We start from the raw sequence: 1,153,433 nt of genomic DNA, 5'->3' as shown, positions 1-1,153,433 counted from the left end.
CTCCTCACACAGGTTTCCACTTTGGATCCTAATGGGCCCTACTCTTTCCCTGGTTATCCTCTTGCCCCTAATATACTTATTAAACACATTTAGATTTTCCTTTATTTCACGTTCCCTCTTTGCTCTCTTAATTTCTTTTTTAAGTAATCCCCTGCACTTTCTATACTCCTCTAGGGCTTCCGCTGTTTTGAGCCCTCAGTATCTACCATAAGCTTCCCTTTTTTCCCTTATCCAATCCTGTACATTCCTCAACATCCAGGGTTCTCTGGAGTTGTTGGTCCCACCCTTCACCTTTACGGGAACATGTTAGCCCTGAAATCTCACTATTTCCTTTTTGAATGACTCCCGCTGCTCTGATGTTGATTTTCCTACAAGCAGCTGTTCCCAGTCCACTTTGGCCAGATCCTGTCGCATCATATTAAAATCGTTCTTCCCCCAATTCAGAACACTTATTTCCAGTCCATCTTTGTCCGTTTCCATAACTAAGTTAAATCTTGCTGAGTTATGGTCACTCTCACCGAAATGCTACCGCATTGGCACTTCTACCACTTGCCTGGCTTCGTTCCCTAAAACTAGGTCCAGTACTGCCCCCCTCTCTTGTAGGACTTTCTATGTGTTGGCTTAAAAAGCCCTCCTGGATACATTTTAAGAATTCCACCCTCTGAGCCTTTCACACTTTACCTATCCCAGTTAATATTGGGGAAGTTGAAATCCCCTACTATTATTACCTTATTATTTTTACACTTCTCTGAGAATTGCCTACATATCTGCCCTTCTATCTCTCCCTGTTCGTAGGTCTATAGTGCACTTCCAGCAATGTTATTGCCCCCTTTTTGTTTTTAAGTTCTACCCCTATGGCCTCATTTGAGGAACCTTGTAAGGTATCACCCACCCTTATTGCAGTAACTGACTCCTTGATCAACATTATGACACCACCTCCTTTTCTCACCCCCCCGCCAGCCCCCACGTCTCGCCTGAAGATTCTATACCTCGGAATATTGAGCTGCCAGTCCTGCTCTCCCCTCAACCATGTCTCCATGATAGCAATATTATATCCCCATGTGTTAATCAACACCCTCAACTCATCTGCCTTACTCACAAGACTCATTGCATTAAAATAAATGTAATCCAGCCTTGCCATGCTCCCTTGTGCCTTAACTTGGCTATAATCGCTCTGCCTTCCAGACTGACTTGGTTTTTCTCCTATATTTGTCTGTACATCATCCCCTACTATACCTTCACTCCGTATCCCAGACCCCTGCCAAATTAATTTAAACCCCCACCAACACCACTAACAAACACCCCACCACAAGGATGTTGTTCCCGTTCCGGTTCAGGTCTTGTACTCATCAGGACAATTTGCAAGAATATACCAATGTCAAGGAAACAAAATATTTATACTGTATGAGCAGAGGGTGCTGATGATTGGCAAGTGGACTCTGATTGGTAAAGGCAATGCCATAGAGAAGGCACAGTTCATTGTGACTGACAGTTAATTGCCAAGCATTGTATGAAATTTAAGCCAGGCAACTTGACTCAGATTGGTCAAGACATTGCCCTGGGAAATGAACCAGTGAATAGCTGTCACTTATTTTGTTCAGCTGAAACAGGTGCAATTTTCTGTACATGTTCATTCTGTCCGTAAAGAACAGGGCCCTGTGTATTAATCTATGTAGCTTCCAGTACACACAAATGCGCCAAACCATGAGCCCAACCGACAATCTTAAATTGGTTATCAGCGTAATTCTTAGCGCACTGAGGATTATTTAGCAAGCGTTGTCCAATTGCAGAATCACATCTAATGCTGGAAACTGTGTTTTGAGTTTTGCAAGCACAGATTGGTTGGGTACAGTCCATACCTTGCCCATTGTGAACAGCAGAAGGGATATGCTGTTTGATACGATCCACCAGTCTTTGGGATGTACAGCCTACATACCTAGCATCACACTGGCACTGAAATTCATACACATTTCTCATTTGTATGATAGGCAGAACATCTTTTTGACTTGAAGGAAGCACCCTGTTAGTGCTGAATACCTCTCATGTTGCTACTACATAGTAGCACATGAAACAGCTAGCTTCATCTAAGTGACAGCCATTCGCTGGTTCATTCCCCAGGACAATGTCTTGACCAATCAGAGTCAAGTTGCCTGGTTTAAATTTGAAACAATGCTTGGCAGTTAACCATCGGTCACAATCAACTGTACATTCTCCATGACAATGCCTCTATCAATCAAAGTCCACTTGCCAACTCAGACAGTACAAATATGTTGTTTCCCCTGACCTTGGTTTTTCTTGCAAATTGCCCTGCTGAGTGCAAGATGAAAAGCTTTGACAAAAAATGTCTCTTTTTTTCAGCAATATTAATAGCAGATGACTAATGAGTGGGTACATTGCGTTGGTGTAGCCCAGACATACCGAAATAGCGTGCACTGGATTCAGTGGCTTAGTGAATCTTGTCTGTGGATCAGGAAGTTGTGGGTTAAAGCCAGCTCCAGAGACTTGAGCATAAAACCTAGACTGGTGCTGCAGCGCTGTGCTGAGGGTTTACTGCACATTTGGAGGTGCTGTCTTTTGGATAAGTCGTGGCCTCATTTGGGGTGGAACTTTATGGCCTCATTGTGGTGAGGACGGGGCTTTAAAACGTGGTGAGCTGTTCAAAAGCCGCCTTTGGCGAGATGGTAGAATTCTGCCGCCGCAAAATTCCACCTTTTGCCCCTCAGGTGGATGTGGGAAGATTCCATGGGGAGGATTTTCCCCCTCGTTGGGCAGGCGTGGCGGGCGGGCCCAGGCCTGAGATCGGGCTATGACCGCAGTTTCACGCTGGTTGGCCAATTAGAGGCCAGCCAGGATGAAAGGCGCGCTAAGAGCCTCAGCGCTGCCGGGGTGGAGGCGGGAGGAGCGCGAGTGCTGAAGTGTGCGTGTGCGCAGAGGAGCACGCACTGACAGCTCCCTGAAGGCCCAGAGCTGTCGCAGGGAGCTGAAGGATTTTAAAATGAAAAATAAACTTTTTACATATGATGTAAACACGTCCCCGCATGTGACTCAGTCACATGAAGAGGGACATGTGAAAAAGGATTTTAAGAAGTTTTTATTGTTTTCTTTAGTCACCGTTGGAAACCTCATCCCACCTGTGGATGAGGTTTTGTTAAAAATGCCTGGCCTATTCGCCCGCCTGCCAACCGCTGCGAAAAATGTAACTTAATTAATTACTTAAGGGCTTTAATAGGCCTCTTAATTGTCTGCGGGCGCACTACCGCCTCTGGCACGTGTCCGCCGACTGAAAGATCGCGAGAGTGCGCGATGATGTCGGGACGCTCGCCTGACATCATCGGGGGGTCGGGTGCATGCTCGCCCATGGGATGGAAAATTCTGTCCCGTGGCGCTACTCAATTAAGAGCAGGGGAATTTGTTTCAGCGTCCTGGTCAATATTTAATCCCCCAACCATTACCAATAAAACAGAGAGTAGATTTGCTGCAACCAGGCAAAGTCCTGGTTAGACCATATATGGAGTAGTGTGTAAAGTTCCGAGAGCCTCACCTTAGAAAGGATACACTGGCCTTGGAATATTCACCACATATTACCAAGGCCCCAAGTTTACAAAGAGAGATTGCATAAACTAAATTTATACTCTCTGGAATACAAGATTAAGGGGTGATTTCTTTGGGGTTTTTATGATTTTAGAATGAATTGATAGAGTAGAAAAACATTTTTCTGTTGGTGGGGGAGGTCTAGAACAAGGGGAGATAACCTTAAAATTGGAGCCAGGTAATTCAGGACGAGAAGTTAGGGAACAGTCCTCCATGAAAAGGGTGGCAGGAATGTACAACTCTCTTCCACAAAAAACAGTAGCTGCTAGCTCAATTAATAATTTTAAATCTGAGATTGATCGGAGTTTTGCTAATCAAGGGTATTGAAGGACGTGGAGCCCAAGCGGGTACTTGGAGTTAAGAGACAGATCAGCAATGATCTCACTGAATGACACAACAGGCTCAAGGGGCTGAATGGCCTCCTAGAGTTCCTATTATGTGGTCATAATCTCAAATTGTTGTTTGTACAATCTTTCTGTGCAATAGGATGCACCCTATGTTACAAGAATGAATACACTTCAAAAGTATTTAATTGACTGTAAAACCCTTTGGACCATCTTGAGGTTATAGAAGTGGTGTTATACAAATGCAAGTCTTTCTTCACTAAGTTCCCAGTATGGTGGTCAGGAAGAGCACACTTATTTCTGCTGCCCACCATATTAGATAAAATTGATGAGCTAGATTCAGGAGCGCATCCCGGCAACATTTTAAGTGCAGAATAATTTATGTCTCCTTCCGATTTTCAGCCATTCCAGTGCTCACAATGTGCTGGCCTCACATAGCACAACATGACACTAACCACAGTTCCCTTGCATGTGCTATTTAAAAGGATCATGTGGTACTGACAGGTTAGTTGCTGGTTTATGAGGGATTTTCAGTTTAGCAATGAGGCTGTCACTGAGCAATGTCACCTGCTGCAGCCACAACTTGAGCCTTAGACTTGGGCTGCCAAAGCTACAGTGGTCCTCAACCTTTATGCAGTGGGCTCCTTTTAAACTGCAACAGGTGTCAAATGCAACATCTTCTAGTTTGCAGTCCACTGCTGTATCAAGTAGGTCACTGAGGCTCTCTACACCAAGAGGAACACTTACATTTCCTTCCCTATGGATAGTGCAAAGTTAGGTTGGTGCATGGGTGGTCTCCAGCACCCATGCAACACTCGCCCTTCTGGCTGAAAGAGGCATGGAGAGCGGAGTGTTTTTAAACACAGGGCATTGATGCATCTGGAGGGAGAGCGAGCATTGCATGCGTGATGCAGTGCTGCTAATCCAAGATTAGCTGGGCATTGGGAGCCTTTCCTCTTCTAATTGATAGAATAAATAAAGGGAATCCATTCATTCATTTGGGTGCCATCTATTACATCTGAAAAAACTAACCAGCCCTGTCATGCTGTAGGTACTGATCCATTGGTAAACTGACAAACCAGCTTGTTTGATAAAACAGTGCATCATTAACCCACTTCATCCATGTGGGCACAACCAATTGACAAAATCGCTGATGTCTCCAGAGGTAGCCTAGAAAAGTCCTGGTGCATAAAAACTGAGGTGACCTAAACAGTCGGTGGCAGTGGGGAGGTGGGCTGTGGATCAGGTTGCACCATGTGGCACAAGCTTCTTGGGGGTCACCCATGTGGTGTGTAGCCTCCTTAAACATGGTTCCTAGGCCCCATGGAGGTAGGATATACAAAGTGTGTAAATTCTAGCGTGAATGTACCGACAGATGGGGGGGGTGTTCACACCTCCTGAAGAACCCTTGGTCTCGCTATGAGTCCTCTTCCTGTTTTCCCTGTTTGAAACAATGGTATTCCATCAGAATTCCCAAAGCAGCTTTTGCGAATTGGGTGAAGGAACAGACATGGAAGGACCATGGTAGAAGATGCAATGGAGTCGGGCGGTGGGGGGGGTGGGGGGGGGTGATAAAAACACATAAAATAAGGAGCAAAATGGATGTGAAGGAAAGGATTCAACAGGATTTTACCAACTGCTGTGTCCCCTTTAAACATCCTGCTGCCTTTCAATTTCTTCCCAGCATCAATGCTTGACTGCTTTATACAGGCATTCATTACAATGATTAGATATGAGGTGGAAATCACAGGGAAACTTGATCTCATGCTGCCTTAATGTACCATTACAAGGAGCTCTCATATACGCATCAAGCAATTCTCTGGAGTCTGCCATTACTTCCAACAGGAAACCTGATAGACGGAAAAGTCGGCAAGGACTTGATATAATAGGGAACCTTGCCATCTACCTCACACCTGCCAGGAAACCAGGTTTCAGGCCCAGTAAATCCTTCCACCTGTTCAATATTTTGTTAGCAATGGATGTAATTAAGAGATCCAATGGCACTATTTCAAAGAATATCAGGAGCAATTTCCCCAGTGTCCTGCTCCAATATTTGTTATGTGCAGATTAGCTGCTGCATTTCCTATAGTACAGCTGTGACTACATTTCAAATGTACCCCATTGGCTATAAAGCACATTGGAGATGCCGTGAGGTCATGACAGGCTCTAACTAAATGTCAATCTTTCTTTTAAGATCTTACATAGCTAAGAATGCTTTATTGTTTTGCTCTCACTAATGAAGGTCAATCTATAATTTAATAACTTCAAACATAATTTTTTTCCTTTTACCTACCGACTTCCATCTTTCCTCTGGCTCCCATGCTCAATTTTGATACAGTGTGCAATGTCTGAAAATCCCAACTGTCATTGGCTGAAAAATGACTCTAAAGATCAGCCAATGGTAACGCAGAAGAAGGATGACTGCGGCGGCTGGACCATATAATCTGTCCAGCTCAGTATTCTTGTCCATAAGATACAATCGAAGCAGAAAAGAGAGGCAAGCCAGGTTGTTGATGACTTGAAAGAGAACAATTCAAAATGGGTATGCTCATTCATGGTTCACTAAGAGTTAAGCTGATATTTTCTTTTTACATTGAAAGGCCGGCAGTTCCTCGAACAATTCCTCACACATCGGAGCTCTGATTTCCGAGGTATTTTAACCAGCAGTATGGTGACATCAGGATCAGGTGACTAACAGCAGCCAATACGTTCTCTGTTAGCAGTTAATGGCTGCTCTCAGTCAGTGCAAATGATTCCCTCTGGAACTTGGTGTCTCCTGCGTGCATGAAATGATGTGTGGGTTACAGCTGGGCTCTCTGTTGGGGGAGTCTTCTGTGTATTAAATACATCCCCCTGAAGCTGGATGTCCTGCTTTAAAACGAAGGTGTTGGCCTACCAGTAGGGCTCAACTGATTGAGAGCTGTGAGACAATTATGCTGGAGACATCGTCAAAGGTCCCTAATTAAAGGGGCACTGCCTTCATTGAAAACACTTCATCCTGACTGCAGACACATAATGCAGTAAAAGGATTGTATCATTACCACAAAAAACAGAATTTTATTCTGGGTTTTGCAGTTGACCAACCATCTCCCATTAATTTATTTAATGTTTATCATGGTGAATGATGGTTTGATCTCAGGGCAGGTTCAGCATGGATTATGTACAGTGCAGAGCTCACTCTAAACTGTCCCATCAAACACTCCAAAGACAGCATGAGTTAGATACAGTTCCCTCTACACTGTCCCATCAAACATGTCTTGGTCAGGTTGTTATGATCCGGTTAGGGACCATTAACATTTAAAGAAAAATCCAAACTCCTCGTTTTAACCAATGGAACTATGCCACACAATTACTCCTTCTCTTAAATGAAACAGAAACTTTATTGTATATAGAACAAATTAAATAAAGCAAATATGATTAAATTAACACTAGAGCTTATGCCTACATATGCCAGGCTCCAGGTTTACTTCTTTCTTGCCCCCAAAATTAACTTCTACGTTACAATATCTTAAAGTTACTTATTTCTCTAGAGAACAACCATTAATATGCCAGAGTCCTTTGAAACTATTCTTTAATCCCCCTCAGTTCCAGCTGTTCTCAGAGACTTTCATTCAGCACCTCTTGACTGTGGATGCCTCAATCCCTGGTTTTGGTTGCCTTCTTAATACTTCCAAGCTGGCTTGCTGGGTGCTTTCTTTTTCCAAAGGCTCTGTGAGGACCACTGTGGATTCTTCCACTAGCTTCAACTAGGCAATCTTCCAGCTTCTGCACCCTCACAAAATTCAAACTGAGATTAAGCCTTACCCGCATTCCACGCAATGAATGATGAAGCTATTTTTTTTTACTCTCCTTACAGCGCAAGCCTATCTAACTGTCATTTATTTTGGTTATCTTCTCTCGGTGAGCTGCAAACTGCTAACATCAGTTCCAAGCTGCAACAACTACTTGGATGGCTCTGCATCCCTTTAAATAGCTTCAACCAGTTTCAGTCTGTCCAGTAGTTTTGGTTTCCAAATCTCAGCTTCAGTTTTTGTTTCCTTAGAAACTGGGAGGGTTAGTTTCCTTTTTATATTTCTATTTTCTGTTTCTGTTTTCAGTTACAGTTTGCATCGAAAAATACAAACTTTGAAAGCACAGACCCCATCACAACGTGACCCCAAAATGTTAAGTGTAATAAGCTTGCTTTAATTGCATTTAATCATTTTCTACATTTAAAACTTCAATTCCTAAAACTAGGTTATCTACTAAAAGACATGAACCATGAACTAGGTATTCATAACAAGGCAGAGCATGGGTTAGATGCAGAGTAAAGCTCCCTCTAAACCATCCCTCAAACACTCCTAGGACAGGTACAACATGGTTTAGGTACAGGATAAAGCTCCCTTTACACTGACCCAAAAAACACTTCCAGGCTTGGTACAGAACTGTTTAGCCATAGATAAAGCATTGTTTAGATATCTCTCTACATGTCCTGATCAGGCGGAGCAAGAATTGAATTGTGAATGTTGCCATGTCTAGCCAACTTAGTAAAATTTTTTTGAGGAGGCAACTAAATTGACAGAGGAATGTCTAGTGATGTTATTTATATGGACTTCCAGAATGCATTTGATTTGGTTCTGCACACAGTAAATGGAAGCTCAAGGAACTGAAGGCAACTTATTGCCTTGGATAGGAAATTAGCCCAGAATTTCACCACTGAGGAGGATAGCTTGAGTTCAGGAAATTTCCTTGGTAAAAAGTCCCCTGAGCGACATGATCTTCGCTCCAGAGAACTGCGTGCAGGAAAGAGTTGGGCCCACGGCCCCCGGAAGCAGGGCATAGGTGACCACGGGGGTGGTTGAGTGCTGAAGTGGGCTGGTTAAACGGCCCACCTCAGTGCTCTGGGACTTCATCCCATTCGTACTGTGATAGTTTGGGCCCTCTAGCCCTCACCAAAAGGTATTAAAAGCATCTTTGCCAGTGGCACCCATGTGCCAAGAATTCTGTAAAAAAAAAGAGATCAATAGTAATGATTATTTTGAATAATTCCCGTTATAAGAACATTGGAATTAGGAACAGGAGTGGGCCATTCGGTCCCTTGATCCTGCTCCACCATTCAATAAGATCATGGCAAATCTGATGTGGCCTTAATTCCACTTTTCTGCCTGCCACCACCCCCATAACCCTCGAGTCCCTTGTCAATCAAAAATCTGTCTAACTCAGCCTTGAAAATATTCAATGATCCAGCCCCCACTGCTTGCTGGGGAAGAGAATTCCAAACATTAACGACCATCTGAGAAAATTAATTCTTCCTAATCTCCATCTTAAATGGGAGACCCCTTATTTTGAAACTGTACCCCCTAATTCTAGATTCCCCCACAATGAGAAACATCCTCTCAGCATCCACCTTTGTCAAGACCCCTCAGAATCTTACATGTTTTGAAGAGATCACCTCTCATTCTTCTAAACTCCAATGAGTATAGGCCCAATCTGCTCATCTTTTCCTTATAAGATCAACCCGTTTATCCCAGCATGGCAGCAATCCAATGCAGTCCCTCCTAATATCTTATTTCTCCAATCACAAGTGAGTTTATGAGCTGTGGCTACAAGAGCAGGTCAGAGGCTGGGAATTCTGTGGAGGGTAACTCACCTCCCGTATCCCCAAAGTCTGCCCACCATTTACAAGGCACAAGTCAGGACCGTGATGGAATACTGTCCTGGATGAGTGCAGCTCCAACAACACTTGATTGGCACCCCATCCATCACCTTTTACAATCTACAAGATGCAGTGCAGCAACTCACCAAGGCTCCTCCAACAGCACCTTCCAAACCTGCGACCTCTATCACCTAGAAGGACAAGGGCAGCAGATGCATGGGAACATCATCATGAGCAAGTTCCCGTCCAAGTCACACATTATCCTGACTTGGAAGTATATTGCCCTTCCTTCACTGCCACTGAGTCAAAGCTCCTTTCCTAATGGCACTGTGGGTGTTCCTACAACACATGGACTGCAGCACTTCAGGAAGGCAGCAGACCACCACCATCTTCTCAAGGGCAAAATGCTGGCCTAGCTAGCAGTTCCCACTTCCCATGAATGAATAATAATAAAAAAAAACTTTTTCCACGGTATCGCCCCCTCAACTCCCGCCCATCCCCATGGCCCCTTATGCCCTCCATGCCAATTTATGCCAGCCCATGCCAATATACCCACCCCATTGGCTCATATACCCTCCATGTCAACTCACTCAGTATCCACCACAGGCACACCTCAGGAGCCATGTTGAGATGAAATAAAATGAAGCTCTAAAAATCTAACACAGCCTTTAGGATATTAAAAAAAAACTCTCATTCCTGAAAGCTCATCAAATCTCTTAAATCTCAAATAGCTTATCTCTTATAAAACAAATTCTATTCATACCCCACATCAAATGCAGCTAATCCTTTAATAGCCTCTTTAAGCTATCAATCAAACTTTGAACTCAGAATCACTTTGCTGAGATGATTTTAGCTCTTGGAAATCAGTCAAGTGTTCATAAAGAAGCATTAGGGAAATGTCAACAAACAGCTATTGAAAGTGCTAGAATAGATTTTTAAACTCTCAGTGAGACCAGAAACCTGTTTTTTTCATTTTTAAAGGGCTAGGGATTTAAATAACTTCACATCATGACAGTTATACAGCCATTATCTGCCTTTTAAGAGCTTTTACATCTACTCCATAAATTTGTGACTCTAACACCTGGGTTAAGGCCCATGCAACAGCCAAAATTGGGGTCTGTTTGAACTCAGCACAGAGTGCAAATGTGCCTGCTGAGTTTGGGTTTTCCTTGTGTGTGAATCATGCCCCACCCACTTTCCCCTACTGGCAAAAATGGAATCTGTCGGAAATGGGTGTGGGACTTCTGGATCCGGATCCCGCCTACCATTTTGGATCTGGGAGGATGGGGATGCATTCAGTTTGGCAGGATATGACTAGCAGTGTCCTCCAGGGATATCTCTACTGGAACCTCAGCTCTTCACCATATTTTAAATGACTCAGATGAAATAATGGAATATATCCAAGTTCACAGATTTATATTAATTTAGGTGGCATCGTAGTGGTGTAAATAGAAGCAGAAAGTTGCAAAAGGACATTACTAATGAGTGGGCAAAACTGTGGCAGATAATGTTCAATGTGAGGGAGTGTGAGGTAATGCATCTTTGACCTAAGAAAGATAGATTAGAGCAATTTCTAAATGGTGAGAAGCTAGGGACTGTGGATAAGCAGAAATATTTAGGAATCCGTGTACATAAATCATTAAAAGATAGTAGACAGGTACAAAAAAAATCATAAAGGATAATGGAATGTTAGCCTTTATCTCAAGTGTGGTGGAATATGAAGGGATAGAAGCTATGAAACTGTCGTTTAAGGCTCTGGTGAGACCCTATCCGGAGCATTACACTCAGTCCCAGATACTGCATCTTAGGAAAGATATGCTGACCTTGGCGAGGGTGTAGTGTAGATGCTCCAAAAAAATACAAATGGCAAAAGGGTTAAAGTGTGAGGACAGGTTACATAGACTAGGCTTGTATTCCATTGAGTACATAAGATTAATGGGTGATCTAATTGCGATGTTTAAGATTATTACAGGGTATGATAGGTTAAATAGAGAGATATGATTTCTCCTGGTGGGGAAGTCCAGAACAAGGACGCCTAATCTTAAAATTAGACCTAGGCCATTCAGGGGTGATGTAGGGATTCAATTCTTCAGAAACAAAGTCTGATGGAAATTGAGAACTGTCTCAGTCAAAAAGATATTGAGGCTGGTTCAGTTAAAAAATTCAAAACTGAGATTGATCATTTTTGTTCAGTAAGGATATTGAGGGATAAGGAGCAAAAAGCAGGTAAAGAGAATCTAGGTACAGCTCAGTAATGATGTGGACAAACATATGAGATCTTGAAAGGGCTTGACAGGCTAAATACTGAGATGCTGCTTCACCAGGGCGGAGAGTCAAGTATTGGAGGGCACAGTTGCAGGATAAGAAGGCAGCATTTTAGACTGAAATGAGGAGAAATTTTTTCACACACAGGGTTGCAAATCTTTAAAATGTTTTACTCAGAGGATTGTGGATGCTCAGGCACTGAGTAAATTTAAAACAGAGATCAATAGATTTTTGGTCTCTAAGGCAACCAAGGGGAGTTGAGGTTGAGGATCAGCCAAGATGCTATTAAACAGCAGAACAGGCTTGAAGGCTGAATGGACTACTCCTGCTCTTGCTTCTTATGTTATATCTTCTTAACTGAATGCCAGAATAGGCTCGAGGAGCTGAATGGCCTCTTCCTTTTCCTATGTTTCACTCTGCTTCAACAATGTGTCTCAGCTATGAATTCTGAAGAATGCCTCCTGTTGCATTGGTGAAATATTTTTCCATTTCCCATTCCAATCAACGTGGACACTTGGAGTAGTAATGACCACAAGTAAATCCAGTCTAGGGCATTTTCAGTCACGGGGCTGATGGTGACTAGGACCTGCACTGAAACTGTTGAAAGTAATTTGCTATTGGAGCTTTACAGCCAACAGACAGAGGAGATACTCAGGCCATTTGTTTTGACTGGATTTGAGTCCTAGTCCCAAGATGACGAAGTCATTGTCTGTGGTAGTAACATTCTAGCCACTGATGAGGATATTAAAGACAATTAACTTTTACAATAAAATATCTTGGACTGGAATTTAAAAATGATGGATGGAATATATAGAAGATATAGAAGTTCTGGACCCATTTCCAACAGATCCAACTTTTTCTGGTGGGGTAACAGGGCGGGGCATGACTCACACATGAGGGAAACCCAAACTCAGCAGGGCCATTTGAACTTAGTGCTGAGTTCGAACAGATCCCATCTTGACTGTTCCCAGGGCCTTAACCTGTAGTGTGGGAGTCACGAATTGACAGAGTAAATGCAGACAATCTTAAAAAGGCAGATAAGGTCTGTTTCAGTGTCATGATCTGACATCTTTTAAATCCCTGCTCTCTAAACTTGGGGGAAAAAAACAAGCATAAGCTGTCAGTGAGAATTAAAAAATACCCTGTTTGCTGAACTTCTTTGACAGGCCATCTGGTTTAGGTTAGAAAAAATCATTACCATCTGTTCAGGTAGTTTCAATAGAGTTAGAACATAAGACCATAAGACATAGGAGCAGAAATTAGGCCATTCGGCCCATCGGGTCTGCTCTGCCATTCAACCATGGCTGATAAGTTTCTCAACCCCATTCTCCCGCCTTCTCCCCGTAACCTTTGATCCCCTTACCAATCAAGAACCTATCTATCTCAGTCTTAAATCCACAGCAGAGCCATTTGAACTTAGTGCTGAGTTCGAACAGATCCCATCTTGGCTGTTCCCAGGGCCTTAACCTGTGGTGTGGGAGTCACGAGTTCTTTGTTGAAAGTTCATAAAGGCTATTATTATGTCATTATGTCATTATGAATGCTTGGCTGTGTTTCAAAAGCTACAATTATCTTAGCAGGGGATTCTGAGTGCACAGTTTGATTGACAGTTTAAAGAGGCTATGAGAGAAGTTGGTGTCTTTGATGTGGAGTCTGAATAGATGTCTGTTTTTATAAGAGATTGAATACTTGAGGAGATTTAAAAAGCTTTGAATGGGTTTTATGAATAGGAATTTTTCACTATCAAGTGTGCATGAGTAAGAACTGTATTAGATTGTTAAAAGATTTTTTTCGCCTCCACATGGCTCCTGAGGTCTGCCCATGGTCAATGCTGCTTGAGTGGCTATGCTGGTAGAATGGAGGTATAAGGGGCTATGGGGGTATTGGGGGCATAAGGGTGGGTGGGGGCATGAGTTGGCTTAGAGGGGCCATGGGGATTGGTGGAGGATGAGGGGGTTTGGGGGGTGATGGCTAGAAGGGCTATAAGCTCCTGAAACAACTGGGGGACAAAATCCCAGGGAACCGGTGTGGGTCTTCTAACCAGCCCGACTCAGCACACGCCACCAACATGGCTACCTTAGATCTGCTTCCAGGATCAGCAGGCCCGACTTGATCCCACCCAACTGAGAGGGGTCTAATGGGGACCTTTTAAATCAAGGCAGATCTGCCAAGTCAGGAAATTTCCCCGACTGGAGATACTCACCTTGGGAGCGAAAATCTGGCCCTTTCTGTCTGTCATTGATGCCAGCACTTCCAGATTTGCATGCCAATTTAAATGGACCATATTTTGGGGATTTCCTTCTTTTCAATTGATTCTTCTGGTTATTTTCAATTTTTGTTATTCACCAGTCTTATTAATTCCTACTGGCATCTCAGATAAGTACTGAGGGAGGTGCAATGCTCTGATGAAATGTTAAACTTGGCCCCACCTGTCATCTCACATAACCGTAAAAAATCCCATTGGCACTACTTCGAAGAAGAGCAGCAGAGTTCTGGCCAAATCAACATCAGTAAAGTAGAGTATCTAGTTATTTACCCTACTGTTGTTTGTGGGATCCTGCAGTGCACACAGATTGTGTGCAATCACGGCCTTTGGTACATTAATTGTACAGAACCATGTCCCTTTGCACACAAACTAGGTACAACTTTCTTATTGCACACACAACTATTACACTGTTACACACAGATTGCACACAAGCACTGTCCTATTGCACACATATTGTACACAATCGCAATTTTTTTGTGTGTACATTGGGCACAATTCAATCTAGGCCGAGTGACCAGGCTGGAATGCAGGGCGCGAGGGCAGTGGGTAAGGCGAAGAATGGGAAGGGAAGGTGGGTGGGGGAGCGGTCATCATGTTTCCAACTCCCAGCGATTCAGACATGGGCTGGAAAGATCAAACATGGCCTCCCCACCCAGAAGCCAATTGAGCTCCTTAAGGGGTCAATTAAAGGCCACTTTATTTTAAATTTATTCCTTCATGCCATGTGGGCATCACAGGCTTGGCCAGTATTTATTGCCCATCTCTAATTGTCCTTTAGGAGGTGGTAAGCTGCCTTATTCAACCACTGCAGTCTATGTGGTGTAGGTACATCCACAGTGCTGTTAGGGAGTTCCAGGATTTTGACCCAGCAACAAGGAAGAGACAGTGATATAGTTCCAAATCAGGATGTTGTGTGACTTGGAGGAGAATTTGCATGTGGTGGAGTTCCCATGCACCTGCTGCCCTTGTCCTTCTAGGTGGTAGAGGTCACGGGTTTGGAAGGTGTTGTCTAAGGGCCATTGGTGAGTTGTTGAAGTGCATCTTGTAGATGGTACACACTGCTGCCACTGTTTGTTGGTGGTGGAGGGAGTGAATGTTGAAGGTGGTGGATGGGGTGCCAATCAACCGGGCTGCTTTTTCCTAGATGGTGTTGACCTTCCTGAGTGTTGTTGAAGCTGCACTCATCCAGGCAAGTGGAGAGCATTCCACCACACTCAAATAAAAACAGAAAATGCTGGAAAAACTCAGCAGGTCTGACAGCAGGTCTCATAGTATTCCATCACACTCCTGACTTGAGCCTTGTAGATTTGGGGAGTCAGGAGGTAAGTTAATCGCCACAGAATTCCGAGCCCCTGACTTGCTCTTGTAGTCACAGTATTTATATAGATAGTCCAGTTCAGTTTCTGTTCAATGGTAACCCCCAGGATGTTGATTGTGGGGGAATCAGCGATGGTAATGCTGTTAAATGTCAAGGGGAGAAGGTTAGATTCTAACTTTTGGGATCGTCATTGCCTGGCACTTGTGTGGCATGAATGTTACCTGCCACTTATCAGCCCAAGCCTCAATGTTGTCCAGGTCTTGCTGCATATGGACACAGACTGCTTCAGTATCTGAAGAGTCACGAATGGTGCTGAACATTGTGCAATCATCAGCGAACATCCCCAATTCTGACTTTATGATGGAAGGAAGGTCATTGACGAAGCTGAGGACACTACCCTTAAGGGGCTCATCCTGCCACTGCTGGATTTCTACCAGTGGCGGAGGGGCCACACCATGTAGGGAGGCCGCCTAGTAAAAGCTTTCTTGTGTGTCTGTGGGAGGGCCCTCCTGATTCGGCACCTAGTGGCCCACGGGGGGCACCACTGGCCGCAAAATTCTCCCCCACTGAACCACCTCCCTCCACCCATGGCATTTATGTACCCCTAACCACGCACCCCCCACCCCCGCCGCCCCCCCCCCCCCCCCCCCCCCCCCCACCCGAACCCCTCGCCAGGGCTTGCCTGACTGACCCCAGAAAGCCCAACCCACTTATTTGAGTTACGGGTCCTTCTCCATCATTGCTGGTATGGGCCGGGTGCAGTGGCCACTGCTCCTGGAGGCGCTCTTGGGACTGAAGAGCTGCTGGCCCTCTAATTGGTCAGCAAGTCCTGGAGGCGGGATCTTCACCCTTAAAGTGACTGAAGACCCAATCCCAGGAAGTTAATTGCCTGATGGGCATAGAATTGCACCCGGACTCCCAGAAAGGCTGCAGCTCACGGAAACAGTTGCCCTAACTTTCCAGCCCACTGTTGAGGTCACCGTCGGCAATTAAATTCAGCCCATTTTTTCGTTGCAGCAATACTGGACAGGACAGAGTTTCTTGTAGTTGGAAGTGGCGGATGTGAAACAGAGCGGACACTGAAGCTTCTGCTGTGGGGGGACTTCACAGTTGGGTCACCAGCCAATAGAAGCAGGGTTTCCTTCTAAAAATTGGGGTGCTCTGGACTGAAAACTAAAGAAGTTTTCACAGCCACTTTGTCCAAAACAGCCATTGAGCTGCACCATGGGCAGATAACACATGAATGCTGATTGATTGCATTTTGTTGAAGTAGGCTATTGGGGGGTGGATAATCAGGAGTGCTGTTACCAACATACATGTGCTCAAGAAAAGCTTGGGTCCTGTTGTCATCCTCAGTGGTAGTTCGCTTACCTTTGAATCAGAAGGTTGTGGGTTTAAGCTCAGTCCAGAGACTTAAACTCATAATTCAAGCTAATACTTCAAGTGCAGTAGGTACTGTCTTTTGGATGGAATGTTTAACTAAGGTCTTGACTGCCGTCCCAACAACAACTGACATCTGTATAACATCTTTAACAGTATAAAAACATCCCAAGCTGCAAGTGTTATTGAACAAAATTTGACTCCAAGCCATGCAAGTCAATATTAGGCCAGATGACTGAAAGTTTATTTGAACAGGTAGGTTTTAAGGGGTATCTTCAAGGGGGAAAGAGAGTTAGAAAAGCCAAAATTGGTGATGAGCAAAGATCTTGGGGAAGTAAGGCTGGAGGAGATCACAGAGGTAAGGAGGGCCAAGACCATAGAGAGGTTTGAAAACGTGGGTGAGAATGTTAAAATATTGGTCTTGCCTAACCTAATGTAGGTCAGCGAACACAGTAAATATGTATGAGCAGGACTTGGTGCAAAGTTTTGGATGACCTCAAGTTTGCAGCAAAAGATCCCAGGCACGATTTGAAGAGCAAAAGACCATTCTTGACTTACATTACTGACTAAAAAGGGAGAGAAGAATAAAACCAGATGGATCACTAAGCTGCAACCTCAACATTGAGTTAGGATATGACAAAGATAGAAGCAGGCCTGTTGACTCGGCAAAGTCCTGCTTACATTTAGTGATGTGTGGGAAAGGTGAGAGAGGTGTCTCACAGACTAGTCAAGCAACAGCTTGGCATAGCCATACCTACAGAATCATACCTATCGCAGAATGACCCAGACTCCTCCATTACTATTCCTCAGTACGTCCTGTCTGACCTGCAAGACAGACCCACCAGAAGTGGTGATACGGTGGGAGTGACCCTAGGAATCCTCAACGTTGATCCTATATTCAATGAAGCCTAAAGGCTTCAAGCCACAAATGGGCATGGAAACCTCCTGCTGATCACCAGCTATTGCCCCACCTCAACTGATGAATCAGCAGGATTGTTGAACAGAACTTGGAGGAAGCACTATGGATAGCAAGGGCACAGAATATAATCTGGCTGGGGCTTCAATGTCCATCACCAAGTGTGGTTCGATAGTACCACTACTCATTGAGCTGGCCAAGTCCTAAAGCACTTCAACATCATGAGAGTTCGAAACAGGTTTGATAGAGAGAAACTGTTTGACAGAGGAGTTGAGAACTAGAAGACACAGATGTAAGATAATTGGCAAAGGAACCTAAGATGACACGAGGAAACATTTTTTTTATGCAGCGAAAAGTTAGGAACTGGAATGCACTGCCTGAGAGAGTGGTGGAGGCAGATTCAACCCTGGCTTTCAAAAGGGAATTGGATAAGCTCCTGAAGATAAAAAGTTGTGCAGGTTTATGGAGAAAGAGTGGGGTATTTGGACCAGCTGAATTGGTCTTGCAGAGAGTTAGCATTGACTCAATGGGCTGAATGACCTCCTTCTGTGCTGGAAGCATTCCATGGGCAGAATTTTACCAGCCCGCACCTGTGGGTTTGAGGTGGCAAAATTCCCCAGGTGGCCTTCACCGCGCCTATCAGGCCACCTCCAAACTGTATGAAATTTTACAGGGAATGGGCAAGGCCTTGGGTGGCCTGCCTGCCCTCAGCTCAATTGTGGCTATTAAGTGGGCAATTAATGGCCACTTGAGAGCTGCTTCCTGTCCAGCCGCAATTTTGAGGCCGGCAGGAAGAGGTCAGAGCCAAGGGGAAACATGGCAGGTTATCCTGCTTGGGCCTCGGCTGGCAAAGAGGAGGGGGACACCTCCCTCATCGGCCCCCTTTCCTGATCGGCCTCCCCAACCCCAGGTTCTCTCTCCACCCCTGCATTTCCAACTTGACCCCACCCTCTCACATCCCCCTGCCCCAGGGTCTCCCTTCCAGTACCGACCATAAGATCTCCCACACTTATCTGGTCCTCGGCTCCTGGCACATAGACTCATGGGACTAGTTGTAGTCCCAGCAGTGGCCACTGCTCCTGATGGCACTGCTGGGACTACAGAGCTCCTGGCCAATCTGAGGAGGGACTTCGTCCCATGTGAGGGGTGCAAGTCTTGTCTCCAGCCAATTAATGCTCCACAGGTTGTTAAATGGCTGTGGGGCTGCTGACATTGATGGGAATGCATTCCCCGCCAACCTTTTTGGTGGTGGGCAGGAAACCTTGCTATCCAAAAAATCCTGCCCTATGATTCTAGGACATAGCTACCAGATTGTGCTTGTGGTAGGTGATGAGAGAACCAACACAAGGGAATAACCTATTTGACCTCCTTGTTACCAGTCTACCTGTCACAGATGCGTCTGTCCATGACAGTAATCGTAGAGTGGAACACTACACAGGTCTCTTGAAGACTGAGTCCCATCTTCATCCTGAGGACATACTCCATCATGTCATGTGCCTCTACTAGTGTGCTTAGTAGGATAGATTAAGAACAGGTCTAGCAGCTCAAAACTGGTCATCCATGAGGTCCTCTTGGGCAAAACTGTATTCAACCACAATCTGTAACTTCATAACACTCACTCCTCCATACTCATCAAGCCAGGCAACCAACCCTGGTTCAATGAGGAGCATATAGGGCATGACAGGAGCATCACCGGGCATACCTGAAAATGAAGTGCATATCTGGTGAAGGGACATCGCAGAACTACATGTATGTTAAACAGGGGAAGTATCATATTATAGATAGAGCTAAACAATCCCAAAATGAATGGATCATATCAAAGGTCTGCAGTCCTTCCACATTCACATGTCAATGATGGTGGACAATTGAACAAATAATTGGAGGAGGAGGCTCCATGACCTCCCCATTCTCAACAATAGGGGAGTCCAACACATGAATGCAAAACACAAGGCCAGAGTGTTTGCAACTATCTTCAGCAAGAAGTGCCGAGAGGATGACCCTTTTCAGTCTTCACCTGAGGTCCCCTGAGGTCCTCACCATCACAGATGCCAGCCTTCAGCCAACTCTCCATGCCATCACAAAACAGTTGAGCGCATTGGATGCAGCAAAGTTTACTCCCAGCCATCAACGAAGTGAGGGAAGGAGTCATCAGCGCTATCAAGTGACATTTACTTACCAATAACCTGCTCAGGAAGACGCAGTTTAAGTTCTCCTAGAACCACTCTGCTCCAGACATCATTGCAGCCTCTGTCCAAACATGGATAAAAGGTGAATTCCAGAGTTGAGGTGGAATGACTGCCCTTAACATCAAGGCAGTATCAGACTAAGTGTGGGACCAAGAACCATGGTAAAACTGGTCAATGAGGATCATAAATGAAAGAGACAGTGGCAACAAGGTTGGTTGAGTGACAGGACAGCAGTGGTGAAGAGTTGTTTTTTGGACTGGAGGAAGGTACACAATGACGTTTTTCACAGGTTGGTATAAGAGCCACTGCTTTCCTTGATGTGTATTACTGATCTACACTTGGGTGTCCAGGGCACAATTTCAAAAGTTGCAGATGACATAAAACTTGAAAGTATTGTGAACTGTGAAGAGGACAGTGAGACTTCAAGAGGATACAGACAGGCTGGTAGAATAGGTAGGCATGTGGCAGTTGAAATTTAATGTAGAGAAGGCTGAAATGATACATTTTGGTGGAAAAACAAGGAAAGGCAGCATTAAAAAAGGATATAATTCTAATGGGAGTGCAGGAGCAGAGAGACCTGGGGTGGGTTTTAATGCCCACTCCCTCCCCACCAAGAAGTGAGTTTGGCAATAAATGCTGGTCCAGCCCGCGACCCACACATCCTAAGAATAAATAAATTTTTAAAAGCTAGGGCTGTTCTCTTTAGAGAAGAGAAGGTTAAGAGGAGATTTGATAGAGGTGTTCAAAATCATGAGGTGTCTAGACAGGGTAAACAGAGAGAAACCTTTTCCATTGGTGGAAGTGTTGAGAACCAGAGGACACTGATTTAAGGCGATTGGCGACATGAGGAAAACATTTTTATTCAGCAAGTGGTCAGGATCTGGAATGCACTGCCCGAGAGTGTGGTGGAGGCAGCTTCAGCTGCAGCTTTCAACAGGAAATTGGATCATTATCTGGAGAAAAACATTTGCAGAACTGTGGGGAAAAGGCAGGAGAGCAGGACTACTGAGTAGCTTCAGAGTTGCATGTATACAATGGGATGAATGGCCTCCTTGTATGCAGTAACCATTCTATCATTCTATGATTCTAGGAGGAAAGCTTTCCAATGGCTGGAGTCAAACCTAGAGCAAAGGAAGATGGTCACCTTTGTTGGAAGCCAATCGCCTCAGCCATAGGACTTCCTTTAAGAGTTCCTCAGACCAGGATCCTAAAGCCAATTATATTCGGCTGCTTCATCGATGACCCTCCCTCCATTGTAAGGTCAGAAGTAAGGAAGTTCGCACAATGTTCAGCTCCATTTTCAATTCCTCAGATAATGAAGCAGCCCACGCCCGCCTGCAGCATGAACTGTATAATTCCAGGCTTGGTTTGATAAGCAACGAGTGACATTTGCATTACACAAATACCAGGCAATGTCCACCTCCAGCAAGAGAGAACATAACTACCTGCCCTTGACATTCAATAGCATTACCATCAACAAGTCCCCCATCATCAACATCCTGGGGGGAGGATGAGGGGGTGCAGTGGGGGTCATCATTGACCAGAAATTCAACTGGACCAGGCACATAAATGTCATATGTATTAGAGCAAGTCAGAGGCTTGCTAATCTGCACTGCCTGGTTCACTTCCTGATTCCCCATAGCTTCTCCACCACATCAGGAATGTGATGAAGTACAGTCCACTTTCCTGGATGAATGCTGCTCCAACAATACTCAATAAACTTGACACCATCCAGGGCAAAGCAGTCCACTTTTCTGGCACCCCATCATTTGGCTTAAACGCTTCCTCCCTCCATCAATGCACCGTGACTGTGGTATGTACTATCTAGAAAGATGCACTAAGCACCTCCCAAACTGCGACTTCCACAGAAGGACAAAGGAAGCAGTTGCACTGGAACATCACCATCACCAAGTTCCTCGCCAAGTCCCGCACCATCCAGGCTTGGATACATATCGATGTTACTTTATCATTGCTCAGTCAAAATTCTAGAACTGGCTTAGAGTATTGTGAGAGAACCTCACCACTTGGACTGCTGCAATTGAAGCTCCTAGCAGAGAAATTGCTGCACTATCAGAGATATGTCATCATTGCAGCCCATTTGCGATCTCAGGTAGATGTAAAAGGTACTATGGCAATATTTGATGGAGAGCTGGGGAGTTCTCTTCCTGTTGTGCCCAATATTTATCCTTTAATAGATTATCTGGGCATTTAACTCATTGCAGTTTGTGGAGGCTTTCTGTGTGCAAATTTCCTGCTGTTTTTCCCTACATTATAACAGTGACTGCACTTCAAAATATAAGTACTTCATTGGGTTTGGGATGTGGAGGTTGTGAAAGGTGCTATATAAATTAAAGTTTTTTTTTCATTCTTTTAGGAAAGTGCGCTTCTGCCTAGCTCATCAGTAAGGTTGCATTATTACCTCCGTCACTAAAGGTGGGCAGAGATAATGTTGTTGCCCTATTTGTTAGTCTGTAAATAATATATCTTAAAAACTAATGGACAGATTTCAGCTAAACTTGGCAAGGGAAGAACTAATTAGGTTTGAGCGACGAAGTGGACCTGGATCCAAGATTTTTTTTAAAGGTTCTGTTAACATTGGGAGAAAGGGCCAATTGACTTTATTTTTAAAGAATGCTGTGAGTTGTTTTATTTAGAATGTTTTTGATTGTTTTAGAAAGTTGTGGATTATCTCAGCTGCTATGGTGTAATTTGTCACAGCCGTCAAAATGTAAGCAGAGTTTTCAGAGCAGGTTGTTGGATATGCATTGGCCTGAAGCCTCTTCAGTGAGATGGAAGCTCTTAATAAAACTATTTCTTTTTCAGCTTTGTACTTACGGAGCACAAACCAAGCAGGGAAAAGCCCCGAGAAAGAGCTGCCTAATTGAGTTGAGTTGAGTTGAGTTAACACAACGTGGCAGAGGTATGTGCTCTACTCATGCCCTCTTCACTTGTTTTTAATAGAGCTGGGAGCATAAAGAATTGTGTGATCGTGCTGAAAACTAATTCATTCATAAATGCAGGCCATTCAGCCTGTCCAGTCTATTCTGCCATTAAACAAGATCATGGCTGATCTGTGTTCTAACTCCATTCACCTGTCCTGGGGCCATATCTTTGGCTAGCAAAAAATCTATCAACCTCAGATTTAAAATTATTAGTTGAGCTTTTATCTACTTTTTTTTTGTGGGAGGGTGTTCCAAACTTCTACCACCCTTTTGGTGAAGAAGTATTTCCTAACTTCTCCTGGATGGCCTGGCTCTGATTTTATGGTTATGTCCCCTTGTCCTAAACTTCTTCACCGCAGAAGAAAAGTTTCTCTCTACGTTAACAAATTCTTTCAAAGTTGTAAAAACCTCAGTAAAACCACCCTAAAACTTCTATATTCTGGGAAATATAACCCTAGAATATGTAACTTCTCCTCATAATATAACCATTGAAGCCTTGGCAACGTTCTGGTGAATCTGTGTTGCACCATGGGGCACAGTTTCAGAATAAGGGGCCTTCCATTTAAGACAAAGATGATGAGGACTTTCTTCTCTCAGAGGGTTGTTAATCTTTCAAATTCACTTCCCCAGATAGCAGTGGAGTCTGGGTCATTGAATACATTCAAGGTTGTGTTAGACAGATTTTTGATCTACAAAGAAGTCAAAGATTATGGGGGCGGAGGAGGGGGGGTGGTGCAGTGTTGGGGTGCAGAGGCAGGCCGAAAGAGGAGTTAGGCCACAATCCGACCAGCCATGATCCGACCTTAGCTGCTCCTATTTCTTATGTTGTTATATCTTTTATCATTGCGGTACCCAGAGCTGTACACAGTACTCCAGATACCAGGGCTTTGTATAGCCGTAACAAAACTTCCTCTCCTTTATACTGTTATAAAGGCTAATATTCCTTTGGTCTTTTTGATTCTCTTTTGAATCTGACTGCTACACTTTAGTGATCTGTGTACATGGATCGGTAAATCTGTTTTGACTGCCACTGTTCTTAGCTTTTCACCATTTAAAAATACTCTGATCCACCCATTTTTGGTCCAAAATGGATGACCTTACATTTATCTGTGTTGAAATCCATCTGCCACAATTTTTCCACTCACTAAACCTAGCAACATTTCTTTGTAATTTTATACTCACGTTTACATTCCTTACTGTGCCAAGAATTTTTGTGTGACTAGCAAATTTGGATAGATGATTTTTTAACACATTATCTTTGTGATTAATAAATATAGTGAATATTGAGGGCCAGCACAAACCATTGGGAGACATCACTAGTTGCTTCTTTCCAATCGGAGTACATAACCTCTATTCTCTGTCTTCCACCAGCGAGCCAATCTCCTAATCAGATCAATAACTTGTCTTCATTTCCATGACTTTTACTTTAGCTGTCAGTCTCTTACGTGGAACCTTATTGAATGCTTTCTGGAAGATCATATAAACTACACCCATAGACATTCCCCTGTCTTCTATTTTAGTTCATTCCTCAAAGGATTCAATTAGGATTGTTAAGACACTATCTACCCTTTACAAATCCATATTAGTTCTGTCTAATCAGTTCAAATTTCTTTTAAGTACTCAGTCACAGTGTCATTAATTATAGATACCAATAACATCTCCACAAAAGATATTAGACAAACGGGTCTTTAATTTCCTGATTTCCTTCTTTTTTTCATCTTCCCTCAATAATGGAGTTGCATTTTCAATTTTCCAATCTAGAAGGCTTTAGTGGATCATCACTAAAGCACAGCAATTTCCTCACATGCTTCCTTTAAACCCCTGTTGTGGAAACAATCAGGTCCTGGTGATTTGTTGGCCATCAGGGCCATTGCTTTTTCCTAGTGCTATTTTCTTGCTTACATTAATTTTAATGAGTTCCAGTCCTTGATTCATGATTAATTACATTGGAATATCAGGTATGCCATCCTCTTCATCTGCCACAAAGTAATTCAACAAGTTAGCCATTTGCTTTTTTTCATTTGTAGTATCTGGTTTTATAGGATCCACATTACCTTCCACTACCCTTTTTTCTGTTATATAATTGTAAAAACTGTTTGTATTAATCTTGATAATCCTTGCAAGTTTCTTTTGGTTTTCCTTTTTGCAATCTCAACGATCTTTTTTTGTTTTCCTTCACTGTTCTTTTATATCTTTCCCAGCTCCCTGGATCTACACTATTCTTTACACTTTTATATGCTCTGTACTTAGTTTTATATTATCTCTCAACTCTTTGGTTAACCATGGCTGTTTTATTTGTAGGTAGAGCTCTTGCTCTTTAGGGCCACATACAGGTCCTATATTAAGCTAAATTCCTTTTTGAACACATCCCACTGTTTTTCTGTGGTTTTACCCGGTATCAGTTTTGACCAGTTTGCTGTCGCCAGTCTCTACCTCATCCCGTTAAAGTTAACCTCACCAAAATCTAGAATCTTATTAACCATGCTAAATTTCTTCATTTCAAACCCAACATTGAATTTGATCATATTATGATCACTGTTAGATAATAATCCAACAATAAGGGAAAATTAAGTAAATCTGACTCTTTACTAGATCTAGTATGGCCCTCTTGTTGGTTCTAGAACATATTGCTCCCGACCATTATCTTGAGTGCACTCAAGAAATTTACTACCTTTCTGACATGGGCTACTCTACTCTTCCAATCTATTTGAAAACTTAAGTCACCCATTAAAACAGCTCTGCTTTTGTTACAAACCTCTCTAATCTCTGAATTAATATGTTTGGCCATTTCGATGTTGCTATCAGAAGGCCTGTGGACAACTCCCATTAGAGATTTAAATCCTCTCTTATTCTGAAATTTTAACCATAGAGTATCCACTGATTGCTTTCCCTTGCCTATATAATTCCTGTAGACCTTATAACTTTGACTTTTAACTCTCTATCATGATCAGCTTACAGCCATGTCTCAATAATGTCCACTATCTCAAACCTTTTAACTGTATTTGAGTCTTTTCATTTCTTATACAACATACCTTAGTATACAAAACTCATATTTTGGTAAGGGTCCTGAATCTGTCCTCTTGCTCTGTTGTGTCTTTCTCACACCACTTAACACATTTCCTATTTGTCACTTCTTTTGCAACTACTTCATTTATATTAGTATTCCCTTCATCTGGAATATCTCTGTTTGTGACCTGAACTCTGCTCTTATCCCTTTTTTAGATCTTTAAACTACCATTTTAACAATTGTTTCTGATTGAGCCCATGACCAATTTATTTGTTTAAAGTCCTTTTTACTAGCCTATTTATCCTTGGGTTTTGGGATATGGGTATTAGATTATGGTTGCTGGACGATGTGTGTGTGGTGTTGGGGTATGAGTGTTGTGTGTTGGGTATTAGGTATTGGCGTATATGTGTTGGAGGTTGAGTTTTGGGGTATGTGTGTTGGGTTATGGGCATTTGGTGTTTCGTGCTGGGTATATATATGTTGGGTTTGGGGTGTTTATGGGTATTGGGGTATGGATGTTATGTGTTTAATGTTGGGATATGGATGTTGGGATATAAGTGTTGGTTATTGTGGTATGGGTGTTATGCATTGAGTGTTGAGTTTATGTTTTGGTATTGGGGTATGGGTATTAAGATATGCTTATTGGATGTTGAGGGTTGGAATATGGAAGAGATGTATTGAGTGTTGGGATATGGGTGCTGGATGTTGGGGCGTGGCTGGTGGGTGTTGGAGTTTTGATAGTTTTTGGATCTTTAATGTCATATAAGCCAGTTTGTTAGGTTGCAGTCATGCCTTACCTCAACAGTGTGCTTTTCAGTCTGCCTTTCATAGGACAGAAACACACATGGCAGCACAAGTGATATTATCTTAGCTGGTATATGCAAAATAGATTCCAGGATTCAATCTCTAGGTCTGGACATAATTAAAGCCATTTCTTTTAGAAACATCTTCATCACATGAACTGCAGCAGTTTAAGAAGAATGCCCACCACCTTCTCAAGTGGCAATTGAGGATTGGCAATAAATGCTGGCATTGGCAGTGACATCCATATCCTGAGGATGAATAAAAATAAATTCTGGACTGTACTTTATAACTGGGACAAAAATCATAACATTTTGACAGCTGAGTTTTCAGAAAGAGAAAAGATGGAGGAATTATGCTGATATGTTGTGTTGCTGGGTTGATCTTTTCACAATGGGCGGGCCTCTTGGACTTAATTGCCTTTTCTGTCCCCAAAACACAATACCTTTTTCTGAGTCTCTGATGCTGGTTGTGTACCAAAATTCCTTTCAACTTCTGGTGAATTTGCCTAGCACTGTCCTCTTTGAATCATCAGATCCTGGGTATAAGTCCCAAATCAGTACTGAGCACATAACATGAAGTTGACAGTCCAGTGTGGTACTGAGGGGATGCTGCACTGTCAGAGGTGCTGTCCTTCAGATGAGATTTTAATCCTAGGCCTCATCAGGTGGATGTTAAACATATACCAATATTTGAAACACAAAGGTTTTCCAAATGCCCCGGGCAATATTCCCTCTCCTCTCAACCAAAAAACATGAATTGGGCATTAATCTCACTGCTCTTTGCAGGAACTTGTGTGCAAAATGGATTCTTCAGTTGCAAACATACGTCATTGCATCTCAAAGTAATTCACTCTGTGTGAATTGCTGTGAGATATTTTGATGAAGTGATAAGGTTGCTGAATAAATCCAAGTGTTTTTTTTTATTTTCCAGTCATTCCCTTCATTATTTTAAATACTGGGTTAATCTCCCCTAAATTATTCCCCCTTACCCATCGCCTCTGCCCCATCCACCTCACTAAGAATGCAGTAGGAGTATTCCTGAGAAATTTATGCAATTCAAAAATATACACAGAGGTGAATTGCACTGCATTTTTTAAAGCCAACAGCAAGCAGGCATTCCAGATGTTAAGAAAGTAGTTTTTGCTCCTCTGACGCCTGTTGTCACATGGTGTGGAGCCACGCAGACCAGGAGGTTCAACTCCTAAACTGAGAGTAACTGGGGCACTATATCTGGTTGTCAGCCCTGCTGAATTATGACAGAGGGCAGACAGTCAGCCTTCCTGCATCTAATGTGTGTGTACACCAGCTGAAGGCAAGATTGGGCATGTCTGTCATGGCCCTGTGGTAGAATAGTCCATCAGCCCTCAATGACTAAGTGCACAACAAAAGAATGAGTACTTGGCTGAGGCATCTGGGGGCAAAATAATCTTAGAGAAGGAAAAATTGGCCAGGGTTCCTGCACCTGCTGGCTATCCCCTGTCCCCTTCTGGAAAGTATGTGCATGTTGCCAATGGGTGAGGATAGGAGAAAGCTAGGCTGCAATAGCTCCCCCTGTTGAGAATCTCAGTTTAGCTTATCTCTGTGTTCATACTTTTAAATATAATGGCTTCAGTGAGGGGTCAAGAGGTGCCCATTGAACAATAGCCCATCAAGGAGTTTGCATCTTTGCAAGAGGCAAGTGTTGACAATCGGAGGAATTTTATTTTTGAGCACATTCTGTGATTTTTGGGTGCTCTTACCATTCAAAGTGAGCACTGCCATACTCTGTTGCTGTTGGGTATTTGGGTTTGAGTTTTGGATGTTGGGGTATGGCTGTTGAGTGTTGGGGTATGGCTGTTGGGTGTTGGGGTATGTCTGTTGGGAATTGAAGTATGAGTGTTGGGTTATTGGTGTTTGCAATTGGGTTTGGGTGTAGGAAATTGGGGTATGGCTGTTGAGAATTGGGGCACATGTTTTGGGACATGGGTGTTGGGAAATGTGAGTTGGAGTATGGATGTTAGACATTGGGGTAAGTGAGTTGGTGTAAGAGTGATGGATGTTGGAGTATTGGTATGGGTGTTAGGGTATTGGGGTATGTCTGTTCGATGTTGGGGTATGGGTGCTGGAGTATGCCTGTTGGGTGTTGGCATATGGGTGCTGGGGTATGTCTGTTAGGGTATGGGTACTGGGATATGTCTGTTGGGTGCTGGGGTATGTCTGTTGAGTGTTGGTGTATGTCTGTTGGGTTTTGGTATGTGGGTGCTGGGATATGGATGCTAGGGTATGTCTGTTGGATGTTGTGGTATGGGTGCTGGGCTATGTCTGTTGGGCATGGGGATATGGGTGCTGGGAAATGCCTGTTGGGCATTTGGGTAAGGGTGTTGGGGTATGGGTGCTGGGATATGTATGTTGGATGTTGGGGTATGGGTGATAGGAAATGTCTGTTGGGTGTTGGGGTACAGGTGCTGGGGTATGGGCACTGGGAAATGTCTGTTGGGTGTTGGGGTAAGGGTGTTGGGGTAAGGGTGTTGGGGTAAGGGTGTTGGGAAATGTCTGTTGGGTGTCAGGGTAAGGGTGCTGGGTATGGGTGCTGGGATATGCATGTTGGATGTTGGGGTATGGGTGCTGGGAAATGTCTGTTGGGCGTAGGGGTATGGCTGCTGGGGTATGTCTGTTGGGTCATGTTTGGCCTTGGGGAATATCACTGCCAAGTCCACTCCTGCCTTCACTCGAGATCAGTGCGTGCTTACTTCTGAACTGCAATCATGAGGGGCAGTGATCAGGAACAGAAATCACTTGAACCCTCTATCAACCAATGGAAAAGACCTTAAGCAGCTTTTCCCATTGCCTACTTTCCCACCTGGGCCCTTGCTGTTTGGCTAGGCATTACACTAGCTTGTGCATTTAATCACTGTGCCAATGGGGGCGGAGATATGGGCTTTGAAATGGACTCTTGTTGGTCCTGGTGCACAGGACAATCTTCAGAAAACAAAATTCGTGTTCTTGAGGTGAGGACCAATGTCTGACATCCCCATATTCATCTGCATTGGAGGTGATGCAATTCATTGATCTCTGAACTTGGGGCGACACAGTTGGAAGACTGCAGTGTGCCGTCAAAGATGCTTTAGCAAAAAAACCTTCCTTAATCAGACGCATTTGAGAAGGAAACGGGCCAATGCGCGGCGCAGGCACGGCGCAACTGAGGCGGTGTGTGTGAGTGACGGGGATGACTTGCTCCTGAATGGAGAGAGTGCGTCTTTAAATATCGTTGTGTAACCCCCCCAATCTGATGATTAAGGAGGGGTGGGGGGTTGCAGATCAGACTGTGAGACCATCTCCCAACAATCTGGCCACTGGCTGAATTCACTCCAACACCCTCCCATATCTTACTCAGTGATAACTATGTGATTCGGGGTAACCCCAGCCTGTGCTTTGCAGGTTGCTGATCCAGGTTGTGTTGGGGGGCGCGGTGGGTGGGGGTTAGGGGGGGGTGGAAGGTGGGTTCAGCCCTGCGTTCAACAATTCTATTCGAAAGCAACAACTCAGGAGCGTTTCCTCGCCAAATTCAGCTTTGCTTTAAAAACGGTCGTGATCTTCCCCTTTTATACGATGTTACCAGATCTGCCGCCAACATTCGTTCACATGGAGAAAAACATTCGAAATTTTCCGTTCATGTAATTTGTCACGATGCAAAAAACTGCGAGTAATCCACAGTTCACGCAGAAATACGACGGCATTTGGACGAAATCCATCATTTTGATTCACTGGCCAGGATTGCCAATCCTTCTTTTGCACATTACACAAATTATAAATGCATCTAAACATATTCACACAAAGTTAGATATTCCTCAAAAATAAATTTAACCCCTTAGTTGAGAATAATTTAACACCAGTGCTGACTAATAACGCCATGGCGTATATATAAATCTAAGCATTTGTGTGAATTAGATACAAAGTATAAATAACCCAATTGTTTCTTCGTTGTTTATACTATCCGTTATTCATTCGCAATCCCCTAAATGTTTATCTAAACAAATTTGACTTGCCAACCGAAATCTCTCTGAAGATTTAGACACTGGGTGTGCAATGACAGTTCGAGGCGAAGCTCTGAAGGGGACATTTTTAAGGCTGTGGTAAGGTGTCTTGTTTTCTAAATGTTACTGATGTTATTTTTCTCCCTCCCAATTGCCCCCATTGTGGAAGCTGGAATAAATCAGGATGGGGTTGGATGCTGATTAATGTAATCGTGCTGTTAATGTGAGGTGGGACTGGCTGTGACAGGTGAGATGAAATTGTATATTGCATTTTATTGCTTCTTTGCGTGACTTCCAAGGCACCAGGCCAATTGTAGAGGATCAGCAATTTTAGCAACTAAACCCTCAACCCACCCACACAGATCCCCCAACCCACCACACACACACACACACACACACACCCAGAAAGACAGACACACATACACAGACAAATTCTATCATTCAGGCAAACAGGGGAGTTAAAAACAAACTCCCCGTCCACTTACCAGATGCTGAAATGAAATTCGTGCAATTTAAAGTATGTAAATGACAAAATGGGATTAGGAATTTTCTCAGTCAGACTATTTATGAAGAAAACCTCGTCCCAATTTTTTTCCCCGCTGCGCTCCACATACCTGTGAAATAACCTTGCTTGTTATGAAGTTGGGACATTTATCTTATAGACATCAATAATATGGAACCAGTTCTGTCAGAGCTGTGATTAAATTCTAATAACTAAAAAAATTGTATCCAACACAGTTTAAAACAGCCGAATCTTTCCCCTAAAACACTTATAAATCAGAAACATTCCTTTCAAAAAGATGTTTATTAGGATTTTAAAGACATTATTATTAGATTGCGAATATAAAGCACCCACCTCTCATCCCGTTGCACCCACTGTCCGTCTCTCTCTGCTTCAGAATCTACTGCAACATCCACTCGAACAGAAACTCTGAAATCTCCAGGCTGGAAATTGACCTGCATTGACGTCATTGCGTCATTAGGTTTCCCCTAGAAACGCGCGGGTTTATAAATAGCAACACATTAAATCAGTTCAAAGCAAAGGAGACTATTTGTATCGCTGCCTTTCTCCAGCTATTGGGGCTTTTTTTTGATGGTTACAGGCTGCAGAGATGAACCAAGTATTTCAGCCGCCAAGGACAGTCAGGCTGTCTATTTTTAGAAACTATTGTAGGGCAGGACATTTTAACAAATACCAAACTCTTCTGTGATATATATAGAAACAGGGAAAAATCTATATTTTTTTTCCATATATTTCACAAGTGCCCCATAATTGAAGACAGAAACAGCGCCACTGGGATAAAAATAGAAACTGCTTAACGCCCGCTGTCAAGGAGCTCCTTGCAGTATGAGGCAGAGAAATAGATAAAGAGAGTAAATCAATGAGATGGAGTGATACAGAGAGAGGAAGAGAAATACAGGGGTTGGGGGGTGGGGAAGGAGTTTACAGGGAGATGGATAGAGAGATACAAAGAAGGAGAATGATAGAGAGAAAGGAAGAGAAATACAGAGAGGGGGAGAGTTTACTGGGAGATGGAGAAAGATAGAGAGAGGGAGAGAGCTACAGATAGATTGAGAGCATTATGGAAAGGGAGTGACATGCAGAGAGAGGGTGAGAGAAACAGGCAAACGGAGAAATGATATAGAGAGGGAGAGTAAGCTAGAAAGAGGCAGAATGATAAAGGGAGATGCAGAGAGATACAGAGAGGGAGAGTGCTACAGAAAGAGAGAGCTACAAAGAGATGGAGAGATACTGAGGGAGTGAGTGATACAGATGGATAGAACCATACAGAGTGATACAGATATAATGATAGAGAGAGGGAGAGTGATGCTGAGAGAGGCCAAATCATACAAAGAGAGAGACACACATAGGGGGCAGTAATACAATGATACAGAGGGAGAGTGGTACAGAGAGAGGGAGAGCGATATGGAGAGAGCGAGAGCGATGCAGAGAGAGGGAGAATGATAGGAAAAGAGGGAGAATGATAGGAAGAGAGGGAGAATGGTGCAAGCATACAAAGGGTGAGGGAGAGTGATACTAAGATACTTATAGGCGTGTTTTTTTTATGGATGTTTCTGTGAAGACTTCCGCTCCTGAATTAGCTGCATCTAGAGCCAAGTTGTTGTAGTATATCTGACAATGCTGGTATCTACCTGATGAAAATTGCCCAGCTATGTCCTGTCCACAATAAGTAGAACAAACCCAATCCGGTCAATTACAATCCCATCAGCCTACTCTCAATCATCAGCACATTGTCAACAGTACTATCCAGCAGTACTTATTCATCAATAATTGCTCACATGCTCAGTTTTGGTTCTGCCAGCAACATTTAGGTTTCTGACCTCATTACAGCCTTAGTTCAAACATGGACAAAAGAGCTTAATTCCAGAGATGAGGTGACAGAGAATGCCCTTGGCATCAAGACAGTACTTAACTAAGTGTCATACCAAGGAGCCCTTGTAAAATTAAACTTAATGGAAATGGGGGGGTGGTGGTGGTGGTGGTGTTGGTAAAAGCTCTCCATGGGCTAGAATCATACCTAGCACAAAGGAAGATGGCTGTGGTTATCAGAGGCTAATCATCTCATCCCCAGGTTGGGGCTGTATCCAAGGACCAACCACCTTCAGCTGCTTCATCAATGGCCTTTCCTCCATTATAAAGTCAGAAGTGGAGATGTTTGTTGATAATTGCAAAGTGTTCAGTTCCATTTGCAACTCCTCAGATATTGCAGCAGTCCATGTCTGCATGCAGCAAGAGCTGGATAACATTCATGGTTGGGATGAAAAGGGTAAGTAACATATGCACCAATCATGTGCCAGGCAATGATCAACTCTAACAAGACTCTTCAGTTTGACCATGACTTTCTCTGACTTTTATGTAGTTCAGCATTTCATTGGCTATTGATTACTGTTTTGCAGTGGGTAGATATGTTGAGATCCGTTGAACCATCTCCCACATTTAATAGTATTACCATCACTGAATCCCCCTCAATCAACATCCTGGGTGTCACCATTGACAAGAAACCTAACTGGACCAGCCATATAAATACTGGTGCTACAAGAGCAGGTCAGAGGCTGAGTATTCTGTGGCTAGTGACTCACTTTCTGACTCCCCAAAGTCTGTCCACCATCCTCAAGTCACAAGTCAGGGAGTGTGATGGAATACTCTCCACTTAGCTGGATGAGTAGCTCCGACAATACTCAAGAAGCTCAACACCATCCAAGACAAAGCAGCCCACTTGACTGGCATCCCATCCACCACCTTAAATATTCACTCCCTCCACAACGGCACAAAGAGCAAAGCAGCAAAGCACAGAGGGAGAAGGAGACTTTAAATGCAGTGTGGGAAACACTGGCAGCGGCAGAGCAAGCGAGAGGAGCACCAGCAAGAATCAGAGCCATATTGTGAAATGACATCACAGGACAAGGAGTCACGTCTCATGAATACATTGGTAAGCTTTGAATTTTTATTTTAATATGACATTATTTAAATTAATCAACTTTAATGTGATACTAGATCAATTAATTAGCATTCAACTGAGGCCAATTTATAATTTACATTCAGTGTTCAATTAATTAATCAAAATAGGTGATAAAGTTAAAATTAAATAAAAAGGGATAGTAACACTAACAGGTTCTGAATTTCTCAGAAAATTAAAATCTAAGGTTTTTAGTTAATAGAAGTCAAGTAAAACATTTCAGTTAACCTTCCTATAAATAAAGTGAAGTCAGCACAGCAAAAGCAGCTACTTGGTAAGCAGCTGGTGAATCTTTGGTTATTTAAGTCGTAGGTTTAATAGTCTAATAAATAGAGGCATGGCAGGCCAGCTCGAACTTGTGGAGTTTTCATCTCGTCCTACCTGGGAACTCCTGGACAATTCTCTTGTCCTGCATAAATATGTGCACAGGAGGTGTCACCAGCTGCAGCAACTCGAGCCCCAGGTTTCAGATCTGGAGTCACTGCAGCACATTCACGAGACTGAGGGCTTTGTGGATAGCATATTTATAGATGTGGTCATCCTGCAGCATAAGAGTATGCAGGAAAAAAGAGAATAGGTGAACGTCAGGCAGTCAAGGAAGACCAGGCAGCTAGTGCAGGAGTCCCCTGAGTGCATCTCACTCTCCAATCAGTATACTGTTCTGAATATTGGTGAGAGTAATGGTTCCTTTGGGGAGCAGCCAGAGCCTAGTCCAAAGTACCACAGCTGGATCAGCTGTACTGGAGGGGAAGGAGGAAGATTGGAAAAGCAATAGCGATAGGCCATTCGATAGTTAGATGAACAGACAGGTGTTTCTGTGGCCATTGATGTGAATGATGGTATGTTGCCTCCTTGTCACCAGGGTCAAGAATGTCACTGACCAGCTGCAGAGTAGTATCATGGGGATGGGTGAACAGCAAGTGGTCATGCTCCTTATCAGTACCAATAACATACACTATAGGTACAAAGAGGGATGAGGTTCTGCAGGCAGAGTTAATGGGGCTAGAGAATAAACCAAAAAGCAGGGCTTCAAAGGTAGTAATCTCCAGATTACTTCCAGTATCACATGCTAGTGAGTATAGGAATACAAGAATGGAGCAGATGAACGCATGGTTGGAGAGATGGTACAGGAGGGACTTTAGATTCCTGGGATATTGGGACTGGTTCTGGGGGAGATGGGACCTGTGCAGGCTGGGTGGGTTGCACTGAAAAGAGTTAAGGAACAATAGAGGTAGCATTACATTGCTGGCTGTATCATGTAAGCCACCAACTATTGGGAAAAACATCGAGGAACAAGTTTGCAAAGAAATTACAGTGAGGTGCAAGAATTATAGAGTAGTTATATTGGGGGATTTTAATTATCCTAGTATTGACTGGCACATTAATCATGTAAAGGACAGAGAGAAACCAAAATTTCTGTAATGTTTTTAGGAGAATTTTCTACATCAGTACGTTTTCAGTCTAACGAGCTGAATCTGGTTCTGGGGAATGAGGTGGGTCAAGTGGAACAACTGGCAGCAGGGGAACATTCAGGGGACAGTGATCATAGTATCATAAGGTTTAGGTTGGCTATGGAAAAGGACAAGGAGCAATAATTCAGAGTAAAAATAATTAATTGGAGGAGGACAGGCTTCAAAGGGGTGAGAACAGATCTGGCCAAGGCAAATCAGAATTAACAATTGGCAGGCATAATGGAAAAAAGGCATGCCTCTAAAGAGACGTTTTGAGTACAGTCAAGATACATTTCCACAGGGGGTGAAGGGAGGGCAGACAAATTCAGAGCTCCCTAAATTATGAAAGAGATAGTGAGTAAGATGAAGCTGAAAATGGGTGGATATGATAGATGTCAACTGGATAGTACAACTGAGAACCAGACTAAATATAAAAGGTTCTGAGGGGAAGTGAAAAAAACAAATAAGAGAAGCAAAGAGATAATATGAAAAGAGACTGGCGGTTAACACAAAATGGAATCCAGAAGTCTTCTATAGTCAGATAAATAGTAAAAAGCGGGTAAGGAGGAGCGGGGCTGAATAGGAACCTAAAAGGGGATTTACACATTGAGGAGAGTGGCATGGCTGTGATGCTAAATAAGTACTTTGTCTTTGTCTTTACCAAGGAAGAAGATGCTGCCCAAGTCATGGTGAAAGAATATGTCGTTGAGATACTGAATGGGCTAAAATAAAAAGATAAAAAGGAGGTCTTAGATAGGCTGGCTGTACTTAGAGTTGATAAGTCATCAAAACAGGATGTGATGCATCCAAGGATACAGAGGGAAGTAAGGATGGAAATTGCAGAGGCACTGGCCATAATCTTCCAATCCTCTTCAGATGCAGAGGAGGTGGCAGGGGACTGGAGAGTTGAAATGTTACACCCTTGTTCAAAAATGATGTAAGGATAAGCCCAGTAACTACAGGCCAGCCTGTTTAACCTCAGTGATGGGAAAGTTTTTAAAAACAATAATTCAGGTCAAAATTAACAGTCATTTGGACAAGTGTGGCTTAATTAAGGAAGGCCAGCATGGATTTGTTAAACAAAAACAGAATTACCTGGAAAAACTCAGCAGGTCTGGCAGCATCGGCGGAGAAGAAAAGAGTTGACGTTTCGAGTCCTCATGACCCTGCTGAAGGGTCATGAGGACTCGAAACGTCAACTCTTTTCTTCTCCGCCGATGCTGCCAGACCTGCTGAGTTTTTCCAGGTAACTCTGTTTTTGTTTTGGATTTCCAGCATCCGCAGTAGTTTTTTGTTTTTATATCTATGGATTTGTTAAGCTCAGATCATTTTTAACTAACTTGCTTGAGTTATTTTGATGAGGTAGCAGAGAGGGTTGCTAAGGATAATGCAATTGATGTGGTGTACATGGACTTCTAAAAGGCATTTGATGAAGTGTCATTTTACAGGTTTGTCTTCAAAGTTAGAACTCATGAAATAAAAGGGGCAGAAGCAGCATGGATACAAAATTGGCTGAGTGACTAGAAACAGAAAGTAGTGGTGAAGGGTTGTTTCTTGGACTGGAGGAAGGTATGTAGCAGGGTTCACCAGAGGTTGGTGTTAGGACCCCTGCTTTTCCTGATGTATATTAATGACCTAAGTTAATAGTAATAAACTTCAAAAGGACATAGACAGGATGGTGGAATGGGCAGACAAGTGGCAGACGAAATTTAATGCAGAAAAGTGTGAATTGATACATTTTGGTAGGTATAACAAGGAGCGGGGGTATAATTCTAAAGCGGGTGCAGGAACAGAGGGACCTGGAGGTATATGGGCACAAATCATTGAAGTTGGCAGGGCAGGATGAGGATGCATTAATAAAGTATACAGGATCCTGGAGTACTGTGTCCAGTTCTGGAAACCTCACAATAGAAAAGATATTAAGGCATTTTGGAGGGCAGAGAAATGATTCACGAGAATGGGTCCAGGGATGAGGAATATTAGTTACATAGATAGATTGTAGAAGTTGGGACTCTTCTTCTTGAAGAGAAGATTAGGAGGAGATTTGGTAGAGACATTCAAAATTATGAGGGGGGTCTAGACAGATTAGATAGGAAAAAATTGTTCTGATTGGTGGAAGGATCGAGAACCAGAAGGCATTGATTTAAGAGGTTTGGCAAAGAAGCAATGGTGACATGAGGAAAAACCTTTTCACATGAGTGGTTAGGATCTGGAATGCATTGCCCTAGTGTGTGGTGGAGGCAGCTCCAATTGTGGTTTTCAAAAGGGAATTGGGCAATTAGCTGAAGAAAAAAAATATACAGCTACAGAGAAAAGGCAGGGAAGTGAGAAAAGATGGGTTTCACTTGCAGAGAGCAACATGAACATGATGGGCTGGCTGGCATTCTGCTTCGCGGTAGCCATTCCATTATTCTATGAGCCTGTGTGATCGCAGTGTGGTCCATCTACACGTTGCACTGCAGGAACTCCCCAATGCTCTTTGACAGCAATTCTCAAACCCATGACCTCAACCAACTAGAAGGGCAAGAGTAGCAGGCACGTAGGAACACCACCGCCTGCAGGTTCCTCTCCAAGTTACACACCATTCTGACTTGGAACTAAATCGCCCTTTCTTTATTGTTGCTGGGTCAAAATCCTGGAACTCTCTCCCCAACAGCTCTTTGGGTGTACCTACACAACATGGACTGCAACAGTTCAAGAAGGTGGCTCATCTTTTCAAGGACAGCTTAGGATGGGTAATAAATGGGCGAGTGGACTGTTAGAGGGTGAAAGCATCGCACCAGCACAAAAGCATTGTCACCAGGTCCACTTGGCAGCAGGTCTTGTTCCAGCAGGATGCAGACATCTTCCACCTTCTGATGTGAGACCGAGCCTCCGGAGACACTGGTATTTCAACATATTGAGGAAGCTGCCTGTACAACATGTGCTGACAGTATGGTCCCCTGCAAACTACACTCTGCTCATCCCCTTTCTCTTCGAGAGCGGCAGATCTGTGAGGAACAGGCTGATGCTGCTCCTGCTGTTGGTACTGCTAGTGGTCTTCCTCCTGCTACTGTTGTTGCTGGTGCTGTTGATGCTCCTGCTCATCTTGGTCCTTACCTGAGGTCCAAAGTAAAGTAACATAAGCGGCTCCCACGCTGATCTGATAGATCACTGCTCCAAAGTGGAAATCAGACATACAAGCCTCCAAAGTATTGGAAGTAATATGGAAGCTTAAGCACTGTAAACCAAGTCTTTCACACAATCAGGCAAGAAATCAACTGTGCAGTTTCATTACTTATCAGCATCTTTTCAATCCATGTCTTCAGCTCCCTCAATTGCCAATATGTTTGCTCCTTGTTTTCACTGGTGAGTTCCAGGAAGACAAGTAAACCCATGGACCCACAGTTAAATTCCAAAACCCATATTAATATTGCTCTAATTAAGTAATTAACATATTGGAATTGACAAGCTGCCTCTCCCAAGCGTATTGCTCACATGCAGCCTAACACATTGAGTTTAAATCTGAAAGTTGACAGGTTGGAGCCAGCCTCCTGAAGCACTGTCAGTTTCCCCACTTCTAGCTCCCTCTGCCCACTCTCAAATTAGGTTCTCCTTCAAGTTAAAGTTTACCCCATTGAGACAGAAAATGATACACAGTCACACAGAGACACAAGCTGCAAAATTTTGTTCTGTGGAGCCAGTGGCTTTAGCGTTATGGAAAACCAGAGGTCAAGTCAGTTTCCGGCAATTCTGGCATGGTACACATTGATCAGCATCTTAGGAAGGGTGATAGCGTGGCTGTGCCATACGTGTGCTGGAAGCATGCTGAGTGGGCATATATCAGGACATCAATCAGCATCTAATGCTGATTTGGTACCTGACCTGACCTGCCATTTTGGACTTTGTAGGTCCTGTTAATGCACTCTTTAAAACATACAGCTGAATACATTTAATTTCATGAATGACCTCCGCCCCCACTAGCGCTATTTAAAGGTATCAGTGTGGGACTTTCAGTTGAGGGTGCTTTTGACTTTCTTTTGCTGCTGAGGAGTTGGCGGAGGTCATGTGTGCTGTATTGTTCAAAGAGATCACACAAGTTGTTTGAGTCAAAAGGCTGTGGAGCTGAACCTTAACAAGGAGTTGAGTGGATTTTCAAGGCCTCTAAGCAGAAAGCTTGCTCTCAGTCATGGGTGCTATAGTTGTAGTTCCTCTTAGACTTAACATGGCAGAGAGATAGAGCACAGGCAGTAGAAAGAAGAAATTATCTACAAAGGGAGGAGGATGAGGGGTGGAGATGGGATTTCATGTACAGGACAATCAGAGGCTAGCAGCTCTTGATATACCAGTAGTGCCAGCTGCAGCCACTGCCAATACTGTGCTTGGGCAATGAGGCAGCGAGCTGCGATAGATTGGAACTTTGTAAGTGTTTGGGGGTTGGTGAGGGGGTTTGGAGAGGGTGGGGGAGGGGGCAGAGTTTGAGAGGGCATGGGGAAAGAGCAACATGGAGAGGGTTACACCTTGTGGGGAAGGCATCCGATGGGCCCAGTGGTCCAGTTAAGGAGGTACCCTACCCCCTGCCCACTACCAGCCATGCTCAGAATCCTGCCTGGCTGACCATTTAGTGTGGGTTTCTCCCACCGCCAGTTAAATGCCAGTGTTCACTGCCCCTTAGGTGGGCATTAATTGCCCCCATCAGCACTAAATCAAACCCATTGAATGGTTACAGTATAGAAGGAGGTCAGTTGGTACATCGTGTCTGTGCTGGCTCTCTACAAGAGCAAATCAGCTATGTCCCTGTCCATACATTTCACCATACCCTGCAGTTTTTTTCCTTTTCAGATATTTATCAAATTCCCATTTGAAAGCTATGATTGAATCTGCCTCCACTACAATCTCAGGCAGTGCATTCCAGATCCTAACCATTCACTAACCAAAAAAAGATTTTCCTCATGTCACCATTGCTTCTTTTGCCAATCACCATAAATCAGTGACCTCTGGTTCTTGACACTTCCACCAATGGGAACATTTTCTCTCTACCTACTCCGTCTAGATTCCTCCTGATTTTGAGCATCTCTCAACTTTCCCTTCCCAAAACAACCCCAGTTGCCCCAATCTATCCACGTAACCAAAGTCCCTCATTCTTGGTGTTAACTCCAATAATGGTATATAAGGGATGAATGAGTCTGAAGCTGGTCTTTTACTTCAAACAGCTTTATTCTTCAGCCAGCTCAACAGAGTGACAGACTCCCAATTCTTTTTCCATCCCTAGAGTGTTACAGCTGTACCCATTTATAGGTGAGCCAATGCCCATCACCTGTTTTAAAAATGCAATTGTCTTAACAATGTAATTGCCAGTCAATAAGATGATTGCTATTGGACCTTAACAATGTAATTGCTGATATGTTGACACCTGGAACCATTCTCATAAATCTTTTCTGCACCCTCTCTAAAGCCTTCAGATCCTTCTTAAAGTGCACTGCCCAGTATTGGACACACTACACCAATTGAGGCCAAACTGGTGTTTTATAAAGGTTCATCATAACTTCCTTGCTAATGAGGTGTCAGCTGTGGCTCAGTTCATAGCACCCTCGCCTTTGAATCAGAGGGTTGTGGGTTCATGTCCCACTTCTGGAAACCAAGAACTGTGATTGTACTCGAAAGAGTTGCAATCTGTGACTGTTGATAACTCGAAAGAGTTTCCCACTCCTGGAAACCAAGAACTGTGAATGTACTTGAAAGAGTTATGTACGATCTGTTGATAACTTGAAAGAGTTGCTCCACAAATAAATAACTTCCTTGCTTTTGTACTCTATACCTCTGTTTATAAAGCCCAGGATCCTGTATTATTAATGCCTTACTAACTTCTTTCTCAACCTGCGCTGCTACTTTCAACAATTTGTGTATAGACTCTCAGGTCCCTCTGCTCCTGCATCCCTTTTACAATTGTATTCTTCATTTTATATTGCCTTTCCTCATTCTTCCTACCAAAGTGTCCCACTTCATTACTTCTCTGTTTTAAATTTCATCTGCCATGTGTCTGCCTCATGAACTGTGCCACCTCCTACAGCCAGATCTGCAGCTGCATAGCAGGGCTGCATCACCTCAAGTGGATGACACTGTCAGTGGATGACATTGTCAGTGACCGAGATTACCGTCGCTCCCAATTTCTATGCCTCAGGATCCTTCCAGGTTGGAGCTGGCGACATCACCAACATCTCTGTGTTTTCTGAGCATTGCTGTATCAGGGTGGCCACTGAGACCTTGTAAACAAAGAGCGAGGATTTCATTGTCTCCTCTCTAAACAGAGCGAAGCAGGAGGGACAGACATGTGGCTTTGCCAGGGCCGTGGGTTTCCCAATGGCGCAGGGAGCCATTGGCTGCAGAGCAGTCGGTGTGTGTGACCACACGCAGACAGCATGCTGGTGAATGCTCGCTATCCTGGTAGCAGCCATGATGCTTTTACCCTGTGCCAGTCAGCCCTTGCTGCCATCTTCAAGCTGCCACATGGAACCAGAGGATGGCTGCTCAGCAACAAGGACTACCCACTCTACACGTAGCTCATGACTCCTCTCTGCCATCCAACCACACGTGGTCAGTGTTCATACAACAAGAGCCATGCTGTCACCAGAAATGTCAAGAAGCAAACTGTCGGTGTTCTCAACAATAGTTCCATTGTCTGGAGGGGTGGGGGGTTCCTCCAATACACCTCGGAGCATGGTGGTCTGCTGCACCCCTGTAATCACAAGGCCAGGGTTTGCCATGCCCGCCGGCGTCGGGCGTGTTCGGTGGCGTGAGCGGACAATATGGCGCAATCGGTTTCACGACACCGTGAAACCAGTTTGCGATCGTCCACTCAGCCCACAGATGGTGGGCCACATTTCCCACCATCCGACATTGGGAGCTTCATTGTAATACATCAGCATATCATTATAAGACCAGCCCGCCAGACTCATCCTTGCTGTATCGTCCACCCACATCGGCAGGAAAATGCGCTGACGTGTTTCACAATAGAACATAAGCAATGTGCACCTGGCAGGCTGCACTTTGCTCGGGACTTAAATGTTTGTTTGCCTACCTTTCTGTGGTCAACACTCACAGTCATCAGCGCCAGGCTTCACAAAAAGCACCACATCACTTTTAGGGGGACTTACGGGTAGGTCTCTACCTACCAGATCAGCCATATGTGGGTGGCTTTTCAATGGCTGCAGGGAAAGGTCTTGCTTGGGGAAGGGGGAGAAGTGGCCTCAGGCTGCAGGACGAGAGCTGTACTGGGGAAGGAGGGTATCCCAGGGTGTGTGTGGGGGGCACATGTTGGTCTGTGCAAGTGGCCTCAAGATGGTGAGGGCTGAGGAGGCAGCCTCCAGAGGAGATGAGGCCAGATGGACATGTGAGGGTGCGTGTGAGAGAGTGAGTGGTGATGTCCCTTGAGCTGGCAGTGAGTGAGATGCCAGTGAATGTGTGATGAGCTTGAGTGTGTGAGTTTAGAGTGATGAGATGGTTGCCTTACCCTGACTGCACGGATGAGATCATCCATCCTCTATCTGCATTGGATGGCCAATGCAGCATTGGCACTGATCACTGCTGCCATGCTGGATTGGTGATGCCACTCCCAGTCCTGCGGCCAGAGCAGGGGTACAGCACATCACGGTGGACCTCCACGGCATCCAAATGGCATTCCAGAGATGCATCATTAAGCCTGGGGGCTCCAGTCATTTTGCCTCTCGTGGACATCTTCCCTGCAATAGCTGTGGGCTGGAAGCACTGAAGTGTGTGCACACGACTGGACTTTAAAGATGGCGCCTGACATGATGAAGTGGCAAGATGATGGTATGGCAGGCGAATGAGAGCCTGCCTGCCATGGAAATGATGTGTTTCCTGGAAATGCATAAGTAATGCGGTGGGTTTGGGACGATATGGCGTGAAAACACGCCATTGCAGCTGGAGGGTAAAACGTCGTTTTACCTGTCGCTACTGCACTTAGTGCAAATCTGGGACAATTCCACCCTTTGTCTTCAAGCCTCGGGAGGAAGAGGAGGCATTCAAGACATCATCACTCTGGCTCATTAGACTCCAGTTCCCCTGAAAACATTCCTACGTCACGGTTGCTCCACAAATCCCCCTCTCTCCCGCCCTCTGCTATGGACTATCAGTGCCCTCTTGGCCAAAATCCTGAAATAAAAGACAGCACAAGAAATATCCATAGCAACTTTATCCAACAACACTTCCAATAAAACAAACAGAACTTGCATGGGAACAGGCTGTGATACCGTCCAACGCAGCACTCAGAAATTGCAAGGTAGTGGCTATGAGATGTGGTCATGTGATATTTAATTCTGTTCCCAGGTAAATGGGAGACCCTGAACTCTCCATCTCCAAAGATCAGGCAGGGTGAGACTCCACTTAGCTCCAGCGCCTTGTCCACTGGTGTGGTCAAAGTGGAGGCGATTGGAGGGTGTTCTCTGTTTCGGTTCCTCACCCTGATATTCTCTGGTGATGTAAGGAGTTATACAGGGTATTGGTGAGACCACATCTCAAATATTGTGTGCAGTTTTGGTCTCCTTATGTAAGGAAGGATGTAAATGCGTTGGAGGCGGTTCAGAGGAGGTTTGCTAGATTGATACCTGGAATGAGCAGGTTGCCTTCTGAGGAAAGGTTAGACAGACTGGGCTTGTTCCCATTGGAGTTTAGAAGAATGAGTGACTTGATTGAAGTATATAAGATCCTGAACGGCCTTGACAAGGTGGACATGGAAAGGATGTTTCCTCTTGTGGGTGAGTCCAGAACTAGGGGGCACTTTTAAAATTAGGGGCCGCCCTTATAGGATAGGGATGAGGAGAATTTTTTTCTTTCAAAGGGTTGTGAGACTTTGGAACTCTCTGCCTTTGAAGGTGTTGGAGGCGGGGTCACTGAATATTTTTAAGGCAGAGTTAGATAGGCTCTTGTTAAGCAAGGGAATCAAAGGTTGTGGGGGTAGATGGGAACGTGGAATTTGAAACACAAACAGATCAGCCATGATCTTATCGAATGGCGGAGCAGACTCGAGGGGCCGAATGACCTACTCCTGCAAAGGTCTCACACACAAAGAAATATTTACAGAGATACACAGAAATGCAGTCACAGAGAGAAGTCAGTCAAATACAAAGAGGAACAGACAAAGAAAGGTGAAAATACTCAAAGCCAGATATAGTCAGCCAGAAAGGATACAGGGTTGTTGACAGACAGTGAGGCAGAGATGTGATCACATTTAATAAAGTATAAAATGTCTCAGAATACTTTAGAGAGCAATACTAAAAGGAACTGAAGGCTGATCGAGGAGGGTGTAGGGCAATTGAAGGCTAGGGTGAACAGAAGGGCTTTGAGATGGTTCGAAAAATTTAAGAGAGAACTGGAGAGGCAGAAGGGGATTAGGAATCATGCTCTGGTTCCAATGATGCTGTGAACAAAGAGAGGGATTCACTCGTAGCCAGAGTCAGAAAACCAAAGTGTGCAGGAGGCCAGTAGGTTTGGAAGGAATTGCAGAGGCCAGTTGGGCTGAGGCCATAGGGTCCATTCATGCATTTAGAGACAGGGAGACATTGTAGGTCTGTGAGGGCAGGAGAGGTGGGTTTTAGTATGGGACAAGATATGGGAAGCTACATTTTGGACAACTTGGAGCTTATGAGCAGAGAAATCCATAGAGATTCAAACACAGAGAAATACTGTGAATATACAGAAATATACAGATGTATAGTCATTGAGAAATACACAGAAATACAGAGGCATGGAAGTACAGAGTTATACAGATAAAAACATATTCACTGTCTTTCAGATCTAGACCGAGAAACAGACTGACTGAGATAGAATTACAGACATTAAATTACTGAAACACAGAAATACGCAGATATACAGAGATGTAGTTTTTAGTGCGATCTGTTTTAAATATTTATCTCAAGCAGTAGTTCTCCCAGATTATCAATAGTCTCTTCCACAGTCCCATCTTAATATTCCTCTCTGAATTCATAGGTAAAAAACAGATGAAGCATTTCTGTCACTGCTTCCCTTTCAAATACAAAATGGCCACCTGTGACGCCAAGGCTAAAATTTTCTGTTTGGCGGGCGGGTGGAGCAGGTGCTGACTCGGGCGACCATGGACCTGATCGCTGCCCGCGATTGGGGCCGTGCTGCCATTTTGCACGGGTGGGCCAATTAAGGCTCGCCAAGCGCATTTTCGACTCCCGTGGAGAGCGGGAGTCTGAAGTTTGCGGCGGGCGTGTACAGACTGCCCGGACCAATGGCGACTCGGCAGTCTGTTTGAAAGAAGGCCTGGCAGTCTCCTTTAGGCTGATCGCCATGGCCAGCTGCAGGTAGTACCACAGGGGGTCTGCGCAGCAGGTCAATGTAGAGGGAAGGCCAGAGGAGGAGGGTAGGCTGCAGGGTGTGGCCCAGGAGCAGGCCAGGCTGCAGGGTAGGCCAGCGGGGGGGCCAATGTGCCCCTCGCTTTTCCGATGATTGCCTTGCTGCCCTTCTCGAGGAGGTGGCAGCACGGCGGGAGGTGCTGGTCCCCCAGGATGGGAGGAGGAGGCCCCCCCCTACATGACGAAGCGTGCTTGGTAGGAGGTGGAAGAGGTGGTGAGCTCCCGCGACGTGGTGCAGTGCGCCTGGGTCCAGTGCCCTAAGCGCTTCAATGATTTGTTGGGCTCTGGAAGGGTGAGTACCATGTTGGTGTTAGGCATTTAACCCAGCAGGTAGCCTTAGCCTTTGAGGGGCCCCTCCCAAGTCTTACTGTCATGACTGCATTGACTCATGTTGGGCATTGGCGCACGCTGGCTGGGCAAGCAGATAGTGCCCATGCTTACATCAGCCTGAGTGGTTCATGAGAAGATGGGTTCTCCCCGCACCATGTGTTGGTCTTAGTTGCATATGACTACTCTGGGGGCAACCTGCAGGGGATGCAGCTCGGTGCACACTCAGAACTCCAACACATGTCCTATTAACGATGATGAGATTGTGGAAGGGGAGCCTCAAGGTCTCGTGATCAAGAGCCATCTCTGGCCTCAGCGCTGCACCTAGTTGCGCCTCCTTGTCATGAAAGCTAAGACCGTGTGTTTCTGAAAGTGATGGACGCAGGATGTGTCCAAGGTGGCCGTTGTGGGGGGGGGTTGGGAGCAGTCGTACTATATTTTTGTGACTGATCAGCAGTCGCGTGGAGAGGTGGCACCGGAGGCCTCAGATGGGCTACTGTGATTGGGGCGTGGTGTGTGCGTGCAGAGTACATGTGCGATTACCCCCAGTGAATGGTCTTCTCTGTCTTGCAGGAGAAGAATGCGCACAATGCTTATGAACGTTTGCGCATTGGAGGCAGCCAGGCCAAGTTGGTGATATTGAGCTGTTTTGAGCAGGGGGCCCTGGAGCTTGAAAGGCACCATGCGCCCAGGTCCACAGGTGTCGGTGAGGCTGGGGTGGAGAGAGTGCAGAGGTCGCTGACCAGGATGCATGCATTTGAGGTCCACAGTCACATCTGCTCTGTCTTCCCACCATCCAAAGCACTGATGATTCAGGCATGTGGGTCATAGACAAAGGTCCCTCAGCCCTTCGAAGATGTACGTGTCCAGCACCTTCCAAAGTCGCCTTATCCCATTTCTGAGCACTATCCCCATGGCCTTGTATGCCATGGCATCACAACTGCACATCCAAATACTTATTATATGTTAGGAGGGTTTCTGCCTCCACCACCCTTTCAGCCAGTGAGTCCCACATTACTGTGTGCAAGAGTTCCTCATCACTTCACCTGTCAACCTCATGCCCCTTACTTTAAATAAATGCCACCAGGTTAGTCATCCCTCTGCCAGGGGGAAATGTTGCTTAGTGTCCACCCGATCTATGCCCCTCATAATGTAATGAAGCTCAATAATGTCACCCCTCAATCTCCTCTGTTCCAGGGGAAATATCCCCAGTCTATGCTATGCGCCTTCATTACTCCAACTCTCCAGCCCAGCATGCATCCTGGTCAGCGACCTCTGCACTCTCTCCACTCCAATCACATCCCTCCCATGAAGCGCATGTCACAACTACATGCAGAACTATAGCTGTGGCCTAGGCAGTGTTTTCTGCACTTGCAGCATGACCTCCTTGTTCCTATATTCTATTCTTCGGCTAATAAAGGCAAGTATGGCTTTTACCTTCTTAAACGTCTTATGTCCCTGTCCCACTACCTTAAGGGACCTGTCGACATGCACAGCAAGGTGCCTCTGATCCTCCTCACTTTCCGCGGTCCTACCATTCCTCGTGTATTCCGTACCTTGTTTGTCCTGCCCAAGTGCATCGCCTCACACTTATCCACATAACATTCCATTTGGCATTCCTTAGGCCATCCGACCAGCCCGTCTGTATCCGCCTGTAACGTTTGGGCCTCCTCCAGACTATTTGCCACCCCACCAATATTCGTCTCCTTAGGTTCTGGAAGTTGAGCGCATAATGAGCCTGGGGGAAAGGGATGAAGTGTGTCACTGTGTGCACACTAACTGATCTACTGTCCTTGTTATTTTCAGCATCATCAGAGGCTGGCGACCAGGCTCCATTTCAGATGCCCCCTTTCACACCTGAGGGCCATGAACTGTCACCTACGTCACACCAATTCTGCGAGGCAGGCACCAGCGCAGATACTAGCACCTCGGTGGGCATTGCAACATTGGCTAGTGTCCCAGGGCACAGTGGAGAGGGCACTTCTCCACTGGAGGAGATAGCAGAGACAGCGAGTGCCGATGGCGCCAGCAGCCAGAGAACTGCAGGGGACCAGATACATGCTTAGTCAGTGCGTGATGATGTGCCTCTGGAGTCGTCCGTGATGCAGCAGCTGCAGGAAATGCGGCCAGGTGTGCAGGAGCATCTGAGAGTGTTGCATGACACTATGCTTCGCTTGGTGCCTGTGGTGGAGGAGTCCACGCAGAGCATGAGTGATGCCATGAGCCTCATGTCAGAGCGTCATGCTTCCTCCATGGAGAGAGCGGCGACTCTCATGGAGAGGGGTTTCCAGGAGAACAAGCAGCTTCTCCTGGGGTTACGCTCGGACCTGCAAGCCCTCACAGCACCAGTGGCCACAGCTGGTCATTTGCAATGTGGAAGATGGTCTGGGCACCAAGTTTCCCAGCTCGGTGCCCATCCATCTACGGTGAGCAGGGAGGTCCGAAGCAACCGCACGTCGACGCAGCAGCTGCCTGTTGTCTCTGCGAGCTCCTCTCAGGGTGCTCCAGATGAGGGCAGCAGCTCCTCCGCCCCTCTGCCAGTGACCATTGCATCCGATGAGGCTGCGGTGACTGGGGAGAATACAGCTGTGGAACTGGCAGCTCCCTCCCAGGCGGGGCCATCACAGGCTCCACGGGCCAGAGGACGACCGCTAAGGTCATCGAGGCCAACAGGACAGCAGAGTCAGCAGGCTGGCTCAGATGCCACTCCGAGCGATGGGTCAGCACCTAGACGTAGCACCCATAAACGTAAGCATAAGGCACATTAGGCACACCACTGGTTTCTCACTGGTACTTTTGAGTTGGCCCTAGTTTAGAGAATTATTATTTATTGCTGTTGTAAAAACATTTTGCTTTCATTTTGTTGCACCATATCATGAATAAAATTAAATCCAGATATGTTACCATGTCTGAGGGTGGCTCCTTTGTGCTGCATTTGTATGTTTTACAGACATGTCATGAGTGTTTGAGTGGACATTGAGGTTTATGTCCAAAGCCCTTAGTTGCAGCTGATGAAGTGGCAGATTTAGCACTTCAGTGCTACATATGGAAGCGCCAGGCAAGGCTGGTCCTCCTGATCGATTTTTGTGGAGCTAGCTGAAGGTTCATTGGATTAAAGCCTCCCAGGGTCCCTGCCTCCTTGGTGTAGTCCCGGATCAGTGTTCAGCCCCTCAGCATCCCCCTGTGCACCCTCATCCTCAGAATCAGTGCTGGACTCATCGTGTGCAGCCACATCCACTGCGTCAATGTCTTCATCGTCCACTGCGTCCCCCTTTTCCAGCGCAAGATTGTGCAGAGCACAGCATGCAACCAGTATCAGCAACATACGATCTGGGGGCTACCGGAATGCGCCCTCTGAGCGGTCCAGGCATCGGAAGTGCATCTTGAGAAGACCAATGGTTCTCTCCACCACAGCCCTTGTGGAGCCGTGGCTTCTGTTGTACCGATGCTCAGTCTCTGTCCTTGGATGGCGGAGAGGCATCATGAGCCACCTTCCGAGGGGATAACCCTTGTCACCCAGCAGCCATCCATCCAACCGGGCTGGAGCAGTCTGGGAGTGTCTGAGGATGTAGGCGTCATGGGAGCTGTCTGGGTACCTTGCACAGACTTGCAGAATCAGCATCCTGTGATCACACACTATCTGCATGGTCATGGAGTGGAAGCCCTTCCTGTTGTCAAAGGCACCGAGCTCACCTGCTGGGGCCTTGATGGCCACATGTGTACAGTCTATAGCACCCTGGACACGGGGGAAGCCAGCAATGGCCGCAAAGCCTCTGGCTCGCTGTGTATGACTTGCCTGGCCCCAACGTAAGTGGATGAAGGTCAATGCCCGTCTGAACAGAGCGTCTGTAACCTGCTTGACACAAGTGTGGGCAGCTGATTGGGAGACACCGCAAAGATCACCCACTGAGCCCTGGAAGGAGCCAGATGCATAGGAGTTGAGGGCAACTGTGACCTTTAGAGTCACTGGCATGGGGTGTCCACCCACACAGTTAGGGGAGATCTCAGGGCCAATCATCTGACAGATGTAGTTAACTGTCTCCCTTGAGAGATGGAGCCTCCTTCGGCACTGCACCTCAGACATATTGAGGTAGCTGCTTCGCCGCCTGTAAACCCTGGCAGCAGGATAGTGGCATCTTCTGCGGCTCCTTCTACCTTGGACTACCTCTTGGCCCTGCGCCCCTTGTGCCTGCGCCTGTACTCCTAAAGGTGGCTCCTCTGGAGGCTGATTGTGTACTCTTGGCCTCCTCCTCATTCTAGCCCTCCCTTCCTCCTCAGAGGAGCTGCCTCCAGTGGACATGTCAGAACCCATACCCAGGCTAAAGGGGAGGACCCGGAAAGCTGCAGGCCCGATAAAGATTACTGACTGCAGAGTGCTGACCTGAAGGTTCAAAGTACACAGGAAGCTGCTGGAATTCATTCTGAACTGCTGCAGATCACACAGGCAAGTTTAAAAAACTTTCTGCAATAAATACTTCACAGACCAGATTGACAACCCCACTGAGCCCTCTTATCCCGCCCGTGGATGAGTTTTATTAAAAAGTCTCTTACCCGCCTGCCCGTTGCGCCTGTGCGCCGACCCGAAGGTCGCACGGGCGCCTGAAAATCGGCGTCGATTGCTGAGTTAAGGGCCTTAACTAGCCCGTTAATTAATGGCGGGCGTGCGTCGCACTTCATCATGCGCCCACACAGCGAAATATCGCGATGGCTCGCGGTGATGTCGGGATGCTCACCCGATGTCACTGTGCGTCATTTTACACACTGATGTGTGGGGCCCTCCCCCCCGCACGTCACCCTGAAAATTCTGCCCCAAGTCATCTTACCCCACATAGGATTAGACAGGGCATAGAGCACAGAAACAGGCCACTTCGTATAACCAGTTCATACTGGAGTTTCTGCTCCACTTGAGTCACTTCCCATTTTTCCTCATCTAATTTTATCAACATAATCCTCTAATCCCTTATCCCTCATGTGCTTATCAAGCCTCCCCTATGCCTCTATACAATTCACCTCAGCCACTCCCTGTGTTAGTGAGTTCCAGATTCTCAACACTCTCTGGGTAAAGAAGTTTCTTCTGAATTCATTGATTCATGTGTGCTCTCCCCGAAAGCAGGACCTTTGCTCATTTTAAAGAACATTATTCGGTCTGCTTTTGGCCTTCTCCTTTCAGGAGACACAACCTGTTCATTGTCTCCTGATAGGTATCAACTTTTGAAATCAGTTTTGCAACCTCTCCAATGCCTCAAGATTTTTTTTTCTATGGCAACCAGAACAGTACAGGTGTGGTCTAACAAAAGCATGATGCAAGTTTAGCCTAAGTTCTTTACTTTTCAAGTCTAAAAATGATCCCTAGTTAGTGCTTGGTTTGTTTTTATATTGCCTTGTTAATCTGTGTCACGCCTTTTAGTGATTTGTTTATTTGTACTCCCAGGCTATGGGCCCTGACAATGTTCTGGCAATAGTACTGAAGCTTTGTGCTCCAGAACTTGCCGCGCCCCTAGCCAAGCTGTTCCAGTACAGCTACCACACTGACATCTACCTGGCTATGTGGAAAATTGCCCAGGTATGTTCTGGAGACAAAAAGCAGGACAAAAGCAGGACAAATCTAACCCGGCCAATTACTGACCCATCAGTCTACTCTCCATCGTCAGTAAAGTGTCATCAACAGTGCTATCAAGCGGCACTTGCTTAGCAGTAACCTGCTCACTGACACCCAGTTTGGGTTCCACCAGGGCCATTCAGCTCCTGACCTCATTACAGCCTTTGTTCAAACACAGACAAAAGAGCTGAACTCCCGAGGTGAGGTGAGAGCGATTGCCCTTGACATCAAGGCAGCATTTCACTGAGTGTGGCATCAAGGAGCTCTAGCAAAACTGGAGCCAATAGGAATCAGGGAGAAAACTCTCCACTGGTTGGAGTCATACCTAACACAAAGGAAGAACGTTGTGGTTGTTGGATGTCAGTCCTCTCAGCTCCAGGACATCACTGCAGGAGTTCCTCAGGGTAGTGTCCTCGGCCCAACCATCTTCAGCTGTTTCATCAATGACCTTCCTTCCATCATAAGGTCAGAAGTGGGTACATTCATTGACGATTACACAATGTTCAGCACAGTTGCTACTCCTCAGACACTGAAGCAGTCCATGTCCAAATGCAGCAAGACCTGGACAATATTCAGGCTTGAGCTGACAAGTGGCAAGTAATATTTGTGCTACACAAGTGCCAGGCAATGACCATCTCCAACAAAAGACAATCTAACTATTGCCCCTTGATGTTCAATGGCATTATCATCACTGAATCTCCCACTATCAACATCCTAGGGGTTCCCATTGACCAGAAACTGAACTGGACTAGCCATGTAAATACTGTGGCTATAAGAGCAGGTCAGAGGCTGGGAATCATGCAACAAGTAACTCGCCTCCTGACTCCCCAAAGCCTGTCCATCATCTACAAGGCACAAGTCAGGAGGGTGATAGAATACTCCCCACTTGCCTGGATGAATGCAGCTCCCACAACACTCAAGAAGTTTGACATCGCCCAGGACAAAGCAGGCTGCTTGATTGGCACCACATCCACAAACATTCACTTCCTCCACCACCGATGCACAGTAGCAGCAGTGTTTACCATCTACCCAAGATGCACTGCAGGAATTCACCAAGGCTCCTTAGACAGCACCTTCCAAACCCACGACCACTACCATCTAGAAGGACAAGGACAGAAGATAGACAGGAGCACCACCACCTAGGAGTTCCCCTCCAAGTCACTCACCATCCTGACATGGAAATATATATCCTTCACTTTCGCTGGGTCAAAATACTGGAACTCCCTTCCTAACAGCACTGTGGGTGTACCGACACCACATGGACTGCAGCGGTTCAAGAAGGCAGCTCACCACCACCTTCTCAAGGGCAACTAGGGATGGGCAATAAATGCTGGCCCAGACAGCGACGCCCACATCCCGTGAATGAATGAAAAAATGGCCTCCTACTCCTTGGAAATTAAGGCTCTAAATGAGATGAAGGAGCAAAGGGATGTAAGGGTACAGTAAGACAAATCACTAAAAGTAGCAATGCAGGTTAAACAGGAAAAACAACAATTCAAAAGCAGAGAAGTTATGTTAAACTTGTACAGAACTTTTGTTAGCTCACACTTACAGTGCACAATTCTAGTCTCCATATTATAAAAAGGATGGAGGAGAAAGTGCAATAAAGATTTACAAGTGTGATATAAGAACAGAGAGTCTTTGACACAGCTAACTATACCAACCTCTTTCGATGCCTCTCCACTGTCATTCATGAGTGGCATTGCATACGCCTGGTTCCATTCTTATATATCCAGTTGTAGCCAGAGAATAACCTGTGATGGCTTCTCTTCCCACACCTGCACCTTTACCTCTGGTGTCCTTTGAGGATCTATCCTTGGCCCCCTCCTATTTCTTATCTGCCTGTTGCCCCTCAGTGACATCCACTGAAAACATAGCATCAGCTTTCACATGTCCGCTGGTGATGCTCAGCTCTACGTCACTATGGCCACTCTTGACCTCTCCATTGTCTCAAAGTTTTCACATTGCTATTCCAATATCCAACACTGGATAAGCAGAAATTCCAGCTAAATACTGAAAGACGGAAGCTGTTATCTTTGGTCCCCGCTACAAATCCCATTCCCTAGCCAGTGATTCCATCCCTCTCCCTCGCAACAGTCCGACACTAAACCAATCTGTTCACAACCGCTGTGTCATATTTGAACCTGAGAAGAGCTCCCAACCACATATCTACACCATCGCTAAGATCTCCAATTTCCAACTCTGCAATGTTGCCTGACTTTTTTTTATTCATTCATGGGGTGTGGCTAGGCCAGCATTTGTTGCCCATCCTTAATTGCCTTTGAGAAGGCAGTCATGTACCATTTTCTTGAACCACTGCAGTCCATCTGGTGCAGGTACACCCACAGTGCTAGGAAGGGAGTTCCAGGATCTTGATCCAGTGACAGTGAAGGAACGGCGATATAGTTCCAAGACAGGATGGTGAGTGACTTGGAAGGGAACTTGCAGATGGTGGAGTACCCATGTTTGCTGCCCTTGACCTTTGAGATGGTAGAAGTCGCAGGTTACTTCATCCTCGCCTCTGCTCATCTGCTGTTGAAATGTTCATTTATGCCTTTATTATTTCTAGATTTGACTATTGCAACACGCTTCTGGCTGGTCTCCCACATTCTACCCTCATAAATTTGAGGTCATCCAATCTCTGCTGCCCAGACCCTAAGACACAGCAATTCATGTTCAACCAACAGCCCTGTGCCCACTGACATCCACATTAAGCTGTGCCTTGATTTTAAAATTCCCATCCTTGTTTTCAAATAATTTCTTATCCTTGCCCCTCCCTATCTCTGTAATCTCCACCAGCCCTAAAACTCTCCAAGATATCTGCAGTCCTCCAATTATGGCCTCCTGAGTGTCCCTGACTTTAATTGCTTCACTATAGATCACCTTCAGGTGCCAAGGCTCTAATCTCTGGAATTCTTTCCCTACACCGCTCTGCCTCTCTATCTCTCTTTCCTCCTTTAAGATGCTCCTTGAAACCTATCTCTTTGACTACACTTTTGGTTATCTGGCCCAATACCTCCTTACGTTGCTTGGTGTCAAATTTTGTTGATAACATTCCTGTGAACCACCTTGTAACATTTTACAAAGAGTATAATGAGGCCTGGTGCCCAGTGGTCCTGGCAGAACCCAAAATGAGCATCAGTGAGTAGGTATAGGTGAGCTTGATAGCACCGTTGACAATACCTTCCGTCACTTCTCCAATGATGGAGAGCAGACTGATGGGCAGTAATTAGTCAGACTTGATTCATCCAGTGTTTTGTGGGCAGGACTTGTATGGACAATTTTCCATATCGTCAGGTAGATGTCATTGTTGTATCTATACTGGAGCAGCTTGGCTATGGGTGTGGCTAGTTCTGGAGAACAAGTCTTCAATACTACACCTGGGATGTCGTTGGGGCCCATAGCTTTTGCAGCATCCAGTCAGCCGTTTCTTGATAACATGTGGAGTGAATTAAATGGGCTGAAGACTGGAATCTATGATGATAGGGACCTCATGAGGAGGCTGAAATGGATCATCCACCCAGTATTTCTAGCTGAAGATGATTGCAAACTCTTCAGTCTTGTGGTTTTTCACTCATACTGGGCTCCACCATCATTGAGGATGGGGATGTTTGTGGAGCCTCCTCCTCCAGTTAGTTGTTTAATTATCCACCACCATTCATGACTGGATGGCAGGACTGCTGGGCTTAGATCTGATTGGTTGCTTTATGGGATTGCTTAGCTCTGTCTGTGGCATGCTGCTCCTGATGTTTAGCATGTATGTAGTCCTATGTTGCAGCTTCATCAGCTTGGCACCTCATTTATATGTATGCTTGGTGCCGCTCCTCATTCAACCAAGGTTGGTTCCCAGTAGCCTTGATGGTAATGGTAGAGTGCGGGATGTGCCAGGTCACCAGGTTACAAATTGTGGCTGAATACAATTCCGCTGCTGCTGACGGCCCACACAGCCTCATGGATGTCTAGCTTTGAGCTGCTAGATTTGATCTGAATCTATCCCATTGAGGGGCAACACAACGCGATGGAGTGTATCCTCAATGTGAAGATGGGACTTCATCCCCACAAGGTCTGTGCTGTGGTAACTCCTACCAATACTGTGATGCACCTGTGACAAGTAACTTGGTGAGAGCGAGGTCAATCGGTTCTTCCCTGTTTTGGTTCTTTCACAATCTGCCACAGGCCCAGTCTGGCTGATATGTCCTTCAGCACTCAGCCAGCTTGGTCAGTAGTGGTGCTACCAAGCCTCTTGATGATAAACATTGAAGTCCCCCACCCGGAATATATTCTATGCCTTTGCTACCCTCAAGTGTTCAACATAGAGGACTATTGTTAACCAACTGATGGAGGGTGGTAGATGGTAATCAGCAGGAGGTTTCCTTGCTCATGTCTGACTTAATGCCATGAGACTTCAAAGGGTCTGGAGTCAAAGGGTGAGGACCCCCAGTGCCACCCCCTCTTGACTGTATACCAGTCTGGTGCCAGTAGGACCGGACATACTCAGAGATGGTAATGGAGGAGTCTGGAACATTGTCTGAGAAGTACAATTCTGTGATTATGACTATACCAGGCTGTTGCTTGACTAGTCTGTGGGACAGCTCTCCCAATTTAGGCAAAGTCTCCAGATGCTAGTGAACAGAACTTTGCAGGGGTGACTGGGCAGGATGTGCCTTTGCCTTTTCTGGTGTCTACGCCATTGCTGGGTAATCTCAATCCAGTTGGAATGTCATCCTATTAATGCTAAGAGTATGAATAAAATCTTCCTAATTAATATCGCCACCTTGAGTTTGTAGATTAAAGGATGAACTAATTGAGATGTTTAAGGTGATTAAAGGATTTGATAGGGTGGATCAAGAGCAAGTTATTTCTTCTAGTGGTAAGTCTTGGAAGAAATAACTTCAAATTTGAGCTTGGCCACAAAGGAAATACTTCTTCACACAAAAGGTTGAAAATCCAGTCGTCTCTCCCCCTAAAAGCTTTTACGGCTACAGCTGAATAGAAAAATTCAAAATGTCAAAGATTGATAGATTTTTGTAATGTAAGTGTTAGGATTAGGGTTAAGGAACCAAACGGGTAAATGGAATGAGGATACAGTTCAACCATTGTCAAATTGAATGGCAAAGCGACTGAAGAGCTCCCTATGCTGCTTTGCAGTTCACAGGGGCTGGAGGCCGGTGAGCTTTGAAGTGACATCCATCATTGAGTAGCTACAGAGTCCATCTCCCTCTAATCTATCCCATCAAACACTCCCAGGGCTAGACACAGGACAGCTTAGATACAAAGTAAAGCTCCCTGTACGCTGTCCCATCAAACATTCCCAGGGCTAGACACGGGACAGGTTAGATACAAAGTAAAGCTCCCTGTACACTGTCCCATCAAACACATCCAGGGCAGGTAAAGCAATGGTTACTGAAAGCAAAGCTTCTGTTATGCTGCAGCAGATTGGATATACTCCTGATTTTGTTACTTCACAGAAATGAAATGGCCTACCTCTTCTGAATATACCCTATCATTGACAATTTTCTCAATAGCAAGAAGCTAGCAATGGTGGATGAGCAGGGTGATTTAGGGCTAATGAAACATTAGCCTTTAATTCAGGGGACTGTACTACAAAAGGTTGAAAGTTACATTACAATTGTACAGACATGCGACTGTATGTCCGTTACACCTATACAGAAATGCTACCGTGTGTCCGTTACACCTGCACAGACATGCTATTGTGTGTCCGTTACAGCTGCAGAGACATGCTACTGTGTGTCCATTACGGTTGCACAGACATGCTACAGTGTGTCCGTTACTGCTGTACAGACATGCTACTGTGTGTCCATTACGGTTGCACAGACATGCTACAGTGTGTCCGTTACTGCTGTACAGACATGCTACTGTGTGTCCATTACGGCTGCACAGACGTGCTACTGTGTGTCCGTTACAGCTGCACAGACATGCTGTTGTGTGCCTGTTACAGCTGTACAGACATGCTATGTGTCCATTACAGCTGCACAGACATGATACTGTGTGTCCGTTACAACTGTACAGACATGCTACTGTGTGTCCCTTACAGCTGCACAGACATGCTGTTGTGTGTCCGTTACAGCAGTACAGACATGCTATTGTGTGTCCGTTACAACTGTACAGACATGCTACTGTGTGTCCCTTACAGCTGCACAGACATGCTGTTGTGTGTCCGTTACAGCAGTACAGACATGCTACTGTGTGTCCGTTACAGCTGTACAGACATGCTACTGTGTGTCCGTTACAGCTGTATAGACATGCTACTGTGTGACCATTACAGCTGCACAGACATGCTACCGTGTGTCTGTTACAGCTGTACAGACATGCAACTGTGTGTCCGTTACTGCTGCACAGACATTCTGCTGTCTGTCCGTTACAACTCCACAGTCATGCTACTGTGTGTCCGTTACTGCTGTCCAGACATGCTACTGTCTGTCCGTTACAGCTGTACAGACATGCTGCTGTGTGTCCGTTACAGCTGTACAGACATGCTATGTGTCCATTACAGCTGCACAGACATGCTACTATGTGTCCATTACAGCTGTACAGACATGCTACTGTGTGTCCGTTACAGCTGCACAGAAATGCTATTGTGTGTCTGTTACAGCTGCACAGATATGCTACTGCATGTCCGTTACAGCTGTACAGACATGCTATGTGTCCATTACAGCTATACAGACAGGCTACTGTGTGTCCGTTACAGCTGCACAGACATGCTACTGTGTGTCCCTTACACCTGCACAGACATGCTATTGTGTGTCTGTTCCAGCTGCACAGAAATACTACTATGTGTCAGTTACAGTTGTACAGACATGCTATGTGTCCATTACAGCTGTACAGAAATGCTACTGTGTGTTCGTTACCGCTGCACAGACATGTTGCTGTGTGTCCCTTACAGCTTTACAGACATGTTATTGTGTGTCGGTTACAGCTGTACAGACATGCTACTTTGTGTCCGTTACAGCTGCACAGACATGCTATGTGTCCATTACAGCTGCACAGACATGCTACTGTGTGTCCGTTACAGCTGTACAGACACGCCACTCTGAGTCCGTTACAGCTGTACAGACATGCTACTGTGTGTCCGTTACAGCTGTACAGACATGCTACTGTGTGTCCGTTACAGCTGTACAGACATGCCACTCTGTGTCCGTTACAGCTGTACAGACATGCTGCTACTGTGTGTCCGTTACAGCTGTACAGACATGCCACTCTGAGTCCGTTACAGATGTACAGACATGCCACTCTGTGTCCGTTACAGCTGTACAGACATGCTACTGTGTGTCCGTTACAGCTGTACAGACATGCTACTGTGTGTCCGTTACAGATGTACAGACATGCCACTCTGTGTCCGTTACAGCTGTACAGACATGCCACTCTGAGTCCGTTACAGCTGTACAGACATGCTACTCTGTGTCCGTTACAGCTGTACAGACATGCCACTCTGAGTCCGTTACAGCTGTACAGACATGCCACTCTGAGTCCGTTACAGCTGTACAGACATGCTACTGTGTGTCCGTTACAGCTGTACAGACATGCCACTCTGAGTCCGTTACAGCTGTACAGACATGCTACTGTGTGTCCATTAGAGCTGTACAGACATGCTACTGTGTGTCCGTTACAGCTGTACAGACATGCTACTGTGTGTCTGTTACAGCTGTACAGACATGCTACTGTGTGTCTGTTACAGCTGTACAGACATGCCACTCTGTGTCCATTACAGCTGTACAGACATGCTACTGTGTGTCCGTTACAGCTGTACAGACATGCTACTGTGTGTCCGTTACAGCTGCACAGACATGCTACTGTGTGTCCGTTACAGCTGCACAGACATGCTACTGTGTGTCCGTTACAGCTGTACAGACATGCTACTGTGTGTCCGTTACAGCTGTACAGACATGCTACTGTGTGTCCGTTACAGCTGCACAGACATGCTACTCTGAATCCGTTACAGCTGTACAGACATGCCACTCTGAGTCTGTTACAGTTGTACAGACATGCCACTCTGTGTCCGTTACAGCTGTACAGACATGCTACTGTGTGTCCGTTACAGCTGCACAGACATGCTACTCTGAGTCTGTTACAGTTGTACAGACATGCCACTCTGTGTCCGTTACAGCTGTACAGACATGCTACCGTACATTTCTGGGCAACTGAGCTCAGGATTGTAAGTGGCACCAGTACAGATTTACCGGAATTACATCAGTGTTAGAAAAGTTTAAATTATGGGGACAGGTTGCATAGTCTAGGCTTGTATTTCCTCGAATATGCAAGATTAAGGGGTAATCTGATTGAGTTGTTTAAGATGATTAAAGGGGTTGGTAGGGTTGATAGAGACAAATTATTTCCTCCCAGCCCAGAACACGGTTACATCAGCATAAAATTGGAGCCAGTCCGTTCAGGGGTGATGCCAGGAAGCACTTCAGAGTTCAGTGGAAATCTGAAACTCTCCCTAAAATACTATTGAAGCTGAGGGGGCTAATTGAAAATCTCAAAACTGAGATTGATATCTTTTTGTTGGACAAGGGAATTACAGGTTGTAGAACCAAGGCAGGTAAATTAGATCACAGATCTGTCGTGATCTGTGGAACAGGCTCGAGGGGCCAAATGACCTCCCGCCAACCCAGGCCCCCCCCCACCCCACCCCGCCTCAAACACCCCCTCCCCCGGTGTTTATGTTGCTGCATCCGGCTTTGCCTTGTCATCCTGAGGCTGACAGTGTTTTCCAAGTATCCACTATACACATTCTGTGCTGTGGCTCCCTCCGATGGATGCTGTCAGTATAGCAGCCAAAGACCAGAGTCAACAGGGTTCTGGCACTAGGGCACCGACCTGAAACGTTTTATCCTGTTTCCCTGTCCACAGGTGTTTGCTTGATATTTTTTTTCATTCTTTCATGGGATGTGGGCATCGCTGGCTAGACCAGAATTTGTTGCCCATCCCTAATTGTCCATTAGAAGGTGATGGTGAGCCACCTTCTTGAACCGCTGCAGCTGTTGGGGAGGGCGTTCCAGGATTTTGACCCAGTGACAGTGAAGGAACGGCGATACATTTCCAAGTCAGGATGGTGGAGGAGAACTTGCAGGTGGTGGTGTTCCTATGCATCCGCTGCATTGTGCTTCTAGGTGGTAGAGGTTGCGAGTTTGGAAGGTGCTGTCGAAGGAGCCTTGGTGAGTTCCTGCAGTGCATCTTGTAGATGGTACACACTTCTGCTACTGTGTGTTGTTGGTGGAGGGAGTGAATGTTGAAGCTGGTGGATGGGGTACCAATCAAACAGACAGCTTTGTCCTGGATGGTGTCAAACTTCTTGAGTGTAGTTGGAGCTACACTTATCCAGGCAAGTGGGGAGTATTCCATCACACTCCTGACTTGTGCCTTGTTGATGGTGGACAGGCTTTGGGGAGTCAGGAGGTGAGTTACTCACCACAGGATTCCTAGCCTCTGACCTGCTTTTGTAGCCAAAGTATTTATATGGCTGGTCCAGTTCAGTATCTGGTCAACGGTAACCCCAAGGATGTTGATAGTGGGTGATTCAGTGATGATAATGCCATTGAATGTTAAGAGGCAATGGTTAGATTCTCTCTTATTGGAGATGGTCATTGCCTGGCAATTGTATGGCATGAATGTTACTTGCCACTGATCAGCCCAAACCTGAATGTTGTCCAGGTCCTGCTGCATATGGACATGGGCTGCTTCCATATCTGAGGAGTCACGAATGGTGCTGAACATTGTACAATCATCTGCGAACATCCCCACTTCTGAACTTATAATGAAAGGATGGTCATTGATGAAGCAGCTGAAGATGTTTGGGCCTAGGACACTACCCTGGGGAACTCCTGCAATGATGTCCAGGGACTGAGGTGATTGATCTCCAACAAATCAACTATCGTCCTTTGTGCTAGATATGACTCCAGCCAGCAGACAGTTTTCTCGCTGATTCCCATTGACATCAGTTCTGCTAGGGTTCCTTGATGCCACACTCGGTCAAATGCTGCCTTGATGTCAAGAGCAGTCACTCTCACCTCAGCTCTTGAGTTCAGCTCTTTTGTCTATGTTTAGACGAAGGCTGTAATGAGGTCTGAAGCCAAGTGGTCCTGGTGGAACCCAAACTAAGCATCAGTGAGCAAGTTTTGGTGAGTAAGAGCCGTTTGATAGAATTATCGACAACCCCTTCCATTACTTTACTGATGATGGAGAGTAGACTGATGGGGCAGTAATTGGCTGGATTGAATTTGTCCTGCTTTTTGTGGACAGGGCATACCTGGGCAATTTTCAACATTGTTGTAGCTGTGGGGAACAACTTGGCTAGGGGTGTGGTTAGTTATGGAGCACAAGTCTTCAGTACTATTGCCAGAATGTTGTCAGGTTCCATAGCCTTTGCAGTATCCTGTGTCTTCAGCCGTTTCTTGATATTACATGAAGTGAATTGAATTGGTTGAAGACGGGCATCTGTGATGCTGGGGACCTCAGGAGGAGGCCAAGATGGATCATCCATTTGGCACTTCTGGCTGAAGATGGCCGCAAATGCAGCAGCCTTGCCTTTTGCACAGATGTGCTGGGCTCCCCCATCATGGAGGTTGGGGATATTTGTGGAGCCGCCCCCTCCAGTGCGTTGTCTAATTGTCCACCATCATTCATGACTGGAAGTGGCAGGACTGCAGAGCTTAGATCTGATCTGTTGATTGTGGGATTGCTTAGCTAAGCAACAGCGTGCTTATGCTGTTTGGCACGCAAGTAGTCCTGTGTTATAGCTTCATCAGGTTTACATCTCATTTTTAAGTATGCCCAGTGCTGCTCCTGGCATGTCCTCCTGCACTCTTCATTGGACCAGAGCTAATCCCCTGGCTTGATGGTAATGGCACAGTGGGGGATATGCCGGGCTATGAGGTTACAGATTGTGTTCGAGTACAATTCTGCTGCTGCTGATGCGTCTCATGGTTGCCCAGTTTTGAGTTGCTAGATCTTTTCGAAATCTATCCCATTTAGCACGGTGGTAGTGCCACACAACACGATGGAGAGTATCCTCAATGTGAAGATGGGACTTCATCTCCACAAGGAGTGCACGGTGGTAACTCCTATCTGTACTGTCATGGACAGATGCATCTGCAATAGGTAGATCGGTGAGGACAAGGTCAAATAGGTTTTTCCTTCTGGTTGATTTCCTCACCACTTGATGCAGACCCAGTCTAGCAGTTATGTTCTTCAGAACTCAGTCAGTAGTGGTGCTATCAAGCCACTCTTGGTGATGGACATTGAAGATCCCACCCAGAGTATACCTCAGTGCTTCTTCCAAGTGGTGTTCAACATTAAATAAAACTGATTCATGAGCTGAGGGGAGTGGGGTGGTGGTTTCTGGTACATGGTAATCAGCAGGAGGTTTCCTTGCCCATGTTTGACCTGATGCCATGAGACTTCATGGGGTCCGGATGCACTGATGAGGGCTCCCAGGGCAACTCCATCCTGACTGTAGGCCACTGTGCTGCTGGTGGGAGAGGACATGCCAAACAATGCAGATGGTGGTGTCTGGGAGATTGTCTGTGAGGGATGATTCTGTGATTATGACTATATTAGGCTGTTGCTTGACTCTCCCAATTTTGGCACAAGCCCCCAGATGTTAGGTGTTAGTAACAAGGTTTTTGCAGAATCAGCAGTGCTGTGTTTGCTGTTGTCATTGCTGATGCCTAGGTCAACGCTGGGTGGTCCGACTGGTTTCATTCCTTTGCAGTTTACCGAATACTAGCTTGCTAGGCCACATTGCTGTGAGGCCAGACCAGGTAAAGATGGCAGGTTTCCTTCCCTAAAGGCTATTAGTGAACCTGATGGTTTGCTATGACAATAGTTTCATGGTCACTATTACTGAGAGTGGCTTTTAAATACCAGATTTTATTAACTGGATTCAAATTCCACTAGCTGCTGTGCTGGGATTTGAACCCATGTTTCCCAGAATATTAGACTGGGCATCTGGGTTACTAGTCCAGTGACGTTACCACTATGCCACCGCCTACCCTCTAGTAGGGTAGATAAAGGGGGACCAGCATATGCAATATACTTGAATTTCCAAAAGGCATTCGATAAGGTGCCACACAATAGGTTAATGCACAAGTTAAGGACTCTTGGAGTTGGAGGTGATATATTAGCATGGACAGAGGATTGCTTAACAGACAGGAAACAGAGAATAAGGATAAATGGGGCATTTTCAAGTTGGCAGGCGATGACTAATGGAGTGACACAAGGATCAGTTCTGGGGTCTGTTATTTACAATCTATATTAATGACTTAGATGAAGAGACAGAGAGTAAGTATCTAAGTTTGCTGATGATAGAAAGCTAATGAGGACACAAAAAGGCTGTATAGAGATATAGACAGGTTAAGTGAGTGAGCAACTAGATGGAGTATAATGTGGGGAAGTGTGAGTTCATTCACTTTGTTTGTAAGAATAGAAAGGCAAAATATGTTTTAAAAGGCTTGTAAATGTTGGTGTTCAGAGAGACTTGAGTGTCCTCATACAAGGAACACAAAAAGTTAGCATGCAGGGTACAGCAAGAAATTAGGAGAGCACGTGGCATGTTGACCTTTATTGCAAGGGGATTGGAGTACAAGAATAAAGAAGTCTTTCTACAATTGTACGAGGTTTTGATAAGGTCATGCCTGGAATACTGTGTGCAGTTTTGGTCTCCATACTTAAGGAAGGATATACTTGCACTGGAGACAGTACACTGAAGGTTCACTAGATTGGTCCCTGGAATGAGTGTGTTGTCCTATGATCAGAGGCTGAGTAAATTGGGTCTATAGTCTCTGGAGTTTAGAAGAACAAGAGGTGATCTCATCAAAACAATCAAGATTATGAAGGGACCCGACAGGGTAGACACTGAGATATTGTTTCCTCTGGCTGGAGAATCTAGAACATGAGGGCACAGTTTCAGGACAAGGGGCCGATCATTTAGGACTGAGATGAGGAGAAATTTCTTTGCTTAAAGGGTTATGAATCTTTGAAATTCTCTATCCCAGAGAGTTATGGATGCTTCACCATTGAATATATTTAAGACTGAGAAAGAAAAATCTTTGGTCTCTCAAGGGGAGTGCGTGGGAAAATGGAGTTGAAGCCTAAGATCGGCCATAATCATACTGAATGGTGGAGCAGGCTCGATGGGCCGAGTGGTCTGCTGCTGCTCCTATTTCTTATGTTATGTTCTGACAGGTGATAATACATCCCTTAAATATCCATAACTGCACCTGAGTCAGATTAGTTACCCCCACTGAAATCAGAGATTAATAGATCGAGGAACTCCATAAATACAGCAACTGGAACTGTGCTTCACAGATATGCTCCCAAAAAGCACACATAAATCAAAGAATTAGAGAGCTGTTAATCCAACAATGGCTGTGTGAAATCATGCTATTCATGCTCATCTTGATAGCAGGCAGCTCAGATGGATCAGTCCACACTGTTCAATAGCAATAGGATGCACCTCGCTAATCTAATGATTTCCTTGAAGAGGCATCTGAGCCAAACAAAGAGGACTCTTTGAGGATATCATTCATTCCAATTTCCTGTAGACACTTTCAAACAACAAAAAACTCCCAAGGACTTTAAAGGGGCCTACAGTCTGCATGAGAATGGAGAGCAATCTGTTATTGCAGGACCTGTAATTATCACATCTTCACAATTGCAATAGTGTGAAGTAGTGAAAGGACTCGTAGACTGATTAACAATCTGACAGGCCACAATATCGCTGTTCCTTCCACGGCCATAACCATCTTTATACTAACCGGCAGGGTGCGTTAGTCCTCCAGTGCAGTACTGAGGGGGTGTTGCACTGTCAGAGGTGCCATTTTTCAGGTAAAGCATTAAAGTGAGACCCCGTCTGCCCTCTCAGGTGGCGTTAAAAAGTAAATTGGCATTTCAAATAAAAGCAGGAAAGTTCAGTTCATCTTGCAGATGGTGCACACTGTATGCAGTGGTAGTGGAGGGAGTGAATGAATGAATAAAGTGGTGGATGTGGAGCCAATCAAATGCACCACTTTGTCCTGTATGGTGTTGAGCTTCTTCAGTGTTGTGGGAGCTGCACTCATCCAGGCAAGTGGAGAGTATTCCATCGCTCTCCTGACTTGTGTCTTGTAGATGGTGGACAGGCTTTGGGGAGTCAGGAGGCGAGTTACTCTTTGCAAAATTCCCAGCCTCTGATCTGCTCTTATAGCTAAAGTATTTATATGGCTGGTCCAGTTCAGTTGCTGGTCAATGGTGACCACCCCAGGATGTTAGTGGTGGGGGATTCAGTGATGGTAATGCCGTTGAACATCACAGGGCGATGGTAAGATTCTTTCTTGTTGGAGGTGGTCATTGCCTGACATTTGTGTGATGTGAATGTTATTTGCCACTTGTCAGCCCTAGCCCGCTTATTGTCCAGGTCTTGCTGCATTTGGACACAGACTGCTTCAGTATCTGAGGAGTCGTGAATGGTGCTGAACATTGTGCAATCATCAGCGAACATCCCCACTTCTGATCTTATGATGGAGGGTGCATCATTAATGAAGAATCTAAAGATGGTTGGGCCGAGGATAGTATCCTGAAGAACTTCAGCAGTGATGTCCTAGGGCTGGCCTCCAACATCCACAACCATGTCCTTTTGTGCTAGGTATGACTCCAACCAGCGGAGAGTTGGACCCTGATTCCCATTGACTTCAATTTTACTAAGAACCCTTAATGCCACACTCACTCAAATGCTGCCTTATGTTAAGGGCAGTTACCATTAAGTCTGGCATTTCCTGATTTTCAATTACATTATCATATACACCTGTCTTTAAGGGAGCCACACTGCTCTTAGTCACCCTTCTTTTAAAAAATATTTATGAAAACCTTTAGTGTTGTTCTTGATATCCATCACAAGCTATCCATCATATTCTCTTTTTGCAAGTCTTACTACTTCCATTATATCCCTTTGCTGCTCTTTGGACTTCTCCCAGTCTATAGGATCTCTTCCTTTTGCCTTTGTGTAAGTATTTACTTTAAATTTTATACTGTCTCTCACTTCCCTTGTTGACCAATGTTGTTTAACTCCTCACTTTCACAAATGGTGAAATTTGAATTCAATAACAAATCTGGAATTAAAAGTCTAATGATGACCATGAAACGATTGTTGTAAAAAAACCCACCCAGTTCACTAATGTCCTTTAGGGGAAATCAGCTGTCCTTACCTGCTAGCCTACATGTGACTCCAGGTCCACAGTATTGTGATTGGCTCTGAAATGGCCTAGCATGCCACTCAATTCTCAAGGGCAATGAGGAATGGGCAATAAATGCTGGCCCAGCCAGTGACGCCGACATCCCATGAATGAATACATTTTTTTTAAAAGTTCCCTTGATTGAGCCAAAAGTTGTTTTTTAACCCTGCTGGGTGCAGTATCATATTTCTGCCACCAGAGGGGAATGTTGGACTGTGAATTGACATTGCCAATTATTTTCACATAAAGCACTGGTTGAGGCACCTTTACCCCAGCTGGGGAGGAATGTCACTTAGTCAAACTTATCCCTCCATAGCCCATCATGTAGTATCCCTAGTACAAACCAATGGACTTTAAACATCATCCAATACTAAATTGCCAATATCTACACCAGCATGTTAGAAAGAATTACACAGAAACAGGCCATTTAATCCAACTGGTCTTTTCTGGTATAAAAACCAAAATAGCTGGAAAAACTCAGCAGGTCTGACAGCATCTGTGGTGAGGAAGACAGAGTTAACGATACAAGTCCTTGCGAGCTCTGATAGCTGCAGCAGAGCTCCCAAGGACTCAAAACGTTAACTCTGTCTTCCTCTCCACAGATGCTGTCAGACCTGCTGAGTTTTTCCAGCTATTTTTGCTTTTATTTCAGATTTCCAGCATCCGCAGTATTTTGCTTTGATCTTAGTCTTTTCTGGTGTTAATATTCCACACGAGTTTCCAACCATTCCATTTGCCTGCCTCAGCTTTTCAACACATCTTTCTATTCCATTTTCTCTCATGTAGTCATCCCGTTTCCTTTGCATCTAAGGTGTTTGCTTCAATCACTTCCCGTGTTAACGAGTTCCACACTCTAATCACTTTACGGGCAGGATTTTCCCGTCGGCGAGCAGGGGGGCGGGGCCCGCTCGCCGACGCATAAAATGATGCGCGGTGAGGTCGGCCGGAACTCCCGACATCACCGCGCCCCGTTTAAATTTTCAGGAAGGTGCAGCAAAATCAGCTGTGCGCCCGCCGATCTGTCAACGGCCAATTGAGGCCATTGACAGAGTCATTGAAGCAATTAATGGACCTGCCCGTCCAACCCTAAGGTTGGCGGGCAGGCCGGGAGCCCTGGCGGGCATTAGAAAAAGCAGGAAACCTCGTCCATCGGCGGGATGAGGTTTCATGTAGGTTTTTTAAAAATTTTAAGTTTTTTAATAAGTCACATGAGGGGACATGTTACGGATTTTATTTTTCTTATTTTTAATATTTTTTATTGTAGAGCCGATCTCCCTGAGGCAGCACTTAGCCTCAGGGAGATGAGTCGCTCCTTCGTGTGCATGCGTGAAAGAGCACACTCTCAGGTTTAGGGATTCCTCCCCCGCCCGCCTTAATTGGCCAGCCCACGTAAAATGGCGGCGCGCCCCCCATTAGGGGCGCCGATCAGAGGCACGTCTCTTGCACGCCTGCACTTCAACTTCCCCTCCCGATTGGAGGGGGGGGGAATCCTGCCCTATGAGTAAAGAAATTTCTCCTTATTTTCCTATTCTATTTATCATTAAGTGGCTCGTATTCATGGCCCATAGTTTAGGATTCTCCCATAAATGGAAATATTCCTTCCATATCTACCCTGCTCAACATATTCATAATTTAAAAAACCTCAATTAAGTTTTGCCTTCTTGAAAGGGATAACAGCCACAATCTGTTCAACCTTTCCTGATAGCTGTAAACTCTCAGCTCAGCGACCATTTATATTTATATTTGGCACTTTTCACAGCCTTAGGGAGTCCGAAAGTGCTTCGTAATCAGTGAAGTGCAGGCAATGTTAGTTTGCAGGGAGTCGATGTACACACAGCAAGATCCCAAAAACAGCAGTGAGATAAAAGACCAGTTAATTCTCAAACTTCAATGGAACAGCCTGCTTTTACACACACACACAGCACTCAGGGCCAAGGGGAAATGTGTTTATAATTTTAAAAAGGATAAATACTTATCTATTTTGTGTTTTTGTACAGTGAAAGTCTCCTGCTGCCTGTAGCATGATCTGTTTCTGCAGGAAGTTATCGCACTCCAACTTAAGAGGTATTAGTTACATATTTACCTGTAAAAACAGCTCTCGGAATAAATCTAGAGATAATAAATATATGAACGTTACGTTAAATATGTTAAAATTAGCTGAAGATCATCACGACGGCCCAGGGGGATTGGAGAGCAAGATTGAGGCAAAAACATTGGCCTGAATTTTCCCCTTGCTGGGTGTGTGTGGTCAGCCCACGGCCGCGATTTCACGCTGGTCAATTAAGGCCCGTCCAGCGTGAAACGCGTCCTCCCCATGGTCGTGAAGGGCAGGGCACGGGCGGGGGTGGGGGCCTGTTGGTCGCTGGGTCCAATGGCGACCCGGCGGGCAGTTAAAAATTGGCAGAGGCAGCTCCCCGGAGGCTCCCGGTGGGGAATCATATTCTGCGGTCTGGAGGCCGGAGCAATGGCCTCAACAGCGGCTGGAGACGTCAGGCGGGAGGGCAAGTCAGGTGGTAACTCGGCACCCCCCCACCGTGTTTTGAACAATTGTCTCACGGTCCTCGTAGAGGAAGTGGGTGTCAGGTGGGACACCCTCGTTCCCAGGGATGGCCGGAGGAGGTCACTGCGCCAGGCCAATAAAGCTTGGGAGGATGTGGCAGCCGGATCAGTAGCCACAATGTCATGAGGCGCACACGGGTCCAGTGCTGCAAAAGGTTCAACGACCTGCTGCACTCGGCAAGGGTGAGTACCACGTTGGCATGGATCAGTGTGGAGTGGTGTTAAGGGCTGACTGTCCCCCCCGGGGAGCTCAGGGGTGTTAGAGTCTGAGTATCAACTGTCAATGCCGCCGGAGATGGCGAAGGGAGTGACCCTGGCTGCTTGGCCTGAGCGCCTTGTGGCTCGAGGGCCACGACTCAGATGTGCCCTACAAGGTGTTCCTCAGGTGTGGATGGCCAGGCTGCAATGGCGCTGCAGGTACAGGGTGGACTAATCAATGCTCCTCTGCCCTTTCAGGAGAGGAGTAGCCATAGCAACATAGAGAGGTCAAGGACAGGCAGAGGCCCCACCCAAACCCCATAATATTGACCAGATTTGAACTGGATGCCTTGGAGCTGGAGAGCCACCACCCACCTCGGTCAGCTGGTCATGGAGAGGCGGGGTCTCTGACGAAGGTAAGAGTGCAGTGCACAGAGGTGAGAGTGTCAGATTGTGCAAACATTCTTGTGTAGCCTCATCATTAATGGGATCCTTAAACCTGGAGTCTCCATTGATCATTGAAAGACGAGGGCCCATGATGCAGATCTCCTTTGTCCCACCAGGGTGCCTGGCATGCACAGTGACAGTGTGATGGCTTTAACCAATGATATGTTGTTGTTCTCCCTTAAATTCACCAGCTCACCCTCGAACGCAGAACCTCGAATAGCCGACCATGATGCCAGAGGACCACAGGGCTTTAGAGGCACCTGAATCATACCTGCTCTCTGAACCAGGCAGCAGTGCAGATACCAGCACCTCGGTGGGTGGTTTAGATCAGTGGCTAGAATGCACAGCGGTGAGGGCACTTCACATTCACTTGAGGATTCACTAGCAGAGAATGCCCAGGTGGCCGGCAGTTGGAGGACTGCTAGAGACCAGGACGATGCTGAGTCAAAGGCAGATGATGAGCCTCTGGAGTCGTCCATTAGGCAGCAGATGCTGGATGTCCACATGGTGTGCGGGAGGATCTGACAGAGATCCATGAGGGTATGCGAGCCATGGCCTCTGTTATGGAGGAGTCCATGCAGAGCATGAGCACTGCGTTGACCCTCATGGCCGTGTACATTGCCGCCTCCATTGAGAGAATGGTGACTCTCATTGAGAGGCAGCTGCAGGGACAGAATCAGGGGTTCCTGGAGTTGCGCTCGGACCAGCAAGCCCTCACACAGGCACTGACCTCAGGTAGTCAGTGTCAGTGTGGGAGATGGATGAGGCACCCAGTATCCCAGCTGGGTGCCTGTCTATTAATGGTGAGCAGGGAGCTCCAGAGCAAGCTCACGTTGGCACACGAGCTGCTTGTTGTCTCTGAGGGCTCCTCTCAGGGCCCTCTGGATGATGGCAGCAGCTCCTTTGCCAGTGACAGAGGCTGCGATGACTGGGGGGATGCCAGCCGGGGCACTGGTCACTCCCTCCCAGGCGGGGCCAGCACAGGCTCCACTGGCCAGAGGACGACCGCCAAGGTCATCAAGGCTAACAAGACAGCAGGGTCAGCAGGGTCAGCAGGGTCAGCAGGGTCAGCAGGGTCAGCAGTCTGGCTCCAATGCCAGTGCCAGCGAGGGGGGGTGTGGGGGCAGTGGTGCCAAGACACAGCACCCGTAAATGTTTAAGGCACCATGAGCACAAGTGGGACTGTTCATGGGTGATCTTCTGTTCTGCCATGTTTTGTTTATATGTTTACTGGTGTGGCCATTAACACCAGATATAGTTCTGTTCATTTGTTTTGTGTGTGAACATTTTATAAAGTTTGCTTTTGTCTTAATGACCTGGGTATGCTTCAGTTGTTTTGTAGATGCAGATTTTCCCAGTATCTAATGCTGGACATGAGTGGCTCTAAACTTTATTGCACTGAGTGGACTTTGGGTTCAAAGGAAAGAGTCATTTCAGAATCTGGGATGGAGGCAGCAGCCCTGGCACGAGGTGGAAGCAGATCTCTGGCAGCCCAGCTGAAGGAGTCAAGGTGTCCCTGGTGTCCCTGCCTCCCTGGAGATTACTGAGGTCTGCCTCCACCCTCTCAGCGTTCTCCTCACCGTGCTCCTCTTCTGATTCGCTACTGGATTCATCCTCTGTGGCCTGTGGAGCTGCCTCAAGATCCTCTTCCTCCAGTGGGCTCCCCCTTGCCAGTGCCAGATTGTGGAGAGTGCAGCTTGCAACCACTATCAGTGACAACCACTCTGGGGGGTGTTGTAGTGATCCTACTGAATGGTCCAGGCATCGGAAGCTCATCTTCAGAAGATCTGCATAGGGACCCCTGGCCTCCTCTCCCTTCCACCCCTCTCTTCCTCTTCAGAGGAGGCACCTCCAGTGGGGACCACAATCCCCATTATCAGGGTAACAGAAGACTGTCTGATACCTGGAAGGGTCCACATGGCCTGAATCCTCTGGGGGCCATGTAGACAGTAATAATTCCTGAAATGAAGCCTGGAAATGCTAAGAATGCAGCACAAAACAGAGATGAAGCTGTCAAGTTCAAATAAGCAACCAGCAGCAAACTATCTCCCAAACTCCTCACTATTCACACTGGCAATGCTGCTGACCCTTTTTATCCCGCCCGTGGATGAGGTTTTGCAAACTGTCGGCCGCACCCCCTGCCCGTTTTGCTTGTGCGACGAGCGGGAAATCACACGGGCAATGTAAAAATGGGATCAATTGGGTTTTTAATGGGCATAAGTGGCCTTTTAATTGATGGCGGGCACAGCTCCGGCACCCGCGCGCGCCCACTGACCCGAAGATTTTGTGCATGTGGGATGATGTCGGGACATTCGCCCAACGTCATCTCGCACAACTTCAAGGCCGATCAGGTCGGGCGCGTGCCCGCCCGGTAAGTGTAAATTCCTGCCCATTGCTTCAGATAAACCATAGAATTTATAAATGGAGCCCAACTGACCCCATCTGCCTTTCCTGCAACGTGCTTAGTTCTATACATCCAATTTGTGTCTGTAACTCTTAAGTTCCTCGTCCCCTCAAGTATCTGTTCAACTCCTTTTAAAATGATTTATGCGATCAGGTTTCATTGTGTTTTCAGGTAGAGTAATCCAGATGCCAAGAACTCTTTGAATGAAACAATTTCTCCTCATCTGCAGGACATCTCTCCAATCCCCCAGGACACTGCCCCTTGCCCCCAGGGCACTGCCCCATTACCCTAGGACACTGCCCCAATCCCCAGGTCACTGCCCCATTCCCCAGGTCACTGCCCCATTCCCCCAGGGCACTGCCTCATTACCCTAGGACACTGCCCCAATCCCTAGGTCACTGCCCCAATCCCCAGGTCACTGCCCCATTCCACAAGCCACTGCTCCAATCCCCAGGTCACTGCCCCATTCCACAAGCCACTGCTCCAATCCCCCAGGACACTGCCCCTTGCCCCCAGGGCACTGCCCCATTACCCTAGGACACTGCCCCAATCCCCAGGTCACTGCCCCATTCCCCAGGTCACTGCCCCATTCCCCCAGGGCACTGCCCCATTACCCTAGGACACCGCCCCAATCCCCAGGTCACTGCCCCAATCCCCAGGTCACTGCCCCATTCCACAAGCCACTGCTCCATTCCCCCAGGTCACTGCCCCATTCCACAGGACACTGCCCCATTCCACAGGACACTGCCCCAATCCCCAGGCCACTGCCCCATGCCCCCAGGGCACTGCCCCATTCCCCAGGACTGCCCCATTCCACAGGACACTGCCCCATTCCCCAGGACACTGCCCCAATCCCCAGGCCACTGCCCCATGCCCCCAGGGCGCTGCCCCATTCCACAGGTCACTGCCCCATTCCTCAGGACACTGCCCCAATCCCCAGGCCACAGCCCCATTCCCCCAGGACACTGCCCCAATCCCCAGGCCACTGCCCCAATCCCCAGGACACTGCCCCATTCCCCAGGTCACTGCCCCATTCCCCAGGACACTGCCCCATTCCACAGGACACTGCCCCATTCCCCAGGTCACTGCCCCATTACCCTAGGACACTGCCCCAATCCCCAGGTCACTGCCCCATTCCCCAGGTCACTGCCCCATTCCCCCAGGGCACTGCCTCATTACCCTAGGACACTGCCCCAATCCCTAGGTCACTGCCCCAATCCCCAGGTCACTGCCCCATTCCACAAGCCACTGCTCCAATCCCCAGGTCACTGCCCCATTCCACAAGCCACTGCTCCAATCCCCCAGGACACTGCCCCTTGCCCCCAGGGCACTGCCCCATTACCCTAGGACACTGCCCCAATCCCCAGGTCACTGCCCCATTCCCCAGGTCACTGCCCCATTCCCCCAGGGCACTGCCCCATTACCCTAGGACACCGCCCCAATCCCCAGGTCACTGCCCCAATCCCCAGGTCACTGCCCCATTCCACAAGCCACTGCTCCATTCCCCCAGGTCACTGCCCCATTCCACAGGACACTGCCCCATTCCACAGGACACTGCCCCAATCCCCAGGACACTGCCCCATTCCACAGGACACTGCCCCAATCCCCAGGCCACTGCCCCATGCCCCCAGGGCACTGCCCCATTCCCCAGGACTGCCCCATTCCACAGGACACTGCCCCATTCCCCAGGACACTGCCCCAATCCCCAGGCCACTGCCCCATGCCCCCAGGGCGCTGCCCCATTCCACAGGTCACTGCCCCAATCCCCAGGCCACTGCCCCATTCCCCCAGGACACTGCCCCAATCCCCAGGCCACTGCCCCAATCCCCAGGACACTGCCCCATTCCCCAGGTCACTGCCCCATTCCCCAGGACACTGCCCCATTCCACAGGACACTGCCCCATTCCCCAGGTCACTGCCCCATTCCCCAGGACACTGCCCCATGCCCCCAGGACACTGCCCCATTCCCACAGGACACTGCCCCATTCCACAGGACACTGCCCCATTCCCCAGGTCACTGCCCCATTCCACAGGTCACTGCCCCATTCCCCAGGTCACTGCCCCATTCCCCAGGACACTGTCCCAATCCCCCAGGTCACTGCCCCATTCCCCCAGGACACAGCCCCAATCCCCAGGACACTGCCCCAATCCCCAGGACACTGCCCCATTCCACAGGTCACTGCCCCATTCCCCCAGGACACTGCCCCAATCCCAAGGACACTGCCCCATTCCCCCAGGACACTGCCCCATTCCCCCAGGGCACTGCCCCATTCCCCAGGTCACTGCCCCATTCCACAGGACACTGCCCCATTCCCCAGGTCACTGCCCCATTCCCCCAGGGCACTGCCCCATTCCACAGGACACTGCCCCAATCCCAAGGACACTGCCCCATTCCCCCAGGACACTGCCCCATTCCCCCAGGGCACTGCCCCATTCCCCAGGTCACTGCCCCAATCCCCAGGACACTGCCCCAATCCCAAGGACATTGCCCCAATCCCCCAGGCCACTGCCCCATTCCCCCAGGACACTGCCCCATTCCCCAGGACACTGCCCCATTCCACAGGACACTGCCCCAATCCCCAGGTCACTGCCCCATTCCACAGGACACTGCCCCAATCCCCAGGACACTGCCCCAATCCCCAGGCCACTGCCCCATTCCCCAGGACACTGCCCCATTCCCCCAGACACTGCCCCAATCCCCAGGACACTGCCCCATTCCACAGGACACTGCCCCATTCCCCAGGACACTGCCCCATTCCCCCAGACACTGCCCCAATCCCCAGGACACTGCCCCATTCCCCCAGGTCACTGCCCCATTCCCCCAGGTCACTGCCCCATTCCACAGGACACTGCCCCATTCCACAGGACATTGCCCCAATCCCCCAGGCCACTGCCCCATTCCACAGGACACTGCCCCATTCCACAGGACACTGCCCCATTCCACAGGACACTGCCCCAATCCCCAGGCCACTGCCCCATGCCCCCAGGGCGCTGCCCCATTCCACAGGACACTGCCCCATTCCCCAGGACACTGCCCCAATCCCCAGGCCACTGCCCCATGCCCCCAGGGCGCTGCCCCATTCCACAGGTCACTGCCCCATTCCTCAGGACACTGCCCCAATCCCCAGGCCACTGCCCCATTCCCCCAGGACACTGCCCCAATCCCCAGGCCACTGCCCCAATCCCCAGGACACTGCCCCATTCCACAGGACACTGCCCCATTCCCCAGGTCACTGCCCCATTCCACAGGTCACTGCCCCAATCCCCAGGTCACTGCCCCAATCCCCAGGACACTGCTCCATTCCCCCAGGACACTGCCCCATTCCACAGGACACTGCCCCAATCCCCAGGTCACTGCCCCAATCCCCAGGACACTGCCCCACACCCCCAGGTCACTGCCCCATGCCCCCAGGTCACTGCCCCAATCCCCAGGTCACTGCCCCAATCCCTAGGTCACTGCCCCATTCCACAGGACACTGCCCCATTCCACAGGTCACTGCCCCATTCCCCAGGACACTGCCCCAATCCCCAGGTCACTGCCCCATTCCCCAGGTCACTGCCCCATTCCCCAGGACACTGTCCCAATCCCCCAGGTCACTGCCCCATTCCCCCAGGACACAGCCCCAATCCCCAGGACACTGCCCCAATCCCCAGGACACTGCCCCATTCCACAGGTCACTGCCCCATTCCCCCAGGACACTGCCCCAATCCCAAGGACACTGCCCCATTCCCCCAGGACACTGCCCCATTCCCCAGGTCACTGCCCCATTCCACAGGACACTGCCCCATTCCCCAGGTCACTGCCCCATTCCCCCAGGGCACTGCCCCATTCCACAGGACACTGCCCCAATCCCAAGGACACTGCCCCATTCCCCCAGGACACTGCCCCATTCCCCCAGGGCACTGCCCCATTCCCCAGGTCACTGCCCCATTCCCCAGGTCACTGCCCCATTCCACAGGACACTGCCCCAATCCCAAGGACATTGCCCCAATCCCCCAGGCCACTGCCCCATTCCCCCAGGACACTGCCCCATTCCCCAGGACACTGCCCCATTCCCCAGGACACTGCCCCATTCCACAGGACACTGCCCCATTCCCCAGGCCACTGCCCCATTCCCCCAGGACACTGCCCCATTCCCCAGGACACTGCCCCATTCCACAGGACACTGCCCCATTCCACAGGACATTGCCCCATTCCCCAGGTCACTGCCCCATTCCCCCAGACACTGCCCCATTCCCCCAGACACTGCCCCATTCCCCCAGGACACTGCCCCATTCCACAGGACACTGCCCCATTCCACAGGACACTGCCCCATTCCCCCAGGACACTGCCCCATTCCACAGGACACTGCCCCATTCCCCCAGACACTGCCCCATTCCACAGGACACTGCCCCATTCCACAGGACACTGCCCCATTCCCCCAGGTCACTGCCCCATTCCCCCAGGACACTGCCCCATTCCACAGGACACTGCCCCATTCCCCAGGACACTGTCCCAATCCCCCAGGACACTGCCCCATTCCACAGGACACTGCCCCATTCCCCCAGGACACTGCCCCATTCCACAGGACACTGCCCCATTCCACAGGACACTGCCCCATTCCACAGGACACTGCCCCAATCCCAAGGACACTGCCCCATGCCCCCAGGACACTGCCCCAATCCCAAGGACACTGCCCCATTCCCCCAGGACACTGCCCCATTCCACAGGACACTGCCCCATTCCACAGGACACTGCCCCATTCCCCCAGGACACTGCCCCATTCCACAGGACACTGCCCCATTCCACAGGACACTGCCCCATGCCCCCAGGACACTGCCCCATTCCACAGGTCACTGCCCCATTCCACAGGTCACTGCCCCATTCCACAGGTCACTGCCCCATTCCCCCAGGACACTGCCCCAATCCCAAGGACACTGCCCCAATCCCAAGGACACTGCCCCATTCCACAGGACACTGCCCCATTCCCCCAGGTCACTGCCCCATTCCACAGGACACTGCCCCAATCCCCCAGGACACTGCCCCATTCCACAGGACACTGCCCCATTCCACAGGACACTGCCCCATTCCACAGGACACTGCCCCAATCCCAAGGACACTGCCCCAATCCCAAGGACACTGCCCCATTCCACAGGACACTGCCCCATTCCCCCAGGTCACTGCCCCATTCCCCCAGGTCACTGCCCCATTCCACAGGACACTGCCCCATTCCCACAGGACACTGCCCCATTCCACAGGACACTGCCCCATGCCCCCAGGACACTGCCCCATTCCACAGGTCACTGCCCCATTCCACAGGACACTGCCCCATTCCACAGGACACTGCCCCAATCCCAAGGACACTGCCCCAATCCCAAGGACACTGCCCCATTCCACAGGACACTGCCCCATTCCACAGGACACTGCCCCATTCCCCCAGGTCACTGCCCCATTCCCCCAGGTCACTGCCCCATTCCACAGGACACTGCCCCATTCCACAGGACACTGCCCCATTCCCCCAGGACACTGCCCCATTCCACAGGACACTGCCCCATTCCACAGGACACTGCCCCAATCCCAAGGACACTGCCCCATGCCCCCAGGACACTGCCCCAATCCCAAGGACACTGCCCCATTCCCCCAGGACACTGCCCCATTCCCCAGGACACTGCCCCATTCCACAGGACACTGCCCCATTCCACAGGACACTGCCCCATGCCCCCAGGACACTGCCCCATTCCACAGGTCACTGCCCCATTCCACAGGACACTGCCCCATTCCACAGGACACTGCCCCATTCCACAGGACACTGCCCCAATCCCAAGGACACTGCCCCATGCCCCCAGGACACTGCCCCAATCCCAAGGACACTGCCCCATTCCCCCAGGACACTGCCCCATTCCCCAGGACACTGCCCCATTCCACAGGACACTGCCCCATTCCACAGGACACTGCCCCATGCCCCCAGGACACTGCCCCATTCCACAGGTCACTGCCCCATTCCACAGGACACTGCCCCATTCCACAGGACACTGCCCCAATCCCAAGGACACTGCCCCATGCCCCCAGGACACTGCCCCATTCCACAGGACACTGCCCCATTCCACAGGACACTGCCCCAATCCCAAGGACACTGCCCCATTCCCCAGGTCACTGCCCCATTCCCCAGGTCACTGCCCCATTCCACAGGACACTGCCCCATGCCCCCAGGACACTGCCCCATTCCCCAGGACACTGCCCCATTCCCCAGGACACTGCCCCATTCCCCCAGACACTGCCCCAATCCCCCAGGACACTGCCCCATTCCACAGGACACTGCCCCATTCCACAGGACACTGCCCCATTCCACAGGACACTGCCCCATTCCCCAGGACACTGCCCCATTCCCCAGGACACTGCCCCATTCCACAGGACACTGCTTCTATTCCAAAGGTGCTGCCTTGCTTAACACTGCATGATTGGGTGTTGATATTGTCAGAACATTCAAATACCCAGAAAATTGTTAAAAGGCTCCAACCCCTCAACCCATCCTACCCATTATCCACTTCAACCCATCCAATCACACCACATCCATCCAATCATATGAATTTACCCCATTACTTCACCGTATCCAATCCATTCAGTTTTGCCAGGCCTTTCAACCCATCCTATTAATCCAACCTATTGTAGCCTTACCATGGTACATTTATGTTTAAATCCCTCTTACTGGGTATAGTGCCAGGGTCCCAGACTGTGTAACATGGTGATAAACTGACATCGTTCCTCAGGTCCAGTGTATTTAAACATTTCTTATGGATACCAGGATGTCACCGTCTTTAATGCCTCCCACGCTGGTGAACATTGGCAGGATATTTGATCTTTCTGGGCACCAGAGCTGATCCTGATCTTGCTCACTGTATAAAATGTACAGTTCTCAGTCAGGATTACTAGGCAGCGCTGGCTGATACTCCTAAGGCTCAGAAACATTGAAGCAATTGTACCACCCCCATTTTTTGTGCTGTCTTATAGCACAAACCAAGGTTGAATCCAGTATTCCTGTTCTGAATGGCATAGTGCTATGTGAGACAGTGCCTGTATCCAGTTGGTTGCAGGGGTGGGGGCATAACCTTGGCTCAAACGTATCCTATGTGGAAGTGAGACCACCCTCAAGACCTCCAATACCCTCCCCTTTGACTATCATAGCCATACAAATGATCACTTGGTTCCCATTCCACTTCTCAGTGGATTCTATTTCCGGGGTTTAAACAAAATCCACAATGCGCAGTTGACAACAAAACATTAAAAAGAGAATCTTCATTGAGCACCCATCTGTTCCTCATGGTGCTTTGTCATGAGAGAACTCCACAGCTGTTTATTTTGGTGCAGCGCATGCAGTAAATGAACATCAGGTTTCACCCAGCCCAGTACTGGGATAATTATCCAGGGTAATAGTGTTCAGGGTAACAATGTCCAGGGTAATGGTGTCGGAGTAACAGTGTCCAGGGTAATGATGTCAGGGTGACAGTGTTCAGGGTAACTGTTCAGGGTAACGGTGACCAGGGTAACGGTGTCGGGGTAACCGTGTCCGGGGTAACGGTGTCAGAGTGACATTGTCCAGGATAATGGTGACCAGGGTAACAGTGTCAGTGTAACAGTGTCCAGAGTAACAATGTCCAGGGTAACGGTGTTGGAGTAACAGTGTCCAGGGTAATGATGTCAGGGTGACAGTGTTCAGGGTAACTGTTCAGGGTAACGGTGACCAGGGTAACGGTGTCGGGGTAACAGTGTCCGGGGTAACTGTTCAGGGTAACAGTGTCCAGGGTAACGGTGTCAGAGTGACATTGTCCAGGGTAATGGTGTTGGAGTAACAGTGTCCAGGGTGACAGTGTCCAGGGTAACGGTGTCCGGGGTAACCGTGTCCAGGGTAGCGGTGTTCAGGGTAATGGTGTCGGGGTAACAGTGTCCAGGGTAACAATGTCAGGGTGACAGTGTCCAGGGTAACGGTGTCCAGGGCAAATGACCAGGGTAACGTTATCGGAGTAACAGTGTCCAGGGTAACAGTGTCCAGGGTAACGGTGTCGGAGTAACAGTGTCCAGGGTAACAGTGTCCAGGGTAACGGTGTCCAGGGCAAATGACCAGGGTAACGTTATCGGAGTAACAGTGTCCAGGGTAACATTGTCCAGGGTAACGGTGTCGGAGTAACAGTGTCCAGGGTAACAGTGTCCAGGGTAACGGTGTCGGAGTAACAGTGTCCAGGGTAACAGTGTCCAGGGTAACAGTGTCCAGGGTAACGGTGTCAGGGTGACATTGTCCAGGATAGTAGTGTCAGGGTGACAGTGTTTGGGGTAACAATATCCAGGGTAATGATGTCGGGGTAACAGTGTCTGGAGTAACAGTATCTGGGGTAACAATGTCCAGGTAACAGTGTCCAGGGTAATGGTGTCGGAGTAACAGTGCCCAGGGTAACAGTGTCCAGGGTAACGTTATCCAGGGTAACGGTGTTGGGGTAATAGTGTCCAGGGTAACAGTGTCCAGGATAATGGTGTTGGGGTAACAGTGTCCGGGTAACAGTGTCCAGGGTAATGGTGTCGGGGTAACAGTGTTCGGAGTAACAGTGTCAGGGTAACAGTGTCCAGGGTAACAGTGTCCGGAGTAACCATGTTCAGGGTAACGGTATCCAGGGTAACGGTTTTGGGGTAATAGTGTCCAGGGTAACATAAGCCAGGATATTGTCTGGGAGTGTAAAATTCCAGTGTATAGAATGAACAGACCTTCATAGACACAGCAATGGCAGGGAATAGAGGTTTAAAAATTATATTACTTTCAAAGAAAAAAAAACTTAGCCAATACAATGGAGAGAGTTTGGATTGAGGGTTGTAAAGGTATCAAGAGGAGGAAATGATGAGGGAAATGTTTGAATATAATATGGAGGATGGTGAAAAGGCCAGAACCTTTGTCACAGAGTGTGGTATTTATGGCCTTATCTAATGCGTAATATACCTTTAAGAAGAATGCTATTACGGAAGATCACATGATCTTAGTATCCAATAGGAGGGTAGTGTGGGCTACCTCAGTAATTAGTAGTTAGTAGTGTAGAGATAGAGATGGTATACGTGAAGAGTTTTGGAGAAGGACCAAAGTGGTTACCGGGTCAAATAAGTGCAGTGACTGGACCTGTATCTTACCAGGTGGAGGTGGAAGAGAGAAACAATTCACCAAGAAATGATTCCACCAGTGTTCACGACCGGGTCAGCGTTTCCTGTTGAGAGAACTCAACCCAGTACAGACATGTCTGATGTTCCTTCAAGAGTGGAGGATACAGATCTGCAGGTGTCCACTGAAGCATCTCTGGAAAAGGAAGTTCCTGACAAAGCATCGGAAGCTGTAGAGCTGAGACAATCTACACTCCCAAGGAAGCCCCCAGAAAGACTGAATTTGTAAGTTACTTATCAGTTTAAATATTTTGCTAGCAGTTAGTAGTGTAGAGATAGAGTTTGAAGTGAAAGCATGTTTAATTGCTGCTGAGTACCTTTGTATATAAACTAAGAGTTTCCACCTAAGAAGTTCCTGCTGGTCAACTCTTATCAATTGTACCAACTCAGCCACCACTCACAACAAACTGGCAAAGAGGAGCCGCAGGATCCAACACAGGGGATTTCTGTTACCCGGATGTGGACTGGGAAAAGAGCAGATGGGGAACTCAGCAGGACCGCCGGCTTCTAAACACTTCAAAAGAGGCAAATCTCGGTTTAAACACGGGAGAGAATCAAGCTGGGTTTACAACAACAACTTAAACTTATACCGTTCCTTAATTGCAGTTGAACATCCCAAAGCAGGTTCACAGAAGCGTTATCAAACCAAATTTGACAGAAGTCACATAAGGGGGTGTTAGGGCAGGTGCCCAAAATCCTGGTTAAGCGGGTAAGTTTTAAGAAGCATCTTGAAGGAGGAACTGGAGGTAGAGAGGTTTAGGACGGGGAATTAGCTGAGGGTTCAGGTAGCTGAAGGCATGGCTGCCAATAGTGGAATGATAAAAATTAAGCTGCAGGAGAAGGGGGCACAGAGATCTCAGCTGGAGGAGGATGCAGAGATGGGGAGGGGGAGGGATTTGAAAACAATGAGAATTTTAAAACCTCAAAGCACCTTTCATGACTTCATGACACCCCAAAGCGTTTCATTCAGTGCAGACACTGATGTAATGTGGGGAAAAGCGGTAGCCAAATTGTGCGCAGTAAAGACCCATATACAGAAATATGATCATGATCAGATAATGTGTTCAAGGTGACGTTGGCGGGATAAATATTCACCAAGGCATGAGGATACCTTCTGTGAATTGAGACATGGGATCTCCTAAGAGGGTAGCGGGGCCTCAGTTTAATGTCTCATCCGAAAGGTAGCACCTCCAACAGTGCAGCACTCCCTCAGTATGGCACCAAACTGTCAGCCTGGATTACTTGCTCAAGTCCCTGGAGTGGAACTTGAACCCACAATCTTTAACTCAGAAGGGATTCACTGAGCCACTGACAATACTGAAGGAAAGCTAAAAACATCTCTCCCTCTCTGTGTGTTTCTCTCTCTCTTTCCGGTCTGAATTTTTATGTTGAATGAGCGGGAAACGCGAGAAGATGTTGGGCGCGCATCCTGACATCTTCACACTCGCGCGCAACATTATAGTCGGCAGGCACACGCGCTGACAATTAAGTGGGCAATTAAGCCCATTAAGGAGGCGACTATTAGAGACTTTACGTGGCCCGTGTGCTTTTATGGTTGGCGGACAGGCCAGTTGGCCAGGCAGCCTTCATGTTTTCTCTTCATACTCAATCCAGGTCAGGATAAAATGTCTGGGATGAAATAAAATTACAGATGACGTGTGAGGGTTGAGGTGTTAGGAGTTCTGCTGCCATTTGCTTGAATTTGCATCACAGAGAGAGTTTGCGGCATTTTTTTGTGCAAATATCATTGGAGCAATACTGCAGATGCCTGAGACAGCTCTACAGCAGTTGTCAGCCTTCAGGGATCTCATTCGAAATGCCTGCCCGCACCCTCACTTCTCATGGCACCCACCCTCTTCCCGCTCTGTCCTGCCCCACCCCTGGCACCGTTGAGCCTCTCTCAGTGTCTGTTTTATGCTGGCTGCCAGCTAATTGGCCAGCCAACATGAAGTCGCGTTCGGGGTCTGACCACAGCTGAATGCAGAAGTTGTGTCCCCTTCTGGGCTCACTAATCAAGCACACCAGACAAGCACAAAATTCAGGCCTCTGTTTGTGTCTTTGTGTGTGTGTCCTTCTCTTTGTATGTCTCTCTCTGTCTCTCTCTCTCTCTCTCTCTCTGTCTTTCTCTCTGTGTCTCTGTCTCTCTCTGTGTCTCTGTCTCTCTCTGTGTATCTGTCTCTCTCTCTGTCTTTCTCTCTCACTACTTTCTTTTTCTTCTCCCACTTCCTTTGTTTCACGCGTTACAAATTCCTAAAAGTTGAGGCTGGGAATCACCGAGTTACTGCTGTTGGAGTTTGTCTCCAGGTCCCATGGTGCCTTTACCATTCACTGAGTCATTTAAAATGGGAATGAAGAGATATAGAGATCATCCGACTGGTATTGATTCCTCATTATTGCTGATTGTGTTTTATATCTTGCAGCAATCTCACAGGCTGGAAACGGATATGATTGTGAGGAGATAGAGAGAGCAAGAGCAGGCAGTGCAGTGAGCGAGTGGGAGGGAGCTGTCAAGTTAAAGTAAAATGATGTACTTCCCTCTGGGCAAATGGGAATAAAATTTCAAAAATCAAATCACAGACAATGATCCCTGCACTGAGCGTGTGCAGACTACAGCCATTGAACTACTTGTAGATTAATCCATCTCATTCTGTGAGCGGCCAAAGGCAGAAAGTGGTTGGAGATAGAGTTTGGTTGGTTTTGGGCACTGGTCACCAGTGGTGTGCCCTAGGGATTGGTGTTCGAACCATTGTTAATTACTACTTTCATTCATGAAAATGTAGGCGTTGCTCATAGAGTAAAGCATACATCATGCTGATGTAATAACGATGTCAGATCACATGACTGAGAAATAAGCTCTTGAAGAGAGCAGAAGCTCTTACCTTGTGTGGAGGTTCAAATGTGTAAATACTTCTTGTATATAAAGAGTTCTGCTTAAAAAGACTATGAACTCGAGCAGTATACTTTTGAGGGACTAGATAAACCCAAAACCTAGTCTAAACCCCTACTGTCCAACAAAACATTGCTATCACTCACAAACTTGTGGAACATTTTTTCAAGGTATATGTGAGAGTTAGAAACATGGAAAATGCTCATCTACTACAATCAGATCTCAATGGGGATTGAACCCATCCTTATATAGACAGATTGGTTTCTGATGATGATATTGCAGCTTTATCTTCCATTTTAACCTGAGGCCTGTCAGGAATTAAGTTATTTTTTGGTTTCCTCATGGGCCAGGGGGGACAGAACTGGTTCCCAGCGCCCCACAGGGAATCCTTGGGTTTCACCTTCCAACTTACTTTGGGTGGCCAACACCACCTCCAACTGCACCACCTGTATCTCTGTAATTACCCATAGGGACCCGATAACTATGTCTCTGTATCTACATATAGACACTCTATGGTTGTTTCTGTATGGGCATATAGACATCCTATAGCTGTTTCTGTATTGGCATACAGACACCCTATAGTTGTGTCTCTGTATCTGCATGTGGACAACGTGAAGCTGCATCGCTGTATCTGTATATAGACACCGTATATTTGTGTCTCTATCTATACATATATGCACCCTATAGATGTATCTGTGTCTGCATATAGACACCTTATGGCTATTTCTCTATATCCACCTATAGACACCCTACAGCTGTGCCCCTGCAACATAGATCTATTTTTTACATCCCATGATCTATATACATCTACACCCTATATCTAAGTATTTGTATCTCTAGATTTATGTCTGGATCACTATATGTGTGCATCTATACCCAGGATCTACACGTCTGGAATTATGTCCACATTTCTTTGGAGAATTTGTGACCTGACTTCCAGCTCGCCTGTTTCACACCCACCATTTTCTTTGTCGTTTTACAGAAAAAACAGTCAACATCTCCATGTCATAAAAACCTTTCAATTGGAGATTGAAAGCGACAGTACCCACTGCTCGTCAGAGGGAGGCAGGAGACACACATTCGTGCTTTTCCTCATCCCACACGGCTCTCCATTTGTTTCCTGTTCTCTTGCTCGCTTCTGTCTGTATGTCTCCCGAGGGAAAACGACTTGTGAAATAAAAATTCTGCACAAACCATGAGAGAAATTCAAAAATAAGATTCCTCCAGCACAGGCCCCCTGAGAATGCTCCATTCATTGCCAGTGATATGATCAACCCTGCTGAGACAAGTGAGCAATGAACTAACCATGTACAAACTCAGAAACAGCACAAACCTACCTTAATCACACTATACATGCAGAGTAATAGGAACCCAGGGCTGACGGATAACCCAATGTTTCACACACATCAATATACATTAATGACGTCCTAACTATGACTCGTAGCCCAGAACTCAGCAACGTATTCAAATTGTTTATATATAGAATAACAGATACCCAGGGAGTATTTAGAGGCTGGAATCTAATCGAGGGCTGAGATGGTTTATCTGTAGAATAACAGCTAACCAGGAGTGAGTCACAGGCTGCAGTCTAATCGAAGGCTTTGGGTGGTTTCTGTATAGGAGATATTCAGGTGTGAGTTATACTCTGGGGATGTGGCGTCGCTGTTCACCTTAAAATACCATGGCCTGAATTTTACTTTCATCGAGCATGTGCAATCAGTAGATGCCCAGAGGCGGATGCGAAATGCGCTTCTGCACACGATCAGCCCCTGAACGCAATTTCATCCTGGCTGGCCAATTAACAGCCATCTAGCGTGAAACGCGCACTGAGAAAGGCTCAGCGCTGCCAGAGGGTGTGCGGGAAGAGGATGGGCGCCCAGAGAAGGAAGGGTGTGGGGCCTGCGCTCCCTGAAGGCTGACGGCTGCTGTGGAGCTGCCTCTGGGAGCTGCAGCAATTTAAAAATGAAATGAGCTCAATAAACTGCTGCAAACTGTGACCGTACTGTAAATGCAAGCGCCTGGCAGCAGACTACATAGCAGATCATCCCTCAAATGTCTTTTATTTTATTCAACCCCGAATATTTCATTCTGCCCTGGATGGAGTTTGTGGTGAAAATGTGAAGGTGGCCTGTCCGCCAACCGTAAAAGTGGACGGGCCGCATAAAACCGCTGACAAGCGGCTCCTTAATGGGCTTAATTGTTGGCGGGCGCGCTCCTGACTCCCACGCGCGTCCACCGATCATAGTGTTGCATACGAGTGCGATGATGTCAGGACGCCCACCCAACGTCTTGTTGCACGATTTCATGCAATTCTGGGTCAGGCACCCGCCTGCACAAACAGCGTAAGATTCTGGCCCATGTCGTAGCACATTCCACATTCTAACTAATCTCTGGGAAAAGACGTTTCTCCTGAATTCCCTATGGGATCTATTAATAGCTATCTTATTTTTGTGACCCCAACTTTGGCCTTGCCCTTCCTTTTCATATCTTCACTTTCTTTGAGGGACAATAGAAGGATTTACAGGCTGATTAAAGGGCTGAGAGGCTGCGACACCGACACTCTTTGCATTGCCTTAACGATGTTTCTATGAACTGATGGAGAGTGTGATGGTTTTAGTCCTACATGGAGGAGGGTTCTATGGGCTTCCGCAATGCATACAATGGTGGAGAGGGGCTACCACGCCCACTGGATGTGAATATCCCACTGGATGTCGTCCCAGAGTTCCGAGTTGGGGTTCTGGCCTCCACTCATCAACAGGGAAGTTCGAATCCTGCATTTCTGGGACAGAAGCGAGAATGCTCCCACTGAACCTAAGACTAAATCCATCCATCCTGATGAGGAACATTTTCTGTTTAAGCCATTGCAACCAATTCCCAGTCCATTCCATTATTGCCTAATCAGCTGTGAATTCACTTTCTCCAATAGTAGCCTGTGTCGACCTCATAAAGCACTCCCTGGAATCAAGCTAGATGCTGTCCACTGGACTTCCTTAATGTTAGACATTTCTGCAAAATAGCCTCAAACCAAGTGTTTGGGAAGGGCATTAAGGGCTTGGAGAGGGACCAGAGGAGATTTACCAGAATGGTCCCAAGGATGTGACACTTCAGTGATGTAGAATGAATCTAGGATTGTTTTCCTAGAGTAGAGAAGGCTAAGGAGAGATTTGGTAGAGGTGTTCAAAATTATGAGAGGTTTGGTTAGAGCAGATAGGAAGAAACTGTTCTTTTTTTATTATTCATTCAAGGGTTGTGGGCTTTGCTATCTGGGCCAGCATTTATTGTCCATCCCTAATTGCTCTTGAGAAAGTGGTGGTGAGCTGCCTTCTTGAGTTGCTGCAGTCCATGTAGAGTAGGTACATCCACAGTGCTGTTAGGGAGGGAGTTCCAGGATTTTGACCCAGCGACAATGAAGGAATTTCCAAGTCAGGATGGTGAGTGGCTTGGAGGGGAACTTCCAGGTGGTGGTATTCTCATGTATCAGCTGCCCTTGTCCTTCTAGAAGGTAGTGGTCGTGCGTTTGGAAGGTGCTGTCTAAGGAGTCTTGGTGAGTTCCTGCAGAGCATCTTGTAGATGGTACACACTGCTGCCACTGTGTGTCGGTGGTGGATGAAGTGAATGTTTGTGGATGTGGTGCCAATCAAGCGGGCTGCTTTGTCCTGGATGGTGTCAAGCTTCTTGAGTGTTGTGGGAGCTGCAAGTGGAGAGTATTCCATCACACTCCTGACATGTGCCTTGTAGATTGTGGTCAGGCCTTGGGGAGTCTGGATGTGAGTTACTTGCCACAGGATTCCTAGCCAGAAGACCGAAATTTAAAATATTTGGCAAAGAAATGCCAGGGGGAATTAAGGAGAATTTGTTTACTTAATGAGTTGTTTGTGATCAGGGACACACAGCCTGAAAGGATGGTGGAAGCAGATTCAATAGTAACTTTCCAACGGAACTTGGATAAATAGTTGAAAAAGAAAAAAAATTGTAAGTCCATGGGGAAGGAGCTGGGAAGTGGGACTAATGGGATGGCTCTTTCAGTGAACCGGCACAGACACAATGGGCCGAATGGCCTTCTTCTGTGCCGTTTGATTCTATTATATAAGTTTGTGAGGCACGGTCAAACTTCCTAAAGTCATTCATGTTGAGTTTCCTGAATTACTGAGGAACTGAATAGGTACTTTGCGTCAGTCTTCACGGTGGAAGACACGAGTAACATCCCCAAATTTCAAGAGAGTCGGGGGGCAGAGGTGAGTATGGTGGCCATTACCAAGGAGAAGGTGCTAGGAAAACTGAAAGGTCTGAAGGTGGATAAATCACCTGGACCAGATGGATTACACCCCAGAGTTCTGAAGGAGATAACTGAAGAGATAGTGGAGGCGTTAGTGGTGATCTTTCAGGAATCACTGGAGTCAGGGAGGGTTCCAGAGGACTGGAAAATCGCTAATGTAATCCCCCTGTTTAAGAAGGGAATGAGGCAAAAGACGGGAAATTACAGGCCGATTAGCTTGACCTTGGTCGTTGGTTAGATTTTAGAGTCCATTATTAAGGATGAGATTTCAGAATACTTGGAAGTGCATGGTAAAATAGGGCAAAGTCAGCATGGTTTCATCAAGGGGAGGTCATGCCTGACAAATCTGCTAGAATTCTTTGAGGAGGTAACGAGTAGGTTAGACAAAGGAGAGCTAATGGATGTTATCTACTTGGACTTCCAGAAGGCCTTTGACAAGGTGCCGCACAGGAGGCTGCTCAGAAAGATAAGAGTCCATGGTGTTAGAGGCAAGGTACTAGCATGGATGCTGTCTGGCAGGAGGCAGAGAGTGGGGATAAGGGGGTCCTTCTCAGGATGGCGGCCAATGACTAGTAGAGTTCTGCAGGGGTCAGTGTTGGGACCACAACTTTTCACTTTATACATTAATGATCTAGATGAAGGAACTGAGGGCATCCTGGCTAAGTTTGCAGGTGATACAAAGATAGGTGGAGGGACAGGTAGTATTGAGGAGGCGGGGAGGCTGCAGAAGGATTTGGACAGGTTAGGAGAATGGGCAAAGAAGTGGCAGATGGAATACAACGTGGGGAAATGTGAGGTCATGCACTTTGGTAGGAAGAATAGAGGCATAGACTATTTTCTAAATGGGGAGAGAATTCAGAAATCTGGAATGCAAAGGGACTTGGGAGTCCTAGTCCAGGATTCTCTTAAGGTTAACTTGCAGGTTGAGTCGGTAGTTAGGAAGGCAAATGCAATGTTGGCATTTATTTTGAGAGGACTAGAATATTAAAGCAGGGATGTGCTGCTGAGGCTTTATAAGGCTCTGGTCAGACCACATTTAGAATATGTGAGCAATTTTGGGCCCCGTATCTCAGGAAGATTGTTCTGGCCCTGGAGAGGGTCCAGAGGAGGTTCATGAGAACGATCCCAGGAATAAAGGGCTTAACATATGAGGAACGTTTGAGGACTCTGGGTCTATACTCAATGGAGTTTAGAAGGATGAGGGAGGATCTGATTGAAACTGACAGAATACTGAAAGGCCTGGATAGAGTAGACATGGGGAAGATGTTTCCATTAGTAGGAGAGACTAGGACCCGAGGGCACAGCCTCAGAGTAAAGGGAAGACCTTTTAGAACAGAGATGAGGAGAAACTTCTTTAGCCAGAGAGTGGTGAATCTATGGAATTCATTGCCACAGAAGGCTGTGGAGGCCAGGTCATTGAGTGTATTTAAGACCGAGATAGGTAGGTTCTTGATTGGTAAGGGGATCAAAGGTTACGGGGAGAAGGCGGGAGAATGGGGTTGAGAAACTTATCAGCCATGATTGAATGGCGGAGCAGACTCGATGGGCGGAATGGCCTAATTTCTGCTCCTATGTCTTATGGTCTTAATTACAATTCTGCTCTCCGATAATAAATGATAATATCAACACAGCTCAGTGAGGGAGAATGCAGGAACTCTGATGTTATTATATAGTGGGAGAAGGGTGAGGGGTATGTACAACAGCTGCCAGTCTCAATTGCACCACTGTAGGGAGCATCCCCCTTCAGGGAGAGGGAAAAGTGATAGCAATTTCATGTCAGCTGCCACAATCTAATCTGCTACTCCGTTGCAGTGCACCAAAGACTCAAATAGCAGATGTGAACATTAGTTCTCCATGGCTAACACCTGGATAACACCGTTGTATGAAAGGGATTAAATGGGACCGAAATCTGTTGATGCTTAAACACCAGTGTTGCTGATATGGAATTAAATGCCTTCCGGCCTCAGATGCAACAATTCATTGTAGGGAGACTAGAGGAGTTTAGGTTGTTCTCCTTAGAGCAAAGAATGTTAAGGGGAGATTTAACAGAGGCGTTCAAATTCAAGAAGGGTTAAGAATCTCAGTAAGATATGGCCCAGAAGGATACATTTGACTCATCATGCCAGTGCCAGCTCCATGGTAGAGCTATCTAATTAGTTCTGATCCCCATGCTCTTTCCCTATAGCTCTGTAATTTATTTTCATGCAGTCTATTCCAGATCGTAAAAACGTGCTGCATAAAAAAATGTTTAGAGAAAAGAAATTGGAAAAATATTTGAAAGCAGAAGATTTGCATGGCCAAGGAGAAAAGGTAGCAGTGTGGTATTAATTGGATAGCTCTTTCAAAGAGCCAGTACAACATGGTGGGCTGAATGGTTTCCTTCAGTGCTGCAACAGTTGTTGATTAGTGAGGGGGAAGTGCCTCTTCACGGAGACGCTTGACATCTTCACTCTCCTCCTCTGACAGGATCTCAGAGCTCACTCCTGTGAAGATATGAAAGAGCAGATTTCTTTTTTGCTGATTGGCTTGAGCAGACCTTGAAATGGCACTTTGCATTATAACTGCTCAAGAGGGGGGGGAAAAAAACTAATTAATTTATTGATGCAAATCACAAAGAAAGAATAGCAAACAAGGACCATTAAAACCGATGTTGAAGATCCTGTGTAAAGAGAATATCATTTTTCCTAATATTACTGTGGGATACTGAAGCAGGCTTATGGAGCCTGTGTGCGTGTGTGTGAGACTAATTTAAGTAAACAGAAGACAGCCAGACTGCAAAGTTTAAATCATCAAAGGGATTAGGTGTAAAAGCAGGCATTTTGAAATGGAGATGGACAAGCTAAGCTGAGATCCCAATAGATACAGTATGAATGGGAATTTACATTAGGAGATAAGTGAGGGATGAATTGTTAGCTGTTTGAATTTCAAAAGAGGCATAACAGGAAGTTTTACAACTGGCAAAATCATAAATAAATAAGGCAAGTTATTAAATGCATTTTTCCCAAAAGTGCTGGCCATAATGACAACATGAAAGATTTTTATATTCTGGGAAAGATAACTTCCAAAGAAAGGTTAAAACAATGGATTTACAGATCAAAGGGGAGAATATATTTAAGGAAAGATTTAAAGCTGTATGAGGAGTGGCCATGTGAGATCTTGAAAGGTGGGCTGTGCGAAGACAGACTTATGAAAAGCAGCCACTAGCCACCCCAGAGAATTGCTTGTTCCAGAAAGCAAGGTATGGTTAAAAACCTTGGATTCTCCATTGTCGAATGAGATGGAGGGAGAAGCTATGAAATACCTCCCTTATAGCAACAGTTTGTGCCTTGTGGTATTATTACTGGATGTTTTATTGATTAAAAATCTATTTGGACTGTTGCCTGGAAAAGTGTGTTTATTTGGAAGTCTAGCTCAGTAGAAATCTTTTGGGAAATATTATGACTAAATTTAACTATGTAACTATAATTTTGTGTGTTTCAGTTTTCTTTTCTTTGGTTAATAAATGTTTTAATTTAATATTTAAAATCTCCAAAAGTGGCAGTGGACTCTTTAACTTCTGACTTCAGTGCACATACTTTCTCATAATGTAATACAAATTGCAAATCGTTGTGATAGCTTGGCCAAGTTTCCCTTTTGGATTTGGTCAGCCCGGCAAGTAGCACCTGTCATATCATAACGCCTGTAAAAATTAGGAAGTATATTATAGAAGCAATTAGAAAACTACCACATTTCTTATTCATAAGTATGTTTTTGAATTCTGTGTAAATCACTTGAAGGGGGTCGGGAAGCATCCTGCTATCACAGTTGAGGACAGCATGCCATGGTTTGAAATGGGAATTGCTGGAGTTAAATCCAGTATCAAATGGAGATATAGTCAGGGAGTGAGTGAAATGCTCCCAAATATGCTGATTCTAACTATTAGCTCAGGCAGTGTTTCCTCCTTAATGGGTTGGCGTGCATTCAATGTATAGCCATAATTTTGGAAGTAGAACTGTCATTCATAACCTTCTTCAGCCTTTTCTCTCCTCCTGTACTCTACAAGTTCTTAGAACCCAAGGTTATTTTCACTCCTTAATGCACCGCCTCTGCTCTCTTACTCATAAGAACAAGTGAGACTTTTGATCAATACAAAATTCAGAATAGCTTTGTCCTGTTGCACAATGGCAGAGATGGAGAACGACTTGGAGAATTCGGTGAGATTTGGAGAATTCAACCGGGAACCTGCTTGTTCTACCTTATAAAATGATGTGTTAAAGTCAAAATGTGGGTTTTGGAGCAAAGCCCACATCACATGAATGAATATATAAAAAACGGATGCAGCAGACACCCTCCTGAGGTTGGAGCCAGTATGTGTCAATGGGGGTGCCAAAGAAGAGTTGAATTCACTGAGTAATACAAGAGTGTCCCAGTTTCCAAGGTTGACATCTTTTACCCTAAAGAGTGCAAGATTCATCCAAAAGGGTAAATTACAAAAAAAACCCTTAAAATCAAAACATAAGAAAGAAGACAGCGGGGAAAATTTCTGCATGAATTCCCCCGATTGTGTGTTGTAACTTTGGAGATTTACATTACTTTGCCAAGATTCCCACAGATCTTGTGTCAACATCACAGTGGACTCAGAAATTAATCATATTTTTAGTTTACAAACTTAGAGAGGCAATGATGAAATTCCCAGGCAGCATGTGTATGAAAATATATACCTTGAAATACCCAAAGGGACCTTTAAATTAGAGTTAGGCCATTCAGGAGTGAAATGAGGAAGAACCTATCACCCTAAGGGTAGTGGGAATCTGAAACTGTCTCCCCAAATGGTTGTGGATGGTAGTGGTCAATTGAAACTTTCAAGATTGAGATCAGTAGAATTTTGTTGAGGAAGTATATCATGGAGTGAATGTGGGTAAGCGTTGAGGTACAGATTAGCCATGAAAGAAAGACTGACTTGCATTGCCTGACCTCCAAATAATCCAAAGCATTATACAAATAACTAAGTACTTTTGAGGCATGGTCACTGTTGTAATGTAGGAAAACACAGCAGTCAATTTGCACACCAAGTTCCCACACACAGCAATGCATTAACAAACAGATAATCCATTTTAGTGATGCTGGTTGAGAGATAAATATCGGCCCAGGCATCAGGGAGAACTCCCCTGATCTACTTTGAAATGACCTCAGTTTGATGTCTTATTTGAAAGGCAGCACCCCTGACAGTGCAGCAGTCTACCATTACTATACAGAATTGCCAACCTTGATTATGAGCCCAAGTTTCTGGAGTGGGACTCAAACCCACAATGTTCTGATTCAGGGACAAGAGGTGCTACCCACCAAGTCAAAGCTGAGCAAATGGTAGAGCAGGTTTGAGGAGCTAAATTGGCTTCTCCCCTGTTCCTATATTTCTGAAGACTTTGACCGAGACAGGTTGAATAAATGGAGATAACACACTAAAGGGAAATAAAGATCATTGTCTGGGTTAGAAAAAACTGATGAGGTTAACTCCATGCTCCAGAAAATGCTGACTTCAAGCTAGCGCTACTCAAACACTGACAGCACCTCTGCTCCACAGTGTAATAAGGAGCGGACAGACTAATCAGGTAATATATGCACCCGGGGGCACCTGCAGACAAGTCCTGCTCATGCTGCATTAATGTTAGGATCAGATGGTTCCATGGGGGATACAGGCTGGACATTAATAAAAGTTAATTGCTTTACTAACGGTTTGAAATGATTCTGCTTTGTTGGGTTCAAGTAGAGCCAGATTGAATCCACCAAAGCAGGTGGAGCTGATTTTCCTGTTGTCACCACATTATGTGTCTGCCAGTTCAAGGGGCCATGGACTGTAACCCTTCACGCTACACCTTTTGTGTGTGATGAGAACTTCCAGTGGGTGGGTGTGAGATGAAGTCACAGAACGGGAATAATGCAGTAATGACATTCCACCTCATTTTGTGGCCTTCATGCTGGGCGCAAGTCACCTCTAACTCCTGCCTCTGTAAAGTGGACTTTCAGGGTTGCTCAGCACTAATTCAGAAGAAAATTTAAGGAAGCAGTACGGAGATTCACTCAACGGCCTTTAGGTCATAGCTGGCCTTTTTTTAACATTTGTGTTTTTTTCCTTAGAGGCATGGAGGTTATCACCAGCCATTGTCCCAGTTATTTAAAAAAAAGAGATGTTTTTACCCCCCGCACCATAGGTGGAGGGTTGGTAAGTGGCACAGTGGAGGGGTGGTGGCGTAGGGATGAAGGGCTGGAAGGGTGTAAGGAGTCAAGGGTAGAGGGATAGGGGAGGGGTGAAGGGAACGAAGGGGAGGGATGTAAGGTTTATGGGGCAGCTGAGAAGGTGGCTGCTTCTACTTTTCTTAGTAACACTGTCTAATGTTGGGATGTACCATTGGGATACTTCGTCAACAGAACCTCCCAAATCCCAGGATCTCCACAACCTAGAAGGTCAAGGGTAGCATGGGAACATCATGCTCCGTTTTTCCTCACCATCCCATCTTAGAAATATTTTGCCGCTCCTTCATTGTTGCTGGGTCAAAATCCTGGAATCTCTACCTATTGGCACTGTGGGAGTGCCTTCATTAGGTGGACTGCAGCAGTTCAGGGACATGGCTTACCACCACCTTCTAGACGGCAACCAGGTATGTGCAACAAATGCTGGCCTTTCCAGTAACACCCATATCCCAAGAATGAATAGTTAAAAATAAATTGGGCCAACTGAGACAATAGGGCTCATGACTCATGGCAACTCTTGAATTCAATGGAATGTAGGCAGGAGATGGTGAGAACAACAACAACAACGACATGTATTAATATTGTTCCTTCATTGAAACATTATCAGGAAAAGTTGACAACGGGCCAGAGGAAAAGATATCAGGACCGGTGACCAAAAGCTTGGTCAAGAGGGAAGGTTTTACAAAAAAGAAGAAAGACCTAGCGAGCAGGGAAGGTTTAGAGAAGGAATGCCAGGGCTCAGGTTTAGATAGCTGAAGGCAGTGTGCCAACGGTCGAACAAAGGAAATCGGGAATGCGTAAGAGAAAAGAATTAGAGGAGCTCACAGGAGGGTTGTAGGGTTGGAGCAGGGGTAGAAATAGGGAGGAGTGATGCCATGGAGGAACCTGAACACAAGGATGAGAATTTTGAATTTGAGATGTTCAGGGATGAAAGTTGATATAGGTCAGCAAGCACTGGAGTGAAGGATGAACAAGACTTGGTGCAACGTAGGATATGGGCAGCAGAGTTTTGGATGAACTCATGTTTATGGAGGGTGGTAGTTGAGAACATCAGCCTATGGGGCTAATCATGCCCAGTTAACCTGCATGATGTAATCCAAGGATTGAACGGCACCTTGTTACCAATTAAAGTCAATCTGCCCAGCATCAAAAATTATTTCTGTTCTCCTGAAACATAAGGGTACTTCCTGTTAAATAGATCTGGAGGAGTGGGGGAAAGGGAAGAAGATTGAATAATTTAACATGGGTACAAGAAGAATGATATCACTGTCCAGCTCTCTTGTGTCTGACTTTACTGATACCACCAATTTAGGGGGCATGGCAAACTGTGAAGAAGAGTATAGGAAGACATACAGGATAGAAGAGTGGGCAGATGCAAACAAAATACAATAGCAGACTTTGAGGAAAGTAATATTGAAAAAGAAACCTGAATGGTTCAAAATTGTGGGTCTTGTAAAGTGGGAGTGATAAATGAATAGGCCATGAAACCTGCAGCTGGTGGTTGTGGGTTTTGTATATTGAGACGGTGGAGCGAAAAGCAAGGAAGTGATGCTCAATTTGTGCAGAATTAGAAGATACCTGTCATAAAAGGAAGTCAAGCCAGGGTACAGTAAAAATGAGTAGGGTGAGATGCTGGAGTTATAGAGGTAGGTTCAATTTTTTGGGGGGAAAGATTACAAAGTATCTCATGGTGACTTTCAAATTAGGAAAGATTTTGAGAGGGTAAATAGTGAAAGATTGTCTCTACTGGTTGGTGATTCTGTGACAAAGGGACCATGGACTGAGGGTTATCACTGGAACAATAATGAAGCAGGAATTTAGAAGAAATATTTTCACACAGCGAATTAGAACAGAGATTGTTTTACCCCATGGGGCTACTGAGGCAGCGATGATATCATTTAATAGGGAATTAGATAAAAATTTTAATCGAAGAATTGAATAATACGGTCCACCACGCTCTCAAAAGAGCTACCCCTTAGTCCCACTCCCGTGATCTTTACCCATAGCCCAATAAAGGAAAAACATAATATGGTTGAGGGAAAAGGCAGGGGATTGAAATGATAGCAGCTAAATCTACTTAAAGGACTGACACCAGCTGAGGAACAATGTGCTGAATAGCCTCCTTCTGTCCTTTAGTTTCTGTGATTTGAATTCTTGTATCTCTACATGTTTTGTTGGCACCATGATAGTTGCCCAGAGAGAATGCTGTTGAACTCAGGCTGTGAGCAAAGAGCTGGAGGACACAGCTTCAGCATTATCAAGCTTCAAGCAAGACTAGAGATTAAGGGAATGCTTTTCCCTACAGACTAGTGAATCTGCAGAACAGACGCTCAGCAGAGGCACTCGACCTTCAGGGAAGATTTAGATAGAAATGCAAGAGCAAAAAAGCCTGAAGGTCACAGGAATAGGCACAGGACCAGGACTGAACCAGGGATGTCTAAAGAATAGGGGATAGAATCAGGGTTATATATAGAACACAGGATAGAACCATGAATACCTAGAGAACCAGGTATTTAATATCCTTGCCTAACATAAACCTATTGCTCTGTTCTGAAATTTTTAATTGACAATTTTTTTCAGGGTGGAAGTTCAGATTTTCTTGACATCACCGCTGACCAGCCTAGTTCTAATTTTAAGGTTATGCCCGTTTATCTGGACTCCCCCACCAGAAGAAACAGTTTCTCTCTGCCTGCACTATCAAATCCTTCAATCATCTTAAAACCATTCAATAAGATCACCCCCAAAACAAAAATAAAAATACCTGGAAAAACTCAGCAGGTCTGGCAGCATCAGCGGAGAGGAACACAGTTAACGTTTCGAGTCCGTATGACTCTTCATCGAAACGTTAACTGTATTCCTCTCCGCAGATGCTGCCAGACCTGCTGAGTTTTCCCAGGTATTTTTATTTTTTGTTTTGGATTTCCAGCATCCGCAGTTTTTTGCTTTTATAATAAGATCACCCCCTTTATCTTCCATATGCAATATGAATACAGGCCTAGCCTGTGCAGCCTTTCCTCATAATTTAACCCTTATAGCCCAGGTATTATTGTGATGAAATTGTTAAATCAGCACACTTCTCATCAACCCAATAAATTAACTTATCACCTTTCCCTACATTGCAACAGTGGCTACACTTTAAAAGTTCTTCATTGGCTGTAAAGCACTTTGGGACATCCTGAGGGCACTGTGAAAGCCATGATATAGATACATTTTTTTGGAAACTTTCAGCATCAGATCACTCTCCCACAGAGGGAGGGAGGCTCAGCTGCGGACAGATCCATTCTCACTGGCCGCCTGCAAGTTAGGTATGCTAACCCTCCGAGGTTACCTGGAGTCTTTAGGAATTAAAGGTTAATCTCTCGGACATGGCTGCAAGCAACAGCCAGGAGAAAAATCATAGGGACGTCAAAAAATAATTTCTGTCTTTATTTATTTAATTTTCCTTTGAACATTTTTGTCCCTTGTTTATAAAAAAATTTAGAGATGTGGGAGAAACAGACTATTTGGCTGCAGGATAGCAGAAAGTCTATTTGGGTAGCAGAGAGTCTATTTGCTTTCTAATGGCTGTGGGAATGTTGGACATGTTAGGTGACCAATGGCAGGAGTAAGGCAGCTCTGGGGCAAACTTCCTGGAGTATGTCCAACCAAAATTTGCAGCATTATTATGCATAGAGCAGGTTGCCCACCTCTACCATAAGGATGATGTTACAAGGAAGGCAAAGAGAAGATTCCTATCTTATTTCTCAAATACTTCTTGCTTAGCATTGCACCACCTGTTGCCCTAGCCAACACAATGCTTCCCTCCTCTCTTGCTAACACTGTCCCCTAATCATTGCAGCACTCTTCACTTCATCTCCTTCAGCTCCTACTGCGACAACCTGCGCTGCTACTTTGCTCACAGTTGCCTCCTTCCCCTCCTCACACCTCTGCCTTCTTTCACATTACACTATCCCACCCTTACATGCATTTCCTCAGAAATTCCCCCTACTCTAACATTGACGGACTTCCTTCTTTCTTAAAGGGTGGGGTGGCACACAATAACAAGGAGCAGCCAGCCACAGGAGGAGAGCCAGCATTCATTATGTGTTGTCCTCACTTGAGCTTCTGGACATTGACAGGAGTGTTTGGCTGGACTAGCTGTCACATCGTGAAGGGTTTTGCACCATCTTTCCCTCCTTCCCTTCACACTTCAATGTTATCCTTCCACATGATGCTTACAGAAGCAAAGCATTTGTCTCATGTTCACCTCCTCCCCACCTCTTCTCCGACAGAAAGCCACCTGTTGTCGCAGAGCAGATTACCCATTTGTTCCTAGTTGGGCAGGAAAAGAAAAACAGAACTGGAAATGTAAACATCCACTCGGATGAGCAGAACCCTGGTCTCCCGAGCCAAGGATCACTGTCCAGAAAAGTGTGCATCACTTGATTGCATTACCTGGACAGTCAGCGTTCATTAGCCAGTAATGAGGTGAGAGAAACTTACCCTGACACTTTCAACTCCAGCTTCTGTCTGAAGGAGAACTATTGAGATTGGTCGATGAACATGACATGCTCCAAATAATGTTTCTTCAGCCCAGTCAGCACAAATATCTACTAAAATATACATTTGGCATGTTACCCATCCTGTGCACTCCCAGTGCTGACTGTAAGGGTTGCTTCAATTTATTGAAGAGTAAATAGCCAACCTTTGGAATTCCAACACATTCTGCCCTTCCTCATCTCCACATGTGTTATATAGTTTTCCTGGTGCTCTCCTGAAGGTGCTAACCTGTGTAGGGGCACAATTTAAACCTGGGACCTTTGCCCAAGTGTTTATTCTTCATGTGTGAGCCTTCGCACTGAGGAGGTCATTATACCCTAATCCTCCCAACAGGTAACTGATGGGATCGGATAGGCTTCTCATTTTAAAGCCCTCACGATTTTACTTTCCAGAGGTAATGTTTGAAGGAATTATTTGAAGGTAAGAGAAGAGGCAGATGAGTTTAGGAAAATTCCAGAGTGGGGGAAGAGGGCCTTGGCTTGAAATGCTGCAAGCTCTGACCCCAATGCTAGATTCAAAATAGAGAGAGATGAGAAAGAACTTGCTCATCTGCTCACTGACACCCAGTTTGGGTTCTGCCACGGTCACTCAGTTCATGACCTCATTACAGCCTTGGTTCAAACATGGACAAAAGAGCTGAATTCCAGAGGTGAGGTGAGAGTGACATCAAGGCCACATTTGACCGAATGTGGCATCAAGGAGCCCTAGCAAAACTGGAGTCAATGGGAATCAGGGGGAAAACTCTCCACTGATTGGAGTCATACCTAGCACAAAGGAAGATGGTTGTCATTGTTGGAGGTCAGTCATCTCAGCTCTAGGGCATCACTGCAGGAGTTCCTCAGGGTTGTGTCCTCAGCCCAACCATCTTCTGCTGCTTCATCGATGACCTTCCTTCCATCATAAGGCCAGAAGTGTGGATGTTCGCTGATGATTGCACAATGTTCAGCACCATTCGTGATTCCTCAGATACTGAAGCAGTCCATGTCCAAATGCAGCAAGACCTGGACAATATCCAGGCTTGGGCTGACAAGTGGCAAGTAACATTCACACCACAGAAGTGCCAGACAATGACCATCTCCAAGAAGAGAAAATCTAACCATCGCCTCTTAACATTCAATATCTTTATCATCGCTGAATCCCCCGCTATCAACATCCTGTGGGTTACCATTGACTAGAAACTGAACTGGACTAGCCATATAAATACTGTGGCTACAAAAGCAGGTCAGAGGCTAGGAATTGTATGATGAGTAATTCACCTGCTGACTCCCCAAAGCCTGTCCACCAACTACAAGGCACAAGTCAGGAGTGTGATGGAACACTCCCCACTTGCCTGGATGAGTGCAGAATCCCATAACACTCAAGGAGCTTGACACCATCCAGGACAAAGCAGCCCATTTGATTAGCACCACATCCACAAACATTCACACCCTCCACCGCCAACGGATAATAGCAGCAGTCTTCACCATCTATAAGATGCACTGCAGGAATTCACTAAGGCTCCTTAGACAGCACCTTCCAAACCCATGACCACCACATCTAAAAGGACAAGGGTAGCAGATAGATGGGAACCCCACCACCTGGAAGTTCCCCTCCAAATCACTCACCATCCTGACTTGGAAATATATCGCCGTTCCTTCACTGTTGCTGGGTCAAAACCTGGAACTCACTCCCTAACAGCACGGTGGGTGTATCTACATCACATGGACTGCAGCGGGTTCATTACCTTCTCAAGGGCAACTCGGGATGAGCAATAAATGCTGGCCCAACAAGTGAAGCCCACGTCCCATGAACGAATAAAAAAAACTTGCATGTATCTAGCATCTTCACACTTCACAACCACATGATGTCCCAATGTGCATCACAGCCACTGAAGATCCTTTTGAAGTGTAGTCACAGTCGTGATGTAGGAAAGGGGGAGAAGCCCCCAGTAGAGTGGAGGATAGAAGCAGGAACTTTAGATGCTGGAGGTTGGGAATGGTCTATTGGCCTTGGCACCCTTTTGGACTTGGAGGGCTCCAGTGGTGTTTTGAGTTCTTTGGGTTAGATTCAGAAACCAGGGTTCGTGAACAAGTTAAATTAGAAAAACAGATATAGTAAAGAAAAAAATCTTGCTGACATGCTCAGTCGAGGCATGTCATATTCATAAATGTAAACATGGACTCCATTCAATATAGAATTTTCTGGAACTGCCTTTTATTTTTAAAGTGGACAATAAAAGGCTGCTGAGGTGGCTGCCGAGGGTCAGGTGACTTATGCAAGTTCTGCATAGACTCAGAAGTATCTCAAGTCTCTGGAAAGTTCCTAATTGAATGACCATGGGTGGAGTGCCTCCCTTGAATGAACATACCAAGACATTTGTGGAGTTCACACTTCCTATTATTTATGAACTTACCCACAATTCAAAATCTATGGACTCCTAGACTTACTTACTCCAAGCTCAAAATTTACTAATAAGAACTGTAATGAAACCAGTCAAATCATAAGTAGGTGTGAATGACCACCATCCATTTTCCATTGTATATCAATGACTTCTAATTTTAAATCATTCTGTTTGACAATGGAAGTATTGATCACATGGTCACCTGACTAGAACGGTCTTCAGGTAACAAATCTTATTATAAGGGTGAAACCAGTCAGTCTGAAAACCATACATCAAAAATACAGCAGCAGCCAAGGCAGCAATATCTATGCATTAAAACTGGAGACAGCAACATTGTAAGGTCTCCAAACCTTTCTTTTCAAGTCCATCAGTACAGAAACATGATTTCCTGGTAAGAAGACTACAGGTAACTAACTTCATGACCTGCTGAAAATCCATCTCTGCTAGGGACTCCTACAATAATCCTGATATATGACTCTGGCTATTGAATCCACCTAGACTACCCTTTAGGAGTGAAAATGCCTTCACCACCAAGCCTGAAATGCATGCTTTTTCCTAAGATGAGCCAAACAGATGAATTACAAACTACTCTTTTATTTATGATTTGTAGAAGTGCATAATTTTCTTTAACTGTATTTTTTCTCACATGTGTTTGAGTGCAAGTGAATGACTTAGCTTAGACTTTCAGGGTGAATGCGTGAATAAATAATCTTCTTTATTTAACTCCAGCAAAGCTTGCTGCTGGTTATTCAAATTGACCGCACACTTAGGGGTTAAGAAACCTACACGTCTTCCTTTTCCAAAACGCATTGATTACGGAGAGTAAGGGAAGGGAATTGAGGTTTCAGTTCTCTCTCATCCCTGCCCGCAACACTTATATTTACATTTATGTCGCATCTTTCACAAAATCAGGATGGTTCAAAGTGTTACACAGCCAATAAAGTATTTTGTGTAATGTAGGTGACCCAGGAGCCAAATTATGCACAGCAAGCTCCCACAAACTACAATTCAGCAATGACCAATGTCTGGTTTAGTGGTGTTGGTTGAGGGATAAATTTTGGTCAGGACACTGGGGAGAATTCCCCTGTGCTTCTTCAAAATGTGTCATGGGTTTTTTTTGCATTCCCGAGAGGACAGATAGGGCCACAGTTTGACATGTCATATGAAAGACGCACTCTAATAAGAATTTCATTGTGCCTGTGCAGCACCAAATATGTCTGCTCCAATACCTCTGTTCCTGGAGGAGGCAGCCTATCTGACCCTTGAACCAGCAAAATAGCAACCTGTGTTAGCATAACCCCGCAACAACAATAGCCAAATGCATTTACACATCACTTAACAGGAACATAATCAAACAAAATTTGACACCGAACCAGATATAGAGATATTAGGACGGGTGACTGAAAATTGGATCAAAGAGGTAGTGTTTCAAAGGAGAGTTTTAAATAAGGAGAATAAGGAAGAGAGGTTGAGGGAAGGAATTCCAGAGCTTAGGGCCTAGGCAGCTGATGGCATGGCTGCCCGTGGCACAGCAATGGAAATTGAGGATGTACAAGAGGCAAGAATACAAGGAGCACAGAGATCTCTGATGGAGAAAGTTACAGAGAAAGGGGGGCTGAAGTCATAGAAGAGTTTGGAAAGAAGGATCACATTTTTAAATTTGATGAGCCAACAGCAAATACAAGGATAATGGGCAAACAGGACTTGGTGCAAGTTAGGATATTCTTAAGCTCGATAAATCCAGTCGGTGCCCCTCAGTTGCTATCCAGCCTCTGGTGCTTGAATTTCATCAGCCCCACAGTGAGCTGACTACTCCAGTTCCATTTCCCTGCACTCTCACCTCGTCACTTTTAATTTTTCCTTCGTCTTCAGATGTTTTATTCAATTCCCTTTGAAATGCTATGATCAGCTTGGTTTCAATAGTCACTTGTGCTGATGGATTCTATACTTTACAATGATAACAAATTCTGATTGTAAGGACTGACAGCTCCATCAACACTTTTTTTTAAAGCTATGCAATATTTCTACACTTAAGGCAGTAAAATCAATACAAAAGAAAGTGATAAGTACAAGTGTCTGCTCTTCCATCTTGTTAAAACAGAGAAAAATTTGAAACCTCTGGCCCAAATGTCCAGAGTCTTTATCAGCGCTGTGAGTCCATTGAAACTCATCGATAGAGTCGACACGTATGCCTCTCTGAGGCTGACTCCTGCAATGCACCACCAAAGATCTTCACTTCTGAACAATTTATGGCTGAACACTCATTAATGGCTGAATCTTGACTCCCTTCTTTTATATTCTGAACCACATGCAGTCAGAATGTGGACAAATTACATCTGTAACATTCGCTGTGGCAAAGTGAGAGAAATAGTGCAGTCGGAAAGAAAGAAGGAAGAGGAAAGGAGCAGGGGGAAGGAGGAAGGAGGGGTGGAAGGAAGAGAAGAGGGGGGGAGGGAGGGAGGAGGGAAGAAGGAGGTGAGAGGAAGGAGAGAAGAAAGAGGAGGAGAGATTGGAGGGGAGAAGGAGAGATTGGAGGGGAGAAGGAGAGATTGGAGGGGAGAAGGAGAGATTGGAGGGGAGAAGGAGAGATTGGAGGGGAGAGAGGATGGAATTCAACCATGACAGCCACACCAGTCAACAGATTGCACCACATTCACTGACACACTTCCCTCTCTTTTACAGGACAGGGAGGCACACACAACAGGAGCTAACCATTGTGGGATAGTGATATGAACATTGTATAATTTTTAAGTTGAATATGTATATACATTTGTGTGTTAGGAAAGGTAAAATAGTTTCAGTTTCACTGAAGTTGTTTGTGAGTCTTGGTGCCTGGGAGTCTGTACAGATTCCTGACTAAAGGTAAGGTCTTTTGGGTTTGTTTATATTTATATATATATATATATATATATATATATATATATACACACACAATTTTAATGAGATTTTACAACCCCTGAAGTTAAAGAGATGGTAAAAGGGGCTGAAAGTTTGGTTAAAAAAAAGGGAAAATAGGAAAGCTTTACTGTTGCCGACCAAAAGTGATCCAGTGACACGAACACAGAAAAAAAAACAGATGTAGAGAGGGGGTATTCAGTGTGTGTGTGTGTCAGAGAGAGAAGACAGGGATTTTATAAGCTCTCTGAGAGGAAAAACTGCAAGGCTGGTGGGACAGTGGTTAACTGGATAATAGGAACTAGTAAAGTGATCAGTTTGGCAGAGTTGCCACTGTAAGACCTTTAGGGAATTCATTTGTTTCTCTGTATTTGAAGGAACTGTGAGTTTAGAGGGAGGTTTGTAGGTGTCTCGGGGAGATGTAAAAGGATGAGAAGCATCAAGTGAATGCTTAGGGATTCACCAGTAGAAAATCATTTGCAACTGTGCCAGTCCCAAGCGACAAGCCTTTGTGTCAAGCTAGTGGTAATGCTTCACTGGTTTATGTGTCTATAAAGATATTGCTGGGCTGAAGGAATAGTGGGAATTTGAATCATCTTCTTGTGTTTGCATTGAAATCCTTCCAACCTTTTTGTCTGATGTAATATAGTTCATTTTTCTTGTTTAATAAATATTTTATTCTTTGTGTTAAAAGTTCATGGTTTCTAAGAAAAACGGTTAGGATCTATCAAGCCAGGTTTTGCTTTGGCATCTGACTTGTCCTGACTTATCCAGCAGCTGGGATCGTAACAATAGTTACACCTGTGTGTCTTAACCTGCACGGAGGAGACAGTGCTGGCTGCTACTGGGGCAGCCATTGATGATGCTGTGGCCACTGTCAGAGCTAAAACCATTGAAGATGGTGATATCCTCAAACCTAAAGTTCCTTCTCACCTCTCAAGTCTCCCTCATCCCGCATTCCCTTCTGATTTACAAGCTGCAGATAGTGTAAGCCTGCACCTCTTAATTCCCGTATCCCCACCTCAAACCACAACCTTATCCTTGTGCCTTTCTCTTTTCATGAGGCCATAGCAAATAAGAGTGCGAGTGGGCCATTTGGCCCATTACGCCTGCTCCTCTATTCAATAGGCAGATTATTACGCTCAGCGTGTGGGTGTGTGCCTGACACGCTCGAGCGTAAAATGATGCACAATAACGTAGGGCGTGCGTCCCGATGTCATCGCGACACTCGCACGATATTTCGTTCGATGGGCACGTGCCAGAGTCGGCTGCGCACCCGCTGATAATTAAAAGGCCTGTTAAGGCCATTAACAATCTAATTAAATTCAAATCTGCGCTGCCTGTCCAACCTAAAGGTTGGCGGGCAGGCGAAAAGGCCAAGCGGCCTTTACATTTTTTAGGAAACTTCATTCACGAGTGGGATGAGGTTTCCTAAAGCAAACAAGCATTCAATAAAAACTTTTATTTGGAATTAAAGACGTGCCCCAGTTCATGTGACAGAGTCACATGAGGGCACATGTTTTATTGAATTTTTACTGTCTTTATAATTTTTTAAAAAATGCTTCAATCTCCCTCAGGCATCTCCGTGCCTCGGGGAGACTGAATCACTCTTTCTCATGCATGCACGAACTGAGCACTAGGCCTGATTCTCCCTCCTCCCCCCCGCCCTCACAGGCAGCGCTCAGTGCTGCCGCTCGCAATCTACGCGGGATGGGCCTTAATTGTTGCAGGACCGATCGCGGGCAGTGGTCGGCTTCCCGACCTCCCCCGCCCGCCCCAGCCAAATATCACCCCCCCACCCCCCCCACCCCCCACCCCCCACAAGGGCAAAATCCCACCCAATAAGATCATGAGAGAACTGATTGTGGCCTTAACTCTACTTTCCTGCTTGTCCCCTATAACCCTTGACTCTCTTGTAGATCAAAAATCTGTCTCACTCTGCCTTAAATATTTTCAAGGACCCAGCCTGCACTGCTCTCTGGGGTAGAGAATTCATACCTGATTCAGAATTCAGACACCTGAAAGGTCTAATCTGGCCAGGCATTGGAGGAACAGCAATAAGTCACTGATAATAGTGGCGGACCCGGCGAGAGTTCAAAAGAGGTGCGAGGGGAAGCGAGAGGGTGGCAGACCCAGCAGCAGTTCAAGAGTGGCTAGCCTGTCTATGGGCCAGCCGCTTTGAGAAAAATCAGAAGCCTGACTTCACAGGGAAACAGGTAAGTGGTTGGTTGGCGAGTATTTTTAAATTAATTAACACATAACAAAGATGGCAGGGCAGGTGATGTTTTGCGGCTGCCACATGTGGGTGCAAATGGATGCCATTATGATCCAAGGCAAGTACATCTGCACTCAGTGTCTGTGGATCAATGAGTGTTGGCTCAGAGTCAATGAGCTGGAGGCTGAGCTACAGACACTGTGATGCGTCAAGGAGGGGGGAAAGTTACCTGGACACTTTGTTCCAGAAGGCAGTCACACCTCTTAGGATAGGGTCATCTGATTTGGTCAATGTCCAGGGACAGGAGCGTGTGACTGAAAATGAAGCTGGTAAGGGGGACTGAGAAGGTAGAAGTGGAGGAGCCTCAGCTCTTGTAATTGTCCAACAGGTTTCAAGTTCTTGCAGCTTGTATGGTGAGAGCAGGGTTTACAAGGTGGATGAGTGACCTGACCATGGCATCCTGGTACAGGAAGCCATTCAAGTGGGGGTGAGTAAATAGGAATGTAGTGGTAGTAGGGGACAGTATAGTCAGGGCATAGACACAGATCCCTGCAGCTGAGAGCGGGGGTCCAGACAGTTGTGTTGCCTGCCCAGTGCCAGGGTTCGAGACATCTGCTCTGGGCTGGAGAGGAACTTGCAGAGGGAGGGGTAGGATCCAGTTGCCATGTGGGTACCAAAGACATAGATAAGACTCGGAAAGAGGTTCTGCTCAGGGATTAGTAGCAGCTAGGAGCTAAATTAAAAAACAGAACCTCAAAGGTAATCAAATTGACATAGGCTAAATATGATTGGAGAGATGAATACGTGCCTCAAAGGCTAGTGTGGGGGAAATGGGTTTCAATTCATGGGACACAGGCACCAGTACTGGGGAAATTGGGAGTTGGGACAGGTTTCACCTGAACCGCGCTGGGACCAGTGTTCTGACAAGTTGTATAACTAGGGCAGTAGAGAGGGCTTTAAACTAAATAGTGGAGGAAAGGATCATGTGAGAGGAGGTGTAGTAATTCAAAGGGAAACAGCGAGTATTAGAGCAGGGTAGCGATTTGGGTAATGGTAACCAGAGTGTAGCAGGAAGGATAGAATGTACAAGCTTAAGAGTGCGTCACCATATAAGGCCAGAGATTGCAAAAATGATAAAAAGACAGAGTTACAGGCTGTGTAACTGAATACATGCAGCATTCATATCAAAATGGATGAATTTTTAGCACAGATAGGAATAAATATGTATGATCTGATAGCCACTACAGAGACATGGTTCCAATTAAGCAAGTCACTGGAGGAGCAGCCTCCACAAATATCCCCATCCTCAATGATGGAGGAGCCCAGCACATCAGTGCAAAAGATAAGGTTAAAACATTTGCAACAATCTTCAGCCAGAAGTACCGAGTGGATGATCCATCTCAGCCTCCTCCAGAGGTCCTCAGCATCAGCAATGCCAGTCCTCAGCCAATTTGATTTACTCCACGAGATATCAAGAAATGGCTGAAGCCACTGGATATTGCAAAGGCAATGGGCCCTGACAACATTCCAGCAATAGTACTGAAGACTTGTGCTCCAGAACTTGCCATGCCCCTAGCGAAGCTGTTCCAGTACAGCTACAATTCTGGCATCTAACCTGCAATGTGGAAAATTGCCCAGGTATGTCCTGTACATAAAAATCAGGGCAAATCCAACCTGGCCAATTACTGCCCTGTTACTTTACTCACCATCATCAGTAAAGTGATGGCAGGGGAACAGTGCTATCAAGTGGCACTTGCTCAGCAATAACCTGCTCACTGATGCTCAGTTTGGATTCTACCAGGGTCACTCAGCTTCTGACCTCATTACAGTCTGGTTCAAACATGGACACAAGAGCTGAACTCCAGAGGTGAGGTGAGAGTGACTGCTCTTGACATCAAGGCAGCATTGGACCGAGTGTGGCATCAAGGAGCCCTAGCACAACTGGAGTCAATGGGAATTAAGGGTAAACTCTCCGCTGGCTGGAGTCATACCTAGCACAAAGGAAGAAGGTTGTGGTTGTTGGAAGCCGATCTTCTCAGTTCCAGGATATCACTGCAGGAGTTCCTCAGGGTAGTGTCCTAGGCCCAACCATCTTCAGCTGCTTCATCAATGACCTTCCTTTCATCATTAGGTCAGAAGTGGGGATGTCCGCTGATGATTGCACAATGTTCAGCACCATTCGCAACTCCTCAGATACTGAAGCAGTCCATGTCCAAATGCAGCAAGACCTGGACAATATCCAGGCTTGGACTGACAAGTGAACAAGTAACAATCATGCCACACAAGTGCCAGGCAATGAACATCTCCAACAAGGGAGAATCTAACCATTGGCCCTTGATGTTCAATGGTATTACTGTTGCTGAATCCCCACTATCAACATTCTGGGGGGTTACCATTGACCAGAAACTGAACTGGAATAGCCATATAAATACAAGAGCATGTCAGAGGTTAGAAATCGTGCGACGAGTAACTCACCTCCTGACTCCCCAAAGCCTGTCCACCATCTACAAGGCACAAGTCAGAGTGTGATGGGATACTTCCCACTTGCCTGGGTGAGTGCAGCTCCAACAACACTCAGGAAGCTCAACACCGTCCAGGACAAAGCAGCCCTTTTGAATGGCGCCCCATTCACAAATATTCACTCCCTCCACCACTGACGAATAGTGGCAGCAGTGTGTACCATCTACAAGATGCACTGCAGAAACTCATGAAGGACAATTTCTTAGAGCAATATGTTCTGGAACCAACCAGTGAGCAGGCTATTCTAGACCTGATAATGAGCGATGAGACACAAGATTAATCAATAACCTCATGGTAAAGGAGCTTCCAGGCGACAGTGATCATAACAAGGTAGAATTTCACATTCAGTTAGAAGAGGAAATTTGGGCCTAAGACTAATGTTTTAATTCTAGATAGAGGTAATTATAAGGGTATAAAGGCAGAGCTAGCTAAAGTAAACTGGGAAACTAGTTAAAAGGTAGGACAGTAGAGATGCAGTGGCAGACTTTTAAGGAGATATTTAATAACTCACAGCAAAGATTTATCCCAGTGAGAAAGAAAAACTCTTTGAGAAAGATGCATCGCCCGTGGTTAAATAAGGAAGTTAAGGAAAGTATCAAATTGAAAGAAATACTGTACAAACCTGCAAAGATTAGTGGTAGGTCAGGAGATGGGTCAAATTTTAAGAACCAGCAAAGAATGACTAAGAAATAATAAACAAAGAGAAAGTAGAGTATGAGAGAAAGCCAGCTAGCAAAAAAAAACGGGTAGTAAGAGTTTTTAACAAGTATTTAAATGGGAAAAGAGCAACTAAAGCTAGTGTTGATCCTCAGAAAAGTGGGTCTGGGGAACTAATAACGGAAAACATGGAAGTGGCAGAGGCGTTGAACAGGTATCCTGTGCCCATCTTCACTGTCGAAGACTTAGGAAAAACTTCCTAAAGATACTTGAAAATCAAGAGGTGAAAGGGAGGGAGGAACTTAAAACAATCACCATGACCAGGAAAACGGTGCTGGGAAAACTATTAGACCTAAAGGCTGACAAGTCCCCAGGACCAGATGGCCTGCATCCTCGGGTCTGAAAAGAAGGGGCTGCAGTGATCGTAGATGTATTGGTTATAATCTTCCAAAATTCCTTAGATTCTGGAAGGGTCTCAGCAGGTTGGAAAATAGCTAATGTAACACCTTTATTCCCGAAAGGAGGGAGACAGAAAGCAGGAAACCATAGCCCAGTTAGTCTAACGTTTGTCATAGGGAAATTGTTAGAATCCATTATTAAAGAGGTTATAGCAGGATACTTAGAAAATCATAATGGGATCAAGCAGATTCAACATGGTTTTGTGAAAGGGAAATCATGTTTGACTAATTTATTAGAGTTCTTTGAGGAAGTAATAAGCAAGGCGGATAAAGGGTAATCTGTAGATGTGGTGTGCTTGGATATCCAACAGGCATTTCTTAAATTGCCACATCAAAGGTTACTACACAAGATAAGAGCACATGGTGTAGGGAGTAACATATTAACATGGTTAGCTAGCAGGAAGCAGACAGTAGGCATAAATAAGTATTTTTCAGGTTGGCAATCTGTAACTAGTGGAGTGCCACAGGTATCAGTGCTGGGGCCTCAACTATCTACAATCTAAATCAGTGACTTGGATGAAGGGACCAATGTATGGTTGCTTAATTTGCTGATGACACCAGGATAGATAGGAAAGTAAATTGTCAAGAGGAGTTAGACAGTCTACAAAGGGATACAGACAGGTTAAGTGAGTGCATAAGAGAGTGGCAAGTGGAATATAACGTCAGAAATGTGAACTTGTCCACTTTGGCAGGAAGAATAGAAAAGCAGTATACTATTTAAATGGAGAGAGACTGCAAAACTCTGTGATACAGAGGGATCTGTGATGTGTTCTGGTTCTTTTTTAAAAATTCGTTCATGGGGCGTGGGCTTCGCTGGCTGGGCCAGCATTTATTGCCCATCCCTCATTACCCTTTAGAAGGTGGTGCTGAGCTGCCTTCTTGAACTGCTGCAGTCCCTGTGGTATAGGTACACCCACAGTGCTATTAGGGAGGGAATTCCAGGATTTTGACCCAGCGACAGTGAAGGAACGGTGATATATTTCCAAGTCAGGATGGTGTGTGGCTTGGAGGAGAAATTCCAGGTGGTGGTGTTCCCATGTGGCTGCTGCCCTTGTCCTTCTAGATGGTAGAGTTTGTGGCTTTGGAAGGTGCTGTCTAAGGAGGCTTAGTGAGTTCCTGCAGTGCATCTTGTAGATGGTACACACTGCTGCCACTGTGTGTCAGTGGTGGAGGAAGTGAATGTTTGTGGATGAGGTACCAATAAAGCGGACTGCTTTGTCTTGGATGGTGTCAAGCTTCTTGAGTGTTGTTGGAGCTGCACTTATCTAGGCAAGCAGGGAGTATTCCATCACACTCCTGTCTTGTGCCATGTGGATGGTGGACATGCTTTGGGGAGTCAGCAGGTGAGTTACTTGCCACAGGATTCCTAACCTCTGACCTGCTCTTGTAGCCACAGTATTGATATGGCTCTTCCAGTTCAGTTTCTAGTCAATGGTAACCCCCAGGATGCTGATAATGGGGGATTCAGTGATGGTAATGCCATTGAATGTTAAGGGGTGATAGTTAGATTCTCTCTTGTTGTAGATGTTCTTTGCCTAGCACTTGTGTGGCGTGAATGTTACTTACCACTTGTCAGCCGAAACCGCGATATTGTCCAGGTCTTGCTGTATTTGGACATGAACTGCTTCAGTTTCTGAGGAGTCGCGAATGGTGCTGAACATTGTGCAATCGTCAGGGAACATCCCCACTTCTGACCTTATGTTGGAAGGAAGGTCATTGATGAAGCAGCTGAAGATGGTTGGGCCAAGGACACTACCCTGAGGAGCTCCTGCAGTGATGTCCTGGAGCTGAGATGACTCACCTCCAACAACCACAGCCATCTACCTTTGTGCTAGGAATGGCTCCAACCAGTGTAGAATTTTCCCGATTCCCATTGACTCCAGTTCTGCTAGGGCTCCTTGATGCCACAGTCGGTCAAATGCAGCCTTGATGTCAAGGGCAGTCATTCTCACCTTACCTCTGGAGTTCAGCTCTTTGGATCATAATTGAACCAAGGCTAAAATGAGATCAGGAGCTGAGTGGCAGAACCCAGTGTGAGCGTCAGTGAGCAGGTAATTGCTGAGCAAGAACCGTTTGATAGCACTGGTAATGACCCCTTCCATTACTTTATTGTTGATTGAGAGAAGACTGATGGGGTGGTAATTGGCCGGGTTGGATTTGTTCTGCTTTTTGTGTACGGGACATACTTTGGCAAATTTTCCACATTGCCTGTTAGATGCCAGTGTTGCATCTATACTGCTTCAGCTTGGCTAGGGGCGTGGCAAGTTCTGGGGCACAAGTTTTCAATACTATTGCCTGTGTATTTTAAAGCCCATTGCCTTTGCAGTAGCCAATGCCTTCAGCCATTTCTTGATATCACATAGAGTGAATCGAACTGGCTGAAGACTGATATTTCTGATTCTGGGGGGCTCCAGAGGAGGCTGAGATGGATCATCCACTCGGCACTTCTTGGCTGATTGTTGTAAATGCTCCAGCCTTATCGTTTGCACTGATGTGCTGGGCTCCCCCATCATTGAGGATAGAGATATTTGTGGAGCCGCCTCCTCCAGTTAGTTGTTTAATCGTCCACCACCATTCACGACTGGATGTGGCAGGACTGCAGATCTTGGATCTGATCGGTTGACTGTGGGATCGCTTAGCTCTGTCTATCACCTGCTGCTTATGCTGTTTGGCATGCAAGTTGTCCTGCATTGTAGCTTCACCAGGTTGATACCTCATTTTTAGGTACGCCTGGTGCTGCTCCTTGCATGCCCTCCTGCACTCTTCACTGAACCAGTGTTGATCCCCCGGCTTGGTAGTAATGGTAGATTGAGGGTTATGCTGGGCCATGAGGTTACAGATCGTGTTTGAGTACAATTCTGCTGCTGCTGATGGCCCACAGAGCCTCATGGTTGCCCAGTCTTGAGTTGCTAGATCTGTTTGAAATCTATCTCATTTAGCACGGTGGTAGTGTCACACAATACGATGGAGGGTATCCTCAAAGTGAAGACAGGACTTGGTCTCCACAAGGACTGTGCCATGGTCACTCCTACCGATACTGTCATGGAGAGATGCACCTGAAGCAGGCAGGCTGGTGAGGATGAGGTCAAATATGAATCACAATAGGTTGTTATACAGGTACAGCAAGTGATTAGGAAGGCAAATGGAACGTTGTTGTTTATTGCAGGGGAAATGAATATAAAAGTAGGAATGTTTTACTGAAGCTGTACAAGGCCTTGGTGAGACCACATCTAAAGTATTGTGTACAGTTTTGGTCTCCTTATTTAAAAAAAGGATGTAATTATGTTAGACGTTGTTCAGAGAAGGTTCATTTGACTAATTTCTGGGTTGAAGGGGTTATTTTATGAAGAAAGGTTAAACAGGTTGTGCCTGTACCCATTGGAGGTTAAAGGAATGAGAGGTGATCTTATTGAAAGATATAAGATCCTGAGGAGACTTGACAGGGTGGATACCAGGAGGATGTTCCCTCTCGTGGGGGAGACTAGAGCTAGGTGACAAAGTTTAAGAATAAGAGGTTAAGACAGAGATCAGGAGAACTTTTTTCTTACAGAGGGTCATTAGTCTGTGGAATTCTATTCCCTAGAAAGCAGTGGAGGCTGAGGCATTGAATTTATTCATGGCTGAGTTAGATAGATTTTTGATCAACAAGGGAGTTATGGGTGGCAGACAGGAAGGTGGACTTGAGACCACAAACAGATCAGCCATGATCTTATCGAGTGGTAAAGCAGGCTTTAAGGGCTGAATGGCCTACTCCTGCTCCTAAGTCCGATGTTCGTATGATTAAGACCTAGCAGCATCACTTGATTTTGCACTTGCAGACGCATATCAGATTCTGACACGGTGAATATCTTAGAGAATAGACTAAAGCTGGAATCTGCATGTGGTGAGAAACCGATCATGGGTGAGCCGCAGCCAGGACAGAGGGTAAGGATAGCACAGGTGCCAGCTCGCTGGTGGGCACAGTTCTATGCAAGCTCTGCTGGAGAGGACTCAGATGAGGGCTTTGAAGGGGCAACCTACAAAAGAACACTGATTGGTGCATTGCCAAAATACTGGAGCTTTGCGAGGAAGCCTACAGTCAATATCAATGAGCATGGAGGAATCCAGCACCAACTTGGCACAGGTCTTTACACAGAGCTTAGAGCCCATTCTTTCCAGCATACAAGTGCCAACTCTGTTTTCACACTTGTGGATCCAAACATGATGCAGCACCTGGTGGCTAATGTCACAGCTTCCAATGTTCTGCTCTAGGTCTGGTCTGCTCTACCACATTTTATGCAGCAGCATGACTTTCATTTTAGGCATGTAGCACATATGTGTGCGAGATGTGGACTGGAATCATCAGCCTTGGGGCCAGCGGAGAGGCCTTGTTGCGTAGTAGCCACCCTTTTGTTTGCCAGGGTGGCTCAAATGCAGCTGGCACAGAAGATTGTCGTAGAATGAAGGCATCATGACTGCTGCCAGGATACAGGGCATTTATCTGCATGTTTGACTGCCTATGGCCATACATCAACTGGGCATTGCAGGAATCATTTATGATTCTTGTATAGGGCAAAGTTGGCATGTGGTGCCAACAAAGTGATGTGCATGTAGTCAAGGGCACCCTCCATTATGCAGAACTCTACAATCCCTAGTGAAGCCATGTGCTCACTCCGCCTGCCTCTATCCCACAAGAGAGAATGAAATACAGTTAACTCTATTTAAATAGATCCTCAATTACCTCTCTTACATCAACAGTGGATGGTGTTATGGTCGCAGCTGATGTTATTCACTGAGCAAGCCAAATCCCAGCGGGAAATCTGTCTTACTGGTCATAACATTTTTTGTATTTTGAAAATGAGGGGAAAACAATTAATCCCAGAAGCACAGAATCTCAGTAACACTTTTAGGATTCTAAAATTAAAAGATTTATTAACATGAAGAAAAAAATCTTAAGCATACAAGATTAAAATTACAGCTTTACAAAACATTCCCCCCAAAAATACCCACTTGGTCAAAACAGACAAGTAAACTACTTGGTAACAACTCCCTTATAGATTTTTAACTATAAAAATCCAGTAATATTACCCAAAGCAAAAGTGCTGTCATTGTAGTAAAAGGTATACCACATGACTTCTCATTCTCTTCCACTCTGCTATGGAAAATTGAAGGAAGTTCAGAAACAGACTGCTTTCTGGAAACAGAGACTTTTCTGGCTTGAAACTGGATGGCTGCTTTAAATTCACAACTTTTCTCAGCACAGAGCTTGTCTCAGGACATCTCCCTCACACAGCCAACACAACGCAACTAAACATCTTTCCTTAAATATCCTTCCCCCTTTGATCTTAGACTCCATTGTTATAAGCACCTCCTTGAACTCAATTTTTCTAAAATTTAAAAATCTTTCATGTTTTCCTATTGCCTCCACTTTTGGGTAAAATAAAATGTAATGATCCTCCCTTGTTTACTTATAAAACCTTTGTAAGTTGTATAAGTCCCTTGTCACTTCTAAACTCTCCTTGAAATTTAACAGCTGAAAAATCAAGTTCTTACCTATCGCCTCATGCTAATTTAAAAACTTGACTTATTTACTTACAACTTCACCATAGCCTCTCATTACAAATGCATACATCTATCACATTTACCTTTCAGCTCTCTGCTCCCACAGACAAGCTGTCTTTACTAACCTTCCCCCAGTTTAATTACACACACACACATACCCAGCCTTCTTTAATATTCCCAAAAATGTTTAAAAAGTAACATCCGTCTTCACGATGGCAAACTGTAAACTGTTGCAATTATCTCCAACTCCAGCCTGAAAGGAGCCAGACACACAAAGGTTCAACACTACAATCACCTTCACAGCCATTGACAATGCAGACATTTCCGTGCTCTGGGGCACAGACTTGACTGCAGCAGGTGGCAGATTCCGGTATGGACTTCTTTACTGAAGCACAGACGTCTCATATGTTGTTCCTCAGTGAAGTCCAAATAGGAGAATTGCTCCCTGGACACCTTGGGTAGATATGACCTCCTGTTGAGAGCCTTTCTCCTCCTGCCTGTTTGTGATGTTCTGTGTGGCTACTGTTCATTCTCTAATATATGCTGTATTCCTACAGTAAATCCATGTTTTGGAGCAACTGGTTTGTAGGGAAACCTTGACATCAGCAAAATGCCCTTCAGCACCTGCCACACTTTTTGCAACTTGAGAAAACTACAGAAAGAACAGAACACTTGCAGAGTCATTGCCATAGCCAGAAGAAGTCAATCAGCATCGAACCCGAAAGTAAGAGATGAACCCTTTAAATAATGTTGGTGAGGGTCTTTCCAGCTGTTGAATGTGTGTTTAGCTGTGCGAGGTTGGCTTTAGTGTTGAGGTCCGAAATGGCACTGCTGGTGTCACGGTTGCATGCAGATTGGCATCATGACCTGCCTGCTCTGCATGCTTCCAGTGGACATTCACTGCATGCATACTAATGCCTGCACCAATATGGCATCCAGTGGGATTCAACCAGAAGATTGTGCGCCACTGCTGATGCCATTTTGGAGTTCTAAGGGCACTCATAGCACCCAAAAAAAGGCATTAAAGAGCCCATTTCTTGGCAATTATCTCTTGTGCAGATGGTCTGTTATAATTTATAACATGTGGGAGATGGTGAGTTAGTGCTAATGTCGCTGGACTAGTAATCCAGAGACCCAGGTTTATATTCTGGGGAGATGGGTTGCAATTCCATCATGGCAGTTGGTGGAATTTGATTTCAGTTAATAAATCTGGAATATAAAGCTAGCCTCAGTAATGGTGACCATGAAACTATCGTCGATTATCATAAAAACCCATCTGGTTCACTCATGTCCTTTAGGGAAGGAACTCTGCCATCCTTACCTAGCTTGGCCTACATGTGACTCCAGACTCACAGCAATGTGATTGACTCTTAACTGCCCTCTGAAATGACCTGGCAATGCCAGCAATGCCCACATCCCATGAAAGAATAAAGAATAAATAATCAAGCTTCCTTCAGATTGCCTTCAACAACTGCTGAATCATTATACCTTCATCTCCTCCACGCCCTCTGTTGTTTCTATTCAACACCTCAAAGGCATGTTTTTCTTCATGTTTTTGGGCAGGAGAATCCAGTGACACCTATCTGATCACTCTCTAGTCTACACACTGAGGTTAACCAACATTCTTGGACTCACTATCTCAAATGGAACTTGAGCACATCCTACATGGTACAACCATCAGAAAGAAAGGATGGACAATGTCAAGAACTGGAAACCACAGTTCTATCATTGCACTTCTTCCAAAAAAGGTTGGTTTAATCTTTTGTGTGTCAAACACATTCACCTACACAACTCTTAATTCCGCGAAGCTCAAATCTGTTCAAGACCTGAATCCCAAGCCCACATCTGGAACTCTCTTTTATATCTCTCTCATACTCCTAGACAGATACAAGTAAAAGCTCATCAGCCAATCCCTTCTCAGGTTCTACCTTTAAACTGTCCAATCTCTCAACCTTTCAAGTCCCTATTTCATTGAAACAGTTGTTGTTATTAGTCTGCTGAACTATCACCCTTGTTTCTCAAAATACTTTAAATTCATCATTATAAATGCTTTGACCTCTTCCTCGCTTACTGCAGTGGACTTACAAACTGTGAGTTCCTCAGCTGTCTCGATCTTCCTTTCCTTCAACAATCTTCAAGGCTTCAGAGTCCAAATCCACCCAACTGTTGATTTGCCTCACCTTCTCTTGAGCTAATTTCAGCTCTTAATGCAAGTGCCTATGTGCTTTGGCTGCAACTTGCTGCAGTCCAATACCACTGCAGGGAACTCCAGTATCTTCTACATGAGGAGCTTGCTCTCAGATGGTGTGGCACCTTGGTACACTGCCCTTTGGACTAGGGAGTTGAAATGCAATTAGCTTTCACTTACTGGGAAAAGGTTGATGTGCCAATCTTTTTTATTCATTCAAGGAACGTGGACATCCCTGGTAAGGCCAATATTTATTGCCCATCCCCAACTGCTTTGAGAAGTTGATGGTGAACTATTCCCTTGAACTACTGCAGTCTGTGTGGTGAAGGTACACCCATGGTGCTATTAGGGAGTGAATCTAGGATTTTGACCCAGTGATGATGGAGGAACAGTGATATATTTCCAAGTCAGTGTGGTGTGTGACTTGGAGGGAAAAATGCTTCCTCAAGCTTCTGTTATCCTAGTCCTTCTAGGTCATAGAGATCACAGATTTTGGAGGTGCTGTCAAAGAAGCCTTGGAAAAATGCTACAGTGCATCTTGTAAACATGGTAAACATGCTGTAGACATGGGCAGCCTGTGATGGAGAAAATGAAAGTTTAAGGTATTGGATGGGTGTCGATCAAGCGGGCTGCTTTGTTGTGGATGGTGTCAAGTTTCTTGCATGTTGTTGGATCGGCACTTATCCAAGAAAGTGCTTTGAGGAGTCAGGGAGATGAGTCACTCACCGCAGGGTACACAGCCTCTGATGGGCTCTTGTAGCCACAGTATTTATGTGGCTGGTCTAGTTACGTTTCTGGTCAATGATAACCCCAAGAATGTTGATGGTAGGGGACTTGCCAATGGCATTGCCATTGTATGTCAAGGACAGATGGTTAGATTCTCTCTTGTTGGAGATGGTCACTGCTTATCACTTGTGTAGTGTGAATGTTACTTGCCAACAATGTTCCTTCTAACCCAAAAGTTTGGATGTAGGCTGAAAGAAATTGGCCCCTTTTAGGGAGCTGTGTGGCCATGCAAAAAAAATTAAATGACCCTTAAGTGCACTTAAACTAATTGGCTGTGCTCTCCTCAAAAAAAAAGAGGATATGTTGCTGGCCATTTATCAGTCCAAGCCTGAGGGCAGAATTTTCCGAGCCCGCTGGCGGTGGGCGTGGAAGGTGGCGTGCCGTGGAAAATATGGCGCGACCTGCTCCACAATGGCGTGAAGGCAGGTCGTGATCATCCACTCAGCCCGCCAACAGCGAGCTGCGTTTCCCGCCATCAGTCGGCAGGGAGCTAATTGTAATACATCAGCATATAATCAAAAGACCGTCCTGCCAGGCTTTTGGAACCCCGCCATATCATCCGTTCTCATCAGTGGGAAAGCACGCCGACATGTTTCACCACAGCACGTGGGTGACGTGCACTTGGCCGCCTTCACTTTGGGGGAACTGAGGTGAATGAGCAGCAGCGTTCTCCACAGCTCGCCCATTGTTTACAGGCCTCAGGGGCACTAGTGCGGGGGACAGGGGCAAGTGCTGGCCAGCCTTGGAGGTGAATGCTGGGGGAGGCGGTTATCCGGGGGCAAATGCGGTCTAGCCTTGGAGGCGACTGCTAAGGAGGGGGTGTGTCCAGAGGCAAGTGCTGGCCAGCCTAGGAGGTGACTGCTGAGGGTGGAAGTGGGGGTCAAGTGCTGCCCTGGCGCTGCATCCCGCGCACAGGCAATCGAGGTGGGGGGCAGGGTAAGCGAGGGAAGTGGCCACGGATGAGGGACACCTGTATAAACTGACCATGCCTTTACAACTGAGACAGGTCGGGTGCAGACAGTGTTATATGGACTCCTAGCCTGCCTGCCCGCCCATGCAAGCAATGCGGTGGCACCTAAGGGCCAACAAGCGCTTCATACCTTAACTCCTCCCCCCCCCCCCCCCCCCCCCCCCCCCCGACCCTTCCCCCCCTCCCAACCCCCCCAACTGGCACAGACTTCAAGTCTGCCACCACTTTAATGGACCGCGGAGCAGTTGGACTGCACACGTTGTACAATCTCCTCGCCAACACTGGCCATGCAGCAGTCACTGCTGGAGACACTCTCAGCCCTTCGCAATCTCAGCAGTTTGGACCAGTGTTCCCCATGTTGCAGGGTGACATGACATCCATGCAGTGCACTCATCTCTGGCCCTCCGAGGGGTGACCAGCACTCTCTGGGAAGTGTTAAGGGGTGGTCACACATGGCCAGGAAAGATGCTAAATATAGCCATGATAACCACGTCACTGTCTCTTTCATGCTGCAGGAGGACCACATCAGGATCATGGATCCTGGTGACCTAGCTGTATGCCTGATGGCCTACAGAGAGTGAAGGAGACTGAGGAGAGAGTGACTGAGGCTCCTGGCTGTGTAACGGCAGGAGCAGCAACCTCGTGAGAAGGGGCAGCAGGGGCTCCTGCACATGCTGCCCAGGAGCGACAGCGTGCCGTGGCTGGTTGATGCCTAGTGACACCCAGGGTCTATAGGTGCCGCCTGTCATTCCTGCAGATGACTGAGAACCAGTGTCGCTGATGACTGCACATGTCTAGGGACCTGGTCGCTCACATCTGCCACTTACTGCAGGACTTGGTGTCAAGGGGACATGGAGGGCATCCACTGCCAGTGGCTGTGAAAGTGACCATGGTGCTCAATTTCTATGCCACTGGCTCCTTTCAGGGCTCCATAGGCGACCTCTGTGGGATTTCACAATCCGCCACCCACAAATGCACCCATGAGGTCATGGGTGCCATCTTCTCCATGGCACACAACTTTATGCATTTCGCCCAGGACTGGGACAGCCAGGATGAAATAGCCATTGGATTCACCCTGATCTTAGGATTCCCACAGGTGCAGGGTGTGATTGACTGCACTCATGTGGCGCTCAGGTCTCCGTCGCTATAATCGGTGGACTTCATCAACTGCAAGGGCTTCTACTCACTGAAGGTGCAGCTGGTATGTGACCACCGGAAACTGACTTGCAGGCATGTGCACGGTTTCTAGGATTGTGCACAACGCTGATATCCTCAGTCACTCGCAGATCTCTGCAGTCCTCCAGGGTCCAGAGAAGCTACAGGGTTGGCTCCTTGGGGACAAGGGCTACCTGCAGAGGCTGTGGCTGATGAAACCCGTGCAGCATCCTCAGACTGCAGCAGAGCGACACTGTAATGAGGCTCATGCAGCAGCTCGCAACTTGGTGGAGCAGACCATTGGGATGCTGAAGATGTGGTTCTGGTGCCTGGACCGGTCTGGTGGAGCCCTGCAACACAGTCCACAGAGGGTGCCATGCACCATCATTGCCTGCTGCGCCATTTACAACCTGGCACTGCAACAGGGAGACGAGCTGGCTGAGGAGGAGAAGGAGGGGCTGGAGGTCTCCTCAGATGAGGCGCCTATCCAGTACATTCTGGCAGCAATGACCAGCACCGTCGAGGTGCAGGCATCAGTAATGTTTCCAGGGAGTCTGAGGCCGGACCATCACTTTGGTCTGAAGGCTGCACAGAGCACAGGGAAGAGGCCCTGGACTGAGACACCTGCCTTTTATCTTGTGCAGAAAAATTTCACATCTGAGTGACGAGAACACAGAACAAGGAGCCACAGGCAGGAAGACATTCTGAGGAGTTTATTGACAATAGTGAACAGTATGTACAAGTGATCAACACCCATGCCCAGGCTGTGCAACTACTTTTACTAAACTTTCCTAACCCTGCCACTACGTCTTGGTGCTCCCCGGACAACCACAGCGGAGGTGGAGGTAGTGTGCTGACTGTGATGCCCTGTCTGTGATGACTTTGGCAGGCATCCTCTGGAGGGCTGAGACTTGGTGGGCCCCGGCCTGCATTCGGGGTCCTGCTGTGTAGCAGTGGCATCCTTCTCGGCCTGTGAAGCTGAAGCTGCGGAGGTCACAGGAAGAGGGGATTTGGATGGGCCGGTCACTCCCAGAGTCACCTGGGTGGATGGACCCAGTGTGTGCACCTGCTGATCCTCCTCCCTATGGATGCCCGAGGGCCCATGGCTGACTCTGTGTGCAGAAGGGGTAGCTGGAGTGAGATTGAGCTGCCCAGCACTCCTCTCATGTACACACTGTTGGAGGCCAAATATGGCATCAGTGATGAAATTAAGCACACGCAACAGTGCACTAGTGACATCCTGGACCACGGTCTCCATGGCGGCCACCATCCTGCCAGTGTTGACCTTGGTGCGTTGCAATGCCGACGCTATCACCGCAGCCTGAAGACAGATGGACTCCTCCATCGTGCCTTGCAATCTGAGGAGTGCAGCGGACACCCCTTCCTGATGTTCCCTAGCTTGTCTTTGCAGCTCCAGCAACTGCGACATGACTGAGTCTAGAGGCTCGTCATCTGACTCGGACTTAGCAACGTTCTGGCCTTCAGCAGCCCTCAGAGTGCTGGGGATCTGGGAAGTCCCTGCGTCTGCTTGCCCTGGATCAGAATGTGCGATATGTTCACCAGATTGTGATCCTGAGGCTACTCTAGAGCTAGGTCTCACCGAGGTATGTGTCTCTGCACTGGTGGAGAGTGTGGGTGAGCGCTGTGATGGTACTTCAGGGGGGGTGCCTCCAGATTCCTCTTCAGAGGTTTCTTTGGGGCTTGGTTGGAGGCCCTGGGTCATGGACTCTGTTGGCTGTTTGGCAGATGTGCCTGTGAAAGGAAAGGGTGATAATTAGTGCATGGCAATGGCCTGTGAAAGAGGGCACATCACTCACGGCATGGCTGTCTGATGGATGTTGCACTGCTGGATTCTCACCTGGTAGAGCAGCACCGACCACACCATCAGCACAGGACTGGGTGAGTTGGGAATGATGAAAAGAATGACTTACCCTGGTGGAAAGGAGGAGATCATTCATCCTTTTAAGGCACAGGGTGGCTGTTCTCCTCTGCAGGGAGTTTGCGCTGACCACTGCTTCCACTGCCTCCCAAGCCGGGTTGGTGACTTTGCTGCCCATCCTGCGGCCAGAACAGGGGTAGAGCACATCCCGGCGAGCCTCCAGCAGTTGCTTGAGAGGCCTGTAATTGAAGCAGGGGCCTGCAGTCTCTTTGCCTTTGCTGGCCATGTCTCCCGAGCAGCGATGGTGATCTGGTGGTGATGACCGCTTTCCTGGCGGCCGCCTTTTAAAGATGGCGGCTGACGTGATGCCACAGCGGGGTGATGGCGAATGAGAGACCACCCGCCATGGAAACGGCGTGTTTCGTGGGAGTGAATGAACAATGGGGGAGGCTCAGGATGATGCGGTGTGAAAACCCGCCACTTTCGTCGGCGGGTAGGACTCCATTTTAACCACCCACAACCGCACTTAGTGCAAACCTGGGAAGTGCCTCAATCAAATTTGCTGATATTTGAGAGTAGACTAATGGGTTAATAATTGGCCAGATGGGCTTTGCCCTACTTTTTAATGACAGGACATACCTGGGCAATTGGATGTATTCCTGGAAGTTTTATTTCGTGTCATTGATTGCCCAGTCCTCCTGGCATGCCTTTTTCCCATGCCAGTTGAAAAGCACAGACCCTTTCTGAATCAATTGGATGATCTTTGACTGTGAAACAGACATTTTCCCCCAATTCTTATGTCTTTATAACTAATAAAAAAAACAATGTATCAAAGAAAAGGAAAAACAAATATTTCTTTAATGTCCTGTAATTTTTCTTCCGTGATTTTGTTTGCAATTGTGTTCGGGAGATGAATCCTCAATTACTGGAGACTCTGAGGCAAACCTGGAAGGTTGACAAATCTCTACATGCGTTAGGTCCTGGATCCTGGATCTGTCTGCTGCTACTTGATACAATCTCTCCACTTTGGTTCGGTTCTGCCAGCAGCCTTCAAGGTCAATGCCATTGGACATCTGGCGTAGTCACGGTTTTCTGTATTCTGTTGTTGCATCACCTAATACAAAAAACAATCCTGAGCAGCTGGGCTGGACCATTTGATAGGCGACAATTACACAATCCTGAGGGACTGGATGACTTTTCAAATCACTTGAGCTTGGCTCTCACACTTTATGACAACTTGATTGTTTTTAAGAGGGCTTATAAACGGGCCCAATCTGAGCAATTATTCTTACTACTGATGCCAGCCAGACTGCTGCCTTCACAGCCTCAACGACCAAATGGAACATTAAGGCCCGAAGGTCAAGCCATGGCCCAGACAATTATTCAACGATTCCAGTAACAGAAGGAGGCTGAACAGATCATAAGTTTTCTCACATCCCGTTCATCAATTTGGCTCGACAAGTGCTCAACATCTCCTGTGGAAACCAACACTAACCCTGTTCCCCCCCCAACCCCATCCCCCGCAAGCCCAGAAAGACTTATATGGTTTGAACAATGGAGGACAAATCAAAAGAGATTATACTGCTGCTGTGTAATGTACTGATTACATCCCATCTGGATACTTTAGGGAATAACCTTGCCGTATTTACAGACGTTACTTGTCAAGAGAGACAGAGCCAATCAACAGAAGCAATTTCTAGTGTTGCACATTATGAGAAAAGGTTAGAGCAGAGTTGAGCTTGTGTCTTTGGGAAGGAAGAGTCCTCAAGCGTAACTTAAGTGAAGCTTTCAGTAGTAGTAGATCTCCTTTGGCATTACTCATTGGCAGGTGTGATGCTTCATTGATAACATGCCCTGTTACTTTAGGGTCACTGCTCCAAATAAGGAAATCCAAATGGGTTGTAAGCTGCTGAGGTGTCTCACAGGGCAGGAGTAGCTCTTCTGAATTTCAGGTTGCAGGTCAATTTCTCTCTTTTAAAAAAAAATTATTTTGCATCTGTGACGCTATGAAGTGTGATGCCTGGTGTGTCTCGAATGTAGCGTAGGCACAGGAAATTAAAAATAATTATTCATGGATTTCCATCCGTTGCTGAGAGTGAGTTGGGGATATGATGTTTTATAATAACAGGGGCATTCGACTCTGTAACACACAATGCGTGATGGGGGCCACAGACTTAGAGAGACTGAATCAATCAAATTGGATATTTATTACGTGGTATGGTGGAATTTTTACTGGTGTTTGGAGCTTATTTGCTGATTGATGTCTCGCTCCTTTCCAAAGTAAAAGTGACCAAGAAGCTGTCAGATTCTTGTAAAAACCCAACTGGTTTTACTCATGTCCTTTAGGGAAAAAGGCCTGTTGTGTTATGCGGTCTGGCCCATATGTGACTCCAGTTCCACACCCAATTTGATTGATTCTTAACCATCCTCCAAATCGCCTATCAAGTTTTTCAGCTGCATCTAAACGGCAATGAAGAATGGCTGTGATTGAATTGCCCATCCTTACCTTCTCGGGGCAACTAGGGATGGGCCTTGCCTGTGACACCCACATCCTAAGGATGAATTGAGAAATAAACATACATCAGCTCAAGGTTGTATTTGACCATTCCCCATTTACTTCTTACTTGTGCCAGACCCACCCACACAGTCTTCCAGCTCTTTCCTTCCATCTAATGCACAGCCGTTCCTCAGGGGGCCACAGTTCCAAGGGGCAGATTACAATGGAAACCCTTGTCACATGCCCATCTACCCAGTACATGGGCTGTGGTAAAACAAATTGGCTGCACAATGCCCAGTCACTTACTAATAACCACTTTGGCTTCCAGTTTGTATTCTGAACTTGCAACACTTCAAACTTCCTTTACACAAAGGGTGGTAGAAATAAGGAATTCTCTTCCACGAAAAGCATTGGTTGCTAGCTCAAATAGCAATTTTAAATCTAGGGTCAATGGATTTTTGCAAGCCAAGAATAATTAAAGGATATGGAGTCAAGGAGAGTGGATGGAGTTAGGATACAGGGTGACAGGCTCAAGGCGCTGAATGGTCTACTCCTGTTCCTATATTCTCAAGGCTACTGCTTATATGACAAGATGTCACAACGGTCACAATCCTAACTGGAAAGAGGCCTCCCTAGTAAAAGGTACATGGCAAGTTTGCCCCATATAGCTTCAGTGGGATTTGTGAACACATGTAACCATGTTATGCCAGAACCTAACTCTGGAACAGTATGAACTCAGCGACTTTCTTCTGTACCTCCTTTTCACTTTCTACCTTGATGTAGATGGCAGGAAGTCCCAGGGCAATGGGCATCCTAACACATCAGAGCTTTGAATAAGTTTTCATAGAATTGTAAATCACAGTTGAAGGCTATTTGTCAGATTATGCCTGCATTAGCTGTCCAAACAATTTCACTCATCCACTTCTCATTCCCCATAGCCCTGCAATTTTTTTATTTCCTGTAATGTTACAATATACAAAATAAATGCAAAAATAAATAAAAAGATCCATAAAAATAAACATATGCAAAAAAATCTTTTAAAAAAAGCAACTATTTTCAAAACAATCCTGAACCAGAACAATCGAGGTAAGGAGTCTCCGTTTGAGTTTCTAGACTATTACCTGCATCTTTCACAGTCTAACTGGGCTACTGCAGGACAGATGAGTAATGTTTGACTTTATGGAGGCTCTCGGGCTCACTATCAGTGAGAGCTACGACACTCCCAGTGCAGCTAGTTTGCACAAATCTGGGCTGCGTGATTGGAATTTTATGAATCCTCTACCACCCAGGCCCCAGCTTGCCTGTCAACACGTGTGTACAACCAGCAAATCTGTTTCCAAAGTCAGTCCTAACACTAACACTTCAGCACATTCACCTCCTCCTTGTGTCTTTTTATAAAATGTGGAGTCACTCACTCAATCTCCATTTCCGATCTCCTAGCTTTAATGTAGTGACTAAGAGTTTGATGATCTGATTGTGGTCTCAGGTGGACTGCTTTCCATCAGTGCCAGATCTGACCACATGGACAGTTCTTCACACTCATGCAATGCGTACGTCTCCATAACACATTCCTTTGCCTTGACACCTTTGTTGGTAAATTTATGTTTGTCATTATACAAGAGGAATTTCTGTCAGAAAGCAAGAAGAGAGTCCTGATGGTGATTTAATTATCTCGCCTCGATCAGTATAACTGTAAGGGTCAAGTTCTGGGTTCTATGTCACTCTGATTCACTCCTTCAGTCCTGGGCAATCTTGTCAATCAGACTTACTCCCTCACTCCCAGCGCTCCTGTCACTCAGACTCAGTCCCTTGACAAAGACTTAGTCCCTGTCACTCCGTCACTTCCTCAGTCCTTGTGACTCAGGCTCAGCCCCTCGACCCCATCACTCAGACTCACTAGCTGCTTGATTAGATTCCAGCCTTTAACTCACTACCAGCTATCCAATGTTCTATACTTAAAATACCCAAACTCCTCAATTAGATTCCACCCTGTCATTCATCCCTGGTATCTGCTACTCTATATAGAAAACACCTAAACTGTTGATTAGAATCCAGCCTGTACCTCACTTTTGGGTGTCTGTTATCCTACATATAAACCACCGAAACTCCTCGATTGGATTGCACTCTTAATTTCACTCCTGTGTATCCATTATTTTATATATAAATCACTGACTCTGCGATGAAGTTCCAGCCTGTAACTCACTCCTGGGTATCTATTATGTTACACATAAACCACCTGTACACATCTGAGGGATAAATATTTGTCAGGAGAAGGGGAGAACTCTCCTGTTCCGCTTCAAATAGTGCCGTGGAATATAAGCAGGGCAAAGAGAGAGCATGAGAAAAGGTTGGCAGGAAAAAAGGAACCCAACCTTCTTTCATAAACACCTAAAAGGTAGAAGAATAGATAAAAGGGTGGGGCTGACTTGAGCAGAAAAGGAAATCTTGCGGAGGCAGAGGTCATGGCTGAGGTACTGAATGAGGGCTTTGTGTTTGTCAAAATGCAACGCAGTTGAGGTTAATGTCACAGTAGAGGAGGGGGGAGTAGAGATATTGAATAGGATAAAAACACAAAGGAGACTACTCAAAGTTAATAGGGCATCCCATCCAGATGGGATAAGGTTTCCCAGGAAAGCTAAGGTGAAGATAACAGGAGCACTGGGCACAATCTTTCAAGCTTCCTTTGATATGGGGGTGGTGCCAGAAGACTGGAGGACTGTAAATGTTAAACCCCTTATTTAAAAAGGGTAAAGGGATAAACCTAGTAACCACAGGTCAACCTGTCTACGTCCATGTTGGAAAATCTACTAGAGGCCATTATTCCCTGTAAGCTGTGTGCACGCATGGCCACAAAGCAACCCAGAAGGTACTCTGCAGGCCGCTCAGAAGTTGTCCTCTTTAAGATACCGTGCATGCATAGCCGAGCAAAATAATTTAAAGATACCGCACATGCAAATGGGTAAGCAGCACACAGTGGAAAAGATTTAAAGGGGACATTGTTACAGGCCATTATTGAGATCAAAATTATTCTTGCTTGGGGATGTATGGTTTAGTAAGGGACAGTTGGCAACGATTTGTTAAAGGCAAATTGTGTTTGATTAACCAGATTGACTTCTTTAATAAAGTAATCGAGAGGGTTGATGAAGGTGGCGGAGTAAATACATACATGGGCTTTCAAAAGACATTTGATAAAGTGCCATGTAACAGGCATATTTGGCAAATGCAAGCAGAAAGAATTAAAACAATGGTGGTAACTTGGGTACTTAAATGGCTACAGAATAGGATGCAGAGAGTGGTGGTGAATGGATGTTATTCAAACTGGAGAGAAGTATAAACCCCAGGGTTTGAGATTAGGACCATTATTTTTCTTGGTATAAATAAATTACCTGGACTCGGGTACAGGGAGAACAATCTTGAAGTCTGCAGATGATAGAAAATCTAGCAACGTAGTAAATAATGAGCAGGATAGTAGCAGAGTTCAGGAGGACAAAATGAGAAGACAAATGCAAGATACAATTTAACGTTGATAAGTGAATTGTTGCACTTTGGGAGAAATAACATGGAGAGGTAGTATAATATAAATGGAGCTATTTTGAGAGGGTCAAATGCAGAGGGACCTCCTGCTGTATATTCAGGAATCCCTGACAGTGGTGAGGCAAGTTGAGAAGGCAGTTAAAAAATGTGATACATGGCTTTGAATAGAAATTTTTTCAAATCACTACTTAGATCTCAACTGGAGATTTGTGCACAATCCTGGGCACCACACTTTATAAAGGATGTCAAGGCTATGGAGAGAATACAGAGGAGGTTTACGAGGATGAAACCAGGGATGAGAGGCTTCAGTTATGCGGAGAAACGGAGAAAGCTGGAAATGTTCCCTTTAAAGCAGAGAAGGTAAAGGGGACATAAACGGAGGGATTCAAAATTAGGGGGGGATTTTGATAGAGCAAATAGGGAGAAACTGTTCATACTGGCAAGTATGTCAGTAACAAGGACTAATATAGTTAAAAGAATTGATAAAAAACCTAGAGGAAAAATGAGAATTATTTGTTCACACAGAGGGTTGTTAAGATCTGGAATGCATTTTCTGAAAAGGTGGTAGAAGCAGATTCCATATAAACTTTGAAAATGCAATTGGTGATGTACCTGAAGGGGATTAATTTGCAGGGTTATTGGAGATGAAGTTGGGGTATGAGACTTAATTGAATAGCTCTTTCAAAGAGCAAACATGGTCAAGATGCACCGAATGCCCCCCGCTTCTGTGCTGTAAGATTCTGTAATTCGATTCAGTCTCTGGATTGTGACTTGAATCCAAAACTTTCTGACTCACAGGAGAGAGTGCTATCTACTGAGCCAAGCTGACACACACACACGGCTGGATTTAATGCAGCTTGACATGGCAGCCAGGCACACTTAATCGTGGGGAAAGACGCAGTGGCTTGGAGGTGGAAATGGACCCAGGGGGGAAATTCCCCTGCTCGTGGCAAGTTGTCAACCAGGCTCAATATTGAGCCAATTGACAAAAATTATCCCCGAGCCCACTGGAGTTTAATAATGGCTCAGGGATTGAGTGCAAATGGCATGGCTTTCCCGTGCCTCCAGAGGGCTGCCAGGCAAATCTGTGTCTCTTTCTCGGAGAGGGGTGGGGGGGGTGTTGCTGGTGGGAGCCCTTTCAAAGGTACTCAGTGCCTGACCGAAGGACCTGGCATCAGGCAGGGGGTGGCTGCTGAAAGGCTACCCTCTGCTCTTGCCTCCGATGCCCCTTTGGAGTCCTCAATCCCGGGAAAGACCAAACTGGGCACTTAAGTCTGACGGCACTTAATTTGTCAGGCCTCTCCCACAGAACTGACAGGGGTTCCCCACCGATTCTCCAACTGGAGGGGGAGACCCCCGTCAGGCCCACTAAATCCCACCCACAGATGCTACAAGCATGCATCCCAAAAAGAACAGACCAGTGCACGAGGATCTTACCTTGTACCTAACCAGCGCTGCACCTGCCCTGGGAATGTTTGCTGGGACGGTGTAAAGGGAGCTTTACCTGTACCTAACCAATGAGTTGCCTGGCCTTGGAACATTTGACTGGGGCAGTCCACAGGAAGCTTCTCTCTATATCTAACCCATATTGTATCAAAAACAAAAATAGCTGGAAAAGCTCAGCAGGTCTGACAGCATCTGCGGAGAGGAACACAGTTAACGTTTCGAGTCCGTATGACTCTTCATCAGAACTAAGGAATTATAGAAATGAGGTGAAACATACAAGTGGAAATCCTGCCGGAGAGAAGAGCAGTGCTTCTTCAAGGTAGGCATTCCTGGAAGAGGAGTGGCAGTCAATTAAACACTAAAATAAAAGCAAAATACTGCGGATGCTGGAAATCTGAAACAAAAACAAAAATAGCTGGAAAAACTCAGCAGGTCTGCACACTGTATCTGCCCTGGGAATGTTTGATGGCACAGCACAGAGGGAGCTTTACTGGAATGGGAGATGGCAATCATGCTGAAATCTGGCCATATACAGGCCCATATGATTCGGTTGCCATGGCAGTAGAGGCCAGGTTGAAACTCAAGTGCTAGTTTTCGCACCTTGACATAAAAGATGGGCAGCTGGTCTGGTTGAACACAGACTTGTGGTCTCAGTCAGGCAGAGAGACTTGAAGAGAGAAACTAAAAATGGCTGCTGCTGCACCGAGAAGGGGAAATGGCTGTTTTTGTGTTAACCACCAGTTAGAATGCTGGTGGGAATGGAATCTCTGTTTAAAGAGACAGGACCTGTAGAGATTTAAAGACCCAGGAGTCGCCAGAGGGTGCCTTGCTGCTGGAAGTCAATTCAATTGTACTCAGCAGGATTGAGTGAAGGGACTTTTAAAAGGACAGGGAAGACTCTTCCCGGTGGGGTAGGGAGAAGAGAGCCTGATGAATCATCGGGAGTAATTTGGGACTTTATCAGACTTTATCTGCTGAGTATGTGGCATAAAGTATGTGGCATAAAGTATAATTGTGGCATGGGGTTTTCAGTTGTGTTAATTGGATAATGGGGAAGGAGCAGTAACTTTCCTGTAGATTAGTGTATTAATTGCCTACTAAGTAAGGTTTATTCTATGTTGCTTTTAATTTGTTTGTTATAGTAAAAGTCTTAAAACATGAAATCTTGCTGTGCAATTCTTTGCATTGGTCACTAGGAAATTCACACCTCTTTTTAAAAGTTATTGGTCTCTACAGCTGTGCAGATGGAGCTTTACTCTGTACCTAACCCATATTGTATCTGCCCTTGGAGTGTTTGATAGTGTAGAGGGAGCTTTACTCTATCTAACCTGTGCTATTACTGCACTGGAAATGTTTAATGAGCAGATGAGGACCAGGAAATAGACTCATTCCACATTACTGAGTACCCTTCATCTCCATGAGCACAAAACCTCCTTCATTAAAAGAAATTGAAAATATCTAAATTAAATATCATAACATATTTGCACCGTCAATCATTGTGACTTACAGGAAATGCCTCTGTAATTCGAGACTTGACTCAGCCCATTCATTTCTTCCCATTACTGTCCCAATGCAGGTATCTGGGGTAATTTAGGAAACCATTAATCTAGCCTTTGTGCAGCCTTGGCTGCAGCTTTAACCAGTGCTGGGGATGGGTATAATTCTCTGGGTAGAGACACAGTCATTCATCAGATGCAGATCTTTCTCTAATTTCCTTTTCAATATGGTTTACTTGCGAATTAATGTGTTGCCCTTCACACTTGCTGCTGCAGCATGGCTGAGTCAGGGTAATATTTTATTCAGACATCAGGTAATCAGTTAGGAATTATTTTCTTTGCTGCAATACTTCTGAATTTGTTTTGAAGTAATGGTTTGTGAGTCTGCTGCTCAATTTTTATCCAGCATTGAGGCAGGGAGCCATTTGACCTTTCCAATTTATCCTTCCATTAGAATTCTACCTCAGTATCTAAAAGCTTCCTGAATGATTCCAGAGTTTTTGTCTTCACTTCGGATGGATTATATTACAGGGCCTGATTACTTTTTAATTTAAAGAGTGTGGAATTAATAAAGGTTACACAGTAGCCCCCTGTCAATCCCTTCACTTCTCGTGCTGTTTACAATGATGCTAACTCGCCCATGTTCAGCAAGATATTGTGATCCTCTTCTCGCAGATCATAACCTCATGTTTCTATGACCACGTGGTGAAAGCTCCATGCAAATGTCCAGCCAGTGTTGTAACCCCATTCTTCAACCTTGAAAGGAGATTGGAGATTTTAACAAGTTATATAAGACACTAATTGGAACAAAAATGGTCAAAAATATATAGTGGTACAGGAGAAGGTGCAAAAAAAAATGGTTTATTAGAATGATACCAGAGCTGAAAGGTTACAGCTATCGGGAAAGATTGAACAGGCTGGGTTCTTTTCTCTAGAACAGTGACCTTTAAGTTGATGAAGGCGTTCGGTACAAGTAATGTAGAGAAGATATTTCCATTTGTAGGGAATCCATAACTAGGGACCGCCAATGTAAAATGATCATTACCAAATCAAATAAGGATTTCAGGAGAATTTTTTTTTTACTCAGGAAGTGTTTAGAATGTGGAAGTTGCTACCACAGGAAATTGTTGAGGCAATTTGCATAAATGTGTTTAATGTTTTTCAGCTGGAGGGGGTGAGGGTGAAGCCACCATCTGTGTGTAAAATTCTGGACCATGTCTGTGAATGACAGCAGTGGTTGATGAAGAGGAAGTGGCCAAACAATGATTCTTGGGGAGCCTCCGGAGGTAATAGTGTGGGACAGGAGGGCAAGCTATTGGTGGAAGTGCCCTAGCTACAATTGGATAGATCAGACTGGAACCAACTTTGTGGAGACCCCAGAGATGGACAAAGGGGGAGGACGTAACTGATTCCTGAGCTCTTTTGCGTGCATGCACCCAAAAGAGTGCACTCCCAAATCACGGAACCCCTCCCCCTTCCCCCGCCCGCACAGGAGCGCACAGCACTTCCGGGTGCACGTCACGTTGGGTGGGCCTTAATTGGCCCGCCCATATAAAATGGCGGTGCGGACCCCGATTGGGTCCGCGCCTGCCAGCACCTGCCCCGCACAACCGTGCCCCCCCCACCCTCAACGGGGGTGGGGGGTGGGGGGGGGAGGAATTCTACCCAACGGAACAAACCCAGGACCTTGCAGTCTTTATATGTTACCACCACTGCAGGTGATGGGCATACCCACTGAGCCTTCAATTGTACTTCTCCCAGAATCCATGGACCACAATTTAAGGTTGCCGCCATATAAAGGGGAGAGAGGGTCACACAAACAGCTGGGTTTGATTTTGGAGCTAAACTAGGACCAAACCAGAAATATCCGCTCGCAGCAAAGGTCATTCAAGAGGTAAAATGGGACACAGTGGATTGCAGAGTGTTCCTTGGAGCTATCAGAATTTTCCATTTTGGGGTGGAATCTAACAAGTCCTTGATATGATGGTAGCCAGGCCCTCCATGATTGACACGGAGTCTCAAAGAAATTAAGATTATAAGGGTCTGTTTGCAGCGCCCCCAGAGAAAAATCATAGGGTCACTCAGAAAAAGACTGTTTTTGTTTCATTTTCTTTTCAGCGTTCCTGTTTATTAGTTACAATTGTGTTGAAGATGTGAAAAAGGCTATTTGGCTGATGTTCAAGAATCATCTAAATTGGTAATGGAGAGGCTCTTCACTATCCAATGGGCAGGGGAAGGCGATGCCTTGTGGATGGATTTGCTGGTTGACCAATGGCGGAAATATGGAGGCGTGACGGGACATTTGGAGACAGGAGATCATGTGATGCAACCTCCAGGAATACGTCCAACCAGAGTCGGCAAACCTAGGGAGCGTGCCAAGCCAGTGACCTCCAGCCCAAGGTGAGAAGAAATTCTCTCAGAACCTAGTATGCACTGAAATTGGAGCTGTTCATCGCACGGCCTCTAACCACCACATATCCCATTCCCCCAAACCCACTATGTTCACACCATTGGTTGTCTGGCGCGTTCATCATCATTATGCAACGCCTTTCCAAGCCAATTGGAAAGCAAACAGACTCATTGTTATGCGTTTGGATGATTCTTGGCTATAATGACAAACAACCTTAGTTCCCCTTCTCCAGTAATGTTATAAGTCCCTGGACATCGTCCTATCTAAAACTCCCAGGGCAGGTACAGCATGGACTGAATACAGAGTAAAGCTCCCTCTGCGTTATCCTATCAAGCACACTCAGGCAGGTATATAGCAAGGGTTAACCATGATGTTCGATGAAATCCCTCATTTTCATTTCCATTTCCACTCTAGCATCTTCTAAAACTGTAAATTTTATATATTTAATTTTTGGTGTTTATTTTCCTTCACACCTCCTCCTGAAAAGCTTTATTCCCTCCAATCTCAAACTGCACAGAGACAGAACGTACTCAGTAACTTTTTTTCCTGATTTTAATTGTATTTTTCCTTTAATCTTTCTGCATTTTTCTGTCCTCTGCTCCCTATTGATCATTCTTGCTTGTGTCGCCTTTTTTAAAATCATTATTCATTTATTCAAACATACTGCTGTTCTTGCTTGATTGAATATTTAACTCCTTTGCCCCCTTTTATCTGAAATGAAAAGTTTCTTGAATTAATGGAACATTACATCTTAATGATAATCATTAAAAAAATTACATTTTAAGAAGCATTTCCCGTCTTAATGCTTTGTATTACTTGGAAACTATTACCCGGCACATTAAGTGAGAGAACGACAGAGTATTCAGCTTTTAAAGAAGATTTCCATTCATCACATTTCCCTGCAATTCATCTTAAAACCCTCCACGCACTTTGAAGACCAGTGATTACTGTTATTTAGCAGCTTTGGTGGCCAGTTTACCGCTAGTTGAAGGACAAACATTGCCAAGTCACCAGGAGTGACCCCTTGCTGTTCTTTGATTGGTACAATGGGATCTTTAGTAGCTCCCCAGTGGACAGAAAGGCCAGTTTGACATTCCATCCAAAGGACATCTCCTTCAACAATGCTGCATTATCTTGTCCATAGCTCAACTCCACTTATCCAATTTTACCCCACATACCTTCATATCCTTACCCTTAACCTCCAGCATCCACAGCATTTTGGGGAAATTTCCAGATTTCCAGCAGACCAGAGCCTGACCTGACAGGAAAGTAGGTCCTTTGGGGAGGGGTGGGGTTTCGGGGAGCCTGAAACAGTACCAGTGCAAATTATTCTTGTCCTGGAACCGACAAGTTATAATTTTTTAATCTCTGTTTTCTGGGGACCCTCTTCTACTTCACAGTCCCTGGTACAGCTGGCTGGAGTTGGCAGGGGCAGTGGGTGTTCCTCAAAACTACTTTGGGGGCGAGGGGTTCTTGTGTTCCTTGTAGGACTGCAATTTGCAGGCAGTAATGTGACTCCTGACTGACGTAGGTGGATGCCCAGTGGAAGAACCAAATTGGACCATGGAATATGAACTTGGCAGTAAGTTCACTGGAGCTACTTTAACTTTGCTATTGACCATTCTTGCATTATGGGCTGTGTTTAAATCAGCTCCCCCTACAGGCGACATGGCAGGAGATCGATGAATACAAATATATATTTCTCCTCTTTGTACGAAGTATTATGGTCAACCTTTGTCACGTTGCATATCTGTTCAAGTTCTCCTGGTCGGTCTCCCATCTTCCACCCTCCATAAACTTAAGGTCATTAAATCCTGTTGCTTGTCTCCTAACTTATATCAAGCCCCATTCATCCATCACCCCTGTGCTCACTGACCTACATTGACTCCATCTCTGGCAATGCCTCAATTTTAAAATTCTCACATTTGTTTTCAAATCCCTTCATAGCCTCCTCCCTCCCTATCTCTGTAACCTCTGAAATCTTGCCGCTGCTACAATCTTGACTTCTTTCCGCATCTCAGATTTTAAACTACTGCACCCTTAGCAACCATGCCTTCAGCAGGCCAGGCCTTAAGCTCTGGAGTTGCCTCCCTAAACATCTCCACCTCACTGTCTTTCAGACAGTCCCTAAAACCTACATCTTTTACCAAGCATTTGGTTACCTGTCCTATTACCCCCTTATGTAGCTTGGTGTCAAATTGTCTCTGATAACGTTCCTGTGAAGTGCTTTGGGATGTTGGGATGTTTTACCACATGAAATGTGCTATATAAATGCAAGTTTTTGTTGTTAACAAGAGTATCATTACCTTTTATATGTTCCATCTTACTTATTTTTTGAGAATGTGATTTAAAACAAATCAGGGCATTCTGAAGAAATAAGAGACATCAGTTCTGAGCAGAAGCAACTACATAAGATCTATTTTCAGCCTCCTTCGAGGCTCCAAGCCCAAACAACCAACTGTGCAGAATAATTTTTAAGATGGATGTCAAGGCATTGGAGAGGGCGCAGGAGAGATTTACAGGAAGGGTACTGGGGACGAGGAACTTCAGTTACATTGAGAGGGAAGCTGGGATTGTTCCCCTTAGACTAGGAAAGGCTCAGGGGAGATTTAACAGGGTTTTTCAAAATTTTAAGAGAGTAAATAGGGAGAAGCTGCTCTAACTGACAGGTGGGTTGGTAACCAGAAGACGGAGATTTAGATAATTGACAAAAGAGCCTAAGGGAGATGAGGAGAATTTTTATTTACGCAGCGAGTTGTGATGATCTGGAACGCACTGCTTGAAAGGTGGTAGAAGCAGATTAAATGCTAACTTTCAAAAAAGGAATCGGTTAACTACTTGAAAAAGAAAAAAATGCAGGACTATAGGAAAAGCACAGGGCAAGTCGGACTAATTGGACAGCTCTTCCCAAGGGGGGCACAATGAGCTGAATGTTGCATCATTCTATGATTTATTAATCAGAGCTGCAGCAAATAAGGGAGGGGGGGTGAATGGGGTAGAATGTGAAGGTTGCAATTGCATTGCTGAATATCACTTGATATTGAAAAGGAATGGGAACTTTGACCAGTCAATCAAACTGGAGGTTTATCTCCTCACTGTGTAAAAAGCAATGGCCTTACAGACTGGGATTGAACCAATGAGAGACAGCTCTTCATCGATCCCACCTGTGAACGAACCAAAATAGAAAAAAACCTGAGCAGTATAAATAATATTAACCATCTCCACCATGTTTCTTCCGGTCCACTTTAAATTTCTTTTTGAAAAGCTTGAATTTTGTTGCGCTGAATTTTATATAGGTGGCATGTGGTGAATGCCTTGCGCCTCTGAGTCAGAAGGTTGTTTGTTCAAATCCCAATCAAAGCCTGCAGGCTCAGACTCCAGAGTTGAACTCCAGCCTGTCAGACGCCGGTCTTTTGGATGAGATATTTTCCTGTTCAGTTGGATATTAAAGATCCCATGGCCTTATTTCAAAGAGGGGCTGGGGAGTTCTCCAGCATCATGAAAAATCGGATGATCTGGTCATTTATTTCATTGCTAATGTTAAGCAAGACAAATTCTCTGAAAAGAACAGTTGTTGCCTTAAAAGGGTTCCTTAGAAGAGCTAGTAGGCTTCGATGTCTTGAGTAGCGTTCTCTGGAGGAATGATTGGAGCAGGTGACAGAGGTAGTTATCTAGTGGAGGATGGCAATATAAGACGGGATTTTATTGCTGATTGGTCATGTTAACATGTACCAACCTATTACAAACACAATAGCCTGACCAATCAGCAATAAGATCCCACCCATAGTCCCATCCTCCAGTCTATATAGCCACCTCTGTCACCTGTTCTGGTCATTCCTCTAGACGACAGGCAGATAACTGTACCCGAAATGTTGTGGCCCACGAGTTCTTCTAAGGAACTCTCAACAACTGCTCTATCGGAGCAAATTTTACATGGTGTAACTGTAAAATCAACTTGCTCAATGTTATCGCTTTCACCATGAAAACCTTCAAACATCTTTTATTTCATTACTGTTTGTGGGACCTTGCTGTGCATAAATTCACTGTTGCATTTCCCTACATTATAACACTGAATTGGCAGTGAAGGACTTTGGAAAGTTTTGAGGGTGGAAGGAAATGCATGTACTTTCTTTTTGTATACAATATACACAAAAACATACAAAAGTCTTGTGCTGAGCCCATGTGTCTCAGACACGCAAAAGTGCACATCATACTTGCCCTTGCTAAATATCACTTGATATTAGGAACTATGACCAGTCAATCAAACTGAAAATCTGTCTCATAACTGCAGAAAATGAAATGGCCTTTCAAGCAGATATTGAATCAATGAGAGACAGCTTTTCATTGATCGCATCTATGAGCAGAAACACCATGCTGGCATTTCCTGTCCCCATTCTGTTCCAACTTCCACTTTTTTTTAAATAGCATAACATCTAAAAGCACAGATAAAACTCCAGGGTTAAGCGAATGTGAAAAATATTCAACAAATAAAAGGAAAATATAAAAAGAGAATGACAAAATTCCCCCAGAGGTGGGCAGATAAGCATTCGTTGACTTGTCATGCAGATTCATTGAATGACACTGTCCCCCACCCATCCCACCACCTTCTATATATATTAGAGACAAGAGGAGACGGTTGACTAAAGAACATCTCACAGGCAACACTGACTTGACAAGAGGCTTGTGAGAAAGGTCTGCTTGGTTTTAAATAAGAATGAGACTAGTGAAAGCACCCACTGTCCTGCAAACAACAAATTGCATCTATATAGCATTTTTAACATAGTAAAACCATCCCAAGGTGCTTCTCAGAGCATTAGCAAACAAAATTATTTGACACCAAGACACATAAATAGATAATCTGATAGGTGATCAAAACCTTGGTCAAAGCGACAGCTTTTAAAGGGTGTCTTAAAAGTGTTATGGCCCAGTGGGAAGGGGTGAACTGGTTCCCCTCTATCAACCTACTTGGTTGGTCAGAACAAATGTTTAAGTTTTTTTTCATGATGATATGCCTTTTCCAAATTAGAACGTATTTAACTATTTAAACCAGGAGCAATAAGGAGCCAATCAAACAAGGTTTTCTTGAGTCAAAGAAAGAGCAAATCTATTAACCAGTAAAACAAGAAAAATTATAAAAACGTGACATCAAGCATTTGACCCTCATGCAATCAAATGCACACACACAAATATATGGGTCTCAAAAGTAAGTGGAGTTAAGTCCAATAAAAGAAAAGGTCAAAGAATATATGGTTAAATGTCCTTTCATTATCCTTGTGGGTAGATTTCAAATGCTGCTGCCGATGTGGGTTAGCTGGTTTCTTGGATGTGGTCAGATGTAGAAGATGTTGCAATTATTATGAGATCTCAGTTCGCTGGTAGGTTTCTGGTTGGGTTGGCCTCTGTAACCAGGCAACACACTTATTCCAAAAGAGAGAGCAGCCTTCAGCTTGTTCCGTCTGCTGAAGACTTTCTTGACACCACCTGTGTCACTTGCGATCTCTTCCAAGTGGCTGAGCAGTCTTGCCTTGAAATACTTCATCCATTTTGTATTTCCAAGATGTTTTTGTGTCTGTCTCTCTGTGGTAGTCATTGTTTCAATATCTGGTGCTTTGCATTTTTAATACCTCTTCCTTAGACGGTTATGAATTTTGATAGGCTTCTAGATTATAGGGAATGTCTCTCTCTTCACACTCCCCCGAGGGTGATTTTTAGATTTCTTGCCTTCATCTTGGAATGTGGCCTTACATTTTTAAGCAGTTCTCTCTGTCTCAATTCAAATTGCAAATTGAAAAAAAATCATATTTTCAAAAATAAAGGGACGTAGCCTCATGACTCCTCTCCATCACAAAAAATAAACTGAGATGCACTCTCATTTCATTACAAGGTATAAAAACATAAAACAAAAAGAAACATTCACTTCCATTCACTCTCTGAGCCTTGGTTTGGATTATCCCATCAGTTTTAACAGGTTCTCTTTAAGCTCTGGACAGGGATTTTTAAAAATTCATTAATGGGATGTGGGCTTTGCTGGCTGGGCCAGCTTTTATTGCCCTTCCTTGATTGCCCTTGAGAAGATGGTGGTGAGCTGCCTTCTTGAACCGCTGCAGTCCATGTGGTGTAGGTACACCCACAGTGCTGTTAGGGAGGGTGTTCCAGGATTTTGACCCAGTGACAATGATGGAACGGCGATATATTTCCAAGTCAAGATGGTGAGTGGCTTGGAGGGGAACTTCCAGGTGGTGGTGTTCCCATGTGTTTGCTGCCCTTGTCCTTCTAGATAGTAGTGGTCATGGGTTTGGAGGGTGCTATCTAAGGAGCCTTGGTGAATTTCTGCAGTGCATCTTGTAGATGGTACACACTGCTGCTGCTGTGTGTCAGTGGTGGAGGAAATGAATGTTTGTGAATGGGATACCAATCAAACAGGCTGATTTGTCCTGGATGGTGTTGAGCTCCTCGAGTGTTGTTGGAGCTGCACCCATCCAGGCAAGTGGAGAGTATTCCATTACACTCCTGACTTGTGCCTTGTAGATGCTGGACAAGCTTTGGGGAGTCAGGAGGTGAGTTACTTGCTGCAGGATTCCTAGCCTCTGATCTGCTCTTGTAGCCACAGTATTTGTATGGTTAGTCCAGTTGAGTTTCTGGTCAATGGTAACCCCCAGGGTTTTGATAGTGGGGGATTCAGCTATTGAATGTTAAGGGGCGATGGTTAGATTCTCTCTTGTTGGAGATGGTCATTACCTGGCACTTCTGTGGCATGAATGTTACTTGCCACTTGTCAGCCCAAACCTGGATATTGTCCAGATCTTGTGCAATTGGACATGAACTGCCTCAGTATCTGAGGAGTTGCGAATGGTGCAATTATCAGCGAACATCCCCATTTCTGAACTTATGATGGAAAGAAGGTCATTGATGAAGCAGCTGAAGAAGAGTGGGCCTAGGATAATACCCTGAAGAACTCCTGCAGTGATGTCCTGGAGCTGAGATGATTAAGTCTGCAATCACATTTGATTTCCTGGCAATGTGGGTGATTTTTCAGTGATATTGTTGAAGAAACAAATCCAACGGAATAACCTTGCATTCTGAGTTTTGAATTTCTCCACAATGGTTAAAGGGTTGTGGTTGGTATGGACTGGGGTCTCTCCGTATCCATTTCGGACATATGTCTCAAAGTGTTTGAGAGCCAGTAATAAACCTAAGAGTTTCTTTTTCTACTGCGGAGTACCATTTCTGATGTTTGTTCAGTTCTTTGGAGACGTACCCAATTGGTCTCTCTGTTCCTGATTTGTCCTCCCGGAGGAGGACAACCCCTCCCCCAAGGTCACTAGCATTAATGGCTACTTTAAATGCTTGGTTAATGGCTGGAACTACGAGCATCGGTTTGTTTATCAAAATGGCTTTCAGCTTTTTGAAAGCTGTCTGGCACTTCTCAGTCCATACTACCTTTGCTTTTTCCAATAGTAGGTCTGTCAGTGGGGCAGCCACAGTGCTAAAGTTTGTGACAAACTTGTGATACAACCCACACATCCTTAAAAATCTCACCATTTCCTGTATTGTTGTGGGAATAGGAAACTGTGTTACTGCTTGTACCTTTGCAGCTCTGGGCAGTACTTGTCCTTGACCCACACGTGTCCTTGATATCTTACTTGAGCCTTAGCAAACTCGGTCTTTGCAAGATTGACCACTAGGTCAGCTGACTGTAATTTCTGGAAGAAGATTTCAAGTTGCTCTAAGTAAGTTTTCCAGGTGTCATTGCACAATCGGAGTTATGCGAAATGGATACACTAGGATGTCATCTAGGTACACTACGCCACTACCAGGTTCATTAGCCTTTGAAAGGTGGCTGGGGAATTTTGGAATCCAAATGGCATGACTCGACACTGTTATATCCAATCCGGAGTTATGAAGTGTTGCAAGGGTGGCCAAGTTGCTACTATTAACGATAGAGTTGATCTGCAGACATTTCTTGGGTGGAAACATTACGTTTATTTAGAATATGCTCAGCAGCAACTACACATGTGCTTTCAACTCCAACTCTATCTCTACACTGACTGCTGAGGTAGCCCGCGCTACTCTCCTATTGGTTACTACAGATCATGTGACCTGCCTTAATGCATATAATTCTTAAAGGTACATTACACACTAAATAAAACCATAATTACTACAGAAAGGCAGAGATTTCTTTCGGTATGAATGGTCAAGGGAACCTCCCGATATCCCTTGAGCAAATCTATCTTTGTAATGTAGGCAGCATTATCTACTCTATCTTTACAGTCATCCAGGTATCAGATAGGAGTCAGCTCTGGTTACTGCATTATCTTTTGGCAGTCAATGCAGAGCTGGCTGGCTTGGGCATGAGCACAACTGGGAGCTCCAGCTGCTGTTGCTAGGCTCTATTAGTTGATGCTTCAGCATGAAGTTAATCTCCTCCTGAACCTGGGCCAGCTTTTCTGGACCTGGACTGTAGGGATGTTGCCTTATGGGAGGGGCCTTTCCCACATTCACATCATGTGGAGTTAAAGTGGTGCAGCCTGGCTTGTCTCTACAGATGCTTTTAAATGCAGTGAGCAGCCGTGTCAGGTCTCACTGTTCTGCATTTAGCAGGTGGGTGAATATGGTGTCCAGTTTCTGTGTTTGCTAGCTGGACAGTAGGGGATTAGATGTGGGCCTCACCCACATCTCCCTCCAATTCCTCCTCACTGTTCCTCTTGCCCTCCAAGTCTGTTGTTATTGGACAGATCATTACATGCTTGCATCCTTCTCGGCTGTGACACTGCTTTGTCATGACGTAGCCTTTGCCTTTTCCTGTGGTCTTGGGTGTCAATTATGTAGTTCACCTCCTTAAGCCTCTTTGCTACTCTGTACAGGTCACTGAACCAGGCTTTAAGAGGTTCACCCTCTATGGATAGGAGCAACAGCACTTAGTCTCCTGGCTGAAAGGGCCGGGCCCTGGCATGTTTGTCTGCCTTTCTTTTCATGGCTGTTTGGGAGATTTTTAAGGCTTCTCGAGCCACATCACAGGCTCTCGCGAGTTGCTCACAGAACACGAGTGCGTAGTCTAACATGGAGTCTTCCTCCTTCTGTTCTAAAAATCTCTTGATTAGTTTTAAAAGGCCTCTTGCTTGGAGTTCGTAAACCAGTTCAAATGGAGTAAAACCGGTGAGTCCCTGGTAGCGAACAGAAGAAAACCTAGTCCTTTATCCCAGTCATGGGGGTACTCGTGGCAGTATGTCCTGATCATTATTTTTAGGGTGTGGTGGTGCGGTTATTGCGCCACCTGCAGCTGAGGATGATACGCTGAGGACTTCAGTTGGGTCATGCCCAGGTTACCCATGACTTTCTGGAATATTTGGGACATGAAATTTGAGCCCTGATCCTGCTGAATCTTGGTGGGCAGCCCATACCTGGTAAAAATGTGTGTTAATTCCCCCACCACCATGGGTTTTGGTTCTCAGGGGAATGGTCTCTGGGAAGTGGGCAGCCACATGCATGATGATAAGGATATATTGGTAGCCCCCTTCTGTTTTGGGCAGGGGACCCACACAGCACAGAATGTCACATCTGAGCAACACAAACATGGCTCATCAGAACAAGGAGCCATAGGCAAGGAGACAGTCTTGGGAGTTTATTAACAAAGTGAGCATTATGTACAAATGATTAACACCCATGCCCAGGCTGTGGCTCAGTTCATAGCACCCTCGCCTTTGAATCAGAAGGTTGTGGGTTCATGTCCCACTCCCGGAAACCAAGAACTGTGAATGTACTCGAAAGAGTTACATGCGATCTGTTGATAACTCGAAAGAGTTACACCTTCTTTACCTTCCTAACCCTGCCACTATGTCCTGGTGCTCCCCCGACATCCACAGCGGAGGTGGAGGCAGCCTGCTGGCTGCTACACCCTGTCTGTGATAACCTTGACGGGTGTCCTCTGGAGGACCCCGGCCTGCTTTCGGGGTCCTGCTGTGTGGCAGTGGCACCCTCCTCAGCCTGTGGAACTGGAGCTGCTGGGGTCACAGGAGGAAGGGATTCAGATAGGCTGGACACTCCCGAAATCACTTGGGTAGATGGCCCGGGGTGTACAGCTGCTGATCCTCCCCCCTGTGGGTGCCTGACAGTCCCTGGCTGACTCCTTGAGGAAAAGGGGTAGCTGGAGTGAGAACGAGCTGCCCCACACCCCTCTCTCATTGACACTGTTCAACGCCAATTATGGCGTCAGCAATGGAGTTCAGCCCACACAGCAGTGCAGGACCAATGTCCTGGGTCAAGGTCTCCATGGCAGCCGCCATCCTACCAGTGTTGACCTTGGTGTGTTGACATGCCAGCGCTATCACCTCAGACTGAAGGCAGATGGACTCCTCCATTGTGCCTTGCAACCTGAGGAGCGCAGCGGACATCCCTTCCTGATGTTCCCGAGCTTGCCTTTGCAGCTCCAGCAACTGAGGTATGACTGAGTCTAGAGGCTCATCATCTGACTCGGACTCAGCAGATTTCTGGCCTCCAGCAGTCTCCTGAGTGCCAGACACCTGGGAAGTCCCTGCCTCCACCTGCTGTGGGTCAGGCAGTGCGATGTGCTCACCAGATTGTGACCCCGAGGCTACTCTAGAGCTAGGTCCCAATGAGGTGTGTGTCTCTGTGCTGGTGGATGGTGTGGGTGAGCACTGTGATGCATTTTCAATTAGGGTGTCATCAGATTCTTCTTCCGAGGTGCTTTCGGGGCTTGAGTCGAGGACCTGGGTCTGCGAAAGCAAACAGAGATAAATTGTGCGTGGCAGGGGATGGCGGAACAGGGGAACTGACTCACAGCATGGTTGTCTGATGGATGTTGCACTGCTGGATCCTCACTTGGCTGAGCACTGCTGACCCTACTGACAGCACAGGAATGGTCCAGATCATTGCCGGCCAGCTGGATGGTTCTATTGTCAAAATCTGTGAGGACCTTGTTGTCAGGCATTCCTCCACCAGACTACGGCTTCTCCCTTTTATTGTGTGCCATCTTGCCCTACATGAATACAGATGGAGAGAGTGTAAGCAGGATGCCTGCCAGGCCAGGCCAGATGATAAGGATCAAACAAAAACAAAAATAGCTGGAAAAACTCAGCAGGTCTGACAGCATCTGCGGAGAGGAAGACAGAATTAACGTTTCGAGTCCGTATGACTCTTCATCAGAACTCTTCATCAGAGTCATATGGACTCGAAACGTTAACTCTGTCTTCCTCTCCACAGATACTGTCAGACCTGCTGAGTTTTTCCAGCTATTTTTGTTTTTGTTTCAGATTTCCAGCATCCGCAGTATTTTGCTTTTATCAGATAATAAGGATGCCTGGCATGTGTATGGGCGGTGACTGGTGCCATGGACAGGATGAGGACACAATCTACAGGGCAAATGAAGATGTGTGTGAGAGAGTGAATGGTGATGTCCCCTTGAGCTGGCAGTGAGTGAGATCCCTGCAGATGTGTGATGGGCTTGTGAATGTGAGAGTTGAGAGTGATGAGAAGTGTGACTTATTCTGGCAGAATGGAGGAGATCATTCATCCTCTTTTGGCACTGGTTGGCTGTCCTCTTTTGCAGGGCATTGGCGCAAACCACTGGCTCCCAAGATGGATTGGTGACCTTGCTTGCTGGTCTTCACCCGGGGTGGGGGGTGCAGGGCTTTGTGGCGGGCCTCCACTGCATCCAGTAGGCACTTGAGGTAGGCATCGCTAAACCTGGCGGCAGCATGTTCCCTCCGTTTGGCAGCCATCAGTTCCCAGCAGCTTGCTATCCCTTGAGGAGTGCTCACTCTGTGCAGGGACGGCCTTTAAATATGGCGCCCAGTTTACTGAAGGCCTGAGGTGACAGCGGGGTGGGCGAATCAGAGCCCGGCTCTCCAGCAACCCGACGTGTTTCCTGGGGATGCATAATTAACGGGATGAGAATGGGATGATACGACATGAAAAGCTGCCATTGAGGCTGGTGGGTAAGACGTCCTTTCTCCAGCCCGCTACCGCACTTAGTGCAAATCTGGGACGATTCCGTCCTATGGTGTTGAACTCCACACCCAATTCTCCAATCAACACTCCCACCAAATAAGAATATGAACCTCGAGAGGTGTCACTGAAGATTTAACCTATTGAAGGCATTCTTGGGCTCCTGACCTTTAATAAAAACATATTAACAGGTTGGGGAGGATTGGTTGACGGCAGAATTGATCCAGGCCTTGAATACCGAGAAATATTTATTGTGAAGATATAGGGTGACTTTAATTAAAACTAGAGAGCCAGGGGCCATGATACAAAATTAATGAGTTTCAAACATAAGATAAGAAATTAGTTTTTTTTCTCTCTCTAATCAAGTACTGGACTGTGAAGTGAACACCCACTATAAACTGCTAAGCATTGTCAGTCAATTTTGTAATAAAGAATTGTATTCTGGCCAATATTTATCTGTCAATCACACCATTAAATCAGAAAACATGACCATTAGCACATTGCTGTTCGTGGGAGTTTGCTTTGTGCAAATTGACTGCTACTTTTCCTACATTACAAGAGTGATTACACTTTAAAAGTATATAATTGGCTGTGAGGCACTTTAAGACATCCTGAGGTTGTGAAAGGAGAGATATAAACACAAATTCCCCCTTTATTTATTTATTTGGGAATGGAATTAAAGGAGCTTTTCTTGATGTACAGTACCTTCTACAGAGCAGATAGACCAGTGCTTCTTTCATGCCGAGTTAGCTGCTAAAGCTCAGAGGGTGTGGCAGCTGGATTCAGGACTCCTGAGTGAGGCAGTAGGGGAAATAAAATAAGCTGGGGTGCCCTTTACCTGGTCGTTAACCAATGAGCTGTACCGTGAACGTGCAGATGTCTGGTAAGGATAGGCTTGCTGAAGCCATTCATTGTCCAGTCGCCTGTCAGCAACTGTCTGTGAAGAACAGTCTCTTAGCCGAGATCTCAGAGTGCACCCTGTAACCATCAGGAGTCAGCACCGCTGGACGGAAGAAAATCTGGTGTGGGGATCTTTTAAAGGATAAAGGCATTTTGTCAACCCTTTTCAATGCTCTGATGAAAGAAACATTTTAAAATCAAAAAGGACTAGTTAATCAAGCACACAGGGAGTCAAGACCAGTGGAGTTGTTGAAACAGGGGTAAGGGGCAGAAAATAAAAGCAGAGCAGCGGGACAATATTCAGTGCCATTTTAAATTCACACAATGTCCTTGTTTTTATATATTTCTATTAGGAATAGTGATGTCCATATTTGTAATGGGAACTGTCTATGTAAACTTGTCACCCTGCAATTACACAGTTCTACCAGTAGTGGCACTGTAGCACCAGCTTTAAAGAGGCAGTTTCATTATAAATATAGACCTGGGAATTTATCACAGAAAGTTAACAGGAAATGTGTACCAATGCAAGATATTTAATATATTAATAGCTGTCAGAATAATTTCAAAAAAATTATATGATCCATGAATGAAAGAAATAATAATTTAAAATTTCAGATTTTGAAAATCCATTCTCACTTGCTTTAATAGACAAAATCAATTAATCCTTTTAAGGTTATTAGCCTTGTCCTTTGAACTGCTTTACCCTTCAGATATCTACAGCAGGAAACTTCTCAAAGCTCATTGATCTTACAGCCAAGGCAATGAAATTCTGAAGACACAGTCATGTTCCACATGCACACTGATGACACCCAGGTCTGCCTCACCACTACTTTTCTCGACCCCTCCACTATCTATAAATTATCAGATTGCTCGGCTGAAATCCATAACTGGATGAACAGAAATTTTCTCTAACTAAATATTGGGAATTCGGAAGGCATTAACTTTGGTCCCTGCCACAAACTTCTTTCTCTGGCTACCGACTCCATTCCTCTCCTTGCTAATAGTCTGAGGCTGAACCAGACTGTTCGCAAGCTTGGTGTTATATTTGCCCCAAAGATGAGTTCCTGACCACATATCTCTCCCTTCAGGTACCAGGGTGTTGGTGACAATGGACTTGCAAGTGTTGGTCCATGGTTATGATTAGCAAAGTGCTGCAGTTGTTTGCCATTACCTTCTGCAGGTTATGGCTAACCAGCTCTCTTGCTCTTACTTCTTTCCATAGGTGTATTGAAAGGATTTGCAGGTTGATAATCAACCTGTTTGGATATGTCATGAACACACCTTCCATGGGCATCAAGTCCTGGTGGTACTTTGAATCTAGAGCCTGTGGCTCAGAGGTAGGGATGCTACCCACTGCAATGATGTATTGGATGTGCACTACAATGCAACCCAACCACATATCTATAGCATCACAAAGACTGCCTACTCCCACCTCCGTAACATTACCCAAAACTACCCCTGCCTCAGCTCATTTGCTGCTGAAACTCTCATTCATTCCTTTGTTACCTCTACACTTGGCTATTTCAACACTTTCCCAGCCAGCCTCCCATTTTCTGCCCTCCATAAACTTGTGCTCATCCAATACATCGCTGCCCGCACTCGCACCAAATCCCATTCTATCACACTGTTCTTGCTGATCTACATTGATTCCATGGGGCTGGATTTTACAAGGGAAAGGGGGCCTGGTCCCTGCCCTCCCCTGGTCCCTGCCCTCCCCTGGTCCCTGCCCAGGAAGTCCTAATTGGTCAGCAGCTTTCTGCGCCCAGCAGCGCCACTAGGATTGGTGGCCACTGCCGGGACTGCATCCAATCCCCGATGATGACTGTTGATGAAGAAGGATGCAAAGATGAGTGGAGGGCAGCATATCGCCAGGTCAGGGCTGACAGGTCATGGTGTGGGGGCGAAGGCGGTGGTGGGGGGGTCAGGGTGGACATGGTAGGGGGAGAGTGGAAATGGAAGGGTGGGAAGAACTTAGGAGGGGCCTTCTATAGTCACAGTCGGCCCAGAAAGGAGTTGCCACCCAGCCTTGACCAGCCAGCAGCCTGGGCAGTGAAAGCTGTTGGGCTGCACACTTAGTGTGGGCCTCTCCTGCCCCAGGTTAAACCCCAGTGGCTGCATGAGGAAGCCCTTGTGGCCATTAATTGGCCACTTAATGACCTCAATTAACCCAGGGGGAGGTTGGCCTCCTGACCCCTCTCCTGTCACTGGTAAAATTGCGGCGGGGTCAGGAGTGGACATGTAGGTGCCTGGAATGATGTACCATGGTATGGCGCCCAATTTTATGCCCTCCCCCTGCCTGCCAACCCCCTTCCTCCCCCCACCCCTGGGAGCCCATGAAACCCAGCCTCATGTTCAGCGATGCCTCAATTTTAAAATTCTAATCCTTGTTTCCAAATCCCTCTATGGCCTCATCTCTCCCTATCTCTGAAATCCCCTCCAACCAGACAGTCCTCAAGAGCTTTTTTAAAAATGCTGCTCTTTGACTATGCCTCTATCTCCTTTCCTGCCCAAAGAGATCTCCAAGGTCACTTGCGCTCCTCCGATTTTAATTGCCCCACCATTGATGGCCATGCCTTCAACTAGCTAAGCCCCAAACTCTGGACTCCCACCTTTAACTGCTCCACCTCTCTACTCCTCTATCCTTTAAGAGGCTCCTTAAAATCTACATTTTTGACCAAGATTTTGGTCATCTGTGCTCTTGTCCCCTTAAATTTTGATTGAAGCGGTTTTATGAAATGCCTTTGGATGTTTTCCTACATTAAAGGCATTATATAAATACAAGTTATTGTTGTTGAAATGTTAACAACATACCTGCTCTCTGGAACTCATTCTCAAAACCACATCCTTACCCTTCTCAAGAGCGTTTTTTTAAAAATGCTGCTTTTTGATTCTGCCTATCTCCTTTCCTGCCCAAATCTTCTGCTTTTTAAATTCGGAATCGACTGCCTTTTCCAAGGTCTCCTGTTACATAAGAATTGCTTAAAGGCTATTCATCTCTGACAAAAATGTTGTGATGGAAGGGTGGGAGTGGGGATGGGGATTGTTTGAGAATACTGTCAAGGGGGGGTGGCTAGGCAGACGTTGAGTCAAACTATTCCATCCAGCCTGAAAAACATTCAGAGGTAAAAGGACAAACTGAGATTAGCCCTGGCACATTCCAAGCTTGTTTAGCTGAAAGGGTTTTTAACAAAGCTTTGAATTTGGTGCAGTTTTTGCCCTTTGCAGCTGCAGTGAAAAGTGGGGAATCACATGGGGATCAGGGACCCGGCAGTTATCAGTGTTTGCAGGAACTAATCCATCAGCGGCTGGTGTTAACTTCATTTCAGGACTGCATGGATCACACAGGGGAATGTAACAATAAAACATGACCGCTAGACTATCTGTCAAGCTCCTGCTTCTTTCTTCCAATGAATCACCACAACTTTTTCTGAACCACGCACTAGACTGGGTTTTTGTGATAATTTAATCACCATTTTATGTTATGGTGATTATTAGTCTTAATTGATATACGTTTGTAATTAAGAATTGCTCATAAATTTTGATGGTAGCTCTTTGCCCTTTTACATCAACCCTCAGCTCCCCTGCACTTCTCCAAAAACAATTCTATCTGCAGAAAGTCAAACCTTGTGACTTTTCAGAGGATTACACAGAATTTACAGCACAGGATCAGGCCATTCAGCCCAACTGCTCCATGCCAGTGCTTATATCTCACATGAGTTTCTCTGAGTTTTCTCTGCTACCTGTCATGCAATCAGCATAACTCTCTGCTTCTCTCGCCCTCATGTATTTATCCAGCTTTCCCTTTGCTCCATGCAGTTTCACCTTCTCACCTCTCTCTCTGGGTTAAGAGTCTGTCCACAGCCTGGAGCGTATGAACTCCGGCGGTGATGGTTGGTGGCATGCAATCATTGCCTGAGGCTGGTTGGAAGAGTATCCATTTGGTTAAGGTTGGTAGCCATGCCAAATTGCTGCTGCTGCAAAGGTGATTTGTATTTTTTTGTGTATCATCCTGGGAGTGGCTCACTGGAGTTAAAATGATACATAGACTGACACAGCACAGTAAGAGGCTATTCAGCACATAACACCTGTGCACCGACAAATTCTTTCAGCACCTTATTTTTTTAACTTGTAGTCTTTTAAGGTTGAAGAGCTGCCAGTCAGTCCTGAATCTTATCTTGACACCTATCTCCAAATAACCTATGTATGTATCGTAGGTTTGCCAGCTCTGGTTTCACATATTTCTGGAGGTATCATTAAAAGACCTTCAGCCTCCTAAAGCTTCACCAGCCTTACTTTTCAACCTGGATCTTAACTATAGCTCAGCTGGTTGCACTCTTACCTCTCAGTCAGATGGTTCCTGGTTCAAGGCCGACACTAGGGCTTGAGCACAGAAATCAAGGCTGATGTTCCTGTGCAGTACTGAGGGAGTGCTGCAGTGCCAGAGGTATTGCCTTTTGGATGAAATGTTAAACTGAGGCCTTGTCTGCTCTCTCAGGCAGATGTAAAAGATCCTATAGTATTATTTGGAAGAGAAGCAGGGAATTATCCCCAGTGTCTTGGCCCATATTTATCCCTCAACATCACAAAAAAAGAGATTACCTGGTGATTATCATAGTGCTGTTTTCGGGACCTTGCTGTGTGCAAATTGACATTTCCTACATCATAACAATGACTACATTTCAAAAGTACTTCGTTGGCTGTAAAGCATTTTGAGATATCTGGGGTGGTCATGAAAGACACTATGGGCTGAATCTTTGGTGCGGCGAGCGGGGGCAGGGCCTGCTCGCTGAGACGTAAAATGATGCCGGGTGACGCCGGGCGTGTGTCTCAAAGTCACCGCGCATCATTTAGGTTTTCAGTTTGGCGGGCGTGCAGCCACGAGCAATCCATCACAAGGCTTCACGATGTTCACTACAAGACTCCCTGTAGTGCCCATGGCTACTACCTAGAAATACAAAAGACCACACACAACAACTGATCATCAACAGGGGGAAAATTCTACCCTATGTAAACACAGGTCTCTCTTCGGTTCTTCTCCCACCAGCCCCCATCTCCAATAATTTCAAAACAAATAAATCAAAATAATCAAAGAAAATGGAGAAAAATGCTCAATTTTTTTTTAAGGCTCCTAATGTTTTCTTCTCCTGGGTTTTTGCTCACTTTGGTTTCCAGGAGATTAATCTTTAATTCATGGAGCCTCCAGGGCAAGCCAGGGGGGTTGGCAACCCTAATGGATCTAGATGTTTGCCTTTCTAAAATTCAGCTCCATTACCAAAGGCCACGCACCACCCATCACAGTCATCACCATCACCAGCCCCCGTACCAAACTAGCTCCTCCTCCAGAATTCCACTAAGAAATTAGAGGATAGATGATCAGTTGTGGTGTGTGGTCTTTCGTATTTCTAGGTAGTAGCCATGGGCACTACAGGGAGTCTTGTAGTGAGCATCATGAAACGTTGTGATGGATTGCTCGTGGTGCTTCTTTTTGTGTCTATAATTAAAGAGGCATAACAGTGTTTATCAATCAGTCAAAGCAGTTTGAAGAGGAATTAAACACTGGCAGACACAGCTGCTGCCACTGAAGGTTAGCTAAGCTTTCCTTCACTCTGACTTCATCACCTGGGTGAATTACAGACAAGGCTAATATTTGATATTGATAATTGTTATGGGCCCAATATCCATTCTGTTTCAGACAATAACAAATTCTCCAACTCATCTTTCTGTGTGGACGATAGCTGGGCCAATACTATAATAATTCAGAAATGGGTTTTGAAGTTTGTGTAGGGCAGTGCTGTCCAATGGAAATTGCTGGTGTGGCTACAGTGACACTGTTTTATCCACATGTACTAATGTTGCCTCACACACCATACGGGTAAATGTATTTCACAAGTACACTTATTTAGATATCTACTGTCATTCAATATAGCACCTCTCTTCCATCAAAGTTTGGAATTCCAAAATGAATTTATCAGACAGTATTTCTGAGCGCAGTTTCTCAGGCAGAATTTGAAATATCAAGGAGAGGTGGGTATGGGTGCTGGTGATAGCTAAATCCCCTCAAATTGCTGTCAGGTTGGGATCCCACAATCATCCTGCCCTCTTCTGAGTTTCACTGGTGCAGGACTGAAGGCAAATAGAGAACCCCCTTGCAGCTGATGGGTAAGTAATTAAACTATTCAAAAAGACAATTAATCTTTTAGTTGGTTAATTGAGGTTTTAACCCTCAATTCTGGATTTCCCAGTCAGGGCATCTAATTCTTCACCTGTCAGCAACTCGGAGGGTCAACCAACCCAAGTGCACAGCAAGGAGAGCTTCTTCGCTGAAACTGACAAGCTGCAGAGTCTTTGATCAGTGAAATTGAAGATCTCCGGCCATGGCTGAGTGATAGCTGCTGTCAGAGTTCTTCTCTCAGAGATGAAATCACTGCTTGATATGTGGCTGCCAACTTCCTGAAAGACTTTTCACTGGTCTAGCACTTCACTCACCTTCAGCTGTACTCCCCTGCTGCCAGCCTTCACCACAGATTGGGAGCATCTTATACAGCTCCACCTTATACAGCTCAGCCTCGCACAGCTCCATCTTGCCTCTCTGACGTGTGCCAAGAGGAGATGCAACACCAACAGGAGCAAAACAAGCAGCAGCATCAGCTGCTTTCTCCTCAGCCAAGTGTAGAGGGGATCCAGTTGGAAGGAGGTGAAGCCCTCAACACAAGTGCATCTTCTCTCCCAATGTTGTGAACACCAGTGCCTCAGGAGGCTCAGGCACCCACTGGAGGTCACTGCGTACATGTGCAGCCTCCTGGAACAAAACCTTCTTCCCAGTGGAGCAGGGGGACATGTATTGGCAATGGCCAAAAAGGTGCATGTCACTGAGGGAGCCATTCAGCGCCCCCACCACCGCTCTCCCCAACCACCCCTCTCTCCCCCAACCACTACATTCCCTCCCCCACCTAACGTGCTGCCCCCAACCGCACTGGGTCTCTGCCGCTTGCCAAGTTAGATGCTCTCTTCTCTTGCAATGAGAGAGTTCAGAGAATTGTGAATGCTCATGAAGGCTTGCTTGGAGAGAAGGACAACATTTGTGGATGGTGACCGTGAAACATGGGTGTGAGAGGGCAATAAGATGAGGGTGTGTGAGTGTTGACTGCTCAGTTGGGGATGTGAGGTGCCTGCACAGAGAGGATTAAGTGCAGCTGCAAGGTATGCAGTTCTGAGGAGTACTGTGCAGGAGAAAGCTGGGCAAGTCAGAGTGTGAGGCTTGACACCTGAAAGTGTTATGCCAGTCACCTATCATGACCTCCTGATGTTCTGGATCATCTTGGTGCACTGTCTCCAGGTTGGACGGGCCACACATTTGCTGCTGACTTTCTTTGCAACTTCCATCCTGTGGTTGCTGCAGTTTCAAAACCTCAAGTGCTGGTGAACCATTGTAATCCATGTCGTGGTCCCTTTAATCAGAAATCCTTCCTTTGACAGAATGGATATGTCAACCTGTCCGTCCTCCCTGATTGGTCAGCCAGCCCAGAGGGGGCAGGCTAATGCTGTGGCTCAGGAGAAGAGCCTGGGCAAAGCCTGTTCATTCACCATTCGGGTTCCAACTTGCAAATGGTGAAAGTCATTCCAACAGGGACTAAGTTAATAAAATTCTGCTTTTCTCCAGTAGTTATGAGCTTGTCTTGGACTTTATTCTTGAGAATGTGAACTCTCACAGTGAAATACACCAGGCCCACATCCCACTCTTCACGCAGACCCACATACCACTCTTCACGCAGACCCACATCCCACTCTTCACGCAGACCCACATCCCACTCTCCCCCCAGACCCACATCCCACTCTCCCCCCAGACCCACATCCCACTCTCCCCCCAGACCCACATCCCACTCTCCCCCCAGACACACATCCCACTCTGCCCCCAGACCCACACCCCCCTCTCCCCCCAGACCCACACCCCCCTCTCCCCCCAGACCCACATCCCCCTCTCCCCCCAGACCCACATCCCCCTCTCCATGCAGACCAACATCCCACTCTCCTCCCACCAAGACCCACATCCCACTCCCTCCCACCCCCCGCCAGGCCCACATCCCGCTCACCCCCCCAAGATCAACATCCCACACTCCCCCCAAACCCACATCCCACTCTCCCCTCAGATTCACATCCCACTCTCCTCCCCAGACCCACATCCCACTCTCCTCCCCAGACCCACATCCCACTCTCCCCCAAACCAACCCCCTCAGTTCTCCTTCCGATCCCACCCCTCACTCTCCCTCCAGACCAGTCACCGCTGTTCCCAGCCTCACCTCCAGACTAGCCCCTCTCTGCTCCCCCTCCAAATTGGCCCGTGGTTTCCACTCACTCCTATCCCTGCTCTCCAGCCAGGTTATTTTATCCCAGACTCCACTCACCACTCCTAAAACTATCTGTTGCCTAGAATCATCCAGTCTCTCTTCTCCCTAGTATTCTCTCTGCTCCTTTTATTGCAAAACTCAGTTTCACATAATACTCACAGGTGGACACAACTGATCTTACAAGATTAAGGTCAATGAGTGGGTTTACTGTCACATTCTCACAAGATTCATTTGGTATTTAATTATTATTATTGACAGTAATTGCATAGTGACAAAGGCTGGGTGCTTTCCATGAACAATCACACCCACGTCCTTTTCTACCTTTACTAATGGACACATTTTTCTCAATGTGTGGCTTATTGTTCCCTATTGCATGATACATGACCTTAAATTAAAACCCATCTACCAGTCCTTAGTCAATCTGATTAATGGATTTAGATCTCTTTAAGTGTCATTTATCTTCCTTACGCTGGTCCCTGGGCACATTTTACCAACATGTTTTTCTTTGCCAGTCAGTTTTCAAGCCAACTGAGCTGCCACTAGTTCCATTTTCTTAAACTTCTTTGAAAGCCTCACACATGGAACTTCATTAAATGTCTTATCCTGAGAATCCAATTCAATTATATTCACTAAGTACTTTTCAATCACTTGGTTACCCCTCAAAAAATCCTAGTTGATTAATAAGGCACAGTCTATTGCTTCTAAATCCAGGCTGAGGGCTTCCTATGACCTCAGTGGTGTGGAGTTAGGACTCTCTATAGTCTTCCTCCTGCACCAGTCTTGAGTTCTGAGATTCACTTAGTTGCTAAGGTAACCTTAATGCTAGAAAATGCTGTAGGTCAGCAGCGAGCAACAGAGTTAACGTTTCAAGTCAATGACTTTTCATCAGAATGGACTGTCGACCTGAAACGTTAGCTCTGTTTCTCTCTCTCTCTCCACAAGATGATGCCTGACCTCCTGAGTGTTGCCCAGCATTGACTTTTTTATTTCAGATTTCCAAAATCCGCAGTATTTTGCTTTCAGTTTGGTGAAGAAACATTCAGAGTCTAGTTTACATTTTTAAACACATTTCCAGGCATTGAAAATACCTGGCCCAATTTTGGAGGGGTGGGGATCCACGACTAGACAGGAGGGGGAGGTAAGGGGGAAGAGGGGAGTGGGGAAAGGGGGGGGTGAAGGGAAAGAGGATGAGAGGAAAGGAGGAGTGGGGTGGTGAGGGATCTTCCTCCAACAACGTTTTGGGAGCAGCAACCCTTCAATTCTGAGAGGCTAAAGTCGAAGTGAAGGTCACATTTCTGTGACAGAGCAGTGGATAACATGGGGTTTAGAAACCCCACAGCCCTCTTATCCCAGTGAATGTGAATTTGAATGCAGTCCTGACAAAGAAAATGAGAGTTTCTGTCTCAGGCAGAAAGCAGCTCAAATCCCAGTGGGAAGGTTCCACAACTCACGTGGTGCCCTCAAATTCCACTGCTTCGCTCAATGAGGTGATTATGAGCTTGTGGGAATGGAAATGTCAGACTAATCTCAGCCACTAAAATTATTCTGCTTCCTAGAACTCTCATCCATCATTTTTATGAGTGTTTATATGTAGAAAAATTGTCATAATTTCAAACCGGCTCAGACTTGATGGAAGACGTTGCTCTTTGGCAGCTTAATGTTAAGGGGTCTTCAGCTGCTCAGTGAAAGACCAGCAGCAAACCAGGGCTGACTGCCTTCCCATTCATTCAGGGACTAGTGTACACTTGGAAATAAGAGGTTGTGAGCCACTGGAGATGGTTACGCAGAAGGATTCAATGAAGTCAACACACACTCGGCATCCTGCGAGACAGGACCATGGAATTAAAGAGCACGTTGCTCGGAAGAGAGTTCTGCTCGTTGCTCCCACTCCTCTTCACACCTGACTGATACTGCCAAAGTGTTAAAGGGATGGGAGCGAGACTAAAAAATATTTGCTGCCACTCGATAAGCTACGCATTTAATCTTCTGCGGAAAATATTTAATTAGGTTGAAAAGCAGCCTGTTTCAGCACGACAGCTTTAACTGGTACATTTCAGATTGCAGGCACACAAGGACAAACTTGCTCTGAAATCAGGGTTCTTCTAGGTCTTAGTGTAAATATATCCGCAGCTTAGAGAGTTGAGCTTCCATTTTCAATCTTATGTAAATTTATTCAAAGTGCAAGTGATGCCCCACTTGCTTTACTGAGGCCACATGGTGTAGTAAGAAGGGTTAATGTCAAATATGTGAATATAGAAGGTCTACATCATCAGCGATATAAGATTACACGACCACAGAGCATGCTGAGAGATTGTTCTATGTGAAGCCTCGCGCTAAGCCTTGTATTGTACATGGCTAGTAGAACGTTCGCTAAAAGATAAAGTTTACCAGCAGCCTTGCCTCCAGCAGTCTCTATAAATCATTCCGAAGGACAACCTCATTTAAGACCCACAACGATGATAACAGACATTGTACCAGTTATTGGTTTAAATCGCTCGGCCAGCATGGACAGTCTCACCATACCATTATTATTTGTTACCTTAGCCATTGCGTTGTTTGATTGGGATGCTTGTTATCGACAAAGGAACTAGAAAAGGGCACGTTGCGTAGGCAGTAACTTCAGCACAGTGCTGAGCGAGTGCCACTCTGGTTGAGGTACCATTCTTTGGTTGAGACATTAAGCTGAGAACCAATAAGTGGAAGATTATTTGGCTACAAGGTTGCACTGGTATTCTGTAAGGATCATATCAAATGAACTCAATTTTCATCTGAGCTTAGTTAAATTTTAAATGACTAACATTGATGTGACATCTGGCTATATCACCCAGAAATTGCCCAGAAATGTAAAAGAGAACTGAATGGGAGGTGAATTCCCTCTCCAGTTTCAGAGCATGAGCAATTGATAAATCTCTCAGGAAGCCACTTTTGCACAATCGGCACCATTAATACCACAGTGCTTTGTGTGATAAACATTCAAAGTGATGTGGTGATCATTAGCGGCTATTAGGTTTCCCTTCCCAGAACTCAAGAGTATTCCATCAATGAATAACAATCAATACAAGAGAAGACATTAGAGTAATTCTACAATGTGCTTACACCCATCAGAGGCTACCTAGTGTTGAGTTAACAATATGCAAATGTCCGACAGAAACCCCAACTTCATTTGTTTTCTGAACCTTTTGGTGATCCACTACCCAGTCAACACTGACCTCATTGCATGTGAGGCACGAAAGCTCAGGGTGTTCACACTCAATCTGCACAGTGCAACTTAAACTGGTAACCATGAGGTCCGATTACTGTCAGTATCAACTGGGACTGGAAAAAGTGGGAAGAAGAATGATCTCTGCAGCATTTCACGCATTTTTTCCCATTCTGTCGATAGACATTTTGGGGTGACGTACTTGAGGGTCGGACAGAGTATACAGAAAGAAATAAATAGGGCATGTCAGAACGGTACTGCAATAATCAGGAGTGACTTTACGCTACATGTAAATTGGGCAAATCAGATTGGCAAAAGTAGCCTGAAAAACACATTCATTCTGGAGAATTTTTCCTATGGTGGGCAGGCTGGGCGCCGATTGCTGCCCGTGATTGGCTGCGCACCACCATTTTACGTGGGCAGGCCAATTAAGGCCCGCCCAGTGTAACGTGTGGCCGGTCATTACCTGTGCGGGCGGGGGGGAGGAAGGAGAGTCGGAGCCTGCGCTCTTTTGCGCATGCACATGAAAGAGCGCAGCAATCTCCCTGAGGCACGGAGCTGCCTCAGAGAGATTGAATAGATTATAAAAGTTTTTAATAAGTAAAGTAAAAATTTAGTTAAACATGTCCCATCATGTGACAGTGTCACATGAGCTGGGACATGTTTGTGAAGTTTGGGAAATTTATTTAATTATTTTATAAAACCTTCAGGAAACCTCATCCCACCCGTGGATGAGGTTTCCTGAAAAATGCGAAGGCCGCTTAAGGTTGGATGGGCAGCGTTCTTAACAAGTTTAATTACTTTTTTAATGGCCTTAATAGGTCGTTGACACCTCAGCGGGCGCGCAGCCACCTCCGGCGTGCGCCTGCCGAATGAAATATCGAAATGGCGTGCGATGACGTGGGGATGCATGCCCGATGTCATCGCGCGACATTTTATGTCTCGGTGTGTCGGGCCCGCCCCCGCACTCCGACGGCAATATTCTGCCCATTGTGTTTTCGGGACTATTTCTTAGAGATGTTTCAGCTCCAACCAGGGAGCAGACTATTCAAGATCTAGTAATGTGCAATGAGACAGGAATGGTCAATAACCTCAAAGTAAAGGAGCCTCCAGGTGACAGCGATCACATGATGATAGAATTTCATGTTCAGTTTGAAGGTGAGAAGTGTGGGTCTAAGACTAGTGTTTTAAACCTAAGGTAAATATAAGGGTATGAAGGCAGAGTTGGCTAAAGTGAACTTGGAAACTAGGTTAAGGGGTAGGACAGTAGAGTTGCAGTGGCAGACTGTTAAGGAGATATTTCATAACTCTCAGTAAAATTTATCCCAGTGAGAAAGAAGGACTCTTTGTGAAGGATGCATCATCTGTGGCTAAATAAGGAAGTTAAGGATAACATCAAATTGAAAGAAACCCTGCACAAATCTGCAAAGGTTAGTGGTAGGTCAGAAGATTGGACAGATTTCAAGAACCAACAAAAACTGACTAAAAAATATAAAGAGGGAGAACTTAGAACATGAGAGAAAGCTGGCTAGAAATATAAAAACAGATAGTAAGAGTTTATACAAGTATTTAAATAGGAAAAGAGCAACTAAAACAACTGTTGGTCCTCCAGAGAGTGAGTCTAGGGAATTAATAATGGAAAACAATGAAATGACAGAAGTGTTAAATGGTTGTTTTGTGTCTGTCTTCACTGTAAAAGACTTACAAACCTTCCTAAAGATACTTGAAAATCAAGAGGTGAAAGGGAGGAAGGAACCTGAAACAATCACTATCACCAGGGCAAAGATACTGGGAAAACTATTAGACCTAAATCCTAACAAGTGCCAGGGAGCAGATGGCCTGCATGCTAGGGTGTCAAAAGAAGTGGCTGCAGAGATAGTAGAGGCATTGGTTATAATCTAATTGGAAAATAGCTAATGTAACACCTTCATCCAAGAAAGGTGTGAAACAGAAGCAGGAAACTATAGGCCAGTTAATCTAACATTTGTCATCGAGAAATTACTAGAATCCATTATTAAGGAGGTTATAGGAGGATATTTAGAAAATTATAATGGGATCAGGCAGGGTCTATATGGTTTTGTGAAAGGCAAATAGTGTTTAACTCATTTATTAGAGTTCTTTAAGGAAGTAACAAATACGTGGATAAAGGAGAACCTGTAGATGTGATGTGCTTGGATTTCCAAAAGGCATTTGGTAAGATGACACATTAAAGATAGCTACACAAAATAAGAGCTCATGGTATAAGGGAGCATGGATAAAGGATTGGTCAGCTAATAGGAAGCAGAGAGCAGGGATAAATGGGTCTTTAGAGTTAACGTTTCAAGTCCGAAGTGTTAGCCCTGTTTCTCTCTCCACAGATGCTGCCAGACCTGCTGAGTTTTTCCAGCGTTTTCCGTTTTTATTTCAGATTTCCAGCATCTGCAGTATTTTGCTTTTATATAAATGGGCCTTTTCTAGGTTTGAAAGTTGTAACTAGTGGAGTGTCACAGGGCTGGGGCCTCTCAACTATTTACAATCTATATCAATGACTTAGATGAAGGGTTCAAATGTATGGTAGCTAAATTTGTTGATGACACCAAGATAGGTAGGAAAGTAAGTTGTCAGGAGGAGGTAAAGAGACTGCAAAGGGATATGGATGGGTTAACTTAGTGGGCAAAAAATTGACAGGTGGAGCATAATGTGGGAAAATGTGAACTTGTCCACTTTGGGTAGAAAGCAGTATACTATTTAAATAGAGAGAGATTGCAGAACTCTGAGATAGAGAGAGGTCTGGGTGCCCTGATACATGAATCACAAGAAGTTAATATGCAGGTACAACAAGTGATTAGGAAGGCAAATGGAATGTTGGTGTTTATTGGGGATGGAATATAAAAGTAGGGAAGTTTTACTGAAGCTGTACAGACCACAGCTTAGTGAGACCACATTTGGAGTACTGTCTCCAAATTTAGTCTCATTTGAAAAATAACATGCATTAGAAGCAATTCAGAGAAGGTTCACTCAAGGTTTGTCTTATGAAGAAAGGAAGGGTTGAACATTTACGCACTTTAAGAAGAATGAGAGATTATCTTTTTTCTTACTGTCACTGGCTAGGAGGTTTAGCAGGCATTTAAGAGTCAACCACATTGCTGTGGGTCTGGAGACACATGTAGGCCAGACCAGGTAAGGACGGCAGATTTCCTTCCCCAAAGGGCATTAGTGAACCAATTGAGCTTTTACCACAATTGGCAATGGTTTCATGTTCATTATCAGACTTTTAATTTCAGATATTTATTGAATTCAAATTCCACCATCTGCTGTGGTGGGATTTGAACACAGGTCCCCAGGGCATTTACCCTGGGTCTCTGGATTACCAGTCCAGTGACAATACCACTTTGCCACCACCATCTCCCCTTAATTAAAACATAAAAGATTCTGAGGGGATAGGGTGGATACCAGGAGGATGCTTCCTCTTGTTGGGAAGACTAGAACTAGGGCACACAATTCAAAAATAAGAGGTCTCCCTTTTAAGACGGAGGTAAGGAGAAATGTTTTCTCTCAGAGGGTCATTAGTCTGTGGAATTCCCATCTCCAGAAAGCAGTGGAGGCTGGGTCATTGAATTTATTCAAGGATAAATTAGATAGATTTTTGATAGACAGGGAGCCAGGGGTTATGAGGGGCAGACAGGTCACAACCACATCAATCATGATCTGTTTGAATGGTGTTGAACCAGTGTCGGGCTGCCCAGAAAACTCTATTGTGTTTGCCTCGGAGTGAGGTGGGGGGGGTCTCTTGTTCACAGGCATTCTGTGACTGTTCGAGGGACCCGGATTCAGGAAGGGGGGCCCACGGAAAGCCACCCCCTGGTCTTGTTTCTGATCCCCTCCCGGCCGCTTGCTGGCAAACCCCCTCCCCACGGCCCCCATCCCTCCCGCACTCACTTCTATCTCGGGATCCATCGCCGATCCCTCCTGCAGGCCCGAGTGTCGTACTGGCGGTGGCCACCCGCTCCCGGTGGCACTGCTGGTACTGGAGAGTGGCTGGACTCTGATTGTTCGGCAGCCCTTGTGGGCAGGATTTCTGCCCTGCCAGGGGCTTAATCAAGTGGGAGGTCCGGCACTGTCCAGTTAAGTGCCTGATTACTTCGTAATTATGTTGGGCCTTTTGGGGAGAAGTGACATGGGGCTCCCACTGGTTCTCCAACTGATGGGTGAGACCGCTGTCACACTCATTAAATTCCGCCCATAACGCCTGTGCTTGTACTTTGAAAGGAATATTCAGTTAGTCCCATTCCCCTTCTCCATAGCCCTGCAAAGTTATGTGCTGTATAATTCTACAACTCTCCTCTTCATCATCCCTGTTATCATCAATGTGACAGAGGGTAAGTTGTGGGCTGAGTAAGATAGTGAGTGAGGCGAGGTTAGGTGCGGGGTGCATGTGTTAGTGGGTGAGGTGTGGGTTTCCTAGTTAGAATCAGCACCTTTGGGCTCACATTGAATTGTCCTGACACTGAAGCTTCAGGAACAGAGGAGAGAAAGAGGAAAAACATTAATATCAATTTATTTTGTTTTGCCCTGACAGAGGACTCTCAGATAGTTTTTTGGTATTTTTGGTTAAAAAATGCAGCCAAGGTTATAATAATATGGAGAAACAGAGCTCCTGAGCTTGCATTGTGGGAGGGGAGTTGGGTCTGATTGGACACTCTCCAGGGAACATACAGGCTGCATTTGCTGATCTGCTTGCACAGGGCTCAAGAGGCTCAGCCAGATTTATAAATACAATCCGTAGTATTTCCCAGAGGACTGTACTTTTATCAGGATTGACTGGCTGACTGGGCTGCTCCCTTGGGATTGGCTCTTGTTCTCTCTCCTGCCTGTGATTTATTTTCTCATTCTTTCATTCTGCTGAGGCTATCCTTCATTTCTTTAAATTAGATTCATTTACCCCTTTCCCAGAGCCACGGATTATTTTATCTGTCTGGATTTGTTAACTTGATTTTTTTTTGTATTAACGCTGCTTGAATGCTGTGATGGAGCAGCTGATCACTTCATAACCTGAAAGCCAGGAAAATGTACCACAGTCTGGCACTATCACTGTGTCTCACTTTAACAGATTGGCACTTGTGTATGTGTGTGTAACTCTGTCTGCTTTTACACACATGGAGCTTATCTGCATTATTGTGTGTGTTTTTCTATGCATGTGTCTGTGTCTAATATTGGTGTATGTGTGCCTGTGTTTAGGTATCTGTGTTTCTATGCATGATTGTGTACGTGTGTTTATGTGTGATTGTGTATGTGTGCCCGTGTTTCAGTGTGGGATTACGTATGCATCCCTGTGATTCTGTAATTGATTATGTATGTGTGCCTGTACTTGTGTGATTGTGTATGCATTCCTGTGTTTCTCCGCATGAGATTGTGTATCTGTGTTTGTGTGTGTGTGATGGTTTATGTGTGCCTGTGATTCTGTGTGATTGTGTATGTGTGCCTGTGTTTATGTATCTGTGTTTCTATGCATGATTGTGTGTATGTGTGTTTCTGTGTGATTGTGTATATATGGCTATGTTTCTGTGCGGGATTGTGTATGCATCCCTGTGATTCTGTAATTGATCTAATTTTGAATGCCTATATTTGTATGTGTGATTTGTGCGTGTGCCTGTGTCTGTGTGTGTCTGTGCACGTGTGCCTGTGAGACTGTGTATGCATGCCTGTATTTGTGTGTGTGATTGTTTGTGTGTGCCTGTATTACTGTGTGTGATTGAGTATGCGTGCCTGGAATTTTTGTTGTTGTGAATGTTGCTTTTCTTTGTGTGTGTGATTGTGTATGTGTACCCATGTTTCTGTGTGTGATTATGTATGCATGTCTGCATTTCTATTTGAGATTGTGCAGAAAGGGGAAAGTGTGACTGTCAGTCAGCAGGGTAGAGGGAACCAAGGTGATATTGGGGAGGAGGTCCCGCAAACACTAGTCCTATTGAACAAAGTACTTGATAACTTTGAGAATAAGGAGAAAGACAACAGAGAGGCGAGTTATAATGCCGAGTGACCTAGGTACCATGGAGTATAAGGCTGTCCAAAGAAGGAAAAAGCACAATAGAAATGAGGAAGTTATAGAGGACTCAATAAGTAGGGGGATAGTTAGTGTCTGCAGCCAGGATCAAGAGTCCTAAAGGGTGTGTTGTCTACCTGATGCCATGGTGAGGGATAGCTCAATGCAGCTGGAAAGGAATTTGGAATGGGAGGTGGAAAATCCAGTTGTTGTTGTCTGTGTCAGAATCAGTGACATAGGGAAGAAAATTGGGACAGGCTAGACCTGAACCAGGCTAGGACCAAAGCATCCCCTCTTAAGGGATAACCCTTATTGATTAAAGATAGTATTACAGCATTAGTAAGAGAGGATGTAGGTATAAGCGAAATAAATCATTGAAGAATCTATGATTAGAATTGAGGAATAGGTTACTAAGATTCTAGATTTTGATAAGATTAACCTTAACAGGATGAGACGGACACTGACAACATCAAACTGGTCAAAATTGAGTAAAACTACAGAGGAACAATGGAATGCGTTCAAAAAGGAATTTTAGCTTAATATCAAGAACCTGTGTATGCCCCTAGGTGTAAAAGTTCTACCTATCAAATAAAACACCCCATAGTTGATAACAGAGATGAGAGATAACATAAAAAACTAAAGGACAGAGCATGTAAAAATGTCAAGAATAGTATAGATCCAAAGGGGTTGGGAATAATATAAAGAACAGTGGAGTAAGACAAAAAAAGGATAGGAAGAGCTCCAAAAAGAGAATGCATAAGGAAACTTGCAAGTGATATCAGGATTAACACGTTTTCTTCTGATATAATTGTAAAAACTAAGTTATTGAAGGTAACGTGGGCTCTTAAAAAACAGGTGTGGTAATATTGCAAATGAAATTAAGGAAATTACAGACTTGATAAATAATTACTTTGAGTTAGTCTTTATAGTAGAGGAAGAGGATAATGTACCTGAGGTTCCAGAGAAATTTATAATGAATCAGAGAAGAAAACAGTATTAAAAAATAATAGCACTAAAAACTGATAAATCGCAGAATGTGATGCTTTCCACCCCAGAGTTTTAAAGGAATTAGATGAGGAAATTGCAGGTCCTTTAGCCATAATCTTCCAAAGCTCTTTTAATTCAGGAATTGTCCCTTTAGATTGGAAAATTGCAAATGTAACTCCATTATGTACGATAGGTGAGAGAAACTAGGAAATTATAGATGCGTTAGTCTGGCATCTAGTTTAGTGTAGACAGGAGCATAAAATACAAAGAGACATCGATAGATTTAATAAGTTGGCAAAATTGTGGCAGATGGAGTTCAAGGCAGGTAAACACAAGATCATCCATTTTGGACTGAAAAAGATGGATTCGAGTGTTATTTAAATGGTGAAAAGCTGAGTAAAGTGGAGATCCAATGAGACTTGGGTGTCCATGTAAACTGACCAGTTAAATCAGGTACAATAAATAATCAAAGAAGCTAATGGAATGTTGGCCTTTATAACATAAGGCCAGGAATATAAAGGGGAGGAAATTTTGCTACAGCCTGGTTAGACAATATCTGGAATACTGTGCACAGCTCTGGGAACCACACCTTAGGAACATAGGAACAGGAGAAAGCCATTCAGCCTGTCGAGCCTGTTCCGCCATTCAATACAATCATGGCTGATCATCCACTTCAATACCTTAGGGTGGCCTTGCACGGAGTGCAAGTAGATTGACCAAGTTGTTAGCAGGGCTCCAAGGTTTATGGCAAAAGATTGAATAAACCAGGCTTTACTCCTGGAAATATTGGAAGTTAAGGAACAATTTAGAGTTTTAGGATTTTGTAAAGAATTGATAGAGTAGATAGAGAGAAACATTTTCTGCTGGTGGGCAAGTCTAGGACAAGAGGACATGACTTTAAAATCAGAGACAGGCCATAAAGGAAGGAGATTAAGAGTTCTTCATGCAAAGGGTGTTAGAAGTGTGGAACTCTCGCCTGCAAAAGCAGCAGATGCTATCTCAATTAATAATTTTAAATCTGAAACTGATAGATGTTTGCCAAACAGGGTATAAAAGGATATGGACCCAAAGCAGATGCTTAGAGTTAAGATACGGATCAGCCATGATCTCAATGAACGCAGAACAGTTCGAGGGTCTAAATGGCCTATTTCCGTTCCTATGTTGCCCTCTTCTAATGGTGACCCCAAATATTTGTGTATTTGTAAATCTGGGTTTAACTCTATTCTAGTCTCTGAACAGACAGATCAATCTGACATTCAGCTAATTTTCCTTTACATTATTAAATACTTTGATTTTTAAAGATAAATTAAATATATCTGTCACACTGGAAGGTAATCAGATTACTCAGCAAGATTGAGAAATGAATATTCTTGCTTTTTACATTTCAGAAATCGAGTGAGAATTTGCCATTGTCATAGAGTTGAGGTCAAAATCTTGCATTAATGCCATACAAGATATGCTGCAGAAACTTGCCAAGCTTCATTGACAGCAACTCCCAAATTCACAAGCTCTACTGTCAAAAAGGATGAGGGCAGAAGGAGCAAGGGAACACCATCACCTCCAAATTCCCTTCAAGTCACACACCATCCTGACATATACTGCCATTCTTTCAATGTCAGAATCAAATCCTGGAACTCGTTACCTAAGATCATTGTGGGAGTACCTTCACCACAAGGACTTCAGTGGTTCAAGGAGGCATCTCAACATCACCTTCTCAAGGGCTATTTAGGCACCCATTTGGATCTGAAAAATGAGTTTGGCAGCATTTAATTTCTTGGCCATAAATTCTCGGGTGAGAGAAGGCCATTTGCTCCATCCACAATCGACTCAATCCCACCACTGCCTGTCATACCAGCAGCGAGGGATCTTTCTGACTGGTGAAGCATGACTGTACACACCTAACCATGCCAGCATGTTGCCATGGCAATGGAAACGCTCCTTGAATACTGTATTCTCTTCTGGTCACTGAGGCAAAAAAGGAAAATAAAAAGTAAAGGTATAAAATGAAACAAGATCTTAAAGATGTATTACAGACTCAATGGATTAGAAAGGGTTCATTCTGAGCACAATTACAATTAAAGCATGACTTCAGGATCACTAGACAGGTAAAAAGTGGAAAAACACAAGTTTGGGACTTATCAACAAGCACTTGTACAGACAGAGTGATTAATACCACGAGCAGACTCTGGGTCAGGGAGTGGAGACAGGTTAACAATGAAGTCATTGAAGAGATATTGTGATGAGAATGGTATTGGAAGGATGGGCTGAATAGCTGCCCTTAACTTTCTGTTATATGGGGGTGGGGGGGGGGAGGAGGTTGTACTCTACCCGTATAATATCCACTCCTTCCAGTGTAAATAATCAATTGTAACAGATGTTGGTTGGGGGGGGGGGGGGGGGGCGGTGGCAGAGGGGGACAGAGTTAGGGTCAATGAAGGGTCATGTATAAGGACCAGGAATGTTTGTCCACACAGCCTCCACTCAGTTACAACGACAAAGATTTTCTATCTCCAAAACATTGGGCTCCATTTTCTCAAGGGTCTGACTTTGGTACAAAGACATTTCTTGCTCAGGTAAAGATGTATCAATTGATGTGTGCAAATACTTGGAAGGTGAGGGGCAGTTTCAGTTATACAAACCAGGATGGATGAGTGTCAAGAAAATATAATAATGTTATTGGAAATTATTTTAAAATAGAGTTCTCATGGGGTGTGTGTCTATGTGTGTGTCTTAATTGGATTAGAGCCAGCTAGTCTGGGTGCTTTGGTGTACAGTAGTTTTGAGATATTAATTAGATAAACGTAAGGAGGGTGGAAGGTAAAGTGTAAATTTGCATTTGTTGAAAGAAACCATTCAGGACTGCGGGTGAAATCTTACACCTAGCTAGAAGGCACCAAGCAATGTGTTTCTTTCCCAGCTAACTAATAAAATTGACTGGATGAAAGGATGTTATTGTTAGAAGAGGTAAAGTTAAAAGCCTAGTGATACAATGGAAAATTTACATTCAAAGAGAAAGATGTGTATAAAGGAGATTGTGTGTAAGGTAGAGGCATTTTAAGATTCAACAAGTGTTTGAAGCCTCCAGCCTGTAAGCCTCAAATCTGTATGTAAGGACCTAGAGCTGAAAGAAACTCATTTTGAATGTGACTGTCCAGGGTGTGCTTTGCCAGAGGTCTGTTAAATCTATGAGTTTTATTGTTACCTTACCAGGGGTGTAATTGAGAGTCAGATTAATTAGGGGATTTTTGTAGTTATTATAGTAGTAATTTTGTAGATATATGTATGTGTTTACAATCTCTCTTGTATTAATAAATGTTTAATTTAGTTTTATAAAAACCCTCTTGAGACTTGGTGGTCTTATTACTACTGAATTCAAAGCCTGTATCTTAAAACATACAAAGTGCAAAAATGGGTGATGACAGTTGTTTCAAGTTTCCCTCTGGGATTTGAACAACTTAGCCTTTACCATCAGCTGCGTCATAATAATGAGCAGGCACACTACACCTATACTTAAACCAATGTTCAGTCAGCATGTGTAGTGGAGTCAGAAGACAGCGTCAGCCTCCTGATCCTTCTATTGTTTCCATTTATTACTTTATGAGGAGAGGTATAGGAGCTGGCAACGTTGATTTATGAGAACGGTGTGCTGCACTGATCCCGACTCCCCTTGTACAATTGAAAGCCACTGCTCAGACACAATCAGCTTTTGTGTGCTCTCCCCAGCTTGGATAATCCCAGTTCAATAATATATTTGTTATTACTGCGGTGTGTCAGGCAAGGACATTGCAGCCATTGATATGGTCAGAGTTCCACTAGTAGCTCTCAGCTTCAAATGAACAGTAAAATAGTGACAGGACATGAATTGACACAGAAGTAGGAAAGAGAGTGGTTACCGTTAACTGTTGGTTCACCATCCTGTAACCTCCAGAATTGGAGTTTAAATCCAACAGGACAGAGGGATGAAGGTTTTAGCTCAATTGATGGTGATGTCATGGATTGTGACATTGTCCTTTCACCTCTGGGACCCAGGCAGGTTTTGTTTGGTCGGTTATGGGTAATGTGCACAGGAGTCTATCTCTGTGTTTAAAGGGTTTCCAAACCAAATTAGTAAACTAGGCTGCCAGAGTTTCTGTTTGCTTGATACGGATGCACACTTTCTCCTTGTTAGAACATTTATCCAAATACAAGTGCAAGTTGACAGCTAAGACTTAGAAACGCCCATTGTGGGTAGGGGGACAGCTGGATTTTAATTATTTAAACCCCCACAGTTTATTTGCACTGGACCTGATCTGGACCAGTGTAGAGAGCGCTTTACTCTGTATCTAACCTTCGCTAGACCTGTCCTGGGAGTGTTTGATGGGGGCCAAGTGCCCAGAGTAGAAAGTGTCCCATTCCCCAACACTGACAGTCTCAAAGACAGGAAATGCTGGAAATACTCAGCAGGCCTGGCAACATCTGTGGCGAGAGCAACAGAGTTAATGTTTCAGGACAGTGACCCTTTGACAGAGTTGTGAGTGCTTAAAGATGTAACAGTTTTTAAACCAGGCAGGGAAAAATGGGAAGGGAGGAAAGAACAAACGGGAAGGTCTGTGATAGGGTGAAAGGCAGGGAGAGGAAAGCCAAAAAGAGATGGTAATGGGATAAGTAAAGAAACAAAAGCTGTGACTAGAGGGGAGTAAATCAGAAAGCAGAATCTTTCACCAAGAGCTGTCATCCAAAAAGAAGAGGCAGAGGTTATGATCTCAAAGTGTTGAACTCAGTGTTGAACTCAGTATTGAAGGCTGTAAAATTCCTAGTCAAAAGGCATTTGGAACAGTGTAGAAGGCCGAGGACAGAAAGATTAGAATGGGAGTGGAGAATTAAAATGACAAGCAACCGGAAGTTCAGGGTCACCGTTGTGAACTAAACGAAGGTGTTCAGAAAGACGGTCATCCTATCTGCATTTGGTCTCCCCAGTGCAGAGCAGACTGCACTGTGAGCAGTGAATATAGAATACTAAATTGAAAGAAGTTCAAGTAAATCACTGCTTAACCTGGAGGTGTGTTTGGGTCTACAGTGAGAAGGAAGGAGGGCAAAAGGCAGATGTTGGCAGGACATCTCCTGTGCATGTATGGAAAGGTGTTGTGGGAAGGGGAAAGGGTGTTGGGGTAGGGTGGAGCAGGGTGTTCTGGAGGGAATGTTACCTTTGGAATGCTGAAAGGGAAGGAGAGGGGAAGACATGTTTGGTGGCAGCATCATTCAGGAGGTGGAAGTGACCGAGGATGATCTGTTGAATGCGGATGTTAGTGGAGTGGAAGGTGAAGACAAGGGAACCCTATTGTGGCTTTGGAGTGAGGGAAAAGGGGAGGAATGAGAGCAGAAGTGTGGGAAATGCATCAGACCCGTTTGACATAATCTCAACTTCTGAGACAACCCCAAATCTTTCTTCTAAATGAAACCTGGGCAGAATCTTCAGGTCGGCGAGCAGGGGCGGGCCCTACTTGCCGACACGTAAAATGACGCGCGGTGACTTCGGGCATGCTTCCCGATGTCACCGTGCATCATTCAGGTATTCAGTTCAGCGGGCGCGCACTGGAGTCGGCTGCACGCCCACCGAACTGTCAAAGGCCTATCAAGGTCATTTAAATATCAATTAAAATATTGAACTGAGCTGCCTGTCCAACCTTAAGGTTGGCGGGCAGGCGAAGAGCCCAGAGGACCTTTGCATTCATCATAAAACCTCATCCATGGGCGGAATGAGGTTTCATGAAGGTTTTTAAAGTTTAATAAAATTTTTCAATAAAATTCATTGACATGTCCCAGCTCATGTGACAATGTCACATGAAGGGACACGTCTTAAAAAAATTTTTCTGTCTTTATTAAAATTTTTAAGGATCAAACTAATCTCCCTGAGGCAGCTCCGTGCTTTAGGGAGATTTCTGCACTCTTTCACGCGCACGTGCAAAAGAGCGCAGGCCCCAACTCAGCCTCCTCAGCAGGGAGTGCTCAGCACTTCTGGGTGCACGTCACGCTGGGCGGACCTTAATTGGCCTGCCCATGTAAAATGGCGGCAATCGGCTACGTGCCTGCCCCCGCCTGTCCAACCCTCCCCGACAGGGAGAAAATTGTCCCCCAAAGTGGGTTAGTTGTGAGCGCTTCAATAATTGAAGATCAGTTCTCAATCTCACTCCACCCACTGCTCATTTGTAGAGAAATGGAGAATCTACTAACCTCATCCTTGGTCATATTACCCACCTCTCCAGAGGGTTTCCCCATGTTGGAGGTCAAGAGGTTTATCATGCAGTGCCTTTGGTTTGCAGGATGTCCTGTAACTCCAGGACTGAACCTCAACACAAACTGCAGAAGTACTGAACAAAGTGAGGGATTAAATCCAGCATCACAAACCATGCCAATGCAACCATTTGCAAATCCAGTCCTATTCATTTTTAGATTTTGCATTCACCAGTTTGTCCAGCTTAGATATTGTGGACCAGGAAGTTTGGATAGGGATGTCCCAAGGGCTGTTGCCTCTTTGGTGGATAAATTCAGAACTCTGAGATTGGTAGGTATCAGCAGCCATATCTGTGAATTAATGGCAATGGGGATTTAGCAGCACATTTGATTCTCAAGATGCCATTTTTCACACCAATATGGCCCATGAAGAGATTGGATGCTGCAGGATTAAAATAAAGCCCTCGGCACATTGGAACCAGAACTCAGAGTCCTGGGAATGAGCTCATTGTTAGCCCAATTTTCCAATGAGTTTTGGACCGGTCAGCTGGGAAATGGGGAGATTGCTGAATTTCCCTCGCACAGTATTATTTTATTCCCACCACTTTTCCATGAAAATCCAGAGGAATACAACACTCTTTCAGGAGAACTATTTGCCCTTTGCAAATCTGCCTCACACCCTGACACAAGGCTGTAATATAAACCAGGCAGCCTGGCAGCTCCTGGTGGGTTAGGGAGGGATACAGAGTACCGTTCAGGGAGATAATTGTTTCTTTTGCCAATGTAAGCATGCCCTGTCTTCACCCCCTGATAATGACCCTTTATCTAGCTGCCTAATGGTGGTGTGTTAGCTCCCAGCTGGCACTTACACACCAAAAATACTGTTTCTGATATAGCCTCCTGCACAGAGCTACCTCTATCCATCACTCTCCTGACACAAGGAAAAGTCCACAAAGTCAAAGTTGTGTTCAAGTACCATGTGCTCCACTGTGTATACACATTCTAGCTATATAAGCACATGTTCAGCTGTTTGCACATCTGCCTGGCTGAATGAACATGTGCTCTGTTGTGTGGACACATGTCCAGTTATGTGAACATATGCCCATTTCCTTTTACTGCTGCCTGTTGGAGCTCTGAGGTTGATTCCTGGGGCAGCAGGAGATGAGATATACTGGGGTCGGGGAGGGGACACAGCTTCAAGTGGACTGTGATGCTGAGTGCGAGAAAGTTACATCCAAAAGGACATTTTCAGTGGAAGCCTCAGCCCATGACTGATAAGCCTGAGTGAGTTAGTTATGTGTTTATCAATGTTCAGCTGCACCACAGCTGCTGCTTCCTGTGGGAATTCACATCAAGTATTGCTTGTGCATGATAGACTCAGTCTCTTCAGTTAACTATTTTCCTAGGGTTGGAGATGGAGTTGTTAAAGTGATTAAGAAGGTTGGGGGAGGTGGTAGGGGTGGAGGTTATACAGTACAGAGGGTGAGAACACAATCCTGCCAACTCTACAGTCTGGATCCCAATCCAACATAGACAGATAGAATGATGACACATTTCTCTGTTCACTGAGTGTGTTCCTGTGAAATAGCTTTGCATCATTCTTAGTCCCTAGCGCACTGTCTGTCCTGTTTTTGGATGGGCAGTCTGTTTTTTTTTTAAGTTATGGCAATATTATATGGAGATCTTGTGATGCAGTGGGTAGCATCCCTGCCTCTCAGCCAGAAGCTCTGGGTTCAAGTCCCACTCCAGGACTTGATGGCCAAGGAAGGTGCCTTCACAATGCAGCCAAACAGATTGAGTGTCAACTTGTAAATCCTTCCAACATATGCCAATGGCAGGTGGTAAGAGTTCAAGAGATTCCTGATCAGCCATGTGATGGAAAGAAATTGGAGCCACTACCATCATTATCTGTAGCTCTAGGTTACAACTTGCATGTAAAAGTGTATGTTGCCATAGCATGGTTGGCTCAGTTGCCAGCCTGCATCAGATTGGTGCCAACAGCACAGGGTTCGATTTCCCTGTTCCGGCTGGGGTGGATTTGGGACCTGCATCCTTACCCTACCTGCGGTGGAGATCATGGCGCTGTGGGTTGGACTTACCTTCAGGCAGAGAACTGAACAAGTAGAATGACACCATTAAAAAAGCTCCCAGCTCACTCTACTTTCTCCCATGAGCCACACCTGCCCAGGTGGATGTAAAATATGGCACTATTTTGAAGAAGAGCAGTGAAGATCTCCAATATTTATCCGTCAACCAGCATCACCAAAATGGATGAATTGGTCATTTCACTCATTGCTGTTTCTGGGATCTGGCTGTGTTAAATGGTTTAAAATATCCTGAAGTCATAATAGATGCTATATAAATGCAAATTTGTTCTGCTTTCTTAATCATATTACCTAATTGGTCAAATTAGTTGACAATACTGCCTGTATACGTGCAACAAATAATTCCCTGTTGCTTTGTAAAGGATTGTCTGTCTGTGGGAAGTTAAGAAAGTAAAAAGCAAAATAAAACCGACTCTTAATTCATCATTGTTTAAATTGATTAATAGTCAACTTCTCCACTAAATGGAAACTGATGGGGCCCAAACTGGTATCTTCGCTGATCATCTTCTTGCTGAATTAATAGCACGCCCTTTTGGAAACTATACATTTCTAATAACTTCCCTTTCAAGTAGCCCCATTGATCCATCCCCACCCCGTTTCTCCCCCCTCCCTTTTTTTTGCAATAATTTATATAGATTCTTCTTTTCCCACCTATTTCCATTATTTTTAAATCTAAAACTAAAACTTTGTTAGTCTTTCCACCCCCACTAGAGCTGTACCTTGAGTATCCTGCCTTCCATTCTTAATTAGCACTTTTCTTAGATAATATCACCACCTTCAACACCTCTTTGATCCTTTTGTCTGTGACATCTTTTGATTATCTGCTCCTATCACTGCTTGCTTATCCCCACAATCACCCCACCCTCAACTTCTCTCTCCCCCCGCCCCCCCACCTTAGACCAGCTTATATTTCACCTCTCTCCTAACTATACTCAGTTCTGCCGAAGGGTCATGAGGACTCGAAACGTTAACTGATTTCTTCTCCACCGATGCTGCCAGACCTGCTGAGTTTTTCAAGGTAATTCTCTTTTTGTTTTGGATTTCCAGCATCCGCAGTAGCTTTTTGTTTTTATCCCATTGATAGAGTGTTTGGTTTAAGAGCTCCCATATGATGCGCTGCCAATGGGAGCTCTCTATCCAGGCTTTGCTTCCTCCCCCCTTGAAATATGTCCATGTCCAAGGAGCAGCATAAAGAATTTGAGTATAGGAGTAAAGATACCTTATTGCAATCATACAGACCCTTGGTGAGACTGCACCTGGGATATTGTGTGCAGTTTTGGTCTCCATACCTAAGGAAAAGTATTCTTGCCATGGAGGGACTGCAACGAATGTTCACCAAACTAATTCCTGGGGTGGAGGGATGGTCCTATGAGGAAAGATTAAATAGACATGGCCTTTATTCTCTGGAGTTTCGAAGAATGTGAGATGATTTTATTCAAACATACAAAATTCTTACAGAGCTCAACAGGATAGATGCAGGAAGGATATTTCCCCTGGTTTGGGGGGGCTACAACCAGGGGACACAATCTCAGAATAAGGGGCAGCCCATTTAGGACGGAGATGAGGAGGAATTTCTTCACTCATAGAGGGTGGTGAATCTTTGGAATTCTCTGCCCCCAGATGGGGCTGTGGAGGCTCAGTTGCTCAGTATGTTCAGGACTGAGATTGATAGATTTCTACATACTAAAAACACCAAGGGATACGGGGACAGTGCAGGAAAATGGTGTCGCAGCAGAAGATCGGCCATGATCTCACTGAATGCCAGAATGGGCTCAAAGTGTTGAATGGCTGCTCCTACTTCTTCTGTTCTTATCTGGGCAAAGACAAATAGAGTGGAACTGAAAGGGACAGAGAGTTTCATGGTAACAGTGCATCAGTGAATGAAGTCCAAGCAAAGAATAGGAGTAAAAAAAAATTAAAGGCTCTTCATCTGAATATGGGAAGTATTTGCAATAAGATAGATAAACTGGTGGCACAACAGAGATAAACAGTTTAGATCTAATTGCCATTATAGGGACATGGGGCAGAATTTTCTGCCTGTCGGGCGGGTGGTGTGGGAGTGGGTGCAGGCCCGATCAGCGCCCCTGATTGGGGCCGCGCCGCCTTTTTACGCCAATTAAGGCCTGCCCAGCGTGATGTGCACCCAGAAGCGCTGAGCTGTGCGGGGTGGGAGCTGCCTGAGTTGGGAGTGCAGAAATCTCCCTGAGGCACTTCTGTGATTAGTTTTAAGTCCAAAAAGTGTATTAAGTGGTGAGAAAATTTTTATGCCATGTCCCCCTCATGTGAAACTGTCACGTGAGCTGGGACATGTGCATTAATTATAATAAAATTTTTAAATCATTCACGAAACCTCATCCCGCCCTTGGATGAGGTTCCATGAAAAATACGAAGGCCGCCTGGGGTCTTCACCTGCCCGCCAAACCTTAAGTTGAAAATCTAAATGATGCCCAACTTCACCCGGTGTCATTTTATGCCTCGGGGCCCACTCGCCGAGCCGAAGATTCTGCCCATGGTTACAAGGTTGGGAAATAAATATTCCAGGGTACAAAACATTTTGGAATCACAGACAGAATTAAAATGGAAGTAGCCCTGATAATAGAGGATGACATAAGGACAGTAGTGAGAAAGGACCTTGGTTCATAAGATCAAGAAGTAGAATCAGTATGTGTGGAGATTATGAATAACAAGGATCAGAAAATGCTAATGGGAGTAATTGATAATCCCCACTAACAGTCATTATATAATTCGACCAAGCATCAACTCAGAAATAATTGGAGTGTGTAACAAAGGCAATGCAAGAATCGTGGGAGCTTTAATCTTCACAAAGACTGGACAAATCAAATTGTCAAAAGTGGTCTGGAAGCTGAATTTGTAGAACGCTTTTGTGACAGTTTTCTAAAACAATATTTGTGGAGTCAGCTAGGGATAAAGATATTTTAAATCTAGTATTGTGCAATGAGACAAGTTTAATTAGTAATGTCGTAGTAAAAGATCCTCTAGGAAAGTAATGATCATAGTACAATTAAGTTCCATATTGAGAGTGACATGCTCCAGTCGAAACAAGGATCTCAAACTTAAACAAAGCCAATTACATAGGTAATAGGGGAGAGCTGGCTCAAATTGTTTGGGTAAATGGACTAAAAGGTATGGCGGTAAATAAACAGTGGGAAACAATTCAAAATGTTCAACTAAAATACATTTCAATAAAAAACAAAAACATAGCGAATAAGATCCATCTGTGGCTTAATAGGATGGCATTGGATTAAAAGAAAAGACTTTTAAGGTGGAAAAATATAGTAGTAAGACTAAGGATTAGGAATGTTTGAGAAACCAGCAGAGGGTAACCTAGGCCAGGATTTTTCATTGGTCAGGCGGGAGCAGTCAAGGGCGTTCGGGAACCCGACTGCCACTCGCGATTGGCTCCGCACCACCATTTTATGTGGGTGGGCCAATTAAGGCCCACCCAGTGTAATATGTGAGTGGTAGCGCTACCTGTGCGGGTGGGGGGAGGAGGGAGTTGGGTCCAGCGCTCTTTCGTGAAAGAGCGCTTCAATCTCCCTGAGGCACACTGCTGCCTCAGGGAGATTAAAACGCTTTCTTAAAAAAATAAATAAAAACAGTAAAAATTTAATGAAACATGTCCCCTCATGTGACTATGTTACATGAGGTGGGACATGTTTCTATTTCTCAGAAAATGTTTTTATATAATCATAATTAGCTTTAGGAAACCTCATCCCGCTCGTGGATGAGGTTTCCTAAAAATCATAAAGGCCACTTGGCCTTTTCGCCTGCCCGCCAACCGTTAGGTAGGACGGGCAGCATAACATTCATGTTAATTCCCTGTTTAATGACCTTAATAGGCCTTTCAATTATCAGCGGGCGCACAGCCGACTCCGGTGCGCGTCCGCCGAACAAAATGTTGCGAGACAGCGCGATGACGTTGGAACACACGCCCGACATCATTTTGCGTTCCAGCGTGTTGGGCCGGCCCCCTCACACCGAATGGAAAATTCTGGCCCTAATGTTGATAAAAAGGGAAAGAACAGAATGTGAGTAAGGCAGCCAGGAATATCAAAACAGATTGTAAAAGCTTTTACGATTCTTTAAAAATTAGGAGACTATGTGGGGGAGATAGTGGTATTGTCGCTGGACTAGTAATCCAGGGGTAATGCCCTGGGGACATGGGTTCAAATCCTGCGGACATGGGTTCAAATCCTCCCACGACAACTGGTGGAATTTCAATTCCGTTAATAAATCTGGAATATAAAAATAATTAGTCTCACTAACTATTATCGATTGCTGCAAAAACAGAATGACCTTTAGGGGAAGAAAATCTTCCATGGTTGGATCAGGACTGCCTGGTCTGCAATGTGGTTGCCCTCTGAGCAACAAATCCCATGACACCCACATCCCATAAAGACATTTTTAAAAAAAATCTAAAGTAAAGAGGCAGAGGAAATTATCATGGGGAATGAGGAAATGGCAGAAATATTGAACAAATATCTTGTGTCTGCCTTCGCAGACAGCAGGAAAAAAATATTGGAGAAACTTAAAGGACTAAAAGCCGACAAATCCCCAGGATCTGCCTGTTTTAGAACCCTACATCCTCGGGTTCTAAAATTAAGTAGCTGCAGAGATCGTGCACAGTTTACGATTTTTCATAATTCTCTAGATTCTAGAACAGTCCCAGCAGAATGGAAGTTAACAATCTATTTACAATCTACATGAGTGACTTAGGCCAATGCTTCCCAAACTTTATCCCAGTATGACCCTATTTTAATGCCTCAGAGTTGGTGTGAAAATCTGGGAGGGTATGAGAGTTGTTGAGTGGGGAGGGGTGGGGACTAGGTGGCGCCAAAATAAAACAAAACAGCAGGGTAGTAACTGTCAATATTTAATTATTAAAGTTCACAAAAACATATGAAAATGTGCTTTTTACATTTAAACTATTTGGTGAAGATGTTATCCTACTCACCAGGCCGAATGTGACACATGGCATGCATGTTGCAACATTGGTATGACCCTGTCATGCGTGGGGTCACTTGAAGGTTCACTCCCCTTCCCTCCCAATAACTTTGAGCCAGAAAAAAATGGGCATGCTCATGGCAGACACTGAGGCTGCCTATGTGAAGCTTGTTCAATCCCCTCCCCACGCCTCCCAGGGAACTGCAAGCCTGGGAGTAAAAAAGGATGTGCGTATCATGGGACCTTGGACCCGGTTCCAGGACTCTCCTGACAGAATCTCCTCTCCAAGGCTGCCATTATGGCTTTGGAGCTCGTGACCCCAAAATCTCATCCTGTGACCCCACTGGGGGGGGTAGCAACCCACAGTTTGGAAACCCCTGACTTAGACGACGAGACAGAGAGTGATGTAACGAAGTTTGTTGATGATACAAAGCTAGGTGAAAATGCAAGCTGTGAAGACAAATGACATATTGGCCTTTATTGCAATGGGCTTGGACTACAAGAATAGGCAAGTCTTGCTACAATTGTATAAAACTTTGGTGAGACACACCTGGGGTACTGTGTGCAGCATGGTCTCCATATTTAAGGAAGGATATACTTGTATTGGAGGCGATATACCAAAGATTCACCAGATTGGTTTCTGGGGTGATAGGGTTGTCCTATGGGCCTATCCTCTGGAGTTTAGAAGAACGAGAGCTGATCTCATTGAAACATACAAGATTCTGAAGGGACTACACAGGGTAGACACAGAAGGTTGTTTCCCTTGGCTGGGGAATCGAGAACATCAGGGCACAGGATAAGGGGCCAATCATTTAGGACTGAGATGTGGAGAAATTTCTTCACTCAAAGGGTTGTAAATCTTTGGAACTGGCCACCTCAGAGGTCTGTGGATGCTCCATTGTTTCATATATTTGAGGCTGAGATAGACACATATTTAGTTTATCAGGGTATCAAGGTATGCAGGGCAGGCAGGAAAATGGAGTTGAGGAAGATGATCAGCTAAGGTTAAATTGAAAGGCGGAGCAGGCTTGAGGGTCTTTATGGTCTGCTCCTGCTCCTATTTCTTATGTTCTTAAGGTGTTCAGAGTTCCCAGTCTGTCTCTGGCCCTCTCCATGTCTAATCTAATTAGTATCCAGTCTAGTATAGAGATACCAAGCAAAGGGTGGCCCTCTTGCCATGTTTCAGGATTATTGATTTTTTCCCTTCGTTTTACAGCACAACATTTAAGCATAACCCATTTCCAAATTCTTTCCATAAAAGTCTTTCACACAGGTCTTAAAGGCACAGGCTGAAGCCAAATGGCTTAACTTATTAGTGAAGTGGGCATTGAAGCCAGTCAAGCCAGTTGTGGAATATTACAGCTCAGTTTCATTGCTATCATTCAGCCATGATGGTTCCTGTTCCTTGTGAGGAGAGCATGACATTGTTTCATTAAAAATTCATTTTAAGGTGAGAGGGAATAGGGTAGCAGGAAGAATAGGGGGACATGTAAAATCAGTCAGTTCAGCTCGGTCTGGGGAAGAAGCCGGGCACAGTACAGGGGAAACTTGTTCTTCAATCCCAGGAAGAAATAGCAGAACATTTAGAAAAGCTTAATGCAATCAAACAGAGTCAACTGGGGAAAAATTTAGCCCTTGTCGGGCAGGCTCGGTGGGGGTGGTCGGGAAGCCGGCCGCCTCCCGCGATCAGGGCCAGGCTGCAATTTTAAGTTGGCGGGCCAATTAAAGCCCACCCAGTGTGAAACACGAGCGGCAGTGCTGCCGGTGGGTGGGTGGGGCAGTGCGCGCTTGCAAATCTCCAAGGCACAGAGCTGCCTCAGGGAGATGAAGAGTTTTCAGAAAAATAAATAAAGGCTCATAAAACGTTATAAAACATGTCCCCTCATGTGACTCTGTCTTTATTTGCTTTTGGAAACCTCATCCCGCCCGTGTGGAAGTGCAAAGGCTGCTTGGCTTTTTCACCTGCCTGTCAACCGTAAGGCTGGACGGGCAGCGAAAAATGTAAGATAATTAAGACTTTAATGGCCTTAACAGACCTTTTAATTGTCGGTGGGCACACTGCCAATTCCTGTGCGTGCCCGCCGACTGAAATATCGCACGACTGTGCGTTGATGTTGGGATGCTCGCCCTATGTTAACGCTCGAGCGGGTTGGGCGCGTGCCCGGCCGCTGAGGTAAAAATTTTGCCCAACATGGTTTTGTGAACGGGAAATCATGTTTGAAAAACTTGCTAGAGTTCTTTGAGGATATAACAAGCAGAGTTGATAAAGGGGAATTTCTTCTCTCAGAGGGTGGTGAATGTCTGGAATTCTCTGCCCCAGAGAATTGTGAAGGCTAGATCACTGAAAATATTTAAAGAGGAGGTAGACAGATTTTTGAAATACTGGGGAGTTGAGGGCTATGAGGAGCTGGCATGAAAGAGGAGTTGAGGCCTGGGGCAGATCAGCCATGATCTTATTGAATGGCGGGGCAGGCTTGAGGGGCCGAATGGCCTACTCCTGCTCCTATTTCTTATGTTCAGCCCACTCCAAGTCTCTCTGTTCTGGTAATGAGTGGGGGGGGTGGGGAGCGTCAGTCTGCACAGCACAGCACAGCACGCGTGGTCAGTGATTCCTCAACCAGATGTGGTAGGAAAACTCTAATCTACATTCTCTCTCCCCTGGGCTGTTTATCACATTATCCTAATTGGTATGCATTCAGGATCGTCCCAAACCATCAAATATATCTTCAGGGACTCACTTACCTGCCAGTGCTTTTAAACTTATACCATTTTATTTTTCCTTTAACCTTTGAAATCAAGCAAATAAATCAAAGTTGTTTCAGATTGAAAGCCTGAGTTAGCATTTAGTGAGCTGCGCAGTTTCCACAATCTGTGTCCAACTCGTGATGCTAAGAACACCTTTTTATTGCAAATCTGCCTTTTGCCTGTTCTGCCCGGGACAGTGACGGGTGTGGAGAGTTGGTGGGGTAGGGTCAGGTTTGTTGTTGATGGTCGTCGAAGGTGCCCAGAGACAGGAGCCTCTTAGTGTCAATTAGTAAACCAAAACCTGAGAGGCTGTAGCTTCACGGTGGGTTGCTAGAAACAGTTGGAGGCAGCGGCCCCTCACTTATGGAGGGACAGTTCACTGAGTCGGACATGAATGTGATATATGTGGTTAATTACCGAGGTTCTGGCCCTCTTAGCTGTTCCTATTTCTGCTCCACTTCCAGCAGCTGTATCAGGTGATCTGAATCTTTTGTAAGTGGTGCTGAATGGGAGATGAATTTTTTCAGTGTCAGTATCTCACTTATTATGATTTGTTCGGTAAAGGATGCGTAGCTGGGAAAATATGACCATCAATCTCCAAAGCAGTTTCCTGTCATTCCCAGTTAAATTCCAATTTACTCCTGGGTCCCGTGCTAGCTCTGGAAATCTCGACCACCAATACAACTGCCTGCTCCCGCACATCATTCCCATTGTTCCCGATGCATTGGAATCGGTCAGGATTCAATCCCAGTATTTATGATTCAATCCGTTAGCGGTTAGAACATTAATGATTAAGTGTAGAGGTTCGCCCGGTGCCACAGTGTGAAGATGCAGCATCCACGGCAGCAATGAGACTTACAGGTACTGGGTTCTGTCCCTGGGTTAACTGATCTCAGCTGAGAGAACATGTGAGGCTCTATAACTAGTCCCTGGTCAGGAAAGTTGGAGGGAGAGGAAGAACAAGATTCCTGTTCCTGATCTTTGTCCAATAACTCTTGCTGGGAAATGTACATGCAGGCGAATGTAGCCAACATCAGGTTCAGCAGTGAAGCTTCCTAAGGTTCGGCGAACACTCTTGGACTAGATTCACGCATCAAAGGCAAGGAAAGGACCCTTTATTGCTGCAAGGACAGAAGTGAGAGAGATAAGGCAATGCTGGCTTCTCTGGCTAATTAAATAAGGAGCTGCATGTATCAGTGTTGCCAGCTCCTCAACAATGCTGGGACTTTGAGTCTTGCTGATGGGTCAATGATCACTCTGTGACTAATTTCCCCTCAGAACTAATTTGGAACCCAAAAATAGTTCAGATGGTGATGTCCTGACCAAAAATCCTGCCCCTGTGGTGAGGTAATGGAGGGGCCACCTGTTACAATAAACAGGAAAAAAGTAGTTGAACTAATTTCTGAAAAAAACTGTCCCGGTTTTGCACTAAATGTCCCAATGTCTGGACAACTTGCTCAAAAATAGCTCAAATGTCCCGGTTTGCAGCTTTTCCCTGCTTACATGGAACACATCAGAGATTTCTGTCAGCACTTTACCATTTCGCACAGCATCATCGTTCTCTTCACTTCCTCTCCCCTCCCCCTTACCTCACACACCATTTACAGTCAGCAAACCCAAAAAAACTCTTGGTTGCACCCTGTGATTCAGAATGCTGTCCACTCGCTGACTGTTAAATGACTGCACTGAGACACTCCTGCATGAGCAGAAACCCTTCTTGCTGGCATCCAGGGGCACACCTTTTTTCCCCAAAATGGCCTGGTTCTCAGTGGGATAGATTTTCACTGCCCTGGTTGGCCATTCCATCAGAGCACTCCGATTGGTCAGTCAGGGATTCCATGGAGGAGGCCAGTGGGAGAGAGCAGGGGACACTGATTGAGGTGACACTGGGGGTAATTTATATGAGGTCATGGGGGTAATTTACCCCCATGACCTCCTATAAATGAACTCCATGACCACCTGGGAGCCAGGAGGGAATCAGCCATAAGGACATAAGTTCAAGGTGAGGGGCAGGAGGTTTAGGGAGGATGTGAGGAAAAACTTTTATACCCAGAGGGTGGTGACAGTCTGGAATGCGCTGCCTGGGAGGGTGGTGGAGGCGGGTTGCCTCACATCCTGTAAAAAGTACCTGGATGAGCACTTGGCACGTCATAACATTCAAGTGCTGGTAAATGGGTTAGGTAGGTAGGTCAGGTGTTTCTCACGTGTCGGTGCAGACTCGATGGGCCTCTTCTGTGTTCTGTTCTCTGGGTGACGACAGAAGATTGACAGCAGTGTCCGCTAATTGCAAGCCACGCTTGAAGAGGTAGTTGAGCGATGCTTAACAGTAAACCACCAGGCATCACCATCAGTGCTGAGCAAGATGGCAGGCAAAAATAAAAACAAAAAACTGCGGATGCTGGAAATCCAAAACAAAAACAGAAACAGAAATACCTGGAAAAACTCAGCAGGTCTGCAGCATCGGCGGAGAAGAGTACAGTTGACGTTTCGAGTCCTCATGACCCTTCAACAGAACTAAGTAAAAATAGGAAAGGGGTGAAATATAAGCTGGTTTAAGGGGGGTGGGGGGCGGTGGTTGTAGGGACAAGCAAGCAGTGATAGGAGGAGATAACCAAAAGATGTCACAGACAAAGGGACAAAGAGGTGTTGAAGGTGGTGATATTATCTAAAAGAATGTGCTAATTAAGAGTGGATAGCAGGACAAGCAAGGTACAGATAGCCCTAGTGGGGGTGGGGTGAAATAAGACTAAAAGGGCATAAAAGGTATAGATAAATGATCGGTGGAATATATTTAAAAATAATAGAAATAGGTGGGAAAAGAAAAGTCTATATAAATTATTGGACAAAAAAAGAAGGGGGAAGAAACAGAAAGGGGGTGGGGATGGAGGAGGGAGTTTAAGATCTAAAATTGTTGAACTCAATATTCAGTCCGGAAGTCTGTAAAGTGCCTAGTCGGAAGATGAGGTGCTGTTCCTCCAGTTTGCGTTGAGCTTCACTGGAACAATGCAGCAAGCCAAGGACAGACATGTGGACAAGACAGCAGGGTGGAGTGTTAAAATGGCAAGCGATAGGGAGGTCTGGGTTATGCTTGCGGACAGACCGAAGGTGTTCTGCAAAGCGGTCACCAAGTCTGCGTTTGGTCTCTCTAATGTAGAGGAAACCGCATTGGGAGCAACGAATGCAGTAGACTAAGTTGAAGGAAGTGCAAGTGAAATGCTGCTTCACTTGAAAGGAGTGTTTGGGCCCTTGGACGGTGAGGAGAGAAGAAGTGAAGGGGCAGGTGTTGCATATCTTACGTTCGCATGGGGAGGTGCCGTAGGAGGGGGTTGAGGAGTAGGGGGTGATGGAGGAGTGGACCAAGGTGTCATGGAGGGAACGATCCCTACAGAATGCCGCCAGGGGGGGGTGAAGGGAAGATGTGTTTGGTGGTGGCATCATGCTGGAGTTGGCGGAAATGGCGGAGGATGATCCTTTGAATGCGGAGGCTGGTGGGGTGATAAGTGAGGACAAGGGGGACCCTATCATGTTTCTGGGAGGGAGGAGAAGGTGTGAGGGCGGATGTGCGGGAGATGGGCCGGACACGGTTGAGGGCCCTGTCAACTACCATGGGTGGAAAACCTCGGTTAAGGAAGAAGGAGGACATGTCAGAGGAACTGTTTTTGAAGGTAGCATCGTCAGAACAGATGCGACAGAGGCGAAGAAACTGACAGAATGGGATGGAGTCCTTACATGAAGCGGGGTGTGAGGAGCTGTAGTCGAGGTAGCTGTGGGAGTCGGTAGGCTTGTAATGGATATTGGTGGACAGTCTATCACCAGAAATTGAGACAGAGAGGTCAAGGAAGGGAAAGGAAGTGTCAGAGATGGACCATGTGAAAATGATGGAGGGGTGGAGATTGGAAGCAAAATTAATAAATTTTTCCAGGTACCGACGAGAGCATGAAGCAGCACCGAAGTAATCATCGATGTACCGGAGAGCATGAAGCAGCACCGAAGTAATCATCAATGTACCGGAGAGCATGAAGCAGCATCGAAGTAATCATCGATGTACCAGAGAGCATGAAGCAGCACCGAAGTAATCATCGATGTACCGGAGAGCATGAAGCAGCACCGAAGTAATCATCGATGTACCCGAGAGCATGAAGCAGCACTGAAGTAATCATCGATGTACCGGAGAGCATGAAGCAGCACTGAAGTAATCATCGATGTACTGGAGAGCATGGCATGGCAGGCAAGTTCAGCTGAGCTTGAAAGATTGTGTGCACCAGGGAAAGATTGTGTTTAAAACCAGCTTCTGACTGAAAATGTTGACAGAGGATTCTGGGATCATTTTTTAATTCGTTCATGAGATGTGGGGATGTGAGCATTCAATTGCCCTTTAATTGCCCCAGAGGGCATTTAAGAGTCAATCACATCTGGAGTCAGATGTAGGCCAGTCCAGGTAAGGATTGGCAATGGTTTCGTGGTTATCATAAGATATTTAATTCTAGGTTTGTATTGAATTCAAATTTCACCACCTGGGATTTGAATCTGGGTCCCCAGAGCATTACCCTGGGTCTCTAGATTACTAGCCCAGTGACAATACCGCTATGCCACTGCCTCCCCAAGGCAAATGAAGCCCTGGTTCAGTTTTTTTTAAGAAAATGAGGCAGAAATGTCATTAAAACAAAAGTCTGTGGTTCATAACCGCTGCCTTCAATAACTAGTTGTCTTAATAGGGTTGCCAACCCTGGGTGGACATATTCCAAGAGAAGTCATCACATGACTCCCACTTTACCTGCCCCTCCCCTAGACTCCTGTTATTGGTTGTCCAACATGTGCATCATCACAGAACCGCACCTTCCTTCAAAGTGTCCTGGTTTTGACTTTTGAAAATCTGGCCACCCTACTCAAATTGGTCTAGTAATGTAACAGCTGCTTTTACTTCAGACCCACTAGAGTATTCTGTCAAAGATATATAAAATAACGTGGGAAATAAAAATAGAAAATGCTGGAAATACTCAGCAATTCCGGCAGCATCTGTGGAGAAAGAAACAGAGTTAACATTTCAGGTCAGTAACCTTTCATCAGATGTTCTGAAGCAAGGTCAGTGATCTGAAACATTGGGCTGAATTTTAGTTCCAGGGTCCCGGTCCTGATACTGGGCTGAGTTCCAGGTTGGGAATCCAGAAGTAGCTGTGACGGGACCCCGGAGGAGATTTTTCGAGGAGGCAGCCAATTAAGGAGCTGCTTTCAGGGCCCCATCCAATTAAGGATGGAGGGTGGACTTTGCAGTCTGGAGGACCAATGAGAATGCCTGAGACTGTGGGTGGCCAATAGCCCTAGCATGAGAGGAGGGCTCTGCCACAGTAGCTGGGAGACCTCAAGGGCACCTCTGAAGTCTTGTAAGTGATACAAAATATATGGTGGCCACAGCAAGTAATAATTACAGAGGGGGCAACTGCTTCACAGAAATGCCTGTGGCTGTGGCAGCAGACCCACTGAGCTGTTTTGCAAGTTATGCCTCTGGTCTCCTTAGCTGTTGCAGCAGATGGCCACCACCATTCCATCGACAGATTTCAGGCACATCAGGAACTGGGAAGATCACAATTGACAACTTTAAAAATAAATAATGATGAGAGGTTTTAAATGATGTGAACCAAATTGAAAATTGTGTTTAAGAGAAGGGTTTGGAATGGTGTTAGTATTCCAATATGGTGCCCGAGGGAATGTCGGGATAGCTGCCAGTATTCAGAGGGTGACTATTCTGATGTCAGCTTTGCCTTGACCAAGGAGTTTGGGTGGGTGGAATGGAGAGTCATTCCTGTACTATTCTGACTCACTTCCTGTTAGCCCAGGGGGGTGCCAACCTGCTCACCAGCGGCAGGCAGCCAAGTAGGCCAATTGAAATGCCAATTGGGGGCACTCTACACAGAGTCTGGATTTTCAAACAGCAGATGGGCTCAGGTCTGGACCCAAATTTCACTTGGGGGCTGTTAATTTTGACCCGTGTCCTTTTGTTCTGTACTCATAATTGGCCAAACACCCCGCTCGCTTTCTCATTATCTCCTCCTCTTCTCAATTATGTAAAGCTGGAAACCTGCCCCCTGCTGCCCACATCAATCTTCTCAGGTTCAGAACTGATTCTCCCTTCAGCTCCAAGACCCATAATTACCCCTCTTGCTCCTATCAATGTAACTTTGAAGGAAGAGTGCCTAAAAACTAAAAAGTAAAGATTTATGTTTACATAAAAATCTACCACATTCCTCAAAAACAGTTCATGTGCAATGAATAACTTTGAAGTGCAATGTCAGGTGGTCAGAATACAGACAGTGCCCCGAAAGTGGCCTCACTAATGCTCTGTACAAGAACCAGGTCAGCTCTTTAGACTCAGATGTGCTTGAGATCAAAGCTGGTATTTGATCGGCTTCCTTGACAACAGCCTCCCATTGAGTGGAAACTTTCAGTGAGTGATTAATAATCATGCTCAAATCCTTTTCCACCTTTGCTAATGGACATCTATTCATTGTGAATATATTTCACGTTTCCTGATCCAATCTCCATTTCCTTACATTTATCTACATTATCATCCATCTACTTAATTGGTTTACATCTCTCTGAATGCTGTTTATCTTTCTTGCATTTGTCACACAGCTTGGTATGATCAGCAAATTTTACAATATAGGAAGCAGTAAGCTTCCCTAAATCATTTCTAGTCGTCTCTTCTGATGGCTCAGCAAGTTTATCCAGTCAGTAGCTGAGCTAGGAAGTCAATCTTCAGTCTCCGGCAAAGAAAGACGAACCGGGGTCTCATCATAACCAACAATCATTGCTGAATTCATGTCCAGTAAGGATATGATTGGACTCACCTGTGACACCTGCTACTGTGGCTTCTCCCACTCAAAGCCCAAGCTCTTGTGCAAAGCATGGTCACTCAGGTGATTAGGCAAGCGACCCGCATCTTCAGGTAAACATCAGAATGAGGTTCTCTGATAATTTTTGCTCTCTAGTGTAGTTTGGCATTGAGTCATCAACATGGTGGAACAGTTGGGTGAATTATTGACTTGTGTTGGTCACTGATAGGCTCTTACTGCACATGGAAGGTACTGAGCGACTCCTTACAGAAACCTTTTACTATTTCTTCCCATCTTAGTGAAACGGGAGCAGGTAGCATTGCCTCAGATCCTGAAGTCACCACTAGACTTATCAATGTGAGTCTTGTTTGAAAAAAATAAACACCTCGCCCTAAAAATTCAATGATGCCTTGCTTGTTTTACAGATGCAAAAGAGACACCTAAGATTTCAATATGGTGGGCAGGATACATGCATTCTTATTCAATACAGGAAGTGCTTGGCCTGTGTAAAGGCAGCAAAAAAATGGCAGCATGGGTTTGTGCAGGAAACAGGCACAAATAAATGAGGGCCTAACACCCGCTTGAGGTTCTCTACGAAAATGGGCTGCACCTGAATGCAGCTGGTGCTTTGTTTAGAAAAACATGGGCCAGGATTTTAAGGGCCCCGATGTGGCGTGTGTGCCTCCCCACCAGCAGATGCGGCGAGCCATTTAAATCTCCATTCAGTTCGGCGGGACCATAATATCCCGTTGGGCAGGAGCGGCCGTCAAATCCTGGCCACGGTTTACATGCGGCTAAGGAGACTGCCATCAAAAAGGCAAGTTTTTAAAAAAATTGCTTATCTGAATGTGGAGCTGGGAGGTGGAGTGATGCACCAGCAATCTACTATGCTGAAAAATGTTACCAGCTCACTCCCCTGATTGCCAACATTCCCCTTCTGATCACCCACGCACCACTGATTCTATCCCCATCTCCGACTTGAGTGCCTGGAGCAGCCCGGTCTTAACCTCAGCTGCCTGTTCAACTCCACATCCAGAACATCATCAAGACCAACCGTTTCTACCTTCATAAATTTGCAAGTCTCAGGATAAGAGGTTGGCCATTTAAGACAAAGATGAGGAGTAATTTCTTCCCTTGGGGTTGTGAATCTTTAGCATTCTCTACTTCAGAAGGCTAAGAATGCTCAGTCATTGTGTATATTCAAGACTGAGGTCAATACGTCCCTGGGATTGTCTTATGAGGGGAGATTGAGGAGGGTGGACCTTTATTCTCTAGAGTTCAGAAGAATAAGAGGTGATCTAATTGAAGCATACAAAATTCTTGCAGGGCTCGACAGGATAGATGCAGGAAGGGTGTTTCCTCTGGCTGTGGTGGTCTAGAACCAGGGGACAGAGTCTCAGTCTAAGAGGAAGCTATTTAGGACTGAGATGAAGAGGAATTTCTTCACTCAGAGGGTGGTGAAACTTTGGAATTCTCTACCCCAGAAGGCTGAGGAGGCTCAGCCTTTGAGTATATTCAAGGTAGAATTTGACAGATTTCTAGATATTAAAGATATCAAAGGATATGGGAATAGTGTGGGAAAATGGCATTGAGGTAGATCAACCACGATCTAGTTGAATGGTGGAGCAGGCTCGAGGGGCCGAATGGTCTATTCCTGCTCTTATTTCCTATCCTGTTTAGTCCCATTAATTTCTCCAGTACTTTATTAATGTTACTTTAGGTTCCTCATTCGACCCTTAGTTCCCCACTATTTCTGATATGTTTTTGTGTCTTCTACTGCAAAGACAGATGTAAAATGTTGGTTTAACATCAATGCCGTTTCCATATTCCCCATTCTAATATGTCCTGTCTCCACCTCTAACTGGCCCACGTTTATGTTCATTACTCTCTTCCTTTTTGCATACTTCTGGAAGCTCTTACAACCTGTTTTATGTTTCTTGCTAATTTATTCTCACATGCTATTTTCTCCCTGTTGATCAATATTTTGGTCACCCTTTGCTGATTTCTAAAACTCTCCCAATTCCCAGGATTGCTACTTTTGGCAATATTATAACCCTCTCCCTTCAATCTAATACTATCCTTAACCTCTTAAGGTAGGAACAGATGTAGTACTTTTCCCATGAAGTTTTTTTTATTACTCAATGGAAAGTATACACTTTGAGAATTTTGAAATATTTCTTTAAATGCACGCCATTGCTTATCCACAGGCATGCCTTCTAATCTAATTTCTCAATTTACCTTAGTCAACTCACCCCTAATATTTATGTAAATTTCTTTCAGTTTAATACACAAGACTCATCAAACTCAATGAAAAAATCTACACATTGTGATCATTCTTCCCCAGAGGATCCCTTACTATGAGATTACTAATTAAACCTGGCTCATTTCGTGAGACAAGATCTGAAATAGCCCTGTCCCTGGTTTGCTCCACTATGTATTCTAGGAAACTGTCCAAATGCATTCAATACACTCATCCTCCAAACTACTTTTGCCAATTTGATTTGTCCAGTCTATATGAAAATTAAAGTTCCCCATAATTATAGCATTGCCTTTTTTACAAGCTCTTCTAATTTCCTGGTTTATACTCTGTTCAACATTATAGCTACTGTTGTGGGGTCCATAAACTACTGACACCAGTGTTTTGTGGTCCTTGCTATTCCCATACTGATTCTACTTTCCAATCTTCCAAGACAAGGTCCTTCCTCACTACAGTCCTTATGTCATCCTTTATTATTGGGGCTGCCCCACCTCCTCTTCCATTTTGTCTGTTTTTTGAAAGGTCAAATATCTGGGATATGTAGTTTCCAAACTTGGTCACCATGCAACCACACCTCTGTAATGGCTATTAGATCAAACACACGTATCTCTATTTATGCCATTAATTCGGTGATCTTATTATGAATGCTTTATGCATTCAGATAAAATGCCTTTAATTTTAACTTTTTTAATCATTTGTCTCTGATTTGACTTTATTAAAATTTGTACTATTACTGTTAAACTCTTTGTCCCATTCTGCTTGCCTTTACTCAAATCACCACACTGCTCTCTGGCTTTGACTTTTCTCTTTAGATTGATAAACTTGCCCCTCTTCTCAACCCTTCCCCCATTCCTTTTTAGTTAAAGGCCCTATCAACTGTCCTGGTTACATTGGTCCAAGTCCAGACTACATGGAACCCATCCCAAAGTTTCCTCTTTCCCCACAATTGGTGCCAGTGCCCCATGAATCGAAACCCATCTCCCACAAATCAACTCTGATTTGTTTGACCCTCTGCCATGGCTCAGGCAATTATCCAGAGATTATTACCTGTGAAGTTCTGCTGATTAAGTTAGCTCCTAGCTCCTTAAACTCTCAGCAGAGCCTTAGTCCATATTCTAGCGACATCGTAGTCTATGATAACTGGATCCACACCCTCCCACTCCAAGGAAATGGAGGCTGCAAGGAAATATCCTTTGCTTGACATCAGACTGGCAAAACATTTTGGAACTTCCTGTTGTGGCTGTGGAGAACAGCATCTGCCTTCCTAATTATACTGTTCTCTATCACTGCCACATTCCTTTTCAAATCCCCCACTTGAATGGTCTTTTTTTATTCATTCATGGGATGCAGACATCATTGGTTGGGCCAGCATTTATTGCCCATCCCTAATTGCCCTGCTAGGCCATTTCAGAGGGCATTTAAGAGTCAACCACATGCTCTTGAGTCACATGTAAGGACGGCAGATTCCCTAAAGGACATTAGTGAACCAGATGAGTTTTTATGACAATCATCAATGGTTTCATGGTCATCATTAGACTTTTAATTCCAGATTTTTTATTGAATTCAAATTTCACCATCTGCCATGGTGGGATTTGAACCCGGGTCTCCATAGCATTACCCAGTGACAATACCACTACGCCACAGTCTCCCCTGCTGTACCATGGTGCCAAGAACAATTTGCTAATCCAGCTTGCATCTTTGCTTTCATCCACACAGGCAACAAGAACCTCAAACCTGTTGGATACGGGGAAAGGCTGAGCCTCCTCCAGCAATGCACGTAGGGATCCCTTATCTGCCTGACTTGCAGTCATGCCCTACCATTCGTGACCACTAACCAGGACGACATCACATCCAAATTTAACAGTTGTGATTGCCTCCTGAAACAAAGTGCTCAGGCAAGTCCTTGATGCCCCACAATGTCTGCACATTGGACTCCAACTCAACAACTCTGAGCGGAAGTTCCTTGAGATGCAGGCTTACTGCAAATGTGGTTGCCCGTAATCACAATGCTCTTCACAAACTTCCGCATACAGCAGCTGTGATGCACCGCCCACACTATCATCCCTATTTAACCTGGTTTTATTTAATTAATTAAAGTTTATGTATATAATCAATTTAGCTATAATTTTTAAAAAATGATTACTTGATCTAGTTTAAATGATAGGTAGATTAAATACTTACCTGTAATATGAACCACTACAAGTACTGGATGCACACCACCTTGCCTCTCTGCACCGAATTCTCATGCTCACCAAATTCCCAACTTTTACAATCTGTTTATGATGCAATTCATTTATAATCACTCTGTGGCAGTGTAGAGGGAGCTTTACTCTGCATCAAACCTGTGAGCATTTGCTGGGATAAGTTTAGAGTACTCTCCATGTAACCAGTGCTATACCTGTCCTGCGGTTGTTTGATGGGACAGTTTAGGGGCAGCTTTACTCTATATCCAGCCTGTGCTGTACCTGTCATGGGAGTCTTTGACTAGACAGTCTAGGGGAAGCTTCTCTCAGTCTCTAACTGGTTCTGTATCCGCCCTTAGAGTGTTTAAATTGGACAGCGCAAAGGGAGTTTTACTCTGCATCTAACCTGTATACTTGAGAAGCATTCACTAGCGCTGACAAGTTTCTGTTTGATAAGCAGAAAATTCTTGCATATAAAAATGATGAATAAGTTATTTTTATTTCAGGAACAGCAGAGATATTCTTGCTGATACAGTTTGCGGGTTCCTGGGATTTTGGAAGAACAAACTCCATCAGTTCCTACGTTCAATAATTTGATTATGGTCTCAGTTCTCCAAAACTTTACAAAACCTGAATGTCAGTTGATTCCCTTGGAGCTGGTAATGAGAATAGTCTTCTTGCTGCTTATTAGCTTAAATAAACTGTCATCAAGCTCTCTTTTTGCGTCCCTCGGGGGTTAATTTTTTTTTGTTACAGTGAAGATTTACATTGTAAACTCCAGCCTCAAGTTTCTTCTTCATGCAAAACATCCTTTCTCCCACCCCCACCCACAAAACACAGTCAAACTGTTAAGCTGCCTTGGCTCCTTTTGAACATGGAAAACATATTCCCAATAGCCTATAGCTTATTAATTGAACATCATAAGCTGCCTCAATAATTGAAAGTGTTAGCAGAGAATTAAATGCACGTTAAATGCATATATGAAAAGACAATGCTTGAAGTTCAGCCCAATTTTAAGAGGTCCACTTTTCCTGGTGGGGGCTCGTTGGAACTGTGTCTTTGAATAATATCTAGTGTTTTGGTCTGAGCGCAGTGAGTGATGGTCTACTCCTCCTAATGGGTGTTGCCATTTGTTAGAAATGGCACAGGTCTGAAGCCAGCGGAATCTGAAGGTTATTCGTCTCTGAGCAATGGAATGAGTCGAGGTAAATACTGTCTTCTCATTCTAGAGACCTATATTTGAATGTTGTCTGGAAAGGAGATGAAGATGTTCTCCTCTTTTTGATGCTGTTTAGACTTCTTAATCAACATAATTAATTCAGACATCATTAATCAATTTCCCAGCAGACGTCACTCCTTGTTGTAGGATGACATTTATAGTAATATTTCATTATCAATTATTTTTGTATTAAAATCAATAGCACTTGGAAAATACATAGTTCTTCAGAAAACTGCAATTTAAATCTACTTAACTTTCAGTATCAAGATGGAATGTTTGTTGAAGGCAATTTAAGTGTGATCACTTTTCATCTAGTGTTTCTCGTACTCCAGTGTGTCAATCACGAGGTACATGTCAGGAATCAAAGACAATGTCTACTTTAGTGTGTTCCATTCCTCCCAGCCTTTTATGCTACAGTGAAGGACAGTGCAGTGAAGGGAAAGGAGATGTCTGCAATTTTTTCTTTTTACTACTTGTAAATGAATGGCAAAGGCCCATAATGAAGGAAACCACCAAGTTTGCAAGGAACAGGAGAGAGGATGAAGTAAAATCAAGTATTGGTGGTCAGTTCATGTCGAGCTTAGGTTTTTAAGAAGTCTGTAGAATGTAGGAAGAAACAAAGACTTAAGAAGCATTAAGGCTCATGTAAAGTATATAAACTGGCATATAGTTGGGGCTAATATCACCCAAACATACTGCACCACAATCACTGACAGTGCCCTTTCTCTTGCAGGATGTGGTGGCCCATAATTGGAGATAGCAGCACCTAACTGGCAGGGAACAGGCATGGCTGCATGCCCTCATCCCCTTGGAGAACCATTGGTGCAGCCATGACGGACTGAAAACAAAGGATGACAGAATGTTTCTGCTTAATCCACCTTCTCATATCCCACTTACTTCTATCCCATGTGATTTATGAACTGCAGATGGTTTAAGCATGTACCTCTCGTTTTCCTCTCCTTCCTGCACTCTTGTGCCTTCATCCTATAAAAAACATCAGGACTGCCACCTGGTCAATAATTGGTGCAGTAGCCTGAAGTACAAGGGAACAACAGCCTGGGGAAGAAGAAACTCAACATTTGATCTCACGCTTGCTGTCATCAGCTCAGATACTGGCACTATGTGAATGTTAGAGGGTTATATAGAAGCAAGATCTGCATGTAGTGAATCACTGGGCATGAGTGGACTGCAGCAAGGGAAGGGATAAAGGATAACACAGGTTCTGGCTCCTGAGGGTGAGGGGTCCCACATGACTTCTACTGCAGAGGTCTCAGAAGAGGACTTTGATGGGGCAGCATACAGAAAAAGGCTGACGGACATGCACACGGCGGGTGAATCGGCAGGCCTGCCAGAAAGCTTGCAGTCACTGTCAAGAAGCAAGAAGGATTCCAGCCCCAATAGCACAGAACTTGGGAGCCCAACCTTTTCAGCATAGAAGTGTGGCCAACTCCATAAGAACACTGGTTGGACCTGATCACGATACAGCACCCATGGTCGATCTCACTTTCCACAAGCACAAGCCACCTAACATCGGACTGTTGTAGTAGAAGCTCAGACTAATGTCATGAAATCTCAGCGTGTGCCATGCAGGCTCAGACTGCTACCATCATGGTTATGGATACCAGTGCTCAAAGAGACTTTCAGGATCTCAAAACAGCCCAGCAATTTGTGCTCCAGCAGATCACCAGGATTGCTGAGGCCCCACCTCAGGAAGTGGCGGTGGCTCCACGGAGCCAGACAGCATTTCTCTTCTCACCACCGCCACTATGCCAGTGCTTCTGCTGTTGCCTGTCAGCCAGCCCAGACTGCTGCCGCCCATGACGAGGTGGTGCAGACCAAAGCCAGGCTCTCAAGACCCAGAATTGCTTGATGGCATGCTACAAAGTCATCTGCATCTTCCCCACTGAAAATCAGCAGCCTTCCACCATGCTGCAGCCACTGGGGGTAGCACTGTCTATAAGCACTAGGCCAGGCAAAGGCACCTGCATACCAAGCATTAAGGGGATGAACACAGTGATTAGTTGACTTTTGTATGGCTAGTTTGTTGGGTAAAGTGAGGATGGAATGTTTGCTAAGTGGTGGTTTTTATTTCAGCGTTTTGGTTATGTGGGACTGTTGTACAATGGGTATTGGAGTTGTGTTCATGGGAACCATAATTGAATTAAGCAATTATGGACAATCCAACTGGAACGTGATTAATTGGTTGCCTCCTCCTTTTGTTTTCCTCTTCTTGAGCTGCTCACTGTTTCCCTGGTGAGAAGGGCTCTGCCTGTGGAGGATATAGCAGACCACTATGAATTGAAAAACACGCTCTGGCAAGTACTGTAGTTGGCCTCCAGAGTGATCCAGTCAGTGGACCCATTGCTTCAGTGCCCCGATGGTATACTCTATGATGCTTCACGCAGTAGCATGGCTCTCACTGCCTGCAATCTGTCCTCATATGGTTGGGTTGAGCCATCATCACCCAGCAACCACCCTCTGGTTTCATAAGATAGCTGACTGAGGGAAGAGCAAACTGGTCAGAGTTAAAGCATTGTGACTGCTGCTAAAATAGCAGACATGCACCAGCATGTGTGGTCGCACACCAACTGCACAGTGGGTGGGCACCTTTGTGGTTGCAGTACATATCAGCATCAAGATGCAGCATCCACATTTGTGCTGTCGATGGTAACCTGCTGTTAGGAACAATGTACAGCTTTAAGTTTAATTTATATTTTGTATTTGGGAGTTAAGAAAGGTTAAACCTGGGTTTAGTTTCATTTAGAGGTTTTTGTGAGCTGGGTGCCAGAAAGTCTGGGGCCCTGTTAGTATATGTTCATTTTTAATGAGGTTTTAAAACTCGAAGTGAAGAGATGGGTTACCAAGGGATTAGCGGTTTAGTGAAGTTAAAAAAAGTAATAAAAACCTTTTAGGCCAGGACCTTATGGCCCCTCCTGCCTGGCGGGATATTACAGTCCCGCAGAACTGAATGGAGTTTTAAATGGCTCGCTGCATCTGCCGGGGGGGGAAGGATGGGCAGACACACTGTGGAAGGGCCGTAAAATCCTGGTCCAAGTGACAGGGGTTCAGAGACACAGGGAAACACAGAAGGGCAGTCAGTTAGTGTGTGTATACCTGAGAGTGCAGGCGGAAGGACTAATCTCCCTAGTAAGAAATCCTGCAAGCCTGCTGGGAAACTGAATTTAGGGAGCTCATGTGCTTACTGGTAAGTTGAAGTAATAGTGAGTTTAGATTGCGGATTTTGGGTGTCTCAGGGAGAGGTACCGGCTAAAGAAAAACATCTTGTGAATGCTCAGAAATCTGCCGGAAGAAAACCGTTGGAAACTGAGCTAACCCAAGCAAGAAACCTTGGTTTTGAGACAGTGGTAAATTTTCACTGGGGTTTTGTGTCTGTAAGGGTAGCTGAGATGAAAGGAATAGGCCGGAATTTTCCACCCCCGTTGGCATCGGGCGTCATGATGGGCGTGAGCAGACAATATGGCAAGAAGGCCAAAAATCAGTTTCACACCGTCGTGAAACCAGTTTGCGATTGTCCACTCTGCCTGTCAATGGCAGGCCGCGTTTCCTGCCACCAGATGTTGGGAACATCATTTAAATACATTTATATCTAATTATAAGCCCTGCTCATTGGAATCATCCCCCTACGCTGGATCATCGGGCACATTGGCGTGATTGCATGCCGATGTGTTTCACAACCGTACATAAGCAATGTGAGGGTTTGTGTGAGAGTGTGGTGATGTCCCTTGAGCTGGCAATGAGAGAGATGCCAGTGAATGTGTGATGGCCTTGTGAGTGAGAGAGTGATGAGATGATTGCCATACTCTGGCGGCACAGATGAGATCATCCATCTGTTTTCTGCACTGGGTGGCCGACATCTCATGTGCAGCATTGGCATTGACGACTTCTGTCACTGCCTCCCAAGCCGGAGTGGTGAGACTGATGGGCCTCCTACGGCCAGAGCGGGGGGATAGAGGACATTGCGGCGGGCCTCCATGGAGTCCAGAAGGCATCCTAGGGATGTGTCATTGAATTGGGGGGTGGAGAGGCTGCACTCTTCTTGGCTTTTGGGGCCATGTCTTCACCAGTGCCCTGCTGGGCTGCAAGTATCGGGAAGTCTACATGCAGCTGCGGTTTAAATATGGCGGGCGCCCTGCATGAGGAAGAGGCGCGGTGATAGCGTGGTGGGCAAATTGGAGGCCGCCCGCCAGCGAGATGGCATGCTTCCAGTGGCTGCATAATTAATGAGGCAGGAACGGGCCAATATGGTGCGAAAAGCCACCATTGTGGCCAGTGGATAAAATGTTCTTTTTCCTGCCCGCTACTGCACAATGCGAATCTGGGACGATTCTGCCCATTGTGAGAGTTTGAATCATTTTCTGCTAACTGTATTGAAATATTTCCAAAGTTCTTGTCTAGTATAATGTAGGTCATTTATTCTTGTTTAATAAATGTTTTATTCTTCGTGTTATAAGCATACCAGCAGATTCTTGCGAATGCGTTCAGTAACTGACCTCCTCTGTTTTTGAAAAAAACACAAAGTTAGGATTTACCAAGCCAGGTTTATCTCTAGGATTTGACTTGTCCAGTAGTGGCATCAGCTGGAATCATAACACTGCACACAGGAAAGCCCTGGCAAAAACTACGTACACGCTCTGCCTATTTCTCTCTATTCAGAAAGAACACAATTAACTCCCCTCTCCTGACATAAACAGACAGTTGCCTGCTTCAGCCTGGATGTGGAGAAACTCAGAGTCATGGTGACCTTCGCTGCCACTGGAACTGCTGTCCTTGCACTGCTCTGAAGTTGTAGATCTCGTTGCAAGAGTTGGCAGATTTCTGGGAGTACCTCCCTCATGAAGTGCAGATGATACACACTCCGTTCCTGACTTAGGTGGAGGGAGGAGAAATGTTCCTGAAAGACCCTAAGTGGATAAAGCCTCTGGCTGACAGCACTTCCCCCCCCCTCCCTCTGGGAGCAGCTTGACAACTTATTTGCTGCCTCTGTACTGTGTCCCACTCATGCTGTGGTCCAAGGGGAATTGCAACTATAGCACTCATGATTAGTAGCAAACGATCTGACCACAACCCTTGCTGTCACAACCAAGGCCTACTGGTAACTGTATTGAAATATTTCCAAAGTTCTTGTTTAGTATAATGTAGTTCATTTATTCTTGTTTAATAAATGTTTTATTCTTCAAGTTAAAAGTAGGAAAGTGGAATTAAGGCCACAATCAGAACAGCTCTGTTCGTATTGAATGGCGGAGCAGACTCAAGGGGCCAAATGGCCTACTTCTGCTCCTATTTCTTTTGTTCTCAAGTTCCTCAACTTCAGCACCACTCCTTGCAGACTTCAACTTTAACTAACTCTTCAAACCACCAAGCACTTCCATAAACTCAGAGCCAGTAGAATTTAATCAGCAAGTTGTTGATCCCTTTAAATAACATTGGTTGGGGGTCCTTGCTGCTGCTGGGTGAATGTTCAGGTATGTTTGTTCAAGAGAGGGTATTGGTTAGAGTGATAAGGTTCAAAATGGCATCACTCAACTTTACATGCGGACTAACGTCATGATCTGGCTACTCTGCACAGTTCAAGTGCAAACTCCTATGGTCCTCACCAAGATGGCAACCAGTGCACGACATGTCAGAAGTGTGTGCGTGCACCGTGTATGTCATTTTGGTTCCAAATCAGCATCCATAGTGCCGAGCCTACGAAGGCTATGGAGCCGAATTTTGCAGTCAAAGGGTGGAATTTTCTGTCCCTGCCAGGATCGTCTGGTCCCGTCGAAAGTCAATGGACTTTTGGCTCGGCTGCCGAATCTCCCACAGCGGGTCCCGCCATGACAGGGCCGGAAAATCCCGGTCAAAGTATCAGCTTGGTAAAGGTAGCACTCCCCTCCCCTCCCCAGTCTGCAGGATGTGGGTTCAAATCCCACATGAACTAAACACCTAATCTAGGCTGATATTCTAGTACAATATTGAGGGAGTGCTGCATTGTTGCTGCATTTATTGTTGGGACATTAACCCAAAGATGCCATCTGCCTATTCAGATGGATGTAAGGATGCTTGATGTTTTGGGGAGAAGAATAGGGGAATTCTCCATGTACCTTCGGAAGCATTTAATTCTCATCCCCTTTGTAATGATGGTGTTCTCATGATGTTGCTGCTTGTCCTTTTTAGCAACTACTTCCCCTGTGACACCCGACTACCATCAAGTTACCTTGGATAAGTTGCCCCAGGCACGGCACAGTACACTGGTGGTTAAGAGGGTGGATATCAAGTCTGGTGGCAGGGGCATTGATCAAGTAGACTGTTCTGCCTTGACAATAAACACAAATAACATTCTGTACATGCACCCAAAGGCTGCGATGATTGGTGAGGTGCAACTCCTTGAGCCCTAGCTAGCCTCCTGTACTTTGTCCAATTGACCATTCTTCATGTGAGGAAAGCTCAGCAATAAGTATTGGCTGGGTATTTAGGCAGTTGCTCAAACATGTGCACTTTCCAGCAGAACACGAGGTGTCAGCTGTGGCTCAGTTCATAGCACCCTCGCCTTTGAATCAGAGGGTTGTGGGTTCATGTCCCACTCCTGGAAACCAAGAACTGTGATTGTACTCGAAAGAGTTGCAATCTGTGACTGTTGATAACTCGAAAGAGTTTTCAGCAGAACACACTGGATAGCGATCCAGAGCATGAAATTTGTGGATGGAATTGCCAGCCCCTTCTCTAGTTCAGATTCACTGGGGCTAATTTTGCTGAAGGCAAAGTCTGGGTTCTTCCTGAAGCATGTAGCTCATGAAACATGACAAATAAATGTACTTATTCACTGAGCCATTAAGGGAGCAAAATTAGTTTATTTTAGATTCCCGGCTACCCAAAAGGAGACAGCATCAGTGATTTGACTGCTTAGTCACAGTGTCTGAGTATAAAAGAGGCAGATGATTCACAGGCTGAATAAACTGAGGGCCAGCTCACCACAGAGACTATAGGGATGCAGGTTTGATTGCTGCCTAGCTGTGTAGGCTGAGTGTGATGGAGCTGAATTAACACCACTAGAGCTACAGTCATTAATCTAAGGGCTTTGACTGTGCATTTTAATTCAGCTTTCTCACACTGCAGGAGAAATAACACCTCCAGCCTGGAAACGGGAGCCAGCAGTCATCAATGTCTATTGCTAAACAAAGATATAAATGAGACAAAAAGATGCCATCAATTCAAAGTAAAGGTTTGATTTGAGGGATGGGGCTCAGGGACAAACGTGTGGGCACAGTGATTTAAATTGTCTCTTCTGCTCTACCGCAGTTTTGTGACTCATGGTCACGGTGGCTGGTGTTAGAAGAAAATCATAAGGGTGGCACATGGGAGAGGGAAGCACACGGGGAGATGGCTGAGAGGAGATTTGATACAAGTGTTCAAAATCATGAGAGGTCTAGACAGAGTAGATAGAGAGAAACAGTTTCTAATGGTGGAAGAATTGAGAACCGAAGGACAGCAATATAAGATGAATTACAAAAGAACCAAGAGTACCAAAACAAACCTTTGTTACAAATATGAAGTTTATAAGATTATGATGTTTTGGGACTCTCTTTTTAAGTTAAGGTAAAATAGAGGAATGAAGGGGGTCACATGACCTGCTCTGGAGACAAGGTGACCCAACTCAAGAGACTTGCTGAGAAGGTATAAGATGTTCACACCTGTGGACAATGGCAAGAGCACCTGTGCAGAATGTGGGGAGACAGTTAGTCCCCAAGTTTGATAGGGAGGCGTTAGGAGTGTAAGGTTTTATTAATGGTTATACTTTAAAATGTCTATTTGATTCCAAGGTGGAGTTGGGGGTCCAGAGGATAGCAAATTAGCATTTTTGCATGGATACGAGGCCCATGCGATTCATGTTGCCATGGAGATGGGCTTTGGGAAGGGAAGAATACATAGAAAGGCAGTGTAGTTGTCAGGAAGATATAATAATTTTCATAATGTTATTGAAATTTATTAAGGTAGAGTAATAATGGGGTCTGTGTCTATGGGTCCACATCTATATGTGTGTGTGTGTGACTTAATTGAGCTGAAGGCGCTGATGTAATAGAAGATAAGCTAGGTTTGAAATGTTAAGTAGGTAAAGAAAGGTGTAAAGGGAACTTTTGCATTTTTAAATAAACCAGGCTACATTGATTTCAAAAGGAGGAGTGAAATATTACATGTAGCTGGAGGAAGTTCAGAAACAGTGGGCAGAATTTTACGTCCCGCGGGTGGGCATGCACCAGATCCGATTGGGAGTAAAATAGTGCGCGACCACGTCAGGCAAGCATCCCAAAGTCAGGGTGCACTCGCGCGATATTTCGCTTGGCGGTCACGCACGGGTGCAGGAGCGGTGCCCGCCATTAGTTAAGCGGCCACTTAAGGCCCTTAAGAGCGGGACTTAAAATTCTGCCCACTGTTTCTGAACTTCCTCTGGCTAGATGTAATATTTCGCTCCCTCTTTTGAAATCAATCTAGTCTGGTTTATTTAAAAATGCAAAAGTTCCCTTTACACCTTTCTTTACCTACTTAACATTTCATTTAAGAGTCCAACTGAAAGCGATTTTTCCTTGCCCGTGCGATTTCCAGCTCGTCACGCAGGCAAAACGGGCAGGCAGCCAGCCGACATTTTCACAAACCTCATCCAAGGGCGGGATAAAAAGGGTCAGCAGCATTGCCAGTGTGAGTAGTGAGGAGCTTTGGAGATAGTTTACTGCTGGTTGCTTATTGATACTTGGCAGCCTCAGTTCTGTTTGAGGCTTCATTCTTAGCTTTTCCAGGCTTAATTTCAGGACTTATTGCTGTCTGCAAGGCTGTTAGAGGATTAATACCATCCGGGAATCAGACAGCCTTCCATAACCCTGGTAATGGAGAACGTGCTCTCCGCTGGAAGCACCTCCTCTGAGGAGGGAGAGAGGGGCAGAAGGAAGAGGAGGTCAGGTGTCCCTGTGTAGCTTCCAGGGGAGGGACCTGTGGGAGGAGAGGCGCAGGCACAAGGAGCACGGGGCCAGCAGGTAGTACAAGTCGGAATGGACCACAGAAGACACCACTATCCTGCTGCCAGGATTTACAGGCAGCGATGCAGCTACCTCAATATGTCTGAGGTGCAGTGCCGAAGGAGACTCCGCCTCTCAAGGGAGAGCATGACCTCCATTTGCCAGATGATTGGGCCTGAGATCAGTTCCAACTGTCGATAGACAGCCCATGCCAGTGGCTATGAAGGTCACAGTGGCCCTCATCTTCTATGCCTCCGGCTCTTTCCAGGGGTCAGTGCGGGGTCTGTGTGGAGTGTCCTAATCAGCTGTTCACAGTTGCGTCAAGCTGGTGACAGAAGCTCTGTTCAGGCAGGTACTGACCTTTATTCTTTACCGTATAGATGAGGCCAGCCAGTCTGAGCGAGCCAGTGGCTTTGCCGCGTTTGCTGCGTTCCCCCGCATCCAGGGTGCAATCGACTGCACACATGTGGCCATCAAGACGCCAGCAGGTCAGCTGGGTGCCTTCGTCAACAGGAAGGGATTCCACTCCATGAACGTGCAGATAGTGTGTGACCACAGGATGCAGATTCTGCAAGTTTGTGCAAGGTACCCTGGCAGCTCCTATGATGCTTACATGCTTAGACACTCCCAGGGACCGAGGCTCTTCAGTGTTCCAGCCCAACTGGATGGATGGCTGCTGGGTGACAATGGCTATCCGTTGAAGAAGTGGCTCATGGCGCCTCTCCGCCACCCAAGAATAGAGGCAGAGCAGCGTTACAATGTGAGTCATTCCTCCACAAGGGCGGTGGTAGAGTGCACCATAGGTCTTCTCAAGATGCACTTCTGATGCCTGGACCGTTCAGGGCATACACTACAATAGCCCCCCGAGCAGGTGCCACTGATAGTGGTACAATCTGGCACTGGCAAGGGGGAACCCACTGGAGGGAGGGGATCTTGACACAACTGCACAGGCCACAGAAGATGAGTCCAGCAGTGGAGAACGCTGAGGGCATGGAGGCAGACCTCGGTAACCTCCAGGGAGGGAAGCAGGGACGCCTTGATCCAATGCTCCTTCAACTAGGCTACCAAAGATCAGCTTCAACTGCTTGCCAGGACTGCCGCCTCTATCCCGGATATCTGAAAGGATCCTTTCATTTGAACACAAAAAACACTCAGTGCCTGTGCGATAAAGTTCAGAGCCACTTAATGGCCAGCATTACATACTGGGGTACCCGGCACCAATAAAACAAAAAGGTGAGGCATACTCAGGCCATGTCAACAAAAGCAAAATTGATCTCATTTTGTCAATTACTATTTACATAAATTTCTCTGGTCTTCATTCCCAGACCAGTGTTGATAAAGTAAACATAAATGAACATAAAATCACCTGAAACATTGCTTTTTTAAAGGCCCTCTAGACTAAATTATAGACAGCTATTACTCATTGCCACCCACCCAGTGCTCTATATGTAATTATATCAGAACAGTTAAATGCTTAACAGAAATATTACAAATATTCAAAGTATGAAATTTACTTTTTGAGGAAGTCGAGTGTGTAGGGTGAAGGAATGTGTTTGCAAGCATGAGGCCGTAAGATAGGGTGCGATGACGTCAGGCCGGCAATATGACATCATCACGCCAGCCTTCCAAATTACGGAAGGCGAGCAGGTGCTGAAATTGGCAGCCCAACCGCCATTGTGACCTGTCCCTCTTGTGCTCATGGTACCTTTAACTTACGCTTCCGAATGCTATGTCTAGGTGCTCCCCCCTCTCTGGCACCAGCATTGGAGACACCTTGCTGTCATGTTAGCCTTGATGACCTTGGTGGTTGTCCTCTGGCCAGTGGAGCCTGTGCTGGCTCCGCCTGGGAGGTAGTGGCCAGTGCCATGGCTGGCATCTCCCCAGTCATCGCAGCCTCATCAGACGTGACGGTCGCTGGCAAAGGGGCAAAGGAGCTGCTGCCATCATCCAGAGGGCCCTGAGAGGAGCCCATAGAGACAACAAGCAGCTCATGTGCCAACGTGAGCTTGCTCTGGACCTCCCTGCTCACCATTAATGGAAAGGCACCCAGCTGGGATACTGGGTGCCTCATCCATCTCCCACACTGACACTGACTACCTGAGGTCAGTGCCTGTGTGAGGGCTTGCTGGTCCGAGCGCAACTCCAGGAACCCCTGATTCTGTCCCTGCAGCTGCCTCTCCATGAGAGTCACCATTCTCTCAATGGAGGAGGCAGTGCGCTCAGTGATGAGGGTCAATGCAGTGCTCTTGCTCCGCATGGAATCCTCCATAACGGAGACCATGGCACGCATACTCTCATGGATCTCCGCCAGATCCTCCCACACGTCTCACTGGACATCCAGCGTCTGCCGCCTAAATGGCAACTCCCGAGGCCCATCATCAGCCTTCGACTGAGCATCGTCCTGGTCCCCAGCAGTCCTCCAACTGCTGGCGCCCTGGGCATTCTCTGCCTCAGCCTGCACCTCAAGCGAGTGTAAAGTGCCCTGAACAATGTGCACCTAGATACTAGCTGCCGATCTAATGCCCAAGGCACTGGTATCTGCGCTGGTGCCTGCTTCAGAGAGCGGGTGTTATGCAGGTGCAACAGAAGCTCGGTGGTCCTCCGATGTCATGGGTGGCCCTTTGGGGTCCACAGAGTGAATGCCTGTTGGTGAACCTACAAAGGAGAACAAAGACATGTCATTAGTTGAAGTCATCACACTATCACTGTGCATGCCAGGTACCCTGATGAGACCATATAGATCTGCATCACGGTGCCATCGTCTTTCAATGATACACTAGAATGGTTGCATAAGCTGAAAATCTCATCACTGTGCACTGCACTCTTACCTTCGTCTGGCACCCCCGCCTCGCCATGCCCCGTCGCACGGAGAGCATGCTAGCTCTCGAACTCCGGGGTGTCTTGCTCAAACCTGCTGAGAAGCGGGAGGTTGTGCTGTTCTCTGCCTGGACGTGCCCCCTCTGCCTGGTTATGGCTTGTCTTCTCCTGATACAACAGAGGAGCATTGATTAGTCCATTTGCTACCTACAGCGCTATTGCAGCCTGGCCAACCCCACCTGAGGGGCACTTTGCAGGTGCCATCCGAGGTGTGTCCCTCGAGATGCAAGCGACTCAGTCCAAGCAGCCAGAGATCACCCCTTTGGCCATCTCAGGCATCATTGACAGTTGGCACTCAGACTCTAGCGCCCCTGGGGTCCACAGCCATATCTTATCACTTCTGCACAATGACCCATGTCAACACAGTACTCACCCTTCCTGAGCATAGCAGGTCATTGAAGCACTTCCAGCACTGCACCCAAACCACATCATGGTTGCTCACCATTGCTGCCATCTCCTCCCATGCCCTCTTCGTGAGGTGCAGTGGCCTCCTCCTCCCATCCCTGGGGACAAGGCTGTCCGTCCACCTCCTCCAGGATGACGGCAAGGCACTTGTCAGAAAAGCAGGGGGGTCTCTGCCTATCTGACCTGCTCTCCCGCCTACCGTGTCTATTGGGAATGCTGAACACATGTCCTTCCTTGGCAGCCTTCCAGGGGCTACTTGGGCCATTTTTAAACCAGTCGCCGGGCTGCCATTGGACCCAGCGGCTGAGAAGTCCCTGCCTCCGCTCGGCTTTTCCCAGCCAGTGTGGAGCCATGTCTTATGCTAGGTGGGCTTTAATTGGCCCGACAGCATGAAATGGTGGTCGGGGCCCTATTGCGGGCGGTGGACCGTTTTCCAGCCGTTCCCAGGCCCACCCATTGCACCTGCCCAACGACCTCAAAATCCTGCCAAGTGTGTTTATTTTTCCCAAAGAGAACTGGTAAAATTGGTACTATGAGATTTTTATTATCAGAGAGGTAAAGTCCAAAGATATAGTGATCCAATGGGATTTGCATTCAAAGGGGAAAATATGTATAAAGGAGCGAAGGTTGTGTGTAAGGGCAGGCATTTTAAGATTGAACAAGTATGAAAAGCCTTCAGCATCTAAGCCTCAAGCTGTTGTTTACAAAGAACTGAAGTTAAGAAAACTTAATTTGAATTGGATTGTTCAGGATATCGCGTTTCTTTGCCTGGGTCTTTTAAAATCTACGTGTCTTACTGTTGCCTTAAAGAAAGTGTAGCTGGGAGTTGGATTAACTAGGAGATTTAGAAGTTATCATTGTAGTAATTTGTAGATCCATGTATGTATTTAAAATCATTTCTTCTATTAAATGTGTAATTTATTTTTGTAAGAAACCTATAGGACTTGGTGGTCTTTTTACTACTGAATTCAAGGCATGCATCTTGAAACTTATACAAATTGCAAAACAGTTGTGGCAGTTGTTTCAAGTTTCCCTTTGGGCTTTGAGCAGCTCAGCATTTACCATTGGCTGTGCCATAACAGTAGTATCAAGTTACAGGGTATTCTAAGGCATTACTGAATGTGACAGAAACAAGTCAGTCCACAAGAATCTTACAGAGAGAGAGAGACAGCAGGAGGCAGCTAGTCCTGTACCTGAAGCAGAGAAAATGTTGACCCTGTTGTTCACTGTGCAGAATGCGGTGGAATCTGGCGCTTGAAGGGTTTGAGTTCATGAGGATTTAAAGGAGGCGGAAGATTTGCCTTGCTTGGGCTAGAGAGAAGAAATCTCCAGTGTAACTCTCACAGTAAAAGTCAATTCTGGGATTTGAAGTTACCTGGCTGGGAAAGGTAAAACGGAGGTGGAGGTGGGAAGTGAGGATGATGATGGTGTGGAAGCAGAAGAACCAAACGGTGAGTCAGCCCATCTGGTCTTGAGAGGGAAAATGCTGTATGTGGAAGGTGAGAGAAACCTAGGTTCAAGTGCTATTACACCATAGGGGACGCCAGCACATATCAGTACATCTAGCAGTAGTATGCTGGATTCCCACTGGGTACTCAATACACATCAGTTTATCTAGTAGTGGTGTGCTAGATTCCACAGCAGAGTTCAGTATACACCAGTACATTTAGCAGTAATGTCCTGGACTTACATGAGAACCCAATATACAGATCGCCGTATAAACCAATACATCTGTATGCCTTGGAAGATCCAATATAGACAAATAGAATGCTTGTGTGACCTGATAGGAACTTTCAAGGCTATGGAGCTGATGGCAAATTAGACAATTTGATCTCTATGGTACATAATTACCTTTCGTTGACAACAACTTTGATTTGACTGGAAAGTTTCAATAAAATATGCCTTTGCTAATGGACACCCATGTACTGTGCAGATGTTTCATGTTCCTTGTTCTACATGGCCACACTGTACATTTATCCACATTCAAATCGCCCTTCCAATGCTTCACCCAGACAAGTTATTTGTCCAGTTCCCGAATGCTATTGATATCCCTTCAACTGCTCATGACACGTACATGACTACGTGTTATATGTACTGTTTATATGTACACTACTGTTATATGTATTGGTGTTATACTTGAGTCCCCTTCCTACCTCTGTAATCTCCTCCAACCCTACAACACTCTGAGGTAAGAGCCACGTACTTCAAGTGAAAGGGGGCTATACTAGCATATACCCCTTCCATGATGTTTTGGAGATGCTTGTAATTAAAAACAGGAAGTGCTGGAAAAACTCAGCAGTTATGACAGCATCTGTGGAGAGAGAAACAGAGTTAATGTTTCGAGTCCGTATGACCCTTGTTCAGAACTCTGAAGAGATGCTATCAGACCTGAGTTTTCCAGCATTTTCTGTTTTTATTTCAGATTTCTAGCATCCACAGTATTTTGCTTTTATCTTACTGCTTGTACTTGTTCTACTAGCCATGTATAATAAGTTGCATTTATAAAGCACCTTTAATATAATAAAACATCCCAAAGTGGTTCACAGGAGTGATTACCAAAATAAGAATTGACAACAACATAAGGAGATATTAAGAGAGGTGACAAAAATCTTGGTCGAAAAGGTAGGTTTTAAGGAGCCCAAGCTCTGGAATACCATCCACCACCCCAACCTCACCACCTAATCCTCTCCACTTCTCTACTTGTCTCTCTTCCTTAAAAGGTGCTCCTTAAACCTTCCTCTTTGACCAAGCTTTTGGTCACCTGTCCTTGTATCTCCTTATGTAGCTCAGTATCAATTGATCAATTCTTGATTGTTAGTCACTCTTGTGAACCGCCTTGAGACACATTACTACATCAAAGGCACTATATAAATGCAACTTGTTGAACATGACTAGTATAAATATTACAAGCAGTGATCTCCTTAAAATTGAGGGGTAAATGTTATCCTTTACATAGCATTAGAACAGCCTCCTTTCACCTCTACTTTGTGCTTCTATTTATATACCAATATTTGATACTACTTGGCAATTACAGACCTACAATTTGACATTTTAAGTATCTAATTAACAAGCCAAGATAAATCCTTTCCCTGCTGCACTGTAATCACATTTCTTCTTCACCAGTATTCAATCTGCTTACCTTTCTCTATATTAAATGCCATTTACCATTCATCTACCCTGTTGCTAAGAGGTTGTCAATCGCAGAGCTTCCTGCTTTTCTGTGAATTTTTTGTGTCACCTGCGAACATAGAAAGTTAGGTTTACAACTTCTCTGTTGGGGGCGGAATTAGGTATTTTGGGAAAAGGGAAAGCTAGGTGAAAAACAAGGTGGGAGAGTTGAAGGAAGTACCAAGGCAATCAGTGATACTTGATAGAAAGGGAGGTAGAAGAGTGTGGAAAGAGGCTCTGGTAATCCATCCTAGATCACTCAACACCACAGGGGACTTTTTCAAAAGGTGGTGGGGGACCAACTCAAGAGATTCCATTACTTACTGTGCTCACCTGAGCATCCAGCTGTACCCAGATAACTAGCTGCTGTTCTATTGTTAGAGTCCATCCTGATTCTGGCGTGGGCTTTCTACTTCAGGTTAATAGACACAAGCTGAAGCCAATGACCAAATGGAGATTCCACACAATTGACCTCTGCATATTTCCACCTATTCTGGTTTAGCAAAGCTACAACCAACTAAGTAACAGCACTTTAAGCAGCTCTTTGATGGGTAAAGGAATGGTACAGAGCAGAAGGCACTAAATCTGACCCCTGGTCTGTCCCAATTTTTAAGTGAGGGTAGCAGTTACATTGCCTCATTCCTCACTCTTGATCTTTACCCAGTGATCCCAGCTGAAGAGCTGTGGGGTTTGTTGGTGTTGGAGAGAGTGCCTGCATGTATGTGTGTGTGTGTGGGGAGGGGTGTGTGCGTGTGCAAGTGCTTGCCTGGTGAGGATCAGATCAGGTCAAATTGCAACCCCTACATAATCAAACAGTCCTGCCAGCAATCAGGTACTAAGGTGAAGTATCAGATGGCTACTGCTGCCAGTGGACTGCACCCCAGCAAGAATAAGTGCCTTCAGGAGGGAAACCTTGTGGAATGGGGTAGGGTTGCGTGGCAGGGAATTAGTTTGTAGGGCACCCGAGAGATGTAGACCATGTAACCCTGAGGAAACATTTAACTTTTACACAGTTCAAACATTTGGAAGAACAAAAAGCGAAGTAGGAGGGAAGTGCATGCTTTCATCGCTTAACTACATTGTTCACAAAATGTTAATTATAGGTAGAAATGGTCCTGTTGATGTTCTATATTTACAATTATTTTGAGGTGCAACTTATGATGCAATGCCCTGAGAGATTTACCTTGGATGCAGTCTGTGCTGTGAGGTGATCACAACCTGTTTAAAGTGAAACCTTGGCTAAAATTTGCTGGGGAATCTCCTCTGGGAGTGTGGCAACATTTACTTGGGAACCCTGGGAGCATGCCAACATTTGCCAGGGATCTCCTCTAGCAGTGTGCCAATATTTATGTAGGAACCCTGGGATTGTGCCAGTACATGCTGCAGATCCCCTCTGGAAGTGTGCTAACATTTAAACGGGAACCCTGGCACTGTGCCAATATTTGCCAGTAATTGCTTCTGGGTGTGCGCCAACATTTGCCAAGGATCTCCTCCAGGAGTGTGCCAATATTTATAAGGTGTGACTTACACATAGAAGTTTGGAACGGCGCTGAAATGGAATTCAATTCTATTAACTTGAAATTGAAATTAAATGATAATTTAACAAGGTGCCGCACAGGAGGCTGCTCAGTAAGATAAGAGCCCATGGTGTTAGAGGCAAGGTACTAGCATGGATAGAAGATTGGCTGCCTGGTAGGAGACAGAGAGTGGGGACAAGGGGGTCCTTCTCAGGATGGCGGCCGGTGACTAGTGGAGTTCCACAGGGGTCAGTGTTGGGACCACAACTTTTCACTTTATACATTAATGATCTAGATGAAGAAACTGAGGACATCCTGGCTAAGTTTGCAGATGATACAAAGATAGGTGGAGGATCAGGTAGTATTGAGGATGCGGGGAGGCTGCAGAAGGATTTGGACAGAATGGGCAAAGAAGTGGCAGATGGAATACAACGTGGGGAAGTATGAGGTCATGCACTTTGGTAGGAAGAATAGAGGCATAGACTATTTTCTAAATGGGGAGAGAATTCAGAAATCTGGAGTGCAAAGGGACTTGGGAGTCCTAGTCCAGGATTCTCTTAAGGTTAACTTGCAGGTTGAGTCGGTAGTTAGGAAGGCAAATGTAATGTTGGCATTTATTTCGAGAGTGCTAGAATATCAAAGCAGGGATGTGCTGCTGAGGCTTTATAAGGCTCTGGTCAGACCACAGTTAGAATATTGTGAGCAATTTTGGGCCCCGTATCTCAGGAAGGATGTGCTGGCCCTGGAGAGGGTCCAGAGGAGGTACATGAGAATGATCCTAGGAATGAAAGGCTTAACATATGAGGAACGTTTGAGGACTCTGGGTCGATACTCGATGGAGTTTAGAAGGATGAGGGGGGATCTGATTGAAACTTACAGAATACTGAAAGGCCTGGCTAGAGTGGACGTGGGGAAGATGTTTCCATTAGGAGAGACTAGGACCCGAGGGCACAGCCTCAGAGTAAAGGGAAGACCTTTTAGAACAGAGATAAGGAGAAACTTCTTTAGCCAAAGAGTGGTGAATCCATGGAATTCATTGCCACAGAAGGCTGTGGAGGCCAGGTCATTGAGTGTATTTAAGACCGAGATAGATAGGTTCTTGATTGGTAAGGGGATCAAAGGTTACGGGGAGAAGGCGGGAGAATGGGGTTGAGAAACTTATCAGCCACGATAGAATGGTGGAGCAGACTCAATGGGCCGAATGGCCTAATATCTGCTCCTATGTCTTATGGTCTTAAATTAGAGATCCAATGGTCCAGTTGATAATCAAAGTACTGCTTGGCTATGCAGAGCAGGAAAGGTCCAATGTTTGAACTCTGATCTGTGCCTATCTCAGCTGAGAGGCTGGACCTGTACTGTAATTGATCTCAGCAAAAGAGAGATGGTTTGTTATTCCTGCTCCTGGTTTCCACCTATTAACCCATGCTATAGTCATGTGTGTATGTTGGTGGATGGACGTTAGCTGAGGACAGAATAAAGACAGGCTGTGGTGCTTCCCAACGGCAAATATCGCATCAACACTCTGCCTATGCTCTCATTTAGGCAAGCAACCAGATTGTGGAGCTGCAACTCAGCATGAGCTGCTGGCCGCAGGAGAGTGGGATGAAAGGAGAGGGGGAGAGATGAAAGTGGAGGAAGAACTGAAAAAGCCGGCTGCTTTTTTTCTTCCAGCAGATACAAAGCTTTAATGCAGTCTTCTCCCAGAACACTCCTTGAAAACCTAATAACGTTCAAAATGACAATTCTAATTTACATGCTTTCCCCTCTGATGGGTTCCATGCTGCACTCCAGTGCTGCTCGGTGTTATACTTTCTGATTTCCCTGTTTGATATATGCAGAAGCCCTAGAGAGAGTTGATAAGAGCAGTAAAGCTAACGGGGCTTTACCCTGCCATATGAATAAAACAAATCTCACAGCATACTGCATTGCCACGTGACCCGCTGTTGATCTGAACTGCTACAGCAGCTGCTCTAGCCCTCCATAGGCTGAATTCTGTCACAGTCTTACTGCCAAACTCTCATTACCTTTAGAGGCTGCATACTCTCCCCTCTCCTAGCTGGGGGCAGGTTACTTTTTAGTGCTGGTCAGGTTGATAAACAGGAATTCACCAGCTTGCGAATACAGATCACTTCATCTTCAATCTGTTTATTTTGCTGTCTTTTGTAATTACCTCTCCTAACTTTCTTGCTGGTCCACAATATTTGAGGTCTGGTACAGCTCTTTCTTGGCTCACTGAGAAGTTCCTGTTCTAGAGATGTGTTTCTTTTGCCGGTTTCATCAGCCGCTCTCCTGAAGGGGTGAACTCTCAGTGAGACACAATGCGCTGCAGCTCTGCCTAGTATTGCTTCCAGTCACCATTCTTTATCTCGGACCTAGACAAATAAGTGTCAGCTTTCTATTTGCAAATGGGTTAAGGCCAACAGAGCCAAATCAGATCTTGTCCTCCTCCAATGTCTAAATGCAGAAGGGTGTCTTTTGACCCATTGGGTCTCTTGTCGAAAGACCTGTATCCAATTCGACCTGTTACCTCCCCACTCATTCCTCATAGTATTGTATGTTACTCCCCTTCAAATATTTACTCCCTTTTCAAAGTTATTATTGAATCTGCTTCCACCCCCCAATCAGGCAGCACATTTTAGATCACAACAATGCACTGCGTAAAAAAATTCTCATTTCACCTCTTCTACCAATCATCCTAAGTCTGTGTTTTACTGTGGCCTTTTTTGCCAGTAGAAACAGTTTTCCTTTATGGGGTCTATAGTAGTATTGTCGCTGGACTTGTAATCCAGAGGCCCAAGTTAATGCCTTGCGGACCAGGGTTCAAATCCCACCATGGCAGCTGGTGGAATTTAAATTCAATCAATAAAATCTGGAATATAAAGCTAGTCTCAGTAATGGTGACCATGAAACTATCATTGATTACTGTAAAAACACATTTGGTTCACCACTGTCATTGAGGGAAAGAAATCTGCTGACCTTACCCTGTCTGACCTACGTGATTCCGCTCCCACAGCAATGTGGTTGACTTTTATGTTACGGACAGGAGGGGGATTAATGAAAAGAGCCCTGATTTCTCCTCTCAATACCCGTCTGTAAACAGAAAGCTGTTTTTGATTTCGGATTTGCCCCTTTATAAGTGGTGGCGTGTTTTCCCCAACCCATCAATTTGGAGTGATCCAATCCTCTATTAATAACTCCACAGCAAACTTGAGATAAGGTAAAATAAGAGGGTTGGTTTATTTTACACACACACAAAACGCGGGAAGGGGTTTTGCAAACATCTGCACCTTTTTGTATTCATACAATAAAAGAGGGATAAGGGAAAGGGGTTCGGGGCAAAGACCATGATAAAAATAAGAATTATGGTTTCACGTGGGTCCAGAATCAAGGCCAGGATTTTACGGCCCCTCCTGCCCAGAGGAATATTATGGTACCACCAAACTGAATGGAAATTTAAATGGCTCTCCGCATCCTCCGGGGGGAGACGCACTGCAGCGGGGCCATATAATCCTGGCCCAGAAGTCAAATGGCATATTCCTTCAGCGAGCAGCAGCCTGACAGTTGCAGGTTATCCGTCTTTCCCAGAAGCAAGGATTTCCACGTTGGGAGAAGGCACATAGAGATGAATTAGTCCTGAAGGCACAGATACAGAAGTTCCAATGTTCCAGTAGTTCACAGTGCAGATGAGGGCCAGGCATTTTACCTGGACAGAGCTCTTTCTGCTGCTACCTGTTAAATGGTAAAATGGTAGATTGCCTGGGTTCAGTTTCACATGGCAATATTGCAGGTTCTAGTAGCTTGGGTAAGGTCACATGACATGACATAGCTCCCACTTCTCCTGGGTGTTGGACAGAGGATGTTTTTTCCCAGGTATGGAATCTTGAGGAGTTTAATAGGGGAGTCAGGGTCCCTTTTGTCCTTCTGAAGATGTCAGTTCTGAAGAAGAGTCATACGGATTTGGAACGTTAACTCTGTCTTTTTCTCCACAGATGCTGTCAGACCTGCTGAGTTTTTCCAGCAGTTTTTGTTTTTATTCCCTTTTGTCCTTTGCAGACATGCCGTCTCCGTTGGCCAGCTCTGCCTTAGAATTGTAAAGGGTGTTGGTGCAATTCTTTGGAATTTGATTTTCTGCAGTCATATGGGCATTAGAGCCTCTTTAAAGATAACGAGGTCCCTGCTGGTTTCTGCAGGTTAGAAATTCCTCTGGTATAAGTCATAGATAATCAGGGAAAAACTTTTGCCTATTTAAAAAAAAATTACAGAGTAGCCAGGTTGACGTACTTATGTATATTTTCCTTCCCGTCTTCTGGCCGGGATACTTAACTGTCTTCTGAAATGACCTAGCAAGCCATTCAGCTCAAGGGTAATTAGGGATGGGCAACAAATGCTGGCTTTGACAGTGATGCTCACATCCCATAAAAAAATTTTAAAAAATGTACCTTCATCAAAAATCTCAATCATTTGAACGCTATTAAATCTCTCTTAACCTGGCTCTAAAGAAAATAATCCAGTCTCTCCATATATCTGGAGTTCCTCAATCCTGCTAATATTCTGGTGAATCTCCTTTGTATCCTCTCCAAGGTCTTGATGCCCCCCTGAAGTGTGAACCATAACCAGGAGCAAGAATCATGGGTTCAACTCCCCCAATCCCTAATGCAGGGGCACCCAAGCCATTTATAACTCCACAACCACAGGCCCCTATTGAGACCAGCCAATTGAGCACTGGTCAGGGATGAGGCCTGGGACCTTTTGTCTGCATTGGTGCAGTACCAAAGTGGGAAGTGCATTTAATAACTGGGTTATCAGACCACCAGAGGCTGAGAATTTCACATTGGTGTATTGCTTTTAATTTCACTGTTGTGCAAGGTTACTGCCAGGACTGTCAAAAATTAACACTAGGGAAAACCAAATACCTACCAGCCACCTTATTTAATAGCAACAAGCCATGAAATTAAATCTCAAATCACTTTAATTCCTATTATTTTGCTAGTTATGCCATTTTATATTGCACTTACCAGCTGTGCCAGTCTTTTAAATGCTATCTAAATCAACGACTAAATAGGCAGGAATTTGTAAAGCGCCTTGCATCCATCCAGTGGCCATTTAAAAAGTCCACGTTTTGCACTTGGTGTTCTATATATATATCAAACCCAGGCTATATCAGTGTCTGAGAAAGTTAGACCCTTTGGATGACGCATCCACAGCTTGCGTCAGCCACCCATGCTCAGAAGGTGTGAGCAGTTACCACTTGGCAGGAAACATGCCAAAGTGGGAAAACTATTTGAACAGTCTACATCTCCAGGGTCAGTGAGGTCCTGGGCAGAGCACTGCTCCCTGACCATCCCCAGCACTTAACAAACCAGTGTTACAGCAACAGTAAGTGAGGACACCAAAGTGACAAGGGGATTGCATGTTGCCAATGCTACTTTTATTGAGACCGTAAGCATTAAATATAATGACAAGAGACAACGTTAGGTGAAGAAAGGGGGATGGAGGATGGAAAAAAATCATGAACCGTTTGTTACAGAATTACAAATGAAATGAATCACTTGCAATCAAGTCACAAGCAAAATAAAGAGAGAGGCACACAGCTTCCTAATATAGATTCCTCTGCATCAACTATCTGTACCCACATGTTTTGCTCAGGATAAGCAGCTGACTGCTAAGCAGACTGTGCACGAACATCAGAGAGTACTCTGTCGGCACTTTGTATCAGATCTGTATATGGTCCAAGCTTGAGCAGACAAAGGACTTCCAACACTTAGCGGTTTGGTTAATATATAATTAAGACATTAAAAAGATTAACTCAGGTATCTCCACTTCCCATTCTGTTATGATTAATCAACTTCTGTGGTGGTGGGGACTGGGGCGGGGAGGCCCACATGCAACAAAATCCTAAACCTGCTTTCATAAATGGGCTCAACACAGAGTTATACAGAGGAAATTGTTCCCCTTTGTCAGAACGCAACAGGAAAAAAAAACATCAAAAAAGTGATGCAATATGTAGGGTTCTGAAACTTGGAAACATTTATAAGTCTCACTGGCAATTCCCCTTTAAGACGCTATCTGTCCCGACCTGGAACATCTGCTCCTGAGTTTTTCCTTGAACAGGCTTGCTTTAATTACCTGTCAATCAGATGCTGGGCTGTCAGGTGTGACAGTGTTGTCAGCAGCTGCTTTGAGTTACTGGATCCTATTCGAGATCAACTTGGTTCCTTGTCTTACGTGATTACGAACTAAAAAGTTATCAAAGTATATATTTCTTTAAAAGCCAACAGGAACGAAAAAAAAAAACCAAGTGTGTTGATTTATTCTGCACTTCAGAAGGAATTTAAAGGAGAAAAAAAACGAGAATTTCAGGTCAAAGCAGGCAAGTAGCTCCCAGTTCATTTCACAAATTAACATCATCGTCCAATCATGATTAGTATCTCAGCCCCTGGCACTGCCAATTGCTCATCTGAAGGTGCAGAGGACGTGTGCAATGAGACTCTGAAAGCCTGAAGGGAGGAAACAGAGAAGGTAGTACCAGAAGTCTCTCTTTTTGTGGACGGGGAGGGCAGTAAGAGAGTGGAGGGGCAGAGGGAGGTTAGTGTGTCGCCGTCATCACATCTGGATCCTTTAGCGTCTGTAACCAAATTCATCAGCATCATCAGCTCGGAAATCGCCATAACGCCAGAGGTTCAGCTGCAAAGGAAAGACAGCAGTGTCAGCACAGCAATGAGTGTAGGCCAGTGAAACAGGGTGAGTGTTTCAGCACTGGGGCACCATACATATTGTGAGGAACAGATGAGAAAGAAGGAGGAGAGAGCTAAGAGATAGAAGTGAGAGAAAGAGGGAAGGGAACAGCAAGAGTGACGAAAGGGGAACCAGCGAGAGGAGGGTGGAAAGGGGAACCAGCAAGTGGAAGGAGGGAAAGGGGAACCAGCAAGTGGAAGGAGAGAAGGGAGAACAAGTGAGAGGAGGGGGGAAAGGGGAACCAGTGAGAGGAAGCAGGGAAAGGGGAACCAGCGAGAGATAGGGGGGTGGGGGGGGAGGCGGAACCAGTGTGAGGAAGGAGGGAAAAGGGGAACCAGCGAGAGGAAGAAGGGAAGGAAGGGGATAACAGGAGAGGATGTGAGGAGGAACAGCGAGAAAGGGAGTGAGGAGTGTTAGTGAGAGAGGGAAGGACTGGCAGCGAGAGAAGGGAGGGACAGTGAGCAAGGCAGGGATACCATAATAAGGGAAGGGAGGGAGGGGACATAGCGAGAAGGGGAGGGGCCAGAAGGAACAGAGTGAAAGAGAAAGAGAGGGGCCAGTAAAGGAGGAGGGCACAGAAACAGGGCAGAGGGTCAGCAAGAGAGAGAGAAACTGATGAAACAAGATAGAGCTGAAGAGAGATGAAAAGAGGGTGGAGAGTCATTCTGACTCCATATTACTCTTACCCGAGCAGATTTGGCAGCCTCCTGAGCATTCAGGTATTCGGTAATCTGTGGAAGAGAAAGGTCAGCATTTAGTTTAACTGTTTACAGTTAAAATTCTCATGGTGCAATTTAGTAAGAGTCATATGACCAGAACTGTCATTGCTTGTCAGCTTGGCTCCGTGATAGCTCTCATCTCTGGACCAGAAAATCATAGTTCAAGCCTCTTTGCAGGTCTTGTGTACACAGTTTAGGCTGACACTTTAGCACTAAGTGCTGACCTACTAGAGCTCTTTTGGATGAGGTGTTAAATTGAGGTTTCAGTTCCTTGTCCAAGTGGACATAAAAGATATCATGGCACTATTCAAAGAAGACTTCTCCTGATCAACATTTATCCTTCAACCAATGTCACCAAAAACAGAGTAACTGGTCATTTGTCTCTTTATCCGGAGTATTTGATTGAGAAGAATATACATTAGCTGCTCCAGAGTAATACTAAGAAAGGCAGACAATATGATCCTGGGTTCGATTCCCGTTGTCTGCCAAATCAACTCACCTTAGACAATGCCAGGAAGAGCAAACATGGGCCTGGTGATTCTCCTGTTTCACAGAATCACAGGTTTGTTATGGTGCAGAAAGAGGCCATTCAGCCCATCGCGTCTGCACTGGCTCTATAAATGAGCATTATGACTTTGTGCCATTCTCCTGCCTTTTACCCGTACCTTTGCACATTGTTTCTATTCAAATAATCATCTAATGCCCTTGAATGCCTCGATTGAACCTACATCCACCACACATCCAGGCAGTGCATTCCAGACCCGAACCACTCACTGTGTTAAAAAGTTTTTTCTCACATCACATTTGCTTCTTTTGCAAATCACTTTAAATCTGTGCCCTCTCATTTTTGATCCATTTACGAGCGGGAACAGTTTCTCCCTATTTATTCTATCCAGCCCTCTCATGATTTTGAACACCTCTATCAGATCCCCTCTCCAAGGGGAACAGTCCCAACCTCTCCAATCTATCTTCATAACTGTCATCCCTGGAACCATTCTTGTAAACCTCTTCTGCACTTTCTCCAATGTGTTCACATCCTTCCTATAGTGTGGCACCCAGAACTGTAAACAATACTTCAGTTGAGGTCTAACGAGTGTCTTATATAAATTCAGCATAACCTCCTTGCTCTTGTACTCTATGCCCCTGTTAATAAAGCCCAGGATACTGTATGCTTTATTAACTGCTCTCTCCACCTGTCCTGCCACCTTCAATGATCTATGCACATATACACACAGGTCACTCTGCTCCTGCACCCCCTTAAGTATTGTACCCCTCTCTATGTTCTTCCTATCAAAATGCATCACTTCTCGCTTCTCTGCATTCAACTTCAACTGCCACCTAGCTGCCCACTCTACCAACTTGTCTATGTCCTTTTGAAGTTCTACACTGTCTTCCTCACAGTTTACAATGCTTCCAAGTTTCATATCATCTGCAAATTTTGAAATTGTTTCCTGCACACCAAAACCTAGATCGTTAATATATATCAGGGAAAGCAAGGGTCCCAAAGCTGACCCCTGGGAAACACCAGTACAAACCTTCCACCAGCCTGAAAAATATCCATTGACCATTATTCTCTGTTTCCTATTACTCAGCCAATTTTGTATCCAGGTTGCTACTGTCCTAGGCCAAACCATCTTCAGCTGCTTCATCAATGGCCTTCCTTCCATCATAAGGTCAGAAGTGGGAATGTTTGTTGATGATTGCACAACGTTCAGCACCATTCGCCACTCCTCAGATACCGAAGCAATCCATGTCCAAATGCAGCAAGACCTGGACAATGTCCAGGCTTGGACTGACAAGTAGCAAGTAACATTTGCGCCACACAAGTGACATCAACTCCAACAAAAGAGAATCTAACCATCACCCCTTGACATTCAATGGCATTATCATTGCTGAATCCTCCACTATCAACATCCTGGGGGTTACCATTGACCAGAAACTGAACTGGACTATCTACATAAATACTGTGGCTATAAGAGGAGGTCAGAGGCTAGGAATCCCGAGGCAAGTAAATCACCTCCTGACTCCCCAAAGCTTGTCCACCATCTACACGGCACAAGTCAGGAGTGTGGTGGAATATTCTCCACTTGCCTGGATGAGTGCAGCCCCAACAACACTCAAGAAGCTTGACATCATCCAGGGCAACGCAGCCCGCTTGATTGGCACCACATCTACAAACATTCACTCCCTCCACCGCCGACGCACAGTGGCAGCAGGGTGTACCATCTACAAGATGCGCTGCAGAAACTCACCAAGGCTCAGTAGACAGCATCTCCCAAATCCACGATTGTTACCATCTAGAAGGATAAGGGCAGCAGACACATCGGAACACCGCAACCTGGAAGTTCCCCTCCAAGCCACTCAGCATCCTGACTTGGAAATATATTGCCGTTCCTTCACTTTCGCTGGGTCAAAATCCTGGAACTCCCTCTCTAACAGCACTGTGGACGTACCTACACCACAGGGACTGCAGCAGTTCAAGGAGGAAGCTCACCACCACCTTCTCAAGGGCAATTAGGGATGGGCAATAAATGCTGGTCTAGGCAGCAATTCCCACATTCAGTAAATAAATTTTAAAAACGCTCCCTTTAATTCCAGGAGCTATAACTTTTCTCACAATTCTGTTGTGTGGCACTGCATCGAATGTCTTTTGAAAGTCCATGTACACCACATCAACAGCATTATCCTCATCAACGTCTCTGTTACCTCTTCAAAAAACTCCAGCAAGTTAGTTAAACATAATTTCCCCCTTAGAAATCCATGCTGGCTCTTCCTAATCAACCCAGATTTTTCTATATGACTACTACTTCTATCCTGAATAATTGTTTCTCAAAGATTCCCCACCACTGAAGTTAATCTGACGGGTCTGTAATTGCTGGGCTTATCCTTACAACCTTTTTTGAATAAGGGCATGGTGTTTGCAATTCTAGAGTCCTCTGGCACCTCCTGAGTCTAGGGAAGATTGAAAGGTTATGGCCAGTGCCCCTGTAATTTCCACTTTCACTTCCTTCAATATCCTTGGATGCATCTCATCCGGTCCCAATGCCTTGTCAATTTTAAGTACCAACAGTTTATAAAACAATTCCTTCTTATTAATTTTGAGCCCTTCTAGCGACAGTTTCCTCCTCTGTCACCATGGCATAGGTAGAGTCTACTTCCCTGGTAAAGACAGATGCAAATTATTCATTTAACACTTCAGCCACACCTCCTGCCTCCATGTGTAAATCCCTCTTTTGGTCCCTAATTGGTCCTACTCTTCCTTTTACCATCCTTTTACTATCTATGTGCCTACAGAAGACTTTGGGATTCCCCTTTCATGTTGGCTGCCAGTCTTCTCTCCTAATGCCTCTTTGCCTCTCTTATTTGCTTCTTCACCTCTCCTTTTGGACCTTCTGCATTCCAACCCAGCTCCGTTCTTGTCCCACTGAAGTCGGGCTCTCCGCCAGTTAATTATTGTTATTCTGGATTTCCTATCGTCCTTTTCTACCGTCATCCTAAACCCTACGATACAATGATTACTGTCTCTTAAATGTTCCCCCAATGGTACTTGATCTACTTGGCCCACCTTATCTCCAAAAACCAGGTCTAGTAGTGCATCCTTTCTTGCTAGACTGGATACATAATGCTGTAGAAAATTCTTCTGAACATAATCTAGGAACGCTTGCCTCTCTTGGCCCTTTACACTACCACTGTCCCAGTCTACATTAGGGTTATTGAAGTCCCCAATTATAGCTACTCTATAATGTTTGCATCTCTTTGTAATTTCTCTGCAGATTTGTTCCTCTACACCCTTCCCACTAGTTGGCAGTCTGTAGGCTGCACTCTTTTTGTTCCTTAGCTTTAGCCAAATTGATTCAGTCCTTGAATCCACTGGCACATCTTCTTTCTCCAGCACTGCAATGCTCTCCTTAACCAATGCCGCCACCCCTCCTCTTTTCCTTCTTTTCCTATCTTTTCTTACCACCTTGTACCCATGAATATTAAACACCCAGTCCTGCCCTTTCTTGAGCCAGGTCTCTGTTATTGCCACAACATTATACTTCCACATGGCAATTTGTTAGTTTAAAGCCCTCCCAACAGTACTAGCAAAACGCCCCGCAAGGAACTCAGTCCCGGCTCTGTTCAGGTGCAACCCATCTGGCTTGTACAGGTGCCATCTTCCCCAGAGCCAGTTCCTTTGTTCCAGGAATCAAAAGCCCTCCCTCCTGCACCATCTTTCCAGCCTTGCATTCACTTGCCTTATCCTCCTATTTCTGTATCCACTTGCACGTGACACTGGGCAGTAATCTGGAGATTACTACATTTAAGGTCCTGCTTGCTAATTTTCAATCTAGCTCCCTAAATTCTGATTACAGGGCCACATCCCCTTTCCTACTTAAGACATTGGTACCAATGTGGGCCACAACCTCTGGCTGTTCACCCACTCCCAGAAGAATGTCCTGCATCTACTCAGTGACATTCTTGGCCCTGGCACCAGGAAGGCAACATGCCATCCTGGAGTCACGCCTACGGCCACAGAAACTCCTGTCTGTTCCCCTAGCTAGTGAATCCCCTATCACTATTGCTCTTCCTTTCTTCCTCCCCCCGCCCCCCTGTATAGCTAAGCCGCTCGTGTTGCCACAAACGTGGCTCTGACTGCACTCCTCTGAGGAACCAGCACCCTCACCAGCTTCCAAAACGAAAAACAGATTAGCGAGCGGAAACCCCAGGGACTCCTGCATTACCTGCCTGGTTCTCTTGGACTGCCTAGCGGTCACACATTCCCTTTCTACCTCCAGGCTCCTAAACTGCAGTGTGACCACCTCCCTGAATGTGCTACCCATGTAGCTCTCAGCCTCGCGGATGTGCCACAGTGAGTCCAGCTGCCGCTGGAGCGCTAAAACCCAGAACTCAAGTTTCTGCAGCTGGCAGCACTTCCTGCACATGTGGTCGTCTTGGACACCAGTAGCAGTCCATGACTTTGCACATTTACAGGCCATACAATCCACTTGACCAAGCTGCCCTGCCATGTCTTAACTTTATTTTACTTTGGTTTACTTATATTACTTCATTATACTGGTCTTGACTTTCCCTTATTCCTGGCGTTTCTCACTTAAATCCAAGTATAGCTACTTCTTTAAAAATATTGCGCTTTTCTAATTTACAGCAATTTAGACAGTCTCTAAGAGCAGTTTCTTACCAACCAATGAACTTAGGGTTTTCCTGTGATGTCTCATTTGTTTTTCTCACTCTCCTTTCGAATTCAGTGGGCTTCAGTTCCCAGCAGCTGACTGGTGTGTCTCTCCAACTCCTAAGGTAAGTGTATGCCTTGAGCCTTGGTCCCGATTTATATTTTCCCACTCCAGGTTGCTCCCTCACAGGTCTGCTGTCTCTCCCACTCCCAAGGTAAGTTTCCAGGCCCATTATCCCCCACCCTTTGTGAATCTTGCTAAGTGCAAATTGGGTGTCAGAATTCCCTAAATAAAAACATCAACTACAAAAGTATTTCAGTAGCTGAATAGTACTTCTGTGAACTTGTGAAAGGCACTCTATAAATGCAAGGTTGTTTCTATTTAAAACTTTTACAAAATACACTTGGACACAAAAGTGAGATAAGTATCTAACAAATAATATAAACAGCATCAACCTCAAATCCAGTCACATAACAAGGAACTCAACTGAGCTACTGTATTACTTCTGGGAAAAATAACCTGAAACTAGCTATACTTAGGACATGGCTTGGAAAAGAATGCCTGTATCTCTGATCTTTTACTCATAATTGTTCGGATTAGCTATACCACTTCCTTACAATTCGAGTCTTGTATCATTGCCAGGAATTGTCAATGGGCAGAGGTTTTGTTTCCCTCTGTATGCAATTGTAAATTTAATTTTCAGTTTGTCTTTGATTTGCAGCATGTTTTAAAATACCTGTGTTCTACCCCACTCGGCCTACCTAACATTGAAGGTAGTTTCCAGCAGATTAAGAAGATTGAGAGAGGACGAACACAAGCATTTTAAGACAGCATGGGTTAATATTAAAACGCTGATTAGTAGAGCCCCTGATTTGCGCTGAGGTGAACATTGCAGAATATTGTACCATACAAATCACTTTCCCCTAACCTTAGTAATGCATTCTGTGTTTTGTGGTGCAATGCCTCTGTCATTACATGCGCTGTGTAACATCTGAGTTTTGTATGAGTTTTTTCATCAGTAAGATCCACTTGTACATCATTGTATGTAACAATCAGTAAATCAGTGGTTCAGAAAGAGTTACATAAATGCGTCCTGTTCGAGCAGTGTGCAAGGCTGCCTGAGCCACTCAATTGTGCAATTGCTTGGTACCCCAGCTCATCAGCAATGTTCAAAAGTAAGGCCATATGATGGTGCCTCAGCATAATCGCAGGCCCCCACACTTTCTTAAAAGTCGTGGTCATGATTTTCTGAACGCTTTACCTTGTGCTTCAGGTCTGAAAAAAGCACCCGGTGCGTCCTCTGCCTCTAAAACAAACCCACTCCTAATGCCCAACAAACAGAACTTTCCTTCCTTACATGGTGCAAGCAAGAAAGAAGGAACTGGGGGATCTGGTGCATCCTATTCGGTCAATGATTGCTGATGTTCTGGCAGTGTCCAAAGCAGCCAATCTGGCATATAGACCATCCGATTAACAGGCTACTCGCCCAATGATTGTTGTTGTTCTGGTAGAGAACCCGGGCTGCCCCAGAGCACGGGTCCTCATGTTTTGCACCTTGTGCACCCCAACCTCCCGGGCCTTGATCTCAGGCAGAATGAATGATGAATGCCAAAACTAGCCAGGCTGTTCCTGGGTTAAAGAGGGGTATCACCATCCAGTAACCTACACTGGAAGTGGCCTCTATTTTAAGTGGGATGCCAATGATATTGGAAAGTTCATATTCTGGTTATGGTGGTAGACCTTCTTCTTGAGTGACTGATTTTAGATTTGAGTAGCTTATGAGGGCAATTGAGAGTTGACCGAACATCTTTGGCTTTGCATCATTGCCGATAATTGACATCTACTGCTCATCTATTGCGAGTCTTCAAGTTAAAGTACAATCCAATTCAAGCAAGGCATTGTTGGTTTGAGTGGGGGCATCGTAGGTCATCATTTGTTGATGTAGGGTCCACTGCCGCATGCACCTTCCTGCAATGGCGTTTCTTTGTGGTAATCTGAAGATGTAGTTTTTCAAATTTCTACGCTCCAGTATGGACACTTCGCAACCAAGTGCTTTGGTCACATGCAGACTGTTCCGAGTTGTTGAAGTCAATCTGGCATGAAGTGACATCTCGCTTGCATAAATCCTTGTATCTTAGTTTTGGCTGCCCAAGGGATCTACTGGCATCATCAAGCTCTCCATATAGTACATTATTTGTCATCCGTTCTATCGACTTGGCCTAGCCAATGTAGTTGACATTGCTTGAACATTGCCATGATTTCAATTCAATGGTTGTTTTATTACAGTGCTGCTTTGGGCTGACCACCTTGAGTCACTATCAATGGCTTTTGCAGGCTGATAATGATCCCAAATTCCTTTGTAGCGGTTGAGAAGGTGTTTAGAATTGACTGCAGGCCAACAGCTGGATGCACCACGAAAATCATCAGCAAACAGGAGTTCACATATTAGAAATGAAGAACGTATTGTGGATGTAGAATTACACACAGGCTACACTGGAAAGGGATAGCAGGTTCCCTTCCTTGAAGGACAATTCATACAACATTCCTGGTCATTTTTTTCTGGTGCTAGCCCACACGTAACCAGGTTTACTGAATTCAATTTCACAACTTACCCTGGTGAGATTTGAACTCGCAACTCTGAAAATAGCTGGATATGGGTGTCGGTCAAGGTCAGGCTGGAACTAGATTTTTGATTTCCTCCACTGTTCAAGTGCCACCTATGGATCAGTGGTAGCACTCTCATTTTTGAGTCATAAGGTTGCGAACTCAAGTCTTACTCAGGTATTTGAGTACAAAACCGAGACACTCCAGTGCAGTACCATCTTTCCAATGAAATGTTAAATCATCTTCTCTAACAAATGGATGTAAAGGATCTGATGGCAGTATTTGAAGAGAAAGGGAGTTCTCCCCATTGTCCTGGCCAATATTTATCTCTCAAACACAATATCTGGCCATTATCACATTGCTGTTTGTGGGACCTTGCTGTGCACAAATTGGCTGCCTCGTTTCCTACATTACAACAGTGGCTGCAGATCCAAAAAAGTACTTAATTAGCTGTAAAGTGAATTTAGGGTGTCTTAAGGTTGTGAAACATTCTGCAGAAACACACTTTTTAAAAAACTGGTCAAACACCCAGCCAACACAAAGAACCACTACAGACTGATGCATGAAAAGTGGCTACGAGATGAGGTAGAGGATTGGTATGGATCTATACACTAGCAAGGAGTCAACAGTTTTAGAAGGGAAGGAACAGATGCAAAATTGGTCAAGAAAATTAGCATGAAAAGAAATAAAATCAAAGAGCAGATGCATCACCTTTATACAATATAGCTCAGTTTTTCAGTGGCTCACTGGAGCACTCAGACACTGCCCTTCACTCTTCAATAAAGCGGCTGTAATTCTTTTATTGGACTTTTATGGAGCTATATTGAAACCTACAAAAATAAAATATCACATTGGCTGGCATATGATGCTTCATTTTACTGCATGCTCAGCAATAGTCTGGGCTGGGATACAGAAGAGACAAAAGATTGTGCGTTCCAGATGGTGGGTCAGCAGGAGGTTTCCCAATCTGGGATAGAGCCTTGTGGGTTTCTCCAAGCCATTTAACAGAGTTGCACTTTTAGAGATGCATCACATTGTACTATATCCTACCACACAGTAGAACTGACTGTGCACTGTCAGCTAAATTTGGTAATTTGTTGACTGGCACCAGAAAAATGACCATGAAAGTTGCCAGTCTGTTATAACACTCAACTGGTTCACTATTTTCCCTCAGGAAGGAGAGTCTAGCACCTCAACCTGGTTTTACCCACACGTGAATCCAATCCCACGTGGATGGTTAAGTTTTAATGCCCTCAGGGCAAACAGGGATGGGGATAAATGCTGCTTTGCCAATGCTTTCCACATGCCAAGAACAATTTAAAAAAAACTCTCTTTGCTCTGCCATTGCCTTCAGATGCCTACAACCATGTTCTGTAATACGCTCACTAAAATACTCTACCTCTTTTCCTTTAAATTCACCTCTTTGGCCAAGATTTTGACCCAACCTCACCTCATCTCACATTCTGTGGCTCACTATCCATTTGAATTTTGAGATGTGCCACCAACAAATTCTATCATTTTATTTACTTCCTGTCCCAAGTGTAGTTATACAACTGGATTGTAATCCAGAGATTAAATCCATGAGTTCAAAACATGCCATGGCAGTTTGAGAATCTGAACTCAATTTTAAAAATCTGGAGTTTACTAGTACCAGTAAAAGTACTTACAAAGCTGTCAGCTTATTATAAAATGCATACTGGTTTGCTAACACTGTAAAGGGGAGGAAATCTGCTGTCCTTACCTGGTCTGGCTTATATATGACCCAGATCTAACGAGCAGCGGCAATGATTGTCTGATTGCTGCCATGTCCATAAATTCTCCCTACTGAATGCTAATTGCATTTCTTGCCGGGTCTTCTGAGCCTGGCTTTGACAGAAACGTGCAGCGAAGTGTCATTCGGAGAACTCCATTGGATCGCTGTAGAGTCAGGGGAAGACAGGACACACCCCCTTTTTAACGGAACTACTTGCCATATGGTAAGTTTAAATGTCTAGTTTGAATTTTAGTGAATGGGTGAGTGAGTGAATGGGTAGGCTGGTGAGGTGGTTTAGTGGGTGGGTGAGGAGGGTATGTGGATGAGGTGGGTACATTGGTGAGGTGGATAAGGGGAAGGTGGGTGAGGTGCATAAGTGGGTAGGTTGATGAGGTGGGTAAATGGTTAGGTGAGTGAGCTGGCAAGTAGGTAAATTGGTAGGGTAGGTAGTCAGGTCATGGGGATGGTTGGGTGCTCGGGAGGGTAGTTGGGTGTGGGTAATCAGGTCTGGGGTACTTGGGTCAAGTTGGGAGTTGAGTAGAGAGGTTGGGAGAGTAATCGGGTCAAGTGGGGAGGCTCAGCTTGGGAGGGTAGTTGGGTTGGGGGTGGTAATCGGGTCAGGTTGAAAGGGTTGAGTTGCAAGGGTAGTTGGGTTGGGGAAGTCGTCAGGGTTCGGTGGGAGGGAGCGGTGTGATTGGGGGCTAGTTATGTAGTTATCAAGATATTAGGCTAGGGCCAGGATTTTTCTTATGGCAGGCGGGCTGGGCGTGGAGCTGATCACCGCCACGATCGACTCCTTGCCGCTAATTTACGCAGGTGGGCCAATTAAGGACCGCCCAGCGTAATACGCGGCCGGTAGCACTCAGCTCTACCTGTGCTGGCGGGGGCAGGAGGGAGAGTCGGGGCCGGCGCTCTTTCACGCATGCAAAAGAGCACAGCAATCTCCTGAGGCATGGAGCTGCCTCAGGGAGATTGAATGCATATTAAAATAATGAAAGAAATGATTTGAAAATGCATTTAAACATGTCCCCTCATGTGACTGTGTCACATGATTGGGGACATGTTTTTATATTTGTGGAAATTTATTTATTTAATAAAGGCTTCAGGAAACCTCATCCCGCTCGTGGATGAGGTTTCCTGAAAAACGCGAAGGCCGCTTGGGCTCTTCACATACCCGCCAACCTTAAGGTTGGACGGGCAGCGTTCACAAGTGGCTCAATTGATTTCTTAATGGTTTTAATAGGCTGTTTACATTTCAGCGGGCGCGCAGCTGACTCTGGTGCGCACCTGTTGAATGAAATTTTGCGATGACGTCGGGACACACGCCTGACGTCACGCGTGTCATTTTACACTTCAGCGTGTCAGGCCCACCTCCGCACACCGATAGGAAAATTCTGCCCCAGGTTATAATCTGCCTAACATTTCCTGAGTAACTACCCAAGTAAGTACCATGGAACTGTCCCAAGTCTTCGACTCTAGCCCAGAGTCAGGGACATTTGTGGAGGGTCCTGGGGAGCGGGGAATTGCCCATCGGAAGCCGAAACTTCCTGGGCAATTCCCACATAGAGCCACCCATCAAGACTTCAACAAGGTTCCAACATTCATCTCAGTTGTATGTCCGTTCTCTGACAATCTCTGAGGATTTGGCTCTGTGACTCCAGGTCCACACTAATGTGGTTGATTCTTAACTGTCCTCTAAGGTGACCTAGTAAGATACTCAGTTGAATAAAACTACTACAATTCCCACCTAGTTTCTATCCCGTAAATACTATATCTAACAATGTAGGGGAGCATCTTTACTACACAGACTGCAGTGGTTCAAAGAGGCCCACCACCACCTTCCAGAGCTAGTATTTATGGGCAATAAATATTGGTCTTGTCATCAATGCCCACATCCCAAAAATGAATTTTTAGAAATCAGTGACGTAATTATGTAATTGTGCCCACTAACCACTCAGTGCAGCTATTTGTCTGTGAAGTGACAGCTACAGGAGCTTCTACACAATTTTCTGAGTACATTTTCAACAGAGGCCAGGCTACAGGAAGTATTAAACTCGTGCAGTTATTTCTGTACTCCCACTGCACCTTTAGTATTATGGAAAGGTTATCTAGGTGATACTGCAGTAATCCTTTTACTGATGGTACACTGGAATTTGGCCTAGCATACAAAACACCAAGGAAGCAGAACTTGCCACCGCAGCAATGACAATTCAACTTATAACGATCAAAGTAATTGGCTGAGCGTGTTGAATTTCCTCAGCTCCAGACAATCACTGTGAAAATGCGGCTTATTCTATAAAATCTATATGAAACCCTTAATTCGATTCCAGCTTCACATTTTCAAGATATTAAGGGGAACTGATAGGGTAGATGGAAACAATTTCTGCTGCTTGGGGGAGTCTAGGGCTTAAAAAGCTAAAGCCATGTTATATATTTGCCAGGTTTCTGTATATCTTAGAGGACTAAGTTATCTCAGAACAATGCAGAGATGACCAGTTCTAAATCTTTATTTACAATACTTTAAAACATCTCAGAACTCACAGGATTTTTATACACACATGGTCTTTGCCCAGAACCCAAATCATTCTAGAGACTTCTCAGGTTTCCCTGCTCTCTAACTCCACCCACAGGCTTAAGCAATCAAGATGTGTACAAGGATCAGTGAACAGGCCAACATAATCAAATACAGATCAATCAAACCATCGAACACTACACACGCCTTTTAATGGGTGGGACAAGTTTTGAACTTTCTTCCACTAATCAATTGTAAATTTTAAATCTGAGATTGCTAGATTTTTGTTATCCAAAGGTATTAAGCGATATGGGGCAAAGGCGATATAGAGTTAGGTTACAGATCAGTGATCATTTCATTTAATGGCAGCAAAACAGGCTTGAGGGGCTAAATGGCCTACTCCTGTTCCTATATTCTCAGGTATCCGTTATTCTATAAAGTAGACAAACTCAATTTTATAAAATTCCAGTCTGCAACTTACTCCTGTGTATCCATTACACTGTATAAAAAATCATCTGAACCTCATGAAAAAATTCCATCGTCACTCCGCATTAGCTGTTATTCTATATAAATCATCTGTACCTTTCAATTTGCTTCCAGCCTATTACTCCACCTGGATTATCTATAAAGGGGAATAAGAAAGGGAGAAATGGTGAGGGAAGAGAGGAATTATTCTTTTAACAGATTGGGCTGGGCAGACTTGACCTTCAGGCTCTCTCTTGATGAATGTGATTTGACAAATGGCATGAAAGTGTGTTCATTAATGCTGTAATATTCAACCAGAAATGCTTCATTGGCCGTGCATTGGTTAGAGTGAAAGGAAATGAAGTTTTGAAGGATGTCTCAATGAATTATTTCTAGAGCCTGGGTGAAGTCTCCCAATAAGTTCTGTAATGTAGCTGCTTTGAAACACAACAGCTACACACAAAGATCCTGGGGTAGCTTTCTGATGAATTTATTTTTGGTGCTGTCAGGGTATAAACTATTTCCTTTCTTCTCATTCCCAAAAAAGAACTTGCATTTATACCTGTAAAAAAGACTAACTTACCTTGGAGTTGAGAGCAGGAGGTCAGGAACTCCAAGTCCTAATAGACCTTGGAACTTTCACGAATGCACACACCCGGAGTGAGCTGCACATGCACAGTTCAGCTTTGTGAGTTCTTTGAACCGAGGACTAGCCCAGCGCATCAGCACGAAAAGGGAAAACAGCGTGAAAACCCAGATCATATGAGTGGGAACGGAGTGCCATTGAAGACAAGTGTCCCAGGCAGGGGACAGGAAGAGATTCTAAAAGGGAGAGGGGACAGGCAGAGGTCCCAAAAGTAGAATCCCAGACAGGGGAAGAGGAACAAGAGGTCCCAGTTACGTTAAGTCAAAGAGAGAGGAGCAGAGAATGAGGCTCAAAGTAGGAAAAAGGCTGTGACTGGCAGACTTTAAAGGAAGAAGGCTTGGGAGAAACCTTGAAGATCCAAGAAGGCAGCAGAAGATTGGTGCGAAGGTACTCCTTTGGAACAGTAGCATTTCGCTCAGCAAGGCAGAAGAGCTGAAGTTGTGCTTGTGAGTTGGTGCTTGAGTGCAGACTCGGGAATCCAGGGAAACTGAATCTTGGGAGACAAGAGTGAAATCCTGTGAGGTGGGTCATTGTTAACGCTGTCCGAGTTGGAGCGACTTTGAGAGAGAATTCCAAGGCTAGATCTTTGAAGGTGAAGACTGGAATCCCTCGTGAGAGAGACAGAATTTCAAAAAGATTGGTTGACTCACAGTGTTTACTGATGTCTGGGTGGGTTGTTGAGGAATCCATGGATTCCCTTGGCCATATCTGCCATTTATTGTGTAGTGTGGTATGTTTGACTACAGTTTGCATGTTAATTCACATGTACCTCATATTAACCATGAATGTTAGAGTATAAGAAAGATATTGCAAATTGTATTTCTTTCTGACTTTGTAAAGTTTATTTTGTTTGTTCAAAGCCCGTGGATCTTATGGCTTTATTCTCCAAGCAAGTGTTTTGAATCTCAAACTTTGTCTACCTTAAACAAAAAGTTATCCGACCCTAACTACACCTTACCTACAACTTTGGGGTCTGGTCTAGGATTATAACGTACCATACCTTTCAAAATGATGTCCAGAAGAGCTTTAAAGTACTTTTAATGTGTAGTCATTGTTGCATTGCAGGAAATGTGGTAATCAATTTGTGCACAGCAAGATTCCACAAACAGCAATGTGATGATCACCAGATAACCTGTTTTAGTGATGTTGGTTGAAGGGAAAATATTGGCCAGGACATAGATTTGGTTGAGACTTGTATAAGTTTAGTAATGAGCACTGGCTATCAATCTACTGAGATTTCTCCCAGTCTGGCTATATCCACAGTGCATTTTCAGATGGTTACTGTTATAATGAACAGGAACTAAAGATCCAACAGACTTTGCTCTCCCTAGTATGGCGGCTACTGAGACCAATTACAGTTGCTCTTGTTGACATCAGCTAACTCATCGCAGAACAGAAATTGAACCTAGGATCTTCTGCTCTTTACATTTTATACAGCATTGGGTAGTGAGTTCCACTCACTGAGCAACTTGGAGAAGCGACAATTTGTGAACTTAACACAAGTGATTTTGAATTTAGAATTATTCTATCTGTACCAACTTCATGGGCTTGAATTTCAATCCAGGGTGGGAACCCAATGCCTGGATAATTGGGCCAGTGGCAAGCTCAGTGGCCAATTAGTGGCGCTGAGCATTACCAGGAAGTGGGAACTGCCTGCAGAGAATCAGTGGCAAAGGCAGCCAGCAGCCATGATGAGGCCTGCCGCTGCCTTGCAGAAGAGAGGAGGCAGCACAATGGAAGGTCAGCAGCTTTACCACACACAAAAGTGACCAAAAGGCCAACTGAAAGGTACTGCCCCTGACCTGGTACAAAATCCCCTAGTGCCAAAAATTTATCGTCATAAAATAAAATTGTACCCTTCACTGAACCTGACAGCTGTGCACTAGCGAGCACCAGGCTGTTTGGATTTGTCGATTTATGAATTGAAAATTGCCTTCTGTCCCTTCCTGGTCCATTAACAAGCTCCAAAGGGAGCTTAACAGGCTATTAATTGGAGAGAAGTAGGTTGACCACTACCTGACCCCTCACCCTCACTTTGAAAATTCCAGCGCATCCTGAGGCGTCAGGACACTGACACGCCTTTCTGGAGTGCGATTTTTAAAGTGTGCTTGTTCCTGTTCTAGCCCCACAGGCCACTGAAAATCCTGGCCCGTAAGTCTGGCCTTAAAGGTGGTAATTAGTTTCTCTAATGGCCTAGGTTGATAAGACACTTTCAGATGTAGTTCTGAGCCATTGACACCAGGAAGATCAGAGATTTGAACTCCAATTTGTCCTGAACTAATTGATAAACAACAACTTGCAGATATATAGCTCCTTTAATCTAGTGAAATGTCCCAAGGCACTCCACAGGAGTGCTTATCAAGCAAACTTTGACATGGGGGGAGCCACGTAGAAGTGTCAGGACAGGTGACCAAAAGCTTGGTCAAAGAGATAGATTTTATGAAAGCTAGGTGGACAGGTTTAGGAAGGGAATTCCAAAGCTTAGTGTCTAGACAGGTGAAGGCACTAAGCTTGGTGGATAAATGAAAATCAGAGATGCTCAAGAGGCCTGAATAGGAGAAGCGCAAAGATCTCAAAGAGGATTGTTGGGCTGGAGGAGGTTGCACAGATAGGGAGGGTGAGTCCATGAAGAGAATTGAATATCAGATTAAAACTTTGAAAACGAGGTGTTGCTGGACCAGGAACCAATGTATGTCAGCAAGAGGGGGCAGGGGTGGGATTAATGAGTTAGTGGACTTGGGTTCGAGTTTGGATACAGTAGAGTTTTGGATGGCCCATTTTATGGAAGCAGGAACAGGTTCCTGTTTAATACTTTCACTAGGTAGCAGGTGGCCTCCCAATGTGTGGCCTGGGGTGTGGGTATAATAATGTAAACTGGCATGGGGTTCTGCTCTGGATTTTTATCGATCAATTGCTCTTTGAAAGCATGTGCTTATGGATACAGATGAGGGCAGGGTCAGACTTGGCTGTGGCACCTTCTGCAGTTAAATAACATGCCAACACTCACCATCCAGACTCATACATGAAAAATCTTGTTTTGGATGAGTTACAGGTAAGATGGCTATCATCCATAGAATCTGATCCCAGATAGGGGTCAGTATCTTCAAGAATGGAGAGAAGATTGACCTGAAAATAATGGCAATGCCTTGAAGAGTATTGCACACAAGTAATGCAAATTAATGGGTGGCAATGTGCATTTCATGAGAGAAAAGCTTTCCTAAAAACTTGAAGAACAGTTAAAATTACATCAAATAGCAACGATAATAGATGCAGTTGTTTAAATTTATTACTACCACGTAGGCTCATCTCAACCTGCCTTTCTATAAGTAATGTCCGCCAGTCACCAACTACCTTAATCAGCTCGCACAGGGTCTGTGCGAGCCCAATGTCACAGCAATTAGTAGGTACCCTGTTTCTCAACTGCGTGCAGTACTGTATTAAAATTTAAATTTTGTGTTAAACATCCTGGGGGATTTGTGTATCTGCATTGGCCAATCATTGCTAGAATTAACTGCTAACTCTCAGTCCCAAAGGTCTCGGCAGCGACTGCCAGATAGAGGCACTAATTAATATGGGGAACTAGGAGAGCCTAGCAAGCAGCGGCTGGGAGAATAGAAAATATTTGACACAAGATTCAAACTTCTAACTGACCAACTACATTCAGTCACTTTTATAATTCACTCAGATTACTTATGGTATAATTCACTCAGTGACAGTATGCCAGCTAACACCATTTACCAGATTAAAATTTAGTTTCCTGTAACCAGTGGAAGGATCTCCCTCCTTTCCAAAAAAAAGTCTCTTAATATGTGCTGAGATAAAAGAACCAGAATTAGAAGTTGCAATGCTGGAACCTACCCACAGATTCTGGTATCCCCAAATCTGAACTCACTGAGTGCCAATGTAAAACTGGCTTTGAACACTAAATGCACGTCAAGGCCTTGAATATGGATCCACAGCAGAAAACTGAATATTAGGAGGGGATTAAGGAGGACTGTTCCTATGCCCAAGTTGACCATGGTAGAGGTTTGAGAATAGGCTTCCTGGGCGGCTCCAGGTTTGATGTGTGGTCTTTACTAATCTGAGCAAAGGTAAACGGTTCAAACTTCTGCCTGTGATTATCCGCCCCCTCTCCTGCTGGGAACATGTCTGTGGGGCTTGACTTTGATCTTCTGGATAGTAAAGCAGTCCACTGACACATCCTGTTTAACACACACTTGAAGAATGGTCAACTGACACCTAAAAACAGATTATTTGGTCATTATCACATTGTTATTGTGGGAAATTGTTGTACACAAATTGACTGCCATGCTTCCTGACAACATTGGCTACACTTCAAAAGTTCTTCATTGGTGAGACAGGCACTGAAATGAAGTGATGAATAAAACCTGGAGGCTTCACTATGGATAAAGATCAAGGTGATTTTAGCTTTTGCGAACAGGTAGATTTTCAGGCTTAATAATGGCAAAACTTTGAGTTGAAAAGTGCATTTTAGTTTGATTCATTTTTGGGAGTGAAGCAAAACCTGTTGTAGGATATTTTTAAAAAATGCTCAAGCTTTGAACTCTCCCAAAATAAGAGGTGAGGGAAGATGACAAAATGAGATAGGGTGTGCCACCCTGAGTGTTTTAACAGTTGGCGAAGATTTGAAGTACAAATATGCAGTACGCGGATAAAGCTGAGCCAAAAAGATGTTTTAAAATGTTACTGAATTTTTGGGAATGGGACTTTATCACCTGAGAAGTATCAAAACATCAAGTTCATTGCCCTCCATCTGTTCCCAGTTTCACCCTCAGTGGTGCAAGAATGACCATCATAAAATGATATAGCAGAGAAAGAGACCATTCACTTCATCCTGCTTGTGCCAGCTCCTTGATAGAGCTATCCAATTGGTAGCACTTCCCCGCTCTTTCCCACAGCCCTACAAGCATTTTCCCTTCAATTCAATTCTCTTTAGAATGTTACTATTGAATCTGCTTCAGGCAACGTATTGCAGATCACAGCAACTCGTTATGTAAAAAAAATTCATGTCGCCTCTGGCTTTTTTGCAATTACCTTGAATCTTTGTCCTTTGGTTACTGATCTTTCTGCCAGTGGAAACAGTTTCTCTTTATTTACTCTATTTAAACCAATCACTATTTTTGAAAATATCTACCAAATCTCCTCTGGACCTTCCAAGTTCTAAGGCAGGGTTGTCCAATCTTTTTGTGTGAGGGGCCACATTTCAATTCATTTCTCACTCAAGGGGCCAATGAGCAAAGTTTAGAAAGATAAGGTTTGGCACAACATTAAACATGAATTTTTTTAAAAAATGCCCAAAGCAATAAATTGACAATTTAAAAAATGTAATTAATAAGAATGACCATTAAAAAGGCAGCAGAACTAACCATTAAAACTTTTCTTGCCTTTTCACTTAAAAAAGCTGAGCTAGAGAGACACACACTAGGCCCCAAACCCTGAACACCAGGGAAGGGAGTGGGGACCAGGACCAAGCTAACGAGTCGGGCTTTTTAAAAAAAAAAATTTCACTCATGGGATGTGGGCATTGGTGGCTAGGCCAGCATTTATTGCCCATCCCTAATTGCCCTTGTTCAGAGGGCATTTAAGAGTCAACCACATTGCTGCGGGTCTGGAGTCACATGTAGGCCAGGCTGAGTGAGGAAGGCAGATTTCCTTCCCTAAAGGACATTAGTGAACCAGATGGGTTTTTACAATAATTGACAATGGTTCCATGGTCATCATTAGACTTTTAATTAATTAATTCCAGATTTTAAAAATTCAATTCAAATTCCACCACCTGCCATAACACTGATCATGCATTCGTCTCTGGTGGCGCATATTCCGAGCTGGCCTCAGTGGAATTCATATGAGAGTGGGGGTCGGAAACGGGCTGCCTTTCACCCTGGATTTAACTCCTCTCCCGACTTGCTTTGCGGACAGGTTTTTGGGGAAGGAGAGGAGGGGAGGAAAGGGGGTGTGTCTCCAGATCACTTTCAGTCTCAGGGTTCTCATTCTCATACAGTCTCAGATGATACTCCACCCAGGCCCGGGAGGTTTGGCCATTTTACCTCTGAAGGGGAAGTCAGGATGGCTGTGAAGGTGCCAAGACGTGTTTCCTCAATCCACCCTGTTGGTGACTCCAGCTGTCCCAGGCAGGTGGCCGGGCGAGCGCTGTTGTTGTGACTGCTGTTCATCATGGCCTCCCCAGACTACTCTGCCATCTTGACCCCTTTGCTCTTTTAGGGGGCCAGTACTTGCAAAGCAGGGCTAGAGAGGGTGTAGCCAAAGGCAGAGAGAAAATTCACCAATGCCACTCACCTTTGCACTGCTTGATGCTCCTCCAATCAGAGACTGTTTCTCTCTCGCAAACATGGGAGAGAAATGGCTTGTGGTTGGAGGAGTAGCCCCTTGCATATCTGTAACTTCCACTTACCTGTACTTTGAACAGTGAGTCTTTGGGCCAGATAGGGAGGCATGGCGGGTTGGATTGTGGCCCCAAGGCTGCACATTGGACAATATTGCTCCAAGGAGAGCATCTCCAACTTCCCCAGTCCCTCCACATAACTGAAGTGACTTTCTGCTTACAAATTCTGAAAATCGAGGTACAATCTGTGGTGATTGATGCCTGTGTTTCAGATTTGTTGCGTTCAGATGCAAAAAAGGTGGGAAAGTATTGAGGTAGATGAGTCATGATCTTATTGAATAGTGGAGTAGGCTTGAGGGCTGTATGGGTTACTCCTGGCCTTATTTCTTTTGTGTAAATCAAATGCCAAGAAAACAGCAATAAAAAAACGCAGGTCAACAGTCACCTGGATTTGGATGTCTTGTGCAATGTACTTGGTTGCAGTCACAATGAAAATGGCACTGAGTATATTGGCATTACTAAAAGGAGTAAGATTTCATCATTTATCAGAAAATATTGAGTTAATTTATTGTTGTTAACTCTGGTTAGTTGAGTTTAGTATAATTTTATTAAACTAATAACCTTAAATTTAGAAAAAAAGACAGCTGGAATTGTTATAGCTCCACTCAACTGAACAAAACCAAAATTCTGAATTATACAGCAAATACCTGTCCTCGTACACACAGTAATATAATTAGGTTTCTTTCAATTGTGCCGGAGTGCTGCAAACTACCTTTGGGTGGTGATTATGCTGGAAGCGATTCCTGTGAAAGAGACCTGACCTTTGTGGAGCTAATGGCAGTGAAAGCCAGTTTTTGGTGTCACTGTCCTAGGAGTTCAGCTGTAAGGTGACAAGAGTTTCAACACTCTCAGCTCTTGATTAGATGCCAACTTTTTCTGCCTCTTGAGCTTTCAAAGATGAGCAAATTCTGACTTAAAGATAGCTGGTGTGTTACCAAATCATACAGACAAGGAGAGATTGGGGTGCTACACTTGGCCTTCGTATTCCTGTGGGAAGCAGCAGAGGAACTGAACAAGTATCCCTGCTTTAATAAAAACAAAAAACTAAAAACTAAAAACAAAAAACTACTGCGGATGCTGGAAATTCAAAACAAAAACAGAGTTACCTGGAAAAACTCAGTAGGTCTGTTGAGGTCGTGAGGACTCGAAACATCGACTCTTTTCTTCTCCACCAATGCTGCCAGACCTGCTGAGTTTTTCCAGGTAATTCTGTTTTTGTTAAGTATCCCTACTTTGATTGCTATCTAGTAATCTCTGCTGAAAAGTGCATGTGTGATATCGTGTTGTGATCCCAGCTGATGTTACTACTGAACAAGTTGGATCCCAGGGTGGATCCTGGTTTGATAGATCCTAACTTTTATTTTTTGTTTAGAAACGTGGAGGTCAGCTACTGAACAGAGTCACAGGAGTCAGCCAATGAACTTTTAACAAAAAAAAACATTTACTAAACAAGAAAATATTAACCATATTACAATACTCCTTCACCCACAACTCTACCTTTACAAATATATATAGATTCATAAGGATAACACCAGTTACAAAAGCTATCTTACACTCTCATGTTCACAGTCCATGTAAACCAATAGGCAACTTGTGGTCAGGCACACCACACTCTGAAATCAAGTGACAGATGCCACCCCAAACAGAGGCTATGGACTCCTCATCAACTGCCCCCTCCGACATTTGTCATACTGTGAGCCAACCAGTCTCTCTGAACTCTGTCTTTCATACGAGTGTTTCCAATCTCCACTCTTGAAGAACCCGCTTTAGAATCTTCTCCCAAAGGATGCTTTCTCTCGGATGCTTGCCACAAGGGTCCACTTCCAGGGTTTCGAACTCTCCTTCCAATGTTCCTCGCCCCTGGATCGCCTGGTACATTCAGGCTTTGCTTTCCACACACTCTCTCTTAGGTACTAGTCGTGCCAACAGAACACCATTGCTTCACATGCCCATAGTAAGGAGTCACCAACCTTTGGTTGTTTCCTCGAATCTTCTGGCCTCCAGCAAGCCTATTTTGCTTGCAGCTCTCTCTTTAAACTTGGAGCCTTCCTCTGCTTCTCACTCTTCACTTCACTTAACTGAACTTTTTCCTGATTCCTGTTCTTCCTTTGACTAGAAGGTCTTCTTGGACCTTTCTTTATTTCCTCCAGGACATACTCCCCGGTTCTGGGACCGTCTCCTGTTCTTATTGGAAATCTGCTTTCTGCAGTTCCCTCTCCTGTCCAGCTGCTCCCGGTTCCTGTTTCAACTGAGCTGAAACTACTTTTCTGTTTTTCTTTCTCTCTGGATCCTGGTTTCTAGGCAATAGCACAGTTTTTTCTACCTTGTGTCTGTTTTAACTTACTATCTCTAGTTCCTAACAATCAGGTGGGGGCAGAATAAGAATGGCAATGCACCAACTGGGTTGGAGAGGATACCAGTGGGTTGCTGGCACCGGTGGAATCGTTCCCCAGCAACAGATTTTCTAGTGAGGAGATGAGAAAATGGAGGTGGGGGAGCCATTGCGTTTACAACAGCAAACTGCATTTGTATAGCAGCTTTAACAGAGCCAAAACATGCCAACTGCTTCACAGAAGTGTAATTAAACAAAATTGGACCAGCGTTCTTGCAATTTTTCTCTTCCTTTTTGAGAACAGCCCAAAATGGCTCCAGATCAAACTAACACATATACAAGTGTAGGATGAGCTCAGAGACGTGCTGAGAATGAGTCTCTCTCTCTCTTGCACTGTTTTCCCTCAGAGATTAAAAAACCCCATAAAAACAGGTCTTTTTTCTTCTTTAAAAATCCAGTGAGGGTTGCTTCTGTGACCCTTGCTTCCATTCCAGCTGTTTAATGGAAGAGCCCCTCATGGGCATAACAGATGGTAAACACGCCTTTAGGTTTAATGGCCATCTAGAAAATCTCTCCAACATGCAGAATCAGAATGTGCAGGTTTTTACACAAGGAACCAGGCTATTAATGCAGCAAATACATGATCAAAGCCACCAAAATGAAATGGTTACAGGAATATAGGAACTGTTAGATGATGAAAAAAGACCAAGGTCCATCTAGTTCACCTTCTACCATCCTTATAGATGCATGATATAGCAATAATGGAGTTGTAAATTACTTATCAAGATCAATCAACAACAGACCCAGAGACGACATGAAGCAAACCCCAGTGGTATGGAGCTTTGGGGACAACAGGCTCAAAGTCAGCCGCTCTTTCCAAGCATGCTACAATTATCACGTCATCTCTCGAATTATTCATATATTGTATCCCAAAATATTATCGTTTGAATAGAAATCAATCTAACTTAAATGAATTAGTTCTGACTGATTCCACAGTCTCCCTCGGAAGTCTGTTTCATAAATTGAATACTCGCTCACTTAAATATTATTTTGCAGATTATTTTTAAATTTACCTCCTTCAAGTGCACGTTGTGTACTCTGGTTTACTGTTATGAACGAGGTGAAACAGCTTAACATGATCGTAGCCCTTTAGAATCATAAAAACGGAAATCAAATCTCAACTTTTCCCTTTCCCCTGACAATGTTCCCAAATTATATAATGATCCTTATAACCCAATCCCTCCATCCCTTCAATCATACTGGTTGCTCTCTTCTGCATTTTTTCAATTGTTACAATATCCTTTCTGTACTAAGGCGAACAGAACTGCACACAATATTATAAATGCAGCTGCATCAATGATTTATAAAGTATCAAGATCAAGGGGGAGGCAGTGGTGCAGTGGTATTGTCACTAGACTAGTAATCCAGAGACCCTGATCTGGGTTTGAATCCCACCACGGCAGATGGTGAAATTTGAGTTCAATAGTCATGAAACTATTCTCGTAAAAACCGATCTGGTTCACTAATGCCCTTTATGGAAGTAAATCTGCCGTCCTTACAACCTACATGTACTCCAGACCCACAGCAATGTGGTTGACTCTTAAATGCCCTCTGAAATGGCCTGGTAAGCCACTCAGTTCTCAAAGGCAATTATGGGGGCAATAAATGCTGGCCTAGCCAGCAATGCACCCATCCCATTAATTAATTTTTAAAAAACTCACTATTTTGTTTCAATATACATCTGATTTGTTTTACTCACTGCCACCTAGCATTGTTGAGGTAGATTATTATTGATTGGTACCCCAAGGTCACATTCATTTTCTATGTACAGTATTTGCTTTCCACTCATGTAATAATCCCTGCCTGGGTTCGTACATGGGATTCATTTCTCCTTCCTACCACCTAGCTCTGGTTACATTTTTGCATGATCAAGAAACACTGCTTAAATATTTCATGCAGAAACACACAGATACTACCCCAAGTTTGGCAAAGAAGGCAGATGAGGTGCCTAGGGAAATTCTTCTCATTAGGGCCTACACTTAGTACTGAGGCATTCAAGGCTGGAACTCAGGGTGTGGACAAAAAGATGAGGGCGCACAGCCCACATTCTCATACTGCACAGATCAGTATGTTGAAGCTGCCATACACTGTTATTTTCATTGTTTAATGATGCTTAATAAGTCATTTCAGATCAAATTAAACCTTGGAAATATTGTTCCTGCTAGATTGCAAACCTCCATCCTATCTGTTCTTCCTTCTGTGTCCAGAATATTGAAATTAAGTTAGTAACTCAGTCATTTCCAGGATCTCAAAATTGGAAATCCTTCTTCAGATTTTCTTTCCTCTAGTTATCCATTGGCTTTGAAGATCCAAGACTGATATTACATTTTTCCTCATTTGCCTTGGGATTTTTTTTTAAAAAACCACCTTAAAGGCGCTGTCATAAATGCAAGTTATTGTTGGTGCTGTATCTTCTCAATGGTGGAGATGCAGGTCCTTCACCTTCATTTCTCATTTCCTAATGTAGAATGGCTGGAAGATTCACTGCAGACTAAAGAAACAGCCCTTTTAATTGAGGCAAAATGATTGCTTATAAAAGATGCTGCAGCGTAGCCTTCACACAAGTGAAGATCCAGCTCTGAAGAAATTGTCATAAAAATACTCAGCATATTAATTATTCCAACATTCTCGGTTACACTGATAGAAAACTGGAAATTAATATTCTAGGCAGCGATGTCCTGTGAAATGTGACATGCTGCAAACACTCCCCAAGCAGATATCATAGGGTTTGCACTGAACAAGCAACATACTGCATTATCATAGCTCCCATTGATGTACTGGCAGACCAGCCACCAGAGAAACCATCAGCAATTGTGAGGGCTCACTGAGTTAATGCTCCCACATCATGTACTATTAAACTATACAATCCAGATCTTTACGCAGAGAGTGGTTAGAATGTGGAGCTTGCTAATACATAGAGTAGTGAAATACCTGTAGCGTGGATGCATTTAAGAGGAAGCTAGATAAGTGCATGAAGGAGAAAGGAGTAGGACATGTTGATAGAGCTAGATGAAATTGGGTGGGAGGCAGTGGAACATAATTCAAGCAGAGACCAGTTCATCTGAAAGGCCTTTTTTGGGCTGCAACTTATATGTTTGCCAGGTTTGATTTCTGGTCTATGCTGGGTCAACTGATCTCAGCCAGTCTAATAGGAAAGGTACTACAATTGGTCCTATATACTCGGCTAGAACAGGGGTTGGGGGTTCTGAAATCACGTTGCCATAAAGTGGATGTAAATGGGCAGAATCGCTCTATATTATGGTGCTCTTCACAAATAGCTCATCAGTCCTTGACGGCTAAAGTACCACAGCCAGAATGGGTGTATGGATAAAGGTTGTAGAGTGTGACCAGTGCATATAAATTATTACACAGCAACATTCAACTACTTCAGGCAAGGGGAAGGGAAAGAATAAAAAGAGGGCATCCTCTTCATGGAAAGGTGTAAATTACAGATTAAAAAGGCCACAGGGCACATCCATGCAGAAAGAAACTAGTCTACAGATCAGGAAATCTGTCTGTTAAATGATTCCTTGGGTTTTTTCCCTTCACTAACTACCCTTTTCACAAGTCCATTCTACATTGATCATTCCTTGTAGGAAGAAGTAATACTGACATCAATATTAAACTTGTCTTTCAGCTTCTTTTCCTGGTGAGAGAGGAAAGCCTGAAGAGCAGAGCCCTCAGTGAAATGACATGCAAATGATGCGAGATAGGCTTCAGGCAGTTCTGTATTGTGTATTTTTAACATACTGTGTATTTTCGACAAAAGCATTTTTTTTGGGATACTTCTTTTAAGGAAAATGCAAAGCAGGAATTGTCGATTCAAGTATACATGACAGCATGTCACCACACAAAAGTGATTGCATTTCACTCTTGTGCAGACAGGCTCCTAGAGGGACTGGCAGGTACAGGTTCCAAAGAACACCCTTCATCTCTGTACTGTTGCGGACTGGCACAATCCAAAGTCCAGGACTACGTGCTGAGGGACGCACTAAAGCTTGGGGCAGCTGCCGCAAAGGAAAAATGGGGAAGGGTCGCTGTCTAAGACCTTTCTGCCATAGTGCACCGAGGGACTGGGAACTGTTTAAATCCCCTCGGGCTGTACAGCTCAAAATGAAAGGCTGTAAATGATTGTAATATTGTTTGTACTGATGCACCTGGTGATACATTTTGTAAAAGTTGAACCGGATTGTACCCTTGAAATGGTGTTTTTGAAATGGTTTGGAATGTGATTGAAGATATTTTATGAATAAAGTATATTTTTGCAAAAAAAAAAACTAAAAATAGCTTGGCTGGTGGTGAGAAAGGCCCTCCCCGTCAGATCCTTACTACACGCCAGGAATCTCACACCCTCTGCACATTGCCCTCGAGGTGGCTGTGGTGGGGATGAGACCGTTGTTCACCTCCTTATGGATTGTGCCTTTGCAAAGAAGGTCTGGAGAGAGACGCAGTGGTTTCTGTCGGGGTTCATCCCGAGCAGTTCTGTGACACAGGACTCTATGCTCTATGGGCTGTTCCCAGGGACACACCGAGACAAACATCAACTGCAGCTGGAGGATCATCAACTCGGTGAAAGACGCTCTTTGGTCTGCCCGAAACTTGTTGGTCTTCCAGCGCAAAGAGTTGTCCCCGACCGAGTGTTGCAGACTGGCACATTCCAAAGTCCAGGCCTACGTGCTGAGGGACGCACTAAAGCTTGGGGCAGCCACCGCAAAGACGCAATGGGGAAAGGTCGCTGTCTAAGACCTTTCTGCCATAGTGCACCGAGGGGCTGGGAACTGTTGAGAGCCCCTCGGGTTGTGCAGCTCAAAATGAATGTATGCAGTAAATACTAATTGTATTGGAGCACCTCAGAGTGCAACATGATGTATGTTAATAACTCCAATACCATTGTCTGATTGTCTGCATTGACCATATTGAAATGATTGTAATATTCATTGATTGTATTGATCACCTTGTGATACATGTGTAAAAGTTGAATCTGGTTGTACTTATGTGATGGTGATTTTGAAATGGTTTGGAATGTTCTTCCAGATATTTTATGAATAAAGTATATTTTTCAAAAAAAAACAACTAATGCAGGCTGACTGTTGCCTTAATTTTTCTGTGTGCATTAAAAACAACCTCCACAAGGTCTTTCATTCAGAGTGACCTAGCTCACCTCGTCCCAATTCCTGTTCAGTTTATTCTGGGCTGACATGTGACAAGCACGGATGTTTCTGTTCCTTCTTTGATCCTATCTGACGACACCAAACCACCCCCTTCCCCCACCCCCAATGCAACCTCACCCTACCTTCAAGAGCCGTAGGAGGCTATTGGAGGCTAAGCCTCGAAACAGACACACATGGTGCCTTTTGTAATGCAGGGATAAAATCTCCACTTCAATGGCAGACAGATAACTGTGGGTCAGGATTTCAGTTAAGGAGGCATATACTTTGTGCTGAGTGATGAAAAAATAACAAACAGAGCCAGCAAGAGTTGCAAGTAGCAAAAACCCCCATGCACCTTAAACATTTCAGAACCTAATTTGGCTGGGCAAGCAGCAAACTGGAGAAATACTGCATTAGGTGCAATCTCATTCAGGATGGTGAGATGCAGCATCACCCATACACATGACAAAATGATATCACACAGCATTTACAACACTATGTTAAATGTCTCAGTGTTCTTGACATTGCATTCAGCTTATTTCTTTCCCATAAACTCATGACTGACTGCAATATTTTATCATCTTGCCTAAGTAGTATCCTAAATAATACATTATTGGAGATTATCCTTGGGTATTCAATAGAAACAGGGATTTACTTTGTAGATAAAAATTCAAGGATGAGACCATTGTTCAATGGCCTTGTATACATGCCATCCACCAAACCTTCCCCTTTGAGTGTGTCCTGAATAAATTTCTGCAGCACTATATCCTAGCGCAAACAAGAGGGCATGCTATATTAGATTTAGTAATGAGTGATAAGACAGATCAAGTTCAACATAGTGTTTGAAAGGGAGAAATGTGAAGCAGGCAGTAAGGTTCTAGATTCACGTAAGGTTAACTTCAACGAGATGAGTCAGGAACTGTCCACAGAAAACTGGATAAATCTGTTAATGGGTAAAATGACAAATGTCACTGGAAGATGTTCATAAAGAATTTAATATGATACAGAGCTACTTTATACTCCTAAGGACCAAGAGTTATACTTGCCAAAAAAGACAGCCACAGACGACTAAAGAGGTAAAGAACATAAAACTAAAAGAAAAAAAAAATACAAAAACGTAAAAACTAGCACAGATCCTGGTAACTGGAAATGATACGAAGGACAGCAAAGGAACATAGGAGCAGGAGTAAGTCATTCAGCCCATCGAGTCTACTCTGCCATTCAATACAGTAATGGCTGATGATCCACTTCAATGTCTTTTTCCCACACTAACCGCATATCCCTTTGTCGTTGGTATTTAGAAATCTGTCAAACTCTGCTTTAAACATACTCAATGACTGAGCTTCCAATGACTGCAAGCTTCTTTAATCTCCTGATTAATACAATGCCCCACACTACCACTACTGTTTGGTGGCCTATAAACAGCTCCTACCAATGTTTGCTGCCCCTTGCTGTTTCTTACCTCCACCCAAACAGATTTCACATTTTGTTCTGATTGGAGATCCTCCCTTACTAATGTACTGATCCCATCCCTTATTATCAGCATAACACCACCTCCTTTTCCTTCTTGCCTGTCCTTTCTGACAAAAACAGATAGTAGAGCTATAAAAAAGTATGAAAAGAAACTTGCAAGGAACATCAAAATCAACAAAAAAATTGACAATTACATTTAGAAAAAGAAAGCAGTCACCCTTAAAAACTGTTAAGATTGATACTGTCAATGAAAATAAGGAAATGGCAGACATGCTGAGCGAATATTTTGTGTCAGTATTTCCAATAGAAAGAAAAGAGATCAGCATGCCAGACATCTTAAGGAAAATAACTGAATCAGGGTTGAGGACGTACCCAAATTAACTAACAAAATAACAGCAATGAATGGCACTAAAGAGTGACCAAAACCCCCAGGCTTAAATGGTTTTAAACAAAGTGAGTGAGAGCATTTTGGACCCCTAACTATAATCTTACAAAGTTCTCTTGATTTGGTAACATTGGAAAATGTTACTCCGTTATTTAAGAAAGGCAAGAGAGGGAAGCCAAGGAATTTTAGACCAGCTAGCCAAACATGTTGTTGGGAAATTGCTAGAATCTATAAATTAAAGATAGGTGACTGGACACTTTAAACATTTTAAGATGATCAGAGACAGCCAGCATGGATTTGTAAACAAATCTGGTCGAATTTTTTGAAGTGACTAAAGTAGTGGACAAGGAAATGTCAATGGATGATACTTATATGGACTTCCAGAAGGCATTTGATAATGTCCCTCATAAAGGTCTGTTAGCTAAAGTTGAAGCTTATCGAACTGAAAGCAAATTAGTGACCTGGTTCGGAAACTGGCTGAGAGGCAGGAGACAAAGAGTATGGACAATGGGCATGTACTCTAATTGACAGGATATGATCAGCGGCGTCCCACAGGGATCTGTGTTGGGCCTCAATTATTCACTGTGTTTATTAAAGACTTAGACAATGGGACAGAAAGCTACATTTCCAAGTTTGCCAATGACACAAAGATAGGTGGCACTGTAAGCAGTGTAGATGGAAGTGTAACATCATAAAGAGATACTGATAAGTGAATGGGCAAAACTTTGGCAAATTTCAATTAAGGCAAATGTGAGGTCACCTACTTTAGACCTAAAAAAGATAGAACAGGGTACTTTCTAATGGTGAAACAATGGACGTCCAGAGAGACTTGGGGGGCATGGATGGGGGTCCAGGTACATAGACATAGAAAATAATCAAACAGGCGAATGGAATGCTGCACTTTATATCTGGAGGACTAGAATACAAAAGGATAGAAGTCATGCTTTGGATATATTCTCCTCCTCCATAAGCAGTCCATCAGGATTGAGGAGGGCTTGCTTAAACTTTAGTTCGATGGGTTCTGAGATGACTGACAAGTCCAATGCATGATCTGCAGACTCTGCCACATGTGGGGCAGGTGGTGCTTGGAGGGCCGGGCAGATGAGTTGTTGGGAGGTTTGTGTGCTCTCTCAGACGCCTCAACTTCACCTCTGCGTGTTCCTGACAAAGTCTCTTGATGTGTTCAATACTTTCCTGAATGAACCTTCTCCACTTAGGTTCGTCACGAGCTAGAGACTCCATGAGTCAGTGAGGATGTTTTACCTCTTCAGGGCTGCTTTGAGGGCATCCCTAAAGTGTTTCCGTTGCCCTCCTGGGAGTCTCTTGCCACAGCCGAGTTCCAAATAGACAGTTGCATTGGGAGTCTGGTGTCAGGAATATGAACAAAATGCCCTGTCCAGTGGAGCTGGTTTCAAGTTATTTAGCTATGGTTAAACTGCATGCCTGGAGTACTGGGAGCAATTCTAGGCATCACACTTTAGCAATGACACATTGACTTTGGAGTAGTGCAGAGGAAATTTACCAGAATGATACCTGGATTCCAAGGGCTAAGTTATGAGATGAGATTACAGAAACTAGGGTAATAGTTCCTCAAATCTAGAAGACTAAGTCGTGATTTTATTGACGTTTTCAAGATATTAAAGTGCACAGATAGGGCAGGACTGGGGGGGCATATTGTAAAAATTAGAGTCAGACCTCTTGGAAGTGAAATTAGGAAATACCTTTACAAGCAAAGAGTAGTAGAAATTTGGAACTCGCCTCCACAAACGGTAATTAATGCTAGATCAATTGTTAATTTTAAAACTGATAGAATTTTTGTTAACCAAAGATATTTAGGGATATGGGGAAAAGGTGATTGATGGAGTTAGGTCACAGGTCAGCTATGATTTCATTGAATGGAGGTACAGGCTGGAGGGGTTAAATGGCCTACTCATGTTCTATGTTCACCCCTTCTCAATTAAGTGAGAGTGTAGTCAGGAGACTAGGAGGGTGGAGATGGGGGAGTGAATTGTGTTCCAATTGTCACACTCACTGGGAAACTACCAAAGACTAAATGGCCAGGCTTAGGCTTTTGCCATTGGCTATAATAGATTGATATATTTTACCACACCTTGACACAGCACAATGGAGCATCATCAAAGAAAGAACGTGCGTGCTGAGAAAGGGACAGAGAATCTTTTGCTCTTCAACATCTGACTTTCCATTAAATTATACAGGTCTGCTTTACCAGGGGTTTTGCACTGTTTTAGAGGGGCATGTCAACTGCTTCACTTATTTATTTACACCAAGTATTAGCATGAAATGTTAAGCTGTTTAAGGGATATGGTCTGTTGCCCCTGAAGCCTTGGTTGGCGAAAGCATTTGCATGTGCAGCTCTCCAATCTCTGGCGGCTTAGGAGTCAACATTACTAGGGTTAGAGAAGAAAAACAAGAACAGAGGAATTCCACTCTTGATAGCTATCCAGCGACTCCTGCCAGGGATAAAAACAAAAAACTACTGCGGATGCTGGAAATCCAAAACAAAAACAGAATTACCTGGAAAAACTCAGCAGGTCTGGCAGCATCGGCGGAGAAGAAAAGAAAGATGCTGCCAGACCTGCTGAGTTTTTCCAGGTAATTCTGTTTTTGTTTTGGATTTCCAGCATCCGTGGTAGTTTTTTGTTTTTATCTCCGTGTTTAATTGACTGCCACTCCTCTTCAAGAAATGCCTACCTTGAAGAAGTACTGCTCTGCTCTCCGACAATTTCCCCTAACTTAGTCTACTTCCTCACCGTCCAAGGGCTCAAACACTCCTTTCAAGTGTAGCAGCATTTCACTTGCATTTCCCCTAACTTGGTCTACTGCATTCGTTGCTCCTAATGCGGTCTCCTCTATATTGGAGAGACCAAACGTAAACTGGGCGACCGCTTTGCAGAACACCTGCGGTCTGTCCGCAAGAATGACCCAAACCTCCCTGTCGCTTGCCATTTTAACACTCCACCCTGCTCTCTTGCCCACATGTCTGTCCTTGGCTTGCTGCATTGTTCCAGTGAAGCCCAACGCAAACTGGAGGAACAGCACCTCATCTTCCGACTAGGCACTTTACAGCCTTCTGGACTGAATATTGAATTCAACAACTTTAGACCTTGAACTCCCTCCTCCATCCCCACCCCCTTTCCTTTTCTTCCCCCTCCCTTTTATTTTTTCCAATAATTTATATAGATTTTTCTTTTCCCACCTATTTCCATTATTTTTAAATCTATACCTGTAATGCCCTGTCAGTCTTTCCACCCCCTCCCCACTAGAGCTGTACCTTGAGTGTCCTGCCATCCATTCTTAATTGGCACATTCTCTTAGATATCACCACCTTCAACACCTCTTTGTTCCTTTGTCTGTGACATCTTTTGATTATCTGCTCTTATCACTGCTTGCTTGTCCCTACAACCACCGCCCCAACTTCGCCCCCCCCTCCGCCCCAACTTCTCTCCCCCCACCCTAAACCAGCTTATATTTCACCCCTCTCCTAATATTACTCAGTTCTGTTGAAGGGTCATGAGGACTCGAAACATCAACTCTTTTCTTCTCCGCCGATGCTGCCAGACCTGCTGAGTTTTTCCAGGTAATTCTGTTTTTGTTTTGGACTCCTGCCAGGGACTGCACATGTGTATACATTGGGTGAGGCCAGGACCAATAAGATGTAGTACCCTTCAGGGCTGAATGGTGATAGTCACTGTCTTATGATCCTAGACCAGACGCCCAGGTTTATGGTATGATCCATTACTTAAACTTTTTGTTTAAATTAGACAAATTTGACATTCAAACTTGCTAAGAGAATAAAGCCACAAGATTCCATGAGTTTTGAACAAACAAAAATAAACTTAATTATACAGGGTCAGATAGATCAAACAATTTACAATCTCTATCTCATATGCTAACATTAAGAGGTACATGTGAATTAACAGGCAAACTGTGGTTGAACACACTACAGTGCACAATTATTGGCAGATGCGACCCAAACAAATTCCATGGATTTCTCAGCAACCTGCCTAGACGTCAGTAAACACTATGAGTCAACCAATCTCAATGAACTCTGCCTCTCTCATGAGGGATTCCAGATCTTCACCTTTGAAGATCTAGCCTTGAAATTCTCTCCAAAAATCACTTCAACTCAGACAGCCTCAACGACAGCCCAACTTGCAGGGTTTCAATTTTGTCTGTCATGATTCCATTCCCCTAGATTCCCGAGTCTGCACTCCAGCACCAACTCACAAGCACAACTTCATCTTTTCGGCTGCAGCAAGCAGAATAGTATTGCGCCAAAGGGGTACCTTTGCCCCAACGGCCGACAGCACGGAGTCACCAACCTTCTGTTGCCTTCTTTGACTTCAGGGCGGCCCCCAAACTCTCAATGATTGCCAGGTCTTCTCCTGAGCCCTTACCACTTAAAGTCTGCCAACTGCAGCTCTTTTCTTCTTGGAGCCTCTTTCTCTGCCCCTTTTTCTTCTTAACTGGGACCTCTCCCTAGCCTCTTTTCCATTGGAACTTCTCCTTGTCCCCTGCCTGGTACTCTACTCGACTATGGCGCTCCGCTCCTGGTCACATGATCCTGTTTTTGCACTGTTTTCTGTTTGCGCAGGCGCACCTGGCCTGTCCTCAGTCTGAAGAACTACTAAACGCCGGATTACGCATGCTCCATCTGCTCCCAGTCCACATGTGCAAAACTCCCGAGGCTCATTGGGACCTGAAGTTCCCAACCTCAACTCCAAGGCAATTTGGATCCAGAATTGGCTGAATGACAGTAAGCAGAGGGTGATGGTTGAGGGGTGTTTTTGTGACTGGAGCCTGTGTCCAGTGGGGTTCCACAGGGATCGGTGTTGGATCCCTTGCTGTTTGTGGTATATATAAATGCTTTAGACTTGAATGTAGGAGGGTTGATCAGTAAGTTTGCAGATGACGTGAAAATTGGTGGGGTGGTAAATAGTGAGCAGTATAGCCTTAGATTACAGGAAGATATAGACAGGCTGGTCAGGTGGGTTGATCAGTGGCAAATGGAATTTAATCTGGATAAGTGTGAGGTGATGCACTTGGGCAGGACAAACAAGGCACGGGAATACACGATGAATGGTAGGACCACGGGAAGTACCAAGGATCAGAGGGACCTTGGTGTGCATGTCCACCAGTCCCTTAAGGTAGTGGGCCAGGTAGATAAGGTGGTTAAGGAGGCACATGGGATACTTGCCTTTATTAGCCAAGGCACTGAATATAAGAGCAAGGAGGTTATGCTGGAACTGTATAAAATGTTGGTTAGACCACAGCTAGAATATTGCGTGCAGTTCTGGAATCCGCATTATAGGAAGGATGTGATTGCACTAGATAGAGTGCAGAGGAGATTTACCAGGATTTAGTTTTAGTTTTAGAGGAGAGGTTTAGTTATGAGGAGAGATTGGATAGATTGGGGTTATTTTCCTTGGAGCAGAGGAGATTTAGAGGGGACCTGATTGAGGTGTATAAAATTATGAGGGGCATAGATAGGGTAGACAGGAAGGAACTTTTCCCCTTGGTGGAGGGATCAATAACCAGGGAGCATAGATTTAAAGTAAGGGGCAGGAGGTTTAGAGGGGACGTGAGGAAGAATTTTTTCACCCAGAGGGTGGTGGGAATTTGGAACACTCTGCCTGAAAAGGTGGTACAGGTAGAAACACTCATAACATTTAATAAGTGTTTGGATGTGCACTTGCGATGCCATGGCATACAAGGCTATGGGCCTAGTGCTGGAAAATGGGTTTAGCATAGTTAGGTACTTGTTTGACTGGCGCAGACTCGATGGGCCGAAGGGCCTTTTTCTGTGCTGTGGACCTCTATGACTCTTTGGCCAGTCACCCCTTCAGGGCAACAAGGTAGAGACTGCTCTGAAGAAGAGTCACATGGACTCGAAACGTTTTAACTCTGTTTCTCTCTCCACAGATGCTGCCAGACCTGCTGAGCTTTTCTAGCATTTTCTGTTTTTATTTAAGACAGAGACTGCTCTTTTTCCCTCCCCTTTACCACTCATCTCAGGAATAAGCCTTTTGGCTCTGTGGTAGCACTCCTGTCTCTCAGTCAGAAGGTGCTCTCATCCTTCCCCTGCCTCTCAGAAGCATAACAGGGTTTGCCTTGAATTCACCTTCCACCCCCCTCTCCCAGCCTCTACATTCAACAGATCATTTTCTGCTATTTCCACCACCTTCAGCATTATGCCACCACCAAACACATCTTCCCCTCCCATCCCCTTTCAGCATTCAGAAGGGATTGTTCCCACTGCGACATCCTGGTCCACTCCTCAATCACCCCCCAGCACCCAGTCCCCTTTCCACTGCACCTTTCCATGTAAGCACAGGATATGTAACACCTGTCCTTTTACTTCCTCTCTTCTCACTGTCCAAGATCCCAAAGGCTCCTTCCAAATAAAACAGTGATTCACATGTATTTCTTTCAATTTAGTATACTGTATTCACTGCCCACAATATGCTCTCTACATTGGGGAGTCCAAATGCGTGCTTTGCGGAACACCTCCACTCAATACGCATGCCTGCTGTTTTAATTCTTCACCTTGTTCCCACGCTGACATCTCTGTCCTTGACCTGCTGCACTGTTCCAGTTAAGCTCCACATAAACTCAAAGATCAGCTCCTCATCTTTCGATTAGGCACCTTACAGCCTTCCAGAATCAACCTTGAGTTCAACAATTTCAGACCATAATCTCTGCCCCCAATTTGTTTCCTTTTCTTTACACATTTTGGTTTTTTTCTCATTTCTGCTTTCAGACAAGAGCACACCTGCTCTAGACATATGTTTTGTTTCTTTGCTTGCCACATCTCTATTCCTTTGGCCCTGTTAAGACTAATTCTTCTGTCATTTAATCTCCCATCTTCCACCTTGTTTACAGGCTTTCATATTGTCCTTTTTCCCCACCCAACCCTTGCTCAAAACCATGATGTAATGAGAGATGAAGAAGCAGGCAGAGTGATTATTTATACAATTGCTTAGGAATAGGCAGCTGTTGCAAAGGCACAATGGGGAAAGGTCACTGTCTAAGGTCCGTCAGGCATAGCACGCTGAGAGGCTGGAAACTGTGAAAAGTCCCTAGAGCTATACATTTGACTAGTAATGAACACTATAAATATTGACTGTTATTGTAAATACAGTATTGGAAGAAATTGATTTGTTTTGCACTTTATGTAATGTCAATGTCCCTAACCCACAGCACATCATGAGTCCCTCAATATGTTGAAGAAGCATTCCCATACCTCTTAGACCATTCAAACAAGTGTCTGATTCAGTTTTATCATCCAACTTCTCTATTATTGTAGTAATAGCTTCAACTGAATTGGGCATCCCTTTCTTGAAATTTATCTGAAGGCATGTAGAAATATAGGAATTGCTAGGCAATAAGTAAAACATTCTCACAGTCACATGATACTAAAATGGACTTGTTAGCTAATCATAGTGATTGATTGGCATAAAGTAGTCTACACAGATCTAGACATGAGGCATAGAGCACCCCCCCCTAATGATGGAGAGCTTTGGGAAGATTCGGTCCAAAGTCACTTGAATGTGCTCCCTTATTTTGTCCCCACTCCCACCCATCTCCAAAATCTCACCCAGTATCCAGACTGTTACTGCTGTGCTTGGTCATTATAACAATGGTGGCCAATGTACTATTCCCCATTTTCCACCTCACAGCAGCAGGAAAAGATCATACGAACAATTCCCAGTGCCATCACTCTCTATTTTGATGTTGTGTGGTAAGTTCCTCTTCTGTTCTGTTCTTTCAGCCTTTTTATATATAATCTCGACACCTCAGTATTACACCACCTTCTGTTTTCCTGCCCAATTTTCACCTCCCCAGATCAATCTGTGGCAGATTCGGTTGAGATCAGTTGACTCAACGCAAATTAAAGATTGAACTTGGGACCTTCCTGAATTCTGTGGCTCAATATTTGGGCCATTCACCCTATGGGTCACAGAGGGAGCTCCCAGAACTTAGTTCAGATCTCACTTATGGGTCCTAATTACAACTAACTTTTATATTACCAATTCCACTAATTTGGGCACAGCAGGTTGGTTGGACTGCTTATGACCCATTCCTCGATTTTTGTCCAGAATTGCATCAAAGACTGCACATGCAATCTCCTGTGCTCCCCGAACCGATGGGCTTCAAGTTCTGATAGTGCTTCAGGATGGTGAATCTGTTCTTGGCAAGCTTCAGACACTTTACAACTCCTAATGCAAACTTTACACAGTATGATGGCCAGCCTCACTGAAATTTAATAAGAAAATGAAAAAGCTATTTTTTGACTCCTCTAGGAAAGCAGAACAATAGCAGGGACTGTCACTGTGTGATTCTTCAACTAGTCAGGAAGCAGGCGTTTATTGTGGATGTGTATTGACTGCAGAGATGAAAAGATAGTCTGCCAAACTTGATGACAAGATAGGGGTGGGAGGGCACGTGGAAGATGAGAAATGAAGCAAGTGGGTGACAGAACACAGACGACAGCAGGACAGGGGTGGAGACACTAATACCCTACAGAAAGAACAAAAGCTAAAAGCTTTCAGAAAATGGTAAAAACAAGACACAGAAGGAGAGGTGAAGAGTAAACAGCAAGATGGGTGTATGGCTGAGTCAAGCTCACATCTTCAAGTAAAAGACTACCTCACGGTTACACTTAAGGTACTGCTTCTCCTTCGATGCCACCCCAGATTTCCCTGCCCCTCCTGAACAGAATATTGGCAAACCAACTGCTTCCTGGCACCTCACCCAAGTAGCCCTCTTGCCATACATAAGCATAGCTGGTGAAGCCAGGTTTTTCCAAATGGGCTTGTAGTGATTGGAGTCCAATGAAGGTGGACTACAAGTTGTGCCTGTCACCATGGTTAGCACTATCCCTGCCACAATTTTCAAGGTCAGTCACCTGAAAATACTTTGGGCAATTACAATCACCATCCCATCACAATGTCTTAAAGCTTTAATAGCTTGCTATCAATGTCCTAGAGGCTGTGCTGTGTGTTCAACACTGCTAGCACGCAACTTTATTACAGGGTGTTCCCAGATCAAACCCAAGGTGCTCCTTCAAAATAACACTAGTATATGAATGGACAGGTCAAGTCCTGGGATAATACAAACCTGCCATGAGGAACATCTACACAAAATAGCCTTGATTAGTCAAGGGTTAACCCAAGACTTGATTTTCTGTCTGAGTGGTGGCATGGTGGGTCACCTTAAAATCAAGGCATTGTTGCAGCTATCAGGGAAGCAAGCCTTGACTTGCATCATGACATGCTGCTGGTCGAGAGTGTGAAAAACTTTTCTGTTAACTGAGGAAGTAACCTTGAACAAGGCAGCATGTACAGCCCCGTAGGTGAGATCTGATACCTTTCACCCTTTGGCAATCCTGCCATTCTAGCTCGACACAGATCAGGCATCAAGCTGGGACCTCCTAGTCTGTACTGGTTAGGTGGAGCTTTCATTTAATAACCCTCCAGGGCATAAATGTGTCTCATATGCTTTACTGTTTGTGTGGTTTTTGTTACTTTCTTCCTATTCTATAGGGAGAGCACATCATCAGCAGGGGGATCAAATACCAAACCTTGTCTTGATGATGTATTAAAACAGTTATTGGGATTGTGCAGGTGTGGTTCTCACTGTGACTCTCTCTGCCATTCTCATTCCCCATGCCTCCTGGTAGGGTTGCTCCTGGCATCTACACTGTGCTATGATGAAATTAAGAACACAACCTGTGGCAGTAAATCCACATTCCAACTCCATGTGATAAAGCAAGCCTCAACCTACCTCTCCCACTCATCTTTAAAAAAGACATACATCAGTAGTTCAAGGAGAATTTTTCTGCACCTTTCAAGTCATGTACTTTTACTTGAAGCAGTGAACTGGAAATATTCTGGAACAATTTCCTCACAGCACTAAAAATAATAAGTGCTCTTCTTGTAGCTCAGTTGATAAAGACATCATGTAATCAAGCCCAATAGACCTGGCCAATTCCTGTTCAATGTTGAGTGCAGTGGAGGCCACAGCCAGATCAGCCATGATCTTATTGAATGACCGAAAAGGCTCGAATGGCCTACACCTGGTTCCTAAGTCCTATGTTATGTTCCTATGACTATACCAATCTTGAGGCAGACACTACAATTTATTTCAGTACCCCAGAGCAAAGGAGAGGATAAATAAAACCTCAATCAAGTTCACAGACAAGGTAAGAGGAGAGGAGGTTCATGTGGAGCATAAACATCAGCATAGACTGTTTGGGCCAAATTCTATTTATTTCCCTGTAGGTTCACTGCAAACCCTGCTGGAAAGTCCATGATGTGGTCGTCACTTAAGAGACAGGATCCGGCTCGGCAGTGATGTCCTAAGGCTGAAGTAGCTGCCAACACACAATATCAAGGCACCTGAAGTGAGGGGGAGGCCATGCAACCAGCCCCCAACACGACCCAGCAACTTCAGGAGAGGGAAGAAAATTGGGCAAAAAGCACAGACACAAAATAAAAATGGCACACCCATTTGATTCATTTGGATCCTGCCAGGTAAAGGCTAGCAATCAACTTCCAATAAATAACTGATGGCTTGTGTAAAGCACCTTCAAATGTGTTATTGCAAACTAGGTTTGTTGTGTGCCCACAAGAGCTCAATATGGAGCTGATGCTTGAGAGCATAACAAGCTGTGATGCTGATGAATGAGGATTACTTTGCCTTGTGTCTCAGACATATAATCTGTAGGAGAGGAGCTCTGGCTGATTTCTCCCCTCCCTGTCCTAGGGATCAAGCCACCCAAATGAGATTGGCTAATATAAATCAAGAATTGTACTGGTGGTGTTTCCAGATGGAACAGCTGCCTTTACAAAATGAGCCATCAGGCATTTGGTGAGAGCTTTGTGAAGAAAACTACACCCTGCAAACATGCTTCCATTTCTGTGCTCGCCAACCTTCAACTAGCCTTTTTTGTATGAAATAGATGGAGTGGAGGGACAGAGGAAAATTAAATCACTTCACGCCTTAAGTATTCAAGATATCACTGATGTGCTTGCTCACGTACGGAACTAAAAAGAAAACAGTGCTGACGAAAGTCCATAAAACAAGAATGGAATGAGATATCTTTCAGGCACCTGCTCCCTCTTCCAGCACCTGTTAAACTGTCTGACAGATAGCAGTACTTTGCTATTCTTTGCAAATCACATCAAATCAAATCAATAGTGAAAATTTAAAAGGGAAAAAAAAATGAATCTCTGACTTTCCTCAACAAGCTGTCTCTGGCTGTCATGGTTCTGTGATTGCATAATCAGCAGTCCCTCTCTGCTCATGGGGGAAGCAGGTATGCAAAGAATTAGTCAACAGATTCCATATACATCAATCTACAAAGACACCAGGTGCTCCTGTGTCCAACTACTGGGAACGTTCTTCACATTCTGAATTAGAGAGGAATAATTAAATCTCCCTGTTTTTTATGCACGTTCCTGTACTATACAACATGTGAAAGTTGCACTCATTCTTTAAATGAAAGTAAAATCAATTTTATTTGCAAAGTGGGTGAGTGTGTAGCCTGAAATACTTACTCATGCTTCCTCTGGAGATGTAGGCCAAAGTTCGGGCACTGCATCTAAGCGGGGCAGGCTATTTGTAAATTAGTACAGATTTACTCCCACTTCCTATTCAAGTTTCCTTGGGATACAACAACAGCAATAATATATATTTATATAGTGCCTTTATGTAATGAAACATCCCAGTTTACTTCCCAGGAGCATAATAAAACCAAATATGACAATGAGCCACATTAAGGAGATATTCAGACAAATGACCAAAAGCTTGGTTGAAAAGATACATTTTAAGGAGTGTCTTAAAGGAGGAAAGCAAGGTAGAGAGGGAGAGAGGTGTAGGGAGGGGTTTTCAGAGCTTGGGGCTTGGGCAACTGAAGGCATTGCCCCCAGTGGTAGAACAATTAAAACTGGGGATGCAAAAGAGACCAGAAATAGAAGAGCGCAGATATCTCGGAGGGCTGTGGGGCTGGAGGAGATTACAGATGATAGGGAGGGGTGAGCATGGAGGGGTTTGAAAACAAGGATGAGAATTTTAAAATTAAGATGTTGCTTGACCGGGAGCCAATGGAGGTCATTAAGCACAGAGGCGAAAGGGGAACAGGATCTGCCACGAGGGCAGCAGCATTTTGGATGACCTCAAATTTACAGAGGGTAAAATGTGGAAGACCAAATGGCATGCTCCCCATTTTCCTTTACTAATATCCCTCTGGGCCTCAGCTGTGACAAGGAAGCAACTGACTGCCTTATCTCCAGGCAATGATGAGGATGCCCGATTTGCTGTGCTTTTATCCAGATCTCACCATGAGCCTTTGTACATGGAGACCCAAAGAAAGAAATGAAGGAGAGAAATACAAAGTACATTTATAGAATAAGAGAGCATAAAAGGAGGCCATTCAACCCGTCTTGCATGTGCTGACGTTCTTTGGGGGAAAATCTATCTTGGTCCAAGTATCCTGGGCTGAGAATGGGATGGCGGGGGAAGGACAGGTAATAGAAAAGTAATTCAGGACTCCCAACCAGATCACCATCCAGTGACTGCTGCTGGAAAGGATACAATGACTGAGGGTAGGATTGAGGTGAGGCTAAGGTGATACCTCCACCAATGCTTCAAATATCCTGGTGACACGCAACAATTTTAATCCACACAATGGCCACTACTTTGAGTGAGATAGCAAAGGGTAGCCAGTGAAACACCCCAGTGTGAGCAAGCAATCTTCAGGAGAGTGGGGTGAGAGGAAAAGGTGGAGGGGTGGGGCGGGAGGGGATGGACAATGAGGCCCACTTTTAAATTCATAAAAATTATTCACCTATAGCTTACTGCCCGCTATTTTGAAACTCTTCATTACTACAGGCAGCAAAAGAAAAATATCACGGAAAGTGATTTAAAAAAGAAAACTGCAAAGCTGATAGTGTTATTTGCAGTCTTTCATGGATGTACATGCTAATAAATGGAAATGTGCAAATAATAAGGACCAGCTGTACCTGGTCCTTCTTGTGTGTTTCTTTATTAATGGAACTACGCCACTTTCTATTGGCCTTTGTCCAATGATTCTGTGTTGGTATAATCCCTTGCCAGAGTGACCAGCTCAGCCAATTAAATGAATATTATTACATCAATGTTTCACCTGCAGTCCCTGGTGTGCCTATGTGCCCTTGGGCTAGGGGCTACTGGAAAAACGGCATCAATAAGTGAGGCATGACTCAGTATAAAGTGGGATTCAAGGTGGTTATTTAAAAATAAAATCAAGCGGAAAACAGGGAATTTTATTCAAGTAGGCAATTCATGGGCTTTTGTTATGCAGAAATGTAGTTTCAGATTTCAATCACTTTCTCTCTTTATGGTCCTCTGAAGTGGTATTTGAACGTATTATTGGAGGAAATAAAGGACAAACTAGGAATGTTACTCAGAGATAAAAAAAAGTCCCATTCTGCTTCAATAAGGCATGTGCTGTTTGAAGAAATCAGCTTCTGCTGTTTAATTTAAACACAACAGGGTACTTCTTGCCTCTCTTTCCCTTGAGTGTTTCATGGGACAGTGTAGAGGAAGTTTTACGCTGTATCTATCCATACTGTAAATGCTTTTTGAGTATTTGATGGGGTATAGGAGCTTTATTCTATACCCAATGACGTACCTGCCCTGGGAGTATTTGATAAGGCAGTGTAACCAGAGTAAAAACAGAAAGCGCTGGAAAAACTCAGGTCTCCCAGCATCTGTGGAGAGAGAAACAGAGTTAACATTTTGACTCTAATATGACTCATCTTCGAAACTGAAGAGAGGTAGAAATGTGATAGGTTTTATGCTGTTGAGAAAAGGGGAAGGAACAAAAAGGAAACTAGGGATTGGTTAGAGGGCAGGGGAGATTAAATACTAAAGATGTCATGGAACCAAAGGGATTGATAATGGTAGTAATAAAGAAACAAAGCAATGGTCCAGAGTAGGTGCTAATATTAGAATAAAGGTCGGCTCCGTCTGAAAGCAAAAACATGAGAACAGGATACAGACTGGCACTTGGGAAAAAAATCAAAATGGAGTACAGTTTTCATGGTTTGAAACTGTTCAGCTCAATGCTGAATCGAATCCAACGTAGCAGGAGCTTTTATTCTCCAGACCTGGGAGTGCTTGATCTGAAATTGAGTGCACTAAACGGAAAGTCATCCTTTCCCCAACAGACAACCTCACCTTGATGAGGACAGAAGCAGTATTTTTTTTTGAAAAGGAAAAAAGCCTGCAGCACTGGCGCTCACACGGCGCACAGGATTGATGGGAGTTTATTCCTCGGGAGAGTCGGCTGGAGAGGAGGTCATTCAAGGGAAAGAGAGAAAAAAGTAAATAAAGTCAACACAGGCTTTTATGGTTCCTTCCTTTGCTGAATTGGAACGGCAAACATTTTGACTAGGTTGCCACTTTTTCTTAGTGGGTGAAATGTGTACAACTCAATTGTTAACAGGTCCCTTCTGACCACATCCTCAGTGTGGAGCTGAAAGACTGTCCACCAAGTCAGCATTTAACTCCATTGCTATATTCACCATTCTTGCCACTATGAGGAGTTGGAGACAAATGGCTCTGAGTGTCCCATGTGCTGTGCAACAGTTCACCAACAGACTTGCATTGAAACGTTTTTAACATTTCAGGAGGGGAGCTGGCAGCAAATACATTCCCCCCCCGCCCCCCTGGAATATCTGGCATGGTAGGCCCATTCCATCAACTATTTTTCCATTTCCCCCAGAAAGAGAAAGACCCACATTCACTTCACTCTTCCCACATAACGAAGGTTCACTATGTTCTTCCTTTAAACACTTAAGAAAATAATTCAGTAAAAACATCTCATATGTTTGAAATGAGAAGAGGCCATTCAGTCCATCACGCCTGTTCCTTTCATGAAACATGAATCTTCTTTAAATAGGATCCACCCATTCAACTAATCTTTCTAGATCCCAGCACCTACTTTAGAACATGTGCCCATGCTATTAAATTCTGCCCAAACTTATCAAAGGGACCTCCTCCAACTGTACACCTTATGCACATGCCTTGATCTCTAGCCCCCTTCTTTTCACCATTCCTGGCCATGCCTAATGCAGTTGTTGAATTCCATCCATGCCCGAGTATGGTACTATCCAGCACTAGCCAATCTCAGATCTGTGAACCTAGATGGCAGGTGTCATCATGCTATTTGACCAAGGAGGATGTGACAGACATGTCTGACCCTCTTTAGATCATGTTGGCACAGTCCGAGGAGTCTACTAACAGATTCATTATGATGTGCTCAATTCACCATTCTCAACATGTGCCCACACTAGCATCAACATCGCCAACCAAAATAAGAAAATAGATATATGATGTTTGTGAAGCAAGTGAAGATTAAGTGCTCACATGGTTAACTACTGTTAAATCTCTTTTTTTAAGTTTCAACTAGTCAAGGGACGCACAGCCTCTTAACAGCACTGAGACATGCGTTAAACCATCAACTTATTAATGTAAAATGACCTCCAATTCCTCATTTGCGGCTTCTGATGTGTAACTTAAATCGGCTCTAAGTCCCCTTCAAACAACATTGCTGTCAGCAATCTTGATCAAAGGCTGAATCCCAAAAAAGTAGAATCATTTTAGCTAGACAGGCAGCCGAGAGAAACTTTTGAATTGAATTATCAACAAGGCCCAAAGAGCTGTTGTATTGTCCTGGGGGCTGCTACAGGTTACCAGCAGCCCAGCGACCCTGTGAACTGGCAATCTTGAGTTTAGTTCTAAAGGTAATTGTGTTTGGTTCCTTTCAGAAGCAGCTCGTATATAGCTTTGCCCTCCCTTGCTCCAAATATTCCAGCCCCAGCTCTTCTTAAAGAGCTACCCCAGACATGGCACAGTTCCATGGGCTCAAGTAGCTGTCCAGTATCTTGTCCAAGTGGCTATGTTTCATGTGCAAGCCTACAAGGTGAGTGCTGACAGTCAACTGTGGGCAACCTCACAACCTAGCCCAATCACTGCATTAAAAGGTTAGTGTTTGTATCAACAACAACAAAAGCTTGCACTTACATGGTACCACTAATCTTGTAAAACATCTCAAGATGCTTCACAGGAACAAATGTTAACCAAAACTGGACACTGTGCAACGTAAGGAAATATTAGGATAGGTGACTAAAAGCTTGACAAAGTGGTAGATTTTAAGGGGCATCTTAAGAGGAGAAGAGAGAGGCTGAGATGTTTAGGGAGCTTAGGACTAGGTAGCTGAGGATACAGCTACCAATGGTGGTATGAAGAATATAATTGAAGTGCGAGAGGCCAGAATCTGAAGAGTAGAGAGATCCCAGAGGGTAGTAGGTCTGGAAGAAGTTACAGAGATAGGTAGAGACAATATGGAAGGATTTGAAAACAATGATGAGATTTTAAAAAATTGAAATAACAAACAAGAATAGAAGCTTTAGCTGTTTTTTCACCCCACTACATGTCCCATTCTGTTGCTCCTACTGCTCTGATAACCACAATTAGCCAACTCAGCACAGGTCAGAGGTCAAACCCACAACTCTATGGTCTGTATGTCTTCGTGTTGTTACTTAAGATTTAATCTTCCTGTTTGCTTTTTGATCTTAGTGACAGTCTGCAGTGTATGTGCATTTCTCCCACAAAGGCTGTGTCTGCTTTTAAAGAAGTACCTTTGTGGACGTACATGGTATTTAAATAGTAACTGGACATTTCATTTCGCTACAGCAACTGGAATTCCAATTTGCAAAGCAACAAAAATAAATTCCTTCCATTTATGCTATACATTAAGGCTAAAATATAATACTGATTTTGTAGCTTATAATTGAATGACAGTACAGTAAATTTGGTAAAGACACTCTTTGATCTTTCATTCATTTTTCTCTCCCTAAGTGAAGACCTGCAGTGTTGGATTACATGACAGTCATTGCACTTCATGTATTAGAGAGGAAGCATGCTATTTCCGAGAATGTGATAAGGTACTATATAAGTACAGGTCTTTCTGGGCTTAATGTGACTAATAATTCCTGTAAAGAAAACAAAATTTGCCACATGTTACGGTATCATTTACTTAAGCTGATCCCAGCCAAGTTTGCAATTGAGCTATGACACAACTGTTTAGTAACAGAATACGAAAAGGTGTAGTAAAAATTGACCAGCCAATCAGTATTAAGCAACTCCTGCTTGAAAACTGTGTGTGTATGATTATTGGTTGAGGACAGGGTCAAGTTTCATGTGGTACCCCCAACCAGCCAGTTAGCCTCTTGGACTGAAAAATCCACTTCATTTTGATGCAATGGGTACTTGAAGTATGAGTGACTGAGCAATATAATGGAGGGCCCACACTGCCTGTGGAACTATACAATAGCAACAAAAACCTGCATTTATTAGCATCTTTAACACAGTAATACAGCCCAAGGTGCTTTATGGGAGCATTAGCATACAAAGTTTGACACTGAGCCACATAAGGACATATTAAGATAACTAACCAAAAGCTAGTCCAAAACGCACCTGAAAAGGAGTGTGAGGTAGAGGGGTTTAAGGAGGGAATTCCAGAACTTCGGGTCCAGGTTACTGAAGATCAGCCACTAATGGTTAAGTGATGAGCTACAATGACCAGGATTGTCAGCCGATAAAAACCCAGAAAAAAAATGTTCTGAATTCTCCATTCTGCTGGTTAACAATCAGCTTTATGGGGAACTGTGTGGCTCAGTGGCTGAACAGTGACATTTTGGCAATGAGTGTTAAGTTTGAATCTAGATTTGATTCAGTTTAATGGGAAGAAAATCTCCTCTCTCTGCCAACTATAAGGGTCAGGCACAAAATGAATCTGGACAATTTCAACACATCTCCCAGTTGGCATAAAACCATCGTACAGAAATGACCACAATTCAGAATTAGATTGACACTAAATTGTCAGCATTGCTTATGTAGCTTTGGGGATTGATGCAATGGGAATGGAAATGTCACACTGTTCCATACAGCATACTGTTTTAAATTGGGGTTCAGGCAGGCTGTTAGAGCAGGGTTGAAGTATCAGTTTTTGCTGGAGACTGGTCCCTGACAAGGTGCTAGACTGAGATTTCAGAAATTATTCAAGACTTTTCTTTTTGCTCTAAATATCTGCTTCAGTCAGTTTTGAGCATTTGCAACACATCTCAGTTGCTCATTTTTGTAAAATACATCTGCATGCCCCTGTTCATCACACTTCAGACTGTCTGAAGTAAATTTTTGCCTCATACTTTTGGGGAAGAAGTAGAAGCAAAAAGAGGCAGGAATATGAAACAAACCAACTCTCCGGTAACAGAAAATAGAATACCCAAAACATCTGCCATCTCTTAATTGGTCTGTGCAGGAACTCACTCAATGTTTAGGTGTCAGTTACAGATTGTGGCCTTAAAGGGATACACATTTACACTTCACAGCAGAATAACGCATTTTATATAGTATAATGTTTCTGTTCTTGTAAAACAGCGCATCTTCCGACCAACTGAGCGCAGTGCCACTGGAAGAGATAAGTGACTTTTCTGGCACTTTACTTTAGGCAGTCTGATGATGAACAGGGGCATGCATATGTATTTTTAAAAATGAGAACCTAAGATGTATTGCAAATACTCAAAATTGACTGAAGCAGATAATTAGAGCAAAAAGAAAAGTCTTGAATAATTTCTGGAATCTCAGTCCAGCTCCTTGTAGGGACCAGATTCCAGTAAAAACTGATTCTTCAATACAATGCAACAGTGACTATGGTTTAAAAGTATTTAATTGGCTGTGAAGTACTTTACGAGATGCTGAGGGCATGAAAGGCACTACATAAATGCATTCAGCTCTAAATTGGAAAGCCCAAAAATATTCTCTGGTACCCCAAATGTGAACTGGAGACTGACTAAAACAACTGTCCCTCCCTTCCGTGTAGTTGAATTTTCTTAGCCACCTAAGTTCAGATTAATATGCCTTGCTCCCATTCCATACCCGACCTCCCTTTAATTTTCCATGCTTCATCGCTCTTCTAAAGCTGACCAGGAATTAATGGGCACTGTCCTCCCCTTACTGAAATGAAAGGATAGCCCAGGCAGAGACACAGGTCACTGAGTGCAACCTAATGGGCTGGATGACCTAGACTGCAGTGTGCAGGGCATGATTTCACAATTTGCAGATGATATGAAGACTGGAAATGTTATCAACTGTGATGGGGATAGTCTTGAATCTCAAAAGGAAATAGACATGTTGGTGGATTGGGCAGACAAGTGGCAGATGAAATTCAATGCAGAGAAGAGTAAGGTGATTTGTTTTGGCAGGAAAGATGTGGTGAGACAGTATCAAATAAGGGGAGAGTTTCTAAAGGAGGTGCAGGAACAGAGGGACGTTGGTGTATACGTACATAGGTCATTGAAGATGGCAGGGCATGTTGAGAGAGCAGTTAATAAAGTATATAGTATCTTAGACTTTATTAATAGGGGCATTGAGTAGAAGAGTAAAGAGGTGATTTGACCTTGTAGAAGACACTAGTTAGACCTCATCTAGATGACTGGGTCCAGTTCTGGGCGCCACATTTGAGGATGGATGTGAAGGCATTGGAAAGAGTACAGAGGAGATTCACAACGATGATTCCCTGGATGAAGAACTGTAGGTATGAGGATAGGTTGGAGAGGGTGGGACTGTTTTCCTTGGAGAAAAGAAAGCTGAGAGGAGACTTGATAGAGGTATTCAAGATCCTGAGGGATATGGACAGGGTAAATAATGAGAAACTTTTCCCACTCAGGAGAACATCAAGAGCTAGAGGGCACAGATTCAAAATAATTGGCAAAAGGAGTAAATGTGATGTGAGGAATTTTTTTTTGACCCAGAGGGTGCTTGGAGTCTGGAACAAACTTCCTGAAAGGATGGTAGAGGCAGCTTCGATCGAGGTACTCAAAAGGGAAGTGGATTGCTACTGAAAAGAGAGAATGTGCAAGGTTATGCCCATAAGGCAGGGGATTGGGACTAGGTGGAATGCTCTTTCAGTGAGCCAGTGCTGACTCAATAGGCCAGGGGCAAACGGCCTCCTTCGGCACTATGGAGATACTGAGAGATTTTCAGTCTGGGTGGGGGCTCTGAAGTCAGGGCCAATTCTGGGTCCCGACCATGTACGTTGTGTTCCAGACACACCTGTCATAGCCAGGCCAATTAATGGCAGGGAGCGAGCTCTCCATCCTTCGGCCAATTCCTGAGGCTGGAAGATCAATAGGAGGCCCTCCAGCACTGACACACTGGCAGCTTCGCCAGCCAAGTTGGGAGCTGCTGATTTGTGAAGGAGAGGAGGAGAGAGAGAGAGAAAGAGAGAGGGTGAGCCTTGATATGAAGCACCCTCAGACGCAAAGGTCAACATTTTTGATATTTAGAACTGCCACAGCGGCCTGGCTACTATCATGAAGGGGAAAGCTCTCCATGGGACAGTCTCAGCTGTGGCCCAGCAGCCATGACCGATATGGCCGGGCGGGGAGTCTCTTGCGGGGTAAAGCGCACTTCCCTCATTTCCTGACATTAGCCTGCTATGGTCCTTGGCCGCATTGCTGACTATAAATACCAGTTCATGTGAGAACAGGGCCTAATTGGCTGTAGATTTCTTCAACTGGCTACCTGCGGATCCTGGTGCTGAACTAGCATGTGGGCCGGCGGTGCAAAGTTACATGCTCGCCTGCCTCCGATCTTGATGTGCTTTTAAAATCCAGCCCCTTATCCCTCCTCCTCTCTTCCACTCTCCTTTCCATCTTCCAGTTTGCTCCTTTCTCCTCACTCCCACAGTACAAATGATTTCCCTCCCCCAACTCTGCTTTATATGAATACTGCATTCACCTTCATTCTCCATGTGTAATGGCACGGAGGCTGACTACTGACATCAATAAATATCTTTCCATGATGCTGTGTATTTCTTTCTCAATGAAATGAATGCTAATCTGGTATTGCTCCATTCATATATAAGATTCTTATTTCAGCATCAGGAAAGTATTCCATTCCTCAACACATCTGTATCACAAACCTCTGTGAGCTCTAACCTCACTAGGAATTTTCAATATGAACTGCAACAGCACAGGTATTAAACGGAATTATGCGGAGGGCCCCATAGAATCCACAAATGCACTCAAATCCATACTTACTGCCAAAATACAGAATCTCTCTTTATATGAAAACTCTCACTCTTCCCTTGATGCAAGGTCAGCACGTAAGTAAGTCACTCACAATAGAAGTTCCAAAGTATGACCTCCAGTCTCTGACGATCTCTGCCTGGCCGACTGTCGAGCTCTTATAATTGGCTTCAGTGTGACAGGCTGGGAAGGGGGGAGGGAAAGAGAAATTGCAGAGGGAAAGAGGGAGGGGAAAGAGGAAGGGAGGGGAAAGAGAGGATGGAGGGAGGGGAAAAAGAGGGAGGGAGGGGAGAGAGAGGGAGGGAGGGAAGGGAAAGGGAGGGAGGGGAAGAGAGGGACAGAGGGAGGGGAACAAAAGAGGAGGGAGGGGAAGAGAGAAGCAAGAGGGAAGGAGGGAGGGGCAAGAGAGAAGGAGGGAGGGGCAGGAATGCACTGCCTGGAAGTGTGGTGGAGGCAGGTTCAATTGAGGCATTCAAGAGGGGATTAGATGATTATTTGAATAGAAACAAAGGCAGGGCAATGGCACTATGTCATAATGCTCATTTGGAGAGCTGGTGCAGACATGATGAGCCTCCTTCTGAGCCGTTAAAGTTCTGTGATTCTGAGAGGAGGAGGGAGCGGACAGAGAGGAGGGAGGGGACAGAGAGGAGGAGGGAGGGGACAGAGAGGAGGAGGGAGGGGACAGAGAGGAGGAGGGAGGGGACAGAGAGGAGGAGGGAGGGGACAGAGAGGAGGAGGGAGGGGACAGAGAGGATGAGGGAGGGCACAGAGAGGATGAGGGAGGGCACAGAGAGGATGAGGGAGGGCACAGAGAGGAGGAGGGAGAAAAAGACAGGGAGGGAGAAAAAGATAGGGAGGGAAAGGAAATGGTAGGAAAGACACAAGGAGGGAGAGGGAGGGAGAGATGGCGGGAAGAGTGAGGGGGAGGGAGAGATGGAGGAAAAGGAGAATGGGAGTGAGAGATGGAAGGAAGGGAGAGATGGAGGGAAGGGAGAGATGGGGGGACGGGAAAGATGGAGGGAAGGGAGAGATGGAGGGAAGGGAGAATGGGAGCGAGAGCAGGAGGGAAAGATGGAGGGAAGGGAGAGATGGAGGGACAGGAGAGATGGAGGGAAGGGAGAGATGGAGGTACGGGAGAGATGGAGGGAAGGGAGAGATGGAGGGAAGGGAGAGCGGGAGCGAGAGGGGGAGGGAGGGAATGGGTGCGAGGAAGGGAGGGAGAGCGGGAGAGGGAGGGAGGGAGGCAGAGAGAGCGGGAGGGAGGGGGAGCGGGAGGGAGGGAGAGCAGAAGTGAGAGTGGGGGGAGAGCAGAAGCGAGAGAGGGAGGGAGAGCAGAAGCGAGAGAGGGGGGAGAGCAGGAGCGAGAGAGGGGGGAGAGCAGGAGCGAGAGAGGGAGCGAGAGTGGGAATGAGAGAGGGAGCGAGAGAGGGAATGGGGAAGGATGGAGGGAAATACAAGGAAGGAAGGGGAGGATAATAATTAACCCTTGTACTTCAATGATGCCAAAATGGGGCATCAGGTTGGCTTAATCTGCTTCCCTTGGAATCTTTCTCTCTAACCTTTATGCTTTGCTACCTCATTCTTGATCTTAAAATGTTTCCTTGATATTGCCCTCGTTAATAGCATTCTTAATCAGCCATCCAGCTTCTCCCCCTACTCCTTTCTCAGTCTCCACTGCTCCCCACTTCTTGATGGTATTGTGAATCATTTATGTGATAGGCACTATGTAAATGTAAGCTGGTAAATCTTCAGAAAGGCCTTTTATTAAGTACTACTTCTCCTAATCAGTGTTTTAGAAATTGATGGTATATTTGACAGTTCAACTCTGAACAGGATTGTAAATACCACACACTGACTTTTTCTGTACAGCGCCTAGAACTGTTTCTTTTGGTCCAGTGAATTCAAGGTCAAATAGCTATGTGACTAAGATCTCACCAGCGGTGTAAACCTTCCGCTACATCACTTGTCAGAGATAAATCAAAGATCCAATCGGCAGAAGTCTGGATCACTCCCACTTTGAGAATTGATTACTCTTTTTTTTAAATAGGAGAAAGTTTTATTCCTTCGCTCAGACTTTCACCAGATTTGACCTGTTACGGAAGCTTTTAGACACAGGAACCTTGCACTCTGCTCCTGCTTAAATCATTTTGAGTTATAGCTTTCCTTTCAACAACTGGTCTTGTTTGTGAATACTGCAGTGCTCAAATTGGCTGCCAAATCTGACTAAAGTTACAGTTCTTTACAGCAAATCACTGCTAGTGAAGTGCTTTGAGATGTTTGAGAAGGGTGAGATGATGTTCTATGGCTGCAAGTCAATCATTCGTTTCTGATTAATATGAAGTGTGTGCAGCCATCCCTGGGTCACATCACAACTGCAAATCATTTTTGCATTTTCGATTCTTTTGCAACTGAGTTATGCAGGAAAGAAATTAACTCCACAAGTATGGGATCGCAGGGATCCAGTTCAGGCTGACAAATGAAGGTTCTCTCTATCTAAGGGGTCACTTTGAGCAGCTGTAACCCAGATGGTTGTGGGCATGGGTCCACAGAGCAAAAGTGCTCCCATTCACTGCTAATTTAGCAATTTCGCTTGGAGGAGCCATTGTGTTACTGCTGTGAGAGGGGGAGTTCTTTTGCAGTTGGAACAATGAACACGACAGTTGGCACTCTGAATACAGCCATGCTGTACTGCTCCTGGAAATATCTGATGAAAATGTGTAGAGAGAGCTTTACTCTGTATCTAACCTTTATATTTGTAGAGTTTGTTGATCTGCTCAAGCACTCTCTCCTCTCCACCTCCAATGCCCTTGTCTGCGGCAAAATCTTGGCTCTCTTCCATCCCGGTCACTCCCTTTGGTAACAGCCCCTACCTTAGCTCACTGAAATCTGAGGAACGCAAGCTTGAGCATGTGTGGTAAAAACTGGTGAGCATTAAGTCACCTGCTTTATTTCTTCCTCCCATCTAGAGACCAGGCACTACACTATCATCAGTTGTGGTGCTATCTCCGAAAATAAATCAATCAGCTCAAAAACAATTGGAAATAAGAGTGAACAGTGGTAATTGTAGGATTTTTGCCTTTAATAGCTTCTTTCTTTCTGTGTGAAAAACATACAAATGGAGGTTGTGTCAGAGGACTGGGAGTTATTGATATAATCAAAGAAATAAACCAGGTAACAAAAGCCTGGTCAGTCTAACAACAGTGGTGGTAAACTTTATCTTTCGAGTTATCAGCAGTCACAGACTGCAACTCTTCCGAGTACAATCACAGTTCTTGGTTTCCGGGAGTGGGACGTGAACCCACAACCCTCTGGTTCAAAGGCGAGGGTGCTATGAACTGAGCCACAGCTGACAACTAAGGGTAATGTTAACAATCTCCCATTCTAGTTAGTACACTCCTCAGATAATGAAGCAGTCTGTGCCCGCATGCAGCAAGAGTTAGGCAACATTCAAGCTTGATCTAACTGGCAACGTGCATGCCACACAAGTGCCAGGCAAGGACCATCTGCACTGATTGGTGAGAATGTGGAACTTGCTACCACAGGAAGTGGTTGAAGTGAATGGATGTATCCAAGGGGGAGCCAGGCAAGCATATGAGGGAGAAAGGAATAGAGTATTTTGATGATAGATTTAAATGAGGGAAGATGGGGGGAGTCTTGAGTCGAGCATAAACACTGTCATGGGCTGGGTGAGCTAAATGGTCTGTTTCTGTGCTATATATCTTATGCAATTTTCAACAAGAGAAAATCTAACAGCCTTCCCTTGACATTCAATAGCATTAACATCACTGAATCCCCCACCATCAACACCCTGGGGTCACAAGTAACCAGAAACTTAATTCAACTAGCCACATAAATACTGTGGCTACAAGAGCAGGTCAGGGGCTGGGTATTGCAACAAGTGACTCATCTCCTGACTCCCCAAAGTCTTTCCATCATCTACAAGGCACAAGTCAGCAGTTTGTTGGAAAACTCTCCACAGTGTCACATGAGGGGACATGTCAGGGAAATTTTATTTCAAAAATCTTACAATTACTGGTGTTCACTCTTTTTTTCAGTTGTTTTTGAGCTGATTGATTTGTTTTTGGAGATAGCATCACAACTGATGATAGTGTAGTGCCTGGTCTCTAGATGGGAGGAAGAAATAAAGCAGGTGACTTAATGCTCACCAGTTTTTGCCACACATGTTCAAGCTTGCGTTCCTCAGATTTTTACCATTTTTAAATTTGGCGCCAATCTCCCTGAGGCAGCATTTAGCCTCAGGGAGATGAGTGTGCTCTTTCGCATGCACTCTTGGCTGAGGAAATCCCCCCCGCCCGCATTGGGAGTGCATAGCGCTTCCTGGTGGACATCACGCTGGGCGGGCCTTAATTAGCCTGCCCACGTAAAATGGCAGCACACCCCAATTGGAGGCGCGCCCGCTCCTGAACCCCCACCCTCGACAGGGGGAAAGTTCTGCTCCTGGAATTCCCTATCAAGCAGCACCGTGGAAGTACTTTCACCATACAGGCAGCAGCATTTCAGGAAGGCAGTTCATTACCATTCATGAGCAATTAGGAATGGGCAGTAAATGCTAGCGTTGCCAGTGATGCTCACATTCCGTGAATGAATTAAAAAAAAACACTCAGAGCAGCTTGGTAAATTAAGGACAGCCAGCATGGACTTTTAAAAAAGGCAAATCAAGTTTGACAAATTTAATAAAAGTCTTTGAGGAAATTATATTGATAAAGGAAATGCATAAGATGATGTGGACAAAGATTTTCAAGAAAAATAAATATGTTTGATAAGGTCCCAAATTTGATGTTTAAATTAAGGCAGAACATTAAAGTAGGAATAGCAGCACTGGCAACAGTGAACAGTGTTGTTTGGAGTGGAGAGATGTTAATGGCAGTTATACAAAATATATACATGGACAAATAATGAGAATTGAGGGCACAATACCAGTTTGTAGATAATACAAAAAATAGGGAGCATAGTTAACTGTGAAAAGGACTAAGTGATTTTTAGAGGACAGACAGTTGTCAGATGAAATTTAGGAAGGAGAAACGTGAGGTGATGCTTTTTCAGAGGAAGATAAGGAGAGGCTGTAGACACTAAATGGGAAAAAAAACATCAAAAGTAGTGGAAGAGTTGAGAGATTTAGGTGTTCAAATACAATAATAAGTGGCAGGACACAACTATAAAAACTATAAACAACTAAAGTGCGATCAAAATTTTAGGCTTAAAATTGAGAGTAAAATGCATACAAACCATTGGTTCAGCTGAGTTAGAAAAACCATTCTACGATGCCACATGAAAAGTTTTGGTAGCCCTACTTTAAGTAAAGTGTCAAAGAATGCAGAGGGAATGGAAGAGATTCACTGAGGTGATACCAGTGAGAGGCTTTAGATATGACAAATGGGGACTTTCTTCAGAGAACAAAGGTAATTCCGAATCAGGCTAAAGTGTTCAAAATGATAAGGGAAAACATGTTCCCATTGACCAGTGAGCTGATAACTAGAAAGCCTTCAGTTAAAGTGATATACATCCAAAAACAGCAAAGGTAAAGATTAGGAGAAATTCATATGGAGTGTTGTTGGAACATACATTATTCTATCAAGTAGAGTGGTAGAATATTAATCCATAACAGCTTTTAAAAGGCAAGTGAGTAAAATATTCATTAAAGGGCAGTCTGAAATGAAAGGTGAGGGGGCTGGGCTAATAAGATAGCTTTTTCAGAGAGTCAACAGAGATATAATAGGCCCAATGGATTCCTCCTCTGTTGTAAAATTCTCCATTTTAAAAACTGGTTTCATTTGTAGGCAATGGTCCAGTGTCTTTTGTTGATGCAACAGTCCCAGAATTGATGTGTCTGCCAAGAAGGGACATCCATCTAAATTTTGTTTATCACAGTCATTTTTGGAATGATAGTTCTCTGCCTGCCTTGTTCAAATGGAGAAATGTGTGAAATCATTATGGAGAGACAGATTGTGGATGGTCAGCAACAAACCTCTATGCAAAGGTTAACATTCAGGGACCTTGTGTCTGGTTCAGTTTACACTGAAGTTCAGAGGATCAAATGTGACTTGTTATTTTTTACTTGCTGAGGAGGATTGTCAAGCCTTTAATACAGTACACTGTGAGATTGCTTCAGTTCTCATCCATTTACTAGTTAAAAAATCTGTTTAGAGAATCACTCTCCGGGATTGAAGTAGGTCATGTCAGGGCACAGGATATATCCAGTTGACAACATGCAGGAACAAAAGTCTTCCGTTTGATCTCTGGGCTCAGGACACGTGTCTAGATACTAGAACAGTTCATCAATCTCCACAGGGTTTGTGAAGTGGTGGGGTGAATGGGTATAAAGAAGTTTTTTGTTTGATGTGGGTGTAACAGCGTCACAAATGCTTGTAAATTGTTTACTGCTCATGAAACTTCATGATGCATTTACAATGTACCTACATCTAATGACCAAAGAAATTTTCTGCCCACACAATTCCCAACTGAAAAAATTGCATTTATACAATGCCTTTCACAACCTCAGGATGTCCCAAAGTGACTTATATCCAATGATGTATTTGCAAAGCATAGTTGCTGTTGTAATGGAAGAAATGCAGCAGCCAATTTGTGCACAACAAGGTTTCACTAACCACCGCACCAGTTAGCGGGACCCAGTAAAAACCCGCAGGCTGTTCTCACATTTTGAAAATACACACCAAATGTGTAAGATGCTTGTTGTTAACGTTAATCAGACTCCGAAACAACTGAGATATAATGACTTTCAAATAACGCATTACTTTTCAACATTCACTGAAATATGCCAAGTTAAAAAACTATAGTATTGAAAAAAAGTGTGATTCCCTTCCCAATGGATCATTATCCCTTAGATAGAACTGAAAATTCCATCCAATCATTCTAACCTCAACACCAACTCGTCCTTAGGCGCACTTGTCTTTTCCTCTGTGATTTGCATATTAATTTAATTCCTATGGCTAATTAATTTTAATGACCATAATTAATTAAAAATCAACCAATCTGTGATCTCGTCACACTGAGAATTAATCGGAATATGGCACTGAAAAGGCTGTAAAATTCAAGGAGAAATTTTTTTTTTTGCATGCAATACAGATATAATCAAGACAGATTAAAAGCTCCTCCTAATGGTCTAGCGTGGGTTGTCCAAGCTATTTACCTGGGCATGAATTGGCGTATACTTGGGAAATTTGATGTGCTGGTTGGATGGGGGCAAAAACCACCATCTTTGGGAGACGAGGGGAGAAAATGAGAAAATCTGCACACTCGCACTCTGCAATAATGGGCAGCGAACAGCAACAAGCAGCAGTCACCTTGGCTCGTTCACCTGCTTCTTCTTAAGCCAGGAGTGCTGACAGTTTCTGTGCACTTACTGGTCAACTAACTCAACACAAACTGATATTGGAACCATAGAAGATTAAGGCTTCACTGGCCGATAGTACATCATCGATCGCTACGATATAGCTAGTCACTGCCTAGAGTTCTTGGCTTCACTTTAGCTGGCAGCATAGTTACTGACAGACTCCTTCCGGTAGACTTGATCTGGCCTTTGCTGCCAGATCATTTACACTTGAACCTGGAATATTGATGCTCTATTGAGCTTACAATATACACACACATGTTTTAAATTCACATAAAACATTCATAAAACAGCCTGTAAAACTGACACTGAATTTTAGCAGGGCACAATTAAATTATTATGAGTATAGGGATCAGTTTTAAAAAAATAATTACAGGCTCTTTCTCTAAAATCAAATATTGAAACAACGTTACATGTCCAATATCTCCCAAACAGTTAGAATTAAATAGATTAGCCTGCTATCCAAAGCCTAGCTGGGACAACTTGCACCTATATAGCACCTTTAATACAGTAAAACATCCCAAACACTTGACAGGAGCACAATCAGACAAGAATTGACACCGGGCCACAGGAGGGGATACTAGGACAGAAGCATCGTAATAGAGGGGAGAGAGAATTTAGAACTTAGGGTTTAAATGGCTGAAGGCCACCAATGGTGGAATGGAGTGAAGGGTTTCCTTTAAATCTGATGTCATCATCCTTTACTCCACTGTCCTTTCAAACTACCATCCCACCTCCAATCTCCCTTTACTCTTGAAGGTCCTTGAATGTATCTTCACCTCCCTAATCCATTCCCATATTTCCCAGAACTCCATGTTTGAATCCATCCAATCAGCTTTCTGCCCCTGCCACAGTACCAAAGTCCTATGTGACTGCAATAAAGATAAACTTTTCCTCCTCGTCCTTCTCGATCTGTTTGCAATCTTTGACATGGCTGACTGTACCATTCTCCTCCAATGCCTCTCCACTGTTGCCTAGCTATACGGGATTGCTCTTACCTGGTTCCATTCTTATCTAGCTAACCACAGCCAAAGAATTACTTACAATGGCTTCCCACCCTTGCACCATTACCTCTGATGTCTCCCAAGGTTCTACCCTTAGCCCCCTCCTATTTCTCATCTAAATGCTGCCCCTTGGTGACATCATCCAAAGGCGCAGCGTTAGTTTTCACATGTGCGCTGATGACACCCAGCTCTATCTCACCATCACCTCTCTCAACTTCCCTCCACTGTTGCTAAATTATCAGGCCGCTTAATCGACATCCAGTACTGGATGAGCAAAAATTTCCTCCAATTAAATATTGAGAAGACTCAAGACAATGTTTTCATTCCTTGCTCCAAACCCCATTCCCTAGCTACTGATTCCACCCCTCTCCCTGACAAAAGTCTGAGATTAAGCCAGCCTGTTTGTGACACTGGTGTAACGTTTGATCTTGAGATGAGCTTTCAATCTGAAATTCTTGCCATCACCGAGACCAACAATTTCCATCTCCATAAAATTTCCTGACTTTGCCCGTCTCGGCTCATCTGCTGCTGAAATCCTCATTCATGCCTTCATTAGCTCTAGACATGACTATTCCAAATCACTCCTGACTGGTCTCCCACTCTCTGCCCTTTGCAAACTTGAGGTCAACCAAAGCTCTGCTGCCCTTGCCTTAACTCACAGCAAGTCCCTTTCCTGTGTCAACCTTGCGCTTGCTGACTTTTATTGGCATCTGATCAAGCAATGTCCTGATTTTAAAATTCTCATCCTTGTTTTCAAATCCTGCTGTGGCCTTGTCCCTTCCTATCTCTAGAATCTCCTTCAGTCTCACAACCCTCTGAGATATCTGTGTGCCTCTAATTCTGGCCTCTTGTGCACCCCCAATTTTAATTGCTCCACCATTGGTGACCGTGCCTTCAGCTACCTAAGCTCCAAAACTCTGGAATACCCTCCCTGCACCTCTCCTCCTACCTTGCTTTCCTCCTTTAAGACATTCATTAAAAACTACCTCTATGCCCAGGCTTTTGGTCATCTGATCTAATATCCCCATCTGTGGCTTGGTGTCAGATTTTGTTTCATAAAGCTCATGTGAAGAGCCTTGGGGACGTTTCATTACATTAAAAGGTGCTATATAAATATGTTATTATTAGAGTCCAGAGTTCGAGGAATGGAAAGTTCTTGGAGGACAGTAGGCCTGGGGAAGGTTACTCTGATAGAGAGCAGCAATGAGGGAATTTGAACAGAAGGATGAAAATTTTAAAATTGACGTGTTGGTGGATGGAAACCCATGTAGGGCAGCGAGCACAGGGTTAATGGGTGAACAGAACTTGGGAGTGAGTTAGAATATGGTCATGAGAGTTTTTGACAAGCTTAAGATAATAGAGGGTGAAACATGTGAGGCCGTCCAGATGGCATTGAAAAAGTCAAGTCTGGATGTGCAAAGGCATGAACGAGGGCTTCAACAGCTGATGAACTGAGGCAGGTATGGAGACAGGCGATGTTAGGTATGTGGAAGGAGGGGGTCCTTATAACATAGAGGATTTAGGGACAGAAGCTCAGCTCAGGGTCAAATAGGGTGCCAAATTTGCAAATAGTCTGTTTCAGGGTGCTTTATAAACAGGAGAACTGGATACTGGGCAGGAAGTAAAGAAAATTAGGAGGAAGGAGATCAAAGGCAAAGTCAAGAGGAGCTAAGTTTTAAGAGGCATTTGAAGGCAGGGAGAGGGACAGCAAGACAAAGTAATTTTGGAAGAATTCTAAAAGACAGGGGTATAAAGACTGAAATATCAGCTGCTAAAGTGTCAATTTGGCTCAATTGGTAGCACTTTTGCTTTAGTCAGAAAGTTGTCGGTTCAAGTTTCATTATGGATTTAAGCGCATAATCTAGGCTGATGTTCAGTGCAATGCTGAAGGAGTACTCATTGTCTGAGGTGCAATCTTTTGGATTAGATGTTAAAGCAAGGTCCTATGTCATCCTCAAGTGTATGTGAAAGATTTGACTAGAAGAGTTGCAGTTCCTTTACTGTCCTGGTCAACATTCATCCCTCAACTAAAAACAGATTATCTGGTTAATTACCTATTTGCTGTTTCAGAGATCCTACAGTACACAAAAACTGGCTGCTGCATTTCTCTGCTGGACAACGGTGGCTGCAATTCTTAAACTAATCTATAGGATGTCAAGTGCTTTGTGGGTATTCTAACCATGAGATAAAGTTCGATATAAATGCAAGTTATTTCCAATTGTTAAGATGGAAACAGTAAAATTAATAGAGAATCAGAGAACATGGGCCAGGAAATAGCTGCAGAACGCCACACAAATGGGGAAGGATGGCCTGTCCAGAGATTCAAAAACTAGCAACCATTTTGGGGAACCTGAGGAAATTTCCTCAAACTGCATTCAATGACCAAACACATTTGTCCTAGTGCCCATGACTATGGCGCAGAATAGTACTATTTATCTCCATCGAGGTATTGGAGGGGTAGGGGGACCCTACATTGGTTTCATGCACCCAGAGATGAAGTGAAACAATAAAATCTTCCTCCTGACCAATGTCCCAATGACTCTTATTGGAGAGTGCATGTGTGTGGATGTTGCTCAGGCAAGAATTGGACAATTATTTGAAGAGTTAAAATTTGCAGGGCTATGGAGAAAAAGGCAGAGGAATGGGACTAAGTAAGTTGATCTTGCAGAGAGTCAGTATGGACACAAAGGGACAAATGACCTTCTTCTATGTTGTTACCATTCTCCAATTCTATGACAAGGTGTGACTTGGCTCTCCAGTGTTGAAGAGCAAGCCAATACTTGCTGCTGAGACTCCCATGTGAAATAATGGCCAACTGGATGAGGTACTGAAGTGTGGCTGGTACTCATGGAATTGTATCTCAACAAGTGCCCATGTCTTCAGGAGCAGAGGGGAGAAAGTAGGAAGGAGGTGGTCAGAAATGTTTATAAACGTAGACAAACGGTTAAACATAATCAAGGCTGAGAATCTAAAATGAAATAATTATAGTTTATTACAGCATAAAGGATAAGATGGTATTTTGGAATGTTATCAATTACAATTATAAGAAGAAATATATTTCCCCATTATTGTTATTGCACAAGTACAGTGCTCATTGAATATTTAATTACAACAAGCAATAATTAGCTAAGTTTGGAATGAGATGTATGCCTGTCCTTTGGAACATGAGCTATGCAAACGCTAATTAGATGGGTTTATTAGCACAAATGCAACAGCTTAGCAGGAGTCACCCCCTCCTCATGGAGGCCAGAAATGACATTTAATTTCCAATCCATTTCTGGCGCAGTATTTTCGATCCAAATTATGTATGTCGTTTACATTTTCAGATTTTTTTGTATTGGATTTATTTATTGATACTGAACCTCATAATCAACCCTAACAAACTTCCGCTTGTCACGTGGTCTCGGGAAGCTTTGGCTGCTATTTACAGATTTATAACTCTGGTCTGTCTGGCTTTCTCCTCCCTTGCTTCCCTCTTCTTCTCCCTGCTATTACTTTACAGTGGTGTAAATCACCTGCTCTGCGGTAAAAACACTCCCGATTACTGCCATATTTCACCCCATAATAAGAGTTCTTTCACAGTTTTATGTTACCGAGGCAGTAGAGATTACAGCATAGTAATGCCAACCAGGTCTCTCTGCAATCAATCCGCTTCATGAGACTCTGCCAGGGTTTGCAAATAAATAATATACTTTGCAAGTCACAACTGCCACTGATTATTCCGAATCCAGCTCACTTTAGGCAAACTTGCAAAAAACCCCCAACAATTGTATTGCTACCCATGTGTGGAGTGACATTGTGTGATGGGCTGTCTGTTGGCCGTTCCAGTCAGGTCATCTCTGGACTTTATCCAGCATAAAGTCAAGACAAAGACATATCCTTCCCCCCTCACTGTCAAGCAGTTCTCAGTCAAGACAGATACAGAGGCAGGACTAAGGAAGGAATAGGATTTCCAGTCTTCATCACTAGCCATGCACACAACAAGAAAAAAGACTGGATTGTGATTGTCTGTGACGTGTCCCCATGGTAAAAGAGACCCAGATGGGTTAGGGTAGCACTGACCAGCCTTCTCCATTTTAGTCTATCCTATAAAAGAGCTCAATTCTTTTATTAGGATCCAGTTCTGACAAATTTAATTTCACCCAATATAATGACCCTCTTTTGATTTTTTTTCATTTCTTTCTGTTGGATTTGCTGTGCGTTTCCAGCTGTTTCTGGGGATTGTGGCTGCGCAGGGTCACACAAATTTGCAGGCTATGCCAAATCAGGGAGGTGTAGTTAATAATGTAGAGGCTAGCAATAAAACATAGAAATGTACAGAACTAAGAGGATATACCCATTAGGAAATACTGAACAGGCTCAGGCACTTTTCTTCTAGGAAAGAGAAGGTTGAACATAAGAAATAGGAGCAGGAGTAGACTATTAGGTCCCTCGAGCCTGCCCTGCAATTCAATAAGATCATGGCTGATCTTCGTGTTTCGATTTCCACATTGCCGTCTAACCTCGATAACCTGTGATTCCCTTACCTAACAAGAACTATCTACCTCTGCCATATTCAATGGCCCCACCTCCACTGCCTTCTGTTCTGAAGCAGAGTTCCTAAGTCGCACAACCCTCTGAGAGAAAAAATTCCTCCTCATCCCTGTCCTAAAAGGGCGACCCCTAATTTTAGAACAGTGCCCCCTAGTTCTGGGCTCACCCACAAGAGGAAACATCCTTATGACGTCCACCTTGTCAAAGCCGTTCAGGATCTTGTATATTTCAATCAAATCACTCCTCACTCTTCTAAACTTCAGTTCTAAAACACTCAAGAGAACGGTTAGGAATAGTTGAGGTGAATAGCACAGCATAATTGCATTTATAGCATAGCATAATTGCATTTAAGGGGAAGCCAGATATCACATGAGGGAGACAGGAATAGAAGGTTATGCTGATAGGGTTAGATGACGCAGGTGGGAAGAGGGTTGAGGTGAACATAAACAGCAGCATGGACTGGGATCAGAGGGACCTTGGTGTGCATGTCCACCGGTCCCTTAAGGTAGCTGGACAGGTAGATAAGGTGGTTAAGAAGGCGTATAGGATACTTGCCTTTATGAGCCGAGGCATTGAATATATGAGCAGGGAGGTTATGCTGGAACTGTATAAGACACTGGTTAGGCCACAGCTAGAGTATTGCATGTAGTTCTAGAATCCACATTATAGGAAGGATGTGATTGCACTAGAGAGAGTGCAGAGGAGATTTACCAGAATGTTGCTTGGGCTGGAGTGTTTTAGTTATGAGAAGAGATTGGATAGACTGGGGTTATTTTCCCTGGAGCAGAGGAGATTGAGGGGGGACATGATTGAGGTGTTTAAAATTGAGGGGCATAGATAGGGTAGACAGGAAAGAACGTTTCCCCTTGGTGGAGGGATCAATAACCAGGGAGCATAGATTTAAGGTAAGGGGCAGGACGTTTAGAGAGGATGTGAGGATGAATTTTTTCACCCAGAGGATGGAGGGAATCTGGAACTCACTGCTTGAAAGGGTGGTAGAGGCAGAAACCCTCATAATATTTAAGAAGTATTTGCATGTGCACTTGCGATGCCATGGCATACAAGGGTATGGGCCTAGTGATGGAAAATGGGATTAGAATAGTTAGGTACTTGTTTGACTGGCGCAGACTCGATGGGCTGAAGGGCCTTTTTCAGTGCTGTGGACCTCTATGACCTGTTTCTACATTATATATAATTAGATATGATATTGACAGGTATGCATAAGTGAGGAAAAAGGGAATAGAGAAATATGGGGGCATAGAGGGGAGAGGTAGAGTTCATGTGGTGTATGAACTGGAGCAGACACCAGTTCGGCCAAATGTTTAGTTGGATGTGGTAGAGAGAATGTAATTCTGGATAATTGCTGAATGATGCCAACCTCAACAACAATGTATACTTGTACAGCCCTTTACTGTACTAAAACGTCCTACTATGCTTCAGAGAATCATTATAAAATAAAATATGACAAGCCACAGAAGGGGATATTACAGCAGTTGGCCAAAAACTTAGTCAAAGAGGAAGGTTTTAAGCAGAATCTTAAAGGAGGAAAGAGGAGTAGAGAGATGGATAGGTATGGGGCCTGAAGCGGGGTGGGGGGGGGGTGTTGAAAGTCCAGAGCTTAGGGCCTCGGCAGCTAAAGGTGTGGTGATTGCAATTGCGCAATTCACCAATAGTGAAGCGATTAAAATCAGGGGTGGTCAAGAGGCCAGAATTAGATAAGTGCAGATATCCAGGAATGTTATGGGGTGACCAGGAGCCAATGCAGGTCAGTGAGCACAGGGGTGATAGGTGAATGGGACTTCATGCAAGTTAAGACATGAGCAGCAAAGTTTTGGATGACCTCAAGTTTACGTAGGGCAGAATGTGGCAGACCAACCAGGCGTTGGAATAGTTAAGTCAAGAAGTAACAAAGACATGAACGAGGGTTCAACTGGCAGAGACAGGGGCAAAGTAGAGCAATGTTACAATAGTGGAAGTAGGCAGTCTTAGAGATGGCGCAAATGAGATCAGAAGCTTATTTCAGGATCAAATGTGACACCAAGGCTACAAACAGGGTGATTTAGTCTTAGGCTGTTGCCAGGGAGCGGATGGAGTCGGTAACTGGGGAATAGAATTTGGAGTAGAGACCAGAAACAATGGTTTCAGTCTTCTCAATATTTAATTGGAGAAAATTTCTGCTCATTAAATACTGGATTGTCAGATAAGCAGTCTGATAATTTAGTAACAGTGGAAGAATTGAGGTAGAGGTGGGTGTTGTCAGCATATACATGAAAACTAATGCTGTGCTTTTGGATGATGTCACCAGGGGCAGAAGACTGATGAGAAATATGAGGGGGCCAAGGATAGATCCTTTGGCAACAACAGAGGTAAACGTGCAGGATCAGGAAGACAAGCCATTGCAAGTGATAACCTGGATACAATTAGATAGATAAGAATGGAACCAGGAGAGCAATCTCACCCAGGTGGATGACAGCAGAGAGGGAATGGAAGACGATGTTGTGGTCAACTGTGTCAAAGGCTGTGGACAGGTCAAGAAGGCTGAGGAGGGATTGTCTATCGCGTAGGGTGTCACTTGTGTCATTGATAAGAGGCATATCGGTAGGGGTGGCCACTGCACAGTCGTTGTGGAGATGAAGTCCTGCCTTCACACTGAGGATACCCTCCATCATGTTGTGTGGCACCACCACCGTGCTAAGTGGGACAGATTTCAAACAGATCTAGCAAATCAAGACTGGGCGCCCATGAGGCGCTATGAGCCATTAGCAGTAGCAGAATTGTACTCGAGCACAATCTGTAACCTCATGGCCTGGCATATCCCCTACTCTACCATTACCATCAAGCCAGGGGATCAACCCTGGTTCAATGAAGAGTGCAGGAGGGCATGCCAGGAGCAGCACCAGGCATACCTAAAAATGAGGTGTCAACCTGGTGAAGCTATAACACAGGACTGCTTGCATGCCAAACAGCATAAGCAGCAAGTGATAGACAGAGCTAAGCGATCCCACAGCCAACAGATCAGATCTAAAGCTCTGCAATCCTTCCACATCCAGTCGTGAATGGTGGTGGGCGATTAAGCAACTCTGGAGGAGGAGGCGCTCCAAATATCCCCATCCTCAATGATGGAGGAGCCCAGCACATTAGTGCAAAAGATAAGGTTGAAGCATTTGCTACAATCTTCAGCCAGAAGTGCCGTGTGGATGATCCATCTCGGCCTCCTTCGGAGGTCCCCAGCATCACAGATGCCAGTCTTAAACTAATTTGATTCAATCCAGGTGATATCAAGAAACAGCTGAAGGAACTGGGTACGGCAAAGGCTATGGGCCCTGACAATATTCCAGCAATAGTACCGAAGACTTGTGCTCCAGGACTTGCCCTGCCCCTAGCCAAGCTGTTCCAGTACAACTACAACACCGACAGCTACCCGGCTATGTGGAAAATTGCCCAGGTATATCCTGTACACAAAAAGCAGGACAAATCCAACCCGGCCAATTACCGCCCCGTCAGTCTACTCTTGATCCTCAGTAAAGTAACGGAAGGGGTCATCAATAGTGCTATCAAGCGGCACTTGCTTAGCAATAACCTGTTCACTGACACTCAGTATGGGTTCCGCCAGGGCCACTCAGCTCCTGACCTCATTACAGCCTTGGTTCATTCATAGACAAAAGAGCTGAACTCCCGAGGTGAGGGGAGGTGAGAGTGACTACTCTTGACATCAAGGCCGCATCTGACCGAGCGTGGCATCACGGAGCCCTAGCAAAACAGGAATCAAATCAAATTAACTTCAGTGGTGGGCAAGATTCTAGAAACAATTATTCGGGATAGAATTAGCAGTCACATGGAAAGATATGTGTTGATATGGAAGAGCCAACATGGATTTCGAAAGGGGAAACTGTCTTTTAACTAATTGGCTGGAGTTTTTTTGAAGAGGTAACAGAAAAGGTTGATGAGGGTAATGCTTTTGATATAGTGTACATGGACTTTGAAAAGGCATTTGACACAGTGCCGCACAAGCAACTTGTGAGAAAAGGGGCAGTAGCAACGTGGATACAAAATTGGCTGCAAAATAGGAAGCACAGAGTAATGGTCAATGGACATTTTTTGGGCAGGAGGAAGGTTTGTAGTGGAGTTCCCTTGAGTTCGGTATTGGGACCCTTGCTTTTCCTGATATATATTAATGATCTAGGACTTAATGTGCAGGGGACAATTTCAAAGTTTGCGGATGATACGAAGGTTGGGAGTGTTGTGAACTGCGAGCAGGATGGTGTGGAACTTCAAGAGGGCATAAGACAAGTCGGTGGAGTAGGCAGAAAGGTGGCAGATGAAGTTCAATGCGGAGAAGTGTGAGGTGATGCATTTAGGTAGGAAGAACATGGACAGACAATATAAAATAAGGGGTGAAATTTTGAAGGGGGTGCAGAGGAGCAATAAGACTTGGGTGTATATGTGCATAGATCATTGGAGGTGGCAGGACAGGTGGAGAGAGCAGTTAATAAAGCATATAGTATACTAGGCTTTTTAATATGGGAAAGAGTACAAAAACAGGGAGGTTAACTGGATTTATATAAGATACTCATTTGACCTCAGCTGGAGTAGTGTGTGCAGTTCTGGGCACCTTATTATAAGAAGGATTTGAACACATTAGAGACAGTGCAGAAGAGGTTTACAAGAATGGTTCCAGGGATGACAAACTTCAGTTATGAGGATAGATTGGAGAGTTGGGATGTTCTCCTTGGAGAGAAGGTGGCCGAGAGGAGATTTTATAGAGATGTTAAAAATCATAAGGAGGCTAGACAGAGTAGATAGGGAGAAGCTGTTCCCACTCGTAAAGGGATCAAGAATGAGAGGGCACAGATTTAAAGTGACTTGCAAAAGAAGTGTGACATGAGAAAACACTTTTTCACAAACAAGTGGTTTGAGTCTGGGATGCACTGTCTGGAAGTGTGGTGGAGACAGGTTCAATTGAGGCATTCAAGAGGGCATTAAATGGTTATTTGAATAGAAACAATGTGCATGGGTATGGGGAAAAGGCAGGGTAATGGCATTAGGTGATAATGCTCATTAGGAGAGCTGGTGCGGACATGATGTGCCTTTTAGATTCTATGGGAATTGGGGGGAAAGCTCTCCACTGGTTGGAATCATACCTAGCACAAAGGAAAATGGTTGTGGTTGTTGGAGGTCAGTCATCTCAGCTCCAGGGCATCACTGCAGGAGTTCCTCAGGGTACCCAGGGTAGTGTCCTAGGCCCAACCATTTTCAGCTGCTTCATCAATGACCTACCTTCCTTCCATCATAGGGTCAGAAATGGGGATGTTTGCTCATGATTGCACAATCTTCAGCACCATTTGCAACTCCTCAGATACTGAAGCAGTCCATGTCCAAATGCAGCAAGACCTGGACAATATTCAGGCTTGGGCTGACAAGTGGCAAGTAACATTCGCACCATACAAGTGCCAGGCAATGACCAACTCCAACAAGAGAGAATCTGATCATTGCCCCTTGATGTTGAACGGCGTTACCATCACTGAATCCTCCACTATCAATATACTAGGGTTACCATTGACCAGAAACTGAACTGGACTAGCCATATAAATACTGTGCCTACAAGAGCAGGTCAGAGGCTAGGAATCCTGTGATGAGTACCTCACCTCCTGAGTCCCCGAAGCCCGTCCACAAGGCACAAGTCAGGAGTGTGATGGAATACTCCCCAGTTGCCTGGATGAGTGCAGCTCCCGCAACGCTCAGGAAGCTTGACACCATTCAGGGCAAAGTAGCCCGCTTGATTCGTACCACATCCACAAACATTCACTCTCTCAATCATCGAAGCACAGTAGCAGCAGTCTGTACCATCTACAAGATGCACTGCAGGAATTCCCCAAGGCTCCTTAAATAGCACCCTCCAAACCCATGACCAGTGCAATCTAGAAGGGCAGCAGATAGATGGGAACACCACCACCCGGAATTTACCCTCCAAGTCACTCACCATCCTGGCTTGGAAATATATCACTGTTCCTTTGCTGTCACTGGGTCAAAATCCTGGAACTCCCTTCCAAACAGCCCCGTGGGTGTACCTACACCACATGGACTGCAGTAGTTCAAGGCGGCAGCTCACCACCACCTTCTCAAGGGCAATTAGGGATGGGCAATAAATGTTGGCCCAACCAGCAAAGCCCACATTCCGTGAATGAATAAAAAAAAATTCAAGGCCTTTGGAGAGTAAAGTGAGGTTGGAGATGGGGCAGTAGTTTGCAAATACAATGGGATAAAGGGTTTTCTTTTTTAAAAGAGGGGTGATGACAACAGATTTAAATGAGAGAGAGAGAGAGAGGGCACCTGAAAAGAGAGAACCATTAACAATATCAGCTAATATGGGGTCCAAGAGGGAAGGTGGGTGGTCAGCAGTTTAATGGGAATAGCGTTGAGGGAAGTGGGTCTGATGGGCAAGATGAGCTCAGAGGGGGCATGAGCCGAGATAGGAGAGAAACCAGAGAAAGATGTGAGTTCAGGGCTAGGGCTAGGGCAGGGAGGAATTTTATGGGAAGTTGGCCCAGTGGGCTATTAGGAGGGGCATGGCAGAGGCAGCAGTTCTTTTGAATGGCAGTGCCACTGGGCAGGCAGTGGCTGCTGCCGGAATGACATTCCACTCAAGGCTCAGAACCCAGGCCACAGACAAATGATGCTGGGAGGGGATTCGTAGGGTGGGCATCAAGGAGGAGGCTCAGCGAACCCCCCTTTCACCATGCCCTGTCCCTTGATCAGGCAGATTACCTTTAAATGACACCCCTCCCCCCTCCCCACAGGTTTGCTTGTCGTGTACACCGCATGGCAAACCCCCACCAACCCCCCAATACCAGTGGTGGTGGGATGAAGCCTTTAATTGGGCATTGCCCACTTAAGGGCCTCAACTGGTCGTGGGATGGGAAGGCCATTCATGGGCCTTCCACCCCAGACTTAGCTGGGTGGAGGCAGGAAGGTAGTGGGATCCCCACCCTCCTGCCTGATTAAATCCCCCCCCCCGCCACCAAACCTGTCATGAGGGAGGGCACAAGATTTTGCCCTGCAAACGAGTCTCTTCTTGGTATCAGTTCACATCGCACATATATTTACTTTTTTGTTAATTCTAACCAGTGCATTCCCATCAGCTGTTTCTTCCCTGTTTCTTTGGTGCTGCAATATATAAATGACAACACTCCCACCTGCTGAATTAAATTCTCCTCTCCTTGTACCTGTCCATTTTGAACTTTTCAATTAGATCATGGCTGATCTGCAACCTAACACCATAATGAAACTGTGCTTGGCTTTAGATTGGCAGCGAAAGGCGGGACCAATGTAAAGAAATACCATTTTTTTCCCCTAATACTACTGTGGGATACTAATACAGGTTTATGGGGACTATAGAACCATAGAAAAGTTATGGTGCAGAAAGAGGCCATTCAGCCCATCATGTCTGTGCCAACCAGAAAAAGACGAAAAAGCACCTAGCCGCTCATTTTAATCCCATTTTCCAGCACCTGGTCCGTGGCCTTGCAGGTTATAGCACTTCAAATGCATGTCCAAGTACCTTTTAAATGAGTTGAGCATTTTAGCCTCATCCACCAATTTAGGCAGTGAATTCCAGATGCCCACCACCCTCTGGGTGAAAATGTTTTTCCTCATGTCCCCTCTAAGCCTTCTACCAATCACCTTAAAACTATGCCCTCTGGAAACTGACCACTCAGCAAGGGGAAACAAGTCTTTTCTGTCCACCCTATCTAGGTCCCTCCTAATTTTGTACATCTCAATTAGGCCACCCCTTAGCCTCCTCTGTTCTAAGGAAAATAACCCTCACCTATCCAATCTTTCCTCACAGCTTCAATTTTCAAGCCCTGGCGGCATTCTTGTCAATCTTCTCTGCACTCTCTCCAGAGCAATTATGTCCTTCCTGTAATGTGGTGACCAGAACTGTACACAAAATTCCAGCTGTGGCCTAACCAACGTTTTATACAGTTCCATCATTACATCCCTGCTTTTGTATTCAACACCTTGTCCAATAAAGAAAAGCATTCCATATGCTTTCTTTACCACCTTATCCACCTGTCCTGCCACCTTCAGGGACCTATGGACATGCACTCCAAGGCCTTTCACTTCCTCAATCCCTCTCAATATCCTCCCGTTTATTGAGTATTCATTGCTTTGTATGCCCTCCCCAAATGCATCACCTCACATTTTTCTGGATTGAATTCCATTTGCCACTTTTCTGCCCACTCAATTAAACCATTGATATCATTCTGGAGGCAACAGCTATCCCCTTCACTATCAACTAGACGGCTAATTTTTGTGTCATCTGCAAATTCCCCAATCATACCTCGCACATTTAAGTCCAAATCATTGGTATGTACAACAAGCAGCAAGGGCCCCAACACTGAGCCCTGTGAAACACCACTGGAAACCGTTTTCCATTCGCAAAAACCTTCATCGACCATTACCCTTTGTTTCCTGTCCCTAAGCCAATTTTGGATCCAACTTGCCGCCTTCCCCTGTATCCCATGGGATCTCACTTTTCTGACCAGTTTGCCATTTGGGGCCCTGTCAAATACCTTACTAAAATCCATGTAGACAACATCCACTGCACTACCCTCATCAATTCTCCTTGTTACTTCCTCAAAAAATTCTATTAAGTTAGTAAGACACTATCTTCCCCTAATGAAACCATGCTGACTGTTCCTGATCGACACATGCCTTTCTAAGTGACAGTTTATCCTGTGTCTCAGAATTGATTCCAATAATTTGCCCACCACTTGAGTCAGACTGACCAGTCTATAATTTTCTAGCCTATCCCTTGTACCCTTTTTAAATAACGGTGCAACATTTACAAAACTCCAAACCTCTGGGACTTCGCCTGTATTTAGTGAAGATTGGAAAATGATCCTCAGAGCATCGTAATTTCTTCCCTGGCTTCCTTTAACAGCCTGGGATACAATCCATCCAGCCCTGGTGACTCATCTACCTTCAAGGAGGTCAGTCGCTCAAGTGCTTCCTCTCTCACTATGCTTATTGTATCTAATGTTTCACAGTCCTCCTCATTAACTAGAATGTCTGCATCACCCCTCTCCTTAGTGAAGACGGAGACAAAGTACTCACTGAGAACCCTGCCCACATCTTCAGTATCAATGCACAAATTACCATGTACACCTCCGATAGGCCCTACCCTTTCCTTAGTTATTCCCTTTCTCTTAATGTACTGTAAAATAACTTTGGGTTTTCTTTGATTTTACAGGCCAATATTTTTCCTATCCTCTCTTTGCTTTCCTAATTTCCATTTTTACTTCACCCTTTTGCTTTCCTTACTCCTCTAGGCTTTTTACAGTATTAAGTCTTTTGTGACTGTCATAAGTTTTCTTTTTCTGCTTTATCTTGGCCTATATGCTTCTGGATAACCAGGGTGTTCCAGATTTGACAGTACCACCCTTTTTTTTTTGTGAGAACAGGTCTACATTGTGCCCGTAGAATCTCGCTTTTGAATGCCTCCCACTGATTTGACACTGTTTTCCCTTCCAATAGCTATATCCAGTCCACTCTTGCCAGCTCACCTCTGAGCTTCATAAAATTGTCTTCCCCCAATTCAGAACTTTCACTCCTGTTCTATCTTTCTCCTTTTCCATAATAATGCTAAATCTAACTGTATTATGGTCACTATCTCCAAAATGGTCCCCCACTGCTACTTCATCCACTTGCCCAGCTTCATTTTCTAAGACTAGATCTAGAATTGCACCCCCTCTTGTTGGGCTTGTTACGGGCTGGCTAAAAAAGTTCTCTTGAATGCAGTTCAAGAATTTTGTGCCTACTGTGCCCTTCACACTGTTCATATCCCAATTGATATTAGGGCAGTTGAGTCCCCACAATCAGTGCCCTATTGTTTTTGCACTCCGAAATCCGCCTACATATTTGCTCTTCTAACTCTCTTCTACTACTGGGGGGTCTATAGTACATTTCCAGCAGTGTGGCTGCCTCTTTTTTATTTCTGAGCTCAACCATATGGCCTCATTTGATACCTCATTTAGTATATCATCCCTCCTCACAGCTGTAATTGAATCTTTAACCAATAATGCTACACCCCCATCTTTTTTTACCCCCTCCTTATCCTGTCTGAAAACTTTATATCCAGGGGTGTTGAGCTGCTATTTTTGCCTCTCCTTAATCCAAGTTTCTGTTATAGCAAAATATCACATTGCCATGTGTCTATGTGTGCCCTCAGCTCATCAGCTTTATTTGCTATACTCCTTGTATTTACATATATACCTTTTAACACTGTCAAATTCCTATGCTGTACACTTTTTAACCTGTGCTGCTTCTGTTTTTCAGAGTTGCTCACTAATCCTCCATCTCCCGTTCCCTGCTCTGACTTTGCCCTCAGGTTCCCATCCCCCTGCCAAACTAGTATAAACCCCTCCCCATCCTGCCAATCTAGTTTTAAACCCCCCCCTCCCAACAGCACTAGCAAATATCCCTGCGAGGGTATTCATCCCAGTCCTGTTCAGGTGTAGACCATCCGGCTTGTACAGATCCCACCTTCCCCAGAACCGGTTCCAATGCCCCAGAAATCTGATGCCCTCCCTCCTACACCAGCTTTCCAGCCACATGTTTAATAGCTCAATTCTCCTGTTTCTATATTCACTTGCACATGGGGCTGGGAGTAATCCTGAGATTACTGCTTTAGAGGTCCTGCTTTTCAATCTCCTTCCTAGCTCCCTAAAGTCTGCTTTCAAGGCCTCACCCCCTTTCCTACCTAAGTCATTGATGCCAACTTGGACCATGACCTCTGGCTGATCACCCTACCTCAGAAGAATGTCCTGCAGCCGCTCCATGACATCTTTGACCCTGGCACCAGGGAGGCAACATACCATCCTGGAGTCATGTCTACGGCCACAGAGATACCTGTCTGTTCCCCTAACTAACGATTCCCCTATCACTATAGCTCTTCCTTTCTTTTTCCTCCCCACCAGTACAGCTGAGCCGCTCGTGGTGCCACAAACTTACTCCGACTGCACTCCTCTGTGGATCAATGCCCTCACCAGCTTCCAAAACAGAAAACCAATTTGTGAGCAGGACCCCAGGGAGCTCCTGCACTACCTGCCTAGTTTTCTTGGAGTGGCGATCACCCATTTCCTTTTTACCTCAAGGCTGCTAAGCTGCGGTGTGACCACGTCTCTGAACGTGCTAATCACACAGCTCTCAGCCTCACGGGTGTGCCACAGTGACTCCGGCCGACGTGTGCGCGCGTGTGTTTGTCTAGTTTAATTCAACCGTGTGTGTGTGTGTGCATGCGTGTGTCTAGTTTAATTCAACCACAGACAGTCAGACTGCAAGGTTTGAATCATCAAAAGGAGTTAGGTATAAAACGCATTTGAAATGGTAAGCTAGGATGAAGTCTCAGCAGATATGGTGTGAATAGGATTTGCATTTTTAGGTAAGTTGAGAAGTTGTTGATTTTCAAAGAAACATGATAAGATGATTACAACTGGCAAGGGAAATAAGGCAAAGTTATTAAGTTTATTTTTCCCAGAAGTGTTGGCCATAGTGACAACATGAAAGATTTTTATATTCTGCTAAAAACAACTTCCAGAGCAAGGATGAAACAATGGGATTTACAGATCAAAAGGGAGAGAATGTATTTAAAGAAAGATGGAAAGCTGTATGAGGAGTGGCCATGTGAGATCTTGAAAGGTGCACAGTGTGAAAAGACTTGTGGGAAAAGCCTCTAGCCACCTGGAAAAGTTTGCTGTTCCAGTAACCAAGTTTGTGTTAAAAGCCTTTGGGGTTCCATTGTCGAGTGAGAGGAAGACAGAAGTGGTGAAATATCTCCTTTATAGCAATTTTGGGTGCTTGTGGTAATATTGCTGGATGTTTTATATATTAATAATCTATTTGGACTGTTGCCTGAAAGGAGTGTGTAATTGGGAGTCTAGTTAAGTAGAAATCTTGGGAGAACTGTTATAAAACTAAATATAACTATGTAACTGTAGTCTTGCATGTTCAAGTTTTCTTTTCTTAATAAATGTTTTAATTTAATCTTTAAAATCTTAAAAGGTGGTAGTGGACTTGTTACTTCTGACTTCAGTGCACAAACCTTCTCGTTATAAATACAAATTGCAAAATTGTTGTGATAGCGTAGCCAAGTTTTCCCTTTGGGGTTTGGTCAGCCTGGCAAATACCACCTGCCATATCATAACACCAAAGTCAGGAAGTGGGATCACTATAGTTCCAGAGTGACTGCTGACTACACAAATATGGTAAAACAAAAGCAAAATACTGTAGCTACAGGAAATACAAAGCAGAAACAAAAAATGTCCTGAGAGAGAGAGAGAGAAAGTTAATGTTTCAGGTTGCTGAAAGGTCATCAAGCTGAAACGTTAACTCTTTCTCTCTCCACAAATGCTTCCTCACCTGCTGAGTTTTTTCTTGCATTTTCTGTTTTTATGGTACCAATATGGTTTGTTGTCAGGTCAATTGTGCAAAATTGTTCCACCAGGATGAAAACCCAAGATAGGATATGGCCATAATTTAGCACAATCACTTTAGTCTTCTTTTAGACCCAGAGTCATTAATTTCTAGTCTCCTTGGTATGATTGTTACGTGGTTAAAATCTACCCTTTCATTAACAGATAAGACTTTCGATCAGGAGAAACAATCCTCATAGAAACAGCACATTAATAATCAGTATTTCAATCACTGCTCCAGGCTGTGGAACCATTAGGTGGTCACTTACCACTTTCTGCAAGTGCTTTTCTTTGCGCACATCCACCATGACAAGCCCCTCCTTGACCAATCCGAGACCCACGTCATCTTTAGAGTCAGAAAACTGCAGCGTAACAAACGAGCAGCTGGGTCCCCCGAATTCAACATTCAGCAGGCACTGGGTGTTCTGGATGTCCCTGACAATACTGTCGATTGCATCAGCTTTAGCATCTTCCTGTAGGACAGAAGAACAAGGCACAGATCAGGATTACAGCTAATCAACCTCGCTTATTTATCAGTGGTAAATTACAACCAGTCAGAAAAACTCATCAGGAGTGAGCCTTTAGGCTCAGAGGTAGGATCCTCACCTCTGGAATTGCAGAATAGAGCTCTGGCTCTGAATGCTGTGAAGACATCCAATAGGATGCTCACATCTGGTGGGTGTTGGTGGCTCCCCTTATTGTGTAGATTATGGAGCTCATAAAACCCTCTTCCTCCTCCATATAAGGCTAATGTTCCTTTTGGGTACTTTAAAGATGATTACAGCATGAAAGGGGCATTTGTGTCATGGCCTGTCAGACTGTTAATAGCCTGCAAACCCTTCTACTACTTCACATTGTCCTCCACGGCAAGAATATGCAAATACAAAAACAACTCATCATATTTATCAGCTTGCTTGGCTCTGCTGTTAACTCTTAAGATTGTGGTTTCAGGTCCTAGTTCAAAACTTGGACATGTGCCAATGCAGCATTAAAGAGGTGCTGCACAGTCAGGAGATGCTGTCTTTCAGTTAAGCCAGTAAACTGAGTCCTGCCAGCGCTCTCAGATGGACATAAAAGATCCCATGGCACAATTTCGAAGAGCAGGGGAGTTATCCCTGGTGTCTTGGCTGATATTTATCACTCAATCAACGTCACAAAAACAGATTATCTGGTCATTACCACATTGCTGTTTATGGGAGGTTGCTGTGTGCAAATTGGCTGCTGTGTTTCCTACATTACAACAGCGACTACACTTCCAAACCACTTCATTGGCTGTAAGATGTTTTGAGACATCCGGTAGTTATGAAAAGTGTGATAAATGCAAGTCCTTTTGTTCCTTCTTTCTTCAAGTGTGATGTGAGGGACTAAGGGAACATTCTCCATTATTATGCCCTCATATAGCCAGATCTAGAACTCAAAAGCCATCCTATTTGGTGAGGTGAAGTCATAATTAGGAAGGCAAAGACAGAGAGGTTAGATGTTTCAGGAGGTGAGGACTGGAGGATATCTGGTGTGAAATCCAGAGATAGTTCTTCATAGCCAGTGAAGGAGAAGGTACCCTAATTTCAAACAATACATTAAAACAGTGACAGAATTATTTTTAGCCGTTGACTGTACTCACCTACTCAGTGAGAATGCCTTTACCTGTCAATGCTACAAGGTGTCAGGTGTGCGTGGGAAGAAGCTGAATAAAGATACTCTGAACTCGATGGGTTATAAATATTTCTACAAACTGTAAGATGTGGCACTTAATTCAATTTCTGAAATCCATTATTTCCCAGGGAAAGGGGACAGAGGAGAAAAGAAATGCCTTCAACCAAATAAACCCAGATTAATTAACTATTTACAGTTATGTGCTAAATTAAATATATAAATTAGCAATTCCCTCAGGAGAAACACATTCATTATACTTGCAAATTACAAAAGAATGAGAGGCTAACATAATCAACTGAGGGTTGCTAGGGAATCTAACCCTTTTTAGTTGAACGAGCATGCTGTAGGACAGTTGATAAGTGTTGCTTTGAAGCTACAATGATGTTTCCAAGTGGTCAGAAGCTTGATAGTATACAACATGCTTACTTCTAAATCTGGCATCCAAAGCATTTGCCCTTTCATCCTCAGTGTGTTGGAATTGAGACCCCACAAACCGTGCCCTAGTCTATATAACTCTTCCTTTCCTGGAACTCCTTTTCTCCCTTTTACAGTCTAGACAGTTCTAAAACCTCATGCTTGCTAGCATCTAATTACAAACAACACAAAATGTTGGAAATAAAGGTCAGTCAGCATTGGCAAAAAAAGAGAAAAGACAATACAAGGAGTAAATGTGATGTGAGGAAAATTGTTTTCACCCAGAGGGTGTTGGAGTCTGGAACAACCTTCCTGAAAGGGTGGTGGAGGCAGGTTCGATTGAGGTATTCAAAAGGTAATTGTATTGCTACCTGAAAAGAATGTTCAAGGTTACGAGGATAAGGCAGGGGAGTGGGACTAGGTGGAATGCTCTTTCAGAGAGCCAGTGCAGATTCGATGGGCCAAATAGCCTCCTTCTGCACTGTAAAGATACTCTGATACTGTGACAGTTTAACATTTCAGATACACTCAAAACATTACATTTTTCACTTGCTGATATTTGCTCATTATGGGGAAAGCACGTCGCCTCCTCCCCACAAAAACCATCCTGCGGCAGTAATGTGGGGTACAACCAGTGTCTGGTTCTGTTTATTACCCTCTTCCAGTGACCATTCATGGCTTGAGGGAATGCACTATGCTCCATTTTGGCATATAATGCCAGTCAGCATCAAGCACTCTCAGAGGGTACAGCATGGCGAGCTGAAGAGTGAAGAATTCTCTGCTCTGATCGTGCCAGCCAGTCCCTTCAAGGCTGCTTTTGGACAACCTTGTACTGTTAATGCAGCCAATCCCATATCAGGTGGTCTTAAAGAAGTTTGTACTGAATGAGCTCAGTGACTGTTGTATAAGCAAAAGCCACAATCATTTTGCATACATCAATCAGACAAACGATTTAATTACAATGTTTTTGGTTGAATGAGGAATGTTGACCAGGACACCAGGAAATCTCTGCTTCTTCAATTGTGCCCTGGGATACTTAACACTCAAATGAACTTTCAGCAGAGGCTGATAGGACAAATGGCTTAATAACTTATTGACAGAACAAAAAACAAAATCAGCTACAATAAATTTTCAGTAAACTTTATCTTGGGCTATTTTGAAGGTATTTGCTACTACAATTAAATGCCATTGAGATCATTCACGAGTTCCTCTGTCTGAAACAAAAACAGAAACAGAAATACCTGGAAAAACTCCTGCTGAGTTTTTCCAGGTATTTCTGTTTTTGTTTCAGATTTGTTTTGGATTTCCAGCATCCGCAGTTTTTTGCTTTTATTATTTTTCCTCTGTCTGAGCCTGCGAGGGAAGTGCGGCTGCAGCTCTACTCTGGTTGATTGGGATGCAATACACTGCAGCTAGGAACCATTCCGAATATTGCATCAAATAAGGGCGCTGGTGTTCACCTTCTAGAAGACATTTGGTGTGCGCACGTACATCTCTGCACCAGACTTTCAACATAAGGACTTTTAAAAACTAACCAAAGCAGGTTTGTTCCTTTTTCACAGGTCAATTTTACTCACCTTATGATATCCCTTAATCCTCTTCCTCTCCAGAAACACATTTAATTATTTCGAGATGTTTGATATGTTTAATGTCCATCCGCGTTGGCTTATTTCACAACTTGAATAAACTAGGCTGAGCCTCTCTTGCTTGCTCAATAACTTCCTAATTTTAAGCTTTCACACTCAAAAGTCATTACAAGGCACAAATAAGGGGTTCTCTAATGGTCTTCATAGAGTGGAGGGTGCTCTTATTCATTATCACATCCCTATTTTTCCAACTGCAGATACCAAATACTTTCCATGTCACTGATGTGCAATGGACCCCTAGTGAAGTGCCAATCATGGTTTGTGAAGCTATGTAAATCAATTGTTGTCTTGTCATCTAAAATCACAGTGCTAACATATGCTACAACCAGATATCTCAAAGCAATGGCATTACAATTTTAGTGCAGTGCAGTGACAGTGGGGGGCACTTTAATATCATTTTCACGAATTGTGGAGGAATAAACCCTTAGATTTCCTTTTCTTAAGGCTTGAATAATGCCTAGAGAAAGCAACATCAGAACAATATCTGGGGATGTAAGCATTTCACAAGAAGCTATTTCAGAACAAAGAAGGGCACTGGCTTGTCTATTTTCCCCATAGGATAGTACCAGTAGGATAAATATGTCCAGTGGCAACATCTCTGTAGCATCTGAGTGTAATTTAGTCTACACTGGTACACTGGGTTATAGCAATGGCAAACCTGCCTGGTAGACATATATTGGTTAAAAAAAAAAACGCCTGCATACGTTGCAAGGAGGTGTTCTGTAATAATCTTACTTACATCTTGTGGCACCTGGATATATGCGAAAGTATATTCTGTGGCCTGAGCAGGCAGGACTCGTGTGCTGAAGGCAGGCGGCAGAACACCTAGACGAGTGGATGCCACACACTCTTTCTAAGGGAAAGAACAACAACATCAGCACATCTTACCATGTAATTAATACAACAACTTACATTTATACAGTGCCTTTGGTGTCATGTTTTTAGACACATTATCAGCCAAAATTTGACAGCAAGTTGCATAAGGAGATATTAGGACAGGTGATCAAAGGCTTGGTCAAAGGGGTAGGCTTTAAGGAATGAAAAAGGAAAGAGGGGTAGAGGGTCAGAAAAGTTTATGGAGGGAATTCCAGAGCTTAGAGGCTAGGCAGCTGAAGGCACGTACATTAATGGTGGAATGAAGGAAATCGGGAAACTGCATGAAGCCAGAATTGGAGGAGCTCACATATTTCAGAGTTGTAGGGCTGGAGGTCACAGAGATAGGGATTGAGGGATGAGGCCATACAGGGATTTAAACACAAAGATGAGAATTTCTAAAATTGAGGCATTGCCATACCGGGAGCCAATGTAGCTAGGTCAACAAAGAGGTGATGAACGAACAGAATTTGATGCAACAAGGATACAGCCAGCAGTTTTGGATGAACTCAAGTGGTAAGTGAACGGCCCTACAGGAGCGCATTGGAATGTTTTGAAGAATGACACCTATATCTGAATTTTAAAGATCAGGTAATTTTTGTGATCACAAATAATAACACTGCATTGTGTGGATCACAAACCAGCAAAATAAATGGAAGAGGGTTAGAGATAATTAAAGTCAGTTTGAGGCAGGTGCTTTAGTGATCAAATCATACATATTTCCAGACGTCCAAAGCATTTTTCACCCCTCTCCCAGGCCTCACTCTTTTCCCTCTCCTAAGGGACTTCAGTCTACTGGTTTAGGTCTTTACAGGCATCAGTTCTCCAGAATACCAGCCATTGTTCACATGCTTGTCAGGTCTTCAAGCCATTCAACTGTGTAGAGCAACACAGCCAAGTTGTACTCCGTGCATACCCAGAGCACACTTGCGGCAGGGATCAGTGGGCAGTAATGAGGAGAAGGAAACCAGGTTTCATTCTTCCACTCCCAGGAGCAGAAAGGCCAAATGCAGCAGCCAACTTAATCAATGTGGCTGACTCTGAACAGCCGCCTTAGATGGGCAATAAATGCTGGCACTGCCAGCAAAGCTCATGTTTGTGAAGGAATAAAAAACGTTAACATGGTGCTCATGAAGATAGAACCTAGGTCCTCCTGATCTGCTTGACTTACCATAAAGGCAGTATGGCCAATGGATTTAGATCAGACCCCAAACGTAGGATCAGAGGTACCCAACTGAAGTATGGAAGTGTTAGAAAGCAAGTTTGTATTTGGATTTCATTTTGTATTAAGGGCTCCATTTTGTGGTTAAAAGACAGCTTCTAAAGAAACAAAGGGTGGAATTTTCTGGCCTTACCCACTGCCAGGATCGTCTGGTCCTGCTGAAAATGTGGACTTTTGGCTGAGCCACTGAATCTCCCGTGGTGGGTCCCAACATGACAGAGCCAGAAAATCCCAGCCAAAAGGTTTGGCAGATCAAGAAGCTTGGCCACCCTCCTACTGAGCACAACAACTGTAAAGCAAGCTCTCCCGCAGCCTGTGTGTGTTGTCTGTATTATTTACCTTAGTAAGTAAATTAAGTGAAATACTGAGTCTAGAATTCTCATTTTTTGCACAAGAGACAACTGCTCCAAGCTTGTCACTCTAGCATATCTAACAGCAAGACTAATGGCAAACATATGTTAGGCCATGAGAGTGACTAATAAATATAGTAACCTAGAGTACCAGGTACATCTATGGCTGAACTTACCACACCACACCTCAAACCCCATGTTGGGATTTCTGAAAATCAGCCACAAGTCTCAAAGCTGTCAATTTTTTAGACAAAGTGTGTGAACAAGATGTGAAGTTACAATTTGAGCAAAACAGTAGCTTAGAAATTATTTAATTAAAAAAAAACCTCCCGGTCTTTCAGTGTAAAGAAAATGATGCTCAGTATTTTTGCTAATTATGATTTCATTCCTACCCGATTGCTGGCTTTGATTCTCTCAGCTTCACAGTAGGAAGATAAAAATTGATGGAAGTTAGTGACACTAGCTGAAACCAGCATTTATTGCAAGGAAAGGGTTGGTGGTTTATAACTGTTCATAAGTGAGAGAGAAAGCAATCGATTCCCTTGGTTCTGATACTAATTCCAGTGGCAATGTATATTTAAAGGTATCTTCAACTTGTCAATGCAAAGAAGTGTGGAATGGTATTTCAACAGCACCCTGCGCACCTTCAGACTAACTTGATAATCTGGGGTTGGTGGGGTACGTTTAGAAAGAGCCCTATCTGATCATTTTTCTACCTCTGAACCTGTATAACCAACAGCTGTTCTGATGTAGATTTGGAGAGCTGTGTGCAGACCTGTGAGCTGAAGAGGTTTTTTTTGCTGTGATGTAAAACCACTTCAAAGCTGCAGAAATGGTTTGACAGAGCGGTGGCAATCTGTGCATCAAGCAACTGATGCAAAATTCACAACAGCTGCCGATAAACTGAAGACATATCACTAACTGTTACATACGCACCTTTAAGAAAGCCTTTTTTCAGTCACGGGACCACTAACTGCTAATATTAAGGGTGAAAATAAAGAGTTTGTATTTGTATAGCACTTTTCATGAAGTCCTGAAGATATTTTTATAGTGTAGTCACTGCTGTAATGTGGAAACTGTGGCAGCCAATTTACACATACAGCAAGGTCTCACACAATGTGATAATATTGCTGAAGAAAGAAACATGTCGAAGCTTTTCGACTTGCATTCTTCAGGAATACCAATAGAGGTGAAAGACAACAATTTATACTGTACGTGAAGACAGTGCTGATTAGTTGGCAAGTGAACTCTGACTGGTAGAGGCGATGTCATGGAGAATGCACCAGTGATGGTGACTGACAGTTATTTGCCAAGCATTGCTTAAAATTTAAACCAGGCAGCATGACCCTGATTGGTCAAGGCATTACCCTGAGGAATTAGTCAGTGAATGGCTGTCACTTATTTTGTTTAGCTGAAAGAGGCTCAATGTGCTATTAGGAACCTGACTGCCTCCACCTCATTTACAACTGACAGGAACGTGTCTGAATTGCTGAAAGGACAGGGTTACAACTGATTGTGCCTTGTGACCCTTGTATTAGAGTAATATGTGGCCAGATTATAAGCCATTTACAGTTTTTAATAGTTTCAGAATATTTGGGCGCTGGATTGGCAATCATCAATATCTGTACAGATCTTTGAGAATGTCTGGTTGTCTCTTTTATTCACCTAAACTGGTTGCCTGTCAATTCCACAAGAGTCAGAAGTTTTAAGAGTTTAAAAAATAATTGTCCCTTTCCTTTCCTCATCTGTAGTAACTGGGGACATTCTATTGATAGTAACTGCCTCTGCTACAGCGCTCAAATGCTGATTCTTCTTGTGTGAGTCAAGACCGAGTGTGTCAGTCAGTATCATAGCCCAGTCTGATCCCATCCTCGTGTGATTTGCCATTCCCAGAGATGGCTAGCTTTTATCTACAGGGACGAGATACATTGAACTCAGTGAAGTGCACTAACTGGAATGTTTGATCACTCTTCTATGAAAGCAGCATGGTGCAATGTGTTCCCTTCCTTTTGGAGGGGGATGATTAACACATTACTGTGTATGCCTGGGTTGAGGCTACAGTCGATCAATAGGAACATCTTTAATAAGTATGTCTGTTGAATGAGAATCACAACCAAAAGGAATAAACATTTAATTCAAATTCAAGGAGGAGAACATTTATTAACCTTGCAGGCGCACCAAGATTATCAAATATGAGGCACATTAGCTGCAAATAACCGATTTTATCATGACAGCGGAAACAATGCTGGTAACAGCAGCAGGATTGAGGAGTTGGCTACTTCAGATTTTCTGTTCTCTTTTCTTTTGCAATGTAACTAATATTCCTAAAGGGTTTTCTTTCCTTACACTGACCATCCCATACTCTTACCAGTGGATAGAGGTCTTTAAGATTATGGAAGGCTTTGTTAGGGTAGAAGGAGAGAAGGTGTTTCCACATTGGGGAGACCAAAAGTAGAAGGCATAGGCACTACGAGGTTGCTGCGAAAGGCTTGCAGATACTTACGTTGCCGTAATCAATGTAGAAGACATGGACTTTGGCAGGTGACTCAACCTTTTCCACTCGAGCTCTGTACCTGTTTTGAAAACATAATAGTGGGATTAGTGATACAACAAGTTAAACTGGAACCAGTTTACAGCAAAGCCTGGTGCTGAGATCTGGCCTTTGTGCTCAGGTGCCAATCAAGTAATACAAGTAAGGGACATACAACAGTGACTGCTCTTAAAATGGTGCTAAATGGCTTTGATAAAGATGCTTCTATTGGCAGCTCTTTTTTTGCATGAACCTGGCCTCTCAATATTGCCATTCTCAACAAGTCACATTTCTACAGCACACATGTGCAGTGAGATGTCTCAGAGACCTTCAAGTTCTGCTTATTTGTCTGACTGCAAGGTGAAGGAGGAAACATCAATGGATGGAGGCATAGTTAGAACAGTGGTCGTCAATGGGAAATCAGGGAGCAAGGAGTAAGTTGCTATCACAGGAATGCATAGTAAGTGCAGGGACAATCTCTACTTGCTTTCCCCCTTTAAGGCAGCACTTAAATCCTACCTCTTTGGCCAAGCTATTAGTTATCTATCTTAATATCACCTTATGCGACTTTGTGTCAAATATCAATCATCAGCACTCCCTTGAAGTGCCTTGGGACTTTTTACCTTGTTAAAGGTGTTATATAAATACCAGATATTGATGTGTGACTGGAAAAGATTGGTGGGTACTAGGACAGGGATTGAAGGCATGATCAAGATGTGGGGCCCGGTGTTCTGAGCGAGTTAGAATGTGGAAGAGACAAGAAGAGCATTGGAGACATCAAGCTTGCAAGCAGTAAAGGCACACGTTAAAGCTTTGTTAAAAGAGGGAGCGATGTGGGATCAGAGACATCATATGTTCGGAAGGGGAGTGGATGTGAGGGAGGAAGCTAGTGTTGGTTGAGCAGTATCATAAAGTTCTCCATTAAATATTGGGCAGAAGTGAAGCCAGCGAACCTGATCACAGCTTCCAAGATCCAGGAGAAAATGAGTCGTTGCTGCTGCTGCAATAAGTTAAAACCAAGCTATTTATATTTTTAACTGTAGTTGACTGTAAAAGAACTGTCAGTTGCAGGGAAATTTAGTGCAGCAGTAAATACAATGAAAGATGTGCATTCAACTCCATGTCAGTCCTGGCGGTGTTTCTGCATGCTTCTTTTTCCTGCCTCATTTCCTTTTTTATTCACTCCTCTCACTAAAAATGCAGAGTCACAATATGGCACAGTAAGAAATGTGGTACAGCACCACCATCATCAGATGCTGGCAAGAGTACACTGGAATAGTTGAGTTTGGTGCTAACAAAGACATGGATGAGGTTTCTACTTTGTTGGCAAAGGTAGCAGACTATTATTGCACAAAGTCCCACAATCTACAAAGAGCTGGAATGGGCACAATGGACCGAATAGTCTCCTTCTGTATCGTAATAACTCTATGGGGGAATTTAATGCCCTCCTCTGCGGTGAGTCGGATGGTGGGAGGAGGGCAGGAGAGAACCCCGCCAACTTTCCACCACTGCTCTGATTAAGTCCATGGTGGGAAAGCTCGTGGATGCACTTCTTGTCCCACCGCCAATAAATGCCCACTTAAAGGCTTCATATCTTTCCACCACTAGTATTCATCCAGGGGCAGGTGGTGAACTCGCCATGCGAGAAGTCTGAAAAGCAAACCCTGTCGGGGCTGCTTGTGGGCCCGAGGAAGTGGGATCCCTCATTCAAAGGCACTCATTGCCCGATTGAGGGATAAAGCATTGGGAAGGTGGGGGGACTGCCAACAGCCACCCCGCTGCCCTTGTGGCCAACCACCCCCACACCACCCCACAACCCTCCTCCCATCATCACTCACTTGTGCCTGGGTCCATGGCAATCCTGGCCTTCGGGTGGATGTAGAGACTCCCTGGTGACACTGCGAATCAATAGAGAGCTGCCGCCCTCTGGCTGGCCATGGGTGGGACTTCTGATCTGGGTTTCCTCGATTTTGGGAAAGGTTCACCACTGCCCAGTTAAGTGCCTGACCGGCACTTAATTCGGCGAGCCTTCCTCAAAGGTGACAATGTGGCCTGCTCTCTAGCCAGCTGGTGCAATACCTGCCACCTCCATTAAATAGCACTCTATGAAACTACAAGATAAATGCCCCATTGATGTATTTTGGTAATGCTGCTTAAGGATAAATGTAGCCAGGACACCAGGAAATCTCCTGTGCTCTTCTTTGAGCTGTACCATGAGATCATTTGTCAACTGATAGGCAGACTGCTATACTTTGATATTGCATCCCAGTACTCCCATTGTGATAAATTCCAATAGCTAATTGGTAAGGAAGAAACCAAATCTTAACTTCTTCCAGACAGCGCTTTATTACAACTTACATAAAACTCCAACCCAGATCATCACCTGTTTCCCTTTTATACTCTTTGTTCATGCTCAAAAAAGATCAAATTATGCAGTGGTGTGCTTAACCAATTAACCTCTAATAACTAACAATGACTTGTTGACTATCAACTATCTCCTATCCTAACACACTGAAGTGTCAGGCAATGTTATGTGCTCAAGCTCCCCGAGTGGGGCTTGAACCTACAAACTTCTGATTCAGAGAAAGAGTGCGACCGCTAAGTCAAACAGGCTTTTCGGTTCATTTTCACTTACTGAGTAGTGGTCATAAACTGGTAAAAGCAGTGGCAGTATTAGATTTCCTGGAACCAATAATTGTACCGAGTCCGAAAACACCAAGAAATGGCTTTTTTGCTTGTGGTTTCACCAAATCAAAGTAGAATCAAAAGATCTGCTCTGTTGTAAACCCTCAAATCTCCCAGTTGCATGTGCTTAAGACGCAAAATTGCAAAATAAAAAAAAGAGATTGCATTTTTCCCCTTTGCTTCAGGTGCTTGGTGAAACTTGGTAAGGTGGTTTCACAGCATCACCAGTCCTCCGGGGTTTTGGCAAAGTAGTCATTCATTTTAGTCCGCCTCCAATTGTTCGACTACGGGGAGCATCACATTTAAGTTTCATTCTGCACTAGCCATCTACATGCTTTTCAGTAATTGAGGGGTGTGATATGTGGGGGAGATCCCTCTGATTCAGCACAATCAGAAGTTGCATTTATTCTTTATTAACTGATAGGCTGAACTATCCAAGTAATCCAACTGGTAGAATAAACGCAAAATCATTCGATACATTCAAGAAAGGAAAGGGCCAGGTTGCTTCAGTACAGGGAAATGGGTTTGATCTCTACAGATCCTAAGGGAAGGATGAGAACTAGGCACACTTACAAACCCATACATGCACTGCTTCCTCAGTGGCAATGTGTTACAGGATTATGCTAGGTCCCCTGAGTAATCCAGAATCACAGAGAAGTTGTGTAAATCAACATTTGTTAAAATCTAGTGTTGTTTTTGGGATCTGGCTGTAGGTGAAAAGACGATTCTAACAATTGCTTTCAGTCAATAATTTATCCAAAACAAATATCATTGCTTCGTTCTTTACAAAAGGTTATTATCCAACATTTGATAAGAATTTTGCAGAGGTGAAACTTGAAGCAGAGAGAAACATTTGAACTCCAACAGCCTCCTGAGTTCAGTTATGTTTGCAGTCAATCTCTTCCTTGTGTACTGTGGGTGAACTAACCATACACCTACACTCCTTAATGGAAAAGATCTGGAAATGATTAAGCCTTACCTGCTGAGTTTTTCCAGGTATTTTTATTTTTGTTTTTGTTTTGGATTTCCAGCATCCGCAGTTTTTTGCTTTTGCCTCTTGGCCTAGTTAGTTTGAAACCCCGTGGAGTTCCTACCGCTTAAAACATTTCTATTGTGCCAGTTTTCCACACCATAACCAGCCATGGAAGATCTGCTCCCTATATCAGAGTTATTCACTTTCAGATGCCTGTCCTCCTTGCCTTGGTCAGTGCCTGCAGTCAGTTGCAACTGAATGGGCAACAGCCAAAATGAATGTATCCATAAGGGCAGAGGTTCAAACCCAGATCCTGATCACTCCACGCCAATATTCCTATTGTAATTGCAATTGTGAATGAGCATCCTTTGAACTTGTTATTTGGCCATTAACTTGAGTGAGTCAGCCAAGTTTGTAATCCCTTCAGACTGTGATCCAGAAGTGAGGCAACCTCCTGGGAATCCAACACAAAGTCAACAGCTTGAAAGCTGTTGAACTGAATATTCCTCAGGGAGAGTATAAAACACTGAATCACTAGCAATAAATGAACTAAAAGCTTTTTAAGGAAGCATAGCCACTAGCTTAACCCAAATGCTTGGGATGTAGTCAAAGGTGAGGCATTAAACTGAGTCCCCATCTGCCCTTTTAGCTGGAATAAAAGACTCCACAGTGCTATTTTCAAAAAGAGCAGAGGAGTTTTCCCCTCATTTACCTCTCAACCAACATCGCGAAAAGAGATTATCTGGTCATTATCATATTGCTGCAAGTTTGCTATGTACAAATTAGCTGCACCGTTTCCTACACCACAGTAGTGACTATACTTCAAAAGTATATAATTGACAGTAAAGCTCTTTGAGGCTTTGAGGTTCTGAGAAGCCCTATAAAGGCACATCTTTCTATTATATTAAGAGAACTGTGTGCAGGTGCAGGACTTCTAGCACAGGACATCAAGTTGTAGAGTGCACAATCGATTGCACAGTAAATCAGGAAGTGATCAATCATTTATCCGGAAGGTAAACAGTAATTGAATCACGACAACAGGGTATAGATAGAATTGGACAGCAGGCTTAAAAGTGGAAAGTTATATGCAGCATTAACAAGACAAAGTTTATTTGTTTTACACAATGAGTTGTGATCTGGAACCTGAAAGGGTGGTGGAAGTAGATTTAATAGCAATTTTCAAAAGGGAATTGGATAAATACTTGAGGGGGAAAAAAAGGGGTAAAGGGGATAAAAGCTGGGGAATGAGACTAAATTAATAGCTCTTTCAAAGAGCCGACACAGTGGGCTGATTGGCCTCTTCCTGTGCTGCATCATTCTATGATAAATCAATAACTGTGTTGATTAAGCTTTGCCTCAACTTTGTCCATTCACATCTCTTCCATAATGATGCTGAATTAACTTCTCTTGATTAGTTAGTATATTAGAAGATCTGAGCTACAGTGGCACAAGCAACAATACTTTGGGCACCATGCAGGCAAAAATAGTGGGTATAGTCAAAAAAGGTCGGCCCTGCAGGTAAAAATGTATAGAATGAGGAAAGAACATTCATTCCATCAGTCAGTAGACTTTTCTAATTAATCTCCCAAGGAAGATGAATAAGTATAGCCAAAAACTTTCAGGAGAAAGCTTGAAATTTGGAAGAAAAGCTCCAGGATAAATATTGTAATTAATAGTCAACCCTGACTGATGCATTCCATAGAAAATGTTCTCATTGTTTCAATAGGATTGCAATCAGAAAGTCCCATTATCAGTCTGTACTGACGCTCATTCATAACCAAATACAAATATCATCTAGGACGGAAACAAAAAATGCTGGAAAAACTCAGCAGGTCTAACAGCATCTGTGGAGAGAGAGATAACGTTTCGAGTCTGTATGACTCTAAAGGGAGGTAGAGATGTGGTGAAATATATACTGATTAAGGGGGGTGGAACCGGTGAAGCTGGATAGAAGGCCAGCAATAGGTGGAGGCAAAGGAGAGAGAAATAATAATAATTAAAATAAGTGGGGGGAAAAATTAATAAAAAAAAATGAATATGGAAAAAAGGGGGATGAAAAAGGCGGGGTGGGGATGGAGGAGAGAGTTCATGGTCTGAAATTGTTGAACTCAACGTTAAGTCCGAAAGGCTGTACAGTGCCTAATTGGAAGATGAGGTGCTGTTCCTCCAGTTTGCGTTAAGCTTCACTGGAACATTACAGCAGGCCAAGGACAGACACGTGGGCATGAGAGCTGGATGGGGTGTTGAACTGGCAAGCGACAGGAAGGTCTGGGTCATGCTTGCAGACAGACCGAAGGTGTTCTGCAAAGTGGTCACCCAGTCTGCATTTGGTCTCTCCAATGTAGAGGAGACCTCATTGGGGGCAGCAAATGCAGCAGACTAAATTGAGGGAAGTGCAAGTGAAGCGCTGTTTCACTTAAAAGGAGTGTTCGGACCCTTGGACGGTGAGGAGGGGGGAAGTAAAGGGGCAGGTGTGGCACAAATATCATCTAGTTCCTTTGTAAATTAGTAATCTATTAACTCCTCTTGATGGGAGATTCTTCCACACAGGTGTGGTTTTAGAAAGAACTTGCTTGAACCATTCAAGATTTGAAGTCATGATCTCTAGTCCTACAGTTTCGTTTTACATTAAGCTAGGGGCATGCCATTTTCTTAAGCTTTTAAAGACATTCATCATGTCCCACCTCAATTTTTTAATGAAAAGAAGTTCAATTCTATTGGTCAATCTAAAGTGCTTTGATTCTGGGATCAATCCTTTCCAATGCATCGCACCCAATGACCTAATGAAAGCAATATTCTAAATGTGGTATACTAATAGAGAATTAAAATAAGGTGATTTTTTTCAAAAATAGTCAAAGGCCCTCAAGATACACCCTAGCACTTGATCATAATGTTGTGGGCATTTGTCCTACATTGACAATTAACGCCTGAGATCACATACAAATCACTTCATTTTACATCTTTCCACCTCATTCATCACATCCATCTTCCATTCTTGCTGAGAATTTAACCAGCATTACCATATGTTTATCTATGTAAAATGCCTCCACTATTCTTCAACTCATCTGCTTGAGCACAATGATGTGTTTTCATCTGTGTCAGACCCTTGGACCAGAAAAATATCACCTTTGGGATATCTGCCAGTCAAAGCACATTTATTTCAACATGTTGTTCTTCACACAAGGTCAAGACAAGGAATGGACTTCTGGGTGGAAGTTTTTTCAGCAAAGGAAGAGGCCATTTAGCCCACTGGACTTGTGCTGGCTCTGTGAAAGAACTATTACTTCACAGATGAGGAGGACAATTATAAATTAATTCATCCAGGGGCACTCTACAATCATACCACCCTACCCACACCCTGCTGCCCCCTCCCCCAATACAGCATTGCATATCTTAAACGTACATAGGCTTTTGCTGCACAACTCTAGTTGACAAAGATTTATCTGAACACCCAAGTCTCTCTGATCTTCTACTCCTTTTCAGTTGTACCACATAGAATTTATATATCCTTTTTACTCATTGTCAAAAAATATATCTCCTTGCATATCTCTATTAAATTTCATTTGCCCAGTCTACCAATTTGTCTGTGTCCGCCTGAAGTTGCCTAGAGTTCTTGTCCCAGCTATCCAGGAGCAGGGGTGAAACCTTAGAATTATTTAAGATATATATGAATATTGCAATGCAGCATCCTTCCGAATGGATCAACCAAAGTGGTCCAAAAGGCCTTTTTCAACCACATTTATTGTGAAAAAGGAAATAAATGGCAGTGATGGTGTTGTAGGGGTGACTTCCATAACATCTTTTGTGTGGGCCACTGCCCTATGGTGCTTCACAGAGTTTTAATCAGACATAAATGGATTGAAAACAAAACAAAGAGTTTTACTATGAAGGCAACCAAAAACATAGTCAAAGAGTTGGTTTTAAAGAGAATAACGAGGAGGGGATTAGGCAAAGAAATTGACATTGACAGCACTGGGCTAGATGGCTGCCCCTACCCCACTATGAGTTAGGGCAACGAAGAGTACAAGGGTTGGGGGCAGAAGGTTTAGGGCTAGGTTTAGAGAGTTAGGGGGGAGGGAGGTCATGAAGAGATTTAAATACGAGGGCGAGAATTTTAAATTAGAGGTTTTATGGGACCAGGAGTCAATGTAAATAAGCAAGGATAGGCATGATGGTTGAATGGTACAGTACAGTTTTGGATGAAATGGCCTTGCCTTTGACCAAGGTCAAGAGTGTACAGAGGGCATGGAGGATGGCTAGGTAAAGAGTATGGTAGAAGCATTTGCGTGTCAGGCACTGTATGGGTGGAGAAAGTTAGGGAGGACAGTGAATTCAGAGGAGAGTGTGCAAGGGGAGACTGAAATCATCAAGGATAAGGAGTCACTCAGTGCAATGACTGAGGGATGGAAGAAAAGAAACTGGGGAAGGGTGGTGGTCAACAAGTAGGATTTTAAAGGAAAAGCAAGAGTGTTGAAACAAGATGAGATGCTTGTAGGGGGACAAATCATTAGAGGAATAAATGGGAGGGGTGGTGGGCGGAGGGCAGTTAGTGGAAAAGAGGCCAAGGTGAGATTGTCTGGTAAAGTGCCATGCCACCACCATGATGGTCGGGGTGGGGCAAATACTGGAAAGGAGTACAGTGTCACCGTTAGTAAACCTACTTTCAGTCAAAGCCAGGAGGTACATACAATCATCCACAAAAAGTTCACAGATGCAAAAGCTCATGTTTGTGACTGAACATTCATTCTGGATGGAATTGTGGTAAGGGGCAGTGCTTAGTGCTCTCCCAGCAGTATCCAAGGGGACATTGGTGAAGGCGTGAGTGGAATGGGAAGGTGGTGGGCAATTTTAGCTCCTAGCTAGTTAAAGCTAAATTCAGCCAGGATTCCCACTCCCACTTAGTGCCCAGTGATGTCTGCTCAAAAGTCCACGTGTGTTAATGCTAAGTGAGGAAAGCATTGGCTCGGATGTGAAAGTTCCCATGAATGAAAAGTTTAAGCATGTGTATTTGGATGAGATATGGGACAGCAACAGTGGCCATGCAATGAAACAGCCATGCGATAGACCACATCACCGCCTTCAGGGCAAGAAGGGGCAAAAATTTCAAAACTAACAACTTACATTCATAAAGTGCTTTTAATGCAAAAATTTTTTAAATGGTTTTTCTCAGACAGGGGTTAGGGAAAACTAGCACTGAGCCACCAAGTGTCAGGTGGTAGAGCTAAATAAACATCAGCTGCTGCTATATAAGGAAGGGGAGTCAAGCCTAATTCCTCAAAGCTCACTTCAGATCCTTGTTGGCAGTAGGAAAGTCTAAAAAAATTGCATTCCCATTCAGAAAGCAATAGTGCTAAAATCAACCTGGGCTAGGGAGGTGTATAAAAAGGTTTACTGACCTCTAACCAGTGTGCTATTGTAGGGCAATAACTGGATCAGTCTCAGACGACACAACCTGAGAAACGGTTATTCTACCCATTAAATCTCATCCCTCCATTACAGTAACCCTTCCATCATAGCCCTTAATTGTAGTTTGAATGACCCAGTCTTTTTGCTTCTGTTACCATCTGTGGTAGATCATTCTCAATTTTGATCCCTGAGTAAAGAACATTTTCCTGATATCTGGTTCAAGTGAGCATGGTCAAGTAGTTTTTCAATAGTCTGTCTCAACTTATACTGTAACACTGGCTACTTGGGTAAGATGTGGTGGTGCTGCTGGTGAAATTGCACACCGTAAAGAATTGATATCTTCTGGAAAGAAGGGAAAAAACAACTGATGGCAAAATAAATTTATGCTTAAAGACATAACTGGTGATCACAACATCTATTCACCGATATAAAATAAAATGGATTTTCACTGAGCAATAAACACAAAAGTTTATGTATTTTTCACTAAACAAACCGCTACCCATTGAATGTAAAATGTTCCAGTAACAATGTTCTTAAAACATTCAGATCACAAGCATTATATCTTCAAGATTTGACTGTAGTACAAGAATCAAAGAATCCACTTAAATTTGATGTCATGTCATGACTTATCTAACAAACTAGCCTCAGTGACAGCCATCCAAGGTCCTTAAGCGCATTCTGTTATCAGGAAATGACAGTTTCCTGCAGGTACTCTGCACTCACTTCTCCCTGAAAGTTGTAAGCACCAACAAGGGCTGAAATCCTAAACAAAAAACAAAAATACCTGGAAAAACTCAGCAGGTCTGGCAGCATCTGTGGAGAGGAGCACAGTTAACGTTTTGAGTCTGAATGACCCTTCAACAGAACTAAGTAAAAATAGAAAAGGGGTGAAATATAAGTTGGTTTAAGGGGGGTGGGACAAGAAGAGTGGATGGAGGGCCAGTGATAGGTGGAGATAACCAAAAGATGTCACAGACAAAAGGGCAAAGAGGTGTTGAAGGTGGTGATTATCTAAAGGAATGTGCTAATTAAGGGTAGAAAGCAGGACGAGCAAGGTACAGATAGCCCTAGTGGGGGTGGGGTGGGGGGAAGGGATCGAAATAGGCTAAAAGGTAGAGATAAAACAATGGATGGAAATACACTTAAAAATAATGGAAGTAGGTGGGAAAAGAAAAATCTATATAAATTATTAGAAAAAACAAAAAGGAAGGGGGAAAATTGGAAAGGGGGTGGGGATGGAGAAGAGAGTTCATGATCTAAAATTGTTGAACTCAATATTCAGTCCGGAAGGCTGTAAAGTGTCTAGTCAGAAGATGAGGTGCTGTTCCTCCAGTTTGTGTTGAGCTTCACTGGAACAATGCAGCAAGCCAAGGATGGACATGTGGGCATGAGAGCAGGGTGGAGTGTTGAAATGGCAAGCGACAGGGAGGTCTGGGTAATGCTTGCAGACAGACCGAAGGTGTTCTGCAAAGCGGTCACCCAGTCTGCGTTTGGTCTCTCCAATGTAGAGGAAACCGCATTGGGAGCAACGAATGCAGTAGACTAAGCTGAGGGAAGTGCAAGTGAAATGCTGCTTCACTTGAAAGGAGTGTTTGGGCCCTTGGATGGTGAGGAGAGGGGAAGTAAAGGGGAAGGTGTTGCACCTTCTGTGGTTGCATGGGAAGGTGCCATGGGAGGGGGTTAAGGTGTAGGGGGTGATGGAGGAGTGGACCAGGGTGTCCCAGAGGGAACAATCCCTGCGGAATGCCGCCAGGGGGGGTGAAGGGAAGATGTGTTTGGTGGTGGCATCATGCTGGAGTTGGCGGAAATGGCGGAGGATGATCCTTTGAATGCGGAGGCTGGTGGGGTGATAAGTGAGGACAAGGGGGACCCTATCATGTTTCTGGGAGGGAGAAGGTGGTGTGAGGGCGGATGCGCGGGAGATGGGCCGGACACGGTTGAGGGCCCTGTCAACCACCGTGGGTGGAAAACCTCGGTTAAGGAAGAAGGAGGACATGTCAGAGGAACTGTTTTTGAAAGTGGCATCATCAGAAAAGATGCGAGGGAGGCGAAGGAACTGAGAGAATGGGATGGAGTCCTTACAGGTAGCGGGGTGTGAAGAGCTGTAATCGAGGTAGCTATGGGAGTTGGTAGGCTTGTAATGGATATTGGTGGACAGTCTATCACCAAAAATTGAGACAGAGAGGTCAAGGAAGGGAAGGGAAGTGTCAGAGATGGACCATGTGAAAATGATGGAGGGAAAGGGCTGAAATCCTGTTCTTCAGAACAGAATTCCAGTTCTTGACATACAAATACAGCTACCAAACATGTAAAATATCCATACTTCCAATTGAATGGAATGATTCAATGAAGCCACTGATCTGTTCCAGGGACGTTTTGCAGGAATTGCAGGAAATTAACACTTGCCCAGGCAATTAATCAGGGATTACACTAATGGCTCTGCACCCAACAGACATTAGCATATGAAACCAACATTTGTTCTATAGAAACTACCCAGACACAAATATTGCTGCTTTTGAAGGGTAGTTGCCATTGCAGTGTAACCACAGTGTAGTACACAGTGGACCTCACAAACAACAATGAGATAAATGAAAGATAAATGAAAGATAATTGAGAGAAAAATGGTATTAGGTATTATAAATGGTATACAAGGGGACAACTCACTTGTTCTTCTTCAATTGGTCCTTAGGTGCTTTATATGCGCCTGTAAAGGCAGATGTAACATTTAACATCTCACCTGAAAGGCAGCACCTCCAACAATCCTAGAGTATTGCACTAGGTTGTCTGAGGTCACATGCTCAAGGCTTGAGTAGAGCTTGTACTCAGAACCTTCTGATTCAAGTGGACTGCTATCATTAAGCCAAGGATGACACTTATGTTAGCATCAATCAAGTTTCGCCATGCATGTTCAGCAAGGAGTTTAACATGCTCTTCAAGACCTACATCAACTGTCCTAATATCTCCTTATGTGACTTGGGCCAAAATTTTACATTCGTTGGGTGGGCCTGGGGGGAGCGGGCAGGGGCAGTCGGGGGGCCGACTGCCGCGCGCGATTGGCTCCGCACCGCGATTTCATGCGTGGATCGTGAGCGGTAGCGCTGAGCGCTACCTGTGCTGGTGGTGGGAGGAGGAAGAGTCAGGTCTGGCGCATAGTTCGTGCATGCGCGCGAAAGAGCGCTTCAATCTCCCTGAGGCAAGGAGCTGCCTCAGGGAGACTGAAGTACTTTTTAAAAAAATAAAGGCATTAAAAATTTAATGAAACATGTCCCCTCACGTAAATGTATCACATGAGATGGGACATGATTTTATTTTCAAAATAAGGGTTTTATTTAATTAGTGTTAACTTTAGGAAATCTCATCCCGCTTGTGGATGAGGTTTCCTAAAAAACGTAAAAGGCCGCTTGGCCTTTTCGCCTACCCACCAATTGGCTGGACGTGCAGCGTAAATTCAACTTAATTACCTTGTTAATGGCCTTAATATGCCTTTCAATTATTACTGGGTGCGCAGCCAACTCCAGCGCGCGCCCACCGAATGAAATATCGCGTGAGTTTGCAATGACATCGGGATGCACGCCCAACGTTAATTGCTCGGCGTATTACGTTCCGGCGTGTCGGGCGTGCGCCTGCACGCCAAATGTAACATTCAAGCCTTGGTGTCAGATTTGTTTGATAAAGCTCCTGTGATGTGCTCGGGATATATACATTAAAGGCACTACAATAAACACGAGTCGTTATTATTGTCTCTGAATAAGGGTCATTGCACTACCAAACTGGACACAGATGCTGGCCAAAGCGTCATATTTCACTCTGTATACATGCAGGTTCCCACAGAGTCTTGCTGCACAAAGGCAACTGCAGGAAAGCAGTGTAGTTAGCTAATGCGCCCCCAGACTCATGGGCTGCAGTACAGTAGTAGCTCTAAGCCACCAAACAGGGTTTCACTGACTTCATTTAAATAACTTTTTCCACAGCTCACATTGAAGGGATTGATGATGAATCTATTCTATCTTGCTCCGCCTGGCAGAAGAAATTGTCCGTTTTTGCTCAAGAACAAAGAGACCTTGGTGCAATTTGCTATTTACCATTCTCCATCGATGAACTTGGCGATACAGTAATCTCCGCGTCGGGGTGTGTAGGAGCCCTCCATAGGTGGATGAGCTGCTATCTCACTCCTCATACTCTCCATCAATTTCTCCAGCTGAGTGCCTGCAAGCAAGAACAGGACAAAGGATAATTAGATTTAGATTTTCACACTGGCACCTTAATTAACACCTTGCCACAATTTTACAGCACAACGAGAGTTCCACACAATAAGTAATAGTGAGGAATGCTCAATGAATGAAATGTGAATCACACTGAGGAAGTGTTAAGGAACAACCCTGTTGCCAACATCATACAAACGGAATTAGTAAAAATATCTTGCTTTGAAAATTGCATTTCAACCATTTTTTGTTTGGAAATTGGAAACATTATACATTTATTTATTTTGAAATCAAAATCAGCACAAGAAAATAAATAACATCCACAATCCAGAGCATTTTGCACTGTGGTATTTTTAATTTAACTTCAAAATAAATGTGTACAACTGCAAAATAGCTGAAAACATGATTGAGGAAGAGAGGGATGAGTCTGGAATCAGAAAGCTACGGCTTCAACTTGAAATGAAGGGTAAAGAGGCAGGCAGTATAAGTTTAGATACATTTCGGCAGAACGGTAGAACAGGCTTGAGGGACTGAATGGCCTCCTCCTGTTTTAATGGTTCAGTTTGGCTTGGGCTGATAAGTGACAAGTAAAATTTGTGCCACACAAGTTGGAGATGGTTATTGCCTGGCAAAAGAGAGAATCCAACCATCGCCCTTGACATTCAATGGCATTACCATTGCTAAATCCGCCACTACCAACATCCTAGGGGTTACCATTGACCAGAAACTGAACTGGACTAGCTATATAGATACTGTAGCTACAAGAGCAGGTCAGAAGCTGGGAATTCTGCGGAGAGTAACTCGCCTCTTGACTCCCCAAAGCCTGTCCGCTATCTTCAAGGCACAAGTCAAGAGTGTGATGGAATACTCTCCACTTGCCGAGTTGCAGCTCTACAACACTCAAGAAGCTCAACACCATATAGCACAAAACAGACCACTTGATTGGCACCCCATCCTCCATCTTCAACATTCACTTCCTCCACCAATGCACAGTGGCAGCTGTGTGTACCATCTACAAGATGAACTGCAGCAACACAGCAAGGCTTTGTTGACAGCACCTTCCAAAGCCATGACCTCTACCACCAAGAAGGACAAGGGCAGCAGACGCATGGGAGCGCAGCCACTGCAAGTTCCCCTCCAAGTCACACACCACCCTGACTTGGAACCATATTGAAGTTCCTTCACTTTTGTTGCAACATAATTGTTACCTCCGTCATCCTGGACAGGATCAGGCTGGGCTTTGATGCCCTCTTCCCAGTCAGATATACTGGTCTGATTTTCCTCTTCCCTTGTCTAAGGGTGCTGAGACTAACTGTGAGGTGCCAACTGCTGCCACAGCTGAGATCAGCTAACTCAAAATAAATCAATCATTGAATGTGAGACCCAACGGTTCGCATGGCTTGATAGCACAAAATGCCCTTACTCATCAGGCAAATCACAATGCTTGTGATTTATGAATTAAATTAATTCGTTCTGAGCTTAGAATTTTTTTAATACAAAGACAATTTTATTAACCAAAGTTGGAATTGAGAATGAAGATGCTGGCAGAACATTTCCTATTGATCAGTGGCAGTTTTCTCTAAGTTCCAAACTCATCTGCTTTACTCCAACGGCCAAGAATATATCCAACAAAACCAAAAAAAGCGCCAAATACTTTCACTATAAGCCAAGAGTCACTTTTCCTCTATAGCTGGGGTACAAATTTAAAACCCAGGCTGTGTTTAAACACTCATATGCAATGATAGATTTAAATGAGGGAAGATGGGAGGAAGTTCAAGTGGAGCATAGATGTAAGTTTGAACTGGCTGGGCTGAATGGCCTGTTTAGGTGCATTATTTCCTATATAACAGCTTTGGTGAGACTACACCTGGATTACTGAGTGTCATTTATAAGGAAGGATATGCTGATGTGGGAGGTTGTACAGGAAAGGTTCACTAAATTGGTTCCTGGGGCAAGAGGGTTTTTCTCTGATGCGAAGCTGAGTAAAATGGGTCTATGCTCTCTGGAGTTTTGGAGAATGAGAGGTGATCTCACTGAACCATACAGGATTCTGAAGGGGGTTGACAGAGCAGACACAGAGGCTGTTTCCTCTGGCTGGTGAACCTAACACAGAGGCACAGCCTGAGGATAAGAGGTCAATTATTTAGGACTATGATTAGGAAAAATTTCTTCACTCAGATCATTGTGAATCTTTGGAATTTTCTACCCCAGGAGGTTGTGAATCCTCCACTGTTGAGTATATTTAAGGCTGAAATGGACAGCTTTTTGATCCTTCAGGGTTTCAAGGGGAGTGGGTGGGAAAGTGGAGCTGAGGCAAAGATTAGCCTTGGTCATATTGGATGGCAGAGCAAGCTTGAGGGGCCCTATGGTTTACTCCAGCTCCTATTTCTTATGTTATCATGGTTTGGGATTGACGATTCATTTTGCCTATAATAAAAATTAATTCAAAAACCTTAAAAACTCCAGTAATATCTGTCTGCACATCATGAGACAATTAGAAAGTGGTGAACAAAATGGACCTTTATTTTAGTAAAAAGACTTCTGGTGTTCTTTTGACTCTTGAAAATGTCTGTATTGTTCATTTGAAACCAGGATCTAGATTCAGCCTAGAACAAGTCTGCTAGGAGGACAGGGAAAAAAATCAATCATTGCCAGACTATCCCATGCTGGAGGTTCAGGTCATAGGGCTGGTGGCAAATCACACAACAGGCTTTTCCGACGGGAGGGGAAAACAATGCCTTAAAGCACCAACTCCTTCTCATCAGCCCAGTGCCAGTGTCACAAAATAGCCTGAAAGCTATACACTTTTATTCCCTGCAGAGCCTTGAAGATAGCTTTTCCAATTTTATTCCTGTTGTTCCATTAAAGGAAAAACATGTCATATGCAGAAAGGGAAGCCTTGCCTGGTTAGCAGTCCTCCTCTACAATGACAATTGCTGACTCGGTGACAGCTGCCTACAGCACTATGGGGATGCATACATCCAGACTGTTCTATTCAATGCACCCTATAATGCCTTTATAATGAGGTGTTAATGGGGCTCTGACGCACGCACGCACACGTTCACTCATCTCCCTTCACACTACAGGGTCTATTCTCTTTCCTGTATTAGGACTTAGGTAATGTGCAGACTTTTAAGATTGCGAAGGGTGAAGGCTCCTCCAGGCACTCAAGGCTTTAGAGTGGGACTTGAACCCATAACCTTCTAATTCAGGGGCAAGAGAGCTACCCACTGAGTTATGGCTGATAAGTAATAATATTAGGGTTTGTATACTAAAACTGTCAGTGCAGTATGGATGATGATATTGCTGCATGTTAGAAAACTTGCTTGCCCCTAAAGTGAGGTGTCTTAATTGCCATAATACTGCCCATGAAATTTAGACAACTTGGTCTTATTTGCATTTCAAATTCATATTCACTGGTTTGTGCTGTTTGGACATTCTGGGCCTGAACCGCTGTATGGAGCTTTTCTTAGAGTCGTTGCCTCCAGATAAATCTTAAATCAAAACACCAAGATCTGTTAGTATCAGCAATCGAGATATAAGGGAAATAATGGAAGCAGGGATTTGCACTTTTCTATAGCCCCTGAGGCCACAGTGAAAATATATAAAAAAACTCAAACATTCCTGCTACAAAATAAGCAAAATTCACAGCTGTAACACAGGTAGGTATCTTCGTACTGACAATCTTTGATGAATACAGGTGCTGCAGGGAAGAAATTCCGCTATTGATCTTGCAGAGCAAAAGTGCTATAACATACGTCTTGTTGTAAAAAGCATCTTCTGAGATCATTGCAATCAAATTCTTTCTCCTAGTTTTGAAAGATCTGTATTGTAGCACAACTGTTACAGTTCTGTCCAGCCTAAAGCTCTGTACTGAAACATTAACCCGCCTTCCTCTGTGAGGAAATTACTTAAGTCTATAATTAAGGATAGAGTGAACAACTTGAAAATTTTCAGCAGATTAGAGGGCATCTGTGTGGATTTATAGAGGGTAGGTCATGCTTGACGAACCTGATCGAATTTTTTGAAGAGTTGACTAAAGTAGTAGACAGGGAAATGTCAATGGATGTTACTTATATGGACTTCTGGGAGGCATGCGATAAAAGTCCCTCATAAGAGACTGTTAGTTAAAGCTGAAACCTGTGGAATGAAGACAAATCATTGAGCTGGTTAAAAAATTGGAGGCAAGCGACAGAGTAGGGATAATGGACAGGTACGCCAATAAGCAGAGTGTGACTAGCGGTGTCCCACAGGGACTTGGGTTGGGGCCTCAAATATTCACCGTGATTATTAATGACTTAAATGATAAGATTAAGCGCCTCAATGCCAAGCTGGCTGGTGAAACAAAGATAGATGCATTGTAAGCAGTGTAAATGAAAGCATAACATTTCAAATAAATTGGCAGAACTGTGGCAAGTGGATTTTTATGTAGGCAAGTGTGAGGTCATCCACCTTAGATATAAAAGGAGAGACCAGAATACTTTCTAAATGATGATAAGCTAGAAACAATGAAGGTCCAAAGAAACTTAGGGGTCCATACACATTGATTATTAAAATGTCACGAACAGATACAGAAAATAATTGAAAAGGCTAATGGAACTACGGCGTTTATATGGGAGGACAAGAATATGAGGGGATAGAGGCTATGCTATGGCTATCCGAAGCCCTGGTTAGATCACACCTGGGAGTGCTCTGAGTAGTTCTAGGTACCATATCAACGGAAGGATATGCTGATCTACGACCAGAATAATACGTGGATCAAATTACAAGGAGAGGTTACACAAGCTAGGGCTGTATTCTCTGGTACCTATAAGGTAAAGGGTGATTTGATCAACATTTTCAAGTATTATATGGAACAGGTAAGATGGATAAAAGCAGTTATTTCTGTTGGTTGTGGAACTTAGGGCAAGAGGACTTGGTCTAAAACTTAGAGCCAGGCCTTTCAGGAGTGAACTTAGGAAATACTTTCACACATAAAGGGTGTCCGACTGTTGGAATTCCCTTCTGCAAATAAAAGTTGGTGCTTTAGGTCAATTGTTAATTTTAAAATGTGATTAATAGAATCAAGGTACTAATGGATATGTGGTAAATATTGAGTTAGGCCACAGATTAGCCATGATCTTACTGAATGGCAGAACAGGCTCGAGGGCTAAATGGCCCATTCCTTATCCTATGTTCAGATGCTAAGTGACCTGCTGGTTATCACCTGTGCTTGGTTTCTATAATAAGCTGGCTTTCTGCTTCTTGGGTTCAACTGATTACTCTGTGCCACCTCCCAGCTGATTGAACAATGTTGAAATAATGATAGATAATATTTTGAGATCCTCCAAAGTGTGAGAAAAGAATGATATCCTGGGGTTGTTATTTGTACTGGATTTAATAAATTGCCTGTTCCTGTGGGTTTGGATTCAACACAGCTGGTCTAGTGAGGTAAGTAAAGTTAAAATATTTGCTCTAGCTTTTATTTTGATGAAAAAATGAACTCTTAAATATACCAGATATCAGCCCATTAAAAATCAGCAGAATTAGATAGCGAAAACAGAAGAACTGAATTGAAAGAATTATTTCCCTTTCAGGCAGTTAATGTCAGCATCAAGTGCACCTCAGGAAGGTACAGCATGAGCTAGATAAAGAATAAAGCTCCCTCTACATTTTTCTATCAAACACTCCTAGGCCAGGTACAAAGCAGGTGAGATACAGGGTAAACTTTTTTCTATGCTGCTGCATGCTCCCAGAGCAGGTACAGCATTGGTTAAACAGTAAAGTTCCCTTGGCACTGTCCCATCAAATACTCTCAGATCAGGTACCGCAAGGGCTTCAAGCTGTCCCTACACTGCCCCATCAAACTGAATTGGGATCTCCTGTTTTCCCAGTGCATGTTAAAGTGCTAGGCAATGACATGTTTGGGTGATCTTATCCCACTGGAGACAAGTTCATAGCTCTGATCTTTACTCAGATTGTAGAGATGGCTTGGAACCTTGGAGTGCAGAAGCCCCAACTCAGATTTTGATGTGCAAAACCCCACCTAGGAAACTGACACAGTTGTACACACACAAACATGCAAGCTCACCACACGGCCAAAGCTGCAAACAATGTAAATCAAAAAAAAAGGATTACATTCATCTATCTCAGAACTTCTGATGAAATTAATGTTGTCGCATCCCACTGTCTACTAAAAAGACTGGTGCTGTCATACAGATGCATATCATGCGGCCAGTTTCAAATTGCAGAGTAGAAAGGTTTCATTTTTGGAGTTCAGCGTGAGTGCGCTGCTGAATATCCTACTGTCAATGTACAAGGTAGCATGCATAAATGAGCTAGGCTACAAGCCCGAATGACAATCTTAATTGATTTTCAGTGTAATTATTAGCGCAATCAGGGTTGTTTAGCAGGTGTTGTCCAAATGCTTGTTGGACTTGTGCAAGAGTAACGAGCTACCAGTGGTATTTATGATAGGATTCGTCCTCATGGATTACTGTGTCCATATATGTATGGGCTGCCCAAGTCACACACAAGTGATGTCCTGTTACGCCTTACCTCATCCATGACTGGTTTTGCACAACATGAATTCACCAAATGGTTCGGTGAATTGCTACAACCAGTTCTGAGCAAGCTTTCCACATACACAGTGAAGGACTCCTTCACATTTGTGAAGACCATACAGGACTTGCATATCAATAGCAATGCCATGTCCATGTGCTCATTTGACATCGCTAGCCTATTCACCAACATACTGCTCAAGGAAGCCGTAGACATTTGCACTGTGTCACTATGTTATGGTGATCTAGATGCACCACCAAGATCTGAATTTTTATTCAGTGAACTTATGAATTCAGCAACTTGTGCGGTTGAGTTCAGTTTTAATGTCACTACCTATGCCCAAATGGTGTTGCCATGAGATCTCCTCTAGACCCAGTTCTTGCACACATCTTTGTTGGTTTCCATGAGAAACGTATCTTTGATGGTATGACACTGGACATCTTACCCCTTGCATATTTCCGATATCTAGACGATACATTCGCTATATTTGAATCCGCAGCTGCATGCAAGAACTTCCTTACACACCTTAATGGGTTTCACCCTGCGCTCAAATTCACCTTTGAAATGGAGTAGTTAAACAAGCTCCCTTTCCTCAACGTGTGAGTTGAGAGACCTGTCAATGGGTTCTCTACTTCCACCTACCTTCACCGGTCAATATATGTATTGGGATTCCGACAGTTCCACGCGCTATAAGATCGGCCTTATCAGCAACCTCGTAAATCAGGTCCGAGCAGGCTATACTAGACCTGGTATTGTGCAACGAGATAGGATTAATTGATGACCTCCTAGTGAAGGCACCCCGTGGAAGCAGCGATCATAATATGATTGAATTTTACATTCATTTTGCAGGAGAAATGAGTGCGTCTAAGATTGGCATTTTAAACTTAAGGACATTTATGAGGGCATGAAAGCAGAGCTAGCTGAAGTGAACTGGCAAATAAGGTTAAGGGATATGTCAATATAAGTTCAGTGGCAGACCTTTAAAGGGACATTTCAGAATATACAGAATATATACATTCCAATGAGAAAAAAAAAGCTGAGGGGAGGGCCTACCATCCATGGTTAACTAAAAATAGTTAAAGACAGTATCAAACTTAAAGAAAAAACATATAATTACGCAAAGGGTTGCAGGTCATAAGATTGGAAAGAATATAAAGGACAGCAAAGAATGACAAAAAGATTTTTAAAAATTCATTAATAAGGAGAAAAAAAATTAGAGTATGAGACAAAGCTAGCTAATAACATTGAGGCGGATGGTAAGAATTTATATAGATATTTAAATAAGAAAAGAGTTAACAAAGCAAGCGCTGGTCCTATAGAGAGTGCGTCTGGGGAATTGATAATGTAAAGTAGGGAGATGGCAGATGAATTAAGCAGGTATTTTGCTTCAGTCTTCATTATAGAGGACACAAGTAACATCCCAGAAATAGCTGTAAATCAGGAAATGGAAGGGAGGAACTCGGGGAAATTACAGTCACCAGGGGAAGTGGTATTGAGCAAATTGTTGGGGCTGTGGGGCTGACAAATCTCCAGGTCTGGATGCACTTCACCCTAAGGTCTTGAAAGAAGTGGCTAGTGAGATAGTTGGTGCACTGTTTTAATTTTCCAAAATTCCCTAGATTCAGGGAAGATTCCATTAGATTGAAAAATAGCAAATATAACTCCTTTATTCAAAAAGGGAGGGAGACAGAAAGCAGGAAACTATAGGCCAGTTAGCCTAACGTCTGTCATAGGGAAAATATTAGAAGCCATTATTAAAGATATTATAGCAGGGCACTAAAAAAAAATCAAGGCAGAGTCACTATAGTTTTGAAAAAGGAAAATCATGTTTAACCAATTTATTGGAGTTCTTTGAAGTAGCTGCATGTGCTGTGGATAAAGGTGGATGTATTGTTCTTAGATTTCCAGAAGGCATTTGATAAAGGGCCACATCAAAAGTTATTGTAAAAAATAAAAGCTCATGGCATAGGGGCTAACATATTGGCATGGATAGAAGATTGGCTAGCTAACAGGAAGCAGAGTTGGCATAAATGGGTCTTTTTCTGGTTGGCAGGATGTGACAAGTGGTGTGCCACTGGGATCAGTGTTGGGGCCTCATCTTTTTACAATTTATATAAATGACTTGGATGAAGGGACCGAAGGAATGGTTGTTAAATTTGCTGATGACACAAAGATAGGGAGGAAAGTAAATTGTGAAGAGGACGCAAGAAGGCTACAAAGTGACATAGGTAGGTTAAGTGAGTGGGCAAAGATCTGGCAAATGGAGAATAATGTGGGCAAATGTGAAATCGCCCATTTTGGCAGCAAGAATAAAAAAGAAGTTTATTATCTAAATGGTGAGAGATTGCAGAACTCTGAGATTCAGAGGGACCTAGGCGTCCTAGGGCATGAATCACAAAAAAGGTTAGTATGTAGGTACAGCAGGTAATTAGGAAAGCTAAGGGAATGTTATCATTTATTGTGAGGGGGATTGATTACGTAAGTAGGGGGGTTATGCTTGTACAGGGCATTGGTGAGGCCACATCTGGAGTAGTGGTCTCCTTATTTAAAGAAAGATGTAAATGTGTTGGAAGCAGTTCAGAGAAGGTTTACTAGACTAATTCCAGGAATGGTGGGTTGTCCTGTGAGGAAAGACTGGACAGGTTAGGCTTGTATCCACTGGAATTTAGAAGGGTAAGAGGCGACTTAATTGAAACCTTTAGGGTCCTGAAGGGTCTTGTCAGGGTGGATGTGGAGAAGATGTTTCCTCTTGTGGGAGAATCTAGAACTCGGGGTCACTTTTTAAAAATGTGTCGCTTCTTTAAGGCAGAGATGAGGAGAGCTTTTTTCTCTCAGGGGGTTGAGTGTCTTTGGAACTCTCTTCCTCAAAAGGCTGTGGAAGCAGAGTCTTTGAATATGTTTAAGGCAGAGCTAGATAGGTTCTTGATTAACAAGGGGGGTGAAAGGTTGTCAGGGGTAGGCAGGAATGTGGGGCTGAAGTTACAATCAGATCAGCCATGATCTTATTGTATGGCAGAGCAGGCTCGAGAGGCCTTTTCCTGTTCCTAATTCTTATGTTTGTTACAGTTGCTAATTTCTTGTTAGCTATCCTGATGAATACAAGACAAAAAGCTTTGATAGCATGTCTCTTTTTTCAGCAATACACAAGATTTGACTCTGATGAAGCTGTCAGGTAAGTGATGGAATCTGTTCACTTTTGATGTATAGTCAGCAAACAGGTGCACACCTTCTTAAACAATACACAGGATGTCATTACAAAATGACAGCAGCATTGAATCATCATAAATTATTCCTGAGTTTCACTGTCAGCAGTGTCATGCTTGCATTCTGCCTAGCTGGGCACCCACATTTTGACGGTGGCCGCTTTCGATTGCTCATGCTGAGCACTGCTACACTCAGAAATTAAACCAGTTTCCAGATTTAATGGACAAACTCTGCAGCTAGAACTCTTTTATCCTTCTTTATCCTGTCAAGGTTCTACCCATCCCACATCTTGCTTCAGTATGGTTTCATGATCGTCACTCGCCTTCTGGTCACTTGTACAGTTAGTCAATTTTAATGTGCTAGTTGAGCCACTGAGCATTCATTGGTCATTCAATTATGGAAGGCATCACAGCTGAATTCAAACTCGTCTTCCCCTTACATCCACTTTACAGCAGGAGTTAATCTACAGCAGTCATGAAAGACAGAACCTGGCTGGCTGGCACCTCCTCAACTCACAGGTCACGAGGCCAATTGAACTGATAACCATCAGATTGTTGTTAAAGCCCCTGATTCACTAATGCCTTTTAGGTAAGGAAATCAGGTGAACCTATACAATCTGGACTTCGTGATTCCAGTCCCAAATTAACGTGGCTGACTCTTAAATGCCCTCTGAAATGATGGAGTATCCTCTATTGCATCAAACTGCTACAAAGAATGACAAGAACATTTTGCAGCAATTCAAGACAACAACCCACCACCTTAAGGCGGCAACAAATGCCAGCCTTGCCTGTGATGCCCACATCCAGCGAATGAATTAAAAATAATTGGGATCAAATAACTCTGTACAAAGCGCACCTTGCACCTTCTTGCTTAGTCATCTTATGAACAGTTACATTTATAAAGCACTTTAATTTAAAAAAAAATTTATTCACTGAGTGTGGGCGTCTCTGGAAGCGCCAGCATTTTTTGCCCATCCCTTATTGCCCTTTAGAAGGTGGTGGTGAGCCACCTTCTTGAGCCTCTGCAGCCCATGTGGTATGGGTGCGCCCACAGTGCCGTTAGGAGTGTGTTCCAGGATTTTGAACCATCAGGAGAAAAGGAATGACGATATAGTTCCAAGTCAGGATGGTGTGTGGCTTGGAGGAAAACTTGAAGATGGTGGTGTTCTCAGGCACCTGCTGCCCTTGCCCTTCTAGGTGGTAGAGGCCACAGGCTTGGAAGGTGCTGTCAAAGGGGCCTTGGTGAGTTGCTGCAATGAATCTTGTAGATGGTGCACACTGCTGCCACTGTGCACTGATGCACAAAGAGCTGCTTTGTCCTGAATAGTGGTGAGTTTCTTGAGTGTTGTTACAGTTGCACTCACCCAGGCAAGAGGGAAGCATTCAGTCACACTCCTGATGGTGGACAGGCTTTGAGGGGTCAGGAGACAAGTTACTCACAGCAAAAGTTCCAGCATCTGACATGTTCTTTTATATGGCTGGTCCATTTAAGTTTCTGACCCAGTGAAACTGATTGATGGGGGGGTTTCAGAAATGGTAATGTCGTTAAATGTCAAGAGAATATGGTTAGATTCTCTTGTTGCACATGGTCATTGCCTGGAATGTGTGGCACGAATGTTACTTGTGACTTAACAGCCCAAGCCTTAATGTTGTCCAGGCCTTTCTGGCACTTGTGGGCACAAACTGCTTCATTATTGGAGGAACTACAAATGGAAATTAACGCTGCAATCAGCAAACATCCCACTTCTCTCCTTATGATGCCTAGAAGGTAATTGATGAAGCAGCCGAAGATGGTTGGGCCTAGGACAGTGCTTGTAGGAACACCTGCAGTGATGTCCTGAAGCAGAGATGATTTGTGTTCAACAACCACAATCATCTTCCTTTGTGTTAGGTATATCTCCAGCCAGATAGTTTACTCTGACTCCCATTGACTTCAATTTTAGCATGGCTCCTTGACGCCACATTCGGTCAAACTCTGCCTTGACATCAAGGGCAGTCACTCTCATCTCACCTCTGGAATTCAGGTCTTATGTTTATGTTTGGACTGAGGCTATAATGAGGTCTAGATCCAAGTAGCCCTAGCAGAGCTTAAACTGAGCATCGGAGAGCAGTTTTTTGGTAAGTGAGTGTTCCTTGATTGCACAGTCAATGCCATCTTCCATTAATTGCTGATGATTGAGAGTAGGTTGAGGTGGTAACTGTCTAAATTAGATGTGTCCTGTTCTTTGTGGCTATGGCAAGCCTGGACAATTTTCCACATTGCTGAAAGCACAGTGCTAGTTTTCACATCTGAGCTGACAACATCCAGCTTTACCTCACCACCACCTCTCTTGACGCCTCCACTGCTACTAAATTATCAGACTGCTTATCTGACATCCAGTAATAAATGAGCAGAAATTCCCTCCAATTAACTATTGGGAAGAGTGAAGCCAATATTTTTGATCCCTGCTCAAACCCTGTTCCCTAGCCATCAACTCCATCCATCTCCCTAACAACAGTCTGAGACTGAATCAGTCTGTTGCAACCTTGACATCATATTTGATTCTGAGATGAGCTTCTGACCACATGTGCGCGCCATCACTAAGGCCACCTATTTTTACCTCCACAACATGGCTCAACTTTGCCCCAGTCTCATCTCATCTGTTGCTGAAATCCTCTTTCACACCTTTGTTACCTTTGGACTTGGGTATTCCAATGCACTTCTGGCTGCTCTCCCATATTCCACCCTCTGTAAACTTGAGGCAATCCAAAACTCTGCTGCCCCACCCTATCTCTGTAATCTCCTGCAGCCCTGCAACCCTCTGATGTAGACACTTTTAATAAAACAAAAGCAATAAATTAAACAAAATCAGAGGGGGTGACAGTTGCTAGAGGGGCACTGTAACTAAAACAAAGCGTCAAAGGAAACGTACAAAATCAAATCATTTTCGGGGGGGTGGGGCGGTGGTGGTGACGATGCACCCAGCCCCGTGGTGCCCACCAATCATGGAAGGCCTCAAGCATAGCAATGGGCACCGTGTGCTCCCTCTCCAGGCCACCCAGCTACGAACATAGCTGCGGTAGAGTGGAACCCTCTGATATTTCTGTGTCATTTAATTCGGGCATCCCGAATTATAATTGGTCCACCGTTGGAGGCCGTGCCTACATTTACCTAAACTCTAAGCTCTGGGGGAGCAAGACAATGGTGAAGAGATAATATCACTGGACTAGCATTCCAGTGGCAGAGGCTAATACTAGCTAATGGTTTCAAACCCCACCAGGGCAGCTGGTGGAATTTAAAGCCAATTAATCTAGTTGGTTATTTAAAAAATCTGCAATTGAAAGCTAGTCTGGTGCCATGAAACTATGAATTGTTGCAAACACCCATCTGGTTCACTAATGTCCTTTAGGGAAGGAAATCTGCCGTCCTTACCTGGTCTGGCCTACATGTGACTCCAGGCCCACAGCAATGTTGTTCACTCTTAACTGCCATCTGAAATGGCCGAACAAGCCACTCAAATGGCCGAACAAGCCACTACAGAAAAATCAAAAAAGCAGTAAGACTGAATAGACCATCTGGCATTGATTTAGGCACCAAAAATGACCATGACAAACCCAGTCCCGTCGACCCTGCAAAGTCTTCCTCACTAACATCCGGTGGCTTGTGCCAAAATTGAGGGGGCTGTCCCACAGGCTAGTTAAGCAGCAGCCTGACACAGTCATACTCGCCAAATCATACCTTACAGACAATATCCCAGACACCACCATCACCATCCCTAGGTATGTCCTGTCCCACCAGCAGGACAGACCCAGTAGAGGCAGCGGCACAGCAGTACACAGTTGGGAGGGAGTTGCCCTGCAAGTCCTTAATATTGACTCTGGATCCCATGAAGTCTCATGGCATCAGGCCAAACTTGGGCAAGGAAACCTTCTATTGATTACCTCCATTCTCAATTGATGAATCAGTACTACACCAGTTGGTGATAATCAGCAGGAGGTTTACTTGCCCATGCTTGACAAACGCAAAGTTATTGTCAACGTTGATGATTCCCAGGGCTATTCCCTCCCAATTGTATACCACTGTGCCACCACCTCTGGTGGGGTCTGTCCTGACATACCTCCAAAGGGTGGTGATAGAGGAGCCTGGGACATTGGCTGTAAAGTATGATTCTGAGAGCATGGCTATATTAGGCTATTGCTTCACTGGTCTGTGGGACAATTCTTCCAATTTTTGCAGAAGTATCCAGGTGTTAGTGAAGAGAACTTTGTAGGATCGACTTTATTGTATCTGGTGCCTTGGTCGATGTTAGGCAGTCCATTTGGTTTATTCTTATTCAATTTGTTCATAGCAGCTTGATATAACTGAATGGCTTACTTGGCCATTTCAGGGGGCAGTTAACCACATTGCTGTGGGTCTGGAGTCTCATGTAGGCCAGACCAGGTAAGGATGACAGATTTCTTCCCTTAAAGAACATAAGCGAACCAGGTGGGTTTTTATAACAATCTGGTCACCTGTACTGAGATTATCTTTTTTTAATCTCAGATTTATTTAATTAGTTTAGCTAAAATCCCCCAGCTGTTGTGGTAGCATTTGACCTCATGTCTTTGGATCATTAGACCATGCCTCTGGATTACTAGTCCAGTAACATTACCATTATGCTATCAATCTTGTTAGTGTAGTAAAACATGCCAATGTTTTCATCACAGAAGCGTAATCAGACAAAAATGGAGACCAAGCTAAGTGATGAGATACTAGGAGTGACCAAAAGCTTGGCCAAAGAGAAAGCTCCTGAGGTGGGCATTAAAGGAGAAGAGGGACATGGAAAGGCTCGGGTAATCCCACCGCTTAATTTCTCTCTGCTCCTCCAAGATCCTCCTTGAAAAGCACAGAATGGTCTTAAATTCATTCCCTTGTTACATAATAAATTACACTGATGAACGAGGAATTAAGCCATACGGGTTAAGACAGTTCCAAGTGGGTTTGTCAGTCCATTCTATGTCAAATCTCAGCCAGGTTAGATCCACAATTCGCCAAAACCCAAAAAGTATCTGTACAGAGTCAGCCTATTAATGCCACCACATTAACCTGTACTACTGGCACGGTGCCTGTCTGTTAATCCTTCACAGATGCAAAATCTATATTTAGGTTGGAATGGACCAAAGCTGTATTGAAGTCAGGGGCTATGCAAAGGAGAAAATGAGCCTGGGTCCTAGCTGCAAATTAAGGGCGAGATCAGGCTAGTGTTGGCCCTCAGTCATATCGTCTGTTCACGCTTACCATCCAGATGAAGGAAGGTCATGTGGCCCAGGTACCAGAGGACTGATTATCTGTACTCCAGCAAGGAGTCCGTGCCTTCAGGGAAGAATGGAAATACAGGGGGAGATGGGAGAAAGGAAAGCAGGAATACTTGCTAATAAGATGCACAGCTAGGAAATCTTATTTAAGAACCTCACCTTCAGTGTAGGATAAAGCCAGCAGTACAAGCAGTGATTGAGGTAAGTGCCATATGGAAATCAGTTTATTCCAACCTAAATATAGATTTTGCATCTATGAAAGATTAACATGCAGGCACTGAGCCAGAAGTACAGGTTAATGTGGTGGCATTAATAGGCCAGCTCTGTATAGATACTTTGTTCACAACCAGAGCTTCACCTAAGATGTTCGCCTGCTCACCTCCAAATGCATTCAACACTGGCCGAAAGTGGGCATTAGAACAATGCATTACAACGGCAACAAAATCTGTGAACACAATAAAATGACTCCTCCACCACCTCACTGCCCCCACCAAGTTATGGATTCAATGGGTTATGAGTAGTTGTCTCCGAGTGAACCAATCATCAGTGTTTCATGTACTATTTTTCTGGTAAGCTTTCCTTCTGAAATAAAGAAGCTCACAGAAGATCATTTAACATCCAGTGAAGCATCTGGTCTCAGCATCTCACACACCATGGTTGATAAATCTCTCGTGAATCACTCTGCCACCTGATGCACTGCAGGTTTGGATTTTTTAAGAATACAAAATACCAATGTGGAAAACAAGGTGTTCTCTTAAAATGCCCATGGGCAGTTGCTTGCTTTTTCCCTCACAGAATGCACCGTTTGCAGATTGGGTGGGGTATCATAAGGAAAGGGCTAAGCAGATTGGCCTGAGGTATGCTAACCTTGTACTGCTGGTGATGTCTCTTTATACTGAGGTGGTAGTGACCTTTGGCCTCTCACCCACAATTCCTCTCCTAATGGACAATGTGGATGCAGTGACCACTAAACGTTTGAACTAAGACTGACCTTAAAACAATAGTCAGTTTAGACAATAAACCTAATTTTAAAAATTCCAGTGCACAAGGCAAAGAACTTTAATTAGTCAATTCTGCAAAAGGGAACATTTGTGAATACACCATTCTTTTCAAAAGCAAGTGAACGGTAGGATACTGATTATTAATTAGAAGTTTCACTTGAATGAACAGTAACAAGAGTGTAACTATTGAAACAATAACAAAGTAGAGGAGTTGTACGGGTCAATAGAAAAACTCATCCAAGCTAAAGCTAATAATAAAAGGACAAAGGAAGAAGCTCACTAAATTCATCTTACATGGGGTTATATCAGGTAATGCTGAAAAAACACCTTATTTGGCATTTAGTACTTTTAATGTATTAAAACAACCCAAACGGCATCAAACAAAATTTGACACAGAGTCACATATTAGGACAAGTAAGCAAAATCTTGGTCAAAGTGATAGATTTTAAGGAGTGTCTGAGAGAAGTAGAAAAGTGGAGAGGCTTAAGCAGGGAATTCCAGAACTTCTAGAGCCTCGGCAGTAGAAAGTACAACCATCAACGGTGGAGTGATGAAAATGGGGGATGCACAAGAGGCCAGAGTTGGAGCAGTGATCTTTGTAGTGTTGGAGATGTTTATAGAGATAGGGATGGACTGAGGAATACGAATACAAGAATGAGAATTTTGAAATTGAGAGAAATGTGTGGATTGTCACAAAGGGATAACAAAAAGATAGAAAAAATGAGCGTTGATCCAGAGACTAAGGATGCAAAGATCTGCAGCCTTTTTTCACAAGCCTGAAACTACAACACGTTAAAGCTCTCACACTAAACTCATGTTCCTTTTGGTGTTAATACTGCCATTACATGTATATTTAATTTCTGTATACTGAATAAATCTGTGACATCTGACTTTCAATGTTGTGAACCCAATTCATTTAGGAAAGATTATAACAAAGAATTACAAGACCTATCCTCCAACAGAGCTTTCTAGCTAGTGCCTTGGTCCTCTTTCAAATGCAATGGCTGGTGAGCAGGCTGAGTTGCTCATCTCTGGTGGGGTTAGAGATAAGATAAAGACAAACCCACCTAGTAGGGAGCAAGGGTGTCTCGCTGCTCCTGTGCAATGCCCAGGAAGGAGCTCTAGTCAGTTTCAAAGCAGTCTAAATCATAAACCAGGTCTGGAAGTAGGATGGACTCCTGTCCCCATGACCAGAGATTGTATGTGTTGAACGATAAGGTGTCACAGAATAAAACTACCATAAAAGGAGGAACCTATCGGTAAGGTTTTTAAATTCTCCTTGTGAACCCAGGGCTGGTTTTTAGCTTTCTTAACCAGCATGGAGATAGTTGGGATTAAATTTAAAACTTCCCTACCTTTGGGTCAGTCCAGTTCATGTATTTAAAATATTCTCTCCTCCACCCTTCCCTCTTAGGATTCCCACATTACTAATTTTACCACAAGAAGTTTATCTCAACTTTTATCAATAACAGTTTAAAAGAAATTCTATCCATTTATTAAGAAGCAAAAGTAAACATACCTCATGCTTGCACCATATTTATCCCACTTCCCAATCACCACAGGTACAATCATCCAGGGCAATGAGACAAGTTTATTTGCTATCCTGAACCCTCTGCAGGGTTATAATGTGCAAGCATACACTGGCAATGAATTCTCTTGGAGCACCAACTGTTATGAAATAGCGAACAATTTATATTATAAAAGCAAAATACTGCGAATGCTGGAAATCTGAAACAAAAACAAAATTGGCTGGAAAAACTCAGCAGGTCTGACAGCATCTGCGGAAAGGAACACAGTTAACGTTTCGAGTCCGTGTTACTCTTCATCAGAAGTAAGGAAAAATAGAAATGAGATGAAATATAAGCTGGTTGAGGGGGGTGGGACAGGTAGAACTGGATAGAGGGCCAGTAATAGGTGGAGGCAAAGAAGAGATTGCCAAAGATGTCATAGACAAAGGGGTGTTGACGGTGGTGATATTAGCTAAGGAATGTGCTAATGGTGACATTAAGGGTAGGAAGCAGGACGAGCAAGGTACAGATAGCCCTAGTGGGGGTGGGGTGAGGGGAAGGGATCGAAATAGGCTAAAAGGTGGAGATAAAACAATGAATGGAAATACATTTAAAAATAATAGAAATAGGTGGGAAAAGAAAAATATTATAAATTATTGGAAAAAGGGGGATCGGAAAGGGGGTGGGGATGGAGGAGAGAGTTCATGATCTGAAGTTGTTGAACTCAATATTCAGTCCAGAAGGCTGTAAAGTGCCTAATCGGAAGATGAACAGCACCTCATCTTCCGATTAGGCACTTTGCAGCCTTCCGGACTTAACATTGAGTTCAACAACTTCAGATCATGAACTCTCTCCTCCATCACCCACCCCCCCATTCCGTTCCCCCTTTTTCCAATAATTTATGCTTTTCTAATATTTTTTAAAAATATATTTTTCTTTGTTGATGGCCCACAGTGCCTCTTGGTTGCCCAGTCTTGAGTTCCCAGATCTGTCCAAAATCTATCCCATTTGGCACGGTGGTAATGCCACACAACACGATGGAGGGTATCCTCAATATAAAGACAGAACATCGTCTCCACAAGGCTTGTGAAGTGGTCATTCCTACCGATACTGTCATGGACTGATGCATCTGTGCCAGGCTAGTTGGTGAGGACAGGCCTAGTATGTTTTTACTCTTGTTGGTTCCCTCAACATCTGCCGCAGACCTAGTCTAGCAGCTATATTCTTTAGGACTTGGCCAGCTTGATCAGTAGTAGTGCTATCGAGCCACTCTTGGTGATGGACATTGAGGTTCCCCGTGCAGAGTACATTCTGCACCCTTGTGGTTTTCAACATGGAGGAGTATTGGTTCATCAGCTGAGGAGTGAGTGGTATATGGTAAACAGCAGGAGGTTTCCTTGCCTATGAGACTTCATGGGGTCCAGAGTCGATGTTCAGGACTCCCAGGGCAACCCCTCCTGACTGTACAACCACTGTGCTGCCACCTCTGCTGGGTCTGTCCTGCGGATGGGGCAGGAGAAACCCAGGGATGGTGATGGTGGTGTCTGGGACATGTTCTGTAAGGTATGTTTCCATGAGTATGAATATGTCAGACTGTTGCTTAACTAGTCTGAGAGACAGCTCTCCCAATTTTGGCACTAGCCCCCAGATGTTCATAAAGAGGACTTTGCAGGGTATGCAGGGCTGAGTTTGCCACTGTCGTTTCCGGTGCCTAAGTTGATGCTGGATGGTCTGTCTGGTTCTATTCCTTTTAGACTTTTTAGCTGATTGATAAAACTGAGTGACTTGCTAGGCCATTTCAGAGGCCTCTTAACTTCAGAGGGCAATTAAGAGTCAACAACATTGTTGTGGGTCTGGAGTCACATTTAGGCCAGTGTCATGGGGTATAATAATTTTCATAATATTTTTCTGGTTTAGTGTAGAGTAGGTTTATGGGGGAGTTGTGTTGTTCTGTCTGGTTTGTGATTTAATTACATCTTGTAGCCAAGCAGACTGCAGGCTGAATTTATCAAAAGAAGGTGCAGAAGGGTCTTTAATATGTTAATGGAGTAAACATAGTTGGGGGTCTTAGCATGCAAGGTGTGAAGGGAATTTGCATTTGTATATAGGTGAAGGGGGAATTGGTTTTTAAAGGGATCTCAGTCTATTTACAAACAGCCGGAAAAGCAAGCTGAGGAACGTGTTTATTTTTCTCAAGGGTTATTGACAATATAGTGACAACATATTATGAGAAATGTAAAGTTCCAAAGACATATCGATAATGGAGCACTTGCTTAGCAATAACCTGCTCACTGAAGTTCAGTTTGGGTTCCCCCAGAGCCACTCAGCTCCTGACTCATTACATCCTTAGTTCAAATATGGACAAAAGAGCTGAACTCCTAAGTTGAGGTGACAGTGACTGCCCTTGACATCAAGGCTGCATTTGACCAAGTGTGGCATCAAGGAGCCGTAGCAAAACTGGAGTCAATAGGAATCAGGGCGAAAACTCTCCACTGGTCCTAGCACAAAGGAAGATGGTTGTGGTTGTTGGAGGTCAGTCATCTCAGCTCCAGGGCATCACTACAGGAGTTCCTCAGGGTAGTGTCCTCAGTCCAACCATCTTCAGCTATTCCATCCATGACTTTCCTTCCATCATAAGGTAAGAAGTGGGGATATTCGCTGATGTTTGCACAATGTTCAGCACCATTTGTGACTCCTCAGATAATGAAGTAGTCCATGTCCAAATGCAGCAAGACCTGGACAATATCTAGGCTTGGGCTGACAAGTGGCAAGTAACATTAGTGCCACACAAATGTCAGACAATGACCATCTCCAACAAGAGAGAATCCAACCATTGCCCCTTGACGTTCAATGGCATTACCATCACTGAAATGCCACTATCAACATCCTAGGGTTTACCATCGACCAGAAACTGAACTGGACAGGCCAATATCAATACTGTGGCTACAAGAGCAGGTCAGAGACTAGGAATCCTGCGACGAATAACTCACCTCCCAACTCCCCAAAGCCTGTCCACCATCTACAAGGCACAAGTCAGGAGTGTGATGGAATACTCCCCACTTGCCTGGATGAGTGCAGCTCCAACAACACCCAACAAGCTTGACAGCATCCAGGACAAAGCAGCCTGCTTAATTGGCACCACATCCACAAACATTCACTCCCTCCACCACTGACGCACAGTAGCAGCAGTGTATACCATCAATAAGTTGCACTGCAGGAATTCACCAAGGCTCCTTAAACAGCACCTTCCAAACCCACTACCACTGCCTAGATGACAAGGGCAGCAGATAGATGGGAACACCACCACCAGGAAGTTCCCCTCCAAGTCACTCACAACCCTGACTTGGAAATATATCGCTGTTCCTTCACTGTTGCTGGGTCAAAATCCTGGAACTCCCTTCCGAACAGCACTGTGGGCGTACCCACACATATGGACTGCAGCATTTCAAGGAGGCAGCTCACCACCACCTTCTCAAGGGCAACTAGGGATGGGCAATAAATGTTGGCCCAGCCAGCGAAGCCCACATCCCATTAATGAATTAAAAAAAATGGAATTTACACATTAAAAGTGGGGAACATGTATAAAGGAGAATTAGGCTGTGTGTTAGGGAAGGCATTGTAAGATGTGAAGTGTGTGAGAAGTCTCCAATATTTGTGCATTAAGGCTGCTGTGTACAGAAAGCAAACCTGGGAAAAGCTGCTTTGAATTCCACTGTCCATGGTATTGTGTTTAACTTGCTGGATCAGTTTAAAATTTTTTTTTTAAAAAACTGTTGCATTAATGGGGGTTGGGGGGGGCAGCGTGGGTGGTCAGGGGGATGTAACTGGAAGCCAGATTAATTACGGGCTTTAGGAGTTATAGTAGTAATTTGTAGACCAATGTATGTGCTTGAAATCTTTTCTCTTGTTAATAAATGTTTCAGTTAGTTTTTTAAAAAATCTCTGAAGTCTTGGTGGACTGATTACTTCTGAATTCAGGGCACCCATCTTGAAAAAAATACAAATTGCAAAACCATTGGAATAGCTTGATCAAGTTTCCCTCGTGGATTTGATCCACCTGGCACATATCATCTGCAGAGTTATAACAGCCAGACCAGGTAAGGAAGTAAATATTAGTGAACCACAGTTTACGACAATCGACAATGGTTTCATGGTCATCATTAGACTTTTATTCCAAATATTTTTTATTGAATTCAAATTTCATCATCTGCTGTGGAGGTTTAAACCTGGCATTACCCTGGGTCTCCGGATTACTAGTCTGGCGACAATAACACTACGTCATCCCTGATATCCTCCAAGGTAACAACAGGGTTCTGGGCTACAAAAGCAGGAATGGCATAAATTGAATGACTTCTGTTTCCATCTCTGTAACAGTGCCTGCCTCTACTTGTACTTCAGCCCATCTGTTGCTGAAATCCTTATCCATGCCTGTCACTTCTGGACTTCGTTGTTCCAGTGTTCTCTTGGCTGGCCTCCCATTCTCCTACAAACTTCAGCTCATCTAATGCATTGTTGCCTGTATCCTAACTTCTCTTGCACATCAACATTGGCCTCGCTGACCTACATTAGTGCTTAGACCCAATGCTCCAATAGAAAATTCTCATCCTCATGTTTGAATCCATCTTTGGTTTTGTCCTTCTCTATCCATAACCTCCTTCAGCCAAGAGCATATCTTCCATTGTCTCTTGTTATTACCCTCCCTTCACCCAATTACTGGCGATGCTTCTTCAGCCAACTAGGCCACACAATATGGATTCATTCACTCACCTCTCTACCCTCAAAACTTTCCTTAAAACCCACTTCTTTGACCAAGCTTTCAGCCAAATTTCCTAACTTTCCCTTTGACTTGACACTCATATTTTGGTTAAACCTTTAAGAAGCGCTTTGGTATATATTTTCCAAAATGAAGATGTTATATAAATGCAAACTATAAACGGTGAGGACAGGATTGGGATTGGCTGTAACATCACTACAGTCAAATGGCCAGTCAATCCACATTGTCTAGACTCACATTTGGGTGAGGTAATGAGAGGAGGGTTGGGTGACCAGTGTCTATGGAAGCATATCTCAATGAGGAGGCAATGTCTTTGAAAAGAAAGGACAGGGTAGAACATGGTTGACAAAAGGAAGGAATGAGAGATAAATTTTGGGGCTGTAATTGGTAAATGATTGCCTTAGGTTTACAAAACTGATTCTGTGCATGACAAACACACACAATGCAGCACTCTGGACAACTGTTTATTTGTCTTGGAACTTCAGTCAATACATACATACATTAGTAGGGCATTATTGGCAATTCCAATCAACGGATGATGTGGTTAGCTACAGGCCAAGTGTGTGACTAGCTTACTGAGGAGTGTGTGCAAGAGAAATTTGTCTCTCCGAAAAATATATTGAACTCTGTTCTTGCAAGATCCTCTGTAGGTCGGAAAACAAAGATGCAATATATCTTAGTCATCACTGACCTTGTACAGTGTAAGCCATTTATAACAGACTAATCTGTACAGCACTGTTTTGCTCACTGTACAGAGCTGGCTGATGTATCACTAGGAGCATTACTGTATGCCAAATGCACACAGAGAGGTCAGGGGAAGCTCAGAATCGAGACATGTGGAGAAATTGCCACGTGTATTACTGGCGCCGTTTATTCCGTTCATCCATTCACTAGAACAATAACAGCAACTCATACTTATATAGCACTTATAATATTGCAAGGTGCTTCACAGAGGCATTATAAAACAAAATATGACACTGAGCCCCATAAGCAGATAATAGGGCAGATGATCAAAAGCTTGATCAAAGAGGTAGATAATAAGGAGTGGCTCAAAGGAGCAAAGTGAGGCAGAGAGGTAGGTAGGGAATTCTAGAGTTTCAGTCCCAAGCTTCTGAAGGAACAGTCATAAATGGTGGATGCTCAAGAGACTGGAATTAGAGCAGGGACAATATCGGAAGGTTGGAAGGCTGGAGGGGATTACAGAGAAAGGAAGGGGCTAGGTCATGGAGGGTTTTGAAAACAAAGATGAGAATTTTAAAATCAAGGACTTGCTTAACTGTGAGTGACTGTAGGTCAGCGAGAACATGGGTAAGGGGTGAACGGGATTTGGTGCAAGTTAAGACATGGGCAGCAGAATTTTTGATGACCTCAAATTTACAGAGGGTAAATGTGGAGAAGTGTGAGGTGATGCATTTTGGTAGAAAGAACATGGACAGGCAATGTAAAATAAGGGGTGAAATTTTGAAGGAGGTGCAGAAGCAGAAAGACTGGGGTATATATGTGCATTGATAATTGATGGTGGCAGGACAGGTGGAGAGAGCAATTATTAAAGCATATAGTATCCTGGGCTTTATTAATTGGGGCATAGAGTACAAGAGCAGGCAGGTTATGCTGAATTTATATAAGACACTCGTTAGACCTCAGTTGGAGTATTGTGTACAGTTCTGGACGCCACATTATAGGAAGGATGTGAACACATTGGAAAGAGTGCAGAAAGAGGTTTACAAGAATGGTTCCAGGGGTGAGAAATTTCAGCTATGAGGATAGATTGGAGAGGTTGAGACTGTTCTCCTTGGAGAGAAAAAGGCTAAGAGGAGATTTGATAGAGATGTTAAAAATCATGAGGGGCCTGGACAGAGTAGATAGGGAGAAGCTGTTCCGCTCGTAAAAGGATTGAGAACGAGAGGACACAGATTTCAAGTGATTTGCAAAAGAAGCAAATGTGATGTGAGAAAAAACTTTTTCACACAACGAGTGGTTTGGGTCTGGAATGCACTGCCTGGAAGTGTGGTGGAGGCAGGTTCAATCGAAGCATTCAAGTGCAAGGGTATGTCACCAGGTCATAATGCTCATTTGGTGCAGATACGATGTGCTGAATGGCCCCCTTCTGTGCCATTAAAATTCTGTGATTCTGGTAGAATGTGGGAGGCTAGCCAATCCTACATCAGAATAGTCAAGTCTAGAGGTTAGAGTGGCATGGATGAGGGTTTCAGCAGTAGATGAGCTGAGGCATAGGCGAAACTGAGCGAGATTACAGAGGTGGAAATAAGCAGTCTAACCGACTGCATGGATATATGGTTGAAAGCTTATTGGGTGGGGTCAAATATGACACTGAGGTTGCAAACAGTCTTGTACAGTTGTCAGAGAGAGGGTGGTGTCAGTAGCGAGAAAGAAAAGTTTGTGGCAGTGACCAAAGGCAATGGCTTCAGTCTTCTCAATATTTAATTGGAGGAAATTTCTGCTCATCCAGTACTGGATGCTGAGCAAGCAGTCTGACAATTTAGAGACCAAGCAAATGCAGTCCCATCCAGCTGGATGACAATGGAGAGGTACTGAAGGAGGGTGGAGTAATCAATAGCATCAAAGGCTACAGACAGGCCGAGAAGGATAAGGAGGGATAGTCTGCCTTTGTCACAATCACGTAGCGTGTCACTTGTGACTTTGATAAGAGTTATTTCAGTACTGTGGCAGGGGCGGAAACCTTACTGGAATGAATCAAAAATGGAGTCCTAGGGTGGATGGGCACAAATTTGGGATATGATAATACGTTCAAGGACTTTGGAGAGGAAAGAGAAGTTAGAGATGGGGTGATAGCTTTTAAGGATGGAGGGGTCAAAGGTTGGTTTTTTAAGGAGAGGCTGATGTCAGCAGATGATAGATCTCATATGAGCTGTCACTGGAATTTGGAATACCCACCCCTAAATTCCCTTCCTAACAGCACTCTATGCTATATCTACACTATATGGACTGCAGCAGTTCAAGAAAGTGGCTCCCCACCATCTTCTCAAGAGCAATTAAGGATGGGCAATAAATGCTGACCTAGCCAGTGATGCCCACATCCAGTAAACGAATAAAAAAGGACTGTCAATTGAACATTTCAAAATTAAGATTGACAAACTGTTAGTCAAGGGTATTAAGGATTATGGATTCAAGGCGATGGTTGGAGTTAGGGTACAGATCAATCATCATCTAATTGAATGGCAGAACAAGCTCTGACGCCTGAATGGCCTCCTCTTGTTCCTATATTCCTCCCTAACTATTCAAATAAAATACATCCATGGTAAAAGTTCACTGTATTTAAAAAATGTTGTTTGTGCACTTTCATTTCAGTAGCTCCTACTAAACTCACCTGTGGCAAAATGCAGGGCCCTAAAAGGTACAATCCAAAAAAATTATCGATGCATCAAACTCCCAACTACCACAGCCTGCTTATTGAAGATAACAAAGAATCACTTATACAGGTTTCTCCAATGATTTAGCTGGATAAAGCAGTGATTAGCAAAGGCACACAGTTCAGGAAAAATATCCTATGCAAGGTCTGATAAGAGGGAAGAATCATTATTCTCAGAACATTTTTACTCTGTCTTTCCAATCATGCCAAGCACCAAGTGTTGCAAAATGATCCAGTGCTTTTCCTATTCCCAGACAAAGCTCTTCCACTGCACTCAATTGGCTGTCTTCTCCATTGAGATGGTCAAACTCTTTCTTATTCAAATGACTTAAATTCAAAGGGAAGCAAAATTTTGGAACAACTGATAAATTGTGGTACTGTTAGGGAATATAGACGACAGGGACCTCTGCAACAGAATGTCCTCACTGCTGCCTTTATAGTGAATTAAGTACCATGCTTAAGTACCATCTACAAGATGCACTGCTCCTTCAACAGCACCTTCCAAATCCGCAACCTCTACCACTGAGGGGGGCATGGGCAGCAGATGCATGGTAATGCCACCACCTGCAAAAGTTCCCCTAGCCAAACTATATTGTTGTCCCATCATTGTCGCTGGGTTAAAATCCTGCAACCCACCTCCCCCCCTTCTAACAGTACTGTGGGTGTTCCTAACCAGATAGACTGCAGCAGTTCAAGAAGGAGGTTCACTTCACCTTCTCAAGGACAATTAGGTATGGGCGATAAATGCTGGTCTAGCCCATGATGCCCACATCTCATGAGCAAATAAAAAAGAAAAGTGCTTATGCAAGGTCTATGTGGCAACTCTAAAATGATTTAACGATGGCAGACAGGACAAATGAGCATTTAAGTGATGGTTTCTCATTGACCTTGACAAATCCAGCATGTGAGGCTGCTGTGGAGTGGGTGAAAGGTATGGGTCAAATTTGGCAGCATTACCTTGGGTGCAACATAATAGAAAAACAACTGATCACTAGACTACCTAGAATTACAAATTACATAGTATTTACAGCACAAAAACATTTAGCCTAACTGTTCCATGTTAATGTTTACACTCCACACGGGCTTCCTTTCACCCTATTTCCTTTAACCTTATCAGCATAAAGTTCTGTTTCTTTTTTCCTCATATGCTTTTCTAGTTTCCCATTAAGTGCATCAATGCCATCCACTTCAACTACTCTTGTGTCAACAAGTTCCACATTCTCACCATCAAGTACCTCCTGAATTCTCAGTCGGATTTATTAGTGACTATATTTTGAAGTCCCCCACAAGTCGAAAATATTGTACATACATACGTACGAACATACGAATTAGGAGCAGGAGAAGGCCACTCGGCCCCTGGAGCATGCTCTGCCATTCAGTAAGATCACGGCTGATTTGGTTGTAACCTTAACCCTACATTCCTGCCTACCCCCGATAACCTTTCACCCCATATTAATCAAGAATCAATCTAGCTCTACCTTAAAAATATTCAAAGACTCTGCTTCCACTGCCTTTTGAGGAAGAGAGTTCCAAAGACTCTCAATGCTCTGAGAGAATAAAGTTCTTTTCATCTCTGTTGACACCTTATTTTTAAACAGTGACCCCGAGTTCTAGATTCTCCCACAAGAGGAAACATCCTCTCCACATCCACCCTGTCAAGACCCCTCAGGATCTTAAAGGTTTCAATTAAGGCACCTCTTACTCTTCTAAATTCCAGCGGATAGAAGCCTAACCTGTCCAGCCTTTCTGTATATGACAACCCGCCCTTTCCTGGTATTAGTCTAGTAAACCTTCTGTGAACTGCTTCTAATACATTTACATCTTTCTTTAAATGAGGAGACCAGAACAGTATACAGTACTCCAGATGTGGTCTCACCAGTGCCCTGTATAAGTGAAGCACAACCTCCCTACTTTTGTAATCAATTCCCCTCACAATAAATGATAACATTCTATTAGCTTTCCTAATTACCTGCTGTACCTGCATACTAACCTTTAGTGATTCATGCACAAGGACACCCAGGTCCCTCTGAATCTTGGAGCTCTGCAATCTCTCACTATTTAGGTAATAAGCTTCTTTTTGTTCTTCCTACTAAAATGAACGATTTCACATTTGCCCACATTATACCCCATTTGCCAGATCTTTGCCCACTCACTTAACCTATCTATGTCACTTTGTAGCCTCCTTTCATCCTCTTCGCAATTTCCTTTCCTACCTAGCTTTGTGTTGTCAGCAAATTTAGCCACCATTCCTTCTTGTCTCTTCATAATCCTAAGGACATTTATCAGGTCACTCCTCAGCCTTCTCTTTTCCAGAAAAAAAGAGCCTCAGCATTTCAATCATTCCTGCTGGCATAACCTCTTGCATGAAGAGTGATCAGTTAGATTAAGGGCAACTGGATAAAATAGCAAAGAAAAAATAAACATTTTTTGCCTGTTGGCATTTTCACTACTGCTTTTATTTTTCCCTTTTACATATGCGTGAAGCAGGCATGTGGCGAGGATGCAGATTCGAGTTTATAGAGCCCAGGGCTCTGCAATTTACATTTAATCACATCTCTTCAGAGCACTGCAACCTGAGCCACTGCAGTATCTTCAATTGTCATGGATACCTCAGTGTCATAACATTGGCTCTATGAATATAGAATTTAGCCTCGAACAGGGGCTTTGAACAGAGATCAATGGGGCTGGGTGGGAAGACAACAATTTTTAATATAAAAGATGCTTTAACACTGATGATGTTTTATTTAACTTTCTGGAAGACCTGCATTTTTCTGAGCTTACGCTATTAAATCTGTCTCTCTCACATCCAGTGGCAAAATCATATCTCCATGAAAAGCAACAAGTTTGCGACAGCATAACAGCTGGGTTCAGTATAAATAACCCCCTCTGAATCAAACCAAAACCAGTACTAGGAGCCACTATGAAAGTGGCTTTGAAGTACTCCACTCCTCCATGCAAGATAATAGTATGAGGGGGTTTTGAGTAAATAACTCTCAGTTTATTTTCCTTCCTTAAAGTTGAGTCCCACAGCTGGGAGCATTCCACTGATGTTATCACATATTGTGGATAACTCCATGATTGATATCCAAGTTGGGAAGATCGAGTAATGCTTCTGGGGCAGGATTTTACCCTCGTAGGGCGGGCACAGTGGGCGGGCCTGGAAGCAGCCGCAAAAGTGATTGCCACCTGGGATTGGGGCCTGACGGCGATTTCACGCTGGTGGGCCAAGTGCGCACAGGAAAAGCTCCTTGAGGCTAGATCTGCCTCAGGGAGACGAAGATTTTTGAAAATAAAAAAAGATTTTAAAAGTGTTAATAACATGTTCCCTCATGTGACTCTGTTAGAAATTAGTTTGAAAAATTCTTAATTTTTTTAATGACTGATCAAAACCTCAACCCGTGGATGAGGTTTTGCAAAAAATCCAAAGGCTGCTTGGCCTTTTCACCTGCCTGCCAACCGTAAGGTTGGGTGGGCAGCGAAAAATGTAATTTAATTACATCTTTAATGGCCTTAATAGGCCGCTTGTCAGCGGGCTCGCTGCCAACTCCTGCACCCGCCCGCCAACCGAAATATCGCACAAGTGCACAATGACATCGGGACTCTTGCCCGATGTCATTGCGCGTCATTTTACACTCGCTTGGGTCGGGCGCATGCCCGCCCAATGAGTGCAATATTCTGCCCCAGATCTGCTGCACACTGGAATGCAGATATATTTTACAGCTGAGGTTGTAAAGCAATGATAATCTTTCTTATGTGAAGAATGCTACATTTGTGGAAGTTGTTATCTGTTATCTAAATTATTGGGAAGAAATTGTAACTTTACCTCACTCGGTCTTCCCAACCTCCTCCAATCTGCAGATTTGACTTCTGCCTTGTCATTTAACTTCATACTCAACCTTGCTGATATCCTATACTGTGGCATTAGCCATTAATTGAGTCATCAGGTGTGCTTCACCAGCAGCAACCCCCACAAATAGTTTAATCTGACAAAACAAGTCATAAAAAAATTACACAACTCATCTAAAGAAAAACATCCTATGGCTGAATAAGCCACGATGGTACTATTTATCAGAAGATAAATAGTTTTCTAAAGTGGAGGAAGGGTATGTACATTGATGGCTTTAGCCTGTTCCCCAGTTGCTTAGCAAGCCTATAACTTGGCGAGACAGTGAACAAAGTCAATTATTCCTTGCATCGAAAATGAAGATTCATTAGATTTGATTGAAAATGCTTTAGAAAGGCTGTCAGAGGAATTCTAAGAATACATCAATGTTGATTCCATAAATGAGGATGATGACAGCAGTCTATACCCTCTAGAGTTTCTGCGTGGTCTAACTGCGATGGACATGCCACTGCACAAGCTTAGACTCGAGGAAGGGGAAGTTATAATATTGCTACAACACTTGAATCCTAAACAAGGATGTTGTCATGGAACAAGATTGGTAGTTCGGAATCTGTTTTTTTTTGTTGATAGATGCTACAGTTATTACAGAGAGATTTCAAGGAAATAGAGTGTTTATTGCTAAAGTAAAATTGAGCCCATCAGATGTAAACCTGCCTTTCTAACTCAGGAGAAAACAGTTCCCAGTTAGACTTTCATATTCTATGACTACAACCTAGTATAAAGGTCAGACTCTCAATATAGTATTTATATTCCTGTGTCTGTTTTTACATATGGGCAGCTTTATGTAGCTTCTACTGGAATGGGAAGATTTGATTCTGTTGAAGTCTTTGGTGAAAGAAGAATTGGAAATCCTGTATTTAAAGAAGTGCTATTGCAATAAAAATACTAATTTGACAGCAAATGTTTTTGGGTCTCTGCTAGTGTCTATATAAAAGCAGCTTAATTGTTTTCTAAGGTTCCTTACCAAACCTAAGTCATCAATCGTAACATGATATGTTTGAATATAGGGTGATATTTATTGTATTACACCCTTAAACTTTCAACTTGAATTGCTCCCATCACTCATAACCTTGGGCTTCACATTGAAAATAGGTTTTCTGGTTTGGTGCAGCTGCACCTACAACTCAAGAGGATCCAGGCCAGGGTAGCTTTCTTGTAGGTGCTCTTACCAGTAGACTCAATATTCAACCTTGTCATTTTGAGTACGCTCTGACTGCAGTACATCTATATGAAGGATTCATTACAACAATTTGCCATGAATGCTTCAGATAGCAGCTCTTTCTTAACAACCTCTGCGAACAAGAAGGGAAAGTACAGCAATATCATGGGAGTTCCATTACCTCTAAGTTGTACATCACCCTTCCATGGGCAAGTCCGTCCATCACTCGACATTGCTGGTCAATATTCTGGAATTCTATACCTAACATTATTAGGGCGGCAGTATGATACAAAGAGGTTTACCACCACCTGGGATGAACAATAAATACAGAATGGCCAGCTTCAACCACACAGGAATTGAGTACTGAAAAGAGAATTGTGTCTACCAATTGAAAACTTAATGCTGGATAAGACAGCTAAAATCCCCATGCCCCTGCTACTTGTACTAGTTCTTTTTCAGGGATGACAACTAGGTCAAAATGGAAAAGTTTGTTTCCCTTCTGTTTGTCACTGAATCTGCTTCTCAGACTAGTGGGTGCAAGCCACACTGTTCCTGTGACAGTCACTAAACACATCAACGTCATCACTCCTATAAGCTCACTGATTGGATGGACGCTTGCAGCATTACATCGCTGGGGCATAACTGTTTCAATGTATAGAAAGCGAACAGAATATTCCCCTTGGTACAAGAAAACAGTTTAAATAAAGAAGTTAAAAAAGGGAAAAAATATCAAATCTGGAAACCCTCATTATAAAAGTATACATTTCCAAAACAGCCAGCACAAAAACCACACAGGTGCCAACCTTACTCCAATTAAAAGGGGCACTTTCTCCTATAGGACCATGAGAAATAGGAACAGGAGCAGGCCATTCATCCCCTCAAACTTTCTCCACCATTCAACTGAATCACAGCTGTCTGATCATGGCCTCAAGTCCACTTTCCTGCCTGTCCCCCATAACCCTCGACTATTTTGTTGACCAATAATCTGTCTAACTCAGCCTCTGAAAATGTTCTATAATCCAGCCTCCACTGCTGTCTGGGAAAGATGAAATTCCGCCTCATCTATGTCTTAAATGTGAGACCCCTTATTCTGAAGCTGTGCCCTCCTAGTTCTAGGCTCCCTCATGAAAGAAAACATCCTCTCAGCATCTACCCTGCCAAGCCCCTTCAGAATCTTGTATGTTTTAATAAGACCACCTCTCGTTCTTCTTAACTCCTATGGCTATAGGCCATGACTCTTAGCTCCCTTGGATTATGGGCATGAGGTAAATGCTACAGAATGATTCAGTCTCTGTACACATTCAGGTGAGAAGGTTCCCCCTCCATAACTCTAAGTAGGAAGGACTGGGAGTGGGGGAGGGGAAGCCAGAGACTCAAGGTAGATAACACCTGAGCAAATTCCTTCCTCCCTCTGGCAAATGCTACAGGTACTTGGGGTTTACGAAGATGTCACTGGATGGAATCTTGTGGAGGTGACGGGGGTCTTGACCACTGGCTGAAGAGAGCTCTACGTCGCCTCTTTCCGAGAAGACCTGCCACATCTTGTTCCATTCAGACACTTGACAGGCCAGCAGCGGGCCTTACCTCAGGATCAAGAACCCAGGACATAAGTCCCGACTGATGAGAGTTGCCAGCCAACCAGAGGCCAACAGCTCTATTGAACTGCAGCACCATTGAGGACTCAGTGGCTGTTGCTGTAATTCTACCTATCCGAGGCCCAGGATCATCATTGGATTTCAGGCCACAGGTGAGTGATGGCAGGATGGGGGCCAGTAGCAAGGGTAGGGGTGGACTCTCATCTACCTAACACCAGGTTCCTTGATCAGACACAAAGTGCCTTTGAATGAGGTTCCCCGCCCTAGGGAGCCCGCACACAACCACACAAAAGTTTGCTTGTTGTACTCCCCGCATGGGAGCCCCCTGCCCACCGCTGGGTTAATACCAGCGGTGGCGAGATGAAGCCCTTAAGTGAGCATTAATTGCCACTTAAGGGCTTCAATTGACGGAGGAGTGGGAAGGACATCCATGGGCCTTCACTACAGCTTAAACAAATTTTAAAAAGGGGGAAAAATCAAAAAGGAAAACCCTCACTATAAAAGTATAAATTTTCAAATTAACCAGCACAAAAACAACAAAGGTGCCAACCTTACTCAAGTTAAAATGGGCACTTTCTCCAATTGGAACACAACATCCTCCTCCCTGATTTTGCCACCTTGCTACACAAGAGGGCACAAGAGTCCGCCCACTATGGCAAGAATTTTCCAGCTGTGCTCTGGCAGGAATGGGGTCGGAAAATGCGGCGAGCCAGCCAAAAGTCCACTGACTTTGGTGGGACCGGAAGATCTTGCCGGTGGCCGCAATCTATGTCAACTCGCACTCCAGGTACAGATCCTGAATGCAAAAAGAAGAGCACAGCTATGCCAATTAATTCACTAATTAGATGAAGCAAGGGTTTAATGAATCAACTTCTGATTTGATTACATCTGGACGCACCATAGTAAGTGGGTCAGACTATGTTATTCAGCTCCTATCCTGAAGGAGATTGCTGAGACCGCCACAATGACATACATTTATTTTTGGTCCTCTGTTTGTTACCTGGCCAAAAGGCAAATATTTATGCTTGGGGGAAAAATAATGGAACAAAAACTTTAAAAAAACCTAAAACCTCATTCTTAATGTATGCACTTAGGCAATGCTGGCAGTTCATTTGATTGAGCAGAGGCCAGAGCTCAGTCCGATCCTATCCATACATGGGCAGTTTGTAACAAGAGTTTTAGACGATAATCAGGAGTAGGAACTATGGTTGACTTTGTCTCCTTAACCCCAGAGGTTATAGCACTCCTACTGAAATCAGCTAACAAGACAGGCTGGGCAATGAAACAAGGCTGTATGACACTGAGTTAGGACCTGCCTTTATCACTGGAGAAGTCCTGCAACTAGTTTCTTTTTACTCTACTACCATTCTTTTAAAGCTGGGATGAAAAGCTGAAAAAGCTACAAAACACAGAGGGAAGATAGGTTTACAAATAAAGGCAATAGGGTGCAAGGGCAAAAACGTAATGCTAAATTTAGGAAAATCAATAGTTAGGCTGCAGTTAGAATATTATGTATAGTTCTAAGCACCCTATAAATATCTGAAAATAACAAGGAAAAAACCTGTACCATCCAACCTGTTCTACGCAGTTACAATACAGGCACTTCCCACCCCATCCTGAGCCATGCAATCTCCTACAACAAGTTAAAAAACTGGACAAAAACCCAAAACAAATGGGGGGATAGGATGAATGGAAGCCTGGAAAATTGCTTTCCCGCCCCCTTAGGGGATCAAAATTATTCAGAAAATCACATTGGTCCTCATTTACATTACAGGATATCTACGTTTTTACGAGGTGCTCTCCATCAAAGCCAGAAATAGGTCCAACTCTTGCTCGAAGGAATACAGCGAATCAGTGTTCACCGCATGAGCTGGCAATCTCTTCGATAGGTTTCCCATTCTCTTGGAAAAGAAGAATTGCCTAGCATCCAACCTAATTCTATTCTTCCATAACTTATAAGTGTAATTCCTGATCCTCCCTAACTTTTCAGTAGCAATAATCGGTCTACATAAACACAATCTAGTCCCAATATTGTTTATGAGCCTTGATCAAATCACCTGAGTCTAAGCTTCGCTACTGTATACAGGCCCAGTTTGTTGAGACTTTCAGGGCAACTAAGGTATTTTTAACTGTGAATTAATCTCATAGCAATCCTTCACACACTTATAAAAGCCTCCATATCATGCACGTGATGAGGCAAAAACTAGACTTTGTAAGGCTTCAGTTAGAATACCAAGGTTTTGTACAAGGACAGAATGGTATTTTTTGTTTTATACCATTGGTTACAAACCCAAAAAAATTAATGCACAAAAGCACCTAAATCTCTTTCTTTTACCACTGGCTTTAAGTCTTTTCCTTGTAAGATGTGTATATGTTTATCACCTGTGTGCATAGGCTAAGTTTTTAAGTTAAACATAATTTGCCAAACATGGGCCCAATCTCTGAGCACATCAAGATCATTTTGCAGTGGTTCAGCATCCTCTACAATTTTAACTTTGCCACATATCTTGAGGTTACCCAGAAATTTGCAGATCAATCCTCCAACACATATCCTTAGAGCATGATTGAAAATAGTTAAATAACAAAGGCTCTCACACTTCAGGACACCAAGGTCTACTCTACCTCGGAAGTTTGTGAAAGCCATGGAAAAGTTACAGAACATGGCATCAATGATGAAAGGTCTTAGTTATGAGGGCGGACCAGAGAACTTGGTGTTCTTTTCACTGAATCAGAGAAGGATAATAGGAAATTTAAGTACGGAGTTGAAAAGTATGAAAGGATTTGATAAGGTAAATAGAAACATCTAATCCCACTGGCCTTTAAATCAGTTGCTGAGGACATAAATCATTGGAAGAACACTTAAATATTTTATTTCTCAATTAATTACCCACTTCCCACTGGATCTTGCTTCTACCCATTTTTAAAATTCATTTACAAGATGTGGGTGTCGCTGGCTAGGTTAGCATTTATTGCCCATGAGAAGGTGGTGCTGAGCTGCCTTCTTGAACCGCTGCAAAGCTTATGGTGTAGGAACACCAACAGTACTGTTAGGGAGGGAGTTCCAGGATTTTGACCCAGCGACAGTGAAAGATATATTTCCAAGTCAGGGTGGTGAGTGGCTTGGAGGGGAAATTCCAGGTAATAGTGTTCCCATGTATCTGCTGCCCTTGAGCTTCCGGATGGTAGCGGTCGTGGTTTTGGAAGGTGCTGCCTAAGGAGCCTTGGCGAGTTTCTGCAGTGCATCTTGTAGATGGTGCACAATGTTGCCACTGTTCGTCAGTGGTGGAGGGAGTGAACGCTTGTAGAAGGTGCGTTAATCAAGAGGGCTGCTTTGTCCTGGATGGTGTCAAGCTTCTTGAGTGTTGTTGGAGTTGCACTAAGCCAGGCAAGTGGAGAGTATTCCATCACACTCTTGACTTGTGCCTTGTAGATAGTGGACAGGTTTTGGGGAGTCAGGAGGTGAGTTACTTGCCGCAGCATTCTTAGCCACCGACCTGCTCTAGTGGCCACAGTTTTTATGTGGTTAGTCCAGTTCAGTTTCTGGTCAATGGCAGGATGTTGATAGTGGGGGATTCAGTGATGATAATGCCACTGAATGTCAAGGGGCGATGGTCAGATTCTCTTTTGCTGGAGATGGTCGTTGCCTGGCACTTGGGTGCCGCGAATGTTACTTGCCACGTGAGCCCAAGCTAGATATTGTCCAGGTCTTGCTGCATTTGGACATGGACTAGTAGAGAATTCCTTGTCTTTGCAATCCTCTGTATTAAAAAAAAATCCTCCCAATTTTTCTTTTCATTTTGGTTATGTTAAATTTATGCATTTAGTTACCAATCAATGGAAATTGATTTTTAAAATTCTTTCATGAGATGTGGGCAGTGCTGGCAAAGCCAGCATTGGTTGCCCATTCTCAATTGCCTTTGATTTGAGTGGTTTGCTAGGCCAATTCAGAGGACAGTTAAGAGAACCACATTGCTGTTGGTCTGGAGTCACATGTAGGCCAGACCAAGTAAGGATGGCAGATTTCCTTCCCTAAAGGGCATTAGTGAACCAGATGGGTTTTTACAGCAATGGCTGCATGGTCACAATTACTGAGACTAGATTTTATTAATTTAATTTAAATTCCACCATGATGGGATTTGAGCCCAGAGCATTAGCCTGGGACTCTGGATTGCTAGTCCAGTGACATTGCATTATGCCACCATCTCCCCTGTTCTTCCTGATTTACCCTATCTAAACATTTCATTATTCTGAACACCTCTACCATACCTCCTTTGAATCTTCTCTCTCATATTCTTTCATTCATGGTATCAGTTTAGTGAATCCCTTCTACACCTGCACTATGGTCTTGCCAAACTTTCTGAAGACTCCCAAAATTAATTATATTCTAAATACAGCTGAAACAACAACGAACACAAGATTCACAAAAAAAATTAGAACTCTGGTGTTGATTTCTGGACTGAACAGATGCATAAAAATAGTCATTTGAAACAAACTAAAAACAGGAATTTGGCAATATGCTATGGTTCCTTCTACCTAGTTGATACAAATCTAAAGCAATTTAGTCTGAAGTTTTATAAATATAACAATTTCACAAAACCCCTACTGTGACAGAAAAATCTTATCACATTAAATATTAGTAGCATCTTGTTGTCATTTACCTCCTGCAGTATGAGACTTTTAAATAGCTAAAAATAGACAAAAGTGTTGCTGAAATCACCATATTTGCAAGATAGCTAGAGTTTGTCTACTGAACCACACAAGCATGAGGTTCATAATCTTCTCTACCAGTTAGCTGAACGCTGCTGTAGCAATGATGGGATGGCTACAATTGGCCAAAAAAAAAAAGGCTACGGTTTCTGCTCCTGGAGGTGCATGCGTGTGAAAGGGAACTATGCACTTGCATTTCGTACTATCAAACGTGGTCATCTCAGCTTCAGCTCCTAACTGGGTAAGTGCACGTCCTGTGAAGAGGAATAACTCACTCTTGTCTGCTTCCACACAGTTTATGTTGGTTCTAACCCTCTGACAGCTGAAGCAAATCACCTTCTCCTTCTGGCAGGGCAGGTCAGAGGCTAGGAATTGTGTGACAAGTAACTCACCTCCTGACTCCCCAAAGCCTGTCCGCCATCTACAAGGCACAAGTCAGGAGTGTGATGGAATACTCCCCACTTGCCTGAATGAGTGCAACTTCCACAACACTCAAGAAGCTTGACACCATCCAGGACAAAGTAGCCTGCTTGATTGGCACCACATCCATAAACATTCACTCCCTCCACCACCAACACACAGTAGCAGCAGTGTGTACCATCTACAAGATGCACTGCAGGAATTCACCAATGCTCCTTCGACAGCACCTTCCAAACCCACAACCATTACCGGGGCAGCAGATAGATGGGAACACCACCACCTGGAATTTCCCCTCCAAGTCACTCGCCATCCTGACTTGGAAATACATCGCCGTTCTTTCAATGTCGCTGGGTCAAAATCCTGGAACTCCCTTCCTAACAGCACTGTGGGTGTACCTACACCACATGGACTGCAGTGGTTCAAGAAGGCAGCTCACCACCGCCTTCTCAAGGGCAACTAGGGATGGGCAATAAATGCTAGCTCAGCCAGTGAAGCCCACAGCCCATGAATGAATAAAAATAAAGTGCATTGTCGTCCTGCCAGGGACTGGGAAAAAGGAGGACAGTACAGTGAATAGATTTACTGTTAACACATCTGAAACGAAATTGGAGAGTCACCCTCGCATCAATGACACTTCTATCCCCTGTGTGATTAATGAATAATAGTAGCACACCCACCCCCCCACTGAATTGGAAGAAATTACGCTATTAAGAATTAATGGAAGATTCGATTGCAGTGGGACTATTCATTGGTCATGGCTTTTAGCACAGCCAGTGGATTGGACAAGGATTTCTGTAATTGCCAATTTCATTCCATTTTTTTTTTGAAAATCTACTGTAGCTTACAGTCAGTCTGAAAGCTAGCTTAAACAAAATACCTGCACTCTCTGTGGCTCACAGTAGGTTAACTTGGGTAAAGTCCTCATTACATGGCTGGTCGAGTTATTGAACTGTACTGGACTCACACCAGAATCTCTGAGTGAAAACGTTGGAATGACCCTGGACAGAAAGATTGTTTGGGGAGCTTCTGCTGCTGTGGCTCCCTTTCCAATTGGCTTTCCATTTGTCAGAACATAATTTATTAACAGACTCTCTGTCAGCCTCAAAAAAGCATACAATAATGTACAATCTAGTGATCACAGGCCCCAAAGTTACTGAGTTCCTCTAGGGCCAGAGGAATTGAACACAACATTATTACACTATTACTATCCATGATGGTTGATGAAAGAGGGAGGGATGAGGAAGGGAAAGACCAGCCTGAAAGGTTTTTAAAGTCTTTGAAGATCAGCACAACTTTAAACTGAAAAGAATCAAAAACTGTCACTAGATTGCAACCCAGGTTTTAGGAGACCAATCCAACTGTATTGCTGCTTTCACCTTCATTGGTATATGGTGCAGGAAGTTTCCTGTATGTAAAGCTCATTATTTTGTATATGCAGAGATTGATAGTGACAGTTGGCTAGTTGGGGCTGGGCAGGAGAGGGGGTCACAGCTGAGTCCAGTCTGCCTGTTTTTCCTTCTGCCTAGCCCAGCAGGCTGCCCTGTTTGAGACTAGCTAGCTGTATAGGATTGAACCCAGGACCATCCTGCTATGGCTCGCTACCAAATATATTTAACAGGGAGTTGCACAAATCCATGACTCAACCGTTATTTAATACTAGTTGAAGAATTTCATCGAATTCATGTGGATGAAATTTCTCCTCATTCAGCTACCATCAGCTGGTCTGGAATAAGTTGTTTTCTTGTTAAGTATCCACTGCAACAAATGCCACAGCAGTCCCTGCTCCAGTCAAATACATAACTCACTGCTCTGGCACACCAATATTTGGGTTGCCATAGTGCTTGAAAGGCGCTATATCGATGCAAGTCTTTCTTTATGCTGAAGTCTTGGTCCTTGAATTGCTGCTTTGGCGGTAAATCAACATTCTGTAATGTCTGATTGTATAGTTTTTTTTGTTAACTTATTACTGATACCACTATTCCTTGTGCGTAGATTTACCACTTTTACAATTTTGGACTGAACATCTGCCTTTCAAGCTAACTGGCCAGAAATGTCAACATTGTACAGATGAAGGTCATAGACTCTTCTTTAAAAGAAAAACAGGGGGGGGGGTTGGTACTTCTCATCACAACGTTCTGTCGTGTGGAGGCATTCATTGTGAAGAGTTTCAATCATTTTCATCGGCAACAAAACAATCAGAATCTAAGCACCGATCCCAATCTAGTCCAGTATTGTACTTGGGAAAAGGTGTCAGCTTTTGTGGCTCAAATAACTTCCACAAGCTAAATGACTATGAGTTAGGAATAATAAGGAAATTTAGGGGAATGTTTGCACTCAAAAGGGCAACAGAATTGTATAATAAGTTGTTAGAAATATTATTTAAGCAGATTTAATATGTTTAAATGGAGTCTAGAGAAAATCAGATGTGATTCTGGAGACAGGGGTAATTGAGGGATATGGTCAAAAGGTAGAATTGAATCCCGGAATTGAGGTGGGCTTTCAGGGTGTTATATGATGTGCCATATTGTATACTATATTATTTTCAGTTGTCTTTGTGCATAGAAAACTTACTTACATGGAGGATGGAAGCCTAATTACCTTTGGGGAATGTGAAAAGGAAGTTGCTCATTTCTAACAAAAAGGGTTAAAGAGAGAATTCCAAAGACACTGCACTGGTTTTCTGTCACAACACAATTATTCTGACTGTGGTTGGATGAGCAATTAAAATAAAGACCTATAAAAATACCAGAGTACTCAGGGGCAAATCAACATTTCCCCACAGAGCCTTGTCAGAGCTCAACCAGATATTTGGATGCTAGCCACGATATTGTCTAATTCCTTTAACTTTTTATTACATTTGGTCCTAATGAACTAATGCTGGAAACTTCTAACTAAATGTGCCCCACTGAAGGCACCACTATCTTCAGATGCCAAACGCTGGTAATTATAGGTTTTCAACTATTGACATTCTAAGAAGGCAAAGCACGTGTGTAACATTCTGAGAGATATTCAGAAAAGGAGCTGGGAAATGTTCAAGCTGAATTTGCACAAGATATCTACTCCAGCTGTTAAGCCTCTTCAAGTGCGAGCCCAATGAGTGCTGACAGGATATTTGACCTTTGGGATAGGGAAGTGGCTGAAGGGAGAAAGAATTTACAGAAGAGAGAAGCACCAAGCAGCATTCAAATCAAAACTAACCACAATCCTGTCTTGCCTGACAAGGCACTTGAACATTTTCCAGCATAGGCAACTGTATAGGGAATGGGGAGTTGCAATACCCCTACTGCCACTTTAGTTGAGCGTACCTTGTCATTTATTTACTAATTTGCAAAATGCATCTTTTTACAATAACCTTTGCTATTATGAAGAATTCAAAAATTGATTTTGTATCCAGTACTAACATGAAGAACATTTGGGTCAGATAAAACATGAGTTAGAAATAGGGTAAAATTCAAAATCTGCCTCATCAACACCCCTCCCTTAGGTACAGTGTTGGTTGGATTCCATGTAAAATCCCACTGAGCAGACCCAGGTCATAAATTCAGGGACAGTACAGTTTGGATGCACAATATAGCTCTTTCTGCAGTGCATCAACAATGGGATAAATACTATTCACCTAATCATCATTAAGTGGCAGAAAATATAACCTGATCAAATCCAAAAAGCTCTCACTATAATATTTTGGGATTTTCCATTTCTTATACCAGCTATCTCAATGGATTCTCTGAAAGAGGTTTCTAAATTTGTGCAGAACTATGGACAATTTGCAATACAGATTCACAGCCACTGAGACAAGTTGGAACTCTACCAAAATCATTTCACTTGGGAATCTTACAGAAGAACCAAACAGCATTCAAATCTAGGTTGCAGAGATGAAAGAACAATATTCCTGTTCCATCTAGCCTTATGTTTAACCTTAGAACCTTCACAGTGAAGCATCCTGATTTCTATACATCTTGTATTATCTGCTATTCAGAATACCTAGTTAAGGTATTGAGCTTCCTACTGGTATTTCATTACTGCTGATCAAATGTTCCCAATTTCAGACCCTGTTACTTTACTTACCTCCTTCAGAAAACAAACGTCATCTCCCCTAACAATTGTCATGATAACAATAAACTTCACAGATCTAATGCTGTCTACTGCCTCCACTATGACAGTTCACTCACTGGCAACTGTCTGAGGCTGAACCAGATTGTTTTGCAACCTCAGCATCTTATTCAACCCAAACTGATCTTCTCACCCTATTATCTCGTCCATCATAATGACTTCTTACTTCCATGAGAAAGATTCTTCCTGCACTCTTCTCAGGACTACATTCAGTCTGACCACAGGATGAAATCCTCCCATTTATGTTCCACTGATTTGTTGATACAGTTCAATATGTTCTTAAATCCTTTAAGATATTTGTTTTTTTTTCTTATTTACATAACAGTATATTACTGCAAAACAAAATAAAAATACTGGTCACCAATAAACTCCACATTTCTGGCTGTAAAGAGAAGATAAACATTGCAGTAACACACAGTATGTCACAAGTGTTGTAAGTCAGTGAAGGATTTCCCCTTTTTGCACTGGGTATTCCTTTCCTATGGACAATCACTACAGTGTTGCTGAGTTACATTGTTTTCTGTACATTATATGAAGCCACCTGGTAAATTCTGCCAGCCTGACAGCTACAGTTAGGAACTCTGTCATGGAAGTGAAATGACAAGTCTAAACTTAGAAATGTGAAAATCCTAAAGGAAAACTGCACAAATATATAAAATAACGTTGCTTCTGCCGATTAGATAGGCTTAATGATTGTATGAACAGCTCGAATATATCCCAAGCATCAAATGTATTACAGCCTTCGCCTATACTCACAGTTGACTCTATTCTTCTGTTGTACTTGCCAAATTAAAGGAAGTAAATATTGCTATACTTAGTATGTTTGTCTCTGTTATGCAGGACTACCATGGGTTTAGCTTAGTTAAGGGTTTGTACATTAATTGCCATGGTTAGCTTCTGTCTCTTTCAGGAAAGGTCACTGAAGAATACATCTCTATCCCCTCCCCAGCTGTAGTATACTGACCAGTTTCAACGTCCTGCACATAGAAGTGGAGCTCATCTGTAATCTCAGTTACGAAGACAGGCTTATAGTTGGTTGTGCGCTCCTTCTCCTCTGCGACCTGCAGCACTGCTTCTTCTGCTGGCTGTTCCTCATAATTAGACCAGACCTGCAATAAAGTAACAGAGGTAGTAAGCAGCAACTCAGTACAACATGTGGGGAACTTGCAGTAATGAATTTCTGGGATTCTTTGCCCCAGAGGTGGATGCTCAGTTATTGGTATATTTTTGGGCACTAAGACAATCAAGGGATATGGGGATAGGGTGGATTAGTGGAGTTGAGGAAGATCAGGCATGATCTTAAAGAATGGCAGGGCAAGGCTGAGGGGTCACATGGCCTACTCCTGCTCCTAATTCTTATGCTTTTAAGTGAGGCCCTTCATCAAATGTCCAATATTCCAGATTTCTTATTTTGTTGTCATTTGGATTGCTTACTTATGGAAACCCAAATAGATGAATATTAGCTCTCTGTACTCTAATTTAAAGGACTGCGTGCTAATTCATGGAAAATTGGACATGACGATATAGAACACTGGTGGGATGCAGGAACTTTCCTAACCCAGTAACAAACAATGAAAGTAGGGAGAAACAACTTGCTCTTCATCACCTCTTTCAAATGTCCCAAAGCGCTTTGCATTGTACTTGTCAAGAGAACAGCACTCATTTTGTACACAACAGTGCTCCACAAGTGGAAATTAGATGAGTGGCCAGCCAACCTAATACTGGTACATTTGATTGGGGGAGGAACAGCTGGGACACCAGGACAACTCATTGCCCATCTTCAAAAATGATTTGGCCTCTTTTATATTCACCTGAACCATGTTTAATGCTTCACCCAGAGAATGACAGCTTGGACATAGGAATACATAGGAACAGGAGAAGGCCATTTGGCCTGCCAAGCCTGCTCCACCATTCAATTAGATCATGGCTGATCATTTACCTCAATGCCACTTTCCTGCATTATCTCCATATCCATTGATATCATTAGTCCCCAGAAATCTATCAATTTATGTCTTGAACATGCTCGATGATTGAGCTTCCATCGCCCTCTGGGGTAGAGAATTCCAAAGTTTCACCACCCTCTGAGGTTAGCAACAGAAAGAGGAAGTGAGAGAGTGAGAGGGGAGTGAGAGGAGCGAGAGAGGAGTGAGAGACAGAGGGGGAGGTGAGTGAGACAGAGGGACGTGTGAGAGAGCGGGGACCACAAGAGGGGACCTTGAGAGCGAGAGCAAGCGCAAGAGAACAAGTAAGTGAGTGGACAGCGAGAGAGAGAGAGAGAAAAGAGATACCGGAAATTTAGAGAGCATCTCATCCTAACACCCAGGAGAACCATAAGGCTTCTGTTGGAATGAATTCCATTTTTAATTGCTGTCTTGTGTGGCTGAACATAGAAGGCATTTTGTATACTGCCATGCCCTGCAAATAGCAAAGTCTGTTTTGGTAGTGAACTCTCAGCTCTTTTTCGAATACTGTCATGGAATCTTTAATCATTCACTTAAGAGGTAGATGATGAGGTTTTGACAACGTCTTGTATGAAGGATACCTCTGGTAGGGCATCACTTCCTATGGAATATGCTTCAAAATTGTTTCATCAGTTTCAAAGCGCTTTGGGACGTCGTGAAGTCATGAAAGGTGCTATTTCAACACAAAATACATATTTCCTTCTTTTGCTGCACTGGAGTCCTAGTTAGTTTATGTGCTCAAGTCCTAGAGTAGAGGAATCCTTCTTCTTAAATTGAGGACGATGTGCAAGATGGCAGGATTAGATTTTGAGAGGCAATTAACCTGCTGGAAATTTCTGACAGTTGATTGAAGTTTGGCAAATGTACAGATTTGTGCAGAAATAACAGTAATAAAATTTATATTTTTAAAACTGTACAATTCTATAATTTCTTGGCACTAGAAATACTATTAGATTTCAGCACCAATAAGCTGCCAAGCAAGGCTACTATATATATATATGTGTGTGTATATATATATATATATATATCTCCAGTGAAGTATTACTTCTAAAATTGCCAAGTTCATGAATTTCAGCACGAATGACTAAGTAGATCACAGCTGCGGAGCAGCAGGTCTTAACGCGACTTGCTTCGTAGCAAAATTGTTTCATGATTATTCTATCATCAACAGTCCAAAAGCATTTTCATTTAAAATGAACATTTATATCATCTGTCTGTACTGGGTTATTCAATCGGAGTATAGCAGCAGCAATTCCACAATTGTTTCAGCATCCAAGACTGAATGTGATGGAGAAAATGGGAGGCAGAGGTGAAGAAAATTATTCAGGATTCCCAGAATCTAAATCCTTGCTGGAAAGCGTGTGCACTGGGTAAAGGGTGTAAGTGTAACTGTGAGTGTGAGTGGGAGATTTACCTGAAATAGCCTCCAATAGACTGCTGACACACCAGGCTTGATTTTTAGCCCTGCCAGGGCTGGGTTCAGAGGCGGGTGCACACAAAAATCTGTGCTGCCAGCTGTCGTGCCAGTTCCCCAGCTCCAGCCCATCCCCAGGTCATTTGTGCAGAGGCGGAATGGCGGCAAATTTGTTAATGGTCAATTAAAGGAGGCCTCCAGGATCCAGGTGGTGGCAAGGGCCAATTTAGCTGTATGGAGGCAGCCTCCAACAGCAGACCCTAGGCCCAATGCTCTCGGTGTCCTCCCTGACTGCCTCAGCAACCCCACTCCCCCACCCTCCCTATCAGTGGTGGCCTGGTTGCAAAAGTCATTTTTAATTAAAACCTTAAAAGAGCTGGAGGGGGGGAACTGGCATTTTGAAACACCCTCTCCCTAATTTACCTGCCATCACAGCCTGCTGCTGCTTTCAAGCTGGAAGGCCTCCGATTGTCCCTCCGGTTTTGAGAGTCTGTCCACTGCCCTTAATTGGACAGCAAGCCCTCGCTCTTGCCATTAATTGGTCACTCTGGGGAAAATCACCATCAGTCACTGTCTCCCACATGGTGCAAGCCTCTGATGCCCATTTGAGCCTGACAGCGGGGTTCAGAAGCCCACCAGGAAAATCCTGCCCACCCAGTCTGGGTCTGTCCATGAGGCACTGATCATCAGCGAGTGCCCATGGTATCATACCCCTGTAGCAGTCAGCAGGGAAAATACCAAAAAAAAGGGCATCAAAAATGTGACTTATACTTGTTAGGAAAGTTGTGTAACATTCTGTCTCTTTTCTATCATCCAGGGTGGCTATCATAGGTACAAGCTCTCAATAGGAAGGAGGTAGGTAAGATTGGCCATGTTGAATGCATGATGCCCACAAGTCTTTTCCACAAACTGATTTTGTACTAATAATTTTCAATTACTATTTTCAGGCTGGATGAAGGAACAGCTGCTTTAAATTTCAAAAGTGACAGCATACAGCTCCCCTTAGAGCAACGGCTTCTGATCCACTCTAATACAATGTCCTTGCTAATAAGACCCTGAGGAAAAATAAGAACTATCCTCCATTTGAATCATGTTCTTCAACAGAGTGTATATATTGCAAGAATTCCCACAGCTGGGTGCACAGGAAGAAGCTCCTTCATGACACACTCCCAACCCTGCAGGGCACATCAGCAGGGTTTCCCCAAAGAGATTTTAAGCAGGACGCTGTCCCTAGATAGCTCAAGTCCATTCCCCTTGGTGTACACACAGCTATGTTTCCCCAGAGCCGATTATAAATGAACTGTCATCTGCTGCAGTCAGGCTTGCCACGTGGTGCAAATAAAGGTGAGCTCAGTGAATTTCCTCTTCATATATCACTTATGGGGTTGGGTATTGCTGAGAAGGGACTCCCCAGACATCCACAAACTGCTCTTTCCTTTTCTGCTTCTTTTTAAACCTCTTGCAATCCATAAAAATGAAATTTGTGGGGCATGTTTATGGAACAATGTTTCCAGACATTATGGAAAGGTGACATCTTCACTTTATAAACCTATTGACAAAGCTTGCCAATAAATCTGTCCTTGAGTTAGAGGGGATGATTAAGAGCATCAGTTTTTGGGGTAGTGCAAGAGAAAGGGAAGGGAAACTGGTCCCAACCATCCTAGGATTGTATTAAGTCTTTTACTGGAGACCAGTACACCTGCTGGGGACAAACCTTGTCAATCTGATTTCTAGCCTCTCACCTCACCTGCTACTGATCTCTTGGATCTGTGTCATTGAATCAATAATCACTGCTCCTGCATATTTCCTTCCAAAATATCCATTCATAAAGCTCTTACCATCCAAAGCCAATAATTTCCTCCACCTGCCCCACTCAAATTGCCACAGTGGCACTGTGACCCTCATCACCTTTTAAGCTCATGGAATTGAAGACAAACTATTGACCTAGTTAGGAGGTAGAATATTGGAAGGGAGTGACTTGTGTTGTTCTGCAAAGATCTGTGCTGGCACTTTAACTATTTACTATACTTTTTAATGAGTTAGATAACAGAATAGAGAGTCATATATCCAAGTTTGATGACGACACAAAGACTGGTGGTATAACAGTATAGATGGTAGTATAAAATTGCAAAAAAGAAATAAACAAGACTTACATTTATAAAGAGCCTTTCATGACCACTAGGTGTCCCAAAGCACGTTACTGCCAATGAAGTACATTTTAATTGTAGTCATTGTTGTAAAGTAGAAAACAAGACAGCCAATTTGTGTACACCAAACTTCCACAAACAGCAATGTGATAATGATCAGAAAATCTGTTTTTGTGATGTTGATTGAGAGATAAGTATTGGTCAGGACATGGGGAATAACTCACCAGGCTCTTTGAGGTGGTGCCACCAGACTTTTTTTACATCCGCCCTAGAGGGCAGATGGCGCTCAGTTTAATGTCTCAGCCAAAAGACGAAGGGACCTAGAGAGATTAAGTCAGTGGGCAAAACTGAGGCAGATGGATTTCAAAGCAGAAAAATGTTCATTTTGATCCATTTTGGATCAAAAAAAGATAGGTCTGACTATTATTTAAGTGGTGAGAAGCTAGGAACAGTGGCAGTCCATAGTGATTTATGGGTCCAAGTATACAGATCACTAAAATGCAGCAGTCAAGTCCAAAAAATAATCAGGAAGGCTAATGGAATAACTGAAGGGCTAGAATATAAAGGTGAGGAAGCTTTGCTACAGTTGTATAAAGGCTGGTTAGACTACATCTGGAATACTGTGTAGAGTTCTGGGCTCTGCATCTTAGGAGGACATAACAGCCTTGGAAGAAGTCCAGCATAGATTCACCATAATGCTACATGGCTCCAAGAGATAGATTAAGAAAGATTACATAAACCTGGTTTGTATTCCCTGGATTATAGCTGATTAAAGGTGATCGGTTTGAGATTTTAAGGATTTTGAAAGGAATTGAAACGGTAGATGAGGAAAACTTTTTCCGATGGCGGGGGAGTTTCTGACGAGGAACATAACCTAACATCAGAGCTTGACCATTCAGGAAGGAAAACAGGAAACATTTCTTCCTGCTAAATGAATAGAAGTGTTGAACTCTCTCTGGTGACATATCCCTAAGAAATGAAATAAATCATAAACTATATAAATCAAACTATATTCTGTTTTGCTTATTTAAAAATGAACGTTGCTGAACCAAAAGATGACTGCCACAAGTCACCTGATGTCTGGAACTGTAGGGTGACCACTAAGGCATAAGACCACATGGATTGAACTGGAGACATGTTCTGACATGTTGCTCATGGAATCTCACACCTGGAACCATCAAGGTCCAGTTCAAAAAGGAACTATTGAATGGAAACAGACGTCATTTGCATCTTTATAAGCTTACCCCTCTAGCAGAGTCTGAGGCGCCACCAAGATAATAGCTACCCGAAACAGGACCATCAATATGGATGCTGACTCTTTCAGAGTCGAAAGACTGGGACATTATAAACTACAAAACAAAGCCCAGATTCTGACACCAGATAACCATCCCATTTTGAAATCATTGTGGAGGAAGGAAGTCACATGACTCGAGTGACCATTTTGAAATCTCTATATACAGTTGAGAACTCAGGAGCAGGCCAGTCTGCTGATTTATCTTCAACCTGCCAACATCTGACAGCAGGACTCCAGACTGACCAAGCAGCCTGCAACAAGCCATCATCAAAGTCAGTTTTTCTGGAGGCCATTAGCCTGCCACGCAGATTAGGCCTTTGAATATCAACCTCATCTCACTGAGGCGCCATCATCCTAAAGGAATGCTGCACTTCTGCCTTCAGCCAGGAACCTGCCTAAACTGGAACTTCTCCATGAGGGAACCTCCTCTGGATTTGGATTTTCTTGACTCTTGGAAATCACATGAACTGACACCCATTGCTGTGGTTCTTTTTACTGTTAAGTTATTCATAGATGTAAAACTCCCTCTTTTCTATCCCCCTTACTGTATATTTGCATGTGCGTGAAGTTGTGATCAAACCCCAGGTTTGAACACGTGCATAAACTAAACCTCCAATTTAATTCTAGGAGAGTTTGCTGTGGGTCATTTTAACAAAGGGTTTTTGGAATAAGCGCCACAGCCTACTTTTAAAACAAAAAACACCTCTGCTTACAGACAGATGGTGAGAGAATAAAGGAGTTCAGTTTTGCCCCCCTCTCCTGTACGTAACAGCAGATATATCATCTCATGCCCAACACAAAGAACATTTCCCACTAGCAATCTCATGCTTTTCATAACCTCCAGAGGCCTCTGATTGAGCAGCCAGCACTCTGTAGATGGTAGATCGCAAGCTACATACTACAAGTCATAATTATTAAGTATAATTAAACGGAAGAACAAAGACGGCAGATTTTATTAGATAACAGAATTTATCTAATTCTCAATTCCTGTTTCAGAATAAAATGCCTCAAAAGCTTGCCAATCTCTGTAGTATTACATTTTTTGGATCAACATATGTGATACAAAGATTATACGTGAAACTGAATATTCGTGGCATGTTTTACTAACCTGAGCTTGTTAGCTAGCTGAAGCAGCAGAGAACAATCTATTGGTGGTTGAGAGGGGTGGGAGGTTGGTGAATGTGAAGGGTTAGCAGAATTACATCATTTATATATCAATCTCATCACCCCCAGCTTCAATTCTACCCAACAACCTCTCTGAAATTTCCTGATCAACTATCTTATACTGTCACTGCTCCTGTAGTTGGCTAATATTTGTGACTAAGAAAAGGATGAATCAGGAATTCTGACATCTCACAGGCCATCTCATATCTGTCAGATAGCTTAATTGTCCTGTTTGAAAGGTGGATGTTATGTGCAGTAGTATAGATCACTTAAGTATCGGGGCATTTCAAGTTACTATGTCCATTATTGTAGTTTCTATACCAAATTTATCAGCATTCAAATCAATGAAATGACATTTTGCAAACTTTTAATTTCGCTATAAATTAATGACACTATGTTGCTGGATATGTGGTGGATGGATGCCTTGCCCCATTGACCTTAATACTACCTTTAAACCAGGTAAACTGCAAGTTCTCCACAGCCACTTCCTTGTGAAATAAATTAGAGAAAGATGCAACATCAGGGCTAGGACAGTAAGGTATCTAAGAGGAAGTCTGGCCTGGTTGGCTAGTAAAATGTTGGGAGGTTATCTTTGCAGCCCAGGGTGATTCTGGAATAGTAAGTAGTTTTGGCAGATGAGAGTAGGGCCTGATATTGCTTTAGGTGGTCCAGCCAGATCTGACAGTGAATGGCCAAATCAGTTGTCTGCCATATCCATTCAAGTCTGTCTCCCTTGGACTTAAGGGAACGGCCATACTAGAGGATTGACCAGGGTGAGAACACTGATTTTAATGGGAACTAGGGCAATGAAGGTGGAAATAAGGTAAAGCCAATCAGTAGCTGCAGAAATGCTGTGGTGAACAGAGGGCCAAAGGCTAGACAGTTGGAACTTTGAAAGTGCATTTGTAATGAGTTCTAATGCAGCAATGTCATTTTGAAGGAATGGAACTCAAATTATCAGACAATATTCTAAACTTGGTCATATCACTAAATCAGATTTAAACTAACCTGTTTCATCCTATAATTGAACTGTAGATTCTATCATGGTGGCTTCATGGTTTGATAATCACAGTCAAATCCTTTTCTTTGCTAATTATAGATCTATTCATTGTGGACCTGAGTCTTGTTCCTATTTCACATTACACCAAAATCTGCCAATCTACTGAAAATCACATTTGCAGCAGTGACTTATTAAAGGTAGCCAATATAAATCATAAAGCTCCTTTCCGTTTGCATTATTTTCTTTTCAATTGTCTCCCCATACCTTTCAAGAAAGTGAGAATTTGTTTTTATATAGCAGTCAGGAGAAATCCCTAAGCTCTACACACCCAATGAATTACTTCTGAAGTGAAGTCATCATTCTCTTGTAGATGAATATGACACAGCAAGGTTCCACAAATAGCAAATGAGCTAAATGACCAGTTAATTGATGTTTCTGGTTTCTGAAGAAATCTTAGTTAGGATACTGGGTGAATTCCTGCTGTTCAAACATTGTGTCATAGGGATTTTTTTATGCCCATCAGAAGAGGAAACAGGATCTCAGTTCAAGGTCTCATGTGAAAGATAATATACCTGAAGATATATCACTTCTTCAGTAAGTACTTCAATAAAACGTCAGCCTAAATGATGAACCCAAAACATATACCTCAGAGACAAGAATGTTAATTAAGCCATGGTATGGTGACACTGAATGGCCCAGATGGCCATTACTTATCTAAATCCAGATAACTGTTGACAGGCTTTTCAACTATGGGGGCAGCATAACGACGCACAATCCTGCCCTCCTGTGCTGCAAACTACAAATTTTCTAGAGGGGTCACTGAATCGTGATTAGGAAAGGGATTGCCTCCTGGGGCTGGATTTTACTGGTGGAGGGGCGGCTGGCAGCATAGGGCAAAATGTGGTGGGCACATGATTTGTATGACTGTATGTAGTAAAAAAAATACATAAAATTAAAAATCTAATGGTGACCATGAAACCATTGTTGATTGTCACAAAAACCCATCCGATTCACTAATGTCCTTTAAGGAAGGAAATCTGTCGTCCTTACCTGGTCTGGCCTACATGTGACTCCAGACCCACAGCAATGTGGTTGACTCTTAAATGCTCACTGAAATGATCTAGCAAGCCACTCAGTTGTAACAAACCGCTACAAAGACACAAAAAAGGAATGAAGCTGGTCAGACCACCCGGCATTGACCTAGGCACCGGAAACAACAACGGCAATCGCAGCCCTGTCGACCCTGCAAAGTCCTCCTTACTAGCATCTGGGGGCTAGTGCCAAAATTGGGAGGGCCGTCTCACAGACTATCAAGCAACAGTCTGACATAGTCATACTCAGGGAATCATACCTTACAGATAATGTCCCAGACTCCATCATCACCATCGCTGGGTATTTCCTGTCCCACTGGCAGGGCAGACCCAGTAGAGCTGGCAGCACAGTGGTACACAGTCAGGAGGCAGTTGCCCTGGGAGTCTTCATCATCAATTCTGGACTCCATGAAATCTCATGGTATCAGGTCAAACATGGAAACCTCCTGCTGATTACCACGTACCGCCCTCCCTCAGCTGATGAATCAGTGCTCCTCCATGCTGAACACCACTTGGAGGAAGCACTGAGGGCGGCAAGGGTGCAGAATGTACTCTGGGTGGGGGACTTCAATGTCCGTCACTAAGAGTGGCTTAGTAGCATCACTACAGGCCGAGCTGGCTGAGTCCTAAAGGACATAGCTGCTAGACTGGGTCTGCAGCAGGTGGTGAGGGAACCAACAAGAGGGAAAAATATACTAGACCTCATCCTCACCAACCAGCTGTCCATGACAGTATCGGTGGGAATGACCATCGTACATTCCTTGTGGAGATGAAGTCCCGTCTTCACATTGAGGATACTCCATCGTGCTATGTCACACTATTACCAAGCTAAATGGACAGATATCGAACAGATCTGACAACTCAAGACTGGGCAACCATGAGGAGCTCTGGGCCATCAGCAGCAGCATTGTACTCAGCCACAATCAAATAGTAATTTGGTAGTACAGAACTTGAGTACTGCTGAAAAAAGTGACATGCTGAAGCTTTTTGTCTTGCACTCATCAGGACACTTCGCAAGAATACCAATATAAGGGGAAATAACAATTTAAACTGTATTTGAAGAGAGTACTGATTGGTTGGAAAGTGATGTTGCCATGGAGAATGCACTAGTGATGGTGACTGACAGTTAACTGTCAAACATTGTTTGAAATTTAAACCAGGCAGCTTGACCCTGACTGGTGAAGGCATTGCCCTGAGGAATGAGTGAGCAAAAGGCTGTCACTTATTTTGTTTAGTTGAAACAGGCACAATGTGTGTACATGTTCTTTCTGTCTGCAAAGAACAGGGCCCTGTTTATTAATATATGTAGCTTCCAGGACACGCAAATGTGCCATACTGCAAGCCCGACTGACAATCTTAAATTGGTCGTCAGTGTAATTCTAATGTTGGACACTGTGTCCAACATTAGATGTGAGTCAGTGATTGGACAACATTTGCTAAATAATCCTCAATGTGCTAAGAATTACACTGACAACATATGGATTACAGCGGTTCAAGAAGTCAGCTCACCACCATCTTCTGAAGGGCAATTAGGGATGGGCAATAAAGGCTGGCCTTGCCAACGACGCCCATGTCCAATGAATGAATAAAGTCCAACAGGCGGATAATGCAAAGTTTGTCATATGTCCCTCACTTTGCCGTTTCTACACAAGAAAAATCAAAGATGCAAAAAAGCCAACTCTGGACAATCTTAAATTGGTTGTCAGTGTAATTCTAATGTTGGGCACTGTGTCCAACATTAGATGTGATTCAGTGATCGGATAACATTTGTTAAATAATCCTCAGTGTGCTAAGAATTACGCTGACAACAAATTTAGGACTGTCCGGAGTGTGATGGAATACTCTCCACTTGCCTGTATGAGTGCAGCTCCAACAACACTCAAGAAGCTTGACACCATCCAGGACAAAGTAGCCCACTTGATTGGCACCCCTTCCACAAACATTCACTCCCTCCGCCACCGATGAACAATGGCAGCAGTGTGTACCATCTACAAGATGCACTGCAGGAAATCGCCAAGGCTCCTTAGGCAGCACCTTCCAAAACCACGACCACTACCATCCAGAAGGTCAAGGCAGCAGGTACATGGGAACACTACCACCTGGAATTTCCCCTCCAAGCCAATCGCCATCCTGACTTGGAAATATATCTTTCACTGTCACTTGGTCAAAATCCTGGAACTGCCTCCCTAACAGCACTGTTGGTGTACCTTCACCACAAGCTTTGCAGCGGTGCAAGAAGGCAGCTCAGCACCATCTTCTGAAGGGCAATTAGGGATAGGCAATGAATGCTGGCCTTGCAGCGACGCCCACATCCAATGAATGAATTTTTAAAAAAGTCCTACAGGCAGATAACGCAAAGGTCGTCATATATCCCTCACTTCACTGCTTTTACACAAGAAAAATCAAAGATGCAAAAAAAGCCACTTGGTCTATTGAAGTTCATCTCTCTCTCTCTTAACCTAACATTCAACTGAATTTTAAATGCCTCTAATGTCTGCTTCTCTATTATCCCTTCTTATTCCTTTTGCATGAAGGTAATCTTTCTGATATTTGATCTGAATTTACTTTTCGACTGTTTATTTTCATGGTCCCTGGTCCTACTGACTTTAAAAGGAATATATTTTTGGTTTACCTTTTTAAGCAATTTAATATTTTATAAATGTCAATCTCTACACTTAACTGTTTCTTACTGGGTTATAGAGAATGACCTTTTCTCGTAACTCAGCCCCCTGCTCCAAAAATCAGTCTTGTTGCTCTTCTTTGCATCCGCCTTTTAGAAAATTAAAATTTTATAATCAAACTTCCTTGTCTCTTAGAGCAACCGATTTTCCAATACCTGCATAAACAGAATGGCTCTGAAGTGTCAAGAGAGGGAAGCATGACTTTGTGTCTCAGCATTATACAGGAGAAATGCTTGCACAAGAAAATAAGTTACTGTAATGACGTTAACCATGGGTAATTAAAGTACAATGTTAGTGCCTAATGCAATAAACATAGGCAGAGGAATCCATTAACTATAGCATAGAAAGATAATGGTTAATAAAGCCAATTCTTCAAAGGGTTTAAAAATAGTTAAGCCTGAAAATTTTGTTAAGGGAAGTAGCTTTAGAGTAAACAACTTCAACTGTTTGCATAAATAGGCTGTCTTCAGAAGATTTGGGAATAGATACATCACCAGGTCTTATCTGTGATATATATCTTTGATAAAGGCAAAATATGATGCCTAAAGGGGCACGGTTTTTAACAGATCTTCAGAGAACTCAAAAGTTACAGAAACTAAAAAGATACTCTTTCTCTGTACAGAATTTGGTCGATCACCTGTGTTGTTCATCAACAAAGTCTATTCTGTGTACGCTACAGCAAGTGTTTTGTGCTGACTCGAAATGTGTTGTGAGCCACAGGAGGATGGAAGTTGAATGCAACACCTCCCCAATCCCTTATTATAAATCATTCCCAGGATATGGGCATCACTAGCAAGGCTAGCATTTATTGCCCATCCCTAGCTGCCCTTGAAAGATGGGCCTTCTTGGTCAACTGCTGCAGTTGTATAGTGAAGGGCTCTCACAGCACTGTTAGGGAGTTCTGGGATTTTGACTCAGCAATGATGAAGGAACAGCAATATATGCCCAAGTCAGGATGGTACGTAACTCGGAGGGGGTGGCGTTCCCATGCACCTGCAACAGATGTCCCTCCAGATGGTGTAGCGTGTCCAAGTTGTTACAAATTGCTGGACTTTATAAGACTATATCTTAAACTGTCTCCTTTAATTCAAGGTAAAAGTAGTAGTTTGGGGCTGGTGGGGGGGTGCAGGGGTGGACGGGGACGGGACATCCTACAATGTCTGCCAGGAAACAAGCTCATGTGACTTCATACTAAATTTGCCTGGAGACAAATCCATGTGACCTGCTTGTTACGGAGAGAGAAATGCAAATCAGAACTTATTGAAAGTAAGGCGCAAGTTTTAACACCATAATGCAAAGGAGGAGGCAGCTGGCCTTGTGTACAGACGCATAGACTCTCAGAGTCAGAGAGACTTGGGGAAGATGGCCTGCAACAGATGCTTCTATACCAAGCAGAGAAAAAGGACTGTTTTTGGTGAGGACAGATCTCCTGTTTGAAGAAATAAAGCTTGTGGAGAGTGAAAGTCCAGTGAGTCACCAGAGGGTGCCTTGCTACTGGAAGTCCATTCGAGTATTCTCAGAAGATTGAGTGAAGAGGACTTTAAAAGGGCAGTGGGAGAAGATCCTGTTAAAGTTCGGAGGTACTTGAGATTTTAAACACAAGACTACATTTCTGTTGAGAGTGCAGTGTAATGTATAAATGTGGCATGGAGTTTTCGGTTGGGTTAAGAAGTTAATCGGGAATTTGTTTTCTGTAATTCAGTGTATTAGTTACCTACTAAAAGTAATATTTTGTCAATGTTGATTTTACTTTGTTTATTACAGTATAAGTCTGAAAACATGAAATCTTGTCATGTGATCCTTTACTTCAGTCACTGGGAAATTCATATCTCTTTTTAAAAGTTATTGGTCTCTATTGGGATTGTAACCACATTAGTTAAGCAGAAGCTGAGAATCAACATTTAAATTTTAGTTTTTAACGGTAGACATTCAACTTCCTGGATTTTGAAAGGCAGGGGGTGGGTTTATGTGAACAAGAAATGTATATATTTTGTTATTGCTATTGTGATTTATACATTGACATTATTCAAAACAAACCCTTTCACACTGTTAGCTAACTGCATAATTAATTCTATATATCAAAAATTCCATTAAGCAATTCCCTTTCTTTGCTCAATGAATTATTTGTCAAAGCGTGAATCTGTTACATTGAATTTTTAATTTGAGACAAATTAATGCTGTATTCTTCATGACATGGCAAATTACAAGCCATTACATATTCATTAAAAATTGTTGTCCCTTTGAGGATTAAAATGCATTATCCTTTCTTCATACAATATCAAAATTAGAGCAGAGGAATAAAAAAACAAATAAATAAATATTTGCTACCTTCATACCTATTTCACACTCAGATTAATGAATCTTGTTTGAAAACTCTAATAGTTCCGATACACATTATGAAAACTGTATACAGTGAGCTGAGGAAATTTAACATTGATGGGGATGCAAAGGTCCCTCCTCAGCCTTTGGAAGTTAATTGCAATGAAAAGCTTACCAAATGCAGCTGACTTTATTTAACCTCTTAAGGTACAGAATTTGCTAGCTCAACACCAGAGAGTGGCAGAAGGCAGCTGCCATTTGGCCAGAAAGGGACTACGAAATCTCATTAGTGCCAACTGGAGTTGGATGTGAAGTTGAGGATTATAGTATAACTTGGAGGTACAGTGCTTATCCCATACTGCGAATTGGGGGGTGGTGGCACTTTAGGAACTGTAAGGATCTTCCCAGACTGTGCTAAATAAGCTGATCTTGGTCACACCCACTGAGTTCATATTAACAGCTGCCATACCTAAGGTTTCAAGAAAAGCAGAGAAAATCTTTTGTTTGTTGCAAAAGTTAATTATTCTTGATTTGCAGAAATAAGAAAAGGAGGAAGCAGAACAGGCCAGGGAGAACATAAAGCAGGAAAAAAAGTGAAAGAAACACAATGATCCTGAGGCATAATGATAGGTGCACAGTGAAGATCATAGTAGTGCAGTGCCAACACATGCACCTTCAGCATGCAAGCTAGGTAAAGAATTCATTTCCAGCCTTGTGCTTTTTTAAAATCTATGAACAGCATGTCACCAATTGCAAGTGAAGTTGTACATTAATACAGCAGCAGCAACAATGTGGTGACAGAGAAACACACAAAATACAAACACTCTGTCACAAATAATGTACACAAAATAAATCATGCTTTTCAGTATCTTAGTTATACTGATCTAAAAGGTCAAGGGGGTCATTTACTCAAAAGGGGCAGGTCCATGGAGTGGGCCTGTTTTACAACTCTTTCTTTGGCGGTTACATCAAAGCTATCTTTCTGGGCCATTTGAACATTGATATGCAAATCTCTAAATCCTACGTATGAAAACTCTTTGCCTACACTTAACAGAGCTTAAACCTGGTTTCTTGAAGTGAATTAGCACACCTGTTAAATAAAAGATAAAGAAAGGTAGCAAAAAAAAAAAATTCCCAATAAAATGAGATTTATTTGTGCCTTGCAATCTGTGATACATCCTCTATCACAATGATGAAAAAGCAATTTAGTGTTATTCTTTGTTGAACCTTTATAGAAAATATTTATCTAATATTTTAACTCCTTTATCTTTGAGTTCCCTTTCTTGCAATTTTCCCACTGATATTGGGAAATGAGCATAACATTAACCTTAGCCATCACTCAGGCCTTTTTCAGCTTTACTATTTAACCTGTATCAGTAAATTCCTATGACTCTTGCCTCTGTGGCTGAAAGCTGTGAATTCAAGTGCCATATAATCTAGCTTGACAACTCTGTGCAGTATAGAGGAAATGCTGCATTGTCAGAGGTACTATCCTTTGGCAAACTGAAACCTGGTGAGATGGCTTGCTGCATTGTTCCAGTGAAGCTCAACGCAAACTGGAGGAACAGCACCTCATCTTCCGACTAGGCACTTTACAGCCTTCCGGACTGAATATTGAGTTCAACAATTTTAGATCTTGAACTCTCTCCTCCATCCCCACCCCCTTCCCGTTTCTTCCCCCTCCTTTTTGTTTTTTCCAATAATTTATATAGATTTTTTCTTTTCCCACCTATTTACATTATTTTTAAATGTATTTCCACCATTGTTTATTTCTACCTTTTAATATTCCCCCACCCTCACTAGAGCTATCTGTACTTTATCTGTCCTGTCTTATACTCTTAATTAGCACATTCCTTTAGATAATATCACCACCTTCAACACCTCTTTGTTCTTTTGTCTGTGACAGCTTTTGGTTATCTCCACCTATCACTGGCTGCTTGTCCCAATAACCCTCCCCACCCCCCCACCCCCAAACCAGCTTATATTTCACCCCTTCCCTAATTTTACATAGTTCTGTTGAAGGGTCATGAGGACTCGAAACGTCAACTGTACTCTTCTCCACCGATGCTGCCAGACCTGTTGAGTTTTTCCAGGTATTTCTGTTTCTGTTTTTGTTTTGGATTTCCAGCATCCGCAGCTTTTTGTTTTTACCTGCTGAGATGGGTGTTGTAGATTCCATGGAGCCATTCAAAAAGGACAAGGAAATCTGAGCTACTCGCCCAAATTCCACCCACAAGCAACATCACCAAAAACAGATTAAGTGGTTTATTCTTGTTGGTTGTGGGGTCTTACTATGTACAAAATGGTTGGTACATTTAAGTATTATCAAGAAAGTGGCTGTAATTCAGAGTAATTCATTGTATGGTGGGCAATAGTGTAGTGGTAATTTTCCTGGACTAGTAATCCAGAGGCTTGGACTAATTTTTAAAAAATATTTATTCACGGGGCGTGGGCGTCAATGGCTTGGCCAGTGTTTATTGCCCATCCCTAATTGCTTTTGAGAAACTGAATGGCCTGCTAGGTTATTTCAGAGGACATTTAAGAGTCAACCACATTGCTGTGTACATGTTCACATGTAGGCCAGACCAGGTAAGGACAGCGGATTTCCTTCCTTAAGGGACATTAGTGAAACAGGTGGGTTTTCACAACAATCGACAATGGTTTTATGAACTAATTTCGGACTTTTATTGGATTCAAATTCCACCATCTACAGTGGTAGGATTCGAACCCAGGTCCCCAGAACATTACCCTGGGTCTCTGGATTGCTAGTCTAGTGACAATACCACTACACCACCCCACCACCCGCCTTGCTGTTCTAGGGACATTCCCCTGGGGGGAATGTAACTTTTATAAATAAATCTGGAATAAAAAGCTATTCTCAGCAATGATGGTCATGAAACTACTGGATGGTCACTAATGTCATTCAGGGAAGGAAATCCACTGTCCTGGCCTATAGTAATTTGGTTGATTCTTAATGGTCCTCTGAAATAGCCTAGCAAGCTACTCAATTGCATTAAACTGCTACGAAAAAGTCAAAGAAGAATAAAACCTGACGGATCATCTGGCATTGACCTAGGCACTGGAAACAACAATGGCATACTTGACCAGTCATATCCGCAAAATCCACCTCACTACCAAAATGGGAAAGATCTCCCACAGACTGGTCAAGCAACAACCTGACAATAATACTCTCAGAATTGTATATATTATAGCCAATGTCCCAGACAATCATTTACAGCTCTACCAGAGTTGGGGCTGCTTTTTATGTTTTGGGGGGGGGGCGCACGCGCGAAGGTGATAGAATGTGTGCACTGTTTGCCGCCACCAACCCCCCTTCCTGCCCCGAGAAGGAAAATCAGCTGGAAGCCAACTCGCTCCATGAAAGCCTGCCCCGCCAACCATAACAACATTACTGGAGGGCTACATTAGCTCACAGTGGGACTTCCGTCCCTCACTGGGCTTTGTAGAGCAGGCAGGAAGGGAGGGGGGGAGGTTACTATCTTAGGGGGATTCCCTCGATGCACAAAGGACACCCCCTGAAGATAGTACACCCCTGATCTTTCCCACCCTTTTAAAATCCTATTTAAAAACTGGCTTGCCCACTCCCAACCACCTGTCCGCACCAACTGTATTATGGTGTGGGCAGCATATTATCGGAGTCAATTAACTTGTTAACAAGCTTAATTGACCCTTAATTATTTGTTTACATATGGCGGGTGGACTGCCAATTTTGGCACCCGCCCACCTTCCGTGTTATGGAGTTGAGTTCTGGGGTGGGTGGGAAGATGGTAGGCTGGACACCTGTCCTATTTTACATGCACGCCCCTCCCCCCCTCCACCACCCACCCAAAACATGCCCAGCGGAGGCATATAAAATCCAGTTTGTGGTGTCACAGTGGTAATACCATCAGAGGGAGTAGCACTGGGAGCCCTCAACATTGAAGTATCATGGAATCCAGTCAAACATGGGCAAAGTAACCTCCTGCTGATTACCACCTATGCCCTCCCTCAGTTGATGAACTGATACTCCTTCATTTTGAACACCACTTGAAAGAATCAGAGAGCTGCAAGGGCACAGAATGCACTCTGCATGTGGGATGTCAATGCTCATCACCAAGCGTGACTTGGTAGCACCCCAAGTAACCAAGTAAGCCAAGTCCTGAAGGGTATATCTGCCACTTTGGCCCTGAGGCAGGTAGTGTGAGAACTAACAATAGGGACAAACTTACTTAACCTTTTTCTCACCAATCACAGATGCATCTGTCCATGACAGTATTGGTAGGAGTGACCGCCACACAGTCTTTGAGGAAACAAAGCCCCATCTGAGAACATGTTCCATCATGTTGTTTGGCACTACCACCTGCTAAACGGGATAGATTCAAAACAGATCTAGAAACTTAAACTTGGGCATTCATGATTCACTGCCAGACATCAACAGCAGCATAACTGATCCCACAACTAGTAGCATTAGGCAGGGAATCAGCCTTGGTTTAATGAAGAGTGCCAGAGAGCATGCCAGGACCAGCACCAGGAATATCTCAAAATGAAGTGCCAACCTTGTGAAGCTACAAAACTATGTGCATGATAAACAGAAGCAGCATGCTGCAGACAGCTCCAAGGGATTCCACAACCAATGTTCAGGTCAAAGCTCTGCAGTCCTCCCACAGCCTGTCTTGAATGGCTGTGGGCAATTAAAGAACCATCCAGAAGAGAAAGCTTCACAAACATCCCCCTCCTCCATGATATTGGGATCCAGCCAAGCACAAAAAACGAGGCATTTGCAAACATCTTCAGCCAGAAATGTCGAATGATTGATCCAGCTTGGCCACTTTGAGGTATTCAGGATCACAGATGACATTCTTCAGCTAATTTAATTCACTCCACGTGCTACCAAGAAATGGCTGAAGGCACTAGATACAGAAAGGCTATTGTTCCTGACAACATTCAGTTATGGTATTGAAGACTTGTGCTCTAAAACTAGCCATGCCCTTAGCCAAGCTGTTCCAGCTACAATGTTGGCATTGAACCAATGATGTGCAAAATTTGCCCAGAAACGTCATGTCCACAAAAAGTAGGATCAATCCAATCCAGCCAATTAACACCCTATCAGTCCACTTACAGTCATCAACAAAGTGATATAGGCGCCCATGACAGTGCTATCAAGCAGCACTTACTCAGGAATAACCTGCTCACTGATGCTTAGTTTGGGTTTTGCCAGGGTCACTCAGTTCCTGACCTCATTACAGCCGTGATACAAACATGGACAAATGAGCTAACTTTCAGAGGTGAGGCAAAAGTGACTGCCCTTGATATCAAGGCAGCATTTGACCAAGTGTGGCATCAAGAATCCCAAGCAAAATTGAACTTGATGGGAATGAGGGGGAAACTCTCCACTGGCTGGAGCCATTACTAGCAGAAAGGAAGGTGGTTGCTGGATGCCAATCATCTCAGCCCTAGGACATCACTGTAGGAGTTCCTCAGGGTAGCCCAACCATCTCCAGCTGATTCATCAACGTAAGGCCAGGTGTGGGAATGTTCGCTGATAATTGCAGAGTATTCAGTGCCATTTACAACTTCTCAGGTACTGAAGTAGTCTGTGCCCACATGCAGTAAGATCTGGACAACATTCAGGCAAGACTGCTAACTGGCAAGTAACATTCATGCTACACAAGTGCCAGGCAATGACCATTTTAAACAAGAGAGAATCTAGCCACCTCCCTTTGACGTTCATTGGCATTATCATTGCTGAATCCCCTACCATCAATGCCCTGGGGGGGGGTTCCTCCTCCACAATGGTGCCTGGCAACTGTGGCCCTTTTTTTTTACTGCAAAGGTTTTAGAAGTGTTGTGAGGGTGCCTCAAAATGGAGGTGCGCTCTCTCTCCTTTACCTGCAATGGCAAATTGCAGCTCCTTCTGTGCTGGAGAGCCTCCTGTTGGGCCTCCACTTTCTAAAGCCTGACCTACCGTCCAATTAAGCGAGCGGGCCCTCTGTCCATTAGATGGCTAATTCAGGCAAAATCCACATCTCATGCCAGCTCCTTGTACAGTATGGGGAAGGAATCCCCATTTGACCCAATGTTGAGAACTTGACTGAAACGCAAAATCCTGTCCAGCATTGGTGGATCATGGGAACAGTGACTGTTGAAAAAATTATCAAAGTCCAGCTCGTTCACCTTTTACCATCCTGGTAGTTGCATAATAGGATGATATCGCGGTTGTTGACTATATATGAAATTTTTCAATTACTTACGCAGAGGATCCATGTCCATTACTTCTACATCACTAGTAGAAACTGGGTTCAGAGGTAAACTATCAGGTCTTTAGCGCATTGCATCAAATTCTGTTGTCTCCCTTCAAGTACCACCAATGTTTAATGAGTTGACATTATCCAACATCACAACATTTATCTTTTTATATGACATCACCCATATCCTGCCTGGAACTTTCTCTCAGATCCCTATTATTAACTCAAAACTGACAACATCATTTTCATCTACACATTGTATGAAACAAGCTTTCTTAATTTCTAAATTATACTGACCAGGTTTGGTATACCCCTCAACCCATCTTTTTTAAACATTTCTATACTTCTACACATTGATTTCACTCCCATATGTTGAAGTGACCCATAACAGCAATTTGCTCTTCCTTTTATGGCTTAGATTTGGGTGTACAAAACACAATTTCAAAATTTGCAGATGACACAAATCTTGGAAATATACTGAACAAAAGCAAGGGAGCTATGATGAACACTTATTAAACACTGGCTTGGCCTTAACTGAAGTATTGTATCCAATCTGGGTACTGCATTTTAGGAAGGATGTGAAAGCTTTAGAGAGGGTGCAGAAAAGATTTATGAGAATGGTTCCAGGGATAAATTATGTGGATAGATTGGAGAAGTTGGGGTCATTTTCCTTAGAAAAGAGGAGGTTTGACAGGTGCTCAAGATCATGAGGGTTATTTACAGAGTAAATAGAGAAAATTGGCAGAAGGGTCGAGAACCAGAGGACACAGATTTAGAATGATTGGCAAAAGAACCAAAAGCGACATGAGGAAAAGCCTTTTTATGCAGTGAGTGGTTAAGATCAGGAATGCACTGCTTGTGTGTATGATGGAATCAGATTCACTCAAGGCCTTCAAAAGGAAATTGGGTACACATCTGAAGGGATAAGACTGTGGGTTATGGGCAAAAAGTCAGGCAGCGGGACCAAACTGCTCTTGCAAAGAGCTGCCACAAACTCGACAGGCAGGATGACCTCTTTGTGTTCTGTAATCAGGCTATGATTCTGTTGAAGGCTTCGACTCCTTGCTAAAGTAGTTTTCCATAACTTGAGGTCATTCTCCATTCTCTCAAACTCCGTGAATGCTGGCCATGCTCCTGTGCCTCAGTTCCATGGGCACTGGTAACTCTCCTGTTCCTCAAGCTCCATAGATGCTGGTCATTTTTCTGTACCTCAGCTCAAGTAGCACTGATTCATGTGCATGTCTTAACATTGCCAAATTATCAGGCTTCTTATCTGAGAAAGAACTGGGGTGGAATTTCCCCATTTTAGTCAACCCAATCCTGACTTAACCCACATCCACACAGTTTCAAGCTGGAGCATGTGGAAAAGTATCAGGAGTGAGACTCGGGCTGATTTTTTACACCATTAACCCAGGGCTGCTGAGACACTGCCCTAGCTGAGGTCAGCTAACTCAGTACTGTTACGGATAGGAGAGAAAGGCAAACTGAGCTTCTTTCCTCTCACCAACTGTCCATGAAAAATGCTGTGCTGTGTTTTCCCAAACCCTCAGTTTGTGTGATCCAATTTACTCCAATAAATCACAGCAAACTTACGTTATGATTAACTCAGAATGTTAGCACACACACACACAGCAAGTGGGGGATAGAAAAAAAAGTTTTACCATTATGGATAGTAATAGTAAAAGAACCACAGAAATGAATATTAGTTCACGTGATCATCAGAGCCCAGAGTCAAGAGTCAATGACGAGTTCTTTCACATAGGAGCTTGAGTTCAGCTGGCTGAAGGCCAGAGTTGCAGAGTTCTCTTTACAGTTGGTGCTATATCGCAAGCTGGAATTGGTACACAGAGTTGGTTAGTTCTGCAGGTGATGGTTGGAAATCTTCCAGCACAGACAGGCTTCGAGGAGCACGCTGTTGTTCAGCCTGCAGTTCTGCTTCTGGGTGTTCACTGGTTGGATGTTAAAAGCAGAGTGAGGGTGTTTCAGATTTCAAAAGAATACAGAAATTTCAAAATAGTCACGAGTCATGTGACCTACTTTCTCTGCAGTGATTTCAAAAGGCATGTTTGGCTAGTGTCTGGAACTGGCTTTGATTTCAGGACTGATACTGTCCCAGTCATCAGCTTTTGAAAGAGTTACATATCATAATTGAGCTTCTTGCGTCAGGAAGCCATTGTCCAGGCAGACCCTCTGACTCCACTCGAGGGGTAAGGTTATCTAGATGCAAACGACATCTATGCCCCCTCAATGGTCCCCTTTTGAAGTGGAATTAGACAGCCCCAGGTGTGAGATGAGTCTGTTAACGGCTCTGCATGCATAACAAATTTCAATCTGCGAGTCCCCTGGCTTCATGATTATAATGTTCTTACAACTGGGTGTGAGATTCCACAATGTTCCAAATTTTGTTCTTGTAACTCCTGTTGGTAGCTTCCAGAACAAAGGGCCAATTCTGTGGTCATGTGATTTATAGCATCTTTTTTGGTTCAGCAGAAATTCCATTTTAAAAATAGCAAAAATAATAAATTTTGATGCATACAGTTTTGGATTTCTTTTCAAATCATATTGCCACAATATTTAAAGCCAGAGAGCAAATTTGAGTCCTTCTTTGTCTATATTACCAGTTACTTTTTCAGATATGCTGGCTTTAAGCTTTTTCTGCAATCCTAGTATATAATGCCTTGCTGCTATAAGTGCTTCTATCTCAAACATCCTGGTCCCAATGTTTCTACATTTGGTATGCAGGTACTTAACAATTTAAGAAAAAGTAGAATACAATTCATGTTCTGTTTACTTTGTCTATATGTACTGTTATCCTCTCTCCTCCTGACTACCTACTTTCCAAGTTTTGCTTATCTATAATTATAATCTTTACCCCAACCTTGGTATCTAGTTAAATGAACCTTCCCCAATATTAATAGCTGATCTCTCTAATTGTGCCCTGTTTACATGCAGCCCATTTTGTGCATGCAAATCTAATTTAACCCCTGAACAATTTCAACTATTTATAAACCCACCGGGATTTGACTTACGGAAACTGGCTGGCTGCTAATGTACTTCCACAGTTCTATTCATGAATTCTCTTCTTTTTTCAGAGACCAGCAACAGCTCAGCTTTAGAGAATCTCTCCTTTAGTTTCTTGGGCAATAAGCGTAAATCTTGGAACACTCCTTTCCTGGTTAATTTATTTCCATACGGATTCTAACCGCTGGTTCCTCTCCAGCGCTCTGCAACAGCTCAGCTACCATCTCGAGATCCACAATCTTAATGCTTGGTGACTAATGACAGCCCTATTGACTACAGTGACAAAAGTAACTATCCATACCCCTTGAGTCAGCTGCTACTACAATGTCTATTTCTCGCCATATCTTGTTCTATTAAGTTCCAACTCTTCAATTCTTTTTTCCTCTTCCTCAGAGCCACCATCAATATTATCTGAAACCCATTTCACTGTTGGTTGCTGTACTACTCCATTGCTATTCTCATCTTTATAAAGCTGCCATTAAAAATGTGCTCAGTTAAAAAGATGCTATGTAAATGCAAACCATTGTTGTATTTTCCTTAATGCAGCCTAATCCTTGTCTACTCAAAGAGCTCCATTGCTCTGTCTCTGCTCTGCATTCACCTCTTCCAGGTAGTTTTTCACCACATTCAGCTGTCTTCATACTGAGTACAACATCCTATCACATTCCACCGTGTGAACCTTTCAAACTCACCTATTTCATAAGCACACGCACCTTTCTCTCCAAATTCACTCTCCTCTCCTTCAGCTTCTTAATCACCAAACAATGTTTGCGACAATAGCTCTGTCTGATCTCCTCAGACCTGACGAGTGTATCTGTCACAGTACACATAGACCATTGTTCTCATTTCAGCTTTTATTTCCTAGAGCAGCTGAGGCCCAGGTCTAAATGCATTTAAAACTTTTCTTAACCGTGAAATATTCTTCAAACTTCAAATTCTTTTCTTTTAAAGGGGAAGCAAAGTTGAGCAGGGAGTATCCTTTAATTCAGCTAAAATTATTTAACTGACCTTCTATTTGACAAACTTTAATTGAGAACATTTTTTTGCTGGGATGGAAATGCTTTAGCAATGATTTTCCTCCAGTCAGTGTCAAGGCTGCAGTTTGTGCCTTACTGTAAAATAACTGATTCACCATCTCTATTGCTGGGGAAGGCAAAAAAGAACAGGAGCTGGAATGAAATCTACTCTTGGATAAAATTCACATTGCAATTTGTAACAGATTGCTAAGCCTACCTCATTTAGAGATTCAAATCCCAGTCTTATGGTGTTCTTGTATTGATCCTGGAGTACTGGATGGAGAGCCACTCACCCACTATTTAATTTGGAGTGGGTCATTCACCCTCTTTGGGGCTTATCGGTGCTCCAGGGTCAAATAAGAGAATCGTAAGACAAGGATTTGATCCTCCAAATTGGTGTGGGAGGAGGGAAGGAGGGGTCTAACATTTGGCTGCAAAGCTGGTAGTCTAAATTTTATTTTGCTGTATTTGCAGGAGGCGTCCAGGAAGAGATTCTATTCATAGAACATGTACCCATATTTCTCTCCAACCGAAGTCATTTTGTGCTAATACTAGAAAGTTCATCTCCTTTCTACCACTGGGCAGGAACTGGAGAAAGAAAAACAGACAGGCTTGCATTTATACAGTGCTCTCATGACCTCAGGATGCCCCAGGTGCTTTACAGCCAGTGAAGTATGTAGCAAGATCCCAAAAACAATACTGTAATGTTAACCAGATCACCTATTTTAGTGATGTTGAGGAATAAATATTGGCCAGGAACCAGGGAGAACTCCCCTGCTCTTCTTCAAAATAGTGGCATTTGAGAGGGAAGACAGTGCCTCAACTTAACATCTCATCCATAAGACGGCACCTCCAACAATGCAGTTCTCCCACAGTACCACACTGGGAGCATTAACTTAAATTGTGCACTCAAATTTTGGAATGGGGCTTGAAGCTGCAACCTTTCGACTCAGAGACTAAACCAAAGTTGGCAGCATGTCAATTAAAAGTGAACAACTTTAAACAACAAACACTGGTTATTTTTAGAGATCCAGTTTTTTTTTCTGAATCCACACTTGGTATTCCAGGATCATGAAATATGAAGTTGGCTATAGCATACCTCCCTCATGCAGAAATGTGTAACCCAGTATTCACTCACACTGCGAATTCAATGTGCTGTAACTAATCTGCTTGACACTTATTCAGGGCAATGTGTTTACCTGCAGATGTGAAATTCAATGTGGTAGAAAAACCTATTTTTCTGGAGAAATGCTATGTTATATTTACAGTAATAGAAGAATTTACCACTGTTTAAAGAGAGCAGACCATGACATTTACACTGGATGGAATTGAGCAGAGATGGAATAATAATGAGCTCCTAATCTGACCTGTTCAGATGAACAATTAATCTCTCATTAATCTGCTGTTTAAATATGCCATGTGCTTGAAGAATGGGCTGAACACAAGTCAGGGTTGCAGGAGTACAGGACAGCACCATGTTCAAGTCATCCCCAGAGCTATGAATTTAGCTGCTTTCCCTTTCATTCTATGTCTTCAATTTTCTCTGCTTCTGATAACAGTGCTCAACGAGGATTAGTGCTGGGACCACTGTTATTCACCACTTACATAAACGATTTGGAGTAGGGGATCAGAAGTACCGTACAATATCAACATTTGCAGATGACATCGAATTGAGGAGTACTATTAGCACTGAGGATTATTGCGATAAGATATAAGAGGTCATGAATAAACTTACAGAATGGGCATGAAAATGGCAAATTAAATTCAATATATGTGGGAGGTGGTCCAGTTTGGTAGGTAGAATAAGGAAGCCACCTACTCCATGAAAGTAAGAATTTTAACATGGAAAGGTGCAAAAAGCCTAGGAATACAGATGCACAAATCACTAAAAGTAGCAATACAGGTTAATAAGGTCATAATAAAAGCAGACAAAGCATCGGGGTTCATTTCTAGAGGGTTAAAATTGAAAAGCAGAGAAGTTATATTAAATCTGTTTAGAACTTTGGTTAGACAACATCTGTACATTCTATTCTCCATATTATGAAAGGGGTATAGAGGCATTGGCGAAGGCACAAAAAAGGATGCTAGAAGAATCACAGAATGGTTACGACGTAGGAAGAGGCCATTTGGCCCATCAAGTTCATGCCTATTCTCTGCAGGAACTAAGAGGTTATAACTATTAGGAAAGCCTGAACAGGCTGTAGCTTTTTCCCTAGAGAGAAGAATTACAGATGACCTGACTGAGGAATTTCAATTATGAAGGGTTTATACGGGGTAGACAGAGATGTTTGCATTTGTGGGGAAGTCCAAAACTATGAGCCATAAATATAAGATAGTCTCCAATAAATCCAATAGGTTGAAGAGACACTTCCTTACTCAGATTGGTGAAAATGTGCAATATGGTACTACATGGAGTTGTTGGGGCAAATGCATTTAAGGAGAAACTAAATAATGACATGAGGGAGAAAAGATAGATGGATATGTTAATAGGATTAGATGAAGTAGGGTGGGAGGAGGTTCATGTGGATCAAAGATCTATAAAAAGTAAAATTTATTTAATGTTGGCACATGTTAAGTTGCAGTTTTGAGTAATTTGTTCCAGAGTCTGGACGAATGGTGACAAAATACCTGCAATGGGGTTTGAACCCGCAACCTATTGACTCAGAAGTGAGTGCGCCACCCATAGAATCAGAGCTAACACCTAATACTATCTGAGTAATACCATACTGACACTGTCCACTTTCACAAATGATAAAAGACTACACATGTGGGATACTGGAGGAAAAACTGAAAGAATCAAACTGTATAACAGTTTGCAGTATAATGACACTGTACGAATACAGCACATAGCATAACAACTGAAATTATGGCAAATGTAAGTAAAAACTTCCAATGAGGGGTCAATCTTAATTATGGAAAACACTCACTCAGTGCTCCACAGAACACCTTTCCACAGAAATGAATGGGGTGGACCAGTAGAATTTAAAGTTTTGGGGTCATTTAGAGAGCTATGCTGTTTCACTCCACGATACAGCTGCCTCCCAATTATCTGATTCTCTGTTAAAGAGCTGGGGGTGGACAGTGTTTGTTTTATCTAATATTCTGTATTTTATGAAATTCTGGATCATTTAAGATACAGAAACTTTTATAAGTTTGGCAAGTTAAACCTTGTGACTTTAAGCAAACAATTTCACATTGGTCATGAGGAAAGAAAGATTTGCAGATAGAAAGCTCAACCATCAGACTGATATCTGGCAGTCACTCAGTTCTTCAATCGGTCTATGAATGTGAAAGGTGAAATGCTCATTATGTGTAGCACTGAAAGAACGATGCGCTGTCAGATGAGATGTTAAACCATGATCCCATCTGCCCTCACAAATGGATGTAAAAGATCCCAAAATATTGTTCATTGTTGGACAATGAGCAATGGAATACTTCCCCGATGTCCTGGCTAATATCTATCAACCAACATCATTAAAAAAACCAGATTATCTGGCTATTATCTAATTGTTTGTGGGACACTGCTCTGTACAAATTGGTTGCTGTTTTTTAGGCAGTGATGCTTGATCAGGGCTCTTCTAAAGTGCTGATCTGTATTATCTCTCCAGCTTGATTCCATTCTAGGATACTCAATTTAAAAAGAGTTTCAGTGTTGACTCCTGCATATATTGTTGCACATATTGTACAGTTCCATTCTTATCTATCTAATTCTAGCCAGAGATTCACTTGCAATGGCTTCTCTTCAAGCTCCCATACTGTTAACTTTGGTGTCTCCCAAGGATATATCCTTGGCCTCCTCTTATTTCTCATCTCTATGCTGTCCTCCAGCAACATCATCCAAAAGCACAGTGTTAGTTTTCATAAGTGCGCTGATGACACCCAGATCCACTTTGCCACCACTACCTCTCTCAACTCCTCCACTGTTGCCAATTTAACAAATTGTTTATCTGATATCTAGTACTGGATGAACAGGAATTTCCTTCAGTTAAACATTGGGAAGACTGGAGCCATTGTTTTTGGTCCCCGTTCCAAACTCTATTCCACAGCTACGGATTCGATTCCATCCCATTCCCTGGCAACTGTTTCTGCAACCTTGATGTCACCTTTGGTTTTGGGATGAACTTCTGTCCTCTGTTTCATGCTATCACAAAGACTGCCTATTTCCACCTCCTTAACTTCACCCAACTTCGTTCCTTTCACAGCTCACGTGCTGCTGAAATTCTCGCCCATGCATTTATTATCTCTAGACTTGAATATTCCAATGCACTCCTGACTAGTCTCTCAAATTCTATCCTCCGTAAGCTTGAGGTTATCCAAAACTCTGCTGCCCTTTTCTTAACTTGCACCAAGTCCCTTTATCAACTCTGCTCGCTGACATACATTGCTTGCCAATTCAGCAACGTATTGATTTTAAAATTCTCATCCTTGTTTTCAAATCTCTTCATGGTTTTGACCATGAGGTAGTGGCATAGTGGTATTGTCACTGGACTAATAATCCAGAGACCCAGGGTAATGCTCTCGGGACCTGGGTTCACTACGGCAGATGGTGAAATTTGAATTCAATAAAAAATCTGGAATGAAAAGTCTAATGATGACCGTGAATCGATTGTCGTAAAAACCCATCTGGTTCCTTTAGGGAAGGAAATCTGCTGTCTTTACCTGGTCCGGCCTACATGTGACTCCAGACCCACAGCAATGTGGTTGACTCTCAAATGCCCTCTGAAATTGCCTAGAAAGTCGCTCAGTTTTCATGGGCAATTAAGGATGGGCAATAAATGCTGGCCTAGTCAGTGACGCCCACATCCCATGAATGAATAAAAAAATCCCCTCCCTATCTTCTCTGTAATCTCAGCCCTACAACTCTCCTAGATATCTGCACTCCTCTAATTCTGGCCTTGTGTGCATCCCTGATTTTAATTATTCCTCCCTACACCTCTCTGCCTCACTTCACTCCTCGAAGACATTCCTAAAAACCTGCCTTTGACCAAACTTTTGGTCATCTGATCTAAAATATCCTTATGTGGTTTGGTGTTATACTTTGTTTTATAGCATTCCTGTGAAGAGCCATGGAATGTTTTATTACATTAAAGGCCCTATATAAGTTGCGGTTGTTGTTTTCACTCACATCTGGCAATGTATGTAAACGCTCAGCTTTCCTTGCCCAGTAGAAATATGCACCATTTAAAGGGTTCAAGCTACTGCTTGTGACGAAAGAGTTTGTGCTCATTGGCCTAGCATATGATAAAGGTACAATAGTTGAATAAATGGCATGGCATCTCCCACAGGTTTCTTGTGCAAGCACAAGTACAACTCTCAGGTGATACATGTACAAATACTGCCTTTGATGAATACTACCTGTCCAATATTCTCTTTTCTACATCAGCATGGAAGGAAACCAGCAGAGGATTTATATATGACTCTATATTATCCACAGATTCAAATGAGAATTTGATATCAATGTTAAGGCAATGTCTGCAAATGGGAGTTTTTAAGCACACATCTTAAATTGCACTAAATTCACAGTAATTCAGGACTGACTAAAACACTTCAGAGCTGTACAGTGGAGGGTGAGAATCAGATGTACCCAGTTCTTGTCATCATCCTGCCTGATTGGAAGAAAGATGCTGGACATACTGTGATGGTGCCCTCATAATGAGGCATCCTTAGCATACACAGAGATACAGTGGCATAGTGGTAATGTCACTGGACTAGTAATCCAGAGGCCCAGGCTAATGCTCTGGGGAGAAAATCCCACCAAGACAGTTGGTGGAATTTGAATTCAATGACCAAATCTGGAATATGAACAAAAGTAATGGTGACCATGATAACTATCACTGATTGTTGTAAAAACCCATCTGGTTCACTTGTGTCTTTTAGGGAAGTGTAACTGCTTGTCCTTACCTGCTCTGGCTTACATGTGACTCCAAACCCACAGCAATAAGGTTGACTCTTAACTGCCTTTGAACTGAGTGGCTTGCCAGGCAGATTTCAGAGGACGGTCAAGAGTCAACCACATTGCTGTGGCTGGCAACAAGTACTGGTGTTGCCAGCAACACAACTCCCACATTCCATGAAAGAAAAAAACAACATGAATTTATAAGCAGGAAGATTACCCATGTATTTCCTCATTAGAACTGAACAATGAGCCCATGATAGACTGGGGCTGACACTCAATTATGTCAATAGCAGTCACTCAACAGCAAAAACTGGGAGCCTGACTGAGTTTTCCTCTTTCCAGCCCAGGGATGCCAAAACCAACTGTGCCCATCTTCTGCCCTTGGGGAAACCAGCAGTGGGGATCAAATCTGCAGAATGTCTTATTGACATCATTATGTCAGCCAATGAGTTGGAGAGATATCAGGACTTACAGCAGGACTCACAGCAAGCAGCTGGTTTTGCAGCAAATAGTCTATTTTGTCTGTGAACAGTGCACAACAGCAAGAAGTCTACAGAGTCTATTTATAAAGAGTCTCTAGTCTCTGCAAAGTACAGCAACCAGAAATCATGACCAAAACCGCAGCAACATGATTTCTCCAGAAAAATGCAATGAGTGGAAGATAGTGTACACAATACAAATTACATGAGTAAAATTAATCCCAGTTATTTACAGCAGAATGGCCTGTAGGTGTGAATAATGGGAAAATTACCCAAGCATCTATATTCTGGCTGAGAATAGTGGTATCTCTATATGCAGTATCAAACCTGAGCACATCTTGCTGTGCCTAAGCATTACAGTGACTAGGCACATAGCTATTCCTAAAGCCCAGGGCCCTTTTCAATCTTTCAGTTATACAGTCGCTCTTGTTAATACTGGCTGTGGATCAGGCAGAAGGACCAGATTTTGATGAATTTCTCCTAATTCACCCTCAGGGATTTCTCTGACTGGGCTATCTTCCAAAGTACTTCAATCCACATTAACCAGGCTGGGAGCCCTATTTCAATGGGAAGCACCAGTTGACTGGAGTTAGATTTCCCGATTGGGCGGGGAGAAAGAAAAGGCCACCTTTGAGTGCGCCCAATCTGGTTCAAAGGGATGCTTATTGATTTTATGGATATTACTCTGAGTCAACTGTTACCTCACAGTTGTTGTTGGAAGGTATGGGAAGGAAAGAGGGTGAGGAAAAGTGGAAGAAGTGAAGTATAGATGCCCTGAAGAAAGAGCACCATTATGTTTAGCTGGATGAACACCTTCTGCGTCATATTGAAAATAAAAGAGCAACAGTTCAACAACACTTCAATTATCACACCCGTCGACAGAAACATTCAACTGTAAGGCTCAGGTTGCTGCCAATCTGCTAACAAGACACTGACATCTCAAAATAGGCTTTATGCAATTATTGGCTGCTGATTAATCTATATTGACCTGTACCAATCAATAAATGTGACAGGACACATGATTTAAAATTGAACATCTTCATTTTCTTTGTTCTCCTTGGTGTACACACATATGGGAGGGTGAAAAGAGGAAGGGTACAGGATTGAAAGAGGGAGGAATGCAGGAGAGAAAGTGGGGGGTGGGTCTGAAGCACAGGATTGAAATGCTAATCTTGCATTTCACATTTCCACACACACTGCCTATCTCCTATTAGCAGCATTTTAATCCTACGTACCACAGCCAAGTTCAACTCTTCTCCTCAATTGACAATCACTTATCATCAAGGCCTGACCAACGTGGTCAGCCGTGAAACCCGGCTGATTTTTCCTCTTCCTTACCCAATGGTGCTAAGGCCAATGTGGGTCCAATTCAGACCTCCATTTTGATTGACTATGACTGTAGCATATGGGCTCTTAAACCATGCCTGCAAGATCACCAGATTTTAATATTCATGGGGCTTTTGGTACCTTGTGCTATGAATTCTACATTTTTCCATGTTTTGATTTAGTAGCATCTTATCTACGCTTTTGTATGTGCCAGTGAACAAATACTATAATGTTTTCCTTTGGACAGTTGACACTATCTGTTTTAAGTTAAGAAAGAGAGACCTTGGTAGTTTGCCAATATTTACAGAGGGATCTTGGAAGTGTGCCATTATTTGCAGGGTGTCTCCAGTAGTATATTACAACCTAGAGGACACCTCATGCAGAAATATTTGAATCCACCACCTTAGAACCATCAATTATTACAACATTCATGTACGCCCAGATAGAAAGATAATTCCTAATCTTGTTCTGTGTTGGAGAAGCACCAATAGAAGGTTAGGTGTGAAGGATTACAGCTAGAAATATGGAGTTATAAAAGAATCCAGCTATAAGTACGATTAAAAAGAATAATTCTTCTATGAAGTAGAGATTAAAAATTAAAAGCAGAGCTTATCTACTGGACAAAGGTTCAAAAATTTATGAACATGCCAGGCATAACTGTGTGCTCAAGGGCACCAACATCCTATGGCATAGGATATAGTATACCCTCTAACACAAGGCAGTTCCTTAAAAAAGGAACTGGCCTCTACATCACCTCAGCAAGGCATCGATAAATTTAAGATACAATCGAATAATGGATAGCCTTAAGGATTCCCCTAAATCACTAGTCAGCTAAATCCTGGAAACTAAGTGTAGCAAGAAAGTGACCACCATCTGCAACTCTCAGTATCTTGTTTGATTGAAGAATGCTGATGAAAACGAAGGACGCTGCCTAAAACGAAGGACGCTGAGCAAAACGAAGGACGCTGAGCAAAACGAAGGACGCTGAGTAAAACGAAGGACGCTGAGTAAAACGAAGGATGTTGACTAAAACGACGGATGTTGTCCAGCATTGTGTGCTCAACATGCTTCCTGCTGGCTCAGCTCTTTTATGGTATAAGTATTGGAACCACACAGTAGGGTTTTTAGATTTGTTGGATTCACTCCAGTGTCACTCAAGGTAAAGGTATGGCTGCTGTAAGGGAGCAATGATTATCCCTTAATTGGGATAGAGGTATCCCGCTAGACTCTATAGCTTTCTACTTGGGGATTTAAGGTAAATACTAATTTAAATATAGATGGATATCTTAAACATCTCTCTTTAACATTATTAAGACATGGGTTCTCTAATAGAAACAAGATAATACTTAATTTTCCTGGAACAATCCATGTTGCGATTACCATCAACAGTGAATTACATGTTCAGTTCTTTAATAAACTTTAGAAAATATATTGCCTCATATAGTCTTCCGTATCCAAACTTGAGAACCCATCTCTGTACACACTTGAGCGGAGAGGTGCTTTGTCAAGGCGTGATGCCCAGACCCTTATAGTATTTGGGTTTTTTAATCTGCCCAAAACTTGTTAAAAAGACTATCTGGAGGACGGTAATATTCTCTGGTAGTTCCTTTCCTTCAGGGGGAGTTAGATCAGTTCTTTAGAGCCATTTAATGTCTGTCAAGCTTGTCTTTCTCAACCTTAAGTGAGAGTGATCATCCGAGGAGTACGCCTGATCTGGGATAATCCCAAAATAGGGCTAGGATTAAAATCCACTGAATAGATATTGTCCCATTAGATAGTATTTATAGCACATTTGGTCCAATAGATGCATGCCAATGCTTATGCTGCCCACATGATTCCTCCCACCTTTCATCATTCTAACTCCATGTGTTTATGTAGCTTCCCCTCAAATGCATCTATGTTATTTGTCTCAATCCGTCCGTGTGATAGTCAGTTCCATGTTTTAACCACTCTCGGCATAAAGAAATTTCTCCTGAACTCGTTTCTGGGTTTGTCAATGACTATCTTATATTCACAGGCCCTAGTTCTAGTCTCCCCTGCAAGTATAAATATCTTCTCTACATCTATTCTAACAAACACTTTCTCAATCTTAAAGACCTCCACCAGGTCATCCCTCAGTCTTCTCTTTTTTTTTTATTAAGTCACGTGATGTGGGCTTCGCTGGCTGACCTCCAACAACCATAACCATCTTCCTTTGTATGACTCCAACCAGCAGAGAGTTTCCCCCCTGATTCCCATTGATTCCAGTTTTGCTAGGGCTCCTCGATGTTACACTTGAACAAATGCGGCTTTGATGTCAAGAGCAGTCACTCTCACCTCACCTTGGGAGTTCAGCTCTTTTGTCCACGTTTGAACCGAGGCTGTAATGAGATCAGGGGCTAAATGGCCCTGGCAGAACCCAAACTGGGCATCAGTGAGCAGGTTATTGCTAAGCAAGCGCCGCTTGAGTGCACTGTTGATGACCTCTTCCATTACTTTAATGATGATTGAGAGTAGACTGATGGGGTGGTAATTGGCCGGGTTGGATTTGTTCTGCTTTTTGTGTACAGGACATACCTGGACAATTTTCCACATAGCCGGATAGATGCCAATGGTGTCACTGTACTGGAACAACTTGGCTAGGGGCGCGGCAAGTTCTGTAGCACAAGTCTTCAGTACTATTGCTGGAATATTGTCAGGGCCCAAAGCCTTTGCAGCATCCAGTTCCTTCAGCCATTTCCTGATATCATGTGGAATGAATCGAATTGGGTGAAAACTGGCATCTGTGATGCTGGGGACTTCCAGAGGAGGCCGAGACGGATCATCCACTCGGCACTTCTGGCTGAAGATTATTGCAAATGCTGAAGTGTTATCTTTTGCACTGATGAGCTGGGCTCCTCCATCGTTGAGGATGGGGATGTTTGTGGAGCTTCCTCCTCCAGTGAGTTGTATAATTGTCCATCACCATTCACGACTGGATGTGGCAGGACTGCAGAGCTGAGATCTGATCCATTGGTCGTGGGGTCGTTTAGCTCTGTCTATTGCTTGCTGCTTATGCTGTTTGTAGTTGTCCTGTTTTATAGCTTCACCAGGTTGACACCTCATTTTTAGGTATGCCTGGTGCTGCTCCTGGCATGCTCTCCTGCACTCTTCATTGAACCAGGGTTGATCCCCTGGCTTGATGGTAATGGTAGAGTGGGGGATATGCCGGGCCATGTGGTTACAGATTGTGTTCATGTACAATTCTGCTGCTGCTGATGGCCCACAGCACCTCATGGCTGCCCAGTCTTGAGTTGCTTGATGTATTTGAAATCTATCCCATTTAGCATGGTGGTAGTGCCAAACAACACGATGGAGTGTATCCTCAATGTGAAGGCGGGGCTTCGTCTCCAAAACAACTGTGCGGTGGTCACTCCTACCGATACTGCCATGGGCAGATGCATGTGCGGCAGGCAGGTTGGTGAGGATGAGGTCAAGTATGCTTTTCCCTCTTGTTGGTTCCCTCACGACCTGCTTCAGACCCAGACTAGCAACTATGTCATTTAGGACTCAGCCAGCTCGGTCAGTAGTGGTGCTATTGAGCCACTCTTGGTGATGGATATTGAAGTCCCCCACTCAGAGTACATTCTGCACCCCTGTCACCCTCAGTGCTTCCTCCAAATGGTGTTCAACATGGAGGAGCACTGATTCCTCAGGTGAGGGAGGGCGGTATGTGTTAATTGCAGGAGGTCTCCTTGCCCATGTTTGACCTGATGCCATGAAACATCATGGGGTCTGGAGTCGATGTTGAGGACTCCCAGGGCAACTCCCTCCTGACTGTATACCACTGTGCCGCCACCTCTGTTGGGTCTGTCCTGCTGGTGAGACAGGACATACCCATGGATGGTGATGGTGGTGTCTGGGACATTATCTGTAAGGTATGATTCCGTGAGGATGACTATGTCAGGCTGTTGCTTGAGAGACAACTCTCCCAATTTTGGCACTAGCCCCCAGATGATAGTAAGGAGGACTTTGCAGGGTCAACAGGGCTGCAATTGCCATTGTCGTTTCCAGTGCCTAGGTTGATGCCAGGTGGCTTGTCTGGTTTCATTCCTTTTTTTGTGACTTAATAGCGGTTTGTTACAACTGAGTGGCTTGCTAGGCCATTTCAGATGGCATTTAAGAGTCAACAACATTGCTGTGGGCCTGGAGTCATATGTAGGCCAGACCAGGTACGGACGACAGAATTCCTTCCCTAAAGGACAAAAGAGCAAAAAGAGCCCAATCGTGTTTAATCAATCCTGATAGGTATAACCTTTCAGTTCTGGCGTCATTTTAGTAAATGTAAGGGCAGGGTGGGGTGGGGGAAGTGCGGTTGTAGGCTGATGGGGAAAATGGTCATGCTTTCATTGGACTCACTGGTATCATTACTTTATGGGAACATTTTCAGCGAATAAGTTTGTTGTTCATACTCATCAAGTCAAGTTTCCCCCACCAGTCAGATCAGTATTTTGGCCTCATTTTACAATGATTCAAATGCTCTCTCTTGATATTAAACAAGGTTGGGAGGCTAAAATCTACAAGTGTGCTGTTTGGTGTTTTCCACTCAAGTGGACTTTTCCCATATCCATCGTACACTTTTCTGAAAGCTGAGTCACAGCGCTGGAGCAGTTTGCTTCCATTCATTCCTCAGTCAGGAGTGCTATTGCCTGGTAAGTTACTGGTATAGTTGGCCAATGGAAAACAAAAAGGGATATTTCAAAATTTAATTCAGTAAAAATTAAATACGTATATACACTCAATTCTTTGGTTAAATGTTAGCAGCAGTCAAAAAATATAATGCAATCTGATGAAGCTGGTTTTTTTTTTGGAACAGACCTAACAAAACCTTCTGTCCCAAAGCAGAGTCACAGCAATCAATACACTCAGAGTAATATTTTGACAAGGTCTTCCCTACTGTTCAACAAGCACCTTGTGGTGAAGATCACAGAGGCTGCCAAAGGAAGTGAGGTATGAACTGCTGTGACTGTTCAGACAAACTGTGCGAGACATGAGACAAAACCAGTCCTCTTGATCCTGTGGTGAAACATTCCCCGATCCTTATGATAAAGTCAAGTATATTCCATTCAAATACTGAAAGCAAACAAATTGAAACAGTTCTCTATAAAAAATAGCCAAATACAGCTGTGCTTAGTATTGTGAGGTTGTGTTGCATTGAACGTAACATTAGGCAATAAGTCTGCATGTTAAGAATTAACCAATGTTAAGGCCAGCGGAAAAAATAAAATCAGCCTTTTCTTCTAAATAAAGGTTTAACAATACGTAACAAGAGGCCCATTAGGCCATTCATTGCACTGTATATGCTCAGTCCATTACTCTAATTCAATACTTTGCACATTCCTGGTTTCCATATTACAAAATGGATACAGGGGCATTGCAGAAGATGCAGAACAGATTTACAAGGATGATGCCAAAACTGAAGAGGTTATAACTAATTAGTAAAAACTGAATTGATTGGGCTTCTTTGTTAGAATAGAGAAGGCTGAGGGGTGACCTAATAAAGGTCTTTATTACCGTGAAGGGGTTTGATGGAGTATACATAGGTAAGATGTTTACAATTGTGAGGAGACCAAAACTAGGGTTCATAAATATATGAGAGTCACTAGTGAATCCAATAAGGAATTCAAAGGAAAGGTCTTTATCCAGAAACTGGTTAGAGTGTCTCTATTAATAAAGTTGAGGATCCCAAATGCTTTTTCTTTAAATAGCCTTCTCAATTTGTTCTGACACCTTCAAAGATTTGTATACATAAACCTCCAGGACTCTCGGTTCCTGCCCACTTCTTAAAATTGTACCATTTAAGTTTATACTGCTTCTACTCATTCTTCCTACCAAAATGTATCACATCACACATTTATTTGTTAAATTTCACCAGCAATACATATGCCCAATTCACTAGTCTGTCCCTATCCTTTTCATGGCTTATTACATTTCCAATTTTCATCTCATCTGCAAACTTTGAAATTATGTCCTTTATACCCAAGTCCAGGTCATCAATATGTATCAAAAAGAGCGGTGGTCTGAAAAGCAATCAGTGACCACTACTCTCTGTTTCTGTCTCTTGGCCACTTTGTATCCAAAATGACATTGTCCCTTTGATCCAAGAATGATACGAGGGCTTAAAGTGTTAAGTTAAAGAGACAGTTTACAGAATTTTAGTTTGAATTCCGTTGAGCTTAGAAGACTAAGGTGCGAGCAAATTGAGGTGCTTAAAATAAAGGAAATTAATAGGATAGATATATAGGGTGCAATTTAAAGCCCTCCCCTATGGCGTGCTTGTTGGCGAGGGGGCATTAAATCAGGTGGGAGGGTAGCAGGTGGGGACCCTACCATTGGCCCGATTAAGTCGGTAGCAGGAAAGCTTGTGAATGGACTTCTTGCCCTGCTGCCAATTGAGGCCTTTAAGTGGGCAGTTAATGCCCTCTTAAGGGCTGCATTCTGCACCGCTGGTATTCACCCAGAGGCAGGCAGGGGACTAGCCATGCAGAAAGCCCAAACATCAAACCATCAGGGTTACTTGCCAGCTCCGGGACGGGGGGTGAGGGTGCAGGGGTGTGCCCATCATTCAGAGGGACTTAGTGCCTGATTGAAGGGGCCAGCATCTGGAAGTGGGGCGCCTGCTCAGAACCTCCCCGCCCTTGCTGCTGACCTCACCCACGACCCACCTTCCGACATCACTCACTGGTGCTTGGGTGCATGGTGATCCTGGGCCTTGGGTAGGTGTAGTATCGGCAGCAGCCACCATCTCCCCAATGGCGTTGCCAATCAGTGAAGAGCTGCTGGCCTCTGATTGGCTGGCAGCTGTTGGTCAGTGGGGCTTTCTCCCAAGGGTCCATGATCCTGGGTCTGCCGCTGCTCAGTTAAACGACCAGCACTTAATTCGGTAGGCCTTCCCCAAAGGAGGTGACACAGGGTTCTCGCCAGCTCTCCAGTCAGAGGTTGAGACCTTCATTAAAAACCACCATATTCCCTCTGGCGTTGGAATCAGAGCAAGGTGATATGATTTTTAAATTAGAGCTAGACCATTTAGGATTAATATTAGGAAGCAGTTTTCTACACAAAGCTCTAATCGATCCCCAGTGCTCATAGACTTTTAGGCAAGTGAGTTTCTGATTTTCACTACACAAAGCGTAGTGAAAATCAGAAACTCACTTGCCTAAAAGTCTATGAGCACTGGGGATCGATTAGAGCTTTCAAGTTTGAAATTGATAATTTTTTGTTCAGCAAGTGTATCACGGGATATGAAGAAAAGGTGAGTAATTGGAATTGAAGCACAAATTATTCAACAGCTACACTTTGTATTTATATAGTGCCTTTAGTCTAGTAAAACCTCCCAAAGTGCTTCACAGGAGTGTTACAAAATAAAATTGTCATCGAATCACATATTAGTTTTAATGCGCATCCTAAAGGAGGAAAGGGAAGTAGAGAGGCAAAGAGATTTATGGAGGGAATGCCAGAACTTACAGCCTTGGCAATGGAAGGCACAGCTGTAAAATGAGGGCTGATCAAGAGGCCAGAATCAGGGTAGTGCAGATATCACTCTGGGGCTGGAGTGGACTACAGAGGTAGGGGGAGGCAAGGCCAGGCAAGGATTTGAAAACAGCCTTGCGTAACCAGGGCCCAATGTAGGTCAGTGAACACGGTGCTGATGGGCTAGAGGGATTTGGTGTGAATTAGCACATGGACAGCAGAGTTTTGGACGAAGGTAGAACATGGGAGGCTGGCCAGCAGTGCGTTAGAATAGTTACATCTAGGAGGTAACAAAGGCATGAATGAGGATTTTAGCAGCCAGTGAGCTGAGACAGGGGAGGAGTTGGGCGATACAAACCAGGTGCAAGTAGGCGGTTTTAGTGATGGCATGGATGTGGTTGGAAATTCATCTTGGGGTCAAAGATGATGCCATGGTTGCAAACTGTCTGGTTCAAAATCAGACAGATGCCAGGGAGAGGGATGGAAACAGTGGCTAGGGAAAGGAGTTTGTGGTAGCAACCAAAGAGAATGGCTTCAGCCATCCCAACATTTGGTTGGAAGTGATTTCTGCTCATCCAGTACTGAATATCGGACAAGCAGTCTAACAATTTAGATACAGTGGAGGGGTTGAGAGAGTTGGTCGTAAAGTGGAGCTGGGTGTCATCAGCATGCATGTAGAGACTAATGCTGTGCTTTTGAATGGTTCCTCCGCCTGTAGATGGATAGATCTTTGCTGGACACAAGATCACCACAGGAATGGCATGGGAGCAGGAAGAGAAACCATTCCAGGAGACTCTCTGGCCATAATTCAATAAATAAGAATGAAGGCAAATGCAAACCTATCCAGCTGGATGACAGTAGTGAGGCATTGGAAGAGGATGGCGTTGTGATATGAGGTACATGTACATTTAAGGGAGCATATCTTAAACTGCTGTCAATCACCACCATCTGTGATGTATTAGTCCCACGACTTGTATTCAATCTACAAGCAGCGGAGATCAGATGTACTATATATAATTTCATATGAACATACGAACTAGGAGTAGGCCACTCAGTCCTTCAAGCCTGCTCCGCCATTCAATAAGATCATGGCTAATCTGATCGTAATCTCCCGCCTACCCCTGATATCCTTCCACCCCCTGGTTAATCAAGAATCTATCAAGCTCTGCATTAAAAATACCCAAAGACATTGCTTCCACTGCCTTTTGATGAAGAGAGTTCCAAAGATTCACGACCCTCTGAGAAAACATTTCTCATCTATCTTAAATGAGCAATCCCTTATTTTTAAACCATGGCTCCTAGTTCTAGATTCTCCCACAAGAGATAACATCCTCTCCACATCCACTCTGTCAAGGCCCCTCAGGATCTTAAAGGCTCACTCTATTTGTATATAGGTCCTATCTTCAAATAAATAACCCATATTGTTGTTTCACCAAACCCTATTATATGATTGGTATGTTTACGCTGAATAGAGAATAACGTAACACAGTGGCAGGATGGTGCTGAAGATTTGACTAAGAACTATACAAGCCTCAACCCTTCACACACAGCAGAAGAAAAAAATTGGTGTGGAAGTGAAACAACTATCAAGAACTCACCGTGTGTATAAGATTCAGTGATTCTGCAACATTGTACGAATCCTACACACCATACCTTTGTTCTGGGGTTGCACCTCGCTCCAGCCAGCAGGCATTGGGTCCTGGTAAGATTGTTCACATTTGGGAGAGCTTAAAGAGTATAAGTCTACCTCCTGCAAATTATACGCAGGATCAGAAATTAAACGGCTGATTCTGGAAAGTCTAATTCTAAGCAGAACTCAGACAGCAGAGACTCCATTACTGCTGCTCACTGTCTCTTCAGGTGGTCTGGGGAAGTTCACAGAATCACAGAAATATTACAGGAAAGGGGTCCTTTTGCCCCATTGTGTATGTACCAGCTTTCCAAATGAAGTCACTTAGTGCCATTCACCTGTCTTCCCCCATAACCCTGCACATTCTCCCTTTTTAAATAACAGTTCAATGCCCATTTGGACGATTCAATTGAACCTGCCTCCACCATACTGGCAGTGTCTTCCAGACCTTAACTACTCGCTGCGTGAAGAAGTTTTCCCTCATGTCTCTTTTGTTTCTTTTTTCTTATTCATTCACGGGATGTGGGCTTCACTGGGTGTCAGCAATAATTGCCTAGTTGTCCTCGAGAAGGTGGAAGTGAGCTGCCTTCTTGAACCGCTGTAGCCCATGTAGTGTAGGTACAGCCACAGTGCGGTTAGGAAGGGAGTTCCAGGATTTTGACCTAGTGACAATGAAGTAACGTTGACATATTTCCAAGTCAGGATGGTGCGTGGCTTGGAGGGGAACTTCCTGGTGGTGGTGTTCCTATCTATCTGCTGCTCTTGTCCTTCTAGATGATAGTGGTCATGGATTTGGAAGGTGCTGACGAAGGAACCTTGGTGAATTCCTGCAGTGCATCTTGTCGATGGTACACACTGCTGCCACTGTGCGTCGGTGGTGAAGGGAGTGAATGTTTATGGATGTGATGCCAATCAAACAGGCTGCTTTGTCCTGGATGGTGTCAAGCTTCTTGAGTGTTGTGGGAGCCGCACTCATCCAGGCAAGTGGGGAGTATTCCATCACATTCCTGACCTGCACCTTGTAGATGGTGAACAGGCTTTGGGGAGCCAGGAGGTGAGCTACTCGTCGCAAGATTCCTAGCCTCTGACCTGCTCTTGTAGCCACAGTATTTATATGGCTAGTCCAGTTCAGTTTCTGGTCAGTGGTCAGTTATGAAGATAGATTGAAGAAGTTAGGACTGTTTTCCTTGGCAATAACCTGCTCATTTACGCCCAGTTTGGGTTCCACAAGGGTCACTCAGCTTCTGACCTCATTACAGCCTTGGTTCAAACATGGACAAAAGAGCTGAACTCCCGAGGTGAGGTGAGAGTGACTGCCCTTAACATCAAGGCCACGTTTGACCAAGTGCGGCATCAAGCCCTAGCAAAACTGGAGTCAATGGGAAACTGGGGAAAACTCTTCGCTGGTTGGAGTCATACCTAGCACAAAGGTAGATGGTTGTGGTTGTTGGAGTACAGTCACCTCAACTCCAGGACATCACTGCAGGAGTTCCTCAGGGTCGTGTCCTAGGCCCAACCATCTTCAGCTGCTTCATCAATGACCTTCCTTCCATCGTAAGGTCGGAAGTGGGGATGTTCACTGATGATTTGCACAATGTTCAACACCATTCATGACTCCTCACCTACTGAAGCAATCCATGTTCAAATGCAGCATGACCTGAACAATATCCAGGCTTGGGCTAACAAGTGGCAAGTAACATTCGCCACGACCTGTGTCAGTCAATAACCATCTCCCAACAAGAGAGCATCCAACCATCGCCCCTTGACGTTCAATGGCATTGCCATCACTGAATCCCCCACTATCAACATCGTGGGGGTTACCATTGACCAGAAACTGAACTGAACTAGCCATGTAAATACTGTGGCTACAAGAGTAGGTCAGAGGCTAGGAATCGCACAACGAATAACTCGCCTCCTGACTCCCCAAAGCCTGTCCACCATCTACAAGGCACCAGTCAGCAGTGTGATGGAATACTTCCCAGTTGCCTGGATGAGTGCAGCTCCTACGACACTCAAGAAGCTGGACACAGTCCAGGACAAAGCAGTACGCTTGATTGGCACCACATCCACAAACATTCACTCCCTCCACCACCGACACACAGTAGCAGCAGTGTGTACCATCTACAAAATACACTGCAGGAATTCAGCAAGGCTCCTTCGACAGCACCTTCCAAACCCACGACCACTACCACCTAGAAGGACAAGGGCAGCAGACAGATGGGAACACCACCACCTGGAAGTTCCCCTCCAAGTCACTTACCATCCTGACTTTGAAATATATTGCTGTTGCTGGGTCAAAATCCTGGAGCTCCCTCCCTAACAGCACTGTGGGTGTACCTAAACCACATGGGCTGCAGCGGTTCAAGGCAGCGGCTCACCACCACCTTCTCAAGGGCAACTAGGGATGGGTAATAAATGCTGGCCCAACTAGCGAAGCCCACATCCCGTGAATGAATAATAAAAAAAATCAACTGGTATAACAGTGTGATGAAATGGATGTCAAAGCAGAAACACTAAGCCGATCTATTGTGCTGTTAGGAACTAGATATAGTTTTAAGTAAGTTATATTTCTATTTGTGGGTGTTAAGAAGAAGATATAGCTTTAAGTTTAATTTCTATTCATTTTATTTGCATGTAAGAAAGATGAAACCTGGGTTTGGTTTCATTTTAGAGTTTTTTGAGATGGAGCCAGGAAGTCTCCAGGCCCGGTTTGTATACATGCATTTTTAATGAGGTTTTATGACTTTTGAAGTGAAGAGTTGGGTTCCCAAGGAGTTAGTGGTTTAGGGAAGTTAAAACTAACATAAGAAGTAGGAAAAAACTGTGCTGTTGCCTCGCAACAGGGGATCAGAGAGAGATCCACAGAGACAGATAGAGACAGAAAGTCAGATTTCAGTTGAGTTGGTATTTGTAAACCACAGAGTGAAGACAGAAAAGGTCTAAGACTCTCTCTAGCTGGAAATGATGCCAGACTGCTGAGGAAATGAGATTAAGGAACTCACATGTATTGCTCTAAAGTTAAAGTAATAGTGAATTTAGAATGAGTTTTCTGGATATCTCAAGGGAGATATCAATTGTGGAAGGACTTCTAGTGAATGTTCGGAAGTCTACTGGAAAATAAACCTCTTTGCAACTGAACCAGCTCTAGCCTTGGTGTGGAAATAGTGGTACCACTTTACTGGAGTGTTGGGTCTGTAAGGGTATTGCTGGGATAAAAGGGCTAGTGTGAGCTGAATACTTTTTTCCTTGGTGTCTGTGTTGAAATCTTTCCAACCTTTTGTTGTCTACTATAACATACTTAATGTTTCTTATTTAATAAATGTTTTATCTTTTTGTTGAAAAGTCAACTGCAGACTCCTGTGAATCTGTTTCAGTAAGTACCCTCATGGTTTAAAAAAAGTGGTCTATCAAGCCAGGCTCCATTCTGGGATCTGACTTGTCCAGTTTTAACATCACCTGGGATCATAACAATGCACAGAACACAGTCTAAGATGCAACATAAACACCCCTGAAGCAATCCGTGTCCATATGCAGCAAGACCTTGACAATATTCAGGCTTAGGCAAGCACCATACGAGTTCTACACAATGACCATCTCCAACAAGACAGAATCTAACCATCACGCCCACTATCAACATCCTGAGGGTTATCATTGACTAGAAACTGAACTGGACCAGCCATATAAATACTGTGGCTATAAGCGAGGGCAGAGGCTGGGAATTCTGTGGCAAGTAACTCACCCCCCGATTCCCCAAAGCCTGTCCACCATCTAAAAGGCACAAGTTAGGAGTGTGATGGAATATTCTCCACTTGCTTGAATGAGTGCAACTCCAACAATACTCAAGAACCTCGAAACCATCAAAGTCAAAGCAGTCCGCTTCATCTACCACCTTCAACATTCACTCCCTCCGCCACAGGCACAAAGTGGTAGCAGTGTATACCATCTACAAGATGTGCTGCAGCAACACACCAACATTCCTTCGACAGCACCTTCCAAACCTGCGACCTCTACCATGTAGAAGGACAAAGGCAACAGATGCATAGAAACACCACCACCTGCAAGTAGAGATCAGATCTACTATACGTAGTTCCCCAATTAATTCTATTTGTATACAGTCCTTTCTTCAAATAAAGAACTCACATTATTGTTTAACCAATCCTGGTCGTGTGATTGGTACATTTAGAGCAAATAGAGAAGAACATAACAGATGGCATGGTCAAGATTGTTAAAGGCTGCATATTGGTCGAGAAGGATAAGGGGAGTTAATTTGGAAAGGAAAAGAAACTTGGAGCCGGGGCGGTTGCTTACGAGGATGGTGAGATCAAGCGTGAGCTTTTTGAGGACAGGGTGATGTTGGCAGATTTGAAGGATAAAACAAAAGAGGGCCAACCATTGACAATATCAACTAACATGTAAGCCAAGAAGGGAGAAGCTGGGTGGCCCACAGTTCAGTGAGAATAGGGACATGGGAGCAGGAGTTGGGTTTCAGGGACAAGATGAACACAGAAAGATGTGGGAGGAGGTAGGAGAAAATGTCGGGAAAGATGGAAGTTCAGGGATCGGGTGGGAGGAATCCTGATGGAAGTTTGGCCCAATGGGCTACGGGATGGGAGAGAATTGATAGAGGCAACTATCAGATAGTCCCAATCTTAGTGGCAAACATGCCCGAGAGTAATGATGATCTACCCCAGAGGGCTATGGAGGCTCAGTCATTGAATATATTCAAGACAGGAATCGATAGATGTCTAGATATTAAATATATCAAGGGATATGGAGATAGTGCAGGAAATGGCACTGAGGTAGAAGATCAGCCATGATCTAGTTGAATGGCGAAGCAGGCTCGAGGGACCGAATGGCCTACTCTTGTTCATGAGAAAGAGAAAAGACAAAATAGAGAAACAGTGAAAAGGTGAGCAAGTGAGAGAGAGAGATGATGAGAATCAGAGAAAAGGAGACAGAACGCGAGGCCGAGAAAGAGGTTGGGAGACAGAGTGACAACCAGAGAAAGAGCTAGGACAAGGCTAAAATTCTAAGAAAAGGAGAAAGGAAGACAGAAGGAAGAAGAAATTAGAAGGAAGAGCACACAGATAAGGGGCAAGGCAAAGCAAAGGGGACATTCTGGAATTTTTTGAACATTTCCCCCCTCATAATGGATTTTGTAATTGAGTTCCATTTAAATACTGTGTCTATTTTTCAAGTATTTTTGCACATTTCAAAAAGCTATGTAGTGACAGTGCTGGGTCTTTCTCAATGAGGTTGATATTGGAGGAATGTCCATAGCAACCAAAGACGTCAAACAATTTGTTCTCTCATCTGATAGGTCCAATAAATGTTCACACCCACCTATTTTTAAAAATTCATTCATGGGATGTGGGCTTCGCTGGCTGGGCCATCATTTATTGCCCATCTCTAGTTACCCTAAGAAGGTGGTGGTGAGCTGCCTTCTTGAACCGTTGTGGTCCATGTGGTGTAGGTACACCTACAGTGCTGTTAGGAAGGGAGTTCCATTGACAGCGAAGGAACAGTGATATATTTCCAAGCCAGGATGGTGAGTGACTTGTAGGTGACTTGCTGCCCTTGTCCTTCTAGGTGGTAGTGGTCATGGGTTTGGAAGGTGCTGTCGAAGGAGCCTTACTGAATTCCTGCTGTGCATTTTGTAGATGGTACACACTGCTGCTACTGTGCGTCGGTGGTGGAGGGAGTGAATGTTTGTGGATGTGGTGCCAATCAAGCGTACTGCTTTGTCCTGGACTGTGTCCAGCTTCTTGAGTGTCGTAGGAGCTGCACTCATCCAGGCAACTGGGAAGTATTCCATCACACTGCTGACTGGTGCCTTGTAGATGGTGGACAGGCTTTGGGGAGTCAGGAGGCGAGTTATTCGTTGTGCGATTCCTAGCCTCTGACCTACTCTTGTAGCCACAGTATTTACATGGCTAGTTCAGTTCAGTTTCTGGTCAATGGTAACCCCCACGATGTTGATAGTGGGGGATTCAGTGATGGCAATGCCATTGAACGTCAAGGGGCGATGGTTGGATGCTCTCTTGTTGGAAGATGGTTATTGCCTGACACGGGTCGTGCGAATGTTACTTGCCACTTGTTAGCCCAAGCCTGGATATTGTTCAGGTCATGCTGCATTTGAACATGGATTGCTTCAGTAGGTGAGGAGTCATGAATGGTGTTGAACATTGTGCAAATCATCAGTGAACATCCCCACTTCCGACCTTACGATGGAAGGAAGGTCATTGATGAAGCAGCTGAAGATGGTTGGGCCTAGGACACGACCCTGAGGAACTCCTGCAGTGATGTCCTGGAGTTGAGGTGACTGACCTCCAACAACCAAAACTATCTTCTTTTGTGCTAGGTATGACTCCAACCAGCGAAGAGTTTTCCCGATTCCCATTGACTCCAGTTTTCCTAGGTCTCCTTGATGCCACAGTCCATCAAATGCTGCCTAGAAGTCAAGGGCAGTCACTCTCACCTCACCTCGGGAGTTCAGCTCTTTTGTCCATGTTTGAACCAAGGCTGTAATGAGGTCAGGAGCTGAGTGGTCTTGGTGGAACCCAAACTGGGCGTCAGTGAGCAGGTTATTGGTAAGCAAGTGTCACTCGCTAGCACTGTTGATGACCACTTCCATTACTTTACTGATGATCGAAAGTAGACTGATGGGGTGGTAATTGGCCGGGTTGGATTTGTCCTGCTTTTTGTGTACAGGACATACCTGGGCAAGTTTCCACATAGCCGAGTAGATGCCAGTGTTGTAGCTGTACTGGAACAGCTTGGCTCAGGGTGCGGCAAGTTCTGGAGCACAAGTCTTCAGTACTATTGCTGGAATGTTATCAGGACCCATAGCCTTTGCAGTATCCAGTGCCTTCAGCCATTTCCTGATATCATGTGGAGTGAATCGAATTGGCTGAAGACTGGCATCTGTGATGCTGGAGACGTCCGGAGGAGGCCGAGATGGATCATCCACTCAGCACTTCTGGCTGAAGATTGTTGCAGATGCTTCAGCCTCATCTTTTGCACTGCTATGCTGGGCTCCTCCATCATTGAGGATGGGGATATTTGTGGAGCCTCCTCCTCCAGTGAGTTGTATAATTGCCCACCACCATTCACGACTGGATGTGGCAGAACTGCAGAGCTTAGATCTGATCCATTGGTCATGGGATCGCTTAGCTCTGTCTATCGCTTGCTGCTTATGCTGTTTGTAGTAGTCCTGTTTTATAGCTTCACCAGGTTGACACCTCATTTTTAGGTATGCCTGGTGCTGCTCCTGGCATGCTCTCCTGCACTCTTCATTGAACCAGGGTTGGTCGCCTGGCTTGATGGTAATGGTAGAGTGGGGGATATGCCGGGCCATGAGGTTACAGATTGTGCTAGAGTACAATTCTGCTGCTGCTGATGGCCCACAGCGCCTCATGGATGCCCAGTCTTGCTAGATCTGTTCGAAATCTAACCCATTTAGCATGGTGGTAGTGCCACACAACACGATGGAGGGTATCCTTAACATGGAGGCGGGACTTCATCTCCACAATGACAGTATAGTCAAGCCTAGATGCATGTCCGGCAGGCAGGTTGGTGAGGATGAGGTCAAGTATGTTTTTCCCTCTTGTTGGTTCCCTCACCACCTGCCGCAGACCCAGGCTAGAAGTTATGTCGGCCAGCTCGGTCAGTAGTGGTGCTACCGGGCAACTCTTGGTGATGGACATTGAAGTCCCCCACCCAGAAAACATTCTGCCCCCTTGCCACCCTCAGTGCTTCCTCCAAGTGATGTTCAACATGGAGGAGCACTGATTCATCAGCTGAGGTACATGGTAACCAGCAGGAGGTTTCCTTGCCCATGTTTGATGCCACGAGACGAGGGATCCGGAGTCTATGTTGAGGACTCTCAGGGCAACTCCCTCCCGACTGTGCCGCCACCTCTGCTGGGTCTGCCCTGCCGGTGGGACAGGACATACACAGGGTTGGTGATGGTGGAGTCTGGGACATTATCTGTAAGGTATGATTCCATGAGGGTGACTATGTCAGGCTGCTGCTTGACTAGTCTACAAGACAGCTCTAGCCCCCAGATATTAATAAGGAGGACTTTGCAGGGTCGAGAGGGCTGTGATTGCCGTTGTCGTTTCCGGTGCCTAGGTCGATGCCAGGTGGTCGGCCAGTTTCATTCCCTTTTTGTGGTTTTGCAGTGGCTTGTTACAACTGAGTAGCTTGCTAGGCCATTTCAGAGGGCATTTAAGGCATTGCTGTGGGTCTGGAGTCACATGTAGGCCAGACCAGGTAAGGATGACAGATTTCCTTCCCCAAAGGACATTATGAACCAACAATCGGCAATGGTTTCACAGCCATCATTGGACTTTTAATTCCAGATTTTTACTGAATTCAAATTCCACCAACTGCCGTGGCGGGATTCGAACCAGGGTCGCCAGAGCCTTACCCTGGGTCTCTGGATTACTAGTCTAGCGACAATACCACTACGCCATCGATGATTTAATTCCGTGGGCAAATTATGAGGTGCTTGCTGAGAATATAATCTTGGAAGAAAAGGTAGTCAAGTTGGTTGACATGCTTGCTTTCAAATCCCTGTATGAGGAAGTTTTTAAAAAAATATTCTTTCTTGGAATGTGGGCATTGCTCAATAGGCCAGCATTTACTGCCCATTCCTAATTGCCCTCGAAAAGCTGGTGATGTGCTACCTTCTTCAACTGTTGCAGCGGTCACATATACTTCTTGCGTTCAAAGTTATAAGAAAGGGAAACTAATATTTGAGGAACTGCAAAGATTTTAAAGGACATAGGAACTTAGAGAAAAAAGATTTCTATTTGGGAGAATGCGGGAGCAGGCTATTGAGTTGGATGATCAGCCATGATCATAATGAATGGTGGAGCAGGCTCGAAGGGCCGAATGGCCTACTCCTGCTCCTAGTTTCTATGTAACATTGGGTTAATGAGAGTTGACTTGGACAGTTTTTGAGCTCTCATATGTAGCCAAGATTACACGAACATACGAATAAGGAGCAGGAGCCTGCTCCACCATCTAATACGATCATGGATAATCTGATAGTAACCTGAAATCTGCATCCCACCTACCCCCAATGACTTATCACCCCCTTGCTTACCAAGAATCTATCCACCTCCACCTTAAAAATATTCAAAGACTCTGCTTCCACCATCTTTTCAGGATCAGAGTTCCAAAGGCCCTCAGTGAAAAAATTTTGCCTTATCTCTGTTTTCAATGGACGATCTCTTATTTTTAAAGTGACCCCTACTTCTAGATTCTTCCACAAGAGGAAACATCCTCTCCACACCCACCCTGTCAAGACTCCCCAGGATCTTATATGTTTCAATCAAGTCACCTTTTACTCTTCTAAGCTCCAGCGGATACAAGCCTAGCCTGTCCAACCTTTCCTCATAAGACAACCCACCTATTCCAGATATTAGTCTGGTAAACCTTCTCTGAACTGTTTCCAACGCATTTACATCCTTCCTTAAATAAGGTGACCAATACTGTACACAGTACTCCAAATGTGTTCTCACTAGTGCCCTGTACAACTGAAGCATAAGCTCCCTACTTTTGTATTCAATTCTTCAGAACATAGTAGTCTTAAGAGTCAATGTTGTTGTAACTTGCCAGGCAGATGTAAACCACATCAGGTCCCATATATCTGCCAACAGAATTTATTTTTTTTGCTTAAGAACTTCAAAATAAAGTTTTAAAGTTTTAATGCTGGAGCTACAAATAACATTTTTGTAAAATCCTTAACAGCAATCTACAAAGAGAGAAAGAAAGAGAGGAGCGAGATCAAGAGACAGAGAGAGAGAGAGAGCAAAGAATGCAAGAAACAAGTAGGTCATTCAGCCCCTTCAGCCTGTTCTGCTATTCAAATAGATCATGGCTGATCTGTACCTTAACTGAATTTAGACACCATTAATTACTTTTTTCCTTAAATACTCTTGCAAAAACTATCCATCTCAATTTTGAATTTTTCTATAGACCCTCCAGTTGCAACAGCTTTTTGGAGAGAGTGTTCCAGGTTTTCACTACCCTTAGTGAAAATGTGCTTTTTGATATCACCCCTGAACATCCTAGCCCTCACTTTAAGGTTTCACTGTTCTGGATTCCCCCACCATAGGAAAAATAGTTTCTCTATCTATTCCTTTAATCACTTTAAAAACCTCAATTGGTTCACTCCTTAATACTCTAGGTGTAAGACAAGAGAGATAAATACGCAGAAGAATAACAATGCTGGTACGTATGTGTGTGTTGTGAATGCAACATTGATTTAAGTTCCAGCAGCCCTAATGGCTTTCTTTAGTGAATAAAAATACATCACAGACTAGGTATTCTTAAATTGAAACCCCAGTCCGTGCTGCAATGCTACTAGCAACATTGCCACTGGTCTCAGACCATTGAGCGGGAGGGGGAGTGGTGGGCGGAGGTGGGTGTGATGGTTGGTGCAGGGGAGGAATTAGGCAGGATTTGCAACTACTATTCACTATCTCTCTGAGGCCATGAAAGGTACTATTATTAATGCAAATCATTCTTTGTTTTTCCCTGCTGGAAACAATGATTGGATATCAGCTGATTAGGCTTGGCAAATCTGCCCTCAGTGGTCAAACAGCTGGGCGATGTTTAAGGTTGTGTAGGAAGAGTGGTCGCTGGGTCAAGTTACTGAAGGACCGCTTGTGCCTGTGAGACTGCGAGTCAGTGACAGCCAGCACCATCAAGAGGAGGAGGGAAAACAGCCGAAAATAATGAAGTGTTTATGGTTTAATTAACTTGATTTTATTTAATTGCAATTGTAAGACGGCAATTTAATTCTAGGTCAAAGGAAACCTCAAAAGATGAATGTAATAGAGCAGACAACAGATCATAGAGACATGCCAAATCAAGTCGTAGTCTGTCGTCCAAATCAGCGGGTGGCAGCAGTGACAACAAAGCAAAACAGGACATGCAAGCTCGAACTGGATGCATAGAAAGCAGCTCGGCTTAAAGAAATACCAAGGGAACGTTATCACATGGCAGCAGTTTTTGAAGATTAAATTCTTTCCTCAGCAACTTGAAACAAGTTAATCTACTTCTGATTACAGGAGTTGATTGACCAATTTACTTCAAAAATAATTTCTGTGCTGTGCATTGCAAACAGAACTGATGCAGACAGAACTGATGCAGTGTTAAAGGGCAGAGGTAAGGACGGTTAAAAATAAACCTGACAAGATTGTTGCTACATTCTAACAAATTGCTGCAATGGTCTGACAGGAGCAGATAAGAGGCCGACGTCACTACCTTCTCATTTCCTGATTATTGATGGAAGAAAGACTTTCTCTTTTCAACCCCCAAGAAAGGGGTTTTCTCGTTTCATCTGCACCCAAGGAGTGAATGGGCAAGCTGTGCTGAAACACAGCCCTCAAATAACTCTCTATCCGTGAGTCAGACATCTGGCTCCTGGCCAGTCCCTCCTCACCACCACAAGGCCACGGTCTGAAAGCCAGCTTAAGGGAATGACTGGCACTAATCCATGCATTGCCCACTGAATTTATATACTTTCAGATTTAAGTAAATGAAGTGAAAACACCTGGTAAAAGATGTAGAAACTGTGTAAACATTCCCCAATTGCTACTGCTCCAACTGATTGTTCACCTAACTTCTTGTCTGATTAAAATCTCAATGGCTTTGGGTGTAGGATGGTGGAAAGGGAGAACCAGGACTGTTTTTGTTAGGACACAGGGGATAAAGGGACACTTTGATATAAGTGTTTAAAATTACGGAGGCTTGGGGCACAATAAAAAGTTTCCAGTGATTAAAAAGTCTAGCAAAATGGGGCCGAAGATTGCAGATTACAAGAGAAAGATTTGGAACAATGAACAGGAGAACTTCATTTTTCAATCAGAGAGTTGTGACGCTATGAAAAAATTAGCGGAGTTAATGATTAAAGCAGACACTATGTCAACACTTAAATGAAGATTAGACAGGTGGCTGAAGGAAAGGAAAATACAGTGATTAGGCCTACTGCTCATTACTGGGGTGGATAGACATCAACATGGACTGGTTGAGTTGAATGACTGGTTTCTGTGCTGTCATTTTTACCTAATACTATGTTATTCCTTTCACTTCTGGTGGAACTAATATCTTCTTTTTCAACTGCAACAGTCCTGCATGGAATGAGCTCTGGCAGTCTGTAGCAGCACAAACTACCTGTAACTTGCCATTCAATGGCCAGTCTCACTTGGGGTTGAGGTGTGGTTTGGAGGGTCACAGTATGGCCTAAACTCTAGACTTGACTATTCCAATACATTCCTGGCAGATTCCCACACTCTACATTCCACAAAACTGAGGTCATTCAAACCTCTGCTGCCTGTGCTCTAACTTGCACCATGTCCCATTCACCCATCATCCCCTGTGCTCAATGACCTTTACTGACGCCCAGTTAAGCAACACCTCGCTTTCAAGTTCCTTTCTGGTTTCATTCCCACCTAGCATTAAACTTTTCCAGCCCTACAGACCTCAAAGATATCTGTTCTCCTTCATTTCTGGGCTCTTGAGCAGCGCCGATTTCAATTGCTCCACCACTGGTGGCCATGTCTTCAGTAGCCATGGCCCCAAACTCCATTAAACTATGCCTCTCTTTTCTCATTTAAGACATCTGCCTTAATATCTCACAGGCGTCAAATTTTGTTTAATAATACACCTGTGAAGTCCTTTAGTGATTTACTATGTTAAATGCACTATATAAATACAAGTTGGTGTTGTTGAGAAAGAAATTGTCACACTTTATGCAGTAGGGATGCTTTTCGAAAGTTGGGACTAAGTGTGGGATTGGAATTTTACTCTGCAGCTAGCATGTGTTTTACTTGCTCTGAGAGTTCCTGATGCAAATATTAGGTGTCTGAAGTGTTCCCCAACACTAACGGAACTCATTTTGACGAGCACACAATGTACAATCCCTGGTCAAACTTCCATTCCCAAAAATAAAATTGCAGAAGTTCAAGAAGTTACATTTCTGCACAGTTTAAGTAAAATAGAACAGTAGAATCAGGAACACCCTTCCCCAAAAGCTTTTAAGGCAGGGGGTCAATTGAAAATTCAAAAAAAAAGCTAAGTTCAATAGATTTCTGTCAGGCAAGAATATTAAAGGTTACGGAACCCAGGGGGACAGATGGAGCAAGATACAGGTCAGCTATGATCTAAATTATGACGCATTGAAAAATAAACTAGATAAGAAAGTAATATAGGATATGTTAATAGCAGTAGATGAAGAAGGGTGGGAGGAGGCTTGTGTGAAGCATAAACATTGGCATAGATCTGTTGGGCAGAATGGCTGTCTTATGATTTGAATACTCTGTAATGCTTTGTTATTGAATGGTGCCACAGACTTGACGAGTTGAATGGCCCCCTCCTCTTCTTAAGTTCCTAACCAGGATAGAAATATAAAAGCCACTATTTCATCATTTATTAAATATGCCTGTCTTAACAGTGAAGTGTATTACCTAGTATCCAAATGACACTTAAAGCCTTTGTGGTGCAAATGCATAAAATACAAGTTGAAGACTTTTGATAAATTTGATTCTTTTTCTCCAGGTTGCAATAAAATTTAAATTTACAACAAAAAAACACTGATAACCATCAATTTTCTCTGGTCACATTGCAACATTACTCAAAGGGTTTGATTAGGCGGCTTGTTTAAAAAGCAGCTAGCAGACATCCTATAAATAGGGTGTGGCCTGACCAGACTTGTGTAGTGCTTTATGGCAATAGCTTGCTTCTAATAAATAGTTCAGAAGCTCTGTTGTAATATCTTGCTTTTTGTTTCTTTCACTGAGTTGAAGACTTGCAAGAGAATAACTTGTCTCATCAATTCATCAGTTTTGTTAAAGCAGCCAAAAAAAGCAGCAAAGAAGGAGCAAGTGATATATACCCACTGATTAATGAGTTTATTATAGGAATCATGCACCTACTGCTTAGGCAGCAATAACAGAACTACCTTAACATCCATCTTCCACATTTCCACCAGGCTCCAACCTTTGCAGCAGCTACACAGCATTTTCTATATTTTTCTCCAACCCTTAATTCTGTAGCTCTAGAGTACCTTTTCTAATGACGTTTCTTCATGTATGAGCCCAGTGAGAGTTGATGTGTTAATGCTGCGCGTAGCATCATCGCTGAACCAGGTGTTGTGCTCAAGCAATGCCCTCAGGCTTGCACCACTTGGGTGGGGATCTTTGGAAGGCAACAGGAGTAGGAATCCTCCTTTTTCTCTGTCTCATGCCCCCTTCGGCCAAACCTCCAAGTCCAATTATTTAACAATCAAACACCTCTTTCCGTTACTGCTTCAAAGGATTCAACAAGGTTGGTCAAGCATTAAAAGGCCATTAGATGTAGGAGCAGAAGTAGGCCATTAGGCCCATCGAGTCTGCTCTGCCATTCAATGAAATCATGGCTGATCTGATAATCCTCAACTCCACATTCCTGCCTTTTCCCCATAACCCTTGATTCCTTTACTGATTAAAAATCTGTCTATCTCAGCCTTGAACATACTTAACAACCCAGCCTCTATAGTCCTCTGCGGTAAAGAATTCCACAGATTCACCACCCTCAGAGAAGAAATTCCTCATCTCTGTCTTAAACGGGCGATCTCTTACTCTGAGATTATGCCCTCTGGTCCGAGACTCTCCCACAAGGGGAAACAATCTCTCAGCATCTACCCTGTCAAGCCCCCTAAAAATCTTTTATGTTTCAATAAGGTCGCCTCTCATTCTTCTAAACTTCAATGAGTACAGGCCCAACCTACTCAACCTCTCCCCATAAGAAAATCCCTTCATACCCGGGATCAACCTAGTGAACCTTCTCTAGACTGCATCAAATGTCAGTATATCTTTCTTTAGCTAAGGGGACCAAAACTGTTCAGTATTCTATGTGTGGTCTAACTAGTGCCTTGCATAGTTTTAGCAAGATTTCCCTATTTTTATACTCCATTCCCTTTGAAATAAAGACCAACATCCCATTTGCCTTCCCTATTACCTGCCAAACTTATATGCTAGCTTTTTGGGATTCATGCACGAAATCCTTCTGTGCTGCAGCTTTCTGCAGTCTTTCTCCATTTAAATAATATTCAGCTCCTCTATTCTTCGTGCCAAAGTACATAACCTCACATTTTCCCATGTTATATTACATCTGCCAAGTTTTTGCCCACTCACATAACCTGTCTATATCCCACAGTAGACTCTTTGTGTCATCTTCACCACTTGCCTTCCCACCTATTTTTGTGTCATCCACAAGCTTGATGATAGTACATTCACTTCCTACATTAATATATATTGTAAATAATTGTGGCCCCAGCACTGATCCCTGTGGCACTCCATTAATTACAGGCTGCCATCCTGAAAATGTCCTCTATCTTAACTCTCTGTCTTCTATTAGTTAGCTAATCCTCTATCCATGCTAATATACTACCCCCAACACCATGGGCTCTTATCTTATGAAGTAGCCTTATATGCGGAATCTTACTGAAGGACTTTTGGAAATGCTATGAAGCATCTTGGGATATTTTATTACTTTAAACGTGCAACATAACCATAAGTTGTTGTAGTAGTAATGAGCTATACAGACTGGAAAGATTTCTGTTTCCTAACCAGCATGCTATCCATTCTGTTACTTGTCTCCTGACTGCACAGCCTTGGTCTTAGTCATGAGTCTACTAAGCAGTAACTTAGGAAAAGTCTTTTGAAAACAAATATATTACATCTACTGGTTCCCCTTTATCTATCCTGCTTGTTACCTCCTCAAAGAATTCTAATAAATTTGTCAGGCATGATTCCCCCTTCATGAAGTCATGCTGACTCTGCTTGATTACATTATGCATTTCTAAATACTCTGCTATTACATCCTTTATAATAGACTCTAACATTTTCCCAATGATGGATGTTAAGCTAACTGGCCTATAGTTACCTGTTATTTTGTCTCCCTCCCTTTTTGAATAAGGGTGTCACATTAGCAGTTTTCCACTCCTCTGAGACTTTTCCAGAATCTAAGGATTCTTGGAAGATTACTACCAGTGCATCCACTATCTCTGTAGCTACTTCCTTTAATATCCTAGGATGCAACCCATCAGGTCCAGGGAACCTATCGGCCTTTAGTCCCATTAGTTTCCCAAGTACTTTTTCCTCTAGTGACAGTTATTGTATTTATTTCCTGCTTCCCCCTTTTACCCCTTGATTATTTAGTATTTTTGGAATGCTATTAGTGTCTTATACTGTGAAGATTGATGCAAAGTATTTATTCAACTCCTCCGCCATTTCCTGGTTCCCCATTTTTATTTCCCCAGCCTCGTTCTCTAAGGGGCCTATGTTCACTTTAGCAGCTCTCTTCCTTTTTATATATTTAAAGAAGCTCTTACTGTCCGTTTTTATATTACTTGCAAGTTTACCCTCAAAGTTTATTTTCTCCCTCTATTATTTTTTGGGTCATCTTTTGTTGGTTTTTAAAACTTTCCCAATCCTCTGGCTTACTACTACTAATCTTTGCCACATAGTATCAAATTGAAAGAAAAAACTATCATTAACTTCCTTGGTTAACCATGGTTGGTTTATCCCCTTCCTGGAATCCTTCTTCCCCACTGACATATATCTTTGCTATAAATCATGAAGTATTTTCTTAAACGTTTGCCATTGTTCATCAATTGTCTTTTCTGCTAAACTCCTTTCCCAGTCCACTCCAGCCACCTCTGCCCTCATTCCTTTGTAATAACCCTTATTTAAGTTTAGCACAGTTGTTTCCAACCCAGGTTTCTCACTCTCAAACTGAATGCTAAATTCCACCATGTTATGGTCACTGTTTCCTGGGGGATCTTTTACTCTGAGGTCATTTATTAAACTTGCTTCATTACACATTACCAGATCCAAAATAGCTTGATCCCCGGTTGGATCCACAACGTATTGTTCTAGGAAACTGTCCCGAATATACCCTATGAATTCTTGCTCGTGGCTACCTCTGCCAATTTGATTTTCCCAATCTACATGAAGATTAAAGTCACCTTCCCTTTTGAAAGCTTTGCTGATATATCTTGGCTTTCAAGATGTTTTTCTATTGGAGAATGAAGTGACAAGGGCAATGTAATAGGTTTTCAAAAGACTTTTCCTAAGTTACAGCATAGTAGACTCATGACTAAGACCAAGGCTGTGCAGTCAGGAGACAAGTAACAGAATGGATAGCATGCTGGTTAGGAAACAGAAATCTTTCCAGTCTATATAGCTCAATGCTACTACAACAACTTATGGTTATATTGCATGTTTAAAGTAAGAAAATGTCCCAAGATGCTTAATAGGAGCATTATAAAACAAAATTTGATACTGAGCCAAGTACGGAGATATTAGGACAGATAACCAAAAACTTGATCAGAGGTAGGTTTTAAGCAGGGACTGAGAGGGCTACAGAGTCAGAAAAGTTAAGGGAGAGAATTCCAGAGCTGAGGGTCTTGGTAGCCAAAGGCACAGTCCCCAACAGTGGAGTGATTAAGTCAAGGATGCTCAAAAGGCCAGAATTAAAGGAGCATTGATGTATTGGAGGGTTGTGGGCTGAAGGTAGTTACAGAGATAGGGAAGGGCAAGGCCATGGAGGGATTTGAAAACAAGGATGATATTTTTCATATTGAGGCACTGTCAGGCTTGGAGCCAATGTAGGTTAGCGGTGGGCTAACGGGGCTTGTTGGGACACAGGCAGCAAACGTTTGGATGACCTCAAGTTTATGGAGGGTAGAACAACATGGGAGGTCGGCTCACCACCACCTTCTCAAGGACAATTAGGGATGGGCAACAAGGTCTGGCCTTGCCAGCGATGTCCACATCCTGTGAAAGGATTAGAAAACCCACCAGATTTTTTTTTTAAATATACATTCATTCTCAAGATCTGGGTGTTGCTAGTTAGGCTGGCTTTTACTGCCGATCACTATGAGCTCCATTCTTGAGTCCTAGCAGTCCACGTGGTGAGGGTGCTCACACAATGCTGTTAGGTAGGGAGTTCCAGGATTTTGACCTAGTGATGATGAAGGAACGGTGATATGTGTCCAAATTGGCTTGGTGTGACCTGTTGTTCTTGTCTTTCTAGATGATCCAAGTGTTGAGTTCGGGAGTTGCAAATGGTAAAATTTGTACACTGGCCACCAAGTGGGGGTGGGGGGTGGTGGGAGAGAGAGAGAGAGAGAGAGAGAGAGACACAGCAGTCAGGCTTTCAGATCCCAACTAATCATATGCTCCAATTCAGTCATTTGCCAGATGTGGCTGAGAACAAGGAACATATGATCTCAGATTACACGGTGGTTTCTACTCCCAGATGTAAACGCTAAAGATATATTCAAAAAAGATTCGATGATCAAAGCAACATCTGTCTGGAAGTTATTAGTGTTTCTGCACCTATTCCACACTCACTCCATCTATTCTTCAGTTGCTCTGAACTTTCATTCTTTCCTTGGCTTGGTTTAAAATCTTGACATTCGGCTGTGTCAAGGTTACGCTGATTTCCTTTTGATTGTCCTCTCACCCCAGGGAGTTGCATGCGAACCTGATCCAGATGGGGAAAACAGTTCAGCATGGACCATGAACCTCGCTTAGGGCTAGGATTTACAGCTCCCAAGTCGCATATTTGAAGGAGGGGGTGGGGCTCGAACAATACAGCAGTGGCCTTCCCACCTACCCCCAACCTGTCTGCCATATTATGATGGCCGTGGAAGGTGTCAGGCAGCCCTTCTGCCCTTAGGCCTGAGGTCCTTAACGAGAAAATTAATGGTCACTTAAGGGCCTCATTCCACTTCCATTGCTACTTTACCTGCGGCGGAGGCGGTGGTCAGGTGGCTTTCACTGTGTGGGCTATTGTCAGGCAAGGGGGAGGAGGGACCTCCTTTGGGAGTTCTCTGTGCTCAACATAGGCACCCCCACAAAAAACAAGATCATCCCTCCTTTTTAATCCACCCCCCCACCCCCGCTACCCCCCACCCCACAAGCCTCTCAAACCCAGACCCCCTACTCCTCTCAACCCCTTGCTGGGGTCTTGCCAGCCAGGCTCATCCAAAACCCCAGACCTACCCTGAAGTCTGGGCTCCATCACTCCTCCTTCTCAGGGACTGGCTATAGTCCCAGCAGTAGCCACTGCTCGAACCTGGTGCTTCGGGGACTACAGAGCTGCTGGCCAATCAGCCAACAGCTCTCTAAGGCAGTACTTCCTCCCAGATAGGGGGCAGAAGTCTCACCCAGAAATAATTAAGGCTGCTCCCAATATAAAATAGCTGCAGGGCAGCTGGCTTTTGGGTGAGTCAGTTGACGACCAACTTTTCAGTCGGGCAGGCAGGAATGAGGCGTATAGTAAAATCCAGCCCTTAGAAAAAAGATATATAATTATTCTAAAAAATTCTTAAGCTACTACAATGACTTTTTTGTGGGTTGGGGGCAAAGAGGTGAGAAGAGATGGTTGTTCAGGATTGGGGTCATGATCCCCACCTGCTGGCTTTTTATATTTTGTGTAACAAGACGACAGAATTTCACTCATGGAATCCATCATCCCTTTATTTTCTTCTGTAAAAAGCAACTCTAATGAGAGCCAAGGCCAAACTTAAAACAAAGCTGGGCGGAGAGTCTTTTGAATGTGGTTATAAATTATAAATTAAGAACAGTCCAGTCCTTTTGGGATTGAGCAAGATGTATAATTACTTTAACAAAATCTGTCCTCATGAGCATTCTCCATTTACATTACTGAAGCTTGTTCTATCTAAATTGGTACACAGGAGCTGTGGCTGCGATCAGAAAATGGAGTCTACTCCTCAGTGGAATAACTTAAATCAAACAATTTAAAAGGGAAAGGGTTTACGGCAGCGTGGATTGTTGCACTCAGGCAGCTTCTGCCCTTTTAAGAGACATACTGAGATATAACTGGCCTTGCTGTTTGTGGGAGTGGGCAGTACTGTGGAGAGAAATCAAGGAAGCATTTTAAGGCTGTGAAGGATAGTAGTATTCAGCATCTTGTAGCAGGTACACTAGGAGTGGAAGTGGGTGGTGGGAGAGATAAGAGGAGCAAGGTTTACAGTAAAACTGATGATCAAAATCTGCAACTTCAAATGTTCCTGAAAACTGAATACTGTAACTGAGTGTATCCTTAATTCTCAAAATTCTGCAAGTGATCAAGTTCAGCCTGGTGAAAGAATCAAAATTCTATCACTTGGGTAATGTCAATGTTGATATATAACCAGTACATTGATGTAGATAGAGGTCAGTCATTACCTACTCTACTTCTAAGGTAACTGATTCATTATTCACAATGTGTATTCAAAATACTTTGCCAGGAAATTTTGGAGTAAATACACAAAAGGAGGAAAGACAATTTTCTCTAGTGTTTCAAACCAAAATTAAGTACTACAAATGTGTAGAATATGAATTTGACTTCAGAGCCTGTTAATGGATTCTGTTGAGACAGCCAGCACATCAACAGGGCTCTGTAAAAAGTGACAAGTTTCCAGTTATTATACTGGACCCCTTACATATAAGGCATCAATTTGTCATGCCTCAGAACTGCTACTCACAGGAGGATCAGTCCTCACAGAATTTTCATGGTCTCCTTCCAGTATTGGCCAACAGCTTGCAACATCTGCTTGACAGACTCTCTGCCAGAACACAGCATGTACCCAGCATAATATCACTGTTTTTCTTGCATAGGGTTACTGACTGCCTGTTTCATTTTCTTCAGGTGACTTGGTATTTGTGTACACCACACCCACTCAACTGACTGGTGTATGTTCAAGACATTGTCTTGATGCCTACAAACAGGTTCAGGCTTTTCTCTCTCCTCTTCCAACAGCCCTGGAACTGTACTTGCGGATATGTCACACAGGCAATGTGAAAGTGAAACCTTAATTTCTCAATTCTTCCTCTTCATTTCAATCCAATGTGCTGTTTAGACATGCTGAAACCCCTCATTTAGATTCCAGCTTGTAATTCACTCACTGGTGTCTGCTATCTAAATATAGCCTCTATCTGATTTTAGTCTATAATTCAGTTTTAGGAATTCAATGACCGAGTTTCCTAGCATGCCACAATCTATGACTAACATCATAAATTAAGCAGTTTCATATCTCGATTTTCCCTTTATGAAAACAAAATTTCTTGAGAAAGTAATTTGGATACGCGTAGAGAGTGATGGTGAATCAGGGACCTCAGAAGCAGCACAGTGCAGCCAATAACTGACTCCCATCTGCATCAATGAACTAATTGTGCAGGTCAATGATGACATGACCCAAGTCATAAAATTTTGATCCTTTCATTATACTGAACTTGATTAATTTTTTTCTTTATTCTTTCATGGGATGTGGGCATCACTGGCATGGCTGGCATTTGTTGCCCATCCCTAATTGCCTTTGAACTGAGTGGCTTGCTTGTCCTTTTCAGAGGGCAGTTAAGAGTCAACCACATTGCTATGGATCTGGACCAGGCCAGGTAAGGATGGTCTAAATGACATTAGTGAACCAAGACTTGTGAAGACTTGTGCTCCAGAACTTGCCACAACCCTAGCCAAGCTGTTGCAGTATAGCTACAACACTGGCATCTACCTGGCTATGTGGAAAATTGCACAGGTATGTCCTGTACACAAAAAGCAGGACAAATCCAACCCGGCCAATTACCGTCCCACTCTCCATCATCAGTAAAGTAATGGAAGGAGTCATCAACAGTGCTATCAAGCAGCACTTGCTTAGTAATAACCTGCTCACTGATGCCCAGTTTGGGTTCCGCCAGGGCCACTCAGCTCCTGACCTTATTGCAGCCTTGGTTCAAACATGGACAAAAGAGCTGAACTCCAAAGGTGAGGTGAGAGTGACTGCCCTTGACATCAAGGCCGCATTTGAGAGTGTGGCATCAAGGAGCCCTAGCAAAACTAGAGTCAACGGGAATCGGGGGCAAACTTTCCACTGGTTGGATTCATACCTAGCACAAAGGAAGATGATTGTGGTTGTTGTAGGTCAGTCATCTCACCTCCAGGACATCACCGCAGGAGTTCCTCAGGGTAGTGTCCTCGGCCCAGCCTCTTCAGCTGCTTCATCAATGACCTTTCTTCCATTATAAGGTCAGAAGTGGGGATGGTCGCTTATGATTGCACAATGTTCAGCACCATTCGCAACTCCTCAGATACTGAAGCAGTCCATGTCCAAATGCAGCAAGACCTGGACAATATCCAGGCTTGGGCTGAAAAGTGGCAAGTAACATTCGTGCCACACAAGTGTCAGGCAATGCCATCTCAAACAAGAGAGAATCTAACCATCGCCCCTTGATGTTCAATGGCATTACCATCACTGAATCCCGCACTAACAACATCCTGGGGATTACCATTGACTAGAAACTGAACTAGACCAACCATATAAATACTGTGGCTACTAGAGCAGGTCAGAGGCTAGGAATCATGCGACGAGTAACTCACCTCTTGACTCCCCAAAGCCAGACCACCATCTACAAGTTACAAGTCAGGAGTGTGATGGAATACTCCCCACTTGTAGCTCCCACAACACTCAAGAAGCTTGACACTGTCCAGGACAAAGCAGTCCGCTTGATTGGCACCACATCCACTCCCTCTACCACTGATGCACAGTAGCAGCAGTGTGTACCATCTACAAGATGCACTGCAGGAATTCACTAAGGCTCCTTTGACAGCACCTTCCAAACCCACGACCACTACCACCTAGAAGGACAAGGGCAGCAGACAGATGGGAACATCACCACCTGGAAGTTCCCCTCCAAGTCACTCACCATCCTGGCGTGGAAATATATCGCCATTCCTTCACTGTCACTGGGTCAAAATCCTGGAACTCCCTCCCTAACAGCACTGCGGGTGTACCTACACCACATGGACTGCAGCGGTTCAAGAAGGCAGCTCGCCACCACCTTCTAAAGGGCAATTAGGGATGGGCAATAATTGCTGGCACAGCCAGCGAAGCCCACAAGCCATGAATGAATAAAAAAGAGAGGGTTTTTATGACCATCGATGATAGTTTCATGGTCACCATTACTGAATTCAAATTCTACTAACTGCTGTGGTGGGTTTTGAATCTGTATCCTCAGAGCTTAGCTTTAGGATTACTAGTCCAGTGACATTATCATTATGCCACCATCTTCTGACGCAGAACATTGTAAGCGTTCTGGACATAATCAGCAGATGGCTTACATTATCCAGTTAAGACCACTGATTTGATTTGGAATGGACACCTGGAGTGCATTCCAAACATGATCATTTCAGGCCTGAAATTGGGCCTAAACAAATTTCTTCCCCACTTTCTCTCTCGTCATGGCTTCAGAGCACTTTGTGCCATATACACCATGCTCGCTTGAGGCATGAAATTAAACACAAAATGAACAAGTGCTTTGATGGGTTTTGGCTCAGAATGAAGAATATTATGAAAATCAGAGATTTTATTTTGCTTTAAATAAAATTACCTCAATCCAAAAATTTAGATACATTTACCTAAACCATTGTATTTCTATGTAAATGGCTGCAGTGAAAAAAAAGGCAGAAATCCAGGAAATTTGAAATTGCCAATGGCTTGATTGGGGACAGAGGTAAGATAATCAATTTTGCCCAGTGTCAGCGAGGCTATTGGTGAAGCAAAGGAAAAGTTTGAAGAAAGTATGCATAATTTTGTAGTGAGCTTTATGGTGTAAAATAAACCCAAAGCAGTAAATACATCAATTCAATGCTGCATGGCTCCAAAATATACATTAAACTATGTAATATGCAGATAGCTAATCTCCAGGAGAAAACAAGTTCAGAAATTGTATCCAGTAAAAAAGATCCACTGAGTGAGATACTAAGATATGTTTCCTAAATATAATTTTGTAAAATGCATCCTGAAATAAACTAGAAGGCCCCATGTTTGATAAACCAACTGTGACAAGTTAATTGATCTCCTGTGGGCCAGCAGTTGGAATGCTGCAAACATCCTTAGGCTACGGTTAGGTGGGAGTGTGGGTGGAGTGTCAGGTTAACCAGGGATTAGCAAGGATTCCCATTCCTGATTATCAGAACATGTTTTCCATGGTTCAAAAGCCTGCCAATAATCACTGTCTGGGCTCACTAATGAAAAATGTCCACTTGGCTAAGATGGTAACCATGGAACCACTTGCCCAACATGAACCAGACTTCCAAGTGCAGCAGGTAAGATGCATCAGGTGGCACCCTAAGGCATCAATATCACAAAGTTCACCTTGAACCAAATGGAGGTGGAAATGCCCTGTTTTAAATTGCCACGGAAAAGTATTCTGCTCTTAAATGATAATGTACAACCCCTGCTGGAAAGCCCACCAGTGTAAATGCCAAATGAGAATGGGATTGGGCTCTGTGGCACACAAACATCGAGTTGTATAGCCTGTTCAGCTCCTTGTGCCTTTGGGTAGAGCTGTCCAATTAGTCCCATGTTGGTCATCTTAGGAGATTTCAAGGTTAATAATCAAACTTCTTTATATCTTGGAACAAGAGACTTCCCAGGATAAACAGGATGGCTTGCCAGTGCCATGAGAAGAAAGCATCGTTTGCCTTCTACTTTTGACATCTGAGTACTATCGATGAGAAATACTTGTGCAAGTAATTTTTTTTTGTACCTTCATCGGATGTGAGCATCACTGTCTAGGCCAGCATTTATTGCACATCCCTAATTGCCCTTGAGAAGGCGGTGGTGAGCTGCCTTGTTGAACCACTGCAGTCGCATCTGGTGTAGGTACACCCACAATGCTGTTAGGGAGTTCCAGGTTTTTGACCCAACAACAGTGAAGGAATAGTGATATTGTTCTAAGTCAGGTTGTTGTGTGGCTGGGAGGGGAATTTGCAGGTGGAGGTGTTCCCATATGTCTGCTGCCCTTGCAATTCTAGGTGGTAGAGGTTGTGGGTTTGGAAGGTGCTGCTTAAGGAGACTTGGTGAGTTGCTACAGTGCATCTTGTAGAGGATACACACTGCTGCCACTGTGTACTGGAGGATGAATGTTTAAGGTGGCAGATGGAGTGCTAAGCAGGCTGGCTTTGTCCTGGATGGTGTCAAGCTTGAGTGTTGTTGGAGCTGCACTCATCCAGGCAAGTGGAGAGAATTCCTTCACACTCCTGACTTATGCCTTGTAGATGGTGGACAGGCTTTGGGGAGCCAGGAGGTGAGTTACTTGCTGCAGAATTCTGCATAAGTGAACAGACTGGTATCAATAATGCTTCAGCCTTGTCCTTAGCACAGGTATGCTCGGCTTCCCCAACCTTGGTTTGGACTGTTGGTTATGGGATCACTTAGCTCAATCAACTGATTGGGAAAACATCAAGCATCAATGACTAAAGAATAACTTTACTGGCTAGTGTAATAAACATACCTAGAGGGGATCCATTAACTATAGTATGGAAATAGGATTTTAAAAATCTACCCTACAAAGGATTTGGAAGTAGCTAAGCCAGGAAGCCTTGTTTTAGAGAAGTATCTTTGAATTAAGTAGCTGCAACTCTAACTGAACAGACTGCTTTTAAATGATTCAGGAACAGATACGTTGCGAGTTCTTATGTGACTTTGATCTAGGAAAAATAAGGTATATCGAAAGAAAGAACTGGAAGCCAAATGCCCCTTCTCTCTGTAAAGTCTAGATTGATCACTTCAACTCTGAATAAAATCTGTTCTGCATACCCCACCCGCAAGTATCTCATGCTTACTTGAAGTGTGTCACTGGGAACCATAGAAGGAAGTTATCTTAAAGTTGAATGATAACATCCCACTCACCTGCTTCTTTGCCATTACCCTGTAACTTTGCTCCCTTCAAGTATTTATCTAATTCTCTTCTGAAAATTGTGACTAAATCTTTTTGCACCATCCTATTAGGCAGGTCACAACAATTTGCTGTATAATTTTTTTCTCTCATGTGCCTCTAGTTTTTTTTGCCAATCACCTTAAATCTGCGTTCTCTGGTTACTGACCCTTCTGCCACAGAAATTTTGAACACCTTTAACAAATCTCCCCATAAACTTCTCTCCTCAAATACAGCTCGAAGGAACATGTTTGCCATGGTCCAAAAGCCTGCTAACAATTGCTGTCTGGGCTCACTAATGAAGAATGATCACTTGGCTGAGCTAGTTATGGTAGAACCACATGCCCTGCACCTTAAGGAGAGAAAGAAAGAAAGACTGCAAACTGGCAAGAAGGGTAGGAGCCACACGGGTGGCACACGAAGGTAAAAATATCACAAAGTGAACCCGGACCAAAAGGAGGTGCAAATACCTGCTTTTAGTTGCCTCAGGAAAATATTCTACTCTTAAATGATAATGTACAAATCTATCAATGGTTTCTGAAGTGATGCGGGAGGCAGCATCTATAGCTGGAAAGGGTTGTGTGTGAAGGGAATTGCCAATTTTAATGGCAGGTCATGGGGCACAGCTGGAGATTAAATTACAGTCGGCTGGTTGAATTCTCTGCTGCCTGCTTATGATCGAAACGATTGGCCGTGAAATGCCACAGATTTGGCGAAGAAACAACTGAGAAGGGAAAAGAATAAAATGCACATGAACCTTCCCTTGCTGAAATAATTTAGCATATTGCACACATCAGACAAAACCACACAACGGCTGTTTTAATTCCTCAACATATTCCTTTCAATTGTAACCATTGCAAACACAATCAGAAATGGTATGCACGACACAGAGCTGATAGCTGAGGAAAGAAATAATTATCTCCCTTACTGAGCTGACTTTCCTGCTCAATTATCCACTAATTCCAGACCCGTTGGCAATTTTTTCTTGTGGAAGAGAACTGCTGTTTCTCACAGACGTGTAGTTGAAAATGTCAGCAGTCAATTCCACCACATTATTTTAATCCCCAATACTACATTTGGCAAATCTCCAAGGGCCAAAAGGAAACAACAGTTAATCATAGGCAAGGCCATTTGCCAGTCCCTTCTTCATATCTTATTGCAAATTGCCTACCCATCAACATGTCAGGGGCTGAGAAATTCCAGATTGATCTGATCTTGCTCGGGTCATAACAACTTGCACTTATATGGTGCCTTTAAAGTAGTAAAGCATCTCGAGATGCAAGGACAGTTGGGCTTTGTGTCCCTGGGCTAGGTAGGGAAGAGCTATCTAATGGCTTGGTCTGGAAAGGTTTTATGAATATATAGGGTTATATGGATGTGGCTTCAATGTAAATGATTCCTTTTTCCCCATCACAGTCAGATTTCCATCCAACACTCACTGACAAAGCCAAGGAGGGTTGGTAACACTTAAGGAACTGCAGTTTCATAAGAGTCAGTGCCTTCAGAGGAGGAGGAAAGAAAATTGAAAATATAAATTATTTTGCCTTCCTTTTTTTAATGAAAGTGATCCCAAACTGAGGTTTAAAATATCCCTTTGTTTTTGTAATAGTCATCGATGGGGCACATGATGATTTGACAGAGCTATGAATAAATTAATATAAATGGCCTTATAATTATTTCTCAAATGATACTGCTCACTGACTTTGATGCCACATCTTCTGAACTTCAATTGTTATTACTGTACAAGTGTCAGAAGGTTAACTCACACAAATAAGTGATGTTGAAGTGTTGCTAACAAATACACACTTCAACATGCTTCGAGAAAAGCAGTGCACGAGGGAAAACAATGTACAACACAATTGGTGGGAGGTGAAGGAGCCTGCAGAAGGGGCGAGGGCGAAGAACGAGCATGTGTGGTTGGGTGAGGGGAAGGAGAGTGGTCATGGGGGAGGGACGAGGGGAAGAACACACGTGGGGGTCACCAGAGGAAGAGGGGAAAGAGGGTGCGTGAGGGGAAGCAGGATGGAAGGAGAGGTAGGCACGTGAGGGGGAGGAAAGTAACGAGCAACACGGATAAAAGGGAACCCGAGATGTGGTGTACTTGGATTTCCAGAAGGTATTTGACAAGGTGCCACATCAAATGTTACTCTGCAAAATATGGTATGGGGGATAGAGAATTGGTTAGCGAACAGGAAACAGAGATTAGGGATAAATGGATCATTTTCGGGTTGGCAAGATGTAACGAGTGAAGTGCCACAGGAATCACTATTTACAATCTGTATCAATGACTTGGATGAAGGGACCGAATGTACGGTTGCTAAATTTTCTGATGACACAAAGAAAGGTAGGAGAGTAAGTTGTGAAGAGGGCATAAAGAGTCTACAAAGGAAAATAGGGGAGTGGGCAAAAATTTGGGAGATGGAGTATAATGTGGGAAAATGCGAACTTGTCCATTTTGGCAAGAAGAGTAGAAAAGCTGCACATTGTTTAAATGCAGACAGATTGCAGAACTCTATGGTACTCCCAGTTTCTCCGTTACATATGTTCTGATGATGCTACCTTCCACAATGACCCTTCTGACATGTCTTCCTTTTCCCTCAGCAGAGGAATTCCCCCCCACACCATGGTTGACAGGGCCCTCTATCATGTCTGACCTATTTCCACACTTCTGCCCTCACCCCTTCCCCTCCCTCCATGAACCATGATAGGGCCTGCCTTGTCCTCACTTTCCACCCAACTACCTTCGTATTCAAAGGATCATCCTCCGCCATTTCCAGCATGATGCCATCACCAAACACACTTTTCCTTCACCTCCCCTGTCAGTATTCTGAAGGGACTGTTCCCCCCCCATGACATCCTGGTCCAATCCTCTACCACCCCTAACACCTCATCCCACAACACCTTGCCATGCAATTACAGGAGGTGTAACACCTGCCCCTTTAACTCCTCTCACCTCACTTTCCAAGGTCCCAAACATTTCGTCCAGGTGAAGTAGCAATTTACTTGCACTTCTTTCAATTTAGTCTACTGTATTCACTGCTCACCATGCAGTCTCCTCTATAGTGGAGAGACAAAACGCAGGCTGCGTGACCGCTTTTGCAGAATACCTTCATTCAGTTTACAAGCATGACCCTGACTTTCCGGTCGCTTGCCATTTCAATTCACTATCTTGCTTTCATGATCACATTTCTGTCCTCGGCCTGCTACAACGTTCCAGTGAAGCCCAACGCAAACTGAAGAAACAGTACCTTATCTTCCAATTAGGCGCTTTATGGCCTTCGGGACTCAAGATTGAGTTCAACAACTTCAGACCATGAACTCTTCCTCCATTTGAATATTCACCCCCTCCCCTACCCCAGTGACAGTCTGTATCTTGTTCTCATGTTTTTACTTTCTGACAACTCTGACCCTTTCGCTTTTTTGCTTTCAGATAGTGCTGACTTTTATTATGCTGTTAACACCTACTCTCTGGCCCAGAGCTTTAGATTTTAATACTATCATTGTCATTCCCGTTGTCTTGTGTTCCATGACATTTTTGTCATTTAATCTCCCCTGTCCTCTAACCTATTCTTTCTATTTTGTTCCGTCTGCCCCCCTCCTTCTTTCAACGGCATAAAACTCATCACATTTCTACCTCTCTTCAGTTCCAAAGAAGAGTCATATTGGGGTCAAAACGTTAACTCCATTTCCCTCTCCACAGATGCTGCCAGACTGGCGGAGTTTTTCCAGCATTTTCTGTTTTTATTTCGGATTTCCAGCATCCGCAGTGTTTTGCTTTTAGTTTAGATAGATTCATGACTGACAAGACAGAGTCCAAGAGTATAGTGGTAAACAGGAAAGTAGAGGCTACAAATCAGATCAGCCATGATCCTATCAAATTGTGGAGCAGGCTCGAGGGGCCAAATGGCCTACTCCTGGGGGGTAAATTTATGCTACAAAACTTTGCCTTGGAGTGGAGCGCCCACTGCATGCTTGTTTGCAGGCACATTAAGATGTGAGGCAGCCATTTGAGAGAGGGGTGATACTGCCTGAGCCTAGGGCCCCTGAAGGCATGGGCCCAGGTAATTTGCACCATGTGCAACCCCTCCTCCGGGCTGTGCTCTTGTCCCTTAGGGATATATACTGGTTGCATATCATATTAAATTCTTTTTTGAACACCTCCCACTCATCTTGTCGTTTTTACCCATTAACAGACTTGTCCAGCTTATTGTGGAGAGTTTGTCTCATTGCATGGAAGACAGCCTTATCTAAATTTAGAATCTTAGTAGCTATTTTGCATTTCTTCCTTTTAAATACTATATTGAACTTGATCATATTATGATTGCCATCAGATAAATCTTCACACACCATTAGGCTGTTAAGAAAATCTGGCTCATTGCTCATTAAATCTAATACTGCATGCCCCCTTGTTGGTTCTAGGGAACATTGTTGCAGAAAACCATCCCGGACACACTCGAGAAGTTTACTACCTTTCTGACATGTGCCAGTCTGGTTGTCCCAATGTATATGAAAGTTAAAATTCCTCCATTAAAACCACACTGTTACTACTCAATGAGTATCTAATCTCTGTATTTGTGCTATCTGTCATTTCAAAGCTGCTACCAGGGGATCGATACATAACTCCCACCACAGTCTTAAATTCCTTTCTATTTCTTAATTTAACTCAAAGTCTCCATTGCCTGCTTACCTCTCGTCATATCTTCGCTTGTCACTGAAATGATTTAATTCTTAATCATTAAAGCTACTCCTCCCCTGCTATCATATTCCCTTTCTTTCTTGCAGACCTCGTAATTTGGTATATTTAATTCCCAGTCCTGGTCATTTCATAGCCATGCTTCAATAATAGCTACCATGTCATACCCTCCAAGCTGAATATTAACACGAGTTAACCAATGAATTATTGGTTTACACTAATGCATTACAAAAGGTTCCAGTAGTCACTCTTAGGAAGTCGGCTAGCACCACTGCTCCAGAGCTCATACATATGTTTATGTGAAATGAAGATAAAACTTCCCACTTTGGCACACAATCACATGGTGCAGGAGTGAGCCATAAAGGTTACTGATTATGTCAACTGAGCATAACTTAGCTGAGGCAGCACAGTGACACTGTGCCCCTGGGCAAAAGAGGGGGAGGGAAAAAGAGCCAAGTGTCCTGCGACCTTCCAGCGACCCCTACTTGAAACATATAGGCATAGGCTGAGTACAGATGTGGGCTGCAAAGTCCAACACAATCGAACAATCTACCAACATTCCCTATCAAGGCTCATATGAAAAAGGCCAATTTGATGAGATACCAGAAGGCCACCGAAGCCTGTGAGACTGTATCTGTATCCCAGCCAGTGTCATCACCCTCCAAAGAGAGGGGAGAAATTGGGAGATTTTAAAAAGTGGTGGGTGTAAATCATAATATTAAAAAAATTAACAGCAAAATTAGCTCCGGTAACAGACTAAATCTCACCTGCTGGGCACTGGAAATAAACTAGAATTTAATTTTAAATTAACAGACCTATAAAAACCTAATGGAATTTTCTTCTTCCTCCTCCTTCAGAGTTCATTATTTTTAATGAGTGCGCCCAGCAGCGACAACAGAAATCATGGGGGTCATGCAGCTTGGAAACATGACTCTTCCTTTTGTGCAGACCATGATTAACATCAGCAATGCAAGCCATCTGGGTCTTACCTGTCACACACTAGCCTAAACAATGGCTCTATGAAACAGGCCCATCATCACCTGTTAGGCCTGGGCTTGTTGAAATGTGGGGCCTGTACAAAATAATTTGGTGCCAAAAGACAATTAGAACATTTCACAACAAGAGGCTTAATTTACTAATTGTTTGTTGCAAGGAGTATAAAAATACAGTGTCAATCTCATGATGTTATAAACCACCAACAGCCTAGCCATCCAGTTAGTGGAAGCCCATCTGTTCAATTATGTCATTGCATAAATTCTGCAGAATAAAAATGGTTTTAAGATGAGCTTGTGAATTGGCTTTCCCTATTAACTGTATGGGTAAATGCACCACCTGTGGCTGCATCAATCATATAGGTCAGAATTTACCTGCTTTGATTCCCAACCTATGTTGCATTATCTAATTTCCACTGTGGCAACAAGTGAGGCATTACAATTGGTCTCAGAGATCCATGATTAGTTAGGGAAAATGTCACTGCTTTTGAGTGTAATTTAATAACTTCAGCTGGAAATGCTTGCCTTGCATCTATCAGATTTGGTTGTGACAACCCCATGGTTGCACAGCCCCTGACATGCGTCACACAGTATGTCTATTAGAATATGGGATAGAGAGCTGACAGCACCTGTGGAGCTGCAGTCCAGCAAACATTATTAATATAGATTTTCCTCATCATTACTTCTGGAAATCTGAATTCCCAGGCACCGTCCTGAAGGGAAAAGGGGCAGAAACTTGTGACACTAGGTATCTCTCAGGCCTGTGCTTTCCCTGTGATTTCTTGGGGCTTCCTCAACCAGCGCCGACCAAATAAGGTATAATGAGATAGAAGGGCATGTCCTTTGGCTGATGACTAGCCCCTACAAGATTACCTCTAAGAAGTAAGAGCAAGGACCCAACCCATTGGGACCTCCACACGCCATAGGTTCTGTGGATCAGGCTAAATATTTCTGAAACAAGGTGAAGCACTGCTGATGGCCATCTCCACACTATAGTGAAGGTCTAAAGACAGCAATTAGAAGAACTGTAACTGTGCTCACATTCTGACCCCAAGTTTTTGTTTTAGATGCAAAGTGCAGCTGGGAGCAATCCTGCACCTGGAGCTCACCTGATGACTTGCAAGTTACCCAAGAGTAATGTGGACAGCTGCTTCCCTCCCAAGTGAAATATGCCTTAATCCCCTAATCTTCAGGAAATGGCTGAGGGAAGACAATAATTATAGAAAGATATAACACAGGAGGCTGTTCAACCATCGTAAATTGGCCGAATCACATCCTCAGGAAGGTAGATGGGGAGGGGGGCGGTGGGGCAGGGGGTTGAAGAGGGAAGAGATGGATATAGTTTAAAAAATGAAAACAGCAAACAAATTATTTTAAATCATTTCCATGCAAGTCTGATCTTTAATATGGCGGGACTTTAGAAATCCAGTGGCATGTGGTTATACCCATCCAGTTTGGCGGAAAAGCCAAGGGACTTTTTTTTGAATTTAGTGAAATAGGACTACTTCTGCTAGATCCCTAATCACTACTCTGCAACTTGAGTTCCTGGCTTTCATCAATATATAAATAAATGGTTTAGGCAAGAGAATGTCACCAAATTTTGAAGATTACACCAAATTGAGCTCTTATGGGAGGCTGCAGGAAAACGGTCAGGATTAGGAGTGTTGGCAGATATGAGGTAAATCTACATTTCTAAGTAGATAAATGTAACTTTGTTCATTTCTGAAAATGAACAGGAAATATGCACATATGCTAAACTAGGGATGCTCCAGAGACAAGTTCTAGGCAAAATGTGGCTTTCAAGCTTCCTTTGACCTGACTCAGTATTCTTCGCAAATTTAGGTTAAACTGCTCTAGGCTGCTTCTTAAAGCTACTACAAGTGGGACTGGCAAAGGTTGTTTGAAATTAGGAAATAGCCTTTTCAATTCTGCAGCCCCAGGGAATTTAAATGTCGAGTCTTCCAGGCGTTCAAGCTTTGGAGGAAGGCAAACATCAGGAATTGGGAGGAGAGTCCTGAATCTGGGATCTGCATTTTTAGGTGTGTAGGGGTGCATGGTATTGCATAATCATAAGCAGCCCACTCACTCACTGGCTTCTCCTGATGTATGTAGTCCCTTTGCTCCAAAAGGATGGCTATTCCTACTCTTCTGGGTAGGGTCTAGAAACAGTGTGATATATGGGTGCAGAAGAAAATGTTTAGGAGTGCAGATCCACTCATCTTTAAATTATAGGTGAAGAAAAGGCAAGAAATTGTTAGTTTTATGAACAAGACTGTTAAACATTAAATATGAATCTAAACAAGATACTGGTTTGGCAAGTGTGTGCAGTTCATTGAAAGAGTGTTTGAGCCACTAAAAGAGTCCAACATAAATTCATTAGGATGGTATTGGGGGGAGAGAATTATGAGACACTTAAAAAAAAAATAGGGCCATATTCACCAAAGCAGAAAAAGATTAAGGAGAGATGTACTTGAAGTGCTTAAAATTATGAAAGCATTTGAGAGTAAATAGTGAAAGATTATTTCCACAGATTGGTGAATCAAATATGAGGGGGCATAAATTTACAATTAGTACTCAAAACATAAAGGGGAAGGTTAGAAGGAATTTCATTTCCAAAGGATTATTACAAGATTGGAATACATTACAACAAGTGGCTAGTTGAGCCAAATAAATCATGACATTTAAGAGAGAATTAGATAAACACTTGAAGAAGAATATTAAAGGGTATGAAGAAAGGGCAAGAAAATTAATTTGAAGTAGTTAGTTCCAGTGGGGTTACTAGCACTTAACAGGCACATTGGGCTGAAAGGCCTCTTTCGGTGCTGTAATCTCCATAATTCCATGTTCAGTTTGAAAAATTAAGCAAGCCTAAATTTACAAAATGAGACAATTGCAAATGCTGGAAATCTGAAATTGGAAATCCTTAGCTCTGCTCAGAGAGAAAATACTGAATGTACTACAGGCTCATTCTGGGGATTGGAGCTTTGCCATGAATTTTCCAAGCCCACTATGCACTAGCACTGCCAGCAAATGGAGGTAGAAATATCTCCTCTTTTGTGTTTCTAAAACAAAATCAGTGACATATTGATAGGACAAGGTGCAGTAGAGTGTGAGGAGGCTCATGGGGAGCATAGACCTGCTGGGCCGAATGGTTGTAAATACTATGTGCTTGGTCAGCAACTGTAAAGACAGGAGAGCCGCTGTTTCAGGTACGGACCCTTCATCCGATCTGAAGGACAAGACAAGCAGAATATTTAGCGTTGTTGGGGAAAAAAAATCCAGGCTGGTTATTATGCCAGTTCACCTTTCTGTCCTCAGTTCTGATGAAGGATTCCACACACAAAACACAAATAAAGAGACTAAATTAGTAAGCTCAGTAAACTTATTATAGCAAATGAGAAATGAAGTGCAAAGCACTCAGACACAGAATATCTTTAAACATTTCAGATTCCACGCACTTCCTAACCGTGGAGGGAAAGCCAGGCTTTCTCTCAGTAAGGGAAAAACCAGGGGAAACAGCCAGCTCCCTGGTTGCTCCTCATGCACAGTCAAGCAGCCTGTTTCAGGATGTCATTTTGTGGAGTTTAATGAATTGGTCACGCCTTTTTCAACTGGAGGCCAAGAATAGGAGAAAGGAAGAAAATTCTCTTAAAAAACCAGGAGTCACGATTCTCAAAAAAAAACATAGGGACCAAAACAAGAGCACAGCTGCAACAGACTGGGAAAATTATAGGGCCAGAGCAAATCTCGTTTCGAAGACTCTAATGATCCTACAGTTCGACACTAATAAGTAGCTTTTTTTAATATTATCTTCTCACTGTATATATTGGCTGAGACTCCACAACACACATTCATTTTAATGAGAAGCGCCTTGAAACATCAATACAGCAAAATCAGATAAAACATGAATCTAGTGTGCCAAGACATTTTGTGCATACATTAGGATTTATAAAAATTCTGGATAAAAATAGCACAGAGGTATGTGCAAATCTTCCTACTCCCATCAAATGCTTAATATCCAAGTAAAACTCTGGAGACGTGTTATATGGAAATCATTCAGATTCCTAAAATGAGTTTCTGCCGGAAATTTAAAAATTGAGCTACTGATTTTAAGGGCTGCATCTTCCGGTGGGCGAGCAGGGGGGCGGGGCCCGCTTGCCAACATGTTAAATGACGCATGTGTCGAGTGTGTATCCTGACGTCACCCCATGTCATTTAGATTTTCAGTTCGGCGAGCGCGCAGTCAAGTCGGCTGTGCACCTGCCGAACTGTCAACTGTCACTTAAGGCCTTTAAAAAAAGTAATTAAGCCAATTAAAGGACCTTCCCGTCCAACCTTAAGGTTGGCGGACAGGCGAGAAGGCCAGGCGGCCTTCAGAAAATAAACATGAAACCTCATCCACGGGCAAGATGAGGTTTCATGAGGGTTTTAAAATGTTTATGAAATGTTGAACTAAAAGAAATTGACATGCCCCAGCTCATGTGACAGTGTCACAAGAGGTGACATGTCAGGAATCTTTTTTTCACACTTCCACAAATTTTTAAAACTTCCAGCGAATTCCCTGAGGCAGCACTTTGCCTCAGGGAGATCTGTACACTCTTTCGTGTGCATGCGCAAACAGCGCACTCCTGGCTCAGGGAATCCCCACCCTCCGCCCCCACACAGGGAGCGCACAGTGCTTCCGAGCGGACGCCATGCTGGGTGGGCCTTAATTGGCCTGCCCACGTAGAATGGCGGTGCCCCGGATCGGGAACCCACCCGCCAGCATCCGCTGCTGCACAGCCCCCCCCCCCAACGGGGGGAAAAATGTTGCCCTTAGTGAGTTAACAATTAAAAGCAGTGATCAGTGGTTCTGAGTGGGTCGCTCTACACCATGGAAACTAGAAGATCCCAGGTTGAATTCTGGGTCTATGCTGAAAAGCTGACTTCAAACCATCGCAGCTGGGCTGGATGAGCTTTGAGGTTAAGGAAGGGGTGGGGGGTGGGGGGGCTGCAGGGAGGAGGATGTGGGTGGGGAAGAGAGGAGAACTAAAACAAGTCATTATCACTATCCAGTGAAATCTTACTGTAAACACTGGATAAACACAGATTCATGCCTAACACTCGTCTAACATATAGTCGACACTCATTCAGTTGGTAGCACCTTTATCAGGAAGTTGTTGCTTGAGTTCCACTCCAGAAACTTTAGCACATAATCTCGGTTGATACTTCAGTGTAGCATTGAGGAGGTGCCATCTTTTGAATGAAATGCTGAATTGGACTTAAAAGCTCCCATTACACAATTTTTTTAAAAAAGGGAGTTCTCCCCAGTTTCCTAGTCAATATTTATCACTCAACCAACACCATTCAAAACAGATTATCTGGCCCATTATCTCATTGCTGTTTTTGGGACCTTGCCATATGTAATTTGGTTGCCACGTTTCATACGTCACAACAGTGGCTATGCTTCAAAAGTAGTTAATTGGTTGTAAACTGCTTTGGGGTGTTCTAAAGTTGTAAAAGCTGCTATATAAATGCAAATCTTTCTAGGCCAAAAAAGGAGCGATAATGGCCACCTGGGTGAGCTAATGGATGGCAGCCAGTACTGGAGATCCTGCACCCAGTCAGCACCCATAGGAAAGGAGAAAGGAGGCGGCGACAAGTTGGCAATTTCAGAGATCAGTGTATGTTTGGATCATTGTAATGACAAATGTTTTGAGGAAATGGGAGTGAATATCAAGGGATTTGATCATTGGGGCTTTGCAAATGAATAATTTCTCCCTTTTTGCTACCATCAGCACACTCCCTATGGTTTTACCTCCTGTTCAGTTCAGTTATTATTTAGCGATGCAAATCTTTGAAGCCATGCAATAACCTCCTCATTTGGTGATTTTAAGGTCATTAGTCCACCATTTAAGTCTGTAGAGGGGACACTCCTCGGTGATGTGCAGCATGGTTCGTGTCTTTTGTGATGAAACCTATACTTGCCTTGCTGAGTTCAGAGGTTGAGAACTCCCGATTCCCGATGAACCTCAGGCCTTTTGTGCAGGTGCTGGCCGGGAACTGGCCGCACATGCGCAGTCCAAGTATTTTATGTTCTTTAGGCTAAGGACTGGCCCTGCGCACCTAACACAGAAGGAAGAAAGAAGAATGGCGCAAAAGGGCATGTCAGATGACGTGGTACGGAGCACAATTGTTGAGTGAGTGCCCCATGGAGCGAGTCATGGGCGGGGGGCAGGGAGAGGTCCCAGACAGAAGTCCCAGGTAAGGGACAAAGGCAGGGGACAGAAATATGTCACGTTAAGTTAAAAGAAAGGAGCAGAGAAATAGGCTCCAAATTAAGGAAAGAGCAGCAGGGAGTGAGCGTGAGAGAAGCCCATAAGATAAGAGAAGGCAGCTAAGGTGCTGTGGGCAGTTGGGGCAGGGGTACTTTCTGCTTGGCTTGGCCAAAGATCAGAAATTGCGCGTATAAGAGGGCGCTTGAGTGCACTCGGAAATCCAGGGGGAAAGGACTCTCAGAAGGTAAGATTGAAACCTTGCAAGGTGGGTCATTGTTGAAGCCGTCTGTGTGGGAGCGGCTTTTGGAGAGAATTCCAAAGTGAGATCTTCAAAGGTGGAGATGGGATACCCTCATGAGAAAGAAGAAGTTTCAGTGAGATTAGTTGGCTCACAATATGACAAATGGCTGAGTGGGTTGTTGAGAAATCCACGGAATCTGTTTTGGCTGCATCTGTCATCTATTATGTAATGTGGTGTATTCGACCACAGTTTGCCTGTTAATTCACATGTACCTCATAGCCTAAATGTTAGAGTATAATATAGATATTGTAAATTGTTTTATCTTTCAGAACTTAAGTTTATTTTTGTTTGTTCCAAACCTGCGGAATCTTGTGGCTTTATTCACTTAGTAAGCGCCTTGAATCTCAAACATTGTCTGCTTTAAACATAACATTGTTGATCCCAAACTGGATCTTCCCCACAACCCGGGCTCTGGCCAAGCATCATAACACTCTCCACAAGTGCATCAGGAGTTTGTACTGAGGCCCCAGCAGTAGAAGTTGGCTGCACAGGGGCCTTGGCCTGTCCCTAGCATGCTTAGCAAGGACTATTCTCACTGTGGTAGTTCAAAGTCTGCCTTTTGATAGATGGTATTTGTTACCAAGAACTTGCCAAGCGAAACCTTGTTGAATTCATGTGGACTCCTTTAATGTTTTAAAGTACACAAAAAAGATTTCAGGGTTAAAGTCCAATTAACAGCTGCAGATAAAATGTACTTTCTAAAATACAAGATGCGTTGATAGTTGCCGCTAACAAATTATGTCAAAATCAAGTAATTTGGAATCCACCACTTCTACCATTTGAAATCACCTGTAGCACGATCTGCAAAATCAAACTACATTACATGAAAGTAGTCAGGGATGAGAAAGGGCTATTCTGCCAATTGAAGCTGATCCATCTACTACATTAAAGCTCCCATCATGACCCTTAATTATACTTTGAATAACTCAGGCCTTGTTGCCTCAATTACTATGTTTGATAGATAATTCTGAATAGTTGGCATTGAATTAAAAAAACACAATTTGATATCTATTTTAAGTAGATTTTTTTAAAACTAATTTTCATTTAGGCTCTAATGGGTTTAACTTGAAGTAACATTCTGGTTTATCTTATTTATCTCATTTAACATTTTATACATTCCAATGCTCTGCCTCTATTCTGCAGTCCAAACATTCTCAACTTTCAAAGCTGCAATAACAAGGCAATCTCAAACTAATTTTGCACTCTTGTTGGTGCTAGTAAACCTGCTCCGTAGACCTCAATCTGTTTATATAGAGGTTTGAAACACTTTTTAAGGCCAGGATTATTTTTGTGTGCGCACATATTTGTATTTGTACTGATGGTTGGCTTAAATTGGGAACAAACTGACCTCCAATTTAGTTAGGTCATTTCAGGCAGCGTGACAACTACAGCACTATATCTAGACCAGCATCCCTGGGCTGGGGATGAAATAACCATTGTTGGAATGAGTAGGAGTAGTGAGTGAATATACTGAGAGCAGTGATTGGGAGTGGGGGAGTAATATGCGATAACGCGAGAGTGAGAAATTGATTATGTGTATGCTGGGCTCAGCTGTGATTCCTTCCACCACCAAGATGGAATAAGCACTTGACACTTAGTCTAAACTCTCAGATTACTGATGCAAGGTGGTGATGAGTGGCTGGCATCTGTGGAAATGCATTCCAGAAGTGCTTGGCGTTTTTTTTTCGAAATGGAAAGATGAACCCAGGGCAAGTTGGGAAATGATAGGTGGATTTGGAACTTGTGAACCAAGCCCTCTGCTCTCTCCTCTCTGGAGCCAAGAGCATCATGTTCACACCTTTGCAGAAGCATCCACCCGGTTGAAGGGGTGCTCACTAATCCCATTCATGCAGCAACACTTCAAAACAACTTTGTAGTAGTCACCTTAATAACATGCATACATAAGAACATAAGAAATAGGAACAGGAGTAGACCATTTGGCCACGCGAGCTCGCTCTGCCATTCAATAAGAGCAGAACTATTCTAAAACTGTGTGAGAGAGATGAGCACGCCCACCAGAAAAATGCTGCAGAAATGAGAATTGGATGTTAAGCTTTAAGACGGAGATTTGAAAAGGTTTCTGAAAAAGACAGGAAACATGCAAGTTGCCTGACATCTTATTACAAAAACTAGAGAAACCAGAGTGTCCCAGACTCTCAGTCAGAAATTAAACAGGCTTAAGTTGCTGCAATTTGGTAACACAATCAGAAAGCATATCTGGCTTGAGAGTCTACACCTAAAATGTTAACTCATCTCATCTTCTCTCTGCAGATGTCAAATGAGATTCCAGCAATTTCGGCTTTTGTTTTTAGAAAGCATATCCTCAATTTGTGAGGGTGTTGATGACAGCAGAGTGCTGAATTAGGCCGAGTGAAGGAGAGCAATCCTACTCCTGTCACACAGGCAGCAAGTACTGAGGTATAGTGCACTGTCACACCACACAACCTTGCTAATTTTAGAGCTCATTTTCGACACTTGTTATGTTCAAGAACAGACTATTTGTGATGTTGCTTCAGGTGGGAGGAATGGGCAAGGAGTGACTGGTGAGAAAAGCTATACAGGATCACTGATCTGGGATGATTCAGAAATCAGGATACTGCTCCCTCGGCCTGTTGTACTCGAATATTGTACGAAGCTTCAAAGCCTAGGCTCCGTGTCGTTCTTTCTTCTTAGTTTTAACTGCTTAAGATGCATCAGGAATTTGTCGAGGAACGCATTACATGGATCAGTGTGTCTTAGAAAACATCCATCATCATTTTGTTTTAAAATACACATGGGTGCTGCATGACTGCAGAAGTCGAGAGAATAGAATCAGACTTGGCCGAGGTGCCTCATAAAAGGTTGAATGCCCCAGCAATAAGATTCATACAATAAGAACGGCAAGGTTTTGGTGCATGAAGGACAGCCCACTGACCTCATATTCTTCTTGGGATAGGGTGAAAATTATGTGGCCACAAAAAATGAAGCCAGTTTGGGATTTATGTTTCATTCAGAGTCATAAGAAAAAAAGCTCAGCAGCAATAAAAACATAAAAATAAAAAGGAGAATTCCCTCAGTAGTAGAGTTTCAGCTTTGATTCTTGTGCTGTAGAACTATTTTCAGAATGTATCATTACATTGGAACTTGTCCATAGAATGTAGAGTTGATAATCTCTAAATTATGTATGAGCAGCAATGAGGGGGTTGACTTTTTCCAGCGACGCATGTGTTTTAGGTGCAATTACCAAAGTAAATAAATGAATATGTGTGAACTCAAAAGTCTGGGTTTTAGCTTTGGTTCAAAATGTAGACAATTGGGTGACAGGGATTGAGGGAGCAAGTTGGGAACAGAGTGCCCTAGAAGGCAAGCATTGAAAGGAGGAGCTACGAGGAAAAATTGTGATGAGGTGGGAAGCAAAACGCTGGCAAGCTAAATACTGGATTATACTGCTAAAGGACTGGGGAAAAAGGTCCAGGGGTGATTTAATAGATAAGAAGAAACTATTTCCACCAGCAGGAGAGTCAGTAGTAATAAGAGAACACAGATTTAAGATTAATTGGCAAAAGAACAAGGAGGAAAATGAGAATTTTGACACACCCTGGCAGAAAGGGTGGAAGCAGATTCAATAGATGGAATACTCTCCAATTGCCTGGTTAAGTGCACTCCAGCAACACTCAAGAAGTTTGACACCATCCAGGACAAAGCAGCATGTTTGATTGGCACCCCATCCACAAACATTCACTCCCTCCACCACCAATGAACAGTGGCAGCAGTGTGTACCATCTACAAGATGTACTACAGAAACTCACCAAGGCTCCATAGGCAGCACCTTCCAAAGCCATGACCACTACCATCTAGAAGGGCAAGAGTAGCAGATACATGGGAACACCACCACCTGCAAGGTCCCCTCCAAGCCACTCGCCATCATGACTTGGAAAAAAATCACCGCTCCTTCACTGTCGCTGGGTCAAAATCCTGGAACTCCCTCCCTAACAGCACTGTGGGTGTACCTATACCAGAGGGACTGCAGCAGTTCAAGGCAGCAGCTCACCACCACCTTCTCAAGGGCAATTAAGGATGGGCAATAATGCTGGCCTAGCCAGCGACACCCACATCCCGTAAAACAAATTTTTTAAAAAAAACTTTAAAAAGGGAATTAGGTGCTTGAAAAATAAAAATCTACAGGGCTACAGGGAAAAGGGCAAGTGAGTGGGAATAATTGGATAGTTTGTTCAAAGAGCTGGCACAGACATGTTAGGCTGAATGTCCATCTGTGCAGTATGATTCTATGAAAGGAGGAAAGATTTCATGCTATCACTTTGTCAGAAATTATCAAAGCTTTACACAATTTTTTTTTAAGAATTCAGAGACTTGTGTGGGAACATGTTAGAGAACTACACTTGCTGCCCAAAGTATGGTAGTTATAGAATTATGGAGGAAATGGAAGGGAGAAACATAAGTTTTACAAAACATTGACAAAGGCGGCTTGTTATATGATAGCAGAGTGACACTGGCACAGTGTCTGTGTAAATTAGACTTTATATAGCAACATGGGACTTGCCAGCACAGAGCCAAACAGAGATCCAGATATATCCATTTTAAAAAGGTCAGTAGAACGACATACAACAGTAACAGGCTCTTAAATCACAATTCTGAAAGGTCAACGCACTGATGGCTGGTAGACATGATAATGTTGACACATGGAAGGTCATCATTTTGTGAGGGGTGGGTTCCTCATGGTGCATTAAATGCCCTCATTATAGTTAAAGGAACCATACCTTTGATGCTTCAGAGATTAACAAAAGACTACATTCTTCTGTGACACTTCCTGCAACTGTGACCGAAGTCCCATGCTCGATCATCTGAACGCAGTGCAATAATGAGCAAATTATTACCCCAGCAGAACACCACAAATCCCTTTGGAAATGGACAGCCTGATTTTAGGCCAGATGCCTGTAACTGTTGCTTAAAACCAAACTAGGAACTGAACAATTCAGCTTTCAATTGCTTTCTTTTAAGAATGCTCTTTGTATCCATCAGTGGAGGCACTTTCACTGTCACACGGTTTTTAAAAAAAATCTTCGTCCTAGCCTAATGCAGTTTTGGAAGAGGCAAAAATACAGTAAATCCGGCGAGGGTTTTCCTCACAAAGTGCATTACTGATGATCGACACATTCCTCTAAACCCTACAGGCATGCTTGTTCAAAATATAAAAACATTTTGTCCTGCCATTTCCCCAAATAAAGAGACCATCGATTTGTGGTTTATGCCAGAACATTTAGAATTATAATCACAGTGGTTGACTGCATTAAGATGGAAAGTAGTTGTCGGGAGTTCTTTGCTCCAGATGACTTTAAATGAACTCCATTGATTTTGTCAGATGTTATAAACACAGGTTTGACAAATGGAGTGAAATTTAGGAACCATTTTGAAATCAATATAGTTGAGGAGTGCTTGAAGTCTCAGTCCCGACGGGGCATGGAGACAGGATGGGACAGAGAGTGTAAAATAGAAGTACTAATTTTCAAGTCAGAGCCTTCTGAAGGGCTGCATGTGACAGCTCTTGCAACCGTGATGTGTGTGTCCTGCTTGGATTACCTTGAATGCAGAATCAGTGGATAAGGTTCAGTGAGAGAATGATGGCATTACCCTACTAGGCTGCCACAATCAGTATGGACAGGCGTCTTGCTTGTTGGGGTTTATTGCCTCATTTCACCTGCAGACCTTTTAGCCATTAACACATTCTCCAAAATGAAAATGTAATGAAACTGAATGGTGATCAGCTGCTGAAACAGAGACTCAGTTACAGCATCCATGCACCAGCCTCTTGTCAATGTCAGCCTTTATTATGGCAGAGCAAGCTCGAAGGACCAAACGGCCTGCTCCTGCTCGTATTTCTTAACACTGACATTGTGCCACCACCATCGCACTCTTCACACAGCAAAAATGTAGAAAATAGCCCCTTATCATATGGCTGTGTGTCGTACTCTCAGATTGTATTGTGAACAGGCCTCACCTGCATGGCAGCTACAGGGAATGGAGAGGATATGGAGGCAAAATATCAGTCAGCACTCTATTTCTCTATCCATCAACGCCTGTTGGACACTGGGTGAGGACAGGATCAGCTCTGACACCATTTTAGGGTCAAGCATTGGCTTTTTTCATCAGCTTTGGCCCCAAAGAGCAATACTCTGGTCAACCCCCAGGCCTGGATATTGAGGTCGGTGAGCGGGGGCGGGGCCCGCTGGTCGACATGTAAAATGACACGGGATGAACTCGGGCGGAGCTCCCAACGTCCCACCGTGTCATTTCAATTTTCAGGTCGACGGGGGTGCAGCCGAATCAGCTGTGCGCTCACTGACCTGTTGACGGCCAATTGAGGCCATTTAAAAAGTAATTCAAGTAGGTAATGGACCTGCCTGTCCAACCTTAAGGTTTATATTGAGAAACAAGGAAAAGATTCCAACACAAAAGCAAAATATCGCAAATGCTGGAAATCTGAAATAAAACAGGAGGTCAGGCAACAGAGAGTTAATGCTTCAGGTTTGTGACTTGTTCTGATGAAAGGTCACAGACCTGAAACATTAATTCTAATTTTTTCTCCATATTTGCTGCATGAACTACAAAGGAAACAATTCACCACTGTAAAGCAGCTTAAATGGTCATTCACTGCTTTTGTGGGATCTTGCTATATGCAAAATGTTGATTGCATTCACCCACATAACAGTGACTGCACTTTGGAGTGATTCGTTGTAAGCGAAGCTCTCTGAACATTTACTGCATGAGAACGTGCTATACAAATACATACTGTTATTCACAATGGAAAAGACTCAAACATGGCCAAAATTTCATGGAAACGTGCTGCTTTGTGTATGGATCCAAGACAGTATGTTAGGAAATGCCTTGATTTTAAAATTCTCATCCTTGTGTTCAGTTCCTTTCATGGTATCACTCCTCCCTATCACTGCAACCTCTTCCAGCCCGAAAATCCTTCAAGATCCCTGCACTTCCTCTGCTTCAGGCTGCTTTTGGATCCCTGATGTTTATTGCTCCACCACTGGCAGCTGTGCCTTCAGCTGCCTAAGCTCTATAATCTGGAATTCCCTCCATAAATCTGTTTCTCTCCCTCTCTCTCTCCTCCTTTAAACTGCTTCTTTAAACCTACCATTTTGGCCAAGCTTTGGTCATCTGTCTTAATATCTCAATGGGTCACGGTGTCACTATTTGTTTGATAATGCTCCTGCGAAGTGCCTCAAGACATTTTACTGCATTAAAGGAATATATAAATGCAACTGCTGTTGTTAATGTGGACTTAACCAGAGCTTCATGTATGACCTTTTGTCAGAAAATCCAGTTAAAAAACACCTCGAGACTGCACTGTTTTAAAGATTCAATTAAACTGTGCACGTGTGTGTGTAAAACCTGACAATAAGTGATGTTTCTCAGACATGAATAAATATGAAAATTTGATAACACTAACTGTTCTCCTTTTCCAATCATAAGTTTTTCCATTCCAGCAGTCCTGAAGATTTCACAGACACCTGCTGCTCTCCAGTACCTAGTTCTACATGACCATTCGCCTAGGCAGTTAACTGCTGCCTTGGCTGTGCCAGCAAACTCTCAGGTCGAGAATCAAAAAATGGAGCTTAGTAGCTCAGTATGCGATGTCATTATATAGTAGACCATCAGGGCAGCTCTATCATATTGCTCTTGATAACAGGATGCAATGTGCGTTCATTGCTACTGATCTTGCCACCTACACTCAACATGCACTTGCATACACACAAACACAAAAATAAAAAGGTTTGAGTGGCTGCCAGCTGGCTGTGTGGTGGAGTATGGATTAATTAGTTGTAATGTAATGTATGGTGCCAGATCTCATTACAGTCTTCACCATGAATGAGTACATTAGGCGCTGATAGACTAGCTGCAACATGTGCACCGTCTAGCAATGACATAATCCTCTTTCTCGCCCACTTCTCCCCTCCTCACTGCACCAGGGTCCAGGCCATTGGTAACTTACAGTCTGCTGATAAAGGCTTGCTAACATTCCTAGGATCCTTGATGACAACCAGCATTTTTTAAAATGCAAACAACAGTACAGTCACTTCACTTGATGTCTGATGCACTTTGGGGAAGTTCCCCTCCAAACCACTCACCTTCCTGACTTGGAAATATATCCCTATTCCTTAGGTGTTGCTGGGTCAAAATCCTGAAACTCCCTCCCTCACAGCATTGTGGGTGTACCTACACCACATGGACTGCAGCAGTTCAAGGCAGCAGCTCACCACCACCTTCTCAAGGTGTCAGGAAGCTATTCACGTATATATTATTATTGGAATTTTTTTTTTAAAATAGAGGTTTAGTCTGTGGGTGTGCCCTAATTAGATTAAAGCCAGCTTGTCTGGGTGCTTTGACGTGTACTAGTTTTGCGATGCAAGAGAGATAGAGTGCATTTTCATTTTTTGAATAGAACATTCAAGGCGAGTGAAATCTGGCAGCTAGCTAGCAGAGGCCAAGCAATTTGTTTATATTACTAATAAAATTGGTACGACGAAAGGAGTTTTATTGTTAGAAGAGGCTGGTGATACATTGAGAATTTACATTCAATGAACTGTGCTAGGTATAACTTCAGCAGTTTTGTGTGTGCGGGACAGAAACAATGTAACATCAAAGCAGCTGTAAGCCTCCAACTGTCCCCACAGGAAGCAAAGTAAGATGAACCTCATTTTGAATTCATAAGGTGAAAATGCTTTGCCTGGTGTCTGGTTAAGTCTAAGGGTTGCTGTTGCCTTAATGGAGATTAGTTTGGGAATTTGTTAAAAGTTATGATAGTAGTAATTTGTAGCCATGCATACATATTTAACTTGTGTAAATTAATAAAATGCCTCATGTATTTTGATATAAAACCTCTCGAGAACTGGTGGTCTGATTCCTGAAGTTGCATCTCAAACATACCACTTAAAAATATAGGTTATGACAGTTGTTTAAAGTTTCCCTCTGGGATTTTTAAAGCACTCAGCTTTACCGTAAGGCTGTCTCATAATGCAAGGACAATTAGGGATGGGCAATAAATGCTGGCCTAGCCAACGACACCCACATCCCATGAATGAATCAAAAGGAAAATTTGCTTACATCATTCTTGCTGCCGTATCAGAAGGTAATGGGTTCAAGGCACACTCCCAATACGTGGAATGCAAATCTATGCTGACACTTCAGTTGATAGTGACAGTGCTATCAGTGACAGTTGACAGTGTTATCAAGTGGCATTTACTCAGCAATAACCTGCTCACCAATGATCAGCTTAGAGTGTGCCATGGCCAATCAGTTCCAGGTCTCAGTATAGCCTTAGCCCAAACATGGTAAAAAAAAAAGGGCTGAATTCCACAGGTGAGCTGAGAGTGACTGCCTTTCGCAGCACGGCAGTATTTGATCAAGTGTGTCATCAAGGAGCCCTAGCAAATCTGAATTCACTGGGAATCGGAAGGAAAACTATCCTATGGTTGGAATCATATCTAGCACAAAGGAACATGTTTGTGGTTGTTGGAGGTCATTCATCTAAGCCCCAGGGCATCATTGCAGAAGTTCCTCAGGGTAGTGCCCTAAGCACAACTATTTTCAGCTGCTTCATCAATGACCGTTCCTCCAACATCGGGTCAGAAGCAGGGAAATGGTGGTTGCACATTTTTGATGACTCAGATACCGTAGTGCACGACCACATGCAGAAATACCTGGAAAACATTCAGGCTTGGGCTGATAAGGGTCAAGTAACATTGGCACCACACAAATGCCAGGCCATGGCCAGGTCCTACAAGACACAATCTGACCATCTCCCCATGATATTCAACAACATTACCATTGCTGAATCCCTCACCAGCAACATCCTGGGGGTAACCACTGACCAGGAACTGAACTGTACTCGCTGTACACATACTGTGGATACATGAGTAGGCCAGAGGCTGGGAATTCTGCAGCGAGTAACTCCCCTCCTGACTCCCCAAGGCCGTTTCTCCATCTACAAGGCACAAGTCAGGAGTGCAGTGGAATACACCTCACTTGCTTGGAAGAGCATAGCTCTAACAACATTAAAGAAGCTTGACATCACCCAGAAAAAAAAACAGCCAGGAAAGAAACAAACCACTTGATTGGCACCGGATCTACATTCACTCCCTCCACCACTGGTGTACAGTGGCAACAATGAAGACCACATGCAAGTTGCACATCAGCAACTCGCCAAGCCTCCTTTGACAGCACCTTCCAAACCCGAGATCGCTACCACCAAGAAGGACAAGGATGCCAGATGCATGGGAACATCACCACCTGCAATATTTCTTACAATCCACACACCATTGACTTGAAACTATATCATCATGCCTTCACTGTCACTGGATCAAAATCCTGGAACTCCCTCCCTAATAGCATTCTGGGTGTACCTGCACCAGATGGACTGCAGCAGTTCAAGCCATCTTCTCAAGGGCAATTAGGGATGGGCAGCAAATGCTGACCTTGCCAATGACGTTTACTTCCCATGAATGACTAAAAATTTACAATTGACCTCAGCACCAGTGTCTAGGCAGAGAAAAAAAAAATCAGTCATGACTTCTGTTCCTAATATAATCTAATGAGTACTCGCATTAAGTGACATCATGTCAAACGGCTGATGAATAATAAGGGTTGTACGAGAAACATTTACTGCAAGGTTCAGAATCAGCTCTCTGTTCAGAATCTGCTATTTCTCAGGGGAAGGAGAGGGATTTGCCTTGCTAAAAGTGTTTTTAGAAGTGTTCTTCTGAAAGCAAAAAGCTATTAATCACGCAGTTTAATTTTTATTAATTTTTCAGCCATCACGAGTCACTGTTCCCCATGATGAGGTGCATGCCAATAATGTCGTAGTGCTAATATTCAAAAAGATTAAGAACAAACTTGCGTTTATAAAGCACCTCATTACTTCTGAGTGCTTCATCTACAATGAATTATCTTGAAGGACAACGGTCTTTGCAGAAAAATGTTTCAGCTATTTTAGAGGGCAGGCATATCAGTTTTTGATTGTGTTGGATGAGGGTGGATTGTCACCAAAGACACCTGGGGAGTTCACCAGGACCAGCCAAATAGGGGCCTTGACTTAACACCACCTGAAAGCCACAAACTTTGACACAGCAAAACTTCACCAATACTACACTTGAGTGTCAGCCTAGATTATATGCTTGAGTCCTGGAGTGGAAGCAGGTATATCAGAACATGAATGGGAGCAAAATGATCTGTAGAGTTGCAAATAAATCAATGCCAGTTAATATACCTAATGCCAGGGATTTGCATGATGGATCGTTTCCTTCCCCTTCTTGAACTGCATAAAAGTAGTACATTACTCAAGGAAATTAGTCCTCACCAGCAGACACTCTTGGTTCTTCAGGTGAACGTATGATCCCTGTAAGATACCCCAAATCCTACATCTTTGACAAATGTGAACGAAGCTTGCTCGAATTGGGCTTGAGAAAGAATCTATTGGGAACAAATCCATCTTGACCTTCCAGATATATAGAATGGACTAAAAAAAAACTAAGGGGCAGGGTTTTCGGTTTGGCGGGTGGGCGCAGCCAGGAGGGGCTGGGAAACATCCACTGCCCGTGATTTCATGCTGGCTGGCCAATTACCGCCAGCTAGCGCGGAAGGCATGCTGAGCAGCTCAGCTTTGCCGGGGTGGCAGCGGGAGGAGTGCGAGCACAAAAGTCTGCGCATACACAGGGGAGCGTGCACTGAAAGCCCCCTGAAGGCAGGGAGCTGTTGAAGAATTGTAAATTCTGAAAACGTGAAAAACATGTCCCCACATAGAACTCACTCCCATGGACATAAACGTAATAAAAATTATGTCAAAACTTTTAAAAATTAATATTGGAAACCTCATCCCGCCCATGGATGAGGTTTCCTAAAAAATCCAAAGGCCGCCGGGCTGATTCGCCTGCCCGACAACCGTACGGTTGGACGGGCAGCGAAAAATAGCTTTAAATTAATTGATTAATGAACTTAATAGGCCTGTCAGTTGTCGGCAGGTGCACCGTTGACCGAAATATTGCGCGATGACACCGTGGTGCTCACCTGATGTCATCGTACGCTATTTTATGCCCTATTGGGTCGGGTGCACGCCCGCCTGTGGGACGAAAAGTCCTGCTCCAGGTGTTTTGCAAAATCTACACGGAACACCATTTAGCTGCTAATTTCATTTCTGACAGTAGTTATATTTGGGACAAGCAGAAATTGCTGGTGATACATAAATATATTACTACCTATAGATATGTGACTTTGAAACCTTCCATTCTAATGCAAGATTTAAAAAATGCAGCAAAATTGTTCTGTCAGAATAAGACCATAAGACTTAGGAGCAGAAATTAGGCCATTCGGCCCACTGAGTCTGCTCCACCATTCAATCATGGCTGATAAGTTTCTCAACCCCATTCTCCCGCCTTCTCCCCGTAACCTTTGATCCCCTTAACAATCAAGAACCTACCTATCTCGGTCTTAAATACACTCAATGACCTGGTCTCCACAGCCTTCTGTGGCAATGAATTCCATAGATTCACCACTCTCTGGCTAAAGAAGTTTCTCCTCATCTCTGTTCTAAAAGGTCTTCCCTTTACTCTGAGGCTGTGCCCTCGGGTCCTAGTCTCTCCTACTAATGGAAACATCCTCCCCACGTCCACTCTATGACAGATGTAAACCTGTCAGCATTCAGACTACTAAAAACAAGTTTGAGAAATGTACCCTGCATTGCACTGACTACATGGCCTTTCCAAATTACAACCACAGGTGAAGCCCTTTATCAACTATTCCTAAATCTGCAAGCGCCAAGTCTATCCTCTCAGGTCAATTACTTGCTGTTTGGACTGCATTACTAAACAATTTGCTTTACGGAAAGTAGAAACAAGCAAGCAAAAAAAAATTAGAAACCGCCTGGAAAGCAGAGTTGCCTGCTTGAGCAAAATCCCATGAATGCCAGTTATCTAGCCGTATCACATTCAAGTAGTAACTCTGCATTATTTTCTGGCAGGTCTTTTATGGAAAGACTGCTGTGAAGCAGTCTGGGATGAGCATCCTGCAGTCAGCAGCGCTGTGAAGCAGTCTGGGAAGAGCATCCTGCAGTCAGCATCACGGTGAAGCAGTCACTTCAAAAAGTGATGTCAGCACAAAGGTGAGAGCTGATTGGTGAGTAGTAAGTGTTTTTCTCCAGTTTTAAATAGATTAAGCTAAGGAAAGGTAAGGGTTCTAGTTTTTATTTAAGGCACATAAATAATTTAACATTTTTTACTGCATTTAACTTAAAGTAAGGGTTTTTTTTCAACTAGAGGCATGGCAAGGCAGCTCAGTCCCGTGTTATGTACCGCCTGCAATATGTGGGAAGTCCTAGACACTCCTTGCGCTCTGACCGACCATGTGTACAGGAAGTGCCACCAGCTGCAGCTATTTGAGCTCTGAGATTCGGAGGTGCATCCACGAGGCTGAGTGTTTTGTGACGTGATCACCCCACAGCTTACGGAAGTGCAGACAGAGAGGGAATGGGTGACCATCAGTCAGAAGAAAGTTGTCAGGCAGGTAGTCAGGAAATCCCCAGGGTGCATCTCGCTCGAGAATCGTCTTTCTGTGTTGGAAAATGGTGAGAATGACAGTTCCTCTGGGTAGTGCAGCCATGCTCATGGCACTGTGAGTGGCTCAGCCGCATGGGGTGGGGGGTGGGACATGGAAAAAGAGGGGAAGAGCAATAGTGGTAGGAGACCCGATGGTAAGGGGAACAGACTATTTTTCTTTCTCTCACTCTCTCCCCATCCCCCTCTCTCTCCCCATCCCCCTCTCTCTCCCCGTCCCCTTCTCTGCGGCCGTAGACGTGACTCCAGGGTGGTACGTTGCCTCCCTGGTGCCAGGGTCAAGGATGTCACTGAATGGCTGCAGAGTATTCTAAAGGGGGAGGGCAAACATACAGAAATCGTGGTATACTGGTACCAACGACATAGGTAGAAAGAGGGATGAGGTCCTGCAAGCAGAATTTAGGGAGCTAGGAAACAGATTAAAAACCAGGACCTCAAAGGTAGTAATCTCTGGATTACTTCCGGTGCCATGCTCTAGTGAGTATAGAAATAGGAAGTTAGTCCAGATGAATGCGTGGCTGGAGTGATGGTGCAGGAAGAAGGGCTTTAGATTTCTGGGACATTGGGACCGTTTCTGGGGGCAGTGGGACCTGTACAAGGCAGGTGGGTTGCGTGTGATTCGGAATGGGACCCACATCCTTGTGGGGAGGTTTGCTAGTGCTGTTGGGGAGGGTTTAAACTAACTTGGCAGGGGGATGGGATCCTGAGAGGAGGTTCAGCAGGGGGAGATGCACAGCCAAAATTAGAAGAGAACACAAGTGAGTCAGGAAGGCATAGAAATTATAGGCCAGTTAAGGAACAAGGGAGTTTGGCAAGGTTGGATGGTATTTATTTTAATGCAAGGAGTTTGGCAAATAAGGCAGATGAGGTGAGGGCACAAATTAACATATGGAAGTATGATGTCATTGCTGTCACAGAGACATGGTTGAGAGGGGGGCAGGATTGGCAGCTCAATATTCCAGGATATAGGGTTTTCATGGGGGGGACAGGGAAGGAGGTAAAAGAGGAGGGGATATTGCAATATTGATTAAGGAATCAATTACAGCAGTAAGGAGGGATGACATCTTAGAAGGCTCCTCAAATGAAGCCATATGGGTAGAACTGAAAAACAAAAAAGGAGCAATCACATTGTTTGGGGGCCTTTAGTACACTCCCAGCAATCAGAGAGAAATAGAAGAGCAGATATGTAGGCAAATTTCAGAGAAGTGTAAAAATAATAGGGTGGTAATAGTGGGGGATATCAACTTCCCCAACATTAACTGGGATAGTCACAGTGTGATAGGCTTAGAGGAGCGGAATTCTTAAAATGCATCCAGGAGAGCTTTTTAAGCTAGTATGTAGAAGGTCCTACAAGAGAGTGGGTGGTACCAAACATCATTTTAGGGAATGAAGCTGGGCAAGTGGCAGAGGTATCAGTGGAGGAGCATTTCACAGATAGTGATCATAACTCTGTTCGGTTCAAGGTTGTCATGGAAAAGGATAAGGATAGGCCAGAAATCAGAGTTCTAAATTGGGGGAAGGCCGATTTTAATAAGATCAGATATGATTTGGCCAGAGTGGACTGAGAGCAGCTACTTTTAGGTAAATCTGCATCAGAGCAGTGGGACTCATTCAAGAAGGAAATAGGGAGAGTATAGGGCCAACATATTCCAGTAAAGACAAAGGGTGGGACCAACAAATCCAGGGAACAATGGATGTCGATGAATATACAGGATTGGATAAAGACAAAAAGGGAGGCTTAAGGCAGATACTGAGGGCTCAAAACAGTGGAAGCCCTAGAGGAGCATAGAATGTGTAGGGGAAAACTTAAAAAGGAAATTAGAAGAGCAAAAAAGGGGGCATGAGAAAAACACTGGCAGGTAAAATAAAGGAAAATCCAAAGTTATTTTACAAGTACATTAAGAGTAAGAGGATAACCAGGGAAAGAGTAGGGCCCATTAAGTGGTAATTTGTGTGTGGAGCCGGAAGACGTAGGTAGGGTTCTAAATGAATACTCTGTGTCAGCGTTCATAAGTGAGAGGGACGACGTGGGTATGGAAATCAGGTAGAAGGACTGTGATATAATTAAAGAAATTAGCATAGAAAGGGAGGAGGTTCTATGTGGTCAGGCAGGCTTAAATGTAGATAAATCTCCAGGCCCAGATGAAATGTATCCCAGGTTGTTGAGTGAGGCAAGGGAAGAGATAGCAGGGGTGCTGGCAATAATTTTCAATGCCCCTCTGGCCACAGAAGAGGTGCCAGAGGACTGGAAGACAGCCAATGTGGTACCGTTATTCAAGAAGGGAGGAAGGGATAAACCAGGGAACTACAGGCCAGTCAGTCTAACCTCAGCGGTGGGGAAACTATTGGAAGCAATTCTGAGGGACAGAATTAATCTACACTTGGAGAGGCAGGGATTAATAAAGGACAGTCAGCATGGTTTTGTAAAGGGGAGGTCATGTCTGACCAATTTGATTGAATTTTTCGAGGTGGTGACCAGGTAGATGAGGGCAACGTATTTGATGTAGTCTACTTGGACTTCAGCAAGGCTTTTGATAAGGTCTAGCATGGGAGACTGATAACGAAGGTAAGAACCCATGGGATCCAAGACAATTTGGCAAATTGGATCCAGAATTGGCTGAATGGCAGGAAGCAGAGGGTGATGTTTGAGGGGTGTTTCTGAGACTGGATGCCTGTGTCCAGTTGGGTTCCACAGGGATCGGTGTTGGGTCCCTTGCTGTTTGTGGTATATATAAACGTTTTAGACTTGAATGTAGGAGGGTTGATCAGTAAGTTCGCGGATGACACGAAAATTGGTGGAGTGGTAAATAGTGAGGAGGATAGTCTTAGATTACAGGAGGATGTAGATGGGCTGGTCAGATGGACTGATCAGCGGCAAATGGAATTTAATCTGGCTAAGTCTGAGGTGGTGCACTTGGGTTGGACAAACAAGGCACAGGAATACACGATGAATGGTAGGACCCTGGGAAGTACTGTTGATCAGTGGGACCTTGGTGTACATGTCCACTAGTCCCATAAGGTAGTGGGACAGGTAGATAAGGTGGTTAAGAAGGCATATGGGATACTTGCCTTTATTAGCCGAGGCAAAGAATATAAGAGCAGGGAGGTTATGCTGGAACTGTATAAGATGCTGGTTAGGCCACAGCTAGAGTATTGTATGCAGTTCTGGAATCTGCATTATAGGAAGGATGTGATTGCACTGGAGAGAGTGCAGAGGAGATTTACCAGGATGTTGCCTAGGTGGAGGGTTTTAGTTATGAGCAGAGGTTGGATAGACTGGAGTTATTTTCCCTGGAGCAGAGGACATTGAGGGGGGAACATGATTGAGGTGTATAAAATTACGAGGGGCATAGATAGGGTAGACAGGAAGGAACTTTTCCCCTTGGTGGAGGGATCAATAACCAGGGGGCATAGATTTAAGGTAAGGGGCAGGAGGTTTAGAGGGGATGTGAGGAAGAATTTTTTCATCCAGAGGGTGCTGGGAATCTGGAACTCTTTGCCTGAAAGTGTGGTAGAGGCAGAAATCCTCATAACATTTAATAAGTATTTGGATGTGCACTTGCGATGCCATGGCATACAAGGCTATGGGCCTGGTGCTGGAAAATGTGATCAGAATAGTTAGGTACTTGTTTGACCGGCGCGGACCCAATGGACTGAAGGGCCTTTTTCTGTGCTATCGACCTCTATGACTCTACGTTCTGTGCCAACCTCCCTTCCCCACAACACACACAAACACACTCCAGCAGGGCTCACTGGAAAGTGATTGTGTGGGGGTACTAGCTGATTGCCACCATTACCTCCCCACCCAACCTTGCCCAAGAACAGTGATACCAACTGTAGCCCAGCTTCAAGAGACCAGCTAATTCAGCATAAGTCCAGGATCAAACAAAGGAACTATATCCAAATAGAGGCCTGTTAGGCAGTAGGCCTTCGAGGAAACTTTGTGACTTTTCTATAAAATTAGATATACCTCGTATTTTATTAGTTCATTCTCGAGATGTAGGGTGGAATATTCCATTGTGGAGACTAAGTCTGGTGGAGGGTGGGACAGTTAGTGTGTTTCCCACCAGGCGAGTGAACACGCGCAATCTTCCGCTTTTGAGCTAATTAATTATGCACCCATGAGGAGCTTGGCGAATTTTGTGGCGAGGCGCCCACCCTGCTGTTACCATATTAAATGGCACTTGGACAGGCATTCACTCACTGCAGTTCAGGAGCTCCGCACTACTCTTCCAGAGTCCTTGCGGCTGCACCTTGTACTGGAGAAGATCGCAGATGTGAGCAGCCACATTCCAATATATAGGAAGGCACCTCTGGCATTGCCTTTCACTAATCTCTAGATAAGAGCACTGCCGGCGATACACCCATGGTCTGGCCAATGCTCGCCACTTTAGTGGTCCATGTTCACCAGCCTCTTGACCTTATAGAGGCCCCGTAGCCTCTTGCTGCTCAGGTCCTTGGCTCCTCCTGGCCCTGTGCCAAGTGGCAACAGCCCTCCTTCTCTTCATCTGGATGAGAGCCATCACTAAGGCAGGATTGCCTGCAGCCTGCAACATTGATGCCTCTGTGGATGTGTGAACGATTTTAAGTGATACATTACGTGAACATTTTTTTTTACAGGTTTCTATCTCAAAGCCAGTAACCCAGCATTAAGCCTTCCATCTGGCCCCTGTTTAGACGTGGCATCCCTACCCCACCCCTTCCAGATAAATGACATCCTGAAGGACCAGAGATGGGTGTTCCTCCTGTTCATCTATGAATGTGTATGGAGATATTGCTCTTTGACCAGAGTGGTGAGAGCCACATGCAAGCAGTCTCACTCGGACACTTTTCCACTTGTCTCCACTACTCTTGAAACTCTATAGAAAGATCATTGCCTTAGCAGCATAGAAAGACTAACCATATGATCCCTCGTCAGTCATTACCATTCACCCAGGAGGATGGAGGTTGGGAGTCGCAAGTTGGTTGTCCTCCACCAGCTGTGCCCCTTGGAGGCATTCCACCTCCCTCCCTGCCAGACTGCAGCCAGTGGCAAATGGCACAGAATGAATAGCAGCTCCCCACCTTACTGAAATTTCTATGTTGTGAGACCTGAGTTGGGAGCAAACCTGCTGCAATGTAGGCTTCACCAAAGACAGTAGAACACAACTCAGCATCTTTGACATCCAGTCACCTAATAATTATTAGGGTGTCCTTTAGTCGGCCACTTGTCCTGACCCCCACTCAAAGATCCTCCTCCCACCTTGAGAGATCTGACTGATTCATCAATGCGTGGTCAAGGTCAATTTGGAAAAATGGTGCACATCGCCTTTCAAATTCGCTTCACCATGTTCTAACATTCCCCGTCACCCACCAACTTGCCCCCATCACCACAGACCCACCAAACATCAGCATTCCTCTCCTCTCTTTCACCCTTCCCCGTTACCCTGGACCCTATCATGATCCACCTCAACATGCCTTTCCTCTCCTTAGTGTTAACACCCGTTACTGTCCCTATGCCCACCCTGACCCTGCCCCCTCCCATTATCTGAGCCACATCTTATCCTGCTCTGTGACCCGTCCAATGAGACCTTCTCCGACCAGACACTCACCCTAGACTTCCAACCCTGCACTTCCCGCACTGACTGTGACTGTTCCCCCCAGGACCCACCCTCTAAAACACCTCCCCTTCCCCAGACACTCTCCCCACCCTTTCCACATAAGCCTGCCTCCCATGTCCATCCTTTGCTCCACCCAACCCACCCCCCACACCATTCCAGCCTTCGCCTGCTTACCTTGTCCAGCCTTGGCGCAGTGTTTGCTAATGGCACTGGAGGAAAGTTACGCGAGGTCCCCCAGAAGGAGAAAGCAACTTCTACGGACCTCAAAATTGTGCAGAAGGTGAAGCTCACCAGGTGCAAACCACTAAGTCATGAAACTGAACATTCTAAATTCTCACTGGTAGGTAACTTAATTTGGAGGACAAACTTAGTTCTGGCAAGGTGGCCTTTTAATTAGCATGCATGAGATGCTAATGAATGCAAATATGCTTCCTGACATTGCTCATCAGGAAACTCAACCCACCTTTAACCTGCCTTGAAAGCTGGGAGAGAAAAATTCGGAGTTTATCCTGCTGTCAGGAAACTAGTTTTTTTTGCCCCCGTCAAATTACATGCACCTGTTCACCGCAATTCCCACTGCTGGTGGGAGCGGGATATTCTACCCATAGATATCATTGGCAAGGCTGGTATTCACTGCCTATCCCCAACTGCCTATTTGACACAACTGAATATTAGGTCACTTCAGAGGGCAGTTAACGGTCAACCACATTTATATGAGACTGGAGTAATATGTAGGCCAGAGAGGCTAATGATGGCAAGTTTTTTCCCTGAAGGGCATGAAAGAGACAGTTGGGTTTTTATGACAATCCAACAGCTTCACGGTCACTTTGGTATCAGCTTTTTATTTCTAAATTCAAATTCTTAAACTGCAATGGAGGGATCTGAATGCATTCTCTGGATAATTAGTCCAGGCTTCTGGATTACTAGTCCAGTAATGTAACCATTATGCTGCATTATCTCCTACTTACCCACCTTTCCAAAAAGGCAACTAGTTAATGGAATGAGTTAGGAGACATGTGGGAATATTTTCAGTCATTTTAGCAAAGACACAGATACAAGTATAACTGAGGCTTGCCCACGTAAGGATGTGTAGTTCTTAGGATGTTAGGGTAAAGTAGGGGAAACTTAACTTTGCACAAGCTGGGAATGCATGATGGTAATGTAGAGCAAGATTTATGGGGCATGGTTTTAGTAACTTGGCTCTGCATTTAGCCTATGTATGTAATTTGGGACTACGTCAACATGAAACAGGATACAAATGTTGCCCTCAGCACCGAGATCTCCCACCAAACTGGAACAAAAGTATGAAGCAAATGTAAAAATTGCTGCTTGAATTTAATTGATAAAAACATAAATACATCTTTCCTTACACAAGGGATGACAGCTGCAGATTCTAGTATTTCTCCTGGATACAGCATCAGTCTAAATTATTTGATCCATTCGAACAGTGCTGGACTGTTGGAGGTATTGTCCTTTGGATAAGACAATAAAGCAAAACCCTTTCTGTTTCTTCCACTGGATAATAAAGATCTTGATGACTAGTGACTGAGAGTTGAGGGTGGGGGCTTAGTGCACCTGATTAATTCTCCTCTCAGGTCCAAAACAGGAAGAACTGATCACTCATCTCATTGTTGTTTCTGGGACCTCCATGCATTAAAGTGAAAAGTGAAATATTGAATATGCATTGCTTTAATAGCACCTTATATGAGTACCTTCTCCCAACTGTATATATCAAGCAAAACATCATTCCCCAGTTGATAAGTTAGCCAGTATTGCTTGCAAACTCAAGGTTAGGAGATAGAGCAGGCAGGGTAACATGTGAATACAGTGCACCACTGCACTATTCCAAACTTGGATTACAGATTGAAATGGAAAAGCTATGACTTCAAAGAAAAAAAATCAAAGTTGAAAGGAATGAAATGATTATTTTAAAACTTTAAATTAAACAATATAAAGTCAGTTGGACCTGTCCTTCCCTACTTTCAGGATTAAATTGGAATGAAATTGATCAACTTTATGACCTGAAACAGAATCGGTCTTCAGCAAGAGGGTTTAAAGGTCAAACACCTACAGATTACTGTACACTGACTACATCAATTTAAGAACATTGACCCTTAATCCAATCCTCCAAAGGCTATTAACCTTCATCACTGCATATGTCACAACAGTTAAAGTCAAAAAGTGCCATCTGGTTACTGACTTGCTAATGTGGGCTTGTCTCACTGGAAAAAGCTGTTAAATCAGTCGGTACAGAAGTACTGTGCTTCTCTAGACAAGGTCCACATAAGTCAGGGACCTATGACAAAGTGTTAGTGTGGTTCAAGTTACATTTTTTGATCCTGCATGCATTATACTATCTACCTTCTCCTTATATATCTTCATTCTTCTAACACCATTCTCCAATTTAAAAGCCTGATGGGCAAGCAGTTTGCTCAAAGCCTCACTGCCAATGGTACTTTTACCAGCATAGGTAACGGAACCGCTTTCAATTACCCATGAGCCTCCACTGAGGGAAAAATTGCCCATTAGAAAAAAGAACTTGTACTTACTGAGTGCCTTTCACAATCTCAGGGCAACCCAATGTGCTTTACAGCCAAATAAGAAGTTGCGAAGGGTATTTACTGTTGCAATGTAGGAAATATAGCAATTTGTACCCAGCAAGGTCCCACAAGCAGCAATGAGATTAATGATCAGGTTATTTTTAAAGGTATTGTTTAGGGATAAATATTGGTCAGGACACTGTGGTGAACTTCCCTGTTCTTCAAAATAGTGCTGTGGAATCCACCGGGGCAGACGGGCTTTGATTTCACAGTTCATCTGAAAAGCCAATGAAATGTCCATTGAAGATCAGAAACTCATTGTGCTGAGGGTACACACATTTTGCCAATTAGTGGAACAGCATGATGATACAACAAACTAACATACCATCTGTCTCTCTTGAACCACAAAAAAGGAGCTTAATGAATATTTTTTTTAACGCTTTAAGTTTTACCAAAAAATCCCAGCTTAACCAATGGTCAATTTGGAAAAGCACCACCTGGTGCAGCATTGCACCAGTAAGCCTAGGATTTGACCCTTGCTCTGTGTAGTATAAGCTAACCTAAGCTTAGATGCTGCATTAGCCTCAAAGCTCATAAATGGGGTCGGGATAGATATGGTGAAAAAAAAAAGGTCCTCTGCAGATTTCTGTCCGCTAACCACTTCTGGAAAGTGTGAACATGCCAAATGAGAACAGGACTACCCAGCTGCAGTTGAATAGCCGACCAACACTATAGAAGCTCATGCAAGAAGAATGATCACTTGACTGAGATACAAGAGACTGCCAGCCCCTGCAGCAAGAGTTGATATCTTCAGCAAAAGAGAAAGGCAAGGAAAATAAAAGAAAAGAGCCAGATCATGAAACAGATCAAATCCTGCTCCTTAAACTCTGAATTCCAACTAAGTTTAATTCCAAGTTATGGAAGAAGTTCTTTATTTAGTTTGAGAAATTGATGATGGAGGCTGCCTAATTTTGAATTAATCTTACTAATGGGATATTAATAATTTATGCCCATTAGCATCACCATTATAATTCAACCCAGTTATAAAATAAAATTTAAAAAGAAAACCATTTAGACTTGTTAAGAGAATATTGCTCAGGTTCGTATGGATTACAACTTTCCCTTGTTGGAGAATAACTGTCGGTGAATGTCAGACACTGGGATGAAAAGGGTTAATCAGAACATCAGGAGAGATTCAATGGGGTAAAGTCACGTTGTGACAAGTCATGCCTGAAATTCATGGACCTCTCTTAAGCTCTTATGACCATCATTGCTATAAGCTCTCAGCCATTTTAAAGATTCCAACTTGCATGAGGTATTTTTTATAATTTTCTATATTTGAATTAGTTTCGTTATGCCTTTTCACTGCTGCACTGCCGCTGCAGTTGGATCTCCATTTTGAAATAAGTATTTTCTCCTGTCTCCAGGCTTTAATTGTGGCTATGTGGCAGGAGGAGGTGTTGTAGTAGGGCAAAGAGAGCTAATAATCAAGGATAAAAATATGGTAACAGGATCAAAAGGCCTGATTTGAAATCTCATTTCAGAAAAGACTTGCATTGCTATAGCGTCTGTCACAGCCTCAGGAGATCCTAAAGTGCTTTACAGCCAATGAAGCACTTTTTGAAGTGTAGTCATAGAAAGGAATAGTGTGTAATAGAATAGAATGATTAAAGCACAGAAGGAGGCTATTCATCTAGTTGAGTCCGTGCCAGTTCTCTGCAAAAGCAACTTAGCTAGTCCCACTCTCCTGCCCTTTTCCTGTAACCCCACAATTTCTTTTCCCTTCAGATAATTATCTAATTTTCTTTTCAAACCAAAATTGAATCTGCCTCCATCACACTCTCAGGCAGTGCATTTCAGATCCTTACTACTCACTGCAAAAGAGTTTTGCATGCTGATTTTGGTTCTTTTGCCAACCACCTGAAATTAATATCCTCCGATTTTTGACCCTTTTGCCGAAAGGAACAGCTTCTCTATCTAGTCTGATTTTGAACACCTCTATCAAATCTCCTCTCAACCTTCTCTTCTAAGGAGAAAACTTAGTGTCTCCAATCTATTCAGATAACTCAAGTTCCTCATCTCTGGGACCATTCTTGTGAATCTTTTCTGCGCTCTCTCTAATGCCTTCACGTCCTTCCTAAAAGTGTGTTGCTCACAAGTGGACACAATACTCCAGTTGAGGGCCAACCAGTGTTTTATAAAGGATCATTGCAATTTCCTTGGCTTTATACTCTATGTCTAGATTTATAAAACCCAAGATCCCATATGCCTTTTAAACCACTTCTTCAACCTGTTCAGCCACCTTCAACGATTTGTGCACATATAAGCTCAGGTCTCTGTTCCTGTACCACCTCCAGTTTAGATTGACTCTCCTCGTCCTTCCTACCAAAAAGTCATCCTGCCCCATTTCCGCTCCTTACTCTGTCACCCTGTTCCTCTTTTTTAATATATTCGTTCATGTGGGCATCGCTAGCTGGGCCAGCATTTATTGCTCATTGCTAATTGCCCTTGAGAACTGACTTGGTTTGACATGGCTTGCTAGGCCATTTTGGAGGGCATTTATTTTTTGAGATAGTCAGCCGTATTGCTGTGGAGTCACATGTAGGTCAGGTAAGGCCAGCAGATTTCCTTCCCTAAAGGACATTAGTGAACCAGATGGGTTTTTATGACAATTGACCGTGGTTTCATGGTCATCATAAGACTTATAATTCCAGATTTTTAAAAAATTGAATTCAAATTCACCACCTGCTGTGGTGAGATTCGAACCCAGGTCCCCAGAGCATCACCCTGAGTATCTGGAGTAATAGTCTGGTGACAATACCACTACACCACTGCCTCCCCTGTTACTTGCTCAGTTACCCTCTCCCCATAACCGTTCCTTACTCCATCACCCTCTCCCATTCTTGCTCCTCACTCTGTCACCCTTTCTCCATTCCCACTCTTTAGCCACTCACCCTGCTCCTTATTCCAACTTACTGCACTACTCCTGCTCTTTAAAGGTTCCAATTCTTCAAAACACCACCACTGGCATCCTGGCCCACATGAAATTGAATTTGTCTTTAACCCTCATGAACTCCAATTGTTATTGTGCTTCAACACATCAAATCCAAAGTCCTCATCCTCACTTACACATTCCTCCATGGTTTCACCCATTCTTCTCTTCTTTAATCTGTTTTGCAATTTTTCTTGGGTATCTTTTAAATCACTGCTTCTTTTGGTACTAAGCCTCTGTGTCAAGTTTTCCCTCAGGCATAACACAGGTCAGGACAGGGCAAGGCTCACTCCAAGGTACTCCATACTAATCTTCATTCTGCCTTGTCTGAATGACATGGAATTTAGTACTGTGAACTCAAACTCACTTAGGAAATAATTTAAGAATGCCTTGAGCTCAATTCACAAAGGACAATTTTGCTAACAAATAGCTCCAGTTCCAAAGAAGAGTCATATTGGACTCAAAACGTTAACTATGTTTCTTGCTCCACAGATGCTGTCTGACCTGCTGAGATTTTCCAGCACTTTTATACTAAGAACAATAGTTCCAGTCCATCAGTTGGATCCTTGCACTAAAAACAATAGTTCCAGTCCTTCAGTTAGATCCTTATACTAAAAACAATAGTTCCAGTCCATCAGTTGGATCCAATCCCTAGTTCTACAGTCAAAAGGTCAGTATATTAACCCAATGAGCCATCCAGCCCTTCATTATTTTCTCATTCAATGGCAATCAATCTGCATTGACAAGAGAAGTTACAAAAACTTTCAGAAAGTGTTTGCCAATTTAGCTTTGGACCTTATTTCCTTATCCGGCTGCCTCATTTACACTGCATTATATTTGCTGTATTTGTTTTTATCATACAGCTTGATTGATAATATGCCTGCTGTGTAACTGATGTGTTCAAATCTCTGCCATGTTCTACAGCTCAATTTACTTCTTCTTATCCATCTGTTGATTTTCATATATGCAAACATTCACTGAATATTTGAAAGAAGAGTGAAAAATGATTGCTCTCTTTCTACTACTGTGAGGGGCACTGTAGGAGTAGGCCACTAATTAAGATAGTCAAGATATGGAATATATGGCTAGAAAGGATGTAGCTCAATTGAAATTACTTCCCTAACCCCCTCCCCACGTCCACACCTTCCTCTCCTTTTTTAAGATCTCCTCAAAACCCACTTTTCCGCTGAAGCGTTTGGTCGCCTCATTGTCATATTCCCTTCTTTAGTTTACATCAGTTTTTTTTTTAAATTACGCTTCTAAAGAGCTTCGATATGTTTTCCTATATTAAAGGTGCTATATCAATGAAAATTGCTTCTGCATTGCAAGTTAGGGGGGAAAGGTCAGCAAGTAATGTATCAACAATCAGCACTAGGTCATTTCAAGGCCACTGATTTGCCAGACATCTCGGTAGTTCTTTTTTTTTAATTCATTCATGGAATGTGGTGTCGCTGGCTAGCCAGCATTTTATTGCCCATCCCAAATTGCCCTTGTTCAGAGGGCATTTAAGAGTCAACCACATTGCTGTGGGTCTGGAGTCACACATAAGCCTGACCAGTTAAGGACGGCAGATTTCCTTCCCCAAAGGGCATTAGTGAACCAGGTGGGTTTTTACAACAATCGACAATGGTTTCTTGGTCATCATTAGACTTTTAATTCCAGATTTTTTTATTGAATTTAAATTCCACCATCTGCCATTGTGGGATTCGAACCCAGGTCCCCAGCGCATTACTCTGGGTCCCTGGATTACTAGTCTAGTGACAATACCTCCCCCATGTTTGATGTGTGCACAAGTGAATTTAGCCCAAGCAGCTTAGTGTTAAAAATCTGATAGTCCACAATTCTCTATACTGTGCTATGAAATAGCCTGGAGGTAATCATTTATCGTAATTACTTACATTTCATGATTTACATGGCTGGCTTTGAAAGGAGGGAGAAAAAAAAATCATATTGTACGAAAATTGAGCTAAGTAAGCGTTTTGCCTCTGACCTGCAAATTACAGAATATTCCCCATGTACCAGTGATGAGAGCTGGTGCTTTTCCATTCTTTACATTACAGGCACGTAATACTATTGAGATACCATAGATAAAGGAATCTGCCACTGTGATTAACCCAATCTCAGCGAGCAAAGTTAATCAGGAATGATCTTTAAAAAAAATTGGCATCTAACTCTTTTAAAAAGACTAAAAAAAATGACTAGATTTATTTAAGAGCTCCAGAATTGAATTATAAAACACATCTGTGCTTATTCCAGGGATGAAACTAAAATCACAGGCATACCCTTGGGTGCTATTGGCCTCAGATGACCCTCTCTAGCTTTCAGAGTCTGAGTAGCAGTGACAATCCCTATCACTTTCCGCTGTTTCTCACTGACTGCTTTGTAATTTGTCTACCCAGAGATTGAGATGTGTGCAACAGTTTCATTTCTAGAAACTCCTGGGAAGTGCAGTTGTCACTTTGGTAAGTTTTCTGAGGTGAGTGGGGCGGCGAATGGGTGCGAGACAAGACTATTACACGCTGTCTTCAAGCCCAAACTCTCACTAGTCCTGTGTTCAGCAGTTCCAGGCAGGGTGTGCCTAAACAGGCATTAAGTCTGACTCAGTCCGAATACTACCACTGATACAGGTAAATGGACCAAATTCATAATACAGCCAGCCATTTGCACAATTAACTGTAATTAACTTTAATTTAATTCTTAAGGTCCTTTTTAATCCCTTCATCTGATTGCAATGCAGCAACAGAATTTGTACAGATTGGCTTAGATGAAGTAGAGTGGGAGGAGGCTCATGTGGAACATAAACACCGAAAGAGACTAGTTGGGCTGAATGGCCTGTTTCTCTGTGGTACAAATTCTATCTAATCTGGAATTCAATTAACAGGGTGTAAATTAATTTTAAGAAAGGAAATAGTTGGATCTAAAAGGAAATATAAAACACTTGTAAAATAAAACAGTTCCAACATATTACAGCAGAGTGGAGGTACGTACACATGTCTCTGAACTCCCTAATCTTACCTGTGATCAGTGAAGGTTACTGCAATATTCTTTGATCAGCAATCAAACAGGAAAATCTGAAACCTTCCTCTCATTGTACAATGGCAGTGAGTGAATGTGCTGGCATTCATATAACAATTGCACTTACGCTGCATTTCATATCTTAAAGTACTTTATACACAATAACTTTTGAAGAAAAGTTATAAACTAAGCAGACAAAAAGAACAGTTAATCAGCATTCACAAAGTCACAAAACAACTTGCATTTATATAGTGCCTTTAAAGTAGTAAATGTCCCATGTTTCGCAGAAGACCTCAGAAGCTGAAGGCATGGTGGCCAATTGTAGAAACAGATAAAATCAAGGATGTGCAAGGGGGCAGAATTGGGGGAGCCCAGAGATTGTTAAAGGCTTTGGGGCTGGAGCAGGTTACAAAGATAGAAAGTGGTGATGTTATGAAGGGATTTGAAAACAAATATGAGCATCTTAAAATTGAGGTGTTGCTCAACTGTAAACCAATGTAGATCAGCGAGCACAGGGGTGATATTAAACGAGGCTTGGTGCGAGTTAAGACACAAGTACATATGATCAAGTTGCACAGGTAGCAATCAGATGAATTATCAGCCTTTTATTTGCTGGCATTGGCCATGAGAACTGCTCGCTGTTTTCCCCAATTGTAGAATGGGATTTTTGAAATCTACCTGAACTCCCAGAGCAGGCACGCAGGTCTTTTAATTTAACACTTCATTCCACAAAATGGAAAGGGTACCTGCTCTATTACAATTTCACATTAGCAAAGCCTAGTGCAAATTCACTGTGTGGCAAGCAGCTTGGTCCGTTATAGCCCTATAGATTGTGAATGAATAGGATGTTGTAGTGTAAGGTAAGCATCAATTGCTTTCCATTGTGTGGTATTGTAATGGGATTGGCATGATGAGTTGAATGGTCTCCTTCTGTGCTGCATCATTCTATGATTGTGTGAAATTGCGCTGCAAGTCCCAACCAAATAATCTGGATGAGCTGCTGGCGCATGGTGCGCCTCCACAGGTCCATCTGCCTTGCTGTCAGCAATTCTAGCGTCAAGCCTACCCATTCACTACAGATCAATTTCAGCTGGGGTGCCTATATATGCACACATATGCAAGGGACCTAATGCGAGTTCAGGTAGCAGCAAAGGAAACAGGACGTCAGCTGCCAAAACTGTGTCTTTTTGTTCTCATTTTACACCCATGAAATGGAGCACCAAGGTTCAATTTCTACCCCATGACAACCCCCCCTTGCTCTCTTTGAGGGTGCTGCAAGACTGCATTTTCACTGTGCTTCCTAGCATCATTACTGTAAACCCGCAAAATATACAGGGTATGCAATTTTCCTCACAAATAAAACTCCTATTCACTGCAACTAAAATGAAGTGGTGGTACTTCTCAGTGAAGGAAGCTTGCAGTCTTATATCAGCTCACAAATATATTGATGCGCATTACTGAATTTAACAACAGACACGGTTACGTTTCGAAGATACAACTGTCAAAGCCTGAGATGACATTGATAAGATGCTTCAGATTCATGATTGTAGCTTAAGTCTTTGAAACCTCTTCAACTATCACCCTGTCAAGAGTGTGCTACCATAAGCGTATTAGCAGTTTCCAAAGATGGGCTTATTCCTGGTTTCTCTGTTCCCTCAGTAGGAACACTACTTCTTTGATGGAGGTATGGCTCCATTCATCTCTCAAAAATTATAATGTTCAGTAACTGCTCAGCAGCTTTTAAACCATTTTGCAAACAAAAGAGTGTCCACAATACTGTATAGGTTGGCATTCTCGCATCAGAGGGCACATTGGTACAGGAAGTAGAAAATCAACACCGTTGTCAGCAGAAATCACACTCCTGAAGTTGGGTACATAGCAGAGTGAACTTGGCTCTGCCACTGCTGGGAATGTTTGAAGCAGACAGTGGGAGGAAAAATGGAGAAGTGTACCAACATAATTTATCTTGATTAACATAGGTGGATACATCTTAGTGGCAAAGCAACAAAATAAAATGGTTTCTAGCTCAAATGTGACCAGCTTGTGATGAAATGGATTTCTTGATTTGCTGCCCTGTAGGGAAGGGAAGGAACATAGAAGATTTGCTTAAATGTATTCAAGGTACCTGGCACGCCTTCGCTATTCCCTGCTAACACTTGAAAACAAATATGAACAATGTAAAACTTGGCTTCTCGTGAGTTTCTGTGGACAGTGACTTCGCATGAAGTGAGATTATTGAGGACTGAGGGATTTGTATTGTGAGGCTCTAAGGTCAGCTGAGTATGAACAGCTGCCTCTGTTATTCAGAGTTAAGAAATACTCTCGAGTGATGGGATACTGAAATGTATTACATAATCCCATCATTGGAGCCTAGCAAAAGGTTTCACTTATTAATCAGACACCCAGGATACCATTCACTTTCGATCAGTGCACAGCAAGAATGCTAACATTTTCTGAATGCCGTTCTTTTTAAATGCAAAGTAGCTTTTCATCGGTTGTCCAAAAAACAAAATGCAATTCCTTGCATTTATGCAGTATCTCAGGTTGATTAAACGTACAGCTATGGCTGGGTGTGTTAAACCAAGGGTGGATTGTACATTGTACCATGAGCATAGTGATAAGCACAGACATTTGTAAAGTTTTGGAAAAGTTTAACTTGTTTTTCAAAAGAAAAAAATGTTCCCATTCAGTTCCTACCTTTTCCCGTTTCAGCTTCGCTGGCTCCTCGACTGACAGGAGTGCTTTGTAGTAGGAACTCCGCTCTGCAGTAAAGTGGACCTTTGAGAGAGAGTTCTCCACGAGGGCGACGGAAAGGTTGACTCCATCTATATGCAGCCAGCCAATGAAATTACCGGCTTTATCCATGCTTTCCACTTCTACCTCCACCTAAAATTGGAATAAAAATTTAGTATTTTATTGAACCGATTTATAGAAACCTCAAGTTCTTAATCAAAAGCCGAATCCTTCTTTAAAAATGCCCAAGTCACAATTGCTACAATAGAAAACAGAAGTGTATTAAGTACAAAACAGAACTGTTTGTGCCTAAAGGCAGTTATTTGTTCTTAGAATGCAGGTGACATGAGAAGACAGTTTATATTGCTCATTCCTAGTTGCCGTGAGGGCATTAAGAGTCAAATAGGTAGTGGGGGACTGGACTCACCATGTAGACCAACAACAACTTATTTATATAGCATCTTTAATAGAATGAAACACCCCCAAGGTGCTTCACAAAGTATGACACTGAGCTACATGAGGAGATATTAGGTCAGATGACCAAAAACTTGGGCAAAGAGGTAGGTTTTAAGAAGTATCTTAAAGGAGGAAAGTGAGGTAGTGGGGGTGAGGTGTAGGGTGGGAATTCTGGAGCTGGAAACACGGCCACCATTGGTAGAGTAATTATGATTGTGAATGCACAAGAGGAGTTACATTAGCTATTTTCCAATCTAATGGAACCATCCTGGAATCTAGGAAATTTTGGAAAATTAGAACCAATGCATGAACTATCTCACTAGCCACTTCTTTTAAGACCCTGGGATGAAGTCCATCAGGACCTGGGGACTTAGCAAATTGTTGGAACTGCGGGTTGCCAAATACCACTTTCCTGGTGATTGTACTTATTCAGAGTTTCCTAACTCCCTTTCAATTCCTGATTTACAGCTATTTCTGCGATGTTTCTTGTATCCTTTATAGCGAAGACCAAGGCAAAGTACCTAATCAATTCATCTGCCATCTCCTTATTTTCCATTATTAACTCCCCAAACTCACTTTCTATAGGACCAACGCTCACCTTGTTAACTCTTTTTTTTAAAATACCTATAGAAACTCTTACAGCTAACATTTTCTTGTACTCTAATTTTTCCCTCCTTATTAATCCTTTAGTAATTATTTGCTGCTTTTTATATTCTGTCCAATCTTCTGAACTGCCACCCATCTTTGCGCAATTATATGCTTTTTCTTTAAGTTCGATACTATCTTTAACTTTTTTAGTTAACCACGAAAGGTGGATCCTCCCCTTGGAATCCTCCTTTCTTGTTGGCATGTATCTATTCTGTATATTCCGAAATATCCCCTTGAATGTCTGCCATTGCATTTCTATTGACCTGTCCCTTAACTGAAATTGCCAGTTCACTTTCGCTAGCTCTTCTTTCATGCCCTTGTAATTGCCCTCATTGAAGTTTAAAACGCTAGTAATAGAACCACTCTTTTCTTCCCCAAACTGATGATCACTGCTACCTAGGAGCGCCTTCACTATGAGGTCATTAATTTATCCTATCCCATTGCACAATACCAGAGCTAGTCTAGCCTGTTCCCTGGTTAGCTCCACAGCATGCTGATCTAAACAAATTATCCCAAAAGCATTTTATGAATTTGTCATCTACGCTACCTTTGCCATTTGGTTGTTCCAGTCAATATGTAGATTAAAATCCATGATAATCGCCGTACCTTCCTAACGAGCTCCTACTATTTGTTCTTAGATACCCCACCTTACTATGTGTTACTGTTAGAGGGCGTGTACACTATTCCCACAAGTGACTTCTTGCCTTTATCATTCCTCATCGCCACCTAAACCGCTTCTATATTCTGGTTTCCTGAACTTAGGTCATCCCTCTCTATTGTGTTAATATCATCCTTAATTAACAGAGCCACTCCTCCACCTTTTCTCAACCTCCTATCCTTTCTAAAGGTCACATAAAATTCAATATCCAGGTCCTAATTTATGCCATTCTGTAGTCATGTCTCTGTAATGGCTATCAGATCATACTAAGTTATTTCTATTTGCACCATCAGTTCATCTGTTTTGTTTCGAATGCTACGTGCATTCAGATACAGAGGCCTAAGATTTGTCCTTTTATTATTTTTGTAATCTCTAGCCTTATCTGTTGGTTTACTCTTAGACTTGTACTCTCTGTCCCTTCCTGTCAAGGTCTGTTTATCATTTCCCATATTAATACCTTCCACTCTTACCTTGTCTCTACTCTTTGATACACCACATCGTCTCGCATTTGATCCTTTGCCCCCAATTATTTAGTTTAAAACCCTTTCTACTTCCCTAGTTATGCAATTTGCAAGAACACTCATCCCAGCATGGTTCAGGTGTAGACCATCCCAACGGTACAGCCCTCACTTTCACCAGTACTGGTGCCAGTGCCCCCTTCTCCCACACCGGTCTTTGAGCCATGCATTCATCTCTCTAAATTTATTTGCCCTATGCGAATTTGCACGTGGCTCAGGTAATAATCCAGAGATTATTACCTTTGAGTTCTGCTTCTTAATTTGGTACCTAGCTCCTCATACTGGCTATGCAGAACCTCTTTCTTTGTCCTGCCTATGTCATTGGTACCTACATGGACAAGACAACTAGATCCTCCCCCTCCCACTGCAAGTTCCTCTCCAGCCCTGTGCAGATGTCCTGAACCCTGTCACCCAGCAAGCAACACAGCCTTCTGGACTCTTGCTCTTTGCTGCAGAGAACAGTGTCCAAAGCCCTGTCATGTCCCCTGCTATCACTACATTCCTGTTTGCTCCCCCCGCTCGAACGGCTTCCTGTACAATGGTGCCACATCCAGTCTGCTCATCCACTTTGCAGGCCTCGCTTTCATCCAACAGGTTGCAGGTTGTGTCAGAGTGGCTGGCTACAAAAGAATCATGCGCACTTCAGAAGTATTTCCATTGTATTTGATTCATTTTGACATGTTCAATGAGAAGTAATCACTTGCAATATAACTCTGAGTCTTTTATTTTTTGCAGCCTTGCAAAAATTAATTACATGGAATCACATAGAAACACGACATTCGGCCCAACCAGTCCATGCTGTGTTTAAGCTCCACTTGAAATTCCTCCCATCTTTCATCTAAATGTAGATTAGTTTTGTGTTGTGGAATTGTGTCCATTAGGAACTGGGTTAAAAGTGCTTCAAGCTGATTTTTTACATCCTCTCAGCCAGCCGCGACCTCAGTCCAGACTTATTTGCACTCAAGAGGTGAAGAGTGTTCCAGTATACCACATGATCCATGCCCTAAGTGTATATATTTTTTAATTGATTCTGCACAGGCAAATTCAGCAAAGAGAAATGACAAGGAGGAGTTAATGAGTCTGATGGCATAAGCAGAAGGAATTAACACCAATAGATATGATTGTTAATCTGAATGTGTCATCAACCGTTTCCTTTCCTGGTTTTGCATGGATTAATTTATGTCTCTTGCAGCATCAATATTCCTGACACACTTAAAGAGTGACTAAAATGCTTTTTTCAAAAAGAAAACAAAGTAAGTCTCCCTGCCCACTATCACTGCAAATTGTGCCAATTAGGTTTTAAAGTCAAAATGAACAACACATGAGTGTTGAGACAAGGTGGGGGTGGGCGTTGGGGGGGTGGGGGTGTGGAAGGAGCTGAAGAGTCAGACGAGGGCAAGTGAGTGGGGACGAGTGAGAGGGCGAATTAAAAGAATCAAGATCAAGTAAGGAAAGAGAGGGTGAGTGGTATAGGAAAAGAAAGTAAATACCTGTAGTGCATATTGAGCAAGAGGACATGCAAATGGCAAAAGGGAAGAGAGAGTGCATGAGTAGAGAGAATGAAAGGGAGTGGGAAAAGGAAAAAATGTAGGAGAAAAGGAATATATGAAGAGAAAACAGTGAGCAAAATAAAAATGTCAATGGTGATCAAGTTTAAGCCCATTCCCCAACTGATTCTATACAAAAAGAAGACATCAATCATGAAATATCTGCAGCGAGTTGTTAGGATCTGGAATGCACTGCCTAAGAGTATGGTGGAGGCAGATTCAATCAGGCTTTCAAAAGGGAATAGGATATCTATGTGAAGTGAAAGAAATTGTAGGGCTATGGCGGAAAAGATGGGAGAGTGGGACTAACATGGTTACTCTGGCAAAAAGGAGGGCACAGCAGGTCAAATGGCCTCCTGTGCTGTAACCATTCCACATGATGCAGAAAGCACAAATTTCACTACAACATCCACTAACCATTCCTCACTAAGTATTCACTAAGTACTCTTCTTTCTTACTCTTCCTTAGTTAACTGGAACTGAAATATAAATAGCTTTCAAAATTAAACTTCTTTCAAAAACAATATACATATTTCTCTTCCGACAGAAAGATTCAAGTTAAATCATTGTCTATTCCATTTAAAAAACACTTCTGTTAAAAAAAACAGTAAAATAGTAAGAATAAGCATTATTGCATAGTACATTGGATTCTAACAAATCTCCTTCTGAATTTACTATGTAGACAGTAATGGACAGAGAGAAATCCCACTGATCTCTTTAAATAAAATCCCCTTGAGCAGCATCATTCCCATCACATTCTCCAACAATGCAGTATTAGGTAAACAATCTATCAATCCAATCAAATACTTAGCAAACAGTATCAGAAGCCTCTTCAGTTTTAATAACATACTCTAATGGCTGGTTTCTCATCTCACTGACAGCTACCACTAAGTGCCTTGGTTCCAGAGAAAGGGCACAGGTAAGGGGAGATGGCAGTATGACACCTTTAACATTTTTCTTCATCCCCTGACATTACCGAGTTTTGATTCCAGGTTCTGATGAGATCCCTGAATGTTACAATGGTTGGTGAGGATCTACACCCACCCACTTTCCCATCATCTTGCCTGCCCCAATCAACACGTACAGACTCATTATGATAACTCCTTCTGAAAGGACCATTTTAAGAATGCTCAGTTCCCATGGAATCAGCTACCCAGAGCGCAACTGAGCAGCAACTCAACTATGGAAAAAGACCCAGGAATTGATGTTATTCATTCAATACATTTAAAATGAAAAAATACATTATATTTATTTTTTCTATATAATTATGTAATCAGTAAAGTGATGGAGGGGGTCATCAACAGTGCTATCAAGCAGCACTTGCTCAGCAATAACCTGCTCACTGGCACTAGTTTGGGTTCCACCAGGTCACTCAGCTCCTGACCTCATTACAACATTGGTTCAAATATGGATAAAAGAGCTGAACTCCCAAGGTGAGGTGAGGGTGACTGCCCTTGACATCAAAGTAGCGTATGGCATCAAGAAGTTCTAGTAAAACTGGAGTCAATGGGAATCAAGGAGAAAACTCTCTGCTGGCTGGAGTCATACCTAGCACAAAGGAAGATGACTGTGGTTGTTGGAGGTCAGTCATCTCAGTTTCAGGACATCATTGAAGGAGTTCCTCAGAGTAGTGTCCTAGGCCCAACCATCTTCAGCTGCTTCATCAATGACCTTCCTTCCACCTTGAGGTCAGAAGTGGGAATGTTCGCTAATAACTGAACAATGTTCAGCACCATTCGTGACTCCTCAGGTAATGAAGCAGTCTATGTCCAAATGTAGTAAGACCCGGACAATATCCAGGCCTGGGCTGACAAGTGGAAGTAATATTCGTGCCACACAAGTGCCAGGCAATGACCATCTCCAACAAGAGAGAATCTAATCATAGCCCCTTGACATTCAATGGCATTACCATCGCTGAATCCCCCACTAACAACATCCTGGGGAGTTACCATTGGCCAGAAACTGAACTGGGCTAGCCATATAAATACTACAAGAACAGGTCAGGGGCTAGGAATGCTGTGGCGAGTAACTCAACACCTGACCCCCAACGCCTGTCCATCATCTACCAGGCGCAAGTCAGGAGCGTGATGGATTACTCTCCACTTGCCTGGATGAGTGCAGATCCATCAACACTCAGGAAGATTGAGACCATCCAGGACAAAGCTGCATGCTTGATTGGCACCCCATCCACAAACATTCACCCCCTCGACCACCGATGTACAGTGGCAGCAGTGTGTACCATCTACAAGAAGCACTGTAGGAACTCACCAAGGCTTCTTAGGCAACACCTTCCAAACCCACACCGCTGCCATCTAGGAGGACAAGGGCAGCATTGAGACTACATCAAGTTAGCTTATCACGGCTATAGCCGATACCAACAGCCACTAGGTAGGGAAAAAATATAGAAGTGTTTCCAATTCTGACTGCTGTCCAGTGATCCAAAGCCACTATGGATAACAAAAATGGCAGAAAAACATTTAGCTGTGATACACACATGTCAGAGGACACAGTTCTATACCTGGTCAACATTCATTAGCTAGGTTTGTACATGATGGACAGATACGGAGGTGATATTCTGGGATGCTAATTATGCCTATGGAACCATCGCTACTCCATTATCTTTGGACAGGGAGGGAAAATCAACCACACTCTGTAACACAACTTATTTTCATGTAGATCCCTCACTAATGGAGCAGTGATACAACACACTGCCTCTAATATGCCCTCTTCGTTAATTTAAACATTCTTGAATTGCTGAAATAAGCTTAAATATGGTAATAAAAACAAAAAGCTAAAAGCTACTGCGGATGCTGGAAATCCAAAACAAAAACAGAATTACCTGGAAAAACTCAGCAGGTCTGGCAGCATCGGTGGAGAAGAAATCAGTTGACGTTTCGAGTCCTCACGACCCTTCGGCAGAACTGAGTATAGTTAGGAGAGAGGTGAAATAATATATTTCACCTCTCTCCTAACTATACTCAGTTATGCCGAAGGGTCGTGAGGACTCGAAACGTCAACTGATTTCTTCTCCACCGATGCTGCCAGACCTGCTGAGTTTTTCTAGGTAATTCTGTTTTTGTTTTAAATATGGTAACATGTGTTGCAAAGGGCCATCCTGCACCATCCAGGCATATCATGATGCCCTAAACAAAAACATAAACAGAAATACCTGGAAAACCTCAGCAGGTCTGGCAGCATCGGCGGAGGAGAGCACAGTTGACGTTTCGAGACGTCAACTTGTGCTCTCCTCCGCCGATGCTGCCAGACCTGCTGAGCTTTTCCAGGTATTTCTGTTTCTGTTTTGGATTTCCAGCATCCGCAGTTTTTTGCTTTTATATCATGATGCCCTTGCTGAAAAATTCCTTTCTCCACTTTGGCTTTGCCTATGTTCCAATTTACAATGTCCAAGATGTCTTGTTCTGAACTACAGTATGTTTCAATCCCTGCTTCAATATTTCTCCTTCAGGGAACCAAAAAATGCAAATCTTCCTTAAGGCAGTGTCTGCATCAGTCAAGGATTATAGTTTGAATAGAATAAGCTGATAATCAAAACCATTTTCAGAGATTTCAGCATTTTGGAAGGAAGAATAAGGAGTGGCAGTATAAATTAAATGGAACAATATTAAAAGGGCCCAGGAACAGAGAGACCTAGGGTGTATGGACAGATCTTTGAAGCTTGTACAAGTTGAAAAGGCTGTTAAAAACATATATGCTGTAATGGCTTGACATAGTGGACAAGTTCCAACAAGAAACAGATAAGCTTTATTACAGAGCACTTTTCAGATGCTACATGCTCAGTCAGGACTCTCATCAGGAAGCCCCCAAACCCCGGATTGCCCACGCTTAGGGGTCATTGGTTGGTGCCTCCCAGAACGTCACGTGAGCTCTGACAGACAGCAGGAGAGGCTATACCTTCAGTTACTACATTTCCTCCCACTTTAGTTTTTTTACAATTTCTATTTACAGGGAAACATTTGAATATCCAGTAACATATACATATATACTTCAGGTGATTAAAGATCAAGTCTCTGACTTGCTCTCCTTATACGGCTAGAGCTGCATAGCTCTACACTCAGTTCCTCAACAGAATCGACAGAATTTGGAACTGCAACATGAGACACATCGTTAGAAAATGGTAGTTCTGAGTTTGGCAACTCTACGGAGACATCAGGCATGTCTATTCTAAGTTGATCTGTCACCTCAGGGATTTGACGGTTTGACGTTAACCACAGGTGGAATAGTTGGTTATTGGAATATCTCTCGTGTTTATGACCTACGTGCTTACGAACGATTCCATCTTCCACTTGTATCTGGAAAGATAATGGACCAGTCTCTGGGATAATGATTCCAGGAGCCCAACAGGGTCCACTTCCGAAATTTTGCACAAATAGCATGTCACCTACACTGAATGTGCGAGCTTTGCTGTGTATATCGTAGTTCAATTTTTGATTACTCTGATTCTGCTCTATCTTCCCCTCTAAATTTGGAAACACCAGGTTTAACCATGTACCTAGGCAGTGTTTCATCAATAATTCAGACGGTATTGAACCCATAGTCCAATGTGGCTTTGTACGATAACAGAAGAAAGTGGGAAAGTTGAGATTCGAGAGTATCTTCTGATAACCTTTTCATGCCAGACTTGAAAGTTTGTACAGCTCTCTTGGCTGAACCATTCGATGAGGGATGGTAAGAGGTTGTTTTAAGATCTCTGATTCCATTCAAATTCATGAATTTCAGAAACTCTGTGCTGGTAAAAGCTGTACAGTTATCAGAAATGACAATTTCAGGTAGGCCATGTATGCTAAAACAGTGACGCAACTTCTTGATAGTTGTACTCAATGTTGGCGATTTGACTTCATATACATCCTTCCGTTTGGAATGTGCATCTACAATCAACAAAAACATGGTACCTAAGAATGGTCCTACATAATTGATATGTAGTCTAACCCAGGGTCGACCAGGCCACTGCCACGGATGCAGTGGAGCTGGAACAGGCAACTTCTGTTGTTGCTGACAATGGAGACAGTGCTTGACCATGCTTTCAATGTCACCGTCAATGCCTGGCTACAAGACAGAGTTTTGCGCAAGCATTTTCATCTTTGATATGCCTGGATGCGCACTGTGAAGCTCTGTCAAGAGTGGTTCCCTAACTTGTGATGGGACGATAACTCTTGATCCCCACAACAATTCCATTGTGATTGCTTAACTCTGTTTCTCTGACATGGAATGGTCTCAAATCTTCAGATACAGGCATCCTTGCTAAACAAATTCTCTGACTTTCGACAATATTGGATCTCTGTTCATCCAATTTCTAATTTGCTTCACACACAGAGGTAAAGAATCCAGGAAATTCAGTAATAGCACAACATCTTGTAGAACAGGAGCATGTACAATGCTATCTGATAATGGGAGACAACTGAGTGCGTCCACATTTGCAATGTGTAAGCCAGGACGATACATAAAAGTATACTCATACGCAGATAGTATGAGAGCCCAACGTTGTATTCTTGCTGATGCTGTTGTCAGAATGGCCTTATCCTCACTGAATAAACCCATTAATGGCTTATGGTCTGACACAATGGTGAAATATCGTCCATGTAGGTACTGGTGGAATTTTTTTCACTCCGAATACCACCGATAAACCTTCCTTTTCTAGGTGGAAATAACCATTCTCGGCTGTGGAGAGGGTTCTTAAGACATAGCAAATGGGCCTTTCCGATCCATTTTCCATTCTACGTAATAACACAGCTCCTACACCATAAGGAGAGACATCACATGTTAATACCAACTTTTTCGATGGGTCGTAGTCTACCAATAAACATGATGAACGCAACAGTTTTTTTACTTTCACAAAGGCTTCTTCCTGCTGTGAATTTCACAACCAATGGTGATTCTTTTTTTTAAACAGGTGATTTTTTTTTTAACAAGTGGAATGGTGCCAACACAGTTGATAAGTTAAGCAAGAAGTGGCTATAGTAGTTGATCATACCCAGGAAGGACTTGAGTTCGGTTACACTGGATGGTGAGGGTGCATCTTCTATTGCCCAAACTTTCTCTTCTACTGGATGCAAACCCATGGCGTCTACCCTGTGACCCAGGTAAATAATTTCCGGTGCTTGAAATGTACATTTTTCCTTCTTTAACCATACTCCAGCTTCCATGAATCTTCTTAGCACCTCCTCTAGGTTGGCCAATTGTTTGGTCCCCGTTGACCCTGTGATCAGATCATCATTTAGAAATACTACCACTCGGGGAGATCCTTGCAAAAGACTCTCCATTGCTCTCTGGAAGATAGCACATGCAGACGATATTCGGTAGGCGAGTGTACTGATAAAGGCCCTTGTGTGTGTTAATAGTCACATATTCTTTCAACATGCTATCCAGTTCTAATTGTTGGTATCCAATTTTTGTATAGGACTTGCTTCCAGCCAGCTTTGCATACAAGTCGTTTATTTTTGGAATGGGGTGCTTGTCTCGTTTTGCTGCCTCATTTACTGTCAATTTATAGTCCCCACAAAAGCATATAGTTTGGTGAGGCTTAACCACTGGAACTATGGGTGCTGCTCATTTCGAGAATTGGACAAGTTGGACGATGCCTATCTTTTCTAACTGGCACAGTTCCGCATCCACCTTCTCCTTCAACTCATAAGGCATAGGTCCGGCCTTAAAGAAACGTGATGTCGCCTGAGGATCCACATATATCTTGGCCTGCATGCCTTTTAACTGCCCTAATTCATCCCAAAATACCAAGTCGTATTTCCTTAGCAGTTCAGGAACTCCTCCCTTTTTCAGATGAAATACCTCAGGCCAATCAAGCTTGATCTTCTGTAACCAGTCTCGGCCTAAAAGGCTGTCTTTCTTTCACTATTATCACAGGCAGCTGGGCTGTCTGTTGCCTATAAGACACTGGTACTGTGGCAATGCCCTTTACCTGAATAGATTTTCGAGTGTATGTCTAATTTAGCAGTTATCCGCTCTGGGTCTATTGGCTGTCTACCTTCATTTAAGGTATTTGAAAATGTGCTCTCCCACCACTGTAGTTCAGGCACCCGTTACCACCTCAATTATTAGTGATTTCTCATTAGCTTGGATTGTGACAGTGATAGGTTCAGTTTTTACAGCGGTTATGCTATACAGGGAATAAATGTCGGTGTCAGCAGCTTCAGGTTCTGCTGTATTTTTAAATTCAATAATGTTGGTTTGCTGCTATACTGGCTGTTTCGACTTTGCCCTGTATTGTCTTACTACATGACCTTCCCTATGGTAGTAATGGCATTCTACCTCCTTGAATTTACAGGTGCCCGGTCCGTGGTCACCTCCACATCTATTACAACTTAATCTTGGAATCGGTGCTGAAGTGTTTCTACTAGGCCTTTTCATGTTTCTAACAGTGGACATGGCATCTCGCTTTGATGCTGTGGGTTTGGTTTTCGCGCCACGCTCGGCGGAAGGTTCCTGCCCCACATGAAGAACAGTGCCATGTAGTATGTGTTGCAAAGCCTGTGAGTCTCTCGCAGTAATTTCCATGGCGAAAGAGATTTCTAGGGCGTGCTTAAAGTCAGTTTCGACCTCGGTGAGTAATCGGCGCTGCCTGGCATTGTCCTAATCAGTCCTGCAGCATATCATTTAATGTGCCTTTAAAGTAGCAGTGTTCTGTCAACTGCTTAAGGTTTGCTACATAGGCTGTGATGGACTCTCCCGGGGCCCTAGCTCTGGAATTAAATTTAAACGCTGCATTTTTATGGATGGCTTCAGCTGCAAGTGCTTTTTCACGAGGTTCACTAATTCATTATAGGACTTAGAATTGGGCACGCTCAGGCTGTTAGGTTGCAAATGAGATTGTATGTCTTACTGCCACATACACTCAAAAGGATGGCTTTCTACTTTTCCTCCGTGGTAATTTCATTCACTACAAAATAAAATCTGAGGCACTCTACATACTGGCTCCAATCTTCCATAGTCGCATCATAAGGATCGATTCTGCTGAAGAGTTTGATGGCTGGTGAGTAGTCTTTTCTTTTTCTTAAGATTCGATATATTCACGGTAATAAGGTGAGGTGCAGCGTTGGAGCTAATTTACCCTCATCGCCAAATGTAATGACTCGACAGAGCGGACAGGTTTCAACAAGAAACAGATAAACTTTATTAGAGAGAGTTTTCAGGTGCTACATGCTCAATCAGGACTCTCATCAGGAAGCCCTCACACACCCGCCCCCCCCCCCCAACCACGCCAACCCCCAGATTGCCTGCACTTAGGACTTATTGCTCGGAGCCTCCCAGAACATCACGTGACACCCGATAGACAGCTACACCTTCAGTTACTACATATGTGTTCCTTGGCTTTAACATGGGAGGTACAGAACGCAAAAGCAAGAAAGTAATGCTAAACTTTCATGAATCACTGGTCAGGTCTGACCTGAAATATTATGTCCAATTTTGGGCACCACACTTTAGGAGGGATACAAAGGCCTTGGAAAGGGTGCAGAGAACATTTACTAGAACTGTACTGAAGTCGAGGGACTTCAGTTAGATCGAGAACTAGAGAAATGGTATGGTCAAATGACAGCAGAGAAAGTTAAGGGGGGGATTCAATAAAGTTGTCGAAAATTATGAAGGGTTTTAATAGAATATAAAAAGAGAAACTTTCCACTCGCAGGTAGGACAGTGAAAAGACACAGATTTTAGGTAACTGGCAAAAGAAACTGAGCTGAGCCATCCATCTGGTCACAGGTAAATTATTCGCCAATCTGTGAGGCAAATCAAATGGCAAGCTTCTGGCAGGAGGCAAATCTATATAAGAGATGTATATAATTAGGAAAGAAGCGGAAGAGAGACAAAGAGAGCAAGAAAACTTGATGCCAACCTTATCATAGTGATAACCAGAAACAGTTTACTTAATAAAAGCAGAAAATGCTGGCACTGAACAATCTGCAACATTGGCTACACTTCAAAGGCACTGGGACATCCTGAGGTCATGGAAGAAAGTAAATAAGGAACAAAATTAAAGAAGAAAAAAGGGAAGGCAGAAAAAGACACACACACACACTGTGGAAAGGAGAGAAAACAAGGGAAGAATGAGAAAAGATTATCTGGCAGCTTTTCCAGAGTCTCTGTAGGAAATTAAATAATTGACTACAAGGTGCTTTCACTGGCGAGTCCCTGTACATTTAATGAGGTTTTGCTTTTAATGCAAATTGTTGCTCTGAAACAAAACTCACAGAGAGATCCTAAGGCTCTGTTAACTAATATTTGCATTGCAAGCAGGAAAAAAAATAGAAGCGAAATAAATACATGCAAAGTCAGTGTATTTTTACTTGGTACAATAACTGGCCAGAGGCACTAATGAGGCAATGCTGAGAAATGACAAGAGAGTGAGAGTGAATGCCATTTGCTGTACAGCTCAAGCTTAATGCAAGCAGCAAATAAGTGGGCAATACAATAGGGAATACTCTGAAGTTGTAAAAAAAAGCCTTCCTGTAAACAATTTGCTGCTTTAATACATTTGGGACTCGTTGCAGTATTTCAAGCAGACAACAATCAAGAGTTCGAAAGAACTTTGTGTATATTGGGAATGACTCTGGAGAAACACCTCACATTTTCAGTGAATCTACTGACACGCTCTTTATGTTCCTGCAGTTCCAGCTGTGCATAATTGCAAATTTCTTCTCTTCCCTCATTCCATCCTCCTAAAATGAATACAGCTTCTGAATCTTGCATTCACTCTACGCTTTTTCCCTTTCAAGCTTGCTTGAAAAGTAGTGTCACGTCTTGGAAAGAAGATCTGAGCACACTATTGAAGGGCCAGAAGTAGGGATGTTCGCTGATGACTCAAAATGTTCAACACCCTTCGCTACTCCTCAGATAATGAAGCAGTCCATGTCCAAATGCAGTTACACTTTGACGATATCTAGGCTTGAGCTGACAAGTTGGAAGTAACATTCATGCTACACAAGCGCCAGATAATGACCATCTCCAACAAGATAGAATCCAACCATCGCCCCATCACATTCAATGGCATCACCATCACTGAATGCCCCACTATCAATATCCTGGGGATTACCATAGACCAGAAACTGAGCTAGAAAAGCCATATAAATACTGTGGCTCCAACAGTAGGTCAGAGGTCAGGAATCCTGCAGTGAGTAACCTACCTCGACTCCACAAAGCCTGTCCACCATCTACAAGGCACAAGTCAGCATTGTAATGGAATGCTCTCCACTTGCCTGGATGAGTACAGCTCCAACAACACTCAAGAAGCTTGACACCATCCAGGACAAATAAGTCTGCTTGATTGACGCCCCATCCACAAACATTCACTCCCTCCACCACTGACACACAGTGACAGCAGTGTGTAATATCTACAAGATGCAATGCAGGACCTCACCAAGCTTCCTTAGACAGCACCTTCCAAACCCATGGCTGCTACATCTAGAAGGACAAGGGTAGTAGACACATGGAAACACCACCACCTGCAAGTTCCCCTTCAAGCCACACACCATCCTGACTTGGAAACACATCGGTGTTCCTTCACTGTCGCTGGGACAAAATCCTGGGACTCCCTCCCTAATAGCACTGTAGGTGTACCTACACCACCTGGACTGCAGCGGTTCAAGAAGGCTGCTCACCACCACCTTCTCAAGGGCAATTAGGGATGGGAAATGATGTTGGCCTAGCCAGCGACATCCATATCTCATGACTGAGTAAAAAAAGTGTCTGGTTCAAACTCAAAATTGCTAGAGTGGGAGATGGATCCAGTGACAGGGAGATGAGTTTGTGATAAGGAACAAAAATAATGTCTTCTGTTTTCCCAATAATTAATTGGAAGAAATTTCTGCTTATCCATTATCCAGAGTGTCATATAAGCTGATCTGATAATTTAGAGTCAGTGAGAGCATCAAGAGAAGTGGTGGTCTCCAGCATAAAAATTGAAACGGTTGTGTTTTAGATTATGTCTCCGAGTGGCAGCATGTACATGAGAGATAGGATTGAGCCAAGGATGTATCCTTGGGGGAGAGGTCATGCTGTGGGGGTTGGAAGAGAAATCACCGATGGTGATTCTCTGGTTATGATTAGATAGATAAGAAAAGAACCAGACAAATGCAATCACACCCAGCTGGATGAGGGTGGAGGTGCCTTGCAGGAGGATGGTGTGATGAACTGTGCCAAAGGCCACAGACATGCCAAGGTGGACGAGGAGGTATAGTTTGCCTTTGTCACATAGGATGCCATTTGCGACTTTGATAAGAGCTGCTTCAGTACTCCGGCAGGGGCAAAAAACCTGAACAGAGGGTTTCAAACATGGGTTCCAAGAAAGATAGCAACAAATTTGGAAGGCGACAACACTTAAGGGCTTTGGAGAGGGAAGGGAGGCTGGAAATGGGGTGATAGCATGCAAGAACAAGAGTTGGATTTTTGAGGAGGGGTTCATGATGGCAGATTTGAAGGGGGAGGACAAAATTTGAGGAGCGAGAACCATTAATAACGTTGATTAACATTGAGGCAGGAAGGGAGTTTGAGTGGTCAGTAGTTTAGTGAGAATAGGGTCAAGAAATGAGGTGGATCTCATAGACAAGGTGAGCTCAGAGGGGAGATAGGAGAGAAACTACTAAAAGACATAAGTTCGGGGCTAGGGCAGTGGGAGCCTTGGGGGAAGTTTGACCCTGTGGCTAAGGCAAGGAAGGGAAGTGGCAGAAGTAGCTGATTGAATGGTCGCAAATCTTGTTCACAAAGTAAGTCACGGGCTCCTTGCACTTATTGTAGGAAGTGAGGGTGAAGGATGTTACACTCTCAAATAGCCTGATGGTGAAGGATAGAATTGGAGTCAATCTCTGCACGCTTTTATAAGCATTTATTTAGAGTTGCATATTATAAGTATGCACCTCCCAACTCAAGAACTACAGTTTCAGTCTTTATCACTTTATAGGGGCACACGTGAATCCCTAGTTATAGCTCACCACCTAAACAAAACTAAAAATTAATATACAGTTGACAAGGAAGAGGGCTTTAAGACGGCAGCTTGCAGCAAAAAGCTGTTGGAGATCCTGAAGCAGTAAGAAGTAAGCAGTTTTTGTAGATGAGAGCAAAGCCCAAGAGTGCTTTATGTGGTTCATCCAGATCTGACAGTGAATGTCTAAACCAGTAGCCCACTGTAGCCATGCAAGTCTGTGTCTCTTGGACTTAAGGGAGTGGAGATGAGGGCTGTACCAGGGGAACAGCCAGAGTGAAAGAAAGTGTAATGGTTTTGATGGGGAGAAGGGCATTGAAGTTGAGGTGAGACCGTGATTAAGCAGATTGGTAGCTGTAGAAATGCCATAGTTAACAGAGGGCCAAAAGCTAAACAGTTGGGATTTTGAGAATGCACTTCTGTAATTTGGAAAGAGATTTCCCAGGGGAGGATAAAGGTGGAAGTGGGGCCTGAAAGTCAAAGTGGGACATGGGTGGAGAGCTATACAAGGAAGTGACCAGAAATGGCCTACCTGTGATTGATGCTATTGGAATAGTGAGGCTGTAGTGAGGAGTAATGAGGCAAGGTCAAGAGGGTGGCCATGAATATGGGTTGGAGAGTTTACATGGAGAGAGAGATTAAGGGATAATCGGAGGTTATGGACTTCTGAGGAGAGAGCATGATGAATTGGGTAGAGGTTGAAATCACCCATGATGAGAAGTGCAGACCCTGAGGAAGAAAAGCAGTGAAGATAGCTTGCTGAGAAAATTGGCATGGTACTTGGATGGACAGTAGAGATGAGGATTTTAAATAAGAGATGAAAGGGGTGAAACAAGGTGAAGTACTGAAAGGATGAGTAAGTGCCAGAGAAGTAGGGAGACAGACCACAATGTTATTTGGTGAGCCACATCGGCAGCATAACTGTCTGGGCAAGGCCACTGGTGAAATGTATTGCCAGGGCAGGAAGCTTCAATTAGGGGATGGTGTCATCATCCCTTAAACCAGGTTTCCATCAAAGTCATGATGTCATTGCAGTCATCCACAATAAACTCATGATTACAAGGGCTTTGTTCACATTCTGAAGAGCATGAGGAGCGGGGTGTTGATAGGTGAACCATGGGCAGAATCCACAGGATCAGCACAGGGAAGAGTTAGTTGGACAAGGAGCAGATTGGCAAATCAGTCCCCAGCCAGTGTACTGGGTAGGAAGGTTGGCGAGGGAGTAGTTTGCGGCAGTTGGGGTTGTTGCTCGTGAGAAGGCAGTGACAGGTGCCTTGATGAGCCCTTTGAAGAATTCCAAGAGGCATTGAGGGAAAGTGTACACTCATCTAAGAGGGAGTCATGCCTGGGGCAACTGCAGGAGGAAAGTTGATGAGTGCTGAAGGGTTGTGTAAGGGAGTTGGGAAGGCTGAGTGTCCAAGAGGGGAGAAATGAAAGGAGGTACCAAGGAGGGGAGTGTCTAGGAAGGGTGGGGGGGAAAGAAGAAAAAAAGGGAGGAAAATAACAATGGAAATGAAAGTGATTGGCTGCTGCTCTAGGCCTCAGCCCAAGTGCACACACAAATGGACAGGGTTAGTTACATCTCTAATAGTCTTGTTTGAGCTCTCATGGGTCAGTTGTGCCCAAGCTGTCATGGGTAACTTTTTTTCATGTTCTCACGATTTAATTCTGCTTGCACTCTTCTGCTTTAGTTCGGCCCATGCTTACCCAGTTTTTATAACCCCCTCCTCTACATCACACTCCAATGAAACAAATGGAAGCATGAAAATGACAGTGAAAAATTGCAAAGTTCCTGGACCATGCAATGGCTAAATGCTTTGCAATTATAACGTCACATTTTATTTTATAGTGGCATTTTTTATTATGTTCTTTGAAAGGACGAGTTAACTATTTTTTATCCCTTCCTCTTTGGTTTTGGAGTTGTGAGCATTAATCATAGCCCCTTGAAACCACAGTCAATTTCTTTCCCAGCCTCATTTCCTGCACAGTGGAGCATGCTGTTCCCATCCTATGTAGCCATTCTTCCTCTGCAAACAATGCCATGGAGTAGTGGGATATGGGTGGATGATGATTATCTACATATAAAAAAGTACCGGCCATGTTGGAATACAAACATTCTGCTCCTCCAAGCATTGAGAAGTTTGAATCAACAGTCCAGAATGGTACTGAGCCATTCAGATTATGGTAGTGCTAAGTTTGATCCAGGTTCATGAAATGCATGCATAATGCATCCTGCTGTGTTGATTTAATCCAGCTGAGTTGGTCTGGTCAGGAACCCTGAGCTAGAATGGCAGTGTGGTTTAATTCAGACGGGGTTTCCCCTCTAGATTACAGTCTGACAACTTCTGCTATGGACTGTACATCAGGAGAGGAAAGAATCAGGCTTGAGTGAGATGACTGCCTGCTCCCAGAATAATAAAGCAGCCTGATGGCACTGTCATCTCAACCGACAGCTGAACAAGGATCACTTAGGTGAGGGATCTGACTGCTGCATAAACTCCTGAGCCACACCCACAGAGTGCACCAAATGATATGGGAAGAAAACAAGTCTTTGATTTATTGGAAGAGGTTTGGCATCTGGCCCACTAGTAAAAAAATTCTCCATCTTTGGAAGCATATTAAGGAAAACAATAGCAGTGTCGCAACTGTATGCACTGGAGCACTTGCTGTATGTGTGTATTTCCCTGGCAGTGAAGGCAGCAGCTCCGAAGCAGCCAACTATTCCATCAACTGAACCTGCCCGAGTAACTGCATCGCTGCCAATCTAGCTTATTTAGTGCTCGTTGTGAAAATCATTTCGTTCAAACCTCCCCAAAGACTTGAGGGTTGCAAAATATTGCTTACAAAAATAAATTAAGTTTCTGATTTAATTTTAGTTATGTGAATTTATTTCTTGTCTCTTTCTTTCCAAGGGAAAGATATTTTACAAATCATTTTTCTTTTATAAAAACGACCATGAGTCAAGTCCCTGCAGGCCCACACACAACACCATTATTTTACTTCTCTGGCAGATCACAAAAGGAATGATTATTGTAATACATTTTAAATGACTAGGGAATGAGATGGTTTTGTGCTTTATACTACAGCTTGTTTGTGCTTGTAGAGAGAATACCAGCGTCATCTTAGGTTCTAGCTCAATAGTTGTGCTGTTATAATTGACTTCAACAATCCTGAGCGAGAGAAAGAGGGGTGGAGTGGGGACAGGAATTGTAAAACAGCAAAGCAGCATGCAGTGGTAAAACAAATTCTAACATAAATCTCGAGAGATAAAAACAGCAAATGCTGGAAATACAAAGCAGGTCCAACGGAACCTGGAAAGAGTAAAGACAGGTGAACATATTAGGTATAAATGTTTTGCTCGGGCTAATGCCAGGTTTCAAAAGGAATTGCAGTTGTGTTAATCATGCTTTCCAAGGTTCTCTAAATTTGAGAATTGTGCTTCAGATTGGAAAATTGAAAACATCAACCCATCAGTTAAGGGAAAGAGGAAAGGAGAAACCAGGTAATGACAGACATGTCGATTTGGTGACAGTTGTAGGAAGGTTCCTGGAGTCTAACATCAGGGACAGAGTGACTGACATTTGAATAACTATAAGTGGGTCAGAGGGAAACTCTTTCGAGTTACCAACAGTCACAGATTGCAACTTCTTTTGAGTACAATCACAGTTCTTGGTTTTCCGGGAGTGGGACATGAACCCACAACCCTCTGATTCAAAGGCGAGGGTGCTATGAACTGAGCCACAGCTGACACCTCTCCACACAGAGGGAATGAGAACAGATTTGTGAATGGTCTAGAAGCATGTCTAATTAGTCTAGTTAATTTTGATTTGAGAATGTTACTAACATGGGAGATAAGGGAGTGCCCGTGGAGGTTATCTATGCATTCTTCCAGAAGGCATTCAGTGATGTTCTGCACAACAGGCTCAAAAGGAAAAATAAAGTGCACAGAATTAGAGGTAATCATATTTTTGTCTTGATTTTAAAATTCTCATCCTTGCTTTCAAGTCTCTCCACGGCCTTACCTCTCTGCATCTCTGTAATCTCTTTCAACCCCACAACCCTCGAGATGTCTGCACTCCATTAATTCTGGCCTCTTGTGCATTTACAATTATAATTGCTCCAACACAAGTGGTTGTGCCTTCAGTTGCCTAGGTCTTAAGCTCTGGAATTTCCTCCCTACACTTCTCTCCACCTCACTTTACTCCTTTGAGGCGTTCCTCTAATCTCAACTCTTTGATCAAGCTTTTGGTCATCTGGCCTAATATTTCCTTATTTAGCTCGGTGCCATACTTTGTTTTATAATGCTCCTATAAAACACCTTCGGATATTTCATTGCGTTAAAAGTGCTATATAAATTTTGTTGTAATCTATGACAAGATTCTAACTGGTTGGAAAGTAGGAGACAGAGATTAAGGGAATGGCCTCTGATCGGTGGGATGTGACAAACGGTGTCCCACAGTATAACTGATACTGGGGTCTCCACGTTTTATCAAATACATCAATAACTTGGACAAAGGAAGAGGATATAAAGTTCAAATCTGCAAATGACACTAAGTTAGGGGGCACACAAAAGGCAGGAGCAGAAAGTCTGAAAAGGTCATAGACAGACTAAGTGAGTAGGTAAAAATGCAGCAGATGGAATTCACTGTGGGAAAGTATGAGACCAGGCTGCAAAAAACTTGGCTTGTATTCCCTTGAGTTTAGAAGGTTGAGGTGTGATCTAATTAAGGTAGTAAAACAAAGGATAAAAGGATTTGATAGAGTTGACACAAAAAAACTCTCTCTTCTGATGGGATACACTACAAGGTGGGGTGCACAGTCTTAAATTTAGAGCTAGACCATTCAGGAGTGAAATCAGGGAGCACTTTTTCTACACAAAGGATAATGGAAATCTGGATCTCGCTCCCTCAAAAGCTCTGGATGCTGGATTAATGATACATTGCTTCATATTCCTTGATATCTTGCCTAGTAACAAAGGCAGGTAGATGGAGTTGAGCTACCGATTGGCCATCAACTAACAGCTGGTGGGGCTAAATGCCTGCTCTTGTTCCTATAATGGTGAAAGGCCTACACCTGAAATATTAATCTTTTCTCTTTTCAGACACTGACTGACTGCTGTGTATTTCCAGTCCAATAAGCTCATGATGTTTTTATATGCAATAAATATGTGGTGCTGAGTTTGGACCCCAAATGCAGAAATTCGATTCCTGTGTGCTAATCTCCCTGTTTATTTTAGTTGCTGCTGCCAGCCCTTAAACAAAAATTTCATTACCATTAGAAGGATAAGTGGTGGGCAGACAGAAACTCCTGGAAGCCGTGAGAATGCTCCCAGTACTGCTAGCTCATTGGAGGTTATGAAGTAGATAGCAGAGAACAGCAAAAGAAGCTTTATTTAATGCCTGCTGTTCATGGATTGCAATCAATATATAAGATCCTTGAGACAGTAAACATAATCTTAGGGTTCCAATGAAATGAAATGAAATGAAAAAAAGCCTCCTGAGTTTTTAAAAGCATTTGTACCATTAGCCAAAACATTTGAATGCTTTACTGTTGTGCAATTCATGAAGAGGCATCCAGTATGTTGTATTTCATACACCAGTAGCACTACCAAGAAAGAGTTTTCAGCCCCCATCCCCTCCTTCATTGAATACAACTCTGGGTACCACTCTCACATAGGATGTAAAGTCACAATAGTATTCAGTTGACATAATTGTACTAAAAACATCCATTGACCACAAGTGTGTCCGTCCTTCAGTTAACTTCCTATGAGGCTGCACCCGATTTTATTTTAAAATTAGGCCCAGTTGAGCTAGTCCACAGCTGGCCAGACAGCTGCATTTGCCCCTCACTTCCTTGCCCACCTGTAGAAGCTAGTAAAAACTAGCTACCGTAATTCAAACATGACTCCAGCATAACTCAGGAATTCATCCTTCAAGTTCCTCCCAGAGCCATTACCTAAAGTCCGGATAATAAAAGAAAAGGGGGAAAACAAACAGTTCCTTTAAGTCAACCTGCACCAACTCTGAACAATAAGAGCGACACGTGGCCCTCTCGAGCTCTGCTTAAGCCATTCTTAAAGCACCTGCTTATGTTGTGTGCAAAAGTTAGTTCTCTTTTACATTGAAAAACATGGGCCCATTCTTGTGGAGCAGGGACTCAAGCAAAGTATCAGAGAGAGGTGATCCTAAGAAGTTAGTGGCAAAACTTTGCAACAAGAAATTTCTTACATCCTTTCTGATGGTGTCAACAATGAGGATGCAGGAAGCGGGAAGGGCATGCAGAGTGACTACTTACCATGAGAGTTTACTACAAGGGCAAAATTCTGTAGGAAATTGCTCTATGATTCTAGTTTCATTTAATTTACAAAAGAAACCAATACTGGCTGCTGGAAGGGCTTGGCAGATTACATCGAACAGTTACACATTGCTATAACATCTTAATGAAATTGACTTTAAACAAAGCCACTATTCCCAATTACATACATGCCAGGACATTATGCACTTAGAAATCTGCACAAAAGGACATTAGAAATATATTTAGAAAAGGAAATCACAATAACGATCATCTGTGACAAGACAGCAATATTGCTGATGTAAAATACTAGATGTGTATAACAGTCTAACAACCAATTATAGTGAAAAATTAGATTGGTTCTTTTTATGATGTTATAAATACTCTAGTACAGTTGGTCTTTCTTGGCTCAATCATAATCCAGCAGCTTTGTTAATAAGGCAAAAATCTGGCTTCATCAAACATGGACAGATTCAAACAGTACTATGCCAAGGAAGTAATGACCAGGGTGGTGGATACTCAGCACCTAGCTGAACACAACAGAAGTTGTTGAGGTGAAGCCAAGGATAAACACTATCCTGTGTGACCTCTGCTCAAGACTGAGCTCAAATTTCACTCGAATTTAAGTGCATAATAGCTACTCTAACCTTTTGTGGCCTATTGATGTTTGTCCTCTATCTTTCACTCCTCCACCCCCATATTAAGCCACTTCTAGCTGGTTCAAGGGGAAAGCACAATGTAGAGAACTGAATCAATTACCTGCTACCTTGCCCTTCAACTGGGGTATATCTTGTCACAAGGCTATGTCCCCCTTATTTTTGAAAATATGATTTTTCAACTTTCAACTGACTGGAAATTTTGCAATGTGAACTGAGACAGAGCAAACTGCTTAAAAATACAAGGCCATATTCCAAGGTGGAGATGAGAAACAAACAAATCACTCTCATGAGAGCGCGAAGAGAGAGACATTTCCTGTAATCCAGACACCCATTGAAACTTGGAACTATCTAAGGAAGTGACATTATAATGCAAAGCACTGGATACTGAAACAATGGCTGCCACAGACAGATGTACCCAAAACCTCTTAGAAATACATAATAGTTGAAATATTTCAAGGCAAGGCTGCTCAGCCACTTGAGAGAGTTTGCAAGTGACACAGGTGGTGTCAAGAAAGTCTTCAGCAGAGGGAACAGGCTGAAGGGTGCTTTCTCCTCCTCTGTCTCTTTTGGAACAGGTGTGTTGCCCGGTTCGAGAAGCCAACTCTACCAGAAACCTACCTGCGAACCAAGATTTCATAATAATTGCAACATCTACTACTTCTGACTGTATCCAAGAAACCCGTTAATCCAAATCAGTTGCAGCGTTCAACCTCAAGGGCAATCAAAACACTTAACTGTATATTCTTTAACTTTTTTTTATTGGGCTCTAACTCCCCTTATTTATGTTACTTGTGTGTGCATGTGTGTGTGTGTGTGGCACAAATGACTGCATGAAGGCCGAATGCTTGCTGTTGCGTTTTTATTTTTTCTCTGGTTTAGTGGTTAACAAATTTCCTCTTTCTTTGACTCAAGGAAACCTTGTTTGATTGGCTTCTTATTGCTCACAGCTTAAATAGTTAAATACATTCTGGTTTGGAAAAGGCACATTCTGATTTGGAAAAGGCATATCCTCGTGAAAAAGAAACTTAAACCTTTATTGTGACCAACCGAGGAAGTTGAATGGTGGGGGGTGGGGGGTAGACAATTCACCCCTTCTCACCTGGTAATAACAATCCCTAGAATTATCAACCCCATCCCAAAACATATACTGTGCTATTTCCACAGCCCATGAGTTACTAATCCCAACCTAATTACTTCAACACCTAATTTCATGGATAAGATCCAAGGAACAACTGGCTAAGAGAGGGTGCACCTTGAGCAGCTCAAATAAAGCTGAAATCCTCCCAAGATCAAAAGCCACCATTATCTCACAGCAAGCCTCTCTACTTTTCAGAATAAATTTCAGAATCTTTTTAAAGAACAAAACATCAACATCATAAGCTGAAAATCCCACCAGTTCAATAAACATTAAAATGATTAAACAGTTCCTATTGGATTACATTATGTTGCTACAGGGACCTACAATTCTGCCTCAACTTTATTCACAGCCTCCAGTGGGAGCAGTAGGATTCCCATTCGTTGCTTCCTGCTGAAGTGGCTTGTAAGCAATATAATGTACAACCTCACATCGCTGGTCAAGTCCACAGGCTTCTCATTTATTGAGTTTCAATAAAAATGCTCAAAACTGCAAATAGCTTTACTACATCTGTTGCAGCAATCCACATTTATTCTTCCAACCAAGTGGGCTCTGTGTAACTCTAAACATCGGTGTTCCCAGAACATAAAGATCTCTGGAAAGCTCTTGCCTGTCCGTTCCCAAATATTTCCTCTTTATTCATTGTTTACAATAGTAGTCAACCTACCTAAACATACGCGCATCTGGACAATAATAAACTTGGCTGCAAGGTCTGTTCTGCCACACACTTCATAATGAAAATTAGATGTTTCAATGGAGGGAAACAAAACAAAACAAAAAGCTGAATACATGAAGGCATCGAATGACCCCTTTCAATGTGAGCACATTGTCTCTGCTTCAGCACATCAGTGTGCTCTAATGTGAGCTGCATTTGATGTCTTCGTACCAAATATCAACAATTTCATTAGTCATTATTGAATTAATCCATTTCATGGTGCCCTTCGTTCTTCTATTAGCAAATGGATGTTTGAATACATATAAAGTAATACAATGTAACTCTTGACAATGAGGGAGGAGCGGTGGAGGAAATACACATTCTTTTAAAATAGGATGTCCTCAACCAGTGGGAATGTCAGTTCATGAGATAGTCACCTGAAGGGCAGGTTCAGAGCAGATACCAGGAAGCATCTTTTGCTAGATGAAAAACAGCTGGGATGGGGTGCCCAGAAGGGTGGCTCACACCAAACACTGGACTATATTAAGAAACTGCTGAATATTATGAGAAGATTTTGAAGGGTTCTTGAAGGATAGACTAAATTGCCTAAGGGACCTTCCCTGTCCAAATCTCTCCTGTCACCATGTTAACAACCTGCTCTGCAATTCATCATGTAGTCACATTGGATGTCTTTTACATAGAATTTATAGCACAGAAATAGAAGTCATTCCAAATGGTCTATGTTGCTGTTTCTGCTCGAACACAAGTCTCCAATAACCCTATTTCATCTAACCCCATCAACATTTACTTCTTTTCTCCCTCAAGTACTTATTGAGGTTTCCGTTAAATTCTTATATGCTATTCACTTTGATTACTCCATTTTCTCATCAGCCAAGTGAAGAGTTTCTCCTGAATTGCCTGTTGCATTTAATAGTGACTAGCTTACATTTACGACCTCTTGTTTGGCATTTCCCCACAAGTGAAAATATTGGGGTCAATTTTAATTTAACCTACTAGTTGGGAAACTGATGGGATTGGGTGCACCGCTTCTATGACATCCGGCCTGATCTTACTTTCCATTCAAACCCATGGAGAATAATATTTAGACTTAGTTCCTCTGATACCGGAGAACAGGCAGAAGACTCTGCCACCGGCCCCAGTCCACCACAATCTCTTTTGTTCCAGCCCAGGTGGTGTCCTCCTTAAATGTACTTTGCTAGCTGTTCTTTGACCAGCCCTGTCTTTTCCTTCTGCCTGGTGGTATTCACATGTATGCTACTCTGGCAGGGTGTACGTCCAGAAGGCAATAGAGGTGTCCTGCCAGTATCAGTTGAATTCACCGCCACAATGTCCTGCAGGTACCTCTGACCAGTCCTCTGTAGCACTTCCTCACTGGTGATGCTATTTCTCCATGTGATGCCCAGGATTTTGCATAGGCATCACTGGTGAAAGATGTCCAATTTGCATGAGACCTTTGCTGTTCTTTTCTATGTCTTGCTGGCATAGACTACAGTTGACACTACAATGGACATGTAGCATCACAGTTTCATGGCCGTGTTAATGGTGCTGGATGCCCACACTGTGTGGAGTTGCTGGAAGACTGATGCTGCTTTGCCGATTCTTGTGTGGACGTCAATCTCTACACCACCCTTCCTGGAGGTGACTGCCAGACAGACTAAGAGAACCAGGCAGGTAGGTGCAGGAGTCCCCTGAGCTGATCTTGCTTGCTAACTGATTTTCCGTTTTGGATACTGGTGATGGTTCCTCAAAGACGTTTAGCAAGAGCCAAGTCTGTGACACCACAGTTGGCTCAGCTACTTAGGAGGGGAGTAATAGTGATAGGGGATTCGTTAGTTATGGGAATAGGCAAGCTTTTATGTGGCCGCAGACGTGACTCCAGGGTGGTATGTTGCCTTTGTGGTGCTAAGATCAAGGATGTCACACAGCGACTGCAGGACCTTCTTCTGGGGGAGCCAGAGGTAGTGGTCCACAATAGTACGAACAACATAGGTAGGAAGAGGGATGAGGTCCTGAAAGCAGATTTCAGGGAGTTAGGAAGGAAATTAAAAAGGACATCAAAAGCAGTAATTTCAAGATTATTCCCAGTGCCACACGCTAGTAAGCATAGGAATAGGAGGAATGATCAAATGAACACATGACTGGAGAAATGATATAGGAGGGAATGTATTAGATTTCTGAAGCATTGGGACCAATTCTGAGAAAGGAGGGACCTGTACAAGATAATGGGCTGCATCTTAGCAGGACCGGGGCTAACAACCTTGCAGGGAAATTTGTTAGTGTTCTTGGGGAAGATTTAAACTAGCTTGGCAGGGGGATGGGAACCTGAGAGGGAGTTCACAGTGGAGAGAAATAAAACTGATAATAGGAAGTGGAAAAATTGTAAGTGAAATTAGAAGGCGGACAAAGCAAAGGCAAGCATCTAGTAGAATCAAAATATGAAATAAAGTCGAAAAGACAAAGGGCACTCAATCTGAATGCATACAGCATTCGCAACATAGTAGATGATTTGAAGGCACAAATAGAAGTAAATAGGTATGATTTAATTGCCATTATGGAGACATGGCTACAGGGTGACCATGGCTGGGAACGGAACATGGTGTATTTGGATTTTCAGAAGGCTTTTGATAAGGTCCCACACAGGAGGTTACTAACCAAAATTAGAGCACATGGGATTGGGGGTAATATATTGACATAGATTGAGAATTGGTTAACCGCCATGCCAAGAGAAAGAACAAAGGTGTTCCAAATTTCTTTCCATGCAGAAAATCATTAAGATATGAAAAGCCTGACGAGAAACTAGTAGAAATAGCAACCCTTGTCTTCAAAAAGGAAGTTGATAAAAGCTTGAAAAAGGCAAGTTGAAGAGTGTACAGGGAAGGGGCTGGAGGAATGAGACTAAGGGGACAGTACTTTCAATGAGCATGCACAGACACAATGGGCTTCAAAATCTCTTTTTGTGTTATAAAATTTTAGGATTCTATAGAGACAGCAAGAGTAGCATTTAAACAAACAAGTTTGTCTTGCTGAAAGAAAACAAATCCTTGAAATTTGCAGGAAAATGTTTCTTGCATTACTTTCTGCCCTGTTGTCCTCCTGGTGTTAAGAATGTGAAGTTTTATGAGATGATTATGTTTTAAATTGTCTTTTTTTAATTCAAGGTAAGAGAGCATGTGACCTGCTGCTAGTTCTGCCTGGCGATAAGCCATCTGATCTGGTTACCATGGGCACAAAGGGGGCCCAGGTCAAGTGCTATTGAAATCCACATCAAAGATTTAACATGTGAAAACAAAGAATAGAGTGGTTGGTTTTGCCATAAGTAGACTTATGGACTCTCACTCTGAACACAGAAAAAGAGAGAGAGAGAGAGAGAGTGAGTGTGTGTGTGTCCTGGAGATAGAAGCAGAGAGAGAGCAGCTGCTGCAGTCAGCAGAGGAAAAATAGTTGTTTCTCTGTTAGCCACCAGACAGAATGCGGATGGAAAAACATTCGCTGGTCAAACCCATGGAAATTTAAGGACGTTGGAAGATTTGTCCTGGTGTGGCCAGACAGGGGGTGGGGGGTGGTTTGGTGGTGGTGGAAGGAATCACCAGAGTAGCTATGCTGCTGGAGGTTGACTTGGGATTTCTCTGAAGACTGAAAAGAACCTCCAATGGTCACTGGAAGTTATGGGAGAAATGAACCCATCAGAAGCTGGGAGTAACTTTGGCCAGTCATAGAGTCATAGAGGTCTACAGCACAGAAAAAGGCCCTTTGGCCCATCGAGTCTGCGCTGGTCAAACAAGTACCTAACTATTCTAATCCCATTTTCCAGCACTTGGCCCATAGCCTTGTATGCCATGGCATCACAAGTGCACATCCAAATACTTCTTAAATGTTATGAGGGTTTCTGCCTCCACCACCCTTTCAGGCAGTGATTTCCAGATTCCCACCACCCTCTGGGTGAAAAAAATTCTTCCTCACATCCCCTCTAAACCTCCTGCCCTTAACTTAAATCTATGCCCCCTGGTTATTGATCCCTGCACCAAGGGAAAAAGTTCCTTCCTGTCTACCCTATCTATGCCCCTCATAATTTTATACACCTTAATCATGTCCCCCCCTCAATCTCCTCTGCTCCAAGGAAAATAACCCCAGTCTATCCAATCTTTCCTCATAACTAAAACTCTTCAGCCCAGGCAACATCCTGGTAAAATCCACTGTAACCATTACCCAGCAGGGATCAGCTAACTCAACAAACAAACCTGGGACCTGTTGTTTGGCAAGACTCAGAATGTAACAACTGAATCAACTACATAGCCTAGTGCTTGATAAATGAAATATATCATCCAGTGTTGCTTTAAAGAGGATTTAAGTAAGCTGAATTCTGCTAACACAGCATCCTGCCTCAAAATGCTGTGAAGTTCATTATCACTTGGAGTACATGGCAATGTGTATGTCTCAGAGACCATTGCTCACGCCTGGTTTGAAAGCCCACAAAATACCATACTATACACCTATAAGCCCGCAATCATTTGCCAGCAAAATAAACTACTCAGTCTCTCCTTAATTTGCTGACATTGTCCACCTGTTCAATCTCCCTGGGCATGCTGTTCTACTCCTTTATTACCCTCGATGCGAAGCAGTTAAATCGAAACCAGTAAGTTGTGTCAAGAGGCATATTAAGAAATACAACACTTTCACTTGTACTCCTTATGAAAATACTTAAAAGGCAAGACAGAAATGGGGATAGTTAGCTGATGGTAGAAATACATTGAAAAATAATTATTTTTGTCTTATAACGCAGTGTCAACAACCTGACCCCAGTCACTAACTCCCTTGGTGGAGTTTTTTTTTTATTAACAGACATATACACACACACACAAAGTTAAGAGGGTTTGAAATCAGTAGTTTATCCCACATTTGACATTCCTTATCTGTATATCAGCCACACAGGAATCAGCCTCTAATGTCTTGCTCTGCTACTGTATTCACTTCAGGCTGGAGAGAATAACAACAGAAAACTCCAAAGGGAAGTGACCATATGCCCAATTCTCATTCACTGCAGTCACTCTTAACATCTAACTGAAGTAGTACCCCATAGCCCAAAAAGGATTCCACGTTGTGTCTAAAAGCTAACTCTTCTCTGTATGATGATGGTTTGTCCATTTTTATGTTGGATCACTGCCTATGATTCATCTCCAATTACTACTCTGGGAAGAGTATGCAGCAAGCCTGGGTCACTGGGAAGCAAAAGAGAGAAGTATGCAGGTCAGGATCACCGTGAAGCAGAGCCTGAGGAGTCTGTAGAAGGGCGGGATCACTTTGAAGGAGACCGCGAGGAGTATGAAGCAGATCGGGATCACTGAAGTGAGGAAGAAAAAAAAAATCAAACTGTGACATTACAGGAAAGTCACGAGTAGATTGGCTGGTAGCTTTGTTTCCTTTTCTCCAAAGTTTAGAAGCTAGTCTTAGGAGCTGGGAAATTAAAAATTTCACTTTTTTCTGATAAGAGGTAAGTAAAGCCCTTCAATTAAGCTCCATATATTTAAGCGGCTTAAAGTAGCTCATCAGTCTTTATTTAAGTAAGTTTTATTATATAATAGAGGAATAGTAGGGCAATTCCAACTTTCTGAGTGCACATCCTATTCAATATGGGAACTCCAGTACATTTCCTGTGTCTTGGATAGCCATATGTGCAAGAAGTGTTGGCAGGTGCAGTAGCTCAAGCTCCGGGTTTCAGAGTTCAAGCAGCAGTTGGCATCACTGTGGCACATCCACGAGGTTAAGAGCTTTGTGGATAGCACATTTATCGATGCAGCCATCCCACAGCTTAAGACTATGCAGAGAGAGAACGAATGGGTGACCACCAGGCAGCCGAGAAGGAACAGGCAGGTAATGCAGCAGCCTCCTGAGCGCATCTCACTCTCCAACCAGCATTCAGTTATGAATACTGATGAAGGTGAAAGTTGAAGGTTCATCCGGGGAGTGCAGCCAGAGCACATGTCCATTGTGCCATGGTTGTCTCAGTTGTACATGGGGCATGAAGAAGACTGGTAGAGCAATTATGATTGGAGATCCACTAGTTAGGTGATAGACAGGTGTTTCTGCAGCCACAGACATGAATCCAGGATGGTATGTTGCCTCCCTGGCGCCAGGGTCAAGGATGCCACTGAATGGCTGCAGAGCACCCTGGGGCTGGGGGCTGGGGGGGGGGTGTGTGGGTGTGAATAGCCAACCGTTGTGGTCCACAATGGTATCAATGACATAGCGAGAAAGGGAGATATGGTTTTGCAGTTAGAATTTAGGGAGAATGGTAGGAAATTAACAAGCAGGACCTCAAAAACGGTAATCTCTTGATTAGCTGCAGTACCACATACAAGTGAATATAGAAAAAGGAGGATTGAGCAGATGAATGTGTAGCTGGAGAGACAGTGCAAGAGGGAGGGCTTTAGATTCTTGGGACACTAGGATTAGTACCTGGGGAGATCGGACCTGTACAGGCCAAGTAAGTTGCATGTAAATAGAGCCGGGACCAATTTCCTTTGGATTTGCTAGTGGCTTTGGGGAGGGTTTAAACTAACTTGGGAGGGATGTGGGAACTAGGAGGTAATACTAGGGAGGGATACCAAGGTGCAAAGAATATTGGGAAAGACAGATAGTACTAGGGTAGGAAATAGTAAGGTATTCGGTAGGTTCAGCATGAGGGAAAGTAATAAAGTCTAAATTTGAGTTACAGTGCATGTAAGCAAATACATGGAGTGTGATAAATAAGACTGGTGAGTTACAGACACAAAGTCACGTGGAACTATGATGTTGTGGCTATTACAGTGACCTGGCTCAAAGAAGGGCAGTAATGGGTATTAAATATTCCCAGATGTAAGTTGTTCAAGAAAGGTAGGAAAGGAAGGGAGGAGGGCGGCAGCACTGATTTAAGTGGAATGTTGCAGTACTGGAGAGAGAGGGTGTAACAGAGGGGTCAAGGACAGAATCTATTTGGCTAGAGCTAAGGAACAAAATAAGATGCAATTACATTGCTCGGTCTAGTCTACAGGACATCAACTAGTGGGAAAGGTGTAGCGTGGTCTGGACAGAGTTGATAGGGAGAAGCTGTTTCTACAGATGGAAGGATCGAGAATCAGAGGGCACAGATTTAAGGTAATTGGCAGAAGAAGCAAAGGCAGCATGAGAAAAAAACATTGTGTTTTTTTATGTAATGACTGGTTAGGATCTGGAATGCACTGGCTAAGAGTGACTCATGGTCAACTGAAGTTTTCAAAAGTGATTTGGATCTTTATCTGTAAAGGAAAGAAATGCAGGGCAAAGAGGAAAAGACAGGGGAGTGGCACTAGATGAATTGCTCCTTATGATGGGCCAAATGACCTCTTCCTGCACTGTAACCATTCTATAATTCAATGACATATAAAGTCTGATTTTCTGAGGAATATTGTCTCACACAAAGGACAGAGGATGTTACATTGACCCAAGGGCCAATCTTTCCCTGATTTCCTCTGGGCTCTTTTCTTTGGCTAGTTGGGTACAACGTAAAGCTTTGCTGTGCCATTGCAAATCACCTTTTGCCAGTCTTTCCTGTCACAAACATCATGTGTCATTTGAGGCACTACATTTAAAAAAAAAGCTTGTTCCATAGGCTATCCATTCGGCTTTTAAAATGACCACCAAAACAACTTTTACCAAGCTTTAGCTCACTGTTGAATGCCTTTTGGGTAGTCCACTATCAGGCATTTAAACCAAAAGGCCAACCCATTTTAGCTGCAGCTTTGCAATCATTGCCTCCATGTCTGTAATATTTTCTCCTCTGAGTACCTCAACATCTGAACTCTTGTTGGTCATCATTTTTTTAATGAACATTTCAGGCAACCTAGATGGAATTGATTAAGTTTTCTGATATAGCAGTTGTAAATGGAACACTGGGGAGACCAAACGCAGACTGGGTGACCGTTTTGCAGAACACCTTCGGTCTGTCAGCAAGCGTGACCCAGACCTTTCTGTCGCTTGCCATTTCAACACACCATCCTGCTCTCGTGCCCACATGTCCATCCTTGGCCTGTTGCAATGTTCCAGTGAAGCCCAACGCAAACTGGAGGAACAGCACCTCATCTTCCGACTAGGCACTTTACAGCCTTCCAGACATAACATTGAGTTCAACAACTTCAGATCACGAGCTCCATCTTTACCCCTTTTTTAATTCCTTTTTTAAAATTTGTTTTTATTTTATTTTTTCTTTATTTAGTTATTTTTATTCATTATTTTATCCCTTTTTCTATCCTTTTCCCCAACCACCTTCCCCTGCCCAAAGGGCTATCTGTCACTTGTTCTATGTTGTTCTTTCACAGAGTGCTGACCCTTGTTCCGCTATTCACACACTCTGCTTTCTTACCTTTAAGCCACTATCAGCACCTTCTTTAGCCCTTACCACTACCAGTAACACTCCATTTGTCTTGTGTCCGTGTCATCTTTGTCAATCTCTCCTTAGTCCCCACCTATCGCTGACCTTCTAACCTGTTTTACCTGCTCCACCCCACTTCAACAGTATAAATTCCATCACATTTCTACTTCTCTTTAGCTCTGAAGAGTCATATGGGCTCAAAACATGAACTCTGTGTCTTTCTCCATAGATGCTGTCAAACCTGCTGAGTTTTTCCAGCATTTTCAGCTTTTAGTTCAGGTTTCCAGCATCCCTGCAGTATTTTGCTTTTAGCTATCAAATAGTTACTGTTAATATTGTGTAGCACAAAAGCTTTTCCAGGGGTGCTTTGATATATAACCACTATGCTTTTCAGGCTGATGGTGAGGCTAAATTTCTAACAAGCATCTTAGAAATGGTCTTTAATGACTTGGAGGTCCTCTTCTGCATGAGCATCAAGGATGCAGCCATCACCAAAAAAAGAGATCCCGAACAAGTTCTTCAGAGGTCTTAATTTTGTACTGTGGGCCATCTATCCAGAGGTGAACTCACCCCTTTATCTATGTCCCTGAAGATATAAGTAAGCAAACAAGGCCCTAAACAAGGTGAAAGCTGAAACATAACTTTGGTTCACCTCACTGGAGACAGGAATCAGGTTAAAATTTCACCTTCTTACCATCTACCATGGCTATGCCCATCGCAGAATTATAGGATCAGCTGAATAAATGTTTCAGACTTGTCTCTCTGTATGAGCCCTACTGATTGCTATGCCTTGGGCTAGGATGGGTGCACGGGGAGCATGAGTTTGAGGAATGCTTGGTAATAAACAGCCCACAAAGCACCAGGCAAAGAAAAATAAAGGATTTCAGAACAGTGATTACTTCAGCACTAAAACTTTCTGCTAGATGGAGGGAAAAGCAACAGGTTTGAAACCTCAGCTTGGTTTCATTGGTAGCACACTCCACTTTGAGTTAGGTTTGTAGGTTCAATCTCCAGGACATGAACACATTATCTAGTCAAAATTTAGTATGTTAGTGAGTGGATTCTCCATTGCGAGAGTGGCCATTCTTTAGGAGAGATGTTAAACCATAAAAGCAGAACAGGGACCTCTTCTGCTGTCTCCCAATATTCTTCTCTGAATCAATATCAACTAAAGCAGATTAATTTTTCATATGGCTCAATGCAATTTGCGGGCTCTTGCTGTACGTAGAATGGCTGTTGCATTTGCTTAGATAAGTCTTACTTCAAATCAATCATAAGTGAAGCACCTTCAGAGACATCATAAAATCCTTAGAGGTTGACTCTTCTTCAAACAATTGATTACACACTCAAGTTAGACACCTCTACACCATGGATTTGCAAACACTTCAACTGAGTTGAGACAACCTCAAATTAATTTGCAGCTGTAAGCGTGAGAAGAAATTTGTTTAACTACCTGGGTGGGCTAGGCCCAACTTGAACTAGAATTGAAATGCTAACAAGTATTTTATGAGATTTACCACTGCCTTACAAACATACGAAATTGGAGCAGAGGTAGGCCATTCGGCCCCTTGAGCTGGCTCTTCCATTCAGTAAGATCATGGCTGATCTGTTTGTATTTCTAATTCTACATTCCCATCTACGCCCAATAACCTTTGATTCCCTTGCCGAACAAGAATCTATCTATCTCCACCTTAAAAGATATTCAATGGCCCCACCTCCACCAACTTCTGAGGGAGAGAGTTCCAAAGTCACACAACCCTCAGAAAAAAATTTCTCCTCATCTCTGGCCTAAAAGGGCGCTCCCTAGTTCTGGACTCACCCACAAGAGGAAAGATCATTTCCATGTCCACCTTGTTAAGACCATTCAGGATCTTATATACTTCAATCAAGTCACCCCTCACTCTTCTAAACTCCAATGGAAACAAGCCCAGTCTGTGCAACCTATCCTCATAAGGCAACCCACTCAGTCCAGGTATCAATCTAGTAAACTTCCTCTGAACTACTTCCAACACATTTACATCTTTCCATAAGGAAGGAGACCAAAACCGCACACAGTATTCGAGATGTGGTCTCACCATTGTCCTGCATAACTAAAGCATAATGTCCTTACTTTTATGTTCAATTCATCTCCTCATAAAGGATAGCATTCCATTAGCCTTCTTAATTACTTGTTGCACCTGCATACTAACTTTTTGTGACTCATGCACGAGAACACCTAGATCCTTCTGCAACTCGGAATTCCGCAGTTGTTCTCCCTTTAAGCAATACTCTGTTTTTTTATTCTTCCTGCGAAAGTGGGCAACTTCACATTTTCCCACATTATACTCCATCTGCCAGATTTTTGCCCATTCACTCAACCTATCCACCACCTGCAACCACCTTATGTCCTTTTCACAACATATTTTCCTACCTATCTTTGTGTCACCTGCAAATTTAGCTACCATGCCTTTGCTCCCCTCATCTAAGTCATTGATATAAATTGTTAAAAGTTGAGGCCCCAGCACAGACCCCTGTGGGACTCTACTTGTTATAGCCTGCCAATAACAAAAAGACACATTATGCATACTCTCTGTTTTCTGCCAGCCAGTCAATCTTCTATCTATGCTAATATGTTACCCCCTACACCATGAGCTTTTATTTCCACAATAACATTTGATGTGGCACCTTATCAAATGTCTTCTGGAAATCCAAGTACAGTGCGTCTACAGGCTCCCCTTTATCTACGTCGCAAGTTACTCCTTCAAAGAACTCCAATAAATTGGTTTAACATGATTTCCCTTTCACAAAACTATGCTGACTCTCCCCAATTATCTTAAGTTTTTCTATGTGCTCAGCTATAATGTCCTTAATGATCGATTCTAGCACCTTCCCCCGTGATAGATACCAGGCTAACTGGCCTATAATTTCCTGCTTTCTGCTTCCCTCCCTTCTTGAAGAGGGGTTATACTTGCTACTTTCCAATCTGTTGAAACCTTTCCAGAATCTAGTGAATTTTGGAAAATTATCATCAATGCATCTACTACTTCATTAGCCACCCCTTTAAAGACCCGAGGATGAAGTCCATCAGGGCCCGAAGGCTTGCTAGCCCGCAGCTCCAGCCATTTGCTCAGTAAGGTTTCCCTAGTGATTGTAATTAATCAAGTTCCCCTCCCCCTTCCACCTCTTGATTTACTGCTATTCCTGAATGTATCCTCTATAGTGAAGGCAGAAGCCAAATATTTGTTCATTTCATCCGCCATTTCCTTATTACATACTATTAACTCCGCATTCTCACTCCCTAGAGGACCAACACTCACTTTACTTACTCTTTTCCTTTTTAAATACCTGAAGCTCTTGCTATCTTTTTTAATTTCTAGCTAGCTTCCTCTCATATTCAAATTTCTTTTTCCTGATTAACCTTTCAGTCATTCTCTGCCGTTCTTTATACCCTGACCAGTCATTTTACCTGCCACTCATCTTTGCGCAGTTATATGCTTTGTCCTTAAGTTTGATGCTTTCTTTAACTTCTTTAGTTAACCACAGATGGTGGGTCCTCCCCTTCAAATATTATTTTATAGTAGGAATATACTTATTCCGAATATTCTGAAATATCCCCTTAAATGTCTGTCACTGCAACTCTATTGATCTATCCGCTAGCCTAGTATCCCAGTTCACTTCAGCTAGCTCAGCTCTCATGCCCACATAGTTGCCCTTATTTAAGATTAAAATACTAGTCTTAGACCCACTCTTCTCCCCTTCATGATAGATGTAAAATTTAAGCATATTGTGGTCGCTGCTACCTAGGGGTGCCTTTACTCCGAGATCATTAATTAATCCTGTCACATTACACAAGTCTAATATAACCTGCTCTCTGTATTTCGTCCAGTATTAACAAGAGGCTGGTGCTCTAACATGTAGGTACAAAATGTTAGGACATGATTATGCAATTAAAAAATACTCCAAATGCGTTCTGTGCAGGAAAGACACAATAGTGAGCAGTAATGAATTTTAAAAGGATTTGAGTCTTTTTTTCTTACTGACCCTCACCGCACAAACAGATATGCAAAAGGCACAAGAAAGTCACCAGGCCGCCCTGTTGGTCACAGAACATTAACAGAAGGCAGAGAAAAAAGGAGTGAAAAATGTGGGAAAGAGGAATAAATGAAAGCTGACAATTTTCCTACTCTGCTCTTCAATAATTGGCAGGTACTTCAGAATCTTTCAGAGAGTCTGGGGTTTTATTAAAATATTGCATTATTCTAATATCAAAAGCAGTCAAGAGGACACAAACATGGAACGCCAATATTAACCATCCTCTAATAAACTGACATGCATCCTCTCTTTTGCCTAGATGAAGGTGTTAAATACATTCAAAAATTAAGAGTGAGGTTAGAAATTATTGTGTAACATCCATAGCATCAATTTATTATGTTTGTGAATGCCAGGTTCCCAATAATATCACACTGAGTAGTCTGAACTAGTGCAAGAGTAGAGGCCAGGGAATAGTCTCACCCACGCATGCTGCGACAGAGGTAATCAAATCAAAATGTATACAGACAAAAATTGTGGATAATAACAGATGAAAACTGTGTTTATATTATATACACACACGCATATATATATATGTATATATTATCCAGTGATTGATTTTAAAAAAAATCAAGCTTCTATGTTTTCCAGAAAATATTTTAACTTTAAACAAAGAAAATAAATCCTAAAAGAGAACAAAACAGCCACTCCTAATAATGTGGAGATTGTCAACACAGTAGAAGAGAACATTGCACAGAGGATCAAACAGGATGGCAGAGAAGAGAATATTAAAAATTATGCATTTCCACAGATATGCACTACAGCAGCTTTGGTTGTTGTTAATTTCAATTTCTTAATGGCAACACAGATACAGGCACATTACTGGAAATGGTGCATTGCAACAACCACATTGCATGCAAAAAATGGCGTGATCCAACTTTTGGAGTGAGGATGTGATCAGGGAGGATGTTCTAATGTGTGTCTGTCTGATCTTCTATATTTTGTAGGTAGCTGAAATATTATACAGTAGCCATCAATGGAACAGAACACTGGGATTCTGATGTCGTTATGGATTCGACAGTATTTTATTGAAAAGGGCGATTGGGGGAAGAACATTTTCATTCTATATAAGTGGAATAGAGAAGGTATTACTTTCAAGGCAGCCAAGAAACTAAGACTAGAGGGTATAAATGACAATAAATAACATTTAGAGTTGACAGCAGAAGATATAGGAAACAGACATTTTTATTCAAAATGAAAGTGTAATAATTATTTGGAAAATAAATCGACCAGGCAAATAAACAGAAGAAAAAGCATTCAGGTAAAGAAAAATAAAAAAAAAGATTTGCATATATGTAGAGCCTTTCATGACTACAGGCTATTTCAAAGCAGTTCATTTCAATTAAGCTCTTATTTAAATGTAGGAAATGTGGCACCCAATTTACACACAGCAAACTCCCACAAACAGCAATGTGATAATGACCAGATAATCTGCTTTAATGATTTGCTTGATGGAAAAACATTGGCCAGGACTCCGGCGATTCCACCCCATACCTTTCAAAATAGTGCCATGACATCTTTTCTGTAAACCTCAGGAGGCAGATATGGCCTCAACTTAACATCTCATCCAGAATACTTCAATACTACAAAGGAGCATCTACTTTTATTTTTGTGCTCAAAACCCAGAGTGGAACTTGAATCCCCAATCTTGTGATTCAGAGGGAAGAGTATTATCAACAGAGCCATGGCTGAGTCAAAATGGATTCAGATTTCTCCCAATTATCAGCCAACATGCACAAATACTGTTAGTAGGTTAATGTGCTACAGGGCTAACCAATCCCCCTTGGCAGTGCGTTGTACTGGAGACAGCGTAAAATGTTTGACATGGGGATAGTCGGCAAGCTTGGCTGCTAAAGATGCATCAGCTTAGAACTACCTAAAACAAGGTCTCTGCATGATGTAGTTTAATAACTAGTAAGGAAGATAGCTGGTAAGTGTGTGCAGATAGAGGAACTATAAAAGCAGATTTCCATCCAAGATATTATAGAACACATGCATATGCGTATACAATATCTAGGCAGTGTTTCTTCATTTCAAAATCATTTCTTGATAGCTCTGCAGAAAATGCACAAATAAATTGACATTTTCAACAAGATTATCATGTGACAACAACTGAATGGGATGTCCTGGTCATCAATATTGGCCACGACAACCATACACAAACAGCATTTTAAAAAATTACTTTACAGGCTGTGGGTGTCGCTGGCCAAGCCAGCATTTATTTCCCATCCCTAACTGCCCTTGAGAAGGCAGTGGTGAGCTGCCTTCTTGAATTGCTGCAGTCCATGTGGTGTAAGTACACCCACAGTGCTGATAGGGAGAGTGTTCCAGGATTTTGACCCAGCGACAGTGAAGGAACTGCTATATATTTTCATTCAAGATGGTGAGTGGATTGGAGGGGAACTTCCAGGTGGTGGCGTTCCCATGTAACTGCTGCCCTTGTCCTTCTAGATGGTAGTGGTCGTCGCTTTGGAAGGTGCCGCATAAGGAGCCTTGTTGAGTTTCTGCAGTGCATCTTGTAGATGGTACACACTGCTGCCACTGTTCATTAGTGGTGGAAGGAGTGAATGTTTGTGGATGGGGTGCCAATCAAGCAGGCTGTTTTGTCCTGGATAGTGTCAAGCTTCTTGAGTGTTATTGGAGTTGTACTTATCCAGGCAAGTGAAGAGTATTCCATCACACTCCTAACTTGTGACCTGTAGATGGTGGAAAGGCTTTGGGGAGAGTCAGGTGGCGAGCTGCTCACTGCAGGATTCCTAGCCTCTGACCTGCTCTTGTAGCCACAGTATTTATGTGGCTAATCAAGTTCAGTTTCTGGTCAATGGTAACCTCTAGGGTGTTGTTGATAGCGGATTCACCGATTAATACTCACAGCAGCATACAACCATGGATCTAATTCATGATAAATCTCACTCCAAGCGCTCAAGTTTTCAATGACAAGGGCTGTCAGAATTGTGTAGGACTTCTATGAATTCTCAGACACAAAATTTATCTTTGAGGATAGTTCCATACGCCAGATGGTTCAGTTGATAAATGCAACCTTCATTGTGATTTGAGCTGCAGAGACCAATAAGATCCTGAGTTTGACCTCCACCCAGTGCTGAGTTAGACCATTCAGCTGAGGCAATGGTCTGGATGTTATAAAAGCTGACCAGGATAGAATCAGCAATGGTGGCATTCCATCCACATTTTAATAATCTACATCACTCAATGAGTTTAGACTCACATTTGCAAAATGGCCACTTGGAGAAATACCCACTGAAAGTGGAACCAGAATCCAGCACAAATCAGCAGCGACTGAAGAGGAGAGAAGGGAAAAATTGCGAGGTGGGTGGGGATTGGTGAGCTGGGAGAAAGAAAAGGACTATACATGAATTTAAGGTTTACGTAATTAGAGGCATCTCCATGTATGCACACTGATACAGAATCACTGAAAAAGTATGTAACTTCAGTAATTTGAACAAAATGTCACAACTGCTGAATAATTCACATTGAATCATTCCCCCAGTTTAATAAGCAAGGCTACAGCGTGAAAAACTAAAGGCGCTGGAGAGAGTAATTCATTATTCATAAGAATGTAGACATAATATTATTTAAAAAGGAACATGCATTGTCAACAGAAGCAAAGTCATTTACTTTTATTGCAAAAGTATCACTACTTAGGCGGATTATTGAACTGAGCAGAGTTTCTTAAACATTGATATTTTCATGTGGGGACAGGATGGATAAGTAATGAAATAGACCTTGCAGCAGCTGGTCTATGCAGTTGAGCATTGGGTTACCTTCACATTATGCCCCATTGGAAAGCATGTATGTGCTGATGACACAAAGTTAAGTAGGAAAGTAAGTTGTGTAGAGGACATAAAGAGTCTGTAAAGGGGCAAAGATAGGTTAAGTGAGTGGGCAAAAATTTGACAGATGGAGGATAGTGTGGGAAAATATGAGCTTGTCCACTTTGGCAGGAAGAATATTGAAGCAGCTTATTATTTAAATGGAGAGAGATTGCAGAACTCTCAGGTACAGAGGTCTCTGGATGTCCTGGTACATGAATCAGGAAAAGTTAGTGTGCAGGTACAGCAAGTGATTAGGAAGGCAAATGGAATGTTGTAATTTATTGCAAGACAAATGGAATATACAAGTAGGGATGCTTTGCTCCAGCTGTTGGTGAGATCATATCTGGAGTACTGTGTACAGTTTTGGTCTCCTTATTTAAGGAAGGACATAAATATGTTAGAAGCAGTTCAGAGAAGGTTCACTCAACTGATAGCTGGAATGGGGCGGTTATCTTATGAGGAAAGGTTGGACAGGCCGGGCCCTGTATCCACCGGAGTTTAGAAAAAAGAGAGATGATCTTATTGAAACATATTTGGGGCTTTGGGCATATCATTTCCTACAAGAGAGGGGGCAGTCCTGGACTTAATTTTAGGGAATGAAGCTGGGCAAGTGGTAGAGGTATCAGTGGAGGAGCATTTTGCAGATAGTGATCATAACTCCGTCAACACCTCTTTCTCCTTTTGGCAATCTCCACCTATCACTGGCCCTCTATCCAGCTCTACTTGTCCCACCCCACCTTAAACCAGCTTATATTTCACCTCTCTTCTATTTTTCCTTAGTTCTGCTGAAGAGTCATATGGACTCGAAACGTTAACTATATTCCTCTCCGCAGATGCTGTCAGACCTGCTGAGTTTTTCCAGGTGTTTTTATTTTTGTTTTTGTTTTGGATTTCCAGCATCCATAGTATTTTGCTTTTACCTTCTGGCAAAGGTGTTTGAACACTACCAACTGAGCCACAGCTGACACTGCCTTATAACTTTATGACTGCTGTCTGACCACACATGTGCGCAGCTTAGGAGGAACATCCCTGGTGTCACCTGCTTTTTTCTTCCAGTCCACTCCCAGGGCCACTGATATCTTCCCTGCTTTGCCGGGTTTTCCATGCTTCCCTCCTTCTCTGCTGTAACCACTCACACATCCTCTGGGTCTCGGATACATCTTTTGTTTCTCTAATTTCTCTCATTATTGCTTGCTTTTGTCTTAAACCATTATCACGTCATTGTGTCACTCCAACCCTCCACCTAATTACAGAACATTAATTTTATTTCCTCCCTGGCCCCTTTTCTCTGGTTCTGTTCATCAAAAATGTCTTCTGGTTCTGACACCAGGTCCTGAAATGTTAACCCTGCTTTCCTCACTCCACAGATGTGTTCTAGCATTAGTTGTTTTTATTCCAGATTTCCAGCATCCGACTTATTCTGCTTCTTGCTATATTTATGTCTCCTTGTTCTGGACTCTGCACAAGTGGAAACAGTTTCTTCACATCCAACCTAATGAACCCTTGCTGATTTTAAAGATCTTTATTAGTTCTGCTGTTAATCATTTTTATAGAGAAGAGCTCCACCTACTCAATCTTTCCTAATTGTTGCATCCTCTCAATTCTGTTAACACCTTCATAATATTCTTTTCTGCAACCTTTCTAGTGGTTCAACATCCTTTGTGTAATACAAAAGCAAAATATGGTGAATGTTGCAAACCTGAAATAAGGACAGAAAATGCTGGAAATACTCAGCAGCTTGGGTCGTATCTATGAAGCGAGAGACAGTTAATGCATCAGGTTGACGACCTTTCATCTGAACTGGAAACATTTCCAACTTATTCCTATTCTGATGAAAGATCATTGACCTGAAATGTTCCTCTATCCACAAATGCTACCTGAGTTACTGAGTATTTCCAGTATTTTCTTCATGTAGTGCAGAGGCCAGATCTGCACATAGTACTGCAAGTGAGGTCTAATCAAGGCTCTATGCAAATTTAACATTACTTTCCTCTTTTTGTAATCCATTCAGTTAGGAACGAACCCCAGTGCTTTACTAGCAAACTTTATGCTGACATTACTTTAATGACTTATGTTTCTATATTCTCAGATTACGTGATCTTGTGGCGCAGTGGGTAGTGTCCCTGCCTGAGCCAGAGGTTCCAGGCTCGAGTTCTACTCCTGGACTTGATGGCCAAGGAAGGTGCATTCTTAATGTGGCCAAACAGGTTGATTGTCAACCTGCAAATCCTTCCAGCGCATACCAATTGCAGGCGGTAAGAGCAGTAGAGATTCCTGGTCAGCCATGTGTTGGAAAGAAAGTTGGAGCCTCTAACATCGCTATCCAGACTACAACATGCATGTAAAAGTGCATGTTGCTACAGCAACTCGGATTCCGAATGATCTAAGACACAACCATCACGTTCTCAGGTTGCTTTGTTTCTTTACCCTATTTAGTTTCTTATCCTCACAGATGTGGATCAGTCTGCGCACCGAAAGCGGATCCAACTGGCCTCGGGAGCCAAGGTAAATCGTGGGAAGAGCGAGGCCGTGTTCTTTGGAAACTGGGGATATGGTTCGGGGGGACCAAGGCATACGTTAGAAACTAGAAGGAGTGAGTGTCTATGGTGCAAAGAAAACTGGAACTGGGCATGTAGGAGCGATGCTCCCTCTCTATTGCGGGTAAGAACCTGGTCATCAGGGGTGAGGCACTCTCGCTGTTGTTGTACTGTTGCAGGTCTGGCCCATTCCACACTCCTACACGATGGCGATCACCTGAGCCATCTTTCACTTTATCTGGAGGTCGAAAATGGATCGTGTCTGCAGGGACGCGATGTACAAGCCTCTAGATAAGGGGGGAAAAAACGTGCCCAACATCGCCTTCATACTGATGGCCACCTTTGTGTGCGGCTGCATCAAGCTGTGTGTAGACCCTCGGTACGCAAACACCAAGTATCACTATATGCTGAGGTTCTACCTGCCCCCGGTGTTGCGAAGGATGGGTCTGGCCACGCTGCCGCGGAACACTCCAAGTAGTTGGACCATGCCATACCACCTGTCCCTCGTGGAAAAATTTATGCTGAGAAACACCTTTGACCACAAGTCCATCAGGCGGTGGTTGGCACGTAACATCTTAGAGGCCCTGTGGGAAAAGGAGATGGTGGATCCTGTGGGATGGTTCCCCGAGCAGACTGTCAAAGTTATTTGGCAGAATGCCTCATCGCCAGAACTTTCCAACAAGCACTAAGATGTAGCTTGGCTGCTGGTGAGAAAGGGCCTCCCTGTCAGATCCTTCCAACACGCCAGGAGTCTCACCCCCTCTGCACGTTGCCCTCGAGGTGGCTGTGGGGGGGTGGGATGAGACCGTTGTTCACCTCCTTGTGGATTATGCCTTTGCAAAGAAGGTCTAGAGAGAGATGCAGTGGTTTTTGTCGAAGTTCATCCCAAGCAGCACGGTGACACAGGACTCTGTGCTCTACGAGCTGTTCCCAGGGACACACACTGAGACAAACATCAACTGCAGCTGGAGGATCATCAACTTGGTGAAAAACGCTCTTTGGTCTGCCCAAAACTTGTTGGTCTTCCAGTGCAAAGAGTTGTCCCCGACCGAGTGCTGCAGACAGGCACATTCCAAGGTCCAGGACTAATGCTGAGGGACACACTAAAGCTTGAGGCAGGCGGAGCAAAGGCGCGAAAGGGAAAGGTTGCTGCCTAAGACCTTTCTGCCATGGTGCACCGAGGGGCTGGGAAAGGTATAGACCCCTTGGGGTGTACGGCTCACAATTAATGTATGCATTGAATACTAATTGTATTATAATTGTATTGAACAACATGATGTATGTTGATAATTCCAATACCATTGCACTGACTGACTGTCCGTAATGACCATATTGAAATGACTGTAATATTCATTGATTGTATTGAAGCACCTCATGATCCATGTGTAAAAGTTGAATCTGATTGTACTTTTTGTGATGGCGATTTAGAAATGTTTTGTAATGTTCTTCCAGATATTTTATGAATAAAATATATTTTTCAAAAAAAAATTTAGTTTCTTATCCTCCAAGGAATAAGTGGCCCCTTATTTCTTCTACAAATATTAACCACCTTACACTTCACTATATTGAATTAAATTTGCTGTTTACCCATCAATTCTGCAAGCCTGTTTATGTGTAAAGGAGCCTTTCTGAAGTTAGGCAAAGAATGATGTTGTGCAGTAAAGAACAGAGGGGGCTTTACTGCATACCTTATTGCTGGCACTGGGTACCTGTAATGCAAAATGTTCTATTCCCAGTGCTAACAATTTGATAATGAGTTTGTAAAATAATGGAGCTTCGACAAAGCGACTAAATCAATACTATGCACTGGTACGTGACAATGTTAGAAATGCAGGTACCTTTGAGAGTAAACCAGGACAAGCTTCTGAGTGAATTGAAAGCAGGTGATGCTCATTGAATCCTGTACTTAAGCGCTGGGGTTTTCCCCAGTAGTCAGGAGGTGTCAGCTGTGGCTCAGTTCATAGCACCCTCGCCTTTGAATCAGAGGGTTGTGGGTTCATGTCCCACTCCCGGAAAACCAAGAACTGTGATTGTACTCGAAAGAAGTTGCAATCTGTGACTGTTGGTAACTCGAAAGAGTTTCCCCAGTAGTCAGGTTTTGCTTCTGGACAGAGAAAGGGTCCAGAAGGGAAGAGTGGGAACTGGTATTTGTATTGAACTATGCTTTAACAATAAAACAGTTGTGATTCACAGAATGTAGGCTCAGACGTCTACAGCACAGAAGGCCATTCAGCCCATCATGTCTGTGTGGTCAACAAAGGTCTGACTACACTAATCCCATTTTCCAACGCTTGGCCCATAGCCCTGGAGGCTATGGCAATGCAAGTGAATATCTAAATACTTCTTAAATGTTACGAGAGTTTCTGACTCAACCGCCCTTTCAGGCAGTGAATTCCAGACTCCCACCACCCTCTGGGTGAAAAAATTTCTCAACTCCTCTCTTAGCCTTCTATCTTCTATCTATGCCGCCTGGTTATTGACCCCTCTACTAATGGAAAAAGTGCCTTCCTATCCACCCTATCCATGCCCCTCATATGCTATATACACCTCTATCAGGTTCCCTCTCAGCCTTCGTTGCTCCAAGGAAAACAACCCCGGCCTATCCAATCTTTCCTCATAGCTCAGACCCTCCAGCCGAGGCAGCACCCTGGTAAATCTCCTCTGCACCCTCTCTAGTGCAATCACATCCTTTCTATAAGAAAGATCAGAACTTCATGCAGTACTCCAGTTGTGGCCTAACCAGCGTTTTATACAGTTCCAGCATAACCTCCCTGCTCTTGTATTCAATGCCTCGACAAATAAAGGCAAGTATCCCATATGCCTTCTTAACCACCATAACTACCTGCCCCGCTACCTTCAGAGATCTATGGATATGCACACCAAGGTCCCTCTGATGTAACTAGTAAAGTTGATGAGAGAGAGCCAGTGGATGTGGTTTATTTGGACTTTCAGAAGGCTTTCGACAAAGTCCCACATAAGAGATTGGCGTGTAAAATTAAAGCGCATGGGATTGGGGGTAGTGTATTGAGATGGATAGAAAACTGGTTGGCAGACAGGAAACAAAAAGAGTAGGAATAAGCGGGTCTTTTTCCGAATGGCAGGCAGTGACTAGTGGGGTACCGCAGGGATCGGTGCTGGGACCCCAGTTATTCACAATATATATTAATGATTTAGATGATGGAATTAAATGTAATATCTCCAAATTTGCAGATGACACAAAGCTGGGTGGGAGGGTGAGCTGTGAGGAGGATGCAGAGATGCTTCAGTGTGATTTGGACAAGCTGAGTGAGTGGGCAAATGCATGGCAGATGCAATATAATGAGGATAAATGTGAGGTTATCCACTTTGGTAGCAAAAACAGGAAGGCAGATTATTATCTGAATAGCTATAAATTGAGAGAGGCGAATGTGCAACGGGACCTGGGTGTCCTTGTACACCAGTCGCTGAAGGTAAGCATGCAGGTGCAGCAGGCGGTAAAGAAGGCAGATGGTATGTTGGCCTTCATAGCCAGAGGATTTGAGTACAGGAACAGGGATGTCTTGCTGCAATTGTACAGGGCCTTGGTGAGACCACACCTGGAATATTGTGTGCAGTTTTGGTCTCCTTATCTGAGGAAGGATGTACTTGCTACAGAGGGAGTGCAGCGAAGGTTTACCCGACTGATTCCTGGGATGGCGGGACTGACATATGAGGAGAGATTGAGTCGATTATGATTATATTCGCTGGAGTTCAGAAGAATGAGGGGGGATCTCATAGAAACCTATAAAATTCTAACAGGACTAGACAGGGTAGATGCAGGAGGGATGTTTCAGATGGTGGGGAAGTCCAGAACCAGAGGTCACAGTCTGAGGATATGGGGTAGACCATTTAGGACTGAGATGAGGAGAAATTTCTTCACCCAGAGAATGGTGAGCCTGTGGAATTCATTACCACAGAAAGTAGTTGAGACCAAAACATTGTATGTTTTCAAGGAGTTAGATTTAGCTCTTGGGGCGAAAGGGATCAGAAGGTATGGGGAGAAAGCGGGAGCAGGCTATTGAGTTGGATGATCAGCCATGATCATAATGAATGGCGGAGCAGGTTCGAAGGGCTGAATAGCCTACTCCTGCTCCTAGTTTCTATCTTCAGTACTTTCCAGTCCTACCATTCATAATATAATCCCTTTCCTTGTTAGACTTCCCCGAGTGCATTACCTCGCACTTTTCCAGGTTGAATTCCATTTGTCACTGCTCTGCCCACCTGACCAGTCCACTGATATCCTCCTGCAGTTTACGGCTATCCTCCCCATATTTACCACCTTACCAATTTTCATGTCATCCGCGAACTTCTTGGTCATACCCACTACATTTAAGTACAAATCATTTATGTACACCACGAACAGCAAGGGCCCCAGCACCAAGCCCTGTGGAACCCCAATGGAAACAGGCTTCCAATCGCAGAAGCATCCCTCTACCATCACCCTCTGCTTCCTGCCTCTCAGCCAATTTTGGATTTAACGTGCCACTTTGCCTTGGGTCCCAGGGGCTCTTACTTTCTTGACCAGTCTTCCATGAGGGACCTTATCAAAAGCCTTGCTAAAGTCCATGTAGACCACATCAAATGCATTACCCTCATCAACACTCCTGGTTACCTCCTCAAAAAATTTGATCAAATTTGTCAAACACGGCCATCCTTAACAAATCCATGCTGACTATCCCTGATTAATCTGTGTCTCTCCAAGTGCAGATATATCCTGTCCCTCAGAATTCTTTCTAGTGTCTTCCCCACCACCGAGGTTAGACTGACTGACCGACCTGTAATTCTCTGGTCTATCCCTTCCTCCTTTTTTTAATAATGGGACAATGTTAGCAGTCCTTTAGCACCTCAGCTGTGGCCTGGGAGAATTTGAAAATTACTGCCAGGCCCCCTGATATCTCTTCCCTTGTCTCCCTCAACAGCCTGGGATACATCTCATCCAGGCCTGTGGATTTACCCACTTTTAAGGCCGCTAAACATGCTAGCACCTCCTAGGTATTAGAATGTCTTCTGCTGCCTAATTCGGTAAATGAATATCCACCTATTAAATAGTGCATCTATTTACTGATATTCATCTATCAATGGTGTTTCTGATTCTATAATAAACAGCAAACAGGCAATTGGTGTCAAGAGCAAGTTCAGAAGGGATTCAGCATGCCTCGTGGCAGGATATTTGTATTGAAGTCTGGACTTCCTTTTCACAGATATTTTCTTCTTCCCCTCTTTCATTTACTTTCAGCCCTCAAGAAAGGATGCATTATATTTCCTCAATCCACATGATATCTGCAATTGAACCAAGCACTGAAGTCTACCAACTACTTAATGGTACTTACTAGGACACCTGTATTAGGATGCCTCATCTAATACAAACTAATTCAGAATCTGATAAATGAGAATAAAACCATTTTTAGGATTCCTGCTCACAAGTTTTCTTCTTTCTCTCCCCTTTTCTGAAGATACTGATGTATACAATTAGCTCCATCGGCAACATCTGCCTTCCTGTATCGTAAGTGGTCATTCCTCATGCATATTGTATGGGCAGTGGATGTGGGAAGATTATTTAGCCTTTCATAGCCGAACTAGATCATGTTCTCACTTTATGTCCACATACCCTCTCCCAGGTCTAGGCTGTCAACATACACCACCCTACAGTCACCCAGCCTGAAATCAGCTAACTGGCTTTCAGTGCTTGGTGTACCACCTTGTTTTTATCCATTCAACCATCACATAAAGGGTTATAAAAGCTCAAAGTAACTTGCTAACAGCTACCGAAAAATGAGTTTGTTTCCAGGTGGATCTTTTTATTTAGACTGCAATAGTTTCCATTTCATCAAGATTTTTCCAATGATCTGAAGGGACATCTGCTGTAATCCTCTCTCTTATGAACAGCACACATGTTCTGTACTCTTTTAAAATGAAACTGACAACCTTCAACAATGTAACTCAGAACTTGCTCTACCAATTCAGAAATTAAACTGAAGGCTTTAATTTCAAACAGTGGCTACTAATTATGGACATACTTGGGTTAAATTTGATTTTCCCACTCTTTAGATATAAGGCACACAAACCTAAATACTGATCATTGCGGCATATAGGAAATCTGACCATCCCCCTCCTCCCAAATTACATCATCTGCTGTTACCAGGTTGCTTCTCGTTTAAATGTTAACCAAGCTTGATCTAGCTGAGCTTCTGAGATTGCACATTTGCAGAGTAGTGCAGCCACATGCAGATAAGCTTTCGCACAGATGCAATTAAAATGTGTTGTGCAGCCTTCAGATCTTGAACCAAGACATTTTACCAATGTGCCACTTTCTTTAAAGCTCCCCTAGTAGCTGCCTATCTGTTTCTAATTATACTAGTGTTGCCACGCTTACGAAGAAAAGCAGCCAGCTCACAGCAGGAATCTGGTCCCACCAAAATAAATGCCATTAAAATACATGCTCACCAAGAGCCATGCTGATTAGAAACCTCGGTTCAGTTTGAATGAAGTAACTTTGTATTACAGAATAATAGCAGATAAAGATAATCTTGGGAGTGAGTTATAGGTTGCAATCTTAACATACAGGCTTCAAATATCGTCAGATACCTTGAGTGTAAAGCAGGAACACGTCATAAACCTAAACCACTTCATTAGATTTCAGTCTGCAACCTATTCCTGAATATTCCATTACTCAAATGAACACAAATCGCCTTAGTTTAGTAATGGTCTTCAAATAGACTTCAACAAGGCACAAGCTTGGTTGTCTTGAACTAAGCATTGATGCAGCCATTAAAGGGTTAAAGCTCTCTGAAGTGTTGTAAGCCCTAGAACCCCCCACTACAAAGGGCTTCACAGCCGATGCAGTACCCTTCATCTTTCACTCACTTCTGTAATAATGAGGAACGTCAAAGAAACTGCCCTCGCCTCTGCATCGAGTCATTTAACTTTCCAGATGAGGTTTGTGATGGTGAAAAATTTTGCAATTACCTTCATCTGTGCAAAGCCGCCTACTCAGCTTCAAACAAATCTCCCCTCTCTGGACAGTCCAGGGTACTATTATCCAGCAATAAGCATTGAATTAATAGAAGAAAATTTCATAGTAACAATAGCAATTCAGGAGCTCTCTTCCTCTTACTCCCAAGGATAAGATATGAATTTGGCAAAGGTTACTGCACCACTGTAACAAAACAGATTCCCAATGCAATATACAAGTATACTAAACATCTGCTCATAAAATATTGGAGTTTTATTATACTTCATTTCAGCTAAACAGATAACATTTCCATGTCAAATGCCAGTTTTGACCCTGATATGTGAGGCTGACTAGGAATGAATGAAATCAGCTTTTGGGGGATAGGGGAGGATGGGTTTAGAGAGGCCTAAGAGCAAAACACATTTTACAAGGTATGATAAATGCTAGACACTAGCCGATTCTACTGAATTATATTTACATAATACTTGCACACAATAAAATGTTTAAAGAATTCTGAGGTGGGAGCAGTGGTCACCAGACACAGCAGGGAGCTAAAAAGGTGACTTCAGCCAAAATAAAGGAAGGTTTTGAGGAGCATTTGAAGAGGTGGTGTGGGAAGGCAGATGTGTACCTCAAAGTGCAGATCAGTTAACTGGAAATATGCATGGGGGCAGAATTAAGATCATGATGCAGCATGCTGTGAATGATCATCTATGGTTGACAGGGGCCATGGCTAGTTAACATGGATTTAGAAACAAACCTAACCTGTACCACTCTATTTAAATGAAATGAAGACAGACTTGAATTGATAGCATTTATAGTGTCTTTCACATCCTGAGGATGCCTCAAAGCACTTCACAGTCAATTAGTTAATTCTGAAGTATAGTCATTGTTCTTGTATAGACATAGACCAACTAACCCTGTAGCTATGCTTGCAGCTGTTTCCTCCCTCCTTAGTGCCTCCCTCCTAAGCGGTTAGACAGAAATGGACTCTGCCATTCACATGCACCAGCGTGTAACAATATGACATGCAACAAAGTCCAATCCTAAAACAGCAAAAGAAAATCACCACAAACATCCATGTGGAATTCTTGTTGCACTTACATTGCAAAGCAAATTTGATATGTGAGCTATGGGACATATTGCAAGACTGCTTCCCTAAAAACACTCTTGGGAAAACACACACACACTTACAGAAGGGCAGATCTGACAGCAGGACTTTAATGCTCTGAACATCTTAGTATTCAAAGATTCTCACTTTCACTTATTGTGAAAGGATATGACCTGTGATGTGATCCCACTTTTCAGAAATCCCACTGGGTGCTACAAACTCTCTGGCACCATTACTGCCATCCCCACAGCCCCCCATCCCCGCCCAAACAAACAATTCGCCTGAAAGCAGACTCACACTGGCATAGGCAACTTTTGTGCAACTTAAGATAGTGTTGATGGATAATTCAACTGTGGAAGGCATCACATTTCAATTCAATCTCGTCTTCATCTACATGTAATTTCAAGCAAAAATGGCTGAATGGAGAGTAAATCCCATTCATAAGTCATTAAAGTACAGTGCTGCTCTCTACTGGTATTTAACATATTTGACCTACAACCTTCACTCATTGTCATCTTTATGATTTGGTCAGACCCATAAAGAGTCTCGTCTGGCTATCTAGCTTGAAGTTTGAAGGATCTCTATCTGAAATCTTAATCGGTTTCTTTTCTCTTCAAATAATACTGTGCAACTGCATTTCTTGCTTGATTTCAGGTTTTATGTACAACAGTATTTTAAGTCAGCAACTCAGCTGGTCACTGCAGAAATGCCATAAATCGTTCATATAAGCAACAACAACCTGTATTTGTATAGGGTCATTAACATAACAAAACATCCCAAGGCTCTTCGCAGAGGCATTATAGAAGAAAAAAATGACACTAAGCCATGTAAGGAGATATTAGGGCAGATCATCAAAAGCTTGGTCAAAGAGGTGGGTTTTAAGGTGTTTCTTAAAGGAGGAAACCAAGATAGAGAAGCGCAGAGGTTTAGTGAGGGAATTCCAATGCTTAAGACCCAGGCAATTGAAGGCATAGTCACAAACTGTGGATGCTCAAGAGGCCAGAATTAGAAGGATGCAAATGTCTTGAGAAGGGTTGTGGAGTGGAGGAGGTTACAGGAGATAGGGAGACCATGGAGGAATTTAAAAACAAGGAAAAGAATTGTAAAATTGAGGCATTACTTAACCAGCAGCCAGTGCAGGTCAGCGAGCACAGTGGTGAAGGGTGAACAGGATTTGGTGAGAGTTAGAACATGGCAGAGTTTTGGGTGACTTCAAGTTGTTGGAAGGGAGAATGTGGGAGGCCGGCCAGGAATGCGTTAGAATAGTCAAGTTCACAGGTAGCAAAGACAAGGATGAAGGTGAAGGTTTCAACAGCAGATGACCTGAGGCAGGGGTAGAGACGAGCAGTTGCAGGGGTCTTAGTGATGACACGGGTATGTTGGCGGAAACTAATATCGGCATCAAATATAACACCAAGGCTACAAGCAGTCTAGTTCAGACTCAGACAGCTACCAGGGAGCGGAACGGTGTTGGTAGCTAGAGAAGGAAATCTGTGGTGGGGATTGAAGATGATGGTTTCGGTCTTCACAATGTTTAATTGGAGGAAATTTCTGCTCAATTAGCATAGTCCATCTCAAATGTACAGGGAAGGAGAAATCACACAAAACTGCAACACCCCTGCCCCAAAGTCTCTGTGCTCCTTCTCTGAAAAGACACCAACACCAATTTAAGGTATATTGTTACAGACACCAGCCCCTCTTTGCTGCCTTGGCAATATGTGAGCCCAGTTTACAGGAAGCTCCTAAGCCAATGTCCAGGTAAAAGCACTTTCCAGTAAGAGTCACTGGACAGTGACGAGGAACAAGACTTCTGGTTATTTTTCTCTTCCCAAGACATGGAGGTTAATTTTAGCATCAGAACTCTGAAGAGGCATTTGGGTGATGTGAAATGAGACCAGAGTCCTTCATGGAAGAAGAGCTGGATGGCCTCTTGCATGACATATTTTGAATATCAGTCCAGCAATTATAGACAGAAGATCAAATTTGAGACTTCAGATTTATGTGCTTCGTTGCTACACTTGTATTATTGAAGGAATCCCATTTATTTCATTTTCATGTTTCTTGCTTCCAAATCTATACACTGAAAGCAATAAATAGGTTTCAACAAACACCAGTAAAATCTCAAATTGCCACAGAAAGGTTTCTTGATGAAAGGAGATCTAAGACATTCTGGCACCAACATGTGGCACTATTTCAAAACACAGTGGCAGCACTCATGGTGGCTCATATGAAATTAGATATCATTGCATATTAAATGGCCTAAATTGACACACTAGCCCAAAAAAAAGGTACACTGATTCCAGTCTTTAAGGGCATAGTTACGAAGAAACATCCAGGACAAAGCAGTCCATTTGATCAGCACCTCATCCATTACCTTAAATATTCGCTCCCTCCACCACTGGCACAACAAAATTGCAGGATATATCATCTAAAGGATGCACTGCTGCAACTTGCCAAGGCTTCTCTGACAGCACCTTCCACGACTTCTACCACCTAGAAAGGCAATGCAGGAGTCATACGGGAACATCATCGTCACCTCCAAGTTGCCCTTCAAGTTACAAACCATCCGGGTGTGGAAATATATCACTTTTCCTTCATCATCGCTGAGTCAAATCCTGGAACTCCTTACTTAACAGCACTGTGGGAGTACCTTCACCATATGACTGCAACAATTCAAAGCAGTTGCTCACCACCACCTTCTCAAGGACAACTAGGTTTGAGAAATAAATATTGGCCTTGTCAGCGATGCCTACATTCCATGAATAATTTTAAAAAAGCTCAAGCTATTTAACATTTTCATTGATAAAACTGATGGCAAGTGTGATATGAGTCTTCAAAAGAACTAAAGTTTGAATTAAACAAGTTACTTAAATTGGAGAACTGAGGATACAACTAAGGAACACAAAGTTCACTAGCTCAAAATAACGTGATGAGAAATCTTCATCATTAAATATTGGATATATAAAATAAACTCCAAGAGAAGTGGAGTTTTGATGAAAGGTCATCGACTTGAAATGTTATAAACTGTTTCTCCATAAATGCTGCTGACCTGCTGACTGTTTTTCAGCATTTTCTGTTTCAAACCCAGAGAACAAACTTGATTCGGGTCCACTAACACCTTTAAAGCAGCTGGATTAAATCAGTCGGGAAATGGCTAGAAACTGTGTGAGAGTAGGGCTGCAGAGATATTAATAATATAGCTAAATTTTATTCCGGGGGAAGACAGGGAAGGAAGTTACTGTTTGGTACTGGTGGGTGGAAGAGGAGTGCGCAATAGAGTTAGACTTTCTCATGCTTTTGCCATCAAAATCAGGCATATGACAAACATGAAAAGTAGAAAAAAGAGCTGACTTACTAGCATCTTAGACAACATGAGGATATCTAGAGCACTTAAATGTCAGTAAAGCAGTTGACACCTTCTACATGAAAACTCTCTACATTCGGGGTGAAGGGATTTGTATTTGATGGCAATGATAGGAATAAAGTCACAGTAAGCCAAGTGTTGAACATTTTGCTGAAATCTGAAGTTAACCACCGCATGAAAGCTGACCTCTAGACTAACCATCTGCTTGTGTGCTTGCAATATGGAACATCCTCTAAGCACCTGCTTCTAATGAAAGCGCCTGTGTAAATAATCAAGACTATCTCCATCGGTGTCAGGAATGATTTTAATAAAGGCTTTACCTTGCGTCTGTGGAATACTGTTGAAGTATATGGATAGCTTCATAGAGCTAATTCTAAGGAATGAGCTGAAGGTTCGAATTGCAAGATTCTATACCATTTGCAAGATTAAAACCACTGATTCATGTATTGTTGCAGGGCTGCAAAGCAAAGAACGTCAAGATGAAAAGAGTACCGTACTTAAAAGAATGGACACAGAGAAACTCAAAAGGAAAACTGTAGTCAAATGGTCCGCACAACAATTTCACTGACATCAAAGAGATGGGAATGGCACACTATAAGAGTGCAATCTTGCTCGCAATCATCCTGGTGCATCTGTTTAGCTGAAATGAGGAGCCCCTTTGTAAACAACATTATCTACACCACAAGCTAACAAAAGCCCGAATTAGGTGCCACTTCTGAGTATTAAATCTTCACAACTCCTGGTTTTTCGCTATACTGTAAATCTCAAAAATTTCAGCAGAGAAAGCCTTTTGACCCACGAGTGTGCTATCTAACACAGCCATCTCCTTCAAACTAATTTCCACGCACCTTTTAATAGTTTGCTTGGTGTTTATCTAGTTCACTTATAAATGACTGATTTGACTACAAGCCAGCTTGTGATAATGTATTCCATATTCTTTTAACCCTTTGTGAAAAATGCCTTCCAATCTTCTCCCTTTATGCTTTTAGTACAAATCCTAAATTTTAGATTACATCTCTAGTTTTTAAAAATATATATCAAAGTCTCAAGATAAAACCTGACACTTCATTGCCCGATATCATCTGAATAATTAGAATCAGCCAGCCCACCGCCCTTAAGCTACTGTGATATTTTTGCCCATAGAGAAGCTCAAAATGTTGTGCTCGGCAATGCACTGAATTGCCTATTCCTCATATTATATGGCATGGTTTCAACCAATTCATTTTGTACACAAAATGCAATGAGGTAGTCTACATGATAAATTAGTTTCAATCTCTTACAAAGAGGAATATTGAAGCTCACTCAATGCTTCATTCGGTTAATTCTCCATGTTTTCTTACCTAGCTGCAACAACTGTAAGGATTTCAATTTGAGATGCATTAGATTATCTGAGGTAAAGTGGAGATGGTCTTTAAATAGGCTAGGGGTGGGAGTTGGTTGGCAGCTAGGTAACACCTAAAAACAAAGCATTAGTTCATTCAGGAAGATGCGACAGTGGGGACAAAGGGGACGAGATGGGAGACAGAATAATGAAAGCACTTTATCCCAGCTGCCAGTATGGGTCTGCGGCAGTTGGTAAGGGAACCAACAAGAGAAAGAAACCTATTTGACCTTGCCCTCACCAATCTACCTGTTGCTAATGCATTTCTCCATAACAGTATTGGTAGGAGTGACCACCGCATAGTCCTTGTGGAGTCCCACCTTCACATTGAGGATACCCTCCGTTGTGTTGTGTGACACTACCACTGTGCTAAATGGGATAGATTTCAAACATATCTAGCAGCTCAAAACTGCGCTTCCATGAGGCATTGTGGACTATCGTCAGTAACAGAATTGTACTCAACCACGATCTGTAACCTCATGGCCTTGCATATCCCCCAATCTACCATTGCCATCAAGCCAGGGAATCAACCCTGGTTCAGTGAATAGTGTGGGAGGGCATGCCAGGAGCAGAACCAGGCATGCCTAAATATGAGGTGTCAACCTGGTGGTGCTACAATACAGAACTATATGCATGTCAAACAGCAAAGTAGCATGCGATCGACAGAGCTAAGCGATCCCACAACCAACAGATCAGATCTGCAGTCCTGCCACATCCCATCATGAATGGTGGTGGAAATTAAGCAACTAACTGGGGAAGCAAGCTCCACAAATATCCCCATCCTCAATGACAGGGAAGCCAGACACATTAGTACTCTGAACTTGCCTGGATGAGTGCAACTCCGGCAACACTCAAGAAGCTTGACACCATCCACGGCAAAGCAGCCTGCTTGACCGGCACCCAATTCACCACCTTCAATATTCACGCCCTCCACTACTGACACGCAGTATAGGATGTGCTACGGCAACTCAACAAGGCTCATTCAGTAGCACCTTCCAAACTTGTGACCTCTACTACCTAGAAGGACAAGGGCAGCAGGTGCATGGGAATACCACAACCTGCAAATTCCCTTCCAAACCATACACCACCCTGACCTGGAACTATATCGCCATTCCTTCACTGTCACTGGGTCAAAATCCGAGAACTCCCTTCCTAACACCATTGTGAGTCACCTACACCACATGGACTGCAGCGGTTCAAGAACTTGGCTCACCACCACCTTCTCAAAGGCAATTAGCGATGGACAATAAATGCTGGCCTTGTCAGCTACGTCCACGCCTGTGTGAGAATTTTAAAAAATACACCACTATTGGACAGTGCGAACTGCAGAACCCACAACAACCATCATAATCATACCAATATTTTATTAAATCAACATTTTATTAAAAGTTCCATTTATTTTTTTTACTCTTCTGAAGTCATGGGAGATAATTTTGACCTTGTACAATGCTGAAAATGGTTGGCAGCAAATTTGCAGGCCATTTTACATCCCTCCCAATTTTTATTTCTTTTGATTTTAATAGGGAGAGATGTAAACTAGGTTGCCAATTTACTATGACTCATTTTATATTATCACACAAATTTCCACCCATGGTCTATTTCTATGGCACAGTTTCACAAGCAGCAGAGACCTTACCCATTGCCATTCTTCATCTAAATTGGTGAGTTCGTTACCCATAAGCAATAAAGCACATTTTCAGATGTACATGCATTGCAAGTTGTTGGATAGTAAGCAAAGTGCAAATACTGGCTTATTTTTTCATCCATATCCTTAGCCCAGGCCTGCTGAGGCCAACTATAGAGCCCCATCTGCTACCCGCTAAGTTGTAGACCAGGAAATGAACTTGCCACCTTCTCGTTAAGTTTCGCATAGTACTACACCAGACGGTGCCTCTAGCTAATAGAGAACCTAACCATGAATATTCAGTGTGGATTAGTCTTTGCGCAGCTAGCTCTGAGCATCAACCTTAGCTTTTTTTTTATAATTTCAAATGAAGAATTTTCAAAGCTAGCATTTTCCATTTATTGTGCAGTAGCAGATGGTGATGTCACACCACTTGGTGCTGCTGGCTAAAGAACACAAGGAAACAACAATACCAACATAGGCTCCTCTCTTTTTTTAATTAGATTTCATGAAACAGGATTGTGCTGGTAATTAAACAGAAGATGTGTTATCTGCCATCCTGTGTTCTGTTGAAATCAGACACATAGCTTCCAGGGAACAGAAATGTGTGGCCAAACTGCCTGCCTCAGCTGGTCTCAGTGCCTAGACTGTGGATAAGTTTACACAACTCAGCCAGGTTTTGGTTAAACTAGGGCTATGTTTGAATAAGAACTTTTTTTACACTGAAAATTAAATAACCTATCTCCAAATCATTCACCAATTTCATTCAATACAAGATTCAAATCCACTAAAGAAATTGGGTTTTAAAATGCTCCCTTCCCAACAGACCACCGTGTGGAATCCCCATTTTTGTTTTAAAAATCATTCATGAAATGTGGGCGTAACTGGCAAGGCCAGCATTTATTACCCATCCCTAATTGCCCACAACAATACCACTGCATTGTTCAGCCATTTCCAAGGGCAGGTAAAGACAGCCACTGCTGTGGGTCTGATTTCACACATTGACAGATCAAGTAAGAATGGCAGATTTCCTTCCCTAAGAGACATTAGTGACCTCTTTTTTATTCATTCATGGGCATTGCTGACTAGGCCAGCATTTATTGCTCATCCTTAATTGACCTTGTAATGGTGAACTGCCTTCTTGAACTGCTGCAGTCCATGTGGTGTAGGTACACCCACAGTGCAGTGAGGGAGGGAGTTCCAGGACTTTGACCCAGTGACAATGAAGGAACGGCGAAATAGTTCCAAGTCAGAACAGTGAGTGGCTTGGAGGGGAATTTCCAGGGGGTGGTACAGCGGTCGTGGGTTTAGAAGGTGCTGCCTAAGGAGCCTTGATGAGTTCCTGCAGTGCATCTTGTAGATGGTACACACTGCTGCCACGGCACGTCGGTGGTGGAGGGAATGAATGTTTGTGGATGGGGTGCCAATCAAGCAGGCTGCTTTATCCTTGATGGTGTCAAGCTTCAGTGTTGTTGGAGCTGTACTCATCCAGGCAAGTGGAGAGTATTCCATCACACTCCTGACCTGTGTCTTGTAGATGGAGGACAGGCTTTGGGGAGTCAGAAGGTGAGTTACTCTCTGCAAAATTTCCAGCCTATAACCTGCTCTATAGCCACAGTATTTATATGGCTAGTCCAGTACAGTTTCTGGTCAATGATAACCCAAGGATGTTGATATTGGGGGATTCAGCAATGGTAATGCCATTGAATGTCAAGGGGCAATGGTGAGAATCTCTCTTGTTGGAGATGGTCATTGCCTGGCACTTGTATGGCGTGAATGTTACTTGCCACTTGTCAACTTGATGTGTTTTTAGCCACAATCCGATAGTTTTACAGACACAATGGCTGATACTAGCTTTTTAATCCAGATTTTATTTCATTTATTGAATTTAAATTCCCCTGCTGCTGTGGTGGAATTTGGACTCACGTCTGTGAATCATTCGTCCATGCCTCTGAATTACCAGCCCAGTAATATTAACACTATACTACCGTACCTTTAGACCAGGCTTGTTCAATGTGGCCCCTGGAGCCAGTTTCAATATGCTGGTCCAACAGGTAAGTTTGAATGGAAGATTCTGCATGGAGCTGCTCCTCCAATCACAGGCTGTTTCTCTGCCACGTTTGCTGTTGATAGGCTCACTGGTTAGCCTATCAGCAGCAATTGTTGGAGAGAAACAATCTGTGATTGGAGGAGCAGTGAACATCAGCAGCAGTGAGCTTGGGGCCTAGGGAGCCGAGGAGTGGGGCCCAGGGAACCGAGGAGCAGGGAGTGGGGAGCGAGGCCCAGGCAGCAGAGATGCTGGGGAGCAGGGTCCAAGGGCTGAGGTGCCAGGAATTAGGTCCTAGGCAGCGAGAATGAAGCAGGAGGCAGCGGGAGTGGGGTCCACTGGCGTCTGAGTGAGTGAATGATTGGAGACTGAGAGATTGTGTGTGTGAAAGGGAGATGAGGGAGTGCGGAAGGGAGAGTGTGTGGGGGGTGGGGGGTTGGGGGGGGGGGGGGGGGGAGGTAGAGAGCGTGGGAGAGGGTAGAGAGTGTGTGGGGAAAGTATGTGAGGGAGTTTGAGGAGGGGGTGTGTGTGTGCGTGAGAACAGTGTAAACATTTTCACCTGCACATTAGTGCTTTTTGCTTTATTTTACTGTGAATTGCTGAATGATTGAATGGAATGGGATGTAGAAATTTCAAATTGTCTTTTTCCCATCTGGCGATTTACAGTAATCCTGATTCAAGCAAAACATGGCTTTGCAAAATTGATGTGTTCATCAAGATATTTGAGGTCTGCGCTAAAGATTAATTCACAACAATAAGCCAATTTTGGTTCAACGATTTTTGTAGGCTTTCTTGAAAATGCCTACACTGCTCAAATATTTAGTAAAGTTTTCGTGGATCTGTTATGCTGCTGCTCAAGCTGAGGTGAGGAGACAACTGTTTTTTTTGTCAGGAGCCTAACAGTAGCTTTCATTTCTAGCACAGTCAGAGGGAGATCCTTGCGTCCGCTCCTCCAGAGAAGGGTTCCTCACTGCTTGTGTCTCTTCTCTCCCCCTCTGCTTAAAGCAAGACCAATACTTTAGATGTCTGAACGTGAGTATTTAGCTGGCAGGATAGGGCAGTGAAATGCAGGACCCAGTGAGTTTTGTTGTACTATTTTTAGAGGGGGAAAGGGAGACTTGATACAAGCATATAAGTTATGTTTGAGATAATTCTATTCATTAAAGCATATGATGAGGGAAGTGTCGGTGAGAAACCACCATGGCAGCCACAATACGGTTTTTTTGCTGAAATCTATTTTGGACAAAATTGAAATTGGGGAACAGAATTTTGTGCCATGTGGTGGATGTATAATAGGAGAAAAAAAATAATGAATTAGAAAGGAAAGGAAAGTGAGTTATCTCATGGAGAAAGAAAGGAGAAGTTGATAAGACAGAATTGGTGGCCAGGATGTAAATGAAATAAGTCTACAATGCAGGTGTTTAAAATGAGTTCAGAACCATAGACCAAAAGGTTGCAGGTTTGAGTTCTGTTTTGAGTTTCTGGCTGATTGATTTCTCTTTAGCTTGAGGAGGCAAAACCAGTCATCCCTTATTACTATCTTGTATAACTATCAAGATGGTTTAGTCAGCAAATGCATGGTATCTCAAAATACTCAAAACCCAACTGTTCACTTAGTGTCCTTTAGGGAGGGAAATATGCCAGCCTTACCTGGTCTGTACGTAACTCAATTCCTTCAGAAATGTAGTTAACTTTTAATTGCCATCGGAAGTGACGGCAAGTGCGCGAGACACTCAGTTACATCAAAACTGCTACACAGTGTGCAGCACTGCCTTTCTCAAGGCAACTTAGAATGTTAATTAAGTGGCCTCACCAGTGACATATCTGGAGCATCTGGAGAATGAGTTGTAAAATACTCTTACCAAAGCAAAATACTGCAGATGTTGGAATCTGAAATAAAAAGAATGTTAGAAATGCTCAGCAAGTCAGGCAGCATCTGTGGAGAGAAAGAGTTAACGTACTCTGTTTCTCTTCATAGATGCTGCCTGACCTGCTGAGCATTCTATCATTTTCTGCTTTTATTTGTAAAATATTCTGCTTCGTCAAAACACAGGATAAAATCTTTGCCATTGTACTACATGCTCTGCACCAAGATTATAAACATGGTACTGTTTAATTCTCACCTCATTATGAGCTCAGGGTGTTAACCAACAATGTACTCATTTCATATAAGATGTCATCTTCTGTTTGTATTAGTCAGTGATCCCCATGATGTTCCTCGCCAATTAGTAGCTTGATTCTGTGAGGCTCATTACCTTTTTTTTTGGATCACTTACAGGTAAGATCAATCTGCAGAGGACCACAGGACACTTGTATAAGATTGATTTGAGTTAAGGGTTCGTGTTTGGAGAATTTATTGATGAAAACTCTTTCTTGCTTTCCTTCTCCTTTTGGAAAACCAGGTAGTCTGGATCATTGAAAATGACCTTGGTCATCAGGGATGCCAACAATTAACACCATAGCATAAAAAAAAGAGTAGGCCATACTGCCACTCCAGCCTACCCTGCCATTTAGTTTGGTCTCAACTCCACTTTCCCCCCAACTCCCTATATGCCTCAATTCCTTGAGATCTCAAAAATATTATCACAACTTTGAATATATTCAGTAATGGCGCATCCACACTTTCTGAGGCAGAGAATTTCAAATACTCATAACCCTCTGAGCAAAGGAATTTCTCGTCTCAGTCCTAAATGATCAGCTTCCTACCCTGAGACTGTGCCCCCATGTTCTACATCCCTCAAACCAGGGAAAACAACCTCACAGCTTCTACCCTTCAAGCCACTTCAGAATTGTGCATGTTTCACTGAGATCACCTCTCATTCTCCAAAACTCCAGAGAATACAGGCCCAATTTATTTAGCCGGTCATCAAGGGACAACCCTCTCATCCCAGGGATCAATCTAGTGAGCCTGCACTGTAATGTCTCCAAGGCAAGTATATCCTTCCTTAGATATCAAGGCCAAAACTGCGCATAGTATTGGTGTATTCTCTCTACACTTGCAAACTTCCTTGTTCTTGTACTCCAGTCCTCTTGCAATAGAAATCAACATGCCATTTGCCTTCCTAATTACTTGCTGTACTCGCATGCTAACTTTGTGTTCCTCATATATATATTATATATATATATATATGCCAACAAATCATTATTCTATTAAATTGTTAGGGTAGCCATTTCAGAATCATACTCAGATCTCCAGGCAGCTAGGCTATTTTAACAGGCATTATAAATCACTGAACATATATTCTGAATGAAAAATCAGGATTTAGAAAGTTGTTAATAAAACAGACCATACTGCTGAGAAATGCTAACTGAAGCATGCCAGAATTCTGGATTCATAAAGGAATTTTATAGGTCTTGTTTTTAGTATAACTATAATAAATCAAATTTAACATATCCCCACATCCAAAAAATAAATGTAAAATCTATACTGTTGTAATTTCCACTTTCATTGTGGTATCTATTAATAATGCACATATCAAGATGTCAACACTAGCTTTGTTTCTACAAAAAGCAAGATACTGCGGATGCTGGAAATCTGAAATAAAAACAGAAAATGCTGGAAACACATAGTAGGTCTGGCAGCATCTGTGGACAGAGAGAGTTAACGTTTCAGGTCTGTGGCTTTTTCATCAGGACGGTTCCGAAATATTGTGAACTCTGTTTCTCTCTCCACAGATGCTGCCAGCATTTTTTGTTTTTATCATAGTTTTGTTTCTGTTATTGCAACACTTCATACATATTTTAGAATCACAAATGCCAAAAGGTCAAAATCAATTGAGACAATGTCCCACTGCTGCTCTTCTAGTTGCACTGCAGCAGGGGGAAAGAAATCATGAAAGAATATGTTTGTGCACACATTGAATGAGAACAGGAGCAGGTCTGGCTGTAGTGCCCTTCAGTAAAATAACTTACTGACAGCTTAAAAATGACCAGCGTGCCATGCGGCAATCAGGACGTATAGACTGTACTTCAGGGAACCAGGGGAAAGTCTCGCTAGTTGTGAAGTGGTCACATTTTCAAAACCTCATCCAAAGCAGAAAATTTACCCCTGCCCTTCCTCTATAGAAACACTGGCAGAAAGTGAAAAAATAGAGAGAACGAACCTGAGGAAAGAGACAACTGTGGATGGAGAACAGTAAGACAACTGACCAGATAGATCATTGCTGAAAAAAAGCTTTTTGTCTTGCACTCATCAGGATACTTCGCAAGAACACTAATATAAGCCAAGAGTCCACTTGCCAACCAATCAGCACTCTCTTCACATACGGTATAAATTGTTGTTTTCTCCTTACTTTGGTATTCTTGTGAAATGTCTTGATGGGTGCAAGACGAAAAGCTTTGACATGTCTCTTTTTTCAGCAATACTTAAGTTCTATACTACCAAATGACTAAATGTTAGATCAGTAGGGAGTGGGGGAGAGAGGGGCGTGAAAGGCCAAGAAATATATCACAACATTAGGAATACCACAGGCAATACAGGTTTACTAGCAGCAAATGCACTGAAATACAATTTCTATTTGAAGTTGCTAATCTTATTACAAGCTACTATTTAATAATATACAGTGGTGTAGTGCTGTCGGAATGCACCAGTGTGCCGCTCCAGCACCTTCAATTTCAAGCAGACTTGTAAACTCAATGCAGCCTGCCAAATCTGTATATTCAGGTGTCTGATATTTGGAAAATGCTGTGTAGCTGCTCAGATCCAATCACAGGCTGGTTTATCAGCAGCAAATCAGAGAGAAACCAGCTTGTGAATGGATGAGCAGCAAGGAGTGGGAAGGTAAGTATTGACGGCAAGTTTCAGGGCCTGGAGCATGAGGTAGCTAGAGCAGCGGTGCGGGCCCCAGGCAAGGTAGCTGGAGCAGTGGAGCCCACTGACGTCTGATTAAGTGAGTAACTGGAGATTGTGTGAGAGAGAGAGAGTGTGTGAAGGGGTGGGGGAAGAGAGAGTGCGAAGGGATGGGGAAGAGAGAATGCAAGGGGGTCAGGGGGGAAGAGAGACTGCAAGGGGGTCAGGGGGGAAGAGAGACTGCAAGGGGATCAGGGAGGAAGAGAGACTGCAAGGGGGTCAGGGAGGAAGAGAGAGTGCAAGGGGGTCAGGGGGGGAAGAGAGAGTGCAAGGGGGTCAGGGGGGAAGAGAGAGTGCAAGGGGGTCGGGGGGGGAAGAGTGTGTGTAAGGGGGAAGAGAGAGTGCAAGGGGGTCAGGGGGGAAGAGAGAGTGCAAGGGGGTCAGGGGGGAAGAGAGACTGCAAGGGGGAAGAGAGAGTGCAAGGGGGTCAGGGGGGAAGAGAGAGTGCAAGGGGGTCAGGGGGGAAGAGAGAGTGCAAGGGGGTCAGGGGGGAAGAGAGAGTGCAAGGGGGTCGGTGGGGGAAAGAGAGTGTGTCGGGGAGAACAGAACGTGTGGGGGGGGGACAAGAGAGCGCGCAGGAAGCGGAGCGTGGGAGGTAAAGCGCAGGAGGCGGGGGTGGAGCGCGGGAGGCGGGGGTGGAGCGCGGGAGGCGGAGCCGGAGCGCGGGAGGCGCAGCCGGAGCGCGGGAGCCGGAGCGCGGGAGGCGGAGCCGGAGCGCGGGAGGCGGAGCCGGAGCGCGGGAGGCGGAGCCGGAGCGCGGGAGGCGGAGCCGGAGCGCGGGAGGCGGAGCCGGAGCCGGAGCGCGGGAGGCGGAGCCGGAGCGCGGGAGGCGGAGCCGGAGCGCGGGAGGCAGAGGCAGAGGGTGTGGGAGGTGGAGACAGAGAGTGTGGGAGGTGGGGAAGAAAGAGGGTGGGGAGAGAGAGTGATTCACATTAATTCCTTGACTGTGAGGGCCTGAGAATGAGAGATGGGGTATACTGTTTGTATTCCCTGCTGGCAGCTTTACATTCAATTTACAGCACAGAACCAGGCCATTTGGCCTACAGAATCTATATTGGTGTTGGTGTTCCACACAAGCCTCCTCCCACCCTTCTTGATCACACTATCAGGGTGACCTTCAGCTTCTTTCTTTCACATGCATTTATCAGCTTCCTTGAATGTATCTATACTAGAATCATAGAATGGTCACAGCACAGGAGACCTGAATGGTCCTATTGTCCCTGTGTCAGTTTTCTGCAACAGCAACTCAGCTAATTCCACTCATTGACCATTTCGCTGTAGCCCAGTAATATCTTTTCTCTTCACATAATTATCCAGTTCCTTTTTGAAAATCGCAGTTGCATCCCTCTCCACCACACGCTCAGGCAGTGCATTCCAGATCCAAACCACTTATTGTATAAAGAGGTTTTTCCTCATGTCGCTTCTGGTTCTTTACCTTAGGGTTCTCGACTTTCTGGTGACAGAAACAGTTTCTTCCTATTTATGCTGTCCGTGCCCCTCATGATTTTGAAGTCTAACAAATCTCCTCTCAACCTTCTCTTCTCCAAGGAGAACAGCCCCAGCTTCGCCAATCTATCCACATAACTGAAATCTCTCATCCTTGGAACAATACTGGTAAATGTTTTCTGCACACTTTCCAAAACCTTCATGTCCTTCCCGCTGAGGCTAAACCAGTGTTTTATGAAGGTGCATAACTTATTTGCTTTTGAACTCTGTGCCCCTATGTATAAAACGCAAGATTCAGTATAATTTATTAACTGCTTTCGCAACCTGTTCTGCCACCTTCAATGATTTGTGCACATAAATACCCAGGTCCCTCTGTTCCTGCTTTTCTTTAGAATTGAACCCTTTACTTTTTGTCACCTCTCCTGACCAAATTGTATCACTTCACACTTCTCTACATTAAATTTTATTTGTCACGTGTCTGCCCATTCCACCAGCCTGTCTATATTCTCTTGAAGTCCATCACTACCCTCCCCAAAGTTCACAATACTTGCAAGTCTGGCATCATCTTCAAATTCTGAAATTGTGCCCTGTACACCTAGGTCAAGGTTATAAATATAAATCAAGAAAAGCAGAGACCCCTCCACATACCATCCCCCAGTCAGAAGGAAGTAAAGTCTTCCGTAATTCATGTTTTTTAATAAGACTGAATTAAATAATTAAACTATTGCATAATTAAATTCTAGCTGTGCTAAAGACTAATGTTTCAAAATAGCACATGGTTCGAAATAAAATGCCTACTGGCACTAATATTTTTCACTTAAAAAGCATCGTTTTCCTGATGTTTTGAGACTAAAATGATTAATATATAGGAAAACAATGTAATAGTAGATTTAGAAATGATATGGCCAACACATTTTCTTCGAGCTCCTGCACCCCAAAATTTCCCACTACACCACTCTTCGGGTCTGTGGAAAGATAGATAATAGAAGACATCTGAGAACAGAGACTGATATGAGCTCTTCACAGTGAATGCCAATCAAAATATTTCATTCATCTCCTTTCTTAGCATATTTCCAGAAAAATTAGACTTAGTCACAAAACATATATAAGGAATAAAGACTGGGTGGGAGAATCCTGGGATAAGATGGCTGTTCTCTAAGTACACCTGCTGAACTAGGTAGTATGTTGAGTTACAACATAGTCAATTTCATTGTGAGGATGTGTGGGTACAAATCAATTCAGAAACCAAGACAGTTCTCTTCCCCAAGGCAAGGAAAATAGCTAACTATTTGGGGGAGGGGACAAATATGCAGCAGACGTTGCACACTTCTCTCCATCCTGCCCCAAAGAGCTAGAGCAAATCTCCAGCCTAAAATGAGTCAAATAATCATTTCTCTTGTAATAAAAGCTAAATACTGCGGATGCTGAAAATCTGAAATAAAAACTAAGTGCTGGAAATACTCAGCAGGTCTGGCTGCATCTGTAGAAACAGAAATTGAGTAAATGTTTCCAGTCAAATATGACTTTGAAGAACGCTTCTTTGGAACCGTTTCTCATGTGTGGTTACAAAGAAGTGACCTCACCCAAATATAATAAAATGATGCTCCTAGGCTACAATGAACACATATAGTTGCTGCCTATCATGGAGAGCCGCCTATGTCAGAATTGACTATTTGCCGTTAATATAGGTATCAATTACAAAGGCCCCGCCTTAAATTATTGGTATTTACTACATGGCTGCATGTAGCGTGTCTTTCCTGAGACCTCTTACTAGGTCTTCCAGGCTATTTTTTATACCATATTATGATAAATTGACTACTTAAGCCAGGGTTCCCAAAACTGTGGGTCACAACCCCATGTGCAATTGTGGTTGCGAATTCCTCCTCCAAGACAACAATGCAGATAGTGAAGTGGAGTCTCTGGCAGGACAGCCCTGGGATTGGCCTCAAGTCCCATGACACACATGTGCACAAATTTTTCTCTGGCTGTGGTTTGGAGGGTGTGCCCTAAGGGAATGAGCTCTAAAGCCCCACCAATGCCTCCATCAGAGTCTGCAAAACAATTATGGAAGAAAAAACATCTCCCGCTCTCTCAACTCTTTCCCCACATCCCAATCCTGCTTTCATGCGGCCTGATCAAAATTTTTCAATATCACAATTGGCCCTCACTATTTCTCTAGCAAATACCACCAGCTTAAAATATGTTAAGGGGATCCGCTATTTTGACTGCAAAATATTACCCAGCATGAAGTCCACCTCACCCCCACTCCCATGACCTTCAGCATTCCTACAATTGCTGCGAGCCCTTCCTGCTGGCTTACTGAGTTAGATACTTCTTATTCCATTTCAATCGTTGGAAGGAAATTACAAAGGCCATTATTTCTCCTCAATGAAAAAAATTGGGGTTACCCAAGATCCAATTTTTTAAAATGAGGAATTAAGTTGATACATCCTAGCTCCATTTTAAGATGAAAGCATGCACTTGGTCATTTTAAATCACCCTCCTACAGGCAGCTGATGCTTCCGCAGGGTTTTATTCTCAATAAAGTTAGCATCCATTGGTTGTCAGTACAGCCTTTTGAACTGTCGTATGTATTTGCTCAGCGGATTTATGGTGGGTTCTTACATGCCTCCACAACATCACACCATCATTTGTTTGTTTTACCTGCCACATGTACAGTGAACAAATCGCATTGACACCAACATGTCCGCCGTAACAATGGGGACTATATTTCATAAAACAAAATGGTTTATTGCGGCTGGGGTGGGGTTAGGGAATGACGTCTCGGAGGTCAGCGTGGTATTACTGAAAAGCTAGCAAGGTGAAGATGATGTCCTTAAGGGAAGGAAATCTGTCGTCCTTACCTGGTCTGGCCTACATGTGACTCCAGACTCAGCAATGTGGTTGACTCTTAAATGCCCTCTGAAATGGCCTAACAAGCCACTTAGTTGTAAGAAACAGCTACAAAGTAGCAAAAAAGGGACGAAACCAGACAGACCACCCGGCATCGACCTAGGCACTGGAAACGTCAATCGCAGATCTGTCGACCCTGCAAAGTCCTCCTTACTAACAACTGGGGGCTAGTGCCAAAATTGGGAGAGCTGTCACTCAGACTGGTCAAGCAACAGTCTGACATAGTCATCTTCACAGAATCATACCTTATAGATAATGTCCCAGACTCCACCATCACCATCCATGGGTATGTCCTGTCCCAACTGTCAGGACAGGCCCAGCAGAGGTGGCCACACAGTGGTATACAGTCGGGAAGGAGTTGCCCTGGGAGTCCTCAACATCGAATCCGGATCCTGGCATCAGGTCAAACATTGGCAAGGAAACCTCCTGCTGATTACCATGTACCGCCCTCCCTCAGCTGATGAATCAGTGCTCCTCCAAGTTGAACATCACTTGGTGGAAGCACTGAGGGTGACAAGGGCGCAGAATGTACTCTGGGCGGGGGACTTCAATGTCCATCACCAAGAGTGGCTCGGTAGCACCACTACTGACTGAGCTGGCCGAGTCCTAAATGACATAGCTGCTAGACTGGGTCTGTGGCAGGTGGTGAGGAAACCAACAAGAGGGGAAAACATACTTGACCGCATCCTCACCAACCTGCCTGCCACAGATACATCTGTCCATGACAGTTGCCAGTAGAGTGACCACCGCAGTCATTATGGAGGCAAAGTCCCGCCTTCACATTGAGGATACCCTCCATCGTGTTGTGTCTTGTACACAAAAAGCAGGACAAATCCAACCCAGCCAATTACTGTCCCATCAGTCGACTCTCGATCACCAGTAAAGTAATGAAAGGGGCCATCAACAGTGCTTTCAAGCGGCACTTGCTTAGCAATAACCTGCTCACTGACATCCAGTTTGGGTTCCGCCAGGGCCACTCAGCTCCTGACCTCATTACAGCCTTGGTTCAAACATGGACAAAAGAGCTGAACACCTGAGGTGAGGTGAGTCTGAATGCCCTTGACATCAAGGCTACATTTGACCGAGTGTGGCATCAAGGAGCCCTCGCAAGACTGGAGTCAATGGGAATCAGGGGGATTCCGCTGGTTGGAGTCATACCTAGCACAAAGGAAGATGGTTGTGGTGTTGGAGATCAGTCATCTCCGCTCTAGGACATCACTGCAGGAGTTACTCAGGGTAGTGTCCTAGGCCAAATCATCTTCAGCTGCTTCATCAATGGCCTTCCTTCCACCATGAAGTCAGAAGTGGGGATGTTCGCCGATGATTGCACAATTTTCAGCACCACTCACGGCTCCTCAGATACTGAAGCAGTCCATGTCCGAATGCAGCAAGACCTGGACAATATCCAGGATTGGGATGACAAGTGGCAAGTAACATTTGCGCCACACTAGTGTCAAAGAATGACCATCTCCAACAAGAGAGAATCCAACCATCGCCCCTTGAAATTCAATGGCATTACCATCACTGAATCCCCCACTATCAACATCCTGGGGGTTACCATTGACCAGAAACTGAACTGGACTAGCCATATAAATACTGTGGCTACAAGAGCAGGTCAGAGGCTAGGAATTGTGCTACAGGCAACTCACCCCCTGACTCCTCAAAGCGACTCCACCATCTACAAAACACAAGTCAAGAGTGTGATTGAATATTCCCTACTTGCCTGGATGAGTGCAGCTCCCACAACACTGAAGAAGCTGGATAAAAGCAAAAAGTTCCTTCGCCTCTGTCATATCTGTTCTGATGATGCCACTTTCAAAAACAGTTCCTCTGACATGTCCTCCTTCTTCCTTAACCGAGGTTTTCCATCCATGGTGGTTGATAGGGCCCTTAACCGTGTCTGGCCCATCTTCCGCACATCCACCCTCATACCTTCTTCTCCCTCCCAGAAACATGATAGGGTCCCCCTTGTCCTCACTTATCACCCCACCAGCCTCCGCATTCAAAGGATCATCCGCTGCCATTTCCGCCTATTCCAGCATGATGCCACCACCAAACTCATCTGCCCTTCACCCCCCCCTGGCGGCTTTCCACAGGGATCGTTCCCTCCGGGACATCCTGGTCCACTCCTCCATCATCCCCTACACCTCAACCTCCTCCCATGGCACCGTCCCATGCAACCGCAGAAGGTGCAACACCTGCCCCTTTACTTCCCCTCTCCTCACCATCCAAGGGCCCAAACACTCATTTCAAGTGAAGCAGCATTTCACTTGCACTTCCCTCAATTTAGTCTACTGCATTCGTTGCTCCCAATGCGGTTTCCTCTACATTGGAGAGACCAAACGCAGACTGGGTGACCGCTTTGCAGAATACCTTCGGTCTGTCCGCAAGCATTACCCAGACTTCCCTGTTGCTTGCCATTTCAACACTCCACCCTGCTCTCATGCCCACATGTCCGTCCTTGGCTTGCTGCATTGTTCCAGTGAAGTTCAACGCAAACTGGAGGAACAGCACCTCGTCTTCCGACTAGGCACTTTACAGCCTTCCGGACTGAACATTGAGTTCAACAATTTTAGATCATGAACTCTCTCCTCCATCCCCACCCGCTTTCCTATTCCCTCCCCTCTTTATCCAATAATTTATATAGATTTTTCTTTTCCCACCTACTTCCATTATTTTTAAATGTATTTCCATCCATTGTTTTATCTCTACCTTTTAGCCTTTTTTGATTCCTTCACCCCACCCCACCCCCACTAGGGCTATCTGTACCTTGCTTGTCTTGCTTTCTACCCTTAGCACATTCCTCAGATAACAACACCTTTTTGTCCTTTTGTCTGTGACATCTTTTGGTTATCTCCACCCATCACTGACCCTCTATCCAGCTCTACCCCCCCTTAAACTAGCTTATATTTCACCTCTATCCTATTTTTACTTAGTTCTGTTGAAGGGTCATTCGGACGCGAAACGTTAACTGTGCTCCTCTCCACAGATGCTGCCAGACCTGCTGAGCTTTTCCAGGTATTTCTGTTTTTGTACTGAAGAAGCTGGACACTGTCCAGGACAAAGCAGCCCGCTTGACTGGCGCCACATCCACAAACATTCACTCCCTCCACCATCGACGCACAGTAGCAGCAGTGTGTACCATCTACAAGATGCACTGCAGGAATTCGCCAAGGCTCATAGAAACATAGAAAACAGGAGTAGGCCATTCGGCCTTTCGAGACTACTCCGCCATTCATTATGATCATGGCTGATCATCCAACTCAATAGCCTGCTCATGCTTTCTCCCCATATCCTTTGATGCCTTTCACCCCAAGAGCTATATCTAACTCCTTCTTGAAAACATACAATGTTTTGGTCTCAACTACTTTCTGTGGTAGTGAATTCCAAAGGCTCATCACTCTCTGGGTGAAGAAATTTCTCATCTCAGTCCTAAATGGTCTATCCCATGCCCTCAGACTGTGACCCCTGGTTCTGGACTCCCCTACCATTGGGAACATCCTTCCTGCATCTACCCTGTCTAGTCCTGTTAGAATTTTCTAGGTTTCTATGAGATCCCCCTCAAACACCTTCGACAGCACCTTCCAAACCCACAACCACTACCACCTAGAAGGACAAGGGCAGCAGATAGATGGGAACACCACCACCTGGAGGTTCCCTCCAAGTAACTCACCATCCTAACATGGAAACATATCGCCGTTCCTTCACTGTCGCTGGGTCAAAATCCTGGAACTCCCTTCCTAACAGCACAGTGGGTGTACCTATACCGTATCGACTGCAGCGGTTCAATAAGGCAGCTCACCACCACCTTCTCAAGGGCAACTAGGGATGGGCAATAAATGCTGGCCCAGCCAGCGAAGCCCACATCCCGTGATTGAATTAAAAAAATGACTATGCTGGATTACCTAAAGGGTTACAGAATGTTCAAAAAGAACATTCCCTGAGGTGATTCAATAGGTTTAGCCGAATCAACAACAAATTGCACTCAGATAGCACCTTCAACATAATAAATGTTCCAAAGTGCTTCACAGACATGTTATCAAACAAAATTTGACACTGAGCCACATAAGGAGATATTAGAACAGGTGACCAAAAGCATTGTCGAAGAGGTAGGTTTTAAAGAGTGCCTTAGAGGAGGAAGGAGAGGCATCCATGATTTGTGAAAGGAATGAGGCTTGTGGGCTGGATCCTTTATGCTTTTTTATGGTCAGTTATTTCTGAAGCTGCTGGCTAGATGATGAATTTGCATCCTGTTGTCCACCTGCCCTAATGAAAGCTCATTAGTGTTCCTAAAAGAACAAATCATGCAATTGATGCTCAATCAATTGTTAATTTTAAATCTGGGGTTGGTTTATTTTTGTTTACCAAAAGTATTGATGAAGAAACAAATATGGAGTCGGTCACAGATTAACCATGATCTCACTGAGTAGCAGCACAGGCTCGAGGGGTTAAATGGCCTACTCTTACTTCTATGCAACAGAAACCTCAACACAGATTAACAGATGATTCATAAAAGATCACAGACTAAAATTATGCAACATCTTTTTCACTCACAGAAGGCCATGGCTACCTGCTTCATTAATGGAATATTAAAACACTAATTTTAATTTCCTTTTTTCATATTTGCATAACTCACCACATCCCACTCAGCCAGTGAGCAGGCCAGCAACAAGCCAAACTGCCCTACATTCCCTCCAGCTAAATCAATGTCATTTTAGATTTTTTGGTCGAAGACTATTTTGAACATAACAGGGAAAATGCTGTCTTGCATTTTTCATCCCTCCTTCGAAGATGAACATGGCTAGCACTGTGAGGCACTTAGCCTGCATCCTGCTCCTCTTTAGCTAAGGCAATGGGAAGTGAGTCACCCATCCTTCCCTTTCAGTGCAGAATTAGCATCAAAATACTTCTCCTATGGACCCCTCTACTTAAATCACAACAATGAAGAACAATTTACCCAACAAAGGACCATCAGAAGGTGCAGTGCAAACATGTGAATATTTGCCTTTAGAATACTGCTTCACATACCACTGATACACCATCTCATTTCTTATGTTTATTATAAAGAGGTCATAGGAAACTTTGGTTTCAATTGTGTGGTTGCTTATCTGGGCCTCGTCTATAGCATATGTTTAGCTTCACGTTTTTGGATTTTGATTTAGCAATCTGGAATGGTTATGTACATACAAGCATGCCTGTGTATTCTCAGGCAGATCCAGCCCGTCTGTCTGAGCGGTGAAACTGCTGACTAGGTAATATTCATGCTTTTCAAAGGAGGAGGAACAGCTGCAATCTGATAACTTTGGAGAGGAAAAAATAATAATCAGCAAACTGCACTGTATCATGTGTTCCTGAAAAAGACTCTGGATTTCAAAGTGGAGCTTGGGACAGAGCTATTTGTTAGTTTCATGGTTCAATTATTTTCCAAATTATATATTTGCTTGGAGATGCATTTTTCTAAGTAGTCCAGGTGGTATTCTTTAAGAAAGTGTTGTTTATATCGGAGAAAGTCTGTCATCATATTTACTGCTAGTCAAAGATCAAATTCAAGTACAGTGTTGTAATCTTTAAATACACCAAGATCATCGGTAGGGTATATCTTATACCCCTCACATACTCCACAGTGCCAGAATTCTTCATCTCAGCAAGCAATTCAATGCAGCTTACAGATAAAAGGAAGAAGGACAACGAAGGGGGACTGAACCAGAAGTGTTTCCATACACCACCCCTCGTTCAGGGAGCAGCAGTGGCACATGATAAGGCTGAAGTGCAAAAGATAAGGCTCAAGCATTCGCAACAATCTTCAGCCAGAAGTGCCGAGTGCATGATCCATCTCGGCCTCCTCCGGAGGTCCCCAGCATCAAAGATGCCAGTCTTCAGCCAATTCGATTCACTCCATGTGATATCAAGAAACAGCTGAAGGCACTGGATACTGCAAAGGCTATGGGGTCTGACAATATTCCGGCAATACTACTGAAGAAATGTGCTTCAGCACTTGCCGCACCCCTAGCCAAGCTGTTGCAGTACAGCTACAACACTGGCATTTACCCAGCCACGTGAAAAATTGCCCAGGCATGTCCTATACACAAAAAGTAGGACAAATCCAACCCGGTCAATTACCGCCCCATCAGTCTACTCTTGATCATCAGTGAAGTGACGGAGCGGGTCATCAACAGTGCTATCAAGCAGCACTTGCTTAGCAATAACCCGTTCACTGATGCTCAGTTTGGGTTCCGCCAGGGTCACTCAGCTTCTGACCTCATTACAGCCTTGGTTCAAACATGGACAAAAGAGCTTAATTCCAGAGGTGAGGTGAGAGTGATTGCCCTTGACAGCAAGGCAACATTTGACTGAGTGTGGCATCAAGGAACCCTAGCAAAACTGGAATCAATGAGCATCAGGGAAAACTCTCCACTGGCTGGAGTCATACCCAGCGCAAAGGAAGATGGTTGTGGTTGTTGGAGGTCAATCATCTCAGTTCCAGGGCATCACTGCAGGAGTTCCTCAGGGTAGTCTCCTAGGTCCAAACATCTTCAGCTGCTTCATCAAGGACATTCCTTCCATCTTAAGGTCAGAAGTGGGGATGTTTGTGATAATTGCACAATGTTCAGCACCATTCGCGACACCTCAAATACTAAAGCAGTCCATATCAACATGCAGCAAGACCTGCACAATATTCAGGCTTGGGCCGACAAGTTGCAAGCAACATTTGTGCCACACAAATGTCAGGCAATGGCCATCTCCAACAAGAGAGAATCTAACCATTGCCCCATGACATTCAATGGCATTACCATCACTGAACCCCCCACTATCAACATCCTGGGGATTACCACTGAACTGGACTAGCCATATAATTACTGTGGCTACAAGAGCAGGTCAGAGGCTAGGAATCCTGCGGTGAGTAACTCACCTCCTGACTCCCCAGAGCCTATCCACCATCTACAAGACACCAAGTCAGGAACGTGATAGAATACTCTCCACTTGCCTGGATGAGTGCAGCTTCAACAACACTCAAGAAGCTTGACACCATCCAGGACAAAGCAGCTCACTTGATTGGCACCCCTTCCACAAACATTCACTCTCTCCACCACCGATGAAAAGTGGCAATAGTATGCACCATCTCCGTAGGCAGCACCTTCCAAACCCACGACTGCTACCATCTAGAAGAACAAGGGCAGCAAACATATCCTCCAAGCCACTCACCATCCTGACTTGGAAATATATCGCTGTGTCAAAATCCTGGAACTCCCTCCCCAACAGCACTTTGGGTGTACCTACACTGTGTGGACCACAACGGTTGAAGAAGGCAGCTCACCACCGCTTTCTTAAAGGCAGTTAGGGATGGGCAATAAATGCTGGCATAGCCAGCGATGCCCACATCCTGTAAATGAATGAAAAAAAAGTCTGTCAGGAGACCTCTCACCTAAGCTTGGAAGAGGGAGAAACTCTTTCAGAATTTGGGTCAATGATTCATTTCTATCTTTGGAAATTGCACTCACTTTATATATCTTCACAGAAACTCAGGGCTTTCTCATTGTAACCCAATGCAAGAACATAACCCAACTCTCATCTACATTCCTACACACAGAAAATAGGAGCAGGAGTAGGTCATTTGGCCCTTCGAGCCTGCTCCGCCATTCAATATGATCACGGCTGATCCTCTATCTCAATGCCATACTCCCACGCTCTCCACATATCCCTTTCGACACCTTTAAACCTATTTCCTTCTTAAATATATTCAGTGACTTGGCCTCCACAGCCTTCTGTGGTGGAGAATTCCACAGGTTCACCACCCTCTGAGTGAAGCGGTTTCTCCTCATCTCAGTCCTAAATGGATGGCCCCATACCCTGAGACTGTGAACCCTTGTCCTAAACCTCGCACCCCCCCCACCTGCCAAAAGAAACATCATCCCTGCATGCAGTCTTTCCAGCCCTGTCAGAATTTTATATGTTTCAATGAGATCCCCTCTCATTCTTCTAAACTGCAGACCTTGTCGACACAATCTCTCCTCTTATGACAATCCTGCCATCCCAGGAATCAGACTGGTGAACCTTTGCTGCACTCCCTCTATGGCAAGTATACCCTTTCTTAGGTAAGGAAGCCAAAACTTCACACAATACTCCAGGTATGGTCTCACCAAGGCCCTGTTCAGCTGCAGTAAGATATCCTGCTCCTGTGCTCAAGTCCTCTTGCAATGAAGGCCAACAAGCCATTTGCCTTCTTAACTGCTTGCTGCACCTGCATGCTTGCTTTGAGTAACTGGTATACAAGGACATGCAGGTCCCTTTGCACATCAACATTTCCCACTCTATCACCATTTAAACAATACTTTGCCATTCTGTTTTTCCTACCAAAGTGGATATCTTCACATTTATCCAGGTTATCCTGCATTTGTCATGTATGTGCCCACTCACTCAACCTGTCTAAATTGTCTTGAAGCCTCCTAATATCCTCCTCAGCACTCACATTCCCACCAAGTTTCCTATCGTCAACAAACTTGGAAATATTACATTTGGTTCCCTCACCCAAATCATTGATATATATTGTGAATAGCTGAGGCCAAAGCATTGATCCCTGTGGTACCCTACTAGTCACTTCCTGCCACTCCGAAAAAGACTCATTTATTCTCCGTTTCCTGTCTGCTAACCAATTTTCAATCCATGCCAATATATTAACCCTAATTCCATGAGCTTGAATTTTGCACACTAACCTCTTATCTGGGACTTTATCAAAAGCTAATCCAAATACACCACATCCACTGGTTCTCCCTTATCTATTCTGCTAGTTACATCCTCAAAAAACTCCAGTGGGTTTGTCAAACATGATTTCCCTTTCATAAATCCATGTTGGCTTTGTCTAACCCCGTTGATATTTCCTAAGTAACCTGTTATCACATCCATTATAACAGGCTCAAGCATTTTCCCTACTACTGATGTTAGGTTAACCGGTCTGTTTGGAGGTCTATAGACAAATTTCACTAATGTTTTCCACCCCTTGTTGCTGCTTAGCTTCGCCCAGACTGATTCTACATCTAGGATTTCTGACCAATATCCTCTCTCACTATTGCACTGATTTCATTCTCAACTAACAACGCCACCCCACCTCCTTTTCCTTTTTGCCTGTCCTTCCTAAATATCGAGTACCCTTGGATATTCAGTTCCCAGCCTTGGTCACCCTGCAGCCATGTCTCTGTAACTGCAATCATATTGTACCCGTTTACATCTATTTATACTGTTAATTCAGCTATCTTATTGCAAATGCTCTGTACATTCAGAGACAGTGCATTTAGACTTGTCTTTTTGACATTTGTACACACTTTTTTGTACTATGGCCGCATTTTCTGCTAACCACGTTTCCTCTGCCTTCCACTTTTGCTTTCTACTTTTCTTTCATTCCTATTTTTGTTTCCCTCTCTTGCATCTCCTTGGTCAGGTTGCGACCACCCTGCCACTCTAGTTTAAACCCTCCCCCACAGTACAATGTTGGTCCCAGTCCTGCTGGGGTGCAACTGTCCAGCTTGTATAGATCCCATCATCCCCAGAATCAGTCCCAATGCCTCAGGAATCTAAATCCCTCTCTCCTACACCATCTCTCCAGCCACACATTCATCTGGTCTACTCTCCTATTCCTGATCTCGCCAGTACTGGGAGCAATCTTGAGATTACTACCTTTGAGGTCTTGCTTTTTATTTCCTAGCTCCCTATATTCCTTTTTCAGGACTTCATCTCTCTTTTTACCCATGTTGTTGGTACCAATATGGACTATGACCTCTGGCTGCTCACCTTCCCCCTTCAGTATGTCCTGCAGCTACTCAGTGACATTCTTGGCCCTGGCACCAGGGGGACAATAAACCATCTTGGTGTCACGCCTGCAACTGTAGAAAATCTCTGTTCCCCTTACGATAGAATCCCCTATCACTACTGCTCTCCCACTCTTTCGCTCTGTCCCCGTGCCGCTGAGCCACGGACGAGGCCCTTACTGCATTCCTCCGAGAAACCATCTCCCCCAGCAATATCAAAAATGGAAAATCTGCTAGAGAGGGAGATGGACCCAGGAGACTCCTGCACTACCTACCTAGTGCTTTTACTCTGTCTGGCACTTGCCCATTCCCTTTCTGCCTGTGAACTCTTTACCTGCGGTGTGACCACCTCACTGTACGTGCTATCCATGAAGATCTCATCTTTGCAGATGCTCCACAGTGACTCCAGCCGCAGCTCCAGCTCCGAAACACGGATTTCAAGTAGCTGTAGCTGGAAACACTTGCTATATGTGGTCGTTCTTGGCATTGAAGTGTCCCTGACTTCCCACATCGCACAGAAGGAGCATTTCACTTGGCCGAGCTACCCTGCCATGACTTGCCCTTAAATTACTCCCTTTACTTTTACTTCCTCTAATTTAGAGAATTTTAAGGACAGAAGAAATACTCACCAGGTCCCACTTACCAAGACCACCACTCTTCTTACTGAGTAAGGTAGAAAAAGAAAGGACCTCTCCTTCCCTCTTCACCGAACTCCCTCTCTCACCAAACTCCAACTTAAGCACTATAATGCGGCCCAAAGCAGCACTCCAGTGCATACCATGCAGCAGGATTACCAAAATACATACAGAAGCTGTTTAAAGAAAATAACTCTTGGGAAAAGTAATAGGTCTCAACCAGCATAGTTGTCCTGTTGGGTATTCTTAGACCCTGAACAGAAAACGTCAAAGACTCCACTGTACCACTGCCACATTTTCAGGTGACAGAGTACACATTGTGGTAGATTCAGTACTTGTGGCCACAACACCTGCCTGGCAATACAACACATTCCGATTTAGTTAGACGCAGAAGGAAACTCCCAGATCTCCTCATCTGGCACTCCAAACAATAATCTATTGAGGAGGGGTAAAGATTTTGGGACTAGTGGGACTAGGACCAAAAAAGCCTTGAAAGCAACTAATCAAAAACAGTTGTTAATAGTGACAATCAGATATTGGAGTGCATCTGGGTATGATTGGATTATGGGTCAGAATGCATCCTGCTTCATACCAAATCCACCTGCCATCATCTGTGATTGCCATTGTCTCCTCAGCTTCCAATACATTACACTTAAAATCTTCGTACTTGTTTTTACTCCCTCTTTTGCCTCTCTCCACCTATGAGATGTCTTCCAGCATACTAAACCGGAGCACCGCCTTGTTCACTTTCCCACTCCCTTTGTCCCAAAGGCCTTGGTCCTACTCTAAGAAACCCTATCTAAACTCCCCAGCTTCCCTCTTTCCCTCGAACATGTTTCTCAAAAACAATTTCCTAATTCACCCTTTTTAACCAGTTTTGTGTGTGCCTGTGAAACATTGTCGCCATTTTTATATTAAAGATGCTCTCTATGCGCACACTGATGTTATTACATTGACTTTAAACAGAATATTAATGGACCCAGTTCTGGACTGAAGCATGCAGTCTTGGTCAGACTATCTCAAATGGCACACATTAGAAAATATTCAGAGGACTGAGAGAAAAATGATTCCAGGCCTTGGAAGACTAAATTGTCAGGAAAAACTCAAACAATTTAAAGTTGATTTGTTTCTTCCACCGACCTCCTGTAAGGAAGAAAGAAAAGCTTGCATTTACATAGCATCTTTCACGGCTCCCAGACATCACAAAGCACTCTACAATTGTGAAGTGTAGTGACTGTTGTAATATAGGGACCCTGGCAGCCAATTTATGCACAGGCAGCTCTCACAAACTGCAATGTTGAAATAACCAGATAATCTATTTTTTTTGTGATGTTGATTGAAGGATAAATATTGGCCAGGACACTGGGGATAACTCTCCTGCTCTTCTTCAGAAGAGTACCATGGGATCTTTTATATCCACCTGAGAGAGCAGATGGGTCCTCGGTTTAGCATGTCATTGAAAGATGGCACCTCTGATAGTGCAGCATCCCCATAGCATTGCACTGGAGCACCAGCACTGTATTGGTACTCAAGACCTAGAGTGGGACCTGAACCTACAACCCTGTGGCTCAGACACAAAACTGCTACCAAATGAACCAGGTAGTGCAGACTTTCAAAGAAGGGGCTTAATTCATGATCAACTCCAATAGGACAAATATACAGAGACTAGCTTAAAAGTAGGATTGATTTTATAGATAATATTTAAGGGAATACTGAATCTCTAATCAGAATATCTGTCTGTGGTTGCATGTGTGATTTCTGTAATTCCACTTTAATAACCAGCTTTCTACATGTGCCAAAAAGTGTAATCTGAGGGCATTGAAGACTGGGAGGTTAAAAATATCAAATGTACAAAGAGTTGAATTTTAATTGGTGTATCATGGGCTGATAGCAAGAAATGAAATTGTTTTATGCAACAAAAGCATGCATGTATAGTTCAAAGACAAACCTACCTCATTTACTCTCTTCTACCCCCTTCCCACACGATATATATATAAAAAAATTACTGACAAAGAGGCACAGATACGTGACTCCTAAATCCTTACTTTCAAGGCCCAGGGAAATACGGTCTTTCAATCTCCTGTCAGCTATGAATATGGACACCTCATTTTCAGGTATGCCTGATGCTGCTCCTGACATGCTCTCCTGCACTCCTCATTGAACCAGGGTTGATTCCCTGACTTGATAATAATGGTGCAGTGAGGTATATGCCAGGTCATGAGCTTACAGATTATGGTTGAATGCAATTCTGTTGGTGCTGATGGCACACAGGGCCTCATGGATGCCCAGTTTGAGCTGCTAGATCTATTCTGTATCTATCCCATTTAGCTTAGCAAGGTGGTAGTGCTACAGAACACAATGGATGGTGTCCTAAGTGTGAAGCAGGGACCTCGCTTCCTCAAGTACTATGCAGACAGATCCATTGGCAGCAGATAGATTGATAAGGATGAGGTCAAGTCAGTTTTTTCCTCTTGTTGGTTCTATTACCACCTGCTGCAGGCACAATCTTGTAGCTATGTACCCCAGGACTCAGCCCACTCAGCGATGAGCCACTTTTGATGATGGGTATTGAAGCCCCCCAACCAGAGTACATTCTGTGCCCATGTGGCCTTCAGTGTTTCTTCCACATGGTGCTCAACATGAAGGGGTATTGATTCATCAGCTGAGTTAGATAATAATCAGCATGACCTTGCCCATGTTGGACTTGATGCCATGATACCACACAGGATCTGAAGTCAATGTCGAGGACTCTCAGGGCTACTTCCTTCCAATTGTATACAATTATGCCGTCACCTGTGTTTGGTCTCCCTGCCAGTGGGCTGGTGTTGGACGAGTCTGGGAGTCTGGCTGTAAGGTATGATACAATGATTAAGACTATGTCAGGCTGTTGCTTGGCTGGTCTGTGGGACTGCTCTCCCAATTTCGGCAGAAGTCCACAGATGTTAGTGAGGAGGATTTGCAGGGTCAACTGGGCAGGATGTACCTCAGTTGTTTCCAAAGCCGAGGTCGATGTCAGGTGAGTCAACCACACTGCAGTGGTCTGAAGTCATATGTAGACCAGATAGGGTAACAACAGCAGATTTCTTTCCCTAAAGGGCATCAGTGAACCAGATTGGTTTTTAATGACAATCTGTTAGTTTCGTGATCATATTACAGAGACTAGTTTTTATTCCGGATTTATTAATTAATTGAATTTAATACCATCATCTGCTGTGGAGAAATTTAAGCTCACTTGTCCCGAACATTAGCCCTGAACCTCTGAATTACTAGTCCAATAACATTATTACTATGCTACTAGCGCTACACTGTCAGAGGTGTGTTTTTTGGATGACACGTCTGCCTTCTCACGTAGTTGTAAAAGACCCTATGGCTCTATATCAAAGAGAAAGGCAGTTCTCCCTGTGGTCTGCCAATAGTTATTCCTCAACCAGCATCACAAAATAAAATTAGCTGGTAATTAACACATAGCTGTTTGTGGGACCATGCTGTGCGCAAATTAGCTACTGTTTCATGTATTACACTAGTGACTTCACTTCAAAAGTACTTCATTGGTTGTAAAGTGCCCAGAGGTCATGAAAGGTGCCAAATAAATGCATTCTACTTTTCTTTTGGATGGTGACAGGGTGGGGATAATTGCACATTATTGTTGAACGCTCCTGATCTTCGTAAAATTGGAATTGTGCTGAGCTGCCAGTTTCTGTGTTCTAAATTCTTTGTCGTTGCTGTCATTGCTGTCAAAAGGAAAATAAATACAAAAGGGAAAAAAAAAGTTCCTTGGTGGAAGAGATGTGGGAGCTCAATTGGAATTCAGAAGATGTAACAAGGACACGAATGACAATGGATAAAGGAGTAAAATTAGAATCAAAGGTAAGAAGTGATATCCATTGTTTAGACTTGGGAATGCATATAAAGAAAAACTGTTTCTTCAAAGAATTAGGCAAGATTTCCATTGCCCCAAAGGTTTTGAAAGAGAACAGAACGTAATGTTTCAGACAACGCACTGTGAGGAATGAAGGCCAACTGAGGGTATGATCTGAAGGAAGTTGGTGAAAGAATGAAAGTGAATGCAAGAGAATAGGGAGGGATAGATGAAAAAATTTTTAACTGGGAGGGTCAATGAGATGGAGAACAACAAAACGAGGAGTAGAGTGACAAGATTCAGAGCCCAGGGAACCCCTGAGATGATGAGGGTGATGGGAGGGGGCGGGGTGAAGAAATACGTCAAGATAATGAACTACTACAGCAGAGATAGATTCGAGGGGAACTTGCTGGTCATAATCAGAACTTTGGTGCAGAACGTTGTACAGTAGCATGTTTATAAATGCACAAACAAAAAACAACTTGTATTTATATAGCCATTTATCACAAAAAACGTCTTGAAACACTTCACAGAATTGTAATGAGACAAAAATTGACCCCAAGCTAAAGAAAATATTAGGAGAAGTGACTAAAAGTTTGATCAAATAGTTAGTTTCAAGGATGATCTTCAGAAGAAAGGGATGTTGATATGAGAGGGTTTTAGGGAAAAAATTCCAGAACCTAAGGCCTGGACAGCTGAAGTCACAGCTGCCAATGGTGAGGCGAAAGGGGTGGATGTATAAGAGGCCAGAATCAGAGGGCAGAGTTCTCAGAGGGTTAAAAGGCTGGAGGAGGTTACAGAGGTAAAGGGGGTAATGAAAGATTTTGAACGATTAAGAATTTTAAATTAGAGGGATTTTGAACAGGAATCAATGTAGACAAGCATGACAGTGCAAGTCAGGATATCAGCAGCAGAGATTTGGATGAGCTCAAGTTCACAGATGATGGAGCCCAGCCAGGAAAGCATTAGAGCAGTTGATTTTGGAGGTGACAATGGTACGGATAAGGGCTTCAACCGTAAATGACTGACGACAATGTTATGAAGGTGGAAGTAGGTAATTTTTGTGATGGAGAGAATATGGGAGACAGATGATCTGTCCAGGGTCAAGTAGGATGCTGAGGTTGTGAAAATTTGGTTTGTTCTGAGGCAGTGGCCAATGTGACAGGGGTGGAATTGATGGTGAAGGTACAGAATATGTGATGGCGACAAAACTGATGGCTTTGGTCTTACCAATCTTCAACTAGATAAAATTGTACTCATCAAGGATTGAATATTTTATAAGCAGACTAACATCACAGACCAGTGGTTCAGTTGGTAGCATATCTGCCTCTGATTCACAAGGTTCCAGGTTTCACTCCAGGGCTTGAGCATAAACATAAAAGGTGACACTCCAGTGCAGTACTGAGGGAGCGCTGCACTGTTGGAGGTGCTTTCTTTCGGAAGGGATAATAAACCGAGGCCCCATCTGCCTACTCAGGTGGATCTAAAAGATCCCTTGGCACTATGTTGAAAAAAAGGAGGAAAGTTTCCCAGGTGTCCTGACCAACATTTATCCCTAGTCAACATCACAAAAAAGGCAGATTTTCCGGTCATTATCACGTTGCTGGTTGAGAGACTTTTCTTAGTGCATATTGGCTGCTGTTTTTCCTACATTACAACAGTGACTACATTTCAAAAAGTACTTCATTGGTTGTAAAGTGTCTCAAGATGTAGGTGCAAGTCTTTCTTCTTCCTTCCATCCAGTGGCAGGATCAAGAGAGATGGTAGAGAGATACACCTGCCACCGCCCGTCATCTGCATACATCTGAAACCTGTCTTCATGCCTTTGGGTGATATCACTGAGGAGCAGCATGTAGATGAGAATAAGAAGGAAGCCAAAAGCGGGTCCTGATAGTTTATAAACAGAAAATGCTGAAGACATTCAGGCAGTATTTTTGGAGAGAGAAAAAAAATAAGGTTAACGCCTCAGGTCTATGACCTTTTTTCAGCACTGTCCTGACAAATGGTCACCCAACTGACACATTCTTGCACAGGTTCTGCCTGACCGACTAGGTGTTTCCAGAACTTTCTGTTTTTGTTTCAGCTTCTAACATTTGCAATATTTTACTTTTGTCATTTTTGAACATGCTGTGCATACATATAACAGGATAGTTAAGAGTGTGATCAGACGAGGGCAATTCCACTGAGCTGGAGAACAAAGGAGGGACATTGGAGAAGGAAGGTCTGGGTGGCCATATTAAAGGCTATAGAAAGATCAAGAGTGATGAGGGGGGATAGTTTCCCACTGTCACTGTCACAAACAATGTCAGTTGTGACTTGCTAGTGCCATTTCAGTGCTGTGACAGAGGTGGTAACCTGATTGGTGGGGTTCAATCACGGTGGAGTTGTGTGTTTTTCAGTCCATTGTGGAGTTTTACTTGGAACTGTTGAACTTCGTCACCGCCTTTGTCCCTTCTGACATAGCGTTCTTGGCCAGTTCCCCGGGCAGCAGCAGGAGCACAGCGGTCTGGATCTCCTGGGAACTGATGGTGCTGTGCTTGTTGTACTGGGCCAGGCGGGACACTTCACCTGTGGTGCGCTCGAAAATATCATTCACAAACGAGTTCATGATGCTTATGGCCTTGGAGGAGATGCCGATGTCGGGGTGAACCTGCTTCATCACTTTGTAGATCTAGATGGAGTAACTCTCCTTCCTCGACCTTCGCCACTTCCTGCTGCCCTTTGCTGATGGGTTCTTTAAGGCTTTCTTGGAAGCTGGTTTCTTCTCACTAACCATCTTCAATTTCAGAGACAGTTATGGGAAGACTGGCATGGAATTAAGGAGGTGACAACAGATTCAAAGACTTTGGAGAGGAAAGAGAGTTTGGAGATGAAGTAGCAGTTTGCAAAAACAGATAATTCAATGGTGGTTTTTTTTGAGAGGGAGGGGTGTTTTGAAAAAGTATCTGAAAAGAGGGATCCATCTACAAAGTCACCTAGCATGTGAACATGATGATGACATTAGGTGGGCAGCAGTTTAGTTGATTTTGTCAAAATGCTCAAGAGATGTCCATGGTGATGAGAAATAAGTCAAAAGTTTCAAAAGCAGAGATTAAAGAAAGGCGTCAGAGGACAGGCCACCACCATGCCATTTAAAGCACTAAGCCTAATTGCCATAATACAGATTTCTGTCTGCCCTGCAGCAGGTACCACTCATCAGGCAATTAAACAGCAGCTTTACATCCCTTTGGAATACACTGATCTGTCTCAATGAGGGTTTTATACAAGGATACTCTTTCCTCCACTCAGCACCTCCTCCACACTCATTCCCCTCACAAAACCACCAAGATCCCCTCTGCAGCAGTATGAGTAGCCATGCAACAATGTAAAGACTCACTTAATTTGTCGGAGAGGAGATTTCTACAAAAATAGCTGCTTTCAGATTGCCTCTGAGTGAAAAAAGAAAAAGCCCTGAGACACGATGCTAATTCAGTGGATTTCAAACATTTCTTTGTGGGGGAGTGGGGTGGCGGGGAGAACCCACTGCAAATATAGATGTACTCCTGGTGAACACTGTCCCAACTTCTAAAAAGCGCTTCAGCTATCCAAAGGAAAAGCTTACTTTCATTGCAAATGTGTATTGTGCAGCAACAGAAACAACCTACTAGTAAATCAATAAAAGGCAGAAAAATATAGAATATTGAATCCTCAAGACACTTTGCTCACACTACAGTCAGAAATCTTATTCCACAGACTGCAGATTGAAAATCTATTATATACAAAGATTGTGTGGAGATTCAAAATAGTCCCCCTGAACCCCCCCCAGATCCTTTGAAGGTCATCCGGACAAATCAAAATAGTCCTTACCCAGGGTGTTGCAATTCTCAGCTTTTCACTGACCCTTTCAACCAATGTCAACAGGGCCAATCTTCAAAAACTTTGCATAGATTTATTTTTTTATGAAACCTGATGTATTTTCTTTTTAAAATTTGAAATGTGAACCTGAGATGAAAAGGTTCGAATTACCAGTTATGACTCAGTCTCTTGAGTAACTGGTGATTTAATGAAATCTCAATTTATAAAATGCACTTCATATTTCACAGTCAACAATACCAAAATACAATATGGGAAACAAAATGAAATTGTTTGATCTACTTCTGATGCATTCTGCAGAAGAAGTACAAACGTTAAGGTTTGACATTGATGTTAAGGTCCTGGTACATAGAACAAGCTGGACTGAAGAGAGCAGAGCAAGGTTCTCAACATTTTGGTGGTCAAGAAACGCCAACTCGGAAACTGAATATTCGATCGTAACCTCTCAAGAGCCACAAACAACTGTGGGCCTGCAAGACCTATCACATTCACTTTCTGTCATGCCACTTAATACAGATTTGGCTATAGCTATCTCCCCACCAATCAGCCCCTCCCGGCTGTTTAATAAGGCAAAGACATTGCGCAGAATAAGCCAGACAGAATGTAAATCACAGCTACATTTAAAGGAAAGTGAGATAAAAACACAATGGAGAAAGGAATAGAAAGACATGCTAATAGGGTTAGATGAAGGGTGGGAGGAGACCTGCGTGGAGCATAAATGCTAACAAGAGTCCAGCTGGGTGAAATGTACATAAAACTTCCAGTTAGCTGAGTTAGTGAGGATTGATACTGTGACAATTGACCTCTATAAGCTTATATTAGGAAGAAAACAACAAGCTAAGGGCCGGTCTTCCTTCAGATGATGATACACTTTCCAGCAGGAGGCAAAAGCCAAATACAGATGAGAAAGGCATTTGGCCAGCTTGGTTCTTCTATGTAACAAAAGAAAAATCACCACATCAAACTGTTTCTTTAATAATTCCCAGAGCTCCTGCCCGTGTTATTGAGAGCAGGATTGGACTTGACTGTTTGTCCCATCACGTGTGAACAGAGTGCCCGCACTGGCCATTTTGTTTGTGCAAGGGATTGGAGTTGGGCAAGAAACTACAGAATCATTAACTTGTGTTAAATGAACGCCTCCGGGAAAGGGTTGGGGGGAAGCGAGGGAAAAGAAATAAAAACTGTCACCATTGGACATTAATAAAATGGTCTATGAACAAAGCTTCAATGTATATTTGTATGGTATTTGTAAATTAAGCAGTGTGTGTTCTGGTGTACAGTCATCAGGAGGGTTTCTGCTCTAGGTTGTTGTATTAAAGATATTTAAGCTAACCAAAGGGCAGCAATGTCTTCAAAAACAATCAGATTTTAGGTTCAAATTTTTAAATCAGTGCATCTCAAGCTCTCCAGGAAACGAGTTATGAACTAACTGCTGGTCACCTCCAAAAGAGGTAGGAGAAACCTTCAAATCTATCCAAGGACAAGACAAAAAACTGATAGCTACAGTAAAGCATCTGGCAGGAGCTTTTACTTTAAAAACGTAACACTGCACTGAAAGAAAACTTTGCGTGCCAACTTTGGTAGCGTAATGTAGATGGGCATATTAACAGTTCCCATGAAACATTCTTCTGCAAAATGTGATTTTCCTTTTCACCAGGAATTGACCCATTGGTTTGGACAGATTCTCCGAGGAAATGGTTTACCTAAATTAAGGAAGGATAAAGCCCGTTAACCACTGTTCCCTCCTTCTTCTTAAGTCATGGCTACAACACCATTTCTCAGACAGGTGTGGGTTGCGGTTTTCTCCTGAGCATCTGTTAAGCCTGTGCTTGATTAGAACAATAGCAGGTGCAGCAGTGCCAACACTGAAATTTTCTAGCACAAAAAAGCCTTTGGTCCATCAAGTTTGAGCCAGTGTTTTTTCCACAATGGCTCCCTGCCATTTGAATTCCACTGCCTTGTTCACACCCCATACTCTCTAATGTTCTTTTTTCATGCAACTGTCTGAATCCCTTTTAAAGGAGTTTATGCTCTGCTGATGGCTCAATGGTACCAGGTAGCATACTACTAATCCATATGGTGTAGAAGGTTCCAGGTTTGAAACTCAGTATGTCTCAAGTTAGTGGCTGTCAGTAGAAATTTTGTAAATGTCCTCAGTTTCCCTGGTTTCTATCAGGAAACGGTGGGAGATTCTTCATAGAAATTCATATGATGCCACCTGAAGGCACATTTCTCTGTATGAGCCTGAGCTTGACCCAAAATGACACACAGGTGGGTACATTCCCCTACGGATCACTGGTCTGTGATCAAAATCCTCACTGATTTTCTCTTTACTAATCCAGGGGCACAAAGATAAATAGGAGCACCTTGACTTTCTTCCCAACCGAGATCCGTTAACTTGACAGACTGGGATTCGAAACGTGGGATCTTCCGCTCTGTATGGCCGAGTGATACTGGGGGCTCATCAGGCAATAACCTATATAACCCATAGGCATAGGGAAGGTGATGACGTAATGGTATTGACACTGGGCTAGTAATTCAGGGACCCAGGGACTGGGTTCGAATCCCATCACGGTAGATGGTGGAATTTGAATTCAATAAAATCTGGAATTAGAAGTCTAATGATGACCATGAAACCACTGTCAATTGTTGTAAAAACCCATCTGGTTCACTAATGTCCTTTAGGGGAGGAAATCTGCTGTCCTTATCTGGTCTGGCCTACATGTGACTCCAGACCCACAGCGATGTGGTTGACTCTTAAATGCCCTCTAAACAAGGACAACTAGGGATGGGCAATAAATATTGGCCTGGCCAGCGACACCCAAATCCCGTACATGAATAAAAAAAATTACTCCGTGCATGTAAATGCATCTTCTGTATTTTTAAACCTGCCCACCCCCAAAAATTGCACGCGCCCACACAAAGCAAGAAGAGCATTTAAATCCAGTTTTATGATTTGAATGGAAGGTAAAAGCTACACGATTAGCTGCACTCCATTAAGTGGCTTTAAGATTGATGCAGTTGCTAGGCTATTATGCTAGTCTGCTGAAGGGAACTGCAAGACTCAAGTCATTTGAAAATCTCATTAATTTTCCAGAAATACTTAAAGGACATATTTTAAGAAGCCTTGAGGCAATTTTGCTTCACCATACCACCACTTATTAAAAAAGATCCTGCCAGCAATTTCTCGTGTTCACTGTACTTGCATTTTCAGGACCTTCCCTGCTCCTTTGTACACACTAATATTCATAGCATCATTACGTTGCAAGTACAAGTGCAATCATGCGCACAAGAGGAATCCGTGACCTGATGTTGCCTGGTCAAACAAAGGTAATGTTGGACAGCTTGATCTGAGTGTGTTGAAAAAGTCATATCATCAGCAGAGTAAGTGGAATCTGTGACAAGGCTCACCCTCCACAAGGTTTTAAAGCGCTTGCAAGATAGTATTCTGCATAAACGTAGTGGTGTGCTGCCAGTGCTCCAGCTGGTTCAGTAGCAGCCATGCTGACATTTCACATCAAATTCCCTCCATCTCTTTGTGATTTTAACCTTTTCAGAACTGAATGACCTCCTCTGCTTTTAAATGTTTCTCCCTGCAGCCTCCCTTCACTACCTACCCAATCAAAATAGAAGATAATCAAAGCAAGGACTGAGTACGAATCATTCAAGCATAGAAATGTTTAATTCTCAGTTTTCTTGGAATGCTGCAATCTGAACACTTTTGATTCTGGTGCAGTAACAGCACAGCAGTCCTCAAAGGATTAACTGCTTTCTTAACCTTGAGAACTACAGAAGCATTCTTGCAGGCTAAAAATATCACATTGCCTTCCCTGTGTATGACAGTGCCACAATACATACAACAGTGTAAGAACCCACTGCAAATGTTACTTTTCTTGTAAGATCTATACTGTTCGCTCACGATTGTCAATTATACCTAAGCAAGAACTTCCATTTATATAGTGTCTCATATTATCTTCCAAACATCAAGAGCACTTCATGTACAGCAAATTATTTTGAGGCACATTCACTACTGTTATGTAGGCAGACTTGGCAACCATTTTACACACAAGGTCTCACAAACTACAATGAGGTGAATGACCAGCTTCTATATTTCTGGTTGAAAAAAAATGCTGACAAGAATGCTTCAAGAGCCTCCTAGTCCACTATGGAAATTCAAATCCTTAATGTCCACGCAAACAGGCACATGGGGGTTTAGGATGGCAAAGACTGGCACTGCCTACAATGTAGCACTTCCTCAGCACTGCAGTGGAGTCCCGGCCTAGATTATTTACTCAATTCCTTCAAACCCAGAGGCTGAAATGCTACCTTCTGAGCCAAGCTGATGTAGAGATCATAAAAGCCTATGGAAAAGCTTAATGAAGGTGGGGAAAGTGAAATAATGTAAATTTGAGGGACTAGATGTGCAGAGTGCCCATGTATACCAACAGAAATGGCAGAACAGGGCTTTATATCCACAGTCCATTCCATGTCAAGTTGCAGCAAGAAACCAAGTGCAATCAGCAGTTCTCCACAGAGCAGCAATTCACATGAAATGCCAGCACTGGATCACTCATGTGTTCCCTACCCCAAGTAAATCTAATACAAAAGCAAAACATTATGGATATATTGTGGATGTTGGAAATCTGAAATAAAAATCCTGCCTGCAGCCAGTATCAGATGGCAATCTTGATGTCAAGTGTCACCTTTGCTGCAGCAGTGCTTTGCCTCGCTTACCATAGCAGGCACACATACTACCACATATATGCTGCAGTGCTATGATATATAAATGGACGTGAAAGATTCAAACTGAACTGTGCAATCCATTGATATTACTTAAACTACTGTTTTCTCCTCAAGCCATGCATCAACTTACTGTCTCGATTCTGCCATTATTTATAGTTTTGGTAGTCAGGATAATGTCTCATTATTTTGGTGGAGGTTATATTTTGTATTAATCAAGCATAACGCGAGTAGGTTTAGACTGTGGATGCCCCTCAGCTGAGGGACCTACTTTAATTTCAGGCCCAAGAGAAGCTTGTGAACACATTTGCAGTTAGATACAACTGTTTTCTTTGAGTTCTTCTGACAGTTCATGACTATCGGTGAACAAATGAACCAAGGTGCCCCAGGCTCAATTTATGGTCTGTGCAGAGTTAGTTGATCTCAGCCAAGATGGTAGAGATAGTCATCAGTGATGCCCTGCACAAATAGAGTAAGGACAATCAAGGCTCATGCATGAATAGTGGGAATTTAGACATGGTTCTGATAGACAACTGTTATCTTTGGAATTGTACCAATGTTTAGACAGAGAGATGGTAGACAGCCAAACTAGTGAGACACAAAGAAGGAGAAAAATATCATTCTGGACCTCTTCTGAATGGTATGTTGCCTCCTTGTTACCAGGATGAAGGGCAGTAAGGAGTGCTCAGACAGGCTTTGGTAGTTAGCAGTGGTCACAAATACAGGTACAGGAATTACTTACAGGTAAACAAATGACTAAAAGTAGCAACACAAGTCATAAAACAATGCAAACAAAGAGGGAGAGAATTGAAAAGCAGAGAAGTTATATTAAAGTTGAAGTATTAAAAAAAAAAATTTCATGGGATGCGTCGCTGACAAGGCCAGAATTTGTTGCGCATCCCTAATCGCCCTTGAGGTGGTGGTGGTGAAGTCGTCTTCTTGAACCACTGCAGTACATGTGGTGTGGGTACTCCCAAAGTGCTTTTAGAAGGGAGTTCCAGAATTTCGAAGGAACAATAACATAGTTCTAAGTCAGGATGGTGTGTGGCTTGGAGGGGAACTTGCAGGTGGTAATGTTCCCATGTGTCTGCTGCCCATGGCCTTCTAGGTGGTTCAGGCCGTGGGTTTGGAAGTTGCTGTCAAAGGTGCCTTGGTGAGTTGCTGCAGTGCATCTTATATATAATACACACTACTCCACTGTGTTGCTGGTGGAGGGTGTGAATGTTAAGCTGGTATATGGGATACCGATCAAGTGAGCTACTTTGTCCTGGATGGTGTAAAGCTTCTTGAGTGTTGTTGGAGTCACACTCACCCAGACAAGTGCAGAGTATTTCATCACACTCCTAACTTGTGCCTTGTAGATGGTGGACAGGCTTTGAGGAATCAGGTGGTGAGTTACTCGCTTCAGAATTCCCAGCCTTTGACCTGCTCTTGTGGCTACAGTATTTATGTGGCTGGTCCAGTTCAGTTTCTGGTCAATGGTAACCCGCACAATGCTGACATATTCAAATTCTTAGGATACAGGAGTCGTACTAAAAGACATTACATCCCTAATCACAAAAGGAGAAAGGAATAAACCAGGGATAAAATATAGAGTAGCTAACCTGTATGAAAACTAGAGACCATAAATGATAAGAAACAACTTTAGTGAACACCAAAATAGATTATGAGCAAATCAGCAACAGTCAACACTAACTCTGAATAATTCAAAGTCTTTGAGGACGTTGTCGAGCATGCAAAGAGAATGCAGGGGATACTGGCTATTTTACTTTCAAAAAATGTTTGATACAGTACGATGTGGAAGACTTGAAAAGGAAAGCCCATGATAGTACAGTGAAAGTAACAGGTGTTTGTAGAATAAAAGTAAAGAAAAGCAAACGATTTTTTAAAAATCAGGTTAAAAGGATGTAGCTAGTGATATGTCCCAGGAATCTATATATTGTCTTAGGTGACAAATGGAAACATATCTTAAATGGTAAAATCATGAATGGTAGAGAAAGATATAACCTTTATGCAAAGGGTTTTACATAGGTACATACAAATCAGGAACAGGAGTAGGCCACTCAGGCCTTTGTGCCTGCTCTACCATTCAAAGAGATCATGGCTGATCTGATTGTAACATCAACTCCACACTCCCAACTACTCCCGATAACCTTTCACCCCTGGCTTATCAAGAATCTATCGGCCTCTGTATTAAGAATATTCAAAGACTCTGTTTCCGCTGCCTTTTGAGGAAGAGAGTTCCAACGGCTCTCAATCCTCAGAGAAAAAATTTCTCATCTGTCTTAAATGGGCGATCCCTTATTTTTAAACAGTGACCGCTAGTTCTAGATTCTCCCACAAGAGGAAACATCTCCTCCACATTAACCTTGTCAAGACCCCTCAGGATCGTATATGTTTCAATCACTTCTTACTCTTCTAAACTCCAGCGGATATAAAATATAATAAAAAATGGACAACATTAATGGCTACTGAAACTAAGCCAATCACAACATTTGAGAGAGAACATTAAAGAAAAATATTGAAGAACAGGATTACAGATGATAGCTGATGTGGACCTGGTATGAGCATAAGTGTAATCTTTTCTCTGTGATTCTATGAACTGCAATGTTGCTGTAAAATACGAATAAATTCCTTGATAGACAGGTAGAGATGTTAATCTGTCTGCTGTTGGCTCCTCTATGTCGTGGAGCATCTGGTTCATCATCACGGCCCTTGCTGTAATCACCTTACTGTTCAGCTTCCCCCTCCGCCCGCCCGTGGTTTGGTGCTTGGTAGAGGAGACACTTTGATCAGGACCTGCTGCTTTAGCTACCTTCATTTTGTTGACATGAAAAATCAGTCTCTGTATTTTTAGGCTTTAGTGATATGTTACGTTTATTTCAGTTGCTTAATGTACCAATTAAAATGTTTCAGAGCTCAGCATTGTGCTATACCTTTAAGAAACAAATTGGCTGTTGTTCAGGGTCTTTCACGAATGTAAACATCTCTAAGCACTTTACAGCCAATGAAGTTCTTTTAGTGCAGTCACTGTTGTAATCTAGAGAAGCGTGGTAGCCAATTTATGCCCAGCAAGCTCCCACAAACAGCTCCAAGGTAAACTCTATGTATTTCTATTAGACTGGGTGTATAGGAGAAGGGATCAGTAGAATAAAGGAACAGGGTTGGAAAATGTAATTAGAACCATTTGCTTACAGGGAGGGTAAATGCTAACATAGACTGCTTAGGCCAAATTACCTGTTTCTGTGTTGTAACATTTATATATTCTGATCTGTGAGTGACCAGATCTTGTTCTATGCAGTTTTGGTTAGGAATAAATGCTGACCAGGGCACAAAGAGAACTCCTCTGCTCTTCTTTGAACATTGTCATAGGATCTTTTATGCCCACTTCAATAGGCAGATGGGGAAACTGTTTAACATCTCACCAAAAGATGGCACCGGGGGAGACAATGCAGCAACCTCTTAATAATGTATGGGTGTTGGCCTAGGTTAAGTGCTCAAGTTTATTGACTCATGACTTTTTGACTCTCAAACCACACTGGGCCAAGGTTGATACTTTAAGATATGTTGGAGATTTTAAATCAAATGCTAACATCTAACTTTATTTATTGTAACTGTTCAGTTTTAACGAGTAGCTGAAAATGGCAAAACCGCTCATCAATTTACCAAAGCCCATACTCAACAAAGCCCATTCTCTTCTCAACTTCAAATGTTCATTAAATACACACCTTGGGCATACTTTTCATGTATAAATCCCATAACACATCACTCTAGAAAATAGCTCATTCATTCTGACAAAACTTCATTGGCCTGAAACATTTATTCTGTTTCTTTCTCCACAGATGCTGCCAGACCTGCTGAGTATTTCCTATTTTTAGTCCATGCAGGGATTAGGTCCCAAACCCATGTCCTGCCACTTCCTCAGACAGGAGGCTGGGTGCAATTTACTGTCTCCTGGACAATGAGCATCTTGGCTCAGGCTCCATTATAAGAGTTGCAAGTGTGATGTCATATCACCTTTGGTTGTCTGTAACAAACAGGGCAACAAGGGAGAGATAGATAAGATAGACAAAACTCCCCTTATAACATCCAGTAAATTCAGTACTAATTCAGTAAAATTCTATTGCTCTTTAATTCACAGTGGTAGCTTTTACTCTATCTTAATTTCCTGTTCCTTTATATAGGGAGAGAAGGGGGTTAAGAGTGGAAGCCTGCAAAATAAAACTAAACTTACAACTGTGTTTATCTTCCTGAATGTACTAAAAGATTATGTCTCAAAAAGGGTCAAGTTAGAAACCCTATAGCCAAGGGGCATTTTTTGGGCTCGAGGCAACCAATTGGCATCCCAGCACTGAACTGGAGGTCATGATTTTATCACCAAATCCTGACACACACATTCAGATTTTATCATTCTCAATGGACATGTGAGACACCGAGCTATACAGAGCAGAAAAACACTGGGTTTGACCCTGGTCTGAGCGGGGTTAGCTAATCTTCAGAGCTTGTAACTGTTGATGTGCAACCTTCGTACTTACTTGTTACTCAACTGGTGAAGGGCAGATGGGAGAAAGTAAATCATCTAGGATTCTTTGTCATCACTATTCATTGATCTGGAGAGAAAATACACTGGTATGGATGTTGGACAAGTTCAGGGTCAAACTCGGCTACATTTCCCATCGACACTTACTGTCAAGTTCACAAAAAAAGAATAGTCCCTTGGATGAAATTTGAGAGAGCTGGGAGCACTCGCTAAATTGAATCCCAACAAGAACAAATGCGTTTGAAAGTAGGGAGGACAAAACAAAAATAGTGTTTGCCATTCACACCTCAGGCATAAGCAAAACAAACACATTACTTACCAAGAGAACTGCAATGCCCATGAGTTTTTAAGAGCTGCAGAATAGTTTCCATCATTAATTTCACAGTCCACACAGCTGCCATTGGAGTTTTGTCACCAAAAATTTAGTCTTATAAACAAATTTGGTGTAATGATTGATCTGATACAACAATGCTCCCTCTGTTCAGCATTACTGACAGCTCTACAAAATGGCAAATGCATTACTCAGATATTTAATGCCTTTCAACAGGCTCAAGTACAGGCTAAAGCTTCAGAAGATTATATACATGAAATATCTATTACAAGTCAGCAATTCCAATATAGCAGCACAGAAATTTTGTTAAAGTGAAACCAATTTAAAATTTCATGTCTGATTTCAGTCAGACAACTTTGCTGTCCAGTTTCTCTCATGAGGCAGTTTAAATTATTCAGTACAACGCACCAACAGGAATGCACAGGTTTCCCATAGACATTCATTGCTGGGATGCAGGACTGCACTATGCTGCAAGTCAACAAAGCATCTCCTGCCCTTTCCTCATCCTAAAAGACAATTGAATTGATAAAATAACATTCTGGGGAATTGGGGATGTAAATGATTCAACTCAACCCTTCATTCCAAGACCCAAGAACAAGTCCAGCCCATCTTGATGAGACAAATGTATCTGCTGGTTTCTTGCTGTTGCGGACCTATTTAGTGAGTTTGAACTGTCTCAATCTAGAGCACATGGGTCCAGAGCACAGAACTTTCCCCAATTTGGCACAAATTGAGGGTCTCTCATCACATCAGAAGCTGATGAGCAAAAATGGGAATGTGTCAGACTGGTGAAGTAAGGGCCTCTTCAGTGCTTACCACAGAGTGGAGGAGCTTTACTCTGTATCTACATGCGCTATTGCTATACTTACCAAGTGCTGGGTGCTTGAACATGCATTTTAAGAAAACCCAGAGAAAGAAAATGGCAGTTGGCCCATCAAGCCCATTCCATCTATAGTCCACACATGACTGTTCCATCAAAGGTATCCCTCATACAAAATTCAGTGGTCCCTATGATAGCTGTAAATTAATGCTGTGTAATTGCATGCAGGTGGTTGACATTAACTGGGATTCACTTGTGCTCCGTTCTGGGATTTTGAGATCCTTGTCGACATGAGAGCTAAGTGGCGGAAGAAGTATATGCGCAGGCTGAAGCGTAAAAGACGGAAGATGAGATAGAGGTCCAGGTGAACAACTGCAGTACTGATCAGGCTTTGTTGAATCTTACATGGCAAATGGACTCTGATGCTTCTGTTTATACATCTTGTTGTAAGACTAACAATTTAGAGGCATTTCAGATGCTGGTCATGAGAAGATCTTGTACATTGGTCTGTTGTGGTACTGTGCCTTCATGTACAGTAGTTGCAAAATAAAATGTGAAAACTAGATCGATAGATAGGATCGGAACAGGCAAACTGTGATTGTTAGGTTAGGAGGTGCTTGTTCATAATGTGTGTCTCTGCAAATAAATGTTTATACATATGTATAAAGATTGGCCCCAGGTATCCTTCACCACTTGGCTTTCTGGAATATAACATCCTACATTAGGGAGCAGTAAACCTCTTCCCGGCTTCCCTAAACAAAATCAAGTAGAGTTGTGAAATTTCTAACTTCAATCTTGTTCCTCAACCACCATTAAATCAGCACCTTTTAAAAATTACTACTCAATGCCAAGTCAACTACCTTGACAGAAAATGCCAGAAATACCCTGCAAATCTGGCAGCATCTGTGGGAAGAGAGTTAACGTTTCAGGTCAGTGACCTTTCATCACAGGTCACAGAGTTAAAACATTAACTTTATATCTCTCCACAGATGCTGCTATACGGGTTGCTTTTTTCCAGCATTTTGTTTCTATTTATTTCAGATTTCCAGCATCCACAGTATTTTGCTTTTGTACTTTCCCTGACAGTCTGCTCCACATCCCATTGGGTGACAGGGGTTGGGCTGTTATGTTATAAATCTCCAACCTTGCACCAAGCTTGTGAATTCGAAATGGAAAATATTCCTTTCCCAGTACTGAAAAACATGGTAGATCATACTGATGGAGTAAAAGACTTCACATTTCCTGTAAACTTATCTCCAACTCCCCAATACCTAGCACACTGTGCAAAGAGGCTGCCCTTCACACACTGTAACAGCCTTCAGTTGGGCAACTTCTCGCTGAGATATACGGTGCCCTGCCTTATGCACTGTCAACAGCCTAAAGACAGTTAAACAAGAGTGCAATAGGATCAGGGATTCACTCTTCCCCACGAGCTTGGCATTTTTTGGGGGGTGGGGTTAAACCTTCCCAATAGATATATACTAAACTCCAAGCCGCTTTAGTAGTCTACAGTCAGTCAACCTGTCCTGGTAGGACCAAAGGTATTTTGTGTGAGAAATGTGCAGTCGAGGGAGAATACATTGCTCTTCCACCCTCTTATGGTGCAGTCAAATACGAAAGGATCGGATCTGCATTATTTCGATTGCTGCTATCGGATGTCCATTTAGAAACAAGAGCATGAATCTAGATTTGGTCACTTGTAGGAATAGAAATTCTAGCAGCTCAGGCTTCCAACAGGTGCAGGAAGCACAGATAAAAGAAACAGGAGGATTAGAATTACACATGGTGTAGTCATCTCCATTGCAGCACTGGTTGCTTCCTCAGTACTCATTACCAACTGTAAACATCACCCCTACTCCTTTGTGTTAAGATCTGCATTCCTTGGGTCTGACTGCAGAAGTTTTCTAGGTGTTTAGCCACCTATGTCAAAGAAACATTGGAACATTTAGTGCCTTGAGCCTGTCCCATCATTTCATGAGAATATGGCTGATCTATGAAGTCACTCCATATACTCGCCTTTACGCCATATCTCTTTATGCCTTTGTTATCAATCTCAGATTTGAAAATAACAATCGATGCAGCATCAACTGCCACGAATTCTACCACTCTGTGCATGTCGAACTTCCTAACTTTAACCCTGAAAAGCCAGGCTCTAATTTTTACATTAGATTCCTGGATTCCCCAAGCCCCAGAAATAGTTTCTCTTTATCGCTTCTATTATTTCCCCTTAATATACTGAAAGCATCAATCAAATCTTCCCCTAATCTTCTAAATTCCAGAAATACAACCCTAGTTTATGTAATTTCTTCTTACAATTTAACCTTTGGAATCCAGTATCATTCTAGTAAATCTAGGTTGCACGCCTTCCAAGGCCTATATAGCCTTCCAAAGGCATGTTGCCCAGAATTGAACACAGTGTTCCAGAGTATATCTTAACCAGGGCTTTGTATAGTTGCATAACTTCTAACCCGTTGTATTCTAGTCCTCTAGATATAAAGCCCAGCATTCCATTAACCTTTTAGATTATTTTTTGTACCTGTCCATGGCATTTTATTATCTATGGACCGGGACCCCTCAGTTTCTTTGGAACTCCACTGCTTCTAATTCTTCGCCATTTAGAAAGTACCCTGCTCTACCTATGTTAGGTCCAAAGTGAATGAGCTAACACTCTCCGATGTTGAAATCTATTTGCCACAGTTTTGCCTGCTTAATCTATTAGTATCTCTTTGTAATGTTATGTTTCCACCTACACTTCTTACATAGTCATCTATCTTTGTGTCAGTAGCAAACTTGAATGTACGGCTCTTGACCTCTGTCATCTAAGTCATTAATAAGTACAAATAGTTGAGGCCGCAACACACATCTCTGTGGTACACCAGTAGTCATATGTACCTGCCTATTATCCCCGCACACTGCCTCCTGCTGTTCAGCCAATTTCCTAACCAGGTCAATAATTTTTCCTCAATTCCTTAAGCTTCAACTTTAGCTAACAGTCTATCATGAGGGATTAATTGAATGCCTTCTGGAAGTCGATATAAATAACATCCATAGACATTCCCATGTCCACTACTTTAGTAACCTCTACAAAAAATTCAATCAGGTTCATCAGGCATGACTTACCTTGTACAAATCCATGCTGGCTCCCTGATTAGCTTAAGAATTTCAAGGTATTCGGTCACTCCATCCTTAATTTTAGACTCTAGTAATTTATCAACAACAGACATTAGGCTAACAGGTCTAAAATTCCCTCGCCTGCTATAATGCAATTTCCCTCTTCCAATACAAATTTCCTCTGGTCAAAGAGGGTTTGGACTTAAAATTGAAAGCATTTACATTGGCCTTTGCTGAAATGTGCTGACCTGGTGTGGAGCAGAGTTTTCACCATAGATCAGGAAATGCCAAGGTTCAATGTTTGTGTGGAGTTGGTAGATCTGGGATGATTGGCATCAGTACTCATGACATAGAGGATGACGGGTGGGGAAAGAAGTAAACCATGGTCTCTTCATTGGAATTTAGTGAACTCCTTGGTAGAAAATACATGTGTCAAATTCACGAGGACATGATTAGGCTTGACCCTGATGAGTCCCATGGTATAAAAGTGTGAGTCAACACTCTGACTGGATCACACTTCGACAGAATCCACTGGAGATGGGTGCACTGAACTAACTGCTGGTGCCTCTGGAGTCATACTCCAGCAAGAGACAGCACCTTCAGAAAAAGAAAGCAGAGAAACAGAGGAGGAATAAAGCTTAATATTTAAACTGGCCACAATTAACGTTTGGTGGATATTACTGCATTATGTAGGCATCTTCACTTTAACCAATTACCTTGTACATTCTCCATCTCTCCTCCTTTCTCACCCTTAGCAAAACAAAAAAGCTTCATAGAAAGTACTGAATGAGAGTCATTAAAAATGCATTTTATTTCTGAGGGACAAAATATACTGGAAGGATTTCTCTTCCATTAATAAAATATAGAGCAGGCCAATGATATAACACACACTGCGCTGGCACAATTCCTTCCACACTCCAGATGGGGGGCATATTGGTCAACATAGATAGTGGAGAATGAGGAGTTGGGTGGGAGCAAAAATAACTCTATTTTAAAAGGAAGAATTCACTCTGATTAAACAAAAACCATCAGCTCTTTTTTTTCCTCAGGCTATTCATAGCTTGTTCAAATTTACTGAGATCCATTGATTAGAGATAGTGTGCCTACATCACTGATGTTAATAATGGGGCTGTGGTAACTGAACTGAAAGCTTTACAACCTCTGAACTGGAATTATTTTTAATTTCTTTTTATGGCAATGAGCTGTATTGATAGCATTAATGGGAAAAGGATACACTCCATCTGTTCTCATCAGACTCGTGTAACAACAATGAACGATTTCTGTGCTAAAGAAATGTAGTTTTTGCTCCATTTATAGATCCTGTAAATCTTCTAGAAATTTGAGTACAAGAAGTCAGACTCAATGTCTGAACTACAAAAGGCAGAGCAACTTTCCTGAGGTGATATTTGTTAGGAAATTGCTGCATGACATATTATCAAGTCATTACTATTTTCTTGCTCGTCATGTTTCGAGGTCATAGTGTGGGGAAAAAGAATGTAGCCACATTCAATTTCACCAGTGCAAATTGTACTGCATGGTGGACAACAAATAGTGATGCAATCCAAAAGGTACCATTGCCATGGTACGGGGTTTCCCATGGAAATGTATTGCACCAAATAGACACCTCTAAAGAGCACTATTTTTCCCAACCAGAATTACCAAGCTATTGCTTGATCATCTTCATCATTCAACTTTTAATTAGCAAGATTGCATTAAATCTCCGTCTCCCTTGTCCCCTAGATTTTTTAGCATGCACTGTGCGATGGGGATTTTGTCTGCCCACTTCACCATGCATTTCTACATATTTTGACAATACCTGTTTTCACTCTCAGGAACTTGTAAGGTCTAGAGGTATTTCTATTAGGGAGAGGAGGGGTTATTCAACAAATCCAGCTCCCAAATGGAAATGAATAAGAAATCGACATTGTTCATCTTTTCCACGGAACATAAGGTAGCATTCAGTGATATTGTGACTGTGTTACTCTAGGTACTTCAACTTTGCCCACATTCACCTATAGGACCTTCACTTTTCCCAACTTGGCTATTCAGAGCCTCTCTGGGGAATGATGAACATCATTTGTGTTTCTGGTTGTATCCAAAACCTCTCATATTATGACTGAAGTTTAAAAACATTGGAATAGGGATTTTTAACATTAAACAGTCAATGACGTAAAATAAAGTTCTAATTTCCTTCTGGGAAGTTGAACAGTTTTAACCTAACGTTAGGTAAGTGGAAACCAGGCAGCAAATTGTGCAGTTTGATGAAGACAAATGCAAAATTCAATCTTTCAGAGGAACTACTGGAACCCCCACAATTAGTAGTGTAAACACATTAATAAAAACAATTCCATACAAGTGTAGAGTTCAGCAAAATTCTAACCCCATGTTATTGCATAGAAACCCAACATACCAAGCCCTCCCCACTGTCATTGTATAGAACCTCAAGAGACCAAAGTCTTCCCAACTCACTTAGTGCATAGAATGCCAACAGGCAAAACTCTTCCTGTCATTGTATAGAATTCCAACTGTGACAGTCCTATTCACTATCTTTAAATGAAATGCCAACAGACCAACTCCATTCCCATTTGCTGGCCATGTATTTGTAATTAAGCGTCAAGTGTTACAGATGTGGTCACTTTTCCTTCTTCGTGCCATTTCAGCTTAGTTTGCAGCACTTTCACCTATGATTCAGAAGGCTGTGGGTTCAAGCCCCACTGCAGACAGTGCTTGAACACAACCTACCGCTGTACTGACTGTCTGCTGCATTGCTGGAGATGCTGTCTTTCAGATGAGATGCTGAACAGAGACCCCATCTGTTTGTTCATCTGGACAGAAAAGATCCCACTGGACTACTTGAAGAGCAGGGGAGTTTTCCCAGTGTCCTGACCAACATCCCAACCAGCAGCATCAGGACAGAACAACTGGTCAATTATCTTAACGCTGTATTTTGGAACTTACTTATGCAAATGAAAAAGACTTCAAAATTAATTGATTGATTGTGAAGCACAATCGGAATTTCATGAAACCTGAAAATGCTGTATAAGTTTGGTCTTGCTTCTAAATGCTATGTAACTGCTTAAATACACTATTGAACACCTGCTGGGGGCAGAATACATTTCAGAAATCAATATATATTTACACATAAAAATAAAATGTTTTATTTTACAGCTGAAGGTTTAAATTAATAATCACTGATTTGAAAATGGGTACATAAGGTTGTTCAGCACCTATTTCCTCTCTGGATTATCTTGGTATTTTTGAATGACTCAACTTTTCAAGCATCATCATTTGTGACAGCTACTTGGGAGAAAACCAGAATGCAGTTATGGATGATGCATAATAGCTAGAGATCCAAGTGTTATCCAATGAATATAGTTTGGTGTTGCATGCAATCTATTAAGTGGGGACACAAGCTGTAATTTATCATTTGACAGATTTGTCTGGATAATGTTATAATGCTGGGATTTTACTCTGCTTTTTAAAATTTACTGTTATCCTAAAATTCCTCGCATGATGTTAAGATATGAGCCATTTTGTTTATCATTGTAAAATATATGCAATCAAACCCAATTAACTCAGGTTGCAGCTACAGTAAAATTATGTGATTTAAAAATGTGTGCCCCATCAGGCAAAAACAGATTTAAATTTGCTGCATTTCTCAGTTTTCTTCTTGTGCTTTCCTCATGAGGAGCTCCTTAATGGGCTATGGACCCCTCCTGTACCTTGTAAAAGTGACTATTCTGCATGATTCCAGATGGTGTGTTGGTAATTCAGTTGATGGTGGAGTCTAGCACAGTACCACCCATGCTTGCTCTCGCCCAACCTTTTGCGTATAGACAAACTCTTTATAAGAGATTTACAAGATATAATGAAGAATGGAAATATAGACAGATTTTCCCTCTTCACCAGGTCGGGTGGAGCAGTGAGTTCAACCGTAACATTGCACAACTACTGCTGCAGCTAAGACCAGACAGGAGGAAAACTTAAGATTGCTCATCCGTATGGCTCAGCTGCAACAGCAATAGCTATCGGGGAACTCAAAATCCAGCTTTACTTTAAAATTAAGGGTTATAGAGCAACTAATTAAATGTTGCATACTTTTGATTCTAAATAACACAGATCGTGCATTTCATTATCGGTTGCATAGCATCACGAACAACCCCTTCCTTGAATACTGCTGAAAAGAGAGACATGTTGTTGAAGCATTTAGCCTTGCACTCAGGACAAATGTAAGAATGCCAAATTTCATGCAATCACAATAATTTATGCTACAGGAGGAAAGGGTGCGGGGTTGGTTGGCAAGTCGATTCTGATTAGCTGAGGCATGTCCATGTAAAAAGCAATGGGAAACTATAGGCTCCCTATGCTTCCAGGTAATTCAAAATAAGCACAAGGCTTGAACATATCCTTTTTGTTTGCAGAGAACAGATCCCTGCGTAGTATGTCGCTTCTAGCAAGTGTAAATAAGCCACATTACAAGCTCGACTTATTATTCTAAATTAATTGCTAGTGTAGCTAATAATGCACTCAGGATAGTTCAGCAAGTGCTGCCCAATTGCAGAATCACATCTAACAGCAGATCTTTTGTTTTGGGTTTTGCAAGCACTGGCTGGTTGAGTTTGGTCTGCCTATTATGAACAGGTGAAGGAACATTTTATTTGATTCAATCAGCCAATTGTTGATATTTACAGCTGACATATCTGGCATTGCACTAGCACTGAAATTCATACAAGATGCTGTGCAATTGTGTGGTAGGCAGAATATCCTTTTGGACTGATGGCAGTAACCTATTAGTGGAAAATACCACTTGCATGTAGATACATCTAACAGTAGACAAAACAGTTATTATTAGACGCGATTGGGCTGAATAATCCTGAGTGTGCTAATAGCTACACTAACAACCAATTTAAGATAATCAGTTGAGCTCATAACATGGTTCATTTACACTTGCTAGAAGCCATGAACATAGTCCTTTGTGTAAGCCTTGTGCCTCTTTTGAGTTACCTGGAAATATGGAGAGCCTATAGTTCCCTATTACTTTCTCTATGCCAATGCCACAGCTAGAGTCTACTTGCCAACCAATCAGGACCTTTTTTCTCCGTAGTGTAAATTGTTATGATTGTTTGAAATTTGGCATTCTTGTGTTTGTCCTGATGAGTGCAAAGACAAAGAGTTTTGGCATAATGTCTCTTCTCAGCAATATTCAAGTTCTGAAGGACATCCTTGTTTGAGATATGAATGATTTGCATCGACAGTAATTCCACTGATTAAAACATGAAGGCTGGGCTGCTAATTATGTAGGGTGTGATGGAATTTTCCCAACTGTGTTTTGAAAATTTGCATTAGGACAGCTATAAATTGCAAACACATAGCTAATTCCAAGCACAAAATGGAACTGGTTTGCCAAGAAACAGATCCTAAATCAATACTTAACAGGGGAGAAGAAGAGAATCAACATTTTAAAATTGGTACAGCTAGAAAAAGCACACATTTCACAATAAGCAACTGCCATTATCACAAGAAACCTGGACTACAATCTCTGTTCCTCAATCCCATGGTGAATATGCATCAAACCACACACACTAGGAAAACATGTTATGTGTTAGTGAGGTTAAACATGTACCATCTTACAAACACTGGAATTCCTAATCTGAATCACACTGCTAAACACTTGGTCACAGATTCCCGAGGAATATAACGGCCTACAGAAGGTTATTCACCCCATTGGGGCACACAGAGGAAAACAATGATTTATAAAAGGTAGATTCTTAAATTCAGAGAGGAAAGCAAAATGCCCTTCCAACAAGGAACTGGGAAGGTAAATGTTGTTCAGCGGAAGCCATTCTCAAGGACGACAGCTTCAAGGTCTCGTCTAGCAAGTCAGTAACATAGCTTAAACATTTAAAACAACCCGCACTCTGAGAGAGCACTCTTCCAAGGATGCTCTTCGATACCTCATTCAGATGCAGATCTTATCTGCAAAATCCTGGACAGCAAGTGTTGGTAGGTCAATGGTAGCTCTACAACCAAAATCTAACTCTGTGCACATGCAGGGTCCACATGCTCATTTTGCAGAAGCTATTCCTGCACAGCAACCAGGAGCGTTAACCACAGCTGATTTTTCCTCTCCACCCAAGCCAGGGTCATTACCTCGACGTATGTTTATTAATTCAAAACATGCCATGAATCAATCCTGGGCCCTTCTGGTCTGCGTAGTTTGAACATTGCCTCAATTCTTCAGCCATCAACTCCCCCCCATAATTACTTCAACTTGAAGTTTATCTGTTTTTAAGCAACTTAAGTGTTTAAGTTTCAGGTTTATGACAAAATTAACAAAGACAGACAATATACATCCAAATGTGATTATTTCCCCATTGATCCCACATTTTTGGTTTGCCTGTAATTTGCCTCAAACTTTAATCCAACTGATAGAAAAGAGCACTTCATGATTTCTGACTCTTTAGGCGAAAGGCTGTTCTCTGACTAGGGGACTTTGCATCCAATTGGAGAAAGTCACCGTCAACCCTCTGCCCTGGGCAAAAAAAAAAAAAAATCCACAATTAATCAAAGTTGTACAGGCAAACACTGGCTGCTATCTGCAGAAATCATCACATCATGACTTTAATCGAACTTTAGTAAATTGATTAATAAATGGTTGGCATTTTGAATTGTATTTCTTTGTCTTTCCATAAAATCTACTGAATTTATTAGACCACATAAAAACACAAGAATTAGGAGCAGGAGTAGTAGGCCATTGAACCTGCTCCACCATTCAATAAGATCATGGCTGATTGTGTCCTCAATACCACTTTCCTGTCTGCCCCCCATGACATTCTACTCCCTTGTTGATCAAAAATCTAACTTAGCCTTGAATATATTCAATGGCCCAGCCTCGACTAACAATCCTTAAAGAAAAAAATTCTCCTTATCTCAGTTTAAATTTTGGGATTTCCCATTTAAGTCTGTGTCCCCAAGGAGAAACATCCTCTCAGCATCCACTCTGTCAAGTCATCTCAGGATCTTACATATTTCAGTAAGATTGGCTCTCATTCTTCTAAACTCCAATGAATATAGGTCCAACCTCATAAAATAACTCCTTCATCCTTTCATACATATGAACATAAAAATTAGGAGTAGGACATTCTGCCCCTCAAACCTGCTCTGCCATTGAATTAGGTCATGACTGATCTAATTGTGGCTTTTACTTTCCTCCCTATCCCCTATAGTCAGTCAAGAATCTACCTAACTCAGCATTAAAAATATTCAATTACCCTGCCTCCACTGTTCTCTGGGGAAGAGAATTCCACAGACTAATGATCCTCAGAGAAAAAAAATCTCATCTCCATCTTAAATGGGAGATTCCTTATTTTTAAACTCTGTCACCTAGTTCTAGTCTCTCCATAAGGGGAAACATCCACTCAGCATCCACCCTGTCAAGTCTCCTCAGGATTTTACGTATTTCAATAAGATCACCTCTCATTCTTCTAAACTCCAATGGATATAGATAGGCCCAACCTGTCTAACCTTTCCTCATAAGACAATGCCTTCATCCCAGGAATCAGCCTAGTAAACCTTCTCTGCACTACTTCCAATGCAATTATATCCTTTCTTAAATAAGGAGGCCAAAACTGTACACAGTGCTCCAGGTGTGGTCTCACCAACACACCGTACAACTGAAGCAAAACTTCCATACTTTTATATTCCATTCCCCTTGAAATAAATGGCAACATTCCATTTGACTTCCTGATCACTTGCTATACCTGTATACTAATATTTCGTGATTCCAGGACAACCAGATCCCTCTGTACCACAGAGTACTGCAAATCTCTCGCCATGTAAATATGCTGCTTTTCTATTCTTCCTGTCAAAATGGATATGTTCACATTTTCCCACATTATTCTTCACCTACCAAATTTTCACCCATTCACTTAACCTAAATATACCCTATTGTAGGCTCTTTCATGCCCTCTTCACAACTTACTCACATATCTATCTTTGTGTCATCAGCAAATTTAGCTACCATACATTTGGTCCCTTCCTCCAAATCATTGATTATAGATTGTAAATTGTTGAGATCCCAGCACTGATTCCTGTGGCATTTGTTAGGAACTAGAGATAGTTTAAGTAAGCTATATTTGTATTTGTGGGTGTTAGGAATGAGTTTTAGCTTTAAGTTTATGTTTATTTCTGTATGTGTGTTAAGAAAGAGAAATTTGAGTTTTGGTTTCATTTTAAAAGATGCCTGCATTTTAATGAGGTTTTACGACTCTTTAAGGGAAGTTAAAACAAACACATGGTAGGAAAAAAAAAGCTGTGTTGTTGCCTAGCAACAGGGGTCCAGAGAGAGGGACTTACAGAGACAGAGGAAAACAGAAAAGCATTTTTTAGTTCAGTTGGAAGTAGGTGCAAGGAGAAGCTAGACACAGGGGAGGGAACTGCAGAGAGAGTAGATTTCCCAAATGAACTGAAAGGTCCCAAAGCCAAGGAATGAAACAGAAAAGAGAAAGGTCCCAGGAAGACAGTGAAGTCAAGGGAGAAGAACAGGAATCTGAACAAAATCCTGTTCAGTGGAAGTGAAAGCAAGGAGCAGAGAAGAAAGCTCCAAACTTAAAGGGAGAAAGCTGCAGGATGCAGACTTAAAGCAAAATAGGCTTGCGAGAAGCCAGAAGATCCAAGGAGACAACCGAAGGTCTGAAACTCTTTATTATGGACAAGTGAAGCAGTGGTATTCTGTTGGCATGGCTGAGTATCTGAGAGGGAGTGCATGGAAGGCAAAGCTTTAGTGCGTGTGGCGATCCAGGGGAGAGGAACATTGGAAGGAGAGTTCGAAGCCCTGGAGGTGGACCCTTGTGGAAGGCATCTGAAAGAAAGCGTCATTTGGGAGAAGATTCTAAAGCAAGTTCTTCGAGAGTGGAGATTGGAAGCCCTTGTGTGAAAAACAGAGGTGAGTGATACTGGTTGGCTCATGGTGTCACAAGCACCTGGAGGGAGTTGATGAGGGGTCCATAGCATCTGTTTGGGGTGGCAGCTGTCACTTAGTTTCAGAGTGTGGTGTCTGACCACAGAATGTCCATTGGTTTACGTGCACTGTGTACTTACTGTGAACATTAGAGTATAAGTAGCTTTTGTAACTTCTGTTATCCTTAAGGATTTAGACAGGTTAGGAGAATAGGCAAAGAAGTGGCAGATGGAATACAACGTGGGAAAGTGTGAGGTCATGCACTTTGGTAGGAAGAATAGAGGCATAGGCTATTTTCTAAATGGGGAGAGAATTCAGAAATCTGGAGTGCAAAGGGACTTGGGAGTCCTAGTCCAGGATTCTCTTTAGGTTAACTTGCAGGTTGAGTCGGTGGTTAGGAAGGCAAATGCAATGTTGGCATTTATTTCGAGAGGACTAGAATATAAAAGCAGGGATGTGCTGCTGAGGCTTTATAAGGCTCTGGTCAGACCACATTTAGAATATTGTGAACAATTTTGGACCCCGTATCTCAGGGAGGATGTGCTGGCTCTGGAGAGGGTCCAGAGGAGGTTCACGAGAATGATCCCAGGAATGAAAGGCTTAACATATGAGGAACGTTTGAGGACTCTGGGTCGATACTCGATGGAGTTTAGAAGGATGAGGGGGGATCTGATTGAAACTTACAGAATACTGAAAGGCCTGGATAGAGTGGATGTGGGGAAGATGTTTCCATTAGTAGGAGAGACTAGGACCCGAGGGTACAGCCTCAGAGTAAAGGGAAGACCTTTTAGAACAGAGATGAGGAGAAACTTCTTTAGCCAGAGAATGGTGAATCAATGGAATTCATTGCCACAGAAGGCTGTGGAGGCCAGGTCATTGAGTGTATTTAAGACCGAGATAAATAGGTTCTTGATTGGTAAGGGGATCAAAGGTTACAGGGAAAAGGTGGGAGAATGGGGTTGAGAAACTTATCAGCCACGATTGAATGGTGGAGCAGACTCGATGGGCCGAATGGCCTAATTTATGCTCCTATGTCTTATGGTCTTACAAATATGTATATATTTGTAAAGTTATAGTTGTGGGTGAAGGAGTAATGTAATATAGTTCATCTCTTCTTGTTTAACAAATGTTTTAATCTTTTGTTAAAAGTTCATCTGTTGACTCCTGCGATTTTGTTCAGTAGCCACTCTCCACATTTCTAAACAGAAATACAAATTAGGAACCATCAAGCCGGGTTCCAGCCTGGGATGTGGCTTGTCCATTAGTAACATCAGCTGGGATCATAACACACTCCACTTGGGACATCTTGCCAACTCGAAAATGGCCCCTTTGTCCCTATTATTTGCTTTCTGTTAGCTAACCAATCCTCTATCCATGCTAATATGTTATCCCATACACCATGAACTTTTATTTTATGAAGCAACCCTTTATGTGGCACCTTGCCAAGTGCCGTTTGGAAATCTAAGTGCACCACATCTACAGGTTCCCCTTTATCCATGTTGCTTGTTACTTCCTCATAAAACTCTAATAAATTAGTTCAACACGATTTCCCTTTCATAAAACAATGTTGACTATGCCTGATTATACTATGGTTTTATAAATGTCCTGCTGTATCTTCTTTCATAACATATTCTAGCATTTCCCCTATGACAGACGTTAGGCTAGCTGGCCTATAGTTTCCTGCTTTCTGTCTCTCTCCTTTCTTGAATAGAGGTGGTACATTACAGATTTTCCAAACCACTGGGACCTTTCCAGGATCTAGGGAATTTTGGAAGATCACAACTATTATCTCTGCAGCCACTCCTTTTAAAACCATAGGATGAAAGCAATCAGGTCCAGGGGTACCACTCAGCCTTTAGTTCTAATAGCTTTCCCAGTACCTTCTCCCTAGTGACTGGGATTGTTTTAAGGTCCTCCTTCCTTTTACCTCTTGATTTTCAAGTATTCTTGGTATGCTTTTTGTATCTTTTACAGTGCAGACAGATGCAAAATACCTGTTTAATGCTTCCATTTCCTTGTTTCCGATTTCTCACCCTCTAAGGGACCAATGCTCGCTTTAGCACTCTTCCTTTTTAAATACATGTAAAAACTTCTACAATCTGTTTTTATATTTCTAGCTAGCTTTCTCTCATGTTCTAATTTCTTCTCTTCCCTCGACAGACAATTGTCCTACAAAAGGCTAAACAGAGGCTCAACACCAGGGCCTCCTAGTATTCAGAACCAGCTATCTGGGAATATAGAGGGGTGACCTTAATTAACTTTCCAGTGCATTCCTGAGAAATCCCCTTGGCACCTTGCAACATTGAAGCTGAAGTGACTGGTATTGGGGGCAGGGGAACAATTTAAGTTGATTCTGTCACTTCGTATCACAGCGCAACACTACAGAAATGCATTGATTTTAGGAATGGATGGATGTCAAATATGAGCAACACAAACATTTTCTGTTGCCTGCAGCAGTTTAGGAAACATTAATGTGCCATTTCCGATTCCAAATAGGAAACAAGTATTCATATTGGATTTCAAATAACGCACCATTAGATTAAAGACAGTTTTAACAGACCCCATACTGGTGAAGCAATAAAAGCAACTTGTAATGAACAATTATAAATCACTCAACATAATAATAAAAAACAGAATAAAATGAAGCTATGCTCTAATTGAAGTTTCAGCAGCATCAATGAAGAAATCTGAAAATATTAAAATTTATTTCTCATATTTAAATTGCAAATTGTTCTAAATAATTTGATTGCATTTCAAAAATTACTTAAACGAAGGTCAACAAGTCTTTCTAATGCAAATGTATTTACAAATAAAACAGGTTTGACACATTAATTAAAGCCTGCAATATTGTATTACAAACTTACATTCTGACTTTACTGTACAGCCTATACACACCATCAGGCCCCCAAGCTATTTAACAAATATGAAAAAAAGTTGCCATTCAGACCAATTCCTGGTCTCCTGCGCCAAGTCCCACAATCCCATCACCTCACCTGAGCCACTCCATTGGCATCTTGAGGTCCACTCGATTGATAAGATCCCCAACCCTCAATGCCAAATCTATCCTCCTCTATCCTCCCCCACCCCACCGGACCCCCCCACCCCCCAGGACACCCAGGCATTCTCTCAGGCTCAGGCCATTTGCTCCTCCAACACCACTCACTCGTTGTTCTCCATTCCTTCTACTACTGCCTGCTATTCTTTCAACAACTGTTCTCATCGTCTGGAACTAATGCCCTAAATTCCCTTCATTCTTGTTTTAGGGGACTCTGTAGAATCTGTTCCATTTGATTTGAGGGAAGCAAAAGCACAACTTGTTTTCTACCCTCTATTTCTCCCTCCTCCCACTCTGCAGACCTATTTGAATACTCGTAGAAACTTAATTTGTTTGTACTCAGCAGACCCTGTTTGCTGAAGCATTTCAGCAGCTACCATTGCACCCAGCAGATCTGGACTGGAAGAGGAATGGGAAAGTAGCCAGGGTTCATGCTCCCAAACACTATCCAATTATGACTCAAGGAGGATGATAGCATAGCGGTAATGTTATTGGACTAGTAATCCAGAGATCCAGGCTAATGCTTCGAAGCCATGAGCTCAAATTCCACCGCGGCAGCTGGGGAATTTAAATTCAACTAATTAATAAATCTGGAATAAAATGCTAGTGTCATTTGATCATGAAACTACTGGATTATTGCAAAAATCCACCTGGCTCATTATTGTTCTTCAGGAGAGGAAATCTGCCGTCCTTGCTGAGTCTGGCCTCACAGCTTTGTGGTTGACTTTTAGCTGCCTTCTGAAATGGCCTAAAAAGCCACTCAGTTGTATCAAGCCTCTAAAGGAAAGCTGAATAAAAATAAAACCTGATGGAATAGAAACAGCAAAGGCACACCCTGCCCTGCAAAGTCCTCTTCACTAACATCTGGGGGCTTGTGAAAACAGTCCCACAGATTAATTAAGTTACACCATTGGCAGGACAGGCCCACCAGAGGTGGTGGCACAATGGCATATAGTAAGGAGGGTGTGGCCCTGGGATTCATGGCATCATGTTTCATGGCATCAGGTCAAACACAGGCAAGGAAACCTCCCGTTGATTTCCACCAACCACTCTCACTCAGCTGATGAACCAGTGCATTTTCACGTTGAACTCCACTTTAAAGAAGCAAAGAGGGTAGCAAAGGCACAGGATGTATTCTGGGTGGGGGACTTCAATGCCCAATGTTCATCACCAAGAGTTGCTCAATAGCACCACTACTGATCGAAGTTGCCAAGTCCTGAAAGACATATCTGTCAGACTGTGACTCCAGCAGGTGGTGGGAAAACCAACCAGAGGGAAAAGCCTATTTGACCTCGCCTTCAGCAATCTACTTGTCGCAGATGCATCTGATAGGATTGATAAGGAGTGACTACTAAACAGTCCTTGTGGAGACCAAGTCCTGTCTTCACACTGAGGAAACTATCCATCATGTTGTGTGGCACTACCTGCCAAAGAGGATTGCCCCTCTCCTACCCAGTTATGTTCATCCCAATGATTGCACTTAAATGGAAATTTGCCGCTTGCTGTCTAGGCTCATAAAGAATGGCAACTTGAGAATAACTGCACCTTTGGAAATGGACTCGACCATGAGTCTGTGCGTTAAGGGAAAAGCATGAAAGTGGAGAAAAGTTTTTTTTAAATTTGTGGAAAAAGGACAATTAGTTTTTAGTGATAGAGAGCCATAAAATAATGCAAATCTAAACCTCTTTGTTTAACATGGCTGGAGGCCTTAAATTTAATTACTGCCTTGCATCTCAATGCAATCTATTTCATATATATTTTAAGCAGCAAGACTACGAATAGCAATCATGATTAAACCTTCAAGTTTCTAAACAGATCACAACTTCACTTATCAGCCATAAAGAACATAAATAGATTTCAGCTCAACATTTTCAAAACACAGTTCAGCAGCACTTCCCATCCCATACAGTTGGGTGCATTAAAAAGTTGGGCATTTTCCCAAGACACACTTTGCACACTAGTGGGCACAAGAGTCTGCTTCTATGAGGGGGAACTTAGCAATTTAGAACTTATGAAAAAAATTCTCTCTCCTGTAGGTGCTGATTCTGATGAGGTACGTAACACAGGTACCTGCAGCTCTTCAGTACCTCACAAATTGGCCATTCTTCATGCTTCGAAAAATAAATGCTAACAAGCTGTTCAATCATGCACAACAGTTCAGCTGAGCCTAATTCTGTCTTCAATTGCCATTTACAGGTGCAATGTTCAGTTGAGGTCATTGGATAACAATTTGCAACAGCCTGAGTTTTTCTACCCTGTGCCTAGGAGTGCAGAGGAGAATTATACTGCTTAACTGAGATTAACTAATTTAGCACAGATCAGGGATCAAGTCTAGATTCTTACTGGTCTATACGACTGCCTTAAGACAACAAGGGAATGTTCAGTTTAACAGTTTTAAAAACTGCCTGTCTAGGAGGAACATGATATAAATTTGCATTGATACATTGCGATGTAAAGTTATGAGCTAATGGCATCATTGTATTGGCATTGCAAACACCTAAACCACTCCCCTGTTCAAAATCTCTTACGGATGATTGGCATGGTGATGTAAGCAAATGTGCATGCTCATAGAACATCACGTAATTCAGAGGGGCCAGCTATGATAATGCTATAGAATGTCAAGAGATGATTACTGCATCAGTATTCCTGGCTTCACTCAGTCAGTCTCTTCCAGCAGCAGGGATGATTCGGCATTGCACCATATTCACATCACAAAACATCCTCCTCCAGAATTCCTCACCATCAAAGTCAACACCTCTCACAACCCCCCCCTTACAGAACAGCAAGCGGTGTTAAGTGCGGGCGGTGTAGTGGGCACAGTCCTATATCTAGGATAACAGTCTGTGTGCATGCATTCAGCTCTTTAGCTAAAAACAAAAAGCTAAAAGCTACTGCGGATGCTGGAAATCCAAAACAAAATAAAAACAGAATTACCTGGAAAAACTCAGCAAGTCTGGCAGCATCGGCGGAGAAGAAATCAGTCAACGTTTCGAGCCCTCATGGCCCTTCAGCAGAACTGAAGCATAGTTTCAACAAGGGAGAAATATAAATTGGTTTAAGGTGGGTGGGGGGGAAGAGACACATTGAGGGTGTGGTGTGAGCAGATAATCAAAAGATGTCAGAGACAAAAGGGTCAAAGAGGTGTTGAAGGTGGCGGTCTTTGTCTGAGAAAAGTGCTAATTAAGAATGCAAGACAGGATATTCAAAGTACAGCTCTAGTGGGGGTGGGGTGGAAGGACTAAAGGTTTTAGTTTTAGATTTAAAAATAATGGAAATAGGTGGGGAAAGAAGAATCTATATAAATTATTGAAAAAAAAGGCGGGTGGGGGGGGAAAAGAAACGGGGTGGGGATGGGGGGAGGGGGGTTTAAGATCTAAAGTTGTTGAATTCAATATTCAGCCCAGAAGGCTGTAAAGTGCCTAGTCGGAAGATGAGGTGCTGTTCCTCCAGTTTGCGTTGGGCTTCACTGGAACAATGCAGCAAGCCAAGGACAGACATGTGGGCAAGAGAACAGGGTGGAGTGTTAAAATGGCAAGCGACAGGGAGGTTTGGGTCTTTTTTGCGGACAGACCGCAGGTGTTCCGCAAAACGGTCGCCCAGTTTGCGTTTGGTCTCTCCAATGTAGAGGAGACCGCATTGGGAGCAACGAATGCAGTAGACTAAGTTAGGGGAAATGCAAGTGAAATGCTGCTTCACTTGAAAGGAGTGTTTGGGCCCTTGGACGGTGAGGAGAGAGGAAGTGAAGGGGCAGGTGTTGCATCTTCTGCGTGGGCATGGGGAGGTGCCATAAGTGGGGGTTGAGGAGTAGGGGGTGATGGAGGAGTGGACCAGGGTGTCCCGGAGGGAACGATCCCTACGGAATGCCGTCAAGGGGGGTGAAGGGAAGATGTGTTTGGTGGTGGCATCATGCTGGAGTTGGCGGAAATGGCGGAGGATGATCCTTTGAATGCGGAGGCTGGTGGGGTGATAAGTGAGGACAAGGGGGACCCTATCATGTTTCTGGGAAGGAGGAGAAGGCGTGAGGGAGGATGCGCGGGATATGGGCCGGACACGGTTGAGGGCCCTGTCAACGACCGTGGATGGAAAACCTCGGTTAAGGAAGAAGGAGGACATGTCAGAGGAGCTGTTTTTGAAGGTAGCGTCATCAGAACAGATGCGACGGAGGCGAAGGAACTGAGAGAATGGGATGGAGTCTTTACAGGAAGCGGGGTGTGAGGAGCTGTAGTCGAGGTAGCTGTGGGAGTCGGTAGGCTTGTAATGGATATTGGTGGACAGTCTATCATCAGAAATTGAGACAGAGAGGTCAAGGAAGGGAAGAGAAGTGTCAGAGATGGACCATGTGAAGATGATGGAGGGGTGGAGATTGGAAGCAAAATTAATAAATTTTTCCAGGTCCCGACGAGAGCATGAAGCAGCACCGAAGTAATCATCGATGTACCGGAGAAAGAGTTGTGGGAGGGGGCCGGAGTAGGACTGGAACAAGGAATGTTCCACATACCCCATAAAGAGACAGGCATAGCTGGGGCCCATGCGGGTACCCATAGCCACACCTTTTATTTGGAGGAAGTGAGAGGAGTTAAAGGAGAAATTGTTCAGTGTGAGAACAAGTTCAGCCAAACGGAGGAGAGTAGTGGTGGATGGGGATTGTTGGGGCCTCTGTTCAAGGAAGAAGCTAAGGGCCCTCAGACCATCCTGGTGGGGGATGGAGGTGTAGAGGGATTGGACATCCATGGTGAAGAGGAAGCGGTTGGGGCCAGGGAACTGGAAATTGTTGATGTGACGTAAGGTGTCAGAGGAATCACGGATGTAGGTGGGAAGGGACTGGACAAGGGGAGAGAGAAGGGAGTCAAGATAACGAGAAATGAGTTCCGTGGGGCAGGAACAGGCTGACACGATCGGTCTGCCAGGACAGTTCTGTTTGTGGATTTTGGGTAGGAGGTAGAAGCGGGCCGTCCGAGGTTGGGCGACTATCAAGTTGGAAGCTGTGGGAGGAAGATCTCCAGAGGAGATGAGGTCAGTGACAGTCCTGGAAACAATGGCTTGATGTTCTGTGGTGGGGTCATGGTCCAGGGAGAGGTAGGAGGAAACGTCTGCGAGTTGACGCTCAGCCTCCGCGAGGTAGAGGTCAATGCGCCAGACAACAACAGTACCACCCTTGTCAGCGGGTTTGATGACAATGTTGGGGTTGGACCTGAGAGAACGGAGTGCAGTGAGTTCAGAGAGAGACAGATTAGAATGGGTGAGAGGAGCAGAGAAATTGAGACGGCTAATGTCACGCCGACAGTTCTCAATGAAAAGATCAAGAGAAGGTAAGAATCCAGAGGGAGGGGTCCAAGTGGAGGGAGAATATTGGAGGTGGGTAAAAGGATCCGTTGAATGGGGAGAGGACTCCTGCCCAAAGAAGTGAGCACGGAGACGAAGACGGCGGAATCTTTAGCTTGCCCATTTTGTGACAGTAAAGAGTTGTTAAATCACTCTCCTGTCTCTCACCCTGTTCAGTTCAGAGAATGATCAACATGCAGACAGCATCTGGAGATCGCCAACATCCTACATCACAAAATGTTGCTCTGCTCAAACGATAGCTCCTGGCTCTGCATTGTGGCATGTTCTCTCTAAGAAATTAACCATTTCATGATCGATTGGTAATATTAACATTCTTTGTGTCATGCCCAGTAAGAGTATCACGTTCCTAACTTTGAAGATACAGGTATCAGTCAACGTGGACTTTCTGAAATTACCTTTAAAAAGTGGTCAAAATCCTGCCCAAGCTGGCCCAGAGGGTCAGGTAACCTTTTGTGATTTCCAGACAGTCAAAGGATTAACTCATATCCCAATCTGTTTCTGAATGTAAATGACTGTGGGTGGAATGCCCTCCCTATTCGGCATTCATAATGTGAAACCACTTGTGAATTTATATCTCCTATTGATTGGGTATTTACCCAGAACTCAAGTCCAGACCTCATGTCTTCAAGTTTGAAGCTTAACAAAGACAGCTGTGCAGAAACCAGAAATCAGAAGCAGGTGTGAACAGCCCATTAAAACACCATTGTGTAGCAATGGCTTCTAATGTCGAATCAGTGATTTGGGCAATGGAGGTGTTGATTAAGGGGTCAGATAAGGAAGCTATCTTCAGGTAATCAATCTTTCTTACTCCAAGTGAGAGAGAAACAGGGCAGTCTGGAAATCAACAAGAGGAACAATTCCTCCAGCTAAAAGAACAGAACCCTGCCCAACAACCAGTCAACCCGGCAGTATGAGGGGGGCTAATTCACATGTAAGATTCGGTTCTACAGAAATTTGGACATAACCTCACCTGAAATCCAGAGGCTTCCTTCTTCCTTTCATCTCCAAGGAGCCACAAGAGAGAACCCATACACACACACACTCTCATTCTCCTCTCTCTCACACACTCACTCATTTTGGCAGACCCCTGCTCTCCCCATTCACATTTCTCCAGCCTCTGATGGGCCACGCTCTGGGCCCTGGCCCCGCTCTGGGCCCTGGCCCTGCTCCGGGCCCAGGCCCCTCTGCACCCACTCCCGGGCCTGGATTATAAAATCTGATGGCTGTTACTTACCTTCCCATTGCTTGCTGCCTGTCCAATCACAGGCTGTTTTCTCTCCTCATTTGCTGCTGATAGAGAGGAGTAATGGGCCGGGTTCTTGGTGTCTGTTGGGCAAGCCTGCTTTAGCTGGTATATCATCACCTGCGCTCAACGGGTTAATCGCCCAAATTAAACTTTAATCAAGCTAACCTTGATAATGTGAAGATAAAACCCCGAGAAACTAGCAATGGGTACGCAAGTGAATTTAACACAGCAACGACCAGGGATCACCAGAATATAACCAGGAATATCATAAGCAATGGAAACTCACAGAAACATGAACTTTGATCGAATTGATGCTGAAATTATTAAGTGTTATCCTGTTTATAATACTGCCATAATGAAGAAATGTTGATGACAATGATTACATACTTTTGGAGGTCAGTGAGCTTTGTCAGAAAAATATTGGCAGGGGAGGTGGTGGCGTAGTGGTAATGTCACTGCACTAGTAAACCAGAGGCCCAGGCTATTGCTCTGGGGACACAAGATTCAAATCCTAACATGGCAGCTGGTGGAATTTAAATTCAATTAATACATCTGAAATTAAAAGCTAGTGGTGACCATGAAATCATTGTCGATTGTCGTTAAAAACCCATCTTTTTCATTATTGACTTTTAGGGGAGGTAATCTGCCGTCCTTAACTGGTCTGGCCTACATGTGACTCCTGATCCACAGCAATGTGGTTGACTCTTAAATGCCCTCTGAAATGGCCTAGCAAGCCACTGAATTGTATCAAACCACTATAAAGTCTACAAAAAGGAATGAAATTAGACGGATCACCCAATGTCTACCTAGACACTGGAAACAATAATGGCAGCCTCAGCCCTCTCGACTCTGCAAAGTCCTCAGTGCTAACATCTAGGGACTTGTGCCAAATTGGGAGAGCTGTCTCACAGACAAATCAAGCAACAACCTGACATAGTCATGCTCATGGGAACATACCTTACAGACAATGCCCCAGACACCACCATCACTATCCCTGGGTATGCCCTGGCCCATCAGCAGGGCAGATCCACCAGAGTGGTGGCACAGTGATATACAGTCAGGAGGGAGTTGCCCTGGGAGCCCTCAACATTGACTCCAGGCCCCATTAAGTCCCAGGGAACCAGGTTAAATATGGGCAAGGAAACCTCCTACTGATTACCTCCTACTGCCTCCACCTCTCCCCCCCCCACCCCCCAAGCTGATGAATCAGTATTCCATGTTGAACATCAACTGAAGAAACATGGAGGGTGGCAAGGGTGCAGAATGTACTCGGTGGAGGAATTCAATGTCATCATCAAGAATGAAGAGTGCCCTGAGCAGCACCAGGCACACCTAAAAATGAGCTGTCAACTTCAATTCACTCATGTGATATCAAGAAGTGGCTGAAGACACTGGAAACTACAAAGGCAATGGGCCCTGAACAGCATTTAGGCAATAGCACTGAAAACTTGTGCTCCAGAACGAGCTGCACCCTTAGCAAAGCTGTTCCAGTAAAGTTGCAACACTGGACAATGTGGAAAATGGCGCAGGTATGTCCTGTACACAAAAAGCAAGACAAATCCAATCCTGCCAATTAATGCCCTATCAGTCTACTCTCGATCATCAGCAAAGTGATGGAAGGGGTTATCGATAGTGCTATCAGATGGCACTTACTCAGAACTAGCCTGCTCGCTGATGCTGTTATGGCAATCAAGGGAGAATTATCCACTGGTTGGAGTCATGCCTAACACAAAGGGAGATGGTTGTGGTTGTTGGAAGTCAATCATCTCAGTCCCAGGACATCGCTGCAGAAGTTCCACAGGGTCATGTCCTAGGCCCAACCATCTTCAGCTGCTTCATCACTGCCTTTCCCTCCATCATAAGGTCAGAAGTGGGGATGTTCACTGATGATTGCACAATGTTCAACACCAATCGCGACTCCTCGCATACTAAAGCAGTTTGCGTCCATATGCAGCAAGGCCTGGACAACATTCAGGCTTGGGCCGATAAGTGGCAAGTTAAAAGCGCCACACAAGTGCCAGGCAATGACCATCTCCAACAAGAAAGAATCCAACTATGTCCTCTTGACATTCAATGGCATTATCATCACCGAATCCCCCACTGACTAGAAACTGAATTGGACTAGCCATATAAATTACTGCGGCTACAAGAACAGGTCAGAGGCTGGGAATCCTGCGATGAGTAACTCACCTCCAGGCCCCCCAAAGCCTGTCCACTGTCTACAAGGCACAAGTCAGGAGTGTGATGGAATACTCTCCACTTGCCTGGCACCCCATACACCACCTTCAACATTCATTCCCTCTACCCCTGATGCACAGTGACAGTAGTGTGTACCATCTATAAGATACACTACAGTAACTCACCAAGGCTCCTTCAGCAGCACCTTCCAAGTCCATGACCACTACCATCTAGAAGGACAAGGGCATCAGATGCACAGGAACACCACCACCTGCAAGTTCCCCTCTAAGCAACACACCACCCTGATTTGGAACTATATTGTCATTCCTTCATTGTCGTTGGATCAAAGTTCTGGAACTCCTTTCCTATAAGCAACATGGATATACCTATACCACATGGATTGTAGCAGTTCAAGAAGGCAGCTCACCACCATCTCAAGGGCAATTAGGCATGAGCAATAAATGCTGGCCTAGCCAGTGACAGCCACATGCTATGAAAGAGTAATTAAAAAAAAAACTTATTTGACATCTTTCTATGTCATGTTGTACAACATTGTAGTGATAGTTGCTAGTTTATTCAATATTAGCATAATAGCCATTGACAAAATCGTAGTCTTAGTTAAAACAAAGCAGTTTATACCAGTTAATCAAAAGCACTAATTCAACATTACGGTTCAGCTGACATCCTCCTGGATCAGAATGCTGACCATCCAGTGTTCTCTTTGTTGAGTCAATATTATATGGAGAATACAATAGATTTCTAGGTACCAAAGGACCATGAATGAATGTAATCTAATTTGAATCGTACAGAAGACAGTTTGTGCTTGAAGGCAGTAAACAGATAGGTTCCAATTACCAAGATAAGCCATCCTAGTTTAGCTCCAAAATCAGCGGTACCTCTTGGTGCTTTACTGCTTTATATAAGATTCTTAGGTCTGAGAAGATTGCTCTCCTTCACCATGCCAAACATCCTTCTACCTATACTGGTCTTAATTCTACAAAGCCCAATTTATAAAAATTTCATTCTTGGGATGTGATCACTGCAGCCAAAGCCAGCATTTATTGCGCATCCTTAATTGCCCTCAAGGAGGTGGTGGTGAGCTGCCTTCTTGAACTGCTGCAGTCCGTAGGGTGCAGAGATACCTACAATGCTGTTAGGGAGTGAGTTCCAGGGTTTTGCCCCAATAATAGAGGAGGGACAGTAATATAGTTCCAAGTCAGGGTGGTGTGTGGCTTGGAGAGGAGCTTGCAGCTGGTGTTGTTTCCAATGCAACTGCTGTCCTTGTCCTTCTAGCTAGTAGAAATTGCGGGTTTGGAAAGCGAGTCAAAGGAGCCTTGGTAAGTTGCTGCAGTCCATGTTGGAGATGGACCACCTTGCTGCCACCATGCATGGTGGTGGAGGGGGTGAATGTTGAAGGAGGTGGATGGGGTACCAACTGAAACCTGAATAGTATGGAGGCTCGAACACCCCTTTTTCACAGATAGCTCATTGCACGATAGGTGATACCACTTTTACCTCTAGTCCCCTCTTCCTTCAACACAACCTTTCTTGCCTATACTTTATTTTCTGTTTTTTAGAACCTTACTGTCTCTCCTTTCTAATCTAAAAATATATCATCCTGAACACTCTTCCATTTCCCTGCATCCTCATTCCATTTGAATCTAGACTATCAAATTTTTCTAATCTAAGTGCAGGGTTATGGGGGAAATAGCTAAGATGAGGGACCAAATTGGACAGCTTTTTCAAAGAGCCAACACAGGAACCACTGGATAACTGGTCTACTTCTGTGCTCCAACATTCTAACTTTCCCAGGGCCTCAAAGGATATAACTCCATGCTTTTTTGTCTTTCCTTTGTATAATCTACAGGTTTTTAAATATGACTTTGCGACTTACCTACACTTCACTCAGTTCAAAGTTATGGGCCTTCACCCTTTGTCCAGGTTCGTCAATAAAGAATTTGAAATCCTTTACATAGAAGATGATGGTGCACTGTGCAAGGATCTGCCAATGGTGTTTTAGTTCCATTTATGACAGGAACTGAACCAGTCAAGGTGCAACTCTCAAAACTTGGTAATATTTGTTGTTGTCTTATCTTCAATAAAGAAAATTTCATGAATTAGCTTGCTGCGATACGAAACCAGAATGAAAGAAAATCCAATCTTTATATGGAGGTGAAGCTACCAAGAAAGGTGCCTGAATAGTGCAGCGCAATGATTCTCTCCTTTAAGCCATTTAACAATGATAATTTGTAATTTTTTAAAAATGCCATCATAATGTTGGCTATGTTGTCTGTAGTTTTGGTTGTATATGATTATAATAAGGTACACCATCTGTTATTATGTGGTATCAAAAGCAGTAAAAAAAAAAGCAACCATTAAATTGCACTAAAAATTGCTTCTAAGTTCAAGATTCAGACAGCACAGTAACTACTGAAACCTTGCTCCAGCGGAATATTACATTTATTTTGTTGGGCTGTAGCAAAATCTTCTCCTCTCAAATGCACTGACTTCTTTGCCGACAAGGGTGATGGTTGTTTTTGATATCTTACACAAATCTGCTCGATTGTCATAAAGCCTCAGCTGGTTTATTCATGCCCTTCTGGGAGGAAATCTGTTGCCCTTACCCAGTTTAGCTACATGCAACTCCAGATCTATAACAAATTGGTTAACTCTTAACCATCCTCTGAAATGGCCTAGCAAGCCACTCAGCTGTATTCGAAGCGACTCATCACCACCTTCTCAAGGGCAATTAGAGGTAGGCAATAAATGTTGGCCCTGTTAGCAACTCCCACATCCTGTGAACGAATAAAAAAAAATCTCTCTTCCTTCCAGATTTCATTTCATTCTTTCCATTTGTTATTGGGTCTTCATTCTTATCCAGGGGTTCAACAAGATTCCCCATGAAATTGTGGTTCTTTGAGGTTATTTTACAGCAAAGAGCAACATTGATGAGCTTGATGTTATTTGCACCTGGCACTTTCCATCAGGGTGCATTGCATAGCAATCAAAGAACGAACACTGGCTGATTTTCCTAGGCCAATTATTGTGCCCCTTATTATCTTGGCTGGGATCAACTACAAAGCACAGGTGGGAAATGGAACCTGGTATTTTCCAGTCTATATGGTGGCACCTTCTTTAACAATATCACTAGAGATAACTACACCTTCAGTTTCTTTTTAAAAAGTCAACTTGTCAAAAGACATCACAGATAAAGGACTACTTTTTGGCTTGTCCATTTAGTGAGAAAAAACAATCCCCCTCCAGATCGAAGGTGTTTCTTTCTGTTATTCTACCCAAAAGACATTCCAAACGTTGATTCATTTATATGAAGTTGATCTAACCAACATCAATGTGTTCCATCAGTGCATTTCACGTCAATGAGCCTGTCTCTTATCAAGAAGTACAACCGAAACTCAAGCCAAGCCCCCCTTAAATCCACCAGTCTTCACAGACTTGACTGTGATCCATGACTACCCCTGATGAGGAGTCCCAGTCATTTTGTGAAAACACTTTTGTAAACTGAAGAAAATGCAAATATCCACACATTAGCAAAATCCGAAAGTAAGCTCATCAAATCTCTGTTGCAACCATAATTTTTCACCAGCCAGACACAGTATTTATAGAAGATCTAGCTGCAAAATTAACAACCACAATTACATCTTATCTACCTTCCCTTCCTACCAAAGCAAAACACCAAAACCAACTTGTAAAGACACCAACACAGAAAAAAGGCTGCAATAATTTAAATCAGCTTTGGTATGGAAATCAATAGCAATAATCTCCATCCTTCTTTATACTGCAGCTTCTAAAGTTAGAAATCAATACATATTAAATTACAGGTTTAATAAGGTTTCAAATATTAGTTTTTGATACCAGAACTTGTGGATTAAAAAAATAGAATCAATACTGATAATACACAATACAGACTTATCACTTCAAAAGTAGGTCTAGTGGGTCGCAAGATACCGCAATGATTTTAGAATATGCAGTTGTCAAACTTCAACCCCATTATTACTCAAATCACTGGCAGATAATTCAATTAATGTAGGTCTCACACATTATGACATACTAGCGTATTAGGAGACACAACGTTTTAGTTACTGTAGCAGTTCATTGGCCTGTGCTATTTATGTACTGTTTAGTGCTTGCGTTGAAGCTGCATCAGATCCAGACTCTCTTTCATTCCCTTCGCTTTCTCACACCCTGGCCTGAAGCATTGACTCTTGCTTAGGGAAGTTCAATAGTAGCAGCTATCATCGGATATCTTGCTCAAGGGAGTGAGCCTGGACAATGAGAACAGGCTAAGCCCAACACTGTTGGCATTGGTGATACAAAGATGCTTCTCAACACAATTTGTGAATTCAAGGGATTGCCAAACTGCTTGTCATTTGCTAATAGTTTTATCATGACGTTAGCACTGCTTTGAACCAACTTCACTTTGCTGATCCTCATGCTATTTCACAAGACAGCTGAAGCTCCTCTTAAAATACCATCGCTTTTCTCTTCTCACTGAAGGGGTTTCAAATAAATACTCCACTAAATACAGCAGATTTGTTCTAAGCCATTAGTTGAAATCACCACTGGCCAAAGCCTCCATGAACAACGCAACATACCATTGACAAGATTAAAATACTATCTGCTGTCACGAGGTTGTGAAGTTTTGACCAATTAGTTCTCATTTGCAGCCTGTTCTACTAATACTGTGTCTATTAAGGCAAAATTGACTTATAAAGTAGTGACTGACAAACTCAATTAGTTTGGACAGGGAAGACAGTCACATGGCACTTAATCACTTCTGCATGATGTCACAAATGAAGCCATCCAGTTGTGTTTCTACTTTTTCATGAAGCTGAAGTCTTTTTAATATAGAGGAGTTAAAAAATCTATTTCCACCTAGCAGAGAAACCACAAGTAGGCAGACGGCCATGTAAAATTAGCTGATCTGTGATTAACATTGAACAAACAAATATGCAAATTGTCTTGTTGCTCAGATGTCATGTTTCGCTGGATGCTGAAAAAACATCAAAAAGTGTGGCAACAGTAGACCTCATCATGCTTTTTACCCAGCATCTTCTCTGATAGTATGGACTTTGACTAATAATCAAGGGACGCTAAATGCTGCGAGTTGCTACATCTCAAAATCCTGACAGTCCTGCTGTGTTAATATGATAGGTATTTGATGTGATACACCAATATTTCTCACTATAATACTCTCCACAGTAATCCAGCTCATTAAATAACACATTATTTGCTTTGTATCATGCAATTCAGTTGGTGGCTGTTCAAGAAAGAACTAACTGTAACATCAGCCCCTGCCCTTTATCTTGCAATTCACATCCATAGGTTTGAAAGATCAGTAGATCCATTTTGGAAAAACAAAATCCACATGATAGATTAGAGCTCAAATCAAACAGTTGACACCATGTGCCCAGAGGATATTGTTTAGTTTTATTTGAACTCCTGTGGAGATGAAAGATGCCTAATACAGTGGCAACTGGCAGCAACAATCACAACAAAGCACTCCCATATGCTTTTCACTCACACATGTGCATCCACTTATCACCCTAGCCACATTCCAACAGGTCACAGCATGTTCCAAGTGTGAATTTTGGGACACAAAGGATCAATTCAAATCCCAAGGCAGCTTTTAGAAAATGTTTGAAACTTCCCTCTTGCGCATTAATCAGTCACATTTTCCCCACACTCAATCTTCCCAGATCACTCAGGTGGCCCTTTTAATCCTTGGGAGCACTTATTCAGTGAGATTATCTTGTAATAATGCAAGGATTTCATCTTCATTACTGAACCTAAAATGTACTCATTTATTATGACCTTGATAATCTTCTTTTCTCCCTCATCCAGTCTCTGGCCACCTAACCCTGTGACTCCTCTGATGCCTTAGTTACTTAAAAAGGTTACATTATCCTATCCCAATTGTCATCATTTTGGTATGTATTTTCAATCACTCTACACCACCAATCCTCAACAGGATGGCCTGCAGCCCTATCACCACTCCCCTCTACCTGCTCTCATTTGAAAGAACTTCTTTTAACGCCAGTTATTCTCTCCAGATAAAATAGGCTACCATGGAAATCTACTTGGGGTCCAGCTATGCTCCTTTTTTTGGCAGGATACAATAAATGCTTTGTTCAAGTCCTACTCAGACCCCTCCCAGACCTCTTATCATTGCACTGTTTCGTGGGTCTTGGTTCTTGCTTTTGCCCCATTAGGTCTATTTTGAAATTTTTTCACAGGATGTGGGCATCACTGGCTAGGCCAGCATTTATTGCCCATCCCTGACTATCCTTGAGAAGGCGGTGGTGAGCTGCCTTCACGAACTGCTGCCGTTCAACTGGTGCTGGTATAGCCACAATGCTGATAGGAAGGGAGTTTCAGGATTCTGACCCAACGACAGAGAAGTAACAATGATATAGTTCCAAGTCAGGATGGTATGAGACTTGGAGGGAAACTTGTAGGTGGTGGTGTAGCCAAACACTTGCTGCCTTTGTCCTTCTGAGGTGGTAGAGGTCATAAGGTTTGGAAGGTACTGTCGAAGGCGCATTAGTGAGTTGCTGCAGTGCATCTTGTATATTGGACACACTGCTGCCACTGTGCATCAGTGGTGGATGCAGCGAATGTTTAAGGTGGTGGATGAGGTGATCAAGTGGGCTGCTTTGTCATGGATGGTTTCAAGCTTCTTGAGTGTTGCTGGAGCTGCACTCATCCAGGCAAGTGGAGGCTTTTCAGTCACATTCCTGACTTGTGTCTTGTAGAACGTGGACAGACTTTGGGGAGTAAGGGAGTAAGTTATTGCCACAGAATTCCCAGCCTCTGACCTGCTCTTGTAGCCATAATATTTATACGGTTGGTTGTTTGGTTTCTAGTCAATGGTAACCTCCAGGATGTTGATAGAGGAGGATTCAACGTCTCTGAATATCATGGGGAGATGGCTGCTTTCTCACTTGCCAGAGATGGTGTTATGATCCTTGGCCAGACCCCCAAGTTGTTGGTAAGATCCAGTTAAGAATCGTTAATGTTTAAAGTAGACACAGTTTGAGATTCAAGACACTTGCTCAGGGAACAAATCCACAAGATTCCACAGGTTTGGAACAAAAAAAACCTTTACTATACAAGGTGAGAATCATAAAACAATTTACAATATCTATTTTATGCTCTAACATTCAGGGTAAATATGAAGTACGTGTGAATTAGCAAGCACTCTGTGATCGAACGTAGCACATTACACAATAAACAACAGATGCGACCAAAACAGAGTCCACAGGTTTCTCAACAACCCACCCAGGCATCAGTAACACTGAGTCAACCAATCTCACTGAAACTCTGTCTCTCATGAGTGATTCCAATCTCACCTTGGAATTCTCTCCAAATATTGCTCCAACTCGGAAGACCTCAACGGCAGCCCACCTCGCAGGGTTTCAATCTCGTCTCCCTGGATTCTCAAGTTTGCCCTCAAGCACCAACTCGCAAGCACAACTTCAGCTCTTTGACCACACCAAGCAGAACACTGCTGCTCCAAAGGCGTACCTTCAGCTCAATGGCCTGCAGCATGGAGTAGCCAACCTTCGGCTGCCTTCTTGGACCTTCAGGGCTTCTTCTTAGTCCTCTTCAAAGCCAAGGTTTCCCCTGAGCCTTCTTCAATTATCAGGGCTTCCCCTGATCCCTCTTCACTTAAGTCTGCTACATTCAGTACTTTTCCTGTTTGAAGCTTGTTTTTCTGCTCCTCTTTTTTCCCTTAACTTAACTGGGACCTGTCTCTGTCCCCTCTCCCTTTGAGGCCTCTCCCTGTCCCCTGCCTGGGTCACTCGTCTTCCATGATGCTCTGCTCCTGGTCACATGACCTGGGCTTTCATGCTGTTTTCCCTTGCGCACAGGCACACTGGGCCCAAAGAACATCAAAATGCAGCCCGCTTCCGGTCTGCCTATGCAAGGAAGCTTCGAAGACTGTCAGGGGTTGAAGTCCCCAACCTCTGCTCTCAACGTGAAAGCAGGTTGACTTTCATAACAATGGTCCGTTGTCTTGCACTTGTGTGGCATGAATGTTACTTGGCACTTATCAGCCCAAGCCTGACTGTTGTCCAGGTCTTGCTGCATATGGACACTTGCTACTTCAGTATCTCAGGAATCACGAATGGTGCTGAACATTATGCATTCATCAACAAACATCCCCATTTCTGACTTTATGATGGAAGGAAGGTCACTGGCGAAGCAGCTGAAGATTGCTGGGCCTAGCAGGCAACACTGAGAAACTCTTGCAGCAATGTCCTGGGACTGAGATGATTGGTGTTCAACAACCACAACCATCTACCTTTGGGCTAGGCATGACTTCAACCAGTGGAGAGTTTTCTCTCTGATTCCCATTAATTTCAGTTTTGCAAGGGCTCCTTGATGCCACACTCAGTCAAATTATGCCTCAATGTCAAGGGCAGTCACTCTCACCTCATCCCTTGCTAATCATATCTCCAATTTCTATTTTTAGATAGCTTACCTCTTACTCTTCCCTTCCTCAACTTCTATTTCTGGCACTGAAATCTAACACAATTACACCAGAAGGTCCCAGGTTCAATAGGGAATTAAGTTAATTTGACAGACTGCACTCCACAATTATTCAGTTGCTACAGTCTCCACAATTATTCAGTCCCTTCAGGACTGCCGCAGATCAATATGTAAGAGAGCAAGACGGTAGATCGTATCATAGACACTGTTGGCGGGGTATGGTGGTGAGAGCAGAGCTGCCCCAATGCATCCGAACAGCAGATACCAAGGCAGAGCAGACAGGCCCCACTCATACAGTCCCTGCAGAACAGATGCAGGTCAATATGCCTGTGCGGAAAGATTGACATTTGGGGAAACTGTTCGATAAGAGTTTCTATTTGCTGCATTTTTGAAAAGGTTACTTTTGTTCCATTTGAATGTGTGACAAATCCCTGAAACGAAGGCTTCTCAGTACTTCCAATACAAAACAGACCAAGAGCTAACAGTTTATGCAGATTAGCTGCAGCTCAGGAAAATAGAATCGAGTCCAAAGTAAAATACAGAGGTTCTTTGACAAACATGCAGAACACACAGCCCTGCTCATAAGCAACAACCACTTGGGAGAGCAAGACAGGTTCTGAGGCATTGACATTTTTCACAAAGGGGAGGGGATTGTGTTGCATATCCGTGAACTGCACTGAGAAATTGCACATCAAATAGTAACTGTGCAAGATCAGAGTTCAGCATAAATGAAAACATAAGAAATAGGTGCAGGAGTAGGCCATTTGGTTCCTGGTGCCTGCTCCACCATTCAATAAGATCATGGTTGTTCTGACTGTGGCTTTAACTCCATTTTCCTGCCTGCTCCTATAGCCCTCAACTCCCTTGTTAATCAAAAATCTGTGTAACTCAACCTTGAATATATTCAATGACCCAGTCTCCAATGCTCGTTGGGGAAGAATTTCAAAGACTAATGACCCTCTGAGAGAAGAAATTCCTCTCATCTCAGTCTTAAATAGAAGACCGCTTATTTTTAAAACTGTGCTCCCTAGTTCTAGATTCCCCCATGAGAGGGAACATTCCCTCAGCATCTACCCTGCCAAAAATCTCCCAGATAGATGTTTCAATAAAATCACCCCTCATTCTTCTAAATTCCAATGAATATAGGCCCAACCTGCTCAACTTTTCCTCCTAAGTCAAACCCCTCATTGCAGGAATCAACCTAGTGAACCTTCTCTGAACTGCTTCCAATGCAAGTATGTCCCTCCTTGAGTAAGGTGACCAAAATTGCACACACTGCTCCAGGTGTAGTCTCATCAATGCCCTGTACAGTTGTGGCAAGACTCTCCTACTTAAATACTCCATCCCACTTGCAATAAAGGCCAACATTCTGTTTGCCTTCCTAATTACTTGCCATACCAACATGCTGACTTTTTGTGATTCGTGTCCATGGGCACCCAAATCCCTCTGTACTGCAGCATTCTGTAGTCTCGTTCCATTTAAATAATATTCTGCTTTTCTGTCCTTCCTGCCAAAGTGCGCTACCTCACATTTTCTCACATTATACTCCTCCTGCCAAATTTTTGCCCACTCACTTTAACTATCTATCTTTGCGGGCTCTTTATACTGTATCCTCTTCACAATTACCTTCATTTCATCAGCAAATTTGGCTACAATAGTCAGTCCTTTCATCCAGGTCATTAATATAAATCGTAAATAGTTGAGGGACCAGCACTGATTCCCGAGGCACTCCACTAATTACAGTTTGCCATCCTGAAAATGATCCATTTTATCCTGACTCTGACCATTTTGTGCTCTGTGTTTCAACAGTTGGGTTTTCAGGGGATTCAGCTCCTACAAAAAAACATTCAAAGCTACCAACACATTACTGAGTCACTCGCAGCCAAACACTAATAAAATTAATAAAAATTTCTCATATAAAAATAACCTTTAAGGACATCTAGAATGAAAATGCATTAATTATAATAAATTAAAAAAGTCATGTGGGTTGGATACTCAGTCACATGAATGCAGAAATCTTGTACAAATCTACTAACAGTAGCTAGCACAAGCCTGAAGATTATATTTGAAAACAGAAAATGCTGGAAATGCTCAGCAGGTCCAGCAGCGTTTGTAGGGAGAGAAACAGGTTTAACATTTCAAGTAGATGAAAAACTTTAACTATATTTCTCTCTCCACAGATACTACCAAGACCTGCTGAGCATTTCCAGTATTTTCCATTTTCATTTCAGATTTCTAGCATCCAGTGTTTTGCTTTTGCCTGATAATTGTACGCTGAATGAGGAGACAAAGGTACTTCTGACAAAGCCTGACTTTATAGAGACATATCGCTATAGCTTAATTTTTCACCAAGAACTCGTCCACTTTTTCCAGTATTCTCATTTCTTATAGGGAAGGCTTTGTTTGTTTGTTGGGGGAGGGTTTCACAGGCACTGGCTATCCTCTGATACTTTTTGGAACTGCCATTCGTATAGTGACCCCAGGATGGAAAAGTCTGCAAGGTAAATAATGGGGGGAGGGGTAAAGAATGATTGCGTCCTTGCTCAATGGCCTCACAAACACTCTGCAGCAAAAGCTCACTGGATAGTCATTAGTAGGGCCACCTCCAGTCTTTTCCCCTTTCTGACCCAGGGGCACCATGGGGAAGTGGAGTCCTGCAACTGTTGTCCTGGGTAGGTAGGCTCCTAGCTCCTCATGATGCAAAGCCCCCTCTTCTTTTGCTCAACACATTTGCCTAAAAAAAAAACAAATACTTAGGAGAAAGTGACGAAAATAATTTGATTTCTTTTGTATAATGGGATGGAAATAAACATTCAACATTTAACTTGTAAATCAATTCCTCTTGTCCCTCCTCTATGGCAAGGGGGTTAAAATAAAGGATCTTTAAGCGAAGCAGTCTATATGAATCTGCCCAGCAAAAGAAGCTTCTGTGACAAAAGCAGTTTCATCCTTCATATGATAGGGAAAATTTCTACATATTAATGCTAGATAGCCCCAAAATAACAAATTAAAATGGTAGGCAAAATTCCTAACCCAACTTCAAAGAGAAGGCCTCATACCAAACTAGCTACAGTATCAATATTGGTTGGAGGAGTTGTAAATTCGCCAAGATGTACAAACTTTGAGACCTTAAGCAAATTATACCTACCCAAAGCATTACTAAATATCCAAGGTTTTAGTAAGCTGTGTTTAGCTGACTTATCAACTGTTGCTATGCTATGAACTTGATTGATTAACAGCACTTTATTCTGAGGCTATTGGACTGACATCAATGCTGAAGATTTGATTTGCCTAGGGGGCAGGAGTCTATCATAGCATCAGGGAGCACAGAAGGAGGGCATTCAGGCCATCTCCCAAGCTCTTTTCCCATTGCATTTCTTTTCCTTTTCAAGTATTTATCCAATTCCCTTTTGAATGTTATTATCGAATTCATTTCCACCAACCTTTCAGGTAGCACACTCCAGATTGGCTACAAAAACTTTAATTCTCTTCATCTTCCCTCTGCTTCTTTGGCCAATTATCTCAAGCTTATGTCCTCTGTTTACTGGAACGCCCATCAGTGCAAACAGTTTCTCCATATTTATCCTATCAAGGCCCCTAATATCACAGAATCTCACAGTGCAGAAGAGGCCATTCATCACATCGAGTCTGCACGTGAGAAACACCTGACCTACCTAATCCCATTTACCAGCACCTGGCCCATAGCCTTGAATGTTATGACATGCCAAGTGCTCATCCAGGTACTTTTTTAAAGGATGTGAGGCAACCCGCCTCCACCACCCTCCCAGGCAGCGCATTGCAGACCGTCACCACCCTCTGGGTAAAGAGGTTTTTCCTCACATCCCCCCTAAACCTCCTGCCCCTCACCTTGAACTTGTGTAACATGTTTAAAAATCTTTGGTAAAACTCCCTTTAACCTTTTCTGCTTTAAGGGGAACAAATCCCCACTTCTCTAGTCTCGCCATAAAACTGAAGACCCTCATCCCTGGTGCCATTTTAGTAAATCTCCTCTGCACTCTCACCAAGGCCTTGATATGGGGGAGGTGATGACGTAGTGGTATTGACGCTGGACTAGTAAGCCAGAGACCTAGGGTAATGCTCTGGGGACCTGGGTTTGAATCCTGCCATGGCAGATGGTGGAATTTGAATTCAATATAAAAAAAAACTGAAATTAAAAGTCTAATGATGACCATGAAACCATTGTCAATTGTTGTAAAAACCCATCTGGTTCACTAACGGCCTTTGCTATCCTTACCTGGTCTGGCCTACATGTGACTCCAGGCCCACAGCAATGTGGTTGACTCCTAAATGCCCTCGGAACAAGGGCAATTAGGGATGGGCAATAAATGCTGGCTTAGCCAGTGACGCCCACATCCCATGAATGAATAAAAAAAATCCTTCCTGAAACAGGTTACGCAGGATTGGGCGAAATACTCCAGTTGAGGCCTAGCCACTGAAGGGTCAGCATAATTTTTGCTTTTGTACTTTTTGCTTCTGTTTATAAAGCCCAGGATCCTGTCTACATTTTTAACACCTATATCAACTTGTCCTGCCACTTTCAAAGATTTGTGCTTGTGAACTCCCAGGTCTATTTGTTCTTGCATCCTCTTTAAAATTAACACTATAGATAAATTTGTCGAAAAGTTTCCCAGGTTAACAGATTGCAGGAAATAGACATTAAAGACAATAATCCTGATGTTATTGTTACAGTTTTCTAAGTAACTGTAAGTTGTTAGTTCTATTTTAGTATAATTATCTCACCTATAAATAGTGCTGATTATTAGCTTTAGCCTGAATGTACCACTCAATGAGATATTTGTTATCAGAATGGCTAGAAAGCTGGATGCCATTTCACATGGTGTTCAGTCTGTAGTTAAGGACAATTATTAGTCCCACTTAGGACCATCCCACTTGGTTTCTTTTTTAAAAACGTATTCATGGTATGCAAGCATGGCCGGCATATGTTTGTCGCCCATACTAATTGTCTTTGACAAGGCGGTGATAAGTTGTCTCCTTTATAAATGAGTGGCTTGCTAGGCCATTTTAGAGGGCAGGTAAATCAATCGCATTGTTGTGGGTCTTGGATCACATATAGACCAGAACAGGCAAGGATGTCAGAATTCCTTCCCTAAAAGGGCATTAATGAACCAGGTGGGTTTTTATGACAATCCGCTAGTTTCATGGTCACCATTACTGATGCTAATTTTTATTTAATTGTATTTAAATTCCCCAGCCACCATGGTGGGCTTTGAATTTATGTTTCTGAACCATTAGCCCAGGCCTCTGGATTACTAGTCCAGTAACATTACCACTATACTGCCTTCCCCGTTTACTTATGGAAATTGCTTTTTTGATTATATGCACAATTGAAGCGTCGTGGGAGACGATACTATGATAGTCTTTACATTCAGCAATTGCCATTCAAGTCTCTAATAGATGGGTGATCAAATGAGTCTGTTCCTTTTAAAATTAACTGGTTAAAAATAGCCTTGGCCACTTTACCTGACAAAGTAAAACCAAAGGGAAAGGATTGTAAGGCACATCTTAGCTTGTGTCTGGCTAACATCATAAATCAAACCATTTACATTCTGTTTAAATAATGAATTTTCATTAAAAGCAAAGAAAAAAGCTATCAGTATCAGAATTATTTTTCATCCCCAGCATTAAAAAGAGTTTAAGGTTAATAGTCAGTAGAAAGCCAAATATTTAAATAGAAATATTAACTCCCCCAATACTCTAGCTCTAATCTCTATTGATCTTTATCAGGTTAGGCTAAACTGATGTGAGACAGGTTTGAACAATTTTGTTGGAGTGAATTTAATTGTCTGATAAGACATCACATCAGCTTCTAAAGCTGAACATGGTTTCATGTCAAGGTTTCAAGGCCAAAGGGATTCTCTTTTTTTAAAAAAGCTACGTTATTGAAATTGTTCCATATCCTGCGGCAAAATACAACATATAAATGCAAAATATACAATATAAAAAATATACAATGACATAATACATAATTCAATAGTTTTTCAAATGAACACCCAAGGCAGGTAAACAAAACTAATTTAAAATGTCTCAGGGCAGAAAACTTTATGGTTGTTTTAATTTACCATCTTGTCATATTGTTCCAAAACACTGACTACACAAGAGCACAAAATTACAACCCCTAATCTCTGAACACTCACAAAGGAGTCAAAAGGAAAGAGCCCCAGGGGCTTCACTTCAAGTCCCACTTTACGAACGTGGAAAAAACGGGACCCAATGGAGGCAGAGTTTACCTGGCTAACACTGATCATGTGACTTGCCTTCCACCAATGGGATGTGTGAACATCATGTGACAACATGAGCGAGCTCATTTGCGACATCTCTTTCTTCCTGTCATTCGAAGTTTCATCTGAAGCACAGCACTTACGTAGTCCAATGAAGCCCAAACTATGCATTCAAATCCTTACGCAGAGCTTGATTCCGCAACCATTTGATAATTTGGTGAAGTGCTGCCAACCAACTCACGCTCCTTCTCTAACTTTCAGGTGGCAGTGGAAAAAAGAGAGGGGGAAAAAGAGAGGGGGAAGATAGAGAGAGAGAGGAGAGAGGGAAAAAGAGAGGGGGAAGATAGAGAGAGAGAGGAGAGAGGGAAAAAGAGAGTGGAGTGATTTGAACAGATGAGAAAGCGTGGACAAGCAAGAGAATGGGAAACATTGATGGAGCTGGGAAAGGGAAAAAAGTAATATCTGAAAATGCTTGCTTGTAAAAGATTTCAATTTTTGTACTCGAAGGTCATGTAGGCTGTTTGGTTAAACAAAAAGATTTGCTGGACAGTTGTAGTTAACAAAAATAAATGTGAGAACTGAAACTAGTGCAACTGTATTAATGTATTGAGACATCATTGTTGTAGGGCTGCTTTTTATTATACATGTAATAAAACTCTGTGACAAAACATACTAGAAAAATATGTATGGGGTGGGGGAAGTTACAAACCTGGCACAATATTTTTCAGTTCTGCCACATCACCCTCACTTCCAAGTCAAAACATGGCACGCTTAAGCTTCACTTGAGCACAGAGATCAAGACTGACACACAGTACACTGAGGTAGTAATGCATTGTTTGGGATGATACTCTTCAGGAGCAATAGTCAGCTTGTTTGTTGAAGATCCAATGCATTTTTTAAAAAGGGAGAGCACAAATTCTCCCAGTATCATGTCCAGCATTCCTTCCATAACCAACATCAAAAAGCAGTTCATTTGTTATTCAGCCCGTTGATGGTTTGTGCAAAACAGATTACATTTAGGACGGAACAAGAATAGTCACTGCACATCAGAGTAATTTATTGTACGTCAAGTGTCCCCACATGTGATCATGCTAAACTCAACACTAACCTTTTCTGCTTATACACCACAATGAAAAAAATCATCCCTTCTGTTGAATTTAGAGAGTAGTTTACAATAAATGGATCATCTATGAATATTTATTGACTCAAATAAAAAGAATGGCTATTAAATAGTACCACAGTGACTTAGTTCAAAGGGCAATTAAGAGTCAATCATGTTGGCGTGGGACTGGAGTCACATAAATCAGACTGGTAAGGATAGCACATTTCCTACCCTAAAGGACATTAGTGAATCAGCTGGGTTTTTGATGTCAACTTTTTAAAATTGAATTCCAGTTTTCAAACTGCCATGGTGGGATTTGAACTTCTGTTCATTGAATTGCTAGTGCAGTAACATAACCACTACATTACCATATTAAAAGTATGATAAGATGTAGAAAATATAGTACAATATACACAGCAACCCAATGCTAAGGATGCAAGTGCTGGTAGTTGCCTCCAGGGTCTTAAATACACAAGGTCAGTAATCAACGTGCTCCGTTGGATCTGAGCATCCAATCTCAGCTAACTTTCTTGCGCAGTACTGAAGGATCGCTGCATTGCCAGAGGTCCTGTCATTGGGGCGAGACATTGCAAAAAACTGATCATTCATTTCATTCTGGTTTGTGGGAACTTGCTATGTACAAAATGGCTGCTGTGTCTGCTTATATATATTTCAAAGTACCTCACTGCATGTGAAGCACTTTATGAAGTTTGAGATGTGATAAAGAGGTGATGTAAATTCAAATCTTTCAAGGTTTATCTGAAAGGGTTGAAGAAGCTTTCCTTGCCCCACAAATAGAATCATTCCGTTTCTTTAATTTAAATTTCAACATCAGTGACAGTGATTGAAAATTATTAATTTTCATAAAATCATGCAGCATGTGCAGCATAAAGCAGGTACCTTGTAAGGTAACTCTCCTATGGCTTGTCCAGTAACGTTGGTGGGGTTTGCAGGAAGGGAAGAGTGCAGCAAGAACCAATTGACAAATTCTGTCTATCTAACAATGTTGTGTGTTACAGGGGCTTGTTTTTTCCCTGAAGGGACAGCACTGTTGGGTAAAACTGATCAATGGATTGCAGCATCAAGATCTAGGGTGAGTCCAAAATGAACAACATCTACTGAGAACCTCAAAGCTCATCAGATATTTCTGGTCAATGCAATAAAGCCAACACAATGGATCAGCAAGATATGGTTCAATGGGTCAAAAATAAAAATAAAAATAGCTGGAATAACTCAGCAGGTCTGACAGCATCTGCGGAGAGGAATATAGTTAACGTTTCGAGTCCGTATGACTCTTCATCAGAACTGAGGAAAAATATAAGCTGGTTGAGAGGGTGGGGGGGGGCGACAGGTAGAGCTGGATAGAGGGCCAGTGATAGGTGGAGGCAAAGAAGAGATTGCCAAAGATGTCATAGACAAAAGGACAAAGGGGTGTTGACAATGGTGATATTAGCTAAGAAATGTGCTAATGGTGACATTAAGGGTCGAAAGCAGGACAAGCAAGTGACAGATAGCCCTAGTGGGGGTGGGGTGGGGGGGAAGAGATCAAAATAGGCTAGAAGGTGGAGATGAAACAATGAATGGGAATACATTCAAAAATAATGGAAATAGGTGGGAAAATAATATATTTAAAAAATGTAAATAATTAGAAAAAGGGGGATCGGAAAGGGGGCGGGGATGGAGAAGAAGGTTCATGATCTGAAGTTGTTGAACTCAATATTAAGTCTGGCAGGCTGTAAAGCGCCTAGTCGGAAGATGAGGTGCTGTTCCTCCAGTTTGCGTTGAGCTTCGCTAGAACATTGCAGCAGGCCAAGGACGGACATGTGGGCATGTGAAGGAACTGAGCAATGACCAATGCTGTCTCCTCTACACTGGAGAGACCACACAGACTGGGTGACCGCTTTGCGGAACACCTTCGGTCTGTCCGCAAGCATTACCCAGACCTCCCTGTCGCTTACCATTTCAACACACCACCCTGTTCTCATGCCTACATGTCCGTCCTTGGCCTGCTGCAATGTTCCAGTGAAGCTCATCGCAAACTGGAGGAACAGCACCTCATCTTCTGACTAGGAGCTTTACAGCCTGCCGGACTTAATATTGAGTTCAACAACTTCAGTTCATGAACTCTCTCCTCCATCCCCACCCCCTTTCTGATCCCCCCTTTTCTAATTATTTATATTTTTAAAATGTATTTTTTTTTTCCCCACCCATTTCCATTATTTTTAAATGTATTCCCATCCATTGTTTCATCTCCACCTTTTAGTCCATTTCGATCCCTTCCCCCCACCCTGCCCCCACTAGGGCTATCTGTTACTTGCTCGCCCTGCTTTCTACCCTGAATGTCACCATTAGTACATTTCTTAGCTAATATCACCACCATCCACACTCTTTTGTCCTTTTGTCTATGACATCTTTGGCAATCTCTTCTTTGCCTTCACTGGCCCTCTATCCAGTTCTACCTGTCCCACCCCCCTCAACCAGCTTATATTTCACCTCATTTCTATTTTTCCTCAGTTCTGATGAAGTCATATGGACTCGAAACGTTAACTGTATTCCTCTCCGCAGATGCTGTCAGACTTGTTGAGTTTTTTCAGCTATTTTTATTTTTGTTTCAGGTTTTCAGCATCCACGGTATTTTGCTTTTATCTATGGTTCCATGGATGTTGGTCACCTTCCAGTATTGCAGTTAAGCAGCCACTCAATATGTACAAGATCACTGCAGCAAGACACAATTAAACTTGAGCCCGCCAACATCTTTCCCCAAATAATTGCCCTTTTACAACATCCTTTAAAACCCGTAATTCCGAAGTATGTATTTCCACTTTACAGCCTCAATTGACTAATCATCTGTGTATTCTTAACAACCTTTTGTGCAAAGTAATTTATTTCCCCCTGGGTGCTCTTTTTAAATGATTTTGCTTTGAATTCTAAGATTATGTTACCTTTTTATTGTTGAAGTAATTATATCACAGAGGTGACTTGTCACGATATCAATGGAAGCATGTAGGGATATTCTAAGTGGTACCAAAGGGCATTCACACTCACTGTCAATGTCTGCATAGGAAGATATTATAAACAGCATCACCGTTCCAGCTATCACTCATTGTTATTTGAAAAAAGCTTTGTTGAGGCTGTTGTAACAAACTTCTTGGACATATTCAGGTTACATTGCTACCAGGATATGTGCATGCACTTTTAAAACAGTATTTGGTTACTAAGAGCTCTCTGATAAAGGGAATAACTTGCTGTGACACCATTAAGGGGGGGGGGGGGGGGGGGCGGTGTGTGTGTGTGTGACGCTGCAGGGGGAGGGTTAAAATCAAGAGGCTCTTGTACAATGTATTGAAATTAGCCTAACTGCAAAGCATGCAAATATAGACTCATTAACCTTGTCTCAACCACAGATTCAATAATTCATATTCAATAAAATTAAGAGACACATGCTTATGCATCTATAACAGATGGAAAGAGAATAAGGTATTAATATCTCAGTTAGGGTTCAGGTGATTTGGGAGAATGACTGAACTACTTACAGCATCATTATCTAGTACGGCAGACGGCAATTAGAAAAAAGTATTCTCACAACTGAAACCACTCAGTTGGATGAAACTTGAGGTCCATCTCCCTGGGTCCCATTAACTTTCAAACCCTGGCTTTCCCAACAGAACTCAAGAAAAAGTCAAAGCAGTAAAGGCACTGGGCTCATCAAGTTCATTCTTAGTATTTCAACTCACTCAGCCTAACATCTACCATGTTGAACATTTCAATGTCTGAACCCACTACTGTACCTGCTGGAAATACAAACAATGAAAGAAGATTATTTTTCTCTCAGATTGGTGATTTTAAAAAAAAACTAATTTATAACCTGCTGTTTTACTCCCTTAGTTAACATAATATTCAATATGCACCTTATCCATGTCATTTAATATTCAAACCTCAGTGGCACCTACTTTTAACTATCCATCATTCTTGACCGTAGAGTTTAGTTTTTAAAATATGTCCTCCTAAACTTTACATCTGGGAGCATTATTATTATTCTCTTTTGCACCCTTTCCAACGCAAGTCATGTCACTTTTGAAATTTGGTGACAACAATTCTTATCCTCCAAGTGAGGACAGATTTGAAATAGATCACACTTGGAGCATTAATATTTTCTCTTTCATATCAAAAGGTCCACCGTAAATGTTCTGTTTCATTTACCTGGTGACCAAATCTCATTAAATTTGCACTTCTATTTCTGGATGGGGCAGTGCTTTTCATCCCCACACAAAACATTAATTTTGATTGTGTAGACCAATGGGATGGAAATGTCTCTGGTGGCTGCAGATTTCATGAATGAACTAGGTGGGTAGCCACAATCCAGGCCGCAAAGGGGCTGAGGGATTGCTCATCACTATCAAGTTACCCCCTACAAAATACAGAGCTGGTCATTGGCCAAGACTAGGAATATAATTGACTATGATGGTCTCTAGCCCTTAAACAGCATGACAACGACGGTCTAGGCTCAAAGTACAGCCTCTTGGACTCAGTATTGAAGAGCTGCTGGATTGCACTGAATTGCGCCTACAAACGAGTCAGCACCTTCAGGAGAGAAGGGGGGAGATTTCTCTCACAACAGGTTCCAAGCAGTACATAATTAATTTTCACTTGTTGGAAGGTTAGGTCTTTTATGCCACATCATGCATTTCTTCGTCCAATACACTCAAAAACTGAAGGCACCACTCAAATAAAGGCTTTTTTTCCTATCCTACTCATCCAATGAAATTTCAAGGCATCAGGCCAGAGTTTTCAGTCATCACTTGATTAATCTTCGCAACCCTTGCTACACTGTTCCACCCTTCAAGCCTCCTCAAAAGCTGTATTTGATTATCTCTCCACTTAGTGTCAGCTATGAGTACCATCTCGCAGTCAGTAGGTCATGATTTAATTCCTCATTCTAGAGACTTGAACATAAAATCTAGCCTGACACTCCAGTGCAGTACTGAGGGAGTGCTGCACTGTTGGAAGTGCCATCTTTTGAATGAGATGTGAAACTGATGCTCTGTGTGCCTTCTCAGGCAGATGTAAAAGGTCCCATGGCACTATTCAATGAAGTGCAGGATAGTTATCCCAGGCAGCCTGGCCAATAGTTACGACTCAAGCAATACCCAAAACAGATTATCTAATCATTGCCTTATTGCTGTTTGAAACACCTTGTTGCACACTCTACATTACAATAATAACTATACTTCAAGAGTGCTACATTGGATACAATGCAGTTTGGGATGCCCTGAGGTTGTGAAAGACACAATATAAAAGCAAGTCTCCTTTCCTTCCGTCATGAGATGAAATGTTATAGCTTCAATTTGGGTCCCTCCTGACAACTGGCTACTCAACTGACCAGTAAAACTTGCATCTTCTAGTGATTTTGATAGTCACTTTGATCGTGGAAGCAATGTTAACAAATAAATGGAACAGTAACCTTTCTGCCATTATAAACTTCTTAAAAATCCACCTAGTTCACTAACGCCCTTTAGGGAAGGAAAGCTGCCATTCCTGCCTGGTCTGGTCTATGTTACTCCACACCTACAGCAATGTGGTTGACTTAACTGTAAAATGGTCTAGCGAGTAGCACCTTCTCAAAAAGGTGGACTTTTAAGAAGTTTATAATGGCAGAAAGGTTACTGTTCCATTTATTTGTTAGCAATGGACAATAAATGCTGGCATTGCCAGCCACACCCACACCCTGTAAACGAATCAAAAAAGTATCTAAAGTACGAAAAAGTAGCAAAGCCACGAATCAAATTATGCTTACTTTGGTGAGTGGTCTGTATGGGATACATGATGATAGCAACAAATCACTATTTCAATATTAAACATCATTACACATTTAATGGTGCTGCTGATAGCTGCTGTTTCATTGAGAACTGGTCATGCAATGATCTGAACGTCTTGTTATTATACAGAAAGGCGTCAGGATTGGAATTCAACTGATATGGGGGCCACCTGACCACCTACTTTAAAAATTAATGAACACAAACAACTATATCCACACCTAGAATTCTCTCTTCCCCTCTAAAAAAAAATCCTTAATATTTAATTGTAACAATCGGTAACACTGCAAGCATACAACTGATATAAACACTGAAATATTTGCATATGAACAACTGCTTGCATTTATGTAGCTGCTTTAATGCAATAAATAGTCACATGGCAGGAGAGACGAAGGAAGCTGCTGGACAATGCAACCTATCTGTTTCCCCATCCCAACCTACTGTACTCCCCATCCATCCTGAAGGTGCTGTCTTATACTAGGTATGGTCCCTCAGTTACACGTACAAATGGGTGTCTTTCAAGTGCACCTAGAAGTGTCATATGCCTGTTCAACAGAGAAAAATATCACAAGCAAGTCAAATTCTGTCCCCAATATCTATACACATCCAGCAAAATTCAGACATCAGTAAATCTGGCTAAAGCCAAAAATAGGCAAATCAAAGAAAGGCTTGATGCACTGTCTTATATTCAACTGAGCAGTTCCAAAATCCAAACACTATTCTGTGCTTAAAGGGTGGATCTCTGTGTGTTTCAGCAATTTTTTTATTGTTTGCATTGCTCGGAACACTTGTACACAAAGAGCCATTCACCAGCAGTGCTCCCGTTTCTCGAGTTGTCTAACAGTACACCATCTTGTTGAGATACCATCAGTAAGTCAATACATACTACATACTTTGCAGAGACACCATATTCGTTAGCCGTGAGCTAGAAACACCAGATGCAGGACACGCATTTGCTCTGGGGTAGACAGGCGACATGAAGGAGGTTGTATGCTTCCCTGCTTCTTCCTTGGAGTAAAGTGACATTGCCAATCCTCCTTCCCACTATTGTGGTCACTGCAAAGGATTGCTATTAAATAGCTGCCAGTTAAGCAGCTTCAACTGAGTGCAAGTATTATTACAATTATTAAATACCTTACAAAGCCAGACAAAAAGCTGACAATGTTTCACTTAAATATTGTTCTAACCACAATATCTACCATATTTCATTCTCAAAAGCAACTTCACTACAATCTTTTCAGTTCTTTTTAATGAGATGAGATGAGAGGAATTGAATTATGAATAAAAAACAAACTAGCAAGGTCATTCTAATTTCCATGTTAATGGAAGCTGTTCAGCAAAGCCTATGCACATTGTACTTCTCTTTTTTCCACTGTATTCAAGCCTGGAGTCACTCCTGTATGAATTTAATTAACATTTGCAAGTGTGCCACCAGAGACAAATGCGTAAAGTAAAAATAGGCCCAGTGTTACGCCACTGAAGGTACAGAAATTCTGAGTAGGGAACATCAGCAAAGGCCTCTGATGAAGGCAGTTGCACTGGTTGTTAGATCAGCTAAATGAAGTCTGGCTATAGGCAAACATGGCCAGCCAGCCAGCCAATATGGCAAATAGAAGTTTATCACTGATCTGTACATACACGTGCCCAACATTGGAATGGCTACACATGCCCCACTTCAGGCAAATCCATTCCACCAAATGAACGGGATGATCTAGTATCAGTACAGAAACCCAATGCACTTTACATTTTTTGCATTTCAGGTCCTCAGCTGCTATATCTGAGTCACCAAAGGCAGGGACAGTACACGTTTCAAACCTTTAACACTGCTGATCATGGGCTTTCAGCCTTTTGCACACAGTATATTTTAACTCATGCCACTCCTCTCCAGCTCCTTTTACAACTTGCGCACAAATAAATTTTCTACATTGGGTAGCCAAGACAGTCTGTACTCAGAGAAAACTCATTACTTACACTGGAATCCAAAACTATTAAAAACCTATCCCCATAAACCCAGTGACTCTGCACTCAAACAACATAGTCTATAATTTAGCCTGTACCTAATCAGAATAGGCAGGCTCTCTTCCAAGGAGGACAGGTGGGCTAAAGTCACTCGCAAACCATGGCCACCTGGTTGGGAGATGGCTGCTCAACACTCTGTGCCAACTGTGCTTATACTATTATTCTGTCACAAGGCAGCCAAAGGGAATGCTTATTTTTATTTATGTAGACAGCTGATCTGACGAAACGAAGAACTTGAATCATTCCTTTTATTACTGCTCTGATTTGCCATCTTGCTGGTATGCAGCAATTGGCAAACTGGATTTTGTGGCAATAATTCACACTTAATACTAAAGGCAAGGAAAACATAGCTATTAAACAGAGATAGCGTCTGTTAATTAGTGATTAATATATGCCAAGACTAATTTCCAAGAGTGCCTGAACTGATTCTAAAGTATATTAATCACTAATCACCCCACACACATTCCTTTTGCAATGCCGCAGAGTACCCAACTTATGACAATGTTCTCCTGTGAGGTGGTGTATAAAGTTGGCTGGAAACTCCAGATATCTTCACTGAAGAAATTTTTAATATCTGCTTTCCAGGTGCTTGTAGGAAAGGAAGGCTGGACCAGGTTTGATTGCATTTATTTACATAATTTTCCTACTGACTTAAGTTTTAACCAAGGCTCAACTAAAAATACCCCCTAATGACCTTGTGTTGAAAATGCAGTGCTATAGGGTGGGAGAAATAATCATTTCCCAAGACGTTGCATTAGAGCAAGAGGAGAAAACAAAATAAAAAAAGGTGCAGTACTAAGCTGCATTATCCATAATTATCTGCAAGGACTTTTGTGGGAGCTGGGGCATTATTTTACATAAATGCAATTAAACATTTTTAATTGACTTTTCCAGAGGTTGGGTTTCTGATCAAGCAGGATAAGTAATTGTTATCTGGGTGTCCAGTTTCTTGTGGAATTGACTAACCATGCCGCTCTGATATTCTGTTTTCTGCCTGGGCAACCAGCACAAGTAACACTTCAAATTGCTCCCTGTACCATTGATAGGTCTATAACTACTAGCATTCTACCCTTCTGTTTGAGACATCTCCAAATACTGGACACCACCCAACTTTGGAAAGGGTAAAATGTATAATTATGTAACTTATATTTTTTCTGTAGTTGGTAGACACATTATACTGACATGCATATTTACACTTGCAAATATCTTCATAAGGATTCAGCCATCATCGAATAATTTTCCACTTTACAAAGGATAGTAATTAATATTGTATACTTCAACTGGCTTCTTCCCACTTTGGTCCAGTTCCCTATACAGAAAATATTGGCTCCATTTTATCTTGCTATTATGGGTAAGAAAACCAAGGCCCATAGAAAATTCAAAAATATATCAAAATATAATAAATAGCTGGTGAAACTAGCAGATGAAATTTCATGCATTGAAGTGCGAAGTAACGTAGTTTGGAAGGAAAAATAAAGAGGGGCAATATGAATCAAATGTACAATTTTAAAATGTGTGCAGGAACTGAGGGGCATGGTGGTTCACAAATCCTTGAAGCTGACAGGGCAAGTTGAGAAGGCTGTTTTAAAAAAGCATATGGTATCACTGACTATAATAACAGAGAAATAAAATACAAAAGCAAATGTCATGCTAAATTTTTATAGATCAATAGTTGGGTCTCAGCTTCAGCTGCAGTAATGTGTCCAGTTCCGGCCACCAGACTTTAGAAAATAATTGGAAAGCATGCAGAGGAGACGTGCCAAAATATTACTTCAGTTATGTGGAGAAACTGGATTATCATCTTTAGGCTATAGGAGAGATTTAAAAAGGGATGTTCAAAATTATGAAAGTTAAGAGTATATAGAGGGAAATTGTTAGCACTGGCAAAAGGGGCAGTAACCAGGGCACAGATTTAAAATAACTGGGAAAAAATCCAGGGGAAAAATAAGGAGAATTTTTTTTTTTTAAAGCAGTGAGTTCTCACAATTAGGCATATACTACCTGAAAGTAAATCCAACAGCAACTTTCAAAAGAGAATTAGATGTATACTTGAAAAGGAAAAATTTACATGGCTGTAAGGAAAGTGCAGGGGAATACAACTAATTGGATCGTTCTGTCAAAGGGCCGTCACAGCCACAATAGACCAAGTGGCCTCTTCCAATGTTGTATGATTCTACAATCATACTATGGAACCAATTCATAAAGATAGGTTGAATTACACTGTTCAGCCAACTTGCAGATGCAGAAATTATAAAATAAGCTGTTATTAAGAGTCTAGAAAGGAATTTAATTGCTAGACATCAGAGAAAAGATTCATTAAAAAGTTAATAAGAGATATGGAAGAATACTCACTGGATCAACAAGCTCAGGAGTTGTACAATGGAGACTGGGAAGGTGCCAGGTTTGCTTTCTGGCCTATGCCAAGTTAACTAGTTAACAAGACAGGAGAGATGTTACAACCAACCTCTGTATCACTGGGTTTGGGAGGTGAGAACATCTAAACTTCACACCCCTCATCACTATTCAGCTGTAGAAGCAATTAAAATGGGTGAAAATAGAACAGGAATGTCAGGAGCTTTATTCATGGCAGAAAGAAAGCAAACTAACAGACACTAGTAAATCATAAAGAATCATCTTTGGTTCATGGCAGAAATTGGGTGCTTGTAATATGCTGTCTAAATGGATGTTCAGTAACAACTAAGAGGATGGAGAGACCAAAGCTGAAGCAATGAGCGACAGCATCCCCATAGTAACAGAATGTGCTATGGGCCATGATATTTCAGATGGCGGGGTTTCCTGTCTCGTCATCTGCAGAGTTGGCAGGGAACACATCCCCGCGGACACCGCCAGCCCCACAGCCATTTCACATTCCAATGAGCATTAATTAGCTGCAGGCGGGACTTCCACCCCTCAGGAGGAAGCCCCACCTGAGAGAGCTGCTGGCCAATCTGATGGCTGGCAGCTCTCTAGTCCCTGCAGTGACAGAAGCTACAGTGAGCAGAATTGGAAGTTCATGTAGTCCATGGAGCCTAAGTCCCGGGAGTGCAGAAAAAGGTGATTTTCAGGGTCTCAGGGCAGGGAGGGTAGGGAAGGCCAGGTGGGTGGATAGTGGGGGATTGGGGGAGGGGGTGAGGTCCAGCAATCACCAGGACTTTGGTGGGGGGAGGTGCCCAAATTTGGAAGGGGCTTCTGATGGAGCTTCCCCCTCCCACCACCGACTTCCTGTCCAAGGCCTAAACCCGAATATTTCGGCTTTCCCCCATACTAGGAAAATCCTCCTGCCAGCTTAAAAATTGAGACTGGGCGGGAAGCAGGCCATAAGTGGTCACTTAATAAATGGCCACTTAAGGGCCTCAATTAGGGCCTGAGGCTTCACCAACCCCAGCTTAAAATGACTGAGAGAGCGAGGCTGGCGGGAAGCCCATTTGTACTATTTCACGCTCCCTCCCCCCACCATCACCGCCTAAAAAACAGCTGGGGGCGGGGTGGGGGAGGTGCACATGAAATTCAGGCCATGGTGAGAAGATTGCGCTGGGCAGAACTTGTGCACTATAAGATTGAAGGTCGCAGCTTTCAAAAAAATGAGAGAATGGTTTCCATCTGCGAAAATAACATTCTGCAAGGCTGAAGTGGGACAGAAGATCCAAAGGAAAAATGCTATTAAGGAAACAGCTACAAGAGCTGGCAGAGGGGAAGACTGCAATGATGAGCACTTGTACCATCTATGCAAACCTGGTTATGTTGATTATAGAATGAACGACATTCAGCCCATTCATGCAGGTGCTGGCTCTTTGGTAGAGCTATCCAATTATCCCCACTCCCATGCTCTTTTCCCAAAACCCTGCAAATCTTCCCCTATTGGCCGACTTAGCACGCCCTTAAAACAACTTTTAATTGACTTAAATAAAAACAATGCTCATTACAATTGCTAAATCGAGCTTGTGTTATGCCTCCTCTGGGAACTTATCAAAAGAGTTAGGTGTAAAAAGGGTATTTGAAATGCTAATGAGTGAACTAGGGTAAAAGTCTTCGCAGTGTGTGAATGAAATTTGCATTTTAAGATAAGTGGAGAGGTGTTCGGTTTTCAAAGAAACAAGATAAAGTTTTACAACTGACAGGTTAAATAGGGCAAGGTTATGATGTTTATTTTTCACAAAAGGAAAAGGTCATATTGACAACATAAAAGATTTTTATAGTACAGGAAAAGTAAGTTCCAAAGACAAATGGGAACAATGGGATTTACAGATTCAAGAGGAAGAAATATATTTAAAGAAGGATGGAAGGTTGTATCGGGGGTGGCCATGTAAGATCTAAAAGATACACCATGTGAAACAGACTTGGGAAAGAGCCTTTAGCCACTCTGCAGAAGTCTGCTGTTCCAGTTGCCAAAGTTGTGTTAAAAACCTTTGAAATCCCACTGTCAAGTGGGTGCTTGTGGTAACATTGCTGGATTGCCTATTTAAATTTAAAATCTATTTTGGACTGTTGCCTTAAAAGGGGTGTGCAGTTGGGAATCAGGTTAATTAGGGATTTTGGGATTTGTTATAATATTAAGTAATGGTGTAACTGTAATCTTGTGTATATGTTTTAATTCTTTTCTTTCGTTAAAAAATGTTTTAATTTAATTTCTTAAATCTCTAAAGATGGTAGTAGACTCGTTACTTCTGAATTCAGTGCACAAATCTTCTCGTAATAAATACAAATTGCAAAACCGTTGTGATAGCGTGACCAAGTTTCCCCTGTGGATTTGGTCAGCTTGGCAAATACCATGTATTATAATAATAGTCAATCCTGTGGGGATGCACTAGATTGTCTAAAGGCGCCAACATACACTTGCAGGGTTTGCCCCCTGCAAATGCATTACCTTCACATTTCTCTAGAATGAATTCCATCTGCCACTTTTCTGCTCACCTGACCAGATCATTGATAGCTTCCTGTAGTGTACAACATTTTTTCCTCACTATTAAACACATGGCCACTTATTGCATCATTTACAATTTTTAAAATCATGTTCCCTTTGTTTAAGTCACAATCATTGATTATATATATATATATACCACGAAAAGCAAGTGACCTAATAATGAGCCCTGTGGAAACAGCCTTTGAGTCTCAAAAAAAAGACCCATTGACCATTATCTTTTGTTTCCCATCACTGAGCCAAATTTGGATTCAACATGCCACTTTGCCTTGAAGCCATGCACTCTTACTTTTCTGGCCAGTCTGCCTTTTCAGCCGCCTTGCTGAAATCCATGTAGACTGCATCTAACGCACTATCCTCCAAGTTCTTGTTTATTTCTCAAAAAATTCAATCAAGTTAGTTAGATGTAACCTTCTCTTAACAGATTCATGCTGACTGCCCTTGATTAATCTGTGCCTTTCTAAATGACGACTTATATTGTCCCTCAGGATTTTTTCCAATAATTTGCCCACCACTGAGGTTAGGCTGATTGGCCTGTAATTACTTGTTCTATCCCTTTCCCCCTTTTTAATCACTGTACAACGTTACCAGTACTCGAGTACCACACCATATCCAGAGAGGCAGAAAAATTACGTTCAAAGCCTTCACTACTGTTACTCATGCTTCTCTTAAAGCCTGAGATATGTTTCAACAGACCCAACAATTTATATACTTTCAAGAATGCTAAACCCCTTAATATTTTCTCCCTCATGTTTATCCTATTGTTATAACCGGGATGGGAGGAGTGTGCAAATTGTCAAACCCCACTACTCCGCAGGCCATTAATTTAAACGTTCAATTTTCTCACCAAAATGGCCAAATGTTTACCTATACTTCTGGTACCCAGAAGAAAAGAAATTCTGACCAGACTTCTTTCAAAAAACTCAGAATGATTACATTTATTACAAAACAAAACACCTTTTAAACAAGTTTCAAGAACTGGTCGATACACAATTGTAATCTGGAATTGTAACTAACTAACCCTTTTAAACTTCTCCAGCACATATACACACACTACAGACACACAGGTAGTCTCTGCAGAGTTGGGGGGATGGAAAAACTCTTAGAAAGCGGGGGGTATGAAAATTAAAGCTCACAGAGGCTCAGTGCTGTCAGTCGGAAGTTCCTTCAGGTGAAGACATGCCGCTGGGTCCAGTAGATGTCAGGAAGTTCACTAACAATGCGTCAGCGTGGAGGAGAGTCTAGCTGGACCAATTCTTCATGTCTCAGCTGGCAAGTCCAAAATTATGCGGACAAACTACACTCAGATGAGGATTATCTGGCTACAGATCGAGAACCATACACGGTTTCAAAAAGCAGAGAGGGAGAGCGAGCTAGTCAGTGTAGCTTTCTGTTCTCAGCCTTTCCCCAACAAGACTAAAAGCAAAACCACAGGTTCAAACTTAAGGTTTGCCTCTGCCACGTGATTGCTGTTTTGTCTTCCAGTTTTTCATTAATTAAATTCTTTGCAGTTCAAAACAAACAACTCCTTCTCAAGTATCATATAGCTCAGTTGATTTCTTGGGAGAGGTCTGCTTGTTGACAGTTCCAAGGTGAACTTATGACCCTTTTTAAAAAAACTCTCGGGCAGCCTCCAAATGTCCAAATGTTGCCATGTCCTTCCATATTTGCAAGAAAAATCCAGTTCAGATATATGATTCTAACGCTATCTAGTATTTCAGATTCTTCCTCCATACGACAATGTCTGCATCATTGCCTCTTATGTGAAAATAAACACAAAGTTATTAAGAAACATGCTGTGTCTTCTATCTCTACACACAGGCTACCTTTAAGATTACTGATTGGCCCTACTCTTTCTTCTGTTACCCTCTTGCTCTATGTATTTGCAGAACATCTTTTTGTGCTTTCCTTGATTTAACTTGCTAATATTTTTCATGCCCTCTTTTCTTTTCTAATTTACTTTTTACACCCCTGCGCCTTCTATACTCCACTAGGTTTTCTGCAGTATTGAATTCCTGGTATCGGACATAAGCTTCCCTTTTTTTCCTTACCCTATTATGTAGGCTCTTTGACATCTAGGAGAGTAGGTCTAGATTTGCGAGTCATACCCTTTTTCTTTATGGGAACAGGTTTGTTCTGAACCCTATCTCCTCCTTGAATGCCTCCCACTGCTCTGACATGCACTAACCTATTTCTAGTTCACTTTTACCAAATAACATTTCAGCTTAGCAAAATTGGCCTCTCCCAAATTTAGAACATTTTTGGAAGCATTAATTTGCATAAACCACCCATATTGTCCACTGCAAGCAGTGACACCCTTGTCATGGGCAATATCAAATTTGCAACTCTCTCCTTCTCACCATCTGAAACAAACTTTAAACATAAATCAAACAAGGTTTGCAAAGAACAGAAGCCAGGCATAAGCTTAAAAAGTGAAGCAGAAAATTCTCCAGCTTTTGCTTTTCCTTTTTCTCCAGTGACTAGCACAAGCTAGGTGAAGCAGTTTATCTTGCTTTGAAGAAGTCCATAAGATGAAATCTCAGAACATTGGACTTTGTTTTTGCAGAGCACCTCGTCAGAATAAACCATTTCTTTGAGAATCCCCTGAACCTGTTGACCAAGGCGTATCAATTTGGAGTAAGGACACTTTCACCGGAATGTTTAAGTAACTTCATGATCAGGGGAAGAAGCTAAGTAATTCTGTAGCTTGTCAGTCCCCTAGCTATGGCCCTAAGTTGCACCCTGTTAATGTTACATTTGCAGGTACTAGCATAAAATTTTGATGATGTAGATTTAGCAAAACAATAGACTCTCTACAAACATAATGCATAATTTACAGGGGATTTCATAAGGAATGGTATTTAAAAAGGGAATCTTTGAGCCTTTTATTAGTTTACACTGTCCACATTCTCCTTCCTCCTCATCGTTTTTACACCCTTACTTGTCTATTGCTTGCCAAAGCCTTACATACTCTTCCAGCTCATGACACTGAATTCCTTTTAAAATAAACACACAATGCACTGCAGTGCTTGGGCCATGCTGTATATATGTTCAGTTGGTTGAGCTCGGCTAGGGCAAGGTTTCTCCACCTGATCGCCAAGGACAACTGCTGGGAAGCCCAAGTGAGAAGACATTGGCAGGATCAGCGTTAGCTGTAGTGCTTTCCGGCCAAACAACCCTCCAACACTTGGTCTAAACTCTCAGATGAAGCGCAGCCACTTGGGCTCTCCAAGGCCTGACAATTTGTACATTTGCAGATGTCGCAGGATATGGGGCCAAATGGGAAGAAAATTAGAGAGACTGAGAAAAGACTTAATGATGAAAGAAAAAGACTTTAAAAATATCCTGAAACATAGCCTGTGCTTCACACCTGAATTACATTTTGCAGCGCAAGGTTATGTGGACAAAGTATATGGCAGCTATTCTGCACTAGTAGCAATCTATGAACAGCAATGAGATAATTGACAGCTTTTGATGGCATTGGTTGAGGAAGAAAAGTTAGTCACAAGACCACTGTTCTCAAAATAGTGACAAGTTTTTTAATGTCCACTTAATAGAACCTATGCTTAATATCGCATCTGAAAGAAGCAAAGTTATTTATTATTTAAAACGAAACATCATTTATTACCACATCAATGTACAACAGGAAACTGCAGGCTTGTATAAATTGTCACAGTGCATAGATGCCCTTGTGCTAATAACATCTCAATTCACCCTATAAGCTCAAGCTTGATTAACCGAATCTCTGTCCACAGAGGGGGAGGGGGTTGGGAGGAGAAATGAATGTGGCCACTGGCTTCAGGTTCAGCACTAAGTATAAAACAACTCAACTTTACATTGATATAGGGCAAGGAGGTCAAGAATCAATTCTACAACAGATTTTTTTTTTGAGGTCAGAATAGTAACAATTTAGAAATCAGCCAATGTGGGCTATAGCTACCAACATTTCAAAGGAATAAGCTATACCTCATTTACTTGGTGTTCAACAGGCTGTGTTCTGGCCAGTCAGTGCAAAATCACTGCAGCAACATAGAGAGTCAAAGCGATCTTATTTACTTACATTCTCTCATGCACAGGATTATAATATACACACAGGAAAAATGTAATCTCCTTAAATAATGTTTCTCACTGAAGCCTGTTCTATTGTCTCCTGACAATATCTAAGTACTCGTTTAGTGCCAATCTTTTAAAATTGTCACCCACATGGCACAAAGTGTTTGTTAGAATGGAAAAGCCCAGATAAAAGGCCAAAATCTTCACTGCAGATTAGAATCCTAAACTGAGGAAGCAGTCTTCTTAAACCTCTGTTTCTCTCTCTTTTTAAGATGCACTTTAGAACCTAGGTCTTTGACTAAGCTTTTAATCACATGCCTTAACATCTCCTTACATAGATCGGTGTCAAGTTTTCTTTAATAACACACCTTTGAAGCACCTGGGGACATTTTACGGTGTTAAATACGAACTGCTGTTGATTACCAACAGGTTGGGCAGTCGGATGTGGAGAAGAGGGAGGCCAAGTGAGGTAGATTTTGAATGACCATATCTTCGTTTGCACGACTTTCAGTCTCAATGATAGGCAGCATTGGATCAAGTAGTAGTGGTTAATTGAAGCTGACCTTGGGTTATAAATGCCTGATGATTCTAAGAGGCAGGGAAGGCCTGATGAAGGACATGGGGGGGTGGTTACAGAGTTTCAGGTCTTGGGAAGGAATGAGTCAGTGTTAAAGACTGGATGATGAGATTTAACACCGACAAATTGGTCAAAAGAGAAAAAAGTTGACAAATTTACAATGGAAAAGTTCAGCAACAAAATAAAAATATGGTAAAAATCCAAGGTGGCCAGAATGTTCAAAACTGTAACCAGTCCTCAAGCTTTGGTCTAAAAATGCACTCTATAACATCATCTAAATCCCTTGCTAGGCTTGTAAAACACACCAACACCCATTTTTTAATCTCCACCCTACATAGGATAATGGACAGCTGGCATGAATTACAAGGCAGTACTTCAATGGGTAACTTGTGATAATGTCAAATGGGAGCAGAGCTCAAGTGTTTTATGATGAACATAACACAGACACTGAATTATCTCCAGTTCACAGCCATCTGCTATTTGATACAATGTGTGTTTTGGAGAGAAAAGAAAAAATAATGCTTTCTTATGTGGCAGGTACACAGTGTGCATGGGTGGGATGATGTAATATAGAAGGGAATTGATGATGGAAAGTATATGGTATGATTGAAGAAAAGGAAAGGAACAGGAAGCGAGACAAAAAATATATAATTTCCTGAATGCTCAGCTGTTTGTGGTCCATGTGCCTCAACTACAAAGACCTTAGGTTCAATATTTGTTTGGATATGAGTCACCTGGCAGATGTACAACAATTAGTGTCTGTGTTCTAAGTAGAGACAGAGAAGTGGGCAAGTTCCTCACTGTTGAAGAAAGCAAGCTACTAACCCTTTCTGCGAAGCATGTCAAGTGAGAGAAAGATGGAGGATCAGCCATGATATTTTTATGTGATTGTATAACCTGTATGCTGATACTCTGTGTGTGTGGGTGGGATGATGTAATATAGAAGGGAATTGATGATGGAAAGTATATGGTATGATTGAAGAAAGGGAAAGGAACAGGATTGTATGCTGATACTCTGCTCAGGCTCACTCAGGAACAACTGGGACTTATGTCCTTGTTGCAGATAGCCACATGGAATATGAGGTTGTGGCGATAACATAGACCTGCCTCAAAAGGGCAGGACTGGGTATTAAATATTCCTGGATAGAAGGTGTTGAGGAAAGTTCAGGAAGTAAAGAAAGAAGATGAGGTGGCAGAATTGATTAAGGAGAGTATTAAGACTCTGGAGGGGTCAAGGTCAGAATCTATTTGGCTAGATTGAGAAACGTTTAAGGTGTATTCTATGGGCCACCAAATAATGGGAAAGACAAAGAGGAGTAAATTTGCAAGGAAATTATAGAGAGATGCAAAAACTATAGAACAGTAATAATGGGACACTTTAATATAGGCTGGGATAGTAATAGTGTAAAAGACAGAGAGGGAGAAGAGTTTCTGAAGTACATTCAGGAAAATTTTATTGACCATTATGATTCCGGCCTAATGAGGAAAGATGTATTGTTAGATCTGGTTCTGCGGAATAAAGTGGGTCAAGTGAATCAAGTGTCAGTAGGGGGACATTTAAAGAACAGGATCATAAGGCTTGGTTTATTTATTGAAAAGCACGAGGAGAAATCTAGAGTAAAAATACTTAATTGGAGGAGGGCTAACTTCAGTGGGGTGAGAAGAGATCTATCCAAGGTAAATTGGAATGAAAGATTGGCAGGCAAAATGGTAAAGAATCAATGGGCTGATTTTAAAGAGGAAATGGTTTGGCTACAGTTGAGGTACATTCCCACGAGGGGGAAAGGTAGGGCAACCAAAGCCACAGCTCCCTGGATGATGAAAGAGATGAAGAATGAGCTTAAGCATAAAAAAGGGTGATGTAACAGAAGTCAGGTTGATAGTCCAAACACGAACCAGACTGAATATTAAAAGTTCAGAGAGGAAGTGAAAAGGAAATAAGAGAGGCAAAGAGGGAGTATGAGAAGAGACTGGCAGCTAACATAAAAGGGAATCTAAAAGTCTTCTACAGGCAGATAAATAGTAAAACAGAAGTAAGGGAAGGGTGGGGCAAATTAGGGACCAAGAAAGGGGATCAATGCATGGAGGCAGAACGTATGGTTGAGGTACAAAGTGGGCACTTTGTATCCGTCCTTAGCAAGAAAAAAAGATACTGAAGTCGTAGTAAAAGAGGAAGTAGCTGATATACTGGCAGGGACAACAATTGATAAAGAGGTGGTATTAGAAAGGCTGTTTGTAGGTAAAGTTGATAAATCACCAGAAAACGTTAACCAATCACTAGGACCAGATGGGATGCAGCCCAGGCTACCGAGGGAAGTAGGATGAAGATTGCAGAGGCACTAACCATAATTTTCCAACCCTCTTTAGATATGGAGATGGTGCCAGAGGACTGTAAAATTTCAAATATTACACACTTGTTCAAAAAAGGTATAAGTATAAGCCCAGCAAATACAGGCCAGTCAGTTTAACCTTGGTGGCGGAAACGTTTTTGTCAACAATAACCTGGACACAATTAACAGTCACTTGGACAATAGTGGATTGATTAAGGAAAGCCAGCACAGATTTGTTAAGGGAAAATTATATTTAACTAATCTGATTGAGTTTTTGAGGAGGTTGATGAGGGTAATGTGATTGATGATGGACTTCCAAAACTCAGCTGATAAAAGTATTACACAATAAGCTTGTTAGCCAGCAAAGTTGAAGCCCATGGAATATGTATTAGGGATAGTGGCAGCATGGATTCAAAGTTGGCTGAGTGACAGGCAAAATAGAGTAGTGGTCAGCAGTTGCTTTCAGACTGGAGCTGGTATACAGTAGGATTCCCCAGGGATCAGTACCAGGGCACAGATTCAAAATTAGCAGATGACATGAAACTTGGAAACATTGTGAACTTGAGGATATAGACAAGCTGGTGGAATGGACGGACACATGGCGGGTGAAATTTAATTCAGAGGAATGTGGTCATACATTTTGGTAGGAAGAATAAGGAGAGGTAATATAATCAAAAGGGTATGACTCTAAAGTGGGTGCTGCAACAGAGGGACCTGTGGGTATATTGTTTAAGGCAGGTCAGATTGAGAAAGCAGTTAAGCAGTCTGGGGGATCCTGAATTTTATAAAGTACAAAAGATGACCATTTGGGCTTCAACTAGAGTCTTTACTGGGTCCCACGACTGGGCATTGCATTTTAGCAAGGAAGTGAAGGCTTTAGACTAGAGGGTACAGAAAAGGTATACGAGAATCATTCCTAGGCTGAGACACTTCAATTATGATAACAGATTGAAGAAGCTGGGGTTGTTCTCTTTGGAGAAGAGAAGGTTAAGCAGAGTTTTGAGAAAGGTGTTCAAAATCATGCGGAGTCTGGACAGAGTAGGTAGGAAGAAACTGTTCCTGTCGGTGGATAGACCAAGAGCCAGAGGACATCGATTTAAGGTGATGCATGAACATGACAGGTTGAATGGCCTCTTTCTGTGCTGCAACCATTCTATGATTCTCCAATTGGAGAAGCATCAGAGGACAATGGTACATATGCAACTGTCACCCTGACATCAGGAGACAAATTTGGCAGAAAAGAAAGGGGTTGTGAGGAAAAGATGTATATACCTTCCTCTAACACAGAAAGCAGAAATAAACATTATTACAAAAATTGTGTTTGTCCTGTTTGTCTGAAGAAATTAATGACTCTGAAAGAGATAACAACTATTGCTGAAGAAAACCAGCCAAATAAGTACATCCCATTAATGCAAGGGAACACCTCTGCGTATCAGTCGAGTGTGGCAACTCTCGCCTTGACTCTACAATCTATTCATACAGCACTATAATGCAAACCTATTATTTCAAATTTTACTACAGCTCATGAGAGTGCAAGATTAAAGGTTCCAAAATAAATTTTAGCACACTTACCAGCAACGTTTTCGCGTAAATTGCATGGTCGCGCAGCAACCAGATGTTCCCACGCAGCCTGTGCACAAGTCGGCCTCTCATGTGACCTCGCATGCACAGCCATGCAAAAAAAATTTAAAGGGTGCGCACTTAAACAAATTATCCGCTTACTCCAAAATTAGAGGGTATGTTGTTTACCACTTACAGAAAGGTCACCGATATGGGAACAAGACACCTCAGATAGCAAAGGAAATAAGCTGGCAAATAAATGCACATGTAGCATAGTATGCACGAGAAGGAGATGGTGGAGGAGGATGAGCATCAAGCACAGGTAACAATTTCCCTATATTTTTGCTTTCATCTACTAAACAATGTGGTTCAAAATCTTCCCACACAATTAAAATAAAAGGTTTTGTGCAAAGCTCTGTACCTCGTTTCTGCTGGAAGTCATTACACTTCAGCAACAGTTCTGAAAGCCATTAACAATGGAACTGCTGATCTGAATTATACATTCCACTTAATTGCAATTTGAAAAAAGTATGCTGCAAGGAGGAAGAGAACAGAAAGGCTGTTACAGGATAAACACTGAGGAAGGTGCAGTACACTTCTGTTCAGGAATCCAAGTTACTTACTTTTCATCCAAGCCTTTGAACGTGCTTTTATGGTTAAAGCTCAGGCAATGGGAAAACAACTGCCAAGTGAAGAGCCAAAACCTACGAGCATCAGTCTTTTGCAGCTAGCCACCAATCCTTTTTGGGTGGTTGAATTAGTGGACAAGTCAGCCATGGCTCAGTGGGTAGCACTCCTGCCAGAGTCACAAAGTTGCGGGTTCAAGTTCTATTCCAGGCACTTAAGCACAAAATTTTAGCTGACACTGTAATGCTGTACTGAGGGGCTGCTGCACTGTCAGAGGTAAATTTTTCAGATGAAAAGTTAAACCGAAGCCGTGTCTGCTTTCTCTGGTGAATGTAAAATATTCCTGACCCTATTTGAAGGAGTAGGGGAGCTCTCCCAGTGGCCTGGTCAATGTTGAATGAACACTGAAAAAAAAAATCACTAAAACAAATCTGATCATTATCATATTGCTGTTTGTGGAACCTTGCTGTGCACAAACTGGCTTCCATGTTTCTAACATTACAATAGTGACTGCACTTCATTGGCTATTAAAGCACAACACCTGAAGTTGTGGAAAGAGCTATATAAATGTAAGTCTTTATCTTTTTTTTCTTTCAGAACCAATGAACATTCAGGTTTGGAATGCTGTTATAAATTTGGAGCTTGCTTTGTTTACATTAACAGCCCATCATTTTAAATCATGCTATTATACAGGGAACCTCACTCTCCTGTCCAGTCCACAAGTGTCTGTTGGGAGTCCTTCAACTCCCTCCCAAGTGAATCGTCAAAAAAACTGGAGAAATAATGTTTAGGTGAGCAATGTAGCACATACCTTCAACACACACAATAAGCTGCAAGCTTTAATATTCTATCATCAAATGTGTTAACATAACTCCTAAGATTGCACAATCTCAATTTCACATCTCAAGAATGATGATTGTGACAAATCAGTAATTCATGGAGCTTTCCACTGTGATTATGGCTAGTCCAAGTAGCAGAACAACAAAAATGTACTGAGGCATTCATTTTCAAAGACATGACTTGATGCTTCATATTTGTTCAAACCTTTGAATAATTGAACAGTCTAATTTATTTTTGTTAAAAAGAAAACTGCACAAACGAGCCCATATTTTTATCTAATACATGCTGTACTTTCACTGGGTGAGTCTGACGGGGTAGTGTAGAGGGTGATTTACTCTCTAACCCACACTAGCTCATCCTGGAGTGCCTGATGCTGATGTTATAGGCTAAAGGTTGGTCCATGTCAATTATTGGGACGGAGGTCACAATTCATGCCCTGTCCCATCCATTAAGGTAGAGGTAGGCAGCAGGCAAGTTGGTGCTGCCACCTCATTTACCTAATTGTAGCATAGATTTGAGCATCGCCCACGCTGCTGGCTGCCTCAGCATTCATCAGGGAGCCAAGCAGTGTGTGCTAATGGGGTTGCCAGCGTTCTGTTCTTAAAGGCAGACTCCAGAATAATGCCAGGAAAGGTAATCTACAGTTATCAGGAAAGACTTTAAACATAGTGACTATTTCCACTAGTGACAACATTGGAAAACAAAGCATCAATTTTCACAAGTATGCTGATGATACCCAGCTCCACCTCACCACCACTTCTCTAGTCTCCTTCACTGTTGTTAAATTACCGGTACTTGATAAGCAGAAATTTCATCCAATTACATACAGCACTACAAAGACCAAAGCCTTAGGTCCCTGCAAACAATTCAGTTCCTTAGTTACCAACTCTCCTTGGCAACCACGAGGCTGAACTAGACTGTTCACAACCTTACTGTCACAATTGACTCAAATCTGTGCTACGGACCACCTATCCACACAATAACTAATATCACCTATTTCTATCGCCATAACAACACCCGACTTTACCCTGCCTCAGATAACCTGTTGCTAAAATTCTCACTCATGTCTTTGTTACTTCTAGACTTCATTATTCCAATGCACTGGTGGCCAGCCTCCCACATTCTACTCTCCATAAACTTGACATCATCCAATACTTTACTGTCCATGTCCTGACTCACACCAAGTCCCGTTCACCCAGTACCCCTGCGCTTGCAAAGCTACATTTCTTAACCAGAAGCCATCGCCTCAATTTTAGAATTCTCATCCTTATTTTCAAACCCATCCATGACCTCACACCTCTCTTAACTCTGTAATCTCTTCCAGAACCACAATTTGCCAAGATGCCTGCACTCCTGCCCTCTTGAGCCTAATCTATTTTAATTGCTCTGCATTAGTGGGCTTACCATCAGCTGCCCAGGCCATCCCTCTGCCCATGTGCCAATGAAATCCTCATTTATACTTTTGCCACCTGCAAACCTGATTACACTAATGCTCTGCTGCTGCCCTGCCATTCCACACTCTTGATAAACTCTGCTCATCTAAATTTGGTGCCTATTTTTCTTGACAGTTCTGAAGTACCTTGGGGTCTTTTCCTACATTAGCTGCGCTACACAATGAAAGTTGTTATAAACACAGCTACTGTATTATTGTGACTGAAAATATAGTATTCTAATGACACCACCCCAAATCAAGCCTGCACCCCTCATGACAACTGTTCACTCACTAATCACACCTCTCCATATCACAAACCATACAGTCAAATAACCAACACCCAGACCTCCAACTGAAAAGCACTAAAACACAAAGAGAGAAGTTGCATTAATATTGTGCTTTTCATGATCTCAAGATGTTCCAAAGCGCTTAACAGCTAAGAATGTGCATTTAACCTGTAGTCACTGTTGTAACAAAGCAAAGGACAGCAGCCAATTTCTGATTGTGCTAAGAATTACACTGACAACCAATTTATGATTATCTGCCGGGCTCACAGTTTGGCTCAATCATGCGAGATAGAAGCTACACAGGGCCCTGTCCTTTGCAAACAGAAAGAACATGTCCACGCATTGCACCTTTTTCAACTGAACTAAAACTTGGGGGACAGCCATTCCCTGGTCCATTCCCCATGGCAATGCCTTGACCAGAGTCAACCTGCCTGGTTTGAATTTGAACAAAGTTGGTCAGTGCATTCTCCATGGCAATGCCTCTACCAATCAGAGTCCACTTGCCAACAAATCAGCACCTCCTTTTCGTGCAGTATAAACTGTTCTTCCCTTTGAGATTTGGTGTTCTTGCGAATCTGTCCTGATGAGTGCAAGACGAAAAGCTTCAACGGCAGTCTCTTTTTTCAGCAATACTCAAGATCCGTACTACCAGCCGACTAGATATTATTTGACTAATTGACACTGGGCTGTACCTACCTACTGCAGTAAGATCATGTAACTTTAAAGCCCAGGATTAAAAAAAAAACCCTAGCAGCAAACTACATTATATGGTGTAACATTTTCCATCAAACACAATATTACAGTAAACAGTGTCAAGGACCACCAATCAGTACTCCAGCAAGTCATGTGTTTAGGAAGAGAAATTGGCCAAAACACAAAAACAAAATTCTTAGTTAAACAAGCACTGGGCAATCTCTGTAGGTCTTGGAGCACTGGCACGAGGCTAGTTTCACAATTATTGCAACCATCCCAAAAAAATTTGCACCAATATTTGCCACAGCTGCAAATTCAGTATCAAGTCTGGGGTTGCTGAAAAAGTGTTTTATCCTGGAAAAGGCAGCATACAAATGAAGCAAATTACAACACTTGACAGAAAAGTTAATATCAGCTCTACAAGTTTAAAAGAGGCATGTTTCTTGTCACTCAATCCCAGGTAAAACATTCATTCAGCACTGTATATGACGACAGACTAGTGCCTGCCTGGATCTGGCAAGCATTCACACAACAATTATCCTCACTTGATTCAAAATAATGTTCAAGAAGAGAAAAAAAAATCTGCCATATGGCCTATTAAGAATGAAATAAGCATTTCCAGCTGCTGTTTGTTGGTGATTCATCGCCAGTGTTCTGTTCATAACTGATCCACGACCCAATCCATGCTCGGGGCAGCATTTGAGGTAATAAATTAGCTTATCTGTTTAAGTGCTGGACAGATGCAGAAACCAATTCTAACACAGGAAAACAAATGAGCGGCTACAGGCAACTTACAATTTCCACAACGAAGCATCCCAGGCGTGAAAACCATGCCAAATAATTTTCAGATACTGTTTGAGGAAGGGGGTGTCGTGAGAAAGCAATTTCCCAAGAAACAAGAGGCATAGTGCTCTTATAGTCCACATAATGTGCCTCATTCAAATCTTTACCTCATATCTCGTCATGACAAGAAATTTGAAGCATAATCTTGGTACCCTGCAACTCCAGGCATATCAGAAATGTAGCATTGTATATTTTATTGCCTTCCTTCCATAAATTACAGCATGTAACAGAGCCCACCCCTTACAAAATCTGAAACAAACTCAGGAAATGTTGTTTCAGGTCAGAAAGCATCTGTGGAGGGAACAGACAAATTAACATTTCAGGAATGGGCTTCTCATCAAAACTAATGAAAACACCACAACCAAAATATCAACTTGTCTGTTCTCTTTGCAGATATAACTTGGCCTGCTAAGTATTTCAGTAGTTTCTATTTTTCGTTCTCTCCCCCCACGAACGTGAACATATTTAAAAATACCATAACTTTCTAAACTTGTACACGTAGAAATTATACCTCTAATTTATAGACTTAATCACCAGGTTTCAGTTAATACAGATATTGCTGGATAGAACAGAGCAGGTCTATCAGCATACAAAAAACAAAGAAAAAAAGACAGGCTCATATTTTAGGTGGAAAGCCTTCAATTTACAGTTCTGATGAAAGTCTCTGCCTGACAGCCAGATATTAACTTGTCTATTTTTTACCCCAAATGTTGATAGAACTACAATGTGAATACACACAACATACATATACTATATACACATCAATACATATCTAAGCTGGATTTAAGAATTGATGACTATTGAATATGATGACGACACCAAAGTAGGAGGATTAGCAAATTGTGAAAGTCGAATAAAAGACTCGGGAGGGTGGGTGGCCAGGCAAGGAGGGTGGGTGGCCAGACAGCAGATGAAGTCAAATGTGAATAATAAACTTTGAAAATGAGAACAGAAGGAGGAAATACACCTTAAATGTTAAGCTTTTAAATGGAATAGAGGAGGAAATGGACACTGACATACAGATACAAAGGTCATTAAACTGCATCTGTGCACGTAAATAAGGCCATAAAATGCAAATAGTTTTAAATCGCCAGTATTTACTGCCCATCCCTTGTTGACCTGTGGGCATTAAGTCAACAGAACCAGATGTAAGCTGCATCAGGTATGGGTGGCAAGTGCCCTTCTCTGTAGGGTATGGTAAGATTTAAATCCAGTCCAGTTTCATAACCACGAGGTTGCCATGCCCACCAGGTATTAAATACAAAACCAGGTGGTAATTGTGAACATATATGTAAACCTTTGTTGAAGCAAAGATCGTAGCTTATTTTTAAAGGGAATAAACGTTTCTCGAGAAAGAGCAGAGAACGGTGTGGGAAGCAAATAGAGATTGGGATGACACTAGGTTGAGGCTACTTGTGGGGATGAAGGGGCTTGGTGAACCTAGTGGCCTGGTTCTGTGCTGTTAACTATAATTCAATCCAGCATTGACAGTTTATCTTTTCATCTTGCAAAATCTGCCTTTTATGCTATGTTCACCTGCTCTTTTTTATTCTAAATATGTAAGGTGTACAATGAATGTTAATTATTCATATCCAGGCACTTGGGTTCTTTGCTGATTTACGGAGAGGGTGAAGGAGAGTTGGGGAAATGTTTGTGGGCTTTAATGAATGAACCCCACAAAGGTTTACATTAACGTCATTGAGAACGAGACTAGCATCTTTCAGTTCACTATCAGAATACTACTGATACTGAGCAATGAAGGCTCACTTTTGCACAGTCATTACATGACACCATTATGGTTTTGCTGTTTATTAACTGCATTACTTCCCAGCACTGAAAGAGCATGCCTGCACTGCACCAATGAAATATTATTCACTCGTTTACATTTCTCACCGTTGCTGACAAATCTCTGCTTAGTCCTCTGCCCGCTTGAGATGACATTCTACATTAACCATTTGGAGCCAAAGACAGCTTACTGAGTAAGGTTTCATCAATCTTGGTCAGGGGAAGTATTTGAAGTATTACAAATCAAGCTGAGGGCCCCAAGATGAAGAAAAATGACCACAGCATCTAATCAATGTAATTCTGAGGGTTGAGTCAAATCTATATCTTAGGGAGGAGAGGGTAAGCACAGAATTCAAAGAAGAGAGTATTAAAAATCCAGTGGTATGCCCAGCAACTCTATTTTCAATTACACTTAAAGACTGAAATAGCCTAAGAATTTTTTCTTCTGAGGTAAAGAGGGCAAGTGTGATGGAGCACAGAAAAGAGAGAAACACTAATGGGATTAACAGTATCCCTGATACAAGGATGTCTTCAAGACTTTTGATTAATGTGTAAGTCATTCCCAAAACTAGAATGATGCACAGATGATATTTGATAGTTGTAGCTCAAGTAGAACTCACATTAGCATTGAGCAGTTCACAGCTCAGGTTGCAGGACACTGATATCTATGCTTTTCTATCAATTCCATTCATGACTTTACGCCATTACAACAGTAGTACAGTAAATTCCTGCTGTTCGCAGGAGTTCCGTTCCCATGAGATCGCGTGAAGAGTGAAATTGCGAACCGTGAACAGAGTTGATAACGCAACTGAATTAGATATGTTCCAGCCATCCCCAAATTTCACATTTTTTGCCTTAATGGAGTCAATAAAACAATTTTTTTAAAGACATTTTTACTGAAGAAATTGTTTGTCAATACAAGAAAACAATGTAAAACTTTTCAATTACAGAATACATTACGTACCTGTAGTACAATTTACAAATTACAGTACAGTACATTACTTTACAATACAGGTACATCGAAGGTAATTTTACTGAAGAAATTGTTTGTCAACAAGAAAACAGGTACGATTTAAAACTTCTCAATAACAGAGTACAGTACTTACCTGTAGTATAATTTACAAATCATAGTACAGGTACTGTATATTACAGTACAGGTACCATACATACATGAGGGCGGATGTAGATGGAGTGGGTGACGTGACTGATGCAGGTGTTGATGTGGATGATTCGGATGAGAAGAACTATGTTATTGTTGACTGCTTTGCCTTTTGTTTTATAATTTTGTAAAGTTCTCAGTAAGGAGCAATAGCTGTGTCAATCGCTCTACAAAAGGCAATGCTTCTTTCCATGCTTGTATCATGGTCTGGTGCTTTTTTCAAATCTTCCAGCTGACCTTATGAGATCTTCCATCATCTTGGTTGTGAACTGAGCCTTTTTAGGCTCTTCATCCCGCTCCTGCTCAGATTCATTTAAACTCATCAGTTCAACCATTTCTTCCGTTGCGTGTTCCTCTTGATGAGATTGAAGCAACTCACCCACTTCAGTTGTGGTGATGTCTTCAAATCCCTCTCCTCCAATTTGTTTTGCCAAGCCAACAGTCCTGGCTACTTCAGCTTCCACATTGGGGAACCCTGTGAAATCATTCACACCCTCAAGGCCAAACTTTTTTCCAGCAGGCATTTATGTTTGAAACTCTAACTCCATCCCATGTGTCCTTAATTATGCCTGCTGCTATGAGAATGTTGAATTCCTTCCAGGAATCACGGGTTGTGGTTGAAGATGAAGGACGTGACTGAAACTTCATTGGGTGTAGTAAGCCTTGAATGAAGCACTGGCCCCCTGGTCCATTGGTTGGATAAGTGAGGTCATATTTGGGGGTAAAAACAAAATTTAAACATCATGATGGTTCTCAGTGAGTAGTGTGGATGCCCAGGTGCATTATTGAGGACTAGTAGGACTTTGAAAGACAGGTTATTTTCCCTCAGATAATTGCAGACCTCTCGCAGAAAACAATTGGCAAACCAGTCTTCAATTACGGCTGCTATAACCCAGGCATTGCTGTTAGCCTTCCAAAAGACTGGCAGATGACTTTAATTTTTCCCTTTGAAAGCTTGAGGATTTTCTGACCTATGAACCAGCATTGGTTTACATTATAAGCCAGCCACATTGGCACATAGCAGAAGTGTCAACCTGAACTTTGCTGGTTTAAACCCAGGAGCTGTCTTTTCTTCTTTTGAAATGTTTGCCCTACTTGACATCTTCTTCCAGAACAGGCCAGTTTCGTCTGCGTTGAAGACCTGCTCTGCCTGGTAGCCTCTCTCCTCAATGTATTCCTGCAGGACTTTGGGAAACTCTCTTGGGCATGGTCAGATTTTCCAGTTACTGAAAATATAACCCAGATATTCTATTTTTCTACAGCAGAGTTGTTTATAGATTTAGTTCCTCTCGGTACACCAAAAACCACAGACTTGCAGAAGTTCAAAGGTTTTGAAGTCATCACTTACACCATGAAAAACTGATGATAGTGAACAAAAGATACAAATATCAATAGATGCACTAATTGGTTACACGATTCTGCTGCTCAAATATTTACAGATTGTAAATATATTTCTCACTAAAGTTAGGTAGAGCGTGATGTGGTGGGTTTGCTCTGCTCAAGGGGAGTATTAGGATCACAAGGTCAAAGCTCTTGAAAAAGAACGTAACACCGATAAATCATATTAAATTTAATGTGGCACGATTTAATGATTATATTAATTCTACAAAAATACCTTTAACTAAAATCAAATTAAAACCCATTAAATTCATTGTTTTCAGCATTCAACGCAAAGAGTTCATCAAATTCATCCCGAGTCTCTTTGGCTATGCCATCATTGTAAGGATCCCACCCTGGATCAGGTGTGGCGATTTCAGTTTCATAATCATCCCTCCACAACAAGTCATCTTCACCTCCATCCATTGAATTGGATAATCCGCATTTTTCAAACAATTTGTTGTGCACTAACATCATCTCACTATTTGATGATGAAAACACACAATACATCAAGCTGGGCAGCACACATATTTCCAATCTTTACGAAGGGTTTATTCTCTGTCGACCATCCACTATTCCATTTGGCGCAAACATTTTCCATGAATGAACATGAAGCGAACATGTAAAGGTTGAAGTATAGACATTAGACCCCCTGGTAAAACTGGGTGCTATTGCTTCACAGACAATGCTTGATCTCATTGGTTATATGGCATCTGAACACGTCCCACACTAACAAACTGCGTTTCTTGCATAGGCCACCAGGACACCTAAACCAAACATTACCGATCCACAACTTCATTCTATTCACATCCATCCAACCTTTGTCATGAGCATGCTGAAACATTTTTGCAGGGAATTTGATCGTCAGTATGGTTTTATGTTTGAAGATTACCATAGGATTTAATTTCGTTCTATCGGCCGTGCAGCTAATACCACCGTAAATCCTGTCGCTGGAAACTGGTAATTTTGGCATCAATATAGGTCTTTTGGTAATCTCTCAATGATCTTGGTCTTCTGCCATTACACTACGCATTTTTGATCCATAAAGCAGCTACACCAGTAGCTGTTGGTCTGAAATCTTTGCTGGACTCGGGGTTTGATTTGGTCCCTTTAAGTGTGTATTAGGCACTGGATTTCTGTTGACGGTATAACCCTGCTGACAATTTTCAATGGCCCATTCTGATAGGTCAGGCCATTGGCTGGTCCTTGTTTTCATGGTGCATTTGGTCTTGGAGATAATCTTCAGATTCATCCTTCTTCCATTCTTGCACCAGTTTTTCACTAACACAGAATTCCCGCACTGCAGCACAGTTATGTGATGAGCCAGCAAATGTAACGACTTTTAACTTGAAATCAGCTTCATACTTAATTAGTTTTGTTGGAAGACTCATTTCTCTCCGTCGTTCACCACGTGCAATCTGCTCTGTGTGAGTGTGCCTCAAGACTCTCGTGCATCTTTCCAACACAGAACATATTTCCTGCTTGATCCCTTGCGTCCATAAATAAAACATACTAAGATACGAAATAGGAGGAGAGGGAGGCCATTCGGCCCCTCGAGCCTGCTCCGCCACTCAATAAGACCATGGCTGATCTGTTTCTATTTCGAATTCCACATTCCTATCTACCCTCGATAGCCTTTGGTTCCCTTGCCTAACAAGAATCTATCTACCTCTGTCTTAAAAATACTCAGTGACCCTGCTTCCACCGTCTTCTGAGGCAGAGATTTCCAAAGTCACACAACCCTCAGAGGAAAGATTTCTCCTCATCTCTGTCCTATAAAGGCGACCCCTAATTTTAAAACAGTGCCCCCTAGTTTTGGACTCGCTCACGAAAGGAAACATCCTTTCCACTTCCACCTTATTATGGTCATTCAGGATCGTACATACTTCAATCACTCTACTAAACTCCAGTGGAAACAAGCCCAGCCTGTCCAACCTTTCCTCATAAAACAGCCTGCTCATTCCAGGTATCAATCTAGTAAGCTTCCTCTGCACCACCTCCAATGCATTTACATCCTTCCTTAAATAAGGGGATCAAAACTGCACACACTATTGGAGATGTGGTCCCACCAATGTCCTGTATAATTAAAGCATAACATCCTTACTTTGATGTTCACCACCACCTGGACGTTCCCCTCCACGTCACTCACCATTCTGACTTGGAAATAGATCGCCATTCCTTCACTGTTGCTGGGTCAAAATCCAGGAACTCCCTTCCTAACAGCACTGTGGGTGTACCTATACCACATGGACTGCAGCGGTTCAAGGCGGCAGCTCACCACCACCTCCTCAAGGGCAACTATGGATGGGCAATAAATGCTGGCCCAGCCTGCAAAGCCCACATCCCATGAATGAATTTTTTAAAAATTCCTCTCGTAATAAAGGATAGCATTCCATTAGCCTTCTTGATTACATGCTGTACCTGCATACTAACTTTTTGTGACTCATGCAGGAGAACACCTAGATCCCTCTGCACCTTGGAATTCTTTCTCCATTTAACTAATATCCTGCTTTTTTATTCTTCCTGCCAAACTGAACAACTTTACATTTTCCCACATTATAGTCCATCTGCCAGAGTTTTTGCTCATTCACTCACTCAACATATCTATATCCATCTGTAAAACATGCATTTGTGGGGTGAAAAATTGAGGCTGGCTACTAATGTGAGTATAACATAATATGGTTGAAAAGTTGGGGGGGCCGACTAATGTGCCAAGTATATGCAAAAACATGACTTTTGAGGCTAGAAAAATGGGGTCGTCTTATTCACCTCTATCTTACGATAATCTGTTCTTGTGACATTAATTGAGGAATAAATATTGGCTGGGGCATGGAGAATGATGCTACTGCTCTTCTTTAAAATCATACAATGGGATTTTTACATGCACTTGAGAGGTGGACTAGGCCTCAATTTAAGTCTCTTTGGAAAGACCGCATCTCTGATGGTGCACTGCCCCCCTCAGCACTGCACTGCAGTGCTAATCTAGATTTTTGTGCTCAAGTCTTGGAGCAGTGTTTGAACCCAGGACCTTGTGACTCAGAGGTGAACCACCATAGCTGACACATTAAAAATCACAAACAGATAAGGTGAAAACTTACTCCTTCACATAATGCAAGGGCCAGAGTAACATCTAGACATTCTCCCCTCAGATAGGAGGAAGCCAGAGGGCAAGGCAATTGAAGACTGCTTCGCTCAACCAACAAAGGGTAGAAGAGATGTGAGACAAACTCAACTGTCAGTTTTTGCTCCTGGGAAACTGATGTATGGCACAGCATGAAGGAAAAACGGCGAGAGTATATTATAAGACAGGATATACAAATGGGATGATGATTTACTTAAAACCAATTTCACAGCAATCAGGGAAGGTTTAGGACTTCAAAGATTTTCATATACTTCAGCACAAGCACGCAATGACAACACATGGCTGCAAATGGACCATTAATTCAATTTTTCACTTTGAAAATTCATCTTTTCAGCAGGCAAAATCTTGCTTTTATTATGCCAAGGCTGGCTACTTGCACAATGCTAATACTATGGCAACCCAATGAATTTCAGGACTGGAACTGAAGCTTTGCACTAAAAAAGGTTCAGGTAGCCCCTGGGAATAAGAAAAGATACATTTTTAGCGAACTTATTCAGCAATTTGATGCAGCTATTAATCATCATCTCAAGCTAAGTGGCATTTTTGAAATTTCTTTCATGTTGCCAAATCATTCGCCCAAAACTGCCAAAGTTGCACAAAATCTGTCTAGATTCTTAAGATTTCAACAGCCAGATGACTTTACAAACACAGCATCAGCTCGCCCAGGATATCCTCTACTCACTCCAGAGCACATTAGTCACATACTGATTTGAATACGGAGGGCTGTTATACCTTCAAAGTAACTTGTGTACATGTTGCATGTAATGCAACAATGCAACAAAGCAGTGTGGGCAGGTGGCAATTGCAGTTTTGACACAGATTCTTGGCACATGAACAGCAATGCTTATGAGGAAGTGGTTGTAAAAATAAATCTTTTCTCAGCTTGTGGCCATCACTGGCAAGGCTGGCATGTATTGGCCATTTGTAAGTGGTCTGAGGTGGTGGTAGTGGATTACCTTTTGAACTGTTTTCAAGTTTTTACTTTCAGTCAGAGCTGTTCATTATTCTGCCATTAACAACACTCACTCTGGACCAGTGCTTTGGTTATTTACAACCATTACCTGTCTTATGTTCCATGGCACCGTAGTTATTTAATCTCTTCCACCCTCCAACCTATCCCAGGCCTTCCCTTTTGTTCTATCCCCCACCACTTAAATAGCATATAACCATCACATTTCTACTTCCCTTCAATTCCGAAGAAATCATATCCATCCCAAAACGTTAACTCTGTTTCTCTCTCCAAAGATGCTGCCAGACTTGCTGAGTTTTTTTTCCAGCACATTCTGTTTTTATTTAAGAGTGGTATCTGATTAACCTGAGAGATAGGTTTCCAATTACAAGATGGTACTTTTAGCTATTGAATAGCTCAGGAGGGCATGGAGAGTGTAAAAGGGAAAAAATGGCAGGATGTATTCAAGAGCAACTAGATTAATCTCAGGTGTTAACACGCAATACCAAAATAAAGTGGCTAATAACAATCTCCCAAACTTTGAAACAAAAGCTAAATAAATCACTTAGCATGAGTTATCTACAGGTTTGCTTTCATCAGAGCTGTTGTATTGAGTTTAGGTGTTTTTTCTGGGTTTGATAATAACTCATGTCATGGATGAGATTAACAGCGAGATCAGCCATGATCATATTGAATGGCAGAGGAGACTTAATGGGCCATATGGTCTACTCCTGCATCTATTTCTTATGTTCTTAGCTAGTGCACTCAGTAGAATTTCCATGTCATGATGTCTACTTTGCAGGACTAATGATTCTGGTGTTGCTGACATAATACAGTGAAGTTAATGGAGTGTGCTTTATTAATAAAAACTTCAAAAAGTTTTCTAATACTCAGTAAATGCTAACACAAATGGAGTCTGTATGAGCAATAAAATATATCAGTAACTGCTATGGTGACCTACACAGTCATAGTACCCAATCCCGCAGTGTAGATCAACACTGGCCCTTGCTTTATTTCTTTCCCTGTGAGGAGTAAACAATTTTTGGGGACCACACCTCTTGATACTGAAGTTCAGAAGTGCTGGACACTATGAACTCTTCACTGTGCTCTCAGCATAAGGCTCAAATCTCTATAGAGGGATGCCTAGTATTAGAAAAGAAAACTAGTGGGGTGTACAGCTGGGAACAAGCACTTGGTATGGATTTTGAAGAGAGCGATAATTGAAATTGTTAAGTACCTGGGAAGGTGATGGAGAGGGGTGGGAATGTAAGTGAGCTGCTCGATATATTAAACTGATGGGAACCCTGAAGCCTGAATTGCTGCAGAGTGAACATTAAGTAGGAATACATTTAAATTTGTCAGGTCAACAGAATGCATTATGTAATTGGCTAACCCGAAAGGTTTGATGCTGATGAAGGGAATCTTATAAATTAAATTGTCCACTGCAAATCCACAAAGAGCAAGCAGCGCTAATGTTCAAACCTTATACCCTCCTCTCCCAGTCAAAAACTCATGAAAACATCTTTGAGATGGAAAGAAAATGTCAATAATATGAATGCTGCAACCACCAGGGACAGCAATGTGAGAACAATGGGAGTCCTGTCTGCAGGGATCATGACCTACAGTTATCTCAATCATTCTTGTAAATTAGGAGGAAGCAATTCAGAGCTGCATTGGTGGACCTGGGCACAGTGACAAAAACAGAATGACCTGGAAAAACTCAGCAGGTCTGGCAGCATCGGTGGAGAAGAAAAGAGTCAACGTTTCGAGTCCTCACGACCCTTCAACAGTGATGTTACCTGCTATCTGGACTCCAGGGACCAGGATGAAACAAAAGCCTGGTAATTACCACTGGACAACTGGTTAATTTGTTCATATTCCTGGGCTATTTTGGCAGATGTGTTATCCCATTTAGTTTAAAATAGCGGACAGAAGAATGTTTTGTGAACAGCTATCAAGCTAATGTCTGTTAATAACCCTAAATAATTATTTCAAGGCTAAGAAGTTCTTTCATTTGGAGCATGGGGATGGGGGTAGGATTAAACTCTTCATGGCAGATTATGATGCATGATTTGAACTGCTTCCTAAAGTGTTTCTTCATAAATAGCTTTTTTTAAATAAAAGTAAAACACACTTTTCAAATATCATGTGGTTCACAGTTTGAGATATTTTTTCAACTGGCAAGATTTCTTAAATTACAATGCTCACCCCCTGCCAAAATACCTGGCTTGGAAAACATCTACATCAGAGCTGTAGCAGGCTCATTGAAGCTAATCACCTATTTGATGATTTCATTCAATGGCCCAAGCCAAACATTTCAAATCAACCAGATCAAGATCGAGAATGACTTCTAGGAAATCTCATGTCAACAAACCCAACCCTATTCTCACTTGGGTATCATCTGAGTCAGAAGGCTGTTGGTTCAGACCCCATTCCAGAAACTTGAGGACAAAATTTAGGCCAGCGCTTCAGTGCAGTAGTGACATCCAACATTCCGTCAGTATTCTGAACAGCAAAGGAGCATCCTGGCCAATAGTCGTCCCTCAACCAACATTACTAAAAGGAGGGTTATTTGATTAAGATTTCATTGTAGTTTTGTGGGACCTGGCTGTACGTAAATTATCCCTTTAAATAGTGCTTACTGTGAACAGATAGTGTTTCGCATGAGCAAAAAAATGTTTTTTTAAAATGAGCTGTGCCCTTGTCAGGAATCAATGTGACCTGGTCTAATGATTGACTAATCAAAATAGGGCAAACTGCATGCTGAATTTACAAAGGATTCCCACCATGCTTCAGTAGAATCAAAAACAACACACACAGAATCAAACTGGTACAGACTGCAGTACTTAATTACAAGTTAAACATACCAAAGTTTAACAAGGCAAATTACTAGTGATGTAATGTTATAAAGTCTGTGACAGCATTAATCTCCTGCAGCAGAGAACAAGCTTTCAATATTATTATTTAAAAAAAGTTTTGCCCAGATAATTTTCCACACAGAATACAGATGTTTTGAATCTCCCACAGAATCCCAGATTATGATTTCTCTGCATTTAAATCAAGCATCTTTTAATTTTTTTCCCCCTTGAAATCAATCAAGCCTAATTAAATCAGTATTGAAATTCAATGTCCATTCACTGATGGAACAAAAAGCATTTTTTATTTCACACCACAAGACAGCACAGTATTCAAACTTATACAGCCAAAATTTGACAAAGTTACACAAGTTCAACTGGCAAACTATTCAGTGTACATCTATCAAAAATGTGCTTAAATCAATCCAACAGTGACAATAGCTATTTATGCAAGAGAAAAAGGCAGTTAGCAATCCAGAATATAAATTAAACACAGATCAAAAAGAAACAATTTAGTAACATTCCAGCTATCTCTGACAACTGACTCATATCAATTAAAGACCAAGATAACTGACTTCATCTTAAACCTGGATACATATCATGCCTGCAAATATCTATCTAGACTGACATTTACTGCAGTACGATGGAGAGCTGCATCTTTTGGATGAGAGGTTAAATAGAAACTCTGTCACCCTACTCAGGTGGACATAAAAGATGGCAGCATACTCTGTGCCGATGAGCATTCTGCTTTTGTAGTGTTTAACATTTTTCCCTCAACATGCCACCACCAAAAAAATCAGGTCATGTTGTGGAACCTTGCTTCGCAAAAACAGACTGCAATGCCTGCCCACCTAACACCAATGACTTAACTGACAATGAAGCACCCTGGGGTGCAATAGCCTTTCTCATCTGCCTCCTTCTTTCTCTTCTTTGATGTTGATCTAGATATCCATGTTGATCTTGATTTCTTGTTCTCTCCATCTAGTCTCAAATCCAACACAACCACAGTAGAAGCTGAGGCTATCTAACTTTGTGGGCCAGAGTCATGCACAGGGACTAATTACTGATACTGTAATTGTTATAGACTCCCCAGATCAGGCATCTGAACATGAGGTATAACAATGAAGTCATGATTTCTAAAGCATAAAAAGGGATGTGATAAGACACTAGAAAAATGCAAGTTCTTCCCTTAGTCCTTTTCTCTGTTGTCACCCGAAGCAGAAGATTATTTTGTTTTGTTAAAATGAAAAGGTTTATACAAAGCTATAGAAGCTATACACAACAATAAAACTGACTGGCAAATTATGTACATAGGAGATAACATATTGAGAAATTGAGATGACATCATATTTGGGAATGGGGACACTCCATCTAAGTGGTCTGCACCTTTGGTGTCAACTTGTTTTTTCTCTTCTACCAGGTTTTTGACAGAGAAAGAAAAGATTTGCAGTGATATACTACATTTCAAGACCATAGGAAATCTGAAGTGCTTTACAGCCAATAAGTACTTTTGAAGTGTTGTCACTGTTACAATGTAGGAAAGCCGGCAGCCAAGTTGTGTTCAGCAAGCTCCCACAAACAGCAAACACAAATAATGACCAGATCTGTTTTTGTAATGTTGATTGAGGGATAAATATTAGCAGGACATGGTGGATAACTCCCCTGTTTTTCTTCAAAATATCAAAATAGAGCGATGAGATGTTTTATATCCATGCGAGGTGGAAGAAAGGGCTCTGGCTTAACTTTTGGGGACCACTCAGCACGACCAGTTTTTCATTCTTTGCCTTCCACCTGTCTGTCCCACACCTCCAATCTAGTCACACATTGTCTATCTCATTTATCTCTCACTTCTTTGATTGCTTTCATTATTGCTTCATGTTGTTGGGTACTAATATCACTTGACACTTAGCCATCTTTTTTAAGCACAGGTAGGGTTAGCAATTTTGACTCTCTGAATCCAATGTCCAATTATTGAAAATTGGACATGACCACCATTTTCTATGGATAGTTATTTCACTTTAGGCTGTTCTCTGCACAAAACATAAATCCATTCAGTTAGACTGCTTCTCCATGCAGAAGCTATAAAACATCTCGACAATACTGGAGCCAGTGTATTATTAAAAAAAAGTCACTGCCATGAGATAGTTGTTGTTCATACCAATCAACACTGAAGATGACTTTAGGTATGTGTGCTCCCAGCAGTGTCCTTTACCTTGTTAGGAGTGCACATCAAAAATTTAGGGGTTGAGATCAAATAGTCATCTCAGATATCACAGCCCTGGAAAATCTCCATACCCAAACTCCTGTTGAGTTCACCCAGTAGGCAAAGCTTCAAGAATGCATATTAGTAAAAATATCCAAATGCTTCCACTAAGGTTGAGAGTCTGTATGGCCTTCTGTTGTTCTTATGTTCTATATGATAATCACTGCTCAAAAACAATTCACAGTCTTTGCTTCCATCAACTGTACGAACTGACCCCCCCAGCCCAAATCCACATTGTAAACGTATTCACTTATCCGTGGCTTTTCATGTGCCTGAACGTCAGCAGTTGGAATAAAGGGGACAGGTTTGTTAGTGTAAGCTTCAACAGCCAGCTGCTGGAAGCCAAACTAAAATGGTGATGCTATAAAAGTAGCTTATAAGTTAGAAATATTAGAATAGGAAAAGTTAAATTAGTCTCAAGAAAACATCATTGGGTGCCATGTGTTTAGAACTGGACACAGTGACATACAATTTGTTTCAGCATCCCTTCAACAGCAGCAGGAAGGCATTTGACATTGTTGCCCATTCATCGCCATTTTGTTTACAATTTTTAAAAAATTCATTCATGGGATGTGGGCATTGCTGGCCAGGCCAGCATTCATTGCCCATCCCTAATTGTCTTTGAGAAGGTGGTGGTGAGCTGCCTTCTTGAACCGCTGCAGTCCATGAGGTGTAGATGCACCCACAGTGCTGTTAGGGAGGGAGTTCCACGATTTTCACCCAATGACCCAGCAAATAGGAATTAGCACATATGACAATGTACACAAGGGTAAGCTCCAATTCCAAGGTTGCAAAGATGGAGTGGATGGAAGTGGATATTTAAAAAATTGCTATTGCTAGCTACACCTTTGCAATAAAAGTTTTTTTTTTACATAAAGCTTGAACTATAATTAATCCCTTCAACAGAGACTCATGTGAGTGGTCTTGGGAAAGAAAGGTACTAATAGGTCGCATTCTTATCCTTGGTTATTTGTTTAACTCTCTGGGCAAAATCAGGCAGAGGAGGGAAAGAGAATTATAAAAATCTGCTTTACTATGAAGCCATTAGGTGAGTGTCGTGAAAATTTACATACAAACCAGGCATAAATAAGCAAGGGACTCATGAAGAGAAATATTTAAGGGAGTTGGTAAATAGAGCAAAGCAGCAATAGGAGCAACATTTTATAAACGGCTCAGGTCTAAACTGTTTGAAATGCCAAACCGTTTTAAGGCAATTCTCCAGCTTTGGCCTTTTGAAAGAAAAGAGCTGCCAAAGTTTGCATAACAAATACTTCCGTTGCTGAACTGCTTGGAATTCTAATCCACATCATAGTTGGGAAAAAAAGAGCCATTTAAAACATTTTTACTGTAATGAAATCAGTAAGTTATCACAGGCTACAAAAGCCACTTCACAAACTCATCGACTGTCTTGGAGTTTTAAAAATCAGTCATATCCGAAACAGTTTAGGTGCAGAGTTAGATGGAATATCAGTACAGACATGCAAACATATCAATACCTCCAATAAACTTTAAACTGTTCAAAGTTTGATTGTAGAAAATAAGTGATTGAGAGCAATAGAAAAATCCTGATGACTCCACCTCCACACTGAAACCCTGTGCCTGGAAGAAATCTCATTACCCCAATGGGAAAATTCAACAGCAGAACTACACCAACCTCTGATAGTCCATTAACACAGAAGGTGCATCTCAAACTGGCATATCTACCTATGTCTGGATGTTTTAATTCCCTCTCAGTTTGCAATTTTACATGGCAGGAGCAATTGTTCTTTACTTCATAAATGGTAATTTCTCAAACTAAGATTTCTATAGTGTCTCAGGACATCCAAAGTCCTTTACATACCATGAAGTGCTTTTGATGTGCTATGTAGGCAAATGTAGCAGCTAATTTGCATATGTGAGGATATCAAAATTAGCAATGAGGTAAATGACCACATAATCTGTTTTGCTGGCACTGTTAGAAGGGGGATTAATATTGTTGGAACACTTCTTTAGTCTTCTACCTGTAGGATCATAAGAGCACAGATTTGGTTTAACATCTCATACAAAAAATCGCACCTCTGCAGAACAGCACTCCCTTAGTACTGCACTGAGTGCCAGCCTAGATTTCACGCTCAAGTTACAGAGTTGAGTTTGAACCCACAACATTTTGACTCAGGTGTGTGTGTGTACAGAGCAAACAATATAAGGGGATATTTCACGCATGGAACTTCCAACACATTTACATTTCAAAACTTTTGTGCTTGAAGTATATGCACTTATTCATCAGTTTCCATTTTGTATCAGGCTGAATAAAGAGTTTGTGATAACTCAAAGCTTCAGAATTCCTAGCAAATCTGCTTTCAGCACTTGCTTGAGTGCCCAGTTCTAAGATCTCTGTTGGTTTCGAAGGTCAAGTCTCAACAGTGGAATTTCTCAGATGTCCTGCAAATAGACTAACCATTCACATAATCTCATAATGCAGGGAACTTCGTCAAAAATAAAGCATATACAGATCTTAGCATGCATATAAGGAATTCTGATAATTAAAAGCAGTCTAGCAGATTGCTACAATTTACCAATGCATGTAATATTAAAACCTTCCAACATTCGATGGTGTGTAAAACAAATAGATCTGCCGTCTCCACTGGGACAAGCCCAAACAACACAAACCTGCAATTTTCAACAAATGACACATATGCAGTGCCAGCATTTCCAAAGTTAATGAGCAGTATCAATCTCAACCAGGGAAAATTATTGCATTCACTATTTAGTAAAATGCCACAATTTCAGAATTTTTGGCAGTATTTGTCAAGGGAGGCTTTAGAAACGAACAAATAAAACCAGTGTCTAGCGTGCAGGCCCTCATCAGGAACACAGATTAATCTATCTGTTGATTAGAACACTGGGAGAATTTCCCTACTTTTGTTCAATTAGCATTATAGAATCTTTTATATTCTTTTGACATTGTTCATGTCTCTGGAGTGGGCACTGAACCCATAACCTCCCACCTTAATGAGAGTACTAGCACTGACCCAAGCTTACACTTTAGAAGCAGTCCACTGTTGAACATTTGCCTGTTTTGCATACTTGAGGCAAGTTAAAAGGTGGGGGACAAAAGGGGTAAGCTCCACACAAGTATTGGCTTCAGCATCCTGGAAGAGATGAGGGGCAAGCAATTAAAATTAAAACTACCAGGCTTCATGCTCCTGACTATTATCCAGTGACACAATGGACAATATGCATGTATGCATGGACAGTGGACAAGAACATGTATGTGCTTGGAAAGCCAACTGAATGCAAGCATAAAATCACCGCAACTCTTGCACTTCCTCATAGTGAATGACAATCCCAGGGTAACATGGTGACATTAAAGTCTCCCTGAGTTACTTGCGAAACTTGCCAAAGACAACAAAAACAAAAAAATATTGACTCGTGCTGCAAATCACAATCTGGATGATACACAAGCACAGAGTGGGCTCAGCTGTAATCTCTTCCCCACATCATTGTGCCCATCTCATCCGCACCTGTGAAATAGGCTCCCAACACTGGTGGTATTAGCCTCTCATGAATAATCACCCTTGGATATTAGCAGGAGATACCTATGGAACCAGCATAGCTACAGTCAGTGTCATAAGAAGACAGGGAGCAAAAACATGTTTGTGACTAATATCTAATCATCTTGCTCACATCCTCCAATTTGGCAAGACTTCTAAATTTCCTTGTGAAATGTTTATTCTCTTCTTCTCCCCTTCCTAATTCTCTCTTTGCAGGTTAACCTAAACTGTTTGGAAACATCCAGAAATTCTGCTTTTTAGCTGGATTTAAAGTATATCAGTGCATCTCAGGGATGGCTACGTCTTCCCATAAGATTATGACTTGCCTCAGCTCATTGTTGTCCCAATTGTACAGTCGAAAGTAAATTTAGACTGGTGGAGCAATTGGGAGGAGAGAAGAGATATGGCAGAGCAGTAGTGTGGAAATTAGCTGCACAAGCCTGCAACCCAGCAATCTATGACACAGCTCTAATTAGAGTGCCAAAGACTGTGCCACCACTGTGCTACACTTCAAAATTTGAGAAACACTGAGACAACAGAAATCTGTGTACAAATAAACACTGCAGCCACTTATCCCACAGGAGCAGTTAGTAAAGCACTGCAAATATAGCTGAATAGCCAAAGCCTGGGAGTAATGTGCCAGATATACATAGCACATTTGATACTGTCTCTCCTAACTAGGAAATATGTCCCCAGTTTTGGCAAGAAAGCAGGATTCCTTTGCCGTCTAAAATTCTTTTTATAGTAATGGAGAAAAGCACAATGATCATTTATTGCCACTTTCAAACTACAAGTTGCTTCAGAAAAGCAACGGGAATAGAAAAGGGTTTAAACAAAATTCTCAATCAAGCTGCTTTCGCTGGACAGCACTTGAGTGATAACTGGTTGGGAAGAGGGTTAAACTCAGCTGTGATGCCCTGAGGTCAAATAACGAATTCATGCTTACTCTCCGGGCTCACACATGAATGAATGGTGTCCCATGGCACGAGATACTGGATTGTCCATTTGTACCAGTGGAATTGTGAAGGATTTGATGGGAAAGGATGAGGGCTGGTAAGAAAAGCAGACAAAAATAAACATCATTACTCCTGGGGTAATGATATAATAGAATGATGAGATGGATGAGGACTGAAGAGGATCTCCACTTTAGTCTCTTCTTTTAACAGGTTAGGTCTAAGGTATTTTCAAGCTGCTTTTATGCTAGATTAAACTGTGCTAGCGTTGGGTCTCTCATAGTCAACAGCAATATCAAAGCCTGCTAAGGCCAGTTGCTAGGGCTTTTGGCCCAAGTAAACTGGTCAGACTCAACGTTGCATAATATTACATAGTATTTCTTGCACAAAAAAAGGTCATTCAGTCCAACAGGCCCATGCCCAGTGTTTAGGCTCCTTACGAGCTTCCTCTCACCCTTCTTCAGTATAGCTTTCTATTCCTTTTCTCCCACGTTTACCTAGCTTCCTCTTAAATACATTAATGTTAGTTGCCTCAACTACTTCTTATGGTAGCAAGTTCCACATTCTAACCACTCTCTGGATAGAGAAGTTTCTCCAGAATTTCCTACATTGGATTTATGTTGACTATGTTTTATTTCTGACCCTTTGGTCAAACTGGTCAGATTCATCGCCAAAGAAAACTCCACACATTCACTAAGGCCTGTGTATCCTAGACATCAGCACTGTGGAACTGTAATACACACTTTTGTACTTGGAGCAGGAAATACCAGAGGATAACATAGGCACTCAAAACAACATCATCAGCCAAAAGCTAACTTCACAGCAGCCAGCACCACTCTATGCATTCTCAGAATGTACCTCAGTGTACTCTCATGCTACACATGGTACAAATCAAACAACAGTTCTCAAACAGAAATCTAAATGTACCAATAGTGCCCATTCCACACTGTGATAAATCTGTACCTCTGGGAAGGGATGGGGGTAAATAAATTACTTTCTTTCGGGAGAAACTTCCTTTCCTACTTGTATAATAATTTTTGGATGCTGACTGTAAAATGTACTGAGTTTCAGTTCTGACTCACTTCTTTCTCAAGGCAATCAATGTGGGCAATGTTGGATTGGCTCATCTCAAAATATTTCAAAGGGTTTTTTGAGGGGTATTTTTTGTTTTTGAACAATGGAGCATTTTACATTTTGGGCACTCAGGTAAAATGTAGTAAAGCTAGATCCTTCTCCTTGGCCCTACTCCCTCCTGCAAACAAAGCCATTCTTAATTATTCTCACAACAGCCATTTTGTATTCTCCAATAAAATTATATGTATACAGCACCAAAATTATCAATTGTTTCATGTTCACAAAGAGTCAGACTGAATTTACCACAATGTATTTTACAGGCTTTATTGCATTTCAGCTAAGCCTCCATACACAAATTGTCAAACCTCGAGGACCAGAGCCTGCAACAAGTGTCACGTGCCAGTTAAGAATGAGCACCACACACACAGAGAATAAATAAGAATAAATAGAGGAATGTGACTTTCTTCACATTTGAAGTTGACATCTGTGCAATGACAACAAACTGCTCCCAAATCCTTTTGCTCTTAGTGCCAAGAAATATATACACATGCACTGACTAGAGCGGTCTCCTATCACAACTCAATGAAAGTGGGAGAGTGAAGAGGATTTGCGTCCTAGTAATAGCCCACTGTAGTGCAGAGTGAATTGAAGCGGTGTTAAGGTTCAACGAATAAGGAAATGCTCTCACTTTAAAACGTGGAGATGTTATGACATTCCACTGTTATACAGGTTGAATCCAACTGGTGTGACAGTTCGTTCCCCAGGAGGGAAAATAAACTCTTTTTAAAACTCCACGTTCATTCAAACCAGCTCAATCCAGCTCAAGTCTTCTCTCCTGATAAAGCAATGCCAGTGCAGGCTCCTTAATCACTCAGGCACATGCGGCCATCTCCTACATGAAAATTCTAATATCTAAAGGTGAATAGTTGATATCTGCACCACTGGAGGAAAGTGAACGAATCACTGGTCAGATTTTCAGGAAACTAAACATTTGAACCAGTCGAACTCCAATTCAGAACTCTGTGCACAATTCAATATCTCTCCATCGTCACAATAACTTTATTTTTGCTTATTCTTTCACAGGGTGTGGGCATTCCTGGCTAGGCCAGCTTTTACTGTCCATTCCTAATTGCCCTCGAGAACTTGATACTTCTCTAATCGCTACTGCCCCCTTGCATCCAAAAAAAATAGGGCAGGGGAATGGTGGGCAGCAATAATTCACCAGGTATCATGTCAATATAGCCTTCAGGCCCAGTACAGGAGATCTTCTGAATGGCACCTTCACTCCCCTCCAAAATTTAAATAAATTTCATTCTGTGCAGGATGTAGGGTTACACATCTCTAGCAGTCTGTGGCAAGACCTTGCATGTGGAGTCTTTTAACATGGGGAGGCTGTTGCGCTGCAGGTACTACACGGTTCTGGTTGACCAGGAAACACACCTGCTCTTATCCCATGCCATAGGCGCATCAGAAGGATTTACGGGTTTACAATCAACCTGCTTGGCCATGCCATGAACGCACCTTCCGTGGCCATCAAGTCCTGGGGTCGGACTCGAAACAGGAGCTTCTAGCTCAGAGGTGGGGACACTACCCACTGTGCCACAAGACCTCCCCTGTTGGTTGCCCATCATCGACAAACACATCCTCAGTTCTACATGCAAAAACAGAAACAAGTCTGTTGCTCCATTATGATTCAATGCAATCAGAATCTGGCAGGGAATAGCTGGTGCACAGCTAACTTAATGCAACATTTAAAATCACACAAGACTAATGGTTGCAGAGAGTGACCTTCCACTTAGGTACGGCAATGAAAGGTAAAGAGGGGAACGTTCAAAACTCGAGGGAGGTGTTTGCATTTTAATTGTGCCTAATAGGTCAAACTAAAGACTCCATTTTGGTTATCTCTTTCTCTTTTCTCTTCTCCAGTACATTGCTATGCAGGAGGAACATTTCTCTCAGCTCCCAACAGATTGCCTTGCCGTCACAGAGCAGCCAACTCAGCACTACAAGGAATGACGTAACACTGGCAGCCAGCTGACCAATTGCATCTTGCTGGCCCCTAGCAGCCATAGCATCAATTCGTGTTTATCCCAACAGAGACCGAGAACAGTAAACTAGCTTAAATCACTGCAACACATTTGGCTACTTCAAATAGTCGGCCGCCACATCACATACACTCAGAACAAACCAAAATAGTATTAGAGCTGCAGGGTCTGAAATGACAGCTCTTCCATAGTTTATATATGCACATGAAAATATTCCACCGAACCAATGAAACATTGCTGGAAGCATTTATCATCAACCCCTAGAGGAGAAGAGAGTGAGGTGGGCGTGGGGGTGGGGGGGCGCGAGGGGGGCTTGTTAATACATACAAGAGCACTGCATCACACCAATGTACTGCTCATTACGACATGCGTCAGCAATACATTCACGTTCAGAGTGAAGGACAAAGGGATGAGAGCACAGCCTGTGTGGTTGCCTGCAACACTGTTAAAGGGAGAAGCGAGAAAGAGCAAAGAAAGAAAGAAAATGTTCCGGAGAACAGAGGTTCCTGTTGCAGCTGTTGCAGTCACTGGCCAACAAAAACCTTATTAACAGGACAAAAGGCTAAAAGAAAAGCTGCCACAACTCACTACCTCAAAACAAAAAAGGATACCACAAGAAATAGAGGGAAGAGAAGAGAATCTTTCTTTCCTTCTGTTGTGATGCTGATTCTGCCAAAATAAAAAAAAGCTCATCACTGAAGATTTCCATTTCATCAGTGAGAGAAAGAGAGCGCTCTCCAGCAATCTTTCCTCCTCCAATCGCTTCCCCCCTCCCCTTGGAGCAATCAACAGATTATTGCTAACTGTGCGGGAGGCAGCCTGCAGCTGCTGCGTCTACTGGTGGAGAACTGGCTAGTTAAGCTACTGACTGCAATGTGCTGCTCGTAGCTGTTTTTAAATCAGCCGACCCTGGCAGAGAGGAAAAGAGCGAAACAGATTAGAGAACGTGGGTACAACGGGGAAGAGAGACCGACAACAGCAGCAGAAGGGTGGAGAAAAAAAAACAAAAATCAAACCCTCTACATAAAACGTACTGCCTGGATTCTACATCAGCGATGGAGCTCGCTCAACAGCTTTCTCAACTCCGAGGACAAACACCACGACTGTTGATGGCGCTACTCTCTGGGGTAGAGAGGATGCATGCACCTGCATAGCCGATTGGGCCTCACCTCTGTCAGTCCTTTCCACTGCTTTGGATTTACTAGGAGCCATTTTGTGAATCCTTTATTTTTTATTAAGGAAGACAAAGGGAAATTAGCACTAGTATCTAGTGCAAGAAAAAAAGGAACTGCACTCTTGTAGAGGTAGGTGTAACAGGCCATCCTCATTACATCTCTCTATTTCCCCCACCCCCCTACCCCTCCCCCTTTCACTGTCGATCGCTAAAGGCACTGGTAGCCTGCTGTGCCGGTGTAGAGCCGATTTTCAAATCAGTGCCGATCCCAGACTATGGTGAATTATGAATGTGCCACATCATGAATCTCTTGTGGCAGGTAACTGTGCATCACACCTGGAATGCTGCCCTGGTTCTTCTTGTCTACCTCACGGTACGGATGTGGAGTGTGTGCGAAGCGTCAAACAGAGAACAGAGTTGTCCAGTTATCTGCTCCTGCAGTAATCACTTCAGCAAAGTAGTCTGCACTCGCCGTGGTCTCAAAGAGGTCCCTCAAGGGATCCCTTCTAATACCCGGTACCTCAACCTCATGGAGAACAACATCCAGCTTATCAAGGCAGACACCTTTCGACACCTGTACCACATGGAGGTCTTGCAGCTCGGCAGGAATTCCATCCGGCAAATAGAGGTTGGTGCATTTAATGGACTGACTAGCCTTAACACACTGGAGTTGTTTGAGAACAGACTGACTGTGATACCAAGTGGCGCATTCGAGTCCTTTTCAAAGCTGCGTGAACTGTGGCTCAGGAACAACCCCATTGAAAGCATTCCATCATACGCTTTTAATAGGGTGCCATCACTGCTGCGTCTGGATCTGGGGGAACTTAGAAAACTGGAGTACATCTTGGATGGTGCTTTTGAGGGCTTAATTAACTTAAAATACCTTAACCTAGGGATGTGTAATCTGAAGGATATGCCAAATCTCACACCACTGGTGAGGTTGGAGGAATTGGAAATGTCTAGCAACCACTTCCCCGCAATTAAACCGGGATCATTTCAGGGCCTAAAGTCACTAAAAAAGCTCTGGCTTATGAACTCACAAGTCAATCTGATTGAGCGAAATGCCTTTGATGACCTCACTGCATTGGTGGAACTAAATCTGGCCCACAATAACCTCACTTCGCTACCACATGATCTGTTTGCACCACTGAAGTACCTTGTGGAGTTGCATCTGCACCACAATCCATGGAATTGCGACTGCGATATCCTCTGGCTTGCCTGGTGGCTACGGGAGTACATCCCCACAAACTCTACTTGCTGTGGCCGGTGCCATTCCCCACCTCACATGAGGGGGAAATACTTGACCGAAGTAGACAAGGGTACTCTCCAATGCTCGCGGCCAGTTATTCTGGAGCCACCACAAAACCTAAACATCTCTGAGGGGAGAACAGCCAAATTGAAATGTCGAACATCCTCCATGTCATCCATCAGGTGGCTACTGCCCAACAGCACGGTATTGAGTCACGGCTCGACACATCCCCGTATATCTGTATTTAACAATGGAACCCTTTACTTCTTGCACGTTTTAATAACAGATGCTGGTACCTACAAATGTATGATCACCAACGTGGAAGGGAATGCTGATGCATCAGCCTTCCTGAGAGTTAGCATGGCGGAGATCAACACGTCAAATTACACCTACTTTTCAACAGTTACTGTGGAAACGACACCCGACACCGTCAGGACTAAAGTACCACCGTTTCTGTCGACACCGCCCACTTACAAGCCAGCGTTCATCTCCACTCCCACAGTGCTATTACAGAGCACGAGGAATCCAAAAACGGTGGTGGTGATCCCCACATTGGCCACCATGGACTCGACCCGCACCAGCCTGGACGAGGTCATGAAAACCACGAAAATCATTATTGGCTGTTTTGTGGCAGTGACGCTGCTGGCGGCTGCCATGCTCATAGTGTTTTATAAACTCCGCAAACGGCACCAACAACGGAGCACGGTGGCAGCAGCCAGGACTATAGAGATCATTAACATGGACGAGGACATCACGCAGTCAGAAGGAGCCGTCGTAGTGCCCTCGGTCCACGACCACATGAACTACAACACGTACAAACCAGCACATGGGGCTCACTGGACAGAGAACAGCCTGGGTAACTCGCTCCACACTACAATACCTGCGCCCTTTAATATACAAACACATGCCAAGGAGAAAGTTCAGGAGACTCAGATCTGACTTCTGTACATATATATAATATAATATATTATATATATATATATATATAAAAAACGCAATAGAATGCACAAGTTGTCAGAATTTTGTAAAAAGTGCAAAACTCAGACTGTTTTCTTGTATATGCTTATATCAAAGCAACCATGGCTGATTAAAAAAGTGATTATATATATATAAAAAAATAAACTATTTTCTAACCTGTAACTTATGTTTAAGAAGAGACAAAGCTGTTCAAGATGCTTTCATGACTTTGGGGAAAAGAAATGGGGCCGAACCAGTTTAAAAAGGGCATTCTGTAATTTTTAAAGCCAGTGCTATAAGGATGCAGTAAAAAATATTTATACAGGAATTCTTTCTAAGCCCAATACCAGACTTTACAGGTTTATCTTGTAAAAGCACCAATTTGTACTGTGCCAAAATGTTAAAAAAGGCAATAAAAAAGGGATTTTTTTTTTGAGAAGAGTTGATTTAATTTATAATGGAAGAAAAATCACCAGACAACCTTTGCATCTGAGTGAAACCAGTGAGGGTTCATTCCAAGAGAAGACAACATTTTATATTTATATATAAACACACTCTTCTGCATGCAGTGTTACTGTGAATTCGATAAAATGGTGGAAGTGCGGATGAGTCTGCTAATTACTGCAAAACACATCCTTGCTTTAAGATGGTGTGTGTGTGTGTGTGTGTGTGTGTGTGTGTGTGTTTGTGGATATAAGGGGAGAACAGGTTGAAACATTACTTGACCTGAAAGACAATATGCAACTTCTTCAGAAACCACTGCTGGCACAGCATTCTGAAAATATCTGCAGCAAACCCAAAATAAGGGAGAAAGGAGGGGGAGAATCAGGGCGTATTATGAAGCAGTAACCCTTTCACAACTTCTGCACCAAGAATAGAATCCGTTTGTCAAGGCTAGAGTGATTTATAAAACATTGCGTAATGTTGGCTGTTTCTCAAACCCTGCATTCTAATCTGCACCATTATAAGTACTTTGCTTTATTGTTGGCAGAGTCCAGCTGCAGTGTGTCAGCTGAAGGCTGTGAAGGACATTCAGCATTGAAAAGGTTAACAGACAGTATATTAAATTCTTCTACTGATCTTCTGTCATTGCTAGCGATTTATTTAAAAATTTGATTCAATGCCTTGCTACCAGGAAATTGGGGAGAGGGAGGTTTGTGGGAATAAAAACCTTGCTGCATTTTTGACACTTTAAATATGATAATCCACAAAAGAAAATTACGAACAGCATTCCTGCATGGCAAAATTAGAAGGTTTGGGTTTAAAACTGAGGACACACCAATGGTTTAAATGATGTATTCCTCAGCTCAAGTCTGCTTTGGACTAAGGATCAGAAAACTCCACTGCTTGCTCCGACTGCTGTAATGTATGAATACCAATCTTGTTCTTGTAAAAGTTATTTGAATTTTACTGCTGTAATCCATCTGCTGACTGTGCTGCTAATCCAGTATTGGCATGCATAGAGCACTGGTTGGATAATTTTGAATTTTCTAAATGTTGACAGAATGGACTGAAACGAATAGTGGCCAAAGCAGTAGACCTGCGTTGAAAGAAATAAACACACCCTGTTAAACTATTAAATTAGGCCTGCAAGAACAGTGTTGATTAAGCAATGCTTGGTCCTGTATTGTAACCATGAACGTGCCATTGTGTTTTATGCTGAGACCAGGAGGTGGGGTATTGAGAGCTGATGCACCAAGCACTCTAATCAGTTCAAGGTCTGCTACTCCAGCATAACACACACTAGAACATTCATCGCTAACGTAAGCAGCTGATAGCTGTTCTAGTATTTAAGGTTGGCCTTTACTCTGTATTAGTGGCCATTGCTTTTAATTTACAATGGATTATCAATCACGTTGCTGTATCCAATCAATGATGACATTCAGGGAAGAATGAATGAAAGTGTACATTTGAAAAGGAGCAACGTGAAACAGACATCTGTATATTTGTCCGTGTTCCCCCATCACTCTGGCAACCTCTAAATGCTTTGCAGGGAAAAAAAAACACCCGTTACACACTAGTTGTCTATCTTTAAAGTGGCAGGAGGTGGGGGAGGAATTGGAATGGATAAAATAGCGGAAGAACAGCAGAAATAAAGCACAGCAAAATGAGAAAAGGGGTAGTTGAGATGTACCTAGTGTTTAGACTTTGATTTTTGAATGCTAACAAACAATACTTTTTGCTGGTGAAACAGTTTTGCCTATGCAACAGGCTTCAAAGCAATGCCATATATAACAACCAGCATTCATCTAGCTCCTATAACATAGAAGGAAAAGACTAACAGTGGTTCTCAAGAGTAATCAGATGCAAAAAAATGGACACAAAGCGAAAGGATGATATATTAGGTGGTGTGACTAAAAGCTTGGTCAAAGAAGTAGGTTTAAAAGAAAAGTAGAGTTGAAGAGGAAGATTTATGGAGGGAATCCCAAAGTTTAGGGCCCTGGCAGTTGGTGGCTGAAGGCACTGCTGCCAATGGTGGGTGTAAGGTCAGAGTTGGAGGAATGCAAAAATGCAAAGCTCCGAGAGGGCTGTAGACTGAGATAAGGGCCTCGGGGAGGGGGAACACGCGGAGGGTGTGTGGAGCGGACAGGGTCGCGAGGCTATGAAATTATTTGAAGACATGGATGAGAATTTTAAATTCAAGGTGCTGGGGGACCAGGAGCTATTATAGGTCAGCAAGCACAGAGATCGCAATTATAGGTTACTAATATCCTACAAAAGCAATTAAATTCAGATCAAGAACGCTAATCTAAAATACATTAAGTGGTTTATAAAATGGAAACACATTGCAATGGCTCACAAAGTATAGTGTGCTTTCAATCCCAATTATTCTTCGATGGAAACTAAAGTGAACCCCAAAATGTTATATTAATGGTTAGGTCTAATGCATAGGTGTACCTACCTTAATCTTTGGGCAGACACTAATATAGATTGTGCTTCAGAATGCCCAATTGTAATCTTAGTTTGGAAAGGAGAGAAAAAGGACAGAGACTGATAGACAAGAACCTTTGACTGTCCTTGTCAATTTGTTTTTGTGTTCAAAAGGTTCAGTGACAAACACCATCAATGTATATTGTAAGCAAGGCTTGAGGAATTCAGGGCCAGTTCTTCTTGGGGGCTGTGTGTGTTCTTTTATAAATAAATGTTTGTTAGATTTTTCTCAGATCTTCATAATACATACAACAGATGTTTTGATGTTTCAATCAAGGGGTTTCCATAGAAAGGCTTCTAAACAATTAAGGCACTTCAAAACAATTACAATCCATTGAAGTTATGTGCAATGCACATTAATGAAATGGGATTTAACCTTCAATAAAAGATACCCTGGATTTTTTGGGAGGTTGACTTCCTCTCTTCTCCTTTGGAAACAATAATTGGATCCAATTAATTTTTTTTGGATACTGAAAATGATTTTCTTTTAAAAATGGCTTGAAGTACACTGCACGTTCTACTGCTGTTCTAGCCTTGCCAGCACTGGACTTGCTGCAGCATCACGTTCTGCCAGACCAGACACAGGAAGCCATTTGCTGGGCTTTTAATTTCACTCTTTCCATTCTTTTTTCAGTCGAGGGGTCTGTAAAGACCATTTGCAGAGAATCTATGGTGACTTGTTATTTAATTTGTTATCCACCCACATGATTTTTACCTTACTTAATTTAAAGAAAAAAATACATTTATTGATTTCCCCCAAGGATTTTGAGATATGATTTTAAGATGCCCGGTTGTTGATAATCTGCTCAAATATGTATTACTTGCAATGCATTTTGTTTTATTGCCACTTGTCTAGTTATCATCAGATAAAAATATCATACACTGGCTTACAGATTGGTGATGATGTACAGTTGTTTTAATAGAATTTACCCTGATGCAGTGGGTGCCTGCATAGTTGGGTACATTGGTATAATCGTGTCACATTGTTCAAGAGTAAGCTGGCCGTATTTTCTAGGTGGAAGAAGGAGAAAAAGATAAAAGGGAAGAGGAGAAAAGGAAGAATATTTTTGTACTCTCAAAAGCAGGAGGTGGTGTAGCTCCATTTTCTTTTTCATATCAGTCTCTTTCTCTGCAGGGTCGAGTGATGGGGTTGATTTGAGGATTTACATTCTCTTGGTAGGTTTTCCTAACTGTGCTGTGAGCTATGCTTAGTATATTTAGCTAGTAAAAGTTAATACTCAGTGTTCTAAACTTACACTACAAGTAATGACATCATCTTCGTCAAATATATTCCACATTTTATTCACATGATGTTTCTGTGAAAGAAACAACTTAAATCAACAGAAATCGCATGAAACGCAGAGATCAAAACATTTTATAGTCTCCATTTCTTACATGGCAAAGAGTGCAAGAGGTGGTGATGAAGGGTATAATCTATATGCTTTTCATGCTATTCACCATAATTCACGAATGAGCAAGATATCAGCAATCTCAGACACGATCATTCCCAGTGCCTCTTCTTCATAAAACCTTAAATTCACATCGATTCCTTTGAGAGTGTTTTCAATTCTCCACACTAGAAGTGAAAATAACCTGAAAGTGTGACTTTAGTAAGATCTTCATAACCAGGAAATGATTCTCCAATATTGCGGTTAAGCACCAATGAGTTATCTGAGCTGTTAATAATCATATCACACTGCTGGACAAGAATAGCTCTATAGGCACTCTTCTCCTGCTTTCCCCTTCAGCCCACAGTCTGAAAGCACTGATCTGCAGCGGCGTCATCAGGCAGACAAGGAAATTAATAACAAAAACAGAAAATGCTGGAAAAACTCAGCTGCTGAGTTTTTCCAGCATTTACTGCTTTTGTTTCAGATTTCCAGCATCTGCAGTATTTTGCTTTTATCTTAAGGAAACTAATAAGTTGCATTCCTGATGTGTATACAGTTAAGTAAATCTAGGTAGGGCAGTAAATCAGACCATCCATTTGGCAGAAGCACTTTTTGGCCAAATAGGACTGGAGGGAGAGTGCATGAGGGAGTGGGTGAGGGGAGCAGAATGGGCGAGGGGAGTGGGGAGGAGGAGAGAGGGGTGTGGGGAGCAGGGCAAGAAGACAGGAGGGGAAAGAGGGGAGCGGGAGAAGAGGGCAGCAGGGTGGAAGGGAGCCGGGTGGGCAGAAGGGAGTCAGGGCGGCAGAAGAGAGCAGGTGAGCGGGGGAGCAGGTGAGAGATGGCAGATGAGAGGCGAGGGGGAGGAGGCCATTTGGGGGCGGGCACAGTCTGAGGGAGCAGTTGGGTGAAGGGGAGCAAAAGAAGTTGGTTAGGGGGAGGTGAGATTGGTGGTCAGGTTTCCACCCCTGCCAGTGCCAAAATGGCACTTATCAAAGTCACAAATGGCCTCCTATGTAACTGTGGAAAAAGTAAACTTTCCCCCTTGTCTTCTCGACCTGTCTGCAGCCTTTGACACAACTGACAACACCAACCGCCTCCAATGCCTCTGCAATGTCGTCCAGCTGGGTGGGGTTGCTCTCAATGTGGTTCCACTCTTTTCTACCTAATTGTAACCATATTTACTTGCAACATCTTCTCTTCTTGCTCCCGCACTATGTGCGCTCCAATTAACTACTAGGAAGAATGACGCCATTGTATTCAAGCACCTGCTCTCAACTCCAGTTCCTAGCTACCAATTCCATCCCTCTCCCTAGTAACAGCCCAAGGTTAAGTCAGTTCGTTCGCAACTTTGGGGTCACTGTGATCATGAGCTTCTGATCTTATATTCATACCATCATTTAGGTTGCTTATTTCCACCTCTGTAACATTGCTCGACTTTGCCTGTCTCAGCTCATCTGCTACCGAAATCTTCGTCCACACTTTTGTTTCCTCTGGTTTCAACTATTCCAGCTCCTGGTTGGTCTCCCATATTTGACCCCCCCCACCCCCCTTAAACTGAGATCATCCAAAACTCAGCACCCGTGGCCTAACTTGCAGCATGTCCTGTTCGTTCACCTATCATCCGTGTTCGCTGACCTACACTGGCTCCAAGTCAAGCAACATCTTGATTTTAAAATTCTTATCCTTGTTTTCAAATCACTCCATGGCCTTGCCCCTCCCTATCTCTGCAATCTCCTCCAACCCGATGACAACAGAAATATCTGCACTTCTCCATTTTTGACTTGTGTGCATTCCAAATTATAATTTGAATATTGTTGAAAACTGAGATATTTTGCCCAAGTTTTACATCTTGCACTCATCAGGACAAATGCAAAAATGCCAAATTTCAAACAATCACAACCATTATACAACAAGAGAAAAGGGTGCTGATTGGTTGGCAAGTTGACTCTGATTGGTCAAGGATTGCCAAGGAGAAGACAATCCTGAGTGCACTAACAGCTACACTAACAACCAATTTAAGATAATCAGTCAAGCTGGTAAAGTGGCTTTTACACTTGCTCAAAGCGGCATACGTTCACACACAAGAACCCACTCTCTGCAACAAAAGGAAAACGTTCAAGCCTTGTGCATTTTTTGAATTACCCGGAAACACGAAGAGCCTATAGTTTCCCGTTGCTTGCTCCATGACAGTGCCTCGGCCAGAGTTGGCTTACCAACCAAGCGTCATCCTTAAAAGTCTTGGAGTGGGACTTGAACCCAAAGCTGTCCCTAATTACCCTAAAGGTGGTGGTGGTGAGCTGCCTTCTTGATTGGAATTGTTGTGTAGTTACATCAACAGTGCTGTTAGTTGTTGTTACAGGATTTTGACTCAGCAACAATGAGGGCATGGCAATAAAGTGACTTTAAGGGAAGGGACTTGCAAGTGGTGATGTTCCATGCATCTGCTGTCCTTGACCTTCTAGGTAGATATCAGGGGTTTGGAAAGTGTTGTCAAAGGAGCCTTGATGAGCTGCTGCAGTGTATCTTGTAGATGGTATACACTGTTGCCACTGTGCACTGGTAGTGGAGGAAATCAACGTTTAGGGTGGTGGATGGGGTGCCGATCAAGTGGGGTGCTTCCTCCTGATGGTGTCAAGCTTCGAGTGTTGGTGGAGCTGCACTCATCTAGGCAAGTGGAGAGTATTCCATTACACTCCTGATTTGTGCCTTGTAGCTGGTAAGCAGGCCTTCAGGAGTCAGAAAGTAAGTTACTCGCTGCAGAATTCCCAGCCTCTGACATAGCCTTGCAACCATCATATTTATATGGCTGGTCCAGTTAATTTTATGGTCAATGGTAATCCCCAAGATGTTGATGGTGAGGATTCAGCAATAGTAATGCCATTGAATGTCAAGGAGAAAATCTCTCCTGTTGGAGATGGTCATTAGCTGGCACCTGTCTGGCACAAACATTACTTGTCACATATGAACTCAAGCCTGAATGTTGTTCCGATCTTGCTCCATGTGGGCACAGACTACTTCAATATCTGAGGAGGTGCAAATGACACTGCAATCAGTGTACATTGTCACTTCTTACTAAATACTGGGGGGAATATCATTGATCAAGCATCTTAAGATGGTTCGGCCTAGGCCACTACCTTGAGGAAAGCCTGCAGCCAAGTCCTCTGGCTGAGATATGACTGGTCTCCAACAATCATTTTGCTTTGTACTAGCTAATAACTCCAACGAGTGGAGAGTTTTCCCAGATTCCCATTGACTTCAGTTTTACTAAGGTACCCGGTGACAGTCACTCTTCTCTAGAGTTCAGCTCTTTTATCCACGTTTAGACCAAGGCTGTAGTAAGGTCAGAACCTGAGTGGGCCTGGCGGAACCCAATGTGAGCAGGCTATTGCTGAGTGCCGCTTGATAGCACAGTTGACGACACCTTCCATCACTTTGCTGATGATCGCAAGGAGGCTGAAGGGCCGGTAATTGGTCTAATTAGATTTGACCTTTTTTCTTGGACAGGACATAGCTGGACAATTTTCCACGCTGTTGGATAAAGACCAGTGTTGCAGCTGTACAGAAACAGCATGGCTAGGGGCACGGCTAATTCTGGAGCACAAGTCTTCAGTCCTATTGACAGGATGTTGTCGGGCCCATAGCCTTTGCTGCATCCAGCACCTTCAGGCATTTCTTGATATCACGTGGAGTGAATCAAATTGGATGAAGACTGGCATCTGTGTTGCTGGGGACCTCAGAAGGAGGCCAAGATCGATCATCCACTCGACACTTCTGGCTAAAGATGGTTGTGAATGCTTCAGCTTTGCCTTTGTTCATTTCATTATTAAGCCGCAGGTAAGTTTGCAATGCAGCAAAGTCCATACAATAGTTACGATGTCTCCCCCCCAACCTTGAATTCAAAGAACATACAGAATTACATCCAAGATCCCGATCCCACCGTCAGGAGGAAATGCAGGTCGGGAACCCACACATGCCGGTGCCAGGATCCAGAGGACAATTTTTGAGGATAACCCTCTGGGTCCTGGCATCAGCACATGGCCCCCACCAGGAACCCTTCCACAGGACAGTTAAAATCATTGAGGCATCGATGGCCCCTCCACTGGACTTCTGCCGGAAGGCCACCTCAAATCATCTGTGAGGTTTCACCTTCATCAGGTGGCCTGCCTGCCCGCTGGAAAATTCTGGATGGCTCCTGATGATTGCATTCAATGGGCAATTTAACAGGCCTAGTTGATGACCCACGCACCAGTCGCCCCTGAAGAGCCCCCATGAAAATTGCCTGGAGGTGGGAACATGGCATCAGACCAGCATGTTGGCTAGCAGTGGAAAATTGTGGGCACACCCACTTCCAACATCCCTTCGAAAACTCAACCCAGTGATCCCATGTATCTCTCCTCACTCACTAATCCCAGGTACCATTAATCTGTAACAGGTGAAGCAAGTTTAGTACACCTACTGCCCTCTCCCTATTGTTGAATACTTCAATTCAACAGTACAACATTAAGTTAAAGCTCTAATAATGACCTTCCAATTGAGTGATGCAATTTCCTACTGGATAAGAATCCTGGCATGAAAGGTTATGAAGTCATAGTTTCTCAGTTATTCAGTTTAGTAAGTCAGCCTGTAACAGATCTATACAAGCCTAAAGGTCAGCTTCAACCCCCATACCTTACAATTGGCTGAGTCTTCTGAAATCAATAAACCTACAAAATTACTTAGAATTTACAGCGCAGAACAGGCCAGTCAGCCCAATTGGTCTATGCCGGTGTTTACGTTCCACATGAGTCTCCTCCCACCCTACTTTATCTTAACAAAAATTAAATAATGTTTTCTGTTGCCACATCTTTGGAGATTTTGCTATATAAATGAACAGTGTGCTTCAGCCTCAGATATTCACCGGGCGGGGGGGGAGGCAGTGGAATGGAATCAGTAGTTTAGGAATGGAGTTTGTGGCAGAAGTGGTCTTCCTGATATTTAATTGGAAGAAATCCTTGCTCACGCAATACCGAATGCTGGGTGACATACTCTGGTTTATGTTCATGTGAGGAATAGCCACTTTAGCAGCATGTTGAAAGATACCCTGCAGCCACCTGAGGAGTTGGGCCCCAGCACCAGCTAACTTTCAGGAGGAGTAAAAGAGTGTTGCAAGTTAGTGAGGGAGATCAAATAAGCACACTGGAGTTGGAATCTTCAGGTGAGTAGTGCAATGCTTACAATGACAGAAGGAACCCTGATTTCAGCAGTGCTGCACAACTTGTCATACGCCTGAGATAAAAACAAAAAACTGCGGATGTATGAGAACTGCTTTTGTAAAATGGAGGTTCAGTACTGGTGACCTAAATATGGCAGGTGACATTTTTATTACGGGGAGAAGGGAGAGGTGGAATGGAATCTGTAATGGTCTTAATTTCAAATCAGCTATCACCACAATCTAGTTCACCCCTTAAGCTCCATGATTCATGGCAAAGTTTCAGGGCTTTCTTTTAAATGCACAAAAGAAACAGAGCTTTAGCAGCTTCCCTCTATCTCCCTTGTACACATCATCAGGCCTGCAACTCGTGCAGACAGACATTTAAGATTTTTATCAATTAATGAAGTTTTCTGAAACCTCTTATGTTATCCCGCTGTTCTCTCTTATTGATAGTTTACTTTGCAATTTTATGTTCATTGTAAAGAATAATTCAGAAGCCTATCTTGTACAACGCAATGCTGATTAGTCGAATTTTTCCTCCCCTTTTCTCTGTGCAGTGCTTAGACATGTTTTTCTATGCACAAGGAGCAGTGAAAAGCTAAACTAATGTAACTAATCTTGAAATCTCAGAGCATCTAGCCTATGCTGAATACAAGCAACTCCTGATCACAAACTTTGCTGCACAAGTAATGTTTCTGTTGTACTTCAATAACCAAGTGATTAAGTATAACAAAACAACTTGATTAAGACACATGAAAAGAGAATAAGGCCAGAAGTGAAATATAAATGTGAGACCTAACAGTTATGCTCTACACTGATTTTTATTTCTTCTGAAATTGAATAAAAAGAATTCAAAGAAACAGTTAAAAAAAGTCTGCAAAGACAAAGAGAAGCTATTCCATCCTATTTCACCCCTTCTCCAATCACAGCATGCAAATGCCAACTGAGTACTGCCAAGAGGTTTTGCCTCCACTTTGCTGCCATTAGATCATTCCAAGTATTTGATCACTGTGCAAGGAAGTGTTTTTTGGCATCAGTCCTGAGCCTGCCTTTTGTCACTAATGCCTCCTCATTCTGCCAGAATGGTTTTACCTGAAAGACTCCTCGGGATTAACTATTTTATTCCACTTAGGTTCTTCACTACATTTATGAGGCACACCAATTTAATCAAGTTAATTTCAGATATCCAAAATAAACCAGGACCTAGGAAGATAATAGTAGATCTTATTGTTGTTGGAATGTAATATCAAACTCAGGCACTCCTAACTCAGATGATTATGGATTAGGGCTTTTTTAAAAATACCTACAACATAGTGCATCTTTGGTTGTTCTATAATCACTTCCCTGATCTCTGCTGGATTTTGTTTTGCTCCCTCCAGACTTTAGAATGGCTCAATCCTACAAGTAAAAAGTCACTAAAACTTTAACGTCCAGGCCCTGAGCCATGTTGCTCATTCGCCAATTATTCACTTGGTTAAGCAAGAAGGTCATGGTTCAATTCTTCATCTGTGCAGATTTAGCTGATCTCCAATGAATGAAACTCAACAGGCTATGATTGGTCTCAGAGTTCCTGATTATTATTCGGTGAAAAGTTCATGGTGGTCAAGAATAAGATTTAGTTTAACTGCGATGACCTGTCACCACACTCCAAAACAAATGAATTGCCTGCCAATAGTCAACGTTAAGGCTAAGGTTAAAAATTAAAGTCTGCCCAGGCCATGCAGTGCCAGTGGAACTGTATATCAATTAATACCCTTAGAAGAAAACAGAGAGGGGGAAGAGAGACGGTTGGCACAATAAGAAGACGCCTTAATGTGGTGAGGTCTATCATTTCAATTCCGGACTCCCAGTAGTGTGGTATTTCATGATGCACTCACTTCATCACAGTGGTCTTATAAATAATGATTTGTAACGCGGCAGGAAAATGGAAGGCATTGTTAGAATTTGTCCAGGGTAAATATTCCAGCTTTATCTTTTAAAATGTCATGGTTAAAGTGTACAAGTAATCTTAAAAGCTGTTGTCCTAGAAATTCAAGAAAGTACTTATTTTATAAATTAAATTCCAAACCAGCCATAAAAGGATAAATAACAAGAGGAGGCTGAAAACAGGATATCTGACATTATCAAGTTTAAACCATTTGTTTGTTGCATGCTGTTCTTCAAAACTTCCTATTCGTGAGTTATGTTACTGAATGCTTAGGCAAAAATGTTTGAAGGACAACTGAGCTCTCTTTTAATAGAGGCACCAAAGTCCAAAGCTTCAAAAATAAAAAAAAAATTACATCATGCTGCAGTTTTAGTCACATCATTAATTTTGTTTAACTGAGAAACAAAGAATGCTCCTTGTTTGAAATGCATAACCCAACAAGTTAAGCTTTTAAGGGGACAAGCACAGGATAAAATAGTTTGGCTTCCACTGAAAGAAACAACTTATGTCAGATAGAACCAGAGTACTTGAATATAATCCAATATCAAAGATGCCTTTCACCTTCCTTTCCAATAACATGAAGGCACAAAAAAATCAGGTAGGTACATGGGAGTCACTGTATTAGCCATAGCAGCTGTTCCAATTGAGGGATACAAGTGCAACACTAGATCAATTCTAAGACATCAAATTATTGCTTTAAGGAGTAAAGTGAGCGAACAAGCACAGCAGAGAAACCCCTAATGGTTTTCCAAGTGTTTCACCAGGGAATTGTTCTCGTATTTAAAATTCCCCCTTTGTCCATAGAAACACAGAACTAACATATTTCAGGATATGAAACAATACACAGCAACCATTTTTGCCACTATATATGTGGGGAACCAAGAGACAAATGAAACACGGATAGCTTGGTTTGAGATATATTATGTTGAGTGGTGAAGGATGGGAAGAGAGAGGGGATACACATATATGCACACATACATATAAGCTTTTAAAGAACGCACAAATGGCGTTTATCACATTTGTGTTGCAATAAGCTCCTCAACAGCCAGAGGAAGCATTGCCACAAGTCAACAGAGGATGTGCTGCAACAGCTTTATTGCATGCCACAAACATTTTACAAGTGACCCCATCATAAAACGCACTAGTCACAAGTCAGGCACAAGTTCTCCTCCAAACGTCAAGTGTTTCCAAAAGAAATTTTATTTTAAAAAGGCACTGATTTCAATCACAAGTCTGTTCAGACAGTCTCCTCTCAATGAATTTTAGGAACATCTTTGTAACAGTGTCAACAACTGCAACCACCCCACTCCCAAAAACATTCTATTGCAACTCATTGCATTTGAAGTCAACATTCTGAAAAGCCACGCTGTCCAAAACACAGCCTAGACTGTCCCTCACTTCAGGCTGCTGTGGAATCTATAATATTTCTAGAGCAAATGTTCAGAAATGCTAACTATTTCATCACCCACTTACAATGTTCACCTGTCATCAAAAGCAAAACATACATAAAAAGTTTGGTTTTAGTGCCTTGACTGACGTCAGAACAACAGAACTGGTCACTTCCTGAAGCAGTTCTTAACATGCAAAGGGTAAAAGAGACTATTTTGTTGTTAATCTACTCATTTACCACTTAATTTAATGTGGTAGCTTACTTTATGCAGAGAACAAATATCAGAAACATAGTTCCACTCTGTGCTGAAATGAGAATATATTAGTAGGATCAAGAGTTGGCCTCACAACCCATTGAACCTGCTCTACCATTCTTTAAGATCATGGCTAAACTACTACATCAATTCCTCTTTCCCACCCAATTCCCATATCCCTACATTCCCTCCCTGCCCAAGAATCTGAGGTCTCTGTGTTAAATATGCTCAGCAACTGAGAATCCACAATCCTCAGGGGTAGAAAATTCCCAAGATTCACAAGCCTGAGTGATGATATTTTTCAGCTCAGTCTTAAACGGCTAAGCCCTTATTCTGGTACTACGGCTTCTAGTTTTAGACTCACCAGCCAGGGTAACAGCCTCCCAGCATCTAATTTGTCAAGTCCTTTAAGAATGTTATACATTTCAATTAGGTCATTATAAACTCGAGAATGTAAACTCATTCTCTTCAATATCTCCTCATAGATCAACCCTCAATCTAGTGAGCCTTTGTTGCACCCTACTCCAAAGTAGGGTACAAAAACTATATTCTAATCTTCTCCAGTTTTGTCCCTCCCAATACATGAAAGGCTAATTGTATTTCATCTCTCTACTGTTTCTAGTTAGAATGTTTTCATTTGTAAAATGTACATCGAAATATCTGGATGTATTCCTTCTTAGGTAAGGGGACCAAAATTGCACGCAATTACAGGGATCATTAGTATTCTCGCATTTCCTATGCCTTTCCGATGCGTCATAGTAAACAGAAAGGCACAGATGTACTGAAAGGAATAAAGAAAGCATTTTGATTTCTACACCTCTGGAAATAGATGGCTCACATTTATTCAACTCCCTGGGCAGTCAAAGTGCCATTCTTCCAGTTATAGCCTAGATGAGCATTTGTAGGCAATTCAACCACAAAAACGATCACAGTCAAGCTGAACTCAATTGTCATCCTACATAGAAACTGCAACAGGAGCTGCTGGACAGTGAACAGTATTGGATGAATATGAAGGCTAATTATTAACGCAGTTAGCCTACTGCCATCACGGTCGAGGTTACTTAATTCCGTGCAAAAAAGGGACAAGTCAGAGACCTTCCCAGTAAACATGGCTCAGCACCAACAACAATTCATTTCATCACTAAACTTCCAAGCAGCTCTAATACCAACCCCCTCCCCACATCTTCAAATAAATGCAATAATCAGGACAGAACAAAACATTCCATAAATGTGGTAAATATCCAATGAAAAGACTCAATTCTGCAATAAGATTAATCAATAAACATTTATTTTAATACCTTTTTTAATGTTTCCATCGCCATCCACAACATTAATGAGAAGGTTAATACCGTACTAGATTTTATACACTGCTTGTTTAATAGCCTGTGACCACACCATGCCTGCTTTTGTGATGCAGCAAGCTCATTCTCTGTGCAATAAGAGCAATATGCACTCTGGCCAAGCAATTACTATAAACTCCAGGTCAAACACAATCTACAATTCCACAAAATCATTGTGGGTGGGGAAAGGGGAGAAAAATCAGTGGAGGATCAAATACAGTTTAGCTCAAGGTAATCAGCTCCTGTTTTCTGTTTGCGTAAACTGACTTAATCCTGTGAAGGAGAGCAAAAAGAATCAAAATAAAATTTACAAGATGTGTGAGACATTTTGAGGGAGCACAAAGCCCATGCTCCAAATGCACAATAATTCCAATTCTAGAAGGGCCCCAGATTATGAAAAGAGATCAATGATTTGCAAATCTTCCACATCACATCGGAAGATAATTACAAATGAGGTTGAGGGTCTTCCCATCTTAATTCAACAACACTGAAAGGTCTAAAGCCCACCCTCCAATTTCAGCATCTATATTTCAGATCACTCCTCTTCCTGGATCAGTCTGCTTGAAGATGCAATTCCTGGTACGAGTCCTCAATTTACCTTTTATAGGGCCAAATCTATGTTCACTAGTCCTATAAGTACTATCACAGATTGCCCTTTTCCATTTCCTTGACTACCTTATAAACCTCTATAAAGGTTACACCTCAGGCATCTCCTCTCCATGCTGAAAAGCAAGGGGCAAGGGGGTTGGGGGGCAATTAGCCAGGTTGCTGGCATCTGATTATAATATAGCCAAAAAGCATTAACTTTCTTCAGGCAAAAATAGTTTTCCTTTGCAGTCAAAAAGCTTGCTAAAACTTACTAAATAAGCTCTTATATAATGAATGACCACTTAGAGGGAGAAACAGAAGTTCACCAAAACCTGTAGGGCTGAGTCCCAACCAGAGACAGTGCTTTCAGGATTAAATTATTTTATTGATAAGCCAAACTATGCCAGTCACTCCCGATACATCTTACAGTGGGCAATTTTAATGAAAAGGTCAGAGAATAGGTTGGTTTCTTACTGAAAGCCAGCGGATACAACATGGGATGCAAAGACCAAAAAAAGGAGAAACTCATAATTTGAACTTATTGTTAAAAAGATTTAAGAGCTGGTTTAATTTTAAATATTGTATGCAAGTCAATTTGTTCTTAAATATCAGAGTGATAAATGGGCATGCAATAATTGAATAGATCTGTTTTACTACTAAAGTCTAATATCAAATGCAAACTCTTCCTACTTCTATGTAACTATTTGATTTTCAATATACCAGGCAAGTTGGGCAACAGTAATTGAGTTCCTCTACAATATCATGATAAATTTTCCCCGGACATCAATCCTATTACTGTAATTTTAACATTGGATGCATTAAATTAATAAAGTTCTGTTTTGAACAACTCAAGCCCAAAAGGAACATTTTAATATAATTACAGGCAGTTCATACACCTTTCTGTCAACTTCATTTAACTGAAACATGCAAGATGTCATTTTCAATTTCCCCCATCATTAAAAGCTGAGGAAAGTTTGAAAATAAAAGTTCTTCTTTAGAATTTACCCAAGTTAAAATTCAGAGCATCCAAGGTAAATGCTCAACCAGAATGGGCTACCTTTAAAAGGTACAAGTGCATTTGGCAAGGTCCAAGTAGAGGAGCATGCCATTAGAACATTTAACCAAGATAGTGCGCTTACATTTTTTTAAAGGAGAGATTACACCACAGCCAATGAAAGGAAAAAATAAATTAGGGTGTGGAGAAGTTCCAATCATCACCATTCTTTCTTTAATGTTTCCAAAGGCACTTATACAATAGTGCTTGTTTATCTGGCAACTGAGTGTAGAGATGCCATTTTCCATGTTTATGTTACTAAAAACAGCTCTCTTGTCCCAATCATAGAATCACAAAAGCCTCGAGTCTGCACTTATTTCACTGCTCCCGCCAAATGATGTTGGGGACAATTCCATTTTTCTTTCAAGGAAAGAAGGGATAATTTCTTCAGATGTATACTTTGAACGCTCACTTCAAAACAAATTAACATTCAAAACCCTCAATACACAATAAAGTAATTAGGACTTGTACTGCCTGCAGCTGTGCTGAAGCCATTACGCAAAAGAATACGGTGCACCATCATATCCATCCATTCTACCTCTTTACCCAATTAACTTCATTTAATTTCTAAATTTGTGGTGTAAACAGGATACATTAAGATGACTCGAGGTATAACCCCAGGAGCAAGCTGACCCAATAACTAAAAGTGCAACATACCTCCACAAAAGTAATCTATCAATAGCACACTTCCCACTCCAGTTTCCCAGCAATTCAATTACATAACTTTTGCTGCCCAGTATCTTACTACAATATCTATTTTAAAGTATTTTTCTTCCAATAGGCATAGTCTATTATGATAGATTTACTTTAAAATTGATTCATATTTGTCAAAAAATATGAAATGAATGATAGTTAAATTGTTGTTCTTCTGGAATCAATGAACCTACTGTCAATATCAGGTCTTCCAAGTTTCATTTTAGAAAATGTAAGGGCCCAGGTCTAAGTGCTTTTTTTCCTCCAATTTCTCATTTTGTTAGGGATCAAAAACTATAGTTTTGAAAAGCGACTTGAGATATTGGGCTGATAGTTACTAGAACAGAAGAGGTAAACATGAGCTATAACAGTGATTGTGGGCTATACTTTACAAGGTGGGGGTCCCTGTACCCTTGTGTAAAAGTAGGGAGTGTGCCTGCCTCCACTTGGCCACCAGACCCCACAGCCTGGGGTGTGGTTTAAGGAGGGCTTTCTGCTCCTGTCTAGGGAGGAAGCCTTGCCTCCAAGACCTGCCAGCCAGTCAAATGGCCAGCAGTTCTCTGGTCCCAGCACCAGCACCTGGAGCAGTGGCCACTGCTGGACTGCTGCAGCCAATCCCAAAGAAGGTGTGCCTGGAGAGAGCAGGAGTTTAAGTCCTGGTTCTCGTCAGAACCACGAGGGACGGGAAATGCCGGGGGGGGGGGGGGGGAGGCTTCAATGGGCATAGGAGGCCTGTATAGGAAGTATGTGCCCCTTGAGTAGCCACCAGCCCAAGCAGTGGAAGTGGCTGAGCTGCACACTAGGTGTGGGCCTATCCTGCCATGGGTTAAATCCCAGTAGCAGTGGGAGAAGCATTGCCACGGGGAGGAAACAGGAACAGGAATAAACCATTTGGCCCATCAAGCCTGCTCCACATTTGCCTCAAGTCCACTTTTCTGCCTGTCCCCCCATAACCCTCAACTCCCTTCAATCAAAATTATGTCTGATTAACCTTGAATATATTCAATGACCCATCCTCCAATGCTCGCTAGGTAAGAGAAATCCAAAGGCTAACGACCCTCAGAGAAGAAATTCCTCATCATCACAGTCTTAAATGGGAGACCCCTTATTTTTAAACTGTGCCTCTTGGTTCTAGATTCTCTCATGAAAAGAAACTTCCTCTCAGCATTTACCTAGCTAAATCCCCTCAGAATCTTACATGTTTTAATAAGATCATCTCTCATTCTTCTAAACTCCAATCAGTATATGCCTAACCTGCTCAACTTGTCCTTACAAGACAAACCCTTCATCCCAGAAATCAGCCTAGTGAACTTTCTCTAAGTTGCTTCCAATGTAATTATATCTTTTCTTAGTTAAGGGGGCCAAAACTGTGCACAATACTCCAGGTGTGGTCTCATCATTGCTCTGTATAGTTGTAGAAAGACTCCCCTACTTTTATACGAACACACGAAATAGGAGTAGGCCATTTGGCCCCTCAAAGCCTGCTCCGTCATTCAATAAGATCATGGCTGATCTGTTTGCGTTTTGAATTCCACATTCTCATCTACCCCTGATAACCTTAGATTCTCTTGCTGAAAAATAATTTAGCTACCTCTGCCTTAAAAATATTCAATGACCCCGCCTCCACCGCCTACTGAAGCAGGGAGCTCCAAATTCACACAGAGAAAAACTTTCTCCTCATCTTGGTCCGAAAAGGGCGACCCCTAATTTTAAAATAATGCCCCCTAGTTCTGGCCTCACCCAAAAGAGGAAACACATCCTTTCCGCATCCACCTTGTCAATACCGCTCAGGATCTTATATATTTCAATCAAGTCACCCCTCACTCTTCTAAACTCCAGTGGAAACAAGCTCAGCCTGTCTAACCGTTCCTCATAAGACAGCCCGCTCATGCCAGGTATCAATCTAGTAAACTTCCTCTGAACCGCCTCCAATGCATTTACATCCTTCCTTACATAAGGAAACCAAAACTACACAGTATTTGGGATTTGGTCTCATCAATGTCCCGTATAACTGAAGCATAACATCCTTACTTTTATGTTCAATCATTCTCATAATAAAGGATAACATTCCATTAACCTTCTTAATTACTTGCTGTACCTGCATACTAACTTTTTGTGACTCATGCACTGGAACACCTAGATCCCTCTGCAGGTTAGAATTCTGCAGTCATTCTCTGTTTAAGTAATACTCTGCTTTTTTTATACTTCCTGCCAAAATGAACAACTTCACATTTTCCCACATTATACTCCATCTGCCAGATTTTTGCCCACTCAACCTATCTATATTCATCTGCAAGCTCTTTATGTCCTCTTCACAACATATTTTCCGACCTATCTTTCTTTCATCTGCAAATTTAGCTACCGTGCCTTCGCTTCCCTCATCTAGGTCATTGACATAAATTGTTAAAAGTTGAGGCCCCTGCGGGACTCCACTCATTACAGCCTGCCAATCAGAAAAAGACCCATTTTTGCATACTCTGTTTTCTGCCAGCCAGCAAATCTCTATCCATGCTAATATGTTACCCCCTACACCATGAGCTTTTATTTTCCACAATAACCTTTGATGTGGCACCTTATGGAAATCCAAGTGCAGTATGTCTACAGGCTCCCCTTTATCCACGTCACATGTTACTCCTTCAAAGAACTTCAATAAATTGGTTAAACATGATTTTCCTTTCACAAAACCATGCTGTCTCTTTCCAATTATCTTGAGTTTCTGTACGTGCGTGGTTATAATCTCCTTAATGATCGATTCTAACAACTTCCATGACAGGCGTCAAGCTAACTGGCCTATAGTTTCTGTTTTCTATCTCCCTCCCTTCTTGAATAGAGTGATTATAGTTGCTACTTTCCAGTCTGATGGAACCTTTTCAGAATCTAGTGAATTTTGGAAAATTAACACCAATGCGTCTACTACCTCATTGGCCACCTTTTTAAGACCCTAGGATGAAGTCCATCAGGACCCAGGGACTTGTTAGCCCGCAGCCCCATCAATATGCTCAGTACTGCTACCCTAGTTATTGTAATTTCACCAAGTTCCTCTCTCTTCCACCTCCTGATTTATAGCTATCAGTGGAATGTTTTTTGTATCCTTTATAATGAAGACAGAAGCAAAATATTTGTTCACACTATCCACCATTTCCTTATTATCTGAGGACCAGCACTTACTCTTTTCTTTTTTAAATATCTGTAGAAACTCTTGCTATCCGTTTTTACTTTTCTCACTAGCTTCCACTCATACTCTAATTTTTTTCTCCTGATTAGCCTTTCAGCCATTCTCCGCTGTTCTTTATATTCTAACCAATCATCTGACCTGCCACTCATCTTTGTGCAGTTATATGCTTTTTCCTCAAGGTTGATGTTTTCCTTAACTTCTTTAGTTGACCACGGATGGTGGGGCCTCTCCTTTGAATTTTTCTTTATTATAGGAATACACATTCTGAAATACCCCCTTAAATGTCTGCCACTGCTTCTCAATTGATCTATCCTCTAACTTAGCATCACAGTTCACTTGAGCTAGCTCAGCTTTCATGCCCACATAGTTGCCCTTATTTAAGTTTAAGTCTTAGACCCACTCTTCTCCCTTTCAAACTAGATGTAAAATTCAATCATATTGTGGTCGCTGCTACCTAGGGGTGCCTTCACTGAGGTCATTAATTAACCCCGTCACATTGCACAATACCAAGCCTAATATAACCTGCTCTCTGGCAGGTTCCAGACATGCTGTTCTAAGAAACTATGATCTCGAATGCATTCTATGAACTCCTCATCCAGGCTACTACTGCCAATCAGGTTTTTCCAGTTTATATGTAGATTAAAATCACTCATGATTGTTACCACCCTTTTATCACAAGCATCCAATATTTCTTCTTGTATATTTGGTCCTGCATTCTGGTTACTGTTAGGGGGCCTGTAGACCACTCCCACCAGTGACTTCTTTCCTCTACTATCCCTCATCTCAACCCAAACTGATTCTACATTCTGTCCACAAGCATGACCCAGACCTCCTTGTCGCTTGCCATTTCAACACACCACCTTGCTCTCATGCCCACATGTCCGTCCTTGGCCTGTTGCAATGTTCCAGTGAAGCTCAACGCAAACTGGAAGAACAGCGCCTCATCTTCCGACTAGGCACTTTACAGCCTTCCGGACTGAATATTGAGCTCAACAACTTTAGATCATGAACTCTCTCCTCCATCCCCACTCCCTTTCCGACCCCCCTTTTTCCAATAATTTATATATATTTTTCTTTTCCCGCCTATTTCCATTATTTTTAAATGTATTTCCATCCATTGTTTTATCTCTACCTTTTAGCCTATTTCAATCCCTTCCCCCCGCCCCACCCCCACTAGGGCTATCTGTACCTTGCTCGTCCTGCTTTCTACCCTTAATGTCACCATTAGCACATTTCTTAGCAACCGTCAACACATCTTTGTCCTTTTGTCTATGACATCTTTTGGCAATCTCCACCTGGCCCTCTATCCAGCTCTACCTGTCCCACCTCCCTTAAACCAGCTTATATTTCACCTCTTTTCTATTTTTCCATAGTTCTGTTGAAGAGTCAAACGGACTCGAAACATTAGCTGTATCCCTCTCCGCAGATGCTGTCAGACCTGCTGAGTTTTTCCAGGTATTTTTGTTTTTGTTCTACATCCTGATCTCCTGAACCAAGGCCATCTCTAATTATTGCACCAACGCCATCCTTGATAAACAACCCTACCCCTTTACCTAGCTTCCTATTCTTCTTGAATGTAATATACTCCTCAGTATTCAGGGCCAAAGCCTGGTCACCCTGCAGCCACACCACCATAATGGCTATCAGTTCATATTTATTTACTTTAATGTGCACTATCGAATCATTTATTTTGTGATGAATGCTGCATGCATTCAGATACACAGCCTTTAGTTTGGGCTTTTTGTTATCTTCGTAACATCTAGTCTGAACTGCTTTCTCCCTGCCATTCTCTGATTCTCATTTCCCATGTTACTATTAGGGCGTCCTGCCTTGGCTCTAGCGCTTGATTTGCTACATCTACCCAAGCTTGATCCCTCACCACTCCTCCCCTTGTTTAGTTTAAAGCCCTCTCTACTTCCCTAGTTATGCAGCTTGCTAGAACTCTGCTTCCAGCACAGTTCAGGTGTAGACCATCTCAACGGTACAGCCTCCGCTTTCCCCAGTACTGGTGCTAGGGCCCCAAGGACCGGAACCCACTTCTCCCACATCAGTCTTTGAGCCACCCGCATTCGTTTCCCTAATCTTATTTGTCCTATGCCAATTTGCATGTAGCTCAGGTAATAATCCAGAGATTATCTTCGAGGTTCTGTTTCTTAATTTGGTGCCTAGTTGTTCATACTGGCTGTGCAGAACCTCATTCCTTGTCCTGCTTATGTCATTGGTGCCTATATGGACCACGACAACTTGATCTTCCCCTTCCCAATGCAAGTTCCTATCCAACCCTGGGCAAATGTCCCAAACCCAGGCACCGGGCAGGCAACACAGCCGTCTAGACTGTTGCTTTTTGCTGCAAAGAACAGTGTCAATGCTCCCCATGTCCCCTACTACCATTACATTCCTTTTTGCTCCCTCCACTTGAACAGCTTCCTGTACCATGGCGCCAGGCCAGTCTGCTCATCCACTCTGAAGTCCTCGCATTTGTCCACACAGATAACAAGCACCTTGTACCTGTTTGACAATTTCAAAGTCTGAGGCTACTATCTGCTCAGTCCCTTTACCTCCTCACTCACGGTCACATCCTCCTTTCGCTCACTGCTGGCCAATACAGATGGCCATAATCTAAGAGGTGTGACCGCCTTCTGAAACAGTGTCCAGGTATTTCTCCCCCTCTCTTATGTTGCACAGTGCCTGCAGTTCGGCTTTCAGATCAACAATCCTGATCTGGGATTCCTCTAGCTGGTTATAATTTCTGCAGACGTGTTTGCTCTGGAACGCCTTGGTGTCCAAAAGCCCCCATATTCCACAGCTGCAACAAAACACCTGTCCTTCCACTGTCACTTTTGTTATTTAATTAATTTAATTTACTTTCTTAATTAACTTAGAATAATTCCTACGTATATTACAATTTACTGTGCTTATTAAAAACTGGTACCACCTACAACTGAAAGTTATACCTTTTTTAATTACACAGGTATGAGTTTTAAGTATTTATTTTAATTATTTTAAAGTTATAGCTATTGGTATTTATTTATATTTATTTTTTTCATATTTATTTTAATCAACAAACCCTAATACTTCCTGTAAGCTTTATTACTATTACAAAAACTTTACTCTGAAGAAAACCTTAGTTACCAAAATATTGCACCAATATTTAAAAGATAAATGAGCAAAACAAGTAAAATACTCACAAACCAATCACCTACCTAATTCCCTATAACGTCATTTGATTTTCCCCAAACCTGGTCGGTCCACTGAGACTCCCACCAGCACCAGCTCGCTCTTTTTGAGCCTCCGGCTCCTCTCGTGCTCTTTTTGAGCCTCCGGCTCCTCTCGCGCTCTTTTTGAACCCCCGGCTCCTCTCGCGCTCTTTTTGAACTCCCCCATGATACTCCATGCCCCTTGTAATAAATGCCAACATTTCATTAAAAGCAAAATACTGCGGATATTGAAAATCTGAAACAAAAACAGAAAATGCTGGAAAAACTCAGCAGGTCTAACAACATGTGGCAAGAAAATAAGAATTAACGTTTTGAATCCTTATGACTTCTTCAGAGTTATGACTCTTTTTCAGAGCTAAAAGCTCTTTTAGCACTGAAGGAGAGTCATAAGGACTTAAAACGTTAACTGTTTTTCTTTCTTTCCATAGATGCTGTTAGACCTGCTGAGTTTCTCCAGCATTTTGTTTTTGTGCCAGCATTTCAGTGCCTTTTTACTGTATCTGCATGCTAACATTTTACAATTCATGAACAAGGACACCCAGATACCTTTGCACTGCAAAATTGTGCAGTCTCTCTCCATTCAAATAATATTCTGCTTTTCTATTCTTTCTGCCAAAGTGGACAACCTCACATTTTCCCCCATTATACTCCATTTCCCAAATTTTTGGCCACTCACTTAACCTATCTATATCCCTTTGCAGACTATTTGCATTCTCCTCACAACTTGGTTTCTCACCTATTTTTTTTACTATCAGCAAATGTGACTACAAAGCAGCCTGTCCCTTCATCCAACTGTAAAGAACATATCTTTTTATTTCTGTTGGACTGTGGATTAAAATTACAATGGCTGCAATTTGAAAGACATGTCTACTGGAACAGTGTGAAGGATATATACAATGTTGCTGTCCTGGAACAGTGTGTACCATGAAAGACAGGATGGTGCCAAGCAGGAGTCTGGCCTGGCAGCAACATTTTAATTGGCTCCTAACCAGGTGACCAGGGTTTGTGTGAGAGCAGTGCAGCAAAGAAAAGCTCCTAGCCTGAAAAAAGTCCTAAAACCTCTTTCTCCTGTGTGTGCAAGATTCCAGTAATTCTACAATAATAGCTAGCTGTTTTTTTTCTCTCATATCTCTATAACCTACTCCCTCTCTGAAAAACCCTTGCCAAGAAGAAAAGGGGAAAATTACCATTAGTGACATTGAAAAGCATGCGCTCAACCTGTGAACTAAAGATTTAAAGTGCTGGGAAGACCACCTCGTGTCATCAGCAAAGAGCTGAAAGGAATTTGGAAGACATCAATTAAAATCAACCCATCGAATCCTGTACTCCAGAACTGGTGCTATTGAACTGCTTTATTCCACCCTTAAAATCCATGTTTTTGTGTGTCTTATGTGCTTTGTATGTGTGTGTGTATAGGGATTTAAGAAGGGGTAGAGTTTAGGTTATAGAGTTAGAAATTAGCAGTTCATATTTCTTTCTTTTGCCACTGGTTAAAGATAATTTGTTCAATAAACAGCTATTTACTTATTAAGTTTACAAACCTGGTGCTCGTATTCTGTTAACCTAAATTAAACAATTATGTGGTTTGATCAAACTTTTAACATTTGTCGCGGCTCATGGAGCTGTAGGGCTTGATATTACAGTGCACTATCCCCCAGTGAGTCATGACACAACTCATTAAAATATTGATTGCAAAGAGCTAGGCCCCAGCACTTATCCCCCTAACTCCACTGGTTAATTTGCCAATCTTGAAAATGTCCCAGATTCTCTGCTTCCTGTTAGTCAATCCTCTATCCATGCTAATATATCACCCCCAACACCATGAGCTCTTATCTTCTGCAGTAACCTTATTGGATGCCCTTAGCATATCCAAATCCATTACCTTTTATCCCTTTTAAATTCCATTTTATCCACCATGCACGTTACATTCTCAAAGAACTCTAATAATGGATTCTAGCATTTTCCCAATGACATGTTAAACTAACTGGTCTATAGTTTCCTGCTTTCTAGTCTCCCTCCTTTCTTGAATAGTACTGTTACATTTCTAGGTTTCCAATCTCCTGGAGCCTTTCCAGAATCTAGGGAATTTTGGAAGACTACAACCAATGCATCCAGAATCTCTGCAGCTACTTCCTTTAAGACCCTAGGATGCAGACTATCAGGTCCAGGAGACTTGTCAGTCTTTTTCAGTCCCATTAGTTTTCCTAGTGCATTTTCTCTAATGATCATGATTGTTTTAAGTTCCTCTCTCCCCTTTGTCAACTCTGTCTTCATAAACTTAAATAAAGGTAATTACAAGGGTAAGGCATTACTGTAGTTTCAGATTCAAATTTCTCATCCTCAAACTGAATGTGAAATTCTATCATGTTATGATCACTTTTAGCTATAGGATCCTTTACTATGAGGTCATTAATTAATCTTGTCTCATTACACATTCCTAGTTTAAAACAACCTGTTCCCCGATTGGTTCCAGAACACATTTTCTAAGAAACCGTCCTGACCATACTCTAAGAACTCGTACTCCGGGCTACCTTTGCCAATTTGATTCCTCCAATCTATATGGATTAAAATCTCCCATGATTATTGCGGTACCTTTCTTACATTATTCTCCATTATTTATACTCTATCTTACAATGTAGCTACTTTCAGGGGCCTTTAAATCACTTCACCATTGACTTCTTTCCTTTATTTCTTATCATTCCCCAAATTAATTCTACATTTTGATCTTCTAAACCAAAATCATTTCTTGCTACTGTACCAATCTCGCCCTTAATTAACAGAGCCACCTCACCTCCTTTTCCTTTGTTTCTAACCTTCCAAAATTTCAAACGCCCTTGAATATTCAAGTCCTAGCTACGGTCACTTTACAACCATATCTCTGTAATGGCTACCATATCATAGCAATTTATTTCTTTTTGTGTTACCAATTCATATGTCTTGTTAGGAATGCTGCGTACATTGAGATAAAGAGCTTTAATTCTGTCCTTTTACCAATTTCCCTTCTCTAACCTTATTTGCTTGTTCACTCAAATTTGTACACTCTATGCCTTCCTGTCACATTCTGGTTATCATTATCTGCATAGTTACTCTGCACTATTGCCTTGCACTTTCTCTTTAACTTTCTAAATCTCCCCTCCCCAAATGAACACCCCCCAACCCCCCTCACCCCACATTTAGTTTAAAGCCCACTCTACTGCCCTAGTTATACGATTTGCCAGTACAATGTTCCAAGCGGGTTCAGGTGAAGACTGTCCCAAATGTACAGCTCCCTCTTTCCCCAGTACTGGTGCCAGTGCCCCATAAATCATAACCCACTTCCCCCACACCAATCCCTGGGCCTCACATTCAACTCTCTGATCTTATTTACCCTACGCCAATTTGCTCATCGCTCACAAGGTATTATCTTTGCAGCTTCACTTTTTAAATTTAGTCCCGAACAGCTCATACTCCCTAAACAGAATCTCTTTCTTAGTCCTATCTATGTTGTTAGCACTTACATGGATTACGACAACTGGATCCTTCTTCTCCGACCAAGTTCCTCTCCAGCCCTGAGGAGATGTACTTAACCCTTATACTAGGCAGACAAAAACAGTCTTTGCGATTCACTCTCTCAACTGCAAAGAAGTGTGTCTATCCCCCTAACCATACTGCCCCCTACTACAACAACATTCTTTTTTGCTCCCCCCCACTTGAAAGGCCCTTGCACCATGGTGCCGTGATCAGTTTGCTCATCCCCATGCACTCCCTGCTCTCGTCCGCAGAAGCTGCAAGAACGTCAAAACTGTTGGACGATTGCAAAGGGTTAAGGCTCCTCCGTTGTTAGCTTCTGGATCACCATACCTACCTTTCTTACAGTCACATCCTCCTGTCCCTGACCATGGATCAAATCTGAAATACCAAGCCTAAGGGGTATGACTACCTCCTGGAATAAAGTGTCTAGATAACTTTCCTCCTCCCGGACGCATCGCAAAGTCCAAAGCTCGGACTCTAGCTCATCAACTCGAAGCTCAAGTTCCACGAGCTGCAGACATTTACTGCAGATGTGGTTGCCATGAATCACACAGGTATCCATCACACTCCACATACTATAGCTGCAACACATTACCTGCCCTACTGTCTTTATTTTGTTTTTATTTAACTAATTAGGTTTCAAGTTTAGAACATTACTCAACAATTATCTTTAGTTATATTTGTGAAGTATTGCTCTTACGTGCTGAGAGCAATAAATTCAATCAGAAATTCACAAAAAAAATTCAGCCAAAAATACTTAAATAGAAATGTACAAAGGTCAATGAAAACCTTTCATTTTATTGCCAAAATGAGAGCATTCAATGATAGTGTTTCACTGACATCAGGAATTAAACCTCAGATCATGTGTTCAACCTTATCACTCAGTGAAAAGATGTATATTGAAAAGGGAGAGCCATTGACCATATGGCGCGGGTTTGGAATTTGAATCTGCATATACTGAGCTTTGATAAGGGACCCATTAACCATCAAAAAGTAATGAGCAGGTTAGTTCCACTCTCAATTACACGTGAAGGGGAAAAGGCAATTAAAAGGCGTTTACAGTAAAGTTACAACAATACAAAGAAAATTACATTTCATGACAGCAACAAAATTGTTTCTAATATTTTTCAAGTTAACAAGTGTGATGCAGCAGAAGTTATTTCCAATTGGAGATTAGCTAGACTACCTACAGTATTTAACCATAGAGCAATGGGACAGGGAAGGTTCTGGGGACAGGAAAGTGACATCTATGCCCAATCTCCGCTATCTACCAGTGCACAGCTGAGCAATATTAGTATTTTCTTGCTCTATTGCTCCACCATAAGCAGCCATATCTTCAGCTAATGAGGCCTGAGGCTCTGGGGAAGAGAAGGCTTTCATCCTGAGGCCACTCAGGACTAAACATTAAAAGACATCCTACTGATTTCTGGGAAGGATAATGTCTGTATTTTAAGTTTATGCTGTAATGTTTGCACAGGACTTGATGGAGAGGATGAGCTCAGTGAGGGAAGTCATGAGGTGCCCAAATAGAGTAGTTAGAAAGAAACTCTTCACATTGGCTGAAGGGTCTAGCACCAAAGGACACTAATTAAAGATGATTGATAAAAGAGTGAAAGGCACATGAGGAAAATCTTTTCCTTATGCAGGGATCTGGAATGCAGTGCCTGAAAAGGTGGTGAAAGCCCCCACTCACTCCCTGTTCCCTTGATCCTATTCAACCAAATTACTGCTCACCTGACTCCCATTCCAGGGCTCTGTGTTAGCCAATATTGTTAACAGTTCCTTCTCCTGGGGTATTCTTTTCCCCCACCACCCTTCAAATCTACCGTCATCACTACTCTCCTAAAAATAACATTCTTAAGCCTTTTCTCCTTGAAAACTTCCCCCGATCTCTAACCTCCCTTGCCTTTCCAAAGTACTTGAACATGGTGTCAACTCCCAAGTCCTTTCCCTTCTTTCCTGCAATTTCATGTTTGAATCCCTCCAATCAGGTTTCCAGCCCCTCTTCAGTACTGAAACATAAGAACTAGCAGGAATGGGCAATTTCGCCCCTTGAGCCTGCTCCGCCATTCAGAAACAGTCCTTATTAAAGTCAAAAATGATATTCTTTGTGACCATGACAGTGGCAAACTATGCCTCTTAATTGTTCCCAACCTATCTGCAGAAGTCCACATGTTCAACCTCCTCCAGTGCCTCTTCTCTGACGTTCAGCTGAATGGAACATTCTTGGCTTTGTTCCATTTTGGTCTATCGAATCATCACCAGAAAATCACCTACAATAGCTTCTCTTTCCACTGCTACACCATTGCCACTGGAAACCCCCAAGGATCATCCTGCATTTTTTTCTCCTTTAAGTATTTATTCAATTCCCTTTTGAAAGCACTATTGAATCTGTTTCCACTAAACCATCAGGCAGTGCATGCCAAATCCCAACCATTTTGCTGCCTGTTATAGCACAGCTGATGGTAAATGCGGAGTTGTTCAAATCCCAAAAGGAAACCTGAAACAACTGTCACAACTTGTTTTGCAATTTGTATAAATTTTGAGATGCCTACCATGAATTCAGTAGTAGTAAGACCACGAAGTCTTTTGGTTTTTACAAACTTAGATTAAACTTTAACATGATTTTTAAGCACATACATCCACAAATTACTACTACAATGACTTCTAAATCCCCTACTTAGTCTGACTCCCTGTTACACTTTCGTTAAGGCAACAGTAAGACACAGGTTTTAAAAGGCTCAGGCAAAGAAACATGATACACTGAACCAGTCAAATTCAAAGTGAGTTTTCTTAACTTCAGTTTGCTGCAGACAGCAGCTTGAGGCATAGATACTGAAGGCTTTTTATACTTGTTAGTTCTTAAGATGCATACCCTTACACACAGCCTTCGCTCCTTTATACACATTTTCCCCTTTGAATACAAATTCCCATTGTTTCACTATGTCTTTAGACTTTATCTTTCCAATCATAAAAGTCTCTCATAGCACTAAATTTTACCAATAACCTTTGGGAAAAATAAATACACTGTTTTTAAACTTCACCTGGCTAGGTGACACATTTCACCTCTCCTATGAGAACAATCTAGTCTTGTTTATTTAAAAATGCAAATGTCCTTTTACATCTTACATTCTAAACGTCCCCATGTTTACATCAAAGCCTTCAGACCAGCTGCCTTTAATCCAATTAAGTCTCACACAGACACATACAGATACAGAAACCACTATTATACAATAAATTCCAATAACATTATGAGAATTATTATATCTTCCTGACATGCCAATCACCTTAAATCTACACCCTCTGATTGGCATTCCTTCAGCCACTGGAAACAGTTTCTCTTTATTTAATCTAACTAAATTTTTCATAATTTTAAAATACCTCTATCAAATCTCTTCATAACCTTCTCTACTCTAATGATGAATGCTTTTCTAGACCAGGAACACTTTCAGAGATTCATCAGCACATACAAACCACAGCAGGGTATTAATCCACCTTGTGAAAGTAGATCAGTTATTTCAGTGCTCAGAGGGTTAGGTTACCAACTTCTTTTGTGTCCTCGCCTCTCATGCTTTTTACCTTTCTATAAGGCACACTATAAGGCAAATAAAACGGTTTTCAAGCAAATATCTATTTATATGGGAAAGTGACCTCAATATTAAACCCCCAGTGACAAACAGAAGAGTGTCAGAGGTCAAATCATCGAATATGCAAAATGTGACCCAAGCCCACTGCACACGTTGCCATTTTTATGGCAACAAATATCGTGATAGCAAGTGTCTTGCCATGGGCTTGTTAATGGTCATTAACATATTTAAATAAGCTCCAATAGTTACAACAGTAGCAGCTCTTCTGAAGTCCTTCATGGAAATAAAGCATTTTGGGATACTCTAGGGTTGTGAAATGCACTATATCATTTAAGTCTTTCTATCTTTAATCATAAGACCCTCAATCAGTAGTTTTGGGGGAAGAGCAGCAGAAACCAGCTGTATTTGGTTGTGCCAAATGGCCTGTTTCTGTGCTGTATATCCAATGAATTTCTGTTCAGGAGGTTTAATTAAGTGATCACCAGCTAATTACAGAGCAACATCATCTTTCCTTTTCTCAATGGAGGATGATTTATGTACAGCTACAGGATAAGGAAAGAAAAATGCAGAATACATCACTGAACTCCCTCAATGGTTTAGTACCATCTGCTAGGTTAACTAATCTGTCCCGTGCATCAGTTGAAGGTGCTATATTTGGCCACAGCTTCCTTGACATAGGGAAGTGGAAAAATTACCAGCATTCCTGCTTCTGAGAAGTACCCAGTGAGTCCTGATAGACGGTGTTTGCTTGTTCATGTGAGCAAAGGATTGCATTTGGAACAATCTTCTTCCATGGTCCAATATCCTGATGTCACCTACTACCTTTTGCGTGAAGTATCAGAGGGTTGTCATTTCCTGTTCAACTGAACCTTCAGAATGCCAGAGCAGGCAATTTATTTAAAGCAATTTATGGAACTCATTGACATCTCAGTCAGAACATGTTGAAGTAGATGGAAAATAAAACAATGATTATGCAGCACGATGGAAAGTGCAGGCAAGTGGAATTATGGGAGAAGATCAAAAGAATTGCCGAAGAAAAACAATTTGAAATAGTGTTTGAAGCCTGAACATCAGGTAAAATCAGGTACGGATTCAGTGGGCAAATTCTACAGAACAGGGTTTTAATGGCTAACAAGAGTTCCACTATTGGTGAAATGAAGAAACAGGGAAACATAAATGAAGAGGGCATTGTGCATACCTTCACCACATTGTGTGATTCAATGTTATTACAACTATGCACTTCCCCTTTGAGGCTTTCCCTACCTAGTTGATGCTCTGTAATTACAAAGCTGAAAAAAATAAATCTTGTTAAGAGCTTCCAAATCACTTAGGAGGCTTCAGGCCAACCCAAATCCAACAACCTGCTCTGAAAACTCTGCTCACATTTTAACAGCAGTGACAAATTCTATCACAGCAGCTGGGATAATCCACATGCTAAAACAGTCAACAACATTCTAAATAAAGCAACATACAACATTCTTTAAAAAAGTCAATTCACCCTATCTGCAGTGTTAATGGGTCCTTTAAAAGGATCTTTGTGACCAAGTTTTGTTGAAACCCATCCGTTAGTTTTTGAGACAGGTGGAAATGCAGGGCTTTGAGCAGTAAAGTTACAGGCTGTGGCTTTCTGAAGATGTTGGAACTGGGAAGATCGACTAGGCGAACACAAGAGCAATTGAGTCTTGAGGCAATAAAGGCACAGATTAGCATCTCACCAGTTGTGGACAGGTAGCAAGCAGAGGGCCAGTGCCGGGAGATGGTGGCGTAGTGGTAATGTCACTGGACTAGTAATCCAGAGGCCCGGACTGATGCTCTGAGGGTATGGGTTCAAAGTCAGCTGGTGGAATTTGAATTCAGTTAATAAAAATCTGGAATATAAAGCGAGTCTCAGTGATGTGACAATGAAACTCTAACTGATTCTTGTAAAAGTTTTGGTTCACTAACGTCCTTTAGGGAAGGAAATCTGCCATCCTTACCTGGTCTGGTCTACATGTAACTCCAGACCTACAGCAATGTGATTGACTCTTAAATGTCCTCTGAAATGGCCTAGCAAGCTACTTGTTCAAGGGCAATTAGGGATGGGCAACAAATGCTGGCCCTGCTGGCGACACCCATATCACATGAAAGAATAATGCTATTAAGCAGAGTAATCACTTCCTGAGGAAGGGAGGTATAGAAAGGTAAAGAACTGAAAAAAAGACTAGTATTTATATAGCACCTTTCATTACCTCAACAAGTTATAAAGTGCTTTACAGTTAACTAAAATGCAGTCACTGCCGTAATGTAGGAAACAAAGCAGCCAATTTGCACACAGCAAGGTCCCACAAACAGTAAGGAAACAAATGACTATATAGTCTGTTCTACATGTTAATTGAGGGATAAATGTTGGCCATTTAGGGTGCCATGTATAGTTTACATCCATCTGATGGGGCCTTGGTTTAATATCTCATCCAAAAGACAACAATACCAGCAATTTTGCAGTCTCCTAGTACTGCACCAAAATGTTAGTCTTGATTAGGTACAAAAGTCACAGGAGTGGGGCTTGAACCCATAATCTGTTGGCGCAGGTCAGATCTCTACCCAATGAGCTACTGCTGCCATTTCAGTGGGGCGTGTTCCCACATTGACCTGATCTCCTAATGTAAAAGAACAAACAACACCAAAAGCGGGTGGAAACTTGAAAATTCTATTCCTTAATGCAGCAAACCTTCAACCAAAGCAGAAAAATAGCTGTGCAATGAAATAGTGCAGCACATTAGTGTTAATACTTCAAATTATTAAATCGCATTCTGACAAAAAATAAGTTACAAAATGTCCTGGATAAGTAGCTGAGGAGCCCTGGGGCCACATCTCAGTGGCTGCTTGATGATGCTCTATTTGTTTTTCTGAGGGATGCCTCCTCTAAATGTAATCAGGCAGAGGCTTGTAAAAGTTTAAATTGTTTAAAGGGAAATGTGCAACCAGTATCAGGAATTACTGTAGACATGGTTCTTCCCATCTGAAAAATAAGGACACAGTTCCCCCGTATTCGTGGCATACTTCAACCACAACAATTTGATCAATACAGCCACTTTTGCGTTTTTTTTATACATGAAGGGAGAGTGAGATGAAGGCCAAAATTAAATGTGCAATGGTCTGCAATAAATTCATGGTAATTTGGTTTGGGAATGCAGGGGAAAAAGAGGAGGTGATTCATACATAAAGTCACTGAATGCCACTTCCTGTGGTAGCACAATTTTCAGCAACAAAATTAATCTGGGTTCATTACACCCGCACAAAGAACAGCAGTCTATGCAAGCAAGACAGTGAACATGGCGAATGACAATCCCGAGATCAGGGAAATACAGCATCAGCAGTTAGCCATCGAGATGTGGCTCCAGAGTTTCTCAGCTATTTATCCAATAAGTTTTTCTTCAAAAAATGTGATTTAATAATTTGATGCATTAACACTAGGCTGCATTGTCACATTACACAACTATTCGTCTGTTTTAGTCGAGTGATGCTTTGAGGAATAGAATCCAGGGATCAGGAGATAAGTCCAGAGCACAGGCCAACTATCTATAGTGGTTGCAGTCTAAAAATGGGAGAGGGAGTAGATGGAAAGTATTTGGGATACTCAAAGGCACCCATCATCACATATGATACGGTACAGAACCATTTTAACTAGAAGATACCAGGTTCTAGATTCGGCCTGTGCTGAGGCAGGTGATTGCAGCTAGAGCAACTACTTGCTGGAAATTGCTAAACCCAGGTTAGCAATTTGAAAAATAGCCATTTTGACTTCTTTGGATAACTGTGGTGAACCTAAAAGAGAACAATATCTAAAGACACATGGCTGCAAGATCTTCGATTTATGCACACAATTTAAGACAAAAACATTTCTGTTTCATTCAGGGAAGTATTTTAAGAGTTGACTAAGTGCCAAGTAGGTTCTTGTTTGAAAATGAATACAATCAACATTAAATTGCACTGATGCCACTTGTATTACACCAAGTGGTGCACACAAATTGTATAGACTCATCTCTGTGTATAAGAAGTGCAACACATCAGCTAAGTAACAGTCCATTAACACTTGTCTCAATTAACAGATTTGTTTTCTTGGTGCTAACTTCAGTGTGAAGAAGTCTGTGTGAACACTGAACACTGGAACGAGATTCAAGAGGTAAATGTCAACAACAACTTTGTGTTACTACAGAAACCATGTTCTTTTAAAAAATATTAATTATTTTATGATTTTGAATTTTCTATTTTTTTTTCTATTTACTTGAACTTCTCGTGTGAGATACAAGCCAAATTTCATTTATTAACCAAAGAGTGCATTATGCAGGATCTCAAATACAGAGAATGATAACATACCACAGCACCATTATTATTCTGCATTTCTCTGAAGGTATGGTCTCGGGCACAGCTGAAATCAACATAGGATAAGGAGGGTCCAACCTAAACTGCCTGGCTCTGTAAAAACAATGCACTGAACACTCAAAGTAGCTCAACTGTATAATTTCCAAACTGAAAAATGACATCTGTTATGAGTCAATAAAGCATTCTTCCAATTTCAGAGATCATGAAGGTCCCTCCTCCAAAAACTTCATAAGCCAGTCCTCATGGCACAGCAGCCTCACAGGTTTAATGTATCATAGTATTCATTATGCAGTGAAATCCTAATAAGTCTGAATCCCAGGGGACCAGCCCACAAATTCATATTAAGCAGAACATCGTGATAGCTGAGGAGGCCCCATTCCCACATGAATGCATCTCTATGTAACCCGATATGCCTACAAATAAGATTCAACTGCTAAATAAAAACACAGTAAAGTAGAAGTGTGAAAAGCCTTTATTCAATTTGTTCACACCTTACAATGGCCTGACCTTGTAAAAAGGCCAGAAATTTGCATTGAAAAATGTGGAGAGTTAGCACTGGAAAAACTCTGTCATCTTTTTCTGCTTAACGTGTTGTCTTCAGATTTGCGTGATACAGTCCACTATACCGTCAATGCAGTCAAACGTGTTTTAGTGTTTCATGCTGCAGTGTGAAATCCCAGGTTTGTGGCATCAGCTAGGGAAACAGGCCGGTGGGCATACAACGGCCTCCTCAAGCTCCTTGGATGAGGAATATACTGGAGCTACGACTGCATTATCTGTCGGTTTCATTGTGCAGCATACAGCACCGTCCACCTCCACATAAGTTTCCATGGTTGTCTCTGCTGGAATTTCCATGCTGGCCTCCCGGTGAGTGAAAAGTGACTAGTCATCAGGTTGGTTAGCCTCATCCTGCTTCTCCTAACTCTTGACATCTTGTGCGCTTATAACCTGTTTGAACCCAGCGTGGTGGAAGCTGTTAGCAATTGCGGTTTCCTCATCATCTTCCATACATTCTTCATCATGAACATGGCCTCTAGAACAGCTGGATTATACTCCTGCTTCTTATCGATGGCCTTGATATCTTGAGAGATCAAGCTGCCCACGGTTGTGGGTTTTCAGGGTCCTAATCACCCCCTGATCATCTGTCATTGGAGCCAATCATCTGTCATTGCTGCTGTAACCACTGCACCTTCACCGCTTACCACACAGACAGCGATGCCGTGTCTTGCCTGGAATCGGTCCAGCCATCCATCGCTGCAGGTGAACTCCATGTGGCCCAACTTCTTTGCCAGAGCAACTCCTCCTTCCTGCAGGATTGAACCGGAGATGAGAATGTTCTCTGCTCGGAATGCCTTGAGCCATGTTAGCAAAGCTTCTTCAATGTCGATATCGGAAGCTGTTCCTTGATGGAAAGAACACCCATTTGTTGAACTGATCCAAGATCTTTGCCTCATGTTTCATAATGGTGGATAAACTTGATGGTGAAATCTCCCACTCCTTTATGATGTCCACTTTCCACTTCATGCCATGGTTTTCCACTTGCTATATCAATTTCACCTTCTTTCCGGTTGACAATACTTTCAACTTTCCCATAGGTTTAGCCATGTTCACAAGCTTTACACGTCCTTTCACAGGGAGATGTCGATGTCAAATGACGGCTTGCCCAGCGCACCATGATTTCACACTCTTGTGTGGGAGTAAGTCCACTCTGATTGGTTGGCACGGTCATATGACAAACGTAGACAAGTTGTAGCTAATATGGAGTTACCAGTGCAGATCTGCGGCTTTTCACAGGCATCACTCTATAGGATTTAATATTCTGCCAGTGGGGTTGGTTAAAGGCTTAGACATAACCATAATTTAATGTCATCTGAGTTTGACTCTGTATTCTGCATTAACTTTCGCCATAACATCAACCTTCAGGAATTACTGATTTGGGAGGGTAGGAGTTTAACATTGTCAGGCTTTTAGCCTTCTTATAATTATAACAGAAACAGAGCTACAATATTCTTGGGATGATGGACTGCACTGTGTCAAACCCTTGCCAAATTGGAGTGGACATCCTAGATGCAAAGACATGGATCTTGAACAAACCATTCTCAAAGTTCAGGGCACCGCCTGTGAAGCTCCCAAACAAATGACATATCTCCAAGGTGCACAAGTTCTATTAGTCCGCACAAAGTGAAAGATCTCTACTACAGTGCTGAAGTGTCATTTTAACCTGGTTTTGATTAAACTGGAAATTTGTGGAGTCACCGAAGGACGGGAGCTGTTTGAGCAAGATGACAAGAAAGATGTTGGCTTTCTCCATTTGCAGCTTCCCAGCACATTTGCAAAGTGATTTGAAACTGGTAGACCCTGCTACTTGCCCACAACATGTACAGAATACATCAGCAGCTGAAGCAACGCTCAGCTTTGGCAAGTTTTACCCAGCATGCTACGCAAACCTCTCAAGACTGCACCACGGCAAATCTGCAGAAAAAGCTGAGCTCCCACTGATAATCCAGTCGCAGTTCAGCAAAATCACTTGCACCCTCATCAAAAACACCATCAGTATTCTGTGAATCATATCTCTGCTTTTGTCTTGTCTTAATCTCTTTAATCCACAAAGGATAAGGGGGAAAAAATCCATTGCCTGATTTACACAATTTTTTTTTGAAAATTAACATCTATTCGACAGTCATTTGAAGATTTATGGGCACTTTTTTGGGAGGTGGGCTTGAAAATTATGCAATCTGCTGATCAAATTTAAAAATCAAAATTAATGCATTAAATCATTTTTTTTTAAAAAGTCTCAAAATAAAGCAAGCGTTCACTGCAATATGTTGACAGAGCAAAGACTTGCCTCTGCCTCCACAATATTTAGTTTCTTGTTATATCATTTAGTTTTGTCCATTGAATTTAATTTTCAACTCAAGCAAGCCCCTTTGTGAGCAGAAAAATTAAAATGAATGAATTCATCGAAGACTTGCTACTCATTGCTCCCTTGGAAAAGGGGTTTGGTTAGACACTAATTCGCCTCCCACAAGTGGTGCGAAGGGCAAATTCTCTCTCCCTGCTGGGGTGATAAAAGTGCCCCATTTCAAGGCAAGGTACTTCAGCCAGTTCCACTGCTAACATATAACAGAGATAATGGGCTGGATTTTATGGTTTCTGGTGGGATAAGGGAGGTGGAACGGGAAGTCCGCTCACTCCCAGCCCCACCATTTCAGCGCATCAAATCCCGCATCAGCCAGCCAATTAGCAACTGGTCGACAGGAATGCCAGCCAATTAGCGCTGTGAAAGGGGCTCCGTGCCCATTCGGGGATCTAGGGCTAGGCATTCAGCAGAAGTCGGTTCCAGCCATCAATTTAATGGCCCCCTTCCTTTTGTCTTTAATTGTTATCTCAACTTATAAAAACTGAACAAATCAAGTCTACTGATAGCCAGATACTGCCACCTTCAGCAGCAGACTGCTACATGCAGTTTGTACACCTTTTCACCCACTCTTGTGCCACCTCCTCATACCTGGCTTAACTCACTCCCAACGCTTTTTCCATGCACCTAACCAAAAATAGAGTGGGCAATGAAAAATTGCAGCCAATTGGCTAACAAGCTCAATAGCTTGTTAATTGGTTTTTTCCAAAAGGGCAGGTAGGCTTCCAATTTCGGCACCCACTCGCCTCTCGTATTGTCAGAGACTAACGGGACGCTTTAGCATTGCAGACCTGACATCATTACACAATATTTTAAGTAAGCACAGTGGAGTGGTTGGGGGGGGGGGGGGGGGAGTGGTATTTGTGGTAATTAAATCCAGCCTAATGTCATAGGAGCAGCTTTCTTGACCTATCTCTCAAGTGAGGAATGGTATGTGGTACTGGTAACTAAAGGATCAGTAGAAACATGCATTTTTTTTTTCCCTCTTCAAGGAGGAATGGCGAAAGGGAGATGCGTTCGTTTTCAACTTGGCTCATTTCAGACCATTTCCAGGCTTGACCCTCTTGGCCTGCCCAAATGAGAAATGCCCTATAACCCAACTCATACATCCATTAGCCATTCCCCTGATTTTAGTTAAGCACAGGCCCAGGTTCTCACCCATCTGTACGGCAGCACACACTTCCATGTGTTCATCGCCACCCAGATAGTCCACTTCGCGTGTTCTTCATTCATCCTTTATGTTTTTTACATTTCTTTAGTTAGTTCACTGCCCAATCCATGGTAACCATTTATTGCACCCTCTGCAAAGCCAATAACAGGCTTCTTATTTAGGAATGTACCAAGGTCACTTGTATAATTTTTTTTTAGCCTCCTGCTTGAGTGATTTTTTTCTAATTGTCTGATTGCATAAAGTCATGACTATCTAATCATGTCTTAAGGAACATTAATTCAAAATGAGCCAGGAAAACTTAGCCAGAGGACATAAATGGAAATTAGTAAAAGCAGATTTTAAACCAATGATTTTTTTTTTTTTGGCAAAATCCAAGGATTGATGCACGTATAGAACAATCTGCCTGCTAGATTGGTAAAACGAGTTGGATGTTGAACTGGGCTAAGAGGAACCTTTTCTTGTCTATTACTTGTCTTAAATTATTTATATTAAAATGCTGAGCAAGTAGCGAAAGTGAAAGATTATAAGATATACACCAGTTTGCATATACTTAGTATTAAAATAGAAACATCCCAAAATATTTCACATAGGAGAAATAAACATTTAATTTTGAAAACTGATCAAAATTACAGTTATAATTCATTTTTGAAAATAAATAACAAGGTAGAGGACTTTAGGAGAGGAGTTCCAGGCATTGTTCAGTGGATAGCATTTTCGTCCAAGTCAAAAGGTTGTGAATTCAAGTTCCAGCCCAGAGACTTGAGCACAAAATCTAGGTTGACACTCCAGTACTGAAGAAGGGTTACACTGTCAAAGATGCCATTTTTCAGATGAGACATTAAACTGAAGTCCTACCTGATCTCTTAGATGAATGTAAAAGATCCCATGGCCCTATTTGAAGAGAACAAGGGAATCCTCCCCAGTGTCCTGGCAAATATCTATTCCTCAACCAGTATCACAGCAAAAAGTAGATTTTCTAGTCTTTATTACATTGCTGCTTGTGAGATCTTATGCGTGAACTATCTGCCACATTTCCTAAATTCCAACAATAACAGCTTGAAAAATCACTTCATTGTCTGTAATGTGCTTTGGGACATCCTGAGATTGTGAAAAGCATTGTTTAATTGCAGGTTTCCCTTTTTGAATTTCTTGCAGAGAGTACGACGACCAAGATGACTGAAGGCTGCATTCTCCTATGAAAGAGGCAGCTGGATTACAGACGGATAGGACTGAATACCAGTGTGAAAAAAAATCTAGGGAGGAAGGAGATAGCACATTAATATTGTGGGTTACCACAGTCATCTGGATCTCCTCCAATAATGGGCTCAGTGCTGTGCTGTTATCAGCAAATTCTGAGATACAGGTCTCATCACACAGTAGTAACTCCAAAATAAAGTTGTTAGATTTACTTAAACTCATTCAGCATGAAGGTTTTATTAAAAATAACATCTAATTTAGCAAACCCAGCCAAGTTTACACTGGAGACACAACTGCTTGTGGAAGCTCATCAGGTCAAGTGTCAGCAATATCATCAAAGGCTTTGTGCAATATGAAACTAGTTTTGGCCTCAATAGTCCAGGGTAAATTGTCCTTTCACCTCTGTGCCTTGAAATTCAATGGATTGAGAACTTTGTGCTTGAATGCACATTAGGCAACAGTCGTAAATTGTCCAAAGACAAGTTTATTGGCTATACTTCATAGTCATATAGCACAGGAGTGTCTTTGCTGAAAGTAATGGTATCAATTGGCTTATCAACCATGAAAGGAATTACAGTTCAGCTCCATCCTGTCCTCACCCAAGACACTTAGGTGATTTCAATGTTTCTGTTCAGGAGCATGACTACTGGTAGTTTTTTTCCCACTCTTTCTCCTCTGTTGACCAAGCTTTTGAATGCCAGGGCCAACTCCAGCAACCCGACTGATATCCTAGCTGAGAACAGCCAACACAGCACAGAGAGGGAGGAGATGGTGGCGTAGTGATAATGTCACTGGAATAGTAATCCAGAAGCCTAGGCTAATGTTCTGGGGACATGGGCTCAAATCCCACCATGGCAGCTGGCTGAATTTGAATTCAAGCAATAGCCTGGAATTGAAAAACTGATCTCAGTAATGGTGACCATCAAACCACTGTCAATTGTCGTAAAAAACCATCTGGTTCACTAATGTCCTTTAGGGAAGGAAATCTGCCATCCTTACCTGGACTGGTCTACATGTGACTCCAGACCCACATGTGCTTGACTCTTAAATGCCCTCTGAAATGGCCTAGCAAGCCACTCAGTTCAAGGGCAGTTAGGGATGGGCAACAAATGCTGGCCTTTCCAGCGGCACCCACATCCCACAAAGGAATAAAGAAGAAAAAGAATCAGGATTAGAGGCTGTTTGTAAAAAGCTTCAACAAGTAGGATGCACAGTGAGGATGCAAAGTGCACTAAGCATTCATGAATGCTGAAATTATTAATTGGTCCATCAGACTCCCACTCACTGGCCTGTTGCTCAATTTACTGGGCTCATTGTAGTTGACCACTGCTAATTGAATCTTTACATTCAATTTTTATGTAATAGTTTTGCTTAAAATCAGCCTTGTTATTTTATCTAATTTAACATTTTCAAGCTTGTAATAGCCCTGATCTCATTACTGAGACCCATTGTACACTAACATTTAACAGCTAAATGGACTAATTAGGATATGTTTGAATCCATTTATTAACACAGTGAGTGTTAGTTTGGTATAATTTAGTGAATTCCTATCTGCAGTAGGATTTCTCAGTGGTGCAGCATATTACAGGACCAGTATGTAGTACCACGCAGCGCCAAGAATAGCATTCAGCTCAGCTATGATGCATCCACAGTTTATAAAGCATCTTTGTTTCTCGTTCTCCTCCATGGCCCCCCCAAAAATCTCACTATCCAGATTCTAATGTGAAGAGCGGCAAGTTAGTCAGCTTGAGAGCTACCAGCATCCACAGAACTTCAGATCTGGAATAAATTGCTGCCTTCAGAAAAGGAAGGAAAAGAAAGATTGGAATGCTAAGCCTTACAGTGGTACTTATCTTTCACTATTCGAGGGGAAAGAAAAGGCCCTCCCATTTGTACAGGTAACTTCACAAATACCAGTATGTCTGTGTTCTCCAAATTCTGCCCCTCCATTATAAACAGTACCAAATAACTCCAGAGGTGCAGAAATGCATCTTTAAGCTCTAAAACACCAGAAATATATCAGTTTCTTTGAAAAATCTCCCTCGTTATGAATGCTCTCTGTTAAGGCATCTATAAATTTCTCTCTTGGAATATTTTTTCAGTTGACATATCTTGGAAGGATTTAAATTTACACCATCTGCAGCATTTTGCTTTTGTTTTCGTGTTTAATTCACTGCCATTTCTCTGCCAGGAAAGCCCACCTTGAAGAAGTTCTGCTGGCTTAAAAACTGTTGCTGTTAATCTCTAACATTTTCCAGCTCTAGTGAGTGGTCATTGAAATGAAGTGTTAACTCTATTTCTGTTGTTAGGAATACTGCCTGACCAGTTGAGTGTTCCCAGCATTTTCTGTTTTTATTTGACTTTACCTTTGATATCATCCTATTCTAAAGCACAAGTCAGGAAGGGCATGGTTAAAATAATTTAAATAGTTTGACCATTAAGTCAAGTGAGTGGGACGAGTAGCAACTTACCGTTCCCAGAAACTAGCACAAACTGTCCTATGCATCAGAAGATTCTGCTCAATTTATTCCCTCCTGCTCCATATTTCTCTATCTCCTTATTTTCTACCCACTTTGGACAGGCATTTTTTCACCATTATTTCCTCTCCTCCTTGATCTGACATTTAAACTTAGTTCTAATTAAAACCTTAACGATTAACAAACAGGCTGCAATGACAGATCAATAATTTAACAAAATATAATCCTACAACAGTTTGTTTTGTCAGCCGGAGCCTTGCAGGACTCCACAAAGTCATTACTTAAATGTGAACAAGATTTGTTCACACTCCTAAGATTCCATTTATCAATAACTGCAGAGCTGCAGGACTGAGAAGCTTGGGACCTTTGGCCCTGCCATTATCCATATGGAAGGTAGGAAATAACGGTTCCAACAATTAAATATTTCATGGTTTTGTTTTTGCCTTGCCATTTTTCTTGATGTCACTTGATCAATAGGGGGAAAGGTGAGCAAGCATTGTTTGAAGCATCCTCTCCATGTAAACTGCAAGCACTGGGCCAAAAGGTCAAATGATATTACGAGTAACTGTGAACAAATTCCTTTACTTACCACTGTATAACGATTTCTGAGACATAGAGAATTTAAAGTGCAATTCACAAGAACTGAGTCTCTCTACATTCAACATCAAGACAGCATTCAGCCAAGTATGCCACCTGGCTACAAGCATTATTCATGCTCCAAAAGTTTTGAACATCCTGAAAATGAGAAAGCATAGATATCTCTCTTTGTCTTTCAATGGTTTTTCTTTTTATGCGTTCATGTGATGTGGGCATTGCTGGCTAGGCCAGCATTTACTGCCCATTCCTTGAGGTGGTTGTGGTGAGGTGCTTTCTTGAACTGCGGCAGTCCATGTGGTGTAGGTACACCCACAGTGCTGTTAGGGAGGGTGTTCCAGGATATTAACCCAAGGACAGTGAAGGTACGGCGATATATTCCCAATCAGGATAGTGAGGGACTTGGAGGGGAAATTACAGGTGATGGTGTCCCCATATGTCTGCTGCCCTTGTCCTTCTAGATGGTAGTGGACATGGGTTTGGAAGGTGCTGTTTAAGGAGGCTTGGTGAGTTCCTACAGTGCATCTTCTAGATGCTACACACTGCTGCCCCTGCGCATCAGTGGTGGAAGGAGTGAATGTTTGCGGATGAGGTGCCAATCAAGCGGGCTGCTTTGTCCTGGATGGTGTCAAGCTTTTTGAGTGTTGTTAGAGCTGCACTCATCCACGTAAGTGGGGAGTATTCCATCACACTCCTCAGTGCCTTGTAGATGGCAGACGGGCTCTGGGGAGTCAGGAGAAGAGCTACTAATTTCATATGGTATAATGGTATTAATAGATGGCAATAATGGTTATTACCATTACCAAGTCCATGACTATTATCAGCAACCAATGGCCAGAAGCTTAACTGGGCCAGCCATATCAACACCCTGGCTACAACTCCAAAATGAGTGATTCAACTTGTAACTCCCTCAAAGCCTCTTCAAAATCTACGGTTGAAGTCTAGAATGTGAGGAAGCTTGCACCATTTGCCTGGATTGGTATAGCCACAAGACACAAGAAGTTTGCCATCATCCAGGATAGAGATATTTACTTGATTGGTACCACAAACATTGTACTCATTATCTACCTCATCCATTACTGGCACAATGTGGTTGCAGTACATACAACCCTCTGAACAAATGCCGCAGCAACTCACCAAACTCACTTTGATAGCATGTGACTCCCCTACTGCCTCTACCACCACCAAGCACAAGAGCAGCAATCATATGGCAACGTGACTCCCAGCTCAACCCACTCTGTAAAAACAGAGGGAAAATGGTCCTTCCCCAATTTCAATCTGTGTAAAGCCAGAGGGGAAATCGTCCTTCTAAGTCCACTCACTTTACTCAAACAGATGATCCAACAACTGATGGCATTCTTGTGCATACCACAGAATGTAATTTGGAACGAGAGAATATTTTGAAAGTTTTAAAAAAGGGTGGATCTGCTCAACGCTGAGCTTGTAACAAAGGGTCCAAATTAGTTACAATGGGTAAATCACTGCAGGAGTTCCTCAGTGTAGTGTCCTCAGCCCAATCATCTTAAGCTGTTACATCAGCGATCTTCCTTCCATCATAAGGTCAGAAGTGGGGATGTTCACTGACGATTGCACAATGTTCATGATTCCTCAGACACTGAAGCAGTCCATCTACAAATGCAGAAAGGCCCGGACAATACCCAGGCTTGAGCTGACAAGTAGCAAGTAATGTTTGTGCTACACAAGTGTCAGGCAATGCCCATCTCCAACAAGAGAGAATTCAACCATTGCCCCTTGATGTTCAATGGCATTACCATCACTGAATCCCCCATTATCTACATCCTGGGGTTGCCATTGGCCAGAAGCTGAACTGGACTAGCCATATAAATGCTGTGGCTACAACAGCAGGTCAGGGGCTAGGAATCCTGCAATGAGTAACTCACCTCCTGACTCCCCAAAGCCTGTCCACCATCTACAAGGCACAAGTCAGGAGTGAGATGGAATACTTCCCACTTGCCGGGATGAGTGCAGCTCCCACAACAGTCAAGAAGCTCAACACCATCCAGGACAAAGCAGCCCACTTGATTGACACCACATCCACAAACATTCACTCCCTTCACCACCAATGCACAGTAGCAGCAGTGTGTACCATCTACAAGATGCACTGCAGGAATTCACCAAGGTTCCTTCGACAGCACTTCCAAACCCACGACCACTACCATCTAGAAGGACAAGGGCAGCAGATAGATGGGAATACTACCACCTGGAAGTTCCCCTCCAAGTCACTCACCATCCTGACTTGGAAATATATCGCCGTTCCTTCACTGTTGCTGGGTCAAAATCCTGAAACTCCCTTCTTAACAGCACTGTGGGTGTACCTACACCACATGGACTGCAGCGATTCAGGAAGGCAGCTCACCACCACCTTCTCAAGGGCAACCAAGGATAGGCAATAAATGCTGGCCCAGCCAGCAAAGCCCACATCCCATGAATGAATTTTTTAAAAAATCACTAAGATAATCAGAAGGAATCTAATGGAGCCTTGCCATTACACAATATTGATGATAGTGGAAGAGAGAGACATCAAGATTAAAAATGAAAAATAATCAACCAAAAGTCAAAATCTGTACTTCAGTTTATTTAAAACTCAAAAGGCAAGAACAACTTTCTTACTGGCATAGATTATGAGCTGATTAATCATAGAATCATACAACACAGGAGGAAGCCATTCGGCCCAATGACATTGCAACAGCTCTTTGAAGGAAATATTCAATCAATCCTACTCTGCTGCTCATTCCCCATAGTCCTGAAATTTTCTCTATTTCAAGGGCATATCCAATTCCATTTTGAAAGTAGTTATTGAATCTGTTTCCATCACTCTTTTAGGCATTGCATTCCAGATCATCATAACTTGCTGCATAAAAAAAGTTCTCATCTTTCCCCTAGTTTTTTTTGCTTATTTTCTCTGGTGTAGGGTGACCACCTGTCCAGATTTTGCACAGGATTTTAAGAGTAGAAGCTTAAAGGTTATAAGTGGGACCAAAAAACCCTGTGCAATTTGTATTCTTATGGTCTCACAATTTATTTGATCTTGAGGTGAAAATCTGGCAAATGTAATCTCTTTGCAGGTGAAAGCAACAGCTTCTCTTCCTTTTCTGCACATCTCCCTCCTGCTCAAACTGATTTAACTAGAAACATGGGCAATGCAGAGAACATTTCTTTTGCAAGTGCACAGGATGGTGGCTTGGGAAAACATTCATTCAAAGCAGCAGGTCTAACACTAACATGAAGGATAGAACACAATATCAAGAGCAAGGAAACAGCAAAGACAAATAGCTATTTATGGAGAAGATAATTCAGGGCAACAGCTGCTCGTGGTGTTGTGTATAAATCATCATGAGTAAGGAAATAATATACTCTTAATCCTAATACGTGGGAGAAGCATCATTATCAGGAATAATGTCCCCTGGATAACAACAATCACCACAGTTCAAAGTAATTCACTGTCCATGAAGCAACTGAAGCTGTTTTTGAGATGAAGACAGGTGCTATATAAATGGAGTTTTTTTTCACACTTTCTTCTGGAAAACTTTGCCTGTGGTTTTTCACCTCAAGATTAAATAAATTATGAGTCCATAAGAATACAAATTGCACAGGGTTTTTAGGTCCCTCTTTATAACCTTTGGGTTTCTACTCCTAAAATCCTGTGCAAAATCTGGACAGGTAGTCACCCTACACCAGAGAAAATAAGCAACATCCCACACAAACACCCCATTCACACTGAAACAAGACAGTTTATCTTTTAATATTTTCCAGTGTAAAAAAATCTTAAATTTATTGCAAAACTTCACAGACAGCCACATTCACGGATCATTAATAAAGTTACATTTGTAAGCAAGTGACTTCTGGTCAAAACTGACAGAAACACGATTTCATCGCCAGAGTACAGCCTTGAGCTTGAAAGAAATTTGATTTATTTTTCTCCTTCCAATTAGTGCCTCTAGGATACATTAAAAGCTGTAAACGTAAAAGCTTCAGCTAAGGTCTGACTTTGAGCTTTTAACACTAACTCTGAATTCCCAACTGAACCCAAAAAGTGCTTGAAAAGGAAAAGTTTTCAAAGCTGCTGACGATACTGCCAGCTGCACAACACAGAAAATGGTATGTACATCTAAGCATTTGAAAAATGCCATGTTAAGGGGTGTGAGCAATGAATACTTGAAGATGCAGTAAAGTTTTGTTGCTCATACTTGAGACAGTAAACTAAACTACACTAGCATTTTGAAATGTTTTTGAAAAAAATTTCACACTAAAGCCAATTAATACCACAACTGAGTAAACACCCTGGATACATGTATGTTACAGGAGGCCTATAAGTGCCACTGAACTTATTCATGCCAACTTATGACTAACCTTCTTGACAAGATGGTCTTATCTTCAATTCCAGTTTGTGCTTAAATGGTTGGTCAGCTGGATGCCAGCTGAAATGATACACAGTCCCCACAACCCAGATGGGATAAAATGCAAAGTGCTAGATACTGAAACAATGGCTGCCACATACAGATCCACCCAAAACCCTCTTGGAAATACACAATAGGTGGAGTATTTCAGGGCAAGATTGCCAGCCACTGCAGAGAGATTGCAAGAAAGCTTTCCAGTATGAGAGAGAGGTTGAAAGGGTCTCTCTCTCTCTTTTGGAACAAGCGTATTACCCAGTTTGGTCACCAACTTTATTTGAAATCTCCCAGCTAACCAAGATCTCGTAATAATTGCAACATCTTCTACATCTGACTGCATTTACTAAACCAGCTAATCCAAATTGGCCACAACATTTAAAAATCTACGCCTCAAGGACAATCAGCCATATTTTTAAAAAATTATTTCTGATACCTGTGTGTGCAATAAGTCACATTTTTCTTATTTATTTCCCTCAGGTTTAGTGGTTAATTAAAAAGCAAATAAATTTGCTCTTTAATCTTGGTGAAAAAGAAACTTAAACCTTTGATGTGACCAGCCGAGGAGGTTGAATAGAGAGGAGCCAGTTCACCCCTTCTCACCTGGTCACAACACACTTGACTGCCCATTCCACCAACTTGTCTGTGTCCTTTTCAAGTTCGACACCACCCTCCTCACAGTTCACAATGCTTCCAAAGCTCGTCACAGTTCACAATGCTTCCATTATACATATTTATTGGTTATAAAAATATTGGAGATAGAGTAAAGGGTTGTTTCGACTGACAATTGAACAGAAAGCCAGAACCAGCTGATGTGCCGGGAACAGTTGGTGAGGGGGTTTGGAGGTTGAGGAGCAAAGAGAAACAGAGTAGAGCTCACGTGATTGGGGCTTGTGAAGGAAAAGAGGGAATAGGATAGGTGTGGAGGCCAGTAATTTGTGTGGTGCTGGGGTAGCAACAGCAGAAGCAGTAGTACAGTGAATGGGAACAACAAAGAATTTTTATGCAGTAAACAATATTCGGGTTGTGTTAGAGAGGGTTAACAGAATTTTTTGTGACACAGGAGGGAGGGTCTCAGAAATAAAAAGGTTGAGGACAAGTTAGGCCAAATTACCTGTTTGTGCTGTACAATCCATGTAATTTTACTTAATTGAAACCTGGTACACCTACTAATTGTGGTGGGACAGGAAATGAGAGAGAATGTGGAATAACATTTTTCCACATCTAACAATATAACAGATCTCATACTCTACTAGCCCCAGTCTAAGCCTGTAAACCTGCTGGACATTTGCTGAAATAGGAATGAGGAACTCTTACAGAACTGTTCAAATCAGATTTCTTTGAAACAGGGTGTACATTGTAATTACTGAAGTACAGACAGAGACTACCTCAATTTATGCAACCTGCCCTTTTATTTAATTCAAATCTCAAAGACTTTATTAAACCCTTAGGAATTTTCTGCAAAGGTTATTCATTTGTTTAGTGCTGTGTTCTTTAAAACTCATATGGAACTTGTTACTAAAGGCTCCAAATTATGAACTTCAAAAGGGGAACAAACTTCACAATAGATTACCTGATTGAAGTGATTGAGAAAGGGTTCAAATGGTTGGGGCATGCATACAAGAAACATGAGATTTTATGTTATATCACATTAAAATATTAATTTGAGAATGGCATTTAAACATATTATTGTCCCAGAGGGAACAAAATACCAAGTGGTTCTCCAGAAAGTGAAGGAAAGCTAAGGCTGAATCAACACGAATGGCACTTCCAGTAAGATTATCTAACCAGCTTGCTTGGAGGAGTGACAAAAGAACAAAAGCCATTTTAAAAATATGCAAAGTAGCACAGTCGTCTAGACGCCCTTCAACCTTTCCAACCCAATCACAGAGGCAGATGTTTGAAGCATGCCCATGCACAATGGAAATGAGGTCTCCTCATTCATCCAGCTGTGCAGTTCCTAAACAAAATAAGTTTGAGCAGTTTCAACAACTCCCAGAAACTATAAATGCACTGGGCCCACTGGAATTGAATGGGCAATCTCCAACCCTCCCACTCATCGATTCTCCCGCTTGCCACTTCCCCCTCCAGAACTCTCGCTGTAAGGGAGGGCCTAGGAGAGGGACAGCAAGAGGGCTGAAGCGAGCAAGAGGACTAGTGACTGGGAGGTCTAAAAATATGTTGATTGGGCATGTACAAGCCTCTAAGGAGGAGGTGTCAGCTGTGGCTCAGTTCATAGCACCCTCGCCTCTGAATCAGAGGGTCGTGGGTTCACGTCCCACTCCCGGAAACCAAGAACTGTGATCGTACTCGAAAGAGTTGCAATCTGTGACTGTTGATAAAAAATGTACAAGCCTCTAAGATCAAGTGTTGCAGGGGCGACACCATGGTCCTGCCAAGGCAAGGTCGGGATGGAAGGGCTATAACCAATCGCAATCGAAATCCATACCATGGGTTACCTATCACCGTCCGAGTCACGGTGAACCACAGCGAAGGAGGATCACCTATGGATCGGGGCTTCTTCACCAGGAGGATCCTGTTGAAGGCGTGCGGCTTCCAAGCTACGGAGATCTTCACCCTGCATGACTCCCGCAAAGGCGGCTATTTTGACGTGACGTTCAAGCGGGTGGCAGACTGCGTCCGGCTCCTGAGGGTGTTCGAGGAGAAGAGAGACCTGCCGGAGATGAAGATCCTGACGGCGGAGCCGCACTTTTCTCTGCCGTTGCAACGGGAACGTGAGGTGATGGTGCATGTGTACAACCCCTTCGTCCCTGTCGCCGACGTGGTCACCTTCCTCACCAGGTACTTCGATAAGGTGGGGAGCGGCACCGAGATTCGAGACGACTTGGGGATCTGGACAGGCAAACGCCTGTTTAAGGTCACGCTAAAGACCGATGGTAAGGGAGCCATTTTCCACCCTCCCTCCAGTTTCGCTATCGGGGGAAACCGTGGCTACCTGGTCTACGCTGGGCAACCCAAGCATTGTCGCTCATGCGGCAAGGCTGGTCATGTGGCGGCCAACTGCAGCGCCTCCCTCTGCAAGATCTGCAAACAGGAAGGGCACCAGACAAAAGACTGCAAACAGGCCAAGTGCTGCAACCTGTGTGGCGAGGCAAGTCACCTCTACAGGACCTGCCCCAAACGCTGCCGTACTTACGCACAGGCAGCCAAAGCCGACCAGGGGGAAGCAGAAGAAATGTTTCGTGTCACTCCAACCACCAAGGCCCCCAGGGAGCTCAACGGGACAAAGGAGGACACAGAGAGAGACAAGGTGGAGAAAGAGATTGAGGCAACAGAGAGCCAAGCAACAGCACTACCCCCTGAACCTCCCAGTCCTCAGGACAGCGAATCAATGGAGGAGGAGGCAGCAGTGGAAAAGCAGCAGGGGGACTGGCGGACGGTGAAGAACAAGAAAAGTAAGAGGGAGCGAAGAAGAAGCAAAGGCGTTTCCCAGAGAAGCGGCAAGAGGCATCTCCCATCCGACACGGATGACAAGGGCAGCAGCTCTTCGGATGATGAAGTGCCAGGGCGGCACCGACAGAAGAGGCGGCAAAGCTCCAGGGCGTTGGAGGACGAGACACCCGAGCTCCAGAAAATTGGAGACAACAAGGAGACCAGCGCACCCCAACTTTGCCTGCAACCTGAGGAGGCCAGTGCACCACAGCCCCTGGAATCTTGGAGCAGTGAGGCAATCATCGCACCCCAGCTCCAGGAAGCCGGGAACAGCAACACCCCCGAGGGGGTGAGTTTTGGAGAAGCTTCTCCAGCAAAGGTCATCTCAAAACCCACTCTCTACGTGAACCTCCAGATGCCACCGGAGCAGAACACGGCCAAGGAGATCTACCTCAGTCCATCCAAAGTGAAGGAATTTGAGCTCACTACGGGTATGAAGGAGCAGACTAAAGGTCTGGGACTCTCAGAGACAGTGGGTTTGGTAGGAGAATAAATGCTTTAAAATGGGTTTAAAGATTGTATCCATAAATGTGCGTAGCATTAAATCTACTACGCGATGTGTTGCGACCTTGGACTACCTAGCCAAGGTCAAAGCTGACCTGTTGTTTCTGCAGGAGTGTGCGATACCGCACCTCAGCTCCTACAGGCAATGGTCACGATGGTGGTCCCACGGGCCATCGATCTGGTCGGGCGGAAACGACTCTCGTTCCTCCGGCCTGGGTATTCTGCTGCGGGGAGGCAACTTCACCGTCTCCGAGGTCAAGGAGGTGGTGGGCGGGCGACTCCTCGTAGCAGACGTAATGTACAAGAACGCTCCACTCCGGTTAATTAACGTGTATGGCCCGGCACAAGGGGCTGAGCGGCTGGAGGTTTTTCAGCAGCTCCCACTGCTGCTGGCGACCTCCAGGCCGGTCATTCTGGGCGGTGACTTCAACTGCATCATCGATGCGGCTGGACGATCCGGCAGGGCCGGCAGCAGATTAGACGCTACGTCCAGATCCCTGATGGAAACAGTTAAGGATGCCAAGCTGCACGACGTCTTCAGCAACCCTGCAGACGGAGCGCAGCGTAGATACACCTGGTCGCGGCCAGACGGGTCCATTCGTTCCAGGATAGACTTCCTGTTTGTGTCCCGTGCATTCACAGTCAGATCCACCGAGGTCAAGCCGGTGTTCTTCTCTGACCACTGCCTCCTACTGGCGGACTGCCACTTGGAGACGGACCTGAGGGTGGGCAGGGGGGCATGGAAGCTAAATGTGCAACTGCTGACCCCAGAGAACATTGAGGAGCTCAAGAGGGATTACAAAGGTTGGAGAACCGTGAAACCCCTCTTTGAGTCCCTGACACACTGGTGGGAAGTGATCAAGGGAAGCATCAAGAGGTTTTTCATCCTCAAAGGCACCCAGAAAGCTAGAAAGGAACAGAGGGAAATGTCCCGACTCCAGAAAAAGATGCAGAACCTGCTCCGGCTGCAGTCGATGGGGGTCGATGTCAAGGAGGAGCTCCAAGAGGTGAAGGGCCAGCAAGCCTCGCACTTTGCCTCGGAGGCCTCCAAGATCATCTTCCGTTCCAGAGTCCGCTCCGTGGAGCAGGATGAGACGTGCTCACGTTTCTTCTTCCAAAAGGTACACAGAGAGCGCTCTGTGATCAGCAGCCTGAAGGAAGAAGACGGCTCAGTAAAGTCATCACGGTCCGACATTCTGAGGATCAGCAAATCCTTTTATGCCGGATTGTATGACGTGAAGCCCACGGACAGCACGGCCTCCCAGTCCTTCCTGTCCTCTATCACGGAGGTCTTAGACCACAGTACGCGGGAGAGCCTGGACAAACCGCTAACTCCTGATGAACTGACTAAGGCCCTCGAGTCCTTCGAGAAGAGTAAAACCCCCGGAAGCGACGGCTTGCCGGCGGAGTTGTATTCGGATCTGTGGGACTTGATCGGCCCAGACCTGCTAGGAGTGTACGAGAGTATGCTCCTGGCCGGTAGTATGTCAGAATCCATGAGGAAAGGCATCATCACCCTCATCTACAAGCACAAGGGGGAAAGGGAGGAAATTAGAAATTGGCGACCCATTTCACTGTTGAATGTGGACTATAAGATTCTGTCCAAGGTCATCGCCAACCGGGTCAAATCCGCTCTGGAATTGGTGATTCACCCTGACCAGACCTGCTCTGTGCCAGGCAGGAAGATCTCTGACAGCCTGGCGCTGCTCAGGGATACGATTGCCTATGTACAGGACAGGGGTGTGGATACCTGCCTCATCAGCTTGGATCAGGAGAAGGCCTTTGACAGAATATCACACACCTACATGGGGGATGTGCTCTCCAAAATGGGGTTTGGGGAGGGAATTCGAAATTGGATCCAACTGCTCTACACTAACATCAGTAGCGCAGTCTCAAGCAATGGGTGGGAAACAGATAGCTTTCCAATTAAATCTGGAGTCAGGCAGGGCTGTCCTCTCTCGCCTGTCCTTTTCGTGTGTTGCATAGAACCCTTTGCCGAGTCCATCAGGAAGGATCCGGGCATAAGAGGAGTGACGATCCCAGGCAGTGGAGGCACTCAGGTAAAAACCTCCCTGTACATGGACGACGTCGCCGTCTTCTGCTCGGATCCGCTGTCGGTGCGCAGACTGATGCACATCTGCGACCAGTTCGAACTGGCCTCGGGAGCCAAGGTAAATCGTGGGAAGAGCGAGGCCATGTTCTTTGGGAACTGGGCTGACCGATCCTTTGTCCCCTTCACTGTCAGGGCTGACGGCCTGAAGGTGCTGGGGATATGGTTCGGAGGGACCGGGGCATGCGTTAGAAACTGGAAGGAGCGAGTGGCTATGGTGAAAAGGAAACTGGGCATGTGGGAGCGACGCTCCCTCTCCATTGCGGGAAAGAACCTGGTCATCAGGTGTGAGGTACTCTCGCTGTTGCTGTACGTGGCGCAGGTCTGGCCCATTCCACACTCCTGCGCGATGGCGATCACTCGAGCCATCTTCCGCTTTATCTGGAGGTCGAAAATGGATCGTGTCCGCAGGGACGCGATGTACAAGCCTCTAGATAAAGGGGGAAAAAACGTGCCCAACGTCGCCCTCATACTGATGGCCACCTTTGTGTGTGGCTGCATCAAGCGGTGCGTAGACCCTCAGTACGCAAACACCAAGTGTCACTACGTGCTGAGGTTCTACCTGTCCCCGGTGTTGCGAAGGATGGGTCTGGCCACGCTGCCGCGGAACGCTCCAAGTAGTTGGACCGTGCTGTACCACCTGTCCCTGGTGGAAAAATTTATGCAGAAAAACACCTTTGACCACAAGTCCATCAGGCAGTGGTCAGCACGTAACGTCCTAGAGGCCCTGAGGGAAAAGGAGAGGGTGGACCCTGTGGGATGGTTCCCCGAGCAGACTGTCAAAGTCATTTGGCAGAATGCCTCATCGCCAGAACTTTCCAACAAGCACCAAGACGTAGCTTGGCTGGTGGTGAGAAAGGCCCTCCCCGTCAGATCCTTCCTACACGCCAGGAGGCTCACCCCCTCTGCACGTTGCCCTCGAGGTGGCTGTGGTGGGGAAGAGACCGTTGTTCACCTCCTTGTGGATTGTGCCTTTGCAAAGAAAGTCTGGAGAGAGATGCAGTGGTTGCTGTCGAGGTTCATCCCGAGCAGTTCTGTGACACAGGACTCTGTGCTCTATGGGCTGTTCCCAGGGACACACACCGAGACAAACATCGACTGCAGCTGGAGGATCATCAACTCGGTGAAAGACGCGCTTTGGTCTGCCCGAAACTTGTTGGTCTTCCAGCACAAAGAGTTGTCCCCGACCGATTGTTGCGGACTGGCACAATCCAAAGTCCAGGACTACGTGCTGAGGGACGCACTAAAGCTTGGGGCAGCTGCCGCAAAGGCGCAATGGGGAAGGGTCGCTGTCTAAGACCTTTCTACCACAGCGCACCGAGAGACTGGGAACTGTTTAGAGCCCCTCGGGCTGTACAGATCAAAATGAAAGGCTGTAAATGATTGTAATATTGTTTGTACTGATGCACCTGGTGATACATCTTGTAAAAGTGTAACCTGGATTGTACCCTTGTAATGTTGTTTTTGAAATGGTTTGGAATGTGATTGAAGATATTTTATGAATAAAGTATATTTTTACAAAAAAAAAAATCATTTCAAAGCTTGTCCTGTAAACTGTGCTGATCCCTCCGTGGGCAGACAGTGCCGCAAGATGCTATGTGAGCGCTCTTCAACTATATCAGGAAGCAGCCAGCAGAGCTGTCCGCCTTCAGGGAATCAATGAGTTTAAACAGTACCATTTTGAAGCGGCCCTGCGGGGACGAATTTTTAGCCCTGAGAATCTAAAACTCCAATTGGGAAATTGGAGAGAAAGGAAAATAGAGAGAAAGCTACCTTAGTAATTTCCCCAAGAGGTGAAATTTACAAATAAATCATTACCAATTCTGTAACACCCAGCCACTATGTGCAAGCTTCAGAACATTTTGCTGCAAAGCTGACCAGTGTTTAGCATACAGGAAGCCCTCGCTTAACGTTGTTAATTGGTTCCTGGAAAATGCCACGTTATGCAAAACACAGATGCTAGGTTATAAATGGGGGGGTTATGCTCCTCAGGAAAGGTTTTTTGGAATATGCATTCCATTCAAACGTGCACATTAACACTATAAAGTTAAGAAAATGTGGAAAACATCAACAATACATTTATCCTACTGTGAGAAAGCTAAGAAAACAAAGTTTGGGTACTCACCATGCTGTGAAGCCTTGTCTCACTTAGGGGAATGTGGTGGCGGAGATGGGTTTTTACTGTAGGTCAGGACGACTTTTTGGAGGGCTATTAGAAAGGGTTTTTTTGAGGACTATTAGAAGGAGATTTTTAAGACTTAGGTTTCTTCGCAGCATCCTTTTAAGGGTTTTTTGCAGTGGGGCTCTTAAAGAATTTTTCCAGTGACAGATACACTTATGCTTTGTCCTTTTCTCTGTAGAGCTCCCTGTAGTAGTTGACTGTATTGTTAACGCTTCTGTTCAGTCCTGAACTATAGTCTCTGTTAGGGTCTTCTTCATCAACTTACCAAACTCTTCTATTTTATCCAGTATTTTCTGTTTTTATTTCAGATTTCCAGCATCCACAGTATTTTGCTTTTCTTTTATTTCATCAGTGTTTTTAATAATTGTTCTCACCGTTGCTGCTGGCAAGTCAAGAACTTTAGCGTTATCCACTGCACTGTCACCAGTTTCAGAGAAAGTTTATAATATCTAATTTCACCTAAGAGTAACTTGGTTTCACTGTATTTTCTCAGCAGAAAGCACTTCGTAATCGCTGGCTGATTTTTGGCTCATTATGAATGAATTTTATAGATAAAATTAACAAATAATACCACAACAATTTAGGACAATCAAGATGGCAATGGGAGATAACTGCTGTTTTGCACAGTTCACACTCCATCCGTTTATACTGTACGGGACAGAGTGTGTTTAACCAGTGGTCTTCAAAAGGACAACTGGAGGCCTCTACAGGACACTGCAACCATGGCCCTGCAAAACTAAAAATCAGGGCTGCTTCTTATCTGTCTGAGGTTCATAACTGCCTCCGAAGATTGCCTGCTCCCCACTTCACCCGAGACCCAGCTCTTGCGGGCTCAATATGGGAGTTATGCAGGAACATCCAAGCATATGGCGACATTAACATGAAACAGCAGCAACGCAATGCAAATGCAGGTTATTCAGTGGAGTTAATGCAAAACAATATTGTGCGGGACGACATTAAGTTAGGACTTCCTGTACAACTCCACCCATCTGTTTCCACGTCTCTAGATGGGAACTTCTGAAAGCTCAGCAGGCAAAAACATCAAACAAGTACCTGAGTGTACATAAATTTAGCCCAACCCAGTGATCCTCATTCCTTATGTTACTGATCAAGCCAACTTATTTGAATTAAATACCACAAAATTTCACCAAAGCCCTGATTCTATGGGAAATGGGACTGATTGGATTGGTCTAGAGAGATGTGGACTCGATGGGCCAAACAGCCTTTTTCTGTGTCATAACAACTATGATTCAACAAGGAGCTTACGTTCCAACACGTACAGTAGAATGCAATTATGAATTGCAAGCAGTATTGTAGAAAACATTTCAACCCCAAATCCTCTCCATCACAAGGCCCATCTACCTCCACCTCTATAATATAATCCTTCACGCCTACTTCAGCTCACTTTGTACTAAAACCCTACACACACACACGCTTTTAGGCTTGATTCAGCCCATCTCCCATTGAAATAGGGTTCTCCAAGGTTTGGCTGGAGTTTCTCGCAAGCGGTGACTCCTCTCTTAGGTGCTGCCGCCGGAAACTCGGGAGGAGGCTTTTTTGGAGCGCTGTCTGTTCCTGTGCAGGATGAGTAAACTCTAGGACATTGCTCTGCCTCTAATTCGGTGGGTGATGGGGCAGGAGAGAGTGGCCAGGGTATGGGAGCTTATGGCGGAAAGAGAGGGAGACTGAGTACTGAATCTTGGGGAAAGGGAGGGAGAATGAGGAATGGGGCCCTGGGAGAGAAGACTGAGGCCTTCAGGTACTGAGACATCAGAAAATTACATGACCAAATCTCCAGGAATGCTTCCAACCACAGTTGGCAGCCTTTAATCGGAAACCTTCATTACTTTAGGGCTCGACTATTCCAAAGGGCTCCAGCTGGCCTCCCACCATCCATCTTCCATAAACTCCAGCTCATCCAAAAGTTGACTGCTCATATTCTACCTTGCTTAAGTCTTGTTTGCTCATCATCCCAATCCTTGCTGATCTATCTTGACTCTCAGTCCCCTGAAAACTCAAGTAAAAATCTAATCCTTGTCTCTAAATCCCTCCATGCCCTCTTTCCAACCTCTCTCTAACTTCCTTCAGTCCAACAATCTGGCAATGGCAAAACTCTCTATTCCTCTGGCTCTGGCCTGTTAGGCACGCTCTCCGCTTCATCCCATCAATGGCAGTACATCTTCAGCTATGATACTTTGGGATTATCTATTCAAAATCCTCTAGCATCTTTAAAACCCTTCTGAAAACCTGCTTCATTGTCCAAGCTTTGGGTTAATCATTCTAATATCTCTTCCATTGGCTCAGGTGTCCAATTTTATTTCTTATGACTCTATGAAGCGCCATGAGATGTTTTCTACATTGAAGGTGATACAAAAAATGCATGTTCTACTTGTTGCAATTTCTTTCAAATCTGTGCAACTCCATTTCCTCCAATAATCGTCCATTATTTCTAAAACTTACAAGTTTTTAAAACCCAACCTTGTAGTCACCACAGCTTGCCCATTCACATGGCCTTTTCTCCTGCTCTGCCTTTGTCTTCCATCTCACTGATCTTTGTCAAATCATAAACTGTCATGAAGTTCAAAATACATGTCACACTCCACACCAACATGGCACGATAGACCAATGTCAGCTCCCTTCTCAGTCGCAGCTTGAAGCTTAACAAAACCAAGCAAACGAGACAAAACTGATCGACAAAGGCAGAAATTGAGTGACGCAGAATTATATTCAATCCAGGAATCAGAAATCTCCATCGCCAACAAAATATTTCTTGCAGTTTGCATTCCTGTACACAGCAAAGCATGATAGGCCAGAGGTGGTCACTTCCTTAGTTATAATTTCAAATTTGCAGATACACATGTCAGTGATTCAGGACAATAAATGTTTTGAAAGCTCCAAGCCAGCGTTTCCAGTATATCAAGGTGAATGCAACGAAACAAATATCAGTGCAATGAATGTTGTATTTTAAATCAGAACTCAAAAAAGCTCATTGTATGAGGCAATTCTATTTCTGCCAGAAATTTTTGTTAGTAGTGTTAGTTTGCAATATGTGCCTCTGTGTAAAATATTTGCATTCCCTAGGGCACTTGATAATTAATTCAGGAGGTTTATAAAAAATTAGCTGCAATCCAGCACTCTTATTATCAGTCACATCCAGACAAACTCACTGTGGTCCCTTGAATGTACATGAAAAATGACACAACTTGGGCTGAGGTGGGAAGAAAATTAAAGCAATGTTACCAGTGGACCTGAGCCCTAAATTACAAGAAAACTGAATTATCAATGGGTAAATCATTAATCCAGCCTACTCTTAAGTTCAATGGTTCCAACTCTGATGCAGCTCCCTCATCTATGCACCCTAGCCCAAAAGAAAAAAATTCTTTCACCAGTTTCCAACGTAAAATAATTCACCTGCCCAAAAAAGTACCTATAAAGCAACAATTTTATCAATCATAAAAAATTTTATGTGCTGTTCATTATCACTCTCTGTCACTTCACTGCAGTGACTACCCTACATTGATCCTACATTGGGGCAGTCTGGGTAGTGCCCCATCTCCTACACTGTCATGAAGGCAGTTTCTCGAAGTCCCTATATTCACGGTTCCTTCTGCTGCTTTCTATGGATTAAAACTTTTAGTTTTGAAATTGTAGTTTTTTCTTAGGAGATGACGTCATCATGAGTTATATGGGTTATTCTCCCCCTCCCCTTAAAGCGTTGTTTAAATATTCTTTCATTCAACGTAACATCAACTTTGCAGGGCCACAAATTAATGAGCCTGTCTTAACTGGTGAATTTTTAGGCATTTGTGTACATGGAGATACACAGGTAAACCTTGCTTGTATTGTCCACATGTATGTGCATCCAAACTTTAAGGAGTTCATCTAACACATTTCTGCAGCACCTCTATACTTCAGCTAAATAATAAGACTATTTTAAGTCAAAATGTCACAAGCTATTGACATTTCCAACATTGCTGATGGAAACATTCCTTCACAAATTCTAAGTGATTCTGTCATTTTCAACTCCTGTCCTCGCGACTACAAGACAGACGGCTAACATTAATCAGTTCGAAACCTCTTACATTGAAAATACAATTCACTTAACCATAGGACTGGCAGAAGGTCTTAAGAAATGACAGTTGCCCAGAGTTTCCATTCTTTCACTCCATACTAATTAACTCATCAGAAGTGACTTCAGTACAGAAATATTAACCCTAGACTACAAAGCCACTTCCAAATGGCAAAAAACCTATTTGAATCATTTAGCCCCTTTCTGCCGAATACACCCACTTGTAGCTATGTTTTCCTTTATATTTTGACCTCCCCTATTTCAACGCTATGGTTTGAAAAATAAAAGCTTCAAAACATTTTCCATCACTGGTTCTTCTGCCTCTCGGTTCCCATCTCCCATTTTGAGGGTGGGGACATTTTCCTATTTGCTAGCTACCAACTCAAAGATTTGCCTTACAATTTATCAAATGGTTAAAGTGCAAAAATTGTGCAAGGTGACTTGATCAAACTTTGATATGCAAGAAGTTGCCAAATCAGAAAGGATGGCCACTGGACAAGTTAACGGCAAGAGTGAGAGAATGCAAACGCAGACGTGTTTGATGTCAACATTCATTGCACAAGTGAGTGTGACTATATAGCATTACAATCTTTTGTAGTAAGTACATTTCCTGTTCACAAACTGCCCTTCCTGTTATAATGTTTGGTCAGGGTTTTGCATTCAGGTTTATCGTTGGTAAATGAAAAATGCTGATATAGTAATATAAATTCAATTTCAATTGTCACAATGTAGTCATGGGCTGTGGGCACCAGGTGGCTCTACAGAGCAAGTTGGAATTGCTCAACGCCATTACCATCTTGTGTATGAAAAATCATTCACCAATGCCCTTCAGCAATGCCACGGACTATTTACTAGTTTTAAAAAACACGCTTGTAAAATCTTTGCTCCTCAACTCATTGCACCATACTGCACCCAAATATAAACAAATACCACACAAAATACTTTAATAGAAGAAAATTATAGTGGACAAGGAGATCTTACAGAAGTGCCACAGTTGCAAGGAGATGCATCATCAACACAATTGCTTTGTGAAAATTACTTGGCAATACAGTGATGGCATTTAACAGGCTGAATGCAAATAATTAAATGGGGAAGAGAGGCTTTTGCAGAAAGGTTAAGAAAATTGGGGTGATACATTTTAGATTACATGGCTCAATGAGCAAGATACAACAGCTTGCCTCAAGGTGAGAAATACTAGATAATACTGGATAAGGTAGAAACATCAAGAATAATGATGTAATATCAAAGCATGGAGATAAAGCTGCTATCACAACTTGTAGCCAGCATTCCTTGAAACCTATTCCAATCCATGTGATGCGAAACACAAAACACGGATTATCATATGCAGTCTCATTTCACTTAAATGATCAAAGGTCGACATGACATTTATGATTGAGCACAGACTTTTGAGCTACATTAAAATGTTACTTCATTATCTGGACATGTATGTTTTAGGATAATAGCAGACCTTGTATACGTATTATGAAATCTTAAATGATGGCAATTTTGCTATTATGCATATACAGGAACACTATTTTTATATTTAAATACATTCCAAATTTTAGATATTGATTTCTCAAATGTTGTATTGTCAGCACGCAAAGATGGAGGAGGGGGGTGCAGTGTGGGGGCAAGGACTTGCAGTGAAAAGAATAATCTATATTTTTGACGTTAAAAGAAACACACTATCTCAACATTCTCATCACACATCTGCAGAAGTTTCTCTTCTGCCCTGCCCAGTTACATTTATTAAACTCATTAACTATCATTGTCTTCCCCAATAACTTCTCCGAAACAAACATATTAATGGCATACTTGCACTGCAATGGGAGCACCTCATCTTGAGCTCTGTGCACACAAATTCCTTCCATTGGAATACTTTGTGTGGATTTTGGTTGCTGAAAACAGCAAAGGCTCGAGGTACTGACAATATCCTAGCTATAGTACTGAAGACTTGTGCTCCAGAACAAGCCACCCCCTTAGCCAAGCTGCTCCAATACAGCCACATTGGCATCTACCGGCAGTGTGGAAAATTCCCAGGTATGTCAAAATGCAGGACAACTCCAATCTGACTAATTACCAACCCAGTCCACTCTCAATTATCAAAATGATCGAAGGTGTTGTTGACAGTGCTGTGAAGTGGCACTTTCTCAGCAACAACCTTCAGTTTGGGCTCTGCCAGGGCCACTTAGCTCCAAACCTTGTCAAAGCCAAACACGGAGAGAAGAGCTGAATTACAGAGGCAAGTTGAGAGCGACTGCCCATAACATCAAGGCAGTATTTGACCGAGTGTGGCATCAAGGAGCTCGAGTTAAATTGACGTCAATAAGAATCAGGGGAAAACTCTTCACTGGTTAGAGTAATACCTAGCACAAAGGAAGATGACTGTGGTTGTTGAAGCCATCATCTCAGCCCCAGGGCAGTGCTACAGGCGTTCCACAAGGTAGTGTTCTAAGTCCAAACATCTTTAGCTGATTCATCAATTACCTTCCCTCCATAAGTGGGGATGTTCATTCATGATTGCACAGTGTTCAGTACCAGTTGCAATTCTTCAGATACTGAAGCAGTCCCTGCCCCCATGCAGCAAGACCTGGACAACATTCAGGTTTGGGCTGATAATTGGCAAGTACCATTCGTGCCACAAAAGTGCCAGGCAATGACCATCACCAACACCCGGGCAGGGGGGGTGGGGGGGAGTTTACCACACACAAAAAACTGAACTGGGTTAGCCATATAAATACTGTGGCTACAAGAGCAGGTCAGGGGCTGGGAATTCTGCGGAGAGTAACTCACCTCCTGACTCTCCAAAGCATGTCCACCATCTACAAGGCACAAGTCAAGGGTATGACAAAACACTCTCCACTTGTCTGGATGAGCGAAGCTCCAACAATACTCAAGGAACTCGACATCACCCAAGTCACACCCCATCCGCCATTAAATATTCCCTCCCTCCACCACCAGTACACATAGGTAGCAATATGCACCATCTACAAGATGCGCTGCAACAACTTACCAAGACTCTTGGACAAAATCTTCCAAACCCATGACCTGCACCAGCTACAAGGAGAAGGGCAGCAGACAGAAGAGAACACCACTGAATGCAAATTCCCCTCCATGTCTCACACCGCCCTAACTTGGAACTATATCACCATTCTCCCACGATCAGTGGGTCAAAATCCTGGAACACCCTCCCTAACAGCACTGTGAGCATACCTGGATCACATCAGAATGCAACAGTTTAAGAAGGAGGCCAACACTGCCTTCCCAAAGGCAATAAATGCTGGCCTTGTCAGAAAATCTCACATTCCAAGTACGAATTTTTTAAAATATTGCAGATCAGCAACCTGAGTAACAACAAAAATCAAGCAATAATTCACATCAATACCCAAGCCTCTGACCACCTTATGTTGTAACTTAGAACCTACACTAACATTTTTAAATTTCCACATTCACACAGAGAATATACAGCAACACAACTATTAAACATCACTATGCCTGACTTTACCAGTAGGTTATATGGTCTGGCTACTCCAACACGCAGTCTTTCCATTACCACATCAACTTCATTTTGAAGAATCTTAACATCCTTAATCAAGTATCTAGTTAACCATTTTTAATATTTATGATTTAGCCCTGTTAGACCATAAGACATAGGAGCAGAAATTAGGCCATTCGGCCCATTGAGTCTGCTTCGCCATTCAATCATGACTGATAAGTTTCTCAACCCCATTCTCCCGCCTTCTCCCCGTAACCTTTGATCCCCTTACTAATCAAGAACCTATCTATCTCGGTCTTAAATACACTCAATGACCTGGCCTCCACAGCCTTCTGTGGCAATGAATTCCATAGATTCACCACTCTCTGGCTAAAGAAGTTTCTCCTCATCTCTGTTCTAAAAGGTCTTCCCTTTACTCTGAGGCTGTGCCCTCAGGTCCTAGTCTCTCCTACTAATGGAAACATCTTCCCCACGTCCACTCTATCCAGGCCTTTCAGTATTCTGTAAGTTTCAATCAGATCCCCCCCTCATCCTTCTAAACTCCATCGAGTATAGACCCAGAGTCTTCAAACGTTCCTCATATGTTAATGTTAGATGTATTACAATTACGAGTTATAGAGGATTATAGATAATTTATCATTTAAGGGAAAAGTGGATAACATTCTGAGGCAGAGAAAGACTGAATTTGAGAAGATAGCAAGATTGGTTTTGGATTGCACTAGGAAAGAATCAACACAGACATGATGGGCCAAATGGCCACCTCTGTGCTGTAAACTTCTGTTGTGCTATGACGAAGAGCAAGAGCTGGAAAAGAGATGAGGCCCTTATGAAAATTAGTTTAATAACTACTTGAAAACAAAAATTAGGCACGTACAAGCAAGATAAATTAGGCACTTACAAGGAAAATAACTTTATTTGAACCACTTCACACTCTGCCTTAACTGGAATGACACCTTCAATAAATTTACTCATGCTTCTTCATCCCTGTTAGCCATGTTGTCCATAAAGTGAAGTCAGAAAGTAGAAGTGCATCAACAAGGGCTCAGTACTCTCAGTGATCTGAATTTTAAGGTGATTAATGAAAGAGCTTCCTTTAATAAAAAAGTTACTGGTTTTAAATTGTAAAACAATAGTTTCTGCCTGTTGTAGTTACAATATTAGCAATTCTGCTGCTCCTGTGAGTATTGGCCATGCATTGCAAGTAGTCAACATTGAGTTATCAACGATAAGTAATGAAGTTCTAGGATGCACCTCACAGGCATCTGATTACAAGTCAAAGGCGATTAATCTAAAATTGTGCAGACCACGGGTGATGCTACATATGGAGTGTGGTGTGTTTTTGGACAGCCTATCTCCAAGTATATTGTGACTCTGGAACTATCTTTTGAAGCCAGATTCATGGAGCTGAATAAGTTTTCATTCATGAAAAGACAGTGGACATATGATCTAATTATTTTAAATGCTGAGGGGTGCAGATACAAGCAAATGATTTAGCCTGGACAGAGAGTAAGCTGCACAACATGAGTATAAAATTAAAAAACCCACATGCAAGAACAGGGAAAATCGAACCTCCTCTTCTAGTGATCTGACAAGTACTGAATATGTAGAATATGAGGCTTGTACGTGCCTAATTTTTGTTTTCAAGTAGTTATTAAACTAATTTTCATAAGGGCTTCATCTCTTTTCCAGCTCTTGCTCTTCGTCATAGCACAACAGAAGTTTACAGCACAGAGGTGGCCATTTGGCCCATCATGTCTGTGTTGATTCTTTCCTAGTGCAATCCAAGTACTGAATATGTCTCAACAAGAACAAGTTGAACTAACATGATGATTGATTACAAGAATAAAAGAGCGATCAAGGAACCAATATAACACAACAGTTTCCAGCGAAGAGTTGCTACTACTTGCCATGCATTGATGAAACAAAGAGGAACATAATAGCACCATTTATATCAAAAAAAATGCTGTAAAAATTCAGGTCTGACAGCATCTGCAGAGAGAAAGACAGAATTAACATTTCGAGTCCGAATGACTCTTCTTCAGGGTTAGATATGCGAACTCGAAACGTTAACTCTGTCTTTCTCTCCACAGATGCTGTCAGACCTGCTGAGCTTTTCCAACATTTTTTGTTTTTGTTTCAGATTTCCAGCATCTGCAGTATTTTGCTGTTACCTTAGCACCATTTATATGCTGTTTAGAACACAAAATGTCCTGAGACACTTTACATGGAAATCAAACAGAAACGAGACCCATTGTTAGAGGTAAGCAAAAATATGGATAAGAAAGAGAAAGAAAAAGCTTGCATTTATGCAGCACCTTTCATGAACTCAGCATGTCCCAAAGTGCTTCATAGCCAATGAAGTACATCTTAAAGTGTAGTCACTATAAGAAAGTAAGCAACAGCAACTGCTCAAAAGATGAACAAAACAGATTGAAAGGGTAAAGATGCTACATTGATCCTCCCTATTCCTTCCCCTTAACCGCACCCACCAGTGCAATGAAGAGAGGAACACAGCATTTGGTGGTGGGGAGGAGGGGTGGTGGGGAGGAGGGGTGGTGTGGCGGGGGTGGAGGGGAAGACACAAGAGGGAGGGGTGAAAGGAAGTGGAAGGCAGCAAAGGAGGACTGGGCATGAGTTTCTCATATCCTGACAAAGAGTCTCAGAAAAATACTGGCAAGGAACCTGGGATCAGGTCAAGAAGTCATGCATTCTGCAAGGAAAGCAATAGCAGAGGCTGTGTTTTTCAAGGTGTTTGTATCCAAACGCAACTGGAACCTTCACTCTACCTAGTCATGAGTACAATTACAGATTAGTCCCACCCAGGAAGATTGAATTTCAAATAAGCTGCAGCAAATTGTTTCTTTCATTAAAAATGCAAGCTTAAACAGTAATTAAATGCGGATAGATCTGATTTATAGTTTTGCGCAGTATACAATAAACCAATGCCCCAGTTCTGTCAGATAACCATCAACTTCATATGGTCTTAGGGAATCCTTACTTTAACCATTAATCAGGCACAGGAATCAGTTAAAGCTTCATATTCTAGGATTGTGAGCTGGAGGTTTAGTTTATTTTTAAACAAATTGTGCCCCCATCGAAACATGCTGCAGAATCATGACACCCTGAAGAACATTTGACCATTGAAGGGCAGAAACTAAAGAAACTATAATGTAGTGCATTAATGCGTTATATCTTCAGTTACACAAGAGTAAATTGGAGCTATTGCTTTGTACACCAATACAGGGTAGGAAATGACTAGTACAAAATACTGCCCAAGACTCATGGGGGCCAAAAGGAGTATGCAGAGAATCATATATCACAAGGACAACATTCTGCCTATTGTGCCTGTGCCAACTCTTTGGAAGAGGTGCCAACTCTTTGAAAGAGGTACCAATTAGTCCCATCTCCAGCCTTCTCTAAAAGCCCTGTGATATTTTCCTTTTCAAGTATTATCCAATTCCCTTTTGATCTCTCCTTTCAGTACTACATGTAGGACTGTTGTATTAGTGTACTGTTTCAAATGGTGACATCCTCAAATCCTATAAAGTAAGCTCCTGCAGTTGACCAAAGCAATTGGCACAGAGGGCAGAAAGGAAAAGCAGGGGAAAGATCACCAGGTGCTTCATAAAAAAAGGGCAGCTTACCTAGTTGCAATGCACAGCTCATTCAATGGGTGCGAAACAGTTCTTTGCAGGTGCCATAGCAGAGGATTTACTTGGCAGAAGGGAACTTCAATTAAGGCTATGCTATAGTGGGATGGGGGTAATGATATATATTACACACACACAGCCAGAAAGCGCTGACCTAACTAAGTTACACCAGACTTGCATTAACTGTGCATTTTTCTGAAGTAATCAATGCTATCTATAAATTCTGATAAATATGCAGTGATTAAACATTGCAATCTTCACACATATCCTTTTCAGTGCACCCACATAGCAGAATCAAGAAACTTCATCATGCAATAGTTGTGACTTCTGTTCAACAACAGAACAAGGAAGCGAGAGGCAAAGCATCCAAGTAGCCAAAAAGAGGAAAAAAAGTGAGATGGATTGAGATGAATGAATTACAAACAAATGAACATTTTGATGAAAATTGCGAGGGTAATGGATGAAAGGGGCATTAACATCTTGCAAGACACTTTACAAAATTAGGAAAGCGACCAGCATGAAATGAAACAATCAGTGGTTAGATGAAAGCACTGGATGCTGAATCAAAACTATCTAATTCTTTTAAGTTTAAACTAAAAATCTAACATGAAAAGGTTTCAAGTTGTATTCAAAAAGATCTGCTGCATCTTGAACTTGAAGGGGTGGCCAGCACGGCAGGACTAGGAACCAATTTATCAGACTTCCATTGTCAGGAACTCAGATCACCTGAAAACTCTCCTACCTTTTTCAAGCACTGTGTTTTCAGTCACGCACTATATTTTCCAGACACCCCTTTTGATGAGCTTTTGCTCAATGCTCATTACAGTTAAGCACCAATTCCACGGAATGTTGCAGCAACATGCAGTTTCTTTTTGACCATTAACTTTAAGAATGTTGAAAAACTCTTCAGCTTTTGAAAGGCAGAATGCACAACATAGCCATGTGCACAACACTGCCAACAAGAATGAAGGGTACTATTTAAAAAATGGCTTGTGTTTCCTCTGTTTTATTACACTGTAGTCTACTCTTTACATATCTGCACTATTGCTGCTCCCTGAAGCAGGGGAAGCCATAAAGTCTGTTTGCAAGCTTCTACAATTGGTCCTTGATCCAAATACTGGAAAGCATAGCATATACCCCCTCCCCTTCATCACACACCCACCTCTCTATCTGTATCTTCAATCAATAACATGCCCAGTTTGGACAATCATTGCATGGATTGCTCAAGGTTGAGCATTCACTAGGTAGACTGTCAAGTATGTCAATCTCATCACAAACATTACTACAGAGAATAATGCAGAAACAAAATGTTCCTTGGTGGATCACTGTTCATGCTATTAAACCAGTACTAAATTCTGCACAATGTCCACTAGGAACTGGGTTGAGACTACCCAAACGCATTAGCAGAAAAAGGAAAATATCATCCTTGCTGATTTGAAACCAGATCTACAGCTCACGCATAAATTTAATGCAGAAACTCTACTGAAAGCATTGAAGGATAAAGTGATAATGAAACTGATTTGAGGGCAGATAATCCTTTAACACTTGCAATTCTTAAGAACTTACATATGTCTACTTTTAATAGATCCTTGCAAATGCTCATTAAGAGAACGAATTACTCAGGTCAGTACTACAAAACCATTAGCAGACTCCCTGCAAGTGTATTTGCATTATGAACTTCGGTTAAGCCGACTAGAGACCTCGTGGAACTTTTTTCTAATAAATAGTGGAGTTAAATCATTAAGAGTCTCATTAAAATTAGCCAACTTCTCCCAAGGCGATGTAAAAAAAAATCCTCTTTGTTGCAAGCTTGTGTTGAAACAAAACAGAATACTGTTAAGGGCCATTTTATAGTGAAGTTCAGTCTACGATTGACTAACCTGATTGGAGATTTCATGCTCCCCAATGTAATCCCTGCCCCATTCTACCATTGCACTCCACCCCGAATAAAGAAATACAAGGGTAGAATTTATAAACAGCAACATTTACATACACTCATTGAACCTGTACAGCATTGCCATGCACTCTACTTTCATGTGAGCATTCAATTATTTATTTTCAAGAAAGGGTGACAGAAAGGAAGGCAAAGGACGGGGAGACAGGCTTGCATTTATACAGTGACTTTCATGACCGCCAGACATCTCAAAGCACTTAGTGTAGCCCCTGTTGTAATACAGGGAACTTGACAGCTAATTTACACACAGCAAGCTCCCATAAACAGCAATATGATAATGACCAAATAATCTGCTTTTGTGATGTTGATTGAGGGATAAATATTGACCAGGACACTGAGGAAACTGTCATGCTTTTCTATGAAATGATGTCATGGGATATTTTATGTCCACCCGAAGTAATAGGTAGGACCTCAGTTTAATGTCTCATCTGAAAGTCAGGTTCAACAGGTTGGATGCTTGCATAAAAACAAGGAGATAGTTGGTTTCAGCAGATTAAGCCTGTATAAACTTTGTCAATTGGAAGTCTCAGCATCGACTGAATCTCAATTGTTCACTGGCACCAAATATCCAAAACATCCTCTTCTGCCAATCCTATTTCTTCCCCACCAATGCACTGCTCCCCACACCCCCATCACCACAGCCTTCTCAAAACATTAAGTACCACCAACATCTTGACTGAGTGGCCATACTTCACGTGACTCAAACTAGGAATAGACGGTGAGCCTGAACTGAGTATTTGATCCTAAATGGGGATTGGGGGTAGGCATCATGCCCAATCCTTTCCACATCCAACATCTACGCACACATACTTCCATCACTGGATAATGATCAGGTGAGAGTCCTGGGTGATTCACTTTCTCATGTGAGCAGTACTCAACATCAAGGGAAAATATTTTACAGAATGCATTCAACAAGAAGTATGTAAATAGCAAGAGACTCAATGTCTTGCAAGGGCAGAGCTATATGGCTGAAATGCTTTAGCCCATATTTTCATAATAAATCAGGTGTTTTTTCTATTCATAACAAGATAAACAAGAGAATCCATGCTTTATTTGGATACTACAGGAAAGAGCTGATTCTAATCTCTGCAAGAACCCTGAACCAGTTTAACTGTAATAGGGTGACATTTCCCACTGGGAAGAACCACTGGCATTTATTTTTCACTCAATTTATTAATAAGCTCATTTTACGCTGCATGCCCAAAAAAGTCAATGTGTCTGATCAGGTTGTCAGAAAACAAAAGTCAACCATATTCTTGCATTTTGCACAAAGACAAAACAGGGAGGTGGGGTAGGAGTAAGAAACTCCATAGAGGAAATTGCAGCACGATACAGTAAACAACGTTCCCCTGTGATGCTGACATTTCTACAAAAACTACCAGCCAGTAACAGTGTGTGGGTTTTTAAAAATAAAATGAAACCTGGGATGATAAGCTTTAGTTACGAGCACAGGCTAGAAAAACTAGGGGTCTTTTCACATAAACAAAGAAGGTTAAGAGGACATTTTTTAAAAATTCATTTACAGGATATAGGTGTCGCTGGCTAGGCCAGCATTTATTGCCTACCCCTAATTGCCCTCAAGAAGGTGGTAGTGAGCTGCCTTCTTGAACTGCTGCAGTCCCTGTGGTGTAGGTACACCCAGAGTGTTGTTAGGGAGGAAGTTCCAGGATTTTGACCCAGCGACAGTGAAGGAAGGGCGATATATTTCCGAATCAGGCTGGTGAGTGACTTGGAGGGAAATTTCTAGGTGGTAGTGTTTCCACATGTCTGCTGCCCTTGTCCTTCTAGATGGTAACGGTCATGGGTTTGGAAGGTGCTACCTAAGGAGCATGATGGAGGTCAAGACTAAGAGGAGTCTTTGATCAAGTAAATTGGGGCGAAAAATGTTTCCAATGGCCAGTGAGTTGGTAACAAGACAACATAAACTGAAGATCACCAAAGGGTAGATTAGCAACTTTCTCTATTTACATAGACACAATATTGACAGGACATGGAATAGCTGATTAAAACAGTGGTGGAAGCAGAACCCATAATAGCTTATGTGGGGGAGGCGGATGAATATTTGAAAAAAGAAACCTTCAAAAAAGATATGGGCAAGGGTCAGAGGATTAGGACAAAGTAATTAGCTAGCCCTTTCATAGGCACAATGGAACAATTCAATAGAATAGCACTACATGTTGGGAAATGACTGAAAGTCACTGGGTAGGGATGAAGCAAGAGAACAGGTTGAGTGGTGAGACCTAATTCCAAATATTTTACTTTAAATCTAGCCAAGACTGCCATGGGTGAAATTGCCATATTGCGCTGCATAGGAGTCACCACAAACTTCATGTTAGAATTCAGAATCCCACAAACATAAAATAAATCTTATGCAAACAGTCTATTAACAGCAGAGAGAAAAAAAAAAACTGCAGGTGCAAGTTGAAGTAATTACCCTGGATAGTAAGGCTCAGCAGATGCAAGATGAAGTAATTTTCTTGGGTAGTAAGGCTCAGCGACTTCCTTCCTCATCTTCCCACACAAAGCATGCAAGAAACCATCATCAGTGGTGAAATGAAACATTGTTCTCAGTTATTCAAAAATATTTGGAGTGAGTGTAAGGAGCAATCCTAAAGATGCAAGGAGGCTACTTGAACTTGAAAGTTGCAGGACCATTTGAAATATACAGCAGAGGCAGCATAACTCTTGAAAACCAGCATAAGCAGCCGTGTTTCACTGGGTAGAATGATAGCAGTGAGAAGGGTTATTAAAATAGGAGGTGGTCAACTTGCAATTCTGTGTGAAACTCCTACTGGATGACTTTAGAGGCTCACTGGTGCGGCAGGTCACACCCAGCTGGAGTGATCTATGTCAACGTCTTTGGGCCACAAGGGGCACAGGAATGAATTACTAATACTCCTTGCTGAAGAAATTTGGGGGGAAATTTCAAAATGGCTAGCATTAAATGTACTAGAGGATTTAATATTACTCTTTAGATTCAGCTCTTAAAACCAGGTGAATGGGCACCACCGTTTTACTCAAAGAAGAACTTCGAATCAATCAGCTGGAATGTTAAATCTGTTTTCATAACAATTTAAAACTCCTCCCCCTACCCCACCACAATATGAGCAAATGCTCAGATTTAATCATGTACTGTGACCAAAGTCCATTCTGTTACATTTTGAAGTCAGGCGGTTCTCAATTAAATACTCAAAGCCCAGGGAATTACATTTCTAAATTAGACTTCAACAATTCAATTGAATACAAAAAAGTCAAACTGTGAACCTCTCGAATGACACAGTAAGCTGGGGGCAACATAGTAGTTCAGGCTTTTAAGACACTCTTCTAAATGTTTCTTTTCACTTAATAACCACTACAGGAAATTCCCAGATGTAATATTTCACCTCTTATGCTCAGGAACCTTACACTCCTATTGCCTTTTAGTTAGGTTTGGCACAGAATTTTTTTTAACAATGATTCCAAAGCTCCTTTAGCATGTTTTAGTCACAAGAAAAAGCACCCTAAACATAACAGGCTTCTGAAAATCTGAACCTTATGGCTGACACCCAACCCCAAAGGAACCAATGTGGTGTTCTCTGATCATTAGTGTTAGCAACTTATAGTTAAATTAAAATTAAAACCCACAGGGGAAATAATAAAACTTTTGATGCTGAAACAAACATTAACAAAAGGCTATTGTATTGCCGAGGTTAAGAACATAAGAACAAGGGATCATATACTTCTTCTTGAGCCTGGTCCACAACTCAATAAGCTGACCTGACCATGGCCTCAACTCCACTCTCCTGCCTGCCTCCCATAACCCTTGACTCCCCACTATTTCAAAAATCTATAGCTCCAGCAGTAGAGAATTCCAAAGATTCATGACCCTCAGAGAAGAAATTCCTCCTCATCTCCGTCCTAAATAGTAGACCCTTTACTGAGTTTGTGTCCCCTAGCTCCAGATTCCCCTGTGAGGGGAAACATCCTCTCAGACTCTACCCTGTCAAGCCACCTCAGAATCTTATGTTTCCATATGATCAGCTTTCATTCTTTTAAACTCCAAAAAGCTCAACCTTTCCTCATAAGGCAACACTTTCATTCCAAGAACCAATCTAGTGAACCTTCACTGAACTCAAATGCAAGTGTATTCTTCCTTAATTAAGGAGTCCAAACTGCATGCAGTACTCTGGGTGTGATCTCGCTAATGTTCTATACAGTTGTATAAGACCTCCCTACTTGTATACTTCATCCCCCTTGCAATAAAGTTCAACATTCCATTTGCCTTCCTAATTACTTGCTGTACCTACAGGCTAACTATTTGTGTTTCATGTTTGAGAACACCCAGATCCCTCTATCACAACACTCTGCAGCCCTTCTCTCCATTTAAATAATATTTTGCTTGTCTTCTTGCAACCAAAGTAGAAACCTTAAAATTTTCTGCATTAGACTCCATCTGCCAAACTTTTGTCTACTCGCTTTACCTATCTATATCTCTTTGCAGGCTCTGTGTTCTCATCACATCTTGCTTTCCCACCTATCTTTTTATCAGCAGCAAATTTGGCGACAACACACTCAGTCCCTTCATCCAAGTCATTATTATAGATCGTAAATAGTTGAGACACCAGCATTGATCCCTGTGGCACCTCACCAGTTACAATTTGCCAACCTGAAAATGCTTCATTTATCCAGACTTTGTTTTCTGTTAGCTAGCCAATCCTCTATCCGCACTAATGTACTGCCCCCAATACCATGAGCTCTTATCTTGCGCAATAAATCTTAATGTGGCACCTTATCGAATGCCTTTTTGGAAATCAAAATAAACTACATCTACTGGTATAAAAATAGAAAATGCTAGAAAAACTCAGCAGGTCTAGCAGCATCTGTGGAGAGAAACTAACGTTTTGAATCCAATATGACTCTTCAGAACCCTACATCTATCAGCTCCCCTTTATCCACCAGTTCATTACACCCACAAAGAACGCAAATAAATTTGTCAAACACAATTTCCCTTTCATAAAACCATACTGACTCTGCTTGATAGTTTTATGATTTTCTAATTGTCCTGCTAATATTTATTGGATTTCAGCATTTCCCCAGCGACAGATGTTAGCCTAACTGGTCTATAGTTTCCTGCTTTCTGTCGACCTCCTTTCTTGATTAGGGAGATTACATTTGCAGTTTTCCAATCCACTGGGACCTTTCCAGAATCTTTGGAAGCTTACAATCAGTGCATCCACCATCTCTGCACCCACTTCTTATAAGACCCTCAGGTGCAGGCCATCAGGTCCAGGGGGCTTGTCAGCTTTAGACCTATTTGTTCATCTGGTACTTTTTCTCTAGTGAAGGTCCTCTCCCTCCTTTCGGCCCCCAGATTTATAGGTTTTCTTCTATAATTGGAATGCTTTAAGCAGCTTCTACCATGAAGACAGATAGAAAATATTTATTTGAAGTCCCTATTTCCTCGTTTCCCATTATTAGTTAGCCAGTCGTCTCCTCTAAGGGACCAACTTTACTTTAGGTACTCTTCCTTTTTATATACTTGTAGAAGCTTTTAGCATGTTTTTATATTGCTTGCTAGTTTATTTTCATAATCTATTTTCTTTCTTTACCTTTAGTCATCCTTTGTATCTAAAATTTTCCCAATCTGATGGTTACCATTAATTTTTGTATCATTGTATGCCTTTTCTTTCAATTTGACACCATCTTTAACTTCCTTAGTTAGCCAAAGATGGTTCATCCTTCTCAGAGAGCCTTTCTTTCTCATGTAAATATATCTTTGTTGAGAATTATGCAGTATGTCCTTAACTACCTGCTGTCATACCCTTCTACTATCTTACCTTTTAATCTATTTTCCCAGGCCACTTTAGCCATACCTTCATACCTTGTAATTGCCTTAAGTTCAAGACACTAGTTTCTGACCCAAATTTCTCATCCTCAAACAGAATGTAACATTTTATCCTGTTATGATCATGCTTCCATATTGAATCCTCTACAATGAGATTAATTAATCCTGTCACATTACCAGGTATAAAACAGCCTGTCCTCTGGTTGATTCCACAATGCATTGTTCTAAGAAACTCTCCCGAATATATTCTATGTACTCATCCTTAAGGCTACATTTGCCAATTTGATTTGTCCAATTTATATGAAGATTAAAATTATTCACGATTCTTGCAGTCCCTTGCTTACATACCTATCATTTCTTGATTTACTATTTATTTAGGCTATTAGGGGCCTTTAGACTATTCCCACAAATAATGTCTTTCCCTTGCTTTTTCTTATCTCCACCCAAATTGATTCTACATCTGGATCTTCTGAGCCAAGATCATTTCTCACTACTCTCCTGATTTCAACAACAAAGCTACCACATCTCATTTTCCTTTCTGCCTATCCTTCCAAAATGTCAAGCACCCCTGACTGTTCAGTTTTCAACTTTGGTCACCTTGCAACCACATATCTGAAATGGCCATCAGATCTTACCCATTTATTTCGAATTAGTGGCATCAACTCATGTATCTTGTTTCAAATGCTGTGTGCATTCAAATAAAGAGTCTTTAAATTTGTCTTTTTACCCTTTTTCCTTCCTCTGACCCTATTTGCAGGTGCATCCTTATGTTTTCACACACTGTACCTCCCTATCTCGATCTGGTTATCATTACCCATATCTCTACCTTGCACTATTGCCTTGTCCTTTCTCCCTAACCTTCTAATTTCCCTTCACCTGAACCCTTCCCCCAATATTTAGTTTAAAGCCCTATACAGCCCTAGTTACTCAATTCGCCACATCACTTATCCCAGCCAGGTTCAAGTGAAGCCCATTCCACAGAACAGCTCCTTCTTTTCCCAGTACTGCTGCCAGTGCCCCATGAATTGAAACCTACTTCTCCCACACCAACCTTTGAGTCAAACAATCAAATCTCTGGTCTCAGTGACCCTCTGCCAACTTTGCTGGTTAAAAGCAACTTGTAGCAGTTTCAAAAATCTAACTAGTTCAGTGTAAAAGTCAGCAAGGTTCAATCCCTGAAAGGTGCAGTTCTGCAAGGAGCTGAAAATCGCCAAGATCCAAGACCCATTTATTTTGGTTCCAGAGCAAAGGAAAATTAAGAACTCAAATGCAGCTGTGGACCAGAATGCTGCAACAATTAGTTTCTGCCACAATTGCATTGAAATTCATTAATAGCAACACCTGATGGTCACAAAGCTGACAATCAACATTCCACATATTGGGCAGTTGTGCTACTCTGATCCCATTCATCATTCTGCTTACCCTCCAGGAGACTTCTTTACTTTTTAAAAAGGAAAAAGTTACACAACGGCCTTAAGTTGTAATTCCATAGTTCCAAGTCCATCAGGAAAAACTTGAAGTAAGGACACAGTTCATAAATAAAAACTCACAAAACCTTAGCTTTGTCCAAGAAATCACTATCCAAATTGCCACTGCCTCATCATTCTAAGCAACCGTCATCACAGCGCCAAACAGGCAGACTACTCGATGGCAACAAGTCACAATTAAGTAATTATCACCACCCATGGAGGTTTAGGCATAAACCCAGATTTAATACTATGAAACCACTGTTTGACTTCTTATGATATTAAATAGACATCAGGGGAAGGTCACTAATTTAGAGAGCATGAACTTTCCCCAGGTCCCCTCCATCTCTTCCCCAACATCACAGAAGCCCAACAGCATTAGAGCAGGATACAATATGAGTTTACTAAATTTTCTCTCCCTCGCCCTGCCACTGCAACAAAGGGATATTACAGTAATGTGACAAAAAAAAGTCACAGTTACACAGGATTGCTTGGTATGCTGTTCTAAAGAATTCACCAATATTGAGAAGCTGAAGACTCGCCAATGTTCCTAATAAAGCTTCTGTGCAACTGCTCTGTTCCTTCATGCTGCCAAAATTTATTGCACTTTAAAACACCAGAAAAGCTCACATTACAAATGTGAATTACAGAGGTTGCTTTTAATTGCCATAGACTTTCAGCACCAAGGACAAGGCCAACATCATGCAATTTGTCAAATCAAAAGACCAAGCCAAACATACAGAAGCTGATGTAATGTGATAGGGTACTGTGGACTATAAAATAGTTAGCCAAAAACAAAACATTACTCATCCTATACCATGTTTCACTTCACTCAATTTATTAAAAATCATCTCTCATGCTATAATCTTCTGATTATCTATTGCTTTGTATAGAGACTTTTCTCCTTCAGATTCCCCCCTTCCGCAACCCACTTAAAGTTCAAATGGTAAAAGCTAGCTGAATATGTCTGTCCACATATGGGGGGGGGAACATATGTTGGAACATCATGACCCCAGATGACACTAGCTTAATGTGTTTCCAAAATCCAGGTAAACCCAAGGAAGCTTCTTTACACTGATGCACAACTCAAAATTCTGAATATTGAAGCCCATTCATTCATGAATGGTGAGCTAGGATTGCTGAATCAGGTACAATGGGAAATTTATGACTTGTCTGTTATGAAGTGCAAGTCTTTCCCAAATCTTCAACGCTCCAGGCAACCGAATTTGTGAAACAGTGCCGTCATTACAGTGCATTCTTGACTGCATCCATTACATCATTTTATAATCAGCAACTGCTCTAAGACAGTTTCCTTGAAGATGGCATCTTCACACTCCAAAATTTATTTAATTTTGTAGCAGGGATACTTCCTCTTCAACAAGCTTACTAGCGTTAGGTAGTGAAATAAACAAAACCAGGCAGGATTTAGGAATATTGCTGAAACACTTAAATACAACTATTAAATTAAAAGGAGTTAAATTAACAGATTCTGAAATTAGGGTGAAATTAACAAAGTTAAGTTTGCATAAGCGACCCTCCCCTAGAAACAAAGAATGTTTACTTTGCATTTACATCTGTGATTTCCATTTACAGCAAGTTTTTTGACCATAGGAGCATAACCAAGCTGAAAAATAGTGTGCTTGGGGGGGTTTGCAGGGAGAGCAGGTGGAGGAAAACAGCAAATTTAAGGGATCTTATCCACTGTAGAATCAGAGAGGGGGAGGCATTTTGTTAGCAGAAGACAAAGACTACAAAAGAGAATGAAAGATATATTGGTCTCATGCATCTCACATGCTTACAGGTTAGGTCATCTGTGATCAGCAATGTATGCTGCTCAGGAAAACCAAAAATCTCACAATTTAGTATCTCCTTGGATTACCTAATTACAGTAAGTATAGCTGAATTTTACATCAAGATTTCACTCTGAAATTCAGCTTTCAAGCATACAATGAGATTTGTGTAACTCCCCTGCATTTCGACATTAGCTCAATTTCAATTAAAATCTTCTCTCAGCCACATGGAATTGTTCTAACATTTGATCTTTCTGTGTGATACAACAGAGATTTGGGGAAAAAATGCAGATCGAAGGAGAACCATTCCCCTACCTCACGCTGCAGCACCAGCTCCTTGGTGAATTGAGTGGCATCTTCACTGAATGGTTCCCCTTCCTGGATTCCTGCAGGAGTGTTCCGAGATCCACGAGGGCACTCAATACCTGAAACAATAAATAAGGTACTTGAGAATGATAGAAATCAAAAGGAAAATGCCCCAGTTGTGAGATTATTTAGTGTTTGAAAAACTCACACAAAGGGACCAGGCAGGATGAGAACACAAGAAATAGGATCAGGAGTAACCATACAGCCCATCAAGCCAGCTCTGCTATTCAACAAGATCACTGCTGAACTTTTACATCAACTCGATTTTCCCCCATACCCCTTGATGCCCAAAAGCTCTATCACTCTCAGTCCTCTTGAGGCAGAGAATTCCAAAGATACACAGCCCTCAGAGAAGAAATTTCTCACTTTAAAATGGTTGACCACTTATCCTGAGACAATGACCCCCTAGTTCTGGACTCTCAGGCCAAAAGAAACAGCCTCTCACACTCTACCATCAAGCCCTAAAGAGTTTTACATTTCAATGAGATCACTTCTCGTTCTTCTAAATTCAAGAGAATATAGGCTCATTCCATGAAATCGCTTCTAAGATAAGGTTCACAACCCAGGACTCAATCCAATGAACATCCACTACACCACCTTTAAGGCTAGTATACCCTTCCTTAGATAAGGAGGCCAAAACTGTGAACAATACTGTGATGAAACTCAAAAATATTTAGCTAAATTGGTAGTTGCCATTTTGGAATTACAGTTCCCGCTGGGCCCCGGGACTTCTGCACAGGCTCTGGCTAGGAAATGGCCGCACGTGCACAGTTAGTTTTTTTTTATGTTCTCTAGGCCGGGAACTGGTCCTGTTGTACAACCAGGATGGGAGGAGTGCGCGAATTATCAAGTCCTACTACTCCACAGGCCAAATCATTAATTTAAATGTTTAATTTTCTCACCGAAATGGCCAATTGTGTACTTATACTTCTAGTACCCAAAAGGAAAGAGACTCTGACCAGGCTTCTTTCAAAAAACTCAATGATTAATTTATTTTAAAACAAAACTCCTTTTAAAAAGTTTCAAGAACTGGTTGACACACAATTGTAATCTGGAAGTGTAACTAACTAACCCTTTTAAACTTCCCCAGCACACACACACAGACAAACAAAAGGCACATAAGTAGTCTCTGCAGAGTCAGGCGGATGGGAAAAAAAACTTGCTTAGAAAGAAAAAAAAATTAAAGTTCACAGAGGTTCAATGCTGTCTGTCTGAAGTACCCTTGGGCGTAGGTGTCAGGAAGTACACCAATGATGCTTCAGCATGGAGGACAGTATAGCTGGGCCAATTCTTCCTATCTCAGCTAGCAAGTCCAAAATTATGCAGACAAACTATACTCAGGTGAGGATTACCTGGCTACAGGTTGAGAAGCACACGGTTTCACAAAGTAGAAAGGGCGAGAGAGCTAGTCAGGGTAGCTGTTGTAAGGGTGACTGAGTTGCTACTATTAATAATAGAGTTGATCTGCAGACACTTCTTGGGTGGAAACATTAAGTTTATTTACAACATACTCAGCAGCAACTAGACGTGCTATCAACTCCGGCTCTATCTCTACACTGCTGAGATAGCCCGCGCTGCTCCCCTATTGGTTACTACCGATCAAGTGATCTTCCTTAAGTATTATTCATAAAGGTACATTAACACACTAAAACAAAACCGTAATTACTACATTAGTCCCCCTTTAACTTGGCTATACATAGTATATTTTCAAGTACATATTTTTGAAAACAACATAATATTTACACTGGGTAAGGAATTTACAAGTTCAATCTTTCAGGTGGTTTTCTGATACGTGTAGAAAGTCGCAGCTCCACAACTTCAGGTTCTTTGTTAGGAACCTCCTTTTCCAGAGTTGCCTGAACATCAGGTGCTTCGATGGACACTTGCAGTTCCGTATCCTCAACTCTTAAGGGAACATCAGGAAACACAGAGCCAGTCATGAACACTGGTGGAAGCAAATCTTGGTGATTTGTCTCCCACTTCCTTAAATGACCCACATGTTTATGGATGATCCGGCCTTCCACCTCCACGTGGTAATATAGAGGTCCAGTCACCGCACTTATTTCACCCGGTAACCACACTGATCCTTCTCCGTAGTCCTTCATGTATACCGTCTCTCGCACAGTAAATTTCCTCTCGCGACTGTGCCAGTTGTGTCTAGTTTTCTGGCTTCCCTGACTCTTTTCCACCTTCCCCTCTAAATTCAGCATTATAATGCTCAATCTTGTGCTGAGACTGCGTTTCAACAACAACTCTGCAGGTGTGGCACCTGTTGTTGTGTGAGGGGTAGTGCTGTAATGAAAAAGAATGCATGCCAGCTTGGTTGCCAAGCTTTCTCATGCCTGCCTCGAATGTCTGAACCTTCCTATCGGCCAGTCCATTTGAGGAAGAGTGGTACAGTGCAGTTTTTACACGAGCGATACCATACCGGCTGATAAACTATTGAAACTCGGTACTCGTAAATGCCTCGTAGACTCCAACATTTACAGCACAGGAGGAGGCAATTCGGCCCAAGTCTCCACGCTGGTCAACAAGGATCTGACAATACTCATCCCATTTTCCAGCGCTTAGCCCATAGCCCTGGAGGCTATGGAAATGCAAGTGAATATCTAAATATTTCTTAAATGTTACATGGGTTTCTGACTCAACCACCCTTTCAGGCAGAGCGTTCCAGACTCCCACCACCCTCTGGGTGAAAAGATTTCTCCTCAGCTCCCCTCTTAACCTTCTACTCTTAACTTAAATCTATGCACCCTGGTTATTGACCCCTTTACTAACAGAAAAAGTTCCTTCCTATCCACCCTATCTTTGCCCCTCATAATCTTATACACCTCTATCAGGTGCCCCCTCAACCTTTGCTGCTCCAAGGAAAACAACCCCAGCCTATCCAATCTTTCCTCGTAGCTCAGACCCTCCAGTCCAGGCAGCATTCTGGTAAATCTCCTCTGCACCCTCTCCAGTGCAATCACATCCTTCCTATAGTGTGTGGACCAGAACTGCACGCAGTACCCCAGTTGTGGCCTAACTAGCATTTTATACAGTTCCAGCATAACCTCCCTTCTCTGGTATTCTATGCCTCAGCTAATGAAGGCAAGTATCCCATATGCCTTCTTAACCAGCTTATGTACCTGCCCTGCTACCCTCAGGGACCTGTGGATATGCACACCAAGGTCCCTAATGCCCTGCCGTTATCAGCAACGACTACTTCCGAGATAACAAAATTCTGACGTAATTTCTCAATTGTAGCAGCCGACATTGGTGACTTCACCTCATATATGTTCAACCATGACTCATGTCAAGCTTCGTGTACATTGTTCCTCCTGCCAGCTTGGCATACAGATCTTCGATTTTTGGAATGGGCTGCCTGACTAGCTTACCCACTTTATTACCGTCAGTTTATAGTCTCCACAAATTCAAACGTTTTGGTTGAGATTAAGGATGGGGACTATGGGTGCTGCCCATTCTGAGAAGTGAACAGGTTGTACAATGACCAGTTTCTCCAGTCTGTTCAGTTCAGTGTCGGCTTTTTCTCGCAGTGCATATGACACCGGCCTTCATGAAGTGAGGGGTTGCTTCCAGATCCACATAAATCTTTGCCTGCGGGCCCTGGATTTTCCCCAGCTCGTCCTTGAAGATGGCGGCATACTTTCGAAGTAGCTCTGGTAACCCACTTGCTCTCAGCTGGAAAATTTCAGACCATTCTAACTTAATCTCCTTTAACCAATTTTGCATCAGGAGGCCTGGCCCTTCACCTGCTACCTCCATCAAGGGTAGATTTGCCGAGGCTTCCATAGTGGACAGTTACTCTGCTTATGCCTTTCACTTGAATGTCTTCACCTGTATATGTTTTGAGCTTGGGAGCCGTTTCTTTTAAACTTAATTGATGTTCACCATTATCTTAAGGTATGTTCCCCAATTACTGCAGTGGAAGCTCCTATGTCCACTTCCAGTCTAACAGGTTTGCCATTTACTTTCACCGTAACAAATACTGGTTCAGTCTTTCCAGCTTTCAGATTAAACAACGAGTAAATACCTGAATTTGTGTTTCAGGCTCTTCTACATTGTGGGTTTCATTGGGCTTCTTTTGTTTACAAATCTGCTTGAATCTTTCCTTGCATTGCCTCATCATATGTTCATTTATGTGACGATAGTGGCATTCAATTTTTTTAAACGGCCAATCGCTAAACGACTGCTTGTTTCCACCTCTATTAAAATTATTCTTTGACTTTGCTGCTAAGTTCTTTTTCTTTATTCTTTGGCTAGCAGGGACTGTTTCTGCTTCTCAGCAGAGTCTTGCATTTTCACACCCTTTTCGGCTGGGGTTTCCTGCCCGATGCGGAGGACAGCACCATTATGCACAACCTGTATTGCTTTTGAATCTCTTACTGCGCTTTCCTTAGCTAGCGCTATCTCTAATGGCTTCTTGAAATTCAAATTCACTTCGGACAATAATCTTTTCTGAATAGTGTCTTCTTTCACACCACATGTTAAACAATCTCGGAGCATGTTGTTTTGAGTCATAACCGAACTCACAATATTCCGTAAGCTGCTTCAAATTTGCCAAATAGCATGCAATTGTCTCACCCAGGCCTTTATTTCAGGAATTAAAGCTGAACCTCTGTATTGTGACTAAGGGCTTTGGTTGAAAATGACCCTTCACGAGGTCCACTAATTCATGGAAATTTTTCGAATCTGGGGTACTGGGTGCCATCAAACTTTGAATCAAACCATAGGTTTTGCTCCCACAAGTACTCAAGAGGATCGCTCACCTCTTCTCTTCCTCCTTAATCTCGTTCACTTGAAAAAGAACGTGAGGCATTCTACGTAATGAGACCAATCGTCCATGGCTGGTTCAAAAGGATCAATTCTCCCAAATTGTGGCATTTCGAGAGGGGATTACTTCTACAATTCTAATGGAACTTGCTCCGTACAATCACTGGGTGAGGTACAGTTCCAATTTCTTTTTAAACTTGATTTCTTCTGTACAATCCTGTTTTATCCTCGTTGCCAGTTTGTTGTAAGGGTTGCTGCTATTAATAATAGAGTTGATCTGCAGACACTTCTTGGGTGGAAAAATTAAGTTTATTTACAACACACTCAGCAGCAACTACGTGTGTGCTTTCAACTCCAACTCTTTCTATATACTAACTGCTGAGGTAGCCCGCACTACCCCACTATTGGTTACTACAGGTCATGTAATCTTCCTTAACAAGTATTATTCTTAAAAGGTACATTACACACTAAGTAAAACCATAATTAATACAGTAGTCTTCTGTTCTCAGCCTTTTCCCAACAAGACTGAAAGCAAAACCACAGGTTCAAACTTAAGTTTTTGCCTCTGCCATGTGATTGCCTTTTTGTCTTCCAGCTTTTTATAAAGTTCTTTGTTGTTCACAACAAACAAACAAGTCCTTCTCAAGTACCACGTAGCTCAAGTGATTTCTTGGAAGAGGCCTGCTTGCTGACAGTTCCAAGGTAAACTTGTGACCCTTTAATGAAAACAACTCTCGGACAGCCTCCAACGTCCAAACAATAAAAAATAAAACTCTGTTTAAAGAGATGTGATTCTAACACTGTGCACAGACACAGAAGAAAAGGAAGCAAAGGGGTGAAATGGTGTGAAACAGGTCAGGTGACCTGGAATCAAAGTAGTATTAAAGAGGTGTCCAAGGGAGCAGGACACTGGGAGGTGGACAGGGGGATGTCCCAAACTAAGACGGTAGTCCCAAACCAGGGAATGGGGCAGAAAGAGGTCCTAGAAGAAAGTCCCAGTAGGGACAAAGTCTGGGATCAGAGATAGATCTAACTGAGTCAAAATAAATGACAGGAGCAGAGAAAAAGGCTCCGAGTTAAAGAGAGCTGTGGGGAACAGACTGGAAGCAAAGTGGGCTTGAGGGAAGCCCAGAAGAGCCCGAGAGGGCAGCCAAAAGTTGGTGACTCCGTGCTGCAGGCCATAAGGACAAATGCACCCTTTGGAGCAGCGGTGTTCTGCTTGGCACAACCAAAGATCTGAAAGAGTGCTTGAAGCGTGAACGCACTCGGACATCCAGAGGAAAGGAATCTTGGGAGGCAAAATTGAATGAATTATTGTTGAAATCAGAGTGGGAGCGACGTTTGGAGAGAATTCCAAAATGAGTTCTTCAAACATGGAGATTGGAAACCCTTATGAGAAAGGCAGAGTTTCAATGAGACCGGATGGCTCACAGTGTGACAAGTGTCTGGGTGGGTTGTTGAGAAATCCATAGAATCTGCTTTGGTCACATCAGTCAGTTACTTTGGAGTGTGGTGTGTCTGACCACAGTTGATTCACATGTACTGCATACTTACCCTGAATATAAGAGTATAAGATGTATTGTAAATTGTTTTATCTTTCTGAATTTGTATGTGTCGGTAAAGATATTGCTGGGGTAAAAGGGATAATGTGAGTTTGAATCATTTTCTTGTGTTTGTATTGAGGTCTTTCCAACATTTTTGTCTGATGTACTATAGTTCATTTTTCTTGTTTAATAAACATTTTATTCCATTAAAAGTTCACCAGCAGACTTCTGTGAATTTGTTCAGTAACTTTTCTCCATGGTTTCTAAACAAAAAAGTTAGGATCTAACTTGTCCAGGATTAACATCAGCTGGGATCGTTATACCACTTGCAACTCAGTCAGGAGTATGACCAACTAAGCCACGCTGACACTTAATGGGCAATCTTTATATCTTAAATAGTCTAAAGGGTTAAACAAGTTTTTTTTTTTGCTAACATTGAATTCAAAAAGAATGATTGTTCTGATAACAGGTGAAAATCAGTAAATAGCTGTCCACTGTAAATAACTTGAAGATTTATTTCTTTATATCTGGTGTCTGTCTGCTCAAGTGGATATACGAGATCCCAAAGTATTCAGAAAGAGAATATGCTTTAGGATTGCTGGTCAACATCCCTTCCTCAATAAGCACCAAAAATAGATCAATGGCTCCTTTCATTTCATTTGATACTCATGGGGCCTAGTTATGCGCAAATTGGCTGCCATGTTTGCCTAGAAAATGACAACTACAATTCAAAAGAACTTCACTAGCTGTGAAGGGTTTTGAGGAATCCCAATGACATGAAAGTTGCTAGTATTAGGTTGTCCAGAACTGTAAACATTAATGTGGAACTGGGGAATCAGTACTGCCCACAGTTTGATGCAAAGGGTCGCATGGGAATAGCAGGGTGTAGCGGTGAATCTGGTAAAGTCAGCATGAAAATAGCACCTGGTCAGGTCTGTATATATAATATATATATATATATATATATATATATAGTTATGTGTTATTAATAAACAGTTCTTGTTCAAGCATACAAGACTTTAGACCTCCTCATGAGACATATAATGATACAACATGGTGACAGCAGGTGAAGGACCCCAAAATTCTTAAGAATGAAGTAGTAAGGGAACTGCAATCTGGCCTGCGAGATGTGCGCCTAACTTGAAGACCTCAAATACACAGTTGGAGATCGCCTAAGAAGCTCCATTACAGGCTTGGAGGCTGAAGGGTAGAAGAAAGATCCACTGTGCAATGTAAAAGCACTCCAACAGAGCACGTGGAGGTCCACTGCAAGACCCGATCAAAAGGAGGGCAGAAGAAAGATAACTGTGCAATGTAAAAGCACTCCAGGGCATGTGGAGGTCCACTGCAAGACCCGATCAAAACCTAGCCGGGTTGCAAAACGGTGAGCAAACTCCAAAAAAGGTTGAAATAAACATTTAAATTTGGCACTATAATCAGGCAGCACTGACAGACCGATTGTTTAACAAGCGTGGCCTGAAGAACGCTGCAGCCTGGATCCTGAGTCAGCACCATAACACGTGTAAACCAAAAAATTTTTTTAAACAGAGCAAAAAAGAAAATCAGCTTCAATTCTATTCCCCAAGCTCTGGAAAACAACTAGCTGGCCTAAAAGATTAGTTCAAAAGATTTTCAGCAGAATCGCTGAAGTTTAAAACAGCTCAGTAACCATGACAGTAGTACATCAAATCACGACAAGTGCAGGAAGAAAAATAAGTTTAAGTTGTATTCCCTGTACTGAAAACAGTGATGGGTGGTATATCAACACCTCCAGACCAATTAAGGCAGATGGAAGGGCCAGACCATGCACAAAATTGGGCATTATGAAGATGATGATTTTTAAGGTATATCATAGCAGCAGGCTTGAACATGAAAACAGAGGCTGAACAAGTGAATACACAGCTATATTTAGTATGCCAATAGCCGACGACATAATTGCCAGACATGGAATGAATTAATCTTCTAATAACTTTGAAGAGCTCACGAAGTCCTTTGATAGTGAGCAAAATTTAACAAAAGAATCCAAAAGCCGCGGGAACCCGTAGATTCTTTCATAAATTAGTTATAGATTGGTTGAAGGCTGCGACTATGGTGACCTTAAGTCAGAGCTCATAACAGGTTGAATAGTACTGGGAGTGTCTGATAACACTCTTTCAGATGTACTCCAACTTAGGAAGATCTGGCTTTCGAAAAAGTCATCCAAATCGTCAGGCAATCGGAAGCCGGCCTGCAAAATCAATCCATTTTGTGTGGCAAAGTTGAACCGTGGTATAGAGCAATCCCTACAGCCCAGCTCGTAAAGCAACAAAAGGGCAAGCAGACTCCCCAGCAAGAAAAGCAATATTGAAGCAAAACACAAGATGGTGGCAGACCATGTCAGCGCTGTGGCACCACAAGACCTCACAAATGCAAGGAGTATCCAGCAATCACTGTGCAGTACTTTCACTGCAACCTCCTGGGACACTTTGGAAAGATGTGCAGAGGATCCAAAACGAGTTAATGAGATAGATGAGCCACACATAAGTCCAACAATGCTTCTTGGGAGATCAAAGATTCGTGGTTCACATTTTGGAATGCTAACATATCTGTAAATGGTCATCGCACAAATTTCAAGTTAGACACAGGAGCCAGTGTGATGGTTCTTTTGGATTGGGAACCAGGGCTAAAAGGGTCTGACAAAGACGACAGACACACCACTGTTTGGTCCGGGAGAAAGCCAGCTACCGGTCATAGGCATGATTCAAAAGCAACAGTGGTGTGGCAACAAGCAGATAATTGAAATTCTGTATGTCATCCACAATCACCCTTTTCTCTCCTGAGCAGAGATGCCTGTGTTGCCCTCAACCTCCTCAAACAGAAGACGTCGAAACAACCACTGTAGTCAACTACACTGAACTGGAGACTCCTGAGAGGTCCACCAGTGCTGATGATCTTAACTGGGATTCAGTTCGGAATTGTCCTCACCTCTTTACAGAGGCAGTTATTCCAGCTCCTTTGCAGAAAGTAATCAGACCAGCCAACCTCTAGATGAGCACTAACATACATAAAACAGAAAAAACAGAGGGGAAGGAGCAGACGTTGCCGATTCAGATGGTCTGCAGGCTTTACCGCTCCTCCAAATCTTGTTATTTTCAAGATTGGAGGAGTGGTAGTCTCAACTGCTTTGGGCTGACTTTGTTGGTCTGGAGTTGAAGTTGAGCCCGAACTTCAGAGTCAAACAGTTGTTGTCACAGTATCAGGAAAAACTACAGCAATGAAGCTGGAGCTTCAAGCTCACACGCACATCATGAAATCAATCCTGAAGCAGGAGAGAAGCGAACGCCAACTCACTAAGACAAAATCCAGGGAGGCACAAGTGCACATAAAGAAGCAGAGCACAGCATCTGAATCCAAACTGCAGATTAAGCTCAAGGATGAGGAAGATACAAACATAATGAAGGTAAACCTTCAACTTTAGCAGACCCCTTTGAAAAAGAAAACCAGAGCCCAATCAATGAATGAACGGTGCGAATATTCCCTCTGCAAGGATAAACCAATAGTATCCAACCAAGGAAGACAGATTATTGACAAAGGAAATCACAGCACTAAGGAGCACAAGAAATGAACCGGATGTTGACATCAAAGTATTTGAAACACCAAGTGCAACTTCAACTCCAGACCAACAAAGTCAGCCCAAAGCAGTTGAGACTACCACTCCTCCAATCTTGAAAAGAACAAGATTTGGAAGAGTGGTAAAGCCTGCAGACCATCTGAATCGGCAACGTCAAGAGACTTGGAGGGGGGAGAAGGGATAGCACGTAAATATTATTGTAAACACATCTGAGTGAAGATTTGGGGGAGAGGTATAGTATTAAAGTGTTTGGGACTGTAAGGGTTAATGTGGGACTGGGGAGAACAGTACCACCCACATTATAAAGTAGAGAGTCACATGGGAGTAGTAAACTGTCGCGGTGAGTCTGGTAAAAGTTGGCATGAAGATAGCACCTAGTCAGGACTGTTTATGTGTATATGGTGCATGTTATTAATACACAGTTATTGTTCAACCGTACAAGCCTGTAGGCCTCTTCATGAGACAACATATAACCTCACAACACTCGCCTCGAGTCAGAAGGTTTCAGGTTTAGGGGCTTAAGCACAAAATCTAGCCTGGCGGTGCATAATACTGAGGGGTGTACAGATGAGACGGTAAATGAGGCCCCATGTGCCTTCTCACATGGATGCATAAGACCTCATGCCACTATTTCAAAGAAAAGCAAGGGAGTTCTCCTCAGTAGCCTGGCCAATATTTACCCCTCAACCAAATCAGTAAAATAGATTATCTGATCATTATCACACTCCTGCTTTTGGGACCTTGCTATTTGCAAGTTGACTGCCATATCTCCTACATTACAATAGTGATGATACTTGAAAAGTGCTTCATTGACTGTGAGCATTTCAGGTCTCGGAGACTGTGAAAGGTGTTTTACAAATGCAAGTCTGCCTTCCTTTATCCAACATCACCACCACAGGAGGTTGACAAGCACAATAAAAAGAGGCCCACTGTATCTTTAGCTTTAATTTTAACACTTAAAATTGAACACTTCAATTTTAAAGAAAACTTTTGGGCATTTAGGGAACACGTTAGCATTAAAACAAAATCCTTTAACGGGAAGTCCATTCCGTAAATGTCCAACAGCATTAGCAGCAGGATACTGATTTTATTTAATACCAATTCTATAATAAACAGGCAGATTCCCCATTTCTTTGAACAGGTGCAATTTAGTAGCAAAGTTTGGCAGGACATTAAAAACAAAAATACATACAACAATCCGCACCACATCGTGCTGTTGAAAAGCTTGTGGGATTATCTGGGATAGATTAAAAATGAGAACAAAGGCAGATCTAATCAAAAACACATCAGCCAAACCTGGCACCATAAACCATAATCTATAGTTTTCAACAGCTCAGTAAGTTCAACATGAAGAGCAGAGATCTGTCTACAGCTACAGGGGAGATACTGATGGAAATGTCTGAGGGGCAAACAGAACTGTCTCAAATTCAAAAACGTAAAATTAGGAATACACTATGCTAGAGTGAGCCCTTTAGTACCTGGAAAACGTCAGGGAAGGAATGTTGTTTCAGAGATGCAAGCATACCTGACCTAACTATATAAACAAGCACAAAAAGAATGAAAAGCTCCTAGTTCCATAATTTTTTTTAAAACTCTGCTAAACGGCAACAACTACCACAATAATCCTCCTCACAGGTTTTTTTTTAAAAAGTCATCAAAGCCAATTAATGAAAAAATGTATCAGTCCTGCTAGTAAATTAGCCAGCAGCCCAATATAACCAACTATAGCTGACCAATTAGCGCCTCAGATAGTAGCAGGTTGCTTACTGCAGGTCCAATGATTTACAAATGTGTACTGCACTGCTGGTAAGCAGAAGTGTATAAAGAGTGCGTTTTTTTCTTTTTCTCACTCTGATTCTACTCACCCTGTCTGATTGGGACATGCAGGGTGAGTAGGGTCAGAGTTAGAAAAAGATAAAAACGAGGAACGTGGGGCTCCGTCCAAAACGCCCGAGAGAGAAGAAAAAAGGAGGGGAGAAGGGGTAGATTCCACTTTCCACCAAGACAAATGAGGAGTGGGAAACATGATCGATTTCAGCTACCCTGGCTTATGTCCTATTGACCTCTAATTTGGCCTGGGCATTTGCATAGTTTAGCTACACAACACCTATATTAGTTTAAGCTGTTGGCTTGGCAGGGGCAGGTGTTGGCTCTTGGTTAAATCAAACCATGGGTCATTACTTCAATTTTTTATGATTCAAATTTCATGTGAATTCAGTAAAAATATTGCAGTACCAAAGTTTAAGTGAAATGCACTATTAATAAAAATTCTGCCAGAAGTTAACACTCAATATAAAATTTGAGCATTCGCTGAAAAGCTCTTTAAAATGACATGAAGAACTTATTTATTTCTTAAAACATGCATAGAATTCCAATCACTTACTTCCTTCAATTGCCCAGAAATCTCACACACATACAAATTGTTCATTCTAATGCAGCTTTCTTAAAACAACTTTCAAAGATATTTCCAAGGTGAAAGGAATTAAGCTTGTTAACATTCCAGATACTTTGTACAACACTTATTTTCTGCGAATCATAAACAGGAGTAAAAATAATCACAAAGAAGGCAATATAAACAAGGTCAGGCAGGTCCAATGTCTAGGTGACTTCCAGGGTCATTTGCAGCTCCCTCTAGCATCAATGCCCAAGGTCTACTGAATCAGGAATCTTACTGTTGGATGCTATAATCAATTCCAGGTCCACTGCAACAGGGATAACTATATCCAATGAGCTCTTCTGTGAACCCTGAATAATTGGCAATGGCATGAAGAACCAGAAGGCAGGGGCACCTGTGAAATTATACCTTTTTGCCTAGTTCAGTACAAAGAACATGCTCATGTTCACTTTAGAGACCTGACATGATGACAAACATTTGCGATATATCCTTCCTTGGTCTTCCTTTTTAGGAAATGGGCACTTTTAAAATTTCCTCTCCTCTGTAACTTCATCCTTCTCCATCGTTCTGGTCTGCCAAAACGGACAGACAAATAACTTGCTCCTTACATTTCTGTAGCTGCCTCAAAAAGGTATCACCATATCGAGTTTAGGATTGCCACGGTGTAATCATTATTCTCCAACTGATAAGTCGCCCATATACATAACACAACTCCAAGAATTGGCCCATATACGTGACACGGCTCCAGGAATTGGCCTGTAGGTGACCCAGCTCTGAGAATTGGCCTGTATACATGACGAGATTTCAAGAATTGGCAGCTTGGTTCTAAGAATTGGACTGTATATGTGACACAGTTCAGAGAATTGGACTTTGACAAATGCAGATTTTTTTCTTTGGCAAAGTATTTCTTGTCCAACAATCATTAGCTTATGAGCGAAACATTATAATTAAAATCTAACACCCAAGGCTTATTTAGTCCAGATGCTTAATGGTAATCTTTATACTGATAAAATGGGACAATGCGATAAAAATGGGCTGATGGGATTTAATGTGAGGCAGTGCATTTTGGAATATAACAGCATTAAATATATTCTTCATGGAAGTAAGTCCTATGCTGTGGCAGAGCAGAGAAATTGGGGGAATAAGTTCATAGGCTGAAATTTACAGGCCAAATTTCAGGTTGATATGTGCAGTTCAAGAAAGTAAATGGAATTCTAGGGTTAGAATATTTAAAGGCAAGACGTAATGATGGTCCTACATTAAACCTAAAAACCTCAGGCTGTCGTGTACTGCAGTGAGTATCCACATGATGGGAAGCTTAATGAGGCTCTGGGCAGAATTCAGGTTCACTAGGATGCTGCCTGGCATCGGGAAACTGAAAATTGGGTCTTTATCAATAAGGCAACATAGATATGATGGAAATTAAATTGTCTTTAAATTGTGAAAGGATAGCACAGGGGATAAAAGCAGTCTGTTTCCTGTAGTTGTGGGCTCAAGAATTATGGACATGGGTACAAAATTAAATGCAAGCGATTTAGAACAGAGGGCAAAAGAAACTTTATAGAGAGAATTTTGAGACTGGAACCATCTCAAGGGTTAGTGGTTGCGGGAGAAATATTGCCAACATTTCAAGTTTAGATTACACAGGTGGTTGAAGAAAAAAGGGGTTTGAAAGAACATGGGAACGAGGTGGGTAAATGTGATTAGGACAATTTGCTCATATGGAGGGTAAACACTGACACAGACCGGTTGGGCTGAATGGTGGTTTCCATGTTATAACTCTTATGTATTTTATTCTCCACTCAGTCAGCCTCATATCAGGAAGGCAACAGAACTCAAACCAACCAGGCAAATGATACTATCTTTATCTCATTGCAAAACAGATTTAGCACCTTTAGTCTCTTAACTGAGCTCACTGATTGAAGGTCAGATATTGTCCAGGTTACATTTCTCAAACACTTCAAATTTTTTTTTATTCATTCATGGGATGTGGGCATTGCTGACTAGGCCAGCATTTATTGCCAATCCCTAATTGCCCTTGAGAAGGTGGTGGTGAGCTGCCTTCTTGAATCACCGCAGTCCAAGTGATGCAGGCACACCAACAGTGCTGTTAGGGAGGGAGTTCCAGGATTTCGACCCAGCGACATACGAACTAACGAACACACAAAATAGGAGCAGAAGGCTCCTATTCAGCCAGCCGAGCCTGCTTGGCCATTCATTATCATGGCTGATCTGTTTGTGTTTTTAATTACACAATCCCATCAACCACCAATAACCTTTGATTCCCTTGCCTAACAAGAATCTATCTACCTCTGCCTTAAAAATATTCAATGACCCCCACCTCCACCGCCTTATGGGGCCTGTAGATCACGCCTACTAGTGAATTCTTTCCCCTACTATTCCTCATCTCCACTCAAACCGATACTACAGCCTAATCTCCTGAACCAAGGCCATCTCTAACTATTGCACAAGTGCCATCCTTGATCAACAGTGCTACCCCTCCACCTTTACCTAGCTTCCTATTCTTCTTGAATTTCATATACTCAATATTCAGAATCCAATCCTTGTCATCCTGCAGCCAAGTCTCCATAAGGGCTATCAGTTCATATTTGTTTACTTCAATGTGCGCTATCAGTTCATTTACTTTGTTATGAATGCAACGCACATTCAGATACAGAGCCTTTCGATTTTTTTTCTTGTTATCCTTGTAACATCTAGTCATGATTACTGGTGTATTCTTAGGCTCTCTCTCTCTGTCTCTTCCTGCTATTCTATGACCCTCATTTCCCATATAACTATTATGGTCTCCTACCTTGAAGCTACCTCTTGATTAATTTAAAGCCCTCTCTACTTCGCCAGTTATGCAATTCACAAGGACGCTCGTCCCAGCACGGTTCAGATGTAGACGTTCCCAACAGCACAGCCCCAGCTTTCCCCAGCACTCGTGCCAGTGCTCCACAAACCAGAACCTACTTCTCCCACACCAGTCTTTGAGCCATGTATTCATCTCTCTAATCTTTTCTGCCCTATGCCAATTTGCACGGGGCTCAGGTAACCACCCAGAGATTATTCCCTTTGATGTTCTGCTTCTTAATTTATTACCTAGCTTCTCATAATGACTTCTTTGTCCTTCCTTGTCCTGCCTAAGTCGTTGGTACCTACATGGACCACAACAACTGGATCCTCACCCTCCCGCTGCAAGTTCCTCTCCAGCCCTGAGCAGATGTCCTGAAACCTGGCACCAGGCTGGCAACACAGCCTTCTGGACTCTCACACTTTGCTGCAGGGTAGAGTGTCAATCCCCCTCACTATACTGTCCCCTACTACCATTACATTCCTGTTGGCTCGCCCCACTGGAAGAGTTTCCTGTACCATGGTACCACCTTGCAAGCCTCGCTTTCGTCCACACAGGTTGTGAGCACCGCAAACTTGCTTGACAATTGCAAGTCCGAGGCTCCTCCATTATTGTCTGCTCGGTCCCTTTACCTATCTCACTCATGGTCACATCCTCCTGTCCCTCACTGCTGACCAAAAGACACAACCGTATTCTAAAAGGCGCGACTGTCTTCTGGAACAAAGTGGCCAGGTATTTCTCCCCCCTCCCTTGTGTTGTGCAGTGTCTTCAGTTCAGCTTCCAGATCAATAATCTTAATCTGGAATCCTTCTAGTTGCTTAGGCTTTCTGCAGGTGTTTGTGTCCTGGATCAACTTGGCATCCAAAAGCTCCCACATTCCACAACTGCAACATAACACATCCCCTACCATTGACAGTGAAGGAACAGCGATATATTTCTAAGTCAGGATGGCATGGGGTTTTGAGTGGAGCTTCCAGGTGGTGGTGTGTTCCCATTCATCTGGTGCCCTTGTCCTTCTAGATGGTAGCGGTCATGGGTTTGGAAGGTGCTAAGTTCCTGCAGTGCACCTTGTAGATGGTACATACTGCTACTACTGTTTGTCAGTGGTGGAGGGAGTGAATATTTGTGGATGGGGTGCCAATCAAGCAGGCTGCTTTGTCCTGGATGGTGCTGAGCTTCTTGAGTGTTGTTGGAACGGCACTCAGCCAGGTAAGTGGAGAGTATTCCATCACACTCCTAACTTGTGCCTGACTGTAGATAGCGGACATTGGGGAGCCAGGAGTTGCTCGCCGCAGGATTCCTAGCCTCAGGCCTGCTCTTATAGACATGCTATTTATATGGCTAGTCCAGTTCAATTTCTGGTCAATGGTAACCCCCAGGATGTTGAAAGTGGGGGATTCAGTGATGATAATGCCATTGAATGTCATGGGGCGATGGTTAGGTTCTCTCTTGTTGGAGATGGTCATTGCCTAGCACTTGTGTAGCGCAAATGTTATTTGCCACTTGTCAGCCCAAGCCTGGATATTGTCCAGGTCTTGCTACATATGGGCATGGACTGCTTCAGTATCTGAGGAGTCACGAATGGTGCTGAACCTTGTGCAAACTTCAGCGAACATCCCCACTTCTGACCTTATGATGGAGGGAAGCTCACTGATGAACCAGCTGAAGATGGTTGGGCTGAGGACACTATCTAGAGAAACTCCTGCAGTGATGTCCTCGAGCTGAGATGATTGACCTCCAACAACCACAACCATCTTCTTTTGTGCTAGGTATGACTCCAACCAGCAGAGTGTTTTCCCCGATTCCCATTGACTCCAGTTTTGCTAGGGATCCTTGATGCCATACTTGGTCAAATACGGTCTTGATGTCAAGGGCAGTCACTCTCGCCTCACCTCCGGAGTTTGGCTCTTTTGTCCCTGTTTGGACTAGGGCTGTAATTGGGTCAGGAGCTGAGTAGCCCTGGCGGAGCTCAAACTGAGCATCCGTGAGCAGGTTGTTTCTGAGCAAGTGCTGCTTGACACCACTATCGAAGGCACCTTCAATCACTTTGCTGATATTGAGAGTAGACTAATGGGGCAGTAATTGACCGGGTTGGATTTGTCCTCTTTTTTTGTGGTCAGGACATATGTGGGCATTTTTCCACATGTCTGGGTAGATGCCATTCTTGTAGCTGTGCTGAAACAGCTTGGCTAATGGTGCAGTTAGTTCTGGCACACAAGTCTTCAGTATTATTGCTGAAATGTTGTCAGGGCCCTTAGCCTTTTCAGTATCCAGTGCCTTCAGCTATTTCTTGATATCACGTGGAGTGAATCGAATTGGCTGAAGACTGGCATCTTTGATACTGGGGACCTCAGGAGGAAGCTGAGATGCATCATCCACTCAGCACTTCTGGCTGAAGATTGTTGTAAATGCTTCAGCCTTGGCTTTTGCACTGATGTGCTGGGCTCCCCCATCTTAACGATGGGGATATTTGTGCAGCCTTCTCCTCCAGTTAGTTGTTTAATTGCCCACCACCATTCGCGACTTGAAGTAGCAGGACGCCAGAGCTTAGGTCTGATCCATCAGTTGCTGGATGGCTGAGTTCTATCACATGCTGCTTTCACTGTTTGGCATGCAAGTAGTGCTGTGTTGTAGCTTCACCAGGTTGACACCTCATTTTTAAGTATGCCTGGTGCTGCTCCTAGCATGCCCTCCCGCACTCTTCACTGAACCATGGCTGATCCCCCAGTTTGATGGTAATGGCAGAGTGGGGATATGGTTGGCCATGAGGTTACAGATTGTGGTTGTATACAATGCTGCTGCTGCTGATCGCCCTCAGCGCCTCATGGATGCCCAGTTTTGAGTTGCTAGATCTGATTGAAATCTATCCCTTTTAGCACAGTTGTAGTGCCACGCAGCATGATGAAGGATTTCCTCAATGTGAAGGCAGGACTTCGTCTACATAAGGACTGTGTGATAGTCACTCCTGCCAATACATTCGTGGACAGATGCATCTGCAACAGGTAGATTGATGAGGACGAAGTCAAGAAAGTTTTTCCCTCTTGTTGGTTCCCTCACCATCTGCCACAATCCAGTCTAGTCCAGTCTACCCAGACATGTGTCCTTTAGGACTTGGCCTTAGTGGTGCTACCGAACCACTTTTGGCGATGGGCACTGAAGTCCCCCACCCAGAGTACATTCTGTGCCCTTGCCACCCTCAATGCTTCCTCCAAGTGGTGTTCAAGATGGAGGAGTACTATTTCATCAGCTGAGAGGGAGGGGGCAGTAGGCGGTAATCAGCAGAAGTTTTCCTTCCCATGCTTGACCTAATGCCATTAGACTTCATAGGGTCCAGAGTCAGCGTTGAGAACTCCCAGGGCAACTCCCTGCCAACTGTATAGCATTGTGCTGCCATCTCTTGTGGGCCTGTCCTGTTGGTGGGACAGGACATACCCAGGGATGGTGATGGTGGTGTCTAGGACATTGTCTGTAAACTATGATTCTATGGGTATGGCTATGTCAGGCTGTGGCTTGGCTAATCTGCGAGGCCATTCTCCCAATTTTGGCATAAGCCCCCAGATGTTAGTAAGGAGGGCTTTGCAGGGACAACAGGGCTGGGTTTGCCGTTGTTGTTTCCGGTGCCTAGATTGAGGCCAGGTGGTCCGTCTGGTTTCATTCCTTTTTGTAGACTTCGTAGTGATTTGATACAACAGAGTGGATTGCTAGGCCATTTCAGAGTCAACCACATTGCTGTGGGTCTGGAGTCACATGTAGGCCAGACTAGGTAAGGACACAGATTTCCTTCCCTAAAGGACATTAATGAACCAAATGGGTTTTTTATGACAATCAACAGTCATTTCATGGTCACTATTACCAAGACTAGCTTTTTTAATTCCAGATTTATTAACTGAATTTAAATTCTACCAGCTGCCGTGGTGGGATTCAAACTCATGTCCCCAGAGCATTAGCCTGGGCCTCTGGATTATTAGTCTGGTGACATTACCACTGTGCCTTCACGCAGTGAAAATTTCTTTCAATTAAGGCAAGCTATCAAATATTGGATCTTCCAGCTGGAAACCAGGGCTTGGAGGGTTAAATTATGGCAGGTTGCATAAACTTAGCATGTATTCCTTTGAGCATAAGAGTTGGAAGGGTGATCTGATCTAGGTGCTTAAAATGTAAAAAAAGGCTTGACAGGACAGATACAGAAAAACTATTTCCTCTGATGGACGAATTAAGGCCATGGGGATATTGTCTTAAAAGTGAAGCCACGGTAGGTAAATACAGTTGAGATATTGATCAGCTATCAGCTAACCATTTGGCGGAGCAGGTTCAAGGGACCAAATGGCCTACCTCCTTATTCAATCAAAATGACCAACTCACATGATATCCTTCAGCAGCATTAAAATGTTGGCCACTCTGCTGATGACAAATAGTTGCGCACAAGCTCCCTAGTAATGCAACATGTGGCTAAATGTACAGACCAGGCAGGCCTCAGGTTTGACCCATAGTTTGTGCTGAGTTAATACAAGTTAGTCAGGGCAGAAAGGGAGGTAAATCAGCTAAGGGTTTCCTAGTTTTTGTTACCATTTGGTGACTGCTGTTAAATGTATGTACGTATAGACATTGGGTGAGAGGCCAATGTAAATTGAAGCAAATTTCCCAGCGACCTACAAGACTCACTGTCAAAGCCAATACTAATTGCAGCATGCTGGAGGAACACCGACTGAACTGCAACCCAAGAAAAAGGAAAAGCCTTCAAAAAGAAAGGGGGAAATTGGTAGGGAAGAAATTCAAAATTGGTTAAGAGAACAAAGGTTCCTTCCCTAATTAAGTCACAGTCGCCAAAAAGCAACAAAGGCACTGAAGGTGTAGGAGCTGAAAATACAAGTCAATAACATAATTTCCCATCACCATGCCAATACAAAACTGCAGGCTTACAACTTTGATAACACAGCACGTCACTGAACTGAATTTCAGCTCGAGTTAATTGAAGGAATACATCTTGTTCAAAATGCTCTCGATTACCTCCTCCCCATGTTTACATGGAAAAATAAAGAATATTTGGGTAATTTATTCAACAAGTGCAAAATTTCTCCACCCCAGCAAAACATTTCAGTTGCATTTCCCTATCGTCTGCTGACTCCAGTTCCCAGGCCTGTCTAAAGCCATGGCCAAGGTGACTCATTCCCACTTATCACCAGAATCGCCTCCAAACAAAGAAGCTCAAGATGTCAAATCTTGATTTGTGGTCATTTTGATAACAATGTAAAACATGTTAACAGAGCTACATCTCATTAAAAATCTTAAACCTGCATGCGATTTTTGCCTATAAAACCTTACTTTCTGCTGCTCCGCTTTTATGTGAACTCTTTCACTTCGCCTCCACTCTCCCCCTACCTCCACTCCATAAATTGCTATGTCCAAATTTATAGAAACCAACTATGTAAACTTGCCACCTAGTAATTGCAATCTGACCCTCAGGGGGTTCTATTCTATCCTGCAGCCCACAACTTGATGAAAGCAACTACTGATAAATTTCATCTGGATTTTCTATCGGTTGTTATTCCCACTAGTAATTGAAATTTCAAATGCCCCAAGAGTTTAAACAAAACAATGAAAAAAAAATCAAAATATTCCATCTCAAATTATTTTTATTCATTTAATTGTAGTTTATGCCTCTCAAAACCCTGGTTTAGGATTTTTTCTAAAGGCTTCAGACTCTCCCAAAGCCGGATGTCGAAGCACAATAACCCAACATGCATCAGTAACTGTCAAAGTACTGATGGTACTTGAGATCACTTCCAAGGTTTCTGCTCTGCTGCATTTCCAAGATTATCTGAATAAAAGATAGAGGGCAAATTTGAAAAGCATCATTCAGGTAGCTTAATATTAGTTGTATATAAAAACACCTAATTATTATTTTAAAAATAGGTTGCGTGTGGGAGGAAGTGCACCAATTACATATCAGTTGCAGGTTCTGTGCTTGGCAAACTTCAGCAAATGCAATAAAATATCAGAAGGACTGAGAAATGAGGTCCTGGAGGAGATAAGAAGTGGGGGAAGGGGCTTGAGAGGAATAAGACATAGAAGGAAAGAAAGTCCAGAAAGAGTGCAGATTCTCTGACTGTGTGCGAAACATAAGCGATCATTATACATGTATGACTGCTTTAAACAAAATGTTCCCTCTGAGGTGTTTCCAAAGTTCCTGTTTGGTTCATTTCCTACCCTTTTTCTCATCAATAGATTACCATGGACTGTCTGAAGCCAAGCTACTATCATACAATGGCATCAATCACCCCCTCCTCCTTCTCTCTCAGTATTCAGCCTCTCTAATACTGCTGAACCAGAACAGCACTTCCGTTATAAATGGTTTCCAATGGCAGTTCATCACCAAGCACATTTCACCAATTAGCAAGGATAAGGTATAGAAATTGGATAGACCAACATGCTCTCCCTGTAAAATTAAAAGTGCTGATCTGTGCTTCAATATCCTCAGCCCATCTATCAAGAACTGCATTAACATTAATCTATGCAACTGTTTAATTTGCTGTCCCCAATGAGCAGTGGGTATAATTTGGCAGGTAGAGATGCAGGTGCATGCTACTGATTTATTTCTGTTACTGCTACACACAGTTTTTGCATTGAAGACATTGTTCTAACATAATGTTGATGGATTCTAAGAGAAAAACAACATGCTTTCGGGATTTTTTGATCAGGGATGCTGACTGCTGATTTTTTTTTCTTCCCCAGTGAAGTGTTCATGGCCTCAGATTTAAACTGCTTTAACACGTATTGAAGACACTGATGTCCAATTATTGGTCAGTTATATTTTTAGTGTTTGGCAGAAGAGGCAAAAACCCATCGTAAGTCAATCAAATTTCATTAAAAACATTAATTTCGCAGCTTCTAACAAGGAATTAAATACAGCCTAGTAGGAATCTAGACATTTTAAGCAGGTACTGTATGTACTAGGCTTGGTGTACCAACAGGTGCCCATAATGGAAAATATATGACAGTCAAGGCTTCCAATTACCTGCGGCCAAATTAGGTGGTGAGGAATGTTGTGGGGTTGGTTGGGGGGTGGGGGGAAGAGGGGAGATAAGATTTCCAAATGGAGACCTACACAGCATTAATGGTGGATATCACCACCGTAGCTCCAACCAATCCTATTCTCACCCATTGTCCAAACACATACATATCTCAGGGGTAGCCACTGAGTAGTGAACAGGGATGAGGAACCTGGCCAATTTCATTTCCCCATTTCAGGAGTGCTAGGGTCTAAATTTCTGTTTCCATATTTTTCGATCTATTCACAGCTTGATAGCCTGCTTTGAAACAGGGCACAATAGGAGCTCGAGACCAATCTCCCAATTTGTGATGAGGCAATAAGCTTTTGAAAATAGCACAGATCAAACATCTCTGCAAAATAAAAAATAAAAAAATCAATACAGAGCTTTACCCTAACCCCACAGTAAAGAAACCAGAAAAGTCAGAGAAGCAAAATAAAAATATTCAGTACTGCCCTTCAATAGGCCTCAACTGTTCTCCTTTCCATGCCCCAGGCTGACTTGTCTACATGTGGATATAGATGGATAGGGGAGGACTGTAATTGACATTCAAAATTGGACAGAACATTTTACAGAAGTGGACACTACCAATTTTCTTACTAGAGAGGAATAAATGTATTTTAGAAAAACATTTGGACATCCAGGCAAAATTTGTAAAGCCCTAAAGATTTCAAGGTCTTCATGTGAGCCAAAGAACTCTTATTGTCAATTATAAACATCATTCAACTTCTCGAATATCTAGATAGCAGAGTTATTTTCTGATGACAAGCTCGACTTGATCAGTAGCAAGTCCTTGAGGGGCACTGTCTAACAATCCACTTGACCAAACACACACCGCAGAATAGGGATGATATCTGACATACATCAGAACAGTTGAAACACACAAAACTCGATCCAGGACCTGTGCTCACCACAGGGGCTTTGCGAATGGGCCATCTGGGGCTCTAGTGCATTAAAGGAGTGCCAAAATAGATTTGAAATGACAGAACTACTTAAATATCAATTAACAGGATACTTTACATTTAGTTACACCCTGTCAGAAATCTCATTTTCTGACTGGGTAGTTACTATCCCTTCAACCAAGGACAATGCTGCATGGTATATGGTATAGCTGGTCTAAACTTATAGCTGTATCTATATTTCTCAAAACTTTGTTATCTCAGATTGTAAATACATTGCCCAATGAATGGCAGAAAAAAACATGATTTTCTATGCATTCTTCTCCCCATTGAGAGCTAAATTAAAAGTATATACAGTAACTGCTACTTGGATCCATAGGGGCCTGATGTAATTATTGAGATAAAAAGGCATTTTATCCCCCCAAAAATTCATCAAGCTAAAGGAAAAGCAAAATGAATTACTACTCTGTTAAGAACATTTTAAATTTATCAAATCAGTTTCCACACCATCCCACCCCCCACAATTGTTTTGCATTAACCTAGGTCAGGGATTGTTCTGGGAAATTGAATGTTTTCAATCTTGTGTGCTCTGAGGATCCAGTACAGCTACATCAAGTGCACCATTAGTAGATGGAGATCAAAACATTCCTCCACCTCTCCCTCAACAATACATTTTAAACCCAAGACAGAGGAGAAATATCAAGGACTTATATCTGTATAGTGCCTATAAAGTACCAGAATGTCTCAAGCACTTTCAAGCAAAATATGGCACCAGGTGACATAAAAAGTTATTAAGGCAGATGACCAAAAGCTTGGTGAATGATGTATATTTTAAGGAGCATTTTAAAAGAGGACAGAAGTAGAGAGGTGGAGAGGTTTAGGGAGGAGATTCCAGCACTAACAGCCTTGGCAGCTGAAGGAACAGCCATCAATGGGGGAGTGATCAGGGATGTTCAAGAAGCCAGGATTAGAATGCGCAGATCTTGCAGGGGGATGTGGGGCTGGAGGAGATTGCAGAGATAGGCAGGGATGAGGTCATGGAAAAATTTTAGAACAATGATGAGATTTTAAATTCTGAATTTAATTAAATTTAAATGAGGCATTGCTTATCCGGTAGCCAATGTAGTTCAGCGTACACAGGGTTGATGGCTTAGTGGGACTTGGTCAAAGTTAGGACACAGGCAGCAGAGTTCGAATTATGTCAGGTTTACAGAGGGTAGAACATGGAAGGTTAGTTGGAAGTGTACTGCAACAGTCAAGTCACAGTAACAAAGCTTTGAAAGAGAGTTTAAGCAGCAGATGAGCCAAGATAGGGGGCACAGTCAGATGACATTACAGAGGTGGAAATCGGCAGTCACAAATATATGGTTGGAAGCTCATCTCAGAGTCAAATATGACGCCAAGGTTCCAACAGTCTGGTTCAGCTTCAAGACAGTTGCCGGGGAAAGGGATGGAGTCTCTGCAGCTAGGGCATGGAGTTTATCATGGGGACTGAAGGTAATGGCAGAGGCAATTTTCATTTTTGTTGGACTTGAAAGGGGTTTCCAGCCCACTACACCACTGTGAAAGCATCTCTGAAAGTTTTGCATTGAACAGCAACTGGGCTACATTTTAACCAGGCATTCATCCCAACAAAAGACTGATGTACAAATCGTTTTGTTTCATTAACATTTTGGTGCTTCAAATTCTTGACAAATACTACTTTTTACAATTTTTTCATGTAAACAAATCCAGAGCTTTCAAGTGTGTGACAGGAGAACATGTAAGTGTTACAAAAGGTACTGCGAAGCTTATTTTCAACCGTGTCTGTTTCGATGCATGTTGACACAGGTACCGTGGTGTAAGGTAGTTCAAATTCCACCATGGCAGTTAGAGAATACTGAACTCAGGTTAGAAAATGCTAGAAATGAAAAGCTGCTTTCAGCAAAAGTTATCAAAAGCTGTCAGATTTCAGTAAAAATATGATGTTTTGATAGAGACTTACTGACTGGAAGGATTACATGAGAAGATTTGAGTTTTGAGACTTTTATTGTAACAAACAAATTTTTAAAAATTGATTTAAAATTATTTTTGTAGGCAACTTAAGCTCTAGACTACAGAAATGTTTTCCTTATTTATCTTTTAAAATGACTGAAAATCCCCCATCACAGTTATACTTCACTCGAACCCTTGAATGGAGACTTTATTCTCTTGTAAGCTGTTCTCTGCTTCCGGTGGACTGCTTCTTTTTCCCTCTCCCAGCAGGATAATGTCTAATCCCAAACTGACTTTCACGGTGAGAATTACCCTGGAGATTCCTCCCTCTATCCAATTGCTAGGTGAATCTTCCAGCCTCATTTAAACCGCACAAACTTTGTCTCTTCAATCTAAGCATGAGCTAGCACCCACATTGTGCATGCTAAATAATGACAACGTTTTCTCTGTTTCAGGTGCTGGGCTGGCTGCCTGCCTTTACCGGCTCTCAGGTTCGATATCTTAGAAAACCCTGTAAGCCGAAACAACAATGCCTTTCTATGGACTCTTCCCCTCTTTAAGGCAATTGCCATGCAACATGAATCACATTATCACATGGGCCATGTATCCAGATAGAAATGCTAATTAGCTATCCTAGAGACACACACACACACCGCACCCCCTCCCACCCCCCCAACTCCATTCTATCTTGAAATTAAACAGACAGTTTAATGTATACTTGTTTATAAAACCTGACATTCCTAAAACTTCCCTGAGAGACTTGGAGATTACCAGTCTAGCCACAGTCATCATAGATGCACTTGCCATTGTCTAGAGGTGTGAACATCCTGTACCACCTCCCCAGTAAAACAACCCTGGGCCCCCTTAACAATCAAGCCACCCGAACTTGTAGTTGAGCAGGAATCAGAACAGGTCACATGACCCCCTTCATTTCTCCATTTTACTGTAAATTAAAGAGACTTAAACTTCATATTTTAAACAAACTAGTTGTTTAATGCCCTTTAAAGAAGGAAACCTGGACTGATCTGTGACTCCAACCCTACATCAACACGGTCGACACTGAACTCCCACCTAAGAAGGACTAGCAAGCCACTACGTTATATCCACACTGCAAGAGCAACAAAAGTTTCACCACATGGATTGTAAAGGTTCCTGTAAAAAAGCCCAACACCAACTTCTCAGGTAAGTTAGGGATGAGCAAGAAATGCCAGCCTTGTCGACAAGGCTAAATCCCAAGAATTGAAAATTTTAAATGGGCATTATATAGAAATGTTAAAGTACCTAAAGATTTGTACAACAACTTGGAAATTAAAGCAATTAGGCAGGAAAATTCAATATCTTTTTCTGCTGAATATTAGCAAAGAAAAAAAGCAGCCCATAATTATACAGTGAATGAAGTTGAATTAATAAAGGGAACCATAAAAAGGACAATAGCTAAGACCAGGCATGTCACTCCCCATGCCCACATTATGTTGGGGCGCAATTAAAAACTAACTATAAATAGGATATAAACTAAAATCAACTTGCATTTATTTGGTGGGTTTAACATAGTAAAACATTTTAAGATGCTTCACAAGAAGTCTACAAAACAAAAGTCTGACACCAAGCCATATAAGATGATAATAGGGCCTGGTCAAAGAGGTAAGTTTTAAAGAGCATCTTAAAGGAGGAAAGAGAGGAAAAAAGGTGAAGAGGCTTAGGGAGGGAATTCCACAGGGCCATGGCAATTGAAGGCTCATATACCAATAATGGGAGTAATTAAAATGGGGGATGCTCATGAGATCAGAATCGCAGGGGTACAGGTATCTGAGAGGACTGTAGGGGGTTACAGCCATAGAGAGGGGCACGGTCCTGAAGGGATCTGAAAACAAGTCAAAATTGAGGCTTTGCTTAACCCAGAGCCAATGTATGCCAGCAGGCATGGGGCTGATGGGTGAAGGGGACTTGGTGCAAGTTAGGATGTGGGCAGCAGTTTTGGGTGATTGTGAAGCAATGCAGCTATAAATACAGAGTTATGGGAATCCAGCTATAAATGAGGAGCTAGAAGATTGAAAAGAGTGATTCTCCTATGTATTAGGGATTAAAAATTAAAAGCAGAGTTCATCTGCTGGACAAAGGTTTAAAAGTTTATAAACATGCCAGACATCAGTGTGTGCTCAAGGGCAACATTCTATAGCAGAGAATGTGTTGGGCTGTAACCTCCAACTAATGTCAAAAAATGCTGGCCTGCAGAAATTAGAAGAAATAAATGCACATTTACCTGATTTTGAAAATTGCATTGCCACTTCCGATCGCCGGAGCTGCTTGGGGCCCACATCGAAAGATGCCTTGCAGGCCCCAGCAAAGTCTTGATCCAGCGCATTCAAAGAGGCAATGCCCCCTCCTTTTTTTTTACAGCACTTACTGCCGTAAAGGGTCAGGGAAACTGACAGGTCAGGGGAAGGTAAGTGGATAGGATTTGGAGACTGGGGATGTCTAGAGGTCGGGAGTGGAGGGAGGGAGGGAGAGAGCGGGAGGGGGCCTGAGGTTGGAGGAGGGTGCGGGCCCAGGTGTGTGGGGGAGTCCTGTGAGTGCGGGGGAGTCCCGTGGGGTTAGTCTGGGTCTTTACAATAGTTATCCAGAAGTTAGAAGAGATTTTAATTCTTCTAACCTTTTTCTGGGTAACTATTGGCATAACCCAGGCAGAACCATCGAAGTTTGCGATTTAAATCGCATTTTCGGATGGTTCCCAGCACAGTGCAAATGTCCAGAGGAAATGAGCACTTCTGGGCAATTGCCGTGCAAACCCTTACCTGGGAACTTGACAGAGGGATTCCCCGGTGTATCTTTGGGGTACCCACTAAATCTGACGCTGGGGAGCGCGGAAGTTACGGGCCGTTATATCCTCTAACACAGGGCAGTTCTGAAAAAAACAGGAACTCACCTTTACATCACCTCAGCAAGGCACTGGTAAATTGCAAGATGTTACAATCTAACAATGGATGACCCTAAATCATTTGTCAGCTGAATCCTGGAAACAGAGTGTAGCAAGGAAGTGACCACTGTCTGCACTTCTCAGTATTCTGTTTGTTTGAAGGATGTTGACAAAACACAAAGGATGTTGTCCAGCATGAGTGCTCAACATGCTTCCTACTGGTTTAGATCTTTTATGATATATATATATGCGAACTACACAGTAGGATTTTTAGATTTGCTGGATTCACTCCAGCTTGTCTCAGGTAGGTAAAGATATGCTGCTATAGTGTAGTGTAATGAGGATAGGTCTCCCCTTAATTAGGAAAGAGGTATCTTGCTAGACTCAGTAGCTTCCTATTCAGGGATTTAAGGTAAATATTACTTTAAATATTGATGGATATATTAGCTGTCTCTTTGTAACATTTATAAGATCTGGATTCTCTGTTAGAAACAAGATTATCCTTACTTTTCCTAAAACTGTCAATGTTGCCATTGAATTACCATCAAAAGTGAACTGAATGCTCAGTTCTTTAATAAATCCTTATACAAATTAGAAAATACATTGCCTCGTATAGTCTTCTGTATCCAAACTTGAAAACCAATCTCTGTACGCTCTTGAGAGGAGAGGCACATTGTTGAGGAGAGATGCCTGGACCCTTAAAATATCCAGGTTGTTATATTCCAGCTAAAACTTGTTAAAAAGGCAATGTGGAGGACGGTAATATTCCCTGGTGGTTCCTTTCCATTGGGGAGAGTTAGATCAGTTCTTCAGACCCATTTAAGTGCCTATGAGGCCTGTCTGTCTCGACCTTAAGTGAGAGTCATCATCCAAGAAGTACGCCTGATCTGGAATGGTCATAAAAAGGTGTTAGGATTATAGCCCACTTCATGACCCCAAGGCATCCGACAGAGCACAGGACTTAGGAGGCTGGCCAGGAGTGCACTGGAACAGTCAAATCCAAAGGCAACAAAAGCATGGATGAGAGTTTCAGCAGATAAGCTGAGGCAGGGCAGAGTTTGGTGATGTTACAGAGATGGAAATGGGCCACCTTAGTGATGGTGCAAATATGCGGTCAGAAACTCACCTTGGGAATCGAATACAACATCAAGGTTGCAAACACACTGTTTCAGCAACAGACAGTTGCAATGGAGATGGATGAAGTGAGTGAGTAAGGTACAGAGTTCATGGTGGGGGGACCAAAGAGGACCACAGGTCTACAGAAGTGTTATAAGCACTTTAATGGGCTAGTCAGGTCAAGTCTGTATTATATTCTGACCATTACACTGCCAAGGAAGTTTCCCTCCAAACTACAGATCATCCTGACTTGAAACCATTGCACGGTTCCAAAAACCTGGAACTCCCTTCCTAACAGTACTGTGATGTGTACCTACCTGCAGCGGTTCAAGGCAACAGCAGTTCAACAACAGCTTCTCAAGGTTCAAATTAGTGATGGGCAACATATGCTGACCATGCCAATGATGCCCTCAGCCCACGGAAAAATAAAAACAATTGCATTAGGCCAGTTTACAAGAAACAACAAGATCTAGAAGGTAAAGGCAATGAGCTATGAGGGAACGGTTAGAACTTCACTAAGGACGTAAAATATTAACGGGCACCAATTAAACTCCCAAATGAGCTCAGAGTAAGGAAGATAAGTAGATCCAAAGAGCAAAACCAAGAATAGGTTTAGGACAGATGCCAGGGAGAATGTGTCACTCAGAGCGTATATGTTACAATAACCTGCCCAGCACGTTAAGAGTAGAAAAACAATGGGACTGTTCAAGAAACAGTAATGATAGGTGACCTAGGGGTGAACTAATAGGCACAAAACCCTTTCCTCACCCAATTTTTCTTATGTGCTTCTTCAATCTGCAGCATAGTGTTTAAAGAAAAAAGATTTGCATTTACATAGCAATTTATCACATCTCTCTGAGGCGACATACCTCACTCAACAATTAGGCATTTATAGTGCCGTGGCTGTTCAGAAGGTAAAAGCAGCAGACATTTTTCACACAGCAAGATCCCACAAACAACAAGATCCAAGAGCAGTTAATATGATTTGAGTGGCATTGGTGAAGGAAGGAAGTTTGCACAGGATTCTCGAAAAGCTCCCTGGTAATCCTTGAATAGTGCATAGCATATTTGACGCCCACCTGAATCCCCTGATTCGACAGACAGAGGATCTCCATTTTAAAACCAAATACAAAGCACAGATTATAGTTGATTTTCAATCATTTTCTGTTTCCACATTGTGTTACGGGCACACAAAAGAACTGAATGAATTCCAGCTAAATCAGATCACAATAACTAAAAACAAGGAAACTACAGCTCCCTATGTTTGACGCCATCATCTTCAGTTCCCATCACTAACTTCGCAGCCTTGCCACTAAATCCATTCCCCTCCCTAAAAAGTAATGTCTCATGTTGAACCTGACTGTTAGCACCCTGATTATCTTATCTGGCCCAAAGCAGAACTTCTAACCCCATATCCTCTCCATTATTAGGCCACCTACTTCCACCTCCAGAACACCATCGTCCTATTCCCTGCCTCAACTCATCTGCTGCCAACGCCCTCAACCATGTCCTTGTCATTGCTGGACGACTATTCAAATAGTCTCCTAACTGGCCTCCCATTCCCCAATTTCCCTAAATTTCAGCTCATCCAAAACTCTGCTGCCTCTATCTTCTCACACTAAGTCTTGCTCATCCACCACACTTGTCCTTCATAGACCTACACTGGCTCCTAGATTTATTTCCAATACCTGTGTTTCAAAATTCTCATCTTTATGTTTATATCCCTTCATGGCCTTGTCCTTTCCCATCCTCCTCCAGTCTTAAAACAACTCCCAAACTCTTTGTTCATCTGACTAATTACTCATACCTTCCTTCACCAAACCATGGTTGGTGGGGTCGGTGGGGGAAGAAATGCTTTTAAGCAGCCTAAGCCTCAAACTTTAGAAATGCCCTCCAAAGCCCTCTTAAAGATCCTCCTTAAAATCCATCTTTCAAACCATCTTTGGCCACCCTTCTGAATACCACCTTCATTGTCTTGGCATCCATATTCTGTTTGATTATGCCTGTAAAGTGCTTGAGGGCTTCTTTGGTTTTAAAGGTGCTATATAATTAATTACAAGTTGTTGGTGCTTTCCTTTCCACAGATATGATCGCACCTGAACATCTGCAGGTTAAAGTAAACCCAAACAACAACACTCCTCCCGCTCTTACGTCCAATAAATGTAAACCAGATGCATTTCTGAAATCAGAGTCACGAGAGGGAAATCAAGGATACAAGAAAATAAACTGGACCACAGGTAACACGGAGCTACTGTTCACTGAGCTTTTTTAAAAAATACACATATCATTGCTGTCTGTTTTACTGCTTAGTTTACAAGACCAAACTTGCTCTTTCTCATGCTCAATTAGGTAAGTTGAACAAGACTTTTCCACAGGTTGATGCAAGACATGGGGATCTGGTGCATGTGTTCTTGCTTTTTGAAGGACAACAGCAGCTGTTCCTCTCTCCCTAACATCTATTTAAAATGCAAAAGGCCCAAGAGTGTAACACAAGGACAGACACTGGAGAAAGAAAACCATGTGACTACAAGACACTGGAATAGCAGACAAGTGTAGCATCAGAAGAAACAAGTCCCAAGGTTAAGTTTACTGGTTGTGCAGCATTCTGCATCCTCAGAAAACTTATGTACAGTATTAACTCTTAGCCTGCTGCAAAATACAAGAAGCTATTGAGCATTACTGTTGTGCCACAACCACTTAACCTGCAGAACAAGGCCTCCATAAAGTTGGTCAAACACCAAACTGATGGAAGAAATGTACATTCCATGACTGCTGTGTGAAATAGAAATACTAGCCCAGTAACTGCAATAACATTGTGTGTGAAGCTAACGCAAGTTCCTGAGGCAAAACAGAAAGCTCTTTACTCCACTTAATATTTCTGGATGGAAGAAAACACTATGCTTGATCTGACACAGTTTAATGCTCGCCTTACGTTACAAATACAAAATGTTAAATGTCCTGATCATGGGTGTTTTTCACCATTATTTGTGCAAAAATTAAAATGGGGAAAAAGGGACAAAAGTATACTTCTGATGAATTTTCCTTCATATTCCACAGCTCGATTATCTCCAGATGATTGACTGAAATTACTCAAAGGGATCACTGATTAATATCATCTTGGCATAATCAAGTAGAGAATCTTGGTGAGGGTAAAAATCTCATTTTGTATGGCATGCCCAGTCAAACTGGTACTGAGATGTAGTACAGAACATCAGTTACACACACTCGGGTATCTAGAACACCAACTTCCAGAATTTGAATTTTGTAGGATGCTTAAATATAATTTAATAGCCAATATTTCAAAAATGATCAAACCAAAAGAAAAAGTAACTGATAAAAGCAACTGCTCATGCTCAGCAGTACTAGCCTTTTGAGAGGTAAAGTGAGGAAAAAATAATGGAACCATTTCTTAAAATTGGGCTGAAAGGAAGGGAAAACATTCAAAAAAGACCTCCCATGAAAAGATATAATATTTACTTCATGATCAAAACTTTGAGTTTTTGGTCCAGTACCGAAAGGCTGCAGTTTTGTGTCGTCATAATTCTCCCCTCAAAAGAAAGTGCTTAAAACACAAACTAGGAAGAGACTAGGCTCATTAATATTTCTGGATGGAGGAAAACCAAGTTTAAGGGGGAATTAGACTTCAATGTTAAAACCAAGATTTTCATGAGATTAATTACACAGAAAGAGCTGAGCAAATAGAAACAGAGAAACAGGAACTAATCATTCAGTCCATCAACAACTACACCTTCCAAAAAGGCCTGGTAAAATTTGCACAGCTGAATTCACTTCAAATTTATCTAATCTCTAAACAGGAAGCAACGGCCACGGATAAATTTCCAGGTAGTGGAAATGTAATTTTATCGCCAATGTTAGAAGATAATTGCAGGGTTCCAAAACCAGCTTTAATACTCAACATTATTAGATTCCAACCAATTTCATTCCCAACGTTACTTCAGGGCTAGAAACACTGCATCCTATCGGGCACTGACCACCAAAATCAAGCTGACAGGGAACCATTAAGAAAACATTTTTAGGTGAAGTAAACTATGCTCATTTATTTAGTGGACATTTATAAAGCGCAGAAAAAGTATGGGTAAGTAGCATAATTCAGGGGTTTCAGTTCCTGCGAGAAGCTCGTTCTCTTTTTATCTTCTCCCCATCTCGAACCCTGCCCATTTTGTGCTTCAGTATTGAAATGCCTTACAGCTGTAACTCTGCATAAAACATAAGCTGGAGGGTACAGCATGAGCAAGAATCAAAATTAAGTCACCCTACCCTAGCAACACCCACAATCACAACCTCAAAAGAGCACCCCCTTTTGTATCAGGGAGCTATTTTATTCGCACTTATCATCCTATCTCCAGTTTTTTTAAATCTGTGCCACATTGAATGGTCAAATTAGAACTGAACAAAGTTGGTCATAAGAGCCTTAAAATCAACAGTGAAACATTTTGAAAAAAGGTGATTTCACTAGCTTGGCCAGGATTTAGTTCCACAAATGAGTGCATCATATGCCAAGCCACTTCATCATACACCCCAACAATTTCCCATCTCCCCAAGAGTGACAAGCCAGGAATTTCAATGCAAGGACCATATGGCAAGACGATTGCAGGATTTCAATCCATGGTCTATGCTGAATAAGTCAATAGGGCACCACCATACCGCTGAGTCAAGATCAAGAAAAATCACGCACAGTTTTGAACTTGATAACTAACCAATGACCCATGCTACAGTAGGATTTCCGGTAAGAATAGGATTTGCTGAACATTCCCAGAGGTTCCGAGCAGGCACTCAGTTAAGATTCGTAATTGCCAAAGGGACAAAGGCACCTTTGAGGCTGTACACCAGGAAATCAGTGCCTCTGGGGAGGAAAGAAAATTAGCGGAAAAAATAAGGTTCACATTGATTCTTCTTATCGTGTCCACGGACAGTCTATACACGGCCCAGCCAGAACCGGACAAATTGCAACAGTGCAGGGTTCCTCTAGCGATAGACATTGCAGGAGATGTTGCATAGTCTGTGGCTCAGTTCCACATTCACAAGTTGTCGGGCAGGTTGTATATCCCCATTTGCTTAGTGACACCTTTGAATGACCTACACCAGTCCTAAGTCTGTTAAGGCACTTCCAGGTTGCCCAGTTGCAATTAGCTCCTGGGGGAAAGCTTTCATCCGGTAGAATTTCCATTGCTGGGGGTTGTTCGAGACTGGCGAGCTGGTCTTTCCACAAGGCGATGCGGGCTTCAGATGGGGTTGATTGTAATGGAACAACACTGTTCATGAAGCTCTTCCTTAACTTTAGGCGGCTGGGTGTAGGTGTATGACCATGTAGAGGGTGCCTCTCATCTGATGTTTGACGGAGTCGCTCTTTCTTGCTGGCTACCGTTCTTCTTATATCAGGGGGAGCGATACCCACCAGGATATATAGGCTGTTGGTGTGTGTTGGTTTTAAACAACCTGTGATAAGTCGGGAGCTTGCATTCAGAACGGCATCCATCTTCTTAGCACGAGTAGATCTTTCCCATGCAGGGCAGGCGTATTCGGCAGTGGAATAGCAAAGAGCAAGTGCACTGGTTCGTAATATTTTCGAGCTTGCTCCCCATTTTGTGTTAGTGAGCTTATTCAGGATGTTGTTTCGTGCACTCACTTTTGCCTTTGTCCTTTCGATGTGGTTCTTGAAGGTGAGGCATCTGTCAAGGGTGACTCCTAAGTAGATAGGATGCTCGCAATGCGTCAGTGTTGCTCCACACCAGGTTACTTTAAGCTCGCGTTTGGCTTCACGGTTTCTGAGGTGGAATGCACAAACTTGCGTCTTTGATGGGTTTGCGCGAAGGTGGTTTTCTTCATAGTAGGATGCTAGTCCCTCCAAGGCCTCAGAAAGCGTTTTCTCCACGGTGTTAAAATCAGTGCTTTGGGCAGTGACACACAAGTCATCAGCATATATAAAAAGGTGTGTGACACCGTCTATAGGTTGGTCATTCGCGTAGATGTTGTACAGCAGCAGTGCAAGCACGCTTCCCTGAGGAAGACCATTCTTCTGAATACACCACCTGCTGTGCTTCCCACCTAGTTCAACATAGAACCGGCAATTCTGAAGCATGCTTTCTAACAGCTCTGTTAAGTGAATATCTTTTGTCATCTCTAGGATCTTGCAGAGGAGACGTCTATGGTTCACTGTATCGTATGCTGCTGACAGGTCTACAAAAACAGCACCTGTTATTATCCCTTGCTCAAAACCATCTTCGATATGTTGTGTGTGGTTGAGCAGTTGGCTTGTTGTTGATTTGCCGGGGCGGAAACCTGCTTGCTCTGGAATGATCTTCTCATCTACAGTTGGTGCTATCCTATTGAGTATCAGGCGTTCAAACAGCTTATTGGTGTGGCAAAGCAGTGAAATTGGCCGAAAACTCTTAGGATCTGAGGGATCTTTTCTGGGCTTTAATAGTACTATTACATGTGCCTTCTGCCAAATATTAGGTAGCTTGTGTGTTGCCAGACAGTGGTTGAATAATTGTAGGAGCCATTTCTTTGCTTGCTGTCCAAAATGCTTTATCTGCTCCGTTGCTATGTTGTCAAGACCAATTGCTTTCCCGTGTTTTAGACTAGATATAGAATATCCCTTTACATGGGAAAGTAGCTTCTATTATACCCACAACAGATTGGAGAGTGTCAGGGGTCAAACTGACTCGCTGTGAGATGTCAAAAGTTACAGTAGTTTACATGTATTATCACAAAGGGAGAATTGTTAAAAGTGAGGTGAGATCCTTGTCAAGATCGTCAACTTGTAGATGATGCACATGATGAAATGGCAAAGGAACGTGGTTGGTTTGCTTTGGGTCTTTACTGAAGAGAATGGCCTTAGAGGAGGTTGAATCCTCAAGTGGATGAGATTGGTATTGGCGATATTACGATAAATAAAGGAAAATTTTTAGGTCCTAGTTAAGCTAAAGGAAGACAAAATTATCCAGGTCACTGAGATACATCTCTGGATCATGAGGGTGGATGAGAGGGGAAATCGCAAATGTAAAGGCCATTTACATGCACAGGGGAAAAATGCTGACACAGACTGGTTGGACCAAATGGCATGTTGTATTTTCAATGTACTTCCTAAGTTTGAAACTCTAAAGACCGATAACCAGATATAAAATATTCCAATTAACTGGTCAAAAACATGTTCATTCTTTCCTTCCTCATGTGTTCATATTACTCATTGTGACCTCTAACTCTGTCTTTTGTATGCATTAAGAGTTTACAATACATATCTCAATTTGATTTAAACACATTTCCAAAATTAACCAAAATTTCTCAAGTCTTCAGAAAAGATTGAAGAGTTTTTGTTGTGTTCAAGTAATTCATCACCTAAACAATTTTAATATCTGTTGGGTGAAAGGAAGGTGAACAAAGTAAAGCTCAGTATAGACTTAATCACCCACGCTAATGCTGTGCAGAGCCTACATGAGATACATAGCAAATGACAGCATGGCCAAAAACTTTGGAAATGCTTCCTCGAGAGTCATGCATGCTGATCAATCCTGCCTGGAGTAGTTATTTTCAATCATTTACACAATAATCAAGTACTTGACATATTCAAGCTCAGTAGAGGTATAGCATACCAAATATTCTGAACTTTGCATGGAATTAACAGTTGGGGCTGAATAAATGAAATTGAGGTGTTCAATATGTAATAAAGTCTTTATTTACAGAGCACCTCATCACTCATAGAATCATACAGCACAGAAGGAGGCCACTCGGCACATCGTGCTTATGTCGGCTCTTTGAAAGAGCTATCTACTTGTCTCAAAGCTCATCACATATAATGAACTGCTTTAATGCAGCTTCCATTCTGTGCACAGTAAGATCCGGCTAATGAGTTGAATTAGTTTTTTCTTAGATATACTGATTGACTGAATAATTCCAGACAGGACATGGGGAAAATGGTCCTTCAGAATCCAATGTAACTTTGAGCCTTCAGAACAAGTGAACTTTCACAGATTTAACATTTCACTGGAAAGAAACTCTGCCAGAGATACACCCCCTCTTTACCACACTGAACCCTCTTTACTACACTGAATTGTGAGGTGACTAGGCTATGTTTTCAAGAATTGGAGTAAACTCAGAACCCTTAGACTCAAAAGGCAACTTAATTAAGATGACACTCCCAATTTATAGTTGACAATCATAACTCTGTGCAAATCAATGCTTTAGACTTCAGATTAGCCCACAGCAACATTTGACTATCTAGGTATATTGTGGAGGCAAAGTGCCAGAAACATGACATTTAAAGTGACTGCTGTAATTATAATGAGGATGGAGGAACTATAAAAGTTGAGTACAGGGAATTACAGGTGGCTGGAAGCATGCTTCAGTTTTTTTTAAAAAGCTGGATTACTTAAAATGCAAAGTCAATCAATGTTTGCTGCATAGATCCACAGCATGTTAGAGATCCACAAAGTATCCCTCCATCTTAAGAGTTCCAGATCTCAGCCTAGCTTCTGTGAAGGGAGAAAAATCTGAGGACAATCACCACTGTTGCAAGCCTTTTAGTCTCTGCTTAAATAACATTGCTACAGGCCAAGGAAGCATTTAATTCAGTAAAAGTTGCACTGAGGGAAAAGCTAATACAAAGTCCAACACAAAATTACCTTCAAAGCCCCTCCCACTGAATTAAAATTTACAATATATTTTCTCCTACATCACACAGCATTGTGTCAAAGTCAAATGTTTAATAATTTCATTCATCTCCAAATAAAAGCTCCACAAACAAAAGATCAGAGAAGAGGCATAGCAATGCTCAGTAAATTTAAAATGTTAATCCAATCTCAAATTATTTTCATAGACCACTCTGATTTTGCTTTTGCACTTAAGAATGCACCTGAACCTCATGAAAGGAATACTACTGCCAGGCAGCGTATTGAGCATTAGTTACATTGAAATATATATATCTCTGTTATTTTCACTGGCAGAATCATTTAGCTACCAGTGCAATAGTTAAACTATACAGATGTGAGTAACCCACTGAAATCATGGCAATTATTTCCAGAGACAAGTTTAACCCTTAACTATCAGGAAGCTAACTCATTGAAAGGTCAGAAGTAAACTTCAGTAGCCAAAATTAAAATGTTGAGAGCAAGGGTGAAACAGACAGCCAGACCTTGAAAGAATCTTAATGCACCGTCATGTTACACCAATTTAAAACCTATGCTGAATTACAGTAGAACAATTTCTAGGAGTACAAAAATTAACTTGCAACATGGTGCAGAAATGCTGCAATATTCCTGTGAAGGTTGAATACTATTTCCCACAGGCAAGTCAAAAGTGGAACAACAGCAGCGCTTAGAAAATGACTTGTATAAAACCTGCCTGTTCTAAGCATTTGAGTAGTGAAATTTGAGTGTGTGCACACAGATGCTTTTCTGGATATTTGCCCTTATTAAGTGGTGGACCTTGTACTAAGTTGAGTGCTAACAAAGAAATAGCATCATTTCTAAAACCCAACTTATTCTATTCAATTGAGGAGCACCTTTGGATCATCAGACAGTATTGAATGTTCAACTTTAACAGAACCCTCTAAGATCAGGGAAGGGCACACAATATTCCATCAATTGCAAAACTACAACATTTAGTATAAATATGGAATTTTGACCCAATAGCTAACATTTGATTAGCATTTTTCTCGTTTGACATGTGCAATTTTAAGGGAAAACACAAAGTTGCTAGTTAGTAGGGCTTTTCCTCTTGTTTCCCCTCCTTTTGGGTGGAATGAGAGGAGGAAGGATTGATGGCATCAGACTGCTACTCAGCAACACATCATTCAAATTGCTACAATAGCTCAGCTTTAAAGGACTATGCAAAAAATCCACAAATGGCATCAATCTTATTCTTTTTACCCCGCCCCCCCCGCCACCACCCCAAAAAATTGCACAAACTCTACTCTCTTACAGTCCATTGACATCTTTGCAGATATGTTTCAATTTTGATTCAAAGTTAACAATATTGTGAAAACCAGAATGTGAAAACTTAAGCCAAAACTATTCCAACATTACCCTCCCCTACCCCAACAATCAGACAAAGCAGAAAGAAAGCATCCTTAGAATTTCCAACAAAAAAGACAAGAAAAAGTTCCTAATGAACCCAAGTTGGATATGCAAATTTGATCTTATTAGCATATTTCATTAATAGGTTATTCCCAGTGTGATGATTATACTCAGAAGTCTTGTATGGATGTACCTCCTGTCTCGGTTCTTGAGGAAATGACTATTTCCTAATTAACCTGATTTGCACAGATACTGAATCAAATCTGTTCATCATAGCTCATTAATTGGTTGTTCCTAATAACACTAAGAACTCAAATTTCCTAAGAGTTTAGTTGCAACACAGAAATTTAGAGCAATGCCACTTCTTTATCTCTTTACACGAGTTTAGTCTCGTGCTAATGAAGGGGATGCTTAAATATTATCCATGAACCTTGCAGCCCATCTCATTTTCTGTAATCCTTGGCATTTGAAACTTATGATAGGAGGGAGTCCCGTGAGGGCAACAGAAACACTTTAGGGATGTCCTCAAAGCATCAGTGAAGGGGTCAAAAATCCACGCTGACTAATGGGAGTCCCTAGCTCATGATTGATCAAAATGGAGAAGGTTCATTCAGAAAGGCACCAAACGCAGGCTTCGTTGAGAAGCAACGTCAAGGCATCAGAGAGAGTACACAAACCTCACGGCACCTCATCTACGCGACCACCTACCCACATGCAGCAGAGCATGCAGATAACGAATTGGACTTATCAACCATCAAACAGAGTAGGAGCAAGTCATTCTTGATCCCAAGGGACTGCCTAAGGAGTAGTCCTTGGCAGATTTGGTGCTTCATGCATCGTCATCAGTGGCCTGCTTTGGCTACAACTAAGTTTAAATTCCTTTTTCCCTCCATAAGGGTAGGACTATCCAGCATTGACCTCTCACTGCGGCACCACCGCAAGCGGGCTACGCCCCATTAACCATACATCCAGTATGGTCAGATGTTCAAGTAAGCCTAACCACAGCTTCAGTGTAACCCTCAGCAAAACCACTTTGGAATAGACAGCTTACAGTGTTGACAATTCCTCTGATCCTTTGCTGGAGATTTCAGCTCAGCTTTGTGGCACAGAGCTTTGGAGTTTCAAAGTACCACAGTAAATGTTAAACATGCCTGTGTAACAGACAATCCCCAAGAATCAATTAATTTCAAATGCGTAACAGCACAGGATGAGTAGACAACACTTAACAGCAGAACCAAAAAGAATCACGCCAGACTGGTCTTGCATCTCTTAAAGAGCAACAATCAAGACTGACATCACATTGTTTCCTTCTCCAAATAAAACACTTTTTGGGTCTGCAGTCACACAAATATTAAAACTGAGGCAACATTTCCTGTCACCAAGGGGGAGAGGCAGCTCCAGGAAATGACATCAGATGACTGACATCTTCACTATGGCTGTCCAGTTGAACTCATGATGAAACCCAAACATCTTAAACAGTATAAAACAACTTGTCATGTATTCTAGATGTTTCAAGACACTTCACAGAGTGATTGCCGTCAGAATGCAGTGACCCTATTTATGATGGGGTTAAGATCCGTGGCCAAAGCCCAAGTTATTGGTGAGACTGGATTAGGGACCAATAACCTTTTGTTTAAAGTAGACAAAGTTTGAGCTTCAAGACACATACTAAGTGAAGAAAGCCATGGGGTTTGAACAAAAATAAATTTTACTGTACAAAGTCAAAAAGATAAAACAATTTATAGTATTTATCTTCTATTCTAGCATTCAGACTAAGTATGACGTACATGAGGATTAACAAGTCAACTGTGGTCAAACACACACTACGCAATAAACGACAGATGCGAAATCCAAAATGGGGATTCCATGGATTTCTCAACGTCCCACCCAGGCGTTAGCCACACTGAGTCAAACAATCTCACTGAAGCTCCGTCCTTCTCATGAGGCATTCCAATCTTCACCTTCAAAGGTCTTGCCTTAGAATTCTCTCCAAAACTCCAACTGGGATGGCTTCAATGACAGCCCACCTCACAGGCTTTCGACCTCACCTTCCGAGATTTCTTTCCCCTGGATTTCTGAGTACACTCAAGCATCAAAATACAAGCACAATTTCAGCTCTTTGACCACACCAAGCTGAACACCACTACTCCAAAAGGGGTACCTTTGCCCTAACAGCCTGCAGCACAAAGCCACCAACCTTCCGCTGCCTCCTTGGATCTTCAGGGTTTCTTCTGAGCCCTCTTCAACTATCAGGGCTTATCCTGAGTCCACTTCACTTAAAGTCTACTCCCCACAGCTCTTTCTTTAATTGGAGGTGGTTTCTCCTTTTCTTAACTCAACTGGAACTTGTTCCTGGCCCTGTCTCTTGTCCCTGCCTCTGGGACACTTTGTGGAACCTTCTCCCTGTTCCCCTCCCTTATCCCTTACCTCTAGACATGTGCTGGGATCTTTTCTCTGTCTCCCTCCCTGGTTCCTCTCTCTGGGACACTCACTTGACTATGGTGCTCTGCACCTGGTCACCTGACCCAGGTTTTCATGCCATTCTTTTTTCATTAATTCGGAGGCACGCAGGGTCTGACCTGGCCTTGAAGAATGTGAAGTTGCTGATTTGGGCATGTGTAGCCTGCTCCCGGCCCTCACATGCACATGAGTTCTGAGGATCATTGGGAATTGGAATTCCTGACCTCGCAGTTAAGTTTGAGTTTCTTAACAGTAGGCAAAAGATAGGCATTTCTTCTGGGTAGTAACTCACGGTTACACATTTTATGGTAGATAGCACTTCTCTGTTTTGCTTCATATATATCTTCTTGCCCAGGCACAAAGTTCCTATATATCAAAACTCTTTTGCACAACACGCTGTCTTAAGCTATTTTGTACCATCAGCAAATTTATTCATTCAGCTTAATCTCTCTGTCAAGGTTATTAATAAATATCGTGAACGGCAGTGGCCTCCGCATATTTCCCAATGGGATCTCACTAGTCACTGTTACTCAACTCTAATAATTTCCACTTATAACCACATTCTGTTTCCTATTGTCAGCCAATTTTCTATCTAACTTACAATCTTTGCCAGAATCCCCCTGAGCTGTCACTTCAGTTATCTTTTGTAAAGGACCTTGTCAAATGCATTTTGAAAGTCAAGTTATCTGCTATCTGCTGATTTTCAGAATCGCCAGCTTAGTTACAATGTAAGAGAAAATCATTTAATTGTTTCTTTTCAACTTTCTTTTCATGAACCCAGGTTAGCTTTTGGTGTCACCCAGTCGATGTTGCTAAATCATTTTCTAACAGTCCATTTTTTCCAGTGACCGATGTTAACTATATGGTTTAATGTTCCTAGGATTGTCTTAATGCCACATCTCAAAGATCAGCTCTTTTCCAAATTTTCTACTCTCATCAGTTTCTAAAACAAGATTTCAGTCAAAGGACATATCTTTACTTTTCTACTCTCAATTCCCCATTTGTTTCACTACCTCAAATCTATTGCTTTGCCTTATGCCTTTTCATACCTTTGGAGTCTAGTTATACAAGAGAAAAGAAATCCAAGCCAAATGGTAGGTAGGAATCTTCCAGTATCCCAGAAAAACCACAGGGAACATGCAAAGTTAAATGAAGCCCTGCCCAAGAAGTGAAAAAACAGGGAACTTTAGAGCAAGAGTCACCACCAGACTCAGCAGCAAAGTGAGAGAGGTCGTCACTTGCCCAACTTTGCTACCAACCACAAATAGTTCATAGGTGTCCAAGCAAGGTGAAGGAAAAAAACAACCAAACAAGAAACCTTCAAAAATAAGGGTGGTGCACTGCGTTATTGCAGCAATTTGTTTTGAGAATCAATTATCTGCGGTTTTCAATTCTTGCCTTTGCCAAGTGTGCAGCAGTAAGCAAAAGACAGTGAGCTGCCAGTAAAGAAAAGACAAACTGAAAGGACAATTCATGCTCTCCTTAAGATGGGATTTGGGGGGGGGGGGGGGCGCGAGGTGTGCTTCGACAGGTGGGAGAAGAGTCGGCAATTAAATACATTTTTCAAAGCCCAGTTACAAAGTAGTACTGCCAGATTAGCACTGCTGTTTAGATGAGACACAGAGAACAAGAGTAAACAATATTTTTAAAATACATAGCTTCTCATTGGAAAATTGGAAATTTTAAAATGACATGTGGAGATTGTTACACAGACTAGATTACAAAAGGAGGACAAAGCAAACATTATAAACAAGATTAAAAGAAACTAATTTCTCATATTTCTACCTCTCTTTAGTTCTGAAGAAGGGTCATACAGACTCAAAACTTTATTTCTTTCGCTACAGATACTGTCAGGCCTGCTGAGCTTTTCCAGCATTTTCTGTTTTTATTTCAGACTTCCAGCATCTGCAGTATTTTGTTTTTATATTAAGATTAAAGGAAAACCAGGTACATCTCCAGAGAAATGGATTTGGTGAGAACACAGGATGGTGGGACTAAGAACAAAAATGGAGTAGGGCTGTTATGTAAGCTTACATTTTTCTGATCTTATAGAATGTCCTACATTCTTATTTATCAATGTACATTAAGATCCACTTTGTGCTGCAAGAATCGAGTTTGAAGTAGGGCAGTGTATGATTTGCAGTGCACATTTCCTCAACTCAAAACAATGAGGACAATGAGGATATAATTCACCACAAGATGACAAAGCAGAAATTCTACCAGCACAATGAGAATGTTCATGTTCCAGTCCATCGATATATATGCACAATATGTTATGATAACAACCCAGAATAGAGATAACATCAGTTGGCCAAATCAGCTTATTGGATCTTATTCCCTCTCGGATCAAGTTAATGTAATTTAAATAAAATCTACTGTTGAGCTTATTACTGCTATTACATCATAGGCTTGAGCTTATCATTATCTTTTTTTTTGTAACTGTAATGCAGCTTATTTGGTGGGTGCATGTATTTTTTTACTTTTCCAGATTAGAGCCTACCTTTTAATACTTTAAACCTAACACATACATTTAACATATGTGAGAACGATCAGATAATTAAGAAAAGCTTCCCCGATTATTCAGTTGATAAAAGGTACCATCTGGTGTAGAGACAGTGTGTGCTATGGTAGCTGATCTCTGAAGGCAATAGAAGGATTAGGTATACTACAGTTTGCCTCATTGTCCCCTAGTACTTGGTCGATAGGCAATGGAAAAAAAGTCCCTACTCTTGATTACTATCCAGTAGCATGTGCACACAATTAGATTCACTTAGAATATCATTCATGGAAAAATAGAAACCCAATATTTAATGTCTAAAGACAAATACAATTAGTGACAGATTCTTATTGAAGCGTGATCCAACACCGGTTACCATTTTCAGAAAAGGAAAGGAACAAACCAAAAGGAAAGCTCAAGATATCTAAAGCTTCTTTAGTCCTATATCATTCCCATCAATGCCACTTCAAACTTAAGAAAAATTGCATAAGATTCTTTTTCACTAACTTTAAACATTATTTCAAGAGACATGAGTGTTATAAATGAGTAATTTTTATCTTTCAGAGAGGTTGGATTATGTTAAAAGCAAAATATTGCAGATGCTGGAAATCTGAAACAAAAGCAGAAAATGCTGGAAAAACTCAGCAGGTCTAACAGCATCTGTGGAGAGAAAGACAGAGTTAACGTTACGAGTCCGCATTTTCTGCTTTTGTTTCGGATTGGATTGTGTGTTTGATTTAAATTGTAACGTCTCTCCTCCCTGTTACATTAATTTGTGAAGATATTCATGTTCTATATATAGGTGGGGTATTCACATGTCCCAGTAGGCTTCTTGGATATACAGCATTGCATCATGTTATCTGTTTCCAATTGTCAAAATTGCATACAAAGTCTTGAGCTATTTATAGCAATACCTACATAAAGGAGTTGGAATACTGGTTTTGTTAACCAAAGAGCTAAAACAGGCAGCTTGAAATACAATGAGTTCCTTCAAAGCTGGCATTTGATCATTAGTTTGTGTGCCAGGAGTCTTTCTGCTTCAGGGACAAGCTCAAAGCTGTGGCAGAAGTGAGATAAATGCACTGTTCAGAATCAGGAACTTTATTCATCAAATTGACAGAGCAAAGCTCCAACAGATAGTCTTACAAAGGGCAAGTAGCTCATAACAATCTTTTCTGCATATAAGCCTGACTCAATTAATAACACACATGCTGTTGGATAAAATATTATCGGTTCGAGTGGCATGTCAGAAATTGTAAGCCTCCCAGTGCAGTATTGAGAGGGTGCTGCATTGTCAGGGATGTTGAAGCGACCTCCCATGCTACTTGCTCTGTTGATCCAAGTAGACATTCCAGGTCAATGGGCACTGTTCAAGAGAAGAGACAAGACTTCTCCCAATCCTTCTTCAACCAACACTAAATAACAAATAGATCATTCATCTTGTTACTTGTGGAATGCTGCATATGCTGAGCAACTGCAGCATCTGAACACAATATGCACTTCAAAAGTAATTCACCGTATGTAGTACTTTCAGGAGTTGACACGATAGCACACTACATTATTATGTATTTTGTATCCTACTTGTGCTTACACAAAATTGTATTTGTTGGTTGCTGTCCTTCATATTGATATTTATTTTTGTATAAATGCTTTTCTAAATCTCTAGTCTGTTAACACTTGCTATTTAAAGAGAATTCGGTAGTTTAGGGCAAGGCATTGTTAAATTCAATAAACAATTCCTGCAAATGGTACAATAAAAGAACTTGCATTTTTATAGTACCTTTCATGTCTGCAAGAGGACTCAAAGCACTTCACAATCAATGCATTACTTTGAAAGAGTAGTCACTGTTGCTATGTAGGCAAATGCTACAACCATTTTACACACAGCATAGTCCCAAGGAGTACATAAATGAATGAGCATTAATATTGTCTGTTGTTGGTAGGATTGAAGGAAGAATGTTGGCAGGACAACAATACAACTCTGTGAATGAGGTATCAACTAAGCCAAATTGCTGGAATGCAGGGATTAATGTCTTATAGACACAAATCACCATCTTTCAGGACCATTTGGTAATTTTTCCACAGGAAGAAGGTGGGAGAGGTTATCTTTCAATATGTTTAAAAAGCACAGTAATTCATACAAATTTGTAAAGGCTCTGCAATGATAGATGGTTTTTAGCCATCTATCTTTTTAAGCTTATTAACTGGTTTTGATGTTAGCCTGAGTTGGCAATTGCGAAATACCCTCGCATCCATTCTATTGTGAAGTCTTTGATCCCTTTCAACTGGAAAGACAGTCAGTCCAGACTACGAGAAGGTTAAAATGTAGCAGATTAGAAGTAAGTTTCTTGAAGTTGAGCAAGATGACCCACTGATGTGGAGAATCATAACATTAATTATTTTGTATTAGTCAAAGGTCAATTATATTCATTAAACTAAGTGAATATCATAACTGGTGCTCCATATGTTCATTCACAGAGAAATAAAGCAGTTTAATGATTCAATAAGCTTGTCTTACATAGTGTTACCTAAATCTCCCTATGAAGTGAAAAAAGAAACACACATGCAAAAGACAAATGTCAGTTTCAAATCAAAATGAGATGTCACCATTACACTTCTGATTAACAGTATTGTAGTTAGTTACGCACACACCCATAAAGGTAAGGTGTGCGGCCCACTTGTAAAATGACTAGGGCCACTGCCCCTGAGCAGATATCTAAGGCAAGATTCCAAACTTGCAACATTGCAAGACCATAAAGAGAAAAAACAGTATTTAAAAGTCTCGAAGTGGATCAGATGCACTTTGCCAAAAAAACCAGCAACTGTAGAAAGAAAATGAAAGGCTTGTAATAAACAACCAATGAAGAAAACACTAATATCTCAATAACTTAATTGTATTGTCAAGTCTGTGCAGAATAAGTTAGATAGCTAACCCCACAAACTCATCCACTACTATTAAACATACGAAGAGAAAACTAAAATCTTCCGTTCAAACAGACTGGTAACCAAGGTAAGGTTCCTTACGGCTTGAATTTAATTGAGATTTACGTAGTCCTTCTGCACCCTGCAGTTTGAAGGTTCAGCTCAGTTCTCTCCCAGAATGGTGGGAATGAGTTTCAATGCATTCTAGCACAGATTTTTGAAAACCAATAAAAAATTCAAATATATACAGTGTTCTGCACCACCACCAAAAAAACACTACTAGCATGAATAGCTTTCTTACCAATCTAAAGGTTAATAGGAACGGGAAGAAAGTTTACTAAAAACTTGTTTCTAGTTTTAAACAGGAGAAAATGAATTCTCGAGTGAATATTATTGGTGTAGAAGGGACCGGGCAACCAGTGTATGAGAAAAAAACATGACAATTAAACAAGATCAGGCAGGGAAGTCAGGTATAGTTGCAGGGGTGGCATTCTTGAGAAGAGCTTGATTTCTTCAGATACCTATGTCATTAAGTGGCAGATACACTTGAATGGATATAAAGGTTAATTAATAGGCAAATAAGGGAGCAGAATGGAGATATAACAATGAAAGAAATAGGAGGACGGTGGAATTGAGATTTAAAAAAAGACCAATACGTAAGATTTAACAGTCTATTCATGTAGTTTAAAAAAAAGCCATATTCTCAGGATGTTGTGACATTGGCGGCACAGATCCTGTTACCTTCATACAGAGCACCTAAAAATGTGTTTCGGGCAGTCTGATCTTAAATGCTCAACTCCAAAAAGAGATATAGTACCTGTTAATCTGACTAAATGAAAATGCTAGCTTAAAGAAAAGTTGCTTATCAAAAATGATATCATCCTCCAACAGGGGATCCATGTCCATTGATTTTGTAGTAAATGAATTTGCTCTCCAAGAAATTAGATATTTTTAAACATAAAATAAGGTTGTTATTCTGGTTATCCAAACAAAAGCATAACTTGAAAATTTGAAAAAAAAATGAAGTCCCTGTTTCTATAGATACTTCTTTGGGTGAGGTGAGTGGGGGGTGGGGAGGAAAGAGGGGAGATAAATTTAATTCAATAGTGCAAAAATATCAAAAAGTTATTTCCCTCCCCTCACATACATACACACAATTATGCATATATTGAAAACCTTAACATCTGTGTGAACTGCTTGTCAACTTTCTCATTACATGTTCTTCTATCCACTTATGATGCAGCTACCTATGTAAACAGTCATCCTGTAATCACAATGCTTCACTGGAGGTCCTGCAGCACCACCACCTGCAGGAGGATGTAATTACAGTGGAACAAATTCACCCCAGCAGTTTCTATTATAAAATGCAGATATCGGAATTTATATTGGAAATATAAAAATAACAGAGTGCACACTTTAAAATACTAAAATGAATTGTGTTTGCACGCCTTGGCGCAATTACCTTTGGCCTCTAACCATACTTCACCTGAAGACTACAATTTTCTTGTTTTACCATGAGCAATGCCAATGAATAAAATCTCAACTGTCCTTGTTATCATTTTGGGTATTGATATTAAATATTCCCCTTGGGTTAACTGTCACTGACCACTCTCACAGAATTATACAACACATGTGGCCCACTATGCCTGTGCCAGTCCTTTGATAAAGCTATCCATTCAGTCCCATATCCCCTGCTCTTCGTCCATAGACTCGCAATTTTTTTATTCCTTTTTCAATTATATAACCAATTCTCTTCTTAAAGTTGCTATTGGAATCTGCTTCCAACACCCTATCAGGCAATGCATTCCAGATCATAACTCACTGCATTAAAAAAGACAGCAATCCTCTGGTTAACCAGAATTCTCTGATTGGTCTTCCTGCCAATTGAAATAATTGCTCCTTAGTTACTCTATCAGAGTCCCTCAATTTTCAACACCTCTATCAAATCTTCCCCTAAATCTTCTCTCTGCTCCAGAGAACAATCCCAGCTTCTCTAGTTTCTCCTTGTAGCTGGTCATTCATTACTGATACCATTCTTGTAAATCTCCTTTGCATTGGAGTGGCATAGTGGCATTATCGTTGGATTAGTATTCCAGAGACCCAGGGTAATGCTCTGGTTTGGATCCTACCTTGGCAGTTGGTGAAATTTAATCCAATAAAAATCTGCCGACTGTTGTAAAAACCCACCTGGTTCACTAATGACCTTTAGCAGAAGGAAATCTGCCGTCCTTACCTGGTCTGGCCTACACATGACTCGTTGACTCTTAAATGCTCCCTGAATCAAGGGCAATTAGGGATGGGCAATAAATGCTGGCCTAGCCAGCGACAGCCACATCCCATGAATGAATAGGATAACTTTCTTACTTTTGTACTCAATACCTCAATTGGTAAAGACGGGGTCTCTCATGCTGTTTTTTCAAAAACAGCAAAATCCTGCCGTGCCATCTTCCTTAAGTGAACCATACATCCCCCATAAACATTTTCTTTGCTCAAACCCTTAAGTAAATGAGACAAAGAGCCATGGATGGACAAAGACCTTGTCACATTGTGCACTGGTTTATTAGAATGTCATGTGCCACACGTGATTTGCTCAATTTCAGAAAGTGGAAGAATATTTGAAGCATACATTCCTTCAAGCAACAAGCCAACAAGACAACTTTATTGAAAATTAAGGTGAACAGTATTCTGTACAAACAATATGTTTATAACAAGTACAAAGTTTACAATTTTCCTAACAATGTTAAAACAAACAGTATCGCTATGCTCTAACCGCCAGCCTAAATTGACCCTTGAAACACTGCCACTACATCTTGTACAATACCACAGAGCGCTTTAACTAGCACGTACCCAACAGTCTCAGAATGACTAAAGTCTCTGTACAATTTGGTAAAAATATAGCTCCAATGTCTGTTAAGATAGCCAAGCCAAAGGGAAATGAAACAGGTATTTAGCCATGTAATATATTTTTGACACAATCACAAGATTCCAAACAGTGCAAAATGTAGCTGCCAAGAAAGCACAGTAAGAAGCCTTGCAGAATACTTGCAATTGAGTAAAGTGCCTTGACTCATTGAGGTGGGCGTACTAGCCAGACTGTTATGTTTATTCTCTGCAACCTAGTGTTTATTAATAATTTTGTGTAAAGTTTTGTCAAAAGTGCAAAATAAACTTTAGCACAGAAATCTCAGATGATGCATTCTGGCAAGAAAAATAGATTCATCACTAATTTCTTAGAAAACAAGAAACTGGATGCTGTAAAAAAAAGCAAAGGGACTTGGGGATAAAGGTGAACAACTACTTGTTTTTTATAAAGTGCCTTTAATGAAGATATCTGAACTCCTCTAATTCAAGTCCCTTGAGCATCTCCAATTTTAATCGCTCCACCTAAGGTGTCTATGCCTTTGGCTGCCTAGGCCCTAAGGAGAACTTTAGACAAAATTTGGCTGGTGAGTTAGGGGAAGGCAGGGAAGTGGCAGAGGCAGCTGATCAAATGGTCTTAATCTTAGTGACCATCATGGCCATGGATCATAGCCCCGAATTACTTATGGACATACTGAACTTTTAAGAAAGACATGTTTTTTTTTAAAAAAGGACATACAAGCAACAGCTGGCTGAGACTGTAAAGTAACCACTAGCTGGAAAACTCCTATGTGGATTACACTTGACCAACTCGTCCAGAGAACGGAATGTCACACCTAAAAAGATGTCAAGGCCTACTTCAGACAGGCACACTTCAAAGGAAAAGGTGCTATGTAAAAACTAAACTGTAATCTCCTGTGGTTTGTGGAGAGGATGAAGGCTGATTACCATCTCAGCAGAAACCATCTCCTGTGAGTTATATCCCAGACTGTGGACATGAACTGGGCTGAAAGAAAGCAGTTTCTGGGCAAAAGACATGCTTGTTTCCCCCTTCCTGGAATATATAAGTGAAGAGGTTAAAAGCCAAACTGCAACCCTGGTCTGTGTGCGTTAGTTTTGATGTTCCAGGCCTGGTGTGTGAGGGTGTGCTGTGAAGGTCACAGCTGAAGATCAACTAGGCATCCCTGCATTTGCAGGTAAAAAAAAGTCCTCTTTGATTGCTGCAGTTAAGTCATAAGTCAGCAAAGTCACAGTCGAAAAGGAAACAGGACAACACCTTTCAGCTAACCTGCAGAACCAAGAATCTCCAGACCTACTGCTCAACTGCCAAAGTCAGCTCTACCAGAATCACCCAACTTAACAGCCGCAGCGTTTCGCCACTTACTCCTCATGGACAAGCCAAAGACTGATTTGTGGATTTTTAAAACTCTTTATTCCTGGACTCACTTCTCATTTCTAATCTGTGCATTGCATTTTTATTTTTTTTCTTGTTTTAGTAACTAATAAACTCTTTCTTTGACTCAAGAAAGCCTGGTTAAATTGGCTCCTTTTAAGACATTTGGGATGGGAAAAGGTATCCACAAGGGAAGGGATCCTTTTTAAATTAGCCTTGTTGCAATCAACCGAGGAGGTTAAATAAAGAAGGGGAGCCAGTTCATCCCTTCTCACCCAGGAGCATAACAAATTTGGGGTGCCTCGACCGGATCATAACAAATAGGGGGAACCTTGCCTGGGGACCAGTCGTAATATGACAAAGTCACCCATGATTTCCTCATACTTGCTGTTGAAGGTGAGAGTGGCTTTAGATGACAGTTAGCAGTAGAAAAAATATATAATTAAAAGCAGCATCAGTCAGCAAAGAAATTAAAAATTATAACCATGCATTGGGATTTATTTCAGAGGCTATAGAAATCAAAAATAGCAAAGTTATGTTAAACTTCAATAGGATCTTGGTCAGGCTGCATCTAGGATGATGTGTACAATTCTGGTCTTCGTACTCTAAATTGGACACAGAAGCATCAGAGAAAGCACAAAAAAAGATTCACAAGGATGGTACTGAGGATAGAACCGAGAGATTACAACTAATGGAAAAGGTTGGGACCTATTTTCCTTGAAAAGCAAAGGTAAAGACTTTGCTCTTTAAAATTATAAATGGGTTAGACAGGGTAGATGAGGAAAGAATGTTTCCACTTGTTTCTACTAACTTGGGGCTATAAAAAGGAGATAGTTACAAATAAATCTAATAAGGAAAAAAGGAGAAATCTCTTTACCCAGATAGTGTAATTTGCCAGCATAGGATGTGGTTGAGAGGTAAATAGATTAAATATGTTCGAAACAGAAACTAGATGAGTAAATGAGGGAAGAGGGAAATAAAAGATAAGCTGAAAGGCTGAGATGAGATAGCTGGAATGGGAGGAGACTTGTGTAGAGTACAAACACCAGCACAGGCTAGCTGGGCCAAATGGCCCATTTGTGTGCATTATTTAGTGTGCATTTCCAAGGAGTGGGCTTTCTGACTCAGTTAAGTTGATAATTCAACAATAGTACTATGGGTTACAATTTCATAGACATGATATAAAGCATTCTGTTCAAATTTTGACTCTGCTTATGCTGGCTCATTAATAACTCAAAAGCTCATGAAAATCGAACATGGCACCTTTCTCTTTAAAACTTGATATCAAAGTTACCCCACATACAGCAATGAGATAGATCAATGTTATGCATACTCATTTGACTAGCTCATCAAGATTATGTCTTACATAGCAATTCAATCAGTTCTACCTCAAATCTGGAGATCTGAATCTTATAGGTATTTAAAATTTATTGCCAGTTGCTGCTCAATTTCAGTTAAATTTTAAAACATTTATTCCTTGGGTTTCAGAAGTACTTAATTGCAAAACCACCAAGTACTTTTTTTCATTAAATCCCATCCTTAGGTCAAGTTAAAAGGCAAATAACTACATTCTATGGTCAGCTAGAAAGAATGTAATAAATAATGCTTCAATTTTTTTAGTCTATATCTTAAGATTGCAATGCCAAAAGTTAAATGATCAATATGATTTTCAACTAAAACAGAAATCCACCCCTTACACTGTAGGTTTAAGTGATTTTTGATTCTTGTTTCTATTGAACTATGAAAGGCCAAGAAGCAGTGCATGATTGCTAATTTGGTCAAGTAAGAATATTGCTGAATGTGAAAGTTCCACTGGAATATTTAAAGGCATGAGGAATGTTGAGGTAAGGGGAACTGCTTATCTTTTTCTGGTCAAGCTTGGGAAGAAATGTTTGACGCATACTGACTGGAGATAAGCAGGAGTGGTCAGATGCCATGGATCTGGCAGAAGCAGAGATAAGTAGCTGCATCAGTTAGAAATGAGATTCTTGAGGAAGGCTGTAAAGCCAGGAGACATCTTCAGGACACATCGCAAGCTCTCTCAGCTTTTTAAGAGCTCATGGATAGATAGCAAAACAATCACAAGAAAGGCTATGTTTAATAATGGGCCATAACTTCCTCGGAGTGGCAATCAGTGTCGGATTGCCACTCCTTGCCCAATTACTTACACTAAATTTCTTCCATGCCTATCTCGCCCAACCTTCCAACTCAGGCCAGGTGAGATCCAGGCAGTGCAGCTGTCATTGAGGCCCAGCAGGGCTGGATTGAAGGACATGCCTCCTTTTTTACAACACAACCTGCCATAAGCCAGGTAGCTTAAAGGTCCCATTGAAATTGACAGGCCAGGGAGAAGGTAAGTGGATAGAATTTGGAGGGGTGGAGAGAGATCAGAGGTTGGGTGGGGGCAGGCGAGATCTCAGTTGCACTCCCCAACCGACCTCTGTTCCCCTCCCTTGACCTCTGACCCCCTCCCCTGCCCTCCAATCCTCCCCCCACCACCATCCACCTCCTGACCAATAACCGGGGGTAGGGGCGGTCCCGTGCCGGTGGGCTGGTCGGGGGTGTAGGAGAAATCCCATGGGGAGGTCGGTCTGGATCTTTACAATAGTTACCCAGAAGTCAGAAGAGGTTTTAATCCTTCTAACTTCTTCTGGGTAACTATTTGTGTAACACAGCCAGAACCATTTGTTCAGCAGGTAGAAGTCAATGGAAATCAGGGAGAAAATTCTCCACTAACTGCAGCCATGCCTAGCACAAAGGAAGATGGCTGTGGTTGTTGGAGGCCAATCATCCCAGCCCCAGTTCTTTGATATAGGAGTTCCTCAAGGTAGTGTTCTAGACCCAACCACCATAATTGCTTCATCAATTACCTTCCCTCCATCATAAGGTCAGAACTTGAGATGGTCGCTACTGATTGCAGAGTGTTGAGTTTCATTCCTAATTCCCCAGGGTAATGGAGTTCTTGCAGCAAGACCTTGACAACATTCAGGCTTGGGCTGATAAATGATAACATTCACGCTACACAAATTATCAGGCAACGGCCATCACCAACAAGAGAAAGTCTAAACACCGGCCCATGACATTCAAAGACATTACCATCATAGAATCCCAATCCCAGAAGTCACCAGAAACTTAACTCGACCTGCCATATAAATACTGTGACTACAAAGGCAGTTCAGAGGTTGGGTTTCTGCAGTGAATGACTCACCAGCTGACTCCTCATAAGCCTGCCTATCATCTATAAGGCATAAGTCAGGAATGTGATGGAATACCCTTCACTTGCCTGAATGAGTGCAACTCCATCAACACTCAAGAAGCACGACACCATCCAAGGCAAAGCAGCCTGCTTGTTTGGCACCCATCCACCACTGGCACACAATGGCAGCAGTGTGCGTTTTATACAAGATGCACTGTGGCAACTCTCAAACCTGAGACACTTACCAGCTAGAAGAGTGGTAGGTATATGGGAGCAGCATCGCTAGGCTTCCCTCCAAATCACACATCATCCTAACTTGGAAACCTACTGTCATTCTTGCATCATCACTGGGTCAAAATCCTGGAACTTCCCAGCTAATAAAACTATGCAAGTACCTTCAAGAAAGCACCTCACCATCACCTTTGAAGGCAATTAGGGTAGGGCAATAAATACTGGCCTTGCCAGTTACACCCACAATCTGTGAATGATTAAAAGAAAAAACAAGTGGCAATAGATAGTTGCTTATAAGCACAGAAAGTTTCTTTCTCACCCAACTACATATAATGCTTCTGCAAGGAGGTTACCTATATGCGCTGGTCACTGAGGAGCATCTCTCCCCATGCCAAGCTTTTCCTCCTTCACACCTGAAAATTTTAGGGTACAGTTCCACAGGCTTCAGCAGCTGTGCAGTACCTCATTCTCCGTAAGTATTGGCTGTGACTCAGTTTAGAAGAGTAAGCATGACCTTATTTTCAACATGTTTACTCATGTATTTTCTATTACAGAGGGCTGGTTTGGTGGGGTGTTGAAAAGTAATCAGGAGCAGGAATTCTGTCCTCTCCCTGACACAGGCACACAGAAGAACAGCCAACAGCAATCCACAATGCACATCATCAGGGGTTCAATGTGTAGTCTGTATGGTTTAGTGATAACACACAGCATCTTTGTCCATGGAGCACATTGAAAAACAACTCAAAGAAAAATCAAAATTTTAATGCCTGTTCTGAATTGTTGGGCACCATAATACAGGCACATTTAAGAAGGAGTTTAAACAGCATGTATAAGTAAAAACATTTACAAATGAACATCAGCAGCAGGTATGATTTCCTGACAACTGCTCCCCTAAGCTCCACTCAAATGAAACATTCCTGTAATTGTTGCAGGTGCTGCCTAGAGAGAGTTGGTTTAATTTACAGAATCTATTTAAGAAAATAAGACCTTCAGCAGCACAATGGAAGCAATTTATGATTTCTTGCTTGCAATTACACCTTTAGTCCCTAGACAAGGTACATCTAATTCAACAGGAATAAACTCTCCATTTTGCAATATGTCTCCCCCCCATCAATAACAATGCTTTCGTGAAGCCTCATTTATGCACAATTTAAAAAGGACATTTTTGTCTGGAGTAAACTTGAAAGGTGCCAAAGCAAAATAGAAAAGTTTTGCCTGATAATGCTCCTGTGAAGCACCTTGGAAAATTTTACTACATTAAAGGCACCAAATAAATGCAAGCTGTTGTAGTCTCCTCAAATGAAAAACAAATTCAAAATTCTCATCTTCATTTACAAATCCTTCCATGATCTCATCCAATCCCATCACCAACCATTTGCCCAAACCTTCAGGACTCTGACTCTGGCCTCCTGCGCTTCCCACAACCCTCTCATTCCACACACCACTCACTGAATGCACAGTTTTCAACAGCATCAGCCTTGATCTCTTGAATTCTCTTTGATTTGCTACCCCTTTCCACGTCTTTAAATGCCTCAAAACATGATTTAGATCACTTCCCCAACCCCTTGAAGTACCTTAGAATATTATTTTACTTTAAAAGGCTCTCTACAAGTGCAAGCTCCTACATCTACTTCTGCATACACTGTACTATTTCCAGGCAAACCGATCAGGCAGTAAAATCAGCATTTACCATACCAATAAACTATAACTTTCCCCTTACCACAGAAGGGAAATTAAATCTTACGCACACTCCCTATGAGACACACTAATTTTCTATCAAGAACAACTAGGGGTCCCATTAATTATGCCAAATATCTGCCACTGGAGTGAGATTATCAATTTTCAGACAGGTCCATGCTGTGGATTTGCACCCAAATAACTAGCTTACAATTCTACATCTGCAGTAGTTAAGATACTTAGGGAGAGGGAGAAATCTTCACTCTCACCATTCTGCACTGGATCCAAACCTGATCTAACCTGAAAGGACAATGTGCTATTCAATCTATCCAAATACTTCTGTTAACGTTTTTTTTTAAAAAAAAGGACACCACCTCTTGAACCTAGGTTTAAAACCAACTTAGTGGGAGGAAATGCCGTTTCCTGCTGGCTGTAAGGTTCTGACATGCAACAAGTCGGGACAATCTCAACACAGGTTTCAGCGGTTATGGAGTAAAATAAAATTGACGGAGATTAATTCTGCAATTAACAATGCTTGAGAAAGGGTGCTAATGTTAGTTGTCCAAAATAGGAAACCAGTAACAGCACAAAATATGGTAACTTGCGGCTTCCATCGCCCTTTCAAGACATGTCATCTAGAAAGCAGAATTCACAAATGATATAACAGGGATAAACCCAGTGCAATGCTCTACCACAACAATAGTAAGGAAACTTAATGTCTTGTAAAATTAACTGACAGAGTTTTGAGCTTTGAGTTTCTAGTGGTCAGGAAAATCTTTTGCATTCAAAAACACAACTTAAGAAAAAATAGATTATTGAGTGTTTTTCTTTGGAGATCATTGAGAACTTTTGGAATAAGTTATCACCAAAGCATAATGGAGAAAGTGGATTTGTGAACCAATTAGATCAGTTTCCAAAGAAGGTATACAGTGAGAAAGTGGGTAGGTGGAGTTGATCCATCAAGAAGTATATCCACCAACCCTCGCCATCCATTTTTTGCTGTTCTTGGGTTTGTTTCAGGAATCAAACAACTGGCATTTATATAGGCCTTTATTGGAGTAAAACATTCCCAATACACTTCACAAGAGTATTAACAAAATTTGACACCAAGCCACATAGGAAGAATTTGGGACAGCCAAAGGTTTGGTTCGAGAGGTAGGTTTTAAGGAGCATCTTAAAGGAACAGACGGAGGTAGAGAAGTTTAGGAAGGGATTTCCAGAGCGTAGGGCATAGACATCTGAAGGCAAGTCCATCAATCATGGAGTGAAGAAAATTGGAGAATGCACGAGGATAACCAGAATGAGGTTATAAGTGCCAAAATATTCTAGATGCAGGAAGTGCCCCAATTGTTCACAAACTAATTTTCTTTACAGTTTTCAATATTAATGGAGCAACAGTAAAGGGGTTTATCTCACCTGGCAAAGAACAGAAAGGTGCCCCATTGCTTTGGGCTCAGTCATGTGTTTGATATGATACAATTTTTTTAAATTACCATATTCTTGAATGGAAGCAATTTTAAATCACCTTAACGAGTTTGACGAATGGAAGTTATCTGCTGTGCAAAGCACAAGTCTAAGGAATGAATGGTTTTACGGTGTACCTGGTAGAAAGTTCACAATCACTAGAGACTTTGTGCCTTAATATTAAGGCTCAGAAGTACAGTCCATTGTGTTTTTTCTCATTTCCTATATTAACCACTCCGAGATTGCCAACACAACAAATCTGGGCAGACTGAGGGTATGCAATTGCACCAAACAGAATAAGGCTGTGAGCTTTCAAACCAGTTTTACTTAACGATTTCACACTGGCAAGGAGGGAACAGTAATTTCTAACTACATTGGATTTGATCCCAGATCTCAAAAATGGAACGAAATAATTTAATAATTTCCATTTATATAGCACCACCCTCATGATGTTCCAAAGCACTTCACAACTTGTAAATTACTTTTTGAAGTGAAACCACATATGTAGGCAAATACAGCTGCCAATTTTAAGCAGAGCAAGGGCCCACGAACAGTAGTGAGATAAACAGCCAGTTGTTCTATTTTTGGTGTTGCTACTCAGAGCATTAGAACGTCTCTGCTCATCTGCAAACACTGCCATGGGGCATGAACCCAAGACATTCTGATTCAGAGGCAAGGACGTTACTGGTGAGCCAAGCTGACACTTAATTTAAAGAAATTGATTTGTCGGTTAAGAGTGTGGGTTGGGTCTGTACACAGCACACGGTTGGGTCTGTACACAGCACACATCTGCAGTGTCATTACATTTCTGTATACAATAATCTGAAACACTGTTACGCTTCAGTGTGGATCTAATCCTTGAACAGAAATTGAAAAAAATCAAAAGCATTTTCAATCTGCAGCCCTTCTATTCAGTTCTGCAAACTGAATCATTTTGGCCACAAAGTCCTGTTAAGTGAGCATTATTTTTCCCTTGATAACACATGAGCTACCATGTTTAAAGCTCAATTACAAGGCCATTTTCTATCTACCGGTGTGTTACTTTTGGATTAGTTTTACTAAAATGCAGCTAGTTTTAAACATTGACGTGATTTTTTTCCCAAAAAAATGGTGACTGATGACAGAGTAAATTAGAAGAGTGCTTTTTTAAACTGTTACTTTTGGTTTGGTTAATTGCAAGGTTAAGGCTTGTAAGGTTAAGGCTTCAAACCCAACTATATAACTTGAGCACAAATATAAGCTTATTTTTCAGTGCAGAACTTTACTATTTCTGTGACCTCCTCTAGCCTTACAATCTCCAAGATCTCTACGCTCTTGCCTCTTGCACAATCCCGATCATTGGCAGCTGCCTAGGTTCCAAGCTCTTGAATTCCCTCCGTAAACCTCTCCATCTCTCTCTCCTCTTTTAAGAGATCCCTTATAACCTACCTCCTGAACCAAATTTTTAGTCATATGTTCTGTTATCTCATTAAGTGGTTCAGCGTCATATTTTTGCTAGGTAAGTTCCTGTGAAGGGCCTTGGGATATTTTACTATATTAAAGGTGCTATATAAAATAGAAGCAACTGCTGCTGTTGTTGAAAGAGTGCGGAATTGTTGGAGATGCTATTTTTCAGATGAAGTATTAAACCAAGGCCCCACTTGCCTGTTCAGAAGGACATGAAAGATCTAACAGGACTATTTAAGGACGAGGAGAGTTCTCCTGATATGCCTACCAACTTAATCGCTCAATCAACAGAAACAAAATAAATTTACTAGTTGTTTGTGTGAATGCAAAATTGCTCAATGCATTTGCACACATCAGTGGGTACACTTAAAAAAGTAATTAATTAGCAGTAAAGCGCATTGAAACATTCTAAGGATGTGGATGGTGCTATATAAATATAAATGCTTTTTCTTAAAAGGAACTCTTGTGGATATGAAATGCTCATGATTTCCAACACTATGGTCAATGCAGAATCAAAAAGAACTGAGATAGAGAAATAAAGTGGGCATTGCTGCTCACCCAGAAAAGAGGGGGAATAAAAAGAACATTATTCAGCCAAGGTTGAAATTTAAAGCTTAAAAGTCAAAGTTTGACCATCATTCTGTGCTAACAATTGTCTCAGCAAGCTTGGACAGGTTGGGAGGAAGGAGGTTGGGAGGCGGTTGGAAGACTGGTGGCAGAAGACAAACATCATGATTCCTGTTCCTGATCATGATCTAATAATTCATACTGGAACTTGTTAATCTACTGAAGGCAGACAAGAAAAAGGTCCAGCTTGGCTGTGGTACCTTCCACACTCAAGGTAGCTTGCACTAACATGCTGCCCAGGATTACACATGAAAAACTGCAACTTGAATAAGGTACCAGAGGGTTGCCTGTACCCCTAGCAGCAATCAAAATCTTAGTTTTGGGGGTGAGCCGTGTGGAGGGAAAGGAAGAGGAGAATTACTACATATACCCTTGAAAGAGTCGGCAAATCCAATCTGTTTAGAATACAAGTGATGAAAAAAGTTATAATTCATAAAAAGAGAGCTACAATCTCAAGCATCAAAGAAGTCTGGAACAGAAGCAGCTGCATCAAAAAAAATGCAGATATGTCAAGTTGGTTAGGCAACATTTTAAAATAAAATGAAATAGCCTCCTAATTGTTTATGATGCAAAACTGCTATACTCTGTTACAAACTGCAAGCCTCCTGCGTCATTGTAGAAATTACTGAATGAAGCAAAGATGCCATTAACCTTATGATCCACAATTTCATTTTAACACCTTTTCTGAGAAGGCTCTCCAGCACAGAGTTGTATCAAGTACTTCTTTAAAAAAACAATGAAGGTATGAACAAGGAGATGCAAAATAAATAATTGCAACCATGGCTAGTGAAGGCCCAGGCCACCTTGGAGTAAAAGCATTTCTTTTTGCTATACATGCTTTAGCCGTTTAAAGGATTAGTATCTCATTAGGGAACTTACATCTACTCTTAAACTCCTGTTTATGCCACAGACTTGGCCCAGGAAATTTCACAGTTTGGCAAATAGTAAAAAGCACTATGCTCCGATTCATTCTCCCTTAACTTTCTTCTTCTGCTTTCTGTCACAGGTTACATAAAAATATTCTTTGTGGGACACGTCAACAACGTATGACAACCTTTAACACGGGACCAGTAGAGTAAGAGAATTGGTAATTTTTGTCTTCAGAGCCTGTAAATATTTTTAAGAATGTTTGAAAAGGCCTTTTAAGAGTTTGCATCAATTGTAAAGAGGTCAATTTTAGGGGAGATGGTGGCATAGTGGTAATATCACTGAACTAGTAATCCAGAGGCCCAGGCCAATGCTTTGGGGACATGGGCTCAAATCCCACCATGGCAGCTGGTGGAATTTGAATTCAGTTAAGAAAATATGGAATGCAAAGCTATTCAGTAATAGTGCCCATGAAACTATCAATTGTTGCAAAAACCCATCAGGTTCATTAATATCCTTTAGGGAATGATATCTGCCATCCTTACCCAGTCTGGCCTACATGTGAATCCAGATCCAGAACAATCTGATTGACTCTCAACTTCCCTCTGAAATGGCCTCGCAAGCCAATCAGCTCAAGGGTGACTAAGGATGGGCAAACACTAGCCTTGCCGACAATGACCACATCCCATGAAAGAATAAATAAAAATTATAATTTTCTTGGATAATAAGAAATACTGGTCCATATGACCTGGGGAATCTTGATCTGGAAGCAGTACCAACTGGAAGGAAGTTAAGAACAGAAGCCGTTTGGCTGGCAGACACAGAGGAGAGCTTACAAGCAGGAGAGGTGGCGGGTGAAGGTGACACAGATGCAGACACAGAGAGAAAGCAAACAGACAGAAAGAACAACACAAAATTGTTGTGAAAAGCCAGCTAAGCTCTTCGGAAATGTCAGTTTTCTGTTTAGCAGTAAGAAGAAAAATAGAATTCCAGAAGTTCTTGGGGAAGCAATGTACAAATGAGCTTAAAGGGACAGAATCCTAAAAACTGGTGCGAATAGTTCAGGCACGTAAAAGAGCTGAGAGTTTGTATCAGAGGACCAGATTGTGAACTGGATATTATTGATTGGTTGGTTAAAAAGGAACTATGGAAAGCTACACCATCAAGACTTTCGTGACCCGAGTGAGAAATGGTTGGTAGATATGCGCCGTGTTGGTGCTAACCGTATCTGGGGATCTCAAATGGAATACGCCTGCCATGAATGCGACTCGAGGGCTGAATTGGATAGTCTGAGAGATTGCACATAGTGCCATATTTGTGTGGAGAGTGATGCAGATATTTGAGGTTGTGTAAGACAATTGTATGAACAATTTACCTTTTTGTTTGAAGTACCATTTGCCTGTTAATTCATGTTTAATAGCATTGGTTCTGGTTTATGTTAAAGTAAAAGACACAAAAAGTAAAATCTTCTTGGTATTTTCTTCATTTGGGGGTCATTCAGTAAATTTCGCTATTTTGGTTTATGGTTCCCCCCCACTGGGTATCATAGCAAATTAAACAATTAATGTAAGATGTTGCTATAAGCCTAACTTGGCAAATGAAACAAAAATTGCGACTTAGTAGATTGTACAATATATAGAGGTGGCAATGCTGCCTTTGATCAAAGTAAGCACAGAAACAAAAATGGATGTTGTGATTGTCCTAAATGCTGTTACACCTAAGAGTACAAGTAACGAATGCATTTCTGCAACAAGTTGACTCGCATCATCCAGAAGAAGCACCTCACTGTAGCATAAACATTAACCACAATTACTCAATCATATGTAGAGAAACTGGAATCGTAAATTAGGCATCTCAGCCAGTCAGTTTTATCAGTCCAAGTCAGGCCTCTTAATAGAGCTGCATCTTTCACTTAGTGTTTTTTTTTCCTGGAGGTACACAGTCTATACTGGAGATGCTGCCCTTTGGCTAATATTTCGAAGTGTTGCACAAAGGGATGCTTGGCTGAACACATATATTGTACAATTTAATAAGTCGTAATTTTTGTTTCATTTGCCAAGTTAGGCTTATAGCAACATCTTACATTAATTGTTTAATTTGCTATGATACCCAGTGGGGGGGGAACCATAAACCAAAATAACCAAATTTACTGCTCTTATGGTGGACTGATAACCCATTTGTGTTACATGCACTAGCTGGAATTGGGAAACATAGTTCCCAATATAGTTCACGCAGAGACAGAAGTTCTTTTCTAAATTCCTTCTTAGAATGTGGGCATCACTAGCAAGGTCAATATTTATTGTCCATTGCTAGTTACGCTAAAAAAGGTGGTGTTGGGCCTTCTTCCTGAATCGCTGCAATCCATATGGTGAAGGTACCCCCAAAATGGTGTTAGGTATGGAATTCCAGGATATTGACCCAGTAACAGTGAAGGAACAGCTAGTATATATATGCAAAGCAGAATGGTCTGAAACTTGAGAGGGGACTTGGAGGTGATGGCAATCCCATGCATCTGCTGCGTACTACGGTTGCGAATACACACAAAGCTGTTTACTACAGGCATGAACAGATAAAAACATTTTACCACTGCCCATCTTGTTTACCTATTGGATCTGTGCTAGCAGCCACTGTTCTGAACACCAGCACAAGCGACAAGATGTTAGATATGTGTTTTGCAACAGAATCACTACTGAGTCATGAGGTGAGATTTAGAAAATCAATGATTGTGCCTGTTGTTTTTTGGTGGGGGGGTGGGGAAGCATAGAGGAAGATAGGTAGTGAAAAGATGGTTACTTATCACCACTTTACTGAATGAACAGCATTCCCCAGCTGAGGAGTCCTCAGGCAGATTCAGTTCCTACCCCAATGGTCTATGACGAGCATTACAAATATGCAACAGGTGAATTTGGTTTCTTAAAACAGGCAATTCCAATCATATATGATTGAAACAGAAAGCCAGGACGATTACATAAATAATATAAAAATTAAATATAGAATTCTACCACAAACAGTTCTCTGTTTTAAAGTAAATCAATAGTTTCAATTACCATTATGAGGAAGACATGAGTCTTTCCAGGAACTCATTCAGCTTTGGCATCCTTTTAAAATATTGGTCCAATTGAACTGACAGCCAAGCTGTTTGAAATTATAAACACAGCAAAACAAAACTATATTATATGATGCATAGAAGGAACATGAATCATCAAAATCATGAGCTGCTAATGTAAGCTCTTTAAGAAACCTTTTAAAGAAGCTTCCTCTAACATTTGTTCATGGTAAATCATGCAACAAGCATACAATGACAGGCTTATTGAGTGTTGAATAAAACAGAGCCTCCACTAATTTAGTAGCTATCAGCGGTTATCAAACAGGGAAAATGGTACAAAAGAAAGCATTATACCAAGCAATGTTATAGATTCATTAGTATGTTAGCAGTGACACAGCAACTGCATGGCACTGAACAATCATACGTCAGTGTTATTCATGTCAAACTTTACTCTCTCCTCACCTTACAGAGCATGTACAATATTAAATACTGCTTTTCAAAAGTATAAAATCATATGTCTGTGCCCAACATATATGTACAGCCAGGCCACGCAGCTCTGAAGGGAAGTAGTCAAGTGATTTGCAACAATGGCATTAAAAAGATGCTTCTCTCTTCTGTTGTCCTCCCTCCCAAAATAGCAGCACAGATTCTGGTCAGCTTCCCATAATGAGGTAATTCAACAGTATTAGCCTACATCATTCCACCTCAAAGGTGGAGCTTTTGTTTTTCAATGAATAGTGTAGATGATGTACAATTAAATATTAATTTCTATCAAAAAAAAAAGTTAGGTCCTCTTTCAAATCATATTCACAAGAATTTTCACCTCCAGCAAGTTAAAATTTTGGCGCCAAATATCCCTCAGTAGCCTAAATGGAGCAAATTTGTGATAATCCAATTAAAAATTTCACTCAGGCTATGAGGTGACTGATGTGGAAAATCAACATGTCACAGTTGTGCAATAGGGAGATGCTGCTCTAGGGTCTGACTAACAGAGAGGGAGTTACCCTCAGCATCCAACTGATGCTCATGATCAGCCTGATCAAACTAGGTGTCAACGTATGGGACAAAACATTGAAATTTTTATACACCCCAGCATTATCATTTGTCCGAAGACAGAAATTCACCCAAAAATATAAATGAAATAAAAGAAAGTGTTACCAGTCTCCTTCATAGACTAGTGTTTGATTCCTCAATTTGGAAACTGGGTCAAGTCTGAATGATTTGATATGACTACAGTCATCAGGTGGATTTAAAGTCCAACTCTGCTGGAGAATCTGCTGGCTTTTCAACTCCACGGGCCTTTTAGCTCTGCATTTTTTTAATGTCGTTTTATTCGTCAGAAAACAATGACTTTCACACATGCTGACAATTTTATTCATTTCCCTGAACTTATAGCATTTTTTCTCTTCTGCTGAGACAGTCAGAATGCCATAAATATATTTTTCAATTTAAACTATCTGATTTGACTGACTAATGCAGAGAAGTAGCTTAGGCAAAAGACATAAAGGATTTCTCTGATTCAAACTGCAACTTTGTGCTGAGCTAACTCATCTCAGCCAGTAAAGTGGCAAGAGTGTCATAATGGGCCAATAACAATGCTCAATAATAATAATAAAAATAATAGTTTTCAACTGTCCGGACTGTTTTGATTGGTCAGTTTAAGGGGTGCATCTGTTGGTTGGTTTATTTGGTGGGCAGTGCCTGGCATACCTGTGCAATTGCAGCTGGCTAAGTAGATATTTTAAAACTCTGAGATGGTGGCATAGCAGTAATGTCACTAGCACCAGTAATCCAGAGGCCCAAGATAATGACCTGGGGGTATGGGTTCAAATCCCACCACAGCAGCTAGTGGAATTTAAACTCAATTAATAAATTTGGAAAATAAAACTAGTCATTGGTGATGGTAAACAAGGTAACTATCATCAATTGTTGAAAAAAACCAATGTCCTTTAGGGTAGGAAATCTGCCACCCTCACCTATTCTGGCCTACATGTGACTCCAGACCCACAGCAATGTGGTTGACTCTTAACTGCCCTCTGAAATGGCCTAGCAAACCATTCAGTTCAAGGGCAATTAGAGGTGCGTAACAAATGCAGGCCTTGCCAGCGATGCCCACATCTCATGAAAGAATAAAGAAAAAAACATTTCTCTTAACATTTGGGTACTGAGTGTACCAAATACAACAATTTTTTGATCCATCTTATAAAAGGCACCTGGAGTAAGGTGTAAGCCCTCTGTTTATGGTAGGAGGGAGGAAGTAGTAGTGTACCTTCATTCAGCCTTCTCATGAGCTACAGGGCGACCAATTTTTTTTTAAAAGCAATGAACTTCAGAAGGAAGATTCCTAGGGCAACTTTCGGGGCAAGTTCTAGAGGGTGGAAAATTGGAATATTCAGTTGAAATAAAGGAGAATTGTTTTTCTGTGGAATCAAACTGTGTTAATTTCCTATTTGGTGAAAGCATTGATATGTTTGATACCACTTATTATTCAAAAGATATTCTTTGCACTATAAATATAAAGATTCACTAGATTTGAATGAAAAGATTTTAGAAAAGCTGTCAGGTAAATTTAAAGAATACATCAGCATCGACTCTATAGATGAAGACGACGATGACAGTCTGAACCAGATTGGTCGGTTTATTTGGTGGGCAGCGCTGATGACAGTCTGAGCCCTCCAAATAGGCATGCCAACACACAAGCTGAGATTCAAGGATGGTGCACTTAAATGTTGCTATGAAATTTGAATCCTAAACAAGGACTCTGTCATGGAATAAGATTGGTAGTTAGGAAGCTGTTTTTTTTTTCGGTGATAGATACCGAAAATAGAATGTTTATTGCTCAAAAAATATTGAGCCTATCAGATGTAAACCTGCTTTTTCAATTTAGGAGAAGACAGCTCCCAATTAGACTTTCATATTCAATGATGGTAAGCAAACAAGGCCAAACTTTTGACAAAATTTGCATTTATATTCCTAGGCCTCTTATCACACACATATAGTTTTAGGTAGGTTTCCAGAGTGAGACATTTAATTGTTAAAGTCCCAGTAACAGCATAACTAGAAATCCTGTTTTTTTAAACAAGGACAGTTACAATAAAGATACTAATTTGACCAAATTTTTTTGCAGGTATCTGCCAGCAGTGGAGAGGTGACATGGGAAGAGTTGAATGGATGGATATGGTGATGGCATCAGAGGAAGGGGATGGTACCAGAGGAGTGGAGGGGGGCGGATTGGCATGCAGATATGACATGGCAAGCATGGAATAATGGGATAGCACGGATGAGGCGGCATGGAGAAAATGGATTGGCTTGAGATAGCATGGAATGGGGATGGTATGGCAAGGATGGAGTAGTACAGGGTGTGAAGATAATGGGGATATTGTGAGGGAAAGATGGCCAGAGAACCACATGGGAAGGATGGAGCTGCATGGGAGTTGGGGGTGGGTGGGGCGGGAGGGGGAGTGATAGAACAGAGGAGTGACATGGGAAGGATAGAATGGCATGGGAAGGATGGATGAGGTGATCAAATTAATTAGGTACATTAATTTGACAGCAAATGTTTTACAGGTCTCATCTGGTTAAAAGTAAACAATCGCTGCTCAATACGTGCATGTGTATATAAGTCTGGATATCAATGGACTGAAAAAATATACCATCACATTCCTTCTTCTCGCCATCTAGGTCCACACCAAAACAAGGTACCAGGAGAGGAGGGGAGAAAAGACATGAAAATATTAATTCAACAGTGGATTCTGAATCAGATCAAGTACTGCTGTCCAACACTTGTGAATGCTGAATTGAAGGCATGGAATTTCAAACTATTTAAAACTAAAATTTAATGCAATCACACAACGAACTCAGCAACTGCCCCGATGCCCACCTTTGTGCTCAGTCAATTTAAGTACTGAATACAAACTTGAGTGAATAATGCAGAACTCAGGGTTTTATTGTTATTTTCTTACTAGAAATAAATACATGCTGGCTTTGCATAAAAGCTTAATAAAACAATCTTTCAATGATAATGTATGCACTCTTCAAAGAGCAAAAAAAGACAGACAAAGCAACCACTACAAATATAAAATGTGCACCTTGCTGATAATTTGATCAAAAATTAGTCTTTTTTTGAATCACTTGTAATCTATAAAAGCACCTCAGAGTGCTCCATAACAGAAGAAATGGATAAAAGCTTTTGCAGGAGTGTTAAAATAATGGCTTGAGCGAAGAGATGGATTTTTGAGGAGGAGAGAAGTAGTATGGTAAGACAATATGGCAGACACTGCTGAAGAATGTCACCAATAGTCGATTGGAGGACGCACAGAAAACTAGGTAATTGAACCACAGGAGATATTCAAGGCAGGTGCAGGGAGGTGCAAAAGCATGAGAATCATAAATAATACCTGGATTTTAAAACCAAAGAATGTATGCATAATATTGTAATCAAGTTATTGCTTTTAATGCGGAACGGGGAAGAAGGGCCATCAGCTAACGCATACATCAACATGCTTTGAACTCTTTACGCAGCAAAAGCACCAATGGGCTCATGAATGATTCAATTGTGCCCCTACCTTGCAATCGATCATCCTCCTCAAAAAAATCTCACTCAATGCCCATCAGACTGAAAAGTAGCAAATATAATCCCTCTATTCAAGAAGGGCAGAAGGCAGAAAATAAGAAACGAGAGGCCAGTTAGATTGACATCTGTTGTGGGGAAGGTGTTAGAATCGATCATCAAAGGAGGTTATAGCTGGGCACTTAGAAAAAGTCAAGGTAACCGGGAAGAGTCAAAATGGCTTTGTGAAAGATAAATCATATTTAACCAATTTATTGAAGTTCTTTGAAGAAGTAACATGCACTGTGGATAAAGGGATGCCTGTGGACGTACTGCACTTGGATTTCCAGAAGGCATTTGATAGGGTGCCACATCAAAGGTTATTGCAAAAAATAAAAGCTCACAATATAGGGGGTACAATATTAGCATGCATAGAAGATTGGCTGGCTGGCAGAAAACAGAGAATGCATAAACAGGTCTTTTTCTGATTGTCTGGGTGTGACTACTGGAATCCCACAGGGAGTGCGAGGGCCTCAACTTATTACAATTTATATTAATGAATTAGATATGGGGAGCAAAGGTATGGTAGCTAAGTCTGCAGGTGACACAAAGATCAGTAGGAAAGTATGTTGTGAAGAGGCCATAAGGAGGTTGCAGACAGATATAGATAGGTTGAGTGAGTGGGCAAATATCTGCAGAGGGAGTATAATGTGGGAAAACGTGAGGTTTTTCATTTTGGCAGGAAGAATAAAAAAGCAGAGCATTACTTAAACAGAGAACGACTGCAGAATTCCGAGGTGCAGAGGGATCATGTTCTAGTACATGAATCGCAAGTTAGCATATAATTAAGAAGGTTAATGGAATGCTATCCTTTATTACGGGAGGAATTGAACAGAGAAGTTATGCTTTAAGTTATACAGGACTTTGGTGGGACCACATCTCAAATACTGTGTGCAGTAATGGTCTCCTTATTTTAGGAAGGATGTAAATTCATTGGAGGCGGTTCAGAGGAGTTTACTAGATTGATACCTGGAATGAGCAGGTTGCCTTATGACAAAAGGTTGGACAGACTAGGCTTGTTTCCACTAGAGTTTAGAAGAGTGAGAGGTAACTTGATTGAAATATATAAGATCCTGAATGGCCTTGACAAGGTGGACGTGGAAAGGATGTTTCCTCTTGTGGGTGAGTCCAGAACTGGGGGCACTGTTTTAAAATTAGGGGTTGCCCTTTTAGGACAGAGATGAGGAGAATTTTTTTCTCTCAGAGGATCATGCGACTTTAAAACACTCTGCCTCAGAGGGCGGTGGAGGCGGGTCATTGAATATTTTTAAGGCAGAGTTAGATAGATTCTTGTTAGGCAAGGGAATCAAAGGTTATCGGGGGCAGATGGGAGTGTAAAATTCAAAACACAAACAGATCAGCCAAGCTCTTATTGAATGGCGGAGCAGGCTAAAGGGGCCGAATGGCCTACTTCTGCTCCTACTTCTATGTTCGTAAGTAGTTGATGCTGTTGTCTGATGTGACCTAAGGCTGCACTTGCATAACTCCAGTCAAAATCCCCACTGCTGTCAAATTTATTTCCTCCCCTCCTAAACCCCAGCTGGATTCACTGGCCTACACTGGCCCCTGGGTCAGCAACATCCTAGCTTCAAAATTCTCACCCTGGTTTTCTATATGGCATCGTCCCCTCCCTACCTCTGCAAGCTCCTCCACCCTACCAATCTCCACCACTCCTCCAATTCCTTTTGCACATCCCTGATTTTAATCATTCCATCATTAGCGGCTGTGCCTTCAGCTCTCTAGGTCTTGACTTGTGGGATTTCCTCCCTAAACCACTCTCCTCCTTTAAGATGCGCCTGAAAACCCATTTCCTTGGCCAAGCTTTTGGTTACCAGTTCTATGTACTTCGGTGTTGAATTTTGATTAATAACATCTAATGAAACACCTTGTGATATATTATATTATAAATAAAATTATATTAAAAGTTGTATAAATGCAACCTCATAGAATCAAAGAATGATTACAGCACAGAAAGCAGCCATTTGGCCTGTTGTGTCTGTGCTGACTCTCTGCAACACTTATTAACCTGGTCCCACAACCCTGCCTTTCCCCCGTAGCCCTGCAAATTTTTTCTCTTCACATAATTATCCAATTCTCTTCTGAATTGAAACTCTCCCTCATGCAATGCTTTCCAGAACCTAACAACTAGCTGCGTAAAAAAGATGTTCCTCATGTCGGCATTGCGTCTTTTGCCAATTGCATTAAATCAGTGTCCTCTGGTTCTCAACCCTTCCACCAATGGACACAGTTTTTCCAGATCTATTCTATCCTAACTCCTCATAATTTTGAACACCTTTATCAAATCTCTTCCTAATTCTCTCTTCCCAAGACAGAACAACCCCAATTTCTCCAATCGATCCATGTAACTAAAGTTTCTCATTCCTGGAATCATTCCCATGAATCTTTTCTAAACCCTCTTTAATACCTTCACATCTTTCAGAAAGTGTGGCATCCAGAAGTGGACACAATATTCTAGTTGAAGCCAAACCAGTGTTTTGCACCTGTTGTTGTTGGATCAGTGTATCATTTTAATTCCAATGCTCTGTATTCATACAATCTAGACAAAGATATCAACGAGGGTTCGTTCTCCATCCAATCTCTCAGAGTGCCAATCTTAGGCGATTTTCACACTATCTAGTTTAGTGCAGCAAGAACAGAGCGTCCAAATAAATTATCACTCTGTACTTTTAATTGACAATGAAAAAAGGCTAAGGTAGGGGAATGAAGAAAAAGAAACAAACCTCGAGCCTTTTTTTAAAAATGCTCATTTTTTGAATACCCAGAAAGATTTGCATTTAAATAGTGTGTTTCATGACCACCAGACGTCCCGAAGCGCTTAACGGCCAATTAAGTATGTTTGAATTGTGGCCACTGTTGAAATGTGGGACATGCAGCAGCCAAATTGCACAGAGCAAGCTTTCACAAACAGCAATACGGAAACAGCCAGGTAATCTGTTTTTGCGATATTGATGGATAAATACTGATGAGGAGGCCGAGGATAACTCGCCTGTTTTTCTTTGAAATGCTGCCATGGAATCTTCGATGCCCACCTGAAAGGGCAGGTGGTATCTCAGTTTAACGCCTCATCTGGCCTGCACCTCAAAGTGCAGCATTCCCCCAGTGCTATAGCCTTGATTTTTGTGCTCAAGTTCTGGAGTGGGACTTGGATTCACAACTTTTAGTCATTTGGCAGTTTAGAACTTGAGTATTCCTGAAAAGAAGAGACATTGTGTCGAAGCTTTTCATCTTGCACTCATCAGGACAATCGCAAGAATCTGCCAGGGGATTCTCTCCCATGGTCTACCATAAGCCCACCTTCACTGGTCAATACACGCGTTGGGATACTTACAGCTCCATGCACTATAAAATTGGCCTTATCGGCAACCTTGTAAATAGGGCCCAAGCCATTTGCTCATCATGCAAGCTTGATGTTGAAATAGGGTGCAACAAAGACACCCTGCGGGGTAATGGCTACCCTGATCAGATCATTTTGTGCTGTATATCACGCAAACTCATGAACGAGCCTATGGCTGTCACTTTCGGCCCTGAAAAGTGCCCAGTCTACCTCAGATTACCCTGGAAGAGCAAGGTATCTCAAAAAAATTTGAGCAACAGGTGAAGCTAACTGTTTCACACTGCCACTATGCAGCAGCAGCACTAGTGGTACTTGCCACTAACAGGATGCTGTCATCAAGCCAAAAAGATGTTCTGCCTATCACATGAGTGATGTGGTATACGAATTTCAGTGCCAATGTTGATGCTAGGCATGTAGACTGTAGGTCCCAAAGACTGGCGGATTGTATCAAACAGCATGTCGCTTCCACTGTTTGCAACAAGCAAGGTACACACTGTATCCAACCAGCCCCTACTTGCAAAACTCAAAACAGTCCAACGTTAGATGTGATTCCGCGATTGGACAACATTTGTTAAATAATCCTCAGTGTGCTAATTATGCTGACAATCAATTTAAGATTGTCAGTCGGGCTCACAGTGTGGCACTGGGAGCTAGACATATTAATACACATGGCCCTGTTCTTTGCAGACAGAAGAAACATGTACACACATTGCACCTGTTTCAGTTAAACAAAATGAGTGATAGCCATTCGCTGGTTCATTGCTCAGGGCAATGCCATGACCAGAGTCAAGCTGCTCGATTTAAATTTCAAACAACGTTTGGCAGTTAACTGTCAGTCACCATTAACTGGTGCATTCTCCATGGCGACACCTCTACCAATCATTTTCCCTTGCCAACCAAGCAGCACACTCTTCTCATACAGCATAAAGTTGTTGCTTCCCCTGACACTGGTATTCTTGCAATTGTCCTGATAAGTGCAAGACGAAAAGCTTCAACAAAATATCTTTTTTCAACAATACTCAAATTCACAACTTTGTGACAGAGGCAAAAAATGCTTCCAATGAGTCACTGTTGACTCCTATTAAAAGCGTGAACCTTCTCAATGTTATGAATGTTCGATATTTGTGGCTCATTTTGCACAGTAGATTCTCATTCACTGTCCACACTAAACTTAAGCTTGGAGATTGACTGGCTAACAGCCACAGGGGATCACAGCAATTCAAGGCTAAACATTAATACAATTGTGGGGTTAAACTATATTGACCCAGGATCTATTAAAATAGGAAAGTGCGTACATATTGCCCTGTCATAAATAGCATTGAGTTGAAGATGTAATTCAGACCGAAAAGGGGAAATAGCTCTTGAAGTAACATCCAGTCCTAGAAACCTTTCAGCTTTATAATAATTGTTAAATGCACTGGTGCAGTAATGCACTGGTGCAGTACTGCACTGAATTACAATTTGTCATATTGCCCTTTAGCTATTTTCTGGCCATAAGGCGCTCCACCTTTATGGTGCCCCTTGATGGTTTATTGCCACAAATTGACCGCTTGCCATTGGGCAACTTCCCAGTCCAGCTGCTAACATCATCCATCCATTGCCATCTCAGTTGACCCTTTGCATCTCAGTCTATTCACAAGCAAATCTGTGACAGGTCCATAACTTCTATAAATGGATTCACTTCATAATCTGTATGTCCTTGGCTCCAATAGTCTGCCATACCGCTTGACTGAGCACAGGCTCAACATAGGAAAATCTTAAAAGCTTCAAACAGCATTCTGCTTTAATATTCAGTTCCCTCCCCACACCCACAATTTGTTAGCAATAAAAAAAACATTAAACGGAGGTGAATTGTAAATTTCCTGTAAAATTACAACTTCGACCATCCAACAGACAATTAACCAGAGGATGATTGAAACACCAAGTAAAATTATGCTCCTTTGATTAATTCCTGCTTCTCCTAACTCTGCACGCAACACATAGCATTCCAGAGTCTAATAGGTAACTTCTGACCATGTCTCAAACTAGTGTAACAGAGGAGACAAAAATATCCCAATCCCTTTCACACTGGACCCTAGGACAGCAGTGTGCTGACCGGCCTACCTGTCATCAGATGAGCAGCTCTGACAAATCATACACAATTAGACACATTTTCAGGATGCACAGGTAAAAAAGTTCCCTCGTGCAAGGAGAACAGTTTTATCCAATCCTTTTAAGGGAAGACACCTAACCTTATTTTGATGCTAATTTCTCCGCTCGTCTCCTTAAGTACCATTTCTTGCAAAGGTACAAGCTCCATAGGCCTTGGCAGCACTGCTCCCAAGTGGGCATTTTTTCATACAGAAGCCTCAGCAGTATCACAGAAGTATCACAGCTGAATCCATCCCTATTCATGTACGACTTACAGGCTGGGCAAGACAGGAATCATAGATAGCTATTGGGACTGGTTGATTTTTCTCCTTCCTAAACTAGCAATACCAAGGTTAGCTGCAGCACCCCTACCACAGCCCTGGCCGGAGATCAGTTGCCTCAGAGTGGAATCAACTGGAGGAGTTCTGGTCCATATAGGTTTGTATCAAACCACATGTAATATATATATATTTTGATATGCACAATTCATAACAGGATCTACAAATTGAAGCAAAATCAACCGCTGATTGCTCAAGTCAAAACTTTTGATATTTATTATTCAAGCTCTAGCATCAAAAGCAATGGATTTGCACTGTTTCCATGCCAACCACAAGCATTGATAAGCATAAGCAAAACTACCCTCACAATGCAGTTTTAATGCTACTTCAGAAGGGCACTGTTTAGGCTACAGTGATTTATAACACAAGTCAAAGCCTGACTCTGTGATTACATTAATGCTATTATCTTTCAATATGCCATTTGAACAGAATGTACAGCTGCTATTCTCTACAGCACCTCTTCACTCTCTCATGATCAGGGGACCCAAGAAATCAACTGCACAAATCAGCATTTCAATTTGTTGTCAATTCCTCCCCACCCCATAGGAACATGTTATTATCTTGAGATTCGTTACCTTAGGATATCAGTCTCTCTCAGCAAACCTACTGACAAAGCACATGTTAATAAAACTCAAGATTGGCATTTCAAACAAAAACACTCTTACTGGTCATGGTTCTATTTTCATTCCCACATTTTCCAATGCCAGAATAAAAGCAAAGTGAGGTATGCATTTTTCATTCATAATATAGATGTGCATTTAATCCCTGCTAATCATGAACATGAGTGAGACAGCTGGTTACATATCAAACTATTGGAGTCCATCATAGCTAGCCTCCATGTTTTTTTGTGTTAAAATATATGCAAAGCATGCATAAAGAGCAGAGAAAAGATCTGGTTCATGAAGCTCACCCATCAAAACATGAAGCAGTCCATGTCCAAATGCAGCAAGATCTAGACAATATCCAGGTTTGGGCTGATATATGGCAAGTAACATTCGCGCCACACAAGTGCCGGGCAATGACCATCTCCAACAAGAAAGAAACCAACCATTGTTCCATGACAATCAATGGATGACCATCACCAAAACCCCCCACTATCTTCATCCTGAGGGTTACCATTGACCAGAAACTGAACTAGCCATATAAGTACTGCGGCTACAAGAGCGAGTCAGGGGCTAGGAATCCTGCAGCAAGTAACTCACCTCCTGGCTCCCCAAAGCCATCTACAAGACACAAGTCAGGAATGTGATGGAATACTCTCTACTTTCCTGGATGAGTGCAGCTCCAACACTCAAGATGCTTGACCCCATCCAGAACAAAGCAGCCCGTTTGATAGGCACCCCATTCACAAACATTCACTTCCTCTACCACCAATGAACAGTGGCAGCAGTGAACACCATCTACAAAATGCACTGCAGAAACTCACCAAGCCTCCTTAGGCAGCAACTTCCAAACCCATGACCACTACCATCTAGAAGAACCAGGGCAGCAGACACATGGGAACATCTCCACCTGGAAGCTCCCCTCCAAGCCACTCACCATCCTGACTTGCAAATATATCACCATTCCTTCACTGTCGCTGGGTCAAAATCCTGGAACTCCCTCCCTCACAGCACAGTAGGTGTACCTACACCACAGGGACTGTAGCGGCTGAAGGCGGCAGCTCATTGCCACCTTCTCAAGGACAATTAGGGACGGCCAGTAAATGCTGGTCTAGCCAGCGATGCCCACATCCCGTAAATGAATAAAATAAACACCAGTGACTCAATTTGACAGACAACAGTTTGTATTTATATAGCAAATTTAAAATAGGAAAGCATCAGAGATGTTTCACAGGTGTGTAATTAGATAAATATTGAGACCAAGCCAAAGGAGGAGTTTCTAGAATGGGTGACTTAGAAAGGTCTGTTAAAGAGAGAAAGAGGGTGTTAAAGGAGCAGTGAAGAGGCAAAGAAATTTAGGAAAGAAATTCCAGTGCTTAGGGACTATACATCTCGAGAAACAGCTGGCAATGGCTGGGAAAAGGGAGTGGGATATGTACAGATGCACCAGAGGTGGAGGAACACAGATCTCGAATGATTATGGGGTGGAGGAGGTGACAGAGACAGTAAGGGACAAGGCCATGGAGGGATTTGAACATGAGAACATACATTTTAAAATCTAGGTATCAATGACTGCCTAGAGCTAGAAAACAGGCAGGCAAACCCTATACAGCTCATCTGAAGCTATAAACTTATCACAGCGGAAACCACAGGCTCAAAACCACTATCCTATACGCCCCAAATGATACCTTTTGTACGTAAACACACTGTGCTCTATTTAGCATTAGTTGATGTGTTACTGAAGTACAACATAGAATCTTACAGCACAGGAGGTGGTCATTCAACCCCATCATGTCTGTGCCTCTATCCAATTAGTCCCACTATTCTTGGTCTTCCCCATCAGCCTGTAACATTTCTATCCCTTTCAGCTATATATCCAATTCCTTTTTCAAGATATTATTGAATCTACTTCCACTCTTTCAGATAATGTATTCTAGATCATAATGTGCTGCATAAAAATAAAATTGCATCTCCCCTCTGGTTCTTTGCCAATTATCCTCAATCCTTCTGGTTACCAATCCTCCAGCCAATGGAAACAGTTTTTCCTTATTTACTCTATCAAAACCCCTCATAATTTTGAACAACTTGAATAATTTCCCCATAACTTTTTCTGCCCTATTGAGAATAATCCCAGCTTCTCTAGTATCTTTACACCACCTTAATGTGTTTGTCCTCTCTGTACATTTCTGTTTAAAGATTTGTTCTCATTCTTCTGCAGCGCAGAAGCAACACCAGTAATTAAACTATGCACCTAACAACTGTTGTTGTTGCACATGCACAAGCTTTACCAGATTTCATCCAGATTAAGAATCTGTCACATATAAACCATTTTTTAAAAATCTGATGACCATCGACACCAGTTGAAGGGTTATGTTATATCACTGATCTTAAACATTAACTGTTCTCTCCCTACAGATGCTGCCTGACTGGCTGAGTAGCTCCAAAATGTTTAGTTTTTATTCTGAAGCAATTATTGTCTACATGGATGCATCTCCCCCGCCCTCCCCAACTAAATCCGCAAAACCTGAGATTAATCTAAAATACAAACAAAATCAAGCAAACAAGAGGTTCAGATGGCAAAATCAACACTGGAGATGTACTTCCTCATCTGAACCCAAGGCATATTGCAGCTGTGAAATAAATTAAAGCTTGTGTGATTATTTGCAAGTGCTTTGCTGAAAGATATAATGCCGAGCAAGATGGTCACACTCAGGAAGACCAGTGTGCAGGGCTCCAAGAGTTAGATTATGAGACACACTACATCAACTAGGCTTAAATTCCCTACAATATAGAAAGTTAAGGGGTGACTTAATTGGGGATTTTGAAAGGAATTCATAGGGTAGATGGAAAGAAATGTTTTCCACTTGTTGGGAGCGTTTAGGACAAGGGGGCATAACCTTAAAATCAGAGCCAGCCAGTCAGTCAGAGGGAAGTTATGAAACACTTCTTCATACAAAGGGTGGCAGAAGTGGTGTGAAATTTTTTCACACAGAAAGCAGTAGACTCTCATTCAATTAATTATTTTAATCTGAGATCAATAGGTTTTTGTTAGTCAAGGGTATTAAGGGGTCTGAAGCCAAGGTGAGTGGGTGGGTGGAGTTAAGATAAAGATCAGTCACGATCTCACTGAACGGCAGAACAACTTCCTCATGTTCCTATACTCTAAAACAGGAAATGATGGGACATGGGTCCATTGCAGCCATTCTTTTTATGGTCAACTGTTCAATTTTCTGAAGTCAAGTTGATTTTGCTGGGGGGTTTTTTCTCATCAGAAATGACATATTGTGCTGAGGTTTTACAAGAGATCGTGTTCCCTCTTGCATTCCCTGTGTAGGACAGTCACTGTTATAAACATGTTGCAAGACGCTGCAATTATTTAACCTATCTGTATTTCATTATATGTATTTACTTCAATGTTTCTGTGAAACACAGGAAATGCATATTCACAGCAATATAAAAAGCATTTTGCGGTGAAGTACAAATATGTTTTTAAGGTGAGGTGATGGGGGTTACAATTTCACATCAACTGAATTCAAATACCATTAATTATCAGCCTCTTGCCCACAGTCAAAATAACATTGCAATTCATCACTGACATTAGATACGGTCTACATTACAGTTGAATACATAAATAGCTACACAATTCTTAAATCATGTTATTTTAAAACATTTTAACCAGACAACCTGCAACCTCTGCAGAATCTTTCTCTCACCTAGCAAGATGCTGGCTCATTAGGTGTCTCTGTTAAGAGTGATCTTCCACTTAACGCATTAATTTTCTTTAGCAATCTGGAAATGCAATGAATCCGGAAGCCTCTACAGGAGCAGACTGGTGATTACAATTTCTTTAAAAATAGGCTTTAACAAGTGGTTTTTCTCACAGTTCATCAACTGAAAGCAAAGAAGAAAAACTGCAAATCCTAATCAACTTGGCAGCATTGTTCCACAGAAAAATTTTAATAGTTTTCAACAATTCAGCAGTGGCAAGCAAGTAATTTACTTTTGAATAAGAAAATATCTTGGGGAAAAACTTTTCATATCAACCAACAGAACACATTAAATTAATGCAATAGAACCAATTTAAATATGTAACTCAAGATGCAACATTTGGGTACATTTGAGCCATGCTCATTCTCTTCTTAAAACAGCACTTGTCCTGTCCAAACACATTTGAAGCCTTGTTAATCATTTAAAATGCTGCTGCCACCACACACACAGCATACCAAAATAAGGTCATCATGTAATCTGACACTCCTCTCTTCTCCAGTCAAATAAAAAAAGCCAGAAGTTGGGAAAGTAGCAAAATTTCCATTATTTATTTCATAACAAAGATCAACCTGTGTGTGAGTGCACACATACGGGGAGGGGAGCTAACTAAATAAAATCCATCCTAGTTAGTAGGTAATAATATCAAGCTTCTTGTCGGAATGCAGTACTAGGATAAGTTTTTACTCCTGCAATGGGCAATTCTGTTCAGCCTACAGGAACTCCTTTTTAAAGGAAAGCAGGAAGAGAAGGGAGAGGTGGCTAACCGAGAGTGTTGGTCAGGCAAGGACAATTTGAGGCCGCATTTCCAATACAAACTCTTAACATTAATGAAAAGCAGTTTTGGTTTATACCGACAGCAAAGTTTGCAGTAAATCCAAACTCAACTTGACCATTGAGACACCACCAGGGGGAAATAAGTTTCACTCCACTTCCCTGTGGGGTCAGTCAGGGGTTGCAACTGCACATTCACATTGCAATTTGTGAGCACCAGTGAAAATGAACCCATTTCTCAATTATGCTAATATCTGTTCTAAATGCAACATTTGTATACTACTCACACATTAGTTGAAATGCCAAATCATATATGGTTATTTATCCATGGAAGGAATCACAGCCAAGCCAGGTCTTGTCCTTGCCTGCAGTGCATACATGTGCACCTTCTAGCTGGGATTACTGGATGACAATCTGTAGCTGGCACCCTTCACAACTTTTAATTCTACCTCCAACATCAAGTTCCCTTTTAAACCACATAATGACCTGACTTGGACATATGACATAATTGCATCAAAATCCTGGAATTCTGCTATCAAAGTGGAGCCCAGATACAGAACCTGGGGAATACTTGGCAGCTGTGTGGCTTAGTATCCAAATACTAACTGCCAGCCATGCCACTGTTTTGTTCCAGTCTCTAGTTCTCACTAACCTAGTCAGTACTGTGCACTGTTTTGGTCTCCATGTTGCAAAAGGATACAAGGACACTGGAGAAGGTGCAAAAATACATTTATGAGGATGAAATCAGGGCTGAATGGTTGTAATTATAAGGAAAGATTGAACAAGGGATTTTCTTCCCCCAAAGAGAAGGCCAAGCACTGGCATGATAGAAATCTTTAAAATTATCAAGTGGTTCAATTTGGTAGGCGTAGAGAAAATACTTCCATTTGTGGGGGAGTCTAAAACTTGTAATTATAAATACAAGGTAGTCATAAATATATCAAATGAGGAATCCAGGAGAAACTTCTATATCCAGAGAGTGATTAGAATGTGGAACTTGCTGCCACATGGAGCAACTGAGGTGAATAGCAAAGATGCATTTAATGGGAAACACCGGATTGATGTTTACATGTAATTCTATGCATCTAATCTTCTCTTTCTCATCTCAGTCACTGCCATTCGGCAAGCTGCAATACGTACAAACATCAGCACCCTATACTTCCCAGCATATACCACTACAGATGTATCACAATGTCACACAACATGCAGAAAAAGTGTTAGTTGTGGTTCAGTGGACCGCACTCTGCCTCTGAGTCAGTGGTTATGTGATGAAATTCCACTCCTGAGAACTAATCATAAAAACCTAGACTGACACTCCAGTGCAGTACTGAGGGATCCCTACATTGTCAGAGGTGTCATCTTTTGGATGAGACATTAAACTGAGGCCCCATCTGTTCTTTCAGGTAGATGTTAAATAACCCATGGCACTCCTTTAAGGTGAAGAGGGGAGCGCTCCTCCATGTCTTAGCAAATCAACGATCCTGAGAATTTATAATGGCAAACATCTCGTCATTATCTCATTGCTGTTTGTGGGAACTTGCTGTGTGCAAATTGCCTGTTGAATTTCCTACATTACAAAGGTGGCTACACTTCAAAAGTATATAATTGGCTGAAAATTACTTTAGGATGTCCTGCGATTGTGAAAGGCACCTTAAGAATTCAAGTCTTTTTTACAACCAAGATGACAACCCATCATAGCATCACTGAATAAACTGATCAATTCCAGCTTCTACGAAGAAGTATGATAATGTCACAATCCAGTTTACAGATTTGTTTTTTGCACTTACTGGGAACAGTCACGCCAGAAAGAGTCTGGAATTAATTGGTTTGTTAAAATCTAATCCCAAAATCCCATTGTGCAACACCACAATTTGTTTATTCAGCAAAGCAAGAGTTACCGGCCTTACAACACTACAGAATAGCTGTTTATTCAGCACAGTAGAGATTAAAGACATAACTCAGTGCACCACATCACATATGCTGGATTTTTGCAGATGTTACAAAATGATGGATTTTAACAAAGTGCTACCTACAATTTACCCAAAATGATGACTTATTTGGCAATAGAGACTGGTGAAAGATTGGGGAATTCAAAACTGAATTTTTATTCTGAATGATTACATAATTCTTGATCAATCTGGAGTGACCATTGTATCAGAGATACAATTTTGAATGAACAGTTTAGTTAAGCCATTTGCATATGATACAGCTTTGTGTAATAGTTTTTATTGTTACAACCCGGCCTCCCACCCGAACTCCTGATGGGCAGGAAATTCCGCACACAACTTCCAGTCCTGATGAAAAAACTACTACCAGGGTTGGTGTCCAAGCTGTTCCAGTACAGCCACAAAGCTGGCATCTACCCGGCAATGTGGAAAATTGCCCAAGCATGTCCTGTACACAAAAAGCAGGGCAAATCCAACCCGGCCAGTTACCACCCCATCATTCTACTCTCCATCATCAGTAAAGGGGTCATCAACAGTGCCATCAAGAGCCATTTGTTTGGCAATGGCCTGCTCACCAACATTCGGTTTGGGTTCCGCCAGGGCCACTCAGCTCCTGACCTCATTACAGCCTCGGTTCAAACATGGACAAAAGAGCGGAACTCCAGAGGTGATGTGAGAGTGACTGCCCTTGGCATCAAAGCAGCATTTGACCGAGTGTGGCATCAAGGAGCCCTAGTAAAACTGAAGTCAATGGGAATCGGGGGAAAACTCTCCACTGGTTGGAGTCATACCTGGCACAAAGGAAAATGGTTGTGGTTGTTGGAGGTCAATCATCTCAGTCTCAGGACATCACTGCAGGAGTTCCTCAGAGTAGTGTCCTAGGCCCAATTATTTTCAGCTACTTTAACAATGACCTTCCTTCCATCATAAGGTTAGAAGTAGGGATGTTCGCTGATGATTGCACACTGTTCAGCACCATTCACGACTCCTCAGATAATGAAGCAGTCCATGTCTAAATGCAGCAAGACCTAGACAATATCTCGGCTTGGTCTGACAAGCATCTATTAACATTCGTGCCACACAAGTGCCAGGCAATGATCATCTCCGACAAGACAGAATCTCATTATTGGCCCTTGACATTCAATGGCATTACCATCGCAATCCCCCACTATTAATATCCAGGGGATTACCATTGACCAGAAACTGAACTGGTTGGAGTCATACCCAGCACAATGGAAAATGGTTGTTCGAGGTCAATCATCTCAGGTCCGGGACATGACTGCAGGAGTTCCTCAGGGTAGCGTCCTAGGCCCAATCATTTTCAGCTGCTTCATCAATGACCTTCCTTCCATCATAAGGTCAGAAGTGGGGATGTTCACTGGTAATTGCACAATGTTCAGCACCATTCGTGACTCCTCAGATACTGAAGCAGTCAATGTCCAAATGCAACAAAACATGGACAAATCTGGGCTTGGGCTAACAAGTGGCAAGTAACATTTGCGCCACACAAGTGCCAGGTAATGAGCATCTCCAACAAGAGAAAGTCTGTCTCCCCTTGATGTTCAGTAGCATTACCATCACTGAAGATCCCACTATCAACTTCCTGGGGGGTTACCATTAACCAGAAACTGAACAGGACTGGCCATATAAATACTGTGGCTACAAGAGCAGATCAGAGGTTAGGAATCCTGCGGCGAGTAACTCACCTCCCGACTCCGAAGGCCTGTCCACCATCTACAAGGCACAAGTCAGGAGTGTGATGGAATACTCTCCACTTGCCTGGATGAGTGCAGCCCCAACAACACTCAAGGGGCTTGACGCCATCCAGGACAAAGCAGCCCACTTGCTTGGCACCACATCCACAAACATTCACTCCCTCCACTACCAACACACAGTGGCAGCTATGTGTACCATCTATAAGATGCACTGCAGGAACTCACCAAGACTCCTTAGATAACACCTTCCAAACCCATTACCACTACATCTAGATTGGCAAAGGCAGCAGACATATGGGAAGACCACCACCTGGAAGTTCCCCTGCAAGCCACTCACTTTCCTGACTTGGAAATATATCACTGTTTCTTCACTGTCACTGGGTCAAAATCCTGGAACTCCCTCCCTAACAGCACTGTGGGTTCAAGGCAACAGATTACCACCACCTTCTCAAGGGCAATAAGTGCTGGCCTTGCCAGTGATGCACACATCCCATAAATGAATTTTTTTTTAAATTACCAGGACATCTAAGCAAGACAGCAGTCTTACAGGCAGAACCAGGCTTCAAACTAGAACAAAAGGTACCACAACAGGCACTTGCCACAACTACAAAAAGATGACAAAATCTACATTAGAGACCTCAAGAGAGAGGGTACTATCATCAGGAAGGACAATGACCAAGCAGTACCCCCAGGTTAGCACCCCAGAGGATACAGTCAGGAGAAACATGAGTCTCCTCCTCATCCCTAGATCGCCCATTCCCACAGTACAGTGGAGAGACATCAAGAAGATACCCAGGTGCCAGAACAACCTCCAAATCAATAGAGTTTACCTGCAAAGACAGCCTACCACTCTTCTGACAGTGCGAACAAGATACTGAAGGGTTATAAAGCTTCCAGATCAACTGAAGCTATGAACTCAGAGCCTTGAAGGGGGGGAGATGGTGCAGTAATGCAAATAAATGGAGTAAACTAGAATCACTTGAAATACATTGGATAAAGACTTGGATGGGGGGGGTGCGTTGAAGTATAAGGGTCTGGCACATACAGAGCGAACGTGAGACTCGTACAGTACCACCCACACAGTAATGTAAGAGGACACATGACCCACACCTTGGGTTCAGTCTAGTGCTCTAGTTTTGGACAAAGCCGTGTGCACAAGCAAGCATGGAGACAGCTCCTAGCTTGACCCCTTTACTTTGTGTGTGTGTGTGTGTGTGTGTGTGTGTGTGTGTGTGTGTGTTTTATATATAATAATATATATACTGGAATTTTGGTTCCACTGTTAGTTGCAATAAATCTTTTATAATCTAATTCTTTTCTAGCTGTAGTGGTGAAATAGGAAATCTATGTAAAGGCCGTTCAAACATTGTTCTCGATACATGTCTACTCTAAGTAAAGATAGCGCACGTTTTAAATTGGCTCAGGATTCATACAGCCCCTGAGCAACCCCCCACCGGGTGTTGATAATGGGGGATTTGACGATGGTAATGCCATTGAATTTCATGGGGAGTTGGTTAGATTGTCTCTTGTTGGAGATGGTCACTGCCTGGCACTTGTGTGGCGTGAAAGTTACTTGCCACTTATCAGCCAAGCCTGAATATTGTCCAAGTATTGCTGCATGTGGAGAAAGACTGCTTCACTATCTGAGGAGTCGCGAATGACGCTGAGCATTGCGCAATCATCTGCAATTGGGCAAGGGCCAAAGTAAGTCATCCCTGAATAAGATCAGAGTGGAGTTATCTTTTAGTCAGTAATCAAATTTTGACAAGAAAGGATCATAGAATAGATGCACCCAATGATAATGCTGTGTGCAAAGGACTGAGCACCATGTAACTGGTGTCATGCTGACCAGGTATATGACACACAAAGCTGCAGGGTACACCATTGTCTGAAGACAGTGGTTAAACCTCAATGCATTTCAAATTATTCAGAAATGTTTCAATCAGTAATAGTGGAACCTGCTTCATATCTCCCATGTTACAAAATCCCCTGCTCTCTAAAAGACTAATTCCTACTCAATGGTCTGTTAATTAAATGATTCCAAAAGTTCTTCCTCCACTAGCCTACCCACCAGCACATTCCAAGTTTTGGTCAATATACCTGTAAAGAACTACCTCCATTCAAATAAAACATTGCAAAGCATTCAGTAAGAACATAACAATGTATTAAATAGAGGAGAAAGCCATTTGGCACTTCGGGCCTGCTGTATCATTTAATAAGATTGTGACTGATCCTTTACCTCAACTTCACCTTCCTGAACTACTTTCACATCCCTTAAATCCCTTTGTATCCAAAAATCTATCGATCTCTGTCTTGAATATACTCACAACTGAGTATACAAAGCCCTCTGGACACCCAGGTCCTTCTGAATACCAACACTTCCCAGGCTCTCATCATTTAGGAAAATCTGCTTTCGAATATCCCTACCAAAATGGATAACTTCACACTTTCCCACATTATATTCCATGTTCTTACCCACTCATTCAATTTGTCTATATTCCTTTGCAGCCTCTTTGTATCCTCCTCAGAATTTCCTTTACGCCCCTGCCCCACAGCTTTGTCAGCATTACACTAGGTCACTTCAATCCAAGTCATTGGTATAGATTATAAATAGCTGAGGCCCAAACTCTGAGCCTTGCAGTATCCTGATAGCCCGTTTATTCCCACTCTCCATTTCTGTCTGTTAACCAATCCTCAACCCATGCTAATATATCTCTCCCAATTCCATGAACCCCAATTTTATCTCACAACCTCATATGTGGCACCTTATCAAATGTTTATTTAAAAATCCAAATACATTACATCCAGATTCCCCCTTATCTACCCTGCTACTTACAACCTCAAAAAAACTCTTAACAGCATGCTATTTCCCTTTCATAAATCCATGTTGACTCTGCCTAATCATACTTTGATTTTCTAAGTGCCCTGTTATCATGTCCATAATAATAGATTCTAATATTTTCCTTACGGCTGGTATCAGGTTAACTAGCCTATAATTCCCTGCTTTCTCTCTCCCTCCTTTTTTTAAAATAATGGCGTTAAGTTTGCGACCTTCCATCCATAGGAGCTGTTCAGAATTTAAGGAATTTCTGGAATATTAAAACCAATGCATTCACTATCTCTGTGGCCGCCTCTTTTAACCTGAGGATACAAGCCATTGGGTCCAGGGGATTTGTCAACATTTAGTCCCATTAATTTCTTCTGTACTATTTCTTTACTAATACTAATTTCTTTAAGTTCCTCATCCTTGCTAGAACCTTGCAGATCATCAATGAAGAGTTAAATTATTTGTACCCACTGTCTCCAATTTTGAGTCACCTTGTAGTGCAGTAATGTTAAGGTCCATAGTGTGCCTTCAGAACATGTAGCTGTTTCAACAATTTGCTTTGAGAAAATTGAAAACAGCTTCCACCACACAGTTTCCCTCCGACACTGTGTTGGATTCTCCCGTCACTTCGGCGGATGAGCGTTAGCAAAGAGACCAACTGTTCATCGTCTAGGCTGGTGTCATTCATATGTGATGTTAAACCAAATCTTGATTTGCAGATCAGATTGCAATATGGTAGAGCATAATTGGCACCAAGTTCAAGTTAACATATAACCACTTACCTGCCAATAAGAAGGTGATCAGACAGGTCTCTTTCGGCATGTAGAGTTTCAGGCGGGAGCCACTGAAGACATATTCAACCACAGCCTCTGAACGCCCTGCTCTCTGCAGGAATGGCAGAAATTGCTTGGCTTTCTGGGTGTCCTGTAAGCAATAAGGCATGGAGTTACTTGGGAATGTGCGTGCAGATTGAGCACCATCAGCAAAGCATACCAGGAATGAATACTGATGTCAATCAGGAATGAGAACTCCAACTGAATTTTTGCCCCTAGACTAGGGACATTTGAGCAATTGCATCCACTGTGGGTACAACACAGACTGAGATCTTTCCCTTCAGTGCCATTCAGAATCAGATCACACTGCATATTTTGGCTATTAATATTTGCCTCCGTCACCACACATCAAAATTAGTTTATTCTCATTTAAACTTTTTGTGATGTTTACAAAAATAAGGTATAATATAAATACAAGCTTGAAGAAGCAACAGCATTGATATTTTGAGTTGAATAACAATGAAGCAATCAGCTCACCTTACTGCAACTACCCATCAGCAGACATTGATTCTCCATCAGGGTTGCTCACCACTGTGCAGCAAGACATTTTTATACTGATGTTCATTCAGTTCAGATCTCAAGCATGTATATGACTAAAAAAATCTCCTTTACCTCAACAGAACTATAAATTCAAACTAAAGAACAAGTTTATTTTACAATTATCATTATGCACAGTAATATTGTGGATCTGGTCACAGGTTCCACACAAGAAAGCTACAAAACTCGACTATTTTATAACTGCCAGGTGAGAGACAGTGACTTCAGCTTCAAGCCTCCATGTTACTTATTTGCCCCCTAAATTGACTACATAATCATTACAAAACTTTAAATTAATGATTTTACAGCAGCCACACAAACAGGCGCATCATACAAACTACGTGCAGCTAAAAATTTGTAACAACAAGGAAATTACTATCTTTCCCAGAATAACCATCAATGACTTCCTCAACTGACAATGGCTTTTTCATAATAGGACAATTTTTAACCCAAAAACAGACAACAATTTCACAGAGAATTACACAATTGAGAGTGAACAAATGCACAAGTAAATTAGCTATAGAATAAAACTTATAATAATCAATAACAATTATCAAGTAGGCAACACTGCATGCAACTCTCTCAGAAAGAAAGACAAATTAAAGGATAACTCAAATAGAGGGAAAGGAAGAAAAGATTTTCAAAATGCTGATTCTTAAGGCTTAGAAAGCAAGCAACCCTAATTTGAATTGGTGAAATGCATTGCACAGTTAGAACACCGGAAGGAACTGGGCTTCACACTGCCTCACATAGCCAACAGCCATCTTTGCACACTTATGGTTTCTATCCATAAGATGCCATATTCATTGTGCAATCAAAAACTTCCAAGGAGTCTCATAGCTATCATTGGCTTTAGGCGTTTTTCCAGGTTGCTGCTGCACACAGACTAAATGCTTTAAAGGCATGCGGAGTTATCAGAAAGGGATAGACTGTACTTGTCATCAAGAATATGAAAGGCAACTTGCAGCTTCATAGAAGATTACAAAATGTCAATACTCGGAGGATGCCACTACTTTCATTAATTTTCACATTTTTGACTAATGACTTGTTTTTATATAGTGCCTTGAATGTAGGAGAAACAGCCCAACAGTGCTTCACAGAAATTGACACAGTCTATAAAGCAGACATTAAGGGGCGAGTAAAAGCTTGGTTAAAGAGGTAGACATTAAAAATGTTTTTAAAAGGCAGAATCAGTAATGTAGAAAGGTTTATGATATGGAGCAAATTCCAGAGATCCAGCTGAAGACAAAGTGGGAGATGAGTATGAGCCTAGAATTAGAGGAACATAAGAGCTCCTGGAAAGTTGTATGGCTAGATGAGGTTAAAGATAGGGAGAGTGAAACCGTAAAAAGAATTTGAACACAAGGATAAGTTGTTCAGGCCTGAGGTGATGGTGTTAAGAGAAGCAATAGAAGGAATAGCGAGGCTCTGACCATCGTATCCTAATTCTCTGGCTACAGGTCTGGTGCCAGAGGGCTGTACAGTTGGTAACTTTAAACCATTATTTAAAAACAAAGGAATGGATGGACCAAGTAAGCACAGGCCATTCCCCCCAACTTAGGTTGCACTGAGTTTTATTGGAACAGCATAGTGGGCTGAGGACAAAATAGTCAGAGTGGGAGTGGAGTGGACAATTAAAATGACAGGTGACTGGAAGCTTGGGGTCATATGGTGGTCTGAAAGGCGGTGTTCTGAAAAGCAATTATCCGATCTGCGTTCGGTCTCCATAATGCAGACAAGACTGCATCATGAGCAGCAAATACATTGTACTAAATTGAAAGAGGTGCAAGCAAATTGCTGTTTCACCTGGATGGAGCGTTTGGGGCCTTGGATGGTGAGGAGGTGGAAGAAGGCAGGTGTTGCATCTTCTGCGCTTGCATGGGAAAGTTCCCATGCAAGGAGAAGGGGAAAGAGTGGACTAGGGTGTCACATAGGGAACAGTTCCAGCTGAATGCAGAAGCTGGTGAAGTGGAAAGTGAGGGCATTCCGACCTCTCTCCTTCCTCATCCTCAGTATCTCACTCATATAGGCCAAGGTGACTACATGATTGTTCTGAAAGATATCCTGTCAAATGATCACTTTTACAACTTTTAACATGAATATAATTTTATTAAGGCTGCAAAGCCATTCTTTCCTCTTCCACACCACTCCAGCCTGCGGCTTTATAACTGAATGGAGATTTTTTTTAAATCACATGGATTATCGATTATACAGGGCAGGATGTACCTGGCCATCAGGCTGGAAAAATCCTCAGCCTCATTAATTAGCATACACCTACAACTGCATTAGTCACTTTGCTTGCCAACCTCAATTTCACTGTATATTTAGCTTGAATCAGTAAGCGTGTGGCAACAAGTTATGTATTCTCTCATTTCCCTGCCCCCAAAATAAGCTGAGTGGAGCATAAACGTATGAATCCTGAGCCAATTTAAAACGTGCCCTATCTTTACTTAGAGTAGACATGTATCGAGAACAATGTTTGAATGGCCTTTACGTGGATTTCCTATTTCACCACTACAGCTGGAAAAGAATTAGATTATAAAAGATTAATTGCAACTAACAGTGGAACCAAAATTCCAATATAGAACTGCAAATTTCCTAACGAGCCTGCAATAACGACAGTTGTTTGTTCGTCTTTGAGTACGAACAATGCCATTTCTATACATGAAGCATGCAGGCAACCATTTTGCACAATTCCAGAGCAAATTCAAGCCAGTACGCTTAAAAAAACATTCATTATATCATGCCTTTTATGATCTCAGTATGTTCTAAAGCATTTTAAAGCCAATGAAGTGCTTTAGAAGCTTAGTCACTGGTGTAATGTAGGAAACATTGCAGCCAATTTGCCCACAAGTTCCCACAAACAGCAATGTTAAATGACATTAACTAAAGCTAATCTACTTTATTAGTGGTGTTGATCAAGGGATAAATAGTCAGGACACCAGGAATAACATAAGAACTTAAGAGGAGCAGAAGTAGGTTAAAAGGCCCCTTGAGCCCACTCCACCATTCAATATGATCATGGTAGATCTTTGGCCTTCAACTCCTCCCTGCTGTATCTTTTGATTCTGGTATTCACAGCCCTCTGGGTTAGAGAATTCCAAAGATTCATAACCCACTCAGTGAAGAAATTTGTCCTGATTTCAGCCTTATCCTGAGACTTAGTTCTAGACTCTCTAGCCAGGGGAAATAACCTCTCAGTATCGACCCTATCTAGCCCCCCTCAGAATCTAAACGTTCTTCTGAATTCCAGAGAGTAAAGGTTCGTTCTTCTCTTTCTGTCTGCTCATGCCAAGAATCAATCTGGTGAACCTTCTCTTGTCTCCAAGGCAGGTATGTCCTTCTTGGGATAAGGAGACCAAAACTATGCATAGTACTCTAGGCTTGGTTTCACCAAAGCCCCGCTCAATTGCAGCAAGACTTCCTTACTCATGTACTCCAACCCCGCCCTTGCAATAAAGGCCAAAATGCCATCTGCCTTCCTAATTGCTAGCTGCACCTGCATGTTAACTTTGTGTATCTTGTATAAACACACCCTAATCTCTATGAACACTAAATTTTAAATGTTTACCATTTAAATATTATGATTTTCTACTCTTCCTACCAAAGTAAATAACTTCACATTTCCCATATTATACGCCATCTGCCACCTCTTGCTCATTCACTTAACTGATCTATATCCCTGTGCAGCCTCTTATGTCCTCCTCAAAGCTTACTATCCCTCCCAGCTTCGTACAGTCAGCAAACTTGGATACCTTACTCGGGGTCTCTTCGTCTAAGTTATTAAATAGATTGTAAATAGCTGAGGCATCATGATTGACCCTTGTAGCACCCATTAGTAACAGCCTGCCAAACCAAAATATCCCGTTTATTCTTACATTCTTATTTCTGACCTTTAATATACCCTCTATCCAATATATTACCCCAACCCCATGAGTTCTTATCTTGTGCAACAACTTTCCATGTGGCACCTTATCAAATAATACTTTTTGAAAATCCAAATATACTACATCCACTGGTTCCCCTTTATCTACCCTGCTAGTTACATCCTCAAAAAAACTCATTATCTGTCAAACACAATTTCCCCTTATAAAACCATGTTGACTCTGCCTAATTGTGTTATTATTTTCTAAGTGTCCTGTTCCCAATTCCTTAATAAATGAGTCCAACATTTTCCCAAGAGCTGATGACAAGCTAACTGGCCTGTCGTTCAATGTTTTCTCTCTCCTATATTTCTGTAATAGCAGTATTACATTTGCTGCCTTCCAATGTACTAGGGCCATTCTAGAATCTAGATAATTTTGGAAAAGTATAACCTGTGCATCTACTATCTCTGCATTTAGAACCTTAAAATGTAAGGCCATTAGACAGAAGATTTGTCAGCTTTTAGTCCCACGAGATTCTCTAGTACCAACAACTCTACCATTTCTTTACTCCCCATTATAATTTCTCCTGTCTCAGCTTTTAAGGGACCAGTTTTACTACTACTACTGTCACACTTTTCCTTTTTACATACTTGTGAAAGCTTTTACAATCAGTTTTCATATTTCTTGCTAGCTTACCCTCATTCTATTTTTCCTATCATTAGTGTTCAGTTCATCCTTTGCTGATTTCTCAAACACTCCCAGTCCTTAGGCTTACTAATATTTTTTTACAATATTGCCATGGGCACTTTAATCACAGAAAATGGTTCATCTTCAAGGACTAAGAACATTCTGGAAGAACGTGTGTTTTAAAAGGTACTAACCCTTAAAGGCTTAATGCAGGACTCTGATTGCTAGTCCTGGGAAAAACATTTTACGAGAAAAATTAAGCAGTTTTAAAGAAGCTGGAAATCTCTTGACCCTGGTGGACTGTGTACAAAAAAGGTCACGTGGTAGTTTATGCCTCTGAAAAATAAACATGTCTGGAAAATCTGTGTTTAAAAGTTGGTTTTGTTTTGCTTTGAGAAGAGAAAGGACCAACAGCTTGTGAAAGAAAGGTAGCTGCCTTTTTGCAGTCCAGAGCCAGTCCACAGCCAGAAGTGAATATAAGCTGCTCCTAAGTTCCTATGTGCTGGAATAGAATACCTACAAATGTTCAAGTCCGCCTGAAAAGCAGTGCAAGAGTTATCGACTGTTTCACAGATCAGTGCTGAGACACCAACCGGATAACCCAGGAGCCATTTCAAGGACTCCACCATCTTTCCTTTTCCCTTTAACCATTGGCAGGGTCCTTCTAATTTTATTTTATTATTTTTCAGTGTGCGTGCACACGCACGCATGAGAGAGAGTGTGTGAGCACGAGAGAGCGCGAGAATATTAGGGTGTCTCGGAAGAGTAATTAGTATACTTTCATATTCCATGCTGTATGTTAATAAGCTTTGCTTTCCTATTCAACAAGACTAGTTTTATAATAAACTAATACTTTTTTTGTTTATTGAAAGAAGCTTGATTAAAGTCGCTTTTATTCTGGGTAACAGTAGCAAAGGTAAATGATTGGCCATTTTGGTGAGTGAATCAAACTTTTAAACTAATGATGCGACCTGTGGAGTAGTGGGGCTAGATATAATGCGCACTCCTCCCATCCCAGTCATAACAGTATTATAAACTTATTTTAATCGAATACTATCCTTAACTTTTTTAGTAAACCACAGTTGGATCACTTTTCCCAGGGAGTCTTTGTTTCTCAATGGAACGTACTTCCACTGAGAATTTTGAATCGTTTCTTTAAATGCTTGCCACTGCTTATCTAGCTCCATACTTTTTAATCTAATTACAATCTGCCTTAGCCAAATCGCCCTCATACCTATGTAATTGGCTTTATTTAAGGTTAAGGCACTTGCTTCATGCTAAAATATGTCACTCTAAAACTTAATGCGAAATATTATGATTATTCTGCCCCATAGGATCCTCAACTACGAGATTATCAATTGACTCCATCTCATTACACAAGCTAAGGTTTATCTCTTTATCTCTGGTTAGTTCTATTACATATCGCTCTAAGAAACTGTCCTGAATGAATGCCATTTGTCTCCAGATTATCTTGACCAAGTTTATTTGTCCAGGCTGTGTGAAGATTCAAGCCCCCACAAGTATTAGATTATCTTTGCTACAAACTCAAATCATTACTTGATTACTACTCTGTCCAATGATGTAGCTACTATTAGGGGGCCGGTAAACTACTCCCACCAGTGTTTTCTGAGCCTTGTTTTCTCTAATCACCACCTATCTACTTCCTGATCTTCCAATGTCAAGATCCTCTCACATTGCTATCCTTATGCCATTCTTTATTATCGGGGCTACCCCAGGCTCCTTCTGCCTATCTCCCCTTTTCTCCTTTGAAGCAGTGCCACAGGATATTTTATGTCCACTTGACAAAGACGCCAGCACCATGGTTTAGCGTCTCATAATTCAAAAGATAAATTTAGTGTTGTAGCCAGAAGGTCCTAAGTTGCCAAATCCATCCTCTTGAAATTGGGAGGGTAACTTGGTACAACCAACATACAGATACTTCATGCTAATAAGCATTTACAGTTCTTGTTAAATTGTAATTCATAGTTTTACTTCCCACATTTTATATCTACCCGATGGCTGGGAAACATCCTTGCAGACCAGTAAGCAAAATAAAAATCTACCATTAGTCAATGCAATCAGACTAGTGAGTTACTTAGCTCACTTAGGAACAGAAAAGTTTGTAAAGCAGTTATTTACAGTATATTGCAATTATGGGTAGTGCTACTGTTATGATCCCCAGCTGAGGTTACCCCTGGACAAGCCTGATCCCAGATTGGAACCCAGCTTGATAGATCGGAATTTTTATTTATTTGTTTAGATATATGGAGAGTAGCGACTTAACAGTTACAGGAATCAGCTCATGAATTTTAACAAAAGAATAAAAAAATTAAACAAGAAAAGATGAACAATACTACAATACTCCTTCACCCACAACTGTATCTTTATCAATATATGCAGGTTTGTCAGGATAACATAAGTTACAAAAGCTATACTATACTCTAATGTCCACAGTAAGTACAAAGTCCATGTAAACCTTTGGTCAGCCTGTGGTCAGACACACCACACTGAAACCAAGTGACAGATGCCAGCTCAACCAGATGCTATGGATCTCTCACTAACTGCCCCCAGACACTTGTCACACTGTGAGCCAACCAGTCTCACTGAACTCAGTCTTTCACACAAGGGTTTCCAATCTCCACTCTCCAAGAACTCACTTTGGAATCTTCACCCAAACCGATGCTTTCTCTCAGATGTCTTCCGCAAGGGTTTACCCACAGGGTTTCGAACTCTCCGTCCAATGTTCCTCTCCCCTAGGTCACCATATGCATTCAAGCCGCCTTCCATGCATTCTCTCTCTCTGACTCAGCTGAAAACAGTACCACTGCTTCACATGCCCATAGCAAAGAGTTACAGACCTTCAGTTGTCTCTTTGGGCCTTCTTGCCTCTTGCAAGCTATTCTCGCTTCAAAGCTGATTTCTGCAGCTTTTGTCTCTTTCAATTTGAAGCTTGGAGTCTTTCTCTCTGCTCCTCACTCTTAACTTCACTTAACAGGACCTTTTCCAGGTTCCTGTCCTACCTTTGGCTAGAAGATCTTCTTGGGACTTTCTCCTGTTCCTGTCTTACTCCTTTGGCCCTGGGACCTTTTGGGAAATCTCCAGCTCCGTCGCCCAGCATCCAGTCTCTCTGGAGTCCTAGCTTCAAACTGAACTTAAAACTGCTGCTTCTTTAGTTTTCTTGTATGTGTCTGAGGGAGGGACCTGCCTCTCTGGACCTCTGTTGCTAAGCAACAGCCCAATTCTTCTACTCTTGAGTTTGTTTAACATAAGTCGTAAACTCTCATTAGAAATGCAAGCACTTTTTTTAAAAGTGAAACTAAAACGCCACTTGACCTTTTCTAACACACAGATACAGAAATACAAATCAAACTTAAACTTTAAAGCTAAAACTCATTCCTAACACCTACAAATACCAATATAACTCACTTAAACTCTCTCTATTTCCTAACACTACCCCTGGAGGTTCCAGTGGAATCCACCTACAGCAGGACATTTACCTTACAAAGCTGCTGCCAGCGTCAAAAAGAGTAACTGACATCTGAAACAGTGAGACAAGTATATAAAAAAAGTACACAAGTCTAAATTATCAGACTTCAATAGCTAGATACATCTTATAATATTTCAATTTCTTAAATTGTGTGTGGTCCAGTCCAATACAATACTTGGGTTTCACCTCTGGTACTAGGAGGGAAAGGAGTTCCTGCTCCTAAAAGGCTAGCGATTTGGAATTATCTACCCTAAAGGGTTGTGGATGCTCTATCATTGAATATATTCAAGACTGAGATCAATAAGTTTTTGATCTCTCAGAGAATCAAGGGATATGGGAGCAGGCAGGAAAGTAGGGATGAAGTAGAAGATCAGCCATGACCACACTGAATGGCACAGCAGGTTTGAGGAGCCGGATGGTCGATACCTGCTCCTATTTCTCCTGTTATGTTTTAATTCCCACTTGAATTACACAGACAGAACTGTGCTCCCACAGCCTAAAAGAACGCTGAAATTCGCCAGAACTCCAGCAAAGAGTTAACATCTTCAGGAGGAAAATGGGAAAAATTATAAGTGACGAACTAGGCAGTTATCACTCCAGTTCAGAGTTGGCAAGTTCCAAGCACAAAGATTACCTTGGCAACAAAAAAAAAATAAATGTTTTCTGGAAAGTTTTTACGTATTGCACTGAACATGATCAAACATTTGGCCTGGTTTCCCATTTATAAATCACAAATCAGCTGAATTCAGATTTTTGTTACACTGTAGACATTTCAGTTCGGGCTAAATAGTATACAAATGAACAGAAGACAAGCTTAATGCAGCTGCTTTGTTGAGGCAACTGGACAGACATTTTGGAGAAGTTCAATGCTTTCTCAAAATAATATATAACACCAAAAATTGCTGGAAAAACTCATCAGGTCTGACAGCATCTGTGGAGAGGAAGACAGAGTTAATGTTTCGAGTCCATATGACTCTTTATCAGAACTAAAGACAAATAGAAATGTGGTGAAATATAAGCTGTTTAAGTGGGGTGGGACAGGTGGAGCTGGATAGAGGGCCAGTGATAGATGGAGGCAAAGGAGAGATTGCCAAAGATGTCATAAAGAAAAGGTCAAAGGGGGGTTGACGGTGATCTTAGCTAAAGGATGTGCTAATGGTGACATTAAGGGCAGAATGTAGGATGAGCAAGTGACAGATGGCCCTAGTGGGAGTGCCTGCTTCCTGTAAGGACTCCATCCCATTCTCTGTTCCTTCGCCTCCGTCGCATCTGTTCCAATGATGCCACTCTCCAAAACAGTTCTTCTGACAGGTCTTCCTTCTTCCTTAACCGAGGTTTTCCACCCACGGTGGTTGAAAGGGCCCTCAACCGTGTCTGGCCCATCTCCCGCGCATCTGCCCTCACATCTTCCTCTCCCTCCCAGAACCTTGATAGGATCCCCCTTGTCCTCACCTTATCACCCCACCAGCCTCCGCATTCAAAGGATCATCCTCCGCCATTTCCACCAAATCCAGCATGATGCCACCACCAAACACATCCTTCCTTCACCCCCAGTCAGCATTCCATAGGGACTGTTCCCTCCGGGGCACCCTGGTCCACTCCTCAACCCCCTCCCACGGCACCTTCCCATGCAACCGCAGAAGGTACAACACCTGCCCCTTTACTTCCCCCTCCTCACCGTCCAAGGGCCCAAACATTCCTTTCAAGTGAAGCAGCACTTCGCTTGCACTTCCCTCAATTTAGTCTACTGCATTCACTGCTCCCAATGCAGTCTCCTCTACATTGGAGAGGCCAAACGCAGATTGGATGACCACTTTGCGGAACACCTTCAATCTGTCCGCAAGCATGACCCAGGCCTTCCTGTCACTTGCCATTTCAACACACCACCCTGCTCTCATGCCCACATGTCCGTCCTTGGCCTGCTGCAATGTTCCAGTGAAGCTCAACGCAAACTGGAGGAACAGCACCTCATCGTCTGATTAGGCACTTTACAGCCTTCCGGACTTAACATTGAGTTCAACAACTTCAGATCATGAACTCTCTCCTCCATCCTCACCCCCTTTTTGATCCCCTTCTTTCTAATAATTATATATATTTTTTTATATATATTAATTATATATTTCTTTTCCCACCTATTTCTATTATTATTTTTAAAATTTATTCCCACCCATTATTTTATCTCCACCTTTTAGCCTATTTTGATCCCTTCCCTCCACCCCACCCCCACTAGGGTCATCTGTCACTTGCTCATCCTGCTTTCTACCCTTAATTTCTTTAGCTAATATCACCACCATCAACACCCCTTTGACCTCCTGTTTTTAACATCTTTGGCATTCTCTCCTTTGCCTCCACTGGCCCTCTATCCAGCTCCACCGTCCCACCCCCCTTAAACAGCTTATATTTCACCACATTTCTATTTCTCTTTAGTTCTGATGAAGAGTCATACGGACTCAAAACGTTAACTCTTGACTTCCTCTCCACAGATGCTGTCAGTCCTGCTGAGTTTTTCCAGCAATTTTTGTTTTTGTTTCACATTTCCAGCATCCGCAGTATTTTGCTTTTATCTCAAAATAATATACTTTGTTATGCTGTTGTGTCATTAATGTTGATGTTAACATGCATAGCTTGAACTAATTAATTATGGTATTCCCATCAATTTGTTAATGGGAACATTGAAATCTGTGAGATCCACAAGACAAAAACCTTGGACACTACACTAGCCTGAACCATCAATGGAGCTGCCGCCCCTGGTATTTAGTATTACCGTGTAATTAATTTTTGAGAGCATAGTATCCAAGGCTGTGGTGCAACATGGGACACCCCAAGAATCACTGTTAGGCTGATGCTACAACATTACATCCTTCAAACATTGATTACTTCCACGATAGAAACAGCACATCTCTGAAATTGGTTATAATTGTTAGATGAAAAGCGGGATGCGGTGAAAAACGAGAATATCTCCTCATCGCTCATTATCTGCACCTGCAGACTGAGCGCTTTATTAATGAACTGTAAGCAAAAAGTCAATATGTTGCTCAATAAAGCATTTGTGGTAATCAGTTAGAAAAAAATTGCACTATATTTGCAACTGCTGAAGCTGGCACTAGAGTGGCAGAGAAAACAGAATGTTTCCAAGCTTGCCAAATCACATCAGCCTGCTCTCATCCATCCACATAAATTAATTGAAATGCAAATAACAAAGCTATCACAGGAACAGGTCCATTTATTTGCAGGAGAGGAAAGAGCGAGGAGAGAAAATTTTGAAAGACAGGCTTTCATTTATCCGCTTTCAAAAGCACCTTAGAAAAGTAGTAACTGCCTTCTTAAAATGTAATCTACAAAATAGGTCTGCACAAAAAACACAACAGGGTTCAATATCGTAATCTTTCATACAGCGTGGTTAGCAATCTGCCAATAAGAAGTGAAGTTTAAAAAAAAAGACCTCAGGGAGAAAGTCCTGAAGCCTGGCAGGCTAATCTTTTGCACAATTTTGCTGTTTAAACTGCATAGTTCAAATTTGAGGCTAAACTTAAATTACATTAGAGAACTTCTTTAAAAAAATACAGCAGTGCAGTCATGCATTTTATTGAGGTAATCCCATCTCAGGACAAAAATCAATTTGAATTAGGACACTTTCCAAACACATATGTGAAAGGACTTTTTTTGCTACCTGGTGGCAGAATATTTAAATATCACAATTAGCAGACTATAAAATATTAAACCATTAGTATAATTATTTCATCTGGAAATTTAACATGAGAAAAAAATCAAACAAACTGAAATGATGTTAAGAATACCCTTAGGTTGCAACTGAAAACTATTTGTTTTTTTATTCATGTAAGATTGTTCAGTAGTCTTTAGTAACTCTTTGAACTGACATGGGCCGGCTGCAGGAGGCAACTAGTGCCCATGGAACTCAAAAGACTTTGGGGATTCAAGTTCAGTGTTTGAATATAAGCCTGTGGGCTTCTATTTGGGTAGCTTTAATAGCACCAAAACTCAATACAGGTACCATGTACTGTAGCAAGAATAGCCACATGTCCTGATCCCAAGTACAATACATAGCTAAACATTCTATCTCATTGGAGTCTGCAAAAGTCTTTAACTCTACCTGGTGAGTCCAACCATCTTTGCCACATTTCACTGTGTCAAGGTTCACTGGAGCATGGGAAACATCAGGCATGTGAGGCCAATTAGTATTTGGCAACTCCCCAAACTTTTCCGAGCTGGGTCGAGTAGGGCCAAGGCTCTCTGGAGCGCAGGGAAAAAATGTTCGATTTTCGGACACCAGTGGTTTTCAGGTAGATGTTTTGAGGTACTCTGCCTGCAGTGATCAAGTTGGATTTTTACCATTTAGTTCAGCTTCAATACCTTCTGGGATAAAGTGCAGCAACATAATTGGTACACTGCAACAAGTGCAACTTGCATTTATGTAGCGTCTTTAGTATAGTTAAACACTCCAAGCTGCTTCGCAGGGCCATTATCAAGTAACATCTAACATCATGCTATATAAGGACAAATGACAAAAAGCTTCATCAAAGGGATAGGTTTTAAGGAGCAAGTTAAGGTAGGATAAAGTAGAGGCAGAGATATTTAGGGAGGGAATTCTAGGGCTTAGGTCCTGGGTTGTTGAATATTGGCAACTTTCAATGAGCAACTTTCAAAGGTGAATTGGACATGTATTTGAAAAGGAGAGCTTGCAGGGCTATGGGGAAAAGGCAGTACAGTGAGGCTAACTGGATAGTTCTTTCAAAGAATGAGCACTAGCACGTTGGATGAATAGACACCTTTCTGTGCTATATGATTCTATAACTACTGGACTTCTTACCAATAGGGCCCAGCCAGCAAAGCCTACATCCTGTGAATGAAAAAAAAATAGGTGCTCCTACACAAATGATCAAAGCAACAGTGATTGAGTTAATTTAATAAAAACAAAAAACTGCGGATGTTAATTTGTCAGTTGTTGGTTTCATGCCCTTCTGCAGGAACAGAGTCTGTGTCACTTTTCCTTTTGAAAATTATTATTGTATTTGCTTCCACCACCCTTTCAGACAGTGCATTGCAGATCATCATAACTCACTGTGTAAACACTTTTTGTCCTCATGTTCTGGTTCATTTGCCAATAACCTTACATCTGGGTCCTCTGGTTACCAACCCTTTTCCAACTGTAAACAGTTTCTCTTTATTTACTAAATAAAAACCCTTCATGATTTTGAACAGCTCTATCAAATCTCCACTTAAACTTCTGTGTTCAAAGAACAACAGTCGCAGTTTCTCTAGTCTCTTCACACAACTGAAGTCTTTCATCCTTGGTACTAGTCTAGTAAATTTCCTCTGCACTGAAGGCTTTGACATCCGTCCTAAAGTGTGGAGCCCAGAATTGAACACAATAGTTCAATTAAATGAGTGCTCTGCATCCGTCTTTAGCAAGGAAGAAAATGTTGCCAGGGTCCTAGTGAATGTGGAAGTAGTGGAGATACTGGATGGGCTAAACATTTATAAAGAGGTGGTATTAGAAAGGCTGGCTGTACATAAAGTTGATAAGTCACCAAAACCAAATCAGATTCACCCAAGGATACCGAGGGAAGAATGGAAGTTGCAACGATACTGGCCATATCTTCCAATCTTCCTTAGATGGAGAGTTGTTCTGGATGACTGGAGAATTGCAAATGTTACACCATTGTTCAGAAAAGGATGCAAGGATAAATCCTGCCACTACAGGCCAGTCAGTTTAACCTCAGTGGTGGGAAAGCTTTTAGAAACAATAATCTGGGACAAAAGTAACAGTCACTTGGACAAGTGGTGATTAACAACAATTTACATTTGGTCAGAATGCCAAAAGCTTGGTCAAAGAGGTAGGTTTGAAGAAGTGTCTTAAAGGAGGAAAGTGAGGTAGAGGTGCAGAGACATGTGGGAAAGGAATTCCAGAGCACAGGGCATGGGTAACTGAAAGCACTGCCACGAATGGTGGAGTGGTTAAAACCAGGGAAGCACACGAGGCCAGAATTAGATGAGCACAGATAGCTTGAAAGGTCATAGGGCTAGAGTAGATTATAGACATAGGGATGGACAAGCCGTGGAGGGATTTGAAAACGAGGATGAGAATTTTAAAATCAAGGCGTAGCTGGACTGGAAATCAATGTAGGTCAGCAAGGGTAGAGGTGTTGGATGATCAGTACCTGGTGCATGTTAAGACACGGGCATCAGAATTCTGGATGATCTCATGGAGACAGTAGCATTTTTTAAATAATAATTTACGGGATCTGGGCATCATTGGCTCGGCCAGCATTGATTGCCCAATCCTAATTGCCCCTGAGAAGGCGGTGGTGAGCTACATTCTTGAACTGCTGCAGTCCACGTGGTATACGTACACTAACAGTGCTGTTAGGGAGGGAATTCCAGGATTTTGACACAGCGACAGTGAAGGTACGGCGATATATTTCCAAGTCAGGATGGTGAGTGGCTTGGAGGGGAACTGCCCTCCATATATGGGTGGTGTTCCCATATATCTGCTGCCTTTGTCCTTCTGGATGGTACCGGTCGTGTGTTTGGAAGGTGCTGCCTAAGGAGCCTTGGTGAGTTCCTGCAGTGCATTTGTAAATGGTACACGCTGCTGCTACTGTGCAGGGAGGGAGTGAATGTTTGTGGATGGGATGTCAAAAATGCAGGCTGCTTTGTCCTGGGTGTCTAGCTTCTTGAGTGTTGTTGGAGCTGCACTCATCCAGGCAAGTGGAGAATATTGCATCACACTCTTGACCTGTGCCTTGTAGGTGGTGGACAGGCTTTGGGGAGTGAGGAGGCGAGTTACCCGCAGCAGGATGCCTAGCCTCTGACCTGCTCTTGTAGCCACAGTATTGATATGGCTAGTCCAGTTCAGTTTCTGTCAATGGTAACCCCCCAGGATGTTGATAGTGGAGAATTTGGTGATGGCAATGCCATTGGTCAAGAGGCAATGGTTAGATTCTCTCTTGTTGGAGATGGTCATTGTCTGGCACTTGTGTGGCGCAAATGTTACTTGCCACTTGTCAGCCCAAGTCTGGATATTGTCCAGGCGTTGCTATATTTGGACATGGACTGCTTCAGTATCTGAGGAGTTGCAAATGGTGCTGAACATTGTGCAATCATCAGTGAACATCCCCACTTCTGCCCTCATGATGGAAGAAAGGTCATTGATGAGGTAGCTGAAGATGGTTGGGCCTAGGGCACTACCCTGAGGAACTCCTGCAGTGATGTCCTGGAACTGAGATGATTGACTTCCAACAACCAGAACCATCTTCCTTTGTGCTAGGTATGACTCCAATCAGTGGAGCGTTTTCTCCAATTCCCATTGACTCCAGTTTTGCTGGACTCCCTGATGCCACACTCGGTCAAACGCTGCCTTGATGTCAAGTGCAGTGACTCTCATCTTACCTCTGGAGTTCAGCTCTTTTGTCCATGTTTGAGCCAAGGCTGTAATGAGGTCAGGAGCTGAGTGGCCCTGGCGGAACCCAAGCTGGGTGTCAATAGGTTATTGCTAAGCAAGTGCCACTTGATAGCACTGTTGATGACACCGTCTATCACATTACTGATGATCAAGAATAGACTGAATTGGCAGTAATTGGCTGGGTTGGGTTTTTCCTGCTTTTTGTGGACAGGATAACCCTGGGGAATTTTACACATTGCTGGGTAGATGCCAGTGTTGCAGCTGTACTGGAAGAGCTTGGCTAGGGCCACAGCAAGTTCTGGAGCACAAGACTTCAGTACTATTGCCAGAATATTGTCAGGGCCCATAGCCTTTGCGGTATCTAGTGCCTTCAGCCATTTCTTGATATCATGTGGAGTGAATTTAATTGGCTGAAGGCTGGCATCTGTGATGCTGGGGACCTGCAGAGGAGACTGAGATGGCTCATGCATCCAAAGTGGTAATGTTACTGAACTAGAAATCCAAAGGCCTAGACTAATGCTTTAGAGAATGAGGGAAATTTAAATTCAATTAATTAATACTCCTGGAATGAAGAAATGCTAGTCTCACTAGTAATGTTCATGAAACTACCAGATTGTCATGTGGTTCACTAACATCCTTCAGGGGAGGAAATCTGTTCATCCTTTACATGTCTGGCCTCCATGTGACACCAGACCCACTACAATGTGGTTGACTCTTGACTGCCCTCTGAAACGGCACAGTAAGCCACTCAGTTTTATCAAACTGCTACTGAAAAATGCTCTGTGCATGTACTGACACCACACAGGCTGAAGTGGTTCAAGAAGGCAGCTCACCACCACCTTTTCAAGGGGAATTAGGGATGGACAATAAATGCTGGCCTTGCCTGTGAAACTCTGATCCCAAGAACGAATAAAAAACTTTACAGAGGAAAGAATATGGGAGACCAGTCAGGAGTGCATTGGAATCATCAAGTCTTGAGGTAACAAAGGCACGAATGAAGGTTTCAGCAGCAGATGAACTGAAATGGGCGAGATCAAGCACCGTCACGAAGGTAGAAATAGATAGCCTTAGTAATGGCGCGAATGTGGTCGGAAACTCATCTTGGGGTCAAATATGAAAGGAAAGTTTCAGTTTAGTCTCAGGCTGCTGCCAGGGAAAGGGATGCAGTTGGTATCTAGGAAACAAATTTTGAAGGGGGAACCAAAAACAATGGCTTCAGTCCTCCCAATACTGGGGGAAATTTCTGCTCATCCAGTACTGGATGTCGGATAGTCTGATAATTTAGCAATAGCGGCAGAGTCCAAAGAGGCGGTGGTGAGGTAAAGCAGGGTGCCAACAGAGTACTTGTGTAAGCTAACAGAACACTTTTGGACAATGGCACCAAAAGGCAGCACGTAGGAGAGAAATAGGCGAGGGCCAAGAATAGGTACTTGGGTGACACCAGAGGGAAGGGTGAAGGAGCAGGAAGAGAAGCCACGGGAAGTGATAATTTGGCAATGATCAAATAGGTAAGAATGGAACCAGGTTACAGTAGCTCCACCCAGCAGGATGACAGTGGAGAGGCTTTGAGGAAGATGGTGTGGTCAATTGTGTCAAAAATCCCGAGAAGGATGAAGAGGGCTAGATTACCTTTGCCATAATCACACAGATGTTATTTGTGGCTTTGTTTAAGAGCCAGCTTGGTACTGTGGTGGAGTGGTAACATGGTTGGAGGGATTCAAGCATGGAGTTTGCAGGAAGGTGGGCACAGATTTGGTAGACAACGCCACATTACAAGGGCTTTGGAAAAGAAAGGAAGATTGGATGGTAGCTTGCAAAAACGGTGGGTCAAAAGTTGGATTTTTGGAGAGAGGCTGATGGCTGTAGATTTGAAGAGAAGGAACAACACCTGAAGAGAGGGAACCACTAGCAATATTGGCTAACATTGGGAACATGGAGGGGAACTTTAGTGTTCAGCAGTTTAGTGAGAATGGGATCAAGGGAGGAGGTGGTGAGTCTCAGATAAGAATCGATTTAGATAAGCCAGCACAAATTTGTTGAAGAAAAATGTTTAACCAACTTTTTTTGATGAGGTAACAAAGACGATTCATGAGGGCCATGTGGTTGATGTGGTACATATGGACTTCCAAAAGGCATTTGATAAAGCGCCGCATAATAGGCTTGACAGCCAAGTTGAAGCCCATGGAATAAAAGGGACAGTGGCAGCATGGATACTAAGTTGGCTGAGTAACAGGAAACAGTAGTTGTTTTTCAGAATGGAGGAAAGTAGACAGTGGAGCTGCCCAGAGGTCGGTACTGGACCATTGCTTTCCCTGATATATGTTAATGACCTAGGCAGTGTGCAGGATACAATTTCAAAATTTGCAGATGACACAAAACTTGGAGAAAGGAAAAATAAGAGTCAGATTCAGTACAGAGAAGTGTGAAGTGATACATTTAGGCAGGAAGAATGAGGAGAGACAATATAAACTAAAGAATACACTTCCAAGGTGGGGTGGAGGAACAGAGTGACCCGAGGGTATACGTGGACAAATCATTAAGGCGGCAAGGCTGGTTGTGAAAGTGGTTTTAAAAAAGGCATATGGGATCCTGAGCTTTATTAATCAAGGCATAGAGAACAAAAAGGAGGTTATAATGAGCCTTTATAAAACATTGGTTCAGCCTCAACTGGAGTGCTGCATCCAATTCTGGGCAACATACTCCAGGAAGATTGTGAAGAGGATGCAGAGCAGGTTTACGTGAATGGATCCAGGAGTGAAGATTTCATTTATGTAGATAGGATCAAGAAGCTGGGGCTGTTCTCCTTATAAAAGATTAGATGGAGGGAAACTTTCCTTTGGTGACGGGGTCGAGAAACAGAGGGGACAGATTTAAAGTGATTGGTAAAAAAACCAAAAATGACCTGAGAAGACTATTTTTTGCACCACGAGTTATTAGGATCTGGGCTGCATTGTCTAAGAGGGGCTGGAAGCAGATTCAATTGTGGCTTTCAAAAAGGAACTGAACAAGTATCTGAAAATAAAAAAATTGCAAGGCTATGGAAAAAGAGCTGTGGAGGGGGACTAGATAAATTACTCTTACGGAGATGCAGCAGGGACTCAACGGACCGCAGAGCCTCTGTCTGTGGCTCTAACAGTTGCATAATTCTGAGGCTTAACTAGTGTTTTATTACAGCTTATCATAACATCCTTGCTTTTGTGCTCTACGTGCCTCTGTTTATAAAGTCAATGATCCCGTGTGCCTTTTTAACAGCCTAATGAAACTTGGCTACAGGAAAATCAGGACTAGAAATTAAACAGTCTAGGGTATTTAGGACAGATAGAGAAGGAAAACGGAGAGGTTGAGTAGCTGCACTTATTAAGAATAACAATGGCAGTAGAAAAAAAGACATAGCTATCAGCAAGACAAACATAGAATCCATATGGATAGAGTTAAAGGATAATAACGGATCAATCACAGTAACTGCTGTAGTCTACCAGCCATGTAATAGTAGAACGGAGGTGGAAGAAGAAATATGAAGACAAATTAAGGAATTAAGTAAAAAACACAAAATAATCCTCATGGGGATTTCAACCACCCTGATATTGATTGTACAGAAGAAGGTGGTAAATGGGATAAGGGAATAGAGTTCCAACAATGCATATAAAATTCCTTTCTAACTCAATAAGTAAAAAGCCCAATGAGGGAGGATTTGCTATTGGATCTAGCAATGGGGAATGAACCAGAGCAGATAAGAGAAATAGAAGTAGGGGAACATCAAGCCAATGGCGACCATAAGATAATACGTATTATGATCATGATAAGGAGAAGATCAATACCACAAAAACTGGGCTAATAGATTGGTGAAAAGCTGATTTTATGGGGCTGAAAATAGAACTTGGGAAAATAAAATTGGGAACAATGATGTAGAACAATGATGTAGAACATTTCAAATGGTGTTCAGACTGCAGGAATAATATATTTTGCCAGAAGAACAAAACTAAACATTTGAGAGACTCCATGGATGAGTAAATACTTAAGAGAACAATTAAGAGTTAGGAAAGAGGCACAGGTTCAGTACATAGATAGCAGAGGAGTGCGTGATAAGAGAGAGAGAAAAAGATATTAGGAGAGAAGTAAAATAAAAGGAATTAGGTAGACAAAGAAAAACTACAAAATTAAACTCAGAACATGAAACAAAGTGATAAAATATTTTACAGGCGCATCAATAAAAAAGGAAGGCTAAGGGCCATTAAGGAATAGACAACATACTATTAAAAGGTAAAGATAGAGAGAAGGCAGAAATATTAAATCATTATTTTGCTTTGATATTTAGAAGGGAATTAGGGCAGGTAGGCATGACATTGAATGATGAAATGAGCAAGGCGATAAGAGCACTTAAAATTAAAGAAAACGGATGTACTGAATAAACTAACAAATTCAGAGGGCTAGGGAAAATATAGCAGTCACTACTTCACATATTTAATGATTCGTTAGAAACAGGTGTAGTGCCAGAAGACTGGCGAATAACTAATGTAATTCCTATATTTAAGAGAGGGGACAGAACATGTCTAGGGAATTATGGACCAGCCAGCTTAACATCGGTGGTAGGAAAAATAATTGAATCCCTACTAAAGGAGAACACAAAAGGACATCTAGAAATGAAAATTATGATCATGAATTGTCAGCATGGATTTCAAAAGGGAAAATCTCACATAACCAGGCATTGAATTGTTAAAGCGGCAACAGGGAGAGTAGACAATGGTAATGCAATAAATGCAATTTATCTGGAATTTCAAAAGGCCTTTGATAAGGTGTCCCATGATAGACTAATGAATAAGGTCAGAGAATGCAGAGGTAAGGGACAGCAACTGAATGCTCGCATGAAGCCAGCTAGCAATCCAGAGAGTGGGAGTAAAGGCTAGGTAAGAAGTGGTGTTTCACAAGGACCACTGCTGTTCACAATTTACATTAATGGTTTAGAGCTTAGAATCAAGAACACAATTTCTAAATTTGCGGATGACACCAAATTGGGGGAAACAGTAGATCTGAGAAGGACTGCTGCAACAAATTTCAGGTGGACTTTAATGAGCTGGCACAACAGGCAAGCCATTGGTAAACAAAGTTCAAAACAGCTGAATGTGGGGGAGTACATTTTGGTAGGAAGAACAGAGAAGTTACCTATTAATTGGAATGTGCAGGTCTAGGTGGGGTAGAGGAACAAAGGGATCTCAGAGTTACAAATATGCCAATCACTAAGCGTTGCACCACAGTTTAGCAAGACCATTGAGAAAACAAACCAAGCGCCAGGCTTTATTTTTAGAGGGATAGAATTGAAAAGTAGGGAAGTTTGGTTAGACCACAATAAAGAGGACTGTATGCAGTTGTCACCTTTTATAAAAAGGATATAGAGGCACTGTAAATCTTCTCTGCATCCTCTCCAAAGATGTGATTGTGTGATGATACCAGAAATGCAGGGGTATACAGCAATGGCGTAGTGGTACTGTCGCTGGACTAGACACTGGGACTAGACAATCCAGAGACACTGGGGACCCACCAGGGCAGATGATGGAATTATAATTCAATAAAAATCTGGAATTAAAAACCATTATTGATTGTTGTAAAAACCAATCTGGTTCACTAATGCCCTTTAGGGAAGGAAATCTGTCGTCCTTACTTGGTCTGGCCTACATGTGTCTCCAGGCCCACAGAAATTACTCTTAATGCCCTCTGACATAGGGCATTAGGGATGGCCTGGCCAGTAATGCCCATATCCCATGAATGAATTTTAAAAATCATATCAGAAAAGGATCGACAGGCTGGGTCTCTTTTCTCTAGAAAAAAGGCAGTTGATAGAGGACCTAATAGAGGTCTTTAAAATTATAAAAGGTTTTGATGGAATGGAAACAGAAAGAACATTTGCACTTGTGGAGATGATCATAACTAGAGGCCCTCAATATAAGATAGCAACCTAGAATCCACAGGGAACTCAGAAGAAATTTATTTATCCAATGAGGGATGAGAATGTGTAACACTACCACAGAAGTGATCGAAACGAATAGTATAGATGCATTTAAGGGGAAGCTAGACAAGCATATGAGGGAGAAGGGAATAACAGGTTAGCATGTTAGGTTTAGAGAAGAAAGATGGGAGTGGGTTCAAGTGGAACATAAACACAAGAATGGACTGGTTAGGCCAAATGGCCTGTTTCTGTGCCATATATCCAATGTAATCCTACATAATCAATTTGTCCTGCCATGTTCAACATTTAGCATCCAATTTGTTCTTATAGCTTCACAATATCTTTATGACTAGTAACAGTCAACTTGCCTTACAGGACAATGGCCCCACAGCCTCTGTTTTTGCACTTCACAGTGTAATTAACCAAACCTACCAAATGAAACGGGGATCTATAGGTCTGTCATTAGCTTAAGGCAATCTGATCCTGTAAAATAAATACAAAGAATAAGCCCTGCGTATTTGCATTCAGCAGCATGATCTCTGCATTGGACAGAAGAGCAGACTGTGGTTTTAATATCCCATCTGAAAGACAGTGCTCCAACTTGTCTCTCCCTCAGTGCTGCATTGAAGTTCACACTGCATCATGTGCTCGAATACTAGAGTGGAATTCAAATTCAAATTGAACCGAGCGACAACAGCTATATGAAATCTTGTCATGTGGCACAGCTCATAACCCAAATTCCTCATTGAACACTGACTCTACATTGCCTTAAGGGGACACAACTTTTGCATATTCTCCATCTTGCTCATAAATCATTGGTAATCCAAAAATCTCAGCACACTGGTTTATTGAACATTCTATTTGGTTTCAGAATGTCTTAAAACGTAAGTGTGTCTTAACCCGTTTCACAGCATCTGTCCACTTTATATGACCTTTGCTTTTCAATTACACATCTCAAATACTGATGAACTGGCCAGTTACTTGTTAAAATAACTATTTATTTTCCGGATCACATTTGTACAGGTTTAAAATGCTTAAGTTTTTTAAAAAATCCAAGTTTGGCTATCAAGCTGAAATGCATCCTCAATTAATTCTGCATAAGCATATCGCAATATAATTCTTACAGAGACATCACTTAAACACATTCCCAGCTCTCCCAATGGCTTCACAGGGAAAATCACTTCTAGGTTATAGTGCTATGGTCAAATATATGGGGTCTCCCATTTAAGACAGAGGTAAGGAGGAACTTTTTCTCTTAGACGATCATTAGACTTTAGAATTCTCTTCCCCATATTGCAGTGGAGTCTGGGTCATTGAATACATTCAAGCTGAGTTAACCAGGTTTTTGATTGACAAAGGAGTCAAGGGTTATGGGGGCAGGCAGAAAAGTGGAGTTTAGGTCACAGTCAGACCTGCCATGATCTTACTGATGGCGGAGCAGGCTCGGGGGCGGGGGGGGCAAATTGCCTACTCTTGCTCCTATTTCTAATGATCTTAAGGTCCTTTTCTCAACAGCATCACCAGCAATCATACTGCCCATCCCCATCACCCCGACATCCTCCCCCCCACCCCACCCCCCCAAACCCCCCTTCAAGTCTCTCACCCCAACAACAGAAAATTACCAGTTATGGAACCACAGGGAGGTTCAAGAGAGGGGAGATCATTTAAAAATTATTCAACAGCAATTTTTTTTATTAGAAGTGTTTTTAAGTTTTGTGAAGCCACAGGACGAGGCTTGATTATAGTTTCCAGAGTCATAATGAAGGCCAATGATGTTTTAGAACACAGGCAATCAGCAAAACTATTAATTCAATCCAAAGTGGATATACAACAGGGATAAGTGTTTAATTCTGAGCCATCCAAACAGATGAATTCAAGTGAAGGCCATGAATTTTTATTTTTGCGTGGTTTATACTCCAGCAAGTAAACGTTAGAAAAAACAAATTCATGCAACTGATGATGGTCTGAAATTAGGTAAAGGGATGGAAAGGTGTTGGGGAAGGGGGGTGGGGGAAGGAGTGAGAATACACAGTGTGCAAGCGAAGCGGGGGAGGAAGGGCACAGAGTGCTCAAGCGAGGCAAGGGAGAGAGGACATGGAGCAGGAGGGTGCAGTGTGTGCAAGCAAGGCAGGGAGAGAGGAAGCAAAGAGCATGAATAAGGCAGGGAAAGGAGAGCACAGAAGCAAGGTGGGGGAGGGAGGGTCCGGAGTGCGAGTGAGGAGGAGAAGGCAGCATACGTGAGCAAGTTGGGGGAAGGAGAGCGCACAGTGCGCAAGCGAGGTGAAGGAGGGAAGACATGAAAGAAAGCCCACATTCCTTTATGAATGCCTTATAAAAGATTTGATATTGCAATATCAACAGGCATTACAGCTACAAAGTTTTGTTGGCTCTTATTTAGGGCAAAAAAAAAACAAGCAATAAGCCTGGTTTCCTTCTTTGGCAATCTCTACTTCATTGTCAAATATTAAAATGCTCTGCCATCAACTCATAAGAGATGCAAAATCAACTTAAACTCCATGGTCCTCAAAAAGGCTGCTTAGATTCACCTCAGAGGGGATGAAAGGAAATCCAGAAGGGTCATTCTGGAGGCAGGCAACACCTGGTCACAGACTGGCATAGGCAGGCAACTGCAAACAATTTTCAAAGCAATGAGGGGTTAGGAAAAATTTCTTCACATGCCAAGTTGTTGGAGCATGAAATGATTTGATGTTGGAAATGGCTGAAGGGAACCACTGCATCTTTTAAGGGCAACTGGATGAATATTTGAAGCCGTGGAAGTTACAGGGCAATGGGAAGTGAGCAGAACAGGCGAAGTATATTTGAACTGCTCTAGCAAAGAGCCAGCACAGAAACGAAGGGTCAAATAACTGCCTTCTGTGCTGTTAATTTCCACAGTTCCATGTTGGAGTATTTGAAGTGTTGACTTTAGGCATCTTTCCTCCTCCACAATGTCACTAGTAATTTTCAGCACACATATTGTGGGATTATCCATCTTCAAAGTCATTCATACTTAAATTTTAGAAAATCTCCAAAAAGTAACATCTGTTAGCAGATACTTCAGGGAGTACATTTTTCAACTTCAACACTGCACACCCGAGTTGGGCACTTGAAACACATTAATTTGCATATTTATGAGGATTAATTAGCAGTTACAAGCTTACTTTTCAATTTTTGTGGTGTGTTCCTGGGGGATATGTATTTGGTGAAACTGAACAAAACAAACATATTATAGGAACAAAAACAGAAAATGCTGGAAATACTCAGCAGATCAGGCAACATTTATGCCAGAACTGAACCAGTTTTGATGAAAGGTCATTGAACTAAATTGTTGACTCTGTTTCTCTCTTCACAGATGCTGCCTGGCTGGCTGAGTCTTTCCATCAATTTCTATTTTAATTTCAGATGTTCAACATCTGCAGTATTTAAAGGAATTCTTTCCAACAATTTGACATTTTAAATAATGGCTCCCTGATGGCAAGACCTGACAATCTCTTTTCTTGGTGCTATATAATGTAAACTGTCCTTTAGTCACTTACTGCTGTGGAAAATTAAAGATTATTTTGCTTATGAACTGATCTTTTTTAATTGGACTGCAATGGCCTTTGGGACCCACCCCAGACTGGCCATAAAGCAATCCCAATGGGCAATGAACTGTCTCAATCCAGCTCCCAAAGGATGCAATTCCATAACCCTAGAATAAACGGTACAACATAAGTATTAGTTCAGGCTAAGCTGAAGACTGTACATAACAATGCTGCATGATACCAGAGTGGAAAAAGTGGAAAAATGCTCCATTCCCCAAAACTGCATTGAGCACCATTTCCCGTTCTGATACAAAACAAGTGTTTCCACAAACATCAATTATGCATTTGCAAAGGCTCCTCTAACAACCAAACTACTGGTACTGCAAACTGTGTGCAAAAGGCATTTTTTTAAAATGGGAGAACAACACAAAACATAGGCCAGTTATATATTCTAGACGTAGGGGAGAGGAAGAAATAGAGGTGGATGATTCACCTTGATCTTTCATCCTCCCTTCTTAATACAACTGTATTTGTAAATTATTCAGTAATTCCTTTTAAATTTTGACTTGTTCCAATGGAAGCCATGTTCATCAGCAAACCCAGACAAAATATTTGTTTTCCTATGTTACATTAAATGAAACCAAGCAAATGTTCTCGACAGAGAACAAACTGGGTTATCTCGATAAGAAACGGGACTAACCCAATTTGTTTCAAAAAAATATATTGATGTGCGCTGCCTCCTGATTATAATCCTTCAGTAAATCTGTGGAACTAAACACATACGAAATAATTAAATCAGGGCTAGATCACAGCAGTCAGATCTAGGTAAATGCAGAACTAATTTGACAAGCAGGATTGTTTGTAAGATGGAGAATTTATATGAAATAGGAGTGAACAGAGTGGCACATTTAGATCTGATGCTCAAGGTCAAGGTCTTCAAAATATTAAGTAGCCAGATACCTTAATTTCCTTATTGGCCTGCAATACCAGATTCTTAAGCAGAACTTGCAGAAGCCCAAGGATTTTTGTCCTAATACTGAGCAGTCCTCGTACACTGGTCAACTAAACAAAGGTCACTTTGTTGGACAAACCCTTAATAATACTGTAACGTTTCTCTCTCTCTCTCTCTCTCTATATATATATATCTATATCATTACTGTGCTCTTAGCTTCTTTGTGTGGTAAGGGAAGGGAAAGGCACCCAAAAGCAAGGCATAATTTTTACTCTTTTACTACTGCCATACAATCACATCATTCACTGAGTTATAACTAAGACACAGACATGCTGGCTGGACTGTAGCCACAAGGTCTCTAACCACATGACCAAGGGGAAGCATGTCATAAGCTCACTAATTGTGACCAATACTCCAGTTGAACAAGAGCCAAATCAAAGGGAAGAATGAACACATCTGCTGCAGGTGCTCTACCTCAAACCAGGGAGAAAAATACACCAAGAATGTTCAAGCAAAATTCTGATTTAAAAAAAAATTACTGCTCTTAAATTCATTGCCCCTTTCTCACCTACTGCTCACCCCCACCCCCCTAAAAAAAGGATTATCCAGACTGCATCTTGAATGCTTTTCCAAGTCTTGAGCATTGCTCCAGCTCATTATATCCAGGCCTGTCAGTAATGGATGAGACATCTGCAAAACAGCAGCAACACTGACGAACACACAAGGGTTTCAGGGGTTGTTAATTCATTCTCCACACAAAATTATTTAAAGAATAACTATAAAAATTTAATATTTTTATACTCTCCTACTGAAGTTTACATTTTTATAATTACAAAAGCTATCCTCTCATGCTTCTTTGCAGCATGTTCCAAACAATCATCAAGATTTCAACTTGAGAACAGAAGATATCCCAAAATCTTGATTGTCAGACATTCTTATTAATTCTGTTCCACAAAAAAAATAAAAGCAATCTTCAGCTTGATCAGAATCAATTTTATTCATAGACAATTAAAAGTGATATTTATGATCTAATCTATAACTCTAGTCTGCTCCTCATCTCATTTGCAAGTTTTTTTTTTACACTCAGTAATGGAAATTGCATTCATCTGCTAAAAGCAATGAAGATAGATTTTACTGGCAGTTTGACAGTACATTAGGATTTAGTCACAATCATGTTCCAGTTTGTTTTTGACACAGATTAACAGCCTGCTAACAAGAGAATAGTCTTCCTGTACACTTGTGCCCTCATAAAACAAGTACTTGTTTATATAATCCTTATTTCCTCATTGTCATAAACTTTTATACAAAAAATGTTTTATAGACCCTAATGACAGCTTTACATGGGGATTTGGGGGCTATGGGGCACTGATGAACAGATTTAGGAGGTAAAAATCAGCCACAAACTAAACGGTACTCAGATTTATATAGTGTCTTAAGTTAGAATGTCTCAAAGATTTTAAGATAGCAAGTACTTTTGAATTAATGTGACTTAGCATGTAGCCAAAAGCAGGGCCATTCTGCACAAGGGACACCGCACTAGGATGGTCAGTAAATCTTTTGTTTTTGACAATGGACAGCAAAAGGAATACAGCTGAACAGTTGAAATTTAGACATGCAACTCAGTCAGCATCACTTGTCAAAAGTGGCACAGCCAGGCTGGAATGTGCCAATCACTAATGGATTTTCAGATGTCTGAAAATCCTCAACTTACTTAATCCAACCTTCAGAAGGACTTACTGTCCTGTAGCATTCATATCCCACAACAATATTTTTATAGACGCAAATCAACAATTTTACTGCCAGTTTGCAGGTGGCTTTACTCCTTGGATCTAGGTTGAGGCTGCTCAGAACTCATCTTACATTGAGCCTGTGGAGCTGGCAGTGAGCACACATTTTCACTTTGAATGACTTAGGTTAAATTGAATGGATAGGGTGTTAACCCATTTCCCATGAATAGTGTGTGTGTGACATTTCTGGATTTGAATGACTAGTCAAACTGTTCCATTTCACTTTTGCAATTTAAAGCAACTCAACCCCTTCAAGTTCCATCAGTTCTTTGAAAAACTCTCAACTATCTATTATTCTATGTATTAAATTCACCAAACAGCCATTGAGGGTCTGTCAAGTTATATGAATGGAATTGTAGTCATACTTGCTATTAAGCTAGGCAACTCAAGGAATTTTACAACTCATATTACATTTTTAATAGGGGATTTATCACATATATTCAACCATACATCAACCTGCCTAAAAGACAACACAGGTGCTTCCCATTCCCAAAGAAAGGCCTTAGATAAAGTACAACCCTGCAAAGAGAGATTGAACACTTTGAAATACAATGCACACATTCCTACTTCACATTTTCTTGCAGGAAACCAGACACATTACAGCAAGTAGTTTGCAAGTTCAATATCCAATTTCCTCTTCGCTTTGTACTCAGATAGGCAATCATCCTCCTCACTTTAACCTCCAGCAGTAGCATAGGCTTCTCAGTTTGCATATAAGCATCAATTGATCATATCCTCCTCCAAGAAAAATGAGATGCTCCTGTAAGCATTATCCCTGGAAACAGGGGTTCACTGCAATATACAGTGAACAATGGCTTACTTTGTTTCAAAATTCATGTACGCCTGTGACTCAAAGGGGGAAAAAAGTGTTCCACCTCCACTGTGTCACTCAGGCCATCGTCCCAGGTTATGTTTCTCCTGTGAAACACCTGTAAAAGGTCATTCAGCACATCAAGCTAGTGCTGTGATTAGAGGTGACACCTGCTGATTCTCTTGTTCCTTCCTTGTCTTGCATTACAAAGTAAATAAAAATATCAAACAGTGCCATTAATATCTCTAACCCTCAATCCTCATCTCAACAGAACTCAAATCCAGATCTTTTTAAAAATATTAATTTATCATATAAAAAAAAGACTTGAACCGGGAAACTGTTCCTTTCATAGCCATTCCCTTAAGGACAAAATATTTTGTTTCATAAATCTTTCTCAAAACTTCTGAATGTTGTACTGTCTTCTAGACTTTAGATGGGATGTTACAATGATACTTTAGATGGGATGTTACAATGAGCTCCTCCCATCTATTCCACTGGATAGTCAACAACCTGGGGCACAATTCAAACTGAAGCAGGAAAATTTCTTGGTGCCCATGCCAACATTTCTCTTTCAACCATTGCATAAAAGATTAATGATCATTTGACATATTGCTATTTGTGGGATTTGCTGTGTGTCAAATTATTGCAATGCTAGCCTACATTAGTCACTGCACTTCAAAGTAGTCCACTGTGAAGTACTTTGGAATGGTTAACACAAGATATTAGACAAATGCAAGCTTTTTCTTTTTTTCTAGTGCAATGCTCATATCAAAAGTTGATGCTCAATGTCTAAGTTAAATAGCTTGCTTTCTTCAATCTCATCTATCCTCTTTATTACTTTAAAAAATCTAATATCGCCATTCAAGTCTTTTCTTCAGAAAAAACTCAGCCAAGCCTTTCTTCTTAACTGAGTTTCCCACTACCCGCATTTCATCCTAATCACATTTCTGAACTCTTCTAATGCATCTTAATTATTTCAAAAGTTTTAATTCTTTCTAAAGGTATTATAACTAAATCAGCAAACTATACTTCAGAACTGCCTCATCTTTGATGTGCACTTCAATACAAGTTGTTTTGACTACTAGTCCAAAGTTCTTCAGATGCATCATAGTGCATGATTTGCATACTGTTAACAGCTTGCTAGTTTAAGGTATGATCAATGATTTCTCCCAATTCTTTTCATTTTTCATCAATGCGAACTCCTTCACATTATACAGGTTTATTGCTAGCTATTACTATATGCATTGTTTTCAGCTAATCCATCTTAAACTCCATGTCTTAGCCCATCAACATAATTAGCTGGAAAAGTTGGAAAAGCAGTGAATCTAAAATGAAGGCTTACAGCTTAAACCCCAACCTTTTAGATGTTGATCAAGCTTGTGGATTTTATGTTTATTTCAGGTACCTAATAAGGACAATTCTCTTACTTTACAGCATTTTGCACTGTTTATTTTTCTAGCATCTCTTAAAAAAAAGCTCTAAACCTACAATGATAAAGAAAAAGTTAGGAATGTTGTGGTGTTACAGCAAGGAATATTGCTGAAAAGAGAGATATGTTGCCAAAGCTTTTCATCTGCACTTATCGGGACATATGCAAGAGTGACAAATTTCAAACAATCACAACAACGTATACCACGGGAGAATGTGTGTTGAATGGTTGGCAAATCGACTCTGATTGGCCGAGGCATCACCATGGAGAAAGCAACAGGGAACTATAGACTTCCCATGCTTCCATATAATTCAAAAAGGCGCAAGGCTTGAACATATTCCTTTTGTTTGCAGAGAACGAGTCCCTGCATATGTATGTATGTCGCTTCAAGCAAGCATTAATAAGCCATGTTACAAGTTCGACTAACTAACAATAAATTAGTTGTTAGTGCAGCTATTCGCGCCCTCAGGGCTGTTCAGCAATTGCTGCCCAATCACAGAATCACATCTAACAGTAGACATTTTGTTTTGGGTTTTGCTAGTGTGGGCTGGTTGAATACAGACTGTACTCTGCTTATTATGAACAGCTAGAGGAACATGTTTGATTCGATAAGCCAATCATTGGTACACATGGCCTATGCACCTGGCATTGCACCAACGCTGAAATTCATACATGACATTGCATAATTGTGTAGTAAGTAGACTGTCTTTTTACACTGACAACAGCATCCTATTAGTGAAAAAATACTACACACATTGCCGCTGCATAGTAGCAGCATGAAACGGTTTGCTTAACCTGCTGTTCAAATTTTTGAGATACTTTGCCTTTCCAAGGCAATTTGAGGTAGACCAGGCACTTATCAGGGTCGACCCATTTTCGATTGGCTAAACCGAAATCTTTCAAGGAAACATAGTTAATCAGATTAAAGTGACATTCCCATAGGTGCCCACCAGTTTCAGATAGCCTGATGGACACCACTTGCTCCCTCTCCAAGGGCACCTGCACATGAACACAGCTGCAGGAAGAGTGAACGGCAGTTGGGCCGAACAGCCCCCTCAATTGCTTGCTGTCTGGACCTGTTGGTTGCCAACCTGGCCAGGCCCAGAAGCAGTCCCACATAGAGATCCTGCAATCTGCCCTCTCCACTCTGCACACGGTGGTCAAAGATCAAGATCGTGGGTGCAGCTAGAAATGTTCCATAGAAAGCTCGGGGTGTGTGTGGTTGAAGGGAGACACTTGGTGGTTGAAATACATTACCTCTTGACAGTGCAAGGAATTAAGCCATAAATTAGTCAATATTTTGTGTTTTATAAATAGGTGCATAGAATTTAAGAACAAGCAGTAACCAGTTTGTAAAAGACAATGGCCAAGCTGTAGTTAAGAGTTGTGTGTGCAATTTCAGATGCTATTATAGCAAAATTATTAATGCCATAAAGCATATATTCACCAAGGTGATAACACTGATTATAAAGAGCAACTGATTCTATGATGATAGATTATTATTTCCAATGAAACTGAGAAGGACATGAGGAAATTTAATGGAGCTTTAAAAATTATGTTGCGTTAATAAGGTGAATAGGAAAAAGGTACTTTGTATGATTGGAAAATCAGTTGTGAGGGGTCACCAATTTACAATTGTCACTAAAAGAGAAAGGAAAAAAAGACTAGAAATTTCTTTATATTTAGTTTTTAAGAGCATGCAATGCTTTCCTTTGGGGTTAAGGCTAAGACCATTGCACCTTTTAAGGTAAAAGCAAACAAACATTTGAAGAAGAGGATACTATATGGATAAGAGGGCTGTGGCATTGGTACTGAGACTCCAGCAAAGAGCAGGTGTAGATACAATATGTTGAATGATCTCCTCTGCTATAATCAGGTATTTTTTTTTATGACAAGCAATTCAGTTCATTTTATAGAAGCATTACATAGAATTTACATCACTAAAATAGGTCATTTGACCCAACTGGTCTATGCTGATGATTGTGCCTCAAATGGCACACCTCCCACCCTACTTTATCTAACCTCATGATCCCACTATTCCTTTCTCCCTCTAGTTACCTTCTATATATCGTTGATATGTAAAATGTCTCAAAGCACTTTCTAAGACAATAATAAAAATTCTAAGATGGAAATAATAAATTTTAACAATGTTTCAGAAAGATGAAAAAGGAGGCTCGGAATATCAGAAAGCAGGTACAACCATCTGTGTCATTATTTGTAGGGGCAAAGGGAAAGTGAAAAGACCAAAAGGTGTGGGAGAGAAAGTCTGGAGTGGCAAGGGTACAATAGACTGAAGCCATGGAGGTACTTGACGATGAGAACGATTTTATATTTATCTTTTGGGCAAGGGGCAGAGAACCAATGCAAGTTGACAAGGCCAGGCATAAGCGAGCAGAGACTTCAGGGAAAGCAGGATGGGAAAAGGAAAGAAAGGCAGAAAGAAAGATAGAAAGGCATAGGAAAAGCAGCAAAGTCCTCAAACAGAAACACGACAATGGTGAGATAATCTGTTTAAATTATATTTTTTGCTGGATAAATATTTGTCAGTACACTGGGGAGTTGCCAGAAGCAACTGATTATTCAGATAATTAATTAGTTGTTTATAGATACATCAACACCAAACTGTTTGAAACCACAAAACTAAGAACAAAGGTTTGAAAACTTGTTCTGTTCATAACATTTTTAATTACAAAGCATAGGCAGGCAAGAAACAATACTGTAGTTACAATGTACCATGGAGTTTGCTTCTCAAAGCAGGAAAGAAACAAGCTTCAGGAGCAACTAAAGGTGAGAAGTAACCAATTATATATATGCCCATTGTGTTAAGAAAATAAGAAATAGCTGTAGGAGAATGCCATTCAGCACTTTAAGCCTTCTCTGCTTTTCAATAAGATCAAGGCTGATCTTAGGCCTCAACTCCACTTCTCCACCCTATCCCTATATCCCTTTAGTATCCATTAATATTTATAAATCTATTGATCTCTGTCTTGAATATTCTCAATGAATAATCATCCACAGTTCTCTGGGATACAGGATTCCAAAGATTCATGACAGTGAAGAAATTTCTTCTCACCTCAGTCTATATGACTGAATCATTACTCTGAGACAACGGGCCATAACTTCCTCAGAGTGGCAATCAGCATCAGATTGCCACTCTGTGCCCAATTACTTACACAAAATTTCTTCCATGCCTATCTCACCCAAAAAACAAACAAAAAGAATGGCAAGGGAGCTCAGTCCCATGTGTTGCATGGCCTGCAGCATGTGCGAATTCTTAGACACTCCTTGCAGTCTGGAAGACCACACGTGCAGGAAGTGCCACCGGCTTGGCCAGCTTCAGTAACGGTTTTCGGAGCTTGAGCATCAGCTGGAGACACAGCGGTGCATCCGCGAGACTGAGGGCTACATGCATAGCACGTTTTTAGATGTGGTCACTCCGCAGCTTAAGGAAGTGCAGTCAGAGAGGGAATGGGTGACCATCAGTCAGAAGAAGGGAGGCAGGTAGGTAGCCAGGAAAGCCCCAGAGTGTATCTCACACAAGAACCATTTTTCTGTGTTGGAACACAGCGAGGGTGAAGGTTCCTCTGGAGAGTGCAGCCACAGTCAAGTTCATAGCACTGGGGTTGGCTCCGCTGCACAAAGGGGGAGGGGTAAGAGTGCAAGAGCAATATGGTAGGAGGCTCAATTGAGGGGGGTGCAGACAGGCGCTTCAGTGGCCGTAGACGTGACCCCAGGATGGTGTGTTGCCTCCCTGGTGCCAGGGTCAAGGATGTCACAGAACAGCTGCAAGGCATTCTGAAGGGGGAGGACGAACAGTCAGAGATCACGGTTTACATTGGTACCAATGACAGAGGTAGAAAGAGGGATGAGATCCGGCAACAAGAATTTAGGGAGCTAGGTAGCAGATTAAAAGCAGGACCTCAAAGGTTGTAATCTCTGTATTACTCCCTGAGCCATGTGCTAGTAAGTAGAGGAATAAGAGAATGGAGAGGATGAATGCGTGGCTGAAGAGATGGTGCAGGAGGGAGGGCTTTAGGTTCCTGGATCACTGGGTCTGTTTCTGATGAAGGTGGCCCCTGTAAAAGTTGCACCTGAACCAGAGAGGGACCAACATCCTTGCAGAGAGGTTTGCTAGTGCTGTTGGTGGGATGGGTTTTGGGGGGGGCGGGGTTTAAACTAGTTTGGCAAGGGGATGGGATACAGAGTGCACTTACAATAGGGGGGCGATGCACAGCCAAACATTGAAGAGAAACTAAGTCAGTCTGGAAGGCAGAGTATCTTTAGAAAACATGAATATATTACACTCAGTTCCCTCATCTAAGTCACTGATGTAGATTTTCAGCTGAGGCCCAAGCATCTGCCAACCCATTTATTCATACCCTGTTTTCATTCTGTTAGCCAATCTTCAACTCATGCTATTATCCCAAATCCCATGAGCCTTAATTTTGTACATGAAAACCTCATTGAATGCTTTTAAAAATCCAAATACACTACATCCACTGATTACCCTTATCTATCCTGCTAGTTACAGTATCAAAACACAATGGATTTGTCAAAAACCATTTCGCTTTCATAAACCATGTTGACTCTGCCCAATCATATTACAATTTTCTAAGTACCCTATTACCGCATTCCCTAACAATAAATTGTAGCATTTGCCTACTACTGATGTCAGTCTAACTGGCCTATACACTCTAACTGAGAGTTAAGGCAACAAAGCAAGGACAACATAGTTTAAGGTATCATAAAGATAGCAGATGCCTGTATAAAGCCAAATCGTAGCAGACAGTGAATTTCAGGAGTGGTGTGGGAGGGTGGTTGTGGGGGAGCATGTAAATTAGAAAGGGGTTAAGTACATACTTTCAAAAATAAAATGGTGCAGTAAAATTAAACTCTTCCTGAAGTTAAAAGTAAATTTTTCAAACAGGCCTTGCAAAGCATAGCCAAGCTCCTTTCTATACAAATCTCTTATCTATGTTACAGTAAATAGAAACCAAGGCCTCCGATATTGTTTTAATTCATTCACGGGATGGGTCAGTAATTGGCCGGGTTGCATTCATCCTGAGGTAAAAGCAAAATACTGCGGAAGGTGGAAATCTGAAACGAAAACAGAAAACGCTGGAAAAACTCAGCAGGTCTGACAGCATCTGTGGAGAGAGAAATCAAGTTAATGTTTCGAGTCCATATGACCCATCTTCAGAGCTGAAGAGAAGACGAAATGTGATGAAATTTATACTGTTTAAGGGGGGTGGAGGTGAAGCCAGATTGAAGGCCAGCGATAAATGGGAGCAAAGGAGAAATTGACAAAGATGTAATGAACAAAAGGACAAAGGGAGCGTTAATGGTAATGGTGAGGGCTAAAACAAAAAGGTGCTGATCGTGGCATTAAGGTAAGAAAGCAGAACGTAATAATAGTAGGACACGGGTAAGCACTCTGAGAAGAACAACATAAACAAGTAACAGATGGCCTTTGTGGGGTTGGATTGTGGGGGAGGGGGCGGTGGGGGGAAAAGGGATCAAAAACAGGATAAGAAAGGGGGGATAAAAAAAACGGGATGAAACAATAAATAAACAAATGAATGAAAATAAAAAATGAATAAAAATAAAAGGATAAAAAATAAAAATGAATTTTGAAAAAGGGATAAAATAAGGGGTGTAGATAGAGGAGGGCGCTCATGGTCTGAAGTTGTTGAACTCAATGTTAAGTCCAGAAGGCTGTTAAGTGCCTAACCGGAAGATGAGGTGCTGTTCCTCCAGTTTGCGTTGGGCTTCACTGGAACATTGCAGCAGGCCAAGGACGGACATGTGGGCACAAGAGCAGGATGGTGTGTTGAAATGGCAAGCAACAGGAAGTTTTGGGTCACGCTTGCGGACAGACCTGAAGGTGTTCCGCAGAACGGTCACCCAGTCTGCGTTTGGTCTCCCCAATGTAGGGGAGACTGCATTGGGAGCAGCGAATGCAGTTGACCAAATTGAATCATGATAGGGTCCTCCTTGTCCTCAGTTTTCACCCCACCAGCCTCCGCATTCAAAGGATCATCCTCCGCCATTTCCGCTAACTCCAGCTTGATGCCACCATGAAACACATCTTCCCCTCACCCCCCCCTGTCAGCATTACATAGGGACCGTTCCCTCCAGGACACCCTAGTCCACTCCTCCATCATCCCAAACACCTCATCTCCTTCCCACGGCATCTTCCCATGCAATCACAGAAGGTGCAACACCTGTCCCTTTACCTTCTCGCTCCTCACCATCCAAGGGCCCAAACTCTCCTTTCAAGTGAAGCAGCACTTCACTTGCACCTCCTCCAATTTGGCCTATTGCATTCGCTGTTCCCAATGCTGTAGCTAGGTGCACAGCCACATTGCAGCACATGGTGTGACTGATTTTAGCCAATGTTATTGCACAAGTTTAACTTCTGTCTCATGACACAATTTAACATTGTTGATAACAGAGGATTTTCAATTCCCATTAGAGTCCTACTCGATTTGTACTGGCGCAAGGGAGCATTACAACAGCGGTCAGCTATTCTATCACCCAGCACAACATTTCCATAAATAACCAATGATTTTCAGGTAATTTCCTTTCACCTACATTTCTCAATCTAAGCCATTTTGCCATTTAATGACAGCAATGCACATAGCAACATAGCAAGACAGATTTCCTTCTATACGAATGGGAAGGTGGAGGGAGGCAGGGTCGGGGCAGAATACAGCACAGCCCCTCAAACATTTTACCAAGGTTTCCCGCTCAAGGCCACAACGGGGCAATGATGTCTTTATAGGGCTGGGCAGTGGACATATCAAAGTTAAAATGCATTGGATAGATAGGAAGCTGTAATATTTGCAATGAAAGCATGTTGGTTAACATACACTGCGTCAGGTCTGATACATGTACAACATGCATTCAAATAAACTTCAGTTATAGATCAGGATAAGCAGAGCACTGCATTCATTTCCACTCACATTGGTTCAATTTTGTTGCCCTGATCTGACCAGCAGTTTTCTGGTAAGCTCAAATACAATGCAAGAATGCAGAGAAAATTGGTTAATAAGTGGACAGAACATGTTGTTTTCACTGATGTCCCTCTATCAGCCACAGTGAAGAGAATGAGAGTTTAATGCAGGAAAGAACTGTGCTCAGCAACTTTCACACCATATAAGTTTACTAATATGCACATACATACATTTATTATCTCGGTCAGACAGACACACCAAACAAATTCTGCTGACTGGTTTAAAAAACCAGGCAGTCCAAAGAGAGGTAAACAACTGCAGTAGCAGTAAGAACAAAGAGAGAAATGTAGAGTGCAACAAGAGTTTCAGACTTGGCTGAGAGCTAAGAATTATCTTCACAGTGATTACAAAATTCTAGTACCAGAATCATCTGGATTCATATTACCTTAACAAGGAAAATTGCAGACAGGAATGAAAGGACAGACTGGGGAGAACAGAGACTAAGATTAAATTCAACCTGACCAATGAGCACAGAAAGGCTGCAAAACTCAGTACAGTACTAAGCATTTTGTTGTATCAACGTAGATCAATTTGCCAATCTGAATGCAGCCTACCAAATAGGATTACACAAAATCAACAGCACAGAAACAGGCCATTCAGCCCAACTGGTCTAGCCTAATGTTTATTATACTCCGCACAAGCCTCTTCCCACTCTGCCCTACCCGCCATTTCCAACCCCCATATGCATGGATCAAGGCTCCTATTAAATGCACACATGCTTTCTGTTTCAACCACTCAATGTGGTAGGGTTCCACATTCTCACCATTCTGTGCAAAAACCAGTCACCAATGCATTTTATACACTGACATACCAAACTTTTGATGACCTCAGGGTACAAAAAACTAAACAAAACTTCCATAACTTCCTGAATATCAATGCACATGCTCAATATCACAACCCAGTGAAATGTGTATGCAGTTCCTGCAATAAATCTACGATTTAATGTCTTATTTTGTTCCACTGTTTTCCCACAACAGATTCCCTGTGAGGCACAAAGAGAATTATTATAAAATCTTGTGTGACCAATGTCAAAAAACAATTAATTCCCTTTAACCTTCCAAATTTCCCCCTGCCTCTAACCTCCCTTGCCTCTCCAAAGTACTCGAACATGGTGTCAACTCCCAAGACCTGGACAATATCCAGGCTTGGGCTGACAAGTAACATTCACGCCACACAAGTGTTAGGCAATGACCATCTCCAGCAAGAATCCAACCATTACCCCTTGACGTTCAGTGGGATTACCATCATGGAATCCCCCACTATCAACATCCTGGGGGTTACCGTTGACCCTGAAACTGAACTGGACTAGTCATATAAATGCTGTGGCTACAAGAGCAGGTCCAGAGGCTAGGAATCCTGCAATGAGTAACTCACCTCTTGACTCCCCAAAGCCTATCCACCATCTACAAGGCACAAGTAAGGAGTGTGATGGAATACTCCCCACTTGCCTAGATGAGTGCAGCTTCAACAACACTCAAGAAGCTTGACACCATCCAGGACAAAGCAGCCCGCTTGATTTGCACAACATCCACATTCACTCCCTCCACCACCGACGCACAGTAGCAGCAGTCGGTACCATCTACATGATGCACTGCAGGAATTCACCAAGGCTCCTTTAACAGCACCTTCCAAACTCATGGCCACTACCATCTAGAAGGACAAGGGCAGCAGATAGATAGGAACACCACCACCAGGAAGTTCCCCTCCAAGTCACTCACTATCCTGACTTGGAAATATATCGCTGTTCCTTCACTGTTGCTGGGTCAAAATCCTGGAACTCCCTTTAACACCACATGGACTGCAGCGGTTCAAGAGGGCTGCTCACCACCATCTTCTCAAAGGCAACTAGGGATGGGCAATAAATGCTGCCCAGCTAGCGAAACCCACATCCTGTGAATGAATTTAAAAAATCCCTACCTTTCTTTCCCACAATTCTATATTTGAATCCCCCGAAGCAAGTTACCAGCTCCTCCTCAGTACTAAAGTCCTTATTAAAGACACAAGTTACATTCTTTGCGACTATGGTAATGGTAAGCTATCCCTCTTAACATTTCTCAACCTATCTGCACAAGTCCACACATTCAATTCCTCCAATGCCTCTTCTCCGACATCGAGCTGAATGGAACTGTCTTGGCTTGTTCCATTTTGATCTATTGAATCATAGCCAGAGAATCATCTGCAATGGCTTCTCTTTCCACTAGCATACCATTACCTCTGGAGCCCCTCAAGGATCTATCCTTGCCTACCTCTACTTCTCAAATACATGCTACCCCTTAGCAATGTTTTCTGAAAACCCATCAGGTTCCACACGTACATTGATAACACTTCCAGAGCCCCTCCACTGTCTCTAATTTGTCACTGCTTGTCTGACATACAAAATTAGATGAGCAGAAATTTCCTCCAGCTAAATATTGAGATGACTGACATAACTGGCTTTAGTCTCCATCACAAACTGCTGTCCCTGGCCATGGCTTCCATCCCAACTGTCCGAAACTGAGCCAGACTGCTCCCAATCTTGGTGTTGTGTTTGATCCTGAAATGAGTTTCCAAATATATACTCGTTCCATAACTAAAACTGTCTATTGTCACCTTCCCAATGTCGCCAGGCTCCAACCATGCCTCAGCTCATCTGCTTCTGAACTCTCATCTATATGTTTTGCTATGTATAAACTTGATTCTTCCAATGCTCTCCTGCCAGCCTTCCAATTTCCATCCTACATACACTTGAGCACCCCGAATCTCTGTTGCCCGTTTCTTACTTGGCCGAACTCTCATTAACTCATCAGCACTATGCTTGCTAATCTACACTGGCTCCCAATCCGACAAGGTTTCAATTTTAAATTTGTCTCCCTTATTGCAAATTCCCTCTATGGCTTCACCATCACTACTTCTGTAACCTCCTTCAGCTCTACTAGCCTTCAAGTTCTCTGTCCTCCGTTGATTCTGGTATCTGGCAAATTCCAACTTTTACCACCCCGCCATTGGTGACAGCCTTCAGCTGTCAGTCCTAAGTTCCGAAATCCCCACCATAAACCTCTCCACCTCTTTACCGCTCTCTCTTTATTTAAGATGCTCCTTAAAACCTAACTCTTCAACCATGCTTCTGGTCATCTATTTTAAAATCTCCTGTGTCAAAAAGGAGGGTCCTGTTTAATCCGTGCAAGAGCAAAACGAGATTGACTTTTTCTGAGCTTTCAGGTACAAGACAGCATTTCCCTGCTTCCCTCTATTCCCCGAGTAGCCAGTCTAAACGAAAAGTGGACTGACTCCTATTTACAATCAGCAAACAGCGAGAGCAGTCACACAGCTCCTAGGCAAACAGGCATTTAGCAGTATGGTCAGTAATAGCTCAACTTAACTGGAAGGCTACTGTTTACATTCTACAGAGACTAAAGGGTTAATAATAAAGAAGTGAGGCAAACTTGCTTCAGACCATACCACAGCTTTGTCCAACCTTTTCCATTTTGCCAGCCACAGTTCAGTTGGTTGCACTCTCAGCTCAAAGCCAGAAGGTTGTGGATTCAAGTCCCATGTCAGAGGATGGAGATTAAAAATCTAGTGCTGAGGGAGCGCAGCACCTTCAGAGCTGCAGTCTTTCAGATGAAACAATGAAGTCTGCTCTCTCAGGTGGATATAAAAGGTCCAATGCCATTTATCGAAGATAAGCAGGACATTTCTCCCTGGTGGTCTGGCCAATATTTTCCCTTAATCAACATCAGGAGGCTACTTGGTCATTACCACATTGCAGTGAGGTTAAAATGGCTGTTGAACTTCCTACATTTCAACAGTGACTACATTTCAGGAGTACATCATTGGTTGTGAAGCACTCGGGTCATGGAAGGCACTATGTTAATGCAAGTCTTTCTTGCTCCATGACCTCACCAATAATTTCTATCATACGTTGCTAGATGGGAAACAGCAGCCTAGTGGCAACTATTCTCCAATTTTACCATTTCTCATGCCCAGTACATAAAGGTATTACAAATTTTGAAGCTTTTTTAAAAAAAATTGACACAAAAGCTTAAGAGGGCCATTGCATACCATGTGACTTCTTTGGCAGTTGAACAGCAAGACAATACAGTCTGTGGCCAATACCTGGTTAAATATGGATCTGAGTCAAGGCATCTCACAGCCACTTGAGAGATTCACACATCTCATCGTTTAAGAATGGACCAAAACCTACAGGCAGTGGGGTTTGCAGACAACTTGTCCCCATGTTTCACCAGGGACAACTGAGACATCGAAACTCCACGGGTGATAGGCGAATAAGAAATGGACCCCATCGAACTTTCCTAGTATTGTTATGGCTCCACGTCCAAACACAAAGAACTTGGATGTCTCAAACTCTCCAACTATGAAAGGCTACACCACAGGACGTGTATCAGCCCAACCCAGCACATTTTTTGGAAGGACAACTTTGTCAGGTATACAAGATCTGCACTCCGGCCAATGCATTAATTAATCTAAGAAACTAATGGCATTCAGCGAAAGAGACTGAAATAATTACTATCTGCATTGCTTTTTCCTTCATCTGTATCTAATTTGTGATTATGATAGTGTGTTTGAGATATTGCGTTAAACCTTGAGGGCAAGTGTGTGATGATAAATAATCTTTTTAATTTTTAAATTCACAAAAAGCTTGCTGCTGGGATCATTTAAACTGGGAGAAACCATTCTGAGGGTAAGAAAACACTAACTTCACACATAAAAACACTTTGATCATCCAGGTAGCATATGTCAGTGGCAGGGGAGAAATACAATCACATCCTTCTACTCTAAAACAAATAGTGCATTTATGATCAATCACATTGTAGCATATTTTTAAAATTTCAAACATCCATCTCTAGCCAGACAACCTTTGGAGAAGACCTCAGGTGCACAACTGGATTATTCACACTTCAAATTCATTTTGATCAATACAAGTAAGCCTCAACTAAATCTATAGCCTCAAACCAAAATGGCATCAACAAGCAATGTTTCTCACCTATATATCTGCTAATTAAATTTACAGGATACTTTTTGGGAACGGATGGTAGGCAAATCAGAGGAGGAATAGTTTGGTTGGGCAGGTGGGCAGAGGAGAGGCAGGCGGGCAGGCGAGAGACAGGCCGCAGGCAGAGGAGAGGCAGACAAGCAGGGGGCAGGCAGGGAGACAGATAAGCGGCGGGCAGGCAGAGGAGACACAGGTGGGCAGACAGGCAGAGGGGAGACAGGCAGGCGAGCAGGCAAGCAGAGGAGAGACAGACAAGCAAGCAGAGAGGAAAGACAGATGGACAACCTTACATAAATATAGTACTTTTCATGAACACCGGACATCTCAAAGCACGTCACAGCCAATTAAGTAGTCACCATTGTGTTGGAGGATAGCAACAGCCAAACTTATGCACAACAAGATCCCAAATATAGCAATGTGATAATGAGCAGATAATCTGTTTCTGGGATGCTGTTTGAGGGATAAATGGCTATATTTTATTTCTGAGTAGTCCCCAATTTCTGGACTCCAATAAGATCTCCGATTACAGCACAGTCCTTAACCTTTTCTTACATCCCCAAGTACCAAGCCACAATTGTTTAACCACTTACCAAGCAATCTGGATTGATCAATTTGAAGCATAGTTTCAAAACATGTAGATGACACCAGATTGGGGTGTGCAGTTAATACAGAGAATAACTACAACAAATAGAGGAAGACATGAATAAATTTGTAGGATGGGCATGTAATTGGCAAATAAAATTTAATATAGGCAAGTATAAGGCAGGACATTTTGGTATGGCAAGGAGGTTACACACTTGTTTGAAAATAAGCATCTTAATTAGGTAAAGGAACTGATTGATTTGCAGGTACAAATACACAAATCAATAAAAGTAGTGGTGGAGGTTTCTAACAACATAGAAAAGCTAAGTACTGGGGTTCATTTCCAGAGAGGTAGAGCTGAAAAGCAGAGAAAATATGTTAAACTTGCATAGAACCTTGGATAATCCACACTTGACCATCCAAAGTTCTGGTCTCCATATTATTAAAAAAAAAATGGAGGCACTGGAGAAAAAGCAAAAATTGATTTACAAGAATGAAAGCAAAACTGAGGGGCTACATCTAAGAGGGAATATTGAACATGCTGGGACTCCTTCCTCTAGGAAAAAAATTATTAAAGGGTTGAATGGACAGACGTAAAGATGTTTTCACTTGCAGGCCAGACCAGAGCTAGGGGTCATACATGTAGGATCATCATTAGTTAATCCAATAAGGAATTCAGCAGCAACTTCTTTACCCAGAAAGTGGTTAGAATATGGAATTCACTGCCACAAAGGCAAATATGAAAGCTTAAGGGGATGCTGGATACATAACAAGCAAAAATTGAAAAGAAAATCTCAATAGGGTTAGATGAAGAGGGTTGGGAGATAGCTCATGTCGAGCATAAACACTGCATTGACTATTGGGCTGAATGGGCTGTAAATAAACTTGATATTTTGTAATACTTTGCAATGCCATCTCTTCAAACTCTTAATCCCAGAGATTCTTAGAAGTTTGCTCATGCTCATACTATTCCTTTCTGCCCTTTGAGCTGTTCCATTTTCTTCTGCTTTTTAAAAAAATTATTTATTAATAATGTATGGAAGATGCTGGCCAAGCTATATTTAATGCCTACCCCTAGTTATTGAGAAAATAGTGGCACCCTTTGTGACCTCATGTGTTGGTAGCGGGTATGTTCAGGTTCATTTCATCTTTAACAAACCTCCAAATGTGTAACTGTTTGTGGAATTCACCCTTGGCACAGGATTGTAGTCTTTTATCTGTATTATTACAAAACTCACATCCCTAACAGTGATGGGCCCTCCCCCTGAACCACTGCAATTCTTGTGGGAATGGTGCTCCGAGGTGGCATCAGGTAAGGAATAAACACAGTAGTGATAAAGCAACAGTGATACACATCAAAATCAAGACAGTCCAATGGCATTGTTGATTTTCTCTTCCTCCGTGGTAGAGGTTACAGAGAAATGCTGCTGAAGTAATTCTGGTGCGTTGCTGCAATGAATCTGTTGATAGCAAATACAGCAGACACAATGGGCCTATAATTGAAGGAATGGGTCATAAGTCCAGTGGTTGGTGCGCTGGATGGTTTCAAGCTATTTGATACTTGCTGTTGCAGCTGCACAGATCTTCAGGCAAATGTTGATGGGGTGGGGAAACTTTCTGTACTACAATTAGGAATGTTAACTGCCACATATCTACACAAAAATGGAGGCCAGCCTAGGTCGTGCTGTGGGCTGGCATATGCTGTTCTCTTATTACAGTTGTGAATGGGACAAAATCCATGCTGAAATCCATACTAATGATCATGACTAGCACAATGTGGCCACCCCACTATGGCTCACTATCTGCACTGGGGTTACTTCTTTTCTCTTAAGAACTTGAGTCTCAGATACCTCCAAAGCCTTTGGCACTGCCAAAGTATTTGACAGGAACTAGAACCATGCACTACCAAATAAGCTATCACTGGTCTTCCAAAAAATCTCTTTTCACAACATTCAGTATCTGGTTTCCTCCCATGGCTTGACTTGTGCTACAGTTGGTTCATCCTGTCACTTTTGCGATTAACCAGAGTTTGCTAGGGCCTTGCCATCTTTCCCATTCTTCCTTCTTGACATGTGAAATCTCACCTCACATTACCAGTTCACACTTTTGCTGATGATTTCATAATGTGGTTAAAAAAATAAAATACCAAACATAGGCATCTATACATCAGACTTTGCCACATACTGGTTGCACCAAAATCAGTTTAAATCACAAGCAAAAAGAAGGACTTGCATTTATAAAGGGTGAGGAAAACATCAATATATCTAGAATGGCATCTATACTGTTTTTGTTTTAATTCACAACAAATAAACATCAAATATAAAACAAGCAATGTTGCACGATGAGCACTGGGTCTGCACATTTCCAACACAATAGCAACAAGACTGTGTGCATTCATTTTTATAAAATAATTTTTCCAGCATCATAGGCTTTAAACATTTTCAGAATTCAGCAACCAAACAATAAAATTAAGCTTTTCCACTTTAAAAAAATGTGATTGTGCAGTGTAGCCTACCCCAGAGATATCAGCTACACGGTGGATTGGCACCTCCTTCTTACTGTGGAGTCCTTTGGCATTCTTGATAGCCCTAAGATGATAAAAATATAATTTGAGTAACACAAAAACAAAAGAAAAGCTAGCTGCAAATACAAGGCTACAAAATCAGCATTAACCTTTATCAGTACAAAGCTAGCAGCCTTAAAAGCAACCAATAGCACGGATAACTCGAAAGGTCCAGTATGAAAATTCAACTCGAAGTGCAGGCTTGTCCAACTCACGTCCTAGTTTGTGGCCCCCCGACCCCTCCGGACTGAACCAGCCAAATTTATTAGACATTCAACTGACTCACATTTGAAAAATACTAGAGAGTAAGTGAGCGAGAGCATGTGCGCAAGCATGAGGGAGAGAGAGAGCATGCGGGGCAAAGGGAGGCAGAGAGGGAGATGGTAGGAAGAGTGGGGTGGCGGGAGGGGGGGAAGATAGAGAAAGAGAGAGAGAGAGAGAGAGAGCGAGAGGTGGGGGGGGAGGAGGAGGGGGAGAGAGAGGGCGCAGGCGGGAGGGCTCAGGCGGGAGTTAGAGGAGAGAGGGGAGAGTATGAATGCATGCAAGAGATAGGAGAGTGTGAATGTGTGCAAAGAGAGGGGGCAGTGTGTGTGCTCATCATTGGTGAGTGAGTGTGAGAGGGGGCAAGTGTGAGTGAGTGATTGAGTGAGAGGGGTCAGTGAGAGAGGAGTGAGTGAGGGGATAGTGTGAGTAAGTGAGAGAGAGGGGTGACTGAGTGAGAGAGGAGTGAGTGAGTGAGGGAGTGAGAGTGGGGGAGTGGGCGAGTGAGTGTGTGGCAAGAGAGAGAGAGAGAGAGAGGGGAGGGGTTTAGTGTGAGCAAGTGTGTGTGCGCGAGAAAGGAGTGAGTGCATTTGTGTGAGACATGAATAAGCCTGAGAGAGAGAGGGGTATATGTGTCTGGGTGCGTGAGATAGAGAGGATTGAATGAGAATGAGTGAGAGAGGGACGTGCAAGCGAGTTTGAGAGAGAATGGTGAGTGTGATGAGTGTGTGAGAGGGGAGAGTGAATCTGAGAGGGAGGGGAAAATGTGAGTGAGTGTGGGAGAGAGGGAAGTGTGAGTACGAGAGAGCGGAGAATGTTAGTATAAGTGAGGGAGGGGTGAATACTAAATAATCAATGGACAAAAGTGGGGGAGGAAATAAATACAATAACTATCACTAGAGAAAATGTACTAGAGAAACTAATGGGGCTAAAGGCCGATAGGTCCCATGGACCTGATGGGTTGTATCCCAGGACATTAAAGGAAGTAGCTACAGAGATAGTGGATGCACTAGTAGTAATCTTCCAGGAATCCTTAGATTCTAGCCAAGTCCCAGGAGACTGGAAAATTGCCAATGGAACGCCCTTATTCAAAAAGTGAGACAGACAAAAAGCAGGTAACTATAGGCCAGTTAGCTTAATATCATGTGCATGTTAAGAGTGTGCGCATGCGTGTGCCTGTGGCTCACTCTCAGTCTCAGGGTTCTCATTCACCTTCACCCCCACACACCAACTTCAGTAAAGTGATGGAAGGGGTCATCAACAGTGCTATCAAGTGGCACTTGCTTAGAAATAACCTGCTCAATGACGCTCAGTTTGGGTCTGCAAGGTTCACTCTTTTCCTGACCTCATTACAGCCTTGATTCAATCATGGACAAAAGAGCTGAACTCCAGAGGTGATGTGAGAGTGACTGCCCATGACATCAAGGCAGCATTTGACCAAGGGTGGCATCAAGGAGTCCTAGCAAGACTGGAGTCAATGGGAATCAGGGGGAAAGTTCTTCACTGATTGGAGTCATGCCTAGCACAAAGGAAGATGGTTGTGGTTGTTGGAGTCAATCATCTCAGTTCCAGGACATCACTGCAGGAGTTCCTCAGGGTAGCATCCTCAGCCCAACCATCTTCAGCTGCTTCATCAAGGGCCTTCCTTCCATCATAAGGTCAGAAGTGGGGATGTTTGCTCATGATTACACAATGTTCAGCACCATTCACAACTCTCAGATACTGAAGCAGTCCATGTTAAAGACCTGGACAATATCCAGGCTTCGGCTGACAAGTGGCTAGTAACATTTGCGCCACACAAGTGCCAGGTAATTACCATCTCCAACAAGAATCTAACCACCACCCTTGACATTCAATGGCATTACCATCACTGAATCCCCCAATATCAACATCCAGGGGATTACCATTGCCAGAAACTGAACTGGACTAGCCATATCAATACTGTGGCTACAAGAGCAAGTCAGAGGCTTGGAATCCTGCAGTAAGTAACTCATCTCATGACTCCCCAAAGCCTGTCCGCCAATGCACAAGTCAGGAGTGTGATGGAATGCTCTCCGCGTGCCTAGATGAGTGCATCTCCTGCAACCCTCAAAAGCATGAAACCATCCAGGGCAAAGCAACCTCCTTGATTGGCATCCCACCCACAAACATTCATTCCCTCCACCACCAACATACAGTGGCAGCAGTGTGTACCATCTACATGATGCATTGTAAGAACTCATCAAGGCTCCTTCGGCAGCACCTTCCAAACCCATGGCCACCACCATCTAGAAGGACAAGGGAAGCAGACATAAGGAAGTTCCCCTCCAAGCCACTCACCATCCTGACTTGGAAACATATCGCCGTAAATTCATTGTAGCTGGGTCAAAATCCTGGAACTCCCTCCCTAACAGCACTGTGGGTGCATTAACACCACATGGACTGTAGCGGTTCAAGAAGGCAACTCACCACCACTTTCTCAAGGGCAATTAGGGATGGGACAATAAACGCTGGGCAGACAGCGATGCCCTCATCCCATGAATGAATAAAAAAAATTGATAATGGCAAGATAAACAAAACTGAAGTGCAGTCAATTCAAGCTGAAGAATATTTTGCAACAAAATGTAAGACTTTCTTTTCTCTAGGCTTTACCTCTCAACTAGAAACTAGAGTTTTAAGTACTGCCCAAAGTATTCAAAGAAACCCAAACACAGATTTTTCATAGAATCACAGACTCTCAAGAGTACATTTTGACGAAACAGGTATTTAAACAGGTTCACTCCTCCATCACCCCCTACTCCTCAACCCCCACCTATGGCACCTCCCCATGCCCACGCAGAAGATGCAACACCTGCCCCTTCATTTCCTCTCTCCTCACCGTCCAAGGGCCCAAATACTCCTTTCAAGTGAAGCAGCATTTCACTTGCATTTCCCCTAACTTAGTCTACTGCATTCGTTGCTCCCAATGCGGTCTCCTCTACATTGGAGAGACCAAACGTAAACTGGGCGACTGCTTTGCAGAACACCTTCGGTCTGTCCGCAAGAAAGACCCAAACCTCCCTGTCGCTTGCCATTTTAACACTCCACCCTGCTCTCTTGCCCACATGTCTGTCCTTGGCTTGCTGCGTTGTTCCAGTGAAGCCCAACGCAAACTGGAGGAACAGCACCTCATCTTCCGACTAGGCACTTTACAGCCTTCCGGGCTGAATGTTGAGTTCAACAACTTTAGATCTTAAACTCCCCCTCCCCCCATCCCCACCCCGTTTCCTCCCCCTACCTTTTTTTTTGTTTTCAATAATTTATATAGATTTTTCTTTTCCCACCTATTTCCACTATTTTTAAATCTACAACTAATACCTTGTCAATCTTTCCACCCCACCCCCACTAGAGCTGTACCTTGAGTGTTCTGCCATCCTTTCTTAATTAGCACTTTTCTTAGATAATATCACCACCTTCAACACCTCTTTGATCCTTTTGTCTGTGACATCTTTTGATTATCTGCTCCTATCACTGCTTGCTTGTCCCTACAACCACCCCACCCTCAACTTCTCTCCCCCCTGCCCCCCACCTTAAACCAGCTTATATTTCACCCCTCTCCTAACTATACTTCAGTTCTGTTGAAGGGTCGTGTGGACCCGAAACGTCGACTCTTTTCTTCTCCACCGATGCTGCCAGACCTGCTGAGTTTTTCCAGGTAATTCGATTTTTGTTTTGGATTTCCAGCATCCGCAGTAGTTTTTTGTTTTTATTTATGACCTTGGCGTGTGTCTCCATAGATCTCTGAAGGCGGAGGGGCATGTTAGTGGGGTGGTGAAAAAGGCATATGGGACACTTGCCTTTATCAATCGAGGCACAGATTACAAAAGTAGGGAGTTCATGTTGGAGTTGTATAGAACCTTGGTAAGGCCACAGCTGGAATACTGTGTGCAGTTCTGGTCGCCCCATTATAGGAAGGATGTGATTGCACTGGAGGGGGTGCAGAGGAGATTCATCAGGATGTTGCCCGGGATGAAACATTTAAGTTATGAGGAGAGGTTGGATAGACTTGGGTTGTTTTCGTTGGAGCAGAGAAGACTGAGAGGTGACCTGATTGATTTATTTTTAAATCTACACAATTGCGAGTAAAACTGCCCATAACAGTAATCAGAAAATGAGTTTTAAATTATTCTGTACAGGTGACCTGATCGAGGTGTACAAGATTATGGACAGGGTGGATAGGGAGCAGCTGTTCCCCTTAGCTGAAGGATCAGTCACAAGGGGACATAATTTCAAGGTGAGGGGCAGGAGGTTTAGGGGGATATGAGGAAAAACCTTTTTACCCAGAGAGTAGTGACAGTCTGGAATGCACTGCCTGGGAGGGTGGTGGAGGCGGGTTGCCTTGCATCCTTTAAAAAGTACCTGGATGAGCACTTGGCACACCATAACATTCAAGGCTATGGGCCAAGTGCTGGTAAATGGGATTAGGTAGGTCAGGTGTTTCTCACGTGTCGGTGCAGACTCGATGGGCTGAAGGGCCTCTTCTGCACTGTGAGATTCTGTGAACTGTGGAAAAAACTGTCCCTGAAATGAGAAAATTTTCCACTCTCATTAAGCCTATTTCAATAGACATAGGACCTGTAGATGGTTCACTTTAGAACACAATTTAGGGTCCTGCAATGGAATAGGCAAAGGTACAGCCTCAGAGACCAAGATGATCCTAAATCTATACCCTTAATTAGCACATTCCTCAGATAATATCACCACTTTCAACACCTTTTTGTCCTTTTGTCTGTGTCATCTTTTGGTTATCTCCACCTATCACTGGCCCACAGCTCTACCCCCTCCCCCCACCCCGTTAAACCAGCTTATATTTCACCTCCTTTCTATTTTTACTTAGTTCTGTTGAAGGGTCATTCGGACTCGAAACGTTAACTGTGTTCCTCTCCGCAGATGCTGCCAGACCTGCTGAGTTTTTCCAGGTATTTTTGTTTTTGATTTCCGACATCCGCAGTTTTTTGCTTAAATCTGATCATTGTTATTGCTTGACAAATCATAGCCAACATAGAAATTAGGGTGCTATAGTTCAGCTTTTATTTGGGATGGGAGGTGGGGGTTGCTGACAAATTTTACATTCCTAATTACCATCAAGAGAACCCTGCTGGAATGCATGCATGAATGGACATTTGCTGTTAATGGGTTCACGCTTAGCTGCAACAGCTCCAATGTGAAATAGGAATAAAAATAGGTCATTTAGCTCCCTGAGCCTGTTCAGCCATTCAATGGTTGATCTGTGACCCAATTCCACACATCCCTCAATACCTGTGGTCAAAAGTAATTTATCAATCTCAATTTAAAACTAACAACAGACCTAGCATCAACTGCCATTTCCTGAAGGCAGTTTCAAACTTCTACCAGACTTTCTGTGCAGAAGTGTTTCTAACTTCATTCCTGAAAGTTCTGGCTCTAATCTTTAGACTATATTCCCTAGTCCTAGACTCCCCAACCAGCCAAAATAGTTTATTTCTGTCGACTTTATCTGTTGCCCTTAACATCTTGAAAACTCATATCAAATCATCCCTTACAGCCTCTAAATTGCAGGGAATACAACCCTAGTTGTGTACTCTTACCTTAGAGCCCAGGTATCATTCAAGTAAATCTACAGTGCACTCCCTTCAAGGCCAATATACTTTTTGTAAAGTGTGATGCCAAGAACTGCTTACAGTACTCCACATGTGGCTTAACTAGAGCTTTGTACAGTTGCAGTAAGCTTTCAACCCATTATATTCTAGTCCTCTAGGTATAAACTCAAGCATTCCATCAGCCCTTTTCATCATTTTTCATGCCTGTCCATAACATTTTAATGATCTCTCTACATGGACCCCTAAGTCGCTTTGGGCCGTCACGGCTTCTCGCCTTACACGCTTTACAAAGTACTGTGAACTATTCATTTTGGATCTAAAGTAGATGGCCTCATGCTTACCTGAAATTCATTTGCCAGTTTTACCCATTCACAATCTATTAATATCTCTGGTATCTCAACCTGCCTTTGCTGTTTGGTTCAGTGCAATGAACCAGTTGGAGAACCAGTGGGGACACATCATCATTTTTCGCCAAGAGGCCTGACATAATTACAAGGTAAGCAGGCACTTAATTGGATAGCACTGAGCCCCATGTCAGATATATATCCTATGAATGCTTGTACACATGAGCATAAGTATTACGAGGTTGCCAACACCAGTGGAACTGGAACTGAAAGAGTCAAATTCCGTAAAAGTAGCAAATGGTGGCGGTCTGGGGGCAGAAAGAGAAAATTGGAAAAGAGAGACCCTGGTAGATTAAGTATCAGTCCTCCACTTCCTAGCTATTTTTCCTACAGCTTGCTGTGAAGTAAACTGTAATAAATATAAAGCTGTACAATTAGGTGGGGTAAAAATTCCTATATGAGGCATTGGAGGGAATTTGTCGGCAACAGGGATCCTGCCCACCAGTTGGAGAACCAGTGGGGACACATCATCATTTTTCCCCAAGAGGCCTGACATAATTACAAGGTAAGCAGGCACTTAACTGGATAGCACTGAGCCCCATGTCAGATTAAATCCCCAGCAGGGTGAAAATCCCTCCCCTGACAGCTGCTGGCCAGTCAGAGGTCAGCAGCTCTCCAGTACCAGCAGCACCACCAGGGACGCTGATTACCACCAGTAATACACTGTGGCTTTCACCAGGGATCTTTGCTGGATTTCAGCCAAGTCCCTTCATCAGGTATTGACTGCCTGTGAACAATGGGCCCCTCCAGTAGGCCGCTGACAAACCCAAGGGTTTGCTGGGCAGCTTTCTGGAGGGACGGTAGACCCATGCAGCTCTCCTATAATCCCTGAGCCACCATTAAATCCTGGTGGACTCAGGGATAATTGGTTTTAAGTGGTTCATTAACAAGCCTAACTGCCTTCCCACCATTGGCATACAGGTTTCCCAGGTCTCCCATTTCACCCACTTCATGCCACTGGGAGTTGGATGCATGGCCCCACACTCAACTCTCCCAGCCCATCCGCCAACCTGCCCACTCTAGCAGGCTCCACTAAATTCCGCTCATAATTTTAATCTAAGTGAATGAGTTACTTATAAACTAATGCTGAATTCAATACATCTCAATTTTTAAAATTTCTTTCATGGAGCGTGGGCATTGCTGGCAAGGCCAGCATTTGTTGCCCATCCTTATTTGCACTTGAACTGAGTGTCTTGCTGGGCCGTTTCAGAGGGCAGTTAAAATTCAATCGCATTGCTGTGGGTCTGGAGTCGCACATAGGCCAGATCAGATAAGGATGGCAGATTTCCTTTCCTAAAGGACATTAGTAAAGCAGATGGGTCTTTACGACAATAGTTTCACCATTAGTGAGGCTATTTTTCAATTCCAGACTTTATTAATTGAATTTAAATTCCACCAGCTCCTGTGCCTCCAAAGGATTAGCCTGGACATCTGGATTACTAGTCCAGTGACATTACCACTACGCCACTGGCTCCCTTGTGTAGAACCGCAACTTGCTTACTGGCACAATGTAGACCAGACATGAGTAATAAGCCATTACAGAAACAATGAAGGTATAAAAACAGACCACCAGATCATCTTATTTGAAAATGCTGACCTACAAGATCTGAGATTTCAGGCTGCAGCAAGGACACAAAATTACAATACCATTTGTGGGGGGCTTTCATTCTACTTCAAATTATATTTTAAAAAACACAAACGTTTGCTTGTTACTTCAAATATACAGGGCAAATGTCTGTTTGAAATGAGCAGTTAAGTCTTCTGTTTAAAAGAAAAACGCAGGGGTCCTGGAGAAGATTAGAGTGGGGCAAATTGGACAGCTCTCCCAGCAAAGACATGATAAACTGAATGACCTCCTTCTGTGCTGTCAGATTCTATGATAATAAATTTCAACGGCAGGTGCGGCAGAGGGAAAGTGGGGAGAGTTGGGTGGGGGTGAACTTCTGCTAGCAATTCAAATGTAGAGGTACCGAACCCCATATCCTGGAAGCTCAGGACTGGACGTGTGCCAGATTTAGGGATTTTACTGATTTTGGGTCCTAGGCCTAGCATGTACTTACAATACATAAAATAAAGTATGAAAATTAAAGAATAAAAGGGCACCAGCTTTGAATGTGGCTGGTTTATGGGTCCTTCCGGGTTTTGGAACGCTGGATAAGGGGTCTGGTACCTGTTTTGGGTCATATCAGTATTGAAATCCAGACATGTTACTCTCCCCAGTAGTATAGCATGCAGGTCCTTTTTATATAGTGCCTTTGATATTTGATGTCTGCCAAACTCCAGGCAATTGAACAAGAGCTGAGCACTTTTCCTGCAATCTTTAGTTCAGTTTCTGTTGTGTCCAAAGTAATGGAGAGCAGCAGAAATATAACCTCATCCATATACAAATAATTAGTCTGAAGTCTACAGTTCTTGCAGCTCAAGGGCAATGGAAGAAATGTGTTCTGAAGCTGATATTTTAAATTCTTCAGGACTGATCCAGTCTATTGCTTTCTAATAACTTGTGCCAGTGACTTGCTGTACTGTGCATTCCATTTCCATCTTTCTGATAGACAGGAGGGCATGGTATGCTGCCCACCTGATATTTGGTGTATTGAGTTTATAAAGAGGGCAACTGATAATCCCTACCGCCCAATCCCATTCAAAGTGCGCTTAAAGGCTGTAAGTTTCAGTTAACATGAGTCTCGGCCTACTTATAGAAATTGTCTTTTTGCTATGAACATAAATTTAAAATCTGGGAAAAAACTTTGAATAATACAACATTGTTTCAGGTGGTCTTTGTTGTGTTAAACAAAGGAGCATGGTATGGATGGAGTTCACTAACTATGAATTAATATTTTACTAACATACAAATGCTCATAAAAGCAGGAGCAGGCCATTTGGCCCCTTGAGCCTGCTCAGCCATTCAATAAGGTCATGGCTGATCTGATTGTGGCCTCAACTCCACATTCCTGCCTACCCCAAATATCTTTTCACTCCCTTATTAGTCAAGAGTCTATCTATCTTTCTACTTCTGCCTTGAAAATATTGAATGACCCTACTACCACCACCACCCTCTGGGGAAGAGATCTCAAAAGGCTCACGACCCTCTCGAGAAAAAAATTCTCATCTGTCTTAAATGGGGGACCTCTTATTTTTAAATGGTGGCCCCTGGTTCTAGTCTCTTCCACGAGGGGAAACATCCTTTCAGCAACCACCTTGTCAAATCCCCTCAGGATTTATATGTTTCAATAAGATCACCTCTCATTCTTCTAAACTCCAATGGATACAGTCCCAGCTTGTTCAACCTTTCCTCGTAAGATAAACCACCCCCCATCCCAGGAATCAGTCGAGTGAACTTTCTCTGAACTGCTTCTCATACATTTATACCCTTTCTTAAATAAGGAGACCAAAACTGTACACAGTACTCCAGATGTGGTCTCACCAACGCCCTGTACAACGGTAGCAAAACATCCTCACTTCTATATTCCATTCAGATAAAAGCAAAATACTGCAGACGCTGGAAATCTGAAACAAAAACAGAAAACGTTGGAAAAACTCAGCAGGTCTGGCAGCATCTGCAGAGAGAGAAACAGAGTTAATGTTTCAAGTCCATATGACTCTTCTTCTGAAGAACCGGCCAGACCTGCTGAGTTTTTCCAGTATGTTCTGTTTTTGTTCTACATTCCATTCCCCTTGCAATAAGCAACAACATTTAATTTGCTTTCCTAATTGCTTGCTGTACCTGCATACTAATGTTTCGAGATTCATGTACCAGGACAACCAGATCCCTTAATACCACAGGGTTCTGCAATCTCTCTTCATTTAAATAATATGCTGCTTTTCTATTCTTCCCACCAAAGTGAACAAGTTCACATTTACAGGCAGGCGATGGCGCAGTGGTATTGGACGAGTAATTGAAAGACCCAGGGTAATGCTCTGGGGACCTGGGTTCAAATCCTGCTGTGGCAGATGGTGGAATTTTAATTCAATAAAAAAATCTGGAATTAAAAGTCTAATGACCACGAAACCATTGTTGATTGTTGTAAAAACCCATCTAGTTCACTAATGCTGTTTAGGGAAGGAAATCTGCTGTCCTTACCTGGTCTGGTCTATATGTGACTCCAGACTCTCAGCAATGTGGTTGACTCTTCACTGATGCCCTCTTCACAACTAACTTTCCCTACCTGTCTTTGTGTCATCAGGAAATTTAGCATAAATTATAAATAGTTGAGACCCCTGGCACTGATCCCTGTGGCACTTCATTCTTCACATCTTTCCAACCAGAAAATGACCCATTTATGCCTACTCTGTTTCCTGTCAGCTAATCAATCCTCTATCCATGCTAATATGTCACCCCCAACACCATGAGCTCTTATTTTGCATAGTAACCTTTGACGTGGCACCTTATCAAATGCCTTCTGAAAATCTTAAGTACAGCACATCTACAGGTTCCCCTTTATCCACATTGCTTGCTACTTTTCTAATAATTAATCAAACACAATTTCCCTTTTCACACTCCTAGATTCCCAAATGTCATGTATTCCTAGTTTCAACTCATTTATTGGGCAGGGAAAGGTTGTAAATAAAAAACAAGCATTCAGAAATAGCTAACTTGCACAACTCTTGCACATCTTAGCACATTAACCTGACAGGATCTACAAGCAGGTTACTAACCAACAATTTGCCTTTATGAAGCACCTTTCGGTGTAGGTGAAGGAATCATCAAATGACAACTGGGCTACAGAAAAATCTGGACGGGGAAACGATTATGCAAAAATGCAACCAATTCCTCAAAATAATGATTTGAAGCTACACTTCCAGACCATGCTACAGGCTACTGATGCCAGAACTGATATATATACATCTCCAGTAACTAGTTACGGTTACACAGAAAGCCGCTTGCTGTGAAGGGTAACCTGCATTCTTTATAAGAAGGAAGACAATTGTATAATCGCCGAGTTAAATACTTTGCATTAAACTATATTTATTTGAATAGCCTGAAGCGACTGAGCCTTATCGCAGGAACTGAGAGTATCCACAGCAACCCAACAGCCTTACCTCAAAACTAAATCTATCACAGGAATCTGACCCCAGACTGAGAAAGTATTTACAGGCATCCATAGTAAACTGATTCTACCAGCTCTGGGCACTCACCACTGCCTACCACTGAATAAGTTTGGCCTCACTCTGAGGACTCCAGACACATGGAGCAAACTGCAGCCACAGGAAGTTTGATTGTATCAGCAGCTTCAATACAAAAGTAAAAAAGATTCTAACTACATGAAACATATTAGGATTAAGAAATTGCTTTCGACAATGAATTTTGTACTTCAGTCTGACCCAACCCTGTCAATGGCACATCGTACTTACTGAAAAGCTCTCAGGCACTCACTTCTGAGTAAATACAATGTGATAGCTGCAGTCTTCATTCCCTTATTTGACTGATTTACTCAAATCATCAAATAAAATTTCTATTGAACTACATCCATTTTAATCACAGAATGTCACACAGATGCAGTGTGCTCGATGAAAATAAATAATGCACACAGAAACATAAGTTGGTAAAAGGAAAACCACAATTGTTGGAAACACAAGACAGTGTTAAGGGAAAGACATCTCAATCAACTCTGTTACAGGCTGAGCTGTCAATCTTTATGGAAACAAAGTTCATTCAGTCTAACACGCCAAGACTCATCTATACTGCTGTGGACTCTTCCAGATTCAATTTCTTGAATAACAAAGAAGTAAATTTTCAAAAGAATACTGACATTTTTTCCACATGAAACTAATTCATAAAAATCCCCAGGTCATTGTTCATGATAAAAATTTCATCATGCCATTTCTAATTACAAAACCATCACTCTTCAAGAGAGTATTTGATCCATACTGCTCTCCCCTTCCATTGTTCACCTGCTCTTCTGCCAATGCTATGAAGTGCTTTAACACAATATACCAATTCTCAATGAAAGACTACAAAGGCAGCCCATTCCAAAACCTCTTCCAATCCATGCACACTTGGGACAGCTTGGAATTACTAGTTACAGAGTGGTATGGAGGAAGTGAGAAAAGACAGGAGGGGGAATTTGGGAGCTGAAGGCCTCCTTGTGTACTAAACTGTTCTGCCAATTAGCCACCTGTTCTTTAAAAAAAATGATCCGCATTTGACACACAGCAATGGATCTATAAGTGCCTGACAACTTTAATAAGTTCTCCTTCACCACAACACTACCTCGCTAAGGAAAGAACAGTGGCTGCCAAGATTAGGTTGTGAAAAACAAGAAGCATTAGTGGAAGAGATTGATGAAAATTTCTGAGCTTTAGCTTAAATTTGTTTTTCCTCCAATGGTGTGAATAAATGAACATTTAATTATGCATAGTGAGTTACTACAAACAACGCAAGAGCCAAGGAGTATCACAAACCAAAATTATCCAGTATTTTACATTAAATAGTGCACTATTTCCAATCTAAACAAGGCAAATATTCGAATATAAGAACAAAGACAATCTTTGCACCTACTTTGCCAAAAATAACTTGCATTTATATTGCACCTTTAAGATAGTAAAACACAATTACAAGATAATTCATAGGAACGTTATTCAACAAAATTTGACACCAAGCCACATTAAGAAACTTTAGGACAGATGACTAAAAGTTTGGTCAAAGAATTAGATTTTAAGGAGTGTCTCAAAGGAGAAGATACAGCCAGAGGGGCTTATGGAGGGGATTCCAGAAATTTGGGCCTGGTAAGATGAAGGCACAACCACCAATGATTGAGCAATTAAAATCATGGAGGTGGGAAAGGGAAGAACTGTAAGAGCACACAGATCTTGCAGAGTTGTAGAGCTGGAGGAGGTAACAGAGATAAACAGTGGTAAGGTCATGAACGGATTTGGAAACAAGGATGAGAATTTTAACAACAGTTTTAAGAATTGTCTGCAACTGCAACCGCTAACATCTGGCACCATTTTTTAAAAATTGGTTTCATTGGGTGAAAGCATACAAAAGTTCAACTGCTTTTCACCTGCTCTCCCCTCTAGCAATCACAAGAGTAAAGAATCAGGGCACCCCAATTTAGATTGCTTATATACCTCCACTCTTTCTCCTGCTCCCTCCTTCTATGGCTATTGGCTCAAAGCCTCTCCACCATGTTTGTCAGGGAGCAATGAATGGGGGGAGCAATGAATGGAATATGGGACCAAGGAGAAAAATAAGATTTAGGTAGGAATATATTTTTAAAAATCTAGACAGCAAATTCATCGGATTTGATGCTCGTGGTGCCAGTTGCATGTAATCTTCCTCGCCAATATTCAAAAATATTTGCTAAAGCTAGATCGGAAATATTGCACTGCTCAATGGGAAACACTGGATAATTTTGATTTGTAATACCTAGATCTCTTTGGCTCTTGTGTTATTTGGAGAAGTCTACTGAATAATTAAAGGTTCATTCACACCACTGGATGTCTAACAGATCAAGCAGGTGCAACTTTTAGAATACCTTCTAGACCAGGAACTTTTCAAATTTTACTTGAGCAGGTAGGGGAGGAGGAAGAGAATAATTGCCTCAGTAAACTCAAACTTATCAGCAGTCAGCAAGTTCTATTCATCGTGTGTTTATTTCTGAGGTTCAATGAAAATTAAAATAAATTTCCTAGAGGAAAGCAGTCTCTGATTTCTGAGTTCAAAGTAAGGCAACTCAGTGCTGGAGAATAAAAGTCACTCCTTTCTGCATAGTCTAAAGCACAGCACAGTGCAAGTAAAGCATGCAAGGGTTAGATGCAAGTAAAACTTCCTTCTGCACCATCTCAAGTACCCCCAGTTTAGCAACAAAAAGCTCCCACCTCTGACTCAGTTGCCCCAGTGCTCAAATGTGACCTTCCATTTCCTGCATCCTTGTTACAAGACAGACAAAACAGTGATAACTTTGTGCTGTGGGCATGCACCTCTGAAGTGCTTTTTGTTGATAACAGCAAAGTATGAGAGACAGCGTTTTTTGTAATTTTCCATGAAATTGGTAGCAACTGCCCAAACCTATTTCAACTATGGGCCTATTTGGGTCTCAAAAAGCAGCTTTCATTTTACCAGTCTGAGCTAAATTCAAACGCAGTCCAGTGTACAATTAGGCCCTAAGGAAACAGGGCTCCAATCAATAATAAAGCTAGTCTTTTATAAGGCTAACCCCTAAACTTTGTAAACAAACTAGATTGGAGCAATTTACTTGGTATTTTTCTAGCTTTCACCTAATTTACAACTACCTCAAACAATTTTGCCGCACTTCAAATATATTTAGATTTTCCACATCAGAGCATCATTGTAGCCTCCCGGAATGGCCCAACCACGTCAGAGTCACACTATTTTCTTCCTCACATGTTGCACAGTTCAACTCCAGTTTGTTCGTACCAACTAAATCATCCAAGGCCTTCTTCGCTTTAGCTGATAAAATACTTACTAAAATTCAATAACCACTAGGATGATAGTGGGATCATTCCAGTGAGTGCATTTACTGATGACATTGATACGTAACCAATTATCTTGTCACTTATGCAAGCTGTATATGCCCTTTCATCATGTAACTGCACACAGTCAATCTTTGTTCGCTGGAGACATGGAAAATGTTTTCCCCCCAACCCCTCTTGTATGGCTTAAGTCAACAGATAGAAGGTGATGTGCTTATTCTCTCAACTGGGATCACTGAGCTGTTAAGCTAAGAGTTAAAGATAACTTGACTACACCTTTTATAGAAAGAGTGGTAAAGTATTGCTCCTTTCTCATGCCAATCTGAAATTAGAAAGAACAGCTGATCCTAATTGGATTACAAGAATATGCTCTCCCAAATTACTCAGAATTTATAGTGAGACTCTATAATAAAAAGCACCACCAAAAGTGTCAGAATTGATTTTTCAACAGCATAACTGACTCCTTATGGCATGCAGTGAGTATAATATTTTACATGGCACGTTTTACATGGGTGAGTGAGTGAGGGTGGGTGAATGAGGGAGGCTGAGCGCGCGCACGCCAGAGAGGGAGGGAGGCTGAGCGCGCGCACGCCAGAGAGGGAGGGAGGCTGAGCGCGCGCACGCCAGAGAGGGAGGGAGGCTGAGCGCGCGCACGCCAGAGAGGGAAGGAGGCTGAGCGTGCGCACGCCAAGAGAGAGAGGGAGGCTGAGCGTGCGCGCGCCAGGGAGAGAGGGAGGCTGAGCGTGCGCGCGCCAGGGAGAGGGGGAGGCTGAGCGTGCGCGCGCCAGGGAGAGAGGGAGGCTGAGCGTGCGCGTGCCAGGGAGAGAGGGAGGCTGAGCGTGCGCGCGCCAGGGAGAGAGGGAGGCTGAGCGTGCGCGCGCCAGGGAGAGAGGGAGGCTGAGCGTGCGCGCGCCAGGGAGAGAGGGAGGCTGAGCGTGCGCGCGCCAGGGAGAGAGGGAGGCTGAGCGTGCACGCGCCAGGGAGAGGGGGAAGCTGAGCGTGCGTGCGCCAGGGAGAGAGGGAGGCTGAGCGTGTGCGCGCCAGGGAGAGGGGGAGGCTGAGCGTGCGCGCGCCAGGGAGAGAGGGAGGCTGAGCGTGCGTGCGCCAGGGAGAGAGGGAGGCTGAGCGTGTGCGCGCCAGGGAGAGGGGGAGGCTGAGCGTGCGCGCGCCAGGGAGAGAGGGAGGCTGAGCGTGCGTGCGCCAGGGAGAGAGGGAGGCTGAGCGTGCGTGCGCCAGGGAGAGAGGGAGGCTGAGCGTGCGCGCGCCAGGGAGAGAGGGAGGCTGAGCGTGCGTGCGCCAGGGAGAGAGGGAGGCTGAGCGTGTGCGCGCCAGAGAGAGGTGGTGAGCGTGCGTGTGTCAGCGAGAGTGAGCATGCATGCATCAGAGAAAGAGTGAGCATGCATGCATCAGAGAGAGGGTGAACCGATGTGCAGAGCGAGCGTGAGAGAGAGGATGAGCGTGCGTCAGAGAAAGCGAGTGAGTGCCTGCATCAGAAAGAGGGTGAGCGTGCATGCCTGACAGAGAGAGAGAAAGAGAGAGAGAGAGAGCGAGGAGAGTGAGAGAGAGGGTGAGTGTGCGTGTGTATGAGAGAGAGAGAGAGACAGAGAGAATGCATGTGTCAGAGAGAGGGTGAACCACTGTGCATCAGAGTGAGCAAGTGTGCCTGCATCAGAGAGGGGGAGAGGAAAGAGGAGGGGGAGCGAGCATGCATGCACCAGAGAGAGAAAGAGAGAGAGTGAGTGTATCGGACGGGGAAGGGGGGTGCTGCTCATCATCATTACATCAGCATTATTCATTCATTCCTCCTGGCCAATCTCCAGGATCTGCCTCATTTAGCACATCTGAAAAGCATCAAAGTTCTTGTGTTCATACCAACAGTACAGAATTGCTCTTAGCACCAAGGAGAGTGGATGGGAGGACAGGGGGTTAGGGTTAAAAGAGAATACCACCCAAGCCCGTTAAGCACACAATTCCCCTGCAACCTTCATAGCGTCAGCAGTCTTCTGGACAGCTGCCTTTCTGTTCTCTTTCAGGAGATATGGTAGCAAACCGATTGACTTCAAACAAAGCCACCCAGGTGCCAGTACAAAAGACAATACAATACAAAGAATTACTTTGCATTCAAGGAGTTGAAGGCGTGTCCAAAAGTATCCTTGAACTATTCATTGTGTTGTGCCACAAGATACAGTAAAGATTTTCATGTCAAGCTCTCTGGTCCACAAAGGACTCATGAAGTGATCCCAGCAAGTCCAAGAGATCTAATTTCTGTCCGGTCATCGTGTTTCTGAATTTGCTGACATACCAGCTTACATATTAGTTGTTATAATTTAGCAGGTTTTGTGCAACCTAGCACTATTTTTCCTCTAGGTAGTTGGCAATCTTTTGAAAATGAGGTCAGGCAATCCACAGTCAATACTTGCAGGTGCCCCATAGAGGAAAATTTGAGAACTGCAGCTCTACAAAGCCCAATGACCATGCATGATGGCTATTTCATTACTTGCCTCAACTCTTAATAATCTTAAGAAATACTGCATCCTCCTGTAACATGATTCCTAAAACTGAATTTTGCTGCATTAACTTGATGTAAAATGCTCACATTTTCAAGAGGCTCAAAAATCACACTCGTTCACTTAACTACAATGCTATTCATGATTGTTATTTCATTTATTGTCCCCGTGTCACTAATTTAAACCTCAGCTCTGTGTAAAGTTACCAGAGAGATAACTAATGGAATACAATCAGCACTGTGAGCTCCTGTACACAAAAATATCTAACCTTGCATTCTCAATATGCTTGAAGCCAAGAGGGAGCAATAAAGTTGCAGCACACCTCAGCCTGACAGATTGTAGTGGCAACATGCACGTATATCATGAGCAAGCTGCGCAGTTATTACTTTTTTCAAAGGGAGTGCACATTTGAGTTCAGGCAAATAACAATACAGGATTCTAAATTAAGAATCAATCAATCAGAATGCTTTCTAGTGCATGAAAAGCAAAAAATAAGGAATTTACAAGTCGAGAGATGTTCAATTTTACTGATCTTTTAAAATATTCAAATTCTTTTCCATTTTGACCTTGCAGTTATATCAGCCAACAGCCAAACACACGCTAACAAACTTTCTCCACTTTCTCTCATGAACTTCAGATACCCCCAATTCCACTAGGCAACCATCAAAGTGTTGCATTTACGAATCGAGTCGACTCAGCTCATACTGAGTACTTGGTGCCCATGCGGGGAGGAATGGGATGTTTTCTGTAAAGGGGAAATCAAAAAGTGATACTGGAATGACATCACAATCAACAGGAGTGAAGAAACAGAAAGCAGGCCACAGTGAGTATACTGGTAAGCTTTTAATTTAGATTAAATTAATCAGCTAGAAAATACGACTTTGATCGATTCATTAGTATAAAAACTAACAGCTAAATCCAATTTGACAATTAATCATATAATTAAAAATCAGTGCTCAATTAATCAGTCAAATCTAAGGGATAAAGTTGAAATTAAATAATAATTAAATAATCCACTCCTGTCCTTCTTTGAGCAAAATCAGTTATTGCGATGACATCACGTTTCCACAAGGCTAACCTGCACTTGCAGCTCAGCAACCTTATTTACCACACTCCATACATTCACATACACACACACTAAACCTAATTTAGATCTTATTACATGCTCTCTCACTCTGACACCACCTAATATCTTACTATTTCCTACTCTGGTTCTATCTGTCTCTCCAATTCTGTGTGCACCTTGGTTTTCCTCTCTTATATTACTCCTGGTTCTCACAGCCCTGTAAAAGTTAGTTTAAACCATCCTCAATAGCACTAGCAAATCAACTGACAAGGTCATTGGTCCCGGCTCTGCTCAGGTGCAACCCCTCTGGCTTGATCTTTCCCAAAAATGGTCCCAATGTCCCAGGAATCTAAAGCCCACCCCTCCTGAACCAGCTATCTAGCCACGCATCTATCTACTCTATCCTCCTATCTCTATGCTCATTTGCAAGTGGTACCTGAAGTAATTCGGAAATGACTATCTTGACACATAACTTTGAAGTATTGTGAACTGTGAGGATGATGGTGTTAAATCTCAAAAGGACATAGGATGGTGGAATAGGTGGACAAGTGGCAGATGAAATTTAATCCAGAGAAATGTGAAGTGATTCATTTCAGTGGGATAAATGAGGAAAGGCAATATAAAATAAGTGTACACAATTCTAAAGGAGGTGCAGGAGCAGAGGGACCTAGAGGTATAGAGGCACAAATCACTGAAGATGTCAGGGCATGTTCAGAAAGTGGTTAATAAAGCATATGGGATCCTAGGCTTTATAAATGGGGTTGTGGGGTATAAAAGTAAGGAAGTTATGATAAACTTGTATAAAACACTGATTTGGACTCAACTGGAGTAGTGTGTCCAGTTCTGTGCACCACACAATAGAAAAGAGTGTGATGACATTAGAGGGGATGCAGAAAAGGTTCATGAGAACGTTCCAGGAATGAAGAAATTGAGTTACATGGATAGATTGGAGAAGAGACGAAGAAGAGGAAATTTGGTAGAGGTGTTCAAATTCATGAGGGGTCTGGATAGAGTAGATAGGGAGAAACTGTTTCTGTCGGTGGGAGGATCGAGAACCAGAAGGCACTGATTTAAGATGATTGGCAAAAGAAGCAATGGCGACATGAGGAAAAACCTTTTTTTACGTAGTAAGTAGGATCTGGAATGCACTGCCTGAGACTGTGGCGGAGGCAGATTCAATCAAGGCCTTCAAAAGAGAATTGAACTATTATCTTAAGAGAAAAAAATTGCAGGGCTACAGGGAAAAGCCAGGGGAATGGGACTAGGTGAGTTGCTCTTGCTGAGAGGCAGCATGGACTCAATGGACCAAAAGACGTTCCTCTGTGGTGTAACCATTCTATCAATGTAACCTTTTTGTAATCATTAACACCGCTAGCAATCATGCGCCAGAGCCTAAATCAAATGAGTTATTTGCAATGTAAAAATTCCCTATACTCCTCTGCAGCAATCTTGTCCTAACCCCCTACAGCAACAACATTTCACCCCATCAGCTCCCCTTGTTGCCTGTTTTAGTGTGGCATTTTAGTGTCAATCTTCGAATCCCACCCTTCAGGAATTAGGCCGAGAATGTCCCAAGCCCCTGCAATTAGGGACCGCAATTGACAAGGAGGAAAACATTCATACAACTGGTCTCAATCTGGACTGATTTAAAGCATAGGTCTCAGAAACAAAAGAGTACTTCTCCAACACAAAGTATTAAAATAACAAGGTTTCAGTGTTTGTCTTTGAATAAAGCCAGTTGCAACGCTGGAACCAAACTCAGATGCAAGCTAATTATTAGCAACAAAAAGTTGAACAAAGCAAAGTAATTGCAGCAAGGCATCTTTACTCCTGTATTCAAATCCCCTTGCGATGAAGGCCAACATACCATTTGCCTTCCTAATTGCTTGCTGCGCCTGCCTGCAAGCTTTTAGTTTTCATGAACAAGGACACCCAGGTCTCTTTGGACACCATCACTTCCCAACCGCTCATCATTTAAGAAATACTCTACCTTTCTGTTTTTACTACCAAAGTGGATAACTTCACAATTATTCATTTGGCTCCCACATCCAAATCATTTATATAGATTGTGAACAGCGGTGGCCCCAGCACTGATCCTTGCGGTACCCCACCACTAACAGCCTGCCATCCTGAGAATGACCCGTTTATTCCTACTCTCTGCCTTCTGTCTGTTAATCAATTCTCAATCCATACTAGTATATTTCCCCCAAACACATGGTTTCTAATTCTGTTTAGGAGACTCTTGTATGGGGCCTTAGCAAAAGCCTTCTGAAAATCCAAATACACCACATCCAATGGTTCTCCTTTATCTATGCTACAAGTAACATTCTCAAAAAAATCCAACAGGTTTGTCAAACATGATTTCCCTTTCATAGGTCCATGTTGACTCAGCTTAGCCATATAATTATTTTCTAAATGTCCAGTTATCACATCCTTTATAATAGATTCTAACATTTTCCCTTACTGACATTGAACTAACAGGCCTGTAGTTCTCTCTCCCTCCTTTCTTAAATAGTGGGGTTACATTTGCTACTTTCTGGTTGCAGGGATCTTTCCAGAATCTATAGAATTTCGAAAGATAACCACCAATGCATCCACTATCTCCATCAACCTCCTTCAACACTCTGGGATGTAGTTCATCTGGTCCAGGGGATTTATCAACCTTCAATCCAATTATTTTTGAGTACTACCTTCTTTATTAACATTAATTTTTTCCAGTTCCTCAATTTCACAAATCCCTTGGTTACTTAGTATTTCTGGGAGATTTTCTGTATCTTCCTCCTTGAAGACAGACAAAGTAATTATTTAATTTCTCCACCATCTCCCTAATCTCCATTATAAGTACTGTCTTGCCTGCAATGGACCCACATTTGTCCTAGCGAATCTTTTCTTTTTCATATGCCTAAAGAAGTTTTTACAGTCCACCTTTATATTTCTCAGCAGCTTACATTCATATTTTCTTTTCCCTTTTTATCAGTTTCTTCATCTTCCTTTGCTGGATTCTGAATTGCTCCCCATACTCGGGCTCACCACTTTTTCTGGCATTCTTATAATCCGTTTCCTTTGATCTAATGCAATCTTTAACTTCTTTTGTTAGCGATGGTTGATTCACTTTTCCTGTTGGATTTGTGTGGCTTAGAGGAATGTAAATTCGTTGTAGTCCAAGTAATACTTCTTCAAATACTAGCCATTGCCAGTGTGCCATCAAATCTTCTATCTAAACTTGTGGCTGTGTAATTATTCCTCTTCCCCAGTAGAGACGCTGCAGCATGCCATGTGAAGGATGCAATAACTAATTTGGTTAGATAGTTTCCAAATAGCAGCACAGTACCAGATTGGATTAGGAGTTCAAAGCCCAAGAGTGGCACCTGACTCCACAATGTTTTGGTCTGCATTAAAGCATTACCAATTGTTTTTAAAAAACAGCGAGTTAACTTTTTTTTTTAAAGAAAGAGCCACTTTTTACCTTAGCAACAGAACATGAGCCTTTACTGGTGATGAAAATTTGAGAGAGTTTAATGCAGAGGAATAACTTGGTGTTGTAACAGGAGGACAAATTACAGAAATAGCAACAGCGACGAACTTTACAGAGGCAATGGTCACAATTTGAACTTTCAATCCAAATGAGATAGTTTTAAGATTCCGTAAGTTCTGTTCAGTTTTCTAACAACCTCAAAGGCAAAGAGGTAAAGCATAAAACAATGAAATAATTAGGAACATTTCTACTACATGGCTATGTCTGCCAAGATTTTATGATTGCAGAAATTGCCATCACTTGACCTTTACAGACCTGTTGCCAACAGGAGCTAAACATTTTGTTTAAGCCATTGATGACAAATGATATAAGATTTTGGAATATACTGTGCTTTGCATTGTCCAAAACATGCACATTTAATTATTCCATTAAACATATTACTCTAAAAGATACCAACAATTGATGCTAATATACAATAATTTAGGTTTCTATCAATTGCTCAGACTCATCCGTTGAGTAGCCGAGGCACCTTAGGTCTGGAGGATGGCAGTTTGATCCAGGTTTGTACAGAGTTAGCTGAGCTCAGTCAGGTAGTTGGGGTACAGTTACAAGTGGCTTCAGAACCCCAGGGATAGGGAATGCAAAATAGTCAGGGTACCCTGAGTTGAGCATTATAATGGAGAAGAAACTGATAGGTTGAATATTCCGTCTTAACGCCAGTAGTGAAGTATCACTGATTGCAGCCATGTAGGCACAATGAAAATCACCGGTCATTAAGCTACCTTCCACTGTTTAGGCAGGCACAGTGGTTGTCATTAGACATACAGGGTTCTAGTTAAGAACAGCAAGATTTGCAGCTGCAAAGATCAGCACCTTGATAAGATTTGGTGAACAAATTTGTCCTTTCTACTGACAGGATCCTATTAGTAAGCAATCTAATGGACCCAAGTTTCCCATAGAGAGAGGCAATCGCAGTAACAAAGGCAACATTGGCAGGAAGAGGCAGCAGTGACACCAACAATGCGCATTCCAAGGATATGGAACTGGAAATCAATCAAAAAACTAGAAATATTGTTCACAACAGTGGATTACAGCTCCAAATTACTTACAGACATATTGAACTTTTTAAGGAAGACATTTTTTTTTAAAAAGACATGTTTTTTTTAAAAAGACATACAAGCAAAAGCTGGCTAAGAATGTAAAGTAACCACTTTCTGGAAAATTCCTATGTGGATTATATTGACCAACGAGTCAAGAGAGACCATGGAATGTCACACCTAAAAAGGTGTCAAAGCCTACTTCAGACAGAGATACTTGGAAGGAAGAGGTGAAATGCAAAAGACTGAACTTTATTGTCCTGTGGTTGTGGAGACAATGGAGAATGGTTACCGCATCTCAGCAGAAATCATCTCCTGTTAAGCTATATCTCAATGTAGAAATGATTGGAGCTTGTAGGCAAAGGCTCTCTCTCTCCCTGTTGCTGGAGGCAAGTCAGCAAAGCCACAATCAAAAAGCAAATACAGCAGCTTCTTCAGCTAACTTGCAGAACCAAGCATCTCTAAAGCAACTGCTAAACTGTCAATGTCAGCTCTCCAGAAATCATCCAACAGCTGCAATGCTTCACCATCTATGCCTCACAGACAAGCCAAAGACTGATTCGTGTCTTTTTTTAAAAACTTTCATTTTTGGACTCAACTTCTCATTTCTGATCTGTGTTTGTGTGTGTGTGTGTGTGTGTGTGTGTGTGTTGCATTTTTATTATTTTTCCCTTGGGTTTTCAGTAACTAACATGCTGATTCCTTCTTTGACTCAAGAAAGCCTGGTTAAATTGGTTAAACATAAAATCATTTGGACTGGGTAAAGGTATCCACAAGGGAAGAGATCCCTGTTAAATTAACCTTGATGCAACCAACCAAGACGGGGTTAAATGAAGAAGGGGAGCCAGCTCATTCTTCCTCACCCGGGAGCATAACAAAATTGGGATCCCGTTCGGGAAGTTAACAATCTGGAGCATCTCGTCCAGGATCATAACAAATTGGGAGACCTCACCTGGGGCCCAATCATAACAATACTGATGTTGATTTTAGATAGCACTACAACAACACAATACTCCAAACAATCTTCAGAGCAGCAACAGTGATTATCAACAGTGTTATCAGTGTTATTCCTGTGCATCGTACCAAAAGTAAAGAGCACAAATACTGTGCACAAACATATAAAATAGAGTTGACAGGGAAAAAAAAAATCACTGTCCACTGTTATGGAATAAAAAACTGCAAATGGATTCCACATGGCTGACCATACTTTAACAGATTGCACCTCAAAAACTTTAAAAACATCACTTTAGAGACTGAGCTACTCTGCAGATAAAATCTTGCCAATGGCATTCATTTCTTCAGTAGGTATTCATCTGATACTGTTGGTTGGACTAGCCAATCAGCCCAATTCTAAAATCAACACCGTTGTAATCACCAATGTTCTGAGTTGCAAGCAATCATTCTGACTCTTATTCCCAAGCTTTAACTTAAGAGCTTAGTCACCTAGTGACCATGTTCAACAGTTGTTCTCACCAATCACTAGAGAGAATAGGGTAAGGCATTTACTGGTTTCCCCCAATACTTAAATTGGACCTTTACTTCATCAATAAGGACATACAACTCCTGTGCCAGTGTGAAAACACAGTGCTTAGGCAAGTTGACTGAATTGCAAGTAATGTATAAAAAATACAATAAGGTATCTTCCTTTCACAAAAAGGATCATCATAAAACATGTAACTGGCACAACTGAGCAGCAGAAATGCAAGAGCTTCCAATACAAAGAACCATGCAGGTATGACATCTTATGGCTTCCAGTTCACATAAATTGCATTCTGCTCCTATCCTATCTGACAGGAAAAGGGTGTGTGCAGATGTCTACAATGAAACAGATCAGGAAGCAGTGCAAGCCAATAAACTCAGGCAACATCTTAAATCCACCTTTCATAAACTAAATTTGTAACCTCATACTTTTCATTCTGAGGCTGAAACGCTGCCAGCATTCTGAAGAGGTTAATGAAAAGAAAGGATCACTTTTATAACTCTGCGCCTGCCCTTCAAAGACAGGTTTTTTTTCCCACTGTGATGCATCTACTTCAAAGTCAGCCTCCTGAGTGCTCTAAAATATTTTAATTGGTTTGTTTACTTCATGCAGGCATTTTTACTCTGTCCAAGGTAAGTAAGGTAGTAGACACTAGACTCCACTAATCAACACAGTGTCAGGTCCTCAGATACACAGAAGAATATGCAACGTGGCTTCCCAGCTACTGTAAATTGCTATTCACTCATCTTTCAGAATGAATCAAGGACCAGGAGAAGGAATACAGGATAGTTGGTATAGAAAATAGGGACATGCATAATAGATGCAAAAGACAATCAATTTGGATAGAAAAGCTATTATGCTACAGAATGTATACTGTAGGCCACCAAATAGTGGAAAGGATAAATCTGACAGCAAATTACAGAAAGATACAAAGACTACAGGGCAGTGATAATGGTGGACAAAAATTGCCCTAATATAGATTGCGATGATAAAAGTGAAAAATGAGGGAGGGGGGAGAAAGAGACATTCTGACATGTGTACAAGAATTTTCTTAATCAGTATGTGTCGGGCCTGATGAGGAAGGAAGTAATGCTGGAAATTGAAATGCGGTGTATGGAGCATGTTCCAGTGGGAGAGAGTTTGGGAGAGAGTGCCCAGTCCACCTCAGATTAGCCTAGAAGGGTAAAGTATTTTAAAAAATTTGAGCAACAGGCAAAGCCAGCTGTTTCAAGCTGCTACTATGCAGTAGCAACATGAGCGGTATTCGCTACTAACAGGATGCTGCCATCAAGCCAAAAAGACGTTCTGCCTACCATACAAATGAGTGATGTGGTATATGAATTTCAGCACCAATGATGCTAGGGTATGTAGGTCATACGTCTTAAAGACTGGCGGATTATATCAAACAGCATGTCCCAGCTGCTTTTCGCAAAGGCAAGGTACAGACTGTACCCAACCAGCCTGTGCTTGCAAAACTCAATACACAGTGTCCAACATTACATGTGATTCTGCGATTGGACAACACTTGCCAAGTAATCCTCAGTGTGCTAAGAATCATGCTGACAACCAATTTAAGATGATCAGTTGGGCTCGCAGTGTGGCACATTTGCATGCACTGGAAGCTACATATATTAATACACAGGGCCCTGTTCTTTGTAGACAAAAAGACATGTACACACATTGTGCCTGTTTCAGCTAAACAAAATAAGTGAGTCATTCATTGACTCACTCCTCACGGCAATGCCTTGACCAATCAGGATCAAGCTGCCTGGTTTAAATTTCAAACAATGCTTGGCATTCAACTGTCAGTCACCATCACTGGTGCATTCTCCATGGCAGCGCCTCTACCAGAGTCCACATGCCAACCAATCAGCACTCTCTTAGCATACAGTTGCTGTTTTCCCCTTATATTGGTATTCTTGCAAAGTGTCCTGTTGAGTGCAAGATGAAAAACTTTGACAATTCTCTTTTTTCAGCAATATCTATATCCTTTGGCACTCTGTGCCCTCCTCACAACTTCTTTTTCCATCTACCTTTGTATTGTCAGCAAATCTGGCTGAAAAAACAATACATTTGGTCCCTTCATCCAAGTCATTAATATAGATCGTAAACGGCTGAGGTCCCATCACCGATCCCTATGGCAAACCACTAATTATAGTCTGCCAACCTGAAAATGACCCATTTATTCAGACTCTACTTCCTGTTAGTTAGCCAATCGTCTATCCATGCTCATGAAATACCTCAACACCATGAACTTTTATCTTGTACAGTAACCACCTATGTGGCACCTTATCAAATGCCTTTTGGAAATCCAAATACATTATATCCACTGGTTCCTCTTTATCCACTCTACTTATTATATCCTCAAAATACTCTAACAAACGTTCATAGGATTTCATTAGATATATGGCACAGAAACAGGCCTTCAGCCCAACCAGCCCATGTCAATGTTAATGTTCCACTCAAGCCTCCTCCTGTCTTTTCTCATCTCAATCTATCATAACCATCTACTCCCTATCTCCCTCAAGTGTTTGTATAGCTTCCCCTTAAATGCATCCATACTATACACTTCAACTACTTTGTGGTAGCAAGTTCCACATTCTTACCACTCTTTGGGTAAAGACATTTTTTCCAAATTTCCTATTTGGGATTTCTTGGTAACTACCTTACATTGATTTGTTAAACACAATTTCCCTTTCATAAAACCATATTGACTCTGCTTGATTGTATTATGTTTTTCTAAATGTCGTGCTACTACTTCCTTAATAATGATTCCAACATTCTCCTAATGACAGATGTTAGGCTAACTGGCTTATAGTTTCCAGCTTTCTGTCTCCCATCTTTCTCAAACACGAGTGTGACATTTGCAGTTTTCCAATCCGTTAGGGGCTTTCCAGAATCAAGGAAATTTTGGAAGATTACAACCAATGTTTCCACCATCTCTGCAGCCACTTCTATTAAGGCCCTAGCCTTAGGGTGCAGGCCATCAGGTCCAGGGGTTTGGTCAGCCTTTAGTCCAATTAGCTTGCACTTTTTCTCTAACGATGCTAATTAAGTTCCACCATCCCTCTTGTCCCCTGATTTTCAACTATTATTGGGATGCTTTGTGTCTTCTACCTTGAAGAAAAATACAAAATGTTTGTTCAAAGTCTCTGCAAATTGCTCATATCCCATTATTAATTTGCTAGTCTCATCCTCTAAGGGGCCAATATTTACTTAAACAACTCTCTTCCTTTTTATATACTTGCAGAAACTCTTACTATCTGCTTTTATATTCCGTGCTAGCTTACTCTCATATTTTCTCCCTCTATTATTGTGAGGGAAAAGGAGGCATACGGCACTTGTAAGGTACATAATACAATGGAGAACCATGCTGAATATAGAAAGTACAAAGGAGAGCTAAATAAAAGGGAATGGGGGTAAACAGGAAGTATGAGAAAAAAAAGTGGTCAGCATATAACAAAAACAAAAGTTTTTGATAAACACAAATAATAAAATGGCTCATCAATGGAAGGGTGGGGCCCAATTAGGGACCAAAAATGTAGATATTCTTGTTAAAGCAGAGGGCATAACTAAAGTATTAAAAAGTACTTTGCATCTGCCTTCACTGGGGAAGAGGATGCTCCCAAAATGCAGTACAGGAAAGGAAGCAGTGATTTTAGATAAGATAAAAATAGTTAGAGGGTTACTAAAAAGTACGGCAGTCATCAAAGTAGAAGAGTCACCTAGAACAGATGGGCTGCATCCTAGAATAGTCAGGTGGTTAAGGATTAAAATTGTGGAAGCTCTGGCCAAAATCTTTCAATCCTCCTTAGGTATAGGGGTGGAACCAGAGGATTGCAAGTATTGCACTACTCTTTAAAAAAGGGGGACAGTGGTAAAGCTACCAACAAGGGACCAGTCAGCTTGACACCAGTAGTCAATAATCCAAGACAAACAGTATCACCATCGGATTGCCGCTTGGCTCCGATTTTCTTACCAAAGCTGGAGCTCCACATTTCTGGCCTGGTCTTCTGAACCGGGCCTCTTCAGAAATGCAGAGCGTACCTGTTCCTAGAGTCATTCCTTGTATGCAGGATCGTCTAGAGAAGCCAAGCCACGTCCCCTTTTTACGGCACGAGTCAGGTCAGAGGGCCGGGGAGAGGCGGGTCGGAGGGGAGTCTATGGGGGAGGGGATCTCCCAGGAGTTAGACCTGTTTTTTGTCAATCAAACATTTCATGAGTAACTATCCAAGTAAATGCATTGGAGCCGTCCAAAAATTCTGATTCTAACTCAGATTTGAATACTTTTTCGGAGGGTCCCAAAGTGCAGGGGAATTGTCCATTGTAAGTTAAAACGTCCCGGTCAATTCCCGCAGAGTCCTCGCATTGGGCCCGCCATAGCGGGTGGTCCATAGTATGTCCGACCCATTCGGAAGCTGGAAGATCTGGCCCAAAATGAATGGCATTTGTTAAATATGAGATAATAAATCAAAGTCAACACAAATTTGTTAAAGGCAAATTGTACTTCACCACCTTGATAGAGTTCTTTGTAGAGAGGGGTTTGGTGCAGGTTGTACAGCTAATGTTGTGTATATGGACTTTAGAAAGGTGTTTGTCAGAGTGCCTCATAATGGACGTGTTAGCAAAATTGTAGTTTGTGGGATTAAAGCGACAGTGACCACGTGGAAACAGAATTGACTAAGGGACAGAGGGCAGAGGTAATGCTGAACAGTTGTTTTTCTAGATTGGCAAAGTATACAATGGCGTTCCCCAGAAGTCAAAGTTTGCAGATGATTCAAAACATGGAATTGCAATAAACAATGGAGAAGGACAATAACAGGCTTCAGGTTGGTAAAATGGGCAAACACATGGTAGATGAAATTTAATGCAAAGAAGTGTAAAATGGTACATTTTGATGGGGAGAATGGAAAGAGGCAATCTGAAATAAATTATATAATTTTAAAGGGGGTGCATGAACTAAGCAACCTGGGGATATATGTGCACAGATTTTGGAAGGTGGCAGGAGTTGAGAAGGCTAAATAAAGCAAACAAGATCCTTGGCTTTACGAACAAAGGCAAAGACTACAAAAGCGAGGAAGACGTGCTGAACCTTTATAAAACACTAGCTTGAGCTCAGCCAGAGTACTGAGTTCAATTTTGGACATCACAATTTGGGAAGAATGTCAAGGACTTGGAAAGGATGCAGAAGTCATTTATCAGAATGGCACCAGCGATAAAGGACATTGGATATGTACAGTGATTGGTGAAGCCAGTATGCTCTCTTTAGAGCAGAGATGGTAAAAAGAAAATTTGGTAGAGGCATTCAAGATCATGAATAGCTTTAATAAAGTAAATAAGGAGAAACTGTTTCCAACAGCAGAATAAATCAGTAACCAGAGGAAGCCAGGTTGAAGGTAAATGGCAAAAGAATCAGCGGCAAAAAAAAATTGGTGATGACAGGAAACTTTCTTTTTTTGTATATATGTTTTATATATAAATATATAATATACACACACACACACACACACACACAACACAGTCGGTTGTGATCTGGGATCCACTGCCTGAAAGGATGGTAGAAGTAGATTCAACAGTAATTTTCAAAAGGAAATTGGAAGAATACTTGATGGGAAAAAAATTTGCCAAGCTACTGAGAAAGAGTGAGGGTGTGCGCTCTACCAAAAAGGAGGCACAGGTAAAATGGGCTGAATTGCCTCCTTATGTGTTGTATCATTCATAGGAGTCATAGGAGTCACTCTTCCAGGTTGTGGAATTGTTGTAGTGTTATGAAGATGTGCTTATATCAAATATTGATTTCTAATTCACCAGCTGGAAACAAGAAATGGACTTTTAAAAAGACAGTTTTTTTTAAACAGACTAAAGTGATTTCAACCTACATAAAGATGGCCAACACTAATTTACATAACTATATATATTCCATATTTCAACCCCATGGAGAGGAGACAGCAAATCTGCAAAACTCGCCAAAGGAAATGACCCCCCGACTCCCCAGGGGCTGTAAAAGACCTTCCTTTCTGCCCTACTGACAAAATATTTATGGAAATCACCTACTGTATTCAAGAGCTGAAGGCCAACAATTCAAAGGTTAATTGCTTGAACAAAAGTCTTTTGTGTGGTTTTAAGCACATGGGTTTCTCAGCTCAACTGCTAGTTCCATTCTGCCAAGTGGAGCTCATACTTCTCTCTGTCTCCAACAGACTTGAACTCTGTCTACTAATTTGACTTTGCCTCCATTCTGCAGTAGGCAGACATTTCTTGAAGAAAGAATTTAGCTCCACACCAGCATATCCAGGAGGACAGTTTAAAGCTGTAGCTGCTCTTGCTATCTCAGCACTGAAAGCAAGATAACCGGATTCATCCTTCAGCCAGCAGATTCTACAAACAGTGAGCTTCTTTTATTTCTTACAGACTATAATTTGGCCAAATCTATCCTCCCATACTCTGTAACCTGTATTTGTGTGTGTGAACTTCCAGCATTTGTCTGCGCGGAAGTCGGAGCGTATTTTATTATTTTAGCTAGATCAGTTTAAATATAATAAAACTAACCTCCTTCTTAGTTAAACTCAAGAAAATCTACCCAACTGGTTCTTTTATGATGTGTGAACAATTAAGAGCTCGCTGAATTGGCAAGTGTAACCTTTTTTAAATATTAAAAAAACCTGCTGCAGTCAAATGAGGGGAGCCATTCATCCCCACCTCACCTGATCATAACTGTAGTTTGGTGGTGTATTTAGAGCTAGATGTGTAATGTGGAGGGAAACTTAGTCAGCATCTAACTGTACAATCAATATGTTGGATTCCTGGACTCCAGAATGGAAAGTGTTTAGATCCATTGCACCAACAGCCTGCAGCTTGATAGCCCTCTGCCACTTCATTGTCTTTACAAACAGCTCTCCAATCAAGGTGCGAGGGAAAAAGCCTGCTCTAAAGCCACTTTACAGATCTGGTAGGGAGTGTTCTTCAGTTAGCTAGTATTAAACACAGAGATAAAAACAAAAAACTACTGCGGATGCTGTAAATCCAAAACAAAAACAGAATTACCTGGAAAAACTCAGCAGGTCTGGCAGCATCGGTGGAGAAGAAAAGAGTCGACGTTTCGAGTCCACATGACCCTTCATCAAGTTCTGTTGAAGGGTCATGTGGACTCGAAACGTCGACTCTTTTCTTCTCCACCGATGCTGCCAGACCTGCTGAGTTTTTCCAGGTAATTCTGTTTTTGTATTAAACACACCCTATTTTGCAAGGGCAAGTAGAAAAATGAAGGTGGGAGAAGAAAGGAAGCAGGGTGGGAGATGGAGGAAACAAGAAGCTGCACCTTGCCATTTCAGAGATCAAGTTTCCCAGGTGCAACTCTGCATCCTGCCATCCTCTGGCACAGTGTGACAACGCATCTTCTGCTAATACATCCATACCACATTCACCATATGTGTTCATTAAATACGACCAAGCACGTCAGTACCCATTTATTTATTAGCACTGAAAATAGCAACCCTGTGCAACTGAGACCACAATTAAACCTGGAGGTAGAGCACACAACATTATCTAGAAATAGCTGTTGGGATGCATTTTACAAGCTTGTTTATGAAAATATTCGTGTTGAAAGATAAATTCACAGCATGAACACACCAACCCAAAAGAAAACTAGTATTTTTTTTGCATAACCTTAACATGGCTGCAGACGCACGGATTTAGCTGTACATATGAGGAACATGGGATAACACCAGCAGAGGCCACATGCCTAGCGGGCAACAGAAATCCCACATGCACGAGAAGCAACAGGACAGCACAGAAAACATGCATCTTGGGAGAAGATGAAGCAACAGAATGTGCCTTGCTGGAAAACCAGCACCATAGAAAACATGTATCTTCAGGGATGTAGAACCATGCACAGAATAAATGGTCATGGAGAACAATAGAAGATATAGATACAGAGTATTATAAAAAGCTGTAGATTTAAGAACCCAAAAGCACATATCTTGTAGTACCAAGGGGCATGGCTGAGGTACGAAATGATTACTTTAGTCGCAGCAAAAATGGGAAAATTAGGCATAAAGCAGCAAAGAAATGCCCACAGAAGTCCTCTAATGTTCCATACATTAACTTTAATAGGGAATTCAGGTATGCTTCCTTCATTAGCTAGAATGTGGAACTCAGTACTACGTGGAGTAATGAGGAGGATAGCATAGAAGTATTTAAGAGGAAGCAAGATAAGTGCATGAGGGAGAAAGGAATAGGAGATAATGCTGATAGGGTGAGGTGAAGTAAGGTGGGAAGACACTTGTGCAGCACAAACAATGACATAGACCAGGTGGTCTGAACAGCCTGTTTAGGTGCTATAAATTTTATGCATGTGACATTTCTCTTTTCCATACAAATCCCGCGTGTCCAGATGATCCATTAGCCCTCAGCCTCCTTCTCTTACAACATGCTCTGTCCCACCTCCACCAAAACCAGCTAAACCCCATCCCCTCCCCAGAGATGCTCATTACCAAATACCTAGCTCCAACTGCATTCCTACATTCTTCTTTAAGTATCGAGCTTTAAAGATGATATAAAAAAAACATTTTCACAGACTAAACGGACAGAGTAATGGAATTCAATCAGCAATTGGCACAAAATTTCAAAATATCAAAAAATGGAATTTAACTTGTTTTAGTCACAAAGTGAGCACTCTCAAAAATAGAAACATGGAAAATAGGGGGAGGAGTAGTCATTCAGCCCTTCGAGCCTGCTCCGTCATTCAATATGATCATGGCGGATCCTCTACCTCAACGCCATACTCCCACTCTCTCCCCATACTCCTTGATGCCTTTAGAGTTCAAAAATCTATTTCCTTCTTAAATATATTCAACGACTTGCCCTCCACAGCCTTCCATGATAGAGAATACAACAGGTTCACTACCCTCTGCATGAAGAAGTTTCTCCTCATCTCAGTCCTAAATGGCCTACCCCGTATCCTGAGACTGTGACCCATTGTTCTAGACCCACCCAGCCATAGGAAACATCACCCCTGCATCCAGTCTATTCAGCCCTGTGAGAATTTTAAATGTTTCAACGCAATCCCCTCTCATTCTTCTAAACTCCAGTAAATACTGGCCTAGTCCCTCCTCATACAACAAACCTGCCATCCCAGGAATCAGTCTGGTGAGCACTCCTTGCACTCCTTCTTTGGCAAGTATATCCTTTCTTAGGCAAGGAAACCAAAACTGCACACAATACTCCAGGTGTGGTCTCACCAAGGCCCTGTACAGCTGCAATAAGACATCCTTGCTCCTGTACTCAAGTCCTCTCGCAATGAAGGCCAGCATACCATTTGCCTTCTTAACTGCTTGCTGTATCTGCATGCTTGCTTTCAGTGATTGGTGTACAAGGACACCCAGGTGCCTTTGTACATCGTTTCCCAATCTATCACAATTTAAATAATACTATGCCATTCTGTTTTTCCTACTGAAGTGGATAACTTCACACTTATCCACTTTATACTGCATCTGCCATGTATTTGCCCACTCATTCAACCTATCTAAATCGCCTTGAAGTCTCTTTACACGCTCACATTCCCACCAAGTTTCATGTCATCAGCAAACTTGGAAATATGACATTTGGTTCCCTCAGCCCAATCATTGATATATATTGCGAATAGCCAGGCCCAAGCACTGATCCTTGCGGAACCGTCTGCTACTCCAAAAAAAGACCCATTTATTCCTACTCTGTTTCCTGTCTGCTAACCAATTCTTAATCCATGTCAATATATTACCCCCAATCCCATGTGCTTTAATTTTGCACACTATCCTCTTATGTGGGATTTTATCAAAAGCTTTCTGAAAATCCAAATACAGTACATCCACTGGTCCTCCCTTATCGATTCTGCTAGTTACATCCTCAAAAAACTCCAGTAGATTTGTCAAACATGATTTCCCTTTCATAAATCCATGTTGATGTTGTCTAATCCTGTTGATATTTTCTAAGTGTCCTGTTATCACATCCTCTAAAATAGATTCTATCATTTTCTCTACTACTGATGTTAGGCTAAATGGTCTGTAATTCACTGTTCTCTCCTCCCTCCTTCTGTAAATAGTGTGGTTATATTTGCTACCCTCCAACCTGCCAGGACTGTTCCAGAATCTGCAGAATTTTTTTAAGATGACAACCAACGCATCCGCTTTTTCCATGGGCACCTCCTTTAGTGCCCTGGGATGTATGGCCTTTGCTACATAACACCCCTAACTTGTAGACCCCCACCACTTCAAGTGCGATAAGTTTGATCTTGTTGTGACACTGACACCCAGAGAACAAAAAAAAGTAAATCTGCCTACTCAACATAACCATTGCCAAAGGCCATGTACTATGGCCTCTTGCATCAATGTGAACAAAGCAATAAGAGTTCTCAAATAGTACTGAACTGAACAGAAGCGTTCAAGACTTGGTACGTTGCAGCTTTCAACATTTATTTACTATTACCATTAGAACTTCAAAAATAAAGCGTTAAAAAATGGGATAGCACTGGACTCAATCATTTGACTTTGTAACAAATTAAAGTTACAGCACACAGCATTTTTACTTAGAATAGGACTCATTCTTATGAAAAGAAAAAGCAGAACAATGCAGATACTGGAACAATGAAACAGCAATACAAAATGCTGAAGATGCTTGGCACATCAGGAGGCATCGATTGAGGGAACACAAGTTAGTCAATGTTACTGATGCAGAACCCTTCCTCACAACTGGAAGATGGTGCATGCTAAACTGGCAAACAGAGCATGCTCCAGTCATCTAGAACTCTGGTGGAAGAATAAAGTTGGCACCAAAGGTGCAGATCATTCCATCAGCACAGTGTTCTGCTGGGAATGGGGGCAACACAAGCATGGGAGCACCAGGACAATAATTCTGCATCATTTTATGAGGATTGATCCTCATAACATTCTCCTGGCAATTCAGCTCCTTTTTTTGCACAAATAAAATATGGAATTTCCAATCATTTGAAGAAATGCAAATAACAGAGCCAGGAGATTAATATTTAAACAAAGAAATATTAGACATTATAAATTAACAACTTGGGAATAGACTGCAGGAGGACATTCTGTTCAATATAGTCAGGATTATAAATCTTTGCATCTCAAAAGACAAACCCTACCCATTTGAGTTGGAGAGAATGTGCGCCACAATATTAGTGACACAGGAGGTATTTCAGCTCTATTTCACGGGCACTCAACTGTAATAATTTAACAATCACCCACTGATTTTATACCATTGAGACCACAGTTCACTAACTCACTCCACATCTGTTAAGTGAATACCCCTGCTAACTGCATAATTCACTTTGTTAAATGAGGTATGAAAATGATATTAGCAGGGATACACAAGAATTAAATAAACCATCTAGTCTCTTCAAGAGGCATCTCGGTAGTGCAGTCCCATTGAAGTTTTTGTTTTGTAAATACAATGTACAGGCAGGAGCATCTCCAACTATCATGATTAAGGATTGCCAGTTCTTCGCCAAGGATGGATTTTTGTTTTACTTTAAGCTGCATATTTCAACATGAAATCATACTCATTTTATAGGTTAATTCACAAAGATACAATATTCTGCTTCCCTCCTCAGGTTATGTTGATAGAGCGTAAGAGCTTTTTGAACAATAGGGGACCAGGTGTTGCAGTGGGGTCTTGCTAAAATAAATCAGCCATTGAAAGTGCTCGCCAAAACAAGTGGCATCAATAGGGGAATCGCCACCACATTTCAGGCACTTCCAGTGACATTAGTCAGTTGACCAGTACCTCAGCTGAACACCATTCATACCGAGAATAAGCACAGAGGTATCAGGTGTAGAACTCTGGCTTCCTATCTAGAAAGAGAACAAAAGGGCACAGAACGACAAATTCAAGGTCAGTTGGTGAGATGTCCCAAGAGAGGCAGGGAAAGGCTTACCATAAACAGAGAGCCAGGCAATCTGGGAGCAAGCCTCAATCTAAGTCAGTTCAATAAAAGAAAGGCACTACTTAGCTCACTAATAGAACAAGTGTAGCATGTTTTCTTATATTCTTTGTTATAAGGGGGTGACTAAAAGTGAGTAACACCAAAACGCAATTTGTTGTAATGGTTACTCTATGCACTTTCAGCTGACAATAAAAATAAGTGTTAAAACTTGTATTTGGTCTCATCTCATTAACACGTTATTTAGTCAGTCCCTAAAATGTGCAGGAATCTCAATATCTAAGGCATTGATACACCTCCAGGTCACGTGATTGTAGAACTCGGCAGTGGGCAATACAGTCCCTCTTAAATGTAAAAGACATTGAGGTCTGTTTATAGGGTTGACCGTTGACACAAAACCCCAGAATATATAGATTAGATCTGAAGATTGTATCATTACCAATCACTGCCTGCTATATGTGCTCTTTCAGTTAATACAATAGTGCAGTCCCACCACATACACACAGCATCCCAAATACATCGACAGAATTAGCTTTGAATGGTTTACTTTAAAAACATGATCTGCCACAGAACATTTTCCATCATGAGTACCGTTGATTATCCAGCCTGCTTTCCCATAGCCATAATGCCTCTCTATGGCTAGGTGTGAATGAGTGGATGGGCGCTCTATATGTCTAGTTGCATTTCAGATGCTTGGTCCACAGCCTCTAACATTGCACTTTACAATTTGCACAACCAACCTATCAAATGAAATTGTGGGTTTATGAAACAGCAGGGATGAGATTTCTACACTGTGTCGTGGAGCTCACTGGCAACTGATCTGCAACAGGGTAGGTGGTGATTGGGGAGGAGGAGAAGTGGTTTGTTGGGAACACTGTCTCTAGCTCAACTGGAATGGCCTTATTTGGTCGCATAAAAAAACCTCAACTCCTCTCCTAGCCTTTTGGGACATAAGTTTGCTGTGGACCCCAGGTCATCCAAAGTCAGATTTCTGACCATCTAGAGCAGATACACAGGCAGCATCAAGAATTCTACATTACTGGATTTTATGGTTATATTCTCTCTTATTACCTGTACATGATTGCACTTCAGTAAACAAAGTTTCAGGGAGAATTTTGATCATACCAATTATACCCTTTTTGAAGTCAACTGTGTATTAGAAGTTTAATTTAAATCAAACCAGTTAATCAAGTGTTATCAATCATTTCTTTTTTGGACCATACCTGCCATATTAGGGTTAAGCAGAGACAAATGTACAAGCCCAGATTGGAAGCAAACGTGAAATATAAGGCAATAGCAAAGATGACCAATCAACCCACTATATCTACGCTGGCTTTATAGTAGAGCAATACAAAACTCATCCTACTGATCTGTTCTGTTACGAGGTAATATACTCAGATTAAGGGCATCTTTTTGCCTGTATAAGGACTGGAGGTGACGTCCAGCAAGCAATGGCCTCCTGAATTGCTCAGTAATTTCCAAACATATTGGGCCTGACTTTAACGCTGAACAGTTGAATGGATTTTGAGGAAATTAAAATCAGGCCCAGTACTGACTTTGCAGAACACGGGTCACTCGAGTTATACTAATCCCCTAATTAATTTAAATTCTGCTGAGGATTGGGAAGAGGGGAAGTAAAAAGTGGCAGCAAGGGCTGTTATTCCTAAATGACTATCAAGTAATTCTTGCTTAAAAAGGGTGCAATGGTACAAGCTCAGCTGAAATGCATCCTGCACCAACCTAACTTCATTTCCCCACAAGAAAAATAGGTGCCTATATACATACAAACCATATAAGGAATGTGCACTCGGCAAAGTGCAGCATAGCAGTTGGCACATGCCCCAACCTCAGCACCTCAGGGGAGAATGAGGAAGAAAACCCCCATTTCTTCTATCATAATTAGCAATAAATACACATCACATTCCATGTTTGTAAATTGATGAATAATATCAAAATGTTGCATTCAGAATGAACATGGCAACATTGACTGATCTGCAAAAATAACAAATGAACAAAACTGCGCTCTTTAAATTCACAGTATATATTCCAAAAAGCCAGAGCTCAAATCATTAGCCTAAGTTTTGCAAGGCTTGTTCATGCCACATCCAAACGATGAAGAGAACAGCGTGGATCTTTTTGTTTCTCTTTGATATTATGCCTATAACCCACTGGAACCTCTCAATTATTTTTGAGCCTCCAAGTCACACCAAACATCTATTATTGTGCACCTTAATTGGGTACATGACAACCTCACTGATGTTGAGACTCCTATTCAAAGGAATGTTATCTTAACCCCAAGAATATGAGATTTTAATTAGGGATTAAATTTTAGCCATTGGTGAGGATTGTATAAAGATGAGTTTTAGTGTCACGTTCAATAAAATTTTCTACTTATAAAATACCTGCTTGTGGCACATTTATTTCTCCTTTGCTCAGTCGGGAGAAAATAGACCCGGCAGCCTTCAACATCGACTTTGGACCCAATAAAGTCTCATGGCATCAACTTAAACAAGGTAAAGGAAACTTCTTGCTGATTACCACCTACCGTTCTCCTTCAATTGATAATCAGTGTTCCTCCATGTTGAACAACACTTAAAGAGGCACTGAGAATAACAAAGGTAGAGAATTTACTCTGGATGAGGGATTTCAATATCCAAAGGCTCTGTAGCACCACTACTGACCAAGCTGGCCGAATCCTGAAGGAAAAATCTGCCAGACTGGGCCTGCGACAGGTGGTGAGAGAACCAATATGAGAGTATACCCCAAGATAAAAGCAAAGAACTGCGAATGCTGGAAATTCAAAACAAAAACAAAAATACCTGGAAAAACTCAGCAGGTCTGACAGCATCTGTGGAGAGGAACACAGTCAACGTTTCGAGTCCGTATGACTCTTCACCAGAACCTGGTGTTAGGGGGAAGAAAGTAGGTAAGAATTTATGGTAAGGGAGAATTTATTGAAAAGGAATGAATTACTTAAAATCTCCAGGCCACCAGGGCTACCAAGCACATTGACAGTTAAAGGTTACCAGATGAACCTTGCACAGCCTTATGGCCTGCAAACAACAGAAAGGCCTTGGGAGCTGGACTGCAGTCAGAGCGTTGGCAATAACAACTAACATTAAGTGCGCTCTTCAACAGATAGGGGAAGAACAGATGGTCCCAGCTTAGATAGGAGGGAAGGTCTCTGCCTGGGTGAAAAATAGGGACATATGATGCATGTACCTGTTACGAGATGTCAGTTTGATGTAAACCTATATGTTGACGAGATTAGAATCTGGAAACTGTTCTTGTACGTGACCATTAAGTATAATACGTTGAACATTTGCAATTTAGCAGATTATCTCAAGCTGCATTGAGATGGTTCTCCCCTTGCAATTGCTCGAATAAACAATCGTGACCTGTACCTGAGACTCCTGTGGTCCATTTGTCAAAGTGAACACAACACTGGTGAAGAGTCATGTGGACTCGAAACGTTAACTGTATTCCTCTCCGCAGATGCTGTCAGACCAGCTGAGTTTTTCCAGGTATTTTTGTTTTTGTTGAGAGTATACCCTATTTGATCTCATCCTTAGCAAACCCACCTGTCGCAGTTGCATCTGTCCATTACCGTATCAGTAGGAGTGACCACTTCACAGCCCTTGTGCAGCCCTCTTCACATTGAGAACACAGCCTTATGCAGCCCTCTTCGCATTGAGAACACACTCCAACGTGCTGTGTGGCATGACCACCATGCCAAATGGATTAGATTCAGGTCAAATCTAGCAGCTCAAAACTGGACAGCTACGAAGCACTGTGGGTCAGCACAATCTGTAACCTCATGGTTTGACATATCCACCACTCTACCACTCTACATCAAGCCAAGAGACCAACCGCGGTTCAATGAGGAGTGTAGGAGAGGATGCCAGGAACAGCACTAGGCATACCTAAAAAATGAGGCGGAGCTACAACACAGGACTATATGCATGCTAAACAGCAGAAACAGCATGCTATAGACAGAGTTAAGCGATCCCACAACCAACAGATCAGATAAAAACTTTGCAAACCTGTCATATTCAGTGTGAACACTGGTAAAGAATTGAATAACTAACAGGAGGAGGTTCCATGAACATCCCTAACCTGAATGATGGAGCCCAGCCCATCAGTACAAAAGACAAGGCTGAAGGATTTGAAACCATCTTCAGTCAGAAGTGTCAAGACGATGATACATCTCAGCCTCCTCCTGAGTTCCCCTGCAACATAGATAGCAGTTTTTGGCCAATTCGATTTACTCCACAAGCGATGTCAAGAAACAGCTGAAGGCACTGGATACAGCAAAGGCCCCAACAACATCTTGGCTATAGCGATGAAGATTTGTGCTCCTGAACTAGCCAAGCTGTTCCAGTACAGCTATAACACTGGCACCTACCTGACACTGGGGAAAGGTGGCCACTAATGTCCTGTCCACAAAAATAAGGACAAATCCAATCTAGCCAATTAGCACCCCATCTGACTACTCTCAATCATCAGCAAAGTGATGGAAGGGAGCATCGACAATGTTATCAAGCAGCACTTACTCACCAAGTAAGTAAGGTGAGTACTTACCTCACTCAGTTTGTATTTCGCCAGGGCCATTCAGCACCATACCCCATAACAGCCTTTTTTCAAACATGGACAAAAACAGCTGAATGCCAGAGGTGAGGAGAGAGTGACTACCTTTTACAGCAAGGCAGCATTTGACCGAGTATGCCATCAAGAAGTTCTAACAAAACTGAAGTCAATGGGAATCGGGGGGGAAAACTCTCCGCTGGTTGGAGGCGTACCAGGAGAGGTGAGGAAACTGGCTGTGGTTATTGGAGATCAATCATCTGAGTCCCAGGAGTTCCACAGGGTAGTGTCCTAGGCCCAACCATCTTCAGCTGCTCCAATGACTTTGCTTCCATCAGAAGGCAAAAAGTGAGAATGTTCGCAAAAGTGAGATGATTCCACCATCTTCAATCCCATCTGTAACTCCTCAGAAAATCAAGCAGTCTTGACCACATACAGCAAGATCTGGGCAGCATTCAGGCTTGGACTGATGAGTGGCACACAAATGCCAAGCAATGATCATCTCCAAAAAGAGAGAATTTAACCATCACCCCATGACATTCAATGTCATTACCATTACTGAATCCCTACTATCAACATCCTGGAGAGTTAGCAATGACCAGAAGCTTAACTGAACCAGCCACATAAATACAAGATCAGGCAAGAGGCTTGGAACTCTGGTGCGTAATTCACCTTTGACCCAGCCCCCTCACAAAGCCTGTCCAGCATCTGCAAGGCACAAATCAAAAATGTGATAGAATACATCCCACTTGCCTGGATGAGTGTAGCACCAACAACACTGAAGAACACCATCCAGAGGAAAGCAGCCTGCTTGATTGATACCGCATCCAGCACCTTAAATATTCACTCTCTTCACCACCAGCTCACAGTGGTATTGGTGCATACCATCTACAAGACGTACTGCAGCACCCACCACAGCTACTTCTAAGCACCTCTCAAAGCCACAAATTCTACCACCTGGAAGACATGGGCAGCAAGTGCACAGGAATACCACTGCCTGCAAGTTCCCCTTCAATCCACACATCATGACTTGGAACTATATCACCATTCCTCCACTGTCACTGGGTCAAAGTCCTGAAACACCCTAGCAGCACTTTGGGCATACCTATACCACAAGGATTGCAGTGGTTCAACACACCAACTCAAGACAGTGGATCAACATTACCCTTCACAAGGGCAATTATGGATGGGTGATGATGATGCGAACCTTGCCAGCGATGCCCACCTTCCAGGAATGAATAAAAATGTCTTCTCTCCTTCCAAATAGGCTGCCTTTTGGCTAACTCCCTGCCTTTGGGTCAATATTTTAAGAGTTGTAACGAATAAATTGAGAAAGATTCCTCTTGGATTGTGACCATGAGTCTCAGCCAGTGCAGTTACAAAATGAGTAACAACTTTAGGATCAGCACCTTGGTGCAATGTAAGGATGTCAATCTCCGCCAGTTCAATGGAGTCATTCATTAGCCACAGGCTCATCCAGCTTATGTTATCTGATAGTTTCTCCTGCAACTTTGGCCTACATGTCAAAACTCAATGGGAGGGAAAGTAATTGATTAAAGCCAGATTCTCTTTACTAGCCAGCACATACAAACAAACTCGTGTGGGACAATAGCACCATCAAAGTTGAAGTAAATTTTAAAAATACATGCAGAATTCTCCATTCTATGCATTTATCTCACTGAACTCTTCTCACTCACCCCACCAAAACCAGGAACCGTGCTCAGTCAGTTGTGAAGAGCAGGGAGAAATACATTTTCCTCCATTTTTCCCCCAAATGTGCAAGAGCTCTTAGCTTTTACTTGGCACATCCCCACAGCTGATATAATTTAATAATCCAACATATTAAAACAATATGGTCAAGCTAGATTTCTACTTCAAAACAAGTAAAACCATAAAACATCAATGGAAACAAGTTAATAGTTCATTTAGGACAGGCATCAAGAATGTTAGACTAATTTATCAAGTCAAGAAAACATTGAAGTTGTTCAAAATACAAATACAATCCACACTCCCTTTACCAGTTTGGTACCCTACCTACGAGAATGCTTGAGGGAGTTCAGAGGCCAGAAGAACGCAGTGTAGGAACCGTTAGTCCTATTATATGCAACAGTCTTATCTGAACTAATACCCACATGCTCTTGCTCAAGTCATTTTCTTCCAGTATTCTCTCCCAGCTGATGGCATGCCCTCTGATCCCTAATACCCACAGCTCTTCTTGCACTCTTTTATTAAATCATTTCTCAGCTCAACAGGTCAAGCAAAGGTTTGAGAACAAACAATAAAAGTTAAATATGTGTCCCCTTTCACTTGCCCTGACCATTTATTGACTCATTAGTATCATTTCAAATTCCCACCATGCACGGTTATGACAGCTCCACTAATATGGCAGATAATTAGGGGTGCACAGCAGATGACATGATGGCAGAGTTAGTGCACCACAGTATAAGTTGGCTGCACGATCTTTTCTTAAGCCTGTTTTATTCTAGGAAAACACTAAATGCCTGTACAAAGTGGGAACATCATAAAAGAAATCAGAGCAGGAGTAGGCCATTTAACTTGCTCTGCTATTCAATTTGCTCATGGCTGATTTGCTACCTGAACTCCACTTTCCATCCTCTTCCTATGTCCCTTGATGTCCAAAAGTCTATCGATCTGATTCATGAACATACTCAATGACTGAGCATTCAAAGTGCTCTGGGATATAGAATTCCAAGGATTCAAAGCCTTCTGAATGAAGATATTTGCCTTCATCTCAATCCTAAATGACTGACCCCTTATCCTAAGATTATGATCCCTGGTTTTAGACTCTTGAGTCAGGAAGGGAAGTAAGTGGCCATTCAAACCTACTCTCCATCAATCAATGACACACTGGTGCTCCAATAGGTTGCATGATCCCAATTCTTTTGAGCATACAGTTTTTGTTCCTTCGCCAGGGACACCACAGGAAACAGAAGCAACCACCATAAACTTTACCAAATCTCTGCTGCCCATATCCCACCTCACATCATGTCTCATTCACCCATCATTCCTGTGTCCGCTGACCAATATTTTGACACCTGTCCCGATTTATCCTTCTTTGGCTCGGTATCAATTTCTTACTATGCTCCCATGAAATACCTTGAGAAGTTTTACTAAGTTAAAGATATTATATAAATGCAAGATGTTGTTGCTTCTGCATCCCCCACTTCCTTCAGCTTACTGTCAGAGGTTGTCCCTTCAGCAGCCTATGCCTTATGTGCTGGAATTCACTCCCTGAATCTCTCCACCTCTCTCTCCTCCTTTAAGATGCTCCCTTACAACCTACCTCTTTGACCAAGCCTATTGTAATGTGTCCTTCATTGGCTTGGTGTCAACTGTTGTCTGATGGCATTCTTGTGAAACTTCCAGGGGTGTTTTATTACATTGGAGGCCCTAGATGATGTCACACTGTTGCTGTTAGTTGTGACCTGTCACTATGGTTGTCAGAGACATTGATGTGAAATCAAATGAGACTCAGTCGAAGTTGCTTTGTTCTTATTGAAAATGGCTCCAATCTCACGCAATCTCAGTGATGAAAAACATTACTAAAATTTTTAGAATGAGATATATAAACAATGCAAATGAATCAAATATTGAGCCAGCAGATGAAGATGTAAGCCTGCAGTTTATTTTTCAGTTTGTTTCACTCCACTGCACTCATACATTCCCATTATTGTTTAAGTCAATACTCATATATTAATTCCAATTACACATTTTAACTGAAATTTGAATTTTCACATTACATCAATATTATTATACTTCTCATCAGGAAGCATATTTTATACATTTTTTAAAAATTTCAATAGCCATCTTACCTGGCCTCGGCAGCAAGTAGTTCATCGTAGTGAGAAGACCGTTGATCATCATCTTGCCGATAACGGATCACTGTGGCAAGACCTTTACTCACTAGGGCTTCTGCAATGTTACTGTAAAATAAGGTAGGAAAACAGTTACTCACAAGCCTTCCACTTCTGAAAGAAACTATGTTAAGTACAAATCAAGAAAATATGTTCAGGGATCCAATTATCACTGGGTTAGCTCAGCAGGGATTCTGAACATTTAAGCGCAAGAGATGTTACCTACACAGTGATCAGAAAACGCGTGCTACGTAAAAAAGCTTCTACACAGTAACCGAGCTACTAATTCCTAAGTGACATGGTCAAAATCAAACCGTATTCAAGTATGTAATATACATACACAAACAGATTGTGGCATCTCCATTAGGATTGTCTCCCCACCAATAAAAGTTAATTCCTTTGCTCAGAGAAGAAAGTGATCAGCAGGCGACCACACAAACATCAACTAATAACCAGTGAAAGTATAATGATGTAACAACAATTTTATTGGAGAGTAATGTTAGGTTATAGAAAAATAACCAAAGTTGAATAAATGAGGATTGCAGTGCAAGATGGAGATCCTAAAGGTTTTCAATTAACTTCTGGGAAAAGGAGGCAGGGTAGGAGCAACATGAAATAATACAGAAACATCTCTTAGGACACAGAACAAAGTTGAGAGCAAAAAGGAAAATTGTTCATAAAGAATGAGGCACTAAATGATCTTCTCTTACTCTGAGTTTTATAATTTGATGAGTTTAATCAGTTGTGAAATTTCATCTCCTTTTAGTAAAAGGGTCATTCTTTTGCTCTCTTCAATGTAGCTACTCTTTCATTCACATACAGATGATATTTGTTGCATTACAGAATACAACACATTGGCTTTGGCTCTCAAAATCCTTTGCATGTTCCTTAAAATATTTTCCACGATGTACATGCACAATTCCCAGATTAAAACCTGGAGAATGGGCATGAGTGCATATACACAATTATACAAGTTGAAAGATGTACAGTAAGTTCTAGGGCCTCCTCCCCACTTTACCTTCCATGTCAGATTGTAACATTAACAACTTCATACTGCAGCCAAGGACAGCTTAATATGGATCTCAAGTATTATCTTTATTCAGTTTGGCTCAGTGGTAACACTCAGCTCAGATGGAGTCTCAGAATTATTATGACATAGAAGGAAGCCATTCGGCTCATCAGGTCCATGCCAGCTCTCTGTAGAATAATCGAGTCAGTCCCGTTCCCCCGCTCTATCTCTATGCCACTGCAAGTGCCTATCCAATTTCCTTATGAAATCATTGATTGTCACCTGCCCTATACAATTGTAGCTAAACTTCCCTACAAAATTCAAAGTTCCTGATCAGTGGGGATAGGTACCAGAATACTAGGCTCTTCCCCACATGGAGATAACAAGGCTTTTATCAGGGGGGAAAAAAATAAGCCTGACCCAGAATATAATTTAGAACCTAAACTGCAGCCAACTGAATCAAGTTGGCATGAGGTAATAACACTTGAGATCCCAAATATAAAATCTGTAACAGTTTGTGGCACAATAGCCATGTGCACTTAACCACATCATCATGCTCTGTTTACCACTATAATAAATTATTCTGCGAGACATCACTTACAAGCATATCAGTGTACATGTGGTGCGGCACTGTACTAACATAGGTTTGCACTGCAAAATCCAACACAGCTCTTCAATCTCCATTCTGCCATTATGAGAAAGAATACACAGTTCAAGCTACTCTCACAATAAATGGTGAAAAAAAAGTACAAAGCCAATCACCCTCACCGAATGGATGATTGTATTCCCTCTTACTGTCTATGATGTGCGCCATGGAAAGATAGGGCTTGATCCTGACTACATTTCATCGACACTAATGGTTTCCTAGTATCCTTCCCAAGCTACCATTCCTCTCATGTAAACATGCTGGTTAGAGTGACAGAAGAGATAATGTAAGCAACAGAAAAGATATCACAGGCAAGTCCAATCATTTTCTCACCAACTATCCACACAGGTCTAGGGACCCAGACCAGATATACCACACCAACTGGGGTCAGCAATACAACGTGGACAATGAGCTGACACTGGGACATTCTTTGATCTGTAAGGTCCTGGCTTCAAACCTTCATCTGCACACAATCAGCCAACTTCTGACCACTATCTTTCCTGACCCCATGCTCACCTACATTATGGATATTGCAGCATTTACACTATTTGATCAGAAAACCCAGAGGCAGAGTTAAAATCACAAAATGCTGAACTGAATCAATGAATCTGATAATTGGAGGCTAGTAGGAGCTAAAATAATAACGGAAGCTTCCAGGTTATCATTAAACATTTATCTGGCACACAAATTTCCTTCGGGAAAAGTAATTTGCCACTCCTACGCAGGCAGGCCTACTTGCAAATCAAATCCCCACTGTGGTTGCCTCCTATGGGTCTCTGCAGCAGGCTGAGCAAGCCACCACCTTCTCAGAGCAAGGTGAGATGTGCAATAAATGCAGCCTTTTCAGTGTCACTCATATCCAAATAATAAAGAAAGTTTTGATAAAAGGGCTTCGACCTGAAACATTAACTGTGTTTTTCTCTCCACAGATGTTGCCTGGCCTGTCAAGTACTTGCAGTACTTTTGTTATTGAAAAAAAGAAAACAAAGATATCACAGCCCTTTCATTTTTAAAATGATCACACTCCAACATAAAGTCCAGCTTTAACTCAGCCATCTTTACCAATCGCCACCCCATCTATTACATCCTATTCTTCTTTAAAGAACTTTGAACCTGCCAAGTGCAGATCCGCCTCATCCAAAATTTCATGTTTACTATCCCTCAGTTTGGCTTAAGCAAGTCACAAATTACAACCATGGTGACATCTGTTGTATTTGAAACTGTCAGTGACACCAATTTGCTCCATCACATTGCCTACATGTCCAATTCTGCAAAACTGCCCTTGCAAGATCTCAGGCCTTCAGTTTCAATACATGTTTGTCAATACCTCCTCTTTGCCAGCCCCTCCCCCATTTACACGTCATGAGCTCCCGAAGTATCTATCTATCACCCCTCTTCTCTTCCCCATCTACATTCAGCCAGAGTGCCAACATCCAAAGAAAGTTACAACACCAACTTCCTGCTATACGCTAACAGCACAGCGCTGAATATCTACCGCTTCCTTTGACTACCTCTATCGACCAACTGCCTGGCTGACACAAAAACAAGTTAAAATTTCCTTCAACTGGACATCAAGATGATGTGAACTATCATTTGCATCCCTTCTCCAGCCCCACACAGGCTGAATCACACTATGCAAAAACCATGGTGTTGTGTACAACTCCAAGTCAAATGTCAAAACCACTATTATGCTTTAGGAATTTTCTCCCCTCCTTATTCTAGACTGCTCAGCAGTTATACTTCAGGTCATTCTCATAACTCCCATCACACCTTTGTATACATCACCTTGATATTTAGGTAAGCTTCCAGCAATACATCATGGATAACAAATAGAACATTTCTGTCAGATTTAACTACTGAAATTATACTGTGTTCACATGATTTTCCTCTAATTTTTTACTATACAACAGAACACATGTATTGCATCTGAATTTAAACAAAATATAAATATAAATATGGTCTTAAGAAAATGTACTTAGCAATAGCAAACAAATGAATAGGGAACATATAGCTTTACCAAAGAAGTCTGTCTCATGGCAACGAAAATAAAACGCTGCTAACCACTCCATACGGAGAGGGAGAATGAATAGATGGAAGACTCTCTGCCCGAATCCCCTTTGCCACCTACTTTTCCCCTCAAAATTAAAGGCCCTTTTAAAACTCATCTTTATCATTGCTCTATGTTCAGAGTCCTAAATAAGTGGAATTTGTGGTACATCTCAACACCACAGCAGACAGTGGATTTACTAAGCTCTCTGGGATGTAGGCTTTGTCAGTTTCATGATGAGGTTACCTTGAACCATCAAGGAGGTTCTTATAAGGTATGAGACCTGTTAAAAAAATGCCAAAACCGCTTCAATGGCTTCTGCATTGCTGTATCTACATTAAACATAATTTCCGAGGCGTTATAAGTATCAGCATTAGAGTAAAAAAGTGAATGATATTCCCATTCTCAGTATTTCACGACATAAGGTTCTTTTTTGCACACAGTCACACAGAAGCTACAGCCTTATGTGAGATGTTTTTCCTCAACATCATCTGAACAATGGTACAGGCAGTGCTCGAGTGAGATAACTACTTTAAATAATCAGACAGAAAAGAGGAACTCAGGAAAGAATAAGTAGGGGGCTGAATCTCAGCAGGCTATTATCATTACTGCAACAAAATTACTGTAATTGTACATCTGCAATGCAATTGCACACGGATGCTGTACAAACTTAAAACGGTACACAACAGCAAATGTTGCAAAACATTCTTTGTTGCATTCCCATTCACTTTTTCCATCTCCCAACTCAGACAGCCATACAGTTCTGCAAATATGTCATATTGCATTCCACTGGAAACACCTTGTATGCAGAACAAAAAGAATTTGAAAAGTAAATCTTGTACCACTTAAAGCTCTTCCAATAACCTATTAATATCACGGTGCATCATTCAGGCCTTGCCCTCATTCCATTAAAGAAGATCCCATCCATCAGTACGCACATTTTAAAAATTAAACTGAAGAGTTATACGGGCTCGAAACTTTAACTCTGTGCTTCTCTCCACAGATGCTGTTAGACTTGCTGAGTTTTCCCAGCATTTTCTGCTTTTGTTTCAGATTTCCAACATCTGCAGTATTTTGCTTTTATCTTAAAAATTAAACTGGTTAGCAGAATGACTGTTTAACATCCTGTAATATATAAGTGGTTATTATTTTTCAGCAATCAAACTAGTGATCGCTTGCTAAACCAGAAATGATTACGCTATGCAGGAGTCTTTACACATCAAGCAATTCTCTGCTGTAAACCTCTACGAGTCTATATATAGCTGGGCACCAGGACTAAACCTTGACCCAATTCACCAGCCAATGCCTGTCAAGATGAAGGATGTTCCCGATGGTGGGGGAGTCCAGAGCCAGGGGGGAACAATCCGAGGATACGGGGTAGACCATTTAGGACTGAGATGAGGAGATATTTCTTCACCCAAAGCCTGTGGAATTCGCTACCACAGAAAGTAGTTGAGGACAAAACAGTGTGTGTTTTCAAGAAGGAGTTAGATATAGCTCAAAACAAAATAAAAACAGAATTACCTGGAAAAACTCAGCAAGTCTGGCAGCATTGGCGGAGAAGAAATCAGTCAACGTTTCGAGCCCTCATGGCCATGAGGGCTCGAAACGTTGACTGATTTCTTCTCCGCCGATGCTGCCAGACTTGCTGAGTTTTTCCAGGTAATTCTGTTTTTATTTTGTTTTGGATTTCCAGCATCCGCAGTAGCTTTTAGCTTTTTGTTTTTATAGTTAGATATAGCTCTTGGGGCAAAAGGGATCAAAGGGTATGGGGAGAAAGCGGGAGCAGGCTATTGAGATGGATGATCAGCCATGATCATAATGAATGGCGGTGCAGGCTCGAAGGGCCGAATGGCCTACTCCTGCTCCTAGTTTCTATGTTTCTATGAGAATGCGAAACACATTGAGCACATAAGACAATAGCTGGCACAAACCAAAACACTGATATTACAGCCTGTGACCCACACACAGGGAACTGCTATTGCTATTTATGCAACTTCAGTTTAAGAAGTTAGTTGACATTATTATCCATTAAAGTTGTTACCCCTTCCAAGAGAAGCTGGGTCGCTGGGCCAGAAGCCACTGGCAAAATCATTTGCAGGCCATTATTAAACTGGAAATTATCTAACAACTCACATTGAGGGAGAGATAACCAGTAAGGTGTGAGTCACCACAATTTGCTGGGCAATTTACGCGGTTCCACCTTTAGCCCTCGTGACAATGGCAGGTCATACTCAACCTCCCTACAAGTTGCAAGGAATTATTACATTGGCACCAATTAAACTCACCACAGAAAGTTAGGGCTAGTATTTAACAGCAAAGTATCTTTTAAGGATAAAATTTGTGCCTGACAAAGCTACTCAACCTCTCAGGGCCATAAAGGTGCAGCAGCAGCTGTGGAGTCTCATTCCTGCAGCTAGCATATTGTTGTTAGAGATTTTTAGGTTTTTTTTTTGTCTTAATTTTCCTTAGACTCTTTACTCCTCTCTCTCAATCCATTCCCTTCCCCTCTACATTTCTTGTTCTGTACCTGATTTGATTCTTCTATTTCCTTCTTAATCCTTAAATCTCATTAGTTAAGGAAACAGACCACTTGCCGATAGTTCATCAAGGTCCTAGATGCCCTGTTGCGCATGCTGCACTGTTATCTGCTCGCACTTTCAGCAAATTGCAACACAAAATCTTTGAGCTGAAGGATGGGGTGGGTGGGGGGATGTCTAACTAATGGGACACGACACAAGATGTCCTGCTCCAATAAATTTTGGATCAATAGTTTGTCAATAAACCCAAAAGACAGTTAAATCGTTGTTTCTTAATTTGCAACCTCTGTTCCACTTTTCTCAACTTTGATGCCTTTAAACCAATAATTTATGCATTAAATTAACATCTATCCTGGATACCTGGCACCCAGGGATATCTAGCACAGAATGAGCTTGACAGAGTGGCATTAAACAGCTGGTAGAGAATGAGAACACAGGAATGATATTAGATAGGGGAATCCACATCAAAGCAAATCCCCATAAATCATGTCAAATAAGTACTTAATTCAGTCAAGTTGCACCACAAGTACTATATACAGTACTGGTTACAACAAATAGGGCATCTAGAGTTTATGAAAAGCAAAACTACAAGGTAGATCTCTGATATTAGATGGATGAGTTAAGGAACGAATAAACTGGGGGACCTCATCCTCAAAAGACAATCAGAAATAAAATAAAACAATACTTTGAGATACAACAGCAAGTAGGATAGAAGTTGTAAAAGGCAAGGTTATGACAGAATTAGGCCTTTTTTAAAAGTACGTACAGAAGCTGAATAAAAGCTAGAATAGATTGTCAGATTGGTTGAGGCCTGGACACAGAGTTCATTTAAGGACTCCCTAGATACTTTAATTGGAAGATAGTTGACTTGATATTCTGGAAGGAAGGGATCACATGGATGAAAAAGCCTTACTTCATCCAAATCTATTCAGCAATTTTCTTCTCAGTCATAAGCTACATGCACTCATATGAACACTAGGAGATCAAACTTCCACCTTGTAATAATTCTATCTTTTTAAAGATGGATGGGCTGGTTGTATGGTGTCGAAAATTTATCAAGAGATACTATTACAAGGTACCAGAAAAACATTCATGGGCATCCCTTAAGTTGTTTCCTTTCATTCTTGATTATTTTAAACACAGGCAGTGATCAACTAAAAATGCACTCGCAAAATAAGGCAACAGTTGAAAACAAAATGCCATGCTGCTGGTTTTTGACTCAAGATAAACACAAAATTGCAAAATGCAGAATGTAATGCTCAGAACAAAAAATGGCAAAAATCCCAGAACCTCACATAATATGAATAGAATTTCACTACTTAAGTCAACATAACTGCTGCCCAGATCACTGCCAGCATTGAGCAAAGGAGAGAATACACTAGTAGAAGGTCCCTATTGCAAAAGTCCTTACCCATCAGTATGTAGAATTAACCACAGGAAGACTGGCACAGCACAACTGCTGATAATCGTAGCAGGTATATAAGAAAAAAAGCAGCTTGAATTTAATAAGAATGTGCTTCAGACATGCTCTTGTTCACTTCAGTTACAGCCAGCTGAGCATCTTTCCTTTTTAAAAGAACAATATGTGATAGCTTGACATGGTTAGTAGTGTAATCATAAATATTTATACTCCAAATTGTCAAACAAGTTTTTAAAGACATACAGGAGCAATTTGCCTCAGTGAATTTCTTAGTTGACTCTTTCTATGCCTATCAGCTGACTTATTGTCTTCCATCAGATATAACCTTCTTTTCCTGTTAGGGTTTGCAGAATATACTCCCTTGCACACCGAAGAAAACTTTGAGAGTTATCATAGCAGCAACAAGATGGAAGTACCAAAAAACAAAATCGAAAACACACATAGTTCCCTTAAGTATTTCTAGGTCTGACATGAATACAATGACCATCCTTCCCCGCCTGCAATTCAATTTGAAGACAAGATGCCCACTGGATGCTTTTATTTCAAGAGAGTATTAGGGATCATCCAGGGTAAATAGCTAATTCTGAAACCAGCAAATTACGGGGAAGTACAAAGATTTCTTCAAAGGATGGCAAACTGCAACAGCAGTGAGGTATGCTTTACTTTGATTTGCAAAGGTATGTGTCTAGGCAAATTTAAATCATCAGCTGTGATTCACAGCTCAAGCAGATACATTTTTTAAAAATGCCTACATATAAGTCACCGTTTCAATGGGCCATAACTTCCGAGCTCCCCAGCATTCGGGGTTAGGGGTGTTACTCCAAAGATACGCTGGGGAAATACCGTCAAAAGTTCCCAGGTTAAATTTGCAGAGCAACTGTCCAGAAGTGCAAACTTCCCCTGGACAGTTGCTCTGCACTGGGAACCCTAACCCCCCTACCCGGGGACAGCCCCCCACTCCCTAACTACCCCATTCACTGGAATCCCCCTGCACCCCCTATGCCCCCCCACCACAGGGAGCCCCTCCACAACTTCTGCATCTCTCCACTCCTCCCTCTCCCCACGCCCCGACCTCCAATGCTCTCCCCCCATACTCCGACCTCCGATTCCACCGCCCACACCTTGGCCTCCAAACCTCCCCAGCCCCCCATACCCCAACCTCCAATCCTCCACCCAACCAACCCCAACCTCCGATCCTAGCCCCCATCCCACCTCCATTCCCCTCCACCCCCCCAAATCCTATCCACTTACCTTAGACACTTGCCTTCTCCCTGGCCTTTCAAAGACCATTAAATTTCAATGGACCTTTAAACTTCACTGGTTTATGGTAGCTAAAAAAGGGGCCACTAGCCTCCTTCGCCTAGACTCTGCTGGACTTCGATCCTGGGTTTCAGCAACGTGCTGCATTATCTGGATCTTGCCCAGCCTGAGTCAGGTCGGGTGAGATAGGATCAAAAAAAAAAATTAAGCTAAGAAATTGGGCACCAAGTGGTAATCCGATGCTGATTGCCACTCCAAGATAGTTCAGGCCCAATATTGCCCTCAGTCCTCTCTTTAATAACTATTTTTAAAATCCATCAGGGATATTACACCTCGAATTCAATGCAGCTGCATAAGTGTTTTAGCTCCTTTACTAGGAGTCAAATCAATGCAGAGAACTGTGTGACAGAGTGATGGAGAGAATTTCTTTCTCTTGCTGGAAAGATGCTGAATGGGGAATGCTTCGTTCAGGTTTTATTGGGCAAAAGGCTGACATCACAGAAAACAATATATAATCAGGTAGCAGCTCATCATTCCACACAATGAACCTGAGGGTTGTTGGTGCCAGAATGGGTGTTCTTAAGAGAATGGAATTAAGGAACTTTGCTGCTTCACAGTATATGTCGTTTTGCTCTCCATTTCAGGTGAACACAGATCAGAGTCAGGGTCAGCTATGATGTCAAATAGTCAAATGCCCTACTGATAGCACTGTCTAGGTTTATGTAAGAAGAGTGGGCAGATCATATAGGTATTTGAATGTGTCTATAATCTGTGGAACTGTGCCCCAGGTCCATTGAAATGAATTAAAAATAGATTGTGGGGGCAGGTGAAAGAAGTGGAGCAATGCATTAAGTCTAAGCTGAAATTCTTCACATCAGGCATGATTTTGAGACACAACGGCATCATCGCCCCATGCTCATTTCAGTTCATGGAAATATACATATGATGGTCACACAGGAACATAAGAAATAGAAACAGGAGTAGACCATTCGGCCCCTCGAGCCTGCTCTGCAATTCAATAAGATCATGGCTGATCTTCTTGTGTTTTGATTTCCACATTGCCATCTAACCCCGGTAATCTGTGATTCCCTTACCTAACAAGAACTATCTACCTCTGCCTTAAAAATATTCAAAGACCCCACCTCCACCACCATCCAAGGCAGAGAATTCCAAAGTCGCACAACCTTCAGAGAAAACATTTCTCCTCATCTCTGTCCTAAAAGGGTGACCCCTAATTTTATAACAGTGTCCCCTAGTTCTGGACTCACCCACATCAGGAAACATCCTTTCGACGTCCACCTTGTCAAGGCCATTCAGGATCTTGTATACTTCAATCAAATCACCCCTCACTCTTCTAAACTCCAGCAAAAACAAGCCCAGTCTGTTCAACCTTTCCTCATAAGACAACCCACTCATTCCAGGTATCAATCTAGTAAACCTCCTTTGAACCTCCTTCAATGCATTTACATCCTTCCTTAATTAAGGAGACCAAAACTACACACAGTATTTGAGGTGTGGTCTCACCAATGCCGTATATAACTGAAGCATTACATCCTTACTTTTATGTTCAATCCCTCTCGTAATAAAGGATAGCATTCCATTAGCCTTCTTAATTACTTGCTGTACCTGCATACTAACTTTTTGTGACTCTGTACTAGAACATCTAGATCCCTCTGCACCTGAATTATGCAGCCATTCCCCATTTAAGCAATACTCTGCTTTTTTGTTCTTCCTGCCAAAGTGTACAACTTCACATTTTTCCACATTAAACATTTGTCAGATCTTTGCCCACTCACTCAACCATCTGCAGCCTCATGTCCTCTTCACAACATATTTTCCTACCTATCTTTGTGTCATCTGCAATTTAGTTACCATGTCTTCACTCCCCTCATCTAAGTCATTGATGTAAATCGTAAAAAGTTGAGGCCCCAATACAGACCCCTATGGGACTCCACTCATCACATCCTGCCAATCCGAAAAAGACCCATTTAAGCATACTCTGCTTTCTGCCATCCAGCCAATCTTCTATCCATGCTAATATGTTACCCACTATACCATGCACTTTTATTTTCCGTAATAGTCTTTAATGTGGCACCTTATCAAATGCCTTCTGGAAATCCAAGTAGAGTAGGTCTACAGACTCTCCTTTAACCACTGCGCATGTTACTCCTTCAAAGAACTCTAATAAATTGGTTAAACATGATTTTCCTTTCACAAAATTAACTGCTGACTCTTCCCTATTGCCTTGACCTCTTCTAAGTGCCCAGCTATAATCTCCTTAATGATCGCTTCTAATAACTTCCCCATGACAGACATCAAGCTAACTGGCCTATAGTTTCCTGCTTTCTGCCTCCCTCCCTTCTTGAATACAGGGGTTATATTTGCTACTTTCCAATCTGATGGAATATCTCCAGAATCTAGCGAATTTTGGAAAATTAACACCAGCGCATCGACTACCTCATTAGCCACCTCTTTTAAGGTCTTAGGATGTAGTCCATCAGGACCCAGAGACTTGCCAGCCTGCAGCTCCATCAATTTGCTCAGTACTGTTTCCCTAGTGATTTCAATTTCACCAAGTTCCTTTCTTCTGTTCACCTCCTGATTTGCAGCTATTACTGGAATGTTTTTTGTATCCTCTATAGTGAACACAGAAGCAAAATATTTGTTCATTTCTTCTGCCATTTCCTTATTATCTACTATTAACTCCCCACCGTCACTCTCTAGAGGGCCAACACTCACTTTACTTACTCCTTTCCTTTTTAAATACCTGTACAAACTCTTGCTATCTGTTTTTACATTTCTAGCTAGCTTCCTCTTATACTCTAGTTTCTTTCTCACTAAAACATTACCCTTTTCAAAGACAGAAAAAAACCCAATTATCTGGGTAATGCAGACTGCTAGAAGCACAAACCACCCAATACCCAAGTGAAAGCTCTCATTGTTCGTGGGTGTAGGAACAGTACTTCTAGTGAGATGTAATGTCCTTCAATTAGCACACCCCTTATTAAAGGGGTAAAACACCTGCAGCCTCAAGAGGGGCCTTCATTATAAATTTATAATGGGCTTTCACCAAGAACTTTAAATCTTGTGTTGTCAATCTTAAAAATTCTTCTGTGGCATCTTGTAAAAGAGTCTTCCTGCAGCATTCCTACACATTCTACGATCAAATATTTTTCCAACACACATTTGTCATAGAGGAAAATAATGCATCTCACCATAACATTTTAATATTTAAATATATTTTATTATAAGGCCATAACATTATAATCATTATAAAAGTGGACCCTATCAGCAACTGAATAGAAAAATGCAACTCTTCACCAGAACAATTTACACCTGAACCTCGAACCCATCTTTCTACTCGAGATGCTGATGGAGTTACTGTCTGTCGATGACAACATGCATCCTGTCAGCACCGTCAAGATAGAACAATGTGTTTCAGAGCCAAGTAAAAGTAGCATTCCAGCATTTCCCATTTTGCAGAGTTGCACAAACTGGATGTATTTTATTTAGGAAGCTTATACCTGATCTTTTTTGCAACACAAATAGGTAACAGGAGTTTCTTTCACAAACAAGCTGATGGCAGCCAAACCATTGTTATATAAAGTTTACCAAAAAATCCCAGTTAATACGGAAATAAAACCAACAGTTACATATCGCTGCCTGTTTAAAAAGAATGACAAGGAATCAGCAATGTCAAGCGCACTTAAAATCAACTGCTGGTGACTGCCACTATGATTGATGTACGCAACCCAGTTACTGAAAGGGAAAGCCATTTCTAACCAAAAAATATAATTGTGTGAGGTTCCTTTAAGGTGGGAGTTGAACCAAAGATAGATTTATTGTTGTGAAGTATGCCATAAAGCCATTTATTTACTAACATAGGCAATAGCATCTCCTTACAGAATCACTTCAGCAAAGTGGTTTTATATGGTCCTAAACTTTGAGACCTTTGAAACCATCACGTTTATATCATGGGGCATGTTCTGCAAACTAAGGCTGGGATTGTTTGGAAGTCACAGTTGGCATCTTCATATCTGGCCCCACACTTCCATATCCAACAGAGAGGAACCACACATACCAAAAATTTAAGGAAGAATCAAGAAGCAAAAAGGAAATTAGGAGTGAATGTCAAGCCCAACTGTATTCATGAAAGCTGGTGGCCACTCCCTACACCAGCAACATTTGCATTAGATTGCAGAGGCTTTACTACTTCCTGAGATACCCTCAAAACCACCTCCTTAGATGGATCTCCATTCCTTTCCAGGTGGTTGTCTTAGTTAATTTGCAATACAGTCGGTAAAGTCAGAACTGTGAAATCAATGGACGCCTCTTGCAGCCAAGCTGCCTTGCCAGCGACGCTCACATCCCAAGAACAAATGAAGAAAAAGACCTCAGCCAATACTATTCTGATCCAGTCTCAGGGATCAGAACACATGCTCAGAGGCAGCATGTTACCAGCCTCTATTTAACACTCCCCACAGCAACTTCGTGGGTGCAGAAGAGGCAGATTAGGATTCAAATCCACATCCCTCCAAACACATGGCCCTATGCCATCAGTTGCGCAGTAAGAACATAAGAAATAGGAACAGGAGCATACCATTCGGCCCCTCGAGCCTGCTCCACCATTCAATAAGATCATGGCTGATCTTGTGCTTCGATTTCCACATTACCATCTAACCCCTATAACCTGTGATTCCCTTGCCTAACAAGAATCTATCTATCTCTGCCTTAAAAATACTCAATGATCCCGCTTCCACCACTTTCTGAGGCAGAGTGTTCCAAAGTCGCACAACCCTACACGAGAAAAAATTTCTCTTCACCTGTCCTAAAAGCGCAACCCCGAATTTTAAAACAGTGCCCCCTAGTTCTGGACTCACCAACAAGAGGAAACATCCTTTCACCATCCACCTTGTCAAGGACGTTCAGAATTTTGTATACTTCAATCAAATCATCCCTCACTCTTATAGACTCCAGTGGAAACAAGCTCAGTCTGCCCAACCTTTCCTCATAAAACAACCCACTCATTCCAGGTATCAATCTAGTAAACCTCCTTTGAACCGACTCCAATGCATTTACATTGGAGGAGGCGGTTCAAAGGAGGTTCATTGATTAGGTTATCCGACATATTGTTTAACTTCTTCGTTCAAAATAAATCAAATGGTTCTACTTAAAAAACATTGGAAACATTAAAACGAGGGGAAAATCTCACATGAGCTCACTATTTTTGTTAATAAACAGTTACTACAAGCAGCTGTGCAACTTTAAAGTCTTGTCCTTTTTTAATATCCATTAACATCTTAAAGGATTTGCCAGTTCCACGATGTTGATGAATTCAGTGATGCCCCCATTTCATATTCAAAGCACGAAGGAATAATTTGTAATAAGAGAATGAACTTGTCAGTTTAACAACCTATGACTACAGCCTGCAAGTGCGTCGTAACAGTGACAGAACACCAGTTACAACAGTATTTAAAATAAACACGGAAATTTAACAAGACGAATTAGTTTCCACAAAAATGGTTTGGTAATTATGAAATATAAATTGATGGAAAGCACAGAGACGGCATTTTGTTCTTCAATCGTCTATTAAAATAAGGCTGACTCCAACACTGCTGCATGAATACAGGAACAACTGATGAATTCACATTTGTTAGCGCAACAGTACAGCTGTCTTTGAACAGCAATGCTAGGAAACGGATATTGGGAATGACACACAACAGTTATTTTTAAATCACTGAAAAATTTTGAAACACTAACTTTCTACTGAGGATGAATCCCCCTCCCAAGACATTTTTCTCTCTCTCTCCTGGGTTTCTGCAGGCTATATTTCCCTTATCAAAAAGACAGTTTGGAGATCTTCACCCAAGACCCTCTGCCAATGGTTGCTTGCTCAGCCAAAAAAAAGCTGACAGCTTTCTTTCTGCTGGTGTTATTTTTATTTACCAACACTAGTGGATAGAATAGGCTCCAAAAGTGGTCTTAAGTACCCACCTCTTTGAATAGGCCACTGTACCTATGAAGAGGTGCTCAAACTCACTCTACACAAAGAAAAAACAGGCAGACTGACAAGTTCGGTTTTAGTGATTTGAATGGAAGAAACAGGTATTTCACTACCGGAAAGCACACATTTTCCATAACCATTTCAGAGTTATAAATAGATTTTTGTTATGCCTTTCTGCAAGGTAGCACTGCACTCCGTCCAAAGGCTGCAATCTAGCTTCCAAACATCGCAATGCAGCAACCCAACACTATACAAGACAGATAATAATGGTACACAGGGACCCCTTTCATATGGCAGCAGCCAAATGAAGCTCAGATTCCATCCACAGATCTCAACATAAGCTCTGTGGAAGAGTCATACAGACTCGGAACGCTAACTCTGTTTCTTTCTCCACAGATGCTGCCAAGCCTGTTAAGTTTTTCCAGCATTTCCTGTTTTTATTTGATTTTCAGCATCTGCAGGATTTTGCTTTTTATTGAACTCTGAATAACTTGGTTTGTTAGAGGTTGAGGGCAAAATTTTGGTGCCAATATTGGGCAGGAACAGAGGCAGGCACGTGTGGAATTTCCAATGTTGGCTGGCATACCCGTTCCTCGTCACAGTCCCAAATCATGGCCGAATTCCTGGAGGCTGGATCTGGCACTGAACAGCCACCCACCCACAAAACTTAATTAAAAGGCCAATTAAGGCCATTTTTCAGAGGCTGACTGGAATTTTCCAGCCTGCAGATCTCCTGCAGCTTCGGGACCATCGCAGATGCCTGGAGGCAGCCTCCTGACAACAAACCAGTAAGTCAGTACTCCTGGGTCACTGAGCCCAACCACCACCCCATTCCACCCATCTCTCGCAGCTGCCATGCATACCTGGTCTACAGCCCTGCAGAAAGATTACCCTTCCACAATGCTAGTGTGACACATGAGTCCATTTTTCTTCATTGTTTTCTAAAAATACTGAGAGGCTGCTTCAAGATGGAAGTGCCCTCTCTCTCCCTTACCTGCAAGAGCAGCTTGCAGCTCTTTCACTGCTGGAAGGCCTTCTATTGGTCTTGCAGCTTGGAGAGCCCACCCACCATCCTCAATTGGACATTGAGTGCGCCTTCTGGTCACTAATTGGCCAGTCCTGCAAAAATCGCTATCTGGTCACCCTAAACAATACAGTGCAGGGGCAGGGCCCGCATTTGATCTCTATATCGGGGTCCTGACCCCTAACAGAAAATCCTGCCCATGCTTACAAAATCTTGTTTTACCTCTTTGCATTTACACTGTTTGCATACTTGATATTCCTAGTTATACTGACTGCTTCCTGTTATCCAGATTATCTAATAAGTTATCGCATAACTAGGGAAGTAGAGGGGTTTTTAAACTAAATAGTGTGGGCAAGGAATCAAATGTGGTATATCACATGTGGTATATCAAATAGTGGAGACAAGATAAGAGAGGAGGATAGCAATATGGGGAATGAGGGTCGGAGAATGGCACAAAGGGACAGAGAGAAAAAAACCTAAGCATGCACCAAGAATCAAGACTAGATGTAACAAAGGTAACAAAAAGACAAAGTTAAAGGCTCTGCGTCTGAATGCATGTAGCATTCATAAAAAGTAAATGCATTGATAGTGCACACTGAAGTGAATAAATATAATCTGACAGCCATTACAGAGATGTGGTTGCAGGATGACAAGGATTTGGTCCTGAATGTTATGGGGTATATGCCCTTTAAGAAGATTAGGAAGCTACATAAAGGTATAGGGGCGGTACTGTTAACCAAGGATGGTATTTGTGTAATAGTTAGAGATTACCCTGGTTCAGGAGATCACAACATAGAATCAGTTTGGGTGGAGGTGAGGAATAGTAAGGGTAAGAAGTCATGTGTGGGAGTATTCTACAGGCTCCCGAATAGTAATCACAATAGGACAAAGTATACAGGAAAAAATATTGGGTGCTTGTGATAAAGGAAGAGCAATAATCATGGGTGACTTTAATTTACATATAAACTGGAAAAATTAGATTGGCAGTTGAAGCCTGGATGAGGAGTTCATAGAATGCTTTCGAGATGATAGTTTCTTAAAGCAGCACGCCCTGGAGCCAGAGAGCAGGTTATATTAGACTTGGTATTGTGTAATGTGATAGGATTAATTAATGACCTCAGGGTAAAGCAACCCCCAGGTAGCAGTGACCACAATATGATTGAATTTTACATCCAGCATGAAGGGGAGAAGAATGGGTCTAAGGCTACTATTTTAAACCTAAATAAAGGCAACTATGTGGGCTTGAAAGCTGAGCTAGCCGAAGTCAACTAGGATGCTAGGCTAGGGGATAGGTAGAGGAGCAGTGGCAGACATTTAAAGGGATTTTTCAGAATACTCAGAATAAGTATATTCCGATGATAAAGTTGGGGAGGACCCACCATCTGTGGTTAACTAAAGTAGTCAGGGAAAGCATCAAACTTAAGGACAAAGCACATAACTACACAAAGATGAGTGGCAGGTCAGATGATTAGTCAGAATATAAAGATCGGCAGAGAATGACTCCAGCATGATGCCACCACCAAACACATCTTCCCTTCACTACCCCCGGCAGCATTCCATAGGGATCGCTCCCTCCGTGACACCCTGGTCCACGCCTCCATCACCCCCTACACCTCAACCCCCTCCCACGGCACCTTCCCATGCAACCACAGAAGATGCAACACCTACTCCTTTACTTCCCCTCTCCTCACCGTCCAAGGGCCCAAACACTCATTTCAAGTGAAGCAGCACTTCACTTGCACTTCCCTCAATCTAGTCTACTGCATTCGTTGCTCCCAATGCGGTTTCCTCTACATTGGAGAGACCAAATGCAGACTGGGTGACCGCTTTGCAGAACACCTTCGGTCTGTCTGCAAGCATTACCCAGACCTCCCTGTCACTTGCCATTTCAACACTCCACCCTGCTCTCATGCCCACATGTCCGTCCTTGGCTTGCTGCATTGTTCCAGTGAAGCTCAACGCAAACTGGTGGAACAGCACCTTGTCTTCCGACTAGGCACTTTACAGCCTTCCGGACTGAATATTGAGTTCAACAATTTTAGATCATGAACTCTCTCCTTCATCCCCACCTCCTTTCCGATTTTCCCCCTCCTTTTTGTTTTTTCCAATAATTTATATAGATTTTTCTTTTCCTACCTATTTCCATTATTTTTAAATGTATTTCCATCCATTGTTTTATCTCTACCTTTTAGCCTTTTTCGATTCCTTCACCCCACCCCACCCCATCCCCACTAGGGCTATCTATACCTTGCTCGTCCTGCTTTCTACCCTTAATTAGCACATTCCTTTAGATAATATCACCACCTTCAACACCTCTTTGTCCTTTTGTCTGTGACATCTTTCGGTTATCTCCGCCTTTCACTGGCCCTCTATCCAGCTCTTCTTGTCCCACCCACCCCCCTTAAACCAGCTTATATTTCACCCTTTTTCTATGTTTCCTTAGTTCTGTTGAAGAGTCATGAGGACTCGAAACGTTAACTGTGCTCCTCTCCACAGATGCTGCCAGACCTGCTGAGTTTTTCCAGGTATTTTTGTTTTTGTTTTGTACTATATAAATACAAGTTGTTGGGGCCACTAAAGGTATTTGGGTTTCCAAAAGGCGTTTGATAAGGTACCGCACATGAGGCTACTTAATAAGATAAGAGCCCATGGTGTTGGGGGTAGTATATTAGCATAGATAGAGGATTGGCTAACTAATAGAAGACAGAGAGTTAGGATAAGGGGAGAATTTTCAGGATGGCAACCTGTAGCTAGTGGAGTGCCACAGGGATCAGTGCTGGGATCTTAATTATTTACAATATATATTAATGACTTAGATGAGGGGAGTGAGTGTGCTGCCACAAAGTTTGCAGGCGACACAAAAATAGGTGGGAGGCAAGTGGTGAGGGTGACACAAGGAGTCTACAGAGAGATATAGACAAGTTAAGTGAGTGGGCAAAAACTTGGCGGATGGAATATGTTGTGGGAAAATGTGAGGTTTTGCACTTTGACAGGAAGAATAGAGGAGCTGAATATTATTTAAATGGAGAAAGACTGCAGAAGGCTGCAACACAGAGGGATTTAGGAATCCTTGTGCATGAATCCCAAAAAGCTAACATACAAGTTCAACAGGTAATAGGGAAGGCAAATGGAATGTTGGCCTTTATTTCAAAGGGAATGGAGTATAAAAATAGCGAAGTCTTGCTAAAACCATACAAGTTAGACCACATCTAGAATACTGTGAACAATTTTGATCCCCTTATCTAAGGAACGATATACTGGCATTGGAGGCAGTCCAGAGGAGGTTCACTAGGTTGATCCTGGGTATAGAGGAATTTTCCTATGAGGAGAGGTTGAGTAGGTTGGAGTTTAGAAGAAAGAGATGCAACCTTATTGAAACATAAGATTCTTAGGGGGCTTGACAGGGTAGATGCTGAGAGGTTGTTTCCCCTTGTGGGAGGGTCAAGGCCAGAGGGCATAACCTCAGGGCAACGGGGCGCCCATTTAAAACAGATGAGGAGGAATTTCTTCTCTCAGAGAGTAGTCAATCTGTGGAATTCTTTACTGCAGGGGGCTGTAGAGGCTGGGTCGTTAAGTATATTCAAGGCTGAGATAAACAGATTTTTAATCAGTAAAGGAATCAAGAGTTATGGGTAAAAGGCAGGAAAGTAGAGTTGAGGATTATCAGATCAGCCGTGATCTCATTGAATGTCAGAGGAGACTTGATGGGCCGAATGGCCTACGTCTGCTCCTACATCTCTATTATGAATTATGCCACCACCAGTTTCAGATCAAATATTCCATTTCTTCACAACCCTCTGCAAAAATATTTCACACAACCTCTTCATTTAACCAGTTACCCACTTGTCGATCAGTGGAAACTTCTCAATTTTGAGTACAACTATCTCCTCTTATCCTTCACTGGTCTACTGAATAGAGGCCCAATTTTGCTGGTCTGGCTAGTTAAAGCAACAGTATTATCTTGCAAGTGAGAATTCTTTTATGGGTCCATTTTGACAGTTTTTTTAACTATAAATGTATTCACAAAGCTGTTCAGCAAATCCAAAAGTCCTATCAAAAGGATCTTCTTCCCTTATTCTGTCTAAAATTGAAAGAAAACACATCCACAAACTAAACAAAGCAAAAATACTGTGGATGCTGGAAATCAAACAAGGTTAGAAAATGCCAGAAATGCTCAGCAGGCCAGGCAGCATTGGTGGAGAACAAAACAGTTAACATTTCAGATCTGTGATCTTTCACCAGAACTGAGAAAAGTTATAAAAGTGATAAGTTTTGTCAAGAGAAAGGGGGGAGAGTGGGAAGAAGAAGAGCAATGGTCCATGACAGGGTGGAAGGCAGGACAGATTAAATGACAAAATGTTTCATAGTATAAAGCCAAAGGCAGTGGCAATGGGACAAGTAAAGAAATTGAAGATGCATCTAGAATGAGGGGTGAATGGCAGGATAGCAGCCATTCGAATGCAAAGGGATTAAGAAAGAAGCAAGAGAAAAACCAAACTGGCCAAAAAAAAATGAAGGCAGAGGTCATGATCTAAAATTGTTGAACTCAACATTGAGTCCAGAAGACTGCGAAGTGCCCAATCCAGGATGAGGTGCTGCTCAAGCTTACATTGAGCTTTGTTGGAACATTGCAGCAGGCCAAGGACAAAAAGGTCAAAGTGCAGCAAGGTGGAGAATTAAAATGAAAGGCAACAGGGAGCTTGGGGTCATGCTTGAGTACTGAACGGAGGTGTTCCGAAAAGCGGTCACCCAGTATGCATTTGGTTTCCTAATATAGAGGAGACTGCATCGTGAGCAGCAAATACAATACATGAAATTGAAAGAAATACATGTGATTCGCTGTTCCACTTAGGAGTGTTCAAGGCCTTGGCCAGTGAGAAGGGGGCAGTTAAAAAGGCGGGTGCTGCATCTCCTGTGCTTGCATGGAAAGATGCTGCAGAAAAGGGTTATTGGGAATTACTGAGGAGTGGTCCATGATGTCACGGAGAGAAATGTTCCTTCGGAATACTGAAATGGGAGAGGAGGGGGAAGATGTGTTTGGTGGTGGCATCACGCTTAAGGTGGCAGAAATGGTGATGATCCGCTGAATGCAGAAGCTAGTGGGGTGCACGGTGAGGACAAGGGGAACCCCGTTGTGCTTCTGGAAGGGAGGGGTAAGGGTGAGAGAAGTGGTGCATGAAATTGGATGGCCACAATCAAAGGCCTTGTCAATCACAGTTGTGGGGGTGGCGGGAGGGGACTGAGAAAAGAGTCCTCAGTTGAAAAAACTGGAAGACGTTTCTGACATATTCTGGAAGGTTGCATCATCCAAACAGATGCGACAGGGATGGAGAAACTGGGAGAAAGGAACAGACTCCTTACAGGAAGCTGAGTTTGAGGGAGTGTAGTCAGGGTAACTGTGGGGAGTCCACTGACTTATAGTGAATATTGGTTGATTTTCCCCAGTAATGGAAACAAAAGTCGGGGGGAAGGGAAGAATCAGAGATAGACCATAGGAAAGTGAAAGAGGATTGGAAATTGGAAGCAAAGTCAATTAAATTTTCCAGTTCAGGGGAAGAGCAGAATGCGGCATCGATATGTCCCGGAAGAGGGGTGAGGGAGGAAGCCTGACTAGGACTGGAACAAGGAATGTTGTACATATCCCACAAAACGGCAGGCATAGCTAGGACCCATGCAGGTACCCATAACAACACCTTTTATTTGGAGAAACTGAGTGCAGTTGAAGGAGAAGTTGTTCAATGTGAGAACACTTTTAGCAATACAGAGGAGTACTTCCATAATAAAAAAATACTCAACTGATATTTTCTCCACCAATCAACATATTTTCTGATGAGAAAATTAATTAAGCAAAACATTTTCCTATTTACCACTTCAGCACTGTGGTTCATGAAGAAATCTCTATGTATCCCAGAACAGCTCCATTTATTTGTAAAGGTAGTTCTAACGTGCCTGCAGGATGATCTGAGCCAGAAAAAGCTTACACTGGCTTGGTATGGTGCTGTACCCAGATAGCAATGAACTTTCTCTTCTCTACTCAGTTGCCTTTAAACTGTCTTCCAAGCATGTCTAAAGCATTGATTCCTACAGAAAAGAGGGGAATTGCACTGAGCCAAAAACACATTGAATTTCTCATTGATTCTTTTAATCTAAAATTCAGAGAGACGTGAATTTGCAGAAATGAGCAAACTATCTGATTATGGGCATAGAAAGAGTTTAAGGTTCACAAGCTCCAAGAGCAGGTAAGTATTAGGAGATACATTTTTCCCTTTCTTTCTATTCTCTTGTTGTTTCCCCCTTTCTCAAAGTAGTGAAGCAGACTTCAAACAAAAGCTGTCTCTCCAGGATTTGAGCAATGCAGTTGAGCAGTGAACCCCTTCCCCGCGGGTCATGAAGGCCTAAGGGAATCTAAAAGAGGGCCCTAGGCCCATCAGTTCAAGTTGTACAAACCTCCCCCTTGTGAGGCAAAGCAATGTCATTTAAGTCCAGCAGATTTTTTCTGCACAGTAATACAAAGTGTCATCTCAAAATGCTTAATGGTGCAGCACTGATGCTGGTGAAAGTGTACACAGCAGAGGAGTGCAAATGCATTGGGAGGTCACAACATGGAGAGGGATATATGTGATGTATTTATTTCATTTATTGAATTTACTTAAAGAACATATGATGTCTATTCACTTTAAGATTGGGCAAGAGTTCTTAGCTAAAAGCTGGCAGTCACTGGTGCAGACAGATGACACACAGTTCTTCCCCAGCCAGCTCCAGCTGCCAATGGGTCAGTATCAGCAGTTCTGGTTGGATTCCCAAATCATAGGAGGAAGAAATTCAGTATCCATATTTACAAGAGTACTATTGTACATCTGTGGACACATTATTGACCACAGATGCTATACAACATCATGTTTTCTGGGGAATCAAAAGAATTATTGGAACAAATTTTTGTAATCTTTACTGCATCGTTGGAATGAGCATTGCAACATCAGTCCCCAGAGACATCACTCAAAAAATAATCTAATGAGTAAGGGAGAATCAATCATTCATAGTATAACATTTTCAGGAACTGACATTTTGGAAGCTGTACACATTTAAATCTCAAAAGACCCTCTTTTGCAATTGTCCAGACTACATGGTGTTAAAACAAATTAAAGAAGCAGAAACATTATTACTGCACTAGTTAGCTAAATGCCAGAATGCCGGTTGATGAGCCAATTCTACACCCTCATCTTCCCATAGTTAAGTCTCCTGTGATCCAATTATATTGTGTCAATAAAAAGCACAAACACCTTCTCCAAGAGATCTGCCCCAGCTGTGATCTACTCACATTCCGCCAATAGTAACGGTGGAACAGGTGCGTTCAGGGAATGCCGGGGTCACGTTCGTGGATGGGGTGGCTTGTCTGATGTAGTCCACTGTTACATTAACCTATTGAACAAGAGAGAAGACTCGGATCAGCTTCAGGCATAACAAATTAATCTAATTCCTGTCAGCCAGCATGGGGCCAAATTCGGAGAATGCTTATAGCCAGTAAGAATGAAATGGAAAATTGCAGATGCTGGAGGTCTGAATAGAAAATGTTTGATTTCCATCGGCCAGTCAATATCTGATAACAATGGACTGATGTCTCTGAATCAGGACATTTCACCCAAACAATTATTTTGAGAGCAATCAACCACTACAAACCATATAAAATATTGATAGATAACAAGTAAACAATATTAATTTGGCAAAGAATGCCAGCTATTAAAAATTTGCTAGGGTAGTGAAAGAGAAACTATTTTCACTTTGGGTCATAACCTTAGAATTAGAGCTAGGTCACATCAGATCAATCTCCTGCTCATGACCAAATAATGTCAGGATCCACTTTTACTTCTTGTTCAAAACATTCAGCCTTTTAATACCAGATCACCACCATGGATACCCTCAAGTTGATGCAGGCTCTCTACCTCACCCCTCCCCCCACCTAGCAGGCTGTTGCAGTAACATCTAATAGAAAGAACATTCCTACACACTTCACAGCATATACACTATAAACCGCACTAGGTGTGATCGAGGACTGCAGCCAGTACATATATAAAAAGGGAACTACACTGAGCAAAAAGTACCAACCTTACACGTTCTTTCTACTTGAAGAACAAAGTTCCTTCATTGAACAATAACCTACAGATTTCTAATATGAAGTTGTGCTAGCTTGGTTTGAGAATGATGACTAGCATTCATAGTGCCTTTCACAACTTTTGGACATCCCTAAGTCACTTAGCAGACAAAAAAGTCCTTAAGTATAGTCACAGTTACACTGTAATGCAACCAATTTGCACAGGGCAAGGTCCTACAAACAACAGATAATGACTTTTTTAAAAAATTTATGGATTTAAAAACAGTGTTGATTGAGGGATATATATTGGCCAAGGCACCAGGCAGAAACTCTCCTGCTCTTCTTTGAAATAGTGCCACTGGATCTTTTATGTCCACAGGAAACACAAAGGATTGTGTTAATAAAGTGACAATATTAAAACAGATTTGTTTCAAAAAGTAATAAAAAAGGACTGTTAATAAAAGGCAGGAAGAATATGAAGCTTTTTGGTAGAAGCAAAAATCTAGTTCCTATTTGTACATGGCATATCCACAGCCACAATCACTATGAACTATAAATCAATGGTGTGCTTGATAAGAAAATAGACGATGGCCATTCAACCAAGAACTTACTGTGAGTCAGGTTGACATACCACATCTGTCACAGAATTAAACAGCAAGTATACTTCTGGATGTTTGAAGGAGGCGCAGCTGAAGGAATCAAATGGTCTCCTTTTTAGGGAGTGATTATGGGTTTGACAGGGGACAGGTGAGTCTTTGACTTGCGTTATTGTTTAAACATGGAAGTAATTGTATTAAACAACTGATAATGATATGTTTTTCAGCTTGTGTTAGTACTTTGTGTATGCATACCCGCATCTGCGCCATTAAAAAATAAGGCTTGCAGCGTGCACGCAGAAATGGCTCCAGCATATTGCGGATCAGAACCCGTGGCTCTCAGCCAGAAGTTTTAAAGATCCTTGTAAAAATTGGTGAACTGTGCCCTGATTTTCCATTAAACAAATAACTGCTTTAATCTCAAGACTAATTTTAGTGAGAGAATCCATTTCAAATTAAAGTTCCACATAGCATCACCTCCAATGCGTTATCTTTTTAAAATTGTCTCCAAAAAAAGCAACAGAGTGGTTATTGCGAATCAAGGATAAGTAAAGCATCATGCTTCATGTTCAGCCTTGAAGAGAGCATAAAGACAGCTGCTATAAGCTGCTGAACAATTAAGTTATTCTAAAAGAAAACAAATCCTCAAATTTGGAAAGGCAAAAGGTAAGTATATTTTGTATAATATTCAAGGGCAAGGTCATCATTAGGCTCTCTTTTGCAAAGTTGCTTTCTATCACTACTGAAACAACACACTGTACACACAAGATAGAAAAGGACACATATTCTACATAATTGGAATGTAGCCAAGTCAGATTCACACCTCGTTTAACTGCAGTGGTCAAGTAAAATGGTACTCATGCTCATCAGTGAGACAAAAATATAACTCAAAACAGTCCAGTCAAAACAAAAGGATAGGTCCACTATACTATTAGAGGCCCTTATCTAAACCATTTGTTGAATAAATTTATGGCCGTTAATGCTTCTTAATTTAGAAAAAATGCCTGCACCACATATTCGTATTGGATATCAGACAATGCACGAATGGGTCATTGTTCCACTACCAAGGTATAAACAGAATTATATTTGGCACTTTGTCATTGTGACTTCACCACGACACTGCTCAATGAAGTATAAAAATGGCAATCACCATTTAATGGCCGATTGACTGTTACCCTTTACAGAGCCAATTTCAACAACAACCACCCACGAATTGAAAGTTACAGCACTTCACAAAATGACACTTCAGGATCCCAAAACTTTGTGAACAACACTGGTAATTTTTAAAGTAATATGGGCAACTCAATTTACTCCTGTATATTCCAGATTCCTGAAGCACCAATTAACAAAAGATGTTCCAAATAAATGTGCTCTATAACCTAAGCTTCAAGACTGCTGGCCAATCTAAGATTATTTTAGGAATGATCAATCTCTGAATCAAAACGCAGTCTACATGGGACAATGTACTGGAAACGTACTGCAGTGACACAAGTGATGTGATGTAGAATTGCACCTACCATTCTTCAGCACTGTCACCCCTGTGGTATTTGATCCCCTGAGGGGAATGATCGATGCTGGGTTGACTCCCAGGCTCCAAATTAAATCTAGTGTGTGGGAAGCCACAGTCTTTAGAATGTCTTGTAACCAGCACAAATCCCAACTCAGCAACTTAAGACTAAATACATAAAAATGAATTAATGACTAAAGGAAAGCAATGTGTCAATGGCACACTTAAGCTGAGCCCAATTAATAGTGGCGCCACCTAAAGTTCAATCTTTAAAAGGATTTGAAGAACTTCAAAGTGAAGGAAGGCAGCACTGACTGAAATTAAGTCAGTCATTTTCCTTTTTTGATACAATGCCCTTATTCTAAAGAATATCATCTACAACACAGTTAGAGGATTTCCCACCCATTTTTCAATTGAATCAAATCACTAAACAGCATTAATTTTTTCCACATTATCAGTTGTACATATGGGCTGCCAACCACTGAAATTAGGGCAAGAATGCCCCAAATTCATTTTGCATACAATTCCCATCACTTGCTTCATGACCTTGGTTAGCACAGGCAACTTGCTTACAATCGAGCAAAAATGGCACTGACCATTTGTCATTGTGTCATATTAAGCACATTCACAATTTTGGTCAGTTTGTGCATCTGTTAAAGTGTGATTAAGTCCTAAACCTCCATGGCTGCTGAAGGGTCATGAGGACTTGAAACGTCAACTCTTTTCTTCTCCGCCGATGCTGCCAGACCTGCTGAGTTTTTCCAGGTAATTCTGTTTTTGTTTTGGATTTCCAGCATCCGCAGTAATTTTTTGTTTTTATTCCAAATTAAGTCCCCTATCAGTGAAAATCTGGAACATTTAGTTTTATGACTACATAAGAGTGGCATGCACCTTGCAAGCTTAACCTCTTCCATGACTTTGAGGGCAGCAGATGTTACTTTCTCCTGTTATGACAATGCAGTTGGTAAAGCGGAGTTATTTAAAAATCCCAGGGGGAAACTTTAAACACCTGCCATAACCTATGATTTTAAGTGTTATGCTTGAGATGCGACTCTAAATTCAGGAATCAGGCCACCAGTTCTCGAAAGTTTTACATTAAACTAAATGAAACATTTTATTAATTTACACAGGTTAAAATATATATACACATGGCTACAAATTACTATCAGAACTTTTAACAAATTCCCAAACTAATCTCCATTAAGGCAACAGCAACCAATAGACTTAACCAGACATCAGGCAAAGCATTTTCACCTTACGAATTCAAAATGAGATTCTTTTCACTTTGGTTCCTGTGGAGTCAGTTGGAGGCTTGCAGCTGCCTTTTGATCTTACATTGCCTCTACTCTGCACACCCGAAAACTGCTAAAGTTATACCTACCACTGATTGAATGTTAATTCTCATTGTATTAACAATCTCTGAACTAAACCTCTCTAACAATAAAAGCCCTTTCATAGTACCAATTTTATTAGTAATATAAACATATTGCCTAGTATCTGCTAGGTAGGTATAATTTTTCACTCCACTTCTTGAATGCTCTATTCAAAAAATGCAAATGCACTTTACCTCTCTGCTTACATCTCAAAACTAGTACATATCAAAGCACCCAGGCTGGCTGGCTTTAATCCAATTAAGACACACCTGCAGACTAAACCTCTATTTTAAAAGAAAAATATTTTCCAATAATATTATATACATTAATAGCTTCATGACATGGACCTCACATAACCTACTTGAGCGCCAGTGGCAAAAGCTGCACCAAAGCCGGAAATGGGAGGCAGGTAAAGGCTGGAAGGTGGCCGGGGGTGGGGGGATAGAACAAAGATGGAGCACAGTCCAGACAGGGGAGGCAGGTTTACTGGGGAAGAGGGGTGTCTTATAGGGCAGGGTCGGTGGTATCGACAGCAGGGTCCGGGGGTTGTGAACTCTGGGGGGCTGGTGATAGGAGGGAATCGTAGTCAGAATGGGGAGTAGGATGCTGTAGGGTGGCAGGACCAGCATGAGAGTCTGCTTTGTGACGGTCTTGCTGGGGGGGGAGGAATCATGGAAGGGGACTAGACAGGTGGCTTGGATAATGCGAGGGGGCAGAGTCAGGCTGGGCATGTGGACAGTAACAGATATCGGTTCTATGGGGATGGAAGACATGTGGAGGTGGATCATGATAGGGTCCAGGATAACAACGGGGAGGTTCAAGGGTGACAAAGGGGAGAGGAATGGTGATATTGAGTGGATCAAGGGTGATGAAGTGTAGAAGGTGGTGGAGCTAGTTTGAAAGATGATGCTACCATTTTTCCAATCTGACCTCTACCACACAGTCAGTAAATGAGATTTCTTGAAGTGGAGGAAGGGTCTTTTCGGGTAGGTGGAGTTCAAGGTCAGCACAAGTGGCCGACTAAAGGGACACCCTAATAATTATGAGGCAACTGGATGTCAAAGATGCTCAGTTGTATTCTCCTTTGTGAAGCCTGCAATGCAACAGGTTTGTTCTAGACTCATGGGTCAGCAAGGTCTGGAGCTGCCGTTTATTTTGCATCACTTGTCACTGGCTGCAGTCAGAGGCAGGGATAATGGGTGGGCGGGAGTGAGATGGGTGCCTCCAAGGGGCACAGCTGCTGAACAGCTAACTCGCAACTCTAAACCTCCGTCCTCCCAGGTGAATGGTCTTGGCTGACAAGGGCTCATGCAGTTAGTCTTTCTATGCTGCCAAGGCTTTGGTCTCTCTATAGCGTCTCGAAAGCAGTGGGGACAAGTGGAATAGTGTTAGAGGGAGGCTTCTTGCACATTGCTCTTTGATTAGGGTGATGAAAACCATATCTCCATACACATTCATGTATGAAAGGGAAGCACACCATCTCTGATCCTTCAGGGTGTCAATTACCTGGATGGGGTGGAGTGGGGATGCCATGTCTAGATGGGGGCCAGGCGAGGGGCTTAGCACTGGCCTGCTGGCTTGGATGTCGTGTAAAGGACATGCTCACTAAATGAGTCACTTCAATTCATTCATGCATCCAACTGAGGCGTTGATGATGCAGGCTGCAGGCAACCCTGCCTTGGTAATGGCTCTCATCCAGATGAAGAGAAGGAGGGCCCATCACCTGTTGGCACAGGGCCAAGGGGAGCAAGGGCCTGAGCAGCAAAAGGCATCGGGGCCTGTAGGAGGTCGAGATGTTGGAGATCATGAACCACTGCAATGGTGAGCATTGGCCCGACCATGGATGTATCGCTGGCGGTGCTCTTATCCAGAGATGAGTGAAAGGCAATGCCCAAGGCTCCAGGTTTTTGGGACGTGGTTATTCACATCTGCCAGCTCCTCCATACAAGCTGCGGCCGCAAGGAATCTGGAGGAGTAATGCAAAGCTCCAGGCCTGTATTGAGCAAATGTCTGTCTGAGTGCCATTTAAATATGGCATCGGGACTTTGAACCCCATGAGTGACGGCAAGTGACTTCCTGCCCACCTTGCCATGAGATTCGCTAAGCCTGGAGGCATAATTAATGAGCTGACCAGCAGAAGATCATGCATGTTCAGCCGTCCCGTTGCCCAGCAGGGATCATGCCAACTTTCCTGCCTGCCACCTACTGACACAGTATAGTAACCTGGGACTACCTTGGCCATGTTACAGCCATAAATTATGGCAGGCAAATCAGCTTCACAAAAACATTTTTAAAAGCTATTTTTCCAATCTTTTACTCTTATAGCAAACACAAGACTATTAAGAGATAAATAGAAAAATCCACTTTGAAATCTGTGATCTTACATCTTTGCAGGCTGGTATGCAGGGAAACTATTATGGTAGATCAAGGAGAAGGAAAGGATATAAAATCAAATTTAATTTTTTTTGAGAAATATAAATGGCGAGGAAGCATAGTTATGTGGAAAGCTATCAAAAAAGTTCACAAGGTACAAGCCCCAACAGTCTACTCGCGATCATCAGTAAAGTAATGGAAGGAGTCATCAACAGTGCCATCAAGCGGCACTTGCTTAGCAATAACCTGCTCACTGACGCTCAGTTTGGGTTCCACCAGGGCCACTCAGCCCCTGGCCTCATTACAGCCTTGATCAAACATGGACAAAGAGCTGAACACCCGAGGTGAGGTGAGAGTGACTGGCCTTGACATCAAGGCCACATTTGACAGAGTGTGGCATCAAGCAGCCCTAGCAAAACTGGAGTCAATGGGAATGAGGAGGAAAACTCTCCGCTGGTTGGAGTCATACCTAGCACAAAGGAAGATGGTTGTGGTTGTTGGAGGTCAGTCATCTCAGCTCCAGGACATCGCCGCAGGTGGTCCTCAGGGTAGTGTCCTCAGCCCAATCATCTTCAGCTGCTTCATCAATGACCTTCCTTCCATCATAAAGTCAGAAGTGGGGATGTTCGCTGATGATTGCGCGATGTTGAGTACCATTCACAACTCCTCAGATACTGAAGCACTCCATGTCCAAATGCAGCAAGATCTGGACAATATCCAGGCTTGGGCTGACGAGTGGCAAGTAACAGTTGTGCCACACAAGTGTCAGGCAATGACCATCTCCAACAAGAGAGAATCCAACCATCGTCCCTTGACGTTCAATGGCATTACCATCACTGAATCCCCCACTATCAGCATCCTGGGGGTTACCATTGACCAGAAACTGAACTGGACGAGCCATATAAATACTGTGGCTACAACAGCAAGTCAGAAGCTCGGAATCCTGCGATGAGTAACCCACCTCCTGATTCCCCAAAGCCTGTCCGCCATCTACAAGGCACAAATCAGGAGTGTGATGGCATACTCGCCACTTACCTGGATGAGTGCAGCTCCCACAACACTCAAGAAGCTTGACACCATCCAGGACAAAGCAGTCCACTTGATTGGCACCCCATCTACAAACATTCACTCCCTCCACCACTGGTGCACAGTAGCAGCAGTGTGTACCATCTACAAGATGCACTGCAGGAATTCACCAAGGCTTCTTCGACAGCACCTTCCAAACCCATGACCACTACCACCTAGAAGGACAAGGGCAGCAGAGAGATGGGAACATCACCACTAGGAAGTTCCCCTCCAAGTCGCTCACCATCCTGACTTGGAAATATATCGCCGTTCCTTCGATGTGGCTGGGTCAAAAACCTGGAACTCCCTTCCTAACAACACTGTGGGTGTACCTACACCACATGGGCTGCAGCGGTTCAAGAAGGCAGCTCACCACCACCTTCTCAAGGGCAACTAGGGATGGGCAATAACTGCTGGCCCAGCCAGCAAAGCCCACATCCCATGAAAAATTGACTACATTAGATAAAGTAGCCAACTTGCAAAATTCAACTGCAAACACTTGATTCTGTTGCATACACAATTATTTTGCCTATACTGTTAACAACCAGAAATCTTTCCAATAAAACCATGGGCATGAACTGCCCTTCAGATGGTCTTCCTTTACCATTACTTGCATACAAGAGAACAATTGCAAAGGGATAGCTGCTGCAAAGAGCACCCACACCCATTTGTTCAATATTTCATATATGAGGATTATCCTGATTCATGTTATTAGATTTGAATGCCTTTGAGTAATGCCAACTTCTCCCAATGACAGAACAAAAATAGGAGATAAAATGAAATGTTTGTAAATAATGTATCTAATAGTGACTTCAATGCTTTAATCAAAGTTCAAGGGCACTGCCACCTATTCCAGAATCCCCAAACGTGTCTCAGAATTGGCAACTGATCTCCAGGGAGTTGTTGTTGGTGATCCCAAAGAAAACTTAAAACTAACCACAGCTCCAGTTATTAAAATAATGTTGCATGCAACGCCACTCATGTTATTTCCTTGACATTGACAGCTACCATTCACCAATACAACAGAGCATACTCAAAGCAACAGCAGCCAGCCCTGTGCACTTCTCTTATTATACCGAGAATTTTGCACTTCTATACAATGGGCAGAACACAGCACATGCACAACACAATCAACTCTAACCAAGGAAAGTTGGTGCATTCTTTCAGTTAGGGTCCTCATGTTTTTTGTCCAAAGCCATCCCCTCGTCCTCCTGTACTTATTACTCATTTCCTTCCTTTTTGCTATTGACACCTTTTTAAACAATATCACTTAAAAAGATGGCAAACATTTTTCTTCCTAACAATCCGTGTCACCCACTGGGGAGAAGCCTCTGGGACATCACTAAAGAATCAGGGAATCAAGATGACCCCAAGCTGGGAAGAAGTGACCTTCATGCAACTCAGCAGGATTCATGCATTTTTGCCAACAGTGTAGGATTCCAAACTGAGCAAACTTTCAGTTTGAGTGATATTATTTTTTGCTTAAAAATTGACCCTATTTAATTTATGTACCTCTTAAAAAGCTGTACTCCATATGTCTAAATGGGTTTGTAAGAAGTTTAATTCTTTTTGATCACAAATCTCACTATTAGCTTTTTTTAAAATCAATGAACTGTTATGTACACGGCTCCTCCATCTATGCAATGCCGATGAAGGAGGGGCAAATTAAGAACATAGGAACAGGAGTTGGTCATTCTCAAACCTGTTCCATCATTGTTAGATTATGGTTGATCTATACCTCAACTCCATTTATGTGGCTTTGTTCCACATCTCTTTCTATCCTGCCCAACAAATATCTGTCAATCCAAGTCTTGAAAATTTCAACTAACCCAGCATCATGTCTTTTGAGGGCAGGTTTCCAGACTTTTACTAGTGTGTGTGGAGCGTTTCCTGATTTTGCTCCTAAATGGCCTAATGCTATGGCCTGGATTAGATCACCCCTCAATCATCTAAACATGCTCCCTTTCCTCAATGTGCTAATTGAGAAATCCATTCATGGGTCCTCCTCTACTATCTACCGTAAGCCTACCTTAACTGGTCGATATACATGTTGGGATTCATATAGCTCTACATGGTATAAGGTTGGCTTTATCAGCAATCTTGTAATTGGCCCAAGCCATTTGCTCACCTTGCAAGCTTGATGCAGAAATAGAAAGCATCAAAGCCATCCTGCAGGCCAATGGCTATCCTGATCAGATCATTGTTCTGTGCGTATCACACAAACTTGCAAATGGGCCAAAGGCCACCATTTTCAAACATGAAAAGTGCCCATCTTAAATTACCCTGAAAAGGCAAAGTATCTCAAAATATTTGAGCGACAGACGAAGCAACATATTTTACGCTGCTACTGTGCAGTGGATACACATGTGGTATTTTCCACTAATGGACTGCTGCTGTCAGTTCAAAAAGATGTTCTGCCTACCACACAATTGAGCAGCATGTATGAATTTCAGTGCCAGTGCAATGCCAGGTATGTAGGTCGTACGTCCCAATGACTGGCTGATCAAATCAAAGAGCATGTTCCTTCGGTTGTTCGTAAAAGACAGAGTACAGGTCGTATTCAACCAAGCTGCGCTTGCGAAACCCAGATCAAAACATCTACTCTAATGAACTCTCTCCTTCATCCCCACCCACTTTCCAATAATTTATCATTTATTTATTTTTTTACAAATATATTTTTCTTTTCCCACCTATTTTTAGATTTATTTCGATCTATTGTTTCATCTCCACCTTTTAGCCCATTTCGATCCCTTCCCCCCCACCCCACCCCCAACTAGGGCCATCTGCCACTAGCTTGTCCTGCTTGCTACCCTTAATATCCCCATTAGCACATCCTTTAGCTAATATCACCACCATCAACATCCCTTTGTCCTTTTGTCTATGACATCTTTGGCAGTCTCTTCCTGGCCTCCACCTATCACTGGCCCCCTATTGAGCTCCCCCTGTCCCACCCCCTTCTACCAGCTTATATTTCATCTCATTTCTATATTTTTTAGTTCTGATGAAGGGTCATACGGACGCGAAACGTCAGCTGTATCCCTCTCCGCAGATTCTGTCAGACCTGCTGAGTTTTTCCAGGTATTTTTGTTTTTGTTCAAAAGATCTACTATTAGGTGTGATTCCACAATGGGGCAACACTTGCTGAACAATCCTGAATGTGTTAATAGTAACACTAACAAACAATTTAAGAATCAGTTGATCTCATAATTTGGCTCATTTACACTTGCTAAAAGCAACATACATTCATCTCAGGGGCCCTTCTCTGTAAGCAAAAGGGATATGTTCAAGCCTTGTGCCTTTCTTGAATTATCCAAGAGCTCTGTGAGCCTTTAGTTCCCTATTGCTTTCTCCATGGCAATATCTCAGCCAGTGTCGACTTGCCAACTAATCAGCCACCACTCCCACCACCCAACCCCCCACCCTTTTCTCCTGTAGTATAAATTGTTGAGATTGTTTGAAATTTGGCATTGTTTGAAATTTGGCATTCTTGTGCAAGAGTGCAAGACAAAAAACTTCGACAACCTGTCTCTCTTTTCAGCAATATTCAAGTTCTGTACCACCAAGCAACCGTTCATCTAAATTTCGGAATAAAAAACAGGTTTATGCAACCTGTCCTCATTAACTTAACCTTAAGCCCTGATGTCGTTTTCATTACTCTCTTGCATCTTCCAAGGCTAACATATCTGCCTTGAAGTTAGATACCCAAAATTGAATGGAATACTCCAGATTATCAAGATTCTGTCTGCACAACTGAAACATTACTTGCTCTCCTCTGTATTCCAACCCCTTGAGGTAAAGGCCAACACTCTATTAACCTTGCTGATTACTTCATGTAATTGTGCATTAGTCTATTAATAACTTGTGCACACAGACACCCAAAACACTTCACTCCTTCACAATTCCTAGTCTCTCCATAATAAGAAAATGTTAAGCTTTCTCGTTCTTGAATCCAAGGGAGTTAAAAAGAAAAATGACAACTCTTACCTGACCACAGGAGCGCCTGGAATGTGGAGAAAAACATAGCCATTATCACAACCACACAAAAGGTATTTCCTTAAAGTGATTTGTGAGCTAAGAATGTGTGTGTATGTTTGTAACCTGCTTTTAATTTACGAGTGGTTCAACTTAAAAATAACCCAGCAGACAAGCTTTAGTCCTAAACAAGGTAAAGGTTAGTTTATTACAAAGACTGCTGCTGTAAGTTACTTAGGTATAAGTGATAAAACTTATTAACTAAAACACATAGGTACAAAGATTGAAATGCAGAAAAAGGAAATAAAGATACTTAAAGATGAGATTTCTAATCAGTCTCAGATATATCATTGAGGGCCTATTGCTCGAGTTCCCTCTTTCAGAAGTGAAGGGGTTGAAACTTGAGATTTGATCTAACAGCTGCGATGGCTTCTGTAGTTGGGAGTTCTGCCTTTGCTGGTGGATTCAACTAGCAGAACAGGTCCTGGGAATTAGTGAAGGCTCCTGTTTTCACTTTCTTGGTACTAGAGGTGGTGGCCCTTGATAGCCTTATTTAGTTTGATAAGGTTTTGGGGCCAACACAGAAAGGTGCTAAATTGTCTGTCCGTACATCACTTCTCTGAACAAAGGTTTTTAAATATTTTTTTAACAAACATGCACTTTTCAAACACTTGTCCTTAAAAATCTATATCATAACTACATGTTCACAACACCATGTACGCCACATGGCCAATGGGATCTGTGTTTTGGACCTTTCACAATTTCAACTGTAAATCGGGATTTAACAAGGTGCGAAGACTTTATTAAATTGCTGGTATACTTATTAAGTTATAAGTGATATCTTTGTAATCTACTCCCATGGCATTAGCAAATGTCTGATATAGACAGCTGCCCATGATAAGCATGGATAGTGGAAGTGGTGGGTTATGAACACTTATTTTTTGAAGAGACAGAATGTGTTGAGCCAAATTTTCAAAATATGATTACCACAATGTATTTAATAAACCATTTCCTTGCTCAATAATTTGAGGCATTCTGGTTTCCACCTTAAATTGAGGAGGCAGATGTGCACTTTTCTGCACAACGGAACCAGTGCGTACAAATGAACACCATTCTGTCAAATTGTAGCTCAGTAAATGGCAGGATCCAACAGGGAACTAAATTAGAACTATGCTTTTTCTAGTCATGACTAATGACTTCCAATTAAAATTTTCCAACTTTTAAGTAGGTCAACTATTCAAATTGTCTAAAATAAGCAAGGGCAAAATGCTCATGATTATGGTCAAAATGTGATGATAAAATGAAAAAATCATGTTACAACAAAAGAACAAAATTCTTTAATTAAGAATATTCTTCATATTCTTTAAACAAAAATTTCAAAAAGACAGTTGCCAATGGTAATTGTATGACCAATTAGTAATTTACATCAAATGAGTGCACAAAACTGTTGGAAGAAGCAATCTCAAGGGGATCTTAAATAAGATACTCATGTCACCTTCATCTGCAACAAGGCAAACAGATTAATATGCAAATTCAGCACAGAATATTTAAGGTTTTTGTCAAAAGGAGGGAAAAAGAAAAGCATTTAACATGCTCAAAGGGAAACATCTTACTCTGCTGGACAAAGAAAATGCATCAGAATAGTCAACAAAGGTGGTAGAAAATTCGATTCAAGAAGATTTTGAAAGTTATTCTCTCTGGGTACTTTTACATTCAAGCATTATGGTAAAAGATTTAAAAATTGTCAGATACACAAACCTCTACAAAACAATTAAGATTCAAGAGCTTTCATGATGTACTGCACATAAAGCCAAGAGAAGGCTAGAAAGCACACTTTCCATTGAGTCAAAGATGTGACAAGGAACTAGGTCACAAAAGCAGATAAAATGAACACAATATACTAAGGTGTCCTGCATTGTGGCATGTTCAACAACAACTTGTATTTAATATTGCATCTTTAATGCAGAAAAACGGCCCAAGGCACTTAACAAGAAAACAAAAAAATGGACGCAGGGTCAAAGTGATCAAAACCTTGGTCAAAGAGGTGGGCTGTAAAGAGAGTCTTAAAGGAGAAAAGGGGGGCAGTAGGCAGAGGCTTTTAGGGAGACAACTGTGAAATAGAGTCTGCCAGAACAGTTAGTTGGTAAAGAAAAATAACATTTATACAACACCTTAAGGCATGACACCCTTAAGCGCTAGAGCCAATAATGAGTTTTTGACAGTTAGTCATTGTTCTAATGTAGAAAACATGGCACCCAATTCCACATATTACCCACAAATCGCGATGTGATAATGACCAGATAATCTATTTTTGTAATGTCAATTGAGGGATATTGACCAGGACACCATATACAACTCCCCTGCCTCTCTTTATATCACTACCTGCAAACTTCAGTCCAGGCAATTCCAGCCAAGTCTGCTTTTATGTTTCTAAGCTGTAAACTTTTGGATCCACATCACAACAGACTTAACAACTGGCATGACATATTGTTTTTAAATTTGGGACAACAGAGGCCCCTAACTTAGAGCATCTATGCAGAGTTGGTTTCAAAATTTTGGCTTATGTTAATTCCACATTGCTAGAGCTTCTCAGTGGCAAATCCCCAATATTGTAAAATTGTGCAGATATACTCACCAAAATCAACATAATACACTTTTGTAAGAGCCATCACAGGACAACATGACTATTAATTCCATAAAGTTTGAAGGGATTCAAGTTCAAAAGAACATCTTCTATAAGAATTGTGAAAGTGAATAACAAGAGCTGACGTACCCGTTTTATATTTATTTTCAGTATACTACAATATTGGACCTCTTTCGGTTTGCTCAGGCCATCAGATGGTTTTCAAATAGCTGTTATATTTTGGGGACACAACTTAATACTCGTTTTTTTTAAAAAAAGAGGCACTCTCAAGTCTTTTAACCCTATCGAGCTCAGGTGTGCACTGGAACCTTATGCTGTATGCCCAGGCTAACAATGTATTTCCACAGATACATGTGCATACAGAATGAACATCTGCAGATAGTTCACAACTGCTTATTATTATTCACGCAAATTTTCATTGCTCACCCTGTTGGCTTTCTCCACTCCAACATAGCTGCAACACAACTATAAGTGCAAGAACACAAAGGACAACTTTTGCTTAAAGAAGGAACCCAATGATCCAGCTAGTAAAATAGAACGAATAAAGCATGACGATCCCAGCTTTGAACCCTTAGTTCATCCTTTTATCTGATCTCAGAGTGGTAATTAAGGTCATTACAATTGGCTTAAGCCATCCTCATTTAGATATCCCATTCCTGGTTATTATCTAATGGATGCTTCTGGTAAGTTAGTGTAACTCATTTGAGTCAAAACAAATAAACTAAATTAACAAATCAAGGAACAAATTAAAAGGCAGCCCCTTAAAGGGAAACTGCAAAAACAAAAGACAAAGGAAACTTGCAAACATTAAACCAAAACGTGACTAAGAGAGTCAATAAAACACCCCAGTCCCCACCGAGTACAGAAGGCCTCAACGGTGCTTGCCGACACCGCGTGCTCCCATTCCAGGAACACCCGGCCGCAAACGTAGCCATGAAAGAGGGGCAGGCAGTCGGATGGGATCACCCCCTCAATCGCCCGCTGCCTGGACCTGTTAATGACTAACTTGGCCAGGCCCAGGAGCAGGTTCACGAGGAGATCCTCCTCCCTCCCCGCCCTCCTCCGCACCGGGTGCCCGTAGATCATGAGCGTGGGGCTGAAGTGCAAACAAAACAACAGTAAAAGGTTTTTCAAAAAGCTAAAAAGGGGGTACAGCCTACAACAACTTACATATGTGTGGTCCATGGACTCCACAAGGCCGCAAAAAAACGCAAGCATCTTGGGAATCTGTGAACCGACATATCCAACGGTTGTTTGGGACTGCTGTGTGCAACACCCTCCAATGTGGACGTAATTAGTTGTGAAGCTCCCCACAGGCAAAAAAATCTGCCAATATACCCCCATCTAGCCTCATAAATGTCAGATAGAAACCCTGTCTATGGAATGTACAATCCAGGAAACACTCCTCCTCCCTGATGCTCCAGTAACCCCAGCTGCCCTCAAGCACAGAAACCCTGGGCTTGAGCCCAAACACAGTTGGAGACACCTCATATACATACATGGTCACCAAAGACAAGTGAAGAGTCCTGAAGTTTCCACATGGCACAGGAATTGCAAGCAACAGGTCACAGATGCCTATCCATGATGTAAAAACAAACCTACCTATTCCCTCTAACAATCTAGCTAGTGCCCCATTTGAACTATTAATTTCAATTAGTGCCACTAGACCTGCTCTGAGCTTACAACCTTATTAATTCACTTACTACCATAGTAACTAAATTTGAATTCTTAATTTCCCAGCTCCTAATTTGAACAAAATACCCAAATTTCATAGAAAAGAAAAAAATACTCACCAACCAATCAATTACCCAAGCATTGTACAAAGACAGAACTAAATTATAGTCTAATACCCAATCCCAAGTATGTTCAGGATCTATCCTGGGAAAGTTTTAGATAACTGATTATGTCAACTTTGTTTCTCATTTGGAATAGAAATTACATAAAAGCCCAACAGATTGCCAGTGCAGTTAGTTTGGAAATAAAGGAAATAAAATTGATGATGACTCTCATATCCAGGCTTGAATATTATCATTCATAAAATAACATAAGCAACATGAAGTCACTCTTTATAGTCATTAAAACAAGCTCAATCATGAACTTCAATAACTTAAGAATTTCTGAATGACATAGCTTTGTAATATTACCCTAGCCGCAAGTCATGAACTCCAGCAAAACGTTCACTCGGTGCTTTGCCTGCTTATTGAGGATCATGCAGATAAAAAACAGGAGTAATGGAAACAAAATATTAATGTGACAACTGTGTTTATAGATATACCCTATAAATTTATCCTGGTAAATCTGTATCCCATGGTAAACTACCAAATTTAACCAAATAGTTTGCAATGAATATCCAAATACCTTTTTCACAACAGCCTTCAGGATCCTGAACAGGACAGTCCTCAATACTGGTGCAAATAACAACCACTTTTGAGAGTTACAATTCCATAATGAAAGATCTTTATTCAAATGGGTCAAAAGCATCATAAAGTCAGTAATGGGGAGACAGCTGAAATGGACAAAGGAGATGCTCAACACAGGCATGCATTTTAAACCCCTGAGCAAGTTGGGTGGACTGAATGGCTTTTCCATTGTTCCTATTCACTTATGCTCATAGACTCAAGTGGGCATACCGTAAAATATAATTGCCGCTTAGAACATTACACACAAAAGGTGGTCCCTTAACCATGGAAAGCATACACATAAACAGCACTGGGCACATAATTGTCACATCTTAACCAGCAATAAATTTAAAAGAGTCATTTGGACTCTGTTTCTCTCTCCAGAGATGCTGCCAGACCTGCTGAGTTTTTGCAGCATTTTCCATTTTTATTTCATATCAAATTTAAACGGTTGAGAAAAAGAATTAGATTAATTTAGTCACAGCAAAAAAAAAATTGTTACACTCAGACCTTCACAGATCGGTAAGTTTAACATGAATTACTTTTAGAATTAAGGATCAGAAAAGACCAACATGCATGTAACAAGTGATGTACTGAAGGTCACTGATGCTACCATTTGCTTATACAATTGTCATGAACTTGAAATAGCAATTCATTATTCATTATGTAAAACACTTCAACACATTGACACTATTATACAAACCAAGTACAATAATATACTGCCTCCCTCAAAATATAACAAAAAAAACACTCTGCTTCATACATCTTGTACAGCATGACTGCTATAATATCTACAGGCAAGTTTACAAGGTCAGTCACAGTCATTCTGAATTAAATCAGTGCAACAGAAACTCAGCCCCAGGAGACTAGGCAAGGGAAGAATGACAAAACATGGAAATTGTTTATGACTTTTCACAGCTTAGAAATTCAATGTCACCCACACAGCCAGTTCACCACATTCTAGACCCATTTAAAGGTTATTGATTACATACATATACATATATTTTTCTTTTAAAAAAGTAAATACTAGTTGTTGAGTAAGAGGTTATATCCATCTATCTGCAATACACTTCACCTGAACTATGAGAGCTCACCATGCTGACCTTCATAATCCAGACATGGTAACTCCACTATGCACCCCCACCCCCTTCAAAGAGACACATACTTTATTTTCTGGATCAATTACATCAAAAGCTGGCAGTAGTTTATAGGCTATTTATACAGCAAAGATCTTTCATATTGTTGACAAATACTCTTAGGATTGCTGGCCTTCGCTATTAATGTACATTATTTCAGACATCAACTTCATATACAATTTCATTTCTGTTTGTTCCAAGCAGAGTGAAGAAACTTAACGCCAGTTCTTTGAGGTGCAGCTGAATGTAGCAAATCAGTTTTCCTAGCATTACATTTGTATTAGTATCCTGAAATACCCTGCAGCTCAGTCTAAACCCAACTCATTTATATCAACATTGGAAAGCTAGGTAAGGTCTATATAGGCCAGCAACTGGGAAATCACTTCACCTGAGCCCTCAACAACTATTCTCAGCAGGTAGGGGATAAAAAACGATAGGCAGGGTAAGGACACAGAGCTGCCCTTTGTGTATGGATACAAAGCACCAGTTCTCTTGGAAGTCCAGAGGCAGTATAAACACTTGAAAATGCCCGCACTAGCTCATGGCTGAGACTGGAATGATTTAAAGTGAATAGATTCAGCTTTAACTGGGAGAACTGCAAGAGGTCAAGTATACAGAAAGCAGCCATCTACTTTTGTAACAACATCATTGCCTTTAAGCTAAATAGGACCCTGAAAATAAAGAGCAATAATTTGAAAGATATAAACTCATATGAAATTTGTATAGTGCCTTTAATTATCTCAGGACAACCCAAAGCACCTCACAGTCAATTAATTACTTTACTGAAGTGTAGTCACTGTGATAAAGTAGAAATTCAATTCAATTTGCACACAGTAAGGATTTCTCAAACAGCAATGTATAATAACCACACAGACAATCTGTTCTAGTGTTGTTGCTTGAAGAATCTTGACCATGACACCAAGAACAACTCCCCTGTTGTTCTTCAAATAGTGCCATGGGCACTTATACGTCCAGTGTACAGCACAGGCAGGGCCTCGGTTTAACATCACATCCTTCCGTACTGTGCTGGAACATCAGCCTAGACTTTGTGCTCAAATCTCTGGAGTGGGACTTGATTCCATAACCCTCAGATTCAGTAGCAAGAGCAATATGACCGTGTCACAGCTGACACACAAGATAAAAGTTCCAAGAACATGGAAATCATTAAGATAACCCAAGCCCTTGAAGACCAGATAAGAGCCAGGAAAACAGACCTGATACAGAGGACAACATAACCAGATGGTAGTATTAATCCGGAAGGCAACAATTCAATATTTCAAAGCTTCCAGCAACTTAGGAACTATCATGTTCCACAATGACATCAAAAATAGTCAGTGTCAACTAGCTTACTTCAAACAGCTGAATTTCAAGGATCGATCTTTCATACAGAATTTCACACACCCAGTCAACCAGTAACTTTCCCTGGCAATTTGCAGTACAACTTATTAGAACATGCAATTTTTAAAAAAACATTAATTTTGTACATTAGTGGCGTTTGAATATTCTGACCCATTTGTAAGTGGGGTAAAATATTGCTATAAGGTGCTGAACCATTTTCACAGCCTATACACAGAACAATTGGGAGCAAATATAAAAATGTCATAGCCTGCAGTAAAAAGTCAATTTGGTCATGGAGATATAAAGATTATTTTTAATGTTGCATTTATATTACAGCATAACCATAAATAGCCTGATGCATAAGCTATCATTTTACACCACCACCAGATCCTGGGATCTGGGCATCACTGAGAAGTCCAGAATTTAATGTCCATCCCTAATTGCCCTCAAGGTAGTGAAAGCTGTATATTTGAACCGCTGCAGTTCATGTGATGGAAGTACTCCCAGGCTGCTGATTAGACTGATTGGTAGGAAGTTCCACGATTTTGACTCAGCGACAATGAAGGGATGACAACTATTTCCAAGTCAGGGCGATGTGCAACTTCAAGGGGAACTTGTCGGTGGTAGTGGTCCCAAGCCTTTGCTGCATTTGTTCTACTAGGTGGTAGAGGTCGTGGGAGACTCTGTTGAAGAAGCCTTGGTAAGTAACTGAAATGCATCTTGTAAATCATGCACACTGCAGCCACTATGTGCCAGTGGTGGAGGGAGTGAATGTTTAAGGTGGAAAATGGGATGCCAATCAAGCAGGCTGCTTCATGCTGGATGGCGTTAAGCTTCTTGAATTGCACACATCCAGGCAAGTGGGGAGTATTCCATCACAGACCTGATTTGTGGTTTGAAGATTGTGGAAAGGCTTCCGGGAGTCAGGAAGAGATATATGCCGTAGAATACCCAGCCTCTGACATGCTCTTATAGCTACAGTATGTGTATGGCTGGTCCAGTTAAGTTTCTGGTCAATGGTGACCCTAAGATTATTGATAGTGGGGGATTCAACCTGACAAATGTTATTTGTCACTTTTCAGCCCAAGCCTGAATGCTGTCTAGGTCTTGCATGCAGGCCCAGACTGCTTCAGTATCTAAGGAGTTCTGCAACCAGTAGCAAACATTCCTTCCTTCTGATCTTATCATGAAGAAGAAGGTCATTGATGAAAAGCTGAAGGTGGGGGCTATGCCTAGGACACTACCCTGAGGAACTCCAATAGCAATGTCCTGTGGCTGAGATGATTGGTCTCCAACAACCACAACCATCTTTCTTTGTGCTAGGTATGACTACAGCCAGCCAGGGAGAATTTTTCCCTTGGTTTCCATTCACTTGAATTTTGCTGGGGCACCTTAATGCCACACTAGGTGAAATCCTACACTGATGTCAAGGGCAGTCACTGTCACCTCACCTCTGGAATTCAGCTCTTTTGTCCATGCCTAGGCCAAGTCTATAATGAGGTTAAGAGCTAAGTGAGTCTGGCGGAATCCAAATCGAACATCGACAAGGTTATTGCTGACTAAGTGCCGCTTGATAGCGCTGTTAATGACCCCTTCCATCCATTTGCTGATGATTGAGAGTAGATTGATGAGATTGTAATTGGCCAGACTGGGTTTGTCTTCTTTTCTGGAATGGACATAACCTGGGCAATTTTCCACATGGTTGGGCAGATCCGGGTGTTGGAGCTGTACAGGAACAGCTTGGCTAAGGGCACGGTTTGCTCTGGAACACAAATCTTCAGCAAAACAGCTACGATATTGTCAGGTGCAATGACTTTGTTGTGTCCAGTTCACTCAGTCCTTTCCTAATGCCATGTGGAGTGAATCAAATTGGCTGAAGACTGGCTTCTAAAATGGCAGTGGCCCCACAGGCCAAAATAGACCATACACTAATCAATCTTGGCTGAAAATGGTTGCAAATGCTACAACCTTGCCCTTGCTGGGTGTCGCCATCATGGAGGGCGCGGGTGATAATGAAGCCTCCTCATTTCATTAGTTATTGAATTGTCCACTGTTGTTTATGATTGGATGTGTCAGGTTTGCAGAGCTATGATCTGATCTGTTGGCTGTGGAATCGCTTAGCTCAGTCTATAGCATACTGCTTCTGTTGTTTAGCGTGCATGCAGTCCTGTGTTGTAGTTTCATCATGTTGGCAGATTTTCAGGTAGGCCTGGTGCTGACTCCTGGCATGCATTTCTATACTCCCCATTGAACCAGGTTTGGTCTCCTAGATTGAGGGTAAAGTGATGGGCGGCAGGATAAAGGTAATTGTGGAATACAATGCCTGCTGCCCCACAGCACCTCATGGATGCCCAGTTTTAAGCTGCTAGATCTGAATCTATCACATTTAGTACAAAGTTAATGCCACACAACACGATGGAGGCCTCCTTAGTGTGAAGAAGGGACTGTCCAGTGGTCATTCCTACCAATACTATTATGGGCAAATGTATCAGTGACAGGTGGATTAAAGAGGGCAAGGCCAAGCAGATTTTCCCTTGTGTTGGTCCTCTCACCACTTGCAGCAGGTTCAGTCTGGCAGCAATGTCTTTCAGTGCTTGGCCAGCAGTGGTGCTACCTAGCCATGCTTGGCGATGGGCATTGAAGTTTCCCATCCAGAGTACACACCGTACCCTTCCTATCCTCAGTGTTGTTCAACATTGTCCACCATCTACAAGGCACAAGTCAGGAATACGATGAATACTCCCCACTTGCCTGGATGAGTGCAGCTCCTAAAACACTCAAGAAGCTTGGCACCATCCAGGACAAAGCAGCCTGCTTTATTGGTACCACATCCAAAAACATTCACTCCCTCCACCACTGATGCACAGTGGCAGCAGTGCGTACCATCTACAAGATGCACTGCAGGAATTCACCAAGGCTCCTTAGACAGCACCTTCCAAACCCACAACCACTACCATCTAGAAGGACAAAGGCAGCAGATACATGGGAACACCACCACCTGGAAGTTCTTCTCCCAAGTCACCCACCATCCTGACTTGGAAATATGTCGCCATTCCTTCACTGTCACTGGGTCAAAATCCTGGAACTTCCTTCCTTGTCAATCAAGAATCTAATTAAACCTTAAAAATATTCAATGATCCTATCTCCATCACTCTCTGGGGAAGAGAGTTCCACAGACTAATGAACCTCAAGAGAAAACATTTCTCCTCACCTCCGTCTTTTTAAACTGTGCCACCTAGCTCTAGTCTCTCCCACAAGGAGAGACATCCTTTCAGCATCCACACTGTCAAGTTCCCTCAGGATCTTATAAGTTTCAATAAGACCACCTTTCATTCTTCTAAATTCCAATGGATATAGGCCCAACCTGCCCCACCATTACACACAAGATAACCCCCTCAGTCCAGAAATCAGTCAAGGGAGCCTTCTCTGAACTGCTTCTCTTGCAATTATATTCTTTCTTAAATAAGGAGACCAAAACTGCACACAGCATTCTAGATATGGTCTCACCAATACCCTATATACAACTGTAGCAAAACATTCTTGCTTTTATATTCCATTCCCTCTGCAATAAACGACAATATTCCATTTGCTTTCCTAATCACTTGCTGTACCTGCCTACTAACTTTTTGTGATTAATGTAGCAGGACACATCGATTCCTCTGTAACTCAGTTCTGCAATCTCTCCCTATTTAAATAGTATACTGTTTTTTGTTCTTCCTGCCAAAGTGGACAAATTTACATTTTCCACATCATACTCCATCTCCCAAATTTTTGCTCACTCACTTAGCCTATCCATAACCCTTTGTAGACTCCTTATGTCCGCTTCACAACTTTTGTCTGATGCCATGAGGTTTCACGATGTCCAGGGTCAATGTTTAGACTCCCAGGACCACCCCCTCCTGACTGTATACCACTGTGCCACCACCTCTGGTGGGTCTGTCCTGCCAGTGAGACAGGACAAACTCAGGAGTGATGATGAAGGAATCTGGGAGAAGAATCTGAAAGGCATGATTCTGTGGATATGCTTGACTACTTTGTGGGACACCTCTCCCAATATTGGCGCAAATTTTCAGATGCCAGTGAATAGGATTTTGCCAGGTTGATTCAGCTTACTGTGCCTTCATTATGTCCGATGCCTTGGCTGATGCAAGATGGTCTGTCCAGTTTTTATTATTGATTTGATACAACTGAGTGACTTGACAGCAATGTAGGTAACTCTGAAATGACCTATCAGTCTGAACCACATATAGGCCAGATTGGCTAAAGGCAGCAGACTTCTTACCCTATAGGAACTTAGTGATAGGTTTTACTGACAATCAAGTTAGCCACTACTAATATTAGCTTCTAATTCAACTTTTCTTTAATTTAATCACTTGAATTTAGATACCCCAGCTCCTGTGGTTGGATTTGAATTCATGTCTCTGGATCATTAGTCTAGTCCTCTGGATTACTAGTCCAGTAGCATAACCACTATGCGACCATACCCCTTTCATTATGGGCTTCCTTACTCAAAGATCTTTTTCCATCTCCCTGCACTACACGATGATCTGATATAAACTGCAGCCCCTGGTCTCTAAAGTGAACGAGTACAATTTATGTTTGGCCATAGACAAGTTGGTTTCTGAAATTCACAGAATACAAAACTACAATAGTGTAACTATAAGTGGTGAACCTGAAACAGCCAATGCTTTATACAAAGAATGATGAAGAATGCAAGCAAGCATATGAATATACAGCATACTCAGTGTGCAGATAAAACTGAGTTTCAGACAGCCTGTGTGCCAAGGGACGCAGCATTAGATCTAGCCATAAATCCAAGGATCCAATGGGCATCGACATTTCAATCAGATACTGAGGGAGTGTTCAAAAGATGGCTAGATCGGACAGCCTATCAATAGAGTAAAGGCTGGTGACATATTGGCATTCAGTCAATGAACATGAAATAGTGTTTATCAGATAGCCATACTATACACATATGCATGCTAAAAATATCTGGGCACACATTACATCAAAAATGTTTTCTCCAAATCTGGATTCCTGAAATCTGAGCAAACGTCCTAGGAATACCAAAGAAATTGTACCAGGATGCTATAAAAAAAACAAGCCTGACATTTCACCTTCAGTTGAAGTGCACTGTAACATTGAGTTTCAGGCAATGACAAAATTTTGGAGCATTTTCCGCAAGCAGGAGAAGCAATGTGTGAAGTGTAGCCATTGGCAATTCATGCTGACTTGTTTCAACACCCTGATCTGGCCACTGGAGTCCAAAAAGGTCTTGAGTTTGGAAAATTTGTCAGCTTCATTTTCTTACCTTCCACGAACAAGAGAATTGCCCATTTTGCTCACTGCTTTGAATCAGTAATCAAGATCACAACTTGAGAGTAAACAACCAGATTGCATGTCTGATGTGTGTGGGAGACTCAACTTTAATTACTCACTCCTACAGAAATATTTCAAATTAACCTCTAGTTATTCTACAAACTGATCTGTTGTGTCTAGTGCTTCAGCATCACTTCCTTCAATCCCTATTTCTTCTGCAATCTCCGTTTTTCCTTCATCAAGAAAGTAATCCCATGTTTCTCATCATCATCACTCAGGTCATTCTCATATTCACATACAAGTCGGTTTGTACTTGTCCACTTCCTACCTGCTGGGTCCATGACCTCACAGTTCCATAGATATACCAAAAGGCATCTTCAGTTGCAAATGTTCAGCTATTTGAGCCACGTAAGGACAATCAGGTCACAAAGACACTATGTTCAAAAATGTTGAGTTGCATCTATCACAGGCAGCAATTCCACTGATCCAAAAATCCACTATGTGCTGCTTTTGAAGATTGGAACCTATTGGCCAGGCTGCAAAGAAAACTTGTTGCTTGTTTCAGCACTCAGTCCATAACACGCAGACCAACAAACCCGATGAGCATGAGCACTTTGCATCTCAGAGTACATCCAATAATACACTGGAGATAAACAACTGGCTGACACTCAGATAGCAATGTGAACAGCATCATTACAAATTAACACTTAACCGCAAGGACCTTTGCTTGGAGCACAAAAGGGACTGCAGCTATTCTTCACCACCCTGCAACAATCCAAACAAACAGAGTCCACAGCAAAAGTTTTACAAATGCTGGAAATCTGAAACAAATGTAGAAAATGCTGGAAATACTCAGGTCAGGCAGCAATCTGTGGAGAGAAAATAAGTATTATCGTTCATCATATGTTCTGACAAAAGGTCAGCTACCTGAAATATTAACTCTACAGATGCTGGCTGACTTGTTGAGTATTTCTAACATTTTCTGTTTTTGTTATTGGAGCATGCATTAGGTCACAGGAAATTTGACATGCACACAAGCACCAGAGAGCAATATCCGTGTTCTCAGCAGGCCCTAGGATTGATTTCATGCTGTGTCTTGCTTCATTAAAGCTGGCGCCAACTACACCTCATTAAGCCACTTGAAACATAAAACAAAGGGATAATGCCACTGGATTAGTAATCCAGAGTGCCAGGCTAATGCTCTGGGGACAGGGGTTCAAGTCCCACCACACCAGCTGGTGGTATTTAAATTCAGTTGATAAATCTGGAAATAAAAAGCTGGTTTCAGTTATAGTGACCATGAAACCACTGCCGATTGACGTATGTCCTTTAGGGAAGGAAATCTGCCATCCTTACCTGGTCTGGCTCCAGGCCCAGAGCAACGTGATTGACTCTTAAATGTGCTCTGAAATGGCCTAGCAAGCCACTCAGTTGTACCAAACCACTACAAAGTCTAAAAAAAGGAATGAAACCAGGTGGGCCATACGGCATTGACCTAGGCACCAGAAATGACAACAGCACACCCAGCCCAGTTGACCCTGCAAAATCCTCTTTACTAACATCTGGGGACTTGTGCCATAACCGAGAGAGCTGTACCACAGACGAATCAAGCATCAGCCTGATATAATCATACTCAGTGACAGAATCGCACCATGCGATGTAACAGACACCACCATCACCATCCCTGGTTATGTCCTGTCCCACCAACAGGACAGACCTACCAGAGGTGGCAACACAGCGGTATACAGCCAGAAGGGAGTAGCCTTGAGAGTCCTCAACATTGACTCATGAAATCTCATGGCATCGGGTCAAACATGGGCAAGGAAGCCATCTGCTGATTACAACCTACCACCCTCCCCTAGCTGATGAATCAGTACTCCTCCATGTTGAACACTACTTGGAGAAAGCACTGAGGGTGGCAACGGCATAAGATGTGCTCTAGGTACAGGTTTTCAGTGTCCATCACCAAGACTGGCTCAGTAGTACAACGACTGGCCAAAGTGGCTGAGTACTAAAGGACATAGCTGCTAGACTGGATCTAAGGCAGGTGGTGAGGGAGCCAACAAAAGCAAAAAACCTACTTGACATCGGCTTCACAAATGCATCTGTCCATGACAGTATTGGTAGGAGTGGCCACTGCACAGTCCTTGTGGAGATGAAGTCTTGTCTTCACATTGAGGATACCCTCCATCATGTTGTGTGCACTACCACCGTGCTAAATGGGATACATTTCGAACACATCTAGCAATTCAAAACTGGGCATCCATGAGGTGCTGTGGGCCACCAGCAGCAGCAAAACTGTATACAACCACAATCTGTAACCTCATGGCACAGTATATCCCCCAATCTACAATTACAATAAAGCTGGGGGATTAATTCTGGTTTAATGAAGGACGCAAGACAACATGCCAGGAACAGCACCAGGCATGCCTAAAAATGAGGTGTCAACCTGGTGAAGCTGCAACACAGGACTACTTGCATGCCAAACATTGTAAGCAGAAAGCAATACACAGAGCTAAGCAATTCCACAACCAACAGGTCAAATCTAAGCTCTGCAGTCCTGCCACATCCAGTCATGAATGGTGATTGACAATTAAACAACTAACTGGAGGAGGGGTCTCCACAAATACTCCCATCTTAAAAAAAGGGCAGGGGGGCAGCACATCAGCACAAAATGGTTGCATTTGCAACCATTTTCAGCCAGATGTGCCAAGTGGATGATCCATCTCAGCCTCTTCCTGAGGTCCCCAGTATCAAAGATGTCAGTCTTTTGCCAATTTGATTCACTCCACGTGATATCAATAAACAGCTGAAGGCACTGGATACTACAAAGTCCCTGACAAAATTTCACCAAAAGGATTGAAGACTTGTGCTCCGGAACTAGGGGAGATGATGGCATTGTGGTATTGTCACTGGACTGGTAATCCGGAGACCCAGGGACTGCGGACCTGGGATCAAATCACGGCAGATGGTGGAATTTGAATTCAGTCTTTTTTTTAAATTTATTCATGGGATGTGGGCAACGCTGGCTAGGCCAGCATTTATTCCCCTTGTTCAGAGGGCATGTAAGAGTCAATCACATTGCTGTGGGTCTGGAGTCACATGTAGGCCAGGCCAGGTAAGGTAAGGACAGCAGATTTCCTTCCCAAAAGGACATTAGTGAACCAAGTGACAATTGACAATGGTTTCATGGTCATTAGACTTTTATCGAATTCACCGTGGTGGAATTCGAACCCAGGTCCCCAGAGCATTAACCTGGGTCTCTGGAATGCTAGTCCAGTGACAATACCACTATGCCACCGCCTCCCCTTGGTCCAAACATGAGCAAAAGAGAACTCAAGAGAGGAGGTGAGACTGACTGCCCTTGACATCAAGGCAACATTTGACCAAGAATGGCATCGAGACCTACCAAAGCTGCAGCCAATGGGAATCAGGCAGAAAACTCTCCACTGGTTGGAGTCATACCTATCACACGGGAAGACGGTTGCAGTTTTTGGAGGTTAATCATTTCAGTCCCAGGACATCATTGCAGGAGTCCCTCAGGGTAGTGTCCGAGGCCCAATCATCTTCAGCCACTTTATCAATGACCTTCCCTCCATCATCAGGTCTTAAATAGGGATGTTGGCTGATGATTGCACAATGTTCAGCAACATTCACGACTCCTCAGATACAGAAGCAGTCCGTGTCCAGATGCGCAAGACCTGGACAACATTCAGGCTTGGACTGTTAAGTGGCAAGTTATATTCACCCTACAGAAGCGCTGAGCAATGACCATCTCCAAGAAGAGAGAATCCAACCACCGCCTCCCCGCCCCCCCCAACATTCAATGGCATTACTATCATTGAATCATTGAATGTCCCACTATCAACAAAGGAGTTACCACTGACCAGAAGCTAAACTGGGCCAGCCACATAATTACCATGGCTACAAAAATAGGTCAGGGGCTGGGAATTCTGCGGGAGTGACAACGCCCGACTCCCCAGCGCCTGTCCAACATCTACAAGGCACAACTCAGGAGCATGATGGAACACTCCCCACTTGCTTGGATGAGTGCAGCTCCAACAATACTCAAAACGCTCGACACCATCCAGATTAGCACCCCATCCACCACTTTCAACATTCACTCCCTCCGCCACTGATGCACAGTTGCAGCGGTGTAACACAACCTACAAGATGCACTGTAGCAACGCACCAAGGCTCCTTCGACAGCATCGTCTAAACCCATGACATCTACCACCTAGAGGATCATGGCCAACAGATGCATGGGAACACCACCACCTGCAAGTTCCCCTCCAAACCATACAACATTCTGACAGAACTATATCGCCGTTCCTCCACTGTCGCTGGGTCCCTTCCGAACAGCACTGTGGGTGCATCTGCATAAGATGGACTGCAGCAGCTCAAGACAGCGACTCACCAACACCTTCTCAAGGACAATTAGTAACGGGCAATAAATAGTGGCCGCCAGTGATGCCCACATCTCATGAAAGAACATAAAAAAACTTCAGCTGTTACACTTACTGCTTAGTCTCAAATACCTAACAATTAGCATAAACTTGTTTTTTTATCACTTCATGAATACAGTGTAATGTAGTTTTCAAAGAAAATCTTTCCCATATCCTCAGAGGAGAGCAGTGACTGAAGAGTTCATTCATCTTCCCTGTCACTAGATATAACATTACTTGTTACTGCTATATAAAAATAATCTATATTGATATTTCTAAAGTTAGATGAAAAATTTTTAGGTTGTTCAGCCAAGCTTACTGTTCATTAACTTTTCTCCATTAAGAAGGAAAGCCCCCCCCCACCGCCCCAGTCTCGCCTAATACCCAGTTAGGATACTGAATTATTGCAAATACCTTATAATGGATTCCAAATGTGGCTTCACCAACACCATTAAGAACACAAAATTATTTCTGCATTCATATATAGGGGCATATAAAGTGCTGGTGATGAGTCTGCAGAATTAAATGAGTATTCCAATTTCAAGGGCCATGCAAAAAGTGGGCAAAGAATTTCAAGGATGACAGGGTACTTTTATAATGAGGAGTTGGAAAATTTAGGGCTGCACTCATTCAAGAAGAGAAGATCAAAGTGAGGGAATCTAACTGAAGTATCTAAAATTTTGAGGTGGTTTGAGAAGGTCAATAATTCTAATCCACTTACCAATTGGCACCAGAAGTACAATCATGGGGTTAGAAGAAATTTCACAAATATGCAATGGCTTATCACGAGTCACACAGAAGCAGACTCAACCAAGAGATTCAAGGTGAAGTTAGATAAAAAGACTTAAAGAAAAACATTGAAGGATAGAGAAAAGACAGAAACAGGATTGCAATAGATGGGGAGCTCAGAGGTATAACAAGCACAGGCAAAAGAATCCCACAGTGCTTATATTTCTGTTCACAAATATAAATTCAGGAATGCAAGATCGAGTGAGCCTTTGGCTCAATTGTAGTATTGCCATCTCACTTAAAATCAGCTGCTATTCCAATCCCATCCTGCAAGTTTGCCAAACATCAATAATCACCTGCCTTGGTAGAAAAGCAAGATACTGCGGATAAAAACAAAAAACTACTGCGGATGCTGGAAATCCAAAACAAAAACAGAATTACCTGGAAAAACTCAGCAGGTCTGGAAGCATCGGCGGAGAAGAAAAGAGTTGACGTTTCGAGTCCTTATGACCCTTCAGCAGAACTGAGTAAAGTTAGGCGAGGGGTGAAATATAAGCTGGTTTAAGGTGGGGGTGGGAGTGGTAGTAGGGACAGGCAAGCAGTGATAGGAGCAGATAATCACTCGAAACGTCAACTCTTTTCTTCTCCGCCGATGCTGCCAATCCTGCTGAGTTTTTCCAGGTAATTCTGTTTTTGTTTAAGATACTGCGGATGCTGGAAATCAGAAATAAAAAACAGAAAATGCTGGAAATAATCAGGTCAAGCAGCATCTGTGGAAAGAGCAGTAGAGTCAACATTTAGATTGATGACCTTCCACCAGAACTGGAAAATGTTAGGGACGCATCAGCTTTTAAGCAAGGACAAAGGCAGAGAAGGGGGCAGGGGGCTTGTGGAAAACAAAGGGGAAGTTTTGTGATCAGGTGGAAGGCAGGAGAGATTACCTTCAAATATCGTCCCCCTCTCTTTCAAATCTGCCGTCATCACCCCACCCTGCTCAAAAAACAAACCCATGTCCTCCTCTGTCCTTGCATACTACTGCACCATCTCCAACCTCCCTTTCCTCTCTAACGTCCTCAAACCTGTTGTTACCTCCCAAATCCATTTCCATCTTTCCTGGAGCTCCACGTTTGAATCCCTCCAATCAGATTTCTTCCCCTGCCATGCCACGGTACCAAAACTGATGTAGCCAAAGATGCAAATTACATCAGATGTGACTGTGGTAAAATAAACTACCCTGTCTTGTCTTTCTGAACCTGTCTGCAGCCTTTGACGCATTTGGTCCTGTCAATGCCTCTCCACTGTCATCCATCACGGTGGGACTGCACGCACCTGGTTCTGGCTTTATCTATCCAGTCATAGCTAAGGAGTTAGCTTCTCTTCCCATTCCTGCACCATTACCTCTGGTGTGCCAACAATCTATCCTTGGTCCCTTATTATTTCTCACCTACATGCTACCCCTCGCAACATCATCCATACCACATAGCATCAGTTTTGACATGTATGTTCAATAGGGCAGTAATAGTTGGACACTTCAACTACCCTAATATCAACTGGGATACGAACAGTGTGGAGGGCACAGAGGGCACAAAATTCTTGAACTGCATTCAAGAGAACCTTTTTTTAGCCAGCAAGTAACAAGCCCAATGAGAGGGGGCGCAATTCTAGATTTAGTCTTAGGAAATGCAGTTGGGCAAGTGGATGAAGTAGCATTGGGGGTCCATTTTGGAGATAGTGATCATAATACAATTAGGTTTAGCATCATTATGGAAAAGGACAAAGATAGAACTGGAGTAACAGTTCTAAATTGGGGGAAGACAAATTTTACAAAGCTGGGCAGCGAACAGACAAAAGTGGACTGTATATAGCTACTAGAAGGGAAAACAGTGTCAAATCAGTGGGATGCATTCAAAAGCGAAATTCTCCAGGTACAGTGTAGACATGTCCCCACAAAGGAAAAGGGTGGTTCTGCAAATCTAGAGCCCTCCGATTATCCAGAAGCATACAGGGTGAGATCAAGCAGAGAGAGAAAGCTTATGACAGTCACAAAAAGCTTAATACCGTAGAAAGCCTGGAGGAGTATCAAAAGTAGAGGTGAAATAAAAAAGGCAATTAGGAAAGCAAAAAGAGAATATGAAAAAATATTGGCAGGTAAAATCAAAGAAAACCCAAAGATGATTTACTAGTACATCAAGAGCAAGAGAATAATAAGGAAAGAGTAGAGTCTATCAGCGATCTACATGGTAACTTATGCATTGATGCTGAAGATATGGGCAGGGTTCTCGATGAGTATTTTGTTTCTGCCTTCACTAAGGAGAGGGATGGTGCAGACATTCTAGTTAAAGAGGTGTGTGAAATATTAAGATACACTAAGCATAATGAAAGAGGAAGTGTTGAAGGGGCTGACATCCTTGAAGGTGAATAAACCACCAGGGCCAGATGGATTGCATCCCAGGCTTTTAAAAGAAGCCAGGGAGGAAATAGTGGATGCTCTGAGCATCAATTTCCAATCCTCACTAGATACAGGCAAGGTACCAGAGGATTGGGGGTCTGCATGTGATGTACCATTATTTAACAAGGGTGCAAGGGATAGGCCAGAAAATTATAGGCCTGTCAGTCTGACTTCAGTGGCAGGCAGTTTATTGGAATCAATTAAGACACAGGATAAACTCACTTAAAAAGGCACAGATTGATCAGGGATAGTCAGCATGGTTTTTTTTGGGGAAGATCATGTCTCACTGACTTAATTGAATTTTTTGAGGAAGTAACAAGGAGGATCGATGAAGGTAGTGCGGTGTATGTTGTCTACATGGATTTTAGTAAGGCATTTGACAAGGTCCCACATGGCACTGGTCAGAAAAGTGATACAGGGGAAGGTGGCGAGTTGGATCCAAAAATGGCTCAGCAACAGGAAACAAAGGGTAATGGTCAATGGATGTCTTTGCAAACATAAAGCAGTTTCCAGTGGCATTCCACAGGGCTCAAGTGTTGGGGCCCTTGCTGTTTGTTGTATATATTAATGATTTTGACCTAAATGTGGGAGGCACAATCAGGAGTGCAGCTGGAATTATGTACACAGTTCTGGTCACCACATTACAGGAAGGACATAATTGCTCTGGAGAGAGTACAAAGGAGGTTTACAAGAACGTTGCCAGGGCTTGAAAATTGCAGGGATGAGGAAAGATTGGATCGGCTAGGGTTGTTTTCCTTGGAACTAACGAGGCTGAGAGGTGACCTAATTGAGGTGTATGAAATTATGAGGGGCCTAGACAGGGTAGATAGGAAAGACCTGTTTCATCAGAACATAAGAAATAGAACAGGAGACGACCATTCGGCCCCTCGAGCCTACTCCGCCATTCAATAAGATCATGGCTGATCTTCTTGTGTTTTGATTTCCATATTGCCATCTAACCCCGGTAATCTGTGATTCCCTTACCTAACAAGAACTATCTACCTCTGCCTTAAAAATATTCAAAGACCCCACCTCCACCACCATCCAAGGCAGAGAATTCCAAAGTCGCACAACCTTCAGAGAAAACATTTCTCCTCATCTCTGTCCTAAAAGGGTGACCCCTAATTTTATAACAGTGTCCCCTAGTTCTGGACTCACCCACATCAGGAAACATCCTTTCGACGTCCACCTTGTCAAGGCCATTCAGGATCTTGTATACTTCAATCAAATCACCCCTCACTCTTCTAAACTCCAGCAAAAACAAGCCCAGTCTGTTCAACCTTTCCTCATAAGACAACCCACTCATTCCAGGTATCAATCTAGTAAACCTCCTTTGAACCTCCTCCAATGCATTTACATCCTTCCTTAAATAAGGAGACCAAAACTGCACACAGTATTCGAGGTGCAGTCTCACTAATGCCCCGTATAACTGAAGCATAATATCCTTACTTTTATGTTCAATCCCTCTTGTTATAAATGATAGCATTGCATTAGCTGTCTTAATTACTTCTTGTGCCTGCATACTAACTTTTAGTGACTCAATATACTAATACACCTAGATCCCTCTGCACCTCCGAATTATGCAGCCGTTCTCCATTTAAGTAACACTCCGCTTTTTTGTTCTCCCTGCCAAAGTGAACAACTTCACAGTTTCACACATTAAACTCCATTTGCCAGAATTTTGCCCACTCACTCAACCTATGTTAATCCATCTGCAACTCATGTCCTCTTCACAACATACTTTCCTACCGCAGACACAATGGGCTGAATGCCTCTTTCTACACCATCACTTTTCTACGGCAGCAATACCCAGCCCTATCTCATCATTCACTTTCTCAACCCCTCCACTATATCTAAGTTGTCAGGCTACTTGTTCAAATTCCAATTCTGGATCAGCAGAAGTTTCTCCCAACTAAATGCTGGGAAGATGAAAGCCATTTTCTTTGGCTCCTGCTACAAACTCTGTTCCTTAACCACCAACTTTGCCTGGAAGCTGCGCAAGGCTGAACCAGGCCACTTGCAATTTTGGTGTCACATTTGACCAAGCTTCCAACCACACAATTGCTAAGTCCATTTATTTTCATCCCCGTAACATCATCCGACTCTGCCTGCCTCAGCTCATCAAACCCTATCCGTACTTGTTACCTGTAGATGTGACCATTCCAACACACTCCTGTTCAGCTACCCACTCCCCCAAATTCTACTTTCCATAATCCTGACACCATCCAAAATTCTGCTGTCTTTGTCCTAACTCACACTAAGTCCCGATCACCCATTACGCTTGCTCACTGACCTATACTCACTTTTTGTTAAGCAATGCCTTGCCTTTAAAATTCTCATCCGTTTTCAAATCCATCCATGCCTAGCCCCTTACTTCTGTAACCTCCTCCAACATCACAGCCTTCCACAATATCCATGCCCCTCGAATTCTTGAGCATTCCCAATATTATTTCGTCATTGATGAGAGTGCCTTCAGCTGCCCTAATCCCTCCTTAAATATCTCCGCCTCTCAACTACTTTTTCCTTCTTTAAGACGCTCCTTAAAACCTACTACTTTGACCAAGCTTTTGGTCATCTGTCCTTCTGTAGCTCATTCAAATTTTGCTTTATAACACTCCTATGGAGCGTTTTATTACATTAAAAGTACTATATAAATACAAGTTGCTGTGTAGTTGAGTTGGTAATGGGACAAGTAAAGAAACAATAGATGGGTCTAGAGGTGGTGTAAATGGGAATAGCAGAATCACCAATATTTGGCAATTTGAAAAACTGGAGGTAGAGGTTATAACCGAGCGATGCCACTACCAAAGACATCAATGCCCTCCCTCGCCTTTTAGCATTCCTAAGGGACTGTTCCCTGCACAAAAAACTTTTCTCCACTTTTTAAACATTCCCAGCACCCACTCCCCTTTCCACGAAGCCTTCCCATGCATGCACAGGAGATACAACACCTGCCTTTCGACTCCTTCCTTCCTACCGTCAAACACTCCTTCCACGTGATACTGTGATTTACTTTTTTGAATTTAGTACAGTTGCATTCATTGCTCACAATGCAATCTCCTCTAATTTGGGAGACCAGATGCATTGTTAGAAGTGTCATCCTTCCGATAAGACATCATAGCAGAAACCTGATGTCTGCAAATTAGGTGTCACATCTGCCTATGTAAACTCCCAAGTAATTCACATCAAATTATGGTTGTGGGAGGCCACTTGGCCAAGGACTCCCAGTGTAGCATCCAATTATTTAATTGATTCCATGTTTTCACCAACTTTCCTCTATCCAGAAGTCAATTCCATACAATGTTCAACACAAAAGCAAAATGCTGTTAATGGAACTATGAAATTAAAACAGAAAATGCTGGAAATACTCCAGTCAGGCAGCAGCTGTGGGTGGACAAACATTCAGCATTTCAAGCTGATAACCTGTCATTGGAGAGATTTGTGTACGTACACTCCCAAATGTCTCTGCTTCTGCATCCCCTTTAAAATTGTACCATTTAGTTTATATTGGCTCTCCTCATTCTTATCAAAATGCAGTACTTCACACCTCTGTGTTACATTGAATCTGCCACATGCCTGCCCATTTCAGCAGTCTCTGTTCTCCTGAAGTCTGTTTCAACTCTCCTCACTGTTTACTACGTTTAAGTTTCATGTCATCTCCTCGAGTGTCTCTCAATTTCATCTTCAACCATTCATTGCAGTTTGGGAGATTTGAGAGGAATGATTATATGAATATACAAATTAGGAGCAGGAACAGACCACTCAGCCCCTCAAGCGTGCTCTGCCATTCAATAATATCTTGGTTTATCTGAATGGAATCTCAACTCCACTTTCTCACCTACCCCTGATAAGCGAGGGGTTGAAAGGTTATCAAGAATCTATCTAACTCTACCTTAAAAATATTCAAAGACTGCTTCCATTGCCTTTTGAGAAACAGAGTTCCAAAGGCTCTCAACCCTCAGAAAAAATTTCACCTCATTGGTGATCCCGTATTGTTAAACAGTGACCACTAGTTCTAGATTCTCCCACGGGAGGAAATCACATCCACCCTGTCAAGACCACTCAGGATCTCATATGTTTCAATCAAGCCGCCGCTTGCTCTTCCAAACCCCAGCGGATACAACCCTTCCTCATAAGACAACACACTCATTCCAGGTATTAGTCTAGTAAACCTTCGCCCCTCAACTGCTTCCAACGCATTTACATCCTTCCTTAAATAAGGAAGCCAATACTATATAGAGTACTCCTGTTGTGGTCTCACCAATGCCCTGTATAACTGAAGCATAACCTCTCTACTTTTGTATCCAATTCCCCTCACAATAAATAATAACATTCTATTAGCTTTCCTAATTACTTGTTGTACCTGCATACCAACCTTTTGCGATTCATACACTGGGACACCCAGGTCCCTCTGCATCTCTGAGCTCTGCAATCTTTCACCATTTAAATAATATGCTTCTTTTTCATTCTTCCTACCAAAATGGACAATTTCACATTTTCCCACATTGTACTCCATTTGCCAGATCTTTGCCCACTCACTTAACCTATTCGAATCCCTTTGTAGCCTTATGTCCTCTTTCATAGAATGTCATAAAAAGTGCAAGTCTTTCAAAGGAACATAGGAGCAGGAGTAGCACACAACTTACTTTCCTACTCTTCTTTGTGCCATCAGCAAATTCAGCAACCGTGCCTTTGGTTCCTTTATCCAAGTTGTTGTGGAGCCTTCTCCGAATAGATCACAGGAGACTTAGATACAGATTAACGATTGTTTTATTTAAGCGCATGCAGGGAGAGTCCGCCTTAGACTAGACTAGTTAAAACAGAACTCTCCTGATTACAGGGAAACCATCTTTTTATACAGTTAGCCACGCACACACTGCGTTATTCAAATTCCAATCTTGTCACTACATAATCACATAATAAGATGCCCCCAGTTGCAGATACGTATCTTTTCCTTACCCAAGTAAGGCCTCCTTATCTCGTTCTAGCCTGGCACTGTTTGTCTTTACTTTATCTGTTTGTCCTCATCCCCCCTTTATGTCTCCTCTCTAGTTAATCCCTTGTGATCTCCAAGGTCTTTCTGGAGAGCTCTGCTAATGTCGGCCCTATGGTATACAAGGTTCGCCTGGAGAATTCTGCTAGCCTTTGGCTTTTACTCATAAAAGTCCCTGTTTAACTCTTATACAAGTCATTTATATAAATTGTAAAAGGTTAAGGCCCCAGCACTGATCCCTGTGGCACACCACTCATTACATCTTCCCAATAATTTCCCTGACAAAATCTGTTCTACAGTCTCTGCCAACATTACTCTAAAAGCAGACACTTATAACTTGAACAAAAGCATTTCCCCATTGTAGCTGGCTCTTTCATTTTCACTCTGTGCAGAAACGTCTGGCACCTTCCCCAAGCCATCTGTGTAGTATGGTCACGGGCCACAGCACCAGCTTCTATGTTATTTAACTCTCTGCCCATGACAGGTCAACATACACAAAAATTACTCTACAATAAAACACCACCTCAAACATTTCAATCTTGAACTAACAGCACAACAGTACACAAAGTGAACCAAAAAACTGTAAGTGACCCAGCAGATACATCCTTCACCTCTTAGGCACTCCCTCAGGTCGAGAATGACTTGCCTCCAGTGCAGTTCGGCAAGTTCCGAGGTGGCTGACAGGTCCGATGTGTGATCTGCAAACTCTGCAACATGTGGAGCAGGTGGTGCTTAAAGGTTTGGGTAGATAGGTTGTTTGGAGGTTTTTGCATTCCCTCTGACACCTCGATTTCATCTCTGCACATTCCCAAAGTCCCTTGATGTATTCGGTGCCATCCAGAATGAGCCTTCTCCATTTTGGTTAGTCACAAGCCAGGGTCTCCTAAGAGTCTATGGGTGCTTTTGACCTCTTCAGGGATGTTTCAAGAACATCCTCCTGGAAGCCTCCTGCCAAGGCCAAGTTCAGAGTAGTCTGATATCAGGCATATGAAAGACATGCCTGTCCAGCAAAATTATTGGGAAGGCTGGGAAACTTAAGAAGTCATGAGATAGCATGCTCCAGAAAAACATTATTGAAAGAAACAATTAAATATTTGGATTAGCGCCTCGATGCTGGGCAAGTTGGTTTGGGAGAGGACACTGCTGTTGGGGCTGCCTTTCTTGCCACCAGATTTGGAGGATCCAAACTTTCTTCCAAACAGCTCGCACAGCAAAGCAGATACATACAACTCTCAGGTTAGAAGTCTTCTGAATCGCCATCCAGGTGACTTATCATTAGACGAGACAGTGCAGGATTATGTGATGGACACCTTTAAAAATATGAAAGGGGGCAGGGTAATTAGAAATAGACCACTTCCAGTAGTTCAGGGGATCTAGAATGAGGAGAAAGGAATTGAAGAGAGCAAGAGGAGGTTTGTTTATTTAAAATCAAGCACAGTTGTGAGGCTATGGAATGCACTACTGGAGTCAGTGATTGATGAAGCAGAAACCATATCAACAATTAAGAATAGGTTAGTTAAGTAGTTGAAGTAAATGGTATAAAAGGGATATTGGCAGGTATACAGGTTTAGTATTACTGCACGTATGGATGATATAAACACACACATGGTTTGATTGGGTTGAATGACCCGTTTCATTCTTGTGATAATTCTATGCAATACTTCAAACATTTTAGAGAGCCACTGGCAGATTCCCATATAATTTCTATGATCGGAGCAGCTCCCTCACTAGAAAAGACCTGAACTGGTAAATGTCCTATACACATCACCCAATCCTCCTGCCATCAAATACCTCAAATATTTAAGAAAACTTTTGCTTATTCTTAATTCTTCTCTTCAAGTTCCTATTTACCTACATTAGCCTCTGATGCCCCTTAATCGATTTTTACTTTGCCAGAATGAATTTCAATTGCAACCTAATAGTTCCTTAAACATGCCCCACTTTTCTACTTTGGATCTCTGAACCAATAATATTCTTCAATGATGAGCTTAAAAAATAATTTCTTCCTTAAAGTCTAATAATTTTGTTTCAACTATTTTTCACATTTCAATTTTAAAAAGGTTACTGAATTGCAGAGTTTCACTTAAATATTATTTCCTGGTTATTACCACGGTCAAAACTGGTTAGACCCAGAATAGTTTCCTATCATTTGATTAAATGAATAAGAATGCAATATCCCATTACCTGCACAAAAAAAAAATCAATTGTTTACATTTCCTTTGCTACTTCATAATCAATATGTTGGCAACTTAAACCCTACAATTAATATCATCCTTTCAGTCACCCCTCACCCTAGTCATTCTTCCATTGAAATCGCCCATGGGCTGTGTTCTCATAGCAGCATTATGAAGCTTAAAATTCAAACATGTTAGCATTAGAGACAAAACTGCTTGGCTGGAAATATCAAATCTGCTGATCTACCTAGATCAGCTGGCTAAACTTTAATCCCAATGTCCCTAGAAACCATGCACCTTTGCTTTCTTGAAAAAGGCTTTTGAATAAAATTTCCTCCACAAGCATGTTTAAGAATATTAGCCAAACAATAAGGAAAAACAACACAACTGCTGTTATCTCCCAAATCATTTGCCACAATAGATTATGCAGTGCCTTAATTTTAGTGTACATCACTTGGGTATAGCTTTCTACAAAGCCCAAACTGGTTCCAACTAATTTGTGAATGCCAATCTGGTTGAAGCACATAACTTGGAAAGACATTACAGATTTAAAGTAGGAAAGTGCAGTCATTTATTATTATTATAGCTGGACACCCAACACCAGATCCATCAGTGTTACAACATAAACAGCAACTTCACACCTCCGCCTCACACTAAATCTGATGCAGTTAAATGCCAAATCTCACAGAAAACATTAAAAATGTAACAAAATTTGTTGAATTAGATACAAAATACATCATCAGTGGTGGAAGAGGCAAGAGTGATCCATGGAAAGACTGATGTCAAAGCCAAATATCTTAAGTTTCACATGCAGGGAAGTACAAATCAAACTACTTCTTAATGTAAGCAGTCCTTAAAGCCAATGTCTGTCAACAAGTGCTCAAGATTGACATTACCAAGGCCAAAATCAACTGTCCAATGGCAAAAAAATAACAACTGAGATGGCTATCTGAGAAAAAAAATATTCATGATGTTTTAGCGCTCAATCTGCTTTTTTAATCCCAGTAGAAATGTAACAGCAGCAATAAAGGAAACATTTTTGCTTCAATCTAAAATTAAGCAGCACTTCTATGAGACTATATACACTGCAGACGAGGCTAGCACACCATTGATACGGCTATGTATCGTGCCAAACAATCAACTTGTCCAGCTGATGGTGTTAACAGAAGAGCATGGGTGGAAAAAATAAATGCTGGGATGGAGGAAGATGTCAAGAAAAGCCAACTTATCCTCCCCATGAAAAGAAAAATCAAGACAGACCTGGGACAATCTTACATATTTCCTACTAGCTAGTTGATTCCTAGAAGCAAACAGACACCTCAGAATAGTTATATTTTGTCTATCTGCTTAACTGAGAACTGAAGCATGATGTCTTGAAAGAAGGGCAGAAAAGATTGCCAATTATTTCCCTGGTCACTTTAGAAGTGCTTTTTGAGGTGGGGTTGAAGTTCATAGTCAGGTCACCTGGGTATTACCAACATCACTTCTCTAGCATTGAACCTCAAGGGTGTTTCAGTATTCTGGGATGTTTACCAGCCTTACCCTCTAGTTCACTCTTAATCAAGACTGCCTTGAATTCTTCATGGACCAAAGGGTCTGCTGACATTTGGTTAACATTGTAGTAATTGACGGCACAGTTTTACAAGTGTGACAACAATACAGCTCATATAACAACATAAATAGACTTGAGGGGCAATCAGATGAAGAAGGATAGATGGGTATGGTAAGAAGGCAGGAGCAATCTATGAAAAGGAAAGTTTGTTGGTCCTAGCAGTCTTTGTACATTCCTAAAAATCCTTGTTTCCATTGTTAACTTGACAGTAATGAAACTTCCTTGGTTGGTCTACATGTCGAAGACAATTCAAATAATTCTATACCAAATCCCCCTTTCTGACAATGCAGATTCAGCTTGATGCTCGAGGCTTTACCAGACAATCTGAACTCATTACAATTCTGACACTGCGTCCTTATGACAAAATGGTGACCTTCATCATCCTGGCCCCTTCACCTTAATTAAACCATAACAAGGTCCCCAAAAAGGTCAAAGTCAACAGTGTCCCTTCAGGCATCTCTCAGTCTCAGTCATTGGGTAATTGAAAAGATGGCAAAAAGTGACTTGTTTAATTTTTGAATTAGGTTAGAAAGGGCATTTCTAGCAATTGAAAATTGATAGCACACAAGTCCAATGTCAAAATGGATGATCGTGCAATCCACTAGAATTGCTTAGTTTCAGTTTGAATGCAGATGGATTTAGAAATAAATGAAGCATCCTCAGTTGACAAATTAACTTAACTCAATTAGGTTACTTCATCTCAATGTACAATCGAATCGTACATAGTACAGTCAAACACCATTATTGAAGCATCAGTACCAAATACCTTCCTGTGCACAAAATGGCTGCTCTTCTCACTTAGGAAACAGCAACTATACTTCAAAGTGGTGCATTATTGAAGAAAGATGTACCAAAGCAATGTTTAAATCCAAGTCCCCTTTCTCTTTTAAATGAAATTCATCACTGAATTCAGGTGTTTGAAGCTCGATACTAAGCCATGAAGTAGGCAACTTCTGTTCCTGGTATAAATAGTCAAGTCTTCTCTCAATCATTTGCAGAGTTTATTTTTTTTACTGCAGCTTCAAGGTACTCGCACATCATGTCATGCTGCACCCAGTAAGTTTAGAAAGCCTAGGGACTTATGGCAGGGATCTAGCTCCACAGCGTATTACTCACCACAACTATGAAATGTGGGACACAACTTTCACATTAATGCTTTAAGGGACCTGCAAACTGGACAGCAATGGTTGGAGCTGCACAATAAATGCATTTTCAGTCAGGTTTTGCAGCCCACCCTGGTTGCACCACTGTACTGTAATGCAGGAGCTGCATCAATCAACAAAGAAGAATATATATTTCCACTATTGCCAAGCCAGAGAACAACCATAATCATCGAATACTACGGCCAGGAGCTTACCCACCTGGAAAAGGACTGACATCAGAGCAATAGTCACCCCTGACACTGTTGAATGTACAACAGCACATAAGGAAAGCATGTAAGTAGCCTTCCAAACTACCCTCAGACTGTCCTATGATCAATGTTTTGCCCAATAGGAGTGTATGTGACAACTACATATCTTGGTAATACTGGCTAAATAATAAATGGATCTTGCACAGGCCAATTCCTCATGTTGGTAAAATTGTCCTGGAGCACAAACTTTTTATTAATCAAACAGGACATCTGACTACCCTGAAATCCAATTTTGGCAGAAGGCCACCGGGCATTGCTTATTCTATCCAATCAGAAGAGGATATTAAGTATAACAGTATGATGTTTTCCAAGTTGCTGCATCTTCCTCTACCCTTCACAGTTGGACCAGTCAATCTTTCCTATATTTATACATTATGAATGAACCTTCCATGACATTGTACATGGCAAGTCAGAGAAAGGGTTTTGCATGCTTTGCACACTGTTTTTCTTTCCCTCTCTCCTGTTTCTCTCACAGCTCTTGGTGCTTCACTTTTTTGCTTTTTCCTTTCAGTGGCCGGATTGCAAAGTAGTGTTGAAATGAGACACCAAGGGCTACAATTCGGGTGCAGATAATAATTTGTAGCCAGCAATCCTCAATAACTTATTTCCCATTGATCACCCAAACATTTTCTTCACTTCCTTTCATCTGGTCCTCCCTTACTGCTACACCTCTTCGATCATTACTATTCTTACCTCTTTTCTTTGAATTTCCACTATCTTCTCAACTCTCCTTCAACCCACTGTTACTCATTTCACCCATAACCCTCAATTTCACCTCAAGATTCCAAAGGTGAGTGGCAAGAGACCCTTTCCCTCATACCATTTTGCTCAGAGACTTTGCTTTCAAAATTCAACATTTTCCTAAATAAATGTGGAGAGATACGTTACATCTGTGGTTAAAATACCAAATTCAAATCGAGAATTCTGGACGAGATCTTAGCTTTCAATTCAAAAACTTTAACGAAGGCATTAAAAGACATAAAAGATACTTCTTAAACAAATTATTTCTTCCCAAGATGTGGGAGACGTTGGCAAAGATACATTTATTGGCTATTCCTGGTTGCCTCAAGAAGGTAATGGTGAGCCTTCTCCATTGCAGTCCTTGGGTTGATATTAGATAGGGAATCCAGGACATTGACCCATTGACTGCAAAGGAACATCGCATGTGTCCAAGTCAGGATAGCACGTGATAGCAACTTGCAAGAGGGATTGGTAATATCCGAAGAGGAAAATTTTCAGGGCTATGGGGATAGATCAAGGGTATGGAGCTAATTGGATAGCTGTTTCAAAGGTCCAGCATTGGCACAATGAGTCAAACAGCTTCCTTCTGCACTATATGAGTCTATGATTTGGAGGGGGACTTTGGTGGTGATGGTGTTCCCATTACATTGCTGTTCTTGGCCTTTTCCATGCTAAAGGCCTGCACCCTGCAGATAGAACATGCTTGCAGCCACCGTGCACTGGTGGCAATGCAACCTCGAAGCCACACACATGCAGCAACTCAAATGTTACCATGTAGGTTGCCTACAAGGCACCCAACCCCCACTCCCACCCTTAAGATGCCACATGAAAATCAATTAAGGGCACTTGAATGAATGGGCCTTGCACAATGAAAAAAAGTTCAAGGAACTTTAGCTGGTGTTGCAGCAAATTGTTAGAGTCCAATGACAAGGATGTAAATCAAGCAAGCTGCTCTGTCCTTCATGATGCCAAGCTTCCTTAATTTTGCAGCTGCATCAATTTGGGTAAAAGGGCAAGTATTCCATCACACTCTTGAATTCAACAACATGCAACATGCCACCACTACTGGTCAGTGAGCAATATCAACAATGATGGACTTATTAGAAGATAATTGGGCTGAGCTTTCTACTACTGAGTGTGCCATAAACAATGTGCATTACAATAATCTTTTACAGCGACTATGGCTAATGAGCATACTGAAGATAAATCCTGTGCTTGGGGACAGAGAACTTTACTGCTGCAAGACTAGCATATTCATTTATATGTGGTCACAGCTGACAACACATTCATAATACACACAAATCCCCCTTTTCAGGTACTTTGCTTAAATTATTTTTCATAAGTAAAGCAGTTGAAATCTCCATCATTCTGATGTTAGATCGCTACACATCCAACTGTGTGTTGTGCCTCACCTTTGGACTGCCTTTTAAGATTCTTCATCCAAGCTCATAAAAGAAAAGTGGCCGCCTGGAGGACTGGAGGCTTCTGTCATGTGCAACAAGAACTAAGTGAGGTTCAACTCTTTCAGGAAGAGGAGGGGACAAAGACTTTTTAAAATAACATCAATAAGCTGGAATTTCTGGACATCTTACACACACACAAAACCAAATGGGGTGGCTAATGTGCATCAACTTTCTGATTCAGCAAAGCCACATTTATAATCATGCATTATATACAAGGTTAATTACTCTGCTCTTTAAAGTCATTCATTCTACATGAAGCATTTTGACATATTTCGGCCATAAGGCACTATATTTTTTCCCTTTCTAATTACTGAATCAGGCAACTCATGGTCTGTCCTCTGCAACAGAGAGTAATTTTGCCGACTTTCATGTCAATTTAGTTCTTGTTCTGGAGGGACCACTAAAAGCCTACCAAAACAAGCATACAAGGCTTTTCCCTTTCTTTAGGGGGCATTCAAACCCAGTGAATTTACCTTTGAGGCTTTGAATGTTTTACCTAGAAACAGTTGGAACAATCAGATACTGTGTATCAGTATCTGCAAGTTGATTTCAAACTCAACAGAAAAACACTGATTAAGAATATGATATTGTTAAACTGTTTTGCCTGATATAGCAGGTGACCAGTTTAACTGAGGTTGAATTCCCAAATAGGTCAAAATACAAGTTACCACTGCCCCACAACCACTACTCAGAGTGCAAAAAATATTTCCACTGCATACGCCAGGTCACTTGCCCTAAGCTTACATCTGCTTAGTAGAATTAAAATGAACTCCCAACACCAACAGCAGACAAACTAATTGCCCTCAGAAATGTCATGATCCGAAGACAGGAAGGAAAGTATATACAACATCATCCTGGCTACTTTATAAACTTTTTTTTAAATGGACAAATGGCTGGACTGATATAAATGGCCACAGCTGACCACATGATGGTACTTCTAGAAGCTTTTGAGCAGTTTAAATATGGACAAAGGGCTAACTCATCAAACTCCTGGAATGTAACACTTCTCACATTGTATAAACATACTAGCCAAGCCAACACAAAGGGCTAGTAGACAAGGCATTTGCACCAGCCACTGCTGGGCAAAGCAGAGCTATTGGATCCTCATCTTCAACATTGTACTAATGGTTCTTCAGTTACCTGCTCAAAACGCAATGGGTTTTAACAAGGTTGTCTTGTCAGCTGAATAGCTCGACCCAAAACCACCGTCACATGACCGAGACTTCAGCTGTTTGAATTCCTTTAATTATACAGCTTTTGAATTTCATCTTCAGTTGCAGTTTAACCTAAAAAGAGAACTGGAGTCCAGGCTAGCAGCCTGTCTTTAACCTCCATCTCTCTCCAAGTCTGATATCCAGAATGAACCCTGTATGAGTGATACCCAGGATACAATAATATTTTGCTGCATCTTTAGCGGACTCAACCTGCAACCAAGTTCCTAGGACCAAGACTAGGAATTCTGTCAGACAAAGCCATCTAAAAGAACCTTCCTTGGACATTGATTCTGGACTCTGAAACCATAATTCTTACTTTTATTATGGTCTTTGTCCTGAACCCCTTTCTTTCCCTTTCCCTCTTTTATTGTAAGAATGCAAAAAGGGGTGAACATTGTGAAACATCTTCCTGCATTTTGTGTGTGTGTGTGTAAAATAAGCTACCCCTCTTATTTTACCTTATCTCCGGTTTGCTGTGGGGTTATTAATAGAGGATGGGATAACTCCAAAACTGAAGGGTTGGGGAAAATATGCCACAACTTATAAAGGGGGGAATCAAAAACACCTTTCTGGATACGGACGGGTAGCAAGTGGAGAAAACAGGGCTGCTTAAATTAATCCCCCTCCCGTCCGTAACAGAGAGTGAATGATACATTCAGTAACAACTAAGTGTTAAACACAACAGAAAGTCAAATTCTAATATGTAGCAAATGTTCACATGTAGATTCTATAATACATATACACCCAAAGGCACCCAAAAAAAGTAACAGCAATAATCCATGTGGTGCCAGTGTGTCAATGCACTCAATTGTTCCAAAAAATCTCAACTAGTGCAGAATTTAAACCAATTACTCTCACAGCAGCAAGACTCCAGAAAGAAGAAAAATAAAATGTTGATATTTTCTGGATACAAGTAGAGTTCAGAAAACTTCACTGTAGACCCTGACCGCAGCACAGCATTTATTTTAAACACAAAATTGCAACAGCAGATGCTGTGCAACATTTGTAAAAATTGGTTAAAAATAGCTTTTGATACAGACAACAAAATTCCTTTGAGGAACAAGAATGGCATAGTTTTTTCAGTATTTGTCCTCTTTTATGAAACAAATACAGTGCTCGTTTTACTTCTTCACTTGCCCCTCCTCTCCAAAAACCAATTCTCTAATCTGGAGGTTGAGTGTCTGGTCAACTCCTGCCAAGAGAAATCTTTTGGTTAGTCTTCTCCCTCTCTTTTTTATTCATTAACGGGATGTGGGCTTCTCTGGCTGGGCCAGCATTTATTGTTCATCCCTAGTTGCCCTAGAGGAGGTGGTGGTGAGCTGCCTTCTTGAATCACTGCTGCCCATGTGGTGTAGGTGCACCCACAGTGCTGTTAGGAAGGAGTTCCAGGATTTTGACCCAGCGACAGTGAAGCAACTGCAATATATTTCCAATTCCACATGGCGAGTGGCTTGGAGGGGAACTCCCATGTGGTGGTTTTCCCATGTTTCTGCTGCCCTTGCCCCGCTAGCTGGTAGTGGCTTTGAGTCTGGAAGGTGTTGCCTAAGGAGCCTTGGTGAATTCCTGCAGTGCATCTTACAAATGGTACACACTGCTGCCTCTGTGCATCAGGGTGGAGAGTGTGAATGTTTGCGGATGTGGTGCCAATCAATTGGGCTGCTTTGTCCTGAATGATGTCAAGCTGCTTGAGTGTTGTGGGAGCTGCACTCATCCAGGCAAGTGGGGAGTATTCCATCACACTCCTGACTCGTGCCTTGCAGATGGTGAGCAGGCTTTGGGGAGTCAGGAGGTGAATGATTCGCCACAGGATTCCTAGCCCCTGACCTGGTCTTGCAGCCACAGTATTTATATGGCTATTTCAGTTCAGTTTCTGGTCTATGGTAACCCCCAGGATGTTGATAGTGGGGGATTCAGTGATGGGAATTCCGTTAAACGTCAAGGGCGAATGTTTAGATTCTCTCGTTTGAGATGGTCATTGCCCGTGTGGCGTGAATGTTACTTGCCACTTGTCAGCCCAAGCCTGGATATTGTCCAGGTCTTCTCGCATTTAGACATGAGCTGCTTCAGCATTTGAGTCGTCGCGAATGGTGTTGAACATTGTGCAATCATCAGCGAACATCCCCACTTCTGACCTTATGATGGAAGGAAGGTCATTGATGAAGTAGCTGAAGATGGCTGGGCCGAGGACACTACCCTGAGGAACTCCTGCGATGACTGACCTCCAACAACCACAACCATCTTCCTTGGTGCTAGGTATGACTCCAACCAGTGGAAAGTTTTGCCCCTGATTGCCATTGACTCCAGTTTTGATAGAGCTCCTTGATGCCACACTCGGTCAAATGCAGCCTTGATGTCAAAGGCAATCACTCTCATCTCACCTTGGGAGTTCAGCACTTTTGTTCATGTTTAAATCAAGGCTGTAATGAGGTCAGGAGCTGAGTGACCCTGGCTGAAACTCTTTCGAGTTATCAACAGTCACAGATTGCAACTCTTTCGAGTACAATCACAGTTCTTGGTTTCCGGGAGTGGGACATGAACCCACAACCCTCTGATTCAAAGGCGAGGGTGCTATGATCTGAGCCACAGCTGACACCTCGTGACCCTGGCTGAAACTCTTTCGAGTTATCAACAGTCACAGATTGCAACTCTTTCGAGTACAATCACAGTTCTTGGTTTCCAGGAGTGGGACATGAACCCACAACCCTCTGATTCAAAGGCGAGGGTGCTATGAACTGAGCCACAGCTGACACCTCGTGACCCTGGCTGAAACTCTTTCGCGTTATCAACAGTCACAGATTGCAACTCTTCTCGAGTACAATCACAGTTCTTGGTTTCCGGGAGTGGGACATGAACCCACAACCCTCTGATTCAAAGGCGAGGGTGCTATGAACTGAGCCACAGCTGACACCTCTTTTTTTCAACAGTCACAGATTGCAACTCTTTCGAGTACAATCACAGTTCTTGGTTTTCCGGGAGTGGGACATGAACCCACAACCCTCTGATTCAAAGGCAAGGGTGCTATGAACTGAGCCACAGCTGACACCTCACTTGTGACCCTGGCTGAACCTGAAAAGGGTGTCAGTGAGCAGATTATTGCTAAGCAAGTGCCACTTGATAGCACTGCTGATGACCCTTCCATTACTTTATTGCTGATCAAGAGTTGACTGCTGGGGCGGTAATTGGCCGGGTTGGATTTGTCCTGATTTGTGTGTACAGGACACACCTGGGCAATTTTCCACAAAGCCGGGTGCTTGCCTGTCGTAGCTGTACTGGAACAGCTTGGGTAGGGGCTTGGCAAGTTCTGGGGCACGTCTTCAGTACTATTGCCGGAATATTGTCAGGGCCCATAGCCTTTGCACTATCCAGTGCCTTCAGCCGTTTCTGGATATCACATGGAGTGAATCTAATTGGGTGAAGACTGGCATCTGTGATGCTGGGGACCTCTAGAGGCCGAGATGGATCATCTACAAGGCACTTAGAGAGGCACAAGAGATTGTAGCAAATGCTTCAGCCTTATCTTTTGCACTAACGTGCTGGGATCTGGGCTCCCTCATCATTGAGGACGGAGATATTTGCAAGTCTCCTCCTCCAGTGAGTTGTTTAATTGTCCACCACCACTCACGACTGGATGTGGCAGGACTGCACAGCTTAGATCTGATCCGTTGGTTGTGGGATCACTTAGCTGTCTATCATAGTTTATGCTCTTTGGCACGCAAGTTGTCCTGTGTTATAGCTTCACCAGGTTGACACCTCATTTTTAGGTACGCCTGGTGCTGCTCCTGGCATGCCCTCCTGCACTCTTCAGTGAACCAGGGTTGATCCCCTGGCTTGATAGTAATGGTACAGTGAGGGATATGTCGGGCCATGAAGTTACAGATTGCATTCGAGTACAATTCTGCTGCTGCTGCTGATGGCCCACAGCACCTCAAGGGTGCCCAATCTTGAGTTGCTCGGTCTGTTCGAAATCTATCACTTTTAGCACGGTGGTAGCACCACAGAACACAACAAAGGATATCCTCAGTGTGAAGATGGGAATGTGTCTCCACAAGGACTGTGGTGGTCACTCCTACTGATACTGTCATGGACAGATACATCTGCGGGAGGCAGGTTGGTGGGGAGGTGGTCAAGTATGTTTCTCCCTCACAACCCACTGCAGGCCCAGTCTTGCAGCTATGTCATTTAGGACTCAGCCAGCTTGGCCAGTCGTGGTGCTACCAAGCCACTCTTGGTGATGGGCATTGAAGCCCCCATCCAGAGTACATTCTGCACCCTTGCCACCCTCAGTGCTTCCTCCAAATGGTGTTCAACATGGAGAAGCACTGATTCATCAGCTGAGGGAGGGTGGTAAGTGGTAATCAGCAGGAGATTTCCTTGTCCATGTTTGACCTGATGCCATGAGACTTCATGGGGTCCGGAGTCAATGTTGAGGACTCCCAGGGCAACTCCCTCCAGACTGTATACCACTGTGCCACCACCTCTGCTGGGTCTGTCCTGCTGGTGGGACAGGACATACTCAGGGATGGTGATGGTGGTGTCTGGGACGTGATCTGTAAGGTATGATTCGTGAGCATGACAATGTTAGGCTTGTTGCTTGACTAGCCTGTGGGGCAGCTCTCCCACTTTTGGCACTAGCCCCCAGATGTCAGTAAGGAGGACTTTGCAGGGTGGACAGGGCTGAGATTGCCATTGTCATTTCTGGTGCCTAGGTCGATGCCGGATGGTCAGTCTATCTGGTTTCATTCCTTTTTTGAGACTCTGTAGCAGTTCAATACAACCGAGTGGCTTGCCAGGCCTTTTCAAAGGACCTGTAAGAGTCAACCACGTTGCTGTGGGTCTGGAGTCACATGTAAGCCAGATCAGGTAAGGACAGCATATTTCCTTTTCTGAAGTAACAATATGGAGAATTTTAGGGTACATCAACCTTGCAATTTCTTACAGCCACCGGCTTGACCAGATGGACATGCTCTCTAGTCTTCAAGAGAAAATAAAGGTCTTAATCAGTTAATTCTAGATTAATCAGAGCATTACTCTAAAAGAACAAGCCAAATATGATGAAGCTGCACAGAATAGTGGTGCCTCTGATCCTAGCAGCAGGGGGGGGGGGGGGAGAGGAGTGAAGGCGCGGCGGGGTGGGGGGCAGGAGCGAAGGCTCGGCGGGGGGGGGGGGGAGCGAAGGCGCGGCGGGGGCACCATTGATGGTGTCAAGATTATGACCCAGTACAGATGATGTGCCATTGTCCCACACGTGGACTGCATGAAATAGAGCATTATTTCGCAACGGGATACGATGATTCTGCCCCTCTAGTCTGTTCTAGCATGCAAATATATCAGGGCTGAACTTTCCTAAACTCAGGTTCCCAGTCTTTCTCTATATCCCTTGATTCATCCTTTTTGGTGGGTCTATCATCTCTGCCTTGAAAGTTCTGATTCATCCAGCACCCACAGCATTTTATGAAAGAGAAGTCCGCATTTCCATTGCCGTGTGCGAAACGTGCTTCCTAATTTTATCCCTGAATGACCTGGCTCTGATTTTAAAGTAATTAAGAAATAGTTTCTCTGAATTTACTCATTTTATTCACTTTTTAATTTTAAACATCTCTACTGCTCCGGTCCACACAATCTTCTATGTTCTGCAAATTGGATTCCTTCAGCCAATTGAGCCATTAATAAATATAGATGGTGAAAACAGAGGCCCCTGTAAAAATCCCTGGAGCAACCTAATCTTCGCATCCCAATGATCAGGTAGCATTCCAATCATCCTTACTTCAGAGAATAACAAACACATCAGCAATTTCCTCACATATTTCTTTCAATACTCTAGATGGAAACTATAAGGTCATGTGTTTTTTTTAAAAAAAGCATGTATGGATTCCAATTCATCAATTCAAGAGTGTTAAAACCTGTAGGGTCTATATTTCCAGATACACGGGGCACCTCTGCACCAGGCACAACAAACACCAACACAATGCTGTTTCTGCCATCTTGCGGTATTTAAATGACAGTTAAAACTAGCAATGACTTTAAAATATCCACATTTAATGGCCACACAATTTGTTTCACATTCTTGATACAGTAGCCCCAACAACAACTCAATGTCAAACAAGTGTTGAAACATTTTCATTTTGGGGGATTGGGGGCAACTTGACCAGATGAACATGCTCTCCAGCCTTCAAGGCAAAATAAAGGTCTTAATTATTAAATTCTAGATTAATCACAGCACTACTCTAGTAGGCCAAGCCAATTATGATGAAGGTGCACAGACCAGCACCACTGCTTTTGCCCAAGTTGTTCCTCTGATCCTGGTCAGAAAGCAAGAGGAGGGGGCAGGGATGCTAGATGGCACTAGAGGACGGGTCGGCCCTATAAAGGTGCCTGAATGGATGGGAGAGGAGATGATGCATGAGGGGCAAGGAGAGATAGCTTTATTAACGTTGTTCAAACTTTTGACAGACTGTCTTTCTGGGGGAATTTGAGGTAGATCCGGCACTTTTCAGGTCCAAAAGAGCAGCCTATGGCCCATTTACAAGATACACAGCAAGCAATCATCTGATCAGGATAGCCATTGTCCTGCTTAAGAGCTTAGATGTGCTCTATTTCTGTGTCAACAGGTTAAGCAAGTTATTTCACGCTGCTAGTGTGCAGTGGCTATGTGAGTAGTATTTTCCACTAATAGGATGCTGCCGTCAGTCCAAAAAATATGTTCTGCCTACCACATAATTCAGCAATATCATGTATGAATTTCAGTGCCAGTCTGATGCAACGCTCGTCAGCCATGCATCCCAAAAACCTGCTGATAATCAACAGCATGTGTCTTCAGTTGTTCATAATAGGCAGAGTACAGACCGTACTCTCAAAGCCTAAAACAAAATGTCTGTTTTGTTTGATTCCACTATTGGGCAGCACTTGCTGAACAATCATAGGTGTACTAATGTTTGCACTAACAATCAATTTAAAATAATCAGTCGAGCTCGTAATGTGGCTCATTTATGCTTGCTAGAAGCAATCTACATTCATACACAGGGACACACTAAAAGGAATATGTCCAAGCCTTGTGCCTTTTTAGAATTACCCAGGAGCTTGAGCAGCCTATGGTTCCCTGTGCTTTCTCCATGGCAACATCTCAGCCAATCAGATTTGACTTGCCAACCAATCAGTACCTTTTTTTCCCCGTAATATAAACTTTTGTGATCTTTTGAAATTTGACATTTGGTTTGTCCTGATGAGTGCAAGATGAAAAGCTTCGGCAACATATCTCTCCTTTCAGCACCATCAGAAAATACTGTTATTAGTTAAGAATGCAGCAAGGCAGAGTTCAAATTTTTTTGAAGAAAGTGCTTCCTCTGCAAAAGGCAAATAACTTTTGTCTGAGGGGCAAGTGGGCTGACACAGGCCCTGGGACTTTATATAATGCAAGTAGGAAAGTAGCACTGTGGAAGCCTACATTTGTAACAGTCTATCAACATGACCAGGTGCTCAGTTAGTGATTGCATCAGAATTTCTGCTATATCTTTACACTGTGTTGTTGATACCTAAAAGGGAATGGACTTCCCACATTCTCAGGACATTACCCAATTAGGACATGCTTTCAGCAATCACCCCTACGTAGGTAGCTACAGTGTTACAATTTTTCGGTTTATTCTTCATGTTCAATTTCAATTTAAGGTACAATGAACTTCAGCATGGAAGACTCCCAACAAAAACCCATCCTTAAATTTTTGCTCCAAGAAATACATCACCGTCATTCACAAGCTTCATTTTCAACACTAAATTCAACACCACAAATCTGGCTTAACACTTTATCACTTCATAATGGGAGACTGTTAATGATTTACAGTAGGATGCAAGCTATCCTTCAAGTGCAATCATTAGCGAGTGCCAACAACAGGTAGTCAATCATGAAGTTATACAGTTGTATATTTTACTCTGACAGTTTTGATATAAGGCATTAAAACTTTTAATTAGTGAGTTTCCTGTTAAAAAAAGAGGCAATGTGCAAGAACAATGCATTGCCTACTTAGAGGCTGGGCAAGATAAGGATGCACAAACACAGGAATAAAAGAACATAACCATTCAGATCCCCTAGCCCGTTCTATCATTCAATTATGCTGATCTGTACTTCAACACAATTTCCTTGCCTTTTCTCCCTATCTCTCAATACCTATCAAAATTTGTCCACTTCAGTCCTAAATTTTAATTGAACAGAATCCACACTTTTTTTTAGAAAGAAGAGTTCCAGATGTCCACTTTAACTCCACTAAAAAAGTACTTCCTGTTTATGACCCTTTGTTCTGGATTTTCCCACCAGAGGGGATTGTTTTTATATATCTACTCTATCGAATTCCTGACTCATTTTTTAAAAACCTCGATTAGGTCACCCTCAACTTTCTCCATTCAAGAGAATACAGGCCAATTTTATGCAATCCGTCTTTATCGTGTAACCCTTTCAAACTCTGGTATCATTCTGGTAAAAACGCAGTTTCCCTTCCAACAGGCTTGTTGTGCAAACTGAACGCGGTACGCCACTCTGCCCAAGGCCCTGTACAACTGATGCATCCTTTCCTCATTTTTGTATTTCAAACTGCTTGAGCTGATGGCAAATGTTCCATTAGCCTTATTGCTTATTTTTTTTGTACCTGTGTGCTAGTGATCTGTACTTGTGGGCAAACAAATCTTTGCTTCTCCACAGCTCTTAGTCTCACTCTATTAAGAAAATATTCTAATTTGGTTTTTATGGATCCAAAGTGGCTGGTCTCACTCTTTCACCAATTGGATTTTACTTCAACTGCTTTCAAGCACCAGTCAACATAAGATAGCTTTCCAATTGAAAAATTGTTTTTAAGCATCCGATTTCCTCATTTTTATTGCAGGAAGGTCAGCTAATGTAGTACATTTTCTTAACAGCAATTGCAAGAGGGTTTATTCATATCATATATATGCATATTCATATTCTAGTTTTACATGTTTGAGGCTGTCACAGACTCAAACTGGTGGACAATAGTCATCCTGTTTTTTTCCCCCAGGAGGCCACTGTAGAGGTGGATCAGTTTTGTTGTGCCTGTGCTTTCAATCTGGCATCAGCCTGCACCACTGTGAGAACTGTTAAATGTTTGTTTTCTGTTTGCACTGGTAATGACTGCTTCACTAAACAATAAAAGTGTTTTTCAGAAAATCAGTCAAATAGTTAAATCAAGAATGCTCTTTGTTTTTAAAAAAGACCAACACTTCTTGTTAGAAAAGGGAAAAGTCAGCTCTAGGTGGAGTTACTGAACCAGTGTCTTGAGGAAGGGGGCATTAGGTAATTCTATTCACAGTTAGAGAGGGCCAGATTGCTGAAGCTCCATCTCACAGGTTAATTCAGCACTCATGATCAAGCCCTGCAGCTCCCAGCCACTTTCCATGATGAAATCATCAACGCCTACTGGTTAAGCAAAAATATTCAGTGTTATCAGCTGTTTCAATGGATAAAATAGCTCTCTTGCCAAGAATGAAGCAGCTGATGACACTGCATATTTTTGTTTAAACAGTAGGCATTTATGAATTCATCAAGGCAAATGTCTTTGAGGAGTTATTGCAACATTGACACAAGAACAGCAACAAGAAATGGATCAGACATGATCAAGGTGGATGCAATCTCTCTGGCGTCAGTCCATCTCCTCACTGAAAAATGCAATGCTAAAGATAAATAATTTATGGGAACATATACTTAGAAATACAAAACTATGGTTTAACAATTCATTTTCACAGTTCAGGAGCCTAGACCTACTCCAATTGATGGCAAACCGTGCAGTACACATTAAGCAAGCATTGTCTGAATCCACTCTCAAATAAAATGCCTATGCCTGTAATCCTATTACAGAGGTATAGCACAACCAGCTTTGAAAGACTGAAGAAAAAAGTTTTTAGTGATGCAATTAATGTTGAACAGGGAATATTTAGAGCCTTTTTAGTTAGCATAAGCCACAAGTCAAGAGACACAGGGGTAGCAGTGAGTAATAGCTTTTCCTCTCTGCTCATTGCAAAGGCAGTAAATTAATTTAAATGCTTAATTTGGGAATGCACTCCATTTCAACATTTAACTAAAACCACCTTTGTCAGAAGTCCTGAAACACACCCACTTAATTGTGAAATTGAGGAATTGCAACCAGTACATTAGTGCACTGTGTAGAAGTCTGTTGCTTCATTATCCAGGGCAGGGGTGGCTGAACTGTAGTCCATGAGTAATATACAGCTCTTGAACCTTGACAATAAAACTCAAAACTCCCAGATGATTCTATTCAAGTTAGATTTCTAACTCACTTGTTTAATATGATTGAATTTTATGAGCCTATGGCTGCTCTTTGTGCTGTTGTCTCACTGCTGGAAACATGCTAAACCTGAACACAAGACCTGTTAGTATCCTCTACATGAGAAACTTCAAAGTTTTAATTTTTGTTTGAACATGGCCCAAACAGCGCCACAAAATACACTCAAACAGCCCATCAGGGAAAAAGAAGTTTGCCAATGCAGATTATTAACTTCTAGCCACAGGAATTTCTTAAGATACTATATTTCTTCACCTGTAGGGGCAATTGATCATCCATCCAAGACCATGGGAGCTGGAATGACAATCCTAAATCCTGAGCTGTGCTCCTTTACCTTGACTTCTTTGTCACTGAGGTTTCAATCATCTGTTTAGCCTCTTCTCATTTTTATGTTAAAATCCCTTCATGGTGAAAAGGCTCAAAGGACTGACTGGCCCACTACTATTCCTATGCTCCTTCCCAATTCTTATCTTTGTAGTTTCTTCCTACCCTACAACCCACAGAATTTTCTGTTCCTCTGGCTTCCTGAGCATCAAACCCCCACTCTGTCATCGGTTTCCATGTCTTCAGGGCACACACTCGAAAATTTGCCACCCGAAATTGCACTCTCAACACCTCGTCCAGCTCTTTTTAAGATACAACTTGACCAAGCTCCAGATCATCTCCTAAATCCCCTCCAATTCTACGATCATCTTTTCCTTACATCTCTGCAAGGTACCATGAGACACTTTTTTGCAAATTAAGGGTGGTATATAAATGAAGTTCTTGTTGGAGTATTCCACAAAATTTCAGAGTGCATTTTAAAAAGCCATGATTCAATAAATTACACAACATAATCTGGCCACAGTATTGTCACCTTAGTTGCAGCCAGAATACAAAAATACTGAATATCTGTGCAACACCATACAGTTCACATTTTGAGAAACCGTATAATACCATATATTAATTAGATGGCATATTAATTTGGAGCAACTGTACATGCCTGGCTAAGAATCCCTAACCCAGACTTACATGTGAAGAATAATCACATTGGTAAAGCACCAGAGGATGATGCCTGACACCTATAGAACCATTCATCAAGAGTCACATTCAAGAGGTGCATTATAAGGGGGGTGGGGGGTGCAAAAGAAGGCGAGAAACAATTTATGTAGCATTCTCTCGTATTTTGCTTCATGGGCTACTACTCACGCCTGAGCCTGGGTATTGGCAAATTAATTAAATCCATGGTGGTGGGTAGCGGTTGGAAGATAATAACATCCCAAAGAATGCTTTGAAAAGGAGGTTCTGGCCATAGCCCACTATATCGTTCATGTGCCTATATCAGTATTATAAATGCCCGGGGCAAAATACATTTCAACGGTTAGTTATCGATTGAGAGGAATCTTTTCTGGGCTTACCTTTTTGCCAATCAACTTCTTCCGTAGAAATTCTCGAGCCTCAAACATGTAAGGAATGTCATAGAGGGGTCGCAGTTTCCTTCGATCCTAAGGATAAAATGAAAGCAAAGAAAAACCTAGTTAAAACATTGAAGGATAACTGAAGAGCAGATGGGTAGTTATTTGAACAATCTCATCAATAGGAATTGTATAACCAAATGGCATAAAGTAGTGCTTCTCGTCAGATCAAAATTGTAGACTACAGAAGTTTAATGAATTTTGACTCTTAGGATCTCATTACTTAAAAATATGACCTCTCAAATGCATTAAAACTATTGTTATTCAACACAGATGTAGCAAGTAGTGATTATTTGGTCTGCACTGGGACTGAGTTTTATTATTGAAAATCACTATTTGAGTCAGATACACCAATAAAACTAAATTGATATGCTATGCCAATGGCCAAATTATATCTTTGTTTTCTCTACTCTTCCTTCAACACAAGTATGAAACTTTCATGAGCAACATCCTTTTATAGAAAGGGAGATCATGGCATAGCACATATGAAATATAAACAAGGTATGTAGTAAGGAAGCAAAAAGGGATATTAAGAATGTTAAAGGGGGCTATGAAGAAGGTCAACAGTCAACATGAAGGCAAAGAGTAAATACTTTCATAAACACAAATGATAGTTTTTTTTCCAAATCAAGCACCATCTAGTATTTGAGATGGAGGGAAATGCACAATCAGCATTTTGCTTCAGTGTTCACAGAAAACAGAACTATAGGAGTAGCTGAGGAGAATGTGGAAGAACCACTGGAGATTAACTGAAACACACCTATAAAGTTATTGGTACCAGAAGCCGAAAAACCATCAGGTCTAGACAGTATCCAACACAAAATACTTAAAAGTAGTTTGAGAAGGAAATAGCAGAGGCACTAACTATAATCTTACAAAATTTGAAAGGGGAGTAATGCTAAAGAGTCTTTAAAAAGCAACATATTACATCCATCTTAAAAAAAAGGAAAGGCACGTATTTATTGTGCACCTTTCATGATCTCCAGGCATCACAAAGCACTTCAGAGCCAATGAAGTACTTCTGCATAACACATAATACCAAGTACTTCTGCATACTACATAATGCCAAGATGGTACAGCATTCCCTCACAACTGCACTGAATTGTCAGCTTAAATGATGCGTTAATGTGCCTGATGTGTGGCTTTGAGCAACCTTCTGACTTGGAGGCACAGTGCTGAGTGAAGACTGACACTTGATTTAAGCATATGCTAAATCGGGGTTGGATAACATAGACTTGTACATTGCAGGCAGTGCTCGACTAACATTTGTATTTTATTCTAAGGGAATCTTAGCGTATGGTGAAATGGAATGCAAATGTTGCATCCATAAACTTTGAAGGCATTAACAAAAGGCATAAAGTAGTCAATAGAGTAGTAACTAAGGGTTAGAAAGCAAGCATTGGGGTAAATGGATATTTTTCAGATTGACGAGATATGGGTAGTGTCATGTCCCAGGAATCTGTGCTTGAACATAGGAATAAGAGTAAGCCATTTAGTCCCTTAAGCTTGTTCCTCCATTCAATGAGACCATGGCTGAATTGTGACGTAACTCCATATACCTACCTTTGCTCCATATTCCAAACTTCTACCATCCCTTGTGTGTGGGATGTTTCCCAATTTCACTCCTCTCACATTTAGACTATGCCCCCTAGGCCTAGACTCCCTAATCAGTGGAAATAGTTTTGTTCTATCTACCCTAATCAGCAGAAATAGTTCTGTTCTACCTACCCTATCTGTTCCCCTTAATACCATGAAAAAATCAAATAATCTTTTAACCTTTAAATTCCAGGAAATACCACCCTGGTCTCTGTAATATCACCTTATAATTTAACCCTTTGAGCCCAGGTATAATTTTGGTAATGCTGCACTCCCTCCGAGGCCAATATATCCTTCCTGAGGTATGGTACCCAGACTGCTCACAATACTTCAGGTGTGGTCCAACCAGGGCTGTGTGTAGATGCAGCATGACTTCTAACCCTGGAAATGTTTATTTTCTAGTTATCTAACTATTTTGGAAATAGGCACAAAAGGAATTACATCAAAGTTTGCTGAAAAGTTTGAGTAAAGCTGTGAGAAAGAATGCAGGAGGACAGGATAGAATGGAGTTAGGTGGAGGTCACTAACAAAGAAAATTATGAAAGGTTTGAGTGTAAACTGTAAGGGTCTGCATTTAATATTTGGCAATCAGTAACAAAGGCATTGACTGAAGATGATAACTAGCAGAACTAAAATGAACGATTTTCTTTTTCCTCAGAGGGTCACTAGAATATAGAATACTTTAACACAAGTAGCTGCTGAAGCAAAGATTACTCATGCAAAAAGGAACTGAATAAGCAAAAAGAAATAAGGATATGGAAATTATATGATTACATTGCTTGAGGCGAAGAAATAGTGTTAACACTAGCATCATGAGTGTAATGGGCACCTCTTGTGTTGTGATTGTGATTTAAAAGTCCCCTCCAACACTATCTTAGTTTCCACTATAACCACACTATAGCAGCTTTAATATGGCATATCAGCTCCATTTTCCTCTTACAGTCCTACTTGATAAAACTAAGTAGGAACAAGTAATCAGGCAAGAAAGGAGATAAAGTAACAAGAATTATCATAAGCCATTTAAGGACAAAGGTTTTAAAAATCTAAAGGTTCTCCAATCCAATTGCTCTCCAAAAGCTAAATACTCAATTAAAATAGACAATACACAACCAGCTGGTTGGCACCTGAAGGGGAAAATGAGTTCTGCCTAAAAACATGGAATAAAATTATAATGACTATAACCATCAACATTTCAGAACAGCATACTTATTCTTCTCTTACAAATAATGTCTCAACCTGCTGTGCACTTATAATTTGTTTTTATTATAGAAATCACCTCATTGATTTGAAAATCCAGCACAATGTTGCCTTCCCTCCTTTTAAACATAGCACCAATAAACCAATCTTGAAAAGCATCTCTAAATCTATTTTAACAAAGAGTTACAAACCCATTCAATATAAAATATAACAAAGAGGCATATGTTTTAATTTGACATCAGTTAGCATCATAATTCCAGCAACAATCTGAGTTTGATGCTCCAAGCAGGGTATTATTTCTGCTAACCAACCTGGGCTGTTATTTTCCTAGGTGGGTAGGCTAAGCAAATTTCAGTTAGACCTGGTTTCCTGCCAGCAATGCAGCTTTGCACAACGTGAAGATTTCACACTATTGTCACGCTACTTGTGAGAAATTCATGTTTTAAAACAAAACATCAACTGCACAACTGTTATCAACACAAAAAATTGATAAGCATGTGTTTGCTTTGAAAATATACTTCCTTCATTGGTTGTGAAGCACATTGAGACATCCTGTGGTTGTGAAAGGCACTATATAAATGCAAGTCTTTCTTTGCAGTGCATTCAAAATGCTAGTTTTGACATTCTTTCTTTAATGTTGAAAAGGGTGTCAGTGCTATGCTTATTGATCAAGTATTTGCAGGTCAGCTCTAACAAATGACGTTCCCTCTACACTGGCCCAATAAGCACACTCTGGTCAGATGCTTTGAAAAGATGTTTTGAACCCAACCATTCAGGAGCACTCAGTATGCTTTCAGAGTAACACTAACATGAACAAACAAAATGTTCAGACCCCTTGGTCTACAGCAATTCTGTAGTTTTATTACAAATTACTTGGACATCACAGATACACTATCAAGGATGTTATCATGTCTGTACAAGCCAGGAGCTTGACCAGGTAACAGCTTTGAAGAGGAATCAACTTCTAGACTTATGGTCAGCTCAGGAGTCCAAAGACCTAAGAAAGTTCCCCATGCTACTCTATGAAGTAAAGAAAGGAATAGGACATGAAGATTAGTTCAAAAAAAAATCAGAGCCACCCATCCTTAATAAAAAGATCATCTCTAATCACTATAGTCTCCAAGCTGAATTACCATGACACTTTCTTCTAAATTGATCTGGTAGCAAGCCCTCAGCAAAATGGATACAAAACTGTGTCATAATATGACGCCTCTGCATCTCTTATCACTCAATTTGGCAGCTCCATGTTGAGTTAGGGTCACTCTGCTACTTCAGCCAGGTGGTCATTCTTCATATTTGTCAGCAAAATTAGGCAAGCTATTTGAGCCAAGCCTAATCTTATCCTCACTTCTTGAGTCTAGGTGCAGATGCCCTTAAGAGGTGAACAGGTACTGTTTGTTCCATTATGGCTAACGTAGATGCAGAATATCATACTTCTGCAAGGTGCTACAATGGGGATCCTCTTTGCTTCACTAGAGAAATCCTGGCCTTAAATATTTTTTTTATTCCTCCAATGGTGCAATTAACATTTCAGGACCATGACAGGAAAAGAAAGCCAGCTTCACAAAGCATCATACGTAAGGATAGAAAGAAAAATCTTTCATAAAGCAGATTTCGCGACGTATCGAACTCCAGTTAGATACAAGTGCAACCTCCCGTCCCAAGTGCTGTAATACAGTAATTTGAATTATGTAGCTTTTAAAACTGAACTCCATGATAAAGGTTAAGTTTTTATACCGAGGAAAGGAAGCAAATAAGTGAGATGAAATGTTGGGAAGGCCAGGATTGGATCATTTTTGATGTAACAAATCGTAGGTGTTTCACCTTTGCTTGTGCTCAGGTCAGAGGTAGTGACCTATGCTCACCATTCTGTTCTCATGCTTTGGTGCAACCGACACATGTAAATAAGACTTGTCAGAAAACCACTTGCTCACACATCTGGTCTGTGCCATTATCAACACTGTGACAACTTAGTGCAAGGTGTTACAGCACAACCTTATTGAATCAGACACTGGGGTTACTGAGCAGATCTCATAAAAGCATTCAACACCATCAGCAGGGCAGAGTTTTAGAGAAAATTGGCTGCCTACCGTAGCTCCTTAGTCTCATTATTCTTTTCATGACAACATGCATGGTACTGTGCCGTTTGACTATTCCATTTCAAACAGTTTCAAGGTGAAGAAGAATGGAGTGAAGCCGGGTTATGTCCTAGCCCTAACTTTGTTTGGTATTTTCTTCTCCATGGTCCTGACCTTTACCTTCCCTGCAGATATGGAAGAATACCTGCATGCTAAGTCAGACAGCAAGTTCTACAATCTGTTCAGATTAAAATTTTAGACAAAAGCCACAGCATGTCTTGATCAGTGAACTCCTCTACGCTGATGATACCATGCTGGTCACCCACACAGAAACTCAACTAGAAAGACTCATGGATTGTCTTTCCCATGGTTGTAACCTGCTCTCCCTTGCTATGTAGAACAGGGTGTTACATCTTCACCCTTAATCATACTAAACATCACTCCACTGGAAGTGGTTAGCAAATTCCGCTACTTTGGGCCTGGGGTGACAGACAATCTGACTCTTGATGCAGAACCCAACATACACAGAAAAAGCAGCTATCACCTTTGGCCACTCACGAAAAGTATGTGAGAAAACAAACTGACCCTCAGGAGCAAGATGCTGATTTATGAGGCCTGTGTTTACAGCACCTTGATGTACTGCTGTGAATTATGGATGATTTACAGCTACCAAGAAAGGAAGCTCAAGAATTTTCATCTCTGATGCCTGCGGCACTTTCTCGGCTTATCATGGAAGGTCAAAATCACAAATGTGACAGCCAGTAGCTACCAAAGCTCTGCTTCAAGGATGCTTGCAAGCATGAAGGGCCCAAACACTGATTTTCACACGTGGGTGACACCAGTCAACAGAGAGAAATGGCATTACCCATGGGCCGGTGGCACCAGTATGACAATCAGTGGCTCGAGCAGCTTGACAGAGGCACCAATGCCAAGAACATCACCGACAACACCACCTGATAACCACCTTGCACGCAATACTTGATGGATTTCAGCCATCAGCAAATGTGCACCATGTGAAACTATTGCATCGCCAATGGATTTTGCTACATATCCATCACCTCATGTAATGGTAGAATGCTGATGGCTTCTTCTGGGAATTAACAGTAAATTGCAAGATTTGTATAAATTCTGCTCTTCTCTGCCACCTGGCTTATAAAATCAGGAAAATTTATGTTAGATCAGATAGAGTTGGAACTCACATTGGCTGCTAATGCTTTAATTCAACAAAGCTCTTGAAGATGTGTAGGGTTCTGGAGACAGAATCCAAGTGAAATTCTTTCTAACCAACCTCATTAATCAAGGAGGGAGAGATCTGGCTCAACATAAACAGGAACTCCAAAAATTTGAAAAACTTATTCTCATCCCCACAAAATAGGCAACTAGCCAATTTTCAAAAAAAATGTGGCACGTTCAGTTACAATTAGCTTAGCTTTCAAAAGACTGTTGGTATACAATACTGATTTATAATATTTTGAAGCTAAATCTAACTTAAAACACAATATTACTTTTCCAAAAAGAACTGAAAATATGTTACTGCACATATCTACAAAACCAGGCTTTAGGGCAGTGATGCACTGCAATATAAGAAGGCACAATTGACATGTTTATAGAAACTAACACAAGCTTTCATCTGGACTGCAATGCAAAGCAAACTGTCACCATCAAAACTGCATTTCAAAATCTGTTGGAGAAGAATTTCAATTAGTTCCAACCGCTTATTACCCATTTCCTTTTCAAGGGTTCATTTTTAATAAAAACATTTGAAAGAACTTCTAAAGTTAGGACATGCAAACTCTCGCCTTCTGGACCATATGAAGTCTGTTCCCATTAATTTTCGTATAACTCAAATTGATGTTCCATTTTAATATTTATTTGAATACAAGGCAGCTACCTCAAGAGCAGCCTTTTCCAAAGAACCAGGTGCACAAAATTCAAGCAGGCAAACCAATAAGGAAGAAATAAGCTATTAGACCTTTGGGTTTTGGAGGCCAGTTTAACAGGGTTCAGGGACCACAGTTTGGAGACCAATGGGAGAGTTCTTAACATTCAAAGTAAGACTCCCATATGCATTTTCAAAAAGATTGCAGTTTATACTCGAGTACAAAATGGAAAATTCATGGTATGAGTTATAAGATGGGGGCTTGTCTTACATGCATAAACCCAAGGATTGCATTGGAAGAGATCTTGCTATATTAAGGCACTCAAGGGCAACAACTCCAACAATTCCATTCCAGTTGCACCAGAGTGTTTATTGGGAAATAACCTCAGTTGCCTTTTACTCACCCCAACCATCACTGTTCCTTAATTTTTTACTGATGAACCAACAATCACTACCCCCTCTTAACTTTCTTCCAAAATAAGTGCTCACTTAATCTCAAAGGCCTTTTCATCTCTCTCATTATTATGTCCTTCTGTTAACCCATCTCTTTCATCATCCACTCAGGCTGAAACTCCCCAAAGTCAGTCAAAACTGAAATTAAACTTCCCGAATCCCCCAAGGGCCAATTCTTAACTAACTTGCGAAAGGGCTCAGAGCCAGTGGTATGAAGCATTCACAAAAGTAGCAGGGGGGTACTGGGGCACATGGAAGAATTCAAGATTAGGTCAAGTATTTATTTTTGAGGCACTGAAGAACCAGGAGTCAGCGTAGATCAATAAGAAAAGGGCTAATGAGAGAGGATGACGGTGCAGGATAGGAAAGGGTTTTTTTAGTAGAGCTGAAGTTCATGAAGGGTGGAAAATTGGGAAGTTGATCAGAAGAGCATGGGAATACTTGAATCTACATGTTACAAATGCATGGATAGGGGTTTGAGTGGCAGGTGGGTCAAGGCAAGAGTGAAGACAGGCAACGTTACACAAGTATAAGTAGCAGTCTTTATGATGGAGGGTTTTGAGGTCAGAAGTTTAGCTTAGGTCAAACATGGCATCAAGATGAGCAACAATCCTTTTTTGGGTAAGAACATCAGAAAGATGACTAAGTTAGTGCTGAGGAGGAAAGGACAAAGGGCCAGAATTTGCTGTCAAGTAATGGTATGCTTAATGCACATGCCTTTATTGTGTAGATCATCCAGCAACTTTTGGCTAATTAAACTCACTACAAAACGTGAGGGAGGGCACTTAACAGCAATGCCTCTCGACCTCTTAAGCCCGGAAAGGAAAACAATTGAAACTGTAGTCTTGGCCTACAGGTAGTCGAAGTTTTTTAAAAATCTTTTCTCACTCAATCCAATCTTTCTTTCCCTCTCTATTTTATTTTCCTGATTCGCCTAGTACACCCAACTTCTATTTCTATTCTTTCAGTTTCTTTTACAATCCTTATGTCTCACTGATTAAGGAGACACACAGTTGGTTCAGTTAGTCACTGAAGTCAGATGTTTGGGTTTTTTTAAATTCATTCACAGGATGTGGGCTTTGCTGGCTGGGACAGCATTTATTGCCCCTCCCTTGAGGTGGTGGTGAGCTGCCTTCTTGAACCACTGTAGTCCATGAGTAATGGTGTCATATTGCTGTTTATTGATGACCTAACGTACAGCTTAGTTCTTTTTTAAAAAATTCAAATCCATTCAGAAAAAAGGCCTCAGTGAAAACCATTACATTTGCAATATTTCTGATGAGGTGTTTACACAGCTAACGTGCACCTACACGACGCAGATAAAATTATTCAGGTACACACTCAAAAAAATTTTTGCCAAGTTGCCTGCACACGAGTGCAGGAAACTACACAACAATTTAACCAGTTATGAATACCTGGATAACACTGGCATGCCTTATAAGGTGATATAAAGACTTAAATTTAAATTCATGTACAGGATCTCAACAGAAGTGTGCCACCATTTGCTTCCAAAGGCTTGAAGTCAAACCCTGTCCAAACTGGGATGGTGAAGGTTTCTCCACTTCACTAATGAACTCAGGGAAAATGCATTTGCAAATTGGTTGGGAAGAGTTCACAGATTTAAAAAAAAATGTTAATAATTTGGCAAGCTCCAAGCTAATGGAGATGATACAGTGGTATAATAAAGGTTACACTATTAGCCAGAATAGAAGATGCTCTAACTTGCATCTAACCTGTCCAACCCAGCCCATCTAAATACTGGGGGGGGGTTCCTGAAAAGTACCTAGTCCACCTCAAATCACCCTGGAAAGGTAGGGTGTCTCAAAGATTTGAGCAACAGGTGAAGCTAGCCATTTCACACTGTTACTATGCAGTAGCAACACAAGTGGTATTCTCCACTAAACAGGATGCTGCCATCAAGCCAAAATGTTGTTCTGTCTACCACTCAAATGAGTAATATGGTATAGGAATTTCAGTGCCAGTGAGATGCCAGGTATGTAGGCCTTACATCCCAATGACTGGAGGATCATATCAAACAGCACGATTCTTCGGGTGTTCACAACAGGCAAACTACGACCGTACTCAATCAAGCCCGTGTTTGTAAAACTCAGAACATAGTGTCCAACATTAGATGTGATTCCATGATTGGACAACACTTGCTAAACAATCCTAATGGTGCTAAGAATTACACTGACAACCAATTTAAGATTATTAGTCGGGCTCGCAGTGTGGCCCACTTACGTGTGCTAAAAGCTATATACAGTCACACACATGGCCCTGTCCCTCACAAAAAGAACGAACATGTCCCGCATTGCACTTTTTCAATTAAACAAAAGCCTGGAGGACAGCCATTCCCTGGTTCACTCCCCATGGCAATGCTTTGACCAGAGTTGACCTGCCTGCTTTAGATTAAACAAAAGCTTAGCAGTTAACTGTTCCCTGGTGCATTCTTTAGGGCAACGCCTCTACCAATCAAAGTCCACCTGCCAACCAATCAACAACCACTTTTCATGCAATATAAATGGTTGTTTCCTTTGAGATTTGGTATTCTTGCAAATCTGTCCTGATGAGTGCAAGGCAAAAAGCTTTGACTGCATGTCTCTTTTTTCAGCAATACTCATGTTCTGTACTACCAAGCAATTAGATAGGTATTTCTTGTTGAATCGCCAAATCCCATTGTGCAGCCTCAATGCAGAAGTACTGGGAAAAAAAGTTAAGTTTCAATCCTTGGCATAGATTATACAACAGACATGAAAACTCTATTGGTTAGGGAACAAACTACACCCATTTTAATTTCAGCATAGGTGCTATTTTATGGACAGGTTAAGAGTATGTCCTCCTTAGAAAAGAGGTTGAGAGCAGATTTGATAAACTTGTTCGAACTCATGAAGGGTCTGGACAGAAAACTGTTCCTCTATCAGCAGAAGGGTCAGGAACTAGAGGTCAGATTTAAAGTGGTTGGGAAAAGAACCAAAGACAATGAGAAAAATCTTTTTTTTTTAAACTCATCGTATGATTACAATCTGGTACGCACAGCCTGAAAGGATGGCGGAAGCAGATTCAATCGTGGCTGTCAAAAGGGAATCGGAATAGGGTGGGAGAGTGGGATTTGCAGAGAACTGATAATGGTCCAAACCAGCCCGACAGGTAAAATGGCAGCATAGTGGGGGAAGAACAGAGGGAACTGGTCATGCATTGGGTTATATACTGGCTTTTCACCTCCGAGTTCCCATGTTCAAATTCAACCCAGGCTGATCTTTCTTTTATCTGTTTCCGATAAAGGTACAACGTGAAATGAACTTGGCCAGTTTCAAAAATAAAAGCAAAGAACTGCGGATGCTGGAAATCCAAAACAAAAACAGAAACTTTTGTCTGTGACATCTTTTGGTTATCTCCACCTATTACTGGCTTCTTGTCCCAACAACGCCACCACCCCCCCAACCTTAAACCAGCTTATATTTCACCCCTTTCCTATTTTTACTTAGTTCTGTTGAAGGGTCATGAGGACTCGAAACGTCAACTGTGCTCTTCTCCGCCGATGCTGCCAGACCTGCTGAGTTTTTCCAGGCATTTCTGTTTTGGCCAGTTTCAACGTTGTTCCTAGTGAGTATGTCTCCAGTACAAATTTAGTTAACACGACACTATTTGGCAATCTCACTCAAAGGTCAAGGCTGCAACAAACGTTACACCAATGCAACAGGGGTTCTTGTGAGGTTAGGGCCAAAGCACATTTCTAGGACAGAATGCTGCAAGCTTTCCTTTAGCTCTGGCTGTGCTCTACATGACCCCTGGGTGCCTGAAATACAGAGCTCCAATTCCCAACAATATCCCCCACAAAGCTCCAAAAATTTAGTGAACTCCATTTTCTGCATGCATTTAACAGGGGAAGAGCTAAAATAGCTTAAGATGGTTATTTTTGAGGCTACAGAACATTCCAAGTAGTTGGTATACAAAAAACAAGTTCAAAGAGAACCATGAATTAGATTATTTATTAAGTGCCAAATATTTGTGCAAACAATTTACAGCAATTCTGCCTGACATTTTGCTAAAAGCTGTAAATGGGTAAAGTCAGAAATAATGACTGTTATTAAGTTATTTGTGTACAAAACCTGGAGCAGCTTGCAATCCTTTTGATTACATCTTCTCTTCCTCACTCTACCGGTCTAACATTCAAGTACAACTTTGTTTCAGGGGCTCAGAAGAAGCTGCTCGTCTCCTTACTTGCTGGATGATTAATTATTACACGGTGAATGTGACATCTATGATGGAGTGATTTTTCACTGAAAGCCGTCTATTCACAGAGCGCACATTCGCTACGACCTTCCTCCACAGTCACGTCCTCCAAAAAACCCACCCAATAGAATAGTGGTGGCGTGTAGCAGGGGGAGGGGAATGTGTCGGATCAACACACAACCTTCACTGACTGCAGGTAGCCAGGAGAAAACAGATGGCGAAAGAAAATGGCATATCAGGTAAGTCACCTTCCTTTTACCTTAGAGAGAATGAAGACCTAGTTACAAGTAACCTACACTGAAGTTTTTGCCAGAACGCTCAGGTGATCTGCCATCAGGCAAACCCTCATCACCTCCTTAGCACACTCTTCACCAGCCAAAAACAGGATCAAAAAACTCTAGCAAGGTACTAATGACAGTGTCAGATTCCAAATGGATCATACATACAATGTCAATCTGAAGCTTCTGTCCCCAGCAGCAAAAATAACCTGCTTATATCTTCATACCTAGTGTTTTAATACACTGAAGAACTGCAGAATGATGGGGAGGAAAAGATGAGGCTGCAGGGGTTGACTTTGTCTCTCAGGACAGATTTCAGTTTTGGGCAGTACCTCTGGCTCCAAGCTTCCCCAGCTTTATTACATTAAACAATCCTCATTTAAACAGACAGGTTTCTTTTCCCCTGCTCCTCCTCCTGTGGATTCTCATTTAGAAGCTTCATTCTGCAACCATATACCAACTAAAATTTCAATAACACTTTGGGGACATGTGTACACTCTCGTGCACAATTTTCACTTCAAGAAAAGGAGGAGTTCAATTGTTCAATAATGTTAATGAGGGCTCCAGTGTAAAATTTGAAAAGAGCTCTAAGGAGAGATACGCATTATAGATGCTGACTGAATTATAAAGCAATATTTCAATTCAGTTCTGCAGTAGACATCAAAAATTGTGAGCAAAATTGGAATGTTTAATAAACAGACCTGGAGGCTATTTCAATGTCAGCAATTTCTCTTTACAGTATGGTTTTAACATATAACATAGCAGGAACTGTGCGATAGAAAGAGGGGAGAGGCAGCATATCAAGATGCTGTAAGAACGTGTAGTTTTCTGGAGGATCAGGTATATCAAGGTGTACTGTCTTTGCAAAATGCAGTTTCTATGCTTTTGGAAAAAATAATTTCATTGTTTACATGAAATTAGCTTTGCCAATGGAAGAGAAAACGCAGCTGAATTACTGTACAGGGCATACAAGCCCTGCAGGAGATGGCTTTTACAGCTTTACTAATTACCCTCTTTTCCCCCTACCATCACTTCCAATCCCTCTCCCTCTTTATGACAGCAGTTATGACCGAATGACAAAGCTTGCCCCAATCACTTGAGAATGTACAATTGATGAAAAATACAGGAGCAGAAATAAAACTGCCCACACCTGTGCTAGATCATGCACTGAGGCATTGCAGAATGCCTAGTATTAATGCCATCAGAAATGGACAGCTGCAGGCTTTAAACTGCAAACAAGTTCAAACAGCAGGCAGGTCATCAGTAAGATGGCATGCAGAGGCTGTATACAGGATTAGGAGGAACACTTTTCTTTTCAAAAACAAATCCGAAGCTTTAGTCCACACAGCTCTGATGTACTCTGGAACAAGCAACTCAAGGGGCTGCCACCGATAGGCTCAAAACAGGTCACCAGCCTCTCGGGAACAGAGACACAAGCCCACAGAATTTTAAGTTGGGGGTAAATTATGCAAAAGAGTGCCCTACAGAAGCACACTCAAATATGTCACAGTTGCACTTCCTATCTTCAGCAGGAGTTCTCTCTCTCCAACAAGGCGTCACATAAAAGCTTTTCTTTATTCGTTTGTGGGGTGTGGGCGTCGCTGGCTAGGCCAGCATTTATTGCCCATCCCTAATTGCCCTTGTTCAGAGGGCATTTTTTAAAGAGTCAACCACATTGCTGTGGGTCTGGAGTCACATGTAAGGCAGGCCAGGTAAGGACAGATTTCCTTCCCTAAAGGAAGGGCATTCACTAAATGACATTAGTGAACCAGATGGGTTTTTATGACAATTGACAATGGTTTCATGGTCATCACTAGACTTTTAATTCCAGTTATTTATCGAATTAAAATTCCATTATCAACTGTGGTAGGATTCGATCCCGGGTCCTCAGAGCATTACCCTGGGTAATTACCCAATGACAATACCACTCCCCCTCGTGCTTTTGTATTAGTTAAGATTACAGACAACTTGCATCTGTGAGCCGGTTCCTAGCATTTATATTATAAATCCAGCTCCCTAATGCCAGTGTACTGGTAAACCTGTGCAAAAGCAGAGTCTTGCATTGAGATAAGAAAACCAAATTTAGAAGAACAAATGGCAGGAAAAAGATGCAGAAGGCTGGTCTCCCAGAATCTCAATTGAAACTGCATCAACACAAAAGCAGTTTAAGTTTTCAAACAAACTTTAATCACCAACTGACTTCCTGTTTATAAAAAAAGGGAATCTTGTTCCTGTTTAATTTTATGTTGATTAAGTCAAACCACCAAGCAAGGCAGTGAGCAGCTTGGCTTTGCACCACTGATTATATATACATTACAACGTTAATAGACTTATTTATTAGCAACATTATTAGAGCCTAAGAGTTATTAGAACCTCATTAGTGAGGTACAATTAGAAAAGAAAAATCAAGCTGCTTCACTCGAGCATTCATACAAAAACCCGCTTAATCACCTTCATTATCGAACTCTACTCCCTGCTGCCTCCATTTAATTGGAATTTTACCATTTTAACAGGATTTGCATTGGCACAGTTGGTATTGGCAAAGTTAATTGACACTGCTTATGATCTGAAAGAACAGAGTCTGTTGTCCTGAGGGCCACAAATAAATAGGCAAAAGATATATTTTTCACTATGCATAAAAGCAGAGCAAATTGTTTGAACAACTCCAATTATGAATACTGTAAATCATTTTACAACCAACATTTCCTTCATGCAGAGCCTAACAATTCTGAGATCCCCAACAATTCCTAGCCTTCCATGAACAGACCAGTGTTTATGTCCAACTAAAACCGGCTAGGCTTGCTACTAGGGTTGACATATAAGGATCTCAAACATTACGTGCACTGGAAAAAAAAACAGGAAGGTTTTTTTTCTTTTTGCCACAAGACACAAGAAAAACTGGAAGTTTCATGACAAAGAAAACCCTTAGCAATATTTTTGTCACCAGCTCTGATTAGGGCTCTATAACAGTGGCAGCAATTGGCAAGTACTCTAATAACCAAATGCCACTCAATTGAAGAAAACATTCATTCTGAAAAAGTCACAGATTTTATTTTGGTTAAAGTTAATTGAAATGCATAAAAACTGCTACAAAGATTCCAGAATAGGCAGAGACTGCATTCGCCCCAAAGGAAAGATTAAAGCGAAACATGACCCCATCCCCCAATCTTTTTAAATTGAGAAACATAAAATGACATTTTCAAGCAGGAATGTGCACAAGACATTCTTCTCAGGTTTAGCACCACTAGTCTTCTCTATAGGCAAGGCTTGCATCCCTTACAATCAGGAGTTTACTTTCACTACTCAAATCAGGATGATAGATGGCATGGTCCAAAGGCCTAAATGAAATTGCTTTGTCACGTGAACAGTGGGCTATAATCTCACGTGTAACTACAAGCAATTTTATCTTCTGAATGGCAGAACGATGACCAGGCTAGTCAGACAAAGCCAATGAAAGCAGGCCAACCAATTTATTTTGTATACAAGGGGCGATCAATCAGTAATGTTTACAATGAGCTTTTGGTTCACAACACACTATCAACATAAAAGATAACTGTGCACATCACACTACATTAATTAGGAAGCTAAATATACTTGACCTGTAATTTTCATGCTGGTCAGCACTAAACTGAAACAAAAATTCCCCCAGTGCACTTTGTCTGACCCCCTTAATCAATCTCTCCACACTGCATTCTGATATAATCGGCTTAATATTAAGTCAAAGGCTTGAACTCCAATCACCTCACTCAAATTCCAATGATGGGGGTGGGCATTTGAACTGCCAATCAAACATATCAATTTGGATCAGAGCATCCTTCCACAGCCTGTTCAGCCAACCAAACTCCTGCTATGCCAATTAAGAACACATTCCGATAAGTGTGTAAACAACATTATGAAGTGCTGGAGTATATCTGAAGTTCTTCTCAATTGTCTCAAATTAATATAAGGGTAACAGCTTTGATGGCTGGACCATTTTCTTTCAGGAAAATTCTTCAAAATACCCAAGTCTTTTGTTGCATTGCAACCAGCCTTTCCTTTCAAGTTAAAAAAGGCACTGCTGTATTTTTGGGAATTAATGCAGAATCGAATGTGTGAATTTACATCTAAAATACAGGCAAAACTACAAAACCCTACAAAGCAGTCAAAAGTCTCAAAAACATTATAAGTGGTAACCTGACTTAGGCTGCGAGCACTATCTAGAGAACGTGTATGAAAAAGGATAAACTTTCATCAAGCTAAAATTAGAATTAGGACACCTAAGCACTCCCACACTCACGGCACCCACCATTAGAATTCAGGCTTCTCTTGATAGTTTCCATTCATGCTCACAGCAAAAAGAAAACATTTGCTATAGATAGGCACACTGTCTCTAGAAAAAAAATACATATGTCATGGAATAGAATGCTCAAGAATCAGCAACTACGTTTCTTAAAGTTATACGCTGAAGAATTTTACAGGAGGCCCACCACAAACTCTAGTCACGCTGAAAGGCAGAGAACACAATGCTGCTAGTTTGAAATATGTGGTCCATTATATTTAAATGAATATGTAAAGAGACAGCAGCAAAACAAAACTAGAGGATAGGACACAGCATTTAAACTTTTGAAAACTAATAGTAAAGCATTTCATTTAACAGACCAGGGTAACCATAATCTCACCACTATTAAGCTAAAATGTTGAAGCAAATGAATTGAAAATATAGCAAAAGAATGTAGTAAATAAACTTGGCTCAGGCAGCTTCATCCACCTCAGATGGTGGGTGATGTCCACAACTCATCTAAATGTCCTTCAAAAGGATCCACAGTCTGATTAGCTATACTTCAAACGCTAAGTGGAAGATTCAAAGTTCCACATCCAGGAGAATTTGTTACAATTTAATAGGTAGCGATGGGACAGAACTGTATGTTTTCTCTCCCCAACTAGCATTATCACTCCATTGCAGTACAACGGTAGTGCTGCACTTTTGGAGGTGTCACCTTTCAGGTGAGACATTAAACCAAGGCCCTCACTACCCTCTTGGTTGAATCTAAAAGACCCTGCATCACTAGTTTAGGGATATTCATGCAGAATTTCCTCTCAAAGCTCATGGAGTGGGGTAGACTGGTAGTAGAATGAACTAATATGGTCTATGAAAAGAAGAGCTTAAAGGGCAAAGAGCTTTAAATCAATTTATGCCCTCAAGTTAAGGCCACATTGGTCTCTGTTCTTTTGTAAATTATAACTTTCCAACTAATAACTTATCAAATGGAGATGGTGATCCCAATCAGATAGTCAATTATTGCCAGGCCTGAAGCACAATTACAATCCCATGTTCCATCAACCTCCACTCGCAGGCTGTACCACCAACTCAGTAGGAGCAACAGGTAAACAGAGGCTGGAAGCCAAAATCAACAAAAGTGCCACTTAGAGTGACATTGTAAACATGAATCATGACCAGAAATGAATATGCAAGAAGGAAAAATAGAGGAACTTGCATTTATCACACCTTTCACAACATCAGGGCACCCCAAAGCATTTTTAAGTCAATTAAGTACATTTGAATCATAGGCACTCTTGTATTGAAAGAAATGTAGCAGCCAATTTACATGCATCAAGGTCTGACAAACAGCAATGAAATAAATGACCAAAATCAGTCTGGTTGAGGGATAAATGTTGGCCAGGAGAGAACTTCCTTGCTCTTCTTCATATTGCTTGTGGGGTCTTTTATATCTGGCTGAGAGGGTAGACGAGGCCTCAGTTTAATGTCTCATCTGAAAGCAGAGTACTGCACTCAGTTGGCTGGATGGCTAGTTTGTGATGCAGACTGACGCCAACTGCGTGGGTTCAATTCCCGTACTGGCTGAGGTCATCCATGAAGGCCCCACCTTCTCAACTTCACCCCTCGTCTGAGGTGTGGTGACCCTCAGGTTAACCTCACCACCAGTCGTCTCTCTCTAATGAGAGAGCAGCCTATGGTACCCCAGGACTACGGCGATTTTCAGTTTTTTTCACTGCATGTAAGTGCCAATTTATATGATGTGCTCAAGTTTCTACTGCGGGAGGTGAGCCCCCCAAGCTTTTAACTCAGTGCCACCCAATGAACTAAGGCGAACGCTTAAGTTTGCTATAGGGTTTTATTCTGGCGTATTGCTTTAAACATAGGATACATTCCCTCAGAAGAGATAGTACAGAAAGCTTGGCTGGCCTCTTCATTCCTACAGCTCACAATTTAATTAACTGATTCAACATTCATCTATGAGATGACAATTTATTCCATGAGTTAACAACCCTCTGAGACAATTTCACCTTCTCATGTCATTTGAATCAAGAATTCTAAAAATTAGGATCAAATTCAGGAGCATGCCCTCAGGGCACACACTCACTTGCACAAGCTGACTTTGTGCATCTGCCTTCTTAGTTTATTATGGGCAGAAACACAGAACATTTAGCTTCTTATTTTTCTTTTAAATCTGCATCTAAAGCTTAAACTCTCAAAGGGTAATGCACAGCTTCTTTTAATTAACCATGACATATGTAAAATCAAAATTTTGATTTCTGTGGTGCTATTACTTTGAATGACTAACACACTGAACTCATTTTTCATAATCCGCTCTGTGATTATGGTTACAGTAAACAGTGTACCTGATTGGATTCAATTAATTCAAGTTAAAAGTAAATGCAGAACAAGATGGATAGTGCAGTTCAGCAGTGTCCAGGGTTTGACTCAAACTGAACACTGCCTGCTTGCAAGGGGCCCGGAAATACTTGGATGACTCTCAAAAATTCCCAGTCTACCAAACTGTCCACAATTTAAGATTAACAGCAATGTAAAATAGGAAGCTTCAAAACTAGTGCCACATGGGTACTCTGCCATCTTATTGGGGCTGCACTTGATTGAAGAACAATGCAGACACTGGATGACAAGAGAAAAGCCAGCAAAAGGAGAAAAGCTTTACCCCACTGCTGATATCCTCACCTTGATAGAGAGAGAGGTGGGAAGGCTAGTAACTAAAAAAATATTGATTTCAAGACACTGAATCTATCACAACTGGTTGGATGATTCTTTAAACCGAGAATTAAACATTTCTAGTGAAATAATTTATTGAAGTAACAGAAAAGTTTGTTGCTACATCCAACACCTTATATAATATATTAAAATATTTGATTGCGAAAACATAATCTGGACTTTTTCAAAATCTTTTTTGATGATGATAGTTTTAGCACATTGTTTTAGGTACCTCCTGCAGCGCAGCAAAAAGCTTAGCATTTAGGCTTTTTGTTATATGGTCAACAATAACAGCAGTTAAACAGATTCACAGCTGTTAAACTGAATGATCTTTTTTGCCGAGCACACAAAGGGGCTATTACCATGTTAACAGACTGGCACAAACTGCTCCCAACGTCCAGGAGATGCATTCCAATTGGGGCTGAGCACACATTCCAGCCTACTCCCCAAGCTTTGCATCAAATCTCATTGCTACATTTTTTTTTAATTTCTAAATTGTAAAACAAAGCTTAGCGGGGTGGTTGGGAGTGCAAATTATTCCTACGTGATCCAAGCTTCATACAGCTTTACTGCCTTAGTGAAGCAGCTCAGATTAATAAAAGTGTGCGCGCTATACAACATTACAAGCAGGTAAATGCTGTAATGAGTAATGACTTAGCATTTCATTTCATCTTGCAAAACATCACTAAAATAATTATCTTCATTAGAAGTAATATTCCATCCACACATTAGATTTGCATGAAGACAATGCAATAGCAGCAAATACTCAGTAAATGGCACAAATCCTCATTTTAAGATTGCATTCATCACAAAACAAACATAAGGTTAAACTTGTAAATTGAACAAGATAGAACCCACACACAACTAACCCATGCTGTTGAGCTTTACCCCACAGCAGCACAGCTTGGGTCAGATGTTCAATCAAGAGCAAGCAATCCCACCTCCACTCCACTACAAAGGAGTGGAGCAAGGAAGAGGGAATCAGAAGGTTCTATATGCCAGACTGTTGCACACCACTTAATAACTTAAAATAAGCATCGATTATAAGCCTAGAGAAGGCTCCTCATCAACCTCAAACATGAGGATCAGAAGAAGTGATGGGGGGAGAGAGGGAGATGAGCAGGGAATTCACAGAGAAAACATTACATAGAATGGTGAAACCCAAATTTATAGCTTCAGCTCCAGTACTTTCACTCAAATCAATTTGATTTGGGAGGTGAGGGGGAAGAGGAGTGTTATATGCTTAAATCGACATTTGGCTCAATTGCCACATAAGCAGTGCATTCAAAAAACTATGCAGTTACTGATGATGTGTCAGTGCTTACTTGCTCTCTCATTGCTTAAATTCTAACATTGCAGATTAAAGCAGACAATTTGGAAGGTTCTCCTACACAGATGTAAATTTGGGTCAGGAAGGAGCATGCACAACATTCATTCCAAATAGGGAGTTTCATTTAAAAAAAATTGAGTTGGAGGCAATAGATATGATTGCTTTCTGTAGTTCATTTGCTGCTGCCATCTATACGAGCAAGATGGACTGGTGGCAGCTCACAACAAAATTTCACTTAACCATTCAATTCACACTTTTTTTTAGTGCCTCAAGCTTCATGTTCAAACAAACATGCCTACAATTTTCACTAACCTTCCCAAAGCCAAAAAAAGGCACACAATTGAATAAAACAGATTAGAATTGTTCCAATTGCTTCCACCAACTTATACTATGAATCAAACCTTCAATTACCTTACTGGCCAGTATCTTTACCAACTAAGTAGAAAGACATTAACCGGTTCTACAAATGAGGTTGTCATTTTCTTCGCTGGCAGGTCTGAAAAGCATTAGAATGCCATTAAGTTAATGTTTGCAGCAGATCCATAAGCAAGCAGCCCTCAGAACCTTAATATAACTGGCACACTTCCTGGCGGCGCATCTTTCCCAGTAACTATTTTTCATCACTATATTGTCAAACAACTGGAATTTTTCAACTGATTTTTAAAAAAATCACCTAAAAGGCACTGTAACGAATGCACTCCCCCAAAAATGAAATCAATTCAGGCAGCGGCAGCAGGAAGAGTTTTTGCATTTACAATCGAGGCTTATATGTACCAAAGTATCCCAAGGCACTTCAAGGGTGAGATGGGTAAAAAAAAGGCACCAAAGGAAGAGAAATTAGAATGGGTGAGCAAAGATTTGGTAAATGAAGTTGCTTAAGGGTGGGTTGGGGGGGTAGGGGTCATTGGGGGGTTTGAAGAAGCTATGAAATGGTCACCAAGAGAGGGGGCAAATGGAGGGAAAGGATGTGCAAATATTTGGAGTCAGAGGGAGAAAGAGTTCTGGCAGAGGTAGTTGAAGAAAAAGTTGGAAAGTTGAGAGGGAAGGAGAGAGGCCTGAAGAGATTCAAATACAAGGGAGAGAATTTTAAATTGGGGGATTGAAATCGATGCAAGTTAGCAAAGACAGGAATGTTGGGTCAGTGGGACTTGCTGTATGATCAGATACAGGTAAAAGCATTTTTGATGATCCAAAACTTATGATGGATGGGAGATCAGCCAGGACAGCACTGGAAAAATAAAGTCTGGAGGTGACATACATACGGATGACTATTAGAGCAACAGATGGGCTAAGATTGGGCAGCCAATACAAATGTGACGGTAGGGGGAGTTTTGCAATGGAGCAGATTTAGGGTTGAGAGCTCCGCTCAGGGTCAAACAGTCTAGTTCAGGGTCAGAATAGCCAGGGATGGACGTGGTGTCAGTGGGAAGGGTGGAAGATGAAGGCTTTGATCTTCACAATGTTTAAAAGAAGGCAGTTAGGGTCCACACAAGACAATGTGGGATATACAGTCTGACAGCATAGAGGTTGAGAGATAGTGGATGGGGAGAGCTGCACATCATTCATGTAACATTTACAATCTGACCCCAAGTCTGCAATGAGGTCACCAAGGCAGTTTGTAGGTAAGAAAGAAACGGCCATGGTCAAGGGAAGGATCCTTGGGACTTTCTGAGGGTCAAAAGAACCCATCACTACAGATGTTCAGGCTATAAATCGCCATGAGTTAAAAGGGAGACTTATTTGCACCCATAAAGCTATTCAGCAATATTAAACAGGTTACAGGCACTTACTTGAAAAGTAAGAGTATTAAGAAGTATGAAGGAATTGGTTCGAAGGACAGCTGCTATAGCTAAAATGATGGTAGAACAAGCACAGTTGTCTTCATCCAATCTGTCAAGTCTCTGATTAACTCTTTCAGCATCAAGCACAAGGCAAGAAAGGAAAGGTGTGTGGGGCGGGGGGGGAGGGGAAGAAGTGAAAAAATTTTCGAGCTGTGAATTCCTCAAACACACCAGCATCTTCATTATGGTTCCAAGCTGACCATTTCATCCAATGGACAGTTAAAAATGGTCTCAACTGCCAGCACAGTAACGACCACTTGCCAATTTCCTTAGATTACCATAATACCCCCGACAATATATGCATCCACTTTGACAGTTACAACTTTAGAGTCAACTGTACAAGACATTATTGACAACTGAGTATCTAGTTTTGGAGTCAATTCTAATGGAAAGTAGCTATTTTAAATTTCTGTCGTATCCTGGGAGGTCAGATGACTCTTCTCCAAGGAACTTGATGCTCTAAATTCTAAAGTAACTTAAAAACCATACTTTTGCTATTGCAATTATGCACTACTGTCATCAATAATCATTCGGTTGATATTGCATTTTATACCTGGAATTTCAAAAAGATTAGACTACTTTAAGCAACAACCCCTTGGTCAGATCTTGGGGTTAGGAAAGGAATGGGTGCATCTTGTCGACGGGCCTTTGTTAGTAATGGCATGGAGACTGGTCACTGGTGGAGTCTTATAGGAATCGATGTCAAGACCATAGCTCTTCACAACTTATTAATCATCCGCATGAAGACACTGGCAGATCTGTCAACCAGATCACCAATGCACGAATTTGCACCAAAAGCAAGCAGAGAGTAGGATGTTTCACGAAGACAAAAAGCACAATCGTGTCCTCATACAGGACCTTGGTCAGAAATCATCTAGAATACCTCTTGTAACCTCACATGGTGAGTGATAAGGGCTAGGAAAAGGTCAAAGGAGAGAACTAGATTTATATTTAGCTAAAAATTCTTAGTTACCAATGCTATAGTGGGAGAGCTAGGTCTTTTTTAGACAGCAGCACAGACTTTGGGGAGATTTGATTCAGGTCTTCAATGATGGGATTAAACTGTCTTTGCGTACTGGCTATTTGAATTAGCTAGTATAGGGAGAACCAGAAGACATGTACAAGTTGTGAGTGAAGAACAAAATCAGATGTGAAGAAGTTTCTTTTCACAGAGACTCATCGATCTTTGGAACAAGTTTGACAGCTCTGTGTGTATAGATTCACTGCAAACATTCAAGATGACCTGGATCGGTTTCTGGCTGATATCACGGCACACACAAAAGGCAGATGGGGGCATTGGATTATGTACTTACTTGGCTGGGTGGAATTTTCCTAGATTTTTAAAAATTCTCCTAGAGTTTCTTACTTCTCCCAAACAATGTGAGAGAGAATGTGTGCGCGCACGCCGGTAACTACTTGGGACAGGCTTGATGGACTAGCTGTTTCTTTTTAATTTATTCATAGGATGCAAGCGTGGCTGGAAGGCCAGCATTTGTCCCAATTTCCCTCAAGAGAGGGTGGTGGTGAACTGTCTTCTTGAATCACTACAGTCACATGGTGTTGCTATAGTGCTATTAGGAAGGAAGTTTCAGGATTTTGGGCCCAGCAACAGATTTTGGGAATAAACAACAATATAGTTCCAAGTCAGGATGGTGTGCGACTTGGAGGGAAACTTGCAGTTGGTGATGTTTCCATGCGGTTGCTGTTCTTGTTTTTCTAGACAGTGGAGGCCATGAGTTTGAAAAGGTGCTATCAAAGGCTTGGTGAGTTGCTGCAATGTATCATATAGATGGTATACACTGCTGCCACTGTGCGCCGAAGGTGGCGGGAGTGAATATTCAAGGTGGTTGACAGGGTGCCAATCAAGCAGGTTGCTTTGTCCTGGATAGTGTTGAGCTTCACACGTGTTGTTGGAGCTGCACTCATTCAGGCAAAGTGGAGAGCATCCATCTTACTCCAGACTTGTGCCTTGTATATTGTGGACAGGCTTTGTAGAGTCACAAGGTGAGTCACTCGCTGCAGAATTCCCAGCCTCTAACTTGTTATCCTCAAGTGCTCCATAAATGCAAACATACATTTCACGACATGGTTAGTTTATTCAACAACCAAGTACAGAGCAAGTACAAAATTCCACCCAGCCAAGTAAGTACATCTCCACCCAATTCCTTCCAATGCAGAAATAACAAGTTCTTCATTATAGCTCTATAGAGAGCAGAAACTGAATTTCAGATTAAGTTGCAACAAACTGAAGTGAGTCTTTCGATGCCTTTTTACTGGTCAAATTCAGAGAATGAAAAAATATTCACCATTCTTCACTGGTCAGAAACTCATTTTTAAAAATTTGAAATGCCATTTTAACAATGTTTCCTGTGGACACTGCCCTACTCCCTGAATACTAATGTGAACATTCAGGTTATAAGCTTACACATGCAGCATTCAGATGGGGGAAAAGTCTTGAATCATATATGACCACTGAACATTCTCTTCAGCCTACAGTAAAACACCTCAAATTGCACAACCCCTGCTTATTTAATGCAATGGCAATCTCTACGCAGCTGCTCCAATTAGAGGATTATCCAAGTTAAACACGGATAAGGTAAATAGATCATTACAAATTTCGCATCAAGAGCATATTTATTCCAACCTACAAAGTGACACTCTTATACCAAGGGACTTACAGAAATCCTCAGAGAGTAAAAAACACAATATTCTGGAAATACAGAACAAACCATGCAACATCTAAAAGAGGAAAACAAGTTCATGTTTCAAGTGTGACCCTTTGCCACGATCAGGCTGGAGAAGACATTTTATAATAAAGGAAAATTTAATGGTGGTGCTCCAAAGTATTAAGGGTTTTGATAGTTTCTCCCTATCTACTCTTTTTCCATTGGCAGGAGGGTCGATAACCAGAGGACACAAATTTAAAATAATTGTCAAAAGAACCGGGGAGAGGTTAGGCGAAATAGGTTAGTTAAAACTCAGCAAGTTATAATTATTCAGTAGGCACTGCCTGGAAGGGTGGTGGAAGCAGATTCAATCATAACTTTCAAAAACAAATTGGATATATATATATATATATATATATATATATATACACACACACTTGAAATGGAAAAATTTGCATGGATATGGGGAAAGAACTGGGGTTTGAACTAATAGGATAGCTTTCAAAGATCCACGACAGGCACAATGGCCTAAATAGCAACCTTTTGTTCTGTATGGTTAAATGCCATTAAGAGTGCCACTTTATAGATTGGAATAAATATGTGCCTGACAAGAAATTTATAATGCTCTATTTGTCACATCCATGCCTAACTTGGATAATCCTCTTTGATGAAATGTCACAGATCTGAAAAGTTAACTGTTTCTCTCTCCACAGAAATTAGATCTGCTGAGTATTTCCAGCATATTGTTTTAATTTTAGATAATCCTCTAATTGGAATAACTGCACATGGGTTGCCATTGCATTAAATAAGCAGGGATTGCATAATTTGAGATTTCTCACTGCATGACAACTGTAGGTCGACATCAAGACTGAAGAGCCTGCAAAATAGATTTTCAAATGCAAGAAAATACAAAGTGCTGTTTTTAATATGGGAAAAAATTCAGAAAGACAAACGATGAGTCATACATAACTCCTGGAGGAAGGAGATGAAGCAGCAAGAAATTCAGGAGTAAAAAATACATCTGAAGTCAAGAAGTTTCTTCTGAATTCCCTATTGGATTTATTTGTGACTACTTTAACTTATATTGATGGCCTGTAGTTATGCTCTTCTCCACAAGTGAAAACATTCTCTTTTTTTCTACTCTATCACACTCCCCCGCAAATATTTTAATCAGCTTTTAATTGGAAGATTTTCAGGTAATCCTTCATAAAAAGGTGGAGGGCAGAAAAGAATTAGCCAAGAGTTTTATTCAAAATCTACCCTACAACCCCTGAATGTTGCATGTCTTTTGGTTCCCAGTTGATCTCCATGTCCCCTCCCAGTCCACTCACACTGTCCAATTTTCAACCAACACATCTGCCATCTTTCCCTCGCCAATGCTGTTCATCTACTGCTATACCCACAATCTCCTGTACATTAATATCTGCTACAATCCTGTAGTTTTCAAATCAAGCCTGCAGCCCTCGCAACAACTGCTCACTCACGAGTCACACCTCACCCCACCACAAACCATAGAGCCAAACAACCACCTCCAACTGAAAAAATACAAAACCACAAAGAAAGAAGTTGTATTCATATAATGCTTGGAGTAACTCACCACCTGACTCCCTAAAGCCTGTCCACCAAGGCACAAGTCAGGAATGTGATGGAATACTCTCCACTTGCCTGGATGAGTGCAGCTCCAACAACATTCAAGAAGCTTGACACCATTCAAGACAAAGCAGCTTCCTTGATCAACACCCCCATCCACCAGCTTAGGAATTTGCTCCCTCCATCATTGGCACACAGTAGCAGCAGTGTGTATCATCTTCAAAAGCTACTGCAGCAGCTCACCAAGGTTTCTTCCACAGCAGCTCCCAAACTTGCAATTCTAGTGCCTAGGGCAGCAGGCACTCGGAACACCACCACCTGAAAGTTTCCCTCCAAGTCACACACCACCCTGACTTGGAAATACATTGAAATTCCTTTGCCGTCGCTGGGTCAAAATCCTGAAACTCCCTACCAAACAACACCTTGTATGTATCTATTGCCACACAGACTGCAGCAGCTCAAACCTACTCAAAAACAATTATGGATGGGCAGGCAATAAATGCTGGCCTTGCCGTAGTGCACAAATGAATAAAAATATATAGAGCAGTAGAGTGTCTCAAAACCAGCAACCTCAGGACCGAGTCCGTTGACAATTTTGGATCTTGCCAGTTTTCCAAGGCAAGGTGAGGGTTAGCTTCAGCTTCATCTATACTGCAACATATCTGCTCCTATATGCTTGTCCCTCCCTTATAAGTCTTGTTTTGTTTGGTCCTAGAGTCTAGCTATTTCCCTCTACCATCTTGCTTCTTTTCATTCCAAAGGTCATGTTAAGATATAGTTTCCACAGGTGATTACATGTGCTGCTTATCTGTCAGTAACAGAGGAAACTGCCATACAGCATTTTCATTCACCAGCGATATCTGCAGTGGGGCGCTAATGGCGAGACTGGCACCATGTTGTGACTAAGGTTTGGGTCGGGTGAGGTCAAAGGTCACTCCGACCACGGGAAACGCCAGGCATGCTACATGCATGGAAGCGTCATTTTGCCCTTCATTCTACTACTGGCCAGAGGGCACATATGGAATTTTGCCTTCTATTGTCGATTTGTGGTTAATTAATTAACTAAAACTAGCAGAGTAATACAAATCTTTTGGGAACTGAATACTTAAACTAAACTTTTAATTATGCACTTGTCTCCATCAGGTATTCCTGCATGGCCCACTTAAAAAAAAAAGTCTGGTTCTTGGAGAGTGAGATTTGAGGTGCTATACCTGTAGCATGAAATTTAAGACAGAGATGTGACACCAAACCAAAATTAAAATGCATTATGAAACTTATAACAAAAATATATCAAGAACAAACATGCAAAAACGTATTTAAATTTTCAATTTCAACAGAATATAAATTAGACTTTTGAAAGAGTTTAAAGAGTCACAACTTGAGGACCATTAGATTAAGCAGGTTCTAAAATGTGTTTGATATGCTTAATCAAGTATTAACTGTGAAAAAAAATTTTAAAATTGACACATAGTAAGATTTAATTTAAATTTCTCACATTCGAAGCATGCAGAGCTGTGGTATTAGCACCCAGAACAAATGTGCATTATTGTGCTGTACAGTATTTAGAGAACTTCAGGTAGCTAGTAATATCACTTTAATTAGTATCATGGCACTGCAGAGTACATCAATCTAAGAAAACGTGTAACAAATGCATCAGCAATTTAGAGTGGGTAATGAAGTTGTATTTTTTTGTTTCAATGCCTTTCTGGCTCCAAAATGAAGCAAGCAAAAAGTCTGTTTTCATCATTATAGCATGGCTCAGATTCAAATCACCCTATTCTCATTACAATAAACTCTTACTGGAGGTTCTGAACTCCATCTGTTATCCCCAAACTTCCTTGGTAGGGTATACACTCGTGTTTGGGGAGATGGAGAAATGTAATAATGAGCTTTAATCAAGTTATTCACACTTCCAAGGAACCTGCTAGACAACAATGCTATCACTGGCCTGAGAACAGGTGTCCATAGTGTCTTGTCATCTGAAAAAGATACATGGCTGTGGAAGAACATAGGAGAAAACTTGTTACAAAAGAGATACTTCACCTTTAGTACAAGCGTTTACTGGTACACTTGAGAACAGATGCCAGACACCGTCAAGCCAATAATTTGGCTAACAGTAGGAGCCACAAACTTGCATTACCAGCAATTCAATTAAAAGTAAACATGTACAATACAAGCTTTCGGCTCAGTGGGCAAGGAATTTTGGATCGAGGCCAATTTAACTGCTCATCACAGAGGGAGAATTTAACTTCAGCTGCACTGACCTCTAGGCGGTTAACCAGTAGCTGTAACTTTACCCAAAGGCAGAATTTTCCACTCTACAGACTGCAGCATTCAGAACAGGAAATAAATTAGGTATAGTGTAAGGGTACATGACCAGCATACTCAACCTTCACTATTACCTCACCCAACCCAAGCCCCTTCCCCCCGCCCAACCCCTCCCTAGCTATAAACGCATCAATTTTTTAATGCGTTAACCTGACTGAGTATTTTCATATGGTCTAACTGGGTCAATGTCCCAAATCCCATAGGTCCTTCAAGGTAAATGCTAAATATATTCAGACGGTTTTGACAGATGGATGTTCAGTTCATTTCAATTTGACAAAAAATTGTTACAAGGACTACAAGCCAAGCCGCAGAACTTTCATCCAACTAATGTCTCTGCTTGAGGCGAAGTATTCCAAGTCCTTGGTTGTCTACACCATGACATCCCCCATAAAATATAGGAACATTGGGCTTAGGAACTGGAGTAGGCCATTCGGCCCTTCAAGTCTGCTCCCCCGTTCAATAAGATCATGGCTTTTCTTTTTATTCATTCACGGCATGTGGGCTTCGCTGGCTGGGCCAGCATTTATTATCCATCCCTAGTTGCCCTTGAGAAACTGGTGGTGAGCTGCCTTATTGAACTGCTGCAGTCCATGTGGTGTAGGTACACCCACAGTGCTGTTAGGAAAGGAGTTCCAGGATTTTGACCCATCGACAGTGAAGAAATGGCGGTATATCTCCAAGTCAGGATGGTGAGTGACTTGGAGAGGAACTTCCAGGCAGTGGTGTTCCCATCTACCTGCTGCCCTTGTCCTTCTAGATGGTGGTGGTCATGGGTTTGGAAGGTGCTATCTAATGAGACTTGGTGAATTCCTGCAGTGCATCTTTTAGATGGTACACACTGCTGCTATTGTGTATCTGTGGTGGAGGGAGTGAATGTTTGTGGATGTGGTGGCAATCAAGTGGGCTGCTTTGTCCTGGATGGTGTCAAGCTTCTTGAGTGTTATGGGAGCTGCACTCATCCAGCCAAGTGGCGAGTATTCCATCACACTCCTGACTTGTGCCTTGTAGATGGTGGACAGGCTTTGGGGAGTCACGAGGTGAGTTACTCGTCACATAATTCCTAGCCTTGACCTGCTCTTGTAGCCACAGTATTTATATGGCTAGTCCAGTTCAGTTTCTGGTCAATGGTAACCCCCAGGATGTTGATAGTAGTGGATTCAGTGATGGTAATGCCATTGAACGTCATGGGGCAATGGTTAGATTCTCTCTTGTTGGAGATGGTCATTGCCTGGCACTTGTGTGGTGCGAATGTTACTTGCCACTTGTCAGCACAAGTCTGGATATTGTCCAGGTCTTACTGCATTTGGACGTGGACTGCTTCAGTATCTGAGGCTGATCTGGCCATGGTCTCAACTCCACTTTCCTGTCTGCTTCCATAACCCTTAACTCCCTCGTCTAGATTCCTTCCATCATCTGTTCTCTCTATCATCTTCCCTCTCTGCAAGAAACCTAGTCCCAAGGCGCCACCAGAGTTATCAAGCCATCAAATGCAGTGGAAGAAATTAACTGCCCTGTATTTTTCCTTTCTTGCTCAATGACAATGATGCTTTGCAGTCATTTATTATGCCTTTCCACTTCTAGGTATTAAGAGTGGATTGTCCTTCATTTGGTCAAGACACTGAAATCATAGAAGCCTTCATCAAAATCTAGACATTTTCTGGTATGGGGAGGCAGGTTAAGAATTTTGTGCTTCAAGAAACTCTTTTAAAGAAGTCATGGCACACTTTATTTTGGAGAAAGACTGAAGAGACATAAGATGTTAATTCAATATTTTCAAGTCAAGGTGACTAATTTGAAAATTAATGTTCCTTGAAATGTTAGAAGAACTGAAGACTCCACTTACCACACTGCAAGAAGCCTATCTAACATAAATAATTATGAATCTTGATAATTTCACCTCCAGACAAAAAGCACTGAACTGAAAAGCACCTTGCAAATGGAATGTTGCCATTTATTGCAAAGGGAATGGAATATAAAAGTAGGGAAGTTTTGCATCAGTTAGAGACCACAGAGTCATGGAGATCTAACAGCACAGAAAAAGGCCCTTCATCCCATCAAGTCTGTGCCGGTCAAACAAGTACCTAACTATTCTAATCCCATTTTCCAGCACTGGGCCCATAGCCTTCTATGCCATGGCATCGCAAGTGCACATCCAAATACTTTTTAAATGTTATAAGAGTATCTGCCTCTACCACCCTTTCAGGCAGAGAGTTCCAGATTCCCACCACCCTCTGGGTGAAAAAATTCTTCCTCACATCCCCTCTAAATCTCCTGCCCCTACCTTAAATCTGGTTAAATATGTCCCCTGGTTATTGATCCCTCCACCAAGGGGAAAAGTTCCTTCCTGTCTACGCTATCTATGCCGCTCGTAATTTTATACACTTCAGTCATGTCCCCCCTCAATCTCCTCTGCTCCAGGGAAAATAATGTCAGTTTATCCAATCTCTCCTAAAACTCTCCAGCCCAGGCAACATCCTGGTAAATCTCCTCTGCACTCTCTCTAGTGCAATCACATCCTTCCTATAATGCGGATTCCAGAACTGCATGCAATACTCTAGCTGTGGCCTAACCAGTGTTTTATGCAGTTCCAGCATAACCTCCCTGCTCTTATATTCTATGCCTCGGCTGATAAAGGCAAGTATCCCATATGCCTTCTTAACCACCTTATCCACCTGTCCCGCTACCTTAAAGGACTGGTGGACATGCACACCAAGGTCCCTCTGATCCTCGGTACTTCCCAGGGTCCTACCATTCATCGTGTATTCCCGTACCTTGTTTATCCTGCCCAAGTGCATCACCTCACACTTATCCAGATTAAATTCCATTTGCCACTGATCAGCCCATCTGTATCCTCCTGTAATCGAAGGCTATCCTCCTCACAATTTACCACCCCACCAATTCTCGTGTCATCCACGAACTGACTGATCAACCCTCCTACATTCAAGTCTAAATCGTTGATACGTACCACAGACAACAAGGGACCCAACACCGATCCCTGTGGAACCTAACTGGACATAGGCATCCAGTCACAAAAACACCCCTCGACCATCACCCTCTACTTCCTGCCACTCAGCCAATTCTGGGTCCAATTTGCCAAATTGCCCTGGGTCCCATGGGCTCTTACCTTCGTTTATCTGTCTTCCATGCGGGACCTTATCAAAAGCCTTGCTGAAGCCCAAGTAGACTACGTCAAATGCATTGCCCTCATCTATACAGCTGGTCATCTCTTCGAAAAATTCAATCAAATTGGTCAGACATAGCCTCCCCTTAACAAAACCATGCTGACTGTGCTAATTCCTTTAATTATATCACAGTCCTTCTGCCTGATTTCCATACCCATATCGTCCCTCTCACTTGTGAACACCGACACAAACTATTCATTCAGAACCCTACCTACGTCTTCCAGACACACAAATTACTATGGTCCTTAATGGGCCCTACTCTTTCCCCAGTTATCCTCTTGCTCTTAATGTACTTGTAAAATAACTTTGGATTTTCCTTTATTTTACCTGCCAATGTTTTATCATGCCCCCTTTTTGCTCTCCTAATTTCCTTTTTAAGTTCCCCCCTACACATTCTATACTACTGCATACAATTTTGGTCCCCTTACTTGAGAAAGGATATAATAGCATTTGAAACAGTCCAGAGAAGGTTCACTCAACTGATACCTGGGATGAGGGGGTTATCTTATGAGGAAAGGTTGGACAGGTTGGGCCTGCATCCACTGGAGTTTAGAAGAATGAGAGGTGATCTTATTGAAACATATAAGATCCTGAGGGAGCTTGACAGGGTGAATTCTGAGAGGCTGTTCCCCCTTGTGGGACAGACTAGAACTAGGTTGCAAAGTTTCAAAATACAGGGTCTCCCATTTAAGATGAAGATGAGGATTTTTTTTTTCTCTCAGAGGGTCACTGGTCTGTAGAATTCTCTTCACCAGACAGCAGTGAAGGCAGGGTTATTGAATACATTTAAGACCAAGTTAGATAGATTCTTGATTGACAAGGTAGCCAAAGGGTATGGGAGGTAAACAGGAAAGCGGAGTTGAGGTCACAATCAGATCAGCCGTGATCTTGTCAAATGGCAGAGCAGGCTCGAAGGACTTACTCCTGCTCCTAATTCCTATGCTATCAAGACATGATTAAATATCATACACGTCGCAAGTAGTCATTCAACTTGCAAAATAAATCTGTCTGAAAATACCACTAAAACGTGCTGACTGATCTCAACACCAATTTCTTAGTTATTGGTATTTAAGATCGTGCACAATCACAGGAACGAGCCTAATCTCAAATCTTAAAGTACTGACAGGTTGCATAATCACAAGGCAAGGATATCTCAGTCACCAGAGTTTCTACTTATTCAACAGAGCAAGAGTTTATCTATTAGCATTCTAATGGTGCTGCCCCTGTTGGCAGAGAACCAAGCAAATGGATTCAAAATCCAGACCTTCAATACTTCCCTTTCCACTAAACCTTCATTAGGTTTAAATTCACACTTTCCATTGGCTTAGCCACAAGGCATCAACATAAATGCATGCAGCCACTCAACAAAGCATGAGTGTTCAGTGTTTGGGTCTTTCATATATTCAGACTGGACATTGCAATGCAAAATGATTATTGACCCAAGATTCTCAGGCTCCAACTGATACTTTGTTATGCGCCTCTGCCCTGATAATTTATTCCACCTCAAACAGTCTTGAATTATTCCAAGATTTATTGGTGGCAGGTCTGATTTTTACATCAATCCCAACTTCCCAAAAGGTTTAAGCACTAAGAAGATACTTTGCTTTTTTTTTAAACCCCTTGTCTTGCCCTTTTTGGAAGGGAAAATTACATTTGGCACATGGACCAAATCTTCTCATATCAAGTTTTTCTGAGAACAACATGCATTGTTGCGATGTCATGGTACAACTGGTGGAACCAAAAATGCATCAGTCCCACAAACAAATTTGGTCAGCAGCTATTTAATATGTTACTTTGGGCCATGACACACATTGTAGGCATTATATAGTATAAAAAAAATGAGGTACCTCAAAACTCAGTCCAAGCACAACTGGATTAAAGCCAGATAGCTCACTGCATACCATTATAACAGTTTCTTTGAAGCTTACTAAGCTTTTTAAAATCAAACATATCCATTTTCAAGTGGCCTCAAAAAAAAAACGCCCCACTCAAGTATACAGGGAAGGTAAATGGGGTCGAAGTGCCAAAAAAAAAGTGACGTCAGCAACTTAAAGCACCGTACAACATCTTACTGCTATCTTTATCATCTCAACTATACTAGCATACATACTGATATAGCTAATCTAAACTTTAACCATTTTTAGTACAGATATCATAGAATGACATGGTACAAAAGACAACCAGCCTACCATGCCTGTGCTGCCTCTTTGAAAGAGATATCCAATTAGTCCCATTCCCTGCCTGTTCCCTGAAGCGCTGTAAACATTTCCCTTTCGAGCATTTATCTAATTCCCTTTCAAAAGTTATCATTGAATCCGCTTCAACCACCATTTCAGGCAGTGCATTCCTAACCACTCACCAAAAAGAAATTCTCATCTCATCTTTGGTTCTTTAGCCAATTACCTTAAATCTGTGTCCTTTGGTTACTAACTCTTCTGCCACTGAAAACAGTCTCTCCTTATTTAATCTCATCAAAATCTTTCATGACTTTGAACACCTCCTAAATCTTCCCTCAACTTCCTCTGTCCTAAGGAGAACAACGCTAGCTTCTCTGGTCTTTCCACATAACTGAAGTCCCATCTTCCTGGTACAATTCTAGTAAATCACCTCTGCACACTCTGCAAGGCCTTGACATCCTTCCTAAAATATGCCCAGAACTGGACAGCCCTGGCTTCATTAGAATATTATAAAGGTTCAGCAAAACTTCCTTGCTTTTGTACTTTTATTATATTTTTTGTAAAAGTATGTACTGTGTGTTTTTTTTTAAAAACAGTCTTCTCAACTTGTCCTACGAACTTCAAAGATTCATGTACAGACTCCCAGTTCTATCTGCTCCTGCACCCCTTTAAAATTGTACCATTTTGTTTATATTGCCTCGTATTTTTTCTACCAAAATGAATCACTTCACGCTTCTCTGCATTAAATTTCATTCAATAATCTGCCCTGCCGATCTCTGAATTTTGTGTCATCTGCAAACCTTGAAATTATGCCTAATATACCCAAGTGCAGGTATATCCCAGAAGAGTGGTCTTAATGCTGGCTCCTGGAAACACTTATTCCCTCCAGCCTTAAAAACAACCATTCACCACTACCTTCTGCTTTCTGTTTGTCATTTTTGCATCCACACTGCCACTATCCCTTTAATCCTGTGGGCATCAATTTGGCTAAAAAGTTTATTAAGTGATACTTCATGAAATGCCTTTCAAAGCTCCATATACACAACAAATGCACTACTTTCACGAACCTTGCCCATTACTTCAAAAGAGTTTAATTAAGTTAGTCGAGCATGATTTGCCTTTAAGAAATCCATGCTGGCTGTCATTCATTGACCCATATTTTTCCAAGGGACAATTAATCTTGCCTCTGATCATTGTCTAAAAGAGTTTTTCCAACACCAACATTGGGCTGACTGGCCTGTAGTTGCCAGGCATATGACTCTTATTTTGAACAGGAGTATAATATTTTCAATCTTCCTGTGGATATGCAACTGGGTTTTATCAGTTTGTTATATTTTAAATGATGAATCCCCTACAATTCAGAAATCTTACAAAACACTATCTGATTTCAACACAAATGAGTTGCCAGAGTGAAAGAAGAGGATAATTTTTCCAATTTTTAAATTGAGCAGCACCCCCAGCAAACTAACACCCACATACACCGTCAAGGATCAACATTTTCAACATCTCACTTCAATCCTACAGCAATACGAAATGACATGTTGGTTAATTTAGCTGGTAACTGTCAATAAATAACACATGGGGTTACCGAACAGTGGGGTTCTGCCGCTATTGTCAAAGATATAATTTTATACCATTGCCTTAAAGGGCACACAAAACACAAATACTACAAAAGGTCACATACAATTGGTCATAAACACTTCCTCAATTTGATCTCCTGGGAGGGTTAAAAACCTGAAGCAAAACTCCCAGAAAAATTTGTCCATGAAATTTTAGCCTGACATGGCACCCACCACCCCTAACCCCTGCCAACTCCCAACCCAAAGGCAACTAAACAAAAACCACACATCATCAATCTGATAATATAGTCTACATCATTTAACAGGTTATATTCAGCAAATGTTATTTCTAGAATCTCAACAGGATTGGGGCCATAAAACATATAATTAATTATGTATTTTGTTATTCCTCAAACCCAAGTTTTAAAGATAGATAAAAATCTTTAAAACCATATATTTACTGGAACAGAACAGCAGTATGCAACTAGAGGGCCATATGTAGTCATGCCGGAAATTTGACTACAGCAAAGTCCCGCCAAATCTTGTAAACAGCGAAATTGCAAACGGTGAACATGCTTTTGAACAGGACTCAATTAGATAGGTCCCAGCCATGAGGGGACAGTAATGGATTGGGCAGTTACTCTCCAACAAAATTGTGGTGCAGTATCTGTATAGGACAGATGGGGGGAGCCTCTGAGAAATATATTGGTTAAGATTTAAAATTGAATAGAGCCATTATTGCAGCTCTGGACCATGTAATTCAGGCGTTTCCGGGTTAATTCCTTCGTTCTGGCTGCACTCCAGCTGAAACCATTCCAGTCTCTGCTCCATCATGGCTGCCGACTCCCCAGGGAAGGAAATGAGAGGGATAAGAGAGCAGTGCTCACGCAATGGGCGATGGTGTGTACAAAGTAAGGGTAAGTGAAAGCGCGAATGAGGAAGCTGCAAATGGTGGGACTTTACTGTGCTATTTGCACCTTAGACTTGGAGAAATTTTTCTGGGCACCAAGAGGCAAGTAATACTTCCCATAGCTGAACATAAGATGAAATAACCCTGCTATCACAACCTTTGATTAGCTCGGGATCTGAACCAATGCAAGCGACAAATTTCCAAGCAATTAAAACTATTGGTGGTTGTTCCAAAACCTGAACTCATGCGTAAAGCTCCACACTGTTATTCTGTGCATACCTTTTGAACTGTAATAAAATGTTGAGGTGTGATTAAGTTCTCTGCTGTATCAGAAAATCATGTACCTATTCTTTCCTAGGAATAACTTTTTGATGGAGATGGTCAGCTATCTTGTACTGTGCTTGCTGACTTACACTGACTCCCAGTCCAGCAGACACCTCTTATGCTAAAATTCTCATCCTCGTTTTGAAATTCCTCTATGGCCTTTCCCTCCTGTATTTCTATAACCTCCTCCAACCCCACAACTTAAGATTTTTCCACTCCTCCAATTCTGGCCTCTTGTATCCCAGGTGTTCAGCACTCCAGCCCAAATTCCCTCCCTAAACCGTTTCACATTTCTACTACTCCTTAAAACTTACCTCTTTAACCAAGCTTTTGGTGACCTGTTCTCATACCTCCAATGTGCCTTTGAAAGCGCATCTTGGGACATTTTACCACGTTAAAAACATTATATAAATACAAGTTGTTGTTGCCGTTGTTCAGACTGCTACACAATGGCAGAATTGTTAGTATATATCCTTAGGCTTCAGACGACTTCTGTAAATACGGTGCTCAACTTTATCCACGACTGATTTTCCAAATAAACTGTAATGTTAGCATTTCATTTTCCACCATTCCAAGTAATTTACAGCTGGTATTCCACTGGTCAATGGTCATGGCATTAATTGCATTGACTGCACACTTCCATTCAGTGGGGGAAGGGGAGAAAAGAATAGGAATTCCTTCTAATCTCACCAAGGTTTTCTAGGTACTTGGATGCATTGGTGTCCTCAAATTCTATAATCGTGTAGTTTAATCAAATTAAATCTCTCCACATTTTCAAGGTTGGGACCCGTAATCACTCCGGAGAGCTTGAGGCCTGAAAAAACTAACTGTGTATAAACAGGCAACCGACAACCTCCTGCAGTATAATGTGGGTTTCAGTAACCATTATTCAATATACCACTTTAAAACACAACGTCTGAATTTCTGCATGTAGTGTCCAGGTGGTGAGAGGTCACGAACAACAGCAGCAAATGACATTTCACTATTGGTTTTCTATGCAGACAAGCAATCTCATGAATTAACCCTGTGAGTCTCTGTTCATATTCAAGTGCCAAACTCAACTGTGAATGTCCATTCTTAAACATTTCCATTCATGCAAGCTTGCTCCCTCGGCTTTCATCTTTTCACTTTCAGAAAACAAATAGGCTTGTATTCCACAATGACAGACAATCTGCTGCTAATATCACAGTATCACCAGGTTTCACAAAATAAACCTGCCTAAAATGATACAAATCTAGTCACACCAACCAGTAATCCTCAACTCCTACATCATAGCTAGTGCCGATGATTCTCAGTCTGTACAAGGTGCATGGATTCTTTATATTTGGGAAAGACCTCCAAACTTCGTCTCAGGCGAAAAAAAATTAACAAAACTTTGCCACTAAAACCAAACCAACAGTTCACTAGATGCATTCCTACACTAGCAATCTATGAAGCTGAATCTGCTAGGAACTCATTAGACACATATACATCATGCACCATCCCTATTTCCTACCCCAACTGCAGAGATTAAAACTGAAGTTAGTGAATTGTGCAAAATGTGTTGAGTAAATTCTGACAAAATAAACTATGATTTTTTTTAAAGTTCTAATCCAGCACAAAAATTGGGCCAGATAGTTCCAACACAACTGAAACACCAGCCCATAAAGACTGAAACCATTACAGTTAGCAACTGCATATTTTGCAGAAGAGTGTATGACCCAAAGATCTTTGGTAATCAAGGCTCCCAATTGCAGAAACCTTTATGTACACATGCTCATTTATACGAAACGACCAGCGCACTATTATTAAACTGGTATCCCCACGCTCTTTTTCAAAATGCAATAACAGTGACTTGTCAGCAACTGATCCTGCAGCATTAAATGGAATCCTGTCTGGGTCAAGCTTCACTGCTTTCAAATTCAAATCCCATTACTAGGTATCCAAAAAAGCCACAAATTTAGAGGGGTTGTTCTTTGTTGGGGGGGGCGGGGGGAAGAAGAGATGTAAAGTGTTAGAAGTGAAATCTCTAAAGATGCATTAAATGTGAATATAGGGGCCTAATCTAATCTCTGGGTTCAGATTACCTTCATCTGCTACACAAAGACACATCCCTCAAATGGATCACTGCCTTTTAATTCACTGTTCAATCTCCATTATTTCTCATAAATCCATCCTTTACTTCAACTGAGATGTAGCATGCTAAAACCCGTTAAGTTCTCGGAGAAGCAGTCCATGTCCAAATGCAGCAAGATCCAAGATCCAGGCTTGGGCTGACAAGTAATATTCACGCTACACAAGTGCCAGGCAATGACCATCTCCAACAAGAGAATCCAACCATTACCCCTTGACGTTTAATGGCATTACCATCACTGAATCCCTCACTATCAACCTCCTAGGGGTTACCAATCCAGAAACAGAACTGGTCTAGCCATATAAATTCTGTGGCTACAAGAGCAGGTCAGAGGCTAGGAATCCTGCGACAAATAACTCACTTCCTGACTCCCCAAAACCTGTCTACCATCAACAAGGCACAAGTCAGGAGTGTAGTGGAATACTCCCCACTTGCCTGGATGGGTGAGCTCCATCAACACCAAAAAACTCGCCACCATTCAGGACAAAGCAGCCCGCTTGATTGGCACCACATCCACAAACAGTCACTCCCTTCACCACCGAGGCACAGTAGCAGCAGTGTGTACCATCTACAAGATGCACTGCAGAAACTCACCAAGGCTCCTTAGACAGCACCTTCCAAACCCACGACCACTACCATCTAGACCACCACCTGGAAGTTCCCCTCCAAACCACACACCATCTCAACTTGGATATATATAACCATTCCTTCATGGTTGCTGGGTCAAAATCCTGGAGCCTTCTCCCTAACAGCACTGTAGATGTACCTACACCACAAGGACTGCAGCGGTTCAAGAAGGCAGCTCACCGCCTTCTCAAAGGCAACTAGGGATGGGCAATAAACGCTGGCCCAGCCAGCGAAGCCCACATCTCGTGAATGAATAAAGAAAACTGTCTCAAGTCACTGTGTTACTTGCAACAATGGCAATCATCTCTTGAGATACATGTTCATACTTTAGTTATGAATAAGCAACCAAAATTCAGAGTCAAAGGTAAACAAAGAATAGAATAGTAGGTACATCAAGCTACACTACCAACACATCAATAAAACAAAATTTAACAGGTTTAAAAGACCAAACTTAATTTTTGAACTCAGGTCTATACAATTGTTTCAAATGGAACGGAGTTTCCTTTGAGGTGTCAACATGCACCCCCAAGCAAGATGCATCAGATAGACCCCAAAGGCTTACAAACCATCGTTTTGTCTTAGCTGGCGCACAAAGAACTTAAACCATTGGCTTGTTCAGACAGGCTCAATACTCAACCTGCAGCTACAACAAATGGTAGCAATTGTATTGCTGTGTCAGCTCTTCTGACACTATCAGTGGCTTCCTAAGGTGCTGGAGGCAACAAAAATGTTATTTACATTAACAACACCCTTCACTAGTAGTACCACAAAACAAATGCGAGACTCTACAGTAATTCTTTCCAGCATTAGCTGTGAGACAATTCATCTAGTTTGTATTCAACCTAAGCCAAACTACTTTGTTAACTATTGTTTATGTACACACATCTGTAAAACCATGGGTCAGCAGTGGTTCAGCGGTAGAACACTTACCTCTAAGTAAGAAGGTCAAGTTCAAACCCTACTCCAGAGACTCGAGCATAAATTCTTGGCTGATATTCTCATGCAGTATTCAGGAAATGCTGCACTGTCAAAGATGCAGTCTTTCGGATGAGATGTCAAACAGAGATCCCACCTGCCCCCTCAGGTGAAAGTAAAAAGTCCCATGAATTATTTCAAAGGAAGTGGAGCAGTTCTCCCTTCATACGGACAAATATTTATCTTTCAACCAACACCACTAAAATATGTTTATTTGGGCGTATATCTCATTGTTACTCTTGGGGCCTCGCTGTGCACAAATTTGCTGACTTCTTTCTTACATTACAACAGTAACTGCACTTCATAAAAGTACTTCACTGACTGTGAAGCACTTCTGGACATCTTGAGATTATAAAATGCAAGCTCTACTTCTTTCTTTTATGCCCCTACTTCAAGCCCGATTTCTCAACTTAAAATGGCCCAAGGAGCAATTTAAACTATTCAGAAGATTCATCAAAGCAAATAAAATAGTTTACTTGGCTGCAGAGAACATAACTGATAGCTCTCCGTTATCAGAATCTGTTGATGGGATTCCTGAGTCAGTCCCAATTGGAAGGAGATGACAAGAGGTACGCAGAGTTTTATCATCAGTCAGGTCAGTTTCTTTCTGCCAGCAGGTTTCTTCTAGAGGTGATCAATTGTCATGGTGCTTGCCCAATCCAGTGCAATTATGCTTAAAGTTAAAGACGGTGGGGGCTTAGCTAGATCACAGTGGAGCAATCTAAAACTGCCATAAAAAGATTCACCGAGCTGCTGAGCATGAATATGTCAGGACCTCTGTTACCTGGCTAAATAGAACTCTTCTGGCCAAGGTGGTTAAGGAGGCATATGGGATACTTGCCTTTATTAGTCGAGGCATAGAATATAAGAGCAGGGAGGTTATGCTGGAACTGCATAAAACGCTAGTTAGGCCACAGCTAACACAGCAGTTCTGGAATCCGCACTATAGGAAGGATGTGAATGCACTACAAAGTGCAGAGGAGATTTACCAGGATGTTAGCTGGGCTGGAAAGTTTTAGTTATAAGGAGAGATTGGATAAACTGGGGTTATTTTCCCTGGAGCAGAGGAGATTGAGAGGGGACATGATTGAGGTGTATAAAATTACGAGGGGCATAGATAGGGTAGACAGGAAGGAACTTTTCCCCTTGGTGGAGGGATCAATAACCAGGGGGCATAGGTTTATGGTAAGGGGCAGAAGGTTTAGAGGGGATGTGAGGAAGAATTTTTTCACCCAGAAGGTGGTGGGAATCTGGAACATACACTGCCTGAAAGGGTGGTAGGGGCAGAAACCTTCATAACATTTAAGTAGTATTTGGATGTGCACTTGCGATGCCATGGCATACAAGGCTATGGGCCCAGTGCTGGAAAATGGGATTAGAATAGTTAGGTACATGTTTGACCGGCGCAGACTCGATGGGCCGAAGGGCTTTTTCTGTGCTGTAGACCTCTATGACTCTATGTGGTCTCACCAACGCCCTGTACAACTGATGCAAAACTTCCCTACTTTTATATTCCATTCCCTTTGCAATAAATGACAACATTCCATTTACAAGATGCTGATGGACCAAAGGATCTTTTTCTGTGCTATAGACCTCTATGACTATTACACTATTTCTCAAAATGATCAGCACGAAGCTTAAGGAGAGAGCTTTCTCACTCAGTTTGAGTTCCATATATAGGAAGCAGAAGGCTTGATCCTAACCCTTCCCTAGCTCTGCGAGGATTCTCCAGTTGAGCTGCCTATCAACCCAGCGACTCCCTTCCTGGGAATGTGTTCTTGTCAAGAACACATTCTGAACTCAAACAGTGCAGCCTTCCCAACAACCCAGATGTGAATTTTTGGTCAAAGTGTTACACTGCAATGAAACTCTTTCGAGTTATCAACAGTCACAGATTGCAACTCTTTCGAGTACAATCACAGTTCTTGGTTTCCGGGAGTGGGACATGAACCCACAACCCTCTGATTCAAGGGCGAGGGTGCTATGAACTGAGCCACAGCTGACACCTCTACACTGCAATGAAGATGTACCTGTTGCCCCAAAGCAATTAAGGATATTGTTTTGATGGCTGACCTATTAACTTGTAGGTCAGCTCTTTAGGACACTCAATTCCTCATTTCTTCAGTGGTTCCACTATTTTTCTTCAAGTATATTATAGCTATATTTTAAACTTCACCTCCCTGAGGAAGGCTGAGAGTTCATGCTTATGTGATAGCTTTGCATCACCAGATTTTGCTTGTGCAATGAGACATTATGACTATGCTACCAACTCTCAATCATGTTGTAGGACTTTGCATACTCAAGGGTTAAAAGGTAGCCACAGCTCCTCTGATAAACCTGAAACAAATCACGGAATGCAAAAGCATAGGCCTATAAATTATGGATTAGTAAGAGGCAGATTTGTTCCATCAAACATTGATATTATTTGAAGTCCATTAAACACTCATCCATTTGGAACATGTTAAGCGGGGAGACACTTCAATGAATTCAAAGGGCTTCTAAGAATCGGAATTCTACGAACTGTCTAAACACAATGAGCTTGAACCGACGCTGAAGGCCATATTCTACATGCACATTTTAATTGCTGCCTCTTCTTTTTTCCCCCCATTTGTTATCATAAACTGGCACCACAGTAACCACCAAAGAAAACACTGAAGAGGCCATCTGCAGGCTTCAATATTAAAGTACAAAAAGGTTACATTACCTTCATAAATTACAAGATTCCTCATTTGAATGCAGTTCAAGTTCTACATACAAAATTACCTTCCAAACTCCACTGAACCTGGTGTAAACCTGATATTTTCAGTGACTGAAAAAGACCTTTAAATAGACAGTCTCCCTTTTGCTACATCTTTTCAAAAAGGATGTACAGCTCAGGACAAGACCTACTGTCAGAGACCCTGTGTGACATTAAAAGGTTGAAAGGAAATATGAGCCAGTGCTGCCTCTCTCTGCTTCTGTTTCCCTATATTAAGCTGCAGACTATTCATCTGTATGTGACATTTGAATGAATGGGCAAGAGTGCCTTTTGGAAGCTATTTTGTCTTTTGTTTTTAAAAAAGACTAACCTCCAAAATCTCTTATTCAAAAACAGATAAAGCAGTCTATTTCCTAAATACCTTTCTTTCTCTTTCCTTCAATGAAAAGGCTTAATTGCAAATCAAAATTATGAGGGATTTTGATAAGAGTAAATAGAGATAAACTGTTTCTACTGGCAGGAGGGTTAGTACCCAAAAGATACAGATTTAAGATAACTAGTAAAAAAAGCCAGAGGGAAATTGAGATTTTTTTTAAAAACACAGCAAGTTATGATCTGGAGTGAACTGCCTGCTGGTGGAAGTAGATTCAATGGTCAAAAGAGAATTGGATGACTACTTGAGACTGCTTGGTCAGTCCTCACGATGTTTCTCCAGAGGTACTACTTCATAAATGGAAGCAAAGGTAATTAGCCCAACTAGCAGGAACGTGCAACATTTCTAAAACAATTATCTATACACGACTAAAAATGTGCTTCAGTGCTTTCGGTGAGAGAAGGTTAAGTGAGGGTGTAATACATTGTGAGATCTAAGAATTTTGTTATATTGCCCTCTCTGTTAGAGCAGTGTAAATAAAATTGTTCAATGACTGTCTGCTGTGAGCCCACGTCAATTTTATTCAATACAATACACAACAGAAAGATGGCGACAAGGCCAGGGTGGAATTTTCTTTTACATTTCATTTGAGAAATTAAGGGCTGAAGAACATTGTGACTTTTTTTTAAACGCCTAAAGTTGATTGAGGAAATTTGAAATATTGCTCCATGGGCACATCATATTTAGGTACACAGTGAGTCAGCACAGTATGTAATTGAAAAAATGGCAATGAAGACATATTTGGGGACAATGGGAGAATTCAATCCTAAATGAGGAGGACTGATATAATTACAAATGTAGGTTACACATTTGGCTGAAAGTGAATAAAATAGATGAGGATAAAGTAAATGTTTTCCTCTCCCAAGATGGTGCCAGGTGCTTTTGATGTCATTTTTAAACCAATATTTGTCCCAGAGGCCCAAGTTCGATGGAATATGCTGAAAGTAATGAAATTCTGGACTCTTATTATGTCATGACTAAGAATGAAATTGCACTAAAAGTTATGTTCCATCAAAGGAAACAGTTGCCAAGTGTTACAGATCACAGTCCCAAATTAAAGAAACTCTCTTGTCATTGTGGGTGGGTATGTACAAATTTAGAAATCAACTCGGAGACTTAGTTTCCCACAGGCATAGCACTTAACTGGAAAAAAGACATTTTAATGGCTGGCGGCCACCATGGCAATGGTTAACATTTAAATTTCTGAATGAGTTTGAACTTGGCTGCCGTGGCCTAGATCTAACTGAGACTTGTTTGCAGGAGGCCTAAGGAACAATAAAATCCAGGCCAAGCTTTTGAGCAAAAGCAACAAGCTGACATGGAAGGAGACCTCTGACGAGGCCACAGCCATGGAAGGGCAAAAAGAGATAGCTGCAAATTGCCAGAGAGTTCGTTGCCTAAGCCAGCAGGGGAGATCCACCAGATTTCAGCAAGATCCAGGCCACGGCAGCCAAGTTCAGACTCAGTCAGGAATTTAGATGCTACCGTTGCCATGGTGGCCACCAACCATTTAAACACAGTTTCCAATCAAAGTGCTCTGCCTGTGGGAAAGTCAGTCATATTGAGATAGCATGCAGGAGTAGAGGAAACAGTAGTGCTCCAGGGTCTTAGTAAAGCTCCAGGTCACAGCAATGCACCAGGTCGAGGTTGTGGTAGATCTAAAGCTAGTTCAGGAGTCTGGAGATCCTCGATGCACATGTGATGAATGTAGAAACAGGAGTTGACGTTATTTAGCAGGAAGGTCAAGGGTCAAACTGTCACAGAGCAAGAAAGATAATACATGGAAAATCAGAATAATAGCGCTGAAGATAAAATCCCAATACCCACAGCAGAAATTAAAGTTGGAGATTCACGACTTACTTAAATCGCTGATACAGTTGCAACAGTGACTTATCCCAGAAGGAGGGGTAAAGAAGTCCCTAAGTCATACTCCTTTACACAAAACTGACGTGAAACTGACTAGTTATTCCAATAACAGTTTTCCAGTGTTAGGTCAAGTTAGTGTCAAAGTGGAATATGATGCATCCCGTTACTTGCCATTGGTAGTAATAGGGGGGAAACAAAGTCTCCTTAATTGGCTTAAGATGAGGTCAAACTGGGCTGAATTATTTACAATAGGGATCAGTAAGAGTACACCTGGCATTGAGGAAGTGCTAAGAAAGCACTAAGTGGGCTTCGAGCAAGGAGAAAATGATAAAATCAGGCATCAAAAGGCTGAAGTCAAGATGAAGGACAATGTATAGCTAACATTTTGCAAGGCTTGGTCAGTGCCTTATGCACAGTTAGAAGCAGTAAGTAAAGAGCTGGCTAAGTTAAAAAGAACATAGTCAAACACAAGAAAACCATGGGAAGGAATAAGTGTTGATTTGTTTTGATGTGGAAGGGAAAAAGTACCTGGTTCTGGTCAATAGCTATGGCAAATGGATAAAGGTCAAGTCTGTGCCCAATACTGCAAGTGCCAAAACTACTGAGGTTTTGAGAAGTTGGTTTGCAGTTTATGGGTTGCCAGAGGTGCTGGTGTCAGATAATGGTCCGCAGTTTGTGTCAAAAGAGTTTGAAATATTTCTGAGTACAAATTTAAGCCAACACACACTATTATCACCATATTACCCAGTATCAAATAGTGCTGCAGAAAGAAGTTTACAGATTGTGAAGAAGTCTTTGCAGAAGTATTTGCTAGGTGACAAACCAGCAGTAATTTCCATGTTTCTCTTCAACATAGGCAAGACGATTTTGTTCTCTTGCAGAATAACTCCACAGTCTAAAACAAGATTGCTCACCTTACCAGTTAGTGTTTAAACATGCTCCTAGCACAAGTTTTAGTTTGCTTAAGCCTGACGTCAATAGCAAAGAAAGGGAAAAGCAAGATGATGTGAAGATGAGTCATGGTACACAAGGCATGGAACTTGAGAGTTCAGTGCTGATCAGAAGGTCATGGTGAATAATTACTAGGGTGATAAGAAATATGAGATTGAAGTTGCTGTAGAGATTAGGCACATATCTGATGAAGGCAAGAGAGAAACTCTGTTAGTACCATGTGGATCATTTGCTTGAAACAGGAAAGAGGGGAAACTTCCAATAATCCAAATTCCTCCTACTGCCCAAAGCGAAAGTCAGAAATAAAGTGAAAGTCAAAAAGAAACTGAAAGTTTGCCAGTATTACAGAAACCACTGGTAGAGCAAAGTGAGTCAGGGTCTTTGATTTAGCCAAATCAATGTCACAGTCCAAACCATGAGGTGGAGTTGGTAGTCAAAGTCACAGTTCACATCTGACACGGTCAGAGATGTTAAGAGAGCAGAGTCAAGCTAATGGAAATGGAAGGAGATTCCCAAACAGAAAGAGAAAGAAACCAAATAAGTTAATTGAAAATATGTAGGTAAGATGAAGAAAATGTTCTTTTCATTATTTGTCAAATAATGATATTTTTGTTAAACATATGCAGGTGGTAAGGAAAAACATTTTTTTTACATGTAAGTTACTCTAGTAGTATCGGTCATTTGACCAATGTTGTCCGAGAGACTGGTTGTGATTACAGTAACAAATATGCAACCCAACCTGTTAAATTTCAAGCATTGTTGATATTGGTCTAGTTATATTGTATTCTGTGAAATTATCTACATGTACCATTTTACATTTCAGTGCATATATTTTAAGAGGGAAGAGAGCATGGTACATTGCAAGATCTAAGAAATTTGATATATTGTCCTCTCTGTTGGGGTGTGTAAATAAAGAAGTTCAATAATGGCTGCCTGCTGCGGGTCCACATGTTAAGTATTACTCAGTGCAATGCTCGAAAAGGGGAAAATTTCTGACAGAATCCCTTTGCCCCATCAACCAAAGGTAACAGAACAATCAAAAAGATGCACATATTGTTCATTCGAAACTCTGGAATATCCAACCTAACACCATTACAGAATCATGCAGCACAAGAGGAGGTTATTCAGCTCATCATGCCTGTGGCAGCTCTCAAAAAACGCTATCTAATGTGTCTCACTCCCCTGCTCTTTCCCTATCACCCTGCAGCCTTTTCCCCTTCAAATATTCATCCAATTCCTTTTTGGCAGATCCCATTGAATCTGATTCTACCTGCAAGCAATTTATACCAGATCATAACTCGCTGAGTAAAAAGAAACCTTAATTTCCTCTGGCATTTTTGCTAATTACCTTAAATCTGCAACCTCTGGTTACCAACCCTCGTGCCAGTGGGGACAGTTTGTCACTATTTACTCTATGAAAACCCCTCAATTTTGAGCACCTTATTTACATCTTCTCACCTCTACTTCAATGTGGTTGTACCATAATGAGTGCAGCGACAGCCCAACATCACCTTTCCAAGGCAACTAACGATGGGGGAAAAAACTTGGTTTTTTTTTTAAGCGTTGCTCACATTCCAACAAAAAATTAAAAAAGCATCACTGCTCTAAAGCTACATAATAGTTCCACTCTCATTGCACCTCAGTTTGAGTTTGTCAAATCTAAAGTAATTCAATATTGAGAATTGCATACAGCAGTTAATTTTTTAATGAAGTAAAAGTGTCTTAAATCTCTGACATCAGGTAAAAATTTCTAAAACTTATTAGCATCCATTTTAAAATTAATTCCCTACAAAGTTAACTGTCAGGAGTTATCCAGTTTTTTTTTAAACTATTTCAGCCCAGGTGTTCCTCCAACATTGGCACAAGATTTTTCCAAATCCCTCCTTTTGAATCACTAGACAAGTTAGCACAAAACAAAACTGATCCAAATTAAGAGTAGACCATATTTGAAGAATATATGGAGCCTTGACTGCGGTGATCAGAGAAACTAGCAATGATTCATATCCGATCTCCTAATAATGCTCTTTTTAATGCCACTGCCCCAACTGATGTTTATCAACACTTGCAAAGAATAACAAAAAGGTTAATCTTTTACAGCCGTTTCTTTAAAAAGGGTGCTGATGGAAACTTTAATGAAAATTCATGAAGGACCCAAATTTAGTTTCTAATTAGATGCAATTGACATCTTATTTCCCCATGTTAGTCCTGGAACAAATTGCCACTTGTAGTTAATATGACTTCTCATACCAACTAATCCAAAGGCCAGCTCAACAGAGTACACCCAGCCCAGGTCTCTTTAGCTACTAGATTAGCATAAACTCAACAGCAGAAGAATCTAGAAGTAATTATTTCATTGCAGTACTGAGCAAATTAAAACTCATCACTGCAAAAGTGTGAAGTACACTACAAAATGTTCCAAGTTACTCGAGACTATTTTAGGAAGGCTCAGCTCCTGCAGCAGCCTGCACAGCAAAGAATTCTCAAACTAGGAACGATTACCAGATGGTTTCTGCATGGATCAGAGTACGGCACATGCTACAGAACCTGCAATAGTACAAATTTCTTCAGTGCCCTCCTCACCTTTCCTGTTCAGGCTTGCATTCAAATTTATTACAATGAAACTATGACTTCAAAATTCTTCTGTTTTGTTCCGTTTGTTGGAACATTTTTTTCCCTTTAAACCAGCAAGTGACAATTACACTATTAGAACCACTGGCTTGGAAAATTTACTGAAACCAACAGTATGAGGAAGCTGAATTAACATGTCTAGTCAATGTAGAAAAGCAGTTAAGATTAATGGCCATCGCTACTAGTGTTAACTCAACTCTTGCATCACGGGGCTCAGCAACTTGTTCAGCCTAGTGCCTCAATATCATTACTCAGAGTTTTAATACAACACCCAAAATTAAACAGAACAAGCCAGACATTAATTATAATAATTCTTCAAAGTTTTTGGGAAAGAACGGATGGTAGCAAACGTATTAATAGTCACTGCTTGGTTTCTAAATTTGAGACAGAAAAATGCCATTGGGAATCAAATGGGAAGTCCAGGACACAGCCGCGATAAAACCATATGGAGTAACAAGTAAAGCAGATTGACATATGAAACAGCAGTGCCTAAAATGTTAACTAACAAGCTGACAGCGTGACGGCTGCTGTTAAATGTATTTTTATATTGTGATTTTTCTTCATTTGCGATACATGAATTTTTGGCAACAAGAAGCTGGCATACTTTAAAAGAATAAAGATAAAGCAAGTTAACAATACTATATTTCAAACAGACCATTACAGTCACTCAATCAACTTCTTGCAATTGAAGCTTTAGACATGAATTGGACTAATTGTTGAATCCACTGCAAAATCAAGTCTGTGCTTCGCTGCTTACTCAACAAATTTAATCAGGGTTGGAAGGACTCAGGCAACTAACTCTGTACTTAACATTTTAAAAATACATATTATGGTCCCATGCAGCAGTTTCAAGCATGTTACCAGTTTTAGGATGAATTTTCTGCAGTCACGTGTAATTTCAATGAAGATTTGTTTCTTCAAGTTTTTCACTTCTTTAAAAGTGGGATAATAGAGCAAACTGTTCTGAGAACCCCAGCTTATGAGAAAGGACCAGCAAATGATAATATTTACCAAGTTTTTTAAAAAACTGGAGTTTGCCCAAAGTTATGATAGGAATTAAGTCAGTGATCAGATAGGATTAGATTAAACACAGGCCTTAGTCACTTACAAATTTGAATCAATGTGCAGAAATAGCTGCATGAAACCTTAAAAACATCAACCATCATTGGCTTTGTAACATGGTGGTATAAATTTACTGGACTCCAACACACTGTAATCATGTGCCAGGATTTTGAATATCTGAGCAGCTCCCAATCCAAAGCTGTTTGCATGGGTAAGCAAGAGCACCAGTGGCAGGTTTCAGAAAAGCATTAAACACTTTGTTTACACTACTTAAATGCATAAAAATTCTCACCATTGACTACTATCAGGATAAATTCAACATGGTGAACTTCTGAGCTTATCAACCTACAACAGTATGGGCCTATGACTCCAGTAAGTCCAATATGAAGTAAACAAAAGGAATCACATCCCCTTCCCACCACGAGCCAGAAATGATTGACATCCCACTGAAGTAACGGGGGGAGGGGTAGCTGAACAGTTTCGACTGAAATAAAGGCACCTCACAAGAGCAGCCAGCTTCTCTTGCCAAGCATATTACAGGGAGACCCAAGGAAGTAGAAGTGATAAAATTTAATTAAAGGCGAAATGAACATTAATCAATTGGCAACGGCCCTTCTGTTTATGTAATACAAATGAAAAAGGAAAATGCAGATACTAGAAGTTAAAATGATTTTAAAAATTGGAAATAAACAAACATTTGGCATCTCCAAATAGAAAAGACAAACTATGGTGTAAAGTGTGTTCCCATTTTCTAATCAGCAGTCTGCAGGTCAGTTAACACCAATTCCCCTCACAGTGCTTACTGCATCCGTTAATTTTCATCCCCCTCCCCACTTTCCTTTCTCCCAACCTAACTAAAAGGCGGGTTTATCTCACAGCCTTTAGTTCTGATGGTAGAATACACTCAAAAACATCAACACTAACTTGTTCTTTCTCTTCACAGATATTTAACGGTCCACTGTGTATTTCTAGCAGTTTAATGTTTTTATTTCGTCCATTTACCTCATCATTTCTTCACACTTTCAAATCAGTGGAGGGTTCAACTGTAATTTAGATATTAATGCACAGTGCAACAAGGACAAAGGAATAACTGGACAAAAAAGGCACTTTAAAAACACAAATTTCTTTAACAGTAGGGTGCAATCCCCCAAAATAACGCAGTTGCTGGAAATCTGGAATTAAAACAGAAAATGCATTAGGACAGAAGATCGTCCACCAGAGATGTTAACCCTATCCCTTGCCATTGATACTACTTGACCTGGGTCCTTCCAGCATTTTCTGTTTTAATTAAAAATAGAAGATATGAAGAGCACAGAAGCTACAACATAAGGTGCCATCAGCTTTATGGTCCAACAATTAAATGTCAATTGGCTGCTACAACCGACAAGAGTTACTTTGTGTTTAATTATTTTTAAACACAAAGTAGTCAGGAAATTTCTTCTCTCGATGGATACACTGGTAGTTTCGTATTGTTCGTGACACAGCCTAGTGGCATAGGCAGCCAGCGTTTTGCTGTAACAAACGCACAGAAGATTTCACAAAGCAAGGTATACTCTGCATACTATCTTATATATGGGAAACAGGATAATTTCAACATTGCACAATTTGTACATTTAACTGTGCCAGAGGGGATATATAAAAGGTGTAACAAGCATTAATGGTTGCTGCATTATCCTGCATAGCACAACGACAAGAAGTTTAGTTCAAATTCAATAGTCTCATTTTTGCAATATTTTACTTCCCAAAAAAAACCCTCAGCACAGATTAGTGGAAGATTTTTACAGTTTTTTTTTGTTCCATTGTTTCAAAACCCACCACCTCCTTCATCTTAAATCCTTGCAGCCAGTTTACCTGGTTGACCTCTCCTTCTAGCCGTGGAGGCCGGATGCTGGACAGATGGATTGTCTTCTGTTCACCTGAATTTAACTTCACCATCATGGCATCTGCATTCACGATTTGCATAACCTGGAACAAAATGGTTTCAATGGTGGGATTACTTCAATAGACTGACCATTTATTGTAGCAGTCGGGGTGCATGCTATATACATTTGCAAATACATTTAACACAAAGAAGAGCGCTAGATACTTTTACAGTTGAAGAGAAACTTCACTAGAAAACCAATTCATAGCATAATTTCCCATGGTAAATAAATCCTTGCTGCCATCAATTACTGGGAGGCAAACAGCTGAGAATATTTGCTTATCAGATAACCATGTATGCCTGAGTAGTTGAAAATGCCCTTTCTACTTTGCTTTTCCATCTGTATAAATTGGAGACCTACAAATTCTCAATCAAGAGAAACAACATCGTAATGGACAGACACACCATATACTTCTGCTTTCAAGTTAAGAGCCACAAGAGTCTGGTGTATGGATAATGGAGTGCCCACAATTCTCTTGACAACTGCAGCCAGCTCCTAAATGTTATTTTGATTGGGGCTTTAGTAAATCACATGGTTATTTCATACCATGTCCAACTGAAGTGTAAAAAAAAACACCCAATACAATTAGACTATGACCTTCCAAAAATGGACTGTGGCTGATAATGGCATTTTGAGCTATAGAACAAAGCACTGCTGGTCTAATAATAAAAACAATGAAAAAGGTGACCAATTAAAAGCATCACACAGAATCATAACACACCAAACTCGTTTAGAAATCCCTTCATTGCGAAGCCCCACCCCATCTCTACAATCTCCTCCAGTCCTGTAACCCCTCTTAGATCTCAGTATTCCTCCAATTCTGGACTCTTGCACATTCAATTTTATTCACTCGAGGAGTGACCACCTTATCTTCAGCAGCCTAGGCCGAGGTGTCCAGTAAAATCACTATTTCTCCACCTCTCCTCCTTTAAGGCATTCCTTAACTCCTACCTCACTGACCAAGCTTTTGGTCACCTGCAATACCATCTTGTGTGGCTCGGTGTCAAATTTTGCTTGATAACACTCCTGTGAAGCTTATGAGATGTCTCAGAACTTTAAAGGAGCTATATAAATGCAAGTTGCTGTTCTCTATGTGCTTAAGTACGATTTTTCCAATATTTACTGGTATGGTACACAAAATACAATAGGATTATAATATCTATGAACTGCAGTACAGAATTATTGGGAATAACCCCAGCTCGAACCAGATAGAAAAGGCAATTTCACTCTTGCTGACCCATGCTACTGGCTAGCAATTCCCCAGACCATTCCTCCTAAACAAAGTAACTGTAAAGAATGACAAGTTTGGCAACAGGGAGGGCTAGAGGCATCAACTTGCCGAGTAGTTTACCAGTTTTCTGAAAGCCAACTATTTTTCTTTGAAAGAATAATTCAACATTCTCTGAAGAACAGCAGGTGCAAAACAGCCTCACTCAGCAAAAATGACACTACGAAGCATGCAAGTCTGGAACAACTCCAGTTGAAACGACAGGAAATGCTTTTAACATGGAAAATTCACAGAACAACCTGAAATTAACGCACTTCTTGATTATAACCTGGACAGACAGTGATTTACTGCTGCCCTATGTAGAATGTTTCAAAGCTAAGCAAAAGTTAGAAAAAAAACACACTCGAGGTGTCAAGACTTGTCAGAAAAAATCATGCAATTTTCTTACAATGCAAAACAGCATTCCTGATTTGGTCAATGTCAGCAGTTGAAACATGATAAATCATGGAAGGAATTTCCAGGGTCAGAGTTACTTACTAATGTGCACTAAATATAGTTTTAAGATATTGAAAAGGGAAATTAGGTAAATCTTTTTTAACAATGCAATATTTAATATATACCAAAATACTACAAGTGTCCCTCGCCTTATTTAGCATAATTGCACCAATTAGTTACACACAAGCCAGTAAATCTTTCTACATCGGGGAGACCAAACGCAGACTGGGTGACCACTTTGCGGAACACCTTCGATCTGTCTGCAAGCATGACCCAGACCTTCCTGTCGCTTGCCATTTCAACACACCATCCTGCTTTCATGCCCATGTGTCCATCCTTGGCCTGCTGCAATGTTCCAGTGAAGCCCAACACAAACTGGAGGAACAGCACCCCATCTTCCGATTAGGCACTTTACAGCCTTCCGGACATAACGTTGAGTTCAACAACTTCAGGCCATGAACTCTCCTCTATCTTCACCCCTTTTTCAATCCCTTTTTAAAAATTTATTTTTTTAATTTACTTATTTGCATTCATTTATTCATTGTTTTATTCCTTTTTAACCCCCTTTTCTATCCTTCTTACCCAACCACCGTCCCCTCCTCATCCCCAAAAGGGTCATCTGTTACTTGTTCCATGTTGTTCTTTTACAGAGTGCTGACCCTTGTTCTGCTATTCACATGTTCTGCTTTCTTACATTTATGCCACCATCAGGACCTTCTTGAGCCTTTACCACTACCATTAACACTCTTTTCGTCTTGTGCCCATGATATCTTTGTTAATCTCTCCTTAGCCCTCACCTATCGCTGACCTTATATCTAGCTTCACCTGCTCCACCCTCCTTAAACAGTACAAACTCTGTCATATTTCTACTTCTCTTTAGCTCTGAAGAAGAGTCATACAGGCTTGAAATATTAACTGTTTCTTTCTCCACAGATGCTGTCAGACCTGCTGAGTTTTTCCAACAATTTGTCTTTATTCCAGTAAACCTTATGCTGCAAAGAAACCGCTTGTCCAATGCCCTTAATCCATCACCTCAAATTACACTCAGCACCAGTGGTAGACCCAAAACCACCCTAGCTTAAAATACTCTTCCCGGATATAAGTTTCCAAAGTATAAAATCTACAATTCTGCTGTAGCACTGGATGTAAAAAGAAACCTTTCAAATGTCAAAAGTGACAGCATTTCACTTGTAATTCTCGTGATTACATCAATGGCGAAGCAAAGATGCTAACACCCCACTGTTCTATATGGTGGTGAGCCGCCTTCTTGAACCTATTCAGTCAACTGACGTAGGTACACCCACAGTGCTTTTCGGGAGGGAGTTCCAGGATTTTGGCCCAGCAGTGAAGGAACGACGATGTATTTCCAAGTCCAGGTGGTGTGTGGATTGGGGGGGAACTTGCAGGTGGTACTCTTCCCATGCATCTGCTACCCCTGACCTTCTAGGTGGTAGAGAACGCAGGTTTGGAAGGTGCAGTCAAAGGAGCCTTAGTGAGTTGCTGCAGTGCATCTTGTAGATGGGACACACTGCTGCGTTGGTGGTGGAGAGAGTGAATGTTTAAGGTGGTGGATGGAGGACATAGACTGCTATGTCCTAGATGGTGTCGAGGTTCTCGAGTGTTGTTGAAGCAGCACTCATCCAGGCAAGTATTCCATCACATTCCTGATTTGTGCCTTGAAGATAGTGGGCAGGCTTTGGAGAGTCAGGAGGTGAGTTACTTGCCACAGAATTGCCAGCCTCTGACTTGCTCTTATAGCCACAGTATTTAAATGAATGGTCCATTACAGTTTCTTGTCAATGGTAACCCCCAGCATGTTGATAGTGAGGGAGTCAGTGATGGTAATGCCAGCGAACGTCAAGAGGAGATGGTTCGATTCTCTCTTGTTGGAAATGGTCATTGCCTGGCAATCGTGGTGTAAATGTTACTTGCCACTTATCAGCCCAAGCTGGAATATTAAAAACAAAAAACTACTGCGGATGCTGGAAATCCAAAACAAAAACAGAATTACCTGGAAAAACTCAGCAGGTCTGGCAGCATCAGTGGAGAAGAAAAGAGTTGACGTTTCGAGTCCACATGTGGACTTGAAACGTCAACTCTTTTCTTCTCCACCAATGCTGCCAGACCTGCTGAGTTTTTCCAAGTTGGAATATTGTCCAGGTCTTGCTGCATATGGATATGGGCAGCTTCAGTGTCTGAGGAGTCACAGGTGATACTGAACGTCGTGCAATCATTGGCAAACATCTCCACTTTAGACCTTATGAAGGAGGGAAGGTCATTGATAAAGCAGCTGAAGATGGTTGGGTCCAGGACATTATCCTGAGGAACTCCTGCAGTGATGTCCTGGGGCTGAAATGATTGCCTCTAACAACCACAACAATCTTCCATTGTGCTGTGTATGACTCCAAACACTGGAGTTTTCTCCTCTTTATTCCCATTGACATCAGTTTTTTTTTTGAGCTCCTTGATGCCACACTCAGTCAAATGTTGCCTTGATATCATTGGCAGTCTCTCATACTTCACCTCCTGAGTTCAGGCCTTTTATCCACGTTTGGACCAAGGTTGCAATGAGATCAGGAGTTGAGTAGCCCTGGTGGAGCCCCAACTGAGTGTCAGTAAGCAGATTACTGTTGTCTAAATGCCGCTTGGTAGCACTCTCGACAACACTTCCCATCACTTTGCTGATGATTAAGAGTAGACTTCATGAGGTCCAATGACCATGTTGAGGACTCCTTGGGCAAATCCCTCCCAACTGTATACCACTGTGTCGCCACCTCTGGGTCTGTCCTACCGATGCCAATAGGACAGGGAATATCATGAGATAGTGATGAGATAGTTTGGGACACACTGAATCTCAGAGACAATGTCAGGCTGTTGCTTAACTAGTCTGTGGGTCAGCTCTGCCAATTTTGACACCAGTGCCCAGGTGTTAGTAAAGATGATTCTGCAGGGTCGACAGGACTGGGTGTGCTGTTGTCATTTCCGATGCCTAGGTCAATGCTAGGTGGTCCGCCCAGTTTCCTTCCTTTTTGACTTTGTAGTGATTCGGTAAAGAACATTTCATAAAAGACAACAGTGAACCAGATGGGTTTTTATGACAATCGACAATGATTTCATGGTCACCATTACTGGCACTAGCTTTTATTTCCAGATTTATTAATTGAATTCGAAATTCCACCAGCTGCCGTGCTAGGATTGGAACCCATGTCCCCAGAGCATTCGCCTGGGCTTCTGGATTACTAGTCCAGTGACAATACCATTATGCCATTGCCTTCCCATAGGCTACTTTGTCCTGGATGGTGTTCAACTTCCTGAATGCTGTTGCACCTACATCCATCCAGGCAAGGGGACAGTATTCCATTCACTCCTGACTTGTGGCTTGTCGATGGTGGGAAGGCTTGGGGGGTCAAGGGGTGAGCCATTTACTACAGAATATCCAGCTTCTGACCTTCCATAGCATTCACACGACCCTCAGGATGTTGATAATGGGAAATTTGGCGATGAGAATATCAAATGTCATGCAGAGATGGTCATTGCATGACAAGCATAGCATGAATATTACTGGCTACTTATCAGGTCAAGCCCAGAAGTCATCCAGGTCTTGCTGCATGCACACGGACTGCTTCATTATCTGAGGAATTACAAATGGAAATGAATGCTGCAATCAGCAGCAAATTGCCCTACTTGCAATCTGGTTCTAATATTCTCTTTATAACGGGGGCAACCAGAACTACACACAATACCCAAATTGCATTCTTACCAATGCCCTGTATAGGTTCATTACCTCTCTTTGCTGTTGTACTCAACGCCCCTATATATAAATTTGAATCACTGGATCAAACAAAGGCTGTAAATAGGGCCTGTAACAAATTTGCGCAACGACCTTTTCAGAATCAGTGTTGGTTCCACATAACAGTACATTCAGTGCCCAAAGAATGACAGATGGGTGATTAATAGATGGGATTCATCTAGTGCTAAATTTACACATGCAAATGAAGTTGATCTGAGAAAATGTTGGTCTAAATAAAGGGCAACTCCTCTTCTGCATTGTGTTATAAAATAACCCTACCACTTGCATCATTTCAGAAGTCATTCCTCATACCCTTTTAGCCCTTTATAACCTACTGCACCTAATGCCACGTATGCTTGAAGTAAATCAAAAAAAACCAAAAAATTTTATGCAATGGTTTATGCACCAACATCCACTGACAGTAACATCAGATTAGCACTGGTACACAGTGCCTGCAGGATCTTCTTGAAATTAGTCTTTAGTCTCTGCCGACAGAGATAAGCATGCAACTGAATAAAAAATACCTATCAACTGAACATGCGTGGGTTTCAAATGGTGATCCTTTGAGATATTCCAATGAAAAGACTGGATAATTCCTGCAATGCCTAAATCTGCCCATGAAATAAATTCCATGGTGTCGCTACTGTATAAAGGTAGAAGCAGAATGAATTGTATGAATATTAATGTATAAATAGAAGAGCTATATAATCGTAGAGAAGGCAGAGGCTATCTTATTAAAAACAGCTACCTGGGTTTTGCAGTACTGACTTGGTTAGTTGAATTAACAGCTCCTTTCTGTGAAACATTTAAACTGGAAATGATTAGAACTGTCTGGAATTCATCAGAGACAAGCAACATTAATAAAATGGGTACTTGCAAGTGCACAGGAAGAGAGGGCTCTACAGAAAATAAGGGACTGAACATCCCGGCCAAAAGTGTGGCACAGAAAGTTAAAGACCATTTATATAGACAACAATCACTGCTGTCCAGAGGGCACAGGTGCAGACAGTTTCAATTAAGAAAGGCAGTAAAAGCCAAGCTGCTTGGAGTACCTGCATGAGGCCCGCTCCACACGGCCAATGCCAATACTATGCAGTGTAATCATCAAGATCTCAAGAACAACTTTTACAGAGTGGGTGCTAAGAATCTGAGCAATACAATTACAAACTTCGCGCATCAAACAGCTCATCACCAGGGTAATTAGGGATGGACAATAATTGTTGACCCATCATGAACATGCCATGAACAAAAAGTTAGGTCTCCTCTCGAGAGCTTTTTGAGCTGTATGGCACTTGGTGAAAAACAGGAATTTTTTTAAAAATTCATTCATGAGATGTGAATGTCACTGGCAAAGCCAGCATTTGTTGCCCACCTCTCATTCCCACAATTGAGTGGGATACTAAGCCATGTTAGAGGACAGTTAAGAGTCAACCAAGGTCAAGTCACATGTAGGCCAGGTAAGGGTGACAAATTTCCTTCCCTAAAGGACATGTGTGAACTAGTTGGGTTTTTAAGACAATCAACAGTAGCTTCATGGTTAGCATTATTTCGACTAGCTTTCAATTCCAGATTTATGAATTGGATTTAAATTCCAGCTGCTGTAGCTGGATTTGAACCCATGTCCCCAGAGCATTAGCCTGGGCCTCTGGGTTACTAGTCCAGTCACAATGCCACCATCTCCCATTGCGATGACAAGGGTAAGGAAAATCACATAAGAATCCGACACACACAATGTTCAAATCTTCGGGCTTAAAATTCTGCCTTTTCCTCCTGTGGGGTATTTGCAATAAAAGGCAGAATAAGCCAAACAGCAAAACCGTCTTAATATATAATTATATGGGCCTTTAACATACTGTCGTTTGGTAGCACAGAATTTGAGTATTGCTGAAAAAAAGATTTTTTTGTTGTCGAAGCTGTTCATCTTGCACTCATCAGGACAATTCGCAAGACCACCAATGTGACGGAAACAACAAATTTATACTGTATGAGAAGGCAGTGCTGATTGGTTGGCATGGGGACTCTGACTGGTAGAGGCGCTGCCATGGAGAATGCACCAGTTGATGGTCAGAGTTAACTGCCAAGCATTGTTTGAAATTTAAACCAGGCAGCTAACCTTTCCTCATAAGACAGCCTGCTCGTTCCAAGTATTAATCTAATAAACCTCCTCTGAACCACCTCCAATGCATTTACATCCTTTCTTAAATAAAGAGACCAAAACTGCACACAATATTCGAGATGTGGTCTCACCAATGCCCCAAAAATGTATAACTGAAGCATAACCTCCTTACTTTGATGTTCAATTCCTCCTGTAATAAAGGATAGCATTCCATTAACTTTCTTAATTACTTGCTGGACATGCATACTAACTTTTTGTGACTCATGCACCAGAACATCGAGATCCCACTACACCTTGGAATTCTACAGTCATTCTCTGTTTAAGAATACTCTGCTCTTTTATTCTTCCTGCCAAAGTGAACAACTTCACATTTTTCTACATTATACTCCATCTGCCAGGTTTTTGCCTACTCTCAACCTACATCAGTCTGCACCCTCATGTTCTCTTCACAACATACTTTCCTACCTATTTTGATGTCATCTGCAAATTTAGCTGCCATGCCTTCACTCCCATCTAAGTCACTTATATAAATTGCAAAAAGTGGAGGCCCCAGCACAGATCCCTGTGGGACTCCATTCGTCACATCCTACCAATCAGAAAAAGACCCATTTATGCATACTCCGTTTTATACCAGCCAGCTAATCTTGTATCCATGCTAATATGTTACCCCCTACACCATAAGCTCTTATTTTCCACAATAAGCTTTGATGTGGCACCTTATCAAATGTATTCTGAAAATTCAAGTACAGCACGTCTACAGGCTCCCCTTTATCCACAGCACATGTTACTCCTTCAAAGAACTCCAATAAATTGGTTAAACATGATTTCCCTTTCACAAAACCATGCTGACTCTTCCCGATCAACATTAGTTTCTCTAACTGCCCGTCTCTAGCCTCCTTAATATCAATTCTAACACCTTCCTCACGACAGACGTCAAGCTAATTGGCCTATCGTTTCCTGTTTTCTGCCTCCCTCCCTTCTTAAACAGAGGGGTTATATTTGCTACTTTCCAGTCTGATGGAACCTTTCCAGAATCTAGTGAAATTTGGAAAATTAACATCAACACATCTACTAGCACATTAGCACCTCTTTTAAGATCCTAAAATGAAGTCCATCAGGGCCTGGAGACTAATCAGCCCGCAGCTCTAACAGTTTGCTCAATACCGCTTCCTTAGCGGTTGCAGTTTTGCCAAGTTCCCCTTTCCCTTCAACCTCCTGATCTACAGCTATTACTGGAACATTTTTTGTATCCTTTTTAGTGAAGACAGAAGAAAAATATTTGTTCATTTCATCTGCCATTTCCTTATTATCTACTATTAACTCCCCACCGTCACTCTCTAGAGGACCAACACTCACATTACTTACTCTTTTCTTTTCTGTAGAAACTCTTGCCATCCATTTTTACATTTCTAGCTAGCTTCCCCTCATACTCTTAATTTCTTACTCCTGATTAACCTTTTAGTCATTCTCTGCCTTTCTTTATATTCTGACCAATCATCTGACTGCCACTCATCTTTGCGCAGTTACATGCTTTGTCCTGCAGTTTGATGCTTTGCACAACTTTTTCAGTTAACCAAGGATGGTGGTCAATAAAGAATTTTGTTTTATAGTAGGAATATACTTATTCAGAGCATTCTGAAAAATCCCCTTAAATGTCTGCCACTGCTTCTCTATTGATCAATCCCCTAGCTTAGTATCCCAGTTCACTTCAGCTGGCTCAGCTTTCATGTCCACATAGTTGCCCTTATTTAACTTTAAAATACCAGTCTTAGACCCACTCTTCTCCCTTTCAAACTGGATGTAAAACTCAATCATATTGTGGTCACTGCTACCCATGTTCTGCAGAACCAGTCATAGATAAGACAGGGCACAAAGGAACATCACTTTTGTATGTCTTGGGTAGCCCATACATACGCGGACGCAGCGAGCCGTAATATTTTCCAAAATATTATATACATTAATAACTTCATGACGACCAATATTCAACCAATTTATGAACTCGGCAACTCGCGCAGTTGAGTTTAGTTTTAACAACACCATGTACGCTAAAATAGATGATGTCATGGGATCCCCTCTAGGCCAAGCTCTCGCAGGGGTCTTTGATAGAATAACACCTAACTTCCTACCCATTGCATATTTCCGATGTGGATGATACATTTGCTATATTTAAATCCACAGCTGCACTTAATAATTTCCTTGTATGCCTTAATGGATTCCATCCTGCAATCAAATTCACCTTTGAAATGCAGCAGTCAAATGAGCTTCCTTTCTTCAACATTCTAATCAAGAAATCTTCCGGGGGTTCTCTACCACTGTCTACTGCAAGCCTATCTTCACTGGTCAATATAAGCGTTGGGATTCTTATGGTTCCATGCACTATAAGATTGACCTCATCGGCAACCTCGTAAATAGGGCCCGAGCCATTTGCTCACGATACAACCTTGATGCTGAAATAAGACACATCAAAGGCATCCTGTGGGATAATGGCTACCTTAATCAGATCATTCCGCACTATACATCACACAAATTCATGAATGGGCCTAAGGCTGTCACTTTCAGCTCTGAAAAGTGCCCAGTCTACCTCAGATTACCCTGGAAGGGCAAAGTATTTCAAAAGTTTGAGCGGCAGGTGAAGCTAGCTGTTTCACACTGCTACTACGCAATAGCAACACGAGTGGTATTTGTCACTAACAGAATTCTGACATCAAGCCAAAAAGGTATTCTGCCAATCACACAAATGAGTAATGTGGTATATGAATTTCACTGCTAGTGTGATGCTAAGTTATGTAGGCCATACGTCCCAAAGACTGGCAGATCATATCAAACAGCATGTCCCTCTGCTGCTCGCAATGTGCAAGGTACAGGTCATACTCACCAACCCGTGCTTGCAAAACTCAAAAGAGTGTTCAACATTAGATTTGACTCCACGATTCGACAACATTTTCTAAATAATCCTCAGTGTGGTAAGAATTACGCTGGCGACCAATTTAAGATCGTCAGTCGGGCTCAGTGTGGCACATTTGCGTGTACTGGAGGCTATGTATATTAATACACAGGGCCCTCTTCTTTACAGACAAAGAACATGTACACACATTGAGCCTGCTCCAGCTAAATAAAATAAGTGACAGCCATTCACTGGTTCATTCCTAAGGGCAATGCCTTAACCAAAGTCAAGCTGCCTGGTTTAAATTTCAAATAATGCTTGGCAGTTAAATCTATGACCATCAACTGGTGCATTCTCCATGGCAATGCCTCTACCAGAGTCCACTTGCCAACCAATCAGCACTCTTTTCATACAGTATAAATTTGTTGTTTCCCTTATATTGGTATTCTTGCGAATTATCCTGATGAGTGCAAGGTGAAAAGCTTAGACCTTTTTCAGCAATTTCCTTTAACATAGAAAAACATCCAAAGGCACTTCTCAAAGGTACAAGGGAAAATGAACACAGCTAAATAGATTGCGATCAAAATCCAAGTTGTTGGGTGGGTTTAAAGGAGGGAGGAGAACAAGCAAAGAGAATTAAGAAAAGGAATTCCAGAGCATGGGATCTAGGCTACTGAAGTCACAGCCATCAATGGTCAGAGTGAAAGGGAAGAGGGATGTCTCAAAGGCACAGTGGAGCTTCCAGCTCACTTCCCTCCAAGTCTCCAACCAGTAAGTCGCACTGCTTTAAAACTAAGCAGGGATACATACGGTACGCACTTAAAAAGGTGCAGGCAATTTAGCCCAAGTGACTGTACTGTACATTTCACAAGGAAATTGCTGGGGCTGTACATCAAATCAACTCAAATTTTTCAGGGGAAGAATCTGCTTTATTTGTAGAATTCTTCACAGATTTGACATCTTATTGACTGTGAAGAGAGAATGGCAAAATAAATCTAAATATAGGTTTTACGATGTCCTGCAGGGTGCTCTCTGACCAAATGTTTGGACAGGTTCACATCAGCAAAAGATATATACTGTTGTTCAAGCAAGCAAAAGAAGCTGCAGCCAGGTAGAAAGGAGATAGAGATAGCATCTAATCAGTGCTGCCAAAAGCTATTGTGTTCAGATTAGGTTTTTGAAAAGCATTTAACAAGACAACAACATTGGATCAAAATGACAACCAAACACAAACGCTCCAGCAAAGGTCAATAACTGTAGCATTCTTCATTGGGAACTCTTGTGTTTGGAAACCCAAATATATAAGAGCCACTTTTAGACGGATCCAAGCTTTTCAGTGGTAATGCCTGTAATAGGGTATTCGATGGTCCACTGCTAACGCACCTCCTGACTCCCTAAAGGCTGCTCATTATCTGTATGGCACAAGTCAGGGGTATGATGGAAACTTTCCAACTTGCCTGGACAAGCATGGCTCAAACACTCAAGGAGCTCAACACTATCCAGGATGAAGCTCAACACTATCCAGGATAAAGCAACCCACTTGGTCAGCACCCCATTCATCATCACCTTAAACATTCATTCCCTCCACCACCGATGCACAGTAGCAGTAGTACCATCTACAAGATGCACTGTAGCAACTCGGCAAGCCTCCTTCAACCTTCCAACCCTCAACCTCTACCACCTCGAAGGGCAAGAGCAGCTGGTGCATGGGAACACTACCACCTGCAAGTTCCCCTCCAACGTACACACCATCCTGACTTGGAAACATATCGCCATTCCTTTACTCGCACTGGGTCAAAAAGCTCCCTTCCTAATACCACTGTAGATATATCTACACAAATTAGAGTGGTTCAAGATGGTTCACCACCACCTTCTAACAGGCAATTAGAGATGGGCAATAAATGCTGGCTTTGCCACTAAAGCTCATATCCCATGAAAGAATAAAATAGATTTAGTATTGAAGGGCAGGGTAGTTTGTGCATGTAATAAACGATTGGAAACAAAATAGGGGTAATCAGGTACTTTGTTTAATTTTAAGTAGGAACCCTGACAGTTTCAGACCTCGTTGCACGTGTATGCGTGCGCAGGTTGTGGGAGTGTGGCAGGGGAGGGGACACTTGGGTAAAACTGACAATATATGCTTTAACAGACTGAAAGCTCAGGACAACAGTGATAGATGGCAATCGGCAATGAAAACTATCAGGCTAGCTTAAAAAAAAAAATCATTGGAGAAGACAGCAGTAGGTATAGCTTTAAAAGATCTTATTTAGCTATGTTAGAGATCAGGGTGTAATTAAGGACAGCAAGGACACCCCAGGGAAGATTCAGCTGGACTTCCAGGGTACGACAGAGATTTTAAGTAGCTACTTTTTAATCAGTCTTCTCTCCAGCACACAACACTCAAGTTCAGTGACACCTTGTACAGTGACCCTGAAACTGCTGAATAGAAGCACATTATAGTCTTGAATAAAATAGTGGCGGAACAGGTTGGACTGCTGGACCCAACTGCATTAATCTAAGGAGCGGCTCAAGAGAAAAGAGATGTGCTCAACAAGCCACTTGTTCATATACTGCTGGGACGCGGGAATGTTTCGACAGGCTTAGGAAAGCCATGATGTCAAAATTCAAAAAGGGAAACAAGTCAGAATGAAGAAATTACAGGCACATTAGCTGAATTTTGATTACAGACTAGTTACTGGGCATCAGAACACTATGACCAGCGTGACAGAGAAGCACTCATCAACTCTCAACATGCCCATTAGAAATGGTTGCCATGTCTTACTAATCTGGTTGAATCTTCTGAGGTGATTACATAGACAACCTGATTGACATCATTTCCCCAGATTTCAAAAGTTTTTTTTTTTAAACAAGGTTACACACAATAGGCTACTTAATAACATGGAGCCCAGTGGGACTAGTGGGCAGACTTTGGGCTTGGTAAGGAATTGGTTATATTTTAATTGACAGAAGGTTGCCATTGATAGTAATAGCTCTATGTAGCTACTTGTGGAGGCCCACAGGAATCAATGTTAGGCTCGTTAGGCTCACAATCTTCATTAATGAACTGGATGGGGATGTTGGGCAAAGTGCCTGCAATTTCACATGATACAAAGGTTTGTGTGGTTATTAGAGCCCTGAATGAGAAATACAGATCACAAATGGATCTAAGGAGTCTGGCAGTTATCATTTAAATATAAATAAAGCTCGTGTTATGCATGTGGCCGGGGCCAAGGTTAAAAGCTATTGTAAACTATGCAGAATTGCAAAGTTAAGACTGTTGTGAGAGAGAAAACCTACATTCATAGTACATGAATCACTCAAATAGTGCCCTGAGGCATCAGTAAACGCAAATACAGCATTATGGTGCATTGCTAGGACAATCCAAGACAAAATAATAAGCACAAAACTGTCTTTGTATAAAAACTTCAGTTAGATCTCACCAAGAAGATGGTGTCCAAATCCAAATTTAATCCCCCCATATGTTGTGCTAAGAAGCCTGGGGGAAAAAATTGAGGAAGTTACTATAATTATATCAGGTTTATAAAGGTTCTGAGTTACCATGATTGATCGATAGCAATGGGTCCTATTACTGTAGCAAAGCATAGATTTTGGAGGGGTTTGAGTAAAGCCTTCAAAATAACAAAATGATTAGATCTGGTCGATGTGGATAAATCGATGAACTTGATTTATAGAAGTTGAAGGGCACGCAAAGAGGTTTTGCGAACATGGAACTGTTACATATCAGAAGGTTTTTTCTTTCACAGAACTCAATCATTGAAACAAGTTGCTAGTTCATTTGGTGATTTTTGGATGCTCTTGAAGCTTTCAAAAAGGAGTTGGATGTGTTTCGAACCATAGCTGATATCATAGTACACAAAAGTTAGGTGGATACCAGGCAAAATGTCTTCCCGTTACTGTGTTCTACATCTTGCTCAATTGACTTCAGGAATTGGAAAGTAATTTCCTTGATTGCTTTCTACCTGAATTGGCTATGGATTTTTTTTATTCTCTTTGCCTTGCCTAGTTGCCTCCACTGCATTGCAGATCCACACGTGCCACCAAATCTCTATACTAAGTCATCCAAGTGGCCATTCTTGAGGTGTGAATACAGACAATGAATACCAGCACACAAGAGGTGGGGGGCACAATACAAGCAAGCCCAATCTTGTACTTCAGATATCCATAAACAAGTATCTTCCAGCAGATCAATGACAACCAATTAGCAATAGATACCTTGGAAGATTTATCTCCTGCTTTACCCAAGTTAACATAATGACAAGGAGGTGGTAATACCAATTTACATTTACAGATAAGTTATTAACCACAGTCCCATAAAGCATTAACGGATTGCTACTCATCTCTACAAACCTTCAGCCACTACATAACAAGATATTTACCCAGCTCCCTTTTAAGAATGCTATGACACCATTAGCTGCTTTGATGGATCATATCACTGCAATGCAAAATAGAGGTTATATGGGCCGAAAACTATGCTATAAAACTTTGCAACGTCCAATCCCAACAGTATTAAGTGCAGAATCCTGCTTCATTTGCTTTTGCAGGGAGTGCATTAGGTTATTATTTTACAGTTTCAAAGTAAAATTGCAGGGGAAATTAAACAGCCTGATTAAATATTTACACATTTACACCCACTACTCTCAGCTGACATTTCACAGCTTGTGGGCTGAGACGTGATTGATAACAAGTCAGAAACCACATTTAACAATCTGACATCCCATCCTTGCTCAAACAGCAGTTCTCCCATCACTGCTATAAATGGTTGGAACACAGTAGACCAGAGAATTATTGAACACTGGGCTACAGAAAACTACCAAACAGCATTGAGAGCTTTTCATTCATCTTATTGCACTGATTTGTGCTAACATTTGGTTCCCCAAGAACCCTTTGTTACTTCAAAGAGACCTTTTTGAGTAAGCCTAAGCAGTGAGCATTGGCAAGCTACACACTGGAGGCCAGCTGTAATGCCCCGACCACCACACCGGAGATCAGGTAACACTGCACAGACCTTGGTGCTTTCTGCTGAGAATGGATAAGGTCTTCCCAAGTAGAGCACATTCCCACTATCCACAGACGGGAAAGACAGTGTTGTTGCCACTGGACAAAAGGAGCTCCCAAACTTTTGTATTCAAAAACATGTAAAGCAGCAGCTGGACAAAAGGTGATGTTTATTCTTTTAAAATCTGTTTCCCCTCTCAATGGATTTTATTTATCTATTTTAGGTCTCCATATATATAAGGCAGATAAACACTCTACTGATGTCAGTGATCAGCACTCCTTGGGAGGCAAAGATGTCAGCAGAAGTTCAACACTGGCCACTACTGAACTTTGCTCTCTGACTTCCCACAGTTTACATCCAGAAGAAACCCAGATACCAACACAGCGTATAGAAAACCTCAAGTGGAAGGGACCAGAAATTTATCTGTTCCACCTTCTCACCATCTGCGAGATTGCCTCTGATCTGATAATCTTGAGGAATCACTAATATTGTTACACAAACAGGAAATGCTGGAAAAACTCAGCAGGTCTGACAGCATCTATGGAGAGAGAAACAGAGTTAACGCTTAGAGTCTATGATCCTTCTTCAGCGCTTTGATTTCAGATTTCTAGTATCGCAGTATTTCGCTTTTACACTAATATTGTTAGTTGTGTGTCATCTATATGGATATAAGGAAGGGAAGAAATATAGTCATAACCTCTATCTTTTTTTCTGGATGGGTAAGGGAGTGAGATATTACGTTTAACAGATCTCCTTAGCTCAGCTGGTAGCATTGATAAAGTTAGATGGCTATGGGTACGAGACTCATTTCTTGATTTCATAACCTAAGTTGGCATTCCAGCATAGAGTTGACAATGGGCCAGACTATCAGAGGGGCCACTTTTTGGTTGAGATGTTAAACCAAAGCAATGTCTGCCTGCTCCAATGGTTCAGTCAGGTATTAAAGATTCCATGATGTTATGATCCAGGATCAGATTCTCAATTTTTGGCATGATCCATTTAGGGATCAGTAACTTTTTGTTTAAAGTAGACAAAGTTTGAGGTTCAAGATACTTGCTAAGAGAATGAAGCCACAAGATTCCATAGGTTTTGAACAAGCAAAAATAAACTTAACTATAAGGTCAGAACAATAAAACAATTTACAATAATTGATACTCCAACATTCAGGTTAATATGAGGTACATGTGACTTAACAGGCAAACTGGTTGAATACTCCACACTGCACAATAAATGATAGATGCAACCAAGGCAGATTCCAGGGATTTCTCAACAAGCCACCTAGACATCAGTAAACACGGAGTCAAACAATCTTGATTAAATACACACTCTCTCTCTCTCTCTCTCTCTCAGGGAATTGCAGGATTCACCTTTGAAGATTGCGCCTTGGAATTCTCTCCAAATGTTGCTCCAACCTGGACAGCGTCAACGGCAGCCCACCTCACAGGGTTTCAATCTCGTCTTCTGAGGTTCCGTTCCTCTGGATTCCTGAGTATGCACTCAAGCACTAACTATAAAGTACAACTTCAGCTCTTCAGCCACAGTGCGCAGAATACTACTGTTCCAAAGGATTACCTTCACCCCAATGCCTACACAGAGTTACCTCCTTTGGTTGCCAGGGCTTCTCCTAAGCCCTCCGATTGCCAGGACTTCTGCCTCTTCGATTTAAGGCCTGTTAGCTGTGCCCTTTTTCTGCTTGGAGCCTCTCTGCTCCTGCTTCTTAACTTAACTGGGACCTCTCCCTGTCCAGGACTTCCCTTGGGACCTCTCCCTGCCCCCTCCCCATCCCCTGCCTGGGACTCTTTCCGACTATGGCATTCCGTGCCTGGTTACGACTGGGGTTTTTGTACCATTTTGTTTTTCTCTTTTTATAGGATGCTCCACTGTCAGCATAGTCGAGCCCTAACTGCCAGATCACATATGTGCTGTCCACTCCCAGTCCACACATGTATGAAACTTCTGAGGCCGTTGGGACTTGGAGCTCCAATGGCACTATGAAGAGTTGAGGGTTCTTGCATGCCACATCACCAAAATAGAAACATGAATTTTCCGTTTATTTAATTTTTGTGGAGTCTTGCTACGCATAAAATGACTGAAGCATGCCAAGAATGTCACTGCACTTGAAAATAATACATATTTTAAGATATTTCCAACATACAAGACACTATATCTAATGCAAAGTATCCTGTCTTCAGCTCACCATAACATATCTTCCTAAATTGCTGTCAAGTTAGCATTACACTGACCCAGTAGATCAATATTATTCAAACTGTGTCAGTTGCTCAGTTAATAAAATACATCACAGCTTGCACTCACCGACAAAACTCTCAAAATCTCAATAAATAGGTTTAAAGTTATTGATTAAAACCTTTAATTGATTTTAAAAATCTGTGAAGTTCCAATTCTTTAATCAAGTCCATCCCCTATCAGGTCACAGGCTTGCATTTGGTCGATCAATCAATCCTCTACTTACACCTATCAGGTCTCACTTTTACCATCCCCCACTCCGAGTGATACAATGTTTGTCAAATGGTAATGGCTGGTTCTCCACTCCACCCTCCCTCCAACCCCAAAGTGCTGGCTGCTACAACTTTAATTAAAATAAACTTACTGCAACACCCTTCAGTGGCTCCACGTGTGAATTACACTGTTTGATGAAATACTAAAACCATACAGACCAGTTTGCATCAAGTTACCCGATCACCCCCAGAATCTATATTGAGCCTCAGCACAAGCAGATTAATAGCCCATGCTTGTAAAACTCAAAAAAAAGTCATACGGACTCGAAATGTTAACTCTGTTTCTCTCTCCACAGATGCTGAGTTTTTCCAGCATTTTCTGTTTTTATTTCAGATTTCCAGCAACTACAGTATTTTGCTTTTAACATTATGTCTAACGTTTGCTGTGATTCCACGATTAGACAGCACTTGCTGAACAATCTACAGTGTGCTAAGAATACACTAGTAACCAATTTAAGATCATCAGTCAGGCTCACAATGTGGCTCACTTATGCTTGCCAGAGCTACATATATCCATAAGCAGGGACCTACCCTCTGCAGGCAAAAGGAACATGTCCAGTCATCTTTTGTGAATTAAAAGCGACCCGGGGGGGGGGTCCAAAGAGGGGACAATAGTACCCTGATGCACTCTCCATGGCAACACCCTGACCAGAGTCAACTTGCCAACCAATCAGCACTCTTTTCTCATGTAGTATAAATTGTTGCTCCCTTTGAAATTTGGCACTCTCTCATCTGTCCTGATGATTGCAAAATGAAAATCTTCAACAATGTGTCTCTTTTTTCGGCAATCCACAAGTAGATTTGAAGGGAGGAATATAGAATCAAGTCAACAGGGATTCCCATTTCCAAATGCTCTCCAGTGACCCCTGCTGGAAAACGCTTGCATGTTTACCATGAATGAAAAGATACGTAGCATCATAGAGTATGGAAGGTCATTCGACCCACTGTGCCTGTTTCATGGGATTTGGAGAAAAAAAACATATTTGAACATACCGTTTTCTCCCCAGCTGCTCTCTCTCTAAGCAAGATGTAACGGTACAAATGGAGCACTGCAGTCCAATTCATTAATTTATGCACTGGAGGGAATCACAGTTATCTTCAGCTCAACAGTGCCCTCTCATGACAACACTGAGTTATACTGAAAATCTAATTTGCTTTATTACAAAGTCACTTTACGTAACATACTTTAATATTGCAGTATTGAGGTCTGCTGTTGCAGCCCCAATCCAAACATCACTGCACAGATTGCAGTACTTTGTTCTTTCTTGATCTCATCTTGTGACGTTACTGGCTCTGCACCACACAAGTCAAACATTCAAATGGCTAAACAAGCAGGCTATAAACTAATTCACATGCTCCAGTGCTTCACCATTCCAATATGTCCCACCAAAAGTGCCAAAGGCATTAGGATAGCTGGGTCTGGGCAGTGGCCCAGGACCAAAGCAGGAAAAGAAAGTCAGCCCAAATCACTTTGATGCATTAAGGGGCCAGTATCATAAGAGTAAAAACAGAAAATGCTGGAAATAGCCAGGCAGCATTTCTGGAGAAAGTATGTTAAAATTTCAGGTCTATGACCTTTCATCAGAACTGATGAATGAATTGATGAAACTGATTTGCTGATCAAAGGTCACAGATTTGAAACATTAACTGTTTTTCTCTCTCTGCAGATGCTGCCTGGCCTGCTGAGTATTTCCAGCATTTTCTCTATTTCAGATTTCCAGCATCCACATCTACAGTATTTCACTTCTGTGTCAGCATCACACAGGTCTCCCAGCTGCTAGTCAGCGCAGGATGCAATACAGTAACCCACAGCAAAATGGGTTTAAAATGAGCTTTGCCAAAGATGTTCCCCACCATATATAAATAGAAATAATTCTCCTAATATTGCAATGAACCAAATAAATAACCAGTGAAGCACCCAGGGTTTCATCTATGATCAAAAGGTTGTGGGTTCAAGTTCCACTCCAGAGATTCAAGTACAAAATCTGAGCTGACACCCCTGACGGAGCTCTGCAATGTTGCAGCTGTTGTCTTTCTGGCACAGATATGACGACCAAATGGCCGCCTTCTGTGCTGTGTCCTTCTATCATTCCCTGTTCTTCTGTGAACAGCTTGCATCAGAAGTATCTAGAAGTATATGCAGTAAATTATTTTCAAGAGCAGCAACCTATGTAGCCAAACTTGGAAGCCCTTATGCATACAACAGGATCCCCATAACAGCGAGGTGAATAATCAGTTAATCTTTTACTTGGTAGAGTTGGAGGAAGATTCTGGAGTGGGCCACGTCCTTCTGACTCAGGACACTGTTTGCAACTGAGTCAAGCTGAAGCATACTCAATTACTGCTAGTGATATTGGGAAGTCTGTTCTTTACAATTTCATTTCCTGTATACAGTACATGATAATTCAACAATATTGGACTTTGCCATGATTCTTTTTCTACACCAAGTCCCCAAAATGCAACCTGGCATTCATGCCAGAGATTGGTCCCAGTCAGTTTTCATTATGCCAACATACAGACAGGTGGTCTGAAAATGCACACCTAATGCCTTGTGTTGCTATTATTTTCTTCTGAATGAAGAGTCATCTGTTCCGTCAGTTCCTTTCAATCTAAAGTAAGCAAAATAGCCGAAACTACAATTCATTCACAAATTTAAGTGTACAGACTACCACAAACACTTCCCACCAAACGCAGCATGAGCAGCTACATGCTCTCTGCTCAGACCTGTATACAGTGCACCAAAAAAGCCACCAACAATCACATGGCTGCACCTCAGCTACCTCACATCATAAGCTTTTAAACAGGGATCCATGAAGGAATCTGAGGCCATCAGATTTCTATCTTCCTGGGTCTGAACTGAACATGCACCATAAACACAGTCTCGAATTCTTAATTCTACATATTTTTGTGTTTATTGACTTAATCGAATGTTACTTCTGGTGTGTTGAACAAATATCTGGAATGACAGCACATTTTCTTTGGACAGCTAACACTGCCTCTTTGGGAATGGGAACAAGGGTGTTACGAGAATAGCTGTATTTGTAGTAAGGTGGTCAGGACTTGCTTAAACGACATAAGTTCAAATCTTCCAACCCAGTAATTTGTCACAATGCAACATCCCTGAATCAAGAAATGGATCTTGTGCATCAATGTGTGTCTTTCTTCAAATGGTTGGAGGGTGGGGAGGCGCTGGGGAAGGAGAGCAAGAACACAGATGGTCAATATTTGTAGTGTCTGCTGCAGAAGGTTGGCTCGATAATAACTCCCAAGTTTATTGTCCACTTCCCATTACTATTAAGTAATCAGCACCCATCAGTTCCACTGGGTTGAGTTTGGGGGATGATGATGAAACAGTTAACTGCAATAGTTGAGTTACGGTCAGCTCAGTTGGAAACCCAACTGGAAGTTGTATACTTGCCTCTTGTAAGCACATTTACATCTTTTTGAAATGTGATTTTGAAAGTACAATTACCCAGGCACGAGGTCAGGGGTCATTGATCTCAGTTAAAGCAGGTAAGGTTCCAAAATCCATTTCACAATCCATAAGCATTAGATTCTGACAGAAATAACAGGTCAAGAGGCTCAGACTTCAGTGGCTGCCAAGTTCCAGTTCACAGGAGGCCAGGCTATTCTTCAATATAAGAATCTCCAGCCACATTATGAGCAAATCTTGCAAGCAAAACCTTATAAATCCACAGTCAATTTAAAAAAAAGTTCCTGTATTCCTTATATTATCAACTAAAGAAAAACAAATTGGTTAAAAGCACTGATCATGATTTAGATAGAAGATTAATGCATTTGTTTTTAAAACTGTTTGGTTAAATAAAGCTGAAATTACACAAAGTAATTTGCAGCATCAGCCCTCAAAGCAGCATTCATTTCTAGTTCATGGGCATCCCAAACTAGGTGAAATGACATGGTACAGCATAACGATTACATGGAAAGCTCACTTGAAATTAGATTATCTCAGGTTGCTGAAATACAAGAGTTTATCATGAGCTGTCCAGTAGCGTTAACCAACTCTCATCAGCAGCTGAGGGCAGGGAGCTTTCTGTTGGGTAAGCAATAAACCTTTTTGTTGTTACTGTTTAACATGTAAAAATTCCACCATGCCTCACTTCAGCAGCAGAATTGTACTCAGCCACAATTTGTAACCTCGTGTTACAAATTACATTACATTGCTGTAGTGTTTCTATCCCTCCCTCCTCCTCAAACCTAAAAAAGAGAGAGGAAGAGGCAGTGCCTTCAGGAGTGCATCAGACCTGCGAGGAATGCTCTTCTGAAAGTGGATTTTAAAGAAAAAGCAGCTGATTGGTGAGTAAATCCTGGGAGCAGACTCGGAGGGAGGAGCACCGGAGCGGTGAGTATAAATCTAGTTTACCTCGGGGATTAGTGGCCTTGTCACCAGGGAGCAAACTCAGAGGGAGGAGCGCCGGAGCAGTGAGTATAAATCTAGCTTACCTCGGGGATTCGCGGCCTTGTCTCTAGGGAACAGACTCGGGAGGAGCACCGGAGCGGTGACCTCGGGGCACAGAGTAACTGAAGCCAAAACTGAAAAAGTGACATCACAGGAAAGCTGTGACCTGAATGGTTGGTAGGAAATCTGCACCAAATTTGAAAAAAAAAACACTGCAAAGCTAATTAATTAATTAACTAAGTCGAGATGGCTGGGCAGGTGATGTGCTGTAGCTGTATGATATGGGAGCTGGCAGATCCCATTGCGAGCCGCAGTGACCACATCTGCAGCAAGTGTTGGTTGCTGGAGGAACTCCGGCTCAGAATTGATGAGCTGGAGTCTGAGCTCCGGACGCTGCGGCACATCCGGGAGGGGGAGGGTTACCTGGACGCTTTGTTTCAGGAGGCGGTCAGAAGGCTGTGGAGGCCAGGTCATTGAGTGTATTTAAGACCGAGATAGATAGATTCTTGATTGGTAAGGGGATCAAAGGTTACGGGGAGAAGGCGGGTGAATGGGGTTGAGAAACTTATCAGCCATGATTGAATGGCGGAGCAGATTCGATGGGCCGAATGGCCTAATTTCTGCTCCCATGTCTTATGGTCTTATGGCCCAACATATCCCCCACTCTACCATTACCACCAAGCCAGGGGATCAACCCTGGTTCAATGAAAAGCACAGGTGGGCATGCCAGGAACAGCACCAGGCATACCTAAAAATGAGGTGTCCCCCGGTGAAGCTACAACACAGGACTGCTTGCATGCCAAACACCATAAGCAGCAAGTGATAGGCAAAGCTAAGCGATTCCACAGCTAACGGATCAGATCTAAGGTCTGGAGTCCTGCCACATTCAGCTGTGAATGGTGGTGGACGAATAAACAGCTTATTGGAGGAAATAGCTCCGCAAATATCCCCATTCTCAATTGTGGGGGAGCCCAGCACATCAGTGCAAAAGATAAGGCTGAAGTATTCACAACAATCTTCAGCCAGAAGTGCCAAGCAGATAACCCATCTCGGCCTCCTCCAGAGGTCCCCAACATCATAGATGCCAGTCTTCAGCCAATTCGACTCGCTCCACGTGATATCAAGAAACAGCTGAAGGCACTGGATACCGCAAAGGTGATGCTTTCTGACAACATTCCAGTAATAGTACTGAAGACTTGTGCTCCAGGTCAAGCTGTTCCAGTACAGCTACAACTCTGACATCCATCCAGCAAGTGGAAAATTACCCAGCTATGTCCTGTACACAAAAAGGACAAATTCAACCTGGTCAATTACTGCCCCATCAGTCTACTCTCCATCATCAATAAAGTGATAGAAGGGGTCATAAACAGTGCTAGCAAGGGGCACTTGCTTAGCAAAAACCCGCTCACTGATGCTCAGTTTGGATTCCAGCAGGATCTCTCAGTTCCTCACCTCATTCCAGACTTGGATCAAACGTGGACAAAAAAGCTGAACTGCAGAGGCAAGGTGAGGGTAACTGGCCTTGACATCAAGGCAGCATTTGACTGAGTGCGGCATCAGGGAGCCCTAACAAAACTGGAGTCAATGGGAATCTGAGGGAAAACTTTCCGCTGGTTGGTGTCATACCTAGCACAATGGAAGGTGGTTGTTCAAGGTCAATCATCTCAGGTCCAGGACATGACTGCAGGAGTTCCTCAAGGTAAGGTCCTAGGCCCAATCATTTTCAGCTGCTTCAATGACCTTCCTTCCATCATAAGGTCAGAAGTGGGGATGTTCGCTGATAATTGCACAATGTTCAGCACCATTCGTGACTCCTCAGATACCGAAGCAGTCAATGTCCAAATGCAACAAGACATGGACAAATCTGGGCTTGGGCTGACAAGTGGCAAGTAACATTTGCGCCACACAAATGATGACAAGTGCCGGGCAATGAGCATCTCCAACAAGAGAAAGTCTGTCACCCCTTGATATTCAGTAGCATTACCATCACTGAAGATCCCACAATCAACCTCCTGGGGTTACCATTAACCAGAAACTGAACAGGACTGGCTATATAAATACTATGGCTACAAGAGCAGCTCAGAGGTTAGGAATCTTGTGGCAAGTAACTCACATCCTGACTCCGAAGGCCTATCCACCATCTATAAGGCACAAGTCAGGAGTGTGATGGAATACTCTCCACTTGCCTGGATGAGCGAAGCTCCAAAAACTCGCAAGGGGCTTGACGCCATCCAGGACAAAGTAGCCCGCTTGCTTGGCACCACATCCACAAACATTCACTCCCTCCACCACAGTCGCACAATAGTAGCAGTGTGTACCATCTACAAGGTGCACTGCAGGAACTCACCAAGACTCTTTAGATAACACCTTCCAAACCCTCGACCACAACATCTAGATGGACAAAGACAGCAGACATATGGGAAGACCACCACCTGGAAGTTCCCCTCCAAGCCACACACCATTCCAACTTGGAAATATATAGCCAGTCCTTCACTGTCACTGGGACAAAATCCTGGAATTCCCTCCCTATCAACAGTGTGGGTGTACCTACACCACATGGGCTGCAGTGGTTCAAGGAGGCAACTCACCACCATCTTCTCAAGGGCAATTAAGAATGGGCAATTAAAGACAGGCAATAAATGCTGGGCTAGCCAGCGACGCCTACATCCCATGAATGAAAAAAAAATGATGGATAAGGCCAGATATATTTAGTAATAAGCTAAACTGCTTAGTTGCAAATAATGCTTTTACAGAAGCAAGCAGTACACCATTCAGTCCAAAAGCAGAAGTCCAGAACCAGTTCACAATGGGTTAAACAAGCAAATCAGTTGGAGGCCCGATAAAAAAGAGTTGCAGAATTTGAGTGTTAAAAAATGTATCTTTCACAGTAAGCGTAAGAACGTTGATGGTTCCTTTGGAAGCAACAGCAAACCTGCTTTCGGGGTTACTGAGATACTGAAATAAATATTTGCTCCCAGTTTGCCAATGTTTTGATTTAACATTTCTCGACCTAGTTTTCAAATCTCTCCAAAGCCTCACACCTTCCCATCTTTGCAACCTCCTCTGACCCTACAACCCTCCACAATAACTGCGGTCCTCCTATTCTTGCCCCTTGCACATTCTTGATTTGATTCACTCCATCACTGGTGGCCATGACATCAGCTGCCTAGGCTCTAAGCTCTGGAATTCCCTCCCTAAATTTATCTGCCTCTCCATCTCTCTCTCGCCTCAAGACACTCCTTAAGATCTACCCGTTTTATCAGGCACCAGGTCACCTATTCTATTATCTCCTGATGTGGTTCATGTTAAATTTGCTTTGGTAATGCTCCTGTGAAGCACCTAGTAATATTTGACGACATTTAAAGGTGCTATATAAATAAAGTTGCTGTGGTTTAAACAAATGCATGCCTATGCATCAGTGTTCCCCTCCCTGTATCTCATGGGCATATAAAACAGAACTGCTAATGTACAAAATATGTGAATTTTTTAATTTTATAAAAACTTCTGAATACAGGTCCTGACAAAATAGTGGTTTAGTAAGGCGCTGATTTAATATTTCTGCATTTTCAGTAACTGCCATAATCTGATGGAGGCTGCATTAAAGTAAACGGACTTCCTGACTGGATTAACTAATGATAATTTCAGAATTGTTATAGATGAATGTAAAATATTTTCATGCTGAGGACACTTTGCTCCTGTAGACGCCTCATACTCTAAGCCAATTTTTTTGTTTTTAAATGTATTTCTAACTTTAATTTTGAGTTTGATGCTTTAAAGCTGAATTAAGATACAGCAAAGTTAAAAATAATGGCATGAGTAAAACATTCAATGATTTTGGTCAAGGACAAAACAATCCATGGGGCAGGTCAGGGACTTCTACCACATAGGAAAGCGCAGCTTTCACGGGTTTGAAATAGTAAGTAATTTGCTGTTATGATCCCAGCTATGAGAACACTGGACAAGCCTGATACTTGTTAAGATTTGACTTGATGACCATAATCATTTAAAGAATGAAAGAACCAAGGGTAAGTAAATAAGCAGCGGGACTCCGAGATTAAATTGAAACTCCAAAAGAATCTTTATTATACAAACTTGGTCACAAACAATAATGACTAAAAAGGTATACTGAGCAAATAAGACAATGATATTTTTAAGCAATGAGTTTCTACCTTAAACTCAATCCAACAGACTAAGCCCAGTTTAAACTTATTACTGTGGCTTTCACTCCAATAGGCTTTTAAACATACTTGTATCCTGGATGGCAGTTCCTTTTTCTTTGGGTCTGACTGCACAGGTCACAGTTCAGGTCTATGGTATATTCCTACCAATACGACCTCCTGGTCCAAGTATAGACGTTGCTGACGATTGCACACCACAATCCACCAATCACATACAGACACTCCCTTGGCATCTATTCTGTGGCTGGGCTTCTCTCTTTACAGAGCTACTTGGTCCTACCCAATTCTCTTGAACTCCCTCTTTTTCTCTCTAAACATACAGAATGGAGTTCTCTGGTTAAACACAATAGACTGGATGTCTGCAGCCTCCAAGTAAGCTTCTCTTACACAACAAAAACAAAAATACCTGGAAAAACTCAGCAGCATCTGCGGAGAGGAATACAGTTAACGTTTCGAGTCCGTATGACTCTTCAACAAAATTAAGGAAAATTTGAAGAGGTGAAATATAAACTGGTTTAGGGGGGGGGGGGGGGGGGGGAACAGGTAGAGCTGGATAGAGGGCCAGTGATAGGTGGAGATTGCCAAAAGATGTCAGACAAAAGGACAAAGAGGTGTTGACGGCTTCTCTTGCACTTACCTTTACCTAAAAAAAGCTAAACACACCAGCTTTCCTTTCAGAGCATAGCTCCGCCCTCTGCAATGTTCCCCAATAGCAACCTCAGGGCCTTCTTGTTTCTAAAAGCCTCTTACTTGGTCAAAAGTTCAAGCATGGTTTGTAAACACACACACAGGCATACTAAACCAAACCAAAGGTTAACCTCCAATTGACCTTTAACTGAAATCAAAACTCTACAGTCTTAGCCCTTAATATAACCCACAATAGAGACAATTATAGCACTATAACAAATCACTTGCCCTACCCACTGATGCTACCTAAATACTAGAGCATATTTGGGTACAACTCCAGCCATGAAATGTTATCAACTCAAGGAGACAAGATGATTGTGTAAAGAATCAATAGCCACCTAATTTACATTTGAACATGTTCTTCTATTGTTGTGTAAGAGCATCACACAGGCCAGAAAATTCAAAGTTACTGATTTAGCTGATCTTAGTCAAGATAGCAACAGTTCATTTCTGTGATAGAACAAGGGGGTGCAGGGAAGAACACAACAGGGGTTTCTGTTCACAATTGGTAGTCATCGATTCTTGGCAGAAAGTACCATGAGGATAATTGGTGCGTAGCAGATTGAGCTCAGCTTTTGATGCGTTCCATTGCTAAATAGCCTTCTGACATTGACTGCTCAGGCTTACAAAAGATTCCTATTTGGATAAAAGCTTCAGAATTGTAGCACAGCAAAGGTCAATGCTTCTAGGAGCAACAGGGCAAAAATTAAGTTTAAACACAACACATCATGGATTTGAAGCTGCAAGTCTCAACCCACTGAGCCCCTGATCTCAAGCACATACCACAGAAAGGTACCAGCCCACCCATAACAGGGAGTGATGGAGGAAAAAAAAATCAGAATGAATCATCTCTGCAGAATTATACCCACGGTCATTTACTATCCAAAACAATGAAGCGGGCAGGCTACTCATGACATTGTCAATTTAAAGAAAAGGGCATATACTTCAAAAAAAAAATTCACATTTAACCACTCCCCACTGTTGATTTGCAGTAATAGACACTAACCTTGGCCACAAAATGCTTGTCCTTCTGGTCCATGTTAGCTGTTGGAGCCACATAGTCTTTCCAGATCCGGATTTTGCGTTCTTTGGCAGATCTGTCAACACAAGAAACAAGCATTCTAAGCGTATGAAGGTTTACCTTCAGCTAAAGAACAGACCTGCCAACTCAGCTAAGGCAGTGATCAATTAGCAGCACTAATCCTAAATGGTTATTAAGGAATGGAGGGGGTGCACGAAGAGCCAGGAGCATGGGGTGACCAGAGAGCTACTGATAGAACCTAGCACGGCCAGAGGAGGGGCTTTTTGGTGGTCTGGGTGAGGTTTAAATTCATACTAGTTTGTAGAGGCAGTCACTGTAGCTATCAGAGCTGTTGCTGGTGCATAGTAAGATTACTGTTTCGCCTAAAGAAGCTCAGATAGTTTCAATGGCCACCTCTAGAAGTCAACAGGGATGGAGACTTGTTCACTCTCCTCCCCATGTAGTGAGCTGTGAGCCAAAAAAAGGTCGAGTGCATGTATCATGGGGCCTCAGAGCTGGTCCCAGGACTTTCCCGACAGTCTCCACTCCACGCCAGCCATTACAGCCTCTGAGCTCGCAACCCTAAAATCTCGTCCCGCAGCCCCATTGGGGGTCATGACCCATGGTTCAGGAACCCTTGAGATAAAGAAAAAGGCATTTCTGCAGCATCAAATGCAAGTAGAGATCCTTGAAGCAGCACCTATTTGAGGTGCACAATCTCTACATGGCTGAAGGCAATGTGAGCACATTGAACTTCTCAATTATTTCCCCCTGGATTTTTGAAAGCAATAGGATGGAACTCTGCCTCCCACCTGGGGACTACAAAATACATCTTAGAAAGGGGGGCGGGGGGGGTGAATGCAACATGAACCTTAGAAATGTAAGCTCAGTAAAGAGTATGGGAATCATTGACAAAATGCAAGGATTTTTCTGCCTCAAGTCACTGCAAATAGCCAAGTGCAATACACACATCTTTATTGCATCTGTATTTTAAACTCTTAGGCCTTGTCGTATGTGACAGATTGATGTAGCACCTTCACAAAATAAAACTCAAACTCAGGTTCATTACAAGAGAGCTAATCAATCACAAATGCAAAGACACTGAGACAAGAGTATTGGAACGAGAAACAGCTATTTTTATAAACTACATATTTAACTTTTAACAATGGAGCTCCTCAGTGCATAAATGCATTGAACAAGATAGCACAATTCAGATGCAAACTCAACTAGAACAATATGGGAAAACAGTAGCCTACAGAAAGTACACTAGGGAAGGTGACAAGCTTCCTATTCCTAAAGCATGCTGTGTAGACAGGATCAAGTATTTGGTCACAATAGCCCATCAGTACTCACTATTTCAGTGAGCAAATGAAATGGACATTGGAACCGGAAGACTATCTATACCAGTTGAACCTTAGTCCACTGAGTCAGCATCTGAAAGACTGGTTAGTGGAGAAAATTTGAAAGAGTAAAAGCACAAAGATGTGGGTAATCCATCAAACTTTCTCCAAAAGCTTTCAATTGACTATCTGAAGTAGTAAAAGATGGGGAGGAAAGGCTGTTGAACTATGCCAACAATCATATATCAGAAGGTTAGTGACTAAAACAGGGTTACACTTTTGCTAAAATACATACACCAGTCCCACAGAGGTAGCACTGAACAGAGGAACAATTCAACTACAAAATTGTTTCCTTTACCATCTAGCCCATACAATGCAATACTCCACACCACTGTCTACTGCCTGCCATTAGATGGCAAGCAAGCACAGCTCATTCACCATTCTACTTAATTGTATTGATGCAATTCAGTCAGAGAACACATATCCAACCGAATTAAGATATAGCTCAGAACAATCTATTCAGATTTTTTAAAGGATTTTTCACATAATGAATATATTTCAAAACACTGCACAGCTAATATTTTCAGGATACTACAAAGTTCTCTTCCCGAACACCAGTTTTGACATGACCCCAGGAACACACAGCAGCTTCACTACATGCACCATCCTACATGAATACATGAATAAGTTCACCTGAAAACAGGAAACTAAAATGCAAAGCTTAATCTAGTCGTAAGGAAAGAGTCAGGAACAGATTTCAGAAGAACACTGGCGTTGCTGTTAAGATTTCTATCTGCCTTGGGATGGACTTAACATGCATAAGGGAATCAACACCTCCCACTCACTCAGCAAACGCCTCCTCCCAACATTAGCATTCAGCTTAGAGGAGATTTTACACTCATGATTGTTTCCAAAAGTGAAAAATCTAATGATTGTTGGAGGCAGAATTAGTAGGGGAGAACATAAGGAATAGGAATGATGGGAGAAGCAGTAGGCCATAGAGTCTGCGACATCATTCAAAAAGACCGTGGCTGAACTACCTCAACTCCACTTTTCCACCCTATCCCCATACCCCTTAATAGTCCAAATATCTACCAATGTGTCTTGAATACACTGAACAAATGAGAATTCATATTCCTCTGGGGTAGAAAATTTCAAAGATTCACAATCTCTAAATGAAGAAATTTCTCCTCATCCCAGTCTTAAATGGCTGACCCTTTATTCTGATACTATAACCCCTAGTTCTAAACTCTTCAGCAAGGGAAAGTCATACGAACATACAAATTAGGAGGAGTAAGCCATTCAGCCCCTCGAGCCTGTTCTGCCATTCAATAAGATCATGGCTGATTTGACTGTAACCTCAACTCCACATTCCCACCTACCCTCACCACTGCTTGTCAAGAATCTACCTAGCTCTGCCTTAAAAATATTCAAAGACTCTGCTTCCACTGCCTTTTAAGGAAGAGAGTTCCAAAGACTCACTACCCTCAGAAAAAAATTCTCATCTGTCTTAAATTGGTGACCCCTTATTTTTAAACAGTGATCCCTAGTTCTAGGTTCTCCCACGACAGGAAACATACTTTCCACATCCACCCTGTTTAGACCCCTCTGGATCTTATATATTTCAATCAAGTCTCATCTTACTCTTCTGAACTCCAGCAGATACAAGCCTCGTCCAACCCTCCCTCATGAAACAACCTGCCTATTCCAGGTAGTCTAGGAAACCTTCTCTGAACTGCTTCCAAAGCATTTACATCCTTCCAATACTGTACACAGTACTCTAGATGTGGTCTCACCAATGCCATGCATAACTGAAGCTTAACCTCTCAACCTTTGTATTCAATTCCCCTCGCAATAAACAACATCATTCTATTAGCTTTCCTAATTACTTGCTGTACCTGCATACCAACCTTTTGCAATTCATGCACTAGGACACCCAGATCCTTCTGCATCTCAGAGTTCTGCAATCTCTTACCATCGCCTCTTGCACATCCCTGCCAAAATTTAGAATTTCACAGTCTCCCACATTATACTCCACTTGCCAGATCTCTTCCCACTCATCTCGCTATATCCTTTTGTAGCCTTTTTATGTCCTCGTCACAACTTACTTCCCTATCCATCTGTGCGTCATCAGCAAATTTCGCAACCATACCCTCGGTCCTTTCATCCAAGTCATTTGTATATTTATATAAAAAGCTGAGGTCCCAGCACGGATGCCTGTGGCACACCACTCGTTACATCTTGCAAACCAGAAAGCCATTTATGCCTACTGTTTTCTGCTAGCTAGCCAATCTTCTATCCATGCCATTATGTTACCCACCACACTAAGCTTTTATTTTGCGCAATAATCTTTGATGTGACACCTTATCAATCTAAGTGGTTCTCCTTTATCCACAGCACGTTACTTCTTCAAAGAACTCCAATAAATTGGTTAAGCATGATATTCCCAGTCTCTCCACATCTACCCTGTCAAACCCTCTCAGAATCTTATGCAGTTCAATGAAATCACCTGTCATTCTTCTGAACACCAAAGTATAGGCTCATTCTACTCAATCGCTCCTCAATCTTGTGATTTTATTCACAAATCAGAATCTTTTTTATTCGTTCTTGGGATGTGAGCATGCTGGCAACATGTATTGTCCATTCCTAATTGCTCAAGGTGGTGGTGGGTGAGCAGCCTTCTTAAAACACTGTAGTTCATTTGCTGTAGGTACACCCACAGTGCTGTTAGGAAGGAAGTTTCAGGTTTTGTCCCAGTGACAGTGAAGGAACAGTGAGATAGTTCCAAGTCAGGATGGTATTCGATGGAGAGAAACTTGCAGATGGTGGTATGCCCATGTGTCTGCTATCCTTGTCCTGCTAGGTAGTAACGGTCGTGGGTTTGGAAGGTGCTGTTGATGGTGCCTTGGCAAGTTGTTGCCATGCATCTTGTAGATTGTACACACTGCTGCCACTGTGCACTGGTGGTGGAGGGAGTGAATGTTTAAGGTGGTGAATAAGGTACCAATCAAGCAGGCTACTTTGTCCTTACATATGAGCTGCACTCATCTAAGCAAGTGGAGAGTATTCCATCACATGGTTGACTTGTGCCTTGTAGATGGTGACAGGCTTTGGGGAGTCCAGAGTTGAGTCATTAACTACAGAATTCCCAGCCTCTGACCTGCTCTTATAGCCACAGTACTTATATGGCAGGACCAGTTAAATTTCTGTTCAATGGTAACCACCACCACCTCTCCCCTCCCCACAACAAGATGTTGATGGTAGGGAGGTCCAGCGATGGTAATGCAGTTGAGCATCAAGGAAAGATGGTTGGATTCTCTTGTGGGAGATGGTAACTCCTTGACACGTGTGCACAACACATTTTACTTGCTACTTTTCAGCCCAAGCCTGAATGTTGTCCAGGTCTTGCTGCTGCATGCAAGAACAATCTGCTCCAATATCTGAGGAGCTGTGAATGGTACTGAATACTGCACAATCAACAACGAACATTCCCGATTCAGGCATTATGTTGGAGGGAAGGTCATTGATGAAGCAGCTGAAGATGGTTGGAGACTACCCTGAGGAAGCCCTGTAGTAATGTCCTGAGACTGAAATGATCAGCCTCCAACAACCACAACCATCTTCCTTTCTGCTAGCTATGACTCCAACCAATGCAGAGCTTTCCTCCTGATTCACATTGGCTTCAATTTTGTTATTTTCAATATTTAGTTAATGTTTATTGCATTCTACTAATGCAAGTATATCGTTCCTGAAGGAGGCCAAAACTGTACACGGTATTCCAGGTCTATCCTCACCAAAGCCCCATATAATTGCAGCAAGACTTCCTTCTCCTTACACTCTTAACTCCTTATAAAAACTAACATACCGTTTGCTTACCCAATTGCTCATTGTACCTGTATGTTGACTTCAAAATCCTTTTACTAACATAATTGCATATCATTGTTAAGGAGTTCCAGTGGGAGAGGGGTGGAACAAAGATAAGAGAGGTTCCTGATTTTTCCCTTTGTCCTTCTCTCCCACGCTTCAGGCACCAATTCTATGGGAATAGTCCCACAAACACTGCTCACCTTCCAGAGAGAGAGGGAGTGTACCTGAGAATTTTTGGCACCCTCTTCTACTCTTATTTTCTGTCTGTTGTGCATACGATTATAAAAATCAATTGCTTTTCTTGTTCACATATTCCAATGGGAGCAATTGTTTCTACAGTGATCAGGTGAAATTAAAAGAAGAGGGTGCCAAAATTTCTGTCTATCCAATGAGTTAAACACTCAGATAAATTCACCATTGTATTTCTGGCTAGTTTTTATTTGAGTTCCACAGAATATTTTCGATTTCCCAAATCACACAATTAAACAATTTACCTTTCACCAGCTCTAAGTTTTTCTGGTCCCTGGGTATAAACTGCAATTGACCAGTCAACACAGCGAGCAAATCCTTCACGAAGCAGCAGCTCGGTGATATTACCATTCTGTGGATGAAATGAGAAGAATTTAGCATGCGTCTCGCTTTAAAAGACAATGTAAATAAACCACATTTTTTTTGGTTATGTCATCAAACAGAAAAGGCGGCAGTGCCTTCTGTTGCCTTTGCCTGTTGCAGACTCCCGTGCATTTGCTTTTCACAGCAGAGCCCAATCCAGCCATATTCCTAGCACAAACCACCAGAATAAGAGAGATCAGAGGCTTGTTCTCGTTTACATTTTGTTTAGCCCTTAAGCGAAACTAGTGCCATAAAACATTAAAGGTGCTCTCCCCCAGTTCTTTACTAGCATGATGCCCCTTCCCCTATTTTCTCCTGCACCACCAGCGCTTTGAAGCAGATTGTTTTTCTTTCTGCAACCAGCAGCTTTTTCCAGCAGATGGCAGAATTGGGTAGCTTCAGCAGGTCTCAATCTTGCTGCTTAAAAATCAGACAGCTCTCACAGTCTATCATAGCACAATTGTCGTCGACAGTGCTGTCAATCAGCACTTGCACAGCAACAGCCTGCTCACCCATGCTAGCCTTGTTGCAAACATGGACAAATAAACTGAACTCAAGAGGGGAGGTGAGAGAGAATGCCCTTGACATGAAGGCAGCAGTCGACCGAGTGTGGCAATGATGCTGAAATAAATATTGAAATAAATGGGAACCAGGGTGGGGGAAACTCTACATTGGTAGGAGTCATGCCTAGCACAAAGGAGGATTATGGGTGAAAAGATTGAGGACTGGAACATTGCTGAGGGCTTTCTCAGGGAAGTGTCCTCGGCCCAACCATCTTCAGCTGCTTCATCAATGACCTTCCTTCCATCATAAGATCAGAAGTGGGGATGTTTGCTGAAGATTGCACAATGTTCAGCACCATTCACGACTCCTCCGATACTGAAGCAGCCCTTGTCCAAATGCAGCAAGACCTGGACAATATCGAAGTTATGGCTGATAAGTAACATTTGTGCCACACAAGTGCCAGGCAATGACCATCTCCAACAAGAGAAAATCCAGCTATTGCCCCTTGATGGCATAACCATCACTGAACCCCCCACTATCAACATCCTGAGGGCTTAGCATAGACCAGAGTCTGAACTGGACTAGCCATATAAATGCTGTGGCTACAAAAACAGGTCAGAGGCTAGGAAGCATAAGACGAGCAACTCCTAACTGCCCAAAGCTTGTCCACCATCTACAAGGCACAAGTAAGGAGTGAGATGGAAAACTCTCCACTTGTCTGGATGAGTGCAGCTCCAACAACACTCAAGAAGCTCAACACCATCCAGGACAAAGCAACCCGCTTGATTGGCACCACATCCACAAACATTCACTCCCTCCACCACCAACACACAGTAGCAGCAGTGTGTACCATCTACAAGATGCACTGCAGGAATTCACCAAGGTTCCTTCGACAGCACTTCCAAACCTACGACCACTACCATCTAGAAGGACAAGGGCAGCAGATAGATGGGAATACTACCACCTGGAAGTTCCCCTCCAAGTCACTCACCATCCTGACTTGGAAATATATCACTGTTCCTTCAAAACCCTGGAACTCCCTTCCTAACAGCAGTCTGGGTGTATCTACACCACATGGACAGCAGCGGTTCAAGAAGGCAACTCTCCACCATCTTCTCAAGGGCAATTAAGGATGGGCAATAAATGCTGGGCTAGCCAGCAAAGCCCACACCCCGTGAACGAATTTTTAAAAAGTCTTCGCTACTTCATCAATGACCTTGCCTCCATCATAAGGTCAGAAGTGGGGATGTTCACGAATGATTGCACAATGTTCAGTGCCATACATAACTCCTCAGATACTGAAGCAGGCTGTGTCCATATGCAGCAAGACCTGGACAACATACAGGCTTGGGCTAATAAGTGGCAAGTAACATTCACGCCACACAAGTGCCAGGCAATGACCATCTCCAGCATGAGAGAATCTAAGCATCTCCCCACAACAATCAACAACATTACCATTGCTGAATCCATCATCATCATCCTGGGGGCTACCATTGACCAGAAGGCCAACCATATAAATGTTTTGGCAAGAAGAGCAGACAGGCTGGGAATGCTGTGGTGAATAACTCACCTCCTGACAACCCCCCCCCCCAAACCACAAAGACTGCCCACCATTTACATGGCACAAGTCAGGAGTGTGATGGAATACTGTACTGATCACTTGCCTAGATGAGTGCAGCTCCAACAACACTCAGGAAGCTCAACATCACCCAGGGCAAAGCAGCTAGTTTGATCGGCATTTATTCATCGCCATAAATATTTACTTTCCCCACCACTGACACAGTGGTAGCAGCCTGTACCATCTGCAAGATACACTGCAGCTTCACTGTGTGAGGATAAGTGTGAGGTTATCCATTTTGGTTGGAAAAATAAAGACAACTTATTATTTAAATGGAGAGAAACTTAAGAATGCTTCAGTGCAGAGGGATCTGGGTGTCCTCATGCATGAATCGCTGAAAGCTAGTATGCAGATACAGCAGGTAATAAGGAAGGCAAATGGAATGTTGGCATTTATTGCTAAAGGAATAGAGTGTAAAAATAGGGAAGTGTTGTTGCAACTGTACAAGGCATTGGTGAGACCGCACCTGGAGTACTGTGCACAGTTTTGGCCCCCTTACTTGAGGAAGGATGTAGTTGCATTGGTGGCGGTTCAGAGGAGGTTCACTAGATTGATTCCAGAGATGCAGGGCTTGTCTTATGAGGAGAGATTGAGCAGTTTAGGCCTATACTCACTAGAGTTTAGAAGGATGAGAGGAGATCTAATTAAGGTATGAGAGATGCTAAAGGGGATAGACAAAGTAGACGTGGAGCGGATGTTTCACCTTGTGGGGCATTCTAGAATGAGAGGCCATAGTTTTAGGCTAAGGAGTGGTAGATTTAAATCAGAGATGAGGAGGAATGACTTTTCTCAAAGGGTTGTGAATCTGTGGAATTCACTACCTCAGAGTGCAGTGGATGCCGGGACGCTGAATAAATTTAAGGCAGAGATAGACAGATTTTTAATTAGTAATGGGTGGAAAGGTTATGGGAAGAGGGCGGGAAATTGGACTTGAGGCCGAAATAAGATCAGTCATGATCATATTGAATGGCAGGGCAGGCTCGAAGGGCTGAATTGCCTACTCCTGCTCGTAGTTCTTATGTTCTTATCTTATGTAATACTCCAAAGCTCCTTCAACAGCACCTTCCAAACCCACAAGGGCAGCAGATGCGTGGAAACACCACCACCTGCAAGTTCCTCTCCAAGCCACATGCCATCCAGACTTGGGACTATTATTGCCATTCCTTCACTGTCACTAGGCAAAAACCTAAACTCCCTTCCTAACAGTACTGTGGGTGTACCTACATCAGATGGACAGCAGTGGTTCAAGGCAGCAGCTCACCACCACCCTCTCATTAGGGATGGGAAGCAAATGCTGGCCTAGCCAATGATGCTGACATCCTGTGAAAGAATGAAAATAGAAATCTACATACTGCACCAAGGGGTGAAAGAACACAGGTTCATTCCCATGATGCTTCATACTAAAGAGCTCCAAATTTTAGTAGATTAGCAAGATAACCCACCAAGAATAAATTACTTTTTTTCAAAAGAATGGAGGGGGAATGAGATAAAGGTTCAAAGGACAAGTAATTCCAATGGTCACCTGTGAGACAGATACTGGCAGAAATAAGGGAGTACAATGAATCTACAGGCTACAATAGTCTAAACCAATAGTTCTTAAAGATCTTCAGTTCACTTCAGTTCTCATGGTGGTACACGAGAGTCCTTCAGGTGGCCCACAGTTGATCCAAATTGCAAGTTACTGACCTGCAACCCCAGGCCAAGGCCACAAGGGAAAATCGACCAGAATCCTCATCACCACTGCTCGCGTGACATCACACAACCAGACTGGTTCCCATATGCATGGCATGAGTTGTCATAAGTGTGAATAACAACAATGTAGTTTCATAAGAAAGATTTATTTTACTTTTACAAAGTGCAACTCAAGATTAGTTTTCGACACTCGTGAGGCAGAAAACAAAGACGAGAAACTGGATGAACATGGAGCCCAACATGAGACTGAAACTTGGAACTTTTTACTGTCTCATCAAAAGTAGTGCCATTCTTCCCATTAATTCTATGGGGGTTTTTTTGCAGTGGTGAGCGAAAGTGAGTGGGATAGGACAGTAGGTGGACCACGGGGTCTTTTGCCTCAAATGATCTGCAGACAAAAAGATTGGAGAACCACTGGTCTAAATTACTTTCGCCAGATGCACAATCACCAATGTTTAGCACCCACACTTTCTTAACATTCATCTGTGGAGATAATGATTAAATCTGTAGCACCAGAGGAACTAGGCGGTGTAAAATGTACATCTATTCTTTTACCTCCAGGATACAGCATTCCAAGGCAGGAGTTTGCCATAGTCGTATGGCTGAACATCCTGTCAAAACTCATGGCACGGATGGTCAAATATCACTTTGCAAGCAAGTTTCAGGCACAATAGAGGAAATTTGAAAATGCAAGTCATCCATATTACAGTAAACCTGAGATAGTCAATGGGATTGACTGAAGGAATTATCCTGCACCTAATCCATGCAGCATCTGGCCTGAAAGTATTTGATGATAGTGCAGAAGGCAATTTACTCTATCTATATGATGCCTGACCTTGCAAGTGTTTGGCATCATTACAAAAATATCCCTAATTTTTAGATATATTTCTGTCCAAATGCACAATCTTTGCCAAATGGCACAGGAAAAGCATCTGTAGTTTCATTCCACCTTTTGTCTAAACTCACCGGGTGAAGGATGGTTCCTAGAATGACCTGATTCTGCACACTCTCCAAGATGATCTGGACATCCCTTTGCAGAAGGCGTGATTCTGTGAAAAACTTTGCTTCAGCTGCAAATGGTTCTGGTGTTTCTGTCCCATCAGCTTCACGTTTAAACGTCGGGCACTGTGCAGACAAAGGTGTAAAATAAATTAGAAACTCCACATATGCTAGTAAGTTACTACCAAGGTGGAATAGGCAACACACAGCTCTCCTGCTTCTGCTTTAGTTGTGTTAGTATCACAGGCCAATATCCACATTATGCCAACAGTTCTATGGGCAGCACTAGCTAAACCAGGCAAAGACATTCAAGACATTGCAGGCCTACAGCTGTAACAATAACAAATCTACAAAAATTTCACTCAAATTTCAGTAATCCATAAAGAAACTATTTGTAAAAATGGCCTGCATTACAGCCATTGAGCATTGTCATTGAGCATATTATCTAGGTAGGCATTCCAGTACCATGATGATGGGAGCATTTTATTGTCTGAAGTGCCATTTTTTAGATGATTAATGTAACAGATGTGCCTGCACCTTCAGGTAGATATTGAAAGTTGTATTGGACAGATAGCAGGACTGGTATTGTGAAATTATTTAATGGGTTAAGAGGCTCTCTTCATGCAAAGCCACCTTATGGCTTAAGCTTTGATATGATGCTATGTTAATTTAATTTTGAATAGTTACAGCACAGGAGGCCATTCAGCCCACTGCATCTATACTAGCTCTGTATCCACACTGGGTCTCTGCAAGAGCAATTCACCTAGTGCCACTCTCCTGCCCTTTTCCTATAGCCCTGCACATTTTTCTTTTCCAGATAATCATCCAATCCCCTTTTGAATCCCTCAATTGAACCTGCCTCCACCACACTCTCAGCATTGCATTCCAGATCCTAACCATTAGCTGGTTAGGATCTGGACCAATTCATTGAAAAATTTTTCCTTCCGTCACCATTGCTTCTTTTGCCAATTATCGTAGATCTCCGATTCTCAATTATTCCACCAATGGGAACAGTTTCTCCCCATCTATCCGGTCCAGACTCATGATTTTGAATACCAACACCAATTCTCTTCTCCACGGAATACTGTCCCAGCTATGCCAATCTATCTACATAACTGAAGTCCCTCACCCTGAAATCATTCTCACGAATCCTTTCTGCAACTTCTCTAATACCTTCACATCCTGCCTGAAGTACAGTGCCCAAAACTGGACACAATAGTCCACTTGAGGCTAAATCAGTGTTTTATATATAGATTTAACATGGTTTCCTTGCTTTTGTACTCTATGGTCCGCTTAATAAAGCCCAGAATACCACATGCTTTATTAACCGCACTCTCAACCTGTCCTGCCACCTTCAATGAATTGCATCCAGGTCCCTCTAATTCTGTACCCCCTTTTCAAACTGTACCCTTTATTTTATATTGTCTCTGTATTCTTCCTAACAAAATGAATCACTTCATACTTCTCTGCATTAAATTTCATCAGCCACTTGCCTACCCATTCTACCAACCTGTCTATGTCTTTTTGAAGTTCTACACTATCCTCCTAATAATCCACAATGCTTCCAAGTTTTGTGTCATCTACAAATTTTGAAATTGTGCCCTGTACAACAAAAGTCTAGGTCATCATTATACATCAAGAAAAGCAACCTAACAGCAACTCCTGGGGAACTCCACCAAAAACCTTCCTCCAGACCCGAAAACAACCACTCACTCAGCCAACTTCGTATCTGTGTTGCTACAGTCCCTTTTATTCCATGAGCTCTAACTATGCTCACAAGTTTGTTGTGTGGCACTTTATCAAATGCCTTTTGGAAGTCAATGCACACCACATCAATGACATTATCCTCATCAACCCTCTGTTATCTCATCAAAAGATTCAGGCAAGTTAGTTAAACAAGATTTGCTTTTAAGAAATCTGTGCTAGCTTTCCTTAATTAACCTATATCTGCCCAAGTGACTATTAATTTTGTCCTGAACTATTGTTTCTTAAAAGCTTCCCCACCAAGGATAAACTGACTGGCCTGTTGTCGCTGGACTTATCTTGTTCAAAAAAGGGTGTCTAGGGTGTAACACTTGCAATTCTCCAGTCTTCTGGCACCACCTCGGATTCCAAAAAAGGCAATAAAATTATGGCCAGTGCCCCTGCGATTTCCATTCTCACTTCCCTCAGTGTTCTTGGGTCCATCTCATCTAGTCCTGGTGTCTTATCAACTTTAAGTAGACAGCCTACCCCAGATCTCCTCATCGATTTTAAACCCTTCAAGTGGCTGAACTACCTCCTCTTTCACCATGATCTGGGCAGCATCATCTCCCTTGGTAAAGACAGATGCAAAGAATCCATTTAATACATTAGCCATGCCCCGCCTCTATGTGTAAATCCCCTATCTGCCCCACTCCTCCTTTTATCACCCTTTTATTATTTATATGCCTATAGAATACATTTGAATTCCTTTTTATGTTTGCTGCCGGTCTCTTCTCACGCTCTTTTTGCTTCTCTTGTATCCTTTTCCAATTCTCCTCTGCACTTTCTACATTCAGTTTGTACTCATTTGCATTAACCGCCTGAAATCTGTCATAAGCACACTTTTGCTGCTTCATCTTAATCGCTATCTCTTTCGTCATCCAGGGAGCTCAGGATTTGTTAGCCCAAACTCTCTCCTCTTTAAAGGCAGCCCATTGTTCAGTTACAGTTTTGCCTGACAATCTTGGACTCCCAATTTTTTTTTGGGCCAGATCCGTTCTAACCCAATTGAAGTTGGCTTTCCCCCAGTTAAATTATTCTTACGCTGGGTTGTTCCTTCTCATTTTCAACAGCCAACCTAAACCTTATGATACAATGATCATTGTCCCTAAATGTTCCCCTACTGACAATTGATCCACCAGGCCCACATCATTCCCAAGGACCAAGTCCAACAATGCCACCTATCTCGTTGACCAGAAACATACTGCTGAAGAAAGACATTGTGCATTCAGGAGAATTCGAGTGCAAGCACTGTACTGCTGAAAAGTAAGCTTCCAGTACCCGTCTGCATGTTGAATTAGTAGACCTATTTTAGAATTACAAGCCAATTTTACACCACGATTTAAAATGCCACACAGATGAAGTGAAACAATTCTTTGTAAATAAATTTATCAAATAATGAGAGGTTATTTTTTCCATTATTAAGAGATTAGGCGCTACAGTGGGTAAATGCTGGTCTTTCATTTCAGGGGCCTGAGTTTAAACCTTGCCCAGATTGAAGGGATTGCATAGAATAATGATGAAAGTTCCTTTACGTGCTGGCTATAAAGGGTCCAGACAACATCAATTTGACCAGTTTCGATCTAGTTACTATAGGCATGTACTAAGGTGACAGTAAAATGGCCCCATGTTCACAACTCCAGAGGCCATAGAGTGGCTGATGCAGGAACTGGAAAAATGTTAACACTGGTAACATAAGGGACTGGAGAACAGTAGAATGATCTTTACTCTGCATTTAATCATGCAATATTTGATCTAAAAGTGCTGGATTGCCAATAAAGGGAGCTTTTCTCCATCTCCATGTTATCCCAGGCCTCAGGAGTGCTTAATGATGATAGTGGCAACCGGAAATGAAAAGTGCTCCATTCCTCAGCATTAATAATTGGTCACTGAGCACAAAATAATATTTTTTTTTTTTAAAATTAAATCTCCTGCAATACTGCTTTCAATAAATCAAATGCCCATAAGGTAAGTATTTTACTATGTCATGTACAATACATTATTCTACTATTGAAGCAGAGCAGTGATTAAATTCTTCTGGCTCAGAGGCCAGAAAATCTAACTGCCTTAAGCAAGCACAAGCTGAAGTGATTCTGAATTTAAATGTTTGACCAGTGAACTTTGCAGATTGAAATGTTAGTCAAGTTCAGGTTCCAAATCAACCAAATAGAACTTGAAAATGGTTTTGCAAATACCATGTCTGGAATGGGTTGAAGCATAATATTTACTTGAAATTTATAAATATATAGTTGATAGTAATGGACATCTGAACTCTCAATTCAGCTTCCAAAATTGTGTTTGATTTTAAGGAATTTTCTATATTCCATGACAAGAAAACATAAAAATAATAAAGATTTGTATTTGTATGGCACTTTTCACAACCCCAGGATATCCCAAAGCATCCAATAAAGTACTTTTGAAGTATAGTCACTTGTAGAAAACATGGCAGCCAATTTCTCCCCTCAAGCTCCCACTAACAACAATGCGACAATGACCAGACAATCTGTTTGCTTTTGGTGATGTTGACTGATTGGCCAAGACACTAAGGAAAACTCCCAATAATTTTAAAACAAGATGGAAGTGCAGAGGGGGGAAAATACAAAAGACAGGTCAGCCACTTCCTCAGAGGAAGGGCAAATCATTAAGCTACCCTTGCACATCAGCTGGCTTCACAACATCTTTTGCTAATAGTTCAAGCAATGATAGGCACAGAAAAGAATAAAAACAAAAACTAAATTATTCTACTATCTTTAAAAGCTCATGTGTTATGCAATAATAATTTGCTTAAAAGTTCATTTACTCCCACGACACTATCGCCAGTCAGTTCTGAAAATAGCCTCAAGGTGGGCACTATTGGGGGTGGGGGGTGGGGGGTGATGCATATCCTCTGGCTGACATCTTCTCTTAACAGCTAGACTCTGTTTTTAAAAAAATCAAAGATTTAAGGATTACAGGAGCTCACATCCATCCGCCTTGGCAGAGTTACTAGGGCAGAGATGAACTGTCAATATTAAACTTCAGCAGAAAAATTTAATTCTCAAATGTTAAATACTGATGTGCCATTTAGACGTATCAAAACACAACCTAGTAGAATTTTTTTTTTCTGAAGAGAGAGAGATGAAAGAGAAAATTAAATGCCCACAGAAATATCGACTTATTCTTAAATTTTAGGCACCAGGGAGGTGAGGGGCAGATTTTGCTACCAAAATATCTTTTAATTAAACCTTGCCTTCCATCAATTCCCACTGCCTCCTGCTTTCAGTGGCTCATACGGAGTTAAAAACAGAAAATATTGCAAATATTCAGCAGATCAAGCAGAACCTGTGGTGAGAGACAGAGTTAATGTTTCAGACCAATAACCGTTCATCAGAACAGGTCTGAGTTCTGACGAAAGGTCACCGACCTGAAACGTTAACTCTATTTTGCTCTCAGTATTTACACCATTTTCAGTTCTTCTTTCAGATTACCATCAGCTGAGGTATTTTGCTTTTGTTGTGCAAATAGTGTTGAGTATAGGCAGTCACAGTTAAGCAAAAGAGTCATGTTTCAGCATTTTGACAGACATTCTGAAAACACATTGATTGTGATTGGACAATTACCTCAGGTGCATTGATTTTTTTTTAAACAAAGGGCGGTACAGTGCATTAGGAAATCAGAGAGATCTACTGTGAGCTTACAACCTCAGCCATGTCCATTTGGAAATCAGTCTGAACCTGCAGACATGGCAAGTCAATACAGTTATACCTTAAATGTAACAGAAATCTTGTTATACAGATGTACCTTGACACCAGAAAGCATAACTGTCACCAGGTAGTAGTCAGGCAGTAACAAAGCTCTCACGACACTTCCATCTCGCACATGCTCAATGACAGCTGTTCAAAAAAGAAAAAAATTCAGTCTACATCCCTTGAACAGAAGTTTACATTAGTGTGTGACATCTTTAATGCAGAAAAGAGGTATTTATAGAGCAGAGAAACAGAATCACAACAGGCCCCGAGCCAAGAGGTGATCAAAATGTGAGTCGACAGGGTTTTTCTTTTGTTAACATAAAAAAGGTGAAGTAGAAAGAGAGAAGGGCTCAAGGAATGGTTCCACAGTGTTCATCCCAAGGTAGCTGATGGTTATATCAATAGGTTAGAGAGATTGAGAAAGTCATATTAAGAGCTGCAGAGCACAATGTTAGAGAAGGTTGAAGAGGTTGAGTATGCACAATCATGGAAGGGTTTAAAATTGGAAAATATTAAACTTAACACTGTGGGACAAGATACAGGTGCTGATCAGGGAAAATGGATGGGATGAACCACCAAGACATCATTTAGCTCGCTGAGCTTTGAATGAGTTAGTAGTTTTAGTAGAGGATGGAGACCAGCAATAATTGGTATTGGAGCCCAGGATTTGCAAAAGCACAATGGGGTGAGGCAAGGATGGAGGTGGGTAAAGGTGTACAAAAGAAAATAAGCAGCTCTGGTGCTACCTTGATCCAACAACCCTCTGACGCAGAAGCAAGAATCCTACAACAGAGCAAAGACTAAAACCAGGAAATAAGAAATGGAAAGTTCCATTGCTAAGTCCAGATTCCTGACCACAATGTACAATCTCCACGCTAAATAATTAATTGGTCAGTTGCTATCTGCAACAGCATATAGTTGCATTTATATAGCTCCACTAATGTAATACTCTTAAGACACATCATAAAGGAGCATCATGAAGCACAATTTGACACAAAGCTACTTAAGAAGCTATCAGGGCAGACCAAAAGCTTTGACAAAGAGATAGGTTGTAGAAGCGTTCTAAAGGGGAAATTCCCAGACGGGTAACTCGGAATTCCAGAGTTTAGGGCTTTGGCAACTGAAGGTACAGCCACCAAGGGTGGAACATTTAAAATCAGGGCAGCTCAAGAGGTCAAAATTAGAGGAGCGCAGATGTCAGGAGGGTTGTAGGACTGCAGAAAATTACGCAGACAGGGGAGGTGGTATGGGCAAAGCCACAGAAGGATTAAAAAACAAGGATGAGAATTTTTAAATCAAGGAGTCAATGTAGGTCAGCAAGCACAGGGCAGATGGACAAACAGGACTTGGTGTGAGCAAGGACACAAACAGCCAAGTCATGATCTCAAATTTATAGAGGGTAAAATGTGGGAAGCCGCCCAGGTCAAGTCTAGAGGTAACAAAGGCATGGATAAGGGTTTTCAGAAGCAAAGAAGCTGAGGCAAGGACGAAGTCAGGCAATGCTACATAAGTGGTCTTAGTGATGGCATGGGTATACGGTTGAAAGCTCATCTCAATGCCAAATAGGACACCAAGTTTGCAAACAGTCTGGTTCAGACTCAGACAGTTGCCAGGGAAAAGGATGGAATCAGTGACTAGGGAACCAATTGAAATGAGAACCGAAGACAATGGCTTTAGTATTCCCAATATTTAATTGGGGGAAAAACTCCTCCTCATCCAGTACTGGATGTTGGACAAGCAGTCTCATAACTTACAGACAGTGGAGAAATTGAGAGAGATGGTGGGGAGGTAGTGCTGGGTGTTATGAGTGTATATGTGAAAACCGACTCCCTTGATTTTGGATGATATAGGGGCAGAATGTAGATGAGAAATAGGAAGGAGCCAGGGATAAGCCCTTGGGGGATATCAGAGGCAACAGCACAGGTGATACTCTAACTATGATTAGACATCTAAGAATGGAACTGGGCTAGCACAGTCCCACCAGCTGCATAACAGTGAAGAGGCACAGAACACAGGGCAATTTGCGTGCCAAACATCAGAAGCAGCATGCAACAGATACAGCTAAGTGACCTCACAACCAACCGATCAGATCTAAGCTCTGCAGTCCTGCCATATCCAGTTGTGAATGACGGTGGACAATTAAAGAAATAACAGTGGGGGAGGCTCCATAAATATCCCCATCCTCAATGATGGGAGAGCCCAGCATCTCAGTGCAAAAGACAAGGCTGAAACATTTGCAACCAACAGCAGCCAGAAGTGCTCAGTAGATGATCCATCTTGGCGTCCTCCTGAAGTCCCCAGCATCACATGCCAGTCTTCAGCCAATTCAGTTCATTCCATGTGATATCAAGGAATGCCTGAAGGCACTTGGTACTGCAAAGGTTATGGGCTTTAACAACATTGTGGCAATAGTACTGAAAACTTGTGCTCCAGAACGAGAGATGCCCTTAGCCAAGCTGTTCCAGTGCAGCTACAACACTGGCATCTACCTGGCAATAAGGAAAATTGCCCAGGTATGTCTTGCCCACAAAAAGCAGGACAAATTCAACCCGGCCAATTACCCCCCCATCAGTCGGCTCTTGGATCATCAGCAAAGTAATGGAAGAGTCATTGACAGTGCTGTCAAGCAGCACTTGCTCAGCAATAACCTGCTCACAATGCCCAGTTCGGCTCCTGACCTCATTACAAACATGGACAAAGAGCTGAATTCCAGAGGTGAAGGGAGAGTGACCACCCTCGACATCAAGGCAGCATTTGACCAAGTATGGCATCAAGGAGCCCTAGCAAAACTGGAGACAATGGGAATCGGACAAAATTCTCCACTAGTTGGAGTCACACATGGCACAAAAGGTGACAGTTGTAGTTGTTCGAGGCCAATCATCTCAGTCCCGGAACATTGCTACAGGAGTTTCTCAGGGTAGTGCTCTAGACCCAGTCATCTTTAGCTGCTTCATCAAAGACGTTCCCGCCGTCATAAGGTCAGGATTGGGATGCTCACTGATATTTGCACAATGTTCATTACCATTTGCAACTCCTCATTTACTGAAGCAGTCCATGTCCATATGCAGTAAGGTCTGGGCAACATTCAGCCTTGGGTTGACAAGTGGCAAGTTACATTCACACCACATAAGTGTCAGGCAAAGACCATCTCCAACGAAAGAAAATCTAACCATCTCCTCTTGACATTTAATGGCATCAACATCACCCAATCGTCCACTATCAGCATCCTAGAGGTTACCATTGACCAGAAACTGAACTAGCCATGTAAATACTGGGCTACAAGAAATCAGAGGCTGGGAATTCTGCAGAGAGTAACTCACTTCCTGACTCCCCAATGCCTGTCCACCATCTACAAGGCACAAGTCAGGAGTTTTATGGAATACTCACCACTTGCTTGAATGAGTGCAGTTGCATCAACACCCGAGAATCTCGACAGAATCCAGAACAAAGGAGCCCACTTGATTGGCACCCCATCCACCACCTTAAATATTCACTCCCTCCACCACTGACGCACAGTGGCAGCAGTGTGTCCCATCTACAAGATGTACTGCAGTTACACACCAAAGCTCCTTTGACAGCCTCTTCCAAATTCGCAACCTCTACAACCCAGGAGGACAGGGCAGCAGATGAACACCACCACTCGCAAGTTCCACTCCAAGCCAAATACAGTCCTGAGCTGAAACTATATCGCTGTTCCTTCACTGTCAATGGATCAAAATCCTGGAACTTCCTTCCTAACAGCACTGTTGGTGTATCCTCATGACATGGACTGCAACAGTTCAAGAAGGCAGCTCACCATCACCTTCTCAAGGACAACTCGTGGTGGGCAATAAATGCTGGCCTAGCCAGCAACACCCACATTCCGTGAATGAATTAAAAAAACAAAGCAGGAAGGTGTGGTCAACCTCATTAAAGGCTGCAGACAGATCAAGAAGAACAAGAAAGGATAGTCTGCCTTTGACACAGTCACGTGTGATTTCATTTGTGGCTTTGGTAAAAGCCATTTCGGTACCAGCAGGGGTACCTGATTGGGAGGATTAAAACATGAAGCTCTGGGAAATATAGGCAATGAATTAGGAGGCAATAACACGTTCAAGGACCTTGGAGAAGAAAGGGAGACTGCAGATGGAGTGGTGATTTGCATGGACGGTTGGGGCAAGGGTTGATTTTTTGATGAGGCAACGACGACGACAAATTTGAAGGAGAAATCAACAAAATCTAAAGAGGCAAGCCGTTAACAATACCAGCTAACATGGGACTCAGGAAGGTAAGCTGGGTGGTCAGTAGTTTAGTGAGAATAGGGTAGAACAAGTAGATGATGAGTCTCATGAAAAAAATGAACTTCGAGATGGCATGAAGGGAGATAGGAGAGAAGCTAGAGAAAGATGCAAGTTTAGGGCCAGAGTAAGGTGGAACATTAGAGTAAATTGGGCCGATGGGTTAGCGGAAGGAGAAAAGTGGCAGGGGCAGCTGATCAGATGACCTCAATCTTAGTGACAAAGAAGTCTATGAATTCCTTGTGGTTACTATTGTTGGAAGTGAGGGAAGAGGAACTGCACAGGGTAAATTCTCCGTAAGTCTGAAATTCAACCTTCTAACACAGCTCCAGTAAATTCACTGGCCCCATCTATACCATAAAACTACAGTCATATGGGCTAAAAGAGCAGTTAATATCAATCATTAATTCCTTCAAAATTTACTAGGTCAATTCCTCAATTGCAAGACTTCACTGAAGCTTAGTTTCTGGACCTTTTAATAAAGAGGGTGACCAACAACTGTGAACACCTCAGTTCCAAGAATTCCAGTGCAAGGTGGGTGCAGTTGCTATGAGCATCACAGAAAGGGATCTTGCCTGTGCTGGCTCAAAGAGCTATCCAATTATTCCCACACCACTCTCTTCTCCCCCATAGCCATACAATCTTTTTCCTTTTCAAGTATTTACACAATTCCTTCTATTTCGTTATTATTTAATCTACTTGAACCACACTTTCAGGCAGTGAATTCCAGATAATCAAACTCACTAAGTGTTCCTCTGGTTACTGACTCTTACGTCATTGCAAACAATTTCTCCTTCCTTACTTCAGCAAAGCCCTTCATGATTTTGAACCTCTCTATCAAATCTAAGGAGAACAATCCCAGCTTCTCCGGTCTTTCAGCAGACTTTGAGAAACAGCCATATCAAAAAGTCTATATTAGAGCTTCATAATATAAGCTCAAACAGTGAACTGCTCCTGCTCAAACCTCTCCACACCCCACCCTGCCTAGTGCTGCTCAGAAACAGCCACTATAAGGAAAACAAGAAAAGCCCAGGTGGTGACTCCCACCCTCTGGGAAAAGCAATCAGCTTCTACTTGATGTCTCAACAAAGCTGCGTTTGGGAACCCTAGACATTTCATATGCCAAGATAGACCCCATTTATCATTTTGGTTATGTCAGTCATTTAACCAACACACCTGTGACATTATGGGAAGCATCTTTTGTAAACAGTCTAAATATTGCCTTTTTTGCCACAGTTATACATGGCATACTGAATAAAACACCAAGAATTGAGTACACAGAGTGCAATTACTAACCATTAACAGGTTTTTGATGATTGGAGTCCACAAAATGGCGAGGATTTTCTATGGTGTATTTCAGATCTCGTATGGTATGTGAACCGCCTCCATCACCCCACATTCCTTTCTTAGCAGCTTTTGCTTGATCTTCAAGTTCACAAAGTCGTGTTTGCTCAGGGCTAAGACAAAAATACAACAGAATTAGCAGAATCCTGCATACCATTCGCCTCCCAGGGCTCTGCCAACGTGACTCTTGAATCAAGGAAGTATCTACCCGATTGTGCTTTTCCTGCATCTTGTGTCAGCAGTAGATCAGTACTGAGTCAGCAGATTGTGGGTTCAAGCCTGAACCAAGAGCACAAAATCTAGGCTGACACTCCAATGCAGTACAGAGGGCATGCTGCACTCTCAGAGGTGCTGTCTTGCAGATTAGGAGTTAAATTAAGGCACCATCAGTCCTCTCAGGTGGCGATAAAGAAATTCCTTACTGCTATTTTGAGGTGCAGAATGGCTCATTTGGAGTGTAAACACCAGCAGACTAAATGGGCCAAATGGTCTGCTTCTGCGCTGTAATTCTATGTAACCTAAGTCTTCCCTGCATCGTCCAATGTGATGGGCTGATATTGGGAATTTATCATCTGAGGAATCTCTGGCACATACCACACTATTCTAGGGCATAACAAATTTCCTGATGCTTTGTACCACCTAGCCCAAAACTTGCTTCACAAGGTCATTCCAAGTCAGCTGTACCAAAATTCTACTGAATATCGCTAACCATACACATATCACGCAAAACATGTCAAGCCATGAAAGACAGCAAACTGCTCTTCGGTTTCCCAAATGCTGAGCACATTTCCTTCTCCTCCATGTGCCCCACCGAGTTTTAAGCAGATAAGGTAAACTTGGCCATTGGAAATTACTGATTGGGTTCTCCTGATGTGAGGGAGGGATTGGAGATGGAGGTTGGGGGGGGGGGGGGGTGTATGTGGAAGAAATTGAGAGGTGGTGGGGGTGGGGAGGGGAAGAAAAATCAAGAAGTGGTTGGGTGGGAACAAAATTGAGAGGCGGTTGTGCAGGGTGATTGAGGTGGTGGTGGGAGGAGACAGAACTTGGTGGGGGCGAGGGGGAAGAGAGGGGTAGTGGTAGGGAAGACAGGAGGTGGTGATGGGTAGGAGCAGAATGTGGGGTGGGAATGGGGAAGAAATGCCAAGACAACCCACTCAATTGTTACCCAGAAAGTCCAGCTGCAGGGGCGGTGGGGGGAGAAAAAAAATCAACCTATCTTGGCTAAGTTACCCCAGTGGGCAAATAACCTGTCAACATACACTGCCTCAACTCTCTCAAAAAATCATCAGTTGGTTGAGGTACCAGAGGGGCCAGTAACTTGATAAGGAGTTCATGCCTCCAACTGGAGGGCAGAAAATTGGCAGAGAAAAATGAAAGAAAAATGTCAATTAATACTGTGCACTCCTGTGATAGATGATAAACAGGTTCCCATCCCACTCCACCAATTCCCCACACAATGAGGTTTCCAATTTCAGTAAAATTACTGGAGATGGCACATCCCCTCAGGGATAGAGTAAGTCAGCTTTGCATCTGAGGAAAATGACATGCTGTCAAGCACATGTTAATGTAAACATATGACAGCACATCACTGTTCTGGAGAGCGAAAGGGAGAGCAATGACAGGGCGGATGGTCAGGCGAGGTGGGTGGGCAGTGGCAGATTAGTGGGGACAGCACTAAGAAATAAGAGATAGCTGCAGCACTACCTGCAGTTCTTCCATTAATTAGAAACTAATGAGTTTCTCCTAAATCATCTTTTCTGTATAAAGGCAGCAAGATAGAACAAAATAACTATCACCCACATAAATACATGCAAATTCTATTACTTCTAACCTACTTCAAAAGGATCTTTGCAAGCTTCAATTTACAAACCTTTGAGGGTTGAATTCTGTTGTTCAGTTATAGTACTGTCTCATCAGCAATCGAGGAAGGTCAATGCTTGGTTTGCTGACACTTGGAATTAATCAGATGTTAGGAACTGGAGGGGGCTGTGGGAGGGGAGAAATAAATCTAACAATGCTACCATCTTTTCCTCTTCACTAACCCAGCACCCTGAATTTTCACATCAAATCATATTCAAAATGATTTAATCAACCTCAAAACCAAAATACATTCAATGGAGAAAGGAAAGAAAAACTGAACTAAGGAGGAAACAAGTCGGTATTTCAAGCCAACAGCCATTGCTTTTTTTTTAAACCTGGATTTAGCAAGTCCAATGTTATTCTATTAATTATGGAGGGCAGGGAAAGCACGAAAGATCTTTTTAATTTCTTCCAATTCATCAACAGCATTTTCTTAAAAAATAAAAGTACTCACTTTGCTCCTCGAATTCCTTCCCTACGAACTGCAACCAATCCCTCAGTTAACAAGGATTCTGCAATGTTCTCCCCCGTTATATCTAAGTTATCAGAAGAATGACATTAAAAAACATTTCAGTGCACTGATTCAGAACACAACACAGAAAACAGTAATCTAGAAATCAAATAACAGCCTTGCTGGAAGATTCATCCAGCAGCAACTAGATAGGTTTTATAAAGTAGTCAATATAATCACAAATTTCTAGATTGGATTGGGTGAGTTAAAGGTCACAGCAGCATAGATGTCATATGTGGGAGAGACTGATATTAATGAGCTAAATGGTCTTCTCCTTCCACCACCCCCCACCACTCCCTCTGGTTTATGCTTGTATTCCAAGTAAACAGACTTCTCAAAAACAAATCTATTTTTGCATCAAGTGCCATAGCATTGGTTCCAAATATATATTTCAATAAATTTCTATCACTGATGCAACAGAACTACATCTAACAATCCATCACTGCCATAAACCCAACCACCACCAGTAAAGTAGGCACACTGGAACTAGCAACAGGTTTAAAAGATAATTTAAAGATTTAGACAACTCTTTAAAATTCAAAAGTGAAGCTGAGTGAACCCCAAATTAGGATAATTTAACAGCCAGGTAATTTTCCATATGGTAAAAAGGGACATTATCGTGGATAAATCAGCAACAAAAGCTAAAGAATTGGTGATTGATGGAATTTGACAAAAACCAAAAGAAAAGTTCCAGATACCTTGGAACCTGGGACAGAAAGCAAACATTTGGAGAACACACAAACTTTACTAGCCATTCTGTACATGCAAGGGAGTGTGCAAGAACGTGTGTTATGTTTGTTCCCTCTTGTTCTGTTCTTTTTTAAAATGATGTTCACCAGTAAGACCTTTAGGCTCAGATAAAATGATCCACACCTGAAATGTTGATTTGTTTATTGTTCATTGGTGCTCCCTGACCTGCTGCATGTTCCCAGCACTTCCTTGTTTTTTTTAAACCTGCAGCTTTTATATTTAAATCTGCCCCTATCTTCCTCAGGCCCACTGGAGGCCAACTGTTGCAAGAAGACTATTTTGTACCTCTTATACAGTAGATTTTAGGAACACAGGAACAAGAGTAGGCCACTCAGCCCCTTAAGCTTGTTCCATTATTCAATGAGATCATGACTGATCTGTATCTTAACTTCATCCGTCTCCCTTGGCCAGCACAAATGTATCGATCTCGGATTTAGTTGGCATTTTGAGACAACTTGGAAGCCTAAAACTCTTAAAGGATAATTAAATCTCCAATTTAAGGGTCTCTTCAATATCCTTTGATTTTTATGTTTAAGGTTAACAGAGATTGTACCAAGATTTCTTGGTATCAACTTTGACACTCTATTTGATATTGCTAGTCTTCAATTTGATGCCACTTCAGCATGCTTGCACCATAGTGAAACTCACTCAACTAATTAAATACATTTAGCAAGTCAGTGGAGCTCAATGCTCCAAAAGAAATTCACAACACCCATTAAAAATAGGGTCCCACTGCACCAAAATCTGCATGGCTGCATCCAATTGCCAACAATGGTGCATGGCATTCCACAACAGAAAAGTATCTAAAAAGGGCCCTTGTTAAATATGTTTAGGACTCTCAAAGCAGATCGAATTTGAGATACATCCTCAGTACAAAATGGATGACAGTTTATTGCAAGTTAACACGGAATATGAATACATGAAAGTAAGGCAAGGGAAGACAGACAGGTCCTCCTACAGTACAATGCTATCATTCAGGAATCTGATAATACAAACTGATGAATCAGATCTTATAATTTACTCCCAATCTGCAAAAAAGTAGGAAAGGAATTGTATTTTCCTATGCTTCATGGTCTTCCCTAGCATCATCCAAAGTAAAGAAAAACTCAAATCCCCACCCACAACTTTACAAGGCAAACAAGCAAGCATCAAAAGAGCATGGCTACATGCTTGAATCCGTCAGATTTAAGTACCGCATCCTCCCACCCCCTAGTTATCCCACACTTGTTTATTTCAGTGTGATAGAAAGTAATGCAAGAATGAGCTTCAACACAGGAAATAGAGCCTGCTACAGCAGATCTGCTCCTCAAACAAATTACTAGACAGAGGAGAAAGCTTTTAGCACCCAGCCTTTGCTTTAGGACAATAAAACATTTTTCCAGCAACTCACATAAAACACATTTCATAAATTTTTGATAACATCTGAAATTTGAATTTATGATTCTTTAAAGAGCACTACCAGTATATTTTTAAACAAGGTATACTGCAGCTTCAAAAGAAAAAACTGAATTGACCAAAGCATCATCCTATTAATCTTTAACTAAAAGCCCTAATGGGAGCATTGGTTAAAGTTTTGGAGCTTAGTACCTGCTTAAAGTTGCATTTTGTAGAAAAAAAAGGCAGCAGTCCTGGATGCCATCATTGATTAGAACATTTGGCATCATTAATAGTGATTCTGAGACAAGTCCTGTGGACTTGCATCAAATGAAATAAAGAAAATTGTATTTTACGGCCTTGAAACAAGGCAACTGAGGGGTAACCTTAGGGATATGATACAGTAGATGATATAAGAAAAGAAAATATGAAATAGAAGTTCCAAAATAAACTGACAAAAGTCAGTCCAAAATAGTAAACTGCATTAATGCTGAAGTCAAGATGTTCATATAACAAAATGGACCAGAAATGGATTTCTAGCCTGCGAGTGCAGGCAAAAAACATTACAATACTTTTCAATAATTGGATTTCATTAATTTTTTTATTTATTTATTGGTAGGGTGGGTGGAAGATAAGCATACTTCCAGGTCATTGTAAATGCACAAAGAGGCAAAAGAGCAGCCCAGCCTCCCAATAACTTGGCAGCAGCAGAATGATTGGCAGTGAAGAGCCAGTTAAAGCACATTTGTTACTTTGCTTCTGCAAGTATTGTTCCAAAATAAAAACAGCAAATGCTGGAAATACTCAGCAGGTCAGGTAGCAAAGGAGAGGGAAACAGAGTTAATGTTTCAGGTCAGTGATCTTTCATCAGAACTGGGAACAGTTAAGAGTAAGAGATTTTGAGCAAGGGATGGTTGGGACAAGAACAAAGGAAAGTCAGTGATGGGGTGGAAGTCAGCAGAAATTGACTGACAAAAGTTCTGAATGATACAGCCAATTACTACCCTCTTTAATCCTAATCATATTCCATCATACAAGCCTCAACTTGTCATTTATATTTATCAAAGAATTATTGGAACTGGTCCCAGCCACTGGATACTAAGGATTTGAAGACGAGAAATATGCAAGGTACTGTTATCGTCTGAGTAAGACAGTGAGGTTACTAAACAAGTTACTTGTGAGTATTATCTGAACTCCTGATACATGAAGTTTAATATTTATATTTTGAGATTTTTGTTTTTGAATGAAGATATTTCTATGTAACAGGAAAATGATGCCATTTTTTATGATTACACACACCCAAGATTTGAGGATATAGTCACCAGGTAATGTTTCCCTCCCTTCCAATATACAATGGCTGAGGTGGAGAAAATTTGATACAGTTTATTCAAAATCTTCAGCTTGTACGAAGAATAATTCACTAACCTTTGCCCAAGTAAACCATTCCATATTCACGACCCTGGGGAGTCTTGTACTCCACAGTGAAACACACCTCTTTTCCAATCAGTTTCTTCCTGAGGAACTCACGAGCTGGCCAAGCCCAAGGCTGCAAGAGAGCACAAGAAATATTGTACATGAGTAACAAACTTGTAGAATACAGGTAGATAAATAACAAATTGATCCAATTGGCAACTAATGCATTTCTGCAAAGGGAAACTACAAATTTAGTAAAATTAGTGAAATGAATAGGGCAGACTTATTAGATCATATGGCTAGGGTTTATTTTCCCTTCATTTCTAAGAATTTATATGACAATTATGTTGCAATATGTAGAGCTATCACTGAGCAGCAAGTGTATAGATCACATATTAAACAGTATTAGCTCAACAATAACAGAACCAATTATCAGCATCAGCTTGGCTCACTTCATGGCACATTCACCACAGATCAAAAAGGTGATGGGCTCAGTCCAAGATCTGAGCACAGTCTTGGCTGACATTTATTTTAATACTATGGGGTGGTGCAATTTTAAAGATTGTTTTTTTTATTTATTCGTTCATGGGAAGTGGGCATCACTGGCTAAGCCAGCATTTATTGTCCATCCCTCTGCAGGACTGCAGAACCATCTTTGTGGGATCACTTAGAAACATAGGACATAGGAGCAGCAGCAGGCCATTCTGCCCATCAAGCCTGCTCTACCATTCAATTAAATCATGGTTGATCATCTACCTCAATGACACTTTCCCATGCTATTCCCATATCACTTGATGTTATTGGTATCCAGAAAGCTATCGATTTTGGTCTTGAACATGCTCAATTATTGAGCTTCCACAGCCCTCTTGGGTAGAGAATTCCAAAGATTCACCAGTCTCCGAGTAAAGAAATTTCTCATCTCAGTCCTATATGGCCTGTCACTTCTTCTAAGACTGTGATCCCTAGTTCTAGACTTACCAACAAGGGGAAACATCCTATCTACATCTACCCTATCACAGGCTGTAAGGATTTTGTGTTTCAATGAGATCACCTCCCGCTCTTCAAAACTCTAGAGAACACAGGCTCAGTTTCAACGTCTCCTCATAAGACAATCCCGCCATCCCAGGGATTAGTCAGGTGAACCTCTGTTGCACTCCCTCAACGGCAAGTAGATCCTTCCTTCGGTAAGGAGGCCAAAACTGTACGCAATGCTCCAGGTGCAATCCCAACAAGGCTGTATACAATTGCAGCAAAGCATCTTTACCCCTGTACTCAAATCCCTTTGTGATGAAGGCCAACATAACATTTGCTTTCCTAACTGCTTGCTATACCGGCATGCTAGTCTTTAGTGACTCATGAACAATGACACCCAGATCCCTTTGGACATCAACACTTCCCAACCTCTCTCTATTTAAGAAACACTCTACCTTTCTGTTTTTCCTACCAAAGTGAATAACTTCACACTTATTCACATTATACTCCACCTGCCAAGCTCTTGCCCATTCACTTAGCCTCTCCAAGCCCCCCTTGAAGCTTCCTTGCATTCTCCTTACAACTTACAAAACTAGGTAGGGATGTCATTAGCAAATTTGCAAGTATTATATTTGGTCCCCAAATCCAAATCATTTATATAGATTGTGACCCAAGCACTGATCCTTGTAGTACCCCACAAGTAACAGCCTGCCATCCTGAGAATGGCCCATTTATTCCTACTCTGTTTTCTATCCATTAACCAATTCTCAATCCATATCAGCATATTATCCCCAATCCCATGTGCTCTAATTTTGTTTACTACCCTCCTGTGTGGAGTCTTATCAAAAGCCTTCTGAAAATCCAAATTTATCACATCCACTGGTTTTCCTTTATCTATGCTACAAGTAACATCCTCAAAAAACTCCAAACAGGCTTGTCAAACACGAGTTCCCTTTCATAAATTCATGTTGACTCTGCCCAATCATATCAGTATTTTCAAAGTGTCTAGTTATCACATCCTTTATAATAGATTCCAACATTTTCCCTACTACTGACATCAAACTAACAGGTCTGTAGTTCTGTTTTCTCTCTCCCTCCCTTAAATAGTGGGGATATATTTGCTACTTTCAAGTCTGCAGAAACCTTTCAAGAATCTACAGAATGTTGAAAGATAACCACCCATGCATCCACTACTCTATGTCTAGAACCAACTTCTTCAATGCGCTGGGATGTAGCTCATCAAGTCCAGGGGATTTATCAACCTTCAGTCCAATTAATTTTGAGTATTATCTCTTTATTAATAACAATTTCTTTCAGTTCATTTTCACAAGCTCGCAGTTCCCTATTATTTGTGGGAGATTTTCTGTATCTTCCTCCGTGAAGACAGTAATTAGCTGTCTTCCGCATGCTGCTTCTGCTGTTTGGTATGCAAGTAGTCCTGTTTTTTAGCTTCACCAGGTTGACACCTCATTTTTAGGTATGGCCCCTGCACTCTCTATTAAACCAGGGTTGATCCCCCGGCTTGGTGGCAATGGTAGAGTGTGGGGTATGCCGGGCCATGAGGTTTCATATTGTGGGTGAATATAATTCTGCTGCTGATGGCCCATGCAATTCATGGATGCCCAGCTTTGACCTGCTAAATCTGTTCTGATTCTATTCCATTTAGCATGATGGTAGTGCCACAGAAGAGAATGGAGGTTACCCTCACTGTAAAGATGTGGTTTCGTCTTCACAAGGTCTATGCAGTGGCCATTCCTAACAACACCGTCATGAAAGATGCATCTGCAACATGTAGATTGATGAGGACGAGCTCTTGCTCCCACTTTCCTCTCTCATGAAGGAAGTAACTGACCTCTTCTCGGTGCATTCCCAAACTCAACACTCCAGCAAGTTGACAACTGCAAGCAAAAATCCACCTCTACTCCATGGCACAGGGTATTGGTGGGCTTCACTGCAACGTCCCACTATGCTACCTTGAGCACCATGTGCATTTGATGAGAACATTAAGATTTTATTCTACCAACGCAAATAATGTGTAACTTTTCATGATGATTTTCAAAAAATCAAAACACATGCCAGTTGAGACAGCCTACATGAGAATCTACTTATAGTGACTCCTGCAGTTTGAATACAAATCAACCAAAAATCCAAAACGACATAATCCTATGACAATTTCCTTTGGACAGCTCTCAACAATGCCTGGTGTAGTCAGTGGGCGCTGCTCAATTCTTCACCATGTGAACAGAACTTGATAGATCTGATTTTAGAGCTTGAGCAGAAAGTTTAATATAACCGGGTCTAGGTAGACAGGAATATTTACATGATCATAGCAAGCTGTTTCAATGTAGCCCCTCAGTCACATATATCAAGTTCCAAGATAGCATAGCTTTTAGTTAGTCAAGCCACAAGAGCTTTAATTGAAAAACACTTTATATACAATAAATGACTATATGACTATCGCAATAACTATTTTAATAAAGTAAATCTCACAAACAGCAGTGGGATGGATTACCAGCCATTACAGTTTGGAAGAACCCACTGCACTTCTTCAAGCCATGCCATGGAATCTTTAACAATTACCCAAAAAATGCTTACTGCATTCCATAGGAATACATTATATGCATCATCCCAGCAAAACATTGCCAAATTTTTAAAAATCTTTTTTCATGGCAATTTCCTACATGAAATTGCCCGGAGTGCAGATCAACTGTAAGGTCAATACTAACTGAAGTAATTTAGCCGTTAAAATTCCATCTTTAATGGCTCACCCAAGATTAAAGATACCTGGTCTCTTCAGCTATTTGCATTCTTGGAACTCACCTCCACCACAAACACTGTACATTTCAAAACAGTGCACAACCTCTTATGCTGTGCCTCTAATTAATGCATGGAATCTGTGGCCCATGCACATTATGACCACAGCTATTGCTGTATCAGTCATGGCATTAGCACACGGTCATCTCAAAAGTAACATACTCAGGACAAAATTTATCTTTGGGAAGATAAAGTTATGTCACAAAAAAAAATCCTCAAGGTACAATGATATTTCCAGACAGTTGCTTAGATCAAGCTTTACAATGCAGCTGCCATAAGCCATTTCAAATCATTGCGCATCACTTCCTGTATGTTTACAATACAGTAAGTCTCCAGCGGCCCCTCCCACCCTTTTCCCCTGTCCTTCCTCCCTCCCCTTGCCCTCTGACTCTTCCTCCCCCTTCTTTCCCTCCCCCACACACCTCTTTTGCCATCCTTTCCACCCTCCTTTCTGCACAACCCTACCTTTTTCCTCCCCTCCCTCCATCCCCACCCCTCTTTTCCTTCCACCCTACACCACCTTTCCCTCCCTTCCTCAATCTCCACCCTCCCTTTCCCGCCCCAACCTGGACACCTCAGCCAAATGATTTTCTATGCACACTTGGCCAGGACCAGCAACTCATCTTAACCTGTGCTCAAGTGAGTTAAGGTAACTTTGAAGCATTAGAGTTACACCAAATTGAATGTCACCAAATTCAAAACTATAATTATTTTGCTTTAAGCTATAACAGTGAGTTTCAGTTAAATCTCAAACTGCCCAACACTTCAACATAACCTCAAAGGCAGGCTAATTTTCCTGTTGTGGAAGATATTGCATGTACACACGTCCTTTACATGGGCCAGAAGTGGTCCACCTTTTTCCTATTCCTCTCCCCAACCAAAATATGCACAGCATCTCTTTGGCCTTGTTCTGTCACATCAGTCCAGACGCAATTTTGTTACTCCAGTTCTGCCTATTGGTTAAGTAACCCCACAATGTAAATGTCCTGAACAGGCACACATTAAGAACAAGATTTCACCTCATCAGGAGTTTCCTTGGCTTCAGGTTGATTTGGAGCAACACGTCGTGCCAAGGCACCAGAACGGATGTTACTGAGATTAATTTGCCGCTCAGGTGGGGGTCCTCCTCGTGGCTGTCCACGAACAATGATTGCACTACCTGAAAGCACCTAGGAGACAGAAAAAATTCAAGAATTACCTCATTATGAAAACGTCTTTGGCAATAGATGTGTTACAGTTCACTCGGTTTATTGGTCCCGGCAGAATCGCTACACCATTTTAAAATTCTCAACAACCAAGCATATCACCACGAGGAAGAAACATGCTATTGCACTTGCGAACCTTAACACAGCAGAGCTGCTATTAGCTACATCACTTTGGGCACCAACACAGAAGGCAGTTGTCCCCCTGTACAGATGTAGAGGGGGCGGGTATGGGAGGGAGCGAGGGCTGGAAGAAAGCAGAGGGAGAGTGATCCTCAGCCTGCTCTTGGTCAACTCCTAATGGCTCTCCATTCTTCACAATAATGCATTGTGCAAGAGAATGTAGCCAAAAAAGAAATTACTGCAAATAAGTGCTAACGAACAAAGTACCGAGACCACTGTACTCACTGACTTAGGACCTCAACCAACATTAGAATATTCAACTGTAGTTTGAACAATCCCAATGTTTTAACTCTATGTACAAGGACTATGCTCAGTTTTCTTGGCTTACTTTTAAGTAATAATTTGTGGTTAACTTATTTATATACCCAAACCATTAAAGTTAATCTCATCTAATCGTTTTTTTATGGTTCCCAAATGTAATGGGAATTAACCATCTTGTTGCTGCCCCTGGAACACTTTGTAATATAGGTCAAAACAGTAGCCCATTCTAATATTTTGGCTTAATTACTGCACACTCATTTCATTCTAACCATTGTTTTTCAAAAGAGGTTGAAACTGAAATCAAGCATATAGTGTAAATTAGCTCCAGGAGGAAAAGTTAGAAAAGCTATTGCACCCACAATAAAAACAATGAGCTCCAAAACAATCTTCCCCTCATATCCCAATTATGTGACTCACCCAGCCCAAGCTGTAATTTGCTACATGGCACTGATAGCATTCAACAATAAACAGCATTCCAAATACCACTCAGACACAAGTTGTACTGGACAAAGAAAAAGATAACCTTAGTTATATCATTTAATTTAGGACAAAGTCATAACTACCACATTCAGCTAAGGGCAGTTATCAAGTCACCAGTAAATCTCTTCCAAATGTGCATCAGTCTTATAGGTTTCCAGCTCTAATCGACTGCATCTGGAAAATTGGAAGTATTTTTATTCAGGCGACATATCATCCCTTTTACATTTAAGAAATGGAACAGACTACAGTAAACTGTGTTATCCGGCACTCTACTGACTGGAATTCTATGGTATCACTATATTTACAGAGGGAGGCCATTTAGCCCATCAAGTCTGCACTGGCTCTCTGAAAGAACATTCCAACTAGTCCCACTCCCCTGCCTTATCCCCATAACCATGCACATTCTCTCTTTTCAGGAAGCAATCCAATTCCCTTTTGAGTACTTCGGTCGAACCTGCCTCCACCACCCTTTCAGGATGTTTGTTCCGGACTCCAACCACCGTCTGGGTCAAAAAATTTTTCCTCCCATCACATTTACTACTTATGCCAATTATTTTGAATCTGTGTCCTCTAGTTCTTGATGTTCTCCTGAGTGGGAACAGTTTCTCACTATTTACTCTGTCCATACCCCTCAGGATCTTGAATACCTCTATCAAGTCTCGTTTCAGCCTTCTTTTCTCCATGGAAAACAGTCCCAACCTCTCCAATCTATCCTCATAGCTACAGTTCTTCATCCCGGGAATCATTCTTCTGAATCTCCTCTTATATTCTCTCCAATGCCTTCATACCCTTCCTCAAGTATAGCGCCCAAAACTGGACAAAGTACTCCAGATGAGGCCTAACTAGTGTCTTATATAAGTTCAACATGACCTCCTTACTCTTGTACTCAATGCCCCTATTAATAAAGCCTAAGATGCTATATGCCTTATTAATTGCTCTCTCAACATGCCTTGTCATCTTCAATGACCCATGTACATACACACCGGAGTCCCTCCTTTAGAGGCTCTCCCTTTATTTGATACTGTCTCACCATATCTTTCCTGCCAAAATGAATCACCTCACACTTCTCTGCATTGAACTTCATCTGCCACCTGTCTGCTCAATCCACCAACATGTCTATGCCCTTTTGAAGTTCAAGACAATCCATCACAGTTAACCTCATTTCCAATCTTCGTAACATCTGCAAATTTTGAAGTCATGCCCTGCACACCACAGTCTGTCATTAATACATATCAGGAAGAGCAAGGGTCCCAACACTGACCCACGAGGGACTCCACTACAAATCCTCCAATCTGAAAAACCACCATTTATCACTACTGTTTCCTGTCACTCAGCCAATTTCTTATCCAAGTGCCTACTTTCCCTTTTATTCCATGACCTAGAATTTTGCTCACAAGTCTGTTCCGTGGCACTGTATCAAATGTCTTCTGAAAATCCATATACATCAACAGCATTTCCTTTATCAATCTTCTCTGTTACCGCCTCAAAATACTCCAGCAAGTCAGTTAAACATGGTTTTCTCTTGATGAATCCATGCTGGCTTTCCTCAATTATCCTGCACTTGTCTAATTGATTATTGATTTTATCCAGTACCTGGATACAGTAACTGGAATTTCTGAGAGCTTGAGTTCTTATTGTGTGTTTTTAAGCGTTTACTTTTCAGTGCTCAGGTAATGCATTCTTTTAAGAAACTCGATGTTAACAATAGATTGTAAATCTGCACAGTTCTTAGGATTTACATGGAAATTATTACATTATTGGGTCAGTTTTGGTTATTGTGCCTGAACAAAGATATTGTTCAACCACACCTCGTCTTGTGTCCAGAGTAATGTAACTCCTCATTAACCAGCATTTTTGATTGATCAGCACCACCGATTCCCCAAGCATGCCAGGTAACAAAGATTTTATTGTACATGCAAGATCAATAGCTATGAGAATGACTGGCTTCCATTTAAAGCCATAGGAACCCAAACATGAATTGAAGTTATTGCTAGGGCACAGCAAGCTACAAAAATGCCACCTGAATGAAGTGAAGCCCTATAAGAATTCAATCCAGATGTGCCAGAATACCATACAAGTTTGTAGGTATGGCCTCAACATTTTCAGGCTTCAGCAAGGTATCAGTGTTACTTTCCCAAGTGAGGGAGAAGGAGGGGAAAATGCTGTTGCGATTTTATGACATCTTTTCTTCTGTATCTGTAGCAGTTGACTTGGAAAGCATTTGCAGTGGCTTCTCATCAGGTCCCTGGAACTCCCACCAAATCTGAAAATGTGCAAAAAAAAATTGTATGGGGGAGGGAAAGAAAAATGGAACGGCTAAAATTGCGATCCAATAGTTCAAGCAGAATGAAACTTCAAGATGATCATTACTGTTTTCTATTTGTTAAACATGTTGATCTCGCCATCTTTGATTGTATTCAGTTTCCAGCCAAGAGGCCTTATGAAACACATGAGGAAGTCGTGCATCTTGTGCTTGGAAGGGGTTGAAAGAGACAATGTAGAGGGAAGAACAAAACAGAGTCACACATCACTTAATCACATTTCCATTTGCCAGTGAAAAGATGCACAAGCGTGGTCCTGAACGTCTCGAATACCCATCCGCTGAAAAGTCAGATTCTACAGGGTGGGGAAGGGGGGAAGGGGAGGAAAATGTATGACATGAAAAGATGGGATGATCTTTATTTTCACACATACATAATATATTTATTTATTACAAAAGTCAACAGTCCGTTCCTGCGTATTAGTTCAAGAAATTTGCCATTAAAAGTACATTTTTATCGGTAATAAATTTTAGAAAGACTTTGAAATCTGCCACAATTAGCATCTGTGGGATCATATTTTGCAGACTGGAGTAAATCTGGAGAGACAATGTTACTACCTCTTTTGATGTCTTTTGGGATTCAAGCCCCATTAAGTAAACAATAAGTAACTGGTATGCACACACTTGCTGGAGCTGAGGGGGATGTGGAACTGAACAGGAGTGTGCTGAAATAGGTTGACACAATCCTTGAACAAGTATTTTGTATGTCTTCACAGTATAAGACACAGAAAGCACCCCAAGAACAGTAGAAAATCAAGAGGTAAAAGGGAGGGAAGGAACTTAAAACAATCACAACACGAGAGAAAAAGTACTAGGAAAACTAATCGGACTAAAAGTTAGCAAGCCCCTGGACCTGATGGCCTGCATCATTGGGTCTCAAAGGAAGTAGCTGCAGAGATGGAGGATGTATTGGTAATAATTTTCCAAAATTCCCTAGATTCTGGTAAGATTCCAACGAAACCACAAATGTAACATGTTGATTCAAGAAAGGAGACAGACAGAAAGCAGGAAACCATAGGCCACAGTTAGCCTAACATCTGTCATTAGGAAAATGCTAGAATCCATTATTGAGGTGGTAGCAGGACATATAAAAGGCCATAATACAACTAGGCAGAGTCAACAGTTTTGTGAAAGGGAAATTGCTTTTGATAAATTCATTAGAATTCTTTGAGGATATTAACAAGCAGGGTGGATAAAGGAGAACCAGTAGACATAGTGTGTTTGGATTTCCAAAAGGCATTCGACAACGTGCCTCATAAAAGGTTACTGCACAACAAGTTGAGGGTGATATATTAGCATGGATAGAGCATTGGCTAACCAAGATGAAACAGAGTCCGGATAAATGGGTCATTTCTAGGTTAGCAAACTGTAACTAATGGAGTGCTGCACAGGGATCAGTACTGAGGTCTCAGCTACTTATGATCTATATCAACGGTTTGAATGAAGGGGCCCAAGTGTATTGTAGTCAAATTTGCTGATGATACGAAGATAGATGGGAAAGCAAGTTATGAGGAGGATACAAAAAATCTGGAAAGGGAAAGTGTGTGGGCAAAAATTTGGCAGATGGAGTGTAATGTGGAAAAATGTGAGGTTATCCACTTTGGCAGGAAGAATAGAAGAGCGGAATATTATTTAAATGGAAAGACACTGCAAATGCTGTGGTACAGAGCAACCTGGGTGCCCTAATACATGAATCACAAAAAGTCAGCATACCGCACATAATTAGGAAGACAAATTGAAAGTCTTTATTGCAAGGGGGTTGGAGTACAAAAGTAGAGAATATCCTGCTACAGCTGTATATGGCATTGCTGAGACCGCACCTCAAGTTTTGATTTCCTTACTTAAGGAAGGATATATTTACATTGGAGCAGTTCAGAAAAAGTTCACTAGGTTGATTCCTGGGATGAAAGGGTTGTCTTGTGAGGGAAGGCCTATGCTCATTGGAGTTTAGGAGAATGAGAGGTGATCGTATTGAAATGTAAGATTCTAAGGGGGCTTGACAGGATCGATACTGAGAGGGTGTTTCCCCTCCAGGAGGGAGTGTGGAAATATAGAACATGGGGACACAGTTTAAAAATGGGGGGAGGTCTGTCATTTAAGACAGATGAGGAGGCATTTCTTCTCTCAAAGGGTCATTAATCTTTGGAAATCTCTTATCCAGAGAGCAGTAGAGGCTGGGTCATTGAATATATTCAAGGCTGAGTTAGACAGGTTTTTGATCTATAAGGGACTTAAGGTTTGTTTGTGGTGGGGAGGTGGGGGCAAGCAGGTAAGTAGAGTTAAGGCCACATTCAGATCAGCAATGACTTTATCAAATGGCAAAGCAAGTTCAATGGGCCTAATGGCTTACTCCAGCTCCTATTTCTTCTGGTCTGAAGAGTGCTAGCAGGTTGCATTCAGATTGAACAGAGAATTCAAACATCCTATTCTTGGTGGTAGTGTAGATGCAGGCTGTAGACCTCACGTTTCTACAAGTACAATGAAGACTTTTTCTCCCCTCCTCAACCCCACCCCCACACGGAAGGGTGCACGAGTACACTATACATTGCATACTTTGGAGGCCAGTTATGGAGAAATATCAGCACAACCAAGCAAGTCACCCTAAGTCAGGACAATTACTTGAAGACAAGATAAACAGTAGTAGTATGGGAAAGTACACTTTCTTACAAAATTATATAATCAGGACCCAGACGTCTAACGTACAAAAGTGTAGAATCCAAGAGCCGGAAATGATATACATTTGAAAATAGAGCAATCTGCTAACAGTAACATCCAGAATTAAGCAAATGAATGTGGGTTCCAGTGGTGGGGGATTTTAACTGCAAGGTTAGGTTGGCAAAGCTGGGTTGTTCTCCTTAAGAGCAAAGGAAATTGAGGGGAGGGCGTTTATAGGGGTGTGCAAGAATATGTTAGGTTTGGACATGGCAGATAAGGAGAAACTGTTTCTATTAGCTGATGGCACAAGGACTAGCGGACAAAGATTTAAGGTTTTGGGCAAGCGATACAGGGAGGGTATGAAGAAGAGCTTTTTTTTTACATAGCAAGTGGCAAGTGACCTGGAACCTGCTGCCCACAAGGGTGCTAGAAACAGAAACAATGATTTCAAAAGGAAATTGGATAGACATTTGAAGGGAGAGTAGGAGGGTGGGTTTGGTTGGATTGAGCCATAGAGAGTCTGCACAGACACAATGGGCCAAATGGCCTCAGTCTGTGCTGTAAACGACTCTAATCCCATCCCAGCCCAGCCAAAAGATGCTCCAACTCAGCAGTAATTGGTAATCCTCACCCACCTGCTGCATGGAATCCATCTTTGTATAAGTTTTGGGCTACGTTCCATCATTCTATGGCAAAATAAGGTCAGTTAGAAAAACACCATGTTGATAGTTGCTTTCTTTCATTTATGATATGCAAGTCTGGCTAGATGAATGTATTTTCTTCAGAATAAATCAGAGCGTTTTCTTCTCCTACATTTTTTTTTAAACCTCTACATCCAAGTGTTAAAAGATATTGAAATTCATTTTTGGAAGTCACAATAATTTTATAATTATGCGCCTCAACCACCCACATAAATATGCCACACTGAATTGTGCACTGCTCAAATCAATGTTTTAAGCAGGAAAATTACTACCTACTAGTGCCGGGGTGCAGCAGGGTAATATATCACGGATCAGAAGAAGTGTTAAAGTACTCTGAGTTTCCACCACCCCCAGGACAATGAGGAAAGAACCTTCAGAAACAATACAAAACTAACATGGGTCAAATTGCACACAACTCTTATGAGTAAACTTGCACCATCTTTCTCGGTGTAGAACACAACAGAAAGAGAATAGGACCCAATAGTAAGGGATCATCTACAATCATCTGGAGTTTATCCATACTCTCAAATCACCATCTGTCTGCAGGTTTTGCTTTTACTGTCAACCTACATACTTACTACATAGACATTTCACTTCCCATATTCAGTTTCTCAGCATTTTCTCAGACCCTGAAATCCAACACAGCATTGCTGAATATCAGCTCTCCTGTTCTGCATTCTCTAGTTTTGCATTAAGATAAGTGCACATTTAATCTCTCCAAGTCCATACAACTATACAATTTTATCCCCTTGGTTCTCCAGCCTTTGGTATCTTTTGGCAAAGCTAGAATTTTCAATTACTGATTTGAGGCAATTACAGAGCTAGCCATGAAAACATAAACATTCCCCAATAGACCCATTACACATTTTACAAACGATTTGATAGCTACGTAACCCATATTATGTGTCTCAACACTTGTTTGCACACTACAGATAATTAGTAGTTTCAGTTTAATAAATTATCAAATTGAAGACGACTAGAATTGGTACAAAGAAAAATCTCCAGGAATCAGAAAAGGAACAACACCTGGAATATGGCATCTTACAAACAATGATCACAAATTACTTGTGCGGTGCACTAACAACTTAAAGGCTGAATGATGTAATACGGTTACATTAACTGGAGTTTGTGTATTATTGGATCACATTAAAGGGAGCTTTATTCACTCACTTTTAACTCAATTCTATTTTTGGCTTGGGACTGACTGCTAATCACTCATACTAAATGCCGAAAATGGAAGAACGCTCATTTCCCCCAGCTTTGACCTCACAAATATAGATTCACTAACCAAGATAATTGTGCTTTCAAGGAATACGTCAAGAAATTATATTACCTAAGCATTAAAATAAAGATACACATCCCTCGGGGAAATCAATTAGTACCATGAATTAGGGACTGGTCTTTCACCCAAGAGCCAGATTCAAATTCTGTCCAGATACTGTCTGCCAGCTATAGGACTTCTATGAACTCATTTCAAATAAGAGTCACTTTACAGCAATCACATGAGAAATGTGAAAACACGTCACATCACTGCAAGAGTGCTGCTCCTTCCAGCCCCCTTTACATGGGTTGAACCTACTTGCTGTCAACACTGAATGCCTGAAATGGAGTACTATTCTTAGTATCAGCATCCTTCAATATCACAAGGAAGGGAAAAGTGATAAATGCATCCAATATTTTTAAAAAACAGCAATATTCTTTCCTCCAATTTTCTCCCATCCTCATTCCATTGTCACCAGCCACACTTTGGTGCTCACCCAAGTAGCCTTTGTTTGTGATACTGAGCAGATGTCACAAGTTATTGGACCACAGAGAACGACCTAATCCTGTCCTTAACCAAAGTCCAATCAGGAATTAGAATCTAGAGTTATGATCCCCCACCATCCTTATGTTAATTACAGTGATGACTGGTTCAATAAAGACCACCTGGGGCATCACTGGCCTGTATGCACCAGTACCACACCACATTAACTTAAGTCATCAATTGAGATTGGAGCACTGAAATATGGTAGTTCCTGGCTTTCACTAACAATGCAGAATTAATGAATAGCGAGAGTGCAAAAAATCCATGGCTGGCACTAAAGCGCCGAAACCAGCAAGACCATGGCTGCCAAAAACAAAGTCTTGTGTGACAAACTTTTATAACCAAGTTATTGCTCAATTAAATTCCTACTTATAATTAGGAAATGCTGGATCTTGTATATACTGACAGCAAGTACTGAATATGTGCATTAATATTAATTAATTCTAAAGCCAGCTGAAGTAGGAAACCAGGTGCTACATTACAAATGTCTGCCTCCTCCCTAACCAACACCCAGTGTCACAGAAGTCTTTCTTTGTGTGTTCAAGGCACTCAATGCCCTATCCTTAATCTTAATAATGCAATTAACATGCCAATAAGGTTCACCTCTTTTCTTTAAATCAAAACTTTAATAACTTTAACACAAATAATATTTGTAAGCAAATCAGAGAAAGAAAAACATGATTTTCCATATTCTGTACACCACATCATAATACACTATGTCCCTCTTCTAAGACCTCCAATAGTTTCTTTGTGCAAGCACTCCTTTTCCTAAAGCAATCTGAAAATTGATGGCTTGTGTAAACCCATTTTATCTTGGGGATTTATTTTCTTTCCAGCATCTGTTTATGCTGTCAATCCTTAACCTTTTTTCAGTCACACTTTCTCTCAAAATGTACCTTATCCCACTGGGAAAAATTATCTAAATAACAGTCAATGGGCAAACTATTCTCAGAGCAACCCTAATGTAGAATTTCCCCCAAAATATTTTGAGTAAAACCCCATATCCATTACTTCTACAAGAGCCAGAGTTTCTGCAGCTAAAGTACCACCCTTGTTATTTTCTTGTTATCCCTTGGAAAACTATTTTCCATTGTCACTCACCAAGATCATAAAACCAGCTGTACTCAAATACCCATCCGGAAGACTGGCATGAGCAGCATCACAAAAAGTAACTAGTTTGATGTCCTTCAGGTCCCTCAAGGCTGGAGACTTGAGCAATGCATTTCTCTGCATTTATTTTTTTAATGTTTTATTTGTCCTTTAAACATTCTCAATTGTAGCACATTTCATCATAGTATTTAGTTCCAATACACCAATCAAGCCTTGTCTGAGTGCATAGCCAATTCAACTCTCCAATCAAGCTTCTTAACTGCTGTTTCTTCTTTAGATGTATGATCATTTTTCTCTGATGACTTAGCATAATCTATCAGGATAAAAGTAACGCTATCAAGATTTTTAATTCAAGGTTACAACCGCCCCATAGAAAATCATCGACACGCATCATAAAGATGGCTGAGTATCCCTTTGTAGGTGCCAGAATATTGCTGGATCTGTTTTCAGTCAAGTGCAACCTACTTTCAGCAAAATAGACCTAACAAAGAAATACCATGCCCACAATGCATCATTCAATCCATAAACACACATTTGTTTAATTTTCACAGCTTCCCTTGTACATCACTTGCCTTAGGCAGTTTCAAAAGCACTTCTCTCTGAATTTTTTCTCCCTGCAAAAATGCAGCTTTTATATTGATCAATTTACATTCCCAAGACTATGTGGCCAACAGAGCTAAAATTTTCAGGATTACCTTTTCTGCTGTGGAGGAAAGGTAATCCTGAAAGATGTACAGGCCTCTCACTGAAGCCCTAAGTCCCACCTGGAAGGACTTTGTCCATATGTACCCATCTGTGTGATAAGGCTGGCTAACCCCCATCTGGCATTTCAAAGTTGACACCAAACTTCATCCAACTCTTTTTGTTTTGCCTCTCATTAATTTATCTTCTAATTTGCTGGACACCAAAACTTCCTGGTCATTAGGGCTTCTACTTTTAGTAGTGTTATTGGATAGTCCTTGTTCTATTGCATAACTTAGACAAGCTACAGCCTCTATTTGCACGGTGTTTCCTTGCTTTCCACGGTTTCACTCTGTTCTGCCAGTTCATAGATATTACCTCTTGTATATCATCTTGGACATTTAGCAAATATTCAAGCTTGCTAGTAGCTTTCCCTGTTCGCCCGACAATAGTTGCATCCCTCCTTTCACTGGACCCTTCTGGTATATGCAGGGCACCTGTGGACCACTCTAGGTAGCTGTCCTTTGGATACTATAGCCTTGTTCATCAATATCATTCTGCCTATCGCCATCTAGTCCCTGATTTACTATATTCTGTTCCTCATAACTGATAAACATGAGTAGGTGAGGTGCCTTTTATTAACTATACTTAACACAAAGGAAGTTGGTTGCAGTGTTGGAGGTCAATCATCTCAGTCCCAGGACATCACTGCAGGAGTTCCTCAGGGTAGTGTCCTAAGCCCAAACATCCTCAGCCATTTCATCAGTGACCTTCCCATTATAAGGTCAGAGGTGGGGATGTGCGTTGACGATTGCGTAATGTTCAGCATCATTCGTATCTCCTCAGATACTGAAGCAGTCCGTGTCCATATGCAGCAAGATTCTTGGACAACATTCATGCTTAGGTTAAGTGGCAAGTTACGTTTGTGCCACACAAGCGCCGAGCAATGACCATCTCCAACAAGAGAGAATCCAACCATTTCCCCATGACATTCAATGGCATTGCCATCACTGAATCCCCCCACTATCAACACGCTGGGGGTTACACCATTGACCAGAAACTGAACTGGACCAACCATATAAAAACTGTGGCTGCAAGAGGTCAGAGGCTGGGAATTCTGCAGAGCGTAACTCACCTCCTGACTCCTCAAAACCTGTCCACCATCTACAACGCACAACTCAGGATTGTGACAGAATATGCCCCACTTGCCTGGATGAGTACAACTCCAACAACATTCAGAGCTCAACACCATCCAGGACAAAGACGCCCTCTTGACTGACGCCCCATACACCACCTTCAACATTCACTCCCTCCACCACCGATGCAGTGGCAGCAATGTGTATCATCCACAAGATGCATTGCAGCAACTCACCAAGGCTCCTACGACAGCACCTTTCAAACCTGCAAACTCTACCATCAAGAAAGAAAATAGCAACAGGTGCATGAGAACACCTCCACCTGCAAGTTCCCTTCCAAGCCACACACCGCCCTGACTTGGAACTATATAGCTGTTCATTCACTTTCTCGGTCAAAATCCTGGAACTCCCTTCCTAACATCACATGGATTGAAGCAGTTCAAGACGACAGCTCACCAGCACCTTAAGGGTATTTAGGGCTGGGCAATAAATGCTGACTTCACCAGCAACTCCCAAATCGCATGAAAGAATTTTTTTAAATTGCCTTCTATTAATTGCTTAGATTCTGAAAGTTTGTAATCAATCCCAATTAAACGTCATGAATGGACCTTAATAATTCAACTACCATGTTAGAAAACTAATGTCTTACCATCACACAATATCAATTTACGTAGATCTTCCCATTCTTTATGACCCTCTTTTTTATGGTTTATCTAGAAAGGTCTTATGCCATGCCTTAAGAGTTTGCCAAATTTTCTGAGATTTCAGCCTTGATGAATGGCAAGTGCATTCAAGTGTGCAGAACAAATTGGAAGTAACTGCAGCCCCTTCAAGGAAAGGGAACCATCACACAGCACAAAAGGTATTTTGGGGTTCCTCCCATTGACGAATTGATGAGGACTATAGCCCCCAGCCACCTGAAGCGAATTTTTTGCATGGCATGCCCACACCAGGGCAACAGTTAGCCAATCAATCAGCCTACAAGTTAAGTTCTTATGGAGCATCTCATCGATCATGTGATTTCTTTCAGAGTGCCATGCTGAAAACACTTTCAGCTGTGGTGTTTGTGTTCATATTTTCGCGTGCCTTCAAACTCATCATTAGTACGAACCACCCCACCCCCTCCCTGTTGTCCATCAGAAATTTAGCCAGTGAACCAAGTCAGGTCCTGATCCATTTTTCTATGACTTTATCTACAAATCATCCTTTTGTCTTTACCATACATCACTGTTGAAAGACTGAAACTGCCATGTCAATGAAATGCAAAATAAAAATGTTTGTCTTTGTCACACCTATAAATCCATGGCTATTACTTCATTGAAGTCTCGTACCAATGGAAAACTTAGAATGGGATGTGCCAGCATCCTCCAATACTTATTACATACGTGACATTTTTCACTAAACTCTTATAGCCTTCTACACTCAACTACATTTGCATCCATTAGTAGGATTTTTAATCCGTAACAAAAAAGGGTGAGTAAATTGTCTACTTGACTTGAAGAGAATTTACTTCTATCCACCCCCCTCAGATCCTTATCATCCGGTGCCACTGACACTTCTTTAACATGCTGATTAGAAATGTCAGGTTTTTATAAGTGGATGCAATTGTGCCCTGATTTGGCAAACCACAGACCACTGACTTGCCAAAAACAATTGCTCTATCATATTACATGTCGAGTTTTATTTGTGCCTTTTTCACAAGGGTCTCTCATTAGAGTCTACAGCAGTACTAATAAAGTGACATACTCCAGCTACTTAGCATGGAATCACCACTCTTTTCAGTGACCTCGGTGTGCTGTCATCCCCGAGACTGAAACAAGAACTGTCATACTCTGACCTTACTTCAATCCTTTGAGTAAATCCAAATAATATTTTAACCAACCTACACCACACATTCTCGAGGTGCAACCATCATCTAACATGGGACCATTAAATGAATGAGTGAATAATGCACTCATTACCAGACAAAAACACCCTGTGACTAGAACAATTTGCTCAGACTGATCATTTTTATCTTCAACTTCCAAATTCTGTGTCATGCATCACTTGGAAAACCCTGCTGTTCCACTTTGGGCAGCTCATCACACAATATTTTGAGTCCTATCTGAAGTACCCGTTAGCTGCTCTCCTGGGATTCATTCATCTATTATTGCTACTTTTTTTATTCTTTCGCAGGATGTAGGCATTGCTGGCTAGGCCAGCATTTATTCCCCATCCCTAATCGCACTTAAGTGGTGGTGAGCCACCTTCTTGAAGCACTGCAGTCCACGTGGCATAGGTACACCCACAATGCTGTTAGGAAGCGAGTTTCAGGATTTTGACCTAGCGAGAGTGAAGGAACGGCGATATAGATCCGAATCAGGATGATGTGTGGCTTGGAAGAGAAACTTGATGTTCCCATGCACCTGCTGTCCTTGTCCTTCCAGGTTGTAGAGTTCGCAAGTTTGGAAGGTGCTGTCGAAGGAGGCAGTGGAGGGAGTGAATGTTGAAGGTGGTCAATGGGGTGTCAATCAAGTAAACTGCTTTGTCCTGGGTGGTTACAAGCTTGCGTATCGTTGAAGCTGCACTCATCCAGGCAAGTGGAGTGTATTCCATCACACTCCTGACTTGTGCCTTGTAGATAGTGGACAGGCTTCGGGGAGTCAGGTGGTGAGTTACTTGCCGCAGAACTCCCAGCCTCTGACCTGCTCTTGTAGCCACAGTATTTATAATGGTTGGTCCAGTTCAGTTTCTGGTCAATGGTGTAACCCCCAGGTTGTTGATAGTGGGGGATTCAGCAATGACAATGTGAATGAATGTCAAGGGGGGATGGCTGGATTCTCTCTTGTTTGACATGGTCATTGCCTGGCACTTAAGTGACAAGTGATATTCGTGCCACACATCAGCCCAAGCCTGAATGTTGTCCAGGTCTTGCTGCATACAGACACGGGCTGTGGAGGAGGAGTCATGAATGGTGAACATCTGCGAACATTTCAACTTCCAACCTTATGATGGTGGGAATGTCACTAGTGAAGCAGCTGAAGATGGTTGGGACTAGAACACTACCCTAAGGGACATCGGCAGTGATGTTCTAGGACTGAGATGATTGCCTCCAGGAACCACAACCATATTCCTTTGTGCTAGGTAAGACTCCAACCTGTGGGGTTCCCTTCTCCCCACCACCCACCCCCCACCCCCCCACCGATTCCCATTAACATCAGTTTTGCTGGAGCTCCTTGATGCCATACTCGATTAAATGCTGCCTTGATGTCAACCGCAGTCACTCTCATACGAACATACAAATTGGGAGGAGTAGGCCACTCAAGCCTGCTTCACCATTCAATAAGAACATGACTGATCTGAATGTAACTTCAACCCCACATTCCTGCCTACCCATGAAAACCTTTCACCCCTCATTAATCAAGAATCTATCTACCTCTGCCTTAAAAATATTCAAGGACTCTGCTTCCATGGCCTTTTGAGGAAGAGAGTTCCAAAGACTCTCAGCCCACTGAGACAACAGTGACCCCTAGTTCTAGAGTCTCTCAAAAGAGGAAACAACCTCTTCACATCCACCCTGTCCAGTCCCCACAGGATCTTAAAGGTTTCAATTAAGTCGTTTCTTAATTGCAGTGGATTCAAACCTAACGTGTCCAGTCTTTCCACATAATACAACCCATCCATTTCTGGTATTAGTCAAGTAAACGTTTTCTGAACTGCTTCTAACGCATTTATATCTTTCATTAAAAGATATAAAAGGAGGCTAATACTGTACACAATGCTCCAGATGTGGTCTCTCCAATGCTCTGTACAACTGAAGCATAGCCTCCCTACTTCTGTAATCAGTTCCCCTCACAATAAATGGTAACATTATATTAGCTTTCCTAATTACCTCTCATCTCACCTCAAGTTCAGCTCTTTTGTCCATGCCTGGATCAAAGCTGTAATGAGGCAGTCAGGAGCCAAGTCAGAATGCTGGAATCCAAACCAAGCAGGCTATTACTGAATAAGTGCTGCCTGAAGCATTGTCGACGACCCTTCCATCACTTGGCCGATGATCGCAAGTTGACTGATAAGGCAGTAATTGCCAGGTAGATGCTAGTGTTGTAGCTTACTGGAACAGCTTGGCTAGGAGCACAGCAAGTTCTGGAGCACAAGTCTTCAGTACTATTGACAGAACCTTGTCAGAGCCCATAACCTTTGTTGTATACAGTGCCTTCAGTCATTTCTTGATATCAAGCGGTGTGAATCGAATTGACTGAATACTGGCACGAGATGCTGGGGACCTCAGGAGACCAAAATGGATTATCCACTGGGCACTTCCAGCTGGAGATGGTTGCAAATGCTTCAGCCTTGTCTTTTGCACGAATGTGCTGGGCTCCCTCATCATCGAGCATGGAGATATTTGAGAGCCTTCCCTTCCAGTTAGCTGTTTAATTGTCCACCACCATTCACAACAGGATGTGGCAAGACTGCAGAGCTTAGATCTGCTCTGTTGGTTTTGGGATTGCTTAGCTCTGTCTATCGCATTCTGCTTCTGCTGTTTGGCATGCTAGTGGTCCTGTGTTCCAGCTTCATCGGGTTGACATCTCAATTTTAGTTATGCCTGGTGCTCTCCTGGCATGCCTTCCTGCACTCTTCATTGAGCCAGGGTTGACACCCCGACTTGATTATAACGGTAGAGTATGGGATATGCTAGGCCATGAGGTTGTATACAATTCTGCTGATGGCCTAGAGCACCTCATGGATGCCCAGTTTTGAATTGCTAGATCTGTTCAAAATCCATCCCATTTAGCACAATAGTAGCACCCCACAAGATGGAGGGTATCCTCAACGTGAAGACAGTGCTTTGTCTCCACAAGGACTGTGCAGTGGTCACTCCTATCATGGACAGGTGCTTCTGCAACAGGTAGATTCATGAAGATGAGGTTAAGTAGGTTTTTCCCTCTCGTTGCTTCCTTCACCACCTGCCACAGACCCAGTCGAGAAGCCATGACCTTTAGGACCCTGCCTGCTCTGTCAGTGTGGTGCTACCAAGTCACTCTTGGTGATGTACATTGAAGCCCCCCACCCAGAGTACATTCTATGCCCTTGCCACCCTCAATGCTTCTTCCAAGTGGTGTTTAACATGGCGCAGTACTGATTCAACAATTGAGGAGGGGCAGTAGGTAGTGACCAGCAGATTTTCTTGCCCAAATTTGACCTGATGCCATGAAATTTCATGGGGTCTAGAGTTGATGTTGAGAACTCCCCCTCGACTATATACCACTGTCCTGCCACCTCTGGTGAATCTGTCCTGTCGCTGGGACATGATCTACCCCGGGGTGGTGATGGTGTCTCGTGGGATATTGTCTGTATGATATGATATGATTCCGTGAGCATAACTATGTCAGGCTGTTGCTTGACTAGTCTGTGGGACAGCTCTCCCAGTTTTGACACAACCCCCCATATGTTAGTAACAAAGATTGTACAGGGTCGACAGAGCTGGGTGTGCCATTGTCGTTTCGGGTGCCTAGGTCGATGCCAAGTGATTTCATTCCTTTTAGACTTCATAGCAGTTTAATACTGCTGAGTAGCTTGCTAGGGCATTTAACAGTCAACCAAATTGCAGTGGGTCTGGAGTCACAAGTCACATGTAGGCAAAACTAAGTAAGGGCAGCAGATTTCCTTCCCTAAAGTGCATTAGTGAACTAGATGGGTTTTTACAACAATCGACAATGGTTTCGTGGTCACTATTACCAAGACTAGATTTAATTCCAGATTTATTATTGAATTTAAATTCCACCAATCCACGGGATTTGATCCAATAGCCCCAGAGAATTTAGCCTGGGTCTTTGGATTGCTAGTCCTGTGACATTACCACTACGCCACTGCCTCCACACCAATCCTGTTGTCTGCTGATTTGCTAAAAATGCCATCATCCTGATTCCTTCTGTCTGTGACTTTTCTGTCATACTGATGCCTGCGCAGAATGATCAGAATGATCTCAAAAGGCCGCAATCATTGAGTCCTCCATCCTTTGTGACACTGCAGGATGTCCCATTTGTGCCACCAAGGCTGCAGGAATTCTTTTTTTAAAGCAGCAGACATTTGATCCAAAAGGGCGTCTCTTTCTGACAACCGAACAGTAGGCAAACTATCCAATTGGGCACCTTAGCCCAATCCAGCAATTTAAACGTGAATATAAATAAGCAATGTCCAAACTGAATTTCTGCAATCTTTTATAGAGTCTGTTAAAGTACATAATATATTCCTCTATGGAAGCACCGTCCCCCTTTCAAAATCTATCAAAGTCTGACCATGCCTCGGAGGCATCTGATAGATCTTTCCTGTAAACATCATCCATGCAGCTTAAAAGGAGATCCAGCCCCTTCATCGGTGCCCAACTGACAGGCATCCAGCTCATGAAATAACTTGCTTCTGATTTTACTTTTGTTAGGAAAAGACAATGCCAAGACATGGCTTTTCTAGCCCACATCCACATATCCACTTCATTTTTCCACTGGTCATAAGGTTCAGATTCAGAGAACATCAGGTGGGGAATCATACCCTTACAATTTACACTTGCTTTCAGCCATTCTTCACAGAAATAACTCAGATTACAATATTCTGTCTGGGGAAAAAAATTTCTTAGTTTCCAATCTTCAAATTTAGGCAACCATCCTCTGCTACCATGTTAATTAATTCTGAAGTCAGATGGTGAAATAGGAAACCAGACACCAATCTTTTACTTAATATTAGATTGATTTACAGAATTCAACATTACAAATACCTGCCTCCTCTCTAAACAATATCCAGTGTCCCAGAAATCTCTCTTTATATGTGCTCAAGGTACTTCAGTAAAGAATAGTACAGACTAGCAGAGACCAGCAAAACATCTGCAGTGAAATTAGTATATTTAGTGTAGCAGTACTTCTTTAAATCCCCATCACATGTTATTCCATCCTTCCCATGCCATACCTATTCCATTTCTTTTATCCTTCTCATACCCCCATCCTTCCCATGCCATCCCATACCTCCCAGCTCATCCTCCCATTCTATTTCTCCCACACCCTCACATCAGTGGGAGTAATTTGGGAGACACAGCAAAAATTCATCCCTGGGAAGAAGAAGCATACTAAAGGGAGGACGAGGCAACCATGGCTGACAAGGGAAGTCAGGGACAGCATAAAAGCTAAAGAGAAAGCATACAATGCGGTGAAGAGCAGTGGGAAACCAGGGGATTGGGAAGCCTACAAAGACCAACAGAGGACAACTAAAAAAATAAGGAGGGAGAAGATTAAATATGAGGGTAAACTAGCCAATAATATAAAAGAAGATTGCAAGAGTTTTTTTAGATATATAAAGGGTAAGAGAGAGACAAAAGTGGACGTTGGGCCGCTGGAAAATGACGCTGGAGAAGTAGTAGTGGGGAACAAAGAAATGGCGGAGGAACCGAATAGGTACTTTGCGTCAGTCTTCACGGTGGAAGACACGAATAACATCCCCAAAGTTCAAGAGAGTCGGGGGGCAGAGGTGAGTATGGTGGCCATTACCAAGGAGAAGGTGCTAGGAAAACTGAAAGGTCTGAAGGTGGGTAAATCACCTAGACCAGATGGATTACACCCCAGAGTTCTGAAGGAGATAGCTGAAGAGATAGTGGAGGCGTTAGTGGTGAGCTTTCAGGAATCACTCGAGTCAGGGAGGGTCCCAGAGGACTGGAAAATCGCTAACGTAACCCCCCTGTTTAAGAAGGGAGCGAGGCAAAAGACGGGAAATTACAGGCCAATTAGCCTGACCTCGGTCGTTGGTAAGATTTTAGAGTCCATTATTAAGGATGAAATTTCAGAATACTTGGAACTGCATAGTAAAATCGGGCAAAGTCAGCATGATTTCATCAAGGGGAGGTCATGCCTGACAAATCTGTTAGAATTCTTTGAGGAGGTAACAATTAGGTTAGACAAAGGAGAGCCAATGGATGTTATCTACTTGGACTTCCAGAAAGCCTTTGACAAGGTGCCGCACAGGAGACTGCTCAGTAAAATAAGAGCCCATGGTGTTAGAGGCAAGGTACTAGCATGGATAGAAGACTGGCTGTCTGGCAGGAGGCAGAGAGTGGGGATAAGGGGGTCCTTCTCAGGATGGCGGCCGGTGACTAGTGGAGCTCCGCAGGGGTCAGTGTTGGGACCACAACTTTTCACTTTATACATTAATGATCTAGATGAAGGAACTGAGGGCATCCTGGCTAAGTTTGCAGATGATACAAAGATAGGTGGAGGGACAGGTAGTATTGAGGAGGTGGGGAGGCTGCAGAAGGATTTGGACAGGTTAGGAGAATGGGCAAAGAAGTGGCGGATGGAATACAACATGGGGAAGTGTGAGGTCATGCACTTTGGTAGGAAGAATAGAGGCATAGACTATTTTCTAAATGGGGAGAGAATTCAGAAATCTGGATTGCAAAGGGACTTGGGAGTCCTAGTCCAGGATTCTCTTAAGGTTGACTTGCAGGTTGAGTCGGTAGTTAGGAAGACAAATGCAATGTTGGCATTTATTTCAAGAGGACTAGAATACAAAAGCAGGGATGTGCTGCTGAGGCTTTATAAGGCTCTGGTCAGACCACACTTAGAATATTGTGAGCAATTTTGGGCCCCGTATCTCAGGAAGGATGTGCTGGCCCTGGAGAGGGTCCAGAGGAGGTTCACGAGAACGATCCCAGGAATTAAAGGCTTAATATATGAGGAACGTTTGAGGACTCTGGGTCTATACTTGATGGAGTTTAGAAGGATGAGGGGGGATCTGATTGAAACTGACAGAATATTGAAAGGCCTGGGTAGAGTGGACGTGGGGAAGATGTTTCCATTAGTAGGAGAGACTAGGACCCGAGGGCACAGCCTCAGAGTAAAGGGAAGACCTTTTAGAACAGAGATGAGGAGAAACTTCTTTAGCCAGAGAGTGGTGAATCTATGGAATTCATTGCCACAGAAGGCTGTGGAGGTCAGGTCATTGAGTGTATTTAAGACCGAGATAGATAGGTTCTTGATTGGTAAGGGGATCAAAGGTTACGGGGAGAAGGCGGGAGAATGGGGTTGAGAAACTTATCAGTCATGATTGAATGGCGGAACAGACTCGATGTGTCGAATGGCCTAATTTCTGCTCCTATGTCTTATGGTCAGTACAGTACAATAGTTTTTGCACCTTCTTCATAGGATAAATTTCAGGCCCAGTACCTCTGATGTAGTGGAACATCCCAATACATTTCACAGAGAGTGGGTGAGGAGCTGTTTTGGGCGTGGGGCAGTGGGATGGCACAGACAGAGTAGCTGGTATTGAGTTTAGCCAACTGACCAAAGGAATCATTAAAAAAATGAGCTATGGTTAAGCCTTATAAATTCGGGGGAGTTGTGGCAAGGTAGAGAAATTCAGGAAGCTAATTCTAGTATACAGTGCCATGAGACTAAAAGCTTAACAACCTGCATTTATATAGCACTTCTAACGTAGTAAAACTTCTCAAGGCACTTCATAGGAGCATAATCAGGTAAAAAACAAAGCTCTGCTAGTAATGGTGGAGGAAAGGAACTGGGGGAATGAAAGACAGGGGAAAGAACAAGATCATCTCAACTCAATAGGAAGCCAGAGAGAGAAGTAGAAGAGCATTTGAACGTAGCCAGTTTCTGAGTTAATGAGGGGAAAGGCCACATAACCTTATTAAAACAAACAAGAATATTAAATATCAATGCACTGGGGAAATGAGTAGGCAGTAGATTTCAATTTGCTAAGCAATAGATGATCACTTAGAACAGGGTAGGATATTCCCAAATGAGTTTTGGGAAAGTTGGAGTTTGTGTAGGGTGCAGACCATCAAGAGCAGCATTGGAGAAGTGAAATCTATTGGTGACAAAGGCATGAAACTTTTAGTTCCAATGGGGTTGAGAGATTTGAACAGAGATGGAAATTGTTCTTCACAGGAGGCAAACAAATGAACAAATTCAACACAAGTTATTTCTATTCCACATCTATACAAAGCAATATCTTTTAAGGAACAGTTTACATAGATACCTGTGCCACACCACTACTGTCTATTTCACATTTCCCAGGCCTTTCCTCTAAATCAAAAAAGTGCCCTTGGGACGGGAGAAATTCTAATCAGAGTTCTCAATAACACAAGGTCATCTGGGTTTTTACTACACTGGGTAACAAAATATTAAGAAAATGTTCAGGGAGCAAATTAGATCTTCCAGTGTTCTGGGATCCACAAGTTCAAATAGTTGAGAGTAATGCATCAATTTAATTTTTAATAACAGTGCAGGTAAAGCTAGGCACTACTGGTGCTCTATAATTGCCATAGCAATTAATTTTCAAAACCACTCCACTATTTCAATTTCCAATACAATGCAGCATTTCACAAACAAAAAGCAACTCATTCCCCAATCATTGTTACACCATTACCTTATTTAATAGTAACGTATTAGATTAAGAGTTGTTACTACTTGTGTGTATTAAGTGTCACATCCTCCCAAGCTTCTGATTTCATGGACTGAAGGCTACACTTCACACACACATTCCTGCTTCACAATCTACCTTTTCCCTTCCAAGAAGCCTGAAATGTTAGCGTGACTCAAGGGTCCGAGTAAGAAGGTTACAAGTTCAAGTCCTACTCCAGGACTTGTCCTGCACAATCTGGAGATCTCAGGACAGTGCTAAGTGCTATCTTTTAGGTGACAATGTAGCAAACAACATTCTTTCTTCAATTAATGCCAAAATAAAATTCAACTGGTCACTCATCCAATTTGCTCTGTGGGACCCCACATCCAAGTTTCTGTCACAACTGCCTGCATAACAATGAACACACTTAAAAAAAATCAATTGAGTTTGGAATGCAACAAGGTTTTTTTTTATTCTTTCATGCCTATACAACATCAATTTTTTCCCATATGGTTTTGAACTTTGTAATGCACAATCTAGCATGGTACAAAACTGGGATGGTCTCTTTTAACAATAGTTTTTACTGAAGTAAAGAACACAGAATTGTTACAGCGCAAAAGTCGGCCATTTGGTCCATGGTGTCTGCACCAGCTCTTCGATTAAGCAACTCACCTAGTTCCATTTCCCCAGCTTCTCTTTGTAACCCTGCACATTGTTATCTGAAAAGGAATAATCTAATTCCCTACTGAATGCTTCAATTGAACCTGCCTCCACCATACACACAGGTAGTGCATTCCAGGCCCTAACCACCCACTGCGTGAAAAGGTTTTTCCTGACATCACTTTTTGCCTCTTTTGCCAATTACTTTAAATCAGTGTCATCTCGTTCTCAATCCTTTCACAAGTGGGAACATTTTCTATCTACTCTGTCCAGACCCTTCATGATTTTGAATACCTTTATCAAATCTCCTCTAAGCCTTCTTTTCTCTAAGGAAAACAGCCCTAACTTATCCAAACTATCTTAACAGAAGTTGCTCATCCAATTGTGCTCACTGCAATATCCATGCACTGACTACTGACAAATACTGTCCAGGATGACAATTTTAGATTCTTTGGGCCAAAATACTATAAGGTCATCTATACCCACCCTTTCTATCACAGTGCAGAATAACTGGTGAGGTAATGGGCAGGGGCACAACAGTGTGTTTAAATTAAGCTGCTAAGAGTACTTCTTCTGTGCAATGTAAGATCATTCACCAAGTATCAAAGACTTTCACACAATATTATCCAGCTCACATGTCGGGACAGTTGAATATAAGTTCAAGTCATCACCTTTGAGACTATGTGCTGAATTGGCGATTATCACAAATATTCAACACTACACCGATTTTGTGCTAAACAACAAGTGCTACACACATTACTACCGATCAATCACTGGTTTTGATTTTTTTTTTAAATAGACATCTGTAGATTTAAGTCTATCCTCCATTTCATTTGGCAAAGAACTAGACACACATTTGTATGCCAAAGTTTAACAGGAACCCCCATGGAGAGCATATGTTCAACATTTGTATCAGCAGAATCATGGTTTCCAAGAATAATCATGAGTTATCTTTCTTAACCACGCTGCTCAAATATTTGCCGATTTAATTTTTTTTTAAATGGTCAAAGATCTCACGTGACGACCCACTAAAGTTCCAAGCCATAGGATATCCCAGGTTCAATTACCAGTCTGCGTTGATCAGAGTCAGGACAGCAGTTGGGGTATTATATGATACAAGTCAATCTTTCTTAAAATTTGTATTAGGGCCCCTGAGCTAAAACGACAAAAATCAGCCAAAGTTTTTCCTCAATCGATATCTGGTGATTCAGACTGGATGCTGGGCAAGGCAGCAGTGAATTGAGCTGCACTGCCCGCCTGCATTGATGTCTAGGCTAACATAAGAAGAATGGACAATTAGACGAATTATAGGTTGGTAACTGTAGCACCATATCCCCCACAGGAAACAAAACCTCATGGATAAGAAAACTGTAGGAGAAAAAGCCAGGTCAACCAAGTAAATAAAACTTTTTCCCAAAAATACAGGCAGAGATCCATAGGCTTACTGCGTATGGTACTAAGGATATGAACAAAGCTAATGCTGGAGCTAGTTTCAGTGTATATCACATGGTGCTAATAACCAACCCCATTTCACACACTCATCCAGAATATTTCTTACTTCTGCCAAACAATCACCTCCAAAAAGAACAGTAAAATTACTAATATAATCAAGGGGGAAATTCATAGAAGCCTCTATTTTAAAAAACACTGCTGTACACATAATTCAAGGTCAGCGCTTGCAAAGTGAAATGGACTGCACAGTACCGCTATGTTGGTTTTAATTAACTAAATAAATATGGAAAATGAATGAACTTAATCCTAGATGAATGCAATCACTGGAAGGTAATGATATTTTGAAATTGAAGTGCGCATATTCCTTCCACAAGACTTCAAAGTAACGAGATACTTTTGGTGAAGTTCCATCAACAAACTGCGAAGTATTTTATCTAACAGATGTCTCCAAGTCCCTACTTTACATCTGATCGTTGTGGAACAGCCACCACTTGTACCCTTTGCTCACCCACCCTCGCCCTACAGCTTACGTGGCTCATCCAGGTCCTCGATTTCCTTCCCGACAAGATTAGAAAACAGTTTAACACGCAGCTATACCCAAATACACCATTTATTGATACGACTGTCTTCCCCCCGCCCCCGGTGTGCTTCAACTCTTTCAAATTCCCTTCGCTGCGCACACCTGAGCCTCCTCCGGAGCTTGGAGAGCAGAGTCACTTTTAAGGGCTTTTATTGCCCCTGCACCCCCCCCCCCAACACTTGCACCCTCCTTGTCAGCACTCCGTCCCCTCTCAGATTCAAAGCCCTAACTTTCCCGGTTACGGATTTAGCGGGAAATTTCCATGATGTTTTTTATTAAATCACTTTCGGGTTCGCTGTGCAACTCCAGTCAAGGATGAGTCTCCGAAGCTCAAGTTAATGTGTTCTCTTTTCCAACCCCCCCCCATCCACTCCCCCTTTGAACACTCTTTGTCAACCCCCTTCCTCCGCCCCCGTCAATAGCACCACATTCAATCATTTCATTTTCCCTGCCTCCCGCCCCAACGATGACAGCGTCTCACCAGCTTGACAATGCCTCGCTGGAGCGGTAGGGCCGGAGCCGCTGACTGAGTTTGAGAAGAAGTCGCTGCTGCTGTCGCCATCGTGCCTGATCGGAGCAGTGAGTGAACCGGAAAGAGAAAACTGAGCGGGGGCCCCGCGCGCTGAATAGATAAAACTGCGCGCCTCCCCGTGACTGCTTCCGGGGCGGGAGCGCTGGGGGAAGGGACACGTCATGGTTACCAGGGGGACACTTCCGGGTGAAGGGCTTGGGGAGGCCTAGGACACGTCAGCTCAAATAGATGAAGGGGAGAGAGAGTGAGTGAGTGTCAAATACTGGGGTTAAATAAGAAAGACTTGCCATTCGTATAGCAGCTCTTATTATATCGGGTCGGCCCAAAGTGCTTTACAGCCAATGAAGTACACCAAAAGTTTAGTCACTGTTGTAATGTAGGAAATTAAGGGCTTGTTTTCTTTGATGGACAGAGGTAAATGTTTCAAATCTTATTCATAGGATAGAGGACACAGAAACTGGCCATTCAACTCATCAGCAGAGTGATGGAAGGGGATGTCAACAGGCTATTAAGTGGCACTTACTCAGAAACAACCTGCTTATTGACTCTCAGTTTGGGTTCTGCCAGGGCTCTGGCTCTTGAGGTTCTGCCTCTTGGCTCCTGACCTCATTGCAGCTTTAGTTCAAACATGGACAAAAGAACTGAGCTCAAGAGGTTAGGTAAGAGTGACTGCCCTTGACATCAAGGCCACATTTGACCGAGTGTGGCATCAAGGAGCCCTACAAAACTGGAGTTAATGGGAATCAGCGGGGAAACTCCATTGGTTGGAGTCGTACCTAGCACAAAGGAAGGTGGTTATTGGAGGTCAATCACCTCAGTCCCAGGACATCACTGCAGGAGTTTCTCAGGGTAGTGCCCTAGGCCCAACCATCTTCAGCTGCTTCATCAATGACCTTCCCTTCATCATAAGGTCAGAAGTGGGGATGTTCGCTGATGATTGCACAATGTTCAGCAGCATTCGCAACTCCTCTGATACTGAAGTAGTTCTATACCCATAGGCAGTAAGACTTGGACAACATTCAGGCTTGATAAATAGCAAATAACATTCACACCACACAAGTGCCAGGCAATGACCATCTCCAACAAGAGAGAATCCAAGTATAATCCAATTTGCACACAGCAAGCTTCCACTAATATCAATGTGGTAATTACCAGATAATCTGTTATTGTGGTGGTGATTGAGGGATAAATATTGGCCAGGATACAAGGAGTAACTCCTTTGCTCTGTTTTGCAATAGTTTCATGAGACTATTTACGTCCATCCAAGAGAGCAGAGAGCCTTAGCCTCATCCAAAAGACTGTACCTCTAACAGTATAAGTACTCCCTCATTACTGCACTGGAGTGTTTGCCTTTGATTTTTTTGCTCAAGTCCTGGAGTGGGACTTCAACTAACAACTTTCTCACTCAGAGACAAGAATGCTACCAACTCAGCCAGAACTGACAGTCAAGACTTGTGAAAGAACCAACTCAGGCAGGATTGACAGACAAGACTTGAGAGAGAAAGAAACAGGAATGATGGAGAATGAGAGCAAACGAGAGAAACATCAGGTACAGAATGAGAAATAAAGAGAAATAGAAAGATTCAATTAAGAGAAGAAAAGGCCAAAAGGAAAAATGATCTTTTTGTTTTTACTGAAGAAGTTATTACATGCACGAATAAGACTCAGCTGTTTAAATAATTCCTTTTCTGGGCTGGAAAGATTGATTGGTATTACAATAATAATTAACCCATTAAAAGGATCCTTACATTTAAGTATGAGCTCTAACTTTCTGTGGCAAATTTAATGGGAAATTAATGTGCAAGTACAGCAAGTTCTTCAAAATAAAGCTTGTGCAAAGCAAGCAGCAGAGTAGTACTACCCAGTAAATATATTTTATGAGATTGCCATTATTTTTCCAGCAAGATAACATAACATAAGAAAAAGGAGCAGCCACATGGCTTCTCAAGCCTGAATGCCATTCAATAAGATCATAGCTGATCTGATCTTGGCCTCAACTCCACTTTCCCGCCTGTTGCCCATAACCATTAGCTTTCCTATGGTTCAAAAGTCTATTTATCTTAGCCTCGAATATATTAAATGATTCAGTCTCCACCACTGTCTTTGGTAGAGAATTCCAAAAATTCATGACCCTTTGAGAAAATAAATTTCTCTTCACCTCCAAATTAAATGGGTAAGGCCTTATTCTGAAATGATGTGCCTTAGTTCTAGATCCCCTGCAAGGGGAAACATCCTCTCAGCATCTACCCTGTGAAGCCCCCTCATATGTTTCAATAAGACACCCTCTCATTCTTCTAATCCCCAGGTCCAACCTGCTCAACATTCCCTCCTGGGACAACGCCTTCATCCCATGAATCAATTTAGTAAAACCTCCCTGAATTGTATCCAAAGCAAGTATATCCCTCCTTAAATAAGGAGGCCAAACTTTACGCAGTATTCCAGGTGTGGTTTTACCAACTCCTTGTACAGCAAGACTTCCCTATTTTTATACTCCATATTCTTGCAATATAGACCAACATTCTGTTTGCCTTCCTAATTACTTGCTATGCCTGCCCACAGACATTTTGTCTCTCATTTACAAGGACATCTAGATCCCTCTGTACCATGATATTCTGTAGTCTCTCCATTAAGGGTCAAAGCACAGAAGAGCAATTGTCATAGGGGACTCTATAGTCAGGGGCTCAGATAGGCGCTTCTGTGGTCGTGAAAGAGACACCAGGATGGTATGTTGCCTCCCTGGTGCCAGGGTCCAGGATGTCTCTGATCGGGTACGGGACATTCTGAAGGGGGAGGGGGAACAGCCAGAGGTCGTGGTACACATTGGTACTAACGACATAGGCAGGAAGAGTGACGAGGTCCTGCAGCAGCAGTTCAGGGAGTTAGGCAGAAAGTTAAAAAACAGGACCTCTAGGGTTGTAATCTCAGGATTACTCCCTGTGTCACATGCCAGTGAGGCTAGAAATAGGAAGATAGCGCAGCTGAACATGTGGCTGAACAGATGGTGTAGGAGGGAGGGTTTGCGATATCTGGGTCATTGGGATCTCTTCCGGGGCAGGTGGAACCTGTACAAGAAGGACGGGTTGCATCTAAACTGGAGGGGCACCAATATCCTGGCTGCGAGGTTTGCTAGTGTCACTCGGGAGGGTTTAAACTAGTATGGCAGGGGGTTGGGAACCAGAGCAATAGGTCAGCAGGTGAAATAAAGGACTGGGAACCAGTGAATATGGCCAGTAGGACTAAGAGGAAGGGCAGGCAGGGAGAAATTACTGAACACAGTCGGACTGGGGGTCTGAAATGCATTTGTTTCAATGCGAGAAGTATAACAGGCAAGGCAGATGAGCTTAGAGCTTGGATTAGTACTTGGGACTATGATGTTATTGCTATTACAGAGATTTGGTTGAAGGGTGGACGGGATTGGCAGATAAACATTCCAGGATTTAGATGTTTCAGGCAGGATAGAGAGGGATGTAGAAGAGGTGGGGGAGTTTCACTGCTGGTTATGGGGAATATCACAGCTGTACGACAGGAGGACACCTCGGAGGGCTCATGCAGCGAGGCAATATGTGTAGAGCTCCGGAATAGGAAGGGTGCAGTCACAATGTTGGGGGTTTACTATAGGCCTCCCAATTGCCGGCGGGAGATTGAGGAACAATTATGTAGGCAGATTTTGGAAAGACGTAAAAGCAATAGGGTTGTTGTGGTGGGTGATTTTAACTTTCCCTATATTGACTGGGAATCACTTAGTGCTAGGGGTTTGGATGGTGCAGACTTTGTAAGGTGCATCCAGGAGGGCTTCCTGAGACAATATGTAGATAGTCCAACTAGGGAAGGGGCAATACTGGACCTGGTATTAGGGAATGAACCCAGCCAGGTGGTCGAAGTTTCAGTAGGAGAGCATTTCGGGAAAAGTGACCATAATTCAGTAAGTTTCAAGGTACTGGTGGATAAGAATAGCAGGAGTCCTCAGGTTAAGGTGCTTAATTGGGGGAAGGCTGATTATAACAATATTAAACAGGAACTGAGGAATCTAGACTGGAGGTGGATGTTTGAAGGCAAATCAACAACTGACATGTGGGGGGCTTTCAAACCTCAGTTGATAAGAATTCAGGACCGGCATGTTCCTGCTAGGATGAAGGATAAGCATGGCAAGTTTCAGCAACCTTGGATAACGAAGGATATTATGAGATTAGTCAAAAAGAAAAGGGAAGCATTCGTAAGGGCTAGAAGGCTGGGAACAGATGAAGCCTGTGGAGAATACAAAGAAAGTAGGAAGAAACTTAAGCAAGGAGTCAGGAGAGCTAAAAGGGGTCATGAAAAGTCACTGGCAACCAGGATTAAGAAAAATCCCAAGGCCTTTTATACATATGTAAAAAGCAAGAGGGTAGCCAGGGAAAGGGTAGGCCTGCTCAGGGACAGAGGTGGGAATCTGTGTGTGGAGCCAGAAGAAATGGGAGAGATACTAAATGAATACTTCTCATCAGTATTCACCAAAGAGAAGGACTTAGAGGTCGATTTGTCTAGGGAAGAGTGTGTAGATAGCCTGGATCATGTTGAGATCAAAAAGAGGAGGTGTTAGGTGTCTTGAAGAATATTAAGTTGGATAAGTCCCCAGGGCCAGATGGGATCTACCCCAGAGTACTGAGGGAGGCAAGGGAGGAGATTGCTGGTGCCTTGACAGAAATCTTTGTATCCTCACTGGCTACGGGTGAGGTCCCAGAGGACTGGAGAATGGCCAATGTTGTTCCATTGTTTAAGAAGGGTAGCAGGGATAATCCAGGAAATTACAGGCCGGTGAGCCTTACGTCAGTGGTAGGGAAATTATTGGAGAAGATTCTTCGTGACAGGATTTACTACCATTTGGAAGCAAATGGGCGTATTAGTGAGAGACAGCATGGTTTTGTGAAGGGGAGGTCATATCTCACTAACTTGATCGAGTTTTTCAAGGAAGTGACAAAGATGATCGACGATGGAAGGGCAGTGGATGTTATATACATGGATTTCAGTAAGGCCTTTGACAAGGTCCCTCATGGCAGACTGGTACAGAAGGTAAAGTCGCACGGGATCAGAGGTGAGCTGGCAGGATGGATACAGAATTGGCTTGGTCATAGAAGACAGAGGGTAGCAGTGGAAGGGTGCTTTTCTGAATGGAGAGCTGTGACTAGCGGTGTTCCGCAGGGATCAGTGCTGGGACCTTTGCTGTTTGTAGTATACGTAAATGATTCGGAGGAAAATGTAACTGGGTTAATTAGTAAGTTTGCAGATGACACTAAGGTTGGAAGAGTTGCAGATAATGAAGAGGATTGTCAATGGATACAACGGGATATAGATCGGTTGGAGACTTGGGCGGAGAAATGGCAGATGGAGTTTAATCCGGACAAATGCGAGGTAATGCATTTTGGAAGGTCTAATACAGGCAGGAATTATACAGTAAATGGCAGAACCCCCCTTAATTGCATTGAAGGGCAGAGGGATCTGGGTGTACAGGTCCACAGGTCACTGAAAGTGGAAACGCAGGTGGATAAGGTAGTCAGGAAGGCATATGGCATGCTTGCCTTCATTGGCAGGGATATTGAGTATAAAAGCTGGGAAGTCATGCTGCAGCTGTATAGAACCTTGGTTAGGCCAAACTTGGAATATTGCGTGCAATTCTGGTCACCACATTACCAGAAGGATATGGAGGCATTGGAGAGGGTGCAGAGGAGGTTTACCAGGATGCTGCCTGGTCTGGAGGTTATTAGCTATGAGGAGAGGTTGGAGAAACTCGGATTGTTCTCACTAGAGTGACGGAGATTGAGGGGCGACTTGATAGAAGTTTACAAAATTATGAGTGGCATGGACAGAGTAGATAGTCTGAAGCTTTTTCCCAGGGTGGAAGAGTCAATTACTAGGGAACATAGATTTAAGGTGAGAGGAGAAAACTATAGAGGAGATGTGCGGGGCAAGTTTTTTATGCAGAGGGTAGTGAGTATCTGGAATTCGCTGCCAAAGAAGGTGGTGGAAGCAGGTACGATAGTGGTGTTTAAGAGGCAGCTTGACAAATACATGAATAGGATAGGATGGGAATAGAGGGATACGGACCCGGGAAGTGCAAAATGTTTTAGTTGACGGGCAATATGATCAGTGCAGGCTTGGAGGGCCGAAGGGCCTATTCCTGTGCTGTACTTTTCTTTGTTCTTTGTAAAATAATATTTTGCTTGTCTATTCCTATCGAAGTGGTAACCTCACATTCCCCACATTATACTCCATCTTCCAAATTTTTGCCCACTCACTTAACCTAAGAATATTTCCCTTCCAAATTCTTTATGCTCTCCTTACTAGTTTTCCCACCTATCTTTATATCATCAGCAAATTTGGCTAAGACACACTTGCTCCCTTTATCCAAATCATTGATACAGATTATAAATAGTTGAGATCCTGGCACTGGTCCCAATGGCACCCCACTAGTAACAGTCTGCCAATCGGAAAATTATCCATTTATCCAGGCTCTCTGTTTTCTGTTAGCTAGTCAATCCTCTATCCATGCAAATATATTACCCCAAACACCATGGACTTTGCACAGAAACCTTTTATGTGGCACATTCTCAAATGCCTTTCGGAAATCCAAATATATCTACTGGTTCCACTTTTTCCTGCCCTGCTCGTTACATCTTAAGAGCATACAACCATAAGAAATAAGACCATAAGACGTAGCAGTAGAAGTAGGCCATTCAGCCTATCTTCAAAGAACACTAATAAATTTGTCAAAACAATCCCCTTTTCATAATACCTTGTTGACTCTACTTGATTGTATTATGATTTACTGAATGTTCTGCTGCTACTTCCTTAGTAATGGATTCCAGCACTTTCCCAATAACAGATGTTGGGCTAATTGGCCAATTGTTTCCTGCTTTGTGTCTCCCTCCTTTCTTGAATAGGGGTGTTACATTTAGTTTTCCAATTCACTGGGATCTTTCCAGAATTTAGGGAATTCTGAAAAATTACAACCAATGAATTCATTATCTCTGCAGCCACTTTTTTAATATCCTAGGATGCAGAACATCAGGTCCAGGGTACTTGTCAGCCTTTAGTCCCGTAAGTTGGCCTCGTAGTTTTTCTCTGGTGATAATGATTGTTTAAAGTTCCTTCCCCTTCTTTCAATTTGATACCATTCTTAACTTCTTTAGCTAGCCATGGATAGTTCATCCTTTTTGTAGAGTGTTTCTTTCTCATTGGAATACACCTTTGTTGAGAATTATGAAATATCTCCTTAAGTGGCTGCCACTGCTTATCTACCATCTTACCTTTTAATTTATTTTCCCAGTCCACTTTAGCCAACTCTGTCTTCATGTATTTGTAATTGCCTTTATTGAAATTTACCACCCAAGTTTCTCGCCCTCAAACTGAATGTGAAATTTCATCATGTTGGAAACATAGAAACTAGGAGCAGGAGTAGGCCATTTGGCCCTTCGAGCCTGCTCCGCCATTCATTATGATAATGGCTGATCATCCAACTCAGTAGCCTGCTCCCACTTTCTCCCAATACCCTTCGATCCCTTTTGCCCCAAGAGCTATATCTAACTCCTTCTTGAAAACATACAATGTTTTGGTCTCAACTACTTTCTGTGGTAACGAATTCCACAGGCTCATCACTCTCTGGGTGAAGAAATTTCTCCTCACCTCAGTCCTAAATGGTCTAACCCATATCCTCAGACTGTGACCCCTGGTTCTGGACTCCCCCACCATCGGGAACATCCTTCCTGCATCTACCCTGCCTAGTCCTGTTAGAATTTTATTCGTTTCTATGAGATCCCCCCTCATTCTTCTGGACTCCAGCAAATATAATCCTAATCGACTCAATCTCTCCTCATATGCCAGTCCCGCCATCCCAGGAATCAATCGGGTAAACCTTCACTACACTCCCTCTATAGCAAGTACATCCTTCCTCAGATAAGGAGACCAAAACTGCACACAATATTCCAGCTGTGGTCTTGCCAAGGCCCTGTACAATTGCAGCAAGACATCCCTGTTCCTGTACTCGAATCCTCTAGCTATAAAGGCCAACATACCATTTGCCTTCTTTACCGCCTGCTGCACCTGCATGCTTACCTTCAGCGACTGGTGTACAAGGTCTCGTTACACATTCCCCTCTCTCAATTTATAGCTATTCACATTATACTGCATCTGCCATGCATTTGCCCACTCACTCAGCTTGTCCAAATCACACTGAAGAATCTCTGCATCCTCCTCACAGCTTCAAAAGATTACTTTTCCTTAGACGATCCTTTATTTTGAGATCATTAACTAATCCTGTCTCAGTACGTATTTCTAGATCTAAAATAGCATGTTCCCTGGTTGGTTCCACATTGTATTGTAAGAAATTATCCAGAACACAGTCTATGAACTCATCCTTTGCCAATTTGATTTGTCCAATCGATACAATAAATGCAGTACCTTTCTTACAAACCCACATATTTCTTGATTTCTATTTTGTCATACAGTGTTGCTACTGTTAGGGAAGGCCCATAGGCTACTCCTATCAGTGACTTCTTTCCCTTGCTGTTTCTTATCCCTACCCAAACTGAGTCTACATCTTGGTCTTCTGAGCCAAGATTATTTCTCACTACTGTACTGATCTCATTCTTTATTAATAGAGCTACCCCACCTCTTTTTTCTTTCTGCCTGTCTTTCCGAAATGTCAACTACCCCTGAATGTCCATTTACCAGCCTTGGTCACCTTGTAACCACGTCACTGTAATGGCTATCAGATCAGACCCACTTATTTCTATTTGTGTGAACAATTCATCTATTTTGTTATGCATGCAGCGTACATTCAGAAGAAGAGTCTTTAATTTTGTCTTTTTACAATTTTTCCCTACTGTGGCCCTTTTGGCTTGTGCACTGTAATGTTTGTATGTTCTGTCTCTTCCTGTCACATTCTGGTTATCATTACCTTGCAATATTGTCTTGCCCTTTCTCTTCAACTTTCTAAATTTCCTCTCACTTGATCCCTTCCCCCAACTATTTAGTTTGAAGCCCTATCTGCAGCCTCAGTTATTCGATTTGCCTTGGCACTGGTACCTGCTTGGCTCAAATAATGCCCATCCCATCAGAACAGCTGCCTCTTTACTAGCACGTGTACCAGTGCGTCATAAATTGAAATGCATTTCTCATACACCAATCTTTGAGTTGTGCATTCAACTCTCTGATCTTATTGACCCTATGCCAAATTGCTCAAGGCTGAGGTAAGTTTGGACAATTATCTCATACACAATCCTTCTATATCAGGTTTGGCCTTCTAAATGTTTTTTTTTTCCACTTTGAAGCCCATTCTCTTACTTCCTGTAAAACTGATCTTCCTTGATGAGTAGACTTGCCACCCATCCTGATTTCATTTAGACGGTTCCAATTTTAGCTCTTGAATCCCATGTCCTGATCAAACCTTGTCCTGACTTTCAGCTTCAGTTGCAATTCCCTGGGTGAAAGTGATGGATTTGGCAAAGTAATGGCCTGGAATTTCATATGTCTTTGTACTCAGAGCCACATGCAATTGAGGTGAAAAATCAAAGAACAGCAACAACAAATTTGTTGCCTTAAATCCCGAAGCACTTCACCAAAGCACTATCAAATAAAATTTGACACCAAGCTACATAAGGAGATAATAGGGCTGGTGGCCAAAAGCTTGGCCAGAGAGGTAAGTTTTTATGAACATTTTGAAGGAGAACAGCAAGCTTTAGGGAGGGAATTCTAAAAGTTAGGGCCCAGGCAGCTAAAAGTATGGCTGCAAATGGTGGAATTATTAAAATCAGGGATGCACAAGAAGCCAGAGTTGGAGGAACACGGAGATCTCAGAGGGTTGTAGGGGTAGATGAGACTACAGAGATAAGGAGAGCCAAGCTCATGCAGGGATTTGAAAACAAGCACAAGAATTTTAAATTTGAAATGTTGGAGCTAATCTAGGTCAGCAAACACAGGGGTGATAGGTCAAAGAGTTTGGTTTTAAGAACATCATATAGGAGGAGAGGTTTAGAGAGAGCATAGTGCTTAGACAGCTGAAGACATGAACACCAATGGTGGGGAGATGAAAATCAGGGAAGTGCAAAAGACTGGAATTGGAAAGGGTCAAAGTATTGCTCCATTCTCATGCTGTTTGTTACCCTTAAATTTCCACCAACATACATCTAGGTCCACCTTGAATATCGTGTTGGTCAAGAAACAAGCTAAGAAACGTTCAGTCCAAGGACCTAGAAAAATAGCTTATCAATGGACGGAAACACCTTAGAGTTGATTTTCTCTTGGAAAAATTCAAAATGCAACATTCTCTGTTTTGAAAGTGGACCTGACTGGATAACAATGAACAATATCAATAATGTGATCCAGTACTACTTAAGATCCTGTCCAAGCAATTCCAAGTAATTTAAAGGATCTTTACTGACTTCCCCAAGACTTGCAGGACAAGAACTGCTTTGATAGTTGAATATGCTGTTTGTCATTCCTGATGTCACTACTATCTTCAGTTCATGTATGCTTGAATAAGAATTCCCATGTTATCCTAATAGATCGAGTATATTCGTTCTTCTTTGGGCCTGCAGAAGAGATAAGTGACTCAGCTCTGCAGTTTACACCGAAGCCTAATGAGCGTTGGAATTTATTTATTGCCTTTGGCTGCAAATTTAGCTGCCTGGTGGAAGAGTTCCCCACATCATTCTGGCGCAGGCCAGGCTTTGGTCCAGCTACACTTATTTTTTTAAAATTAATTGGTGGGATGTGAGCATCGCTCACCTTTATTGCCCCATCTCTAAATGCTCTTGAGAAGATGGTGAAGAACCACTTTCTTGAACCGCCTCAGTCATGTGGTGTAGGTACACCCACAGTGTAGTTAGGGAGGGAGTTCCAGGATTTTGATCTAGTGACAGTGAAGGAACAGTGATATAATTCCAAGTCAGGATGCTGTTTGACTTGATGGGAAACTTGTGGATGGCTGGCATTCCCATCCATCTGCTACCCTTGCTCTTCTAGGTGGTGGAGGTTGTGGGTTTCGAAGGTGCTGTTGAAGGAGCCTGCTGAGTGGCTACAGTGCATTCTACAGATCATTGAATGGTTACAGAAGGAAGCCATTCAGCCTTCGGCATTAAATTTCAACTGCCACGTATCCACCCATTCCACTAGTCTGTCTATTTCCTATTGAAGTCTATCACTATACTCCTCAAAGTTCGCAATACTTCCAAGTTTTGTGTCATCCGCAAATTTTGAAATTGTGCCCTGCACTCCCGAGCCACGGTCATTAATATAGATCATAAAAGCCATGGTCCCAATACCAACACCTAGGTAGCACTATCATATACATCTCTCCAGTCCGAAAAATAATCATTTACCAGCACTTTCCTGTCGCTCAGCAAACTTCGTTTCTGTGCTGCCACTGCCCCATTTATTTCATGGATTTCAACTTTGCTGATAAGGCTGTAATGTGGCACTTTATCAGATTGAAAGGTTATGGCAAGTGTTTCTGCAATTTCCAACCTTCCTTCAGTATCCTCAGGTGCATTTGATCCAATCCTGGTGACTTATCAACTTTGGTACAGCCATGCTTTCTCATACCTCCACTTAATTAATTTTTAGCCATCCAGTGTCTCAGTTACCTCCTCTTTCGCTATGACTTTGGCAGAATCTTCTTTCTTGATACCCAGTCCTGCCCTCTTTAGAACCAGGGCTCTGTTACCACCACAACATCATAGTCCCACTTGGCTATCTGCACCTCCAGCTCATCAATCTTATTTACCAAATTTGGTGCATTCATATACATGCAAACCTAATTTAGACCTTATTGCATTCCATCTTACTCTGACCCCACCTTACTATTTCTTACTTAAGTGCTATCTGTCTCTCCCAATTCTTTACACACTGCTGCCACTGTGCATCGGTGGTGGAGGGAGTGAATGTTGAAGGTGCTGGCTGGGGTGCCAATCAAGTGGACTGCTTTGTCCTGGATGGTGCCAGCTTCTTAAGTGTTGTTGGAGCTGCAGTCCATAAGACCATAAGACATAGGAGCAGAAATTAGGCCATTCAGCCCATCGAGTCTGCTCTGCCTTTCTGGCTGATAAGTTTCTCAACCCCATTCTCCCGCCTTCTCCCCGTAACCTTTGATCCCCTTACCAATCAAGAACCTATCTATCTCGGTCTTAAATACACTCAATGACCTGACCTTCACAGCCTTCTGTGGCAATGAATTCCATAGATTCACCACTCTCTGGCTAAAGAAGTTTCTCCTCATCTCTGTTCTAAAAGGTCTTTCCTTTACTCTGAGGCTGTGCACTCGGGTCCTAGTCTCTCCTACTAATGGAAACACCTTCCCCACATCCACTCTATCCAGGCCTTTCAGTATTCTGTAAGTTTCAATCAGATCCCCCCTCATCCTTCTAAACTCCATCGAGTATAGACCCAGAGTCCTCAAACGTTCCTCATATGTTAAGCCTTTAATTCCTGGGATCGTTCTTGTGAACCTCCTCTGGACCCTCTCCAGGGCCAGCACATCCTTCCTGAGATACGGGGCCCAAAATTGCTCACAATATTCTAAATGTGGTCTGACCAGAGCCTTATAAAGCCTCAGCAGCACATCCCTGCTTTTGTATTCTAGTCCTCTCGAAATAAATGCCAACATTGCATTTGCCTTCCTAACTACCGACTCAACCTGCAAGTTAACCTTAAGAAAATCCTGGACTAGGACTCCCAAGCCCCTTTGCACTCCAGATTTCTGAATTCTCTCCCCATTTAGTAAATAGTCTATGCCTCTATTCTTCCTACCAAAGTGCATGATCTCACACTTCCCCATGTTGTATTCCATCCGCCACTTCTTTGCCCATTCTCCTAACCTGTCCAAATCCTTCTGCAGTCTCCCCACCACCTCAATACTACCTGTCCCTCCACCTATCTTTGTATCATCTGCAAACTTAGCCAGGATGCCCTCAGTTCCTTCATCTAGATCATTAATGTATAAAGTGAAAAGTTGTGGTCCCAACACTGACCCCTGCGGAACTCTACTAGTCACCGGTGGCCATCCTGAGAAGGACCCCCTTATCCCCACTCTCTGCCTCCTGCCAGACAGCCAGTCTTCTATCCATGCTAGTACCTTGCCTCTAACACCATGGGCTCTTATCTTACTGAGCAGTCTCCTGTGCAGCACCTTGTCAACATCCATTGGCTCTCCTTTGTCTAACCTACTCGTTACCTCCTCAAAGAATTCTAACAGATTTGTCAGGCATGACCTCCCCTTGATGAAACCATGCTGACTTTGCCCGATTTTACCATGCAGTTCCAAGTATTCTGAAATCTCATCCTTAATAATGAACTCTAAAATCTTACCAACGACTGAGGTCAGGCTAATCGGCCTGTAATTTGCTGTCTTTTGCCTCGCTCCCTTCTTAAACAGGGGGGTTACATTAGCGATTTTCCAGTCCTCTGGGACCCTCCCTGACTCGAGTGATTCCTGAAAGATCACCACTAACGCCTCCACTATCTCTTCAGCTATCTCCTTCAGAACTCTGGGGTGTAATCCATCTGGTCCAGGTGATTTATCCACCTTCAGACCTTTCAGTTTTCCTAGCACCTTCTCCTTGGTAATGGCCACCATACTCACCTCTGCCCCCCGACTCTCTTGAACTTTGGGGATGTTACTCGTGTCTTCCACTGTGAAGACTGACACAAAGTACCTATTCAGTTCCTCCGCCATTTCTTTGTTCCCCACTACTACTTCTCCAGCGTCATTTTCCAGCGGCCCAATGTCCACTTTTGTCTCTCTCTTACCCTTTATATATCTTAAAAAACTCTTGCAATCTTCTTTTATATTACTGGCTAGTTTACCCTCATATTTAATCTTCTCCCTCCTTATTTCTTTTTTAGTTGTCCTCTGTTGGTCTTTGTAGGCTTCCCAATCCCCTGGTTTCCCATTGCTCTTCACCGCATTGTATGCTTTCTCTTTAGCTTTTATGCTGTCCCTGACTTTCCTTGTCAGCCATGGTTGCCTCGTCCTCCCTTTAGTATGCTTCTTCTTCCTAGGGATGAATTTTTGCTGTGTCTCCCAAATTACTCCCAGAAACTCCTGCCATTGCTGTTCCACTGTCTTTCCTGCTAGGCTCATCTTCCAGTCAATTCTGGTGAGCTCCTCCCTCATGCCTCTGTAGTTGCCTTTATTCAACTGTAATACCGTTACATCTGATTCCAGCTTTTTCCTCTCAAATTGCAGGGTAAATTCTATCATATTATGGTCACTTCCTCCTAAGGGTTCCTTCACCTTAAGCTCCCTTATCAAATCTGCCTCATTACACATCACTAAATCTAGAATTGCCTATTCCCTGGTGGGCTCCACCACAAGCTGCTCCAAAAAGCCATCTCGTAGACATTCCACAAATTCCTTTTCTTGGGATCCACTACCAACCTGATGTTCCCAGTCTACCCGCATATTGAAATCCCCCATGATCACTGTAACCTTGCCTTTCTTACACGCCTTTTCTATCTCCTGGTGTATCTTGTGCCCCACATCCTGACTACTGTTCGGAGGCCTTTACATAACTCCCATTGTGGCTTTTTTACCTTTGCGGTTCTTCAACTCTATCCACACAAATTCTACATCATCTGACCCTACGTCATTTCTTGCTATCGATTTAATTTCATTTCTTACTAACAAAGCAACCCCACCCCCTCTGCCAACCTGGCTATCTTTCCGATAGGATGTATATCCTTGGATATTTAGCTCCCAGTCCTGATCCCCTTGCAGCCATATCTCCGTGATGCCCACCATATCATACCTGCCAATTTCACTCTGCGCCACAAGCTCATTTACCTTATTTCGTATACTGCGTGCATTCAGATACAACACCTTCAGTCCTGTATTTCCCGTCCCCCTTCTCATTGTCGTCCCTTTATCTGATGTGCTTGAAGTTAGATTCCTAGCCCTTTCCAAACACTCTGTCTTATTTTGTGTTCTGGGGACTTTAATAGCCTCTCCTGGGCTCTCCTTCCTTTTCAGTTTTTTCATAATTTTCGATGAAGTTGAATCCAACCCCCTACACGCTAACCTGCTGCTTTGTTTCCCATTAGTCATTCTTGGAGTTTTACCCTTCCCTCCCCCCCCCCCACTTTCTAGTTTAAAGTCCTGTTGACCACCCTATTTATCCTTTTCGCTAGAACATTGGTCCCAGATCGGTTCAGTTGGAGACTGTCCCAACGGTACAGATCCCTCCTGTTCCAATACTGATGCCAGTGCCCCAGGAAATGGAACCCCTCCTTCCCGCACCACTCCTTTAGCCACGTGTTTACTTCCCTTATTCTCGCGTCCTTATGCCAATTTGCACATGGCTCGGGTAGTAATCCGGAGATTATAATCCTTGAGGACCTGTTCTTTAATTTAGTTCCTAGTTCCTGATAATCCCCAAACAGGTCCTCTTTCCTAGTCTTACCTATGTTATTTGTCCCGACGTGGACCACAACAACTGGATCCTCCCCCTCCCTCTCCAATATCCTTTCAAGCCGGTCAAGCTGGCACCGGGCAGGCAACATACCATGCAGGACTCTAGATCCTGCTTACAAAGGAGGCTATCAATTCCCTTAATTATAGAATCCCCTACAACTACCACTTGTCTTTTTGCTCCCCCCTCTTGAATGGCCTCCTGTGCCACGGTGCTGTGGTCAGCTGGCTCATCCTCGCTACAGCCCTGTTCCTCATCCACACAGGGAGCAAGTACCTCGTACCTGTTGGACAAGGTCAAGAGCTGAGGCTCCTCTGTTCCTGAACACAGGATCTCTCTACCTGCCTCACTTGCAGTCACACCCTGCTGACCCTGACCACTGACCGAACTTGAGGTACTTAATCTACCGGGTGTGACCACCTCCTGAAACAAAGCATCCAGGTAACTCTCCCCCTCCCGGATGTGCCGCAGCGTCCGGAGCTCGGACTCCAGCTCATCAATTCTGAGCCGGAGTTCCTCCAGCAACCAACACTTGCTGCAGATGTGGTCACTGCGGCTCGCAATGGGATCTGCCAGCTCCCACATCATACAGCTACAGCACATCACCTGCCCAGCCATCTCGACTTAGATAATTAATTTATTAGCTTTGCAGTGTTTTTTTTTCAAATTTGGTGCAGATTTCCTACCAACCAATCAGGTCACAGCTTTCCTGTGATGTTACTTTTTCAGTTTTGGCTTCAGTTACTCTGTGCCCCGAGGTCACCGCTCCGGTGCTCCTCCCTCCGAGTCTGCTCCCTGGAGACAAGGCCACGAATCCCCAAGGTAAGCTAGATTTATACTCACCGCTCCGGTGCTCCTCCCTCTGAGTCTGCTCCCTGGAGACAAGGCCGCGAATCCCAGAGGTAAGCTAGATTTATACTCACCGCTCTGGTGCTCCTCCCTCCGAGTCTTCTCCCAGGATTTACTCACCAATCAGCTGCTTTTTCTTTAAAATCCACTTTCAGAAGAGTGTCCCTCGCTGGTCTGATGCACTCCTGAAGGCACTGCCTCTTCCTCTCTCTTTTTTTTTAGGTTTGAGGAGGAGAGAAGGATGGAAACACTACAGTAATGTAATGTTTGGGGCTATTCCGTTCTTTGACAGTGGGTCCTCCTCAATTCCCTCCTGAGTCGCGGTGTCTGCGGTAACTTCTCCCAGAATGCTTCAGTCACTTCTCACCAGCGCCCTCTGTTGGATCCAGTCATCCAGGTAAATGGAGGGTATTCCACCACACTCCCTACTTGTGCCTTATAGATTGTGGACAGGCTTTAGGGATCAGGAGGTGAGTTACTCATTGCAGAATTACCAGCCTCTGACCTGTTCTTGTAGTCACATTTACATGGCTGTCTAGTTAAGTTTCTGGTCAATGGCAACCCTCAGGATGTTGATGGCAATACTGTTAAACATCTAGGGGAGATGGTTAGATTCTCCCTTATTCGAGATTATAGCGTTATTGCAACTAATGCACAATAGTAGTTTGGATGTAAGCAGGAGAGCTAAGTGCAGACTGGGGTCTTGTTGTAGATGAACTCAGAGAGCTATGTTTAAACAATGTAACTGAAGTACTTTGCCATACCTTTAAACTATGATCTCAATGGAATAGTACAAGTCTTACTGATTCTTAAGTTGTTGCATATAGAAAGAAAGACTTGCATTTAAATAGCTCCTTTCACATCTCCAGGATGTTCCGAAGTATTTTAGTCATTGAAATACTTTTGAAATGTAGCCACTGTTGTAATGTAGGAAAAGCGGCAACCAATTTGCACACAGCAAGCTCCCACAAACAGCAATGTGATAATAACCAGATAATCTGTTTTTTAGTGATGTTGGTTGAGGGATTATCTCCCATACCTTAATACTCCTGGCTCAAAATAGTGATCTAGACAGAATGAAAATTCACTATTACCACAAATTGAGTAAATATGTGGTTCATTATTGCTTTGTCAATTGTTGTTACCTACAGTGAGTTAGAAAATATCCAACTAGCTACATTATAAAATAATCCAGAGCAGTAAATTAAATTGAATCTTTCGACTCTAACATTTAGCTCCTATTTGCCAAATTAAACTGTCTTGTTTTAAAAGGATTCATTGTTATGTAGCAAGTACATTTGTCTAGATTTTGCAACGAAAGATCGGTTTGAAAATTGTTCAAATGTGATCAAAATTTCCATAACTGTAGTTAACAATTTGCATATTTTTGCTGTGCATTCAATTTAATTATTAATATAGGAATTCAGTCAAAAGTAAAATGGCACAGAGAACCAACCAAACAAAAATGTATATTATGCAGAAGGAATTATATTTCTAAAGCATGCTGTAATTTGGCAGACCATTTATTCATTGGGGTTGAATGGAAAGTAGGTAGTTTGAAGCATAAAAATTCAATGGGAATATCATGCGATGGGGTTTGGTCCACTGAGATTTCTTATAATGAGTAAAGGGGATCCAATTTGGATTCTGCACAGTGACAGTGAATGGGTTTGGGTTTGGTTTACAGAGATTCTGTACAAAGGGAGGTGGATTGGCATAATAACTTAAAGTGTGATGGGACTGAATGGATGAGATTTGGTTCACTAGAATTTTGGCCAAAGGGAGTGAATTGGAATATGGATTGTTGCATTGAAATTCTATAAATAACATACTACTATAATTTTGAGAAATCTGTAGAGGTGCATTGTTTCTCAATGTTTAATACTAATTCCTTAAGGATGCTTTGTCCCTTATGAACTTGAAGGCGTTTCTTGTCCATATTCTGACTTCACAGAGGTGTACACCTGAGGGATTAAATGTTATGCCACTTTATTATGTGATATCATGTTACCAAGTGATATTCAAAATAGCAAGTTTACTCAGATGGCTCAGAATATACAGACTAAGGTATCTGAAGTACTAATTCGCAACTAAATAGAAATATGGATGAACAAGATGAGAAAGTCCATAATGGATAAATTACCCTTTGTTAGAACTTTTTTGGATGAAATATAAAAGCTTTTGTGATATACTGGGGGCTGTTGTCATTTCATAATTGGTGAACTGAGTACATTTTGTCTTTTGGTAAAACTCTCTGTAACAGAATATTATTTTGAAAGTAACTCATTCTCTGAAGCAGAGATTGAAACATAGCCTTACAGCAATAACAACTTGCCTCAAACATTGTAAAATGTTCCAAGGCCATCAGCCCTCAATAAATCACAAAACAAGGATAAGAATTTTAAAATCAAGGACTGGGAACCAATGTATATCTGATAATATGTCCAAGTTCAACATCTGCAGTCTAGTTTCCAACTCCAGCATTTAACTTACTGGGTGTCAATCCACCACACTCTGCAAATACTGTAGTTATAGTTTTCAGATAACTTTGATCACATTGTCGTGACTCACAGGACAGTGCGCTGTAATATCAAGCCCCACTGTTGCCCAAACTGTGACAAATGTGAAAAGTTTGATCAAACCACCAGATTGCCCCAATTTGATCTAACTGTTTAATTTAGGTTAACAGAATATGAGCACCAGGTTTGTAAACTTAATAAATAAATAACTGTTTATTGAACAAATTGTCTTTAACTAGTGGCAAAAGAAAGAAATATGAACTACTAACTCAATAACTTAAACTCTACCCTTTCTTAAACCCCTATACACAAACACACACACACACAAGACACACAAAACATGGATTTTAAGGGTGACATAAAACAGTTCAGTAGCACCAATTCTGGGTACAGGATTAGATGGGTTGATTTTGATTGAAAACAAAAACAGAATTACCTGGAAAAACTCAGCAGGTCTGGCAGCATCGGCGGAGAAGAAATCAGTTAACGTTTCGAGCCTTCATGGCCCTTCGGCAGAACTGAAGCATAGTTAGAAGAAGGGAGAAATATAAATTGGTTTAAGGTGGGGTGGGGGGGGGGGCGGCGGGGGGGAGAGAGAGACATTGAGGGTGTGGTGATTGTGGAGATGAGCAGATAATCAAAAGATGTCACAGACAAAAGGGTCAAAGAGGTGTTTTGTCTGAGAAAAGTGCTAATTAAGAATGGAGGACAGGATATTCAAAGTACAGCTCTAGTGGGGGTGGGGTGGAAAGGCTAACAAGGTTTTAGTTTTAGATTTAAAAATAATGGAAATAGGTGGGGAAAGAAGAACCTATATAAATTATTGAAAAAAAAGCGGGGGGGGGGTGGGGGGAAGAAACGGGGTGGGGATGGGGGGAGGGGGAGTTTAAGATCTAAAGTTGTTGAATTCAATATTCAGCCCGGAAGGCTGTAAAGTGCCTAGTCGGAAGATGAGGTGCTGTTCCTCCAGTTTGCGTTGGGCTTCACTGGAACAATGCAGCAAGCCAAGGACAGACATGTGGGCAAGAGAACAGGGTGGAGTGTTAAAATGGCAAGCGACAGGGAGGTTTGGGTCTTTCTTGCGGACAGACCGCAGGTGTTCCGCAAAACGGTCGCCCAGTTTGCGTTTGGTCTCTCCAATGTAGAGGAGACCGCATTGGGAGCAACGAATGCAGTAGACTAAGTTAGGGGAAATGCAAGTGAAATGCTGCTTCACTTGAAAGGAGTGTTTGGGCCCTTGGACGGTGAGGAGAGAGGAAGTGAAGGGGCAGGTGTTGCATCTTCTGCGTGGGCATGGGGAGGTGCTATAAGTGGGGGTTGAGGAGTAGGGGGTGATGGAGGAGTGGACCAGGGTGTCCCGGAGGGAACGATCCCTATGTCTTCCAAATTCCTTGCAATTTGTTGTTGATGACATAAGGTGTTCTCGCAGCACTTTCAGTCTGTGGTTCACTGGTTGAAAAACTTGCTTTTCAATGTCTCTTCTGGTGATTTTTTTCCCCTTTTCCTCTTGCCAGGGGTTTTCAGAGAAGGCAGGTTACAGAGATGTGAGGGATAGCCAAATAGCTATTATGGCAGAATTGCTGGAATCTTGCAAACACAGGAGAGAGAGGTTTCAGGTCTTCCCTCTCTTCAGGCTAGGAGCTGTTCTGCCTGTACTGTTACCACACAAAATTGGTCAGGAACCAATTAAAATGTTGTCATTAGGCAGTTCCCCCAGTCCAGAACTTCTTTCCAGCACCATCCTATTCTCTTATGGCACCCTATATTCCAGGATAGCAACATTGTAGATATTCCTCATCCTGTTCCAGCAAACATGTCTTTTAACTGCAGCCATGGTAGTTTTTTAAAGCCACAGTCCAAGAAAAATAAAAAATAGATTCTTTACACACACTTTATGCATGTTTATAATCGAGAATAGGTGAATGCAGTACTATGTATCAAACATGATCAATTGTCATCATTTTACCATATATATATTTGGATGATAGAATAAACTATTCTTTCCTTCCAACCAAAAACTCTATACTAATTCACTTAAGGAAGCAGCCAGTTTGATCTTTTGATCATAAATGCACATTCCAATCTTTCTGTAAATTAAGCTTGTAATTTTGAGCTTTGTGACATACAGTATACAAATGATTAAGAAAAGGATTACTACATTGCAATTCTATTTATGAACACTAAACTAAAAGAACTCTGGTCCATTGAGGTTGTGAAAAAGGGGAATGAATAAATCAATGTTTATTTCACTGGAAGTTGCGCTGTTATAGGACCACAACAGAAGAATGGATTACTATATGAGCTGCGTTCATGGCTGTCAGTCATTTGAGGTGTCAATTCAAAAGTCTAGGTTTTTCACAGAGGGACAGCAGAATTGTTCATTATTGGTACATCATCATATCAATAAATTACATATATAGCACAATATTGGTAATCCTCAAAAGAAGAAAAAAAAATCAAGGGATCAGTCATTCCCAAACACTTTTTCATCTTCCAGTGCCCAGATATTTTATAGCATCAACATTATTGCGGTGATATTTGGAATGGCAAAAGGGGAAGCAAAATTTGGGAGGGTCTGCAATGGTTAAGCCCCCAAGTTTTTCAGACATCATGTTGGCTTAGATATGGGGAAGAGGACAAAAGCCCTTTGATACCCAGTGAAAAAGGCTCCAGAAAGATAAGGTTCAGAGAGTCTGGTGGTCAGTACTAACTCAACCAACTCAGGGATAACAATTTGGTGCCACATGTGTTTTAATGATCTCACCAGGTTAATCATGGTAAATGAAGACACAAGTTCCCAAGCAGATATAGGAATAATGCCAGAAGCTTAACTCACTTCCACATCATCCATGGCCACATAGGCTAAAAGTAATGGTGAATGAGACAATTATTGAGCACAACATATCCTCACACCTCTCTGATGGCCACACCTATACTGCCATTCCAGTCGAGCATTCCACCTCACATTTCAACCAACAACACTAAAACAAATTAAGTAGTCATGGTCCCATTTCTGTTTGTGGGACTTTGCTGTGTAAAAATTGGCAGCTGCGTTTCCTCCATTATAACAATGACTACACTTTAAAACTTGTTAATTGGCTGGAAGGGTTTTGGATTGTTCTCTGGTGATGAACGTCATTATATAAGTGCAAGTTCTTTTCTTTTTTTCAATATTTGAGTGAAGAGTGCATTGTTCTCATCTAACGGCATTATAACAAATAAATGTCTAGACCCATGGGTGAATTAAAATTGGCAATTAATCAGCAGCCTGCCTAAACGCCAAGGAAAAGCATGAACACAACCAAAAGCAAAAGGGTAGTACAAGTGGAGTCATGGCAACTAGCAGGCACTGAGTAGATATGAGCAGGCATCTCTATAACCCTTTGACATTGGTGAGGCACTGGTCAGTGGAACAGTTAGAGGAGAGAGGTGAGGTTTGCTGTGGTATTTTGTATTGAATTATTTACAGAGCTGTGAGTGTTTATAGTCTTCAGACATTCTGTGGTGAATTTCTGTCATCTGGAAAGGCTGCCATTATAGGATCTGCTCATTTTAGTTTTATTGTTGTCAAAGGAACCGAAAGGGCAGTTTCTATATGAGGCGGCCAACTTCCAACACTAATTTTATGCCAGGTGAAAAACATCTACCCCTCTGATTACTTGAAAGGTTTCCTAAAGCTCAAACAAATCGGCTTGATGGTTTCTATGGGCATCATGAAGAAATTATAATTATAATAATTGAAGCATTATGTAAACCTGCATGGAGGAGTTGACAATTTCATTGTTCCAGGGGATTTGCTGATTCATTTCTTTTTCTAAAAATAAGTTACCCAAACAACACATATTTCATGGCATTGCAGGCTTTCTCAGAGTACGTGGTAAACTGCATATGTAACCATATGGGCATCACCAGATAATCAGTGAACA

The 1,153,433-nt window shown here is 42.6% G+C and overlaps 2 protein-coding genes across 2 annotated transcripts; one reads left to right on the top strand and one right to left on the bottom strand.

The window, feature by feature from the left end:
- Positions 1–217,174: 217,174 nt before the first annotated feature.
- snd1 (staphylococcal nuclease and tudor domain containing 1) lies at positions 217,175–1,130,801 on the bottom strand. The gene is made up of 24 exons (XM_078553113.1): positions 1,130,652–1,130,801; positions 1,105,585–1,105,734; positions 1,100,792–1,100,912; positions 1,097,186–1,097,267; positions 1,094,824–1,094,984; positions 1,089,303–1,089,394; positions 1,083,747–1,083,905; positions 1,078,849–1,078,955; positions 1,073,133–1,073,223; positions 1,044,728–1,044,841; positions 992,861–992,947; positions 935,439–935,539; positions 912,129–912,239; positions 867,409–867,481; positions 821,808–821,949; positions 735,067–735,176; positions 468,931–469,119; positions 359,242–359,386; positions 316,572–316,695; positions 303,399–303,468; positions 299,190–299,303; positions 295,007–295,210; positions 219,190–219,234; positions 217,175–218,452 (listed from the first exon to the last, which is right to left on the bottom strand). Exons 1-24 carry the CDS (start codon positions 1,130,730–1,130,732, stop codon positions 218,387–218,389), a joined length of 2,739 nt encoding a protein of 912 aa, XP_078409239.1. The 5' UTR covers positions 1,130,733–1,130,801; the 3' UTR covers positions 217,175–218,386.
- Positions 653,887–658,456, top strand: LOC144687264 (leucine-rich repeat-containing protein 4-like). The gene has a single exon (XM_078553112.1). The coding sequence runs from the start codon at positions 654,959–654,961 to the stop codon at positions 656,855–656,857; it is 1,899 nt and encodes a 632-aa protein (XP_078409238.1). The 5' UTR covers positions 653,887–654,958; the 3' UTR covers positions 656,858–658,456.
- Positions 1,130,802–1,153,433: the final 22,632 nt, after the last annotated feature.

The sequence above is a fragment of the Cetorhinus maximus genome, chromosome 12 (assembly GCF_964194155.1).
Source record: "Cetorhinus maximus chromosome 12, sCetMax3.hap1.1, whole genome shotgun sequence".
In the NCBI taxonomy this organism is placed as follows: Eukaryota; Metazoa; Chordata; class Chondrichthyes; order Lamniformes; family Cetorhinidae; genus Cetorhinus; species Cetorhinus maximus.
The sequence above is the reverse complement of the archived record's forward strand: the minus strand, read 5'-3'. Positions and strand labels throughout refer to the sequence as shown.

Coding starts and splice junctions, on each gene's coding strand:
- LOC144687264 (XM_078553112.1), top strand. CDS start 654,959: ATGTGCCACATCATGAATCTCTTGTGGCAGGTAACTGTGCATCACACC.
- snd1 (XM_078553113.1), bottom strand. CDS start 1,130,732: ATGGCGACAGCAGCAGCGACTTCTTCTCAAACTCAGTCAGCGGCTCCG. Junction 1,094,985..1,097,185: donor GAAGGAATTCGAGGAGCAAA/GTGAGTACTTTT, acceptor TTTTTGTCTTAG/CCCTGAGCAAACACGACTTT. Junction 359,387..468,930: donor CGAAGCTGAAACGGGAAAAG/GTAGGAACTGAA, acceptor ACTTTATTGCAG/GTCTGGTCTAATTATGAGGA.